At 42.6% G+C, this 1,123,391-nt stretch overlaps 5 protein-coding genes, 1 long non-coding RNA gene and 1 pseudogene across 11 annotated transcripts; 5 read left to right on the top strand and 2 right to left on the bottom strand.

Annotated features, from left to right (window-relative positions):
* Positions 1–49,571: 49,571 nt before the first annotated feature.
* Positions 49,572–145,953, top strand: LOC121285876 (clustered mitochondria protein homolog). 4 transcript variants are annotated; one of them, XM_041202796.1, is made up of 27 exons: positions 49,572–49,741; positions 79,458–79,639; positions 80,440–80,611; positions 91,569–91,712; positions 93,041–93,186; positions 93,633–93,787; positions 99,409–99,534; positions 100,605–100,752; positions 101,681–101,698; positions 106,871–106,963; positions 110,704–111,398; positions 113,868–113,965; positions 118,345–118,449; positions 124,862–124,962; positions 125,568–125,720; positions 127,015–127,077; positions 129,066–129,304; positions 131,963–132,047; positions 134,851–135,004; positions 135,764–135,903; positions 137,247–137,327; positions 138,430–138,555; positions 139,000–139,121; positions 141,000–141,093; positions 142,137–142,271; positions 142,947–143,020; positions 144,425–145,953. In XM_041202796.1, the coding sequence occupies exons 1-27, from the start codon at positions 49,660–49,662 to the stop codon at positions 144,657–144,659; spliced, it is 3,966 nt and encodes a 1,321-aa protein (XP_041058730.1). In that variant the 5' UTR covers positions 49,572–49,659; the 3' UTR covers positions 144,660–145,953. The 4 variants fall into 4 exon arrangements, with proteins under 4 accessions (XP_041058730.1, XP_041058731.1, XP_041058733.1 ...); XM_041202799.1 differs by having other exon boundaries at positions 49,642–49,662; XM_041202798.1 differs by lacking the exon at positions 49,572–49,741 and adding an exon at positions 58,227–58,263.
* Positions 145,771–161,154, bottom strand: srrd (SRR1 domain containing). Its single transcript, XM_041202800.1, has 7 exons — positions 160,674–161,154; positions 159,748–159,788; positions 159,438–159,664; positions 158,272–158,370; positions 157,871–158,022; positions 152,808–152,853; positions 145,771–146,733 (listed from the first exon to the last, which is right to left on the bottom strand). Exons 1-7 carry the CDS (start codon positions 160,829–160,831, stop codon positions 146,527–146,529), a joined length of 930 nt encoding a protein of 309 aa, XP_041058734.1. The 5' UTR covers positions 160,832–161,154; the 3' UTR covers positions 145,771–146,526.
* Positions 161,155–161,262: 108 nt separating this feature from the next.
* tfip11 (tuftelin interacting protein 11) lies at positions 161,263–185,703 on the top strand. Of its 2 annotated transcripts, XM_041203347.1 has the most exons (14): positions 161,263–161,376; positions 162,080–162,139; positions 164,007–164,212; positions 166,738–166,897; positions 167,912–168,068; positions 168,515–168,642; positions 170,261–170,419; positions 173,164–173,667; positions 174,664–174,770; positions 176,381–176,549; positions 178,523–178,766; positions 182,476–182,618; positions 182,929–183,094; positions 185,046–185,703. In XM_041203347.1, the coding sequence occupies exons 3-14, from the start codon at positions 164,013–164,015 to the stop codon at positions 185,399–185,401; spliced, it is 2,493 nt and encodes an 830-aa protein (XP_041059281.1). In that variant the 5' UTR covers positions 161,263–161,376; positions 162,080–162,139; positions 164,007–164,012; the 3' UTR covers positions 185,402–185,703. The 2 variants fall into 2 exon arrangements, with proteins under 2 accessions (XP_041059281.1, XP_041059280.1); XM_041203346.1 differs by lacking the exon at positions 162,080–162,139.
* Positions 185,704–192,223: 6,520 nt separating this feature from the next.
* Positions 192,224–967,777, top strand: ttc28 (tetratricopeptide repeat domain 28). Of its 2 annotated transcripts, none has more exons than XM_041202994.1 (22): positions 192,224–192,384; positions 244,868–245,152; positions 625,294–625,441; positions 627,442–627,714; positions 651,642–651,772; positions 716,796–717,303; positions 773,286–774,627; positions 785,035–785,558; positions 786,621–786,730; positions 788,496–788,625; positions 789,850–790,068; positions 801,412–801,577; positions 831,294–831,437; positions 872,677–872,821; positions 906,005–906,184; positions 907,202–907,922; positions 912,048–912,172; positions 918,506–918,737; positions 927,864–927,940; positions 946,726–946,855; positions 959,252–959,359; positions 965,089–967,777. In XM_041202994.1, the coding sequence occupies exons 1-22, from the start codon at positions 192,358–192,360 to the stop codon at positions 966,750–966,752; spliced, it is 7,389 nt and encodes a 2,462-aa protein (XP_041058928.1). In that variant the 5' UTR covers positions 192,224–192,357; the 3' UTR covers positions 966,753–967,777. The 2 variants fall into 2 exon arrangements, with proteins under 2 accessions (XP_041058928.1, XP_041058929.1); XM_041202995.1 differs by having other exon boundaries at positions 831,297–831,437.
* LOC121285642 lies at positions 497,317–540,678 on the top strand (annotated as a pseudogene).
* LOC121285987 (40S ribosomal protein S29-like) lies at positions 640,597–640,804 on the bottom strand. The gene has a single exon (XM_041202996.1). The coding sequence runs from the start codon at positions 640,794–640,796 to the stop codon at positions 640,626–640,628; it is 171 nt and encodes a 56-aa protein (XP_041058930.1). The 5' UTR covers positions 640,797–640,804; the 3' UTR covers positions 640,597–640,625.
* Positions 967,778–970,443: 2,666 nt separating the features above from the next.
* Positions 970,444–974,691, top strand: LOC121285521. Its single transcript, XR_005944704.1, has 2 exons — positions 970,444–970,501; positions 974,503–974,691. It is a non-coding gene; the product is annotated as an uncharacterized LOC121285521 (long non-coding RNA).
* Positions 974,692–1,123,391: the final 148,700 nt, after the last annotated feature.

Raw genomic sequence — 1,123,391 nt, forward strand, 5'->3', positions numbered from 1 at the left:
ATTCCCTTCTCATATTTCCCTTGCATCTGTTGCCCAAAACCTTGGGAAAAATTTTCCCCTCATTTGCGGGGAAGTGCTGGAGCAGGTGCGCATGCCTCCAATTGGTGCCTTGTTCAGGGTCGTGCCACCATTTTACATGGGCGGGCCGCTATGCACTCCCTGTGCGGATTGTGGGGGGTGAATTCCGTCAGCCGGGGGTGCACTCTTTCACGCGTGTGCACGAAATAACTCACTGATCTCCCTGAGGCTAAATGCTGCCTCAGGGAGATCGGCTCTGAATTAAAAATTGTAATACAAATGATAGAAAAATTTTCCTGATATGTCCCTCTCACGTGACACTGTCACATGAGTTGGGATATATCCATAACTTTTTTTGAAACCTTTATTAAAAATGTAAATACCCTCATGAACCCTCATCCCACCGTGGATGAGGTTTTATGCTTTTTCTGAAGCCTGCCAGGACTCCCGGCCTGCCCACTAACCTTAAGGTTGGACAGGCAGGTCCATTAATGATTTTAATTAGTTTCTCAATGGCCTCAATAGGCTGTTGACAGGTCGACGGGCACACAGCTGACTTGGTTGCATCCCGCCAACCTGAAAATTGAAATGACGGGGGGTGATGTCAGGAGTTCCACCCAACGTCACCCCGCATCATTTTGCGCATCAGCAAGTGAGTCCCGCCCCTGCTCGCCGATGGGAAAATCCTTCCCCTTAATTCTGTAACCCCTAGTACCTGTACTGTCAGCTAATGGGACCAATTTTTCCTTGTCCATCTTATCGAACCTGTCATAATCTTATCCACCTCGATCAAATCTGCTTGCAATCTCCTTTTTTAGTCTAAGGAAAACGACTGCTTTTCGAACTTTGTAACTAACATCTCCCATCCCTGGAACCATTCTGGTAAATCTCTTCTGTGCCCGCTCAAGGACCCTTACATCCTTCCTAAAGTGTGGTGACCAGAACTGGACACAATACTCTATTTGGGACTTAATCAGAACTTTATGAAGGTTAAGTATAACTTTCCTGTTCTTGTACTCAATGCTTCTATTCATGAAGCCCAAGGTCCCATATGCTTTGCTAACCATTCTTTCAATATGTCCAGTTACCTTCAAAGATCGATGCACATGCACCCCAAGGTTCCTCTGTTCCTGCACACTCTTTAGAACTGTGCCATTAAGTCTATATTGTCTTCCCCATCCCTTCTGCCAAAATCTTGCACTTCACTGCATTAAATTCCATCTGCCATTTGTCTGCCAATGCTGCAAGGGGTCTGTGCTGGGGGTCTGTGCTGGGAGTCTGGGCTGGAATTGTAATCTGAGCCAAAGGGTTGCCACCAAAGAAACATTATTTTAATGTTTAAAACACACCCTTACAAAGGGAAGAGCAGGCAGTCAACAAAGAATACCTTGTTTCACATCTACTGTGCCCCCTCCTTTTAAGCTAGCTTTCTGATGATTGAGAGTAGATTGATGGAGAGGTAATTTTCCAGATTGGATTTGTCCTTTTTGTGGATAGGACATTTATGGAAAATTTACCACATTGTTGGATAGATGTCAGTGTTGGAGCTGTACTGGAACAGCTTGGCTAGAGACACAGCTAGTTCTGCTGTGTAAGTCTTCACCACTACAGCCAGCAAGTTATTGGGGCTCATAGCCTTCGTGTTTCTTGATATCACCTGGAGTGAAGCGAATTGGCTGAACACTGGCATCGGTGACATTGAGATGTCAGGAGGAGGCTGAGATGGATCATCCAAATGGCACTTCTGCCTGAAGATGGTTTCAAATGCTTCAGCCTTATCTTTTGCACTGATCTGCTTGGTGGGCGCTGCCATCATTCAGGATGGGGATGCTCGTGGAACCTTGTACTCCCATGAGTTGTTTAATTGTCCATCACCATTCACAACTAGATGTGGCAGGATTGCAGAGCTCTACTGATCAATTCATTGTGGAATCACTTAGCTCTGTCTTTAGTATGCTGCTTCAGTATGTTTGTAGCCCTGTGTTGTAGCTTCACCAGGTTGGTACCTCAGTTTTAGCCTGGTGGTGTCCCTGGTATGCTCTCCTACACTTCTCATCGAACCGGGAGTGGCCCCCTGGCTTGAAGGTAATGGTAAAGTGCTGGGCCACGAGTTAGTGATTGTCATGGAGTACAATTTTCTGATTGGGTATCAGTGAGAACTCTGAAATATGTTTGACTGACAGCTTGATGACATCAGTGCTGTTCAACACTGGGAATCCCCAGTAAATAACAACTTATATTTATACAGTGCCTTAAATGTAATAAAACATCTCAAGGTGTTTACGTAAACAGTGATACAATTAATTGCACAGTAATGGTTAAAAGTGCCATTGCTTTGCTGCTGACTGCAAAATCCAGGCCCATGTCTCACGTATTCAAAAATAAAATACTGCAGATGTTGGAAATCTGAAATAAAAACAGAAAATGCTGCAAATACTCAGCAGGTCTGGCAGCATCTGTGGAGAGTGAAAGCGTTGTAAAAGAGAGTTAGTGTTTCAGGTTGATGACCTTTCATCAGAAAATGCCTCAGGTGCTGGACCTTATGTATTTACTCTCTCGTGTAATTGATGCCTGAGTTTTGAAAACAGAAACGAAAGTAAATTGCAGTGTAAGTTTTGCAAATTGTGTGTATCATTTATTTAAGCAGGCCACCTTAAAAGCTGTGGGATGATAATGCCATAACATTTGATAATGGGATGCAGATGTCATGTGATCGGACATCCAGGAATACATCATCATGCATCGTTACCTCTCCATGACCATCTTCTTGACGAGGGAGAGGATGTTAAGTGGAGACTCCCCCTACTCCTTGCCTCTTCATTTCTCACTGGGGCCTGTGGTTAATTTTGAGGCTTGGCCTAAATAGCCAAGTGGTTATGGTACTGGGTTTGTAACCCCAAGATCAAGAGTTCAAATCTCACAATGGCAAACTATGAAACAATGTAACTTCATCTGAAACAGATGGAAACAGGTTTACTCAAAAGAGTATCAAGAGTTCAAATCTCACAATGGCAAACTATGGAACAATGTGACTTCATCTGAAACAGATGGAAACAGGTTTGTACTCGAAAGAGTATCAAGAGTTCAAATCTCACAATGGCAAACTATGAAACAATGTAACTTCATCTGAAACAGATGGAAACGGGTTTGTACTCGAAAGAGTTACTCCTTGCCTCGTCAGCTCTGATATTGCTAGTGAAGCTCCTTGCAACAAAGGGAAAATGTTACTGGTAATCTAGTGAGATAACTTGACAATGTGCATTCAAGATAGAATTAGTGGTGCAGCTATTTGGAAAGAAGTAGAGATGTGAGGATGTGAGGGCAGTGGTAGTGAGTAGAATAGAAATGCAGACTGTTGCATTAGGAGCTGAAAGTGGTGGAGTGAAATGTGCAGATAATTAAAAGAGAATGCCAATAATTAGAGTGGGAAGGATTGTAAATACTGCAGCTACAGATGGTGCAGGGTTAAGCAGAAATTAGTGCAAAATCTGATTTCAGATTTCTACCCTGCTCAGGTCTATAAACTATTTGCAACATTACAGTTAAGTTTATTGGGCTGATGTTTCTGACACTGAGCCCACGACTGTTGAGCAACTTGGTTGAGAATTTCCCACCCTCTTATGAGAAGAGGACATCACTTCCCTTCCCATCTTTTCCACTAACACCTCCAAGGCAGCATCTGAAGACCAGAGGGCCCCTTGCAGCTTCTCCTCTGTCTGACAGTTGAATTGAATGCAAACAGCTGGCACACAATGACCTCTCCTTGAAGAAATACAGGATGCCTCTTTTTAAAATAAAAGATATAGAATGCCCAATATCTTTTCATCCACCAAACGGGACACCAATTAGGTGATCTGCCAAGCAATAGCGCTAATAGTGCTGGCAGTCTGCCAGTTTTATGATAATTACCCTCAGCCAATTGCAGTTAATTCCTATGTGACTAGATCCACATTCACTGTGCAGAGTCTTCTGAACTAGGGAAGGGCCCAGATGAATTTCTAACCCAACTTGTTTTCACATGTCCTGGCCTTATAATTAAGTCTATTCTTGATCTTTCAGCTGTTTGGTGATGGGGGTGGTGGGGTGCTGTGTCAGTTCTTTTCTTCCAAGTTGTTTGTCAACTTTTGCTAGTTTGTTCTCAAAACCAGAAGCATTGCAGTTGATTTACCATGAGTAATGGCACAGGAGATCCACCATTATAACATATTTAAGAGCACAGTATTTTTAGACTAAGTGCACACTGTATGTAAATTATCTGGTGTTATTTGCACAATTATTGACAGGGCACAAGAATGATAAAATAACAAGGAAATTGCTTGATGTTTTTGTCTAGTTTCAAATGATCTGAGCCAGAAACCCTGTCTTGGCTAACTTTATTGGAATGTAGTAAAAAAGTATATTAATAATAATACCACCAGGTAATTTATGATATATTTTCCTTTAAGTATCAATGACAAAACTGATTTGAGATCAATAGTCGATCACTGGGACAAAATACCACCTTTAACATCTGCCAGCCATTTTACAAATATCATTGAAGATTGTAATTTAAGCCTCTTTCCGTCTGAATTCAATTTCAGAATTGAAGCACCTATTTCAACTCATCATTAGATATGAGCCTCTGACACAGTGTCGTCATGACATAACACCATTGTTGTGATGTCACAATCATTTAGTTCATTTATAAAGCACATATATTTAAGATGCTGCCTAAAAAGGCAACAACTCCTCCAGATGCAGAGGAAGTGATCTGGGACGTAAAGTCAATTATGGACTCACCAGTAATAGTTGCGGAATTTTAAAAATTAAGGCCCTGGGTCACTTCTAAAAAGACAATGCAACACGTCAAGAGAAAGAATGAAGGAAGGCATACAAAAACCAGGTCAAAGAAGATACCAGATTGTCCAGTAGTTACACCTTTTAATCCATTTGAATCGGTATACCAACATGATTATGTTTCTAAAACTTCTCAGAAACCAGAATCCTTCCGCATGGGAGCTTGGTTTGAACATACAAGGCATAATCCCCAGCCTAATGAAATATTCATTGTGCATCATGTGAACCGAAAAGAGGTCGAAAGAGTCCCCACTCCTCTTACATATTGGAACAGACAGCCCACTGAGAAAGAAATACCCAAGATACTTAATGGGGATCTCTGCAGTGAATATCAGGACAATTTTTCAGCAGGGAATAAAGTACATGCACCAAAGCCTGTTCCTCCCAGACCAGTTGAGCAGAAAAAGGAAATCCCGCACCCATTGATCACAGAATTCCGTGATCAGTACAGTTTACCACGCTTAGACAAGGACATCATGATTGACACTGCCCGTTATGGTAGCAATGCCACCCGGGAAATTCCACCAAAAGGAATAGTTCCAGCTGTGACATACGCTCAGATCAAAAATCAGGAGAACAGGAAGAAGCTGACCACTTATGAAGAGTGTTATGGGAATGCCCATAATGACCTGGCCTCATTGTTGAAGTCCATGGACACTGATGCTATTCAAAGAGAGCTGCAAAATTCAGATCCAAATGAGAGAAAAGCAGTAACAAACTTTCTGGAAAGTGTGACTGCACCCTGTGTCACTCAGCCAATAAAATCAAAGATCTGCTAATCCCTGCAACATGCCCATGATCCTGCCGTAATGAGGGCTTCAGGAAAGACAATTACCAAGGCCGAGATTTTCCGGTCCGGTCCGGACAGGAGTCGCCGCGGGTGGGACAGAAAATTTGGCAGACCGGCCAAAAGTCCATTGACCCTGGGTGGGAATTTCCGGTCCCGTGGCGAGCTGGAATGGAAAATCCTAGCCTGAGCGTATGAAATCCCGTCGACCTGCAATTTGTAACATTTTACGATGGTCAATAACAAATACTGCTATCTTGAGCTCATTTTTTAATTCAGTAAAAATGTTGCAGCCCATTAGAGCAGCTAACATTTTTGTAATTCAGCTTGATTATTTCGCTAGAGGTTTTTAGTGGGCAGAAATTTCCGCTCGCCGGACGGCCTTGAGCGGGTCGCTCGAGCATGAAATGACGTGGGTTGATGCCGGCTGAGTATGCTGACGTCAACGTGCAGTCGTGTGATGGTTTGATCGGTGGGCATGCGCTGGAGCCAGCTGCGCACCCGCTGACAATTCAAAGGCCTGTCAAGGCCATTAAGCAACCAATTAAATCAAATTTTTCGCTGCCTGACCAACCTAACGGTTGGCAGACAGGCGAAAAGGCCAAGCAGCATTTGCATTTTTTTTTTGGAAACCTCATGCACGGGCGGGATGAGGTTTCTGAAAACAAATAAAATAAAATAAAAACTTTAATTTTTCTTATTTATATATCCCTGCTCATGTGACAGAGTCACATGAGGGGACACATTTCACTACATTTTTATGATTTTTATTTTTTTATATCTCATCGCCCCCCCCACCCCCGAGACAGTTCCGTGCCTCAGAGACTATGCAGCGCTCACCCGCGTGCATGGGCGCAGTTCACGCTCGGCCGACTCTCACTCCCCCCACCCAGTCCCACCTTAATTGGCCCCGAGTGTGAAATTGCAGTGTGGGTGCCGATCGCGGGTGGCAGTCGGCTTCCCAACCAGCCCCGCCCTCTCCTGCCCAGCCTGCCAAACAAGGGCAAGATTCTGCCCAATATGAAACCTTTCAGTACCAATATTCTGCTGAGTTCAATGCTCCTGCCTAAAATTTTCTTCTAAGCTGCCTTGCCTTATTACGAAGGGCGGGAACACATTTGAAGGGGAGGCCGGGAGCAAATTCTGAGAGTCGTATGAGTTCCCGCACCTCCAAGTCCTCTTGCTGGAGATGGGCGCACAACGACAGCAGTGACCAACCTGTTAGGACCACCTAAAGGGAAAATTGGGAGCAAGGTGCCACTGACAAAATTTTCCCAATACCAGGCGACGCACACCCCATCAACACCTCCCCCCACCCACCACCCCCCGGCAAAAACACACTGGGTAGAATCTTAAGCTGATTGCAGGAGCGTGAAGCAAGGCAGGCATGGGGGGAGCTTATTTGTGCACAAGGCCAAAAAGCAGCTCTCCTATGGCAGGAAGAAACTAAGGGATTAAATTCTCAGAAGCTTGAAGGCGGGTCTAAGTTCCTGATTGCAAGCATCTAGAAGCCCCTAAGTTATTGGCGAGCCAAGAAATACATGCCTTCAGATTCATGACTGTACATAAGTGGCATGCAGCAGGCAAGGTAGTGTACTTTCTGGAACTGGAGTGAGTAGCTGCTCCTTTTTTTCTCTTTGGCGAGTGTTGTTCCACGATTGGTGATGATTGAGATCAGGTGGCAGCAGTCAAAAGGCAATGGTGCAGAGCTGACCAAGACAGGGAATGAGGGTCTAATCTAAGGGGCATGGGGACAGGAGAAAGAAGGAGGGTGTAATCTTAAGGGCATAAGGCAAGGCTGTTTGAGAGAGGGAGGGAAGGACATGGGGCAGGGCTGTTGGAGGGAGGGAGGGAGGGTATAATCTAAGGGGCATAGGGTAGGCCTGTCCAAGGGAGGGAGGTTGTGATTGAAGGGCACAGATGAAGGACCGTCTGAGGCAGGAAGAGAGGGACGGAGGCTGTTTGAGGCAGGGAGAGAAGGAGGCAGGAAGGGAAGGTGACAATGCAGAGACATGAGGAGGAGGGAAGGGTCTAGCATCTTGTTGTAATGGGGACAGGAGTTTCCAGGCAGGGCTGGTCAAAAATGGATGGTCCTAAAGAGTGGGTTGGTACTGTCAACGATGGGATCCTGGAGGTTGAACTGAAGGTACTGGGCAGTGAAAAAAACAGTTACAGTGAGAGGGGGTGGGTGGAATGTGGCAGGTACAGGATCATGGGGGGAGGTTCACAGAAGTTAACAAAACAGTTGGCACAGATAAAGGGAGGGGTCAGGATGGGCATGGGGATGGTAATGGTTGTAGGCTCAGAGGGGAGAGAAGGCATGTGGAAGGTGATGGTTATATGGTCAAGGGTAACGAGGAGAGGTTCAAAGGAAATAGAGAGGAGAGAATTGGTTCTATTAGGTAGGTCAAGGGTGATGGGGGGAAGCTGATGGGTGATGGGGAAGGGTAGAAGGTGGTGGAGTGGGTCTGAAATGTGACATGCACCATTTCTTAAACCTCTTCTTGGGAATGCAGTTGCCCTGAAATTCGAAGTGGGAGGAGGACCGTTTTGGGTGGGTGGAGTTAATTGAGAGCACAATTGGCCGACTAAATCATGAGTTAAAGGGATAGAACCATAGTCAGGTATGTTCTCATCTCTATGGTAAGCCTCCAAACACAGTAGTATTGCTGCCTGACCCATGGGACTCATTCAACCGAGATCTCAGTAAGGTTGGGACAAAGAGGAGGATGCACTGAAGGACAGCTCCTGTTGACTGATAGAAGGGAGGGAGGTAGATGGCAGCCCTATAATCTATCATGGGGAGCAGAGAGAGGGTTCTGGACCATGCAGAAAAGTTCAATGTTGTGTTGGAAGAATGGAGGTCCAGAACGATTGTGGAGAACAAAGGTCAGAGTAGGAAGATTATTCCTGAAGTCATGAGACTCAAGGGTAACTTAGGGAAGTTCAATCATGATAGAGGAGTTGCTGAGGATGATGCTTGGCAGGTTGGATGTTTTTGGGGAGATGGATGTATCACTGTGCAGAGGGGAAGCTTGAGGGCCACTGATAGTTGGTCGTGGCTGATAAGGAGGTGTCTGGAACTTATCTGAGGGCAAGGCAAGGATGATGAACTGAGGTTCGAGGGTGATGGAGTGAAGTTCAATAATGATTGCGGGAGCGTGTGCATTCATAGCTTCTATTTCCAGGTTCACTGATCTGGTGTCCATGCACATGGCTGCAACAAGTGCTTTGGGCAGTGATCCTCCAGAATGGTATTGATCATGGTGGGGTGGGTGAAGGCCAGGATGTGCCCGTTGCTAAGTATACGGCTTCCCATTGGGCAAAAATGCTCAGGACAGGAGTGGGGGCCTCAAAAAATAAGCTGACCAGATCGTTCTCTGCAATTTGTTCACAGACCACCTCAGGCAGACATGATGATGGGTCAAGTCAACTAGGCGCTTGTATTAACTCTGGTACAGCTGTGGAGGGACCAGCAGAGGGTGACCTGGGGCCAGGCAGAACAGTGACCAGAACGGCAATGGAGTGGCAGCAGAAGGTCAAGCAGTGCAGGATGCTGGCATCCAAGGGCCAGTGCATCAGCGAGCATTGTTGCACAACCGAATATACCGCAGGCAGCACAGCTACCAGCAAATGACCGAGAGACAATGTCAGAGGCAGCAGAGGATGTCCCAAGCTGCCATCACACACATATGCCAGTTCATCCAGGAAGACCTGTGTCCATGTGGCTTGGGAGGCAATCCAGCATGTTGAAAGTCACCGCGGCATTGAACTTCTATGCCAGTGGGTCTTTCCAGGGCTCCAGATGGACATATGTGGAATAACGCAGTCAGCTGCTCACAGATGCATCAGGGAGAGCACCAATGCCCTGTTCAGTGGAATGAAAGAATTTATTAGGTTCACAACAGACTCAGAGAACCAGGAAACCAGAGCTGTAAGATTTGCTGCCACCACTGGTTTTCCACAGGCACAAGGGGCAATTGACTGTGGCACTGTGAGCTCCCTGGGCTCAGCCAGTAGTCTTCATAAAGGGAAAGGGTTTTCACTTTCTGAATGTACAGCTGGTCTGTGATCACCAGAAACCAATCCTTCAGGCATGTGCGCACTACCCAGGGAACACTCACATTTAGACATCCTCACTAACTTGCAGGTGCCACAAGTGTTTGCTTCCCTTCATCAACTGCAGGGTTAGCTCCTTGGTGACAGGGAATAGGCACAGAAAACTTGGCGAATGACACCAGTGTGGAACCCTTAAGCAGCAGAGGAGAGATACAATGCCGCCCATGACTCAACAAGGGGAACAATAGAACAGAATATTGAAATGCTGAAGATGAGATTCCACTGCTTGGAGAACTCAGGCAGAGTGCTGCTGTACTCACCAGAAAGAATGTCCAGGATTATTGTGGTTTACTGCACCCCGCACAACCTCACTCAGCAAAGGGCGGAGGAATTTGCAGAGGAGAGATGGAGAAGACAGATGTCTCTTCTGACAAGACAAAGGGGAAGATGATGCTGTTGATGAGGATCTGGGTGGTGCAGATGCAGTGGAAGATGCCAGAGCAATGATGCAATATGGCACCCTCATCAGCACTACCAGATTCCGGCAGACTGAGGCACCGTAACTTCTCTACACCTCTAAAGGTTATCAACTTCTGGTAGCTGGGAACCCAGGGTGTTCTCATGGGCGCAGACAGGATTGTTTCAGTGCATTGTATTTTTGTTTTGATGGCTGCATCAAAGTTGCCATTTGCACCTTAACACTGTTGGTATTGTGAATCTGTGTATATGCCAGTCTGAAATATAATGTCCTACTGGCGCTAGATTCCGGCAGACTGAGGCACTGTAACTTCTCTACTCCTCTATGATTTACTACCATTTGGAAGCAAATGGGCGTATTAGTGAGAGGCAGCATGGGGAGGTCGAGTCTCACTAACTTGATTGAGTTTTTTGAGGAAGTGACAAAGATGATCGACAATGGAAGGGCAGTGGATGTTATATACATGGATTTCAGTAAGGCCTTTGACAAGGTCCCTCATGGCAGACTGGTACAGAAGGTAAAATCGCATGGGATCAGAGGTGAGCTGGCAGGATGGATACAGAATTAGCTTGGTCATTGAGTAGCAGTGGAAGGGTACTTTTCTGAATGGAGAGCTGTGACTAGTGGAGTTCCGCAGGGATCAGTGCTGGGACCTTTGCTGTTTGTGGTATACATAAATGATTTGGAGGAAAATGTAACTGGGCTAATTAGTAAGTTTGCAGATGACACCAAGGTTGGAGGAGTTGCAGATAGTGAAGAGGATTGTCAAAGGATACAATGGAATATAGATCGGTTGGAGACTTGGGCAGAGAAATGGCAGATGAAGTTTAATCCGGACAATTGTGAGGTAATGCATTTTGGAAGGTCTAATACAGGCAGGAATTACACAGTAAATGGCAGAACCCTTAAGTGCATCGATGGGCAGAAGGATCTGGGTGTACAGGTCCACAGATCACTGAAAGTGGCAACGCAGGTGGATAAGGTAGTCAGGAAGGCATATGGCATGCTTGCCTTCATTGGCAGGGGTATTGAGTATAAAAGCTGGGAAGTCATGCTGCAGCTGTATAGAACCTTAGTTAGGCCACACTTGGAATATTGCGTGCAATTCTGGTCACCACATTACCAGAAGGATATGGAGGCTTTGGAGAGGGTGCAGAGGAGGTTTACCAGGATGCTGCTTGGTCTGGAGGTTATTAGTTATGAGGAGAGGTTGGAGAAACTCGGATTGCTCTCACTAGAGCGACGGAGATTGAGGGGCGACTTGATAGAAGTTTACAAAATTATGAGTGGCATGGACAGAGTAGATAGAAGCTTTTTCCCAGGGTGGAAGAGTCAATTACTAGGGGACATAGATTTAAGGTGAGAGGAGAAAACTATAAAGGAGATGTGAGGGGCAAGTTTTTTACACAGAGGGTAGTGAGTGTCTGGAATTTGCTGCCAGAGGAGGTGGTGGAAGCAGGTACGATAGTGGTGTTTAAGAGGCAGCTTGACAAATACATAAATAGGATGGGAATAGTGGGATACGGACCCCAGAAGTGCAAAATGTTTTAGTTGACGGGCAATATGATCAGTGCAGGCTTGGAGGGCCGAAGGGCCTGTTCCTGTGCTGTACTTTTCTTTGTTCTTTGTTCTTTAGATGAGCTGCCCAGACAAAATTGTGGTGGCAGTGACAGCAGGACTGAACACTACCTGTATAACACTGTACATTGCCGCGACCTCTGGCACCTGGGAGAAAACATGCTCCAGGCCTCTGTCATAAGCAAGCCCATACACATGCTACATTGGAAGCCATGTGTACTTGTAATTTGGCAGGGAGTCACACATGTCTCACAAATTCTGCCAGTCGGGCCAATGCCTTGCAAAGAACTGTCATGTGAACACCAGCAAGACATGCAATGATTTGGCTGCTGACGCTACATAGTCAGCAGTCTCAGAGGGATGATATTCAGGTGAACACTACCTCCTGGGTTGCCAGATGCGTTCCAAGCCCCCGACTTTACAAATGATGCCCAAGGTTCAATCCTACGTACATCAGGATACTTAGAGATACCGCGACCGATGATGTGACACAGTAAAGGTATATCCATAGGCCCCACATCGTCAGAGTCTGATTAGGAACAAAGTGCAACAACCTTAAATGCACTCAGCCATTGCAGCAATTAGCAACATAATAAAAACACAACATACATGAATAAAGTGAAATTAAACATATATTTGCAATTGTTTCATATATACAGTGATTAGATGCCTCTGCCATCTTTGTGCCTTTAATAACCTCTTTATCTATTCCTACGCCTAGGTGCAGCCCCAACATTCACAGCTGATGTGGACGCAGCTTGCTATGACCTTGGTGGCCATCCTGTGCAGTCCGAGGCCTACAGGACTCTGGCTTGCTAAGCGTTTCTTGCACAGGTGCCAAGTGCACCCTCCTCTACCTAACCTGCTGGAGGCGATGTGGTCATTGGCAAAGGGGAGGTGGAGTGGCTGGGCACCCTTCGAGTGTCTTGGGGGTGAAGGCCCCAGGGTGCTCCTCCACCCTGTGAGTGCATGATGGCACCTCCCTGGCTCCTTGAGGAGAAGTGGCACCTGGAGGGAAGTCGAGGTGCCTCGTCCCCCTCTCTCCTAGCCACAGCTGCACTGCACCAATGCCTAGAGCGATGACATGCAGGTCCAAGCTCATATTCATTGTGTGTTTTGCTGGACCTGGCTCTCCAAGGTGGTTGCCATCCTTTCTATGGAGGCAGCCAAGTGCTCACAAGCTGAAGTCATGACAGCAGTCAGAACTTGGGCGGACTCCTCCAATTTTTGCTCAAGTCTTTGCGTGGCCCCTGGCATCTCTGCCCGTTGTTCCCCTGCCTGTCTCTGCATCCCCAACAGGTCTCTCATGGCAGAATCCAGGGGCTGGTCATCTGCATTGGGCTCAGCAGGGGCCTGGTCTCCAGCAGTCCTCCAAGTGTGATAGACCTCGGCTGTCACATCCTCCATCAGCTGCCGGCACGTGTCTGTAATGTGCTCACCAGATTGTGACCCCCAAGCTTAATCTAGAATGCATACCCACCGAGGTGAATTTCTCTGTGCTGGTGGAGGGTTTTTGAGGGTTCTGAGTCACCATCCTCAAAGGCGGTGCTTGAGGTGGAGCTGGAGCTGAGGGAAGGCTGCCTCCTCCTCCTCTTGCCTTTTGTTTTGCGGTGAGGATCTACAGTTGAGAACAAAAAGAATTAGCTGCTGGTAATGCACAATCCCTTTTCTATACCATGTTTCGGGTGTTACTCCTGTATGTCCATTTGTCAACACCTAACTGGAGGCACCCTCACTGGATTGCTGAGAAACTCCGCTCTCTCCATCTGCGGAGGTGTGGTCCCCGTACCCCCCGGCAAGTTCTGCGGCCTCCTCCTCCAAAGGGGGGGTGAGGATTTGTATGTCCAGAATGCCAACCCCTGTTTTTGAGCGCTATTATGAGCAGTTTTCCCCTGCAGATAGACAGTGTGTTAGAGTGTCATCCCAATGGATGCATAACTACTTTATCAGCATGCATGCCTATGGCAGAGCCCTTCCCAGTAAGTGTCTGACACCCACACTGTCCTGCAACTGGTACAAAATTCACAGCATGAAGTGGCTCCCACACATTTGGTCCTCATTTTCCATCTGCTGCTGAGAACTGCAACCCAAACTCCTGTCTGACATCCCTCTGCACTCGCACACTTATACTGCTTGATGCCCTTATGACTGTCACTTTGCGGTGACTACACAGTGCCACTTACTCTTGAGGAGCACAGCAGATCATTCATCATCTTTTGGCACTGGACCCAGGTTCTACTGAGGGCCCCATAGCCCTTAACGTGGGCTGCCACCTCCGCCCAGGCCACTTTGGTCAGATGGGAGGGCTTCCTGCTGTTATCCCTGGGAAATAGGACTTCAGACCTCTCCCAGGTGACCAGGAGGGCTATTGGTTGTCTGCTCGGCAACATGATTGGTGATGGTACAGGAGTAGGTTTTCTGGGGCCGGTGGCGGGGGGGGGGGGTGAAAAAGTGTCAACACTCCTCCAGAACGACAGTCAGACTGGTGCTCCTTGCTTGCAGGGAATGAATACCTCTCCAGGTGCCCTTTAGCTATGGCACATGGATCTTTGAACACTTGTGGTAATGGCGGGGGTGCTGACCTCCTGCCCACCCTGCTGCATGATTTGGCGCGTTCCTCGACCATTCATAGCTAAGTGGCTAGCCGCTGTGTAATTGCACATGGTCAACATTCTTGCCCCCGAGTGAAAGTGTCACTCACTTCCTATCCTGTCACCAACATCCGCCCTGTTATCAGAAGATTCCGTCCACTGAAACTGAAGTCCAACAGGAGGCAGCCTCCCATCAGCAGTTGACAAAAAACCCTCCACAATAATGGCCATTCTTCAATGTTAAATTTCTATATATCTTCAGAGAGTCCCTGCATTTTGAGACACACTTGTTGTTTCCTACATGCTTCAGCAGCGCCTGCCTCTCTCTCACAGTGGGGCTGTTGGCCATTTACATGTTTGGGCTCTCTGATAGGGCCTCCCAACTTGGGAACCCGCAAGCCATCCTTAATTAGGTGTCAAACGTGGAGGCAGCCTCTTACCCGGTCACCTCTGGGAAGATTGTGAATGCAGGTGGAATACTGACACCATCGGGCATCTGCTAATTGTCCCAACAATTGAGAATTTTCTCAGACCGGAAGATTCCACCTATGTATTCCTAAAATATTTTGAGCTGAATGTCTAATGCCCTTCGCTTAAGCTAACAACTCCAAATCACTTTATTTGCAATGATTATTCTTCAAGACTGATATTTCATTCAGCAATGAAAAGGAAAACATAACCTAAAAAGTTTATGATTAGGCAAGAGAGATTAGTTACATTATATTTAATCTAGAAGAAACAAGCCATTCAGCTCAACTGTTCCATGCTCTCATTTAAACTCCTCATGAATCCTATCACATGAATTACCTCATCTCATCCTGCCTCCATATTCCTCCCTTCCCTTCTCCATCATCGATGCATGAAAGCTTTCCTTAAATGTATTAATAGCACCTGCTTCAACCACTTGATTAGCCAAACTGACAGTTGATAACTACAGGATGCATGACATATTACAACTAAACATGCTTTTCCAGTGAGGGACTAAACATGCTCCAATAAAGAATTAATGCATCCTTTTCCCACAAGCAACTTAGTGACTAAATAAATGTCATTAAGAGTTTGTGGCAATTATGGTTTTATGTAATGTATAATATACCTTTAAGAAGGATGTCATAAAGGAAGATCACCTGATCTTATGTAACCAATAGAGGAGTAGCACGGGCTACAACTGTAGTCAGTAGTCTGAGTTAGTAAGCAGAAGTATGGAGACAGGATTTGAGTTGAAAGCACACAAGTATAGCTGCTAAGTGCCTTTGTAAATAAAAAGAATGTTTTTCACCTAAGAATTGTCTGCTGATCTACTCTGTCTATTGTACCAGCTCAGCCATCCCAAGACAAGAGTGCAACCTGGATCACTAATCCCAACAAACTGGTGACCAGCCACATGATCTATCTATGAAAGTGTCATTGACAAACATACTGAAAGTGCAAAGCTATAACAGCAATGTACAGGGCTGAATCCTGGCACTTGCCAGAAAATAATTTGGAGATAATTGTGAATTGAAGGTTTGGAAATCAAAAGCAACGTGAGAGGATACATTCATTGATTCAAAAACAGGACTCGATTTTCCAGAAAGCCCAAAAGCTGTGGCATTACAGAGGAATATAATTTTATATACTGACCAGAATCGTCAGCTGAAATCTCATTTCAAACTGAATACTTAGTATGTATGAGCAAAGTGAGCTTCTTCAGCATAGCATTGTTAAGATATATTGTGAGAGACAAATGAACTCTTCCAACTGGATTCTTGATGAGGGAATAATCCTGACCTAGTTGTAGACAGGCTTAGATTTTTCCTGAGTCAAACCGAGCTCCCTGATGATGGTAGACATGTACAGCCACAGTTGCTGTTTTACCATTGTACCATTTTACCATTTAGCACTGTGGGTGTTCCTAGAAGACATGTGGTAGAATCGTCCTAGATTTGCACTAAGTACAGTAGTGGACAGGGAAAATGATATTTTAATTGCTGGCCACAATGATGGCTTCTCACACTGTATTGTCCCGATTCTGCCACATTAATGATGCATTCCTGGAAAACACACATTTCAATGGCGGCTGACTCTCATTCGCCCAACATGCCATCACCTCATCGCTTCCTCATGATAGGTGCCATATTTAAAGTGCAGCTGTGCACACACCTCTCAGTGCTTCCAGCCCAGCACTGCTGCATGGAAGACATGGCCCTGAAAAGCAAGAAGACTACAGCTCCCAGGTTTAATGACGCGTCCCTCAAGTATCTTTTGGACACCATGGAGGCCTGCCATGATACAGGACACATCGCTCACAGCATGGTTGTCTGATGGATGTTGCACTGTTGGATCTCACTTGGTAGGGCAGCGCCAACCTCACCGTCAGCACAGGAACCATCCAGATCCTCGCCAGCCAGCTGGGTGACTCTGTTTGCAAAATCTATGAGAACTTGATTTCAGGTATTTCTCCACCAGTCTGTGGCCTATCCCTTTTATTGTGTGCCAGCTTGTCCTGCATAAATAGAGATGGAGAGAGTGTAGGTAGAATGCCTGTTTCCCCACTCTGGCCAGAGGATGGGCAGCAACATCACCAATCCAGCTTGGGAGCCGGTGGCACCAGTGGTCAGTGTCAATGCCCTGCAAAAAAGGACAGCCACCCAGTGCCACAAAAGGATGAATGATTTCTTCCATTCTGCCAGGGTAAGTCACTCTTCTCATCACTCTCAACTCACACACTCACAGGGATCTCACTCACTGCCTGCTCAAGGGACATCAGCATTCACTCTCTCACACACACCTTCATTGTCCTCATCCCATCCATGGCACCACTCACCACCCACACATGTCAGGTGTACTTATCATCTGGCTTGGCAAGCATACTGCTTACACTCTCACCATCTCTATTCATGCAGGACAAGCTGGCACTCATCAAAAGGGAGAGGTTGCAGACTGGTGGAGGAAAGCCTGAAATCAAGTTCCTCACAGACTTTGAAAACAGAGCCATCCAGCTGGCCAGTGAGCATCTGGACTGTTCCTGTGCTGACAGTGAGGTCGGCGGTGCTCTACCAAGTGAGGATCCAGCAGTGCAACATCCATCAGACAACCATGCTGAGTGATGTGTTCTGTTTCACAGGCCATTGCCATGCATTAATTATCGCTCTTTGCTTTCACAGGCACATCTGGGAAACAACTGATAGAGTCCGCAACCAAGGGCCTCCAATCAAGCCCAGAAGAAACCTCTGAGGAGGAATCTGAAGGCACCCTCCTCAAAGTCCCGTCACAGCGCTCACCCACACCCTCCACCAGCGCAGAGACACACACCTTGGTGGGACCTAGCTTTAGAGTAGCCTCGTGATCACAATTTGGTGAGCCCATCACACAGTCTGATCCAAAGCAGGTGACAGCAGGGTCTTCCCAGGTCCCTGGCACTCGGAGGAGGCCAGAAATCTGCTGAGTCCGAGTCAGTTAACGAGCCTCTGGACTCGGTCATACCTCAGTTGCTGGAGCTGTAAAGGCAAGCTTGGGGACATCAGGAAGGGATGTCCACTGCACTCCTCAGATTGCAAGGCATGATGGAGGTGTCTGTCCGCCTTCAGGCTGAGGTGATAGTGTTGGCATGCCAAGGCACCTAGGTTAACACTGGTAGGGTGGCAGCCTCAATGAAGATCTTGCTCCTGGACATCACTTCTGCACTGCTGCGCAGGCTCAACTCCATCACTGATGCCATAGCTGTCCTCCACACGTGCACACGAGAGGACAGGAGGGGGCGGGGGTGGGGGGGGGGGGCGCAGCTCGAACTCACTCCAGCTTCTCCTTCTCCTCAAGGAGTCAGTCAAGGGTCCTCCATAGGGAGGAGGATCAGCAGGATTTGGAGTCAAGTAGACTGAAAGTTTGAAATCATCAAAAGAAGCTAGGTGCTTGACATGCTAATGGATGCTGGCTTAGCACGTAAGATGTGAAGGGAATTTGCATTTTTAGATAAATGAAGAGATTTGGATTTCAAAGGGACCTTAGTCTGTTTATAACTAGCCAGATAAGAATGGCTAAAGAATGTGTCTATTTTTCTCAAATGTTACTGACAATATTGGCAACATGAAAGTTTTTATGTATGAGGAGGATATAGTTTCAAAGACAAAAAGAACAATAGAATTTACTACTAAAAAGAGAGAAACATATATAAAGGAGAATGAAAGGCTATGTGTCAGAAGGCCAAGTAAGATCTAACAGAAGTGTGTGAAATAGCCTTAATGAAGCCCCCAGCATTTGTGCCTAAGTCTGTTATATAACAAACCTTAAATTGGGGAAAAGCTATTTGGAATTCCACTGTCAAGTGGGTACTGTGTTAACTTGCTGGTTCTGTTTTAAATCTAAAATCTATTCTAGACTGCTGCATTAAAGGGATTATAACTGGCGATCAGGTTAATTAGGAATTTTAGGAATTATTATAGTAGTAATTGTAGTCTTATGCATGTGCTTGAAATTTTTTATATTTTAGTAATAAATATTTTAATTTAACATTTAAAAACGCTAAAGGTCTTGGTGCACTTATGAGTTATGAATTCAGTGCACACATCTTGTAATAAATACAAATGGCAAAACCGTTGTAATAGTGTGACTAGTTGGTATGGATTTGGTCCAGATGGCACACATCATCTGCCCCTTCATAACAAAATGTTCAATGTCTGTGCTGAATCATTTGTGTGTTGATTGCAAAGAACCAGTCTGACAGGCTTTCTTGAGTTAAGCAAAAGGGGTTAGTTTTAATTGAGCTAAAAACCCACGCAAGTAAAGATATAAAGATATTCAAAAAGGTAAACCCATGTTCTGACCTTTGCAACACACACACACACTTACAAGCATGCGAAATTACAAGTTTTACATTAAGAGGTTACTCTTTTGCCAAATTAAAATTCACTGATAAAAGGCTAAAAATAGAGAATTCACTGTTTGAGCCTTTTGCTGGTATCTGTGGCTGAGGTAGAATTTTTCCACTGCAGTTTTGAAATTCCAGCAATTTCTGGAGACATTCTCTATTAAACTGTAGTGTATCTCCTCCAAAAGTCGATGTGAATGTACTTGAGGTTCTTTTTTGATGGAATTTCTCTATCTCTGTGGTGGCTTCCAAAATGTATCAGAGATAGGGTCTTGAACTTGAGAAGAGAGGGGAGAGAGATGGTGTGACTACTCCATTGCAGATTTCTTCCAGACTTTTTTTCTTAGCAGATGGGTGTTGTATTAAAAAACATTTCAAAATGATTTCATTTGCTTTCAGATAGTGTTGTCCTTTATTCTGCTATTAATACCTATTCTGGATCAAAGCTTTAGTCTTTAATACTATCGTTACCACTCGGGTTGTTCTGTGTTCCATAACATCTTTGTCATTTAATTTCTTCTCCCCTCCAACCTATCCCTGATCTATTATTCTGCTCCACCTGCCCCTCCCCTCTTTATTCAACAGCACAGAACCCATCACATTTCTACATATCTCTAGTTCTGAAGAAGAGTCACATTGGATTCGAAATGTTAACTCAGTTTCTTTCTCCACAGATGCTGCCAGACATGCTGAGTTTTTCCAATATTTTCTGTTTTTTTTTAAATGGTTATTCCCCATCACATTATCCATATCCCCACGATTATTTCAGAAAGTAATTGATTAGCTCATGTCTGGGCAGACCATGGCTATTGTTTTATTGGCTAGGTGTGTAGTTTCTTTATCGCTTCTGAATGGATCATTCTTCCCTGTGATGAGCTAGGTAGAACACCTTTTATATCGTCATCGTCCCGGTAGACATGTTGTTTCTGCGTTAAAGGACAGAATTGTCCCAGATTTGCATGAAGTGCAGTGGTGGGCGGGTAAAACAACATTTTACCCACTGGCCACAATGGCGGATTTTCACGCTGTATCGTCCCAAACACGCCACATTATTTATGCATTCCAGAGAAACACACTGTTTCCATGGCTGGTAGGCCCTCATTTGCCTGCCCGCCATCACCTCACAGCTTCATCATGCTGGGCACCAAATCTAAAGTCCAACTACGCACACACATCTTAATGCTTCCTGCCCATGACTGCCGCAGGGAAGATGTCCATGAAAGGCAAGAAGACAGCAGCCCCCAGGTTTAGCAGCACATCATTGAAACGCCTTTTGGATGCCACGGCATCCCACCAGGGCTTACCCCGCTCTGGCCCCAGAATGGGCAATGGCATGACCAACCAGGCTTGGGTGGCGGTGGCAGCACTACCCAAGAGGATGAATGATCTCCTCTGTTCGCCAGGCTAAGTCACACTTCTCATCTCTCAACTCTCAACTCTCACACTCCAAAACCCTTCACACATCCACAGGGATCTCACTCTCTGCCAGTTCAGGGAACATTACCGTTCACTCTCTCACGCTCACCATCGTTGTTCTCATTTCGTTCATGGGACCACTCAACACCCACACAGGCCAGGCATACTTGTCATCTAGCCTGGCAGGCATCTGGCTTACACTTCCTCTACCTCTATTCATGCAGGACAAGTTGGCACACAACAACAGGGTGAGGTTGCAGACCAATGGAGGAATGCCTGAAAACAAGGTCCTCATGGATGTTGAAAGCAGAGCCATTCAGCTGGCTGGTGACAATCCAGACCAGTCCTGTGCTGACGGTGAGGTCGGCCGTGCTCTGTCAAGTGAGGATCCAGCAGTGCAATACACATCAGACAACCATGCTGTGAGTGATGTGTCCTGTTTCACAGGCCACTAACATGCACTAATCATCTCCCCTTGCTTCTGCAGGCACATCTGGGAAACAGCCAACAGAGTCCATGACCCAGGGCCTCCAAACAAGCCCGAAGAAACTTCTGAAGAGGAATCTGGAGCCACCCTCCTTGAAGTTGCATCACAGCGCTCACCCACACCCTCCACCAGCGCAGAGACACACAGCTCGGTGGGACCTAGCTTTAGAATAGGTTTGGGATCACAATCTGGTGAGCACATCGCACTGTCTGATCCACAGCAGATGGCAGCACAGACTTCCCTGGTCCCTGCTCGGAGGACTGCTGGTACCCTGAAATTTGCTGAGTTCGAGTCAGATGACCAGCCTTTGGACTGAGTCATGTCACTGTTTCTGGAGCTACAAGGGCAAGCTTGGGAACATCAGGAAGGGATATCCGCTGCATTCCTCAGATTGCAAGGCACAACAGAGGACTCCATCTGCCTTCCCTCTGAGTTGATAGCACTGGCATGCCAATGCACCGAGGTCAACACTGGTTGGACTGCAGCCTCCATGGAGACCTTGGTCCAGGACGTCACTGCCGTGTGGGCTCAACTCCATCACTGATGTCATGGCTGACCTCTAAATGTGTGTATGCGAGAGGGAGGCCGGGCAGCTCAACCTCACTCAAGCTTTCCCTACTCCTCAAGGAGTCAGCCATGGGCCCTCAGGCATCCATGGGGAGGAGGATCAGCAGGTGCCCACCCTGGGGCCATCCACCCTGGTGATTCTGGCAGTGTCCGGCCCATCTGAATCCTTTCTTCCTTTGACCTCAGCAGCTCCAGTTCCACAGGCTGAGGAGGGTGCCACTGCCGCACCCTGAAAAACAGGACCCTGAAAAGCAGGCCGGTGCCCTCCAAGTTTTGGCCCTCCTGAGGATGCCCACTAAGGTCATCACAGAGAAGGCATCGCAGTCAGCAGGCTGCCTTCACTTCCACTGTGGATGTTTGGGGAGCACCAAGATGTAATGGCAGGGTTAGGAAAGTTAAGAAGAATGAGTTGCACAGCCTGGGCACGGGTGTTAATCACTTGTACATAATGTCACTATTGTCAATAAACTCCCAAGAGTGTCTCCCTGCCTCTGGCTCCTTGTTCTGATGAGCAGTGTTCTTGTCACTCAGATGTGAAACCTTTTTGCACAAGATAAAGGCAGGTGTCTCAGCCCAGGCCTCTTCCCTGTGCACTGTGCAGCCTTCAGACCAAAGTGATGGTCCGGCCTCACACTCCCTGGACACATTACTGATGCCTGCACCTCGATGGTTCTTGTCATTGCTGTCAGAATGTTATGGGCAGGTGTCACAGAGTTCCATCATTCTCTCTGTGTGCTCTCAGCACCTTTTTAAGGTGGGGCTGGCCCCCATCTCTTCAGCATCTGTAACCAGTGACGCTGTGCTCCTGAAGGGATCAGGTGCTGAAGGCTGACAAAGGATCAGATGCTTCTAAAGTACCATGGCTGCATTTCTATCATATGACTTTGATCACAGAGCGCAAGCGAGCTGTCCTTAGCCAGAAAAGAATCAGACATCCTCAGAGGCTTAGAAGATCTGTGGAGCTTCTTCACTTCATGTCATCATCATCCTCCTGCAATCGAGCGACTACCAGGGCCTCCACTGCATCTCCATGGCAGGAGCATTCTCACAGAGAGTATTCGCGTTGTCATAAGCCAGACTGGAGTCAAACATGCACGGATGCAATGTGAGGATCTATGGGGTCACCTCACTGCACATCTTCATCATCCTCTACATATCTATGAGGGTCTCCAGAGTGTGCCTGCCTATACTAGCCAGCACGACAGCTTCATCCCTGTCATCGTTGTCTTCAAGGCCTCCCTCACCCTCATCCCCATCGACACTCTTCTCATTGGAGGAGACCTCCAGCTCCTCCACCTCCTCCTTATTGCATAGCTTCACCAGACTGGTCCAGGCACTGGAACCTCATCTTCAGCATCCCGATGGTCTGCTCCACTAAGTTGCGAGTTGCAGCATGAGCCTCATTATCGTGTCGCTCTGCTGCAGTCTGAAGCCACCGCACGGTGTCATCAGCCACAGCCTCTGTGGTGGCCCTTGTCCCCAAGGAACCATTCCTGCAGCTTCTGTGGACCCTGGAAAACTTCAGGGTTCTGTAACTGACTGAGAATGTAGGAGTTGTGGACACTCCCTGGATTCTGTGCGCACACCTGCAGAATACATTTGTGGTGGTCGCACACCAGCTGCACATTCAGTGAATGGAAGCCCTTGCAGTTGATGTAGTCCACTGTGTGTTGTGACAGAGATCTGAGCGCCATGTGAGTGCAGTTGATGGCACCCAGCACCATTGATGGCACTGTTAGCTTGAACCATCAGGGAGACTGGTCCAAACCGGGATGTTGACATTGCAAGGGGTTATGAGCACCTCCAGCAGTGCCTGTTCCATGGCCAGCTTTAGCAAGGAGATTGTACAACATGTGCACTCGTCTAACTGTTCTGCAGTCCACTAAAACGCCCACGTCTTTGTAGTCACGGCTGGGAGAGTGAAAGATTTTGGAGCACTTGATGGTATTTTGATGCCTCTGCATTGCTTGGGCGGGCAGTTAAGTTAGATGCTCAACTCCAATCATATCAATGTGGCTGTGCTTGAACCGTCTCAGCTTCAGGTTACTTTACATAGGTTTCCCTAATGCGTGGCCACTTAACTCACCCACCCCGAATGCTTGTGCACTATATTCAACAGCAGGGCTTTGCCCTTGCTATCCCCGCCACAAGTTGCCTCAATGGCAGAGCTGCCCTTGACCCACCCCCAACATTCCTCAAACTTGAAGTCCAACAGGTGACCATGGCAAGCGCTGCACTTTGTTACTGTGTAATCACCTCCAAGTTGCCCTCAAAATGCAGCTGGCCAAGTGCACGCCTTTTACGAGCTGTTGTGAAACACATCGGCATGCATGGATGGACGATCCTGTGGCCGGGTGGGGGGGTGGTGGGGGCACGATTCTGGCGGACTGGTCTAATAATGATTTGCAGATGTATTACAATGAGTTCCCAGCCTCAAATGGCCAGAAGCGCATCCTGCCATTGGCGGGCTGAGCAGAAGATCGTGAACTGGTTTCATGCCGTTCACATCACTGAACACACCCGGTGCCAGCGGGCACAGAAAGTCCCAGTCAAAGTGTAGTTTTATAGAAATGCAAATGTTTACAACCAGTATAGTTTCCATTCATCTTTTGAAGTAGTTCTTGACATCAGCAGGTGTGAAATTCCAGAGGCGGTTGTCTTAGCATGTCTTAATTGAAACCCACATTGGAAATTTCCAGAAACTGGCCAACTTGTAATACCAGGTAAAAACAAAAAACTGCGGATGCTGGGAATCCAAAACAAAAACAGAATTACCTGGAAAAACTCAGCAGCTCTGGCCGCATCGGCGGAGAAGAAAAGTGTTGATGTTTTGAGGACTCGAAACGTCAACTCTTTTCTTCTCCGCCGATGCTGCCAGACCTGCTGAGTTTTTCCAGGTAATTCTGTTTTTGTTTTGTAATACCAGGTGTCAGGTGACCCATGGTAGCCATCTTAAGTCAGTGTCTGTACTTTTTTTTTAAAGTCCTTTTGAAGCAATTCAATATATATTTGACCAGCCAATGAAATTAAACATTAATATGACACATCACACAGCACCCAGTGAAGAGATTAAAGATGCAGTAGCATAACGTTACTGTACTAGTACTCCAGTCCTGGATTAATGATCCAGAGACATGAATTCAAATCCCACCATGAGAAATTTAAATTCAATTAATTAATAATTGTGGAATAAAATGCTAGTCTCATTAATAATGATCATGAAACTACCAGATTGTTGTAAAAACCCACCTGGTTCACAAATAACCTTCAGAGGAGGAAATTTACTATCCTTACCCAGCCTGGCCAACATGTGACTCCAGACCCACCAATGTGGTTGGCTCTTAACTGTCCTCTGAAATGACTTAGCAAGCCACTCAGTTGGAGGTGGCTTGCAACCACCTGCCCAACAATGCTCACATCCCAAGAACAAATTTTAAAAATGCTACAACTTCTTCTTTGAGAAGTATATGGAGATTGTGCCTTAAGTGAGAAAAAAAATCAAATGTTTATCTAGCACCAAAGAGAGTTTAGTGTATAATAACATAATAGGCATCATTTTGGATGCATAACCATTGTCCACGGACAGCGTACACCTCAATCTGGAGGCCTGAAGCTTGTCTGTAATTGGGCCTTGGGTTTCATTGTTGTAATTTGGTTTTTGGGCACACTTGTCATGCCTCTGAAGGTAGTTTTGTACTCTGTAAGGCTCAATAGGAGAACATTTAGGGGATATTTATCTTTGTATCATAAGGTTTAGGCTGGCTATGGAAAAGGACAAACAACAATCCAAGTAAGGATAATGAACTGGGGCAAAGACAATCTCAACGGGGCAAGAACAGATCTGAGCCAAATAAATTGGAGTCAAATGTTGGCAGGAGAAATGGTAGCTGAACAATGGGCTACTTTTAAAGCAAAGAAAGCTTAGACATAGTCAGGCTATATTCCCTTGAAAGGTAAAGGTAGGGTAAACAAATTCAGAGCGTCCTGCATTACAAGAGAGATGGAAATTAAGATAAATAGGAAAAGGTGTCCTTTTGGCAGATGTCAGGCTGAATATAGAAGGTTCAGGGGGTCAGGTGAAAACACTAATAAAAGAAGCAAAGAGGGAGGTAAAAAATTGGTAAAAGGAGAAGTAGGGCTGATTAGGGACCAAAAAGGGGATTTATGCATGAAGGCAGAGGGCATAGCTAAGTTATTAAATGAATATTTTGCACCTGTCTTTTCCAAGGAAGAAGATGCTATCCAGGCCATGGTGAAACAGCAGGTAATTCAGGTACCAGAAGGGTTTAAAATTGATGAGGAGGAGATATTGGATAGACTGTCGGTTCTTAAAGTCGATAAGGCACCAGGACCGGATGAGATGAATGGAAGGAATACTGAGTGACGTGGGAGCGGAAATTGTGGAGGCACTGGCCATAATTTTTCAGTCTTCCTTAGACTTGGATAGTGCCAGAGGGCTGGAGAATTAAAAACATTACACCTTTGTTCAAAAAATGGTGTAAAAGTAAGCTGGGCAACTACAGGCCAGTCAGTTTAACTTCAGTGGTGGGGAAACTTATGGAAGCAATCACTCTGGACAAAATTAATAGTCACATGAACAAATGTGGGTTAATTAAAGAAAACCAGCATGGATTTCTTGAGGGAAAATCTTGTTTAACTAACTTGTTGGAGTTTTTTGATGAGGTAACAGAAAGGGTTGATGAGGGCAATACAGTTGATTGATGTTGATCGACTTCCAAAAGGCATCTGATACAATAGACTGGTGAGCAGAATTATAGCTTGTGGCATAAAGGGGACAGCAGCAACATGGATATAAAATTGGCTGGGTGACAGGAAGCGGAGTGCTTAACAGATGTTTTTCGGGCTCGAGGAAGGTTGGTAGTGGAGTTCCTCGGGGATTAGTGTTGGGGCCCTTGCTTTTCCATGACCTAGACCTTGGTGCACAGGGCACAATTTAAAAATTTGCAGATGATGTGAAAATTGGAAGTGTTGTGAACTGTGAAGAGGATGGTTTGGAACTTCAAAAGGACATAGACAAGTTGGTGGAATGGGCAGACAGGTGGCAGATGAAGCTCAATGCAGAAAAATGTGAAGTGATTCATTTTGCTAAGAAGATCATGGAGAGACATCATAAAATAAAGGGCACAGCTCTAAGGGGGGCACAGGAGCAGAGGGACCTGTTGTTTCTTTTTCTAAGTTATTCATTCATGGGACATGGGCATTGCTGCTTAGGCCAGTGTTTATTGCCCATCCCAGAGAGCTATTAAGAGTCAACCACATTGCTGTGGGTTTGGAGTCACGTGTAGGTCAGACCAGGTAAGGATGGCAGATTTCTTTCCCTAAAGGGCATTAGTGAACTAGACGGGGTTTTAAGACAATTGGCATTGGTTTCATGGTCACCATTAGTCTTTTAATTCCAGATTTTTATTGAATTCAAATGTAACCATCTGCCATGGTGGGATTTGAACCCAGGTCCCTGGAGCATTACACTGGGTCTCTGGAATATTAGTCCAGTGAAAATATCACTATGCCACTGCCTCTCCAGGGACTTGGTGCATATGTGCATAAGTCATTGAAAGTGGCAGAACAGGTTGAGAGCATTTACAGCACAGAAACAGGGCATTCAACCTGTCATCTCCATTGATCATATTTAATCATATGAGCTTTTAATCATATGAGCTACCGGGTCTACTTCCATTCTGTCAATTTTCCCTTTTTGTCAACTAACTGTGTAATTCACCTTTTAAAGAACTTGTGGTCTCTGCTTCAACAATAGTCTGTGACAGAGAATTCCACATTCTAACCACCCCTTGGGTATTTTTTTTCCTCCCTAACTTGCTCTCAATTTCACTTTGATCAGCAGATGCTGATTAATTCATCATTCGACCATTATCAGAGGAGGGATGGAATTTGGGGATTCAGCATTGTCAATGGGAGACTTTTAACAGGAAAACAGATGACATGTGAAATTTTGGCTTTGATGTGCCTTGCAGCCCTTTTATGATTCAATCAGGTGTGGCACCTGTGACTCCAGAGTGCAACAATCAGTGCCAGTTCTGACAAAGCAGTAGTGCTGTTACTTGCAGTTAATATCTCAGTAACAAAAGACTGACACAGTGGTGGTGTAGCCCATTGCAGCATGGATGTCTTAACATATGGTGGGTGTGTGGCCATAATTCTGAACCATTGTATTTCCCAGAACTCAGAAGGGAAAGTTCTAAAGGTATGCTTGAAAGTTAGCATTGTGTATAGCTTCCAACCAAGGCATTTCAGATGTTGTTTAGCTGATGGCGCTGGATTAGTTGATTATTAAAGAATTTCCATGATTTTGGATGCACTTGTGGTTGTGTACACGAAATGGGTTTTTTCTTGGATGAGAGGAGAAACCCTGACAAAGTCAAGCTTCAATGCCAATAACAACAGAAAGTGCTGGAAAAACTCAGCAGGTCTGGCAGCATATGTGGCAAGAGAAACAGAGTTAACCTTTTGGGTCCAATATGGCTTTTCTTCATTGCTGTTGTGCAGTTCACCACCAACAACTGTCAGTCTTGTTCATTCCATGGTTCTTTCTTGTTGATGCATCTGTTGACCCAGGGATGCTTTTGTTACTACATCCCACAGCTATGATAAAGGGTCAATGCTTTCCATTTCACCAGAAAACAGCTATTTGCAATTTGTTTTTGATGCCACAGTTTACAAGAACAATAGCTTGATTTTATATGGAACCTTTAGCATAGCCAAACACCCCATGACACATCACAGGAGCATTATCAAACAAAATTTGAAACCGAGCCACATAAGGAGACATTAGGACAGGTAATCAAAAGCTTTGTCAAGGAGTAGGTTTAATGGAATGTCTAAAAGTGGGAAAGGTAGCGAGGCAGAGAGTTTGGGGAGGTAATTCCTTGGCAATAACCCATGCAGCTAAAACATGGTTGCCAATGTTGGATCGATTAAAATTGATAATATGCAGGAGGCCAGAACTGGTGGAGCTCAAAGATCACAAAATCATAAGAAATGGGACCTGGAGTAAGCTACATGCTGTAAGAGTGGATTTATTTTAAAAAATATTTTGGGGGAATATTGTGTTATCCTGTGAGGAATACTGTGGCCAGGACTTTTCCCTCATCAGGCGGGCTTGGCAGGGGTAGTCAGGAAGTCCACCACTGCCCCCGTTTGGGGCTGGACCGCAATTTCACACTGGGTGGGCCAATTAATGGCCTGCCCAGTGTAAAATGTATGCAGCAGCACTTCCTGTATGGGTGGGGGAGGAGGGCGAGAGTGCAAATTCACGCATGCGCGTGGGTGCACACTGGAAAAGCTCCCTGAAGCACAGAGCTACCTCAGGAAGATGAAGAGCTTTGATAATTAAAAATAAAGATTTTTGAAATGTTAAAAAACATGTCCCCTCATGTGACTCTGTCACATGAGCAAGGACATGTTAGAAATTAGGATGATTTTTTTAAATGACGGATCGAAACCTCATTCTGCCTGTGGACGAGGTTTTGCAAAAACTGCAAAGGCCACTTGGCCTTTTCACCAGCCTGCCAACCGTAAGGTTGGACAGGCAGTGAAAAATTTAATTCAAATACTTTATTAATGGCCTTTTAATTGTTGGTGGGCGCACTGCCGATTCCCATGTGCACCCGCCGACTGAAGTATTGCACGAGTGTGCGATGACATCATGATGCTTGCCCGATGTCATTGCGCATCATTTTATGCTCAAGCACGTCCGGTCAGGGAAAAATACTGCCCTGTGTGTCGGTGTACATGTGTGTAAATTATTTAATTTAGCTGGAGAAATGTTACTAGAAGACAGATTGCCTGGGGGGTTTAAAACATGAAATAACAGAGGCATTAGGTTTGATGTACAAGTGAATAGGTTGTATTAACATTGGCATTTTTAGATAAATGGAGAATTCATCTGAATATCAAAGGGAAGTCAGGGGTGGAAAGAAACATGTTGCATCTTGCACGAGTTCCATTGTTAAATAGAAGAGGGTGTATTACATTTTATTGACATGAAAGCAGAGACAAAATAGAAACTTTAAAGATTTCATAATTGGAAGGATTTAAGTTTCAAAGATGGAACATGAGATGAAAGGGGGAAAATATATTTTAGAGTTACTGTGGAGAGCTTAAGGTAGCTGGTAGCTGTTGAGCTGGAGCTGTTAGCTGTAGCTGTGGACTATTGGCTGTGTGAGGAAGATCTCCTGGAAACAGCTCTAGGTTTGAATCAGCCATCCTGTCAAGCCAGAAAAGTCTTGGACTGCAAAAAGCAGCCATGTTCTGAAGTTTTGGATTTCCACATTGGCTCCACCAATTCTGGCCTCCTGCATATTATCAATTTTAGTTGCTCCAACATTGGCGAACATTTTTCAGCTGTCTGGGTTATTGCTCTGGAATTATCTCCTCATACCTCTCTGCCTCACTACCTTGTCCACTTTAAGCAGAACTGGAGACAGTTTAAGTGGTCATTTGGTGTGCTTTTATTAAAGCTACAGCAGTTTGCCTTGGGTAATATTACTGGATTTTTATATTAAACATATATAAGGAAGTGTTGCCTAGAAGGTGTTTACTTATGGGCCTGATCAAGTAGAGAATCTTTTAGAGAATGCTTCATAAGACTAATTTTAACTTTGTAGCTGTAATCTTGTGTGCTTACATTTTCTTTTCTTATTAATAAAACTTTTACTTTTGAGATTTTAAAAATTAAAAGTGTTACTGGACTCATTGCCACTGAGATCAGTATGTTTTCTTCTCATTTTCAGAATACATAAAAAAAGGTATGGCCCATAAGCCAAGTTTCCCTCTGGGATTTGTTTTGTGCAGGAATTAACATCAGCTATGGTCATAACAACGGCCCATCAAACCTGCTGTGCAATTCAGTAAGATCATGGCTGACCTGATTATGGCCTTATCTCCAATTTTCTGCCTTCCCCTCATAAATCTTGGCTCTCTTGTAGATCAAAAATCTGTTTAACTCAACCTTGAATATATTTAACCTGGTCTCCACTGCTCTCTGTGGAAGAGAATTCCAAAGGCTAATGACCTTCTGAGAGAAGAAATTCCTCCTCATCTCCATCTCATTTTTAAACTATAGAATACTTCCAGATTCCGTCATGAGGAAAAACATCCTCTCAGCATCCACCCTGTCAAGGCCCTTCAGAACCGTATATATTTCAGTAAGATTACCTTTTATTTAGTTTATGAAGCTGGTACAACTAAAGCAGAAGCAAAAACCCCAATTCGTATAGGCCCAACCTGCTCAACCTTTCCTAATAAGAAAATCCCTTATTCCCAGGAATCAGTGTAGTGAACCTTCTCTGATCTGCTCCCAATGCAAGCATATCCCTCTTTAAGGAAGGAGATCAAAACTGTAGACAGTACTTTAGATGAGCTATTACCAGTGTCCCATATAGTTGTAGCAAGACTTCCCTACTTTTATAGCCAAAATGGTAGAATGGCCACCCTCTTTACAGAACACCAAAACCAATAGAAATCTATGGTCAGAGAATCTCAACTGTGATAGTTCCTGGCCAATACATGCACACACACATCAAACAGTCCTCACTGAATAATTTTTCATTTTCTCTCCACTGTAGGTGATTAGATTTGAGAACCTCATGGGAATCCTGATTAAACCAGATTAAGTCTTTCTATTCTTTGAATTTTTGAATCAGGACTTCACACCTGGTAAGACATCAATTGTTAAATTTAGCAAAATGTGATAGCATTTACCTTGGCACCCTATTAGAGATTTAGAACACCAGCTTCCACATTTGCTTGACAGAAATTGATTCATGAGAAATTGGCGGGTCAAAATTCAAAACTACTCTCCTGGATAACATATCAAATTTCAAGGAAAGATTGAACAAAGCATGTGAGTTGGCTGGGGAACATTTAAAGACATCACAGTAAGTGATGAAAGTGAAGGCAGATAAGAAAGCTAAAGCTTGCAGTTTTGTTTCTGGAGAGAAAGTACTAGTTTTGTTACCAGTCCTAGGTGATTCATTAAATGCAAGATTTAGTGGGCCTTACAGGATTGTAAAGAAATTGAGTGAAGCCAATTATTTAATAAATACTCCAGATAGAAGGAGCAGAGGGTGTGTCATATAAATCTGCTTAAAAAGTACTATGACAGGGAAGAAGAACAAAAAGAGATATTAGTGATGGTGGATGATGAGAAGGAGGTAGAAGTGCAGGACTCGAAATGTATTTTCCTCTAATCAAATTGGATAATGAGGGGGTGCTTGGAAATTTAAATGAAATATGGAGTTACCTTCCAAGCAAGTGTCAAAGTGATTTGAAAAAGCTATTGCAGTCACATAAACCTATTTGTGGAAATAAGTTGAGAAAGACACATTTAGCTATACATGATGTAGGTATAGAAATTTCATTTTCAATAAGGCAACATCCTTGTAGATTTAATCCAGCAAAGTTATCACAAGAACAAAAAGAAATTGATTTCATGCTTCAAAATGGTATCATGGAGTCTAGTTGTAGTAACTGGAGTTCGCCTTTTGTACCTGAAACCAGATGGAACACAAATACTGTGTGTGGACTATCAAAAAGTGAATGTGGTGACAAAAGCAGATTCATATCCTATACCATGATTGGAAGATTGCACTGAAAAAGTGGGCAATCGAAATTTATCACAAAAATTGATTTGCTAAAAGGATATTGGCAGGTACCATTGTCAGAGAGAGAAAGGAGATACCAGCTTTTGTAACGCCAGGTGGACTATATTTAAAGTCATGCCATTTGGTATGAAGAATGCACCTGTGACATTTCAAAGACTGACAAACCAAGTAATTGCAGGTCTAAGCAATTGTGCTGTTTATATTGATGACTTGATAATTTTCAGTCAGACATGGGAGGAGCATTTACAGCATCTGGATGAATTACTCACAAGAAGCTAATTTGGTGATGACTTGGTTAAAAGTGAATTTTCAGAAGTGCAAGTTACACATCTAAGCCGTACCATGGGACGTGGTGAGGTGGCTCCAAGAGATGTGAAAATCAAGGCTATCATGGATTTCCCAGTGCCTACATCAAAATGAGAAGTTTTGAGATTTCTGTGCATGAGTGGGTTTTACTGGAAATTTCTACCGGACTTTAGCTGAGTGGTTGCTCCTCTGACTGAACTATTTAAAAAAGAACAAGTTTCAACGGACATTGGAGTGTCTGAAGTCATTGATAGTTAATACAGTTTTCAAACTATGACACCAGTTTTGGCAATACCCAATTATGCCAAGCAATTCAAGTTGGCCATTGACGCAAGCGATATAGGCATCATGGCTCTACTGTCACAAGAAGATGACACTGGAATTGAAAAACCGATAGGATATTTTTCATGGAAGCTGAAGGGTATTTTTCACGGAAGCTGAATGCACAACAGAGAAGATATTCAACAATTGAAAAAGAGACTTTGGGGTTGGTGTTAGAGTTGCAGTATTTTGAAATTTATGTTGCAAGCAATTAATCAGAAACATTGTTTATACAAACCATAATCCTTTAAAGTTTTTTGGCAAATTTCGAGACAACGTGCAAGACTTTTCAGATGCAGTCTATTATTACAATCATTTAATTAATGGATTATATATTGCTGGGAGAGAAAATCTGATGGTAGATGCGTTCTCAAGAGTTTGAAGCTTAATGGAAAATGGGACATTTTTAAAACCCTGGACACTGAATTGGAATAATTTCTGTTGATACTAAGGACTTGTGTATATATATTATGTTAATGCTTGCATCTGGTAATGTAATAGTGCAATAAGTATAGGAGATAGTGTGAGATGGGTTAAAAAAAGCAGTCTTTTAGAATTATGATGGTTCATTTTTTGATAGGAAGGAGGATGTCATGAAGCTATTAATGTATATAATGTTTCTGGAAATTATTTTTCTTAAAATAGAGGTTTAGTCTGTGGGTGCGTCTGTGTGTGTTTTAATTGGATTAATTCTTGCTAGTCTGGGTGCTTTGGTGTATAGCAGTTTTAACATGTAAACACAAGAGGTAGAGGACAATTGCATTTTGTTGAATACAGCATTCAAAGACTGGGGGTGATATCTTGCACCCAGCAAGGAGACACCAACCAATGTTTATATTATGAATAAAATTGGTACAATGAATTGTTAGAAGAGGGCAGATTTGTGTGTGTAGGGCAGAGGCATGTAACATCAAAGCTGCTGTAAGCCTACAACTGTCTGCAAAGGAACCAAAGTGAAAGGAAGCTCATTTTGTATTTGTAAGGTGGAAATGCTTTGCCTGGTGTCTGCTTAAAGTCTATGGGCAGAATATTATGCTTGGCGTGCGTCATCGCACATAAAATGACACGCGATGATGTTGGGTGTGCGTCCCAATGTCATCGTGCAGTCTCGTGATATTTCTTTCAGTGGGTGCACGCCAGAGTCAGCGGCACACCCGACAATAATTAAAAGGCCTATTAAGGGCATTAACAATCTAATTAAATTCAAATTTATGCTGTCCATCTAACCTTATGGTTGGCGGGCAGGCAAAAAGGCCAAGCAGCCTTTACATTTTTTAAGAAACCTCATCCACAAGCAGGATGAGGTTTCCAAAAGCAAATAAACATTAAATAGAAACTTTTTATTTTTGAATTAATTATATGTCCCAGCTCATGTGACAGAGTCACATGAGGGGACATGTTTTATTAAATTTTTATTCTCTTCATTTTTTTTTTACACACCAATTCGATCTCCCTGAGGCAGCTCCGTGCAGTTTTTCATGCATGCACGAAGTTCACACTAGGCTGGCTCACCTTTCTCCCCCCACCCGCACAGGGAGCGCTCAGCGCTGCTGCTCACAATCCACGCAGGGTGGGTCTTAATTGGCCTTAGTTGGCTTCCTGACCGCCCCCGCCCACCCCCACCAAGCACCCCCACCAAGGGCAAAATCCTTGTTTTGCAATCCTGGATTGTTGCCTTAGTGGGGATTAGTTTGGGAATTTGTTAAAAGTTATGACAGTAGTAATTTGTAGCCCTGTGTATATGTTTAACATGTGTAAATTAATAAATGTCTCATGTAGTTTGACATAAAAACCTCCTGAGAACTGATGGTCTTATCCTGAATTTAGAGTTGCAACTCAAAACATACCACTTGAAAATATAGGTAATGACAGTTGTTTAAAGTTTTCCTCTGGGATTTTAAATAACAACCTTTACCAACTCCTGTGTCATAACAACAAGGCACTGGAGCTATTTACCCTTGGCTGCCAGTGAGCCTAGATTGACATAAAGAATGCTAGAGGCTTGTATGATGGGATGAAATAGGTAGCAGGTCAATCAGCAAAGAAAACTGCTCCATTGAAAATAAATGCAGGGAGGTCATCACCAACTGCAATAAACAATTGGGAAGATGGACTCAAGGGAGAACAATGTCACCGAGGAAGCTCTAAATGCCATAGAAAGCCTAAATAAAACAGAAAATGCTAGAAAAACTCAGCAGGTCTGAGGCAGAGTCTGTGAAGAGAGAAACAAAGTTAACATTGCGAGTCTGTTAGACTCTTCTTCAGAGCTGCTGAGTTTTCCAGCATTTTCTGTTTTTATTTCAGATTTCCAGCATCTGCAGTATTTTGCTTTTTCCATAGAAAGCCTGCTTGTCATGGCAGAGTTGGGTATCGAGCCCACAGTGGAGAAGCTCAACAAAGCTATTGACTTGCTTGCCATGGGAAAAGGTCCAGGTGCTGATGCTATACCACCTGAGCTCATCAAGCCCGGCAAACTGGCACTCCTGCAGCATCTGCAAAAACTTCCCTGTCTCTACTGGAAGGAGGGACAGTGCCCCAGGATATGCGTAATTCAAAGATTGTGACCCCTACAAAACAAGGGTAACCACAGCAATTGCAATAATTTTTGAGATTATTGAGGCATTTCCCTGCTGAGCATCATGGGAAAGGTATTTGCCAATGTTGCCCTTGTCAGGATGTAAATCCTGGCTACATGCATCTAACCCCAATCCCAGTGTGGTTTCAGACCTGGAGGATTTACAATTGACATGGACTTCTCCGCCTGGCAACTGCAAGTGAAATGCCACATACAAAGGAGACCACTATACATTGCCTTCATCAATCTCATCAAGGCATTTGACCATGTGAGCAGAGGTGGTCTATTTAAGCTGATGGAGAAAATTGATTGCCCTCCAATGCTGCTCACTGTAATCTCTTTCCATGACAACATGATTGGCAAGGTCAGCTATGATGGAACAACATTAGAACTCTTCGAGATCCCCGGTGAGGTCAAACAGGGTTGTGTTCTGTCACCAGCATTCTTTGGTATATTATTTTCTTTGCTGCTGTAAGGAGTTCGGTCAGTGCTTATTTACCCTTACTGTTAGTTCTTGACTTTAGGATTTTATAAAGGACAAACTCACAGGGACACAGGGGCTTAGGCTCAACCACAAACTTATTTATTGACAGAAAACCTTCACTGCCCCTAATACAAGAGCTCTAAACTAGTGTAATGATGCTGCACAACACTCTAAACCACAAACTCATTGATAAAACTCGACTGAAAAATAGAACCACGTTTCTGTCCCTAAACTTACTTGGTCAAACCCCTTTTCAGGGTTTAGTTACTACCCTTAAAGCTATCCTTAATTCTCAGCCCCAAAATCCATGGATCTGGCTGATACATACAACTCCCCATGTTTTTTTTTATTTGTTCATGGGATGTGGGTGTCGCTGGCTAGGCCAGCATTTATTGCCCATCCCTAATTGCCCTTGTTCAGAGGGCATTTAAGAGTTAGCCACATTGCTGTGGATCTGGAGTCACATGTAGGCCAGATCAGGTAAGAACGACAGATTTCCTTCCCTAAAGAAAATTAGTGAGCCAGTTTTTTTTTAACGACAATCGGCGATGTTTTTGTGGTCATCTTCAGAATTTTAATTCCAGGTTTTTATTGTTTTCAAGTTTCACCATTCGAATTGAATCTAGGTCCCCAGAGAATTACCCTGGGTCTCTGGAATGCTAGTCTAGTGACAATATCACTTTGCCACCACCTTCTGGTGCGAACTGTAGGTCCGAGAATCGGGTTGACAATTCCTGATCCTCCTTGGTGGCTGGAGTGCCAGACCCCATGGCCTTGGCCTTTTTATCACAAATCTTGTTTATAATAACAAAGTACATTTCCTGGAGCACATTCTGTTTGGATGGCACTGTGCTTAGTACCCTCTTAATCTCTTTAGTCTTGTTCCTGTCTTGGTTCAGACAGTCCATTCATCACTATACAAAAACAGAATTACCTGGAAAAACTCAGCAGGTCTGGCAGCATCGGCGGAGAAGAAAAGAGTTGACATTTCGAGTCCTCATGACCCTTCGACAGAACTTGCGTTCGAGTCCAAGAAAGAGTTGAAATATAAGCTGGTTTAAGGTGTGTGTGGGGGGGGCGGAGAGATAGAGAGACAAAGAGGTGGAGGGGGTGGGGGTGTGGTTGTAGGGACAAACAAGCAGTGATAGAAGCAGATCATCAAAAGATGTCAACGACAATAGTACAATAGAACACATAGGTGTTAAAATTAAAGTTGGTGATATTATCTAAACGAATGTGCTAATTAAGAATGGATGGTAGGGCACTCAAGGTATAGCTCTAGTGGGTTTTTTTTTATATAATGGAAATAGGTGGGAAAAGGAAAATCTTTATAACTTATTGGAAAAAAAAGGGAAGGGGGAAACAGAAAGGGGGTGGGGATGGGGGAGGGAGCTTACGACCTAAAGTTGTTGAATTCAACATTCAGTCCGGAAGGCTGTAAAGTCCCTAGTCGGAAGATGAGGTGTTGTTCCTCCAGTTTGCGTTGGGCTTCACTGGAACAATGCAGCAAGCCAAGGACAGACATGTGGGCAAGAGAGCAGGGTGGAGTGTTGAAATGGCAAGCGACAGGGAGGTTTGGGTCATTCTTGCAGACAGACCGCAAGTGTTCTGCAAAGCGGTCGCCCAGTTTACGTTTGGTCTCTCCAATGTAGAGGAGACCACATTGGGAGCAACGAATGCAGTAGACTAAGTTGGGGGAAATGCAAGTGAAATGCTGCTTCACTTGAAAGGAGTGTTTGGGTCCTTGGACGGTGAGGAGAGAGGAAGTGAAGGGGCAGGTGTTGCATCTTTTGCGTGGGCATGGGGTGGTGCCATAGGAGGGGGTTGAGGAGTAGGGGGTGATGGAGGAGTGGACCAGGGTGTCCCGGAGGGAGCGATCCCTACGGAATGCCGATAAGGGGGGTGAAGGGAAGATGTGTTTGGTGGTGGCATCATGCTGGAGTTGGCGGAAATGGCGGAGGATGATCCTTTGAATGCGGAGGCTGGTGGGGTGATAAGTGAGGACAAGGGGGACCCTATCATGTTTCTGGGAGGGAGGAGAAGGCGTGAGGGCGGATGCGCGGGAGATGGGCCGGACACGGTTGAGGGCCCTGTCAACGACCGTGGGTGGAAAACCTCGGTTAAGGAAGAAGGAGGACATGTCAGAGGAACTGTTTTTGAATGTAGCATCATCGGAACAGATGCGACGGAGGCGAAGGAACTGAGAAAATGGGATGGAGTCCTTACAGGAAGCGGGGTGTGAGGAGCTGTAGTCGAGATAGCTGTGGGAGTCGGTGGGTTTGTAATGGATATTGGTGGACAGTCTATCACCAGAGATTGAGACAGAGAGGTCAAGGAAGGGAAGGGAAGTGTCAGAGATGGACCACGTGAAAATGATGGAGGGGTGGAGATTGGAAGCAAAATTAATAAATTTTTCCAAGTCCTGACGAGAGCATGAAGCGGCACCGAAGTAATCATCGATGTACCGGAGAAAGAGTTGTGGAAGGGGGCCGGAGTAGGACTGCAACAAGGAATGTTCCACATACCCCATAAAGAGACAGGCATAGCTGGGGCCCATGCGGGTACCCATAGCCACACCTTTTATTTGGAGGAAGTGAGAGGAGTTGAAGGAGAAATTGTTCAGTGTGGGAACAAGTTCAGCCAGACGGAGGAGAGTAGTGGTGGATGGGGATTGTTCGGGCCTCTGTTCGAGGAAGAAGCTAAGGGCCCTCAGACCATCCTGGTGGGGGATGGAGGTGTAGAGGGATTGGACGTCCATGGTGAAGAGGAAGCGGTTGGGGCCAGGGAACTGGAAATTGTTGATGTGACGTAAGGTGTCAGAGGAATCACGGATGTAGGTGGGAAGGGACTGGACAAGGGGAGAGAGAAGGGAGTCAAGATAACGAGAAATGAGTTCTGTGGGGCAGGAACAAGCTGAGACGATCGGTCTACCGGGGCAGTTCTGTTTGTGGATTTTGGGTAGGAGATAGAAGCGGGCCGTCCGAGGTTGGGAGACTATCAGGTTGGAAGCTGTGGGAGGGAGATCCCCAGAGGAGATGAGGTCAGTGACAGTCCTGGAAACAATGGCTTGATGTTCAGTGGTGGGGTCATGGTCCAGGGAGAGGTAGGAGGAAGTGTCTGCGAGTTGACGCTCAGCCTCCGCGAGGTAGAGGTCAGTGCGCCAGACAACAACAGCACCACTCTTGTCAGCGGGTTTGATGACAATGTCAGGGTTGGACCTGAGAGAATGGAGTGCAGTAAGTTCAGAGAGAGACAGGTTAGAATGGGTGAGAGGAGCAGAGAAATTGAGACGACTAATGTCGCGCCGACAGTTCTCAATGAAAAGATCAAGAGAAGGTAAGAATCCAGAGGGAGGGGTCCAGGTGGAGGGAGAATATTGGAGATGGGTAAAAGGATCCGTTGAACTGGGAGAGGACTCCTGCCCAAAGAAGTGAGCCCGGAGACGAAGACGGCGGAAGAAGAGTTCAGCATCATGCCGAGCCCGAAATTCATTGAGGTGAGGGCGTAAGGGTATGAAACTAAGTCCTTTGCTGAGCACTGAACGTTCAGCATCGGAGAGGGGAAGGTCAGGGGGTATAGTGAATACACGGCTGGGGTTGGGATTGGAAGAAAGGGTGGGGACGGAGGAACAGGCAGGGGTGGAGGGTCCTAGATGGGTGTTGGTGTCAATGAGTTGTTGCAGCTTGCGTTCCTTAGCACTTGAGAGAAAGAGAAAAAGTTTCTTGTTGAGGCGTCGGATGAGCCGAAGGAGAAAATGAAACTGGGGCACGCGCAGCTTTGAAAAAGGGTACGGCGGTGCTGCTGGAGGGAGAGGTCGAGTGTGTTCATATGGCGGCGCATGGCACTGAGTGTGATGCTGAACTCTTCTTCCGCCGTCTTCGTCTCCGGGCTCACTTCTTTGGGCAGGAGTCCTCTCCCAGTTCAACGGATCCTTTTACCCATCTCCAATATTCTCCCTCCACCTGGACCCCTCCCTCTGGATTCTTACCTTCTCTTGATCTTTTCATTGAGAACTGTCGGCGCGACATTAATCGTCTCAATTTCTCTGCTCCTCTCACCCATTCTAACCTGTCTCTCTCTGAACTTACTGCACTCCATTCTCTCAGGTCCAACCCTGACATTGTCATCAAACCCGCTGACAAGAGTGGTGCTGTTGTTGTCTGGCGCACTGACCTCTACCTCGCGGAGGCTGAGCGTCAACTCGCAGACACTTCCTCCTACCTCTCCCTGGACCATGACCCCACCACTGAACATCAAGCCATTGTTTCCAGGACTGTCACTGACCTCATCTCCTCTGGGGATCTCCCTCCCACAGCTTCCAACCTCGGACGGCCCGCTTCTATCTCCTACCCAAAATCCACAAACAGAACTGCCCCGGTAGACCGATCGTCTCAGCTTGTTCCTGCCCCACAGAACTCATTTCTCGTTATCTTGACTCCCTTCTCTCTCCCCTTGTCCAGTCCCTTCCCACCTACATCCGTGATTCCTCTGACACCTTACGTCACATCAACAATTTCCAGTTCCCTGGCCCCAACCGCTTCCTCTTCACCATGGACGTCCAATCCCTCTACACCTCCATCCCCCACCAGGATGGTCTGAGGGCCCTTAGCTTCTTCCTCGAACAGAGGCCCGAACAATCCCCATCCACCACTACTCTCCTCCGTCTGGCTGAACTTGTTCTCACACTGAACAATTTCTCCTTCAACTCCTCTCACTTCCTCCAAATAAAAGGTGTGGCTATGGGTACCCGCATGGGCCCCAGCTATGCCTGTCTCTTTATGGGGTATGTGGAACATTCCTTGTTGCAGTCCTACTCCGGCCCCCTTCCACAACTCTTTCTCCGGTACATCGATGATTACTTCGGTGCCGCTTCATGCTCTCGTCAGGACTTGGAAAAATTTATTAATTTTGCTTCCAATCTCCACCCCTCCATCATTTTCACGTGGTCCATCTCTGACACTTCCCTTCCCTTCCTTGACCTCTCTGTCTCAATCTCTGGTGATAGACTGTCCACCAATATCCATTACAAACCCACCGACTCCCACAGCTATCTCGACTACAGCACCTCACACCCCGCTTCCTGTAAGGACTCCATCCCATTTTCTCAGTTCCTTCGCCTCCGTCGCATCTGTTCCGATGATGCTACATTCAAAAACAGTTCCTCTGACATGTCCTCCTTCTTCCTTAACCGAGGTTTTCCACCCACGGTCGTTGACAGGGCCCTCAACCGTGTCCGGCCCATCTCCCACGCATCCGCCCTCACGCCTTCTCCTCCCTCCCAGAAACATGATAGGGTCCCCCTTGTCCTCACTTATCACCCCACCAGCCTCCGCATTCAAAGGATCATCCTCCGCCATTTCCGCCAACTCCAGCATGATGCCACCACCAAACACATCTTCCCTTCACCCCCCTTATCGGCATTCCGTAGGGATCGCTCCCTCCGGGACATCCTGGTCCACTCCTCCATCACCCCCTACTCCTCAACCCCCTCCTATGGCACCACCCCATGCCCACGCAAAAGATGCAACACCTGCCCCTTCACTTCCTCTCTCCTCACCGTCCAAGGACCCAAACACTCCTTTCAAGTGAAGCAGCATTTCACTTGCATTTCCCCCAACTTAGTCTACTGCATTCGTTGCTCCCAATGTGGTCTCCTCTACATTGGAGAGACCAAACGTAAACTGGGTGACCGCTTTGCAGAACACCTGCGGTCTGTCTGCAAGAATGACCCAAACCTCCCTGTCGCTTGCCATTTCAACACTCCACCCTGCTCTCTTGCCCACATGTCTGTCCTTGGCTTGCTGCATTGTTCCAGTGAAGCCCAACGCAAACTGGAGGAACAACACCTCATCTTCCGACTAGGGACTTTACAGCCTTCCGGACTGAATATTGAATTCAACAACTTTAGGTCGTAAGCTCCCTCCCCCATCCCCACCCCCTTTCTGTTTCCCCCTTCCCTTTTTTTTCCAATAAGTTATAAAGATTTTCCTTTTCCCACCTATTTCCATTATATAAAAAAAAACCCACTAGAGCTATACCTTGAGTGCCCTACCATCCATTCTTAATTAGCACATTCGTTTAGATAATATCACCAACTTTAATTTTAACACCTATGTGTTCTATTGTACTATTGTCGTTGACATCTTTTGATGATCTGCTTCTATCACTGCTTGTTTGTCCCTACAACCACACCCCCCCCCTCCACCTCTTTGTCTCTCTATCTCTCCGCCCCCCCCACACACACCTTAAACCAGCTTATATTTCAACTCTTTCTTGGACTCGAACGCAAGTTCTGTCGAAGGGTCATGAGGACTCGAAACGTCAACACTTCTTCTCCGCCGATGCTGCCAGACCTGCTGAGTTTTTCCAGGTAATTCTGTTTTTGTTTTGGATTTCCAGCATCCGCCGTTTTTTTGTTTTTATCCCATTCATCACTATGTTGTTTCCAAGACTGAAACAATGGACCCCAACCCAGTGTGATGGCTCTGGATCTCAAGTTAATGTGCATGTGATAAGATCCATTTCTCCTTGGCTGATGTCGATGTTTATTTGTGTGATGGCTGCCATTAGGGCCTTTTACTGTGATGGTCTCCCAGTTTCTTTAATTGGATTGTCTGATGGCACCTGCTTTGTGCCTTTGAGATGATAATAACCCAGTATTTTTACACAGTTTTGATTTGGTTTTGGTATTGACATGTTTGAAGATTAACTCCTTGTGGTACAGCCTGCCTCTATGTTGAGGTTTAGCCTGTTTTGTTTTGCAGTGCTTATGTCCATGAAGCAATGTCTTTGAAGTTTTTATATTTAATAACGTCCAGTTGGAAGGGATTCTGATCCTACACTGCTATCACATGCCTTCAAGTTATTTGGTGTTTACTTACAGAACTGACAGAAAGTTGTTTAGCCTTGCTCATCTGAGATCCAAGACAAAGATGCACCAATTCCTCATTAGAGTGGCTCTCCACTGAAGCTGCTGTACTAGCATTCCATACTGAGGAACACCTTCTGTGGCAAATGGACAGACTTCTCGCACCTGTAAAGAGTTTGGTTTGACCAGCATCAGGAAGACAAATGTCATGGTCCAGAATGTTGCCACACTGCCACCTATCAACATTGACAATGTGACATTGGAGGCTGTTGATGGACATGTAAAGCTAGGATCCACAAACACAAGCTGAAATCAACTAGAGCATTGCAAAATCTGGAGCTGGTATGTCCAAGCTGAGTAAGAGAGTGTGGAACAACAGCATCCTGATTGAGAATGCCAAACTACATGTGTACCAAGACTGCGTCCTCAGTGCACTCCTCTACAATGGTGAGACCTGGACATGATATGCAAAGCAGTTATATCCTAGGCATCTCTTGGCAAGGCAAGGTCACCAACTCAGAGGTCCTGGACTGTGCTAAGTCCAATGGCGTACACTCATTGCTAAGCTAATGACCTCTGTACTGGCTCGGTCACATTCTTCGTATGGATGACAGCCATTTACCCAAAAACCTTTCATAAGGTGAACTGGTCACTGGGTCATAACTTCCTGGGTGTCCCACACCTCTACTGTGAGGACACCTGCAAGTGATATATGAAGATAGCAGACATTGACACTGACAACATGGAGACAATTACCGACAGCTGTGACCTCCGGAGGCTGGCTGTTTGGAAGGGTATTGTAAGGGGCCAGCAGAAATGAAAAGCTCAGCTTTTCTCAGGGGAAAACAGAGGCTAGCAAATCATGCACCTTCTCAGCCCACTGTCGTCCTCCACAGCAAACGCAGCAGAGACTGCCATGGCAGAGTGGGGCTCCTGACCACACCGGGCGATGTTAACACAGAGTTGACCACGATGTGGCAAATCATCATTTTATGAGACAGTTTTATTTATTAATAACTTGAAATAGCCTGTATAAAGTATGGAAAATGTCACATCATCCAGATCGACATGAAATATTAAAGTCGCCCTACATATTCTCCAATAAGCATTTTGCATCTATTGAAGTTATTGTTAGTTCCAGCTGTGGCTCAGTTGGTAGTACCCTCACCTCTGAGACACAAAGTACCACTTGAGGGCTTAGCACAAAAATCAAGGCTGACAGTCTAGTACAACACTGAGGGAGTGCTGCACTGTTAGAGGTTCTGGTTTTTGGATGAGGCACTAAACCAAGTCCCCATCTATCTGCTTGGGTGGAGGTAAAAGATCCCATGGCATAATTTTGAAGAAGAACAGGAGAGTTAGCCCTGGGGCAGAATTTTCCCACTGGCGTATGGGGTGGGGCCCCACATGCACACGCGTAAAATGATGTGAAGTGACGTTGGGCAAGCGTCCCAACGTCACTGTGCACTGTCGCAATATCTCGTTGGGCAGGCACGCGATGATCTCCAATGCTCAACCTTCATTAATTAATGGGCCACTTAAGGCCCTTGAGGTGCCAATTGACTGCAGTTTTCTGGCGCCTGTGCAACCTTTGGGTTGGTGCATGGGCACAATGGGCAGGCAGGTGGGACACATTTGTATAACCCTCATCCTTGGGCGGGATAAGAGGGGTCAGTGGGGCCGCAAGTGTGCTCTGTCAAATATTGATGTTTCAAAGTTACTGATACTTGCCTGTGTGATTTGCAATACTTTAAAATGCATACCAGCTGCTTGGTCTGGACTCTCAACCTTCAAGTCAGCACTCTGCAGTGAGGAATCTTTTTTGGGCCTGCAAGTTTCAGGAAGCCTTCCCTTAGCTTCAGAATGGGAGCTGAATTCTCCACTGGAGTCACCTCCTCTGAGGAGGAAGGGCGGGCTAGAAGGAGGAGGAGGCCAGGAATGCACGTTCAGCCTCCAGGGGAGCCACCTTTTGGAGGCTAGGCATAGGCATAAGGGGTGCAGGGCCAAGCGGTAGTTCAAGGCAGAAGAGGCCACAGAAGACGCCACTATGCTGCTGCCAGGGTATACAGGCGGTGAAGCAGCTACCACAATATGACTGAGGTGCAGGGCCCAAGGAGGCTCCGACTCTCAAGGGAGACAGTCAACTATATCTGGCAGATGATTGGGCCTGAGATCTCCCCTAACTGTGTGGGTGGACACTCCATCCCAGTTGCTTTAAAGATCACAGCTGCCCTCAACCTCTATGCCTCTGGCTCCTTCCAGGGCTCGGTGGGTGATCTTTGTGGTGTCTCCCAATCAACTGTCCACGTTTGTGTCAAGCAGGTTACAGACGCTCTGTTTAAGCGTGCATTGACCTTCATCCTCTACTGTTGGGACACAGCGAGCCAGAGGCTTCGTGGCCATTGCTGGCTTCCCCTGCGTCCAGGGTGCTATAGACTGTACACATGTGGCCATCAAGGCGCCAGCAGGCGAGCCCGGTGCCTTCATCAACAGGAAGGGTTTCCACTCCATGAACATGCAGAAAGTGTGTGATGACAGGATGCTGATTCTGCAAGTCTGTGCAGGGTACCCAGGCAGCTCCCACGACGCCTACATCCTCAGACACTCCCAGGTGCCGGGGCTCTTCAGTGCTCTGGTCCGGCTGGCTACTGGGTGACCAGGGCTATCCACTCAGAAGGTGGCTCATGACCTCTCACACCTCTCCGCCATCCAAGAACAGAAGCTGATCAGCGCTACAATAAGAGCCACGGCACCACAAGGTTCTCAAGATGCACTTCCGCTGCCTGGACCACTCAGGGGGCACACTCCAGTACCCCCCAGATCATGTGTCACTGATAGTGGTTGCATGCTGCGCTATCCACAATCTTGTGCTGGAAAGGGGGGGACACTGTGGATGTAAACACATTGGCTGCTGCTGCACACGATGAGTCCAGCAGTGAGTCTGAGGATGAGCACGCACAGGGAAATGCTGAGGGGGTAGTCGCTGACCCAGGCATACTCCAGAGAGGCAGGGACACCAGGGAGGCTTTAATCCAATGAACCTTCAGCTAGCACACCACATATGGACCTCCAGGACAAGTCTGGGCTGTATGCTCCATATTTGAGACCTAAGTGCAAAATTTGCCTGGTTAGGAACATTAACTAAGGTCCTTGTTAATAAAGCTGAATGTCCCACAAAACACTTATTACATTGTTGGAAACCATCCACCTGCAGAGCAAACGAGGAACCTCAGCCATGGTGACATGTCTGAATTTAATATTATAACCAAATGAACTTAATGAAACAAAATGAAAAAGGTGTTAAAAATCACACCAACTCATAAAGACCTCGTTATGGGCCAACACAAAAGCACCAGTGATGAACTCATGGTGTGCCTAAGGTGCCTCATGTTTACGTTTCCGGGTGCTATGTCTTGGTGCTGACCCCTCGCTGGGAGTGGCATCTGAGACAGCCTGCTGACTCTGCTGTCCTGTTGGCCTCGATGACCTTGGCAGTTGTCCTCTGACCCGTGAAGCCAGTGCTGGCCCTGTCTGGGAGGGATCTGCCAGTTCCACAGCTGACATCCCAGTAGTCGCGGCCTCACCGAGTGCAACGGTCACTGGCAGAGGGGTGGAGGAGCTGCCACCCTCATCCTGAGCACCCTGAGAGGAGCCCGCAGAGACGACAGGCAGCTGCTGCACCGACATGAGGTCGCTTTGGATCTCCCTGCTCACCGTGGATGGATGGGCACTGAGTTGGGAAACTTGGTATCCAGACCATCTCTCTCCAGCACTGACCAGCTGAGATCAATGCCACTGTGAGGGCTTGCTGGTCCGAGCACATCCCCAGAAAACCCTGATGGGTCACCTGGAGGAGCCTCTCCATGAGTCGCCACTCTCTCCGTGGAGGACGCATGGCGCTCGGACATGAGGCTCATTGCTTCAGCAATAGTAGACTCCTCCACCACGGACACTAAGCCAAGCATAGTCTCATGTATCTCCCCCAGATGCTCCCGCACACCCGGCCACATTTCCTCTGCTTGCTGTGTCGCGGATGACTCTAGAGGCACATCATCAGGCACCGACTGAGCATGTGCCTGGTCCCCTGCAGTCCTCCGACTGCTGACGCCATGGGCACTCTCTGTCTCTGCCAGCTCCTCTAGCGACTGTGAAGTACCCTCACCGCTGTGCCCCAGGACACTAGCCAATGTTCTAATTCCCACCGAGGTTCTAGTATCTGCGCTGGTGCCTGCCTGGCAGAGATGGTGTGATGCTGGCAAGACTTCAGGGCCCTCAGGTATGAGAGGGGGCCCCTGCTGCTCCTCCTCCCGGCCCTGCTCTGCTGATGCTGAAAGGAAGAACAAGGACATTGGATCAATTAACATGGAGACCATGTCAATGTGCATCCCTGTCCCCCTGGATCATTATGCGCTCATCCTTCCATAAGCAATGGTCAAACCATGTTGCAAACTTCAATCACTAAACATTCAGCACTGCCATGGCTGCTGGGAGAACAATGGTGACCTCACTGCTGGGCAAACATAACTGCTCATGGCACCCCAACCTCACCAACACCAGTGGACCTGGGTGCATGGCGCATCTCCAAATCTAGGGCCTCCTGTCCGAAACTAACTGTGCCGGCCCGCTGTCAGTCCTCACCCGCTTGGCAGCATTATGTGCATTCTTCTCCTGAAACGGAGAGAAGAGCATTGATTAGTGCTACTTGTACATGGACTCTCTTCACGGACGGCCCACCCCAACCAGAGTGGGACATTGTGGACTCCAGTGTTTTCTCAGCCCGCTGCTGCCGAACACTCACACAAAGGTGCTAGGCCTGTCCCACCTCCTGCACCCCCCCCCGACTCCCTTGGCCAAATGCTGCCTACATCACATTAGGCACCACATGGTCTAACCTTCCATAGCAAGGAGGCGCAAGCACGTGGAGCGCAGAGGGCAGCAGATCGATCGGTGCCAGTGCCACACCACCTTGAAGCTCCCTTCCCAGTGTGTCATCACCCTGACTTTGACATGTCCTGGAGTTCCAGCACTGCGCCTAGGTGCAGCTCCTCCAGGTTGCCCCAAAACAGTAATGTGGGTTTGAGTATAACACGTGCTGCAGGGGCAGAACCCATCTCTTCACCACCCTCTCAGGGTGACCTCGGCATGGGCAATATCTGTTGGCCCACCCAGCGAAGGACACATGCCGTCAATGATTCAATATAATCCTGCACTCAGACTTGGCTGGGGGGGTGTGTGTGTGTGTGGTGGCACCAGGGGGGAAAGCCTATCTGCTGGGTTAAGTGACCAGTGCCAACATGGTGCTCACCCTTCTTCAGCGCAACAGGTCGTTGAAGCACTTGTGACACTGGACCCAGGTGCATCGCACCACATCACAGGAGCTCACCACCTCCGCCTCCTCCTCCTCCCAGGCACGTTTGGTCATGTGGGTGGGTGGGGGGGGGGGGGGGGGGGGGGGGGGGGCGCGCTCCTCCTCCCATCCTAGGGTACCAGGACCTCCCGCTGTGCTGCCACCTCCTGGAGGAGGGCAGCCAAGCAATCATCAGAAAAATGAGGGGCAAAATGACCCACTTGCCCTACCCTCCTGCCTGGCCTGCTCACCTGCAGCGCACTGGGAAGCCCTTCCACTGGCCATAATTCACAGCCTCGGAAAGGCTGCAGCAACTTTTAAAAACAGGCCATTGAACCCGGCAGTCATTGCAAACCCGCTGCCTGCCCGCCCACTCCTGCTGTCCTTGGGAGCTGTGATTCATGCTGGATGGGCCTTAATTGGCGTAAGATGGTGGCACGGACCCAATCACGGGTGGCAATAGGGTCTGTGCCCGCCTGTGCCCACTCCACTCCCCCCGCCAGCCAGAAAATTCAGCCCCTGGTATCCCTGCCAATATTTATATCCCAATCAACATATATATATTATATATATAATATATACTTGTATATATAAAATCTAGTCATTACCAGATTGTTGTTTGTGGGAGCTTGCTGTGTGCAAATTAACTGCTATGTTTCCTACATTACAACAGTGACCACACTACTTAATTGGTTGTAAAACACTTTGGTGCTCATGAAAAGTGCTATGTAAGTGCAAATCTTTTTGATTGTTGGGTGTTGTAATGGGTGTTCTCCAGATCTCTGACAAACATTTTGTTATGATTGGATTAATTATTAATCTTGCGCTGTCTAGCGATTAAACGTGATGCTTTGCCACACCAGTCTATTGATTGAAAGAGTTGTCACGTTGTTTATATGAGAAAAGCCCAACTGTAACAATACTCACGCTTACTTTATTGGAAGCTTTGAGTTCAAGGGACGTTGCAGCTAATTGTTGCTCCCTCAGCATAATTGGTAACCAACTCGCAAATTTCCGCTGTTCTTGTGGTTTGTACTCACACGGAAACGCCTTTAGGTTAAACCTTTACCGATTATGTTTGTATGTACCTTTCAGGTAATAAGAGCAGAGGGAGTATTAACTGGGAAGAATTTGAATTGATTACAAGTACATGTGCTCGCTGATCTCTGTTCTTTGGTTCAATTACTTTGCTTTCGATTAAACTTAACACTACCTGTATTTATTTCGATTGCGTTGTTCCCCGTGGGATCTAACCTCAAGTTTGACTTCCTATCGCTTCTCTTGGGCTGAAGCTACACACCCAACGACACGCCTGGTTTCCATGGAAATATGGCCATATATGAAAATTGGGCGTCACCCTCCTCCTCCCTATAACTAGTCCGATCCAAGGCTGACGCGAGTTACCTGGAAAGTGATATAGTTTGTTTGGGAGCAGACGATAAGAGAGGCGGTATGGTGAGTAAAGGTGCGGGGAGTGAAGCGGGGGAAACAGCCAGCAGCCGCTCCAAGAAGGAGCCACCAGGGCATGAAACAGGTGAGAACATGGATCCGAAACGTACCTGTATAAGGCAGCGAGAAGTACAGGACCGAGAGCACTCAGGGCAGGACGGCACAGGGTGTGAGCGGAAGTAAGATACGGTCAGAAAATAATTAACAGCAGGGCGGCGCACGACATATTTTAAGAGAGAGAGGGAATGAAAGGGAAAGGATTGAAAGATATTGTAAAAGGGTGGGTAGTAACCTTGCTTATAGGACACTGAACACCCAGTGTGGGCAGGACGGGAGTATTGGAAATATTAACGCTGCATTTTCAACTCTAAATTGTACGGCTGATAGCGCCACGGAATGAAGATCTGAAGTGTGTATATAAAGGGATACAGACCAGAAAAGTCCCCGCTTCAATCCTTAGTATTCAAGAGTCAGCTGTTGGCTAACAAACAGCATTGGAGCAATAATTTGCCTCAGCTCACCTGGAGAGGGGAAGGGAGGGGCAGTAGGCATGGTTTCTGCTCATCATTAGAATTCAGTGACTCATGCTGGGGTGTGTGATAATTGTCTGAGATCAGCATTAGCTGTGACTCCTCTCACAGGTCGATTGGAATTAGTGAATGTTACAGTGCCGAAACAAAACTATTCCTGCCAATGTTTTTATCCACTTGAGCCCAGAAAGTTTAATCAACATTTCTGCTAATTCAAAACAAAAACAAAAATACCTGGAAAAACTCAGCAGGTCTGGCAGCATCTGCGGAGAGGAGCACAGTTAACGTTTCGAGTCCATATGACTCTTCAACAGAACTAAGGAAAAATAGAAAAGAGGTAAAATATAAGCTGGTGGGGGGGGGGGGGAGATGTGGGACAGGTAGAGCTGGATAGAGGGCCAGTGATAGGTGGAGGTAACCAAAAGATGTCACAGTCAAAAGGACAAAGAAGTGTTGAAGGTAGTGATATTATCTAAAGGAATGTGCTAATTAAGGGTAGAAAGCAGGACAAGCAAGGTGCAGATAGCCCTACTGGGGGTGGGGTGAAGGAATCAAAAAAGGCTAAAAGGTAGAGATAAAACAATGGGTGGAAATACATTTAAAATAATGGAAGTAGATGGGAAAAGAAAAATCAATATAAATTATTGGGAAAAATAAAAAGGAGGGGGAAAATCGGAAAGGGGGTGGGGATGGAGGAGGGAGTTCATGATCTAAAATTGTTGAACTCAATATTCAATCCGGAAGGCTGTAAAGTGCCTAGTCGGAAGATGAGGTGCTGTTTCTTCAGTTTGCGTTGAGCTTCACTGGAACAATGCAGCAAGCCAAGGACAGACGTGGGCATGAGAGCAGGGTGGTGTGTTGAAATGGCAAGCGTCAGGGAGGTCTGGGTAATGTTTGCAGACAGACCGAAGGTGTTCTGCAAAGTGGTCACCCAGTCTGCGTTTGGTCTCTCCAATGTAGAAGAAATCACATTGGGAGCAATGAATGCAGTAGACTAAGTTGAGGGAAGTGCAAGTGAAATGCTACTTCACTTGAAAGGAGTGTTTGGGCCCTTGGACGGTGAGGAGAGGGGAAGTAAAGGGGCAGGTGTTGGCACCTTCCCATGCAATCGCAGCAGGTGCATGGGAGGGGGTTGAGGAGTAGGGGGTGATGGAGGAGTGGACCAGGGTGTCCCGGAGGGAACGATCCCTGCGGAATGCCGCCGGGGGGGTAAAGGGAAGATGTGTTTGGTGGTGGCATCATGCTGGAGTTGGCAGAAATGGCGGAGGATGATGCTTTGAATGTAGAGGCTGGTGGGGTGATACGTGAGGACAAGGTGGACCCTATCATGTTTCTGGGAGGGAGAAGAAGGTGTGAGGGCAGATGTGCAGGAGATGGGCCAGACACGGTTGAGGGCCGTGTCAACCACCGTTTCTGCTAATTCACCTCCCTACCCCATTCTATTTTACACGTAGCTATCTAATTTCTTGAAAAAAACAATGTCCTCTGTCAATGACTTCCACATTTTAGCGACCTCCTGTGTAAATACTTTTTTAATATCCCTTTTCATTCTGTTTGTGATTACTCTTACTGTCTTGTCAGTAGAAAGAATCTGCCACTTTATTGTAATCTTGTACTTTATCAGACCACCCTTCAACCTTCTTGGCTCTGTGGTGAAAAATGGCTGAACTTCTTGAAGTCTTTCTTCAGAGTTGTAACCCATCATCCCCGGTAACATGCTGACAAATTTATGCAATTTTTCATTTTTATATATTTTCTATGATGAGTTGCTCAAAACTGTACATGATGCTCTGCAATTTTGGTCTTCCTGCATCTTGTAGACGTTCAACATTAGTTCCTTGCTTTTGCATTCTATATTTTGAATACAAACTTAACAATTCTTTTGGTCATGTGGCCTTCTCTTGTTGCATTATTACATAATGAACTGTATACCTGTATGTGAAAGTTCTTCTGCTCCACTTAAAATCTCATTACGTTTTTATCTATTCTGATTTCCAAAACGTTACGGTACACCGAATGGTAAATGCTGAGCTGCTCAAATCCCAGAGGGAAGCTTGAAACAGCTGCAACATCTGTTTTGCAATTTGTATTTTATTTCAAGATGCAATCATAATAAGTCCACTGAGACTTAGAGGTTTTTTTTACAAAACTAAACTAAATACTTATTAATAAAAGAAAAGATTTTAGCACAAACGTAGGTCTACAAATTATTATTATAATAACTCCTAAACCCCTCAATTAATCTGGCTTCCAGTTACACCTCTGTTAAGGCAACAGTAAAACAAAATAGATTTCAACAGACCCAGGCAAAGCACACAATACTCTGGACAGCGACCTTTACAGTGAATTTTCTTAGCTTTGGTTCCTGTAGACAGCAACTTGATGCAGCAGAGGTTGGAAGCTTTCCACACTTGTGTTAGATCTTAGAATGCCTTCCCGCTTACACACAACCTCATTTCCTTTATATATGTTTTTTCCTTTTTAATGTAAATTCCATTGTTCCAAAATGTCTTTGCATCTTTACTCTGCAAGATTTATGAGAAAAGTATTCATATTATTAGTAACCTTTGCAAAAAATAAACACACTGGCTTAGCTTCGTTTAGCTAGGTGTAACATCCTACTATCTCTTTGAAATTCAAACTACTCTAAATTATCTAAAAATGCAAATTTTCCTCACACCTCACATTCTAAAACTTCAGCCATGTTTACATATTTAGCATTTCAAATCTAGCTTCCCTTTTATAACTCAAAAACTTCAGACCAGTTGTCTCCAATTCAGTTTAATCCCCCCATGCACATCCACATGGAGAAACAAATCCAAACCCCACTATTAACCTACCTTTACAATAAATCACAATATCATGAAAATGATTATATTTTCATGCCAAAAATGTGTTAGTTCACACTCCTATACACTGTACAGCACCTACAACTTTTCTGTACATCCTGCTAGCCTATCTATGTACAACAGCCTTTCAAAATCTTTGTCACAATTTTCCACATTCAGCAATTTGGTATTATCACAAATTTCAATATTTTTCTCCAAGCCCCCCCACTTATATGTGTATAATTGTTCAGAGCAATTCCAATAACATTTTACCCATGCTCATCGATGGGCCAAATTTGGGCAGGCAATGGCGAAGTGGTATTGTCGCTGGACTAGTAATCCAGAGACCCAGGGTAATGCTCTTGGGACCTGGATTCAAATCCTGCCATGGCAGATGGTGGAATTTGAATTCAATAAAAATCTGAAATTAAAAGTCCAATGACAATGAAACCATTGTCAATTGTCAAAACACTTCACTAATGCCCTTTAGGAAAGGAAATCTGTCGTCCTTACCTGGTCTGGCCTACATGTGACTCCAAACCCACAGCAATGTGTTTGGCTCTTAAATGTTCTCTGAAAAGCCACAAAAAAGGAATGAAGCCGGACGGACCACGCGACATTGACCTAGGCACCGGAAACAACAACAGCAACCGCAGCCCTGTCGATACTGCAGACTCCTCCTTACTAACATCTGGGGGCCAAAATTGGGAGAGCTGTCTCACAGACTAGTCAAGCAACAGCCTGACATAGTCATCCTCACGTTACAGATAATGTCCCAGACTCCACTGTCACCATCCCTGGATATGTCCTGTCCCACCGGCAGGACAGACCCAGCAGAGGTGGCGGCACAGTGGTACACAATTGGGAGGGAGTTGCCCTGGGAGTCCTCAACATCGACTCCGGACCCCATAAAGCCTTGTGGCATCAGGTCAAACATGGCCAAGGAAACCTGCAGCTGATTACCACATACTGCCCTCCCTCAGCTGATGAATCAGTGCTCCTCCATGTTGAACACCATTTGGAGGAAGCACTGAGGGTGGCAAGGGTGCAGAATGTTCTCTGGGTGGGGAATTTCAATGTCCATCACCAAGAGTGGCTCGGTAGCACCACTACTGACTGAGCTGGCCGAGTCCTAAATGACATAGCTGCTAGACTGGGCCTGCGGCAGGTGGTGAGGGATCCAACAAGAGGGAAAAACTTACTTGACCTCATCTTCACCAACCTGCCTGCCGCAGATGCAGCTATCCATGACAGTATTGGTAGGAGTGACCACTGCACAATCACTGTGGAGACGAAGGCCCGCCTTCACATTAAAGATACCCTCCATCGTGTTGGGTGGCACTACCACCGTGGTAGATTTCGAACAGATCAAGCAACTCGAGACTGGGCATCCATGAGGTACTGTGGGCCATCAGCAGCAGCAGAATTATACTTGAACACAATCTGTAACCTCATGGCCTGGCATATCCCCAACTCTACCATTACCATCAAGCCAGGGGATCAACCCTGGTTCAATGAAGAGTGCAGGAGGGCATGCCAGGAGCAGCACCAGGTATGTCCTGTACACACAAAAAAAACAGGATAAATCCAACCTGGCCAATTACTGCTCTGTTGGTCTACTCTCAATCATCAGTAAAGTAATGGAAGGGGTCATCAACAGCGCTATCAAGCGGCACTTGCTTAGCAATAACCTGCTCACTGATGAGTTCGGCCAGGGCCACTCAGCTCCTGACCTTGTCACAGTCTTGGTTCAAACATGGACAAAAGAGCTGAACTGGTGAGGTGAGAGTGACTGCCCTTGACATCAAGGCAGCATTTGACTGAGTGTGGCATCAAGGAATCCTAGCAAGACTGGAGTCAATGGGAATGAGGGGGAAAACTCTCCACTGGTTGGAGTCATACCTAGCACAAAGGAATATGGTTGTGGTTGTTGGAGATCAGTTACCTTCGCTCCAACTGCAGGAGTTCCTCAGGGTAGTGTCCTAGGCCCAATCATCTGCTGCTTCATTAATGACCTTCCTTCCATCATAAGGTCAGAAGTGGGGATGTTCACTGATGATTGCACAATGTTCAGCACTATTTGAGACTCCTCAGATACTGAAGCAGTCCATGTCCAAATGCAGTAAGACTGGACAATATCCAGGCTTGGGCTGACAAGTGGCAAGTAACATTCGTGCCACAGAAGTGTGAGTCAATGACCATCTCCAACAAGAGAGAATCCAACCATTGTCCCTATTGTCCCTTGATATTCAATGGCATTACTATCACTGAATCCCCCCACTATCAACATCCTGGGGGTTACCAATGACCAGAAACTGAACTGGACTAGCCAGTTCATATATACTGTAAATACTGTGGCTACAAGAGCAGGTCAGAGGCTAGGAATCTTGCGACGAGTAACTCACCCCCTGACTCTCCAAAGTCTGTCCACCATCTACAAGGCACAAGTCCAGAATGTGATGGAATACTCCCCACTTGCTGGATGAGTGCAGCTCCTACAGCACTGAAGAAACTGGGCACTGTCCAGAGCAAAGCAGTCCGCTTGATTGACACCACATCCACAAACATTCATTCCCTCCACCTCTGACACACAGTAGCAGCAGTGTGTACCATCTACTACAAGAATCACTGCAGGAATTCACCATGGCTCCTTAGACAGCACCTCCCAAACCCACGACCACTACCACCTAGGAGGACAAGGGCAGCTGATAGTTGGGAACACCACCATCTGGAAGTTCCCCTCCAAGTCACTCACCATCCTGACTTGGAAATATATCGCCGTTCCTTCACTGCTGGATCAAAATCCTGGAACTCCTTTCCTAACAGCACTGTGGGTGTTCCTACACAACATGGACTGCAGTACTTCAAGAAGGCAGCTCACCATCACCTTCTTGAGGGCAACTAGGGTTGGTTAAAAATGCTGGCCCAGCCAGTGAAGCCCACATCCTGTTTTTTTAAAAAAAAGGCCTCCTTGTGTGCTGATATGACTCCATGACCTTTGGCTTTTTGCCCTCTAACCATCTCTATCAACATGCCACATTCCCCCTCAATCAAATTGCTACGATTTGACATTTCTCACTTTGTCAATACTCTTAAATGATTTAAATGACATCCACTGCATTTCTTTTTATTTGAAACAACTGAAGTGAGACAAATTGTCTTTTTTTGCCTCATAATTCGCCCATTTTTTGTTATGTTTGCTACTCTGCAGTCCTGAGGCACAGTTTTAATTTACACAGACTTGTGAAAAAATATAAATGAAGCGTTGTTTTTCTTCCCTCCTTTCCCTCAAGATTCTTGGATGCAAACAATCTAATCCTCGTGATTTGTTTACCTTGAGTCTCCATAACTTGTTTAGCATTATTTTTTGGGTCAAATGGCAGAGATAGTGCCTCCAGCTCTGGGCCAGAAGCTCTGGATTCAAGTCCCATTTTGGGACATGATGTGCATGGGAGGTGTGTTCATAACGTGACCAAACAGGTTGATTTATCAATTTGTAAATTCTTCCAGTACGCCTGCTGGCAGGAGGTGAGAGCAGGAGAATTTCCTGGTTAGCATACTGCAGGAGGCAATGGCAAACCACTGCAGTAATTTGCCAAGCATAGTCACGGACCAATTCAGTGGTTGCCAATGCCCTCTTAGAGCATGATACCTTGAGGAGGAGGAGGATCATTCTTTGAATAGTTGTTTTCACTTACTTTGGTGGTTCTGCAATCCTGTTTCTGTAAGTACTTAACATTTCTTTACTTCGCATGGCAAGTCTTCAACTTAGTGACCCAATTCTTACCTTGACTATCCTCCTACTACAAATTAAATATAGAAAGCCTTTTTATTGCCCGTTGTTTCTTGAAAATTTACTCAATTTATATTGTGGTCACTAATTTACTCTACTTTTAGATCACCTACTTGCCATGCTTCATTATCCAGAACTCCAATCCAAGTAACACTCTCCTTGGAATAGCAACACACAGTGACTGAGAAACTACTACTGAAAAAAAATCTCTCGCCACAATTCTTTCATCTCTCTGTCACTATTTTGTAGCAGTTGGTGTTGAAATGGTACCGCCACTGTAAGTATTGGCTGGCATCATGAGTTGCAGGAATGATGCATCAGCGTCAGACATCCTCCAGAGGATTTGCAGTGTATTATTAAAATTTACAAATGCTAAAGTAAACCCAAGTGTGCTAAAAGGCAGCAACATATACTGGAGGCTGAATCAATTAAATTATACAGAACAGTGTTGACATTTGGTTTTAATATATTTGAACCATCTCCTTGTTAAATGGTACTTTGAGTCTTCCTTGTTGATATTTTTTATGGTTGTTTGCAACTGTGGCAGCAGCAGTTCAGAAACTTTGCAATTGAATAGCTCATGTTCAAAAGGCAAAGTGTTAGCAACATGTAGAAATATAGCTCAAATTAACACTTACTATAACAACAACAACTGAGATGAATTCTGTACTCATCAAAAGGCTTTTTCTGATTGCCCTTCTTATGTATCTGGCCTCTTCCTTTTCCTGCTGTCTGTTACTCACCTGGGCAGATTGCAGGCAGAAACCATGGCTGTCATTTGACCTGCAGCATTGGCAACTGCCATCTCTTTTATTGTTAACTGAGTAAATATAATTTCTTTGCTTTTTGCTAATTTGTTTTGGCACCAAAATAGGCTGATTCAGTCTAGGCTTTAATGTGCTGTACTAGGACTTAGCCCAGATTATTGGATGAAATGTGGTGGAGTTAGTCTTATTAAATTGTTTTTGGGCATTTTAAATCCATTTTACTACGGATGTGATGATTAGAACAATGAATTAAAATGGAAGGCTGCACTCAGAAGGTTGTTAGAATTCTTTAGTGAAAGAAGAATGTTCAGTGACTGCTTTATGAGCTTCTTATAGGCTTTAGCTCTCCTGTTTCTGAAACATATGGCAGTAGCTGGTGACTGTTACTGGTTGGGAAGAGAAAAATATTATTTCTCAGCACTGCCATTTGCCTGAAGTGTTTTTCATTTAAGTGTGTAAGGATGTTGCCAGAGTTTGACATGGGATGTTGGATCAGAGTGCTTATGAATGCTTGTTCCTGAATTTAAACTGTTAATGCAGACACTCAGATGGGTGGAGTGTGAGGGACGTGAGCAGGGAACGGGCAGCATTCAGTCAAAGTGCAAATATGCACAGTTTGGAGTGAAAGATACCATTATTACCACAGAAGGAGATTTTTTGTTTTCTCATGTTGGTGTTGATTTTAAATAGTGAGTACCATATCTACTTTTCTATGTTAACAATTAGTTATTGACTTAATGTTGAACTTTGAGAGTGTGCTGGCTCACCAGTACGGAGAGCTTATTTCTGCCAGGACAGTGTAGAGCAGACCACTATAAGTACCTCATGTACTGTAACATGATGCTCCTGAGGTCAGCACTGTCATTTACAGCATTGCTGGAAGTTATTTGTAGCAATAACAAGGAAAAGACTGCGTGATGTACATTTTAGATACACAATTTGATTTCAGTCAATTGCCTGTCTCTTCTCCCCAGGGTTTAGTAAGAGATGCTGACTATACTGTGAGTCATTAGATTAATGGCTTTCATTGCAGGCTATGAATTTTCCTAGTGATATCCATTACATTTGCATGTGGTATTTATACCATGATTCAGGTCTCCTACTTCAGTGTCCTCTGCTGTTGATTTCTAGTGGGGCAACTTCGGTAAACAGAATGTAAAAAAAATTGAGAACATGCTTAAAATATTTTAGATGGTATTTCATCAAGGTGAAAAGTTGGATGAAGTGAGAACATATATAGCTTTAAATTTACTACCATCACATTTACTTTGCAAAGTTTTCTGTGGGTGGTTCATGCAGTCAACATCTCACAACATTGGAATTCAAAATATGCTTGCCTGATCTATGATCTTGTGACTCCTCTTAAGAAATGACACTCCAGCAAAGGGCAAAACTAAGATCCGTCCTAAAGCGTAGACACAAATCATCAAATCTCAAAAATGTTTGTCTTCAGGTTGTTGTAATCTATTGGGCAAAAAAAGTAGTTTGGTTGAAATAAGTTAATTTCCAATGAAGTGTTGAATAAATGTAGATAAATTGAAAGCAATTCATTTTAGTCAGTGTTTACCAATAAACAACAGATAAGTAGCAGGGACGAGAATAATCAAATCATTTAATTCCTTTTTCCAAAGCTACCAAACTTGAATTGGCAAGTAACAGAAAAACGGTCAATGAAATCTTATAATTTTATGAACCCGCTTTAAGAGGCCAGTTCAAATTTTTTCATTCCATGAATTGTTGTAAAGCAAAATGTATGAAAATGTACCCAAATAAGCAATATTTATCACTGTCACTCCGCTCCTGACCTCATTATAGTCTTGGTCCAAACATGGACAAAAGAACTGAATGCAATAGGGTAGGTGAGAGTGATTGCACTTGACATCTTGAGTGTGGCATCAAGGAGCCCTTGCAAAATTGAAGTCATTGGCAATTAGGGGGCAGCTCTCCACTGATTGGAGTCATGCCTAGCGCAAAGGAAGATGGTTGTAGTTGTTGGAGGCCAATCATCTCAGTCTCAGGACATTGCTGCAGGTGTTCCTCAGGGTAGTGTCCTAGACCTTTCCTCCATCATAAGGTCAGAAGAAGGAATGTTCGCTGATGATTGCACATTGTTCAGTACCATTTACAACTCCTCAGATAGTGAAGCAGTCCATGCCAATATACAAAAAGACCTGGACAACATTCAGGCTTGGACTGGTAAGTGGCAAGTAACATTTGTGCTGCACAAGCATCAGGCAATGACCACCTCAACAAGAGAGAAAATAACGTTTGCCCCTTGACATTCAATGGCATTACCATTGCTGAATCCCCACTATCTACATCCTAGGGCTTACCATAAACTGAACCAGACCAGCTGTATAAATGCTGTGGGAAGAGCAGGTCAAAGGCTGGGAATTCTGAGGTGAATAACTCACTTCCTGACCCCCCAAAGCCTGTCCATCACTTACAAGGCACAAGTCAAGAATGTGATGGAATACTCTCCACTTGCCTGGATGAGTGCAGTTACAATAGCACTCAAGAAACTCAACATCATCCAGGACAAAGCAGCCCATTTGATCTCCATCCCATCCACCACCTTAAACATTCATTCCTTCCATCACTGACGCACAGTGCCATTGGTGTGAATCATCTACAAGATGCACTGTAGCAACTCACCAAGGCTCTTTCAATGGAACCTTCCAAACCTGTGACCTCTACCACCTATAAGAACAAGGGCAGTGGATGCATTGGATATCACCACCTTCAAATTCCCCTCAAAGCCACACACCATTCTCCTGAGTTGGAACTATATCGCCGTACCTTCACTGTCCTGGGATCAAAATCCTGGAACTCCTTTCCCAGCAGCACTGTGGGTGTATCCGCATCACATGGACTGCAGTGCTTCAGGAAGGCAGCTCACCACTACCTTCTCAAGGGCAGTTAGGGATGGGCAACAAATGCTGGCCTTGCTAGCAATGCCCACATCCCATGAAATAATAAGGAAAATAAATAAATATAAACTCACTGTAAACGATAAAATATTTATTCTCGCTCAATGTTGTTGGAAATCCATTTAACTTTTCCGTAGTTGAAGCCTATTCCTGTTATAAACTTACAGGTTCAATTTCATGCACTTATCTGCTGATTCAGTTTTCAAGTTGGACTTTATTACTTTTTCTCTCTGCTTGGATCCTCCTGCTTGATTTCAGTTCTTGTAAATCATTGTAAATCTTTCCAAACTGTACTTCGGTTTCACTGCCTGCACTGAAGTTTGAATACCCAGCTCTCTAACTCCTTCAGCAGCCACACACAACTATTTTCTCCCCTGAACACTTTTCACATTCATCATTTTCCTCCTCCTTATTGGCGCTCTCACTGTACCAGTTGAACATAGCATTGATGATAGAGTCAGAAAATATTGCATGGTAGTTGAATAAAATCAGTATCAGATCCCCAGCATCACAGATGCCAGTCTTCAGCCACTTCCATTCATTCCATGTGATAACAAAAAACAGCTGAATGAACTGGACAACACAAAAGCCATGGACCCTGATAACATCTTGGGTGTAATGCTGAAGTCTTCTGCTCCAAGCTGTTCCGGTACAGCTACAACACTGGCATCTACTTGACAATGTGGAAAATTGGCCAGGTCTGCCCTGTCCATGATAGCAGGACAAATCCAATCTAGCCAATTACCACCCCGTCAGTCTATTCTCAATTATCAGAAAAGTGATGGAAGGTATCTTTGACAGCGCTATCAAGTGGCACTTCCTTAGCACTTACCTGATCCCAGAAACCCAATTGACTTCCACCAGGACCACTTGGCTCCAAACCTCATTACAACGTTGGTCTAAACATGGACAAAACAGCTGAATTTCAGAGGTGAGGTGAGGTTGACTGCCCTTGGTATCAGCCAACATGGCAAACTAGTAAAATTGAAGTCAATGGGAACTGGCGGAAAACTCTCCACTGGCCTGTTTTTCCCTATAAAGATTTACTTTACAAATAGCTTTGAGCATTTTGTAATAGTGATTATGGTTTTAATTAGTGTGTAATGTACCTTTAAGAATAATACTTCTTAGACAAGATCACATGATCTGTAGTAACCAATAGGAGAGTAGCACAGGCTACCTCAGCAGGCAGTGAGAGGTAGAATCAGAGTTGAAAGCGCACTTGCAGTTGCAGCTGAGTATATTGTAAATAAACTTAATGCTTCCACCCAGCAAGTGTCTGCAGATCAACTCTAATTAATAGCATAACTCAGCCACCCTACAACACTGTTCATAAAGCCATTCAGTCCAGCTGTTCTTATTTCTTATCAGGCTACTGAACCATGGTGATCCAATACAGTAGCTGTTATTCTATTCCTACATACCAATTAACTTTTCCATTCAGGCAGGTATCCTAATTTAAGTAAGGTTAAATGAAAAGTTTAATGCAGCATTGTAGTATGGTTATCTATTTATCCAGCCATGGCCCTTTTTTGGGCTGACTAGCATTAACTAAGGATAATTGTTCCACTAGTTTTGTTTCTGGAGAAACAAAACCCTACGCAGTTTCCAATAAAACAAAACTTGCATAACAAGCCTATTTGTTTTACTTATTTGTTTCAAGCTGATTTTCTGAACATATTTCTAACAGTGGCGAGTAAATTACCTACTGCCTCCCAAAGCCTGTCCACAATTTACAAGGCATAAGTCAGTCGAATACCCTCCACTGGACCTGAATGATTGCAGCTTCAACAACCCTCAAGAAACTCAACACCATCCAGAACAAAGCAGCTTGCTTGATTGGCATCTTAAACATTCAACCCCTCCACCAATGGTGCACTGTGGGAGCAGTGTGTGCATTCTGCAAGATGTACTGCAGCAATTCGACAAGACTTCTACAATTTTCCAAATCTGCAACCTCTGCCACTTAGAAGGACAAGGGCAACATGTGTTTGGGAACATCACCACCTGCAAGTTCCCCTCCACACACCATCCTGACTTGGAAATATATCTACATTTCTTCACTGTTGCTAGGCCATAATCCTGGGGAATGTTGCACAGATTCTCAAAGGCAAGGTAAGTCCTGCCCAGGCACAATTCACCAAAAGAAAAGTGCTCCCAAGCCTTTCCTGTAACTCAACCAATAGCACTTCAAAGTAGCCGCAGACCGTGAGCCTCTAAAAGCACTGTGGGTGTATCTGCATCACATTGGCTACAATAGTTCAAGAAGGTGGCTTATCACTACTTTCTTGACAGCAGTTAGGAATGGGCAATAAATTCTGGTTTTGCCAGCAATGTTCACATCCCATGATAACAAAAAAAGGACAATGTTTTGTATTAGTGTCTTACATTGAGTTCGGGATGTATGTACAGTGTGGGACCAGTTTCTGCCATGTAATGGCTGCATTGATGTTCCTTAAAGTGTCTGGGCCCTTCAATTTGTGTATGTGGTGATGCTGCTAGAAACTCGTTTCAATGTGTAAAAGTGAATGACTGGCCTAAAGCTGTAACTGGCTTAGAACAAATGAAAAGAAGTGTACCTAGTGCCAGCCGATTATCGGCAGATGTGCTGTACTTTGGAAGCTTCAGCTGGAGCACTTTGAAGAGTTATTATTTAAGTCACAGAAAAGATTTTGAAGATTTTTTTTTCTATGAGTTGCACCTGGGCAGAGCTGACCTTGAGGGCCTGTGGAATATTCTCCTACCCCTACATCCATAGTGACAGGTTCTGAGTAACTATATGGGATTCCCAATGGGCTTTTTCCTGTTCTATACTGTAATGGAGGAGGAAGAAGACCAGTTCAAACTGGAAGAAAGGAAATTAGACTGCATTAAAGGATGTTGTGTCCTACAAGACCCTTCCTCTTTCTCCCAGATAATCTATAGATCACGCAAGCCACATGAAGGTATAGTGAGGAGCTGTGTTGGGCGAGAGTGTGCTTCACCTAAGTGGCTTTTTTGAGTGTTATGTGAGCTACAGTAAGAAAATGTACATGCATTATCTGTCTGGGCAGCCTTTACTTGCCGGCTTGCTCACTTCAAGCATCTATAGGGGGACCTTTCTTAACATGACCCAGGATGTCATTCAGACTTGCATTCATCAGGTGACTAACATTTTTAGAGCACTGGGGAATTCGTCCAGCTTGGTACAGCAGTAATGTGAAAGGGCCACATAGTTTTATGATGTTGTTGGGTTTTAAAAGTGTCAGGTATAATTGAAAGCATGTAGGGCGCATTGGAGCTCCTACAGTTAACATCCTCAATTTGCTCGGTGGAAAGGACTGTCCGGATTATGTGTTATTAGGTGGAAATAATTCTCTGCTACGTCAATGTTTGCTGGAAATTGTCATGATGCCTTTGTTGTCAAGAAGACTCCATCCCCTAAGCTTTGTGAGGAAGATAAGTCATGACTGAATGAATGACTTTTGAGTGACAAAATGTGCCCTCTGTTACCATGGCTATTGATCCCTCGGCACTCACAATGAACTGTTATGACAGGCTGCCTTACTAGAGTTAAGATAAGGAGCACCAAAAGGGCCACTAAAGGGCTGCTTTCACTACCTTGATAGATCAAAAAAGGGCTCTGCGATATGCTGTCCAGCATGTACAATTTCATATGCATGTACAAAAAACCCTGCAACAGTACCGCCAACTTTGAATCTATGCATCCCTCATGCCAACTGAAGTCTGGATTGTCGCTCAGATGGCCTCCCAGCCACTGCTGCATGAGGCTATGAGCATTCTCGTTTTATTTAATAATCTTCCTTTGTCACCACTGCCCTTACCCCATTTCTGCCACTTCAAAGAATTTGTCTATGCCAGAATGCAGCATGACTTGGAAACCATCCAAGCTTGAGCTGGTTTGACAAGTAACATTCTTGCCATACAAATGCCAGGGAATGATCATCTCCAGCAAGGAGTCTAACCGCCTCCCCTTGACATTCAATGGCATTAACATCGTTGAATCCCCCCCATCATTAACATTTTGGGTGCCACCATTGACCAGAAACGTAACTGGACCTGCCATATAAACACAAGAACAAGTCTGAAGTATTTTGCAATGAATGGCTAACCCCCTGACTCCCCAGAGCCTTTCTACCATCTACAACGCATAAGTCAGGAATGTGATGGAATGTTCACTGCTTGTTTGGATGAGTGCAGCTCCAACAGTATTCAAGAAGCTCGACACCATCCAGGACAAAGCAGACTACTTGATTTATACCCCATCCACCACCTTAAACATTCATCCCTTCTGTTACCAGTGCATCATTGCTACAGTTTGTACCATCTGCAAGATGCAATGCAGCAATTTATCAATGCTTCTTCCAGATCTTTAATCTCTGTAACCTGGAAGAACAAGGGCAGCAGGAACACAGGAACATTGCCATCTTCAAGTCACATACTATCTTGGATTGGACATGCATCACAATTCATTGTTGCTGGGTCTAAATTCTAGAACGACCTACCTGCCAGCACTTTAGGAGTACCTCCACCAGACAGACTGCAGTGGTTCAAGAAGGTGGCTCACCACCATCAACACCTTCTCTAGAGCAATTATGGATGAAAAATAAATGCTGGCCTTGCCAGCAAAACCTGCATTCTAAATAAATAGAAGAATACAAATGTAAGTTATTTTTAAGCACCATGAATAATTTGAGTATGAAGTATGTGTATCCCTTTTATTGAAACAGTTTTGTCACTGAGCAGTACAATCCTGCTCCTTTGCTGTATTTCCTTTGAGTGTCCAAATGTAACTCTCTTCTCATGGCAGCCTTGTCCTGGAAAGGAGTAGTTGCTTGTTACACCTCTTGGTTTTCTGCCTGGACAGCCTGGTAGCACTGTCCACGTGCCATTTGGTCTGAGGGGACAGGTTAGCAAAGCCAAGACCAACCTTCTCTACAACTTCTGGAGGGAAGGTGGCACATCCTTACATCCTTACCCACTTGTCCTTTAACTCAAGCTTTCTCTGTAAATCACCTGGGCCAAGATTTTTAGGACGGAGGGTTTCCCTTCCAGTCATGTGTGCGAAGAGTCAGTGGTGGACACATCCTCGCTGACACTGGTACCCCTGCAGCCACGTAATGTTCCAACGAGCATTAATTGACTGGAGATGAGACTTCCACCCCTCCGTTGGGAGGAAGGCCCACCTCGGAAAGCTACTGGCCAATCTAACTGGTTGGCAGCTCTCTCGTCCCAGCAGCACTAGAATCTGCAGTGGACAGGACTGGGACTACAAGCAGTCCCCAGAGCCTGTGCCAGGAGTCCCTATGAACATATGAAACAGGAGCAGGAGTAGGCCACCCGGCTGCTTGAGCCTACCCCGCCATGCGATCAGATGTTGACTGATCTAATTGTAATCTCAACTCCACATTCCTGCCTATCCTGATTTAGTCTTTCACTCCCTTGCTGATCAAAGATCTATCTATCTCTGACTCTGCCTTAAAAATATTTAAAGGGTGGGATTTTCCAGCCCTACCTGCTGCTGGGATGGTTCAATCCCACTGCAAGTCAGTGGACTTTTTTGACTGGGCTGCTGAATCTCCCATAGTGGGTCCCACTATGACGGGGCCGGAAAAGCTCGGCCAAAGACTCTGCTTCCACTGCCTTTTGAGGAAGAGAGTTCAAAAGACTCACAGTCCTCCTAAGAGAGAAAATATCTCCCCTCTGTTTTAAATGGGCAACCCCTTATTTTTAAATAGTGAATCCTCACAAGGGGAAATATCCTTTCAACATCCACCCTCTCAAGACCTCTCAGCATCTAATATATATTTCAATAATCGCCTCTTACTCTTCTACAAGCCTAGCTTGTCCAACCTTTCCTTTTAAGGCAACCGCACATTCCAGGTATTACTCTTGTAAACCTTCTCTGAACTGCTTCCAATGCAGTTACATCATTCCTTAAATAAGCAGACCAATACCCTGTACAACTGAAGCATAACCTCCCTTCTCTTGTATTCAACTCCCCTTGCAATAAACGATAACATTCTAATAGTTTTCCTAATTACTTGCTATATCTGCATACTATCCTATTACGATTCATGCACGAGGACACCCAAATCCCTCTTCATTTCAGAGCTCTGCAATCTCACCATTTACATAATGATTCTTTTTTGATTATTCTTCCACCCAAAATGGACAGTTTTTACATTTTCCTACTTTTACTCCATTTGCCAAGTCTTTGCCCACTCGTTTAACCTATGTCCCTTTGTAGCCTCCTTATTCCTCTTCACGACTTAGTTTCCTACCTATCTTTGTGTCATCAGCAAATTTAGTAATCATGCCTTTGGTCCCTTCATCCAAGTCATTTATATAAATTGTAAGAAGTTGAGATTCCAGCACTGATCCCTGTGGAACACCACTCGTTACATCTTGCAAAGCAGAAAAAGACGCATTTATGCCAACTCTCTGCTTTCTGTTAGCTAGCCAATCTTCCATGCTAATATATTACCCCCTACACCAGGAGCTTTTATTTTCTGCAATAACCTTTGATCTGGCGCTTTATCAAATGTCTTCTGGAAATCTAAGTACAGCACATCCACCTGTTCCCATTTATTCACAGCACATATTACTTCCTCAAAGAACTCCAATAAATTGGTTAAACGTGATCTCCTTTAACAAAACCTTGCATTTTTCCAAGTGCCCTGCTACAATATCTTTAATAGCTTCTAACATTTTCCGTAAGACTGACGTTAACCTAACTGGCCTGTAGTTTCCTGGTTTCTTCCTCTTTTCCTTTTTACATAAAGGATTTACATTAGCTATTTTCCAATCTCATGGAACCTTCCCCGAGTCTAGGGAATTTTGGAAAATTGAAACTAATGCATCAACAATTTCACTAGCCACTTCTTTTAAGACCCTGGGATAATGTCCGTCAGAACCTGGGGACTTGTCAGCCTGCAGCTCCTACAATTTGCTCAACGCCTCTTCTCTGGTGATTGTAATTATCGAAAGTTCCTTCCTCCCTTCCAATTCCTGATTTACAGCTATTTCTGGAATGTTACTTATATCCTCTATAGTTGAAGATTGATGCAAAATGCCTGTTCAATTAATCTGCCATCTTCTTATTTTCCCTTATTAATTCCCCAGTCTCACTTTTTATAGGACCAATGCTCACTTTAATTCCTTCTTTTCTAAATATCTATAGAAACTTTTAAAAATATCTATAGAAACTCTTACTATCTGTTTTTATATTTCTAGCCAGCTTCCTCTCTAATTTTTCCCTCTTTTATCAATCTTTTAGTCATGCTTTGCTGTTTTTTATATTCTGTCCAATCTTTTGACCTGCCACCCATCTTGACACAATGATATGCTTTTTCGTTAAGTGTGATACTATCTTTAGGATTTTTTAGTTAACCACAGATGGTGGGTCCTCCCCTTTCTTTCTCATTGGAATGTACCTATTCTTCGTATTCTGAAATGGCCCCTTAACTGTCTGCCATTGCATCTCTATTGACCTATCTTTCTCTTAACCTAATTTGCCAATTCACTTTTTCTCTGCTTTCATGCCCTCATAATTGTCCTTATTCAAGTTTAAAATACTAGTCTTGGATCCATTCTTCTCTCCCTCAAACTGAATGTAAAATTCAATCATATTATGATTGCTGTTACCTAGGGGCACCTTCACTATGAGGCAATCAATTACTCCTATCTCATTGCACAATACCAGGTCTAGTATAGCCTGCTCTCTGGTTGACTCTAGAACATGCTGTTCTAAGAAACTATTCTGAAAATATTCTATGAACTCCTCATCTAGACTACGTTTGCCCATCTGATTTTTCTAGTCTATATGTAGATTAAAATCCCCCATGATTATTGCCATACCTTTTCCTTTATACTCTGTCCTACCATGTAGTTACTGTTAGGGGGTCTGTATATCACTCCCACAAGTGACTTCTTGCCCTTATCATTTCTCATCTCTACCCAAAGTGCTGCTACATCCTGGTTTCCTGAACTTAGGTCATCCCTCTCTATTGTGCTAATACCATCAGCAATTAACAGAGCCATGCCTCCACATTTTCCTAGCTTCCTGTCCTTCCTTAATGTCATCTATGCTTCAGTATTCAGGTCCCAACCTATGTCATCTTGCAGCCATGTCTCTGTAATGGCTATTAGAGCATACCTATTTATTTCTATTTATGTTATCAGTTCATCTGTTTTGTTTTGAATGTTATGTGCATGCAGATACAGAGCCTTTAGTTCTGTGCTTTTTATTAATTTTGTAACCTCTAGCCTTATCTGTTGATTTACTCAGTCTTGTATTCTCTATCCCTTCCTGTCACGTTCTGTTTATCATTTCCCATATTAATACCTTTATCTCGTGCCTTGTCTCTACACTTTGATTTACCACATCCTCCCAAATGTGATCCTGTGCCCCCACTATTTAGTTTTAAACCCCCTTTACTTCCCTAGTTATGTGGCTTGTTAGAGCACCAGCCCCAGCACAGTTCAGGTGTAGATCCTCCCAATTTCCTGAGTCCAGGTGCCCACTGGAACCCACTTCTCCCACACCAGTCTTTGAGCCCCACATTCATTTCCAGGACCAGGTAAGTATGTGTGTGTGGGTGCAGGAGGCAGTGGGGTGGGGGTTAGCAGTCTCAGGGTGGAGAGGGGAGATGAGAGCATGGGAGGTTGGGGGTGTTGATAGAGAGGTCAGTGGAAGGGAGCTCCTGTAGGGGCTGAACCTTTTTGGGGGAGGGTGGGTGGGGTGCATAATGTTGAAAGGAGGATGCTAATGGATGCACCCCCCCCAACCTATCCTCACTAAAACCTTCTCGTCTGAGGACTGCACAGGGTCACTTTTTGGGCTTCCTCCCCTGTCCCTGAACTCCTCCCACTAGCTTGGAAAGGCTGGGTGAGAAACGGCTGTTAAATTAATTGGCCACTTACCTGCCTCAATTGGGGCAAGGGCAGGTTGGCTGGCCTATCCCTCACCCGTCCCACCGTAAAATTGCAGAGCGGTCAAGACAGACGGGTGCCTGCTGGGAAGGCCGTCCAAAGAATTTTACAGGCTCCCCCTGCACCCCCCCTCCTTTGCAAATCTACCGATGGGATCATAAAATTCTGCCCCTGGTTTCCCATTCTCCCACACAAGAACTACACTCAGAGAGATATGGCTATAGCTCATTGCAAAAGTTTTTGTGGCTTGTTCTTCGTTCACCAACTCTTCATCCTTGTTATCTCCCTCCACTTTGTTATGCTCTCCTGTACACTTTTCCCAGCTCTGGGAAAGAATGAGTGAACAAAACCCTTTGAGATTAAGGTAGTAGTGAAAATTCTGGTGGTCTAGTGCTTCAGAGGAATAACTTGGCAATTGACCAAACCTGCACCTATTAACGTGTGGCCTATGATGTGTTGCTAGTCTCACCATTTCCCAATGGATAGAACACAGTGGCATTTCAGAAGCTCCCTACTCTAACTGTCTAATATCTCTAGTAGAGTACACACCTTCCTCACCATCCATAAATGCAGCTAACCATTTGTCATTTCCATTTGAGTTAATCTGTATTAAAAGCACTGGCTATCTCAGACAAATTTGATCTTGTCATTTTCCTTTCTTGTTCTGCTATTTTGGTCTCCCTCCATTTAGTTGCAAAAAGGTCTCTTCTATGGTGTCAAATACAGCTGTGGTACTGTTCAAAATAGATCGTTAATCATCTTTAATTGTATGATTGAAGTCAGGAGCAGGAGAATTGCAGACATAGACCTGCAATGAGTAGAGTTAATTGTACAGTTGTTATAATGTCCATGCCCTACAACAGTAAAATTGTGCCAACATCAACATGCTCAGCATGGCCCTCTGTGGTCCACTGCTTTTCAAGAGAATGATGTGAAAATTTTTTCTTATTGTCATGAAGCTATTAATGTATATATTATTGGAAATTATTTTTTAATATGGAGGTTTAGTCTGTGGGCGTGCCTTAATTGGATTAAGGCCAGATAGTCTGGGTGCTTTGATGTGTTTTAGTTTTGAGATGGAAGAGAGGTAGAGTGCATTTGCATTTCTTAAAAATAGAGCATTCAAGAAGTGGGGTGAAATCTGGCACCTATCTCGCAGAGACCAAGCGATATGTTTATATTAGTAATAAAATTGGTACTATGAAATGGGTTTTATTGTTAGAAGAGGTGGAGTTCAAAGGGGCTGGTGATACAATGAGAATTTACATTCAATGAGCTGTGCTAGGTATAACAGACAACAGTTTTGTGTGCGCAGGGGCAGAGGCAATGTAAGATCAAAGTAGCTGTAAGCCTACAGCCATCTCCACAGGAACCAAAGTGAGAGGAACCTCATTTTGAATTCGTAAGGTGAAAATGCCTTGTCTGGTTAAGTGTATGGGTTTTGTTGCTTTAATGGAGATTGTTTTGTGAAATTATGATAGTTATAATTTGTAGCCATGTGTATATATTTAACTTGTGTAAATTAATAAATGTCTCGTGTATTTTGATATAAAAGCTCTCGAACTGGTGGTCTGATTCCTGAATTTAGAGCTGCATCTCAAACATACAAAAATAAAATATAGATTATGACAGTTGTTTAAAGTTTCCCTTTGGGATTTTTAAATAACTCAGCTTTGCCAACTGCTGAGTCGTAACACTTGTAACAAAATTGAACGAATGAGATTAAGGGCGGAATCATCTGGTCCTGTTGGCATCAGGCATCCTGGCCAGTGGAAGGGGGGACAATACAGCGGGAAGGTTAAATTCTGTTTCACACTGTTGTGAAACCAGTGTGCGATCGTCTGCTTCACCCACCAATGGCCAGCTGCGTCTGCTGCTGCTGCTGCATATAGGGAACCTCATTTCAATACTTTACCGTCTCATTATAAGCCCTGCTCACCCCAATCATCGCCCCCGCGCCCCCCTGCCATGTCATATTTACCGCCCACGCTGATTTGACTTGCACCTGGTGATCTGACCTTCAAGGGGAAATCGGAGATGAATGCACACAATCTTGTGCAGTGCTCATGAGCATTGCCCATAGGATGTCAAAGAAGTGGGTCCGGAGAGGCTGCACAGGGGTTGGCTCATCGGTGACAAGTGCTACCCACAAGAGGGTGTGGCTCATAACGCCCAGGAGATGGCCTCTGATGACAGCAGAGCGATGGTATAATGAGGCTCATGCCACGACCCAGACTTTGTTGGAGCAAACAATAGGCATTTTGAAAATGAGGTTCTGGTGCCTTGACAGGTCCGGTGGAGCCCTGCAATACAGTCCACCTAGGGTGTCGTGCATCATCGCCGCTTGCTGCACTCCGTAACCTGGTGCTGCAATGGGGTGGAGGACCTGGCTGAAGAGGAGATGGAGGAGCTGCATGTCTCCTCCGGTGAGGAGGACATTGAAGGGGATGATATGATGAGGTCCTCAAAGGCAAGGATGCTGCGATTGAGGCCATCGCACTGGCCCGACTAGGTAGGTGCACTCAGGAGGCCCTCGTAGCCACAATATTTGTGGAGGATGATGATAAGATACAGTGAGGACAGTCATGACATCCTCACCTTGGATCTGTGAATGTTTGACTTCTGTGTGGCTGATGGCAGTGCACATCCCCCCCAGTGCTCAGGCTCATGTCATGGAGACACAGTGAGGCTCTAATAGTCGCCAGATTCCAGGAGGATGATGACAACATGCAGTGAGGACACTCCATAGATCTTCACATTGTCGCTCTGCCTGACTCCTGTCTGGCTGAGAGCAGCTCACTTGTGCTCTGTGATCAGGGTCATATCATGGAGACACAGCCGTGAAACTTTAAATGCACCTAACCCTTTGTCAGCCTTCAGCACCTGCACTCCCCCTTCAGAATCAGAGTCACTGGTCACTGATGCTGAAGAGATGGGGGCCAGCCCCACCTCAAAGATGCTGAGAGCTCACAGAGAGAATGACAGAACTCTGTGACACCTGCCCATGACATTCTGGCAGTAGTGACCAGCACCATCGAGGTGCAGGCATCAGTAATGTGGCTAGTGAGTGTGAAATTGGATAATAACTTTGGTCTAAAGGTTGCACACTACACAGGGAAGAGGCCCTGGACTGAGACACCTGCCTTTATCGTGTGTGAGAACCAAGGTTTCACATCGGAGTGGCACGAACTCTGCTCATCATAACAAGAAGCTATAGGCAGGGAGACATTCTTGGCAGTTTATTTACTATAGTGAACATTATGTACAAGTGATTAACACCCATGCCCAGGCTGTGCAACCTCTAAAAGAGTTACATCTTCTTAACCTTCCTAACCCTGCTGCTATGTCTTGGTGCTCCCCGGGCATCCACAGTGGAGGTGGAGGCAGCCTGCTGACTGCACTGTCCTTGGCCTGTTGAGCTGAAACTGCAAGGGTCACAGGAAGAGGGGATTTGGATTGGCCAGGCATCCCTTGAGTCATCTGGGTGGATGGCCCCGGGGTATGCACCAGCTGGTCCTCTTCCCTATGGGTGCCCGAGGGTCCCTGGCCGACTCCTTGAGGAGAAGTGGAAGCTGGCATGAGATCAAGCTGGGCTATACCTCTCTCCTGTTGACACTGACACTGTTGGAGGATGACTATGGCATCAGCGATGGAGTTCAGCCTGCAGTGCAAGACCGATGTCCTGGACCAAGGTCTCCCTGGTGGCTGCCAGTGTTGAACTTGGTACATTGGCATGTTGGCCCAATACCCCAGACTGAAGACAGATGGACTCCTCCAACGTGTCTTGCAATCTGAGGAGTGCAGCAGGCCTCCCGTCCTGTTGTTTCTGTGATTACCTTTGCAGCTCCAGCAACTGAGGTATGACCGAGACCAGAGGCTCCTCATCTGTCTTGGACTCAGCAGATTTCTGGCCTCCAGAACCCCTCCCCTGGGAAGTCCCTGCTGCTGTTTGCTGTGGATCAGGCTGTATGATGTGCTCACCAGATTGTGACCCTGAGGCTACTCTAAGGCGTGTGTCTCAGCACTGGTGGAGTGTGTGGGTGATCACTGTGATGGGCCTTCAATGAGGGTATCATCAGATTCTCTTTCTGAGGTTTCTTCAGGGCTTGAGTTGAGTTGAGGACTTGGCTTGTGGACCCCCTCAGTTGCTTCACAAATGTGCCTCCGAAAGCAAGGAGAGATAATTAGTGTATGCTAGGGGACTACTGAGCAGGGGAACTCACTCAGAGGATGATTGTCTGATGGATGTTGCCTTGCTGGATCCTCACTTGGTTGAGCACAGCCAACCTCAATGTCAGCACAAGAACAGTCCAGATCCTCGCCAACCAGCTGGATGACTCTATTTTTCAAATTCTGTGAGGACCTTAATGTCAGGCATTGCTCCGCCAGCCTGTGACTCCTACCTTTTGTTGTGTGCCAGCTTGTCTTGCATGAAGACAGATGGAGAGAGTGTAAGCAGGACACCTGCTACTCCAGATGAGAAGGATGTCTGGCACATGTGGGTGGTGAGTGGTGCCATGAACGGGATGAGGTCATGATCCACAGGGCAGATGAAGGTGTGTGTGTGTGTGAGAGAGTGAATGATGATGTCCCTTGAACTGGCAGTGAGTGAGATCCCTATGGATGTGTGATGGGTTTGTGAATGTGCGAGTTGAGAGTGATGAGAACAGTTACTTACCTGGCAGTATGGTGGAGATCATTCATCCTCTTGTGGCACCAGGTGGCTGTTCTCTTTTGCAGGGCATTGGTGCTGACCATCGCTGCCACTGCCTCCCATGCTGGATTGATGACCTTGTTTGTTGGTCTTCGCCCAAAGCAGGGCTAGAGGACTTCATGGCGCGTCTCCACAGCTTCTAATAGGCCCCCAAGGGAGGCATTACTAAATTTGGGTGCAGCAGGTTCCTTCATTTAGCAGCCCATGACTTTCCACCAGCTTTCGATCCCTTAGAGCTAGCTCTGTGCAGGGGCATGCTCTTAATATGGCGCCTGGATTATTGAAAGTTTGAGGTGACAGTGGGGCAGGCGGATCAGAGACTGCCCTGCCAGTGACCTGGAGCATTTCCCATGCATGCGTTCTTAAAGAGGTGGGACATGCCGGCAATAGAACGATTTGGCGTGAAAACCTGCCATTGCAGCTGTTGGGTAAAGTGACTTTTTTCACACCCAGTACTGTACTAACTGCAAATCTGGGACGACTCCACCCTAAGTCTAGCATTTAAAGAATGCCTCTTAGTTGATACAAAACAGAATATGTAATTGGGAGCACCCTGTTGAAGTGGAGGAATTAATTTTAAGTTTTTGAATACAATTAATTCCTGTTAGAATAATTGATAATGTTGAGTGATAAAGCATTAGTGAACCCCAGAACTACGGTGCAGTGTGAAGGCTGACTTATGGAGCTATTGATTTCCAAGCTTCCCAAGAGCTCACTTGCTTGCTCTTATCAAGTCAGTAACCTTTTCCCATCCCTGGTCTATGTTTCTGGATAGCATTCAATGCCACTACCATCTCCTTTCTTTTGGCATTCTAGACACCTCTTCTTTTAAACATCCCTCCAGTGAGTAGTATGTCTCTCCTTTTATTGCATTATATCCAGGAGTGTCTGAAAATCAATGTCTCAACCAATGTCTCTTCTTTGCTTTGCTTTGTTCCAATGCCATGATTCTTTATTACGTTTTATTTATTGGGCAAGATTTTTAACTGTGGGCGGGCCTGGGAGCGATCGCGAAACCAACCACCGCCCACGATTGGGCAATTTCACGTTGGTTGGCCAATTAATGGCCAGCCGGTGTGAATCACGCGCTGCAACACTGAGTGCTGGCAGGGTGGGGGCGGGAGGAGGGCGAGGGTGGATGGTTGCACATGCACGGGTGTACGGACAAAGCTCCCTAAAGGCACAGAGCTGCCTCGGAGCTGAAGATTTCTAAAAACATCAATAAATAATTGAAAAGTTTTGAAAAACATGTCCCCTCATGTGACTTTGTCACATTAGCAGGGACAGGTTATAAATGAGATTGAAACATCTTCATTTTATTTTTAATTCCTGTAAGAAACCTCACCCCACCCATGGATGAGGTTTCATAAAAAATCCAAAGGCTGCCTGGCTGATTTGCCTGCCCGCCAACTGTAAGGTTGGAAGGGCAGTGAATCACAGAATAAGTGCATTATTACTTTAACAGCCTTAATAGGTCTGTTAGTTGTTGATGGGTGTGCTGCCGACACTCTCACCCGCCTGCTGACTGAAATATTGTGCAAGTGCACAATGACGTCGGGACACTTGCCCGAGGTCGTTGTGCGTCATTTTACACTCTAGCAGATCAGGGGCATGCCCGCCCACTCAGCGACAATCCTGCCCATTGTGTCACAAAATCTCACATGAGCCATCTGTTACAGCTGCCTACCTATCGATTGATTCTTGTGGAAGGTTCATTACTCCTGCTGCTGAAATGTTCAACCATTCCTGGCAATTAACCTCCCCACCCCCTCCCAACCCCCAGCCACCAACATAGCTTTATATGTGTTACACAGGTGTTCTGTTCAGCCAACATCGGGTGGGTATGTAAATGAGCTGACATTATTCCACATGTTAAAACCTAAAACGCTCAGTAGTACTTTGTAAGTTTTCTTTTATTGTTCTGATGCTGTTCCCCAATACCAAACTGTTCTATGTTTGGACCATAGGAAACCACAGAATAAAAACGTAATGTAATCATTATTTCCTATCTTAAAACAGTGACTTCACTTCAGAATTGGCTGTAAAGTGCTTTTGGACAACCTAAGGTCATGAAAGGCACTAAATAATTTCAAATCTTTTTCTTTCCCTTTTCATTTTCTTAAATAGAATACTTTTACAACCATTGGGTGATGGACCTGTGCTTACTTGACTTTATTAAGGCTCCCCCTGCCCACCATCTCCAAAATATGGAGGATTAATAGCTTTATGCTATTGCTGTATGAATGTGACGGGCCCCTTCTTCATCACATATGATGCAGATAGATAAAGCTCAGCAGAGTGCATTTTGTATGGTATGCATTTTAGTTAACCAGGGCTCAAATGCCTCAGGGCACCACTTGGACAGAGGAGAGGAGGAAGAACTGCTTTGGGAAATGTGCCTTTGTCGTCATTAGGAATATGAAATTGAAAGGCCTGAGAGCCAGATTGTCCCTGTCCTCTGAGCTCTGGTACGGCATGTGATACTGGAGATGCAAAGAAAAGTAGGGGAAGAGAATGTTTATATAGTATCAGTAGTGATTATTTTATGTTACTGGCTGAAATGTGTGAGATCCCAGGGCCTTGGAGGATTTAGCTGAACTAATGCACAGCGATGTGTTGCAACTTGTATTGTAAAGCATTGTTTCAACTGGGCAACCACAAAACTAGTCTTCCTACTTAACCGCTTCAAACTATATTGTTCACCCATGTGGGCAAAGAAGATTTAACTTTCTTTACCTGCTCCATTGAAAACAGGTGCTAGTTTCTGCCACAAATTTCTCAAATATTGGTGGCACGCTATAAGCTGATGCCAGGACAAGTAAGTACATTACTTTACAACAACACGATCCATGTCAGTTATGTAAAATGCTAGAAATATTCAGGTCAGGCAGCATTACTGGAGAGAGAAACAAGATTAACATTTCAAGTCAGTAATCCATTATCCTGTTTTAAAGTAATGTGAGCAGAACAAATGTGCTTATAACCTACTTGGACAAGTTGGGTACCTCTCTATCTGGTTTCCACTTTTGATCAATGTTGGAAACAAGGTTGGTTTCTGGCAAGTTTGCAAGTGGTGAAATTGGAAACTTGTGGGAGGCTTGTATAAGGCATGCACCTCCCACCTAACACACAATCAATCTTTTTAAGTGAGGTTATCGTGGCTTACGTAGAGTTGAAATGTATGCATATCTGAATAATCTGGTGCAATATGTATGTATGTAAATAATACTGTTTTGCATGTTTTGAAATTTGCATGTTATCATAAATGTAATTTCCACAATATTACTGTAATTTATTTGTAAAGGTAGGTTAAAAGTGGGGTTTGGATTTGTCTATGTGTGTATGGGTCTATGTGTGTTTGGGTCTATGTGTGTATGTGTGTGTGTGGTAGATTCATCTGAATTAGAGACAGCTAGTCTGGAGCTTTTGAATTATTAGAAGGGAAGCTAGGTTTGAAATGCTAATTATGTAAACATGGCTGAAGTTTTAGAATGTGACTTGTGAAGAATATTTGCATTTTTAGATAAGTCGGCGTAGTTTGAATTTCAAAGAGATGGTGAGACCAAGCCATATGAAGCTAAGTCCTAGTGTGTTTATTTTTCCCAAAGGTTACCAAGAATATGAATACGCTGAAAGATTTATACTATGGAAAGTAAAGTTGCAAAGTCATATTGGAACAGTAGAATTTACATTAAAAAGGGAGAAGCGTGTATAAAGGAGATGAAGTTATGTGTAAGGAGGAAGGAATTCTAAGACCTAACATGTGTGAAAAGCCTCCAGCCTTTATGCATTGGGTCGCTGTCTACAGGAACTGAAGCTAAGAAAACTCACTGTGAAGATCATTGTCCAGGGTATTGTGTGCTTTGCCTGGATCTGTTGAAATTTTTTGTTTTTACTGTTGCCTTAATGGAGGTGTAACTGGGAATCAGATTAGTTAGGAGAGTTAGGAATTATTATAGCGGTAATTTGTAGACTTATGTGTGTGCTTAAAATCTTTTTCTACTATTAATAAACGTTTAATTTAGTTTTGTAAAAACTTCTAAGACTCAGTGGACTTATTACTACTGAGTTCAAGGCACGCATCTCAAAGTAAAAATACAAATTGCAAAACGACTGTGGCAGCTGTTTCAAGTTTCCCTCTGGGATTGGAGCAGCTCCACATTTACCATCTGCAATACCTCAACAATGTGGTTTGTATCCCTTGCTAATCTATAGATGGGCTCATACCTTGGTTAGTCTGGGCTTCCAAGCCTGGGTCCTTTTGGCTGTTCTTGAAGATTAGCAACCACAAGGTCCCAAATGGTGCAAATCAACTTGTTCACTGTCCTACCCAAGGGGTGAGGTTCCAAAATACAAACTGTTCCCTTCCTTCCAAGCTTTCCGCCTGAAACAGAAAAACATACAGCACAGAAGGAGGCCATTGCGTGTCTGCCAGCCGAGAAAGAATTATTCAGCTTAATCCCACCTTCCTGCTATGGGGCTGTAGCCTTGTAGGTTACAGAGCTGCAAGTACATATCCAAATGATTTTTTAAATACAATGAGGGCTTATGCCTCTACCCTCTTTCAGGCAGTGTGTTCCAGACCCCCATCACCCTCTGGGCAAATAAATTACTAATCAACCTCCCCTCCAATCTTTCTGCTAATTATTTCAAATCTATGCCCATGGTTGTTGACCTCCCTGCTTGTGGAAATAAGTTCTTCCAATCTACTCTATATCTTGGCTCCTTGTTTTTATTTGCCTCAATTAAATCACCCCTCAACCTCCTCTGTTCCTAAGAAAACAACCCGAACCTATCCAATGCAGGCATGCTAATGAGCTGACCCTAGGAGTGAATATCAGAACACTGCATCCACCCTGGCTGCTTGTAATACATGCCTGGACCTGTGTTTACACTACTGGGTGCAGACGCAGTTTTGCATCATTGGGAAGCTCTGGCGATCCATGAGGAAACATAATGAGGAATGGAGATGGAGGGAACAGCGTTTTATGTAAATGTACATATATTCCAATTACCTGGAGCTGGCTTTATATCCATTTATTAGAAATTTGATACATTATTAAGTGATGTATAATTATCACTGATCAAGCTGATGGCAATGCCACAAGCCCTAAGTGGTTATAATCCTGCACCTCTGGCTTGGATCCAGGTTAATCCCCAGTGGTTGCTAAATAACAGCCATTAATTATGTATTCATGTTTCATGTTTTCTGTTGTAGTGTACAGTCATTTACATTAAAATTTACTAGTCATGGTCTTTGGCTTTGCTCTTCAAATGTTTATTTTTCATTTCCCCCCCAATGCAGATTCTGAGGGTGGTGAAGCTCTATCTAATGGTAAAGACTCAGAGATGACTCTGCCAATGAATAGTCTGATCACCAGTGCTCCTGCTGATGTGCATACAAATGGTGTTGCAGAGGTTAATCCCATTCCGAACACACTTAAGATCAAGATCCACATAGCTGGAAGTGACACCATTGACTTGCAAGTAGGTTATTAGTTGTTTTCTCACTTTGCCATTTGGGTCTCCTAACACCACCTCTCAACAACTGCAGCCTTTTTATATTAGAATGTAGAAAAATGTCTCAAAGTGCTTAATGAAGGTCTACTCAGAAATGAAATACATGTAGAGCAATACAGGATATTTTAGAAGTGGTGACCAAGAACTTGGTTAAAGGGGTTAATTTTAGAAGGGCCTTAAAGGATAGGCGGAGAATTTGAGTGATTTCCAGAGTGTGGAGCCCAGATGATGAAGACATGACTGTCCATAGTGGGATGAAGGGAAGAGGGGCTACAAATGAGGCTAGAGTCAGAAGAATGGAGAATTCAATGGGGTATAGGAGCGGAGGAAGAACTTTCAGAGATAGGAAGGCGGCAAAGTTACAGCAAGATTTATGTGATGAGAATTTTAACTTGAGGCAGTGTGAGACCGGCAGCCAAAGTCGGTGAGCTCAGGTAAGTGTGCAGTTGGATATGAGCAGTAGGTTTTTTGATGATATTTATGGAGAATAGGAGATGGGTAGACTAGAGATAACAAAGTCATAGTTGATGGTTCAACAACCAAATATGCCACTTTGGAGAACCCATAGCCCATTAATTTGGAGGTTTCAAAGAAACTGGCCATTCAGACTATCGCCCAAAAATGTGCCTGAAGTGTGTACTTTAATTACAATTTTCAAAATGTTTATTTGGCACGATAAACACCCAGTTTGCTCAGTGACTATTTGATACATTCAACAAAGCCTAAACCTGTAACTTAACACAAACCGTCTCCTGCCCTTTCTCTAGGTGTCTGCCCAGGAGATGGTCCAGGAGATTATCCAGGTTCTGATGGAACGTGAGGACACATGCCATCGGACCTGCTTCTCACTTCAGCATGATGGCAACATTCTGGATAACTTTGCGGAGTTGACAAGTGTAGAAGGACTGAAGGATGGATCGGTCCTCCGAGTGGTAGAAGGTATAGAGAAGCACTCTTGAATGATCTGAGTGCTTTGGGTAGATTGTTTACAAGCTCTATTTATTTGATACCCAGGTGCTGCCTGAACAATTGATCGTGACTCCTTAAAAATGTAAGTGTAGGAGTTACAATATTTCAGATTGGTTTGTATCTGTGATTCCTCACCTGTTGGTGGCAGCACAGCCAAGGTTAGACTATTAGGAACAGATAGATAGAGGCTTCCTCTGAGGCAGCGAGAGTCACTCTGGTCACTATAATGCAAGCTGTAAGTGACAGAGAGCATGGATGCAGGTCACCTATCCAACTTTTCAGCTGAAGCCATGGTAAACACGGATCAGAGAAGTCTGAGTTGGAAAGGAATCTTGTGGGCTGATTTTGGGTATAGAACCTAAATATATAGAGAATTTAAAGTGAGGAGAAAAGCTACGATGAGTTAATATTGAATAGCAGGACCGGACCTTTTATGTTTTTTTTAGATATCCATTTTGTATTAAAAATAGCGAATGGTCTCAAGATGCCAGTAGGTGATGCTGTAAATATAATATTATGTGACTGCCTTGAACATTGAGTAATCCCAATGAGTTCCTTGCTTAACATAAGTAGTGGTGGTGGCTTCTCAAGAGCTGTAAATTGGCAGTTGCAATTGAAAATTTATGTTTTCGAGAAAGGACATATGTCTAAGGACATCTGAGAATTCCCTAATTTCATCATGGAATTAAAGTAAAACCAAAAATTTTGGATGGAAAATATGAGAGAGATGGAAATAGAGAAAATTTATAAAAACTCAGCTGCAGCTGAGGATGAGGACTGTGCAAAAAACATAGCCATTGGACATCATTAGTTTTCTTCTAGGAAAGTGAAGATGAAGCATTCGATGAAATGGGACAGCTTCTATAATGGAATCCAGTCTCAATTATAAATCCACAGATAATGAATGCACCTTCATAGTTGCCACTCCAAACCTCTTCATTCTGCTAAGAATACATTTCAAACTTTCTCCCTGCTGAACATCTTCCACACCCCCTCCCACCCAACTCCACAGCTGAACTGAAAGTCTTTGCCGCAACTGAAGAAAATCAGCCCTGTGGAGATGGAAATCGTACCCTACCTAATCTTATCATGTTCCCCTCTCTCTCCACCCAGTCATTGGGAAGGAATGTGCCACTGCTATCCCATCTGCTCTTCCTCATCCACTTTTCTTTATTCTATCCTCTTCCGCTTTTCATTCCACAATGAAAAGTGGCCCTTTGCACTACCATCCAGCTGGGAAGAAAATCAGCCTCAGCCTGGTGCCACCCAACTGTGTTTGGCTCCCTGTTTTCCCTGTCCTTCCACTCCTCTTCCCCTGCCCAGTCTTTTTTTTCCTCTCGCTCTCTTGGGAACAGAGGCGGGCGGGTGGGCTGCTGATGACAGTAATGGCACCACGTTGGCATGCTGATTTCCTGTTGCCTTTTCTGAGTTTCATCAGAAGGCTAGTCATAGAAACCTTCCTGATTCCCAACTAGGTCCAAATAATGTTTTGAAGGAGCTTGTCGCGAGCGCGTAGAGGGCTGAGTTGAAGTTTTGGTGGGAGCGCACAGCTGCACACTGGGTGAGGGAGTAGGCCAGGTGAATGGAGGCAGCAGCACAACTGAGTGAGTCATGTTGGAAGGAAAAAGTTGGGCTTATAAAAAGGAGAATGGCTGCAAGGGGCTCTTAACCATTGGCACACAGGTGCCTTGAGGTGTACTTGTGGAGAGAGAGCTGAGCTATTGCAGGCTGTCGTCACTTACCTGGCATTGTGAGGGCATAATTGGAGGAGGCAAGGCTTCCAAACATAATTGAGGGTCCACCTGAGTGCACGGATGACAGTAGTAGGGAATGAGAGCCCGTTTCTCAGATTTCAGGTCCAGTGGCAAGGAGGAGCAACATCCTTTGCAGGATGGGCAAAGCCCGGGGCATGAGAAGAGCAGTGGAAAAGGATGAAGAGCTGAAAGGCAGCAAAGGCTGTCCTTCAGCATAGGATCTATCGCCAGTGACCGAGTTACCAGGATATATTGGAGAATCAGTGCCGCAAGGCTCTGTGACTGTCAAGTGCATGTTGGAGATTTGTGCAATGATGCAGAAGGCCTTACCTCACAGCACTGCTCGCCATGCCCCGCCAGTAACCCTCAGAGCCACTGTGACCTTGAATGTCTTCACCCCTGGCTCCTTCCAAGCTGGATCTCGGTGGCATCTCGCAAATAGTTGCAAGCCACTGCATTTCACAGGTCACTCATGTTCATTTTGCGAGAGCTGCACAGTACATTCAATTATGTACAGATCAGGACTCAGAGACACAAAGGGCAGTGGGTTTCACCTCCCATCACTGGACACCCCTAGGGTGTAGGGCATCATTGATTGTATCCATTAAGGCACCAAATGAGATTCATCAACAGAAAGGCCTTTTGCGACCCTCAACAAGAGCTTCCTTCACCTGTGCTTGCTTTCTTGTCAGCTGCCACAACTACTTCATCCTCCAGTTGCCCAGAATGCTGTAGTTCTTCATTTCACTTCCACTCCAAAGTATGTGGGTTAGATCTAGGAAAGGGGTGTTATTCCTTGAGGAGAGAACTGTTCACGTGTTTACATGGCCCTGTGTCAGAACCACAGCGGTGATAACAACCAAAGTCATTTGCTTACAAGGACTACCATTGAGCAGGCCGTTGGATTTCTATTGATGTAGTTCTGGTCCAATTGGGTGATGCCCTGCAGTACGCTTCTGCATGGGTCTCTCTCATTGTAACGGCCTGCTGTTCTCTCCATAACATGGACCTTAAATGGTGATGCACTCGGTCAACACAACTCATCAGAGGAAGAGCAGGACCAGCTCTTGGAGGAGGAGGCAGAGTGTTATGGCACAACTGATGGTAAATGCTGAGCTGTTCAAATCCCAAAGGGTATTTTGAAACAACTGCCACAACTTGTGCAATTCGTACAAATTTCAAGATGCCTGCCTTGAATTCAGTAGTAAGAAGACTATCAAGTCTTATAGGTTTTTACAAAACTAGATTAAACGTTTATTAATAAGATAAATTACTTTTAAGCACACACATGTCTACAAATTACTACTGCAATTACTCCTATTAATTTAACTTCCAGTTACGCTTTCATTAAAGCAACAGTGAGACACAGGGCAGAATTTTCTTGTTGGCATGTGGGGGCAGGCCCCGCACACACCCGCGTAAAATGACAGGTGGTGTCATTGGGCAGGCACGCGATGATCTCCGATGCATGCCTGCCATTAATTAATGGGCCATTTAAGGCCCTTGAGGTGCCAATTGACGGTGATTTTTCGGCACCCAAGCAATCTTCAGGTTAGCACACGGGCGCAACAGGAGGTGGGTAGGACACGTTTGTATAAACCTCATCCATGGGCGGGATAAGAGGGCTCAGTGGGGTTGTGAGTGTGCTTTGTCAAATATTGATGTTTCAAAGTAAAAGATATTTGCCTGTGTGATCTGCAATACTTCAAAACGCATACCAGCTGCTTGGTCTGGACTCACAACCTTCAGGTCAGCACTCTGCAGTGAGGAATCTTTTTTGGACCTGCATGTTTCAGGAAACCTTCCCTTACCTTGAGATTAGGAGCTGAATTCTCCACTGGAGGCGGCTCCTCTGAGGAGGAAGGGAGGGCTAGAAGGGGGAGGAGGCCAGGAGTGCACATTCAGCCAACAGGGGAGCCAGCTTTGGGAGGTCAGGCGCAGGCACAAAGGGTGCAGGGCCAAGAGGTAGTCCAAGGTGGAAGGAGCAGCAGAAGACGCCACTATCCTGCAGCTAGGATATACAGGCGGCGAAGCAGCTACCTCAATATGTCTGAGGTGCAGTGCCGTAGAAGGCTCCGTGTCTCAAGGGAGACAATGAACTTTATCTGTCAGATGATTGGGCCTGAGATCTCCCCTAACTGTATGGGTGGACACCCCATGCCAGTGGCTCTAAAGATCAGAGCTGCCCTCAATATCTTTGCTTCTGGCTCCTTCCAGGGTTGGTGGGTGATCTTCGTGGTGTCTCCCAATCAGCTGTCCATACTTGTATCAAACAGGTTATAGGTGCTCTGTGCAGGCGTGCATTGACCTTCGTGCACCTCTGTTGGGACCAGGCAAGCCAGGCACAGCAAATCAGAGGCTTCGTGGCCATTGCTGGCTTCCCCCGAGTCCAGGGTGCTATAGACTGTACACATGTGGCCATCAAGGCACCAGCAGGTGAGCCCGGTGCCTTTGTCAACAGGAAGGGCTTCCACTCTATGACCGTGCGGATAGTGTGTGATCACAGGATGCAGATTCTGCAAGTCTGTTACAAGGTACCCAGGCAGCTCCCACAACGCCTACATCCTCAGACACTCCCAGGTGCCGAGGCTCCTGGCTGGATGGATGGCTGCTGGGTGACAAGGGCTATCCCCTCAGGATGTGGCTCACGATGTTTCTCTGCCAACCAAGAACAGGCTGAGCAGCGGTACAATAGGAGCCACATCTTCACAATGGCTGTGGTGGAGAGAGCCATTGGTCTTCTCAAGATGCACTTCCGTTGCCTGGACCGCTCAGGTGGTGCATTCCAGTACCCCCCAGATCGTGTGTCGTTGATAGTGGTTTCATGCTGCGCTCACCACAGTTGTGCGCAGGAAAGGGAGGACGCAGTGGACAATGAAGACATCGACACAGTGGCTGCGGCCACACACGATGAGTCCAACAGTGAGTCTGAGGATGAGCACGCACAGGGAAATGCTGAGGGGGTAGACGCTGACCCGCGAATACTGCACGGAGACAGGGACACCCGGGAGGCTTTAATCCAATGAACCTTCAGCTACACACCACATATGGACCTCCAGGACAAGCCTGGGCTGTATGCTCCATATTCGAGACCTAATATTTGAGACCTAAGTGCAAAATCTGCCTGGTTAGGAACATTAACTAAGGTCCTTATTAATAAAGCTGAATGTCCCACAAAACACTCATTACGTTATTGGAAACCATTCACCTGCAGAACAAAAGAGGAACCTCAGCCAAGGTGACATGTCTGAATTTAATATTATAACCAAAGAAACTTAATGAAACAAAGTGAAAAAGGTGTTAAAAATCACACCAACTCATAAAGACCTCGTTGCGGGCCAACACAACAGCACCAGTGATAAACCCATGGTGTGCCTAAGGTGCCTCATGTTTATGTTTCTGGGTGCTACGTCTTGGTGCTGATCCCTTGTTAGCAGGTGGCATCTGAGCCAGCCTGCTGACTCTGCTGTCCTGTTGGCCTCGATGACCTTGGCGGTCGTCCTCTGGCCCGTGGAGCCTGTGCTGGCCCTGCCTGGGAGGGAGCTGCCAGTTCCGCAGTTGGAATCTCCCCAGTCGTCACAGCCTCACCGAGTGCAACAGTCACTGGCAGAGGGGTAGAGGAGCTGCCGCCCTCATCCTGAGCGCCCTTGAGAGGAGCCCGCAGAGATGACAGGCAGCTGCTGCACCGACATGAGGTCACTTTGGACCTCCCTGCTCACCATGGATGGATGGGCACTGAGTTGGGAAACTTGGTACCCAGACCATCTCCCACCAGCACTGACCAGCTGAGGTCAATGCTGATGTGAGGGCTTGCTGGTCCGAGCACATCCCCAGGAAGCCCTTATGGGTCACCTGGAGGAGCCTCTCCATGAGAGTCGCCACTCTCTCCATGGAGGACACATGGTGCTCGGACATGAGGCTCATTGCTTCAGCAATAGTCTGCGTAGACTCCTCCACCATGGACACCAAGTCAAGCATAGCCTCATGTATCTCCCCCAAATGCTTCCGCACACCCAGCCGCATTTCATGCCCCTGCTGCATCATGGACGACTCCAGAGGCACATCATCAGGCACTGACTGAGCATGTGCCTGGTCCCCTGCAGTCCTCCAACTGCTGGCACCATGGGCACTCTCTGTCTCTGCCAGCTCCTCCAGCGACTGTGAAGTGCCCTCATCTCTGTGGCCCGGGACACTAGCCGATGTTTTAATTCCCACCAAGGTGCTAGTATCTGCGCTGGTGCCTACCTGGCAGAGAGGGTGTGATGCTGGTAAGACTTCAGGGCCCTCAGGTGTGAGAGGGGGCCTCTGCTGCTCCTCCTCCCAGCCCTGCTCCGCTGATCCTGAAAGAAAGAACAAGGACATTGGATCAGTTAACTTGGAGACTATGTCAATGTGCATCCCTGTCCCCTGGATCGTTATGCGCTCATCCTTCCATAAGCAATGGTCAAACCATTTTGCAAACTTCAATCACTGAACATTCAGCACTGCCATGGCTGCTGAGAGAACAATGGTGACCTCACTGCTGGGCAAACACACCTGCCGGTGGCACCCCAACCTCACCGACACCAGTGGACCTGGGCGCATGGTGCTTCTCCAAATCTAGGGCCTCCTGTTCGAAGTGATTGAGAATGGCTAATGGTGCCGGCCCACTGTCAGTCCTCACCCGCTTGGCTGCATTTATGTGCATCCTTCTCCTGAAAATGAGAGAAGAGCATTGATTAGTGCTACTTATACATGGACTCTCTTCGCGGACGGCCCACCCCAACCAGAGTGGGACATTGCAGGGCTCCAGTGCCTCCTCACCCCGCTGCTGCTGAACACTCACACAAAGGTGCTAGGCCTGTCCAACCTCCGCGCCCCACCCCCCCCAACCCCACAACTCCCTTGGCCAAATGCTGCCTCCGTCACATTAGGCACCACATGGTATATCCTTCCATAGCAAGGAGGCGCAAGCACGTGGCATGCAGAGGACAGCAAATCGATTGATTGGTGTCACGCCACCTTGAAGCTCCCTTCCCAGTGTGTCATCACCCTGACTTTGACATGTCCTGGAGTTCCAGCACTGCACCTAGGTGCAGCTCCTCCAGGTTGCCCCAAAACAGTAATGTGGGTTTGAATGTAACACATGCTGCAGGGGCAGAACCCATCGCTTCACCACCCTCTCAGGGTGACCTCTGCATGTGCAATATCTGGCCCACCCAGGGAAGGTCACATGATGTCACTACACTCAGTGGGTGGGGAGGGGTGCATGGGAGGGGGGGGGTGGTGGAGTCTGCTGGGTTAAATGACCAATGCCAACATGGTATTCACCCTTCCTGAGCGCAGCAGGTCGTTGAAGCGCTTGTGACACTGGACCCACATGTGCCACACCACATCACGGGAGCTCATCACTTCCGGCGCCTCCTCCCAGGCACGTTTGGTCATGTGGGGGGGGGGCCTTCTCCTCCCATCCTGGGGTACCAGGGCCTCCCATTGTGCTGCCACCTCCTCGAGGAGGGCAGCAAGGCAATCAGCAGAAAAATGAGGGGCACAGTGCCCTCCTGCCCTACCCTCCTACCTGGCCTGCTCACCAGCAGCACTCAGGGAAGCCCTTCCACTGGCCGTGATTCGCAGCCTTTGAGAGGTTGCAGCAACTTTTTAAAACCAGCCGCTGTGTCGCCATTGGACCCGGTGGTCATTGCAGACCCACTGGCTCCCGCCCACTCCCCACTGCTGTGATTCACACTGGGTGGGCCTTAATTGGCCCATCTGCGTAAAGTGGTGGTGCAGACCCGATCTCGGGGGGTGCTCAGGCGCACTCCCACTCTCACGCCACCCCCTGCCAGCCAGAAAATTCTGCCCATAGATTTTAAAAGACCCAAAACAATACCCTGAACCAGTCAAGTGCAAAGCGAGTTTTCTTAACTTCAGTTCTTTGAAAACTTCAGCTTGAGGTGTAGATGTTGAAGGCTTTTCACACTTATTAGATCTCAAAAATGCCTTCCCTTACACACAGCATTTATACATATTTTCTCCTTTGAATGCAATTTCCCATTGTTTCACTATGTCTTTGGACTTTATCTTTCTGATAATAAAAATCTCTCAGAGCACCAAGTTTTACCAGTAATCCTTGGGAAAAATAAACACACTTTCTAAACTTCACCTGTCTAGGTGAAACATTTCACCCCTCCTTTGAAAAACAGTCAAGTCTGGTTTATTTAAAAATGCAAATGTCCTTTTACACCTTACATTCTAAACTTCCCCACGTTTACCATGTTTACATCAAAGCCTTCAGACCAGCTGCCTTTAATTCACTTAAGTCTCTCTCACACACACACAGACACACACACACGTGCATATATATGTGTGTGTGTGTGTGTATATATTTTATATATAATTTTACAATAAATTCCAATAACATTATGAGAATTATTATATCTTCCTGACAAGACGTACCTCGACTGCAAAGGGAGGGGATGGGCCTGTACAGGACACAACATCAAAGTTTACCTGATCCAGGCATATTTCAACTGAGGCCTTCTAATCCAGGAGGACAGCATGTCTGGAACTCACTTGGATATGCCTGTGAGAGCAATTCCATCGAAGACTTGGTCTGTAATAAAACCACTCTTACCGCCAATGAGGAATGCACATCTGTCCAGAGATTTCACTGTCTTCATTAAAGGACCTATGTTCCCCTTCAACACTTCATCCCTCTTTCCTTGTTTCACTGTTAAGAAATGGAAGCTCACATGTCTGGCATCAAGTGTCTATATTTATATGATGTTGAAAAATAGGAAGAGTGCACAGTTGCAGGGGGAAAAAACCTCAGTGACCCAGTCAGTTCTCTGTCTGACATGGTGGCCTTCACTCTCAGCCCACTTCAATGCTGCATTCCCCTTGTGGCTTTGGACCTGGTGGAGACACGAGAACTATTCTTGAGAAGAAACTTTGGCTTGTAGTAGCCTCTACAGTGCTGAGGTTTCTCAATACAGCGGAGTCTTTGGCACGTGGTTGGATGGGATGGAGTGCACTGCAACCCTTTCATTTATGCATTGCAGACTGTATTCACCCTCTCCAGTAGGAATGCCTGACTTTCCTTCCCTGACTCTGCATGGTCAGCCATCTTGGCAATCTCCATTGCTCCCTTCTGCAAGGTGGTGATGATATGTAAGATGTGAACCTTTCCTCTGTTCTGTGCCCTTTCAAAGGCATTATGTGCCTGTTCCTCCTGCGAGGGCAAAAAGAGAAGTAAGGACCTAGATTCTCTGAACAATGCCACTGGATCAAATACATAAGAAGCTGGATGTATTGGTGCTGGCAGGTCATCAGCAGGGCTCTGAGCCTTGCGAAGAGATCAGTAAGAACCCTGAGCACATGTTACTCCCATGTTCCAGAGCAGCATCTAGCTCTTTAGCTGGAATGTCTGCTGGAAGTTGAATGCCCAGAGGTTTCTCATCATGGTCTGGCATTGCACTCACCTTGCCAGTGCAAAAGTAATTAATTGAACCTTTTCCTGCACTGTAGCCAGTTTCTCCTGACCACACTTCATCTACTGACATTTTCTACTAGTTCTATCCATGCCTGCTTGGTTTGAGAAAGTGTCCTTCTCCTACCATGCTCTGGAAAGAGGCCTTCACTCACTGCCTTGAAGAGGACCTCCAGGTTGGTGTTTGCCAAGTGAGGGGCAGCCCTGCCACAGGTTCTGGCCCTCTGTCTTTCCTACTCCATGACTGATATTGCAAATGATTCACTAAAACAATAATGGTAGCCATGGCCTGTTTATATTGAGCCCACAAGATATCAGTTCCACCTCTGTTCCCACCCTTGTGGCTCTTAACTGATTATGCCAGCAACCCTCCAGCCAATTAACAGGTCACCCTCGTGAAAATCAGGCCTGTGATTGCTTCCTCCTGGGGAACGGCATCAGGACCCAGGAACACTCCTGACCTTGTTTCCTGGAAGGAAAATTAGGCCCAACGATTCAAAATGGTGACCTTTCATCAGAAGGCAGCTTGCCACCACCTCCTCAAGGGCAATTAGTGATGGGCAATAAATGCTCTCCTAGCCAGCAATGCCCACACCCCATGAATGATTAAAAAAAAATTCTGCTTTTTTATCCTTTTGACCAAAGTGAATAACTTCACACTTCCCTACATTATACCCCATCTGCCATCTTGTTGCCCACTCACTATACCTCCGTGTCTTCCCGCCAGCTAACATTTCCACTTAGCTTGGTATCATCAGTAAAGTGAAAACTGAGAGAGGGTGGTGAGAGGAGTGAGGGGAAGGGTGTATGATAATATGGAAGGCAGGAGTGATTTAAATGACAAAGTCCAAGGTGCAAGGCAAACGTGGGATGGTAATGGGGCTTCCAATTTATCTTTTCTAAAATTTGCTGATAGCCATTGGTGGTACAACTATGGTAGCTCTAGTAGTTTTTCATAGGTGAGCCTTCATGGTGAGTGTTAGTATGCTATTAAACTGCGGGGGGAGCATCATGCTTCACATATGTGCACTTTTTTACAACGATATTGAGGCTATTTGTAATACCCATCACCACCTCAGCACAGACCAACATAGACGGAACTTGTGACTTTGCTGGTCTATATGATGCAGCACCATAACATATATTATTATATTTATCTATGCATCTAATGTGGAAGGATAGTCCTGCCCTGTGGTTTTTAATTCAATTTTGAGCCTTTTCAAAATGGGTGTTGTGTTTGTATTGCGCTTGAATAACTCTCCCTGTTCCTGTGCTGGCTTATTCCAGAAAATCATTAATGCCTGTTTGATCTTTTTAAAAAGTGTGTTGATCATAAAAGAAATGTTCCGTGAATAAACTGCAAGGATTATGATCAAACTTTCAATTTTAAACACGGGAACAGGATAGGCCATTCAGCCCCTTAAGCCTGCTCCACCATTCAGTTAGGTCCAGGCTGATCTGTGTCATCACTCCATTTACTTGCCTTGGGGTTGTATAATCCTTAATTTATCAATCTTAGTATTTCTATTTTCAATTGCCCCCTAGCTGCAACAGATTATGGGGGTGGAGAAAGTTCCAAATTTCCATTACCCTACATGCATTGTGTCTTCTTCAATTGTTCTTTCTATTTCCAGAGTTTTGCAGTTTAAGGTGGAGCCACGCTGTGCTCTGGTACAGCACTGAAGTGACTTCCTTTCTGTTTCAGAGCCATACACTGTCCGAGAGGTTAGGATTCATATACGCCACATCCGGGATCTGTTGAAGAGTCTAGATCCTGCAGATGCCTATAATGGCATGGAGTGTAACTCCCCTTCTTTCTTAACCAGCATCTCGGAGGGAGATTTTGGAGGTATGATTTGTGCATATACTTAGTTATGAATAGATATTAAAAGGAGTGATGGCATGAGTGAGCGCAATAGTGATCTTCTGCAACATGGGATTAGATCCAGTGCGGATTGAAAGCCTCCTCTCTTGTATTGTGAGATAATGGACCTGTTGACTTCCTTCTGTGCTGTATTATTCTATGGTTTGATGAATTTGGGCAGTCTCAAACTAATATCCAGGAGCACATGGTCTACAGCACAAACTGCCCTCATCTGGAAAGCAATTTGCAATCTCATTCAATCAATTAGATTGCTGATGAATTTATGATTTATGTGTGTTATGTCTTTTAAAAATTAGCTCTTTGTGCTGAAAGACAGATGCAAGGGATTTGGCAAACATGCAGGCATTATTAAGTTGAAAGCTGCATGCTAGAGCATTTCTTGTAAGAACAAATCAGTGTTGATAGTTCCCTCTGATGATATGACTTTTTTTTCCTAACTGGACATAAATTACGTAATAACTTTAAACAGCAATAACTTCACTTCCTAAGGCCCAACAGCAGGTTCTCATTCTTTTAAGGAATGTGACTCAGTCTCCCCAGGGAAAAAATGTGAATACAGAAGACATAAAACTTGGAAATATTGTGAACAGTAAATGGGATAGTGATGAACTTCAAGAAGGTACAGACAGGCTGGTGGAGTGGCAGCCACATGACAGTAGAAATTTAATGCAGAGAAGTGAGAAATATAAATTTTGGTAGGAAGAACGAGGAGCGGCAGTATAATCTTAAGGGTAAAATTCTAAAGGGAGCGAAAGAACTAAGAGACCTGGGGTTATATGTACACAAACCTTTGTAGGTGGCAGGGCAGGTTGAGAAAGTGGTTAAAAACCATATGGGACTCTGGGCTTTATAAACTGAGGCATGGGGTACAAAAGCAAGGAAGTCATAGTGAATCTTTATAAAACACTGGTTCAGCCTCATCTGGAGTCCAATTCTGGACACTGCATACTAGGAAGAAGTGAAGCCTTTAGAGAAGGTGAGAAGAGATTTCTGAGAATGGTTCCAGACATGACTTCAGTTACATGAATGGACTGGAGAAACTGGGGTTTTTCTCCTCAGGGAAGAGAAGATTGAGTGGGGATTGATAGAGGTGCTCAAAATCATGAGGGGTCTAGACAGAATAAATAGAGAGAAACTGTTTTCATTGGTGGAACAGTGGAGAACCAGCGAGCATAAAGGATGGAGGAGTGGGACCAATTTATATTGTTTTTGCAGAGAGCTGGCACAGACACAATGGACTGAATGGCCTCCTGTACTGTAATCATTCTATGAATACATTTTGTTCCCTCTAGATATAACCACAACTGGAAAGAGGAAAAGACGTTCTGGTTCGGATCAGCCACTTGAGACTATTGACTGCTCTCCTCCAGAATATATCTTGCCAGGATCCAAAGATCGACCCCTTTCGTTCCTACAGCCTCTAACCACAGATAACAAGGTGTGTTATGAGGCAATCAGAGTGAAGTAATATTTGTATATTAAGGCAGAATCAGCTGTCCTGTTCAGAAACGTTCTGCTGCCTTTGTTTTTGAAAAAGCATAGCGTTCAGCAATTTCAAGTTAGACAAAATAAGGTGGATGATGTTGTATTTAGGAAACAAGTCTGAGATATCAAACTAGTTTAATGTCCACAATAACTACCTTGTGAACAGTGTTGTAGTTCTTGCTGTATTATAGCTTGAATAAACTCTAACACATTTCCATCCTTCCTGATTCTCCTTTCAATTGAAAAATCAAGGTGATTGTAGTTTCTGTATCCTAGCAAAGAATTCTTTAGCAGAAGTGAATAGAAATCCTGATTCAGGTATGCATTGCTTTAACTAGCTCGTTCTTTCTCTGGATTCAGTGGGGAAGTGGAGCTCGCTAATGGATATCCTCTCTGTAGCCCCTGCAGTGTCTGAAGTCTCTGACGATGAGTGGCTGGAACCCTCCCCCTGGTCACCGTAAAATGCGTGGGGACCTGATGTATCTCAACATCATCACCATGGAGGATCGTCATGTCAGCATCACTGCATCCACACGAGGATTCTACATCAACCAGTGAGTGCAAGTCCCTGTGCTCAGTATTTCTAACTGATGTATTCATGCAGGAAAACTCTAAATGGTCTTTTAAAAAATGAGGCAAAATTGAACCCTTTGAGATTTCAGATGATTTAATTGTTAAGATGTTATCAAATGTGAAATATTAAAATCAGTCTCTGGGGCAATTTATGAAATTAACGGACTAGATTCAGAGATCAACATCATTGCTGGGGAGAGTTGTACAAGAGTGGAAGACATAGAGCTTGTGCATGGTTTGTGTTGTGTCTGAGGTTCTGAAGTCAAAATTCTGAGAACCCTAAGGCAGATATTTTGTAATTTCTGGTTTATTCCAGTTGAAAATCTGTTCTTTGTAAACTAATCATAGCTTTTTTCTGTGTGGACATTTAATCCAACGTTCAGCTGTGTGAATTGTCAATCTCCCTTTAGGGGTCAGTGACATTGTGACGGTGGAACATGTATGTTTTTAATTAGGGATGTGGATTCCTCTACATTTATTTTAATATGCCCTTCTCCCACCACCCGCACCACTCACCTCTGCTCCAAGCTACAAAGTGTACAACTCTAACGTTAGAGCAGCCAACTACCCTTGTATGATGATCTCCATTTTAATTGTGTTAACTTAGGGATAGTTTTGTGCTGTGGATTCACAGTCAGGCAGCCCAACCTAATTTTATATTGGATCTTGACAGCCAACAGAAAGAGGAGACTCGTATCTGGATGAACTTTGAGCTTTCGAGTGTACTGCATGGCAGAAACCACTCAGTAATTGTGTTTGTGATTGCTCTTTTCTAGAGCAAGTCAAAATGATTCCCACTGCCTTGCTTGCTCCGTAAACTCAAGTCTTCATCTGCTTCAAGTATATCAAGTATGTGCATTTTCCCTAACTGTGTCACGCAGCTCTCTTCTCTCATGGTGCCTATTGTTTTTTTTAGATACCTCTTATCCTTTTGCAGTGACCCACTTCCAACTAAACAGAGATACAACATGGCTCTTTTAGTGCTGGGTGTAATCGAAATGATCATGGGAATGAAGATTGGTGGGTGGAGAAGGGCACTGATGAGATTTTAATGGTAAAACAAATCTCTCTTAACTACCCCTATCATTTTCCCTTCCACCACCAACTGATGGACACACGGAACAATTGTCTTGGGAGCCCACTCAAATATCTAATTGCTTTTTTATTGATCTTGGGTTCCTGCAACCCAGGTGTCTCATAACCGCTAAGCAGGTCAAGATAGACTTGTCAGAATGCATTAAACAGAGAACCAGGAAGACCTGTTATTTCCCTTTTAATTTCAGCTCCTGCTGTCAATCTAATGGTAGCCAGTGAAGGCATTGAACTAGCTGCAGCATGATTTCCATGTATTTTAAACCCGCATTTGCCTGGTGACACAATATTGTGTCAACATGGTGATTCCCACCATGATTACTGGGCAGACTGATGTTATAATTTTGCGAAACATGCAAAATGTTGGCTCCTCTGCGTGCGTATACTCCCTGAGCTGCACTTTGCTGCTGGTTTGCATTGAGAACTGCAGCATGGTTTGTAAGGTAAATTCAGGAAAGTGGTGCTCTTGAGCCATTCTCTCAGGACTTGGCTTAGAACATAAGAAATAGGAACAAGAGTAGGCCATACGACCCCTTGAGCCTGCTCCGCCAAGTATGTGTAGTACAAAAGACCCTTTATTCAGGTTTTCACAAATTACGCTCTTGAGTCCCATATTCTGGTTGTAACACAAAGCCACTAAACATTTCCAGATGGTTAAAAAGCGTAAAACTCATTACACTTTTATCAGTCATAGATAAGAACAGACCTTTCTTGTTGCAACAGCGTGGCTTAATAGAAAAAAATAACCAACTGGTTTTTTTGACACTAAAAATAAACCACTGATCGCTGGTTGCTTGGTTACTATGATTGCGTAGAAAATATCTGAAAGCACAATTTACAAGACAGAAATCTTCAGCGGTTACCTGGGTGTGACCAGCCAAACTCTGCAGCTGTACACTAAGTAGGACTTGTCAGGTCTTGTATTCTCCACCTCACTTTCGATCCATTTTCTTGTTTGGTGGTGTGTGTATTATTTAATTTCTTTCTTGCAGAAAATGCTGACTCTTCGATCAAAGAGGGTGCAGTTCCACAGTCATGAAAGACTATTGACCTGAAAAATTATCTGCTTCTTTCTCTGCAGATGCTGAGTATTTCTGGCACTTTCTGCTTTTCTTCACGGTCGTCATCTTTATTTAATTTGCATGTGTCCGTGTGTATGACTGCTAACCTGTGAAAAGAGCAGGCCATTCCAACAACAGGGAATACCAGAGCAGCTCTTGATTGCTGTCCGCACCTCATGTCCTCGCATCTGCATCTTTTAGCAGTGGTTGCTGGCTAATAATCAAGAGCAGGAACTCTGACTGTTACTGATAGGTCAATCTTAGTCCATAAAGGAATACAATACACCACTGATCTGATATTTCAGCCGATTAACTGAGTTTTATTGCTGATGTATTGCCCGGCCAGCCCACAACACAATTCTTCATAGTGTGTCCTGTGGGTGAATGCCACTGGGCCAAATATTGCTGGAGTGGGGGCATCTCACAGTATGTGCCATTAGGTAGAGTTTTTCCTGTGCCCTTCAGCTCAGATGTAATTTGTGGAGCAACTTGCCAGACATGTGAGCTGATAGCGGGTGCTGTGAGGGCAGCAAAGTATCTCCATGATCCTAATGAACACTGGGATCAACAGTTATCTTAGCAAATAAGATTCAAGGATTGAGAAAGAAAGAAACAAACAATGGAGAAGGCTGAATTAGAATCAAATCAGACAATGAACGTGAAATAGGAAGAGAAAGATTGGATTAAGAGAGAGAGGAGAAAGGAAAAGGAAGAAGAAAATGTGAAAATTTAAAATGACACTAAGTATCTCAAGAAGGATTTATTTCATGCAAAATGAGCCTCAACAGTTCAAATTTTCCAGCTGTGATTTGGAAAGGTTGATTGGTATAAACAATTATCATATCATTAGAAGGATACTTGTGCTATTAAGTAGTAGTAAGTTTAATGGCCAAACAATGTGCAAATCCAGCAACTTCTTCAAAAATAATGAGAAGCTGCTGTTTGTGCAAAAAATTGAGTGGCCAATCCGACCAGCAAGTTCTGGGGATTTGTAACTCATGGTCTACCTCTTTTTAGTATCATAGAATCGTAGGACAGTACAGCAGAGGAAGCTATTTGCCCCATCAAGTCTGCACTGGCTCTTTTGAAGGGCAATCCAGTTAGTCCCTCTCCCCTGCTCTTTACTCATTTCCCTGTAATATTTTTCTCCTTCAAGTGTTTATCCGATTCCCTTTTAGAGGTTCCTGTAGAATCTGTACCCGCCACCTATCAGGCAGTGCATTCCAAATCCATAAAATAAGTTTTTCCCTATGTCGCCTCTGGTTCTTTTGCCAATAACCTTTAAATGTGTCCGTTATTGATCTTTCAGCCATTAGAAAAAACTTTCTCTTTATTTACTGTATCAAACCCCTTCATAGTTTTAAACATCTCTATCAAATCTCCTCTAAGCCTTCTCTCCTCTAAGGGGTACAACCCCAGCTTCTTGAACCCATCCATATAGCTATAATCCCTCACCCTCACCAGGCTAGTAAATTTCACATCATTCCTAAATCATTGTGCCTAGAAATAACAAAGTACTCCAGCTGGAGATGGATTAGTGCCTTATATAGATTTAGTATAACTTCCTGGCTTTTGTACTCTATGCCTCTATTTACTCAGGAATCCCATATGCTTTATTAACTGTGTTGTAAGCCTGTCCTGTCACCTTCAAAGATTTCTGTACAAACACCCTGGTCTCTCTCTCTCCTTCTACTCATTTTAAAATTGTAGCGTTTAACGTGTATCATCCCTCCTCATTCTTCTTACCAAAATTCATCATTTCTCACTTCTCTATCTTGAATTTCATCTACCATGTGATTCCTCCAACCGATGTCTTGAAGTCTATTGGTATCTTTCTCACTGTTTACTACATTTCACTACACAGCACTGTGGTTGAGTCTTAACTGCCATCTGAAATGGCCTGGTGAACCGCTCATATATTTTCATGGAGGTTTTTCCAGGTATTTCTGTTTTTGTTTTTGTTAAGTATGAAACCAGATGGACCACCTAGCATTGAGCTAGGCACTGGACATGAGAAAGGCATACCCAGCCCAGTCAACTCTTGGCATCAAGGCTGCATTTGATTGAGTACCTGAGAAGCCTGAGTAAGATTGAAGTTATTGGGAATCACGGGAAAACTCTCCACTGGCTGGAGTCACACCTCACACAGAGGAAGGTAGTTGTGGTCATTTCAGCCTCAGGACATCACTGCAGGAGTTCCTGAGGGCAGTGTCCTAGGCCAAACAATCCTCAGGTGCTTCACCTTCTCACCATCATATGGTCACTGATGATTGCAGTGCTCAGTTCATTCAGTTTGCAAGTTCTCAAATACTGAAGCAATCTGTATCCATCTGTAGCAAGATGTGGAGAATATTCAGGCTTCTACTGATGAGTGACATGTGAAGTTCATGTCACACAAGTGCCAGGCAATGACGAGCTCCAACAAGAGAGAGCTCTTTGACATTCAGCAGCATTGCCACCACTGAATTCCCCCATCATCAATGTCACTGGGGGGAGTTGGGGGTGGAGCGGTTGGTAGTGGTCACCATTGAACAGAAATGTAACTAGCCCAACCACCATACCGTGGCTACAAGAGCAGGTCAGAGGTGGGAATTCTGAAAAAAGTAATTTGCCTCCTCACTCCTTAAACCCTGTCCACCACCTTAAAAATTCACTCCCTCCACCACTGGCATGCTGCAGCAATCTCCAAGGCTTCTTCGACAGCAACTTCCAAACCCACGACCTCTACTTCCTAGAAAAACAAAGGCACATAGGAACACTACCACCTCCAAGTTGCACATCATCCTGATCTGGAAATATATCGCTTTTCCTTCATCGTTGCTGGGTCAAAATCCTGGAATTCCCTATCTTGTACATTTGTCACACAAACTGCAGGGTTCAAGAAGGCTGCTGTCCACCATTGGAGCAATTTGGGATGGATAATAAGTGCTGGCCTTGGCAGCAACATCCACATCTTATGCATGAATGATAACAAAACTTAGAACTTTCAAAATTGCATTATTAATGTATGTCAAAACAACAGGAGTTTGGGCAGAGTGCCATTTTGCGAACTTCCCTCTGTCAATAACTTCCCTATGTTGTAGGTGGAGGCAGATTTACATCTAATGGCAGTGCCCCAGCCAGAAGTCCATTGACTTGCGGCAGGACTGGAAGATCCCGGTGGCGGGCAGGCGCGGAAAATCCCGTCCAACGTCTCTCCCCAAAAGAGTTAATGGTATCCCCTCTCTGCAGATTGATCCTGATAAGCACGTAATCCTAGATGTCCAGTTTGAGGAAATTTGGTGCTAGGAAAAAGAAAAAAAATGTCGTATGGATCTTGTTGCATCCAATGAAATAGAACCGGAAAGTGAAGAAAGAGTTGCTTAATAACTAGTCTTAATCCAAGACATTGCGCTAACAGTACCAACCCTGAATAAAAGCTATTTATAATTTATTCTATTCTAAATTAGGTCAACCGTGGATGTGTTTAACCCAAAACCAGGCAGTCCTAGTCTGCTGTGCCACTCCCTGTTGGATCTTCTGAATCAAATTAGTCCGATATTCAAGAAGAATTTTGCAACATTGCAGAAGAAAAGGTATGAATGGAGCTAATGAGTGATATCTGTTAAGGTGGATAATAAATTTTCAGTTGCTCCAGAGAGATCTTTTCATCTATTTCCAAAATGCATGAAATTCTGTTTCCATGATCCCCTCCCCCAACTCCATGTGACAAGAAGGCAACCAATCCTCCTCAAAGTGTTAAAATTATATCATTGAGCTGACACTTGGGGGCAGATTTAATTTTACCCCCCCCCCCACCAAGATAGTGTCCAGCTTGCACTTGCTTCCTATCTAAAGTGATGGAGTTAAGTTCGTGGACTCTGCAAAATGTGGGTTGAAGTTTAAGCCCATGCCTTTTTAAAAAATAATAATTTTGGTCAACTTGAAGAATGCTCCTAGTCTGGCTAGAGCATTATGATCTTTGTTTCCCTAAAAGAACCCATTAAAATTTTGTTCCATGTGAGTTGTTCAAAAAATATTAAGCCACATCAAAATGGCAATCATCCCTTTATCCCTGCCTTAACAGATATAAAATTTCTCTCCTATATCAAAGTTACCCCCCGTGATCTGTCTTCCTGTTGGGTAACCTTTCTGTTTGTCTTTTATTTTGGCTGCCTCAGTGAGTGTGATTACCAGCTAATTGTAAATTTGAGAGTCATTGTGCTTTGAATTTGCTGATCCCAGCAGAGTCCTGTCCCTTTTGGATTTGCAAAAGTCTTTCAAGGAAGACATTCTTAGGCTTTATGGTAATGCTTTGTGGCAGTCAAGGGTATTTTTCTTTAGTGGCAGTCAAGGGTATTTTTCTTTAGTGGCAGTCAAGGGTATTTTTCTTTAGTGGCAGTCAAGGGTATTTTTCTTTCGTGGCAGTCAAGGGTATTTTTCTTTGTTCCTTGCAGAAACTGCACTGTCTTGATCTTGGGGATGTGCTACTATCTGTGTTTTCTGCCAGCTGCATTTTGTCATGTTCCAAATACAATTCATTTTGGAAAATGTCCAGCTACAAGTTGTGACATTTATATTTTAGAAGCTTTTTGTACAACGTGATTAATGTCCTGTCATGTGCCAGCTGGCGCACCTTTTTGTGATTTTTGTTCTTTATTTCCAGGGTGAATTGTCATCCGTTGGAGAGGGTTGCCACACCATTCCAAACCTACAGTTGGACCACCCCACACAGACAGCATACCATTGATTGTGTGAGAGCTGAGGATGCGTATACCTCCCGACTAGGATATGAGGAGCATATTACTGGGCAGGTGAGAGCTGGCCAACCACGTTCCAATCTAGAGGTCTTTTTTAAGCGTTGGGGATGAGGGAAGGTGGCTGGAAAATGTCTTTGGAGAAAAAGCAAGTTTTAAGTTCTATTTTAGTAATTGGTTGTACATCTGCAATTTTATTTTTTTTTTTATCCTCCCCTGAAGCTCGTTGGCTACAGTTACTTGAGTGTCAGCTGCCCTCTAGAGCCAGCAAGTTATTTGACTGTGCCACAATTATAGCCAGCCCAATCTTGTACTTACCCAATGCTCACAGTTTTCAGTGGCACTCACTATTCAGCAGGAATGTTGCTTGATTTTTATTTATTAATTGTCACTTCTCCCTTGCCCAGGGACACTGGCTGTTGGTAATACCCCAGCATTATCCTCTGGGATCATTTAACACTGCACAAAATACTGGAATATTTAAAAAGGATGAATAAAGACTTTCTATCCATGCAGATAATAGTGTGAAACTGCAAAACAATCATCCACTCAACTATACCAGATAGGCAAAAAAAATCTGGAGAAAAAATCGTAGCTAATTCATAGTGAGCTCTTGCTTTTTCTTTCTGACACTCTAATGCAACCATGGAAGCTCTAAGAGACTTTGATCACTCACAACTCCTCAAAACTGCAACCTATTAGCAATTCACCCTGTCTGTCTAATTGGAAATGTCCTCTTTTCTCAGAAGTTTGCCAAGTTCCCTTTTAAAGGACTTCAACCTCATGTTTAGCAGTTTGTTCCATAGGGCAGTGACATTCTGACATGATAACTATTTGTTGGAGTCTAACCTAATTCTTGGTCCATTGATCTTTTATGCATGACCTTTAGTTATGCTGTCTCAACTATCTCAAATAACCTATCTAAATGGATTGAACCTAATCCCCTTATTTTTAAAAACTCTAATCACACTCCTCTCTCTTGTAGGGTGTTGGTTACAGTTTGGTAAGTATGAAAAAGTCTTCATAGTCATACATAGGTTAACTGTAAGTCTTTACTAACTCTTAGAACTATTTACAAATATACAGTAAAGGCTACAAGCTAGGAGCAGTTTACATGCTTGCTGATACATATGGCTTTGTCCAACATTAGACTTAACCTGTGTGCAGGTCATATGCTCTCTTACATCATTGTGTGGGCAGTACTGTTCTCAATCCCACATTAACTCTAAGTATCTTTGTGACAGCCCTTATTCTAAACCTCTCCCCAAGTCTTTAATCACTTAGAATATATTGGATATAGTTTGCCTTATGTCTTATATTGTTATTACAATCATGCATTTACATTGTCATTACTACATTGTTACTAACCCATCTCCCCCTTCAAGGTTTTGAATTCAAAGTTTTAGGCGGCCTGGAGGCCTTATAACTTCTGCCATATTTCGTTCACATTATTTTGAACTACATTTGTCGCTGTTGGTTCTTCCTGTAGGTTTGGAGGTTGTTCTGGAATCTGGATATGTTTTCATCCTTTGCTTCCATTCTTTTTGTTGAACCACACTAGGTCAATTCGGCTGTTGATCTGGTCAGTGGTTGCCATCCTAACTCGTTTCTTACGGGGGTGGGGGGGAACAAACATTGTGCTCATTTCTTTCACTTCTTCCGTCATCGTGTGGGTTGTGGAACGCATGTGGAAGTTTACGTTTCAAAAATGGAATCCTTGTTCCCACTTGTTTCACAATTTTACCCAAATTTTTGAGTACTTCCTTCTTGTCCAGTTGTTTTTCAAGATTATGAATCTTTTCATTCAATTCAGCTACTACCTTTTTTTATTCAGTGGATGTGGGCATTGCTGGCTAGGCCAGCATTTATTGCCCATCCCTAATTGCCCCTGTTTAAAGGGCATTTTAAGAGTCACATATAGGCCAGACCAGATAAGGACAGCAGATTTCCCTCCTTAAAGGACATTAGTGAACCAGATGGGTTTTTACAACAATCAGCCAGATTTTTATTGAATTCAAATTTCACCATCTGCCATGGTGGGATTTGAACTGGGGGTCCCTAGCGCATTACTCTGGGTCTCTGGAATACTATTCAGCGACAATACCACAATGTCACCACCTCTGGTAAGTTGAGTTGTCTTTCTTTCAGGGTTATCTGCAGAACTCTCATATAAGTTTGACAGTTCCATCTGGGCATTCAGTTCTGTTTGGAATCCTTCACTGACTGCTCCTTGGACTCTTTCAGTTCACTTGTTATATCGTCAAACTGTTTTGTAAAATTTCTCTTGCCTGCTTTCAAAGTCTGGATTTGTTCTTCCACATTGCGTATCTCAACCTTTTATGCTGTTCAGATTGGACTGAAGTTCATCAGTTCTTATTTTAAATTCTGCTTTCAAGAGGTCATGCTGAACTTGTATAAAATGTTAGTTAGGCCTCATCCAGAGTATTGCGTCAAGTTCTGGGCACCATACTTGAAAAAGAATGTGAAGGCATTGGACAGAGTACAGAGGAGGTTCACAAGAATGATTCCCGGGATGAAGAACTATGAGGATAGATTGGGGAGGTTGGGACTGTTTTCCTTAGCGAAAAGAAGGCTGAGAGGAGACTTGATAGATGTATTCAAGATCCTAAGGAGTATGGACAGAGTAAATAGTGAGAAACTGTTCCCACTCAAGGGAACATCAACTAGAGGGCACAGATTCAAAATAATTGGCAAAAGGAGTAAATGGCCAGGATTTTCCCATTGGCGATTTGGGGGCTGGGCCCGCTTGCCGAGGGGAAAATGACGCAGGATGACGTCGGGAGGAACCCCTGATGTAATCCCGGTCCATTTAAATCTTCAGGAAGGCAGGCGGACAGCGAAATCAGCTGTCCGCCCGCCGACCTCTCAATGGCCAATTAAGGCGATTGACAGGCTAATTAACCTTGTTAAAGACCCTGCCCATCCAAGCTTAAGGCTGGCGGGCAGGCCAGGAGCCCCAGAGGGCTCCAGATTATTCATGAAACTTCATCCACAGGCGGGATGAAGTTTCATGTCCATTTTTTAAAAATTTAATAAACTTTATGTGTTTCTTATTAACACGTCCCATCTCGTGTGACATAATAAATTTTAATATTTCTCTATTTTTTGACTTTTCTTACCTGTCAGTGAACTCCCTGAGACAGCACTTTGCCTCAGGGAGCAGTGCGCTCATTTCCCCGCTTGCCCACCAAGGGCAAAATTCTGCCCAATATGTTGTGAGGAAAAATGTTTTCACCCTGAGGGTGGTTGGAGTCTGGAACAAACTTCCTGAAAGTGTGGTGGAGGCAGGTTTGATTGAGGTATTCAGAAGGAAATTGCATTGCTACCTGAAAAGAGAGAATGTGCAAGGTTACGGGGATAAGACAGGGGAGTGGGACTAGGTGGAATGCTGTTCCAGAGAGCCAGTGCAGACTCAATGGGCCAAATAGCCTCTTTCTGCACTGTAAAGATACTGTGATCTGTTCTGATGCATCAGCAATCCCTTCTCCTGTATCAGGCATTTTGCACGACGCTTACTAGAGACTTCTGATGCTTGAAGTTCATCAAATTTTAACTGAAGGTCTATCTTTGTTGAATGTGCTTCTACAAGTTCATCATTTAAGCATTTCAAGTACTCTTTCAAGTGTTCTACTTCCTATGAATGACTATCCAGTGTTCTCATCAGTTCTCGTTTTTCCTTTACAAACTTAACTTTCGTATGTAAAAGTTGGTTCTCTGTGCTGATCAGTTTTTCTTTAGCAGAGCATAATTCCTCTGTGCTACCCTTCAAGCTCACGTTCTGTAATTGTAGTTCTTCCAAATGCTCCTAAGTCTCATCACATGCTTTTATGAAAAGTTCTACTTGCTATTGCCATTCTAGGTTCTTAATTTTCATCTCTTCATACATAGTTTTGGAAACGTAATGATTTCCCAAGTTTTTTTCCAAATGTCCAACCCCATCCCGGTGTCTTCCCTGCCAACTGGTTCTTCGGCTATTTCAAGGCCACAACTTCTTTGCGTGATTTTTCTGCCCGCTGTTGTGCCAGGCTGTATTTCCAACTTCGATTTATTTGGTATTTCCTCCAGGTACCTTTTGTAACATCTCCAAAACTTGTTTGTTCAGATCTTGAACAATTTGGTTCTTTGAAGACTTTAATTTATCGTGCATTTTCAAAGGTCTATACTCAGCTCGAATTTTGTGTTTCAAATCTTCCAATTCAGCTTTGATGTGAACATTTTCCGACCTTATTTCATTTTCCTTTAGCAGGGTATTTGGGACTTTATCAGATAGCTTTCCTTCATTAACAGACAGCTGCTCACACCATACTGCCACCTGCTGTTGCAGTTCAGGTAATGTATTGGGGTTTCCACAAATATGTATATTTGCGACTTCCAGAAAGTTCATTGCCTCTTTGGAACCCTTTGTATGGTTTGCTTGAGTAATGCCTTCTTTCCTTTTGTAGCTTTACTGGGAGTTTTCCATCCCTCTTTTTAAGCTCTGTGCACTCTACAACTTGAAGGTTAAAATATTTGTCAAGGGCTTTTAATATTTTGTCAAAGCATATTGAGGATTCATCAATGCACTGCATTCAGATTACTTCATCTACAAGTTAAGCAAACCAGTACAAAAAAAGTATTAATCTGGACTTTCTCTGACTTTCTACTTAGACCTGATGTACCCCAGTCGTTTAGAAATTCTCTTCTCCAGGGCATCCAATTTTCCATTGGGTTTGGCCCTTGGATAAGTCCAAATTATTCTGGATGAGTAAAATTCTGATCCATTGTTAGCAATTTAAAAGTGTAGGTTCTGCTTTAAGAATTTTCTAAATAAGAACTTCCTAAATTTCAAGATGGCATTGCCGTTCACTTGTAGGCAACGAGATTTCCTGCATTTATTAGTTTTGGTGGGCTACAATGGCAATCAAGCTCAACTTGAAAAAGCTTTCAACAATGGCTGGCTGGATTGACTGCCTGCAGAGTTCACTTGCTCATCATTTTACTTCAAAGTTGCAAATCTTTCAAAACCTGACTTTTGCTTTTTCTCTGCTGAGTTCAGAAGTAGTGACTCTCCCAGATTATTTTTTCCATTCTGGAGCGATCTTGGCTGTAGATTTGGGAATCGGGTTTTAGCAACGGGTTTTTTCAAACTGCATTTCTGATACTGAATTATTTAAAGATTTCTCAGGACTTGCTGTAGCCTGGAGTTTTAAAAGATTTAGCACACCCCTACTAGGTGTGCTGACTCTGCATTCTCAGATTAGAAACTGGACTTCCAAAGGAGATTCAATGGTGTCTTCTGTTGCAGTAAGGACTTTTAAATTTCTGCCTCCAGCTTCCAAGCATTTCTTTAGAGCTTTCTCCTGGTTAATTTTTTTCTGTGCCTCTGCTTCTGGAGCTTCTTTTCAGGTCAGTCTACTTTGCTGATTTTTTTTTTCAATCTTCCAGCATTTTAGTTTTTCTCTGCATTTTCTGCAAGGTCTTGGGTTTTCCCAGAAGCTGCCACCATGTTGTAGGGTGTTGTGGTTACAGTTTGGTAAGTCTGAAGATAGTCATACATAGGGTAACTGTAAGTATTGACTCTTAGAACTATTTACAAATATACAGTAAAGGGTACAAGCTCGGAATGGTCTCCATGTTTGCTGGTACACATGTTTCTGTCCAACACTAGACTGACCCTAGGTCCGGGTCAAGTGTTCTCTTGCATCACAGTGCAGTACTGCCCACACAAAGTCCTGCATTAACCCTATATGTGCCAGATCCTTATACTACACTGTCCAGGCCTACATTTCTCCAGAGTAAATAATATTAACTCAAGGCTTTATTCATAAAATCCTTTTGTCAGCTTCCTGTCTTTCATTTCCTGATATTTTTCACCATGTGCATGGACCATAATTGGACACAACACTCAAAAGTGTGGATATATCAGAGTCAAATGCTGCTTAGTGTGCTCATTCTACCTGACATCGCTGTTGGTCTGTAGGGCTAAACAGTGCATTTAACTCACTGAGCATTGGGATGGCAAATATTTGACAATTTGTATCAAAAAATATTTTATGAAAATGTTTTAATAACTGAATAAACTAGAGCTCTAAAACCTGAGTGGTATCTGATAATACATTGTGATTATTTAGCCTTTTTGTAATGGGATGATTTGATGCCTTTTGTTTCCCTAAAGCCCCGGGATTGGAATGAGGAGCTGCAGATGGCATGGGAAATGCCCTGTCAGGACCTGATGCAGCGGATGTTGAGAAAGCAGACCATCTTTAAGGTGAGGAATAGAAACTCATCTTCACATAATCCTCATGAGGTCTTTATTGCATTTCACCACAACATTAACACCACAGCTGATGTATGTACATACAGCCACTGTTGTGTGAGAGCAGCATCAGGTGAATCTTATCCAAAGGGAGTGATAGATCCAGCGACCCTCAAGAAAAACATATGGCCTTGTTGGCTTCCACAGTGATGGGGCAAAAAACAGTAGCCTCAAAGTGTGACAGAACATTGGGTTGAGCCACTTGCTAGCAGGTCACACTGGAGAATTGTCATATGCCTTCTGGAACTTGTGATATGAATTAAATACAAATCAACTAGAGCAGCATTATTATTGGATTGGGGGAGGGTTTAAGTCAGCAATTACACCTTTGGGGACCAAAAACTTCTGGAATTCTGTGAATAAGTGCCCACTCTCCCAGTGACAACTACATGCACCCATACTCGCTTCCGTTACTTTCCACCTTACCATCACCCTGAAGACCATGTGCCAATGTTTAAAACACACAGCTTTTCAGGACTTGTTCATCGAAGTGGAAGTACTTGGTTAAAAGGACACAACTGAAGTTTGATTAGAGACTTGGCCACAACTCTGGGTTCACTGCAGATACTGGAAAAAAAAATGCTCACTCTTCAACTCAAGAAGCCTTCTCATACATTCTACATTACCCTTGGAAATCACTATTCTCAAGTCCATTATTAAACTCTAATCTGAAGGCTGCACAATCGGTTTCCTATTGGGAATCCTACTTTACATGACTTATATGCTAGAGAAGAAGAAGCTTTAAGTGAAGCCAGATTAATCCAGCTGCATCAGAGGAGAGCCTATCTGTCCAGCAGGCTGTGCAGGCCCAGATGCCCAGGTCTGAGATATAGATGGCTGCACCTCTTAGGATGGAATTGGCCCTTCTTACAGTGCACTCATGTTCTGGGATAAACGTCCCTTCCCACAGTGCAGCCATGTTCTGGGATAAACGCCCCTTCCCACAGTGCAGCCATGTTCTGGGATAAACGCAGGACATGCTGACCCTTTGTCTTGGGAATGGGATTCTGGTAACCAGTGTTCAGTGGAGGAGCAGACCTCATGAAATCACCCCTGGGAGAGTAAATAAAATACCCCTTAGTCTCCCTTAGATGCTGGCTTGTACGTTTTTCAAGTTGGCATTGACCTGGGTGCAGGAACTGCAGACCTACTTCAGGATCTCCATATTTAATCGCTTGACATTCCTGGATCCATCATCCTGTGGGGAAGCTTTGCAGTTCCTCCCATAGCTGTCACTGTCTCAGGCCACCCTGCAATTTGTTGAATCTGTTTCTGATTTTGGGGTACAGGAGGGATATCCTGGCCATTTGCTGCATATCTTGAAGGAGATAATATAGAATCTCTGATTCTCGTACTTAGCACCCTTCTCTTTGTGTCAGAACCATTGAGACCATCATCCATTTGCTCCGCAGCTAGTGGCTAATGCAGTTGTGCCTCTGCTCAACTACATCAAGCTCCACTTCCACATCTGCATCTTATACCTTCTGGGTCTCCCCACTTGTCAATTCCCCAGTGCTTTTTATACCTCCTGAATGAATGTTTCAGGGGCTGTTATCTACAAGGAAAACAATGAATAATGGGGCGGGTGAGAGTTTGTCAGTGTTGCCAGGGCTAGTGAAAACTGAAGTGACTTGTTCTTCTCTACTGTATCCTTCCAGCATCTGAAGGAAAAAAAATCCGATTAGCTTTGGTGTGCTTGAGCAGCATTCTACTTTCTAGCATCTGATTATGAAGGAGAAGGAAACTAATAAAGAAACTGAAGAATATATAGTATAATTATCTAAGAAAACATATCCATTGAACAAACCCCTGAAGGATCATCCCAATCCTCAATTGCCAGGTCAGGGTTGAAACCAATTGTGGCCATTACAGTTAAGTGGTGTGTGTTGGCACTTGCTTCAATGGCCTGTTGCTCTCTGGTATTGTGTTGTCTTCTCCTGCAGAAGGAATACATGTTAATTAGTTACTGCAGTTCCCAGATCTTCCAGTCACAATCAACAGAGAATTGTGGATTGCTGATAGGAAGGATAGGTGTCATAGAACAAGGATTTCGGATGTGAGATTCTAGTATGCTGGCATACTTTCCAGGATGCGAGATGCAATATGAATGCTGCCAAATTATTTTGCTTCTGAGAGAAGCTGTGCTGTGTGATACCCCAAATGACAACGATGATGTTTCTAGGGTATACAAACGTGCTTCTCTATGATCCCATTATCTACCCTTACCTTTGCTGACCAAATGAAGTCACAAAACTTCTTCCAATAGGGTGGGGACAGACTTTGAGTTTATGAGGTCCTATTCATAACTACTTTCTTCCATAAGGCCTATGGATACAGAATTGGCTGAGTGACAGGTAAAGGAGAGTGGTGGTTAATGGATGTTGTTTGTATTGGCAGAAGGTTTGTAGTGGAGTTCCCCATGGGTCAGTGTTGGGACCTTTGCTTTTCCTGATATATATTAATGACCTAGACCTTGGTGTACAGGGTACTTTTCAAAGTTTGCAGATAATGCAAAACTTGAAAGCATTGTGAACTGTGAAGAGGATCGTGTAGAACTTCAAAAGGACATAGACAAGTTGGTGAAATGGGCGGACAGGTGGCAGTTGAAGTTCAATGTGGAGAAATGTGAAGTGATTCATTTTGGTAGGAAGACCATGGAGAGACAATACAAAATAAAGGGTACAACTCTAAATAGGGTGCAGGAGCTGAGGGACCTCTGTGTATGTGTGGATTAGTCATTGAAGGTGGCTGGACAGGTTGAGAGAGCGGTTCATAAGGCATACAGTATCCTCGGCTTTATTAATAGGGGCATAGAGTATAAGAGCAAGGAAGTTATGTTGAACTTGTATAAATCACTAGTTTTATCTGATGTAATTTGTCATAATGCATAAATGAGTATTGTGTGCAGTCCTGGGTGCCACAATTTATGAAGGATGTGAAGACGTTATAGAGAGTGCAGAAAAGATTCACGAGAATGGTTCCAGGGATGAGGAACTTCAGTTATGAAGACTGATAGGTGAAGTTAGGACTGTTTCCCTTAGAGAAGAGAAGGCTGAGAGAAGATTTGATGGTATAAAAAATCATGAGGGTCTGGACAGAGTAGATAGGGAGAAATTGTTCCCACTTGTGAAAGGATTGAGAATGAGAGGGCACAGATTTAATAAGTAAAAGAAGCAAAAGCAACATGAAGAAAAACATTTTTATGCAGCATGTGGTTAGGGTCTGGAATGCACGGTCTGAGAGTGTGGTGGATGCAGGTTCAATTGAAGCATTCAAAAGGGAATTGGACTCTTCTCTGAAAAGGAAGGATGTGCAGGGTTACAGAGAGAAGGCAGGGAATGGCACTTGGTGAGTTGCTCGTTCGGAGAGTCTGTGCAGTCACAGTGGGCCAAACAGCCGCCTCCTAATGCAATAATGATTCTGTGATGTTGCTGAATATGATAGTTTCTTCACAGCCACTCCAACAATTGCTTAAATTTGCTGACCCAGGAATTTCCAATAGGGTCAGCCTCCACTGTTTTCAGTCACTCTCTCGTGCGTACGCTGTCACGTTGGAGACCTAGGAAACTTTGAACTTGCATCTAGGCTCTGTGAAAGGGCAGTTAGTTTTCACTGCATTCATGACTATCCTTCAATCAGACGTGCCTCCAAACAGGGTAACCAATTAAAATGCCCTTTTTGTTTCTGACTAGGTGAACCGTGATTTTGTTGCAGCTGCTACCCGTGGAGCAGTGGCAGTTGTCGATGGGAACATCATGGCCATCAACCCAGGAGAATATACCAAAATGCAAGTGTTCATCTGGAACAACATTTTCTTCAGTTTTGGATTCGATATCCAGGACAACTACAAAGAGTCCGGGGGTGATCACGCTGCCTATGCCGCATCCAGCAACGACTTGAAAGGGATCCAAGCTTATAGTAACCTGGATGTGCAGGGTCTGCACGTGTTGGGGTCTGTAATAGTGGATTACCGGGGCTATCGGGTAATTGCACAGTCCATTATCCCTGGAATTCTGGAACAGGAGCAGGATCAAAATGTAGTGTATGGATTGATAGATTCTGGGAAGACTGTCATTTCTAGTCATGAGTACATCAACTTGTTGCTGAAAACCTCCAGACCCCTTCGGATTCAGAAGCACCTGGTCCTGAATGAGTTAGGACAGCCTGTCATGTTGTGCTCCTCCGTGGATTGCAAGGGGATTGTTGGCCATGACGGGCGACGCTACCTTCTGGATCTGTTCCGGACATTCCCCTCAGATTTGAACTTCCTGCCAATAGTTGGTGAAGAATTGCATGAGGAATGTCGAAGATTAGGATTCCCAAAGGAATATCGACATAAACTTTGCTGTCTACGACCAGAGCTAGTGGAGAATTTCGTCCAACATAAGTAATGTTTTATCTAATGTAATTTTTCATAATGCATAGAGGATCATAGAATGTTACAGCACAGAATCTGGTCTCTTGGTCAATTCAGTCTGTCCTGGTGTATTTCTCCACATAAACCACCTAGACTTACACCATGTGCTCTCCTGCTTGCCTTTTAATACACTTTGAGTATTTATTTCTGAAGCAACTAATAATTTTTTTGCATTTTTTTCACATAATTATCTCCTTGCATTTACCATTTAACAACCTTGTGCACCAAGGTTCTCTTGCTCCTTTACTTCATTTTAAACCTTGCCATTCACATTTTCACATGTTGAACTGTCATCTACATACTGATCTATTGGTATCCTCCAGCAATCTTCCACCAATCCTCAAACCATTTTGTTGTAATCAGCAAATTTCAATATTCAATTTACTGTATCTATGAGTAATAGTCCATATTAGTTATACATTTAATACATAAGAAAAGCTTCAACTTGGAGTCTGCAGAACACATCATAATTCCTCTTCTGATGAAGAGTCATTCAGATTCGAAACATTAACTGTGTTGCTCTCCACAGATGCTGTCAGACCTGCTGAGTTTTTCCAGCTGTTTTTTTTTGTTTCAGATTTCCAGCATTCGCCGTATTTTGCTTTTATCATAATTCTTCTTTCCAGCTTGAGAATCTTTCTTTTACCCCTAATCCTCCAAACCATCTCTGTTGTCTTAAGACCACATCCTCCTCATTTCTATGTATCGTTATCCATGTTGTAAGTAAGAACTTTGGAACAGGAGTAGACTATTCAGTCTCTCAAGTCTGTTCTGCCATTTAAGTAGGTCAGGGCTGATTGCCTTTATTTACCTGTCTTGGTTTCATAAACTTTAATACTCTTGCCTAACAATAAGCTACCAATCTCAGCTCAGTTTTTAAACTTTTAATTGATGTGACAATAGTGGCGTTTTGTGGGAAGAGTCTCTCATTTGGTTTCTTATCAATGCTTTTTGAGAATCTGTGTAAACTGCATCCAATTTATTTTGAAAATCTATTCTCTGTTGTTCCTTTTAAATGTTTTGTTTTTTTACTCCATGCAGGGTTGTGGTTCTGGCTGACCTTAGTGGCACCAGCTGACCTTGGGTACCTGAGCACAAGTAGCTGTACATGTATGAATCCAACAAGTGTTTGGGGCGAGGGGTGGAGGGGTGGGTATCAAAACTAAACCAGATCCTGACGTCACCCAACATCTATAAATGCTTACTTTCCCTCAGGGCATCACTAAATAGTGATTAAATGAAAGAATATTGATGAATTCCCCCCCTCCCTTCCTTAGTGTTGGCATAATTGAATTAATTGTAGCACTCCTATCAGCATCTGGAACTCAATCAGATAACTCCAAAAGGATATTGCAAAGCTTCACTAAAATGTTGCTTTATTGGCATTTTGCATTGTAGATAAAATGTCCTTTTTCTTTAGATTTCCCCCTCATGGCATATACTGCACTCCTGTCAATTCTGCTCAGCAACAGTCTGCTGGGAATTATGTAAACTCGTGGTGGTGTGTCTTTGCTTTTCCTGCTCTCTGTTTATCTCCCCTCCCTCCTCTACATGAGAAAGTCCCTGGCTTTAACCAATCCATTCATCCAATGGTAATGCAACTGAAATTAAAAACAGAATACAGTGAACCAGATTTATTTGTAGCCTGGACAAATCATGAGGCAGGCACATCACAAATATGTGTTGTTTGAACAATGCCCACTTTGGAACAAAAGTTCTACATCGTGGGTTAATATTTGTTAAGCAAACACCAGGACAAATATTGGCCACTGCGTAGTGAGATCAATCTTCCCCAAATTCAGAGAGACTGGATTGAGTAGATGTAAGCAGGCTTGAACTGGGAGTACAGACTTGGAGGACATGGTTTAAAATTTACAAATCTCTTTGAAAACTGTTTTCTACTATATTTAAATTTGTTTGCATTTAAAATGTTATGAGGTATAAGTATATAAATATTGTACATGGTACAAAATAATGATGGATTTTTAGCTTACCCCTCTTGTGAGGAAGATCTCTTAGCTTCCACACAGGATGAACTCCATGCCCTTCAATGGTTTCTCAGAGTAATCAGATAACTTGCTCCCAAGTCTCTGCCAAAGCCTTTAGATGCCACGTGTAAACCAGGAGACTTGCCCTCTGGTTCTCACCTCATCACCTGGTGCAAAGCACCACCTTCCACTTGGCCTGTTCTACTGGCAACAGTAAAAATGATGATGTGCCACGAGCAGATATATTTGTGAGACCTGTTGCTGCGCAGTTCATCGCTTTGCAACGCCAGTGCGCCAAATTCGTGATTTCGAAATTTCATTTCCTAACAGGACAATTTCTTGAACTTGCAATAAGAAATCCGTGTTCTGTAATTTTGACGATGGTGCTGCTGCTAACCACCAACTTATCATCTCTGCTCGTGTTAGTTTAAGGCTGTTTTTCATACTTTAGGCACACGCAGTTCGCAAAGCTCTTGAAGGAGAAAATGCGCAGAAGCGACAGAAGAAAGAGTTTATTGGAGGATGGAGAGAGCGCAACAGAAAATTATGGTAAGGGAGTCCAGTGCTTGCAGAAGTTAGCCGAAGGTGGGGCTGGGTGGGGGGGAATGCAACACCTACCTACAGCTATGATACATGGGAGGGTTGTGGATCAGGTATCGGAGGCCATGTCTAGATTGGTGGAGAGCAGTGCATGCAGCATGTATTTTTTTTTTAAAAAGAAGAAAATGCAAGTAATGCTGGTGTGTGGGATACGCAAGTGAAATCTGAATTCTTGAATAATGTTGAAGCCCTAGGTTCACAAATAATTTTTCTAGCATTGCAGTTGAGTTGAATTCTGATCATGTAAAACACTGTCTTGGCAGGGTGGGTTCTGTGAATTAGCTCATTACTGTCATCGTAAGGGTAACCTGAGGTTTGAGTATACTCAGGATTGAACTCTTTCTCTAAATGCTGCACTCTACCTGGCTTGAGAATAAAATTCCGGAAAGCACTTGGGTGTCAGTACAGAAAAGCAATAGTAGCCCAAATTTTATGATCATCATTATCAGCATTCGTCATTGATACACTCTTGCCTTTGAGCCAGAATTGTGATTTCATGTTCTTACTTCAGGACATAATCTGAGCCGACACATCAGTGCAGTAACAAGGGAATGCTGTAGTGTTGTAACTGCTGTTTTTATTCCTGATCTGCGGCCTCGCCTGCTCAGTTGACACATAGCACCATTTGAAGAAGAGCTGAAGATGTTACCAAATAGTGGCCAGCATAAGTCCCTCAACAAAAACAACCAAAGAAGATTAGCTGGTTGTTTATCTCATTTGCTATCTATGGGACCTTGCTTGTGCGCAAATTAGCTGCTGCAGTTGCCTACAAAATAAGTGACTGCACCTCAAAAGAATGCAAGTTCTTTATAAAGGAAAATAACTGAATCTCTACATGTGGTAATGGTGCACTTGCACCATAGCATGGGATGCTGTGACAATTTTGTAATTGTAAGCCGTGTACCTTCTTTTAAATAGTCTACAAACCCAGGGAAAGCTTGCCTAGAGAGCGCGACACATAGCACACTTGGTTGGGGTGTGCAACATCTTAGAAGGCTGCTGCTTTCCATAAAAGGCCAAGTTGTGGGGTAACAAAAAGTGGAATATTGCCCATAATGAAACAGCAGGAAATTACAGGCAAAATTGTTCCCTTTTGATGCTGTAGCATCGGAGATCCTGGAGCAGGGGGTGAAGGGATATGGGGCCGAAGACTACTGTCCAGTAGAAGCACAGGTGGTATCTGCTTTGAGAGAGGTCTCTACCTCAGTCAGTACAGTTATCCAAAACAAAAATACCTGGAAAAACTCAGGTCTGGCAGCATCTGTGGAGAGGGACACAGTTAACGTTTCGAGTCCGAATGACCCTTCAACAGAACTAAGGAAAAATAGAAGAGTGGTGAAATATCAGCTGGTTTAAGGGGAGGGTGGTACAAGTAGGGCAGTTAAACAAGTCACTTGTACTTGCCTGCAAATTTAAGAAATGGACTAGTACAAGGAGGAAGACAAACGCTAGTGTACTTATCACTGTTGCACACAGTTTTTGCAATCCTGCAAGTATAGCATGTACCTAAGGTGGTGACTGCCACACAATCTGGAAAGCACTATTTAAGCAATGTGCATAACCATTGCCCTTGGCATGCACTGTTTTAATTATGCCTCAGGTGCAATGCGACATTTTTTTGATTTTAGGTAGAGATTGCAGCCAAAGAACTGCAGACTAATGCTGAGGTGTCTGGGCTGAGGAACTTGTCTGCGTTTGGAGCTCTCTCAGTGGAGTCCACAGCTGTGAGTGCCTTCTACCAGATGCTGAAGGCACTGCACCTGCTCCCAGGATAAGGGCCACTGATGTGCACAATGTTATTGCCATGATTACGTTCCAAATGAACGTTAATTGAATGCAGACCCTTTCCTTTGTTGGAGGCTACAGAGTTCATGTAATGAAGTGTTCTCCTGCCTACAGGAGTAATTGTGTGTAATTCTGGGGAAACTCTGATGCCTACCTGGTAGCTGCGTTTTGCTAAGCCAGTGTTTCCCAATCCTATCAAATATATTGCACTGTAGACTGATGTGGCAGCTGAGCGCTTTGGATGGTTCAGAAGGCTAGGGTAGCATGTAAACCTCATGTTGTGGTAATCTTCAGTGCAATGGGAAGATGCATCCCTGGTTCAGATGTGTACAGATCATTGGGCAGCAGATAGCTGTGAAGTGGAGAGGCTGAAAATGAATGTTCTCTGATGCATTTGAGTGCACATCCCGGGGTAGTGATGGGCACATTAAGAATGTTGAAGCCAAAAATAAAAATACCTGGAAAAACTCAGCAGGTCTGACAGCATCTGCGGATGGGAACAAAGTTAACGTTTCGAATCCATATGACTCTTTAACAGAAGTTTTTTGTTGAGTTTTTCCAGGTATTTTTATTTTTGTTTTGGATTTCCAGCATCTGCAGTTTTTTGCTTTTATATAAGAATGTTGAGGAGTTGTTGCATCTCCATCACAAACTCTTCTTCCTCCACTAACTTAAGCAGCAGCTTTGGAACCCACAAATGAACGTATATCCTTACCTCTTTTCTTAAAGTTGCTACTTTGAAGTGAGCAGCATACTAGATTGGGGGAAAAAAATGGGCAAAAGTAGAGGCTGAACCAGCTAATGCATGGAACAAATTGAAGCAAAAGACAAAAGAACCCACCAAACAAATGCCACCTTGCCTGAAGAGGCCTGCTGCAGCAAGCAAATTGTCCAGGACTCCTGTGCAATCATTTTTTTATGGATGAGGCTTGCATTCTTGATGGACCCTTGCCTAAACTCATTGGGCTGGATTTTACAGCTTTGGGTGGGGTAAGGGAGGTGGAATGCAAATTGAGAGGTCCACTTGCTCCCACTCTCGCCACGTTAGCACAGCAAATCAAGTGTCGGAAGGCTAACTAATGACCGCCTGGTGGGAAAGCGGCCAATTAGCGGTACGAAAGGAGGCTCTGTGCCCAGTTGGGTGTCTAGGCCGGAAGTCATGCGGGAGGGGGTTATGCCATGAACAGGAAGTCAGTCACGCCACAAATTTAAAGGCTCCCTGCCCTCTCAGCCTCTCCTTATTTCTTATGGCAGGCTCAAAACAGTGAAAAAATGAGGTCAAAAAACGTAAATGCTGCCACTTTCACCAGCAGACTCTGCTGCTCCGTGCAGCCATGGTCCTGTTAGCAAACTTATCCTCTGCCTCCTCATAATTGATGTAAAGCACTCCCCAACTTTTTCCTGTATGATGCACAAAAATAGAGTGGGCAGCAAAAAGTTACATATAAGGTTGGATCGTTAACGAGCTCACAAGTTTGTTAATCATTTATTTCAAAATGGCAGGCGGGCTTCCGATTTCAGCACCCGCTTGCCTTCCATTACGTTGGAGACTGGCGCGAAGATGTTGGATTACTGGCCTCGTGTCGTCATATTGCATTTTACATGTGCGGAGGGATGGCCTGCCTGGTTTGCAGCTGCAAAATCCAGGCCACTGGGGGCAATGCGCAGCCGTATTTTACCAACTTAAATATATAAAGGAGGTCTGCACTTGCCAATGACACTGCTTCTTTTTGAAATGGCTGCAATCGTGCTGCATAATATTTGGCACAGTGGGAATTGGGCACATGTAGGGTTGCCTTTGCTTCAGAATTGTCTTGGAGTCTCCAGGAATGAAAGATTAATCTTCTGGGCACCACGGCTGAGGAGTGAAATCATTGGATCGATTTAAAATATACATTTTTTTCATTATCATCGAACAGTTACCTTTTATTAGATGTGATAACATTGCAGATGGGATCGTTGACTGGGCAGGATTGTTGGGGTTGGGAGGTTGTGTGATTAAAATCTCCAGGAACACATCCTACTAGAGTTGGCAACCCTTGGTACATGTGATCCAGCATTCCGTAATTCAGCATTCCGTAATTCAGCCACCTTGGCCTGCAGAGCATCAGCATTTTCATCAGGATTTTCCTGTTCCGCCGGTGGTGGGAATCATTGTGGGCGTGGCCAGAATATTTGGAGAGATGAAGGTCTGTTGATTTTTGGGCAGGAATTTCCCAGTGGTACTAGAAAACCCCGCCCAGTATCTTTCATGTATACTGCTCAGAATGATTTTGTCAGTTACACCTTGGGTCTGCTTTGGACCAGAATTCACAATTGCCCATTTCTCTAAATGCACACTCATTTATTTTGCAGCTTTAATGGGACCTAAACACTGTTATATAATAACACAAGATGAGATACTGAAGCTGGTGTGTCTAATGTTCAAGCTTTTTATAAACTATTGCATAATTGGCTGTTAAACGCTCTCATAACAGTGGTGTCTGACGTCTGGAGACTTTATCCTAACTTGTACTGTAGTCTTTTCTTATTTTCCTCCATAGATTATACAAGAGATGTTGAGGAAATGAAGGCAGTATGTCAGGAGACAGGCTCCATCAGTGACACCATCTTTGACATTCGTTTCAACCCAAACGTTTATTCACCAGGTAATATACATTACTTTTTAAATGCAATGAGGGTTTTTGCCTCTTTCACCCTATCAGGCAGTGAGTTCCAGCAGAGATTAAAAACAAAAAAACTGCGGATGCTGGAAACCCAAAACAAAAACAGAATTACCTGGAAAAACTCAGCAGATCTGGCAGCATCAGCGGAGAAGAAAAGAGTTGACGTTTCGAGTCCTCATGACCCTTCGACAGAACTTGAGTGAGTCCAAGAAAGGGGTGAAATATAAGCTGGTTTAAGGTGTGTTTGGTGGGGGGGGGGGTTTGGGTGGGGGGAGAGAGAGAGAAGTGGAGGGGGTTGGTGTGGTTGTAGGGACAAACAAGCAGTATTAGAAGCAGATCATCAAAAGATGTTACAAACAACAGAACAAAAGAACACATAGGTGTTAAAGTTGGTGATATTATCTAAACAAATGTGCTAATTAAGAATGGATGGTAGGGCACTCAAGGTATAGCTCTAGTGGGGGTGGGGGGAGCATAAAAGATTTAAAAATATTTAAAAATAATGGAAATAGGTTGGAAAAGAAAAATCTATATAATTTATTGGAAAAAACAAAAGGAAGGGGGAAACAGAAAGGGGGTGGGGATGGAGTTCTGTCGAAGGGTCATGAGGACTCGAAACGTCAACTCTTTTCTTTTCCGCCGATGCTGCCAGACCTGCTGAGTTTTTCCAGGTAATTCTGTTTTTGTAGTGAGTTCCAGCAGCCTCTTGGTGAAAATATTTTTTCTCAACTCCACTCTAATCCTTCTACCAGACATTTAATCAATGCTTCCCAGTTTATTGACCTCTTTGCTAAGTGAAATGGTTCCTTTCTATCTACTATATCTAGGCCCCTCATAATTTTATACTCCTGAGTAAATCTCCCATCGACCTCCTCAGTTCCAAAGAATAAACACCCAGCCCATCTATTCTTATAGCTAAAATCTTTCAATCCTGGCAACATTCTCATAAATCTCCTCAGTACCCTATCTAGTGCAAACACTTCCTGTAATGAGTGACCTGTCCTGCTTCCTTTCAGGGATCTGTGGATATGAACTCCAAGGTCCCTTTGTTCCTCTACACCTCAGTATTTTTCCATTTATCGTGTATTCCTTTGCCTTGTTTGTTTCCTCCCCCAAAGAATTACCTCACATTTCTCCAGATTGAATTCCATTTGCCACTTTTCTGCCCACTTGATCAGTCCATTGATACCTTACTGCCAGGTTATGGCTTTCTTCCTCATTATCAACCACACAACCAATTTTTGTATAATTTACAATCTTCCAATACATTTAAGTATAAATCATTGCTTATATACCACAAAATGCAAGGGACCCAGTATTGAGCTCTGCAGAATCCCACTGGAAACAGCCTTCCAATCACAAAAACACCCATTGACCATTACCCCTTGTTTGCTGCCACTGAGCCAATTTTGGATTCAACTTGCACTTTCCTTGGATCCTATAGGCTTTTACTTTTCTGACCAGTCTGCCATGTGGGACCTTATCAAAAACCTTGTTAAAGTTCATGTAGTTTATATCAGAAGCACTTCCTTCATCAACCCTCCTTGTTACCTCCTTAGAAAGTTCAACCAAGTTAGTCAGACACTCTTCCCTTAATAAATCCATGCTGACTTTTTTGGTGCTCTGTAGTACATTACCAGCAGTGTAATTGCTCGCTCTTATTCTTCGGTTCAACCCATTAGATAATCCTTCCAGCACATCACCCTAAATCACAGCTGACACTCCAGCATTGTACTGAGGAAGTGCTGCCTTTTGAATGAAATGTTAAATGACAGCCATGCCTGCCCTATTAGGTGGATGTAAAAAATCTGTGGCATTATTTTGAAGAAGAGCAAGGGAATTATCCCTAGTATCTTGGCCAATATTAATCCCTCAATCAACATCACAAAAACAGATTATCTGATCATTATCAGATTGTGGTTGTTGGAGTTTGCTGTGCACAAACTGGCTGCCACATTTCCCTTATTTACAATAGGGACTATATGTCAAAAGTACTGCATTGGCTACAAAGCACTTTTAGGATGTCCTGAGGTTGTGAGAGTTATTATACAAATGCAAGTCCTTTCTGCTCACTGTTCAGTATTGTTATGATCACAGCCGGTGTTAATTGCTGAGCAAACCAAGTCCTAGAGGGAAACTTGGCTTACGGGCCACACCCTTTTTTTTGTATTCTGTTAACAAGAAGATGACGTCCCAATCTCGGCAGTAAGAGATCCAGTAACAGATTTTGGGGTTTTTAAAAATTAAGAACAATTTTTATTTTAAGCACACAAGATTACAGTTACACAATTATGGTTAGTCTTACAAAATATTCTCACAAAAGCCTCTACTTGGTCAAACCCACAAGTAAACACTTTCCAGGCAACACACCCTTATAGATATTTAAATGTGGAACCCAGTAATATCACACAAGGCTGTAGCTTCAATAAAGGTGTACCACATGACCTTTAACCTCTTCCACTTTGCTAGGGAATTCACTTCAGAATAAAACTGCTTGCTGCAGCCCAAGTCCTTCCAACAGCTCAAACAGCTCCAGCTTAACAGCTCAACAACTATCCAGCTCAACAGCTATCTCTTGCTCTCTCTACCTCGACAGCTGTCCACAGTACCTCTTATATACCCTTTTCCCCTTTCATCTCAATCCCATTGTTGTCACACCCCTTCAAAACTCAAACCCTTCCAAGTATAAGATCTTTCATGTTTCCATCTTGTCTTTGCTTTTGGGTCAATAAAAATATATCTTCATTACTATTTACCAAGGACTCCTACAAGATGCAAACATTTCCCTTTCACCTCTGATTGTCCTTTGAAATTCAAACAGCCTCTCAACTTATCTAAAAATGCAAACATTAGATCTAACCTATTTACTTGTACCTCAAACTTAACACCTTTAACCTTTTCATGTTTCCAAACACCCAGACAGTCTGACTTCTATCAAGCCCAGCTTAATTAAATCACACATGCACACATAGACACCCAATCTTTTTTACAGAATAACACAATACTCCCCAAAATATTTTGAAAAATAACATCCATTCTCACAATATTGCAACCCCCTTTCCTTTTTTTTATCCCTTTCTCTATATCTTGTCTGAAAGTCCTGTAACTTGGAGTGTTGAGCTGCCATTCCTATCGTTTAAACCATGTTTCCATAATAACCATGATATCATATTTCCAAGTGCCTGCCTGTGCTCTCTGCTTATCTGCCTTATTCGCCATTGAAGTATGTATCATTAAGCATTGCCAAACCCCTTCGTCAATTTTCTAACCCTTGTTTCACACTTGCTTACTAATTATCTGCCTTCTTGTTGGATCATATTCTGCACTTGGAATAAATCTGTCATTTTTTTGGTGCAGACTGACTCTCCAAAGATTTAGAACAGTTATGTAAGAGGACCTAGTGAATGCGGATTCATGAAAAAAAAAATGAATAGTTGACAGTAGCATCCTCTCCGATATTGTTTAGGTTCCACTGTGTAGGATCAGACCTCATCGTATCAGGGAATTTAACTCTTCTTGCAACTGAGAAGGAGCTTCTGTTGGAATTAGACTAGTTTTTCATAATTATCTGGATACAATTGCATAGTGGTTATGTACTAGTAACCCCCAAATCTCACCATGGCGTCCTGTAAATAGAATTCAATAAATCTGTAATGTTTGGGTTTGCACCATGAAAGCTGTTGGAAACAATCAACTGGTTTATCATCCTTTAGGGAAGGTTACCTGTGACTATTATTTGAACTGATCTGCATGTGACTCTGACCTTACAATATGTGGTTAACTCTTAATTGCCTCTGCAGTGGTCAGACAAACCATCCAGTTGTCAGGACAACACAACTCAGGATAGACAATGAATGTGGCTTTGCTGGTGCCGCTCACGTCTGAAGATCAAACAAAAACAAAATTAGAGATTAGTATTGAATTGACTTGTTTTTAAGGAAATGTTAAGATTTAATGAAATGATTTACACACAGTTTCCTGATGGCTCAAGTGATTAATGTACTGTCTTGCATCCTACGGAGCTATATAAGGTTTCAGCAAGAACTTGTATTTAAATAGAGCCTTTCATGTAAAGAACGACCCTAAAGCGCTTCATTGAGGCAGAAATGCAGTTTCTGATCCAAAGGAGGAGTGACCAAAAGCTTGGTCAAAGAGGGTCTTAAAGGAGAAAAGGAAGAGGGCTCTAGGGAGGGAATTGAAGGGAATTGAGACCCAGGCTGTTGAAGGCATGGCCAGCAAAGCTGGGATGAAAGGAGAGATGATGCACAAGTGTTCATAGGAATGTAAAGTTCACTGAGAGGAATGGGTTTTTACAGCTGGAAATACAAAAATAGCGAAGTTGAAGAATATAAACATGAGGATGAGAATTTAAAGGTGACCAGGAACCGATGTAGGACAAGATGAATGGGTCACGTGGGAGTGGAACCTGATGTTGAATAGATTGGAGGCAGCAGCGATTTGGCTGAACTGAAGTTGGAGCACAGCTGGGATACTGCCGAAGAGAGCATTTAATAGTTAAATCTGGAGGTGACAACGCACTGGATGAGGTTTTCAACAGGGGTAGTGAAGGAGGCAGGTAATGTTGTAGAGATTGAAATAGGCAGTTTTTGAGATGGAGAGAAATGGGACTGGAAGCTCAGGATCAAATAGAACCCTAGTCTTACTCAGTCTGAATTGGAGTTATTAGAATGATGTGCAGGCTAAGGCGATCATTTCAGTCGTCTGTGTTTAGCTAAATAAAGAAGTGTTTGATTCAAGCAATCTGACAACACTGATTCAATGCAGGGTTCATAAGAGGTGGCGAACAAAGTGCTTGGTGTTGTAAACATCCACATGAAAGCTGGTCCCGTATCTGCAGATGATATTGCGATTGGACAACATGCAGATTAAATGACTAGAATTCCAATCCCAAATTTTTTCATGATTTATGTAGCTCAAGACCAAATTGATCTGTGTTTTCCATTAAGCAATTAGGAAACTTTGGTAAACATTGTGCTCAACATTATCATTTCTGTATATATTACAATGTGCCATTTATTAAATAGGGGTGAGTTTTATGGGGGTGACGTATTCCTCATCCATCCTTGGTTGAAAAGTCAGTTGGCACCACAGCGACTTTAAATCTGGCAGCCCTGCAGTGATAACATGCTGGGGGAAGCCTTAGTGAAGTAAGAGCAAGTCTTCCACCTCTCAGGGATAAAAAGTCCCGCTGTCAAGAGCTGCTGGTCAATCTGATTGGTCAGCAGTTCTGTAGTCCCAGAAGCATGTAGTAGCCACTGCTGGGATTACTCGCAGTATCCAAGAAGGAAGAACATGGATACCAGACTTTAAGGTAAGATCGGGCATTTTGATCGGGGAGGGACTGGAGACCTGTGGGAGGAGTGTGGTGATGGGAGGGAGTGCGGTGTCAGGTTTTGGAGGCTGGGGGAGACGCACAAAGTGGGTACCATCTTGGGGGTGCTGCCCACAATGGGCACAGGGGACTCTCAAAGGACCCCCTCATCTTCTTTCTTGCCTTTACCCATGAAGTGAAACCTGCCAGGCTGCTCCGTCTTCCCTACCCCCACATATCACCGTGACCCCGCTGCCTCTGTTATATGGGGACAGGTTGGGGGTGGGCAGGAGGGTGGAGGGCTGGCCAGCTGCTTTATTTTACTTGCCCCACACCGTGTCCCCCAGCCTTCAAATACACTGGCAGGGTCTGTAAAATTCACCCCATAGAGTAAGTGACCTCCCAGCATTTTTGGAGTCATCAAGCACGTTACTCTCCAACATATTTTATCCACTCGTGCCATCTGAAGTTCCAAGAAGCTGTAGCTAACTTGGTACTATTTTATGAAATGTGATATTTTCATATTTGCCAACAGTGGAAGATGGAAGTAGATGTCAATTATGAAAGATATTGTTTTTTGGGAAAAGACTGGTAGGAGATATAAAGTGAGGCCAAAGATAGCATTGGTCAAAAGATGAGTGCCACCATGGAGATCTGTGCATTCTACCTTCACTGACAACCCTTACCTTGATAAATGCAATATTTACCAAAGACAGAGTATTTGGCACTAACATTGGAAAGCATTATTCATCATTAGCACCATAATGGGAGAAACCTTGTGATTTCCATTAAACTGAATGCATTGCAAACAATTGTGAGCGTGTTGTAACTCTTTCGAGTACAAACACGTTTCTATCTGTTCCTATTCAGATGAAATTATATTGTTTCATAATTTGCCATGGTGAGATTTGAACTCTTGATCTTGGGGTTACAAGCCCAGTACCATAACCATTTGTGCATTAAGTGCTTGGAGTTGTTTTTAATTGCTTGGTTTATCATATAACACCATCTCTGCTGAGATGTAGTGGATTGTTTGCAATCAGAATTGAATTTTTGTTGCAGTTGTAAGATTTCCTGAGTCTGAACTGGAAGCTCTGCAACTTCAGAAGCGATTGATGAAGGAAATTGCAGCTTTCCTCGTGTCCGTACAGATTCCCAGTTTTGTAAGTGATTTTTATAGAAAAAGACAAATGCAGATTCACAAGAATGAGATCTGAAATGAGAAATATTAACATTGTGACAGACTTACAAAAACACGAAAGCTGTATTTTTAGAATGTTAAAGGTCATGGGGAATTTATTTTAAGTGTTTGAATTTGTGAAAGGATTGATGAAAAAAGTTCCAGCGACTCGTGAATTGGTAACCAGGATCTCACACATTCAGACCAGAAGGGAGAGGTTAGAAAGGATGTTTTAATGCAAACATTTATTGTGATTATGGAATGCTTTATCATAAATAGCTACTGAACCAATTCAAAGATGTTGTTTAAGGAGGAATTGGCTAAACGCTTAAAGAAACACATGAAAGGATATGGAGAGAGCAAGGAAATGGAAGTAAAATAGATAGTTCAGATTACAAGCCTCAGCCTTCTCAAACTTTAAAAACAACTGAGCATTATTGGATGGAATGTTTTCACAGCTGTTGTTTGTCATTAAGTGGTTACGGAGGAGGTATTGGGGAGGAGGTATGGCTGTTGGGAGGAAATGTCTATTAAATGGTGTCTGGCATAAAGACTGAACTTTCTTTTCCTTTTTTTTTTCATTTTTAGATCAAAGACTGTGTGAATCATGTCATTGTCCCTGCTGACGGTAGCACATTGATAAATGCCCTGCACAAATGTGGAATTAATATTCGATACATTGGTAAAATAGCACAGCTGATAAGCCAGTCAGAAGACAAACAATATCTGGACCATATCTCTGTATGTATTCAGAGAGATTTCTTTCTGGAGAAGGACTGATTACAAAACTGTGTACAAATGTATTGGCTTAAAATGTCCCCATTCATAATTGATAATCTTGACTTTTTACTTGATGGGTTGTCCCAACGGCTCAGTTCTTAATTTTACTGCACAGTGTGGAATGGAGCCACACGGACCAAGGAATTCAGCTTTGATCCCTAGACTGTGCCGAGTTAGCTGATCTTTGCCAAGCTGGCAGTGAGGCCTAGAATCAGCCTCAGTATCACTGTCAGGGTAGGTGGGCAGATTGTATTGGGTTCAGTTGTGATGCAACCCTCACTGATAATACATATGAGAAAAAGCTACTCGGGCACTGTACAAAAAGGTGGCTTGTGAAACTGAGCTGAATTTTGTCACTCGTTGGCAAGTCCTGGCACTGCAGCCGAAAGCAGAAGGCGACCCTGCTTCGGTGGGTGGTTGGACCTTGGACCAGGGGCAGTAATTTTCTGGCTGTGGCTAATTAAATGGCTGCTGCAGGGCTGCCATTCAATTAAGAATGGCAGGCATTCCCTAAGGGTTGCCAGCCCACAGCAGTGCCAGTGCTAATAGTGGTCATTGGTGAGGCTGCAGCTTCAGGTAGAAGCTGCTTCAATGGGTAAGCTGCTCTCAAATATCAGGTAGACTTTGGGAGGAAGCTGGGGCTTGGCTACCAGAGCAGTGGTGATTGAGGGTTGTGGGGGGAGCTTTGTTCTTGGAGGCACCATCAGGGAGGTGGTCCCTATGTGGACCATGGAATGTGTATAAAAAAAGCACCCCCCCCCCCCCCATTTTACCAACCCTCCCATCACCAAGGCACTGGTGAAATTCAGCCCCAAATAACCCCAGCACACCCTCACGTTCATGTTCAGGAGTGGAGGGGAGCAAATACAAAATGGTGAAACATACGGGATATGAACTTGCATACATGGTGACGTAGGGTGGTTGCGTGTGGGTTTCTAAGGTAACTTGGTGGGAAAGAGAGGACCTGCAATAGGACAAATAATTATCTCCTGACCAGTTATTTTTGTAAGAAGCATGCAATGGTATAATTCGATGGAATCAGCTTTTTCCATGTGATATGGTGGCATATCTCATTGAATCAACAATAAATCTCCTGTGTTTCTGTCTGGAGCTTAAGCATGACCCTCAAAAAGGTCATTGGGATTGATACCTGAAACTAAGTTTATTACAATAGCTGAGTTTTCTCGTTTAGGTTCTAACTCTAGACTGTGAGTAGCCAGTCACCATCTAAGATTGAGTGTTTGTATTTCTGCAGAAACTCGTCATCAGTGAAATCATTACCAGGTCGGCAAAGCACATCATCGTCCCCTACCTGCAGGTGATCTTTCTATTCGTGGAATAAACTCATTAGCTATAACTTGGAGGGCAGTGGAGGTAACACATTCTTTATGTTCTCCCCCAACAGAGCAGGAATGCCTGAGGTTCAGTTCATGCTCTGTGCTGAATTAGCTGGTCACAGTCAGCTCAGCAGCAGCGTTAAAATTGGCCTTGGTGGATTTTAAGTTAGTGGGGGTGGGGTGTTGGGGGTTGGGGGTGTGGAGAAAGCAGCAAGCATCACTGCTCCTGCTTGTTGTTCATTAATGTCTGCTGGAAAATGCATGTGTGGGGAAAGAATCGTGCACTGCTTTGTGGCATTCCCAAAACTTGAACTGTTTCCTTGCGTGTCAGCGCCTCCAGGAGAGGAGGCAAGAAAATTCAAAGAAATGTAGTGAAATATCTAGTATTTGACTGGTCTGATGAGATTCCAGCCATTTTCCTCACTCTGCTCCCTAAGTCTGCTTGTTGCTGCATAACTTTTCATTGGCATGTTGTATAATTATCTTCCTGTTCATATAATTAACTGAAGTGGAGCTCGGGTGAAATGTGTGGATTGGATTTCAGTCCGGTATTACCTCTGTTGCTCTGGGGAAATATTTTCCCTAAATCTATTGGATTGAATATTAGCTTCCAAAAATTGGTTTGTTTGGGTCATCTGAGGGGGTAAAATGCAAAAAAATCGGGAACAGGAACTGATCCTGTCAGCTTCTGGTTTTAATGGAGGTGAGACGGGAACAGACAACCAATCCACACACGGAAAGTGGGGTTGGTTATTTAAGTATTATAATGGGGATGCCTGCCTTCAGTTGAACAGTCATTCCATGTTGTAACCATGGGCAGCTGGGTTGCCAAGCTTTGGGAAACTTGGCAGTTGAAGGAAGGTGAGAAGGGCTCAACCCATGAGGTAAGTGCCTTTATAGCACTGCTTGTGGGCCAGGAGAAGCAGGAAGGTTTCATGTAAACATATGAGTTAGGAGCAGGAGTAGGTCATTTGGCCCCTCGAACCTGCTCCGTCAATCAATAAGATCATGGCTGATCTGCTTCCTTCAGGTTCAAGCTAGCCAGCAAACCTCCAAACCCCAGCGATCTGTCTGCTCCCCATTGCATCATTATACTGGCTGACCACCACAGGAAATAATTTATAGGAGCACTACAGTTAACTTCTGTGGGACATGTGTAAAACCTGTTCTTCCCAACCTTAGAAAAGCCCCACCCACACAAAACTCACCTACAATCTAAACTTCAAACCATATTTTCAGTGTCTGCTATTTGTATTGTCTGTCAACATGAGCTGGTGGAAGGAGGCAGATGGAATCGATATTTGTGGAACTGGCAAACAACTTTACATTAAAATGGTCTTGAGAAGAGGCAGCACCATACTGAAGCACCAGTACAGTAACCCAGAATGGTGGGCCATGGATCTGGACTACGGGATTCTAAGTGTTAGCTATGTCACAATGGACAAGTACAGGATGGAAGTCACACACTCGCCACAGAGGGAGTCACCGTGGATGCATTCAACCTCCTAGCGATATAACCCAGCTGGGCAGGTTTGGCATTCCTTTACCTTCTCGGCTAAGCCTGGTTCGTGGACCAAGGGATCGAAAAAGAGACAGCCACAGAAAAAAGGAGAAAAATGTAAAAGGCGAGGATACTTTATTGGACTAGTTACTGGAATCTGGCTGGATTGTGTGGAGTTAAACTTCAATGTTATTGTAATGCTTATGTTGCTCTCTCTTTTCTCTCACTGACCCACACAAGTGATTAGGCCATGGGCTGAATCCCAATTATTCTATTCAATGTCATCATCAACATGAACAGCTTCTTTGAAAAGAGAGAAGGATGCACCCTAACAAATATAATATTCAGACCTGGTTCAGGATATTGAACGTGTGACCGTTGATTTTTATAAGGGATTTATCTTGCTTCATAACTCTTACAGGTTCTTCAGTTTTAACTTGAGTTTTGTAATTTTAATTTTTCTCCCAGGGCGTGGAGATATCAGCGCTGTCATCTGCCATCAGCCACTTTATGAACTGCTTGCTGAGTTCCTACCCCAATCCTGTTGCACATTTGCTTCCAGATGAACTTGTGTCACGCAGGAAAAAGAGCAAGCGAAAGGTGCGCATTCCTGGGAATGACATAGCATGGGCCAGCCTGACTCCTACCGAGCTGTGGAAACAGATTAACAGTGAGGCTGGTGAAAGCTTCGACTACGTGTTGGCCTGGTAGGTAACTGCACTGACGGTTGGCACCTTTGAACATGTTTACTTCTCAGTCACTTTCTGCATCATCCATTGCCAAAGTTGAAGGAATTCCTGCATTGACTTGCTTTTAATCTTGTTGTGTGCATTAATGTGTGGAGTGGGACTGCTCCTGCTTCACATCTGAGAGTTCCACTAGAACACTCCGGGAAGTGCAGCAGGGCCAGCATGGATCCTGAAAATTTTCTGAAGAGGAAAAGGAGAGCCGAACTATGTAATCATGGACACCTTGCTACTCCATGTGGACACAGCCTGGTCCCTACTTCAGAGTGGGTTGTTGAATATTTGATTAGTTTGAGGTGGATCAGTGATGTAAACAAAACCATGTTGGTTCTCCTTAGCTGTTGGACAACCAAGTAAGATTTCTAAGTGGGAGAAATCCTGGAGTAGTTCCCTTCATTGCAGTACATTTTCTTGATCAGTGTGTTTCCAATGAAAGAAGACGTTGCTGGATCTAGCTCTGGGGATTGAGGTGGATCAGGTGTCAGTTGGGGAATTTTAAGGGAACAGTGATCGTCGTATCATAATGTTTAAGACGTGGAAAAGGACAATGGGCAATCGAAAGTAAAAATACTAACTTGGGGGAGAGCTGATTTCAGTTGCTTGAGAACAGATCTGTCCCAATAAATTTTCGAATCAAAGAATAGCAGGCAAAACTGTAATGGAGCAATGGACTGCCTTTAAAAAGGAGATGCAATCCCATGGTGGGGAAGGTAGGATTACAAAACCAAAGCTCCTTGGATGACAAGGAAGAATGAAATATGATGAAGCAGAAAAAGAGGGCATAAGACAGATGTCAGGTTGATAATACAATTGAGATCCAGGCTGAATCAAGAAAGTTCAGAGGAGAAGTGAAATAAGAAACCAGAGAGGAATAAATAAAGTATGAGAAAAGATTGGCAGCTAATATAAAATGGAATCCAAAAAGTCTTCTACAGATACAAGTGACTCAAAACTGGCAACCTTGGGACCGAGGCCATGCCAGATTTTCGGTTCGGTGGTTTGGGCCCAGCTGGGTTGGGTGGGGTCAAGGGTTGCTTGGAGCACGGGAATAGACTGGCACGCAAGCAGCAAAGCGGACAACTAATCCAGCACCACACCATGCCAATGCAGTGCCTAGCCAAATTGTCCAGGTAAGTTTTTAAAAAAAATTTTATTCAATTAAAATTGCTTGCTGCATTTTTAAAACGCCATGTCTTTGGACAGCCAGCTTTGAGACATTGTACCTGTACAAACATTTAAATAATAAAAAGGTAGTATGAAGAGAGCTGGGACCAATTAATGACCAAAATGGGGATCTACCAATGGAGGCAAGGAGCCTGGCTAAAGTATTAAATGAGTACTTTGAAGAAGATGCTGCCAAAGTCATAGTCCAATCAGCCATGATCACAATGAATGGCAGAGCAGGCTCGAAGGGTTGAATGGCCTACTCCTGCTCCTATTTTTTTTCTATGTTTCTACAATGAAAGAGGAGGTAATTGAGATACTGGATGAGCTAAAAATGGACAAATGGGAGATATTAGAAAGACTAGATGTATTTAAAGTTGATAAGTCACCAGGACCGGATGGGATGCATGTGAGGATGCTGAGAGAAGTAAGGATGAAAGTTGAGGTACTGTCCATAATCTTCCAATCCTCCTTAGGAATGTGTTTCTACCCTTGTTCAAAAATGGGTGAAAGCATAACCCCAGCAACTACAGGCCCAGTCACTTTAACCTCGGTGGTGGGAAAGCTTTTAGAGATGATAACCCGGGGCAAAAATAACATCATATGGACAAGTGAAAATTACTTAGGGATAGCTAGCTTGGATTTGTTAAAGGAAAATCGTGTTTGACAAACTTGTTTGAGTTTTTTGGTGAGCTAACGTTTACCAGAAACTGGACTAGCCATATAAATACTGTGGCTACAGGAGCAGGTCAGAGGTTGCAATTCTGCAGTGAGTAACTTGCCTCCTGTCACCATCTACAATGCACAAGTCAAGAATGTGGTGGAATACTCTCCAATTGTCTGGATGAGTATAGATCCAACAGCACTCAAGAAGCTCAACACCATTCTGGTCAAAGCAGCCTGCTTGATTGGCACACCATTCACCACCTTAAAGATTCACTCCCTCCGGCACCGACTCACAGTGGCAGCAGTGTGTACCATCTACAAGATGCATTGGAGCAATTCACCAAGGCTCCTTTGACAGCAACGTTCAAACCCATGACCTCTCCCATCTAAAAGGACAAGGGCAGCATTTGCATGGGAACACCACCACCTGGAAGTTCCCCTCCAAATCACTTGCCATCCTGATTTGGAAATATATCGCCGTTCCTTCACTGTCGCTGGGTCAAAATTTTGGAACTCCCTTCCTAACAGCACTGTGGATGTACCTACACCACATGATTCAAGGCTTGACACCACCTTCTCAAGGGCGAAAAAAGATAGGCAAAAAAATGCTGGCTTAGCCTGTGACACCCACATCCTGTGAAAGAAAAAAAGAGAGTTGACTAGGGTAATGCTGTTGATGTGATGCAAATGGACTTCCAAAAGACGTTTGACAAAATGCTACATAATAGATTTGTTAGCAAATCTCCCCTTTCACTGTTAACTGATGTTTGTGCAATTGGTGTGTTCCAGTGATGGGGTTGATCAGACGGTGGAGCGGTTTGGTCTGCAGAAGGTGTCCCTGCTGCGTGAATTCTGTATAAAAGCTGGAATTCAGGTACTGCCAATCTTCCTGCTGTAATTATGCAGCAGACACGTGACCTGTCATTCTGTGTGTCTCCTCCATTTACATGAAACTCTCACAGCTGTGCCATCGCTTTGCTTGAGTAGGTTCATCACACAGGTATTCCAGTTAATTGCAGCGAAGCTAATTTGTTTACAAATTCAATTTGCTGAGTAAAACATGACAAGAGATAGAAGATTGATTAATACTTCAAATACTCAATTTTGCATGACTTAATTGCACCATTCCATTACGAGATTGAGCCGTGAAAAATCAGAGAAGTCCCAGGTTTGGTCCCTGGTTTGTGTTGTATTCGCTGAAAAAAGAAAGACTTGCATTTATATAGCACCTATCACTACCTCAGGAAATCCCAAATCATTTTACAGCCAATGAGGTTTTTGGAAATATGGTCACTGTTGTAATGTAGGATTTGTGGCAGCCAATTTAAACACAGCAAGGCCCCACAAACAGCAACGTGATAATATATTTTAGTGATGTTGATTTGAGGGCTAAATATTGGCTATGCTGCTGGCAATAACTCCCCTGATCTTCTTCAAAATAGTGTTTTGGAATCTTTTACTCCTACCCAAGAAGATAGCTAGGTCTTTGATTTAACATCTCATTTAAAAATAAATAAATAAATGGCACCTCCAACAGTGCAGCAATCCCTCGGTACTGCACTGGAGTGCCAGCCTATATTTTTATATTTGATGTACAACCTTCTGACTCAGAGGCGAGAGTGCTTCCAACTGAGCCATGGCTGACACTATCAATTGATCCCATCTACAGTGTAAGTGGAGAGAATAGAGAAAATTAACCTGTTCCCACTTCTGTTCAGTGACCATGGCCTGTATGTGTGTCCCTGTGCACAAATGCTGATTGAGGACGGATCAGGCTCGGCTGTCATTTCCTTCCCACTCAGCTGTCTGGGCTCACACATCGAGAATTCGCCCTTGGGTGTGGATGGCTGCTGCTGTTGCTGCTTGTGGAAATTTGGGAGGAGAGATTTCCTTTGTGCACTAGTTATTGCAAAATTTTAAATCTCCTCTTCCGCTGCACATAGCATATAGAGTAAGCCTCCTTGCACTTAATGAATACAAATCACACTCTTAATAGGAGAAGTAAAGGGAGAATAGGAGAAAAAAAGTGTCCTCACATGGAGATATTTAGTTAGCTAGATACCAGCTTACTGACGTACAAGTAATGCTTGCTTACACAATTTTAAATTACTTAGTAGCAGCTAGAAATACTTTGGGAATCTCAAAATTTTTCCCAATGGTTGGATTTGATTCGAAGTCAATGGTATCCAAGAGTCCCAGTTTTATTTCAACAACAATTTACATTTACATAGCACCTTTTAACATACTAAAATATACCAAGATGCTTCACAGGAGTATCATCAAAAATTTCAGTGACTGCAATTACACAAGTCTGTGCTTCACCTAATGGAATAGAAATCCACTCCAGCACTGATTCAGCCACTGATTAAGTTCTGTTTACAGCTAACTGTTTATTGCTCTGTGAGATATTATCCATAGAATTTTATAAAACAGATTCTGAACAAGTGTTTTTTTGCTGTCTCTGAAATCAGCCACTTAGCACCAAATGATGTCAGGAGGCCATCTGCTGTTCAAAGGAAGATTGGGAAGATCCCAATCTCTGAATGTAGTGTTAATTATTTTAAAAAGTTAGCAAATGTCAATCAGGGCAGAGGTGGGTGAGACAATTGGCCTCAGTGCTCCTGGGCTTTGGAATTGGGGAGTGGGGGGGGTGGTGTGGGAAACCTAAATTCTGCTTCTGATCTCTACCCACTTGATTAAAAATGCATTGTGTAGATATTGGGTAGAAGCAAATGTTCATCGGCTGTGACATTTCCTCAGCTTGAATAGTCTGACATTTATGTTTCAGCTTGAAGGTGAAGACTACTTATTTTGGCAGTAGAGAGCTGCTGGCTCCTGTGAAATAATATCAACGGGGCAGAAAGTAGGCATCATTACATTGGCTTTCCAGGTGTAAAATGAAGCATTTTGCTGGTATTACAGCCTGTGCTGTAAGGATTGAAATGACATTCAGGCAAACAGGCAGTAGGCACCTTGCATATACTAATGAGCAGTCTAATGCCTGCTTTAAAACCAGTCAGGGCAACTGTACTTATCAATACCTGCTCCATTCAGCTTTTTTCCAGACTTGACTGTAGCCTAGCAAGCAGGTGCCACTGAAAAGATGAGTCTCCATTCTTTTTAAATTATGGGAGTTTGAGGGAAAAACAAATTACCGTACCTCCATCAGTCTTCTGAGATGGATACTACAGGCGACCTCTTTGGAACCTCTGCTGCAGTTGCAATGTTTGGCTCTTCTGCCAGGTTTCCTTCATTGAAGGCACTAGTTCCTAATGGCATTCCATGTCACATTGCCAGTCACTTTCTGACACCTCACAATTGTCTATTCTTAGTGTGCATCTTGACAGTGGGGATGAACAAGCTATTCTAATGTGGCTTTATTGGGTCAGGGCTAATTCTGATCCTGTCGTCTCCTGAAGTTCACAAACTGTGCTTCCCAGCAAGGATAGTGATTAGGAGCAGGAGCAATATTTGTTTTCTTCCCATTCCATTGGGAAGCATTTAAGTCAACTCCATTTGCTGAAATCAGTTACCTGGCAAAAATGATAGATCAAACTTGGAATTGTTGTGTGTGTTGGAGGCAGAAAACACATGGTGAGCCACCTGAGGAGTCTGCAGTAACCCTTTTTTTGAATTGTTGCTGCTTGTTTATTATATTCTTGAATATTTTCTCTCAGATTCTGCTGCGAGAATATAACTTTGACAGTCGTCACAAGCCCACCTTCACAGAGGATGATATTCTTAACTCCTTCCCTGTGTTCAAGCACCTCATTGTGAAGGCAACAGATGCTGATCAGGTTTATAAGAATGCACAAACTACTATTCAGAAAGGTATGTTATGCCAAGGGGACAGTGTTGATGTTTGGGTAGAACATTGATAAAAATGAAATAAAAACAGAAAACGCTGGAAAAACTCAGCAGGTCTGGCAGCATCTGTGGAGAGAAATGGAGTTAACATCTCAACTCAAATATGATTCTCCTTCAGAGCTGAATTTCTCTCTCCACAGATACTGTTAGACCTGCTGAGTTTTCCCAGCATTTCCTGTTTTTGTTGTGACTTGGTGGTGGCCGACACACTGCTCAATAGGGAATGTGGTGACATTGTGGGTAGATGGGATTCATCCCTGCAAAAGGGACTGGTTTAAAGTGACTAATAGCTTTCTCCTACTCAAAATTCTTGTCCACTAAGAAGGGGTCAAGCTATGTGTTTTGTGTTTTCCTTTGCTATCAGCTTTGAATTTTGCAACACTTCCCCCTCCTCCTGACCAGACAATCAAGAAAAATCAGATGCCTCCCTTGGGGGTATTTATGGGCATAAACTCACATCCGAGCATTGTATGACACAATATATATGCCTGGGGTTGTACAACATTATATGACTTGTCCACCAATATTCATACTACTTTTTTCTAAAGACACTAATTTTTGGTGAACTTTAGGTCCTGGGCACCCGATGAAAAGTCTCCTAAGTAACCGTTCAATATCCAGTATTGATAGTGATTGGGACAAGAAATCATAGTTGATTTTTTCTGCTTTCACTTGTTCCCTCACTTGTAGCTCTGACTTGTACTGATGCTCTTATATTTCTAGGAAACATTAAGGAAGGTTTTGAGTTGCTCAATGAATCTTTAAACCTGTTCAACAATGTGTATGGAGCCTTGCACCCGGACACTTGTGGTTGTATGAGCCTTCTGGCACGGGTCAGTTACATCATGGATAATATCCCTGAGGTGAGTAATAATTCCGCTTTCAGAGAGCTGGGTAAATGTGTGTGTGAAGTCTGTGCTAGAAGACACCGTTCCACACCATTTAGGATATGGTTGTTTTCCTATTCCCTACGTTGTCAGATCCCAACCTTACTAGGTCCATGGTGGGAGGTGTCAAGCGGAGCTTTTAACAGGAGCAGAATCTGAACATGAAATTATCCCTCATAGTGTTATGTCTGTGAGGCGGTTGCATCAAGTGATGATCTCTATCTACTGCCTCATTCTGCAAGTCATGCACAGTATGCAACACTACACATTTCCACAATATACATGTGTCTGTGGCCACCTGAACTGTAACCTAAGTGTCTAGCCACTCCACATGTCACTGGTGATTCACGAGGGAATTAACAGGTTGGTAATTTGGAGTCCCTGTAGCTTTGCATTATTAGTTTTGTCATTGTTATATTTTCTGCTAGCCTCTCATCATTATTATTCGTAGGGAGAAGAAAAGTTTTTATTAGATTAGGCTCTAATATTGGGAGACAATGGCCCAGATCTTCTGGTCTTTGGCTGGTCGGAGATCGGATGCACTACAAGACTTCTTGGAAGTCCCAACGCAAGGATTCCACAGGAATTGCCTGGGAAGTTTCAACAGCCGATGGACAATTCCCCTTCTTCCCCGGACCCTCAGAGAAAGATTCCAAATCTGAGTTAGAATTGGAGACTTCGTAGGGTTCCTGGATTGTTACCCAGGAAATGCCAGAGGGTTGGATTGAGGGGAATTGGAGGATCGGAGTGGGGTTTGGAGGGTGGAGGAGGTTGTAGAGTCAGGGGGAGTTGGAGGGGCAGGAGTCAGAAGGTTGAGGGCGATAGGTCAAAGGGTTGGGGGAATCATTTGTATGGTTACCCAGGAGCTAGATCCGGTTTTTTTCAGTTTAATAGTTGCTGGGTATTGATCCAGGTAACTGAACCCTCCAAATTCTTTCACTTAAACTTAGAGACTTTTTCGGAAGGTCTTGGGGAGCTGGAGAATTGCCCATCAGAAGTGGAAACTCTCCTGGCAATTCCCGCAGAATCCTTGCATTGGGAATTCTGAGGGGTCCCGAAGCGCATCCTCTGGGGTACATCCAGTCTCTGACCATCCAAAGTCCAGAAGATCTGCGCCATTGTATTCAATACAAATCTGATCCTGTAACCTGTAGTGTCTATCCAGAACTAGCTACCTCTGCACAGTTAGTTTTCAGGGTGACAAGTTAGAGTCAGTGAGCCAATACATTTTGAAGACTCTGAGATGGATTGATTTTCCCTAAATGCTGCTGCCTCTTTCAATTATGATGCATGTTGATGTTTTTCCTGTTTTTACACAGGCTATAAGCAACCAGCAAAAAGCCGTAATAATCAGTGAGCGGATCCTTGGCTTTGACCATCCCAACACCATCCATGAATATGTGAGTAACTTTCTTGTCTTGTTCACTTGAAGCCACCAAATTGTGCTGGGGGGTGCTTACACATTCAAGTGCCCATGGCTTACTGCCATTCTTTGTGTCAACTCAGACAGCGTTGGCAAGCTATTTCACCATGATATGATCACAGCTGAGCTCAGTCCTGGTAATGTTTACACACACATGCACAATTTTACTAGATAATGATCAGGAATGGGAACTACAGGCAGTTTTCCCCCACTTAGCCGGGGAAGCTGAAGCCAATTGTAGCACCCTTGCTTACTACTCTGGTGAACTGAGCTAATTCGACAGAGAATGGGAGTTGAATCTGGAACCATTCTAGTCCATACAATAGTGTTGCTGGTGAAGTTACAAAAGACATCTGAATGTGATTGGGTTAGTGATTATCTATAATTCTTTTTTTCTGGTGAAATGGCAGGCAATAGGGTGCACTGTGTTTCCATTATCTTCAGCAAAGACAGATTTATGTAATATTAGTCCAGTGACAATACCACTATGCTACCGCAATTAGGGATAGGCAATAAATGCTGGCCTAGCCAGTGATGCCCACATCCCATGAATGAATAAAGCAACACCCTATGATCTAAAGATGGATCTAGACAGTTATTGTCAGTGGAATTCTCAGAGATGAGTTCAGGTGATGATGCCAGTGAAACCCCCAAGAAACCTGCAGATAAGTTATTCGTTCAGACACTGACATCCTATTGCTAGTATCAGTATCTTGCTACTGACGATGTCAACTTAATTCGGCCTCTGCAGGAACACTGACTTGGAGGCAAGAGGCTTCTATAGGTGATAAAACAATTACAAAGTAAATAACTGGAAAATGGAGGAATTAATATCTTTCACACTCCAGTAATTCCGTTGTTCTGCATGTTGTAGCCAAACCTCATCATTATACACTCCATCATTAAACCCTGTAGAATATCCCCCCCCCAAAAAATGCAATGCATTGCTGCATCTCCACTTCACTTCATTATGTGGTTCATTACTTTAGATTTGAAATAAGGAACCAATTTTCTGCTTAGGTGTAGATTAAGGTGAAACGTTATGCTCATCACAGCCTTCCATTATTTTTCATTCACAGGCCAGGCTTGGCCTCTACTGCTTTGCCAACAACCAGGTGTCAATAGCACTGAGACTGCTGTATCGCGCTCTCTACCTGATGCTCACTGTCAGTGGAGAAGACCATCCAGAAATAGCTGTTCTTGATGTAAGTGTGTAAATGTCAGCTTTCCTTGTGGTGGGATGAGTTTAAGTGCAGTCCTCCCTGATGTGTTTTCTTCTTGAGTGGAGGCTGGGGTGGGATGGGGAAGGGGATGCAGGCTAAAATTCATCAAAGATGGTAGTCACCTGAATTGGTCACCCAGGCATTTTATCAACTTAATGATTGGAGATCAGTGTGACTTGCATTTAAATATCATATTTACTGTGGGGAAAAAAATTCCAAGGCACTTCAGAGAATACAATCACCATTATCATGCTATAGCAGGATGGAGGGGGAGTGGGGGGTGCAGTGGTGGGGCAGGGCTTCAGGGATTAGCGGGGCACAGTCTGTCAATGTAGAAGCTTCACTGTCGTAAAGGGGAGTTTCTGGCAGACAGGATTTGGAGTTGCTCAGTGTGAAATTAACTTTATTTCTGTCCCCCCACCACAGAGTAACATCGGCCTAATGCTCCAAGCTGCACTGGATTGTGACCTCGCAATTCGATTTCTGCAGAAAGCGCTGGAATTAAACCTCAAGTATTATGGGGCCCAGGCTTTAGAGACTGCACTGAGGTACAGCAAAGGACTCCTGTATCTGATAATCTTGACTCAGAATTGCTTTAGAATTAACGTGATACAAATTGCCCAGTAATCTTGCAGATACCCATGCCAGCTGTGAACATGTTTTTGTTTTTTCTGAAGGAATTTGCAAGTGTTCCCATTTCAAAGCTGCTACAAGTTTCTATTAGAAACTAAATGCTTCACATACGAACCTTTTTATCTCTGGGACCCAAGTTCAAATTCAGCCCAGATTAATGGGAATGAAAGTTTCTTGTCTACCAGCTGCAAGGATCCTGCATAAAAGTAGTCAAGTCTGGTTGGCATGGGCCTACAGAACAAGGCTTCTCCTAACTGATAGTCTCTATCAAAGAGGCTACAGGTAGCTATAAAAATGTCACATTGATACATTGGTATACCATTTGAAGGTTGGGATTGATGTTGAATATAGTAAGCTTTCCAAGAAAGGGCTTGTATTTATATAATGCCTTTCACAACCCCAAGCCGTCGCAAAAGCTTTACAGCCAATGAGGTATTGTTAGAACTGTTGCCATTGTTTTAATGTAGGGAAATATGGCAGACAATTTGTGCAGTGGGATAATGACCAGATTATCTGTCTTTTGGCGATGTTGGTTGAGGGATTAATGTTAACCAGGACATGACTAGTGCCATGGAGGGGTGAGCAGGAATCAAAAGCCTGCATCTAAAATTTACCTGACCTGGGAATGCTTGACACCCTTAAAGAGCAATGTTTGTATCGTTGTGGGCCACTTGGTGAATAACATGGCGCTCACAGGTTATAAATAAAGCTGAAATTCCAATGACTTTACAAATATCACAAGCTGCTGATCCAAAAGGATATAGTTTTAGGATTTACCCATCAAAGGGGAAACAGGACATGATAAGGACAAACCTTTGCATACCTCCAGACTCAAGGAATTCTAACAAGGCAAATTAGATTGACAGAATTGTTACTGTACAGAAGGAGGCAATTCAGCCCATCATGTCTGTGTCGGCTCTCTAAATGAGCATTATTACTTAGTGCCATTCTCCTGCCTTTTCCCTGTACCCTTGCGCATTGTTTCTATTCAAATAATCAAAAATTATTTGTGCCTCCACCACACTTCCAGGCAGTCCGCTCCACACTTGAACCACTCACTGTGTGAAGAATTTCGTTCTTACACCATATTTGCTTCTTTTGCAAATCACTTTAAGTCTGTGCCCTCTCGTTCTCAATACTTTTGCGAGTATAAGATTTGATTACCAAGGCATGTGAGCTGGCTCACAAATACCCTAAATAAGTGTTCTACTAACATCCCTCTCCTTGAAAAGTACATATCTTTAAACATGGTTTGAGAGTTATAAATGAATACTGTACTGTTTTTGCTCTGCTAGTATGCAGTGGTCCAATTGACAATATATCTTTGAATCGAACATAGCACTGATGAGCCTTAGCCATGATAGCCAACAATTGGGTGTTAGGCTGTTAAGGGTTCATTGTGATGTTTTTGGCTGTTTCCCTCTCATTTAAAGTTTGTTCACTTAGTTGTCACTTATTGTAATTACTCATGGAAACCTTGCACTTCCTTTACTTAGCAATATTTGTGATCATGTTTGAAAACTCAATAATATGAAATATATGATTTTTGATTTGAAATTTAAAAGGTTCATCACAATATGTGGCTTATTCATGAACAGATCACAACTAACCCCTCCAACCCCATCTGGGATCTTGTCTACAGGAGCCACTAAAAAGTATGTTACAGGGAAGTCCCACATTGCAGAATCCGCTAATGTCCCATAATGGACCTAAATTTAAGGACCCACATCTAGGTTAGTCATCATGAGTTGAACTGTACTTCTGTCTAATTAGTTTTTGTTTGAACTGTACAGCTATCATCTCATGGCCCAAGTCTACGCTAGCAAAGTAGAGTTCCGAACCGCTGTGCAGCATGAGAAGGAAGCCTACACCATCTACAGGGCTCAGGTCAGTTATTCCAAAGCTGCTTTCTCTCGCTGTTATAGAGTTTAGGTTCACAAGTCAACCTTTAATGAATCTTTTGAGAGCTACCTTACTGTTCCACACTCAATTAAATGCAAGGCAACTGTGTACTGTGCTGAGTAAATGGCAAGTCCATGTAGCTGAACAGGAAATAATGTTTACCTTGTTAAATAAAGATCTCTACTGAATTAAGCAGTGAGAAACCCTTATTTTTTAATAAAGAAGTCAGTCAATCCATCCAACTGCACTCATTTCTTTGATCCATGTACAAGACTACATAAACATTTTTCCACTCCCTCAACTCCACCCTTTGGCAAAGGAAGGGACTCTTTGTACAAATACTTCAATTGTTCTATATTACAGTCTGTACTTCAATCAGTAAAAGGTTATGCACTGCAGGAGGATGGTTAATTCTCTTGGTCCACATCACCCATTGCTCTCACAACCGATTCCAGTGTTAGGCATGTGTCATGGTGAGGTTCACGTGGCATTTTGTATCTCCCACCAGATGATACACTACAGAAGGGTATACTGATAGGGTTAGATGCAGAAGAGTAGAAGAAGGTTTTGTAAAGCATAAATATTGGCATGGACTGGTCGGGCTGATTGGCCGTCCCTGCACTGTAGAGTATACATAGGATTTTGGTGTAGGGTAAGTGGAATGAAGCCTTCACCTTCCAGTGCATTGACTAAATGGGAATCCTATGTTATGGTTGCAGTGGATACATTTCTAAGATAGAGGCAGTGGTACCATGTGCTGATAGTGTTGTTGGCCTGTTGATTCTAATGCTGGGAACAAAGGGCTTTTATGCAATGTAAGAAAGCATGTAATGTGAAAAGACCATTTGGCCCATTAAGCATTCTCCTTCCACAGTACACAAGCGTTCCCCTCCACCATTTACTCTCCCAAGAGAAGAACTTAGATAAATATTGCTGGTTTGAGCAAAACCCCAGAATATTAACTGCTTAGAATAGCAACTGTATGGAAATGTATCCATATTTTTCTTGCACTCTTATTTCTAACTCAGCTTGGGGAGACTCACCAAAAGACAAAAGCGAGCTCCGAGTTCCTGAAGCATGTCACTCAGCAGGCTGTGAACCTACAGAGGACTATGAATGAGATTTATAAGAATGGATCAAATGCCAATCTTCCTCCAGTACAGGTCAGTACCCCTTACTTAGTTACAAGGTGATAAGTACCTCTTTCCTCCTGTTTCTTTTAGAATGGATCTTGCCAGGCGGGTGAAGAATCCCTTCCTTGGGAGGGGTGTCTTGGTAAAGACCAAGAAGCTGGTTGATCTTTGTCAGCGGATGTAATACATGCCACTATTCCGAAAGCTGAAATCCAATGAATGGGAGGTTGATGCTAACTAGTTAGTTATGTAGGATTTGCCAGTTTTACAACTTTATTATGTTAAAGGCAATATATAAAGTGTCCCAAGGCACTTCAAAAGGGTTTTCAGCAGCAAATGAGCTGAAGCAGGTGCAGAGTCAGGCAATGCTATGGAAGTGGAAATACGCATTCCTGGTGATAGTTTAGAGATGGTGTCAGCGGTTGAGTTGGTGGTGAAGTTGAGCTGGTTGTTGTCAGCGTACAAGTGGAAACTGCTGCTGTGTTCTCAGATGATGACACCGAAGGGCAGCATGTGGATGTGAAATAGTGGGGAGCCCAGGATAGATTCTTCAGGGACACCAGAGGTGACAGTGTGGGAGTGGAAAGAGAAGCCATTGCAGATGATTCTCTGGCTACGATTGGATACATAGGAATAGAACCATTTCAATTAATATCCCTTAGCAGACGTGAAAATACTTAACAGCTCACCCACTTGTTTTTTCAGACCACACCACTGAGTAATAAGATGATACTGCAACAGCTCAACATGGTCAATGGGATTGTCCTTACTGGTAACAGGTAACATTTGTTCTTCCTGTTTCTGTGAATTACTGCCATATTTTCCCCAAGAGATTGCTCCATTTTGAATTAATTCCATTTTGCAACTGGGAACTACTTAAGTGGTAGAATATTCAAACATCAATCTGTAAGTACTGGCAGAGAGATTGATGTGGACAATTATAGTAAAGATTGGAAATTCTTAAGTTTAATTTTCATTGGAAGGTTATGTCTCAGCTGTGAATGGCATTACCGTTTGAAAGCAGTTTATATTGCTCCCCAATGGTTCATTTCATGCTTGCTGGCCAGGCTGGTGCTGAAACTTATAAACTAAAAGCCACTGATCTCAGTGTGGGCAACAGTTAGACAGTGCTATAATTGACCTTTGCAGTGGTGGGGATGCTTTTGTTGGCATCCCTAGGTAAACATGCCTTTCTTTTGCACACAGTCACTATCCTGGGACTCTTGATGGAAGTCTACAAATGTTGTTGAAGTTGAAAGTGATCTTGGCTGTGGTGTTTTCACTGTGAAGTAGCCTATAAACACTCTCGCATTCTAGGGTGACACATGAAGAAGTCATTTGGGCCAGATACTAGAGGGGCAGCCAGTGATTGTTGAACTAAACTTGACCAAGAATTGGTTTCTATAGCAGAGGAGAAAAGCTAGAAAATGCATGAGAACTGTATATTTCTCATGAAATCCATACCCTGTAATATTGTTCTTTCTCTTGATTTTTGGAAATTGATGTGTGCAAACTGAATGCCAAGTTTGCCTAAACAACAATGAAACTGCAATTCAAAAATAATTCACTAGCTGTGAATCTTTGGGAAAACTTGAGGATGTGAAAGGTCCAATTTAGGTGCAAGTCTGTCTTCTATCAATTGTGAGGGAGAATGTGTGAGAGATTGATAACTAAAAGATACAATTCTGTGGCATTAATTACATGCTAATATCTCTACAGCACAGCAATTGGAACTAGTTATTTGAGGTGGGAGGATAAATGGATGCAATGAGATCTGCATTACTGACTCCTGTGCAATCCAATCAGCTGATTTAAGTACCAGAGCCATTCTATGTGCTGAAAAGCACAAGTCCCTCCCTTCCCAAAATTCTAGGGGTTTTGCTTTGTCCAGTTCTTGAATATCTTCCCAATACCAGACAAAGATTGCAGACTGCAAATTGTGGGATACACATGTTCTGTGAACCTTCATGCCAAGTGATACGCCCATGGCTTGTTTTGATTCTGTTGTGAAATTTGTCTTCTGTAATCAGAGTTGGTTTACTTCAGTTGCCACCTGCTGTAATGCTCCAATTCCCTAGATGCAGACCCAATGCTCCTCTCATCAACCATCACATACCCACTAGCAATGATTCACTGTCCCTTTTGCCACCTGCTCTCATTGTTGCCTTTATTGTTCTTTGCAGAAAATCTGCCCTGGAAAAAGCCACAAATAGAATGCGTAAACTAATTCAGGCAGAAATCAAGGCATCACAGAGACTGACCAAGGCCCTCACTGATATTGGGTTAGATGATGTGATACCAGTCAATGGAACTGCCCCAGCTGAAATCGTGAATGGTGCAGAGAATCTGGCTGAAGAAAAAACAGTGATTAATAGCAAAATAGAAACTGACTGTGTACCGTCAACGGATTCTGCGTAACTGTGTTTGCCAGCAGTCGACAAGGAGATGGATTAAACTCCTTTCTAATTACATGAAACTGACACTAATGTCCACTTTTCAACACACACAGACTCATTTGATATCCCAGATGTGACTGGAGGGGGGTAACTGTAAAATTAGGTTTGTATATCAGCAGATGGTGTTTAGGGTTCATCACAAGGTTGGAACTCGGTTGCATAATTGTCTATATTACAATTGGAAACCTTTTAAATTACCGGATGTTAAAACTTATTTAATAATTATTCCATTGAAATCAGACCGTACTTTTGTTGTTTCTCTTTGGATATAGTTTTGTGCAACGATACAGCTGATAAATCCTTGCCCATCACTGGTCAATGTATAAATTGGGTAGCTTAACTGTGAAACATCAGAATGCTGAAAAACAAAGGTGTAGAACACCCTCTTCTGAATATACCTCACTAACTATGATTTTGATATAGCTATATCTCTCACTGTCACACTTTCTGATGTGTCTGAGACGTATTATTGTGTTGTTCTCTGATATATCACACCATCATAGCATGATAAAGCAATATGATGGTGTGTGTGTTGGGGTTGGGGGGCAAGATTATCTCACTATTGCCATAATTACCATCACTAAGCAGATTACATGTCTGAAGAAAGGTCAAATTCAGCTCTTAACACTCCATGTGACAGTCTAAACTGGTTGTTTCGTGTTTCTCTTTAGATTCAAATATTTTCTTTTTATAGTGAGGTTGTGAAAGTTCTCCAAGGTCACACACTTTGTAACTAATGATTTTGGTCAATTCTGGTGAATTTAGTAGACCAGTTCTGATGGTTCAAATGTTTTCTCCAGCTTTGATTACCTGCAAGGTCCCTCAGCATCTTCATAATGACCTATAGCAGATAGATAACTCCATGTCTTGCTTCTTTAAATTCAAGTTTAGACTGCCATCTGCTTGCATCTTAACATAAGTCCAGAATTTCCATTAACTTTCCAGGTGCTAGGTTCCTGCTGCATTTTTAGTTCTCTTAAACTTCCCCAATACTGAGTTTTTAAAAAATAATTCTTTCTATTTGATGAGCTGTACAATTCTTTGATTCAAATACAAAATCAGAAAATCCGTTGTTTACAGTTTATAGGTTGAGGCTTTATTTTTGCTTTCATTTAAGTGTTAGACCATAATTCATGAATCGGGTGAATGCTTTTTTGACCGTGACTGAAATATTCCTTCGCTGTAGGATGATTTTAAGTTTTAATGAATATTGTACTACTGTGATTAGATACTTCACTAATAAAATATGGACACCATTTACTGTTTTCCTTTTTCTTTATTTGCTGCTCATTGGCATAAAGGGCTTGCTGGCAGGTGAAGATTGGGCAGACCGGATGTCATGTACCAGCAAGCAGGTAAGCCACATGGAAGGGAGTTTGGCTGAGCCTCATGGGAGAGATGAGAAAGGGGGCTTGGGCAGTAGAGGCCGACGAAGTATAAAACTTATATTAGAGGAGATCCCACTTCTTTCAACAGGTTGCCAGTTGTCCTGCTCAGAATGCCATTAAAATGCCATGGGGGGCAGGGGCAGGGGCGTCATGACCCAGTGGTTTGCATATAAATGAGGCTCCTGGCCCGAGACACAGGGAAAAACAGCAGAAGTAACCCGGTTATGGACAAACCGAGCTGCTCAATTTTAATTCCTGGTTACCAACAGGTACAGGCAGTTAAAACTCCTCCTTGAAAGTATTCTGTACCAACGCAACTACATTTGGACTTCAGATTATTACCATCCCGAAGGAGTGAAATTGATAACTCGAGATAACCTTTGCACAGATGCTTCCAGCTCAACAGGATTTGGAACCTGTTTCACTCCTATTTTTTCCCAGCTATGAAACCGAAAACCATTCCATGCCCTTCTGGATTATTTCCAAGTCCTCACACTCCTGGTATGTGGGTTCAGCAGCACCTTCCCAGAACTCTGTAGGCTTTGCATCAAGTTTTCTTCTAGGAAATTGATGAATGGAGGTGTCATTAAATACATCCATGTATCTACTGCTGGAGGGGAATGCTGCCTCTTCAGTTATTGCTAATATCTGATGAGTAAAGTTAAGGATCAACATATGAAGAACAGGAGTTTCTTGGTTTTGTCTTCAAAAACATTGATTTTATATATGTTATATACAACACATTCTTAAGTCTTGTAATATAGTATGCATTTTCTAAGGGCCAATACTAGAACCATCAAGGTTTACGATATTGAACTGAAAGAGATCAGTTGTTGTACTGGCTCTTTCCTAGAGCATTCTAAAACTAATTCTGCTGCCTAGCTCCATCCGAACAGCTGTGGATAATCTGCTCCAAATATTCTTCCAATTGTCTCATAATTAGATGCAACACTCTTTACCTCAAAACTGCAGGAATAATTTCATAATACTCTGCATAACAAATCTTTTCTTATCCCTTCTCCACACTAGCTGAGTGACAGTTTTAAGATGATCCCACATCATAATAAATGGTATGTTCCTATTCGCTCAGGATAATTTGAAAAACCTCTACCAGCCATCTCTGCTTGATGGAAATTCTTCCAGTATCCCAAGTCTATGCTCTATAGTTTCCCATCCTGGATATAACTCTGGTGAATCTCAGCTGTACTTTTTGTACCCTGACTTGCCATGAATAACATTGCAGGAGGTCTGTTAATGTACAAAATCTACATATTGTTGCAGTCTTTTTACTGAATTTATGTGTGCTAAATTATTTGCTTAAAACTGATCTGTGTGTCCCAGTACTGGCCATCTATTAATGAGCTGTGCAATTGGAAGCCATGTCATCATGGGGGAAGGAAAAAGTTGACCCGCAAAGTTCTGTAGTATTTAGCACAGAGGAATATAGCATATGTCCACATTGGCTCTTTGAAAGAGAAATCCAGTTAATCCCAATCCCCCAATCTTTCCCCATTTCCCTGTAATTTTTCTCCTTCAAGGAATTATCCAATTCACTTTTAAAGGTTACTGTTAAATGTCATCAACCTATCAGGCATTGCATTTCAAATCCTAACCATTCTTTGCATAAATAAGTTTTTCCTCTACTTTGGTTCTTTTGCCAATCACCTTAAATCTGTGCCCTCTGGTTATCAGTTCTTTAGCCACAGTGGAAACATTCTCTTCATTTTACTCTAAACCCTTAATGATTTAAACATCTCTGACATCTTCTCTTAGTCTTCACAACTCTATTTTACATAAGGTGTGTAGTAGTCTTTGGGAGTTATTTTATCTGGTGCAGTTGCAACAACATAGATGCATCTTACACTCATTGTGAAGACATCTGAACAGACGTGGACAGCTCATGACTTAAATTTGTCACAACAGTTTCCTCATACCAGCACAACTCAAATTTCCTCTCTGCCTCACTGGCAATCCAGGATCAGAAGTTTGCTTTGGTATAAAGAGAACATTTCAGGATTCAGGAAAAGTGGTTTATAATGTCTGTGGCAGCCTTCTAAATTGTAAGATAGTTTGTACTGTGGTGGTCAGTTGTGTTAAGCATTGCCTGGTGTGGCTCCAGAAGGCAGTCTTTGCTGCATTTGGTGCAGAGGAAGACAGTGGACTAAAAAGGTGCACAATTCTCTGGCCACTGTTTTCCCTGGACCACCTCCCTTCGCCAGCTAAGTTTTTCATTTCTGCTCACCTCTTCCATACAGTCAGCCTCCAATGATCATGACCATCAGTGACTATCTCCAAATTGTCAGTGTCAATGTCATACCTCGTTTGCAGGTGCCTCTGTAGCGGAGATATGGCCGCTTCAGACATCATGACCTGTGGCAAGTAGAAGGTCTTTGGGGTATACGGCCATTATCCATCCAAGAAAGGTGGACAAGCCAGCACAGACATTGTTGGCTTAGCAATGAGTGTATGCTGATGTAATTAACACACTCCACTGACAGAGAAACATTACACCTTTGCCTGGCAAGGGAAGAGTTCAGAGAAAATGTGTGAGCAAGGTGTGGGCCTTGCTGGAAGGAACTCACTACTCTTGATGAAAGAATACCCCCACAAAGGATTCAGAATGTGATTTCTCCATCTGCAGCTGAACTCAAGAGGGTCAGTTAACCCATGAGTATCTATGCTCCAATGCTGTGCTCCACTACAGAGGCGAAAGACCAGTTCTATGAAGAGCTTGACACAGATATCAGCAGAATGCCTAAGTCAGAACATCTTTACCTATTGGGGAATTTCAATGCAAGAATGGACACGGATCATGAGGCATAGCTCTCCTACTTCGGATATCATGGCCTGGGAAAGATAAATGAGAACAGACCAAGACTAATTGAACTTTGCTGCTACCACGAGCTTTGTACAATTAACACCTTACTTCGGAACAAACCATGCCACAAGGTGTCCTGGAGACAACTGAGATCATGGCATTGGCACCAGCTGGATCTGATCACCACCAGATGTGACTTTTTGAACAGCAATTTCAACACATGTAGCTACCACAGTCCTGACTGTGATACAGATCACTCCCTGGTGCACACCGCAATTAAAATTCATCCCTTGAGGTTTTTTGTAATGTGTAGTCACAGGAATATTCTTATTCAAATGTAATGTTGTATCATTTTAGTTATCTTCACTTTAGTTACAGTAGATGCAATATTGTAGTGATATTTCCCAGAGGAAAATAGAATGAAAGGCAGTCCCATTATGGTTAGCTCGTACTGGGATATTGGGTCCAGTTTGAAGCAAATAATTTAGCTTCTATCTATTTAAGCGACAGGGAGCAACAATATGCAGGTTTTGTACATTAATAGACCTCCTGTGCCATTATTCAAGGCAAATCTAGATGTGTAATATGGGTTGTAGCACAGAAAGCATAGCTGAGATTCACCAGAATATACCAAGTTTGGCAAACTATAATTACTAAAGATAGACTTGTTATACTAGAAGAATTTCCACTGGAACAGAGGTGGCTAGTCAAGGTTTTTCAAATTATCATGGGTAAATACGAAAATGTAATCTGTTCTGATTGCAGGATCATCAACTGAAAATAGCCATTCAGTTAGTGAGAAGGAGTTTAAAGAAAAAAATTTGTTACGCAGAGTATTATTAATTAATCGTCTAGCGTGGCACTACCACCTTACTAAGTGAGATAGATTTCGAACCAATCTAGCAACTCAACACTGGGCAACCATTAGGTGCTGTGGGCCATCAGCAGCAGCAGAATTGTATTCAAACACAATCTGTAACCTTATGGCCCAGCATATTCCCCACTCTACCATTACCATCAAGCCAGGGGATCAACCCTAGTTCAATGACGAGTGCAGGAGGGCATGCCAGGAGCAGCACCAGGCATACTTGAAAATGAGGTGTCAACCTGGTGAAACTACAGCAAAGGACTATTTGCATGCCAAACAGCATAAGAGGCAAGTGATAGAGCTAAGAAATTCCACAACCAATGGATCAGATCTAACCTCTGCTGTCCTGCCACATACAGTCATGAATGCTTGTGGACCATTAAACAACTCACTGGAGGAGGAGGCTTCACAAATATCCACATCATCAGTGATGGGGAACCCAGAACATTTGTGCAAAAGATAAGCCTGAAGCTTTTGCAACAATCTTCAGCCAGAAGTGACGAGTGGATGATCCACCTTGGTCTCCTCCGGAGGTCCCCAGCATCACAGATGCCAATCTTCAGTCAATTCAATTCACTCCATGTGATATCAAGAAATGGCTGAAGGCACTGAATACTGCAAAGGCTATGAGCCCTGACAATATTCTGGCTATAGTGCTGAAAACCTGTGCTCCAGAACTTGCCGTGCCCCTAACCAAGCAGTTCCAGTACAGCTACAACACTGGCACCTATCCAGCAAAGTGGAAAATTGTCCGCTATGTCCTGCACACGAAAAGGAGGGCAAGTTCAACCCAGCCAATTACCACCCCCTTAGTCTGCTGTCAATCATCAGTATAATGATGGAAGGGGTCATCAACAGTGCTATCAAACAGCAATAGTTTGTGCTCTGCCAGGACCACTCAGCTCCTGACCTCATTACAGCCTTGTTTCAAACATGGACAAAAGAGCCGAACTCCCAAGGTGAGGTCAGAGGGAGTGCCCTTGATATCAAGGCAGTATTTGACCGAGTGTGGCATGAAGCCACCCTAGCAAAACAGGATTCAATGGGAATTGGGGGAAAACTCCCCACTGGTTGTGCTAGGTATGACTTGAAAGAAAGTTGGTTGTGGTTGTTGGAGGTCAGTCATCTCAGTTCCAGGACATTACTCTGAGGAACTCCTGCAATGGTGTCCTAGGCCCAACCATCTTCAACTGCTGCATCAAAGACCTTCCTTCCATCATAAGGTCAGAAGTGGGGATGTTCACTGATGATTGCACAACGTTCAGCACCATTTGCAACTCCTCAGATACTGAAGCAGTCCATGCCCAAATGCTGGACAAAATCCTGGACAATATCCAGGCTTGGGCTGACAAGTAGCAAGTAACTTTCATGCCACACAAATACCAGGTAATGGCCATTTCCAGCAAGAGAGAATCTAACCATTGCCCCTTGACATTCAATGGCATTACCATTGCTCAATCCCCCACTATCAACATCCCAGGGGTGGGGGGAGGGGGGTGGTTTACCACTGACCAGATACTTAACTGGACTAGCCATATAAATACTGTGGCTACAACAGCAGGTCAGAGGCAAGGAATCCAGCAGTGAGTAACTCACCTCCTGACTCCCCAAAGCCTGTCCACCATCTACAAGGCACAAGTCAGAAGTGTGATGGAATACTCTCCACTTGCTTGGATGAGAGCAGCTCCAACAACGCTCAAGAAGCTTGACACCATCCAGAACAAAGCAGCCCGCTTGATTGGCACCACATCCACAAACATTCACTATCTCTATCACTAAAGCAGAGTGACAGCAGTGTGTACTACAAGATGCACTGCAGGAACTCACCAAGCCTCCTTAGACAGCACCTTCCAAACCCATGACCGCTGCCATCTAGAAGGACAAGGGCAGCAGACACATGGGAACACCAGCACCTGGAAGTCCCGCTCCAAGCCACTCACCATCCTGACTTGGAAATATATCGCCATTCCTTCAGTTGCTGGGTCAAAATCCTGGAACTCTCTCCTGAACAGCACTGTGGATGTACTTGCACTACACGGATTACAGCAGTTCAAGAAAGCAGCTCACCACCACCTTCTCAAGGGCAATTAGGGATGGGCAATTAATGCTGGCCTAGCCATCGATGCCCACACCCCATGAATGAATAAAAAAATTCTGGGTTGTGTGTTCTGGCAATTCTTAGGCTTCAACCTCACAGGACTCGAGGCAAAATATTCCCACCATGACCCAGCTCTGCAGAAAATCAGTTCAGGGGGTACCTACTGGTGCTACAATTGGCTTCAAAGTCCCTGGAATTGGTGACTGGGGTGGAAACTTAAGAGAAAAATTAGTCTGTGTTCCTGCTCCTGATTGATTAATTGTGCCAAAAGGAAGGGACAATAAGTGAAAACAGAATTGGATTTGGCTATGATGGGCCCCTCGGTGTTGAATATTCACAACTCACAATTCAAGTTGACTATTAAAAGTGATCATTTTATCAAGGTGCTGATGGACTATTTCTGCTGTCACCCTTGGAACCTAACCTCTCTGTGTATGAGTCAAGGGGTTTGAGAGTAGATACAAAGAGAGAAAACTGACCACTAATGATCCTAGTGATGGATTTTTGGTACATGCTCCCACTGTAGGATTAGGAATGTAAAAACTGTGTGTATGACTGAGAAAGGGTGCCCTCCATAATAGAGCAGCTACGTGAAAACTAAGAATGAGGGTAATTTTTGATGTGTGGACTCCTGAGGGGCACATGGGCATTGGAACCAGGAGTGGTTGTTACTAGAACAAAAACAGAAATACCTGGAAAAACTCAGCAGGTCTGGCAGCATCGGCGGAGAAGAGCTAAGTTGACATTTCGAGTCCTCAAATGTCAACTTTGCTCTTCTCTGCCGATGCTGCCAGACCTGCTCAGTTTTTCCAGGTATTTCTGTTTTTGTTTTGGATTTCCAGCATCCGCAGTTTTTTCTTTCTATCTCTTTAATTGTTACGAGTCCTGTTTCAATTGCAATAATCTTTGAATCGTTGATTGAAATCACTGAAGGATACGTGATTAATGTACTTGTAGTCCCTCTGCAGTACTCGGGCTGGTAATCTGCAATATAGAAAAAAAACTCATTAAGCCTAACAATTTTGATAATCTCAAATCCACCTTCTTATCACTTCCTTCACTATCTTCAGAAATATATCGAGCTGATTCTTGAATCTATTTATAATATCCTTTCCAACGGCTGTCCTTGATAACTTATTCCACAGCTCTATTACTCTTTGGTTGAAAAGTTTTTACCAACTTCCCTTCTTACTCCAAGTTCTTTGCTTGTATTTCAATCCTTCACCCATAGTGAACAGCTTGGCTGAATGAACTTCATCAATTCCTCCTGATAACTCAAATTAGATCACAGTGAAGTCCCCATTTTTTACAAAGAAAACTATTCCTTATAACTTAAAATCCCAATTCTAGAATCTAGATTCTAGAAGTGGAAAAATAATAGGATAGTTACAGTGGGGGATTTCAACTCCCCCAACATTAACTGAGTTAGTCATAGTGTGATAGGTTTAGAGGAAGTGGAATTCTTAAAATGCATCCAGGAGAGCTTTTTAAGCCAGTACATAAAAGGTCCCACAAGAGAGGGGAGAGTCCTGGACTTAATTTTAGGGAATGAAGCTGGGCAAGTGGTAGAGGTATCAGTGGGGGAGCATTTTGCGGATAGTGATCATAACTCCGTTAGTTTCAAGGTTGTTATGGAAAAGGACAAGGATGGGTGAGAAATCACCGAGTTCTAAATTGGGGGAAGGCCGATTTTAATAAGATCAGATATGATTTGGCCAGAGTGGACTAGGAGCAGTGGCTTTTAGGTAAATCTGCGACAGTGGGACTCATTCAAGAAGGAAATGGGGAGAGTACAGGGCCAACATATTCCAGTAAAGTCAAAGGGTGTGACCAACAAATCCAAGGAACCTTGGATGTCAAGGGATATACAGGATTGGATAAAGAGAAAAAGAGAGCCTTATGGCAGATACCAAGGGCTCAAAACAGCAGAAGCCCTAGAGGAGTATAGAATGTGTAGAGGGGAACTTAAGAAGGAGATTAGGAGAGCAAAAAGGGGGCATGAAAAAACATTGGATTTTCCTTTATTTTACATGCCAAAGTTATTTTACAAGTACATTAAGAATAAGAGGATAACTAGGGAAAGAGTACGGCCCATTAAGGACCATAGTGGTAATTTGTGTGTGGAGCCGGAAGATGTAGGTAAGGTGTTCACAAGTGAGAGGGACGACGTGGGTATGGAAATCAGGCAGAAGGACTGTGATATAATTAAAGAAATTAGCATAGAAAGGGAGGAGGTTCTAAATGGTCTGGCAGGCTTAAAAGTAGATAAATCTCCAGGCCCAGATGAAATGTATCCCAGGCTGTTGAGTGAGGCAAGGGAGGAGGTGGGGGCGCTGGCAATAATTTTCAATACCTCTCTGGCCACAGGAGAGGTGCCAGAGGACTGGAGCACAGCCAATGTGCTACCATTATTCAAGAAGGGAGGAAGGGATAAACCAGGGAACCACAGGCCAGTCAGTCTAACCTCAGTGGTGGGGAAACTATTGGAAGCAATTCTGACGGACAGAATTAATCAATATTTGAAGAGGCAGGGATTAATCAAGGACAGTTAGCATGGTTTTGTTAAGGGGAACCCATGTCTGACCAATCTGATTGAATTTTTTGAAGAGGTGACCAGGTGTGTAGATGAGGGCAATGTATTTGACATAGTCTACTTGGACTTCAGCAAAGCTTTTGATAAGGTCCCGCATGGGAGACTGATAATGAAGGTAAGAGCCCATGGGATCCAAGCCAATTTGGCAAATTAGATTCAGAATTGACTGAGTGGCAGGAAGCAGAGGGTGATGGTTGAGGGGTGTTTTTGTGACTGGATGCCTGTATTCAGTGGGGTTCCACAGGGATCGGTGTTGGATCCCTTGCTGTTTGTGGTATATATAAATGATTTAGACTTGAATGTAGGAGGGTTGATCAGTAAGTTCGCGGATGACACGAAAATTGGTGGGGTGGTAAATAGGAGGGTTGCCTTAGATTACAGGAGGATATAGACGGGCTGATCAGTGGCAAATGGAATTTAATCCAGATAAGTGTGAGGTGATACACTGGGGCAGGACAAACAAGGCACGGGAGTACACGATGAATGGTAGGACCCTGGGAAGTACCGAGGATCAGAGGGACTTTGGTATACATGTCCACCGGTCCCTTAAGGTAGCAGGACAGGCAGATAAGGTGGTTAAGAAGGCATATGGGATACTTGCCTTTATTAGCCAAGGCATAGAATATGAGAGCAGGGAGGTTATGCTGGAACTATATAAAATGCTGATTAGGCCACAGCTAGAGTATTGCGGGCAGTTCTGGAATCTGCATTATAGGAAGGATGTGATTGCACTGGAGAGAGTGCAGGGGAGCTTTACCAGGATGTTGCCTGGGCTGGAGAGTTTTAGTTATGAGGAGAGATTGGATAGACTGGGGTTATTTTCCCTGGAGCAGAGGAGATTGAGGGAGGACATGATTGAGGTGTATAAAATTATGAGGGGCATAGATAGGGTAGACAGGAAGGAATTTTTCCTCTTGGTAGAGGGATCAATAACCAGGGGGCATAGATTTAAGTTAAGGGGCAAGAGGTTTAGAGGGGAGGTGAGGAAGAATTTTTTCACCCAGAGGGTGGTGGGAATCTGGAACTCACTGCCTGAAAGGGTGGTAGAGGCAGAAACCCTCATAACATTTAAGAAGTACTTGGATGTACACTTGCGATGCCATGGCATACAAGGCTATAGGCCTAGTGCTGGAAAATGGGATTAGAATAGTTAGGTACTTGTTTGACCGGCCCAAACTTGATGGGCCAAAGGCCATTTTCTGTGCTGTAGACCTCTATGACTCTAATCATCTCCTCCCACAGTACTTTTGTTCCATAAACCTCCCTCAGAGCACAATTTGTCCCCATTTCTCTATTGTTTACATACAAACATGGAGCAGGAGCAGGAGTAGGCCACTCGGCCCCTCAAGCCTGCTCAGCCATTCAATAAGATCATGGCTGATCTGATTGTAATCTCCCATCTACCCCTGATAACCTTTCACCCCCTTAATTAAGACCCTATCTAGCTGTGCCTTAAAAATATTCAACACCTTGCTTCCACTGCCCTTTGAGGAAAAGAGTTCTGAAGATTCACGATCCTCTGAGAGAAAAACATTTCTCCTCTTAAATGAGAAGCCCCTTATTTTTAAACCATGACCTCTAGCTCTAGATTCTCCCACAAGAGAAAACATCATCTCCGCATCCAATCTGTCAAGACCCCTCAGGATCTTAAAACTTTTGATCAAGTCACCAGTGGATACAAGCCTAACCTGTACAACCTTTCCTCATAAGACAACCCGCCCATAAGAACTAGGAGCAGGAGTGGGCAATTCAACCCCTGGAGCCTGCCCCGCAATTCATTACGATCATGGCTGATCTAATTTCGGCCTCAACTCCAATTTCCCACCCTCTCCCCATAACCTTTCAACCCATTACCAATTAAAAATCCGTCTATCTCCTCAAATTTATTCAGCGTCCTGGCATCCACTGCACTCTGAAGTAATGAATTCCACAGATTCATAACCCTTTGAGAAAAGTAATTCCTCCTCATCTCTGATTTAAATCTACCACCCCTCAGCTTAAAACTATGGCCTCTCGTTCTAGAATGCCCCACAAGGGGAAACATCCGTTCCACGTCTACTTTGTCTATCTCCTTCAGCGTCATATATACCTCAATTAGATCTCCTCTCATCCTTATAAACTTGAGCAAGTATAGGTCTAAACTGCTCAATCTCTCCTCAAGACAAGCCCCGCATCTCTGGAATCAATCTAGTGAATCTCCTCTGAACCGCCTCCATTGCAACTACATCCTTCCTCAAGTAAGGGGACCAAAACTGTGCACAATACTCCAGGTGCAGTCTCACCAAAGCCTCGAACAGTTGCAACAACACTTCCCTATTTTTATACTGTATTCCTTTAGCAATAAATGCTAAAATTCCATTTGCCTTCCTTATTACCTGCTGTAGCTGCATACTAGCTTTCAGTGATTCATGCACGAGGACACCCGGATCTCTCTGCATTGAAGCATTCTGAAGTTTCTTTCCATTTGAATAATATGTCGCCTTTTTATGGTAACCTCACGCTTACCATTCCTGGTATTAGTCTAGTAGACCCTCTCTGAACTGCTAATGTAGTTACATCTTTCCTTAAATAAGGAGACCAATACTGTACATAGTACTCCAGATGTGGTCTCACCAATGCCCTGTACAACTGAAGCATAACCTACTTTTGAATTCAATTCCCCTCACAATAAACGATAACATTCTATTAGCTTTCCTAATCACTTGCTGTATCTGCATACTAGCCCTTTGTGATTCGTGCACTAGGTCATTCAGATCTCCCTGAATCTCAAAGTTCACAATCTCTCATTATTTAGACAATATTCTGCTTTTTCATTCTTCCTGCCAAAATGGACAATTTCATACTTGCCCACATTATACTCCTTTTGCCAGATATTTGCCCACTCACTTAACCTACTTACTATCCGTCTTTATATTTCTAGCGAGCTTTCTCTTGTACTCTAATTTTTCCCTCCTTATTAATCTTTTAGTCATTCTTTGCTATTTTTTATATTCTGTCTAATCTTCTGACCTGCCACCCATCTTTGCGCAATTATATGCTTTTTCTTTGAGTTTTATACTGTCTTTAATATTTTTAGTTAACTTTGGCGGGTCCTCCCCTGGAAAGTTTTCTTTCTCATTGGAATGTATCTATTCTGTGTATTCTGAAATATCCCTTTAAAAGTCTGCCACTGCATCTCTGTGGATCTCTCGCTTAACCTCGTTTGCTAGTTCACTTTAGCTAGCACTGCTTTCATGCCCTTATAATTGCCCTTATTGAATTTTAAAATACTAGTCTTGGACCCACTCTTCTCTCCCTCAAACCGAATGTAAAATTCAATCATATTTTTCCCCCACCTCCACTGTTATCCCACCTCCCCTCTGAATGTTTTCAGTTGCGAAGGAATGAACAGGTGCAGAGTTTTCTTACCTCTCCTCCATCCCTTTAAAACTGTTTCCAATGAGAATGGTTTGTGCGAGTTTTTGTGGTGACCAGTTTTTCCACAGGAGGTTATTGTAAAGGGCTTTGCCACAATGCATCATGTAGAAGAGTGTTGGCTTGTTGATGGACCGCTTCCCTTCCTGAAAGATTTTTAAAAGAAAATTTCCAATAACATCACGGGATGCAAAAAAAACCATTTTGAATCACATTGACAAGTGGTTTGCTACTAAAATTATGTGGCCCCATAAGGAAAACTAGTTGTGATTAGGATTGAATAAAAGGTATCTCTAGAAAACCAAAACCAGACAGAAATACTTAATTTTTGTCAGGCAGGGTTTACCTGGAACATAATACATAAAACAAAACATGCATGTGATAGTGCCTTTCACCTCATTTTCCTTGAGTACCACCATTCCACAATCCTTCAAGAATCTCGTCTCCCATTCTGTAAATAGAGGATCAAAGAGAAGACAGCCATCTTGAGGGATCTGTTGGGACACAGTTATGTAAAATATAAAACTTTTCATAAACTGAAATCACAACTTACTAAGGCAGGAAACTTCGTTCAGCACTGTGATTATTGTGAAATTAAAATGTTTATTGTTTTCTGTCTGTTCAGTTTGAATTGTACATAGTTGCTGCAGAGTGCTAAAAGGCAGGTACCTGCCTCTTTCTACCCCTCCACACCTCCCGCAGAGTGTAGTGAATTAATGATCTGATCTTTTGCTACCACAGAGACAGTTCAAGTGTAGGCCAGCTGCTTTCTATGAAATGGAAGTAAAGATCAGAGGGAGTCTCTCTAGGCGAATGAAGACTTGTGCATAAAAACAAAATAATGATTTTATTTGTGATTCCCATGAAGTACTTCTTGGTCAGACATGATGTGAGTTGAATCCAAAGTAAAGCTCCCCCAACTAAACTGTCCCAATAAAGTGTCTTAATGATACTTCCTCGTAGCTTGCTTTGAAACTCTGATTTCAGAAACAGTATTTTCTATGCATATTAGTGACCACAGTTGTAGAACTTTTGACTTTTTAAAAATATTTTGTAATGGCTGTTCAGGATGGACAATCTTCAGTTTTCTACTGTCAATTTATAACACTGAAGTAGAACATTAACATTTTAAATGTGGCTACGTCTCATTGATTGGGTACCGCACAAGCCTTCTAACAGCACTAGATGAATGAGAGATGAAGAATGCAATAAACAGTGGGACAAGCACATTCACCACTGGAGTCAAAGATGAAAAAGCAGCATGTTTTATCCAAATGAGAGATGAGTTCATGCACTTTTGACAAATTAATTTTAACCCTGCTCGTACAACAGACAATATTGAGGCTTCTGAGCATTCAGAGCAGCCAGTGCACTGTTCAATAAGGCACTACATGTGGAACTGGACAGGTCTTAAGCTCACTTTTTATGTCATTATGATCTGTGCATCAGTCAATCCATTTTTCTTATTCTGTAACAATAGCTTTGGTGGTGCAACCCAAAATTATTCATTGGTCTCTTTTTCTCCCATGCATTTACCATATTAGCACCTGACTATGCTTACCTGCAGTGTTTCTTGCAGCAGGAACAGCAGGGCCAGCTGATAGCGAGATGTTACAGAACTAGCAAAGTTTCCGATTCCATAACACACTAAGTCAAGTGTAGTTTGACAGTGGTCTATGTTGTCCTTTTTGTATTCAAGGGACTCTGGACCTTCCCCGCCCAGGAAGGGACTCGATGGAGATGCCAGAGGATCTGTACAATACGTATTCGCAACTCTTTGAATTGTTTCTGAAACAAATTGTCACAATGACCATCTGTGAAAAGCAGAATGAAAGACCCAAGAATTGCAAATACTTAATTTTCCAACTCACCAAGGCAATCAGTCCAGAATTCTGAACTCCGCAGTTCCTCTCTGTAACAAAGTTCAATGATCAGTTTCCAGGCATAGGAAGCTTTGGCTATTTTGTAGGCATTAAATCTACAGCGACAAAGCTAGTGAAGACTAGTTCCGACCTCATCCTATGTGTCTACCGTACTGATAGGAAAATCAAAATGTATCAACTTATTTTGAAAAGAATGGGAAATTAAGAAAACTAATTGGAACTTAAGGTCCATTTGGTCTTTTCCACAAGTAAGTAACTTGAATGCCTAATGCTGGTAGTGTGCCTCAGTTGAAGTATTCAAAAATGGAACAGCAAAATTCAATTCATTACAGAATGGAGAGATATAACCTGGACAGGAGGGAGGGTACAAACTGGTCATATCACATGGGTGAACTTAAACAGCCAGATGGACTGCACACCTGAACAATTTCCTCTTGTCTCTGTACCTTATGATCTCATCAGATTCCAACGTAAATGAAAATCTTTCTTCCTCTCTCCACCACCAAAGTTATTGTTACAGAATAAGAAAAATGGATTGACTGATGCACAGATCATAATGACATAAAAAGTGAGCTTAAGACCTGTCCAGTTCCACATGTAGTGCCTTATTGAACAGTGCGCTGGCTGTGTGCATAACCCAGGTTGACTTACTCCCATTTTCAGAGGCTTCTGAAAGTTGAAATTTTATTAATGTTGCACTTTGCTGTTCTATCACTGCTCATTGTTGCACAGTGTTTGGTGATGTATGTGTGTGCCCACAATCGACAGATATTGCTGACTTTCTATGTTATCTTTGTTGTGGTGCTAATAGGAGTTGAGGTACTTCCCTCCAATGAGAGGGATAAAATCCAGATCCGCATTATCCTCCAGGCACCACGAAGCAAGTTCTGACAACAAAATTCATGCGAACTTACACTGCTTCTTTTATTTTCTGTTGGATTCTCTTCCCTTCAGCCACACTGAGAACCTCTGCCTCACGATGGGGAATGTTTCTGACATTTTCTCTCCTTTTCTTTATTCCCTTTTTCTTGCTGATTGTTTTCCATTCCCCTTCTGCTGGGCAGGCAGACATCTCCACCACCTCCCTCTCCCTTTCTGTAACCACTTAATTGAAGTTTAAGAAAGGCCAGACCCAAACTGCATCCTTTCTGTGTGTGATGTTGGTGCTGAGATCAGTGCCACAATGGGCCAGGATTCAGAGCAGGAGTTCTGACTTCATGAGTCACAGTTTGGATGTTATGAAGGGCAAAACATTATCAAATGGAAATATGGAGCAACCTCTGTGAGGAGAAAACTTTAAATCTGCGACCAAATGAACCACTCGGCTCCCGGTTGTTTAATGTCTGATTGTCTCTCTGTAAATGTGACCTCTGCAGAGGCCCCGCCCCCGCCGGGTCGCGGTGTCACTCGGCTCAATGTCCCCCCCACCCCCCACCTCTCTCAGTTTAACTGTTCGCAATCCCGGGCCGGAACCTTGGTGCGGGGCCCATGTTTCCCACCAGCGGAATCTCGCGCCCGACAACACAGGCTCAAGATGGCGTCCTAGCGCAGGGTCCTGAAAAATCCATTTAAATCGGTTCCGAATCAGGGAAAACAGCGGCTGTGGGGCCGAGTACGGTAAGTCCTGGTCGCGGTTTTCATTAAAAGTGATTCTGCTGCTGTTAGATTTTTAAACCAGACTGGCCGCTGGAGTTAATTCAGGTAGAGATCCCCCCCCCCCCCCCCCCCCACCATTAATGTGCGAACCTGGAGAGTAAATGAGTAAGAGAGAGAAGGGGAAGGGAGGGGGAAGGAACCACAGGCCCCTACCCTGCTCCAAACTACCCTACCCTGTCACAACCCCACACCCTCTAGGAGTTGCTGTTTATGATCAGGAACGGGATCCCCTAATATTTCTCGAACCATTAAGATTAATGTCCTCAAATAGCACCTGAGACTGAGAAACAGAAAATACTGGAAATACTCATCAGGTCTGGCAGACAGGTGGCCTGAAAAGTTAACTCTATTTCTCTCTCTCTACGGGCGCCTGATTTGCTGAGTAATTTTCAGCATTTCCTGTTTTTATTTCAGATTTCCAGCATCTGCAGTATTTTTCTCGCAGAGCCCAAGGTTTTTCTGGTCTGCGTGGTGCTGCACCTAAATGCCTTGATCAGATCCAAGGATTGTTTTGGGATAATGTTTCAGTAACAAAAATGGTAGAGTTCAAGTAAACTGCCCTTGATGGGCTTGAGAACTAAGTGAGTACACAGACACCTTTAGTGTGGAGTGGTTCCCACTCCAAGTGGATTATTCACCATCTGCCTGTTCTACTGTTTCACAGAAGGCCTAAAAGAAATTTTAAAAGATTTATGCATCGAATTTGACAGCTGTCATTCTTCAGGTGAGGCAACAAAGTGAAAACCCTGTTTGGTTGGTTATTCCTGTGGTTAAAATGGATGTAAATGGTCTCAGGACACTGTTATAAATTTGCTTTAAATATTTCCTAACATATAGTGTGATGAAGGCCACTCCTGTAAAAACGTTTCATGTTTAGAAGTGTGGTCATCCTGTCCTATATGCAATTATACAATAACATAACCTTGGAGACAAACAGTGGCCCCTTGTGATCGGAACATCATATCATATCTCTCTCTCTCAAATCTGCTATCTCCAATCTTTTTGAAAGCAGACTGAAACTTGGTGGGTCAAGCCTAGTTAGAAACCTTCCAGTTATTTTTGTTTTTGTTTCAGATTTCCAGCATCCTCAGTATTTTGCTTTTATCTTACTTGCATTGGATTGTAACCTTAAAGTCACTCCAGGGCATCTCTTATTATACTAACCTGCTGTATTTCACTTGACAAATAAATTTACAGGGAACCGTCAAAGCAAATTGTGTTTACTTAACTCAGTCTCCCTTCTCTCTCTCAAATGTGGGGTAAAATGCTAAACCATGCATCCTTACACTTTTGTTGGTTGGGTGTTCCTTCTAGGCTACTTGTAGCTTTAAGCCTATACCCCGCACCCTCCTGTTTAAAAACCTGACTGTCCGTGTGTCCCTTTGCCCTTTCCTCTGTGTTTCCAACAAGGGGATTTAAAAATTTAGCTGGGAGTAGACTTTCTTTTAATTTATTACTGAACATGGCCTGACAATAGTAATGTTTGCAACTCCTAATCAAGGAGCTCCCTTTATTATGACACCTGTGATTTAAAAAGAATCAGCAAAACTTGATAAACATCAGGAAATGGAAGACATCAGGTTGATTGGCATTTAAAATGGGAAGAATGACAACATCTCGATTGAAACTCCTCGTTGGCAAATTACAGTAAACTTTCGAGTTAAATTCCAGGGGAACTGCTTGAACTTTGGGTTAGGCAGAACTTTGTGATAGCTGTGGATCTCGCATGATGCCATGTGTTGGCCTTGAAAAGGCTGGAGGTTTGGCCTTGGAAAAAGCATGGGATTTAGCACCAGAAGAAGTCTGTAATCATTTTCTGCTTAGCATGCTGTTTTCAGACGTGCGCTATACAGCCTGCCATGTCGTCAATGCAGTCAACATGTTTTTGTGCTGCAGTGTGAAATCCTGAAGCATCTCTAAGGCCTTCGCAGCATTGACCTGGGAAACAGATGGGTGAGCCAGTGGACATTTAACTTTCTCACATGTTTTGCCATACTCGCACGCTTTGTGCGTCGCTTCACGGAGAAATCTCAATGTGAAATGATGGCTTGTCCAGCATTTCATATTTGAGCATACATGGGTCTAACCAATTTGTTCTGATTGGTCAGCACAGCTTACTTGCACCAGGGAAGCACCTTTTCTGCAAAGGATTTTGGCATTATTTTTCTTGCCAGAAAAAGTTCAGCTAAACCGGCTCAACCACTGTGGAATTCAGCTAATCATGGCCATTGTTCTATGGCTTTCGCTATTCTTCCGGTGGGAATGGTTGGTAACTTTGATGCAAGTGGGATTTCATCTGCCTTGAGTTTGACGTACCGAGATTTAATTGTTAACAAACTTTGTGCCTCAGATGTTGAATGATCAGCATTGCATTTCTGGTCATTTTTGTTTTAATTCGGATTCCAACCATTCATGATGTTCTTTAATTATTTTGATAAATGATGGCCTTATTTTTGATGACCAAAAAATGATCGGTTTCAGGGTTCAAATATCACAACAAAAGGGAAGCTTGAGCGGTAGATTTGGTTCTTGTGACAAAATGTTGTTACCACCATGTTAATTGTTGCCCTGTTCTTTTTATTACCTGGCAGGTGAAAATGTCGATGTCACACCTATACGGGAAAGACCAGGATGATGATGAGGTGGAGATGGAGCGGTTTGAGATTTCAGATTGGGACTTGGAAAATGAGTTCAACCCAGACCGAGTGCGCCACCGACAGACAAAGGAGGATGCGATCTACGGCATGTGGGCTGAGAATGACTCTGATGATGAGAGGCCAAGCTTTGGGGGGAAACGGTAATCCAGCACATTGTTTGCACTAACTGCCAATATTTAATTGTCAACAAATGATGAGTTTTTCTTGATTTATACATTCATGGGATGTGGGTGTTGCTGGCTAGGCCAGCATTTATTGCCCATCCCTAATTGCCCTTGAGAAGGTGGTGGTGAGCCACCTTCTTGAACTGCTGCAGTCCATGTGCTGTGGGTATACCCACAGTGCTGTTAGGAAGGGAGTTCCAGGATTTTGATCCAGTGACAGTGAAGTTCCAAGTCAGGATCATATGAGGCTTGGAGGAGCATTTGCTGGTCGTGGTGTTCCCATGCATGTGCTGCTTTTGTCCTTCTAGGTGGTAGAGGTCATCGGTTTGGAAAGATTTTTGGTGAGTTGCTGTCGTGCATCTTTTAGATGGTGCACAGTGTTGCAACTATGTTGGTGGTGGAGGGAGTGAATGTTTAAGGTGGTGGAAGGAGTGCTAATCAAGTGGGCTGCTTTGTCTTGGGTGATGATGAACATCTTGAGCATTGTTGAAGCTGCACTCGTCCAGGCAAGTGGAGAGTATTCCTTCACACTTCTGACTTGTGCCTTGTAGATGGTCTTCAAGCTTTGGGGAGTCAGGAGGTGAGTTACTCTTTGCAGAATTCCCAGCCTTTCGCCTGCTTTTGTAGCTACAGTATTTATATGGCTGGTGCAGTTCCGTTTCTGGTCAATATTAACCCCTAGGATATTGATAGTGGGGGATTCAGCAATGGTAATGTCATTAAGTGTCATGGAGAGATGATTAGGTTCTATCTTTTTGGAGTGATCATTGCCTGCCACTTGTGAATGTTACTTGCCACTTATCAACCCAGGCCTGAATGTTGTCCAGGCCTTGTTGCAAATGGCATGGACTGCTTCAGTAACTGAAGAGTGAAGGGCATGCAGTCGTCAATAAACATCCCACTGCTGACCTTATGATGGCGGGAAGGTCATTGATGAAGCAGCTGAAGTTGGATGGACTTAGGACACTACCCGCAGGAACTCCTGTAGTAGTGTCTTCTAATTGAGATGATTGATTCCAATCAGAGGAGTGTTTTCCCCAGATTCCCAGTGACTTCAGTTTTGCTAGGGCTCCTTGATGCCACACTCGTTCAAATGCTGTCTTGATGTCAAGGACAGTCACTCTCACCTCACTTCTGACTTCATCTCTTTTGTTTGTGTTCGGTCCAAGGCTGTAGTGAGGTCAGGTGTTGAGTGATCCTGGCAGAATGCAAAGCTGAACAAGTGCTGTTTGATAGCACTATCGATGACCCCTTCCACCACTTTGCTGATGGTGAGATCTGGCTACTTTTTCTCCTCTTGCCTCCTGCCTGGAAGGAACTGAATACTCCTGGCTGTTGTTATATGGGCACCATCAGCTTCCTGCTAACTTGAATAAATGGTTGTTTCTCCATGAATGATACTGGATAGAGAAGATTGGCAGGATTCTTGTATTTGTTCATCTTGACGCAGCAAAGGATTAAATCTATGCTCAATAAGCACAAATCAGTGATCAGATCATGGACTTTCCTGGATTTTATGGCTTTGTTACTCACTGGTTAAACCAGATGAGCCATTAGAAGAGTTTTAAAACTCCTGAATTGTCAGACAACTTATTTATCTACTTTGGCTTCCTTGCCGAGTTGCACTGATGCACTCCCGTTCTGCTGTGTAAGAAATGAATGCAATTGCTCCAGCTTTGGCTTAGACCAGTTAGCTTAGCTAGGGTAGAAGTAGGGACATATTTTTCAATTTCTCATTTGTTTGGTTATTTTGTTACTTCTTGGATTCCCCTCTCCATTTATTGCACTATTAGATGACTGAATGCTGTCCAGGTGATATGTTTCCGACATCCTTTCATCCTACTTTGTAACCAGCAGCTGTGAGGGATTGAAACATCCTGGCTACCAGTTATTCATTTAAAGTGTTTTGCCATTGTTTCTGTTGGGATCCAATCTCACCATTTTTCTTACTGGCTAAAATCAAAAGTTGGCCATGTGGTGAGTTTTGGGTCCAGGTTTGTGCTCTCAGTGGCACTAATTGTCACCAGAACAGTGCAGTTTATTAATGGAACAATCGTGCTTGTGGGTGGTAGTATGAGTAGAGAGCTAGTGGTAATGTTGGTGTTTGTCATTGGTGAGGACTGTAAGACCTTAGTAGTCCATCTATAATAGCTCATGGGTATTTGACTATCTAATTCAATAAATAGCTCTGTTGGAATGGACAGTACATAGATGTCCATTCACTGGTCAGAACGTGTTCAGCACTGGTCCTCTGCAGCCTGTTAGATAGATGCGGTTGCAGCATAGCCATTCAGAAATTCAATTGGTTTACCTTTTCGGAGCCAGGAGGCATTTATGTTCAGGTTCCTGTGTGTTTCCTATCTTGATTCTCTTGTTTGCTCGCTTCCAGATGCTGCTAGCTGTACATTGGATTTAAAGAATTGCAATTAGATTTTTGAAAGCAGTGTACAATAACTTTGTTGCTGCATCTGAACTTGGTGATATCTGCATTGTTTCCATAGTTCCAAAGATTACACTGCTCCAGTTAATTTCATCAGTGCTGGAATCCGTCGACCTGCAGCTGAGGAAAATGAGGAAGAGAAGGACTCTGATGACTCTGAAGAGGAGAAAGTTAAGCGAGAAGAATTTCCAAAAGAATTTGCACCAAAGAAACTGAAAACTGTAGGTATTCGGTCAAGGGCCTGAGTTTGACAACAGATAGCTATGACTGAATGTTGAAATATCAAAAGACATGATGGCGATGATGGGTTAGCCAACATCATGTGACTCAAGTCAGGCGGATTCAGTAATATTTCCAGCAACGGTTTTATGTTCTCAAAACATTTACATTTTGGGGAAAAACATTTTTAAACTATATATTTTAAGGGCTAAGAAAATTTTACAACAATTTTGAAATGAATTTTAAACAAGTTTTTTTTAAGATGTATCTATGGGATTCATTTTTCTATTGTTCTGATAATTCTATGTAGATATCTTATTTTTACAGATGCCTGGAATAAATATATTTGGACAAGAATGTTATACCATGTAATGCATAATTATTATTGTGTCTTTCTGGTAAAGTTTCATGTCAATTATTAACTGTTCAAATTTGACTTCAGTCAGGAGAGAGAAATAGGGTAATTAGAGAACTTGAGCCTTGTTTGTTTATATTATGAGTTCAAAAACAACCATAAAATCAAGAAGTATATTTAGTTAGGCTATAACAGTATTTGAGATTGTTTTCCCAAAATCAAATAAATTTAAGAAGTTTTTTGAGACAAAGTTTCACATGAAAATTGTTGTCAGCTGTTTGTTTACATTGGAGAAATGACAACATCATGTGTGCTTTATTTGTTTTTACAGACAATTATTTATTGAAATAGTTATGCATCCTGATTAGCTATTTATCCAGTTGTAGCGGTTGAATGTAACTTTAAATGCATACTTTCCAGCCACCAAACAAATGTCACCTTAGCTGGGCAGAATCTTTGTACAGATCTTTCCAAATTCTTTCAGTTGAGATGTATATTCTTACTCTACTTCCAACAGTTCTTCTCTTTCTACCCCCCACCACTCCCCCACCCACCCTCCCATTTCTCCGTAAAGACAGATTGCATACTGACTAACTGACGCTGCTCCAGATTTGGTTCAGAGACATCAGTTTTTCTTTATCTAACATTTTTTTTTCCGTAGGGTGGCTTTTTCAAATCTAGTTCAAAAGGATTCTCAGGAGGGCATCGAACAAACCAGGAAATTGGCACTTGGGAAAAACACACCAAAGGGATTGGACAGAAACTGCTGCAAAAGATGGGTTATGTACCTGGCAGAGGTCTTGGGAAGAATGCACAAGGTACAGTTATCAGAAAGTTTACTAGTGACATTAATGATAGTTCTCTGTACATAACTAATTCTACAAAAGGTATTGAGTTCATCGGGGAAAGTTGGCAGGAGCTGTACACACCCTCTGGACTGCCACACAGGTCTCTGAGTGAAAGTGCAGTTCTTCTGAATACTAATGAGTACTCCAGCAGAGTGCGGAACCAATATTATGCTTCCATCCTTTTAATTTCCTGAGAAGTGGTTAAGTTCATCCCTGCAACCACCACAATCTAACCCCCACCACCCAATCTAACTTGGTGTTCTTCACTATACTACCTAAACAAGTTGCCATTCTTAGCATAACAATTCCATAGTTTCATCAGCTTGAAACCATTCAATTCCATCTTTTTCCCAAGTTTGTGGATTTAGGAATTGTGTAGTCCTGTTGTTAGTAATATTGTTTCTATTGCTGTGCAGGAATTGTGGCACCAATTGAGGCAAAGATGAGGAAGGGAAAAGGAGCAATTGGTGCATATGGGTCTGAACGAACAGAACAGTCGCTGAAGGATTTTCCCATTGTAGACTCTGATGAAGAAGCAGACGAGGTTTGGAATAACACAACCCTTAGCCTGTTATTTTATTTGTTTTTTTTTAAAAAATGTTAATCCCATTTTTTTTCCTTTTCTACCCACCTTCTGAAGGAATTGTTGTAGATATTTATTTCAATTTTGATCTTGCCCCTAATCATACACATGCATTTCTGAAGATGGGTTAATGGAAAGCAATTCAGATAAAAATTCCTGAATAATTACTTCCTACCCCTCACCTGACCCTGACCTCAGTCTAGAATTACAGAGGACCAGTTGAAGTGTTTCTACATAAACCTTGCCTGAGACTTACACTTATTTTGGTCTTTATGCTTAGTGCTACACTGGTGAGTAAATGGACTACTAGTAGTGGGATACAGCACAAAAATAATAATTTGTATTTACATAGCACCTTTAATGTAATAAAATGTCCCAAGATGCCACACAGGAGTGTTATAATGCAACATTTGACACACATGAGCTATGTAAGGATAGATGAGCAAAAGTTTGGCCAAAGTGGTAGGTTCTAAGCATTTTAAGAAGGAAAGAAAGGTAGAGAGTCTGAGAGGTATAGGGAGGGAATTCCAGAGTTGAGGACATTGGAAGTTGAGGGTATGGCCACTAGTAGTGAAGCAACTAAAATTAGGCATGCTCAAGTGGGCAGGATTAGGGGACCTCAGAGGTTTGTGGTACTAGAGGAGGTTATAAAGCTAAAGTGCAAGGTGATTGGAAAATAAGGATGAAAATTTTAAAATTGAGTTGCTTAACTGGGAGACAACACAGTACAGTGAGCACGGAGGTGATGGGTGGATGGGATGTTGTGAGTAAGCACATGGCAGCAGGGTGTTGCATGATCTCAAGTTTACAGAATATAGAATTTGGATGCTGGCTAAGTGTGCGTTGAAATAGTACTTAGAGTTGGAGTAACGTATGATCCATTTTCCAATAAAATAACTTCAGCTAGTTGGAGCAAAATAGTTGGAGCAGTGTCTCCCTTGGATGCTCATTTTTCGTTACCTGACTACTAATCGACATTCGTACCTACTTACAAAAGCCATGGCTCAGACTATTCGCTGAAAGGTGAAAAGTGGCAGTGGAAACCCTGCATGAGAGGAGTTGCTTTACCCTTTAACTTTATCCCTGCAAAATTCATGTTTCCCTTTTCAAGAAAGATTATGCACTGCTGAGACTTGTACAGTTTGCTTTGGGGAGGTGGAAATTATTTTATTTCCTTTCCTCTGCCAAAAGAAAAGCTTGCATTTATTTAGCACTTTTCATGACTTCAGGACGTCCAAAGAACTTTGCAGCTAGTGAAGTACCTTTGAATGGCAGTTGCTGTTGTCATGTTGGAAATACAGTGGGTAATTTGCGTACAGCTGACAAAATTGACTGGCAGACTGCACCTGGACTTCTGCCAGTGTCAGGTTGACATACCCACCCCTGTACTTTAATTGTCTGCCTCATGGCACATTGAGTCTCTGCTTGGTGCCTGTCCCTGGATGAATGTTGGAGTTAGTTGAGTTGGGATTCACATGAGTCGATCTCCAAGGTTGAAGACAGTTGAACAGATGTTTCATAGTCTGTCAGTAGTGGAGGGCAGTCAGTATCCAGTGACTAATTAACCATTTGTGTTCAGGAATTTCAGAAGGAAATGAGCCAGTGGCGGAAGGATCCCACAGGTGGGAAGAAGAAACCCAAGTACACCTTCAAGACAGTGGAGGAGCTTAAAGCGAAAGGAGCAACCAGCCTGGGCAGAAAGATGGCTACCCCTCAGACAGAACTTTCACAAGTCAAGGTGGGTGGGAAGGGCTTTCCCCTCAACTGCAAACATTTAAAAATTTTCATGTACAATTTTGAACTCATTAATTCTTGTTTAAAGCTGCTCTCACTTAATTCAGGACAGAATGGCTAATTCAAAAACAGAATTACCAGGTAATTCTGTTTTTGTTTTGGATTTCCAGCATCCGCAGTTTTTTTGTTTTTATCAGGATGGCTAATTGTTGCAAAAAACAAAACCATCATCATGGGATTTATAAGATTCTTTACAGGGTCGGGCTAAAGCCGCTGGCTTAGAAAATGTTAATGTTTTGTCCCTTAGTATACTTATTCTGACAAGCTGTGTATAAAGATTCAGTACTGGACCTGTGACCACTAGCTCAGATTTTTGCATGTGAGCTCATTCAGAAAGCTTCGGTTTGCCCATGGAATCCAACTTTTGCAGAGAGCGTGAATAAAGAATATGGAAGCCATCTGAATTACAATGAGGGAAACAAAATTATTCAGCACCTTACAATAGGTAGGGAAAATGCAATTTATTTGTTTTTCAGACTACCTATCAATGATATAATGATTTCTTTGGAGATGTCGTAAAACATTTTCTGAAATCTTTCAGTATAGATGTGAACCCTCTCCAGCTGCACACAGCGGCATCTCCTTGCACTAGTATACCTTCTGACATTGTGAGTAATGTCACAGGAGATCTACTAGTCTGCCTTATCAAAATAAAAATGACAAAATCCATCACACTTCAGACATTACGCTCCAAAGTGTCAAACATATTTAAAAAAAAACCTGTAGTGTATTTTTATCCTATGGCCCTTCAATCCACAAACTACCTTCACTAACCCACACATTAAACCCTGATTACACCTGGGAACTATTTATACCATTTCTCCACACACAACCTGAGTAATGTCCTTATAGAACCATGCCAGCTTAAAAGCAAAACCCAATAACTGAATGTTAGACCCAGTGCTTGGGAGATTACTTAGTATTCAAAATTGAATGAGCTGGTTGGCCTTTTTGTGCTGTGTCGCTTCCAGCAATCTAATTGATTGTAGGTAGACCTGTGAATGTTAGGCACTATTGTTTTGCCGTCTGCTATTCCATAGCATCACCCCCACAAGCCGAGTTTTAGAGTATGTCTGACAGGAGCTGCACCGACACAGATGAGGAGGAATTTCTTCTGAGGGAAGTGAATCTGGAATTCTTTACCGCAGAGGGGTGAAGAGGCTGGGTCACTAAGTATATTCAAGGCTGAGATAGAGAGATTTTTAATCAGTAAGGGAATCAAGGGTTATGGGGAAAAGGCAAGAAAATGGAGTTGAGGATAATCAGATCAACCAGGATCTCATTGAATGGTGGAGCAGATTCGATGGGCCAAATGGCCAACCTCTTCTTCTACATCTTGAGACCTTATGACAATGTGATGTTTGCAAGTAGCAAGTTGTCTTTACAGGAGATGGCATAGTTCTGCATCTGGATTTCTGCTGATCCTGAAGCTGCAAAGACAGTTCCCCACAATCATTGTCAACTAAGTGCGATGGTGCTTACTAATATGCTTGGCGGCATCTAAGGTGGGACAATTGAGCTTATCTAGCTGATCACCTTGCCTTGCCCTTTCATGTCTTGTAAAGCACGATATACTCTGGGTAGTTCTCCAGCATAATGACCATCTCATTGAGTGACCTGAGCCTTTTGTCCCAAACTACCTTCAGAGCTGGAGCCTCTGCACGCATTAAGCATTTGCCAAAGAGAGATCTGGTAACCACTGTCTGCAGATGTGGATTTGCTGGTGCTGGCAGATTGGCAGAGAGCAGCTGTCATGAAGCTTGCCTGGCATTGCTTTGTTGGTCATCCACCTCGCATAAGCATTAGAAAATAAACTAATACTAGTAATGATGCTGGAGCGAAAGTAAAAACAAACTGCACAAAGGTTCATTATAATCTAAGTGCCAACAGGAAATAAGAGTTTATTTAAAAAATGGAAAATTGTTAAATAAATATTTTTTCTGGCCCTTGAAACCTCCTTCTGTAAATCACTCAGTGGCCAGCAACATTCTATGTCTGTTTGTATGGATAGTACTTAGTAGTGGATTTGCACCTAGTATAAAGGTAGCAAAATATTGGAGGAGGTGTTATTACAATGCTTCTACACCATTATCATATTTGTAAGATGGCCCTTGTTACAGGGGGGTGCTTCCTGTTTTTGTCCATTTGCCTGTTTAAAAAGCTGTGTGATGCAGAAAAGCAGTGGAAATCCAGAGTTACTCCTTTTCACATGCTGGAATACTCCTTGAACTGGTGCACATGGGAGGTAATGGCAGGGAAATCCGTCCACATATGGTAAACAGCAAACTGTGCCCCAGGGTCTGGATTACCTATGATGGGTGTCATAAATCATGGATTACCCCTTTTTAATCACTTTTCTCAAAGCTTTTCACTAAGTCTTAGTATATGGATGTTTTTAAACTGTTAGTCACTATATCTGCTGCTATTTTCCTAAACACCTAAAATACATAAATAACATGTGTTGTTAACCTTGTTAACTAATCTGGTCCTAATATTTCCATTTAATCAGATTAGGATGACTGAAACATCAACTGGTTATGAAGTACATCTGTCTATGTAATTGCATCAGAAAATGTGTGTCCTGTGAGGTTAAGAGTAGTAAAATTAGTTTCCAAACTAGTTGGTTATGACTGGCTTAAATTGAGCCTTTCTATCTATTTAATTCTAACTATTTAATTCATCATGTAGGTTATAGACATGACAGGAAAGGAGCAGAAAGTCTATTACAGTTACAGCCAGATGAACCAGAAGCATGATATTCCTGATGACACGCAGTCCCCAGTTAAAGATGCCAAGTCAGAGGGCTTTTCCCTCCCAGAGCTGGAACATAACCTGCAACTGCTCATTGAAATGACTGAGCAAGAGATCATCCAGAATGACCGTCAGCTACAATATGAGAGGGACATGGTGGTCAACCTTTCCCATGAGAATGAGAAGCTCTCTGAAATCCTTGCCCATGAGGATAAGATCATAGACAAGCTCAGCAGCATCTTGCAGATTGTGGAGGACTGCGAGAAGAGACTGCAGCCCAACTGTGAAAATCCTTTGACCCTGGAAGAATGTGCAAACATTTTTGAGATGCTGCAGGAGAAATATTTTGAGGAGTACAAGATGTTTGATCTGGCAGAACTCTCTATTGCCATTGTATTTCCACTACTGAAAGAATTCTTTAAGGCTTGGAATCCTTTGCAGGTAAGGAATACCACCACAAAAGTGAGTAATTGTGATACCCAATATGGTCCTGGGCAACACACTAGAATGGTCATTGGTTTAAAGTCATTGCCTATTGTCTAACAAGAGAGGGAAATCAATTCAATTCCAATTTATTGCCCATGCAGGAATTCATTTCGGGTATGTTGCTCGTTCATTATAAAAAAATACATAAAAATGAATGTAACACTAAAAAGAAAGAAAATTACCCTATCATAAAAGCCTAACTTTGATTAAAATATATTAAAAACTATTCCAGCACATTAAAATAATCAGAGAGTCCCACACTGAGTGTATGTCCTCATCCATTCACCAAACTTCTATTAAGCATCTCTTGGTGAAAGGTGTGTCTATGTTGATGTTAAACGAGGACAGGATCCACGGTTGAAAAACCTGGCAATGCACACTGTCAAGATTCACATATGAAGGAAGGTCAGCGAAGTGAGACAACAGAGGAATACCAGTGTGGGACTCTCTGGTTATCTTAATGTGCTGGAATAGTTTCTAATATATTTTAATCAAAGTTAGGCTTTTATGATAGGGTAAGTTTCTTTCTTTTTAGTGTTACACTCATTTATATGTATTTTTTTAATGAATGAGCAACATACCCAAAATGAATTCCTGTATAGGCAATAAATTGGAATTGAATTGATACATGAGTCCGTACACCAACAAGATCTAATACTTTGCCAAATATAATGAATGTAAGATTGAATATGTTAAATTCCATTCCGTACCTTTCATCTATCCCCTTGAGCACTTGGTAATGTCATGCATTAAAACTTAATTCTTGGCCTGGGGTTAGTTGCAGCTTCAACAGAGAGGGGATGCATCACACTGTACCTGACTAGTTAGGGCTTTTTTTATATATAGCCACTGTAGAAAATAAGGAAGAGAGGGGTCCATCCCTCACATTGATGAGCTGAGCACAATGTGGGCAAAAGATGGAGTAATAGCTTATTTCTTTTCTTTATTTAGGATAACAGCTATGGCTTAGACGTCATGTCCAAGTGGAGGAAACTTCTAGAACGAGACCAGCTGCAGCATGGGGGGTGTGATATGTTGTCATTGGACCCCTACCACCGGTACGAATGAATAATTCAAACTTTTAGAATGATAGACGTGTCCACCACTTTCAGATTGTGAAGATAAACCAGACTTCACATTCTCTTTATTTCAGTCAGTTCAAGACTGTTATGAAGATCAGAATTGAAGGAAGTGTAGTTGCCCAAATTAACGCATCAGAATGTTCCAGGTTTGATTCCCCGCTCTAGGCTAGGTTGGTTTGCTACAATTGGTTTCAGTGTCCCGGAACTAGGGAGGCAAAAAAAAAAAGCAGCCATGCTTTGTACTCCTATTGAGATATTCTGAAAAGTTCATAAGGGGGTGATAAGTTAGGGGGCTTAGGTGGGATGCAGATTTCAGGTTACTATCAGATCAGCCATGATCTTACTAAATGGCAGAGCAGGCTCGAGGGGCTGAATGGCTTACTCTTATTCCTGCTCCTTGTTCGTATGTTTATAAAGACAGGACTGGACCTCGTTCTGATGCCTCTGATTCAAATAACCTACTGGCAATAGGCTACCGCATTAAAAAAAATAGTGATTTGGGAAAGATACTGGAGAAACCATTCTTTCGCAAGATGTTACGTTTTGGTATTTCTCTCAACACTTTTAACTTGCATTTGCATTAAAAAGACAGTTTTCATAGGCAGACAGGATCCTGCAAGTAGAAACTGCAGCACCATTTGTGGAATAATGCTGCAGAACAAATAGTTATCCATTCTCCTGTCTAATGTGAAGGGCAGTAAATAACATTGCATCAGATTATTAGATTCATCCTGAATCTAACAGATTAATTTACAAGATATTATACAGAATCAGAAAGAAATAGCAAGCTGTTAGTAGTACCAAACATCCCTTATATAGTGCATGCATTATTTCAAAACAAGTGTGAGTCTCACAACTTCTACATACACCTTTTTTTGCTTCATCCTACTCCCTATTTCTTTCATGATCCATGGAGCTCTGGCTTTGTTTGTCCGATCTTTCCCCTTCATGGAAGTATACTCCGATAATACAAATGAGAACCAGGCTGAATAAAGAAAGTTCTGAGAGGAACTCTGGAGGCAGAGGGCATGGCTGATGTACTAAATGAATACTTTGTAGTTGTCTTTATCAAGAGAAAAGATGCTGCCAGAGCGATAATGAAAGAGGAGGTTGTTGAGATACTGGATGGGACAATAATCGATAAAGAGGAGTTATTAGAAAGGCTGGCTGTACTTAAAGTTGATAAGTCACCAGGACTGGACTCGGTGAACTCAACGTCCACCATATTTTGAGTTGTTTCAAAACTGTTCAACATAAAATCCAGAATAGTTTCTCTTTTTTACCACAAAATTAAAACTGCTTTCATCATGCAAGAGTTGGTCTAATACCTCCTTATGTGGCTCAGTGTCAAATTTTGTTTACTAACACTTGTGAAGCACCCTGACATGTTTCATTACATTAATGGTGTGATATAAATGCATATTGTTACGTGTAAGAAAAAGAAAATGGAGGAAGGGAAGGGAGGAAACAGGGCTACAATTGAGGAGAGTCTGGCAATGCAAGTGTTTCACGGTGTGTTGAAAAATTTGGTCTTTGGTTGAGTGAACCTTTCCAAGTTCCTATTTTTATCCTCTTCACATTTGCAGGTTGACATGGGAGGTTTGGATGCCATATGTCCGTAATATTGTATCCCAGTGGCTGCCCCGGAATTGTGCTCCTATGGTAGATTTCTTGGAGAACTGGATGCCTGCAATCCCACTCTGGATATTGGACAATATTCTTGAACAACTGATCTTTCCTAAATTACAGCGTGAGGTAGGAGCCACATCTTGTTAATGTTACAAGGCAGCTTTGCATATTGACTTTCACGTTTAAAATGTTCATTGAATTTAGCAAAGAGCAAATTGCAAACCAGAAGATGGAAAAGAAAATGATGGAATAGAGAGCAAAGAAAATGCCTGAAAGGAACTCACTAAGGCTCCTTAGGCAGCACTTTCCAAACCCATGACTGTTACCATCAAGAAGGACAAGGCAGCAGACACATGGGAACACCACCACCTGGAACTTCCCCTCCAAGCCACTCACCATCCTGACTTAGAAATATATCACAGAAAATGCTGGAAAAACTCAGCGGTCTGACAGCATCTGTGAAGAGAGAAACATATGTTTTGAGTCTGCTTCTTCAGAGCTAAAGAAAAGTAGAAATGTGATCAAATTTATACTGTTTAAGGGGGTTGGAGCAGGTGAAGCTAGACCGAAGGCCAGTGAAAGATGGGGGCTAAGGAGAGACTGACAAAAATGTCATGGACCAAAAAGACACAGGGAGTATTAATGGTAGTGTTAAGGGTTAAAGAAGGTGCTGATAGTGGCATAAAGATAAGAAAGCAGAATGTTTTGGTCTGGGTGACCGCTTTGCGGAACACCTTCCATCAGTCTGCAAGCATGACTGAGACCTTCCTATTGCTTGCCATTTCAGCGCATCATCGTGTTCTCATGCCTACATGTCCATCCTTGGCCTGCTACAATGTTCCAATGAAGCCCAACGCAAACTAAGGGAACAGCACCTCATCTTCCCATTCGGCACTTTACAGCCTTCCGGACTTAACATTGAGTTTGACAACTGCAGACCATGAACTCTCTCTTCTATTTTCACCCCTTTTTTAATCCCCCTTATTAAAATTTAATTTTTATTTTTTTATCCACTTATTTTCATTTTTATTTTTATTCATTTATTTATTGTTTTATCCCCTTTTTATCCCTTTCTCCCCAACCACTGCCCCACCACCGCCCCCTCCCCCATCCCATCCCCAAAAGGGCCATCTGTTACTTGTTCCATGTTGTTCTTTCACAGAGTGCTTACTCTTGTTCTACTATTAACACGTTCTGCTTTCTTACCTTTATACCACTATCAGCACCTTCTTTAGTCCATTACCTCTACCATTAACACTCCCTTTCTCTTTTTGTCTATGACATCTTTGTTGATCTCTCCTTAGCTCCTACCTATCGCTGGCCTCCTATCCAGCTTCACTTACTCCACCCCTTTTAAACAGTATAAATTTCATCACATTTCTACATCTCTTTAGCCCTGAAGAAGGATCATACAGACTCAAAATGTTAACTCTGTTTCTCTCTCCACAGATGCTGTCAGACCTCCTGAGTTTTTCCAGCATTTTCTGTTTTTATTTCAGATTTCCAGCATTTTTTTTTTGAATTTCTGCTATTTTGCTTTTATGTTATGGAAATATATCACCGTTCCTACACTGTCGCTGGATCAAAATCCTGGAACTCCCTCTGCTAACAGGGCTGGACCTACATCACATGGACTGCAGTAGTTCAAGAAGGCTCACTACCACCTACTCAAGGGCAATTAGGGATGGGCAATAAATGATGGCCTAGCCAGCGATGCCCACATCCCATGAATGAATAAGGAAAACGTGAAAGAATGGAAATGAAATAGGTAGAATAGAAGGCAGTTGGGATAGATAGGAGTAAAGGAGAAACTGGATAGAAAAAATCAAAACAGAAATGGAGCATTGCAAAGTGAAAGAAGTTCATGAGGGTACTTTTGATCAGCAGGTTCCATCAGATTGCCAAGGAGGTGGCCTTATTTCAAGAACCAGCAATTGTCAAGTAACTGGTGGGGGGAGGAAATATTGGGGATTGCAAAAACAATTGGCCTAATGACTGCGGGAAAAGCTCTAAAGCAGCATTAGGAAAATGAGAAATCAATAGAAGGCATGTAACTTCTGCCACTGTCACTCATTAACACAAACCTCTGTTCTTTTTAGGTTGAGAATTGGAACCCACTGACGGACACAGTTCCAATACACGCCTGGATTCACCCATGGCTTCCACTGATGCAGATGCGCCTGGAACCCCTGTATTCACCGATCCGCAACAAGCTTTCCAATGCATTGCAGAAGTGGCATCCCAGTGACTCATCTGCAAAACTGATCCTGCTGCCCTGGAAGAACGTGTTCACACCAGGATCTTGGGAAGCCTTCATGTTGAAAAATATTGTTCCAAAGTTAGGTAAGAAAGTATACGAACATAAGAACTTATGTTGCAACTGAAACAAATTTTGTTTCCCGTTTTATCCCTCTTCTAAGGATACTGACCTCTTGGTACTGTACAATTCCACAAATGCCAATTGCCATTCAGGGCCTTAATCAAGCTTACTAGAATTCACGTGTGATCCAAGACTGATTTCAGCAGGTTAATCGATTATCGGGGATCATCACAACCAAGTCATTTTCTGTCCTGTCATGACATCCACTGATATGCACTTACCAGCAGAAGTTATTAGATAGAGAACTGAGTAGAAACCCAAGCTGATTTTGTTTTTGTCCTTAACCTCGAGATGCAGTGTGAATAGGGATAGACCATTTGGCCTTTAATCTCTTAATATCGTTTCTGCGCAAATCAATATATATCTTTCTTTCAAATACTTCCTATTGCTTTGCAATTATGGCAATTGTTTCAAATTGTCACAGTCCTTTTTGAGCAGGAGTTATTCTTTGATTCACTATTAACAGTGAATTATTAGCCCTAAGTTCTGAATTCCCTTAATAGAGTGAACAGTTGTTCCCTATCTATTGAATTAATTCCCTTCGTATTTCCAACATTTTGATCAGGTCAACCCTTAAACTCCCCTGCTCCAAGTAATAACTCAGCTTTGCCCAGTCTGTCATCCTAGCTCAGTACAGATATTTTTATTCACTGTCAGGATATGGGCTTCACTGGCAGGGCCAGCATTTATTGCGCATCCCTAGTTGCCCTTGAGAGGGTGGTGATGAGTTGCCTTTGAACTGCTGCAGTCTGTATTATCTTGGTTAGTGATCACTGGACTCTCATAAGGCCAATATACCCTTCCCAAGATGAGATAACCAAAGTTCCACGTAAAATTTCAAATGAGGACTGACTGTGATTACCTTTTATATTGTATTAGGAAGCTCAGCATATCATGAGTTTTTAAATTACTTTTTGTACTTGCATGCTAGCTTTTAAAGAATATGGAAGTGAAACTCTAAATCCTTGATTTATGATCCTCCACTCTTCCCATTAAGTTTGATTCTGAATTCAAGCACGATATGATTATTATTCCCAAGAATCATAAGATGCAAGCATACAGTACAAAAGGAGGCAATTTGACCCATCGTGTCTGTGCCAGCTCTTAGAAAGGCCTCAATCTAATTAGTCCCACTGCTCTGTCTTTTGCTAATGGACCTGCATTATGTCCTTTTCAAGTATATTTTCATCTGTTCAGTCATAGCTAGTGAATCAGCTGCAATGGCTTTACTTCCTGATCCTTCTGTAGCCTGCCAAGGATCTATGTTGGCTGCTCTCCTTTTTCCCATCTAAGTGCTGTTCCCAAAGCATTATCATCCATAAACTCAATGTCAGGTTTAACTACATCAGTCCCTCTCTCAACCCCTCCACCCTCTTGAGTGGCTGGATGTCATGTAGTTAGGCAGCCAGGGAGCAGAGTGGAAGGAGGAATACATTGTGAATTAGATATTGGATTGGTGAGGGGGCTGAGAGTTGGAGATCACAGGCCGAGCATCATGGATGTTGTGACTGTGGGGGTTCAATTGTATGGAGGGGTGATGGTATGTTTAGTGAGCCAGTGGGGAAGTAAAAGCGGTGTGGGGAAGTAAAAGCGGTGTTGGAAACACATTTTGCCTTTTCAGCTGTTGTCAGGTCCTTTCAGCTGCTAGTTTTCCTGGGGCTTAGGGAAACCGAGCTGACCAGGGTTAAGAATGAAAGAGCTAAAATTGGAAGCACACAGTCTCATTAAAATATTGAAATTAGGGGTCACTTCCTGAACGCAGATGAGCTGCTCTTGCTCCAGCCCATCTCTATCAAAACCAGATGATGGGGTCAATTTTCTGGGTTTTTTTTATTCTTTGTTGTTGGTGGGGGATGGGGTGTTAAAATTATCATTGTATTTGATCCCTGCCATAGACTCCATTCCCTAGACAGCAACTCTATCCCTCTCCCTGGCCGCACTCTGAGGCTAAACCAGACTGTTTGCAACATTAGTGTCCTATTTGACCCTGAATTGAGCTTTCAAGCCCCATGATTCTCTCCCACCACTGACTACCAACTTCCACCATTGACTACCAACTTGCACCACTGTCACATCGCTCGTTTCTGCCCCGCTTCAGTTAATCTGCTGCTGAAACCCCCATCCATGCCTTTCTTATCTCTGGAATTGACTATTCCAATGGTCTCCTCGGCAGTCTCCCACTGAATATTCTCTGTAAACTCGAGTTAATCCTAAACTCTGCTGCCCGTATCCTAACTCAACACATGACTGGTTCACATACCACCCTTGTGTATGCTGACCTAAATTGGCTCATGGTCTGCAGTGCCTCAATTTTAAAATTGCCATTTTTGTTTTCAAAACCCTTCATAGTCTGGCCCATTTTATGTCTGTGACCCTTACAGCCCTACAACTCACCGAGATATCTGCACTCCTCCAATATGGGCCTGTTGCGCATCTCTGAATTTCTTCGCTCCACTATCGGTGGTCGTCCCTTCAGTAGCCAAGGCCTCAAACTTCTCTACCATTTGCTCTTTATATGTAAGATGTTCCTTAAAACCTACCTCTTTTTGACCAAGCTATCTTAACATCTACGTATGTGGCTCAGTGTCAAATCTTATTTGATAGCCCCTCCTTTGAAGTTCCTTGGATCTTTTTGCTAAATTAAAGGAGCTATACAAATACAAGTTGTTAAATATCCAGTTTCAATTTTACAAATTACTACTGAATCTGCCTCCAGGCATTGCAATCAAGATCATAACTGTTTTAAAAAAAAAAATTCTCCTTATCTCCCCTCTGGTTCTTTTGCCAGTTACCTTAAATCTGTGTCCACTGGTTAGTGACCCACCTGCCAGTGGCAACAGTCTCTCTCTTTCTTTCTGATTTGTTCAAACTAGTTTGAGCATCATGTGCCTTGTTGGGTTGAAGAGATGCTGCTTTCGGAAACTATCTGCACACTCCCACTGTTAATTTGTCACAGAATGCAAGTCTATAAACTACGCTCATTCATCAGCATTGCTTGTCACCATTTGATTTTTTATAAGTCCTGTTGGTGAGACTCTATCTTGAATTATTTTAATTATATTTAAGGGCATTGCCTTGATAATGTCATGGTGGACTGTCTTCTAGCAGTTTGATTCTACTTAGTGACTTGCTAGACCACTTCAAGGGCAATTAAGAGTCAATCACTTTGTTGGTTTTTTTGTCACATACAGGCTGGAAGAGATATGGATGATGGATTTCATTCCCTAAAGGAACGTTAGTGATCTAGTTGGGTTTTTAAACAGTCTGACAGCTTCATGGTCACTTTTACTGATAGTTTCAATTAAATCTGTCAATAAAAAACTGCTAAATTCAAATTCTCAAACTGGGGTTTGAGAATCCTCTGGATTGTTATTTCGGGACTCTCAATTGTTAGTCTAGCAACATAGCCATTGCACTACCATATCCCTGCAATTGTTGACTATTTTGGTTTAAACTTGCATGTGTGAGAGTATTGTCATTGTAGCTAAACACCCAAACTTACCATTAATCTCCTATCTTTAAAAATCCCCTAAAAAAAAAGAAAATTAATAATATAAAATTAAGATACCTTTGAAGAGAGCTTCTCCAACTTGAATTTAGCATTGTAAGTAGGTGTTGCTAACTCCTGGCGGGGTTATGTTTTATCATGTGTTTGTTTCTGATCCCCAACAGGTATGTGTTTGACAGAGTTTGTGATCAATCCACACCAGCAACACATGGACACCTTCCACTGGGTGATGGACTGGGAGGACATGATCTCACTTTCTAGTCTCATAGGATTGCTTGAGAAAAACTTTTTCCCAAAATGGTTGCAGGTGAGTTTGTGAGCCTCATAATGTTAGACCGATAATATCTGTTAACTTCCCACTTTCCTCAGTCTGAGTGATTACAGAGTTTGGCAGCAATATGGTTGTACTTTGTTTACTGTTCATTGGTGTAAATGGGAAGGATTGAGCCATTAGAATTGTATGCAATGAGGGGAAGCATGAAGTGGTTTATACAATACATTGTCATACAGTCTTTTTATAGCTTCGCATACAAATTTTTTTTACTGCTTAATGCAACTTTTAATATGAAATCTTCATTCTCCTTTGAAATCCCCATCTTACCCCTCCTCCTCTCCAGGTGCTATGTTCTTGGCTCAGTAACAGTCCCAATTATGAAGAAGTCACTAAATGGTACTTGGGATGGAAGTCCATGTTTTCTGACCAGGTGTTGGCCCACCCAACGATCAAGGAGAAGTTTAATGAAGCCCTGGACATTATGAACCGGGCTGTCACTTCCACAGTTGGTAAGCATTTCTTGGTTTTATTTCTCCTGGATGTTCTCCAGAAGATGAAGGTGGGAAGAACATATATTGGGAATGGAGAGAAAGAAAGAGAAATGAAAATGACTAGTAGGAAAGGAAGAAATATGTGACTTAAGAATAGTAAAGAGTTCAAGAAAGGAAGAGCAAGGATTTTGAAATTCTTCGAAAGAGATACTGCAGAAGTCACAACCATGGGATGTCCCAACGTTCTTTATAACCAATGAAGTTACTTTGAAGTGTACTTTTGTTGTATGGCGGCAGCCAACATGTGCACAGCAATAAGACATATAACCTGACAAATCTATCTTTTCCATGATGTTCGCTGAGGAATAGATATTAGCTTGGTTAAACCCTTTTAGTGGTTTAAAATGCATCATTAACACTTTTAACAGCATTGAACCAACTTAAAGTTGGTTTTCAGTTTATCATTTGGAACATCGATTTTCTTCATGTGGAGGTGGGATTCCCTAAGAGGGTTTCTCACACTAGGTGGGGAACACCCTACAATGCTGGTAAAACCACATCCTGCTTCCACAGGCCTGGTGCTGCCACATCTCATGACCACACTCCTGACTAATCAATAGGCATCGAGGCTACCGCTACAATACCTACACTGCCCTCCCAGTGTTTTACACCTCAGAACCAATCTTACCATGACACTACCCATTCTCCAACATAGTTGCATGCTGTAGCAACAACCTACCTCCATCCTAGAATATCTTCCCTACCACCTTCCTCCACCTCCACTAGCAAGATGGTGTAGCTACAGCATGATCAGTTTGCATTAGATATTTTCATGATAAATGAAGAGATTTTATAATGGAAAAACCAACAGAAAGTGTGTGTGGGTATAAGATTTTTAATATGTTATAGACATAAAGCATCTTCCAAGATATTAGTAATAGACGTATTCAGTAGGCTACAGAGCCATGCAGACCAGGAAAGTCCCAGGTTTGAACTCTGTTCAGGGATGAGTTAGCTGGTCTCAGCCAAGATAACATTATGAGTGCTATAGATAGCCTCAATACCTATGGATTGACCACAGTTGATTGTCATAAAAACCACCTGATTCGCTAATTTCCTTTAGAGAAGGAGATCTGCCGTCCTTATCCAGACTGGCCTACATGTGACTCCAGATCCACAGCAATGTAGTTGACTCTGAACTGCCCTCTGAAATGGCTTGGCAAGCCACTCAGTTCTCCAGGGTAATTAGGAATGGGCAATAAATGCTGGCCCAGCCAGTGATGCCCTCATCCTATGAACACTTTTTTTAAAAAAAAAATACCTTCTCCTGATCTATGGGGCTCTGCTGTAGGGAAGGGCAAGATATTTGTAAAGTTTCCTATGATGGAGTAGTATACTAACAATTAATTGTTGAGGCATTCACATGATGTATGCTCAGGACTGCTTTCCTTATCTCTTTTGTTTTCCATTACCAGTTCCACAACTCCCTCCTCGGCTTCCAAGCCTACTTTCAAAAGCTCCATTGTTTGTACTTGCCTGTTTCAGTTATTGAAGCATAAAGTGTTCACTAAGGTCTACACACTAATTAACTGTTGGATACATTTCTGCCTTTCTCAGTTCTAAAGGACAGCTTGCAGAATTCAGAAGTACAGTTTAGTGTGAAAAGGTTTTTTGGCCTTGCAAAGCATGCTTGTAAAATTTGGTTAATTTTTGAGCTTGGGCAAGTTATAATAAACCTGTATACTTGGACTGCTCATTCCAATGTAATTCCTGGTAACTTATTCCCAAGCTCTGTTAGCCTCTGGACGTAAAACAAACTCCTCCTCTTTCTGTCTTAACCACTGCTTCCTAATTTTAATGTTTGTACCCAGATAATTAAACCTTCACCATGGTATGCAATTAGCCCAGAGGAATTTTGTCAATCCTTGGATGTAGAATGAAAAGATTTTCTTCTTTGGTTTTTAAACAGGTGGTTACATGCAGCCAGGAGCTCGGGAAAACATTGCATACCTCACTCACACAGAGCGCCGGAGGGACTTTCAATACGAGGCGATGCAGGAGCGCCGTGAGGCTGAGAACATGGCACACCGTGGCATCGGTGTCAGCTCAGCCTCCATACCAATGAATTTCAAGGACTTGATCCAGGCAAAGGCCGAAGAGCACAATATTGTCTTCATGCCTTTGATGGGCAAACGCCATGAGGGAAAGCAGCTCTATACCTTTGGGCGGATAGTTATTTACATTGACAGAGGGGTAGTGTTTGTACAGGGAGAGAAAACTTGGGTGCCAACATCACTTCAGAGCCTCATTGACATGGCTAAGTAAACAGGAGATGCAGCAACTTGCTTCTCTCTGCTATCTGTTCCATTTTTATACAGGAAGATTTTCACCAGTTTATTCGGAGTTGGAGTGGCTGGGGAAGAGACTTTTGCAGTGAGAAGAGATCTTCACCACTCTGTTTATTTGGCCCCTCGTCCCCCAAGTGAAATCCTTACTTGGTGACTGATTCTAATGTTCAGTACTTCATGAGTCCCACTTTGTTACCTATTGTATTTTTTTAACATGTAACACTTTGTTTATTTTAATATCTTTTATTTATAAACAATAAACCCATGATTTTGGTGTCATAACAGTATCAATATCAATGTTTTAATCTCAGTAAAATTATCAGATGTTAAACTGTTAAAGATTATTAAGCCAGAGTCAGTTGTTATTGGAAGCAATGGAGTGAAGAATACCATTGATATGTAGCACAATACACTGACATCAGGAATCAGGCTCACTGCAACTATGTTACTGTCTTTATTGTTATGTGAAGATAAACTTGTTTTGCTTTTCCATATTTGCTCTCCCTAGAGACACAAAACAAGTCGGTTGACAGCATTGTACAACTGCAAACTGGGGCACCATCATGCTCCTGCAAACTAGTTGATTGTGTGAAATGGATAGTTCTGCCTCCAATTCTCCCTCCTAGCATTGTGGAGAAAAGCACCAACCCTACATCAGGGTTAACTTCTAAAAGTAGTAGCTGAAGAAATCTGCCAGTCAAGAGAAGGGTGAAAGCTGCATTCTGCTGTGGCCAGTCCTTCATTCAATCCTGGTCACTGTGTAATTTCCAATAAATAGTTTGTGAAGTGACATAACCTGCATAAATAAAATCTTGCATCTCGTGTGCCAGTCATACTTTAAAGTGTCACACTAGCATTTTTCATAAAATGGCAAAAACGTAACAAGTAGAGACCTACCAATGATCAAGTAACATCTTTGAGAGAAAAAAGAAAGCTGTAGTTTCCTTTAACCTTGATAAGATGGCCTGTCTCCTAGGTGAGGAGCAAGAGATTTACAAATAGCTGCCAACCTATCAACTTTTTCATCAGCAAATGCAATTAGCTTGTAATTGACTTCAGGGTGTGTCTATTTGCAGCTAGCCAATTTGAGGCTAGATTAAACATCATTCCACTTTAGCAGTAAGATGATATATGAATACAACGGTCCTAGCGTTATAAAGCAGCCTATTCTCTGACTTAGAGCAATGGCACAAGATGTCTAATGGTGCATTAAAAGTCTTGTTTATAGCATGTGCCACATTTTAAGCTGATAGCATTAAAAAAATTGGTTTTAGGAAACGAATCAGAAAACATTAGCAACTTACTTTAATACTATCATTCACAATTTTCTCCAGTTGACAACCACGTGCAGTTTAAAGATAAATTCTGTCTTTGTGATAAACATTCTCGTCCCCACTAAATGCGTTTTAACAATATATTGAAACTCTCAAACTTCCCATGCCCCAGATATTCCATGGTTTTTATTTTTTTTTAATTGCTAGCAGAAACCCCAGAAAAAGCAAGCCGCATCAAAGTAGTACTAAATTTGGCTTCTAAAAGTCTAAATTGTATGAGTTTCATGGGTCCTGGAAAGAATGAGTAGGAGATGGTGATTTTAGAGTGTGATAATGTAATTCTGTTTTCATTAGACTTGTGCACTTACAGATTTTTTTCTTCAATTTTCTCTCTTTCTGCCTGCAATTATTTGAACCTTCCTTTAAAGTCTTTTCGTTGCCTGTCTGACATTTTCTTTCACCTAACAGCTTTCTAATAAATAGTTTCCAGATCATTTCATTCCTTAACTCACTCTCTGTGATTGGAGTTCTCCCCCTCTCCTCAATTTTTTCTAACCTTATTAAAATGCTTGTAGTTCTGGTGAGTTTGTGGATGATTAACTTGTCTTTTGCTGTTTTCAGATGCTGACTGAAGTGTATATCTCCAACATTTTCTCTTTATATTTCAGGAGATCATGTGACAAGCAAGGCCGTAAGTTTTGCAGAGTGCATTTTTTCCGCACAGCTTTGAAGCTCTATTGAGTTGAGGGGGATGGGTCTAACTATTCCAAGAGCTCCATATAGATTATGGCAGGCTGTTGTAACATATTTTGAGTGCCCCTTGATTCCACAGAACCATGGGTGCTCTGTTCAGAATGTACTGTTCTAAAGATGAGGCGATAAATGTTTAGAATGATGTGTGTAGAGGAACATTTAGAGAAGTTTACCAGAGTTATCATTTGAAATAGAGACAAGAAAGTTTAAGACAGACATCAAGAGTTTGGAAGCTGGAAGTGAAGAATGAGATTCAATATGACAAGATTTTAATTCTGTTCAGGAAAATGAACATTTCTTGGTCAGAATATTCCGTGTTCCCTTATTTAGTTTCTCCAACACACCACATTTTCCCTTTTGCTAAATATTGTTTTGGTGATGCAATTTTGGACTCCTGCTGTGACAGCTGTTTTGCTGCTTAAACAGAAGTGATGTCATGGGGTAGGTTTTACACAAGAGATGTGAATCTTCAATTACATTTGTGTGTTTTTGCTCTAGTTACTTCTCTCTGGCTCAGTAATGCCAGATATTTTTCTTGGGCTGACACCATTATTTTAAGCCCTATTTTTGCCTCCTACAAACTGGCGTGAGCTTTTATCTGCCTAGTATCCAGGTAATGTGTAGTGGGTCCAAGAATTGAATAGAGAACCTTGATCACTGTATTTTGGCTTTCCTGATCTACTTTGACTGCTGGAAGGCAGTGGAATAAAACTGCCAAATATATTTATTAAACAGTAAAAGTATCAGTGAATAGAAACGCGGTCATCCTGGATTTTACACTACCTCTTGGCCTTTCTATTCACCTTTGATAGCCTGCAAAACAATGACCTATTTCTTGAGTGTTTTCAAATGAAATGTCTAGTGTGAACAGTTCAAGGTTGTTAGCTACATTTTTACTGGTGAACTGAGTTGAGAGTTCCATAACAGTTGACAGCATTTTAGTTCCACCCTTCTCCAGCACAAATTATTTCAGTGTTCCATCATACAGGATCAAACACTGCATTGCAAATTTACATGCTACCATTGGTACTTTTGCATGCTTTCTTTATTAAATTGTCAGCTCTGACATTGACTATTTATTCAAGGTTATCAGCGAGGTATTTTTTCTAATCATCAGTAGTTACTGCATCAGAATTAAGGTATGAATACAAATCTGTAGAAAGCTTGGCCTAAATAGCCAAGTGGTTATGGTAAGGGGTTTGTAACCCCAAGATCAAGAGTTCAAATCTCACAATGGCAAACTATGAAACAACGTAACTTCATCTGAAACAGATGTAAACGGGTTTGTACTCGAAAGAGTTACAAATCTGTTGAAAGGGTGTCACACATTGAAGTGTTCTGATGCTTCATTTCCCAATTTATACAATTCATGATTGTCATTTGCTATCATGGGAGTAGTGTCATTCTTAATATCAACTGGAAATTCTGCTCCACCTGAAGCACCTGATGATGGTCCGTGGTTTTTTTTGGCTCCATAGTTGCTTAATACAATCAATTTCACCAAGGACCGTGTGACTCCAGCATAGTTATAACATTCATTGGTTCCCACCTAGGAAATCATTGACTGCCACAGGAACTTTCTGGGAAGAACCATAGCAAGCTCTATGAGATGCGAGTCCAGTGTGCATATTGAAGTATTGTTTGGTGGGATCAGTTTGATTCTGACATTTTGAAGTTTGTGTTACAGGGTGGCAGAGAAAATTCTGATGAGAGAACTTTTTCTTTCTTTCCAATTAGCTTAGAATAAAGAATTCCTTTACTCCCTGCATGTAAATATTCTTATCTGTTTGTGCAGTAGGCCCCCAGATGGTCTGTGTGTCGAGCATTTTGAAGCAGTGAGGATTTTTGGATCTTAATTTTCATAATATTTTTTCCCTTTCTTCTGTGAAATTACACTTAAGTCCGATTTAAGCATTACTTCTCAGTCTGCCCCACTTTGCCATTCACCCTTTAAAAGTTAAGCTTTTATCTGGAAGCAAACAAAAAACATGCTGTGCATCCATGTGAAAAACATCATTAGACTCATAATCACTAATAATTTCTCTGTTCATTCAATCAAAACGTCCTCTGATGGTAAATGTAAGAAAGACTTGATATTTCTTTAAATAGCTCAACTAGCTTGGTTACTTGCTGAGTGAATGTAAAGGCCTTTTGTTGCCTTTAAACTACCAGCAGTTGAATGTTTTTGCCCCAGGAATCTGGAGCCATCCCCACACTACAACTGTCATTGTCGATATGGTGTACTTTGCTTTTGTGGTTGTTTGAAATGCACTCTACAAGCAAGGAATGAATCTCCTCACCCTTTTTAGGTGATTTGCTGGATTGTTCCTGTTCCTGCAAATTTCCTGCTAATCCTTTCTGTCTTATGCTCTGAACTTGTCCACTTTCATTAATAACTAACTCTCCTGGATCTCTTTGCTATGACATTCTTTGAGTTTCAAAAGCATTTCAAAAGTTGTGCAGTCTAGTCATGTGTACCCCAGACTAAGGGCAGCAAATATGATATGACACTGAAAGATGTGTCAAGTTATGTTTAGCAACTGAACGGGTGCAAATTTGTGTTAAATGCAATTAATGTAGTATATCAAAAGATTGCTACCATTTTGCATCCTTTGTACACTTGACAATTGTTGCCAGTTTCAGTATGTAGGGAATAAGTACAATGTGACCAAATGAAGTGGCTGTAACATGGATTACGCAAGTAATTTCATGATGGAGAATAACATACATTGATTTTAATAGACAATTAATTTTAAAATGGATTTTGGGATTGAAAGTTAGCTGTAGTAATAAGTTCCACTATGTAAAGGACCATAAGTGCATGTGGTATTGCAACTCCCAGAAAAATAAACTTAATTAGTGGTTAAAATTAAAGTGCAATGTCTGGGATCTGACAAAGAGTTTGGGCATCAGGTTGGGAATCTGAGAGATAGTTTAGGAGGAGTTGAAAGAGTTTGATGACACAGAGGAGATTCTTGAGGTTTGGGCTACAACATTCTATGGCATGGATATTCAAACTGAGGACCCGGGACTTGAGGATTTCCATAGATGTCCCAAAAATCCAGATCACCTTCAACAGATTTTTGATTGTACTGAATTAATTGCAAACTGTTTATGTTGGTGTATGCTGATAGAAGACGTTTTCCACAATAGGAAGTGTTTCTTTAGTTGGTTGGTACTTTCAGAAGGTAGGACAAATCCCAGAAGAGTGTAAACATTGGGAAGGGATCTTGGGAGTGTGTCAATTTCTGCAGAGAGCTTTGGAGATTGCCATCTTCATGTAGGGGTATTTGAGCATGTGAACATTTGCAGGGGTTCTTGCGGAGTGTGTCTCTGTATATAGGGGATCTCAGAAGTGTGTGGACTTTTGCAAAGGTTCTTGGGGAGTGTGTCACCATTTACCGGGGGATCTCAGAGTGCGAGCTGTTTGCTGGGGATCTCTGAAGTTATATGGCAACATTTGCAAGGGGTCCCAGGGGGTTGTGTCACCATTTGCAGGGGTTGTTCTCGGTGGAGTGTGTCACATTTGTGCAGGGTCTTGGGAGAGTGCAGCATGAGATCTTGGAGGAATTTGGCAACATTTACAGGGGTTCTTGGATAGTGTGGCAATATTTGGAAGATTGAAAGTAATTTATATTATACTGTACAAAAGTAATATTTTATTTGACAGCAACAGTACACTACACCAGGCTCTGCATTCACATTACTTCAATGTTGAGAGAAAGCACATAACAACTTTGCACCAATGTGACTGATGTGTAAATTTACCCTAAAAGGAATGTCAGCATTTGATGTGGGTGGAGTCTCCCCTGGGGCATCCTAACGGGAGCTGAAATTTTAACAGGGATCTAAAAATAATCTAAAAATGCATTGTAAAATACTAGGGTTGTAATTCGAGTGTCCCTTGAATCTAGGCATCTAACTCAATAATTGGGGGGGGGGGGGGGGTTGGGGTGGGTGCAGAAGTGGTGCATCTGAGGAGGTCTGCAGTATTTCACATGAATTCAGGGTCCAGTAGGGGAGTTGAATAGGGGTGTGGTGATGTAGGCATTTGGTTGGGTTGAGAGTGGGATGGGATTATTGGAGGTATGGAGGTTGATGTGGGGCATTTGGTGATTGGGGTCTTGGAAGGTTGGGTCTGTATCCTGGGGAATAATAGAGTTAGGAGGATGGTGTGGGTGTGTGGGGGTTGGCTTATTTTATTGGGGGTTGTAGCTATATCCGGAAGGGTTAATCGGGTGTGGAAGCAGATGGAAGTTGTGACTAGGGATTGCAGAGGTTGAAGTGGGGTATTTGGATATTTGGGAGGTTGTGGCTGTATCTGGGTGGTTTAGTGGGGCAGTGGAGGTGGATGTGGGGTATTTGATTGGGGTATTTGTGGCTGTGTATGGGAGGTTTAATGAGGCTATGCAAGTTGATGTAGGGTACTTGATTGGCTTTTGGGGTATTAGATGGTGTGGCCGTGTTTGGGAGAATTAATGGGGGCTGTGGATGTTGATGTGGGCTATTTGATTAACGCGGGGCTGCTTGGATTGGGATGTGTTCACTGGGGTTTGTTAGGGTGGGGGGCGGGGGCGTTGGGTGGTCGGCGGTAGTCTGGCAGCGCTGAGCGTTTGTAACACGGGATCCCGCAGCCATATCCGTTATATCGCGGAGCGCTAGAAGGGAGGACGGATCCTGGTGCCAAGGGGAAAAGTATGTGGAACAACATGGCGAACTTTTAATAAACGGAGGAAGGATCAGAGAGAAAGAGGGGGGGAGGGGGGGGGGGAAATCAAGGGAGTGAGAGACTCGACTCCGAGCCCAGCCTGTGAAGCTTTTCTCGGGAGTGGATGGCGATATTCGCCTGTGCTGGGACCGGCCAGTGAGCCCACACCGAGCCCCGAGCCAGAGAACAGCCAGCACCATGGAAGCAGACAGCAAGAGAGAGAAGGTGAGCATTCCCATTCCCCCCGCGCCAACTCTTTAACGATTTTTTGTTTCAAGGAGCGAATTCTATCCCTTTCGTCCCCCCCCCCCCCCACTTTTGAATTATAAAGAAATGTTGACAGAGGGGTGGGGCGATGAAATCTAAACTTTTGTCCCGAGTTTAACTTTTCCAAGTGTGGCTAATGTGCTTTTTAAAAAAAAAAATAGAATTCAGCTCGATTCTCCATCAATAATTGTTTTTTTTTCACGAGATTTAAATTAAAATACCGCATCTGAAGGCGCAGTTGCTCACTCCTCTAGAGCACAGGGAGATTGCTCTTACAGAACCAAGTTTTTTTTTTCCCTCTTGCTATAACAAGCCTGGAAAGGGAGTATGGGGCCTGTGAACACTTGAGTGCAGGATTCCTGCCATCGCCATCTAACAATCCCCAACTCATACAGCTACTGTAGTGATTACTTTTAACCCCGTGATGTACCCTGTTCCCCACCCCCCCCCCCCCCCAAGTATGTGCAAGATTCCCGAATCCCATCAAACGTTCCAGTGGAGAAAGTTTTGGGTGAGAGGAAATTACATGGGGCAGCTTTCTAACGGTTCCTTATTTTTTTTGAAGGCAGGAATGTTGTTCGCTGGAAAGTTGGGGGGGGGGGGGGGGGGTTGGGGGTTGGTTGGGGGAACCCAAAATAATCAAATCCTCGCATTCAAATCCACCGTCACTCAATATTGCGATATCGTTTATCGTTTTGCACTTCACACACACGTAAATCCCCCTACCTCGGAACTTGCTTTGTTTTTACAAACCAGTGACCGAAGAAACAAGAAAAACAAGGGTAGCTCAACCAGTCCAAGGGCCTCACTTATACTGATGTCTATTTTCTGTGCTTAAAAAAAACTATACACAAAGATTTATAACTGTCATCTGGTCCTTGCACCTCTCAAATCACCATTGGCCGTCTTTTAAATATATTTTACTTTTACTTCATGTTTATTTATTTGCGATGGGCAGGGGGTGCTGGAAGATGTTCTATGTAGTTAACACAAGGACTATTGTTAATGAAGTGAGAGGGTGCAGGTTCATACCTTAACGGTGCTCAGCTCATGACCTAACTTATACTCTATGGACAGGCAAACATTGATTGCAGGTCATGCAACAAGTGGGGTGAGATTGGAGTACAGCTGCACCTTAAGACTCCCATCATTGGTTCACCTCTGGGAATAGGTTACTGACTCTCCGCAGTAAATTATTTTGAGGTTGGGCAGACTGAAAAATAGGGATAGCTTAGCTCGAAGGGGGAACATTACCAATAAAAAAAATGACGCAATCGCCACAAGATTACAGGAAATAACTTGGCTATCATGTGTTATACATAAAAAAAACCTCCTACCCAGATGTTGAGAATCTTGGAAAAATAAAACAAATCTTTGCATCAGTTGGAATTAATGTCTAAGCAGATGAGGCATGTAATCTGTTTAAAGGCTGGATTTGTACCTTGTGCACTTTCTTAAAAAAAAATGCTGGACTCCAACTTGATTCTCAAATTCCCCCATAGTATAATTTGATTGTCATATGTAGGCAGACCCTAGTCAGGAGTCCTGCCATTTGCTATGGTTGTGTTTTAAAGCTGTGTTTCTGACCTTTCACAGGTCAGCCAAATCATTTGACTACACTGGACATTGTTTCATTACACATGTCGATTTCTTTACACAGTGACCCACAAAATGTGTTTGACAATGTTGTCAGGAAAATTATTTAACATTTTGGCACTGATGTATTTTGTGAAAATTTAATTAAACCAATATAATTTATTTAAGCCAGGTTAATTTCATGTCTTTGTGATGCCTTTGATTATCACTTCAAATTGCTCCTACCACCAGTGGCAGACCTGTATCCACTAGTATCTCACCTTAGTGTTTTAATGCTCAACATGCACTTTCCAGACTAGGTTTGTAAACTGAGTCTCAACTGCTGAGTGCTTTTCACTGTTCAAGTGGGTGCAATACAGAAATACCACCCTCATTGATTCCACTTGCCACCTTTAAATGCCCTTCTTCCAACAGAGAGTTTGGGCATGAAACCTGTTTTTCCGATTACTGTTGCTGATAAGCTGGTGACTGCAAATTTCTGAGGGCAGAAACTTGTCCTGTTAGGCATTGATGGTGGAAGTTGCTTCAATTACCTCAGCCTAGTGTGGGCACACTGTACAGGGGTACCACAAAACTTGGGGCACTTTGAAAGCTCGAACCTATTGAAATTGCATAGTTGAGAATTTTATTTGAATGCAGAATAAATATATATAATATATAGTATAAATATGAGAAGAGAGGCTATATTATAGACTAATGTAACTAAGGGCTTCAGGCGACCTTTACCTTTAGCTTCTGGTATTTCACTCAGTTTATTAATAAAGCAACTGTGTATTTTTTGTACCCAATTTAAGTCACTTTTTTTTCAACTTTCCAGTTGACTTTCAACGTTTTCAGTAAGCATAATTTTGACATTCCCTGAAGGATACTTGTGTGATGTTATTACTGCTTTCTTATAGATGCATTATTTTTGGCTGAATGGGGTGATTTTTGTCTCTAGTTTTGTACAACAGAGAGAATACTGTATAAACAACAAACTTCCATTCTCAGTTGAGACAGTTGAGTTTAAATTGTTGCAATACTACTTTAGGCACCAGAATGCATTCTGTCTCCCCTGAGATTTGAAGGGCATTTGTTTACCACTTGTACTTTTCAGGTAGTGGTTAGTAATGAGTTTTGATTGATTTGAACATTTTTATCATTTTTAGTGGGGGTGTGTGGTTGTCATCAGCAGACGAGAGGATCAGCAATCTTATGTCCTTGGATGTCACTTGCTATAGACACTCTTTCCTGACATCTTTGAGTCAAAGTTCAAATTTTGACCTTTTAACAGTGATGGGGCGAGGTGGTAGAGAAGAAAGCTCCAGCCCTACAGTTTTTGATTTTACATTATTAGTGGGGTTTATATAGCATCTTGTCACATCAAAGTATTTTGCATAATGAAGGGCAATGACTGTTTATGTGGGCAGTCTCTGAAAGCATTCTTCACCATGCAAACAGCATGATTTGGATTGAGAATGTTCAAGAACTGCATGTGAAAACTGTGCAATCAGACTTTACCACTAACATCTTTTTGATTGTCTATATGTTCCGGGATTCAATTTATTCCATGTGTTTGGAGTTAAATTCACAGTTAAATGGGTGAAGATGCCCCTATGTTTTAACCGTTCTGGGTGGTCTATGATTGCCTTTCACTTTGCTGCAGTTTCTCACGTTTTCATTTTTGGAAGAGGGGAAGAAATCATTGGTGGGTGGCATTTATATGATTGTATACTTCCTTTAATATGCTTTTGTTCTGTCTTGGCAGAAAATATGTCAAGAATTGCTCTTTGCAGTTTATAGGGAAGTCAGCATGCAAACTGCAATTTTCAACTGCTTGCTTGTAGGACCATCAATTGACCAAGAAGGGAATTACAATCTGAAAACTTGAGACTCCATTTTTAACTAAATCATTTTCACGTGTTATTTTAAGTTTTCACTTGGCATAGAAGCTGTACTTATAATGTATGGTTATGGACTGCTTCTTGTTCCTCGAGCAGCTCTGTGTTGATCCCTTGCTCAGTGATTGCTTCATTTGTTACATTACTGTACCTCAAGGACCAATTGTATTTGTTGCTGTAATGTTATCATTATCTTGGTGCTAGAAGATCTGTAATTAAGATGGAAACCAGATCCCACTTCTGTATGATCTGCCTTACAATGTTTAAACTGTGGCAGTAACACAACCATGTGTTAAAGAGTTAGCCATGTGTCGTTCCTGATCTAATCCATGGCTGCAATTATACAGAGCATTGATAAGACCGCACCTGGAGTATTGTGTGCCGCCTTTAGTCTCCTTACCTAAGGAAAGATGTACTTGCTAAAGAAGGAGTGCAATGAAAGTTCACTAAATTAATTCCTGGGATGGAGAGATTGTCCTATGAAGAATGATTAAATAGACTGGGCCTTGGTCTGGAGGTTATTAGCTATGAGGAGAGGTTGGAGAAACTCGGATTGTTCTCACTCGAGCGACGGAGATTGAGGGGTGACTTGATAGAAGTTTACAAAATTATGAGTGGCATGGACAAAGTAGATAGTCAGAAGCCTTTTCCCTGGGTGGAAGAGTCAATTACTAGGGGACATAGGTTTAAGGTGAGAGGAGAAAACTATAGAGGAGATGTGTGGGGCAAGTTTTTTACGCAGAGGGTAGTAAGTGTCTAGCATTCGCTGCCAGAGGAGGTGGTGGAAGCAGGTACGATAGTGGTGTTTAAGAGGCAGCTTGACAAATACATGAATAGGATGGGAACAGAGGGATATGGACCCCGGCAGCGCAAAATGTTTTAGTTGACAGGCAATATGATCGGCACAGCCTTGGAGGGCCGAAGGGCTGACTCCTCCTGTTTCTTCTTCTGTGCTTTGAGGATTATAAGCACGTACCTTTCTATGAATCTTTTAAGTGGATGCCCAACCCAGCATCCATCAATTCTCTTAAATAACTGCAACCTTGATGGATCAGAGATCAGTGTACCTATTTAGGAGCAGCTATAGCATAAAGACTGATCCCATCTGTAGTGAATTGGTTAATGTCAGCTGGGGTGGTCATAGGAGTGTAATGATATGCCTCAACACCTTTGGTTTAAAGAGAAAATCAGTCAGAGTTCCTGATCACTATTTCCTGCTGAAAATGTTCATGTATGGTCACATTTGGATGAGTTGCATGTTTTTTTTTGCGCCATTCCAGTGATTAAATAGCCTACCAATTCTCATTGTCTCATTTTGCACATGTACAGTAATCATTTGGGCCAGGTAAGCAATGGGTGCCCATGGAAATGTACCTCAGTAAGAAGTTAGAATATTCATGAGAGGATGGGAGGAGAGAAAAGAGAAACTGCCACAACTGCTCCTCATGATTTTCTTTTACTGTTCCCAACCTCCTCCTCTGACAGTGACACTTGCGTTCATTCTGCTTATTCATGATCTGACTTTGTCCAATTTCCTCCATTGCCTCCTCATTTGTACTTTACCTTGTCACCCAACTCTCAATGTCTAAGCCTTCTAGACTCTGCTCTGTTGGTACATCATTCTATTACATCTTATTCCACCACCCTGCCAACCACCTGGCCTCAGCCTGGCCTGACCATGTCAGCCCTTTGTTGTTGATCGTCAGAATTTGAGAATAAATGTTACTATTATATTTTTTTTTTCTTATGAAGTGAATGTGTAATGCTTTTTCTGAAAGGATGGTTAACCCTATTTTCAGTTCATTTGCCTCTCACCACCTCTTCCTTCTCTACTTGAGACCAAGTGCATGTCACCAAGTAGCAGAACTTCTCTAGGATGGGTTTTACAACAACAATTTGCATTTATAAAGTGCCCTTATCACAAAACATTCCTATGCATTACACAGGAACTTATCAAACAAAATTTGACATCAATCCATTTAAGGTGATATTAGAATAGGGGACCTAAAGCTTGGTCAAAGGGGTTAAGTCTTGAGAGGAGAGGAGAGAGGTAAAGAGACAGGTTTAAAGAGAAAACTCTAGAGCCTAAGGCCTAGGCAGCTGATGACACAACCACCAATGGTGGAGCAATTAAAATTGGAGATGCTCAAGAAGCCAGAATTGGAGGAGCACAGGGCTCTCGGAGCATTGTAGGGGTGGAGGAGGTTATAGAGATAGGGAAGACTGAGGCATGAAGCGATTTGAAAACCAGGATATAAATATTAAAATCAAGCTTCCAGAAGGTAGACAGGCTGTTCCATATCAGCACTGGTGGAATTCTTAAGAAGGAAATAGATCTAGACACAAAAGGCGTCAAGGGGTATGGGGAGAGCGCGGGAGTACTGTGTTGAGATAGAGATCAGCCATGATCATATTGAATGGCGGAACAGGCTCGAAGGGCAGAATTTTCTATGTTTCTATGCTATTTGATATTATAATGTACTCATATTCCTAATAACAGCACTGCTGAAATTAGGAGAGGAGCTCAGTAGAGTGCAGAGCATCAAACCTTTATGCTGCCAGGTGCAGACACTCTAATCACAATTGCCAACAATATTTTTAGATTACCGGTGCCACTGAAACGACCAGGTGCTAGGGGAACTGACAGTCGAGTCTACAGATCAATCAGCGATGACCCTGGTTATACACCATCTTTAGGGCTGCAGAAAAGCTGAAAGTCTGTCACTGTGCCCTTAAACACTTAAGTTGTGATGAATAAAATTAACAAGGGTCAATGATGGAGCAATTGTTTTAAATTGCATAGATGTTAGTTTTCTTCCAGATCATGTCCCAAATGGCAAGCAATTAAATTGGCACAACCATGCAACTGATCAGCAAATTGGAATGAGTGAGAAAGTATTGAAATAATCTGGATTTGAGCGAAAAGGAGTGTGATGTGATACTTTTTGACAGGTTTATTACAAGAAGGGGAGATGGAAAGAAGCCAAGAGGAGCGGGACTGGGGGGAGGTGGTGAAAATGACAGGAGAGCAGAGAGGCAACAGAGGGGCAGGCTGCAAACCCTCCCACCCCCAACTCCTTCAATAGGCAGAAAGCCTGATTTTATCAGAAAATAGTAAATGAGTCATGGAACCTTGAAAGCTTCTGTGTTTCCATGGTAATTAAGTGGAAAGACATCCTGCAGTGCTGTGCTAATTGGAGAGTATATATTATTAAACCTACTGAGAAAATAAATGCTCGAATCGCCCTTGCGAAAGGATAGCATTCAGCTTCTATTAAAATCATTCTAACTAATTTGCCAGTAATTTATTAAGTATTCCACGTTTAACAAGAAGCTCAAATTCTGTAGAAAAATGGCAGTGAAACCCCACTGTCGCAAAGTTCCAGAGGTCTCAGGATTGCTTTGGCTTTTCTGTCTTGCACATTGAAGCTGGATATTTCATTTCTCTCCTTTTCCACTTCCCTGTCGATTACGCCTGTTCTGCTCTCAGCTGTCAGGTGAAGTCCATTTTTTGGTGGGGCTTGAGATGAAGTGCTTTAAACCACGTTTGATCTCAGTTGCAGGGTACATTCCTCTTAATACAGAGAATTTGAGGCTCTGGCTTTACCATGTTTTGAGGTCCTTTGCACACCTGGGTGAGAAGTTGCAGTAAACAGCTTCCTACTAATTTTCCAGTAAACCTGCAATATCACTCAAGTCTTGAACCAGTTAACTACAGCTTGTTAAGGTTTGGTTTTGAGAAGGGATTCGAATGTACGTTTATACTGAGGTTTTGTTTTCTGTGTGACTGCTGCAGTTCTCTGTATTAAAGGTATGTACCTGCTGTCTCTGACAAGACTGTTATTTATGAGTCCGATGACCTTGACAGATGCAATAGTAAGCCACAGCTATGGTTCATGATGTTGCTGCTGTTCAGGCTTAGTGATGAGCCAAGGACATGACATTGACACTGAACTGCCTCTTTCACTAGCTGACTACCAGATTTATATTCATTGGCTGAATATTTCAGATACCAACATCTTGCATGTGAATATTGCTGAGTTCTTATTACAGGCTTTTAATGGCTGAAAATTGTTTGTCCCTTGAAGAGTAGTAGAAAGCAGCTGGTACTTGTTAACAAAGTTGTGCCTGGGTGGGTGTGGGTGGGATATCAGAAATCAGTGTTATGATCCATAATATAAATAAATGACTTGGTTTTGGAAACAATGAAATTTAGTCGAATGTGCAGACAATACCAAACAGTTGATTCTGAGGAGGTCGCTCTGGAACTACATACATAGGAACAAACAAACTAGGAGCAGGAGTAGGCCTTTCCGCCCCTTGAGCCTGCTCTGCCATTTGATAAACTCATGGCTGATCTGATTCTGGCCTCAACTCTACTTTCCTATCTACCTCCTACAACCTTTGACTCCCTTGTCAATCAAGAATTTATCTAACTTGGCCGTAAAAAATATTCAATGACCCTGCTTCCACTGCCATCTGGGGAAGAGACTTCCACAGGCTAATGATCCTCTGAGGGGGAAGAAGATTCCCCAATCTTTGCCTTAAATGGGAGAACCCTTAATTTTATACTCGGTCCCCTATTTCTAATCTCTCCAATAAAGGGGAACATCCTGTCAGCATCCACTCTGTCCATTCTACTCAGGACCTTATATGTTTCAATAAGATCACCTCTTATTCTTCTAAACCTCAAGCAATACAGGCCCAACCTGTCCACCCTCTCATCAGAAGATAGCCCCTTCATCCCAGGAATCAGTCAAGGGAACCTTTGAACTTCTAATATAATTATACCTTTCATTGAGTAAGGAGACTTGGGCTTTCCTTCACTGTCGCTGGGTCAAAATCCTGGAACTCCCTTCCTAACAGCATAGTGGGTGTGCCTACATAACAGGGATTGCAGTGGTTCAAAAAGGCAGCTCAGCACCACCTTGTCAAGGGCAATTAGGGATGGGCAATAAATGCTGGCCTAGCCAATGAAGCTCTTATTCCATGAATGAATAAATAAAGGAAACAACAGTGCTGTTAGGGAGGGAGTCCCAGGATTTTGACCCAGTTACCGTGAAGGAACGGCAAAATATTTCCAAGTCAGGGTGGTGAGTGGCTTGGAGGGGAACTTCCAGGTGGTGGCGTTCCCATGTACCTGCTGCCCTTGTCCTTCTAGATGGTAGCAGATGTGGGTTTGGAGATGCTGCCTAAGGAGCCTTGGTGATTTTCTGTAGTGCATCTTGTAGATGGTACACACTGCTGCCACTGTCTGTTGGTGGTGGAGGGAGTGAATGTTTATGAAAGGGGTGTCAATCAAGTGGGCTGCTTTGTCCAATATAGTGTCAAGCTTTTTGAGTGTTGGAGCTGCTCTCATCCAGGCAAGTGGAGAGTATTCTATCATGCTCCTGACTTGTGCCTTGTAGATGGTAGACAGGCTTGGGGAGTCAGGAGGTGAACAGGATTCCTAGCCTCTGACCTGTTCTTGTAGCCATGGTATTTATATGGTTAGTCCAGTTCAGTTTCTGCTCAACGGTAATCCCCAGGATGTTGTTAATGGGGGATTCAGCGTTGGTAATGCCATTAAACATCAAGGGGTGATGGTTAGATATTCTCTTGTTGGAGATGGTCATTGCCTGGCACTTGTGTGCTGCAAGTATTACTTGCCAGATCATTACCCTGGGTCTCTTGATTACAATACCACTATGCCACCACCTCCCCCAGCGTGGGCCTGCAGAATGTTGACTGAATCAAACATGGACCATTGGCACGGATGCACAAAGGAAGGAAAAAGGGCAAGGTACACCCTTAAGGAATGGCATAGGAAAAGTTTGGGATAAAATTGAAAGATCTCTGGGTTAGTGCAGACTCAATGTCCAACATGTCCAACCTCTGCCAAGCAGCAGTCAACAAAGCAAATAATGCTGAACTATAGAATCAAAACAGTAGGATGTTCAAAGAGTCTGTGCACAAGCTGTTTAGTGCTGTGGTCAGACCACACTATTACTCAAAACAAAAACAGAATTACCTGGAAAAACTCAGCAGGTCTGGCAGCATCGACGGAGAAGAAAAGAGTTGACGTTTCGAGTCCTCATGACCCTTCGACAGAAGGGTCATGAGGACTCGAAACGTCAACTCTTTTCTTCTCCGTCGATGCTGCCAGACCTGCTGAGTTTTTCCAGGTAATTCTGTTTTTGTTTTGGATTTCCAGCATCCGCAGTTTTTTTTGTTTTTAACACTATTACTCTGTTGACAGTCTGGACACTGAGACATGAGGAAGGGAGTTCAGGGAAGAGTGACTAGGTCGATCTCTACTACTGGAGGTCTGAGGAATAGAAAAGGCTGTTTTCAAGTTTTGAAATGAGGTAGCTGAGAGGTGACAGTGCTGAGATTTTATAAAGTAGAAAAGATAAAAATAACTAAATTGTGATAGTTGGTTAAGGGGACATATGTTTAAACTAGTTAAAAGTAAAATTAGGACTTTAGTTCAAGTTCTTTAAATGTCAAAAATAGAGTGGACTTCTTAGAGGAAGCTGAAACGAGAACTGGAGTAATTTAAACAAACGTTGCAATGGGGGTCCTTCTCGATCGATGATCTAGGTGGACTGAATGAATTTTTCATTTCTGTTTATTGTGTGAAGTTATGGTGCCAAATCACTTGATTTTTTCCTCCAATTTTTTTTTTCTTTTTAACTGACTTTTACGATTTTAAATTGCTTCCCTATAACTGTCTTCTGTATCTGAATGCCAAAAGTTTCACAATTTGAAACCATGCTCCAAACATTCAGCTGTTGCGCACTCCTGCTTAGCTTGGCAAACGTTAGCAATCCCTAAACTTGGGTGAAGAGCCAAGACATATTGTGCAGCTAGAAGACCACCAAGGTTGGAAGGGGTAAGTGACAAGACTAGGCAAAATGCTGATTAGGTGATGATTTTAAAAAACTGTATATTCCACGAGGAACCAAAGAAAACTGTGGTTCTGGGCTCGAGCAGAAAACTATGTGATAAGTCTTGATTTCAGCACATTGAGGAGCAAGAACTTGGAGGATGCTGTATTTGAAGCTTAGAACCAACATGAGGAAAGTTCAGAGCACCACTGACCATGTAGTTCAGTGTTTTTTTTAATTCATTCATGGGATGTGGGCATTGCTGGCTAGGCCAGCATTTATTGCCCATCTCTAAAATTGCCCTTGTTCAGAGGGCATTTAAGAGTCAACCACATTGCTGTGGATCTGGAGTCATATGTAGGCCAGACCAGGCGAGGATGGCAGATTTCCTTCCCATAAAGGACATTAGTGAAACCAGATGGGTTTTTACAACAATTGACAAGGTTTCTTGGTCATCACCAGACTTATAATTCCAGATTTTTTTCCTGCCGTGGTGGGATGTGAACCTGGGTCTCCAGAGCATTACCCTGGGACTCTGGATTACTTGTGCAGCGACAATATCACTGCACCATCGCCTCCCCCTCACCTTGAAGTGTACATTGTTCATTGGTTTGTGCTTGGACTTCCATCCATTATACACAGCTGCATGATTTATCCCAGAAATATGGTGATTGTATGAAACATGCTAGCAGAAAACTAGCACAAGGAGACTATTGGGGAAAATAATTAAAATCTGCTGTTGCGACCAGATTCGCTTGACAAGTTCTGCCTTTTAAGATACCAGTAGTAGAAATTTAAACCAGAGTGGCAGGATAAAGCAGCTGAAATTGCAGCTTGCAGCATGAACGAAGTGCAAATACAGCTGATACTCAGTTGATCCAGGCTCTCCAGTTTATGATTGCAATGCACTCGCTCAACTAAATCTGGCAAATCCCTGAACTTCAAATCAAGCCAGTCGCTTGCACTGAATGCTAATTGTCTCCTTAAGGTAGCTGGTTCCCTCTCCCTCAGTGTACTGTGTTGGGGAGTTTTGTTAATTTTCAAATATATGCACAGCTTCGCTAAGGAAGTGAAGGGAGTTGTCATATTTCATTCCCCTCAATCTATATTATTATTATCATCATCATTATTGGAGGCACTTCATGCTGTCACTATATCCTGTCCTTCAGCACTTTCTCCTTTAATTGCTTCATCTTGTTATTCCTTCATATTTACTTCAAAAATCGCCCCTTTCTAAAAAAAAACACATAGGGCAGAATTTTCTGCCTGTCGGGCGGATGGGCCCAACCCAATCTCCAGCGGGTGGGGAACCGATCCCCACCAGAGAAGCGGGCCCGGCCGCCATTTTAAGTGGGCGGGCCAATTAAGGCCCACCCAGCGTGACACCCAACGGGAAGTGCTATGCGCTTCCTGTGCAGGCGGTGGGCGGGGTGGTGGATTTCCCCAAAAGTGAGAGTGCGCTCTTTTACGCATGCACACGAAAGAGCTCACATCTCCCTGAGACTAAGTGCTGCCGCAGGGAGATCGCTGAAAGTTGTTCAAATATTAAAAATAGAAAAATAAAAAAATCCTTAACATGTCCCCCTCATGACAATGTCACATGAGATGGGACATGTTAATCAATTTCACTCAAACTTTATTAAAGTTTTTAAAACCCTGCATGAAACCTCATCCCGCCAGTGGATGAGGTTTCATGTTTTATTCAGAAGCCCGCTGGGGCTCCTGGTCTGCCCGCCAACCTTAAGGTTGGATGGGCAGGTCCTTTAATTGTTTTAATTATCCAGTCAATGGCCTCAATTGGTAGGTCGGCGGGCGGACAGCTGATTGCGCTGCGTTCCCGCCTTCCTGAAAATTTAAATGGCGTGGGATGATGTTGGAGGTTCCCCTGATGTCATCCCGTGTCCTTTTGCGTGTCAGCGAGCGGGCCCCGCCAACAGCAGAATTCAGGCCATAGTTTTGAGCATGCTTTCAGTCTTCACTGCTCAGTTTTCCAATTCCTGATTTGAAGTTCCTTTTACAAAGTGCTTTGGAACATTTTACTAAAGGAAGGGATGCTCTGTATGTACATTTTACTATTAAACTCTGTGGGTTTGATTTGTTATTCAAAGTTTCTCCAGTGTAAACAGTTGACCATCAGTTATCTGATATAAATGAAGCAACTTAGCATTACAAAGTATTTATAGCACTGAAACAGGCCACATGAGCCCCTTCCACCCTACTTCATCTAACCCCATCATCACCTTTCTCCCAAATGCGTATTTCTATCTTGCGCTAAGTGTATCTAGGAAAAGTCAAATGGGAGGAAAGGATTATTTGTCAGTTGATGAGATTTTTACTGTTTCTTGACTGAGAGTGCAAGGAGAAGCGATTGGTATGGAGTATTCAAGTCTTGGACGAATGTCAACTTTACAGAGAGTTCATAGTTGTGGGGAAATAATGGATTTGGTATTAAAGAGAAACACAGATTCTTGGAGGCAGTTTTAGCAAAGGAGTTTTTGTGGGATTTGAGCTGAAAAGTAAGAGTGAAATCCAAAATGTTAGTGGAGGAAAAAATACCAAAGTTGTAACCATTTTAAACCAGCTGTCAGGAGCAAGATCAGCTTTATTTTGAGGTGAGTAGTAAACAATAACATTTGCTGCTGACATCAAAGTTGCACACAAAGGTCCAACAATGTCTGACATGGACTTCCCCTTTCCCAATGGATTTTTAAACCTGGCACCAAGTCAAAGACACTCCAGGTTTGCAGGCAATCACATTGAAGCATTCTCACAGACAGCAAACCAGGAAATTAAAAGTACTTTATCCACCACTTTTAAATTGCAATTATTCAGGTGGCAAAACACAACATCGTGATTGTTTTAGGAGGTGGAGCATCAATAATTTTTAAATTATGACTTTTTTATCATAATGGATAAATTTGGCATTCCAAAAATATAAAATTAGCCTTTCAGGGATAGCGAGGGTGTTTAGCAGTAGTTTTGAAGTTAGCAAGCTGTTAAAAGCCCAGCCGTACCTCATTCACCAAGGTGTAACTTTTTCGAGGGTTTCTACAGCGCGACTAATGACTTAAAAGTGGAAGCTTTTGCCAGTTCATTGATTGCTCCGAGATTGGAGTCTGGGGTGGCTGATCTCTGTAGTGCATCCTCTGGAGGAGCATAGCATCACTGACGACAATCTGTATTTCTGTGTTCTGTGCATATGTCCACTCCAGAAGTTGCTGTCAGTTTCAGTGGTGTAATGATGATGAGCAATGACAGTTTTGTGCTTGCACTGTAAAGTTTGGACCATTATTTCACCTGGAGCAGTTGATCTAAGAATGAATCATTTCTTTGTTTCCATGTTCCTGACAAGATGTTTTAAAAAAGAGAAAGCTGTAATTCATTAGGATACTTTAAAATGCATATGTGTGTTTTAATTGCATTAAAGTGGTGAATGTTCATGAGGTCCTCATTGGAGTAAATTGTGCCACCTCGGGGCATAAGAGAGCTTGTCCCATCAAGAGGCTCAGATTAGTCTAAACATGTAATGGGAGCCTTCATTTTATAACATGATGGACACCACAATTATATGACCTAAAATGAAAGCAGAAAATGCTGGAAATACCCAGCAGGTCAGGCAGCATCTGTGGAGAGAGAAACATTTAACCTTTTGGGTTGATGACCTTACATCAAAACTCTTGTCATGCCACATAATGGGAATAGGTCACTGATTCTTTCGGTTACAAGTGTTGTTAAGACTGACAATGATCAACAAGGGTGAAACAGGTTGTAAATCCACTTATGCGAACAGCACTGAGTAATATAAATCAGAATGCATAACTGTTCTTCTTGACATGTCTTGCAGGAGGAGACTAACAGAAAAGGGAGAATGTTTTTGCATTTTTTTAAAAAATCGAAAGCCTCCTGCTTTTCTCAGGCTCAATTTAACATCAAGAGCTCGCTCTGAAAAGCTTGATTGGAGGCTGGAAGTGCATGTTTGGCAGGGTTTAACTGTCTGCCATTCTTGACTTTTCTCACACACCCTCGTATGCTTTTATCCCTTTCTGTTGGCCCACACAATGGTTTTGCCATTGTATTCAGCTCTGACTGGGATAAAGTGAGAAGCCAAGCATTCGATATTGAATAAAAATGCTGGATCAATGTTTAATTAATTAGGCAAGCTGAGCCATGCCTTGCAGGCAGCAAAGTTTGTATGAAAGCTCTTCTCTGTCTGATTTTTGCAGTGCACAAGTGCTTTTTGGACAGCGCTGTCCTTGATGCTCAGTGCTTGAAATCAGATTAGTTCTAGTTTGGTCTGGAAAGGGACCAACAGTAAAAGGAAGACCCTCTCATGTCTCACAAAACAACATCTGATCTGTAGTTCAGCTCAACCTTAAAACAGGCGAAGGCCCACACATACACACAAGCATGCCTTGAATAGGCACTTGCACTTCACGGTTTTCATGAACCGCAGTAAAATTCCAGCAGATCTTAGCAGGGGCAACCATTTAATTGCAGTATTACAGAGATTCCCCACCCCCACTGAGTTGAGGAGGGGAGAACCAGACAGATTTTGCTGCTCTCCAGCTGCAGAGTGTTTCTGTGTGGATGTTGAGTGAGGTTAGTTTAGGGCTCAGTTCCAAAGTCCTCCACTGCTGAATAGCTGAACAACGCTCGCTGTCTAAGCTGATCCATGAAGAATAGCCACTGTGTGAAGTGCTGGTTGCTGGCAGTTTGCTGATGCCCGTGGCATTCTATCTATACACGGCTCAGCACCTTTATGACAGCAGGAGAGAAAATTGAGGAGTTAATAAAAGGACTTGATTGCTGACAGATTTCCAAGGTGGTGATTATGGCTCCAAAAGATAGCAAATGGAGGCCTGGTTTGAGATTATTTTTGAAAGAGAAGAGGGCTTTGCCTCATCAATCCCTGAAAACTTTGCTCTTTTTGACCTGGAAAAATACAAGGTCATTAAAGTTAGGAAAGGAAATGAAGGACGGGATTATCCCCGTGGGCTTCAGCACCCTAATGTGAGGGTCAGATATGGGTCAGAAGCCCACACCGTGTGGGGAACAGCCATACAGGTGTGATTTTTCATGAATTGACCAAGCAATGACCTGAGTGCAGGTTTGCCAGCCAATTAAAGATGGTGAGTAGGCTGTCAAGGCTGGAGAGCCAATAGGAGGCCCTCCAGCAGCTGCTTCAGGGAAGAGAGAGGGCACCCTCAATCAACTTTTTTCTTTAAACTTTAAAATAAAAAATGCCCTTAGAAGCTGGGCCACCACCGTGATGGAGAAACCTCTTCACAGGGCGTCTTGAAGGTGTAGCTGAAGTCAGGCAGGTAGGGTAGGCCTCCAAGCCTGCCCGAAGCGCTGGCTCCCCTAGTCTGCCACTGAGGAACCTCCTCCAGGCACCTGGGCTGCTTCCTGACACCTTTGAGAGCCTAGATACCAGCTGGAAAATTTCAGCCTGCCTCGGACAATAGGGCTTAATAAACATGGAAAAGAGCACACCTGGCCGGTGGCATGAAACTCTTTACTCTCCCAGATCTCTGCTCACCCTCATCAGGGCTTAAAAATTCATCCTGAAGAATCAGATCAGCACATTTATTTAGTGTGCCTTATATTTGATAATGAAACCAGAGCAAGGCAGCCTTATGGTATCCCACTTTGTTACCATAGCCACCAACTCTGAAACTGCTTTTAAAGTGTTCTGGGGGACACATAAGCTTGTTCCTGAGCTCTGTGTGCATTCCTCGGGCCTGTTGGAATTCCTCCTTACCTGGACATCACTGTGAAGGCGCCAAAAACAACTTCCTCACTTTACGCGTAGGCTTGTTTCAGGACATTTTTTTTAATGTCAGAAAAATATATTTTTTTTAAGAGTTTAGAGCTAGAAATATAAAAATGGAGCTCATTAACTCTGAGTATCCCATAGCTTTTCCCCTCAAATTAGAATCTCTTTTGGTTTTATTTGGCTTTATTTCCCTTAGAACTAACTCTTATCCTCCTTTCCATCAACAGAGGCAACCTTTTTCAGTCATCATAACTTGTTCTAAAGTCACTTTGCTTGGTGGGGTCCTTCCCAAAAGAGATGCCTTATTAAAGGTGCTGGCTGCCACTTCTCACTTCAACCAACCAAAACGATTGAAATTAGATTGAGTAAATTTAATTGCAGAAGAGCGCATCATTCACACAAGGTCTTAAAATTTTGGGAGTTTGCAAAGTATTTCCACTAGGAGAAATAAATGCAAAGTGGAAAGTCTAGGAGAAAAAAGTGCATGAAGTACTTAGCCAGTTTGCTCGGTGTCACTAATAATTGCTGATATTTCCCACTGCTGTCCGTTAAAGCTGCCCTTCATACCTTGAGTAAAGGACAGTTCTGGAGCCAGTCTTTTCCTTAACACAGGTTTATTCATAAAACTCCAGAGCATAGGCTCAGACTCCCCTTTTCCTCCCCCCCCCCACCGTGTAAATCAATTCTTATATACTTAAGAATAATTCCCTAATCTTTCTCCAATTAGTAACAGCTGCTATCACTTACAATGAAGTGCATGTTTTAGTTTGTAACAGGATTCCACCATCAATATTGTCATTTGGTTTTTCTGTGCTCAAAATCTGAGGCCAAGTACTGGTTCACAAAGGTTTTTCTCTTTGACACTCAGCTGAAGCTGATGTTGGTTCAGGCAGCAGTGATGCACCCATTTTGTAACATGTAATAATACTTCAGATAATGGGCATACCTACCGAGAGACTTTACTACATCTTGTTGGTGTGGAAATCAAGGTCAAAAGCAAAAATGATCTGCAGCAAAGGCTGAATAGGAAAAGGCCTCAGTTTAGGACCCCCACCCCCCCCCCCCCCCCTATAGTATACTGAAGGGCTGGAGCCAGTATAAAACCCTTTGGGCCATACGTATCAGAAGATGTTTAAATGTAGTGTGGATGTAGATACAGTCTTCATTGTAAGTGGAGTGAGCCAAATTGATCTGTAATGACCTGTATGAACTGTCACGCCTGAATTGTATTATAACGTGCCTTCACAAATTTTACGACTGAAGTACACTTTTGAAAAAAGATTTTCTTAATTAAAAATGTTCTGACTTTTCAACGCACATACAGACAATATATATTTAAACTTCAAAAAATGGTGAAAAGTTTGGATTTATAATGTTGACATAATGATGCTATTCATTTTACTGTTAGTGAATTTTAGCAATAATATAAAAGAAACAGAGCACAAGTTAATAATGTCCAGATTATATATAATGAATTATTTAGATAACTTAAAAACTGTGGTGTTCAATTTTAGCCCCCATGATTATCAGTAAAATAGAGAGATCCTGAAGTGATTCTTGGATTCTGGAACATCAGTAGTATGTCTTTGATTTCTGGATCTCCTGTTTCTCTGTAAATTCAATTAAGTCACCCAGAGATAATTCAGCTGACTCAGCTATAAATGTGAAGTTTTTATTATGTGTTCAGATTCCAGCAGTCCGCCACTTGCAATATATTCTACTTATTATGCTGTACTTGTTTGTGAGAAGAGATGTCAATATGTGAACATTTTCAGCCTCTCCCTTCAACTCCATGGGCTGAACTTTGCCCCCACTGGAGGGGAAGTTGAAGGGTGGGCGCACTTCTGATCGGCGCCCTCGATCGGAGGTGCGGCGCCATTTTATGTGGGCGGGCCTTCTGCGTGACGTCTGCACAGAAGCGCTATATGCTCCCTGTGCGTGCTGGGGGGTGGAATCCCAAAATCGAGAGTGTGCTGTTTCGTGCATGCACACGAAAGAGCGCACTCATCTCCCTGAGGCTAAGTGCTGCCTCAGGGGAATCGGCTCAAAATGTACAAAACCTAAAAATAGAAAAGTAAAATTTCCCTAACATGTCCCCTCCTGTGACAATGTCACATGAGTTGGGACTTGTCCATAGTTTTAACAAAAACTTCATTAAAATTTCTAAAAAGCTACATGAAACCTCACCCCGCCCGTGGATGAGGTTTCATGCTTTTTCTAATTCCCGCCGGGGCTTCTGGCCTGCCTGCCAGCCTTAAGGTTGGACGGACAGTCCTTTAATTACATAATTTACTCTCTCAATGGCCTCAATTGGCCATTGATAGGTCGGCGGACACGCAGCTGATTTCACTGCACCCCAGCCTTCCTGAAAATTTAAATGGTGCGCGGTGGCATCTGGAGTTCTCCCCTGACGTCACTGCGCGTCACTTTACGTGTCAACGAGCAGGCCCCGTCCCCACTCGCCGACGCGTAAAATCCTGCCCAATGTACCTCTGGACTACTGAATTAAACACTTGATGGGTTTTAACCTTGCAAAATTTCTGTCTCTGTCTTGAAGGCATTGACGTACGCTGGGATCACTTGATGTCAAATCTCTGTAGTCTGCCCAGTGTGCTGGAGGATTTTTAAGTCGATGTGACAGAAAAATGTAGGAAGTGAAGACAAATGAATCTGCTGGGTTATAGATCAGGGAGAACGCTTGTGGGGTACTGGCTATTGTCATGGAAGAATGATTGAGTGTTGGTGAGGTTCTGCAGGACTGAAGTAGGCAACTTTAGTATCCATGTTTAAAAATGGTGACAATCTGACCCTGACATTGAAAGATCCGTCAGCCTAACAACAGTAACAGGGAAAGTAATGTAATCTGTTGTAAGGGGCATGCTGGAGCAGCACATGTACAGCAGTTCAATACGAAGCAGCCAGCCTGGATTTAGAAGGCAGTGGGATCCGACCTAATAAATCTTCTCGGCTTCTTTGAGAACATTGCACATTAAACAGATACTGGAACTTATTGTAATGTAGCTTATTTGGACATTGAAAAGATTTTGATGTACTTCCCCCTTAACTATTTCTAATCTAAGTAAAAGCAAGGGTGAAACATGGGGCTGAATAAGAGGTTAGATTTCTTTTAAAACAAGAGTATGGAGTTACTCCTGAGAGTTGTAGGATTGGAGTGGGAGGCAGTGAGGAAGACTGGTGCAGAGATCAGCAGACCTCTGCCATTTCTGTTATAAGTAAATTGAATTGGTGAAAGCAATCACAAGCTTGTCAATTTCGCAGATATTAAAACAAATTTAGTATCATCCTGAATCATCAAAGTACTGAAAAAAATCATCATAAATAGTTTTTGTTTGCCTGAAACAGGAGACATACTTTCTTTCCCATATTGGACAGAATCCACTCCCCTGCATGAAGACGCATGAAGGTGGTTTAGAAAGTTGAAATTGCTCAATTTATCAGCAGATCAGTAGTTAGCTGGCATGTCCTGTCTAAGTCGGTTGATAGATTTTTGTTAGGCAAGGTTATTAATAGCAGATGGCTAATCAGCATCTTCACTCTATGATCCAATTAAATGGTTGAACAGGCTTGAGGGGCAAAATGATCTGCTCTTCTTCCGATGTAACTTCCAATCTGTTTGTCATTGTTTGCAGTGTTGCTTAGAGCCGAGGAAAAGGAAAGCCACTCTCTTGTGACATTTCTACCCATCAATAAATCAGGTTGGCTAGTCAGTTATCAACGTTATCTGGATCAAGTATTAAAAAAGGAACAAGACTTCTCATTACCATGTCCTCCAATGATCTGTCCTCCTATATTCAATTTTCCTTTCCCCTGACCTCTCATTCTGCTCAGATTTTGTTTCTTTCAAACTGCTTCCTTCAGTGTCATAATAAGGGGATGATGCCATTCTATTGGCCAGATAAATGGTAATTGATATTTAATATTGACATGCACGTGGATTGGGAAGGATTTATTCATATAATTTTTCAATGGAGGGAGTGGAATTGTTGCTTGCTATAGGACAAAATGTGGTTGTCAGTAATAAACCAAATGGAGTGTTGGTTTACCAGCAGTGTATCAGTAGAACACAAGTCTACAGGAGCATAACTGAAGCTTTATAGTGCATGGTTCAGACTGTACAAAAAATTGGGAAAAGGATTCTAGTCACTATGTATTTCAATAAAATCATAAATATATCCTAAGTCTTTGTTCTTAAGATTTCACTGGAAATATTGACTGAAGGAAATAGTTGCAAGCACATGTGCAATGATATCACATATAGTGACAAAGGACTTCCTGCCTCAATATGTCCATTACTGTCAACCCAGTACAAAATGCCAGGTGAGTACTGAAGAGTGCAGAGGGACAAGATTGATCACATGTAAACAATCTGAGTTAAGAGGAAAGGTTAGAGAAGATCACGTTCCATAGTCTAAAGAAAAGGTTGAGGAAAGAAGTTCAACATGGCATAAAAACACGTTAAATGGTAAAGTTAGCTTGAAATATTATTTCAAAGGAAGTCAGGCTAATGGGTCAGAGGAAATAAATTTAAATTTGTGCAAAGGAAATTTAAAACTGTTTCAAAAGAACTTCTTTATTCGAAGGATAATAAAGGTTTGGGGTAATCTGTCAGCCAGGGTAATGGAGACAAAGATATTAGGGAATTCAAAATACAGCTGGATTCTATAGTTACACTTTATGCATCATTTTATTCAGTTAAAAAGTAAAAGGGAGTTTCCGAAGCAGGCCGACTTCTCCTATGATCAGCTACTCTCAACCGAATGCATGACATGAAAGAAGTAGCGTGATACCGAATTAACAGTTACTTTCTCGCCACGGTTTTAGGCACTGGAAACCCATGTCCATTATGCAGTATACACTCCTGTTCACTCTGGAAGATATCAGACCATATCATTCAGTTATACAAGGCGTTGGTGTGACCACATCTTGAATACTGTGTGCAGTTTTGGTCTCCTTATTTAAGGAAGGGTGTAAATACCTTGGAGACGGTTCAGAGGAGGTTTACTAGATTGATGCCTGGAATGAACAGGCTGTCTTATGAGGAAAGGTTGGACAGACTGGGCATGTTTCCACTGGAGTTTAGAAGAGTGAGAGATGACTTGATTGAAGAATATAAGATCCTGAATGGTCTTAACAATGTGGACGAGGCAAGGATGTTTCCTCTTGTTGGCGAGTCTAGAACAAGGGGGCACTTGTTTAAAATTAGGAGCTGCCCTTTTAGGACAGAGATGAGGAGAATTTTTTTCTGAGCATTGTGACTTGGAACCGTCTGCCTCAGAAGATGTTGGAGGCAGGGTCATTGAATATTTTTAAGGCAGAGGTAGATAGATTCTTGTTAGGCAAGGGAGTCAAGGTTATCAAAGGTAGGTGGGAATGTGGAAACTGAAATGCAAACAGATCAGCCATGATCTTATTGAATGGTGGCGTAGGCTCGAGGAGCCAAATGGCCTACTTCTACTTTTATTTTGTATGTTTGTATGTTCATATTATTCAGGCTAAAGGTAGCAGTGGCATTTATTTGCAAGAAATATAATTACAACAAAGCAAAATAAAACACAAATGTTGCTGTACATGATTAAACTTATCCAAATTAAATAATAGAGCCTGGGATTTTAGCAGCTTAGACGGGAATCTTTTAACCATGTATCTGAGAGTAAAGTGGGCACAACTTCCATGAACTCCTCTTGCTACTGGAGGGATATTAGAACTGGAGATTTAGTGAGAAACCTTGTATGAGACTTGCCTTTTTGAATTCTTCCATGATTCCCAAGGCTATTTTCAACACTTGAAGTTCATGCCCACTGGGGAAACAATTGTGTTAATAATCATTTCTAATATTCAGTTAGGTGGGATATGAATAACTGTTCTCAGGCCATTGTTGTAATTTTGCTCGCTGTTGAATCTCAGCCACATCCTCTGTAAATGCCAGCTTGCTACCTGCACTCCTGAGCTTGACCCACTTGTCCATAATTGGGGAATATGGGTAGATGCCTGTGTCTTCATGGTGCAACTGGGGCACTGTGGGGGTTGGTTAACTCAGTTGGCTAGATGGCTAATGTATGGTGCAGATTGATGCCAATGGTGTGGGTTCAATCCCTGTACCAGCTATGTAGATCATGGAGAGCTGCCTCCTTGCCTTGCCCATGCTTGATGTGGAGTGGTGCCCTCAGGCTATATAACCACTTGTTTTTCTCTTACAGAGAAAGACGCCTATGGTCTCTCTTGGACTATGGCTAATACCTCAATGTTACCTAATTTGGGGCACTGCACCTGTCTCAATTTGGAGGGGTGAAGGGCACAGGGGGAGAAAATTCACTGCAACCTGTTCATAGAGTAAGTGGCCTTGGGAAGAAGTGAAAAACAACAAAAATAGTTTTTTTTTTAAAAATAGGTCAGTTTCAGTATGTCAGTCGATCACTCTTCAATTGATTATAGTTCAGAAACTAGTCCTATAAACCCTAACACGAGGGCTTGAATCACTCTAAATGTAACCTGATATCTTTATTCATTGCTTTTTTTTTTAATAAATGCCGATTGAAATGTGGGCAGATGTATTGTGCTCCCATTGCCAAAAATGCAGAAATTCTGACTGATGGAAAAAGAGGTGGGCATCTGGTATATCCGCACCCCAGCCCAAATTCCACCACAGATTGTGGCATTTATACATCAGTTTTAATGTGGAATTTCAGCCCTGTGATTTACTTTAAAAAAAAATGTTTAGTTGCTCTCCTGTAGTTAGCTTGGTCCATGGAATAATCTCTTCAATGAGTTTGCAGGCTTTGTTGCATTAACATTTTTAAAACATGGGGGGTTTTCTTAAGCGATTAACTTGTGAATGTATGCAACACCATCTCTCCGGGAAACCAGTGGATTAGATAGTCCTTTAGAAATGCAGTTATTCATTAGAATGTGTTTCCACCCACTCTACACAAAAACACAGGAGCGGTTTTCAGAGTACAAGTAACTGAAATCTATTTTATATTCACAATATTTTGTCTGTGCAAGATCATATCAAGTAAACACATTAGAAGTGCTACCGTTTGAGGATGAATGAGCTCTATTTACATCATGGCAGGAAAATCAACGCAATAAGAAAGTTGAGCTTTGTTGACCAAGTAACCTTTTCTTGTCCCTGAATGTTTTTAAAATGAAATTCACTGTAAATACTGGTCAACAAAGTTTTTCTTTTGAAAAATGCGCCTCGTAATTGCAGTCAGGACTGTGAGCAAAATTCTTCCCAATTGACTGCTGGCTTCCATCCATAACTAACAGAAACGCCTGGAAATGAATGTCGGGTTGTCTAACAGACCCCACCAGTTACTGTGCACATCAAAGAATCCATTGTTCCAATGACATGGTCTTAAAACGGGAACAAATATTCAGCATTAAATTATTGCAACGCGGTAACTGGGCTCCACATGTCCCTGGATTTATATGTTGTTTAGAATTGGTGCCTGTGGGTAATGATATATCCTTTTGGCTGGTCGGTGAGCAAGTGGATTCTTTAGTTTGCAAGAAACCAAGAATGCAGTTAAGAGATTGGCTCCTAAAATAAAAGCAAAATACTGCGGATGCTGGAAATCTGAAATAAAAACAAAATGCTGGGGAAAAACTCAGTCCAGTGGACTCACCTTCGGAACTGAACAGTCATATTGGATTCGAAATGTTAACTCTGTTTCCCTCTTTGCTGATGCTGCCAGACCTGCTGAGTTTTTCTAGCATTTTCTGTTTTTATTTTATATTATGTTGCAAAAGGGATTGGATTGTTAGGCTACAGCTGTACAGCCACAATCCCTGAGCTCATGTTTTCCTGAATTGGATGTTTTAGGACACTGGCTGATTTACCAAATTGGTTATAGCTCACTTGAAGGCTCAGTAGGCCATTGCACTGACAAATGCTTTGGAATATATGTGTGCAAATGTATAAAATATGGCTAATAAGATTGGTGAGCAGCAGGCACAAATACCTAGGTAGGAATAAGATGACGTGGTGGTAACTGAGACTTGGCTCAAAAAAAGCAGAGGATTGGATGCCTAATATTCCTGGGCATAAAAGTATTCAGGCAAGACAGGGAAGGAAAATAAAGGAGGATGGGTAGCAGTTTTGAATAAAGGAAGTCTTACAGTGTCAGAAAGAGAGAATATCCTTGAAGGGTCAAAGACAGAGTCTATTATATTAGCGCTAAGAAAAGACTTGCATTTATATAGCGTTTTTCATGATCACTAGGTGGAACAAAGCACTTTACAGCCAACGAAGTACTTTTGAATTATAGTCACTGTTGTAATGTGGGAAACATGCAGCCAAGTTGCTCACAGCAAGCTCCCACAAGCAGCAATGTGATAATAACCAGATAATCTGTTTTTGTGTCGTTGATTGAGGGACAGACATTGGCTGGGTTACAGGCAATAACTCTCCTGCTTTTCCTCAAATACTGCAATGGGATCTTTTACATCCACCTGATCTGGCAAACGGGCCTCGATTTTAGCATCTCATCTGAAAGACAGCACCTCAGACAGTGCAGCACTGCACTGAATGTCAGCCTTGATTTTTGCGCTCAAGTCCTGAATTGGGACTTGAACCCAGAACCTTGTTACTCAGAGGTGAGAGTGCTACCAACTGAGCCATGCTGACACAATAAGTGAACTATTGCATTACTGGGTATCTCTTATAGGTCATCAAATAGCAGGAAGGAGATACAGAAATAAAGAAATAGATAGATAAAAAATTACCGAGAGGTGCAAGAGTTATAGACCAGTGAGAATGGGACACTTTAATTACCCCAGTATTGAACAGGGGAAGTAGTTGTGTTAACGGCAGAAGAGGAAGGCATTTCTGAAGTGTGTTCAAGAGAATTTTTTTAGTCAACCAGTTTTCTGCCCACTGAGAAAAGAGGTAGAGTTGGATCTAGTCTCAAGGAATGCAGTGGGTCAAGTGGAAAACGTAACATTTAGGAAACTGGGAATGGAGATCATCATATCAAGAAGAATAAATTAATAATGAAAAAGGACAGGGAACAGTCGAGAATAAAAATGCTTAAACTGGTGGAAGGCTGATTCACTGAACTGAGGGGGCAGCTGATCTGGCCAAATTAAGCCAAAAGCCTACAGGCAGAAATGTAATGAATCAATGGGTTCCCTTTAACGAAGAGATGGTTTGTGTATAGTTTTGGTACGTTCACACAAGGAGGGAAGGAAAGGCCACCAAAGCCAGGGTTCATTGAATAATGGAGTTGGAGAGAAGGATGAAACAGCAAAAGGGGACTTTTGAGCCAGGTCTCAGTTATCGCCACTTCATCATATTCTTTTCTGGCTATTTGTGCCTGCAACTCACCAATCTTATTAGCTATATTTTACACATTTGCACACACACATTCCAAAGGATTTGTCAGTGTGATGGCCAACTGGGCCATCAAGTGAGCTATGACCAATTTGGTAAATCAGCCAGTGCCAGATGTCAGCTTGATTTCACATTCAGCCTGATTCTTTCTTGTATTAAATACAGACAGCAAGTGAAAAAGGAAATAAGAGGGGCTCAAAGATAGTACAAGAGTAGATCGGTGGCTAACATTAAAAGGATTCCAAAGGTCTTTGATAGGCATGTTAAAGTGCCGGCAAATTGAGTGGTGGTGCTGATCAGGGACTGAAATGGAGATCTATTAGTGGAGACAGGAGGCCTGGCTGAGCTACAAAAATAAATTCATTAGCGTTTACCAAGAAAGAGGACTTTGCCAAAGCTATGGTAAATGAGAAGGTTGCCGGGATACTGAACGAGATGAAAACAGAGAAAGTGGAGGCATGAGGAAGGCTGGCAGTACTTAATGTAGGTAAATTCCCCGGTCCAGATGGGATGCGTCCGAGATCATGGAGGGAAGCAAAGGTAGAAATTGTGGAAGTGCTGGCCACAATCTTCTAGTCCTCCTTAGATACCAGCAGTGGTACCAAAGAACTGGAGGATTGCAAATATTAGACCCCTGTTCAAAAGAAGGGGAGAAGGATAAATCTTGCAATTACATTGGCAGTGGGGAAGCTTTTAGAAACAATAATCCAGAAGAAAATTAATAGCCACTTGCACAAGCATGGCTGAGGATAGATTTGTTAACAGCATATCGTGTCTGACTAATGTTATAGTACAACAAATGGTAAACACTGAGTTGTTAAAATCCCAAAGGAAAACTTGAAACAACTTGTTTTGCAATTAGTAAACATTTTGAGATACATGCCTTGAATCCAGTAGTAATAAGATCACCAAGTCTTATAGGTTTTTACACAACTAGATTAAACATTTATTAAAAGGGGAAATGATTTTACGCACATACATATTTTTACAAATTACTACTATAATAACTTGTAAATCCCCTACCTATTCTGACTCCCAGTTACACTTTCGTTAAGGCAACAGTAAGACACATAGATTCTAAAAGACCCAGGCAAAGAAACTTGATACCCTGACAATCCAGCTAGGAAGTGAGTTTCCTTAACTTCAGTTCTTTGCAGACAGCAGATTGAGGCACAGATGCTGAAGGCTTTTCAAACTTGTCAGATCTTAAAGTGCCTACCCTTATACACAGCCTTCGCTCTTTTATATGTATTTTCCGCTTTGAATGCAAATTCCCATTGTTTCACTATGCCTTTGGACTTTAACTTTCTGATAATATAAATCATTCATAGTATTAAGTTTTACCAGTAATCTTTGGGAAAAATAAAAAAATTATTAACATGTCACCCTCATGTGACAATGTCACACGAAATGGGATATGTTAATAAATATGACTAAAGCTTTATTAAACTTTTTAAAAACAGACATGAAACCTCATCCTTCCAGTAGATGAGATTTCATGTTTTTTCAAGAGCCCGCTGGGGCTCCTGGCCTGCCCACTAACCTTAAGGTTGGACGGGCAGGGCCTTTAATTGATTTAACTACTCTGTCAACGGCCTCAGTTGGCCATTGACAGGTCAGCGGGCGGACTTGATTTTGCTGTGCCCCCGCCTTCCTGACTATTTAAATGGGGTGAGATGACATTGGGGGTTCCACCTGACATCATCCTGCATCATTTTTGCGTCGGCGAGCAGGCCCCGCCCCCAAATCACTGACGGAAAAATTCTGACCACTGTTTCTAAATTTCACCTGGCTAGGTGACACATTTCACTTTTCCTTTGAAAACAATCTAGCCTGGTTTATTTAAAAATACAGATGTCGTTTTACCCCCTATGTCTACCTACTTAACATTTCAAACCTAGCTCATATGCTAAAACTTCAAAGTCTTCAGACCAGCTGATTTTATTCTAATGCAGTCTCTCACAAACACACACACACACATATATACAGACACATACAATTGTTTTACAATTAATTCTAATAACGTTATTATATCTTCCTGACATCCTCCTCCTTATTAAAAAAAAATGAATTGTCATAATTTAAAAAGACGGCTTCATTTTTATTAACCCATCTTATACTATCTCTTATACCTATCTGTACTTACACTATTACATTACCCAGGTATATGCATTAAAGTACCAATATATATATACAAATCCTTTGTATCAGTGGAAATCAGTTCAGTGTCCAGGGCTTAAATTTTACCCTCGGCGTGCGGGTGCACACCCGACACGCTGGAAAATAATATGATGCGTGATGATGTCGCATGTGCATCCAATTAAGGCCAATAAGGACCTAATTACCTTGAAATTTTCACTGCCCCTCGAACCTAACGGTTGGCGGGCAGGTGAAAAGGCCAAGCGGCCTTTACATTTTTTAGGAAACCTCATCCACGAGCGGGATGAGGTTTCCTGAAGCAAATACTAATTAAGTAAAACCCTTATTTTGACATTAAATACACGTCGCATCTCATTTGACATGTTTCAGTAAATCCTTACTGTATTTATTAATTTTTTTGAAAAAGGCCCTCAATCTCCCTGAGGCAGCTCCATGCCTCCGGGGGATTGACGCATGAGGCCCGGCTCTCCCTCCTCTCCCTTCCCTTAATTGGCCCCCCCGATCGCGGTGAAATCGCGGTGCGTAGCTGATTGCAGGCAGCGGTCGGCTCCCTGACTGCCCCCGCTGAGCCTGCCTGACGAGGGCAAAATTGGGGCCCAGGTTTTAAATGCCAAATTTTCCCTTTAAGCTTCAACTCTTGATAATGCATCTGCAATCAGATTTTCTCATCCCGCTACACGTATAATCTGTAGATTAAATAGTTGCAGTAATAAACTCCATTTGAATAGCCTTGCACATCTGCCTCGAAATTTGTTCAGAAACTTTAAAGGGTTATGGTCTGTATAAACAATTGTTTCTGATGAATTGTTTGCAACATAAATCTCAAAATGCTGCAATGCTAACACCAGACCCAAAGTTTCCTTTGAAGCCGCATTGAATATCTTCTCTGTTGTACATTCACCTTCCATGAAAAATACATTATTGGTTTTTCAATTCCAGTGTCGTCTTCTTGTAACAGTATGGCCCCAATGCCTGTATCACTTGCGTCAACAGCCAACTTAAATTGCTTGGTGTAATTGGGCAAGGCCAAAACTGGTGTCGTAGTTAATACAGTTTTCAAACATCAAATGCCTTCTAACACTCCAGTGTCCATTGAAACGTCTTGTTATTTTTAATAGTTCAGCCAATGGAGCTAAAATTCAGTACAAATTTCCAATAAAACCCACTCATGCCCAAAAATCTCAAAACTTTTCACTTTGTTGTAGGCACTGGGAAATCCACGATAGCCTTGACTTTTACATCTCTCGGAGTCACCTTACCATGTTCAACAATGTGGCCTAAATATGCAACTTGCGCTTTTGCAAATCCACTTTTAGTTAGCTTCTTGTAATCGAATAAATAATTCTTCCAGATGTTGTAAAGGCTTCTCCCATGTCTGACTGAAAATTGTCAAGTCATCAGTATAAACAGCACAATTACTCAGACCTGCAATTACTTAGTCAGTCGTTGAAATGTTGCAGGTGCATTTTTCAGACTACGATTTCGCACTGATATAATCCATCTGGCGTCACAAAAGTCGATACCTGCTTTGCTCTCCCCGATAACGGTACTTGCCAATATCCTTTTAGCAGGTCAATCTTTGTGATACATTTTGATTGTATTGAGAAAGTGGGACAATCTTCCAACTATGGTATAGGATATGAATCCGCTTTTGTTACAGCATTCAACTTTCGGATAGTCTACACGCAGTCTTTGTATTCCATCTGGTTTTGGCGAATGGGGGAACATTTAGGAATTAGAAAGACACAGGCGAAGATACAAAAACATTTTTATTGGCCTGGATGGCATAGGGGTGTAGTCAGATTCTGTAGAACATGTCACACATGACAGGTGATAGGGAAACCACAAGCAGTGATTAAGCAGTGATTAATTCCTATTCTAGCATTTGAAGAACTTTTGAAGAATCAGGTCATGATTGATTGTATAGGACCCCTCCCTAAGACTAAAAGTGGAAATCAGTACTTTCTGACAGTAATGGATATATCCACCAGGCGAACTCCAGTTACTGCAACTAGATTCAATTATATCATTTTGAAGTATGAATTCTATTTCTCTCTGTACTTGTGGTAACTTTACCAGATTTAATCAAAAAGGATGTTCCCTTAGTGAAGATGAAACTTCTAGAGACACATCATGTATAGGTAAATTAGTCCTTCCCAGCTTAGTTCCATAAATATTTTTGTGTGACCGCGATAACTTCTCTCAATCACTTTGACTGGAAGGTAATTCAATTTAATTTAAATTTGCATGTACACTCTCATTATCCAATTTGCTTAGAGGAAAATCAATTTCAGAATCCTGTATTTCTACTTCTTTCTCTCTCCTCTTCCCTGTCAAAGTACTTTTTAAGCATATTTCCATGACACACCCTCTGCTTCTTTCTTCCATCTGGCATATTTATTAAATAATTCACTTCATTCAGCTTCCTTTCAATCCCATAATGCCCACTAAACCTTGACTTTAATGAGTCACCCAGTACTGGTAACAGAATTAATACTTTCACCCCAGCAACAAAACTACAATCTGTAGCAAACCTGTCTGCTTTTATTTTCATCATTTGATGTGATATCTTTAAATGTTCCCTAGCTAATTCACATGTTCTGTCCAATCTCTCACTGAAATTTGATACATAATCCAGGAGAGTAGTTTCTGAATTTTGACCCACCAATGTCTCATGAATCAATTTCGGTTGTCCCCTTACCTCATGACCATAAACTAGCTCAAAAGGGCTAAAACCAGTCGATGCATCAGGAGCATCCCTAATAGCAAATAACAAGAATGGAATTTCCCTATTCCAGTCTTGTGGATAATCTTGACTATACACTCTCATAATTTTTAAAGTTTGATGCTATCTTTCCTTTGTCACTCAGGATGATAAACTGTTGACTTCAACTGTTTTATCCCCAAACTGTTGATTATTTCCTTAAACAACTATGACATGGAATTTGTTCCTAATCTGATTATATTTCCTTAGGTAAATCATATCTCGTTAAAAAAAAAATTAGTTAACTCTTCCACAATTTTCTTTGTTGTAATATTTCTCAAAGGTATTGCTTCAGGAAACCTGATGGACACATCCATTATTATCAGTAAGTAATAATTTCCACTTTTAGTCTTAGGGAGGGGTCTTACACAATCAATCATGACCCTAGTAAAAGGTTCTTCAAATGCTGGAATGGGAATTAAAGGTGCCGGTTTAATCACTGCTTGTGGTTTCCCTATCACCTATCATGTGTGACATGTTCTACAGAATCTGACTACATCCCTATGCAATCCAGGCCAATAAAAATGTTTTTGTATCTTCGCCTGTGTCTTTCCAATTCCTAAATGTCCCCCCATTAGAATTTCATGACCTAACCTCAAGATCGCATTCCATATCCAAATGGTAGTACAATTTGATGCAGCTCCCTGCAGATTTCATTTGCTGAAGCATTTTAAGGCCTCTGTTTTCTCATTAAAACATTACCCTTAAGATAACATTCTGGAATACATTTTGCCTCTGTTTCTGAGTAAGTTGGCTGATATAAAAGTTTTAATTGCAAATCCTTCTCCTGTAACTCCATTAACCTCCTTGAGTTAAACACCTCAGCTAAATTGTCTTCTAGTCTTCCTGAACAACCATATCAAACACAATGTCAGCTAATTGAATTTCCATACCTTCTTCCTACCTTTGAACTTCCTGTTCTTCTTGTTTCAACCTATAAGCCTGTGATCTTGTTCTCACACAATCTGGAAACAATCCAGGATGCTCTTTGCAACATTTCTGTTGAAAACACTTCTACAGGCTGCTCAACTACCATAGATATCACCCACATCTGTGATCCAGCTATACCATTACCCAGAATAAATTGAACCCCTGCAATGGGCAATTTTTCCACTACTCCAACAATCACTTCACCTGTTTTCCAATTATTCTTTAAGTTTACCTTCCACAGTGGAATAGATTTAGCATCTCCATGAACCCCACTTACTATCATGTGTTCCTGCAGTACTCCCTCTGGACAACAAATGTCTCTATCCCACGACATTAAGGATTGACTAGCCCCAGTGTCTCTTAAAATTTTAACATCTTTACCTACTCCATCCTGTATACATGGAAAGACTTTCCCTTCGCACACAACATCTCTAAACATTTCTGCAACCTGCTCCTCTGAATTCTTTTGGGTAAATTATGAACACATTCTTACTTTTTTACCTATCACTGATTTTCCCTGTTTTACCTGTACACAAACCACTTTTTTCCCCCTGTCCTTGAACCTCAGAGCCTACAGTACTTTTATTTCCAGAACTTCTTTACACCCCTATTTTCAGATTTTCCCTGTAATTTCCAGCACACGGTTTTGTATGTCCAACTTTATTATATCTCAAATTTCTAATGTCACTTCAACCTCAGCACCTTTTTATTCTGAGAAAAAACTTCTTGGGAATTTCCACCTACTCCCCTGACTACCTACCTTCCTTTCACCTTCCTACTTTCTATCCTTTTCCGCTTTGAAAGGGTGGTGAAAAAATGTTTTAGCTCAATGAACTATCTCATGACCATCAGCTATCTCTGCTGCTTGTCTTACCGTTTGAACCCTCTGTTCCTCCACATGAGTTCTCACCACCGAAGGACTTGAATCTTTAAATTCTTCCAAAAGAAGCTCTTTAAGAGCTGCATATGTGTTTCTACCTTTAATGCCCATATCCACGGGTAAAAATTACTTTGTTTTACCCTTTCAAACTCAATATAAGTTTGCCCAGGCTGTTTTCTCATATTCCTAAATTTCTGCCTGTATGCCTCAGGAACCAACTCATATGCACTCAAAATTAGCCTTTTTTACACTTCATAGTTCACCGTCATTTCCTTTGACAGTGAAGCATAAATCTCATGTACCTATCAATCTGGATTGTAACAACAATGTCCAGTTGTCCTGTGGCCATTACACCTGTTTAGCTATCTCCTCAAATGAAATAAAGAATGCTTCCACATGTCTTTCCTCAAACCTTGGAAGAGCTTGCACAAATTTAAACATCTCCCCACTGGGTTCTAGGTTAAAGGTTTTCTCCTCATTGGAACTTTCCTCAGAATCTGAGATTTCTTTTTAACTTCCAGCTTTTTAAGCTGGTATGCCCTTTCTCTTCCCTTTGCCTCTCTTTCTTTATCCTTCTCTCTTGCCTGGACTCCCACTTCCAGCTTCCTTTCTTTCTCCTGCCTTTTCACTTGCTCCCTTTGAAATGACCTTTTTCTGCTGCCGCTAGCTCCAGTTTTTTCATTTCCAATTGGTTTTTCTTCTTCTTTTCTCCAGTTCAAGTTTTCTCAGTTCCTTTGCTTGTTTAAATTCAAGCTTCTTCATTTCTAACTGAAGTCACACTACCTCCAGCTGTGACTTACTGTTGTCAGCTATCACTTCCAGCTTTAAATTCTATGCTATAACTTCAATTATATTTGCTTTCTTAGCCACTGCAGGTAAACCCAGTTGTAATTTATCCGCCAATTCCATTAACTTAACTTCAGTTACCTTTTGTCAACCAGCCAAAGTTATAACTTCAACTCCCAGATAAGTCTGATCAATTGCCAAAGCCACACTGTAGTCTCACCACTTAAAAAAACTCACACCAACTCCTGATTTCAAAGTGCTTCTTGTACTCACAACATTAAGATTCACCGACCCCAACCCAATGAAGAAATTTCAAATATATCTCACAAAGAGCCCTCAACTATGTTATGGCACAGCCGATGGTAAATGTTGAGTTGTTCAAATCCCAAAGGGAAATGTAAAACAACTTCCACAACTTGTTTTGCAATTCGTATGAATTTTGAGATGCATGCCTTAAATTCAGTAGTAATAAGATCACCAAGTCTTATAGGTTTTTACACAACTAGATTAAACATTTATTAATAAGGGAAATGATTTTAAGCGCATACATATGTCTACAAATTACTACTATAATAACTTCCAGATCCCCTACCTATTCTGACTCCCAGTTACTCTTTCATTAAGGCAACAGCAAGATACAGATTTTAAAAGACCCAGGCAAGGAAACATGATACACTGACAATCCAATTCAGAAATGAGTTTCCTTAACTTCAGTTCTTTGCACAGATGCTGAAGGCTTTTCACACTTGTTAGATCTTAAAATTCCTACCCTTACAGCCTTTGCTCCTTTATACATACTTTCCCCTTCGAATGTAAATTCCCATTGTTTCACTATGCCTTTGGACTTTACCATCTTTCTGATAATATAAATCTCTCATAGTATTAGGTTTTACCAGTAATCTTTGGGGAAAAAATAAACACACTGTTTCTGAACTTCACCTGGCTAAGTGACCCATTTCACTCCCTCTTTTGAAAACAATCTAGTCTGGTTTATTTAAAAATCCAAGTGTCCTTTTACTCTCTATGTCTACCTACTTAGCACTTCAAACTTAGCTCATCTGCTAAAACATCAAAGCCTGCAGACCAGCTACCTTTATTCCAATTAAGTCACACACACACACACACACACCACTATTTTACAATTATTTCCAATAGCGTTATTATATCTTCCTGACACTAACTTGATTGAGCATTTTGATGTGGTAACAGAGAAAGCGAGATTGGTGAGAGTAATGGAGTTAATGTTGTGTATGTGAACTTCCAAAAGGCTTTTGATAAAGTACCACATATTAGTCTTGGTAGCAAAATTGAAGCCCATGGGATTAAAGGGGCAGTAACAGTGGATACAGAATTGGCTATGGCATAGAAAACAGAGTTGTGGTCCATGGCCAGACTGGAGAATGGTATGTAGTGGTGTACCTGAAGGTTCAATCCTAGGACCACTGCTGTTTTTCATTTGGTTTATCCCTGGGGGTACAGAGCATAATGTTGAAATTTACAGAAGGCATGGAACTGGGAAATGTAGTAAACACTAGGGAGGACCGTGATAGATTTCAAAGGACATAACAGGCTGGTGGAATGGTGAACACATAGCAGATGAAATGTAATGCAGAAAAGCGTAAAGTGATACATTTTGGTGGGAAGAATGAGGAGAGACATTGTATGATAAATGGCACAACTGTAAAGTCGGTGCAAAAAGAGCAAGCACCAAAATAAGAGCAAAATACTGCAGATGCTGAAAACCTGAAATAAAAACAGACAATGCTGGGAAAGCTCAGCAGGTCTGGCAGCATCTGATACTGCTGCGTTTTCCTAGCATCTTCTGTTTTTATTGCAGAGGGAGACCTGGGGCTGCTTGTCTATGTCTTTGAAGGTAATAGGACAGGTTAAGCAGTTAATGAAGCATGTGCAATCTTGGACTTTATATATAGAGGTACACAGTGCAAAGGCCCGGATGTTATGTTAAACTCCATGAAAGACTAGTTCATCATGTGTATTGTGCGCAATTTTAGTAGACTCCACATTTCAGGAAGGATGTCAAGGTTTGGAGCAGGTACAGCTAGATTCAAACACTCTGATAAACTTGAATGCCACATATTATTCTGACTAACCCCCCCCCCCCCCCACCCCCCCACCCACCCACCCACCACAAATAAAGAGGGAACTGTATCATAGCTAGATTTAGCCTTTTCAGGAGTGATGGGAAGAAGGTTGACAGTGAAAGTTCTTTGTTTTTGAGGAGGAGGAGGAACGCCCATGAAGTTAATGGCTCACACATTATGAGCTGGTGCCAAGAAAGGATAACCAGAGGAGAAGAAAGAAATTGTGCCAATAAGAAGAAAACAAATCCAAGCTTCTCCAAAGCAATGCTTGTTTCAACTATATTTTCTACAAATACTGTAACTCTTTTGCTACATTTTATTAGACTGGAAAGTGCAACATGCTCCAAACCACTGTACTGCAGAATGATCTTTTTTGAACAGTTTTTAAAAGCAGACTACTTCCAGTGGAATACAGACCTGGTCAAAGAGTCATCCTGCATATTCGTTCAGCATCCCTAACTGAGTGAATTAGGTCAGGATTACATTAGCAGTCAGCTGATGTAACCATGACACCTTGGGCTGCGGTTGGTAGCTAGTGGGAAAACTCTAGTATTACATCCAGTTCTGGTCACCACACTTTACCAAGGATGTAAAGGTCCTTAAGAGGGTGCAGAAGAGATTTAGCAGAATGGTTCCCGGGATGAGGAATTTTAGCTACTGTACAAAGTTAGGTTGGAGAAGCTTGGGTTGTTACCCTTCCAGTAAAGGAGGTTGAGGGGAGATTTGATAGAGGTTTACAAGATTATGACAGGTTTAGATATCGTAGATAGAAAGTTAGCTGGTGGTACAGTGCAAGGGCCACAGACTTATCGCTTGACCAAATCTTGTGAGGAAGAACTTTTCTAATGCAGTGAGTGGTGATGGTCTGGAACTCCCTGCCCACGAGGGTGGTGGAAGAAAGATGATCAATGATTTCAAAAGCAAATTGTATGGGCACTTAAGGGAAATAAACTTGCAGGGCGAGGGGGATAGAACAGGGGAATGGGACTGACTGGATTTCTCTATAGAGAGCTGGCATGGACTCGATGGGCTGAATAGCCTCCTTCTGTTATGAATTTATGGCTGGAATGTTCCTGTTGGAGGTGGGAAGCAGGAGTCGGAATTAATCCTGACGTTGTGCTCCTGCCTCTGTCCTAGCAGTGCCGCTAGGCAGGGATTTTCATGTCTTGGAGGGCAAGACAGTTAAAGGCCTGAGGTGGAGTTAGGAGTGGTCTGATGCTGAACTGACCAGCTTAAAAGGTCTGCCTCTGCTTCCAGAAACACCAGCCCAGTTCTTCATTACTATCAGCAGCTCCTCCAAATAAAGTTAAACCTGCAGATAAGTGTAAAGCCCAGTCACTCTCACCCCAACCCCCTAAATGCCTTCACCACCCCTTACCCACCTTTATCTCCTACTCGTCCTTACCCCCACCTCCATTTATCCTCTCCCTCACACCACCCCATCCACCCACTTTATAAACAGAACTCACAAGCCCTATAATAATATTTGGAAGTTGTTAAAAAGCTCATAAATCTATCAGAATAAACAATTGAAAAACAATATGCTTTGATAAACCGTTACCCTCTTCAGAAGCTTGTAAATCTGTCAAAGCCATCAAACTCACATTTCCCAGGACAGCTGAATAAACAAACTCTGCAATTCAGAATCTATTAGTGTTTTTGAAGGCTCCAAAAGCTCATATATCTGTCAAAGTTTTCACATAGCCAAACAGATGGCTGAGCAGATCTGCAAAGAATGCATGAAAGCAAGGTGGGGGGGGGTGTCATTTAAGCAATTAGCTCTTGATCTCACATTGGACTAGCCTGTCAATATTGTTAAATGCAGAATAGTGTTTTATCCAGTGGATAATTGATTCTAATGCATCTAAAGACTTCTCCACTTTTTCCAATGCTGTTCTTTCACTTGACAGTTTGCCAGTTGTCACAAGTAAAACCTGGCAATCACAATGTAATGGTCACATCTATGTTCCAATCACAGCGCTGTCATCACTCGCTTTAGTAAGCTTAGATGCAACTCAAGTTACAGCATTTCATGATAAACTGTAAAGGAGGCAACATCATTTTTATTCATCTTTTATACTCTTATTTGGTTCAAGCCTCCACTCTGCAGGTGTCATTTAGGATGGCTTCCAAACCCTGACCATGTTCATGGAAACGCCAGAAGTTCTGAAATATCCTCTTTCACGACGGCGGCAGGAAGAGGCCATTTGTCAGCTACTTAAGTGGCTCAATATCTCTGGGTGGGACGGCTGTCTGCCACCTCCTCACTGCTGGCAAAACGACATGGTGGCAGGAAGATGACAGATGCTCAACCCCCTGCCTTCCCTTGACATTATTTGGGCTGCACCCCACCCCTCCCTCCACCCTCGTTCTCCACAGCCAAAATGTGGATGTTGAATGATAATGAGATTGAGCTCTGCTGTGTTGCTCTAGTCAGCTGACACTCACTGCATGGGCCGACATGCAAAGAATCACAATTTGGATGAGATAATAGAGGGTATCCAGTGCTTGTGAAACTGTATCCTGGCAAGGATCAATGCCTTCAGGACAGGAGAGTAGGGGAGAAATTTTGAAATAAAAATGACTGTTAGTAATAAGTAGAGCCTGGCTTGCATTAGCCAGTGAGCTTAATGCACAAAGTAAGAGCAGGTTTCCTTGTGCAGCTGTAAGTATTTATAACAGATGGAATTCCCAGAATTCAGTGATTGCTGTAGCTCCTGTACTGGAGGTGGGGTTGCTGTGGAGGCAGAACCTGCTTGTTTTCTAATATTTCTTTTGCAAAGTTGAGCAGCAGCTGTACTGAATGAAGCTTCGTCCACTGCCATTTGCGTGATCAGCCGCTGAAGAGACTCCTTGGGCGATTAGAATTTAATGGAATGTTTTCTTTGCAATAACTGTTGTGCACACAGCATCCTTACAAGAGTCTCCATATCAAATCATTGTGTGGAACCTACCTAATGAGTGTGGAATTAAACAACTGAATGTAACATCCACAGTCAGACTACTCATGGTAGAACCACAGTATTATTCATGTCTTCACGAGCAAAGACAACTATTGTCTAAAACCCCTTGAACACATGACCTAGGTTGATACTCTAGTGTTGAACTTGGAGTGCTGCATTGCCAGAGGTGTTTGAAAGTCTTAAACTGAAGCCCTGTCCCCTCTTTTAAGTGGACTTAAAACATCCACTGGCACTACTGGGAGCCGGGGAGTTCTCCCTGTGCTCTGGTCATCATTTATCCTTCGATTGCTGTGTACAAATTGGCTACAGTATCTCCTGTATTACAACAGTGACTTCAAAATACTTCATTGGTTGTAAAGTACTTTGGGATGTCCTGAGGTCAGGAAAAATGTTATACAGATGTAAATCTTTCATTTCTTTCTATCAAGCATATTTGGTAATGATTAGATAAATTGAGAAAATTGTTCCTCCTCCTTCAGGTTACATGCCCCAATGGACTTCCATTGGATTGGTCCATGATTATGCTTGGTAAAGTACTGCAGTGGATCGCATTGCCTTCTGCAGTATGGCTGATCAGGAAACTCTCCTGCTCTTACCATCTGCCATCAAGCGTATTGGAAGGATTTACAGGCTGATACTCAACCTGTTTGGCCATGTTACGAATGCGCCTTCCGTGGCCATCAAGTCCTGAAGTGGGACTTGAAGACAAAGTTGTTATTTGCCCACATTTAATTTAAAAGTTCTCGGACACAGTGTTTGAAAAGCCAGTACTCTGAAAATCCACATGAGTTCAGCAGTCAGCCACAATAGTTGTTTTCAGCAAGCATTTGCTGTCAGTCAGAGTTTCTGCTTTTGATGTAAAGTTCATGTGTGAATTCAGGTAAAGGCATCCTGTGATATTTGTTATGATGAAGTCACCTCAGACATTCTTTTCCCTTTCCAGCTGCTCACTTGGGTTGAACTCAATAGTATATAACCTCTCTTTGACAGCGAGCTATACTTCACCTCCCATATCCTACCCATCACCAAGACATCTATATCCACCGTTGTAACATTGTCCTCCTCCCTTGCTGTCTTAACTCCTCCCCATATCTAAACTACCACCAATCCACAAACTCCTGGAAGCCCATGTCTCCAACATTCTGCCCACTGACCTCCATCCTACATAAACTCTGCTGCCTATATTATAACTTGTGTTAAGGCAATCTCACCAATTGCTCCTGTTCTGGCTGAGCTCCATGGTCTCCCCATTCCTCAATATATTGATTTCATAATCATCAAACTTGTTTAAAAATGCCTCCATGGCCTTACCTTGCCCAACCTTTATAACCCTCTCCAGTCTGTTGTTTGGTCCTCTCGTGCTGACCTTTCATAGTGGGTGGGATTGTGGAGCAGAATTCCCCTTTCGTTTCCTCGATTCATGCATGAAGGTTGGCCACTTGCGTGAGATGCTGGAGGACTGACTGCTGTTGTTGCAATGTAGGCCCACAAAGAGTTAGTCCAAAAAGAGAATAAATAGTAAAATGAAAGACTGGCAGGGTGAATTAAACATGATTGACAACTGTTTGGAAAGTGTGCTTATCATCTCCAAGCTATCCCTTTACTGCTGTTTGTACTGAAGATGTTTACAACGATTGATGCTGACATATGGATCTATTGTGATCCAACATTGGCAAATTCTATAAATTTGCAGATGGCAGGTTTCTGCATTGCGTTATATTTAGTGTCTTGATAATGGTTTTCTCCTACGTTCAGTTACTCCATCAATCTTCTTATTCAATGTTATTTATAAAACAAGTAGATCTCCTGCAGCATTGCTCAGGAACTGTTTGTAATATGGTTGCGATGTTCAGCAGTAAAGATGGAGCTATATTTAACTTGGCCTGTTCCTGTATGCACACAATTCTGGATACTCATTGTGGGGATCCCCTGAATTCCAGGGGACAATTGTTGATGGAAATTATTGCAGATGGGAACTTGATTGCTGCATGGCACCTGCCCTTGGAGAGAAGTCAAGACTGGTCAAAAATCAACAGGAAAAGACTTGTCTTTTTATTTGTCTGCTTGTCAGGAAGTTATAATAATTCTCGTAAAGTTATTGGGATTTTGTGTGTGTGTGTGATAATAAAGTTTACTAACAGTGTGTTTATTTTTCCCAAAGATCACTGGTAAAACTTAGTGCTATGAGTGATTTTTATTATCTGGAGGATAAAGTCCAAAGACAGTGAAACAATGGGAATTTGCATTCAAAGGGGAAAATATGTATAAAGGAACGAAGGCTGTGTGTAAGGGTAGACATTTTTAAGAACTAACAACTGTGAAAAACCATCAGCATCTATGCCTCAAGCTGCTGTTTTCAAAGAACTGAAGTTAAGAAAACTCGCTTTGGATTCAACTGGTTCAGGGTGTTGTGTGTCATCTTGTCTGGATCTTTTAAAACCTGTGTATCTTACCATTGCCTTAATGAAAGTGTAACTGGGAGTCAGATTAAGTAGGGGATTTAGAAGGTATATAGTAATTTGTAGACATATGTATGTGCTTAAAATCATTTCTCTTATTAATAAATATTTAACCTAGTTTTGTAAAGATCTATAAGACTTGGTGGTCTTATTACTACTGAATTCAAGGTACGCATCTCAAAATTTCTACAAATTGTAAAACAAATTATGGCAGTTGTTTTAGCTTTCCCTTTGGGATTTGAACAACTCAGCATTTAACATCAGTTGTGTCATAACATAGTTGGGGGCTGTATGCCGGATATACTTAAAATTTCTCAATTGGTTTGGAGTTGGTGAATCTTGAGGTTACAAGTACGAGAGCACTTTGAATTCAGGAGTTGGTGTGAGGTTTTTTAAGTGGTGAGTCTGCAATATGGCTTTGGCAGTTGCTCAGATTTGTCAAGGAGCTGAAGTTGTAACTTTGGCTGGTTTACAAAAGGCAATTAAAGTTGTTAATGGAACTGGCGGATAAATTATAATTGGGGTTACCTACAGGGGTGAAGAAAGCAGATATAATTGAAGGTATAGCACAGCATTTAAAGTTGGAAGTGATACCTTACACTAGTGAAGTCAGCAGTTTATCATCCTGGATCACAAGGGGCTTTAGAAAGATTGCATCAAACTTCAAAAACTATGATGAGCGCATACAGTCAGAATTATCCACAGGATTGGGATAGGGGAATTTCATTCTTGTTGTTTGCTATTAGAGACACTTCTAATGCATCAACTGGTTTTAGTCCTTTTGAACTAGTTGATGGTCATGAGGTGAAAGGACCACTGAAATTGATTCATGAGAAATTGGTGGGTCAAAATTCAGAAACTACTCTCTTGGATTATGTGTCAAGTTTCAGAGAGAGATTGGACAGAGCGTGTGAGTTGGCTAGGGAACACTTAAGGATATCACAGCAAGTGATGAAAATGAAAAGAGACAGGAAAGCTACAGCTCATAGTTTTGTTGCTGGGGAGAAGGTGCTAGTTTTGTTACCAGTACTGGGTGACTCATTTAAGGCAAGATTTAATGGCCTTACAGGATTGAAAGGAAACTGAGTAAAGTGAATTATTTAAAAAATACTCCAGATAGAAGAAAGAACCAGAGTATGTATCATGTAACTATGTTTAAAAAGCACTTTTACAGGGAAGAGGATCAAAAGGTGTTAGATAATGAGAAAGAAGTAGAAATGCAGGATTCTGAAATTGATTTTCCTCCAATCAAATTGAATAATGAGGGGGTACATGAAAATTTAAATGCAATGTTGAGTTTCCTTCCAGACAAGTGTCAAAGTGATTTGGAAAAGCTATTGTGGTCATACAAAGATATTTGTGGAAATAGGATGGGGAGGACTAATTTAGCTATACATGATGTGTCTGTAGGAGTTTCATCTTTGCTAAGGCAACACCCTTATAGATTAAATCTGGCAAAGTTATCACAAGTACAGAAATAAATCAAATTCATGCCTCAAAATGATATCATTGAGTCTAATTGCAGTAACTGGAGTTCACCTATTGTGTTGGTATCAAAATCAGATGGAACACACAGACTGTGTGTAGATTATCGAAAGGTGAATGCGGTGACAAAAGTGGATTCACATACTATACCATGGTTGGAAGATTGCATTGAGAAAGTGGGACAATCAAAATATATCACAAATATTGACTTGCTAAAAGGATATTGGCAAGTACCATTATCAGAGAGAGCAAAGGAAATATCAGCTTTTGTGATGCCAGATGGACTATATCAGGTTAAAGTCATGCCATTTTGTATGAAAAATGCACCTGCAACATTTCAAAGACTGACAAAGTAATTACAGGTCTGAGCACTTGTACTGTTTATGTCGACGGCTTGATAGTTTTCAGTAAGACCAGGGAGGAGCATTTACAACATCTGGCAGAATTATTTCCTCGATTACAAGAAACTAATTTGATGATGTACTTGGCTAAAAGTGAATTTGCAAAAGCGCAAGTTACGTATCTAGTCTGTACCATTGGACATGGTAAGGTGAATCTGAGAGATGTGAAAGCCAAGGCTATCGTGGATTTCCCTGTGCCTATGACAAAACAAGAAGTCTTGAGATTTCTGGGCATGAGTGGGTTTTATTGGAAATTTGTACCAAATTTTAGAAGTGTATTTTCTCCACTGACTGAACTATTAAAAAGAACAAGAAGTTTGAATGGACATAGGAGTGTCAGAAGGCATTTGATAATTTGAAAACTGTATTAACTACGACACCAGTTTTGGCAGTACCCAATTATGCCAAGCAATTTAAGTTGGCCATTGATGCAAGTGATATCGGCATTGGGGCTGTACTGTTACAAGAAGATGACACAAATTGAAAAACTGATAGGGTATTTTTCATGGAATTTGAATGCACAACAGAGAAGATATTCAGTGATCAAAAAAGAGACTTTGGGTTTGGTGTTAGCATTGCGGTATTTGAGATTTATGTGGCAAATGATTACTCAGAAACAATTGTTTATAGAGACCACAATCCTTTTAAGTTTCTGGACAAATTTTGAGACAGAATTGCAAGGCTATTCAGATGGAGTTTATTACTGCAACTATTTAATCTACAGATTATACATGTAGCGGGATGAGAAAATCTGATTACAGATGCTTTATCAAAAGTTGAAGCTTAAAGGGAAAATTGGGCATTTAAATCCTGGACATTGAACTGAAATGATGTCTGTTGATACTAAAGATTTGTGTATATATTATTATGTTAATGCATGCATCTGGTAATGTAATAGTGTAAGTATATAGATAAGTATAGCAGATAGTTAAGATGGGTTAATGAAAGTGAAGCTATCTTTTTAAATTATGATGGTTCAATTTTAATAAGGAGGGGATGTCAGGAAGATAAAATAATTCTCATAATGTTATTGGAATTTATTGTAAAATAATAGTATCTGTTTCTGTATGTATCTGTGTGTGTGTGACTCAATTGGATTAAAGGCAGCTGGTTTGAAGGTAAACATGGGGAAAGTTTAGAATGTAAGGTGTAAAAGGACATTTAAATAAACCAGGCTAGATTGTTTTCAAAGGAGGGGTGAAATGTGTCATGTAGCCAGGCGAAGTTTAGAAACAGTGGCTAGAATTTTTCTATTGGTGAGTTGGGGGCAGGGCCCGCTCGCCAATGCGAAAATGACACAGGATGACGTCAGGAGGAACACCCAATGTCATCCCGCCCCATTTAAATATTCAGAAAGGTGGGGGCACAGCAAAATCAGCTGTCTGCCTGCTGACCTGTCAATGGCCAACTGAGGCCATTGACAGGATAATTAAGCCAATTAAAGGCCCTGCCCATCCAATCTTAAGGTTGGCGGGCAGGCCAGGAGCCCCAGCGGGCTTCTGAAAAACATGAAACCTCATCCGCTGGCAGGATGAGTTTTCATGTCTGTTTTAAAAAACTTTAATAAACTTTATGTGATATTTACTAACTTGTCCCATCTCATGTGACATTGCCACATGAGGGAGCCATGTTAATAATTTTTTTATTTTTCTATTTTTCAAGTTTATACGCACGAAAGAGCACACTTTGACAGTTGGGGAATCCCTCCACCCCCCCCTCCACCCCCTCCCGCACAGGAAGCGCATAGCACTTCCCTTCGGGTGGCCCGCCCACTCAAAATGGAGGTGGGGCCCATTTCAGTGGCGGTGATCAGCTGCCCGCCTGCCGCCAAGCCGGTGGAGCCTGCCCGTCCATCATGGGCAAAATTCTGCCCGGTGTGTTTATTTTTCCCAAAGATTACTGGTAAAACTTTGTGCTATGAGAGATTTTTATTATCAGAAAGATAAAGTCCAAAGACACAGTGAAATAATGGGAATTTGCATTCAAGAGGGAAAATATGTGTAAAGGAGCGAAGATTGTGTGTAAGGGTAGGCATTTTAAGATTTGACAAGTTTGAAAAGCCTTTAGCATCCATGCCTCAATCTGCTGTCTGCAAAGAACTGAAGTTAAGGAAACTCACTTTTGAATTGGATTATCATGATATCATGTTTCTTTGCCTGGGTCTTTTAGAATCTATGGGCAGGATTTTACGCATCGGTGAGCGGGGGTGGGCTCTGCTTGCTGACACGTAAAATGATGCACGGTAACACAGGGTGGAACTCCCGACGTCACTGCGCCCCATTTAAATTTTCAGGTAGGCGGGGACGCAGCAAAATCAGTTGCACGCCCGCCGACCTGTCGATGCCCAATTGAGTAATTAAAGGACCTGCCCGTCCAACCTTAAGGTTGCGAATTAGAAAAAGCATGAAACTTCATCCACTAGCGGGATGAGGTTTCATGTAGATTTTAAAAAAATTTTAATTAAGGTTTTGTAAGAATTATGGACATGTCCCAACTCATGTGACAGTGTCACATGACGGGACATGTTAGGGAAATTTTATTTTTCTATTTTTAGCTTTTTGACATTTAGAGCCGATCTCCCTGAGGCAGAACTTAGCCTCAGGGAGATGAGTGCACTCTTTTCGTGTGCATGCGCAAAAGAGCGCACTCTCGATTTTGGAATTCCCCCCCGCCCACACAAGGAGCGCATAGAGCTTGTGTGGTTGTCACGCTGAGTGGGCCTTAATTGGCCCGCCCACGTAAAATGGCACAGCGGCCCGATCGGGGGCGCCAATCGGAAGCGCGCTTGTGCGTGCCCACCCTTCAATTTCGCCCCCGACGGGGGGGAAAGTCCTGCCCTATGTGTCTTACTGTTGCCTTTATGAAAGTGTAACTGGGAGTCAGATTAACTATGGGATTTAGAAGTTATCATAGTAGTAATTTGTAGACATATGTATGTGCTTAAAATCATTTCCCTTTTTAATATATGTTTAATCCAGTTTTGTAAAAATCTATAAGATTTGATGATCTTAGTACTACTGGATTCAAGGCACGTATCACGAAATGTTTACAACTGCAAAACCAGTTGTGGCAGTTGTTTCAAGTTTCCTTTTGGAATTTGAACAACTCAGCATTTACCATCTGCTGTACTATAACATTAGTCAAACACTATATGCTGTTAACAAATCTATCCTCAGCCATACTTGTGAAATGGCTATTAATTTTCTTCTGGATTAACCAGCACCAGTGTAATTTCAAGATTTATCCTTCTCCCCTTCTTTTGAACAGGGGTCTAATTGTAATTCTCTAGTTCTTTGGCGCCACTGCTGTATCTAAGGAGGATACTGTCGGCTGTGACATAACACTACTTTTTCACCACATTTTAAAGTGTCAGTGTGTGATGGACCTGCTGTAGGCAGAAGTCTTAATAGCATTGGTAATTTCCCCGTGTAGAGCTAATGGTGTTCTACATAACAGGAGAGTCCAGTCTTTTCATCATTGTTGGCAAGCCCATGAAATGGTGGCAATGGATGTGCATGAGTTTAGCCTCATCATTGTGATCATGTTAACAGAGAGAGCTTTAGGATACTGTGGAGTCATGGGACTGAATTTTTATGACTTTACTTCCTCAACTCACTATCCTAATTTTGATTCTGAGACTGCGGCAATGGGAATGAGCATAGGTTTTGTCTCTGTTTCTGTCCTCCAGTCCCACCCGCTGAAACATAGCTGAAATATTGAGACTGTTTAAATGAAATGTATTCATTTAAATTTTATAAAGATAAAAACAAAAAACTGCAGATGCTGGAAATCCAAAACAAAAACAGAATTACCTGGAAAAACTCAGCAGGTCTGGCAGCATCGGCGGAGAAGAAAAGAGTTGACGTTTCGAGAAGGGTCATGAGGATTCGAAACGTCAGCTCTTTTCTTCTCCGCCGATGCTGCCAGACCTGCTGAGTTTTTCCAGGTAATTCTGTTTTTGTTTTCATTTAAATTTTGATAGATTAGAAGTTTTTGATTTATGTTGTTTCCATCTTCTGTTTCTGGGGGCAAGTAGAGTATCTGTTTACAGTGTGCTCTCTGCATTGCTCGTGAATCTGAATAATTTGTCTTCAAAAACTCAGTTTTATTTCACCATTGGCTCCCGAACATTAGATTCAGGGAGTTATGAGAATCTTACATGGAAACTACAACATGGAATTAGGGCATTTGGCACAACTGGTCTTGGCCTGGGTTTATGTTCGGCACAATATTTTATGTAAATATTGTAGTGTTTAATGAGTGAGATTAGACTAGTGTAAAACACAACTTCATAATGACCACAAATCATTTCTATTTACAGGGACTAGGGAGTGTTTTCAGCATTCCTTCACTGCAGTATTACTGGGCAATGTCTGATCAAGTTCTAGACAAATGCTAGATATTACTATACGTGAGGAAACAGATGATTAAAACATTTTTTTTATGGGCTGGGCGTTCCTGCCGTGAGAAAGCTGTGCCATTATCAACACATACCCTTGAGAAAGGTGTGAGTAAGGTATTTACAAATGGATTGAAATTACAAATGACTTCACATTTCATAGATACATAGAAAATTTTAATTTTATCTTACCTTGCATCCCCTCCGCAACCACAGGATTCTCAAAAGTATATTATTCCCACCAGGTTCCACTGACATTCTCAACAAATAGATCTAAAAATTTTGGCCCTCTTTTAAAATTTTTCTCAGCCTTGTTTCCCGATATCTGAGCAATCTTTGTGTATGCCCTTGCATGTGCCCTCTGCTCCTTCAGCACCACCCTTTTAAGCAGTGCATTCCAAACCTTAACCGTTCATTGTGTAAAAAGAAGTCTTTCTGAATGTTTCTTTTGCCAATCGTGCTCTGGTTATTGACTCTTCACTGGAAACAGTTTCTCTTTATTTACTCAATCTAAACTAAGCACTTTGATCAAATCTGCTCTTGACCTTCTCTGTACTGAGGAGAATAATCATTGATTCTCCAGGGTTAATGTCATTTGTGGATTAATATGAGGATGGGTGAGGGGAACTAGGCTGTGCTCCTTTACCTCCCACCCTTATTCATGGGTTGAGGAGTAGGTGACGTTCCTGTGTTGTTAATTGGCAGAGAGTGTATAAAAACAAAACAAATACTGGGGAGAAAATTAAAGCCAGTTTTGTTTGAAATTGAATTTAAAATTGACATGAATTTAATGGAACACAGTGATTTCTAAAAAAAAATCAAACCAGAAAACCCAAGGCAAACATTCTAAAACCATTGCCTTATGTATAATCAATTCTCAACTTTATCCCATCCATATGTGGACACAGCTACATCAGTATTACATGCAAATGAAAGCTACATTACCTACTGTTAAATAGGTTATTTGTAAACCATGAGTACCCGTTGCTGTTTCTATGATGCAGCTTGCACAAGATGGTTGGTTTTGTCTACTGCATTTGAAAAATACAGTAATTGGATGAAGTGCTTTGAAGTGTTTCAACATGATGTCCTATTTACTAGCATTTTTTAAAAAAAGAATGCTTGGAAGCATGCTGCTTTGCAGGGCTGTGCATTTATGCGGTTTTGGCATTATGACATTGAGTTCAGCGTAAAAATGAAATAATCCTGTGCAATTACCATCAATTGTTGTCTTGATCTTCTCAGTTGGGAGGGTGAGAACGGAGTCCATCAAAGCAAAGGAACGGCTACATCTGAAGAGGTGAAAGGTCAATGATTTTCTATACTCCAGCATGTTCCTTGTCTCAGCTCAAAAGTAGGACCACCTGGTGTTGCTGGGAGCTTGCATTAGTTGCTATGGTGTAGACATTTGGTTGCTATAGTGTTTCCATAATGTGAATGGTAATGCTACACATCTTTTAAGTTAATGAGGGGAATAATTTATCTGTGTCTGGCCCTAAAGTGCTCTCAATCCCTAAGTGGTTGTTACTGACTGTTTTAGAGATGTCTGACTTTGTGGTTACAGAGAACTGTAAAGCCAAACATCAAATCTGATCTCCAAAAATAGTCTGTGGATTGTGATCTTGTGCCAGCTCCATACTTCTGAAGATCTGTTGTCCCCATGACTGTGTCTGGGTATGGGCAAATAAACATAGAGCTGTCGGTTGAATATCGGCAGAAAAGCTGGAACTAAAAAATTAGGTATACAGTGTCTTATCGTGAATGGCGAGTTTCAACAAAACTAACTTAAAAGGGAATTGGTTCAAGTTTGCTATATTTCACAAGAGCGGACCTTGTTCTCGACTGTTGAGATGCGCTAGGCAGAGTTGAGGACTAGCAGGAAAATTGGGGTGAAAATAAGGCAAGTTGCACCATGTTGAAGCACCTCCGTGTAGTGAGGGTCAGGGTGGATGGCCACCAGAAAAATGCCACCAGACTTGCCAGCGATACGTGCGCTATAGGATAGGAGTGACTAAGGAGAGGAGAAAAAGAAATTAGCTCATTTAAAAGGCATTATTAACGTCTGCTTCCTATGTCATGGGTGAAAGGTGATTTGAGGAGAATTTTAGCTGAGAGGCTATGCAAATGGGTCAGTGCATGAATGTGGATCTCTGCATGAATGTGGGCACGTGTGCTCTTACAACTGAGAGATTTATAACATATTTTGGTACTGTAGCTTTAAATTTCAGGTAAATGAAGGGGTCATGTGACCTTTACTGCAGTCTGCCTTAATGAGCCTGGATGGTTTGATTCACAGTATCTTTACAGTGCAGAAGGAGGCCATTTAGCCCATTGAGTCTGTACTGGCTCATTGAAAGAGCATTCCACCTAGTCCTATTCCCCTGCCTTATCTCTGTAATCTAGCATATTCTCTCTTTTCAGGTAGCAATCCAATTCCCTTTTAAATACTCGATCAAACCTGCTTCCACCACCCTTTCAGGAAGTTTGTTCCAGACTCCAACCACCCTCTTGGTGAAAAAAAAAATCCTCACATTACATTTACTCCGTTTGCCAATTATTTTAAATCTGTGCCTTCTAGTTCCTGATCTCTTGAGTGGGAACAGTTTCTCACTAATTACCCTGTCCATACCCCTCAGGATCATGAATACCTTTATCAAGTCGCCCCTCAGCCTTCTTTTCTCCAAGAAAAACGGTCCCAACCTCTCCAATCTATCCTCATAGCTATTGTTCCTCATCTTGGGAATCATTCCTGTGAATCTCCTCTGTACTCCCTCCAATGCCTTCACACCCTTCCTGAAGTATGGCGCCCAGAACTGGATTCAGTACTCCAGATGAGGCCTAACTAGTGTCTTATACAAGTTCAACATGACCTCCTTACTCTTGTACTCAATGTCTCTATTAATAAAGCCTAAGATACTGTATGTTTTATTAACTGCTCGCTCAACATGCCCTGCCATCTTCAATGACCTATGTACATATACACCAAGGTCCCTCTGCTCCTGCACCACCCTTCGAGGCTCTCCCTTTAGTTTATACTGTCTCACCATATCTTTCCTGCCAAAATGGATCACCTCACAGTTCTCTGCATTGAACTTCATCTGCCACCTGTCTGCCCAATTCACCAACATGTCTATGTCCTTTTGAAGATCAAGGCTATCACCGTCACAGTTGATAATATTTCCAATCTTTGTATCATCTGCAAATTTTGAAACCAAGCCCTGCACACCACAGTCTTGGTCATTAATATATATCAGGAAGACAAGGGTCCCAACAATGACCCCTGAGGAAATTCACTACAAACCTTCCTGCAACCTGAAGAACAACCATTTATCATCACTCTTTGTTTCCTGTCACTCAGCCAATTTCTTACCCAAGTGCCTACTTTCCCTTTTATTCCATGACCTAGAATTTTGCTCACAAGTCTGTTGTGTGGCACTGTATTAAATGCCTTTTGCAAATCCATATACACCACATCAACAGCATTTCCTTCTCTGTTACCTCCTCAAAAGACTCTAGCAAGTTAGTTAAACATGATTTTCCCTTGATGAACCCATGCTGGCTTTCCTTAATTATCCTGCACTTGTCTAAGTGAATATTGCTTTTTATCCTGTGCTGTAGTTTCTAGAAGTTTCCCTACTACTGAGGTCAAACTGACTGGTATGTAGTTGCCAGCTTTAACCTTGCACCCATTTTTGAACAAGGGTGCAATATTCTCAGTTCTCCAGTCCTCTGGCACCTCCTCTTTGTCTAAGGAAGACTGGAAGCTTATCAGCAGTGCCTTTGAAATTTCCGCTCTCACTTCCCTTAGTAACATTGGATGCATCTCATCTGGACCTGGTGCCTTATTTATTTTAAGGAAAGGTAGCCTTTCCAACACCTCCTTCCACTCGACTGTAAGTTCTTTTGGTGTACCAAATACCACCTCTCTCACCTTGGCCTGGGTAGAAAGTTCTTCCTTTGTAAAGACATGCAAAATGCTCGTTCAACACCTCTGCTATTTCTCCAGCCTCCACATGCAAGTCCTTTTTATTGTCCCTAATCAGCTCTAGTCTTCCTTTTACCACCCTTTTATTATTTACATGCTTATAGAAGACCTTGGGATTCCCTTTAATCTTCGCTGCCAGCCTCTTTTCATGTTATCTCCTTGCTTTTCTTATTAGTTCCTTCACTTCCTCTCTGGTCCTTCTATATTCAGCCTGATTGCTAATTTTACTGAAAAGGAGAAGAAGGTGGGAGTATTTATACTTGGAGACAATGGCAGCAGCCTCTGAGTTTGCAATGTGTAGATTTTGAGTCTCCCAAAGTCCCAGAAAAGTCTTATAGGCATCAGGCTGTAAAAGTTGTGCTGTAAACTGTTTATTTGCTTCTAAGATGAAAGGCAGTTGGAGTCAAGGATGGCTCATTATTTTTGTCCTCAGGTAGAAATGCTTATGTGTTTCATGTTGCCAAGAGGAGGAGGGCAAAGGAAGCCGTTTTTGAGATCAGGTTACAGGCTTCCCTATAAATCAATGATTATCACAGAGAGCAGTTCTGTGTGGTCAGCAGAGTGAAGAGGCTGCTGGACTTTGTGACCTACCACTCCCACAGATGTGGGAGACAGATAGTCTCTAGCCGAAGAGATGTACCCTAACAACTTCTACAAGTTCCAGGAGGTAGGTCCTAGCATAACCAGGGGAAAGAGGAATCATCAGAAGAGGCTTTACTGATTTAAGAAACTCTCTGAAAGCTGAGGAAAATGCCTGGGAACGATCACTTGAAGTTGTGACTTGCTGAAGCTGGGATATGGGAACCCATTGGAAGCTGGGATATGGGAACCCATTGGAAGCTGGGAGCAATTGTGGACTGTTTGCTTTTGGTACTGTAATTTTGTGAAGAGTGCAATGGCTGATGAGAATTAAAAGGGAACATTTTTATGTTCTGTGATTTGAAGCATAAGTGTCCTACAAAAAGAAAATAGTGTCAATAGTCAATAATGCTTTTAGTAATTTGTTACAGTAAAGGTTTTAACGTGAAATCTTGCCATGTCATTCATTCATCCGGTAACGGGAAGTTTGAATCTCTTAAATGTTATAGGTCTCTTCGGAGATCATAATAGTGCCCATGCCTGTGTGTGTGTGTGTTTTCTTTTATAGAATTGTGCCTTAGTGTCATAGTTGGTAAAGCCACAGCACAGGTTTGGCATTATGCTGTTAAGAGCTGGGAATGTCCTCAGTTCAATTTCTAGTGTCTGCCAAGTTAGCTGATCTCATCTGGGCTTTACTGGTCATGGCTGTGGGAATTGGGAAAATTCAACAATAGCAATAAAAACTTGCATTAATTTGGCGCCTTTAACATTGCAAAATGTCCCAAGGCATGTCTTAAGATTGTTGTCAATAAAAAATTGTCCTGGATTTGTATCTCTGATCAGTATCCTGTACCCTCTGCTAGAAAACACACTTGTGGACTTGGAGTGGGGATAGAGTGGAGCTTGTTTGTAATAATCCCCCAGGAATCCCTGTCTGTGTTCAATTCTAGCCACTTGGCCAAGAGACTGGAGCGTGACCGTGGGATTGTACCCCAGCAAGAACTGACACTGTAGGAAAGGAAAGGAAGCGTTCTTATTTAAAAATAAAATGTCACATTTTGTTTTGTTGCAGAGCTCCGTCTTCGAAGAAAGCCTAATGCGCAGAATCTCTGGTAGCAGCAGTGTACACACTTTGAGCAAAGCAGCTTTCATTGAGAAGGTCCGAGAGAGCAACGCTGCGTGTCAGAGTGGAGATTTCACAACAGGCGTCCAGCTCTACACTGAAGCTATTGCAGCTGACCCTCAGAACTGTATCCTGTACAGCAACCGATCAGCTGTTCTGGTGAAACTGAATGAGTATGAGAAGGCCCTGGATGATGCAGTCAAAGCACGACTCTTAAACCCCAAGTGGTCAAAGGTAGGACAGTTCCCTTGATTTTTGAAAAAGGTGGAGTCACCTGTAACTAAACAGGTACACCCACTCTGTTGTTGTAAGATAAATTTTCTTTTCAGATCCTTTTGCTGATGCTGTAGCCCTGTCGCTGTGTGACTGACGCCTTGATAGTCCAACTCTGTTACTGTGTGGCTAATCGATCCTACTGCGATACCAAGCCTGTTGATCTAAACAATATCTCACCTGTCATATTTGTCAAGTTGTGGGTGGATGACTGAACATAAACTTCAAATGGCACAGTATTTATGTTGTAACCTTTACATGTAATTCACCACTTGTGGTGCGGACTGAAAACAAGCGGGACTACGATGTTTCATGGTGACTCTTGGGATGTCATGAACGGTGGAAGCTATCCAGCAATTTGACTTGTACCGTGCTAAATCACACAGATAGCAGGCCAGGCGTATAAACTACTGGTGTTCCTGTGCAGTTAATGACTGATAACCCTGAAATCAGTACGTTATGGTTATCTGGGACCAGTGTGACAGTTTTCAGGGAGGGGAGATTGGAAAAAACCCAGGAGTTAGTGTGCTTACATAAATTCTCCAATTGAAAAAATCCCTTTTAAGTGACCAACTGTTGCACACTGCTTGGCTTTAATTCATTTAAGAATGCAGATTCAGAAAAGTGAAGGCTTTTGGGGAGTTTTAATACCACAGTTACGGGGTATGAAGAATGGGTTAAAGCACACGGGAAGAAGCAGGTTTGTGGCACCTGAGTGTTTGACTGTCCAGATTCCATCCCAGAGTGAACACAGAGTTGAATATTTATGATATATTTAACTCCTAAATTAACAGTCCTGTTTATGTCTGCTCAGAATGTGCACTCAACTGTTCTATTTATTTTATCTCTGATATTTCTGAGTGTTCATATAAATGCTGTGCATCTGTTGCATATTCTATTCCTATGGTATATACGACCTGTGAGTTTTGGTTGTCTCCACAGTTTGAAGTACAGCATCTGTGCACACTTAGTACCTTGTCTGTGGAGTAGTTGGATGATGATTAAGTGAACTGTGTGTTACCAGGAGCAGGACACAGCACACAATTCAATTAGGGGAAGATTGAACCATCAAAATGCAAATGAGCCACCAAGTGGTTGACAAGTGGTACAAAATGTGCGATTGACACATGAGTTTACCCTGGTGTTCTTATCTATCCACAAGGGAATTCTTTCTCAAATCAGCATGAGATTCTGTTTCAGAAACAAGATTCATAAATACTACAAGAACACAAGTGGAGAATGTTAATACTGCTCGTACTCCCTTATGCTCACCCTGCACCCCTCCCTGAAAAAGTTAGCAAAGTGTAGGCTGAAGCTATGTAATGCTTTGTACAGGCTGGTTCAAGTTCAGTTCTGCTGAACAACGCACAAGGGAAACATCAAAGCCTTGGCTGGCAGTGGTGCAGAGGAGGCCCATGAGGTTAATTCCTAGGAGTTAGGAGCAAAAATGATCAAAATTTGGACACTTCAATACTGAAAGAAGACAACTAACAAAGGAATTTTATGGTGGAGTAGTATGTGAAATAGAATAGGTTAATGCTCGGCACTGAAGCAAATTAAAACACTGCTGCAGGATCAGCAGGTAGGAGGCAAGTTTAGGACCAATGTTAGGAAGCACTTCTTCAATCAAAGCTCATTAATACTGGGAATGGTGTCATTCAGGAATTGGAGGTGACGGGTCTGGAATCACAGAAGAACCAGTTTGGAAAGCTGTGATGTTTGGACTGTAGGTTTCTATTGAAGGCTGAGCCTGTTACAACAAATGGTTTCCTCCATCTCAACTTAATTTAGTGCCTTCCTATCAAAATATATATTGACACTTTCTGAATCAGGAGTACATCTGTCAGTGCTCTGAATATATCATTACATCAAACATATTTGCAACTTACTTTCATCCAAGTTGGTCCCCTTAAATATAAATAAAAATATAAAATATTGGAAATATTCAGCATGCCTGGCAGCATCTGTAGAAAGAGAAACAGAGTTAATGTTTCAGATTGATGACCTTTCGTCAAAAGGAAAAAGTTAGAGATAATAACAGGTTTGAAGTAAGGCATGGAAAGGCAGTGTGGGAAGAACAAAAAGGGTTGGTGATAGGGCGGAAGGTGGGAGTGATTACCGTAGGTCACAGCATGTAAGTTGACCTTGATGTATGAGACAACCCAATGTTTTCAGTATGTTTAGGCTTAAACTCAACGTATAAGTCAATCCCCTCCCCCCACCCCGCACAATTTTTTTCAGCTCCTAAGTACATGTTTAGGGCTATTCTTGTATTCGGAGTATATTTTTCAGCTCTGAGATGCAAGTTTAGGGTAATACTCACCTTAAAAGTCCACACATGGTATCAGGCAGGTGATATGGGCTGTGCTGCCAAGAGGTTCTGTGGGAGTTTAAGACTTTGCCTACACAGAGCGGACCGTGCATGGCGACCGATGAACAGAAATGGGCCCTCCTGCACCAGCAATTCGTATTTTGTATTCAGTATATAATATAATATAAAGATCAAGAGGAGATGAAAGTAGGAAAAGCAGAATTATCTCCAGCAGCTGCCACCAAAGAAATGGGAGCAGAGATGATGACCTGGAATTGTTGAACTCAATATTGCCTCCAGAAAGCTGTAAAGTGCCTAATTGGAAGCTGAGTCACTGTTTCTTGAGCTTATATTAAGCTGCATTGGAACAGTACAGCAGGCCAAGGACAGAATGGCCAGAGTGGGAGTAAAGTTAGAATAACAGGTGACTGGAGTCACATGTGCGCACTGAATGGAGGTGTTCCACAAAGCAGTCATCCAATCAGCATTTGGTTTCCCTAATGTAGTGGACACCACATTGTGAACAGCTATTACAATGTACCACAATGAGAAAAATACAAGAAAACAGCTGTTTCACCCAGAAGAAGTGTTTGGGGCCTTAGTTGGTTGGAAGGGAGGAAGTAAAAGGGAGGTGTTGCAACTCTTGTGCTTTCATGGGAAGGCCTTGTGGGTGATGGAGGGATGGATCAGGGCGTCATGGAGGGAACAGTCTTGTTAGGAAATAGAGTTTAAGTAAATTATATTTGTATTTATGGGTGCAAGAATGAGTTTTAGCTTTAAAGTTTAAGTTTGATTTGTATTTCTGTGTCTCTGTTAAGAAAGGTCAAATTGACTTTTAGTTTCATTTTAAAAGGTATTTGCATTTCTAATGAGAGCTTTACGACTTAAGAAGTTAAGCAAACGTGTAGAAAAAAAACCCTGTTGCTTACCAACAGGGGTCCAGAGAGGCAGGCCCCTCCCACAGACACACACAGAAAAAAGAAAAACAGCAACTTAATTTTGGAAGCTGTTTGAGTTCAGTTGGTTTTGACAGTAGCTGCTAGGAGAGACTGGAGCAAAGGGGACAGATAGCTAGTCCCAAGCTAAATGAAAGACCCCAAAATCCAGGGGAGTGGAACAGGGGAAAGTCCCAAGAAGGCCTTCTAGTCAAATGAAGAACAGGAACCTGGAAAAAGTCTGGTTAAGTAAAGTTAAGAGTGAAGGGCAGAGAGAAAGACTCCAAGCTTCAGGTTTAAAGAGACAAAAGCTGCAGAAAGCAGATTTAAAGCAAGAAGGCCTAAAGAGACAACTGAAGACCTGTAACTCTTTGCTATGGCATGTGAGGCAGTGATGTACTCTTGACAGCTGAGTCAGTGAGAGAGGGTGCGTGGAAGACAGCTTGAATGCATGTGACTTGGGAGAGGAACATCAGAAGGAGAGTTCAAAACCCTGGAGGTGAACCCTTGTGGAAGACATCTGAGAGAAGGCATCGGTTTGGTAGAAAATTCCATGACAAGGCCTTGGAGAGTGGAGATTGGAAACCCTCGTGTGAAGGATGGAATTCAGTGAGACTGGTTAGCTCACGGTGTGACAGGTGTCTGGGGAGAGTTGAGGGGAGATCCATAGCATCTGGTTGAGGTAGCATCCGTCACTTGGTTTCAGAGTGTGGTATGTCTGACCATGGGGTACCTATTGGTACATGGATTGTGTATTTACTGTGGACATTAGAGCATAAGATAGTTTTTCTAACTTGTGTTATCCTTACAAATCTGTATATATCTGTAAAGGTATGGTTGTGGATGAAGGAGTATTGTAATATTTTTTCTTGTTGAATAAATGTTTTATTCTTCTGTTAAAAGCTCATTAGCTGACTCCTGTGACTCTGTTCAGTAACTACTCTCCAAATAACTAAACAAGCAAATTAGCAGTTAGGATCTATCAAGCTGGGTTCCATTCTGGGATCAGACTTGTTCAGGGGTAACCTCAGTTGGGGATCACAATAGTCCTTTCTAAATGCTGAAGGGAATGGGGGGGACAGATGTGTTTGGTGGTTGTATCTCACTGCAAACGATGGAAATGGTAGAGGAAAGTCCGTTGAGTGAGAGGGCTGGTGGGGTGGAAGGTGAGGATAAGGGGCACCCTATCATGGTTTTGTGAGGAAGGGGGTGGGGCCAGAGTAGAAGTGTGGGAAATGGGATGGATTGGCTGAAGGGCCCTGACAACCATGGTAAAGAAAAAGGAAGACTTATCACTAGCACTAATAAGGAAAATGGCACAAACAGAACTCTTATGATGGTGAAATTGGGCGAATAGAGTAGAGCCCTTATAGGAAGCAGGATGTGAGGAAGTGTAGCTGTGAGAGCTGCTGGGCTTATAGTGAATATTGGTCGATAGTCTATCCCTTGAAGTGGAAACAAAGAAGTCAAGGAAGAAAAAAGGAAGAGTTGAAGATGGACTATACGAAGGCAAGAGAAGGATGGAAATATGAATAAAGTTGATGAAATTTTCCAGTTCAGGGTGATGGCAGCAAACAGCACCAATACAATTATCAATGTACTAGAAAAGGAGATGAGGGAATAGACTTGAATAGGTCTGGAACAAAGAATGTTCCATGTAGCCTACAAAAAAGCAGGCATAGCTAAGATCATATGGGTTCCCATAACAAGACCTTTTATTTGGAGGAAATGAGTGGAGTCAAAGGAGAAATTGTTCAATGTAAGAACAAGTTCAGCTATACAGAGGAGGTTACTGCTGGATGAGGACAGGTTGGGCCTCTATTCACTGGACAGGGCTCTCAGATGGTCCTGGTGGAGGATAGAAGGACAGCAGGATTGGATGTCCATGGTGTAAACAAGACCGTTAGGACCAGGAAACTGGAAATTGTTGAAGTTGTGGAGGGCACTGGAAGATTTACAAATGTAGGTGGGAAGAGGCTGGACAGGGTGAGAAAATAAAGAGTCCAGTTGCGAAATGATCTGTTCAGTGAAACGATGGGTCAGTCAGACCCATCCTATTTGAGGATCTTGGGAAGGAGGTGAAAGTGGGCTGTGTGGGTTTGGAAGACTAGGAGGTTGGAGGCCATGCAGGGAAAATCTGCAGAGGAAATGAGTGACAGTCCTAGATATAATGGCTTGATGCCGGTGGTGGGGTCATGGTCCAGGAGGAGATAGGAGGAATTGTCAGAGAGTTGACATTCTGTCTCTGCTTGGTTATGGTTGGATCAATCCTTGTCAACAGTTTTAATGATATTATGGTTGAACCTGAGAGCAAAGTGCTGCAAGTTCAGAGGGAGGTAGGTTAGAGTGAGTGAGGGGAGCAGAGAAATTGAGCTGATTGATGTCATGCTGGCAGTTCCCAATCTAGAGAGGATAAGAGGCCAGAGGAAGGGCTTTAGGTAGAAGGAGAATTCTGAAAACGACTGAAAGGGTCCTCTGTGTGGAGGAAAGACGTGGCCAAAGAAGTGGCCACAGAGGTGAGAGGGAAGAGCTCAGCATCATGCCCCCACATTGAAATTCATTGAGGTGGGGGCATGATGAGGTGAAGCTGAGAGAGACAAACCTGCAAATTAGAAGCAGGAGTAGGCCATTCGGCCCTTGAGCCTGCTCTGCCATTCAATAAGGTCATGGCTGATCTGATTGTGGCCTCAAGTCCACATTCCAACTAACTTCCATACCATTGTCTTTGACTCCCTTGTTAGCCAAGAATCTACCTAGCTGAGCCTTAAAAATATTCATTGATCTTGCCTCCACTGTTCTCTGGGGAAGGGTGTTCCAAAGGCTCACGACCCTCAGAGAAAAAAATGTCTGCATTTCCATTTTAAATGGGAGACCCCTTATTTTTAAATATATCCCCTAGTTTTGAGTCTCCCCCACAAGAGGAAGCATCCTTTCAGCATCTTTCAGAGACCTTTGCTGAGGACAGATCATTCTGAGTCAGTGAGGGGTAGGTCAGAGGAGCGAGTGAAAACACAATAAGGTGAAAGATTGGAAGAAGGGACAAGGTCAAGAGTGTGAAGGGCTGGAATGATCTGGAGAGGAATTGGTATTTAAGAGTTCCAGAAGCTTGCGATCCTTGACACCTAAAAGGAAGAAAAAGGCTTTTAGTTAAAGCATTGGATGGGGCAAGGGATGAAATGGAACTGCAGGCCAAGACAGCTTTAAAATGATGTGAGGTGATTCTGCTAAAGAGAGGCTTTGTGCCGGTGCGTGGCATTGAGCATGGATGTCAGGATGTAGCAGGAGCAGTGGTTCCAGGAATGCTGAATGTTTTGGAGATATCTATAACCATGGGTAGATCCGAAACACAAGGGATGGAATTTCAGTTGGAATCTGCTTGGGAAAAGTTAGAGACCATTCCTGTGGGAGCGAGTTTTGGTAGACACCTGATCAAACACAAGAATGGAAACAGAAAACAATGGAGGTGAAAAAGGTCAAAGAAGCAAATGGAGAGAAGAACAGAAATCCAAAAACAGAAAATGCTGGAAATACTCAGACGAGGCAGCGTCTGTGGAGAGAGAGTTGCTTGTCCATTATAACCATTGTTAGGGACCCTGTAATATAATACTTGAAACCAATATTGATCTGTGTATAATTATCTTCATAACTTTATCTTTTAAATATTTCTGAATGTCTCATCTCTGATTTTCTTGCAGTAATTTCATTCAGTGATTGGCTTGTTCTTAAGCAGGATGTACAATTCCATGAACAGAGTTGTGATTTGTTCTGGATCAACACACAGAATCCATATAGTATAAATGAGACAAATGTCAGTTTCAGACTGAATTAGTGTAAATTGTTGAAAATTGCAATCTTATTCCCATCTGTACAATGTTTAGTCTACTAATGTATTCACAATTCCAATGCAGTTGTATTTCTGGAGAAGAGTCTTGATTCACTATTTAGACATCCTATCATTGCAGTTTATACGAGCAGCCCAAAGCACCCTCCTTTTCTGCTTCTGTTCTGATGAGCCTCATCTCCCAGGCTGACTCTGCCACAGCATCAATAACCGTACACCATTATAAGCTTGAATATCACAGCATCCTTGTTTTCATTCTGTACTATTGCTCTTGCATCAAATGGTGTGTCTGATATCCTCAAGTTATGGACTGGTAGCCTCGTAGTCCCATTTCTTGTAGTCACAATGCAGGATGATTTCACAAATGATATTTGTGGTCCGTTTCAGCACTGATTATGCGCATTGAGTTGTAACTGCCACAATGTTATAGTGACCCCACATCAGTCAATGAGCATGATGCTATTACATAACACGTTATCACCAGTTTTCGTACTTGTATAATAGCACAGCCCCAATGCAGCAGTGAAGCATCAGCTGAATTTTGTATTGATCTTTTAAGATCAAGGAACTTCAGAACCAGTGCTTGGAATGGCAGTCAACGCCCCTTATGTTTCTTCCTGTATGTGAGCCTAACACCATTTCAGAGATTTTTCTAAAATTTTCTGAGAAGTGCCGCTTTTTCAAGTTGGTATGGCTATATCTGGGTAACTTATAACAGTGTATCTTTGCACACATTTCTCATACTGTAAACATGGCATCTTTGCAAGCACTGACTTAAGTCTCGTACTTAAGTCATTGGCAAATGTTAACTCAAGAATTTCAAATAGAGGTTTATCTTTATGAAGATTCAGTTGACTCCACTGGTAATTTTAAGTACTCAAGAAGTGACCAGAATTGAATAAGGGAAAAGCAATATTAGCTGATTTGAATTTGAATGTGTTGGTGATGGATGTACCCAATGAAAGACAGATGGACTTGCTTTTATATTAGCATCTTTTAACACCTTTGAAACATCCCAAAGTCCTTGACATGTACTCGATTATCTTGAAGTGCAGTAGCTGTTAGGAAAGAAATGTTGTATCAGTGCTATGGCTGCGAAGTGATAATCTTCAGTGCAAGGCAATATCACTGTCATCTATTGTTGGGAGAGGAGAGATCATTGAACTGTTTTGTCAATGTTCAGAAATCTTGTATTTCCTCCCTTGCTGGAAGGCTGTTGGAAATTGGCAGGTCCAATCTTAAAGCCAAAATTATGATGCTCAGTGCTTGTACACACTGTTTTTCAAATCACTTTTGGAGTGCAGTAATTGGTCTGTGGGCATGAGAACTCATTCTGTCTTTCAGGTTGAGCTTAAACCCAGCTCCTAGTCTCTGCTTAACCTGTTATCTTGCCTGTGTTAAATTTTAGTTCTTTTTTTGCTGCAACATCAAGTTTCATTCGATCTTTTGAGTGTTGTAAGGGTTTCACACCAGGATTTCTCTCAGATTATTTTCTCATTCCTCCAGGGGTTTGTAACAGTTGCATATCAAGACCTTGAAACCTCCCTGAGGATATAGTTTATCAAATACCCCTCACTACACTAGATGTCTGCAGTGTGTGCTGTAAATCCTCTGCAGTGCAATGTTTGAGACTATAGTTAACCTCTACTGGTAGGAACTCAGTACTGCGTGGGTATTCTGCAATCACTCAAGCCCTTTAGGATCAAATGTTACATGTCATAATTTTCTTCCTCTTCCCTCCCCACCCATGACCCCATGACAAATGCAAACTGATTTTAAGAGTGGTTCATGTGTTGACAGTCGACATCTGTAGTTTAAATCTTCCACCCCAAATTAGGTTGAGAAGATCCAGACCAGTCCCCAGGCAGCAGCGTTTGTTAGGGTCTTTGGCAGACCTCATTACAAATGAGTTTATATGAGCAGCCCAAAGCACCCTCCTTTTCTGCTTCTGTTCTGACGAGCCTTATCTCCCAGGCTGACTCTGCCACAGCATCGATAACCGTACACCATTATAAGCTTGAATATCACAGCATCCTTTTTTTCATTCTGGACCATTGCCCTTGCATCAAATGGTGTGTCTGATGCCCTCAGGTCATAGAGTGGTATCTTTGTAGTCACGTTCTTTGTAGTCACAATGCAGGACGATCTCACAAATGACATTTGTGGTCAGTTTCAGCACTGAGTTGTAACTTTCACAATGTTATAGTGACTCCACATCAGTCACTCCACATCAATCAATGAGCATGATGGCTTTTATAGGTATTTTTCACACTTGTGTTCTTAAACAGACTGACTAAACCTCTGTGTTGGTACTCGCAGATAAAAATGAAATGAGAAGGGTTTTGTCATAAAGGGTGAGCTATCTTCTCGAGCCTTTCTCTCCTTAAGGTAGTATCCTTTGAGTTTGTGGTTTGTTGAAATGTTCAGTGAATATATTTTATCTTGTTTGCCTCCATTCACTGCCCCATCTGATACCTGCCTTAACTTGGTGAGTTGCATCCTGACAGGAGGCAGAAACTCTTAAGTATCAGCTTCAAAAATGGCCTTAGAAAAGTTCAGTTAACTGTCCCTTAGCGAGGGAGTGGTGAGCAGTGTTGGAGTGGTGAGCAGTGTTGGAGTGGTGAGCAGTGTTGGAGTGGTGAGCAGTGTTGGAGTGGTGAGCAGTGTTGGAGTGGTGAGCAGTGTTGGAGTGGTGAGCAGTGTTGGAGTGGTGAGCAGTGTTGGAGTGGTGAGCAGTGTTGGAGTGGTGAGCAGTGTTGGAGTGGTGAGCAGTGTTGGAGTGGTGAGCAGTGTTGGAGTGGTGAGCAGTGTTGGAGTGGTGAGCAGTGTTGGAGTGGTGAGCAGTGTTGGAGTGGTGAGCAGTGTTGGAGTGGTGAGCAGTGTTGGAGTGGTGAGCAGTGTTGGAGTGGTGAGCAGTGTTGGAGTGGTGAGCAGTGTTGGAGTGGTGAGCAGTGTTGGAGTGGTGAGCAGTGTTGGAGTGGTGAGCAGTGTTGGAGTGGTGAGCAGTGTTGGAGTGGTGAGCAGTGTTGGAGTGGTGAGCAGTGTTGGAGTGGTGAGCAGTGTTGGAGTGGTGAGCAGTGTTGGAGTGGTGAGCAGTGTTAGAGTGGTGAGCAGTGTTGGAGAGATCTCAAGGATACATAAGTAGGAAACCTTAATAAAAGGGTGGAGGAAACCAGAATCTGTTTGCTAAGCAAGAGCTCAGGTGCTTTAAGGGACAGGTTGGAACCATAAAGTGTCATTTCCTGGGCCATAAGAACAGAAACAATTCAGTGAGATCATGGCTGATCTGTATTCTAGCTCCATCTAACCCCCACACTACCAACCCCCCACCCCATCATCCCCAATCACATACAGAAATGGTTATCTTTTCATTGATGTAATGTGTCTCCTGGTGTGTGACTGGCACATCAGCAACAGCCTGACGCAGGATGTTGTAGTTGGGTTTTTGCTGTTGTACCAGAGGAGTGAACCATGTCTCTTGTGACCTGGGAATGTACATCTTTGGATTGTGAAATGCAGGATTGACAATCACCCTCCTTTGCTGTAATTTATACAAAATTCCTGTCACGTCTAGCAATTTCAGTGCGAAATATTGTCTGCCATTCCAGACTTGTATAAGCTACGATTATGATGGTTTATTTACAAATTAAACAGTGAAACTGAAGAAATAAGAATGATGATATTACTGCACAGGACGATATTGTTGAAGTCCACTTTCTCCTACAGCAGAAAACAGGCTGCTGTAATCCCTCGGGTTTCTTCAAGATACCCTTCTGCATCAAATTCAGCTCTCCAGGACTCTTTCAGAACTCTCTAGAGAATCTTGAAAACCGTGTGACCCTCCTCTGCAACACTCTAGCTCAAAAAGTCAAATTTATTTTGAAGGTGGAACTGTTAATCAATCATTAACTGAGGCAGCATTACTATTGTAACAGGTGACAAGTTGCTAGGATTAATAAGCGATATACAAGATCTATTTGCACTGGGCGGCTGAAATAGTCCAAAATACGCCAAAGAGGAGTATCAGCTGTTTAGTACTGAATTGTAACTTGCTATAGGTCTGCTCAGATGCTGACACCTTGCAATCTTTATTTAAATTTTAAGGACATTAGCCCTGAAGCACTCAGAGCGGGTTCTTTGGGACCAGTAGCGTGTGTGAAACTCAGAATTAGATGCAGCATTTCTAATAGTCGCTCTTTAACTCAGCCATCTCATTCATGGAATTATAGAAATGTATGGTGCAAAAAGAGGCCATTCGGCCCATAGTGTCTGTTTAATTTTACTTCTGGATTTCCTGTCCAGTCAGTGGCAGTGGGCGCAATGTAGACCCTCATGATGCAATCTGAACTCCAGTGTTTAAAGTGGAATTCCAAACAATTGAAGGTCTTTGGAGTTAGAAGAGAAGCGAGCGGAAGAATGGAGTCCAGACAAGCAAAAGCTGCAACTCGTTTCAGTGATGCTCCCTGAGATGTTCTGCTAAGTCGATCCATACCTTCGCCATTGTGCAAACTCTGAATGGCAATGTGTTTGTCACCTTAAATAGGTTGAAAGATATCTAAACCTTAAACTTACGGAGCTGCACTTATCTGCAGCAAATTGCTGAACAGCAGAGCGATGGCAGGGAAACACTGCCAGACCACGAGAGGGATGATGGGGAAAGAGACATGGAGATGGGGACTTCAGTCAAAGCACTTGCACTTCTCACCCACATCCCCCTGTTGTTTGGTACCCGTTTGTCGGTCAGTATTCCACATGCAAATCACCTCCCAATGCCTGAGTTATTATCTACTGAAGTCTTAGTCAACCGAACCTTCTTGAATTTCGACTTTAAAATTGGAGCATTACATCATCCATTTCATTCTGATTTACCAGCGGTTTTGAAACAAAATAACAACATTTTGCAACAAAATCTTGTCACTGCGACAGCCTGCTTATTCCCCCACACACTCACTCTCTCTCTTTAAATAGATATAGCTTTCTCTCGGTCTCTTATATAATGTTGCGCTGCAGAGATTATGACAGAAAATAAATGTTGTAAATAGCAAGTTTGTTCTCTGAGCAGTAAACATCATTGTTGATTTTTCCTGGCAGTTCCTGGCAGGGTAGAGAGGTTAGTTTCTTCGGGCACTGATTCAATACAATTTCCACCATCCCCTTATTACAAATGCCAAGTTTTGTAAGATTGTAGTGTTTTGGGACTGTCTTTAATTTAGGGTCACATGGAGGAATGAGGGAGTCATGTGACCTGTTCCAGTTTTGCTCAACAACAAGTTTCAGTGGCTTGTTAAAGGTCATAAGGGGAGGGGTCCAAGAAGGTGCAAGTTATTCACACCTGTAAACGATGACCAGAGCGATTGTGCTGACGGTGGATAGACTGTTAGTTTCAAGTCCCAGGGAGCTGTTTGGATTTTGTAAATGGTTATACTTTAAACTGCCTATTTAATTCTAAGATGGAATGGAGGTCTGGAGGATAGCTAATTAGCATTTCTACCTGGACACAAGGTCCATGTAGCTATGCTGTCATGGAGATGGGCTGTGAGAGGGGAAACGTCCACAGGAAGTCATTGTAGGATTGGGTTACAAGCTTTTCTTAAAAGAAAAATCACTGAACCTCCCAAACAAGGTCAGTCTGCAAGAATCCGGGAGAGAGAGAAAAAGAGGGAGCAAGTCTCTGTTGTTCACCACCAAAAATGTGGGTGGGAGCTCATGCTCAGATTGAAAAGTCCAAGGTCATGAGGGTTTAAATGAAGATGAAAGATTCATCTAGGCTTGGCTAGAGGGAGGGATATCCAGGGTACCCACACCATGAAATTCAGTTCAGGGTTAGAAGTTATCTGGCTGGAAAAGGTAAAAGGAGCCAAGAATGACTTTGGACTGGCTCTTGGTGAATGAAGTGTCTACTTAAGGGGCAGAGTATACCTGTGGAGTAAGATTTTTGGTCATTATGAAGTTAAATGGGGGATCTTTTATGTAGTTTAGAGCATAAGTTGCCTACTGAAATAGTGTTTAGTCAATGTTGCTTCTAGTTTATGTGTTACACCAAAAGGCTTAAAACTTGAAATCTTGTTGTGTGATCCCTTCAGCCATTCACTGGAAGTTTGAATTTATTTTAAAAGGTAATTAGTGTCTACGGGGATCCTAACACCTTCTCCCCAGCCCCCTGTTTCCAGGAACAAGCAAGTTAAACTCACAGCAATGACAAGGCAAAAAAGACTTGGGCAGTTTTGAAATAGCAACAACATTTTTTTTATATAGCACTTTTAATGTAATAAAACATTCCAAGGCACTTCACAAGAAGTTATAAAGCCAGGTTTGACATCGTGCCACATAAGGCGATATTAGGGCAGATGACCAAAAGCTTGGTCAAAGATAAAGGTTTTAAGGAGTGTCTTAAAAGACGAAATGAGAAATAGCTGGAATTCCAGGGTTTTGGGGCTTAGCATACGAAGGCACAGCCACCAATGGCAGTGAGATTAAGGTCAGGGATGCTCAAGAGACCAGAATTGGAGGAGTGCAGATATCTCAGACGGTTGTGGGGCTGTAGGAGATTGTGGAAATAATGGGTAGGGTGAAGTCATGGAGGGATGTGAAAACAAGGATAGAAATCTTGGGATCAAGGCATTGCTTGACCAGAATCCAATAATGATCAGTAAGCACAGGAGTGATAGGTGAATGGGACTTGGTGTGAGTAAGGACATGGGCAGCAGACTTCTAGATGACCTTAAATTTATGGAGGTAAAAATGTGGGAGGCCAGCCAGGAGTGTGTAGAAATAGTCAAGCCTAGAGGTAACGCAGAGGCTTATGAGGGTTTCAGTAGTTGATGAGTTGAGGCAGGGGCGAAGTTGAAATGACCAAAGTAGAGAAACATTGGGCAACCCTCAGTGAATGGCGAGCACTCGAGAAACGAAGAGCTGTGGAAAGTGCGGGCGGTCTCTGCAGCTCCACTGAGGCGAGATTAGCCTCTCGACTTGAGGGCATGGTCGCTGACAGCTCTCAGTGGGAAGTTTACTCTGCCGCTTTCTCAGTGCTGTAACCCAGATGGTAGAAATGTAGCCCCATGCAATCTCCAAAAAAATTGTTTCTTGTTTACTATTTACTTTCTTCTTCTTTTAATATAAAAGGTCTGTACTGAGACAATGCTATCTTGATTGACTGTTTGTGCAGTGTGTGGACTTGCCAAGGTCACTGAGCTAATTCTTTAATCTCCACACTCCAGTTTTTTTTTCTTCCATTTTCAGCACCATGAGCTTTTGCAGCTTTTTTTCATCCTCCTTGCACACTGCAGGGGAACACACTATTAAAAGAACATTATTTCCGGTCTCTGCTAACTGCACACAAGAATCCAATTAGATTTTTGTATTCCTCATGGAGCAGAGCTCAGAATGAAAATTAGCACAAGTCTTCTTTGGGAAGAAAATAAATCCGATTTTGAAATAATGGAACACTCCCATTTTCTCTCCCCATCCTCTAACATTCCCTCCATCAGTGAGAGGAACGGTTTCTGATGGTTGTGGGAGGAATGTTGGCCAGGACACCAGAACTCCCTACTTTGAATTGTGCCATATGACCTTTAAAATCCACAGCTAAGCAAACAGTTAAGCTAAATTAGACCAGTCTGATTCCAGCTGGATGTTTGAGTTATTTGGTGCCATTTAGAGAATGACCAGTTCTTTTAAGGCTGTTTCCTGTTTGCTGATTGAGGGAAGAGGTTTTCATGGTGTATTAATGCTGATACTGTTTGAGGCAAACACACTGAGTGGCTGTTAGTCTGATTGACGGACAGTTATAGCGCAATCTGAGGTGACTAATGTGCTTGCATCCCAAACTGTTCATTGGTGCTCTCTATAAAAGCAAAAGGGAGGAGTGTTTTGTGGCATCAGTGCATAGAATGGTTGCTCAAGTACTGGGTGAACACCTGGCATAACAGTGCACAAGTGCTAGGCCAACAGGAACTGGCTTCCATTTGGACCTTTGAGTATTTGGGACCTAAATTCAATTCCAGCCTCAGTCCAGACTCTGCTGGTCATGTCCCCTTTGAAAAAACCAATCCCTAATTCATCAGTATTGACAATTGTCCCTCAGGCCAGAGGGTGGCTTATATGGTAAGTAGAAAATTGTCACACTAGTACAATAGCAGACTTGGGTAGTGGCTGAGACAGGTTGTTTATTTTTTATTTTTGTCAAGTAATGATATTGAGATGATGGTAACACCTGAAGATTTGTTTAGGCTCAGCCTGGCCCAGTTGGGTAGCACTCTTACCTCTGAGTCAGAAGGTTTCCCATTCCACGACTTGAGACTGGGTTGACGTTGCAAGGCAGCGCTGAGGAAGCGCTGCACCTTTAGATGTGCCATCTTTCAGATGAGATGTTAAACCGAGGCTCCCTCTGACTCCTCAGATGGATATAAAAGGTCCCATGTCACTATTACAAAGAAGAGCACTGGAGTTATCCCCAGTGTCCTGGCCAATATTTATCCCTCATCCACCATCATTAAAAACATTACCTGGTTGTTATCACAATGCAGTTTGTGAGACACTGGCTGGGATTTGGTGGGACCTGTTGCGAGCGGGACAGAAAATTTGGTGACCCAGCAAAATGTCCATTGACTTTCGGCGGGAGCTGGGCGGGACCAGAAAATCCCAGCAGTTGTGTGCAAATTGGTTGTCATGTTTCCTACATTTTAACAGTGACTGCTTTTCAATGGTACTTCCTAGGCTGTATGAATTGGATTGTCCTGAGGTTGTGACAAGTGCTGCATAAATGCAATTTACCTTTCACATTGTATGGAATCAGCAAATCTAACCTCTTCCAATCAGAGTTCTCTGTCACCTACAGTTTCTGGATCTTAGGTCCAACTAGGTGTCAAGGGTTGAGAGCAGAACTGCATTGTCCTCATCAACAGAGACACCAAGAAGTGACTGCTTTCTCTCCATGTTCCCCCCAGAATTTGTGTATGAATGAAGCCAGCTTGAGATGTAAAGTGAATGAGTGCAACACCAAGTGTTTGACAGGGAAAACAAGGTTAGCAGGTAAGGCAGCATATGAAACAGATGAACAGGAATTTAGTGTCTATGAGTCCCGCTCCTTTTAAAGAGTGTTTAATATTTCAAGAACCTTCCGAGAGAAGCTTAAGGTGGAATGTCACCTTTCTCCTATGATGTGTTATGATGATGTTTTCCTACATTACAACAGTGACCACACTTCAAAAGTAATTCACTGGCTGTAAAGGTTGGTTGTGAAAGGCATTATATATAAATGGAAGCTCTTCCTTTCTTATTTAATTCATGAAATAAAAAAGCATCTGTATATTTATTTAGTGTAGTTGAAGATGCTGATTTTGTCCAGTTGACATTACTTTTGTTATTGAGTGAGAATGCTATGCTTTCCAGCCAATTTCAAAGTTTGAGCCTGTAATATAAGTTGAATTTATTGTGCTTTTAATAAAACATTGAGCTCACGTTGTGTCTGACTGCTCAAATGCTCCCAGTTCCCAGTCAGGCTGATGGAGAGCAGGGCCTTCTTTCCTGGTCAAGATTTTTTCCTCAACCTAAGCCACAAAAGCAAATCCTGTTCACTGATCACTTATTTGGTTGATTCCTGAGGTGAGAAGGTCATCCTATGATGAGAGGCTGAGCAAATTGGGCTTGTACTATTTGGAGTTCAGAAGAATGAGCGGTGATCTCATTGGAACATGCAAGATTCTGAACGGAGATGACAGGGCAGACACTGAGAGGTTGTTTCCTCTGGCTGAGGAATTAGAGTAAGGGGCACAGTCTCAGGGGAAGGGGCCAATCATTTAGAATAAAGATGAGAAGTTTCTCCTTTCAGAGGGCTGTGATACTTTGGAATTCTCTACCCCAGAGGGTTGTGGATTCTTCATCATTGAGTATATTTAAAGCTGAATAGACAGATTTTTGGTCTCTTGGGGAATTGAGGGATATGGGAAGTGGACAGGAAAGAAGAGTTGAGGTAGAAGATCAGCCTTGATTGTATCGAAAGGAGAGCAGGCTCAAGGGGCCAAATGGTCTACTCCTCCTATTTCTTAAGTTCTTATGTCGTTGTCAAACTGCTGTGGGATCTTGCTGTGTGAAAACATGTCTGCCATGTTTGCTTTTAAAACAAGCCACTGTATTTCAAATTCAATTTATTAAATGTGGAGCAATTTGAGATGCGACTGTGAGAGATGTTCGATAGAAATGGGTAACCCGCCCTTTCCTTCCCCTGTGTATACAGGCTGTCTGTGGTTTAAAGGGTTTCCTTTTCTATTGGGGATCAATTGCTTGCTTTTCCACATCTGCTTTGCAGCAGTCTTCCTGGTGGCTTATTCCAGAGTTTTGCTGCAGTTCACTGTCTCTATCACCGTGGAATCACACTGTCTTACAACTGCTTGGCCAGGAGTCCAGCAGTGAGTGTAATTGCTTCACAGCCTCAGTGGAACGGGAGTGGTTGTGTTATGCCAAAACTAACCTTTATTCATGCTAACCTTTAAAAAGTGAACTCCTCCTCCTCATCTTCACCCTGACCCCCTCCTGCACCAGTGTGAGCATTTCCGTGTTCCGCACTGTCTCATTCCTGTGGCTTCGCGCCTGTCTTGCCCCAAATTTATGGTCAACGTTGTGTGCAACGTGATTTACACCTGTAGCTCTGACCCGTGTATTAGTGTGAAACCTATTGAAGGTGAGTTTTGGCATGCTGAACTATGAATGAAACTGAAAGCAGATGGAGCCCTGCTGCCTGCAATATTACTGCATTCTTTATAAACTGGTTAAGTCCAATCTATATACATAGACAGTAGAGGGAATGAAGCTCTGATCCAGTCAGTCTGGGTGAATTTAAACCCACATCCTGGAGATGAAAGGACAGGACAGCGACTGACTCCTATAGCTCCCAGTTCCTGCTTCTTGGTCACGTTCTGTCTCTTTAAGCTTTAGTTTACGAGTTGGTGTTTTCATGATTAGCCAATACTTGGAGTGTAAATTGAGTCCTTGCTGATCTCCTTAAATATGATGGCCATCCCCTAAAATGTCACTGTTCCTGTTTGCTGAGTTGTGTATTTTGATTTTGCTCTGATCAGGGATTATTAACTGTGCAGCTGTCTGTTCTTGGCAGTGGCATTTACTTCTTTCAGTAATAACTTCCATACATTTCCCAGAGTGAACATTCCATCCACTCCACTGTATGTGTATGATCATGCATATGTGTGTGTGTGTGTGTATGTTTCCTCCCCCCTCTATCTGCCTCTCTCATTCTTTGTTTCCCTTTCCAAATATACAGGGGCCTTCTCACAGACAAATGAGCTGTTTGTATTTTGTTCTCTCACTTATGAGGATAAGTGATTCACCACTGCCCGTCTGACGGCAGGAATTCTGCTAAAACAGAGGTGACTTTTGTTATTCTATCAGATAATGCCTTGTTTTCTCTTCTCCTAAAAATGTTGATTTTACTGGGGTACCATTCTGTGGCTCTTAGTTTCCTTTCTGGTTCCTCATTCTTCTGATCATTCCACCAGGCTTGCTCAACTAATTGAAGATAATTAACTGTCCAAATGTGCAGACTTCCCAGCCACTGAATAACAGTCAGGAGCAGGAAAAATGGCTGAATTTTCCTTTCCATAATCATGGGTTACTGATGCCAATTGTAGCATCTTGGCCAGGATTGGCCCAGAATGGACATTTACTGGATATTGTGGTTTGAGTGTTCAGTGTGGTAACTAGTTTTCACACAGCGTTCACTGTGGAATATTCTGTCCTCGCTAACTCCAGGCGCACCTCCAGCCTTCATTTTCTCTCCAAGGTACTTGAATATCCCAAACTGGTGTCTATCTCTCCTGCTAATCCCTGTTTGAATCTTTCCAATCGGCTTGCTGCCTTTCTTGCAACTGCAACTAGAATCATAGAATACTTACAGCACAGGAAGAGGCCATTTGGTCAGTTGTGTTGATGCTAGCCTTCTGAAGGAGCAACTCATTTATTGCCACTCCCTTGCTTTTTCCCCATAGTCTGCAAATTTTCCACTTTCAGATAATGATCCAATTCCCTTTTGAAAGTCTCAATTGAACCTACCCCCACCACACTCTCAGGCAGTGCATTCCAGATCCTAACCACTCGCTGCGTGAAAATGTTTCTCCTTATGTCACCATATTTCTTTTGCAAATTAAGTCTGTGAGCTCTGATTCTTGATCCTTCCACGAGTTGGAATAGTCTTTTCCCCTATCTACTCTGTCCAGATCCCTCATGATATTGAATATTTCTATCACATCTCCTCTCAACCTTCTCTTCTACAAGGGGAACAGCCCCAATTTCTTCAGTTTATTTACATAACTGGTTCCAGGGATGAGGAACTTCATTCAAATGAACCTGTTCTGCACACTCTTTAATGCCTTCACACCCTTCCAAAAGTGCAATGCCCAGAACTCGGTGCAGTACTCCAGTTGAGGCCAAACCGGTTCTCTATTAAAGTTTAACATAATTTCCTTGCTTTTGTACACTATGCCCCTATTGATAAAGCCCAGGATGCCATATACTTTATTAAATACTCTCTCAAGCTGTCCTGCCAACTTCAGTGATTTATACACATATACATCTGGGTCCCTCTGCTCCTGCACCCCCTTTTGAATTGTATTCTTTAGTTTATATCATCTCTCTATGTTCTTCCTACCAAAATGAATCACTTCACACTTTTCTGCATTAAATTTCATCTGCCACTTGTCCGCCTATTCCACCAACCTTTTTATTCATTCAAGGGATGTGGGCTTCTCTGGCTAGGCCAGTAGTTATTGCCCATCCCTATTTGCCCTTGAGAAGGTGGTGGTGTGCTACCTTCTTAAACCACTGCAGTCTTGTTGATATCCTTTTGAAGTTCTACACGACCCTCCACATGGTTCACAATATTTTCAAGTTTTGTAATTCTCCAGTATTCTGGCACCACCTCTGAGTCTAAGGAAGATTCTAAAATTATGGCCAGTGCCCCTGCAATTTCCACTTTCACTTCCTTCAGTATCCTTGGATGCATCTCATCCAGTCCTGGTGCCTTATCAACTTTAAGAACAGACAGCTTATCCATTATCTCCTCATTAACAATTTTAAACCCTTCAAATGTCTGAACTACCTCTTCTTTCACCATGACATGGGTAGCATCATCTTCCTTGGTAAAGACAGATATAAAGTACTCATTTAATACTTCAGCCATGCCCCCTGCCTCCATGCACAAATTCACTTTTTGGTCCCTAATCGGTCACACTCCTCTTAGCTCTCTAGAAGACTTTGGATTCCTTTTTATGTTAGTTGCCAGTCATTTCTCAGACTCTTGTTTTGCTTTTCTTATTTGCTCTTTCAATTCCCCTGTGAACTTGCTGACTGGTGCTCAATTGTATTATCGATCTGACCCCCGTCCAGAGACCCAGGGTAATGGTCTGGGGACCCGGGTTCATTAGCTTCATTCTATCCCCCAGCCCCCTGTTCACTGTTTCAGGATGACCCAGACTATTCCCAACCTCAGGAGTTTGAGCTGAGCTTCCGAGTCCATTTCCCCTGCATCACAAATATTGTATCCACGCCCACCTCCTGCTGAAAGACTAATTTATGCCTTTATCTCCTCTAGTTGAGAGGAGAGATTTTGCCCCCATCAATCTGGGCAGGATCTAAACCTATGGCATTAAAGTGGAAGATCAGAATCCTAACACACTTCCTCATCTTCTTCCCTTACAAATCTTTATATAAATTCCATTTCATTATCTAACTTTGATTCTTCTCTTTTTTTTAAAATTCACTCATGGGATCTGGGTGTTGTTGGCAAGGCCAGCACTAATTGCCATCCCTAACTGTCCTTGGGAAGGTGATGGTGAGCTACCTTTTTGAATCTGTTAGGGGAGGGACCCGAGAGCCCCTTCCTGAGTCTCACTTAGGTTCAGTGCCGTACTCTGGATGTAACAGGAATGAGTGGCTATGACAAGTAATGTGTTAAAACAACAATTTTATTGAATATTTAATAATGATTATAATAACAATAATAATATGACAATTATAATTGATAAAGCATTAATATATTTTAAAAAAAGAAAAATAAGTAAAAAGAAAGGAAGGTAACTTTGAAAGAAGAAAGTACTTATATATAGAAAAGAAGAAGGACAGGTTTTCCTAAAGCACGTTACTAGCTCCTTGGTACATGCATTAGCCAGTGGCTGAGTAACCTCTGGGTGGGCACTGTGGTCAGTCACTCCATTCCTGGCCCTTCCTCCCATCTTCAGTGGTGACTATTCCACTACAGCTGCAGCAGCGAGTCCTCAAAGCAACGTTCCTTTTTCTGGCTCCATCCCAGCCTTCGAGCCCTGCACAGTCCTTTCCCAAAACAAGTCTCTGTTCTTATCAACTCTCCTCACAGGCACTGCCATGTCAAACGGACTTCACAATATCCAATTTGCTTACGCATCTTTTGGTGTTGTCTTCCCATCTGTCGTCCTTTCAAGTGTTACACCCATCAATCGAACTTCATCTTCTGATGATCATACTAGGTGACCCACAATAAGGTTACTCATTGCCCCGGTCTGCAGTTTAAGGGTCTTTCAATGCAGTAAGGGAAAGGACTTATGATAAATAAAAGGCAACTTATTTTAGTATTCTGGCTTGAAAAATGGAAAACAAAGATGTACCTGGATGTACCCGGTGTTGCGTGGTGAGTATGGAAAAAACAAGTTCTGGGAAAGCAGGTCACTACTGATTATTATTGATTAATCAAAGTGCAATCATAGCTCAGTTAAGATCAATTTAAGATTTAATACAAAATAACTTTAAATATTCACTATAGACTTAAAATCAAGACTAAAGCAGAGATAACATGCAAAAATACAAAATTGCAAATATTAGTGGCTGCCAGCCTGCAAGCCTCAGGCCTACAAACTGCTGCAGTCAGTGTGGTATAGATAGACCCACAATGCTGTTAGGGAGGGAGTTCCAGGATTTTGACCCAGTGACATAAAGGAATGGTGATATATTTCCAAGTCAGGATGATGAGTGGCTTGGAGTAGAATTTCCAGGCGGTGGTGGTGTTCCCAGGTATCTGCTCACGATGTCCTTCCAGATGCTGTCTAAGGAGCATTGGTGAGTTCCTCCGGTGCATGTTGTAAATGGTACACACTGCTGCTACTGTACATCAGTGGTGGAGGATGTGAATGTCTATGGATGTGGTGCCAATCAAGCGGGCTGCTTTGTCCTGCGTGATGTCAAGCTTCTTGAGTATTGTTGTAGCTACATTCATCCAGGCAAGTGCTGAGTATCCATCACACTCCTGACTTGCGCCTTGTAGATGGTGGACAGGTTTTGGGGGAGTCAGGAGGTGAGTTATTTGCTGCAGGATTCCTAGCCTCTGACCTGCTCTTGTAGTCACAGTATTTATATGGCTAGTCCATTTCAGTTTCTAGTCAATGGTACCCCCTGGATGCTGGTAGTGGGGGATTCAGCGATGGTAATGCCATTGAGTGTCAAGGGGTGATGGTTCGATTCTGCCTTGTTGGAGATGGTCATTGCCTGGCACTTATGTGGTGTGAATGTTACTTTCATCCTAAGTCTGGATATTGTCCAGGTCTTGCTGCATTTGGACATTTACTGCTTCAGTATCTGAGGAGTTGTGAATAGTGCTGAACATAGTACAATCATCAGTGAATATCCCCACTTCTGACCTTATGATGGAAGGATGGTCATTAATGAAGCAGCTGAAGATGGTTGGGCTGAGGACACTACTCTGAGGAACTGCTGCAGTGATGTCCTGGAGCTGAGATGATTGACCTCCAAAACCACAACCATCTTCCTTTGTGCTAGATATGACTCCAACCAGCCGAGAGTTTTTCCCCTGATTCCCATTGACTCCAGTTTTTTGCCAGGGTTCCTTGATGCCACACTTGGTCAAATGCTGCTTTAATGCCAAGGGCAGTCACTCTCGCCTCACCTCTGGAGTTCAATTCTTATGTCTATGTTTGAACCAAGGCTGTATTGAGGTCTGATTGTTTTCAGTGTTGTGTCCAGTACCTCCATGGTATATTTCAAGTAGGTAGTGATAATTGTAGAATTAGAATAGAAAATACTGGTAATTCCTAGGTCTACAACAACTGAAAAACAGAGAGATGAGCTAATGCCCTGGGTAGAGACCTTATTCAGAACTTCCAATAAATCTAGAGTTACTTGCATTCAGTTTATTTAGGTTCGGGTCAGCAGTATCAGTTTGAGGTATTTCACACACAGCAGTTTTGTTGTGTAGCCTAAGTAGAAAGACCTAGGGTGGAATTTTATAGCCCCTCCTGTTGGCAGGATCTCCCATTCCTGCCAAAATCAATGAAGTTTAAATGCTTGCCGTATTTTCCGGCCCTGCTCCTGCCACAATGGAGCTGTAAAAGTTCACCCTAGCAGGTCCAAAGCCTTATGTCTTTTGAGTTTGTTATTACTGAAGTTCCTATTCAAGAGCCCTGTTTGTGTTTGCCCAAGGGTATGAAACAATATTGGCCTCAGGTGCAGTGTACTGAGTGGTCAGGATATGCTGATGCCTATGACACAACTTGCAGCATTGTTAAGAGGAGGTTCTTTAACTTCAGAGAATTACACATTCATGAACTATGCCCCGGGATCGGTTGACTCCATCAGGCATCTTGCTCCAATCAGAAGTTTGCTCGAAATTTTCCAGCTGTACATTTTCCCCTTCACTCTCTACTAGTTCATTGGATTGCGCCATCTAACTTACCAACCTCTGACGTGGATGCATTTTGTAAGATCTGTTTCCGCTCCTTCCAGGCAGCAGACTTTTGTTTTGGGCCCCTTTTCATTGCGGAATGTCTTGGCTTAACACCCTGAGTGGTAGCTGCTGAATTGGGAGGGCTGATAATGGGGCCCCACATTGACAGCCGGATTCACGCTAATTAACTTTGAGCGATTTATCTGCAGTACAGACATCACAAACATCTGTAATCCTCCTCCATGACTGTTACACTGACTTGCCAAGTTTTTTCACAGGCCCATGACTGATTGAAAAATTGGCCTGTCTGTCAGGGGTAATTTCAAGGTTCTTATTCAGACTTGGAATTTGGTGTCTCAGTTGGATTTTGACCCTCATCATTTGGCTGTGTGTTCACTCTACATATAATGTGGCCAAACTGACCTGGCTGGATAGGAACAAGGACAAACTTCTGATTTGAAAGAGAAGGACAGGTGCTATAATTCTATGCTCCAACTGCATGGTTATTCTTAGAGGTGCTCAGAGAGTCATGAGATGCATTACCTCCTGCAGAAGTCTAAAACCATGACTCTGTCTGGGATGGCTCTGCACAATCCTACTCTGCACAGAAGATTGTCTGAAAGTGGAATATAGGTCTTGTGCAGACGAAGAGTCCAGGAAATTAGTTTTTTTGCAGTAGCAGTGAGTCAGAATCCTTTGTTCCTTTGTTTCTGTTTTCAGTGAGGTGACTGTGCAAGGCTTGACTGATGGCTGCCATTATTTCCCAGAACTGAAATGAGATCACCCCGATTGTGATGCCTCTCTCCCCATTGCTCCTCCCCAACCCCAGTGAGGTGATGTGACTGTGTCCATGGCCATTATTTAGGAAGTGGACACTAAATGTTCCTGTAAATGGCCAACATCATATAACACCAGATAAATGGGAATTCGGGATCAGCTCCTGGACATTTATGTTCCTAGGCTCAGTTTGCTCATCATACCTGGCCAAGAAGTCATGTTGCATCTCAGCTTGCAGCAGCTTGGTGTGTTGCATTTTGAGCTCTGTGGGGTGCTTATTTGTCTCTCTTCTGGTTGGTAGAGGAGGCTGCTGCAGGAGCCCAAGTGAACAAAGGTCAGACATTTGGCTATACAGTTGACTAGTCCTGAGCCAGACTTGGACTGGAACTGTGCAACCGCTGTAAAAGAAAACAGAGCCTGATGCCAGACACAAAGCCAGAGCCTGACACCCGACAAAAATAATTCTGGACAGAGAACAGAGCCATCCTCCTAAATTCCCTCACTGTGCTTCAACAATAGCAGCAACTTATATTCATATAGTGTCTTTAACATAACAAAAGTCCCAAGGCCTTTCACAGGAGCATTATAAAACAAAGTATGACACCGAACCACAGAAGGAGGTACTAGGTCATATGACCAAAAGTTTGGTCAAAGTGTTAGGCTTTAAGGAATGTCTTAAAGGAGAAAAGCGAGGTAAGAGGCAGAGAGGTTTACAGAGGGTATTCCAGAACTTCATACAAGAACATAAAGCACGCAAAGTAGAAAAGAGATTTGACTGTCTAATTCAGTCATTCACAGTTCTTCAAAAATACACTTTGAGTATCGAAAGTACAACAGTAAGCTTCCAGAATATTCATCCATGCTCACATGTTTATCATTTAAATCAGCCTACCCCTAACTATCCCAGTTGTACAAGAATTTAATCATCTCAGGGCCCCCCCAGCTTTAGCTGGGAATCTCTTTGTCCTGTGTATCCACAGGGAGTGTGTGCGTGTGAGAGACTGGTGATGTATGTTATTGTTCTCTGGCTGTGAAGAATCTGTAAAGGGGACATTCATGTTTTCCATTAAAATATCTTTAAACGCCCTAAATAAACTACAGGAAAGAGAGCAGGAGGGAGACCAGCAACAGCTGTAACAGCCTACACTTTGTATAGTGCTTCATAGCGTCAGTCATCACTAACAGAGCAATGCAGGAAACTAAAATTGTTTTTATGTGATTTACTAAACAGAGTGTGAGAAAGCTTGATACCAGTCACTGCTCTCAGAAAGGCAAATTCAAGTTCCAGAAGTTTATGGAGACAGACTGACAAGCAAGACTCTAAAATGATTGAAAAGTTGCATCCTCATTGTTGACATATCTAACATTACTCACCTCCACCCCTGTGTTAGCTCATCTGTTGTTGAAACTCTTGTCCATGTCTTTGTTACCTCCCAGCTGGCCTGCCAAAATCTACTTTCCATAACCCTGAGTGTGGTGTAAGGATCTGGCACATATAGGGTTAATGTGGGTCTGAGTACAGTACCAGGCACACAGTAATGTAAGAGAACACATGAGCTGCACCCAGGATCAGTTGAGTGTTGGACAGAGCCGTGTCTACCAGCAAGCATGGAGACAGCTCCCAGCTTGTACTCTTTACCTTATATTTATAAATAGTTCTTAAGAATCAATAAAGACTTGTAGTTAACCTACCTAGGACTATGAAGACTTCTACACACCTATCGAACCCCACAACATTGAGGACTTTCAGAACTCCGCCCATTCCTCCATCACCCTTGTCATCGCTGACCTACATTGGCTAAGCCACTCCCCGATTTTAAAATTCGCATCCTTGTTTTCAAATCCCTCCATGGCCTTGACCCTCCCTTTTTCCCTCCTCCAGCCCCATGATCCTCCAAGATATCGGTGCTCCTCTAACTCTGGCCTGTTGAGCATCCCTAATTTTAATTGCTCCATTATTGACAGTTATGCATTCAGTTGCCTAGGCTCTGTGCTCTGGAATTTTCTCTCTAAATTTCCACTTCTCTACACTCTTTTAAGATGCTCCAAAAACTTACTTCTCTGACCAAGATATATGCCATTTGCCCTAACATTTTCTTAGGTGGATCGATGTCAAATTTTACTCCTGTGACTTAGGATTGGGGGAGGTGATGGTGTAGTGGTATTGTTGCTGGACTAGTAATCCAAAGACCCAGGTTCAAAACCTGCAGCAGATGGTGGAATTTGAATTCAATAAAAATCTGGAATTATAAGTCTAATGATGACCATCTGGATCACTAATGTCTGAAATCTGCTGTCCTTAGTTGACCCAGTAGAGGTGGCACAGTGGTATACATTTGGGAGGTAGTTGCCCTGGGAGTCCTCAACATTGACTCCAGACCCCATAAAGTCTCATGGCATCAGGTCAAACATGGGCAAGGAAACCTCCAGCTGATTACCACCTACTGCTCTCCCTCAGCTGATGAATCAGTGCTCCTCCATGTTGAACGCCACCTGTATATACTCTGGGTGGAGGACTTCAATGTCCATCACCAAGAGTGGCTCAATAACACCACTGCTGGCCAAGTCCTAAATGACATAGCTGCTAGGCTGGGCCTGCGGTAGGTGGTGAGGGAGCCAGCAAGAGGGAAAAACATACTTGACCTCATCCTCACCAACCTGCCTGTCACAGATGCATCTGTCCATGACAGTATCGGAGGAGTGACCATCACATAGTTGTTATGGAGACACAGTCCTGCCTTCACATTTAAGGATACCCTCCATCGTGTTGTGTGGCACTACCACCATGTTAAATGAGATATATTTCGAACGGATCTAGCAACTCAAGACTGAGCATCCATGAGGTGCTATGGGCCATCAGCAGCAGCAGAACTGTGCTTGAACATAATCTGTAACCTCATGGCTTGGCATATCCCCCACTCTACCATTACCATCAAGCCAGGGGATCAACCCTGGTTCAATGAAGAGTGCAGGAGGGCATGCCAGATGCAACACCAGGAATACCTAAAAATGAGATGTCAACCTGGTGAACACAGGACTACTTGTGTACCAAGCAGCATAGCAGCAAGTGATAGACATAGGCTAAGCGATCCCACAACCAAGGCATCAGATCTAAGTTTTGCAGTCCTGCCACATCTAGTCGTCAATGATAATGGACAATTAAACAACTCGCAGGAGGAGGAGGCTCCACAGATATCCCCATCCTCAATGATGGGGGAGCCCAGCACATCAGTGCAGAAGATAAGGCTGAAGCATTTTCCAGAATCTTCATGATGAAGTGCCAAGTGGATGATCTATCTTGGCCTCCTCCGGAGGTCCCCAGCATCACAGCTGCCAGTCTTCAGCCAATTCGATTCACTCCACGTGATAGCAAGAAATGGCTGAAGGCACTGGATAGTGCAAAGGTCATGGGCCCTGACAATATTCTGGCAATAGTACTGAAGACTTGTGCTCTGGAACTTGCCATGCCCCCAGCCAAGCTGTTCCAGTACAGATACAACAATGCATCTACCCGGCTATATGGAAAATTGCCCAGGTATGTCCTGATCACAAAAAAGCAGGACAAATCCAACCTGGCCAATTACCGCTCCATCAGTCTACTCTCGATCATCAGTAAAGTAATGGAAGATGTCATCAACAGTGCTATCAAGCGGCACTTAGCAATAACCTGCTCACTGGTGCCGAGTTTGGGTTCCACCAGGGCCACTCAGCTGTTGACCTCATTACAGCCTTAGTTCAAACATGGACAGAAGAGCTGAACTCCTGAGGTGAGGTGAGAGTGACTGCCCTTGACATCAAGGCCGGATTTGAGTGACTGTGGCATGAAGGAGCCCCAGCAAAACTGGAGTCAATGGGAATTGGAGGAAAACTCTCTGCTGGTTGGAGTTACACCTAGCACAAAGGAAGATGGCTGTGGTTGTTGGAGGTCAGTCATCTCAGCTCCAGGACATCACTGCAGGAGTTCCTCAGGGTAATGTCCTCAGCCCAACCATCATCAGCTGCTTCATCAATGATCTTCCTTCCATCATTAGGTCAGAAGTAAGGATGTTCGCTGATGGTTGCACAATGCTCACCATTTGCGACTCTTCAGACACTGAAGCAGTCCATGTCTAAATGCAGTAAGACCTGGACGATATCCAGGCTTGGGCTGACAAATGGCAAGTAACATTCATGCCACTCAAGTGCCAGGCAATGACCATTTCCAACAAGAGAGAATCTAACCATCGTCCCTTGACATTCAATGGCATTACCATCGCTGAATCCCCCATTATCAATATCCTGGGGGGTTACCATTGACTAGAAACTGAACTGGATTAGCCATATAAATATTGTGGCTACAAGAACAGGTTAGAGACTAGGAATCCTGTGATGAGTAACTCATCTCCTGACTCCCCGAAGCCTGTCCACCACCTACAAGGCACGAGTCAGGAGTGTAATGGAATACTGTCCACTTGCCTGGATGAGTGCAGCTCTCACAGAGCTCAAGAAGCTTGACACTATTCAGGACAAAGCAGCCCTCTTGATTGGCACAACAGCCACAAACATTCACTCCCTCCACCACTGATGCACAGTAGCAGCAGTGTGTACCATCTACAAGATGCACTGCAGGAATTCACCAAGGTTTCTTAGGCAGCATCTTCCAAACCCACAGCCACTACCATCTAGAAGGACAAGGGTAGCAGATAGATGGGAACACCACCACATGGAAATTTGCTTCCAAGTCACTCACCATCCTGACTTGGAACTATATTGCTGTTGCTTCACTGTTGCTGGATCAAAATCCTGGAACTCCCTCCCTAACAGCACTGTGGATGTACCTATACCACAGGGACTGCAGCAGTTCAAGAAAGCAGCTCACAACCACCTTCTCAATGGCAACTAGGGATGGGCAATAATTGCTGGTCCAGCCAGTGACGACCACATCCCATGAATGAATTCTAAAAAAGGATGTTTTATTATTATAAAGGTGCTGTATAAATTCAAGTTATTGTTGTTTTCAGTTGTGCCTCAGTGAAAGTACTCTCACCACTGAATCAGGAGATTGTGAATTCAAGTTGCATTTCAGAGAGTATAAAATCCAGGCTGACAATCCATTGCAGTGCTGAGGGAATACTGTACTGCTGAAGGTGAGACATTAAACCGAGGTCCTGTCTTCTCTCTCAAGTGGGTGCAAACGATCCCATGGCACCATTTCAATGAAGAACAGGGAAGTTATTCCTGGTTTCCTGGTCAATATTTATCACGTGACCAGCAATGTTTTACACCACCTTTTTCCTGCATTGCCTCAATATAACAGTGAAGAAAATTAATTCCTCTTTCCCCTGGATGTTCTTGAAAGCCCAGTGAGAATTGAGTAATGTTTCCTGAATTGTATAATCAATTTGTACTCAATAATTTCAATCTGAGCTGTCAGTCCAGCTCGAGAGTAACTACAGACTACCTTTGGTCTCCCAGCTGGTGGGTGTTGTAGCCACTATTGCTGCTCTGTGTGTCAGAGTACAAGAGTTATAACATAAGGCAACCTTATGGCTCCCATTGGGCAGCTTTTGCATACGTTAAAATCACAATTTTCTGTCCCCTCACATTGGGATTCTGATCTCCTGCTTACAGTCTGCTGGTAATTTCCAACACTTCTCTGAAAAATCACTATGAAGACAGGGCCCCCTATTGTATTTATAGTAATTGTGAAAGCACTCGATTGAATCTTTTGGACCATGTAGCTCTAATGGACGGCTTTCATTACCACTGTGAGTGCCTCAGGCAGCCATCCTTTCACCTCCCCCACTCTTAAAAACAAACTCGTTGAGAGTATAAAGTTGGGTGAGCTGTGAGGAGACAAGTGGGGGATAAATAGTTGAGATGCGATGCAATGAGAAAAGCAGGACAAAGGTGGGTAGAAGGAAGCAGCCCATGTGACAGACACGGCTTGCTGCTTTTTACCTTGTTTAGGATACATTTGGACGGTGGGTGTATATAAGCAACAACTGACAGTTGCTCCTTCGAGGTTGTCTGATTTTACCCGTTCTGGGAGTCACTGCCAGGCACTGATGGTGACGAGAACTCCTGTTAACGTCGGAGTAGGCGTGAGTTTTGACCGACTGTGTTTCTAATATTGCCAAATATGGAATCTGTGGGGGCATTCTTTTTTCTTTTGCATCAGCTAGTCACCAGCGTGTTTATTTTGCAGTAGGGTTGCCATGGAAATATGGCATTTTACTATCTAATGGAGAACTTTAGATATCTGGCACAAAACAGTAATTAATCTGTCACTAGATTTGGATTATACTTGAGGCTGACGTATCTCCATTATAGCAATACAACATGCCAACATACAACCCACACTCTGGTATGTCTAGCGTGACAAAAAAGAATGCGTTTGTACATTGTTCTCTCCTGTCCCCAATTCCCCCTTGGGCGTGTGGACAAAATAGTCTCAGGCTGTTGCTGTGCAGCTCGTATCTGGCCACTGGGACATGGATGGAAAAGACGAGAAAAGGCCCTCTCCCTCTGCTCGACCCGCAGCACCGCCCCTCCCCCAACCCCAATCTCCCTCTCTCTGCCTGTGTATAGGCTCCTCACTTCCTTTTGTCATCTCTCAGTTCAGTCGCAGAGATTGGTGATTTACCTGGGGGAGAGTTGTGGCTGGGGAGACTGCAAGCTGCTCGATGGAAACTCCAGTGCAGTGCCCACTGTGCAGGCCACTGGGCTGCATTTTGACCAATTCACACTGACAGTTGCTCCTTCGAGGTTGTCTGATTTTACCCGTAACAATGGCTCTTGTAACAATGCTCACCCATGCTGCATTGGTGCCCTCCCATACTGCATTGGCGCTCACCCTGCATTGCTCACCTCTTACACCTGCGTTTTCAATGTGAGCTTTGCTGCCCTGTGCTGCAGGGCCCTCTGCTGTTGGGTTTGAGAATGACTGATCATTACTCCTAGGTTACCCGTTGATGCGACATTTCAGTTTGGTTTGTTACATTTAAGATTCTTGTTGGCGAGATCAGGCTACAATTAACTGTGCAGAGAAAACCCCCCATTGCAGATTCTGATACCCTTTAAAACTCCAAGAAAATCCTAGGGATCAGTCAATAAATCCTAAGGATTTCACAGAAGGGAAAATTAATCCAATAAATGCAGATAAAAGAAAATATCTGAGTCTGATATAAAACCTGGAAATGCACAGCAAATTAATCAACACAAGAAAGTAAGAAGGTTAGTGTTTCGGAATAGTTCTTTCATCAGAACAGCTAAGGAACTGGTCTTAACCAAAATTAAGATCAATAAACCAGGCAGAATCATTAATACAGATACTCCAACTGCTTAACAATACTCAAAACTGCTGCTGACTTATCTGCTGCTCTTTGAGGAGATCTGTTAGTGCAATTAGTGTGCCGAATGCTCTGAGTGAAGATTGCTGGGCTTATGTAACTGGTGAAAGGGAGGAAATCAGGATTATTTATTAGAAATAGTAAAAGCTGTCTGATTCCCCGGTATTTCGTGCTGCTTGTTTCAGAATTTTAATTTTAAATTTTTTTCTTCTGTTCACCTAAACCACTTGAGATACATCTCCTCCCAGTAATTTACTCTCCTTCAGTGATGCGGTGCAGGTGTTGGAGCAGATGTCTTTGTGAAAAGACACCAGTAAGTTAGGGAATTCACAACACTGTTGGTTCATGTAGCTTTGTTCATAATTCCCATATGAATCTGTTTCCACCTAAGTACCATCGTGGCGCTCTCCAGCTATTGATGGTCCGCTCAGCTGTAAATGTAAGCATTTTTAGCTACTGCTCAGCCTAGCACCCAACACTGCACCTTGTTCAGTCAGAGCTGTTGCTGATTCAGTCTCGCTTTCTGGTGGATGGCCTGCTTGCAATATAAAAACATAAGAACATGAGAAATTGGAGCAGGATTGGGCCATTTAGCCCCTCAAGCATGCTCCGCCATTCAATAAGAGCATGACTATCCTGATTGTGTCCCTAACTCCCCTTTCTTGCCTGCACTCCATAGCCCTTGACTCCTTCGTGGATCAAAAATATGTCTAACTCAGCCATGAATATACTCAATGACCTTGTCTCCACTGCTCCCTGGGGTGTAGAATTCCAAAGATGTGGTAATTATGGTTTTATTTAGTGTGTAATGTACCTTTAAGAATAATACTTGTGACCGTCTTGCCACACATGATCTGTAGTAACCAATAGGAGAGTAGCACAGGCTACCTCAGCAGTCAGTGTAGAGGTAGAGTCAGAGTTGAAAGCACATGTGTAGTTGCTGCTGAGTATATTATAAAATAAACTTAAAATTTACACCCAAGAAGCATCTGCAGATCAACTCTACCATTAATAGCACAATTCGGCTATCCTACAACAAAAGACCAACAGCCCCTGAGAGAAGAAATTCCTCCTCATCTCTGTCTTAAATGGGCGACCTCTTACTTTGAAACTGTTTCTACGTTTAGTTCTAGGCTCCCCCATGAAGGGAAACATCCTCTCAGCATCCACCCTGTTCAAGCTCCCTCAGAAATTTAGAGGGGGCCCTGTCCAGATGAGGCACACGGAGTTGAGTGGTCTACTCTTGTTCCTATGACTAGATCATACCACAGTGGAGTCCGCGTGAGAAGTACGTTTCTGCTTCAGCTGCCCTGGAGCAATGTACAGGCTCTTCCATGAGGGGAAGAAGGGATTATCTATGTCAAGTGTCGCATGTCTTCCTCCTAATTAAAGGCTGCAGTGGTGGGGGGGATGAATGGAGCTCAGGCATTGAGTCAGCCTCATGAGCTGATTCTTTGCTTCTTTGCACTGAATGGTACTGACCCTTATTTCATATCAAGCTGCCTTGTCTGCTTCTTTCCTGTCGTGTGTAGCGCTATTTTGTAAAAATTTCTACGTCGCCCTTTCAGTCCCTCGGCTCAGGTTTCAAGTTGGTCAAACTGTAGACGTGTCAGAATTCAAGCTACGACCAGTGAAAACTTTATCAGTTTCTTCCCCCCACCCCCCCCAAAAAAAGCAGAAACCAAATCGATCAAATCACGAAAAATAATTAAAACCTAAACAAATGAAATTTTTAATGTTGCAAATAAAGTTTGTCACAGAACCGACACAAAGTATAATTCACAATAACACGACTCTCCCTATTCATAAGGATACTTTTTAAATGGATTCCACAGAGACAGGAGGCTGACTGAGAACGAGAGAAATGTGGGATAAAAACAGAAAATGCTGGAAATATTCAACAGGTGCAGGTTTTTCTTACACTTTTTACTGAAAATTTGAAAATTGTCATTCATGGATTTTTTTTTAGCACACCCACTAACACAAACATTTATGCTGAACATGAGTTGCTTTTGGATAAAGAGGCAGGCGTGGTGGTCACTTTTTTTTTATTCTTTCCCAGACTGTGGGCATCGCTGGCCAGGCCAGCATTTGTTACCCATCCCTAATTGCCCTTGAGAGGGTGGTAGTGAGACAGACGCCTTCCTGAACTTCTGCAGTCCAAGTGGTGTATGTACATCCACAGTGCTGTTAGGAAGAGAGTTTGATCCAGCGACAGTGAAGGAACGGTGATATAGTTCCAAGTCAGGATGGTATGTGGCTTGGACGGGAACTTGCAGGTGGTGGTGTTCCCATGTGTCGGCTGCTCTTGCCCATCTAGTTGGTAGAGGTCACAGGTATGGAAGGTGCTATCGAAGGAGATTTGGTGAGTTGCTATAGTGCAGAGCGTAGGCGGTTATGGGGGCTGTTATTAACAGCCTTTAATGCAACATTGTCCCAGTTGTATTAAAGGTTGTTATGCCCTCTAACCCCTTATCCCTCGCAACCACTCCCTATTCCACTTCCATGCCAATTGATTGCCCCTCATAGCCTCTATGTCAACCCGTGGTCTTTTCAGGACATCACTGCAGGTGTTCCTCAGGATCATGTCCTAGGCCCAACCAGCTTCAGCCTCTTCATCAGTGACCTTCCGTCCATCATAATTGCACAATGTTCAGCACCATTTGCAACTCCTCAGATGCTGAAGCAGTTCATGTCCAAATGCAGCAAAACCTGGACAATATCCAAGTGGCAAGTCACATTTGTGCCACACAAGTGCCAGGCAATGAGCATCTCCAATAAGACAGAATCTACCAATCACCCTTGACATTCAATGGCATTACCATCGCTGAATCCTCTATTATCAACATCCTGGGGGGTTACCATTGACCAGAAACTGAACTGGACTAGCTATATAAATACTCTGGCTACAAGAGCAGGTCAGAGGCTAGGAATCCTGCGGTGAGTAACTGACCCCCTGACTCCCCAAAGCCTGTCCACCATCTACAAGGCACAGGTCAGGATGTGATGGAATACTCTCCACTTGCCCTGGACGAGTGCAGCTCCCACAACACTCAAGAAGCTTGACACCATCCAAGACAAAGCAGCCCACTTGACTGGCAGCCCTTCCAACATTCACTCCCTCCACCACCAATGCACAGTGACAGTAGAGTGTGTACCATCTAGAAGATGCACTGCAGAAATTCACCAAGGCTTCTTCGACAGCAACTTCAAAACCCACGACCACTACCATCTAGAAGGACAAGGGCAGACACATGGAAACACCACCACCTGGAAGTTCCCCTCCAAGCCTCTCACTATCCTGACTTGGAAATATATCACCGTTCCTCCACTGTTGCTGGGTCAAATTCCTGGAACTCCCTTCCTAACAGTACTGTGGGTGTACCTACACTACATGGGCTGCAGCAGTTCAAGAAGGCAGCTCACCACCACCTTCTCAAGGGTAATTAGGGATGGGCAATGAATGCTGGCCCAGCCAGTGACACCCACATCCCATAAATGAATATTTACAAAAAAAAATTCTTGCACACTCCAAAGCACCTTACAACAAGTGAAGTACTTTTGAACTCTAGTCACTGTTGTGATGTAGGAAACCCGATTTGGGCACAGCAAGCTCCCACAGCAGCTATGAGATAATGACCTTTCTGTAAAAGTAATGTTGGTTGAGGGATAAATATTGGCCGGAGCACTGGGCATAACTCCCCAACTCTGCCTTTGAGTAGCGCCGTGGTAACTTTGATATCCACCTGAAAAGGCAGTGAGGGCCTCGGTTTAACATTTCATCTGAAAGATGGCACTCCTGACAGTGCAGCACTCCCTCAGCACTACACTGAAGTGTTAGCCTAAATTATGTGCAAAGTTCCTAGCGTAGGACTTTAACTCTCAAACCTTTGACTCCAAGATGAAAATGATGCCACTGAGCCACAGGTGGCACTAAAACAGACTGAACAATATTTTCAACCCAGCATGTTGGTCATTTTTGACTTTTTTAAGATATTGCGAGAGTGCATGACAAGACTCTGGTCCAGGTGCAGATTAATTCTTGACTGACTAGTAGAAGGAGCTGTGAGTACAGAATAATACACATGACCTCTGGTGTCTCCTACAAATTTTTAAAGAATTTACTTTTCCTGTCTTTTTTAAATAATGTAAATTATCAGGTGGCCAAACTGATACAAAGCAACACTGGCAATTACCTTAATAGAGGAAAAAACATTTGATCTGCTTAGCTAATTAAAAGAAAGCTGAGCTGTTGGATTGATTTTAACTATAGATAGACACCAGTATCGTCTGTCACTGTGTTAACCACTTGGTATAATGTACCTCCCTCCCTCTTCTGCCTCCAATTGGTGACGGCTTTTTCTAATATACCCTTGTGTAACAGCAGAGGGAGCCAGAGTCCACTCATTTCCCAGTTTAGCTTGTACTTTGGCAGCATCGGCGGAGAAGAAAAGAGTTGACGTTTCAAGTCCTCATGACCCTTCGACAGAAGTTCTGTCGAAGGGTCATGAGGACTCGAAACGTCAACTCTTTTCTTCTCCGCCGATGCTGCCAGACCTGCTGAGTTTTTCTAGGTAATTCTGTTTTTGTTTTGGATTTCCAGCATCTGCAGTTTTTTTGTTTTTAGCTTGTACTTTATCCGTTTCTGTGGGGTTGATTTTTTACTGTGAAGGGGTTTTCTGTTGGTCAGTGGAAACAGGTCCCTGCAAGCACTCTCACAAACCGGTTCCATCATTGGGTTCATTGCTTCAGTACTCTACCAAAAATATCTGAATCCACTGGGAAAGGAATGAAAAGAGGTGGTGTGGATGGTAGTGAGAGCCAGACCTTTTACAGAGATAATTACCGAGAGGGAGAGGTAGAGAGAAGCAGAACAAGAATAGGTTGAGAAGTAGAGAGGTACCGAGGGAAAGAGGGAGAGGGGTGGAGTGTGACTGGGTGTAGGTAAAGAGAAATGGATGGAGAGGAGGCAAGAGATAAGGAGAATGAAGAGTGGTATAAGAAAGTAGAGAATTTTTGTGGCTCTGACTATTAATTCCTTGTTTAGTTTTCCAGGGCCTGAATTTCACGCTTGGTGTGCGCGCCAAGTCAGCGGGAGCAGAAGCGGATGTGGAATCTGCTCTCGGCCATGGTCACGTTGCAAATGTGATTTTACACAATTAAAATCTGCCCAGCGTAAAACGTGTTTTCTCAATGGTCAGGAAGGGTGGGAGCCTGTCGGGCGCAGGTCCAGTGGTGACCCGGCAGGTGCTTTAAAACCGGCAGAGGCAGCTCCCTGAAGGCTGCCAGGGAGAATCTTTGGCATCTGCCCAGGAAACTGTTTCATTCAAACAATGGCCTCACCAGCGGCTGGAGATGTCAGGTGGGAGAGCAAGTCGGGTGGGCACTCGGCCTCCTCATTTCTTGGACGAGTGCCTCACGGTCCTTGTGCAGGAGGTCAGTGTCAGGCGGGACACTCTAGCACCCAGGGGTGACAGGAGAAGGCCACCGCACCTGACCAAAAAATCCTGGGAGGACGTGACAGCCGAGGTCAGCGACCACGACATTGTGCAGTGTACATGCCGCAAAAGATTCACGACCTGCTGCACTCAGGGGTGAGTACCAAGTTGGCATGGATCAGTGTAGAGAAGTGTTAGGGGCTGGCTGTCTCCCTGTGGAGCTCAGGAGTGTTAGAGTCTGAGTACCAACTGTTACTGACACTGAAGCCAGCCAAGAGGGTGAACCCTGGCTGCTTGGACTGAGTACCTTGTGGGTCGAGGGCCACATCTCAGATGTACCCTGCAAGGTGTCCCGGGATGGGGTTGGCCAGGCTGCAATGGCACTGCAGGTAGAGAGTGAACAAATCAATGTTCCCTTGTCATTCCATGGGAAGAGAATCCATAACAACAGCAAAAGAACAGAGGCCCCCCCAGACCCCCTCATTCTGACAAGACGGATGCCTTGGAGCTGGATGCCGCCATCCACCTCGGTCAGCTGGTCATGGAGGGGTAGGGGTCTCTGATGAAGGTAAGAGGGCAGTGCACAGTGCTGAGAGCTTCAGATGGTGCAAAGATCCTTGTGTAGTCTCATCATTAATGGCAGCCTCAAACCTGGAGTCCCCATTGATCATTGAAAGACGATGGCATCATGATGCAGATCTCCATTGTCTCACTAGGGTGCCTGGCATGCACAGTGACAGTGTGATGACTTAAACCAATGACATGTCATTGTTCTCCCCAAGAATTACCAGCTCGCCCACGAACACAGGACCCCAAAGGGCCACCCTTGATGCCAGAGGACCAGGGCTTTAGATGCACCTGCATCACACACCCTCTCTGAACTGGGCACCAGGGCAGATACCAGCATCTCAGTGGGCATTAGCCCATTGATTAGAATGTTTGTGCACATCGGTGAGGGCACTCCACACTCGCTTGAGATGCAGGCGGAGGCAGAGAGCGCTCAGTGCGCCGGCAGTCGGAGGACTGCTGGAGACCAAGACGATGCTGATTCAAAGGCTGATGACCAGCCTCTGGAGTCATCCATTAGGCGGCAGATGCTGGATGGCCAGGGGGATGTACGGGAGGATTTGACAGAGATCCATGAGGGTCTGCATACCATGGTCTCTTTTTTTTGGAAGAGTCCATGTGAAGCATGAGCACAGTGTTAATCCTCATGGCCGTGCACATTGAGAGAGTGGCGACTCTCCTGGAGAGGCAACTCCAGGGACAGAATCAGGTGTTCCTGGAGTTATGCTTGGATCTTCAAGCCCTCACACAGGGAATGACCCCAGGAGGTCAGTGCCAGTGTGGGAGATGGGTGAGGCACGCACTATCCCAGCTAGGTGCCCATCCATCAGTGGCGAGCAGGGAGGTCCAGAGTGAACTCATGTTGGTGCATGAGCTGTTTGTCATCTCTGCTTGCTCCTCTCAGGATGTTCTGGCTGACGGCAGCAGCTCCTCCGCCCCTCTGCCAGTGACCGTGGCATCTGATGAGACTGGGGAGATTCCAGCCCTGGAACTGGACGCTCCCTCCCAGGCGGGGCCAACACAGGCTCCACGGGCCAGAGGACGACCGCCAAGATCATCAAGGCCAACGGGACAGCAGAGTCAGCAGCTGTCTCCCATGCTGCTGCCAGCGAGGGTGGGAGGGAGAGGGCAACAAGACGCAGCACCGCAAACGTAAGCTTAAGGCACCGTGAGCACAAGAGAGACTGTTCACGGGTGATCTTCTGCTCTGTAATGTTTTGTTATTATGTTTACTGGTGTAAATTCTATATATTGTTATGTTCATTTGATGTGAGCGCCAACATGACATAAATTTTGTTTTTGTTTTAATGGCCTGAGGATGCTTCGCTTGTTTTGTAGGTGCAGGTCCGCCAGTATCTGATGCTGGACATGACTGGCTCTAAACTTTATTGCACAGGCACTGAGTGGACTTTGGGTTCAAAGGAAAGGGTCATTTCAGACATCTGGGATGGAGGCGGCAGCCCTGGCACGAGGTGGAAGCAGATCTTTAGCAGCCGAACTGAAAGAGTGTTGGATCAAGGTGTCCCTGGTGTCTGTGCCCCACTGAAGGATACAGAGGTCTGTCTCCACGTCCTCACCCCATGCTTCTCACCATGCTCCTCTTCTGACTCACTACTGGATTCATCCTCTGTGATCTGTGGAGCTGCCTTAACATCCTCTTCCTCCAGTGGGTTCTCCCTTTTCAGTGCCAGATTGTGGAGAGTGCAGCATGTAACCACTATCAGTGACACCTGCTCTGGGGGGTATTGTAGTGCATCCCCTGAATGGTCCAGGGACCGGAAGAGCATCTTCAGAAAACCTATGGTCCTCTTTATCACTGCCCTTGTGGTGGCATGACTCCTATTATAATACTGCTCTGCCTCTGTTCTTGGGTGGCAGAAAGGAGTCATGAGCCACTTTTTCAATGGATTGCCCTTGTCACCCAGCAGCCATCCATCTAGCCGGGCTGGAGCACTGAAGAGCCTCGGCACCTGGGAGTGTCTGAGGATGTAGGCGTCATGGGAGCTGCCTGGGTATCTTACACAGACTTGCAGAATCAGTATCCTGTGATCACACACTATCTGCACATTCATGGAGTGGAAGCCCTTCCTGTTGGCGAAGGCACCTGGCTTTCCTGCTGGCGCCTTGATGGCCACATGTGTACAGTCTATTGCACCCTGGATGCAGGGGAAGCCAGCAATGGCTGCGAAGCCTCTGGCTCGCTGTGTCTGGCTTGCCTGGTCCCAGTGGTAGTGAATGAAAGTCAATGCCCGCCTGAACAGAGCGTCTGTAACCTGCTTGACACAAGTGTGGACAGCTGATTGGGAGACACCACAAAGATTCCCCACTGACCCCAGGAAAGAGCCAGAGGCATAGAAGTTGGGGGCCACGTGACCTTCAGAGCCACTGACATGGGGTGTCCACCCACACAGTTGGGGGTGATCTCAGACCCAATCATCTGACAAATGGAGGTCACAGTCACCCTGGAGAGGCAGAACCTCCTTCTGCACTGCACCTTGGACATATCGAGGTAGCCGCATCACTGCCTATAAACCCTGGCAGCGGGATAGTGGCGTCTTCTGCAGCCCCTTACACCTTGGACTACCTGCTGGCCCTGCACCCCTTGTGTCTGTGCCTCTCCTCCCACTGGTCGCTTCCCTGGAAGCTGCATTGAGACACCTGGCTTCCTCTCCCTTCTGTCCCTCTTACACCTCAGAGGATGTGCCACCAGCAGTGAGCACAATCCCCATTACCAGGGTATAAAGGCTGTCTGGTGCTTGGAAGGGTCCACATGGTCAGAATCCTCAATGGCAATGCTGTTGACCTTTTCTATCCTGCTCTTGGATGAGGTTTTGTTAAAAGTGGGCTGCCCGCTTTACCCATGCGACGAGCGCAAAACCGCGCAGACGATGTTAAATCATGATCAGTCGCTTTTTTAATGGCCTTAAGTGGCCTTTTAATTGTTGGCGGGCGCGGCTCCAACACCTGCTTGCGCTGCCAACCTGAACGTTGCTCGCATGTGGGATGAGGTAGGGACGCTCGCCCTCTGTCGTTTTGTGCAATTTCATATCTGTTCAGGTCGAGCACGCGCCCACCCGCCAGATGTAAAATTCGGGCCCAGATGTTTTTCTCACATTGTAATGCTGAGTTTGAGGGAAGTATGTTGACATTTATTCTATGGAGGTGTCGTTGTCTAAATATTTTTAATCAGCCTCATATCTTCCTTGCCTGAAAATAGAAATGACCTGCTGTGCCTCTCTCCACATTCTCGATGTACAATTTCTCTTCCTCCCAGGTGCTCCTTTTTAATTTTGATGTAGGTCCAACAATCATTTTGACTTTGCCCGAACACCATAACCTCTGTTTCCAGGTGTCCTTGGATCACTGACTTCAGCTGGAATTGCATTGCAAAGTGAGACAGCAAGAGACATGTTTCTGTCTGTCAAAAATTAAAGCCAGACCCCAGCTCGGGGGGGGGGGGGGGGGGGGGGGGTGGTTTGGCGGTGGGGAGCAGTATAAAAAGACATGATGCCGAGCTCACAACTTTGATATTGGGTGAGAATTAAAAAAGGCTTGACCGCCTTGGAGGAAATGAAATGAGAAAAATGCTAGCTGGAGTCCTCTGTCATAATGAGACATCTCTGAACACCAGTCGCCAGTGCTATCATGTATTCTTGTTGACACTCAGTGGATGTTTGATACCTGTCTCCTTTTTTATTTGTTCTTTCTGCTTGCTTCTCTCTTGATCTACCCTGTGGTCAAATCCTGCTTTATCCTGTAAGTTAAGACTGTTGTCTTGTATTGGGTGGCATTGTTGATAGATTCTTGCTGCCAATGACACTAATGCTGATCACGCTTTGAAGCTTTCTCTCACAATGAGCTTAGAGCATTGATTGCATCAAGACAAACCCCTCAACATTTAGCCTTTGAATGACATTTGCATTACACGTTTCCCACATTAGACAATGGCTACACTTCAATAGTACTTTGTGTCTTGTTAATGTCTTGTTAATTACATTAAGGTTAAGAGAAACAGGTGATGGGTATTAATTGCCTTTGAACACATATAAATTGGGGATCTTTTATGTTTTTATTTTAGATACAGTGCCCCACCAGGGACTGTCACCCCCTCTCATTTATTGATTTTTGTTTAATTTATTGATTTTCGCTTTACTAAAAAAGTATAAATGGGGGATAGACGGGTCACTGAGTTTAGTGAGAGGAAAGCTGTGAGACTGAACAAATCAATAACTCCCTCAGTAAAGAGAAGCCCCGTGTCTTGGCTTCACCAACTGGCTTGGATCCTATTAATGGCCCTGAGGTCATTAAAGGTGCTATGTGAATATAAGTCTTGTTTTGTCTGACAGTTTCACGTACAAAGGATGGAAGCTCATGGTGAAACTATTGTACTTTATGCTAATTGTTAATGGGTCCTGGGAGCATGCTTGAATTCCCAGGTAACAGACACAAAAGCAAAATACTGCAGATGTTGGACATCTGGAATAAAAACAGATCATCTAGAAATACTCACCAGGTCAGGCAGCATCTGTAGAGAAAGAGACAGAGTTAACGTTTTCAAGTTGATGACCTTTCCTTGCTGATTAGTGGATGGAAATCCCTGGGCTGTGCACACCGTGTGACAGGTTTGTAAATAGATCCCCTGGACAGTGTGCTCTCTCTCTCTCTCTCTCTGCAACAGGGTTTGCCTGAGCTGGCTTTTATGATGTGGTCAAGTATTTGCAGTTGAAAAGTAAAGCTTAGTCAGGACTCCAGGAGAAATGTGAGAAAATGGATAAATTGAAAGGAAATAAAAATTCTAAGAGAAAGGGCTTAAATGTCCCCAGAACTGAAGGTGGAGGTACTTGAAATGCTTGAGCAGGCAAGTTTGTGTTGACACTCTCTCGGATATAGAATGCAGTACTAGATGCCACAGGTTTTCAATCAGCAGGCCAATAGACTGAAAGACTCTGAAACATCCCTGCTATTCAGCATAATGGCTCTGGAACATAATCCCAGCTCAAACTGCCCATGTTGTGATAATTTATTGCTGCAACGAAGGAGGAGTTGGGGAGGCAGTGGCATCGTGGGATTGTCACTGGACTAGCAACCCAGAGTCCCAGGGTAATGCTCTGGGGACCTGGGTTCGAATCCCACCACAGCAGATGGTGAAATATGAATTCACCAAAAACCTGGAATTAAAAAAGCCTGATGAAGACCATGAAACCATTGCCGGTTGTCATAAAAACACATCTGGTTCACTAATGTCCTTTAGGGAAGGAAACCTGCTGTCCTTACCTGGTCTGGCCTACATGTGACTCCAGACCCACAGCAGTGTGGTTGGCTCTTAAATGTCCTCTGAACAAGGTAATAAATGCTGGCCTAGCCAGCGATGCCCACATCTCATGAACATATAAAAACAAACCTGGGTGGGAATGAGAAGTGTTTTTGGAGCATATTGAGATGGTCAAACAAGCAACAGGGTGCATTGATTCCTGTACAGTTGGGGCAGAGTCAGTTGGGTTGTCTGGGGAACAACATGTTTTAAGAGCGGGGATGTGGGAGTCAAATAATTCTTGAGTTTTGCTCTATTGTCTTTGGAATTTGGGAATATTTATGTATGGCCTTTCATTAGGAGATTTAAAGAGCAGTGGAGGGTACATGTTGGAATTAATTGTATGTAAGATCAGTGGATGTGATGGTTTGAATTACCTTTCCTCTTTCTGTATGCTCTTGTGAAACTTTCTATTTGCAAGTTCCTATAAAAGTTGTCTTTTATTCAAGCTTTTAGTATTTTGTTTTGTTTGATTACAGTTGACTTGGCTTGACTTTCCTGTCTGTGGGAAAAAGAACTCTTTATTTACATTAACAGTAGATACAATTAAGGACAGCAGGGTGCATCCCTCCTTTTTCAGACTTATGAGGTCTCTTGGAAGTTGCTCCCTGGATACTGTGATCCCTTTCAAATTGTTGCCTGGGGATTTGAGAGAGTAAGTACTGTCATCAGGAGCGTTTAAACAGACAATGTAGTTATGGTTTACGCAATGCAAGGTGGCAGCACTGATGTCAGTCTGCTGGGATTGCATTAGTTTAGTGATACCTCTGCAGAATGTCAGGGGCCTGCTTTTCACTTTATATTTAGATCACACTTGGAAATGCTTAAGTTGCGGAGCTCCTGCATTTCTGTCAGGCTCTTCAGTGATGTGAGCCAGGCAAGTTGTTCATCCCAAAGAAATGCTGCCATTAAAAGAATTAACAGGAGGGGAGCTGCGACTCTAAGGTAGTAAGTTGAGCAGCAGATCCATGTGACTGAGGGGCGTCCTCAAAAGTTCAGTCAAGAACTGCCCGACGAGTCTGTTGGGATTTCACAGATGGGATTGGAAGATGGGAATTCAACACAACAACATTAGTGCTTTTAACATGGTAAACTTTCCCAAGGTGCACCACAGGAACATTATCAAACAAAATTTGACACTGAGTCACTTGAAGAGATATTAGGGCTGATAATCAAAAGCTTGGTCAAAGAAGTAGGTTTTAAGGAGCATTTTAAAGGAAGAGAGAGGAGCAGAGAGGCAGCAAAGTTTAAGGAGGGAACTCACGAGCTTAGGGCCTTGGCAGTTGAAAGCACAGCCACCAATGGTAGAACCATTAAAATTGTGGATACGCAGGAGGTCATAATTGGAGGAATGCAGAGATCTCGGAGAGTTGTAGAATTGGAGGAGATTACAGAGATAGGGAGGGCTGAGGCCATGGAGAGATTTGGAAACAAGTATGAGAATTTTGAAACCAAGGCATTGCTGGACCAGGAACCAATATAGGTGAGCGTGCACAGGGGTCATTAGGGAATGGGACTTGGTGCGAGTTAGGACATGGGCGGCAGAATTTTGGATGAGCTCACATTTATGGAGGGCGCAAGATGAAAGGCCGGCCAGGAGATTTTTGAAATAGTCAACCCAAATTCACTGGAGAGTTCCGTAGAGCAACAGGTAGAACGGGAAGGAAGGAAGAGAGTTGAAGTTGGCCAGAGCCCAACAAATGAGCCCGAGCCAAAAGTAACTCGCAAAGTAACATCCATTTGGTAAAGACACAAATTCCATGGCCAGGATTTTATGGCTGCACCCGCTTGCCGGGATGTTATAGTTCCACCAAACTGAATTTAAATGGCTCACCACATCTGCTGGAGGGGACACACTGTGGCGAGGCCATAAAATCCTGGCCCATGATCCCAGACAACTACAGCAGCAGTAAGTATTGCATCTCAAGAAATTTCAGCTCAGAATTGTTGAACTGGAGCTGGAGGTGCAGCGATTGCAGGTCACCAGCAGAGATTAGACACACATGTAATAAAGGTGGAGTGCTCTTAAACTTTAAACTTTCATATAGATTGAGACAAACAGCCTGGCACATGTTAGAAAGGGGGTGAATTTCTTCAGTGTGTCTGGGGTAGTTTTCTGCAGCAATGTATCCTACACTCAACAAGAAGGCATGATATTTGCATTTAATAATGAGTAATCAGCCAGATTTAGTTAACAGTCTAGTGGTGAGTGAACATTCATCTAATCATGATCATATTATGATCGAGTTCAAGGTATTACTTGAAAGGGAGAAATGCAAAACAGCTACTAAGATTCTTCAATGGGATGAAACAAAGTAAACTGGACAAACCTGTCAATGGTAAAATGGCAGAATGTCAGTGCGAGGTATTCTAGGGTTGTATTCTCTGGGATTTAGAAGGTTCAGGGATGATTTGATCAAAGTTTTCAAGATATTAAGGGGAACAAATAGGGCAGTTAGAGAGAAACTATTTCCAATGGTTAGGATGTCTAGGTTTAAGGGCCATAATCAATATATTTAAGCCAGACCAATCAGGAACTAAATTAGGAAACGCTTCTTCACACACAGGGTGAAAGAAGTTTGGAACTCATTTTTGCAAATGGCAATTGATGCTAGATCAGCTGTCAATTTTACATCTGCTGTTGGTAGAATTTTGCCGTTCAAAGGTATTGGGGATATGGGACACAAAGGTGGATATATGGAGTTTGGTCACAGCTCAGCCATAATCTCATTGAATGGTGGGAACAGGCTTGAGGGGGTCACTGGCTTACCCTTGTTCCTATGTTCTGAGCTGTTGCTTAAAACAGATTCTCTGCATCATGTGAAAGTGAATTACATAGTGTTCCAAACACTATTGATAATCCCTGCAGGTCAACCTCAGATCTGGGTCTTAAATTTCCAAACTGTTTGAAAAGCTCAGCTGATCCAAAGTGGTTCTCCTGCACTCTTTTGATGAATTTCTCCTTCCTATGGTGGTGAGGCGAAAGCTGTGTTATGTACTGAAATAGTCGTCACAGTAGACTGGCTTTCAACCTTCTTTCAAATGTGCCATTTTATTTATTTTCTTTATTTGGTTCCAGGCTGGTTGTATTCACTTGCTCAAGGTTCAGCTTTGTAGCTGTTCCTACAGGTTCATTGCTGATGCTTGATGCGTGTAGAAAATCAGGCCGCATTCTTAGTAGGGTCTGTTGCTACAAATATGAAGTTGATGAGATTGTTATGTTTTGGGACTGTCTCTGTATTTTAAGGTAAAATGGAAGAATGAATGGAGTCATGTGACCGGCTTTGAGTTCTTCTGACAACAAGCCACGGTTGTTAAAGGATAAAGGATTGAAGGTGCAAGATGTTCACAGCTGTGCTGACCATGGCTAGACTGTTAGGTCTGAATTTTTACTCCCGGGTGGAGGGTGCAGAGTCTGGAGAATTCCCAGCTCTGTGAACCCGACTCCTGAAAAGCATTCCGGGATCGTCCGTTTTTCGTTTCAGGTGGCGAGGTGTAATGGGAGCCATTGCAGCCGACCCTGGAAACAGTTTGGAGGCAACATAGGCTGCCAAGTGCAGAGGTGGTCTGGGCCAAAGGCTGGCCCCAATGACTTGGCACTTTGTCCCATCTGCAGAAAAACAATTATTCAAAAAACAGCCATCTAGCACTTGTCCCCTCACACACCTTCACCCCTCCCTCAGACTCTCCATGCTCCATCCATGCCAATCCATGCCACCTCATGCTTCCCGCCCACCCTCCCATGGCCTCTCATACTCTCCATGCCAATCTATGCCCCCAAACTACCTCTCATGGTCCCTCATACCCTCCATGCCAACCTAGGCTCCACCCACCCCTCATGGCTCTTCATAGCTGTTACGCCTACTTAATGTCAACTCATGCCATCCCATTTCCCCCACCTACTACCCTTTGCCCTTACATGCTCCATGACAACCCACCATCCATCATGTGCAGACCTCAAGACTCATGCTGACTGGAAATAAAATAAAGTTCTAAGTGTCTATTGGTAAACTCACTATTTAAAAAAACAACACTCACATTGATTAAAACCCATTCACTACATTTAAATTCCTTAAACAACCTTAATCCCTTATAACAAGCATTTGTATTCATAGTCCCACTTCAAAGACTTTACAAGCACTTGGAGCTGTCAATCAAACTGTGAACTGACAGGTACCCCACTGTGATAATGATAGATTGTGACATCAGTCATGCAGCATTAATGTTACAATGATGGCCCTCAGATTTATGTCAAAAGATAGAGTGAGATGGCAAGCACTAACACGGCAGAAAGTTTTTCAAATATTTAAAAAGCAAGAAATTTAAATGCAGTGACAGCTTGATTGGTCCCTTGACAGCTCCCTTAAAAATTCCAACCAGCTTGACAATTCCAATGAGCTTATCTACCTTTTACATACATTCATGTCTCATTTTAACAATCCCAAAGGGCACTTAACCTCCCAAAGGGTACCATGCCTCTCCAAAAGTTAACCCTAACTCTCTAAAGAAATCTGCTAACTTTAGACTTGTCCTGATAGATTTAAAGAGCATAGGTCATGTTTTGGACATCCCACAAATGAAAACTGGATCTGACTTAAGGCACCTGCACTTCAACATGTGCAGTTGCCTCTGTGAACCACAGATGTGCAAAGTGCAACCCATCCCACTCTTCCCACCCCACCCCACCCCCAGCAAAATGGTGGGGGCTAAGTTTTGGGGTGGGGTTTCTGGATTTGAGCCTCTGGCAAAGCAGAGACCTTCTCTGTTTGTGCCCACATTCAGGCCTTAGTCTTCAAGCCACAGGAAGTGTTAGAAATGTTGTGATATATTATCGGTTATACTTTAAACTGTCTATTTAATTCCAAGATAGAATGGAGCTAGGGGTCTAGAAGATGGCTAATTAACATTTCTACCTGGTTACAAGACCCATGTGATTCACGTTATCATGGAAAGAGGCTTTGAGAGGGGAAAAGTCCTTGGCAAGCCAAGTATCAGGTTACAGGGTTTCCTAAGTTATCACTGAATCTCACAGACCCAAGGATGTCTGCAAGAATCTAAGAGAGAGCAAGAGATAGAGACAGTTAGACCTGCACCTGAAGCAGAGAAAATGCTGACCCTGTTGTTCACCACACAGAGGACAAGTGGGAGCTCACATTCAACTTGAAGAGACTGAGTTCATGGGGAGTTAAAGGAGGCTGGAAGATTTGTCAAGCTTGGTCTAGAGAGACCTTACAGTGAAAGTCAGTCCTGGATGAGAAGTTGCTGATCTGGGAAAGAGAAAAGGAAGCAGGCCATTGGGAGCAGAGAATAGCTTTGGATTGGTTCTGGGAGAATAAAGTGTCCACTTAAGCAACAAAATAAAGGATAACTGTGGCGGGGATTTCCTGTTGTTTTAAAAGTTAAATGGGGAAGCTTTTCTGTAGTTTAGAGAACAAGTTACATACAAAAATAGTGTTTAGTCAATGGTGTTTTTTGTTTGTTTGTTACATTAAAAGTTTTGAAACTCGAAACCTTGTCATGTGATGTTTCCAGTCAAAGAATGCAAATGTCTTTTTAAAGATTATCGGCCTCCATGGAAATCATAACAATGCATTTTGAAGACCAGATTCTGATCTCTTCCCCCTGGCACCACCTCTACCTTCCCCAAACCCTGGCACTGCTTCAACAAGAACTCTCAAGTTGTACCTCTGCTGTGTTTGTATCAAACAGACAGTGTTGGGTTTCATGACTGGGCTGTGATGAACTTGGCATGGGTTCTCCAATACCATCTGGGTCAGGGAGGGAGAAACCCAGGGTTCCTCCTCCTCCTCAGCATTATCCTGCGCAATTTGCAAAGTGAATGTGTGTCAATGTTGGAATAGGGAAATTTTTGCTTAATCCTGATGCCCACCCTCTCCTCATCTTTCCCTCTTGGTGCAAACATTGAAAAGTGGCACTTGAACTGAGGTACATTAGAATCACTCCATGATGGCCCTGTACATGTTGATGAAACTGTCCACAGCAGGGAGCTAAGGTTGGAAAAACTTGGGAGTGGGAATTTTACAACTGAGTGTTTTGCTTTCCCACTTTATATTGGGAAGGGTTTTTTTGTGCCTTGAGGCAGGAAATCAGTGCACAGGTAGTGGGTCAGATCTTTGGTGATAAGCCAGCATGATTGAGGCTGATTGCCTGCCTTGTGCTGGCTGCGTTATCATTGTGCTATCTCTATATCCCTTAAAATCCCTTTCACCAGCTCCAGCTGGAAAAACACTCTCGGAACAATCACAGTGTTCCTGTTTGCGCAGGAAAGAAAAACAAGCCAAGACGGATGGCTGCCATTGGTGCTTGTGTTTTCTTTCCTGCCCCTGAATAATTTAGCTCGGGAAGCAGTGTGTGTGTCTCTGCTGGGGCACATGCCAGGTTTGAAAATTCCCAAACTTCCTCTGCCAGTAAAGATCAGACTGGAGACTTCCTGACAGAATAATGAGGAGTGAAATCTGAAGGTTAAACAGGAGGCCTGTTCAAATGTACTCGAATGAGTGGTTTACATCCTCCTCCCCAACTCCTGCATGAGTTGACTTCCTGTCAGATAAGAGGTCACTTCCTGACTGTTCTGGCGCTGCATGCAAGCTGTGAAAAGTGAGATTCCCACAAAACTGACATGAAAACCTGAACAATTGCCTGTAGGAATGGACATGGGAACTTGCGTACCATGCCCCCCTTCACTGTGTTAAGAAATTAACAACCAATATATTGACACTTGAATCTCTGGAGACTGAAACCTACGTTTCTTATGGCAAACTGACTTCTCCCTCACCCGTTTTTTGTAATGAAGTAGAAGTTCCATCAAAATACTGCAAATGCTGAAAATCTGAAATAAAAATAGAAAATGATGGAATGACTTAGGTCAGGCAGCATCTGTGGAGCGAGAAACAGAGATAAAGTTGCAAGTCTTTGACCTTTCATCAGAGTAAACTTTTTAAAAAAACAAATAATAGAAATGTTATAGATTGATTTGAGAACTAGGTTCTCCCAGAGTTGCAAAGTCCTGACCTTGTTGGAAATTTCAGGATTCAATGTACAGGCCTGCTGCAAGGATTCCTTCTGACAGCAGGAGAGACAGAAGCCTGGCCATCAATTGGGATGCAGCTGAGGCCTACGTCTAATACACTATCCTTTTAAATAAACATTAATGTGTCTTTTAAATTACTAAATGGTAACAAGCTTGGCAGAGCTGCTCTCTCTGTGCCGGGCTGATGCTGATTGAAGATATCCGTAGATGTGTCTGGGTTTCTTCACTAAGAAACAAAGTGGCCTAAATCGCCAGGCTTCACAAAGATAATGGGCTGAATTTTTCCAGCATCAATGAATTCCTGGTGGCAGTGGCCACCCTCAAGGCGACAGCACGGCTGCTTGATGGTGACACTTGCACCCCCCCTCCCCGACCGGCTGGTGCAATTGGAGGTTCGGCAGCTTTGGCCACTCCGTCGCTTGTGGTGGCCACTGCTGAGGCTGCAGGACAAGTAAGTGTAGCAGGCAGGTTTTATTATAGCAAGCTGAGGCCAGGTCAGCCTTGGTGACTGGTGGGCGTGGCAAGTCACCACTGTCAAGCGGCGGCATTGTAGCCTTAAGGGTAGCCAATGCCACCGGGGGAGGGGCTGGCACACCATGGTCCATGGAGTGGCTATTAAGCAGGATTACCCTGGAAACCTGTTGGTAGGCCGACGCTGTTCAGTGGTCAGTCTCTCCAGGCAGCCGTGTCCCTTCTCGAAGCTGGCAAAATGCTGGTGATTGGGTATTAAGTGGTTCAATTGGCTACCCAGTGGGCTGCTGCACTGCTGAGGTTGTCAACACCATAGCATATTATCAGCGGCGCAAAGATGTGGGCTCCCCTCTCAAATTCTGCCAGATTCCGCCCCCCCCACCCCCCGCGCCTCCAAAGGGCCAGTAAAATTCAACTTAATATCTTTGGAGGAATTTTTGTAACATCTAGCACTGATAGATCACCCTCAGGACAGGAAACCCCTCACAACCTCTCCCAGGAAAGACCCTAACCTTGCATTTCGGTATTTGCTGATGTCAGAAGCTGCATTAAAACTTTTCTGCATCTTTCTGCTGCCAAGAGGTTTCTACCTGTTCATCCTCATCTAGGAGGTGTGCTGATCCTGATGTTTCTTTTTGTTTCTTTTGTGCTTCCTGAAAAGTCTGTGAGATGATGATGATGATGATGATGATCAGTGAAGGTCTATCATGGTCTCCAGAAGCCTTGTTTGATTGCGTTATGTTTTGAATTGGTCCCTCTGATCCATGGACTCTAGGCATGCTTCTTGATTACTAGACAGACGCTTAACACTTATTTATTAGTACTACATCTAAACAGGTTACAGAAAAGGCATGTTGCTGCTAGGCAAGGTGTTCCAACCACTCTCCCTCAAGAGAGCTTCTAACACATGACTGACTGATGTCAGTGATACATCATCATCTACATCATATCTTAGCATATCCCTTCCGTTAACCCTTGTAATACACTGCCCACAAGTATGCTTTCTACTTTTTAACAACAATATGAAACTCTATCTTTAACTATTTACATTGTATTTCTGTAACCCACTTTTTACTACAACAGATTCTACCCAACTCCAACTCCTACTCTATCCAAGTCACAGTTCTGAGGGATTCAGTCTGCCAAAGTATTCTCAGACCTTAGGGAAAACGTCTTGGAGACATGAGGGCTTGCACCTTTGTCTTAGAGGACATCATCATCAGTAAAATGGGACATCCATTTAGCAGTGTTTCTGGTAAGCACAGGATGACTGAACTGCAAGTGCGAAGACTTTTCAATGAAAGAGTGATCTATGAGAGAAGACTGAATGGCATGGCCCTCTGGACTCTCTGGGACTAGAAGAAAAGACATCCGGACTCTCTGAGGAACTTGTTTTCCCCTCGAAGAACACGGAAGGATCCTCAGAAGATGAACGATCTTTAACTCCAAGGAGGACTGTCACAGCTGTATTATTCACTGCTGCATTGAGGACAGAAAAGGTATTGAATATCTGAGATTTCAATGAGTCTTGATAACAAAGGGGGAAAAAAATGACAAAATTCCTGTAAACCTTTCAGGAAAAGAAGAAGAGATGGTTTCCCAAAGATATTTCGGAAGGACTGTCTACTTTTTGTAGGCTGTGGTAAGAGAGCCACACTTCTCTCTTATGTAACACTGCTCCACTCTGGACAATGGGAAGAATTGCTGAGGATATTGAGATAAGACAGGCTCATGTTCTGCAATTGGTCGAATTTCAATGACGAAATGAAGATGAATTTCCCGTGGACAAGTAACTCGGAGACACGATTGCTGTATGGGATTCTGCAGTTTCAGAAGCGCTGAAGATTCAGCTGAAGCTCTTGAGAAGATTTTCAGCTGGGACTGGAGTATGGGTTTCCCTTGAAGTCACCCCTGGAAGCTACCAGCTTTTTGCCAGTGTGATCCTCTATGGACTCTGACAGAATCAGGCAAGGCTTTCTCTCAGGAAGACACTTCTTGCACAATGAGCGATAATAGATTAGGTAATGCATTAGTAGGCTCAGTGGAACAAAAGTCTGAATGCTGCTCAGCTGCTAGAAACACAGATGACTCTTCAAAAAGACAACAAAGACTTCATATGGTGCATCTACCCATTGGAAAGATGGATCAGCCTCTAGGATCTCATCTTCCAGCAGAGCTCCGAGTGCTGCTATGGCTAGTTCCTCATCACTTTATTCTGGAAAGAGCCAATTCAGGTCCAACAGGTCATCATGGGGATGGTCACCATCTGCCACAGTGCCTTCTGTATCCACCACCTCTGGCCTCGCTTCATGCAGAACTGAAAGATTCGTAACTTCAGTCTACACCCAGGGTCTCGTGAATGGTGTCTCTGTGAAAGAAAGGAACTTACCACTGATTGAATAAACTTCCTCAGCTGCTGTAGGCTGAAAATCCTGAATAAAAGGTCAAAGATCGTTGGCTGAAAGGCAGTCATTCAAATAGTGGGCATCATCTGATTTGTCTAAGATTTCTAGAAGTATGCCAGCATCACCACTTAATAAAGATGTGTATTGGTTGTTGGCTTAATAGAGAGGATCAATGATCTGTCACCCCTTGTAATGAAGGGGAGCAATAATCCTGCCTTTAACTGGAAGGTCCATACTGCCTGGACCTTGTAATTTGATGTCTTAGGATGAAGGGCTATTGGCTGAAGCCTTTCGAGATCATCTGCTAATATGTTGATGGCAGCTCCAGTATAAATTTGAAAGGTGGCATCGAAGCCTTTAACTTGGACTGTAACAACTGACCAATAGTCTGGACTGATTATTGACTTCCTCTAGGAACTCTGTAATTTAGTCTTTAATCTTGATTTCCAATTTCTTGGATGGAGTGTGTTTCATAAATACTTTCTCACCTTCAACCTCGAATAAATTTGTTAGATTTACAGAAATGCTTAAAATGTCCAGTTTTGCCGCACTGGAAGCATCCCTGCTGGGCGTTCCTGGTGTCTGTGTTAGATCATGCCACAGCGCAAGCATCTCCAAAATGGTTGTTAGTGTGGAGTTTCCCGCCCTTTAGCCTGATTTGGTAGGATTTCTTATGGGTGGGGCTGCTGCCCGTAAGCCTACCCAGCTAACGGAGTCATGTGAAACCTCGGAGTTGCAGTGAATTCTAGCACGGTTACCTTTTCTAACCTCGGCCTCCTCGCATACTGGACCACTCGATCCAAAGTAAGATCATCTTTGATCTGCAGAAAGTTGTAAAGATTTTCACTTTGGATGCCCAACCACTGCGCAATCATGGATTAGCTCATCCTTCACCACCTACCCTCCCCCGTATCCACAAGAACTAGCTAGGCGATATAGGTCGGTTAGAAATAATTCAGTCCATCCCCTAGGCCATTGTGATCGCTGGTTAAAAAAATGCTCGTTCAATTACTAAGTTTTGCTTTGGACTAAGGTAGGTGCCAACGGCTTTGAGAATGGTTTCAAAGTCAGTGATGGACTCTTGCACTGCCTACCTCAGGAGAATGTCGTCAGCTACTGGACTTAGAGCATGAAGAAAGATACTGACTTGATGTTTCCACACTTTAGCATGAGGGCCTGTTGCTGCTTGATACTAAAAGAAATGGCTTTTGCATAACTCCCACTTTTTCTGGCCTCCCTGCAGGCCTTCAAGACAGTCAAACAGGCAGGGCAGGGGCAAGGACTGCTCATCGGATATAGTCATCGTTACCTCTCTCTGGTTTGCCGCCTCCTTCTGTCGAGTCATAAATACGAGCAGTGAAGTTTTTCTTCGCGCTCTGTTTCTGCCGATAACACCAGTGTATTTTTTACATTGATGTCTCCACTGCTGCCGCCATGTTCTGAGACAGTCCTTCTTATCTGTGGACTATAGGTATGGTTCTTGATTACTAGACAGACTGTAGTCATATCCTGGTACTTGCTTAACACTTGTTTATTAGTACTGCATCTAAGCAGGCATGTTGTTCCTGAGCATGGTAATCCAACCTCCCCCTCTCTCTCTCTCTTTCTCTCTCTCTCAAGAGCTGACAACATTCTTCTGATGCAGGGAATGCAGGAGTCCATCACTGACTTTGAAACCATTCTCAAAGCTTTTGGCACCTAATTTAGTCCAAAGAAAAACTTTATAATTGAACAAGCATTTTTTTGACCAGAGGCCTCAGAGAGTGAGAGAGAGAGAGCCTAACACGTGACTGACCAATGTCAGTGATATATCATCATCTATACCACACATGAGCATATCCCATCTGTTAATCCCTTATATTGCACATTACAGGACTGGAAAGGAATTCCTAGAATTTTTCCTGAATTGGCTGCTCTTTGTTTTGCCTGCCCCAAACAATTGTTTAGTTAGCGATCAGGAAAATGGTGTATGTGATTGCACCATACGTAGCTATTGAGTTTGAAAGGCTTGATGGTGTTTCCCTGTTCTATTTCAGATTTTTTGTTGAAGCTAAAGTAGCAAATAAGGAAAGACTATTCAGCCCATCCACAGACTATGAATGGTACTCACTTTATTTAATCCCTTTTAATGTAACGTGTCCAATAGTGATGAGGGGGCTTAATGGATACTGGGAGCAGAAGTGGAGAGGAATTAAGGTACCTGACTGAATGCAAGGAGATAAATTTGGAGGAAATTTTTCTAAAGATAGAGACAATGCAAGGCAAGGATTGTAGAGTTTAGTTAGTGTGTAGACTGAACCATCTACCAGTTAAAGTGAGGAGAATTTGACAGAAATGTACTGTAAGAATAAAGGGTATGAGTGGAGCATAATCTGGAGCATATCACTGAGGAAGGAAGGCACAAGCTCAATTTACTCCATATATTTAATTTCCTGAGAGAAAGATCCTTTAAAAATATTCCATCCTTCCTAACAAATCTATGGTTCATTGCTGCACTCAACAGACTCCCGTTACCAGGATAGGCACCATTGTTTCTTGTGCACGAGTTTGATTTTCTTCATCTCCGCCTACGTCCAGTCCTACTCCCAACCAAATGTCAATCCAAGAGCATTATTTTCTTTTCTTTCTTGAATTGACCCATCATCAACCACTCTAGCTGGGGATCTGTTCCAAGTAGCCACCCCTGAAAAGGGAGATGAGGATTTTGGGGGGGCAGACAGGAAAGCGAAGTTGAGGCCACAATGATATTAGCCATGTTCTTATCGAATGGCGGAGCAGGCTCAAAGGGCTGAATGGCCTACTCCTCCTTATTCTTGTGCTTCCAATGAAAAACAGTTCAGCTCTGTGACCTATTGTTTTTATAGCTCTGCCCTAACACCTAAAATCTCCCTTGTTGATCTTCTGAAGAGTGCAGCTTTTTTAAATAGAAGGTATCCAAAATGGCCCTCAAAATTCCCAGTGTACTTTCACCAGCAATCTGTACAAGGCTGCAGTTACAGTGCGCCTGTTGAAACAGTGACTAGCACCTGTCTTCCACTGAATGTATGAGTTGACAACAACCACTTGCATTTATATAGTGCCTTTAGCACAGCAATATGTCCTGAGGTGCTTCACAGGAGCGTTATCAAACAAAATTTGACACAGCCGCACAGGGAGATATTAGGGCAGATGACGAAAATTTTGGTAAAATTCTTGTAGGAGGAAAGAGAGGTAGAGAGGTGATAGATTAGGGAGGGAATTCCAGACTAACTAGCTCCTAGTTTATACTGAATGTGCCTGTTGAAGTACGGTGACTAGAGTCTGGTTTAAACTGACAGTAATGTGCAGAGAAGCTCTCAGGTGGCGTTCAGTGACTACTGGTGGTATCGATTGCACCAGTTTTTCATTGCTAGATTATGTGCTGCAAATTGCATTGAATATTATGTTGCATGAGTATGAGAGTGCAACACATTCAATGGGACCCAGGCTGGAAATGCAAATGATTTGGTGTATTATATAACAGTGATGACGAGCATATCAGGGGTTGCAACCTAACCAAATTTATTCGATTTGCCTGACTTCTTTGTTTTTCAAGATCAGAATTTGCCTTTTATAGGGCTTACACCAACCAAGATCAATACCTGACTTGTGGTGGTGCAAATGTAAGGATATTTAATTACCTCCCAGCACTGTGAGTTTACACACTAACACTCCTAGTCGTCAGTGATTGCTAATGTTGGGTGTAGCCTCTGATTAAATTAAAAAGCACACTGAGTGCACACTGAGGTCACTTAATAAAAATAATGGCTAAAGAATACTTTTCACAACAAGACCTGCAGAAGGAGCTGTGCTGCTGTAATGAGTATGTATTGAATGGAGAGGAAAGAAGTGTTCTGTAATTGGAAAGTTCGTCCCCCGGGTCAGTCAGCCCCACATTGGATTGATAATCATGTCATCTGAACTGAGCCTGGGGGTGGGGGAAAGGCGGCAGCAGAAAACAGCTGACAGTCAGCGTAGTGGCTACAGATTTAGAGACTGTATGTTTGTACCTGTGTGCGCCGTGCGTGTATGTAAGTGACAGTCATTGCGGTGGGTTGAAGGCCTGAGATAGATATGCGTCAGAGGAACATCAGGACACACACAAACCTCTCTTAGGAATATGTAGGAGATTGGGATGTGTGGGAGCTATCAACATACATGTGAAAAACTGCGACTTGTGTGAGACTGCTGCCTGTGCACCAGAGAGCCTGATGGACATGCTGGAGAGCATGAATCCAGAGTAACTTTTGTGTGTGTGTGTTGGCGTGCTTGTGATTTGTATGTAATGGAGCCCTCTAGGTACGAATCAAAGAAAGAAAGCACGAGTGTGTATCTTTCATTATGTGTGAGGGAAAACCCTGTATGCAGCAGTAAGGTGGGCATGAGTTTGTGTTCCTAGGAGAGAGAAATACGTGCACATCAGAGAGAGTTCTGTGAGACTGTGTTGGAGCCAGACTGGACTGTAGGTGCATATCTGAATGAAACGTGTATGTCAAAAGTGGCATGTGCGTCTGAAAGTGGGATGTGTGCATGTGTATGTCAGTGTACCTGAGGGAGAACTCAAAGCTGATGCAACTGCCAGAGATAAATAGATGTCAGAGGGAGAGACTGATGAAAAAGCTTGTGCGTGACTGAGTAAAATATTGACTGTGGAACTGAGCTGCTACTAATGTGATTTCCTTATGCTTTACAAGATGGTACCAAGAACTAGGGGCCCTTCCCCACTGGTAAAAACGGTCAGGGGTAAGCTCGCCCCTGTTTTGGTGGGTTGTCTCACAGGCATTTAATAGTCATCAGGCCCTTAATTGGTTTAATGTGGGACCTCCACCCCAATCTGAGCAGCAATTCCCGCCTCTGGCTAATGAAATGGCCGGCAGTTCTCTGGCTTCAGCAGCATCACCAAGAGCAATAGCCACTGCTGGGACTACAATAGCCCCCAGTGGCAAGGAGCTGGGATTATAGGGAAGTGGGATAGGTATTGCCAGGGCCAGGCTAGAAGGTTCTGGCGAAGTGTACATGGGAGTGGGGTCGGTGGGTGGAGTGGGGGAGATTAGGGTAGATAGACTTGGGGTTGGGGGGTGTAGGGAGCTGGGGCTGAATCACCTGATTCTGTGCCATACATCCTATGCAACCCTATGACCAATGGTAAGGCTAATCATACTTGGTGGAGATAAGTGTGAGTGGTGACCAGTCTGACTTTGTAGTCTGATTTGACTACTTTTGAATATAACCTTTAGTCTTTGGATACCACATTATTGTGTGGTATGTTGGAGGACATTACTGTAGGGTGAATGTCATATATGGGAGTGTTACAAAGGGAGATTTTGTTGGAAAGTGTTACAGTGAAGCGTGTGGGTATATCAGTGTTATAGTGAAGGGCGTGGGGTATTTCTGTGTTATATATGCTCCAGGGCTGGTTGATGCCTCGAGGATAGTTGGAGATTATTGGAGTGTATGAGAGTGTCTGGATTTGCTCTGCATAGTTGAGCAAGTGAAACACTACAAGGCCTTGATGCTGTAAACTGGCTGTTTCTGGATGAAATTGCAGTCTTGAAAATCCAAGCTTCAGCTCCAGGATTATAAAGTTTGCCAGCTGTAATTCATACTTGGTTTGGTAATTTACATAACCTATGATTTTGGCTTTCAATTGCAGTAGAGATGGTGTGTTTTTTTCCAGGCAGGCTGTGCCCTGTAAAGATTATTGTGGTTGCAGTTGTTCATAACTCCCAAAGAAGCCTCGACAGAGAACCTCAGGATTGTACCGTTGCTGCACTTTGAAAGAATGCGTCTCTGGACTGCAGGAGGGAAAAAGTGAGAAGACAGTGACAGTGCATCACTGTGTTGATACAGTTTACCACTGCTCGCAGTGGGTTCTGCGATCCATTGTTTGTGAGCATTGAATATCTCGTAGGTATCCTGACTCCGTGGGTGGAATTTTATGGCCTTGCCGGAGCCAGTGGAATTTTGAATGGTTCGCCGCATTTTATGGCCCCGCCCCCTCCACGAGGGGGCTGTAAAATTCTGCCCCTTGAAATTTTAGTAATTTCTAATTCAAAACAGGAAATGTTGGGAATACAACAGCTGGCATATCAGCATCAGGAGAGCGAGAAAATAGGTCAGCATTTCGGGAAAACTCTGATGCAGGTTTTTCACCTATGCGCATAATCAGCATTTTTATTTCAGATTTGTGTTCTTTTCCTACTGTCGCAGTAATTTTTGATTTGCCTACTACGGGGGCTGTACAATTGAGTTACCCCAGAGCCCTGGCCAATACTTATCCATCAATTAACATCACACAAAAAAAAAATTGCCTGGTCAATATCGCGTTGCTCCTATGCGTAGGGTTTCCTACATTACATCAGTGACTACACTTCAAAAGCACTTAATTGGTTGTAAAACGCTTTGAGACTTCCAGTGGTCGTAAAAGGCACTGTATAGCTGCAGATCTCTCTTTGTTTTGCTTTCTAGGTAGCAGATGTGACCATGGACTTTGCCACCACCAGACTGGGCTGTAGCAGTGGTCTTTAATGAACCTGCACATTCCGTGAAACGTGATGGGCAAATAACAACCAGAGATGGCACATTGGATTAAAATTTGGGATTCCACGTGTCTGAGCCTTCAAATGTATTTCCACCATGTGTGAGGAATGAATGCCTTCCTGAACAACAATTAAGGAAGTTGACACAGGCCACAAGGAGACTCCTCTTTCTTCCCCCTAACCTAGACCACATCAACGATCTAGAGGGTATTTAACCTTTGTCCCTCAATAAAAGTGGCTATTCTGACAAGCTACCAACCTTAATCGCCTCAAATCCAGGCCAGTTTTTTCTCTTCTGCGTATTATGGCTAACTGGGATAAAAATTTATGTACTAAAACAAGCAAAAATTGTTTGGCACTGCAACAGCATGAAGACTACAAACATGCATCAACAAGCGGTAGATCTATAAATAGGCTTGTGTCTCTCTTCTGTAGAATGTCCTCCTTAATGTGGCACTGAGTCAATGAGAAACACATGAGGCAGATGGAGTTCATCAGTGCTGGGGAAAAGTAAAATGACAAGAGCCCACCAGAAAGGATCAGAAAGAATAGCAGCAGCTAAGAAAAAAAACAAATGCACCAAGATTCTCTACCTCCCTGTCCTGCCCCACAATCTCCTGCCTGATACCTCCACCTCAGCTTTCAGCAGCGTGGTCTTACATTGTGACCATGTGCCTTGCCACACAGCAAGTCAGTGGAAATGTGTGTGTGGGCTTATAGATGAAGCCAGACTACCTCTGGGAAGAATTAGTGAGGAGGGAAAGGAGGGTGAGTCACTCCACAATGAAATCAGAAAGTTTCAGCAACAGTTTCAATTGTATCAGGGAAAGGTTTTCACAGACACAATTGAGTATTTTCCTGAGTAACTCTCCCTCTGAGTTGTCCTCTGCTCCTGTAGTTCAGTGTCAGGCCCTCTCTGGCTCCTGTTCTCTAATCTTTGCTTACTCGATTCCCCCAACCCCTCCCCAATCTGCTTTGGCCCCTGCTCATGCCTCCCAATAGTGGTAATCCTGAGATCATTACATTTACATTCTTGGGGATTATGGAAACTGGAGACCAACCATTGTCTCCAATGGTTGTCCCCTGTTTGCCAAAATGCCTCCATATTTATCAAATCAGTAGGCTTATAACATACACCTAACTAATGAGTTTAGCTTTAGGTTGTACACCTGGATTATATTTTATTTGTTTCCAGTTTAAATTATTTGTTTATTATCTGGCTTGCTTAGTTCACACCTACAGCTTCGCTCTCTGCCAAAAAGGGAGGACAATCACAGAAGCTGTCACACCTCTACTAACATTATTCTCTAACTGATCACTATGGACATCACAAGAGCAATAAGAAGTTACTTTTCGATCTATTTTAACCCTGTCTGCCTTCCCCATTGTAGTTTCTGAGGTATTGAGGCCAAGTTCGTGATTGCTGGACTTTGGGCTTTCAGCTACAAGCACACGGGTTAGCTACTAGAGCCTTCTCTGTGCCTGTTGGAGTCTTAAGGACTTTCCTTTTTGCCAACTGATGCTTCTTCACACAAGAAATATGGCCACTTGGCCACAGTCCTGCTGACTCAACACATTGAACCATAACCCAGAACCTTCAGGATTGGTGGGCACAGAAGAGAGGCTGTGCTAGATCTTGGTAATGTGGCCCAAGATTTGCTGAAATATTTCCGTGGAAGCAGGCAGAACTTGATGACAGTGTATGAACCTAATCCTGGGACTGTTACTTCAGGTTGAGGAATGTTGCTTCTACTGTTTGCACCTTGTTGTTATCTCAAATTCTTGCTGTTTCAGTGTAGATCCTCCTCTTTCCCCATTATTTCCTCCTTGACCTTCAAGTTAAATGTTAATTTTCTACTAGGATTACATTCTTCCGGTAAAAATCCAAGTGAAGTGCCTTCCGGGGCTTCGGGACATACTAAAGCATTTGGCAGCTAATGATTTTACTTTTGAAGTGTGGTTTGTAGAGAAAAATGGTAGTCAGTTTGCAAGGTGCCACAAACAGCAGTATGATGAGCGATCAGTTAGCCTGTATTAGTGATGGTGTTTTAGAGTGAATGTTGGCCAGGACACCAGAAGGACTCCTGCTGTTCTGGACTAGAATTCCATAGGATCATTTACCTGTATGTGCTGATACTAATAGACAAGCCACCACTGAATTCTGCCACTTCTTGGGAGTGAGTGTGCAAAGGCGAGATTGGTGAAAGCCTGGCAGGGTTTGGGTGCACATGGTTGGTGACTGGGGGGAAGTGTAAAAAGATAAAATAGGGGGAAGGGGGGCAGAAACTGTCAGACTGGCATCTGGTATCTAAAATGAAAAGATGTGGCATCAACAAGACCAATTGAAAAGTGGACTGTTTACCAGGGAAATGACACCAATTATTTTTTTGATTGAATGATCATAAATGCTGAAGTCTAATGCAGATCTGGTTTGCAAATGATTGATTAATTAATTCATCATTTAACCTCTGCCCCTGGAAGCATTGTGATTTCTGAAGCCAATATTAAACTACATAAGTAATCAATTATTTTTACTTAGGTTACTGCTGCTAATTAACCCTGACAAAAGAGACCCATCTTTTTTGGCAGTCACTGTATCAAATCTTCTTTTATCCCCTACTTTGTTAAAAATGCTGACTAGGTGCCAGTGCTGCCATGGGCGTTGGGCTGCAGTACCTTGTTTTGAAGTTATTTTTTATGTGTGAAGCTGGACAGTGAAGTGTAGATTTTCCAATCAGTGTTGGGGTTACCACCAGTGATTAAAGTCCAGCTTTGAAGTATGGGCTGGCTATCAAAACGTTAAGGACAATACCAGGACCTGATTCTGTTTTCATCTAACATGCACTTTCTGGCAGTGATCAAGAACAGGAACCCAGGCTGTGTTTTCTAAATCTTTTTCATTTTCTTTTCCACCTCCTCTCCTGCCTGGGGCACTAAGGCTAATTGCAGTCCTCCTACTGTTGCTCCGACCTCAGATCAGTTGACTCAGCACAAACCAGTAATCAAGCCCAAGATCTTCCTGCCTTTTATTACTCAGGCTGTCAGTTCTTATTCCAATGCACTTCTTGGCACATTCATCAGTCTTGGCTGCTCGTGGCCTGGTTGGACTGTACATCACGGAGAGATGTACTCAGATACAAATTTAAATAAAAAAAGGCCAGAAAATGTCTGAGGTCATCATCTTCTCTGCCTGTCAGCAATGTTTCTATTTGGCCAGTCATTTTCTTCAGCATTGCTTTGCTCATGAGTTTGTGTAACAGAATTCAATACTGTTTCGAAATGCCAGACAGGTTCATTAAGCTGCATACAGACAGATTTCATTACAGTACTCTGTTAAACCTGCAGTGCCCCATCAGTGTGAAATTTAAAACAGGAAAAATGTTCAAAGTACTTAGACTGATATTTCGTACAAGCAGCAGAGCATGTCTCCATCAAGCCCTTCAAAGAACAGAAGGAGATTAACGTTGTGATCCATTAGAACTTTCATCTTATAAAAGCTTTTACTTTTATTTTGTTTGAATAGATTCATTCAGATAACCTCTGACCCCTCTCTCCCTATCATAGTTTTTGTTGCTTTACATTATATTAATGCTGTTATTGTCCCTCCTGTTCCTCTTACACTTCAAATAAGGATTCAGACACTTTTGTTCCTCTCTACACCTTCATTGTGTTGAAATTTATACTCTCCGATTCCAACCACAATGATGGAATGATGAAACACCTCCCTCCCGTAATCTTCTATCCTGCTCTAATCTTCGGGTTTTTTGAAACGAAGCTAACTTCACCTAACTCTATTTTCTGCCCTACTCTTTTTAACCTTGATGATGTCCTTCGCTATGACCATACATCTAGATTTCCCAGTTAAACAGTGAACAAACATAAAAGGTTGCAGAGGGATCATGGAGGGTTGTCATCACAGAGTCTGTCATTCGGACTTGTTTAGAGCCACTTCACTGCTATGGGAAAGGCAGAAATCCAATCAGAGGGATTTTGACAGTGTGTTGTACGAGAGATTGGCACAGATTTAGAAGCCAAGAAGACATTCAAGGGTGTTGGAGTTGGGACAGTTGTTTGTAAGAAGAACATTATATGAGCTTTTTGAGGGGCTGATGACAGCAATTTTGAAAGGGAGGGTACAGTACCTGATAAAGGGAGTAGCATTTACATTGTAGGGTAACATGGGGGCCAGGAAGGGAATTTGGGTGGTCAGGAGCTTAGTGGGATTAGGGTAAACGGTGCAGGAGGAGTGAGATGAGCTGGGAAAGAAGTTGGGAGGAGATATAAGAAGAACTGGGCAGAGATGGGTGATTATGGCTAGGGTGGGGCAAGTTTGGCATTGTGACTGAGGGGAGAGGGATGAAGCATCAAAAACAACTTAATGGATGCTCTTTGTGACAAAAGTCCATGAGTTCCTCACTTAATGTTAGGCATGGAGGCAGATAGGACAGAGAAATGTTTTCAAGGAAGTGGTTTATAGTCATAAAAAAAAATGGGGCCTTTGTTTGGTCTCAGAGTGATCTCAGAGTTTTGGACAGTTTTGGTAGAGGAGGCCCCAGTAGAGCTTGATGTGGCCATCAATGGATGATTAGCATGGCCTCGAGGGCGAAAGGCGAGCAGTGAGGGTTTGAGAGTGAAGTTGTATGTAACCTGGGGAGCCTTTCTCCAAGGGTGGAAGCAACGGATGGTGGGTTTTGTGAGTATGTTTGATAATAGGTACAGGGGAATTAATCAGAAATTATCTTGTCGGTCATTGAGATCACCGAATTTAAGGTAATTGGTGATGGCTAGGTGAAGGGTCTGGCCATGAAACTGGGTAAGAGAGTGCATATGGAGGGAGAGGTTCAGCAAGACCAGCATGATATTGAGTTCAGAGGGGAGTTGAGATGGAGATTGTAATCACCCAGGATGAAGAGAAAAGGAGGATATTGAGGAGAAACCCTGAGTGAAGCTGGGGGTAATGATTTTGAAGGAGAGATGAGAGGTTGGATCAGGGTGACATGACATGATAATGTGCCAGAGGAGCAGAGGGAAAGATCCAAGCTGTGGCTTGATAATATGGGGGAGAGAGGTGGTAGAAAGATTAGTCAGGTGAGGAGGCTTCAATGAAGGGCGACGTATTGCCTCAAGTAAGCCAGGTTTCAGTCAGTTGATAGTGTAATCATCCATAATGAGGTCATGGATGGCAAGGGTCTTGTGAGTGAACAGGCATTCTGCATGTGATGAATGCCAGTAGAATCCAGAGTTCAGGGTGCATGGGATGGGACAGGAGTTGGCTAGGTTAGCGAGCAGATTAGGTGGGAAAGAGAATAGGGCAGTTGGGGTGGCTGCTCATAAGGAGTCAGCAAGTGATGTCTGAGTGTGCCCTGTGGAGAATGCCAAAAGAGCACAGAAAGTAGTGGTGATATGGGGGAATTTAAGCCTGGGACATTGGTAGAGAGCAGTGGTGAGTTAGGTATTGAGGAGGGGCAGAGAGGTGAAAAATGAAAGATGATATGGTTAGATGACATGAAGTGGAAGAAGATGGAGAGAAGAAGCTGAAAAAAGAAAAGGAGAGAAGCAATGAGCTGAAAGGCACATGTGAATGAAGACCAAGTGAATTGTGATTACCTAGGCATGGCCATGATATCATGATCGTAAACAGAAGAGATTATATTAAAACAGCCCAAGGTTGAAGTCTGGGGCTTGTCGTGGGATGAAGTCAGCTTGTGGACAGAATACAATCAGCTTGGAGCAACATGAACCAATATCTACGCTCAGACTTAGCTCTGGAACAGAGTGGATTCAGGAGCCATTGAGGGCACAGAACCAGCAGAAGCATGAGTGGAGGTTTTCCTGTTGAATCAGAGTGTGGATTGACGGCAGAGATCTAAGTTTGTCAAGTCTAGTTTGATGAATTTCTGGAAATTTGATCATGTTGACATTTGGTCATGTGGGCATTTAATCAAGTGACATCCTTCATGTGATGCTTAATCATATGATATTTGCCCTCTGTTTGAAAATGCTACTGCATTTACTTTAGTTGAGCAGTCAAGGTGCTGTTCATGTGTAAATTGCATGTGGACCATTTCTCCCAAGTCGACGGCAGCAACGCTCTGGGGACCAATGGCCCGTTCCAGTAGAGTTGGGAACTCTCGGTGGACCTGACGCACCAGCTGTGGAATGAGGAGCAGTGGAGTTGAGTTCCAACAATGAAGGGGCTAGGGAAGGCCAGGGGAAAGGTAAATCCATGGAATTGATACTCAAGAGGCTGAGGTACACCTGCAGCGTGGTGGGGGATACAGAGCAGAATTTTAAGAGAGCAGTCCAGCAGAGGAAAATGGGAAGCTCTGAAGGACCTGTGGAGCCAATGAAAAGTTGAAATAATTGTTGCTTGTGTCTGTTATGACTGCCTACACTGGTCTCTTAATCCAGGAGAATCCAAAGGAGGGGTGTGGAATTACAAAACAGTCATTTATAAATAGTTGCAAAACTGGTGTAGAATGCAGGTATCTTGCGGTTTGTGTCGAAGTACACTCGCCAAAATCTAGTTTAGGTGTAGTGGCACCTTGTTCCTCTCCCTCAAATATTCTGCTATCCATATTTATGTTTATTATTAATTTTGTTTCTGGTTGAACCATAAGACCACATGCATACTAACATGACATCACTTCTTGTTTTGCAATCCACCTAATCGCATTCGTTCTTGGGCCACCCTGCTGGAGTTTACTCGCAGCCTACAACGCATCATCTTCCGCTGGGCTTTTTATCTGCTTTTTAATGTGAGGTCATATATATTTGTTAAAAGTTTCTAGGGCAGGTTGCCTTACAATGCTGACGAAAAATAGAGTTGAGAAATTAATTGTTTAACCAGTCACTATAAAGGCTGTTTCTTCTATATATAGAGTCTGTCGTATCCGCTTCTTATTTTATGCAGTTCTGCATCATTGAAAGGTTTTCTCTGTAGACTGTGATCACTGGTGCCAAAGCAGACATCAGCCAAATGATCCTGTTGTTATAGAAAGGAACCTGCTTATTTGACACTCCTTCTGACAGGTTACTCTGGGGTACAGCACAAGTGCGGTAGCTCTGGCTCCCAGTGCAGATGTAGTAACTTTGCTGTTCATTGCAGGTGCTGAAGAGTTTAGACTGATGTATCTACAAATGTTTAAAACTATAATATCGACAACTTTCTCACACGTAACAATGTAATGCTTCTTTACCTTTGCTCAACACTATCCTTTTATTTGAGATAAAAACAGAAAATGTTCGAAATACTCAGCAGGTTTAGCAGCATGTGCGGAGAGAGAAACAGGGTTAACATTTCGGATGTGCAGCCTTTTATTAGAACCTTTATTTGAGTGTCAGCTTGGCTCAGTGAGGTTCAAGCCCCACACGACGGCCAGGATTTTTCAGATGGTGGAATTTCCCTTCCCACCAACCGAGGAACCAGCAGCGAGCACGTTGCCACCGATACTGCCTGCCCTGCAGCCATTTAAACGCTCCAACAAGCGTCAGTTGGCTGGAGGCGGGACTTCCGCCTCTCGGTCAGGAGGAAGTCGTGCCGCACAGAGCTGCTGGCCAATCTGATTGGCCGGCTGCTCTAGTCCCGGCAACGCCAGAAGATGCAGTGGCCAGGACTGCAGGCAGTCCCTGGAGCTGAAGTCCTGGGAGACCAGGACCAGGTAAGTTTTGGAGGCTTCAGGGAGGGGAGGGCCAGGGGTATGTACAGAGGCGGGTAGGGGTGTTTATAGAGTGGCCAGGGGTGGGGGGAGAAAGCACTTGCAGTAGCCAGGCATTTTGTGGGGGTAGGCCACCAATGTTAAAAGGAGGCTGTTGATAGAGGCACACACCCCCACCCTTCCCACGCAAGGCTTGAGCAGAGTCACTTTTTGGGCTTCCCCCCCCAGCCCCTGAACTCCTCCTGACAGCCTGAAAATTGCGTTTGGGTGGGAAATGGCCCTTAAGTGGTCTTCAATTGGCCACTTAAGGGCTTCAATTAGGCGAGGGTGGGATATAGACTGAGGCCTCAGCTGTTCCATCGTAAAATTGCAGAGAGGCCAGGACAGGCGAGAGCCCGGGGGAAGGCCATCCAAAGAGTTTTACGACCCCCCCCCCCCCGCCCCCCCACAAAGCCAACAATGGGGTAATGTAAAATTCTGCCCCAGGAATTGAGTTCATAATGTAGGCTCTAACTTCAATGCTGCCTTGAGGGAGCACAGCATTGTAATGGGGGATAGTAGCATAGTGATACTGATACTGGATGTGTAATCCAGGGGCCTAGGACTAATATTCGGGAGACATGAGTTCAAATCCCACCGCGGCAGTTGGGGAATTTAAATCTGGATTAAAATGCGTCTCACTAAAGATCATGAAACTACCAGGATGTCTTAAAAACACATCTAGTTCACTAACGTCCTTCAGGGGAGGAAATTTGCCGTCTTATGTGTGACTACAGGCCCACAGCAATGTGGTTGACTCTTAACTGCCATTTGAAATAGCCTAGCAAACACTCAGTAGTATCAAATCGCCACAGAAGAATGCACTGTGGATGTACATACACCACAGGGAGTGCAGCGGTTTGAGAAGGCTGCTCACTAACTCCTCAATGGCAGAAAGAAATGGACAATAAATGCTGGCCTTGCCAGCAACGCTCACATCCCAAGGACAAAGACAAATATGTCTTCCTCTCCTTCAGAACAGATATTAAACTGAACCTGGCTGTTCTGATGATTTAGATCCATGCTAATGATCCTCCGCAAAGTTGAAGAAAAGGTAACCTGGTATCCTGGCCAATGTTTTTCACTCAACCAAGATCATGTTAACCTGCTCATTCAGCTCATTGTTCTTTGCCTTCAGTGCCACACAAAGAATTAGCTGATGTCTTTGCCTACCAAATGACAGTTGCCGCACTCCAAAAGTAATTGATTTTTGAAATGTTTTGACGTTCCAAGGTGCTAAATACCTTACAAGGTTTCTTATTTCTTTAAATGATCGTGTCTTACATTCTGCAGTGATGTAGAGAACCTGAGGTTGTTATATTGCTTTGTGTCATTTGTGAGGGGGAGATTATTTTTATTGGGTGTGTAGTTTTGGGTGGATAACATCGTTATAATAAAAGCAAAATACTGCAGGTGTTGGAAATCTGAAATAAAAACAGAAAATGCTGGAAACACTGAGCAGGCCAGGCAAGATTTGTGGAGAGAGAAACGAGTTAAGGGATGGAATTTAGTCCCCCACCCCCGGAGGATGGTGACCCCGCTGCCTTCCTGTCTCCAGCCCAATTAGGCCTGTGGAGAGAAGGCCTGGGGACAGCCTTCCCGCCCATCGTCAGTTGAGGCCCTTAAGTGGGCAATTAACGCCCACTTCAGGGCTTCATCCCACTGCCTCTCACCATGCAGGAAGCCTGAAAAGTAAACCCTGTCGGGGTTGCATATGGGCTTCCAGGTGGGAGTGGATCCCTTGCTCAAAGGCACTCAGTGTCTTATTGAGGAACTATGCATTGGGAAGGGGTGGGGGGCGCGCTAAGAGCCAAACACTCCCCACCCTTGCTGGCCCTTGCTCTGTGACTCCCCTTATGCAATCACTTTCCCCTGGCTTGGGTCCTTCAGTGATGCTGGGCCTCGGATGGATGTAGTACCAGCAGGAGCCACTGCCTTCCCTGTGGTGCTGCCGAGCAATGAAGAGAGGCCAGCAGCTCTCAGTGGGTGCGACTTCCACTCCCCAGGATCCTTGATCTGATTGACACTTAATTTGATGGGCCCTCACGAAAAGAAGTGACACAAGGTTCTCACCGGCTTTCCAGCAGTTGGGCGAGATCCCAGTCACCTCCATTAAATACTGCCCAACGTTTCATGCCAGCGACATTGGAATTAGAACAACATTATAGCTGGTGTGTATGTTGCAATCGTTAGAAAATTTCAAAGACAAATCCCATGGTGAACTGACAAAAAAGTGAACTGTTCCGTTTATTAATCAAATTCTCTGGGAACGCTTAATGTTTAATGAGCAGACCTCGGATCATGTAATCCTACCCAGAATGTACTGCCAATTGAAGGATCCATGATGTTGCCATGGCAGTGAAAATATATAATGATATAGACTGAACTTCTTTATAGCTGTGCAGCTATGTTCAAAACACTTGGCAGAAGATACTATTCTTGATTAAACAATTGGAAGTTTAAGGTAAAATGGGTACCTTTTCCTACTTTTGAGAAGGCAATAACATTTTAAATTTTCATTAGCTTCAGATGGATTTCATCTTTTTGGGAAGTTTTACTCGAATGCCTGTTATAGGAACAATTTGTTTTCATACTCTCTGGATATTGGTTCCTGTGAATAAAAGAGCTATGTGCAGTAAGATTCTTTTCCTCCAGACACTTTACTTCATGTGTTGACAATTTACCTGCTATCATTGCCTAGTTGCATGCAATCAGCATTGTTGAGATATCATTGTGGAGAATGATGTGTGCCCCTGGCCAAGTTACCTTGGGAAAATTTTAGGTTACTAAGAAATTGCCCCTTTAAATGTTCCTGGATTTCATACAATGGGACATTAATGACCATTCACTGCCAACTGCTCCTTTCTTTGGGGATTTACTGTATAGACTCTCTAGAGTCTATATGTCAAAAATAAGCCAATAAAGAATAGAGCCTTGCCAGTTCTACCGTGCTGGTGTTATCATGAGTGTTAGAACTATTAGGACAGCCATGTGTTGGTGCATACAGACTGAATGCTGCATAGTCCATTCAACTGTTAGGTGATGAATGGCTCTATCATGAACTGTAACACCTTGATTTTAACAAAGGCCACATGGGTCACATTAATCCTTCAAAGTCATGTGTGAGAAATGTTCATCTATTAAGCGTGCAATAGCAAGCTTTCCACAGCCATCGTTCTTCTGCACTTATTGAAGCAGACATGCATTTTGGCCACACATGGCAGTGGTATGGGGCAATTCTAGACATTGATTTGGTTATCTAAAATTACATCAGGATCAAAGGTGCATTGTTACTAGTTGTGTAGGGTAGCATCTGTTGCTGGAACTGTTGTGAGTAGATTGTGCAAAGGTTTAGTATAAAGCAAATGATAGTTCTGTTCAGTTCCAGCAGATGTACTGGAATTCAGGATTTCAACATTTAAGAAAACTGTTTGGTTCTCCCAGTTAGAGAGAGCGAGATGAGTCTTGTATAAGATGCTAATTTACTGAGTGAGGAAGAACTGATTTTATTTCGAAAGATACTGATCATTTTACCAGATTGTGTTTCCATACATTTATATACCTTCCTAAAAATACAAACATATGAATTAGGAATAGGAGTAGGCCACTCGGCCCCTCGAGCCTGCTGCGCCATTCTATAAGATCATGGCTGATCTGATTGTTACCTCAACCCCACATTCCTGCCTACCCCCGATAACCTTTCACCCCCCCTTGTTAATCAAGAATCTATCTAGCTCTGTCTTAAAAGTATTCAATGACCACCGCCTTTTGAGGAGGATAGTTCCAAAGACTCACAACCCTCTGAGAGAAAAAAAATCTCCTCATCTCTGTCGTAAAAGATCAACCTCGTACTTTTAAACATTGACCTCTAGTTCTAGATTCTCCCACAAGAGGAAACATCCTCTCCACACCCACCCTGTCAAGACCTCTCAGGACCTTAAAGGTTTCAATTAAGTCGCCTTTTTACTCTTCTAAATTGCAGCGATTGCAGGTCTAACCTATCCAGCCTTTCCTCAAAAGGCAACCCGCCCATTCTTTGTATTATTCTATTAAACCTTCTTTGAACTGCTTCTAACACATTTACATCTTTCTTTAAACAAGGAGACCAGTACTATACAGGATACTCCAGATGTGGTCTTACCAATGCCCTGTACAACCGACGCATAACCTCCCTACTTTTGTAATCAGTTCCCCTCACAATAAATGATAACATTCTATCAGCTTTCCAAATTATCTGCTGTACCTTGTATACTAACCTTTTGTGATTCATTTTAAATGTAGAATCTCCCTGCGTACTCTGTGGTAGCTGGATTGTGAGGCCACTGACATCTTTTCATTGATGTTTTCAAACAATTTTAAAAATGTAACCTTTACAGAAAAGCATCAGTTCACATCTGGCATTTTTGATGTTTTAAATTAACCTGCAAATTTCGCACGTCCATCACTGAATTTAGGATGGTGGAGAATCCACTTAAGATATATTACATGACAGAACGAATTACTCGACAACATTCATTATATAGTGATATTTATTATTTACCGAAGATCGGTGGTGCACAAAACCAAAGGAGACTAGAGCACAGGGAAATGACAGATTTTCGCTATTGGAATGTTTTCCCCAGTTCTAGAAATGCTCTCTGATGCAGCAGCTGTTATGTTTGCACAGTTTGTCACAACTGCTGTCCCATGGTGAGATGGAGATTTTGCCTGTGATTTCCCCTAATGTTCTGTGATACATGCATGTACCCTGCAATGCGAGAAAATTGCTCAAATATGTCCTAACCATGAACAAAAAGCTAACCTGCGTAATTACAATCTTTTCTTCTCCAAATCACCATCAAAGTGAAAGGGTGAGTCATCGATAGTGCCATCGAGTGGTACCTACTCACCAATAACTTGCTCACAGGCACTTATGTCAGGTGCTGGTCAAACCTTTCATCTCCAGCTCTCAACGCAGTCCTGATCCGGAGATGGATGTAAGGCATGAATGTCAGAGGATGGGTACCCATGAGATCGTGGCTGTATTTGATCCAGAATGGCACCAAACAGTAAAGCTGTGGTCATTGGGAGTTAGGGCAAAATCCTAGAGGACTGGACTCATAGCTGACATTGAGGACAATAGTTACAGCCATCAGAAGCCAATTGTTGCAGCACTAGCGCTTTGTGTAGCAGTTAGTTGGCAATTCCACACTGTTCAGCACCATTCACAGCCTCCCTGAATATGAAGCTGCCAGCCCATGTCAGCCTACAGCTTCATCTGGATAATATACAGATTTGAGCTAATATGTACCAGGGAGTGACTACCTCAAACAAGATAAAGCCCAGCTCACCTCTCCTTGATCTTTAATAACACCACCTTTGCCAAATCCTCATCATAATTACCTTGGGGCTCACCAGTGACCAAAATGTTAATGGGACCAGATTTATAAACAGCATGGCTACACAAGCAGAGCAGAGGCTTGGTAGTGAGTGGCTCACCTCATCATACATCATATCCTATCCCCTATCTGCAAGGCTTAAGTCAAGAACCTGGATGGGTGCAGCTAAAACAACATGCAAGAAACTTGAGACTGTCCAAGATAGAATAGTTTGTTTCATTGGTGCATCTGTCATTGAACTCAAATATCCACCCACTGTACCACCAATACCCAATGAATGCAAAATATATTATCAATGTGTTGTATTGCAACATCTTGCCAAGGTTACTTTGATAATACCTTCCAATCCTGAGACTTACCACTGAAAGGGACAAGAGCAGTAACACAGCCTCTTCCAAGTTCCACTTCAAATCGAATGTCAAAATCAGGATGTTCCTTCATTGTTACTAGGGAAAATTCCATATCTAACACCATTGTTCGAGCACCACAAGGACATCCTGCAGTTCAAAAACACACCACCACCTCCAGTCAATGAGGATGGGCAATATCACAGCTTTGCCAGACTTCACATTAAGAACATATTTTAAAGGAAAAGTACAGACATTTACCCAGATTCCAACCCAAACTGCTAAGATGAGGCTGGAGCTGAGGGGGAAGGTGCTCTGTTTGGAATGCAAGGCCACTTTAATTCCAGGATCCTTTCAAAGCAAAATATATAAAAGACTTAAATTCATGTTTAAACAAATGCTGTACTATCTAGGAACCTTGAGGGACAAGTGAGTTGATTGATCAAGGTGGATGTTGGTGACATGTTTTCTGCTGCATAATTTTCCTCATTACATCTCCACTTTCTCAAAGATTCTGACTTTTTTTTGTCCTTCCAGCATGTTTTCTGGAAAAGGTGGCAGACAGAATTTATACCTTTTCATTTTCACACTGTTCGAAAGCAATAGCCATCTGTTTCCCAATATGTTGTTGTTTATAAGAGCTGATGTGATGTTATTTTATTCCGCCTCCACCTTTTTTTTTGAATACTGTCTCCATCTTCCGCTGGTCAACATGAATCGCTGAATTGCCATGTGTTGCTGACCACTGTGGTTGCTCTGATTTCTGTTGCACTTGAAGCATTCTGTAACATTTATCTGTAAATAAATCAAAGCCACTGGTTTTGCAAACAGATCTATTATAGGAACACTGGGCTGCTTTGCCACCAGTCTTAAAAGGATATTTATTCCTCTGAAGATTTAATCTTTAACGCTTAAAGAGAACTTGTTTCAGAACATGTCACAATAGTGTATACCCTATAATTGTTTGTTTTTCCCTTTCTCTGAATATTTGAATGTTCCCTCTTCCCTCAGCCCATCTCCCTCCAGCCCTCCTCCCAACCCCTTCTGGTCTTGATCTACTATCTGCAGCCCATAAATGCAAGCAGGTGCCCTTTCCTGCACTGAAACTGGTTTCTAGGAGCTGTGTAAGAGTCACCTAGTACAAAAGAGTTTGTGTTTTTTTGTCCTCGGCCTTATATTGTTCATTTTCTTTTTGCATAACAATGAACTAACTTACTGGTAATGCACTGCCTGGCATGATGCTGAACAAAAGACCCTAGGAAGGGTTGAAGCTCAGTCCCTATTCTGTGCTGAGTTTGCTGATCTCAGTTGGGCAAGCAGAGTTAGAATTAACTTCCTGGATCAGGGAGGGAAGATGAGCAAACCAAACAAGGTTCCCACTCTTAATTGTTGACAAGTGATTTCTGCAGCTATTTGCATGCTTGTGTATGGACATTGGGTGAAAAATTGATGGGGCCTGTGATGTTTCCAACAGTCAAATATCTTGTAGCCATGGTAAAGTTCACACGTAGGAAATTGGCTCTTAGCTGAGGTATTAGATGTCTGCCAGCATCTATGCAGCCATACCCTAGTCTCAGTGACTGCCTTCAGTGAAGGAGAGAGAAGACTGGATATGAATAAGTGATGGCTGACAATGCATTTAAGGAGAAGCCAGATAAGCACAAGAGGGATAAAAGAATAGAAACATAGAAAATAGGAGCAGGAGTAGGCCATTCGGCCCTTCGAGTCTGCTCCGCCATTCGTCATGATCATGACTGATCATACAACTCAATAGCTTGCTCCTGCTTTCTCCCCATATCTTTTGATCCCTTTTGCCCCAAGAGCTATATCTAACTCCTTCTTGAAAGCATACAATGATTTGGTCTCACTACTTGCTGTGGTAGCGAATTCCACAGGCTCATCGCTCTCTGGGTGAAGAAATTTCTCCTCATCTGCGTCCTAAATGGTTTACCCTATAATCTCAGACTGTGACCCCTGGTTGTGGACTCCCCCACCATCGGGAACATTCTTCCTGCCTCTACCCTGTCTAGTCCTGTTAGAATTTTACATGTTTCTATGAGATTCTCCCTCATTTTTCTGAACTCCAGCGAATATAATCCTAACTGACTCAATCCTTCCTCATATGTCATCCCAGGAATCAGTCTGGTAAACCTTCGCTGCACTCCCTCTATAACAAGAACATTCTTCCTCAGATAAGGAAACCAAAACTGTACACAATATTCCAGGTGTGGTCTCACCAAGGCCCTGTATAATTGCAGCAAGACATCCCTGCTCCTGTACTCGAATCCCCTCGCTAGAAGAATATGATTAGGTGAGAGGAGATTCATTGAAGCTTAAACACAGGCATAGGTTTGTTGGGCCAAATGACCTGTTTCCATGCTATAAAATAGCGTATAAAGGGAATTCTCAATCCCAATAGAATTCCAGAGAACCTACAGCAAAGAAACATGCTATTCCAATTGGTTTAAATTGGTGTTATTACTCCATGTGAGTCTCATCCTACTTTAATTGCCTCATTGCACGTTCCTCCCATCCCTCTGTTCTCTCTTCCCTCATGTATGCATTGAGCATCCCCCAAACACATCAATGCTATTTGTTTCAGCCACTCTCTGTGCAAAGGAATTCCTACTACAGCAGATTTTTTATTAGATTTGTTAGCTGCTATCTTATGTTTATTTCCTCTTGTTCTGGACTGGTTTACAAGTGGAAACATTTTCTTTACAATCACCCTCTTTGAACAGCTTCATAATTTGGAGCAACCTCTAGCAGGTCTCCGTTTATCCAGAAAAAAGAACCCCAGCCTGGTTAATCATTACATTCTCTCAATTTAGGTAACATCCTGGTAAATCTTCAGGGCTTCAATATTCTTTGTGTAGTAAAAACAGCTAATCGTTTTCAAAATTACAGCTGCCACATGTCAATCAGGCAGTGTTTCCGTAAAGCTGCATTGAAGTGAGTAGCCACTTAACACCGGTCTCCTGAAATTCCACTTTGTGAATGCTGCTGTTCAAAGCAGGAACCTGGGGGCTGACTCAAAGCCTAGGGTCGCTGGTTGAAATTTTTTAGTTTGGGGTTGTACTTGGAGGAAGCAGTTGTTCTCCAGCTCCTCCTATGATGCTGCTTGGGCAGCTTTATTTTGTTTTGTTTTTGTTCTAACAGCTTTACTTTCAACTGGTCACGATTCCCTGCCAGAACCAGGGCTCAGTCTCTTATGTCTAGCATTTAATTGTCAAGCTTCTTCTATTTGCTCATGGCATAGAGCGATTCATAGACCAGATAAAGTGAGCCTCAGCTTACTTTTCCAGGATTAACAAATTAAATCCATATGTTGGATAAATAGATGAAGTCAGTGAACTACGGAATAACTTCCTTGGAAATGTTGAACAATGTTGAGAGGTGATATAATCACAGAATAATTGGGTAAATTATAGATGATTTCTGACATTTTAGATCTACAATGGCACTCATTGACTAACTGTGCTAGTTGGGATAATGTTTAAATAAGTTGCTGCTGAGCGTTCTCTACTTAACAGTGAAGATCATTGCAGTTACGGTCAACAGTTGTTACTGTGAGTTGCTCCATAACTGCTTTAGCGTAGTTTACATGGTGATCATACTTGCTGGCTTTGTTGTTACGTAACATAGTCACAACTTTATCCACCTTAATTCTCAAGTTGGTTCCAAGGATTGTTGTATTAACTTAAAACTAGTTAAAATCATAAATCTGTGATTTTCTTGTTTGAATATGATCATTCTAATTTAACTTGCTGAATAATTGGTCAATAATTGCAGTCTTCCATGTACGCTTCAGATTGATTCTGCAAGAAGTAGGCTTTCCACTTTGCTTTTGTGGACAGGATGGAACCCTGGCTTCTTGTTCAAATGAGGTCAGAATACGGCAGCATGTGGAGCAAGGTTACCCAGCTGTAATTTCCCCTGAATTGGCCAATTGATAGCTAGAGGGCAGACTCGGCATCCAATTAAGGAATAAAAACAAAAAACTGCGGATGCAGGAAATCCAAAACAAAAACAGAAATACCTGGAAAAACTCAGCAGGTCTGGCAGCATCGGCGGAGAAGAACAAAGTTGACGTTTCGAGTCCTCATGACTCTTCAACAGAACTAAGTAAAAATAGGAGAGGGGTGAAAAAAAAGCAAAAAAGCTGGTTTAAGTTGGGGGGGGGCGGTGGGGGGTGGGTGCGCGGAGTTGGGGGAGAGAAGTGGGGGGGGGGAAGATGGTTGTAGGGACAAGCAAGCAGTGATAGGAGCAGATAGTCAAAAGATGTCACAGACAAAAGAACAAAGAGGTGTTGAAGGTGGTGATGTTATCTAAAAGACTGTGTTAATTAAGAGTGGATGGCAGGACACGCAAGGTACAGATAGCTCTAGTGGGGGTGGGGTGAAATAAGACTAAAAGGGCATAAAAGGTATAGATTTAAAAATACTGGAAATAGGTGGGAAAAGAAAAAATCTATGTAAATTATTGGAAAAAACAAAAGGGAGGGGGAAGAAATGGAAAGGGGGTGGGGATGGAGGAGGGAGTTCAAGATCTAAAGTTGTTGAACTCAATATTCAGTCCGGAAGGCTGTAAAGTGCCTAGTCGGAAGATGAGGTGCTGTTCCTCTAGTTTGCATTGAGCTTCACTGGAACAATGCAGCAGGCCAAGGACAGACATGTGGGCAAGAGAGCAGGGTGGAGTGTTAAAACGGCAAGCGACAGGGAGGTCTGGGTCATTCTTGCGGACAGACCGAAGGTGTTCTGCAAAGCGCTCGCCCAGTCTGCGTTTGGTCTCTCCAATGTAGAGGAGACCGCATTGGGAGCAACGAATGCAGTACACTAATTTGGGGTAATGCAAGTGAAATGCTGCTTCACTTGAAAGGAGTGTTTGGGCCCTTGGACGGTGAGGAGAGAGGAAGTGAAGGGGCAGGTGTTGCATATTTTGCGTATGCATGGGGAGGTGCCGTAGGTGGGAGTTGAGGAGTAGGGAATGATGGAGGAGTGGACCAGGGTATCACTGAGGGAACGATCCCTACGGAATGCCGCCGGGGTGGGGGAGGGTGAAGGGAAGATGTATTTGGTTGTGGCATCATGCTGGAGTTGGTGGAAATGGCGGAGGATGATCCTTTGAATGCAGAGGCTGGTGGGGTGATAAGTGAGGACAAGGGGGTCCCTATCATGTTCCTGGGAGGGAGAGGATGGTGTGAGGGTGGTTGTGCGGGAGATGGGCCGGACACGGTTGAGGGCCCTGTCAACCACCGTGGGTGGAAAACCTCAGTTAAGGAAGAAGGAGGACATGTCAGAGGAACTGTTTTTGAAGGTAGCATCATCAGAACAGATGCGACGGAGGCGAAGTAACTGAGAGAATGGGATGGAGTCCTTACAGGAAGCGGGGTGTCAGGAGCTGTAATCGAGGTAGCTGTGGGAGTCGGTAGGCTTGTAATGGGTATTGGTGGACAGTCTATCACCAGAAATTGAGACAGAGAGGTCAAGGAAGGGAAGGGAAGTGTCAGAGATGGACCATGTGAAAATGATGGAGGGGTGGAGATTGGAAGCAAAATTAATAAATTTTTCCAGGTCCTGACGAGAGCATGAAGCAGCACCGAAGTAATCATCGATGTACCGGAGAAAGAGTTGTGGGAGAGGGCTGGAGTAGGACTGGAACAAGGAATGTTCCACATAACCCATAAAGGGTATGAATATCAAGCCATTGTTTCCAGGACTGTCACTGACCTCCTCCTCTGGAGATCTTCCTCGCACCGCTTCCAACCTGATAGTCGCCCAACCTCGGACGGCCGGCTTCTACCTCCTACCCAAAATCCACAAACAGGACTGTCCCTGCAGACCGATCGTGTCAGCCTGTTCCTGCCCCATGGAACTCATTTATCGTTATCTTCACTCCCTTCTCTCTCCTCTTGTCCAGTCCCTTCCCACCTACATCCGTGATTCCTCTGACACCTTACATCACATCAACAATTTCCAGTTCCCTGGTCCCAGCTGCCTCTTCACCATGGACGTCCAATCCCTGTAAACCTCCATCCTCCACCAGGATGGTCTGAGGGCTCTCAGCTTCTTCCTCGAACAAAGGCCCGAACAATCCCCATCCACCACTACTCTCCTCCGTCTGGCTGAACTTGTTCTCATGCTGAACAATTTCTCCTTTAACTCCTCTCACTTCCTCCAAATAAAAGGTGTGGCTATGGGTACCCGCATGGGCCCTAGCTATGCCTGTCTCTTTATGGGGTATGTGGAACATTCCTTGTTCCAGTCCTACTCCGGCCCCCTCCCACAACTCTTTCTCCGGTACATCGATGATTACTTTGGTGCTGCTTCATGCTCTCGTCTGGACCTGGAAAAATTTATTAATTTTGCTTCCAATCTCCACCCCTCCATCATTTTCACATGGTCCATCTCTGACACTTCCCTTCCCTGTCTCAATTTCTGGTGATAGACTGTCCACCAATATCCATTACAAGCCTACCGACTCCCACAGCTACCTCGATTACAGCTCCTCATGCCCCGCTTCCTGTAAGGATTCCATCCCATTCTCTCAGTTCCTTCGCCTCCGTCGCATCTGTTCTGATGATGCTACCTTCAAAAACAGTTCCTCTGACATGTCCTCCTTCTTCCTTAACCGAGGTTTTCCACCCACGGTGGTTGACAGGGCCCTCAACCGTGTCCGGCCCATCTCCCGCGCATCCACCCTCACACCATCCTCTCCCTCCCAGGAACATGATAGGGACCCCCTTGTCCTCACTTATCACCCCACCAGTCTCCGCATTCAAAGGATCATCCTCCGCCATTTCCGCCAACTCCAGCATGATGCTACCACCAAACACATCTTCCCTTCACCCCCCCAGTGGCATTCCATAGGGATCGTTCCCTCCGTGACACCTGGTCCACTCCTCCATCACCCCCTACTCCTCAACCCCCATCTACGGCACCTCCCCATGCATACGCAAAATATGCAACACCTGCCCCTTCACTTCCTCTCTCCTCACCGTCCAAGGGCCCAAACACTCCTTTCAAGTGAGGCAGCATTTCACTTGCATTTCCCCCAACTTAGTCTACTACATTTGTTGCTCCCAATGTGGTCTCCTCTACATTGGAGAGACCAAACGCAGACTGGGCGACCGCTTTGCAGAACACCTTCGGTCTGTCCGCAAGAATGACCCAGACCTCCCTGTCGCTTGCCATTTCAACACTCCACCCTGCTCTCTTGCCCACATGTCTGTCCTTGGCTTGCTGCATTGTTCCAGTGAAGCTCAACGCAAACTAGAGGAACAGCACCTCATCTTCCGACTAGGCACTTTACAGCCTTCTGGACTGAATATTGAGTTCAACAAGTTTAGGTCTTGAACTCCCTCCTCCTTCCCCACCCTCTTTCCGTTTCTTCCCCCTCCCTTTTGTTTTTTCCAATAATTTATATAGATTTTTCTTTTCCCACCTATTTCCATTATTTTTAAATCGATACCTTTTATGCCCTTTTAGTCTTATTTCACCCCACCTCCAATTAAGGAAAACAGGTGGGCTTTTGAAGCTGGAGAGCCAATAGGAGACCCTCCAGCTAGCACTGAAGAAGCAGCAAGGTGTCTTTTCAGGTAAACAAGAGTGATGGCACTCCAAAATGGTGGCACCCTCTCTTCAATATTTCTAACTTCAAAATATAAAAAAATAACTTGTGGAGGGTGGCCTGCAGCTGCAGCTGAGCTAGCCAGGCAGGGAGGACCTCTAACCCTGCCTGGAGCGCTGGTCCTTTGGTCTGCTGCTTGAAGGCCACCTCCGGGCAGCTGGCCTTGTCCACGGCGCCTCCTGGGATCCAGAAGCCGATGGGAAAATTCCACTTGGCTTCTGACAACATGGCTTTAACAGGCCTTTAACGAGGTCAGTTGGCTGCCTGCCACTTGTGAAAATGGCCCGGGGGTGGGAACTGGTATGTCAGCCGACCGCGCAAAATTACTTGTCCGCCTGCCTCCTTGCTCAGTCCACTGGTGCCTAAAAATACAGCCTTTGGCACTTGTGGATTTGTCCTGTTCCTTATCCAGTAATCTCTCCTCCGTCAAAGGGCAATGAAAGCTATGGCTGGACAAGTATAAGAAAGGAAGTCTTCTCCGTTATGGGGACTCTAAGTTTGTGGGTTTTGGATTCTATGTCACAACACTGGTTGATATTGTCGAACTGCAGCTACATGAATGTTGCTTTGTCTTTAGAGTGCCTGTAAGATCAAGGTCAAGGTATACTTACCTTTCTGATTCTCCCCATCACTACGCCCTCCTCCCAGGTCACCTACCCTCTTTAATGGCATCATGTCATTGATGTAGAGATTCTACATAAATTGGATAATAACGCGCAATACTGGGTGGAATTCTGTGAGATGGAAAGTAAAAATGTTAAACCCAAACCCAACACTCACTTCCAGCTTTAACAGGGGCGGTAGGGTGGGTGTTGGTGGAGGGTGACCAATCCACTCCTCAGGAGTTGGGTCAGTCATTTAAAGCATTGAAGGAGGCTGCACTCGTCCATTTTAACAAGCTTTCTATTTTTACCTAACGTCTTCTAGGTTTCCTGACCTTGGGGAAACCCAGCAGGTAAAAGGAGGCAAGAAAAGCTGGATCCGTAAGCTAAGTGCCCTTACGGGACTCCTTGTGGGCCAGAAGGAACAGGAGTGCTTCCTTCAGGTTCAGCAAGCCTTCCTGTAAACCCACCTGCAATATGTCCAAAACCCACCCCCAGTGATCTCTGACCCTCCTCCCCACCCATGATCACTAATGGTAGCCTCACAAACTACCCCATAACCACATGCGGCCACCCACTCCTTTCAAACCAGCAAATCCCTCCCAAATGATCTCTCTGCTGTCCTTCACCATCACTGTGTCCTGCTGCAGGCTTTAGTACTGACAGGCTGCCAGAAGTTTGACTGGTTATCAAGTGGAAAACCTTGTTAAAACAGTTGAAAACTGCAGGCCATTTCAGAAACCTATACTTAAGGGTTTCCCGTCAATAATACCTCCCACCCATTCTGAATGCATGAATGGATAAATATCAGGATCCATCTACACTGGCCCTGCCCAGCAACATGGAAATTTAAAACACACAAGTGTTATGATTAAGTGTACAAGGGCACGTTACAAATCTGGGATAAAAACAGAAATTTCAGGGAATACTCAGCAGGTCAAGCAGCATCTGTGGAGAGATAAACATTCCAGGTCAATGACCTTTCATTAGAATTGGGGAAGTGCTGGTCCTGGACCTGGAAGATTAACACTGTTTCTCTGTCCACAGATGCTACCAGACCTGCTGAATATTTCAAATTTTCTGTATTCATTTTAGATTTCTGGTATCTGCCATTCTATTCCAGATAGAAAGACAGTGAAGGTTAGAACTGGAGCCTAATCTTTCCACATTTTTACTTACAGAGATACACATTACAAATACGCACCTCCAAATCCAACCACCACAGTTTCATTCTGCCCCGGACTTAGGAGCACAAGTGAAGGGCAGTTAATACCTTTCACCGGAAGACAATTAAATACCTAATTACTATACAACTAAATATTTAACTTTATAATTAATATCCACAGTATTTTGCTTTTGTTATAAAGTCTGGGGTTTTGTCACAATTGTGCACAAGGCCCTTCAAATCAAAATTATTTACAGGAGCAACTCAGTGAATGAATTATATATTCAATAGAGACTTCCCACTGACTGCATTAATATATGAAGGCAAAAAAGATAAAAGCAAAAAACTGCAGATGCTGGAAATCTAAAACAAAAACAAAAATACCTGGAAAAGCTCAGCAGGTCTGGCAGGATCTGTGGAGAGGAGCACAGTTAACGTTTCGAGTCCGAATGACCCTTCCACAGAACAGATATATATATATATATATATATATATATCAATATATGAAGGCAGGTGCTCTAACCTGGTTTGCAGTTAGTTGCCATTTGCACAGGATCAGTTAGATTTCAACTCTTTGGATTTATACACCATTTCACATCACATGTTTTGGAATTTTCTGACAAAGGAAGGACCCCTTTGTGAAATCTAACCAGTCTTCTTTTCAACTTGAAAAGCTAATGATTTCCAACCCCAATGCCGAGGAATGGATGTTTGAACCTACCATGGTTTGTATGTCAACTTTGGCCACATAACAATTATTGCAGGTTCATTGAGCATTCTGTTCCAAGAAGCTGATCCTTGATCTCGATAACAGAGTAAGTGATAAGACTTATCGTCTGTACATACCAAAGTGCAAGATGTGTTTTTTAAAAGGGAAACATAACTCAGCCTGACACCTGCTACTGTTAAAAAAATAAATTAACAGGGTTCAGCACTGTTTAACAGCTCTGATGGTGTTGTTGAGTATCTTGTGATAATCTTTCTGAACCTAGTAACCGTAGTAAATAAACAGAAGTGCTCTGTTCTTGCTGATAGATTACTATTCGATGTAAGGAGCAGGGACTTAGATCACCAAGTGTTTTCAAGAGGCCTGAATATATAGTTGTTAATCAAAATGAAAGGTACCAAACACTGCCGCATTGCTAATCTCAGCTAGGCCAATGGTGTGAATGCTACAGTTGCATTCAATAGCTTGAAACTGGAAGGGAGTGGAGGTTTAGCAAAATCAGCGCGGGTTCCTGGGTTTCAAGTGACCCCTGTTGGAAAGTGAACATTAGGTGAAGACAGATTCAGGATCTGTGTGATGCTTCCCATGATCGAAAAGTCAGCTGATATCGTATTGAGTCACACATGAAGAATGGGCACTTGGGTGAAATGCCAGAGGGTTGCTGATGTTTGTGGAATCGTACCCCAGCAAGTGTCAGCAAGAAAATGTTTTTCAAAAAGCAAAAAAGAATAGGAAATGGTAGTCATAGCCTGATAGAGCCTAGGCTGAAAGAAACATCTACTGGTGTATCTTTGGCATACACTTAAATATTAACCTCATGAAGCATAGGACACCCTCAAACAGAAGTATTGTGCGGGACTTGGTGGGGAAGCTGAATCAGTGGGTTGAGGTTTAAAAATGTACTTATAAACTTAGGTCCCATTCCATGGTGGATGTGCTGGGAGTGTGACATCTTAGATGCGTGTTGGCAGCATCATCCATATGTAAAGTGGTTTGCACATTGACCAGGCCACTGATTTGACTGTTGGCTGTGCAATAAATGCAAAGTAGCTACTCTGTTTTTTCAAAAAAATAGATACAGATAAATAATTTAGTGAAGAAGAAACTTCCTGCTGAAAGCTCACTGGCAAGAATTGGCAGCCCAATGTGTATTGTGCCACATATAGGTAGGATGTGAGCTTCTATCTGTGAAATTTCACACGATCTGAACTCCTAGTCTTAAGCCGCTGAACTGCTTTCCTGGAGGAAGGAAAATTTGATACCAAGGACAGTGTGAGCCATTTTCCCAGCAGCTGGCTAAACATTGGCATTAGAAGAGTTCACTTACCGGTCCTCAGCTTAGGGAACAGGACATGACAAGGATAGGATACTAACCTGGTGCAAAAATATTAGCCATGAAAACACCAAGTACCCATTGTGTGCCTTTCTTGTAATCAGGCGACAGTCTAGGGTGCTGGAAGTCAGCCACAGGCACTAATCTAATTTTTTGACATGCTGTAGCCTGCTGAGTTCATAGAAATTTAAGTAACTGAGCTTCAGAGGAGGCAAAACTGGTTCACACAATGCTGTCAGTAAATCTCGTACAATTAATTTTCTCCATTTGAATTGCTTACATAAACTGCCTGTGCTGTTGAAATTCAATCTGGCCTGCAAAGCATTTGATTTTTATCTGCCAATAGCAGATTGGGAAGTGCTATCTGCATAGTTTCAATTGATGGCACGGAACAGCTGTTTTCCAATTGATTGATGCAGCTCTTCCACCAGACCTTGTAGGTCTCATTGTAATTAATGGAGAAACATGGAAGGACTGAATTTTAACCCTTAGGGTCCTGGTTGTACAGACAGCACTGCATCATCCTGAAAGTTAATTTTTCCCCAACTGATGTTCCAGACTTATCCTCTCCTTGTGGCTACTGTAATGTGAAAAGATTGGGACTGTACACTGTGAACATATCAAATCTCATTTTGGTTTAAAAGTTTAATTTAATTTAGTTTAACTATTTAAGGTGTTCCACGCTTGAAAATAAACACAACTAGAAAGCCTAGAAATGACTTTTGCTGATATTAACAGCAAAATGTTCAACACATTCATACGGCATTCCATTAACTACAATTTTAATATAGATAAAAGCCCATTACTTTTAAAAATATGTTAAGTCCCTGCTTATGGAGCATATAATGTTAATCATTTGAGCACTAATATTGCAAACAATTTCAAGTCTTCTGTGCTTGATTAGGTTTAGAATTGTTCTCACTCCTTTTGATCATATAAATCTCATTGCTAACATTTGCCCTATGTTGACAGCGCTGGTTTGGGGATTAAGTATGCCTGAAATCCTTCAACTCTAATGGGATGAAATTACAATGCACAGTATAAGCACATGAACACTTAATGCACTTGTGTGAAATTCCTTTTTCCAGCTTTTTAACGGACATTAACCCATAAAAAATAAACATTCTGTTCAACTTGTGAGCAGAGATTTCTTCCAAATTTTTTGGTATTCGTTTCCTAATTTCACATAAACTTCAAGTTTTTGAAGTTTTAATTTATGCACTCTCTGTTTTTGTTTTATAAACTATTTTAATATATTTTTTCTTTCTCAACAGAGTTGCTGTACTGACTGTCATACCTTAGATAATCAGCAATTTTGAAGTAAATTATTTTTCTTTTGTTGATGAAAGAGACCTGTATCCCTTGGCTGGAACAATAACCTGCTACATCATATAGATTTCTTTCATTTAGAAATAAGGGAAATAGGATAGGAGCCGTCATCTTCTATGCCTCCTATTCCAATGCCACGATTCAACAATAGTTCTTTTGCTGAAACCCTTATCAATGGACTTGACAACGCAGTCCTGGTCAGCCTTATGAGTTCTCCCCTCCGCACATTCAAGTCATTCAAAACTCTGCTACTCTAACTCCCACCAAGTCTTTTTCCCACATCTCCCATCTCATTGCTGACTTACATTGTCTGTCAGTTAAGCAAATCCTTTATTGTAAAATTCTCGTCCTTATTCTCAAGTGCATCCTTGGCCTTGCCTTTTCCTTATCTCTGTAATACCCTCTGGCCCTGCAACCCTCTGAAATGTCTGTGTTCCGCCGATTCCAACCTCTCGAGCATTTCCGATTTTTAATTGCTCCACTATTGGCGATCATGCCTTCAGCTGCCAAAGCCCTGAGCTCTGGAATTCCCTCCCCAAATCTTTCACTCTCTACCTGTCTTGTCTCCTTTACGAAGCTCCTTAAAACCTACCGCTTTGATCAAGATATTGGTCATTTTGCCTAATATCCCTTGATGTGGCTCGGTGTCAAATTTTGTTTGATAATGCTATTGTAAATCATCTGGGGATGTGTTATTATGTTAAAGGTGCTGTATAATTGCAAAGTTTTTTTTTAAAGACTTGCATTTTTGGCTTCGTTAGATCAATTCTCCCAACTCCCTTTCTTTTAGACTTTCTCTCTTTATCTTGAGATTCAAATATGCTTTCAGCTTTCTGCCCCAAAACTATAATCTTATCTGGTATAATTGCTTTTAACTACTGAATGAAGCCTGTGCCTCCATTAGATTTCACTCCAGTCTTCAATAGCGGTGCAGCATCACACAAGATCTCATTTTATGTCTAAAATATCAAGCAGATGTATTGTGACCAAAGATGAATAATCACCTAACCTATTCATATTATTATATAGTTGCAGTTACTTCTTAAATAACTGGAGTAGATTTTCGACTTATGGTCCAGATGGAAAACTGCCATTGCAAATCGGTTGTAGAAACTGATCAACGTTTCCATTGATTACTGTGTACTTTGGGGGATGCGTTTTAATCAATGACTATAAATACAAAAAATGAATGAAAGAAGAAGATATAGCTGTGGCCCACTGTGATCTTTTTCTGCTCTTTCCTGTGCAGTTGCTTAGGGTACTCTGCTGTTTCCTATTTTATAGCCAGTGAACATGGGGTTTTATCCATTCCCTTCCTTTCTGAAATTGCCTTGTATGTTTTGGGAGAAAAATCCAATTTAATTGAGTTGAATCCTAACCGAATCTCCCCTGAATTACTAAGAATGTAAGTCTATTGATTGCTGCTGCAGGATTACACAATCAAAGTCAATTTGATTTGGAACTATTGATGTCGATTTTTCAATATAGCCCTTGCCCTATTCCTTTGCCCGTAACACACAACATAATACTCTTTGCATGAGGAGCTCAAGATGGAGAAATGTTTTAACTTGATCAGCATCGACCTCAAGATTTCCTGATGCTATCCCGATGCAGTAGATGGAGGTCAGAGGTCGAAGAACAGGAGGTCACACTGTTTTGACTCTGGATCAGAGATATACTTTCTAATAAAGAAAGCAGAACATGGACTATGCAGCAATTCAGCGATGGTCCACGAGTTTATTCAATATTGCAGCTCGAAGCCCCACTGGGGTCCCCTTCCCTTCCAGTCCGAGGCCCTCTAATTAACAAGGTCAGAAAAGATAGCGGAAGCTTCAGTTGCCAGAGCAACCTTGGGGTTCAAAGGTCTAACAGTCCAGGTCGATGAAGGCAGCCTTTCGAAAAGTTAATTATATTCTTTAAAAAGAGAGAAAAATGATTTAATAGAACTTGATTCATGGAAGAATGACCAGGCTTTAAATCACAATCCTACTGGGAAATTAAATTACCAATTTGAGGTAATGAAGGTCAGACAGAGCTGATAGATGTGAGAAACTCTATTTTGGTCTTATTGTGGTTGGTACGAGCGAGCAGTGTCAAGGGCCTGGAAGCTGCAATATTAAACAGTATTGATTATTGTCAGGGTACCGCGGAAGAGATTAGCTTCAATTCGCAACCTTTGACTCATTGACTGTTTTTATATTTGTCTCTTTCTTTCAATATGTTTTCAATGAAATCGGTCAGTTCTTGGCTCCTTGGGACTCAACAGTACAATATCATAGGATTTGTCAGTGTAATGTTCGGGCTTCTGTAGTTCTTAGCAAATTATTTAGCCCCAGAAAAGATTTATCTAAATATAAACTGTTCCTCCCCTTCTCCTCCCCCTTTGTTCAGTTTCTCGTTGATCTTTCTTGGCTCATTTCCTGAAGATAGATGCTGGAGTACAGATCCATGGCCATCCTACGATACCTCAGCCAAGTGACCATTTTGATATGTGAAACTAGATGCTGAGCAATAACAGGCTATTTAATCATTGGGGCCTTTATAGCCAAACCCAATCCAATCCTCAGCTGATGTCTACACATGTGCTTTCCAGTAGAGGTAACCTGATAGTCATCAGGAGTAGGAACACTGGGATAATTGCTTTAATTTGTAGCCCCGGGCATTGAGGCCAAATATAGCACCCTCATCACTCATTACTTTGGATTGAGCTCAGCTATCTCAGCACTGAGCTATAGGCATTGCAAGTATATGTAGCTTATCCCTACTTCAGGTGAAGCTTCTGAATAGTCAAAGCTGATTTTAAAAAGCCACGAAGCTTGATGCTCCAGTGTTCTTTAATTTTAACTTGAACTCATCTTATTTGATAAATCATGGTACAGGTTTGTCCCTCTGAGCAATTTTTTTTCTGTTCATTTTAAATTTACTTTTCATTAATTTCACCATGACCTGTTGTTCTATAAGCATGACAGCTAATGTAAAATTTTGGTTCACCTTATCTATGCAAGGGAGCGCTTCTGGATTCTTCACTGAAGCCTTCACCACTTTCTTAATCAAAAAGGTTATAGCCACATCTAATTTTTCCTTATAGTTCACTATTTTACACCAGAATCATTCTTGTTAAAATGTTGTCTTTGTTGTTGCTTTCCTCTGCATCTTCTTCACTGCTTGATTAATCCTGCAAAGCATGGCAACCAAAATGACAAACAAGTATAGTTACTTAAGTATGCTTGGAAGAACTTGCATCTATATAGTCCCCTTAATGTTGAAAAATATTCCAGGAACTTTCGTGAAGTGTAATGGAAGCCAAAGAAGGAGATATATTAGGAGGCACGACCAAAAGCTTGATCAGCAATGGGTTATAAAGAAGATGTTAAAGGACAAAAGGGAGGTAGAGAGACAGGTGTTTTTAGGGAGAGCATTGCAGAGCCCAGGTCCCAGGTGGCTGAAGGCACAGTCTTCAGGGAGCCAAAGGAGGATGGAAATGGGTTTGAGATTGTTACAAATTTTGGGCCAGAGGAAGAGAGAGTTTATGTCATGAGCATGTTTCAGGGTGGGAGGAGGTTACAGAGAAAGGACCAGGCAAGGACACGATGATGGAAATAGATGGGACTTGTTGCAGGAGAATATATGGGAAGCAAAGTTTTGGGTGAATGAAGTGAACTGAACAATGCTGCATCTGATAAATCAAGTGCTACACAGAAGTAATGTGAATGAATCACTCTATTGTTTGTAAAAGTAACCATGCTGGAACCTTGCCTCTACCAGGTGTGTTTTATTGTTGACTGGCAAAGAGTGACTTTGTATGTGTGGATCTGACACATGCTGGGATCCATGGTAAAATCTGAAAATAGTAGGATGCAATTACAAGCTGTTAGGATGCCAGGCATTTCAAACACATTTTGACAAGAGGTTGTTTAATGGCAGAAGACGTACTAGATATGTTCTAAACTTGGCTTGTCTTATAATTCATAGCAAAGAAGCAATTTCAAGACTTGAGGGAGCAGAACTGAAGCACAATGTGCTTTCAATTTCTCACAATCACTTCAGGTTTTAAAAAAATTATTTCCTACTTTTTTGGTTTCTCCCCCAACGTCATGGTTTCCTTGGCTTTGTTTGGGGTCGGATTCTTGCCAGAATTGTGCCAGCAGCAGTGGGAAGAATCTGAAGAGGAGAGAATAATGTTTTTTTTAATGAAAGAAGCAAGTTAAATTAGGTATTTTTATGGCCTTTGAAAGAACAAAACACTTGTTTGTTCCTAAGGCTCTGCTTTTGGAGTTAGATCAGGGAATTTAAATTTTCTAAGAGCCATGGAGCCCTCACAGAGGTTCCTGCATCTCTGTTGATGGTGGGAAACTTGAATCTCTGATTTAACCAGCTGCAAACATGAACAAGCAGCAGCTGGTGGTATTTTCTGGCATTGAGACAACTCCAAGCATGGCCAAGTATAAACGATACAGACTGGGGGCATTGGAGTGCTAATATTGACATTTGGGAAGCTGTTAAGGGTGCCTGTGCAAACCATCCATAAGCATCACTGCCAAAATCACCATTTGATACCCTGACCTGTAGATTAGTACAACACAGAAGGAGGCCATTTGGCTCATCAAGTCTGCACCAACTCTTTTGCAAAGCAAACCATTTGGTCTCATATTGCTCCTCTCTTTCCCTATATCCCTGTAAATGTTTTCTCCTATTTATCTAATTCCCTGTTGAAGGCTGCTCTTGAATCCATATCCATGGGGCTTTGCATTCTAAATCCTGATCAGTCATTGCATAAAAACATTTTTCCGCATGTCACCTCTGCTCCTTTTGCCAATCACCCATGTTCTCTGGTCATTGACCCTTCAGCTACTGGAAACAGTTTCTCTTTATTTACTTGCTATAAGCCCTTCATGATTTCAAATACCTCTGTAAAATCTTCTCTTGGCCTTCTGTGCGCTATCAGGGATCTGTAAACTCTCATCCTTGGAATCATTCTAGACAATCTCTTCTATACCCTCTCTAAAGCCTTTGGGTCCTTTGTAATGCCCAGAATTGGACAGAATGAGCGTAATCTTCTATTTTCTCTGGTGGTGATTTTGGAAGTGGCAAAGCCATTTAATTAGGAGGGATGGTGACATACCTGAACTCTGTTGCCCGTCGCCTTGCTGCTTCTGCTAGAATTAAGTTCTGGGCAGGAAGGCCCATGGCTGACCTTCCAGCCCCACTGCCATTTTGAGGCCTTTAAGTGGCCAATTAATGACACTCATGGGCTGCATCTCACCACCGCTGGTATTAACTCAGCTTGCAGGTAGCCCTGTCACCATGCGGCATGCATGACAGCTAAAACCATTGGCCAGCTGGTCACCGCTTGGGTGTTGGAGGGGAGGGGGGGGGAGGCGGTGCAGGCAGGGAGCTGAGGTGAGGTGGAGTCCCTCAATCAAAGGCACGCAGTACCTGATTGAAGGACTGGACATCAGATGGGGTGGGGGAGGGCGCTGAGAGCTGCTACCTGCCCTTGCTGCTGATCCTCCGGCACCCCTCTCCCCACCACCCCCACCGCATGAAACTACCCCCGGCATTACTTGCTGTGGCCTGGGTCACTCCGTGATCCTGGGACTCTGGTGCCTATCCTCTGGCAACAGCCACGGCCTCCCCGGTGGCGCTGCTGAGTACGAGCTGTCAGCCTCTGATTGGCCAGCAGCTCTTGGTAGGTAAGACTTTTGCTCCTAGGGGTCTTTATTCCAGGGAAAGGCGCACTGCTGGCCTCATCATTGCCTAATTGGCTTGTGGTTCAGCAGGCCTTCCCAAAAAGAGGCAGTGTGGGTATTTTGTTAGCTTTCCAACCAGCAGATTGGACCCCCAATGCCTGAACAAGATTCTGCTCAATATTCTAGCTGGTGCCAAACTAGTGGATTTTATTATAGGTTTAGCATAATTTCCTGGATTTTGTACTCTCTGCCTCTATTTATAAAGCCCAGGATTCCACATGCTTTGTTAACTGCTTTGTTAACCTGCCCTGCCACCTTCAAAGATTTGCACACAAGCATCCCCAGATGTCTCTCTTGTTGCACCTTCTTTAACATTGTACCATGTAGTATGTGTTTTCTATCCGCATTCTTCCTTCCAAAATGTATCACCACACACTTGTCTGTATTGAATTTCATCTTCCATATGTTGGCCCATTCTACCAGCCTGTATACATCGTCTTGAAGTCAATTACTATTTTACCCAGTGTTTATTGCACTTCACAAATTTCATGTCATTTGCAAATTTGAAAATTATGGCCCTGTACCCACAAGTCCAAGCCATTATTATCGTCAGTGAGAGGTGGCAATTCGTTCACTTCTGGTCACCCTCTCAAAACAGGATGCAAATAAAGTTAGCGATGCCAAAGTTGTGACTTCTGACATGAAGCTGCCTAAGCCCAGGCTGCTTTCAAAGTCTGGCCAGCTTGCTGCTAATGGGTTTGAGTTCACTACCTGTTGCTGTTCCCAGCCCACATTCAGCTCCTCAAAATAAAAGGCAACAGGAAATGTTGGTATTGCCCTGACTGTGAGGTAATTATTCACAGGCCTCAATGTGTGGACCAGACATGTGCTTTCACTTGAGCTTCATCTGTCACTTTGTTTCATCCATTCAGTTCAAAGATGTTTAAACATTGTTTTGAACACTGACAGCGCAGTTGTCTGCTGAACAAAATGTAATTTCACCTAGATGCAACAATTAATGGATTAATTGGGCTGTTTTAATGATCTTATCAACTTTAGGGAATCCTGTGTGTTTACATGCTCCTAAGATGGTGGCGGGGTTTGCAGGGGAAGGGAGGGAAACCTGTTTGGTTTGCACTATCATGTAAGACACTCCAAAGATGGCCTGATCAGAGACTCGGTCAGAGGAATGGTGCACAGAAAGAGCTCTGTCACTTCTCTTGTCTGAATGCAGTTTGAAAGGTTCCAGCAGCAGAGCTATTATATCACAAAAGATGTTCAGTACATGGTACCAGAAGTTAAAATCACTTCCATCAACTGTATTAACCATTTCTATCTAGGCCAAGCCAGCTCATAGTGTTTCCTGTATTACAGTACAGCTTATCCTACTCAGTCAGCTCCTCTGCTATAGTATTTGTATGTTTTACAGAATTTGCAGGATACATTTATACAGTTTGTACGTGAGATGGACACAAACCATTCAGTACTAGATGTGATTGAGCTGAAAGATTTGGAGAATGGGGGAAATGTGACTTTCTAAAACACTTTTTGCCCCGTCTCCCCTCCACAATGTGGTGACCCAGTCTGGGTGCAGTTCCACATGTGCTGACCTTAGCCCCCCCCCACCACCGCAACCTCTCTCCTGTGACCACTTTTTGTGTGGAGGTCAGGCCAGTGAATGTTAGTGTGCTAGATAGTGTGAGCAAACTAGTTTACCATTGTTTGTCAATGCAGCTGAACCTTATTCTTTCCCCATGTAGTGTCCTTGGCTCCAAATGTTTTGTGTATACAGGAAAAAGCTCCTTAAGCTCTGCAGAAGGAGAACACGTTTAACAGTTTAAGTCAGTCCCTCTAGTGTTACCAGGTATCCAGTGGACTGCAACATGGTATGTAGGTGTAATGTATGTAAAACAGTGTTACAGCAGCATCATACCTACAATATTTCTATATATATTTCCACGGAGTTTAGTTTTTGACATGATAACGTAAAACTGTTCAAACCCCAACATAAATCCTCTGTGAAGGCTTGACCAGTAACTAGGACGACTGGAATATATGTACTTGCAATGTCCTGCAGGGATAGCTGAAATCTCAGTCTGGATTACATGTTCAAGACTCACTTTGGGTCTTCGTTATGTTTCAGGGTTTTGATCCTCTGACCACTAACTGACAATGTGTTAGTATTAAGTTTAATTTAGCTCATAACGGATTAAGTTTTTTTTTCCAAAAATACACTTTCATTCATAAAATTTATAAAAGTTATTAACAGTTCAAAGTTGACATCACATAAAGTGCAAATGAGATCAGTTTCTTTCAATATAGCATGTGACACTCTGATGTGTCCCACTACACCTACAGTTGCAGGTTTACTTACTAGAGTCATTTCATGTCAAACATACAACCAAGGGGTTTAGCATGGTTTCGTGCCTCTCCGTGTACTATGGCAGGAGAGCCTTAGACAGTGCTCTTTCCCCTTGAGTCTTTGTGGTGGCCACCCCAAGCATTAGTGAGTGTGTTCCTCAGCATCTACAATGGATTAAGTTCATAGAACAATGACATAAAGGCAATGGAAACTAGATCTAGATGAACTGGCTGAGGAAGCTATACCACCTCAACCTAAAACAATAGAAGCTTGTTCAGGCATACCTGTAAATATTCACAAATTATATTGGGATGGATCCATTCATTTAAGTCTAAAAGGGGAGTTGCTCATTAACTGTCACCTAGAGCAATAGCTGACTTGATTGGCAGCTGGACTGACCAAACCCTAATACTGAGAGCTAGGGTGGTTCAAGGGTTAATCTGTTGGCTTCCTGCCTTAGAAAAGATAAAGATGCACTGAAACTGAGACAGTCCATGAGATCTGGTAAAGAAACCAGACCTAAAACTAGAAAGTTCTCTCCATAAGTCAGGGTTTGGCTCGGTTCAGTGAGGATGCGTGTCTGAAAAGTTGTATTTTGCTCGCTAACAGGGACAGAGTGGTTTGCTTTGTTAATTTCTGTTTTACAAGGAATGTTGTGAAAAAAAACCAAAAGAATATTTAGTGCAGATTCTAAATTTGTTACAGTCTCAAACCCATATCCTTTTGATTTTGAGGCAAGAATGCCAGCAGATGAATCACACTAACTTACAGGGCACTCCAGTGTAATGACCTTTGCAAGATGCTCCCAGTTATTATGGTTTTTTAAAACCTTTCCTGTTTATTCATACTAAATATATTGACTGCTAGAGTGATTGAACACGGAGCCTACATGAAATCTTAAAAATAACAGCATGTGCTTATATCCTAAACAGCATAAAGCAATTTAGGGGCAGATGGTGGTGTATTGTCACTGGACCAGTAAATCCAGAGGACCAGGTTAATGCCTTAGGGGCATGGGTTCAAATCCCACCATGACAGCTGGTGAAATTTAAATTCACTTAATAAAATCTGGAATTGAAAGCTAGTCTCAGTAATGGTGACCATGAAACTATTGTCAACTGTCATAAACTCCCATCTGGTTCAGTAATGTCCTTTAGGAGGAAATCTGCCAACCTCACCTGGTCTGGTCTACATATGACTCCTCTGAAACAGTCTAGCAAGCCATTCAGTTCACAGGGCAATAACGGATGGGCAATAACGGATGGGCAATAAATGCTGGCCTTATCAGCGATGCTCACATCCCATGAAAGAATAGATAAAATTAGAATTTTTAAATGCCTATGCACTGCAGCATGTGTTAAGTGATTGGAAGGAACAAGATGACCATCTTAACTCAGTTCACTGGTACAATTATTAGTAGTTCTCCTATACTCTGTTAAACTCCAATTTTCTCTTTTCTGTCGTCAAATTGATAAATAGATGTGCTGATGACTTCAACATCCTCTTAAATTTTCTTTCTATTTTAAAAAGAGGATGCTGATAGATGTGTTTGGAGCATTGAGGGGTTATATGCAGCTAGTTCCAAATTATTTGTTATTATCATGCAGTCAGACTGGATCAACAGTACATGGAGTAGCATTAAGTGATTGGTTTCAACAAAGCTGCAAAGTTATCCTCTCCAGGTTCAAAGGCAGAAATTGATGCTGCCCACAGATCCCAAGGCATTTGACACATGCACCCTCAGTACGTTGATAGAGGTTGAACAGTTAGAGGCCCAGGGATTGGGTGTGTGTGTTATACAAGAGCTGGAACAAGATAATGGCTTTATAGGCCCTCAGCAATTGGGCTTTAGTTTTGACAGTATTTATAAAAAATAAAGAAAGAAAAGCTTTCTTTTGTATTATGGCTTTCACTGCCACTGGACATCTCAAAGCACTTTACACCCAGTGAAATACTTTTGAAGAGTAGTCACTGTTGTAATGCAGTAGGCAAACTCCCACAGTCAGCACCATAGTTACCAAATAATCTGATTTATGTGATGTTGATTGAGGATGACTTATTGGCCAAGTCACCAGAGATAACCCCATTGCTCTCCTCTGACATCTGAGAGGGCAGATAGGGCTTCCATTTAACATCTCATCAGAAAACAGCACCCTAACAGTGCAGTACTCCCTTGTACTGTACTGAAGTGTCAACATTGATTTTTGTGCTCAGGTGCTGGAGTGGGACTTGAACCTACATCCTTTTAACTCAGAAGCAATTAAGCCACAGCTGACATTATAAACCTGGAAAGTGGACTTTTGCTGCTGCAGTAGATAGCCTAAGATTGGACAAGTGCTATAGGACACTTAGAGTTGGGCACATGCTGTGGTAGTTAATTGCTAGTGATGCACAATGACTCCAGCAGTGGAACAGAGAATGCCCATCCACCTAAACAGGTTGACTGTCTTTCTTTTGAGATAAGTGGCAACTTCTATCTGTAGCGCCGTGACTTTAGCTATTGGTCACTGTGATAACAAGTTTGACAATGGGAATGTTAGTTTAGATTCTTGGAGGGTGTGCTGTTTTTTAAAATGTAAAATAAAAGCACATTTACGTTAAACTTGTGACTGTTTACTTGTGCTGATCCAAATGCAGCAAATCATGAGGGAAAAGTAAGATGAATCAAATCAGGGAACATCGGGTACAAATTGAGTTTGGTATAAACATTAAGTAGAAAGTAAAGCTATTATGTTTTCTCCTCATCCTGTTGCATCATCAGCCATTGCTGTCCTGAACACACTGATTCTCTTCCTAAGTTTCGTCTTGCTTGCCTGTCTTCCACTTTCAAACCCACCATTTCAAGAATGTTTTTTCATCCTTAACTCTGCTCACAGCTGCTGCTCACTGTTCACACTCACTGTGGACCATTAAAATAGGCAGACAGGCCCTCAAGTAAACATTGCAACCCGAGGACAACACCTCCACAATGTGGCACTGAAATGTCAGAGTAGGTTATAATGTGATTTGCTTTTGTAGTAGGCTGTGATTTTCAGCTAGAAATTTTTTTGTGGTGCAGTATCTATTACAAAAGAAAGTAGCTGAGCAAAGAGCTTACCAAACTTTATGAAAACGTCTACATTTTATTTGGTAGCGTGTTAATTTTATTTTAATAATAGCTTCGAGGTTGTACAAATCAAGGTTCAAAGCACAGGAGAAAAGTATGACTTAGCCTACTCAGTCCACTTGGATACAACAAGTTTCACTGGCGGGGATGAATCCACCACAAGCATAGAAACAGACAGGTCTCTGATTTACTGTTAGCGATATCAGCAATCTATCCTTAATGTATTTGTTTGACATTTTTTTGCCATTATCTTTGTGGAGGAGCTAACCTGGTTTCTGTTTAAAATAACAGACAAGAGTGTCCAAACAGGTTAAGTACTAATACTGCCTTCAGTAATTTTTAGGTTATGTTCTTCGATTCACCAAGTGTCTTTTCCCCGATCCAGCCCCACATGAACGGAGTTATTCATGGAACTAATTTAATCTGTAACCTTCACAATGAAGGAAGACAATTCCTTTTATTGAAGAGACAAATCCAACTTAAAATATTAAAAAATTCACCTCCTCAACTTCGGTATCTGGTTGGATAGTATTGATCAAGGTGCCAGTCAGTTATTTCTCTGATTAGTCGTCGTTGTTGGGGTCTGTGATCCTAAAGTCCCATCCATGTGGTTAGATGGCTGCTGTAGCTGTAAAGAGCGAACTAAATGTGGATATATTTTAATCCAGATAGAATTGTTTGTTTTTTGTTCAGGTCTTGTGAATTCTGTTTGAATGTTATTTTAAGAACAGTGGGATGAGCAGGCTGCATTAAATAAATCAGGCCTACTAGATCCTAAAAAAGATGAACAGAAGGCATAAGTCAAAGGTCTGTGAACTCTGCTGTTTCTCAGCGAGCAGTCAAATCTGAAGGCTGTATTTACTGTATTTACTCTCTAGGTTCCTGGCAACACGTCACTTATAATGAAAACACAGAGGTTGGCCTTCCTCCATCTTGATCAAATACTTGTATCCCAGTTGTAGTAGTCATTCTACATGCAAGGAATTTCTGCTTATTATATGGGAGTGAAGGCCTCAGGACGGAAATATTTTCTAACAGCCTGTGTAGTATGGGTTATAGTTGATCTGATTCTTTATAACAGTATGGATTTTCATGGGAGTGTACTGCCCTGAAATGTAGAGTACTGTGAAATCTATTCCTGTTTCAGATGTAAAGTCTCTATGTGAAGAGAATATATTTTACAACAGAAATTTTAAAAATGTCTGTGTTGGTGTGACATTTTAAAAGCCATGCATCTGTCAGGGGAGTGACGCCTACGATACTGTGTAGTTCATTAATCCTAACTGCACCATTTCTCATTCAAACCTGTCTTTTGGAATTATTACTCATACTTGGAGACCTACACAGGCTGAATTTTAAATGATCAGAAATCACTGGGCTTTTTTTTTTCTTCCAGGTAATGAAATTTTAAAATAGCTTTCTTTTAGCAGAACTTGTTGCTCTTCTAGGTGAGCGATGACAGTGCCAGGGAACGAAATAATGGTTCATTTTTGTACTCAGGTCAATCTCAGGTTAGGCTCAACCTCCCCGCTCCCCACTAACACCAGCACACACGATTTCCTCTGCTGTACCAGCATAACATTTCCATTCTCTCCCCCACCCGCCCTCCCCCACACCGTTCTTGATATTAAATAAGGTGAAGCAATATGTTGTGGAAAGTTTTGTCCTGCTGGTTTTGGTCCTTTAGTTAATAGACTAGCTATTACTGAAAGAGAGTTTAAAAATCCCTGGTCTGATTGCTAATAGCAAACAGTTAAACCTTGGTGAAGCGAAGTAATGGATTGCTCTTTCACATTAAATTATTGAAAGGTTTAAACTCTTCAGCAGTGCAATTCCTTTTTATTGCCAGATATTCTCATTTCCCATTCTCGATGCTTTTTCCACTGATGATGCCATGGGTTGATTCCCTGCCATATTTCTCCAATTAATTGCTCAAGTCATGACATTGTTCAGTAAAATGGTTTAATTCTGAACTAATATTTAACATTCAGATTCCAAACTGTGTCGTCTTAAATGCAGATTTTTTTTAATGTAAGCGTCCTTTACGCTGTCAGAAATTTGACAGTGCTGGTGATTTTATAACCAGCACCAAGGAGAGAGGAGACTCTTTTTTGCCTCTGCCTGAGCTGCATTTGAACCCAGGTGAGAGGGTCATATGAACATGCGAAGTAGGAGCAGAAGTAGGCCGCTCGGCCCCTCGAGCCTGCTCCGCCATTCAATAAGATCATGGATGATCTGTTTGTATTTCAAATTTGACATTCTCATTTACCCCCAATAGTCTTTGATTCCCTTGACTAACAAGATTATATCTGCCTCCGCCTTGAAAATATTCAATGACACCGCCTCCACCACCTTCAGAGATCCAAAGTCGCCCAACTCTCAGAGAAAAAATTTCTCCTCATCGTTGTCTGAAAAGGGCAAGCCCCATTTTAAAACAGTGCCCCCAATTCTGGACTCGCCCAGAGGGGGAAACATCCTTCCCAAATCCACCTTGTTGAGACTGTACAGGATCTTATATACTTCAATCAAGTCACCCCCTCACTCTTTCTAAGCTCCAGTCGAAATGAGCCTAGTCTGTCCAACTTTTCCTCATAAGACAAATCTGCTCATTTAATGTTGTCATACCAGTCCCTTTTATTCCATCTGTCCCCACTCCAAAACCATCTGACTGTTATTATGTGTGGAGCCATTTCATTATTTCCATTAGCCATCAATGGGCCTAAATATGGCACAGCATGTCTATGTGAGTTACCAAGAATGGGAAATTGTCCTGACTGGCATTTATTGAGGGGCTACCCTCAAGTTAACAAATTGCAGGTTTCACCCTGTTGAGCAAGAATAATATTGAGAAAGCGATATCTTGGTGATAGGATGTATAGGAGACTGGTGGAGGAAGGAGTGATCCCAATTCAACACACCCTGGTTGGCTGGTCATGGAGATTGGCTTTAGAGTGACATCAGGCACCAGCTTGAAGATATCTACAGTTTTGATCTTGAGTCCAGGATATGTGCCCTGTGAGGATCTGAAGGAAGGCAAATCGGATTTTAAAGTTTAGAACCAAAAATGTAACGTGGTTCTTCTTTCGGAGGCACTGAACCCTTCCTGGGGGCCCAGTTTTCCAAGTTCTGATCATCGTTTGCTACCTTGCCCTAATAACTATGCTTCACGGGCGTCAAAGGGCCATTTGCTTATGGACAGTGTCTCATTTGAACCTGATTTTAATCTTGTAGATTGCACTTCCCACCTGTGGGAGCGTTGACTGAATTTTCTCTTTCAAACTCAGGTTACAGGGCTATCTGCTGCTCACCTACAGCTAGAAGTCAGCTATTTCAGTGTAGCCCATGGGTCAATACTGGAACCTTCATGATTTTGTTTTAAAAATCCAGTGTGTGGCCATCATTACAAGCCTGGCATTCATTACCCATTCCTAGATGGCGTGAGAAGCTTTCCTGCCTTTTGAGTCACTGCAACACTTTGTAGTGGTTTGATACAACTGCACGATTTGCTAGACCACTTCAGAGAACAGCCAAGAGTCAAGTATGATGCTGTGGGACTTTTTTTAAAATTCATTCACGGGATGTGGGTGTCACTGGCAGGAGTCACATATGGGCCTGACCATGTAAGGACAGCAGATTTCATTCCCTAAAAGATGTGGGCATCATTGTTTATTCCCACTTCTGTAACATCACTCAGCTCTGCCCCAGCATTAGCATCTGCTGCTGAGACTCTCATTCATACCCACGTTACCTCTAGACTTGATTATTCCAGTGCTTTGCCTTCCATCTTCCTAACTACATGAATTTAAGATCATCCCAAAACCACACCATCCCATATCTTAGCATACACCCAGACCCATTCAGCAAGCAGTCATGTTCTCACTGACTACATTAGCTCTCAGTTAAGCAACACCTCGATTGTAAAATTCTTATCTTTGTTTTCAGATTCTTCCATGGCTTCGTTCCTCTGTAACTTTGTAATCAGTTCCAGCCCTACAATCCCCTGAGATACCTGTACTCCTCCAGTTCTGGCTTCTTTAATCACTGCACCATTGGTGACCACTCCTTCAGCTGCCTAGGTCCTATACTCTGGAATGCCCTATGTAAGTGCTGGATTTTCATGGAGTCAGGAGACTCCCCGTCGTGTGAAAATGGCGGCTGGGACCCGATACCTGGATTCCCGACCCCATTCCTTGGGTTTCCTGTTTTCACCAGTGTGGGTTAAGGGTGCGGGCTGCTAGTCTGTGCACTCCTGACCAGGCCAGCTCCATAGCCAGCATAGGCATGTCCTAGTCCTCCACAATTTTCATGGAGTTGGGCCCCTTTTAAAGGACTCATGGTTCATGGCACCTCAGAGGATGAGTGAACCGTTTTAAAGGTAAGTTCAAGAGGTCTTATCCACACTCCCATGCCAGCCTTTGGCCCCCACTCACCCCCATAACCCCACATACCCTCTGTGCCAAGCTATGCCCCTCCACCCAACCCCATGGCCCCTTGAAGCCTCCATGCAAAGCTATGGCACTTCCATGCTCATTCCCACACCATACACTCTGTACAGAACCAGTTAACCCTACAGTGCAGAGTTTCCCAAACTCTGTTCTGTAGAACCTTGAGGTTCCGTATGATATCTCCAGGGGTTCCATGAAAAAATTTGTGTAGTGTGGGCAGAGTGTCGGCGTAGGTGAGGTGACGGGTTTATTTAGATTAGAGTTACTCACACTGTGTGAAGTTTAAAACGTTTTGTGATGCGGTCACGTATACAGCTGTACAAAACGTTTAGTATCGCCTGCATGGCTGAACACGTTTTGTTGTGCACAAGTGCAGCTGGCTGATGAGAACAGTTCGTGCCACCAGCTCGTGGTCGCTGCTGAGTGCTCAGATTCGCTGGTGATAATCTAGTCATGTTGTTTCCTTGAAATACTGCAAGTTTCTCTCGAGTTTGTGAAATTTCGTAATATTACAAAAATACACTAGGGCAGCCTACTTAGCTATGTATCGGTGGCTAAAGGAAGGGACCTCAAAGAAGCGAAAAGCAAGTTCTGCTTTATCATAACTAGCACTGAAGGTGGACCACTGCAGCCAATCACTGCCAGTCAACTTATCAGTGCAAGATTCGAGCCTGATTGACATGACTTATGAGTCCACACTAAAACAAAGCTTTAGCAAACATCCGTTAATGAATTTTTAGACCAGCCTAATTTATGAGTACCTGAATGTGGCAAAAAAAACACTTCGTGAGCTCTTTCCTTTTGCTACAACATACTTGTGTGAAAGTGGCTTTTCACAATACTCTGCAACAAAAGCAAAAAACAGTAGCAGACTGATTGCCACACCTGATATGAGAATCCAGCTATCCAACATCACTCCGAATTCTAAATCAATTTGTGAGCAAAACAAGCAGCATCGCTCCTCCCATTAAAAAGAAGACAAGTCTTAAGTACTTTGTTGAATGAGAACTTTTTAATTATATAAAATGTACACATATAGGGCAGAATTTTGCCCTTGGTGGGCGTGCAGGCCCCACCGGCTTGGCGGCGGGCGGGCAGCCGACCCCTGCTGCAGAAACGGGGCCCGCCGCCATTTTGAGTGGGCGGGCCAATTAAGGCCTGCCCAGCGGCAAGTCTGACAGGAAGTGCTATGTGCTTCCTGTGCGGGGGGGTGGGGGGGATCCCCATCTTTCAAAGTGCGCTCTTTTGGGCATACGCGGAAATGAGCGCACTGCTCCCCGAGGCAAATTGCTGTCTCAGGGAGTTTACTGACAGGTAAGAAAAGTCAAAAAATAGAGAAATATTAAAATTATTAACACGTCCCCCTCCTGCGACAATGTCACACGAGATGGGACATGTTAATAAGAAACACATAAAGTTTATTACATTTTTAAAAAATGGACATGCAACTTTATCCCGCCAGTGGATGAAGTTTCATGAATAATCTGGAGCCCTCTGGGGCTCCTGGCCTGCCCGCCAGTCTTAAGCTTGGATGGGCAGGGTCTTTAATAAGGTTAATTAGCCTGTCAATGGCCTTAATTGGCCATTGAGAGGTCGGCGGGCAGACAGCTGATTTCACTGTCCGCCCACCTTCCTGAAGATTTAAATGGACTGGGATTATGTCGGGGGTTCCTCCCAACATTATCCTGCGTCATTTTCCCCTTGGCGAGCGGGCCCCGCCCCCAAATCACTGAAGGGAAAATCCTGGCCATAATAAATAGAAAAAAACTTATCTAAATTTGTTTTTGTGTTTGTACCTATTGCACAAAAACAATGAATTTTTTGTGCTTTAAATTTTCAACATAATAAGAAAGTTTCTTTAAGGGTCCCGTCAATACATTTGGAGGTCAAAAGTGTTCTGAGGCCGGAAATGTTTGGGGAATGCTGCTATAGTGACAATAGGTTGTGTTAAAAAGCTTTTTTAAAAAAAAGTGATTCATAACTTATCACTTTCGTAAAAAATTCTCCTTTTACTACAGGGCAATAAAAGTGTCAATCACCCAATCCTTTTAAAGTACCAATAGCAGAAAATGCAAGTACTAGAAAGGTCTTTACCTTGTGTAAATATCATTGTGCAATTGACAGAAGTGATCAGAGGGCCAGAGCTGTCAATCAAGTAATGCTTTGCCTGGGGCATGGCTGTTTCAATGCTTTAATGGATGCCTAGGCTCACAGCCAAGCCTCATTGTGCATTCCTGGGGTGCATAGCCTGGCATGGAGAGTACTCGGGGCCATGGGGAGATGAGTGAGGGGCATGAGATGGCATGGGGAGTGTGTGGGGCTGAGGGGTGAGGGCTAGATGGCCTTACTGTTTTTATTATAATTGGGACAAAGTTCCAGAGCACCAATGTGGGCCTTTTAAATAGCCTGCCTCACCTAGCACCCCCTGTGGCTGCCTGTGAACTCCTGTTGACAGTGACAGGCCTGACTCCTGTTTGCACTTGCCCCCTGGAAAGAAAATCCCATCTTGGGTGCTACTTTATACCGAGGCAGGCATGCCAACCTGGGGAATTTCCCACTACCTACCTAGAAGGTGAAGATCCAGCCCTAAACCTCTCAACCTTTCTATCTCTCATGCCCCATCCTACCTGCCCTAATATTCTCTTAGGTTGTTACGACCAGTCCCTGGGCAAGGTCCCCCAATTTGCTAACTTCCTGAACAGGACCCCAATTTTGTTATGCTCCCAGATGAGGAAGAATGAGCTGGCCCCCCTTCTTTATTCAGCCCTCTTGATTGGTTGCAACAAGGTAATTTAAAAGGGACCCTTCCCCACCCTGTGGATACCTTTTCCCAGTCCAAGTGTATTTATGTTTTAGAAACAGCCAATTTAACCAGGCTTTCTTGAGTCAAAGAAAGAGTAAGTTTATTAGTTACTAAAACCCTAGAAAAAATAATGAAAACGCAACACACATACAGATCAGAAAGAGTCCAAATAAAAGTTAAAACAGATATACGAATCAGTCTTTGGCTTGCCCGTGAGGCATAGATGGCAATACTTTGCGGCCGTTAAGTTGGGATATTCCGGTAGAGCTGATTTTGACAGTTTAGTAGTTGGTTTGGAGACACTTGGCTCTGCAGGTTGGTTAAGAAGCTGTCCTATTTCCTTTTTGATTGTGGCTTTGCTGACTTGCCTCCAGCAACACACAGAGAGAAAGAGCCTTTGTCTGCAAGCTGCAGGAGTGGCTAGTTGATCTTATTCTGCTGTTACAGCACACAAGCACACTCAAATACACAGATCAGATCTCCAGCTAGCTTTTTAATCCATTTCCTTGTGTATTCCTGGAAGAGAAAAAACAAACATGTCTTTCGCCCAGAGTCCGTTTTCTTTCAACTCAGACCATTTCCACATTTTGAGATATAACTCAACAGGAGATGGGTTTGGATGTCTGCTGAGATGTGGCAGTCAGTCTCCATTAATATCCTGTGGTTGCGGAGACAAAGTTCCCTTTGGCATTTTATCTCTTCCTTTCAAGTGTCTCTGTCTGAGACCTTTTTAGGTGCGACATTTCATGTTTTCTTGGGTCTAGTTGGTCAAGTACACATAGGAATTTTCCGGTAAGTAACCACTTTACATTCTTGCCCATCTTTTATTGTCTTTGCTTGCATGTCTTTAAAAAAGAAGCCACCTGTCTTCCTTAAAAGGCTCCACACACCTGTAAGTAATTTGGGGTTGTAATCTACTGCTGTGACAAAGTGGACCAGTGTTAAATTTTGTTTGATAATGCTTCTATGAAACTCTTTGGGGCATTTTACTATGTTTAAAAAAAAACTTGCATTTATATAGTGCTTTTCACAACCACCGTTATAGCCAGTGAATTACTTTTCCGAAGCATGGGGCAGGATTTTTCAGTCGGCATGCAGGGGTGGGCCCGACACACTGTGTAAAATGACGCGCGATGATGTCGGGCGTGCGCTCCGACATCATCGCGCAGTCCCGCGATATTTCGTAGAGTGGGCATGCCGCAGAGTCGGCTATTAAGGCCATTAAGAAATTAATTGGAGTACTTGTTAACGCTGTCCGTCCAACCTTACGGTTGGCAGGCAGGCGTAAAGGCCAAGCAGCCTTCGCGTTTTTTAGGAAAACTCATCCACGAGCGGGATGAGCTTTCCTAAAGCTTTTATTCAATAAATAAAATTTTTTTCATTAGTACAAAAAGATGCCCCATCTCTTGTGACACAGTTACCTGAGGAGACATGTTTAAATAAATTTATAAACCTTTTATTTAATCATTTCAGAGGCCCTTCAATCTCCCTGAGGCAGCTCCATGCCTCAGGGAGATTGAAGCGCTCTTTTGCGCACATGCAACCTCAAAAAAATGGCCCACCCGCGTAAAATGGCGGTGTAGAGCTGATCGTGGGCGGCATTCGGCTCCGCGACCACCCCCGCCCTCTCCCGCCGAGCCCCACCCGCCGCTTGAAAAATTCAGGTCATGGTCACTGTTGTAGGAAAAATGTTGGACAAGGCGCTACGTGTGAAAGTTATTGTTGGAGTGAACTAGTTGCATTTTATAACAATACAGTAGCTTCATTGTCATTTTTGTTTCCAGATGTTTTGAAACTGCGTTTGAATTCTCAAACTGCCATGAGGATTTGAACTTGTGTCCCAGGGATTATTGTTCCTGGTGTCTGAATTACTAGTCCAGTATTCCTGCTTGATTCAGTCACTGACTGGATAAATTTGTTGAATCATTGGGGGAACATTGTTAGATATTGTTAATCTACGTACAAATCGCTGACTAAAAGGCTAAAAGATTCCAGTTGAACCTCAGCCGCCTGCAGCCAGAGGGACAATTAAATCTCCAATACCCCTCAATCGCCTGCTTCCAGGATCCGTTTTCAACATTTCCACAATTGTACAAATGAGACACTGGTGCCAGAGAAGTTGTGTGTACTGCCTGAATGGAAGGAGTGAAATACAAGCTAACATAGCACTGGGATCCTGCAGCATATCATTATGTAACTGCATAGTCAGGAGAAAAAGCCAATTTATATATCTGTGCCAACCGCTGAACTGGTCTGTGATTAAACTGGTGGAAAGGGCAGAAAGGAGCCATAGCACAAATTGGAATCTAAATGACCCCAAATCAAATGGTTGGAGATATGGATTTCAGTTGTCGAAATGCAACCTCAAAAAAATGCTTTAAAGCAGACAGTTCTCTTGGTGTTGTGGCTAGCATTCCTCCCCAAGCCAAAACCACTAAAAGACAGGTTATCTAGTCATCAATTCCAATGCCGTTTGTGGAAATTTGGCTGCCACATTTGCCCGCATAACACTGAGGAAAGTAGACAAGTGGCAAATAATATTCATTGTCATACTAAGTGTCGGGTAGTGAGTGTTTCCAGCCACTGTTTCCTTGACCTTCAATGGTACCACCATCAGTAAATTTCCACTATCATTATGTGGAGTGGAGACTCCGTGGCTTCTCTCCAGGATCTTCAAAACCATCAAAATCATCTATAAGGCTCGTCAGGAGTCTCTTTCCCTGGATGGGTTCAGTCACAACCTTCAAAGCTCAGCAGCATCCTTGGAGAGAGTAGTCTGCTGTCTTTAGCAACATGTAGTATACACTTTATAGGGTACATTTTAAGTCGCCAAGTTTTATTTCATTTGGACCTCTATCCTTGTAACCACTGCTACTGAGAAGGACAAGAGCAGTCACATCATGTGAATGCCAACACCTCTGAGTTTGTCCTATGTCATGCCATCCTGACTTGGACATAGGTTGCCATTCCTTCACATTTTTGGACCTTCCTACCTAAAAGAGAAATTAATGGACAATTGCTTAAGTAAAGAGGGAGGCAGGCACACAATTACAGAGTGTGAGAACAAAAGGTAAATATATACAGTGGTGTAAGAGAGAGAATGCAACTATGTAAATGAAACAGAAATGATTGGGCCAGTGCCTGGTTCCCACTTGCTACTACTGAGCAAACGTAAATATGTTTTTGCCATCACAGACTGCTACGGGTCCAGCTTGTTGGAAGCACTATCAGTACATCATAACTGCAGCTTCACAAACACGTGAACACTTTCTACTAAAAATGGAAAGTAAGTCTGTTATACCCAATGTGATTGTGTTAAATGTTTATTGTTATTTAGGGGAGAGAATTTGCACACACATGTACAGCTCAATCTGGCCAATTCCGAACTCTGCTGCAGTCTGGAGCTGGTCCTCGCTGTGATGGGTTTTCTGGAGCAGAGCTTTGCCAGCAATATTTCCTGCCATTAATGCTGCATGGGTAATTTAAATCATATCAGAGGCTGCAGCATAAAGTAATAATCTTTTATGTCTGAAACCCTACTGGGGCCTGGATGTTGGAGCACTGCTGAGGTTAGAAATCCAAATGCATAGCTAGTCACTGAAAAATATTTAATAGGAACAGTACTTAACATTAATATGCTTTTTCAGGGAAATGGAGGCTGGGGCTGAAGTTCATAACGGTTTGATACCCCAGGGCCACAAATATATGATTCATGCCTCAACAGCTTGAATGGTTAAAAGCCTATTTGGGCAACTTATTTGTTCCCTGGCTGGAGAAGATGGTTAAATTACAGAGCAAAACATTGGAATCGCTGTCAGTTTTTTTTTTGACCCAAGTATGATTGTGATTTTTCAAATTTGTCGACAATATTTCATAGGTGGGTAGCTTGACTAGCCATCAATTTGAAAAAATAAATTGTGATCTCTACAGCACTCTTAAGAACACAGATGTGGCACCAGATCTTTCCCAGTGGCTACCTATACTGCAACTGGAGTTTGCTAAAGGTACACCTGGATTAGCCGGAATGTAACCTCTAAATCCCCAAGGATTATGAAGTTAATAATCTAGCTTTCACAGCAGGCTGCATATATTTGTTGCATAAAACCATTGCATTAAACCCCGCAGGCGTGGGTGTGAGAGGCAGTGCAACTATCCCAAGGAACTCCTTTGGAAAATATACACTACACAAAATAAAGCAAACCAACTTTCATCTGGGGAGACCAGGTTGCCTGACAGAAGCACCAGTCAAAGCCTTGTTGTGATGAAATTGCTGTTAATTTGTTAAATTCATCACAATGCTGCCTAGTAAACTTTATATTTAATGAAATGATAAGTCGCCAAACGATGCCTCTTGCCATCCAGGGATGGCACAGCTACCTTTCTGATGACACAGACTGGATGGAATTCAATGCCCCCCCCCTCCACCAGCAAGTTTGAAGGCAGGGGCATTTAATTGGTTGGCAGGGTGATGGATGGGCACCCCGCTGCCTTTCCACCTCCATCCAGCTTAGATCGGTTGTGGAAAGGCCTGTGAACAACATTTTAGCCCCAATTGAGGTCCTTAACTGGGCAACTCATGCCCACTTAAGGGTCTCGTTTTGCCACTGCAGGTTTTAACCCATGCGGCGTTGCTTGTGTGCTCCCAGTGGTGTCCCTCGTTCAAAGGCACTAAGTACCTGATTGAGGAACCTGGCATTAAGAAGTGAGGGTGGAGGGGAAGGATGGGGGTGGTGTGCACTGAGAGCCACCCCCCTGCCCTTGCTGCCGACCCCCATCCTCAATGACCCCCACTCACCTGTGGCCCTGGGATCCACTGACTTATTAGGCCTTGGGTGAGTCTCATGCTGGCAGCAGCCACCACCTCCACGGTGGTGTTGTTCAATAGAGAACTGCTGGCCTCTGATTGGCCAGCAACTCTTGGGGAGCAGGACTTCTGCCCCGGGGTTTTTGATTCTGGGGACGGTCCGCCGCTGTCCGGTTAAGTACCTGAGTGGCACTTATTATGGTGGGCCTTCCCTAAAAGAGGCGGCAAAGGCCTTTCGTTGGCTTTCCAGCTGGTGGACAAGACCCCCCATTGCCTCCATTAAGTATCGCCTACTGTGTTCATTTAATAATGAACAGCGTTGGTCTTGTGCTCTGCTTTCTACCCCCTGTAGGAGAGAGATGGAGCAGTGGAAGATCGATTGGACTGGCACAGAGCTGGAAAAAAACAGATCTTGCTGGCAGAACCTCTCAGGGGTCATTGGCTTCACTTCTCCCAGTCGTAATGCAAACACACACAGCTTGCACTTTACAGACCTGCTCTTCACTGCCATTATCCTGAACATTTTCCTAATTGGTGTGTTCATCAAATAGAACAGAACACTTGCCATAAGATTGTTATCTCGGCGCTCTTTGCAAGTCAGCTGCTTTGAAATGGCCTTGCATATTAATAAGAAATTTTAAATAAATAATTACAAAAAGAGGTTGTTATAAAAATGATGGGATTTAAGTGTCCTTTGAGAGGGTTGGTGTGCGTGTTTGTAATATTCATATGTTTGTATAAGTTAATTAGCTCTCATTAGTTAGCATTGCAGAATAAATGAAAGAAGGGTTCACATCTTACATTTTAATAGCAAATCGCAGCACTAATGCAAATCTCAGAGATCTGTAGTTAACCCTTTCGCTGCTGATTCAGAACTTGTCCATAGATTGGAGTGCTGTGCATTTCCAGTTGATTCATGATGAATTTTTGTCCAGTGGGTCACCTCGCTACCTGTTCGAGTTAGATTCTTTAATTTAGGTTAGGAACTGGCTGTAAGGTCCCACTGATGACTCGGCAGGTTTAACCAGTGAGCAGCGCAATCAGGAAATTCTGAGTTCCAGTTTCAGTCTGTTCTCAGCACAATTGAATCTTGCTGGAAAATGCATATGTATGGCCGTCAGATGAGAGCAAGATCAGGCTGACTGCAATGCCATCTGTCATTGACTAGACTGCTAGCTTACGCTGTTAAGGACCCCACATAAATAATGGCAAACTGAAACAAGCTACTAATGACCATGCCCCAGCAAGGGGTTAAAGCCTTCGAGGAAAGAGGGGAAAGAATGTAATTTGACACACTAATCTGAACAATATAAGGGGTTCATCACAGCATATTGCAATCAGCGGAAAGGGAGCTAGGATTATATTTTTAAATAGGAAATAAAAAGGGCAGAACTTGAGTAAATTATAGTGCATGCAACTAGGGAGTGTATTTAAGACTGGGCTTTCATGTCTTTCATAAAGGAAAATTAGATCAAATTGAAAGCATAAAAAGTACTTAGCACTTAATGGGGCAACAATAAAAAGAAAATCAAGACAAATATTAATAAAAGATAGCTACAAAATTAAAGTTAGGGAGCGTATGAGATAAAATTAGTAAAACATAACATTTAAAAAGGCATTCTTTAGGTGCAGGGAAATTGAGTATAATTAATTTAGCAGTAGGCTAGTGAGAAATGAATAAGGCAAGCTTGTAGTGGGGAGTGAGGGACAAAATAAGTACTTTGCTTCAGTTTTTAAAAAAAGATGTGAACATTGGTATTGTAGGACCACCAAAGATGGTTATGGAACTGTTGGTGAAGACTATTATTCAAAGAAAATTTGTACTAACAAAGTTACTCAATGTTAAGGCAGACAAATGACTGGGACTTAGGGTTTACATCTGAGGATCTTGGAAAATGGAAAAGAAGCAGTGGAGACTCTGCTGATAATTTTCCAAAATCCTGTGAAAAGAAAATTTGTGCCAGAATACTGGACAGTGTAAAATCTGAAACAGAGATTGGAACAAGTCTGGCAAGGATTATTATGAGGTAAACGGTGATAAATTGTTTCCATTGGTCAATGACACAGTAATGAGAGGACAGAAATTTAGAAAAGATTTTTTTTGCTTAGGGTGGTTTGATTGTGGGATTCTCTGCAATAAACCATGTTGAACCAGATTCCATAAATTCTTTTCAAAGGTCTCATAGATGTTTGCTTGAAAAAGAGGAATATCAAATGGCACTGGGTGTAAGGAGGACAATGAGAGTAGACTAATGACTCATATTGAGTATTGAGAAAAGAACTAAAGTAGACCTGATGGGCCAGTCTGTTCCTCTATTTCATCTCTTCCTATACAATATATATATTATGGGCAGAATTTTGCCGTTGGTGAGCGGAGAGGCGGGGCCCGCTCGTCGATGCATAAAATGACGCGGGATGACGTCAGGCAGAAACCCCGATGTCATCCTGCTCCATTTAAATTTTCAGGAAGACGGGGGCGCAGCAAAATCAGCTGCGGGCCCATCAACCTGTCAATGGCCAATTGAGGCCATTGACAGGATCGCTTAAACAATTAAAGGACCTGCCTGTCCAACCTTAAGGTTAGTGGGCAGGCCAGGAGCCCCGGCGGCAAATAGAGAAAACACAAAACCTCATCCAGCGGCGGGATGAGGTTTCATGCAGGGTTTTAAACATTTTTTAAAAGTTTTTCTGTAAATTGTGACCATGTCCCATCTCTTGTGACATTGTTAGGAAATTTTTTTTTTCTGTTTTTAATATTTTTCTAAGTGGAAGTGATCTCCCTGAGGCTGCACTTAGCCGCAGGGAGATGTGTGCTCTTTCGTGCACATGCGTGAAAGAGCGCACTCTCGCTTTTAGGGAATCTCCTCCGCCCGCACAGGAAGCACATAGCGCTTCCTGCCGGCTTCACGCTGGGTGGGCCTTAATTGGCTCACCCATGTAAAATGGCGGTGCGGCCCACTTCACTGGCGGGGATCGGCTCCCCGCCCACCAGAGATTGGGTCGGGCCCATCCGCCTGACAGGCAGAAAATTCTGCCCTATGTGTGTGTATGTAAGAGAGAGAGCTAGTAGGGGCAGTTTTAATCTAACCTGCCTAGCACAAACCTGGCAGGATTGGGTCAACTGCCAGTCTTACACCTTCAGTTTCACTCTTCGTTAACTTAAGTGGACATGGTGTCATCAGCTGTGATGGTGCAGACAAGAACAGATTTGTGAAGAACTATGTAAACCAGTGAACTTCTATTGTGGCACAATTATTCACTGAAGTGTTACCCTGGTGTGTGGATCCATTCATTGGCACAATAACACTTACACCTTATGAAATAGTTCACGAGACCTAATAATCATGCCTCTTTATCAACACCACAGTACCTCGTGTGTAGGTGGATATGGAGGATTTGAAGCTGCATTCCTTTTGTGGCAATTTTAAATCATTTTATCAACTCCACAATCACCGGGGAAGAGTTAATCCAATTGTATCTGATGCTGACACACAGGAATTTGTAGTTGAGGAGTTTTCTTATTTATGGTTTCTTCATGGGCATGAACACCAAATGGCACCTATTAAATGATAAGCTGCTGAAGGAGAGACTGATCAATCAGGTAGAAGTAATAAATCTTTGTAGCTTTTGCTGTGACGCATTCAGACAGATCGAGAGTTCTTCAGGTTTCAGTATTTTAACTCTATAAACTCTTATGCGTTGACTAATTTGAACAAAGTTGCTGTTTCCTCAGTAGAGTCAAGGTTAGGTGCTGTATAACTGTATGGAGTTCCAGTTCAGCAGGTAAGGGTTACTCACCCTAATATAGTACTACTGCTGAAATAATCAAAGACTGCTGTGGACCAAAACACTGATTTTATAACTTCCACACACAGTACCCACACATATGAAAACAATGATAGTGGAACTGTACGCCATTGTTATATGCAGCCTGCACACACTCGTTACTGCATTACCATGCAGATCTTCACACTAACTATATAGCAACACCAACTTGTATTTATATAGCCTGCTTAATGTAGTAAAGTGCCCCAAGATGTTTCACAAGAGTATTATCTGGCACATAAGAAGATTTTAGGGCAGATGGATAAAAAGATGTGAATGCGTTGGAAGCAGTTCAGGGAAGGTTTATCAGACTAATACCTGGATTGGGTGGGTTGTCTGATAAGGAAAGGCTGGACAGACTAGGCTTGTATCTGCGGGAGCTTAGAGTAAGAGATGACTTGATTGAAACATATAAGATCCTGAGAGGTCTTGACAGGGTGGATGTGGAGAGGATGTTTCCTCTTGTGGGAGAATCTAGAACTAGGTGGGGGTCACTGTTTAAAAATAAGGGGCCGCTCGTTTAAAACAGAGATGAGGTGAAATTTTTTCACTCAGATGGCCGTGAGTCTTTGGAACTCTCTTCTTGACAAGATGGCAGAAGCAGAGTTTTGAATATTTTTAAGGCAGAAGTGGATCAATTCTTGGTAAGTAAGTTGGTGATAGGTTATTGAGGTAGGTGGGATGCAGATTTCGGGTTGCTATCAGATCAGCCATGATCTTATTAAATGGGGGAGCAGGCTCGAGGGACTGAATGGCCTACTCCTGCTCCTTGTCTGTATGTTTGTAAAGCTTGGTCAAAGAGGAAGGTTTTAAGGAGTGTCTTAAAGGAGGAAAGAGAGGTGGAGAGGTTTAGGGCGGGAATTTCAGAGTTTACGAACTTGGCAATTGAAGGCATGGCTACCAATGGTGGAGCAATTAAAATTGAGGATGTTCAAGAGGCCAGAATTAAAGGGGTACAGCTATCTTGGAAGGTTGTTGAGCTGGATGTTGTTGCAGAAATAGGGAGGTGAGAGGCCATGGAGGGAATTTAAAATAAATATGAGAATTTAAATATTATGGTTTTGCTTAACTCGAAGCCAATGTAGGTCAATGAGCACAGCGGTGATAGGTGAACTTGGTGTGAGTAAGGATGCAGGCAGCTCAATGGATGAGCTCAAGTTTATGTAAGTTGGAAGACGGAAAACCAACCAGAGTATTGAAATGGTCAGTTTTAGAAGTAACAAGGATGTAGATGAGGGTTTCAGCAGCAAATGAGCTGAGGCAAGGGCAGAGTTGGATAATGTTATGGCAGTCTTAGTAGTGGCACAGATAAGTAGTCAGAATCTCATCTCAGGCAAAAATGACACCATGGCTGTGAATGGTCTAGTTCAATGGCCAGAGAGAGGAATGGAGTTTATGGCAGGGACTGAAGACAAAGGCTCAAGGTTATTGATTTGGAAGGTGCTGTTGAATGAGCCTTGGCAAGTTGCTGCTGTGTAACTTGTAGCTGGTGCACACTGCTGCCATTGTACGCCGGGGGTGGAGGGAGTGAATGTTTAAGGTGATGGAAAGAGTGCCAATCAGGCAGGTTGATTTGTCATGGATGGTATTGACCTTCTTAGTGCTGTTGGAGCTGCACTCATCCAGGCAAGTGGGGAGTATTCCATCACACTCCTGACTTGTGCCTTGTAGATGGTGGACAGGCTTTGGGGAGTCGAGAGATGAGTTACTCACCACAGAATTCCCAGTTTCTGACCTGCTCTTGTAGCCACAGTATTTTTTCTGGCTGGTCTAGTTCAGTTTCTGGTCAATGGTGACCCCACAGATATAGATGGTGGAAGATTCAGCGATGGCAATCCTGTTCAACGTCAAGGGAAAATAGTCATTTCCTGCCACTTGAGTGGTGTGAATATCACTTGCCACATTATCAGCCCACACCTGAATGTTGTCTTGCTGCATGTGGATACAGGCTGCTTCAGTATTTGAGAAGTTATGGACTGGACTGAACACTGTGCAATCATCAGCTACCCAGATATAAGCCCCTGTAGAAATGGTGGCAACAAGACTGTTGGCACTAAATAATTCTGCCAACCTCATTTTGAGCCTATTGTTAATTTTGGCAAGTTAAAATCAGCTTGTATCTTTTCAGCAGGCTGTACGCGAGTTCCTGATCTAACAGCAAACTTAATAAATTCCGACACCTGACATGTCCATCATTAAAATACAGCATTCAAAAGCTAAAAATGTCATAATAGCTCTAATAATTTCAGTTTGAGAATTATTTTTGTGCTCATCAAAAATATATTTCTATAAGCAGACTGAATCCTTTAAACCAAAATTCATCTGAAGTGGGAGTGAGTTCTGTATCATTAAAAATTATCTCCTAATTATGAGGTACAGTGTATTAGAGATCACGCTGAATGAAGTGTTCTCTAATCTTCAAAAAGGAGACTGCCCCACTGCCAAGCCAAGTATTCACCTGAAACTAACAGCACATTTATTTATGTCTTTATTAATACACAAAAGAGAAAATATATTGTAAGTGGATTTCATATAAAGATTGATAATTGGCAAGACTTTGGGGTGAAAGTATGCTGGGAAGGCCTTCATGATACATTGCTGTACCTGGATGACACACATTTCCAATCTATATCGATTGAACCTTCAGACAGAAAGAAAGTTGAACAGTCAGAGTTATGATTTATAAATGTGCATCTTTTTAAGTTACAACCATGCCTTTGGGATCAGTTCTCATGCATGTCAATGTTGGGCGATTACTGACAACAGCTTATTTTAATGGTTGCCCAATCAGAGTAATTGAATTTGTCTGTTCCATGGTCAATTAAACTATATAGATTTACCTTTCAGACTTTCAATCCTAGCCAGCAAGTAACTTTTAATGAACTTCGGAACAGTGGTGTTGACACAAATAAAGACAATTCATCCAGATCAGCTATTAACTGCCATGGTCACTGTGGCTATAGAAACAATGGACTTTGTCCATAGATACAGTTGGCAGAAGTAAATGTTTACCCAAAGTCAATCCATAGTCAAGTTTATCCATACAAAATATAACATAGAAAGATGAAGAGATGCATGGGACACTTTAGATTTAACCCACAGGGACATCTTGAGAAAAGGCCATTGAGAGTAGAGAAGAATATAAAATTGACAATAACATTGGATGTTTTGGCTTGTTTTCAAAGTAATCCATTTAATTTTGCTGCGTTTTCCCCCTTCCATCCTCAATTTCACACAATTCCTCTAACTGAAAGGACAAGATGAGGAATTAGGTTCTTCATGATCTTACACTTCAGTCAAAATAAATGTCTAATCGGAATCCTGTTATAAGGTACGTGGTGATACGACTGAGCGAATGGGCATTAGGAGCTGTGCAGAAACAATCAATGGGACCGTATCCCTCAATTATCTTTATTGTGAAATTCATAGCAGTTGTGCAGTGGCCTGGAGCACTAGCTCACAGCATACCCCAATGTAATATGCCACCATGACACACACACTGTTAGAATTTAATGTGGGATTAATTTCAGCAACAACTTGTATTCATATAGTACATTTTATGTAGGAGAACTTCCAAAGGCATTTCACTGAAATGTAAATTGAAGTGGAACCAGAATCAAAGAAGGAGGTATCAGGAGAGGTAAGTAAAAACTTGGTCAAAGAGGTATGTTTAAAGGAGGAAAGAGACAGAGATTCCAGACAGGAATTCCAAAGCATAGGATCTAGCTGATTGAAGGAATGGCCGCTAGTGGTGGAATAAAGGAGAGGGGGGGAATGTTCCTGAGGCCAGAAAAGGAGGAATGTATGTCTGGAGAGATTAGAGATGAGGAGTGGTGAGACAATGGGTACAGAGATCGAAATAGACTGTCTTCACAGTGGAGAGTGTTTGGGGTCAGAGGTTCAGCTTAGGGTCACATTAGAGAGGCATGAGGGGTGAATAAAGATGGGGTGATCAAAGGAGGAGAACATACCAGCGAATTTCACTGGGTGCTGCACTATTCATTCAGTCTTGCCTCTGGCCAGTATTAAAATATTAAAATACTGGCTAGACTGCAGGGATGGACATCTCCTTTGGGTGCACTGATGTTAAGATGAAAGAAATGAATTGGGAGGGGTCAGTCCAGTTCATCGTGGGTAAGGGCGCACGGTATAAAACTGCATCGATCAGCATTAAGTTTTGCAGTCTGTCTTGAAGACCATAAACTGTTTGGAGAATCGAAGATATCAATTGTATGTGTTTTTGCAGCATCAGATACAGATCCATACACGTCGGCTGAGTCAAGTGGAAGGAGTCGACCATCGAATCTGAGGCTTTCTTCATTTGATGTTCATTTCATCGAGTATTTCATGATTGTCACCTAAAAAATTAGCAATCATTTTTACATCATACCATCAAGCCCTGGAAGCTATTTTCTAAACTAATTGACAAAATATGTATGTGGCTGACATTTATTGATGCATTCTGGATTCCAAGATTTGTCATCAACTTAATGTTGACATAGAATTGAGCCAGATTTTGAATTCATATAAATAGGCAGGATTGACCCAAACGTGGTTGAACTGCTGCAAGCACTATGTGTACAAACGTGTGTGTATGTATTCTCTGTATTCTATATGCTGCCAGCTAGTTTTAATGAAGTTTTGTTAAGTAGCTCAATAAGACCCTCAATGAACCTATTGGCCAGAATCCCAATCCCCAAGAGGTCATGCCTGAGAGGAACCCCAGAAGATGTGCTGGGAGAACACCCCGGAAATCCCCATGCAAGGACTGCACGGCAATTTCCTGGGAAGTTCAAACTTCCGATGGGTAATTCTGATTACACCTTCCCAACTCCCGACTGCCCTCTCCAACTCCCATCTACCCTCCCGATATCCCGACTATGCCCTCACCCCTGACTGCCCCCCATCCCCGACTGAGCACCCAACTGACCCATCCTATCCCCAACACATCCTACCCCTCCCCCAACTAACGCCCCACTAACCCCCCACCCAGCGAGTGCCATAAAAAGGTGTGCCTTCACTTTCCCTGACACCGCTGTCCTGCACATAAGTCCTCAGGATCCTGTTGTGCTGCACGTTTCTGAGGAGGCCTGAATTGGAAGCTCGGGCACAAAATTTGCAACTCCTGACTAAGGTAAGTTAAAAAAGCGAAGTAACAATCCGACTTTGCCATTCCTCGGAAGTTCAGGCCCGATGTGTCAGATTCCCCTTAGTTTATAAAAATGAGGCTCAACAGGATAATGTGCTGTTTGAGGAAAAATGATGATATGGCTAAGTTATATTGTGGGGGAGGTGGTTAGCTCAGTTGGCAGACAGCTAGTGGGTGGTTCAGAATAACACCAATAACACAGGTTTGATCCCTATCCTGGCTCAGATAGTCTTGGGGCTTGCATCCCTACCCTGCCCTGTAGTAAAATCACGGCATAAGCCATTGTTTGTCAATCCGCGAATTATCAAGGTTGTTACCTGAGGAGGAAGAAGTAATTATATTATAATAAAGGCTGTGGCTGAGTGCATTTTGCGCGGGCGAAACCTACAGTCGGAATGGATGAATAATTTACACTCTTAATCCAAATAATTTAACTTCCACTTTCCTGACATTTGTAACCAAGCAATATTTTTCAAGTCATGCACCTCAGGGAGTCTCATGTTGTTACTGTTAACAAACTTTAAGCAGCTTTTAATGTAGACACCTTAGCCACTAGGGATTAATTGAGCAGCCAAGATTTTTTTTTCTGGTTTCTTTCTTGCTGCCTTTGATTAATGCTCAGCCACAGGGGGACTGATAACAGCCTGTGTCGTGATATAGCCTTGCTGGTTCTGTCAGGAAACTGTAAATCTTTGAATTTCAGCTGCAATGCCTCCATTTGGAAAAAAAAGGAAAAGGAGACTCGTTATTTTTAGTTTGTTTAAAAAATTAAGTTTGCACCTGAAGGGGGCAGATGGCTGAAATTCCCAAAAGACATCAGTAAGAGATGTTCCAGGTGCAATGAAATGAAGCTGACTTTCACCCCTGCTCTGCTAACACCGTTTCAATACTTTTCCAAGTAGCTGTTGTCTTCCTACAAGAGCCCCCTACAGGAGAAGATTGACTACAGTGAAAAGAACGGAATATTTTCATTAAGGCAAAAGCAAAGTACTCTGAAGAAGAGTCATACGGACGTAAAACATTAACTCTGTTTCTCTCTCCACAGATGCTGTCAGACCTGCTAAGCTTTTCCCAGCATTTTCTGTTTTTATTTCATGAATGTTTTCATTTTCTTGCAGGTTCAACAGGTTGGTTCAGTGCAGAGCTGTGTTATACAGATCAGGGAGGTCCCAGGCTTGATTCCTAACTCTGGCTGAGCTATTAACCTCATCCAGGACAAGGACTGGTGGGCTAGAAAGGAGAAATTCATACATTGTTTCTGCCTCTAATCACTATCCTTCGACCAGTGCAGGAATATGTACACGCGGGCAGAATCAGATTAGGCTGTGATGATCCACCACTCCCTGTCAGTACTTATTGTCTGGATTGACTCATGGAGAAATAGGTCCTCAAACAGAGTATTAGAGGAGATATGGTCCCCATGACATTGTACTTTAGCAAAAGTCCTCACCTTGAGGAGAGGCATGGTAAAGAGAAAAAAAATATGCATTGTCTGTTTGTAAGGCCACAAGGTGTAACACTGTTTATCATGCTTCACAGCTCTTGCAAGGCTCCTAGTTGTAACAAAGGCCGGGATTTTCCATGCCCGCTGGCGTCAGGCGTGTTCGGTGGAGTGAGCTGATAATATGGCGAGAAAGACAAAAATTAGTTTCACGACGTTGTGAAACCAGTTTGTGATTGTCTGCTCAACCCGTTGATGGCAGGCCGCATTCCCCGTGTTGGACATCGGGAACCTTATTGTAATGCATCAGCTTAAGGCCAGCCTGCTGGATTCATCCCGCCATGCTGGATCATCTGCCCATATCGGCAGGAAAACTCACCGCTGCCGAACATCTCCACAACCGTGACGTGCGGAAGTCGGGACTTACTGTCAGGGCCTTGCTCACATTGTGGACATCCGAGGAGCAGAAGATGTTGGATCCCGGCAGCAATGGGATCCTGGAGGAACGTCCATGGCATGCTGGGTGGATTCTCATGGGCATGGCTCTGCTGCAAAGTAGCTCACGGAAGTTGGAAAGTCACCGTTGATGCTCACAACGGATATGGTTGAGGGGGTGGGAGAGGAAGGTCTAGGATCGATTGGAAGAGGAAGAGGTTAGGAGGGGGTGATTGAAGGTGTCTGGGGGTGAGGTTGGGAGAGGGGCAATGAAGGTGTTAGAGGAGCAAGGTTGGGAGGGAGGGAATGAAGGTGTTGGGGGGTGAGATTGGGAGGGAGGGAATGAAGGTGTTGGGGGGTGAGGTTGGGAGGGGAAAATTAAGGTGTTGGGGAGTGCAGTTAGGAGGGGAGGAAATGAAGGTGTCGGGGTTGTGAATTTGGGATGAGGAAATGAAGGTGTCGGGGGGAGAGGTTGGGAGGGGGGAGGGAGTATGGGGGAGAAGGGGGTAATGGGGAAGAAGATGGCAACTGGGGAGGTAGGTGGAAGGTGTAAGGGAAGGAGTTCAGAGGGGAGAAGAAGTGCAATGGGTGCAATGGGAGAGGGGAGGGAGTAAGGGTGGAGGAAGAAGTAAGGGTGTCAGAGGGAGTCAGGAAGGGGGAGGGAACTAAGCGAGTGGAGGGAAGAGTCTGTGGGGGTGGGAAGACTAAGTGGGGAAGGCGTTCTTGCGGGGGGGGGTGGTTCCGGGGGGAGGGGAAGCCATCAAGAGGGGGAAAGTGGTCCAGTGCGGGGGATGTCCAGGTGAATGTTTAAGAGGGGGGTCCAATGGGTCCATGACTACCTCCTGGGGAGCAAGCTGAGGGTGGGCGTGGTATGAGGGAATGGTGAGAATGACTGAGGGCACAGTAGGGTGCGATGGTGAAGGTTCGATGGTAACGGTAGGATGGACGGCAGTGGAATTGGAAGGTCAAATCTAGAGGCTCATCACCTGACCTGGACCTCACAGATCCTGATCCCCAGCAATTCTCCGAGTGCCGGGAAGCTCGCACAAACCTGCCTCCTGCTGCTGCAGATACGTGTCCATGAGGTGACCACCAAATTGTGAACCCGAGCCTGTTCTAGTTCTAGGTCCCACCAAGGTGTGTGTCTCTGTGCTGGTGGAGGGTGTGGGTAAGCACTGTGACAGGTCTTCCAAGCTGCTTATTTCCAGCTCTTCAATGGAGGAGGTGTCTTTTTGGCTGGAGGTGAGGACGTGGATGGAGCTGAGGGACTGGCTGGCTGAGGGTGTTGGTCGCTTGGCAGAGCTCCCTGTGAACCAAAGTAGAGATAAGTAGCAGCGTCAAAAGCAGGAGAGAGAGCACTCATATTTGCGTTGAGAAAGGAATAATGAGGTGCAGGAATCTTACGAGGATGTTCGCCGCTGACCTCAACGTCACCACAGGCATGGTCCATGTCCTCACCAGTTGGTGCAATGGCACACTCCTCAAAATGAGCGAGGGGCCTAATGTGGCCCACTCCACCCCCAGCCTGGGACCACTCCCTGCTGATGCGAGCAAGCTTCTCCTACATGAGAGCAGATGGATAGAGTGTGAGCAGGACACATGACACTGCATGGAGTGTTTTTGTGGTGAGCCGAGCCATGGGCGGGATGAGGATGCGAGGTCGACTGGGTATGAGCCTGATGGAGATGTGAGGATATGTGAGAGAGTTAGTGGTGTTGTCCCTGTGGATGTGTGATGGGTTTGTGAGTGTGTGAGTTGAGAGTGATGAGAAGAGTGAATTACCTTTCATGGAACGGATGAGACCATTCATCCTGTGGCAGCACTGGGTGGCTGTCCTCTTTTGCAGGGCATTGGTGTTGACCACTGCTGCCACCACCTCCCGAGCCAGATTAGTGAGGTTGCTGCCTATCCTGTGGCCAGAGCTGGGGTAGAGGACTACACGGCATCCAGAAGGTGCTAGAGGGACATGTCATTGAACCTGGGGGCTGGAGTCTTTTTGCCTTTCAGGACCTTTTCTTCTTTGCAGCGGTCGTTGGCTGAAAGTGCTGAGAGGTGTGTACATAGCTGGATTTTAAATATGGCGCCCGGCGTGATGAAGTGGTGAGGTAATGGTGTGTAATGGAGAAACGGCATATTTCCCGGGAATGCATAATTAATGCGGCAGGTTTGTGATGATGCGGCATGAAAAGCCGCCATTGCAGCCGGTGGGTAAAACGTTGTTTTCCCCACCCGCTACCGCACTTAGTACAAATCTGGGACGATTCCACCCAAACTCTCCATTGCACAGCTGCCACCATTATATTCCCATATACAATTCAGCTAACTGAAATATCACTCAGTCACAACCCACCTCACTCCCACACTTGGTGAGGCCCTTCCAAGCTTTTCCATCTCCATGTTTGACTTTTCCAATTCTCTCCTCGGCAGTATCCTGAGTTCCACACTACGGCAACGCTCCAGAACATTACTACCTGCGTCCTTTCCCCTACTAAGCACTGGTCATTTTCACCCATGTCCTCATAAACCTTCGCTAGTTCCCCATCCCCCAAAACAATGATTTCAAAAGATTTGCCCTCATTTACATTCTATCCATTGCTTTTCTTCACATTACCTTCGTTAAGCCTTCCAACTGTACCTCTGCTCTTTAGTCTTCTGAATCTGTCTATCTCTTTGTTCCTTTAACTTTGGTTATTCTCCCAACCCTTGTTGGGCCAGTGTGCTACTTCAAAGCACTGCATAAGTGTCATTCTTTGCAAAAGGCTCCCAGTTGTAGAGTGATTTGTGGTATTTACTGCCTTCATTATAGGGCTCTCAGTTATAGCACTTGTTCTGTGACCCTTGTTGTAAGGCTCCCAGCTGTAAGACTCCCTTTCTGTTATTAATCTTTATTGTAATTCCCTACTGTGCACATATAATTGATTTTAACAAGGCGGGACTTTCCTTGTCTCTCTTTCATGTTTCACTCGATACAATTATGCGAGATTCCCTGTACAATGAAACACTCAATTAACCTTCACCTTAAGATGGAAGCTGATGAAGCCATTTCGAGACAAACCAACTGCAGCATTTGATTCCATATGACCTCTAGTGCCTTCCACAATTTTAAATGGTAATAACTTTCCTCAATATGCTAAGTAACTCAAAGCTCTTGACTCCCAAGGTATCTAGTAACACTGTTCTGAAGAAGAGTCATATTGGACTTGAAACATTCGCTATATTTCTCTCTCCACAGATGCTGCCAGACCTGCTGAGTTTTTCCAGTACTTTCTGTTTTTATTCCTGATCTCCAGGATTCACAGTATTTTGCTTTTATTTTCTAATAACACAAGTAAGTTGTACTAGCCATTTTTGGTAGCTTGCCATTTTGAGTTGCCATTGGTCATCTAGCAATACATGTTTTTCTGTTGTGAGTTACAGGGAGCATAGCACTTTGAGATATTTATTTTCTCTTCACTTTGGCTTATTTCTTAAAAGTGATAGCACACAAAATACAACAGTTCTCTCCCCTGTGGTATTGTGGGGTTTGTGTGTCTGCCTCACTGTGACGCTTGTATACATACACTCTAGTCTGTGTAAACTATATTGCCCTCTATTGCAGATGGGCTAACTCCCTTGAGCATTACAAGCTGTATTGACAATGAATGATTAGCTTACGCAATAAATACAACACGGGGAGAACCTTTGGCTTGGCGAGCGGGGGAAGGGTCCACTCACCAAAGCGTAAAATGACACGGGGTGACATCGGGCATGTGTCCTGACATCACTGTGTGTCATTTAGATTTTCAGTTCGGCGGGCACACAGCCGACTCAGCTGTGTGCCCGCCAAACTGTCAAAGGCTTATTAAGGCCATTTAACTAACAAAATAATTAGCGGAGCTGCCCATCCAACCTTAAGGTTGGCGGGCAGGCGAAGAGCCCAGGCAGCCTTCGCATTTTTCATGGAACCTCATCCACGGGCAGGATGAGGCTTCATGAATGATTTTTAAAAAATTTTCTCAAAAATTTTTATTGAAATTAATGCACAGGTCCCAGCTGATGTGACAGTTTCATATGAGGGGACATGTCATTAAAAATTTTTCAACATTTTATTGAACTGTTAAAACTCAAAACTAATCTCCTTGAGGCATTTCTGTGACCCAGGGAGATTTCTGCCCTCATTCACACACATGCGCAGAAGAGCGCACTCCCAATTCCAGGAACATCCCCCTGCCCGCACAGGGAGCGCCCAGCTGGGTGGGCCTTAATTTATCCGACAGGGGGAGAATTCTACCCCTGGCGTTTTTTAAAAAGAGACCTGTACTACCCTTCTGTGCAAATGGCATTCGTCTTCTGTAAGATGTGTGTGCAGTACATGTACTGCTGCGCATAACGTAGCATTGTTTGCCAACCTGTGATGAGTGAGGTTGTCACTTTGCTGTTTTTGTTCTTTTTCCTTGCTCCTGTAGAAGTGTGATGATAGGGCTCTTATGCAACTCAGGGACTCTTGTGCATTATTGTTCAACATACAATCATATTTGTTTCCCCACTATGTGGTTTGGTACCCTGTAATGTGCTGGCCCACTGGCCTGCTGCTGTTAGCTTCCAGAGGAGGCTGTGGTACGATTAATTAGCAAAGGATGAAATGAATTTACCACGCTTCTTTGACACACCAAGTAATTTACCAATCATTGCCTTCAGAGGAATTTTGTAAGGCCAGGCAAAAAAGTAACATTTTTCTAACAATGGTGGCCGTCGTCAGTGTTTATTTTTTTTTAAAAAAGGAAAATGGCTAGTGGGAAAAGCTCCTAACAAATCCACGTTGAACAATGTGAAGCGTGAGGTAAGCAGAGCTCCTAAATTGGCTTTGTGGCTGCTCTGTTATAGTGACGTCTGGATGTTGCTGTAAGAACAGTGCTATTACATTTCACACAGGAAGCTTATGAGGAAGTGATGTTATGTCCCAGAGAGATTTTTATGGTAGCTCTAGTGTGAGATTTGGGTTTTCTTTTGGTAATGTCCATTAAGTATTGAAAGCTTTGTTTGCAGGTGCAGTCACATCTGTGAAGCAGATTTTTGTAGCTAACAGTAAGCAGGGAGCCTCACAATCAGGATTCCATTTTGACCAGTGCAAATAGATTTTTTCTAGAATATTTTAACCCAAAGATTGTGTGTGTTGAAAGGAATAGCACAACAAAGCTCATTAGAGAAGCTAACACAGAGAGGAGAATTTCTATTCCCATGCCTGCTGCAAATTGGATTGGGCGGATGGGCATTTTAAACTGGAGTGGGAAACTTATCAGCAGGCTTCCTGCTTCAAGTGCAGTTTTAAGTTGGAGGCACCAGTGATACCAACCCCATAGGTCCCCTTTTAAATATGCGGATCAGATTCCAGTGATGTCATCAGGACCCCTCAGCAATTTCAATGTTGACCTCACAGTATCTTTACAGTGCAGAAGGAGGCTATTTTTTCAGAGAGCCAGTGCATCAAGTCTGTACTGGGTCACTGAAAGAGCAGTCCACCTAGTCACACTCTCCTGTCTTATCCCATAGCCTTGTACATTCTTTCCTTTCAGGTAGCAATCTAATTCCCTTTTGAATACCTTGATCGAACCTGCTTCCACCATCCTTTTAGGAAGTTTGTTCCAGACTCCAACTACCCTTAGGGTGAAAACATTTTTGCTCACATACCTTTTACTCCTTTTGCCAATTATTTTGAATCTGTGCCCTTTAGTTCTTGATGTTCTCTTGAGTGGGAACAGCTTATCACTATTTACGCTGTCCATACCCCTCAGGATCTTGAATACCTCTATCAAGCTCTCATCCTTCTTTTCTCCAATGAAAACAGTCCCAACCTCTCCAATCTATCCTCGTAGCTACAGTTCTTTATCCCTGGAATAATTCTTGTGAATCTCCTCTGTACTGTCTCCAATGCTTTCACATCCTTCCTCAAGTATGGCACCCAGAACTTGACACAGTAGTCCAGATGAGACCTAAATAGTGTCTTATACAAGTTCAACATGACCTCCTTACTCTTGTACTCAATGCCCCTATTAGTAAAGCCTAAGTTACTATATGCTTTTATTAACTGCTCTCTCAACATGCCCTGCCATCTTCAATGATCTATGTACATTTACAGCGAGGTCCCTCTGTTCCTGCACCACCTTTAGAGGCTCTCCCTTTATTTTATACTGTCTCACCATATTTTTCCTGCCAAAATGGATCACCTCACAGTTCTCTGCATTGAACTTCATCTGCCATTTGTCTGTCCAATTCACCAACATGTCTATGTCCTTTTGAAATTCAAGGCTATCCCCATCACAGTTGACAACATTTTCAATCTTAGTATCATTTGCAAATTTTGTAACCATGCCCTGCACACAACAGTCTAGGTCATTAATATATGTCCGGAAGAGCAAAGGTCCCAACGCTGACCCCTGAGGAACTTCACTATAAACCTTCCTCCAATCTAAAAACAAACACATCACTACTCTCTGTTTCCTGTCACTCAGCCAATTTCTTATCCAAGTGCCTACTTTCCCTTTTATTCAATGACCTAGAATTTTGCTCACAAGTCTGTTGTGTGGCACTGTATTAAATGCCTTTTGAAAATCCATATACACCACATCAACATTGTTGCCCTTATCAACCTTCTCAGTTATCTCCTCACAAAACTCCAGCAAGCTAGTTAAATATGATTTTCCCTTAATGAATCCATGCTGGCTTTTCTTAATTATCCTGCACTTGTATAAGTGACGTGATTTTATCCCGCACTATAGTTTCTAGAAGTTTCTCTACCACTGAGATCAATATGACTGGTCTGTAGTTGCCAGCTTTATCTTTGCACCCCTTTTTGAGCAAGGGTGTAACATTTGCAATTTTCCAGTCCTCTGGCACCTACCCTGTGTCGAAGGAAGACTGGAAGAATGTCACCAGTGCCTTTGTAATTTCCACTCTCACTTCCCTCAGTACACTTGGATGCATCTCATCCGGTCCTGGTACCCTATCTATTTTAAATAAAATTAGCCTTTCCAACGCCAACTTCCTCTCAATTGTAAATTCTTCTAGTTGTACCAGTTACCTTCTGTCTCACCTCAGCTTGGGTAGCATCTTCTTCCTTTGTAAAGACAGATGCAAAGTACGCTTCAACACCACTGCCATTTCTCCAGCCTCCACATTCAAGTCCCCTTTTTTTGTTCCTAATCGGCCTTCCTCTTTTTTAACCACCCTTTTATTATTTACATGCTTATAGAAGACCTGGGGATTCCCTTTTATGTTTGCTGCCAGCCTCTTTTCATGCTCTCTCCTCACTTTTCTTAGTACTTTCTTCACTTCATCTCTGGTCTTTCTATATTCAGCCTGACTCTCCATTGTATTTTCTGGCTGATAGCTGTTGTACGCACACTTCTTCCTTTCCATCTTTACCTCTATCTCTCTCGTCATCTGGGGCGTTCTGACTGGGAACTGGCTGTGACTTTCCTACCAGGCTGAAAGCTGTTCACCAGGTGAGGAGGAGTGAGGAGTATATCTTCCTTTTTTTTTGGGACCAGTTGGAGGAAGAGTGTTCTCTGGGTGATCTCACAACCATTTCATTCCGGAAGTCAGCCAGTGCCATGTCATTGAGGTCTAGACGTTAAAATCACCTGAGCCTCCTGGACACTCACTGGAACAGTTTCCTTCCAGGGAGTAAATGCCCCCCATAGAGTCACAAAATTACGGGACTTGATTATTTTAGATCTGAGCTGTGCAGTGGGTCAAAGCTGTATGTGCAGGTGAGGCATGCTCCAATTGGCCAATTAATGGCCAGATGTTGTGCTTACTGTCCATTTAAGGACTGTGGGTGGGCTCTTGAAGCTGGAGGACCAATAGGAGGCTGTCCAACACAGAAGGATCTGCAGCCTGTAGTTTCAGGTGTATGTGAGAGAGAGAGAGGGTGCCTCCATTTTGGGGTGCCATCTCAGCGACGTTAAAGCTTTTGGAAAATAAAATGGTACCATAAGGGTCTGGCATAGATAATGTTAATGTGGGACTGTGTACAGTACCACTCAGTGTAATGTAAAGGAACACATACCAGAGTCTGGAGGGTAGTTTTATACTGGACAGAGACATGTGTAGAGGCAAGCATGGACACAGCTGCTAGCTTAGGTTTTATACTATATATATGTATATTGTTACAAGTAGTTAATGAACACTGTTAAAACTCTACAAGACACAGAAGTTCTTCTTGAGACCTACCGAACTACACATAGCATCTTAGAACATGATGGCCACAGCTGCCTTGTGAAGGGGAAACACCTCCTGCAGCTGCAGCAGTGGCCAGGTTTGTGAGGAGGGGTTGAGGTGGGGGGGTCTTCAAAAGCAACGTGGAGCCGTGGCCATTTCTCTCCCCACCCCCAAAGCCCCGCTGCCTGCTACTGGGAGGCCACCTGCACACAGCTGCCATGCTGCTGATGCCATGTGGGAATTGTGGGCCTTCTGGAAAATTCCTGTTGAACTTTGATCATTGGCCTCTGTTGACCTTTTAATTATCTGAAGCCATTTCTCCCCCAACCTGGCCCCCCCAAAAATGGCTCGGGGGAAGGAGGGCGCCAGTAAACAGTGCCAGTGGTGGCATGAAATTACGCACCTGCTCATTTCAGTTCCTGCTCCCAAATCGGGAGGAAAGTTCTGCCCCTGACCTCTGGTAAATTGAGAGCAGGAAAAATTGTCCTGTCCTTACATCTATAAAGCTATTGTGATCTCCTACAAAACAAAGATTAACAAATGTACATTGTAACGTTAAAGATCCCAACTTTTTCACTTTTATCCTCCTCCACCGCACTGAGAAATGCTATTGTCTGTATTTCCAATGACCTCCAGTAAAGCTCTCTCTTCCTATGTTAGCTTCCTTTGGTAGAAGATTCACACGTCCATTTTGCAAGTACCATTTGTTTGTAATAAATAATACAACTTTCCATTAACCTTTAAAACAAATTTTATTAATTTATTACCATAATTGCTGAAAGAAGAATGAGAAATAAACCAGCCACTTTCATATCAAGCATGCATTTGATTAAACAAAACAATGGCTAACAGTGGGAAGGAGGGATGGCGATTGGGACATGGAGCTGGAAACTTAGAATTATCAGAGGAGCCTCATTTTCCAAAACAGTAATATATTTTGAACTCCCATTTTTAAAATAATATCAGGAGTTTATTTATTGTTAGAAAGCACAAGGAAAAGATCATTGATTGTGCCTTATCCCAGAATATCAATTAAATGTGTGACGGAACTACAAAGAGCGGGCCTGAACTTGATAGGAGAAATGGCTTCCTCCTGTGCTGTAGTGACTATGGAAGCAGGTTTTTCTAATATGGTTGTTTTGTCCTATTACATCATATTTTATATCAGGCTGCATTTTAGTTCCTTATGCTGGCCTAAGTGGACCAAAATATTTGTTATTAGGGTAGTTAACAGTGACATATAAAATGGATGTACAGGCTTATTATCTGCCAGATGCATGCACCCGATTGACTGGCTTAATTACAATCACTTTCTAAATTGTTTAAAATGGCCAAATAAATCAGGGTAATGTGGTCAAATAACAGAGATTTAAAAGGGAATGATCCCATTTTATTTAAGTAGGAGATTTATTTATGTATATGGTTTATCCATTAGATCTGTTTAAAAAAAAAGAAACACACACATAACTTGTGTGGAATGTTTCCTTTTTGATCTCAAAATTAAAAAGAATGAGGTTTCAATTTTTAAGCTGCCACTGACCTCGCAGATCGAATGCAGCTTTTAGCAACAAAGTTGAGAAATCTTATTAAACTCAACCTTCGGGAAAAAAAAATGATTAATGTTCTCTTTAAAAAAAAATGGAGTCACTTGGAAAAAAAAAACTCGGCTTCAGTAGGCACACTGACTTGTTCAGTCATGGAAAAATGTAATACCAGTTGGGCCTTTTTTATGAAAAAATGCTCAATCTGTCAACTTGCATGACCAGAAATGTATGATAAACAGACTGACTTCATATGAGTCGGAAATAAGGCAAATAACATTCAGCTTGTCGGGATGAAATGTGCATTTAAAGCTGCAGTCTTCTTTCAATTGGTTTTATTGATTTTACACTGTCTCAGAACTGCCATTCTCCCCTGTAACATGAGAGAGTTTTCTACATATTTTTTGCATTATAAAATCACATTTACAATCCTTCTTCCCATAAATCCGCCCAGTAAAATGTTAATGGTATTAAAATACTCAATACTTTGTACCAATGTTGAAACAAAGCAGTTTGATCCATTGGCTGGGAACACGTCATATTTATTTTTTGCCTTCTGAGTTTATTGTCTTAATTGTTGTAGACGTTGGGAAACCTGGTTTTAACATGGTGAAACATCCTCTGATGACTGAAGATATTTTGACGTTTCATGAACACGAAAATAAAGGAAGGCTTGTATTTATATAATGCCTTCTCAAAAGGAAAAAACAGTTCGGACCAGTACTCTTATTTCCCAGTTTTTACTGGTGTTCCATTTTAAGGTATACAAGGCCAGTTCGGACCAGTACTCTTATTTCCCAGTTTTTACTGGTGTTCCATTTTAAGGTATACAAGACCAGTTCGGACCAGTACTCTTATTTCCCAGTTTTTACTGTTTTTTTCCTTCTGGGTTATCACATCTCTCAGAAACACCTTAAGGTGCTTGACACCTAACAAATAACTTGAAAATCTAATGATAGTTGTTACGTATGCAAGCACAGCAGCCATTTTGTGCACAGCAAGATTCCACCAATAGTAATGAGTTGAATCACCAGATAATCAGCTTAAGTGGTGTTGGTTGGGCAAGAATATTGGCCAGGGCTAAGGGATAGCCCCATATTGCTCTTGAAATAGTCACTAGATCTTTAAAGTCACCTGAACCAACAAAACAGGTAGGCAGTACCTCAGTTTAATTTCTTAGCTGAAGGATGGTGCCACCGTCAATACAGTATCCTTCAGTACTGTACTGGGATGTCAGTTTATGCGCTCAAGTTCTGGATTGGGACCCCACAGCATCCTGCCATTAACATGTTAAATGCAAGCAGTAGTATATATGGTGTGCATTTCCTGGGGTTTAAGTTTTTCTTTTCTTTGCACACTGGACTGTTATAAACAGTTACATCATTTTGTGAGGCTTGTTTGTTCCTTGATAGCTTCTCGTGCAAAAAGCAGAAAAATCTTGCAGTTCGAAGGCCAAAATATTTCTGTGGTTATGCATGGTTTGCATTTCACATTTTAGATTATTTCAGTACAGCTTGCAGAATAGTTGGATGCGAGATTAATTCTTACTCTTAGTCCAAGTTGGCAGACTGTGAAGAGTTGGAGTGAATTTTTCTTTCTCTTTTGTTTGAGACTTGAAAAGCATCCCAACTGAGCTTCCTTTTGAGTTTCTATCTGTCCTCATTATATTTGTAATAGTAAGGCTTTAATGGAATCCTACTGAGCAGCCCCTGTTCGTTTGTTTGTGCAACATCGCCTGTAACAGAAAACATTCACTGGATTGCCTCTGTACAGCACTGTGATCTGTTTCAAATAATCTATTAAATAAACTACTCTCTTTAAAAATATACACCAAGGAGCCTGATGACTAGCGTGCTTCAACATGATTTGTTAGAATGCAAATAATTCTAACACACTGCATCCCTGAGCTTTGTTAGTTATTCTCTGGAGGCTCTGAAGTGATACTTTCCTTCGCTGCTTGTGAGGAAAGGTACAATTTATCACAGGGGTCGTGCCACCTTTTAGTGCAGAACAGAACTGACAGAAGTAAAGGTGGCAGTCAACCCTCCAGGGTGGGGTATACTGTGAAGCACTGATGGATTAAAAAAAAGGGAAAATAGTCAGCAAAATTTCTTTATAACCACTGTATAACAAAAATACAATAAAAATGCAGAAGAGAGGGAGTGGGACTGGCATGTATTTCAATCCATTCACCAAGCCTAATTAAGAAAAAATAGGATGTATACAGCAGGAATAAATAATGCAGCAATATTTTGAAAAAGAAACATTGGTGAGTTGTTATTTTACATTTTGTAAAGGATTACAAAGTAGAAATAACAGAATCATTCATGAGATACGGCCTGATGAAAGGATCGTGTATTCAGGTCATGGATGTTACTTGCGCTATCAGGATTCAAACAGCACAGCAGAATAGAAGCCAATATATAGTGAAATGATTCAAGCTGAGCGCTCACTAGTGCTTTGACTGGTTTTTGAAATCATTAGAATTCTCCTAACCCCTGAATGCTTGTAGCTTTTAAATATAATCATGTTTTCTACAGAATATCATCTGTGCTAATCATTCCCTGTACTCAGTACAACTCTAATTCTGAAATGAGAGAGGACAAAAGGGCAGAATTCACCGCGTCAGTTTTCATTAGGTGTTAACAGAAAGAAATTAAATTCTGTTGTCGTCTCCAAAGTGCTAATGCTGGTCTAATGTGCAACTCTGTTTTAAATAATGATCTATTTCATGAAAAGGTAAATGAGTGGCAAGGCAAAACTGAAGTTAGATAGCACAACTGCTTGGAGACACAGGTGATGTAAGTTGCCAGTGGTTGGGTGACACTGGTTTTAACCTTTGTTTAAAACCTATGTCTGTGCGCAGTTTGGAAACAGATTTCGTTTGCTTAGTGCCAAATCTTTTTATTTTTGTTTTTGCATTTCATCCACTTCCAACTCATTCAAAGTTAAAAATCTTGTTCAAGAAGCCTGGAAAAAGTGAGATGTAAATACAAGTCCTTCCTTTGAGTGATGTCACAATCTGGCGATAAAATGAGGTTGGCTGACATTCTATCTAGGATATAATAATATAACAGTCCATTTATTGTAGTCAGGAAAAGTTATCTTCTTAAAAGAACTACAACAGTATTTAAAATGCTGTTGATACTATAAGACATTGAGGCAATGGCCCAGATTTTCCTGGAGTATTCCCTATTAGCTAGATTTTTCCCTCACCCAGGGCCTTGGTGAATGATGGGACCAATGAGATTCCAGGATTGAGAAAAAAACCGAGGAGGGTGGAGAAGGAAATGTTCTGTTCCAGAAAGTCAAGTGGTGAAGGATAAAACTAGAGCCAACATCTACACCCTTTCATAAGCTTTATGAACAGAGATACACATTACAAACATGCACCCCCTAACCTAGTCACCACCATTTCTATCTGTTCCTATTCATAGGAGCTTAAGTGAATCCCCAGTTAATGCCCACCATCTGCATACATTTAAACACAATTAATATACAATTAACATGAAATAGGTTGAATTTGAGAATAATTGGATGTGGAAATAGAAATAAAGATGGGGAAAGAAAGATTGAATTAGGAGTGAAAGAAAAAAGAGACAGAAAAAGTAAGAAAATAAGAAAAATCCAAAATTTTAAATTTTAAACACCTGTAACAACAAACAGTTACCTGTAGGAATGAGATGCCATAGTTTCAATTGTTTCCTTTCTTGGCTGGAGTGGTTGAGTGTTATTGCAAGAACAAAACCTCCTCATTAAAAAATGATACTTATTCTGTTAAGTACCATTTTCTGTGGTGTGTTTAATGGACATTTAATATATAAATGCAGAAGTTTCTTGAAAAACACAGAAGGTTGAGGGCGAGCTTCATTTTCCTGAGGCTTATGGCAGAGCAGTGCACATCATCTAGCAACTTGTGTTGATTCACAATTCACATGGTTTCTCTTCCTCACCACAAGCTGTTTGCAGATTTACATGGTAATGGCGAGCACCATTGAGCTCACTATTACTTTGGCAGAACACCTGGCCCATTAAGTTTCTCAGGGAAATATTTGTGCACATTGAGGGTGTTACTACTGGACAACTGAGCCCTTACTCCTGTTCTGATCAGCAGAACTGAGAGAGGATCTCGCTGTCAGTTGAGTCGCCCCCTGGGCTGTCCTTCCACCAACATTAGCTGCTGCTCAGTGATACTGGGTGTTCCACCAGTGCAGCCTCCTCAAACTCATGGGCAATCTGCATGGATTAGACAATGGCTGTGCTGTGCTTTAGAGGGCTGGAGCGCATAACAGTGCATTCTCAGGAGCGTTCTGTGTTGGAGGTATCTTCTTCAGCAGAGCTAAGTGCTGAGAAATGTCAAGAGGAAGGAGAAAAGGGACAAGAGTTAGGATGCCACTGAAAGACTGTACATTAGAAGATGACAGTGTTCAGAATATGGCTTGAAGTTAGGAAGCTTGCTAAATATTTGTTGAGGTGAATGAAGGTTTATAAATAATATGCAGATGTGCTGCTTGAATAAACTGCCAACTTCACCTCCTCTGAGTCCAGTGGCTAAACCTGAACCTCTAATGTCAAGGGCATCATGCTCCAAGACTGGAGTAAGGGTCACAATGTTGGTTGCTTTTTCCCAGGTCCAACTCAGCTCTCTCTCTCTCTTGCAATGTCTTGTCCTGCAGTATGAGAGTTAAAGCTAATGAGTAGCTGTTGAAAAGGAACGTGATCATGTATTATTAGCTTATGCATGTGGTCCATGTGTTGAGAGCCGGAGAAGTAAGATGGAACAGGATGGGGAGATAATAAATGGAATGGCATAAAAGTGTGTGAAATATGAAGCAAGGAAGGAGTCCTTCAGTCACAACTCCCTTGGATCAGGGATGCCACTGATCTCCCTGCCCATCACCCTTGTGCATGCAGACTTACAATGGCTCTGGGTCCAGTAATGCTTCAGTTTTAAATCCTCTAATATTTCCAAATCCTTCAATAGCCTCATCCCTCCCTATACCTGTAACCCCCTCTGAAACCTACAATTGTCAGAGAACTCTGCAATCCTCCAGTCTGGTCTCTTGCATGTCTCCTATTTTATTTATTCCACCATTGGCTTTCAGTTGTCTAGATTTGGAATTCCCTCCCTAAATCGATCTGCCTTTCTACCTCTCTCTCTTTCTTTAAGATACTATTTAAAACCTACCTGTTTGACCAAGCTTTAGATAACCTGTTATAATATCTCCTTACATAACTCTGTTTCCAATCTTGTTTGATAATGCTCCTGTGAAGTGCCTTGGGATGCTTTACTAAATCAAAGATGCTATCTTCATTCAAATTATTGTTAGATATAAATATGTCTATTTTGGTAAAATTTAAAACTCTTAAATAGGCTGTTTTTAATAGCAATGACAAAACACACAGTTCCAAATAACATTGAAGTTCCAGCCCAAGTGGAACACCAACTCCACACTCCAAGTCACTGAATCCTATTTCCTGGCTTCCAAACAAGAAAGTAAAGACCTTGGAAAGAGATGAAAGAGGGTGGCTTGAAATCACATTCCAGCTTTATATTGTGAATGCCTGTTGAAACTTCTTTATTACTGGACATGAAGAGTGCTGTGTATTACACTGAGTAAGACTAACACATGCTCAATTGCAGGCAGCCATTATTGAGTTAACTTTATTTATGCCTCCCTGACAGAGGGGGTGGTATAACAAAATGCTCAGATCTTACAATATATTACACTCCCTTACACAACTTATACATTAAAGTGTAAAATGGTACATGCTCATAATTTCTATGACTAAACTAATATGACTAAACCAATATCAACAATACCTGAAATTTAACAGGTTGGTTTGCATATTTGTTTCTACTGTAATCACAAACAAAATATATATGACTGATAATAACAGAGTGATTTACATGTTAAAAAAAGCTTGTTTTTTGCCTGAACACCAGTATGTGTTTAACAAAAAGATCATTGTATTGCTGAAAAAAGAGACAGGCTATCGAAGTTTTTCGTCTTGCACTCATCAGGACAGCTCACAAGATAAACCAACAGTAATGGGGACAACAGATGATGTTGCATGAAAAAAGAGTGCTGATTGGTTGGCAAGTGGACTCTGATTGGTAGAGGTCTTGCCATGGAGAATGCAGCAGAGAACAGTTAACTGCCAAGCTTTTGTTCAAATTCAAACCAGGCAGGTCAGCTCTGATTGGTCAAGGTATGACTATGAGGAATGAACCAAAGAATGGCTGTCCTCCAAGCTTTTGTCTGTTTGGAAAAGGCACAATGCATGGACATGTTCCTTCTATCTGCAAAGGAGAGGCCCCTGTGTGTAAACATATGTGGCTTCTGGCATGCATAAGTGAGCCACACTGCGATCCCCACTGATCATCTTAAATTGGTTTTCAGTGTAATTTAAAAGATAATGGACACTGCAGCAGCTGTATCAATGATGAATTATATCCTATTACCCTTATTACTGCCTTATTAATCTCATCCTCCATGTGCTATTTTTCTTGCTCTCTGATTGAGTACAACTCTTGATCTTCCTGCTTGATAACATCAACTTCTGTTTCCAGATCTATCATATGCGCATTAGAAGATATCCAGACTTCTGAACTAACGTTAGATCTACCAGAACTTTGACCGGAGACATGGCTGCGATCTGGAGCTTTACCACGACCTGGAACATAACTGCTTCCTCTACTCCTGCATGTCAACTGGATATGACTGACTTTCTCACAGACATAGCACTTTAATGGGAAATGGGGCATTTAAATGGTTGGTGGTTACCATGGCAATGGTAGCATTTAAATTTCTGAGACTGGGAACTTGGCTGCCATGGCCTGGATCCCTCTGAAATTCAGTGGGCCTCCCTAGCTGACTCGGAAAAATAATTCTGTGCAATTTACAGATATCTCTTCCTGCCATTTCCATGGCTGTGGCCTCATCACAGTCCTCCTTCCATATTGCCTTTACTCAAAGGCTTGACCTGTTTTTTAATCATTCTTTAGGTCTCCTACAAATGTACCTCTTGATTTCTAAGTTTATACTATACCAACAGCGACCAATTTCTTGAATTCGAGAACGTAATCTGAAATAGTCTCAAGCGGCAATTGCTTCCTTTTGCGGATTGCAACTCTTGGTGCAATCTTATTCTTAGTACCCAGAATCTCCATAATCCATAATATTGGGGTCTCATTGGCAACAGTGGTTAGACACCACCTCAGAAGCATTTGGCCCCATCACGATAAGGAAAACGTTTACATAATTTTCATCTTCTATTTTATTCACTTTCGGCCAAATGTATGATCTTCATTCGTAATTACACAAGTCCTCATTGTTAGGGTTGAATTTCCCCCATTATCCCCAAACATGTCTTTGTTATGAAACGTGTTGACTCACTGTACCTGGATACTTTCTGCATGTGCAGCAATCTTTCAAATTGCTCAGGCTTCCTCAAAATCAACTTTAGAAGTTCCCAAAAGTGTGTCACAATTTTCTTCAGCCCTTAATTTCTCAAATGAAGTGTCAAAAAAATTCCATCCTATCCTCATCATCATTTTTCTGTCACTGAGTAAGGCTAACAAAGAGAATGCTCACCTTCCATGATATCCAAGTAAATAATCAAAAGCATTTCTTACAAGCTTAGAAACAATTATGTATTTTCATTTTCTATTGCTTGATCTTAAAACATGGCAATGATTTGTCAATCAGTCCAATCTGATGATCCTTTGTCAGTTTCCAGCTCTTCAAAGTTATCTGTTTGACTCTTTTAAACTAACAAAAGTGATATTTCATTCTTGACATGAAATATTCATCAAACATGGCATTGGAGATCCATCTTTACTTAAAAGCCCTCGTGGCCAGGCATCAGGAGGGGCTTGAAGCTTAATATCTAATTAAACATCACGTCCGGAAGATTAGGATGATACACGGCTGACATTTATCACTGTGTAGTTGTTTTTGTGCTGCTGCATGTGTTAGGGGATCACTGAAGGGGCTGTATCTAATTTGCACAACAGTAATTGCTCAGATCATGGAAAGCAGCCCTAGGTTATAAATTAAACTCTTGTGAAATAAATTTAAATTTTTTACATAAATATCCTTTTGATTCTGTGGTTTTCACTGATGAATTCCAGGAACTTGTTTCAGTCCGTTTTTACTGATAAACTGGAATTTAAAATCATCTCTTGGGTTAACATCTTATCCAAAGGATGACACCTCCATCAAGCAGCAATCGCTCATTGCAGCACTGGAGTGCCACCTTAGATTATATACTTGAGTCCTGGCTGGAGTCAGTTTTGAACTCTCAACCTTCTGACTCAGGGCCAAGAGTGATTCTAACTGAGCCATACGCGCACACAAAACCAGCATGTACTTGAAATATATATTTTTCAATCCTTTTAGTTCTAATTATTTCTCTAAAGGTCATTAAGAATCATGCACAATTTATCATGCAGCTGACCATAACTCACAGGGTGCTATTGCTCATAAGTTATCAGTGTGACTGTTCTAGGAATATAAATTGTACACTTCCATTCTTCCTGTGTATCCTCGCTGTTTGCTGAGGAGCCCAGTTGAAATTTAAATCCCAGAATTATTAACCGATTTTGTAGACTCCTCAATTTGTGACAATTTATAGCAAAATACTGTGTGGATGAAACTTGGATACACGAGTTCTTTGTTTTCAGTAGATACGCTCATTGAGTCAGCCAGAATATCAACCACCGTGAAGGAGAGTTAAGCTCCAGTAAGGTAACAATAAAAACAAAATTGAAATCTGAAATATTTTTGGAGTTGATCAAGAAGGTCTTAAAAATTATTATAAATCAATTTATGGCCTAGGTTACAAATGGATATAAGCCTAACAAGGGCTTAATGAATTGGTCTCAATTTCCTTCCTAATGTATAATTCATTGAACTCATTTAACACTGAATAAATAGCAGAGGAAGGAATTTCATGTGAATGCATTAAGTGTTATGTAATTTCAAAGCTTGTGACTACATAATGAAATGGGGGGAAACTGCAAGGAAAATATTTACCTAAAGGTTCATTCTTATATATAAAAAAAACTTTTCACTGCTTTTTATATAGTTCCAAAATGCACATAGATGCCATTTAGAAACAAAGCTACCATTCACAACATTAACGTCTCCCAGAGAAATGTGATTTTAAAAATTCTATTATTAGATCAGTTATTGACTTATGGAGCCAATTATTTTAAAATCGGTAACTGGTTAAAAAAAAATATACCTTGCGTGTAAAAGCTGTAAGTTTTCTTTTACCCAAGTTGTTGGTTAGAGGATTTCCGATGTAATGGAATGCAGTCTCTGAAGAGAAGTCAGAGCTGTGTGGTGTGTTATGGGATATATTAAAACACCTTTTGTGCCATCAGATCCACTAAAATGCAAGCAAAGGCAATTTTAATGCTTTTTTTTAAAAGACAAAATGAAACAAGTTGTTTAAATGCGGCAGTCAGTAAATCTTGAATCATTTCAATTTTCTTGTGAGCTTGATATTTTCAAATCATTTCTGTTTTCTCACCCTCTGACTGTAAGTGACATTGCTGATGATTCTTTATACTGAGACTGATTAATCACCTGCGCAATCTCATTGAATGGGGGAAGCAAGTCAGACTTGGATACCAGTGGTGTTGACCATTGTTAATGACAACGTGGTAAATAAGTAGCTGAAATACCATACAAATTTAATCTTTATGCAGCCATGAAATTAAATCAGATCAACCCATTTATATCATATGGATTACCAAAGAAGCAAACAAATTGCGACCGTTTATATTTCTACAGTGTTCCTCATGTAGGTGAACACTTCCGAGATCTTTACAGCAATGAGAAGATACCACTGAACTGGAAGCAAGAAAGATTGGCCAGGATTTTCGCCCCATTGGGAGGGAAGTTGAAGAGCGGACGCGCACAGGCGCGCCAGGGGAATCCCTCAGCCGAGAGTGCACGAAAGAGCGCACTCATCTCCCTGAGGCTAAGTGCTGCCTCAGGGAGATTGGCTCTACTGTAAAAAAATATTAAAAATAGAAAAAATTCCCTGACATGTCCCCTCATGTGACATTGTCACATGAGTTGGGGACATGACCATAACTTCTAAGTTTTAAAAACTTACATGAAATCTCATCCTGCCCATGGATGTGGTTTCATGCTTTTTCTGAAGCCCATCAGGGCTCCCGGCCTGCCCACCAACCTTAAGGTTGGACGGGCAGGTCCATTAATTACTTAAATGACTCTGTCAATGGCGTCAGTTGGCCATTGACAGGTCGGCGGGCGCACAGTTGATTTTGCTGAGCCCCCACCTACCTGAAAATTTAAATGGGGCGCGGTGATGTCGGGAGTTCCGCCCGACATCACCGCGCATCATTTTATGCGTCAGCGAGCGGCCCCCCCGCTCGCCAATGGGAAAATCCTGGCCATTAAGTTGGGGGATCCAAATATATGTATCAAGGATTTATATTTTTAAGACTTTTGTAGGGCTGGCCAGAGATAGCAAGGTGAGGTGATGTATGCAGAGTTTCAATGAGCAAGACCATAGTGACTGAAAGATTGAATTCTGATAGAGGATGGAGTTGAGGGGTGTGGGGGTGGCTGTGGAATCAATGCATTGGATTTGGAGGGGCAGAGGATGTGTAAAAATAGAGACCATTGCTTAAATTGAAAGGAATGAGAGCATAAGGAATTTGAGAAGTAGGACATTGAGGTTTGTGTTGTGGGGATGTGTTGTTGTGGAGATTGGAAAGGCCAGGGGTTATTGGGACTTGGTGTAAGAGCATTTGAGAAGCAGAGTTCTGGGTTAATTGGAAGTTATGAAGGTCAGAGGAGGGTATTTGAGAAGTCAATCCTAAAGTGATGAACTCTTGGTCTGGGGTTTCAGCAGCAGAATGAGAGAGGCGGGCTCAAGGAGGCAAAGTGCCAGCAGTGGAGGAATGTCATTTTGGCAAGTGACTGGATTGGGGGGGTGGGAGGTGTGATGAGAAGGGCATCTTGGGGACAAGAAAACACTGAACGAGACGTTGTGAAACTTTCAGTCAGGCAGCATGGAAAGTTGATAGAGCTGGTGCCAGATATGTGGGTCTTGACAGGAACCAAAAAGAAAAACTTTGGTTTTGTTAATATAGAGCATAAAGAAATTTTGGCTCATTCATTTTCCATTGTATAGAACTCTAGTGAACCAAACTATTTTCATTGTACAAGAATATAAACATGGACCCGAAGCACTAGTATAAAATTCCTGATGCAAGCATAACATGTGCTCCAATTATGAGTTTTAATGCTGAGCACAATAAATGAAGTCAGCTGCTGCCAAATGTCACCGAGCACATTTTCAAAGCTCTATTAATTATTACGTAATAAAATACATGTTTCTGTGAATTGTTTTGTATTAGTTTTGTATAGGTGGAGTTGCTGAATGCATAATTTAATAGGTTGTAGTACAAAGAGTTTTGTCTATTTTTTCTGCAATTTATAGAACCCTGATCCTGTCAATACTTGCAAACCACATAAGTTATTTGTTAAGAGTCATTCTTTATTTTTATTGGGCTGTTCCAATTAATTGGCTTGAAGAGCCCAGTGCACTTTGGTATGTATACTGCATTGTGCTTAGATATCCTGTGTTCGGCACTTGTCCAGCCAATTAGATTTTGCAAACCATTCTAAATTTCTAACTGAATTTTAATGTTATCAGATGTCCAGTTCCACCACTGCCGCCCCTTCCCCAACTCCAATTCCTCTTCCACTGGTTCGATTGCAAACCTGTTGAGAATCAACACGAATGGTTCAGCTTAACATACAACCTGAACAGGCTTCAAATTATGAGAAATCTGTATTTGTTGAAAAGGGACTTAAAGAATTTTGGGCTGTTTGGATGTGAGTGGCAAAGGAAACTAAAATGCACTGCCTGACCTCATCCCACCTTTCCCCAGTACATGCCAGGCTAGTTTTGGGAGAAATAAATGGTGTAAACTGCTTTTTATTTCTTACTTATTAGCAACATCCAACTGGAATGCAGTCAACAAACTGACCCATTGGCTTTCTAAAGCCTCATTTTGAAGTATTAGAGCCCCACCAGTTTACATTTCATGCTTGTTGCTTTAAGTTGATCTAAATTGCCATACTATTGTAAATATGAAATGATAGACTAATTTGTGCATGTTGGGTCTATGTCCTCTCAAGGGCCATATTATTTAAATTGAGAATTTGAATTGCATGAAACCTAAATTCTGTCCATTCCTTTTGAATGGGGCAAGTTTTTGCAGAAAGAGTTTTGTTCCAGCCCAGATGTGAAATTTGAGGATCCTGCAGTGTATTAAAAACATTTAAATATATTCCAAAAACTGGAAAAGCCGTTTTAGAATAGCTTTTACCATGAGCTGATCTATCCAACAATTCCAAAGTATTATTCACACCAGGTGTAAGATGCTCCATAGGTTCGAGTACTTAGTTATCCCAGCAGCAGGAGGTGATGTAAAGTCAACACGGCAAGAGAGGAATGGCATGAGCAGGGAGAAAATCGTGGAAAAATGTAAATAAATTAAAGATGCAGTGTATGTCCCAGAATATGATCACTGTGAAAGGACAATCTCACAGAAAACGTATGTGAAAGAGCGCTGAGATATTTTAAACAGGTTTATAATTCTGTTAAAATAACAAAGAAATTGTAGACGATACATTAAGTATTCATATGCTCATGTCACAGAATACAATTTCACCCATTTATGTATGGAAAACGAATAAAGGAGATATATTGATTTGTCAGGTAATAACATTTACGAAGCATTTCCTGTGAACCAGTGGTACTGAATGGACAGAACTTCAATATTCTTTCAGCCCCTGTCTTTTAAATATTCTTCCGCCATCTGCGTCCTTGAATATCCACAGAACACAGCACCACAATGGTAAGAGTAAGAATTGTAAAGATAACTCCCAATGGTATTAGTACAATTTATAACGGGACTTCTCCAGTGAATTGACGACAGTAATCTAATCTCAAGAGGAGCTCACCTCGAGATTTACGATGACATCGGAACCCCTCAATTGGATTTACTGAGTTGTAATTCGCTGAAATGTATTCCCTGCCCCCTCTACAAATATTTTAACATGCCTTTTTATTCCCCCCACCCCCACCATCCCATCCAGTCTCCTTTTTTATTTGGCTGCATTGACTGCATTAGAAGATGGAGGGCAGAATGGGCTCCATTGAGTTGCATTGATATCAAACAGAAGCAGTGATGGCTGACCACGCCAGTTTGAAATTTGCCACCCACTACCCAGCATCTAACAGTCCAAATGGATATTTTTAAAAGAACAATACCCTAATCTATGAAATGGAATTAACAGTTTTGGAATTATTCCTCGACAATTGAGTATAACACTATATGTCCTGTTTCTAATCTGCACTATGTGTAAAGCACAATTATAAGTATAAGGGTTATTTTGTACAAAAATGTATTAACCCTAATCCTGTATTAACCTATTTGATCAAAGTGTAGTACAAAGGAAGTCTGTGTAATTAGGGATAAGCACCTGCAGTCCTGAGATAATCCTCAGTGTATGACTGGCTTCCACACATCCTTAGATCTGGTGAATCTTTGTAAATGACAAATGTATTAGGTATTTATGTTATCTCTGATCTGGGTCGCTCTGTCGTTCTTTGAAGCCAACGGCAATACAACTCCCTAATTAGTGTTAAGAGATCAGTTATTCTGTGCCCATTGCAGTCAGCTGCAGAATTTTCTAGATAAGGCTATCAGTGTTTCCTCCCATTCTGCTTCTTTTTTAAGCAGAGGCTTCAGTTCAAAGCCTAGGGAACTGGCTTTTCTCTGCGTGAGTGAGCTCCCTTAAAATTAATTTTTTTTTTTGAAACCAGAGGCAGTGTGTGATCATGAAGGTGTTTTGGTCACATGGTGCAGTGAGACCTGCATCCTTCTGTAAACATCATATAGCAAATAAAACATCAAAATTTGACCCTTATATATATCCCATATGCATATTCAATGCAGGCCAAATGGCCTATTTCTGTGTGGTAGATACTACATATTTCAATTTGTAAAATAATCATGGCATCCTTTCTACAGGAGAGATGTGCTGATGAACTCGATTGCTGAATAACCTATTCTGGATGCTGAACAAATTCACACTGATTTGCCATCAGCACAGCTTGTCTGCTCTCAAATGCTCAGCTGGTTTGCTTTAGGAGATATTCAGTTTGCCCAATTTACACCATATGGATATAGCAGGTTTCACAGAGATGCACATCAAATATACAGTAGCAGAATTCCTTGTCTGCTTTTACCTTGTGTGTAATGCATAATGTACAGATACCATTGCTCTCTCTGAGAGCCATCAACAATGACTTCATGTATAAAATTGAAAAATTAACTATTATTGACTGTCTTATCATCATGGCTAAACTGATTTATTCTCCACTCATGGAATTCAGTGTGCAAGCAGCTAGAGCACATTCCATGCTTGTACATAATTTGAATGTGTAATAGCTAGATTTAGATCAGACCAGTTGAATTGCGAACATGACGCCCGATGTTGCACACTTAACCCTGGCTGAATCTCAGGTAGCATCTTTAAAAAAATAAGAGAGATTTGTAGAGCTACTCCATGGAGCCCGGTCCAGATTCCAAGCATAGCTGGGGTAACCTAAACTGAGGAAATTCCCTGGTGTATCTTTTATTTTCTTCTTGCCCTTTGTGAAAAATGAGTGATATCTTGCAAAGCTGAAGAGGCCAATTGAGACTAATTGGCATATGAGCTGGGGCATCACAATGGGTATTCAATGTTAAAAGTGCAAAATTACAGGAAATTATTTGAACTTTAACATTAAAAGACTATAGGGATATATAAAAACTTGTAAGTATATAATCATAACTGACTATAGTAATTCCTAATAGGGTGTACATTGTTGGTTCTCAATGCATTTTTTAATGGATCCACCTACGAACATTCACATCACATCACCAATCATTTTCTCTCTCCAGTGACCATGTTGTATTTATGGCCATTTGGTGTTTTCCACATGAGCAATATGGAGAGCAATGCCTATCTACATCAGCACAGATCGTCAAATTCTGCCCAAGAACAAAGATCCGAATAAGAGTAATTTATTTCTGTTCGGAAAGTATACAAACCACGTGAGATTCACTCTTGTTATATACAATGTCATTTGACCCCTCGATTTGTTTGCTTTTCAGCCAAACTCAAATTTAAAATAGAAATAAGGGTTCTCTCCTGCTTGAAGGATACATGACAGCCGGCAAGAAGATCTAATGAAGAGAAATGTGATCACAAACTTGTCAATCGAATGTGCATATGCTCATTAGTGGAACATTGACGTAACCTGACTGTCCAAGACATGTTCTATTTCCAACCTCTGATATATATTCTTTTTTAAAAGCAATTGTATTTAGTCCAGTCATTGAATCAGCTGAAACTATCCTGTACTCTCTGTTGTTCTGATGTCAATTCAATGTTTTTTTTTTGCCGCTCTTGTGGTAACTGCACAGGATTCATAGAGATTCTCAACCATTCACATGGGAGTTTGGAAGAGCATGTTAAAATTCTTTTGTTGGGGTTAGGTAATACAGAAACCATGATTAGAGTACTGAAAACCATTCAGACTTGATAGGCTGAAGTATCTATTCTAGTTCCAAGGTTTGGAATCATAGAGTTTTACAGCACAGAAAGAGGCCATTTGGCCCATCATGTCCACGCCAGTCATCAGGCCCCTGTCTAATCTAATCCCATTTTCCAGCACATAGCCTTTTCTATGCTATGGCATTTCAAGTGTTCATCTAAATGCTTCTTAAATGTTAAGAAATATCGTTTAGAAATATCTCTTAATTTCTTTAAGAACTTGATAATCATCTTTCTTGTTTTCAGAAACAACAGGTGTTGATAGTAAGAAACTTGTCTGAATCTTTGTATTAGCGTCTTTTCTAAGATTCATATTAGTCCCTGAGAATTTAATGAGTTTTAAAATATGAACATCTGGCAAAATTGTTTTTTGTTTTGCTGTAATTTCAGATTGCTGAACACTGGACTACAATGTAAAGAATCTCAAAACATTTCTCATACAAGCCATTCTTGAAATAAATAGTTTTATTGATTTCTAGTTGGTGTTTTTTTTTAGCTTGGGATTCATTAAAAGTAGTTTTTTTTTGGGAGACCTTTGCAGCACTGTCTTATTTAAAACTCCATGTTGTGCATTACTTGTTTTGTTAACAGCTAAAACTGACACAAATTAATTTTCTCAGTTATGACTTTCCTGCATAATGAGAATTTGAAACTACTAAATCGAATTTGTAGGTATTAAAGCTATGATGAGAAAAGGCTCGATGAAGTATATGAAAACTAGAAACCATTGTGTAATATTGGATTCATAAAGGATACGTTAATGTGGCTATAGACCAGCATACTGCTGTGCAAACCATGCTGTATTGGAATGGACACGTTATTATGCTGATATGTTAATACCCACTCTTCTTATTCACTGAAAGCAAAGATGTGCACAACTGTGGAACGTCCTTCATTTAAAGTCAAGAGTAATCAGTGGAATAATCTAGAGATTCTGTACACTTGAATGCTTGCAGTTTCACATGGTCAATGAAAGAGATAATAGTATTAGCTATCTGAGACTTTGGCAAGCATGCATCTCAACTATAGCTAATACACATGATTGCTGCTAAAGTGAAAAAACCACACTTCATTCAGTTGACATGAACTCATATTGAAATATCAATAAAAAGGGGGTGATCCATTTAGCTTGGAGCTCAGGAGCTTATTCCTCATTCCCAATAGTGTATTTTTATAAACAGAACTCATAGCTGATCCGGCAAGCTGTGATAGCAGTATCTGGTACTTGCCTAAATGGATGTTGAAGCATTGCTGTCTTTCAATGAAACCTGGCTCAGAGTTGCCTCAAGACCTCACCAACCAATGAAAATGTTAGGTTAGTGTGGTGGGAGCTTTTGGGTTGAACCTGCACTGCACAATGTTAGTAATGAAGGTGCTGACACATTTTTATGAAATTCCTCTAGCCACTATTTTAAAAAGGTATAAACCCATTAATTTTAAATGGTACTAATGTATTTGTTATACCATACAGCATTGTTTCATCTCATTTGCTTAAGAACACTTAAGCAGGGCTCATCCTTGGGTTTGAACATTGTTTGAGGCTTTCGTAGTAGCATAGACAAAAATGTAGTCAAGGGCTAATTTTCCAAGTGTGTGTGGTAATTGGCAGCGTCTGCTGCCAGCGTATATCTGAAAACTATGGGCCCATTGCCCAGGCCTCTCCAATGTGCATGGCGCCAGGTAAAATTCTTGAATGCAAAATATTTAGCCTATAAAGTAACACCAGTTTCATGAAGTTCAGTGCTTAAGTTTGGAAATATAAACCTGTATGGGAATCTTTCTCCAATCCTGTGAGCTAGTTTACCCAGAATGCACCAAGTTAACCCACATCCCTTGACATTACCTAAAAAGGGTAATGAAGTTGGAGATTTAGCTGAGAAATTTCAAGTGCAATGCCTCATGGAAATTGTAGATTTTATCCTGCTCCTAAGGATTGACAATATCAGAATGTATTGGATGGAAAATTTATAAAATTGAAGCCATGAGATATAATATATAAATTAAAAGTATTCACTATTCATGCACTTCCTGAAATGGTGATGCTTACTTTCCAGTAAAACCATTCTTGTCATGTTAACTCCAGCATGCTAATGTAGTCCTGTTGACTTTACTTACCTCAACTGAGACCTCCCTGCATGGTCTTCAAGATAGGTGGCACTCTTGGCTACTTCCAAGGCCTGAGGAGACACTATGGGCCCCTATCTGAGGTTTTCCTAATTTCTGCTATTTTAATTTAAAATTTTCAGTATGTAAAAACTCAGCTTTAACTTTTGAATTGGTCTCCTACCTAATGCTTCTGTCCAACTGTTATTCTTATTGCTGGCTGTTCCTGCCACCACTGTTATTCAGTCCCTCCTTCATTCCTGCGGTTCTTCCTCACAAGGGTCTTTCCTGCCTCCTCTTAGTCCATTTCACAGTACGGAACTGAAAAATTAGCTGTTTATTTTTAAATTACTTATTTAGCTCACAATTCCACCAAAAATTCTATTTTCTTACTGATGTAATCTTGAATTATGGTTTTAAATAACATGTACACACAAACATTAAATTGACTGGTCTACAGTTTGCCAGCTTATCCTTCGCTCCTTTGTTGGACAAGGATGTTACATTGGCTTTTTTCAGCCCTTAGCACAATTGAATAATTAAGTACATATTTTTAAAGTTGTTTCTGGAGCCTCTTTTAACTTGTTCAACACCTGATATCATTATTATAGTGCTGTTTGTGGGAGTTTGCTGTGTGCAAATTGGCTGCTGTGTTTCCTACATTATAACAGCCAAAACTATATCATTAGCTGTAAAGTATTTTAGGAGGTCCTGAGGTTGCAAATAGTGTAACATTATTGCAAGTCTCTCTGTCATCCAGATCCCAAGAGCGACCTTACTGATGCCAGCTCTAGAAGCCCATTATCTGGTGCTTACAAAAACTAGGACTATATATTTCCCATGGCTGCAGCACTCAGACACCCATTACTGACAGAACTCTGGTCACTTTGCACTATGTTGCCAGACCTTTCCCACTCCATGCTGTACAGAACTGTCCATGTCCATGCCAGCACCAGGATGACCACTCTAGTTCTGCCAAATTACACGAATACCCCTCCATTGCCATCAAACTCCAGACTCCATTGACATACCAAGCCCTAGAAGCCTTCTGTCCAGTGCTGCTAACTACCAAAAACCTACTCTAACCTGGTATGTTTAACCTACCTGTCGTATGTATTAAAAAGAATGATATACAAATTGAGTATATCAGTGAAGGAATCCACGTATCTTCCAATCCACCTTATGCCATATCATGGGAAATCCACCAGTATATTATACATATGTAATATGTGCTTGTAGACATGTGGTGGCACTATCCAGTGTTAGTCATAGTATCTGCTATTTTATGATAAGGTTGTTTGTGCTATGTTGAGATTACATTTGGGTTATTGATTTAGCATTATTGGGACTATAACAGTTTGAGACAGAAAAGGAGACTTTGACAGTCAGACACAGCTGTGAAGTTTTGTTAATATTTTCCTGGTACAGGTCCCAATGAGCTATTTTTCAAGTTTACTTGCTCTGAAACCATTGAACCATAGAACCACAGAAAAATTATGACACAGAAAGAGGCCATTCAGCCCATTGTTTCTGTACCAGCCGAAAAATAAAGAAAAAACTAGCTACCCCTTCTAATCCCACCTTTCAGCACCTGGTCCATAGCCTTGCAGGTTACAGCCCTTCAGGTGCAGATCCAGGTACTTTTTAAATGACGTGAGTGTTTCTGCCTCTACCACCAATTTAGGCAGCAAATTTCAGACACCCACCACTCCCTGGGTGAAGAAGTTTTTCCTTATGTCCCCTCGAAACCTTCTACCAATCATCTTAAATCTGGTAATTGGCCTCTCCGCTAGGGGAAACAGGCCTCGCACCATTTCTAAATAATCCTCTGGTACTTCATCTGTATCTAGGATTGGAAAATGATCCTCAGAGCATCCGTTATTTCCTCCCTGGCTTCCTTTAACAACCTGGGATACAGTCCATCCAGCCCTGGTGATTTATCCAACATCAAGGATGCCAATCCCTCCAGTACTTCCTCTCTCATTATGCTTATTGTATCTAATATTTCACACTCCTCCTCTTTAACTAGAATGTCTGCATCATCCCTCTCCTTTGTGAAGACAGGAACAAAGTACTCATTAAGAATCCTGCCCACATCTTCTGCATCCATGCAAAAGTTACCATGTACACCTGTGATGGGCCCTACCCTTTCTGAAGTTATCCTCTTGCTCTTACTGTCTTGATAAAACATCTTTGGGGTTTCCTTGATTTTATCTGCCAATATTTTTTCATATCCTCTCTTTACTTTCCTATTTTCCTTTTATATTTCACCCCTGTACTTTCTATACTCCTCGAGGCTTTTTACAGAATTAAGCTTTTTGTGACTGTCATAAGCTTTTTTTTTCTGCTTTATCTTACCCTGTATGCTTTGGATAACCAGGGGGCTCTAGATTTGGCAGTACCACCCTTTTTCCTTGTGAGGCTATGTCAACACTGTGCCCGTAGAATCTTGCTTTTGAATGTCTCCCACTGATGTGTCACTGATTTTCCTCAAGTAGCTGTGCCCAGTCCACTTTCGCCAGACCACTTCTCAGCTTCATAAAATTTGTCTTCCCCCAATTTAGAACTTTTACTTCTGCTCTATCTTTGTCCTTTGCCATAATGATGCTAAATCCAACTGTCTTATGGTAACCATCTCCAAAATGGTCACCCACAGCTACTTCATCCATTTGCCCTGCTTCATTTCTTAAGGCTAAATCTAGAATTGCACCCCCTCTCGTTGTGCTTGTTACTGGCTGAATGTAGTTCAAGAATTTTGTGCCATTTGTGCCTTTCTCACTGTTTGTATCCCAGTTGATATTATGGTAGCTGAAGTCCTCAGCTGTCATGGTCCTATATCTTTTACACTCAGAAATGTGCCTACATATTTGCTCTTCTATCTCCCTTCCACTATCTGGGGGTCTGTAGTACATTCCTAGCAGTGTGGCTGCCCCTTGTTAATTTCAGAGTTCAACCCATATGGCCTCATTTAATGTTTCATTTAGTATATCATCCCTCCTCACAGCTGTAATTGATTCCTAACCAATAATGCTACACCCACACCTTTTTTATCCTCCTCTCTATCTTGCTTGAAAACATTATATCCAGGAATGTTGAGCTGCCATTTTTGCCTGTCTTTAAGCCAATTTTCTTTTATAGCAATGATATCATGTTGCCATGTGTCAATCTGTGCTCTCAGCTCATTGGCTTTACTTGCTATACTCCTTGCATTCATATATATATATATATATATATATATGTGTATATATATATCTTTGCCAAATTCCTGCGCTGCACACTTTTTAACTTTTGCTTCTTCTGTCTTTCACAGTCACTTGCTAATTTTCTGTGTCTTGTTCCCTGCTCACATTGAATCAGCACTCAGGTTCCCATCCCTGCCAATCTAGTTAAACCTGCCCCAACAACACCAGCAAACCTCTCCGTGAGGATGATCATCTCAATTCCTGTTCAGGTGTAGACTGCCCACCTTGAACAGATCCCACCTTCCTTGGAAACGGTCCAAAGGGCTCAGCAATCTGATGCCCTCTCTCCTACACCAGCTTTACAGTCACATATGCAATTGCTCAATTCTCCTATTTCTATGCTCATTAGCATATGGGACTGGGAGTAATCCTAAGAATACTGCTTTAGATGTCCTGCTTTTCAATCTCCTTCTCACCTCCCTCATCCCCTTTCCTACCAAAGTCATTGGTGCCAATGTGGACCACAACCTCTGGTTGTTCACCCTCCCCTGGAAGAATGTCCTGCAGCTGCTCCATGACATCCTTAACCCTGGCACCGGAGAGGTAACACACCATCCTGGACTCATGTCTACAGCCACAGAAACATCTGTCTGTTCCCCTAACTAATGGATCCCCTATCACTACTGTTCTTCCCCTCTTCTTCCTCCCCTCCTGTACAGCAGAGCCGCATGTGGTGTCACAAACCTCGCTCTGACTGCTCTTCTCCAAGGGACAAATGTCCTCACCAGTATCCAAAATGGAAAATGATTGAAGAGTGGAATCCCAGGGGACCCCCGCACTGCCTGCCTAGTTCTCTTGGACTGCCTGGCAGTCACCCATTCCCTTTCTGCCTCCATGCTCTTAAGCTGCGGTGTGACCACCTCTCTGAATGTGCTGCCCACATAGCTGTCAGCCTCGTGGATATCCGCAGTGATACCAGCCACTGCTCAAGCTCCGAAACCCAGAAGTCCCTGCCCAAACCTTTCCATCTATTTACCTTTCTTGCTTTTAGGCACTCTATAAAACCTACTTCTTTTACCAAGCTCTCCTAATATCCCCTTACATGATCTTGTGTCATTTTTTATTCATCTATGTGATGTCGACATTGCTGGCAAGATTGGCATTAAATTCTCATCCCTCATTGCACTTAAGAAGAACCTTGGGATGTTTTACTGTGGTAGAGGCATTCTGCATGTGCAAGTTGTTGCGTTGATCACAATGAAACTCTGAATCTTACTTTGCCATCATGGAAACTTACACATTTCGTAGCAACAGTTTTTAGCTACGTTTCTGAATGTTGCAGATGGGTGAAAATGGAAATGAAGGTTGATTGGCAAACTTTTGAAAAATGCAAAATGCCTGGAAGTCAACATAGTGATTGGAGGGAGCAGATGCCTCTCTCAGGGAAGCGATATAATATCTGCACATCAGCAGCCAGCATCAGAGAATATAATCTACTTATTCAGTGAAAAGGAGGGGGAAATATTTCAGGGAAAAGGTGTCATCTTCAGCAAAGGAAATAAATGATCCTGACCTGAATACGCTGAAGCATAGAGATGACAAGTACATGGGAGAAAGAGGTAACTAGACAGATGGAGGCTCTCAGTGCAAGTTAGTCCTCACTACAGCCTGGCTGTGCTCCAGATTGTAATCAATTAATGCCAATTGTGAAGGGAAATATTCTGCTATGCCCATTGGGAGCTGAATTAAGACTGCCCAAAATCATTTCACTTAGGAAAAATTACCAGCTATTAAGGAGAAATGGCACTTTTATCTTTACTAGATTTCAAGCTCTGGTCCCAGAAATGAAAGGTCAGAGTTCCAATAGCCACCTTGTCCCTGGTGAAGTCTGTTCTGCAGAGAACTGAACATCAACCTGATGGATAGAGAAATAAGTAATATAACATTTAAAATTAAGAAATATTGGTGTAGTAGGCCCAAAGTTTCGAAAAACATGACACGCACAATTTCTATATTGACATCAGTTCTTCCTTGTGTGCATAGGGGATGCAAAATAATGTAAATTTATTGATTAAAGGGAGTGCAAATTTTGTTTGCAATTACCCCTGTTCTTCCAAAAAAAGTATTTGTCCTTGAATAAAAGCTTTGGTGACCCTTGAAGATGAGAGGTGACCTATGGCCTTTGTAGACCAATCCAAAGGCGATGACAGACAGACAAACAAATGGTCAATTTAGATTGAACAGTTAAATGAGAACGCATGCAGACACCTTAGATCTAAGGAGAGACTAATTCTTTGGTTGTCCTAAGGTAGGTAAATCAAACAGAGTGCCAATTTCTTGACATTTTCCACTGAAGGATTTTTCTACAAACTGAATAGAACTTAAAATGCTATTTACAGTCACCATCATCCATAAATATTTAACCTTTGGAATGATGGGGGAATTTTCATTTCATCACATATTGTGTCAGTGTAGACTCTCTCGTGCCAGAGCATTGAATTTTTTGACAGTAATAGCAGTTGGAAATAGCCCTGAGAATGGAATTTAAACATACAGAGAATGTGTATGGTAATCTGTAATTTTGAAATATTGTGTTGCTATGCTCAGCAGTGCATGTTGTGCTGGTCTAAGATTAAACTAAGCAACAGAATTCAAACACCTTTCTCTTTTATACTTTGAATTGAATGGGTTGAGCCCGAGTCCCATGAATATCCCAACTTGCACTTGTTTTCGAATCATAGATTTCTTGATTTACTGCCAGCTTTATCTTCCAGTGGATTGGCAGATTACAATTTCTATTTTTTTTTTTTAATTTCAGCATAAGAAATGACTTGTGAGCATTTTGCCATTCCACAAAAGATACTCTACTGAACAAAAGGGTCAAATAATGTTACCTTTCAATTTTATCCACAAAGAAACTACACGTGTATTCTTTGCTTTTGTGTTTGTCACAATCTTAGTTATTGCTGTGTGTTCCATGTCAATATGGGAAAGTACAGATTAGAAGATGCGAGGAACAGTAGTCCCCAATCTTTGATCTGCTGACATTCGCACTACAAGGTCTCAGGTTAGCAGTGTTTCCAACATGTACAGCAGCCCCACCTATAGGAAACTTCTGCAAATTTGAGGAATTCTCCAGTGTAACAAACAATTTTAATACCTTGCTTAAGACAGCATTAAGTGTGAACACTTATAGTTGAGTGAAAAATCGGCAACTACAAAATAAGAGTACAGAAACTCCACTTTTATTACATTCCAAAACTACTGGGTCATTCTTAAAATCCAGAGTTTAAAGATCTAAATCCTTAATTTACACCTTGCACTTTGTTGGCAGCATTACGCTGCATTCTCTTTCAAGTGATTTTTTTCAATGACCATTGTCAGGGGTTGCACATAGCACAATGTTCGAAATTCAACAAATTCCATCATTAATACAGCCCATTAATGGGTAAGAATTTTGCAATTTTGACTATGAAACTGAGCAGAAACATTTAGTTTTAAATGCCTGAGCATTCATAGGAATGCATTAAACCTTGAATTTATTGTGTTTGCTATTACCAGTTCAGATACCTATGACAAAATCTGATGTTATGGGCAGTTTCTTTGATAATGTGGATTTCATTGGGAGCATTAACTTTTTCCTTCCCCTGTAGTTTACCTCACTTTAGACAGAAACCAGAACCAGATGAATTCAGGCAGTGAATGTGCATGTAGCTTGTAACATGGCTATCACTAAAGATGTCTTCCTGATTAACCAGTCCAAGTCCTTCTGTTGTAACTTCTGAAAGAAGCTATCTTTTGTATCCTACAAATTTGTGCACTTAGTATGATCGGTAAACAGGATATTGGTTGTGAATGTAAGTAATTCATTACATTTTATTGGTAGGTTGTTTCTTTGATCCTTACAACTTATTGAAGGTTTGTTATATTAACAACAATTATAATTGATCGCAGTGCCCTATATTTGGAGGAAATAAACTTGGCAGGGTTCCTGGTCCTGATAGTTATCTAATGACCCCTACTCGAAATGCACTTGTGCAACATTAGTTGAACACAGGATGTTTATACCAAATGTACTCCAAAATCTTGTTTAAACATGATTATTTTCAATTTACTACCTTGGGTAAAAAATAGTCATGCTTCATGACTATTGGGCTTTCCAAGTTTTTATTTTTTTTCCTCCTTACTTTTATCCCCTCTGGTGAAGGCAGCTTTTTATTCTGGGTTATGGTTCTTTGGACTTTGGCTGCATTTGGTACTTCCAGGGCCAGATTTTGGCCTCAAGCTTGGAAATTTCTCGACTGACCAGACCAGATCCACATCAGTAAAAAGTACCCTGAAGCGTGCGATTTTTACTCTGTGGCAGGTGCAGTTGGGCCCGCTGACCTGGAAACAGAGCGTAGGTGGCCACGGTGGCTGGCGAGTGTTGAAGCGGGCTGGGTAGAAGGCTCATCTCAGTTAGAAGGCCTGTCTTGGTTCTCTGGATCCCAGTTGTTTTAGAAGTAGTTAGGCACTCTGACCCTCACCCCACCCACCTACCCAGTATCTGGTCAATGGTAACCCCCAGGATGTTGATAGTGGGGAATTCAGTGATAGTAATGCCGTTGAGTGTCAAGGGGCGAAGGTTACTTTCTCTCTTGTTAGAGATGGCCATTGCCTGGCACTTGTGTGGCGCAAATGTTACTTGCTATTTGTCAGCCCAAGCCTAGATATTGACCAGGTCAAGCTACCTTTGGACATGAACTGCTTCAGTATTTGAGGAGTTGCGAATGGTACCGAACACTGTGCAATCATCAATGAACATCCCCACTTCTGACCTTATGATGGAAGGAAGGTCATAGATGAAGCAACTGAAGATGGTTGGGCTGAGGATACTACCCTGAGGAACTCCTGCAGTGATGTCCTGGAACCTGGAGTTTTCTCCCTGATTCCCATTGACTGCAGTTTTGCGAGGGCTCCTTGATGCCACACACGGTCAAATGCTGCCATGATGTCAAGAGCCGTCACTCTCACCAGAATGATTCCTATTTGGACTATGAATTGTACTATAGATCAAGTGTCAGCAAGTTATTTAATTATGTGCCATTTTTGTCAGCTCATCACAACTAGTCATTGAGTGTGACTGAGCTGTTTTATCATAGTTGCATCACAACCAAACCTGACCTCGTCTACAACTAGATATCAGAGCTAGATTGACATTTGCTTGTCTGCAATGCCTCCACAGTCAAACAGCAAGTTTCCCTATTATTTTTAAAGGAATGTGAAAATCGGACGTGTTTTCATTTTTCAATGTACCAGTATTACCAGAATTACTTATTTTCCAGTTCATCTCATACTTGAAGCTCCCCATTTACAATGTCTTTGTTTCTCAGTTACTGAAAAAATGTCATGTAATTAAGTACCGTAACTTGAAAATCTTAACAGCGAAGACCGATGTATGCACTAAACAATTACTAACACCCTGATCTTCCATTCTCGCCTGCTGTGTGCATCCTTACGGTTGATTGACTCTCCGAAATTGCCAAAATCAATCGGAGATTGCTCAGTAGAATACTGCGTTCAAACCTGACTACCTGCAATTTTTCAAAGATTCATGAAGAAAATCACTAGCGTTTTTCTATTTGATTTCCACTATGTTTGTACAACTTTATGATTTATTTAATTTTATTTACTTTTACCTACAACACTTCTTAGTTTCTGAATGTTGGAACAGAACTGAGCACTTAATGATACAATCTCCGTTGAAACAATACATAGATACTACAATCTTTCAGTGCAAATCTTTACATTTTTTAAAATTCAGACTGTTATTTCTAAAGAATTTGAAGCAAACAGTTCACACGTTGAAACAAATTATTTGATTTTCAAGAAATATTCCCCAATTTTTCTCATTTTTAATTGGAATGATGCTGGTTAGATTTGAAAACTAAACAGTGATGAAGTACTAAAACAAAGGACTGAAACATATCTGAAGGTCAAGGCTTTATGCTAGAAAGCAGTTATGTAAGCAAATGTGTTCAGTTAAGTGTGTTACATTCACTTAATGGATTAAGTGGAGCTACAGTACTCCCTATCACCATTTTGAAAGAAAAAGATTCTCCTGCTCCATTAGGAAGCCTGTCAATGACCCTCTTAAGATTGGGTGATGGAAGGCACGTAGGAAAGGATAAAGGCGACTTTTTAATCATACCATAAGCGTTTTGTGAAAGCTTATGGAGTGGTTACAGCTTTGGGGAAAATGTTGTTTTATACCTAGACTTTGCTTTTAACTGTACTGTGTCAAGTCCGAGTTGCTTACTGCCAGCATTCCACCCATAACTGTGCTTCCTTCAAATCATTGCAAGAGGAAATGTTGATTTCTCCCAGTGTGCATGCATTTGTTAGTGGCCTGGGGTGATTTGTTTAAATGGTTATATGCTAATGTTGTTCTGATTGTTTTCTCAGTAAAAACTAGGATATTTTTATTGTTATTTTAAGAAATGAGATAAGAACTGAACATGCAATCATGTGAGACCCTTAGTTCTGCTACAGAAACATTAGGTTTCTTCTTGGTCCCCCCCAGGCTTGCCAGAGTAGAATTTGTTTTTGTGAGCTATAAGTTTAAATAGAAAAAAAAGTTATTTTCCTCTTTCCCGGTGTTTCAGTGCATCATCCATGATGGTGGAGGGTAGGTGATTAGTTCCTAGATCTTCGCCTTGTTCCAAAGTCTTTCCTAATGCTGGTCTGAAGCCAGCTTCCAGGAGATTTATGCAAATTGTGGAAGAATGGCTCTCCTTTTCCTGATTTTTTTCCCCCTCTCTCTTTCTGAGGAAGAAACAGGCATCCACCCATTGCTTCAACAGGGTGATGTGGATGAGATTGGGAAATTAGTTTTTTTTAACCTTTCAATGGGTTTGGGCATCGCTGGCTAGACCAGCATCTATTGCCCATCCCTAATTGCCCTTGAGGTGGTGGTGAGCTGCTTTCTTAAACTGCTGCAGTCCATCTGTTGTAGGAACACCCCTGGTGCAGTTAGGAAGGAGTTCCAGGGTTTTGACTTGAAAAATATAGTTCCAAATCAGGATGGTGTGTTGGTTGGAAGGGAACTTTCAGGTGGTGATGTTGCCATACATCTGCTGCACATGTGCTTCTAGGTGGTAGAGGTCATGGGTTTGGAAGGTGCTGTCAAAGGAGCCATGGTGAGTTGCTGCAGTGCATCTTGTAGATGGTTCACTGTGTGTCGGTGGTGGAGGGACTGAATGTTTAAGGTATATGAAGGATTGTGAGTGCATATCAGTATTGGACTACTTCATTTTATTGCACACCAGTATGCCAAAAATCTCCACCAGTATTATTTTAGAAATAAAATTACCATGTTCCTGTAATGGGGGAGATGGTGGCAAAGTAGTAATGTCACTGAACTAGTAATCCAGAGGCACAGACTAAAGTTCTGGATACATCGGTTCAAATCCCACCTTGGCAGTTGGTGGAATTTAAATTTAATTAATAAATCTGGAATATAAAGCTGGTCTCAATAATGGTAACCGTGAAACTATCATCAATTGTCGTAAAGACCCATCTGGTTCACTGATGTCCTCTGGGGAAGGAAATCTGCCATCCTTAGCTGGTCTGGCCTACATGTGCATCCGGACCCACAGCAATGTGGTTGACTCTGAACTGCCCTCTGAAATGTTCAGTTTAAGGGCATTAGGTGATGGGCAACAAATGCTGACTTTGCCAGAGATGTCCACATCCCATGAAAGAATAAGGAAAAACTAGTTTCATAATATATTGCATATCAATATCAAAAAATACACCAGCTGTTGGTGTCCATTGTGATGAGCACATAAAATGGGCTTTAAAAAAATGACGGAAAAATCTGCCTTGGAGCGACTTCAAAGCAATTATCTAATCCTAGAGTTCAGTTGACAGATTTAAGTAACATGAGCTTAGTTTTTATGGTGGTTGATGTCATCCAAACACCTTTATTAAATTATTGTATTGTAATCACTCCCAGAAATCTATTCTCCTATAAGGAAGTGATGTTGTATGCATATTGTCCAGTAAAATCTTTCCAATATTATTTCAATGTCAGTGAAATATCTTTATTGTTTTGCCTTTTTGTACCAACGTATTCATTTGTTTAACAATATCCTGTTATCAAATATTTTATAACAAATGTTATTATTCATAACTATTGGCATCCACATACAACATAGCAAACCACTGAGTGGGGAATGAAAAAATTGCTACCCTTGTAATGTCTTGCAGTCATGAATTTATTAAGAATGAATATAGAATTTTTAAAAAAGGAATAAGTATAAAGTTCCACTTTAATTGGTCAGTGCAGAGGAATTTTGCCACGGATAATTTTGGTAATTTTCCAAGAGCTGTATTTGCCTAAAAAACTCACAGAAGTATTGAAATCAATAAAAGTATCAAGTATATGATGCCTGATAAAAACAGTATTGCTTAGAAAAGGTATTTCATTTTTTCAGCAGTCAATTATTTATAAGTATGATAGCACTGAGGTTGCATATCTTATTTTCATTGGATCACTTGAGAGACAACAGTTGTCTCATTCATTCTTCTTATGGTTAGTACCATAACATATTTACTATTGGCAGACTAAGCTTTTAAAATCTTTTTCCCATCTTCTTCTCTTCTGAATATATGGATTCTTGCTAGAATACAGTTCCAAAGGGCAATTACTCCTCCTGTACCCCAGCAATGTGCTTATTATTTTTGCATGAGACCCACTGGTGAGTGTTAGTCAGCTGCAGGGATCACACCCAACTCTTTTCTTCTCCGCCGATGCTGCCAGACCTGCTGAGTTTTTCCAGGTAATTCTGTTTTTGTTTTGGATTTCCAGCATCCGCAGTTTTTTTGTTTTTATCTCATGCTTGATGCCCTAGTTCACTCCTCGCTCCCCTTGACAAATATCATTCAAGTCACTTCTAATGCCTCTATCCCAGCTTGGGGTGAAATAAGCCAACTCAGTACAAACTAAGAATCAAACCTGGGACTTTTCAGTGTGTTGTGCGGCTCAAACTCAGTAATGTTAGGTTATCCATTTTGGTAGCAAAAACAGGAAGGCAGATTATTATCTGAGGATGTGAGGTAGACCATTTAGGATTGAGATGAGGAGAAATTTCTTCACCCAGAGAGTGGTGAGCCTGTGGAATTCATTACCACAAAAAGTAGTTGAGACCAAAGCATTGTATATTTTCAAGGAGTTAGATATAGCTCTTGGGGTGAAAGGGATCAAAAGGTATGGGGAGAAAGCGGGAGCAGGCTATTGAGTTGGATGATCAGCCATGATCATAATGAATGGCGGAGCAGGCTTGAAGGGCCGAATGGCCTACTCCATGCTCCTAGTTTCTATTTAACTGAGAAGCTTACCATGACAGGTTAACACAAAGAATAATGGATGAATCAAAATTTTGTTTGGAGATCATCTTTTTTAACCTCAATTAAACTTTGTATGGAAAAGACGTCTGCTATACAATAGTTTTCAAGCTTTTCTTTGTGACTTAGCAACAGCGTTTTTTAGATTTAGATTGATAAGACTGTTAAAAACTCCAAACCAAAAGCTAATGTACTCAAGTTCTGTGGTGGCACAGATGGTGGATTACTTTCCTTCCAACCAAACAGATGGTCTCAGGACTGAAGCCCAGGCCTGTCTGTCACTTCCTGCAACTGCTTGGAAGCGAGTGTCTCTGTCAACAGTGATGCTGATAGATGCATCAGTTTGATCCAACAGGAGCACACCTACTTTGAAGTGATCACTGAGTGGCATTGATGGTAGCTGTGGAGAAGACTCTGAGCCAGACCCTCCTTCCCAGCTGAAGGAAGATTTGTAAAAACGTCTGACAGCAGTAGTTAACTCCCCGTCCTTCAAAAAAATAGCTTTTAAAAAATATAGACATCATAATCTTAGCAAGTGCGTACCGATGAAACATTTGCTTTATATTATCTGAAAATAGCAGTCATGGATGCAATGAGCTTTGCCTGTGGTCAGTAATAATTTCTTCCACCTAATAATGGGGGAATAAAATCTTTTAGACAAAATTTTAATTTTAGCAATAAATATCACTTTGAGTGAAATTTGGTGGACTACATGTAGAAGATGCTATTTTCTTAGGTGCTTTTGAGGCTCACCAGCAGCACATATGGTGGAACGCCTTGCTTCAAGCCAAATAAATGGTCTTGGGACAGACTCCCTGGATTGCCTGTCACTGCAGCTATTTTGAAGTGGTTGTGGCTGACATAACAGGTTATTTGTTAATGCTTTGTGGTGCTCTGACCATTTTGATCACCTCAAAATTAGATTAATAAACATTACCAATTGTTGTTGATTTATTTCTTCAGTGGGGCTTGTTAAGGGCATTACTGGATGGCATTCTGGAACTGCAGAATTGAGGTGAAAAGTAAGCATTTTACTCCAGATCATGCCATCATAGTGAGTTGCTGATCAGGGAGATATCCAAGGACGAGCACAGAGATAGCAGCAGCTTCAAGAACCACTTCATTGCTTTGATATGGAACACGGTGTAGTTTCTGAGGGAAGAGGAGAAAAATAAAACAAAAATGAAGATCAATGGCTTGCACTGTTTTCAGTGAAACTCACCATAAAAACAGTGGAGAGTTTTCCCCCGATTCCCATTGACTGGTTTTACGAGGGTTCCTTGATGCCACACTTGGTGACAAGGGCAGTCTCTCTCACTTCACTTCTGGAATTTACCTCTTTTGGCCTTGTTTAGACAAGGATGTAATGAGGTCTGGAGTCAAGTCATTCCTTTAGAATAACATTTTAAAATAATGAAAAATAATTCTTATTTTATTTTCATTTTCTCCAACATGTATGAAGCTTTATTTTGCTTTTTGTAAAATGATTAAAAAATGAAGCATAGGGAAGAATATTACCGTCCGCCTGTGGGTGCACACCCGACACGCCCGGGTGTAAAATGACGCGCGATGATGTCATGCGAGCGTCCCGACATCATCACACAGTCTCGGCGGGCGCACGCTGAAGTCAGCTGTGCGCCCGTTGACAATTAAAAGGCCTACTAAGGCCATTATGAAGCTAATTAAATTCAAATTTACGCTGCCCGTCCATCCTAACAGTCAGCGGGCAGGCGAAAAGGCCAAGCGGCCTTTACATTTTTCGGGAAACCACATCCACGGGCGGGATGAGGTTTCCTAAAGCAAATAAATGTCAAATAAAAATTTTATTTTTGAAAAAAAAAAACATGTCCCAGCTTGTGTGACAAAGTCAAACCAGGGGACGTGTTTTATGACAATTTTATTTCCTTTTTTTTTAAACAGCGCTTCATCTCCCTGAGGCAGCTCCATGCCACAGAAATTGAAGCGCTCTTTCGTGTGCATGCGAGAAGATCGAGCGAGGCCTGCTTGCCCTCTACCCCCTGCTTACATAGGCAGCGCTCAGCGCTGCTGCTTGCGTTCCACGTTGGGCGGGCCTTAATTGGCCCGTCAGTGTGAAATCACTGTGCGGAGCTAATCGCAGGTGGCAGGTGGCTTCCGCCCCAGCCAAGGGCAAAATCCTGTCCATAATCTGTATTTTTAACTTTTTGGTTTGCTGTCTGTGAGAAGTTTTCATTCTGATTGGCTCTTCAGCCCACTTCCTGACTTTACTGTTCCTGGGATGCCACAAATCACCTATAGGCGGCGCCAGATTGACTATCACATTGGAATAGGGGAAATCAATGGGTCCAGAGCCTGTTAAATATTTATGGGCAGCTTTCTTCGAGGTCAGCAGCAAACTTTGTCCCTTCACTGTTGATTGCAAAATTCGGGCCAATACATTCTCAGTGCTGTCCAATTGTGATAGTTTGGTGGTTATGCAAATGAGTTTGAGTGGAAACCCGAGGGGGGGTGGAAAACGGTCTCAAAGATAACGTCATTTTGGATTAAATTTACTCCTGGATTGCTGATTGTGCCCAAAGCCAAAACGCTGCCACATTATCTAATGAACAAATTGCTAATTTCATTGTACTTTTTGTAAAACAATAAACCCAGCTTGCACTAAAATAATTTGCATGTTCTAAACATGTGAACACCAACTATGCAGGACTTATTTCCTTGTGACAGCTTGAAATCTCTGCCCCCGCCCCTCCCCCACAATTGTTTATATGGATACTCATCAAAGTGAAGTATGCTAGTTCTGGGGCATTCCTCACATATCAGGTACCTTATATTTTGATTCTGGGTGACCCAGATTGACCCCCCAGTATAATGCCTCTTTAGTGGGGGCACAGGATTTGTTTTATTAGAATCCTGATGATGGTCAGCTGGTTTGTCTTGGAACAGTTTTAATCATTTGAATACTTTTAACTAGGATTCAACCCAGTAATCTTACTGCTGCAAGGGTTGGGTGTTGTGAGGGAGAAAATAAACCTTCATACGATTGTACTGAAACAACAGTAATTTCATACTTTGCCCCATTTTTATTTGCAAAATACCTGTTAAGTGGAAATTAGTTGAAAAACAAATCATCTGGCTGTCGAATATGCTGTTTTCTTTCCTGCTCATTGTCCCAAGACTAGAGCTAAGTAACTGCCAGGTCTAAACTATTCAACCAACAAGCAGTTTTGCATCCAGCCAGTAATACTGTTTGGCTCTATTTTCTTAAGGCTTATACAACCTTGCAGACCTAATGGTGTGTGACATCCTGTCCAGAAACAGTCAGATCTGTGGAGTTTGTTACAGCCATCCCTTTGACATAATTGTATTTTGCAACCACAAGAAAACATCAATTAAAAGCTCTTTGGACAGCTGGGAATATGCTTGATAATATACATTTTAAATGAAATTTTAGAAAGGGAGATGATACCTACTGCATTCACCAAGTGAGCCACTAGCTGATTTTTTTGGCTTGGTATCAGTAGTTTTCTAGTCTCTGAGTCATAAGTTTGTAAATTAATCACAAATTCAGGCTGACACATTAAAGCATCACTCATGGAGATTAAAACCAGCGTGGCTTAGAATGCGTAATTGTATTTTTTTTTTGTTTTTTGCAATCAAGTTTTCATGGTTTTCTAGCAATATAAATAAAAAAGACTTCCATTTATATGGTGCCTCTCATGACCAAAGGACATCTCAAAGCGCTTTACAGCCAGTGAAGTGGTTTGAAACACAAGTCGGTTGTGATGTAGGAAACGCGACAGCTAATGTACACACACACACAAAGCTCCCACAAACAAAAATGTGGTAATGACCAGATAATCTGTTTTTGTGGTGTTGATTGAGGGATAGAAATTTTCAGGATTTTGGGAATAATTGCCCTACTCTTCTTCAAAATAATACCATGATGTCTTTTATGTCTACCTCAGGGCACTTCTTACAGTGGAGTATTTTCTCAGTCCTGCACAGGAGTGTCATCCTTGATTTTGTGTTCAAGCCCTGGAGTGGAATTTGAACCCACAACCTTCTAACTCAGAAACAAGAGTGCTACCAACTGAGCTGTGGCTGACACTCCTTTTGCCTTTTAAGGTTTCTACAATTAATCCTTGTTGACCCTTAAAGTGGGATACTGATGCGTTTTTAAAGGATAATGTCTGATAAAGTTACAAAAAAACATACAAATATAATAAACATTTGTGCAATTTTCAGGCTATTTGTTAGAACCCAGAAAGGAATTTTATCCAATAATTTCTTCCAGACCTGCTGTGCGCGTAGGTTGTCAGAATGAGGTAGTAATCAGGTGTAGATTCCTGTTGTTTCCATTGTAAGCTCAAGAGTTTATGTGTTAGGTACAATAATACTTGCAAACCATTTTTTAAAATTCCCTCATGGGATATGGGCGTCATTGGCAAGGCCAATATTTATTGCCCATCTCAAATTACCCGTCAGAAGGTGGTGGTAAGCCCCCGCCTTGAGCCACTGCAGTCCATTGCCATAAAATTATTTCTGTAATTACTTTGCCTTCACGCATTTGCAGATTTACAATCAAAAGGATTTTGTTTCAAATTCTAGGAAGCCAAATGTACCTGGTGACATTAGAGTGGCAACAGATGGGTTGCACCCAACCACTTGATTGATGCTGAAAGAAGTGAACAGCCTCCAGTGCATGTGATGAATTTATTTGGCTCCTCCATCGTCTCTGATTTTTTACGTTGGTTGTCCAACATGCAGTACTGGATGAGCAGCAATGTCCTCCAGTTAAATATTGTGAAGACTGTTGTCTTGGTTTCTTGACACAAACTTTGCTCCCTAGCTAACAACTCCATTCCACTCTCTGACAACTGTCTTCAGCTGATCGAGGCCGTTTGCAATCGCTTACTGTTGAACTTAACCCTAAAGAGATCTTCTGACCGTACGTTTGCCCTATCACTAGAATGCCTATTTGCAACAATGTAATATTGCTCCACTCAGCCCTCTGCCTCCACTCATTTACTGCCGAAACCCTCATCCATACCTTTGTTACCTCTAATCTTGGCTGTTCCAATGCCCTCCTTGCTGGCCTCCCATTTTCCACCCCACCTAAACTTGAACTCACCCAAAACTCTGTTACCTGTTTCCTAACTCACTGAGTCTTGTGTTTGTTAAACTACAGTGGCTCTCAGTCTAACCATGTCTTGGTTGTAAAATTTTTCTCTTCAAATCCCTCCAGGCCTTGCCCCTTCCTGCCTCTATAACCTTTTCTAGCCCTATCATCCCTTGAAATCTCTGCTGTCCTTCAATTCTGGCCTCTTACACATGGCCACTTTTAATCGCTATACCATTGATGGCCGTGCCCTCAGCTACTGAGGCCCTAATTTCTGGAATTTCCTTCCTAAACCTCTTTGTCATTCTATCTCTTTTTCTCCTCCTTTAAGACGCTCCTTAAAATATATGTCTTTGCCCAGGATTTTGGTCATCTGCCCTAAATCTCCTTATGTGGTTTAGTGTTAAATTTTGTTTGATAAAACCTCTATGCAGCAATTTGGGATGTTTTATTATGAAAAAAGTGCTCCCTAAATGCAATTTGTTGTTGCTGATAATCGATAGCTTTACAGTATTTCAGGGAGCAAGACTGAGTTAGATTGGACCGAGAACTTTGAGAGAGGAATGATTAGAACTTTGCTCACTTGATTCGACTTGAGTTGGAGTAATTGTGACTTTGCAGGTAGGTTGCAATAGCATATTCAAATTGAAGGAAAATATGAGAACAAAATCCACAAAGGTTTATTAAGTGGTTGGGTTGTTTTTAAAAAAAATGCTTTTAATGTTTTGGGTGCCTTTCAGTCCAGATAACATTGATACATTTTATTATTGTGCCTCTGTGCTTTCCGGACTTGAATGGACTCGTAATTTTGAGAAGTGATGTCTAAACTAAACTTGTAAGCCTTAATTGTCACTTTGACCACTTTGCCTAAGACACGGCATACATGTTCCTATTTATCTGATCCTTGAAGCTCTGGTACTAATATGTTGTCTTTGCATGCTTAACTCTGTAAGTTTCTTGTACTGTTTGCTTTGGTTTTTGTCACCTTCCTTGGCCTGGAGGAATGGAAAAGACTGCTCTTGCATTGGTATATATTCACCATTAAGGAAGGAACCATTTCCCACATATTAAGAATAGCATTTACAAATCTTTCAGATCTTAAAGAATCAAAAAGTTTCTTCACCCCTTGGAAACTTTGACAGGCAGACATCCACGCATAAGAATGAGGAAGCAAATGTAAACGTGCTGCCGATCAGAGTGTGTGATCAAAGTGGCCACGGAGGTCTCAGTGGGTATTTGGCTGCAAGTGGAATGGATAGTATTGGAGCACGCTGGACCAAATGATGGAGGATGGCAGATGGTCGGGGAGCAGATCAGACTGGACAGCCGTGGAGGAGAAGACAAGATCATGCCAAGTGGAAAGCACGATCTAAAGCTGAGGGATAAAAGTAGAGAACATCAAATAGCAAAAAAAGATGAGCAAGAAGTTGGTACCCAGCCTAGTTTTGTACGGGAGTTTTAATTTTTGTTAGTTGAGGTTTCGTGAATTAGAGTTTAATTTTTGTCACACCTGCTTGTTTGTTTTTTTTGCATATAGATGTTTTCTTTGAATGTCATTGGAAAGTTGTACACATGACATTGCTAAATCAAGTCCTGTATTTTGTTTACATGTTTATGAATCACACTCCAGTAAATGTGGAACTGTTTTATTTTAAATGAGAGTGGCCGCATTGGAGATGGTGTTTAATCCTGATTCTGCCTGACTCAAAAACATGCATGGCCTATGCACCAGTTGTGGCACATGGCTGTAATCTCCAACAGTTGTAGTTTTCAAGCTTTGATTGGAGATCCTCATAGCCAGAAAATAGTGACACATTTTCAAAGGCGTCTTGTCATAATCTCTGAAAGACCGCACAACAGAAAGCATACTATATTTGTAACAAGTTTTAATACTATTCATAAATACAAGTAATGTGCTATTATATAAATATAAATAATCAAAATTTCTAGGACCCTGAAGATCTTGGGAATGTTCTATCCTAACTTCCAATAGAGAGCTTCCAGGGAAAACAATGCCATCATTGCAGACAGCATTTTGTTAATGTACAGCAAAACCCATTGTAGTGAATCAAGAAATACAGTCAAAATAAACAGTTGTAGAGGCCGTGAACTAATCACCGAATGGAGAGGGACAGAAATCTCATAGCTTTATGATGGCACAGAGGATCATCTCACCAGCACCTTGGGAGTTCTGGGCAGCAGTTTGGGAACAGTATGTGTCCTATAGGAATAGTCTAGCAGCAGAACAGGAATGACTTGAATAATGCTTTCTCATTTGTCCTCTTGACAGGATATCAGTTCCTGATGTGAGTTGGCATCAAAGGTCTTCATTGTGCTGACTGCCTGCTATTGGGCAATGCTGAAGGTTTATTTTAAGCACAAATACCAAAACTTCTCCTTTTTTGACATTTGCCTTCCAAATTAAAAGACATTTGTCATTCTGGAAATCAAAAATCTATTAAACCAAATGCCAATTTTGCTATTGTGCCAAATTTTATGACATTATGAATTTTCATCATGAAACTGATATTCCGTTCTGTGCTTATGAACAGAATGGCAAAGGTGTAAAAGTAGCCCACTTACCTGGGTGCATACACACTAAAATTTGCTATTTGGGTTGTTCAGTAAGCTTTGAGTGTGCAATAAGCTCTCGTTGAGCAGTGGTAACCTGATGGGTCTAAATGTGTCCTTTGGGGATATTGAATATTTGCTGTTGAATTCGTCAAGAGTTACAGGCATAAGTGATGGTAGATTATCAGTCAGTTACAACCTCAATACTTGAAGGAGTAATATTCTCAGGGTGCTATTCTCTGAGTATCTTATGGTAGCAGCCTGAGTTTTATTATAAGACTACAAAACATATACAAATGATAGAGGTGAGCATTCTAGAATGCTTTGTAGCTGTGGCAGAAATGAAGAAAAGCATTTTTTAAAAACAGCTGGCTCGACAGCCATATTTCAAATAACATTCTGACAACCCCAATTTTGGGTTTACAACAGTAATTAAAACAGTGCTTCAGCTGCCACTGAGATCAAAACATTAATACAAAAGCAAAATACTTCAGATGCTGAAAATCTGAAATAAAAGCAGAAAATGCTGGATCTGGATGTACAGACAGATTTGGCTGTCTTGGTACATGAATCACATAAGGTTAGTAGGCAGGTATAGCAAGTGATTAGGAAGGCAAAGGGGTGTTGTTATTTATTGTAAGGGGAATGATATATAAATGAAGAGTGCAGGAGGGCATGCCAGGAGCAGCACCAGGCACATCTAAAAATGAGGTGTCAACCTGGTGAAACTACAACTTGCGTGCCAAACAGCATAAGCAGCAAGAGATAGACAGTGCTAAGTAATTCCACAACCAACGGATCAGATCTTAGCTCTGTATTTATGCCATATCCAGTCGTGAATGGTTATGGACAATTAAACAACTCACTGGAGGAGGAGGCTCCACAAATATCACCATCGTCAATGATGGGGGAGCCCACTACATCAGTGCAAAAGATAAGGCTAAAGTATTTGCAACAACCTTCAGCCTAAACTGCCGAGTGGATGATCCATCTCATCCTCCTCCGGAGGTTCCCAGCATCACAGATGCCAGTCTTCACCCAATTCTATTCACTCCACGTGATGTTGAGCAACACCTGAAGGCACTGGATACTGCAAAGGCTATGAGCCCTGACAATATTCCAGCAATAGTACTGAAGGCTTCTGCTCTAGAACTTGCCATGCCCCTAGCCAAGCTGTTCCAGTACAGCTACAACACTGGCATCTTCCAGGCAATGTGGAAAATTGTCCAGGTACGTCGTGTACACAAAAAGCAGGACAAACCCAACTTGGCCAATCACCGCCCCATTACCAGGAAATCACCATCAGTCTGCTCTCGATCGTCAGCAAAGTGATGGAAGGATGATCAACAGTGCTATCAAATGGCAGTTGCTTAGCAATAACCAGCTCACTGACGCTCAGTTTGGGTTCCAGCATGGTCACTCAGCTCCTGACCTCATTATTGCCTTGGTTCAAACATGGACAAAAGATCCGAACTCCAGAGGTAAGGTGAGAGTGACTGGCTTTGACATCAAAGCAAGGAGCCCTAGCAAAACTGGAATTAATGGGAATCAGGGAGAAAACATTCCGCTGGTTGCAGTCATACCAAGCACAAAGGAAGATGGTTGTGGTTGTTGGAGATCAATTATCTCAGTTCCAGGACATCACTGCAGGAGTTCCTCAGGGTAGTGACCTAGGCCCAAACATCTTTAGCTGCTTCATCACTGACCTTTCTTCCATCATAAAGTCAGAAGTGGGGATGTTCCCTGTTGATTGCAGAATGTTCAGCACCATTCGTGATTCCTCAGATACTGAAGCAGTCCACGACCAAATGCAGCATGACCTGGAGAATATCCATGCTTGGACTGACAAGTGGAAAGTAACATTCGCACCACAAAATTGCCAAGCAATGACCAACTCCAACAAGAGGGAATCTAACCATCGCCCCTCTGACATTCGGTGGTATTACCATCGCTGAATCCCCCACTATCAACATCCTATGGGTTACTATTGACTAAAAACTGAACTGGACTAGCCATATAGATATTGTGGCTACAAGAGCAGGTCAGAAGTTAGGAATCCTGCAGTGAGCAATTCACCTCCTGACTCCCCAAAACCTGTCCACCATCTACAAGGCACAAGTCAGTAGTGTGATGGGAAACTCTCCACTTGCCTGGATGAATGTAGCTCCAACAACACTCAAAAAGCTTGATACCATCCAGGACAAAGCTCACTTGATTGGCACCCCATCCACAAACATTCATTTTCTCCATCACTGACACACAGTGGCAGCAGTGTGTACCATCTACAAGATGCACTGCAGGATTCACCAAGCCTCCTTTGATAGCACCTTCCAAACCCACAACCACTACCATCTAGAAGGACAAGGGCAAGCAGACACATGGGAACACCACCACCTGGAAGTTCCCTCCAAGCCACTCTCCATCCTGACTTGGAAATATATTGCTGTTCCTTCACTGTTGTTGGGTCAAAATCCTGGAACTCCCTCCCTAACAGCACTGTGGGTGTATCTACACCACATGGACTGCAGCGGTTCAAGAAGGCAACTCACCACCACCTTGTCAAGGGTATTTGGGAATGGGAAATAAATGCTGGCCTAGCCAGTGATGCCCACATCCCATGAATGAATAAAAAAATGATAGGGAAGTTTTGCTACAATTGTTAGGTCATTGGTGAGACCACATCTGGAGTACTGTGTACAGTTTTGGTCTCCTTATTTGAGAAATGATACAATAGCATTAGAAGCAGTTAGGAGAAGGTTCGCTTGACTGATTCCTGGGATGAGGGGATTAATTTATTAGGAACAGTTTGACAGGTTGGGCCTGTATCTACTTGAGTTAGAAAGAATCAGAGGTGATCTTATTGAAATATTTAAGATCCTGAGGAGAATTGACATGGTGGATGCTGAGAGTGTGTTTCCCCATGTGAGAGAGAGTAGGCCTATGGGACGCAGTTTAAAAATTAGAGGTCTCTCATTTAAAACAGAGATGAGGGGAAATTATTTCTCTCAAAGGGTCATTGGTCTGTGGAATTCTATTCCTCAAGAGCAGTGGAGGCAGGGTAATTGACTATTTTTAAGACTGACTTGGATAGACTCTTAATTGACAAGGGAGTCAAAGGATATAGGGTATTTACAGGAAAGTAGACTTGAGGCCATAATCAGATCAGCCATGATCTTATCAAATGGCAGAGCAGCCTCGAGGGGCCGAATGGCCTACTGCTGCTAATTTGTATGTTCGCTTATACTAGGAGTAGTTAAGGTGAAGATCATAGATGCATTTAAGGGAAAACTTGAAAAGTACACCAGGGAGAAAGAAACAGAAGGAAATGCTTTTAGGGTTAGAAGAGAATGCTAGTGTGGAACAATGTTAGCATAGAACAGTTGGACCAAATGCCTTGTTTCTGTACTTTACATACATTTACATAGAATCTAAAGATTTATAGCACAGAAGGAGGCCGTACAGCCCATTGCTCTAGCCAAGACTCACTACAAATGCAATCAGATCCATTTTATGATAGGTCTGCCTTTCCCAAAGGATTAGCCTTTCTGCAACTCCAGCCAAGAACAGTGTTGAAGATAAGCCGAAAGATAAATTGGTTACTTGAATAAAATAAATTACCGCCTCAAATAAAGTCAACCTAAGCCTAAAATGGGGAAATTTAAAATTCTGGAGCAGGATGGAGACTTATTCTGTGTATATTGGGTGAGGAACAATAAGGGCTGGGGGAGTAGTGTGGAAGAGGGTGGACCAATAGGTGGGGAATGGAGCGGTGGGGGAAGCAAAGGGAAAGTGGGCTGGGGGAATGATGGGGAAGGGGTAGCAGAGTGGTGGGGGAAGGTAGGAGGAAAGGGGTAGGGAGAAGATGGGGGAAAGAGGTGGGGGAGTAGTGGGGGCAGGGCTGGCATTGTTGGGGGAAGAAAGTGGGGCGCAGGGGATGGGGAGAAGATGGGGGAGAGAGAGGGGGAAGGGGTGGTTCAGTATCTTAGCGTCTTGCCTTTAATTCTCTCTACACTGCAAAGCCCCTTCGCCTCCCAGGGAAAGCCTGTCCACTGTCACTATAGAGGAATGTGAAGGGGCTGCCAAGCGCCGGCGTGCTGCGCGGGCCGGGAGAGAGTGTGTGTGTGTGTGTGAGGGGGCGCGCGGCCTGACGGGGGCGCGCTGGAGGGGGGGGTTCACGAGCGCTGCACGCCCTCCAATGCCAGAGGAGGAGAAAATCCCTGCCTTCAATTTACTTCAGTCAGTGCTAACAGTACGGAGCTGAGCTCTGAAGCGGCAGGAAAAGAACATCCCCACAGCTTCCTAACAGCTTTATTTTTGTTATTTTTTTTTGGAGAAAAAAAAAGAGAAAGAGATCCATGTTGTGAGCTGCAGCCAGAATTATGTGTCACCTTTGGCCCTGCACTGGTTTGAGGACGAGGAGCTGCTGAAGCACCTTTTTTTTTCTTGTTGTTTTCTCTTTCCCTGGGATATTACTGCTTTCGGGATCTTTCCCCTTCTTGAAATATGCTGCAATTCTGAAAGCAGGCGAGAGGCAGCCTTGTCAGTATGTGCAGCCACTGTTGTAAATCTACACCAGGTTCCCAGCCAACCTCTTGATGCTTTCTACATTTCTGCTTTACAAATATGATGAAATGGCAGCCCCGGAAGAAGGTGAGAGAGAGAGAGACTTTGAGAGAGAAAAAGATAATCATATCAAATTCCAGTTTGCCAAGGCGTGTAACAGTGTCTGTCACTTTCCCCAAAGCAAGGATGCCAGTGGAATGTGCTTTGCCTTTTCATTTAATGATGACCTGTCAGTCTTAATAGCTTGCACATCTGTGATCTGAGGCTACGGGGGAAAAAAAACTTATTATTTTTTTGTTTTTTACCACCGCACACCTCCCCCCACCCCCCTCGCATTTCCAGGGTGAAAATGCTCAGGTGCGCAGCTTTGGTATTGCTGGGTTTAATGGTGTTGGCTGTGCCGTCCCATTCACACATCTAATGTGTGTATAATCAGTATGTGTAAGTCTCCTGCTACACGCATGCATACCCACAGCCAGTTGATGGTACTGGGCTAGTAATGGTTGTGGGATGTGACTTATGCCTGTGATTGATATATATCGAGATGTCAGTTTGAGTACGTATAAACTATACATGCCAAACTGACTGGAACCACATGTGGGTGGAAAAAATGCATAATTGTACTGAGTGTTGCCATTAGGGTTGTGTGGAAATGTTGCTCTGAGTCTCCTTAAACTCCGATTGGGATTGTCGTGTTCTGTTTCTGTGCAGCTTCTCGATTTTTAGCATTTTACATCGCACCAGCAGTCTGTTTGAAATATTGTAAATGGGTGCGAGATGCAATCGGATTGCGCATTGGAAAAGCGTTTCGTGTGATCATTTCGTACGATCTAATGTTTTGTTTTAATAACGGATTAACGCATAAAATCGACATTTTACAGGACGTAGGGTATTTTGCACATCGGTCAGCGAGCTTGGCGCTTGCGTTTCCAAAAATTGGTATATTGCGAGTTCTGTGAGAGTCCCACTGGGGGGCGTAATGAAGTTTTTAAACCAGGGTCGGCAAAAGTACAATTCTATTTTTTAATAAATTATGTATAGATACATTATTACTTAAAAGGATTAATTAGATGTTGATCATTGAAAGATATTTAAAGGGGGAAGCAGTGTCAGATGGGCCCACATTACATTTTACGTGATTACAGTTTAGCAGTAATTTGTTCTGGATGTTCATGCTCTGGGATAGAAATCTAACAAAATTTGGCAACCATTGTTAAAACAGATGTTAGATAATCCGCAGTGTTTGTTTGATTTTGGGCACAGTTTGTGTTTGTATTAGTTGTGGTGGTGGTGGGGGGTTAATTGCGCAAAAGACATTATGACTAATTCTGTATATTAACAAAAGAAGTAAATGGTACCAGAAAACAAAGTTATTTCCTTACCCAATTCTGGTTTTTTTTGTGTGTTTGTTCATTAGCAGATTGTGCCTTCAACAAATGGCACACTAAGAACCGTAGGTTTCTCTCTGTAATTGTAGAGGATACAAGTAAAATTTGAACTTGCTAATTAAGGGAAGTGAGTAGAAGACATAGTGAGAAGTGGCCAGAGGGTGGACATGTCCTTCACTCAATATCCTAAGCATTCAGTCGATTAATAATGATTTGCTGGCCTCTTTCTTTCTGTTCCTCTTATCCCAACATTAAAAGATCTTGGTAGTAAGGGTTTTATAAATTCTTGGCAGGATTTGCAGCTTTCAAGCATCACAACTATGGCACATTGCCCACTGTTGATGCTGTAGTATTGTGTTTTTTTTTAAAAAGGAAAGGTGCCCCAAAGAGTTAAGATCGGAAGGTTAAAGTGTGACGTATTTAATAGAGATCAGCTGTTTAGAAAGGTTTGGCATGTTTACTATGGGGGAATTGTTCAGCGGGAAATGGCTGGATGCTTAAGAATTCAGGTTCAGACCATGTTATTGAAAAGTGGCTCCTGGGATCGAGGAGGTGCCGAGCTCAAATTTACGATGCCATATAAAAAGCGAGGCAAGAATAGAGAGCTTTGAATGGACTTCTCTGCTTTCAAAACAAAAGATTGCTGTTGCCCCTCCTTCCTGTGGAAAGGTGCTGTAATTTAAATTTCAAAACGTACACACAACCTTTGGTTAGTTTATCAATCAATTCAGTGGTGCAACACATTATGGACCAACAAGCAGCAAGTTGCATTGATAAATTGTCGAAAATGTGGAAAATTGTCCCAGGCACTTCATAGAGATGTGAGAGAAACAGGTGCAGAACCAAAGAATGGGGACCAAAAGATTGGTTGAAAGAGGTAAGTTTTGAAAAGGAAATGGAGCTGGAGAGCCTGGTGAGTTCAGGAAGGGAGCTAATTGCACAGCCCCCAGTGCTGAGGTGAAAAGGGATGATGCACAAGAGACCAGTGTCAGACAAATGAAAACCTGCAGAGGTTTGCAGGTTAGTGAGATAAAAGAGGATGAGGTTAATTAGAGATTGAAAAGTAAAGGTAACATTCAAACTTAAGGTGGCCAGGATTCAGGAGCCAAAATGGGGATGATGGTTGAATCAGATTTGGCACAAGACTAGTTTTGAATGAGTTTTTTGCATGTACCTATAATTTAAACTGATGTTTAAACTTGTCACAGCAAGACGATTATTCAGGGTTCTATTTATCACAGTGCCTTTTGTTATATTTCCTTACACTGAAAATTTAGTTGAAATGAACAAAGGGCAGTTTTGTCATGCAGCCACTAAATGTTTCTATGCAGTTTTCTTTATTCTCTCAGGGGATGAGAGCATTGCTGGTGATGCCAGCATTTGTTGCCCATTCCTAATTATCCTTGAGAAGTTGGTGAGCTGTTGCCTTGAATCACTGCAGTCCACCTAATGTAGGTATAGCCACAGTGCTGGAAGGGAGTTCCAGGCTTTTGATTCAGCGACAATGAAGGAATGACGATATAGTTCCAAGTCAGTATGGTGTGTTGCTTGGGGGGGGAACTTGCAGGCCTTGGTGTTCCTATGCATTCCTTTGTCCTTCTAGGTGTAGAAGTCACGGGTTTGGAAGGTGCTGTTGAAGGAGGCTTGGCGAATTCCTGCGGTGAATCTTGTAGATGGTGCACACTGCTACCACTGTGCATCAGTACTGGAGGGAATGAATATTTAAGGTGGTGGAAGGGGAGCTGATCAAATGGATTGCTTTGTCATGGACGTTGTTGAGTTTCTTGAGCGTTATTGGAGTTGCACTCATCCAGGCAACTGGAGAGTATTCCACTTTGTGACTGGACATAGTGGGGTACTGGTAATGTCGCTGGACTAGTACTCCAGAGGCCCAGGCTAATTCTCTGGGGACAAGGGTCCAAATCCCACCAAGGTAGCTCGTGGAATTTAAATTCAGTGAATGAAACCTGGAATTGAAAGCTAGTCTCAGTAATGGTGACCATAAAACTATCATTGATTGTTGTAAAAACCCATCCAGTTCACTGATGTTCTTTATGGTGGGCAATCTGCCATCCTTACTGGTCTGGCCTTCATCTGACTCTAGACCTGCAGTCATGTGGTTGACTCTTAACAAAAGAAAACAAAGTTTGCACAGATTTTATTCCTTATCACATCTATAATTGTTTCAAAACCAATATATCAATTGTTACATAATGTAAGAGTCAATTTGTTTTTGAAGGTCTTGATTGAGGCAGAAATTTTGGTCAGGATGCCACAAAATATCTTTACTTTCCCTTGCATAGTGCCATGTTATGTTCAACTGAATCAGGCTTCATTTTAAATATTACCTATCGGACTGCATTAAAATATTAGCCTAAATTACATGCTCAAGTGAAGAACCATTGATTCCAATGCTTCCAACAGCAATGTTGTTTATTGATAGACTATAGGATGAAATGGAGAGATTTCCCCTTTATGTTCCTATGATCCTGCAGTTAAAAGTTTACCTGAGTTCTGACACCTCTTCATCATACCCATGCACATGTGTTGGAGTTTACAGTAGTAGTTGTCCAGCCACTTAATTGCATCATGTTGGAGGTGTATTGGGATGTATATAGGTAATCCAGGCTCCTTTTTGTAGGGTGAATCTGTAATTTTTTTTTATTACTGTACAGTTATTCCTGTTTAATACTAAATAATGGATACCTGAGAATGGGTGACAGAGTAAGTTAATCCGATGGTTTATACAGAGAAAAAGGGACACCTGTGAGTAATTATAAGAAAGCAATGTAATTGATGAACTTGGATGACATCATAAATTGTGAGCATAAAGCTAGGATGGTTTATAATAAGCTGAGCTTCCAAAATTATATCAATGATTTAATAATCTATGCCTTTAACTGTATCTGTTTGTGTGTGCGTGTATGCGTTTCATTCAGTCTTGGATTTGTGTTTATGGCCACAGACGGTATTGCTGTGCTGTCAACCAGTACAGTTCATGTCATTCACATCTTGTGATGTTTGCACTGGAGGATTAGTGATTAAGAACGATCAGTGATAAAAGCTGGAACTGATTCGATATAATTTAATGAATGTAAATATTTTAATGCTAAAGATTTACCTGTCCACCATATTTTCTTAGATTGGTTGCTGTGTGTCAAATTGAGATACATTTGGTTTAATTGATATACATGATAACAATGTGGCTGTTTCAAGTTGTGCAGCCTGCATCTCTCTAGCATTAAGATTAGATATTTAACATTTAATACAATTTAAACATTGACCCAGTTTGACATGTGCTTATTTTTAGCCCACAAAACTTTTTCAGCCACCGGAGGTTCTAAATTTCATGACATGATGTTGCGCTGTGACTTATGGTAGTTATAGCCCAACTGCAATTTTTAGGTCTACAGTCTTCTATGAGGATTAGTGAGTAGGTGGGCAGAAGTTGGAGGAGATCAGTAACAGCAATAAATTCAATTTACTATTTTGCATTACCTTCAAACTAATCTATGTACAAAAAGAGCTTGGCCATTGGGGAACACTTGCAAATATAAGTGTCACAAATATAGAATTCCAGTAAACTATTGGAAGTTCTGTAATATAGTACTTCCTGAGTGGTTGTTGGATTTATAGTAGACAAGTAGGGTTGAGGAGCTGTATTTGGAAGTGCAAGATGGGTTTAAATGGAGGGCCTCTCTGTCTTCTCTGGTCTACATAAAAGATTCCTTGCCCTGACCTATATTTTTCCCTCAATCAACAACACTACAGTAGATTGGTCATTTATCTTGTTGCTGTTAATGGGTCCTTCTCTCCAAATTGGCTACCATGTTTCCTACAGTAGTGGCTACAATTAAGAAGTAATTTTTCAAGTCCTTTGGAACATCCTGTCGTCATGAAAGGAGCTCTGTAAATGTAAATTCTTACTTCTCTTATCCTCTTTGTGCCTCAATGTCATTCCACATTTCCTGAATGAGAAGGGGAAGGAGTGTCCTGAACTCCAACTGTGCAACTCTTGACTGAGGCACTAGAAAATGTGTGACAGCATTATAAATCATCCCTAAGATTTTATTGTTTGTTGTATCCCAAATGCTTTCCCATCTTTCCCAGAACTCCATGTTTGAATCCATCCAATCAGATTTCTGCCCTAGCAACAGTACCAAAACAGCCCTTATTAAAGTCTCAAATGACATCCCATGTGACTGTGACAAAGGTTATCTTTCTCTATTTGTCCTCCTTGACCTGTCTGCAGCCTTTGACATGGTTGACCAAATCATCATCTTCCAATGCCTTGTTGCCCAACTGGTTGGGACTGTTCTTACCCAGTTAGATCCTTATTTATCCAGTCATAGTTGGAAAATCACTTGCAATGGCTTCTCTTCCTGCTCCTGCACCATTACCTCTGGTATCCCCCAAGGATCTATCCTTGACATTCTCCTATTTCTCATCTACATGCTGTCCCTCGGCAACATTATCCAAAGCATTTATCCTGAGCATTAGATTTTCACATGTATATTGATGGCACCCTGCTCTACCTTACCACCACCTCTCTTGATTCCTCTAGTGCTGTTAAATTATCAGACTATGTAAGTATCCAACATCCAGTACTGGATGAGCAAAAATTTCCTCCAATTAAATATTTGGAAGACTGAAGTCATTGTTTTTAGCCCATGCTGCAAACTCTGCTCTCCAGCTAGTGACTTCATCCCTCCCCTTGGCAACAATATGAGGTTCTGCCAGTCTGTTCGCAGTCTTGGTGTCACATTTGATCCTGAAATGAACTTCTGACCTCATTCATGCCATAACTAAGACCACCTCTTGTTACATTGCCTGATTCCACCCCTGTCTCAGCTCATCTGCTGCTGAAACCCTTATCAATGCCTTTGTTATGTCTAGACTTGACTATTCCAATGCACTCCTGGCTGATCTCCCACATTCTACCCTCAATAAACTTGAGGTCATCCAAAATTCTGTGCTTGTGCCTTAACTCACAGCAAGTTCCTGTGTTCGCTCACCTTCATTGGCAAGCAACATCATGATTTTACAATTCTCATTCTTGTTTTCAAATTCCCCCTTGTGCTTAGCCCTGCCTATCTTTGATCTATTCCAGCCCTATTTTCAGATATCTGTACTCCTCTGATTCAGTTCTCCTTTGCATCCCCAATTTTAATTGCTTCACCACTGACCTAATATCTCCTTATGTGGCTTGGTGTCATGCTTCGTTTTACATTGCTTCTGTGAAGTGCCTTGGGACATTTCATTAAGCTAAAGATGCCACATAAATATAACTGTTGTTGTATAAGTTACATAGAACTAGATAGAATGTACAGTACAGAAACAGGTCATGTGGCTCAATTGGTCCATGGTGCAACCATGTAAGCCTCCTTCCACCTTTCTCATCTATATCTTTTCAGCATAACACTCTATTTCCTCCACCTTCATATGCTTATCCAGCCCTCCCTTAAATCCATCTTTCTGTGGTAGCTATGGTTTAAGGGTCTGAGTACAGTACTGCTCACACAGTGATGTAACAGAACACATGACCTGTACCTAGGAGTCAGTGTAATGTTGGACAGAGTCCTATGTAGAAGCAAGCATGGAGACAGCTCCTTGCTTGAACCTTTACTGTATCTACCTATATAGTTTCTAGTGGTTAATAAATACTTACTGTTCTACTAGCTAAGACTGTGAATACTTTAATTAGGTTTACCAAACTATGCTCAACACCTTACAACATGGTGGCAGTAAATGGAAAAACCCAAAACCTCGCAAAAATGCAGAGAAAAACTAAAATCCTGCAAGACTAAAGGAAAATTTGAAGAAGCATTCTGACCTAAAGAAAGTCTTGAGAAGCAGATGCACAGAGGAAAATCACCAGGGAAAAGCTCTGAAGAAATGCATGGAAGCTGAAGGCAGAAATGTAAAATTCCTCACTTCAGCAGAAGACTCCATAGGATCTCTTGGAAGTCCAGCTTCAATTCCCAGAAAACAGACTTAGCAGGGGTGAGCTAAAACCTTTAAATTCCAGGATAAAGCAAGTCCTGAGAAACTTTTAAATAGTTCAGTGGTCAAAATTGGTGTTTAAAAACTGTTGGAAATATCAGATTCCCAACTCAGTGCCTGAACGCATGGCATCCGAGCTTGCTCCAGAAAGGAGGGAAAAAGTAATTAATGAATTTGGAAGAATTGCAATTAAAGAATCAGCTTTATAAACCAGCAAAGGCTAGGATTCGATGCTTTCATGACCTGAAAGCATAGCGCTGAAACGGAGAAGGCTGCAGCTAGTCAATCCAAGCAGCCATTGTTTCATTTTTTTCAAGGCTGAGTGTGAGTGCCTTTGCAGCAGGAGCCCATCAAAACTGGCAAGCGTGGGAAAACACTTTGTCTTCAAAGCAATGGTGGCACCATTTTGAATTTCAGCAACTTCTTAAAGCTGAGCCTACACTTCAAAATTTTTAAACTGTGGATCGAAAATCCAACTTAGCAGATCAGATTTGAGTCATCCAAGGGCCAAACCCATCAGAAAATTGAGCATCCTGCAGAAGAGAATTTTTAAATGACCGGAGTATATCAGGCCCAAGGATAAAGTCCAGATTAATATCTTTATATAGTGGTTTGATGAACTTGCTGATGAAATAATCCAAATGCTGTGCATTGATGAACCCTCAACCAGCTTTGATGAAATATTAAAAACCTTTGGATATTTTAATATTTAAATTGTGGAGCTTAGAGCTTAAAAAGAGACACAGAAAACCCCCAGTAAAGCGCCTTTGAGTAACCACACGAGGGCGCCAAAGAGGCAAGGAACTTACCAGACGCCTCCAAAATATATCTTTTTGGAATCTTGACACATTATCACCTAATGTTGTGGTTCAGGTAGTGCAGAGTGAACAGTTGGGTGTGAATGAAGGAAAGCTATCTGATGAAACCAAAAGTAAATAAACCCTGCAAAAAAGGAAATGAAATCAGGTTGGAAAAAGTTAATAAATTAGTTGATAATTAGTTATAAATGCTTGCTGTTGAACTACCTAAGACTCTGAATACCTTGATCTCCTGAACTACACCTAACACCTTACAACAGAAGTGAGTTCCACATTTGTACTGCTCTATGTAAAGATTTTTTTTGAAGACTATCTTCTAATGATGTACTCTAGATTTGCTCTTTCCCACAATTGGAAATACTTTCTGAGGGAAGAATTTTCCTAGGCCTTCAGAGACAGCTTTGGTGGCGAGTGGGGTAGGACATTTCCAGAAATTGACATTGGGTCAGGATCCTATCTGTCAGGAAAGTAATTAGGAGCTTGCTGAGATTGTTATGAAGCTAATTATGAGGTCCTTTAGCCCTGAATCCTGGATTTCAGAGCCGTAGAATCTGTTTTCCGACCTGTCAGCAACTTACCTGGGTTTCTGAGGTGAGTGCACAGCAGGTGAGCTACTTAAGGTTGGACGGGCAGGTCCTTTAATTGTTTAAATGATCCTGTCAATGGCCTCAATTGGCCATTGACAGGTCGGTGGGCCCACAGCTGGTTTTGCTGTGCCCCTGCCTATCTGAAAATTTAAATGGGGCAGGATGACGTCAGGGATTCCCCCCCGATGTCATCCCGCGTCATTTTACTTGTCGGCGAGCGGGCCCTGCCCACTGCTCGCCGACAGCAAAATTCTGCCCCATGTGTCTAAGGCTCAATATAAGTTTTGCATAACTTTACTTTTCAATACTATGGGCAGAATTTTGCCATCGGCGAGCTGAGGGTGGGGCCCGCTCGCCGATGTGTAAAATGACACAGGCTGATATCGGGTGAAACCTGGCAGGCCAGGAGCTCCAGCGGCAAATAGAAAAAACATGAAATCTCATCCACTGGCGGGATGAGGTTTCATGTAGGGTTTTAAAAAGTTTAATAAAGTTATAGTGTAAATTATGAACATGTCCCATCTCATGTGATGAGGGGGACATGTGAGGGAATTTTTTTTCTATTTTTAATCTTTTTCAAAGTGTAAGCGATCTCCCTGAGGCTGCATTTAGCCTCAGGGAGATGTGAGCTCTTTTGTGTGCATGCGTGAAAGAGCGCACTCTCGTTTTTGGGAATCCCCCCCACCCGCACAGGAAGCAGATGGTGTTTCCTGCCGGACGTCACGCTGGGCGGGACTTCATTGGCCCGCCCACGTAAAATGGCGGCACAGCCCGCTTCTCCGGTGGGGATCGGCTCCCTGCTTGCCGGAGATTGGGTTGGGCCCGCCTGCCCAACAGGCAGAAAATTCCGCCCTATCTCTCTAGAAGTAAACCCTGGTGCTTTGTTTGCTTTTGTTATGGCCTTATTGATCTGCATCGCTGCTTTCAGTAACTTGTGTATTTACAGTCCCAGATCCCATTGCTCCTCGATCTCATTTAGATTCTTAATTTCCAAGTAATATGTGACACATTTTTCGTATCAAAATGTAATAACTTATCTACGTTGAAGCTAATTTCCTTGTTAGAGGCGCATTCTGCAAGTCTATTAATGGCCTCTCGTAAGTTTTTGTGGTCCTGCTCATTGTTGACTGTCCCTCCCAATTCAGTGTCATCTTCAACTTTAGAATTTTTTTATTATTTCAGTTTTTAATTCGTTAATATAAATTGTGAGCAACAGTGGTCCTAGCAATGACCCTTGTCAGTGACCCGCTTCCTATATTTCACTATATACTCATGTCCCCTTTTCTCAGCTTGCAGCCAGCCAGCTATCCATTCCACTGGCCAGGCTTTCTGTCTGCCTGTGTGAGCCAGATTTTGGCTTGTATTTTTTTCTGCCTTTTTACCCCATTTCACAATGCTGGGCTCCTGTTAAAAGTTGTGGTATGTTGTTTTAAAATGACCATATAATACATTACATATTTACATTGAAAGAATATTTTTAAAACAAAGGAAAACTCTCAGTTGGAAGGTTTCAATTTTGTTAGCTGGCATTGGACTGGTCCTGTTCCCAATTCCCAACCACAAAATACTTGGGTGGATACCAGTACTGAATCTGAATTACAAGATAGAAGTTATGGCAACAAAACATTGAATTAATGATTTAACAAAAGCAAAATACCGTAGATGCTGGAAATCTGAAATAAAAACAGAAAATGCTAGAGATGCAGCACCTTCCTTTTTACCTCCTTTCTCCTCACTGTTCAAGGCCCCAAACGTTCTTCCCAGATGAAACAGTGATTTACTGGTGCTTCTTTCTACTTAGTATACCATATTCGCTGTTCACAATGTGGTCTGCTCTACATTTTAAAAAATTCATTCATGGGATGTGGGTATTGCTGGCTAGGTGAGCATTTATTGCCCATCCCTAATTGCCCTTGAGAAAGGTGGTGGTGAGTTACCTGTTGAACCGCTTCAGTCCCTGTGGTGTTTGGTACGCCCACAGTGCTATTAGGGAGGGAATTCCAGGATTTTGACCCAGTGACAATGAAGGAACGACAATATATTTCCAAGTGATTATGGCGATTGGCTTGGAGGGGAACTTACAGGTGGTGGCGCTCAAATGTATCTGCTGCCTTTGTCCTTCTAGATGGTAACGGTTGTGGGTTTGGGGAAACCAGTACAGATTGGGTAACTGTTTCATGGAACATCTCCATTCAGTCGCAAGAATGACTCTGAGCTTCCATTGGCCTTCCATTTTAATTCTCCACCTTGCTTTCTGGCTAACATTTTGTCATTAGCCTACTGCAGTGTTCAAATGAAGCTCAACGCAGGCTTGAGGAACAGCACCTCATCTTTCAATTAGGCATTTTACAACCTTCTGGACTGAACACTTGAGTTCAACAATTTCAGACCGTAATCTCTGTTTAGTTCCATTCTGTTTGCATGTTTCGGTCTTGAATCTGTTTTCCTCTTGTTTTTGCTTTTGGATGACAGCTGTTCATTATTCTGCCATTCACAACTCCTCTGGACACATTTTTTGTTTATTGTCCAATTACTACTCCCTTTGGCTCTGTCTCACCAACTCTTTTGTATTTCCCCCTATCAAAGACCTTCCTTTTTGTTCTGGTTACACCTTCCCTTTTTGACCGAAAAGCTTTTGCACTTCTAACTTTTCCCAGTTCTAACTGTTTCTCTCTCCACGGATGCTACCAGACCTGCTGAGTATTTTAAGCATTTCTGATTCTATTTCTGAATTAATCCTCATGTATTTATTTATTTTTGAGTTGCTCAATAGCTAGAGATTTCAAGGTTCAGGATTTTGTGAATGGTCTCTTCAGTTCGTTGCCATGAGGTATAGAGGACTGACTGGCTTGTGCTGCCTCCTTTTATAGCATTTATGCCTTTTACGCGTCTCTTCCCGATGTCATGGGAAAATCAGGAATTCATTTCATGGAGAAATCATAGCAAGACTTTGTGTCACTCTCTGTCCTTTCAATTTATTTACTTTAAGTCTGTAGGTATAATTACCACTTTCTTGACTTTTCAGAGCATTTTTGTGTGGTTTTCAAAGAATTGGTGACAGCAGTTGAAGTTGGGAATGCAGTAAATTGAAGAAGCTGCTCACACGACTCAGGTTTGATGCTGGAGTGCAATGTGAAGTAGAAGTTCAAAAAGCACTCAGGTGGTTGGATTTCTTAGGCACTCTATAAGCAGTTATTTTTAGGAGGATCCAGGGCACTCCTCTCCAACATTTACAAAATGTGTAATCAAAAACTACAATATAGTCTGCCCTGGTCTACACCTTATTAGCCCCTGCATTTTGCAGAATGTCTTCTGTTACTTAATTCTGCCAGCCCCAACGCAAGTCCACTATTAAACACATCTTTCCCTCCCCTCCCCTCAGCATCCTGAAGGGACAGATCCCCCTGTAATTCTCTGGTTCATTCTCCATCATCCACACAATTCTCTTTCCCCTTGCCATCTTTTCGTGTAAGCGCATGAAATGGAACACTTACCCATTCAGTACTTTCTACACCATTTTTTGGGGTCCCAACCACTCCTTCTAATTGAGGCAGCAATTTATATGTTGTAATTTCTCCAACCTAGTATGCCGTGCTTGCCGTTCATGTGCACCCTCAACCTGTGACTTCCCATCCACCAGACTCCTCGGCCACTGAACCTGCTGCACTTTGCCAGTTTCTTATTCCGTTCTACTTCATGCTAAGTATCTGCTGCGTCTTGTTTTTTATTTTTAAAATATTTTGCTTAAGCAGGGCTCTGCATTTGTATGTGACATGCATGCACAGAGCTCTCTGATGTGCAGTATAACTGCAGCCTTAATTTCTAAGGAATAGGCTTTCCATCTTATTGTCCTTTAGAGTACAAAAAAGTACCCACAGAATTTTATTCTACTTTACTTAGATGGACAGCAATTTGCATTTGATAACTCTGTGGTGTTACATTGATTTCAGTAAAATATGATGGAAGCATGTGATATTTTTGAATTGTAGTTTATTTCCTGTTATGGTTCCAATAAAATATATTGGTGGGTGGCCTCCTGTAGAAGGTACATCACCACAACAGGGTGTCGCTATGTAATATTCTATCATCTGAATTCAATGGAATCTTCAGTATCATTACAGTTTTACAATAGAATTAACATTCATCCATAAATTCACCCAGTAAATCTGAAATTGAAGTGCATTTATTATAACTCTAGCTTCACTCAGTTGCAGCTAGTTCTCAATATCATGAATGTGTATATATACCTTGTAACAATAGAACTACAGTGATCCTATTGATAGCTATAATTTAATATAATTCTGTAATTGAAGTAATTTTATAGATAGCTATCTCCTGAAAAGTGTGGAGTTCGTTTTTTAGAACTGTACAAAATGTCCCTAACAATTGCAATGTTATTAAATAAACCATGAGAGAGGTGGCCCGCAGAAACACAGCACCTATCTGTTAGCATGAGACATTGTCACTTAGAAATAGCTTCTATGTTGTAAATTCAAAGATGGAAATGACCCTGAAATTTAATCATTAAAAAAACTTGACATACAATTCTGAAAATGCCTGGCAGTTAAATGACTGTGTGTAGCAATTTGTCAAATGTACTGCTGAAGTTCTGAAACACGGAACTTAATTTGAATCAGTTTTTTTGCTGCAGATGTTTAAAATTGTGTCACAGAAAGTGGATTTCTGTTTTTGCATAGGAAATTGCTATGTGATACTGTTGCTTTCCAGTACAGAAACATGCATCTTGATTAAACCACTGCTCCTGGGCATAGACAAAGCACTTTTGTTTGGGATTTGGGTATTATGTTTGTTTCCTGCTTTACTCATGATAACATCACTCTTGAGACAAGGGGTAATTTGTTGGTATAGAGGGTACCATTATAGATTCTTAATTTGGTATTGTACTTGGGGCTGAATTAAAAAGGGACAAATACAACACCTCTCATATGATTTCAAACCTGGATTCAAAAGTCCATGCAAACCTCAAGAAAATTTCAGTTCCAGGATAACTGATGTTTTAACTTTGCTCACAGACTATTGTGAACATTAAATTGGTTTCTGGTTCCATATTTTCCCTGCATTCCAGTTTTCCATGATCATAGAGTTCAGTAAAAAGGAAGGCAACTACAGCTAAGTATTTTTTTAGGAGAGCCATTACCCTGTTGAAACACCTGAGCCCCGGGGAAACATTGCGTGATTGCCAGCTCTGGCTCTCTGATCTATGCTGTCAATTTCACAATGTTTACTTACACAATATAGAGAGGTTTCAAGTGCTTGCAGTTTGAGTTATTGATGCTTTAAATGGTCTGGATGATTGACACTTTTATTGGGCTGTAGTAAAAAGGAGTTTTTAAGAAAGTGGGAATTTATCAATGAATGTTTTTTAAATTTTTTTTTACAGATCCTAGTTGCACTTTGGCGTTAATTACTTTTTAAAATTCTTTCATGGGACCTGGGCGTCACTGACAAGGTCAGCATTTGTTGCCCGTCCATCATTGCCCTTGAACTGAGTAGCTCGCGAGGCCATTTCAGAGGGCAGTTAAGACCCAACCACATTCTGTAGTCTGGTGTCACATGTAGGCCAGACCGGGTAAAGACGACAGATTCCCTTCCTTAAAGGGCAATAGTGAATCAGATGTATTTTATAACAATCGATAATAGTGTCATGTTTACTATTATTGAGACTAGTTTTCAATTCCAGATTTTATTTATTGAATTCAACAGCTGCCATGGTGGGATTTGAACCCATGCCCCCAGAGCTTAAGCCTGTTCCCCTGGATTACTAGCCCAGTGACACTACATTATGCCTCTAAACAGTGACTGGGCAGGGTAGTGCCATAGCTTGGCATGAGGGACCATAGTGGTTGAGTGGGAGGGATTCCTTGGTATGAAGGGCCATAGGAGTTTGGGGGGCCGGGGAGGGCAGGAGGAGGACCTTCTGAACTTACCTTTCAAACAGTTCCCTCGTGCAGACTATGGTTCACAATACCTCTGAGGGACCACGAAACATGAGTATTTTAAAAGCTGGCCCGACTCCATGAAAATTGTGGAGGACTATCCCCACAACAGAGCTGGTCAGGTCGAGAATAAAGGGTGCGGGCTCGTGATCCGAATCAGCCTTAAAAGGCTTAAAAGGAACCCCCAAAAATCGGAAACCCTGGGATTGGGGTCAGGAATCCTGGAATCAGAACCCACATGACATTTTTAAAAGGCTCCTGAGTCACTTTCACCTGATGAAAATCCAGCCCAATGTTTCAAATCCAGTACAGTGGATGCATTGTGAATTGCACTGAACAACTGAAGAAAATCTGATTTGATCAGTTTAGCCAAATAGCTGCTGAGTTAAACATTCAGTGATAAATTGATGATAATTTCTGAAACATTGAACATGGTGATAACAGGATGATTGAATTAGGAACTGGTATATTGTTCATGTAAATTAACTTTGGGTTTCTCTGAAATGCAGATTGTTTGTCAAGTTTTGGTCAAGTGTTTTTGGAAGTTAATCTCGGGTGCTTTGGCTCATGGCTACTCTGAGTTACTTTCTTGCTGATTGGCCATTTTTTCCTCTCTCTCGTTAAAAAGAAAGCAACAATATTTAAAACCCCATTGCCTGTTTGTCTACCCTGACTCATAACAAAGTTATGTCATGATTATTGTATAGGATCAGAATCTGGGGAATTGTGAGCTCAAAAGGCAATTGAATTCAGTGAAGCTGGTAAAATAAACAACTTGCATTTATATAGCACTTTCACAATGTCAGGATATCCCAAAGTTTTTTTTACAGTCAATGAAGTACTGTTTGAAGAGTAGTCATAGTTTTAAAGTGGGAGTCAGTAATTTACATGCAACAAGGTCCCACAAACAGCAATGAGATAATGTCCAGATAACCTGTGTGATATTAGTTGAGGGATAAATATTGGCCAAGATACCAGGGAGAGAATTCCCTTTGGTAAATTATAGACTAGCATCAGGAAACCAAATAATCTGAATGATGCCAAATTATTGTAAAAGTTCAACTGTCTAGTTTGCTCATCAATGTTCTCCAAGGAAAGGAAACTTGTACTCTGGTACCTGTCTAGCTTTTGAAGTAGTCTAGTAGTTGTAAAACAAGTGCAAACTAGGATTGGAGCAATAATGATTGCAAGCAGTGCCAAATCGTGAAAACTATTGAACAACATATAACATGCAGTGCTAATTTCAATTTTGATTAGTCTTTATTATTGATTATTTTCATTTCTAACTTTGGCAATATATTATCGTTAGTTTATTTCAGAGAATATTTTTCTTATTGGGGAAGGCATTTGCATCATGTGTTTTCTGGGTTGTGAAAAACTTGTTCAGTACTTTACAGATTGTCTTCTTCCCATAATAATCTGTAGCCAGACAACCAGATGAATAAATAAATAACTTTGCTGGAGTGTGATTGCCATTGAATTGTCATGGAGTCATAGAGGTCTACCGCGCTGGAAAAGGCCCTTTGGCCCATCGAGTCTGCATCAGTCAAACAAATACCTAACTATTCTAATCCCATTTTCAAGCACTAGACCCATAGCTTTGTATGCCAGGGCATCGCAAGTGCACATCCAAATACTTTTTAAATGTTATGAGGGTTTCTGCCTCCACCACCCTTTCAGGCAGTGAGTTCCAGATTCCCACCACCCTCTGGGTAAAAAAATTCTTCCTCACATCCTCTCTAAACCTCCTGCCCGTTACCTTAAATCTATGCCCCCTGGTGATTAATCCCTCCACCAAGGGGAAAAGTTCTTTCCTGTCTACCCTATCTGTGCCCCTCATAATTTTATATACCTCAATCATGTTCTTCCTCAATCTTGTCTGCTCCATGAAAAATAACCCCAGTCTATCCAATCTCTCCTTATAATTAAAACCCTCCAGCCCAGGCAACATCCAGGTAAATCTCCTCTGCACTGTCTCTAGTGCAATCACATCCTTCCTATAATGCGGATTCCACAACTACACGCAGTACTCTAGCTGTGGCCTAACCAGCGTTTTATACAGTTCCAGCATAACCTCCCTGCTGTTATATTTTGTGTCTCGGCTAATAAAGGCAAATATCCCATATGCCTTAGTAATCACCTTATCTACCTGTCCCGCTACCTTAAGGGACCGGTGGACATGCACACCGAGGTTCCTCTAATCCTCGGTTCTTCCCAGGGCTCTACCATTCATAGAGTATTCCCATGCCTTGCCTATGTGTCCTAAAGGGGATTTCTGTCAGGTAGCTTGCTTACATGTGTCAGAGCGATCAAATGCAATAGCTATCTTGTTCTCAGTGCTGTCGACATTTATTCCACAGTTGTCAAACGTATAATGCTGTAAGAAAGCACTTTTGGATGATGAATTATTCAATTCCTTTGTTTATGTTGATGGTTCTTAAGTACCACGTTGCACGAGTGATGGACACGTCATTGTTGTGTCTTTTCTAAGTGTGAGGGACTGCAAGCTACCAGTCCAGCTGACCCATTACTGGACTATATTGGAATAACATATCACAATGTATTCAGAATAAGTTACTCTACCTGGCTCTCTTGTTTACCCACTGGAGATCTCTAATCTCCAATGAATTACAAATTATTTGTAAGGTAGCAATATAACGATGGAAATTTACAATGTTTATTGGAAATGTTAGTTTTTGGACTTTCCTTTCTGTGGAGTGGAAAGATATCACCGAACTACATTCTTTTCACCACACTAACCAATGAAATTTCTTGCACACTTTACTATCTGTACATTAGAAAAGAATAGAAATAGGAAAATAAATGTGAAGCGGTAGAAAAAAGCACACTTTCCTTTCAACCCTGGGAACCAAGAACAGCTGCAAGCTAGTTCAAAGAACCTTGTGTGAATTTGTTGGGCACTAGTTCACAGATAAAAGTTACTTATACTGCAGCACAAATTGGCAATAATAGAGGGCATATGGATGGCTCATGTGTGGAAAGGCAGCTCTGACATAGTAATTGGAGTGTTACTCCGAAATCAGTTTCATAAGAGAGTCTATTTCAAACCTACATTGTTGGCAACTGGCCTGTGATGTCAATAATTACGTACCCAGTAATAGGTAGGTTAAATCTTTAATCAGTGAGGCAAACATTATTCAATCTCTGTTAAACATCAGTTAGAATGTACTCGTATTAACACTGTTTTGATGGATTTGAATATATATGTTTATATATCTATATACAATGTCTCATGTGCTGATAATGGGGAAAATCAATCTGTAGAGCTTAGTTGAAGTGGTGCAAGAGAACGTTTCACAGTTTGAAATTAGATGCCCAATGAATTGCCCTCAAGTTAATAATTATCTTTCCACTGATGCCAGCCTTAACCAACTATTGTTTCAAGTAAAATATTTTTTAAAAACAAAAAAAAATGCCTAGGTTGAAAACGATTATTTGTAAATGTATGAATTGTTTTCTAAAAGAAGGGCATTGATGGGGTGAGGGAGTAGTAGCTTTTACAGGGCCTAAATTTTCTGAGTCATACCAGAAGTACATTGCCCTCTAATGAATTGGTAGATTGTGGGCGTGACTTGCACCACTGGGCACTGTATCAACTGCTGCAACCCCCTTTGTATTCTACCAAATTATTGGGAACTGGTTCACACATTGTAATGGCTGTTTTTAAGAGATATACAATTTTTGATTTCATTTTAAAATTTAAGGTAAAATAAATACAGATGTCCTACTTCTTTTGTGGTCTGATAATCCATCTCCTGAACTAATCGAATTGTTATAATGTCAAACAGTATGTTTTACTGATGTGCAAATGATGCACTGAAATTTTGCCTTTATCATTCCCTTTTAAGCGCTTTGCTGTTCCTGTATAGGTAATTAAAACATCCATTTTGGTCAACACAAGGTTGCAAAAACACCAATTTAGGATGTCCAGACTGCATCACATCTTTATATAAAAGCAGGTTTGTTCCTTCTTTGCTTGGTATGATAAATCTACCTCCAGTCAATGGAAAACACTGGAGGCCAATTTGTAGATGTTGGGCTCCTGGCACCTGAATTAAAAGAACAATATAAAGGGCACTGCGGGCTATCTGTCTTGGCATTAGGAACAATCCTAGCAAGGAATGTGGAAGCAGGTAACTGATAGCACTGCAATATCGATTCAGATATGCTACTTCAGATTACAGCTGGAACTGAAGTGTTGCAGTAGGCATCAAACCACCACACAAATTCTTCTTCACTATCTTGTCTCTGGTTTTAACCTTCCCAACAGTTCTAGTAATGTTGTATTTCTGTTATGTCTTTGTCTTGAAAGTACTGGGAAATGTATCAATAACTGCTTACAATAGAATGAATTGTGCTGAATTAAATGTACAGGCACTGAAGTGTTTATTATTGGAAACCATGCTGCAGTTCTGCCATCCATGTGACATTGCTGTAATATGTGTAGCTGAATCAAATACATTTTTTATTTTCTCCCTTTCAATTCTGTGGTTTGATCAGACCACCCCAGTGCTCTGCTCCACTATGTCAACTGTTTAAAAAATTGGCCCATATAAGCTGCAGCTAATAAACTGGGTAATCCGCTTACAAAGCAAAATTTCTTGTAAGAGCTGAGGAAAATGTATAGAATTTGTCAGTTAGAACAATATTGAATGTTTGTTTTTTAAAAAATAACGTTATAGAAACCAGTACCAGATTAAATAGCATACCATGTGAGACATTTCAGGAAGACTAATGTTACTTTAGTGCAGCAAATTAAAACTAGATTCAGTGACCCTCTGCTACTAATTAAAATTATAGGGTCATGAACTCAGAACCCTAAACAAATCCATTAGCTACAGATAAGATGAATCCTTAATGTTGAAAAACAGATTAATGTTAAATAATACATTTATTTTCTGCATTCATTATATGAAAAAAGGAAATGATGACCACCAGTCTAATTTTAAACAGCCGAGAAGAGTATGGAAATTTTTTTGGTCTGTCTTAAAGGTTATGAAACATTCCATCGTATGTTCACACAGTAGGAACTGGACCTCTCCACGACCATCAAGATCCAGAGCGGTGTTCCAGGCAGCTCTGCACAAATTGAACTACTTGATCAGATTGGAATACTGCATAGCTGAACCAGTAAGAAAAATCACACCCAGAACTGTAGAAACGAATAAAATTTCTGATAAAAATGCATGATACAGCACCTTACATGACCACAGTATTATTTTTCTCCCTGGTTCACTGCCAAGTATTCATTATAACTCTCATGGAAGCAGTGGAGAGAGCTCATCTTGAGCAGGATTTTGGGTGCAAGAACTGAGAAGGGCAAGCATGCCGGTTCCCAGCCATGGCCCCATCCCCCGAGTCCGTTTCCTGGAGGGCAAGAAGCGGCTACTTGCCCAGAAACAGTGGGTAGCTTAAGTTAATTAAAAAGCTGATTAAGGCCATTTATCAAAGGCCAGCTGGCATTTTCCAGGAGGTCTGCAGGCTTCCAGTGGTGTTCAGAAAATGGCAGATTCCTGGAGGCCATCTCCTGGCAGCAGATCGGATCCAATGCCTTGGGATCTCTGAGGCACCTCCTGCATACCTACTTGGCCACTACTGCGGCCACAGGCTGCCATGAACAAATTTCCCCTCCACAATGGCAGTCTGGCAACTGTGGCCTGTTATAATTTCAATTGTGTTAATAGTGCTGAGTGGGCTTCTCAAGATGGAGGCCCCCTCTTGCTCTTATCTGCAACAGAACGCTACAGCTCCTTCAATGCTGGAGTGCTGCCTTAATTGGATGAGACCAGCACTTCTGACCAAGTGGCCAAACCCACAAAAATAAACGTTGGGCTAGCGCTCCCAACATGGGGCAGAATTTTGCCCCCGGTGGGCGGGCTCAGCAGGGGCGGTTGGGAAGCCGACCACCGGCTGCCATCAGTACTGCATTGCGATTTCACGCCAGTGGGCCAATTAAGGCCCGGCCAGAGTGGAATGCGAGCAGCAGTGCTCCCTGTGCGGGGGGGGTGGGGGGTGGAGAAGGGTGAGCGGGCCGAGCACAAAATTCCCACATGCATGCGAGGGAGCACTTTATAATCTCCCTGAGGCACAGATATATATAAAAAATAAAGAAAATAGAAATGTAATAAAACATGTCCCCCTCATGTGACTCTGTTAATTGAGCAGGGACACGTTATTAATTCAATTGTAAAACTTCTATTTTATTTTTATTTGCTTTTGGAAACGTCATCCCGCCCGCTTGGTCTTTTCGCCTGCCCGCCAACCATTAGGTTGGATAGACAGTGAAAAATTTAGCTTAATTGATTATTTAATGGCCTTAACAGGCCTTTTAATTGTCGGCAGGCGTGCTGCTGACCCCGGTTTCATTCGGCATGCTCGGCTGACGTCAACACACATCATTTCACACTTGAGCGGGTCGGGCGTGCGCCCGCTCACCAAGTGAAAATTTCTGCCCATGGTGTAAGGCTGGGACCCTCATTTGATCCTGGCATCAGGGTCTCTACCCAGAATGAAAATTGTGCCCCTCAACTCACACAGGGCACACTTGCTTACAAGTTTTGGTCTTGGCCCACTTCCTTGTCATTCTCACTAAATGTGACCCCCATTCTACTTGCTTAATAGCAAACAGCTGCATTACTCAGCTCTGCTCCAGACTTGCCCCTGATCCCATCAAATGCCTCACCTACTGAAGGTGACAAATGCTGCGCAGATCCAGTGCAGTAAAATTGTTTACCTGTGCCTTTTGTAACAAGCACTTGGCAAGGAATAACTATGAAGTTTGCAAATTGTATTTATTGAGGTGTGCGCAATTACTTTATTCCCCTCTGAAGATGAGAGCACATCCAGGTACCCTTCTCCTCAAAGTCTATAATTATTGCCTTACAACAGCCATCAGGTCATGCATGGGAATCACAGTCTCCCCAGTTTCAACACTCACTTCCTTGTTCCCATGTGATTGTGATGAGAAACATAGCTAACAATGGGAACTCAATGGGTTGGGAAGATTGAACCTGTGTTCCCTTATTGTTATTGCTCAGTATGCTAGTAACCTGACCTGCTTCTGTACTTTTCTTAAAAATGTGGTGCCCAATTTGAGTCAGAGTCATGCCCTCTCGAATCCTGCATCACCTGAATCAAATTTCTGTGACATATGAATAAATTCTATAGTAAGTCTTCCTTGGTTTGGAAAATGCTTCAAAGAATAATCTATGTAAAATTTCAAATTTTTAGCTTTAAAAATTAAGCATTTTAAAATGTTTAAAAATAGTTTACATTGCTAAACCAGAGTCCCAGTGGACTGTTCTGCTGGCCATAGTAACATCTGACACTTAAACTGGCTAGGTGAAACAGCTAGATGTTAAGTACACTAAGAGTTTAAGTGACATCCAACTAAATAAGCATAGTTAAGTATCAGTATTTATAACAGCGTATCTTTTAATTGTGCGTGGGGGTAGGGGTGGGGAGGGGCAGGGAGCAGAGTTTAAACATTAAATTAGATTCTATAATGTCTCGTCAACTCACAATTCAACAAAACTAGGAAATGCAGTGCACTACTATAAGTATTGATGAGAAAATTCAATGTTTTAGCCACCATACTAGAATATGTAACTTAAAAAATACATAAACAGAAAGTCTAAAAAGCTTCTGCTCTGCCACCTTATTGACACGCTGAGCCAATTTCATTCATCAGGCTTATTTGTATCCCATGTGCTTCATATGTTCCTTCTCCTGGTCTAAAGCAGTTGACAATGACATCGCGTAAAATATAGGTTAAAGGTTATTGGTTAGGTGCAACATACCTCCCCAAATATTTTGACTACTTCCTGACAGCTGGAGCTATTTTAATGGAAATAGCTTGAGATAATAGTTAAGGAATAAATCAATACATTTATTCTACAGCCTCAAATTATCCAGCAGAAACAAATTGTTTGTAGTTTTTAATACAAATTTTTAAGTTCTGTAACTCCCAGATCTGAATTCCTTTATGTCACCACCCTTGGCTGGGAGGGTTCGACGGTTCTGGGAAGATTGAACATTTCAGGCTGCTAACATCCAGACACATATCATCAAAATTGCTTCTTTCTATGCGCATCAGGAGAAATACTTGAATGCTATGGGAACATGAGGACATTGGAAATGAGGACGGGAGTAGGCCATACAGCTCTTCGAGGCAGTTTCACCATTCAATATGATCATGGCTCAACTTTGCTTTCTTGCCCACTCGCATATTCCCTGATTTCCTGAGAGACTAAAAACCTGTTGACCTCAGTGTTCAGCATATTCAATGACGGAGTATCCACATTCCTCTGGGGTAGAGAATTCCAAAGATTCACAACTCTTGGAATGAAGAAATTTCTCCTCATCTCAGTCCTTAATGATCAGCCCCTTAACTTGAGGCTATGGCTCATGTTCTAGATTTTTCAGCCAAAAGGAACAACCTCCGTGTCTACCCTGTCGAACCCCTTCAGAATTTTATATGTTTCAATGCCTATCATTTTTCTAAACTTTAGAGTGTATAGAGTCAACTTACTCCCTCTCATCATAGGACAACTCTGTCATTCTAGGGTTTAATTTAGTAAACCGTGGCTGCGCTGCCTTCATTGCAAGTCTATCCTTTCTTAAATATGGAGACTGAAATTATTCGTAGTCCAGGTATGATCTCAGCAAAACCCTGTACAATTATAGCAAAACTTCTTAATCCCTGTACTCCAATCCACTTGCAGTAAAGGCCAACATATCATTTGCCTTCCTAATTGTTTACTGTACCTGCATGCTAGCTTTGTGTTCTTTGTACAAATACACACAAGCCCCTCTGAACATCAACATTTACATGTTACACACCTTTTAAACAATATTCTACTTTTCTATTTTTATGACCAAAGTGAATAACTTTGCACTTCTTCACATTATACTCCATCTGCTACCTTGCTTCCCTGTGTCTTCCTCACAGCTTGCATTCCTACCAAGTTTTGTATCATCAGCAAATTTAGATACATTACTCTGTTTCTTTGTCATTAATACAGATTGTAAAGAGCTGAGGTCCCAACATTGATCTTTGTAGCACTCCACTATTTACAGCCCGCTAATTTAAAAATGGCCTCTTTATCCTTACTCTTTGCTTCCTATCAATTAACCAATCCTCTATCCAGGCTAATATATTACCCCCAACTCCTTAAGCCCCCTATCTTGAGTATTAGCCTTTTGTGTGGCACCCTATTGAAAGTCTTTTGGAAATCCAAGCATACTGTATCTACTAGGTCCCCTTTATCTACCCTAACAGATTCTTTAAAAAAACTCTAATAAATTTGTCAAACATGATTTTCCTTTAGTAAAAGCATATTGACTTGGAAAATCATAGTATGATCAGACTAAGTACATTGTTAATACTTTCTTAATAATAGATTCCAGCACCTTTCTGATAACTGATATTAGGCTAACTGGCCTGTAGTTCCCTGTTTTCTCTCTTCTCCTTCGTTGAATAGCAGTATTACATTTGCTAACTTCCAATCCGGTGGGATTGTTCTAGAATCTAAGAAATTTTAGAAAATCATAACCAGGACATCCTCCATCTCTGTAGTATCTCTTTTGGACCATCAGGTCCTGGGGATTTGTTAGATTTAGTCCTTTAAGGTTCTCCAGTGCTTTTCTCTGCTGATATTAATTATCCTAATTTCCTCACTCATATTAGCCCTTTGGTTGCCCTCTATTTCTCGTATGTAACTTGTATCTTCCACTGTGAAGACAGTGACAAAATATCTGTTCAATATTTCTGCCATTTCTTCATTCCCCAGGATAATTTCTCCTGCCTCTGCTTCTAAGATGTCAATGTTTATTTAGCTGCTGTCCTTTTTATATGCTTGCTGTCATTTTTATATACTTGCTGTCCTTTTATACACTTGTAAAAGCTCATGCAATTTTTTAATATTCTTGGCTTGTTTACTCTTGTTTTCTTTCCCTCTTTTATAATCAACTTTTTGGTGGCCATTTGCTGGTTTCTCAAACACTCCCAAGCCTCACTACTAACCTTGGCAATTTTATAAGCCTGTTCTTTTAATTCTTAACCTCCTTAGTAAGCCAAGGATAGATTTTTTTGTGAGTTTTTGTTTTTCAGAATATTTTTGCTGAACATTTTAAGTTGTTTCTTTAAAAGTTTCCGACTTTATTTACTGCTATACCTTTTAGCCTATTCACCCTGTCAACTGTAGCCAGCTCTCTCACTCATATCTGTGTAATTGGCTTTGTATAAGCTTAAAATTCTTGTTTGTGTTTTGAGTATGTTGCTTTCAAACTTAATGTGGAATTCAGTTGTACAATGATCTTGTTTCCCAACGATTCTTTTACTGAGATTATTAATTAACCATTCCTCATTGCACAATACCAAATCTCAAATAGCTTTATCCCTAATTGGTTCCACAATGTATTGTTCCAGGAAACTGTCATGAAAGCATTCTATAAACTCATCTTCAAAACCACTTTTTCCAATTTGATTTAGCCAGTCTATATGAATATTACAGTCCCCTGCAATGGCTACATTGCTTTTGTTACAACCTGCAATTATTTCTTGTTTGATATTCTGTCCAATGGCATAACTACTATTAAGGGGATCTGTAAACTACCCCCACCAGCATTTTCTGGCTCTTGCTATTCCTAATCTCTATCCATACTCATTCAACATCCTGACCTTTTGAACAAAGATCCTTTCTCACTAATGTCCTCTTGTCATCCTTTATTATCAGGGAAGCCCCTCCTTTTCCACTCTTGTTTCCCTTTTTGAAATGTTGTGTACCCTGGTATTTTTTTTCCAAATCTTGGTCACCCTGTAATCATGACATTTTAATGGCTATTTGAAAACATTTGTCTCTATTTGTGCCACTAGTGCATCTATTTTATTGAAGAGCCTTTATTTGTACTTTTGTTCTATTATTCTCGGCATGCATCTTACTCTCCATTGCAGTATTACTGTTAAACCCTCTGACCCTTCCTAACCTAGTCTGCTTGTCTTTATTCAGATTGCTACACTGTTCTACTGTCTCACCTTTTCTCTTTAGATTATCCTAGTTCTACCTGTGTTGTTGATTCTTACATGGACCTCAACAACTGGATCCTCATCCTCCTACTTCATGCTTGTCTCTAGCTCTGAGGAGATGTCTTTAACCCTGGTACCGGACAAGCAACCTTCAGAGCTCCTGGTCGCAATTGTAGAGACCAGTATCTAGCCCCCTGACTGTGCTGTCCCCTATCACTACCACATTCCTTTTGCTCCATTCGCTTGAGTGGTATCCTATACTCTAGTGCCATGGCCAATTTGCTCATCCACCCTGCAATCCTTGTTCTTATTTACACAGGTAGCAAGTGTCTAGTCTTCGTTGGCCCTTACTTACTTATTTAATTAGTCAATTCATTACTAATTTAGTTGGCTAAAGCAAGTTTCACTCTCCGAGCTTGGAAACAAAAGAAGAGCGCTCACAGCTACTGGAGAAATCAGTGGCACTTCCTTCACCCTGTGCACCAAATTCCCAACTTAGCACTCAGTTCATGAAGCACTCTATTCTCAGATCACTCTGTGCTTCCCTACCAAAGAAAGATATCCTCTCCCTGCCAAAGCTTTCTCTCCCTGTTGTGTGGTGCTCTTTCCTTCCATCCTGTACTTGGAAAGTACAAGAATGAACATCAGTCTGAATTTGGAAGTGAAATTCAAATCTTTTGGGTTGGAGCACAACATATTCAGTTTTATAGATGGAGGGCTGGAGACTGGTTTAACTTTATTGCTGCTGGCACTTATGCATTTAGAACAAAGGTTTTCAAGGAGGCCAGAGCTTTTAAATGACAGTTCTAAGTATTTGATTCATATTGACTTGGTGTAGGCTGCAAGGAAGCTGTTTGTTAATGGAGTGTAGCAATGGCTATTACTTTCTCCCTGTTCTTGAGATCAACGGTGCCTGGAGGCACATCCTTTGCACCCAAACACAAAACATATAGCAGGAGGATATGATGAAAAAATATTCTGTTGTTTTTGTGATTGAATAGAACTGATTTTGGAAGCCTGAGTAGCTGATGTAACTTATAATAAAACCTTTTTCTTTCCTTACTTGCCTTCCTAAGAGCAAAGAACTTGGCTCAATCCCTTTTATGTTCCTTCCAAATGGTATTGCTTCTTCCATCAGAAGCAGCCACAGCTAGGGCTGCTATAATTAGGAATTATTCGTATGTCAGTCTGGTTCCAGCAATATTTGGCAGAATTACATAAAGAACAAGGTACTGGTCAGATTTGCTTGAATTACACATGCCATTGAGGTAGAATAAGTTTACACAGCCGTTCTGCCCATCTGTGATTTGCTTTGAACCATTTTCAGCAACTTGAAATAATGTTTTGACAGTTTTAGCTGAACAAAACTCAGCAGGCCAGTTTGAAGTATGTAATATGTCAGGAAGTAATATGTGGTCTGTCAGTAGTACATGATGAGAGGATCAGTGCATGCTAGCACTTTATGTGGCCAGCCAACATTGTAAGACACAGGTTGACCAACTTCCTTTTTAAAAAAATCCAGTGAAGGGTCTTTAGCTAAGTCATCCAATCTTTAATTTTTAAAAAAGTTTACGAGGGTGTTGGATGGTTTTCCTGATCCTCATTGCATTTTGATGGGGAAGGCTAAATGGTTGAACATCCTGTGATATTCTCTCCTGAGGATGAACTTGGGGTGAGATACTGGAGAGCTGATAGCACCAGTGAAACAGCAGACTACGCAATGAGTAAGAAGGCATAAAAGTAAGATGTAAAACTGGTCTGCTGCTAGAGGTTGCGAAGTAAGACAATTATTGCTGCAGGCTCAGATAAGGTGGAACAAGAGGGGTCCCCTTATATTGAAAAGCCAAAATGAAGGCCCAAGACCCATCATTAGGACAATTCCAAGATTGAAAGGAATAAAGGTGACCACAGAATAAATCACAAAGTAGTTGTTAAGTGATGCTAAGCTATGCTTTTAATAATGGCTTTCAGGAGGAAGGGATGATTAAAATAGGTAAGAAGGAAAGAATAAATTAGACCTGGAGATTATGAATTCAATCTTGATTTCAACACAATTCTGTAAAAAGGAGGGAGAGTTTGTAAAAAATATATATTTACAATTTGGGAGGAATAAGAAAGGAAACCTTGCAAGAACACTGACCATAATCACCCTGATAAAATAAATGTTGCAGTTTGACATGCGGGCAAGGTCGCCAAGAGTAAACTACTGATGATGTTGACTGGACTTGGAAAAGCCAAATAATACATGGTAGGAAGTCTATCAGCCAGCATAGTGATATCTTGAACACGCTTCACAGAATAAAGTTACGTGGATTGAAATGTGTTACATGTGGGAGCAGTGCTGGCTAATATCTGAATTTTGTGTTCCTAATTACACAAGAACAACAAATTCCCTGCAGTTTTTATGTAGTCTAATTTTGGTGAGCTAGTTATAATGACAGCTGGGGTTGGTGGGCTAATGGAACCTTGGAACCAGTTGCCGTATAATTAGAAACATTAACTTGGAACTTATTTTGTTGTTAATGGTGCTGAAGAATAAAATATTGTTTGATTTTTGTGGCACCTGCTGAAAGCAATTGACAACAGTAATACAAGTTCTTTACAGGCTGTTTTTCCATGTGAAATGCAAGTTGTTCTTGTAGGGTAGTGTTTACTGTGTGTCTGATAAAAGAAAGCACATTAAATGAAGCTAAGTTAACTTAAAAACCCATGCATTTATTTTTCTGTGCAAACCATTATCCTGCACTAATTGTGAAAATCTTCTTTGGGGATTTACTGGATACTAAAGTGCACATTCTGCTTTTATTTATCTATACATATAATATCTTTCTACACATATATATATGTAATATATCTTTACTATATAAGATATTACACATGGTAAATAGATGTATGTGTGTGTATATATATATATATATATTATTTATATATTTATCCACTCCAGGCAAAAATGTCACCAACACCACTACATGAGGCCTTAATCACACTATGGCACAATAATAGCTGGCCTGGTTGGATACTGGAAGACTAGCTTAGCTTATGAATATTATTATTGTACAGATCCTGTGCAGCTTCAGTTTTGCATAGAGAGTAAAGCGAATGGAGACCCATAGCTCAAAATTAAAAGGATGCAATCACTTGAAGGCAAAAATTCTTAGAGTCATTGTGAAAGGCCCAAATTCATTTTGTATTAAAAAAAAATCAACTTTTGCAGCAGTAGTACAGGGGGCAAGAATTGATGGATTGGATTGAAAGGGCACAAAGCTCTATGTTAAAGCATGGAACCAATTTCTGATGAATGGCCTGTTATGCATCCTTTGAGGCTGGGAAAGTAAATCTGCTGCATGGTTTTGGGGATGGGTTCATCTCTCTATAATTCTGGGAAACCCTCCCAGGGGCCAAGCGTGCATCATACCTGGTAGGAAGTGGCAACAAGCCTTAAGGCTTAATGCTCTCTATGGTACCTTCAGGGGCTATGAGAGCTTCCACCCCCTCCCCCCCAACTTTCCAAACCCTGCATAGCATTATAATTCTATCACTCAAACATACCTCAACCAGACACACAAGACAATACCTCAGCAAGACAGAAAACACCATCAAAATGCAGATAACTAGTGACATGTTAGTACACTTATTAAGAAAAGTATTGAAACTGGTTACTTACTGTCGCGGACCATAGACATTACTTCGGTGACTGCTTTGGGAAAGGCACCAATGCAGTAACATTAAGCAGCTTTATTATTACTATTCAGTGAAACAGGAAATGTAGTTTGCACCTAAACTCAGATTGCAGCATTGGCTAAGAATGAGCCACAGATGTCACAATTGAAGGCGTGGGGTCATATAAAACAGAAGGAAGCCATCTGTGTCTGCATCGGCTCTTTCGAAGAGCATTTCAGTTAGTCACATCTACTTGCTTTTTCCCCATATTCTGGCAATTTTTTCTCCTCAAATACTTACCAATTCCCTTTTGAAGGCTACTATTCAATCTGTACCACCACTCTATCAAGCAGTCCATTCTAAATTCTAACTACATGTTGCATAATAAGGTTTTCCTCATATCATCTGTTCTGCCAGTCTACTTACATCTGTGCCCTCTGCTTATTGGCCCTTTTGCTTCACATTATTTACTCCATCTAAATTCCTCTTCATTTTTACCACTTCTATCAAATCCTCTCTTGGCTATCTCTGCTCAAAGGAGAACAGCCCCAGCTCCTCAAGTCTATCCATGTAAATATAGATGCTGTAATAAATCTCTTCTGTATCCTCCAAAGGCTTTACATCTTTTTGAAAGCATGGTGCCCAGAATTGGGTACAATACTCCAGTTGCGGATGAGCAGGTGTTTTATCCAGGTTTAGCATTACTTCCTGGAGTTTTTTTATTCCAATGCCTTGATTATAATGCTTGCATACGTTAACCTGCCCAGTCGCCTTCAAAAGGAGTCCCAAATCTCTCTGACCTTGCATCCACTTTAAAATTCTACAGTTTAGCATGTATTGTCTCCTCATTTTTCCTGCCAAAACGTGTCACCTCTCATCCGCCATGTGTCTGCACATTCCAAAAACCTGTCCATTCCTTCTTCAAGTCTGTTACTATCTTCCTCAATGTTTATTGCATATCCAAATTTCATGTTATCTGCAGATTTCAAAATTGTGTCCTATACCCCAAGTCCAAGTCACTAATGTGTGTCAACAATAGCAGTGGTCCTTGCACTGTACCTTGGGGATCTTTGGTGTGAAAAACAGCCATTCAACACAACATTTTTTTTCTATCCCTTAGCCATACCCTTTTATTCCATGGGCTTCAAATTAGCTAACAAAGCTAATATGTGGCATTTTGTCAAATGCCTTTTTAAAGTCCATATTCATTTTTATCAACTCTACTGCCCTCATCAATCCCTTCGTTATCACACCAAAAAACTCAATCAAGTTACATAGGAACAATCGGAATATAGGAGGAGTAGGCCACTAGGCCCCTCAAGCCTGCTTCACTATTCAATTAGATCATGGTTGATCATCTACCTCAATGCCATTTTCCTGCATTAGCCCCATATCCCTTGATGTCTTTGATATTTCCAAATCTATTGATCTCTGTCTTGAACATACTCAATGACTCAGCCTGCAGGGTCATCTGGGGTAGAGAATTCCAAAGATTCACCCTCTGAGTGAAGAAATTCTTCCTAATCTCTGTCCTAAATGGTCTACCTCTTATTCTGAGACTGTGTCCCCTCATTCTAGTCGCCCAGCCAGGGGCAACATCTTCTTGCATCCTGGGCTCTGAAGAAGAGTCATATAGGACTCGAATTGTTAACTCTGTTTCTCTCTCCACAGATGCTGCCAGACCTACTGAGATTTTCCAGCACATTGGTTTTTATACCCTTGCTGCATCCACCCTGTCGAATCCTGTAAGGATTTTGAATGCTTCAAGTTAACAAATCTCACTTAACAAATCTGTGCTGGTTCATTTCATTGATCCATACTTGTCCAAGTGGCTGTTAATTTTCTCATGGATTATTGTTTCTAAAAGCTTCACCACCAAAGACATTAAACTGACTGGCTCGTGATTCCCAGGTTTATCCTCCTCCCCCTTTTTGAATAAGTGTGTAACATTTGCAATCTTCCAGTTCTTTGACACCTTCCATGTATCTTACGAGGATTGGAAGGTTGTGGCCAAGACTGCTGTAATCTCTATCCTTTCTTTCTTCAGCACTTAGGATGCTCATGGTCTATTTAAGTACTGTCAACCTTACTGGTACCTCCTTTTTATCTATTTTTATCGTATCCAGTATCCTGGCAACCTCCTTGTTTGCCATGACTTTGGCAGAGTTCTTTTCCTTGGTAAACATTGCAAAGTACTCATTTAGTACCTCAGCCATACCTTCTGTCTCCACCAATAAGCCTGCATTTTGGTCCCTAATCAGCTTCACTGCTCCTCTGCCAGCTCTTTTGCTGTTAATATGCCTGAAAAAGACCTTTGGATTTCATTTTATATTAGCTACCAATCAAGCTGTCTCTTTGCCCCTCTTATTTCCTTTCTCATGTATCCTCTGGATGTTTTATTTTCAGCTTGATTCTCCGTTGTTTTATCAAGATGTCTTCTGTCGCCATTTTCTACTTCACCCTACTCTTTTTTGCCATCAAGGAGCTCTGGCTTTGGCTGCTCTCTCTTTCCCCCTTGTGAGAATTTTCCTGGACTGTACCCGAACCAACTCTTCAAAGTCTATTCATTGCTCTCTTGCATTTCTGCCTGCAAGCCTTTGAATCCAATTTAGCTAGGCAAGACCCCCCACCCCGCCCCGCCAAGCCAAGCCGATCTGTCTTCCTCCAGTTAAGTAATTAACAGGCAGTGGCAATATAACCAATGGTAATAAGTCATTTAAATATTTTTGCATTATATTTACATATTAATGAGGCTAAGTGAAAAGCCAGAAATAGTCCAAGTGATTTAGTTTACTGAATGCAGAGATGACTGAATTGAAGGTCAGTAGGAAATAGGTACATGATCTGTTTTCCCAAATTCTGTGTTCCCATTGATTACATACCTCTCTTCTAGTGCAAATGCTGAATATAACCTTATTATATCTAGCAACACCAAGATATGTACACAAGTGTTAAACCCAACAATACAAAGTATAACACCAAATACATTATTGCATATATTTAATATTATTGGCAGTTTTTAATGAGGCACTTTAGAGGCTAATTGCTGTTGATGAGAGAAATGTCTCCAGACTGGCAATTGCTTGCAAATTCCTATCTCTTCCCCTTGAGGACAGGCCAGTTTATAAAGTTCAGAAGAAACCAATAGGAAATTATTGACTGTTGTATGCAGTTTTTTTAAGATTGTTTGGATCTGATATTTGTATTGTAAATATTGAATTTTGCGACAGCTTAATGTTTCTCCTTCATTACGTAGCCCTGACACTTCACCAGTTACTAGTCCTGTGCACTGTGATGTGCAAGATCATTCAGCAGCTGCTGCTGTGGGTCATTTTCTGGACACTTTGTACTTAATTTTCTATGGTTTTGTGATTTAAACCTTTCAGGATTTTTCTCTGTAGCTAATTACATGGTGGTTTAGGGACTGAATTCCTAATAAATGGAGAGGAGGGGGCTGCAGGTAGGCAGGCAGAACCGAGACACAGTATGACCATCAGCCATCTGGACAACTCTAATATGTTGTCGCGGAATCTTAAAAAGGAACGCCTGCTGGGTCACTACTGTCACGCTTGATAATATAGCACGTTGGTTCTGTTCTACAGTGCATATTTTTGAGCAAGCTAGATATTTTTAAACTGGTTTTCTTAAGCCGTTGCATGTTTTTGTACTATAAATCCTACATTCAAAAATAGAATTATTAGGATTAAAATGGTAGTGTAGTTTTGTTCATAATAGCACTAATATAATATGTTCTGCATTGGTAAACTGGTGAAGTTGATATGCAATGGATAACATACTGTGCTCATTCCTCGCTGGTGCAAGGGAAGCAATAGTATAAGAAGTGCTGTATGTGAGGCTGTGCTATTGTGTGTAAATTGCTAATGTACTTATTCTGTATTTTACGTGAGAGTAATTGGGAACAAAGTGCAGAGTAAAGGGTTAACACCAGAAGCACATGATGCCGATGTAATGATGTAACGCCACATGATTTGAGTATCAGCTATCTGGAGGGAGCACAAGTTCCAACCTCGTGCAGAGTTCCCAATATGTACATAGTAGCTGTAAATAAAGCATAATGATTTTAGCAAACTAGTCTCAAGCAGGTACTGCGGGAGAATAGACAAGCCCCAAATAACCCCTTCCACACTCCAAATATACTACAAAACACAGAGTAAAGACATAGGCCTGGAATTTCTGCTTGATTATGCCTTTTGGTGCATTTCAACCAAAATTAGCATAACCGGCATGAAGGTTCCATAATTTTAAGCATGGTTTGTTTTCCATGCAGCTTATGTTTCCCAACTTTTGGGCTAGCTTTAAAGACATCACACTGGAAGTAGGTCCCACCCATAAAATGGGCCCCAGGGTAATTAAATATCATAGTGAGTTTCTACTAATTATAGGTCTTCGTGGTTTTAAAAGTAATAAGCTGGCTCTTTTGGACACATGGATGCTGCAAGGCATATTTTAAAAGCTTTTCAATGTAATTTTTGTTTTAATTTACCAAGAAACTGACTACTTATATAACTGGAAAATTGTCTTATATCTTTTAAAGGTCAATTTAAGTGGTTTAAAATCAGCTTACTTAGGTAGTGGACCAACATCAATTAAAATGCCTATTTTTTTGTGATCCTGCATACCCATTCTCAGTGCTTTTAATCAATCTTTGGCTTCAAAACATATAAAGAAAAATTTTTCAAAGCAAAACTTTTCTTTAAAAAATAAGAGTTTTTAAACACTGGCCGGTTGTGTTGGTTCATGGCAGATTTTGCATTTGTTGATATGCAGATGAGTTCAAGTTGAAACTTTGGGGAGAAGACACTTTCAAAATGGGCTTAATTTGCATTGAATCGCTAATTGCATCTAAAACAGAAACTCCACCTCATAGTATGCTCCACATTCTTTTTATATAGGAGCACTCAAGTAGTTTTGATCAAAGATCCTAATACAATCCCGATTTTAAATTGTGTTGTCGTCTTGTTAACTCTCAATTAATAAGGGCATTTAATAACCCGAGTGCTTTTTTGTCACTTTTAAGTTGTATGTATGTTATCGCTTACAACAACCTCTGGAAATGATCTGTCTCTATTGCCAGTGCTGAACTTTGTGAGGTTGAATTAAAGGAATTTTACAGAATTGAAGAAGAGTTCCTAATTTCCAGACTGAGTAAATTAGTACGTAATAACTTTTTGTGTAGAAATGCTGATGTGGCCCCAAAAGATTGAAGTTCACAAGAATGTAAAATATTGCTGAAAGAAAGAGACTTTTTTGTTGAAGCTTTTTGTCTTGCACTCATCAGGATAATTCACAAGAAAAAAACCAATGTCACGGGAAACAACATATTTATACTGTATGAGTAGCGAGTGTTGGTTGGTTTGCAAGTGGGTCCTCATTAGTGGAGGTGCTGCCATGGAGAATGCATCAGTTGATTGTGACTAACAGTTAACTGCCAAGCATTGTTTGAAATTTAAACCAGGCAGCTTGACTCTGATTGGTCAAGACATTGCTCTGGAGAATAAACAAGCAAATGGGCTGTCACTTACTTTGTTTAGCTGAAACGGCACAGTGTGTGAATATGTTCAGTTAACTGGGAATTGTCCTGATGAATGCAAGATGAAAAACTTCGACAAAACAAAATCTCTTTTTTCAGCAAGACTCAAGTTCTGTACTACCAAATGACTGTAAGAGTTTTACTGACAATAAATGGTTATGAAAGTCAGATGCCTGTTTTTCAATGATTTACTCAACAATTTCAGATCTGATTTATCAAAGGATATTTAGCCACTTGATAATTTCTTCCTCCTCCCTCCAATTCCCAGTATACCTTTCATAAAATAACCAGTAAGGAGACACTGGTTTGCCCACCGTCATCGACTAAAAGCCAAATAAATGAGCCCTCTTTTAAAGGGACCAACTCTCGGTATGTGAGCTGATATAGTAGGCACAGACATTTTTTAATCCTTCCCTTCCTAGCTAGTTCTCTTCTAAGCACATAGTAAAGTGGTACAGTCCTGGAATGCAAGATTCAATCACACTCATACATAGCCTGTTTTCATAGTCTGTATTGTGGCAATTGATAGGTAGAAGATAGTGGCAGTTTGTATTCTTGGTACGTAAAGCAGTTTTTTTTAGTGATTCTTTGCTTATGATACAAGAAATGTCACTCCGGAGGAATAGAACATGGCACAATTTTTGCCAATACCCTGAACTCCCAGCTCAGCCTATTGTTTGGATTAAAGCTTCTCCTATACTGTTCCATGAAGCGCTTACAGATCAATACTGTTCCATGAAGCGCTTGCAGATCAGAAACAAAAACAGAATTACCTGGAAAAACTCAGCAGGTCTGGCAGCATCGGCGGAGAAGAAAAGAGTTGACGTTTCGAGTCCTCATGACCCTTCAACAGAACTAAGTAGAAATAGGAAAGGGATGAAATATAAGCTGGTTTAAGGTGTGTGTGTGGGGGGCGGGGGGGGGGGCGCGGTGGTGGAGGTTGTAGGGACAAGCAAGCAGTGATAGAAGCAGATCATCAAAAGATGTCACAGACAACAGAACAAAAGAACACAGGTGTTGAAGTTGGTGATATATATCTAAACGAATGTGCTAATTAAGAATGGATGGTAGGGCACTCAAGGTATAGCTCTAGTGGGGGTGGGGGGAGCATAAAAGATTTAAAAATATTTAAAAATAATGGAAATAGGTGGGAAAAAGAAAAATCTATAATTTATTGGAAAAAAACAAAAGGAAGGGGCAAGAAACAGAAAGGGGGTGGGGATGGAGGAGGGAGTTCAGGACCTAAAGTTGTTGAATTCAGTATTCAGTCCGGAAGGCTGTAAAGTGCCTAGTCGGAAGATGAGGTGTTGTTCCTCCAGTTTGCGTTGGGCTTCACTGGAACAATGCAGCAAGCCAAGGACAGACATGTGGGCAAGAGAGCAGGGTGGAGTGTTGAAATGGCAAGCGACAGGGAGGTTTGGGTCATTCTTGCGGACAGACCGCAAGACCGCAGATGGATGGTGAAGCACACCAGAAAGATTATAATGTGAAGAATTCAGTAAAATGTGATAGTGGTATGTAAATTTCATATCTATGAAAAATGTGAGTACTATGATCCAGTATGTCATTTTGAACTTAGGCTTTTTGAGTAGTCACTGACTATGGGATCAATTTAATGTGAAGAATTAAGAGTCAAAATTGAGGAGTATTAACTGAAGCTTTTTTTTTTACATATACATATTAGTGCCACTTTCTGTTATGTTCCTTGTGACAAACTGAGGTATATGAGCTGGCAAGTTAATTTGCCTTCCAGTCTTTCCGAAGCTGGAAATTATCAATAACTTCTTGAATAACCAGCAAGTGGAATTTTCACCCATGTATAGGAGCTATTCTTTCTCAGCTCGCGGCACTCAGCTGTCAGATTGGTTGTAATGTTGAACCCTGAGCGCCCTGTGCGAGCTGTGAAATCTGATATTGAACAAGTACCTTTTTTCCCCCCATGCATGTCAACATTTGCATTCCCTATCCTTTTAACCCAGGTGTTTTATAAATAAAACTGCTTAATTGGAGCAGCATTGTACTGTGGACATGTCTACTCCAGGGATTGGCCTGAGGCTGTCAGAACTGTTCAAAGATGTGACCCTTAACCAGCTGATAGAAATGATTTTTTGAGCTATTATCCCTGAGGATGTGCAAACCTAGTTCCTCTAGAGATAAATGGTAGTGATTGAACCTGCTGACTTGTCTCCATTGAGGCATCGAACATCAAGTAAATGCCTATTAAGGATGATATTGATATCCTCCCCACACCCTCAGACAGTTATCGGAAGTCTGCAATCATACCTATATTTTCAGATGGTTTCAGGATTTGTCTTCTATAATATTGGTATTTAAAACATTAATATGTAAGTGCATACATCAGTGAGCATTTAAGAGGAAGTTGTGATTGGCAAGGCTGGTTGGATTCACTATCCCCAATAATGAGTCTATTAAATTCCATGAATTTATGTCAGTGACAAGATGTTACTTGGTGACACATTTGAATGAAAAATCACAATACATCTAACACTGGTTGTGACTGCAGATGAATTCAAATAAGTTCTTGACTGCTTTCTGATTTATAGTTAAGATTTTAAAAACTGCAAGTTTGTGATCTTTGATACCATAGCTGAGTTAATTATTCATTCAGCATTTCAATCAAAAGTTGAAATAACAGGAAGTTCTGTTTAGCCTGTGGCCCCATTAGATGTCGAGTAATTTCTCACAATCTGTGCTTGTGATTTTCCACATTGTTTTGGTTTTCTAAATTTTGTCATGTTGCTCAGGGAAGGTGTCGAGTGGAAGCTAACTGCCCTATCTTCAGCGAGGGAGGCAAAATTGACAAGTAAGTCAACCAAGACCACTCGCAGCTGTCTTAACTTGGCATAATTAGAGTCCCAGGAGCAGATTGCTAATACTTTTTGACAGTAGTTCATGAGAAGGAGGGGGAGGGGTTTTGGGTGCAAATGTGGAGAAAAGGTACATTAAAATGAAATAAGCAAAGCAATCCTGGTGTTGTCCATTGAGATTAAAAATGATGTATCTACGTTATCTGTGTTTTCACTGACTCTTTTCTATATTCCAGCCTCTTTTCTATATTAGCACCATATAATTAGTTTCAGTTAAGAAATAGGCATTTTTCAAAATCATTTTTATGAGCAGATACAAGCATAGCATGTCTTGGCATACTGTAGCTGTGTTCAGGATTCAGCTGCATGGACATTGTTGCCTCTAAGTAACATTTCTCTTCATAACTAGCTGATCTCCAGTAACATGCTCAAGGTAAGTCTTCCCTCTCAATTTCCCAAGTTTAATAATATTGTTGAGTTTCTTATATTTTTTATATCCTTATGTCTAGTACCTATATTCTTACCTTGGTAAGAGTCCAAGATAGTGAGTGAATATTTTCAAAAATGATTTTAATCAATTTAATTGGTTCATCCTCACTTATTCTAATATGGGCTTTTGAGAACTGCCTACTCTGGATTGCCTGTTAATGTTTCACTTTATTGGTTTCTCATTGAAAGATTGTGACCTCCTTTCTCTATTTGATTTGCTGCCTACTTCTTCAGTGATTTTAGTATGGCTACCCAATGAATGGAAGTCTGGTGGTGCAGTGGGTAGTGTCCTTGCCTCTGAGTCAGAAGTCCCAGGTTTGAGTCCCACTCTGGGACTTGATGGACAAGGATGGTGTGTCCGCAACATGGCAAAATAGGTTGAGCATCAACCTCTGTATCCTTCCAACACACGCCAGTGACAGGTGGAAAGAATGGGAGAGATTTCTGGTCAGCCATGAGATGGAAAGAAATTTTGAGCCTCTACCATCACTATCCATAGCTCCAGTCAACAACATGGATGTAAAAGTGCATGTTGCCACAGCAACTCTGACTCCCTGAGTGAACTGTAACACACCGCCACCCAATGAATAAAACTATTTTCCCCTTGACTATTACTTGCATTCGAAAGGAATATAAGGAAGATGGCAGTGCTGTCAGGTTATTTCAGCATTTATTATGGAACGGTCTTATGGGTTAGTGGCAACCTTGTCTTGTTTTGAAATTAATTATGTTTTTATTTCTGGGTGCCAGATTAATCGCTAAAAGTGCTAGCCTCTCAACCTCAAAACGAACAAGAAAAAACATGGCTTTTGATGTCTGGGGAAATTGGAAGAAAAGAATAATATAAATAAGTGCAACCATAGAAAACAATAGAGTTGATGTGAAAAATACCTTTCATTCATTTCTTGGGAGTTATAGTGACCCTCATTTCAAACCTGTGCTTTAAATGCAAAAGCATTTTGTTTCAAATTGTTTCATGCACCAAACTAAAAGGGTTAAAAAGGGATTTTTATTTCTGTGCACACTTGGGTTGCTTTCTAAGTTAAACTGGTTCGTAGTTGTAACTGCTTTGGGGCCAGGTTGGAAGCGTTCCCACTGCCTTTGAGGTCAATTCAGGTTGTACAGTACCTCCATTAAGTTCATTTGATGTACTGTAACCAGACCTGTTTTCCCTCAGAAAGTATGCCTGAGGGAAGGAAAGAGGAAATGACATAGCTTGGTAACGGATCCCAGACCTGTTACTGAATCAAAAAGTGAACTGGAGCACTTTGTAACTGAGTCCAGTGGGAATGTAGAGTTGGCCATTTACAAGTGAGCCAATTCCAATCGAGACCAGGTCTGTGGAGTCTGCATGCACAAATGAGTAAAGTATGTACATTGCAGCAATAGTTAAATAAGCAAGCATGCTTGTAAAGTAAAACATAATTAAAACCAAATTGTTACTTAAAATTAAATTTGGAAGCCTGCAGTATAATTCTGTTCAAGTTTCTTTGACTAAATGTACCAGCAAATACTTAATTGATAGGGGCAGGAATGCCATTTTGGAGAATTTCACCGGAAAGCTCAATTCTGGAACAGCATGTGCCATGAAACCACTTTGATTGTTCCTGGAGAGCTGGGAAAGATTACTGTCTTAATCTTTAAATTAGACACAACATGCGCAATTAGACACAACATGCACAGTTGGTGAACATGTTTTATTGTGCAGTTGATGTGAGAGGTGCATACAAGGCTGCACCTATTGTCCACCCCTAGATTCCTTGAATAATTAGTGGTGAATCTTCTCCTTAAACTACTTTGGTTTTTTTGATGATAAAGCTCCCATGATGGTGCCAAGTAGGAAATCCAGGATTATGCCCCAGTGATGATGAAACAACAGTGGTATATGTCCAAGTGTAACTTAAGAAGGAAATTTGGAAGTCATGGGCTTCCCATAACGTTGCTCACTCAGCAGTGGGGGTCTGGCTGGGTGGTGGTGTTGAAGCAGGCTTGCTGCACTCAATCCTGTAGATTGTAAATACTGCAACAACTGAACATTTGTGGAGAAGATGGATATTGATATTGAATTCAATGGTAGGGACCCTCCTTCCCTCAAGCTTTCTCATGGATGGTGTCAAGATTAAGCTTCTATTCAAGCAAAGTAAAGTATTCTCTCACATTCCTGAGTTGAGCATTGTAGTCGGTGGAGAAACTTTGAGGGGGTCAGCAGGTGTGACACATTGTGTAATGTACCAAGCCTCTGATCTTGTGGCCACGGTGTTGATATGGCTAGTGTGGTTAAATGTTGCAGAATGTACTTGTACAGCTATTCCATAAAGGAACTAATTTTGTTCAAGGTACTCTCCCATTAATTAGAAGAAAGTATACAGCTAAGCAAATTGTCTCATGAGCATTTTTGTTGATGACCCCATTTCGCAGTCTCCTTCACTTCCCCCTCCCTACACCACCTGAGTGCACCCTCCCTTGCCCCAGCCCACCCTGACTAAGAGAGAAAATCAGAACTAGTCACACTGCCCCTCCTCTCCATCCATCAGTTGAAGAGCAAGATTATTTGAAACCATGGAGTAAGTGATCTGCATGTCCTTTGGGACAAGAAATGTTTTGTAAAATTTTTTTTTACATTTAAAAACCTCCTTTAGTCAAGTTATGGATTATTTACAAATGAGATTCAAATGTTCTATCTTCATATCTGTAAGAAATTATGAATAGTTTGGCAGATTTTTCTAAACTTTGTAGTAGCAGTGATCAAAAGCTAGGTTCCTTTACAAACTTTGTGGAAGTTATATGCAAAGATGTCTTTACCCATTCTGTAACAGTAGAAAGCAAAAGGGCTGGATACAGAGGATAATCACACAAGTGTTTGAAAGCAAGTGAGTTCCTTTGTTTTTCATCTCTTCTCCCTCCCCCCCTTTAGTTACATACGGTAGCTTGCCCCTGGTTTGTTGGCACGTTTTCCTCAAATTGTCTGATCTCCGGCCAAGAGTTTGGATTCATCCAGTGTCCCCTCTAGATGACTTATCTTTTTTCCAACCACATCAATGCAGCAATGTTTCCTGAAACATAATTTGGTACTGAACTGAGTATTTTTCATAGCAGTTGATATTAACATCCAACTTGCAAGTTTGAAGTCTGGTAGCCTTGTATGCTTTATGACTCCTGATCCTGGAAGTTGTTGGCCTTTATTGTTGTTGATTAATTCTTTATGCCTTTGTTTCCTTTTTAGATGTTGCAGAGATGCACTTTTGTTTTAAACAGGAGTGGAGCAGTAGCCAGGCTAAATTGCTTTGCTTAAAAAAAGCACTTGCTGTTGACTTTCCACACAAAAGCTACACTCCGCAATTGATGAGCAGCTCTCAATTTCGGCAGCCAGCATTGCTGCTGGACACAAACTGCAGCCTCATTAATCTATGCTAATTGGGGTCCCTGATGTAGTTGGGACTCTGGTTCTATTTTGGTCATCATCAGCATGGCCCCTGCTCAGGGAAGTATGCCCACTACACATGGAAGATGTTATAGAGTGGAAAATGAGCAAGATCGCATCACTTTAAGTGATTGCTTGAAGCAGTCTTAATAATGTAAAAAATGTATGCATGGACAAATGTTTAGTCTCTTAAAGTTGAGTTCAACAGCTGTCCCTGCTCCCTCCGCAAAATTCTTGGCCTCTTTCTTAATGCCCTCTGTCACCATTCACCACAATCTGCACAGTCCAGCCCTTTAAGGTGTTACCACAGATCCATGCTTTGTGGATGTCCTGCAGTTTTTCCCCGTTCTTCCAAAATCCTGAGTTGCTTGTCAGCAGTGGCAGCGTGTGTAAAGCTCACCTATAGAATGCAATGAGGCCTGAACATCATAAGTTTCAAGCCTCATTGGTGCCATCAGGCCTGTTGCATGCTGAAGCTGGAAATCAACCTCAGTATGTCTAAACCACTCAGATTTTGTGTGGCTAAAATAATAGTTAGTTTACATATACTGATCTAGAAATCATCTCAATTTAGATGTTTATGATGCAGCTAAGCTTTGCCTGGCAAGTAAAGAATCTACCATCTGACTGATAGTAGACAATGTATAACTTCCATTGCCATTTATATGACATGACAAAATTATTTATGAAGACAGGATTTTAAAACGGTGTAAATACCATAAGTCAATGCCAGGAATTGTGTTTGCAGTTTATAACAGTTTTAGGTACCTTTGCAGCTTCCTTATTCAGCTACGTGACCATAGTTCTTGTGAATAGACTTCTTTTTCTCCGTGATCTAGAACCTGTGGTTTTTCACTTTTTATCTTTGCAGATTTGCATGAATCTGGGGACTAACAGTTGTAATATTTAGGTAATCTTCCAATGGATTAATTGTAATTTTGAGATCAATACACAGTTTGGATTGGCAGAAAATTAAGTACAAACTGAAAGCTTTATAACCTAAAACTAATAAGTTGATTTAGAAAATTGTTTGATAGTGTCACAAAACATGGGAAAGTAGCCTAATTACAGAGGACAAGGTGACCATATTTACTGTACTGACACAGTATGAGCAAATTGTTCAATTTTTTTCATGCAGGCAATTGCCTAATCCAATTATATTTACAGAAAATGTAATTGAAGGTTGTGTGGTTAGCTCAGGAAAACTAATTACTACCTGCAGAACACAGAAGTTCCTTTGAAGTGGACAATTTTTATGTGCAATTGGGAGATGTATGAAGTCCTATGAAGTTTTATCTATTTCATGTTCACAGAATCACAGAATTGTTACAGCACAGAAGGATAACATTTGGCCTGTCATGTCTGCGTCAGCCCTCCGTAGGAGCAACATACCTAGTGCCACACCCCTGTCTTCTCCCTGTAGTCCTGCACATATTTGCTTTTCAGACAGTAATCCAATTCCTTCTTGAATGCCTCGATTCAACCTGCCTCCATCACACTCTCAGGCAGTGCATTTCCACATCCTAACCACTTGCTGTGTGAAAAAGTTTTCCTCACGACGCCATTGCTTCTTTTGCCATTTAAATTAAATCTGTGGCCCCTTGTTCCTTATTCTTCCACCAATGGAAATATTTTTTTCGTACCTACTGTGTCCAGACCACTCATGATTTTGAATATCTGTATCTCCTCTCAACCTTCTCCGAGGAAAACAGCGCCAACTTCTCCAATCTATATATGCAACTGATGTTTCGCATCTCTGGGACCATTCTCATGAACCTTTTCAGAACTCTCGCTAATAACTTCACATCCTTCCGAAAGTATGGCACCCAGAACCAAATGCAGTACTCCAGTTGAGGTCGAACTAGTGTTCTATACAAGTTCAATGTAAAATGCTTGCTTTTATACTCTGTGCCCCTATTAATAATGCTGTATGCTTTATTAACTGTGTTCTCAACCTGCCATCTTCAATGATTAATGCACGGATGCACTGAGGTCCCTCTGCTCCTGCACCCCCTTTAGAATTGTCCCCTTTATTTTATATTGTGCCTGTTTTTTCCTCACCAAAATAAATCACTTCACACTTCCCTACATTAAATTTCTTCTTGTCCACTTGTCCATGCTTTCCACCAACCTGCCCATGTCTTTTCGAAGTTTTACGTTTTCCTCCTCATAATTCGCAAAGCTTCTAAGTTTAATATCATCTGCAAATTTTGAAATTGTGCTGTGTACACCAAGGCCTAGGCCACTAATGTATAAATCTATGGAGGAGCAAGAGTTCTAACACCGACCCCTGGGGAACTCCTCTACAAACCTTACATTATATTATGTTATACTTTATTGCTTTATCATGTGGATCTCTAGTGAGTAGTTTAATCATTCTTTCTGTAACATTTCTGTTATCCTTGTATGCAAATTTATTATATGGAAATTATTGCAGTGCAAATTTGTTGATCAAGTTCAAGTTAATTTATTTCCGCTCGGTGTAAATTTGTTCCAGATGATTGCTTAAAATGCAAATGTATCATTATTATTCACCAGTTAGAAATAAGAAGGGCACCATGTGAACCAATCAAATCACTCAAAAAAAATCCAAATCTTTCGTATTCCACTTTTCATGAACTGAAATGTCTAACATCCAAAATAAGTTTTTGAACGTTAAAACGTATTTCAGTGAATTTTGGAAATTTAAATCTTTAAACTTATCGCTGATTTATTCCTCTCTTTCAGGTCACAAACATTGCTCTAATGAGCCCTAAGCCTGTTTCTTTGATAGTTTTGTAGAGATTTGGACTCTATACTAAAACCCAAGAAAATTCTTGTTGAGGAATAACCTTATTTACAAAAAGGACAATCACTAACTTAGAATGCAAACTAACAAGGTTTACTAGACAACAAAGATTAATACTTAACATTTCATTAGTCTAGGCATGGCACAATACACAAGTTCAACGTGTGTCAGTCTGTCTTTCCCATGGATCCCAGGACTTATGGGGTGGTCTTGGTTCCCTGAACCTGGTCTCTTGACTCACGACTCCTGTGAGATTTTAGCTTAGCCAACCTAGCTCTAACATACATACAGTTCCCTTTGCAGCTTTAAGACTTCAACGCTAGTGGATTCTTTTCCAACCCAAACTTCCCAGTCTACCTTAGCTGCTGAAGCTTCCAGTCCACCTTAACTACCGAAGCTACATGCTTCACAACTGCTTGCTGTTGAGTTTTCTCTCTCTCTCTAGTGGAAACGGTTCCCTAACAAAGACTGCAGTTTTCCCAAAATGGCTAAGACTATACTTTACCACTGATTCTCTCAAGCTAGACTGAACCACTGATCTCTAATACTGGATTCTTATGGCAACCCTCAGCCATGTGACAATTCCGTTAGCCACTATCTAAGCCTGATACTAGGGTCTTACAGCAACCTCTCAACTGTAACAAATACCCGTCAACTGCCAATATTCTATGCAAATACTAACTTTGTAGCAAGCGCCCACGCCTAACTCTGTCTCCTGACAACTGCCCCACCAGCAAGTGTCCTGTGACAAATGCTAACCCTTGGCAAGTGCAAGTTCAGTGAGGCACTCCTACTTTTTTGCAGGAGCCTTGCAACATTTAGGTCAAGAATGCCCATCTGTGTCCACACAACAAACAACTTCTAACTGAATATTTGCAACTCTTGATCAATGGGAAGAGCGTTCACGGCTTCGCTACAACAAAATAACCTTAACCTATTTCTTTTTACTGGAGGGCGTGGTACAACTAGACCTCAGGATGTTCTTCCAGCCAATCAGCATTGGAGCCTTAGCTGCTGTTTACTAATAATGCTATATGCTAATGCTGTGTTTACTCTGCGTGTTTTTTCTTAAAGCCACATCACAGTATTTGGCACCTAGAGATGCCAAATATAAGACTTCCTCAACAAAATACCCAAAAATTTATGAATACTTACAAATTAAGACATTTCATCAGGAAGCTTATGTACAGTACAATTTGATAAATTTAGCCTTACTAATTACACAAATGTGCCAACGAAGAGAAGTCTAACACTGTAGCAAATTGAACATCAATGGAGAATAATAATTTTACCTAGTTTTTACAGTCTTATGCCTTAATTGCCACTATTTACCTCCAACTCACTAAGAATTTCTGTACGTTTGTGTATGCACATTTCCAGCACACACTGCCTCACCACTTACAGCAAATAACTTCTTTACTCTCTCAATCAGGTCCATACCTCAACCGCTGCACAGTGGATAAATCTGCTGCTGTCCCCACTCCCAGTGCTGAGTCACCTCCTTACCTGAGCTTTGACTACTGTCCTAACCTATTTTCCTAATATCAAAAATAAGGTTTTAAGAAAAACAAAAAGGCTAAAAATGTATTATATTACATTAAAATTAAATTTACCTTGAGAATTGCATTTTGTCTTTTACAAAATCTGGGATTGAAATTGATGTATTGCTCTCAATTGTCACTATGCTAGCTTAAGGGAGATACTGCAGTCTGCACATGTGCAGGGTACATAATTTCCCACCCCACATCAGTAAGATTTTCTCACCCTGTCCTGTTGGAGTTTATCTGTCTTTTTCCTTCCTTCCTATTCCAAAACAGTGTCCTGAGAGATGCAGACAAACAGCAGCTGTCCTTTCTCTTAATTGAACTTAAAAGGACAAAGAGTGAATTCATTTATTTTTCTCTCCTGGAAAGTTCCTTCCCTCTTCATGAGCAATTAACAATGTATTCATCTTTTCAGTCAGTGAAACACTGACGTGGGGAAAAATAACCTGTATAATTGTGAAGGAATTGAACTTTCAGGATGTAAACCTGAAAAGACTATGTCCAGAAACGCACCTGTGTTGGGCCGGCAGGCAGGCTGGGCAAGCGCGGAGCTGATCACCACCCGCGATCGGCTGTGCATCACCATTTAAAATGGGCAGGCCAATTAAGGCCCACCCAGCGTGTTGCACGGCCGCGGGCGGGCAGGGGCAGAAAGAGAGTTGGGGGCCTGTGCTCTTTCGCGCATGCGTACGAAAAAGCACACAACTCTCCCTGAGGCACAGAGCTGCCTTGGAGATTAAGTTGATGGCACCAATTTTTAATAAGTGATCTGAAAATCTATTTAAACACGTGGGACATGTTTGTGCATCTCGCAAATTTTATTTAATTATTTTATTAACCTTTCAGGAAATCTAATCCCGCCCGTGGATGAGGTTCCCTGAAAAACGCGAAGGCCGCTTGGGCTCTTCGCCTGCCTGTCAACCTTAAGGTTGGATGGGCAGCGCTGTTCATCAGCTTAATTAGTTTCCTAATGGCCTTAACGGGCCTTTGACAGTTCGGCGGGTGCGCACCCACTGAACAAAATATCTAAATGATGCGCGATGACGTTGGGACACAAGCCCGAGGTCATCATGTGTCATTTTGTGCGTTGGCGTGTTGGCCCGCCCCCCACACAGCGACAGCAATGTGTTGGCTTATCAAGCATTCGCTTTTATCAGAGGGCTATGATGTAAATTTTAGATTTATTTGACTGATAGCAATGGTTTGTGTGGCCTGAGTGAAAGAAACAGAGTGTGGTGTGTTGGGACCTGTATATCAGGCCAAACCCTTGCAGTACTGCCCAATAAAACAGATTTCTGGCTTTATATATTTGTCATGCGGCCTGACTGGTTGTTGGCTGCCATTAGTGAGAAAGAGTGAGATAAAAACAGCAACAATTTGCATTTATGTCATACCTTTAGTGTGAAAATTTGGTCTCCAGTGGTTTCATGAAGGCATAAGGAAAAATGGATATCAAACCAAAGGAACATTAAGAGTAACAACCAAAAACTTGGTGAAATTGTGTCTTAAAGATGGTGGAGAGGCAGAGTGGTTTAGGGAGGCAATTCTAGAGCTTTGGGTCTAAGGAGCTGTAAGGTGAAGGGAGAATGCATGCACAACAGGTTGGAATTGGGAACACAAGTGGGGGCTGGATGGGGTTATAGACATAAGGAAGGTTAAGGCCATGATTGGATTAAACACAAGGATGGTAATTTTAAATTTGTGTTGGAGGATGGGAGCAAATATAAGGCCAGGATTTCCTGCTCGCCGACATGTAAAATAATGCAGGTTGACGCCGGGCAGAACTCCCAACGTCACCCCGCCCCATTTCAATTTTCAGATAGGTGGGGGATCAGCAGAGTCATTAAAGTAATTAGTGGATCTGCCTGTCCAACCTTAAGGTTGGGGGGCAGGCCGGGATCCCTGGCAGGCACTAGAAAAAGCATGAAACCTCATCCACGGGCAGGATGAGGTTCCATGTAGGTTTTAAAAAATGTACTAAAAGTGTCTTTGAAAATGATGGACATGGTCCCAACTCATGTGACAGTGTCACATGAGGGGACATGTTTTTTTCTATTTTTAAGATTTTTTGGTGTGGTGCCGATCTCCCTGAGGCAGCACTTAGCCTCAGTGAGATGAGTGCGCTCTTTCGTGCGCATGCGCAAAACAGCACATTCTCAGCTCAGGGAATCCCCCCCACTGCCAGCTGGCGGATATCACACTGGGTAGGCCTTAATTGTCAGCGCAACTCTGATCGGGGGCGCCAATCAGAGGTGCGCCTCCATACACCCACTCCTAAACCTCTCCCCCACCCCTAGCGGGGGGAAAATTCTGCCCTAAGTCAGGCAGGTTAGAAGTAATGGATAATATGGAAATTTTGTGATGGCTCCAAATTGGAGGTTTTCAAATTGTGACTGACAGCAGGAGGACAGCTGTAGGCTAGAAGGATGGGAACATAGGCGGTAGACGCATTTCAGTGTAGGGAACTATGAAGGAATACATATTGGAAGCAAAAAGTATAAGATGAAAATATGTCTTAAATGGTAAGATTTTAAATGAAACAGAGCAAAGGGGCTTTGGTGTAGGTACATGGCGGGTGGCAGCTTAGTAGATAAGGCCATAAAAAGTCAAGTTAAATCCTTAGTTTTTCATTTACAAGTATAGATTACAAAACTTTAGGATGCAATGTTGAACTTAGAAAAGACGGCAGAAAGGCTACTGTTGAGCTACCACACACAATTAGAACACTCAGTAATAGGAAGGATATATAAGAAATGGAGAAGAAGCATATCAGTTGACTTATATGGTAAATAACAGCTTATATCCATTGGTTGGTGGGATAGTATAAAAAACATGCAAATTTAAAGTAATCAAAATAATTGAAGGAGAAAGTAGAAAAAATTCCTTTTAACAGGCTGATTAGAATATTGATGTTGCAGTGTACGTAAATCAATACTTTTAAAAAGGAATTATTGAGAAATAGAACAGTTGAAGGATCTGGGGAGGCAGCAGGAGTGTGAGATTAGCCTAAGTGGCTTTTTGAAAAAATAACACGTTGGCCAGACTTAATGGTTGAATGGCCTGTTCTGTGTTGCAACATTTTATGATTCTTAGGCATGATTGCCTCTCAGGCTTTTATAACATTGTCTATAAAAGCAACTATTGTTCTCAGTTCTCCAATGGAGAACTGTTCCTCTACTGTTCCTCTACTGTGTACCTGATGTGCAACTTATACTTTTACTTTTGTACAGTTTAACACCAACGGTCCATGAATAATCAGTCTGTCTAAAGGTATTTTTTTACCAGACTTAAACTATATTTCACGATCGTACAATAACTGGGATCTCAAATCCAATCACTATCTTGGCTTTTTGAGCTGTTGTATTTTAGGAAGCCCAGCTCTCGTAGCAAGAGTATTTATCCAGTTCAAAATGTACGAGTGATATGGTAACCGTACACGAGGAGGAGGATGATGGTCATTGTGTAGCATGGAAAAACACTTGGATTCATTTGTGTTTTTCTATTATGAATAATGATATTTTTAGGTGTGGTTTTGGTTTTTTTTGCATCGACCACACAATTTCGTAAATACTCATTGCCCAAATAAAACCTTGTTTGTACTTGGACTGAATTCCCTGACAAAACGCAAAAATGTTATTGGCACCAAGCACTGAAATACTTATCGGATGTTTGGATCTTACATTTACATAATTCTCTTGTTTAACATTGATGACATCACCTACAAGTGAGTCCTAGCTCTTTGTAAACAACGTGGTGCCAATACATAACCAGTCTCTGTTAAAGCGGTGAACCTGGGGGTCCAGCAGAAACCTTTACATGGTATTGAGCGGAATGGATATCTCTTGAGCTCCGTTGCAGTTTGAGATGGAGGGCTGGGTGGGAAACAGAGGTCAGGACTGTTTCCTGGTCCCGAACCTGCCCCTCAGGCGTAAACAGTTACTTACCTGTGATTTTCACAGGGTGCCCAATTAATGTTCAAACAGTAGATTCAATGTCCAATTAAGGATGGTGGGTGGGCTCTCAAAGCTAAAGGGGGTCAATCATGGGCCTACCAGCTTGAAAGGAGCAGCAGGCTTTAATGGAAGTTAAGTAAGAAAGAGGGTGCTTCAAGATGGATGCGCCCTCTCTCCAACTTTTTAAATCTTTACAAAATAGATTCAACAGCCATGCCACCACTGTTATTGGGGGGTGGGGGCAGGTTGGGAGTGGTGTGGAGGTGTTTGGGCAATCCCCTCTCCAGGGCAGCCTGTGGCTGGTCCTGAACCCAGGCAGGCAGGTGGTGCCTCCAGACTTGCTTGGAGTGCCTGCTTGGCCAGCCATCTGGTGCCCACCGGCAAGCACCTAGGCTACACAATGGCCATTATCCTCCTCCTCACATACGGTCCCTACTGCCTGCGGGAACCTAATAAGGCTGATCGGCTACTTGCCATGTGCAGGCGGGTAGCCCTGCTCCAGCCTCTGTTGCCATGGCACAGAGGTGGGATGGAGCGTGGGAGCCATTTTAAATCCAGCCTGCCTCCAGGGCCGGAAATCCAGCCGAGAGTATCTGACTTGAGCTTTAAAGTACGGAACAGATTTATCGTTTAAAGATGAGCAGTGGCAAAGATAATGCAGCTGAACACAGTAGTTTTCAGGACAAAAATGGCCTGCTGCTGATACTGTTAGTAAATATAGGACCTTTTGCCAATGGAACACCACAGTTTTCTGTTGATGCTATCAGAAGACATATAAAATGGGATATGCACCTTGAGATATTTGTTGTGTATACTGAATTAAAATTGCTACTCAGGCCTAATGTACCCAGGCAATGGGACCATTTGCTTCTGGGGCAGCTGCATGGGAATCAAATTTAGTTTAAACTTTTAACTACAGCAGATAATTACATGCTGTATTATTGATTACATTTCTGGGAGGGTCAATTTCTGACCACCCTTGCAACACTGGATATCAGTAATATTGCTAAGGTAGTAATTACAAGAAATACATGTATTCTATAATTACAACTCATCTTGAATGTGCTTGCCTATATTTGGATGAAGGCATTTAGTGACATCGTCACATAGCAGAAAATTCTAGAAGTTGCAAGAACAGATGGGACAAACACAATAGACCAGGCCAAAATCAGGTGGATTTGATCGAAACGTGGTCCACTTTTATCTTAGTGGACTATTTGGTGCTATACCAAATGCCAATCAATTGAAGTACATTTATGTTTTTTTTTTCGAATAATGTGTTGTTAGAAGATATTATTTATTCTATTGAACATGAAAATATTGGGTGGAATTTTACGTGCCTGCTGGTTTCGGGTGTGCTTAGTAGCGTGAATGGACAGTATGGTGAGAAGGCCAGAAATCGGTTTCATGACGTTGTGAAATCAGTTTGCAATCGCCTGCTCAGCCCATTCATGGTGGGTCATGTTCCCCACCATCGGATGTCGGGAGCCTCACTGTATATCATTATAAGGCCAGCCCGCTAAAATGATTCCCCCCCCCAGTCCCCCAACCTGGATCATCTGCCCACGACGGTGTGATTGCACGCCGGTGCAGAACACATCTTGACAAGTGTAATGTGCAGAAATCGGAACTTACCACCAGGCCCTTGCTCACATTGTGGACATCCAAGGAGCAGAAGATGCAGGAGACCAATAACAACGGCACACTGGAGGAACGTCCATGACAAGCTGGTTGGATTTTCATGGACATGGCTGCACTGCGAAGCAGCCCACAGAAGGTGGTAAGTCACCATTGAGGATCTGCTCACAATGGATGATGGTCAGAGGGGTGGAGAGGGAGGTCCAGCTGTGTTTGGGAGAGAAGAGATGTCAAGATGGAGTGAGATTGTGTTGGGGGGTGGGGGAATGAAAGTGTCTGGAAGGGGTGAGATTGAGAGCGGGGGGTTAGAGAGTACGGGGGAGGAGGGGTAATGGGAGAAGACGGCAACTAGGGAGATAGGCATAAGGGGGGATGGAAGGTGTAAGGGAAGGAATTGAAAGAGGGAAGGGGGTCTGCGGGGAGGAAAAGAGTGCAGAGCGGGAAGGGAGTAAGGCTGGAGGAAAATGTAAGGGTATCTGAAGGAGTCAGGAATGGGGAAGGACTAAGCAGGGGTAGAGTCCAGGGTGGGGAATGGGTTCCGGTGGAGGCGGGGTGGTGTCCAGGTGAACATACGAGGGATGAAATGGTGCAGGATCCTCACGAGGGCATTCACCACTGACCATTCACCATTGCCACAGGCACAGTTCACTTCCTCACCGGTCAGTGCAATGGCACACTCCTCAAACTGAGTGAGGGGCCTATAGTGGGTCATTCCACCCCCGGTCTGGGACCTCTTCCGGCTGATGCGAACAGGCTTCTCCTGCATGAAAACAGATGGAGAAGGTGTGAACAGGACACATGGCACCGCATGGAATGTTTGTGTGGTGAGCGGAGACATGGACGGGATGAGGACATGAGCTGCAGAGGATATGATGGAGATGTGAGGGGAATGTTGTCCCTTGAGGTGTGGGATCCCTGTGGTTGTGAGATGGGTTTGTGAGTGTGTGAGTTGAGAGTGATGAGAAGAGTGAGTTAACCTGGCAGAACGGATGAGACAGTTCATCCCCTTGCGGCACTGGGTGGCTGTCCTCCTTTTCAGGGCTTTAGTGCTGACCACCACTGCCACTGCCTCCCATGCTGGATTGGTGATGCAGTTGCCCCTCCTGTGGCCAGAGCAGGGGCAGAGGGCATCACGGTGTCCAAAAGGTGCCTGTGGGGCGTATCACTAAACCGGGGGTCTGCAGTCTTTTTGCCTTTCATGGCCATCCCAGTCCTGGGCTGGGAGCACTGAGAGATGTGCGCGTGGCTACACTTTAAATATGGGACCTGGTGTGATGAAGCAGCGAGGTAATGGCATGGCAGGCGAATGAGAGCCTGCCCACCACGGAAATGGTGTGTTTCCCGGGAATGCATAATTCATGCGGTGGGTTTGGGATGATACAGCGTGAAAAGCCACCATTGAGGCCGGTGGGTAAAACGTAATTTTTTCCGCCCACTACCGCACTTAGTGCAAACCTGGGATAATTCCACCCATTGTTTTCACCTTTTGATGGCTTTTGTACTTTGAGCTGAATATTGATTGCCACTTACCGAGACCAAGTTATTGGGAGTATATAGACCTGTGAATGGATTCGATATTTTTAAGGTAAGTATAGATATCAAATTTATATTCATCATAAATATCTTGAACTGTAGAAGGTAGTAATATTGTTCTGCTTTGAATATATGTATAATTGTATATATATTTTGTAATGGAAGTTCTTCCCTTCCATCTAGCAAAAAAGCTTTTTAAGCAGTTTCAGAACAATAATCCTCTGTTCTGACAAGATTCTTGGACCCTCAACTACAACGCCATGGATGAGTTAGCAAATGGATCAATAATTCCTGTCCTATTACAGGAACTAGCTGGCCTGAAGAAATGTAACATTATAGCAGTACATAAGAATGGCTCCAATTTGACTACTGAGGCATTACAGCCTAAATGAAAGGAAATCTCCTTTAATCTATGCTCTCTTAATGTTTTCAGAATGATCTTATTGCTGATATATTTGTGAAACAGGGCACGATTCAATCAGTGCTGCCTTTCTTTGTGAGACTGAAGGAGCTCATTACAGTTCATATAGTCATTACAACACAGAGGGTGGCTGTTTGGCCCATCAAGTCCCTGCCGGTACTCTGTTGAGTAATTCACTCAGTCCCATTACCCCGCTCTGTTATTGTAGCTCAGCAGGTTTATTTCCATCAACTGCATATCCAGTTCCCTTTTGAAATCTTTGATTATGTCCACTTCCACCACCCTCGTAGGCAGCAAGTTCCAGGTTGTTTTCATTCGCTGTATAGAAAAAGCTCTTCATCACATTCCCTGCCCCCTTTCCTCCCCACCTGTTTCTCTTTCATAAACCTTTAAAGCCGTTCCCAAGTCCTTGTACCATCTGCCTTTATCTACAATATCAATCTTATTAATCTTGCACAACTCTATCAGATCTCCCCTCAGTCTCCTTCACTTCAAGGAGTACAACCCCAGCTTCTCTAACCGAACCTTGGAGTTAAATTCCCTTAGCCCTGGAACCATTCCGGTAAATCTTTTCTGCACACTGTTTAGGACCTTCACATCCTTTCTAAACTGCAATACCCTAGTTGTGTCCTCACCATGACTTTATAACGGTTCATAACTTCCCTGCTTTTGTACTCAGTACCTCTATTTATGAAGCCCAGGATCCCATATTATTTACTAATTATTCAATGTGTCCTGTCACCTTCAACAATCAATGTATGTGAACCAGCAGGACCCCCTCTCTCTGCACACACTTTAGCCTGTACTGCCTCCCCCTATCACTTCTGCCAAAATGCATCACCCCACACTTTTTTATATTATTCCACCTGCTACTTGTCTGTCCATTCTATCCATGTCCTGTTGCAGTTGATTGATATCATCCTCGTGGTTTGCCACGCCTCCAAATTTGTCATTATTGGAAAATTTTAAAAGGTTACACTATATTCCAATATCCAAGTCATTTATATATATATCAAAAATAATGGATATAGACCTGACCCTTGGGGAACACCACTGCCTATCATTCTCCAGTCTTAAAAACATTTACTATGACTCGGTGCTTTCTGTCCTCAACCAATTTTTTAACCAAGCTACACCAATGCTCCTATTGCATGAGTCACAATTTTGTTAACTATCCTTTTGTTTTATTCATTCATGGCATATGAGTGTCACTGGCAAAGCCAACATTTATTGCCCAGCCCTAATTGCCCCTGAACCACTGCAGTCTATATGTTGTAGGTAGACCCACAGTGTTGTTGGGGAGGCAGTTCCAGGAGTTTGACCCAGTGACAGTGAAGGAACGCCAATATAGTTTCAAATCATGATGGTGTGTGACTTGGAGGGAAACATGCAGGAGATAGTGTTCTCATGCATCTGCTACCGTTGACCTTCTAGGTTGTAAATGTTGTGGATTTGGAAGATGGTACTTTATCAAATGCTTTCTTAGCATCCATGCTGACAATATTCGCTGTTTTCTCTTTGTCAGCCTTCTCTGTTACTTCATCAAAAAATCAAGTAGATTAGTCAAAAATGGTCTGTATTTTACAAATCCATGCTGGCTCTCCTTAACTAACTCAGACCTATTCAAGTTCCTGTTAATTTTTCCCCAATTATTGTCTCTAAAACTTTTACTTATCACTGATGTTAGACCAACCAGCTTATAGTTACTTTCGGTACCTCTTTATACCTTTTCTTGAACGAGGGTGTCACATTTGCCAACCAATTAATTAGCAGCCAATCAGAAGGAACACTAACAATGAACTCTTCAAAAATATTATGCACTGCATATCTCCTCCTAGTGAAGAAGTTATTAAAACGCAATATGCACAGTACGTTTAATTTTGTTAAATTTCTTCTCTTCCTGCTATGTTCATTCAGTGAACTGTTTATGTAACAGGTTCAATCTTAACTGGGTGTATCATAGTATTTATTAATTGGCAATTGCATTATTTAGTGAAATGCTTCATGAGTTAATTTTTTTTCCCTGCACATAGGACGAACGTGTATTTGATTCAAATATTAGCTCCGAATTTCCAATATCAAAGGCTGTATGTTATTAGGGATTGACCATCAGGTTAGGAGATGGCAGCAGTTCCCTCTTCTTGCAGCTGCAAAGCAAAATGAATCAAAAGATGTTTGTTTCAATTTCATTAAATCTATACAATGCTCAGTTTTGAATGTGTTGCAAAGAGGGAGGAAGGATTACAGCATTAATTATATTTGTTTTTCTAAGTGTGTGATTGATGGTACTGAAAAATGCATAGCTTTCTGCTCCTACAGCTGTTACCTGCTGCATGCATTTATCGAACAGGTACGTTTGTCGGTTAGGTGAAGGGTAAATGTAATTATGCCTTAAACCCAACCGTGTAACAATTTCCTTTGCCTTATTGCTTTACTTGTGTGCTATTTCAGTTATGATGCATGTCATTGTTTTGAGCCTCTAACTAAAATTTCCCAATTAATGTTTAATTGTAGGAATTTTAGTGCAGTGAAGATTAATTCACAGGAGACTCGGTTGAAGCAGGCCAGTTTTGTTCCTTCCAGAAGTCTGTTACCGGCCTTTTCAGAAGGGAGATGTGGTGTCCGAAGTCTAGAGTAGTTCATTTGAATGTCTGTCCTTGCAATAGGAGCTAAAATTTATTCCCATGAGTTTCTTAGCTTGGAATTATTCCCTGGAGCTGAAGTAACACTAAAATATCTCCTAAAGAACATCAAAATTTGATCAAAACCAGGTTTGTAAGAATTGGAAAAACAAGACTGTTTCCTCCCACTTCTGTTTGTTTTTAATTAGCGATGCCATGCCTGGGACATGTAAATTGATAGTTGTAGCCATTAATTTATGTTTGTTGGGTACTAATTGTGATCTGTGAGAATACTACTTAAAAAAAAATTTATAAGTAGTATTGCCAAGTTTACATTACAGGATATACAGAGCAACATTAAAAAAAAACTGGACTGATATTGTTTGGCTCCCGTGGTTAGCATCTCGAGCTTCCACAAATTGAAAACCGTAATAACTAAAATTTTGGTTTAGCAACATTTGGTTGCTGCTTCATAGGCCAGCACCTTATATTTTGCTACTTTTTTTCCACAAAATAGTTTTCTTTATGGACTTTTACACCTACCTGCCGCAGGCATTGAATTGTTACTGCCTCAGAATGGAGATTTCATTCTGTCACAAAGCCCTCTTAGACATCTCAATGGGGTGTTGGCCTAATTAATGGGGCCCGCTGGCTAAAAAGTACAATTTGTATTGGACTGCCATCCCCATTTACTTTCCATGGATAAGAGCTTTTAAATTCATAAACACACATTTTCTGTGATGGAGGGAGCCAATGCTCAATCATTTTAGCCTCTCAGATGCAATAGCCATATAAATTGCATACATATCTCATGCAGATGATGTAAGATTATGGGATGCTTTATATTTTGGCCTCTTGCTTATTTGGAACTCGCGACTTCCCAAACTTATTTCATGTAGAAACCCTACATCATTGGAAAGGGAAGATTTTCTATCAGTCAAGAAGAAGATTAACTATTATTGCCTTTAAAGTAGCAAAACATTCAATGGCATGTAACAGGAATGCAATCAGACAAAAATTAACACAGAGCCAAAGAAGGAGACATCAGGACAGGTAACAAAATGGTTGGGCGTAGAGATAGGTTTTCTGCAATGTCTTAAAAGAGGAGAGAGTGGTTGAGAGACAAAGATGTTTGGTGATGGAATTCCAGAGTTCAAAGCCTGGACGACTGAAGGAACTACTGCCAGGGATGGGGCAAAGATAGTGGGGTCAGAGTGGTATGAACACAATTCTTGGAGAGTTATAGAGCTGGAGAGGGTAGTAAAGATAGGGAGGAGTGAGGCCTTGGAGAAATTTGAACATGAGAATGAAAATTTTAAAATTGAGATGTTGATATACCAGAAAGAACTGTAAGTCAGTGAGCATAGACATGATGGGTGAGTGGAACTTGGTGCACTTTGGGTGGGGGTTGAATCAGGAGCTAAAATTTTTAACCCACTCTACTACCCATTTGTAAATACAATTGTAAAATATAATCAATGCTTCAGCTAGCTTTAGTTTACAAAATATATTACAATATGCAGTAATTTCAATTTTTTTGCAATCTATATATAATACAACTTAAAGATAATCACTATTTTTCCAGCTGCTTTCTTGATTATGTAAAGAAATTATTTCAATTTACTCATCAATATAATTTTAGCTTTAGAGAAAGTGGTTTAAGATTTTGAGTTGTGTTTTGGCTCAGTCTAAGGGATGAGTAATGGAAAACACAGCCAATGTAAATGAAAATGCTTTGGTTTAGCATTAATCACAGCAGTGTCAGGTTAGTAGTCCTGAATGATAGTCATTACTGAATCAGTGTGACTCTGGTAATTTTTTTTTTTGCATAAAACTTTGATGAGCTGTATTTACCCCAGTAACAATGTGTAAAGTACAATTGTGTTGCTAAAGCTTCCTACCATTTCTAAACCTTTGGCAAAAAAAAACAATAAAATTGAGAGGCTTGTATTGTTAACTATTCCATTACACACACAATCTATTTCTGGTCCTGAACTTGGGGATTGCCTTGTAGAACATGACTTTTAACATGCAACAGCTGGATTTTGAGATGTAGCAGCGAAGTAGAGTTTGCATTGCATTAAGGTTATTTTTATTTAGAAAGTTTGGTTAAATCTTTTAAACTTAAGATTTTCTTTGCTTTTTAAAAAATATAAGGGTGAATTTTGTGCTCTTCAAAATGAGGAGTGTTATGACTGGTGAATGAATAAATTTTTTGCTCATTTTAAGCGACAATCTTTGTTCAGGTTTAATATGATTTAGGCACTTTGTCCCAACAATGAGTTATCCATAATTTACATGTAGTCCTAATGATGTTATTTTCAAGGTACTTTGATTGATGCTGTGTTTATAAATGAAGGTGGTTTGCTAAGCAATTTCTTATGAGGATGGCCTCCAATTAACTCATGAATAATTAACCCAAGGAAAGGTTGTTGGGGAGAGGTGCAAATGAGAGACGTAGTATGTTTTCATAGCGGAGCAATCTAGCCTTGAGTTTAGAATAAATTATCCTCTGTTCGTTTTTCTAGTTAGATTAGCTAACTTAGCCTGAATTCAAACCATGAATCATCTTGTTGTCTATCACAAAGTTACTCACTATGTAAACGAGCCTGTAAGAGAATCCTCAAGGCTACCTGAATAATTGCTGTGTGGAGATGTATATGTATCTTCTGTCAGACTTGCATTGGCTATGATTGTGGAGAAGTTATATGAAACCATCTCATTTACCCTATAATAGTGGGGGGGCAGCCTGGCATTGGGGAAACAGTGGCCTGAATTTTTCAGTTGGTAGGCGGGCTCGATGGGAGCAGGCGGGGGGGCGGCTGCGGAGCTGACCGCCGCCTGTGATTGCCTCCGCACCGCCGTTTTACCTAGATGAGCCAATTAAGGCCCGTCCCATGTAAGACACGAGCATGGGTTGAGGATTGGTTAAATGACAGAGAGACGGAATAAATGGATCACTTAGGGGTTGACAGGCTGTAACTAGTAGGATGCTGCATGTTACAATTATGAGGTTTATAAGATTATTATGTTTTTGGACTGTGCTTTTAAATTTGCGTTAAATTTTGGGAGTCATGTGACCTGTGCTGAAGTCTGCCTGACTTCACGTTACAGGAACGTGATTCTTGTTGCCATAGGAAAGTACAGAGGAAGCTATTGGAAAGATTTGATTACAGGCTTCCCTGAAATATCACTGAATATCACAGACAGCAGTTAGTCTGCTGGGATTTGGGAGATGGAGAGCAACTATAGACAGCAAAACACTATGGTTCACAGCAGGAATGTGGATGGGAGCTTGTATTTGGAAAGACCAAATTCGTGGTGAGTTAAAATCAGATTTGCCTAGCTTTAGCTAGAGGGAAGTCTCCAGGAAGACTTGCAATGTGAAAGACAGTTCTGGAGTTAAAAGTTTCCAGGATGGGAAAGATAAAAATCTGAAGTGATCACAACGAAGAATCACTTTCGATTGATTTTGGGATAATTGAATGTCTATTTAAAGGACAGTGTGACATATGAAGTGTATTTTTTTTGGTTGTGCTAAAATAAAAAGGGAGTGTTCAGTTCTGTGGCTAAGGTATAAGTTGTCTACATAGATCGTGTTTACTCAAAAGAGCATTTAATTTTCTGTTACAGTAAATATATTGAAATGTGAGATTTCGCCATGTCATTCGACTGTTAACTTAAAATGAAATTTGAACTTCCAGTTATCAGCTCCATGGGGGTTGTAACACTCAAGAATCAGTGCTTGGGTTTCAGTTTGTATTGGTGACTTTAATGAGGATATGACTAAGATCATGGTTGATTATCTACCTCAACTCCATCTTCCTGCAATACCACCATATCTCTTAATTCCATTAAATTCCAAGAATCGATCCATCTCTATCTTGAATATACTTGATGACTGAACATCCATAGCTCTCTGGGGTAGAGAATTCCAAAGAATCATTATCTCTTTAGTGAAGAAATTTCTCTTCTTCACAGTCCTAAATGGCTTACCCTAGTTCGAGGCTTCAGTCAGGGGAAACCTCACATCCACCTTGTCAAGCCCATTAAGCATTTTATATGTTTCAATTAAATCACCTTTCATTCTTAGAAATGCAAGGGACTATAGGCCTGTTCTGCTTAATCTGTCCTCATGTGAAAACCTCGTCATTCCAAGAATCAGTCAAGTGAACCTTCATTGCACTCCCGTGAAGGGAAGTTTGTCCTTCCTTCGGTAAGGAAACCAAAACTGTACACAGTACTCCAGGTTTTTTGTAACAAAGGTATTATGTAATTGCAAAAAAAAACCCAGAAAATGCTGCAAATAAGTGACAAATCAGACAGTATCTGTGGAGAGCAACAGCGTTAAAGTTTCAGGTCAATAACCTTTCATCAGAACACAAATAAACTTGAACTTAACAGACAGGTACAGCGATCAATTCAGAAAGTAAATGGTATGTTAGCCTTTATTATAATTGGAATACAAGCTAAAGAAGTTTTACTGCAATTGTGTATGATCTTAGTGACACTATACCTGGAATACTATGCACAGTTTTGGTCATTTTATCAATGGAAGGATTTATTTGCCTTCGATGGAGTTTTGTTTTAATTCATTCATGGGATGTAGACTTCGCTGGCTGGGCAAGCATTTATTGTCCATCCCTAGTTGCCCTTGAGAAGTTGGTGGTGAGCTGCCTTCTTGAATTGCTGCCGTCCATGTGGTGTAGGTACACCCGCAGTACTATTAGGAAGAGAGTTCCAGGATTTTGACCCAGTGCATTGAAGGTTCATTGGACTGATTCCTGGAATGAGAGGATTGGCCTCTGAGGAGAGATTGAGAAGACTAGACCTATTCTTCATAGTATTTAGAAGGATAAGAGTTAATTTCACTGGGATTTAACAGAATAGATGCAGGGAGGATGTTTGCCTGACTGGGAAGTCTAGAACTAGGGGTCGCAATTTCAGAGTAAGGGTTTGACCATTTAGGACAGAGATGAGAAGAAATTTCTTCACCCAAAGGGTTGTAAAGTTTTGGAATTCTGTATTCCAGAGAGCAGTGGATGTTCAGTTATTGAGTGTAATCAAGATAGAAGAATAGTATTTATGAGAATATTGCAGGAAAGGAAGGTGGAGTTTAGATAGAAAAGCCTTGATCTTTGTGATTGATGGAGCAGGCTCAAAAGGCCAAATTACCTACTCCTGCTCCTTAACATTATTGCTACTGTGTTCATATTCTTCCATGTTGCTTTATGGACTACCAAAAGATGAAATGAGATTAGGATGAAATCCAACATTTGTTCCAAGTAGTATTGCCTCATAATAATGGATTGCTCATTTTTGAAAGTATGTTTAAAGGAAGAGATTCAACATTATAGAATGATAGGAATAGTAATTTTTTAATATTGAGTTATGCTCTTTCTACTCTGGCTTGAGTACTGCTCTGTTGTGCAAGAGTCTGTTGCAATCAACTTTTGAAGCTAAAATAGGTTGTTACATGCTAACATTAGCAGTAAGTACTCATCCACATTTTCTTGACCTCCATCAGTCCTCTGCTTTGCATTACTCTTTCATTTGTTCTCAGGCCTCTGTCATTGTATTTATAATTAGCCATTAGGAAGTGCATGAGTGATTTGGGTTGATTCATGCCAGATTTTTTTTACCTCTGCACTTGCCTATGCTTGCTTCCTGCCCTACATGAGAGAGAGAGAGAACATTTGTTGACAGGCTCTGCAAAGACATCCTGTGTAAATATCTAATATCACTTTGATGCTATTAATCTTGGATAATTACTACTTTACCCACTCAGCTGTGTGATTAAGTGTAATATGTTTTATTGTTATTGTCTAGATTATAAGATTTTTCATAAAATGCTAACAGTTTAATAATTGGATGACAGGCTGATTTTAGGTCTGAATGCAAAAATCAATTGAAGGGCCGAAAACTCTATTTAACCTAAGTATGGTTTGGTACCTCAATAAGATGTCAGCTTCTCAGGCTTATTTATATGTTGTTCTCTCATTGTACGTGGACTTGCATTTTCTTTGTTTTCAATGATGTGTACCTCCTGTTGAGAGGAATTTCTGTCACTTTTTTACTATCAGTTAATATGAGTATATGATAGGATATATTAAGAAATGGGATCACTTACATAGACAGGTCATGTGCGTGTTCACTTATAGTTGCATTTTGCCATGATCTGCCCAGATTATAAATAGGGCGGTTTTGTCAACTGGAAGAATAAATATTGTGAACTTAGGTGTTCACTACATAGACCAGTAAACAAATTAAATAATAAATTGTAGAGTGATATAACATCTGACTAGGATTAACTGTGTTCTGATAGCTCTGTGTGGAAAATATAGTATTGTAAATTGTACTGTGCAATTCCCATTGGTTTACAAGTCATGCCATGTGTTTAGAGCCAATGACTGTGGCTGTAATGACAGCAAAATAGTAAGCATTCACCATCAGCACTGTGTAAAACTGACAGCAACTTCTGGTGTCTGCACATGGGCAGTTAAACGCAGAGATCCTGAAATTGTTTTCTGCGATAACCTGCTCATCCACAGGGTGCGCATTTGCAGCCTTCGCAGATGCAGTCAGCAGAGAATCAATGATGCGACGTGAACTTTGCACTATTCCCACTGTAATAATCACTGGTAAAGTTAAACTTTGTTCAATGAGGTGAAACTTGAGTTTTGAAAACGGTGTACCAAGTCACAGGCTGGGACCTTCTGGCCCTGCCGTGTCAGGACCCCACCACAAGGAAAGCGGCACGCCAGCCGAAAGCCCACTGATTTTCAGTGGGATCGGAAGATTCCAGTGGTGGGAGGGGCAGGGAAATCCCACTCATAGTCGCTGCTAAACTACCTCTTTGCCATAAAAACCTCATCTTTATAAGTCTGGAGTGCCATTCCCTCCAATCTATCATAAAAATTTCATAAACTTTTCAAATAAACAATTTTGATTTTATTTTTAAAGTTTGGTATCTTAGTTTCTACCATGTATATGTTCCAATGTTTATTTTGCTCTATAAAATTATTAATAAATAAATAATCAGTGCTTTTTACTTCCTGGTTTGCTGTTCATGAAAATTCTCTATTCTGATTGGCTGCTTAGCCTGCTTGATGATTTTGCTGGGCTGTATTTTATACTTTCCTGCCAGTGGATTCCTCCCGACTCCCCCCCCCCCCCCCCCCCCCCCCCCCCCACTTCTGGTGACCCCCAACCCCGGACTTGCCTGTCAGCCTGGGCTCTTCAGCATTGGGAACAGCTTGTAGTCCCAGCTGTGACTCCCGGTGGCGCTGTTGAGACTACAGAGCTGCCAACAATCTGATTGGCTGGCAACTCTCTAAGGAGGAACATTCTTCTGAGAAAGGGGCAGAAGTCTTGCTTTCAAGCATTAAATTGCTGCAGGGCAGCTGTCAGGATCGCGAGTGAGCCTCCTCCCCACCCCTGCATCCCACCGCCGACCTTTCAACCTGGGAATGGAGACCACTTAAGATCCAGTCCACTGTTTCTGGATGCTTCGAGATCAGAATGCCAGAAAGAAATTTATGTCCTAACAGTGGAAAACAATGCCACAAGCGTCCAATAAATCTTTGTGGACTGTGTTTTTCAACATCATCGGTACAATCTTCCCCATTGGCAGCAAAATCAGGGACATTTTGAAAACATGCATGAAAGCAGTAACTTGCAGTGTTTGCAAGTCAGTTCTTGAAGCTGACCACTTTGAGAATTTTCAAATATGATAGGATGGTAAGACCATCTTAGAATGTTTGTTAAAATTCGGCATTTAAACCTCATCTCCAGCAACCTAAATATGTGGTAATAAATAAACATTTCTTCCGATTCTTAAGCTTTCTGCCTAAAGGCAGGCCTGTGATATTATACTAAGGGTAGGACGAGGAGGCACGCCTCGAGTCTACCACAGCAGGAACAGGGGTTGAACTCCATGCTTTTGGCAGTAATTTGATCCACATGCTAGCCATTTAGCCAACTGAGCTGTGCTACAGCTTGCTCTTCTCCCCTGCAATCTCAGGATGTTTGGTTTAACTCTCGAGTATTTTGAAATGTTAGTTCTTCACAAATAAGCAAAGGTACCCTGATACAAAGAACTTGGCTATTTTGGGTTTAAACATCTCCAACAGACATATATCGGTCTGATTTTAAGCCCAGCTTATTCTGATAATTATCTTTGAATATCTGGATCCAACAGAGAAGCTATGGGTTCACAAAAGGAACATTTCATAAGCCACTTGTTAGGTTGTAGGTAAATGAGATTAACCTTTGGCTTTGTAATGGAGAATCAGGCGGGTGGACTTGATATGTCAATAGTAGATATATTAAAACCATATGTATTTAAATAAAACTTCTTGACCACAATAATTTTCATTTATCAATTCATCCATATTTCCCTGACCCCTTCCTAGAGATGTTGAGGAGCAGACACCAACTGAGATTGTGGATTTTTTCAGAAAAGGAAAAGAAAGACAGTTTGCAAACTGATTTAAGCAAATTGAGCCTTTGAATGAGAGTCATTGAGCTAGAAAATGTTTTCTATCGTTCCTATTTACAAAGCTCCAAGTACCGTACAGACAGACACTGCAGATATTTTGGATGAAGGCCATTGGTACTTCTGTATGATTTTATATGGCCTAACTACAGGGGCAGAATTTTCTGCCTACCAGGCAGATGGGCCTGACCCAATCTCCGGCGGGCGGGGAGCCGATCCCCACCGGAGAAGCGGGTCCGGCCGCCATTTTAAGTGGGCGGGCCAATTAAGGCCCGCCCAGCATGACATCCGGCGGGAAGTGCTATGCACTTCCTGTGCGGGCGGCGGGGATTCCCCAAAAGCGAGAGTGCGCTCTTTCGCACATGCGCATGAAAGAGGACACATCTCCCTAAGGCTAAGTGCTGCCTCAGGGAGATCGCTGAAAGTTGTTCAAACATTAAAAATATGTCCCCCTCGTGAAAATGTCACGCGAGATGGGACGTGTTAATAAATTTCACTAAAACTTTATTAAAGTTTTTTAAACCCTACATGAAACCTCACCCCGCCAGTGGATGAGGTTTCATTTTTTTTCGGAAGCCCACTGGGGTTCCTGGCCTGCCCGCCAACCTTAAGGTTGGACGGGCAGGTCCTTTAGTTGTTTTAATTAAAAGCAAAATGCTGCGGATGCTGGAAATCTAGAACAAAAACAAAAATACCTGGAAAACTCAGCAGGTCTGACAGCATCTGCGGAGAGGAATAGTTAACGTTTCAGGTCCGTATGGGGTCATACTGGCCATTGACAGGTCGGCGGGTGCACAACTGATTTCGCTGTGCCCCCGCCTTGCTGAAAATTTAAATGGGGCAGGATGATGTCAGGGGTTCCTCCCAACGACATCCCACGTCATTTTGCCTGTCGGCGAGCGGGCCCTCCCCCCTGCTCACTGACGGCAAAATTCAGCCCCAGGTCTTGGATGCTTTTTATTGGAAGTTATTGTAAGAATGCTATGGCTGGCCTTATCATTGCAGTTTCTGTAGTCAAATTAACTTGGAAAACTTGAACCACCAAAATTGATTCTGATATTTTAAAATATGCATTACATATTACAAATATGTTTTTGCTCCTTTAGAAGAAATATTTTTTTATAAACATAGACTCCCAAGGTTATTGGATACTACATCAGACTGTTTTAATAAATCATTAAGTTTTCACAGTGATCAGTACGGTCAATTCTATGTTTTAGACTTAAAATTCCAAAATTTAGAGCACATTTCTTGTGCTGTAACGGTTACAAATTCTGGTCTGCCATAGACACCTTCATCCATACAGTGGTACCATTCATTTCCATTGCTGGTCTGTGCATATAACTCTAATGGAAGATGATTTGTGAAATTCTATATCTGCTTTATGCTTTAATTCATTCTCTGAATCTGGACGATGCTGGTAAGGCCACACCTAACCCTGGTTGTTGTGAAAAAGTGGTTTGTGCATTTTTCTTGAACTGTTGCTGTCTTGTGGTGCTGCTTCTAGAATGCTGTTAAGTAGGGTACTTAAGCAGTGATGAAGGTACAACAATATATGTCCAAGTCAGAGCGGCCTGTGACTTCCAGTACAAGCACATGTGCCAAATTGCGAGCCCAACTGACAATCTTAAATTGATAATTCTTAGCACACTGAGTATTAGTTAGCAGAGCGGCCTGTGACTTGGGGTACTTGGAAATGATGGTATTCCTGCTGTATTACTGCTCTTATCCTTATCAATAGTAGAGGTCACAGGGGAGTGGCATACCATCAAAGTAACCTTCATGAATTACTACAGTACATGCTTTGATGCATACTGCAGCCATTATGCACAAGTGGTAGATGGATGAGGTGGATACTGACTCTCTTGCATGGAAGTTAATCACACTGCACTGTCTTGGATAATGTTGAGCTGCGTGAGTGATGTATCTGGCCCAGTGCTGCCATAATAAAGTTGTACACTAACGTACTTTGACTTGTAGATGTTGGAAATCCATTAAGGGACTAGGATTAAGCAACTTGTAGTATACCCAGCCTCTTTTAACCATAGTGTTATTAGGATTGATCGAATTCAACTTCAGGCTAATTCTGACTCCCAAATGAAGATTGTGGGGAACCTGGTGATGATGGTGTCATTGAAGATCAAGGAAAGTATCTAGGCCCTCTGTTCAAGATTATTGTTACCTGGCAAATAAATGACGAGAATGTTACTTGCTATCAGTTCAACCTTGGATGTTACCAGGGTCCTTCTGTAGGCTGACAAAGCTGCTTAATTATTGAAAGAACTATAAATGTAGCTGAACTTGTAACTCTTTCGAGTACAAACACGTTTCCATCTGTTCCTATTCAGATGAAGTTACATTGTTTCATAGTTTGCCATTGTGAGATTTGAACTCTTGATCTTGGGGTTACAAGCCCAGTACCATAACCACTTGGCTATTTAGGCAAGCACACTCATTTCTAATGCTTTGAATGAGGGAAGGTCATTGATGAAACAGCTGAAGATGATTGAGCGGAGGATGCTCCTTTGAGGAACTTCTATAATGGTGCCCTACAGATTCAATCAATGGTCTCCAGTTCCAAGCTGGGTATTTAATAATGGTGCCCCTTGTGATCTAAACCAGATATTCGTGCATTTTGGACATGTACTTCTTTAATATCTCTGTAGACCAAGTGAGATGAAATTTGATGAGAAATGTTAACTTGTTTATTTCATAGCACATGCTTACAGGGCAACAGTAATGACTTATCTCAATCAATGTAATTTGTCATTGTGTAATCGGGAAACATTAATAATCAAGTACAGAGCTTGAATATTGCTGAATAAAGAGACATACATAAGCTTTTCACCTTGCACTCATCAGGACACTTCGCAAGAATACAAACATAAGGGGAAGACAACAATTTATACTGCATGTGAAGAGTGCTGATTGGTTGGCAAGTATCACTGCTATGGAGAATGCAGCAGTGACTGACAGTTAACTGCCAAGCGTTATTTGAAATTTAAACCAGGCAGCTTGACCCTGATTGGTCATGGTTTTGCCCTGAGAAATGAGTCAATGAATGGCTGCCACTTATTTTGTTTAGCTGAAACAGGCGCAATGTGTGTACATGTTCTTTCTGTCTGCAAAGAACAGGGCCCTGTGTATTAATATATGCAGCTTCCTGTACAAGCAAATGTGCCACATTGCAAGCCCAACTGACAATCTTAAATTGATAATTCTTAGCACACTGAGGATTATTTAGCAAATGTTGTCTAATCGCGCAATCACATCTAATGTTGGACACTGTTTTGAGTTTTTGCAAGCACGGGCTGGTTACGGACAGCAGCAGGGACATGCTGTTTGATATGATCTGCTAGTCTTTGAGATATAAGGCCTATATACCTAGCATCACACTGGCACTGAAATTCATATACCACATTACTCATTTGTGTGATAGGCAGAATTTTGGCTTGATGGCAGCATCCTGTTAGTGGTGAATACCATTCATGTTGCTAATAGCATGAAACAGCCAGCTTCACCTATTGCTCAAATTTTTGAGATACCTTGCCCTTCCAGGGTAATCTGGAAGAACAAGGTATAAATCGTTGTTTTCCCCTTATGTTGGTATTCTTGCAAAGTGTACTGATGAGTGCAAGACAAAAAGCTTAGACAGGTCCCTTTTTTCAGCAATATTTAAAAATAATTAGCATTTATGCTTTTTTACATCAGTAAGTTGCCTTTCTTGACTTGAAAGGTGCAAATTCTTTGCTTTCTGTCCTTTAACTCAGGGTAGAAGCTCCTTGCCCTGCAATTCCCTGTCATTTCTTGTCAGCTTGGTTACAGCATCAGCTTTTAAACTGAATACTCCTTATCCAAGAGCGGAATCTACGAGTCTAACTTGGTGTTGACCTCATCTAAATTCAAATAAATAAGAGTTGTTGTAGCATCAATGGATATAAATGATCACTGAAATATTAAGCTACCTTACATTTTTGTCGACATGTTGGTTCAGATTGAGCAGAGCTTCTTCATCTGTATCTCCAGCCTAGGTGTCCTTAAAATTTGCCCCTTGAGAGGCAAGTTAAGTAGTAGAATTTTTAACATGTACTACACCCATGAAGATATAATCAGAAATCCTGAAACATGACAGATCTGTATTCTTAATCTGTTATTCAACTGGTATTCCTTGAGCTGTTGATCAGTTTTTCTTCCTTCCTGGTTGTGATTAACTTTGTTGCTTCTTTCTAATGGGCGACTTTCTGCTGTTATTCAATCAGCATATAATGAAAATCTTTTCTCCCCAAAAGAAAAATGTTTACCCAATTATATAACAATAAGAACATTCTTTCATGATGCAGGCATAAGAAATCTTGAGGTCTAGGCTGAGGTAAACTTACAGCAATAGTACTGCTTTAAATAATATGGTCAGTTCTGAGGTAAGCTGATTGTATCATAGGTTCAAAGATATAAAATGGCAGAGATTATTAACAACAGCAGCTACAATTTATATAGTATAGTTTTTATAGTAAACATCTTAAGGCATATTTACCATACACCAAGATGGATACGCCTATACCTGGCTGTGCTTGCCTTCTAAATACTTTATTTACTTTAATTAATTTTTAAAATCAACCTCCTGCTCCCACCCTTGCCCTAAAACCCTCTGCTGATTTCAATCATCCTGGATGCTTTCCACAAACTTGGCATTCAATCCTGCCAAATACTGAGCATACCCTCTTCTGCTTAACTGCACAAGCATTACCATGAGGATTCACTACTATGTGTATGTATTTGTCAGATTGTCTGTTCTTCTGGAAAGAGGCCTGGCCTTTGCTCAGTCTCATTGTGGTGACAAAACTTAAGATTAGGAACTCTCTACAGACTCTATCCTGTTATTTTCATTTCTTAGTGAACATTTTATATCATTGGCCGAATCTTCTCATTTCATTTTTTTTGTTGAAACCACATCAATCACCATACTGCACGTTTGTTGCTACCCACTATAGTAAATTGAATGTAAGCTTTGCATGTAATCACTGAATGCAGCAACATTACTGTAGGGTGAGTTGCTTTACTAAACAGGCTATTTTTAAAAATGCATTTTTGAGCTTAATTTGGAGAAAAATGTACTTTTTGAAAATTATATTCTGAGCTAATTTAAAACAAAAATGTTACCTGGAAGGCACAAACATCACAGATTTTTTTTGTTTTGATAAAAACATATTAGATAGTGAATCAGTGAATTAATTGGGATTGCTTGTAGCTTGTTCCTTTCCACAGAGAAGTTTAATGCATTGATACAGTATTCAGGTTAGATGATTTCAGCTGAAGTTTAGCTGTGACTGGTCAGTAAAGTATTGTATATGAAGATTGGACCTGCCTGTCCAGCACACACTTCCTACCACAGCCACAACCCTCAAGCCCTGGAAACATTTGTCCATTTTGATCTTCAAAGTTGAAAGCTGAGTCACTGGTTTATAAAATCTTGTACGAGATTGCTGATACTGATTGGAGGAGGTTTAAAAAGTAAACCAATGAATTCTTTGCTTAGCCATTTAACTCTTTATAAGGTCTGTGATGCGTGATATTAGTAACAGTCAATGAAAATGCATCTTTTTGGGTGGTATTGGTTTGATGTGGTCTAGATTGCTTATTGTCTGGTGATTAATGCATGGTAGGGGAGCAAGACGTTGAAAAGAGAGACTAACTAAAATAGCAGGAAGGGGAAGATTAATGTAACTACCCTCACCAACCCCCTGTCCATCTTATACTCCACAGACCCCCACACATCTTCCGTCTCCATTCCCACCCCCTCCAATTTCTCTCCCAAGCATCTTCCACCCCATATCCCCATCCATCCTCCTCCCCACTCCACGTCTGATTTCCCATCCATCTTCTCCCTCCAGTTAATTAACCCACTCCAACCCTCCCAGATCTATTTGTCACTTCGGTCACCTAATGAGTGATTAATCTTTTTGAATCCTCCCAATCGAATTAAATAATTCTCAAGCCCATAGCTGTCTAATTAATTGCTTTTATTATGCCTGAGAGTTGTTTTGACTAAGGACATCCATCATTTTACATCAGTTGTGCTAACAAGGTTGTGCTTGCCCAGTACACATACTCCTCTGACTTTCTCCAAAACTCAAAGCACCATTGCTTGAAGAATGGTTATACACAATATGGTGTTTTCAGGTTTCAATTAAATTCTCATACATACAACCAGTATAACCTAGCTACTGCATACTACAGTGATGTACCAATAATTCAAACATATGCATTCCAAATGTCCTGACAATTCCTCTTATTACGGATGAGCCAATATAATGTTACTTCTTAAACGATATATCTAGATGCCAGTAAATGCCACACAATTAAATGATGAGATTCATCAGCTGTCTCTGCAACATTCCTCTATTCCCCAGCCCACCTGGCCAAACTTCCCTGAATGCTCCCCACTACCCCAACCCTGAACGCGCATCTTTCTCTAGTTTCTCTCCTATCTAACCTCATGCCCTCTGAGCTCATATTGTCCATGAAACACACTTCTTGTTCCCTCAATCCTATTCCCACTAAACTGCTAATCACCCAACTTCTCCTTCTAGTCCCCATGTTAGCCAATATTATAATCTCTCTTTTCAGGTGTTGCCTTCCTCTCCTTTAATTCTGCTGTCATCACCCCTCTCCTCAAGAAGCAACCCTTGACCCTTCGGTCCTTGCAAACTACCATCCCATCTCCAACTCCCTTGCCCAACATAAAGGCAAAATACTGCGGATGCTGGAACTCTGAAATGAAAACAAAAAATGCTGGAAAATCTCAGCAGATCTGACAGCATCTGTGGAAAGCGAGACAGAGATAACATTCCATACGGACTCGAAACGTTATCTGTCTCTCTCTACAAATACTGTCAGACCTGTTCAGTCTTTCCAGCATTTTTTGTTTTCGTCCCTTGTCCAAATCCTTGAACATTTTGTCATCTCCCTAGTCCATTCCCATTTTTCCCAGAACTCCATGCTTAAATCCTTCCAATCTGGCTTTTACCCCACCACAGTACTAAACAGCTCTTGTCAAAGTCACAAATGACATTCTACGTGACTGTGACAAAGATAAACTTTTCCTCTTCATTCTTCTTGACCTGTCGGCAGCCTTTGATGCGATTGACCACACTGTAGGGATTTGGACTCTATACTAAACTCTATTGTAAGAAAATTCTTGTTGAGGAACATATAACCTTATTTACAAAAAGGACAATCACCAATTTAGAATGTAAACAAATAAGTCTTACCTGCCAATAAAGATTAATTCTTAACATTTCATTAGTCTAGGCATGGCACGATACACAAATTCATATGTCAGTATTTCTTTCCCAGGATCCCAGGACTGCTGGGGTCTTCTCCTGGCTCCTAGAATCTAGTCTCTTGACTCACAACTCTGGAGTTCTTAGTTTAGCCAACTTAACCCTAACATACATACAAATCCCTTTGCAGCTTTAAGACTTCAACTCCAGTGGATTCTTTTGCAATGCACAACTTCCTCACGTACCTTAACTGCTGAAGTTTCCAGTCCACTCTAACTGCTGAAACGACACACTGGACAGCTGCTTGCTGAGTGTTCTCCCTCTCTCTCCTCCATCAAGGCAATTGCTTTAGCCCTTGAAATCCTGTCTATACAAGATTCACTGAACCTGAATACTGGATTCTTATGGCAATCCTCAGCCCTGTGATAGTTACTTTAATCACTAACTAAGCCTAATACTGGGTTCTTAACAGCAACCCCTCCACCTGTGACAAATACATGTTGACTGCTAATGTCCTACAGAAATGCTAACTTCCTAACAAGCGCCCTACTCCTAACTCTCTTTCCGACAAATGGCACCAGCAAGTGTCTTATGACGAATGCTAATCCTTGGCAAGTGCAAAAAAGTCAGTGATGCACTGCTATTTTTATACCCTTTTTTTGCAGGTAGCTGTGCAACATTCAGCCCAAGCATATACAGCTGTGTCAACACAATTAGCCCAATATTTGCAACTCTTGACCAATGGGAAGAGCGTTCCTAGCTTCCTTGCAATAATCTAACCTTAATTTATACCTTCTAACCAGGGATTCCAGGAATATTCTAGGACTGTTAAACCATAACTTGTATCTTTTGACTTGGGGCCCTGGAACATCAAATCTTCAGGCCATCTTCCTGGCCAATCAGCATTGTAGCTTTGGCTTCTGTTTACTGCTAAGCTAGACTTGCTGGAGGCAAACTGTGCAAATATGACCTAGCTATGACTCCGGTTCACTCCACATGTTCTTTCTTAAAGCTTCACTGCAGTGTTTGGTATTAGAGCTTGCCAGCTTTAAGACTGTCTTAACAAAATACTCTAAAATTCATGAATCATCTCAATAGGACTTTGCATCACTAAGCTAATGTGCCACACAATTTGATAATTTAAGCTTACTAATTACACAACTGTGCCAAAGAGCTTAAGTCTAACAACACTTTGTTCCTCCAGTGCCTTTCCACTGTTGTCAAACTGGTTGGGACTGTTCTTTCATTGCCCCATTCTTATCTATCTATTCATAACCAGAAAATCATTTGCATTGGTTTTTCTTCCTGCACCCGCATTGTTATCTGTGGTGTCCCTCTTGGCCCCCTCCTATTTCTCAAATGCAAGCAGCCCCTCAGCGATGTCATCCAAAGACACAGTGTTAGATTTCACACATACACTGATGACACCCAGCTCTACCTCACCACCACTTCTCTCGACCCCTCCACTGTTGTTAAATTATCAGACTGTTTCTCCGACATTCAGTACAGGATGAACAGAAACTTCCTCCAATTAAATGTTGGGAAGGCTGAAGCCATTCTTTCAGTCCCTGCTCCAACTCTGTTCCCGAGTTACTGTCTCATCCCTTTTCCTGGCATCGGTCTGAGACTAAAACAGACTGTTTGCAACCTTGGTGTCACATTTGATCCTGAGATGAGTCTCTGACCTCATATTCATGCTGATGCTAAGATTGTCTATTTCTGCCTCTGTCATCACCCTACTTCACCAATGTTTCAGCTCATCTGCTTCTGAGACCCTCATTTGTGCCTTGGTTACCTCTAGACTTAACTATTCCAATGCAGTCCGGGCTGGTCTCCTACATTTTTGCTTCCAAAAACTCAACTGTAATGAAAATTTCAACTTGGGCTCAATAAAGCCAGATGTCTTGAGGCCCCATTTTAACTGGATGAATTTTGGGCAGGTGTGAGCCAGAGGGCAGGATTTTCTTGCCCTGCCCGCCGCTGGGATTGTCCGGTCCCACTGAATCTCTTCAAGCAGGTCCCACTACAACGTGGCCGGAAAATGCCGGCCAGAATCTCAGCTGTTCCTCTATAAATTAGACCAGGCTATTTTAATTCAAAGATAAAAGCAAAAAACTGCGGATGCTGGAAATCCAAACAAAAACAAAAATACCTGGAAAAACTCAGCAGGTCTGACAGCATCTGCGGAGAGGAACACAGTTAACATTTCGAGTCCAAATGACTCTTCAACAGAACTAAGGAAAAATAGAAAAAAGGTGAAATATAAGCTGGTTTGGGGGGGTGGGGGGGTGCAGGTGGTGGGACAGGTAGAGCTGGATAGAGGGCCAGTGATAGGTGGAGATAGCCAAAAGATGTCATAGACAAAATGACAAAAAGGTGTTGAAGGTGGTAATATTATCTAAGGAATGTGATAATAGGTGATATTAAGGGTAGAAAGCAGGACGAGCAAGGTACAGATAGCCCTAGTGGGGGGTTGGGTGGGGGGAAGGGATTGAAATAGGCTAAAAGGTAGAGATAAAACAATGGATGGAAACACATTTAAAAATAATGGAAATAGGTGGGAAAAGAAAAATCTATATAAATTATTGGATAAAAGGGGGATTGGAAAGGGGGTGGGGATGGAGGAGAGAGTTCATGAACTAAAATTGTTGAACTCAATATTCAGTTCGGAAGGCTGTAAAGTGCCTAGTCGGAAGATGAGGTGCTGTTCCTCCAGTTTGCATTGAGCTTCACTGGAACAATGCAGCAGGCCAAGGACGGACATGTGGGCAGGAGAGCAGGATGGAGTGTTGAAATAGCAAGCGACAGGGAGGTCTGGGTCATGCTTGTGGACAGACCGAAGGTGTTCTGCTAAGCGGTCACCCAGTCTGCGTTTGGTCTCTCCAGTGTAGAGGAAACCGCTTTGGGAGCAGCGAATGCAATAGACTAAATTGAGGGTAGTGCAAGTGAAATGCTGCTTCACTTGAAAGGAGTGCGTGGGCCCTTGGACAGTGAGGAGAGGGGAAGTAAAGGGGCAGGTCCACTCCTCCATCACCCCCTACACTTCAACCCCCTCCCACGGCACCTTCCCACGCAACTGCAGAAGGTGCAACACCTGCCCCTTAACTCGCTGCCACCAAATAGGCAGGGATTTTGCAATTGAAAATGGATTGGGGAAATGCAATTCCATGGCAGAGGAGGGTTCACCCACCCTTGTGGGCTTCAGCAGGAAACTGAAATAGCATATATGTTTGGGAATTTCCTGACTCGATCGTCTTCCCTACAACCCTCCAAATTCCTCCAATTCTAGCCTCTTATATATCCCTGCTTTCCTTCGCCTCACCACTAACTGTCCCTTCAACTGTCTAAGTTCCAGGCACTGGAATTGCCTCCCTAAATCTCTCTGCCATTCAGCCTCTCCTTTAAGATGCTCCTTGATACCTATTACTTTGACCAAGTTTTTGATAACCCGTTCTAATACATCCTTATGTGACACTGCCAGATTTTGTCTAATAGTGCTCCCGTTAAGACACAATACAAGTTATTGCTTATGTAGAAATGTTCTGAATTTGAAGCATTTGCACCAAAATTTAACAATTCAACTCTTAGCATTTCTAAATGAAGATTTGATACTTTACAGCCATGGACAGGTCTTGTCCAATGAGAGTTTAGATCTCTTGTTTGTCAACAGCTGATTGTGTTTAGCTAGTAAAATGACCTGTTACTGTTTAAAAGAAGCTGACAGGCTGTTTAACTTTTTATAACTATATATGCAAAATGTGGCATCAAACCACTGAGAGCTTGTTGTGACTTTTTCTGAGAGAACACAAAATGCCTGCAATGGAAATACTAAATCTTCTGGACTATTGAACAGTATTGCATGTTGTCATTAACAATGAATGGAGCTAAACTTCAAACTAGTGTAATCTTTTTAAAAAAGGCAGAATTTGTGAAACGTATGTCATGTTTGACAAATGGTTACATTTTTTGAGGCAGTCATTAGCACAGTGGATAGTGAGTGTCTGTGGTTTAAAAAAAAAGCTGCTGAAAGTACGCAGCAGGTCAGGCAGCATTTGTGGAGAGAGAAACGAAATTAACTTTTTGGCACTAAGATTGCCTATTTCTACCTCCATAACATCACCCTACTTCGCCTCTGTCTCCTGAAACCTTTGAGAAAGACAATTTTAAATATTTCCTTAATGGTGAGAGACTATAAGAGCTGTGGAGGAACCAGGGGATTTCAGTGTCCATGTACACAAACCACTAAAAGCTAGTGGACAAATACAAAATGTAATCAAAAAGGCTAATGGAATGTTGACCTCGTATTGATCTCAAGGGAGTTGGAGCTCGAAAGTAAGGTAATTATGCTCCAGTTGTACAGAATCTTCGACAGACCCCACTCCAAACCTTGGGAAGGATATAATGACTTTGGAAGTAGAGCAGCGCAGATTCAACAAAATGATATCAGGTCTTATCGGTTAAATTATGAAGGCAGGTTGCTTGTATTCTTTTGAATTTAGAAGGTGAGGGTGACCTGATTGACATTTTTTCAAATGATTATGGAACTTGATAGCTTGGTTACAGAGAAACTGCTTCCTCTGGTGGAGGAGTCCAGAACAAGGGCATTTTAAAATTAGAGCTAGGCCATTTATGAGTGAAATCAGAAGCACATTTTCACAGAATTGGTAGTGGAAATCTAGAATTCGTTCCCCATACAAGGCTGTGGATGCTGGGTAATATGCATTTTTCAAGACTGAGGTTGAGAGACTTATATTACGTATGGAACAATGGCTGGTAAATGGTTGAGGTACAGATCAGCCACATTCTAATAGAATGGAGTAACACACTTGAGGAGCTCTTTCTATGTTCCTATAATCATGATACATGAGTACAAGGGAAGCTCCAATGCTGCAGCTTATAAAGTGTTGCAGAAATTGTCAAAGCATTTCACTGAGTTTTGTGTACATTCTGCAGTGAATTGTAAGTTGAAAAGATCAAAGTGGAGAGAACATATACAGAAAGTTCTGAACAGACCTTTGTGGATTGGTTATTTTTGATACCAGGGTTATTGTTACTCTAACCTCATAATAACATGGCCTACAGTTTTGATCTACCTCCCACAATAATTTTGCAGATTGTCACCATCTTGTGTCTTTCTCATTTTTTCTCCCCCAGACCATGTAACTTTCTCCATATAAAATGTTTGCTCTCCATGCTTATGCTATTGTCCCTCTTGAGACTGATGCCTGGACTGATGATGTGAGAACATTGCAAATTATCTTCCCTCTTTGCCCTGTGAGGAAAGTTATTTTTGAGTGGCACCTTTTAGTACTTGATTGAGATTGTTGGTGTGAGAGGGAAGAAAATGCACTAGAGAATTCCAGGGGCTGAATTTTGCCATCGGTGAGCAGGGGGTGCCAACATGTAAAATGACGCGGGATGATGTCGGGGGAACTCCTGATGTCACTGCACCCCATTTCAATTTTCAGGCAAGTGGGGGCACAGCAAAATCAGCTGCGGGCCCACTGACCTGTCAATGGCCAATTGAGGCCATTGACAGGATCATTAAAACAATTAAAGGACCTGCCCGTCCAACCTTAAGGCTGGTGGGTAGGCCAGGAACCCCAGCGGGCAATGGAAAAAACATGAAACCTCATCCACCGGCGGGATGAGGTTTAATGCAGGGTGTTAAACAGTTTAATAAAGTTTTAGTGTAATTTATGAACATGTCCCATCTCATGTGATATTGTCACATGAGGGGGGGACATGTTAAGGATTTTTTTTTTCTATTTTTAATGTTTTTAAAAGTGTCAGTGATCTCCCTGAAGCGGCACTTAGCCTCAGGGAGGTGTGCGCTCTTTTGGGTGTATGCACGAAAGAGCGCACTCTTGCTTTTGGGGAATCCCCCCCCACCTGCACTGGGAGTGCATAGCGCTTCCCGGCAGACGTCACGCTGGGCGGGCCTTAATTGGCCCACCCACGTAAAATGGCGGTCGGGCCTGCTTCTCTGGCGGGGATCGGCTCCCCACTCGCTGGAGATTGGGTCAGGCCCGCCCGCCCAGCAGCAGAAAATTCTGTCCCAGATGTGGCGAGCCAGTGGCCCAGGCACCCTATGCTGCCATGCTATCTATAGCATCCACCCTCTTATTTTAAGCAGATATATTGAAGTGAGTGTAAAGTTCTGTTTGGTAAAGACTAGGCTCCCCTGGTTTTTGTGTTTTGCTGTTCTGTATACCACATGTTCAAGCATTTCATTCCATCATCAGATAAACAGAAATGATTTCCGACATACTTCTACATGTACAGTAATGGCTGGTAATGTGCTAACTGAGCCAAGAATAACAAAAAGAAAGTCAGTGCTCTGCATTTGTCACTTGATTGGAAATTAAGGGGAGTCTAAGGGCTAATTGCTCTCAGTTCAGAATTGATGGACCCTCTTTAGGAAAAAGTTAAATTTGGTTCCCACTCAAATTAAGTCTTAAATGCATTGGAATGCTTGTTAAATGCTGCAAAGAATTCTAATGCAAATACCCGTTTTAGGCTCATGTTGCCTACCTCTTTGTTGAACAGCACTGGGGTTCTGGAATAATGCTTTCCTTCACTGCATTTTGGGCAAAGTGTTGATTTTAACTCTGCTGTACAGAAGTATTCAGTGGTCTTTACATCTCCTGGTTCTGTCCATGCTTTCTAAATAACATACACTGATATTGCAGAAGGGCAGCAGTGCTTGTGAAGGTGAACGGTGCTAAATCATATAGTAATATTGCATACAGTAGAGGCAGTTGTTCATTCCTTTCAGATCGTTAACCTGAATACTGAAAATCTATCATTCAGTGAGTATCTTGAAATTTAGCTGCAGTAGCCATACTGATTTGGCAACATTGAATATATAGAGGGAGAAAGGTCCCTGGAATATATGTGTCATGAGAATGTAATAATTTTCATCATATTATTGTGATTCATTGTAAAGGTAGGTTAATAGTGGGGTTTGGATTAATTTCTCTTTGTGGATGAGTGTGTGTGGTGGTTTTAATTGAATTGGAGGCAGCTGGTCTGGAGGTTTTGAGTTATGAAAAGGGAAGCTGGGTTTGAAAAGCTAAATACGTAACCATGGCTGAAGTTTTAGAGTATGAGGTGTAAGGAACATTTGCACTTTTAGATAAATTAGGTTAGTTTGAGTTTAAAAAAAATGGTAAGATGTTACACCTAGCCATAAAAAGCTAAGCCAAACAGTGTGTTTGTTTTTCCCAAAGGTTACTGATAATATGAGCACTATGAAAGATTTATTTGATGAGAAAAGTAAAGTTGCAAAGACATATTGGAACAACGGAATTTACATTAAAAAGGGAGAAATGGGTATAAAGGAGATGTTATGTGTAAGGGAGAAGGAATTCTAAGATCTAACAAGTGTGAAAAGCCTCCAGCCTCTATGCATCAAGTTGCTGTCTACAGGAACTGAAGTTAAGAAAACTCATTGTGAAGGTCACTGTCCAGGGTATTGTGTACTTTGCCTGGGTCTGTTGAAATCTATTTTTGTTTTTACTGTTGCCTTAATGGAGGTGTAACTGGGAGCTAGATTAATTAGGGGAGTTAGTAGTTATTATAGTGGTAATTTGTAGACCTATGTATTTGCTTAAAATCTTTTGTTCTATACATAAATGTTTAATTTAGTTTTGTAAAAAACCCCTTAAGACTCGGTGGACTTATTACTACTGAATTCAAGGCACGCATCTCGAAATAAAGTACAAATTGCAAAACCGTTGTGGCAGCTGTTTCAATTTTCCCTCTGGGATTTGAGCAGCTCAGCATTTACCATCCGCTGTTGCATAACAATATGCACCCAGAAGGCAAGCGTCCTACAAGGTAAGAGAATAGGGAAGCAGAGGAATGGATGACCATTAGTAAGGAGATAGGAAGAGGTGTATTTTAGGAGGGGGGGGCTCAAAAATGGGATGCCACGGGGATCCATATTGGGGCCACTTTTGTTCTCTGTTTTAAAAAAAGGACATTGATGTAAGGGGGTGAATGTCACATTTTGTTGATGATGGCAAACTGGGAGGAAAGGTAAAGTACCAAGAAAATTGCAGGGATACAGAAAATTAACAGTCTTAAGAATAAGGGTAGGATAATGATGCATGTGATTTCATGTAAAATAATGTATTTTGAAAATGAGAATATTCCATGTTTAAGCTCTGTTGTAGATAACTTACTGAGTTTACTTGCATCACTTGTTTTCAAAGTGTATACAATGCTTGCCCTTGTGTCATAATACAAAATAATGAATATGTGACACTCCTAAGGATCCTCCTGCATAGCATCTGAGTTTTGTCATTACTTTTCCTCATAGCTGACTCTTTTTGCAAACCTGACTGATTTTCCACATCTCTGTTGCTGTTTTTATCTCCCTGTGTTCACAGTAGGACTGGGATAGGGACCGGGACTAAGTCGCCTGTTTGGGACAAGAGACTTTCCAACCCAATCAGTCAGGGGTTTTTTTATTGTTTGATATTGAGACACATTAACCACTATTTGTCTTGGGGAAGAATTAGCATTTTGAGTTGGACCTGCAGGTTGGCAAGAAAAATTAAGAGGAAAAATGAAAAGTGGGATCAGCAGTGAGATTAAGGAGAATCCTAAACTCAGGGAAGTTTTGGTGAGTGGTAAGCAGAGGAAGCCCTCAACGGGGAAGCAGGGAGCTTTCGAGAGCAGCAGAAATAATCTCAGGTGTGGATTCGGCCACTGCATTGGGAGCTAGTAGTGAATGGGAATGAGCAGGGAGAAACCGACAACATTACAAAACTGTGACAACAGGAAGTAATAATTGCGACATGAAGTGAGCGTGCAGTTTTTAAAAATATATATGAGCAGATCTCCCAGGGCATTGGTAATAGTGTGATAAAGGTTTTATAGGAACAGGAATGTTATGCCAAATATTATGACCAGGGACCTGACTTATCAGCATTGGAGGTTGTCGTGAGTCTGGGTGCTGGGGTTTCTCTGTTTGGATTGGGGTTCCAGGAATACAGGAGAGGGAGGCATAAGGGATAATTCTGGGGTCGGGAATCATTGGAATTGAAGTTTAGGGGCACATAAATACTAAAGGTTCCCTGAATCTGGGATGAATTGTGGGGTGGGAAGACCAGTCCTGGCAGGGCTTTCTGGGATCCATCATGAATGAGAATGGACCATTGGACACAAACTGCAGATGCACGGTTTCCCATCAACTGCTCCAGCAGTAAATTATTCTTTAGTGCAGTATTAGTGAATTTGCTGACTTATACATTTAATACATATAAATATACTTCAGTAATCAACATTAGCTCATAAACTATTTGTAAGTTTATTATGTACACAGTTTCCAAGAATGAATTAAAATAATTCCTTCAGGCTCAAAAATGACTCTCAAAAGAGATTTATAACTGATGCTTTAACACCAAGAACAGCAGTCCCGTGCTTGGTAAAGAATATCTACTTGTGTAACTGTTGAACAATGATAATGGGGGCTGTTATTTATTGGTCTTACCTCTTGCAACTACTGTCTGTTTGATAATAGGAAATTTCATTCTTCAATAGATGTCAAAATGTGCATGAAATAAAGCTTTGAGATTTTGATTTCCAATTTACTTGAATTTTTTTTTACAAAATGCAATAAAACTCTCAAATATTTACAAAATGATGAGACACAGTCTTTTCAATTTTCAACTCCTGGTAATGTACAGTTTGCATGCTGGGAAATTCTGTAACCTGCACGTGCTTAGAATGAACAGATGTGGTTGAAAGCTCTTTCTAACCTTTGAGTCAAAAATATCCAGTAGAAAGTCAAGCTTTTGAAACAGACTTTAGCCCTGAAGGAAAATAAAAATCACTAATCAAGGTATTGAAAGACGTAAATGACAAACCAGTGAGTAAATGTAAGCATACTATTCAGAAATATGTAGAGAAAATTGCTTAAAACTTCATTATGGGCATTTGAAATTTCTGTTACTGAGATGAAAAAAATGGCAGAATATTTTGTTTGCAAAACATTCTAAACTATTTTATTGGCTTTTTAACAAACCACGACAGAGAAGGAAATCATAACATCTTTAGAGAGTATTTTTGCATTCCAATTATTTATATAGTGATTTTGAATGTTAAATGTTGGCATAAAAATCATTACAGCAGTTTGTAACTACAGAAAGAAAGATTTATGGACAGAAAGTGAATGCCATGCATAGTGATAATGTCACTGGACTTGTAATCCAGAGGCCCAGGCTAATGCTCTGGGGGCGTGTGTTAAAATCCCACTACTGCCGCTGCTGGAATTTAAATTGAATTAATAAAATCTCAAATTAAAAACTAGTCTCAGTTATTAGTGACCATGAAACCATTGTCAATTGTTATAATTGTCTGGTTCACTAATGTCCTTTAGGGAAGCGAATCTGCCACCCTTCCTGACGAACGTACGAAATAGGAGCAGATGTTGGCCATTTGACCCCTCCGGCCTGCCCAGCCATTCAATAAGATCATAGCAGATCTGTTTGTGTTTTGAATTCCACATTCCCATCTTCCTCTGATAACGTTAGATTATTGTTAAGCAAGGGAATCAACCTACCTCCACCTTAAAATATTCAATGACACTGCCTCCACTGCTTTCGGAAGCAGAGAGTCCCAAAGTCACACAACCCTCTGAAAGAAAAAAATCATCCTCATTTCTGCACTAAAAGGGCAACCCCTAATTTCAAGTTCTAAGTTCTGGACTCACCCACAAGAGGAAACATCCTTCCCATGTCCATCTTGTCAGTACCGTTCAGTATCTTATATACTTCAATCAAGTCACCCCTCACTCTTCTAAACTCCAGTGGAAACAAACCCAGCCTGTCGAACCTTTCCTCATAAGATAACCTGCTTATTCCAGGTATCGATTTAGTAAATCGTATCTGAACCACCTCCAACGCATTTATATCCTTCCTTACATAAGGAAACCAAAACACTACATAATATTTGAGATATGGTCTCACCAATGCCCTTTATAACTGAAACATAATACCCTTACTTTTATAAAATCACAAATACCTGGAAAAACTCAGCAGGTCTGACAGCATCTGCGGAGAGGAACACAGTTAACGTTTCAAGTCCGTATGACTCTTCAACAGAACCGTTCTTTTGAAGAGTCATACGGACTCGAAACGTTAATTGTGTTCCTCTCCGCAGATGCTGTCAGACTTGCTGAGTTTTTCCAGGTATTTTTGTTTTTGTTTTGGATTTCCAGCATCTGCAGTTTTTTGCTTTTACCCTTACTTTTATGTTCAATTCCTCCTGCAATAAAGGATAGCATTCCATTAGCTTCTTAATTACTTGCTGTACTTGCATAGTAACTTTTTGTGGCTCATGCACTAGAACACCTTGAACCCTCTGCACCTCAGAATTCTGCAGCCGTTCTCCATTTAAGTAATACTTTGCTTTTTATTCTTCCTGCCAAAGTGAACAACTTCACATTTTGCTATACTATATTTCATCTGCCATCTTTTTGCTCACTCATTCAACCTGACTAGACCTGTCTGCAACCTCCTTAGGTCCTCTTTACAACATGTTTTTCTAACTATCTTTGTGTCATCTGCAAATTTAGCTATCATGCCTTCACTCCTCTCACCTAAGTCATTGATATAATTTGTAAGAAGTTGAGCCCCAGCACAGACCCCTCTGTTACTCCACTCGGCCTGCCAATCAGAAAAAGACCTGTTTACGCACACACTCTGTTTTCTGCCAGCCAGCCAATCTTCTGTCCAGGCTAATATGTTACCCCTACACTATGTGCTTTTATTTTCTGCAGTAGCCTTTGATGTGGCACCTTATCAAATGCCTTCTGGAAATCCAAGTACAGCACGTCTACAGGCTCCCCTTTACCCACAGCACATGTTACTCCTTCAAAGAACTCCATTAAATTAGTTAAACTTGATTTCCCTTTCACCAAACGCTGCTGACTCTTCCCAATTACCTTGAGTTCCTCTAAGTGCCCAGCTATAACCTCCTTAATAATTGATTCTAAATTCTTCCCCAAGACATACATCAAGCCAACTGGCCTACAGTTTCCTGTTTTCTGCCTCCCTCCCTTCTTGAATAGAGGGGTTACATTTGCTACTTTCTACTCTGATGGAACCTTTTCCAAATCTAGCAAATTTTGGAAAATTGACACCATCTACTACCTCTTTAGCTGCCTCTTTTAAGACCCCAGGATGAAGTCCATTAGGACCCGGAGACTTGTCAGCCTGCAGCTCCATCACTTTGCTCAGTATCGCTTTCCTAGTGATTGTGATTTCACCATGTTCCCCTCTCCTTTCCACCTCCTGATTTAGAACTATTACTGGAGTGACTTTTGTATCCTCTATAGTGAAGAGGAAGCAAAATATTTGTCCATTTCATTCATCATTTCCTTATTATCTATTACTAACTCCACGCTGTCACTCTCTAGAGGACCAACACTCACTTTACTTTTTTCCTTTTTAAGTACTTGTAGAAACTCTTGCTATCTATTTTTACATTTCCAGCTAGCTTCCTCTCTGACTCTAATTTCTTTCTCCCGATTAATGTTTTAGTCATTCTCAGCTGTTCTTAATATTCTAACCAATCATCTGACCTGCCACTCATTTTTGTGCAGTTTTATGCTTTTTCCTTAGGTTTGATGCTTTCCTTAACTTCTTTAGTTAACCACGGATGGTGGGTCCTCCCTTTAGAATTTTTCTTTATAGTTGGAATATAGGTATTCTGAGTATTCTGGAATATTCCCTTAAATGTCTACTACTGCTTCTCTATTGATCTGTCCCATAGCCTAGTATCCCAGTTCACCAGCTCAGCTTTTATGCCCACATGGTTGCCCTTGTTTAAGCTTAAAATACTAGTTTTAAACCCACTCTTCTCCCTTTAAAACTGGATGTAAAATCCAGCCATATTGGTCTGATCTATAAGTGACTCCAGATCCACAGCAATGTGGTTGACTCTTAAATGCCCTCTGAAATGGCCTAGCAAGCCACTCAGTTGTATCAAACTGCTACGAAGTCTAAAAGGAATGAAACTGCCCAGCATCGACCTAGGCACCAGAACGACAACATCAACCCAGACTCAGCCCTTTTGAACCTGCAAGGTCCTCCTTAGTAACATGCGGGGGCATGTGCCAAAGTTGGGAGAGCTATCCCACAGACTAGTCCTTCGATGGTACCCTCCAAGCCTGCAACTCCTACCACCAAGAATGACAAGGGTAACATGCATGGAAACACCACCAACTGCAAATACTCCTCCAAGCCACACACCACCCTGATTTGGAACTGTATCATTGTTCCTTCACTATCGCTGGATCAAATTCCTTGGAACTCCCTTCCGAACAGTACTGTGGGTGTACCTACACCACAGGGGCTGCAGCATTTCAAGAAGGTGGCTCACCACCACCTTCTTGAGAAATCAGGGACGGCCAATAAATGCTGGCGTAACCAGTGATGCTCATATTCCTTGAAATTTAAACAATAAAGAGAAAAATGGGTAGAAAGATGTATGGATGCATGTTTTAAAAATTGACCTGCCAAAAGTTGAATGGGAAATGGCTTTGCTCCTATGGAACCCTGCTGCCCAGGTGAGCTTTGTTAATAATTTCTCAATAGTGGTGTAGAAAAGTTTCAGTCTTGTGTAATTCATTGGAACAAAGCTCAAAAGGGCGGAATGACCTACTCCTGCTCCTGTTTTTCTTCATTTCTATAACTGGATGGCAATGTTGGGTCATTTTGGAGAACTTATTTCTGGTGAGGTAGATTCAGTATACCCACAGGACATAGCGGATATGATGTGCACATGGTTTCAAAATTGAGAACTAAGCATACAAGCAATATCATAGGCTCTAGTACCAATAGTGAGTTCTGGATTGAAAGAAATAGTGGATGCCTTCCAGACTCGACAATGAGTTCAAGAATTTTGAACCATATTCACTGATCCCATTTTTTCAGATAGCAACTGTCAGTAATGATTCTGTTATTATCATTTACATTTCCTATAGATCCATCTTTTGTTTCCCTGTTTGTCCCAATATCATTCTTTTTTGCCTTGCACCATCATCCCTTTTGAATCTTTTCTGCTGTCCACCCTATCATTGACCTTATCTTTTGTTTTTTCCTCCCCTCCCTCCTTTCCCTTCCTCTTGCTTAAGACCCATTACATCTTTAACTTCTTCCAGTTCTGATGAAGGGTCATCAGCCTGAAGCGCTAACTTTGCTTCTGCCTCTCCACAGGTGCTGTCCAACCTCCTGAGTATTTCCAGCATTTTTTCTTCATTGCAAATTTCGAGCATCTGCAGTATTTTGATTTTGTTGTAGTACAAGGAGGTGTCCTCTAACCTAGTAAATGGGTGGGGTTTCAATTAAGGATTTCAGCAATTTCATCTGAGGCAGTGGATGATGAATTCCACCCAAAGTTTTAGCCAAGTTGTGTATCAAATCAGCCAAAAGCAGTCACCCTTTTGGAATGAAACCTTCGGGAGTTGTAGCTGTTAATAATAAGAAACGCTTTGCCAACTCTCAGTTCCTAACAATTTTATGTTTTAGTTCAGAGGATTCCAACACAACATAAAGCTGTATCAGCCTAGAGCCATTTAAATTGTATATAACATGTGCAGTCATTCCTCCTCTTTGAAGAGAAAGGAAACTGAACATTGGAAGGCAGACAGCTGTGCCTTTTTGGATACAAGGTACTGACTTATTTCCAGAGGGACTTCAACTAAAATCTGGCAAGGTGATTCTCAGAGTCACAGGGTAACTAAACAGGTTTTTGTTCTATTCAGTCTTATCATTTTCATATATAAAGGCAGTGTTTTCATGGAAGCTGATTCCCAGAAATATCAGTATGTAACTGACCCCCAGGAATCCCACTGTCAGATCTACTTAATAGATGGCCAAGTGAAGACAAGGCCAGGATTCTGTCAGGCCAACAGGGATCTTATCCACTGCTCAGAGAACTGCTGGAAGTCCCATCAGTTCTGTAGGGGAGGCCCAGCAGAATCAAGTGCCTTTCAGGCACTTAAGTGGCCACTGTCAGGCCTTCCCATGATTGAAGTCCCTGGCAGAAGTCCCGCCCACCAGGAGCTGCTGGCCACTCAGAGGCCAACAGTTCTTCACGCTGCCAAGGTCAGCGATGCAGTGGCTGCTGGCAGCAACTGACTCACCAGAAATCCAGGATCATCATGCGATCCCAGACCATAGATGAGTGAAGGCGGGATGGGGCTTGTGGGTTTGGGGTGCAGGAAAGGAGGGGCGGGGGTTTGGAGATGAGGGTAGGAAGGCGTCTTTCATTAGCTAGCCTCTGCCTGATGCCTCATAGTGAGGGACTCCTCCGCTGCCAAACCTGACACGGTTTGCTGGGTGATCTTCCGAGGGTGCAGGAGACTCATGCAGCCTCCATTTAATCCCTGAATCATCGTTAAATTGTGATGAGCTCAGGGATGATGGGTGTCTGTTGGCTCATTGATGAGCCTCATTGACATCCTGGCAGGGGAATCCCGGCCTCCGACTTAACCAGGGGACATTTTGTCATCAGCAGGCCATTGACATGGGGTCTCTCCCACATCGATATGGGCCCAGCCGCCATGTTTCCTGCTGCAATGGGCTGCATTAAATCTAGCCCAAGGTGTTTCTATTATGATTGTGATGTGTGTGTGCATGTGTGTGTGTGAGGGAGAGTAAGTATCATTTCCTCTATTTGGCACTTGCAGTTTGGCTCAGGAAGTAGCCAAGGGAGGCCTTGAAACTGTTCAATTGCACTATTTAACCAGGGAATGCAATATGAGGCCAAGGAAAGTAAAGCAGGAGTCAGCAGCATTGAAAGAATAAAAATGCAGCGTTTATTTTAGGAAAATTGTGTAATTATTTGGCTTAAAGGAAAAGCTGCAAATATTGCAAGTCTGAAAGCAATCAAAGATTGCTGAAAACACAGGACGGGTCAGTCAGTATTTGTGGAGATAAAAGGTGGGACGACATTTTGAGCTTTTTTCAGACCCTGCTCAAAGTCCTGTTCGTCTGAAATAATAACTGAAAATAATGAAAAAGCACAGGTGCTGACTGATGTCCTGTTGTTTCCAGTATTTTCTGTTTTAAAGGAACAGTTGTTGAAATTTGTTACATTTCAACATCCTTTTCACATTTCTGTATTCAAAAGCAATGTTGATAGACATTCCAAATTGTAGCAATTCCATTTTGGAATGCTGAGGAGACATTGCCAGAATCATTCAGAACAGAAATGGAGTGAAAAAATTCTGAAAAATTGCTGAAGTGAAATGTTCTAGAAAATGCAGCAGAATAAAACATTCTTTTCTGTAATTCAAAACCAATTGACTGTAGCTCTTCAATGAATTGATGTGAGAAGGGGTATATTGATTCAGGTGCTTGATGCTTTGAAGCAGAAATTCCTTGGGAGTTTGAGCTGGAGGTCAAGGGTTGGGGGGGGGGGGATTACTAAAATGTAAACTTGTAGGATGGACTGATTTACTGCTTTGTTTTTCATTTGTAAGGCTCAGTCACAGTCATTGCTAAAGGTGAGAGGTAAACAATCCACCATGTGATTAATAAGATAATAATCTTGTATCTTGTGTCTGCAGGTCAATAGAGTGGATACCATGCCTTTTCCAGTGTGACACTAAGTGAACTGTTAAGTGGGGAAAACTGCTTGAATAAAAATGGTTTTGAATCAAAAGGCATGTGGTCTTCATTTATGCAGTGACAAACTAACCTGAATTAATATTTAAAGTTGCTACAAATGAACTTTCATAAATTGAGTTCTTAGTTTGTATTTAAACGCATGCAAAAAACAAGCTATGAATGTGTCAGTTAGTATAAGTGTCATTGTGGCTCAGTGGTAGCACTTACACCTGACTCGGAAGGTCATGGGTTCAAATCCCAGTGTGGTATGAGTATGTAATTTAGACTGATGTTCAGTGCAGTACTCATGTAGTGCTGGATAAATTGTCAGAAGTGCCATATTTAGGGTGAGGTATGAGTCATTCAAGTGCAAATAACACACCTTATGGCATGATTTTAAACAAACAGCAGAATATTTCCATCTGTGTCCTCCTAATCAAGACTCACCAAATCAGATTAGTTTATTTATCTTATTATATCTATTCATTATAAATTCCTGTGTCCACATTCATGGTTGAAACTGCTTATGGAAACTTATACTCCTGTCAGTGGTGACGGCGCAGTTCCTCAGTTATGTGATTCCCAGTTGTTCAGGCTTTCCAGTACTGCAGAACAACTCTGGTGTTTCAACCATCTCTTCTTCTCTGCTTCCAAAATTGGTTTATGTTTACTATTTAGCAAAATATTGAATGAAGCCTTTATATCTTATTCAAAATTTGATGTTTGCACTTCCTTTCTACAAAGCTATACTACTCCTTGTCACTCTTCAATCCCAGCTTTCTGTAATTTTTTTGCTATTATAAATTCCTATGTCTACATTAAAAATGGAAATTGCCTGGGTAAACTTGTTATCCTGTCTGACCACTGAGTGACATTCACCACCCCCCCCCCCCCCGGACTACTGACAGAATTCACTCACCTTCTAAAAATGGGATTGAGGGTGGGGGGAATAAAGAGTTGCACAGTTAAGGGGAAGAAGAAAGGATATTGAGGAGATGGTGGAATTGGGGTAGGGAACTACTGCAATTTGCATTTTCTTGCAGCCTTCACCTTATATGTAGCCAAGCAGTCATTGTGGGGTACTCAGCTTGCCACACTGCACTATGCTGCCGTCAACTTCCCACTGGAATGAAAAAGGGAAATGACAGAAATTCAAGCTGAAGAGTTAAGAAAGAAAGATGTAACAGAACATGAGAGCGAGAGAGAGAGAAAAACAGCACCATGAAGACATGTATGAGAGAGATAGAGAGAGAATCCTCTTCTACTTACTGTGAGAGATTAAATAAAAATAAAGATATCTCCCGTCCCCTGTTCCCACTTCACCCAAAGATTGCAATATGTCTTCATTCCTCATGTGCAGCAGCATGGGAGATTGCTATAAATGTGTTGTGTATCTATATATTCAAATAACTAGGAGGTTTACGTTACACTTCAGAATACATTGAAAGCCTTTGGCAAGCAAACTCTATGGGAAAATTCTTTGCAGTGACTTCTCAACCAGGGTGGTTTTTGAACTTCTACTTTTCCCCTATCCTGTTCTTCTTTCTATTCTCCCTCCCAACTCCCACCTGCCTCTTCTTTGTATTCCATTTGGTTCTGTTATTCTCCCAGCCTTCAAACCCTGGTTGACCTGAATAATGCATTTAGTCATGATTCCCCATGTACAACATCGCAGGATATTGACAATCTCAGGAGATGCACTGTTTTATAACAATAGGCTGTTATCAACAGAATGTGATGGAAAGTATTGCAGGAACCAAGTGTGACACTTGTAGCAAGTTTGCATCATACAGAAGACATGTAAACAAAATGGCAAAACAATACATCTGATATCTATACTGTATTAATGTCAATATAGGATTTATTTAAATTATAGAACATTGTGCTTCTAGTTAACATTACATCTAAAATGTAAAATAAACTGGAGTAGGCTTACATGAATTGAGGACCCATCTTATTTATGGATGTTACTATTCTAATATAAACCATATAAGGTATTGAATGATAATCTGCATCTCTTTGATCTTAGCAAATGTAATATAACCCATCTCTTGTTGATCTTTGTCAAGCTGGATGCTTCCACAATGCTGATTTTAGGAGTAAAATTTGGCAGAGATTTGGGAGCTGTTCCCTAGGGACTTTGTGTTTGATATATGCATGCTGAAAAGTGAAAAAGAGCTGATCAACCATATGGATTTCAGACCTTGGATTTGGCCAGACTTAGTGCAGTTTGAATCTGATCTTTGTAGACAGGAGTCTAAAAAGTTAAAATTCAAAATTGCCTGAATTCTGAATCCATCCAAACAGGATGGAAAAATCTGATTAGGCTGAATTGGTTGAATGAGATTCAGAACCAACAAGTGTATTAGCGAAATAGAAGCAGTGATGCTTACAACTGTACTGAGATAAAAAGGAATATAGATTATGAAATTTGGACCTGTATAATCTCTTAATATTTGTGCATATTTATTATTTTGGATAAATATTGGTTCAAAAATCTCTGACATAGCAAAAACTATGAGTCAGCAATATTCCTTATTCTATTGAAGTGACATACAATATTTCCCCCTCTCTGTATTTGAATTGCCAATCTTTACCATGCTCAGCATTGGAAAGCAGTGCCAATTAGGAGCTAATTAGGTAGGGGCTAATTGGACCTCCAACTTCTTCTCAAGGCCCCTCTGCAGAGATTAATTTATGTCCTATTACATATGCTTGGCCTAAATAGCCAAGTGGTTATGGTACTGGGTTTGTAACCCCAAGATCAAGAGTTCAGATCTCACAATGGCAAAACTATGAAACAATGTAACTTCATCTGAAACAGATGGAAATGGGTTTGTACTGGAAAGAGTTACATATAATGGGTACTAAGTTTTTCTTACATTAGCTGACTGAAATAAAGTTTCCTCTTTATGACATTGTAGAGAATGGCCAGACAGTACAGTTTGGGTCTGTGCTGTCAAGATGTTCTGGCTACAGGAAAGCTCATAGAGTTAGCAAACAAAGGATATGCAGGACACTGTGTGCTGTTATGAATTTAGCTCGATGGTAGATGTCTTCTTGAGTTCAATTGCATCAGTCATTCTCTTAAGTAGCCTGAGCATCATACTTTATTGGAACTCGACCAACGCTGCTTAATATCCATTTGGACAATAGCACAACCCAGGGATGTAACAGCAGTGTCCCCTTGTGATCTGGACTAGATACTTGTGCCTTTTGCATATATATTTCTTCAAATATTCTGAAGGTGGACCAAGCAAATATGTAGTGAGATGGGACTTGATGTGAATTGAAAAGCTGTTTTATTTCCCAGCAGCAGATATGTAGAATAATAGTTATTATCAATTTCACTTTGTTTACATCAATACAAATTGCTTTTTTGTTTTTTTTATTCATTCACGGGATGTGGGCTTCGCTGGCTGGGCCAATATTTATTGCCCATCCCTAGCTGCCCTTGAGAAGGTGGTGGTGAGCTGCCTTCTTGAACCGCTGCAGTTTATGTGGTGTAGGGACACCCCCAGTGCTGTTAGGAAGGGAGTTCCAGGATTTTGACCCAGGAACAGTGATATATTTCCAAGTCAGGATGGTGAGCGACTTGGAGGGGAACTTACAGGTGGTGGTGTTCCCATCTATCTGCTGCCCTTGTCCTTCTAGATGGTAGTGGTCGTGGATTTGGAAGGTGCTATCTAAGGACCCTTGGTGAATTCCTGCAGTGCATTTTGTAGATGGTACACACTGCTGCTACTGTGTGTCAGTGGTGGAGGGAGTGAATATTTGTGGATGTGGTGCTAATCAAGTGGACTGCTTGTCCTGGATGGTGTCCAGCTTCTTCAGTGTTGTGTGTCTGTGCAACTGTGCAAAAGTAAAGAACATGCTACACTAACCCCACTTCTGTGAGTCAACTTGCTTGACTTGAAGCTGATATTCTGATTCCTCCATCCAATAACTCACTTTTATCAGATCATTTTGCCACCTGACTGGCTGCACAGAGTGTTGTCACCAAAAGCCAGCGTGCTTCTATCAGTCAAGGAATCTGATTTCTTCCCTGGCCTTTCATACCCTGAAAAAGACCAGAAGTCATCCAATGTAATAGACAGAACTTTTATGTTTGGCAGGAACGTAAATTGGGTGGTGGTGGATGGGCCACCCATTATACACCCCACTCGATTTTCCTGCCTGAATTACACCCTTACCAAAACTGAAGTTTTCGCTCAGTGGAATTTAAAAAAAATTGTCCCAAAATTCACACTGCTGCAATGTTATGCATCGTGGCAGCAGCATCATTCATCGTTGCTGGGTTAAAACGGAATGTTTGAGGACTCTGGGTCTATACTCGATGGAGTTTAGAAGGATGAGGGGGGATCTGATTGAAACTTACAGAATACTGAAAGGCCTGGATAGGGTGGACTTGGGGAAGATGTTTCCATTAGTAGGAGAGACCAGGACCTGAGGGCACAACCTCAGAGTAAAGGGAAGACCTTTTAGGACAGAGATGAGGAGAAACTTCTTTAGCCAGAGAGTGGTGAATCTATGGAATTCATTGCCACAGAAGGCTGTGGGGGCCAGGTCATTGAGTATATTTAAGACCGAGATAGCTAGGTTCTTGATTGGTAAGGGGATCAAAGGTTACAAGGAGAAGGCGGGAGAATGGGGTTGAGAAACTTATCAGCCATGATTGAATGGCGGAGCAGACTCGATGGGCCAAATGGCTTAATTCCTGCTCCTATGTCTTATGGTCTATAAAACCTGGAACCCCCTATCTAACAGCATTGTAGAAATACCTTCACCACAAGGACGACAGCAGTTTAAGAAGGCCCACTGTCAACTTCTGAAGGGTAACTAGGGATGGGCAAGAATTTGCTATTTTTTATCAGTAATATCTTGACCCTGAGAATGAATATTTGAAGAAAAAATGTTTGAGAATGACAGGCATGGTGAATCTATCTAAAGATCTAGATTGTAACACATGTTTAACTCGAACACTTTAGAGGGAACGTGTGTTTTGTTGTATTTTGTTTATATAACTCTGAAATTAATATTTTTGCTGAAAGTGTAATGTACTTCAGGTTTAGTTAAAGCTGTTGGCAAGAATTTAGAGTAAGAGCTAGCATTAAACACATCTAGAGTGAGTAGAGACATGACTATATTATTAAATATATACAATGCGTATTTTGTTTTTAGCAAAATAAGTAGCACTGAAATTAATTTGACAGTTTGTTAGTGGTAGTAAGTGTACTTTCCAAGTTCTTGTCATTTTCTTTCAAAATTCTTAATAGGATATGCCTGTAACTCAACCAGAGCGGTAGAATCTAATCAGAATAGCTTGAAGCGCATTTTTAGCTAGTGACTCTAAAAAATTTATGTAAATGTTTTTTGTAAGCCCCTGCCAATATTGATATACACCTGACACACCCTCCAAATATTTCTAGAAACTCCCTATCCAACCCTCTGAATAAAGTGACAATTAAAGAAAACTAGTACGACATTTGCAATTTGACTATTTTGGTAGAACTCCCATGGCATTGTCTACAGTGAGTCAGAGGATAGATTCAATCACTCACATATAGCTGATGTCCTAGTGAAGATGTAGATTGTTGTCTACGTGTGTTGTGCCACATCTGATAGTATTGTCAGGTATTTTGCCTGTGCCAGTGACTGAGTTGGGTGCTAACCTTTTGTTAATTAGCAAAATTACAACATGTTATAAATAATGAAGGATATCATCTTGACAAACTAATTAAAATCAAAAGTTAAATTTCCAATTTAGTTTAGTTTAGCTAATCCAACTAAAAAGCTGAGAGTCATAATTCTATGCATGCCAGATGGTAAAACATTATAATTAGTAATGGAACTGAAGGGTTTTTAAAAGTTGATTGGATTTAGGCTATGCAGATTCATCGAAAATTTGAAAAGGTTGACCTTGATGTGGAGAAGCTACGTGAGGGAATTTAAACCTCAAGAAATAGTGAAAAGAAAACATGAAATATTTGTAGGAAAAAGTTGGTCAGGGTACAAAATGTACATGAGAGCAACCAAAGGAACCAAAGAGGGGGCCTTGGAGCTCTGACCTTGGGTGCTGACTTAACTAGGAACTGTTGCAGATTGGGCCTGGAGAGGAGAAATCAAAATGGGGAGGAAATTGTCTCTAATGCAATAATATGTGAACCTATCACTGCTGTCCTGCCAAAGATGTTATAAGGTTGGCTCTGAATCTGTACAATGATAAGGTAGCTATGGGGAACATTTGAATCCCTTTGTAACGATAGAAGTATGTAGCTGGATGAGTTGCCATATTATTGTGTTGGTGTTATCATGATGGTGTTGTTCAAATATGAAATGTATAACAATAGCAAATATATAACATAGCTGTCTAGCAAATGTAACCTATAGATACAGCTGTGGACACCTGCTTCTGGCGAATCAGTAGATGTCTAAAGATACAAAAACATTGGGGGTAGAGTTTTGCCCTCGTCGGGTGGGCTTGGCAGGAGTGGTCAGGAAGCCGACCACCGCCCACAATCGGGGCCGGACTGTGATTTCACGCTGGCGGGCCCGTGAAATGTGCGTTGCAGTGCTCGTTGCAGCCTGTTTGGGAGGGGGGGGTGGTTGGGGGTGGAGGAGGGCGAGCACAGAAGTTCATGCATGCCTGCGGGTCAGCACAGGTAAAGCACCCTAAGGCACAAAGCTGCCTCGGGGGAATGAAGATTTTGAATGATGAAAAAGAAAGATTTTAAAGATGTTAACAACATTTCGAAATTAGTTTGAGAATTGTTTATTTTTTTTAACAACGGATCGAAACCTCATCCTGCCCGTGGATGAGGTTTCGCAAAAAATCCAAAGGCCACTTGGCCTTTTCACCTACCCGCCCAACGTAAGGTTGGACAGGCGGCGAAAAATTTAATTCAATTAGATTTTTAGTGGCCTTAATAGGCCTGTTAATTATCGGCGGGTGCATTGCCGACTCCCGTGCGTGCCCGCCGACCAAAATACTGTGCACTCCCCCAATGTCATCGCACATCATTCCACGCTGGTTCGGGCTGGGCACGCACCCGCCCAAGGAATGAAAAATTCTGGCCGAGGAATAGTGGACTGTTGAGAAACTTGGTCCACAGCATGTGGTTTGCCCAACCCCAGACTGAAAGGAATCTGTTTGTCTTGTCAACAGATTCCAGTTTTAAAAATTGTGCGTTGCAGAGATAAATTAACCATTGTATCTCTCATACCTGATGTGAAGGCGGTACCAAGCTCACCAGAAAATTCAATAAAAAACTGAAATAATGATTGTATTGGCCTTTCAAGGCTCACAAATTACAAGAGTGTGGTAATTATTTGGAAAATATCTTTAAAAATGACACTGAAACACAGCAAAGGAAAGGGTAAGTGGATAGCCATTTCATAAAGCTGGCATAGTCTCTTTCCATGCTGTAAAGTTCAGAGTGTTTTGTTTTTGGGAAAATACGAGTAAGTAAACGGGAGCTGTTCCATCTTTGATGAGAGCGTTAAGCTCTCAGGCTCAATTTTAAATTCTGAGTTTTCCTTGGTGCAAGAACAAACATGCACAGAATGTTACAGCAGAATCGCCTAATAAAATACATGGCAGTGACACAAAAAAGGTTTTGACAGAAAGTTATTTGTTGTTTGGTGTATATAAAAGTAAACAATTTAGGAAAGCAAAAAAAAACAGTAGATGTGACTTGCTTGACCAATGTGCACTTGAAATAATAGATAGTGAGGAAGCTGCTGCAAGTGTACAAATCTCTACGTTTAATTTCTAAAAGCTATTACTGTATGTGTCACAACATGTCAATGTCACCCTCCGTTGCCTTTTGATTTTCAAATTACACATTTCCTGCTCATTTAGTTTTCATTGATGTCCCAAATGAAATTGCTGTACATTTTCACGTATTTAATTGTATTTCATTTTGAAGCAGTAAAGGCAGGTTTGTTTTATAAATTTAAAATTTATAAAAGAATCCCACACAAGTGCAAAGGAAGCAAGAACAAATTTCATGCATTGCTTTTGCCCTCCTGTGTGCAAAAAGACTTTATTTGGGAAGAATATGTCCTTTATTTACTCAACAAACTGCAATAAATCACAATAGCTCTTATTTTTTGATTTTATTTAAATGAGTTAATGTATTCATAATGAAGGTAGATGAGTTCTCAATAGTTATGCTTCCCCAAATATAACTCCATGTTAATGTAGATAGAGATTTATTGAGTGTTGAGCTCTGGCAGTCGAGTGTGTAGATACACCAGTGCACTCTTCTTGAATAGTAGTAGCATTCAGGATTGTGTGCATGAACTGCCAATCGTGTGTATGGGCAGGCACTGAACAAAGGGCTTTGGCTTGGAAAAAATTGGAGGGACTCACTACAGCCTGCTTGCTCCATCTTTTATTAGCTGGCCTAAAAGTGGCAGACATTTGTTCTCCTTAGTCAGAGAGGGGAATAAATTAAATGAAACTCTTTGCGCGCGCCCCCCCCCACCACCACTCTCCATCTCCCAAACACACACACACACACACACACTCACATTGCAAATGAATTCTATTAGTTGACCATATAGTGATCTTTATGTGTTTGTGATGACTTCATCCAAAGATGGCTCCCATTTCTCTGTGTAGTGATGCATTTCCATTTTAGTGCGGTTGTTAAATTAGGGACCTTCCCCAATAATGCTGCCGCCATTTTTGTTTTAGCATGGCTACAGTTTTTTAAAAAACAAACTGCTGCTCACCCACTCCTGACTCCCAACCTATCCTTACTCACTGCCTCTCCCACTCGCTGAACCTCCTGCTTTGTCAATCCCTCTCGCTCGCCGCTTCCCTCCCTGACCCTCCCGCTTACCGCCTCCCTCCCCGACTCTCCTCGCCGATTTCCTCCCACTCACCACTACAGTGCTCCCTCCCTCCCAATCGCAGGTCCCCTCACTCCTTCGTTCCATTTCTCTCTCTCCCGCCATCCCATTCATGAGCCTTTCCCCGCAGCAAGGTTTTGGGCAGGGGAAGCAGTGAGCGAAGCGGATGGTGAGTGGGAGAGGCAGTGAGCAGGAGGGTCGGGGTGGGAAACAGGAGTGACATGAAGTGGCGATCCGGGAGGATTGGGAAGCGGATAAGGCAGCAAGCGGGAGGTTTGGAAGCAGAAGAGCCATCGAGCAGGAGAGACAGCAAGCTGGAGAATTGGGAGAGATGGCGAGCTGGAGGTGGGAAGGGGCAAGCAGGAGCTCAGTATGAAAGAATTATTACTGTAAATTATTAAGAGTTGGTAGGTTAATAAGAGGACTTTTGGGCATGTTAGGTTCAAGGCAGCCAGTAGGGTTTTCATGTAAAAATTACAGGTCGGGAATGCACCCTAATTACAATTTATCTTATAAGGAAGTGATTGGTGTTTGGCACATTTTCGTTTAGCATGCCTTTTTTGTTTAAGAACGTGTAAGAGTTCTAAACAAAGGATAGCTGTATTGCCTGTTTCTAATGAAATTGTAAATATCGGGATTAGCGGGACAGGTAGATAAGGTGGTTAAGAAGGTATATGGTATACTTGCCTTTATTAGCTGAGGCATAGAATATTAGAGCAGGGAGGTTATGCTGGAACTATATAAAATGCTGGTTAGGCCACAGCTAGACTATTGTGTGCAGTTCTGGAATCCACATTATAGGAAGAATGTGATTGCACTATAGAGAGTGCAGAGGCGATTTACCAGGATGTTGCCTGGGCTGGAGAGTTTTAGTTATGAGGAGAGATTGGATAGACTGGGGTTATTTTCCCTAGAGCAGAGGAGATTGAGGGGGGACATGATTGAGGTGTATAAAATTATGAGGGGCATAGATAGGGTAGACAGGAAGGAACTTTTCCCCTTGGTAGAGGGATCAGTAACCAGGGAGCATAGATTTAAGGTAAGGGTTAGGAGGTTTAGAGGGGATGTGAGAAAGAATTTTTTTACCCAGAGGGTGGCGGGAATCTGGAACTCACTGCTTGAAAGGGTGGTAGAGGCAGAAACCCTCATAACATTTAAGAAGTATTTGGATGTGCACTTATGATTCCATGACGTACAAAGCTATGGGCCTAGTGCTGGAAAATGGGATTAGAATAGATAGGTACTTGTTTGACCAGCTCGATGGGCCGAAGGGCCTTTTTCTGTGCGGTAGACCTCTATGACACTCTTTTGTAAAAATGAAAGGAAACAAAGATTTCCATTTATATGATGTCTTTCACAACCTTAGGATGCCCCAGAGTGCCAATGAAGTACTTTTGAAGTGTAGTCGCTGTTGTCATGTAGGAAACACAGCGGCCAGTTTGTGCACAGCAAACTCACCCAAACAGCAACAAGATAATGATCAGATATTTTGTATTTGTGTTGTTGTTGAGGGATAAATATTGACCCAGGACACCAGGGCAATTCCCCTGAAATAATGCCATGGGATCGTTTACTCCACCTTAGAGAGCAGATAGGACCTTGGTTCATAATGTCCTGTTCAAAAGATAGAGAAATAACAGAATTCATTCACAGTATCACCATACCTACGGTGTGACTTTGAATCGACTCTGGGATTGAGGTCAAGTGTGGATGAATTTTGAAAATCATGCTTCCGGGTGGTGTCAATGGGATGGGGAGGGCATGAGGCAACTTTTGAATCGCAAATCGGGAAAAGCGAACAGTTTGATGCACAAGAGTGCACAGCTGTCAGGAGCAATGCGGGGAGCCAGCAAGTGATGTCCCTGCTAAAGTAAAATTGTTGGAAGAAAGGGGTTATTCATACACAGCAGACCTATTTTCATTTTTTGGCCGCTTAACTGCACCATGAGGCTGCTGGCCCTCTAATCTCCTGCCTGCTCTATTCTGCAAGGCAACAGCAAGCCCTGTAATGGCTGCCATCTGCCTTTGAACATTGCACTCCGGAGTCGGCTTCTGTTTCCTGCCAGTGCCCAGAACCACTACTTGGGTGCCAAGCTCACCTCCAGCCCAATTAGTACTACATTTTAAAAATAGTATTACATTGGTGACGTGGACATGGTGCAAGGGTCAGGACCCTGAAGTGATCCGGGTGTCGGGTTCCTGACCCCAAATTGAAAATCAAGCCCAGAACAATGAGTCATGTCCATGGAAATTAAAATGTGTTACATATTGAGTACTCCTTGCCTCAGATTTCAGAATCTCACAATTCCTATCTGTTCATTGCCTATAAGTGCCAACATGGTTGCTGATAATCTTCCAGTCTGATCTCGCACAAGGACTTGTGTATTAATGACAGGAAAACTGACTTCAGTCTATGTTCTACCAAAAGCCCAACAAAATAACACACCTGCAGTTGTCCACCTTCCATTGCTGTAGTATGTGATTTTTATTTTTGTCTTGCCCTGAGGGTGAACTTTTGTCTTGAACTACATTGAAGGTGAGGCTGTGTTTGACATTTTATTTCTGCTGTATGTGCCCTTGGTCTGTTGATCTTATGCAATTGAATTCTTATGCAATTCTAATTTGGCTAGAATGTGCTTGGATGAGGTTTTGATTCAATTGGAATTTACAGACTTGGATGTTTTCATTAAAGAAGCTTCTGTGTTTGTACCAGAACCCATTAGTCATTCAACATAATTTAAATGGAAATTAAGGGGATAAGCATCACTGCAGTATTATTGTGATAAATTAACAAGAGTAAATTTTTAAAAGAATTCAGTGAATGAAGTTAGGCATGTGTGCAACTGGTGGGATGGGTGATACAGGGTGTTTAAATGCAACTTGTTTTTCATCTCTGGAATCTAGATTTAAATGTTAACATTAATATAACTGTTTCACTCTAATATCCAGGTCATCCAGGTTCTTAAATTGTTTAGATGACCTCGGTCTACTTCTCAAGTAAGGAAAATCTAAAATAAAGAAAATATCTGTAAATAGGCATTTGCGCTTTGGACAGCATAAGTCAAAGACTAATAGGAAATTGAGCTCTGTCTCTATCCTTGGGAGTAATAAGGTATATTCTGTACTATGTTTCATGCATATTCTGAGGGAGGAGTCTATCTAGCGTGACCTCTGCATTGGATCGAACTTCACATATATTTGACCAAGGGATGCTTGATGCCAAAAGACAGAACAAGAAATTTGTTTTCCTTCAATGTACTAAGCCTCGTCTTGATTAGCTTACAGCTCCTCAAAATCCACCAATAGACTTGCATTATTCAACATATTGAGCAGTGTTGTGGAAATAGCAGCTGTGTGATGGAATAGAATTTCTATGCTGCAGCGAGTTCAGTTTTATATACAGGTAATGGGAGCAAACTGGAAGTAATTTGATTCAGTGGAAGTCTGTACTTGAATCGGATGTGTGTTTTGTCTGGATGAGTGCTAACTCATTTCAGAGGGAATTCCCATGAGAATACTGTGGCTGGTGTTACAATTCTAAGTACTTTATAGAACTACTTTCTATTTCAATGTTTCGTAGTTGACCCCCTAAGTAAATTTAAAATCCAGAGGCGGCACTTTTTCGATAATCTTACCATGCACCCTAATCATTAGCAGTCACGCTACTTGCAATATTAAGCTTATTGTCATACTATACTGCACTCTTTGTTCAAAGATGGTAGAATTGTTGGTAGAATTGTAAGTACTTACTATAGTTTTTAAGGGTTTTACAGGTTGAAGGAACTAATTGTTTAAATTCAATAAAAAAAAGAATTCCCCAAATACTATTCAATATAAAAACACACCATACAAAATAATTTAGAGGTTTTTTGAGCGCTGCCTTGAATAATAATTATGTATCTTGATAGGTAAAGCCAATCTTTCTTTGACTCTCTTTTCATGTCAATTAGAACAAAACTGTGATGTGTTTAATATAAGCCTCATGTTTCGGAGTTCTCTTATCTGACGAAACGTCCAAAAACATTGAACTGTTGAATTGAAGAACTTTGCAGTTTTTAACTTGTTACAGCAATACATCACAAATGTTTCTTCTCCCTGCGGGAACATATAATATAATGTTAGGCAAATAGAAATGATTAATGATATTGCACTTCAAAAATGCAAACAGCTTCCTATATTTAGTTAAACATACAGTCTGATAGAGGCTAAATACGTTTTGGTTGCAGAGCTTCAGCCAACACAATGGAACCTCCATTAACTTGCTCAAAATTTGGAATTCCTGCTGTTTTCAACAATATAGCAATTGACCATTTAAACTGATGCTTGCAATAATAAATTATTTTATTTTTTATACAATGCAATTTGTTGGTCTATAAGGAAAGTTTGAAATTTGATTTAATTTTTTTCTTTGTTCCATATCATTGCTAAGCTAATAGGCAGTTAGTTTCCACGTAACCCACCAAGGCTACTGCAAAGGACTAGGCAGTGATAATTTCTATTTTTTCATAACTTCTCCTTGCCACCTCCTTAATAACAAGGATTAAGTTTAGAAACTCACCCTTTGGGGAATTGCATTGTTATCTTGAATGTTCACTTCAATTCTCATTTTTCCTTTTGCTGCTCTGGAGGTGAGAACCTTTTCAAACCAAAATAGCGATTAGACCTATTGGGAGGGTAGGGGTCCCTCTTTCAAAGGCAGACAGTGTCCAATTGAGGAACCTGGCATCGCACAGGTGGGCAGCTGCTGAAAGCCAATTCTGCCCCCGCGCCCCCATTCCAGGACCCCCATCCCACCCTCACTCACCTATGGCCTGGGTTTCTTGGAGATCCTAGGCATCGCCTGGTTGTATAATCAGCAGCAGTCACTGCTCCTGGTGGTGTTGCCCAGAGCTGGCAGCCTCTTAATTGCAGCTCTCGGTCAGCCGCATTTCTGCCCCTGGCGTCTTGAATCCCACAGGAAGCCTGACACTGACCAGTTAAGTGGCTGACAGGCATATAATCCTGTTGGGCCTAATGCCTCGAAGTGACCCAGTTTTCCCGCTGGTTCTCCAACCGGTGGTCTGAACCTGCATCAATCATATTTAATTCCGCTCATTGAATGGTTATTGCACAGCAAGAAGCCATTCAGCCTGTCAGGTCTGTACCAACTCTTTGCAAGAACAATCCAATTAGTTTGACCTAATACCCTTTGTCCAAAGCCCTATGATTTTTTTTTCCCCCTTTTAAGTATTTTATCTAGTTCCATTTTGAAAGTCATGATTGAATCTGCCTCCGCTACCCTTTCAGGCTGTACTTTCCAAATCGCAGTGTAAAAAAGTTTTTCCTCATTCCACCTCTGGTTCTTTTCCCAATCATCTTGAATCTGAGTCCTCTGGTTCTTGACCTTTCGCCAATAGGAACAGTTTCTATCTACTCTGTCTAGTTCTCTCATAATTTTGAAGACCTCTATCAAATTTCCTGTCAACCTTCGCTGCTCTAAGGAGAACAACCCAAACTTTTCCAATCAATCCACGAAACTGAAATCCCTCATCCCTAGAACCATTTTCGTAAATTTTTTCTGCACCCTCCCTCAAGCCTTCATATTCTTCCTAAAGTGCTCAGAATTGGATACGACACACCAGTTGTGGTTGAACCACTATTTTATATAGGCTCATCATAACTTACTTGCTTTTGTACTCTATGGCCATGAATATAGAGGATGACATCATCGGCATGTTGGCAGCTTGAGTTGTTCTGCCATCGTTTTAACTCATGTGTTTAATGAATGGAGCCTCCTACAGGTTAACAGAAAGTTTGCAATTTCATTGACTATCCACTCAGACTGTCATTATTTGTCAGATTAGTGAGAGTTGTGGTAATTGCTTTAAACAGCATTTTGCCTTTTTTTTCCTTTACATGTTCCTTTTATAGATCACAGGGAGTTAAGGCCCGAATTTAATTACTCACAGCTAGAGCAGCAGATGTAATGAATTTTTAAGAACCAAATGGTAACTTAGTCTGTCTGCTGCAGGGTCACCATTGTGCAGCATCTAAATTCAAAGGAGCACAGAAATGTTTAATGTAATGAATTTGTTGTATACACACTGAGTGAGAAGCAGAGGTCAGTGGCCACCAACCACTGAGGTTTTAAGTCACCTTCACAAGTTTGCAGGTCAGAAAATCCTCTTTCAAAATGCAACTTATTCATTGTAGGTGAAATACAGTAAATAAGGGAGAAACTGCGTGGACCTCATCCTCACCAATCAACCTGTTGCAGATGCATCTGCCCATTACATTATTGGTTGGAGTAACTATCATAAAGTCCTTGTGCTCTTTATGTTGAAGACACCTTCCATTTTGTCATGTTGCATTACCACTGTGCCAAATAGGATACAGTCAGAACAGATCTAGCAACTTAAAACTGGACATCTATGAGGTGTTGTGGGCCATCAGTAGTTACACCATTGTACTCCTTCACAATCTGTAACCTCATGGCCTGGGGTGTTCCTCATTCTACCATTATTATTAAACCAGGGACCAACCAGATTTCAGTAAGGAGAGTAGAAGAGTATGCCAGGCATACCTACTAATTAAGTGCCAACCTGATCAAGCTATAACAAAGAACTACGTGCATGTTAAACAGCAGAAGCAACATGCTATTGACAAAGCTTAGCAGTCCTACAACCAAAGAATTAGGTCAAACCTCGTTGCAGTCCTCCCATATCCAATTGTTAATGGTGGACAAGTTAAAAAAAAACTAATGGGAATGGGAGACTTATTGAACATCCCATCCTCAATAAATGCAAAACTTAGAATATGAGTACAAAAGACAGCTGAAGCGTTTGCAAGCATCTGCAGCCAGGTGTACCATGTGGATGATCCATCTCAACTTCCCCCTGAAGTCTCCACTATCACAGAAGCCAGTCTTCCACCAGTTCAATTCATTCCACATGTTATCAATAAACAGTTGAAAGCACTGGATATACTAAAAGAAGGCCATGGGTCCGAACAATGTTGAAGATTTGTGTTCCACAACTAGCCACATCTCCAGACAAGCAGTTTCAATATGGCTACAACACAAACTACAAAACAAAGTGAAAAATTGCCTAGGAATGTCTTGTCCACAAAAAGCAGGACAAATCCAATCCGGCCAATTATTGCCCCATCCGTCTGTGCTCAATCAGCAGCAATGTGAGAGAAGGTGCCATCAACAGTGCTGTCAAGCAGCAATTACTCACCAATAACCTGCTCACTTATGCTCAGTTTGGGACTCACTAGTTCCTTACTTGGACCAAAGAATTCAAAAGGTAATAATGATTACCCTTGACATCAGGGCAGCATTTGACTGAGTGTGGCATCAAGGAACCCTATTAAAAGTGAGGTCAATGGGAATCGAGGAAAATCCTTGCTAGCTAGAGTTATATCTAGCACAAAGGAAAATGGTTGTGTTCTTTGGAATTCCATTATTCCAGCCCCAGGACATCACTGTAGGAGTGCATCTCTAGAAGGGCAAGGATGGCAGAAGCAGGGGAATACCACCTCCTGCACATCCTGTTCCAAGCCACATCCTGACTTGAAAATAAATTGCTATTCCTTCATTGTTGTTGGGCCATAGCTCACTATCTAACAGCACCTTAGGAGTACTTCTACCACATGGACTGCAGCATTCTAGATGGTAGCTCACCACCACCATCACTAGGACAATTAGGAATGGGTCATAAATGCTGGTTTTGCCAGCAAAGTTCACATAATATGAATGAATAAATGACAAACATCTTCATCGATGCTGACCTGGATCTAATGCTGGAGACCATGAGGGAGAGGAGGGAGGTCCTCTTCCCAAAGGGTGACAGGAGGAGGCCACCCCATCATGGAGAAGGGGGACCTCTCTGTTGAGCGTCATTTCCTTGCCTCCAATTTCTCCTCTCTTGCCTACTGCTCCTTCCCCGATCAGCAGTCTCTTACCAGGGCCTCACCATCCACAGGGTCCACAAGCCTCAGGAGGGCCACATTATGGAGAGCGTTTAGACTATCAGGATAATCAACACCCTTGTAGAAGGGTATTGAAGGCACCACCCATCCGGTCCAAGCACTGGAATTGCATCTTCAGGAGCCCATTGGGTTGTCATGCAGGGCAGGTGGCATTGCTTGATGGTCTTTGTGCTTCTGCCTACGGTCCCTGTAGAGGGGTCAGCAACACTCTGCTCAAGGATCCTATCCCCTAGGATCCATCCACGCACTTTTGAGGTTGCACTGAAGATCTGAGGTGGCCTGGACTTGCAGAGGATGAAGAAGTCATGGCTGCTGCCAGGAATGCAAACGTACACGTGGAGGAAGTTCTTGTCATGGACAGTTGGATGTTGAGGCAGTGGAACTTGTTCCTGTTGATAGATCTCACTGTCCGGTTGCTAGGTGCCTTGATGGCCACATGGGTGAAATTAATAATACCTTGCACCTCCAGTGCTGGAGTTGAAAGTCAATGCCCTCTTCTTTGCGAGGCACTAAATGAATGTGCTGTCCAGCTCTGGCAAAGAGAGCATCAGTGACCAGTGAGATGCACTGCTGTACTGTTGTTTTTGTGCAATTGCTTGAGACACTAAGGTACGTGGCTGATCCTTGGCAGGAGCAGAAGTGAAGAAGCTGAGGGCCATAGAGACTTTGATGGCTTCTGGCAGGGTGTGGTCACCGGTACTGCGAGTGTGAGGTCTTCAGTGACCAGGATAAAGAAGTCTTTCTGTGGAGGGTGTTGCTCCTCATCGCAATGGGGCCAAAACCTAACAGTCCTGACTCTACTGCCAGCTGGAAACTTCCTTCTGGGCAGTTGGTTACCCACTTGTCTGTGGCAGCCTTGCCCTCTACCCTTCTTCCAAGAGATGCCAGCCCCATTCAAGACCCGGATGCTGAGTGACCACTCCCTGCCCCTTACTAAATGCCCTGTCCCCCTTTGCTTCACCAACCCTCTTATGGGGCAGGCACGATGCCCTGGGACAGCCTGCCTTTTGAAGGTGCAGGTAACCTGTCGGCCACTTTAAAAATTATACCTTCATCCTCTTACAAGCTCTTAATAAGCTTTAAACTCTCTTAGTTGGTCTGAATTGGAGGGAGAGTGGGATTCTTGTCCTGCACTCCCCACGTGTTGCTCGTTATTACAAGTGCCGAAACCAGCATCTTGAAATCGACTTGCCGCCGGTATTTCAAGGCCCCCCGCCTCCAGTCCTGTCTTTAAGGGGCTCTATGCCTAGGTTTCTGCTGTGTGACTGGTTTTTGTTTGCACGACAGATTAAAAGATTTCAACAGAATTTTTGGGTTAGACAACAGACTTTGACACAATATTGCCACAAACACACAGGATAATTTTTGACTTGCCACCTGAGAGTAAGACTAGCATTTTTGATTGGTGTTATTTTTGAAATTCAAATAAATTAGTTTCTGTAATGGACAGCCAGTTTTATGCCTGGACCACATCTCGAATATTACTCTCACAGACAATCCTTTAGAACCTGGAACTCTTATTGTAAGCTAATTAGTTGATTAGGAGCAATTAATTAGATGTACGTGATATCTTTAGCTTGCCTAATACATCTCACCCGTCTCCTGCTTAATTGTCCGCTGAAAAGCCTGCCAGTGGTAACCTTCTGAAGGCACAGATATATCAAGAATTATTCCCAGTACAGCTACAGAAGTGTTTCTGATCCTAAAGGGGTCAGCTGCTTACACAAGTCACTTGGCTACATATCTGTAGCCTTAACTGAATGAATGTTGCAGACATTTTGAAGTATTTATTTTTAAAAAGCACAAATGTAAAACTTACAATGCTAGACATTATCAGATGGGATCCAATTTGACTATCAGGATCCCTGCTGCTGTCTCTAATCTTCTTCACGTGAGACAGATGAGCATTTTTAAGCTGGCAATCATTTCCCGCAGGTTCTGTTTAGCGATCTCTGAATGTACTTCCTCATCAGTCCATCGAGGAACATGCAGCAGTATGTCTGCAATTTTCAACACAAGTAGTTCAAGCTCTAATGTACAGTGCTGCATCTTTATTGGCACTTAACCTCCTTTGTCAGCTCTACTGTGTTTACAAAAGCTATAATTATAGGTGCAGAAGTCTGCAGTTTGTAAGGTTTTTTTAAAACTTTGTCTTACTGTTTGTTCATGTGCAAGACATGGAAGAACCAGTTGGCAGCAACTTTGGTGGTTGACATTAGTGCTACTAGTTGACAATCTTTTAGTTTTATTAAGCAGCTTAACTCTTTTTTTTGAATAGCTTGTGATTGTGAATTCGCATCAGGGAAGTTAGATCCTTGCAATGGCAACTTGCCCCATTGAGAAACCTGGTGTTTCAATTAATATACCAATTATGTTGTCTTCTGTGTCCCAACCCCAGGTAGACAAGATGTTTGGTACTATCACAGCATTAGTTTGGATTTGTATTCTGGCCCCAGATCTGCTCTTAATAACTGGAGAGGCTATTAATGTGTTAATAATTTCTATAAGTGTGTGATACTGCAATGTTACTAACTCTTCCTATTCATGCATCCTAAGCTCTAGCCAGGCAGGGCAAGAAGGCAGGCCCTCAAGCCTACTTCAGCTGAGACAAGAATCAACCTTGTGCTGTTGTTGTTATTCTGAATGACACGCTATCCATGTAGCCAACTATGCTAACTGGCTCCCCTGGTAAACCTTAACTCCTAAAATACCATCAACATAGAGGCTCATGCTCTCTAGAAACAGACCACTCCACGCTATAATGTGGGACTACCAGCATTAGTCAAAATTATCATGAAATCCTTCCAGTTCATGGTGAATCAGTGTAAACTTGTGCCATACTCTGTGCAATTAGTGCCACCACACAGCTCCTGACAGTCTCATATCTCAGTTTCCCTCTTGGACTTATTTTCATTTATGCATTTAATGTCTTTTATTCTACTTGTTTGGTATTCCTTCACAAGATATCAGTTAATCACTCCATTTGGTGAATCAGCCACCAGTTAGCCATTCTGAGACACCTGACTTCTCAGCCACTTTTGGACCCCCAACATTTGTGAATTTGCATAATGTTTAGTTTATTTATAAATCTGACATAAAGTCTTGATTTCTTAATTAAGTAATCATCTAAAACAACCTCCAGAAAACATTAATTCATGTTGTTTGTTAAAAGCCATTAAATTCTGTCCCTCTATCACAGTTTCCATCTGTCTTTCCTCTCTATTGTCTTGTTCCCTGTAATTATAGTGGGAAGCTTTTTATATTGTTTGAAATGCATGCTCCTGAGACAAGGGCAAAAGCAACACAAATTACTCGTTTTACTGGATTATAATCAGCATTGTACATCAGATCTAGTTGTGAAAATGTAGTAAATGGCTTACTACTAAGTGAAGATACCAGGCTCGCTTTCAATATTCTTTCACAAGCCTATAATGGTTCATGAATACAAAATGTAATTCAAATACCTTCAGAATTAGCTACGGGATCACCCGCTTCTTTATGACTTAGGCTACAATTAAATATAAAGTTATGCTTGATGTTATAAGCCTGAATGAACTCATCACTGTGTTAGCACACCTTTCTCTCTTAATTCGAGTGCACAAGGATGCTGCTTCTAATTTTTGGCAGCCTCCTACTTGCACTGTCACTTGCTTTGCTTGTTTGATATTGCATTAGTACCATCGCTCCCTTTCTTTGTCCTTATCCCCACACAGATTCTTTTCCTCCTCCTTCGGCAATTATGCATTTCAATCTCAAGACATTGCTGGCTTTCCTCCACAGCTGAGATGATTCTAACTCTTCTCTTTGAGTTTGTGTGTACATATAATAAATAAGTGCAAATTAACCTCATTATTTGTATTCAGTTTCCAAATGTAGCCCATCCACAGCCCTTGTTTTTTCACAGAGACAGGCATCAAGTCATTTCTGGGAAAATTTATTTTCTATTCATTGTTTTCTGTTGGGTTAGACAGGGTGGTGGACTATATAAGTGGTAAGGGGTAAAAGGTGTCCCATTTTTAATTTGTAGTTTACCAAAACCCATATCAGAATAAGATAGCTTTTTTTTTACAGTGCAGTTGTCAGTTTAACGCTTGGTTTGGGTCACCAGCCAGGCTTGCTCATGGCAGTAAATTAATGATCTTTAAAACTGAAAGACTGACATAGCATTTTAAAAACATCAGATTGTAATGTTTCTTCATACTCGTTGAGGTTACCTGTAAGTTGTTTATAGAAAATAATTGGGCAGTTCATAAATTTGCCCCTACTAATTACAGGAAATGCAGAGGATTTGAGAATTTGGGCATCAAGGGAAGGCGGTGGCATAGGTGGTATTGTCACTGGACTGGTATTCTAGAGACCCAGGATAATGCTCTGGCGACCTGGGTTCAAATCCCACCACGCCAGATGGTGAAATTTGAATTCAATAAAAATCTGGAATTAAAAGACTGATGATGACCATGAAACCATTGCCGATTGTTGTAAAATCCATCTAGTTCACTAATATCCTTTAGGGAAGGAAACCTGCTACCCTTACCTGGTCTGGCCTACATGTGATTCCAGATCCACAGCAATGTGGTTGACTCTTAAATGGCCTCTGGACAAGGGCAGTTAGGGATGGGCTGTAAATGCGGGCTTAACTAGCAATGCCCCCATCTCATGAACAAATGAAAAAACCCAAGCCAGATGGGGCTTTACCAGAGCCAACCGCATAATTCAATAGCCTTAGTTCATCAGGTAACTAGATACAGGTGATGAAAATCTGGGAAGGAAAATTTCATAGTCAGAAGAGGTGCACAAAACTATGCTGCCATTCTCTGCTCACATTCTGTTACACCTGCAGCAGATATTGTTTTCCAAAATACTATAAATAAGGACACAATTACTAACTCCCCTGGGTAGAGCGAGCCCTCTGTTGTTATAAAATACAGACTCGACATCTCATCTACTGTTATGCTTGGCTATGAACTTCATGTAGTCTAATGGACAAGAGATTCATTTTCCCTATAAATATAAAGTTGTATCACTGACTAATTGTTGGCTTTATGCTGGAGAACAGTGAAGTTAGTGAAAATGACAAGTAGCAAAGTCAGACTTTACACATTGTGGAGAATTTCAATTTCAAAACACCATTACAATGATACACTCAGGATTTTAAGTATCTCATCTAGGGAGCAAACTCACCTGTACCAATATTATAGATAAAAACAAAAAAACTGCGGATGCTGGAAATCCAAAACAAAAACAGAATTACCTGGAAAAACTCAGCAGGTCTGGCAGCATCGGCGGAGAAGATAAGAGTTGACGTTTCGAGTCCTCATGACCCTTCGACAGAACTTGCGTTCGAGTCCAAGAAAGAGTTGAAATATAAGCTGGTTTAAGGTGTGTGTGTGGGGGGCGGAGAGATAGAGAGACAAAGAGGTGGAGGGGGGTGGGTGGGGGGATGTGGTTGTAGGGACAAACAAGCAGTGATAGAAGCAGATCATCAAAAGATGTCAACGACAATAGTACAATAGAACACATAGGTGTTAAAATTAAAGTTGGTGATATTATCTAAACGAATGTGCTAATTAAGAATGGATGGTAGGGCACTCAAGGTATAGCTCTAGTGGGTTTTTTTTTATATAATGGAAATAGGTGGGAAAAGGAAAATGTTTATAATTTATTGGGAAAAAAAGGGGAAGGGGGAAACAGAAAGGGGGTGGGGATGGGGGAGGGAGCTTACGACCTAAAGTTGTTGAATTCAATATTCAGTCCAGAAGGCTGTAAAGTCCCTAGTCGGAAGCACATTCGTTTAGATAATATCACCAACCTTTAATTTTAACACCTATGTGTTCTATTGTACTATTGTCGTTGACATCTTTTGATGATCTGCTTCTATCACTGCTTGTTTGTCCCTACAACCACACCCCCCCACCCCCCCCTCCACCTCTTTGTCTCTCTATCTCTCCGCCCCCCACACACACACCTTAAACCAGCTTATATTTCAACTCTTTCTTGGACTCGAACGCAAGTTCTGTCGAAGGGTCATGAGGACTCGAAACGTCAACTCTTTTCTTCTCCGCCGATGCTGCCAGACCTGCTGAGTTTTTCCAGGTAATTCTGTTTTTATTTTGTACCAATATTACCTTCGTTCACATTCCACTCAGTAAATGTATCTGTGCCACACTCCTGTATCAGTGTAGAAAATAAACACCAGAAGAGACTAGTTGGACTGAATGAATGACGAGCTTCTGAGCTGTAAATTCTATAAATTATGCACTGGCTTGCCTTGATGGTTCAAGCAGGAAGACCAGCACACCATGGGGGATTATTTGAGTTGCTTCATTCAGCTTTGATCCATTATCAAAGTCACAACTGCAATTTCTGTCCATAGCAACTCTGGTTGGCAACACAATACAGTTGACAACAGCTTAAAAACCTCATCTGTTTATACTTAAAACAATGCTGTTACTTTTCTTAGTTGTTCACCAGTTAAATGGCATATCAGATTTATGATTATATATGGTATGATCCTGGGCGTGTCTAACAAATCATCTTAATTAACCCCCTACAAACAACATTGGGTATGCATTGATTTTGTGTATATCTAGGGACTAAGCAAACTGCTATATGCAACAAATAAAAATCTCCTGTGCCCAATCTGTGGTGTTGCCTGTCAAGCTAGCTTTTGCAGTGAAGGTTTATTTAAGCAGCATGTGCTTTGTGTGCTGACATTGCTGACCTCCACTCTGCTCTCAAGTGCTCCGCTTTGTCAGGAATGAAGGGCAATAGCTAAATGTCAGTATATGTGATCACATAAAGCATTTCCAAAATCAACTACCATCACAACAACTTGAATAGTTTTATAAACGAGTGCTAGCAACATAATTTAAAGAAGAAAACCTTGGCTTTTTTAACTTCTACACAAAAATAGACATGTCTGACCAACCACTGAGCGCTGAAGCATGAAAGGTTTGCTCAAAATAATATGAAGTATATAGATTTTATCCTCTTGCATTCAGCCATATATTTGCTATCACAGCTACAGCACTATAATTAATCCTATTATAAAATTTGTAATTAATTAGAAAAAAAATCAGCGTGGCTTTTCTGATATAAAAAGCCTATAATACATAGCTCTGACAGTTACCAAATTGTATGCTGCTGTTAATTAACAGTATCCCTACAGATGAGCTACCCTTTGAAAGTAATTAACTACAAGTGTTGTTCATCTAATAAATGATTAATAACATCTTCTGGAATCTGTCATTGCATCAACAATTCCTCTTAGATTTCATAGAGCAAAATACAAAATACAACACCTTACAACATGTGAAATGCCTCTGCCAAGTAAACCTGAGAGCAGCCTTTCCTTTTTTCCCATGTACCACAAGCCACCCCTAAAAGAATAACAGTGGAACAGGTGCTGCCCTTTCACTGAGCCTCTATTCACATTTACAATAAATGTCATATGAAGTGATATGTGCACCATTTTGGAATTGCGCTCTACTATTAGCATTTCAATGCGGACAGCTAAACAGGTACTCAGGCACAATACTGCTGGAACCCTGACCACTGACGGCAGAGAAATAGAAAAAGGAACGTTTTTGCTTAGCAACAAGAAACTGAACCTTGATTCACATTTCCCTTCATCTTGATTCACAAATCTGCCCCCCACCATCTACACCCCAACTGTTCAGTTATTTTTCCCTGTCCAACCACACAACATTCACAGGCTAATGAAAGATGGGTAAATAATTTGCTTAAAGTTCTACAATAACTTTACCGTTCTATTGTTGCAGTATTGTGCAGTCATTAGTTTCTGCCAGTAACAGAAACCAATATTACAATAAATAAATTATTCCTTTTTAATCATTGGTTTGGTATTTGTGACGAGTTTCGAGGCAAGCAACATTTCCACCAATACAGTATCTCATCCCAGACATTCTGGCACATCTGGTGTGCTGTTCCATTCATGCCTCCATAAAGCCAGGCAACAAGTCACCTTGTCTGTATATGGTACACTGAGAAAAATATTGTTGTAAAAACTAGCTCTCCTATATTTGGAGGCAAAATTGTGAGGTTTCTAACAATTTTTGAAATAAAAATAAATGGTTTTTATCAAAACATAAGTAAAAAAATAATTCTCATAATACAGTCATCCTTAAAAGGGACTCTTAAATTGTTACACTAGGATAGTGACTTGCCACCTGGCTTCATTGTTTAAGGTGCACTGGAACTGCTGAGAACCACTCTGCTTCCAGCAGCATTTTCTCACATTGGCCTGTAGTTGTTCCATTGGATACTCAATATTAACCTTGGCATAGGAACTACTGTAGAATGACATGCTTGGTGTTAACATTGTTCTGCACAGACCAATACTCAGTTCCTTTGCATTTCTGAACAAAACATACTGCGATGGATAATACAGATCTTTCTATAAATGGACAGGCCCCGCAGAATGTGAATACCTGCTTCCTTTGAGCAGTGGAATTGCACCGGCATCACATTGCATTTATATAGCATTGTTAGTGTAGAAAATTATCCCAATGTGCCTTTCAGAGTGCTCAATACGAAGCTCAATATGATTAGTATAGCTATATTTAAAGGAAAGATAGATAAGCACAGAGGGACAAAGGAATGGTGGATAAATTAATAGAGTTAGATAAAAAGGGGTTGGACATAGTGTATGTGGAGCATGAATGCCAACATAGACTAGTTGGGCTTGAGTGGCACCTTTATGTGCTGTAAATTCTATGCAAGAGGCAGTCATATGGGGGCAGCTTCCACTTGATGCTTAAAGCAGTCTGTTCTACCTCTTCAAACATCAATGCCTCTGCCTCTGTAATGTCAGCCTGTTTGTCAGACATCCTGTCCACAATGAACTTTAATTTCCTCCAGTTAAACACTGTGAAAGCCAAAGCCATTGTCTTCAGCACCTTACACAAACTCTGTACCCTTACCACTGATTCCATTACCTTGCCTCTGTCTTAGGTTGAACCAGTTGTGGCAAACTCAGCATCACATTTGACCTTGAGCTGAGCTGTTGACTTCTTAACCTCTCCAAACACTGCCTACATCTACCTCCGTAACATTGCTTGGCTCTGTTCTCAGCCCATCTACTGCTAAAACTGACTTCTGTGCCTTTTCCAACTTGAAACTTGACTATTCCATTGATCATCTGGCTGGTCTCTTATCCTGCGTGCACTGTGAATGTCAGCTCAGCCAAAGCTAACCCTAACTACCCATCACCTTTCCCCTTGCTGACCTACATTGCTTCTAGACCCCAATGCCACAAATTTTAAAATTCTCATTCCCCCTGCTTTGATCCCTTCACATGGCTCTCCTTATCTCTCTCATCTCCTTCAGTCGTCCCATCCCTGCAGCTCTGCTCTAACTCTTTCCTATTGTGCAATCTTCCTCCCTTCGCCCCACCAATGGTGGCTGTGCCTTGAGCTGTCTAGGTCTTGAGCTTTAGAACGCTTTCCCTAAACCCCACCACTTCTCCAGCACCCTGTCTTCCTTTACCATCCTCCTTAAAACCCAGCTTTTTGACCAAGCTTTTGGTAACCATTCCCTTTCCTTTATCTCCTTTTGTGGCTCGACATCCATTTTTGTCTGATAATAGTATACCTCTGTAGAGCACTCAGGAACACATTCCTGTTGTTGAACTGGGAACTCGCATTCTCCCATTTCCTGCTAACAATGTTTTCAACAGCAGATACAAGTACACAGGAGCAGAAATAAAAGCAGAAAACATTTTTTAAAAATTGGCCATTCAGCAGTTGTAAAAAGAAATGACATGCTATTGATATTTTACATGCGTAAATCCACACAGAATATCTGCAATTCTCTTTATATAGTACAATATCGGCAATCCTGTGTGAAAGTTTGAACTCAAAATAATTTGCTCCCAAAGATACTGATGAACGGTTTGAATTTCAGAAATCTAAACAAAAAAAACCCCAGAAATGTAAAAGTGATCTGTCAACATCAGAAACAGAAAGGCAAGTTATAACCATTTTATCTGGGGATGGTTTGCAAATCGCTTGTTCAGAAAATTGCATGTTTATTAATTGCAGCATTTGTTGCATTAGATTGTGTTAAGTGCAGTCACACGGTACAGATTTAGCTCGAAATCATGGCCTGAATTTTACCCTCAGCGTGCGGACATGCCCCCGACACGCCAGAACATAATATGACGCGTGATGATGTCAGGCGTGCATTGTGAGGTCATCACGCACTCATCCGATATTTCATTCGGCAGGCAAGCGCCAGATTCAGCTGCGCGTCCGCCGATAATTGAAAGGCCTATTAAGGCCATTAAGGACCTAATTAACTTGAAATTTATGCTGCCCTAACGGTTGGCAGGCAGGCGAAAAGGCCTACTGGCCTTTATACTTTTTAGAAAACCTCGTCCATGAGCGGGATGAGATTTCCTAAAGCTAATACTAATTAAATAAACCCTTATTTTGACATTAAAAATATGCACCATCTCATGTGACACAGTCACATGATGAGGGGACATGTTTCATTCAATTTTTACTATATCTATTAATTTTTTTAAAAAGTGCTTCAATCTCTCTGAGGTGGCTCTGTGCCTCAGGGAGATTGAGGCACTCTTTTGCACGCTTGCATGAACTGCGCATGAGGCCTGTGTCTCCCTCCCCCCCCCCCCCACCCAACCTGCACAGGCAGCGCTGAGCGCTGCAGCTCGTGTTCCACGCTGGGCGGGCCTTAATTGGCCCACCCGCGTGAAATCACGGTGTGGAGCCGATTGCGGGTGACAGGCGGCTCCCTGACTGCTCCCGCCCAGCCCCCCTGAAAAGGGCAAAATTCTGGCCCATAGGTAGGACCTGACTGGATACCAGAGAGAATGGGAGCGAAACCTCCTGTTAAATTTATTCTAGCTGATTTCAGAGTCATTTTGAGCCTTGACAACCAGTTTGTAATTTGTTGCCATCCTCCTCAATTGACCAACCTCCGCCCACACCCCCCTCAAAATTTGGTGCCATCTGTGAATTTAGTAATTGTGATTTTGATTCCAAAATCCAAATCGTTAATGTAAATTGTGAACAGCAGTGACCCCAGCACTGATCCCTGTGGAACACCATTTCCCACATTCTGCCACTCTGCATATCTACCCTTTACTCCCATTCTCTGCTTTCTGTCTTGAAGCCAGCTAGCAATCCATTCTGCCGCTTGCCTCCTGACTCCGGATTCTCTGACATTATTCATTGCTCTCTTCTCTAACCTACTGAATAGGATTTGTGTAACAGTGAAGTAAGATCCCTATCTTCTCATTTAAGAGATGGCCCTCAACTATTGCAAGTATCAGTCCTTTAAAATATAGCAGCATGTTTGCATATTTTGTCTGGAATTTGACTTCAGCTTCGCAACAGCTTAAATTATAACAGACACTTAATTTACTGTATCAAGAAGCTCATTTGTTCTCCTGTTCAATTTTTGTAAACTATAAAATAATTTCATCGTATAATAAAAGACCACAAGCCACATATTCCACCGTTCAGAAATGTTTGGACAGACACATTAACAGCGTGTGACTGACTGACTGCAGACAGTTCTGTCAGACTGACTCGACACAATGCCGTCTGTTTCAACACAACACAAGTAACAGGAATTGACTTCTGCTGTGGATGAACTTCCTTATGTGTGCGTTCACATAAACTTTTTCCTTCCTGCAAAAAGCTATGTTAGTTAGTACACCTCACCTTCATTGTATGCTAAAATTGCTTTGTATTTCCTTTGGACTAGGAGGGCATAAAAGAGATGAGTGCATTAGTTCATGAGTTGAAGACATGTGACATGCAATTATGTGCTGCAAGGTAAATTGAAGATTTTGAAACTCGTTCCATTTCAATGACCTTATCCACAGAGCATATGTATCATTTCATGTGGCAATCTTGGTTTTTATCATTCAGTGGCACAGCATATTAATACTTGAACATCCTGTGCCAGCTAACCCACAAACCAATTTATATTTGATTGGTTTAAAGTCATTTCTTTGTCCACAATTTTTGCTCCATCTGCATTTGACTGTATCTTTCCAAGAGTTTTCAGCAGCTTGACTATGGGAAATTTAACATATTTTCATGTGCAGAAATTTACAATCTCCATTCACTTTTAAATCTGCCCTGCAAAATGATAATGACCCAAATTGATAAATCCATTGTTTATGTTGGGTATTTCTGAGGGGCACCACTCTGCATCAAGGGTGAGGCAAGGTAAGGAGCCAGGCCCTAATGAGTTTCCACAGGCAGTACAGGGACTGAATGGTGCTGTTGACATTATTCTGCACCACACTGTAACCATCTAGCCAGCTGAGCTAACCGTTAAAAAATTTTATTTTAGAAATGTAATTGCAGATTATATCAGCACAATTTTTCCATTAATAATGCACTTCAGTAACTGCGACTATGCTTTTATTCCAGTAGAGATGGGATTTTTTTTCAGTCAATAATAGCTCGAACAAAATTACAGCATATAAAGCTCACAGTTACGAATCTCATCTGTTAATACCAGTTCATTTATAAGTATTCAAAGAAACTCTGGGAATTGCAAACATAATCAGTAATCTTACTGATAAAGCATTTTTCTTCCAGCTTGGTTGAAGAAGTCAAGTTGAACACAATCAAACTGGAGGATCAGCCGTTATAGCTCCAAGACTCCGGAATTTCAAAAATGTATTTAAAAGCATGCCCAGAAATAAAATTTACAGAATGCCCCTCTTTTCATTTATTTTAAAGTTATAGAGCCCTTTGATTAAGGTCTCAGTTTCCACACCACATACTTTATGCATTCACATTGCTGACCTGTGTGTTTTTTGTTCTTGGGTCTGAGTTCTGTGATCCAAAACTCCCCTACCCAGACCTTAACTTGCAACAAAGCCATTCACCCATTGTACCTGTGCTCAGTGTCCTACACTGGCTCCCAGTCCAGCAAAGTTTAGAATTTAAGATTCTTGCCTCAGCCTATCTCTGTAACCTGCTCCAGCATACAACTCTCTAAGAATGCTGTGTATCCCCAATTCTTGCCTCTTTTGCATACTTGATTTCCTTTGTCCCACCATTGTCACTGTGCCTTTAGTCATCCAGGTGCCAAGCACTGGAATTCCCTTCCCTAAACCTCTCTGTCTCTCTCTCTCTCCCTCCGGCTTTTAGATGCTCCTTAAAACTTACCTCTTCTCCCAATCTTTTGCTCACTTGTCTTAAAACTTCCATATGTTACTCGGTGTTAGATTTAACTTGATGATACTCCTGCAAAGCAGCTTGAGCCGCTTTACTACATTGAAGGCATTTTATAAATGCAAAGTTATCGCTATTATTGATAGTAACCAAGTGAGTGCAAAGTAGACGTCAGTGCTGTCATAATTCGTATTCCCAGATTTGGAGGTAGATGATCCTTTTTGCAATCACTGTGCTCAATTCATTTTATGAATATATATTTATTTTCCTAATTGCTGCTTGCATATGTATTTCCAGTGGTTCATTGTGGAAATCAGTAACATATACTGTAAGACAATTGTTTTGCAATTTAGTTGATTTAGTGATGTGGTGCCTGTGACATAACCACTCAGCTCCTGACCTCATTACAGCCTTGGTACGAACTTGGCAAAAGGAGCTGAACAGTGATTGCCCTTGACACCAAGGCAGCATTTGATGGAGCCCTGGCAAAACTGAAGTCAGTGGAAATCAGGGGGAAAACTCTCCACTGGTTGGAGTCATACCCAGCACAAAGAAAGATAATTGTGATTGCTGTAGGCCAAACATCTCAACCCCAAGGTGTTGTAGCAGGACTTCATCAGGTTAGTGACCTAGGCCCAATTATTTGCAGCTGCTTCATCAATGACCTTCCCTCCATCGTAAGGTCAGGAGTGAGAATGTTCGCTGATGATTGCACAATATCCAGTACCACTCACAACTCCTCAGATACCTGAAGCAGTCCATTTCCAAATGCAGCAACACCTGGACAACATTCAGGCTTGGGATGATGTGGCAAGTAAAGTTTGTGCCACACAAGTGCCAGGCAATGATCATCTCCAACAAGAGAGAATCTAACCATCTCCCCTTGACATTCAATAGCCTTACCATTGCTGAATCCAGGGTTACCATTGATCAGAAATTGAACTCAACTAGCTATGGCACCGTGGCTACAAGAGCAGTTCAGAGGCTGCAATTCTGGGGTGAGTAACTCACCTTCTCAATCCCCAAAGCCTGTCCACAAGGCACAGTTCAGGAGTATGATATAATACTGTCCACTTTCTTGGATGAGCACAGCTCCAACAGCATCAAGCTCGATACCATTCAGGACAAAGCAGCCCGCTTGATCAGCACTTCATCCACCAACTTAAACATTCACTTCCTCCTTCACTACCACACATTATTAGCAGTGTTTACTCTATAAAAGATGCACAGCAGCAACTCACCAAGGTTTCTTTAACAGCATCATCCAAACTCGCGAACCCTACCACCTGGAAGGACAAGGGCAGCAGACACATGGGAACACCTCCACCTGCAAGTTCCTTTCCAAGCCACACACCATCCTGACTTGGAACTATATTGCTGTTCCTTCACTGTTGCGGGATCAAAACTCTGGAACTTGCGTTCTAGTACCACTGGGGATGTACCTGGACTAGATGGACTGCAGCGGTTCAAGAAGGCAGCTCACCACCACCTTCTCAAGGGCAGTTAGGGACGGGTAACAAATGCTGGCCTTGTCAGTGACACCTACATCCCATGTAAGAATAAACAAAAAAATTACAATCATGTATGACCAAACGTCTGTCAGCCTCTTTCTCTCCCTCTCTGAGTAGGTTGTTCATTCTCTGCCTCTTTCTAGACCATAATGTACACAGTTAGGTTACTCAGTGAAAATTTCAGAGAAAGATAAAATGGCTGCCCCACAGCACTTCATTTCTCATTCAGCACTATAACATAATTTGTTCTTTTAGAGTCTGTGCTGCTGCTTTCTATAGATGTTTTCAATTATTAAACAAAGTGCAATTTTATTTGCTCATGGGATGTGGATGTCGCTGCATTTATTTCCCATCCTTAACTGCCCTTGAGAAGATGGTGGTGAGCCACTTTCTTGAATGGCTGAATAGCCTTGTGCTGTTTGGATGGGATTTTTGAAGGAATGGCAATATATTTCCAAGTCAGGATTCTGTGTGACTTGGAAGGGACCTTGGAGGTGGTGGAGTTCCTGTGTAGCTGCTGCACTTTTCCTTCTAGGTGGTAGAGGTCACAGGTTTGGGAGATGCTGATCAAAAAAAAATCATTGCTAGTTGCTGCAGTGTATCCTGTGGATGGCGAATGGGACGACAATCAAGCAAGTTGTTTTGTCCTGGATGGTGTTGAGCTTTGTGTGTTGTTGGACCTGTGCTGATCCAGGCAAGTGGAGGATATTCCATCACAGTCCTAACATGATACTGACGGTGGATAGGTTTTGGGGGAGTTGGGAGATGAGATACTCATTACAGGATATCCAGCCTCTAGCTTGCTCCTGTTACCATATTATTTATGTGGCTGGTTCAGTTAAGCTTCTAGTCATTGGTGCCCCATTCCACGCCCACCTCCCACTGGACCAGGATATTGGGACAAGATTCGATAATGGTAATGCCATTGAATGTCAAGGGAAGGTGGTTAGACTTTCTTTTGTTGGAGATGGTCATTGTCTGGCACCTGTGTGACAAAATTAGAGCTCATGGGAGTTTGTAGTAATACATTAGCATGGAGTGAGGATTGGTTAGTTTTTCGTAGTGGTTTTGACAAAACGGAGTGTCTTACCTGACCATGTCAGAGGGCAGTTAAAAGTCAACCTTAGTCACATATAGGCCATACCAGGTAAGGGCAGCAGACATTAGTGAACCAGATCTGTTTTTATGATAATTAGGAAGTTATATTGTCACTATTATTAGTATTAACTTTTTATTCCATTATGTTATTTGATTAAATAGCAAACTTAATTCATTTAGGCTCTCCAGCTGTCATGATGGCATTTGAACTCATGCCTCTGGATCATTAGTCTGGACCTCTGGACTACTAGCTCAGTAACAAAACAGTTATACTGTAAACCTTATTGATAAAATAATCCAGTAGGTGAGTTTCTAATTCACCTTGCCATCAACCCATACAATACCACCTGAAGTTTAAATCATGACCAGTGTTTTCTGATGCCTGATTTTGTGATCTAATACCCTTATAAAGTTGGTGATTTTTGCTTCTCAAGGTCCTTGCTTCTATCTGCAAATCTTCCTTTAATTATTTACCAGAGTTGCAATGGCAGCCCCACCACTTCTAATAGCTCCCACTTTTTCAAAAAAATGTGCAAATAATTACTTCAATCACAAAATTTAGACCTGAATATTCTTCTTTAACAGAATGTTATTTTTGACTAGCGATTACAATTTGAAGTTGAGATGGATTGATCTTCAGTAGGTGGTGACCTACTGTTTTCTTTTATTTTTGGGTACTGTTGTATGCTGGGCACAGTTGTGTTTGCAGCCTTCTGGTAATGCACCCAAGTTTAATTGTGAGAGCTTGGACTGTATGTTTTATTCCATGACAACGGGCACTGCAACAGAGCCTGACACTGCTCTTACCTGATGTCCAGACACATGCAGTCATCTCTGCTGGAAAGTATGTTGGTTAATTTGAAATCCTGTTGATTTTTATGCTCCCCATCAGAATGCTGACTCCAATTATACTGCATTCACTGCAGACCTAATTTCGATTGGAAAACTCAACATAAGCAACAACTTTCATTTCTATAGTACATTTAACATCTATGAAACACAAGGCACATAAGGAGATGTTAAGGCACTTGGTCAAACAGGTAGGTTTCAAGGTGTGTCATAAAAGATTCAAACTGAGAGAGGTTTATGGAAGGAATTCCAGAATTTGGGTATGAAACATCTGAAGGCACACCAGTAGTGGACTGATTAAAATCGGGGATGCACAAGAGGCCAGAATTGGAGGAGCATGGAGATCTTGGAGGTTTATAGGGCTGGAGAAGATTACAGAGGTAATGAGGCGCTAGGCCATGAAGTGATTTGAAAATAATTGCTGAAATTTTTAAAAACAAGGCATTGCCAGACTGCTAGTCACACGGTAGTGTATTTACTCCTTGAACCATTGGGCTAAATTGTCACAAGTCCTCATCATTGAACAAAAACCTGATTAGGCCATCTATCCCATCAACCCTGTGGATCAATTTGTTAGCAATGTATCTCAAACTTTTTTGCAGTCCCCTAACCTTTCTCCATATTTGTTAATTCTCTTACATCCCAAGTCTGTACCTATCTAACTTTTAAACTCCTCAATTAATTCTGCATCTGTCTTCCACTGAGACAACACACCACATTCACAAGCTGCCCCGAGTGCTCTCGCAATACCTCGCAATGGTGCAAAGCTGTGTTTACAGGCTATAAACAAGGTTTTCAAAACCAAAGGGAGCACACTGCCCTCCTGAAGATTAAGGGTGTTTATTGCCATGATGAAACAGAATTTTACCTGGGCAAGAGATGAGCCTATGTCTACAAAGCAAAGAACAACACTGTCACTCCTGGTGGTAAACCAAACAAGACCCGTGTCATTTGGGGCAAAGTGACCCGTGCTCATCGAAACAGTGGCATGGTGCATGCCAAGTTCAGCAGTAACCTGCCTGCTAAGGCTATTGGGCACAGGATTTGTGTGATGCTGTACCCATCAAGAATTTAAAATGCTACTCTACAAAAATTGACAATAAATAGTAAAGTCATCTAAAAAAGGCATTTCAGGAACATATTTCTAGATTTGCTTTTAACTGGCAATTCTAATGTTATGATTAAGACCAATAATAACACCATGGCAGGGAGAAGATGGAAGTACTTTTCTATTTTACTAAACTTTTTTCAGTCTTTCTAGCTTTCTTGCATTTTTTTTGCAAAGTTATTATTAATGCTTGTAGATGAGCAGATTTAGTAGAGAAATGGTGGAGGCTTTATGTTGGAAGTATTTCTCTTTATGCATTTTCTCCGCAGAGATTATTGCTTCCTTTGTAAAAAAAAGGACCTGCCACAGCTGATTACCACTCAGTGAGTCAAAGAAAAACTGCAATAGTCTCTGTGGAATTTAAAGGGGAGTATCATTGTCTGTCATTGTTTATAAACTGAGGCACCACATTTGGTACACTGTCCATACCCTCGTGTTCTGAGAGGAAAAGAAATCCTGGGAATGGTTTAAGTACAATGTAAAACCACAATGGACCCATTAATGTCCGGAATAGAAGTTAGCGTCGCTTCCTTAATCTGTTTTTTTTTTTCTTTGACTTGGTCACTCAGATGAGATTGAAGTGAAAGATGCAGAGCACAGGCCAGACAGTTTTAGAGTGAGGGAAGGATAATCAATAGACGAGGCACTCCCACACATTTCCGAATGACTGAACACAGATTAATATTGGTAGAGTGCTTAAAGGAGGTCACTTGCCTGCGATCTTAAGTCAGGAAGTAGTGTGTGGTGTAAGGAAGGTGAAGTAGAGGAAGAGTGGTGATTTAACAAAAAAAAAGGGTTGTAGCATTACTGAAACAGGAGTAGAAAAACTGGGCGACAGCTAATGTAGACAACATACTGATCCAACAGAGAGGGTGAAGTAATTGAGCTGCTTCATCTGTTTACCCAGCTTGTGATAGCTGCAGATACCAGTGAAGTTTTAATTAAGAGCAATTGCTGTCTAATTTGGTGTCTGTAATTGGTATAAACAGGTTGTAACCCTTATGCCAGCAATTGTTAACTTTCTGGCTATAATTCAGTAGCCTCGAAGGCATTCTAAATGTAAAAACATCCCAGAGAAATGCATATTCATATGGATTCCGATGTGATTTTAAAAAAGAAACTAACTGAAAATGCATTTTAAGAAGAAAATTCTATCATTTTCCTGTCAGTATAATAGAGTCAGCTCCCAGTGGATGGTGGGGGATTTTTTTGCGGTGTTGTTACTTGGCACTGCAATATATCTGTAGACTGAGAGACAGCATTGTAATAACTGAGGACTGGCTGAGACTGGAACCAAATATTAGAGTGTAGGTAGGCCTGTGGAGATCAAGCCAAAAATTGCTCTAGTTATTGAAAAAAATACCCAAATAAATTTGTTTAGCCATTATATTTACATTAATAAGCACATATGTGAATCTTTGAGCATGTGTGCGTATTTATATTCATGCATGTGTGTGTGATCTATGTCTTTGTAGGTATGTGTTCATGCATATTATGTATGTAATGTTTTAAGCATTTATTTATGTGTGTGTTTTAAAAGTCCCAATGGAGCAAAGGGAACATGCTTTTTGGTTTTAGGTTTTTGCCATACTCAAAACAATGTTACTTTGAGAAGAAAGTATAGTGAGGATAAACAATGAGCGAGAGCTGGCAGAAAAATAACTAATACCAAGATTCGTCAATCAGAAGAGCCTGCAAGATACTTGGTCCTTGTAATGTCAGTAATTGCTGTTTAAAGGCATTATGCTATACTTTGTATTTTGGGAAGGATACAAAACATTTATTCACCTCAAATAATGATCCATACTGTTTGTTGGCATTTATAGCATTTTAACATAGCTTATTATATTTTGTAGAATTGAATGGGAGGTTCAAAGAATGGAGAGGGGATCTGCACTATGTTGCACATCTCCAAATGCCTTCTAAAGAGTACCCTTGGAATTGAAGGGGGGAAGACAATACAGTACAGGAGTTAGGAAAGTAATGGTATACGTCTGAGAGGGAGGAACATTGATTGCATTTTGGAGAAGGGGGTGACTTAAAATGGGATTTACAATATTAACATGGGGAATATCAATGAAGGAAACTAGTTAAGTACATGAGAGAGAATAGAAGGGTATGTTAATATGATGTGATGAATTAAGGTGGTAGCAGGCTTTTGTGAAGCATAAACAGTGGTAAAGACCTATTGGGCTAAATGGCCCGTATCTGTGCTGTAGAACTCTATGTATAAATCACCATTGTGCATCCTTTTCTTCTGTTTCCAGTTTTTAGCCATCCATATTAGCTCATTATGTCTGAATACCCGAGGCACATAAGAAACGAGATATCTGTGATTCCTGTCGGAGTGCTGTTAATCATGAATTCACTTCTCCTAGGTAGTGCTTCATCTAGTTTCATTACTGGGCTGGTGAGCTGCTCTGCCTCTTAGGAATTCTTAGATTGTCTTCCTCCACTTCTTCACATTGAATTTCCACAGTCACTTATGTCAAGAAAATCAACAGCTACAGAATGCTCCTGATGCCTAGATGAGGATGTTAATTAGTTGCACATAGGATGATTAAAAAATGTACAAGTACTGTTTTGGGCTCATTTTATGCTCTTACGACTAACCAGCTCTGAACTGCCATACCTGTACTTTATCCAGATGACTGCACATCACTAAGCACTGATAATATCCACAGCTTTAAAGAAACCTCCACTGTTTACTGTGTTACTGTGCAAGGATGATGCTCCTCAGCTGAGATCCAATGTTTCAGCACCTTCACACCTAAGCAAGATCTATCCAGTTTTCAAAATATGCACCTTACCTTAAATTGGTAAATTGTCAAAATAAAGAATTTTTGTCTTTTTAAATCCGATTCTTAAAAAAATTCCTATAACTTACTGCAATATCAGATTCCCTGTATCCCTTTAATTAATTTATACATTAAAAGATGGTAGAATTCTAAGCTAAGTTTAACCAATATTTACTGCCTGGAAAAGCTAGAGGTAATAGCATTAACAATGTTGTGTTTGGGAGCAAATTCTCAATCACAGGATTGTAGTAACATTTAAATATGGCAGAACCTTTCAGTAAGACTTGTGATGGATCCAGAAATTAGATATGTTTGCCCTGAGGTAATGGTGGTCCCTTAAGGTTAAGCTGACCTTTGTTCTGAGGTAGTATTTTAAACTGTGAGTAAATAGTGGTGCCCTGGTAAGGATCTGTAAAAGTAGGCATGCAGTAGCGAGGAGAGTAGTTAATCTCTTTCATTTAACTCTAAGAATGCAGAATTTTATTTGCATTTTAACAAAAAATATATGCATGATACAAATGACTGTAATATTCATTGATTGTATTGAAGCATCATGTGTAAAAGTTGAATCCTATTGCTTCTTTTGTGATGGCCATTTAGAAATGTTTCGTAATGTTCTTTCAGGTTTTTTATGAATGAAGTATATTTTTCAAAAAAAATAATATATGCATGATACTGAGTCCATCAGGAAGGATTTGGACATAGGAGGGGTGATAGTCCCAGGGAGGTCAGAGCCTCTCTATACATGGATGATATTACCATCTTCTGCTCAGATCTGCTATCGGTGCGCCAGAACCCTCAAACAAGACATAGCTCGACTGGTGGTGAGAAGGGCGCCCCTTGTCAGATCCTTCATGCATGCCTGAAGTCTGTGCGCCACTGCATGCTGCCCTCGAAGCGGCTGCAATGAGAAGAGATCATCACACGTGTCCTTTTGGAATGTGCTTTGCAAAGAAAGTCTGGAAAGAAATGCGCGGTTTTTGTCGAGGTTCATCCAGAGTTGCTGCGAGATGCAGGACTCTGTGCTGTACCGACTGTCCCCAGAGACAAATAACAACTCCTGCTGAGAACCATCCACTTGGTGAAAGATGCTCTTTGGACTTCCCTAAAGTTGTTGGTCTTCCAGTACAAAGAATTGTCCATGACTGAGTGTTTCAGGCTGGCACATTCCAAGGTGTAGGACTGTGTGCTGAGAGCTGCACTAAAGCTCGGGGCAGCCACAGCAATGGCGGTATGGGAAAAGGCCACTGTCTATGGCCTTACAGCCATAGTGCACTGAGGGGCTGATAACATTGTAGAAACCCTTAGGCTGTCTGCTTGTCATTCAGTGTATATAGTAAATGCAATTGTATTGAGGCACCCAAGAATGCAACATGCTCTCTGTATTGTCCAATTTGAAATGTTTCAGAATGAACTTTTAGATATTTTCTGAATGCAGTATGTTTTTGGAAAAAATAACATATGCACGATTTTAGCTGCATGATTGTATAAAACTGGAATCTTGATACTTATTCATTAATTGCATCATTACCACATGGTAATGAGGACGTTTTCAATTGTATTAAACAGAGACTTGAACAACTCACCAGTCAAAAGGAAGTGAGATTGAGGCACGCTTTACGCATTTTTAAAAGTTCAGATTGCCTCATGTCAGTAAAGGCTCAGTGCTTACTGTGTCTTTGTCAGTTCCCTCTGGCAAATCTTTCAGTGTTCTTGTCAGCGTAGAGGCTTTTGAAAAGTATGCAGGCTTTCAAACAGATGCCAGCAGGATGGGGTGCGCCATGGATATTTCCATTACTACATTAGCCAATCACCATACACGGTTGGTCATAAATGCAACGGCAGGACACGGATGGATTGTTTGTCAGGGCATCAACTTGTATCAACTTTGTGATGAAAATAGCCAGAATTCACAGGCAATCACATTCTGGCTGGTTTCCCACAAGTATAAGATGTCATCAATTGCACACATATAGCAATCCAAGAAGCACGATGTCAAGCAGGACTTTATTTTATCAACTGCAAGGCATTTTATTCATCAGTGTGCAGCCAAGAAGAGGTTCATGCAGGTGTATACCAGACTTCCTGGGAGCTGTCATGCTGCTTTCGTACTGCGGCAGACCTACATTCCAGACCTTTTTCATTTCAAGAACCAGTCTGTCAGATTGGCTTGTGGGAGTCGAAGGATATATCTCCTTCAAACTTGGCTGATGACACCCGTGAGGAACCCTGTCAATGAGATGCCAGAGTCCCAAAATGAGAGCCACATTACCACAAGGTCAATAAGCAAGCCATTGACATTTTGAAGAAGCCCTATAGCTGCCTAGATAGATTTGGAGATGCCCTTCAACACTTGCTACCGAGTGGTTTCAGAATCATAGTGGTGTATTAACATCTTGCATTATGCAGCAGAGAGGATTACAGGTACAGAGGGCCAATGCACTCAACAAGCATCATCTGAAGAGAATACTGATGGAGAGGATGAGGAGTCTGAAGATCGGGAACATCCACTGAGTGGATTCAGCATGTTTGACATTTATCAGGAAACAAGGATGCAATGATGGGCAAAACATGGTGCTAATCAATAAATCTTATGCAGCATTATTTTAAAAACTGAAACATAGCATCAAATATCCATCTGCATACTGTTGGAGCATTACAATTGCTTTAACCTACGCTGTGTAACGCATCCCATGTGTCTGCCTGCCCTGTCTGCTGAGATACTTTGATCTACAACCTCTGGTTTTCAGAGCCTTTGAGGGCCCTACAAAAGACTGCGCCAACTGTACATGTACAGGGACAGACTTGGCCTCTGGGAGATAAAGTAGCATGTCAGATATTGGCTGACTCGGGGGCAGGTGTGGTGAGAAACTGTGAGAAAAGGGAAATATAAACAAGAAACGTTTGGCAATATTCAGCAGGACAGCAGCATCTGTGGCGGGTAAAATTGAATTACCATTTTGAGTTGATGACCTTTCATTTGAACTTTCATCAGATTTTCCGGATGTTTGTGCATCAACAAGTACGTGCAATTTTCAGATTTGGTTAGGTCATTAAACCTCTTTAAGTGCTACATCCAAAAACAGGGCTTCTCTGCTCACCTCTTCAGCAACTCTTCACCATGCCTTCCTGGTGACAGCAACTTATTTGTTTTTCCCATTGATGGGGAAATGTATGTGTTAGGAAATAGAGATAGTTCCTGTAAGTTATTTTGGTATTTGTAGGTGTTAGGAATGAGTTTTAGCTTCAAAGTTTAAGAAAGATCAAATTGAGTTTTAGTTTCACTTTTAAAAGGCGCCTGCATTTCTAATAAGGAGTTTTACAACTTAAGCTAAGGTAAACGAACAAAGGTAGAAGAATTGCCTAGCAACAGGGGGCCAGAGACGCAGGTCCCTCCCAGATGCAGAAAAGCTAAAGAAATAGCAGTTTTAAGTTTCAGCTTGAAGCCAGGGCCCCAAAGAAACTGGACACTGTGAGAGGGAGCTGCAGACTTTCCAAAAGAACCAAAAGGTCCCAAGGCCAAAGGAGTGAGGCAGAAACAGGGGAAAGTCCAAAGAAGACCTTCTAGTCAAAGGAAGGACAGGAACCTGGAAAAGGTCCTGTTAAGTGAAGTTGAGAGTGAGTGGCAGAGAGAAAGGCCCCAAGCTTCAGATTTAAAGAGAAAAAAGCTTCAGAAAACTGATTAAAAGTGAGAATAGCTTGCAAGAAGCAAGAAGGTCCAAAGAGACAACTGAAGGTCTGTAACTCTTTGCTATGGGCATGTGAAGGAATAGTGGTACTGTTGGCAGTTGAGTTGGTGAGATAGAGTGTGTGGAAGACAGCTTAATGCAAGTACTGACCCAGGGAAAAGGAACACCAGAAAGAGAGTTCGAAACCCTTGCAGAAGGCATCTGAGAGAAAGTGTCAGCTTGGGAAAAGATTCCAGAACAAGTTCCTGGAAAGTGGAGATTGGAAACCCTCATGTGAAGGACGAAGTTCAGTGAGACTGGTTGGCTCACGGTGTAACAAGCATGCGTGGAGAGATCCATAGCATCTGATTGAGCTGACTTCTGTCACTTGGTTTCAGAATGTGGGGTGTCTGACCACAGGGTGTCTATTGATGCATGGACTGTGTATTTACTGTGAACATTGAAGTGTAAAATAGCTTTTGTAACTTGTGTTATCCTTACAAATCTGTATATATCTGTAAAGGTATAGTTGTGGGTGAAGGAGTATTGTAATATAGTTCACCTGTTCTTGCTTAATAAATGTTTTATTCTTTTGTTAAAAGTTCATCTGCTGACTCCTGTTACTCTCTTCAGTTGCTACTCTCCACATATTTAAACAAATAAATAAAAGTTAGGATCTACCAAGCTGACTTCCACTCTGGGATCAGGCTTGTCCAGGGGTAACCTCAACTGGGATCATAACATATGTTCCTCCTACACCTGACTGGATCAGCAATAATTCAAATAAAAGTTCAATGAATATTAATGCTGCCTTCCTCTTTGTGACTCCATCCCAAACACCACATGGTTCCACCAAATTTTGTTTGTGCACTGTGCATCCTTTAAAATGTGGATTTTAGATTGCATCATGTGTGCATACATCAAGCCCATTGTACAGCTTGGGAGATGTGAACCCAAAAGGAATAAATTTAATGTTTCAACTGAATGAAAAACTGAGAATCTGAACCACTAACTTAAGTTTTTTTTAAAAATTTGCTCATGGGATGTGGGTGTCACTGGCTGGGTCAGCATTTATTCCCCATCCCTAATTGCCCTTGAGAAGGTGGTGGTGAGCTGCCCATTTGACCTGCTGTCACCCATGTGGTGTAGGTACATCTGCAGTGCTGTTATGGAGGGTGTTGTAGGATTTTGACCTGGCAACAGTGAAGGAAGGGCAATATAGTTCCAAGCTAGGATGGTGTGCATCTTGGAGGGAAACTGCAGGTGGTGTTGTTCCCATGCATCTGCTGCTCTTGTCCTTCTTGGTGGTAGAGTTTGGGGTTTGGAAGGTGCTGTTGAAGGAACCTGGGTGAATTGCTGCAGTACATCTTGTAGATAGTACATCCTGTTCCAACTGTGTGTCAGTGGCGGAGGGAGTAAATGTTTAAGATGGTGGATGGGGTGCTAATCAAGTAGTTGCTTTTTCCTGGATGGTGTTGAGCTCCTTGAGTGTTGTTGGAGCTCCACTCATCCAGGTGATTCCATCACTCTCCTGACTTGCACCTTGTAGCTGGTGGATAGGCTTTGGTGAGTCTGGAGGTGAGTTACCCTCCACATAATTCCCAGCCTCTGACCTGCTCTTGTAGCCACAGTATTTATATGGCTGGTCCAGTTTGGTTTCTGGTCAGTGGTAACCCCTAGGATGTTGACAATGGGGTTTCAGCAATGGTAATGCCATTGAAGTTCAAGGGGTGATGGCTAGATTCTCTCTTGTTGGCGATGGTCATTGCTTGGCACTTGTGTGACATGACTTTTACTTGTCACTTATCAGCCCAAGCCTGTAGGTTTGTCCAGGTCTTGCTGGACACAGACTGCTATCTGAGGAGTCGCGAATGGTGCTGAACATTATTTTTAATTTAATTCTGGGTCTAGCACATAATTTACTCTCTCTGCTCAGAATCTGTCTTTGCAGTAATATCCCACCTTTTGGCAGGAGTCAGGGAGGGATTTTATGGAAGCTGGTGAACTTCTTTTGGGGAAGGCCTGCTGAAATACAAACCAATCAGGTAATTAACAGGACATCATCTGGCCTTCCAGTGATCAAGGATCTCAGGGGCGAGAAGCCCCACCTGCTGCAGAGCTGCAGCCAATCAGAGACTGCCAGCTCTTCTGCCTGGCAGTGCCGCCAGTGAGGCAGTGGCCACTGTTGGAACGACATCCACCAGAGGCCCAGGATCATGGACTGAACCATTCCAGAGGCAAATGATGGCAGGAGGGCTTTCGTGGGCTGGGGAGAGGGGTGTAGAGGGTTCAGCAGCACACTAGGGGTGGTTCTCAGTGGGCGGAAACACCCCCACATGACCCCCACTCCCCCCCACCCACCCACCGCCCCCGGGTGCAGAACCCCTTAATAAGGCATTGAGTGCCTTTGAATGATGGGCCTCCCTGGAAGACTACAAGAGATTTGCTTGTTGTTCTTCTCGCACAGTAAGCCTCTTACCTGCCACTGGGTTAATACCAGCGGCAGCTAGATGAAGCCCTCAAGTGGGTATCCATTGGCCATTTAAGGGCTACAGTTGGCGGTTGGCATTCCAACAGATGGCCATTTTAAATTACCTTCCTAAGTGGATTTTGCAAAACCAGACATATTTTTTCCTTTTTCTGCTGTTTGAGTTAACTTTTTCCATTTTGTACATTTCGAAATCAAACCTACACTCTTTTCACAGCTGAATTCATACAACTAGAATATTTTAGCATGATAAAAGTAGCGTACAGCCAAAATTAGCCCAACTGTAGATTGCACAATAGTTGGTAAGAGTAACAGAACATTGGACCCAATTATCCTATTGCTTTTTAATCTACTTAATATGAAGACAGGACTTAGTTATGACTTCCCATGTGCAACACTATGGAAGATCTACTACATTTGCTGTTTGTGATTTTATTGTTGAAGGATTCAATTTTTCACAAAATTGCTGCAAAATTGCCTGAAAAATTAGCTACAATGAATTAGGGACACAGGAGTGTTCAAGGATTAGAAATTACTGATAAACCCATCATGGTTGAGTCCTAGATTTACATTCATCGAAACATTAAAGTAGAAACGTCTTGATTGAAGAATTAAATTAAATCTGCCATATTTGTAATCGTTGTAAAGGTTTTAAAGTGCTTTGCTGTCTATATTTTTCTACTTATTGATGCTTGAGAGTGTGCATATTTAATGTTTTGAAATTCCCCTGCATATGAGATTTGTTAGCTAATAATACTAGAGTGAATATTAATTAGAACTCAGTAGTACTCCATTTCAGTATGTTGTGTTATTTTTAAAACTCGTCGTGGTTGTTTTTAGAAAGTCATTGTACCCCTGTTGAACTGTAGTCCAGCTCCAGTGGAAAGCGAGAAAGCATAGCAGATTGCAAAATTGCATGGATTGGTGAAAGATTAGATTCTACTCTGTTGAGCTGCGATATTGTATGAATTTAGGCCTAACCAGCCTCATTCACCCTGTTTTGCAGATGTTTGCCAGATGAACAAACTGGGGGTCAGAGGTTGCCATTCTTGGTGCCTCATGGGAGACATGCCTGTTTAACTCAGAAATGGAATTCAGTACAGAGAGCTAACTCAAGGAATTGCAAAAGAGGCCATGTAATTTGATGAATAAAAGTTGATGTAAATCCTGACAGCTGATTTTGTTATGCAACGCCAGAAGTAGTCAGGAAATGACCAAAATTTCACACTTAGGCTTTTATTAGAAGATTCGTGAAAAACAACTGTTCACTTCTTCTGTTACAATGTGTAAAGTATTTAAGAAATTCTATTTATTGCACAGTTACTTCCACAATCTTCTCCATAAATATGTAAACCTCTTAGAGGTTACCATCATCCCTGTCTCAAATTAAAATTCAGTTATGAAGAATCACCATTAATTTTAACATTCTTTTCATTATTTCTGTTCATAATTTCTTGAATAGTTTTAGTTTAGTAGCAATCATTGATGATAATAGAGACTGGAGAAGTTGGAGAGCTTGACAACTAAAGGGATTTGTATTAAAATCCTGAGAGATACTCAATAATGTAGGATGCTGGCCCAGAGGAACCTATTGAGTTATGGAGCTGGATTAACTTCAGAAAGTCAGCAAATGAGGCTTTTTTAAAGCTTCAACTACCTCCCTTGCCATTGTTAATGGTAAAATATTGAAAATAGAAACTTTTAAGAAGTATTCTAAGTCAGTGATCATACAGCTGATTTATAACAGATTCTAAAGGTACTACTTGTTCACATGGTTAAATTGCTTTGATGTTGAACATTGGCTGGTTTGCTGACACAAAACAATTGCCTGGTCTGAAGACATGTCCTCAGGGTGGCATTAACCTACAGTTCAGTTTTCCCTGCTTTTTTGGGGGGAAGAACTTTTATATGATCCATACGGTTTAACATCTGCAGAACATTCTTCTAATAAAAAACATGCAATGAAAATGTACCTGAATAAAAATACAATTATTTTAAATATTCAGTCAATAAGCAGACTTTTATATCTGTCAAATAGAAACCTCCCGTAGTGCCGGACAGAGTTTTCTTGTGAGCACAATGTGCTGTTGATATGTATATTGATATGACATGTATAAAGACCTTGTTGTACGTAATATGCTGGGACAGGAAAATACAGCACTTATGCCAGGATCATTTATATTTCAGGTGTACCTAATAGCAATCCTTATTACAACAAGTAGCATTTGTTTTACAGGTGTGTCTATTAGTACACTTCAGTGCATCAAATTAAGAACAAATTGGATGCAGTAAATATTTTCTAAAGTTAGGATTGCATATGGATTCAATTTGAATGTTATATTAAATGGAACTGGTCCCTGAGATCCATTGGTAACAGCAGCACTTTGAGTTACTTTCAAACAGCTCCAAACTGGGGTTTGTAATCCCTGGGAACTTTGGGCAATTGTAAACCACCAAAATCCTGGCAATGATCATTTTGAAACCCTGGAATTCACAAATTCAAAATCCTGGGATTGAGGAATTAAGACTATTATCACAGCAAAGTTCACCAGATCTATGGAACAAGCTTTAGATCTTAGTGAAACTTCCTCATGTGACATAGCTGTTACAATTAGGTGCTCACCAAATACTCCAGGTAGAAAACTGCTTCCACAGACAAATTCTAGTCTCCTGGGTACTGGAATGTAAGATTATTCGCAAAGTAATCTGGGAGATAAGGTGCCCAGGGTGAACAATAAACCAGCTTATAGATGATATATACACTGGAAATTTACGCAAGTCCTAGCTGAAACAAACCTGAGTCTCCACACCTGACGACACATTCCTTTACTTAGCCCATCCGAGTGCCATCAGTGGCATAGTATTTATTGCCGAATCATACCTTGGCACCTCAACTTCTCTGATATCCTGAATCCTTTAGTTGCCTCAGTCTTCCATGTTCCCCAACTTCCATTTAAAATCTTTTTAATGAACTATTTATTTTTCACTCTTCCAAGCCATTTGCGACCTTCCTTACTGAGATCTCCTCCTTTCATCTTTGCAGCAAGCAGTTCCCCATGGTCAATGATTTCAAGCTACATTTAAACTCCCCATCCCATTCTCAGATTTACCTGCCTCCCTGACTTCACTTGGCCCTGCCTGTTACATAAACTCTGCCACCCACACTTACTGCCTTCCTTTCAACTTCGCAGTTTCTCATGAATGCTCCACTTCTGAGATCTCACCCACTGACAAGAATATGTCTGACCATTTTCTTATCTCTCATCAGCTCTATCCTAGTGGCCCAATTAACTCGTTAGGTTTTTTTCCCATTTCTCCCCAATGGTTGTCTCTTCCCAAAGGCCTACCTTCTATTCCCGGCACTCCATTCAAATCCTGATCTCGTCATCCTTTCATTTCATTTTGATCTAAAAACAGTTTCATTTTTGACAATTATGAGAAGACATTTGATTACAGTAAATGTACTAGCTGCAAAACAATCCAATAAGATAAAATATGCCATGTGCCAATTCAATTAACGGATGAATTGTATGAATACAACAGAAAGCACATGGTGCAACTCTTCACAACTTTACAATTATAACATTAGTTTGTCAAAATACATAGTTTCTTTCAAAGGTGTACTGTGACAGAAAACTAAAGAAGCCAAGTCCAGAGTTCCATTTTTGACATTCTAGGGTCATAATTTAATTTATGGCCTATCAACTCAGCAATTCAGTATTCTTACAGGGCATTGCTGGGATTTGTTCATGTATTGTACTATGATTTACCACATGATTGGCAGAATCTTCCTGGTCCCACAGGGCCGTGCTTCAAGGTGGGACCAGGAGGAATTTCTGAGAAAGACATGTTGGGTCAGTGACCTGATGCGACCCATCTCCAGGCGATCTCCCTGGCGGTGAGTTATAACCTGCAGATGCTGCCCGCCCAACAGTTACGGGGAGCAAATCTACATGTTTAAGTGCCCATTTGTGGGCTAATTTGTGACGTTCCCAGGATCTTCTGGCAGTGGGCTGGCTCCGACTGAGGGCCAAGCCTGGCTGGTGCCTGGAGACAGCTTGCTGGTAACTGGCTTTGGGGCCCTGCAAGGCTTCCTGTTATAACCCCATCCAACAGAGCTGCAGCCATCAGCCGGCCCCAGCTGCTTCTGCTGGAAAGCACATCACAAGGGTGACCCCACCATTTATTTAATTGAATGCAAACCTCTTCAGAGGGCACCTCAGGACGGAGACGCCCTCACATTCTCCCTCTGATAGTGACAGTGCTCACCTCTGCCAGTGGGGCTGCTATCCTTCCAAAGTTGCAAACCCTCTGATTGGCCATCAGTCTCAGCAACTCTTTTTTAAAAATTTATTCAAGGGATGTGGGCTTCACTGTTTGGGCCAGCATTTATTGCCCATTCCTTGTTGCCCTTGAGAAGATGGTGGTGAGCTACCTTTTTGAACTCCTGCAGTCCATGTGGTGTAGTTACACCCACAGTGCTGTTAGAAAGGGAGTTCCAGGATCTTGACCCAGTGAATGGCTAGTGGCTTGGAGGGGAACTTCAGGTGGTGGTGTTCCCATCTATCTGCTGCCCTTGTCCTTCTAGATGGTAGTGGTCTTGGGTTTGGAAGGTACTGTCTAAGGAACCTAGGTGAATCCCTGCAGTGCATCTTGTAGATGGTACACACTGCTGCTACTGTGCGTCGGTGATGGAGGGAGTGAATGTTTATGGTTGTGGTGCCAATCAAGTGGGTTGCTTTGTCCTGGATGGTGTCAAGTTTCTTGAGTGTTGTAGGAGCTGCACTGATCCAGGCAAGTGGGGAATATTCCATCACACTCCTGACTTGTGCCTTGTAGATGGCGGACAGGCTTTGGGGAGTCAGGAGGTGAGTTACTCTTTGCGTGGCTTGTAGCCTCTGACCTGCTTTTGTAGCCACAGTATTTATATGGCTAGTCCAGTTCAATTTTTGGTCAATGATAACCCCCAGGATATTGATAGTGGGGGATTCAGTGATGGTAATACCATTGAACAATTTGCTGACTGTCCTTTGTTAGAAAGCAGACCTGAAGGCAGCCTGTTAATTGGCTGCATCCAGGAAGATCTCACAGGCAGGTGCCAAGTGGTGTCAGGACCAGGAAATGGTCCTAACTCACGCTCATGACCTAAGGGCAAAAGATTCTGACCGATGAGTTAATGTCAATCTCAACCCCAATTATCTCAAAAAGTGGGAAGTTGTTATTCTCTTCCTCCACCTAATTGCATTCGTTCAACACATAGGGTTGATTTTTGCTTCTGGATCCTGACTGGGAAACTGACAGATTCAGGATTCCAGAGATGTCCTGATCCTGCTGCAGAACTTGTACCCCTAATTTTCCTGGCCCAGTTAGAGCCTTACATCATGATTTAGAATGAGAGTGGTCAGCAGTTGCATCCCTCAGCAGGTTTCTGCAGAAGTCCAAAGATCATTGGGAGGAATATTTTATTTGCCTTATTCCACCATTGAACTTCAGCAATCTCTAAGATCCCTTGAAATCTTTGTTGATCAGCAGAGGGTTCTACCATGTGCTCTCCTTCATTTTTCTTTTGAGTTTTCCCTCCGGCTGGGATCAGGTGTCATGAAATGCCCCCCGCCCCCCACTTCATTAACATCCTTACATTGGGCCTATAATTACTGCAGATGCAGATTCAGATATAATTCAGTTCAGGGAACTTGGAAATCCCAGGGCCTTATTGAAGGGGAATCTGATATATTGGGCCTGTACCCACCACTGTCTCCTTTGCTATGCACAGGACCAAAGTACTCCTCGGGTACAAGGCAAAGGAAAATCAGTCCTGCGTTGTTTTGTGTTTCAATTTTTTGTCATCAGAGCACATTCCTGGCACTTCCTCTCTGGCAAACAGAGAAAATGATTCCTGGTTCCATTCTTGTATATTGTGCAGAGGCCAGTTTTAGAGCATTATGCTGTGTGATGGGGATAAGTGAGAAAATATAATGTAGAAAGAGGAAAGAATAAGCATTTGCTTGTAATTATATGTAAAGTGTACCATACATATATTTGACAGATTTTGTTTTGTTTAAATCTATGTCTTGAATGCCAAATTAAATGGCAAAACTGAATGTTTCCCTCTTTTTTTACTTCATCTGATTTGTGTTTGAATTTTGTTGTAGGAGGGAGGGGAATGTATTAACATAAAAATATTTTTATGGATGATGAACATTGAATCATATCCTGAAATAACTTTCACAAAAATAATTTTTTAATGTAAATAAAATTCTACTGATGGTGGCATATGATGTATCATTCAGCAGCCTGTATAAGGCCTACTATAGGCCTTTGCAGATGCAGCTGGTAAAATACTGGGAAAATTTGACTCACCGTCTGTTATCCTCATCGTCTCGAAGGAAGAAGTGGGCAGCTCCAGCTGACATCAGAAGCTTATTGAAAAATTACCTTCTTTGTTATGGTATGTAATAAATGCCTTTCCAAAAAGTTGAAGTATCATCCAAATTGATTTGGTTTGACTATATCTGGCCGTCTGAAATGAAAATCAATTACATAGCATTGATCAGAAGTGATGGAGTGAACTGGCTGTCAGTGTGCTAGCAACCTTGTTAGAAACATGGACGGTTGGCTGGCCAGGTGTCAAAAAAGGTTTGGCCTGCTGACTCAGTTTGATGGGCTGAAAACACTTTTGAGTTTAAAGAGGATGGTAGGAAAACTAAACAAATGCTTGAAGAAGGATCAGTTCCAAACTAATGTTCTGGCTTCATACCTATCCTGTAACTCTAAAATTGTCCCAGGAGAATTCCAGGAGCTGAATGTTTTAACTGCTGGAATATTCCAATACATGTGATGTTCATTTGACTTTGCTGCGTGAAATAGTGTGTGGTTTAAGAGATGAAAATGCGATTAGATTAGTAGATGTTAAGCCAAGAGGTTTATTGAAAATATGTGGTGGTTGCTTCAAGTTTAAGGACAGCAGTACATTCTCAGTGTCTTCTTAGTGAGAGGTCTTTATTGAACTGCTCTCAAGATGTCTGCTTACAGAGACTATCTCATGGCAGAGGTCACCTGACGACGGAAAGCCAGATGGGACATGTACTAATGTTGCATTTCAAAACCCAAATATCCCCCTTTTCATACCAAACAACGATACAAACATTCCCCTTTTTCTAGCAAACAAAAGACAAATTTGCATACACAATCATGTATAGCTATGTGTTACCCAAGTTACCCACTATACACCCACTGCTCTCGTGCATTAACAACTGTTTATTCTACTAGTCAGTCTCTGCACCTGCATTGCATACATAGTCTTTAAACTGTGCAGGTCTCTTAATGGTGCATCTGCGCGTTGTCATTGACTGTTCATCTGGCTGATTTTCCTTGTCTGGGGATTGTCGTTGTGGCGGCACTTGTTGCCATAGTAACTGTTGTGGTTCCATTGCCCCTCTTGGGGACATTTGAACTCTGGAATTGATGATGGTTCTGTACTCAATGCATCCGGTGAGATATCTTCTCCCTGACTGGCCAATTGCTGTGAAAGAACAGCTTTGCTGGTTGTACGTATATGTCAGCAGTTGCGCTGATATATTTGGTCATTTATTTGCACCGCGTATGATCCAGGTGACAATTTCTCTATGCATTTCCCAAGTTTCCATGTGGGCTGACTCCTGTTGAGACCGTTGAAGGTTTGCACTCTGACTAACTCTCCAGTGCTCAGCTCTGGCAATGGCCTGGCAGACTTGTCAAGCTGACATTTGGCTTTCTTCGTTCCACCTTGAATTTTTCACTCATGGCTGTTACTGCTTGTGGTTTCCGTATCTTTTTTGCCATTGGAAGAGTAGTTTGCATGACATCTGTCTTTGGACTGTACTACTTTCCATGCTTTTAGTCAGGGTGTTGCCCCACTTGAGGGTTGTCTTGTTTGCACCTGTGCTAGATTTGCTCGATTTCCTGATGATCGCTTTGGCAATTTTCACTGCCAACTCCCTTTCCATTTGACTGGGGATAGTGCGAAGAAGATATGTAGTGCTGAATTTCCCAATCCTTTGTGTAACAGCGAATTCTTCACTCGTGAACTGAGGGCCATTGTCACTCGTCACAATGTCTGGAATGCCATACTGTCTGATGTGGGCTTGCAGGCATTCCACTATTTCTCCTGTCATTGTTGAAGTTAGCTGGTCTAACTCCCAGTAGTCAGAATAGTAGTCTGCAGTAACAAGATAATCAGTTCGTGCTATAGTGAAAAAGTCTACTCCCAGCTTCATCCATGGTCTGTCTTGGATGTTATGTGTCATCAGCAACTCTCTAGCTTGTTTAGCTTGGTACTTGTTTCACGCATCTCATTGGCCAATATGGTCTTTAATTTCATTGCTCATGTTTAGCCAGTAGACCACTGATCTTGCCTTTCTCTGTCTTGATTCAATTCCTTAATGGCTTGCATGAATGCGCTTTAGCATCTCTCCTCTCATCTCCTTTGGGATGATGATTCTATTCCCTTTGCACAAGATGCCAAATTGGGCTGTCAATTCCTCTCAGTATGCCCAATATGCTCCTTTGAGCACAGGTGTGTCCTAAGTGCTTTCTGGCCATCCTTTCATTACTACTTCCTGTGGTACTTGGAGACTTGCATCGTGTTGTGTATTTTTCTTGATTTGAGCAAAGAGCTTGTCTGTCAGCTTCACAATCTCTGCTGGGTTGATGACTTCCAGATCATGTTGAGCTGCTGCTTCATGTTGAATCTGGAAGATTTCACATTCTATTGTGGCATCTTCAAGTTTCTTCATGGGGAGCGCTGCTCTCGACAGCATGTCAGCAATGTACATCTGTTTCCCTTACTTATATGTCACAACTAGATGATATCTTTGTAAATGAAGTAACATTCTTTGCAGATGCTTTGGAGAAGATAGTAGTGGTTTGAGAAAAATGCTTTGAAGTGGCTTGTGGACAGACTCCACAGACAGACCGTTACCTTGTCTCTCCCAAGCAGGTATTGATGAAGCAAACAAGAACAATAGCCAGGCACTCTTTCTCAATCTGAGTGTAGTGTTGTTCCATTTGCATTGGTGTCCTGGATGCAAATGTGAGTGGGTGTCCTTTCTGTCTTGAGGTTGCTTTAAGACCCACCTTGCTGGCACCACACGGCGAAGTGACTTCATCATTGAAGTCATTACTTCAGCACTGGCATTGTCATCACTGGCAACACTGCTTCTTGTTCTGATCCCCAGTACCACTACACCACCTTGGCAGTGAGCTTGCATAATAGTTCATGCTCTGTTGACAAATGAGGCAATAATTTTGCTATGTAGTTCACAAATCCAACAAATTGTTGCACTACCTTCACATCTGTTGGTTGCTGTATCACTGCTACGGCTCTCACCTTGTCAGGATTCGGACAAAGCCCTTTTGCTGTCAGTATATGACCTATGTATTTGAGTGCATCACGGCAGAGGTCACATGACTTTGGAAAGCCAGAATGTTGTTCGAAAGTTGCTGCTTTAATCCAGCTTTATTTGTCAGTAACCATCCTTCGCATCTAGGGTAAGAGAGATCTTTACCTTGGCAAATTGTGGCAAATTCCTTTGATGGTTGGCATGAGGTAGTGAGATCTCTTCAGAGTTTTATTTAGATCCTTTGGGTCTAAGCCTATACACAGCTTTCCAGGTTGTTTCACTGCTACCATGCTGCTAATCTAACCTGTAGGAGTTGCCACTTGCTTGATTACTCCCCTCTTTTCCAGCTTTTCTATCTTGGCTTTTAGGCTAGACTTGAAGACAGCTGGAACTCTTCTCGGCAGATGCTGAATTGGTCTTACTTGATTATCTACTTGTGGATGATAATCTCCTGGTAGACATCCTAGCCCTGTAAACACATCTTTGTACTCCTCTACAATCTATTCTTCCGTGAACAGTTTCTTGTGCTGTGACACATTGTGAACCTCTGTTGACATGTTCAGGGTTATCACTCCAAGCTTTAGACTTGCTTCAGCTGAGTTGAGTGGCCATTGTGTCTCATCTCTGATCTGGAACTCCAGCTCTTCCTTATTGACATTGCGTTGGGCTCTCAGACTAATTTGTCCTTTCTGTATGAGTATTGTGCCATCATATAACCTCAACCTTACTTCCAAGGGCTTCGTTTTGGAATCACTACATTGAGCTACTTCACACAGGTCGGTGAAGGTCATGCTGTTGCATGACGCACCAGTGTCTATCTGAGACTTGTTGTTTGCTTGATACTCTGCTTCTGAAGTCATCATTATAACAGTCACAAACCATTTATCACCCTAAACTTGATGGAACTAACCTGTTGTATCATGATAGTTCTTGGTTAGACTCTTCTGATAACTCTCCAGTGGCCATCTGTTTGGGTTTGTTTTGCTTCTTTCTAGCCAAATGCTTAGGTGCAAAATGATTCAGCTTCTCGCAGTAAAAACACTGGTTTCCCCATGCTGGGCAAGCCTTCTTTTCCTTTTTATGATGTCCCCTGCAGGATTTGCATCCTGCCGTTTGTCCATAATTGTTCTGCTCTTTCAACCTAGAATGTCTGTCAGTAAAATATATCTCCTGGTCTGCTGTGCCATACATATGCTCTAGCTGACGTTTTACAATTTCTGCATTTGTACACACTTCTATCGCTTTCTTGAGAGTCAGCTTTTCATCTTTCAATAGACTTTTTCTTACCAAGGGGTCTCGTACGCCTAAGACTAATCTTTCGTTAATCATATCATCTTTTAGCTGTCTGAATTCACAGGATTCTGTAAGCTGTGTTACTGCAGTCACATACTGTTCAGTGATTTCCTTTTCACCTTGAGCTCTAGCATTGAATACATAGCGTTCATACGTAACATTCACTTGGGGCTCAAAGCATTTGTTCAAGGCTTTCAAAATCTCTACCATCTGTTTATTTTACCTAAACAGTGGTAAATTCTCCATCTTGCCCTATCCACTCTTCTTCCTCCACCTGTTCCCTCTTTACCTTCCCCTTCTACTCTTCATTTCTTCCCTCTACTTTGTTCAATTCCATTCCTTTCCTTCTACAGTAATTCAGAAGACAGGTACGAATGCTATAAAGTCAACAAGGCAGGACTTGAACAGAATTTTGCAAAACAGGTTGCTGCAGGCCACAATGCAGTGAAAAATTTCCAGTTCTATCCATCATGCTTCCTCTGCCACAACACATTCAAAAAATATAAATTAAAGTTGTGAAGTGAGATGCAACATTCATTTTAAAATGCATGAAAATCTGCTACCACAAGCTTTCTATGACAAAGTTGATTTCAACAGTGCCAAATCTACCTGTAGTACCAGTTATGCCTGTAGGTGGCCACATTAAAAGGTAATGTGGCTTCAAATCAAAAAACAGCTGCTGTAGATGTATCACCTTTACTGTTTTATTTCCAAACCATTGTGTTTATAAAATATACTGTACAGAAGTAAGTTGTCAAATTTTCCATGGAGACTTACGTGTGAGCAAATCTCCAAGTCTGGCACAGACTTGATGGGCTGAATGGCCTCATTTTGTGCCATAGTGACTATGATTCCTTGGTGACATTCTCATCTCATCCTATCACTGTTCCAATTTGGTCTCTCATTTCAAGCTCATTTCATGATGTATCTCAGGAGCATTACATTCTTTAATCTATGGAGCAGCCCCAAACAATGGCACACTAATTAAGTTCATGGAATGTTATCAATTACCCCCTTCAATGAGCGCCCCATTCCATCAATCTATTCCCTGCCCATAGTTATTCCTGTGGCAGCGATCTCCCACCCCCTCTAGCGGGTCAGGATGTGAACCGGGCCTTCAGCTACTTGTCAAATATTTTCAGTTCTGAGCTTTGCTCTACTTCTGCATTCCAAATCAAGTGATTCGACAGCTAAAGAGGAATTAGCCAAAGGCTGGAGTCTGGTGATAATGAGATGTTGGAACAGAAACCAGGAAATTGAAGGTCTTTGGTCTTTATAGCCTGACTAGAAGCTCCCTGATGATTAACACTGTTGGTCCCTTGGTCCCTGCATCCCTCATGCATTTTTCCATGACATTGAGCTTCCTACCCTCCTCCACAACTCCTAGCTTGGAAAATTGATTGGGGATTATTCTGTCAACCCAAGAATTTGCCTTGCATGGCCCCACGACTGCTCTCCTCCCCATTACCTTTCTCACCTATCTCTGGCCCCATTGCTTTCACTCTTTCTCCCTGTCTTATTCTTTTCCTCACTGGCACATCCATTGTTCCCTTTCCTTTCCTCTGCTCATTTCGCTCCTCTCCACTCTTTCCACTTCTTTTCCCCTTTCCAGGGGAGATTGGATACATGGATCACAACTCACATTTGCCCCGATCCTTTATCATTCGCCTAAAGAACAGTTGAAAATAAGTTAAGTTTCTCCCCCATGAAATTACAACATCTTCATAAATTACTCTTTAATGCAAAAAGAATAAGAATATAAGAAATAGGAGCAGGTGTAGGCCATACAGCACTTCGAAGCCACTCTGCCATTCAGTGAGATTATGGCTGATCTTCTGCTTCAACACTATTTTCCAAAATGCCTCCTTGCAGATGAATACAATAGAAATGCATGTTAGTGTTGAACTGATCCATTGAAATCAATCAATAGAAGGGTCACGCGTCTAAATTAATGTCTTTTCATGCACTTTGTTATGGAAAACATATATGGTGTAGAATATTTTGTCGGTGATAGCATGGTTGTATCACAACCTTGCATCAGGTAGGAAGCAGTACTTTGTAGAATTTTTCAAAATAATCATATATCTTCCCTGTGATTTCTTTCGGTTTAGTGGACACTGTTCAAGAGCTCAGTTTTTACACAAACTAAGGTGGTGGAGTGAACTTATTTTACAGATTAGCTATTTAGCTCCACTGGGGACTGAGTGCCCATTTGCAGCTTTCAACATACGTTGTGTCTATAAGAAATATTTTTCTGTTGATTTCTAACAGAGTTACAAATTGGTGTGGAGCGCTCAGCTAATTGGGAGTGTTTTTAAGTTGTGGCAAGACGCAGAGAACAGCAATAGAATTACATGGGACTCTGTGCATGCACAGAGGGATCCTTGTTTCCATAGCAACCAGGATGAATGACTTTAATGAAGTGCCCACCAAAAACACGGTTGAACCACCTCGATTGAAACATTCTTAATTAGAGGTAGATGGAAAGCTTGATCCTTATTTATGAAGTGGGAAATGATCACATCTTGATTATAAAATTCTCATCCTTGTTTTCAAATTCATTGATGTCCTTCACCAATCTATGTAACCTTCTCTGGGCCCACAACCCTCCAAGATATCTGCACTTCTTTAATTCTGGTCTTTTAATCACTCTGCCGTTGCTGGCTGTGCCTTCAGCTGCCTCGGTTTTAAACTCTGGAATACCCTCCCCATATCTTCTTTTTTAATTCATTCAGGGGATGTGACCTATGTTGGCTGGACCAGCATTTATTGCCCATCCCTAGTTGCCCTTGAGAAGGTGGTGGTGAGCTGCCTTCTTGAATTGCTGCAGTCCATGTGGTGTAGGTACACCCACAGTGCTGTTAGGAAGGGAGTTCCAGGATTTTGACTCATGACAGTGAAGGAACGGCGATATATTTTTAAGTCAGGATGGTGTGTGGCTTGGATGGGGAATTTCCAGGTGGTGGTGTTCCCATCTATCTGCTGTCCTTGTCCTTCTAGATGGTAGTGGTTGTGGGTTTGGAAGGAGCCTTGGTGAATTCCTGCAGTGCACCTTGTAGATGGTACACACTGCTGCCACTGAGCGTTGGTGGTGAAGGTAGTCAATGTGGCACCAATCAAGTGGGCTGTTTTGTCCTGGATGGTGTCAAACTTTTTGAGTGTTGTGGGAGTTGCACTCATCCAGGCAAGTGGGGAGTATTCCATCACACTCCTGACTTGTGCCTTGTAGATGATGGATAGGCTTTGGGGAGTCAGGAGATGAGTTACTCATTGCAGGATTCCTAGCCCTTGACCTGCTCTTGTAGCCACAATATTTATATGGCCAGTCCAGTCAGTCAGTTTCTGGTCAATGGTAACCTCCAGGGTGTTGGGAGTGGGGGATTCAGCGATAGTAATGCCATTGAACGTAAAGGGGTGATGGTTAGATTCTCTCTTGTTGGAGATGGTCATTGCCTGGCACTTGTGTGGCACGAACGTGACTTGTCACTTGTCAGCCCAAGCCTGGATATTGTCCAGGTTTTGCTGCATTTGGACAAGGACGGCTTCAGTATCTGAGGAGTCGCATATGGTGCTGAACATTGAGCAATCATCAGCAAACATCCCCACTTCTGACCTTATGATTGAAGGAAGAAGGTCATTGATGAAGCAGCTGAAGATATTTCGACCGAGGACACTACCCTGAGGAACTCCTGCAGTGATGTCCTAGAGCTGAGATAACTGACCTCCAACAACCAAAACCATCTTCCTTTGTGCTCGGTATGACTCCAACCAGTGGAGAGTTTTCCCCATTGACTCCAGTTTTGCTAGGGCTCCTTGATGCCACACTCGGTCAAATGCGGCCTTGATGTCAAGGGCAGTCACTCTCACCTCGGAAGTTCAGCTCTTGTGTCCATGTTTGAACCAAGGCTGTAATGAGGTCAGGAGCTGAGTGGTCCTGGCGGAACCCAAACTGGGTGTCAGTGAGCAGGTTATTGGTAAGCTAGTGCCGCTTGATAGCACTGTTGATGACCCCTTCCATTACTTTACTGGTAATCGAGAGTAGATCGATGGGGTGGTATTTGGCCGGGTTGGATTTATCCTGCTTTTTGTGTGCAGGCCATACCTGGGCAATTTTCCACATAGCCGAGTGGATGCTAGTGCTGTAGCTGTACTGGAACAGCTTGGCTAGGGATGTGGCAAGTTCTGGAGCACAAGTGTTCAGTACTATTGCCAGAATATTGTCAGGGCCCAAAGCCATTGCACTATCCAGAGCCTTTGGCTGTTTCTTGGTATCACATGGAGTGAATTGAATTGGCTGGAGACTGGCATCTGTGATGCTGGGGACCTCCGGAGGAGGCCGAGATGGATCATCCACTTGGCCCTTCTGGCTGAGGATTGTAGCAAATGCTTCAGCCTTATCTTTTGCATTGATATGCTGGGTTCCTCCACCATTGAGGATGTTTGTGGAGCCTCCTCCTCCAGTGAGTTGATTAATAGTCGACCATTATTCATGACTGGATGTGGCAGGACTGCAGAGCTTAAATCTGATCCATTGATTGTGGGATCGCTTAGCTCTGTCTATCACTTGCTGCTTATGCTGTTTGGCACGCAAGTAGTCCTGTGTTATAACTTCACCAGGTTGACACCTCATTTTTAGGTATGCCTGGTACTGTTCCTGGAATGCCCTCCTGCATTCTTCATTAAACCAGGGCTGATCCCCTGGCTTGATGGTAATGGTAGAGTGGGAGCTATGTTGGGCCATGAGGCTACAGATTGTGTTCGAGTACAATTCTGCTGCTGCTGATGGCCCACAGCACCTCGTGGATGCCCAGTTTTGAATTGCTAGATCTGATTGAAATCTATCCCATTTAGCATAGGGTAGTGTGACACAACATGATGGACAATATCCTCAATGTGAAGGTGGGACTTTGTCTCCACTATGACTGTGCGGTATTTATTCCTACCGATACTGTCATGAACAGATGCATCTGCAGCAGGTAGGTTGGTGAGGATGAGGTCAAGTATGCTTTTCCCTCTTGTTGGTCTCCTCACCACCTGCCACAGACCCAGCCGAGAAGCTCTGTCCTTTAGTACTCGGCCAGCTCAGTCAGTAGTGGTGCTACCGAGCCGCTTTTGGTGATGGACATTGAAGTCCCCCACCCTGAGTATTGCACCGTTGGTGTTCAACATGGAGGAGCACTGATTCATCAGCTGAGGGAGGGCAGTACGTGGCAATCAGCAGGAGGTTCCCTTGCCCATGTTTGACCTGATGCCATGAAAATTCATGGGGTCCGGAGCCAATGTTGCCTCCCAGGGCAACTCTCTCCCGACTGGGGTGGGACAGGACATACCCAGGGATGATGATGATGATGATGCCTGGGACATTATCCATCAGATATGATTCTTTGAGGATGACTATGTTAGGCTGTTGCTTGACTTGTCTGTGAGACAGCTTTCCCAATTTTGGCACAAGCCCCCCCAGATGTTAGTAAGGAGGACTTTGCAGGGGACGACAGGGCTGACTTTGCCGTTGCCGTTTCCGGTGCCTAGATCGATGCTGGGTGGTCCATCCAATTTCATTCCTCTTTTGAGACTCTATAGCAGTTTGATACAACTGAATGGCTTGCTATTAGAGGGCACTTAAGAGTCAACCACATTGCTGTGGGTTTGGAGTCACACTTAGGCCAGACCAGGTAAGGATGGCAGATTTCCTTCCCTAAGGGACATTAGTGAACCTCTCCACCTCAGTACTTCGCTTTCTTCCCTTAAGACACCCCTTAAACTCCTTTTTGACCTGGTTTATGGTCATCTGACCTAATATCTCCTTGGGGTTTGGTGTCATATTTTACTCATATCGCTCCCACAAGTGCTTTGGAACATTTTATTACCTTAAAGGTGCCATATAAATATATGTTGTTGGCCACAGGGTAGATTTTTAATGTGCTATCCAAGCATAAAAATGATGTTACAAATTGGCTGCCCATTATAGAAACAATCCAAATTTTATTTTCAACAATATCATAAATTTCAAAGTAGGTGTTGGGGGCAATTGTACATCTCTTCACTCCACATCTCCTCAAATAAATAGTTGTTTTGTGAAGTGGTGGTCCCATTTCACACACTGTTGTCAACCATCTTTGCTGTACCTGACCTGAAGTACATGATAAGACTTCATAGTGAGGGCTATTTTGCATCTGGCCCTCCCATGTCAGGTACAAGATGAATCAGATGCAAGGTACAGCATACAAAGCCTCATCAGTTAACAAAACACATTGTCATTGTTTAAAATATTTTTGAATAAATAAGTATTTTAAGGTAAGATGAAAAGATGCCAAGTTTAGCACCCTCATTTCCTACCGGCATTGACATCTTAATTAGGATATGGTTCTGTTGATTATGGTTGCACTTTTGTACTACAGTGGTTGACAGTTACTCATACGAGCCTTGATGATGAGTATCACTTTGTTGCTAACTGTAGAATGAAAGAAAAAGAGAACAAAAACTGTCCAAATCTGTCTTCACTTGATGAGTGCAACACCACTGGAGATGCACATAAGACATAGGAGCAGAAGTAGCCCATGTAGCCCATCAAATCTGCTCCGCCCATCAATGATCTGATAATCCTCAACACCACTTTCCTACCTTTTCCCCATATCCCTTGATTCCATTACTGATTAAAAATCTGTCTATCTCTGCCTTGAATATACTTAATGATCCAGCTTCTACAGCCATCTGCGGTAAAGAATTCCACAGATTAACTACCCTTTGAGAGAAGGAATTACTCCTCATCTCTGTCTTAAATGGGTGACCCCTTACTCTAAGCTTAGCCCTCTGGTCCTAGATTCTCCCACAAGGAGAAACAACCTCACAGCATCTACCCTGTCAAGCCCCCTAAGAATCTTATATGTTTCAATAAGATCGCCTCTCATTCTTCTAAACTCCAATGAGTACAGACCCAACCTACTCAACCTCTCCTCATAAGAAAATCCCTTCATACCCAGAATCAACCTAGTGAACCTCCTCTGGACTGCCTCCAACACCAGTATATCTTTCCTTAGATAAGGGAACCAAAACTGTTCACAGCATTCTAAGTGTGGTCTAACTAGTGCCTTGTATTGTTTTAGTAGACTTCCCTATTTTTATACTCCATTCCCTTTGAAATAAAGGCCAACATTCCATTTTCCTTCCCTACTACCCTTGAACTTGTATCTTAGCTTTTTGGGATTCATGCACAAGGACTCCCAAATCCCTCTGTGTTGCAGTCTTTCTCCATTTAAATAATATTCAGCTCTTCTATTCTTCCTGCCAAAGTGCATAACCTCGCATTTTCCTACATTATATTTCATCTGCCACTTTGTTGCCCACTCACTTAACCTGTCTATTTCCCTCTGTAGACTCCTTGTGTCATCCTCACCACTTGCCTTCCCACTTATTTTTGTATCATCTGCAAATTTGGTGATAGTACATTCACTTCCCTCATCCAAGTCATTAATTTATTAATTCCCTTACTGATTAAAAATCTATCTCTGCCTTGAATGTACTTAATGATCCAGCTTCTACAGCCTTCTGCGGTAAAGAATTCCACAGATTAAGTACCCTCTGAGAGAATAATTGAGGCCCTAGCACTGATCCCTGTGGTACTTCACTAGTTACAGGTTGCCATCCCAAAAATGCCCCCCTTATCCCAACTCTCTGTCTCCTATTAGTTAGCCAATCCTCTATCCATGCTAATATACTACCCCCAACACCATGAGCTCTTATCTTATTAAGTAGCCTTACATGCCGTACCTTGTTGAACGCCTTTTGGAAATCTAAATATATTACATCTACTGGTTCCTCTTTATCTATCCTGTTAGTTACCTCCTCAAAAAATTCTAATAAATTTGTCAGGCATGATTTCCCCTTCATGAAGCCATGCTGACTCTGCTTGATCAGATTATGTAATTCTAAATGCTCTTGCTATTACATCCTTTGTAATAGTCTCTAACATATTCCCAATGACAGATGTTAAACTAACTAGCTGTTTTTTTGTCTCTCTCCTTTCTTGAATAAGGGTGTTACATTGGCAGTTTTCCAATCCACTGGATTGTGATCAAATGCAGGAATTCTAGAGCATTTTGCCCTCCCTAGTCCAGAGCCCAGTTGTAGGGGTCCTGCCGCTACCCTGGTTGAAATCATAACATTGCGGCTTGTCATGTATCTCAAATATCCCGAAGCACTTCACATGCAGTAAGTTAACTTTGGAGTGTAACCACCAGTGATATATAGGCATGCCCGCATGCAACGTGACTTAGATGAAGTCCAGGCTTAGGCGGATAAGTAGCAAGCAACCTTTGTGCCACACAAGTGTCAGGGAAGTACCACCTCCAACAAAAGAAAGTGTGACCGTCTCCCCATGAAATGTTGTTGCTTTACTATCAATATTCTGGAGGTCATATTTGATCAGAAACTGAACTGGACCAGCCACATATTTGCTGTGGCTACCAGAACAAGTCAGGAGGCTGATTATTCTGTGGAGTGTGACTTACTTTTTGACTCCCCAGAGTGTCTCTCCCTGTCACTTAGAAGGCACAAGGCTGAATACTGTAAGCTCCAAAAATTCTCAAAGTCTGACAGTATCTGGAAAAAAGCAGCTTGCTTGATCAGCATCTCATCCATTGGCTTAAACTTCCACTCCCTTCACCACTGATGTACTGTAGCCATAATGCGTACTATGTACTGAATATACTGCAGCAACACATTCCAGCTTCTTTGGGCAGCAGCTCCTAAACCTACAACCTGTACCACTTAGAGCAATATCACCACTTCCAAGTTCCCCTCCAATACCATCCTGATTTGGGCATAAATCACTGTTCCTTCATTACAATGAGATCAAAATCCTGGAACTCCTCACTGATCAGCATGGTTGGAGGACTGTTACCACAGGGCCAGCTACGGTTCAAGTGGAAGGTCCACAATGGTCATCTCAAAGGCAACTAGGGATGGTCTTGCTAGTGATGCCCACATCCCGAGAGCAAATTAAAAAGAACATAGCAATATTCCACAAAACAGCAATGAAATTAATTGCCAATTAATCTATAAAAGATCATGTTGGTTAGGATGCTGGGAGTTGCTCCTGTTCCTCTTTTAACATCCACAAAAATTTTGGCACTACAGACAGGACCTTGGTTAAATGCCTCATTCAAAGGACAGCATCTTTGTCAATGTTGCATCCCTGCATTTCTGTACTGGTGTGTTCATTAAAAGTTGTCTTCTTTTAAGTCAATTAGTCTTAAAAATGTAATCCTATTCTATAGTTTCTTTCCCTAGCTGCAAATAATGTTCCCTTTTCTGAACAAAAGGACGAGGGCAGCAGATAGCTGGGAACACCACCATCTAGAAGTTCCCCTCCAAGCCACTCACCATCCTGACTTGGAAATATATTGCTGGGTCAAAATCCTGGAACTCCCTCCATAACAGTGCTGTGGGTGTACCTACACCACATGGACTGCAGCGGTTCAAGAAGGCAGCTCAGCACCACCTTCTCAAGGTCAACTAGGGATGGGCAATGAATGCTGACCCAGCCAGTGAAGCCCACATCCCACGAATGAATCAAAAAAAAGCTATCTTCCATAGTCTGTAAACTATAATAGTTAAATCGATAAGCTTCAATATGAATAACATTTGTAATGTTCCTAAATGGAACCATCAAGCATGTTTAAGCTCAGTTAGATAAAACCCTTGTTCATAGTAGAACATCATGTGATATATTTGAATATTTATAATTTGCTCACTGGATATTACTCTCAACACATTTCATGTAAATTGTAAATTAATACATTGGTAAAGTTCAGGAATTTTTAATCTAAACTGTAATTGGCTGAAGGAATGTAAGTTTGCACCATAACACTTTGATTCAGGACATCTTTGGGGGGAAGTAAAATTAGCATAGCAGATTGCAGGCTATTCCTAACATTGGCTTCAACGACTTGACACTCCTTCCAGTTGGAAGCTCCTGTTCCAGCTTAAAAATATTAGAAGAGGGAATCCATTTCCTTGTCCATTGAGATTGATTTTTGCTGTAGCTCTGGATGCCAGCCCGACTTTCTTTTGAAATCATTGATCGGATCCACTTTTACCATTCTCAAATGCAATCCTTTTTTTTTCTTTTCAGTGCCTTCTCTCCTGTTTTCAATCCTTCCTATCACAGAGTTATGCTCATTCCTTCTCTCGGGTAACTTGGTTTCTCTGTCAATCCCACTTCAATCTGTCAATACTTTTCTGTCTTCCTACTTTCCTGCTGCCATTATAAGATTGAATTCCTCTTGAATATGCCCAAAATTATCCTCTTGGCGCTCTTTGAAGGGCACAACTAGGCACTCCTTACTGCCCCTTTAAGAAGAACCTGCCCAATCCTCCTCTCGTGCCTCCCTTGCCTAACTTGCTGCCCAGCATGCCTTGCTGGGGCTAACCTCATTAACAACCCCCTTATCTCACTCACACCATCCATTGCTGCCCCCATGGACACTGCTAGCCGCAAAACAATCACTGGCCTTCTCTGTTTCTCTCTTAAACACAAAACCTCTGCTTCTTCATATCCATCTCATCCTTTAAAACACTCTTCAAAAAGTACCTCTTGATCAAGCTTTTGCTAACCCCCTCTTCCACATTTGACTTAGCACCCAATTTTGCCGTGGACTTTCGTGAAGTGTGGTGTGACTTTTCCCCCTACATTAGCGAAGTCATTTAATGCAAAGTTTTACTGTTGTCCTTCTGCCTCTCCTTGGCTCCTACAGGCAGGTTTTATAAAATTCTACCTTGGGAGTGGCACCAGGACATGACTGTCGACCATAACTGGTACTTGAAACTTGACGTCTGGGCTGAGCGTACAGCAGTTTAGTTTTGCAGCTGCCGTCCTGCCATCTATTGAATATGTCTATGTTTTAAACATTTTGAACATTCACAATCTTCAATCAGACAATTCCTGAAATATATCAACTTGTTATATCTGTTAAAAGACCTTTTTTTCCAACACATATTTCAGGTAGAGGTCCAGAGGTAGAGTAAAACATGCTATTAAAAACAGTTTCACAGATTGCAAAAAGGCAGGAGTTTTTTTTTCAAAATCCTGTGGTATGTTGATGCTGGCAGTATTTTATGGGTGGTATTTTCAGCCTGTCTGCTTTTGAAGGTTCCTGAAGGAATTATACTTGAATATTTTGCTTAGTACAGCCTCTGCTTTTTTAAAAAAAGTGTTCATCAAACTGAGGCATGTCATCGTGAGGAATAGAACATTTTTCTATTTCTTGTGTTCAGTGTCATCATCGACCCTCAATAGGTCAGATGCACTACTCATTAAATATAGTTGGACTCTTTTTATTTTGCCCCAATAACGTGCCTAACCATTGTCTCAGAAAATAAGCCATCCGTATGATTTCACTGTGACAATTTTATTTTCCACCCAATTATTATGCCCTTTCTAAGTAACATTGTCAATTTAGTGCCAATTTATGTTAGATTACAGGCAGTTTTGTGCTTTGGACCTGCAGCCTCTGGGAACTGCATTGTGGCATGAATCAGTCGATTTATATTGACAATTTTGAATACATCACCATTTAAAGCACTGAATGCCAACACTTTTGAACCATTTGTTGTATGAAGAAGTGTATGTGGATATAAGGTAGAGGGAAATGAAAGTGAGGACTGAGATACCTTTTATGTTTTCATTTTTTGAAGTGGATTCTCCAGTGATATCTCATATTTGAGTTGTTTGACTCAAGCGAATACCACACGAGTTACTGGGCCATTCCTCACCTTCCTCTTAATTGTGTAATTGTAACTGCTTTGTCTGACATTCTAGAAACCACAGGGGAAGATTTCCTGTACACTATGTGTAGCAAAATTGAAAAATGTATTTATAAGAACCACAGCTCAGTCTGTTCCAGACTAATACAGTGAGGATCAATTGTCTCATCCCAGTCCCATTAGCCAGGAAGACTATTCATTTTGAGAACAGTAGGAGATGTTTTCCCACAAGGGAGCAGGATACAGGCTCACTGGTAAATTACCAACAGGGGAGGAAGTCAGTGTTGCAGTCCTCTCCTTGACTGAGACCAGTGAGAGAAAAGGACATGGAAGCCCAAAGCTGGAAACTAAAATGCAGTCAGGTTTACAGTTGTAAGTTGTGTAGCAAAAAAAAAATGCCCAAAGCAAAGCAGTTAGCCCATGAAAAGGACAGGGCCTGTGGTTATTACTTGCCATATGTTTCCCAGGAAAAACTGACAATAAATTAAGTATAATTTGTTTTGCCTATTGCTCTGTATGGTCATTTGCTATCTGAAATGAAGCAAGTGAAAAATTTGTGTTTGCATGGCCTTCATCTTACCGTCTTTCAGTCAGCTTCCGAAAATATTGGATAAGTACACAGAAAAGATGAAATCCAGTTCAGATCATAAGAATACAAAAACTATAAGAAGCAGGAGTAGACCATTTGGCCCTTGAGCCTGCTCCGCCATTCAATAAGATCACGGCCGACTTGATCATGGCTTAAACTCCACTTTCCTGACTGTTCCCCCCCTCCCCCCCTTCCCCCCCCCCCCCCCCGCCATAACCTTTGCTTCCCTCGTAGATCAAAAATTTGTCTAACTGAGCCTCTACTGCTCTCTGGAAAGAGAATTCCAAAGATTAACGCCCCTCTGAGAAAAAGTCTTCCTTATCTCTGTATTAAATGGGAGACCCCTTATTCCGAAACTATGCCCTTCTAGTTCTAGATTTTCCCAGGAGAGCATCTACCACTTCAAGTTCTCTCAGAATCTTATGTTTCAATACAATCACCTTTTACAATCCTTTAAATTCCAATGACTTTAGGCCTAACGTGCTCAAGCTTTCCTTGTAAGACAACCAGAGAGGTCTTTTTGTTCTTCCTTAATTGTGCTATCACAGGAATAGATATTGAGCAGAATGGACAAATGTCTGGAACAAAGGCAGGTAATTGGAGTTGAGATACATGTCAGCCATGAACTAGTTGAATGGCATTATAGGGTTCATGAGCTCAAATGGCCTGTTCCTGTTTGTATGTTGGGTGCTGAGACTGCTTATGTGACTGACTTGCATTGAAAAACTATCAAAAACAACCCGGAAACTCGTAATCAATGCCTGCAACACTCTTATCACAGAAGATACAGCAATTGTAATAACTGCTGACATAATGTGCAATTAATATCCACTTAAGAGCCTCAATTTGCTGCTGCTGGTATTAAACCGGTGGTGGCATGGGCCTGTTGCCATATGGGGAACATGACAAGAAAAACTGTGAGGTGGGGGGAGGGAGTGGGGTGCTTGATTGCCCATTGACAGTCATCCCTCTATCCTGACTGCTAACCCCCTACACCCCTCTTCCCCCCCACCCCCAACTTGCAAAAGCATTGCTGCCATCACTTACCTCTGGCCTGTGTTGCTTTTTGATCCTGGGCTTCTGGTGGGTGTATTTCCTCCCCAGTGGCGCTGCTGAGCAAAAGAGTTGCTGATTGTTCTGATTGGCTGGCAGCTCTCGGCAGGTGGGACTTTCTGGCCACGGGGTCCTGATTCCACGCAAGGCCCACCAATGGCCTGTTAATTGCCTGATTGGCTTGTAAGTTGGCAGGCCTTCCCCTAAGGAGGCAGCTGGGGTCTCTCACCAACATACCAGCTGGCAGCTGAACCCTGGTTGCCTCTATAAAATTCCACCCAATGAGTTCCTCTCTATAGCATTATGTTCATTCAGAAAGAAGTATCCACTTGATTGCTCAGCCATAAATTACAGCAGCATTGCTAAATTGGTGGGAATACAGACAAGGAACAGCTTGTATTTGACTACAGATATCTCTCATTCAAAAAAGTAAACTTTTCAATGAAAGCACATCATTAATAATGATGATATATAAATTTAATGTCCAATTCCAGTAGCTCATGTAGCTTCAAGACAGACTTAGATAAAATCAATATTCTCTTATTAGTGTAGCAGTCTTGCTATGTGAAGTATTGATGGGAGCCATTTCTATTAGAGTTCCAGAAGTGCTGGTTCACCAATTTGTTGGATTATAATCAGAGCTGCTTTCTGATGTTGTGGCTTTGGGGGTTGCTTACTGTTGATTGGTTATGTAGACCCACTTGTATTATAGAACTAAGTTCTCAGGTCTGTCAAAAAAATAATTCTTCAGATTTTTTTGGTTCCTTCAAAATGGCTTACCAGCTTCATTTCCTGCATATATATAGTGCCTTTAATGTTTTGATATGTTAGGATTAGCTATCCACTGGCTGTTGCATATGTGTTTGTGTCCAGTTTCCTTTAGTTGTTGGTTGTACCAACTTCTACAAGCTTATCAAGTTTTGGTACTTTCATTCTGAGGCATAGCATCACTTCTGCATCAGCTTGGTATCAGAAGGTGGCTTACTGTAAGGAGTGGTGTCTTGGTTCATCTGCCATTGTTTTTGATAATCATTATCTGACTTGGTGTATTATTTGGGAAAATTGATGTAAAGATTTTCCAACATATGAGCAGTGACAGATAGGAAAAACCGCTATCTACTCAACAGCAATGCCTGTGTACCATGATATATACATCGCATCCCAATCAAAGCCTATGTAAAAACCAGATTTGGAAAAGAAAACAAGCCAATTAGGGAAGAAAAATCTGGAAAATTTCTCCCTGGCCCTCTTAGGCAATCAGAACTAGTCTAAGGTCACTCTGTCATTAATGTTATAATGTTATACCCATTGTACAAGTTGATTTCCCAGTCAGAATTTGGTCCAGCTCTCACTTGAAGGACTTCAGCATTCACTGCATAAGTCAATGGCCCACTCCACAGGCCCACTTTTTACTCAGAGAAAAATACAACTTCTAAGATCTAACCTATTTCTGCCTTTATGTAACTTAAGATTGTGACCCCTGGTTCTCCCTAACCTATTTAATCGAAACAAACAGTCTACATAAAGACAGTCTAATCCCGTCATCATCTAATAAGCCTTGATTAAATAACCCCCTAAACCTGTGCTTTTCAAAAGTATAGAATCCCTGCTCTTTGAGCCTATCTTGTAAATAAAACTGAATTAATGTTAGGTCCTCATGTGGACCACCTTCAAAACCTCAATGCCAACCACTATATGAGGATGCTAACACTGAATACAGTATTGTAAATGAGGCTAACCAAGGTCAGATAAGGAAAAAATATGCTTTTTTCTTGTGAATTGTCCTGAAATTACAGTTAGCACCATATTTGCTCCAATTATTGCTTTGTAGCATTTGCCATGAATCTTTAAAGATCCACACACTAGAATGACCAGTTCCCCCTCTTTTTTTCATGGACTTTAGTACTTTTCCATGAGGGTGTACATGTGGTCAGCATTTGCCTTTACCCACATGTACAACACTGCAATTTTTTTAAGTTAAACATCATTTACCAGGCATGAGCCCAACCCCCAGATCTGCCTATAGTTGTCATTTGTCCAGAGATATTGATTCTTTGCAGTGAACTGTTTAGTGCCTAATGAGCCCTTTTTCACTCAGAATGAGCATCTGCTAATTAAACAGTGACTACACCAGATTGAGAATCTTGATTTTTCAAATGAGACTTCCTCAACTCATGTTTACATTCCCTATCAGCAATGTGAAGGGCTACATAGGAGGAGATGCCTTCTTGGCATTTTTTTGCTATGCTTTCTTGGCTTAATGAAGTTGTTCTTTGTTATAAGTATTGACTCTTGCACATATTTTGATATCATCTACAAACTTGCATATCATTCCCTGAACGTCATTATCTAAATCATTAATGAAAATAATGGAAGTTCTAGCCGATCCTTGTGGAACACCACTATTGACTGGTCTTCAGGCACATCCAAATCCATCAACAAGTATTTTCTGTGACAGGCTTTGAGAATATTCTCGATCCAGCACAGCAGATTGTTACTAAAGCTTGAGGCCTCGGATCTTGTACAGAAACATCTGATGCATTGCATTATTAAAAGCTCTTTTGGCCTACCAGATTTCCCTCATCTCTGATCTTGGCAGTGCTTTCAAAACATACAATCAAATTATTGAGGCAGGACCTCATTTTTATTAAGCCATGTTGGACGTCCATTAAATGTCCTCCTCTGCCTAAGAAGTCCTAAGTTGCATTCTTAATGATTCCCTCAAATATCGACCCCATTACTGGCATCAAATTACTAGGCTTATCTGCCATTCAGCTTGTTTGGATTTCCACCATTTTTTGTGTGAGACATAAATTCTTACAGTGCAGATCTGGGTTCATCTGACTATTTGTTTATAGTCGAAACACATTGATACAATCGATAAATATGAAAATTGTAAACGGTATCAGTCCTAACACTAACCTTTGTGGAACACCACTATTGACTGGTCTGGCATTTCCAAATTCATCTACAACTACTTTCTGCCTACAGGCAGCACAGCAGGTTGCCAGTAAGTCCTTTTTCTTTCATGTTACAATGTTTCTGGAGTTTTGGGCTGGAAGGGCACAGTGGAATAAAATGCCAAAGTGTTGATTTTTAAAGTATGTTTGTGTGTATTTTTATATATATATTATATATAAATCCTGGCTTGATGTAATAATAGATATGATATAATAAACATACACATACATAGATTTGAGTGGAGCATAAACACCAGCATGGACTGGCTGCATTGAATAGCCTGTTTGTGTGACATTTATCATATGTAATCCTATGTAATATTGAGAGGTTTAATGGCATTGCTCATACTGAAGTAACATTGTTAGCCACCCAGTTGCATAGGTGGATTCATTGCATCAGAAGTAATGACTGCCATGCCGTGTCAGCGATTGTTATTCTACTGTTCATTTTCTCTCCTTCAGACTCTTAATTTGTCACAGTATACCACTGCACTAGCAGAGAGTATTGAATACCTTATGATAGCAATGCACCACTGAATTGTGTAGGCTTGCTGATTATTGCATTCATTCTACCCGCTGGTGGTGAATGGGATGAAAATTTAATAAGCTTTACAAATGCTTATTTTGAACCTTTGACGTAAACTAATAACTGAATGTAATAAACAGACAATGCCTTAAAATGAAACTGGTTTGTGTCTGAGGGATCCAAAAAATCTTATTTTCGGCTGCCAATGAGAAATAAGTAATAAGCACATAATTGTCCTAATTGCTTCAGAGTTGAAGAACAGTCACGGACAGCTAAAGCTATAATTTCTGAGCAACAAAATACGTTCCTGCAGTTGATTTTTTTCCACTGTCTGACTGGTTGCACAATCCCAGAACAGCAAACACCAGAAGAAAATAATGTTAAGAAATTAGACAAACAGAGAAACCTTGGCCCCCATATACATCGTCATCAGCAACCTTCCATCTATGAAAGTTGGAGGACACACAGCAAACAATCCATTTCAGATGGAGTATCTCCATAGGGTACACCTTCGCTGATGGCTGAAGAGACCAGTCCTTGAGAGACAGGCTCTGCCACAAATGCTGCACATGAAGCTTCAAGTGTCTTGGTGGGTTGTTGCTTTTGGCATTGGCGACTATTGCCAAGCCGCTGTAGCCACTGGTCATCTTGTGGTGCATGCCAGCCCAAAGGAGATGTGCCATTTTCCTCTGTTGTCAGCTAGTGACTTCCAGATGCGATAATTGATGTTTAGGGCCTTCATATCACACTTGCAAATTGAAGCAAAACTTTGAGTATACCACTGGTCATCTGGTTCTAGCTACTTCACCATACAGAAAGTCCATATGTAACCACCTTCTGTCCTGCGGACATGCTCGAGCCAACAAAGCTACCTCTGTTTGATGAATGCTAATAATCTTGGGGCACCCTGCATTTGAAAGGACTGCTGCATGCATGATTTTGCCCTGTCAGGGTACACCCATAATATGTCGCACGCAGCAAAGATGGAAATTATTAAGCCTCTTTTCTTGATAGCTGTAAGTCATCTATATTTCACAACCATACAACAAGATGCTGAGAACAAAAGCCATATAAACAAGCAGCTTGTTCCTAAGGGTCAGCTTTACATTATTACATGGGTGTTTCTTGAGTTGGCAAAAGGTGGTGGCTGCTTTCCCTATAGGCTGAATTTTCCCCCAGTCGTCGGGGGGGGGGCAGTTGAAGGGCGGGCGTGTACAGGCTCGCTTCCGATTGGCACCCCCGATTGGAGGTGCGCTGCCATTATACGTGGGTGGGCCAATCAAGGCTATGTGCTCCCTGTGCGGGTGGTGGGGGGTGCGATCCCAAAATTGAGAGTGCGCTTTTTCGCGCATTTGCACGAAAGAGTGCACTCATCTCGCTGAGGCTAAGTGCAGCCTCAGGGAGATCGGCTGTAAATGTAAAAAAGATAAAAATAGAAAAATAAGATTTCCCTAACATGTCCCCTCATGTGACAATGTTACATGAGTTGGGATATGTCCATAATTTTTACAAAACCTTTATTAAAATTTTTTATTGGCCGTTGACAGGTCGGCGGCCCCGCAGCTGATTTTGCTGCGCTCCCGCCTTCCTGAAAATTTAAATGGGGCACGGTGATGTCGGGAGTTCACCCCGACGTCACGGCGCGTCATTTTACGTGTCGGTGAGTGGGCCCCACCCCCGCTCACCGACGCGTAAAATCCTGCCCTATGTGTGCATCAAGGGACAGATGTCACTGTGGACTGAGGTCGCAGAATTTGCTAACCGCTTCCAGTGGGCTTTTATTTAGTGTGACCAAGGGTGGAGATGTGACACCTTGTCACATGACCAAGGTTTTCCTGATGCTTATCATTGTGGAGAACAAGTTACAGGCATGGGAGAGACAGTCCATGAGTCTTTGTGGCTGGGTTTCCATGTGGGTAACTAACGCAGCATCATCAGTGTGGAGGAGTTCCCTGATAAGGATGTGATGTATTTTTGTTTTCACTTTCAGTGATAATAGATTGTAGAGCTTGCCATCTGATCTTGTGTGCAAATAGACCTCTTCCATATGTGCAAGGAAGGCAACGGTCAGGAGCATGGAGATGCCAAACAGAGTGGGGTCTCGGGCACAGCCCCATTTCATTCTGTTCTTCACTCTGAAACTGTCGGAAATGGAGTGCATATACATGTTGTCATGGAAGGAGCAGATAAGACTGAAGGAGCATTGGACAGCCAATTTTCCCCCAAATTTTGTAGTGTCCTGCTCTGCTGACGGTGTTGAATGTCTTAGTGAAGTCTATGAAGTAAGGTAAAGAGGGATACTCTGTTCCCAACACTTCTTTTGTAGCTGGTATATGGAGAAGATCATGTCCACACTAGATCTGCTGGCACAGAAACCACACTGCTTCTGGGTACATTCAGTTTGCAAATAGATGGAGTTTTTAAATTATGACCCTAGCAAAGGCCTTTTCCATCATGCTAAGGAGTGAGATGCCCAAGTAGTTGTTGAAATCTCCTTTGTTTTTGGATAATGTAATGATTTTTGCATCACTCATCTTTTGTGGAACAGAGTCTATTTTCATTGCAGAGAAGGCCATAAAGGTGTGGCAATAGATAAAACTTTCTGTACTTGACCAGTTCAGCTGGGATTCCAAACTTGCCAGGTGTCTTCCTGTTCGCTAAGCAGTCTATGGCCTTCTTGAGATCAGGTAATGAGGGTTCTTCATTGACAGGAAGCTGCAGGAGAGTGCCATGTGCGGACAGGGAGATATTCGTCTCATAGGAGTACAGTTCACAGTAGTGTTCAGCCCAGTGAGACATCCAGTTACTTCTGTCAGTGAGTACTTCGCCACCTGCCGACTTTAGGCGGGGATCTTTGGTGATGGTAGGACCAAGCGCCCTCTCGAGCCCTTCATGCATAGCTGGTAGATTTCCATTGTCACATGCAATTTGGATTTCTTGACTTAAGTTGATCCAGTGTTTATTTATGCAGTTTCTTCCTATCTTTTGTATGGCTGCTTGGCGACTTTCAGGTTGTACAGTATTTTAGCCCTTGAATTGATGTTCTACATCATGCAGGCTTTGTTTTTTTGCATCAATGACTGATGTCATCTTGGCTGAGTCAGTTTCAAACCTGTTCTTGTTGTGGGTCCCACCTTTAATAAATGGTGCTTCTGCTGCTTCATAGGTGATTGAGCTTAGTGACTTTCAGGCTTCACTGATGCCAGCATTGGTGGATTCCAGTAAACCTTTTGTGGGTAGCAATTATTCTACTGACAGTGTGACGTGTTGGTATTTGACACCGTTGCTCATGCAAGAGATTTGACGAATGATGGGCCTTCGTGTTTGGAACGGTGAAACTTCCAGCGGTGCACCTTCTCTCTGCTGTTGACAGAGTGTAGTCGGTGTCACAATCTGCATAGGTGTGGTATGTGCGGGTGTGGTTATAAGCCAGATTAAGCCTTCTCATAATGACTAGATCTAGTTCCTGACAATATTCAGAGTTTGGGTGACACTGTGATGCCTTGTGACGATGTCTGCCCTGAAAGAAGGCATTGGTAATGCAGAGATCATTCAGAGCACAAAGCTCAAGAAGGTGTTGTTCGTTATCGTTGATCTTGCTCACCCCATGACGACTGAGGCACGTTGGCCATGAATCACTGCCTGCCCCAATACGTGCGTTGAAGTCGTGGAGGATGAATAGCCTCTCACCAGTTGGAGTGTTCCTCAGAACGTCATCTAGGGAGTCATAGAAATACTCTTTGTCAGAGATGCTGGAGTACAGAGTTGGAGCATATGATGTTGACTGCATCCCCATATACACAAATCCTTCAAGGTGGCAGGGCAAGTTGATAAGGTGGCTAAAAAATAGCATATAGCTGATTTGGGTTTCTAAATAAAGGGATTAAAGGTACAATATAAATATTTATTGTTGATAGAGTATAAAAGCAAAAAGATCGGGAGAGAACTTCGTAAATCACTATTTAATCCTCAGCTGGATTACTCTGGGCAACCACCCTGCAGGAAAGTTCTTAGAGTACAGAGAAAGTTTACTAGGATGTTACCAGGCATGAGACACTTCAGTTACAAAATTGGTTGTAAGGAGAAGGCCAAGAGGGGACTTTATATCAAGATGTGTTTTCAAGAGGTGTTGATAGAGTAGATAAAGAAAAACTATTCCTTCTGGCGAGTGGGTCAATAACCAGGAGTCAGCGATTTAAAGTTATTGACAGAAGATATAGAGACGAGAAGAGGAGTAATTTTTTTTCTGAGTTGTCGGGATCCAGAATGGTCTATCTGTAAAGATAGCGGAAGCTGATTTCATTTGGTAGTAGAAGTAGGTGCAATGGTAATGTCACTGGACTGGTAATCTACAGGCTCAGGGTAATGCTCTGGGGACATGGGTTCAATTCTCACCAGGGCAGCTGGTGAATTTAAACTAAGTTAGGAAACCTGGATTACTAAGCTCGTTTCAATAATGGTGACCATGGAACTATCATTGACTGTTGTAAAGACCCATCAGTCTCATTAATGTCCTTTAGGGGAAAAAAATCTGCCATCCTTATCCGGTCTGGCCTACATGTCACTCCAGCCAGCAATGTGGTTGACTCTTAACAGGCCCCTGCAATTGCCTAGCAAGCCTCTCAGTTCGAGGGCAATCCCCTCTAAACCTCCTGCTCCTCACCTTGAACATATGCCCCCTTGTGACTGACCCTTCAACTAAGGGGAACAGCTGCTCCCTATCCAGCCTGTCCATGACCCTCATAATCTTGCACACCTCGATCAGGTCACCCCTCAGTCTTCTCTGCTCCAACGAAAACAACCCAGGTCTATCCAACCTCTCTTCATAACTTAAATGTTTCATCCCAGGCAACATCCTGGTGAATCTCCTCTGCATCCCCTCCAGTGCAATCACATCCTTCCTATAATGTGGTGACCAGAACTGCACACAGTACTCCAGCTGTGGCCTCACCAAGTTTCTATACAACTCCAATATGACTTCCCTACTTTTGTAATCTATGCCTTGATTGATAAAGACAAGTGTCCCATATGCCTTTTTCACCACCCCACTAACATGCCCCTCCACTTTCAGAGATCTATGGACACACACGCCAAGATCCCTTTGTTCCTCAGAACTTCCTAATGCCATGCCGTTCATTGAATACTTCCTTGTCAAATTACTCCTTTCAAAATGTATCACCTCACACTTTTCAGGGTTAAATTCCATCTGCCACTTATCTGCCCATTTGACCATCCCATCTATATCTTCCTGTAGCCCAAGACACTCAACCTCACTGTTAACCACCCGGCCAATCTTTGTGTCGTCCGCAAACTTACTAATCCTACCCCCCACATAGTCATCCATGTCGTTTATATAAATGAGAAATAATAGGGGACCCAGCACAGATCCCTGTGGTACGCCACTGGACACTGGCTTCCAGTCACTAAAGCAGCCTTCTGTCATCACCCTCTGTCTCCTACAACTAAGCCAATTTTGAATCCACCTTATCAAATTACCCTGTATCCCATGTGCCTTTGCCTTCTTTATAAGTCTCCCATGTGGGACCTTGTCAAAGGCTTTGCTGAAATCCTTATAAACTACATCAACTGCACTACCCTCATCTACATACCTGGTCACCTCCTCAAAAAACTCAATCAAATTTGTTAGGCATGACCTCCCAATGACAAAGCCATGCTGACTATCCCTGATCAAACCTTGTCTTTCCAAATGGAGATAGATACTCTCCTTCAGAAATTTCTCTAATAGTTTCCCTACCACTGACGTGAGACTCACTGGCCTGTAGTTCCCTGGCTTATCTCTACAACCCTTCTTAAATAGCGGAATCACGTTAGCTGTTCTCCAGTCCTCTGGCACCTCCCCCGTGACCAGAGAGGAATTAAAATTTTGGGTCAGAGCCCCTGCGATCTCCTCCCTTGCCTCCCTCAGCAGTCTGGGACACAAATCATCTGGACCTGGAGATTTGTCCACTTTTAAGCCTGCCAACACCTCCAATACCTTGTCCCTCCCTATATCCCCATGCGCTATCTTTCCTCTATGAATGTCCTCTATGAATGCAAGTTATTCCAATCTGCTAATATCTGTCTCCAAATACAGTAACTAAGTTGCACAGGAAGTTATCTTGCAATGAATGGGAATATTTGACACTGTAATGATACGTAGCAGTTCACAGTGCTCTCCACTAATGTTGTCATTGTTGGGGAACTTGGTACACAAAACTGTTACTCAAAGACACCTCCTTATTAGCAGACTTGGCATCTGAAAATGTGTGAATAAGGAAATGCTGAAATCCTATTGACTGCACTGTACAGTTATATCTCTTTACTTTATAGCATTTTTCTTCTCTTGGCAGCATATGATGTGTTAGGAGACTATACCTAGAAGACTTGCATAGTAGTCAGAATCTTAAGATTGTGTTTCATTTTATGCATGCCTAAGTTCATGTTAATACATACGTCTCATGTAAGGTTCTGGGTGAGACCTGAGTGCCTGTTCAGGAGGACCTAAAAGATTCCAAAGCATGTTTTTGAAAAACAGCCGGAGCTCCCCTTGTTTTTTGGGCAATTCAACCAACACCTCTAAAACAAATTAACTGGCAATTCATCTCACTGCATTTATTGGCTGATTTGTTGATCTGCAAGGTAACTGTGACTACCATCAGAAGTGAATGGCTGTGCAGTGCTTTGGGATGCCCCGATATTTTGAATGACACTGCTTAATTTTATGATCATTCATTCTGTCTGTTGGCTTTTTGGTTTGAGTTTTTCTTGAGGGACAGGGGTTGGAGGGGATTGTGCAGTGGTGGCAAGCCACACCCAAGGTTGTGCTTGCGTATTTTCTGGAATGAAGAAGTTACATCTTGGATGCAGTTCACCTTGTTACTTTGCTGTCTTGAGTTGAATCCTGGAGCTTGGAGTAAAAATGCCACATGTAATCATTTCCCAAGTGCGTGTTCTTGATGCTGTCTTCATGATGGTATTTTACAGGTTTTGTATTTCATAATAGGAAAAAGAGCCACACAGTAGTTCCAGCAGAAAAGCTCAGCTGTATACTGTGTTGTGTCAAGGAGGCGGTGGAGGAAAAGTTTCCTGGACTGATACTACAAAAATTTTGGGTGGTGTTTACATTACAGTGAACGAGGTCAGGAGCAGCTATTAAATAATTTGGAGAAGCAGACTATGGGGATTGATTTTCACAATCTGGAAGATACTTTATAATAGTCATTATGAATAAGGTTAAAAGACAAACTGTGTAATCAACACAAACAGTGTGTTCAGTTATGGATAATAAATTTCTGCTGTCTGTTTTATCGTTTGAGGTGATTTGATATCTCTAGTAATTGGAAAATGTACTGAGGGCCCTTTATTTTTATGGGTGTGTTATATTTGAGGGCCATTGAAAGTGGACCTAATGGAGAATCATAGTGAATCTTCTTTTATGAGTTATAGATTAATACTGGGAAAGAGTCTGTCACCTTCTGTTTGCTAATGAGACCTTCAATATTTATATAGTAATTTGAAGCTTTGGAGAGATTATTGTATGGCTTTTGGTATAAATGAAATCTTTCTTTTCCTTCCTTCTCTGTCTGCTTAACTTGTTTGCGGGATGGGTGTTTGTGTGACCAACTGCTGGTATAGAAAGTACAGTTCTGAGGTTGGGATTAAGACACTGCAGAAGGAGCTTTACCTCCTCTCTGGCAATGCTGTTACTGACTTCCGAATTGATTAATGCTAACACTGAGTGACAAAACGGGGATACTGTTCCATTCCCTGGCGTTGAGATCCCTCGGTGATGATTAGAAGCATTTATTTTTCTTAACCAGAAATTATGCTGGGCTTGCTGCAGTTGCCATCAAGGTTAGTGGAGAGGAAAAATTGTCTAGGTTTCATGTGCTTAATTGTTATGCAGTGACAACTGAATGAAATGCATATATGTAAATACTAGGTTAAACATAATCAGGCTTGGTTGTGATGGGTCTCACGGATGAATAGCTTACAGCAACACACAAAATTGAAAAACAAATCTACCCCTCCAAAAAACAAAATGGACGACCACCACTGATAGCTGAATAATTTAAAAACCGAACAATATAAGACTTAAGTATAATAGAAAGGCCTGAACCATCATGTCAAATCACTGTGCAAGAATCTCTAGCACCCTAAAAGCAATTTCATGTAGGCATGAGAACCTTTTTCTTTCGTTTTAACTCAGATACTTCCAAATGGCATTTTGATTGAAGTGTTGGTGATTTACCAATTCCAAAACATTGGGAAAAATAATTGAACCACAAATGGATTTATTTTCATTTTGAGGCTGACTAGGATTAATTGAATTGGATAGGAGGAGGGTTAGAAACACAGCAGGAAGAAAATAGCATCTAGTTCCTGGCAGATTAGTCGTCAGAGTTTCTCTTCTCAAAATCCAGACTTGTATTTATACATGGTGGAAATTTTGCAGGAGAAAACTTTATAATGCAATGTGACCTTTGAGTTCAGATGTGTAAGCCACTTGAACTTTCCCTCTGATATAAGCAAAATACTGCAGATGCTGGAAATCTGAAATAAAAACAAAAAATGCTGGAAAAACCCAGCAGGTCTGGCAGCATCTGTGGAGAGGGAAACAGAATTAACATTTCGAGCCTGTATGAGCTCTGAAGAAGAGTCAAACAGACTCAAAATCTTAACTCTGTTTCTCTCTCCACAGATGCTGCCAGACCTGCTGAGTTTTTCCAGCATTTTTTGCTTTTATTTATGAACTTTCCCTCTTGTGGCTAGTGGAGTTATACAATTTCTACATTGTCACAGGCTTATACATTATTCCTCGGTTTCCATTTTTCTATTTAGAGTACAGTTTTAAATAATAATTATTGAAGCTGCTCAGCAGATATCCTTTGTCAGAAATTTTCCAAATGTAAAAAAAATTTTTCAGATGGAGGTTGTCGTTTTCAGATGAAAATTGAGTAGGTTTGGTGACTAGTGACAAAAACACTAATCAGTGATGGCCAACAAATTGGACGTGGGTGTCTATAATAAAGAACAGCTTTGAAACTGGGAAACACAGGGAGGTTTCAGTCTCTTTCTTCTAACATCGACCCTGCAGACTTCTATGCTGTGTGGTCTGTCTCTGTGGAATAATAGGTGTTCAGGTTTCAGTTAAATACTGAAAAAGCACCACAGTGGCAGGTTGAGAATGACCTCAATGGGAGTTAAACGTCTTTATTACAGCAAAATTTATATATAATATAAAAGACGTTTATGTATGTATATGTATTTTACTTTGAGAATTGGGGGAAGCTGCCTCCTTCTTGACCTTCCCCTGACACACACTCACTAATTGCTCTTTTAAAGACTTTCCAGCAGGTTGACCTTCACGTGCTAGATCTAAGCTAAATAGTATTTGATTGGAGGATCATGAACAGATACATATGACTTCCTCCCTGGAGACAGTGTAACTTCAATTGACAGTTCACTGGAGAATCCTTATGACATTTTTCTTGATAGTCCCTAACTTAGGTTGGACCTTGCACTGATTGCAGCCAGGCATTGTGAATCCAACCTCAGTGTAGATTCACCTGACTTTTATACAGTTCCATATGGCCGGTCTGTCACCATGAATTCTATATTTATTAAGGTGGGAACCCAAAGCAGGAATATTGAGCATTGAGTTTATTGTGCTGTGTTTTAAGTTCATTATCACATTCAAGATTTTCTTTCACATTTCAGCAGTTTGTATAGAACAATTTTATTGGAGAAATTCTTAATATTAAGTGGTAATTCTTGTGCTTTCAAAATGGTCTTGGTATTTTAGATATGTTATTTATATAACATAAATGTTACTCATATCAGTAAGGTGCGAGGAGACAGGTAATTACGCTGGAGTGAGATAGAGACTGAGTGAGTAGCGAATTAAGTTCACGTGGTAAGTCCTTTTCAGGTTTTAATTATAGGTTAAGAATCAAGATCTGACATAGCACTAACTTCAAGTAAGTTAGGTTAGCTTGTTAAGCAGAGAACTGCCTGGAGTGACCCAAAAGAAGTGGTGTTAATTACAGTAGCAGGAAGCTAAACTAGCTAGTGAGTCATCAGAGGCACTATAAAAGAGACAGGCTTTTCAAACCACACGATTAGTAAGGGGCAAGCGAGGAGGCAGGCGACTAGGCTGGAATGAGACGGAGACTGAGTGAGTAGTGAATTAGGTTCGTGTGGGAATTCGGTGCATGGGGAAAGAGTTGTGGTATACATAGGAATTATTCTAAGTTGATTAAATGAGTAATTAAATTAAGTTAGCTAAGTAACTTAAGTAAGAGTGGCAGGACAGGCGTTATGCGGCAGCTATGTAAAGTGGGAGCTTTTGGATGCCAAGACAATCCATGACAAACTTTTCTGTAGGAAGTTTAAGGAGCTAGAGGATTTCTGGATCAGGATTACTGACCTGGAAACCAAACTGCAAACACTGTGCAACATGAGGGAGGGTGAGAAATACCTGGACATTTTGTCCCAGAAGACGGGTCACACCTTTTAGAATAGGATTGTCTGTTCAGCAGCGAGGAACAGGAGGATGAGGCCATGATTGAGGCAGGTAATGGGACCAAGCAGACAATAGTGGAGAAGCCACAGACTTTGCAATTGTCTAACAAGTTTGAGGTACTCACAACCTGTGTGGACAAAAGCAAGGCCTGCAAGGTGGATGAGCAGGCTGGCCATGGCACCATGGTACAGGAAGCCATTAAAGTGGGGGCGCAAACAGGAATGTGGTGGTAGTAGGGGATAGTATAGCGAGGGGGATTGACATTGCTCTCTACAGCAAAGAGTGAGAATCCAGAAGGCTGTGTGCCAGGGTTTGGAACATCTGCCTGGGCTGGAGAGGAACTTGCAGTAGGAGGGGGAAGGATCCAGTTGTGGTGGTCCATGTAAGTACCAACAACATAGGTAGGGCATGGAAGGAGGTTCTGTATAGTCAGTATGAGAAGCTAGGTACCAAATTAAGAAGCAGAACCTCAGAAATATTAATCTCTGGATCATTACTTGAGCCACATGCAAATAGACACAGGGGAAATAAGGTGAGAGAGATGATTGGATGGGCAGGTTTCTCGGGTTGGCGGGTGGGGCCCACTCGCCGATGTGTAAGACGACGTGGGGATATGTTGGGCATGGGTCCCGACATCACCCAACATCTAGATTGTCAATTTGGCCTGCTGCCCACCCACCGAACTATCAACGGCCTATTAAGGCCATTAAAAAAACAATTAATGTGATTGAAGGACCTGCCCGTCCAACCTTAAGGTTGACAGGCAGACCGGGAGCCCAGGGGTCCTCGGGAAAAAGCATGAAACCTCATCCACGAGCGGGATGAGGTTTCATGAGGGTCTTTAAATTTTTATGAAAGGTTTCAATAAAAGTTATTGACATGCCCCAACTCATGTAACAGTGTCACATGAGGAAATTTTTCAAACCATTTATTTCAAGTTTTACATCGGAGATGATCTCCCTGAGGCAGCGCTTTGCCTCAGAGAGGTCTGTGCACTCTTTCGCGCGTATGTGTGAAAGAGCGCACTCCAGGCTGAGGGAATCCCCTTCCACCTGCACAGGGAGCGCATAGTGCTTCCCGGCACACTTCACGCTGGGCAGGCCTTAATTGGCCCGCCCACTTAAAATGGCTGCGCGCCCCCGACCGGGGCTGCTAAATGGAGGCCTGGCCGCCAGCTCCCACTCCCGTTCTTGGGGGTGGATAATGTTGGCCCATGGCTCAAAGCCTGGTGTGGAGGAAGTGGGTTCCAGTTTGTGGGGCACTGGCACCAGTACCTTTTGCATGATCTACTCTTGAACCGTGCTGGGACGTGTGTTCTTGCGAATCACATAACAAGGGAAATAGAGAGGGCCTTTGAACTAAACAAAGGTGGGGGGGTGGGGTGTGAGGGATCAAGGATCAAGCTTGGGTAGATGTGGCAAATTAAGTCAATGGGAAACAAGGATCATAAAATAGCAGGAAGTGACAGAGAGATCAAACCTAAAAATACACCATTAGTCAAGACTAGGTGTTACAAAAAGACAAAACTAAAGGCTCTGTATCTGAATGTGCATAACAAAGTAAATAAATTGATAGCACACATTGAAATATGATTTGATAGCCATTACGGAGACATGGTTGCAGAATGATAAGGATTGGGTCCTGAATATTGAGGGGTATATGATACTTAAGAAGAATAGGAAGCTAGGTAAACATAGACGGGTAGCACTGTTGATCAAGGATGGCATTGGTCCAATAGTTAGAGATGACTTTAGTTCAGGAGATCTGGATATAGATTCGGTTTGAATGGAGATGAGGAAGAGTAGGGAAAAGAACTCACTAGTGGGAGTGGTCTACAGGCCCCTTAACAGTAGCCACAATGTAGGACAAAGTATACTAGAAGAAATATTGGGTGCTAGTGATAAAGGGACAGCAACAATCATGGCTGATTTTAATTTACATATAAACTGGAAAAATCAAATTGGCAGTAATATCCTGGATGAGGAGTTCATAGAATGCTTTCGAGATAGTTTTTTAGAGCAGCACATTCTGGAACCAACCAGAGAGCAGGTTATATTAGACTTGGTATTGTGTAATATGACAGGATTAATTAATGACCTCAGAGTGAAGGCGCCCCTGGGTAGCAGCGACCACGATGTGATTGAATTTTACATCCAGCTTGAAAGGGAGAAGAGTGGGTCTAAGACTAGTAATTTAAACTTAAATTAGGGCAACTATCTGGGTGTGAAAGCTGAGCTATCTGACATGAACTGTGATATTAACATAGGGGATAGGTAATAGAGAAGCATTGGCAGACATTTAAGGGGATATTTCAGAATACTCAGGATAAATATATTCCTACTATAAATAAAAATTCTAAAGGGAGGACCCACTATCCGTGGTTAACTAAAGAAGTTAAGAAAATCATCAAATTTAATGAAAAAGCATAAAACTGTGCAAAGTTGAGTGGCAGGTCAGATGATTGGTCAGAATATAAAGAGTAGCAAAGAATGACTAAAAGGTTAATCAGGAGAAAGAAATTAGAGTATCAGTGGAAGCTAGCTAGAAAATGAATAACAAGAGTTTCCAAAGGTATTTAAAAAGGAAAAGAGCAAGTAAAGTGAGTGTTGACCTTCTGGAGATTGACAGAGGGGAGTTAATAGTAGATAATAAGGAAATGGCGGATGAAATAAACAAATATTTTGCTTCTGCCTTCACTATAGAGGATACAAGAAACATTCCAGTGATAGCTGTAAATCAGGAGGTGGAAGGGAGAGGGGAGCTTGGTGAAATTACAATCACAGGAAGGTGGTACTGACAAGTCTCCGGGTCCTGATGGACATCATCTTAGGGTCTTCAAAGAGGTAGCTAATGAGGTAGTAGATGCGTTGGTGTTAATTTTCCAAAATTTCTTAGATTCTGGAAAGGTTCCATCAGACTGGAAAATAGCAAATATAACCCCTCTATTCAAGAAGGGAGGGAGAAAGAAAACAGGAAACTATAGGCCATTAAGCTTGATGTCTGTTGTGGGGAAGTTGTTAGACTCGATCATTAAGGAGCTTATAGTTGGGCACTTAGAGAAACTCAAGGTAATCGTGAAGAGTCAACATGGTTTTGTGAAAGGGAAATCATGTTTATTTATTGGAGTTCTTTGAAGGAGTAACATGCGCTGTGGGTAAAGGGAGCCTACAGACATGCTGTACTTGGATTTCCAGAAGGCATTTGATAAAATGCCACATCAAAGGTTATTGCAGAAACTAAAAGCTCATGTGTTGGGGGGGGTAAAGTGTTAGCATGGGTAGAAGATTGGCTGGCTGGCAGAAAACAGAGATTATCCATAAATGGGTCTTTTTTTGATTGGCAGCAAGTGATGAGTGGAGTCCTGCAGGGGTCTGTGCTGGAGCCTCAACTTTTCACAATTTATATCAATGACTTAAATGAGGTGAGTGATGGCATGGTAGCTAAATTTGCAGATGACACAAAGATAGGTAGGAAAGTATGTTGTGAATAGGACATAAGGAAGTTGCAGACGGATATAGATAGGTTGAGTGAGTGGGTAAAAATCTGGCAGATGGGGTATAATGTAGGAAAATGTGAAGTTGTTCACCTAGGCAGAAAGAATAAAAAAGAGTATTACTTAAACGGAGAATGGCTGCAGAATTCCTAGGTGCAGAGGGGTCTAGCTAGGCGTTCTAGTGCATGAGTTAGTATGCAAGTACAGCAAGTAATTAGGAAGTCTAATGGAATGCTTTATTACAAGATGAATTGACATTAAAGTAATATAGTACATTGGTGAGGCCACATCTTGAACATTGTGTAGTTTTGGTCTCCTTTTTTAAGGAAAGATGTAAATGCATTGGAGGAGATTTCCTAGATTGATACCTGGAATGAATGGTCTGTGTTTTTTTATTTGTTCATGGGATGTGGGCGTCGCTGGCTAGGCCAGCATTTATTGCCCATCCCTAATTGGCCTTGTTCAGAGGGCATTCTTAGAGTCAACCAAATTACTGTGGGTCTGGAGTCACATGTAGGCCAGACCAGTTATAGGACAATAGATTTCCATCCCTAAACCAAATGGGTTTTCAACAATGGTTTCATAGTCATCATCAGACTTTAATTCCAGATTTTTATTGAATTCAAGTTTCACCATTTGCCATTGTGGGATTCAAACCATGGTCCCCAGAGCATTATCCTGGGTCCCTGGAAAACCAGTAGAGTGACAATATCACTATGCCCCTGCCCCCTCTTCTGCCTTCCCCTAATGAGGAAGGGTTAGGCAGACTGGGCTTGTTTCCACTGGAGTTTAGAGAAGTGAGGGGTGGCTTGATTGACGTATATAAGATCCTGAACGGTATTGACAACATGGACAACAAAAGGATGCTTCCTCTTGTGGGTGAGTCCAGAACTAGGGGGCAGTGTTTTAAAATTAAGGGTTGCCCTTTTAGGACAGATGAGGAGAAATTTTTTCTGATGGTGGTGCAACTTTGGAACACTCTGCCTCCGAAGGCGCTGGAGGCGGGGTCATTGAATATTTTTAATGCAGAGGCAGATAGATTCTTGTTAGGCAAGGGAATCAAAGAGTATCGGAGGAAGATGGGAATGTGGAAATCAAACACAAATAGATCAGCTATGATCTTATTGAATTGCGGAGCAGGCTTGAGGGGCTGAATGGCCTACTTCTGCTCCTGTTTTGTATGTTCATATATTATTGGGTGACGGTTACAAAATAACAGCTCACTGCTTTTATTTATAATGTTGCACAGGGGAACAGTTTCAAAACAAACTTACTTATATTCCCCTGTCCGATTCCTATACCTATTTGTTGTTTATCATCTTGCTATGTATTCTCAGCTTTCAAAAAAGGTAGAAAGTAAAAATTGAGTATATAGCTCTCACACATGAATCTGTCACTATCATTGGAAGAGATATTCAGCAAATGAGGACACAATGAAGAACTTAAATCGTGTACTTAAAGAAATTGTCTTAAGCTTTCTCATACAGTGTTGGAGATAAACAGGCCACCATAAGAAAAATGGTAGCCATGTAGAGAATGAGAATAAAAGAACAGAGGGTAAAAATGGAAGACAAAGCGAATCTGGATGTGATATGTTGAAGACATTTTCTAGGAAAAGATAATTTACTTATTATAGTCAACACAAGAGATCAGCAGCATATAATGCATTGGACATTGCCTGGCATAACCTCTGTGGTTACAAAACAATATATTCAAACAACTTGCATTTATAAAGTATCTTTAGCATAATAAAATGTCCCAAGACAATGTAAGCCAAGGCACAGCAGATCCATGCTTTGTTTGTGTATATGTATGATACACTTTAAGTGGGCATGAATTTTGTGTTTGTCACACACTTTCTGAGGGGATTAGTTGTAATTTTCAGAACTTGCCTGTCTCATAATGTCAGCAGGTTTTTAATTAAATATCATAAAGACAATGCCAAAGTTTTGATCTTCATCTTAAATAATGATTAATCTTTGAATTTGCCTAGTTATTACTTAAGATTAATTTTATATTATATCTATCATTGGGAAACACATTGAGCGGTATTTAACCCAGGCAACGCAGGTTGTATAGTTATTGTTTACATCTAAGGATTGCAGATGCGATGTTATATATAATATTGCTTATATGGTGAGAGACTGTTCAGACACAAATAGGTATTAAGCTGCAAAGTATTGTATACAGATTGTGTAATCACAGATTCCAGAGCCATTGTACACTATAATACCATCTACAAGGCACAAGTCAGGAGTGTGATGGAGTACTGTCCACTTGCTTGGATGAATGCAGCTCCAACAATACTCAAGAAGCTTGACACCATCCAGGACAAAGTAGCCCCATCCACAAACATTGATTGGTGCCCCATCTACAAACATTCTCTCCCTCCACCATTGATGCACAGTAGCAGCAGTGTGTACCATCTACAAGATGCATTGCAGAAACTCACCAAGGCTCCTTAGGCAGCACCTCCCAAACCCACAACCACTAGCATCTAGAAGCATGAGGGCAGCAAGCACATGGGAACACCACCACCTGGGAGTTCCCCACCATGGCACTCACTACCCTGACATGGAAATATATCACTGTTCCTTCACTGTCGCTGGGTCAAAATCCTGGAACTGCCCCCCTTACAGCACAGTGGGTGAACCTACACCATAGGGACTGCAGCAGTTCAAGAAGGCAGCTCACTACCACCTTCTGAAGGACAATTAGGGATGGGCAATGAATGCTGGGCTAGCCAGCGACACCCACATCCTATAAATGAATATAAAAATATTAAACCTATGTTGGAATCAGTGATTCATAATCTGAATTGTGTGAGCAAGTGGTGGTGTCCAGCAGTAGATACTCACTTCCCTAAAGTGAGGGCAAGAAAAATAGGAAAGTGTGTCATTGTGGCCTATATTTTCTGAGCACCTTTCAATTGGAATAGAATGGCACTGGCAGGGCACTAGTAGTAAGGCTTCCAACCACTCTCTTGGCTGATGAATGGTGTGTAATGCTGGCAGATCTTAAGATGGATAAAGAAAGGAATTTTATGTTGTGCTTTATCAAAACCCACTGAAATATCCCCATGTCTTTTACATACAATAAATCATTTTCGAGCGATTGTTGCGTGGGTAAATACAGTAGCATTTTCATGTTTATCAAGGTGCCATGAACAACAATAAGACGAATGACTGCTATGCTATTTTTGGTATTGTTGGCTGAAGGAGGCGTATTGATCAGGGCTGCTGAAGCACTTCCTGCCATGAGATCTTTATGTACCCCTGAAGTAATGGAACAGGTCAACAGAGCCTTGCTTTAATGACTGTGTAGCATCCGACTTTCTCATCTGGACTCTGTTAGATTTAGATTCTGTGCCAGGAATGAAGCCTTGCAAAATCAGCCCTCTTGTGTTTACAGTTTTTTTTCTTGATTCCTGTTAGAATTATAAGAAACGTGTTAGAATTTACTAGCTGATTGCTGTAAGGGTGTACTTACAACTTTACAGTGCAATAGTTTCCCAATTCTTCACTGATGCTAAACGGGAAGTGTAAATTTGAGATCGGGGCCCAACTTGGCTCTGAAGCAATTTAAAATAGGACTCTTCAATATGGGATACCTACCTGACTTTCATGTTAATGTTTAACAAGATGGATTTCTCTCTTGTGACTCTGTAAATATTTAGATTTCTCACTTTGCGGAAGACAGTTCTGAACTTGAGCGGATGGACCTGTTGCAGAATTTACATTTCTTGCGAATAAAATTGATTTTGAGGTGGGACAGAATTCTGGGAATCCTGGTAGTTAGTACTGCTATACACATGAACACCAGCTCCTCCATCACTGGCACAGCTTCTCTTGTTCTCAGATATCTGAAACTTTGTTTTCATATAGTGTTCCCAACTTAAAGTGCACAAATGCAGGAACAGAGATGAGGCTTCTGGGCATGAGTGATCTCTTTTGTTCCATCTTGTATGCACTATGCATGTGTGCAGGAGTGAGACACTGAGACATGTGTGAGTACTGTATTAGAAATGAGTGAATTTTTTTTCAACTGCTGTGCAACTGCAGGCAAGATTTAATGGAGTGGACATAATTGTGTGTGTGTGTGTGTGTGTGTATGTGTGGGAGGGTGGGGGGCTGGGGTGGGGTGGTGGGGTGGGGGTGTGATGAGGGAGCGCAGGAGATTCATGCGGGAATACCCCACATCGCATTCCCACCGTTGGGAAAACTGTCTCCAATTAAGTTAGGGGGTAATTTAAAACACCAATGTGGGAATCCTGCCCCCTGGTGGCAGGTTGTCGATTAGACTCATTAATGAGCCACTTGAAAGAAATTATCTCTGAGCCCATTGGAATTTACTGATGACTCAGGGATTTAATGGGACTCAAATGGCTCTTGGTGCCTGTTGGGTTTGCCTGTGGCCTGATGCGGGGAGGTCACTCATCAGGCATTCGGTGCCCAATCGAGGGATGCGGCTTGGGAAGGGTGTGCCCACTGAAAATACCCCCCAGCCTTTGCCACCCACCACCCTCCATCCCCCACTCTCCATGATCTTCATCCTACCCTACTCACCTGTGTCCAGGGATTCAGTGGCCAGCAACTCTTGGGGTTGAGGTTTCTGCCCCACTGGGGGCTTGATTGCGTGGAAGGCCCGACACTGGCCAGTTAAGTGCATGAGGGTACTCAAATTACATTGGGCCTCTCCCATGGAAGTGACATGTCGCCCACTGGTTCTCCAACAGGTGGGGGAACCCCTGTCGCTAGCATTAAAACCCTGCGTGCATATATGCAAGAATTCATACAGCAAAAAAGCAGCCATAGATTAAAATACACAAGAGGATGTATTTATTGACTGTGTACACAGTTGGTATCGGGATGAAGAAAGCAGAAAAATTTGTACATGAATGTAAATAAAGTGATTCCTCCTGTTTTGGAGGAAGAGTAAAATAAATCATTTACTACCCTGAAGGGAACTTCAGCTCTCGCGTAATGGAATGTTAAGTTTCCATTTAGATTCACATCATTAACGAGTGATGTACATCTGTGCAGGCTACAATTGAATGAAAACATTAGTGTAACTAATATGGTATGAAGGAGATATTTAGAGAGACATAACACCTGTTTTAAATTACTCTAAGCTACATCCATTCGACACGTAACTCAAGTTTTTATCTTCACACCACATTGTGGAGGTCTACATATTCAGCAAAATTTTTTTTGTTGAAGTGAAACTTGGGCACTGTTTCATGTGTTCATAATAGCTGGTCAATCAGTGAACCGTTCCTGTGTTTCAGTCCCTTCTTCCATTACTTTTACATTCTCCTTCTACAGTATTGCACATCAACTTTTGCTTCACCATCAGTGACAATTAATTCAACCGTTGCACTTCTGCCCCCTAGAATTCTTTCCACATGTTCTTCTGCAGCATCTCTCCCTGCTTCAGAAAGTTTCTCTGGAGTGGGACTCCAACATGCAACCTACTGACTCAGATGACAGCGCTATTATTTATTGATATTCACTTCTATATATCTACATTAACCATCTTGTTATCAAGCAGTTTGATATGAGTAAGATGCAGGGGAATGCAGATACTTAATTACTCATGTCATGTTCTCTCTTTTTCAAATTTCCTCCCTTCTCTTTTGAAGATTGTAACTCATGCAGCAGGTACAGTTTTTTTTTTGCACAGATACCAGCAGAATTGGTATCTCCGCAAATGACCATTCCCCTATATCTAAACCTTATTTGTGAGTGTCAGTTGATTATTTACCATGGGGGGCATTATAGCTAAACCATCCTCTGTTTTTATTTCACCATGTTCTCTGATTGATTCTTTCTACAAACACACATGCACATATACACAGATACATTGCAGCAATAATCACAAGATAGCAGTCAAAAATGGGAACCAGGGTTGATTTCTTTTCCTGTCCAGGTCAAAAGCACTGATGCCAATTATAGCACTATTAAGTCAACACAGGCCAGATTGGAATCTGGGACATTCTTGTGAAGCTTGGCTCCATATCACACAGGTTACTGTGCTTACATATTCAGCCCAGGGCAACTTTTTCATCTTAAGTGCCAGCTTGGCTTAGCTGATAGCTTTCTTATTCTGAGTCAGATTATTAAGTTGCAGTTGTTCTCTCTGATTTGCTTTTCGTTATCTCTAAATAAAAAGGATGGAAGTATTGTGGTGCAGTGGTAATATCCCTACCTCTGATCCAGAAGCTCCAGCTTTGATTCCCTCCTCCAGGACTTGATGGCCATGGAAGGTGCATTCATAATGTGGCCAAACAGGTTGACTATCAATCTATAACTTCTTCCAATACACCTATGGCAGGTGGTCGATGAATTGGAGAGTCTCCTGGTCAGCCAGATCTGTGTGGTAGCTGCAGCGCAACCTCCTCCCCATGTTAAAAGATGCCACACACAGGGTTCTTGCCACATTCTGTACTCCATGGCAAGTGTCCTTCTTGTTTCGAGGGATTGCCAGAAAGAAATTAAAAAGATGCATTGTGTCTAACTGAGATGTTGTGGTGTCTTTTCCTGGATAACTGCTTTTCGTTATCGATGAAAAGTGAGGCTTTGCTTGGTTCCTCCCTCCCATGGTGCCTCTAAGATCAAGATCTGTGGCTGCAAGATTAGGCCACTTAGGCCATCAAGACTGTACCTCCATTCAGTGAGATTATGGCTGTCCTGTGACTTAACTCCACATATCTGCCTTTGCCCTATGTCCCTAATACCTTTGGTAAATAAAAATCTATTAATCTCACGTTTTAAATTAATAATTAATCTATCGTCTTTATCTTTGGAAGTGAGTTCCAAACTTCTGCTACACTGTGCGTAGCCGTGTTTCTTAAATTCTTTTCTGAAAGGTCTGACTCTGATTTTAAATTATGCCCCTTATTCTGAAACTTTCCAAGCAGTGGAAATAGTTTCTCTCTGTCTAACCATCTGTTTGCTTTAATATTTTGAAAACATTGATCAAATCACGCCTTAATCTACTAAATTGCAAGGAATAGATCCTTAGTGTGGAATCTCCTCCTCATTTAACCCTCGGGTTCCAGATATCGTAGTAAATCAATGCTGCGCTCCACCCAATGCCACTATATCTTTCCTAAGGTGTGGTGCTCAGAACTACTGGTAGTAGTATCCCTGGTGTGGTCTAACCGGGGTTTTTTATAGCTGTAGCAAAACATCTACACTCACCGCCACTCCACTCACCTCCATTTGTATTTCAGTGCTCTAGATATGGAGTCCAACATTTTCTGTACCTGTTTATGACATTTTAATGAACTATGTAACTGGACCCACAAGTCCCTTTAGACCTCCACTGTTTCTAGCTTTTCACCATTTAGAAAGTATTCTGTTCTCTCCTTTAGGTCCAAAGTGGATGACCTCACATTTGCCTACATTGAAATTCATTTGCCAAAGGTTTTTCCTTTCATATAATTTGTAATTTGATGCTTCCATCTACTCTGCTTACAATGCTGCCTACCTTTGTGCCACCAGCAAACTTCAATATGTGGTTTCCTATTCCATCACCTAAATCATTACTAAATATAGAGAATAATTGAGGCCCAATACAGATCCTTGCAGAACGCCACTAGGCATATCCTGAGAATTAGAGTACTTTGCCATTATCCCTGCTTTGGCAGTCAGCCAATTTCCTGACTATAGGCCAAAAATTTGCCTTCAATCCATGAGCTTCAACTTTAGCCTACAGTCCTGTGTGAGGGTTAAGCAAATGTCTTCTGGAAATCTATTAAGTAGCATCCATAGACATACTTTAGGTCACCTCTTCAAAAAATTCCATCAGATTCATCAGGTAGAATCTACCCTTTACAGATTAATTCTGGGTCTCTCTGATTGGCTGAAAGTTTTCAAGGTGTTCAGTCACTCCATCCTTAATTATAATAATTTCCTGACAAGAAACATTAGGCTAACTGGTCTATAATTCCCTGATTTATCCCTCTTACTTTTCTTAAAATATAGAGTGATATGCACAATTTTTCAATCTAAAGAAACAGTTCCTGAGTTGAGAGAACTTTGGAAGATTATACTTAGGGCATCATCAAAATTCTCATAACTTCCTTTAAAACCCTTGGATTTGAAAACACCTAGGGCAGGGGTGGGGGGGGGGGGGGGGGGGGGGGGGGGGTGCGGTGGGGGGGCGACATGGGGCAGTTGTCACTCTTTCATGCCATCATTTTCTTTTACACTGTTATTTTGCCTGTATTGATTTTGATGAGTCCCTAAACCTGATTTACCTTCCCTTTGCTGTAAATACTGATGCAAAGTGATTATTTAGCTTGCACACTAATACCTTATTTTAATTGGCTATATCATCCTTAGCAGTTTTCAAGGGGCACATTGCACCTGGCCACCACCTTTGTCCTAAAAAAAATTGTAGTATTGATTTGGGATCATGTTGAATAAGGATAAAGGATACAAATCTGTCTTGCTACTATATAGTGCTCCAGGTTACTGATAAGTAACATCTTTAAATATTATAATGTTTTTATTTAAAGTATTATAAGAATGGCTATATGAGCAAAACTACAGCAATTCTCTTTGCAGGAAGCAGTGGTGTTATCTTCCTGATAGTTTTTAGGACTGCTGGCTTTGAGGTTCAAAGAGAAGCAGTTATTGTGTAAGAAACCCTAGTTCTTTCTGAGTTATAATTGTGTCTTTTGCTTTCATTTTTGTGACTTTAGTATTCCTTAGTGACATTTTTAAAAATCAATGTTTCTGGCAAATATACTCATATTGCCTGTATTGCAACTTTCTAACTGTAGCTGTTTGCCCAGTCAGTTCCTGTCCTAATGATTGCAGTAACATTAGATTTATTTGTCTGTAACCTGTGTTTAATGACTTAACAGATCTTTAATTTATAGTGTGCATCAGTAGATTACTATATGTTAATGTTCAACAATCCACCCCACCCACCTCCCGCCCCAACCAGTATTGTATCTGCAATATCTGGTAATATATCTGTAGCGTAAATCTGCTCATGTGCAGTGTCTGGCTGTCCAGACTCTGTACTGTCTCTTTTTGATCTGGTGCTTTCTGTTTTCATGCAGACTTTGATTTTCTGATGTCTTAATGTGGGAAAAAGGTAATTTCACAGTTGAAACTTCCTCTGATAAAGAAAGCATTCTAGCATTGCAGAGTGTGACGCTGTTGTTGCTGTTGCCTCTGGAGACTTCTGGACGTGCAGTGCAAAGAGATTTGTTAGACAGCCAAGGTCTGTGAAGAGGGATCTGTTAGAATTGGGAATAATGAAAATAGTCCTGCCAGCAAACATTAAGATTGTTGACAGGAATGAACTTTTTACAACATAATTTGTCATCTCCTGTGTGGCATTCTTTCCTTTTTCCTTGTGTTCATAAAGTTGAAGGATTATGGTGCTGGAGACTTGTGACTTGATGCATAGTGACAAGCAAAAAGAATTCCTGGGTTAGGTATAGTGTGTCACAGTCCTAATGTTTCCTTGCATTGCCAAAATTTCAACACTAATCTTACAGCAAATAAACTCTTTGCTGTCATTATCAGTCACTACTCTTGGATATGTTTTTTTTCAATTTGTTTCTTAGAGTTTACATGGTTGGGGTAACAACATAATTAATTTTGCAACAAGCAGATTGCGTTGCCAAAGGAAAAAAGTCAACTCGGCTTCATTGAAGATAAAGTAAATAAGGAAGGTACTTGTACATATGCTGAGTGCAGCAGAGCACAGGAGGGCAATGATGAACATAGATGCAAAATTGCAGAATGTTGCAATTTTTTCTAGTGGCAGCAGTGAGTTTGGTACACAGTTTTACACACCCCAGTTATGTGGTTTCTGTTGCGTCTGCTTTTGCTCATCCATCTTATTCAAGGGATTGTCAAGACAACGGCACTTTGGAAGGAGAGGGAGCTGAGCATGTGAACCAGTTTATGCCTACTCAGATGCTTTTGGCAATAATATAAGGATGGTGTACAAATGTGCTCAAGCTTGTTCTATTCATGCTGGGCAACATGTAATATGTTTATTCGGATTTCCAACTTTTGTGACTTGTAATGAGTTGAATGGGTGGAACGAATATAATCAAAGACAGGAAAACGGAAATTAGAGATGGTAACAAAATATATTTGAACAAAGAATCCCATTAAATAAATTAAACTTAGAAGTACAGCTTGCGTGAGGTTTCCCTTGGTGGAGAAGCTTGAAACTCTCTGAAGTTCTGGTTACCAAAGTTTCAAGCACTGGGCAATCCCCTGAAAAATGTTGTTATCACAAAGAGACAAAATAGCTCCCACGTTTTTAACATGTGAAATTTAATGTTATATTGCTTTGTGAACTGACTTGAGATCCACCTCAGAGCTATGGGACCCAGAAATCATTCAATCAGGAGAAAATAAAACGTTCTAGCCGCATATAATTAAAACATGCCTACCCCAGGATACACAGGGAAGTTCCTATCAGTGATGTCAATCAAAAGCCCTAAAGGAGAAAAAAAAATGATGAGTCTGCGGAGAGATAAGAATTTTTTTAAAAGTTTACCAAAGTTCCTCAGCTAATACAAAAATTACTCTAATATCAACAAGCCATCTTGACTAATCTGCAGAGGTTGCTGTTTCTGAAATGTGTTGGCTTAGCTTGCACAAACTGCTATTTTCTTCGTCAGTATGAAGATCAATAATGTTGGATAGCTGAGTGATGTGTGGGCCTATATTTCTGGCTGACTGATGCCCTAATCTGAATTTGAGCTTGGAAGACCTAACTCGATGTGGTTGACGCTGGTTATAATTTAGAATTTGTCACTTAATCAATTCTTAGGATCATTGACCTCTCCTGCTTGATTATTGGTGCGTACTACTTATTGATTAGACAGCATGAAGTCATTTTTTTTTCTTATTTCTGATCCATAAAGGTTATTCGTCCCAATTTCTGATGTCTAACATACTTTAAAATTTTATGAATCTCTGAGATATACCTTTTGTGGAGCTTTGAGCACAGTGATTTTTGTCTATGATCGCTTTGAGGATAAAAATCACAATTTCACTGTTAGTAGAAAATAGTTTGTTGACCCTGGCATGGAAAAATATACCTAAATTAAAAATCCAATCAGTACATCATTGTGGTTACTTACAACTTGGGCTTCGCTGTGTTAAAATGAAGGCCTGGATTTTCATCATCCAGATGGGTAACAGGAGTTAGAAAAGTGCTAGGGAGAGAATTTCCCCCCCCCGTTGGGTGGGGTGCAAGGCAGGCATGGGCAGGCGCAGACTCAATCGGTGCCCCCGATAGGGTCCGCGCTGCCATTTTATGTGGGTGGGCCAATTAAGGCCCGCCCAGCATGACGCACGCCCAGAAGCATTGCGCGCTCCCTGTGTGGGTGGGGTGGGGGGGGTGGGGGAGTTTCCCTGAGTCGGGTGTGCACTCTTTCATGCATGTACGTGAAAGAGCGCAGAAATCTCTCTGAGGCACCTCTGTGCCTCAGGGAGATAAGTTTTAAATTTTAAAAATTTTAATAAAGAAAAAAATTTAAGATGTCCCCTCATGTGACAGTGTCACATGAGCTGGGACATGTCACTGAACTTCAATGAAAAAATTTATTGAATTTATCAACCCTTCATGAAACCTCAGCCTGCCCGTGAATGAGGTTCCATGAAAAATGCGAAGGCCGCCTGGGCTCTTCACCTGCTGCCAACCTTAAGGTTGGATGGGCAGCTTTCTCAATAAGCTTAATTAGTTAATTAATGGCCTTAACAGGCCTTTGACTGTTCAGCGGGTGCGCAGCCAACTCAGCGCCCAACGTCACATCGTGTCATTTTAGGCCTTGGTGAGCGCGGCCCCACCCCCGCCCGCTGAGCTGAAAATTCTCCCCTAGGCTTCAAATGCCTACCTCAGAGAAAATGCCCGCAGAGACAGATCCTAATAACTGAGGAGCAGGGTGGGGATGGTTTGGGATGAGGACTGCAGTCAGGCAAGCTGACCCTGAAAACTGGTCAGAGGCAGCCACAAAGGTTGCCAGGTGCCGAGGCAAGCTGTTTAAAAGGCTCGCCTCAGCGCTTGTAGGACTTCATCCCAGTTATAATAAAAAATGTGAGGCCCTCTAGCCCTCACCCCTCACATCTACTAAACCCCCACACACTCCCCATGCCCCATCCATGCCACATCATGCCTACCAATCCACCCCCTATGGCCCCTCGTGCCCCCTTTGCATTGGCTATGTCCCTTCACTCACCTCGCAGGCTTTCTCATACCCCCTATGCCAAGCTCTGGCACTTCCATACCCATTGGCTTTATATAGTGTATTGTGTATCACTGAACCCTATAATGACAATAGGTTGTGTAAAAAAAGGTGTTTTAAAAAAAGGTTGCTCATTCATAATTTTTACTATCTTTTAAAAAAAAGTCCTTTTTGCTGCATGGCAATAAACATGGCAATCATCCAGACCCTTTGAAGTATCAATAGCAGAAACTGCATGCATTTGAAACTTCTTAATCTTATGTAAATAAACATTGTGCAATTGACATCAAGGGTCAAGGAGCCCAAGGAGCCAGAGCTGTCAATCAAGCAGTGTTTTCCCTGAGGCTCAGGCGTTTCAACAGACTAATGGATTTCTGGGCTCTCAGCCAAGAATGCATAATGAGTTTTGTTCTGGTGCATGATGTTCTGTAATACAGTGAGTTTTGTTCTTTCCTCAGTATTTTTAGTTCCTGTGGTGTTTCCTCTTAGTGTGCAACTGTACTTAATTTACATAGCAGTAATTCCCAAAATTTAAGTGGATAGACTGTGTTGCTAATTATTGAATGTGGTATGATATGAATTGTGCATATGTGCATCATAGAATTTTAGCACAACACAGATCAACATGCATTCAGACAGAACTGTGATCTAAAATTGCTGTGGTTTAGAGGAAATGAAGCAAAGAGCAAAGCAGTGATCTCTTCATTGAGTTTGTTGATTTGGAAGTGCAAAATGATCATTTCTAGTTTGTATTTTTTATATGCCCATTATTAGATTGTGAATTTTGCTTAATATTTTTTACTTAAGTAAAATTATTGAATTTCTAGTAGCTATCTCTAAACCTATTGTCTTCAGAGTAATGTCATGGCTGTGTTTCTAAGTTGGAATCAGACTAAGAGTTTATTAAAGGCTTTAAAAATGTTCTCCCAAAGCCATGTTTTTGGGTCAAATCCTAACATTTCCTATAATGTGTAGCTGAGTAATTTATTTTTGATCAATGGAGTATGTTTGAGAGTGGTTGTCTTGATTGTAACTTGTACTTGTTTATACAGTACTACAACAGAATATGACCCCTTTGCTATAGTAAATACAAAACTGGAGGCTGGAATCTAACACTGGCAAATACATGCTTTCAGCCTGTAATAAATTTTACACTAGTTCAACATAGTTCAGTCAAGTATGATGACAGTTCTATTGCAGCATTCAACTACCTTATTTATTTTAGATCTATAAAATAATAACTTTGCAGGATACTATTTAAACATACGGTAGGTTATTTGGCAAGGTGCTGGAATAAACTAGAAGATACATTAAATAGAATCATTTTGAACTTAATCCTTGGCTGGTCAACAGAAAGGATACTGTCTGCATAGATTGTAATAATAATTTATGAACCCTGATGTATGAACGTTCCTTTAGTTTTGGCCATTTTCATTTGTAAAGATTATCCTGATGCAGTTTATTCTCACACAGTTGTACATGAAAAGGTCCATTATTAGCAATTGCTGGCAGTGTGTACCGTGCCTCACAGAATATAAAGTTGATTGAGTTTAGGTCTCAGACATAGCTTCCTGCTGTATGCTTACTGTTATTATTTTAAATTTTGAAAATGGTCCTCAGAGATTTTGACTTTTAAAACTTTTAAAAGGATGTGACGAGATCAAGTTCACGGCAATTCTAGTTAGTGTATTATCCATCATGTTAAAAGTTGGCATTAATCTGGCAGTTTAACTGTCTACATAGTGGTGTTGAGCACAAAAAGAATGGAAACATTACATCGAACGGTCCATTTTTTTCTCTATCACTGTTTGGATTCCAACTGCTGGGGAGGACTGTACCATAGACATGGTGTACAACTGCCATTATCTAGCTGGGGGTTCAACTGAACCTGAACGAGAATGATGCCCAAATTCCGCCATTTATGTAAAACTGGAGAATGCTTCCCTTTCTCTAATTAATGATCTAATTCAATTACATTCTCAGAAATAACTCGTTTTGAAGACACACGTTCCCATGTTTTTGTTAACGTATCTGCTAACAACAGAACAAAGCAACTACTCACTTTTTTCCACTCAAAAATTTTAGATTTAAAAAACAGGCTTTCCTATTTTCCTTTCTCTGAACCCATCTGAAGGAGACAGTAAATCAACCCTCATTCTCATTCTAAACACACACACACACACACACACACACACGTGCCTCTTCCTTGCTCCCTTAACAGCAGCATTCTTTTCTCACATGCTAGCCTGTGTAAAATCAGGAACTTCTCTCTCTAATCCTTTTTCAGTTCACACATCAACTGCTTGCTTTCCATTCAATATGTCCCTATCCTACTTGCATCTTTTCTTCTCACCCCCTGAAAACAGCATATGGCTGGTGGGCAGTAGTAGAAGTTCAAGTGGCCAGAGACCACAAATTAATACCAAAGGAAGGCTTATTGGCAAGCACTTGAGTCTTGGTAAGGGTTTTGGTGGGCGGCCATGGACAGATGTCTCAACAGAAGGAAGAGGGGGAGTACTGCTGCATCAAGAAACTTAAAAGGCAAAGTTCTTCCGAGCTGCTTGTAGCAGTGCCTGTGGAGATTCATTTCCTATTCCGAAACACAAACAACTGGGGAGGTTTAGCAACCCTCGTTTCTGGACCCTGCAGGGACTATTTCACCAAACATGCTTTCCCATTACATCTTGTATACAAACATTTTATAAAGATCTAAATCACAATGAGTCATTTAAAAAAGTAACTGCTGTAGGCGAGGCATAAATAAGCAGTGCTGGTTGATGAGGGCCCAGGGAACAATGGTTAAAATTATGATCATCTTTCCTGAGCTGCATGAAGAAAGCATAATTAGCGTAGTGCATATGTTAATGGAGTAATAATCCATGGGCTTGGACTAACCACCCAGAGGCATGAGCTTAAATCTCATCACTGGGCTATTTAAGTTAAACTAGTTAACTGAATGTAGATTAAAGAGCTTAGTGACCAGGAAACCTACTGCATTGTTGTAAAAACCTATCTGATTCACTAACGTCCTATAAAGAATAAACCTGCTGTTCTTCCCTGATCTGGCCTATATGTGACTCCACACTCACAACGATATGGTTGACTCCTAATTGCCCTCAGAAATGGCCTTGCAAACCATTTACATTTCAGCCAAAAGGCAGAATACAACTAAGGTCCCCCACCTGTGCAGCATATAACAATCCTACTCCCAATCTCCAACAATCTTGTCCCCTTTCTTCTTCAAACCCAACCTCTGTGATCTACTTTTACCCCTGCCTCCCCTAGCTTCTCTTCCTCCTCTGCCTTCTGCCCTGCTGGATTTAATGCAATTCTATGTTCCCCTGCTCCCAGTGCATTCCACTTCACCTCCATGGCTTCAGCTAATGTCCAAACGCTGACACTCCCCTCACTATTATCCCTGTTATACCAGTTCCCCTAACCCTCTTGCCCTCACTTCGCCTAAACACTGCATTTTGTTGTGACTTGCCATCTCCAGTGCCACAGATGAAGAGTTTTTTTTAAATAAATATGCTGCATTGTAATCTTGATAATCAATTGCATTCTGGATCCTGGGCTATTGGTAATTTTTAATCACTCTTGACATGTGGCCAAGGCATTTATTGCTCACCCCTAGGTTGCCACGAAAAGGTTTGATACAATTAAGTGACTTGCTAGGCCACTTCAGAGGGCATTTAAGTTGGTATGGATCTGGAGTCACAAATAGGCCAGACTGGGTGAGGACAGTAGGCTTTCTTCCATTAGTGAACTAGTTAGGTATTTAAGGCAACCTAACAGCTCCAAGGTCACTTCCACTGATATCAACTTTTTAGGAACATACTCCCCCTCCCTTGCAGTCTCCCATCCCTTTCCCTCCTCCAGTCAAATATTCTCTACAGTGTGGCTGATATCCAGGACTCCAGTCCCCAGCGTGCCCTATATATTAATGCCACTCCCACTTTCAACCTCTAACCATCTTCTACCTTCTTCAATATATTAAGATCAGAAATATAAATTGATATAGGAATGTAATATTTTCTGTCTGAATGATACATGAAAGGTCATTGCATGCTTTAGATTTTGAGTAGTTCAGCAGATCTTAATATTAGGTTAGTGACAGTACCATAGGTGTCATGATTATGGTGTGACAGCAGGTAAAAGAGGTAGCCTGCATGAACCTCATTAAGTTCCTTGCTGAGACCAGCTGCCTTGTTTCTCACTGGGAAATGGAAAGCTTACCAGTCTCAAGCCCTTCAGAAACATTCATGGTTGGAATGGGAAACAATGTGTGGATATTCTTCAAGTGCTGCCGAAAGTTTAGATTCCAAGTTCTCAAGCTGTAACATAGTGAAAATGAGTTGACTGAGTATTTATTTGGGACATAACTCTTATATGGATTGCTATTTCTTTTAACAACTGGAATTTATTTATGATCCAGGATTGTAAATTTATAATACACAACACTTGTGACCTTTGAGCAAGTCTGTTTTATCTATCTGGAGCTGGAGTTGTGATAATCCTGACATCATGCTATCTGTGAATCATTCTTATCACACCAAGCAGAGAATGAGGTTGTGTCGTTCCCTGGCTGTGATTGCCTTTGGAGTGACCAACACACAGCTGCTGCAGAATTATCCTGCGTAAATTGTCAGCTTCCTGTGAGCAAGACATGGATGGGCATTTGAAGTGCTTTAGACAGATGTACACTTTAAGGAAGGAAGGTTCTTCTGGCAACAGTTTAGAGTCCTTTAGTGTTTCAGATACAATCAATAAAGTTTAATCATTTTACAGTGAGGCACGATATTCTACGCATTAACAGCTTGTATTACTACTACAAGGATTAGCTAGGAAACAAAAACAACACAAATAGCCTTGCCCAGCTTGTTTGCCATTGGACTGGAGGTACCAGTACTGTCTACTTGGATTTAGCATTTACCCAGCTCCCTTGGATACTTGAAAACGTTTACCAGGGAACAAGATGGGTCCTTTTGTTGTTATCTTGAAAAGAAAGCAAAGCACAAAATTTGACCATGTGGCAGGGTTAGTTGGAAGAGCTTTCAGCAGAAAGTCACTGTCCCAGATTGCCAACCAAAGTATCTCATATAAGGACTGGGACTGAGAGGCTAATACTTAATTCAAACAGTTAGAAATTGGCAATAGCTAAAAGCCCTGGCTCAATAACAGGTGCACTGGAACATTGGGACAAGTGGAATAATTTGGTAAATGGGAAATATCAAGCAATTAAATGGAGAGGTAAACATATCTTTTGTGCTTCTGATCTGAAAACATCTCATCAGCTTACAGTGGTACAACATTAATATTGAATGCAAACTGACTGTTGTCAAATGCAAGAGACGTGGGTTGGGATTTTGTCAGCGTTTAGGAGGTGGCCTTGGCGGGGGGGGGGGTGCAGGAAAATGGTGTCAGGTAGGGTCCCCAAATGTAGTCCCATGGCCGGGCCATTTTCCCAGTGGCGATAATGGCAGGGACTTGACCACCTATTAACCAGAGGCGGGCAGCCAATTTAAATAATTAAAGGGTCCTGTCAGGCCTGCACCCCAGCAATTTCCTGGGAGTGGTTGGTTTAGGGATGAACCGTAGCCCAAGGTGTGTTACCCTTCTGATCACTGTGGCCTGCCTCTCCTTGCAGCTTCAGCAGTGGCCACCACTCTCCATGGTGCTGTTGAAGCTACAAAGCAGCCCTCTGGGCCGGCATTGTGGAGCGCCAGGCTGCTGTTCGTAATTGGTCAGCGGCCTCAGTGGTGACCTCTTACTTGACCACTGGGAAGATTGCCACCGTCATCCTGCTGGCTTGGGACCTGCATCTGAAGCCGACAGCAGGACTTACCTTATGCTGGGAAAATACTGGCCATTACTGCAGTATAAGTGATGGATTCTCAAATTATAGAATATATGATGATCGTGTGATCCTCTGTCTGGTATGTACCCAACTGTGCAGTTTACTGTTTAATTTTCTCTAAGATACGGTGGCTGTGTTTACTATTGTTTTGTTTAATATACAGTGACAGCATAACACATGTGCCTTTCCAGCAATGTTACAACTATTATTATACCCCAAATCCAGTCACATGATGCAATTGTTGCCACTCTGAAAGGCATGTATCACCATCAAGAACCAAAAAGGCACTTCTAATCCCAAAGAAATTATTCCATGGCCCGACTTCCAAAATATTGGCAACAGGAAATCTCATAAATTCAGTACCTGCCATAACTGTTCTTGATGCAGCCACCTTTGGCCAATTAGGGGTCTGTGTATTTAAGCAACTATTGAAATATTAGTTCTCACCTTGAAAGCTGGGAGTGGAGTAAGCGATTCTACATTATTACTGTAATTGTCAGTCTGTATGATACATTCTTCTGCGTGGCAGAGGATATATATTCATCGTAGTCCTAAAACCTTTAGAGTGGCCGGGATTTTCCAGCCCCATTGTGGGGGGACCCACCGCTGGAGATTCAACAGCCCAGCCAATGGTCCACTGACTTTCAGCAGGACCGCAAGGCCCTGGTGATGGGAAGGGCCGGAAAATCCCGCCCAGTGTTTTCTGAGCAGTTTGACTGGGAGAGCTTAATGCATGGAATCTTACCAGCTGCTCAGAGGCGGCCTTGGTGGCGGTGATGGGGAATATTTGAGAAGGATGCACTGGGTCAGCCTCCTGACACATTTCTGCCTCTGGTCAATCTTGCCAGAGGCGAGAGGGCAAAGGAAGTGGCTACCTGCCTGGCAGCAGTGGGTAGCCAACCTTTGGGAATGCTGCTGGAATCTTACTGGTGGCAGAGTCAGGTCCTGTGTTCTGGGTAAGGCCTGTTAGGTTCATGCAGATGGCCTCCTGCCAGTAGGCCAGAGGGCTAGTGAAACCTCCTGTATTTAAACATTCCCCCCTCCAAGCCCGCCAGGTAGCTTCTGACCTGCTTTTGGTCGCAACCTTTTAAAATCTTTGGGGGACATCTTACCGCCTTTAATCTGTCAAGCTGCTCAGAAAACATATATGTTATACAAGAGAATCCAGATAAACATGAAGATGACCAAAACCCAAAATTCTCATTTGTTATTTCCGTTCCACTTGCACAGAGGTTCTAATCACGTTATTGTATCAGTTTACATTGTGCATTGGGATTCAGGTTTATTACATCATCGCTGACTCAATTAATATTGTCTGAGGTGTCCATGGTAATTTCCAAGGAGAAACATACTCTAGTTTCTCTGCTTTAAAGTAAGACTATTGGGAGAAGAAGTGTGACTTTGTCATAATGTAACACAGTGCAGAAATGGTCTTAACACCTTAATTTATTGATCTTTCCTGGGTTCCCAGTAAAGCATTTAGCTTTGTGTGAAATGGATTTAACTCAGTTTTCTGGTAAGTATTCTTTGTCAAAAATAAAAAGAATTAATCTTGCTTATTAAAACTTCAAGAATTGGTGGTGCTTTGTTGCAAGGTGACAGATCAGAGCTGCTACCATAGTCAGCATACTCTTTCCAACCCCCCTGATAATTCCTGGAACCTCAGCTGTTTTCATACAAAGTAGTGAGGGTGACACGAGCGATCTTTTCTTCTTCTCCTTTGCCCTTCTCCATTTTCTCTTCTTGTAAAGTGATTGTGAAAGTGGATCTGCCTGGGAGCTACTTTGATTGACCAAAAGCAATTATTGCATTCAGGGATAATTTTGTGATTGCCAGATGACTAAAGTGCGCTGCACGATTTGAAATTTTAAAGGCTGTTTCAAAATTTTTGAAGATAGGTTACCAATGACAGATTGGTTCTAGCAGTTGCAGCATTCCTTTTCCTGAAATTGAACAGTTAGCATAAATTGGCATTTAAAGTAGCAGACCCAGAACTTTTATTGCACCTCCTGTTTCCTTCCATGTTTTCTCTTCATCTTCCATTTTTCTCCCAGAGGAGCTGCTTTTCTATTTGGTTTATTAGATCATCTGTGTCAGAGTTAACCTGGAGATGCATTTACAAAAAGTGCATTCATTTGTCAAGCTTGACCCTATTGGTTAGAAAGACCTTGAAAAAATATACTGGCAATGGGCAAACCAGGTTTCCCATATCTTAATGCATGCTTCAGCAAATGATGGTTCACCCTGCATTTACGCTTACTTGTAGAATGACAATATTGCAGACGATAGCACAGTCCATGGGAAGTGGTGTGTGAAACTTCATTGCTGATGCTCTGTCCAGGTTTTTACAGAATGCTGACCTATAGCTGTAGCAGACCTTTGCTTCTTGTGGCTTATTCTCTAGCAACCATGATGGTTCGGAGGAACTTCACCTGAGGTCAGCATTATAACTCTGCTGTTCCAACAGTGGCTTATAGTGCGAAATGGGTTTACGCTGAGAGACCAGAAGATAGGGGACAATTCTGTCAAAATGAGGTGCTCTGTTCGTGGTTCCAGCAAAGAATGGTTGAAACTTATTCTAGACAGGGACAGGTGAGATTTATGTAATTGACAGCCCTGAAAATTATTGATACCTGTTGGCACTTTTACATTGGTCATGTGGTGCTGACAGCAGCAGCAACAATAACAATAACAACTTGCATTTATATAGCGCCTTTTAATGTAGTAAAATGTCCCAAGGGACTTCACAGGGGCATTATCAAACAAAATTTTACATTGAGCCACTTAACATGTTAGAATAGTTGACCAAAAAGTTGATCAAAGAGGTAGATATTAAAGCGAGTCTTAAAAACAGTAAAAAAAAAAGGTATAGAGGCATAGGGAGGGAACTCCTGAACTTAGAGACCAGGCAGCTGAAGGCATGGCTGCCAATGTTAGAGTACTTAAAATCAGGGATGTGCAAGAAGTCAGAATTGGGAGAGTGCAGAGATCTTGGAGAGTTGTAGGGCTGGAGGAAAGTACAGAGATGGGGGAGGCGAAGCCATGGAGGGGTTTGAAAGCTAGGATGAGAATTTTAAAATGGAGGCATTGCCAGACTGGCAGCCATTGTAGGCCATCAAGCAAGGTGATGCTGGGTGAATAGTACGTGGTGCAAGTTAGCCCATGGCAGCAGAGTTTTGGATGAGTTACAAGTTTATGGAAGGTATGGGAGGCTGACCAGGACAGCATTACATTAGTCAAGTCTAGAGGTAACAAAGGCATGGGTTAGGGTTTCAGCAATAGGTGAACTGAGGAAGGGGTGGAGTCGGGCGATGTTGCGCAGGTAGAAATAGCTAGTCATAGCGATAGAGTGGATATGTGGTCGGAAGCTCAGCTTAATGCCAAACACCACAACAAAGTTGCAAATGGTCAACCATGGACAGTTGGCAGGGAGAGGGCTGGAGTTGGTGGCTAGAACTTTAATGGCATAATTTCCTTTAAAGGAAGAAAACCAAAATTCTAATACTAGTGCTTGGGAACCAGTGATGTGTGGAAAGCAGAGACCTGATTTAAAAGGGACCATGTGCATCAACGTAATTAAAAAAGGATAAATGTTGCCTGGAGATCACAGATCTTTGCTTGAGCAATGGTTTCTACAACATTGGCAACAATATGAAGTAGCCTTATTCTGGGACTTATTCTTGCCCCACCAGTGTTTCTACATTGCCTCCACCTCTGTATTTCACTAATAAGGTCATCCTGTGGTTTGAAGTTATTTAAATTAAGAACAGTATGATTTGCTGACAACTGCAGAAATATTTGCTTAGATGGTTTTGCATGCATGCATGTGAGACTTATGAATTCTCTAGTGATGGTAACAAAAGGACACGTTAGTATTTTATTTTACAGTACTGTAATTATTCCAATTTTCAGAAATCCTTTACAGCTGCCCTTAGCAAGATCACTTATTCCCTCTTGACGCTAAGCAGCGCTTGAGAATGCCCCTGCATTACTTACCCTCCTTTTGTCCTCTTTTTCTCTGGGGCGCCAGCTGCATTCTGTTTAGCACTTCCCCTCTTCCTCAACACATGGAACCTTGCTGTGTTAAGGGAATGGTTGCTGTGCCAGGCAACCCCTATTATTATTCATTTTCACCTTTTCAATAGATTTCATTCCAAGGGACTTATATGGGACAGTTTCTGTATGATATTTGCAATCAGCTTCAAACTTTACTTTTATATCTAGTTTTTTATAACTGTTTTTGGAAGGACATTGTGTTGTTCCAATATGAAACCCTTCATTATTGACAAAATTTTATAAACTCCCAGTGTTGTCACTGCATATTATTAACAATGTGTTATTCCCTTATGAGGCATTTCCTCCTTTATTTTCCCCTGCTTGCAGATTTTCTCCAGACACAGAGAGCCTGCCTTTGAGAGTGCAGACTAAAGCTCGCCTGTTTGCTTACAGCCTGCTGCACAATTCAGTGTGGAAACTCAGCAGTGTGTCTAGCAAGACACTTCATGACACTTATACACAAGGGAGCGTACACCCAGGAACACAATGACACAATTGCATCTGAGGCTGCCAGTTTTAATCTTGGAGATCAAAAGAGAACACATGGAAAAGAGATTTTACTATAAGCAGATATAAACTCAGCTGTAGAGTCAAGTATGGGGACCCTGTAGTGGATGTTTTGAAGGAGGTTGTGTCTGGTTCCAGGAATAAAATCTGGCCTGTGTTGCATCTTATTACAACAAATTTCGTCTTTCTGGGCTTGGAAAAGATAATTGTGAAATACATGTTTGCTTATGAAACTGAGAATAATTAGATTTAAAGGGAAAGTGTTTGGTTCATTAAAATTCAACATGATAGCAGTGAATGAGTGTGAAGCACTGGAATGGTGTACAGTAGGAATGAACAAGTTGTGATTTGTAATAGTGGAATATTTATGCTGTGTTTATCTGAGTTACCTTTTGACGAGCAATAAGATTTGCTGTTGCAGAGCCTTCAACCATCATCCATTATACATTGGAAAACTCTTCCTAAATCCACGCTCTTTGGTACATCACTCTGCAATTATAACAGCCTGTCATATTTCATTGCTTTCACTTTTCTCCCAATTGTTGCTTGGCGTGTGATTCCTCCTTGTAAAGCTCCTTGAAAATAACTCCTGCTTTGTTAAAGAAAGCATGTAAGTGCAAATCGTTGTTGCTTCAAAATCTAAATCAGTATAAAGTATGGCGCAGTGAGTTGAGGATTACTTGTGAAGAAAGGCTTGAGGTAACTTGAGACTAAGTTCTGAATCAGAATCACAAGTCTGATACAGTATTTTCATGTACTTGATTCGTTCCTGATTTATTTCTGACATCTGTAAATGTTTAGTAATAGTAACATTTTTCGTTTGTTTTGTCTATTCTAATGTATTTTATATAACAAGTATATTTGGATTTTTAAAATGCCTTCAAAAATAATTATACAAGTCAACTAAACCCCATCATAATCTACATGTGCAGACTTTGTAATTTTTATTGTTAGTTCATCACCATTATAATGAGAATGAATATTTCAAGGAAAAAAAACTTTAAAAGCCTTATTGACCAGAGTACACCTTCTTTATGACAAGCATATATAATTCATTCATGACTTAATCACTAGTAAATGATTGGCCTTTTACTCATGGGAAATGGCGCTCATAATTAGATCATTTGATAGGACTCTGACGTCCTGTGCTTAATGAAAAGGCTGCAAAAAGCTTTTAGATTGAATTGGTACATTGTATGACCCTGATAGTGGTAATGCAGTGAGTGAAATCTTGTCATGCTGTATTAACTTTATACTGAGCAGCTTACAGACATGTGTTCTATCCTTTTCCTTTCTATTCATCCTACTGTCATTATTCAAAATTTATTTACTTGTTGTCTGTGGTATATTGGGGATTTCTATGCTAAATTCCTATGGAGGTCCAGGTCTTCTTTATTTGAAATAAAACTTGCAGAAAATATTTTTAAAATTCTGTGGGACCGATAGGAAATTAAATAGCATAGTATCGCTTTTATACCAATAAATTGATCTTAGGATTCGCAAGGAGCTTCCAGGATGAAACTGCAGTCTTCTGACATGATGCAGATCATTTGAAGAGTTGAGCAGAGATTAAGCTAGAATTTAAAATCTGGAACATGGGGCAGGATTCCCCCCCCACCCCCCACTCTTGTCGGGGGTGAACTTGAAGGGTGGGCTCGCACAGGCGCGCTTCCGATCGGTGCCTCCAATCAGAGGCGGGGCACCATTTTATGTGGCTGGGCCAATTAAGGCCCGCCCAGCATGATGTCCATGCAGGAGCGCTGTGCATTTCCTGTGTGAGCCAGGGGGGAATCCCTAAACCTAAGAGTGCGCTGTTTCACGCATGCGTACGAAAGAGTGCACTCATCTCCTTGAGGCTAAGTGTAGCCTCAGGGAGATCGGCTCTAAATGTAAAAAAGCTAAAAATAGAAAAATAAAATTTCCCGATCATGTCCCCTGATGTGACACTGTCACATGAGTTGGGACATGTCCATAATTTTTACAAAAACTTTATTAAAATTTTTAAAAACCTACATGAAACCTCATCCCGCCGGTGGATGAGGTTTCATGCTTTTTCTAATTCCCGCCGGGGCTCCTGGCCTGCCCGCCAGCCTTAAGGTTGGATGAGCAGGTCCAGTAATTACTTTAATGACTCTATCAATGGCTTCAATTGGCCATTGACAGGTCGGCGGGCGCACAGCTGATTTTGCTGCGCCTCCGCCTACCGGAAAATTTAAATGGGGCACGGTGATGTCGGGAGTTCCGCCCGACGTCACCATGCATAATTTACGTGTTAGGGAGCGGGCCCTGCCCCTCCCCGCTCACCGACGGGAGAATCCTGTCCATGGTGCAAGTAATGAACCAAGCTTTTTTTCAATCTATCCCCTTTTCAGTCTTATCAACCCTGTAAATGACTGCTTTATGCTGGATTTGTTTTGTTACATTTCCTTAGTATGAGCATTTGATTAGAGATTTGACAAGTTACGTATTATTTTGGACTTGTGTATTCTGTTTGCTACTGCCACTCCTTTATGGTGAGTGCTGGCAGCTGCAGATGGGTTGAATTACCAGGCAATCTGGGTTTTTTATTTGCTTGTTGGTGGAAGGAAAAAACTGAACTGTTGCTTCTCTTTGAAGACTGCCATAAGATCTTTTATGTTCACATGAACCACTCGAGCAGGCATTTGGGGGTTGTTTTAGTGCTTCATCTGAAAGAAAGCACGTTTCAGCAATGGAGAACTCTCTCAATACAACACTGGAGTGTCAGCCTAAATTATGTGTTGAATGGGGACTTAAAACTGCAACCCCCTGACTCGGAGGTGAGAACGCCAGCAGCTGAGCCAACCTGGTACTTAAGACCCAGAATAACCAAATTCCCAATAAGACTGGTGGAACTGAAACAGCTTGCCATGAGTTTGACACTAGTGTCAGTTTACCTTCGTATGTGCTCTCTCTCTAGAGTGTGATATCAACAGCAGTGGTTTCAAAAGTGTGAGACCATAGAAGGAGCAACTTAACACACCATTCTCATCACTGCATTCATTCTCCATATGGCGAGGATTGCAAATACGTTTTCTGTGACGTGTTTTTTTAAAGAATCAAATTTTTATAAGCATTTTATGTTTTCTTCAATGTTTTGTGACTGTCAAATATTAACTAGTCAATACTTGATCAATGAACTCCACCAATAATGCAATAAATCTCTTCCATTTCAAATTTACTTATTGCATGGACACTTACTGTAAATTATACTGATTTCTTGTACTTTAGTTTCCCCTGTCTGCTTTCTTAATTTTTGTCTAGTAGATCTGTCCACTTTATATTGTAGATCAGGTAATCAGCTTCCATTTCAACATAAGATGAATGAGAGCAGCATTGTGTGGGGCTGGGGTTGTGGGGCAGAGTGACTGTCCATTTGGTTTTTTACCCTGGTAGAGAGATACCAGATCCTCCATTTCACAGAGCACTAACAGAGATCAGTGTGACCAATCATTGATGCTAGTGCACAACTTGCCATTCTGGGCATTGTTTCAAAATTCTGCACTACCATGTTATCTCAATGTAACTCGAAGTTCCATTGAGCACATGTTAAATTTATACAGCCCAATTTATTGCATTGACACTCCAGAATAAATAAAATTAGACAAACGTTGGTCTGCGGCTGTGCATTATTTGGCTATACATTATTTTAATATTTTAGAAAGGGGATCTTTCTAGCTTGTGTCTGTAGTAAGGCCTGTCTTGCATTGTAGTGTTCTTGCATTGGTATTACTGGATTTTTTGCGTGTATCTGAGATCTTACAATTCACTGGCCCTGTTTTCTCTGGGTCCTCTTCTTGGCCAGCTGAGCTAGTTGTTTCTGTTTGCTTCTTCCAATGTCCTCGAAAAAGTCAGCTTCCAGAGATCACGGCCGTCAACAACTACTTCCCAGTTGTCACCTATCCTGGCCATGGTCTAAGGAACTCTCCTGGAAAATTTGCACACGTGGTCATTAGGATGAGGTCTACATTTAGGCCCCTGTGATTGAAAAATGACAGACTAAACCATATTTATATAGTATATTTAGCACACAGAGTGCTTTTTGTAAATTGCGCTCAAGTATCAGAAGTACCTTTTTTAAAAAAAATTAAAAACATTTTTACAATATTTGTAGTGGAGATTCTAATAAAAATAAGAAAAACATTTTTTGTATATCTGTGTTTTGTGAATTATGTGGAAATTCCATCTCAAATTTAAGAAGAAAAAATTGTAATTACCCTTTCTCAAAGTCATTCAGGAATTGATTGTTTACTCCTTTATAAAAGACAGTGATGATTATTCATCATTGCTGTTCTTTAATAGTGCCGATTTGGGTGAAGTCTAATTAACATGAAATAATGTTTTCTGCCACCAAATTGTGTGAGGTTCAGTGCAAGCACATATAGTCCCTTCATTTTAATAAATGGTTTATAATAAACTTCATTAACAATAGGCTCATAATCAAGATTGTCCAATGAAGAAGAGAATTAAATATTCATGTACATGAATTTTCAGTGTCACATTGGGTTTTGTTTATATTGTTTTCTTCATGGATGGTTTACTTATAAGGACCCTGAAAGCTGTAATGAGAAACGTTGTTGAGTATTAATTACAACCATATTCCATTTAACTAGAAACTGTTCTTAAAAAATGTCATAAATGAGCTTTAATATTGGTTTTGCTATATTCAAGTGCTTTGGCTGGAGATAAGTGGATTTTCATATTTAAAGATCTTGTGAGTTTGTGAGGGCCAGCATGTGATGGCATGAAAGAAAAAAGAATGACTGTTCTGTGGTGGAACTAAAAATAGACTGGATATGATAGTCTCAGCAGTAAGAGTGGCTGAGTCTTCAGTATATTTAATGAGTCTCTGGGCACTGTGCTGTCAAGTACTTTAGTGTTTATAGTAAGTAGGTTTCAGCATTGGTATCTTTTGAAGTTTAATATCTTTAGTATTCTGTGAGGGAAAGAGGTGTTTGTCTTTGTACCTACTTTTCTTTATGTGCCTTTGTCCCTACATTTGGTGCATCTTTTGTATGTATGTACCTGTTTGCGTTCACGTAGCATGATTGCCCTTGCTAAGACGGCACAGTTTCTGGAAGATATCATGGTCTCTGATGCAGTTTTGTCCATCAGTGTCAATATACCTGACGGGGAGAGGGGTCGTGGTGTGAGGCTTGGGTAACATATCAAATGTATTGTAACCAGCTCCAAGGATCAAAAGCACCATGAGGGAAAAATAACAGGGATTCGCTGAAGAAATTAATTCGATGATTAGGCAGTGTAAGATGATAAGGGCTTCTTGTACTGAACCGATGCCAAGGCAGCAGACTGGGATACTTACTCAGCTGTGCGGGAGCCTTGATGTTGTATTCAATAATTCAAAGTAGACGGCATCTTTAATGGAGCAAGAGCACAAATTCCATCCTGTTGAAGAATTAAACATTATAAAGGATGGTGAGAAAATTGAAGCTATTATGTCAAATGTAGATTGTTCCATACAGAATGCATCAATTGACAGGACTGTTAATTGTACAAATTTCTCTTTGTTAAATTGAGAAATAAACCACAGTAATGATCAGTGGTACTGATCTGACCCTGGTCCATTGAACTTCGATCGCATGCGGTGACGTTGCTAAGTAATGGTTAGTACAAGAGAACATTTGATTCAGTTGTGTATTGGCATCTACATTAATTGTGGAGTAAAAGATTCCAAATTTTCTTTCTGGACCCTGATCCATGTCCAACTGAAATGAGTAAGTTGAGTTGGGCCTGTTATGGTTTTCAAATCGCTCTGCATTGAAATGGTTAATAAAAATTAAATAAACGGTTAGAGACAACTCCAGATTACTCTAGATGGTTGCAGCAGCAAAAATAAACCCATCACTTGACAGGTCGTATGAACAGTGAAATGTTCAATCCTTAGGAAATATTTCAGAATTTTCACATTTTCATTTATGTTGCACTAATTGTGTTACTTTTAATGGATTGATGAAATATATGCCATTTCTTATATAACAAAGACCCACAATGTTTGGTACAATGGGGAAAATCCTTAATTTCTGCTGCTATTCAGAACGATTGCTGTTGTCTTGGCAGTTCTGACACAAATAGAATTAGTGACCTATTATTGTATGGTAATTACTGGCAGACTTTATGCTATACTCTAAATGCTTTAATGATGATAGCCAGTCAGGGTGCCTTTTTTTCGATATTTAATACCAATTGTGATTTTTTTAATAAGTCTGGTCTCCATTGGAGGTGATAAAGGAAGAATTGAACTGACAACACAAAAGGCTTTTACCAGGAACATCTATGTTAAAGGCGATCTTATTCTTGTAGTATAAGGGTCTGGCACAAACAGGGCTAATGTGGGACTGAGTACAATACCACCCACATACCGATGTAGGCGAACACATGACCTGCACTTCGGGGTCAGTGTGGTGTTGGACAGAGCCTCGTGCAGACCTAAGCATGGAGGCCTCTCCTAGCCTATACCCTTTACTGTATATTTGTAAATAGTTTTAGTAGTTAATAAAGACTTACAGCTAACCTGATAAAGACAAAGAAGACTTCGTCAAACCTGCTGAGATGTAACCAACACCCCACAACAATTCTCACAAAATTAGTCAGATGGGACATGAAAGTGAGCTATGATCTGCCACCACCCCACCCCATCCCACCTACCTCCTCTCCCTGCCCCCTGCTCTCTTGTATGTGGTATTGATCAGTAACTACCAGTTGACTCCACATTGGAGAAAAAAAAATCAGTATAGCTTCCAAGAGATTTCTTTACATCTGCTTATCTATGTGATTGTTTAAGGCTTTGAAAAAGATGTGATAGTATCCTCGTAGGCTACTTGCATATAATTGCTATATTCTGTAGGGTATTGAAAGGCAAAATAATTAATTGTCTGGTTAACATTTTTAGACAATTGCTAAGCACAGAAACTGTACCTAAATGGAAGGTTAGCACATGCAACCCCCCCCACCCACCCCCCCCCCCCCAGCAGTAAGTGAAACATGAGTCTAGAAATTATAGATCAGATAGCTTAACATTTGTAGTGGGAAAGATAAACAAAATCATTGGACCAAACATTTAAACTGCTTTGTATATCTTGATAGAATTACTACAAAATGTATATTATTAATGGTACCAACTTACAATTTAGCTTTGTACCAATTCAATATTCTCAGTCATACAGCATATACCATTTGTGATTTTTTTAAAAAGCCCGGTCTCTATTGGAGGTGATAAAGGAAGAATTGAACTGACAACACAAAATATTATAACAGATACGTTTAAATATAAAATGTATTATGGTTAAATGTTTGAAAGCTCCCAGGATTTTAAGAATATTTATCTCAACAGTGAAATAAAGCTTTTTTAAAAAATCATAACTATAATGTTTAATTTAAAATACAATTAATATTATGAGCATGAATCAATAATTCACTTCACTAAATTGTTATATTTAAGAATTGAATTGGTTAAAGCACTGTGCCTGATGCTGTATATGTTCAATCATGTTTCCTGTCTGTACTGTACTCCTATGGATCCATTACTGTTGAGTCATTAAAGACATTGAAATAACCTGTTACTGTAAAAGGCACATTTCTTTCTCTTTCCAGCAATTGAGCAACGTCAGACAATATTATTTGGTATTCCAGAGTACTTTTCAGAATTACCATTAAGTGATCATTTCTTTCCCTTTTCCCTACTTAAATCACCCAATACCATGTGTAATTCAGATAAACAACTGGCCCCCAGGTCTTCACCAGTGCACCGTTGTAATTGGTACAAATAAAACTTGCACAAACAGCTTGGGTTGCCTCCTATTCTGATTCTATTTTCTCTTTCTTTCCCTGTGATGGTGAGTGGACCTACTCATTGCCTCCTGTTCCATGTTGTATGACTGAGAATATTGAATTGGTACAAAGTGAAATTTAGCTTCAGTGTCTTAAAGTGTTGCTGATCCTTTCTCCTAGTCACTTCTGCTTTATAAACCTTGCCTTCGTAGCTTCGTTCTACCTTTCTCCGTTTACCCCTCCCTCTTTCTCTCCCTTTTTGCTCTTCCTCTTTCTCTCCCATTCCTGTATCTCCCTACTGTTTCTCCTCTTCCTCTGTCTCCACTCTCCTTTTCCACCCCACCGCGTCCTCTTCCCTCCGTCCCTCATCTTGCTCTCCTATCTCTCTGTTCTCTGCATCATCCTTCTTTCAGTTTTATCTAGGGGATAGCACTCTTGCCTCTGAGTCAGAAGGTTTTCTTTCAAGTTCCACCCCAGAGATTTAAGCACCTAATCTAGACTGACATTCCAGTGCAGCACTGAGGGCTGTTGCAGCACTAGAGGTGCCATCTTTCAGATGAGACATAACAGTGAGACTCCGTCTCCATTTTGGATTATCTTCGCTCTCAGTGCTTTCAGCCTTAGTTATCTCCTGCAATGCCAGCCTTGCCTATTCAATTAATATTTTTGCTTATATTGAGCTGGTAAATAATTCGCATATTTACAATTTTCAGGGCCAGGATTTTACGCTGAGTGGGCGGGCACGTGCCCGACCTGATCGAGCGTAAAATGATGTGCGATGACGTTGGGCGAGCTTTCCGAAGTCATCGCACACTCACGCGATATTTCCCACGTGCCCGCTGACAATTAAAAGGCCTATTAAGGCCATTGACAATCCAATTGATTTAAATTTCTTGCTGCCCGTCCAACCACGGACGGGATGAGGTTTTGATCCATCATATAAAAAAAATTTCATCCTAATTTCTAACATGTCCCTGCTCATGTGACATCTGTGCCTCAGAGAGCTTTTACAGCGTGCACCCGCGCGCATGCGCAAAGCTCGTGCTCGCCCTCCACCCCACAGGCCGTGCTAAGTGCTGCAGCACATGATTCAATCGCAGTCCGGCCCCGATCGCAGGCAACAGTCAGCTTCTCACCTGCCCCCGCCGAGCCTGCCCGATGAAGGCAAAATTCTGCCCCATTTTTGTGTTTTTTTCACAATACAATTGTAGGGTTAGACAAAGTAGTAAATGATACCCAAAGGGTGAACACAAAAGATGTATCCGTTTTAATGATATATTTACATGAATGAACTTGTTCATAAATAAATGAAGGAACAGTTTATTATCTCATAAGAGAAGTAATTATATATGTTTTAGAGGAATGTGTATTAAATGGAGAATACACACTGTAAACACTAACGAGGGAACAACAATGTTGTACTAAAGCAAAATTAATAATTAAAGTTGATTGTAATGGTGTGCTTATCTTCTAATTTTCACTGGTCGTAGTTATTGCCATGTCAGTTCAATTGCAGCTTGGTATTAGTGTTGAACATTTAGTTTTCAGCTGTACTGGTCAGATAATATTGTGTGATGTTGTTATAGACGCCAGCAATTATTGCCACATATAATACAGGCATTTATGCCATAATTGTACTTCTGATAAGATGCTATGGTAATATTCTGCACCCAAATAACTTGATTGAAACAATGTTCAAATGGTACAACAGGAGCTTACTTTTTTCTAGTTTTCACCACCCGTGTTACTTATAAAGAAGGAAAAGAAAGACTTGTATTTATTTGTCACATTTCACACGTCAGGATGTGCCAAAGTGTTTTAGAACTGCATAAGCACTACTGAAGTGTAGTCACTGATGTAATATAGGAGATGCAGTAGTCAATTTACAAAAAACATGCTCTCTCAAAAAATAATGAAATAAATCATCACATTATCAGTTTTAGATGTTGGTTGAAGGGATAAATGTTGGCCAGGACATTGGGAGAATTCCCTTGCTGTTCTTTGATTTGTGCCTTAGGATCTTTTCCAGCTACCTGAGTACCTCGCCTGGAAGGCAGCAATGGTGCAGCACTCCCACACCAAAATGTCAGCCTAGATAATGTTCTCTAGTTTCTCGACTGACAGAGATGAGAGTGCTCCTCCTGAACAACACCGATGCTGTGCTATTCTCATTTAGAAATCTGTGGACAGTCCAGTTTGAAGACACCTTTATTGAGAAAGTCAGGATTTTTGGTGGTCAGCCTGCCAGGACATTGTTTTGACTAGTTATTTAAAGGATCTCCTCTCTTTTTTCAGAATCATAAAGCTAAATGCAGATTCAGCTCATCTAACCTCCTTGACAGGAAAATCCAGTCTCCCTTTTGACACTTCTGTGCAGTACTGAGGGAGTGCTGGATTATTGGAGGAGCTGCCTTTCAGATGAGATATACCCACCTCTAGCATTTGGGTGGGGATCCCGCCACCTTCCTGCCTTCGACTAAGCCTGTGGCAGGAAGGCCCATGGATGGCTTTCCTGCCCCACTGCCTAGTGAGGCCCTTAAGTGGGAAATTAATGCCCAGGTAAGGACCACATCCCGCTGCAAGTGGTATTAACCCAGCAGTGGTGGGGGTCTCGCCATGCAGGGAGCACTACAAGGAAACCTGTCCGGGGTTGCTTCCGGGCTCGGGTGGAGGAGGGGGGATGGGAGCAGGGTCGCTCATTCAAATGTAGTCAGTGTCTGCTGATCGAGGGACCTGACATTGGAAGGAGGGGACCTGCTGAGAGCTATCCCCTTGCCCTTGCTGCTGACTGCCCCCCGCGACCCCCTGCACCTCCTCCAGCCATCAGTTACCTGTAACCTGGGACCCTGTGGTGATCCTTGGCCTCAGTGGGTGTTGTACCAGCAGCGGCCACTGCTTCCCTGGTGGCACTGCCGTTCAGTAGACCTGTCAGTCTCTGATTGGCCAGAGCTCTCGGCAGGCAGGACCTCCAGTGCCAGGGTCCTTAATTCCGGGGAAGGTCTGCCGATGCCCTGTTAAGTGCCTGAGTGGCATTTAATTCAGTGGGCCTTCCCTAAAAGAGGTGACACCGGGCTCGAGACCCTCATCATCTCCACTAATCCAGCCCTGCACGTATATTTAATTGAACCTCCACCATCCCAGGGTTCAGTGAATAATGATTCTGTGAATACCAATGATTATGCTGTTACCTTTCGTTTGCTAGTTCTGTAGGATTATAACAATCTCTCTGCCATCACAATCCACGAGTAGTATATGATTTAGGCAAAGATTAAAAACGCCAAACTCAGTAACTCAGACAAAATGGCAGGCAAAATAAGTATAAAGTATGCTGGGGGTGGGGGTGGAAATGAGGGAGTGAACTCCATGAAAATATTACCCTTGGTGGAATTTGCAAGCCCGTGGACAAAGATTTAAGACTTTTTTTAAATGAAATATGGATCCGTGAGCTGGACTGTTAATAAATTGACATTATTCTACAAAAAAAATACATGATGCATTAATCTCACTGGGAATAGTTTATTGATGGAGCCTCAGGAACAAAATATGGGGGTAAACTGCCATTTACATTGTCTCTGTCTTTCTTTGCAGGCATACTTCCGACAGGGTGTTGCTCTCCAGTATCTCGGCCGCCATGCAGATGCGCTGGCTGCATTTGCATCTGGGCTGGCCCAAGATCCGAAAAGCTTGCAGCTGCTGGTTGGGATGGTGGAAGCTGCCATGAAGTCTCCACTACGAGGTAAGATCATGCAAAATGCTGTTGAAATAATTGTTGGATGACTGATCAGACAAAAGGAAGGTCGCATTTGGCTATTCCCAGTGCAGTCAAATCCCCTCACGCACTTACATAGAACCTTCAGTTGGAATTTAGGTTTCACTCTCTGCAGCTCTTGTTCTTTCTCCTGTGATTGTCATTTTTAATTTGAAGTGAGATATGTGTATTAACTTCTTTGAATAAATTAATAAACTGAAGCAACAACATTTAAAGTCAGTAATAGATTCCTGGGCTCCTGCTGCTAAAGCACTTTTTACCACAGTGAACCTTAGATATACACTTGTCAAGCTGAAGCATGGATGAACATTCAGGTGGTGATCTACACATACACACCTTATTTGCCAAATCATGGGTATACACCCAGTTTGGTGAGTCATAGACAGACATCTGTTCAGAGAAGGTTCACTAGGTTGATTCCTGGGCTGAAGAAGGGTGCCTTATGAGGAAAGGTTGTGCAGGTTGGGCCTATCCTCATTGGAGTTTAGTAGAATAAGAAGTGATCTTATTGAAACATAAATGATTCTGAGGGGGTTTGACAGGGTGGATGTTAAGATGATGTTTCCTAGCTCTTTTGGGGGAATATAGAACTAGGGGGCACAGCTTAAAAATAATCAAGACAAAGATGAGGAGTAATTTGTTCTCTCAGAGGGTCATTAGTCTTTGGAATTCTCTTCCCCAGAGTACAGCTGAGACTGGGTCATTGAATATATTTTGCACTGAGTCAGATTTTTGATTGACAAGGGAGTCAAGGGTTATGGAGCACAGACAGGAAAGTGGAGCCAAGACCACAATCAGATGAGCCATGATCTCATTGAACAGTGGAGTAGGCTCGATGGGTCAAATTGTCTACTCCTGCTCCTATTTCTTATGATCTGGCTTAGTTAACCATATATACATACCTGCATTGATGAACCACAAATATACATCCTGTTTGCATGACGAACCATTCATGTTTGCAGTAAGAGAAAGTTTAATTTTCTTAAAATGCTTGACTGATAAACCAGGATATCTTATGTACAAGGCAGAATTTATGCAACTTTTTGCTAAATTCAAAAGGTGGGTGGTGGGTGTCTTAAAATGTACCAGCTTTTTGCCGATGAACAAAGATGCTTTCTTCTCAGTCACCTCTACCAGAACTGTACACTTCTCCAGGATCTTCCTGTAGTGCAAAAATAGCCCCCATTTTCTTTTCTTCACTACCCATCGTCTTTTTAAAACTCTCTTCCCTCCACCCTCACCTCCTACAACAAATGTAAGGAGATCATAGACATCTTTGTTACCGGGATTGAGACAATCTTTTCATCTGCTTCCCCTTACTCACCCAAGCCAGACACCTCCCCTGGCTCTGCCTTTCTTCCTAGTTCTGATCTTGTTTCATTCATCTCTAGTTTCACAACTATACCCCCTTATGACACATGGCTTAACTTGTCCATGAGACCCACCTCTTCCCTTGGTCACATTCCCACAACTGCTTACTACTCAATTTCCTTTCTGACCCCTACGCTAGGTGATATAAATGATTCCCTGTCCACAAGTACTGACCCCTCTTGTACCAAACAGCTATCACCCACCCCCCCTGCCACCGCTGCCTCAAAAAGCCTCAACCCCCCTCTCTAGTTTTATGAACTACCGGCCAATTTCCAACCTTTCTTTTCTCCCCAAAGCCCTTGAATGTGTTGTAACTACCCAAATCCATACCTATCTTTCCTACAGCTTTGCACTTAAATTGCTCCAATCAGGCTTCCTCCCTGCTCCTTTTGACTCCATAGCACAGATTTTTAAAAAACAATTTGTATTTAAATATTTCATTGGGAAATGAGGACCAATCTGTAACTTTCATGATGTGGTTGGTTACCATGTATTAGTGATACGGGCTAAATATCATACTCATGTGATTAATTGACCGTCGGTTTTTGCATTGTTTAAGTAAAACTTATTGCTCATAATGTATGATTTGCTTGTAGAATCCCTGGAACCAACCTATCAGAAGCTACAGAAAATGAAGTTGGACAAAAGCCCTTTTGTGGTCGTATCTGTCATTGGCCAGGAGCTTCTGACAGCAGGACACCACGGTGCCTCTGTAGTTGTTCTGGAGGCTGCCTTGAAAATTGGAACATGCAGCTTGAAACTTCGTGGGTCAGTGTTCTCTGCCCTAAGCAGTGCTTACTGGGCATTAGGGAATACAGAGAAGAGTATTGGTTATATGCAGCAGGACTTCGATGTAGCCAAGACTTTAGGTAAACACTGCAATTGTCTGTCTTATAAATTGATTGGAATTTCTAAAACGTTGTAATACTTCAAAGTTTATTTAACATTACCAAATAAAGGAAACCCAGGTATTCTGATGAAGTTTAGGTTATTATTCATTACATTTACATAGAACTGTGTGAAGTATTTTTCTTGAAGATTGAGTTCAATTTAAAAATGGAAGGAAAAAGCTTTTAGCCTGCAGATGTAGAACTGCCAGTATATACTGTAAATTGTAGTTTTAGTGATTACATCATCGATTACACTTGTTAGGTTTAGGGATTTCGAGGCAGATGCGAGGCTGTTTTTTTTCAGCAGGTGCATCCTGTTGTGTCTCTGAGCAGCTGTAATGTTACACAGGGATGCAACAGTACAGCAGCCCCCATAATTAAATTTTGGAAAAAGGTGATAGAAGAACAGACTCAATTTCTTTGATTTTTCAGTTCACCTACCATAGTAATTGAAATGTGTTTCTTTTTACAAAATATTAAAATCGGAAGCCAATTTTGCATGGCTGCTCTGGTGTAGAGTGATAGATGAGTGAGCCAACACTTGAAGTGGATATTTACCATCGGGTAACTTATGTCTAAATGGTAATTATGGTTGCATTTAGATACTGACAGTACCACTATGAATGGTCTTATTGAGGGTGGGATGTTTTGATGCATTTATTCAGAATTTTTATCTCTTATTTTTATATTACTTGTGATGGTTTTCATTCCACAGGACAAATGTAGTTCAAATTCTATAGCTAAAACCATGTCCTTAGCCTCTCTTCAAATATTACAACTCTTTGGTCACCATATTGATAATTCCTTAGATGGAGACAGAGGTTGAATAATGGAGTCCCAGAGGGAAAAATGTTCATCCTGTGGCCAGTTCATACATTTCACTCAATGATAGAATAGTACTGCAAAAATTAAAATAAATTATTGATGTAGTTGCATTGATGTAATGTGCAGTGCAGTGAAATACTGGGATGTGGGTTGAAGGCTACAATTTATGTTGAGCTCCTCAATGCCATTGTTCTATATATAAAATTCCCAAACCTCCTTGATTAGATTACAGCCTGTAACTCAGAGCCTGTAACTCACTGCCAGGGATCCATTATTAAGAATTCATCTAGCCACTCTTTGTAGCAATATTGGAGATACATTTGTGAAGGTTTCTTCTTTTAGTGAAATTGTAGCCACTACTTTTTAAATATTTCCAATTTCGCCAGCAGTACTGAGCAGAGAAATCTTCAAGAATCCATTTGGAATGTTGTCACAGGTAGTTAGCTATTAGAAAACTTATGAATATAAATTGTTTGAACTCCTCAATTCAATTCCAGTCTTCAATTCACTTCTAGGTACCCAATATCTAACCATCTCCATATTATATAAAAATCTTCTGCTTAGCATGTATTTTGCACATCACGATTTAACACTGTGTAACGGAAAAGATTACTGTGTTGCACATGCACTTGCCTGGTCTATATTTTGCATTCATAAAACACCAACAACAATATAAATCAAATCAATAAATCAAGGAGGTCAAAGTCTAGAGCTACCAGTGAGGAACTACTATGGACATAATGAAAGCAATGAATCAAGTTTGAGCAGTCAGCAAAACCTGCCAATAAAAGAAAGAAAGGGCAAAAATTAAATCACTTCAAATACGTTTTTGAAAATCCACGTGACTGGCATCTGTGAACTTACTAATTAACATAAAGCTTGTAATTTTTCAAAAAACCCTCAAAAAAAATTTGCGAGTGAATGATTACATTTATTTCTCCAGTTTATAGGTTCGAAATGCCTGTGACAATATTTTGCATCTGGGCTCTGTCTTTCTTTATCTCAGAATTCTGTGGTTTATGAGTTCCTGCTACTTCCCAGAACCCGTCATGCTGTCATTTAAATGAAGAAGCTGAATGAAGTAGCCTACTGAAACTCCCAGAATGTCCCCTGTGTAAGCAATCTGTGAACTGCCATTTACAGAATTTAATTAAAGTTGACTTCTTTTTGAGTTTAATGAACAAGCACCAAATTTTGGAGCTGCAGGGATGCAGCGGGCCAGGGTGGGGGGGGGACATAACACACCAGGATTTTCTTTTTAATAATATATGGGATTGGCCATCTAGAGAGCATTTCAGAATTTTCTTTTTATAGGCCTTGTCCCCCCTCCTTCGAGCAATTGAAAAGGACTGAGAAATTATAGCACTAAAAGTCAGAAAACCATTATTATGACAATGATAGTTGCTGTGATTTTTTTTCACTGTAGAAATCATCAAAGTAAACTAAAGGAAAACTAAGTGATGAATTGCTTTCGGGGGCTGTTAGAACATGCACAGCTTTATTTATGGAATTGTGGTATCTGGGGGGAACAAGCCCCTTCTTTTCTTTATACAGTGGCTGAAGGAAGTATGATGTTCAGTTTATTTAAATGAACAGTGATATGGGTGCATATATATATATATATATATTTTATATATATATATATATTTTATATATATATAAATATATATATATATATATATATATCGCCTTGTAACTAATGTGTGTTGGTCACAGCAAAATGTTGGTCAGCTCAAATTTTTCAAGGACCAATCAAGAACCAAACCGCTCAAAAGCTGCTTTTCAGATCTTTTCAGAGGCAATATGCAAACATCCCTGTAGAATATTGCACAATCTGAGCTTTGTGTCATATTTTCCTCTCTGCCAGGGAGTTGTAAATAAAGTTAAAGCTCAAGAATGGCTGCCTGCTGTAGGTCCACATGTTAATCGTGCTCAATGCAGTACACAGCAGAAAGATGGCATTGAGGCTGGGATGGAATTTTCTTGTACAATTCATTTGAGAAATTAAGAATTGAAGAACATTTTGTCACATTTTTGGAGCTTCTAAAGTTGATTTTGAGGAAGTTTGAGCCATTTGAAAGATTGCAGCATGTGCACATGGTATTCAGGTACACAGTGAGCCAGCACAGTGTGTAGTTGAATGAATAGCACTGAAGGCATATTTGGGGATAATGGGGGCATTCAACCCCAACAAAGAGGACTGGTGAAATTACAAATGAAGATTGCACATTTGGCTGAAAGCAAATAAAATAGGAGATGTGATTAGATTAAATATTTTCCTCACCATGATGGGGCCAAATGCTTTAACGGTGTCTAACCACTGTTGTCCTAGAAACCCCAATACTATGGAATATGCTGAAATTTATGAAATTCTGTCATATTATGTCATACCATGGCATGACAAAGATTGAAATTGCACTGAGGGTTATGTTCCTTCAAAAGAAGGAGTTGCCAAGTGAGACTGTAGCAGATTACATTCTCGAATTAAAGGAACTCTCTTGCCACTGTGGGTATAGCGCAAACTTAGAAACCAGCCTTAGATCACATTTGTAGGAGGCTTAGAAAAGAGAATAGAACGCAGGCCAAGATTTTGAGTAAAGGTATTTTGCTGACATGGAAGACGCGTGCAATGAGGCCACAGCCATGGAAGTGTCAGAAAGGGATAGTTGTTAATTGCAAGGGAGTTTTTTCCTGAGACAGCATGGGGAGGTACCAATAAGATTCAGACCACAGCAGCTAAGTTCAGAGTCAGAAACTTAGGGCAGAATTTTCTGCCTGTTGGGCAGGCGGGCCTGACCCGGTCGCTGGTGGGCGCAGAGCCAAGTGCCGCCAGCGATGCAGGCTGCACTGCCATTTAACGTGGGCAGGCCAATTAAGGCTTGCCTAACTTGATGTCCGCCAGGAAATGCTATACACCCCCTATGCGGGCGGGGGGGGGTATCCCTGAAATCGAGAGTGCGCTCTTTCACGCGTGCGCACGAAAGAGCACACATCTCCCTGAGGCTAAGTATTGCCTCAGGGAGATCGGAGCCTCAGGGAGATCGGCTCTACCTTTAAAAAGATTAAAAATAGAGAAAAGAAAAATCCCTTACATGTCCCCTCATGTGCCAATGTCACATGAGTTGGGACATGTTCATAATTTACAGAATAACTTTTACAATTTTTTAAACCCTGCATGAAACCTCATCTCGCCGGTGGATGAGGTTTCATGTTTTTTCTAGTTGCCGCCGGGGTTCTTGGCCTGCCCTCCGGCGTTAAAGTTGGACAGGCAGGTCCTTTAATTGTTTAATTAATCCTGTCAATGGCCTCAAGTGGCCATTGACAGGTCGGCGGGCCCGCAGCTGATTTTGCTGTGCCCCCGCCTTCCTGAAAATTTAAATGGGGCGGGGTGATGTTGGGGGTTCTGCCCAATGTTATCTCACATCATTTTACGCGTCGGCAAGCAGGCCCTGCCCCCTGCTGGCTGACAGCAAAATTCTGCCCTTAGATGCTACCATGATAGTCACCAACCATTTAAATGCCCCAATTCCCAGTCAAGAGTGCCGTGCCTGTTGGAAAGTTGGCCATATCTCGATGTCATGCAGGAGTAGAGGAAAAGTAATGCTCCAGGTTACAGTAAAACCCCAGGTTGCACCCATTCATTAGGTCGAGGTTGTGGTAGATCTAAATTCAGGAGATTGGAAATTCTCGCATGCTCATATGATAGATATGGAAACAGAAGCTGATGGTATCGAGCAGGAAGGTCAAGAGTTGTACTCAGTATGGGAGCAAGAAAAACAGCACATGGAAGATAGGACTAATAGGGCTGAAGATACAATTCCAGCATCCACAGTGAAACTGAAAGTCAGAGATTCACAACTCTCATCATTGATACAGCTGCAGCAGTGTCTGTTATCTCAGAAGGAGAGTACAGGAAACCCCTAAGTCACATTCCCTTATGCAAAACTGGTGTGAAACTGACTAGTTATTCCAATAACAGTATTCCAGAATTAAGTCAGGTTAGTGTTAGGGTGGAATAAGATGATACGTTCTATTATTTGCCATTGGTACTGATAGGAGGGAACAAAGTCTCCGGAATAGGAAGAAATTAGCTTAAGATACGCTTGAACTGGGCCAAGTTATTTACAGCAGATATCACGAAGAGTACATCTGACATTGAGGAAATACTAGAAGAGCACAAAGTGGTCTTTAAGCAAGGAGGTCCAATTGATTAAAATTAGCCATCAGTATGATATTAGATCTCAGCAGATCATGCAAATACGGATGTTCTTCCAAATTTTCCTGTGACAACTGATTCATTTCTAGCCACTGAGTTACCTGTGAATTACTTAAACATGCACAAATGACATGCCAGCGTTTGCTGGAAAAACTAGTGAAGAAACTCGTTAGATGTGATGCTCAGTAAAGTGCTTAATTATGTTATTAATGCTAGCGTAAAGAGTGTGATGATGAGAAATTGCAGGAGCATGTCACATGTAAAATGAACTGAGTGTAGATCAAGGCTGTCTCTTGTGTGGTTTTAAAGTCATTATTCCACTAAGGTTTAGAGAGAGATTGTGAGAGGAACTGCATCAAGAGGCACAAGGATAGTCTAAATGTATGAAAAACAGTAGCAAGAAGCTATTTTTGGAATCCAAAGATCGATAGGGGTATTGACGAGTTGGTGAAAAGTTGTGAGGTGTGTCTCAGAATGAGAAATTATCCAACCAATGTTCCTTTCATTCCATGGTCAAACACAAGAAATGAGTGGGAATGAGTGCATGGTGATTTCTTTGAAGTGGAAGATTGCCTTATTTTGGTTGATAGCAAGTGGATAAAGTAGACTCTGCTCAATACCACAAGTGCCATAATTATTGAGGTTCTGAGAAGTTGGTTTGCAATTTGTGGATTACCAGATGTGTTGGTGTTAGACAATGATCTGCAGTTTACGTGGAAGAGTTTAAAATATTTCTGAGTAAGAATGGTAGCAAACACATTCTGGTGCCACCATATCAGCCAGCATTGAAAAGTGCTGCAGAAAGAAGTGCACAGATTGCAAAGAGGCATTTGCAGAAGTGTTTGCTAGGTGACTAGCTAGGCAGTAATTTCCATGTTTCCCTTCAACACAGGCTAGACAATTTTCATTTCTCCTACATCATAACCCCACAGTCTGCAACAGGTTGCTCATCTTACATGCAGCTACGGCAAAGTTTATAATTTGCTTATGCCTGGCATCTAGCAAAGTAAGAGGAAAGCAAGACAACATAGAAAATAGGAGCAGGAGTAGACCATTCAGCCCTTCGAGCCTGCTCCACCATTTACCATGGTCTTGGCTGATCATCCAACTTAATAGCCTGCTACCGCTTTCTACCCATATCCTTTGATCCATTTTGCCCCAAGAGCTATATCTAACTCCTTCTTGAAAACATACAGGGCAGAATTTTGCCCTGGGTTGACGGACGGGTCCTACCGGCTCAGCAGGCCAATTAAGGCCCACCCAGCGGGCTGCCCGACGGGAGCACTATGTGCTTCCTGTGTGGGGTTTGCGGGGGGGAGGAGGGGGGAGGGATTCCCCAACTGTCAAAGAGCGCACATCTCCCTGAGACTAAGTGCTTTACTGACAGTCTAAAAAACTTTAAAAATAGAAAAATAAAATAATTATTAACATGTCCCCTTCATGTGACAATGTCACACGAGATGGGACATGTTAATAAGAAGCACAGAAACTTTATTTAGGTTTTTAAAAACGGACATGAAACCTCATCCCGCCGGTGGATGAGGTTTCATGTTTTATCAGAAGCCCACTGGGGCTCCTGGCCTGCCCGCCAGCCTAAAGGTTGGACGGGCAGGGTCTTTAATGATCTTAATTATCCTGTCAATGGCCTCAATTGGCCATTGACAGGTTGGCGGGTGGAAAGCTGATTTCGCTGTCCGCCCGCCTTCTTAAAGATTGAAATGGACCGGGATGACGTTGGGGGTTCCTCTCAATGTCATCCCGCATCATTTTCCTGTCAGTGAGTGGGCCCCGCCCCCAAATCGCCGACAGGAAATTTCAGGCCACAATGTTTTGGCCTCAACTACTTTCTGTGGTAGTGAATTCCACAGGCTCACCACTCTCTGGATGAAGAAATTTCTCCTCATCTCAGCCCTAAATGGTCTACCCCGTATCCTCAGACTGTGACCCATGGTTCTGGACTCCCCCACCATCGGGGACATCCTCCCTACATCTACCCTGCCTAGTCCTGTTAGAATTTTATAGGTTTCTATGAGATCCCCTCTCATTCTTCTGAATGCCAGCTAATATAATCCTAACCGACTTAATCTCTCCTCATATGTCAGTCCTGTCAGCCCAGGAATCAGCCTGGTAAACCTTTGCTACACTCCCTCTATAGCAAGAACATCCTTCCTCAGAGAAGGAGACCAAAACTGCAAATGATATTCCAGGTGCGGTCTCACCAAAGCCCTGTATAATTGCAGCAAGACATCCCTGCTCCTGTACTCGAATCCTCTGGCTATGAAGGCCAACATACCATTTGCCTTCTTTACCGCCTGCTGCACCTGCATGCTTACCTTCAGCGACTGGCGTACGAGGACACCCAGGTCTCATTGTACATTCCCCTCTCTCAATTTATAGCCATTCAGATAATAATCTGCTTTCCTGTTTTTGCTACCAAAATGGATAACTTCACATTATCCATATTATACTGCATCAGCCATGCATTTGCCCACTCACTCAGCTTGTCCAAATCACACTGAAACATCTCTGCATCCTCCTCATAGCTTCCCCTCCCACCCAGCTTTGTGTCATCTGCAAATTTGAAGATATTTCACTTAGTTCCCTCATCTAAATCATTAATATATATTGTGAATAACTGGGGTCCCAGCACCGATCCCTGCGGTACCCCACTAGTCACTGCCTGCCATTCAGAAAAAGACCCGTTTATTCCAACTCTTTGTTTCCTGTCTGCCAACCAGTTTTTTATCCATCTCAATACACTAACCCCAATCCCTTGCGCTTTAATTTTACACACTAAGTGAAGAATGAGGCATGAAACCTAGATAGTTCAGTGTCTTTTTTCTTTATTCTTTCATGGGATGTGGGCCTTGCTGACGATCCCAGCATTTGTTGCTCATCCCTGTTGGCTTTAAACTGAGTGACTTGCCATTTCAGAGGGCAATTAAGGGTCAACCACATTGCTGTGGGTCTGGAGTCACATAAAGGCCAGACCAGGTAAGGATGGCAGATTTCCTTCCCTAAAGGGCGTTAGTAAGCCAGATGGATTTTTACAACAATCGATGATATTTCATGGTCACCATAACTGAGAGTAGCTTTCAATTCCAGTTCTTAATTAAAGCATCTCTTATTAATTGAATTTAAATTCCACCAGCTGCTATGGTGGGAATTGACCCAGCCCTGCAGAGCATTAGCCTGGGCCTCTAGATTATTAGTCCAGTGATATTACCACTATGCCACCATCTCCCCTATAAAATTAATGTCAGGAGTGGGATACGAACCCATGTCTTCAGAGGAGACAGCGACCTGAACGCAGTGCATTACACTGCTTGGCCGTCCTGGTCAGAAGGTCATGGTGAAAAATCAGTGAGGGACTAAGGAGAAGTATGTGATTTGACTTGTTGTAGAGAGACTAAGTGTATTCACATATCTAGTGATGATTGGAGAGAGACTGCATCTGTATGTAGATCATTTAGCTTGAAAGAGGAAATCTGACAATGGGAGAGCATGATAAACCTCCTTTAGTCCTCCTACAGCCTAAAGTGAAGTCAGAAAGAAAGTCACAAAGAAACTGAAAATTTGCTGGTATCACAGAATCCACCGGTAGGGCAAAGTGAGTCAGGATTAAGACTAGTCAATCAATGTCACAATCCCAACCATTAAGTGGAATTGGTAGTCAAAGTCAGAGTTCAGGGTTGACAGAGTCAGATATTTTAAGAGAGCAGAGTCAGGCTAATAGAAATGGAAGGAGGTACACAGACAGAAAAAGAAGCCAGATAGGTCAGTTGAAAGTATGAAGGAAAGAAGAGGAAATAAGTTGTTATTTCCATTACCTCTTGTCAAACCCTGATATTTTTGTTAAACGCATACTTGTGTTGGAGATAAACAATTTTCCTTTTGCATGTAAATTATTCTGGATGTGTTGGTCATATATGTTTTGGTTGTGATTACAGTAAAAACAAGTATGCAACCTAAATTGTTAAATTTCAGGTATTGTTGATGTTGGTTTAGTCATAGTGTATTCTGGAAACGTATGTACCTGGACCATTTTACATTTTAATGTATAGTTGTTTTCTTTGCTTGGGGAGGGAGTGTAGTATATTGCAAGATCTGAGCATTTCGTTATATTGCCCTCTCTGTTGGGGAGGTGCAAATGAAGTCACTTCAGTAATGGCTGTCTGCTGTGGATCGACATGTTAATCTCACTCAGCACAATACATTCCAATCACTGCTGGAATTTTCCACTTTCTGGAGGTGCTTTCCCTTCCATTAAAAAGAATGAGTGGAAAAATCACAGGAAGGCAGGCACAGAAGTAGAGGATGCTGGCATTTAGATTTATATATGGATTTTTTGAGATGTGTTGGTCAAACTTTGGGTGTCACAACTGAACACTCTTTTAAGATAAATTCAGAGAAATAAAGCCAACTGTTTGCTCTTGGTTTTGTAACATTGAGATAATTTGGCCTTTTCCCAAGGGAAGAAATACATAGTTGTCTATTTTGAAAATGTTTTAACAATAATGGTACTTAATCAGTAATTGGCCTCAGGATGTGTCTGTTTAAATAGTTTCTTCGCCCAGAGCAGCTAACCACTGGCCCTAAATGGAATGGCTAGGTTAGTAGCAGAACATTATCTCATTACATTACAGCACCTCATCTTCTGACTAGGCACTTTACAGCCTTCTGGACTGAATATTGAGTTCAATAATTTTAGATCATGAACTCTCTCCTCCATCCCCACCCCCTTTCCGATCCCTCTTTTTTCCAATAATTTATATAGATTTTTCTTTTCCCACCTATTTCCATTATTTTTAAATGTATTTCCATCCATTGTTTTATCTCTACCTTTTAGCTTATTTCGATCCCTTCCCCCCACCCCACCCCCACCCGGGCTATCTGTACCTTGCTCGTCCTGCTTTCTACCCTTAATGTCACCTATTAGCACATTCCTTCGATAATATCATCACCTTCAACACCTCTTTGTCCTTTTGTCTATGACATCTTTTGGCTATCTCCACCTATCACTGGTCCTCTATCCAGCTCCACTTGTCCCACCCCCTCTTAAACCAGCTTATATTTCACCTCTTCTCTATTTTTCCTTAGTTCTGTTGAAGAGTCATACGGACTCAAAATGTTAACTGTGTTCCTCTCCGCAGATGCTGTCAGACTTGCTGAGTTTTTCCAGGTATTTTTATTTTTGTTTTAGCAGAACATTATCATTTGCTTGTGAACATGAAGCCATGTAGAATTAGCCAGTCATCTATTAAAAAAACACCTGAACGATCTTGATTAGATTCTGATCTGTGACCTACATCTGATGATCCATTATTCACTGTTTGTTAAGTTAGTAAAGGTATTTAAATGAAATGAAATGCATTCCGGCAGTCTCAGAATCCTTGCTGGAATGATTTAAGTAAGGACAGAAAGTTAAGCAAACACAGACTAAACACTGAAGTCTGGATTCATTGAAGTCTGTGAGGATGAATCAAATTAATATAATTAAATTGAAAAGCAATAAAAGTGTTCCTGGTAATAGCGCTGTAAAATAGGAAAAAGAGATTTCATTGAGAACGCAGTGTTTTACTGGGACTGTGTCAGTTATACTTGGCATTTATTCAGAACTCTTGTTTACTTATTTTACTCCTTTAACTAATAATTTGATGCCTTGAAAGTGGTACAATTTGGGCTTTGGAAATGGTTGTTGCCGATTGACAAAGTGCCAGCAGATTATAACATAACTCCCGGAGGCCTCAGTAGAATTCCCATTAGTTCATATGGATTTCATGACTCCAGAAAAGTGAAGGTTTGATAAGTATTTGGGTAAGCAATGTAGAGTGGTTTCAGATATTTACAACAACATATTACATTTAATGTGATAAAACATCCCAAAATGTTTTGCAGAGGCATAATCAAAAAAATGAGGGAAGCAGGGAGGTTGTAACTGATGACCAATGGAGACAGGAGGTAGCAGAAACATGAGTAGTAACTACTTGCCTCCGATCAGTCCCATTCAATTATGTTTTTGATGTGAAAGGATTACTTTCACTATGATTACTAGCACAAAGTAGATAGCTGGTCTCTGACCCCCATGGCAATAAACATGAGCTCACTTGGCTGACATAAAGCAAAGCATAGAGCCCTTGGAATTCTTCTTGAGCAACAGTTTCAGTATGATCTACTTGTTTAGAGACAGAGCAAGAACTATGGTCTTCTCATCCCACCCTTCCAACCCATGGTGCCAGCTAAAGCCATGCAAATGCTCCATAAGATTGGAGAGAAAATAGAGACCATGATGAGACTTCAGACAGACCGCTCCTAATACTGTTAGGAAGTGATCAGATTCCAAGGGGATTTTCCTTGATCATTCTGCTCATTGTCTTCTGAAATAGATGAACAGAGAATTTATTTTTTGCAACGAGTTATAAGGATCTGGGATTTATTGTCTGAAAGATGACAGAAGCAGATTCAATAATAACTTTCAGAAAGTAACTGGATAAATATTTGAAGTGGAAAATTTTGCAGTGCTATGGAAAAGAGCCAGGGAGAGGAACTAATTGGATAGCTCTTTCAAAGAGCTGACATTGGAATGATAGACCAATTAGCCTCCTCCCGTGCTGTACCATTCTATCATGACATGCTGCTCGCAATTCAGGACTGCAAGTGCAGGTTCTGATGTGTGCTGAGGTCCTGTTTTAACAAAACACTATATTACTTTACCCACTTCTGTAACACAGCACATTTACTGAAGGAATGTATCACATGACAGAGTCATATGTGTTGCTGCTCTGGAAGATGTAGGGTCCGCAGGTGTAATAATTGTAGTTCTATTACATAACTATTCTGCAAGACTTAAGTTGCAAGTAACATTTTTTGTATTCCCTTCTAAAACTCTTATTCAATTCTTCTGGTTTTCAATTTTTTATTTCTTCCCATGTTCTTTGTAAAACTTAATGCCCTATTTTCACTTCATAGGTGTTGTAGTTCAATAGGAGCAGGATGAAAAATACAACTTGCATGTTATGTCTTTCACACTCTGAAACACGATTTTTCCACAAGGTGCTTTGTGACTTAGCTTATATGCTGGGCATTTCAGTCAAAACAGCAGCAAAGCAAAAACATTAATCTCCACAATACATCTCTCTCTTTTCTTGCTCCCCCACGCACCTCACATTCACTAAGAATTTATCCGTAGCAGCTGGATATCAGAAGCTCCCCGGCTGAAATTTAGAACTCAGCTTCCAGATACAAGAGCAGGAGGTTAACCAAGTATCAACTGGGAAAACCAGATTAGGATCACATTAGCTATATGCAGTCCATACTTTATGACCTGTATGTTAAAGAAGCAATGAGACTGAGTGTTCACCTTACCTAGAATTTGTAAATACCCGAGATAACATACAGGAACTGGCTGCTAGCATCCCTCAGATGGCAGCAATCACGGAATGATCAGGTTTATCAATCTGGGAGTCAGAAATGCCTAATACTAAGAGGCTAGGCTATGACATTAAATGCAGTAAGTTCAGTGAAATGTGGAAACAAAAAAAGCAAACAATTCAACATCAGTTCAGTAGAGGGCATTACACAGACCCAAGCCAGTTGGTGAAGTCAAAACCAATTTGAGTGTCTTTTCTTGCCAAGAGAGTTTATTGACTTAGTACAGAGTCAACACTCCTCCATCTGGCCAGTGTCCCGACTATCCCCATTTATTTTTTTAAGGACAATTTGATTTTACTTACAAAAATGGAGCATCACAAGTTTGCTTCTTCCAGGTGAAGACAGTAGAAAGTTGTTCAACACATGCTGCGTTTCCATTTCACACTACATTGGAATGCATTCTTGCTCCTTTTGTAATTTAGTCCAGCTTGACGAAGCCGATATCTTTAGCGTATTGTCTGAAGCACTGGCGGCACATGTTGAGGCCATATTTCCGGATCAGGCCGTGTCGGTTCGCACAGACTCGGCATGAGCGGGAGCCATGGCCGAATTTCCTAGGGTGGGACCAGTAAAGCTGCTGATGATCCATGGCGGCCAGGCAGAGAGAGAGAGAGAGAGAGCTATCCTCATTTATAGGTGTACAAATACCCATCACCTGTTTAACAATGTAATTGCCATTAAACCTTAACACTTAATTGCCAATAATATTGACAGAGGGAAAACGAAATACCTTTAAAGGTATAATGCTGAGTATATAGGATAACTGCATACTGTAGATAAACAAACTCGGGCCAAAACAAAGTGAAGGAAAGGCATTAATAAACTAATTAAAAGTGAAATTAAGACAAATACAAGGATGTGGAAGGTGTTTACCAGGTGAACAATCAAAAATGTAGGAATACATTCTAAGGGTGAGCAGAGGGTGGAGAGAGACCCATCGAAAAAATAACAGTAAAGAAAATTGTTGGTGTAATGCAACAGTAAGATGGCAGTTGGAGAAAAGGTTAAATTCATAAAAGATGCAAACAAACCTGAAGATGACCATATGATGGTTAATATTTTGAAAAATTACTCGTTGTAAATATTCACAAGCAATAACTTGACTAAGATGCCTTCCCAAATAAGAGATGACCAAAGTAAGATCAACAGTTTCAAGATGAACATCCTAGTCCCAAAAAGGGGACATCCTAGTCCCAAAAAGGGTCCAAAATAAGGAATTCCTAGGGTAGCTGAGAATCCCAGAATATCCCAGTATCCCAGAATATTGAAAAACATTAGGGAGGAGATTTGTGAGACACTGATGACCGTTAAAGAGTGATGAATCAGACATAGGCATCCACAGATTCAATAGTCTTACTTATATTCTGTTTAACTTAATGGAATTGAATATTCAGTGTAACCATGATGATTATTTGTACAGTTATCTAGTGAATATAGCCAACAAGAATTCAAAGCAGAAAATCCTGCCTGAACTGTGCAAAACCATACAATATATTGCACTTATAATTCCAAAAGTTTTTGAAAATTCACAAAATGTTTGCAGTGGCTCAGTTGATAGCACACTTGCTTTTGAATCAGAAGACCGTGGGTTGAAGGCCTGCTCTAAGACTTAAGAGACAAAAATCAAGGTTGAAACTCCGTTGTAGTACTGAAGGAGTGTTGCCGTGTCTAAAGTGCCATAATTCAAATGAGACATTAAATTGAAGACCTGTCTTCCCCCTCAAATGGATTTTAAAGATCACATGCACTATTTCAGAGAAGAGCAGGGGAGTTATCCCTGGTGTCCTGGCCAATATTTATCCCTCAATCAACATTATAAAAACAGATTGTCTGGTTATATTTACATTACTGCTCATGAGAACTAGCTGTGTGCAAATTGGCTGCTGAGTTTCCTAAACTGCAACAGTGACTACACTTCAAAAATACAACATTGTCTGCAAAGCGCTTTGGATGTCCTGTGGTTGTGAAAAACACAACATAAATGTAAGTTTATCAGTCAAATCTAAAGCTGTGGATATTAAGGATAAATTCTGGGAATGGGTAAAAAACTGGCTGAAGGGTAAAAAATAATGAATCCCGTTAGAATAGTAATGTTACGTTAGTGCTGTGAAAGTACTTACTGAGATTTCCTCAGGCCTCAATATTTGTCATTTACATATATGACCGAGAGACACAAACTCAAAATGGTCAAATTTGCCAAACTGGGAGAGGCAATGGAATTGAAGCAGGCAGCCCAGAAGTTACATAATGATTTGGACAAATTAAATATGTGGCAAGAACAATGGCAGATTAAAATTATTGCAGGCAACCACAATGTACCCCACATAGAAAGAAAAAGTAAGCATCAGGTACTCTGAATGGTGTTAAAGTAGTTAAAAGTGAAGCTGAAAGAGAGTTGAGTCTTGGTAGACTTAATCCAAAACATATCCATCCAATACACAGCAATGCACAAAGCAAATAAAATGTTGATAAAGCTCAGTAAGTAACATTATAGTCAGCATTGTATCCTTTAGATAAACAAATAACCTAAGATGCTAAATAGATCCAAAAGTGGGGGCGGTGAGAACCAACGTTAAATGAATCCAATTTGCATTAAATAAATATCTACTATACATATTTATCAGAGCAATTAGTTAATTTCAAATCAATCCAATGCAACTGTTAAATAATACCAGCCCTCTCGTGATTCTATTACTTTGAGATATATATTACTGCTAATTAAAATTAGAGCTGGCAGCACAGGCAATGTGTCAGAAAATGGTATGTGGAAATTTATGAACATCATTGCTGTCTAGTATTACCTCATCATTAGGAAATGTCTGCTTTGGAGACACTCCAGTTCAGAAACATGGAGCTGGGGTGTGAGTTAGAGACACTCTGGTACACCTGCAGACCACTGATAGTGGAAGGGAAGTGAAGCAAGAAATATGTAGGCAAATCTAGCAAAAGACGTAATAGTATTCATAGGAAATTTCAATTACTCCCAGATAACCTGGCAAGGAGAGGAGGGGAAAGGGAATGTGATTTTTACATTGTTCAGGACCCCTTTCTTACCCACCACATAAGGATCCCAACAAGAGAGGTATCATTGCTAGACCTATTAATGGGAAATGGAAGCAGAGCAGATAAGAGAAGTGTAAGGGAGCATCTGGGCAATAGTGATCACAACATAATAAGGTTTAAATTAATGATTGAGAAATACATAAGACAAAGGCCAAGTAAAAGATGGGGGGATAAAAGTAAATTTTGAGGGAACAACAGTGGAATTTGGGGAAGATAAACTGAAGATTGACTGAGAAGAGTAGTGGGAAATATTTTAAACAGTGCTCAATAGAGTGGGAGAGAAATACATTCCACCAAAAAACAAGATGAAAAATAGCCAGTAATGAAATACCATGGGCAGAATTTTGGCCTTGGCATGCGGGATTGGCGAGGGCGGTCGAGAAGTCAACCACTGCCTGTGATTGGCAGTGCTCCGTGATTTTATGCAAATTAAGGCTCACCCAGCATGATACATGAGCGGCAGCACTGAGCACTGCCGGTGCGGGCAAGGGGAGGAGGGTGAGAGGCCTAGTGCCCAATTCACGCATGCACGCGAAAGAGCGCTGAATAATCTCCCTGAGGCACAGTGCTGCCACAGGGAGATGAAGAAGATATTGAAAAAATTATTAAACAGCACAAAAAATTAATGAAATATATCCCCTCCTTGTGACTCTGTCACATGAGCAGGGACATGTTTTCAATTAAAAATTAAAGTTTTAATTTAATTTGTATTTGATTTCGGAAACCTCACCCTACCTGTGGATGAGGTTTCTAAAAAAAAATGCAAAGGCCCGCATGGCCTTTTCGCCTCCCTGTCAATCGTTAGGTTGAATGAGCAGTGAAAAATTCAGCACAACTGATAACTTAATGGCCTTAATAGGCCTTTCAATTGTCGGTGGGCGTGCAGCCGGCTCCTGCGTGCGCCTGCTGACTGACCTATTGCGCGACTGCGCATTGACATTGGCACGCTTGGCCAACATCATCACGTGACATTTCATGCTTGGTTGGGTTGGTCGCGCACCCACCTGCCAAGTTAAAATTCCTGCCCCATGTATGAATGAAGAGATAATGGTAAAATTGAAACTAAAGGAAAAAACACACACTAAGTACATAGGAGAGGATGACAAAAGGGAAAACGAAGAGGTGAGGAATGTAAAAGGAACTGTGAAATTAAATTATAGAGGAATATAGAAATAAATTGTAAAGTATTCTACAGGCACATAAATAGCAAGAAAAAAAAGGACACAGTTAGGGCCAATAGAGGGCACCAGATAAATTTGCAGGTAATGACAATGAAATGACAGAAATATTGAGTAATTATTTTGCTTCAGTATTTATCAGGGGTACTAACAAGGAGAGTATGGCATTAGAAAAAAAGATCAAAAATATATAAAGACATTGTGGATAGAAAGTGGGAAGATCAGTTGAACTAATCAAACTTAGAGAGGATAAAATCCCTGGTCCAGATGGATTGTATCTGTGCATATTAAATGAAGTTGGAGAGAAGATCGCAAAGGTACTATTACATACAAATAATAATTCATTTGAAATGAGAATAGTGCCGGAGGACTGGCGGATAGAAAAGCCTTATTCCAGTATTAGGTAAAGGAGATAGAACAAGCCCAAGCAAGTACACCTCAGTTAGCTTAGGGAAAAATGATTGAATCTTTACTCAAAGAAACCAAAAATGTAGTGAAGAGCAGTCAGCATCATTCCCAAAAGGGCCAGTCATATTTGACCAACCTTGATGAATTCTTTGAGGAGTAACAGAGAGAGTAAACAAAGAAAATAGAATGGATATACTTGCCAGTTCTATGAATGTTGAACAGTTCATATGTCATGAACATAAACAGCATGATCAGACAGATTTTTTGACTTTCTTAAAAAAAAAGGATATTTTTCATTGCACTTATCCTGGCCTAAGTAAAATGATTAAAAAATGCTCCAACTCCCACACATGCATTCACACACTCATAGTTTACACACACGCACAAATAGATCACAGAGCAGGGAGGATAGATTAAGTAATTTAGAGGCCAGTAAAATGAAAGGGCTCTTGAAGATTGGTGACTTGGCTGGTTTCAGGCTGAATTCTGTGGGCCTGCTGTTTTTACCTCAGTGGTCTTGCAGCTTTTGGAGTCGAGCAGTTTAGAGCTGTAGACAGATGATTCGTCTGTTCTTCTGGAGACAGCAGTGTTGGGTTGAGTTTTTTTAAAAAAAACTTTCTGTACCATCTGTGTAGTCAAAATCAGCAGACAGGGTTCAAAACTTGCCAGCTGGTTGGAGAGAGAGAGGAGGGGAAAGCACCCACTCAGGGGGCAGAATGTTCCCCCATCGGTGGGGGGTGGGGGGGTGGGGGGGGGCAGGTTCAGGAGCAGGCGTGTGCAGGTCCGCTTCCGATTGGCTACACAGATTTGTAAATGATGCGAAGTGGTGTTCCGCAGGGATCAGTGCTGGGACCACTGTTACATTAATTTACCTCAGAAGTGAAATTTTGAAATTTGCAGATGACATTAAATTGGGAGGTGTAGTTAATACTGGGGAAGAATGCAGAAAGATATTAATAAGCTTGCAGAATGGGTATGTAATTGGCAAATTAATTCAAAAATAGACAAGTGTGTTGTGATACATTTTGGTAGGAAGAAAAAAGAGGCCACACACTGCTTGGATAATAAGTCTAAATGGGATAGAAGAGTAAAAAGATTTAGGGGTATGAGTAAGCACATCATTAAAAGCACTGATGCAGGTTAATAAGAGCATAAATATTTTTAAAAATCATGTTCATTTCCAGAGGGATAGAATTGAAAAGCAGTCAAGTTATGTTAAACTTGAATCAAACTTTGGGTCGATCACATCTGGAGTATTTTGCACAATTCTGGCATCAACGTTATTAAAAAAAAAAGGATATCGAGGCATAGGAAAAGGTACAAGAAATTTTCAGTGATGATTTTAGAATTGAGAGGATACACTTTTCAAGAAAGGCTGAACAGGTTGGTGCTCTTTTGTCTAGAAAAGAGAAAGCTGAGGGGTGACCTCATAGAAGTCTTTCAGAAATGGTTTGACAGGATATGTATAAAGAAAATGTTTCCACTTGTGGGGGATACCAAAATCAGAGGTCATAAATATAACATTGTCACTAATAAACTGAATAGGGAATTTAAGAGAAATTCCTTTAACCAAAGTTTGGTAAAAATGTTTAATGGGCTATAAGGAACACTTGGGGCAAATAGCATGGATGGATTTAAGGGGAAGCTACATGAGCATTTGAGGGAGAAAGAAATAGAAGGGTCTACTGATAGGATTAGATGAAGTAAAGTGGGAGAAGGCTCATATGGGATATAAATGCTGGCGTAGACAAACTGGCCACTTTCTGTGCTGTTACACTCAAGATGTAAGTTGGGCCTGAATTTTTCAGGCGGCAGGGGGGCTTGGTGGGAGTGGGCGGGGGTGGAGCCAATCACCACCTGAGATTGGCTCCGCGCTGCCATTTTATGCAGGTGGGCCAATTAAGGCCCACCCAGCGTAAGACGTGAGCGGTAGCATTGAGCGCTACCTATGTAGGTGGGGGGAGAGGGAGAGTCGGGGCCAGCACCCTTTCGCACACGGGTGCAAAAGAGCACTTCAATCTTTCTGAGGCATGGAACTGCCTCAGGGAGATTGAGGGGCATTTGAAATTATGAAATAAAATGTTTAAAAATTTATTTAAACATGTCCCCTCATGTGACTGTGCCACATGAGAGATGGGACATGTTTTTATATTTATGAAAATGTATTTATTTATTTAATAAAAGCTTTAGGAAACCTCATCCCACTCATGGATGAGGTTTCCTAAAAACACGACAGTTGCTTGGCCTTTTCGCCTGCCTGACAACCTTTAGGCTGGACGGGCAGCATTAACGATTACTTTCTTAATGGCCTTAGTAGTCCATTTACATATTGGCAGCCGCGCAGCCGAACACATGCCCGACATCATCGCGCGTCATTTTACACGTCTGTGTGTCGAGCTTGCCCCCACACGCTGACTGAAAAATCCTGCCCTTGATGTACATAGCTAAAACAATTGAATATAGATCAGGCGTAGTCTGTACCATGCTTTTTTCAGATCACCTGTTGAATACTTTAATTTTGAGAAACAAGGGAGACATTCAACCACAGGATACGCAGAGAAGAACTTTGGGGCTAATCCCTGGTGCTAACATTGCAAGAAAAGACTGGAAAAACCTGGGCTTTTCAGCCTGGACAGGAACCATCTGATAGTTGATCTTCTAGTGATCTACTAAATGGTTAACAGTATGGAGAAGGTAAAATACTTTAAATTTCAAGAATAGGATAAAGGAATTCAATCAAACTAGCAATACAACTACATTTATCAAAAAAATTTTCATCGCACGTCAATCAACGTTTGGAAGACCCCCAAATAGAGCAGGGGAGGCATCAACCCTGGTATTAATTAAGAAACAACTGTTTACTACATTTGAGAAAGACCGTGAGGTGTTTCTGAATAGTTGAATGACCTTCTTCATTCTTACCTTGTGAAATATTTTGCAGTAATTTATAATGTTAAATAATCAATTTTTATTTGTTGGAATTGTGTATTTCGTATATGTTCATTATAAACTTATTTTTCATTATAAGCAAAGAAGAAATTTGCATTTAGAAACAGTGAATAAGTTATTTGAGCCATACGGTCAGCACGTGTTAGTTTTTGATGCATAGCTGAGAAAAAATATGATTTGTCACTTGTTTTTTGATGGTGGTTCTTGCTTTTAAATTTGTTCACATTTAATCAATTAGACATTTGAAAATTAAAAGACATGTACTTATTTCAGCCAACCATTATTTTCTATCCTACTGCCTTAGGACAGTTTGAGGTGTGACACTCTGATGTGTGTCACTTCTGAGGTGTGATGCTTTCAAAATGTATGATAGATGACTCAAGACTTGTAATTATATAGATCTGCAGGAATCCAGGGTTAATTACATACCGTAAATAGTGCTGACCCTTGAGAGTTAACAGCCTGTTCAAAGGTGCTGTGGACTAACTTATTAACTGCACTACCTCTGCTAAATCCAGGAGCATCTATTGAATTTCTAATATTCACCGATTTAAAAATCTTATAAATTTTATTGTCTGGCTTAATGTAATCTGCATTCTCAGTAGAATTTTGCAGTAATGGTCTCATGGTGAGAATCTCCACCTTACTGTTTGCATTGTGTATTCAAGCTAGTGACTTAATTGGTAGACAAGTTCACTGACAAGAGCAGTAGCATAAATTTAGTGAATTATGAATTTCTGCTCCTTCAGTGGATTGATGGATGAAGACACAACCCAACATAACACTTAGCAACACGGATCAGAACATCTGTAGTTCAATTCTGAGGTCCACTTGTGCAATTAAGCAACTATGGTCAATTAATAAAGTAAGAAACAGAATGAAGCTAAAGGAAAGGGCTTGCACATCTGCAAGGGAAAGTGGAGACACAGCAGACTGGGAACTATAAAAATCAACAAAGAAATACAAAGAAAGTAATGTAGTGCAAAAAGGGAATATGAAAAAAAAACTTGAAGGGGATATCAAAGCTGACAATAAATAATGTTATGAATATACTTAGAGAAAGGGAATAGTAAAGGGAACGTGAGCCCACTAAAGGTGGAAGGATGAAATACTACAACGCATAATATGTACCTTGTTAAATATGTACCTTGTATCTGTTTTAATGGGAGAGTAAGGGGACAAAACACCAGTGGCACAAGATAACCTAAAAATAATTTGAGGGAAGGAGGTCAGTAGATTTAAAATAAGTTTTAAAAAAATGCTAAGGGACAAATTATGGCATTTTAAAATAGAAAAATCTCGAGGACCTAATGTTTTCCACCCTGGAGTATTAAAAGGAATAGGGAAGGAAATTGCAAATGTGTTTGGTCAGAATTTTCCAAAGCTCTTGAGCTTTAAGACCTGTGCCTTTAAATTGGAAAATTGCAAATGCTGCTCAATTATTAAAGAAAGGGGTGGGGGAGAAACCAAGAAACTACCAACCAGTCAGTTTAATATCAATTGTGGAAAAGTTATTGGAATCTATCACTAGGGACAGGGTGAGCACTGAGATAAATATGAAGTGATCAAAGAGAATTGGCATTGATTTATTTATTTTTGAAAAAGTCACTTAACATAGAGGAGTGTCTATGAGATGTTGTCTTTATGGGCTTTCAGAAGGCACCGAATAAGATACAAAAGATCATTAGCAGAAATAAAAGCCCCTGGAATTGGTGGTAACCTTGTGACATGGATTGCGTTATAATTATGACATTTGGAAGATTGTTATGTTTTGGGACTGTGTCTTTAATTTATGGTAAAATAAAATTGGTCATGTGTGACCTGTTCTGAAGTCTTCCTGACAGCAAGTCTGGATGGCTTGATTGTTACAGTTTAATGGGGGCCCAGATTGTTTTACAGGGAAGAAGATGTTATGGTGTTTACACCTGAAGACAATGCAGCAGCCTGTGCACACTGGATAGACTGAGAGCCTGCAAAGTCCTAGAAAATTGTTAAGAATGTCAAGTTGTTCATAGTTGTGCTTTAAACTCTCTATTTACTTCCAAGATAAAAGAAGGTTGGGATCTCAAGGATAGCTAATTAGCATTTCTACCTGGATACAAGTATCATGTGATTCACATTGCCATGGAGATAGGCTTTGAGAGGGAAGGAGATTCTAAGGAATCCCTGAAAACTTAGACAAGGTTTGTGTACCAGGGTCCAGGAGAGAGAGAGAGCATCTAGAGGATGAAAATCTCTATGGTTCACCATGCAAGAATGGGGGTGGGAGCTAGCAGTCAGATCGAGGAGACTGAATTTATGAGGGGTAAAAATGAGACTTGAAGATTTGCCTAGCTTGTGCTAGAGGAAGCTTCTCTGGGGGGAAGAAATCTCACTGTGAAAGGCGGTTCTGAGATTTAAAAGTTCGAAGACTGAAAAGGAAAAAGAACAGTAGTAAACCCCCAGGAGCTAAGAATCCCCTTGGAATGATTTTGGGAGAATTGAATGTCTGCGTAGAGAATAGTGCAAAGCATATTAGTGAAGTGTGATTTTTGTTGTGCTAAAAGAAAAAGGGGAATGTTCTGTTTTGTGGTTTAAAATATAAGTTATCTACAAAGATAGTGTTTAGTGATGAGTGCTTTTAGTCTTTTACAGTAAAAGTCTTAAAATTTGAAACCCTGTTGTGTCATCCTTTCAGCTACTAACTGTAAGTTCGATTTTTGTTTTTAAAAGTAATTGCTCTCCACAGTGATTGTAGCAATTGTTAATAGGTTGGGAGGCAGGGAAAAGGGCCATTCTAATTGGCAGGACAACTGGTGTTCCCCAAGGGTCTGTACAGGGGCCTCAATTTTTCACCATATAAGTCAGTGACTTGAATAAAGGAATATAGTTTTGTATCCAAGTTTGTAGATGACAGTAAATTACAAGGCATAGTAAGTTGTGTAGATGGGAGTACAAAGTAACGAAGGGGCATAGACAGACTAAATTGAATGGACTAAACTATGGCAGATGAAGTTCAGTGCAGGGTGTGTGGCTTTCCATTTTGAATCCAAGAAAGACTAATAGAAATAACTGGAAGAGACTAAAAGTATAGCAAAGGGATTTGAATGCCATGTACACACATCACTAAAAGGTAGTTCATTGATGCAAAAAGTAATTAAAAAGGCATGTTGGCCTTTATCTCAAGGGAGATAGAATATAAGAAAAGGAAGAGATGCTTTGCTTGTGCAGCGCTTTGGTCAAATTCCATCAGGAATATTGTATTCACTTTTGGTTATCACACCTGAGGAAGAATATGTTTGCTTTGCAAGAGGTGCAGCGTAGAATGACACTGAGGCTTATGGGTTCAATTATTATCGGTTGCATAAAATTGGTTTTTACTCCCTTTAGATTAGAAGGTTCAGGAATGATTTAAATTGAGAGTATTTAAGATGATGATGGGATTTATATAGAAAGCCAAACGTTCCTCCTTCCTATAGCTATGCAATGGCCCATGGTAGAATGTGCGTGTTAGTAGTTAGTACAAGAATTGGTTCAACTCACTTGTGGCTCTATGGTCAAATAGCCTGTCAACACTTGTTGTCTAAACTCATTCATTAAATCAGTCACTTTGGCAGTATAATAAGCACTTAGGGGAACTGTGTCCGAAAGGATATTACACTTTCAGGAGAAATGGATCGACAACTAGGGGGAAAGCATTTTTCAGGTATTCATTTTTTACATTATTTCCTTACAATTTAGCTTAAGCTAGCAGTTTGAGAAATCAAAGTTGATCAAGGTGATTCAGGTTCTTAAAATTCTCGATGGTTTTTAAACAAAAATGTTAAGTTTTTTCTTTCCTGCTTCCCTTTACTCAGGTGACCATACGGGCGAGTGTCGAGCCCATGGTAACTTGGGATCGGCATTCTTCTCCAGCGGCAACTACCGAGAGGCCCTAAACAACCACCGTCTCCAGCTAGTGCTGGCCATGAAGCTAAAAGATCGTGAGGTGGGTAATTCATTTAATTAATTTCATGAAAACGTGCATTGATTCAGGTGAGTGGATATCAATAGGGCATGAAGTCAACAGGCGATGTATCTGAACCTCAGAAGGTATCTGTTTTGACTGTATGGGCTGGACTTCTGTTGTGCAGTGGAGGTGCAAGTCAAGTCATGAAGTGCTGACCCTAGCTTTTTTTTTTGCTGGAAGAACAATTGTCCCATACCATCCTGACCCCAGGCATTTTTGTGTGACCTTTTGCCTTGAGTGCAAAACACATACATGCCTCTTTCGAGGTTGGGTTCCCCATTGTGAGGATCACAGGAAACTTGTATTTCCGCCCGTACACTATTTTTCTGTGTTGCTGTGATTGCGACCACTGGAGAATGCTTTCTGAGGAGTTGGGAACATTCTGAAAGGTAACTGTAAAATTATTTGATACCTTCAAGTGTTACTATTAGATGCTATATTGTAATGTAAATATTCATACAGTGATTTTTTTTAGTGCGGTGCTGTGATTCACCATAGGGGTCTGTGCTGCAAAGGTAAGTTGACCCTTGCATTGACCAGTGTTGTGTAATTGTTGTCATACTTTACAGTACCTTCCCAATTGTCAAACGTGCTAAAATGCATCACAGAATGTTTAAAAAATGTCCTGTTAACCTCTGCTTTCATGTTTGGTGCTGCAATTTAAATTGACTGACAGCCCTGGCTGATTTTTTTTAAAAAAACCCTGCTTTTGAAAGTTGAAAAATATCTCTGCACATGCTCCCTTCCATTTATTGACAGGCACTCAGCTTTGAAATGGAAATGGGACACCATTCTGTTCTGTCACTTTCAGACAATGTAGCTGGAAACTTTGTTATGATAGCTGTATCCGTTATGAATGCTTGGCTGGGTTTCAAATGCTTAAAAGTCTTCAGCTCAGCAAGTGACCTATTGATCTAAGAATGGTAGAAACTTTTAATAGGGTGTAATAATAAAATATTCCTTTGATGTGGTTTCTTGTTTGTTTGTAATCTTAATCGGCACTTAAAGAATTACATTTTTTTTGCACTGGGGTGTTTTTTTTTTCTTTCCAGTATCAAATGTAGTGTGTTTGAATCCAGGGCTTTATTATCTTGTTAGATGTTTATATTTTCCCAGTGATTTGAAAATAATTCCCATTGTTATCGCGTGGCTCTTGAGGACAGTACATAATGCATACTGGGTGAATGATTAATGAGGATACATTGAGGGCACCGAGGTGGCATGGCTGATCTGAGGGGGCACGTGGGGTGGGTGGGATGGGTGAGCAGGATGAATGTTGAGGTTCAGGGAGCCTTTAAATGATGTTGGGAACTGGACTGCTATGTTGGAGAGTTGAGGCTGACCTTCTAACCGGCCTGCCTCTGGACTCTCATTCCTCAGGCACTCTATCATGGCTCGCAAAATGCACTGTGGATCTGACCCCTGTGTGAAAATACAAAAGTCCCGGACAGAGTCACAGATGGTTCATTTGTGCATTTTGGAAGTACACTGGTCGGGTTCTCACGAAAATCCAAGCCTATTGGCTGAATTTTCTGGCTGAGGTGCAGGTGGCGGAGCCCGCATGTCAGAACTTAAAATGACCTCAACGTGCGGTGTCACGATGTTTATGTCGGCGGGCGCACCTGCCCTTAGTTAAAGGCCTTGTTAAGGCCATTAAGTCACCAATTGACGACGATTTTGAGGAGCCTGTGCGAACTTCGGCTCGGCGCACAGGCCCAACAGGCAGGTGGGTAACTGATTTTTTTAACAAACCTCATCCACTGGCAGAATAAGGTTTGATTTCAAAATTTAAAAAATTTCATAAAAGTTTTTGTGTACTTTACTAACATGGCCCCATCTCATGTGGCATTTTCACATGAGGGGGACATGTTAATGATTTTTTTATTGTTCTATTTTTAATCTTTCACAGCCTTTCAGTGATCTCCCTGAGGCACCACATAGCCTCAGGGAGATGTGCGCTCTTTCGTGCACATGCGCAAAAGAGTGCACTCTCGCAGTTGGGGAATCTCCCCCTGCTCGCACAGGAAGCACATAGCGCTTCCCGTCTGGCATCATGCTGGGCAGGCCTTAATTGGCCTATCCACATAAAATGGCGGCAGGGCCCATTTCGGGGGCGGCAATCGGCTGTCTGCCCGCCGCCAAATCAGTCGGGCCCGCCTGCCTTTCAAGGGCAAAATTCAACCCCATGTCTTCACCATTGGTTCTCCTCCAACTGTGCCATTAGATTAGAGAAAAGAAACTTTGGTTTATAGATGCAAAATACATCATCCTCTAGCAAGATATGATCAGTAAATGCTAAAGAGCTTCTTCTCCATGGTGGTGTAAAATGTTTCTTCGCCAACTTTAGGAGGGTTTCTAATGTCTGAGATATCTTGCCCTCTGTATTGAATGTGGAGTTTGGTAATTTACTGATAATAGCAAAGTCACAAGCACAAAACTGTGTTCCGTAGCATCCATTGTTTGGCCACTACGAGTGCTGTTCAAGGACCAAGATGCCATCCAATGCATGGGTGCACACCTCAGTCTTGAATTAAACTGAACACCATCTTTGTGAGGGCTCTAGTGATGCACGATGAACATCTATTGGAAGTATGCAGAGCCAATTGATCATGACATCAATTTGCATGCAACACTGATTTTGCACCAGCGGTTTCACTTTGGAGTTCACCACTCTAGCCAATGCACTCTCTTAATCTCAAAAAGTTGAACATGTATTAAACAACAGGAAGAATCTGTTCCTACCAATGGTGTTTAAAGGGATCATCAACTGCTTACACCTTAGTTCCTGGATTCTGACTGTTGCTGATTCTGCAAGTTATTGGTGCTTTCCATAGATTTTTTTCAAATTGCAAAGGTTTACAGGGACTGATCAAGTGCTGAAGGATGTTTTGCTGACCTTAAGGCTTCTACACAAACTGCTTAGTCCCAAACATGCGTGTACTCATGGGCATTCTCATTAGAATAGCATGGCTGAGAGAATGAGCAGAGACCCTGCAGAACAGGACAATCTGCAAGAAGAGGAGGGCAGTAAGGGCTGTTCAGGAAGCAATGCCTAAACTTGGGAGGAACAATGTGTGAGCCACCTACAATTCAAAAAGGACATCTTCCCTGAAATCTGCCACTTGCTACAGTCAGAAATATGACCTCAGAGCAGTGCAAGGACGGCATTGCCAGTGACGCTGAAGATGATCGCGGCAATGAACTTTTATTTGCTTGCCTCTGTCCAGACTGGAGCTGGAGATATTTGTGACATCTTGTAGTTTCACATCACTGTTTAATTGTCTAGTTCATGGTTCATGTTAACATTTTAGAGGTAATTTTTAGTTTGGGAAGATTAAGATTTGGGGAGATGATGACACAGTAGTAATGCCACTGGAGTTGCAACCTAGATGCCCAGGCTAATGCTCTGGGGACATGGGTTCAAATCCCACCAAGGCAGCTGGTGGAATTTAAATTCAATTAATAAAATCTGGAATTGAAAGCTAGTCTCAGTAATGATGACTTTGAAGCTATCATTGATTGTTGTAAAAACCCATCAGGTTCATTAATATCCTTTAGGGAACGAAATCGACCATCCTTACCTGGTCTGGCCTACGTGATTCAAGACACACAGCAATGTGGCTGACTCTTAACTGACCTCTGAAATGGCCTAGCAAGTCTTTCAGTTCTAGGGCAATTAGGGGTGGGCAACAAATGCAGGCCTTACCAGTGACACCCACATACCATGGAAGAATAAAAAAAAGAAAGTTGTATGGCAAAGGTAGTTAAAAGGCTAGACTTTAGAAATTGCTAGAACATTTATATTAGTGGCAGTTTAAAGGGTGACCTGTATTTATTTGGTAAGGCCAGAGAAGAAGAGAATGTCATCAAATGGCAGGTGGGCTCATTTAGCTGGAAAACTGAAGAGAGATGAATTATTCATGAGGACCTCAGGTTGGAGGTGTAAGCCCTGAGTTTGGCAGGCAGAGAGCTGAATAACAGCTGTAGACCAGAAGCAAAAGGGCTACCAGAAATCAAGGGTATTTCTGAGATGAAGGTACTAAGCCAGAGTGTAGTGAAGCCCACGCTTGAGCTGGAGAGTCTACAAACATGAGCTGGAGGCTAGTGAAAGCATTCTTAAAAAGCAAAAGCATTCTTAAAAAGCTCCTACCTCGGAGGATAACAGGATCACTGAGGAGAATAAAAGTGAATTCCTGAAAGCTTTTGGTTTTGTCCCAGGAATTGAAAGAACCCTCAAGAGCCTGATAAATAGCCAAGGACTTAAGTCAAAGTGGAAAGGGAAATGTTCAGTTGAGGAGTTCAGTTTTAAAATGATTGTGTTTATTGTTTTTTTCAGCTAAAGTATAATTGATAACCTACGATAGTGTTTAGTTAGTAGTGTATGCTTTGTTTGACTCTTGTATGGTAAATAATTTGCTTAAATCATGGCATCTTGTCGCTTTATTCTTTCAGTAAATAATGGGGATTTGAAATTTCTCTTCAAACATTAATAGTCTATATAGGGATTGTAACAGTTCCCTAAAGGACATCAATGAAGCTCCCTGTTCAAAGAGAGCTAACTACATTTCTTTCTCTCTTGCCAGGGAGCAGCAGTGGAGCGAGCACTTGGTTTTGCTAGGGTTGCAGGCTTCTCTATGCTGCAGCGTGACATTGACTGCACCCACATCGCATTGCAGGGACCCTATGTCAACTTTGTTATATAGGGAATTGAAAGGGATTCCACTCCCTCAATGCCCAACTGATGTGCTAGCAAATCAAACAATCATGCCTGACATCCTGGCAGCAGTCATGATGTTTTCATTCTGTGGCAGTTCGCTGTGGCCATTGCATTTGAGCCAGCCAAACAAAACTGACTGCATGACCTGTGACTCCAGTACGCAACCTACTCACACGTAGGCATCACACATACAATGAAGGCCATGCTGCCAAACCAAATGTGTTCATCAGTGTGCTGAAGCAATGCTTCCACTGCCTGGAGCACTCGGGAGGAACCCAGTGTTTAAAACATTTGAGCAATATGTGTCCGTAGGTTTCTCCCAGAGAACAAAATTGGCTTAATATATCAATATATAGATTAAAGAAGAAGATAGATCATATAATTATGTACCACCCTTTATGTCCTCAGCGTCAAGAAGATATAATGTTTGTAATGTTATTGGAAATTATTTTAAAATAGAGTTCTAGTGGTGTCTGTGTCTATGTGTGTGTGTCTTAATTGGATTAAAGCCAGCTGTTCTAGAGAGTATTAAAGATTCCTCTGACAGGAGAAACAACTGGTTGCCCGATTTTGAGGTTGTAATGATGACAAAACTATCACCATTCACTGTCATTACTCTGAGAAACTGAGAGAAACTTCTGGTATCTGCACAACCAGAGTTAAATATGTAAATCCAAAAGTTGCTGCTAGTGATTTCCCCACTCTTCCACCAGGTATGCAGTTCAAGTCCTTGCAGATTCAAATCAATTGATGCAAACCTTCATTTGTTACACCATTATATTCACTGTAAAACAATTGAAAAAGTTCTTGAATGAGATGTAACTGGGTTTTTAATGGCATACTAAGTCATGATTACTCATGAATAACCTCTCTGGCCCGGAAAAAACTGATTTTATAGTGTGGAATGTCAAACCACATTCCACACTATGAAATGACCTGCAGGGGTTCAAAAAGTCATCTTATCACCACCTTCTCAAGAGCAATTAGGGATGGGAAACAAAGGCTGGCCTTGTCAGTGATGTTCACATCTCAGAAACAAATGAAACATTTCTGTAATTACTGTTATTGCATTTATTATGTTTCATTTACCTGTTTGCTGTTCAACACATAATGAATAATTTGTAGCAAAAGGCGCGTTCTTGATGGTATTTATTCCTCCATCATATATTGATGAAGTCACATGATGGCATGTGATATACGCAAGAAACTGAAATGTCATAAGATATTGTTAAATAAATAAAACATTGCAGGTTGTAATGAGCATGAATTTGGGCGTGGATGATTTGAAGTGTTGAATCTGATGAAAATAACTGGTGTAACAACTTGTTAACATTTTTTTGGATTTTAAAATACCACAGCAATAAACGAGAACATCAGACTTCCCTGGAAAAAGACAGATCTCACCTGAATATCCTAATTAACACAATTAGCTGTAACAGGGGCACATTTTTTGATGTAGCAACTCAAGATTTTCAATTACTTAAGAAGATATGCAAATCTGTGAAATTTGCGAATATGCATGCCACCAGAGGAGTAACAATCTCACACAGCAGGGAACCAATGGACCAGTCAGAGGCAAATGTGGAGGTGTGAGAGTTCTTTTTCTTTAACCGATTTGCATGATTAGAAAGTGATTTCACCCTCTGGTGATGTATAAGGTTGTAATACATTATATTCTGTTACATTTATAATTGTTTCACAGGATTTTCTTCACACTTTATTTTCAGGCTGTCATTATATTTCATTGATTCCAGAAAGCTGATAGCCTGCTCCCAGATTTCTTTCACTGCTAAATTCACTAACCTAAGGAACCTGGGTGGGAGTGACCAATGGCCAATAATTTTCTCATTCCTCCCTCCCTCGCCTTTGACAACTACCTTGTCTTCAGGTTGGAGTTCAGCAAGTTAGACTCCTTTGGATGTGTATTGTCATGCTTATAAATTGCTGTGCTATCATTCAGTAGTATAACACAATGAAATATTAACACACTGTGCCACGACGCTGCACACCACTTGGAAGGATTTACATAGGGAATTCATATGACATTAGCATTCTTATTGCAAGTATAATTCACACCCAGGATGCCTATGTTTGAGTACGACTCTTAAACAGCCAAGCTTCAGGTAGTTGGTTATATCAGCTTGTGTTGGTGGGTACGGATGGCCATTCTGCCTTTCTTAAAAAGCAGTGTTACTGTGGGCAAAATTGTCTAAATGCCCCGACCCAGGAAATGGTGACTTACTTGGTACAATGAGGAAACTGAACAAAGTATATGCAGAGACTTCATGTCTTCAGAAAATAGTTATACGGATTGATACTTCAGAAAATATAAAACTGAAAAACAATTAATTCTTGTGCCAAAATCTTTAGTGTTTTAAGGTGGAGGGTGTATTTTGATCTCCCATGTTAATTGGATTAACTGCAGGAAATGAATTTAGACTTCCTGGTGACATAATCTGTGCACCAAACTTCCTTGAAAATACACTGACCAATGCCAAGCTATTATTGTTGGAATCTGTCCTTAGCTGCTAGCAAAGTTGGTTTATGTTGGACAACACATAAGGATGCAAATTCATATTTTGGGTTGAACCTAATACTCTCCAATGATGAGGTAATACATTTGTAAGGTTGTTCTGAATAGAATTCTCTTTATTTAGAGGAGCATTAAATCTCACAAAGGGAGTATTTGGTTTGATTCACTTGAAACTAATTAAGACACCAGGCTCAGTGGAAATGTTATTGTTAGGAAGCCTGGGTTGTATCTCAGAGCATTAGGAGTGCCAGTAGTCACAGCTGCTGATTTTCAGGTCAGGAACTGATATTATAGCTGGTGATGGTTACTCAAGAAATGTGAGATTTTAGGAAGGTCTGTGTCAAATACACTTACAATTAGAATTGATGGTGTGGGCATTGGTGCAGTTATTGAGTTTAACAGTTGCTGTAAATGTATAGGGGCAACTGATCATGCAAAATAGGTCAGGAATGGTATGAGTGCAATGCACTGTTGAATAGCATAACGTCATGCCTCAACTTGGAGTTCAGACAAAAGGCTTTATTTGTGCTTTATTTTTGTATTCTTCTTGAGAAGCTAATGAATTATTGATACTTTCCTCAACCATCCTGCCTTTACCTAGTAAGTTTCATGAATTATATAGATAAAAGCAAAAAAACTATGGATGCTGGAAATCGAAAACAAAAACAAAAATACCTGGAAAAACTCAGCAAATCTGGCAGCGTCTGTGGAGAGGAGCACAGTTAACGTTTCGAGTCCGCATGACTCTTCAGCAGAACCAAGGAAAATTAGAAAAGGGGTGAAATATAAGCTGGTTTGGGGGGGTGGGGGGTTAGGGGGGTGGGGGGGGGCAGTGGTTGAAAGAATCCAAAATCTAATAAGAGTCACATCCATGGATATTGATCAGGCAAGATCTTGAACTATCTATTAGTGTCTAAGAAATGATTGCTGAGGTTCAAATCATATTTATTTAGTTCTTTGTCTGAGTGGAGGTCTTTCCTGTTTCTAAAGAGAGCCCATTATTTGGCTAGCATATCATGGTACTAAATAAAGATTGAGTGTTGCTCTCCTGTAGAACAAAGTAGAACTGGTAACTGGGAAATGTCAGTCTATTATCTAGGAAAATTCGTATATTTGGCCACAAAAACTATGTGTAGTAATTCAAATATTTTTTCCTTGAGGTACAGTAACACTACCTGACCAGTTCCTCAGATGATTTGGACACAATTTGGAAGCATGGTGTTAAATTATATGAAATTGCTGGTTACAGCTAATAATATGGAGGACTGCAATAATGCAGTAGGAGATACTTTAGATTTCTGGGCCATTAGGACCATTTCTGGGGGCGGTGGGACCTGTACAAGGTGGACGGGTGGCACCTGAACCAGAATGGGACTAACATCCTTTCAGAGAGGTTTGCTAGTGCTGTTGGAAAGGGTTTAACCTAACTTGCAAGGGGGATGGGATCCTGAGTGGAGGTTCAGCAGGGGTAGATGCACAGTTAAAATTAGAAGAGAGAGCAAGTGAGTCTGGAAGGCTTAGAAATTATAGGCCAGTTAAGGCACAAGGGAGCTTGGCATGGTTGGATGGTATTTATTTTAATCCAAGGAATCTGACGAATAAGGCAGATGAGCTGAGGGCACAAATTAACACATGGAAGAATGATGCCATTGCTGAGAAGGGGGGGATTGGCAGCTCAATATTCCAGGATATAAGGTCTTCAGACGAGACAGGGAAGGAGGTAAAAGAGGAGGGGGTATTGCAGTATTGATCAAGGAATCAATTACAGCAGTAAGGAGGGATGACATCTTGGAAGGCTTCTCAAATGAAGCCATATGGGTAGAACTTAAAAACAAAAAAGGAGCAATCACATTGCTGGGAGTGTACTATCGGCCCCCAAACAGCCAGAGAGAAATAGAAGAACAGATATGTAGGCAAATTTCAGAAAAGTGTAAAAATAATAGGGTAGTAATAGTGGAGGATTTCAACTTCCCCCAACGTTAACTGTGTTAGTTAAAGTGTGATAGGTTTAGAGGGAGCAGAATTCTTAAAATGCATCCAGGAGAGCTTTTTAAGCCTGTATGTAGAAGGTCCTACAAGAGAGGGGGCGGTCCTGGATTTAATTTTAGGGAATGAAGCCAGGCAAGTAGTAGAAGTATCAGTGGGGGAGCATTTTGCAGATAGTGATCATAACTCTGTTAGATTCAAGATTGTTATGGAAAAGGACAAGAATTGGCCAGAAATAAGAGTTGTAAATTGGGGGAAGGCCGATTTTAATAATGATTTGACCAGAGTGCCTGGGAGCAGCTACTCTTAGGTAAATCTGCGTCAGAGCAGTGGGACTCATTCAAGAAGGAAATAGGGAGAGTACAGGGCCAAAATATTCCAGTAAAGTCAAAGGGTGTGACCAACAAATCCAGGGAATCTTAGATGTTGAGGGATATACAGCATTGGATAAAGGGAAAGAGAGAGGCAGATAGCGAGGGCTCAAAACAGCGGAAGCCCTAGAGGAGTATAGAATGTGTAGGGGGAACTTAAAAAGGAAATTAGGAGAGCAAAAAGGGGGCATGAAAAACATTGGCAGGTAAAATAAAGGAAAATCCAAAGTTATTTTACAAGTACATTAAGAGTAAGAGGATAACTAGGGAAAGAGTAGGGCCCATTAAGGACCATAGTGGTAATTTGTGTGTGGAGCTGGAAGACGTAGGTAGGGTTTTAAATAATATTTTGTGTCGATGTTCACAAGTGAGAGGGACGATGTGGGTATGGAAATCAGGCAGAAGGACTGTGATATAATTAAAGAAATTAGCATAGAAAGGGAGGTGGTTCTAAGTGTTCTGGCAGGCTTAAAAGTAGGTAAATCTCCAGGCCCGGATGAAATGTATCCCAGGCTCTTGAGTGAGGCAAGGGAGGAGATAGCAGGGGTGCTGGCAATAATTTTCAATACCTCTCTGACTACAGGAGAGGTGCCAGAAGACTGGAGGACAGCCAATGTGGTACCATTATTCAAGAAGGGAGGAAGGGATAAACCAGGGAACTACAGGCCAGTCAGTCTAACCTCAGTGGTGGGGAAACTATTGGAAGCAATTCTGATGGACAGAATTAATCTATACTTGGAGAGGCAGGGATTAATCAAGGACACTCAGCATGGTTTTGTTAAGGGGAAGTCATGTCGGACCAATTTGATTGAATTTTTTGAAGAGGTGACCAGGTGTGCAGATGAGGGCAATGCATTTGACATAGTCTACTTGGACTTCAACAAGGGTTTTGATAAGGTCCTGCATGGGAGACTGATAACGAAGATAAGAGCCCATGGGATCCAAGGCAATTTGGCAAATTGGATCCAGAATTGAGTGAATGGCAGGAAGCAGAGGGTGATGGTCGAGGGGTGTTTTTGTGACCAGATGCCTGTGTCCAGTGGGGTGCCACAGGGATTGGTGTTGGGTCCCTTGCTGTTTGTAGTATATATAAACGATTTAGACTTGAATGTAGGAGGGTTGATCAGTAAGTTCGCGGCTGACACGAAAATTGGTGGGGTAGTAAATAGTGAGGAGGATAACCTTAGATTACAGGAGGATACAGACGGGTTGGTCAGATGGGCTGATCAGTGGCAAATGGAATTTAATCCGGATAAGTGTGAGGTGATGCACTTGGGCAGGACAAACAAGGCACAGGAAATCACGATGAATGTCAGACCCTGGGATGTACCAAGGATCAGAGGGACCTTGGTGTGCATGTCCACCAATCCCTTAAGGCAGTGGGACAGGTAGATAAGATGGTTAAAAAAGCATGTAGGATACTTGCCTTTATTAGCCGATGCATAGAATATGAGAGCAGGGAGGTTATGCTGGAACTGTATAAAACGCTGGTTAGGCCACAGCTAGAGTATTGCGTGCGGTTCTGGAATCCACATTATAGGAAGGATGTGATTGCACTAGAGAGAGTGCAGAGGAATTTTACCAGGATGTTGCCTGGGCTGGAGAGTTTTAGTTATGAGGAAAGATTGGATGGACTGGGGTTATTTTCCCTGGAGTGGAGGAGATTGAAGGGGGACGTGATTGAGGTGTATAAAATTATGAGGGGCATAGATAGGATAAGCAGGAAGGAACTTTTCCCCTTGGTGGAGGGATCAATAACCAGGGGCCATAGATTTAAGGTAAGGGGCAGGATGTTTAGAGGGGATGTGAGGAAGAATTTTTTCACCCAGAGGGTGATGGGAATCTGGAACTCACTGCCTGAAAGGGTGGTAGAGGCAGATACCCTCATAACATTTAAGAAATACTTGGATGTGTACTTGCGATGCCATGGCATACAAGGCTATAGGCCTAGTGCTGGAAAATGGGATTAGACTAGTTGGGTACTTGTTTGACAAGCGCAGACTCGTTGTGCAGAAGGGCCTTTTTCTGTGCTGTCGACCTCTATGACTCTATGAGATAAACAGGCTTGCAGATAAGGCAAGCAGATGGCATATGAATTTCAGTATCGTGACATGTGAGGTGGTTCATTTTGGTAGGAGGAATAAAGAAGCCAGAAAAGTCAGAAACTAAATGGGATAGTAGATCATGAAACGTAGCCAATCAAGTTGATTTTTAAAACTAGAAAGACTTGCATTTATATGGCGTCTTTCGTGACTGCAAGATATTACAAAGCGTTTTACAGCCAATGAAGTATGTTTTAGTCAATTAAGTTCTTTTGAAGTCTAGGGCAGGATTTAACACTCCCCTGCCAATGGGTTTGAAGGTGGTGTGGGTGGGGGGGTGGGGGGGGGGCACATTAAATCCAGAGGGCACTTTGCCTGCTGTCTACCTGCCTGCTTCTGCCTACACCAGAGGTGGGGGTGTCTTTGGACAGCCTGCCTACCAGTGGCCCAATTGAGGTCCTTAAGTGGGAAATTAATGCTCTCTTAAGGGCCTCACCCTCACTCTGCCAGTGATGGTGGGGGAGGTCCATGCCAAGCTGCCAGTCAGATTTCCCTTTGAGGGCTGGTATGGGGGGGGGTGGAAAGAATCCCTCCTTATCTGCCCCCCCCCCCCCCCCCCCCCCCCCCCCCCCCCCCCCCGGGCCCCCCTTTGCCCATTGGAGGGCCCCCCAAGGTGTAACCCTGCCTCCTCTACCTCCTAAAAGTTGTCTTCTTTCCCCACCATGGGAGCTTGGCTGCCACAGCAGCAGTCAGCCTTGGGGAAGATGTGGAGAGGCACATTGTGAGTGAGACCGGTGTACTAAATCATTACCTATTGGTTTTACTGCTCTGCTGTCCTGTTTCCCCCAAGCAGAAGGCCTCTCTCAGTAGTTTTTGAAGACTATTTGGCTGTGGAAGCATCATACCCAAGTCCTGATGTCACACTTTCAGTTTGGAGTGAGAGGATAGTGATCAGTAGAGGAAAGTCTGGTTGATTTTACCCCAATCCTATCCTTGCCCAGGAATATCAATATCTAATTTTAATTTCCCTCATGCTGCCTCAGCTCTGGTGGCTAATTCAACCCAGGTGTTTTTGTGACCGCGTAAAAGGTGTTCCCTCAAAGTGACCTGTGACTAAGAATTTGTGTATGTTTATATGTAGTCCCCCCTTTAACTTGCGAGCAATTGAATTTAAAAATAACCAGCAGCAAAGCTTTAGTCTTAAACAGAATACAGGTTAGTTTATTACAAAACATTGCTGTAAGTAAAAGTAATAAAGTTACTAACTAAATACATACAAAGATTAAATGCAGATAAGGATAAAAGATGCTTATAAAGATGAAATTCAGTTCAGTCCTTTTAAGGTATTGTTCTGGGCCTGTAGCTTGCAATTGAAGTGTTGGTTGTCTGGAGTGAAAATTTGAAGTTGTAGAGTTGTGTCCAGCAGCTGTGTTGGCATCTATGGTTGAATATTTAGAGGTTGCCTTTGAAAATGAACTCAGCAGGTCAGCAGGTTTTTTGGAGAGAGAGAAGGTTTCTTGATCCTCACTAGTTCAGTGGTTACGATACTACAGATTGCTTGGACTTTTTCGACAGAACATCAAATGATTTCTGAATACCTTTCTCCTTGCCTTCCCTTGGCTGGGAAACCTCTTGGATGATGTCTCTCTGAGTTCTTCTTGGAGTTCTGCACAAAATGGCTGTCCTCAGCTAGACTTTATACAGTTCAAAACTCAAAATGGCTGCTATCCCAAAGTGTTGACTCTTGCTTCCACGTTAAATATTGGATTAGAGCAGGTGTGAGGTACAATGCCATCCATTGTCTTTTTAGCCAACGTAATTAATCTTTTAAATGCCTTAGCCGTTATCTTGAATGGCTCCCATTCCTCCAGGTTTAATGAGATAGGGAAGAGCTATTTACACTTTCAGGGAAGACAGTGGTCCAGAATTTTTCCACCGGTGATTTGGGGGCGGGGCCCGCTCGCCGACGTGAAAATGACGCGGGATGATGTCAGGGGGAACCCCCAACGTCATCCCGCCCCATTTAAATATTCAGGAAGGCGGGGGCACAGACAAATCAGCTGCGCATCCACCGACCTGTCAGTGGCCAACTGAGGCCATTGACAGGATAATTAAGCCAATCCTGCCCGTCCAACCTTAAGGCTGCCAAGCAGGCCAGGAGCCCCAGCGGGCTTCTGAATAAACATGAAACCTCATCCCCGGCGGGATGAGGTTTCATGTCTGTTTTAAAAAACTTTAATAAACTTTATGTGATATTTATTAACATGTCCCATCTCGTGTGACATTGTCACATGAGGGCGACATGTTAATTATTTTATTTTTCTATTTTTTAAGTTTATAAATCTTTCAGCGCCCTCTCTGAGACAGCACTTAGTCTCAGGGAGCTGTGCGCTCTTTTGCGCGCATGTGTGTGAAAGAGTGCACTTTGACAGTTGGGGAATCCCTCACCCCATCACAGGAAGCGCATAGCGCACACCATCGGGTGGCCTGCTAGGTGGGCCTTAATTGGCCCCCTCACTCAAAATGGCACCGGGGCCTGTTTCAGTGGCGTTTTGAGCCGGTGGGGGCCCGCCCACCCATCAAGGGCAAAATTCTGCCCGTTGTCAATGAGTTTCAGTTTACCCATGTGGAGATACGCATTGAATTTCAAATGTCTTCACATGTCTGGATATATCTACCTGCAATCCACTTGGAATCTTCTTGAAGCTTGACAAACATTGCAGTTGTAAAAGGTCAGGTGACTGGCAGCCATTTTAAGACTGCTTGTGACCATTTAAAGGAAAGATTAGTTTTTTTTACAAAACCTATAATATTGCTGAAAAAGGAGACACTTTGTCGAAGCTTTTCATCCTGCACTCATCAGGACAATTCACAAGAATATAAAGTAAGGGAAAACAACAAATTTATACAGTATGAGAAGAGTGCACTGGTTGGCAAGTGGACTCTGATTGGTAGAGGCATTGTCATGGCGAATGCACCAGTTGATGGTGACTCACAGTTAACTGCCAAACATTTAGTTTGAAATTTAAACCAAGCAGCTTGACTCTGATTAGCATTGCCCTGAGGAATGAGCCAGTGAATGGCTGTCACTTATTTTGTTTAGCTAAAACAGGTGCAATGTGTGTACATGTTCTTTTTGTTTGCAAAGAACAGGGACCTGTGTATTAATATATGTAGCTTCCAGCACATGTAAATGCACCACATTGTGAGCCCAAATGACAATCATAACTTGGGTATCAATATAATCCTTAGCAAGCTGGGGATAATTTAGCAAATGTCCAATTGCGAAGTCACATCTAATGTTGGACATTGTGGCGGGATTTTTCATGCCCGCGGTGTTGGGTGTGTTCTGTGGCGTGAGTGGACAATATGGCACAACAGGTTTCACAACAGCGTGAAACCAGTTTGCGATTATCCGCTCAGCCCGTCAATGGCAGGCTGCTTTCTCCACCATCGGGCATCAGAACCTCATTGTAATACATCAGCATATCATTATTAGGCCTGCCGGTCGGAATTGTTCCCTCACCTCCCTCCTTGCTGGATCGTCCGCCGATGTGCTTCAAAACAGCACTTAAGCGATGTGCACCTGGCGAGTTGCACTTCGCTCGGGACATCAAGCTTTGATAACCTACCTTGCTTCGGCAGCATTCACAGTCCTCAGCGCCAGGCTTCACAGACAGCACCATGTCACTTTTAGGGCGGGGGGGGGGTTCACAGCAGGTCCCTACCTACCAGGTTAGCCATATGTGGGTGGCTTTTCAATGGCTGCAGGGCTGGACTTGCTTAGGGAAGCAGGAGAAGTGGCCTCAGGCAAGGGAAAAGGCTGCAGGACAAGGGCTATAGTGGGGAAGGAGGGTATCCCAGGGTGCGTGTGAGGGCACATGTTGATCTGTACAAGTGGTCTCAAGATGGTGAGGGCTGAGGAGGCAGTCTCCAGAGGAGATGAGGCCAGGTGGACATGTGAGGGTATGTCTTGAGAATGGGTGGTGATGTGCCTTGAGCTGGCAGTGAGTGAGATGCCACTGAATGCCTGATGGACTTGAGCGTGTGAGTTTAGAGTGATGAGATGGTTGCCATACTCTGATTGCATGGATGCGATCATTCATCCTCTTTCTGCACTGGATGGCCAACTTCTTACGTGCAGCATTGACACTGATCACCACTACCACTGTTCCCCCAGCCTGGTTGGTCACGCCGCTACCCATCCTGCGGCCAGAGCGGGGGTTAGAGGACATCACGGCGGGCCTCCACAGTGTCCAAAAGGTGTTCCAGGGACACGTCAGTAAACCTGGGGCCTTTCATGGGCATCTTCCCTGTTGTAGTCATGGACAGGAAGCACTCAGATGTGTTTGCGTGGCTGGACTTTAAATATGGCGCCCAGCTTGATGGAGCGGTGAGGTGATGGTGTGGCGGGCGAACGAGAGCCGGCCTGCCATCGAAACGGCATGTTTCCCGGGAACACATAACTAATGTGGTGGGTTGGGACAATATGGTGTGAAAACTTGCCATTGCAGCCGGCGGGTAAAACGTTGTTTTATCTGCTCGCTACCACACATAGTGCAAATCTGGGACTATGCTGCCCTGTGTTTTGAGTCTTACAAGCACAGGCTGTTTGGGTATGGTCTGTACCTTGCCCATTGTGAACAACAGAAGGGACATGCTGTTTGATACAATCCGCCAGTCTTTGGGATGTACGACATACACACCTAGCATTACACAGGCACCGAAATGCAAATACCACATTACTCATTTGTGTGATAGGGTGAACGTCTTTTTGGTTTGACGGCAGCATCCTGTTAGTGGCGAAACCACTTGTGTTGCTGCTGCATAGTAGCAGCGTGAAACGGCCAGCTTCACCTGTTGCTCAAATTTTTGAGCTACCTTGCCTTTCCAGGGTAATCTGAGGTAGACTGGGAACGTTTCAAGATTGAAATTATGACCTACAGCGCAAAATGACCTGATCAGGGTAGCCATTATCCTGCAGGATGCCTTTGATGCGCCCTATTTCAGCATCAAGCTTGCATAGTGAGCAAATGGCTTGCACCCCATATATGAGGTTGCTGATAAGACCAATTTTATAGTGCGAGGAGGTGTAAGCATCTCATCACGTATATTGACCAGTGAAGGTAGGCTAGCAGTAGACCGTGGTAGAGAACCCCCGGCAGATTCCTCAACCAATATGTCAAGGAAAGGGAGTTCATTTGACTGCTCCATTTCGAAGGTGAATTGTAGTACACAATGGAGCCCATTAAGATATGCAAGGAAATTGTTCCGTGATTTGTAGCAACCATTGTAATAGCTTGTTTATTTCCAGTTTTTAGAAGTATTGACTGAAAGTTCATACTATACTGGGCATGATAATATATATGTTTTTTAAGTATTGCTTCTGGCCCTTTTGTCAGTGTCAAACACCAGCAAATTTCTTGTTTCAGAAGATGAACAATTGTGATATCACTGCTTAAAAATAATCGGTATTTGACTTCTGGGAAATTCTGTTTCCAGTGTATGTGACAACTGAGGAAGGGATGTTAATGGTTTAAGTGAAACCAGAGAAGAGGAGAGCAGAGCCCAAAAATCTGTTAAACTCCAAATGTAGCTTGAAATAGAACATATCTGTGCATTAAGCAGATTAGTGATCACAAATGCAAATTTGAGTCAACCTGCATTGGGATTCATACAATCTGTGCATCTCTCGCATTTACAGTATGGTGTTAATCACTGCTAATCACAGCACTTGCCAATGTCACTCTGGTGTCACATCACTGACTGTGCGCCACTATAGCTCAGACCTGGAAGCCCTGGACTGGCCTTTGTTTCTTCTTCCCACTCTGGCCATTAATCAAATATCTCTGAAGGTCAAGTAGCATTGTTGAAATATGTGAATTTAAAAAAGGTACTGAATTTTACCCCTTTCAAAAATTTCCCATTCTTAATGGTGCCTGCTTTTATGCGTTTCTTTCCTGTTGGAATACATTATACAGTAGTGTCTGCCAGATGCTATGAATTCTGTCACCAGCCTGCTTTATTATTGGATTCAGTGCCATGCTGACAGATGCTGAGGTTGGTGGGGGGTTGGTGGAATAATTTCAGGATATTTTTGGGGGCGAGGAGAGAAAAATCACAGCAGAGAGCATGCCTGGACAGTAGTTGGTTTTATAGAAGTTTTGAGTCTTTAACTCTAAATTATGTCAATTTTTAATTGCACAGCTTTGTCTTGGCACTGAAATGAAATGCATACTGACTACCTTCTCCACACAGTTTGATTTCTCTGTGTCTCTAGTACTGCAGTTGAGTATGACAGGGTTTTGTTGACCTAAGGGTTTTATTCACAAGTAATTATAGCATGGTTCACAACCACAAGTCCTTATTAAGCTACAAAAATACTACTCCAGAATATTTTGAAGGAGAGCAATTTACTTGTTACCACCATTTCAAGGGATAGTCTTAATTTGAAGTATAAAGTTAAATGATGTGTGGCTTCATGTACTTAGACTTTAAAGAGATTAGTTTGGCCATATTTAAGTGCACTGTGCAAAACTAGGCACAATGATTTTTATATGTTGTAGTGTAGCATAAACTATATTCTATGCTTAATCATATTACTCCTCATGAGAAATGAATGCCAGCTTAAAATGCGATTGTTTGTTTTCCCCACAATTTTTGTTGTGGACAGGCAGGTAAGGAATCAGTAGGAAGTAGATTAGGACTTGTGTGTTTTCTAACTAGCAGCCTCTTTGAATATTGCTAACATACAAAGTGATGTAATGGTGCTGACTCTGGCAGGAGTTTCACTTCACATGCAGCAGCTGTCTATAGTACCTCATTACAATTATATGCGACTGTGTGGTGAATAGCAGCAGGTTATCTGTCTATGACCCAGCTAGAACCTGTTCTCATCTGTGCACTTTCCATCATGTCCCTAAAGCATTGACATGGAAGCATTTTTAAAATGCCATCTACTAGATTAGCTGAGATCAAATAACTCAGTGCCAAGCAGGTATCAACACCAGGAAACTATTATACCAAGTGAACTTTTTACAACTGATATATAGGATGAGCTTAAGCTACATTTTCCAAACTTCTTTTAAACTCTCCAAGATAAGGGAGAGGGTTGATTTTTATATTAAATCTTGCAGTTAACTTGTGATGTTTTTGATTAAACCTTTCAATTAACAAATTTGATGTCTCGTTGGTCCATTACCCCCTTGGACACAGGCATTTTAAGGTGTTAATACATAAGTTTACACCTTACATTGAGTAAATACAAGGGAATTAATTTACAGAGAGAGATTCACTATCAGAATCCTTTCACAGATAATCTTTTGTGGTGAGAAGCACACTTGGCCTACAATAACAATTTGCATTTATTTAGCACATTTAACAAACATTGCAAGGTGCTTCACGACTAGCATAAAGAAAACTAGCATCAAATCGGGAGGCTGATATTAGGAAGGATAATTGATTTGGTTGGCTGGAATTTTGGTGAGATTCTAAAGACAGAGAGAAATATGGAGTGGTATGGAGCTTTCAGTTGTGAGTTTGAGAATTAGACTCTGACACCTAAGGAGCAAATGGAAGGGGGATTAAATAAAAGGTTAGAGTCAGAGGAAGAAAACGTGCAGGAGGGGATAAAGAGATGGAAGGTGGGTGTAGCACAAATGAAGTATGTGAGAGCAGAGCTTTATCAACAACATCTAAAGGATCACCAAAACTTGCAGAACAGAAGGAGACCACTTGTGCCTGTGCTGACTCTTTAAAAGAGCAGTTGTGCTTATTCCCACATCCCCACTTTTTGTCAGTAACCTTGTAAATTCCTCATCTTCAAGTGCTTGCCAAGGTCGCTTTTAAAAGGATTTATTCAATCAGTGTCCACCAATTTTTCAGTTAGTGTGTCCAAATTCTGACAACTCTTGAGTGAAAAAAATTCTCCTTGTCTCCCCTCTAGATCATTTGGCAATGATTTTGAATCTGTGACCTCTAGTTATTGACTCACTTGCCAGAGAGAATCATTTTTATGTCTCTGCTCTTTCAAAACCCCTCACAATTTTGAGAACTCTATTAGGTCACCTGTTAATCTTCGAAACAATCCAAACTTTTCCAGGCTCTCCTCATAATTGAAGTCCCTCATTCCTTATAGTATTCTGGTGAACCTCCTCTGCCCTTTCTGAGGACTTTGCATCTTCTGGTGCCCAGAATTGTCCACACTATTCCAGCTCAGGCCTAACCATTGATTTATAAAGTATTAACATGTTCTCTTTGCTTTTATATTCTATTCCTCTATTTATAAATCCAACTTACCCAGGGTGTGGTTTTTACCTATTTGCTTCTGCTCCTTTTACAAAAAAAAATTAAGAAGATACTCTGCTCATGTTTTCAGCAAGCTCACTGTCACTGTGTCCGAAATAATGCTCTAACTTCCTTTGTTGTAGACTCTGTGTGTTCATACCTCAATGTGGAAGCTTACTGACTTTCTGACTAGCGCCAACTCTAGAGAGAGAGGCCTAGAAATTGATTTGTTCAAGCAGCAAATACAAACCTCCAGGCAAAAACTGATGAGGACCACACAAAATTGATTCTCTTACAACATCAGAATGCAATTGGCATGTTGGGGATGCCTAGTCCTACACTGAGAAACAGGGATGCTGGCATCAGAGTAACCCAGAGTTCATCTAAAGCTTTAACATTGTCATGCCTGGCGCAGGCATACAGATATTACAAATTTTAAAGCTATATATTTTTAAAAAATGAACACAAAACTGTTAAGATAGCTGCAGCATATCAATGACCTTTGGCATTTGAACTGTAGACAGTCGAATCTGCAGCCAATGCCTGATTAAATATGGACCTGAGCGAAAGAACCTCACAGTGACTTGTGAAATTCACAATTCTCATTTTTTAAGGATGGACCAAAACCGACAGATGATGGGGTTGGCAGACAACTCATTTCTATGTTTCATAAAACATAAAAGAGACACCAAAGCTCAGTGGGTATTAGACAAATGTGAAATGGATCATCATTGACCTTTCATTGTATTATGATGGCATCTCATCCAAACACAGATCTTGGCTGTCTCAAACTCGCAAAATATGAAAAGCCACAACAAAGGTTATTTATTGGCCTAACACACCACCTTATTTGGAAAAGGATTTTGGACTTGTAACAGGTCACATGGGTAAGGCAGCCATGTTTCTTGCCTGCTTTGAAAACAGCAAGAATCAGCTTTGCAGCCAGAGACACCATTTGAAAGCCATTGGACCAGCTGCAGTCAACTAAGCAACCAAGGTAATAAACTGCAATACCTTGAAAGTGGGAGCAGGACTCCAAACTGTTTCAACTTCAATTTCCCTTGAGAACCAACCTCCTACCAATTCAACTGAAAGAAGCTTTGTACCTTATTGAGAAACCTTTGCTTTAAAGACTTTCACTCCAGTTAAAGCATCAACTCATCTAAGAAACTACAGGTCTGTCATGCTGCAGGCCTGCAGACTGAGACAATTATACCTTGTAACTGTATTGTGTTTTTTTCTTCACCTGTATCTAACTTCTGTGTGAGTGTTAGTGTGTGTGTGAAAGTCAAGTGAGTGAATTGTGTTTTTTTACTAAACCTCCAGGCCAAATGTGGGATAATAAATAACATTTATTTTAAAACTCACAGAAAAGCTTGCTGCTGGAATAATTTAAATTAGGACAACCATTCTGAGGATAAGAAAACACACAAACCTCACATACAAACACTTGATCATGGGCAGTGGTAAAACACAGTAAATTCAGTCTGTGACAATATGGAGTCATAGATGGTAATCCTGTTTCTTCTTGCATGACACTCAGTTAAGTATTTTTTTGTTACCTGTCCGATAACAGTCTCCAACCATCATTTTAAAGAACATCGTTTGGCTGCTCTGCACTTGAGAAAACTGATTGTGGAATACTACAACTGGGCATTGATCAATTTCCTAAAGGGACTTAAAATGGGTGGTAGGCTTCCAAATTGCCCCAGCCCAGGCGAGCAACCTAACCAATATAGCATGTGATGCATAGCAGGCATAGAATGTGCGTGCAGCTGCACACACATATTGGAGTCTTCTGTATCTGTTTTCTGTCTGAAAATGTCTTTTGCATGCTTCAATCTCTAGGCCAAAGAGAGTGAAGCAAAGACAGCCCTCTGGCCTTCGAAATAGCCACTCAAAGTTACACTTTTAATGAAATATCAATCCATTGGTGGAACCTGTAAGTCTGTTCAACTTCCTGGGTGTATTGAATGAAACTATTCTATCATAATGGTAAGGAATACCGTAGACCAAACCTAATCTTAGTGTTAACCCACCCTGCTCTGCGTCTCCCACTCTCTCATTTGGGGGTGGAGAGGATGGTGGTGGTGAGGTATTCTGCCACTGGCACAATCCCAGTGCCCTGGTCAGGACTGCATCGGACAGCCCTCCTGACATAGCTTCTCAAGCATTTTACTGCCCTTTGCCTCCTAACCCCCTCTCCTGGGAGGCTGGTAAAATCCTGGCCTCTCTGTCTTGTTCATGCATGGGAATAAGCTAGGCAATGCTCAGTCGCTGTGCAGTCATTCCCCAATCAGAACTTTCAGGGGAGAAGGAATTGGGCAGGGGACAAATTGGACAACAATGGAACAAAAGAATTGAACCTCCTGAGTAACCTTCCCATTTGGTTGTTTTGTTGTTCTTCCTCTTTGCTCCTTCTCTTATGGTCTCTACTTTTATACATCCACTCTCTGGCCGTAAAACTCCTGGCAATCTGTAATAGGTTATAAGTAGTTTATTTCCTCCTCTGTTGCGTTTAGACTTAGACAATTACACTGGCCAGCTGCATCGTCTAATTGAGCAGCTCCAATTCAAAATGATAACACCGGTTTTTGCTACTATTTCTTTAAAGTGCTGGAAAAGAGGAATATACTGCAGTCATAAATCAAAATGGACAGACTTACATCGATGGATCAGTAAGAAGAAATGGTTACAATCCTAAGAAAACCTTTTTAAAGCACTTAGTCAGGCATCGTTATTCCCAGTGGAGAATAAAGTGCCAGGATTCATTACATATTGTACTTTCACGATCAATGCTATCAGTAAATTTTACAAGAGAAAAAGTGCTCCATGGTTAAGTATTTACATGGAGGTTATGTGGGTGTGTATTTATTTATTAAAATAACATCAAAAAAATATTTGTCCTTAGCAAAATTGTCCAGGAAGATTTATACCTTTTTCTCAGTGACATTAAGCACATGCACTAAGTTGATGCCACTCAAGAGCATCCCATGCATTGAGCTCACCTACATCACTTGCTGTCTTACTGGGTTGTTGTTTGTCTTTTTTGTTTTTGTAGTAGCCCCTCCCCTTCTTTTATGTTGCCTTACCATTCTTAAGTGGATGGATTGAGCTGCTGTAGGTAGTTGAATGAGCAGCACTGGTAACAATGATAGCAGTGTCCTCCAGATTGCTGAGCATAGCAAATCTGTTAACAGATGCAAAAGTAAATGCAACAGCAGAGAATAAGCCTGACACCTCTATTGGGGATAATGATTAATTTGACTGTTGTCCTGTTCAGAAAATCATTGAAGTCAACCAGGTAACTAAGATTTTTCAACTCCTTATTAAGACAGCTGTTTGATAAGCAATTTTGATACATGTAACGCATTCAGACCTACTACAGTGTTTCCTCTCTTTTTACACAATGTTACCTTAAAAGGTATACATGGCACACATTACACTGGCAATGACCTTCTTATTTCTGAGCAGATCACAACAAGAAAGCAGTGATCTGTAAATAGTTTGATGTAATTCTCTCTGGTTCTACTCTCTTTCTTACTACTCACAAAGCATAAAATTGTATAAGCATAGAACCAGACTGTTAGGAAACTTCTTTTTGTGATTCTGATATGTAGGATTTTATAGTTAATTCTCAATGTATAAGTATTTTGTACAGTAAGTAACACTGTAATCATATTTTCCTGACACTGAAAGGCTGTAAATGGCGAACCATCCAATTTATTTATTGCAACAATTAGAGCTGTTCATTCATTGCTATCAGCTCTTCTTTTGATATGTGACAGCAGACTTATGTTTTACATAAGATTATAGATCTTTGAAAAATAGGTGGGGAACAACATCAGATTTTCAAGCCCTTAGCTAATCTATTAGATGGCTAAAGCTTTTGCAGTACCACCCTTAACTACGAGTAATACTGAGGGAGCTGGGAATTAACAAAGAACTGTGTTCAGGTTCTCTCTGAAATTAAGGATGTTTTGACAAAACAATTAAACATATCCATACCATAGCATCTCATATAATTAAAGTGCCTTGATTAACATTTTCAATCAGAGGCCTTATCACTCTGAGAAACCCATGGCTTGAGTTCATGGGAGCTCCATGAACTATCACCATGTTGACATAAGACAATGAAGAAGCTAAGTGTATGGCTCAATATGTATCTGCCTATAACTCCCAGAATGTAATTAGCATAAGGACTGGCCATTCAAAGAGTGGGCCAGGACTTGATGTCTGAAGGAACCTTTTTAAGAGCAGTGAAAGAAACCAGATTTCTTTCTGTATTAAATGTGAAACAGGGCGAAGCATGAACTTTTCAACTTGTTGGAATGTAGGTTTCCTGAAGAAAAAGTATGGCTTACCATATCCAAGAAAAAGTTTACATTTTTTTTAATGCGTGTGAGACTGCAAACTTTTCACTTTGTACTTCGAAGTTTGTTTAAATTTTGTAATGTTTTAAATGCTTACAACAACTGCATTCCTTTTACTCATAAACAAACAGCAAAAACAAAATGATTAATATATAAACAGCAGCAATGATAGCAGGACTGTGGCATTAGGATTGGATGGTGCTTCTGAACTGAACTCCTCATTTAAACAGAATTGCCTGGTAGCACTTGAATACTGTGCCACAGACATTTATTATTTTCTTATATAAAAGTTTTTTTCTTGCCATTTGTTACTAAGGAAAAAAATCTTATGCAGATGGACAGTAAAGGTGAACAACTGCATATTACATGCAGAAATTTATTTATTTCATTGTTGAACAAGTTTATTTATCAATCTGGAGTGAATAAGGAAAAAGTTCTGCCTATGTATCAGGCTCAATGCAGGTTAAAATCGCATTTGGAGGTTCCTTAGACAATGGCACCCTTCAAGATGGAGCCTAGTTCAGAGGCCCACTAAGGACCTGTGCTGCCCAAAGACACTATGGGGAGAATTTTCTGCCTGTCGGGTGGGCGGGCCTGACCCAATCACCAGCAGGCGGGGAGCTGATCCCCGCTGGAGAAGCGGGCCCCGCTGCCATTTTACTATGCGCTTCCTGTGCGGGATGGGGGGGGGGGGGTGTTTCCGGGGGGCGGGGGTGATTCCCCAAAAGTGAGAGTGCACTCTTTCGCACACACACACGAAAGAGCGCACATCTCCCTGAGGCTAAGTGCTGCCTCAGGGAGATCACTGACACTTTTAAAAAGATTAAAAATAGAAATGAAAAAAGATCCCTAACATGTCCCCCTTATCACATGAGATGGGACATGTTCATAACTTACAGTAAAACTTTATTAAACTGTTTAAAACCCTGCATGAAACCTCCTCCTGCCGGTGGATGAGTTTCATGTTTTTTCAGAAGCCCACCGGGGCTCCTGGCCTGCCCGTCAACCTTAAAGTTGGACGGGCAGGTCCTTCAATTGTTTAAATGATCCTGTCAATGGCCTCAATTGGCCATTGACAGGTCGGCGGGCCTGCAGCTGATTTTGCTGTGCCCCCGCCTTTCTGAAAATTTAAATGAGGCGGGATGATGTCGGGGGTTCCGACAGGTTTCCTATACAATTAAGGGCAGATGTAGCTCTTAAAGCTGGAGGGCCAATCAGACACTTTTCAGATTGAGAGGAGCAGCCAGCTACAGAATAAGGTAAGTAACTGAGAGGTCAGCTCAGCATGGAAGCGAACTCCCAAAAACCTAAAAAAAATGGAAATAAAATCCAGAATAAACAACCAGGCCGTCACTATTGGGGGTGGAGGGTGGGGAATCCCTTTTCAGTGTAGTCTTTGTCTGAAGTTGCACCCAGGCAAGCAGGGAGAGCCTGTAGGTCTGCCTGGAGTGCAGGCAGCACAGCCCACCCCTGTGTGCCTTTAACAAGGCTCTTAATGAGCCTAATTGACTGCCTGCCTCATGGGGATGGTCAGCTTTGCCGGGTCCCAAAACCCCTTCCCCTAAAATTGCCAGCGCTGTAAATGATGTCGAGAGACTTGCAATCTGGCCAACTTCAGTACTTTTGGCCCTGTCCATCTTTGTACCCGACCTTGGCAGGGGTCAAATATTCTGCCTTCTTTAAAGGATAATAGATCTTCAGCTATGCTGCCTTATTCTCCTTGCCTCCGTGTGCTGCCATTCATCCTTCTGCTCTGCAATGATGGCTTGGAAAGTGTGCCCACTAGGAATCCAATACCTTCTCCAGAGCAATTCTGAGTATGTGTGGAGGCTGGGGTTGGGAGGTGGTGGCAGTGATGGTGGTGGGAGCGGGGGTGGCGGGAGGGGTGGAGCAGTGGTGGTGGAGGCGGGGAATCAAAGAATGTAGGGGTGGGGTAGACTGTAGCATGATGATGGACGGGGGAAGGCAAGTGACGGGGGGGCTGAAGCGAAGGTTGAAGTTTGAGGGAAAAAAGTCTGTGAAGTCAGTATTGATCAAGCAAAGTTTGGAGACTTTTCAGATCTCTCAAAATCTTCACTTTCGCCTGAATCAATGACTGGTTAGCAAATTGAGCGTTTTTTTTCCCCCCGTCTGACTTGCACAGGGTCAATGTCTGGGCAAAGTAGGAAATTCCCAGGGATAGCACTGGCAGATGAGTGATGTCCTGTGCAAATGAGCTCCTTATGAAATGAGGATGGAATGCCAAAGCAGTCAATAATTTGGGGAAACCTGCATTAATGACATAGTGTGCTAAATATAAGTTTCCTGATTGTTTTTAGCTGAATAATTGCTTAAGTTGTGAAGAAGTTAGGACATTAAAGACCAGAGTCTCCTGTGAGCTGCCATGGGCAGAATTGTCCGAAAGCTGCCATTTACCACAAGATTATCTACATGACTTATTAACTGGATGTATTTAATTTCCTCGACACGCATTTACCCAACCAATAAGCTATGCTAATAACCTACTAGTGCATTTACAAGAAGCCGATGTATATATATTTTGTATGACTTAGAAATTTTAATTTTTAAGTTTAAAAAAAACTTTTAGAAACCTTTGAGTTGTTAGTTACAATGAGCATTTACAGTTCCTACAAAAATAGAACCGTCCTTTTAAATAAGGACATTTAAAATATTAACACATAGCTTCTGTATTATGCCATGTTGATATTCTTTACCCTCCCCTATCCATAGCTTGATAAGTATTCTGTTAATAATGTAATATGCAGAATTTTGATCGCGTTTCATACATGAGTCATTTCGTGGAAAAGTTCACACAAAAATAGGGCACTACATAAAGTCCTCACTTTATTTTTCAGTAAGTTGGAAGTGGTGAGCAGAATATCCATCAGAAGAAAATCAAAAGCAATTTTAAGTTGCTCATAAACTTTATAGTTTAAGAAAGTTAAATAAATTATTTTACAACTACCCCTCTTCCCTGTGAATAGCCTCTAGTTACCCTTGTAACAAAGCCCCTTTGCATGTTGTTTATGGGCAGCTGCATGTAATATATTGGCAACAAGAAAACTGATGGTTCAGTGAAAACAATGAATGAGTCATATTGTTCAAATATAGAGCTAAGCAGTTAACCCATTATTGCTTCGAGTCAGCATTGTTTTTGGTACAGAATAATGAACACCCAGGAGTGGGTTATGGCCTGAAATCTAACCAAAGGGTTTGGATAATTTACATGTAAGTTATTTCTGTGTCAGAATACATAAAATAATGGCCCAAATCTTGTTGGACTGAACTTCTGGGTTGCACTATTACTTAGACATTTTCCTGCATCATTTAGCTCAAAATTCTTTTGTGTGTAACCTGCTGGAAGTTTGTGTTCATAATGGTGCAACAAGGGAATTGGTGCAACTAGGACCTTAGTTAATGACAGGATCAAATGACTATCTTCATAACCAATGATATTTATGGATAAAGAAATAGAGGAACAACAGAGAAGGAAGGTGAAATAGAGTCAAATCACGTACAGGAAGAGAAATAAGCAGAAGAAAGATTGGGTTATAAGAGAGAAAGCAAAGACAGAAAGAAAAAGTAAAATTTTCAAAATGGCTTCAGAGTTTACTACATACAGCGATGAGACTCAACAGTTAAAATTATTCCCTTTCTGGACTGGAGAGGCTGATGAACATTACATATCAATTATCACTTGATAAAGAGACACTTGCATTGTTAACTTTGAGCCCTAACTTTCTGCAGTGAGTTTAATTTGAGTTTAATGTGCAAGCTCTCAAAACTAAAGGGCAGTTTGAGGGTGAGCGAGACAAATGGTGGAGTAGTGTAAATGGACCAGTAAGTTATGGTGATTTACAACTTGGGTTTACCTCTCCTTTGTCTGAACTTGCTGGCTGGATTGTGCATTAATTACAGCATGTGTCATGAACTCGCTTTTATTTTTCAGGAACATTTGGACCAATGTTGGTGTTATCTACCCTCAATTAAAGTCAGTGAAGAGTGTGAAGTATATGGAGGAGTGTTGCACTGGGGTCATATCATTGAATGTTAACTGAGGCCCATAAAGTATGTCAGTAAGAATTACAGTGGCAATATGAACCATATGAGCTAACTTGGCAGGGGTGTGGGAACCAGAAAACAATATCAGAAAATACCAGGATCCATTGTATACTGGGCAAGCTAGATGGCACTAGAATAGGGAATAGTAATAGGTGGGGTCAGAGTAAATGAGAAAGTAATAAAGTCTAAATCAAAGTTCCTGTGGATCTATGTGAATGCACGGAATATGGAAAAAAAGATTGGTGAGTTACAGGCGCAGATTGCCGTGAAAATATAATGTTGTGGCGATAACAGAGATCCAATTCAAAGACAGGTAGGACTGGATGTTTAATAACCTGCTCAGGAAAGACAGGAAAGGTAGAAAAGGCAGAGGGGTGGCGGTATTGATTAAGGGGAGCAATGCAGTGCTGGAGAAAGAGGATGTTTCAGAGGGGTAAAAGGAAATCTATTTGGCTTGAGCTAAGGAACAAAAAAGATGTGATTACATTTCTCAATGTGGCCTATAGACCACCAACTAGTGGGAAAGATATACAAGAACAAGTTTGCAAGGAAATTACAGAGGGATACAAAAATTATAGAGTAATTATAAAGGGGTACTGTAATTAGGCTGGGGTAGTAGTAGTGTAAAGGGCGGAGAGGGCCAAGAGTTCCTACGGCGTTTTCAGCAAAGGTTTTCTACAGCAGTATGTGTCCAGTCCAATGAGAAAGGTGGCAGTGCTAGATCTGGTTCTTAGGAATGAGGTGAGCCAAGTGGATCAAGTGTCAGTAGGAAGTCAACTAGGGGACAGTGATCATTGTATCATAAGTTTTAGGTTGGCCATGAAAAAGGACAAAGCACAACGCAGAGTAAAAATAATTAACTGGGGGAAATCCAACTTAATGGATCTGGGCCGAATAAATTGGAATCAAAGGTTGGCAGGAAAAACGGTAGCTGAGCAGTGGGATACCTTCAAAGGAGAAATAAGTCAGGCACAGTCAAAGTATATTCCCTTGAAAGGGAAAGGTAGGACAAACAAATCCAGAGCTCCCTGGATGACAAAAGAGATAGAAATTAAGATTTGGAAGAAAAAATATGCTTATGGTAGATGTAGAAAATACAATTGAAATTGGCTGGATATAGAAGGTTCAGAAGGGAGGTGAAAAAGGAAATAAGAGAAACAAAGAAGGAGTGTGAAAAGAGACTTGTAGCCAACATAAAAGGGAATCCCAAAGTCTTCTATAGGTACAGAAAGAGTAAAAAGGTGCTGAAAGGAGGAGTAGGGCTGATTCGGGACCAAAAAGGGGGATTTACACATGGAGGCAGAGTGCATAGCTGAGTTATTAAATTAATACTTTGCATCTGTCTTTGCCAAGGAAGAAGGTGCTATCCAGGCCATGGTGAAAGAGGAGGTAATTCAGATACTAAAAGGGTTTAAAATTGATTAGGAAGAGGTATTGGATAGGCTCTGTACTTAAAGCTGGTAAGGAACCAGGATTGGATGAGATGCATCCAAGGATTCTAAGGGAAGTGAGAGAGGAAAGTATGGAGGCACTGGACATAATTTTTCAGTTTTCCTTGGATTCAATGATGGTGCCAGAGGACTGGAGTATTGTAAATGTTACACCCTTGTTCACACAAGGGTGTAAAGATAAGCCCAGTGACTACAGGCTGCTCAGTTTAACTTTGGTGGTGGAGAAACTTGTAGAAACAACAATTAAGGATAAAATTAATGGACAAATGCGGATTGATTTAAAAAAGCTAGCATGGATTTTTCAAGGGAAAATAATGTTTGACTAAATTGCTGGAGTTATTTTGAAGAGATAAGAGAGATTCAATGAGTGCAATGCTGTTGATGTAGTGTACGTGGATGTCCAAAAGGCATTTGATACAGTGCCACACAACAGACTTGTGAGCAATATTTTAGCTCATGGAATAAAAGCGACAGTAGCAAAATGGATCCAAAATTGGCTGAGTGACAGGAAACAGCGAGTAGTGGTTAATGGATGTTTTTCAGCCTGGAGGAAGGCTTGTTGTAGAGTTCCCCAGAGGTCAGTGTTGGTATCCTTGCTTTTTCCTGATATATATTAATGACCTAGACCTTGTTGTACAGGGCAGAATTTCAAAATTTGCAGGGGAATGATACAAAATTTGCAAGCGTTGTAAACTGTGAGGAGGATAATGTAGAACTTCAAAGGGAAATAGGCAGATTAGTGGAATGGGCCGACAGGTGGCAGATGAAGTTTAAGGTGAAGTGAATCAGTTCGGTACGAAAAGCATTAAGAGACAACAGAAAATAAAGGGCAAACCTCTAAAGGGAGTGCAAGAGCAGAGGGACCTGCGTGTATATATGCATAAGTCATTGAAGGTGGCAGGACAAGTTGAGAGTGCGTTTGATAAAGCATGCTATGCTCTAGGCTTTGTTAATAAGGTACAAGAGCAAGGAGGTTATGTTGAACTTGTATAGGACACTAGTTCAGCCTCAGCTGGAGTAATGAGTTCAGTTCTGGGTGCCGCACTTTAGGAAAGATGTAAAGGAATTGGAGAGAGTGCAGAAAATATTCATGAGAATGGTTCCAGGGATGAGGAACTTCAGTATGAAGATAGATTGAAGAAGTTAGGAATGTTTTTCTTTGAGAAGTGAAGGCTGAGAGGAGATTTGATAGTGGTATTGAAATCTTGAGGGGTCTGGACAGAGTAAATAGAGATAAACATTTCCCCTGTGTGAAAGGATTGAGAATGAGAGGGCACAGATTTAAAGTAATTTGCAAAAGGGATATAAGATTTAAAAAAACTTTCTACCGCAGCGAGTGGTTAATATCTGGAGTGTGGTGGAGATGGGTTCAATTGAGGCATTCAAAAGGGAACTAGATTGTCATTTGAAGAGGAAGAATGTGTAGGGTTATGTATGGGGCGAAGTCAGAAGAATGGCAATAAGTGAATTGCTCTTTCAGAGAGCCAGTGCAGACACGATGGGCCGAATGGCCTCCTTCAGCATTGTGATTCTTTGATATCAGAGAGTGTTAAAGTGATTTTTGTGGGGTATATGAGAATATGGGCTGTATTTTTGCGGTGTCAGGTAGATTCCTTGGACCTTGAAAATGGTGTGTGGGACCCGAATGCTGAAGTCCTACCCCCATCTCTGACAGATCCAACTTTTGCTGGTAGGGGAAAGGGGGCAGGGTGTGAATCTCACAGGAGGGAAACCCGCACCCTGTATGGTGATTTGAGCTCAGTGCTGAGTTCAAACAGACCCCATTTTGGCTGTTTCAAGAGCCTTAAAGAGTCACAAATTGATGGAAAAGATGTAAGTGCTTTTAAAAGGAGAGATTGGTCTGTTTAATTGTCATGATATCAAGTTTTTTAAATGAGTTGCTCTATAAACTTAAAAAAAAGACTGCAGCTGTCAGTGAAAGATTTTTTAAAAATTATTTACTGGACTGCTTTTATTAACAGTCATAGGTTAGTAAAAAAAATTTGCACCTGATCCTGCAGTTTCAATAAAGCTTTTTGTTGACATTTCCCCAAGGGCTAGCATTATGTATTATGAAAGCTTGGCTGAGTTTCATAAGCTACAATTATCTCAGCAGGGATTCTGATTTCACAGTTTGATTGGCAGTTTATAGAGTCTATTAAAGGATTGGCTGTCTTTAATGTGTTGTTTGAATAGAGGTTTGTTTGTTTTTATAAGTGATTAACCATTTAATATTTAAAAGCTTTGAATGGGTTTTATGAATGGGAGTGTTTTTTACTATCAAGTGTATAGGAGTGACAGTTGTATTAGACTTACAAGTTTTTTTTCATGTCTGCATGACTCCTGTAGTCTGCTCGTAGTGGGTACTGGGTGAATGGCTGTGGAGATGACATGGGGAAGATATGAGGGGCCAAGGGGGTGAATGATGGGCATGAGTGACATGCTGATTTGGGGGGTCATGGGGGTATGTAGGGGTCATGGGTTGGCATGGAGGGTATGAGGGACCATGGGGGTTGTGTGGGAGTGTGAGGGGTGAGGACTAGAGGGCCTAACAACTTCTAAAATAACTGGAACAAAGTCTCAGAGGACAGAGGCAGGCTTTCTAATCAGCCTACCTTGGCACTCACATTGCTCCATATCCCGCCTATGCTCTGCTGTCAGGGTCAGCAGGCCTGACTCCAGCCCTTGTGTACCAGCACCACCCCCACCCCCCCCCCCAAAACCCCATTCCACCCCACCCCGGAGTGAAAGTCATGTGTTTCAGGCTACTTTTTGGCAAGTTGGGAAATTTTCAGACTGGAGCTACCTGCCTTGGTAACCACAATCTGGCCCTATAGAATAAGAAGTGCCGGGAGTATTGGAGAGGGTTAGACTGATAGTATCTGGTAAACACCTATCTATTACAACAACAGGTATGAGAGAAATGAGACAGTTGCAGTGAGACAGCCAAAGTGCAGCAAAATGGTTTAAATACTTTATTATTGGTGAGGGAAAGATAAATAATATCACAAAGAACACCCTAAAGGGTGAGATGTGTAAAGGGTTTACAGAACAATCTTTGGTATGGAACTGCTGGCTATAGCATCACAATTAAAGTTAAGGAGGAAGTTCAGTCCTTGATGGTCAATGTTTAATGCCAACACATGTTGCTGTAATTAAGTGACCTGTACCTGCCAACTCAGTTAATTGGAGGTAAGTCTGTTCTTTGTTTTGGAACTCCTGTTCAAACCAGTTGCATTTGCATTCCTTTAAATGTTTTTAACTCTTATTATTCTTTCCAGGCTATACTGTCACAAGAATATTTTTTTCCATCATAAAAATACGGACTCTCTAATCAGTGCCGTAACTGAGGTGCAAAATTGGCACAGAGATTCAATTCAATTTAATTCCTTTCTGTCCACAATTTTCTGGCTAGTTACATTTTGCGTTCTAGAGTACTTGTGCATTTGTAATGCTGAAAGCCTAATTAAGGGTGCAGAATGCATATAAAACTGTTCAAATGGTTACCTGGCACAATTTCCTGGCTTTTGTGTTCATATTGCTCATTTTTCTTTCCAAGGCAGTTTTGAATGGGTGCAAGGGAAAACTCCATTGGCAATGAAGCTTTTGAAGGAAAACAAGCCTTGTCTGTTTTCTGACCTCTTTATGTCAGATGCTTCCAATAATTTTGAAAATTTCTAGAAACATATTTCTGGAATAAATTACAATAAGCACAACTAACATTGTAGTATTTTTCTTTATAAATGTTTTGGAAAATCTTTAAAGTTGACTACGTCTGACATGTCTGGTAATGGAAGATTGGGAACTTAATCAATTCTCTGTGGCAGACTCAGTAATTATATGTCTGAGCTAGGCAGGTACACAGTATTATAGTAGTCTGGAGCACTGTTCATAGTTGTTGGCCAGTGAGCTAGATTTTTTAATGGGGCCTGAAGAAGCAGATCTATAACTTTGAGCTGGGATTCGTCCCATGCAGCACGATCTAGACAAAGAGTGAAAACTTAACATTGTTCTGCACAGCTCTAGCTTGCTAAAATCCAGAAAATGCTTTGAGGCTTTTTAAACCTTAGTTGTTGCCAACTGCTGCTTGAGCTTATTTGATTTATGTAAGTGTGGTATGTGCCCAAGAGGAATGACGCTACATGTGAACCAAAGAAAAACTCCATTTGCGTGGATTTCTCATCTTGTGGTTTGGAGCCTGGGGATAATTTTTGGCCGACCAAAAATATATGTTAGAATCTTGTAGAGGAATTGCATTTGAGTGTTTCTTCAAAGTATTTGTTAACATCTGACGGGCAGGGACTATTACAACTTATGAGTATTAGGCTGATGCTGTTTTGTGATTAAACTTGTTAAGGAGATACTTGGGACATGGTGACCAACCTGTTGATCATCAGATTTGTAAGATTCCAAGAATGCAACTGTGATCACATTATTTTCTCAGTCTGCTGTTATCTCCTTGCAGGCATCCTGAAAGGCAGCTGACCTGTTCCAACTCCCCCACCAGTGTCTCTCTGAGCCAACCAATAAGAGTGATGTATGTGAAAACATCAGGTGAAGAGAGGATAGGATTTGGCAGTCAATCTCAAAAGGCCAGGCTTAAAAATGGAGAATAACTGCTTGGGTGCAACCCCAAGTGACACAATAGTTTGTGAATATGGACTCAAAGAAGAGTCCCAGGTTTTATGGGTCAAAAAGTGTAAGGGGGAAATGGGAGGAAAAAAGCATACTGGACAAGAACATAATTTTAAAAAGAAACTTGGTGACTATCAGCACCATGTTATTTGATTGCTTGATTGTGCTTTCTCCATTTTAACATTTCCTATCTTGTTAATTTTTACATACCTGCTCTATTGTACCGAAAGTGAAAAGGCAGGAAGATGCCCTGTCTGTTTTTCTCACAATCCCATTGATTGATCGAATACTTGGAGTTGTGTGGATTGGTTAATGTACGGACTTTTCTCTCTAAAACAGTAGATTAGCTTACCAACCATCAGGAGAATTGCATGAATGTGTTGTAGGCCATCTGTGTTCTCAGTTTACCTCCCTTCACTTTCTTTAGTTGTTTTTTAAATCATTTTTATTATCCTTTCATGTCAAGTTGTAATACACTCTTATAAAAGCAAAAAACTGCGGATGCTGGAAATCCAAAACAAAAACAAAAATACCTGGAAAAACTCAGCAGGTCTGGCAGCATCTGTGGAGAGGAACACAGTTAACGTTTCAAGTCCGAATGACCCTTCAACAGAACTAAGTAAAAATAGTTGGTTTGGGGGGTGGGGCGGGTTTGGGACAAGAAGAGCTGGATAGAGGGCCAGTGATAGGTGGAAATAACCAAAAGATATCACAGACAAAAGGACAAAGAAGTGTTGAAGGTGGTGATATTATCTAAAGGAATGTGCTAATTAGGGGTAGAAAGCAGGATGAGCAAGGTACAGATAGCCCTAGTGGGAGGGAAGGGATCGAAATAGGCTAAAAGGTAGAGATGAAACAATGGATGGAAATACACTTAAAAATAATGGAAGTAGGTGGGAAAAGAAAAATCTATATAAATTATTGGAAAAAAACAAAAAAGAGGGGGAAAATCGGAATGGGGGTGGGGATTGAGGAGAGAGTTCATGATCTGAAATTGTTGAACTCAATATTCAGTGCGAAAGGCTGGAAAGTGCCTAGTTGGAAGATGAGGTGCTGTTCCTCCAGTTTGCGCTGAGCTTCACTGGAACAATGCAGCAAGCCAAGGACAGACATGTGGGCATGAGAGCAGGGTGGAGTGTTGAAATGGCAAGCGACAAGGAGGTCTGGATAATGCTTGCGGACAGACCGAAGGTGTTCAGCAAAGTGGTCACCCAGTCTGCGCGGGAGATGGGCCAGACACGGTTGAGGGCCCTGTCAACCACTGTGGGTGGAAAACCTCGGTTAAGGAAGAAGGAGGACATGTCTTGATGACGCCACTTTCAAAAACAGTTCCTCTGACATGTCTTCCTTCTTGCTTAACCGAGGTTTTCTACCCACGGTGGTTGACAGGGCCCTCAACCGTGTCTGGCTCATCTCCCGTGCATCTGCCCTCACACCTTCTTTTCCCTCCCAGAAACATGATAGGGTCCCCCTTGTCCTCACTTAACACCCCACCAGCCTCTACATTCAAAGGATCATCCTCCGCCATTTCCGCCAACTCCAGCATGATGCCACCACCAAACACATCTTCCCTTCACCACCACCCCCCCCCCCGGCGACATTCCGCAAGGATCGTTCCCTCCGCGACACCCTGGTCCACTCCTCCATCACCCCCTACACCTCAACCCCCTCCCATGGCACCTTCCCTTGCAACCGCAGAAGGTGCAACACCTGCCCCTTTACTTCCCCTCTCCTCACCGTCCAAGGGCCCAAACACTCCTTTCAAGTGAAACAGCATTTCATTTGCACTTCCCTCAACTTAATCAACTGCATTCATTGCTCCCAATGCGGTTTCCTCTACATTTGAGAGACCAAACGCAGACTGGGTGACCACTTTGCAGAACACCTTTGGTCTGTCCACAAGCATTGCCCAGACCTCCCTGTCTCTTGCCATTTCAACACTCCACCCTGCTCTCATGCTCACATGTCTGTCCTTGGCTTGCTGCATTGTTCCAGTGAAGCTCAACACATATTGGAGGAACAGCACCTCATCTTCCGACTAGGCACTTTCCAGCCTTTCGCACTGAATACTGAGTTCAACAATTTTAGATCATGAACTCTCTCCTCCATCCCCACCCCCTTTCCGATTTTCCCCCTTTTTGTTTTTTTCCAATAATTTATATAGATTTTTCTTTTCCCACCTACTTCCATTATTTTTAAGTGTATTTCCATCCATTGTTTTGTCTCTACTTTTTAGCCTATTTCGATCCCTTCCCTCCCACTAGGGCTATCTGTACCTTGCTTGTCCTGCTTTCTACCCTTAATTAGCACATTCCTTTAGATAATATCACCACCTTCAACACTTCTTTGTCCTTTTGTCTGTAACATCTTTGGTTATCTCCACCCATCACTGGCCCTCTATCCAGCTTTTCTTGTCCCAACCCCCACTCCCCCCCCACCCCCTTAAACCAACTTATATTTCACCTCTTTTCTATTTTTACTTAGTTCTGTTGAAGTGTCATTCGGACTCGAAATGTTAACTGTGCTCCTCTCCACAGATGCTGTCAGACCTGCTGAGTTTTTCCAGCTATTTTTGTTTTTGTTTTGTAATATACTCTTCCCCACCACAGTTTGTTTCAGTTCGCTGACCCTCTTAGCTAATTCCTAGGAGGTTGATTCAATCTCTGCCCTACCCTCAGATGAAAATCTTGAGAAAATGGCATATTTAACTGGCAAAGAAAAGGTATTCGAACTTCCAGTTAGCTCTTCAATTAGTGCTTTCGACTTGTATTCAATTTCCCTGCTCTTTCCCTGTATTCTAGAATATTCTTCATTTCCAAACACTTTTCCACTTCCCTTTTTAAACAATGTTGTAGTCTCTGCCTCAATAGCTACTTGATAAGCACTCGGTGCTCTAATACTCTAATACTACAGATCAAGTATCTATTACCTGAAACCTTCAGGGCCAATTGCATTTTGGATTTCAGATAATTTTGGTTTTCGGATATTGGATATAGGACTAAGCCTGTTTACATTGAAATAGCCTAAGCCGAGGATAGCTATAATCTAAAGTAAACAAAATGGCTAGAAAAGTAAGATGGATCACTGAGTAATAAATAAGGGTACCTGTAATAAGTTCCCACCCATGGCACCGTCTGCGATTCTGCTTGTTAGAGAGCGTTCAGAGTGTTGATGTACTCTGCTGGGAGGCATTCTTGAATAGTTCTTCCAGCTTCATCTGCCTCATCAACATTGGTTTTTGTTTTATAAGTTTGTCTTTTATTTTAAAAATTGATATTATTTCTTGCTCACTTATAAATGCATGTTATTCGATAGCATCTGTCACACATCTTAATAATATTGCCTAAGGGCATTTTCTTCACTGTATTCACAATGTCATCCTCATCACCATTGTTTTTACTAAGTTGATCTTGATGTAACACCATTTCTGCAATCATCCTGTCAGTCAAAGAATGCACAACGGTGTCAAGAAGATATAATAATTCTCATTATGTTATTGGAATTTATTGTAGAAAAGAGTAATAGTAGGATGTGCCTGTGTGTGTGTGAGATTTAATTGAAATAGAGGCAGCTCGTTTGAGTGTTTTGATCTATGTAGAGAGGTTAGGTTTGAAATGTTAATTAGATAAACATGGGGAAGTTTAGAAACATGGGTGTCAAGGGAACATTTGCATTTTGAAATAAACCAGACTAGATTGTTTTCAAAGGAACGGTGAAATGTGTCACCTTGCCAGGTGAAGTGTAGAAATTGTGTTTATTTTTCCCAAAGATTACTGGTAAAAGTTAGTGCTGTGGGAGAGTTTTAGTATCAGGGAGATAAAGTTCAAAGACATAGTGGATAATTTGCATTCAAAGAGAAAGATATATATAAAGAAGGATCAAGGGCTGTGTGTAAGGGAACGTATTGTTAAGATCTTACAAGTGTGAAAAAGCCTTCAGCATCTGTGCCTAAAGTTGCTGTTCTCCAGGGACTGAAGTGAAGAGAACTCACCTTGAATTCGACTTGTTCAGGGTATCATGTTTCTTTGCTGGGCCTTTTAAGATCTATGTGTCTTACTGTTGCCTTAACGAAAATGTAACTGGGAGTTAGATTGATTAGGGGATTTAGAAGGTATCATAGTAATTTGTAGATCTATGCATGTATTTAAAATCATTTCTCTTATTAATAAATGTTTAATTTAGTTTTATAAAATCCTATAGGACTTGGTGGTCTTATTACTACTGAATTCAAGGCATGCATCTTGAAATTTATACAAATTAAAAATTAGTTGTGAACAGTTATTTCAAGTTTTCCTCTGGGATTTGAGCAACTCAGCATTTACCATCAGCTGTGTCATAACAGATGGGAGCATTGTTATCAATAATAAACACTTCCGTGATATCCTCAGCCTCCAGAGTATTCACACATTCCATTAATATACCTTTTGAATACTCAAGGAGCTGGTTTACCAGATATTTTTCTTGTTCACACAAAAGCATTCAAAGTCTTCATCAATATTATCAAATTCAGTGAACATTGTTGCAGGCTAAAGGGTTGTGCCAGCTGTTGGTCAAGATGCCTTTATCAACAAGGCACTAGGCACTAGCAGGGGCAGAATTTTCCCTTTGACGTGTGGGGGTGGGGTGGTGGGGGTGGGGTGCATGTCTGTGTGTAAAATGACCCGCTGTGTCGCCAGACGAGCGTCCCAACATCACCGTGCACCATCGCGATATTTCATTGGCCAGGCGCGCGATGAAGTCCGATGTGCGCCCGCCATTAATTAATGGGCTACTTAAGGCCCTTTAGCGCTCAATCAACGCCAATTTTTTGGCACCCGTGCAATCTTCAGGTCAGTGCACGGGCACAGTGGGCAGGCGGGTAGGAGACATTTGTACTAACCTCATCCACGTGCAGGATACGAAAGCTCTATGGGGTCGTGAATCTGCTCTGTGAAGTATTTATTGCTGAAAGTTTTTTAAACTTGCCTGTGTGATCTGCAGTATTTCAGAACGCATCCTAGCTGATTTTTCTGGACTTAACCTTCAGGTCAGCACTCTACATTGACGAATCTTTTCTGGGCCTACAGGTTTCAGGAAGCCTTCCCTTAGCCTGGGTATGGGAGCTGATCTGTCCACTGAGGAGGAAGGGAGGGCTAGAAGGGGGAGGAGGCCAGGAGTGCACATTCAGCCTCCAGGGGAGCCACCTTTGGGAGGACAGGCGCAGGCACAAGTGGTGCAGGGTCAAGAGGTAGTCCAAGGCGGAAGGGGCTGCAGAAGATGCCACTATCCTGCTGCCAGGGTATACAGGTGGCAAAGCAGCTACCTCAGTATGTCTGAGGTCCAGTGCTGAAGGACGCTCCGTATCTCAAGGGAGGCAGTCAACTATACCTGCCAGATGATTGGGCCTGAGATCTCCGCTAACTGTGTGGGCGGACACCCCATGCCAGTGGCTCTGAAGGTCACAGCTACCCTCAACTTCTATGCCTCTGGCTCCTTCCAGGTCTCGGTGGGTGATCTTTACGGTGTCTTCCAATCAGCTGTCCACACTTGTGTCAAGCAGGTTACAGACGCTCTGTTCAGACGGGCATTGATCTTCATCCACTTCTACTGGGACCAGGCAAACCAGTCACAGCGAGCCAGAGGCTTCGCAGCCATTGCTGGCTTCCCCCGCGTCCAGGGTGCTATAGACTGTACACATGTGGCCATCAAGGCGCCAGCAGGTGAGCCCGGTGCCTCCTTCAACAGGAAGGGCTTCCACTCCATGAATGTGCAGATAGTGTGTGATCACAGGATACAGATTCTACAAGTCTGTGCAAGGTACCCACGCAGCTCCCATGACGTCTGCATCCTCTGACACTCCCAGGTGCCGGGCTCTTCAGTGCTCCAGCACAACTGGATGGTTGGCTGCTGGGTGACCAGGGCTATCCCCTCAGAAGGTGGCTCATGACGCCTCTCCGCCATCCAAGAACAGAAGCTGAGCAGCGCTGCAATAGGAGCCACGCCTCCACAAGGGCTGTGGTGGAGAGAACCATCGGTCTGCTCAAGATGCTCTTCCGATGCCTGGACCGCTCAGGAGGCACACTCCAGTACCCAACAGATCATGTCTCGGCGATTGTGGTTGCATGCTGCGCTCTCCACAATCTTGCGCTGGAAAGGGGCGACGCTGTGGACGATGAAGACGTAGATGCATTGGCTGCTGCTGCACCTGAATGGTCCAGCAGTGAGTCCGAGGATGAGCACGCACAGGGAAATGTTGAGGGGGTGGACGCTGACCCAGGTATACTCCAGGGAGGCAGGGACACCCGTGTTGCTTTAATCCAATGAACCTTCAGCTAGCACAACACAAACCGACCACCAAGACAAGCCTGGGCTGTCGCCTTGATACTCAACACCTAATTGCAAAATCTGCCAGGTCAGCAGCACTAACTAAGGGCCTTATAAATAAAGCTGAATATCCAACAAATCACTCATTACACTTTTGTCAACCATACACATGCAGAAGAAATGAGGCACCCTCAGCCATGGTCACACATCTGCATTTAATGAGTGAAGCAAAATAACTTATTTCAAAGAGAAAGCAATAGTGTTAACAATCAGAAAGAAATCATAAGGACCTCATTTTGGGCCAACAAAAAAAGCACCAGTGAAATACCCATGGTGTGCCGAAGGTAGCTTATGCTTTCATTTACAGGTGCTATGTCTTGGTGCTGCCCCATCGCTTGGAGTGGCACCTGAGACAGCTGCTCACTCTACTGTCCTTTTGTCCTCGATGACCTTGGCAGTCGTCCTCTGGCCCGTGGAGCCTGTGCTGGCCCCGCCTGGGAGGGAGCTGCCTGTTCTGCAGCTGGCATCTCCCCAGTCGTCGCAGCCTCACTGGATGATACAGTCACTGGCAGAGGGGCGGAGGAGCTGCCTCCCTCATCCGGAGCGCCCTGAGAGGAGCTCGCAGAGACAACAGGCAGCTGCTGCGCCGAACATAAGGTCGCTTCAGACCTCCCTGCTCACCATGGATGGATGGGCAATGAGTTGGGAAGCTTGGTGCCCATACCATCTCCCACACTGGCAGTGACCAGCTGAGGCCATTGCTGATGTGAGGGCTTGCTGCTCAGAGCACATCCCCAGGAAGCCCAAAATGAGGTCCTTATGATTTCTTTTTGATTGTTAACACTATTGCTTTCTCTTTGTAATGAGTTATGTTTGGCGCAGCAGCTGCCTGTTGTCTCTGCGAGCTCCTCTCAGGGCGCTCCGGATGAGGGAGGCAGCTCCTCCGCCCCCCTCCCAGTGACTGTATCATCCGATGAGGCTGCGACGACTGGGGAGATGCCAGCTGCAGAACAGGCAGCTCCCTCCCAGGTGGGGCCAGCACAGGCTCCACGGGCCAGAGGATGACCGCCAAGGTCATCAAGGACAAAAGGACAGTAGAGTCTGCAGCTGTCTCAGGTGCCATTCCAAGCGATGGGGCAGCACCAAGACATAGCACCCATAAATGAAAGCAAAAGGTACCTTCGGCACACCATGGGTTTTTCACTGGTGCTTTTTTGTTGGCCCAAAATGAGGTCCTTATGATTTCTTTTTGATTATTAACACTATTGCTTTCTCTTTGTAATGAGTTATTTTGCTTCACTCATTAAATGCAGATGTGTGACCATGGCTGAGGGTGCCTCATTTCTTCTGCATGTGTATGGTTGACAAAAATGTAATGAGTGATTTGTTGGATATTCAGCTTTATTTATAAGGCCCTTAGTGCTGCTGACCTGGCAGATTTTGCAATTAGGTGTTATCAAGGCGACAGCCCAGGCTTGTCTTGGTGGTCGGTCTGTGTTGTGCTAGCTGAAGGTTCATTGGATTAAAGCAACCCGGGTGTCCCTGCCTCCCTGGAGTATACCTGGGTCAGCATCTACCCCCTCAACATTTCCCTGTACGTGCTCATCCTTGGAGTCACTGCTGGACTCATCGTGTGCAGCAGCAGCCAATGCATCTATGTCTTCATCGTCCACAGCGTCGTCCCTTTCCAGCGCAAGATTGTGGAGAGCGCAGCATGCAACCACTATCGCCGAGACATGGTTTCCCTATGTAGGCTCTCCACAAGAGTCGCGGCTCTTGCCATGGAGGATGCTTGGCATTTGGGCATGTGGCTCATTGCTTCAGCAAGCGTCCGCGTAGACTCCTCCAGCACAGAGACCAAGCCAAGCGTAGCCTCATGTATCTCCCCCAGATGCTCCCACACACCCGGCTGCATTTCCTGCACCTGCTGCATCGCAGGCGACTCCAGAGGCACATCATCAGGCACCGACTGAGCATGTGCCTGGTCCCCTGCAGTCCTCCGACTGCTGGTGTCATGGCGCTCTCTGTCTCTGCCAGCTCCTCCAATGAGTGTGTAGTGCCGTCACCACTGTGCCCCGGGACACTAGCCATTGTTCTAATTCCCACTGAGGTGCTAGTATCTGCGCTGGTACTGCCTCACAGAAATGGTGTGATGCTGGTGAGACTTCAGGCCCCTCAAGTGTGAGAGGGGGCATCTACTGCTGCTCTTCCCGGCTGTGCCCTGATGGTGCTAAAAGGAAGAACAAGGAACTTGGATTAGTTAGCGTGCAGACAATGACAAAGTTCATCCCTGTCCCCCTGGCTCGTTATGTGCTTAACCTTCCATAACCAATGGCCCAGCAATGTTGCAACAATACCTAATTTAATAATTATCAGTGCTTTGGCTGTTGGGAGAACAATGCTGACCTCACTGTTGTGCATAAATACCTGGCCCTGGCACCCCAGCCTCACCGACACCAGTGGACCAGTCTGCATAGTGCCTCTCCAGTTCAAGGGTCTCCTGCTTGAAGAGGCTTAGTATGGGAGCTGTGCCTAACCGCCTCCAGTCATCACACGCTTGACCGCGTTGTGAGCATTCTTCTCCTGAAAAAGAGAGGAGAGCATTGATTAGGGCAAATTGCACATGGACTCTGTTCGCGCACGGTGCACTCCAACCAGAGTGGGGCATATCAGGCCTCCAGTACCTCCTTACCCCGCTGCTGCTGATCACTCAGACAAAGATGCTAAGCCTGCTCCCTACCCGCCCGCAACCCCCTCCACCACACCCCCCCCCACCCGGCCCCTAGGACACATGCTGCCTACATCACATTTGGAACCACGCGGTATTTCCTCCCATAGCAAGGAGGCACAAGCACGTGCAGTGTAGAGGGCAGCAGATGGTTTGTTGCCATGCCACCTTGAAGCTCCCCTTCCACAGTTTAATCACCCTGACTAGGACATGTCCTGGAGTTCTGAGTCTCCGCCTAGGTGCAGCTCCTCCAGGTTGCCCCCAAACCAGTCATGTGGGACTTAAATCAACACATGCTGCGGGGGAAAACTCATCTCCTCATGACTCACTCAGGCTGACCTCAGCATGGGCACTATCTACTTGCCCACCCGCAAAGGAAAAATGCTGTCAATGATTCACTGCAGTCACGACACTGAGACTTGGGGATGGGAGGGGTGGGGCGACGGTGGGGGGGGGACTGCGCAAAGGGTAAGGCTACCTGTTGGGTTAAATGCCCAATGCCAACATGGTGCTCACCCTGCCAGAGCGCAACAGATCATTGAAGCGTTTGTGGCGCTGGATCTAGGTGCACCGCTCCATGTCGCAGGAGCTCGCCACCTCCGCCACCTCCTCCCAGGCACGTTTCGTCATGTTGGTTGGGGCCTCCTCCTCCCAATCTAGGGGACCAACACCTCCCGCCGTGCTGCCACCTCCTCGAGAAGGGCAGCAAGGCAATCATCAGAAAAACGAGGGATGCAGGCCCATCCTCCAGCCTGCGCCTGCTCACCCAAATCCCTCTGCTGCTGCTTAGCACTGGCCATTGTGAGCAGCCTACAAAAGGCTGTCGCCTTTTAAACAGACTGCTGGGTCACCATTGGACCTGGCGGTCTGCGCATGCCCACTACCATTCTGTTATCCACGGAAGTCGGGAAGTCGGGAGATAACGCTGGGTGGGCCTTAATTGGCCTGCCCACTTAAAATGGCAGCGCGGATCCGATCACGGGCGGCAGCCGGGCCCATGCCAGCCCATGCCCCCACCCCCCCACCAGACGGAATTTTCTGCCCCAGATGTGTAGATGGCATCCTTAACTACAAACTCCTTTTGGAACCTTCCACTCTCAGGTCTCTGTTCATAGCACCAAGCATACTATTCAAGAAGGAGACCTTATATTTACATTACATGGACTGAAGAATGCCTTGGAATGAACAAATGGAGGCTGAATTAATGACATTATGTTAGGGGGGAAGTAAACAACGAAAACATTGTTCTTCACCAACAGTTCAGCAGAGGGCTGTGCTGAACAATTATCCAAGAGCAACATGATTTTATAGTTTTCTTCAACTCCAATTACCTGACAATGTGCAGAGTTTGGTGGAGGCAATAGAGTAGTGGTAGTGTCACTGGACTAGTAACCCAGAGACCCAGGGTAATGCTCTGGATACTCAGGTTTGAATCTCACCACGGCAGATGGTGGAATTTGAATTCAGTAAAAATCTGGAATTAAGAGTCTGATGATGACTGTGAAGCCATTGTCGATTGTTGTAAAAACCAATCTAGTGCCCTTAAGGGAAGGAAATCCGTCGTCCTTACCTGGTCTTGTCTACGTGTGACTCCAGGTCCACAGCAATGTGGTTGACTCTTAAATGACTTCTGAAATGGCCTAGCAAGTCACTCAGTTATATCAAACCGCTACAGAAAATTGGATAAGGAATAAAACTAGATGGGCCAACTGGTATCGACCTAGGCACTGGAAATGACAACGGAAAGCTCAGCCCTGTTGACCCTGCATAGTCCTCCTTACTAACAGCTTGGTGGGGGTGGGTGGTTGTGCCAAAACTAGGGGAGCTGTCTTACAGACTAGCCTAGCAACAGCCTGGCATCATCATATTCACAGAATCACACCTTAAAGACAATGTCCCAGACATCACCATCACCATCCCTAGGTAAGTCCTGTCCCACCAATAGGACAGACCCAGCAGAGGTGGTGGCACAGTGGTATACAGTCGGGGCGGAGTTGTCCTGGGAGTTTGCAACATCAACTCTGGACCCCATGAGGTCTTATGGCATCAGGTCAAACATGGGCAAGGAAATTTCTTGCTGATTACCACGTACCCACGTACCTATGCCTCACCCTCTCCCCACAATCCTTGGAGAAAGCACTGAGGGTGGCAAGATCACAGAATTCACTCTGGGTGGGGGATTTCAATGTCCATCACCAAGAGTGTCTTGGTAGCACCACTACAAACCATAGTAACCAAGTCCTAAAGGATGTAACGGCGAGACTGGGTCTGCAGTAGGTGGTGAGGGAAAAACATACTTGACCTCATCCTCACCAATCTGCCTGTCCCAGATGCATAAAGACATATGAACAAGGAGCAGGAGTAGTCCATTCAGCCCCTCGAGCCTGCTCTGCCATTTACTAACATCATGGCTGATCTGATAGTAACCTGAAATCTGCATCCCACCTACTGCTAATAACCTCTCACCCTCTTGCTTACCGAGAATCTATCCATCTCTGCCTTAAAAATATTCAAAGACTCTGCTTCTACTGTCCTTTCAGAAAGAGTTCCAAGGACTCACAACCCTCTGAGTGAAAAAATTTCGCCTCATCTCTGTTTTAAATGGGCAACCCCTTATTTTAAACAGTGACTCCTAGTTTTAGATTCTCCCATAAGAGGAAACATCCTCTCCACATCCACCCTGTCAAGATGCCTCAGGATCTTATATGTTTCAATCAAGTCACCTCTTACTCTTCTAAACTCGAGGATACAAGCCTAACCTGTGCAATCTTTCCTCATAAGACAACCCACCCATTCCAGGTGTTAGTCTGGTAAACCTTCTCTGAACTGCTTTCAACGCATTTATATCCTTCTTTAATTAAGGTGATCAATACTGTACATAGTACTCCAGATGTGGTCTCACTGGTGCCCTGTACAACTGAAGCATAACCTCCCTACTTTTGTATTAAATTTCCCTCACAATAAGTGATAATATTCTGTTAGTTTTCCTAATTACTTGCTGTACTTGTATTTTGCCTTTGTACTTGTCTTTTGTGATTCATGCACTAGGACACCCAGATCCCTCTGCACCTCAGAGTTCTGCAATCTCTCATCATTTAGATAATATGCTTCTCTTTTATTCTTCCTGCCAAAATGGACAATTTCACATTTTCCTGTATTAAACTCCATCACTTAACCTATGTATACCTGTTTGTAGCGTCCTTATGTCGTCTTTACAGCTTACTTTCCTACCTACCTTTGTGCCATCAGCAAATTTGGTAACCATCCCTTCAATCCCTTCATCCAAGTCATTTATATAAATTATGAACAGTTGAGGTCCCAGCACTGACCCATGTGGTATGCCACTCGTTACACCTTGCCAACCTGAAAGAGACCCATTTATGCCTACTTTCTGCTTCCTGTTAGCGAGCCAATTATCTATCCGTGCCAATATGTTACCCCCTACACCACGAGCTTTTATTTTCTGTAATAACCTTTGATGTGGCACTTTATCAAATGCCTACTGGAAATCAAAGTACAGTACATCCATCGGTTCCCCTTGATCCCACAGCACATGTTACTTCCTCAAAGAACTCCAATAAGTTGGTTAAACACAATTTCCCTTTCACAAAACCATGTTGACTCTGCCTGATGACCATGAGCTTATCCAAGTGCCCTGTTATAACTTCTTTAATAATAGCTCATAACATTTTTCCCATGACAAATGTTAAGCTAACTGGCCTGTAGTTTCCCGCTTTCTGTCTCCCTCCCTTTTTTGAATAATGGAGTTACATTTTGCATCTGTGCACAACAGTTTCGGTAGGAGTGAGCACCATACAGCTCTTGTGGACATGAAGTCCCATCTTCACATTGAGGATACCCTCTATTGTGTGGTGTGGCACTATCACCGTGCTAAATGGGATAGATTTCAAACAGACCTAGCAACTCAAGACTGGGCAACCATGAGATGCTGTTGGCCATCAGCCACAGCGGAATTATACTCAACCACAATCTGTAACCTTGTGGCCTGGCATACCATTACCACCATGCCAGGGGATCAACCTTGATTCAATGAAGAGTGCAGTAGGGCATGTCAGGTGCAACACCAGGCATACCTAAACATGAGGTGTCAACCTGATGAAGCTATAACACAGGACCACTTGCAGGTCAACAGCATAATCAGCAAGCGATAAACAGAGCTAAATGATTCCACAACCAACTGATCTAAGCTCTGCAGTCCTGCCATATCCAGTTGTGAATGATGGTGGACAATTAAACAACTCACTGGAGGAGTAGGTTCCACAAATATCCCCATCTTCAATGATGGAGGAGCCCAGCACATCTGTGCAAAAGATAAGGCTGAAGCATTTGCAACAACCTTTAGCCAAAAAGGCTGAATGGATGATCCATTTTGGCCTCCTCTGGAGGTCCCCAGCATCAAGATGTCAGTCTTCAGACAGTTTGATTCACTCCACGTGATATCAAGAAACGGCTGAAGGCACTGGATACTGTAAAGGCTATGGGTCTTGACAATATTCTGGCAATAGTACTGAAGACTTGTACTCCAGAACTTGCTGCACCTCTAGCCAAGCTGTTCCAGTGCAGTTGCAACGTGGGCATTTTTATCGGCAATGTGGAAAATTGCCCAGGTATGTCCTGTACACAAAAAGCAGGACAAATCCAACCCAGCCAATTACCGCCTCATCAGTCTACTTTCGATCATCAGTAAAGTAATGGAAGGGTCATCAGTGCTATCAAGCAGCACTTGCTTAGCAAAAACTTGCTCACAAACGCTCAATTTGGGTTCTGGGATGGTCAGTCAGCTCCTGTCCTCATTACAGCCTTGGTTCAAACATAGACTAAAGAGCTGAGCTCCAGAGGTGAGGTGAGAGCAACTGCACTTGACATCAAGGCAGCATTTGACTGAATGTAGAATCAAGGAGCCCTAGCAAAACTGGAGTGAATGGGAATGAGGGGGAAAACTCTCTACTGGTTGGAGTCATACTAGCATAGGGGAAGATGATTGTGGTTGTTCGAGGTCAACCTGCTCAGCTCCAGGACATCACTGCAGGAGCTCCACAGTGTAGTGCCCTAGTCCCAACCATCTTCAGTTGATTCATCAATGACCTTCCATCCATCATAAGGTCAGAAGTGGGGAACTGATGATTGCACAATGTTCAGCACCATTTGCAACTCACAGAAACATAGAAAATAGGAGCAGGAGTAGGTCATTTGGCCCTTCGAGCCTGCTCCACCATTCGATATGATCATGGCTGATCCTCTATCTCAGCACCATACTTCCACTCTCTCCCCATACCCCTTGTCATGGGTAGACTCCAGAAATCTATCGATTTCCTTCTTAAATATAATCAGTAACTTGGCCTCCTCAGCCTTCTGTGGTAGAGAATTCCAAAGGTTCACCACCCTCTGAGTGAAGAAGTTTTTCCTCATCTCAGTCCTAAATGGCCTGCCCCGTATCCTGAGACTTGTTTTCTTGGGCTGGAGGGTCTGGAACATCATCCCTGCATCTAGTCTGACTATCCCTGTCAGAATTTTATACGTTTCAATGAGATCTCTCATTCTTCTAAACTCCAGTGAACACAGGCCTAGTCGGCCCAATCTCTCCTCATACGACAATCCTGCCATCCCAGGAATCAGTCTGGTGAACCTTTGCTTCACTCCTCCTATGACCAGTATATCCTTTCTTAGGTAAGGCGGCCTAAACTGCACACAATACTCCAGTTGTGGTCTCACCAAGGCCCTGTATAGCTGCAGTAAGACATCCTGGCTCCTGTACTCTAGTCCTCTTGCAATGAAGACCAACATATCATTTGACTTCTTAACTGCTTGCTGCACCTGCAATGCTTGTTTTCAGTGATTGGTATACAAGGACCCCAAGTCCCTTTGTACATCAACATTTCCCAATCTATCACCATTTAAATAATACTCTGCCATTCTGTTTTTCATACCCAAGTGGATAACTTCAGACTTATCTACGGTATACTGCATCTGCCATGTATTTGCTCACTCGCTCAACCTGTCTAAATCACCTTGAAGCCTCTTAACATTCTCCTCACTGCTCACATTCCTACCAAGTTTCGTATTGTCAGCAAACATGGAAATATTACGTTTGGTTTCCTCATCCAAATCATTGATATATATTGTGAATAGCTGGGGCCCAAACACTGATCCCTGTGGTACCCCACTGGTCACTGCCTGCCACTCCGAAAAAGACCCATTTATTCCTACTCTGTTTCCTGTCTGCTAACCAATTCTCAATCCATGCCAAATATTACCCCCATGTGCTTTAATTTTACACACTAACCTCTTATTTGGGACTTCACCAAAAGCTTTCTTAAAATCAAAATATACCATATCCACTGATTCTCCCTGATCTATTCTGCTAGTTATATCCCCAAAAAACTCCAGTAGGTTTGTCAAACATTATTTCCTTTTCATAAATCTATGTTGACTTTGTCTAATCCAGCTGATCTTTTTTAAATGTCCTGTTCTCACATGCTTTATAATAGACCCTGGTATTTTCCTTACTGCTGATGTTAGGCTAACTGGTCTGTAATTCGCGGTTTTCTCCCCCCCCTCCTTTTTTAAATAGTGGGATTACATTTACTACCCTCCAATCCGCTGGGACCATTCCAAAATTCTGTAGATTTTGGAAGATGACAACCAACGCATCCACTATTCCCGTGGCCACCTCCTTTAGTACCCTGTGATGTAGATTATCAGGCCCTGGGGTTTTATCTGTGTTCAGTCCTATTAATTTCTCCAGCACTCCTCAGATACTGAAGCCGTCCATGTCCAAATGCAGCAAGACCTGGACAATATCCAGGCCTGGGCTGACAAATAACAAGTAACATTTGTGCTACACAAGTGCCAGGCAATGACCATTTGCAACAGGAAAGAATCTAACCATCGCCCCATGACATTCAATGGCATTACCATCAATGAATCCCACAACTTCCTTGGGTTTACCATTGATCAGATACTGAACTGGACTACCCATATAAATACTGTGGCTACAAGAGCAGGTAAGAGGCTAGGAATCCTGTGACGAGTAACTCACCACTATTGACCATCTACAAGACACAATCCAGGAGTGTGATGGAATACTGTCCGCTTGCCTGGATGAGTGCAGCTTCAACAATACTTGACACCATCCAGGACAAAGCTGCCTATTTGATTGGCACCCCATCCACAAACATTCACTCACTGCACCACCAACACACAGTGGCAGCAATGTGTACGATCTACAAGATGCACTTCAGGAACTCACCAAGCTGCTTTAGACAGTGCCTTCCAAACCCACGACCATTATCATCTAGAAGGACAACAGCAGCAGACACATGGGAACACCACCACCTGGAAGTTCCCCTCCAAGCCACAGACCATCTGGACTTGGAAATATATTACTGCTCCTTCACATTTGCTGGGTCAAAATCCTGGAACTCCCTCCCTAATGGCACTGTGGGTGTACCTACACCACATGGACTGCAGCAGTTAAAGAAGGCAGCTCAGCACCACCTTCTCAAGGGCAATTAGGGATGGGAAATAAATGCTGGCACAGCCAGTGACGCCCACATCCCATGAATGAATAAGAAATAACATGCCTCTGGTACAAAGTAGCTGTGAAACCAATCAGAAAACATGTCCCTGGCTACCCAGGCTCTCTTACTGGCATAGTAGTGAATGGGTAATGTCCAAATATCTTTGAAGCACCTGGGACTTTTGCCCTTTCTGATTATAGCCAATTTACATTTGTGTGTGCCAGCACATTGGCACAACCAAGGACAGTCAGTCTATCCTTAGCATCCTTAACACCCATTGATGCACTCTCCTCAGCCATTGCTAACATTTTCGTAGGGACGTACCGCCAGAACAGACGCATTTTGTCAGCATTGTAAATTTGTTCAGGCAAAAGGTTTTCATCTGAAATCAGCTTGGTAAACCCATCATTAAATTTTTCAGCAACTGCTTTATCACCACAAACTTCCAAAAACTTGATACCATGACGCTCCTTGAATTTCTGTTACTAACCTGTCGTGTACTCACGTGCACCTTCTCCATGCTAGATCTTAGCTTGCTTAATGATCAATGGGTCACTTCATCATAACCTGATCATGTTCATCATTCAACCTATGCGAAGCTTTCCTATTATTCATTACCTTTTGTGAATTAGTTTCAATATAAAATTTCAACAGTTGTCCTTTCTGCTTCTTTAATTCGTTTATGGTGGTGATACCCACCCCATATTGCTCACTCAGTTGCCTCACAGGTGCACACTGGTCAAGTTTCTGCAACAACTGTACTTTCTAAGCAATTGATAACTGAATTATGCTTCCATTTCCTTTTCTCATTATTAGCCATAAGATTATATGATGGTCTTTTTGACATGTTCACCACAAAAACCACAAGGTAAACAGTGTAGACTAACAACTAGACTTCCAGCACTAAAGGTTGGGTGCGATTGGCGAGGTTCATGTTGAATGCAGACAAGCAACTGGACTTCCCACACTATAAGTCACTGCAGTCGATAAGGTTCATGTTGGCTCGGGTCGTGTCGGCTCGGGTCAGGGACATCCCACTCTAAAGGTCAGGTGTGGTCAGCAGGTTTGTATTGGCTCGGGTCATGTTGGCTCAGGTCAGGGACTTACCGTGCTACAGGTTGATGAGGTTCAATAAAAGTGCCGTTTTTTGATGTGTCCGGTTTTCAGATTTGCAGCTTGCATGTGAAAATTATCATATAACTTCCTTCTTTGTTCTTGTGATAATTGTGATTTTTTGCTTCCTTGTTAACAATTCCACAGAAACAGTGCGACCAATCTTTTACTATTTACCATCTGAAATCCTTTCATAATTCTCAGAACCTCCATTAGATCTCTCCCCTCCCCCTCCCCCTCCCTCTTCCCCAGTAAACATTCCCTGACCCAGTGAGAAAGCCATAGCCTTGAGCTTTTCTTTGTGGCATTAAATTTTAATTTTTGTTTTTCTCATTCCAAGAGTGTGATTATGCTGTTATTCCAAGCTCACACGTGATCTAGTCTCACATAAATGTGTTATGTAGAATTTACAGCACAGAAACTAGTCATTCAGTCCAACTGAATTCTGCTGGTAAGTATGCTCCACACAAGCATCTTCTCACTCCACTTCATCAAAGCTTGTCAGAAAATCCTTCTATTCTTTTTGCTCTTGAGCTGATATTTAATTTCTTCTTCAATGCATCCATGCCATTTGTCTTGACCATGTGATATCAGGTCTCACATTCTGACCACCCTTCAATAAAGAGGTTTCTCCTGAATTCCTCATTGGATTTCTTAGTGACCATCTTGTATTTATGGCCCCTAGTTCTATCTCCTCTACAAGTGGAAACATTATCTACATGATCAAACCCTTTCATAATCTTAAAGACCTCTATCAGGTCATGCCTCATACTTCTCTTTTCTGGAGAAAAGAGCACCAGTGTGTCAGAAATTTTTACTTGCAATCTTAGTGAAAGTGTAGCTGCTTTGTAGGCCTTTCATCCTCAGTTCTGGAGCTTGGGTAACCGCAAATGGTATTTGCTCTGTGCTAGTATTAACAAAACAGATTCTCCAAAAATGTCACACTTGTTAACTTAGATTGCATTTTATCAGCAGGCATGTATCACATGGCATAACACAAGCCTGCAACAGCCTTTGTTACTAATTTGTCCTTGTTCACCCATGTCTATCATGCCACCTTGTGAACATCATTCCTTTAAATATAAACAGACAGGATAAGTCTGAACCTGTCTTATTTAAGGAAATTGACAAAAAAAAATTGACTTAAAAATTTAGCTAGAGAATAGCAATGGCAGCAGTGTGAGGGTTCTCTCCTACTTAATCCTCCCCAATGGTTGTCTGTAGAACACATGTCTTACCAGTTTTTAACTAAAGCTTCGTCTGTCAACAGTTGTGCAATTATCTGGTCATCAGAGTTCATGCAGACTGCTGAAAAGGCACCATGCTACATGATTCTGTACTTAATCAGATGTTACTTATGGTCGTTTCTGGCAACACACCTACATTTTTGGTGGCTAACCATAGGAGTCAACCCATGGCTTTGTAAATAATTTTATTTTGACTGTATGTTGTGGAATAATTCTATTTTAGCTGTGTGTTGTGGAGTACTGATTTGGTCAAAAACGATTAAAATATTCTTTGCTTGGGTGGGGGAAGAAACTAAAAATAATTTTCCTAGAAATTCCGAGTATCTGAAGATAATTGTCGTGGTGCAATGGGGTTTATAAAATTATATTTTATGAGCTTTTGGTTATCCTGCATCCATGTGTTGGTGACGAATTGTTGAGGAACTTTTGGTGGCAACTAAAATGGAAAATGGGAAACCAGAGAGAGAGCGTTTTATGTAATTTGTTTCCTGACCGTTCAAATGATGTTTAGAGGGGTATGTGGACTTGGCTATTACAAAATAAAACAGGCATGCCCATCATTGCAAGATATCTCATACGTATGTGATAGTTCTAACCCTTCAGATAACCAGTGGTCGACTTAGGCACCTTGGCATACAAGTCACACCATAATATCTCGCCCTACTCCTAACTGAATGGAATGATCTTCCCATATTGCTTACATTGGTGAACACAGATTATCTTACTTCACTTCCCCTGTCAGTTGCAAATGTTGCCAGTCAGAGTCCCTGCCCATCATTTTCAGGACGTAGACAGTTGGGGTTACAGGAAAACATACAGGGGATGGGGAGGAATTTATGGGCAGTTTCATCCAGAATACAGTCACGCCTCAGAGGAAAACACAGGTTCAGGAAAAGGGATGGTGTGACTGATAGGGAGCCAGGCAGAGGGGATTTAGGAGTGGCTGAGAAGGTGACCCTGCAGACACTGATCCAGTCCTACAGGTATGATGTACTCACTACCTATGAGGACAAGATGGAAGACTGCGAGAAGGGCAGCCACAATTAGGTCAAGGCATCAAGGCTAAAAAGGCAGTCCATTGGGGTGGGGGAATAGTAGAATAGAAATGTGGTAGGAATAGAGGATTAGAGGGATAGATAATGTCCTCTGCAGCCAAGAACAAGAATCCCCAAAGTTGTGATGCCTACCTGGTGCCAGGGCAGCTGGAGAGAAACTTGTAAAGTGGTGGTGGGGAGGCTAATTCAGTTGTTGCTGTGCATGTTGGAACAGATGATGTGTAAATTAAAAAGCGGACCTTGAAGGTAATAATCTCTGGTTTATTGCTCAAACCACATGCAAACTGGCAGAAAAGTAGGCAGATCAGGAGAATTAATACATGGCTGAAGCACTGGTGTGGGAAAGAGGAGTTCCTTTTTATGGGACACTGGGGCCAGTTCTGGGACAGGGAGGCGCTGTACTGATGGGATGGGCTCTCCCTGAATTGGAATGGACCAATGTCCTGGTGGAAAGAGTGAATTGGGAGGTGGCAAAAGCTTTAAACTAGTAAGACGGGGGAGGGGGTGAATCTACACAAAACGTAAGCAACCTAAATGTAAACAAAATACTGCAGGAGAGCATGGGAAAGAATGAGGTAAGGGAGGGGGGTGGTGGTGGGGGAGTCTAAAGAGATGGTTAAACATGAAGTGAAAGGAATTCCTATTAAAAATGAATTAAAATATCTGTACAGCAATACACATTGTGTTCATCATAAAACATGGGAGTCATAGCGACAATGTGTTGGGAGGAACCAGATATAATAGGGATTACTGAGACATGAGACTTGATTTCCTTTTGCTTGTGGGGTGGCACTAGACCCTGCCGACTCTGGAAGGCAGTGCAATTTTCAAAGCAAGGGTGAGAGGGAGGAATGGAGAACCCCCTCTCTTCCAATTAAGCTCCTTGAGGAGCTTGTTAATGGGCTGGGGAGGGGGAGAAAGCAATTTTCAATTTATACATTTCTGAACCCAAGCAGTGTGATGCACTTGAGTGCACGACCATAAGACGTAGTAGCAGAAGTAGGCCATTCGGCCCTTAGAGCCCACTCCACTTTCCTACCTTTTCCCTATAACCCTTGATTCCCTTACTGATTAAAAATCTGTCTATCTCAGCCTTGAATATACTTAATGACCCAACCTCTATAGGCTCTATGACTGTCAGGTTCAATACGGGCAGAAGTAAAGGGCCTTTTTTTAAAGCTGAAAGATTTTGGGACCTGGGGGAACTTGTGCTGGATCATGCGCATTATATTTCATTTTAGCCGTTTGGCAACTTTTGAGGCTTCTGGCAATCTAAGGCATTGCCTCCTCTCCTCTGCAAGGCAGTGGTAAATCCCATCATGGCTGCTGCCTGCATTTGCTGCACGTATTCTGCAGGCAGATTCCACCTCTTGGTAATGCTCGGTGCTACTAATGGAGCATCGAGCTAGCCTCTAGTACAATTAGTGGATTTACATTTGACAATTGTGTTGCGTAAGCGCGCAGCTGCAGCGCAGGGTGGGGACCCAGAAATTATCCAGATTCTCGACCCCGGATTGTCATTGAGGATATGCTAAGAGAGCACAAAGTGATCTTTGAGCAAGGAGGACCAATTTTAAAATTAGGCATCACAAGACCGAAGTCAAGATAAAGGACTACGTACAGCTGACATTTTGCAAGGCTAGGCCAGTGCCTTATGTACAGTTCAAAGCAGTAAGAAATGAGCTGGATAGATTAGAAAGAACTGGGGCAGTTTAAAAGATGTAGAGCAATGAATGGGCTCGTTCAAAAATCAGATGGGTCCATTGAGATTTGTGGAGATTATAAGCAAACAGTAAATAAGGTGATTGAAAATGATACTTACCCACTGCCTACTAGTGAAGATTTGTTTTCTAATTTAGCCAATAGAAAGATATTCAGTGAGATAGATTTATCAAATACATACAGGTAGTTGCAATTAGAATTTGTTATGACATGGCAGGTGAAGCATGCTAGGCAGACTAAATCCATAAGCAAAACTTGGCCATGCTATCACAATGGTTTTAAAATTTGTATTTATTACAAGAAGACTGGTACACTGAATACAGAAGTAATGAGTCTGCTAACACCTTTAGATCTTAAAAATTAAATTTAAACATTTATTAACAAAATAAAAGATTTCAAGCATATACACAAGATTAGTTACTTAATACTATAACAAACCCTAAAATTTCTAATTAGCCTGATTCCCAATTACACACATTCTTTAAGGCAACAGTCCGAAATAGATTTTAAATTTAGATAGGCAATCTAGCAAATCTACCACAGCACCCACTTGACAGTGGAATTCCAAAGGTGTTTCTCCAACTTTGGTTACCGGATACAGCAGACTTCTGCAAAAGTGGCTGGAGGCTTTTTTCAAGGCTGTTTTACACACTCCGTTTAGATCTTACATGGCCCTCAAAAATAGCCTTCCATCCTTCTTTAAGTATGTTTCTCTCTCTTTAATCTGTAAATTCCATTGTTCTCTATGGTATAAAAATCCCATAGTATAAAAGTCTTTCATGTCTCCAATATGATCAATACCTTTGGGAAAAATAAACATACTGCTTGGCCTTGCTTATCTTGTTCGTTGTAAATATCCTATCATCCGTTTGAAACCTAAACGATGGCTTCACTTATCTAAAAATGCAAATTTCCTTCACACCCTGCATGCTGCCCTCATCCGTATTTATTCATTCGCATTTCAAATGCCTTTTACGCCCAACTTCTTTTGATAATTTCAACTTTGCACTCTTTCTGACACCAATTCAATTAAATCACAGTCAGAACAAATCTACTTTACAATAAGCCACAATAATGTTCTGAAAAATATGATAGTTTCATGACAAATTGCTGGCAAGAGAAGGAACAGCTTACTATTCATACACACAATGGGGTGCACCAGTACCAAAGGTTACCATTTGGGGTGCCCACTGCTTCTCCAGTGTTCCACAGTGTCATGGATCATGTATTGTCATGGATCATGTACTAAGTGGGATGAAAGGAGTGTGCTGCTTCTTAGTTGACTGTTACCTAGCTACTGATTCCATCCCTGTCCCTGGCAACTGTCTGAGATGAAACCAGATGGTTCGCAACCTTGGTGTCATGTTTGATCAGGAGAAGGGCTTCCGACCACATATGCATGCCAGTACTCGGTCCGCGTATTTCCACATCCATAACATCAACTAAATTCTCCCCTGCCTCAGTTCATCTGCTGCTGAGACCTTCATTTATGTTTCTGTTACCTCTAGACTTAACTAATCCAATGGACCCCTGGCTGGTCTCCCACATCCTGCCCTCAGTTAACTTGAGGTCACCCAAAAACTCTCCTTCCTGTGTCCTAACTCACACCAAATACCGTTCACCTGTCATGCCTGTGTTCACTGAACTACATTGGCTCCCGGTTAAGCATATCTTGATTTTAAAATTCTTAACTTGTTTTCAAGTCTCTCCATGGCCTCATCCCTCCCTATCTCTGTAATGTACTCCAGCCCCACAAATCTCCGAGATATCGGCACTTCTCTAATTCTAGCCTCTAAAACATCCTTGATTTTAATTGCTCCATTGATGGTGACTGTGCGTTCAGTTGCCTAGATCACAAAGTCTGGAATTCCTTCTCTATATCTTTCCATCTCTCTACCTTGCTTTCCTCCTTTAAGGCACTCCTTAAAATCTACCTTTTTGACCAAGCTTTTGGTCATCTGACCTATCTCCTTATGTGCACAGGGTCATACAACGCTCCTGTGAAGCACCTTGGGATAGTTTATTACATTAAAGATGCTGTATAAATATAAGTTGTTGGTGTACTCCAGTTTGGAAGACCGACAACAATGTGGGTATTGACCATTACAGCAACAAGCTAAGTCAGGTAGTTTATGGGCAGAATTTTGCCGTTGGCGAGCAGGGGGCGGTGCCCGCTCGCCGACATGTAAAATGATGCGGGATGACATCGGGGGGAACCCCCATGTCATCCCGCCCCATTTAAATTTTCAGGAAGGCGGGGGGACAGCCAAATCAGCTGTGTTCCTGCCGACCTATCAATGGCCAATTGAGGCCGTTAACAGGATCATTGAAACAATTAAAAGACCTGCCCGTCCAACCTTAAGGTTGGTGGGCAGTCCAGGAGCCCCGGCGAGCAATAGAAAAACATGAAATCTCATCCACCAGCGGGATGAGGTTTCATGTAGGGATTTTAAAAGTTTAATAAACTTATAGTGTGAATTATGAACATGTCCTATCATTTAGCCTCAGGGAGATTTGCGCTCTTTTGTGCACATGCGCAAAAGAGCGCACTTTCGCTTTTGGGGAATCCCCCCCGCCCGCACAGGAAGTGCATAGCACTTCCCACCGAACATCACTTAATTGGCCCGCCCATGTAAAATGGCGGCGGGGCCCGCTTCTTCGGCGGGGATTGGCTCCACGCCTGCTGGGCAGGCAGAAACCTCTGCCCTATATTTCTATCTGCAGCAGACGGAAAGTGCTTTTGTGGTATTCCCAAAGCTATGGAATTTCATCCTTCGACCTCTAAGACACTTTCTCTTTCTACCCTCTTTTTGGATGCTCCTTAAAACCTATCTTGCTTTTTGCTAATCTGTTCTAATAGCTCTTTATATTGCTCAGTGTCAAATTTTGTTTGATAACACTCCTGCAAAGTGCATTGGGATGTTTTACCCCATTAAAAGATGCTATATGAAGGTTGCTATTGCTGATGCAGAGGTCGTGACAAAATATTTACTACTAGCTGCAATTTCTTAATATAAAAACATTGATGGAGTCTCATTGGCAGAGACCTGAAAATAATTTAATTGCCTATCCAGTTGTGATCTTGACACAGAACCAGAGATAATGTGATTTTGTTCTTAGTTATCTATAATCAACTAAGCTATTGTAATAGAGAATTAAGGATACAAAATAAGGAAGGAACTTTTATTAATATTGCTCTTATCATGCATTCAAGATACCACAAAGCAATTTAATCTGTGCCAGCTTCTTCTCATATTTAGTGCACAAATTGATTTCAGCTACCGTTTACTAGAAATTGAATCTAACAGTGTTTGAGATTGGCTTTTAATGCGAAGACAGAAAGAAAGAACTAACTAACTTTTATAAAGCTTCACTATTTAGGACATCCAAAAGCACTTTACAGCCAAATACTTTTGAAGTGTGGACACTTGCAATTTAGGAAACACAGTCTGCAGTTTGTACTGAGCAAACTCCTACAAGCGCAATTAAATACATAACCAGGTGATGTTTTAGTGTTGTTTGAGGATTAAATATTTGTCAGGATGTGGCAGGGAAAACTCTCCAAAATCATGCTATGGAATCTTTTATGCCTAACTGAGAGGTTATATGAGGCTTTGGTTTAATGTCTCTTCTGAAAGGCAGCATTAACAACAGTGTACACTTTGTAAAAACTAAGCAGGTCTGGCAGCATCTATGGAGAGAGAAACAGAGTTTATGTTTTGGGTCCAATCTGAGTCTCCTTTGGAACTCTGAGAGCTTAGGAACTTCATCATAACTTCTTTGGGGGCTCTGAAGAAGAGTCATATTGGACTTAAAATGGTAACTCTGTTTCTCCCCCCCACCCCCCCCACCCTGCCCCACACATGCTGCCAGACTTGAGTTTTTCAAGAACTTTGTTTTTATTTCAGTATTCCAGTATCTGCAGTGGTTTGCTTTTATTTTAGTTTAGTCTCTATTCTGGCCTGAACACTAAACAGCTTAGCTGAACTCTTTTAAATTTCCTTGGCCTGGAGGATGGGAAAATGCTGTTTGTAGCTTTAGAGTATCAAATAGCCCTCCAGCTGAGGAAATTTAAAGAGTTGGGCCCAACAGGCCCCAGTTTTCAAGCTTTGCGGGAAGAAAAGGATGAGAGTGAAAAGGAAGACTTACACTGTGTATGTGCTTCACTTTTGTTTTATTTTGGGTGTTGTAGATATTGTTTTTTGTAGATAGGGGTTTACTTTTGTTTGTATGGGAATTTGACATTAATGTGATTGGTGATGCAGGATTTTTCAGAGTATTGGTGCTCATATTTAATCAAGTGGCCCAAATATTTGTTTTGATACAAGTATCCAGTTACTAACTCTGAAAAGTAAACTTGTCTGTTTTATCTTGAATTCAATACATACAGGCATAAGAAATAAGACCAGGAGTAGACCATATGCCCCTTGAGCTTGCTCTGCCATTCAATAAGATCATAGTTGTTTACCTCAATTCCAATTCCCCCTCCTATCCCCATATCTCTCGATTCCCAGAGTGTCTAAAAATCTCTTGATCTCAGTTTTGAATATACTCAACAGCCCAGCAACTACATCCCTCTGGGATAAATAATCCCAAAAATCCACAAACACCTGAGTGAAGAAATTGCTCATCTCCTATCCTGGGGCACTGGTTTCTTGTTCTCCAGCCACAGGAAACAACCTCTCAACAGCTGCCCTGTCAAGTCCAGAATTTTATATGTTTCAATAAAATCACCTCTAACTCCTCCAAATTCCAGAGAATAGACCATTCCCTTATCCTCTCCTCATACGACAGCTCTTTGTTCCACGGATTCAATTTGGTGAACCTTTGTTGCTCCCCTCTAAGCAAGTCTACCCTTGCTTTGGTAAGGAGACCAAAACTGCACAGTACTTCAGATGTCGTCTGAACAAAGCCCTATATAACTGTAGTAATATTTCTTTACACTTATACACCAACCCCCTTACAAATAAACGCTAACATTTACCTCCCTCATTGTTTGCTGTGCTAGTTAACTGTTATTTGTTCATATTTAATTTATCTGCATTGACGTACCTTCTAATTCTTTTTGTAGTGTGCAACTGGTTGTTTTAAGTGGGTGGATATTTTGTGTGTAAGTGCATGCATGGTAACTTAAAGGGGCTGACTTATGTGTAGCCCCATTGGGAACTTTTGGGTTGCATGCAGCCAAGCAACTTAGAGGGAGCATTGCTCTGCATACCAACATTTACTCTTGTGTCATCTTTTTAAAAGAGGTTCTGCTTTTCTCTTCTTTCTATCAAAGTGGATAATTCCACATTCCCTTATGTTATACTCCATCTACCATCTTCTTGCTCACTCAGTGAATTTGTGTATATCCCTTGTAGCTTTGCATCCTTCTCACAGCTTACTTTCTCACCTGGCTTGGTATTGTAGACAGATAGGATTTCTGTTCAACATTTCATCAGAAAGACGGCATCTCCAACAATGGTTACTCCCTCAGTACTGCACAGAATACCAGCTTAGATTATATATTGGTCCATAGTGAGGCTTGAACCCATAACATTCAGATGCAGAGGTGGAACTGCTACCAAGTGAGCCAAGCTGATGCTTAAGCACTCATACATGAACGAATAAGGATTAGTAATTGATCCTTAAATAATTTTCTCTCCCTGAGTACTTGGAACAATGTGCAGTTGAGCCATATGGACCCAGAAAAAGAACAAGATTCAATCTCTGGCCTATGCTAAGTTAGATGGGGCAGAATTTTGTCCTTGGCTGGGGTGCTTGGCAGGGCCGGTTAGGAAGCCAACCACTGCCCGCAATCGGCACTGCACCACGATTTGACACTGGCGGGCCAATTACGTGAGTGCTGCATAATCTCCCTGAGGCACAGAGCTGCTTCAGGGACATGAAGAGATATTTAAAAAAAAATTTTAATATAATTAATCATGTCCCCACTGGGACATGTTATTGATGAAAAATTAAAGTTTTTATTTGCTTTTGGAAACCTCATCCTGCCTGTGGATGAGGTTTCCAAACAAAAATGCAAAGGCTGCTTGGTCTTTTCATCTGCCCGCCAACTGTTAGGTTGGACAGGCAGGAAAAAATTTTAATTTAATTGATAACTTAATGGCCTTAACAGGCCTTTTAATTGTCGGCGGGTGCGCTGCCAGCTCTGGCATGCGACTGTTGACTGAACTATCGCGCGACCGTGTGTTGACATCGGCATGCTCGGCCAATGTCAACGCGTGTCATTTCATGCTCGAGTAGATTGGGCACATGCCCGCCCACCGAGCAAAAATTTCTGTCCATAGTTTCAGCTGGGATTGTGGTAAACACACAACAGTTGGCCAGTGTTGTTAATCTAGGAAGCGAGAAATTGTTCAGGGTGCTAATTGCTATTGAGTGTTGGAAATTGTGCATGTTTGTGTACATACGTGCTTGCCACATGTCAAGCTAGAAGGCTGTTTTGCGAGATGCCATGAAGAAGGAACAAACATTGCAAGCCAACTGGAAGAACCGTATTGGAGCTGCAAGCCAGTTGCAGTATGATGTGGGAGGAATATTATGTGATGCACACTCATGCAATGGATTGGTAGTTTCTGTCAGTGTGTGTCTGCGTGTGGACATCAAGTGAGAGCAGGATATAGTGCAGCTGTGTTCTCCCTAAAACTGAATAGCTTGTAGGTGCTCACTTTCTAAGCTTGCACAGAAAGAATAGTCAGTTGGAGAGGAGGAGGTGTGGTAGAACTGTAAACCAGCATGACCTTTTAAAGAGGAGAAAGTGAGAAAGAAAAATTAGCAAAGAAAAACAGCTTTTCAAATTTATGAAATTCTAATTTGCAAGAATTATTTTCCTGGTTAGTGATCTATTTCGTGGACAGGGATTTGTTTGCTGCAGTACTCACCTGGTTTCATTTAGTATGATGGATCATGTAATTAAGGGGCTTACTACAGCCCCCACCCCCACCCCCAGGTAATGTTTACCTTTGCCAGAAACTGTACAGTGTACAGTATTCAAGTTCCATGCTGCTGTGCCAAATACAACAAGACCAATGCAAATTGAGAAATTTAGGACCTACAGAATTCCAAATATCCCTCAGAAATATGTTTCATTCATTTGAGATCATATATGTCTTGTGGAATTTGTCTGTACATGCTAGTTATATATGCATATTGGTTATAATCCAATGTACTGCCATATGGCCTGTCATATTGCATCAAATATCCCATCTATAATAACCACCAGTATAATTGTGGCACCATTAGACTTGCCAGCACTTAAACACCAACTGCTGTTCTCTGATTTAAAGTTTCGTAGCTGATCTATTTGACAAATATATACTCAAAAATAACCTTAAGAGTCAAAATTTCTGTAAACTGCAGGTGTATTGGCTCCTTACTTACAGTACAACAATTAAATCTAAGCAAAAAGAAACTTAATATAAGCCAATGTTGAAGTACTCCAATGCTATAAGAGCTAGTCTTCCATATGACAGTTGTTAAACCAGTTTTCCTACGTATTCAAATTCTTCCCCTGTAGTCACCATTGTTACACAGACTGATTCAACTAAGACTGTAGAGCTACCTTGGCTATCTTAGAACCTTGGACATCTTAGAAACTGGAACCTGTGGTGCTTTGCTAGTGGTCAACAGATGGCTTGCGCATGGTAGAGTTCAACTGCCAATATGATCGTTCTCCCTCCCTCATCTTTCACAAGGTGCAACAGTATTATCAAGGTCTTAAACTTTGCAGTTCAGGTTAAAGTTAGCTACTTTTGATGGTCATCAATGGGACAGCCAAGTTAACAGTGTTGATAATCAGGCAGAAATATTCCATTATTGGGAACGTTAAAGGTTAACTCTGGGCTTTAAGGTATAAGGCAATATTTATTTCTCTACCTTTGTTAATTTTCTTTTATATAAAGGGATCCTTCAATTATTGACATGGTCCCTAATATCCCAACGACAACCCCAAGTAAATACTTCTGTCGTTGTAGAAAATATTTTTGCTGGTATGTAATAAGTTTTTGTCTTAAAAAAAAAAGTAAGTATGAAATACAAAGCTTATTGACACTGATAATAACCTGGGATACACACAGCTCCACACTGGACACAGACACTTGGATTTTACAGCAAACCAAATCACTGTGTATGGGCCACATGCAGCCTTAATCCTGGCAATCTGACCCATGATGTCCAAGTAGTTTATATTTGTATTTTATATTTGTAGAGTTTATATTTTATTTCTTATTTGCTGGTTTGTTCTGTTTGAATAGAGGTTTGGAAAGGGATGTACTTTGTGCAGTTGATTTATCGGTGAATAAACCCTAAATTTTAATAAGATTTGACAATATCTGTACCTGAAGATATATACAATTTTAGGAAAACATTTATTTAAATTTTATATGTGGGACATGCTGTACATCTAAAGAACCTGTGAAGTTAAAACATTCAATCATTCTACTGTAGAGTTTATGGACCCCAGTTTGAAAACCTGTTTCTTAGACTCTCAGCTTCATTATTTTTTTAAAAAAGGCATGTTTTTCCTTCCTAAATTTGGCATTTTCCACAAACTCTCGGCAGAACCCGACTAGTGTTACTTGGAAAGCATCTCGAAGTATGAACTTACCATTCAGACATATGTACCCTAGACTTCCTTTTTCAATTAGCTTCAAGCTCTGCAGCATGAAATTTAGAGATTTTATAATATTGTCCTAGTAAAAACATTTTTGCATTATCATATCGTATTAGACTGGCTTGCTCCCTGATGTGTATGGTTGCTTATAGTATACATGAGAAGCTTCTTTTAATGGACTTCGATGTTTATAAAAATAACTTTTTTTCCTATATTTCAGGCAGCCTCTTCAGCATTGAGCAGTCTAGGTCATGTCTACACAGCCATCGGAGATTACCCTAATGCACTGGCCAGTCACAAGCAGTGTGTCCTTCTAGCTAAACAATCCAAAGACGAACTCTCGGAAGCCAGAGAACTAGGCAATATGGGAGCTGTTTATATAGCAATGGGAGACTTTGAAAATGCAGTTCAGTGCCACGAACAGCACCTCAGGATTGCTAAGGAACTGGGTAACAAGCGAGAGGAAGCACGGGCCTATAGTAATCTCGGCAGCGCCTATCACTACAGGAGGAACTTTGACAAAGCAATGTCCTATCACAACCATGTGCTGGAACTAGCACAGGAGCTAGACGAGAAGGCAATTGAGATGAGAGCATATGCAGGGCTGGGTCATGCAGCACGATGCATGCAGGATTTGGAGAGAGCAAAGCAGTACCATGAGCAACAGTTGAATATTGCAGAGAACCTGAAGGATCGTGCAGCAGAGGGACGGGCCTCCTCCAATCTTGGTAAGAAAGAATCCTTTCCAGTAGGGGGATAGCTATCATTTTTCATAAAACTATTACGAGTTGCCAACATCAGAACAAAACTATGTTGAAGATTAGCAGAGCACAGAACCCAGATTTCTAGTGAGGTTTTAATGTGATGTGTATGTTTTGTGGACCTCTAGAAATCAAAGCAATTATGGTCGAACTTTATGATAGCAAGTTCTGTTATTACAAACCTTGTGTTTAAGCATCTTTCTCTTTGATTCTGGCTGAAGATCCATTAAGTAAATAGAGGAATTTTCAGAGATAAATCCTTACTGAGAATAAATCTGTGGCTCTCTCAGTTTTATAATGGTACGGTTTTGACTACAACTTGGCCTTCTTATCACAGAGCTGCATCGGTCTTTGTTCTGAATTTGCTACACCTACAGTGATTTTCGTATGTGACCCTCTTAAATGGTCATTTTATTCTACAAGAATTTAGACAGTTTTTAAATATAGAACTTCTAGATTTTGAACCTCTGGAGGCCTCAAGTGTTTCATTTAACACATCCAGCAACATGCACTGTCTCCCTTGTGACTTGGAGGAGGAATGGGAATTTAGAGGCTGGAGGCTGTTATTTTTTGTAGTTAGAGGCATCTCCCATGTTGAGGCAAAAATCTCTATTCGTCAGTCTGGCTGTTACCAAGCCACACACAACTGAGCCTCATGCCTGTCTTCAGGACATTCCAAAGCACTTCAGCAAACAAATTACCTTTGAAGTGTAGTCAGTGTTGTACTATAGACAAATATGGATATTTGCATACAATAAGAACCCACAAAAAGCAATAAAAATAAATCAACAGCTGTCAATTGAGAATATACGTTGGCCAAATAATTCCACTTGTTCTCCCTTGAATTGGATTCTTCGGTCATTGGATCTTTTACATTTGGCTGGGAGGACAAACATTAAGACCTTGGCTGGGATTTTCCGGCCCTGTCGGGGGGGACCTGCCATGGGCAAGGTGGCGCCTCAGCCAGAGGCCCACTGATTTGCGGTGGGACCGAAAGATCGTGGCGGTGGGTGGGTGCGGAAAATCCCGCCCCTTACCTAAAAGGCCACTCTCCTGACAGTGAATCAAGTCTTTAGTATACCATTTCAGTGCCAGCCAAGATCACATGTCCAAGTTTCTATAATTGGCCTTGAACCTGTGATGTACTAACTCAAAGGCAAATGGTACCAATGAGCCACGGTTAATATCTATCTTTAAAGGTTGCAAGTGAATGTGTGTGTTGAAATGGATACAACAAATTATTTGCTGTAGGATGTTTCTACTACTGTTCCATCAATAGCCATTCTCAGTGCTTGAATTTACTATACCTACTCAAAATTATACTCGAGCAGAAAAAGATGTTAATGTAGAACGATTTATTAACTTTTTTGCATCTGTTTCATTGTGTGAAATTAGAGATCTTTCCTTAAGCATGGAACCCATGTACCCTTCACACTGTGGCTGCATAATGTTACGACCAGGATGGGAGGAACGTGTAGTTTGACTAGCCCCACTATCCACAGGTTGCACCATTCATTTAAAATTTTGATTCACTCACCAAACTGGCCAATTGTTTACCTCCGCTACTGTTACCCAGAATAAAAGGGACTTTAACCAGGCTTCTTTCAATAAATAACAAACTTATTAGTTTATTATAAAACCAGTCTTGTCAAATAGAAAGGCAAAGCTTATTGGTATGAAATATGAAAGTTTACAAATCACTCTCTCAAGATATCCTAGGTCTCTCTCTCCCACGCACAACAAAGCAAAAATAATGGAATTCTGCCAAAGGTTAAAAATCAGTGGTTCAAGGGAAAAGGAAAGATGATGGAGTCCTTGAAATGGCATCTGTGTTATGCCGTTGGCCTCTCATCACTGATCCGCAAAACAGTCGATGGCTCTTGCACTGCTTTTCAGGTGGTCTCGAGGAACACTCTCACAGGTACTCAGTACCAGCACATAGAGGAACTTAAGAGCAGCTTATATTTACTTTTGGCTGTAGAATGGCTCTGGACTGCAAAAAGGCTGCTGTCTTCCATCATACGCAGCTGGTCCCCCTTCTCAAAGCAAAACCCAAATCCAACTTTTAAACATAGTTCCAGGCACAGCTTTTTTTTCCAGAGCCATAAACTACCTCCTGTGCACAGCCCACCAGGGTCAAGAGGTTTCCAGTTTGTTTACAACTGCTTAATTACCTTTTCTTGTAAATGGATGTCTCTTCCAAGAAAAGCAGTCAGAGTCCTTGCTTCAGCCCTTTAACGAACAGTGTCTTTTCAAACACAAATTCTTCCAGAATGTTCTTAGTCCTTAATGGTGAACCATTTTCTGTAATTAAAGTGTTCATCACAGTACACATGAGAACCTTCTATGTGATTTTTTCAATGTCAGAACCACAAGTACAACATGAAAGAATAGCAGAGAGACCAGTGCAACTCTCTGGCGGAATGTCACAGCATGAAGTATCTTGAGCAACCCAATAGCTGAAGAAATGGACTTGTTAGTCCAACTTCCTGTATTTCCCCTGTGTGAACTTTGCGCTTCCTCTTAAAATACCTCTGCAGTTTCATTTTTGCTTTATTTTCATGAGGTTTTATCTATGTCTTAGTAGCCACTTATGATCAAGTATTCCGTTTCGAAATAACCTTTATGCAAGAATCTTGCTTCTTGAAGTAAGATGTGGCGTGCGTACACACAAACACACACACATATACACTTTTTCAGAGGATGGAACCTACCACCCCTACATGTAAATACAATGCCATACTACGTGGTTGACTCTTAGGAATGGCTAATAAACACTGCCTTGCTAGTTTCATTCATATCCCGTGCAAATTTAAAAAATGCATGAGCACCAGAAGATTTGAATATTAATTGTCCTAACTGCATATGTATATTTGGTACAAATTATATGCATATTGACTTTACAAACTAATCCAAAGAGTATATTACACAGGGATAGTACCACATGGCATTGTTCTGTTGAATATTTTGAAATGACCAGTTTGAAGTATATGGATATAGGAACACTCCTAGTGGAAAGTGTATCAGATAGCTTTGTGTGTTTGGCACCAGTATGTTAGATATTTTGTATAATAGGAATTCAAATTCATACACTATCATTCAACTAAACATTTTAATCTCTATGTAGTAAGAATTTTGTTTTGTGAAAGAGTCCAACAGAACTTGCAAATTAAGGATGAACGTTTTATCCCTTTTTTAAAATCAGTGTATCAGTATCTAAGAAATTAATTGTTGCTTGAAAGAAATCATTCCTTTAAACTGCAGGACTACTAATGCAGATATATCTTTTATCATCGATCCAGCAGGTAAGTGTCCATTAAGCGCATGGCAGCCCACAGAGAATGGCAGAAACAAATCAATAAAACTACATGTACAGTTGCACTTATTGTATAAAAAGGGTTGCTAAAAAGAGAGATAGCTTTTGGTCTTGCACTCATCAGGACGAACACGAGAATGCCAAATTTCAAACGAGCACAACAATTTATACCACAGGAGAAAAGAGGTGACGATTGGCTGTTTTTCAACTCTTTCTTGGACTCGAACTCAAGTTCCGTCGAAGGGTCATGAGGACTCGAAATGTCAACTCTTTTCTTCTCCGCCGATGCTGCCAGACCTGCTGAGTTTTTCCAGGTAATTCTGTTTTTGTTTTTGATTGGCTGGCAGGTCAACTCTGGCTGAGGTATTGCCATAGAGAAAGCAACGGGGATCTAAAGGCCCATCATGCTTCCAGTTAATTCAAAAAAGCACGAGCTTGAAACATATCCCTTTTGTTTCTAGTGAACAGGTATCTGCATATGAATGTATGTCACCTGTAGCAAGTGTAAATGAGCCACATTATGAGCTTGACTGATTATCTTAAATTGGTAGTTAGTGTAGTTATTGTAGTTCAACAAGTGCTGCCTACTCACAGTCATATCAGGATTGGCCTAAATAGCCAAGTGGTTATGGTACTGGGTTTGTAACCCCCAAGATCAAGAGTTCAAGTCTCACAATGGCAAACTATGAAACAATGTAACTTCATCTGAAACAGATGGAAACGTGTTTGTACTCGAAAGAGTTACAAGGTGCCACATGTGGTGTAGAGTGGGGGCTTGGCCTAAATGGCCAAGTGGTTATGGTACTGGGTGTGTAACCCCAAGATCAAGAGTTCAAATCTCACAATGGTAAACTATGAAACAATGTAACTTCATCTGAAACAGATGGAAACGTGTTTGTACTCAAAAGAGTTAAAAAAAGAGCTCACAGTCATATCAGGCTTGGCCTAAATGGCCAAGTGGTTATGGTACTGGGTTTGTAACCCCAAGATCAAGAGTTCAAATCTCACAATGGCAAACTATGAAACAATGTAACTTCATCTGAAACAGATGGAAAGGTGTTTGTACTCAAAAGAGTTAAAAGAGCTCACAGTCATATCAAAGAGAAGACATTGCATTTTGAATTTTGCAAGCATGGGCTGGTTGAGTATGGTCTGTACTCTGCCTCTTAAGACCAGCCGGAGGAACATTTTGTTTTATTCAATCAACCAATCATTGAGACGTATGGCCTATTTACCTGGAATTGCACTGGCACTGAAATTCATACACAATATAGCACAATTGTGTAGTAGGCTGAACATCTTTTTGGACTGATGGCAGCCTTCTATTAGTGGAAAATACCACTCATGTCGGCACTGCATTGTAACAGCATGAAATGGCTTGCTTAATCTGTTCGAAAATTTGAGATAGTTTCCCTTTCCAGGGTAATTTGAGGTAGACCTGGCACTTTTCAGGTCAGAAAGTGATGGCTGTCAGCCCATTTGCGAGTTTGTGTGATTCAAAGTGAACAGTGATCTGATCAGGATAGCCATTTTCTTTCAGGATAACTTTGATGCACTCAATTTCTGCGTTGGGTTTGCAAGGTGAGAAAATGGCACTTACTGAACAATCCTGAGTGTGCTAATAGCTTCACTAAAAACCAATTTAAGATAATCAGTCAAACTCGTAACGTAGCTCATTTACATTTGCCAATTGCGGCATACATTTGTATGGAGGGACCCGTTCTCTGCAAACAAAAGGAATACGTTCAAGTCTTGCGCCTTTTTTGAATTAACCAGCTGCATGGGGAGCCTATAGTTCCCTGTTGCTTTCTCAATGGCAATGCCTTGGCCAATCAGAGTTGGCTTGCCAAGCAATCAGCATCTCTTTTCTCGAGTGGGATAAATTGTTGTGATTGTGAGAAATTTGGCATTCTTGCATTTGCCCTGATTAGTGCAAGACGAAAAGCTTTGGCAACAATTCACTTTTCAGCAACATTCAAGTTCTATCGTACCAAGCAATTGTTTGAAAAAATATTCTTAGATTTTCCTGCTGGAGGGAAGAGTCTTCCATATTGAAGTGTGCACTGATTATATTGGATTAAAAATAATTACTTTGGTTTTTTTTCTGAAATATAAGGTCTCTAACAAACCTTCATATCAAAGCTTGCATTTATAGTATTATGTTACAGTCTATGGACCTATATTTTACATGGTCCAAGATTGAACTGAAGGGTTCCTAAGTTCTTCCTTATTAAAGTATTCACAAGTGATTGTTTTTCATCACAATCCATAGTAGACAAAAGATTTCAATGACAAATCATCTCAGCATCTAATGCATGCCTGAATAATTGAAAGAGAATGATTTGATTGATGGGTTCTAACAAAATCATACAGAAGAAGACTTGCATTTATACAGCAAGAACATCCTGAGAACTGCATTGGTTCAAATACCCATTGCCACCTTCTCAGAAATAAGCAATAAATGTTATATTGCCAAAATCGCCCATAATCCAGAGAACATATGTTAAAAAAAACTTATTGTATCACACAGAAATATCTCAAACTACTTCACATTCAATTAATTCCTTTTGAAGTTCAGGCAGATGTAGCAATCATTTTGCACACAGCAAGTTCCTGTAAATGAGATTAACATAGCAAGTTATTCTATTTCTCTGGTGTGGATGGAGGGAGGAATGGTGACCAGGTGAATTGTCCCCTATTACTAATGCTGTGGGATCTTAACAACCAACTGAATTGGCAGAATAGACTGCACCTTGGTCATTGTTACATCCAAAGGAGCAAGTCTCACATAGCAAGACTATTAGCAAATCAGCACATCACACACATACACACACAACCTGACAACAGAGATCAAACGGTTGTAAACACCATGTAAAACTTGAAATGAGATTACATTCTTGGAAATCAACCATGGTATCCATGATTTTTTTTTTAAGTAAATAGTCAATCCCCCAATAGTGTGTCTCACAGTGTTGGGAGGGAGAAAGTGGAGTGAATGCACCTAGTGAGACTATTTGAAAATCAGTGGAGTGTTTTGATTGTTCCTTTGGAAATCAATAAAATGTTTCTCTACCCTTTGAACATGAATAACTTGTTTCACTTGTACAAGTAAATAAATCTCTGCATGAAATATTGAGACCAGGGGTAGAATTTGCCCCCCACTGGGGGGGGCGGGGGGCTGTGTGGGACAGGCATGGACCATATCGGCACCCCTGATTGGGTCTGCGCCTCCATTTTACGTGGGTGGGCCAATTAAAGCCCGCCCAGCGTGACACGCACCTGGAAGCGCTGTGCGCCCCCTGTGCGGTTTGGGGTGCGGGGGGGGGGAGGGTTCCCTGATTCGGGAGTGTGCTCTTTCATCCGTTTGCGCGAAAGGGTACAGAAAGCTCCCTGAGACACAGAGGTGCCTCAGAGAGATAAGTTTTAAGTATTAAAAATTTTACTAAAGAAAAATAAAAAATTTAAGACATGTCCCCTCATGTGAAAGTGTCACATAAGCTGGGACATGTCAATGAACTTTAATGAAAAAATTTATTTAATTTATAAACCCTTCATGAAACCTTATCCTGCCCGTGGATGAGGCTCCATGAAAAATGCAAAGGCCGCCTGGGTTCTTCGCCTGCCCACCAGCCTTAAGGTTGGACAGGAAGCTTTCTAATAGGCTTCATTAGTTAATTAATAGACTTAACAGGCCTTTGACAGTTCAGCTGGCACGTAACCGACTCAGCTGCATGCCCGCTGAACTGATAATCTAAATGACGCGCGGTGATGTCAGGATGCATGCCCAATGTCACCCCGTATCGGTGAGCAGGCCCCGCCCCCTCTCGCCAAGCCGAAGATTCAGCCCCAGATATTTATTTTAAAGCTCATCTGTGTGGAGTGAGGGCCTTTATAGCAAACGTGTAAATCATAAAACATTAGATCAAGTTGCATCTTTCTTTTTACCAACTTTTATTTATATAGCACCTTTGGTATAGCAAATTGTGTGTGTGTTGGGGCAATAGTGTGGCTACAAGAGCAGGTCAGGGTCTGGGAAATGCCTGCTGACTCCCCAAAGCCTGTCCACCACCTACAAGGCTCAAGTCAGGACCGTGTTGGAATACTCTCCACTTGCCTGGATGAGTGCAGCTTCAACAACACTCCAGAAGCTCAGCTGTATTCTGGATAATAGTTGCTTGATTGGCACTCTGTGCACCAACTTAAACAGTCACTCTCTTCACCACCAGCACGCAGTGGCAGCAATGTGTACTATCTACAAGATGCACTGCACAACTTGCAAAGGTTCCTTTGACAGTACCTTCCAAACCCGTAACCTCTACCGCCTAGAAGGACAAGAGCAACAGACACATGGGAACACCAACACCTGCATGTTCCCATCCAAGTCATACACCACTCTGACTTGGAACTATATCACCATTCCTTCACTGTCGCTGGGTCAAAATCCTGGATCTCCCTTCCTAACAGCACAGTGGGTGTACCTATGCCACATGGATAGCAGTCCTAGAAGGTGACGAACTATAACCTTCTCAAGGGTGATTAGGGATGGGCAATATATGCTCACGTATTGCTATAAAGGCCCTCACTCCACGCAGATGAGCTTTAAAATAAATATCTGGGGCTGAATCTTCGGCTTGGCGAGTGGGGGCGGGGCCTGCTCGCCGACGCGGGGTAACATTGGGCGTGCATCCTGACATCACCGCGTGTCATTTAGATTTTCAGTTCGGCGGGCGTGCAGCTGAGTCAGCTACGTGCCAGCTGAACTGTCAAAGACCTGTTAAGGCCATTAATTAACTAATTAAGCTTATTGAGAAAGCTGCCCGTCCAACCTTGACAGCAATGCCAACACCTAATGAACAGGTTTTTTTTAAAATGCTTTACAGGAGAATTAGCAAACAAAATGTGACACCAAGCCACATAAGGGCATATTTGGGCAGATGACCAAAAGCTTGATTAAAGAGATAGGTCTTAAGGAGAATGTTAAAGGAAGGGAGAGAAGTATGTTGGTTTTTTGGTTGGTTTCCAATTGGAATCAACCCAGTCCACCACTAATTCATTTTAACTCTTGAATTTCGAACGAGACTTTAAACCCACAAGATAAGGCGAGACTCCTCAGATAGTGAATTCAAAGAAGTTTTATTTAAAGAAAAATATCAATTAGTACAGAGCTATAATACAGAATTATGGAATTATAATACAGAATTAGTTAAATCAAAATAAATAAGAATCTTACATCCACCCAATTAAACCTTCTCATAAGTATTATTCTGTCTTCATTCTACATTAAACTAATTTCAAGTACATTACCCAAAAGCACATAAGCTCATCTTATCCAAAAGACTTCTACGACTTTCGATGGGTGATCAGTTGCATGAAAATGTATATCTTTTCCTTCTTTTGGATAGGTATCTTCAGTCAGAATCTGGCTAACATCTTATCTTCAGGCTGAATACAGCGAGCATCATCTTATTTTCAGTCTAAATACAGCTATCTAACCGTGTCTTTGGAGAGGAGTTTTTTAACCCTCTGCACATAGTAATGAGATCTTGTCACCCACTGATTGGCTGACATATTCTTTAATTTAGCTTAATTGGTCTTAGCCTTTGTGCATAATTAAACTTGATAATAGAACAATGAACAATAGAACTTGATCAATGTGTCTTTTAATCTTATTTCAGACATGTGACTTTATATGTTGTATAAATTTGTTTTCTAAGCTTTCTTCTAATTTGATTTAAATAAACTCCTGTAGTCATTTTGTGTCTACACCTACATTTTAACTTAAGATTTGCGAGAAGACTTTATTTCAAACATAAAATCTTTTCAGGAACATACTAATATTAACGTGTAAGTTTAGAGACCAATCTTGTGATAAAACTACTAATTAATTAATAGCTATGTAATTGTACCTGAAGATCTATCTTAGTTTCTGGGCTAGGGAACATTGTCACGACTCACTGGGGTTAGTGTGCTGCAATAGCAAGCTGTTTCTTTGTTATCGTTGTGTCAAGATCCTGGAACTCCTGCCCTAACAGCACTGTGGGGGTACCTACACCACTTGGACTGCAGTGGTTCTCCATCTTCTCGAGGGCAATTGGGGATGGACAATAAATGCTGGCCTAGCCAGCGATGCCCACATCCCCTGAAAGAATAAGGTATGGATATGCGGTCATTGAATATTTTTAAGGCCAAGTGTTTAGATTCTTGTTAGGCAAGGGAATCAAAGGTTATTGGGGTTAGATGGGAATGTGGAAATCGAAACACAAGAAGATCAGCTACGATCTTATTGAATGGCGGAGCAGGGTCAAGGGACTGAATAGTCCACCCCTGTTTTGATTTCTTCCGTCCTTAATAAAAAAGTAGGATTTGGGTGTTCGTCTGCACAAATCACTAAAAGTTAGTGCACAGGTTTAAATTGATCAAAATGCATCATGGAAAGTTGATAGTTATCTGAAAGAATTTGAAATACAAATGTGAAGAAGGGATGCTTCAGTTGTTCAGAACTGTGGTCATATCCCATCTAGAGTACTGTTTCAGACTTAGGAAAGATGTTTTGGTAATTCAGCAGTTTCACCAGAATAGTACTGAGGCTAAAAGGGTTAAATGAGGACAGCGTGCACAAACTCTGTTTGTTTTCCCTTGAATTTTCAAGGTCAAGGGGTATAATTGAGGTGTTTAAAATGCAAAAACAATTCTCTTGGTTAGATACAGAATAAAACTGTCCTCTGTTGGGGGAATCCAGAACAAAGGAATGTAATCTTAAAGGTAGGGCTGAGCCATTTAGGAGTGAAATGAGGAAGCACATTTCCACACAAAGGGCCATAGAAATCTGGAATTCTCTCATCCAAAACACTGAGGATTCTGGGTAAATTGAAATTTTTAAGACTCAGATCGATAGAGTTTTATTAGGTAAGGGTATCAGGAGATATTGGTCAAAGGTGTATAAATGGAGTTGATATTGTGGATTCTGGAAGAATTGCAATTTCCAAGACTCCAATCGATTTTTGCTTGATAAGAGTATCAGGGGATGTGGAGCAAAAGCAATATGAAGTTGATGTACAGATTAGTCATGATCTAATTAGACGGCAGAACAGGTTCATAGGTGCTGAATGGCCAACTCACAATTCTGTGTTTCCAATACACATTTTTTATTTCAAAGCCACCTCAGCAAAAATTGAACTTCGAGCCTTACCTTGTTCTGATGTTTAACACCAAAGTTTTGATTATATTTCCCAGGAGCTTTTCCTCTGCAGTATTTTTCCATTGGAGTGAGTGGGGCTCAAAACACCAAGGGCAGTGTTTAATGGAAGCGACTGTGGTCTGGCCCACTGGCTAGAAAGCCAGCAAGAGCCACGTGTTGGTTCTTTCAAGGAAGGCCTGCCATATTAAGTGCCACTCAGGCACTTAACAGGATAGCGGCCAGCCTTCCCCAGATCAAGGACCCCAGGGGTGGATGTCCTGCCCACTGAGAGGGGCAGCGCCACTGGGGAGGTGGTGGCTGCTGCCGGTACAACACCCACTCGAGGCCTAAGATCGTTGCTAGATCCCAGGTCACTGTGAGTGAAGGTGGGAGGAGGGTCTTGGGGTGGGGCTTGCAGGGATTGGGTCGTTCAGCAGCAAGGGCAGGGTGGTGACTCTTAGCAGGTCCCCACTTTACTGATGCCTGGTCCCTCGGTCAGGCATTGAATGAGAGACATGTTAGGAGCCCGCAAGGAACTCAGCACGGGTTTGCTTTTCATGCTCCCTGCATGGTGAGCACCCCTCCCACCACTTGGCTAATACCAGCAGTGGAGGGATGAGGTCCGTAAGTGGGCATTAATTGCCCACTTAAAGGCCTCTATTGGTGAAGCCAATCCATGGGCCTTCCTGTCATGGACTTAATCAGGGCAGAGGCAGGAAAGCAGCGGGGTCTCCACTCATCACCGTCCCACCTAATTAAATGCCCTCCCACCACCAAGATCGCTTTGGGGGAGGGCATTAAATTCCACCCCCAAGTCTTGAAATGCTTTGAATGAGTGGAGTTGCTGTCAATTGTTCAAAATTTCAAAATTTTGCATGCCGGCAGCTGTCACTTTGGTTGTAATTACCAGGCTGGTGGATCAGGATTGGGGGCGGTTAGGCCAGGAAAATAGCAAAATGTGCCCGTCGGGTGATATCCTGTCTTTTCTGGGCTGGGATTGTCAGTGAACTTGGAAACGCCCACAACTGAAGCAGGAAGGCAACTGAAAAACCTAGGGTAATTATGAGTTATTTTGTGCATGGACCCCTACAGGTTGGAGAACTGTAGAAAAGTTACAGCACAGAAAGAGACCTTTCAGCCCAATGTGTCTGCGCCGGCCGGAAAAAAAAAGTAGCCACCCATTTTAATCCCACCTTCCAGCACCTGGTCTGTGGCCTTGCAGGTTACAGCACTTTAGGTGCAGATCCAGCTGCCTTTTAAGTGAGTTGAGGTTTTCTGTCTCCACCACCAAATCAGGCACATGGGTGATACATATTTGGTTTAAATTGTTCCCGGGTAAAACTTCAGGAGTGAGGTAAGTATTTGAGGGAGAGGGGAATAGATGGTTACAGTGGTCGATTTGGATGAGAGAAGATGGGAGGAGGCTGGAGTGGAGCATGAACACTAGCATGGATTGGTTAGGCTGAATGGCCTGTTGCTGTGCCATTTTTCTTATGTAATCCTATGTAACCTCGGGCTTGCCCCAAACCAGCACTCCTCCAAAGCTACACATGAGTGAGAACGTGGGTGATTTTTAAAACATTGTGGCAAGACACAGTACTGTGTGCAAGGTCATGTGATGGATTCCAGTGCAGGCCAGTTCCCCTGAGCAGAGGGTGATAAGCCTTGCATTGCACTTGTTTTTTAAAAATAATCAAATAGCTGGCTAGGTCACTTCAAAGTAGCGTTAACTGCAAAGCAATCAGCATATCGGTCAATCATGCAATGTATGACTGGAGTCACACGTAGGCTAAGTCTTTCTTTGGGATGTTGATGGTTCAACACCTTCCATTGCCTTTTTGTTTTGGGACAGCTGACAAATTGCAAGATTTAGTGAATACTAGGGTGGTGCCAGAAGACTGGAGAATTTGCAAATGTTATACCTTTGTTCAAAAAAAGGGTTCAAGGATAAACCCAGCAACTACAGGCCTGTCAGTTTAACCTTGTTGGTGGGCAAGCTTTTAGGAACAATTATGTGTAAATGACTATAATTTTTATGAGTATGGAGTAATTACCCAAAAGGAAAAAACAGTGAACACTGGGAAATAAGAATACTGGTCCGAACTGGTCTTGTAAACCTTAAACTGGAACACCAGTAAAAACTGGGAAATAAGAGGAAATAACTAGGCCCAAATTGTTTTTTCCTTCTGATTAAGGAAAGCCAGCAGGCATTTCTTGAAGGCAAATAGTGTTTAACTAACTTGCTTATGTTTTTTGATGAGGTAACAGAGAGGGTTGATGAGGGCAATATGGTCGGTGTGGTGTACATGGACTTTCAAATGACATTTATGTGATAAAGTACCAATTAATCGGCTTGCCAGCAAAGTTGAAGCCCATAGAATAAAAGGGACAGCGGCAGCTTGGATACGAAGTTGGCTGAGTGACAGTAAACAAAGAGTAGTAGTGAACTGATATTTTTCAGACTGGATGAAGGTTCGTAGTAGGGTTCCCCAAGATTTAATGCTTAGGACCACTGCTTTTCATAATATGTATTGACTACCCAGACTTTAGTGTACAGTACACAATTACAGAATTTGCGGATAGCACAGAACCTGGATGTGCTGTGAACTGTGAGTAGGATTGTGATAGACTTCAAGAGGACATGGAGAAGCTGGTGGTATGGGAGGACACACTGCAGATGAAATTTAATGCAGTGAGGTGGTAAATGATATATTTTGGCAGGAAGAATGAGGAGAGGAAATTAAGGGGATGCAGGAGCAGAGAGACTTGGAGGGTATATTTGGAAATATTGTTTAAGGTGGCAGGAAAGGTTGAGAAAGTAGTTTAAAAGGCATATTAGACCCCGGGCTTTATAAAAAGAGGCAGAGAGTACAAAAGCAAGGAAGTTAAGATAAATATTTAAAAATACTGGTTTTGCCTCAGCTGGAATATGTGTACAATTCTGGGGTCTGCACTTTAGGAAGGATGTGACTTTAGAAAATCTTTGGAGAAGGATTAACGATTTACAAGAATGGTTCCAGGGATGAGTGACATCTGTTATATGGGTAGATTGGAAGAGCTGGGGTTGCTCCCCTTGGACACGAGAGGGTGAGGGAAGATTTAAGGCTGTGAATGTGCACAGTGTGAAGAACTTCCTAAGTGAAATTGACAAGCTGGGAAGGCTTTCATCAGTTACACTGAAGAGCTTCAGCCATGGCCAGTTTGAGGAGCTATTGTGCAAAGTGCTCTTTCAATCAGGAAATGCTGTCGCTGCTTGACGGGCGATTGCCAAATGCTTGGGAGGCACTTCAACTGTTCAGCACTTCAACCATTTTCAGCTGTGCTTCCCTGCTGCCAGCCTTCAGAGTGGTATGGGAATGGCTTATGCAGCTCCACCATCCATCTCTGCTGTGGTTCAAGGTCAGGGGCTTACCACTGCAACGTACTCCAGCAATAGAAGCAACACAAGCTGTCTTCTCCTCAGCCACATACCCCTCCTCAGGTCAGAGAATACGGCCACCAAGATCCAGCTTGAAGGAGGCAAGATGTCCAGCACAAGTCTGCACGTAGAATCACACAGTGCAGAAGAGGCCCTTTGGCCCATCGAGTCTGCACTGACACATGAGAAACATCTGACCTACCTACCTAATCCCATTTACCAGCACTTGGCCTGTAACCTTGAATGTTATGACGTGCCAAGTGCTCATCCAAGTACTTTTTAAAAGATGTGAGACAAAGAACCAGCTCTCCCGACGTGTAACCTCAGGCTGTCATCGCAGGTTGCTGCTGACAACTGGATCCTTGAGGAACATGACCTCCTTCCTAGTGGACCAGATGGGTACACATTTTTTTATGTTCCTTCTTGGGACGTGAATGTCGCTCGCAAGACCAGCACTTCTGTCGTCCTTAATTGCCCTTGAAAATATGTGACGTACTAAGTCATTTCAGAGGGCAGTTAAGAGTCAGCCACATTGCTGTGGGTCTGGAGTCATGCGTCAGCTAGATTGGCAGATTTGCTCCCTCGAAGGGCATTAGTGAACCAGACGGGTTTTCACAACAGTCCAGCTGTTTCATCATCATTATTAACAAGATTAGCATTTTATTCCAGGTTTATTAATTAATTGAATTTAAATTCGCTGAGTTGCCGTGGCTGTGAACTCATGTCTCCAGAGCATTTGTCCAGGCCTCTGGGAAACTAGTCCAGTGACATTAAAACTATGCTACCGTCCTCTTGCCAGCAGCCAAACACGGTGCCTGTCACTGGAGACCCACCTCCCTGCCTGCCCCCATTCTACATCTCTGCCTGTTAACAAGTTCTTTGCTCCATTCTCCTAAAAGGAGAGAAAAACAGGGAGGTCTAGGTGCTTGTAATGCCTTGTTTGCAGAGGAAGGAAAAACACCAAAAACATAAATAGAGAGAAAGACAAATAGGCACTCTAATTTGATTTCTTTCCTTTAAAAGTCAGTTGGATTTTGAAAGCATGCAATGCTTCTCCGAGGACAGGAAGGGAGGATAGTTAAGGTATAGGAAAATTAGTTGCAGATGAGAAGATCACTGGTCTCTTGGCACCCACCCTTGGAATGGAGGGGGAACTGAGTGAGTGAGAGTGGGGGGGGAAATAGATGAAGGGTCAACAGTGAGGTTGACTGACAGCCAATCAAGCCAGAGAAGAATACACGAGGCTACATGGGTAGTTCAAAGAAAATGACTTGGGCTGGTGTTGGGAATGAGGAGCTGGTAGGAAGAGGAGTGAGCTCTGGGAAGGTGAGAGGGTAGGGGATGCAATGCAAGTGAGGGGTAGAGGGCGAAGTAGTGACTAGGGGAGAGAATGGATCACATTTTCTGTGTACCTCCCACCTCAAAAGCAGCTTGCATTATGTGTGGCTCCCCGCCATGTCACTCCATGCTGCCCATAACCTCCCACCCAAAAGGAAAGAAGAAAAGTAAAAGGCAGCAGGAGAATGAAGTCAAAGGTTTTGAGGGGAGGAAACAACCGAGAAAGAAAGAGACTGAAGTGGAAGAAGTGCAGCAGAGGAACAACAGCATAAACTCATCAGGGACCGGTGATCATATTTTCTCACTGTCTGCAGTACCAAGATTGATTTAATTATATATTAAGCGTAAGTGCATTGATTGTCACATTGTGTTACAGATGCTTGAAGCGTTGCATGTTTCTGAGCTACAAAGTGAAATTAACAGCTACATTACAATTTTCAAAGGTTGTGTATGAAATTATTTATTCTGACATTCATGGCGATGCCATGGGATACCTACTAGTAATTAATGTAACAGAAGTAGAATGTGTAGTACACATAATCTATGCATTGCATGACATTTTGTGTCTGCCAATTTCGGTAATACTTAATTTTAATTCAAATTTAGTCAAATTTCTGGAAACTGTGTTAAAGTGGAGTACCATGTGCCTTTCAGAGAATGCAAGTGGACTAACCATGTGTCAGTACTGACCAATCAATGTACTGGTTGACCGTAGGTCTAGAGCTAGAGGTGGCTTAGGCAGCACGCAAGGATTTAATGCTCTGCCTTCTGTTGCAATAGATAATTACAGTTTGTTCTTATGTTGGTCTCTCTCCATTATTGATAGTGAACATCAACTACCAAGTGTATATGAAGGCGTGCAATTTGAGTTTACTCAACCAATGAACTCATAGACTCAAGACATAAAACTGGCAACGAGGACTAAAATCGCAAAATTGAAAGACCCCTGAGTGAGAATCCACAAGATGGTTGAGCAAAACATTAGAAAGAGAATCTGTGCTTAGGTTGTCAAATAGGCGGCAATCAGAGCAGAAAGCAGTGCTGTAGTTTTAAATTTGAGAAGAAAAACAACCCTGCAGAATCGCGATCGCGGGGATCCCACCGAAACTCAAAAAGAGCACAAAACCCAGCACAGAGAAGCTGACAGCTACAGAGACAGAGTTGAAAAAGAAACGGTAACTGCTCTTAAAGCGGCAATGCATTTAAAGAAGTACATGCAAGAAAAATGGCTACGGACAGAAAATTATAAGACACCCCCTGAGAAAGGGCAACTCTGCGGAAGGCAAAACACAAATCGATCGACGGCAGTCAAGAAAGCCGCGGTAAGCCAAACACCTGAATTCTTCATTAACTGGGAAGCCATTGGAAGCGCATTCCCCTTGCAGTCATTCACAATGTCACAGTTCAGGCGCGTTGACCCATTCGACCCCATTTCAGATGTCTGGTCTCAGTATGTTGAATGCCTAGCATTCTTTTTTCTTACCTCTAACAACATCACGGGTGAGGAAAAGAAGAGGGCAATTCTTTTGTCCGCATGTGGGAGCAAAACGTACGGGCTGATCCACAGCCTTACATCACCAAACACTCCCAGCTCCAAGACTTTCCACGAGTTAATAAAAATTGTACAAAACCACCTGAGACCAAAGCCCTCAGTTACCATGCAGTGCTTCAAGTTCAATTCAAGGAATAGGTTTCCAGGTGAGACAATAGCTGACTATGCTGCCGTTTTAAAGGCATTAACTGAACGTTGCGAATTTGGAATGTCTGTTAGTGATATGCTGAGAGACAGACTAACATGCAGGATTGGAGATGATACTATTGAAAGGCATTTGCTAGCTGAAGCTAATCTAAACTTCAATAAGGCAATAGAATTAGTCACAGCCATGGAGAGTGCTGCTAGAAATTCGGAAGCTATACGAGATGCACAAAATGGTGCTGTCCATCTGGTAGGCCGGGACAGACTGGCAACAAAAGGCGCAAAAACATCGGATCCCACAGAAAGGTGGGAAACGCCCCCTATATACAGGTCAGTAAAAAAACAGCAGTACCACAGTGAAAACCCACAAAATGAATGAGCAAAATGGGTAAATTGGCCAAGGCTTCCGCAAAGTCAAAGGGTCTCCTCAACATGCAATGCAAGTACAATATTCACCTGCATCCAGGCATCCAGCAGGTGATCAACAATTCATTTTAAGGCGGCGCTGCAGAGATAGGCTGAGACAGCATTTTAAAGACAAAGGGAGAAATCGTGAAATATGTCTCACTGAATAACCAGAAGAAATAGAATCAGACATCCATTCATTATATAACCTGAAAATGGGTAGAACAGAGCCAATCCAAGTAGTCATTGTAGTCAACGGACAATCCATTAAGATGGAATATGATACTGGAGCTTTGATGTTCGTCATTGGAGAACATACATTCAGATACTTGAATAAAGGAATCCATCCTTTAAGATTGGAAGTTTTAGACACTAAACTGAAAAAAGACACGGGTGAAGAAATAAGACTGAAAGGTGCAGTTTGAGAACAGTCTGCAAAATTACCCCCTATTTGTAATGTCAGACAGGGGACCGGGTTTCCTCGGAAGGAACTGGCTGGGAGAGATAAACCTAGAGGGCCGCTAAGTTCCCAATTAGAAACCAGAAGTGTACTGCAGAAAAAAATAAGTGCTCGAAGACTCAACAGGAGAAGCCTGTAGAAGTGTTACACCAGGACAGAGTTCAAGCTGAAGTCAGCATCCTTCAAAAAGAAAAGGAAAACCTATTAGAGGACTTTTGAGTGCTACAAAATTCATTTGGCTCCTAATTTGTGCCACTGAAAAGATGTGAAGAAGAAAAGTAAGAGTTAAACTTGTCTCTGGCTGAGATAAGGAACGAATTAGCTAAGAAGTGGCAATGATATGAAATTCTCCAGGAAACTATAAATGCGAATAGGAAACAATAGAAAGTAATGAAGCAGCAGCAATGTAAAAGCCCTGAAATTTTAAATCTTGAAGGCCCTGAGTTCTCAGAAGAGCTGTCGGAAAACCCAACTATTGAGCTCACTCATGTTCAGCTCGCTCCTGAGTGTAGTCCAGCCAATAGCAAAATTAAAGGGAAGACTGAGCGATGGATCAGTGCAACCAAGAAAAGGACACACAGGAAGAAAAAGAGGAATCATTGACAACCCTCGAAAAGAAAAAAAAAATGTTTCCTCTCTTGTGTTGCTTTGTGCTTGTTGCCCTTTGTCTGTTTCAGCTTGGAGGGAAGGAGCAGCAGGAGTGAATGTGACCACATCCGGAAGATGGTGAAATCATCCATTGAGGAACCTAGTGGACAACTGTTCCCTGAAAAGGAGGTCTCAGAAAAACCAGCTGAGGTTGTTGAACTGTGATGCTCAACATGTCTGAGAAAGCCTCCTGAGAAACTTGATTTGTAAATAGTTATTAGCATAAATAATTCACATGCTATTAAGTTTGTCAACTGTATTTTTAAGTAAAGGGGGAGGAATGTGGTAGAGTACCATGTACTTTTAAGAGAAAGCAAATGGACTAACTATGTGCCAGTACTGACCAATCAATGTATGGTGCGGGCTACTAGCTAACTTAATTCTAGAGCTGGAGGTTGTTGTGGAATCATGCAAGGATTTAGTGCTCTGCCCTCTGTTGCAATAAACAATCACAGTTTGTTCTTATGTCGGTCTGTCTCCAGTATTGACAGCGAGCATCAACTAACAACTGTATATGAAGGCGTGCATTTCGAGTTTACTCGACTAGTGAACTCACAGACTCAAGACATAAAACTAACATGAAAGGTTGTCAGATGATTTGGACTGAATGCTCTCTGCCTTCCAGCCGGCATCCGTGCATCTGCAGGCAAAGATTAACTCTCACAAAGCAGCAACAGCAGACTCCAATTGTATCACTAAGATTTGTGAATGCCTGCTGCATAGTTTTTCAGAAGCACCCCAGCACAGCATGTAATGTTTTATGCGGTACTAAAAGAAAGAATGCATTCCAGGGTAATCAAGAACCAATGTTTCCTAATTTCCCATAACTACTAAGATGCTACCAAGCGTTTTTTTCGGGCACTGAAACACTTACCTGTCTGGATCTGCCTTAACAGGGCTGCTGTATGTCACTTTCTACAAAGATACTTGTGACTGCATTGCACCAAAAGGTGGCAACTCTCACTAGCTAAATTTATGATTAAATGCACACTGCATTATTAACAGTTATAACACAACTACTTCTGTTTTATGACAACTGAATTGTACATGTTTAATAAAAACAATAGTGCCAGCTTCTATTGTTGTGTAATGCTAATGAATCCTGACATATCTCAGGTTGTCAGAATGAGATGTCCAAAATGGCTGGATAAGTAAAATGTTCCTTTCTTGATTAGTTGTTTGTTGAAGGTCAGAATACAAATGAATTCCATTCAACACTTCGGTCCCATTTTTAACATTCACTCTATGTACACAGCCAGGTGTAGAAATAAAATTAAAACAGCATGGAAGGAAGAAATGAAACCTCACAGATGTCAATTCTTTTAATATTACAATGCAAGTAATAAAGTAACTGTACAGTGCTGCGCAAAAAACCCCTGAGGACACAATGTATAATTTACAAGTGTGCATGCAGCTGGAACTGAGAATTTATGGGCAAACAGTGGCAGTGAACCAAAAGAGATGTGACTGGCTCCAGCAGGCAGCTATGGAATGAGCTATTTTTGTTCAGCTTCTGTGATATTAGTGGACTATTTTCAGGGTGTGTTAGATTACAATGGAAGAGGACCACTGCAATGATTGTCACTTCAGAGAAATATTGGCCTGGATGTCACTTTTGCTTTGTTTTTATCTGAAAGTGTGTTTTGTGTAAGGGATGATTGAAGGTGATTTTAAAATCCCAGAGTTGTGTTAAGGGGAAGGTGTGTCAATTATCTTCCTTAGAGAAATGGAATCTTTGTACAATTTATTGGGGTTTATTTTCTGTTAAAGGGCAGTAATTTATATTGGACATTAATTGGAGGTAACTTTGTCCACTCTGCTAAATTTACTTCTGTGAATATGTGTTTCAAAAGCACATTAAGGCATAGATATGATATTAAAACACTTCAACATCAACAGCAGGAGTATGCCTGAGAGACATTCCAAATTGCTTGCTACCTGCAAGCCTGAGGTGTCCCCTGCAAATGTCACTGATGCCACATGCAATCCATAGAGCAGAAGGCTCTTGATGCATGCTACTGCCCAATGGGGAGGTAAATATTTTCATCCAGTGCATTTCATGCAAGGATGCAAGTGACTTGGAACTCAGTTAATGCTCAGGAAGGATTCTCCATTTTATGGTGGATCTGTAAGATTGGAAACACCATTTGAAACATTTTGTCCTTTCCGATTTATTTCACCTTAGTTTTATTTATTTATAAACATTAATCTGTGTAACATTCTGAAGCCCACTAATCCCCTCAAAAATATTACAAATTAGGTTGATATCTGCTTCAGTTGCTTGGTTGACATATTATAGTGAAGAATGTGTGAAATCTTACAGTACTGGCCACCCCTTGAGTTGGTGCTGTTTTTGTTTAAAAAGGTTCAAAGATGAGTTCATGGACATTGTTCTGCATATTGTTGTGCTATTACAATGTATGGTACTCAGTTGCTTTTCAATTGAGCACAGACATTGCTTTCAATATGATATGATGAAAATGAAAATTGTTGCCACAGCTGCTCTCTGATTATAATTCTATAAACCAGAAGCATTGCTGTCTTCACAAAGCTCAATGTCCTCCAAACATTGCGCAGCTACCCAACCTATTATGTCTATAATGACCTTATCAATGAGAGTAAAGGCTATTCTCTGTTTTGGGCCACTGCACTTCCAGTCATTGCAGTGCTTGTTGAAGTCTATTTTCATCTCCATTGTTTCTGATGGCATTTCATATGTAGAGGTACAACAAAGTATATATCGCTAGCTGTAGGTGAAAAAGCAGTGAGTCCACTTGAATAGTCAATTCAATATGTTCACAAGGATAATTAGTGAATAATCTTCCTCAGCTGCTAATGAGCAGGTCTGCCTTTTCTAGTCCATTGAATTGTTCTGAAATATTCTCACTACGTCTCCTGTTTTACTTCAGGCAAGATACTGGTTAACAGTACTCTTTTGTGAAACTGCTCAAGCAAAGCTTGGCTGACACCTACAACCTCCTTACATAGGCATTTTTATGAATGCAAGACAGTTGGTACTTGTAACCGTATTTAGCAGTGTTAGATAATTAGCCGTTATCCTCATTATTTCTGAGCATGCCCGTTTTAGAGATTTAGTTGACCTCCTGCACGGGACTAGAGGAACTAAGTCCACATCCATAAGTAAGTCTAAGTCTCTGTGATTGTCTCCCAAACCTCTCGGCTTTTCCTTGGGTCAGAAGAGCAGCCATCACTTAGAAGACATTTCTTTACTCCCTTTTGTAATTCACAATAATCTGATGGGTCTTATTAGTAAAGCAGGCCTTCTGCAATTTATTCCCTCCACTTTGAATGTTCCATAACTGAATTGATGAATTGAGCCTTATTTCTGGCACTTGTATGCCTATTAACGGGGCTAATGTGTGGCTTAGCAACATTACGGCAGTTCATTTTTGATTTGCTGCTAAATTGCATAATAATTGTAATGTGTTCTAACTTTCAAGAATGAACTATGATTAACCTATGCATTCTTGCAAGTGTGCTAACATTCTCATTGAACACAGTGTGTGCTAAGTGTAATTTAACCTCCAATATAGCTTTCCTTCTATCCCCAGATGATTGCAATGAAATTCTGGTTTCTTCCACAAAAGCATGTAATTTGTTGAGCTAGAACCATGTAATTTTACAACATAGAAGACCATTTGGTTCTGAAGCTCTTTGTTAAAGCAATCCAAAATGTATTCGACTCCTCCCCTCTATCCATATCCTTGTTTCTTCGTCTGCTTCAAATATTTCCCTTAATTGATACAATGGGATCTGCTTCAATCACTCTCGTTGCAAAAAATCCATGTTACAACTACTATTTGCATAATGGGTGTCCCCGGCCCAACCATCTTCAGCTGCTTCATCACCGACCTTGCTTCCATCATAAGGTCAGAAGTGGGGATGTTCGCTGATGATTAAACAACGTTCTGCACCATACTCTACTCCTCAGATACTGAAGCAGTCCATGTCAAATGCAGCAAAACTAGGACAATATCCAAGCTTGGGTTGACAAGTGGCAAGCAACATTCGTGCCACACAAGTGCCAGGCAATGACCATCTCCAGCAAGAGAATCTAACCATTACCCCTTGACATTGTATGGCATTACCATCACTGAATCCCCCCACTATCAACATCCTGGGGGTTATCATTGAGTAGAAACTGAACTGGACTAGCCATATAAATACTGTGACTACAAGAGCAAGTCAGAGGCTTGAAATCCTGTGGCTAGTGACTCACCTTCTGTCTCCCCAAAGTCTGTCCACCATCAACAAGGCACAAGTCAGTAGTGTGATGGAATACTCTCCATTTGCCTGGGTGAGTGCAGCTCCAACAACACACAAGAAGCTTGACACCATCCAGGACAAAGCTGCACCTTTGATTGGCACCCCATCCACAAACATTTACTCCCTCCATCACCGATGCACAGTGATGCACAAGATGCACTGCAGGAACTCAGCAAGGCTCCTTTGACAGGACCTTCCAAACCCATGACTGCTACCATCTAGAAGGACAAGGGCAGTAGATGTATGAGAACACTACCACCTGGAAGTTCCTCTCCAAGCCACAGAGCACCCTGATTTGGAAATATATTGCTGTTCCTTCACTGTCACTGGGTCACAATCCTGGAACTCCTTCCCTAACAGCTCTGTGGGTGTACCTACACCAAATGGTTCAAGAAGGCAGCTCATCACCATCTTCTCAAGGGCAGTTAGGGATGGGCAATAAATGCTGGCCTAGCCAGTGACACCCACATCCCATGAATAAATAAACAAAAGTCTTCTCTCTCTCACCCTCTTAGTGATAATTTCAGATGATGACCCATTGTTACTATTCCTCATCAAATTTTTCAGAGCTTTAAAAACCTCTATTTAATCTCCTTAGCTTTTTTCCCATTTTTTTTCTCACTGGCTCAAGTGCGGATTAATAATGTTATTGTTCAGAAATATAGATTAGGAAAGATTCCCAGGAAATCAACCAGTTCAAACACTGAAATTGGGACTTGATTACCTCATCACTCTGTTTATTTTTGCTAAGTCTCCCTTGCTGTCATGTTTTTTTTTACCTTCGGAACATGAACGATATATATTATTTATAACATAATATGGCTTTTTTTGATTGAGGACCCTCCTGTCTCATTTACATAGCTGTGCCTTCTTGGATCATGACTTCTCTACCTAACCCCACGCCTTCAAGGGATCCATAGGAAATGTCTGGGCAGTGTGAAAGGGATTAAAACCTGATGTAATTTGTCTCTTTCTCTCTTGCTTTGCACTCATGAAGTGACCATTTCCATAATGCAAAGGAAAAGGAAATTCCTTGCCTCTACTTAGCAAGCAATTCTTGAAACCGCTGTGATTCAGGTCAGTTGCTCAGCATGGAGAGTGACAGGAGAGGGAACAAGTACTTCAGCACTGACGCTGTCAAGAAATGCAAGAATAGTTAATATTAGGCGAGGAAGGAGGTAAAGGGAAGAAGAAAAAATAAAAAAAGAAGAGTGCTGTTGGGAAGGGAATGGGAATCAGGTGTTGCAGTGGATTATAACTGTCCTTTAGGTGGAGTGACTGGATTCAAATAATGTGCAGACGAAGAGGATGAGGGTTAGGTCTGTTTTGTTGCTGATGAGGATGGTTTTGATCTGGAAACAGTTCCTGGTCAGCTGTACAGCTTAGAGGTATTTTCGAGGTCATAGTTCGTAATGGCACAGAAAAAATACACATTGTATACCGAGGCCCAAATCTTCCGATCAGCGTTTGGTCCGACGTGGATCAGACAGAAAACTACCACTTATCTAGATAGGAATTTTCTGGCCAAACTTCTGACCCATGAAGCAGAAGAGCTCCCTCAGCATAGGAATCCACAGAGAGAGTAATGAAGAGAATCAGCGTAGAAGCCATACCCCTTTTTTATGTCACTGGCTATTTGTATTCTGGTATGTGCTTAAAGGTCCCGAAGCTTTTCAATGTTTTAGCAAAGGAGTGTATAAGTGAATGGGTGATTGTGTAAGTGGTTAGGTGGGTGAGGTAAGTGGGTAGCATGGCAGGTGAGTAAGGTGTAGGGTGGCAGATAGGTTGGTGAATGGATAGGTCAGGGAGGGTCATTGGGGTGAGTCAGGGAGGGTAATTTGGGGAGTCAGGGAGTGTAGTCGGAGGGGGATCAAGGGGGAGTCAGGGGTGTCAGTGTGAGAGACTGGAGGGTCAGTTCTGTAGTTACCAGGAGTTAGACTAGGATTTTTCTGTCTAACATTTCCTAGGTAACCATCCAGTTAAGTAAGTCAAAATTGTCCAAAATATGACTAACTCAAAGACGGAGAATTTTTCGGAGGGCCCCAGAGAAAAGGGGAATTGCCCATTGAAAGTTCAAGGTTTCTGACCCCTGACACAGATGCCACCAGATGTGCTGAGCATTTCCAACCCTTCCCATTTCTATCAAAGCAAAGATAACCCCTTTTGCCAGCCCTCTAAAAAGCAGTCAGACTTCCTGTGAGCCTCTCATTCCCCTTCAACAAGAAACCCAGAAGCAATTGCTTGAGATCTGATTTGGCACATTAAGCACAAATTTCAAAAAAAAGTTAAGGTATGAAGAAAATATAAACAAGATAAATGTCAAAGCAATAAATCAATAATTTTTAAAAATGAGTAAAATGGCCATTATAACTTGCCAAGCAGGAGATCTAACTGATTAAACCTTTCTAGCCTTTTCACTTAAGAAGCAGAGCTAGAGAGAGAAAGACGAGGCCCCAAGTCTTGGTCAATGGGAAAGGGGGAGAGGACCGGGGCCGAGCTAAGGAACTGGAATTTAATTAACACCAACCTTGCGCTCGCCACTGCTGGCACAAAATCCGAGCTGGCCTCAGTGGAATTCATACAAAAGTGGGGTTTGGAAGTGGGTTGCCTTTCAGCCTGGGTTTTCCTCCTCACCCAACCCAGTGTGAGGATAGTTTTAGGGGAGCGACGATGAGGAGACGATGTGTGTATGTGTCCCCATGCTGAGCAGCCCACACGTGCGTGTGGCTGGCTCACCCCATGTCTCGGAGTTTGTTCTTACACACACACACACACACGCACACACAATTTGCAGCTTTCATGAACAAGCCCAAACTTCTGAAATTTCTCTTCCTAACGCTGCCTCTGCCTCCCCATCCTTCATAATATCCTGGTGAACCCTCAACGCAACTTTTCTGTTCTTTTTATATTTGAGGATGCTTAAAACTACCCAGTCCATGTCTTGCCGCAGTCTTTCACAACCATATTCACTCACTCACCCCGGGGGAGAATTTTCTCCCTGTTGGGTGGGCTGAGTGGGGGTGGGGGGGGGGGGGAAACGCAGCTGATTGCTGTCCGCGATTGGCTGCTCGCCACCATTTTACGTGGGTGGACCAATTAAGGCATGGAGTTGCCTCAGGGAGATTAAGTTGGTAATGAAAAATTGAAGTAAAGACAAACAATTATTCAGACATGTCCCCTCAGTGTCACATGAACTGAAACATGTCAATGAATTTTAATAAAAATTTTTATTACAATTAAAAACTCTTCATGAAACCTCATCCCGCCTGTGGATGAGGTTCCATGAAAAATGTGAAGGCTGCTTGGGCTCTTCGCCTGCCCGCCAACCTTAAGTTTGGAAGGGCAGCCCTGTTAACTATTTTAATTACTATCTAAAAGGCTTTAATAAGCCTTTGACAGTCCGGCGGGTGTGCAGCTGACTCCGGTGCATGTCCACCGAACTGAAGATCTGAATGACGCCAGGACGCATGCCCGATGTTACCCTGTGTCATTTTATGCATTGGCGAGAGGGGTCAGAATTTCAGGCCCTGGGCATGGAAGATGAGGAGATTTTCACACTGTAGAAGAGTTTGGGACGGCTGTGAAGATGACATGATGGCCTTCCTCCCCACCCTGTTTAACACTCCAGCTGCCTCGGGTCTCGCTGTTGCTGCAACTGCTGTTTCTGCTGGCCTTGCTGGCCTTCTCTGCCATCTTGACTCCTGTAGTCCATTATTGGGTTGGCGCCTGCACGGGAGAGTGAGAGTGGGCTAAGGTTGGACTACATCACCCAGATGGCACCCTAGCTGTCAAAACAAATGGCCGCATGGACTCGGGCTCTTGCTGCAATAACCGCTTATACTACAGAACTTTGCCCTAGGTTGGGGTGCCCACTGCATGCTTGTGTGCAAGCACATTGAGGCACAACACAGCCACTTGAGAAAGGGCGCGGTGATGCCCAATCCCGGGCCTTCTAAAGGCATGGGCCCCAGTAATTAGCACCATGTGCACCCCCCTTTCCTGGGCTTGGAGTTTTCCCTTGTCCTTTTAGGTGGTTGAGGTTTTGAAGCTATTGTCGAGGAGCCTTGGTGAGCAGTGCCTCTTGTTTATAGCACACACTGCTGCCACTGTGCAGTGATGGTGGAAGGAATGAATGTGTAAGGTGGCCAGAGGGGTGCCGATGAATTGGGTTGCTTTTTTGTAGATGATGTCGAGCTTCTTGAGTATTGTTGGAGCCACACCATTCCAGGCAAGTAGAGATTATTCAAGACTCTTGATTTGTGCCTTGTAGATGGTAGATAGACTATTGAGAGTTGGGAGATGAGTTAATTCCCACAGAATTCTCAGCATCTGATCTGCTCTTGTAGCCATTGTATTTATATGGCTAGTTCAGTTAAGTTTCTAGTCAGTGGTAACTCCGAGGATGTTGATGGGAGGGGAATTCAGCGATGGTAATGCTATTGAATGTCAAGGGGAGATGGTTAGATTCTCGCTTGTTGGAGACCCCCATTGCCTGGCATTTGTATCGCGTGAATGTTGCTTGACACTTACCAGCCCAAGCCTGAATGTTGTCCAGGTCTTGCTGCATATCTACACGTTAGGTCACTTTATGCCAGAAGAAACCAGGAGTGGCATGCACTTTGCACACACTACCCATTTCTCCATGAAAATTGCAACCTTGAGTTGGATGATCAGCCATGATCATAATGAATGGCGGAGCAGGCTGGAAGGGGTGAATGGCCTACTCCTGCTCCTAGCTTCTATGTTTCCATGTTTATCCATGCTAATATGTAACTCCCTACACCATGTTCGCTTATCTTGTGTAGTAATCTTTGTTGTCGCACCTTATCAAATGCCTTTTGGAAATCCAAGAGCACCACATTTACAGGTTCCTTTTTATCCACCTTGCTTGTTATTTCCTCAAAGACTTTAGTAAATTAGTTAAACATGATTTGCCTTTCACAAAGCCATGTCAACTCTGCCTGTTCACTATATAATTTTCGAAATAACCTGCTACAACCTCCTTAATGATGAATTCTCGTAATTTCCCTGTGACAGATGTTAGGCTAACTGGCCTGTAGTTTCTCTGCAGCCATTTCTTTTAAGACCCTAAGATGCAAGGCATCTGGCCCTAGCAACCTGTCAGTGTCATGAAGCTATTAATGTATATAATGTTACTGGAATTTTTTTTAAATAGAGGGTTAGTTTGTGAATGTGTCTGCGTGTCTTAATTGGATTAAAGCCAGCTAGTTTTGAGGTGGAGGTACATTTACATTTTGTTGAATAGAGCATTCAAGAAGGGGAGTGAAATCTTGCACCTAGCTAGGAGATACCAAGCAATGTTTATATTGCTAATAAAATTGGTACTATGAAAGGAGTTCAAAGGGCCTATCGATGTAATGAGAAACTACATTCAAAGAGAAGTGCTGGGTATAACAGAAAGCAGTTTTGTGTGTGCAGAGCAGAGGCATGTACATCAAATCAGCTGTAAGCCTACAAACGCCTGCAAAGGAACCAAATTGAAAGGAACCTCATTTTGAATTTGTAAGGAGAAAATGCTTTGCCTGGCTTTTGCATAAAGTCTATGGCCTGAATTTTTCCTATGTTGTGCAGGCTTGGTGGGAGCGGGCCGGTGTGGTTGTGGAGCCAACTGCCACCCGCAATCAGATCTGCACCGCCATTTTACGTGGCGGGCCAATTTAGGCCCGTTGAGTGTAATACGCAAGTGCTAGTGCTGTGCGCTACCTGTGTGGGCACAATGCTCTTTTGTGCATGTGCGCAAAAGAACATTTCAATCTCCCTGAGGCATGGAGCTGCCTCAGGGAGATTGAAGCGCTTTTGAAAAAAATTTATGCAATAAAAATTTAATGAAACATGTCCCCTCATGTGACTGTATCACATGAGATGGGACATGTTTTTATTTTTCATATTAAGTTTTTATTCAATTTGTAAAAGCTTTAGGAAACCTCATTAGTTTGGACGGGCAGCATAAATTTGAAATGAATTAGTTCCTTAATAAGCCTTTTAATTATCAATGGGTACATAGCTGACTCCGGCGTGCTCCCGCTGAATGAAACATCGCGAAACAACGCAATGACATTGGAATGCATGCCCGACGTCATCACGCATCAATCTACGTGACAGCGTGTCAGGCCTGCCCCTACATGCCAACTATAAAATCCTGGCCTATGGGTTGTTGTTGCCTTGGTGGAGATTAATTTGGGAATTTGTTAAAAGTTATGATAGTAGTAATTTGTAACCATATGTATATATTTAATTTGTTGTAAATTAATAAATGTCTCATTTAGTTTGATATAAAAAAACCCTTGAGAACTGGTGGTTTTATTCCTGAATTTAGAGCTGCACCTCAAACATACCACTTAAAAATATAGGTTATGACAGTTGTTTAAAGTTTTCCTCTGGGATTTTAAATAACAGCCTTTAACAATTGCTGTGTCATAACAGTCAACCTATAGGTCTAATAGTTTTCCCAGCATCTTTTCCCTCTGATAGTGATCGTTTTAAGTTCCTCCCTCTTGTTCCTCTTTTGATTTTCAAATATTTTTGGGAAGTTTTCTAAGTCTTCTACAGTGAAGATAGACACAAAATAACGTTTTAGCCATTTCCTTGTTTTCGATTATCAATTACCCAGACTCACTCTATAGAGGACCAACACTAGCGTTAGTTGTTCTTTTCCTATTTAAAAACTTATAGAAACTCTTATTATCTATTTTTATATTACTAGCTAGTTTTCTCTCATACTCAACTTTCTCCCTCTTTTTTTTCATCATTCTTTGCTGGTTCTTAAAATCTGACCAATTTCCTGACTCATGACTAATCTTTGCAGATTTGTACAGTGTTTCTTTCAATTTGATACTATCCTTAACTGCTTTATTCAGCCATGGATGATGCATCCTTCTCAAAGAGCCTTTCTTACTGGGATAAATATTTGCTGTGTTACTAAATTTCTCCTTAAAGTCTGCCACGCATCTCTACTGTCCTAACTTTTAACTTTGTTTCCTAGTTCACTTTAGCTAGCTCTACTTTCATACCCTTTTAATTACCTTTATTCAGGTTTAAAGCATTGGTCTTAGACCTACACTACACCCTTTCAGACTGCACATAAAATTTTATCCTGTTATGATCGCTGTAACCTAAAGGCTCCTTTACTAATAGGTTATTGATTAACTCTAGCCATCTCTTTGCTTATTATTCTGCTCTAACAAATTGTCCCTGGCATACTCCATGAACTCGTTTTTCAGTACCTTTGCCAATCCAGTTTGTCCAATCTATGTGTAGGCTAAAGTTACCCATGATTATTGCAGTACCTTTCTTACATGCCCCATTTATTTCTTCCTGTATACTCTGTCCTACAGTGTAACCACTGTTAGGAGGCCTATAAATTACTCCCACAAGTGACCTCTTACCTATCCTATTTCTTATCTCTACCTAAACTGATTCTGCATCTTGCTCTTTCAAGCTAAGATCATCCCTCAACACTGTACCAATGACATCCTAAATGAACGAACTTCGAAATGTCAAATACCCATCAATACTCAGGTCCCAGTCTTGGTCACCCTGCAACCATGTTTCCTTGATGGCAAACAGGTCATACATATTTATTTTCTAACAATTGTGCTAAAAATTTATCCATTTTGTTACGAATTCTGCACATGTTCAGATACAGAACCTTTAACCCTGTATTCTTTACAATTTTTGCTATCTCTGGTCTTATGTGCTAGTGCACTAAGTTTGTATGCTCTGTCTTTTCCTGCCACATTCTGGTTATCTTTACCCAAATAGCTACTCTGCTGTATCTCATTGTTACCTTTTGTTTTATTACATCTCCTCTCACACGATCCCTTGTCCTCACTTTTTTAGTTTATTTAGTTTAAAGCCCTCTCTACCACCCTAGATATATGACCCACCAGAACACTAGTCCCAGGATTGTTCAGGGGAAGCCCGTCCCAACAGTACAGATACCACTTTCCCCAGTAATGCTGTCAGTGCCCCATGTATCGAAACCCATTTCTCCCATGCCAATCTTTGAGCCATGCATTCATCACTCTAATCGTATTTACGCTATACCCATTTGCTCGTGGCTCAGTTAATAATCCAGAGATTATTACCTTTTGAGGCTCTGCTTTTTAATTTAGCCCCTAGCTGTTCATAATCCCTAAGCAGAACCTCTTCCTAGTCCTATCTATGTAGGTTGTACCAATGTGGACCACGGCAACTGGATCCTCCTCCCTCCCACTGCAAGCTCCTCTCCAACCCCGAGCAGGTGTCCCAAACCCTGGCACCAAGCAGGCAACACAGCCATCAGGACTCACTCACTCATCTTTAGAGAATTGTGTCAATCTCCCTATCTACACTGTTCCCTACTACCACTACATTCCTATTAACTCCCTCCACTTGAATGGCTCCCTCTACCATGGTGCCATGGTCAGTTTGCACATCCACCCTGTAGCCTCCACTTTTGTACCCACAAGCTGCAAGATCTATTGGACAATTGCAAGGGCTGAGGCACCTCCACCTCTACCTTTGTGACCCCCTTACCTGCCTCACTTGCACTCACACCTTCCTGTCCCTGACGACTGACCAAATCAGAAGACCCTAACCTAAGGGATGTGAGCGCCTCCTGGAATAAAGTGTCCAGGTAATTCTCCCCCTTCCTGATGCATCGCCATGTCTGCAGCTGGGCCTCCTGCTCAATAACTCCAAGCTGAAGCTCCTCAAGCCACTATTAGTTACTACAGAATCTATGAACTCATTTTCCAGGCTATCTTTGTTTGCCCTGGATCGCACTGGTAATCAGGAACTCCTACTGTCTGCAGCCACAACACATCACCTGCCCTGCCTTCTTTATTATGTTTTGATTACTTTATTATTTTCTTAATTAATTTCTAACAAATAAATCCTACTATTACCAATAAGCTTTACTACCACTAGTAAACCTTACCACTACTAATGAAACTTTACAGTTATGAATAAATTACAGAGGTTTTGAGAAATAAATGAGCAAACTACTCACCGACCAATCACTTAACTGTTTCCCTCCTCCCTCACTGCCCAGGTTCCTTCACTCACTTAATTCCCAAGTTCATACTCTGTGACTAGCTGCACTCAGTGATGAGCTGCTTTCTTCATGCTTTCTTACTTCCTACAACTGGCATAGGGCCCCAATTTACATGTTCAAATGTACCATTTTACTTGGGAATTCTGGGTACCCAATTTAAAGGTGGTTCCAAAGAAGAGTCATGTTAGACTTGAAATGTTAACTCTTTTTCTCTCTCCGTGGATGCTGCCAGACCTGCTGAGTTTTTTTATATCACTTTGTTTTTATTAGCCAATTTAAAGGCCTGCCTGAAAATTTATTCAGGTGGACAAATGAGGGTCTAAGGTTTCCCATGTGGTTTTCCCCTGACAGTTGCCCTTTTATCAGGTGAGAAACACCATGTTGGCTGTTGAAAATTCCTTCTCCCCCCCATGATCCACTTTTTCTGGTGATGCCAGAGTATTTGTGAATAGAAAATTGTGTTTTATTTCCAGCAACTGAGCAAAGATCATTAAAGAGAAGTGTATTTCTGTATAACGTTTAGGACTTGACAAAGTCTAATAAATTTTGTTAACTGATTCTCTTTCCTTGAAGGGATTCACTCACCTCTGATACCCATGCACTTTGTAGAATGAAGTGGTGCCAGACAGTGCCACAGCACAGTTGCCTGCAGTATTATAAGCAGAGGATTTGCCTTGAGTTTTGGCAATTGCCCATCATCTCCTGAAATAAAATTGCCAGTTATCAGAGTCCAAATAAGTAGATAGATTGGCATTCAGCCAGCAGAGCAAAGGATTCTTGTTAACATAACAGCTGGTATTTTAGAATTCCATGACATAATTTCAGATTCACGTTAACCCTGAATGATCTAAATTGCGAATCAGTATGAGCTTTTCACGCATTTATGGAATACTGATAGGATTGTTTTGTTTGTCCTTGTTTTCTATTTATTTTATCCTTAATGAGATGTAATCAATTATATTTAGTGCACATAACTGCACTTTAAATGAAGCATAAAAATGCAGGAGGATTACTCTATGTATGATCATATTGCCACCATTTCACCAATCCAAGTTTTGATGGGGGTGCACCTTTAGAATTCACTGCTGGCCTGTGTGTATTGATCCAATTTTGCTTGCATGAAACAAATTCCCTTTGTATATGTGAATGCAAATCTGGTGTGTACACAGCACTTTATGTTTGATTTTTTGTTAGAATTGTTTGTGTTCGTTCTCGAAACAGGATTGTATGGCTCAGAACTACATGTGTGGTCACTAGGTTTGCCAACCCTCCCCAGTTAAACAGCATTCCGAGTTTATAGCTATATACTATCATCCCCTCTCTGACTTTCTTTTCTCGTTGTGGATCTGATGATTACGTTGGCCGTGGTCTCGAACAATTCCATTGCGCTTCTGTCTGTCACTTTGCAGATCCCCAAAGTCTCTTCCTTGCTTGATTAAGTTCTGGAGCTTGCCTGATTACTTTTCATAGATGCTGATTTAATTTGCAAATTGGTTTGAGCAAATATCTTTGGTGGACCAGATGATCAGTTGAAGTTAGCTGCCAACATGTTGCCTTCAAAGGAGAGTTCCAGCCACATGTCACTCAGCATGGAGACCAGAGAGGAGAGACTGTGAGCAGCAGCTGCTGATTTTGGTGCTGTTGAGAAGTGGTAATATTACTAAGCTCGGTCAGGCAGCTCATTCACTCTTTATCCCAGAAATTCAAATTAACTCACATTTCGAATTCTTTGCTCGTAATCACTTATACAACCCTTTGGCAATTGTTAATGATGGGCAGTGAAGATGAAAGCAAGGGCTGAATAAGAAATTGGCTAAAGGGAATAAAGCATTGGTCTTAACAAGTGGCGTCATCTGAGGGTCACATGTGGAGTGGGTGACAGGAATCGTCACTGGAGCCCTTATTAATATTGTCCAGAAGTCTTCCAAAATGGAAGACGACTCTTCCGAACACTGCTTCAAGCAACCCGGGAGAAAAGCCAAGTTTGCTGTTTGCAATGTAGTTTGCATCTGTGCTTTGTGTCTGTGTGCTACCCTTATCTACTCACAAGTGGCCTCTTAGCTCTCAGAACCTCTTGCACAACAGCTGCCCGAGAAAAATCGTGACTAAAATGCTTGACTACTGGGAACCCAACCTTTATAAAGTAAATGCAATAACATCTGCAAACTGTGGCCAATGTCACATCAGGCAGCCTGTGATCAACCCTTCAAAGATATCTCAAACCAGAACTGGAAACTGTAGCAGGCGCTTTATTAGTAACTAAGTAGTCACTTTGTCAAATGACCACAGTGGTGGAAAGCAAAGACAGCAAAAACAAAACAGGTCCTCTCTTCAGTACGTAAAGGAAATTAAGCAGAGATTTTATTAGTTTCTGTTTCAGAAGTTTTGAAGAAGCAAAAAGAAAGCTTGGCCATCAACAGGAGGGTGTGTGTTTTAAGATGAGCTTTACTACAGTACTGAATGTACTAGTACAGAGCAATGCTGAGCTATAAAACAAACACTCTCATAGTAAAAGTGTGGACACAGTAGAGTTTTCAATCTCAATAGCCATGAGGTGAAGCTTTCATTTTAACATGGGGAGAAAAATAATGTCATACACTATTGATGAATGCAAGCTACTGCTTAAAATCCAGCTTGTTTTGGCTAGAAAAACCAGAATGATTTGTAGGATTAGTGGAAGGCAACATTGCTAACAAACCTAATGGTGCTTGTGTGTTGTTCTGAGTCATGGAAATGGTTGATTTTAGGCTCCGACTGAAACCATTCATGATGCTTTTTTTTTGTTGTACCACTGGTTATTCTTGTTCATTCTACAATCAGTGTTACTTATGCTGCCCATTGGCAGGTTATTTCAATTTGTGAGTGTTACAGCAATCAGGAGTAGTTTTGCTTTCATACTTAGGGTCATATTTTCGCTATCAAGGCAGGTATTTCGACTCGGGTAATTTCCCAACTTGGCAGACCCGTCTCGGTTTAGAGGGCCCTGTTGAACACAGTTTTTTCCCCAGAGAGGCAAGGCCAGGATAGAGTCGGGTCCGGTAGCCCTGGAAGCAGATTGTAGGTGGCCATGGAAGTAGGTAAGTGCCAAGGCGGGCTTACTAGAAGACCTGACTCAATTCCCTAGGACTTTGTCCCAGTTGTTTTAGAAGGTGTTAGGCCCTCTAGCTCTCACCCCTCATATTCCCCTCACCCCCACTCTCTCCTCATGCCCCCTCATAGCCCCCATTCCATTTTCATAGCCACTCACTCAGTATCCACCATGGGGCAGATCTCAGGAGCCATATGGAGATGGGGAAAAAATTTCTAACAATCTACTACAACTCTCTCATACATACTTACACACTTGATAGTGAAAAAAACTCCCATTCATGAAACCCATTCAAAGCTTCTAAATCTCCTCAAGTGGTTAATCTATTATAAAAATAAATGCACTTATATTCACTAGACACATCAAAGACAGCTAAGTCTTTAATAGTCTCTGTAAACTGACGATTAAACTGTGATCCCTGATGAGATAATTGGAACTTTTGTAATGTAAGCAAGCATTCAGAATGTCATAATAACAGTCCTTAGGTAAATGCCAAAAAAGAGCCCAACTGAAAACTGGGACAGGTTGTTGTGTTAGTTTTTCTAACTTACACCAGATGGCCTGTCAATAAAAGTAGACTAGTAGATTTTTTTCCCCTCTCACTGATAGCTTAAGTCTTTTTTTCCCAAGCTTAAAAAGCAGGGGATTTTAAAAACACTTCAAATCATCACACTTAAACAGACCTTATCCACCCTTCAAGAGCATTTACGTTGACTATATAAATTCGTGACTGCCACACTGTGGGTTAAGGCCCTTTGGATAGCCAGAATGGGATCTGTTTGGACTCAGAACTAAGTTCACATGGCCCTACTGAGTCTGGGTTTCCCGTTTGTGTGAATCACACTCCTCTCACTTATCCCCGCCGGCAACAATTGGATTTTTCTAAAATGGGGGGTTAACTTTCATGTCCGGGTCCCACCCACCATTTTTAAAGGCCTGCGGAGTCTTCCCAATTCTCAAGACTCCAGCCCTTTGTGTGTGAGAAACAATTTTTGGAATGAAAAAATAACAACAATTTCTACAATATCCTAGGATACCTTTACACGAGGCTTGAAAATCTCTCCCAGTCTCTCTTGTTCTAACCTTGGTACAGTCAGTGATCTTTTTGCATATGATTTGGAAGATTATGCTCAAGGCCCATTTTACTTAAATAGATAATCTAGGCTATAGTTAATACTACGCCACAGAGAGCACTGTTGAAGTTGCTGATCTTAAAGATGAGAGTTTAAACAGAGGCCCTGTTCACTAGTTTTGGTGTGCAACAAGTTTGCATCAGTGCAAAGCAAGATCAATATTTACTCCGGAATGAAGGAAACGCAATAGAGGAGGTAATCTCACACTGCTTTGTATGATGCTGCATGCATTGTAAATACAGTGCAGTGGAAAAACTTACTTAAAGTAAAATGTTTAGAGAAGAATGACTCACCCTTTGGATTTAGGGATCGAGTGCATGGTAGCTAAATTTGCTGATGACACCAAGATGGGTCGGAAAGTAACTTGTCAAGAGGAGGTAACAAGATCTGCAAAGGGCTACAGGTAGGTTAAGTGAGTGGGCAAAGATTTGGCAGATGGAGTATAATGTGGGGAAATGTGAACTTGTCCACTTTGGCAGGAAAATTAAAAAAGCAATATACTATTTAAATGGAGAGAGATTGCAGAGAGATTATGATACTGAGGGATTTGGGTGTCCTGGTACATGAATCACAAAAAGTTAGTATGCAGGTATAGCGAGTGATTAGGAAGGCAAATGAAATATTTGCGTTTATTGCAAGGAGAATGGAATATAAAGTAGGGAAGTTCTACTGCAGCTGTACAGGGTCTTAGTGAGACCACAACTGGAGTACTGTATACAGTTTTGGTCTCCTTATTTGCAAAAGAACTGTTTTAGAAGTAGATCAGAGAACAATCACTCGACTCATTGCTGGGATGAAGGTGTTAACTTATGAAGAAAAGTTGAACAGGTTGGGCCTATACCTATTGGAGTTCAGGAGAATTAGAGATGATATTATTGAAACATATAAGATCCTAAGGGGACTTGATAGGGTGGATGCTGAGAGGATGTTTCCCCTTCTGGGAAAGATTAGAACTAAGATGGAAATTAGGAGAATTTTTTTATTTGAGTGTTGTTAGTATGAGGAATTCTTTTCCCCAGAAAGCAGAGGAGGCTGAGTCGTTGGATTTATTAAAGGCTGAATTAGATAGATTTTTGATAGACAAGGGAGCCCGGAGTTATTAAAGGGGCAGAGAGGAAAGTGGAGTTGAGACCACAACCAGATTAGTCATGATCTGGCTGAATGGTGGAACAGGCTGAAAGGGTTGAATGGCCTCCTTCTGCTCCTATGTTCCTTCCATGCTATTTATAAACATTATACTTGCCAACTATTGGGATAGAGTTTTCTCCATCAGTGTATCCAGGTGGGCAGAGAGCACTCCTTCCAACTGGGAAGAAGCCAGTTTATGTAAATGTTAAGTGGCGTATAAATGCAAGTCTTTGCTTCTTTGTTCTTTTTGTGTGGGCAGCCTAGTGCGGGAACATCAGCTCTCATTTTTAACTATGATGGGCAACCATAGCCAAACTAACCTAAAGCAGAGCACATTGCTTAAACCTATTGCATTGTACAGAGAGAGACAGGACAATTGGCTGATGTTTCCATCCTGGATCCAGGCACACTACGGGCGATCGTAGCTCACCAAAGCAAACTAACCTGGCACAGACAAGGTGCTCAATGTGCCACCTTTGTAGTCCATGTCCAAATACCACACTGTTGTGCATTTGCTAATAAACGATTAGGAGCAATATGTTCTGTTTTTTGTGTTAGTCTTTATAGGTACAAGTAGTAATTTCAGAAAGAAGTAATTATTTTATTTTGCATCAACATTCTGGTACAACATAAAATATTTCCCACGTACATGCTGCGCCTTGGCGACAGTATTCTAAAACACAAAATCAACACAACACCCAGCTCTACATCACCACTAATCATCTGAACCATCCTTTGTCTTTAAATTTTCAGACTGCTTAGCCAACACCCGGGACTGGAGGAGCAGAAATTTCCTCCAACTAGACATTGATTGTGAAGATCAAAGCCCTTATTTTTAGTCACAACCACAAACTTCGTTCTCTAACAACCGACTCCACACAAACTCCATTCCCTAATCACCTACTCCATCCCAGCTGTATGAAGCTGAATTAGACTGTTCACAGCCTTGATGTCATATCTGGGTTTGGGATGATCTTCTAATATATAATCTGTGCTATCACTAAGAGCACCCATTTCCACCTCTAAAATCATCTGAATCCCTCTCCTGCCTCAGCTGATTTGCTGCTAAAATTCTTATCTGTGCCTTTGTTAGCGAAAGACTTGACTATTTCAATGCAATCCTGACCGGCCTTCCATATTCCACTCTCAGTAAACTTAATCTGATCAAAAATTCTGCCGCTGTTATCATAACTCACAATAAATCCTGTTTGCCCAGCACCCTGTGCTTGCAAACCTGCATTGGCTCCCAGTTAAGCAGCACTTCAGTTTTGAAATTCTCATCCTTGTTTTCAAATCCTTCCATGGCCTTGTCTTTCTTTCAGCCTGAAAAGACTTCTGAGGCCTCTGCATTCCTTGAATTCTGGCCTCTGTGCGCCCTTGATTTTAATTGCTCCACCATTGCTGCTGTCGAGGCCTGGAGCTCCGGAATTCCCTCCCTACCTCTCTTTCCTCTTTTAAGATGGATGTTAATATCTACCACTATCCTAACATCCCCTTCTGTTGCTCAAAGTCAAATTTTGTTTGATGATGTTCCTGTGAAGTATCTAGGGATGTTTTACGACATTAAAGACGTATAAATGCAACTTGTTGGTGCAGTGCAAGTAATGATGCACTCTAAATTTGGTTCAATAACTTCTTGAAATTTCTATGTTCTGTCCACATTTTGGCAGCTAATCATTGTGTGGAACATACATTTTCAAAGCTTAGCTGAAAATATTGCAATAATCAGTGAAACATGGAGTCTGTTCATTCAGGTTCCTCAGCAGTTGACAGGTCTGCCTAACAGCTTCTTTAGAAAGAAATGTTGCCAGATCCACATCATCATCTGTTCTGTTTACACATCTGCACAACTCCTAAAGATTAAAATTACAAAAGGTTACTAAACCATTGAAATATTGGCAACTGTACAATTTCTTTTTTATAACTTTTTAAAAAACTTGTGACCAATTGGTAATTGTGCCCTGCACGCCTCACTGTGCGATTAAAAGAAAGAAAAACCTGCTGGAGCAATACCTCCAATGCCCCCCCCCCCCGCCTCCACCGCCAGCCATTTCCAAACCACCACCCATCCAAATAAATACTATGAAGAAAATTATGTCGAGGTGCTGTCCCTTGGCGATGTTGCCTATAAGAAAGCGGCCTTACATCTTGGTTGTTCTGGCCAGTGAAGGATTGCCAGTTGATGTATGCAGCATGTTTTATCTTTAGCTCGGAATGCTATTTTTCCTGGTCTCACTGTTGATTTCAATTGTGGAACTGCTCTGCTTTAGGTGAGAAGGCCCTACTGGCAAATAGTTTCATTGGAAGCCTTACAACGTTGCTGAGTTTGTGAAACAATTCCTTACACTGAGCCATGGCATTTTCAGTATGGCATTGCACAAGTGGCTCCCCAGATTTATCAGACACCTGACGTGGCATACCACCATTTCAGGAATGGGAAAAATAAACAAGCATATCTTTCCAAATAATGTTGGTATTTTCTGTTTCTGTTTTAGTAATTAGTTGGGAGTTGAAAATAGAAATGGTGAAAAAGAGAATGCAGGATGCAGCAAGCCCTGTTCCCTGTGAGTCTGCACTGAGGCCTCAACTTTTCTCCATATACATCTTTATCATATATATCATATATACCTGATGGAACAGGTTTGCAGGTGACTCTTAGGAGATATGGTAAGTTGTGTAAATGGGATACGAAAGTTTCAAAGGGATATAGACAGAATGAGGGAGGTAGCCAAAACTATGGCATGTGGAGTTCAACATAGGGAAGGACAAATTGGAATATTTTCTTAAGGGCAACATATTATAAACTCCTATACTATAAAGTATACTTGAGTGAGGGGATTTGGGTGTCTAGATATGCATATCACTAAAAGCTAGTGCAAAGGTACAAAAAAAATTAAAAAGGCAAATGGAATGTTGACCTTTATCTCAAGGGGGTTAGAATTTCAGCTGTAGACACTGTTGATCGGACCCCATCTGGATTATTGTGTTCAGCTTTGGGCACTGCAGCTTAAGAAAGATATACTGGTCATGATGGGAGTAGAGTGCAATTTTATTTTAGAATCTGCACTCGACTCACCCTGATCTGATCATTTCGCACTGTATATTATGCAAACTCATGAACAAGTCTAAGGCTGCCACTTTCGTCCCTGAAAGGTGTCCAGTCTACCTCAGAAAAGGCAAGGTATCTTAAAAATTTGAGCAACAGGTGAAACTGGCTGTTTCACGCTGCTACTATGCAGTAGCAACATGAGTGGTATTCACCACTCACAGGATGCTGCCATCAAGCCAAAAAGACATTCTGCCTATCACACAATTGAATAATGTGGTATATGAATTTCAGTGCCAGTGTGATGCTAGGAATGTAGGCCGTATGTCCCACAGACTCACAGATCGTATCAAGCAGCATGTCCCAGCCGCTGTTCACAACTGGCAAGGTACAGATTGCACCCAGCCAGCCCATGCATGCAAAACTCAAAACACAATGTGTGATTCTGCGATTGGACAACATTTGCTAAATAATCATCAGAATTCAGCTGACAACTAGTTTAAGAAAAAAGTGGCAGCCGTTCACTGACCCATTCCTCAGGGCAATGCCTTGACCAATCAGGGTCAAAGCTGCCTGCTTAAAATTTCAGACAACGCTTGGCAGTTAACTGTCAGTCACCATCACTATTCCTTTGTGTTTAAAGGTTGAGGGTCATCTAATTACGGTAATCATAGTCAGGACAGAATTCGATAAAATCGATACAGCCAGGATATTATCTCTGATGGAGAATCCAGAACAAGGAGGAACAGACTACCTTTTAGAGCTAGTCCATTTAGGAGTGAAATCAGGAAGAACTTTTCACATAAGTGATAACAGAAAAAGGAATTCTCTTCCCCAAAAGGTAGTACTGCTGGATCAATTAAAATTTTTAAGACATGTCTCAAAATTTTTGGTATGTTCAAGGAAATGGTTCATAGGCAAGTAAATGGAGATGAGGTAAAAATCAGCCATGATCTAATTAAATGGTGGAACATGCATGAGGGGCTGAATGACCTACTTCTTTCTGTTCTTAAGTTCACTGTCTTGCTGGGGTAATATTTAAAATTGCATCCTCAGCTTAAAAACCGTTCAGTGTCATGATTTAATCTCCCTTTGTTCACAACCAGAAAGGAGAGCCTATGGAAGATATTCCCTCAGAAATACCCAATACAATGGATTTGGAGTGTACAACAAATTACTTATTGTTTTCTTTTGTAATGGATTACAGTATTTTAAGCACCTTTCTTCAATCAGGTGACCATATTTTTCAACTGTTGTCCGCATATCTTTAGACGTATCCTGGTATGATTTTCACAAAATATATAGCTAATTGCATAAACCCAACCTCTCTCCTTGGACAGAATTATATGTTGTAAGAGTATGGATTAATCCCTCCCATGACTAATTCACCTCTTAACCCTTTTTATGCAGTAATCACAAAATTGACAGATCCCCCTGTATACACGTGTCAGGGCTGCTCATTCTCTTAGAAAAGCATGAGCACCTGGGGTCAGGGATTTGTATTTCCTGTTAAAGCTGAAGTTGCAAGTCCAAGTTTAACCATTCATTAATTTTAGTGCATTTGTATGTGTAACTGTTGAAACAGTGCCAAAATTAAAAGGACTGATGAAAAGCTTCTCTTCAGAAGAGGAAGGAGGGGTATAAAGTGACATGGTGGTTTTAATCTGTACTGAATCATACAATGTGGCTGTCATCTTAGAAGTTTTGCCCGAAGATTCCAGACTGTTGTGAAAACTGATGAAGGAGAAAAAGTAACAAGGACACACAGCAAAGGGAACTGACACATCCTGGTGGAGGAAATTATTGGATGGTGTTACTTGCTATACTCCTTCATTATGGCAACCCTGAATCTGATATTTCAATAACACTCAGGCTGCTCATTAAAAAATAATAAAGCAGTGATTTATAAAACCAATCCACTGCCAAATATGTGCTGTTCAATTCAGCTATAGCAGCGCAGTCTACATTTGTCAGAACTTGGGGGTAGTGGGGGAGAGGAGATTTAAAAATAAAAAAATTGTTTTTATGTTTACTGAGTGAGAACATGGCTTTTACAAGGTTACTTAATACTGAGCAGTAACAGGACTAAATATTTATCTGGTTTTACAGAGGAACAGAACAGTGCACAGTTTTAAAATGCTATGGAACGGCTGGATGACCTCCATGTCTGGAATGGCATGTTCCTGTTCGAAGATTATATGGTTGCCAAGAGCAACTGCAAAAACACCAAGTGATTTGAGACCCTACGTGTAGAATACAGGCTAGTAAGTTATTAATGAGGAAAAGAATTAAAACTTTTCCTACTTAATAACATACTTGAAAAAGACCCGCTTATAGCTTAATTTCCTGGAGCCTGAGGGTGATTACAGAGTTCCACTGCATTACCAGTTTCACCACAGCGTAGTACATGCATGGCATGCTAGTAGTGCCAAGAGCTTACATCATGTCTCTTAAAATATGTTCATTGTCATATTTAGAATAAAGTCCCTTTGCATATTGACCAGGTACAGGGAGCACACTTGATATGTGTGAGCAAAATATCTAGCAGAACCTAGCAGCTCTCTTAGGGCTGCTAGGGACATTACAGGGACATAGCCACTTAAAGGTAAATGGCTTTAAGGAGGTTATGTTGAACTTGTATAAGACATCAGGTCGGCTTCCAGCTGGAGTATTGAGTCTAGTTCTGGGCGCTACACTTTAGGAATGATGTGGAGGCATTGGAGAGAGTGCAGAAAAGATTCACGAGAATGGTTCTAGGGGTGAGGGACTTCACTTATGAAGATAGATTGAAGAAATTAGGACTGTTTTTCTTGGAGAGGAGAAGGCTGAGAGGAGATTTGATAGATGTATTCAAAATCATGAGGGGAGAAGCTGTTCCCACTTGTGAAAGCATCAAGAATGAAACAGCACAGACTAAAGTAATTGGCAAAAGAAGCAAATGTGATATGAGAAAAACCTTATTTTCACACAGCAAAGGTCTGGAATGCATTGCCTGTTAGTGTGGTGGAGACGGGTTCAATTGAGGCATTCAAAAGGGAATTAAACTGTCATTTGAAAAGGAAGAATGTGCAGGGTTAAGCGGAGAAGCTGGGTGAATGGAATTAAGTAAATTGTTCATTTGGAGAGCTGGTGCAGACATGAAGGGCTGAATGGCCTCCTGTGCTGTAAGAATTCTGTGATTCTGGCTAAAATTATTTGTTGATTATTTCCAAAGGCAGTGTCAGATTAAAAAGCAAGCAAAGGAAAATCCAGTGTTGAGGCATGAAAGAGATTCTGTGACCCACCTGGTGAATCAATGCAATATTAAACCATTTATTGTTTGCTAGCTGGCAAAATTAACTGACTGTTTTTGGTGCTTCAGCACTCTTCTCACAAAACAGCAGTGAACCTGTCTGGAAAAGTTGTAATTGGCAGGTTCAACGCCATTTATAGTATCTCCAGGTGAATGGAGTTTGAACTGGGAGTTGAAGAAAATGGCGTTGATCTTCCCAATGTTTAGCTGGACAAAATTGTGGCTTGTCCAAGCCCAGAAACAGCCTGATAACACAGGGGCAGTGCAGAGCACAGGACAGGCATTAGAGCTGGATGTCATCAGTGTACATGTGACATTGTATGCAAACAGGTGAAATTAGCCCTAGAAGTCTTCAGTATTGACTCATGACCTCATGAAGTCTTGTGGTTTCAGGAAAAGTAAGATCAAGTAAACCTCCTGGTGATCACCTTCTGCTCCTCCCCTTAACTTATGAATCAATACTTCTCCATGATGAACATCACTTGGAGGAAGCTTTAATGGAAGCAAGAGATCAGTGTGGAGTGTAGAATGGCATGCCAAGAGCAGCACATTATATACCTTAGCCTCATACATTCATAGTTAATTGTATCACACAGGGCTACCTGCATATTAAACATCAAAAACAGCAGGCTATACACAGCGCTAATAGATCACACAACAAACAGATCAGAGCAAAGATCTTAGGGAGCAATTTTCCCTGGACACTTTAAGTCAAAACAGCCTCCAAGGTGGCCAAGAAGGGATCTAAAGTTGCAACGATGATTTAGTCTGCCTTTAGTGCAAAATCTCATCTTGTAAAGGACAATTAAATTGCATGTTAACACTCATTAAAGAGGCAGCATGGCATTTTGGTAGCCAACACTTGACGTAACCCCTCCTCTTAATACTGACCAGCTAATTGAGAGTGAACAAGTTGTTGCTCAGTATTTTGAGAGCTAATTAACAGTAAATTACTTTTTACTGTTCACCTGCTGCTGGAGATTTGAAGCGGATTGAAACACTTTCGAAAACTTTTTGGGACATTTGTCAAAACTTCACCAACATTGTATCGACATTCATTCTGTAAATTCTCTGGGAATTTCAGCCTAAAAGAGGAAGTGCTGTGCCACTCACCCTTACCTTATAGGAGTCTCCTAGAGAAAAGAAGTGCTTGGTCATTGGCACCTTGCTTGGGACGCCTTGGTCAGGATGAGGAATGGGGGGAGGACATGAGGCTAGGCAGAGCAGCACCAGCCGCTGCAGGAATGAGGGGCAGGAGGGCGAGGTGGATTCCTTGCGGGTACAGGTAATCCCTCCTCTTCTGAACCTCTCCCCAGCAGGAGCTCCAATGCCATGTTTGGGAACCTGTGCAATCCCTGAGTCATCCTGAAACCTGTCACTGTTTGTCAGCCAGCATACTGAACAGAAACAGTGGGAGGAGGTGTATGGCGTCCACGAAACTTGCATCTAATCAACTGGAGTGCTAAACCTGTAGATGCCACTGTTTTAGTTTCTCCAGGCAGGCTTGAATTATCGTAATCAGCAGTTAGGATCAAATTTGCAGACTAAATCAGACTTTAAATTGGCATATCTTATTAGCACATCAATATTTAGCACCTGTTTTCATCCTTTCACCAAAATAACCTCCCCTGACGTCTTACCATATCTGGTAAAGAACGGTGATGGTCAGCCAGGCAACTAACAGAAGGAGCGCATAAACAATCCCAAACTTAAATATATTGTGGATCATAGATTTTAGTGTCCATCCAATTCAGTCAACTCCATTGACACTAAGAGGCTGTGCGGTAGCCACAGAAATGGCTATGAGCCCTGATAACTTCCCGATTGTAAGGCTAAAGGCCTGTGCAGGGCCAGCAACTCTCACTATCATAGGGCCCATTACCATCACAATCTTGGGGTGGAAGTGGACATGGGGGTGTGTGGTGTTCCCCAGTGATCCGATGCTAAACTGGACAAACCACACCACCACACAATCCAGAAGCAAAATACTGCAGATGCTGGAAATCTGAATTTGAAACTGAAAATGCTTAAAAAACTAAGCAGGTCTTGCAGCATCTGTGGAGGGAGAAACAGAGTTAACGTCTTGAGTCCGTATGACTCTTCTTCAGAGCTGAAGTGAGGTAGAAATGTGATGGATTCTATGCTGTTGAAAGGGGAGGGTTGGACCAGGTGGAGCAAAATAAAATGTCAGAGATAGGTTGGAGATCAGAAGAGATTAAATGACAAAGATGTCGTAGACACAAGACAAAGGGAGTGGTAATGATGGTATTAAATAGTAAAGCAGATATTAATAGCGGCATAAAAGTCAACCCTGTCTGAAAGCAAGAGAAGAATGTGTTAATAGCAGAACAAGGGTCAGAGCTATCTGAAAGCAAAACATGAGGACAAGGCACAGAATGGAGGACAGAGTTCATGGTGTGAAGTTGTTCAGCTCAATGTTAAGTCCAGAAAGCTAAAAAGTGCCTTATTGGAAGATGAAGTGTTGTTCCTCCAGTTTGCATTGGGCTTCACTGGAACATTGTGGCAGGATGTGAGCATGCGACCATCTACCTTTACCTTAGTTCCACATTCCTTGATAATGGATGAATGAAAATCTATTGATTTCAGTCTCAAAAGCTTGAATTGACCCAGCATTTTGTGGGAGAAAATTTCAGATTTCCACTACTTTTTGCCTGAAAAAATACTTCCTGATTTCACTCGTAAATAGTTTAATTCTCATTTTAATATTATGTTTTCTTGTTCTGGATTTTCCTGGCAAAGGAGATAATGTCTCTGTCTACCCTGCAGAATCATTTTACTATTTTAAACCCATCAATTAGATCACCTCTGAAATTTCTAAAGTCAAGGGAGTACACATTTCATAATTTCACACTTTTTAAGTCATGGTGTCACAATGGGAAATCCGCCTTATCTACTTTTCAAGGCCAAGGTATCTTTCCTGAGGTTTTGTTCCCATGTGGCTCCCAGAGTTTCTGTGAAATTTGATATGGGAAGAAATCCTTTTTATATTGCCTCTTATTTCATTTGATGCTGGCCTGATAAAGTCCAATGAATGTTACATTTATAGTTTTTGGCCACCTAGCAGGCAATAATTGCCTATTTTTTATAATGTGCAAGTAAAAATTTCCCCAACTGGTTATTACAAATACACATAATAATATAAGAAACACAGTACATAAAAACTATTGTAAGCCTTTGCACCCATCTAGAACAAAAACCATTCCTAAGCCTGTTCCCAATGAGAAGTTCATTGCAAAAGCTATGAAGAATTAGGAAAGGAGGTAAGGAGAAGAGGGTGTGCACTCCATGTTGGGAAAACAGAAACACTGCCAGCATGGATTTTGCCATTGCTTAGTTTGGAAACTCTTATTCATGTTGATAGGCTCCCACACATGTGTGACTGACCAAAAACAAGTCCCGTGATAGTGATGTTCTTTGCTGGGATATGGTTGGATGAGTATTAGCAACTCCCTTGTATATTGCCTAAATGAGTGTCACTGGGCTACTTAACTGTGGAGGACGTTGAAGCTGAATCTTATCCTACCTCTCCTGACATCCATTCATGCATTTTTCACCAGGATCATTGGCTGCTGTCCAAGGGCAGGCACCCTGGCTGAATTTTCTCTTCCTATCATGGGAGTGCCACTAATGCCCAGATTGAACTAACACAAGAGAAGGACTTGCATTTATATAACAACAGTGTTACATCTCCAAGGACATCCCAAGGTGCTCAATATACAATTGAAGTATCGTTTCTGTTGTTTCCATGTAGGTGAATGTAACAGATGCAGCAAGCTGCTGCAAACTTCAATGTTTTACATTTTTGATGTAAGTTGAGGAAAAAATATTGACCAGGATACTGGAGGAACTTGATGCTCTTATAGACCAGTATGACTAGATTTTTAATATGCACCTGTGGATAGGTAATTAAATCAGCCTGAAGAACAGTAGCTCCATGCAACATTCTCTCAGCCGCCCTCCCTCATTCTAGATTTTGTGCTAAAGCCCTGGGGTTGGGTTTGAACTGACAAATTTCTAATTTATCAATGAGAGCCAAGCTGAAACAAATAGCTCACACACAAACTATATCCGATTTATCTAACACAATAGATGATAAAGCTTCAGACAGTGTGAGGTGTAGCCAGAACTTAAATTACAAAGTTTATATCATGATGAATTTTCAGAGAAGCCTAGGGATGGGGATTGGGGAGAGAGGACTTTTGAACTACTTAATGTTTCCTCTTCTGATGGATTTTATTTACTTATTTTTGACAGAATATGAAATCACTTTATTTATTCCCCTTTCCTGAGACTTGCACTATTGGGCGGAATTGTCCCAGATTTGCACAAGTGCAGTAGCAGGCGGGAAAAAAGTCATTTTACCCGCCAGCTGCTGCAATGGCGGGTTTTCATGCCGTGTTGTCCCATTCTCGCTTCATTAATTATGCAGCCTCAGGAAACATGTGGTCTTGCTGGCAGGCAGCCTCCAATTTTCCTGCCTTGCCATTGACATGCTGTTACCTCACCACTTCCTCGCGCAGGGTGTCATATTTAAACTGTAGCCGCATGTGCACTTCTCAATGCTTGCAGCCTGAGAGGGCACCGTTGAAGATGTGACCCCAAAAGCCAAGAAGAGTGCAGCCTCGCGATTCAGTGACGCATCCCTGGGATGCCTTCTGGATAAAGTGGAGGCTCACCGCAATGTCGTCCACCCTCGCTCTGGCCACCGGAGGCCCATCAATCTCACAATTCTGTTTTAGGAGGCAGGGGTGAGGTGGTCATTGCCAATGCTGCACACAAGATGTTGGCCATCCAGTGCAGAAAACGGCTGAGTGAGCCAGGGTAAAGTAACCAACTTAACACTCTAAAATCACACACTCACAAGGCATTTCACTCACTGCCAGCTCAAGAGACATCCCCACTCACTCTCTCACACATACACCCTCACATCACCACCTGGCCTTATCTCCTCTGGAGATTGGCTCCTCAGCTCTCACCAACTTGAGGCCACTTGCACAGAACAACATGTGCTCCCATGCACACCCTGAGATATTCCCCTTCCCTAGTACAGCCCTCGCCCTGCAGCTGTTGAAAAGCCAGCCTAACCTAATGGCTGGTCTGGTCGATAGGGACCTGTCCATAAGCCCCCCTAAAAATGAGGTGGTGCTACTTGCAAAGCCTAGTACTGATGACCGCGAGTGTTACCTGAAGCAAAGGAGGCAAACAAACCTCGAAGCCCTGAGCGAAGTGCAAGTCGCCAGCTGCATGTTGCTTACATACAGGCGTGAAATACGCTGAAGTGCCCAGATATCCAACGTGGGTGGTGATTCTGGTGAGCAAGGCTTATAATAAGATGCTAAAGTATTGAAATTATGTTCCTGACATGCGGTGGTGGGAAACATGGCCCGCCATTGACAGGTGGAGCGGATGATCACAAATTGGTTTCATGATGGCCGTGAAACCGATTTTTGGCCTTCCTGCCATATTGTCCCCCCACACCGCCCGCCATGACACCAGTTGGGCTGGAAAATTCCAGCCGCTGGGTCCAAGGACAATGTTCCTTTCAGCACAGCACATCTCTCCTAAGACACGTTCCTCTGATGCAAATGTTATACAGAAGTTGCTCTATAGCCTGAGGACTAAGCCATTTGAAGCATTAAGTTGGAGTGTACATAAGAGGCTATATGTACCCAGCTCAGCAAGTATGCTTACCACAATTACTCACTTTGCTCCTCACCCGAGGATGGCATGACCACCTTGGACTATTTTTCCCCATCAGGTGTCTCCCATAGGTGTCGCTAAGCATGCGATGCATCATATTCCTGCCAAAACAGGTTGGCTATGAACTGAGGATTTTACCCACACTTATGATATAGCTCACTAACCTCTTAAGCAAATAGTAGTAGTGAATTATTAATAAGACAGAATGGAGTAAGAAAATACTCTTTGTGATCTGAAATTTGTAAGCCTTAAAAGGAACATTTTTGTCCTTTTTCCCCTCCAAAACTCCTAGCCCTTGAACCAGTGATTATTTGCCCTTGTTTTTCAGAATGGTGTCATGACTAATGTTTTTATCATAGTTTTCACTTAAGTAATCAGGTATTTGAGGAAAGTCATTTTGCTGCCTAAAGAATGTGAAGAAAGTTGAACAATTTGTTTTGCTGACAGAACATCAGCTTTAAAATCATCTTGAGCAGTTTTGATTGGTTGATTTTCTGATGGTTGGTGGTTGTTGATTGGTGGCATTTCCTGTATACCCAGTGAACTAAATTTAGTTTTGACTGGTCACCAATTGATCAATGTGATATTGGAGTGGATCAGCACAATTTCAATGTTGTCCTAAGATTGTGGCAGCTTTGAGGTGTGACACTATAGAGCTTTTATACTGAACAGAAAAGATAATGACATTAGGCAATAAAGAAGTTAAGTATTGTAACAAACTATCTAACGTAGCTGAGATGTAAGACCTTGCTAACAAGCAGTGACCGATCATGTTAAGTAAAATAAATGTATTCACACCCCAATGTTATGTGAAATTAATCCCACAGTGTGATAATATTCCACCTGAATTACACCCTCCCCCTTTGGCTGCTGTTGTAAGTCAGTTTTTCTTCAGTACTTCCAGCTTCTGATAGGTAACACAGAATTGAAGTAGCAAGATTATTTTCTGCATTGACTGACAAAGATTTTTCCTTTCTATTTGTTGAATCATGGAACTTGATATTCACAGTAGTGCCGTGACGCATTGTGAAAGAGATTGTGTTCTTGGCAAAAATGGCCCCTTTGGGTTTTAATAATTTCAGTGGTGGCCAATTGCTTCTGAACAATCTAGACTTGTAGTGTAATAGGGAGTGCCTGTGGGTTCCTTGCACACACAATGATCATTGTTAAAACTAAAACTTTTAATAAAGTGACCCTCATACTGGCTATACAATTATAATGCAAAGTGCGGATCTGTGGTATATCCAAATAATTGCAGGTGAGAAGCTTCCTACAGGATATGCCAGTCAAGGATTTCATGTTTATTTTTCTGTTTTGTGTTGTTTCTGTTAAAGTACAGTACATTGTGCAATAGGAAATATCCATTTTTCACCTAGATTTCCTCGGGTTTCTTAAGCTTTTGACGCTGCATCATTCAGCTTGAGTCTGGTGAGAGGTCCAATGCTTTTTCTCTCTGTTTTTGGAAAAGCTCAGATTTCTTTCTGCTTTTTCGGAAAATTAAAGACCAAACAGTAAAATCAGCATGGCCAGTGGATAAAACGGACCTGAGTGGCTCAGATTTCCAGCCGCTTGAAAATGGGACTGTAATGTGGTCGAATGGCTGCTAAATTAATAGCAGCTGTCTAATGCTGACTGTATTACGGAGGCCCCATAAGCATGTGCCATCACATACCTACTGTACAATCCATATAAAAGATGGCTTTGCTCTAACTCCCCCCACTAAGGCAAAATTCAGATAACAGGCAGTAGAGATTGCAGTTATAAATCATCTGACTGGGGTCAAATTTGAAAAGACATGCCAAAATTCTGTTTTTTTTTAAATGCTGTAATTTGCCTCCTTTGGTTTAAAGCTACATTGCTGATTAGATTAATCCAGCTAGGCCTCAGCCTGAATAAATATACAGAATCCATGCAAGTCATTGAGCGAGCTGTACATGTTTAAAGGTACAGGGTACTTTAGAGGCTGTCTAATATTGTCAGTATTACGGAGGCCTCATAAGCATGTGCTGTCACATACCTACTGTACAATCGATACAGAAGGTGGCTTTGCTCTGACTCCCCTCCCACTTCATGTTGCCTGTGATTTCATTTTTAGTGATAAATGATGTTCAAACATCATATTCTTATTCCGAGAGTTTCTAAGTTTTGAAGCTCAGGATAGGATGCCCACTAGCTAGTTTTGAACAGAAGTCTGGTTTCAGGGTTTAGCATTTGGATAATTTAAATAATCAAAAACCAAACACTAAATAAAATGCAATGCACTCTTGCCAGAGAACCTGTTATGCAAATATACAGTATGCTTTATTTTAGAAAAATGCATTGCTTTTATATAGTTTCAGATTGAACAGATAGTGACAGTCCTTTGCCAGATACCTGAATGAATGCCATTCACTTTTGCCTGCAGCATTCATCAGCAGCAGTCAGGGTCATTTGCTGATTTATTTTCCAGTTCTTGACGCAATCTTCTATAAAGCTCCCTGATGGAGTATGCAGTTATTTATGCGGTGCTCCATAATGATACTTGGTTATTTAAAGGAAACTTCCACTGTCGTACATTGATGTTATCTTTATGTTCTTTGTTCATATTATGGCACTGTCTTGTAAATGTGTCAATCTATACTAGTGCGCACATTTGCCCCACAGTAATGAATACAGATGGAGTGTGTGACTGGCAGTCTCTTTGGTGAATTATGAATTCAGAAAACTTACAACACTTCACTGAGAATTCAGTTTGAAATCCTCCTGCCCTCATGGAATGGCTGAAAACAGCCAGGAAGCCATAACTCCTTTCAACAAAATTCCCTTCTTCTCCAGAAACCAGCTGCACCTGCAACTCTTTCTGGATGAATTTGACATCCAACCTGTATCAGAGCTTCTACAGTACCCTGTACCAGAAAAAGAATGTATCTGCAGACCCCCAACTTTAGCTCTTCTGAAAGCCTGGATGGTACATTTGTTGCTCAGTGTTATATTAATCCAAATGTAACAGAAGATCAGAGGTTTGACTAACTGTCTTTACCATGTTTGCAATAATCAGCTGAGCCACACAAGGGTCTGCATCCAGCTTCAGTACAGCTAGATTATAGGCAGGAGAAAATAAGCAGGATTCCCAATCTTGACTATTATCCAGAGAGTCCTGCTGGGAAAGTGTTGGGTCAGGACATGATTTGATTCAACAGTTTTGCTCTCCTAATTTGAAAAAAAAAGATATAATTGTGTTAGAAGCAGTTCATTGAAGATTCACTGGATTCATTCCTGGGATGAAGGGCTTTATTTTACGAAGAAAGGTTGAACAGGTTGTGCCTGTATCCATACAATGAGAAGTGATCTTACTGAAACGTAAGAACCTGAGGGGACTTGACAGGGTGGATGCTGAGAGGATTTTTCCCCTTGTAGGAGAGATTAGAATTTGGGGACACAGTTTCAGAATAAGAGGTCTCACTTTTAAGACAGAGGTGAGGAGAATTTTTTTCTCTCAGACGGTCAGTAGTCTGTGGAATTCTCTTCCCCTGAAAGCTGGATTATTGAATTTATTCAAGGCTGAGTAAGATATATTTTCAATACACAAAGGAGTTCACAGTTTATTTGTTTGGGGGGGGGGGGTGCGTATAAAGAGGAAAATAGAATTGAGACCACAACCAGATCAGCCATGATCTAATTGAATGGCAGAGCAGACTCGAAGGGCCAAATGGCCTCCTTCTACTCCTACGTTCCTAACTTTGTTGACCTCTACAGTTGAATGATCTGCTGGCACTCATTGTCTTGGCTGTAACAGGCACTCGGGCAAGTTACTGGAAAGCACCTGAAACAGCACCTTTGAGAAGGGAACTCTTTTTAAAAAAAATCTAAGATATTGTGACACTGCCCTTTTAAAGCAGCTGGACCTGAGTCATTTGGGTCTAACTGAGCTCCTTTGGAGAAAAAAAAATCCTTCATTTGGCAAGCACTGTTCATATTATTTACAACAACAGTCTGACTACATGGGAAAGGCTGGCGTATAGTAATGGAAAATGAAATGTATAGCAGGCTACTCAACATCTGAAAGAAAGACAGGTTGATGTTTCTTGCATAAGCCCCCATTTGAAACATTAACCTGTATGTTTTCTTCAAAATGCTCATTGACCTGCTGAGAATTTTATTTTGGACTGCTTCAGTTTTTCTTCTTGCCTTCAGTGTGTGGTATTTAATCCGAAACTGATGTTCAGTTTTGACACCCAGATTTCTTTCTTTTTTTTTGTTAACTTGGGAAAGTTTTGTTTCAGTAACAAAAAAGTGAATGTGTGCCAGAGAGAATCGAGCCTCTGTGGTGAGACCATTGTGGACAGGAATTTCCTGTCCCATGCACATCCTGGACTGGGGATTTCTTGAATTCATGGCGGAGGTTATCATTACAGGAGGTTAGGGCTACTGTCCAGAAAGAGACGCTGACTGTACAGCCAGAGATTCAGCTGCATCACGATTTTAATTAATCCTGACTTCCCCTTAAAAGTCTAAGAACTGCACAGTATTGCTATTGTCATTACACTGGATGTAGGAATGGTATGACCCACCTGCATTGCTCCATCAACTTCTAGAAATGTATTGCATGTCTACATATCAATTTAGAAAACTAATAAAAGCAGACGGACAAGTTTTTTTTAAAAAAAAAGGCTCAGAACTCGAGAGCAGTCCTGACGTGAAAGCAAGTAGTTGCAAGAGCTTTACAGCTGAAATTTGTGGCGGAGAAATGAAAAACATAAGTACATGAAAACTTAAAGGGGAAGTCCAGATGTTGAATGCATAAAATTGGTAGTGAAATTCTATGTGGAGGGTCCTGGGGGATGTTCCCCTGGAGAAGCTTAGGGCGGAATTTTACGCCGGTGGGATTTTATGCCCCCGCTGAAGTCAGTGGGCTTTTGAACGGCTTGCTGCATTTTACAGTCCCACCACCACCGCCTCAGGGCCGTAAAATTCCACCCTTTGAATTTTTTAACATCAAAAATGATGTGTGCTGATTAATTTTACTTGTTTTTGCATTCAACGACAAACACTTAAATTCATACAGTGCCTTTAACATGGGAAGGTGGCCAGAAGTGTTTCGCAGGAATGTAATTGGGCAAAATTGACACCAAGCCAAAGAAGGAGGGTGATTTAAAAACTTTGATAAAACATTAGATTTTAGGTTTTAAGGAGAAGAGGCTGAGTGGTTTGGAAAGGAAATTCCAAAGCATAGGAACTGGATGACTGAAGACAAGGCCTCTGGGAGTGGGGTTGCAAAAAAATCCACAGTGGGTGGGGTTGGTGGAGATGGGGGGTGGGGGTGGGGGGTGGTGGGGGAGGTGTTGGTTGTAGGGCTGGAGGAAGCTACAGAGATATGGAGGGGCAAGGAATTTGAACAGGGTTATGTGCATTTTATATTTGAGGCATTAGTGCACTGGGAATCATTTTTGGCCAACAATCATGGGGTGATAGTGAATGGGACTTGTTGCAGGTTGGCAAATGGCAACAGAGTTTGCAAGAGCTTTGATGGAAGGTGGAAGGCTGGCCAGAAGAGAGCGTTAGATTTGTCAAACCTGGGAGTAACAGAAGCATGGATGAGGGTTGTAGCAGCAGATGAGCTGAACCAGAGACAGATGTTAGAGAAGTGCAAGTAGGCAGTCTTGCAATGGATTGGACATGGGGTCAGAAGCTCACTTTTTTACATGTAGCAATGATACGTAATCATAGCTATTACATCACAATTATCTACAGTACAAATAAACAGCCAATGGCATGGAACAATATTGAGCCCAAAATAGCTTCCTCCTAACTTGTAAATGTTATGGTTACAACTGTATAAAAAGGAGGGTAGTTAGATAATATTGGCAGTGGGGGTTGTAAAATACAATAGAGTCCATATGTGAGGAAGCCCAACTGATGATCATAAATTATGAAGCAGGTATATTGCAAAGCAGTAGTTCAAAGCTTATAGAAGCAAAAATAAAAATACCTGGAAAAACTCAGCAGGTCTGACAGCATCTGCGGAGTGGAACACAGTTAACGTTTCAAGTCTGAATGACTCTTCAATAGAACTAAGGAAAAATAGAAGAGAGGTGAAATGTAAGCTGGTTTAAGAGGGGGTGGGACAAGTAGAGCTGGATAGAGTGCCAGTGATAGGTGGAGATAACCAAAAGATGTCATAGACAAAAGGACAAAGAGGTGTTGAAGGTGGTGATATTATCTAAAGAATGTGCTGATAGGTGACATTAAGGGTAGAAAGCAGGATGAGCAAGGTACAGATAGCCCTAGTGGGGGTGGGGTGGGGGAAAGGGATCAAAATAGGCTAAAAGGTAGAGATAAAACAATGGATGGAAATACGTTTAAAAATAATGGAAATAGGTGTGAAAAGAAAAAATCTATATAAATTATTTGATAAAAGGGGGATCGGAAAGGGGGTGGGGATGGAGGAGAGAGTTAATGATCTAAAATTTTTGAACTCAATGTTCAGTCTGGAAAGCTGTAAAGTGCCTAGTCGGAAGATGAGGTGCTGTTCCTCCAGTTTGTGTTGAGCTTCACTGGAACAATGAATCAGACCAAGGATGGACATGTGGGCATGAGAGCAGGGTGGAGTGTTGAAATGGCAAGCGACAGGGAGGTTCAAAGTTCATGCTTAGATTAGATGATGCACTATGTGCTGTATTTAGAGAGGACAATTAAATATGTGAACTGTTTAAACGTCATTATCAACTAACCAGTCCTCTTTGTGCTTTTGTTAATTAGGCATAATTCAGCAGATGAAAGGAGATTATGAAACTGCACTGAAACTCCACAAGACTCACCTCTCCATTGCTCAGGAGCTCAGTGATTATGCTGCACAGGGAAGAGCCTATGGGAATATGGGCAATGCCTATAATGCCCTGGGTATGTATGACCAAGCAGTAAAATACCACCGTCAGGAGCTACAGATCTCCATGGAAGTTAATGACCGGGCATCACAAGCATCGACCCATGGTAACCTTGCTGTTGCCTACCAGGCTTTGGGTGCTCATGATAGGGCTTTACAGCACTACCAAAACCATCTAAACATAGCACGAGAGCTACGGGATATACAAAGTGAGGCCCGAGCACTTAGCAACCTAGGTAACTTCCACTGTTCAAGAGGGGAGTTCATTCAGGCTGTTCCATATTATGAACAGTATCTACGCTTGTCTCCTGACCTACAAGATATGGAAGGTGAAGGAAAAGTATGCCATAACCTTGGCTATGCCCATTACTGTCTGGGAAACTACCAGGAGGCTGTGAAATACTATGAACAAGATTTAGCTCTAGCCAAGGACTTGCACGATAAACTTAGTCAGGCAAAAGCCTACTGCAACTTGGGCCTCGCATTTAAAGCCCTTGGTAACTATACTAAAGCAGAAGAATGTCAGAAATATGTTTTATCATTAGCCCAGTCCCTAAACAACGCACAAGCCAAATTTCGAGCTTTAGGCAACCTTGGTGATATCTTTGTGTGCAAGAAAGATGTGAATGGTGCTGTTAAGTTCTACGAACAGCAGCTGACTTTGGCTCATCAGGTTAAAGACCGGAAGCTTGAAGCCAGTGCTTATGCAGCTCTGGGTACTGCATACAGACTAATACAGAAATATGACAAAGCATTAGGATACCACACACAAGAGCTTGAGGTTTATCAAGAACTGAGTGATTTGCTGGGAGAATGTAAAGCACATGGCCACCTTGCAGCAGTCTACATGGCCCTTGGCAAATACTCCATGGCTTTCAAATGTTACGAAGAACAGTTGGATTTGGGACAGAAGCTGAAAAATCCCAATATTGAGGCACAAGTTTATGGCAACATGGGAATCACCAAAATGAACATGAATGTAATGGAAGATGCTATTGGCTACTTTGAACAGCAGCTAGCTACACTGCAGCAGTTGAGCGGTAATGATGCAGTTCTGGATAGAGGGCATGCATACGGAAATCTGGGAGACTGCTATGAGGCATTAGGAGATTATGAGGAAGCTGTAAAATATCATGAACAGTATTTATCAGTGGCACAGAGTTTAAATCGGATGCAGGAGCAAGCCAGAGCCTATCGAGGACTTGGGAATGGGCATCGGTAAGTACTAAGCTAAAAAAAAACTGTGACTGTACAGCCATTTCACTATGTGTGTTTGTGTATATGTATCTCTTCCTCCCTTCCCTGTGCATGTACAATAGCCATAACTGTTCAACCATTGGGGGTAAAAAAAACTTCAGGTTAGAAGGTTTCTTAAATTACACATAATGGTTCTAAATCCAGTTTGTTTCAGACCATCTGTAGAAACAAATTAATTTAGTTAAAAATAAAATCCATGAATAAGCGTCAGTGCTAATCATCTAAATAAAGTAAATGTGGAGTGAAATCAAAGAAAAGCTAATAGAGTTTTATATCCTATTATACTGTAGTTAGTCTATTGCATTGATATGCTTGTAGTACTGCTATTCTTCAGGCTTTAATTTAATCCCATATACAGAATATGCCTACCTTTACAGAATATTTTTATGCTATTGGGGAAGGAATAGGTGTGGGTAAGTGAAAGCGCCAGTACTTTAAATGCTTCTGCCATCTAGAGCATGAAGGCCATTCAACACAAACAGGTGGGTGCAGAATGTCTCTCAGAGCTCCGCACCAAGGGGTGGAATCTTGTGGAGGTGATGGGGGCCTTGGCTAGGGTTGCCAACTGTGATTAAATGTATTCCTGGAGGTTACATCACATGAACTTTCCTTACTCTCCAGCCATTAGTCAACCAACACCTCCTTCCTTGTGACGTATGCCTTCCTATGCCATTTGGAAAGCAAAACGACTCATTACCTAAATGGATGATGCTTGACTGTAGGCCAAACAGTCTTTTTTAACCCTCCATTTTCAATGGGTGGGATTTTCCACACCCGCCCTCTGCCCCAATCTTCCAGTCCAGCCGCAGGTCAATGGACTTCTGGCTGGGGTGCCGCCTCGCCAGTGGTGGGTCCCACCCGCAACAGGGCTGGAAAATCACAGCCAATATTTTTATATCTGCTAAAGAGAAAAGCTCAAAGAAAGTGACAAAAAAAATCACTTTTAATGTCCAAAGGATTTTCTCCAGGAATGCACGCTTCCTGGAGATTTACCTTCAATTCCTGAGACTCTAGGCCGGCCCTGGATGGCTGGCAACCCTCGCCTCGGCCTCCAATTGGAGAGCCAGCAAAACACCTCCATCGCCACTTTTCGGGAATGCCCGCCACGTCTTGTGCCACTCAGGCACTTAACAGGCCAGCGGCATTCCTTCCACCGGGATCCCGGTGTGGCAGTCCCGCCTGCGCAGAGCTGCCAGCCAATCAGAGGCCAACAGTTCTTCTGCACTCCGCAGTGCCACCCTGGTGGTGCCGGCTGCTGCTGGTGCAACACCCACCCGAGGCCTCAGATCGAAGAGGGACCAAAGCACAGGTGAGTGATGGTGGGAGGGGAGATCCATGGTGGGGGTCATGGGCAACCCCCCTGCACCCCCCACGAAAACACACTAGGGTTTCCTTGTCATGCTCCCTGCATGACAAGCCCATCAATGGGTTAATGCCATGGATGGCATTAACAGCCCACTTAAGGACCTCATTTGGCAGTGTGGCACAAAAGTCCGTTGAAGGGCCTTGAGGGATGGGGTGGAAGCGGGAAGGTTACAGGGTTCCCAGCTACCACCCTCCCACCCAATTAAATGCACCCCCGACACCCAATTCACTACGGGGGTGGGCACAAAGTTCCGCCCCTGGATTCACCTACTCTGGACCAGGCAGGTAAAAAATCACTCAGGTTTCCTACTCCTGATTGGCCCACAGAGGAGATTTCTCAAGTGAATGTTGGTTGAGAACAAGATTGAACTAGGCTGTAATATCTGTCATGATGGAATAGTCTGAGAACATGTCATATCTGTGTTCATGAATGACGAATTAATTCCTGGAGAGTAATTAGTAACTGTTAAAACACAGCCCTTAAGAGAGTTGGCCCCTTCAAAGTAGAACAAAGAAAATTGAGAGGAGTGGCCCAAAGGATGCCTGTAAAACACTGGAATATTTGCTTCATAATTATAAATAAGATTTCAGATCTCAAATAACATTATTAAGGATTAGGTTTTTCACTCAGTTACATGGCCTGTAAAATGGATACAAGAGGATGTAAATTGCTACAGAAGTTATTAATGGAGGGAAGAGCTACAAATAAAGTGGCATTCATGCTGTCCATGGAAATAGCCACAACTTTAACTGAATGCTCCATTGTTAAGGAAAAGGTGGTTGTAAGAAAGTGAGCTTGGCAAAGGAGAAAAAAATAACTGGACAAAGATCTATTTTACTTCATGCAGTCATTTTCAATCTCTTCTTTCAGGGTCATTCCATGCGCCACTTCCATCCCCTTCACTGGCCACTGCTCAGACTGTACCAGACAGCTGGCAACTTTGGAGTCCTATTTGACTCTGATCTGAAATTCTGAACCCATAATCCTCATCACCACAAAGGCTGTCCACTTCTACCTCCATAGCATTGCCTGTCTTTGCCCATGCTTCTGTTTATCTGCTTTTGAAACCATCATCAATGCTTTTGTGACTTCCAGGCTCAGCTATTTCAATGCTATCCTGCCTGGCATCCTGCCTTCCACCCTTCAGAATGTGGCTTAGGATGCTGGCTGCTGTGGAGTAGAGGCATAGAAACCGTCTTGTTGCCAGAACAGAAATGAGAAGGAAAGCTTAGCTGTTGTATACACATGTTTCAGGCTGGGCCATTCCTGGGATAACCAGTCCTGTTAAAGGCCTGACTGGGATAGTACAGCAATAGTCAATCCTTGAAAGCCTAGCAATAATAAACCATAGTCAGTGCATTTCCACCTATTCAAGTTAATGTAAATATTTCTAACAGGAATGTTTTACCACATTTCTAGGGATCAGAAGATAGACTCCTTGTAGTTGCAGATCCAATGCATTTGCAACTTAACTATCCATAAACTTCACATGTGAGTGTGAAGTTGGGACATGTAACTTAATTGAGAGGAGAAAGAACAGAGTGGGAGTACTGCATGCACAGCACTACTCCTAATGGGAGCATTTACTGGGTAAAGATGGTCCCAGCTGCGATGCATTATTTGAAGTATTTGATTGCACCGGTATTCTGTAATTCTTCTGAGTAATATTTCCCACCTGGGACCATTTTTACTGGGAAGTCTCTGAACAGTGAAGCCAGCAGGAAGGAGTAAAACAATTGGAGTTGTATTGCTGCACGGTCCAGCTGTTCGTAGCTTGGAGCATGGGGCAAAGTGCTGCCAATCGGATTGTAGTAACATGTGATCCACCAAATGCACTGACTTTGAGAACTAACTGTTGAAATTTACTGGCCCAGATCTTTCAGTCTCTGGATGGTTGTACCCCAGAGGATGCGCTAGGGGACCCTTGGAAACCCCCATGCACTGACCACTTGGGAACTCCCCAGAAAATTTCAACTTGCGTTGGGTAATTCCCAGAAAGTTTCAACTTCAACTGGGCAATTACCCTGCATCAGGGACCCTCCAAAACTCTGATTTAAAGTTGGACACTTTGGGTGGTTATGACTTACTTAGCAGAATAGTTACCCAAGAAAGGTTAGAAGGATTAAAACCAGCTCTAACTCCTGTGTAACTATACAGCTGACCTCCCACCGGGACCATCTGACTACCCCCCTGACCCCCTGACTACTCTCCCACCAATGACTACACATGCCCAAGCCCCCAACCACCTCCTAACCCCCGAATACCATCCTCACCCCCCCACCAGACTTCTTGACTACAGCCTCCCGACCCCTCAAGTACATCCCCAACGACTCAACTACACTCCAATCCACCAATTACACCCCCTACCCACCCCGACTACCCCACACCCCCAACTACCCCCTCGCCCACTTAATACCCTCCTGATCCCACAACTAACCTCCCACCCTCCCAACAATTCCCCTGCCCACTAATTACCTTCCCCCACACCCCCCCAACTAATCCCTGCCGTCCATCCCCAACTGCCGCCACCCCCGCCAAACCTCCGAGACATCCTACTCCCTCACCCACCTACCTTACACATTTACCTACTCTTAGTAGCTTGACAAAGTGGCTGGGACATTTAAACCTACTGGAATACAGCAACTAATGCTGTAGAAAGGGTGAGTGGCTTGGCTTCCCCAGACCTCCTACAGTCTGGAAGAAGGACTCTGGAACAGGTACTCTCATATTTCTCAGGAGGCTCGGGTTGTAAGTCCAGGTGAGAAATGTGGAGCCTCTGTGTAGCCTAGGAAAATAGGAGCAGAATGGTAATCCGAAGGATGCGATTGCCACTCCACAGAAGATTCAGCCCATTGTTTTGAGATTTTGTACAACACAATCTTATTATTCTGTGACTGACTGACGTCACAGTAATACAGACTGTTGCTGTGTGACTCACGGATATACCTCAACAACAAAGCTCTGTCATAAGTTAACAGACTTATCTTACTGACTGACTCTATGATAGTGCAGCCTTGTCACTGTGACTGATTAGCCCACAATAGTACAGTTCCACTATTGCATGACTTGCTGACTGACCTATTGATAGTGCAGTCCTGTGACTGACTGACACCACAACAGCATTCTGTTGCTGTGTGATCAATTGACTGATCTTATGATAGTACAGCTCTGTCATAGTGTGCCTGACTAGTGCTCTGATAGCAGACACTCTGATATGAATCATTCTTGCACATTCCATTATTGTAAACCTGCCTATTTATTTGTTTTGGTGGCATTGATGCAGTTCTGTAATTTAAGTAAGAAATTCAAAAGCTTTCAGGCACAATTGGTTATTTCATTTTCTACAGTTTAACAGTTCTATTACAGTGATCATTTAATATTGAAGAAATAATTTATACAGTTTTATCAAAGAACGACATAGCTGCCATACATGACGTCAGTTAATGTGCCGTGAGTTACTTGAATCACTGCTTAGGAATTAATCTTTGCTGACTGGCATTTATAAATGATTATTAAGATAGAGTGCTGAGTGAAGCAGCGCTTGAGGAAAATATCGAGTATCCAACTGTAACTGAATAATTGTTATTAAAAGAAAAGGTCAAAATGATTCATGACCGTGCTTGCTGGTGTAGAATGATTGAATTTTATATCAAAGGGTTTGCCGTGAGCTAATCCTCAATTAAGTTCAAAGAGCAGTGATCTTCTTAGACTAAATTTACCAAACTGAAATCCGGACTAAGTTCCCTTTCATTTGTCCCAACCTTCTGATAACCTCCAGATGTACAAAACATGTTGAGGCTGAGCAGCTTCCAGTAATACCCCAGACTCCGTTCACTCTCTTTCCAAATTTGGCACATTAAGCTCAGGCATGAGCTGCACAGAAATCTCTCCACTGACCAGCAAATACAATGACCTATCCACACTGAACTATGCTATAAGTGTTGTTGTCAGTGTCTACCTGATGGGGCTTTTTTTGGGCTGATGTTCGTTTTTAGGTGTACGCTTAATGATTCGCATCAAGGGGACTGTAAGGTACTAGTAAACCACTGAAGACGTGCCACAAAGTGGTAAGATATAAATTGGGCATCTGAGGGAGACACTGAATAGAAGCTCACTTGGTTAGCTGAAAGGAAGCACTGTTTACAGCACAAAAACAGAATTACCTGGAAAAACTCAGCAGGTCTGGCAGCATCGGCGGAGAAGAAAAGAGTTGACGTTTCGAGTCCTCATGACCCTTCGACAGAACACACACACCATTTGTATCTCTCAGTCTGCCAGTGTCCTAATGCATGCATGATGAAAATGGTGATTGAGACCATAAAAACCCTCAAGCCTGTCAATCTAAATGGCAACTGTCACCAGCAGATTTCTGTAGTCATAAGATCAACTAACCACCCAACTCCCCAAATAAGAATGAAGTGACATGGTGTGATCCAGCAAACGAGAAGTGGAAATATAATTCAATGAGGGGGTCCAACTCTCAAAAAAAGTAGCTGTCTGCCTGTGAGTTATTTACGTACACAAATGCCCCCATGACCTTTCATTAACTTCTATTCTTGTTAGATTTTTATCAGAATAATCACTAATCAGATCTAACAATTCTGTCAAACATAAAAAGTTATTGGGGGACCCTGATAGCTCAGTCAGTGTCGAGTGTCGTATTTTTAACCTGAGGGTCCAGGTTTCAAATCCTTGTTTGGGTGATGCTTTCTGCTCAATAATTTCAACTGCAGTGAAACGCAGTAGCGTAAGCAATTGATGCCGTGTTTTTTACCCTACCAGGGGCTTTCATCCCCTCTCATTTAAGATAAAGGCAAAATCCTGCGGATGCTGGAAATCTGAAACGAAAACAAAAATGCTGGTAAAACTCAGGTTTGACAGCATCTGTGGGGAGAAAGACAGAGTTAACGTTTCAAGTCTGTGTATGGCTCTTCTTCAGACTCTTCTTCAAAGCTTCAGACTCTGAAGAAGAGTCATACGGACTCGAAACGTTAACTGTCTTTCTCTCTACAGATGCTGTCTGAACCTGCTGAGTTTTTCCAGCATTTTTGTTTTTGTTTTCCCCTTTCATTTATTGATTTTTGTTTAATTTGTTGTTTTTCTGTTTTACAAAAAGAGTATAAAAAGCTATTGAGAAATTCTGAAAAACAGTGGATCTTAATATAGAACAGAGAGTTGACCATTATTTTCAATGCAATTATGATGAACAGAATGATCACCTGTATGCTGCTCTTGATGAAAGCAAAATACCCAGGTTAATGCTCTGGGGACTTTGGTTTGAATCCCACCACGGCAGATGGTGAAATTTGAATTAAATTTTAAAAAATCTGGAATTAAAAGTCTCATGATGACCATGAAACAATTGCTGATTGTTGTAAAAGCCCAAGGATAAAAGCAAAAAACTGCGGATGCTGGAAATCCAAAACAAAAATAAAAATACCTGGAAAAACTCAGCAGGTCTGGCAGCATCTGCAGAGAGGAACACAGTTAACGTTTCGAGTCCAAATGACTCTTCAACAGAACTAAGTAAAAATAAAAAAGAGGTGAAATATAAGCTGGTTTAAGGGGTGGGGGGGTGGGACACGTAGAGGTGGATAGAGGGCCAGTGATAGGTGGAGATAGCCAAAATATGTCATAGACAAAAGGACAAAGAGGTGTTGATGGTGGTGATATTATCTAAGGAATGTGCTCATTAAGGGTAGAAAGCATGACAAGCAAGGTACAGAAAGCCCTAGTTTGGGGGGGGGGGGGGGTGGGGGGGGGGGGGGGTTGGTGTTGGAGTGAAGGAAAGGGAAGGAATCGAAATAGGCTAAAAGGTAGAGATAAAACAATGGATGGAAATACATTTAAAAATAATGGAAGTAGGTGGGAAAAGAAAAATCTAGATAAATTATTGGAAAAAAAAGGTGGGGGATCGGAAAGGGGGTGGGGATGGAGGAGAGAGTTCATGATTTAAAATTGTTGAATTCAATATTCAGTCCGGAAGGCTGTAAAGTGCCTAGTCGGAAGATGAGGTGCTGTTCCTCCAGTTCGTGTTGAGCTTCACTGGAACAATGCAGCAGGCGAAGGACGGACATGTGGGCATGAGAGCAGGGTGGAGTGTTGAAATGGCAAGCGACAGGGAGGTCTGGGTGATGCTTGCGGACAGACCAAAGGTGTTCTGCAAAGCGGTCACCCAGTCTGCGTTTGGTCTCTCCAATGTAGAGGAAACCACATTGGGAGCAACGAATGCAGTCGACTAGTTGAGGGAAATGCAAGTGAAATGCTGCTTCACTTGAAAGGAGTGTTTGGGCCCTTGGATGGTGAGGAGAGGGGAAGTAAAGGGGCAGGCGTTGCACCTTCTGCGGTTGCATGGTAAGATGCCGTGGGAGGGGGTTGAGGTGTAGGGGATGATGGAGGAGTGGACCAGGGTGTCCTGGAGGGAACGATCCCTACGGAATGCCGCTGGGGGGGTGAAGGGAAGATGTGTTGGTGGTGGCATCAAGGTGGAGTTGGCGGAAATGGCGGAGGATGATCCTTTGAATGTGGAGTCTGGTGAGGTGATAAGTGAGGTCAAGGGGGACCCTATCATGGTTCTGGGAGGGAGAGGAAGGTGTGAGGACGGATGTGCCGGAGATGGGCCGGACATGGTTGAGGGCCCTGTCAACCACCGTGGGTGGAAAACCTCGGTTAAGGAAGAAGGAAGGCATGTCAGAGGAACTGTTTTTGAAAGTGGCATCATCAGAACAGATGCGACGGAGGTGAAGGAACTGAGAGAATGGGATGGAGTCCTTTACAGGCATTTCATTTGCACTTCCCTCAATTTAGTCTACTGCATTCATTGCTCCCAATGCGGTTTCCTCCACATTGGAGAGACCAAACGCAGACTGGGTGACCGCTTTGCAGAACACCTTTGGTCTGTCCGCAAGCATCACCTAGACCTCCCTGTCGCTTGCCATTTCAACACACCACCCTGCTCTCATGCCCCCATGGAGGAACAGCAGCTCATCTTCGACTAGGCATTTTACAGCCTTCCGGACTGAATATTGAGTTCAACAATTTTAGATCATGAACTCTCTCCTCCATCCCCACCCCTTTTCCGATCCCCACCTTTTTTTTTCCCAATAATTTGTATAGATTTTTCTTTTCCCACCTATTTCCATTATTTTTAAATGTATTCCCATCCATTGATTTATCTCTACCTTTTAGCCTATTTCGATCCCTTCCCTTCACCCCACCTCACCCCCGCTAGGGCTTTCTCTACCTTGCTTGTCCTGCTTTCTACCCTGAATGAGCACATTCCTTAGATAATATCACCACCTTCAACACCTCTTTGTCCTTTTGTCTATGACATCTTTCGGCTATCTCCACCTATCACTGGCCCTCTATCCAGCTCTACCTGAACCACCCCCCCTCCCCCCCTTAAACCCTCACCTCTTTTCTATTTTTACTTTGTTCTGTTGAAGAGTCATTTGGACTCGAAACGTTAACTGTGTTCCTCTCCGCAGATGCTGCCAGACCTGCTGAGTTTTTCCAGGTATTTTTGTTTTTGTGTTGTAAAAGCCCATCTGATTCACTGATATCCTTTAGGGGAAGGAAATCTGCCATCCTCGCCTGGTCTGACTTACATGTGACTCCAGACCCACAACAATGTGGTTGACTCTTAAATGCCCTCTGAACAAGGGCCTTTAGGGATAGGAATAAAGCTGGCCTAACTAGCGACACCCACATCCTATGAACAAATTTAAAAAATGCTGTGGATGCTGAAAATCTGAAATAAAAACAAAAAAAAATGCTGGAAAATCTCAGCAAGTCTGGCAGCATCTATGGAAAGAGAAACAAGAGTTAATGTTTCGAGTCCGTATGGCTCTCCTTCAGAGCTAAAGAGAAATGGAAATGTGATGGATTTTATACTGTTTAAGAGGGGGTAGAGCAGGTGGAGCAAGGTCAGGGATAGGTGGGAGCTAAGGGGAAATTGACAAAGATGTCATGGACACAAGACAAAAGGAGTGTTAACAATAGTGATATAGACTAAAGAAGGTGTTGATATTTACGTAAAGGGAAGAGCAGAATGTGTTAATAGCAGAACAAGGGTCAGCAGTCTTGTATGCTGCTCTTGACTGTTTCATTGTTATGCAATGGCTTATTGGGTAATACATTTTTTGCAATGTGGTGGAGTTCATTTGTGCCAAGGGCATTTTAAAAGACCAAGGAGGAGGAAAGCTAGAATCTCACAGGGCCCTGAAGTAATATGCTGTAAACATTTTATGATTTCTTAGATGCATTTGTACATAACCCTGTGATATATAGAAAATGATTGCCCAATAGCAAGCCTTTCATTTCACGTTAAGTTTCATATGATGATGTCATACACCATAAGAGAAAAATTGAAGTGTTTTTTGAATGCTATTTCTTTCAGGCACTGAGTGCCTGATTATTAAATCTATTCATTGTTTAGGATACAGTGAATATGACAGCAGGAGTTTAAAGGTGGTGCTGATGTTATTTCTGGAGAAATTCAAAAAATAACTTTTCAGTGGGTCAGTAGAAAATTTGGTGCCTGATACATTTTACAGCTTCATGTTTTGAGTTAGGAATGCAGAAGCTACATTATCAGAGCTAGCTGTAGAATAGTCATTGGCTTATTTGCTATAAGCACATATACATTTCACACAAGCAAACAGAAGATTTTCTGACATTATTTTCTGTATGTTTGATGTTACATGTCCTATGTACATCTATCGTGTGCCTCCTGTGTGTTATTTCTTACACCTCTCATGCACCTTATATATTTTTGTGCCTCCTTTATGCCCACTCTGCATTGCAAATCCTTGTTGCCTATTTTCCTGTTTGCTAAAGGCACGTGATGTAGAGTGAGTCTACAGGAATGAAAAGAACACTCAAAATTACAAAGAAATAAATTTCAAAATCATCGTATGAACTCTTTTGTAATCCCAGATGTTGTTTGCAAAGTGTTTAGCTTTTCTATGCTTGAAATAAACTGTATTTGTTTGTTTGTACAGGGCAATGGGGAACTTGCAGCAAGCACTCGTGTGCTTTGAAAAGAGACTGGTAGTAGCCCATGAACTTGGAGAGTCGTCCAACAAAGCCCAGGCATATGGGGAGCTTGGCAGCTTACATAGCCAGCTAGGGAACTACGAACAGGCAATTTCTTGCCTTGAGCGCCAACTAAACATTGCCAGAGAGATGAAGAATCGGATACTGGAGAGCGATGCAGCCTGTGGTCTCGGTGGAGTTTACCAACAGATGGCAGAATATGAAACTTCACTACAGTACCATCAGCTTGATTTAGAGATTGCAGAGGAAACCAATAACCCGACATGTCAGGGTCGTGCCTATGGTAACCTGGGATTGACTTATGAATCTTTGGGAAATTATGAACGGGCTGTAATGTATCAGGAGCAGCATCTGAGTATTGCTGCCCAGATGAATGACTTGGTGGCTAAAACTATTGCATACAGCAGCTTAGGGAGAACACACCATGCCTTACAGAACTACTCGCAGGCAGTCATGTACTTACAGGAAGGTATGTGCTCCTCTGCGTTAATATACTGTGCTCTCTGATGTTTTCTGTCTAACATCCCTCCTCCTTCTCCCAAGACAATATGAAACTATAACATCTGATGGAACATCCATTGATTTTAGCATTGCTGCCATTGTGAAGAAACTATGCAAAACTCTTTCTTCTCTAAACAAGTGGTGACTCATCAAATATAGCGCAAATTAGGTGCAACTCAGAGCACAGTACTTTCCATGCTGGCCTTGAATTTCCTGCAAGCTCTTGACATAATTATGGAGAGTGCTACAATGCTGATTTTGTTTGAGGATACTTACATGTAACTGATGTACGGTAGTTTTATGCTGAGACAGCAGAATGCACAGCTTCCCTTGATGGTCTGTGCTATTTCTGAGATACATCCATGAAAACCCCCTGCATTTCATTTACATAGCTGTTTATTCCCACACAAAACGGTCACATGAGTTTCCTTTGTTTTCACTACTAATGCATAATTCAAGCTTGTCAACTCACCCCTCGGCTGGCTTGGGCTTCTTGTACCCACGGCCTGGTTCCATCTGGTATCTGTTGCCTTTAGGACAGTCTGCAGATGACCTTTGGCAAAGTTGCAGGACCACCTTTTGCCAGACCTGCTTCTTTCCTTTATAGATCCCTCCGTGAAAAAAAAAATACTTTTGAGACATTGGAAATACATTGAATCAGTGAAGTTATTGCTAGAGTGAGGCAGCCTGAGTCTAACTTAACAGCCAATAGAAAATAAATACTTTACCCAAACTATCTGAAATATTTTTAAAAATTCAGTTGTGTTATTTTCTTCAACAGGAGCCAATTTAGGCTCTTTTTGTTCTCTTTGTAGCAAAATGCTCTAAAATTCAAGTGCATGAATATTGTTGTAGAAATGTTAGCCTTTTGATTTTCTTTTCTGTCTGAGTTGAATTTACTCTGGGGCAATTGCGGCATCTTTTAAAATTTAATTTTTTCTGTAACTCCTAACACAATTTAAGTTTTTCCACCAATACTTGGGTGAATGCCTTGGTGGCGTCTCATATGGGCTTTATGCTTGTTGCTCAGGACTGAGGCTGGCAGAGCAGCTCGGCCGCAGAGAAGATGAGGCTAAAATCAGACATCGGCTGGGACTTTCGCTGTGGGTCAGTAGAAACCTCGAGGAGGCACAACACCAGGTACTGGACACCTAGTGAATCAAATAAAACGAATGGTTGATAACATTTAGGCAGGAGGTCTGTCAGGCTGAATGTTATATTTTCAGAAGTCCCTGTTTACTTTTCATTTCTATCTGTTTTTACTTTATAAAAAAAACGGATAAAATTAAATTGGAAATTTAACGTCTTGCTTCACGTGAAAAATCAGAAGGGGAAAATTCAGTGCTGCAAAAACTAAGCAAATATTTATGCCAATTTATTATTGCTCAATTGCATCTCATGCTCAACAGGTTTTATAAGTACATAAAAATTGTCTTCTGCTTGTTGAATGACACAGGATGAAAGCACGACAGACAACATCAGGTTCAATCTGCATTTGCAGCGGAAAGCGCTGTGCAAATCTCATATAGCTCACAACAGCCTTTAAGACCTCATGTAATTGTGGTGATGGTGTGTTACAGATCACTCAGAGTCTGAGTTACTGTGGCAACATGCACTTGAACATGTAGGTTGTAGTCTGGAGCTAAGGAATGTGATGACAGAGGCTTCAACTTTCTTTGCAGCACATGGCTTACCAGGAACCTCTCTCACGCTTACCGCCTGCCATTGGCATGCGTTGGAAACATTTGCAGGTGACAATCAACCTGTTTGGCCGTGTTATGAACACATGTTCCTTGGCCATCAAACTCTGGGGTGGAACTCTAATCCAGAGCTCCACAGCACCACAAGACCAGCAAATAGTACTGATTAACAAATCACGTGAAAATGAGTAGAAACTCGCGTGGAATAATCCTAACAAAAACTAAAAACCGTATTCATATTTCGGCAATGTCTTTTTTGAATTTTAGGGAATAGTTCCTTTGGCACAGTGCAACCTTCAGTTGAAGAAAGGAGGAATAATTCAAGATACTCCCTGGTGCTTATGGTTGTGTGAAGCAATCAGCCAGCGCGAGTAACAACTTGGCCACTGGAAATCATTTGCAAGCACTTCAAGCAGCAACTGTATACAGCTACAAAGCGATTACTGTATAGTCAGAGGGGTGGAGTCAGCTTCATTTAATTGAATGGGTTACAATAATGTTGCAAGTACTAATGTGATTTGATGCATTGGTACTGCAGTATACTGGGTGTTGCAATGTGCAGCAGTACATTGCACAGATTGAGCATACAGTTCACAGGTTGTGTAGTACTCTGCATGGAGTAAAGTACAGCTCAAAGGGTGTGCAGTATTCTGCGGAGTCAATTGCAATACACTATTAATGGAATGCTGCTATTCCACATTTACTAAGCCGTTGAACAGAGACTTACCACTTTTGTACAGAAAATTAAAACATGGTAGTGGCCCATTTCAGATTACACGTTTGCACTTCCAAATAGTCTGTTACAAAGCAGCAGTGAAAGTGGCCTTGGGAAATTATACCTAACTGAAGAATTTATGCTAGCATTGCGGAGGCCCAAAATAGGGGGAAAAAGTAATTACATAAAACATTGGAATGTAATTGAGGTTTTTGTGTCAAAATAGTGAAATATGCAACTTGTGAGCAAATATTGCCTCTATTTTATGATGCGTATGCAGTAACAGACATGGTGATACTGACATCAGATATTAGATATCTTGGCTTTGGGACTCCCAAGAGTCAGTCTGTACAGTGCTGAACAAGTTGGGTTCATAATTATTTAGTGAAACAAGCTTGCTTTCCTACTCCACTGAAGGCTGTTCTGATGCACAAAACATCGCATTTGATGGATTATTTACATTAATTAAAGCATTGTTTTTCTATTTCAGCTTTACAGAGCATCTGCCTTATTTGAAAATATCCGTCATGAAGCACAGCATAGCACTGATTATAAACTTTCACTGTTTGATCTTCAAACATCCTCCTACCAAGCTTTACAGCGTGTTTTGGTCAGCCTGGGTAAGCAGAGTTCCAGAGTGGGGCAATCGTCTGAGTATAGTCAATTCTTGACACAAAAGCAGAAGCCATTTTTTTTTCCAGGCAACTTTTCTTTCCTGTTTTTCTTTTCTTCTCAGGGAATAGCTAACAACCGGTAAGAGGGAGGGTAGCTGACCTGTGGGTTTTTGCCCTTGTTGGTTCAGTGCAGTGCTCCCTAAGATTTTCTCTTTCACCCAATGAGGAAGCATTGATCTGCACAGGACAGTGCAGCTAAGATCAGATCAGGAGATAAATCCACATATCACTCTGTGTCTCCATGATTTGATAACTTCACTGAGCGCTCCACTGGAGGAATGAACACCACTCAAACAAATTAATCTCGTTGTTCATTTCAATACTGTTTGTGGAACCTTCAATTGTGCAAATTGGCTCTCATTACTGCCTTTATGCGACAATGATTACACTTCAAATAGCCAGTAAAGCACCTTTGGAGGCCCTGAGGTTTGTGAAAGCCACTTAGAAAAAAAATCTTGCATTTTCATTAATTGGCAATCTTACTCTGAAACAGCTGCTGTGCGTACATGGAAAATAGTATTTTTTTATAAAATACAAGATTCTCTGGGAGTTTAAGTGAATGCAAGGAGCTTAACTAAAATTCAATACCTGACCTGAGGATATTTGAGTTTGAAATTGAATGGCTTTCAATCCGTCCCTAAATCATTGTCAGCTTGATGGCCACATATAGCATTTGAATTCAGCAAATAAAAATTTTTTTGCAAAATTCCATGTATCTGTTTTTCTAAATATTTGCAGTTCATAGTTTATCCTGTTGCAACTTTGAGACAAATAAAGTAGTACAAGTTGTGAATCAACACAAGGTGACAGTAGTTTAAATGTTAATAAGGTAATGTTCCAGATTATACTGGATTCCCAATCTGGGAATCTCACACTAAAGATATTCAGTTAATAGTAAATTTAATAGCAAATGTACTTTGTGTTTACAATTTTTATAAATTTTGTAGGGTGTATTTATGTAGATAATCATGTGTATAGAATTAAGGGAATTGAGAATGTTGAAGCTTCTTTTTAACATAAGTTCTTACACAACAGAGGGATAATGGTCTCTGCCATCTGAAAATTAAGTCCAATGTATTCTTAGATGGCATATATATTTTTCAAAAACAAATCATAAGTCAAGCATCCCACCCTTCCTCACCCATTTTGTTTTTTAATACTCTTTGTTAGGTCGTCATGATGAGGCATTGGCAGTAGCAGAGAGGGGAAGAACAAGGGCATTTGCTGATCTCTTGGTAGAAAGGCAAACAGGACAGGAAGAATCTGATCCATTGACTCCCGTCACCATTGACCAGATTCTGGAGGCCATCAATAATCAACGTAGCCTGGTGCTGTACTATTCACAAGCAGCTGGATACCTCTACAGCTGGTTACTAGCACCAGGAGCAGGTATGGGTGAATTGAGAGTGAAATGTAATCCTGATTTTTGCACCTGGAGTAGCTGGTGAATCCACTAATGTCTGTGTTGTAACGTAACATTGTTGCGCTATCATGTGTATTGTAACACTGATTCTTGGCACTATCTGGAACAAAGTTTGGCATATCAATGCCTGTATGTATGTACAAGAGTGGTTATTTTAATTTTAAATCTGTCACTGCTGACTATTAAAGTATCCAATTACACTATTTGAAGAAGGGCAGGGGAGTTCTCTCACTGTCCTGAAAAGTTCATAGTCCATTAAAAAAAAATCACTAAAATAGAGTAACTGCCATTGCTGTTTTGACTGTACCATGCTCAAATTGGCTGCCACATTTTCCATGTTACAACAGAGATGGCAGTTCATAAAGCACTTTATTGGTTATAAAGCTCTTTGGGATGTTGTGAGGTTATGAAGGGCACTATAGGAAAGTATGTTTTTTCCTTTCTTTTGCAAAACATAATATAGGGCTTCATAAAAAGAGGCATTGAGTGCTCAAGGAAGGAAGTCATGTTGAACCTTTGTAAAGCTCTGGTTAGGCCACAACTAGAGTGTTGCGTCCAGTTTGGTGACCACTCTTTAGGAAGGATGTGAGAATTGTTGATACAGTGCAAAGGAGATTTATCAGAATGGTTCCAGGGATGAGGAATTTTAGCTACAAGGTTAGGTTGGAGAAGCTGGGGTTGTTCTCCTTGGAGATAAGGAGATTGAGGGGGGATTTGATTGAGGCATATGAAATTATGACAGATTGGATGAGGTAGACAAAGAAAAGTTGTTCTTATTCTGAAATGATGCAAGGACCGGGGACACAGAATTAAGGATTTGCGCAAGTGATGCACAGAGCATGTGAGCAAGAACTTACACAGCGAGTGGTAATGACCTAGAGCTCGCTGCCTATGAGAGCAGTGGAAGCAAAGACATTAGTGATTTCAAAGGGAAATTGTATGGTCACTTGAGGGAAATAAACATGCAGGGCTATGGGTGTAGAACAGGGCAATGGGGCCGACTGGAATGCTCTACAGAGAGCTGGTATGGACTCAATGGGCCAAATGTCCTCCCTTGGTGCCATTGTGACTCTATGGGGTGAATTTTACTGTGGAACTGATTACCTGCACCCCCTGAAATTTGGCAACCTTCAGTGATATTATGCTGGGGGTGACCTTCATTGGGTCAGAATTGGACTTTCACCCTCATTGGGAAGGAAGTCCTGTCTTGGAGAGCTGGTGGCCAATCTGATTGGTTGGCAGTTCTGTAGTCCCAGCAGAAATGACAGTAGTGGCCACTGCTGGGACTACAAGCAGTCCCAAAGAATAAGAGATGTCACTTGGACTTGAGATCAGTCCAGGGGTTTTGGGTGGGCCCAGCTGGGAGACCCCAGTGATGGGGGTTGGGAGTAGGGGGGATGTCAGGTTAGAGAGGCCAAGGCCAAATGATAGTTAGAGGGGGTATGAACTTGAGAAAGGGGGTGGCGGTTTGTGAATGGCCCCTCATGGGCACAGCGGACCCCCACAAAAAAAGCACCCTAACCCCCCCCCTCCCGCAATTCCTGCCTGACAGCAGCATGGCAATCAAAGCCTTGCTCCCGCCTTTCCCTGCAGACTGAAAAATTGCAGCAGAGGTGAATTGAGACCCATAAGTGGCTGTTAATTGGCCACTTGAGGGCCTCAATAGACCTAAGGGCAGGCTGGCTGCCTGATGTCTTGCCACCTCCTGTAATATGGGTACACAGGAATATGAGTAGGCATTCAGCCCATCGAGCATGCTCCACCATTCAGTAAGATCATGGCTGATCATTCACTTCAATGCCTTTTTCCCACACTATCCCCATATCTTTTATGTTTTTTTTTTATTCACGGGATGTGGGCTTCGCTGGCTGGGCCAGCATTTATTGCCCATCCTAATTGCCCTTGAGAAGGTGGTGGTGAGCTGCCTTCTTGAACCGTTGCAGTCCAGGTGGTGTAGATACATGTGATGCTGTTAGGAAAGGAGTTCCAGAATTTTGACCCAGCGACAGTGAAGGAACGGCGATATGTTTCCAAGTCAGAATGGTGAGTGACTTGCAGGGGAAATTCCAGGCAGTGGTATTCCCATTTATCTGCTGCCCTTGTCCTTCTAGATGGTAGTGGTCATGGGTTTGGAAGGTGCTGTCTAAGAAGCCTCAGCGAATTCCAGCAGTGCATCTTGTAGATGTTACACACTGCTGCTACTGTGCGTCGGTGGTGGAGGGAGTGAATGTTTGTGGATGTGGTGCCAATCCAGCTGACTGCTTTATCCTGGATGGTGTCCAGCTTCTTCAGTGTTGTAGTATTCCAGTGGGGAATATTCCATCACACTCCTGATTTGTGCCTTGTAGATAGTGGACAGGCTTTGGGGAGTCAGGAGGCGAGTTATTCGTTGCACGATTCCTAGCCTCTGATCTGATGTAGCCACAGCATTTACATGGCTAGTCCAGTTCAGTTTCTGGCCAACGGTAACCCCCAGGATATTGATAGTGCGGGATTCAGTGATGGTAATGCCATTGAACATCGTGGGGTATTGGTTGGTTTCTCTCTTATTGGAGATGGCCTGGCACTTGTGTGGCACGAATGTGACTTGCCACTTGTCAGCCCAAGCATGCTGCATTTGGACATGGACTGCTCCAGTATCTGAGGAGTCACAAATGGTGCTGAACATTGTGCAATCATCAGCAAACATCCCCACCTCTGACCTTATGATGGAAGGAAGGTCATTGATGAAGCATTGATGAATTGTCCACCACCATTCATGACTGGATGTGGCAGGACTGCAGAGCGTAGATCTGATCCGTTGGTTGTGGGAACGCTTAGCTCTGTCTGTCACTTGCTCCTTATGCTGTTTGGCACACAAGTAGTCCTGTTTTATAGTTCATTTTTAGGTATGCCTGGTGCTGCTCCTGGCATGCCCTCCTGCACTTTTCATTGAACCAGGGTTGATCCCCTGGCTTGATGGTAATGGTAGAGTGGGGGACATGCTGGGCCATGAGGTTGCAGATTGTGTTTGAGTACAATTCTGCTGCTGCTGATGGCCCACAGCACCTCAGGGGTGCCCAGTCTTGAGTTGCTAGATCTGTTCGATATCTATTCCATTTAGTGCGGTGGTAGTGCCACACAACACAATGGAGGGTATCCTCAATATGAAGGCAGAACTTCCTCTCCTCAATGACTGTGCGGTGGTTACTCCTGCTGATACTGTCGTGGGCAGATGCATCTGCAGCAGGCAGCTTGGTGAGGATGAGGTCAAGTATGTTTTTCCCTCTCGTTAGTTCACTCACCACCTGCCACAGACCCAGTCTAGCAGCTATGTCATTTAGGACTTGGCCAGCTCAGTCAGTAGTGGTGCTACCGAGCCACTCTTGGTCATGACATTCAACATTCTGCGCTCTTGCCACCCTCAGTGCTTCCTCCAAGTGGTGTTCAACATGGAGGAGCATTGATTCATCAGCTGAGGGAGGGCGGTATGTGGTAATCAGCAGGAGGTTTTCTTGCCCATGTTTGACCTGATGCCATGAGACTTCATGGGGTCCAGAGTCGATGTTGAGGACTCCCAGGGCAACTTCCTCCCGACCATAAACCACTGTGCTGCCACCTCTGCTGGGTCTGTCCTGTTGGTGGGACAGGACCTACCGAGGGATGGTGATGGTGGTGTCTGGGACATTATCTGTAAGGTATGATTCCATGAGGATGACTATGTCAGGCTGCTGCTTGACTTGTCTGGGAGACAGCTCTCCCAATTTTGGCACTAGCCCTAGATTTTAGTAAGGAGGACTTTGCAGGGTCGACAGGGCTGCAGTTGCTGTTGCCGTTTCCGGTGCCTAGGTTGATGCCGGGTGCTTCGTCCAGTTTAATTCCTTGGCATTTAGAAATGTCAATCTTTGCTTTAAACATACTCAATATCTGAGCTTCCACAGCCCTTTGGGGTTGAGGGACAGGTCGGGTCTGGGCAGGAAGGTGACTGGTTGGCCACTCACTTTACTTTACAAGCTCCCCCATCTTCAAATATGCCAGCAGGGTGAGGGTGCGGGTTGTAAAATTCAGCCCTATGACTCTATAATCAGATGACATAACCCTGGGTATGATTTTAACTCTGTATAAGTGAATGGGTTTTGAGTAAGTTAAAATATTTCCTCATATATCAAAACATTTCCTTGCAACTATGATAGTATTACAACAAAAATTATTATTCTGGCTCTTTTCTCTCTCCAAATAGTGAAAAAAAATCATGAACACAACCTTACTTTAAACCTAGTAGTAATTTGCTTTTTATTATTTATGATACGTGTAAAGGTAACCGAGATTTTTAAGCACTTAAATTTCAATTCACATTTATGTGTCCAATTAACCTTAGTACAGTTAAGGTGACTCAATGAGAGATTACTTTGTTTGAATGAGAAAAAACGTGCAAATGGAGTGTAACAACAAACGGGCCAAAGGTGATGCAATTTAAGCTAGAAAGGCAATTAGATACATCAGGATTTTCCATTCACTGTTAGACTATAACATTTTAATAGACGATGCAACACTACATAGTCAAATTCAGGAAATGAGGTCAACTAATTCTGTGATTCATTTCCTATGTGGTGATTAGCTCAGTGGACATTCTGCAACAGATACTGATTTGATTTTGAAGTGTGACCCCATGCAGATTCATTTCAAGAAAGAGTTAACGATTTATTAAAATGTGTTTGAAGTGCATTGCCATCAAGATCTCTTTTAAACATTTATTTGTAAAATGGGTTTTTTGCCATGTCGAGAGAGAGAACTTTCAGAATGCATTACTATGCAGCTTCAGTGCACTATGTAATGATTGCCAGCAAGCAATGAGCCCCAGATGTGGATGTGTGACATGGTGTTAGGTGCTACGTTATTGTACTTAACCAGAGTGGGGCCTGTGTTGGAATATTTGTGTCTCAGAATAGGAAATCAGGCACAACTGCTGGAAATAATAAAAAAAAACTTCACCACAGTCCATAGGCAAGAAACAGCAGGAAAAATATCTCTGTTGATTTTCTTTGACAAAAATCAATAACATGTTTAATGCCTTCTCACGTTGCTTTTGAAGTAGAATTAAACTCTTTGTAAAAGTGATATATATTAATAATTAACTCACCAGCACTAGTAACTAATACTTTATAACACTATAGTGTTGAATAACAAATTTAACTTTGTGCTCCAAATTTCTCAATGACTTGACTTCTATTTTGTGATAAGTATCCAAATGGCATAGTTAAAAGGAAGTCTCACAGAATATTTGTGATCCAAAGTGAAATAAGTTACCAAACAAGACCACTGAGGATGACATATAAATAAGTTTAAGAGACAATTAAATGGATTTCTAGAAAGAGAAGGGATTAAGACACATGGAGGTAGAATGTGCATGGGGTATCTAGGGATCATTATCATAATAACTGATGGGTTGAATCTCTTTAGAAATGGATTTTCCAACCAGTTCTCTTTCCACTATGGGCAGGAAGGTGACAGGCTGGCCACCCACTTTATTTTACAAGCTTCTCACCTTCAAATATGCCAGCAGGCTGGGGAGCGGGTTGCAAAATTTAGCCCTATGTCTTTTTATGACTCTGTAATCAGATGACATAATCTTGGGTCCAATTTTAACTCTGTGTAAGTGAATGGATTTTGAATAAAGTAAAATATGACAGGATCCCTGTGGAAATTCAACCCCTTAGCAAGAAGGTAGGGTCAGTAAGTCTCTTGCAAATCTCTAGCAGACTAAAATATACTTCTAAATTTCTATACATGGGAGTATGCAGTGAGTGCAGATGGATATGACTTCCCCCCTTTTTTGTTACCTATTATACATATATTTTTCCTGGATGAGTCAAACATTGCCAAACGGGCAAATTGCTGTGTATTACCCAGCATATGCTACACACTGTGCCGTAACTATTGCACTGGGATACAGAGGGGTGGGTGGGGGGCAGCAGTGAATGATGTGGATCACAGTGTAGCAGTGCAGACGCTGATTCAGTATAAATGTGGTTGCTGCTGCTACCCACTGGAGACTGTCGAGGTCTAAGCACTTCATTCCTGTTCTAATGAAAAAATAAGTTAGGCAACATTCTACCTAAGATGTGGGAATCAGTTCTGCTCTAAAACTTCACACTCGAAAATGTTTTGCATCAGACAATGAACTGACTTATGCAAAAAATTGCATAGAGTTTCAAAATTTAAATTGCACTAATTATAGCCTCTTATAATCTGATTTATTTTGTGTTTGCAAAACTCAACCAAAATCAGAGCAATTCCTTAAAATTCCCTTTGCACTGAAACATGCTTGCTGTTAGTGATTCTGTTCTCTAATATCTAGTTATAGTTCTGCAGAATGTAATGGAAATAAATTTTCCCTGGTGTGTATTCTCATGAATACACCACCACTGGGGATAGTGCGCTGCAGTAACAAGCCCCACTGCTCCCTGAGCCGTGACAAATGTGAAAAAGTTTGATCAGACCATCTAATTGTTTAATGTAGATTAACAGAATCTGGGCACCAGGTTTGTAAACTTAACAAGTAAATAACTGTTTATTGAACAAACTGTCATAAGGTATGTCCTTTACAGTATATTACATATTTTCTTCCTGTACCATTCATCAGGGCCTTTGTTAGCATTGGTGTATGAAGACAAACCTGGAACAGGATTAATACTACCTCCAATTTTAACTCTTTCCCTTGGTTAGGCTGGCATCACTGCTTGGTGGTTCCATCTGTCTGAAAAACTGAGATGGCAGATTTACCGCTGTGATAAACTGCAATGCACTTCAGCACCTGATTCAAATTTTTTAATGGAAATATATCTCGTAAGGCAGGAAAGGTGTCCCTATCACCCAATCCCTACCATCTAGATTACTTCCCTCCTCTCTGCAATCTGCATTAAAATTGATTGATGAGATGAAATGCTACCCCATTCATTGGTTGTAAGGATTCCGTATGATATTAATTCGTATAGACTCAACCCAGTGCCTAGTGGCCCATAGCATGAAACTCCCCCAAAGTTTAGCGCAAATTGTCCCAAAATTCCATGTTTTTTGTTTTTTAAATCAGAAAACTCAATTGGGGCTGAAACTGTTTCTGCTGGTTCACTATATGAAAAGTAAAGTACACATAAATTTCCACCTTTTGAGCCCTCATGCATTTAATTAATGTATATTAAAATGAGGGTCACTGCTGCTAGAGCCCCGAATTTCCTATATTTATGCTGGCAATGCACAAGGGGTTGGTTAGAATGAGAAATATAATGCGCAGCTGTTTTCAGGATCAGCTGAGACTAGCTGAAGTAAGGAGTTTTTGAGTCTGATGACTGCTGAAAGTTTGAATTACTGCAGTTGGGAACAGCCTTTCGGAGCAATTCATTTTTTGGCATTTAGCCTAGACAGTCTTGAACTTGTTTCTGAGTGCCTGCGTGAGTCTGCTGAGAGGTTTTGATACCCCTCCTTCATCCCCCCACACAGGCACACGGTGAAAGTCTCTCAGGAGCAAGGATGGCTTTCCCTCTGGGCATATCTTTGTAGGCAATTATCATGGAGGAGGAGGAGGAGGTGCAAGAGAGCATGGAGAAAAGGAGGGTGAGGCAAATTTGAACAGGATAAACCTTAGCAGATGTTTTCCCTCTAGAGTATACAACTGATAGCAGTCCCATGAAAACCGTGGGGAGGAGATGTGCATCAGAAGAGTGCATGTGCCAAAAAGGCAATGGTGGTAGTGTGTGAACTACAGCAGGACCTGCAGTCAGAGTAATCTGACCTAAGTGCTGTGTCAGTGACAATAATGGTGACAGTGACATTCAGCTTTATGGAATGGGGTCAGTTCAGACAGTCATGAGGGATTTGTGCCATATCAGCCAGTGTGCCATTCATACATGTATTGATTAGATGACTGACGTTTTTCAGGAGAGCTGTTTAGAGAAATAGAAGTGATTCAGGACCATCCAATTTTATGGGGTTACTCGCTTTCGCAAGGTCCAGAATGCAATATATGGCATCCATGTTGTTTTGAAAGCTTCTGCATTTAACCCCTCAACTTTCTCTGCAGAAATTGCTTCCACTCCTGAACGTCTAGATTGTGTAAGACAACATGCAAAGAACCTTGCACGTCCATGAGAAATTTGTTGGAAGCTGCCCCTATATATTCATGCATCAGAACTTGGGCTCTCCTGAAGCTCTTCAGAGCATAAAATTGTGTCAAGAGATGATCTTCTGATGACAAGACACACCCCTGCTCCCATAACTACATTTAAGAGTTTCAAGAACAACAGATAAGCACCACAATGAAGCACAGCTCTCCTAGAATAGTATTGAGATGATCATCAGTGTCTTAAAAGGGCGTTTTTGCCACCTTGACAGGCCATAATGAGCTCCACAATATGTTAAAGCTCATGTGTTCCACATAACTGTTGCCTGCTAAGGTCCAAGACCAAAAAGGCCTGGTCATTGAAATTTCTGGCAAGAGGGCCCTAGCTGCTTTCAAGAACGCTGCTTTGTTCCTTATCCAGCTCTCTGTACCAGATTACTCAGTGGAAATCACTTTTGGAAAGTGAGACAAAATCACTCATAGGTGATGCCGTGCAGCTACCTGAGAGTTAGCCAAACACTTCCTTATTTGCATCCAGCAATCTATATCCAGACCTTAATTTTCAAAGGCTGCATTCTTAAATTTTCAAGCACCTCCCCACACTACTTGATTTTTTTCTAGAGCACCAACCCAGCAAACTTTGGCAGATTCAGCTCTACAGAAGTTTGGCAGTGTAAATCCCAACACATGGGCACAAATCCATTACAAATGCCACGTGGAATTTTGGGGCTATTAACACTAAACTGGCATTCTCATTCAAAGAGACCACAGGATGCTGGTGCTGAAGCTGCTCCTTTCTGTACTATATGCTATGTCGTGTCTTATTCCAAAAATCCTACCAGGCAATTGAAGTTTTGTTTGGAAAATTTGATTAGGTAGCATAAACATAGATTTTCATAGAAGTTCTCTCAGGTTGCAATAGTTTCAGAATTTGAATTCCATTTTAAAATTTGGAGGTAAAGGAGTTTGTATCAGTAAATGTGACAATAAAGCTATTGAATTGTTGTAAAAAGCTAATTGGTTCATTAATGCCCTTACCCGCCTGGCCTATATATGACTCCTGTCCCTTCATAGAATAGTATAGCAGAGAAGAAGGCTATTTGGTCCACCACGTATGCTTCGGCTCTTTGGAAGAGCAATCCAGTCAGTCTCACTCCCCTACTCCTTCCCCACATACCCGCAATTTTGTCTCCTTCAAATAGTTGGTTGATGCATAAATGCCCTCCGAAGTGACCTAGCAAGCTACTCACTTATCTAAAGGATGGGAATTAAATGTCAGCATTGCCAAGAATGAACAAAGGAAAAAGGATGCAGTGGGAAAGTGTGCTGTTCCAAGGTTGGAACTGGGGGACATTTTTAAGGTAGAGGATTCTTTACTCTAGCACCATGATATTGCTCTGAAATTATACTATAGTAAACTGGGAGGTCTGTGTGAAAATCTCTGCTTGTGCAAATCTGTACTACTGAATAAAATGTTTCAACCAATATTTTTCTCTTTATTCTTTCATGGGATGTGGGTGTTGCTGGCAAGGCCAGCATTTGTTGCCCATCCCTAATTGCCCTTGAACTGAATGGCTTACCAGGCCATATCAGAGAGCAGTTAAGAGTCAACCACATAGCTGTGGGTCTGGAGTCACATGTAGGCCAGACGAGGTAAGCATGGCAGATTTCCTTCCCTAAAGGGCATTAGTGAACCAGATGAGTTTTTTTACAACAATTGATAGTTGTCATGGCTATTACTGAGACGAGCTTTATATTCCAGACTTTTATTAATTGAGTTTAAAGTCCACCAGCTGCTGTGCTGAGATTTGAACCCATGTACCCAGAGCATTGTCCTGGGCCTCTGAATTACTAGTCCAGTGACATTGTTACTACACTACCATTCCCATAACATACTAGATTTGTTTAGCCATTAATCAACAACTGGGGTGGGGGTGGTTAGCTCAGTTTACTAGACAGCTAACATGTGGTTCAGCAGCATGGAGTTCAATCCTTGTTGTGGCTGAGGTAGACTTGGGACCAGCCTCCTTGCCCTGCCCTGTAGCAAAACCATAGCATAAGCCAAGATTTGGCAACCCTCGAACAATTGAGGATGCTACCCGTAGAAGAAGAATCAACAACTGCTTTTCCTGTCCAGTTTTCAATGATCAAAATTATCAATTGCAATTGAAACTGGATTGTCCAGTTTGAAACCAAATGGAATAGCTTTGTCTATTTCAGCCAGGGATGTGAACAATGTGAAAAATACCTTCTTTCGATACTTTAACTTGATACAGAGGGCAGGTTAGAACCGTAGAACCATAGAAAAGTTATGGTGCAGAAAGAGACCATTCAACCCATCATGTCTGTGCCGGCCAGAAAGAGAAGAAAGAAACTAGCTGCTCATTTTAATTCCACTTTCCAGCACCTGGTCCGTGGCCTACAGGTTACAGCACTTCAGATGCAGGTCCAGGCACCTTTTAAATGAGTTGAGTGTTTCAGCCTCAACCACCAATTTGGGCAGTGAATTCCAGATGCCCACCATCCTCTGGGTGAAAAAGTTTTTCCTCATGTCCTCTCTAATCTTTCTACCAATTATCTTAAATCTATGCCCCCTGGTAATTGACCCCTCAGCTAGGGGAAACAAGTCGTTCCTGTCTAACCTATCTAGATTCCTCATAATTTTGTACACCTCAATTAGATAACCCTTAGCCTCCTCTGTTCCAAAGAAAACAACCCTAGTTTATCTCCTCATAGCTGCAATTTTTAAGCCCTGGCAACATTCTTGTAAATCTCCTCTGCACTCTCTCCAGAGCAATTATGTCCTTCCTGTCATGTGGTCACCAGAACTGTACACAAAATTCCAGCTGTGGTTCTGATTCCAAAGTTGCTTCTATGGAAATGATCTTGATGGTGAGGTGCTTTCTTTAGAAGGGAACGTTGTAGTGAGATTTGGCTCTTTTATAGATACCTTGTTGGCGAGGCCTCTATAAATAAATCGGATGTCATATGGATTTCTTTTAAACAAATAGCAACAGAATGGCCTTTTGCCCAAAATAAAAATGTAACTGTAGCCGTCAAATGTTAAAGCTTTCCTGAATATTGGTGCATGTTCTCAAATACTTCAGCTTGAGGAGTCTGAGGCTGCATACTAATGCCAGTGTAATTAGTGATTCCAGCTTTCTGAGACCCGCAGTAATACTGCACGTCTTCCTGTCTCTCTGTCTTCTTGCAGGAATATTAAAGTTTCACGAGTGCTATTTGGGCGATGGTCTGGCAGAAAGCAGCAATGATTTTAATGAAACAAGCAGCATCAACCTGCAGGCATCCAGCTTCTCTACTCTTGAGCAATATGTGACCAATGTCCGAGAAGCACTTGGTGTTGACTCCTACTATACCAGGTACAGTTTCCATTTCTTTAAAGGGTAATTATTGATTTTTATACCCTCCCTGTGTTTAAAATTTCATTCTTGCTTTGCTTCTTACAGAGACAGATTGAAGGTTATAGACCGACTCAAAGTGCTTTATTATGGACTGAGATTGTGTTTGAGATCATTATAATTAGTGAGTGATGCCTTTGCAGTTACTGCTGTAATGCATTGTAACACTGGCACATGTTTCAGTCTTTACACTTAGCTGTCATATGTTATGGTTTGAGCTTCTTCTTCATGAAGCACTAAATATTAAAGTGCAGTAAAAGCAGAAGATTGTAGAGTGAAAAGAAAATTTGCTCATTTATCTGCCTCATTCTGCAGTAAGTCCATAAACAGTGCCCACATAGCTGAGCTTCCCCATTCCTCCTCCTGCATTCTTTCCGGAACCTTACTGTGCTGAGTTGAAATATGACCCTTTTAACTAAATCAGATAAATAAAAGTCATATTTTGATTGAATATATTTAAGGTAAAGCCACTGATTTGCACTTTTTACAGAAAACAATGAAATTCTGGAATATAATCCCCAAAATGCTGACACAAATCATGGAAAATCCTTGACTCTTATGTAATAAAAACAGAATATAATTTATTTAACTGCCATAAATTAGTGGAATTCCATAAAATGAAAACAGAATTTGATCTGTTCAATCATGACATAAAGGAAGTCTTCAAAATTATTAAAGAGTATCAGTTAATTAATACTGTTTAGCCCATTATAAACAAAAATGATGATGGTACCTTTTTGGTTTGTATGTGTATGGTTTGGAATGTGCTTGCCATCTTCTTTCTCTGAGAGCATCCAGCCAGCCAGCCCACCTACCAAGTATTTCCCTTATACCTGTTCTGCTTTCCTGCTTAGCCTGAGATGCTCTTAATCCATCTTCTCTGAGTAACTTGTGGTTCATGAACTTGCCTACGAATCCTCAATGCTTCTATCTTATCTGCTGTCCCTAAATGTATCATGCTCTTGCCGTTCACCCAATGCCTGCCTTTCCAAGCTCCTTCCAGATGACCTGTCTGTTCACCCGCCAAGCCTGAGTACTTCACAGTCTTCCCATTCCTGTGACCAAGTTGCCTCACAGCTCACCAAGACGCCACCTCTGAGTCAAAAGTCCACTCCAGGGATCGGAGCTCTTTAGGATGACACTTCAATTCAGTATTGACATGATTTCTGTAACAACCTCCAGCCCTGAAACAACACCCCACCCCTGCCATACTCACCGTCCTTTTGATGTCAATCTTTGTGTGTACCTTCCTTCCTTTGCCCTATTAATGGCAGTGCCTTGAGCTGTCTAAATTGAAATCTCTGAAATTTCCTTCCTAAGCTCTTCTTTTTCCTCTCCTCTGTAAGATCCTGTGCTTTCGGTGCTCCTATCCAATCTGTTCTTGGCTCAGCAAGCATTTTCTCATGTGCCTGTGAATTGCCTTATCAAAGTTTTCTGCTTTAAAGAGCTATATGTGCAAGTTGTCATGGTCATCATTGTTTGGTGTCACACATGAGCAGTGTATGTTACACTGTACCCGATTGGCTTAAGTGTATTTATGAAACAGAAAGGGAACCTACAATTAATTTATTTTTCTTTAAAAAAGGGTAAGGAAGAAATTAACCCAGAGATTCAGCTTCTTTTTTTGTGCTTCATAGAGGTGTGTCCATAAAGGGAGCAGCCAGCCAAAACTTCTCTAAATTGGAATGAGGGCTCTAAGATGGGGAGGGAAAAACCAGTCAAAGGCTCTCAGTCCTAATTGTTATCCTCTGTAACCTGTTGAAGTACATGTCTATGGATGTTGGGTTGGAATTGAATGTGATACTTCCATAGTTGAATAACCTAAGGATCGCAGGAAAAATGTGCACGATACCAGAGAATGCCTGCTACCCTTGGAATAATACCCTAGCAGGAGAAGAGAAAGGGCAAAATTTATGGAAAGGGATCAAAATAAAATATTGTTTGTTGATGCAATCAGCTGAACAGTGAATATTTGCTTGGAATATCCTCCAATTTAATTGCACATTGGTAACAGCAACTGTGTGCAAATCAAGCACTGAATGTGTTGAAATATTATAATCACTTTGTTGAATTTATGCTCTGTTTACGCTCCTGTGACTCTAGATAAATTTGTTTGTCCAGTTTTCTGTGAACCTTGCCTTCTTATTATGATGGCACTGAGTTTTGCTGCAAACTCTCCCAGTCCATCCAAGTGGACACCCTTGGGGCTAAGAATTTGTGAAGGCCTATTTGCGGATGCAGGAGTTGCAATTGGTGATCTGTTTGCTCCTGTTTCTGTTGAGAAGCAGCATGCAAACTTCATATTACATAAAAAATAGGAGCACAGTAGGCCATATGGCACCTCATTCCTACTCTGCTATTCGTCCAATCATGGCTGATCTTTTGCCTCAACTTCATTTTCCTGTCCATGCTCCATATCCCTTGAATCCCTGAGAGATCAACAATCTTATCTATCCTGGCCTTGAATATACTAAATGATTCCACAGATTCACAATCCTCTAAATGAAGAAATTCCTTCTCATCCCTGTTCTAAACGATCGACCTCTTATCCTGAGGATATGCCTCCATGTTCTGGATTCTCCAGCAAGGGGAAACAACCTCTTAGGCCTGCATTTTCACTCCTGGGTCGGGAGCATAGAATCAGGATGTTTCCTGACTCCGCAAGCCTGACCCCCAGGAGAAAGTGGCCCAGAAGGTTGGATTTTCATTCTGGGTTGTGGGGTTCCATAGGAGTCGGGCCGGGCAACCCTGGAATGATGAGTGTGGAGGCAGACTGGGAAGAAATCCTGCCTCGGTGCACTGGCGCTGTATTGAAGTTATAAAAAAACACAGAAACATAACAGCCCTGCAGCCTCAACCCTCACACCCCCTCACCTCCCACACACTCACCATGCCCCATCCTCACCACCTCATGCCTCTCACCCAACTCCATGGCGCCCCTCACCCTCCATGTTAACCTATGCCCCTCTGCCCACTCCCCATGGCCTCTCATATCCTCCATGCCAACCTGTACCCCTCTGCCCACTCCCCATGGCCCTTCATATCCTCCATGCCAGCCCTTGCCCCTCTGCCTATTCCCTATGGCCTCACAGGCCCTCCATACAAACCTTTGCCTCCCACCCACCCCCGTGCCCTTTTACAGCCCCCTGTGCCAACTCATGGCCCCCACCCTTTGCCCTACACCCTCCATGCCAACTCACCCAGCATCCACCATGGGCAGACCTAAGGACCCATGCTGAGATTAAATAAAATAAAATTCCAAGTGTCTAAGATAGACTCTTTTAAAAATCCTCATTCATAAAAACCCGTTTACGACACTTACAATCCTTCAACTACATTATCCCTTATAACAACAAACATTTTATTCAAGTGCATAATCCCTTAAAACAACAAGAATTGGAATTCAGTCCCTCTTCAACGAGCCCCAATGTCAATCAATTGTGAAATAGCAGGAACCCTACCTTGATAATGGACAGTTTGAAATCGAGTCAGGCAGCACTTATCCAATAATGGTAACCCTAAGGCTTATGTCAAGAGACACAGTGAAATAGCAAGCAACCTTTTTTTTTAGAACACTCTCGGCAGTTCTTTATAAAAGTCAGAGGGCAGGAGTTTTAAGTGCCTTGACAGCTCCCTGTTCCACTGAGTTTATGCACTTTTTACGTACATTCATGCCTAATGTTTGAGTCCCAAAGGGCACTTGACTTCTCCAAAAGGGCACCTTACCTCCCCCAGAGAGCACCAGATCTCTTCCAAAGTTGTCCTGGGTCCATGGCCCAAGGGGTACCTCTCCAAAAGGGTAACCTGGCTATCAAAATGAATCCACAAAGTTCTGACCTACTCCTACCAGGTCTAGTCTGTACATGTTGTCAGGCACTTCTCACACCAAAATTGCACACGAGTCGAGGCAGCTGCTGATCGCTATGGGCAGCTGTCGTTGCAAAACAATCATGTACAAATCCAGACCCAGGCCCATTCCTACCCTGGCGCTGTGCTCGGGAGTGGGACTTTCAGATTCAGGCCTCTTTCACAATTTTCACCACGACGGAGAGGTTCTCTGTCATGGGGAAAACCCAGGCATTTATGGGTTAAACAGGGTAGACTTTAAGAATCTTATATTTTCACAGAATGGTTACAACACAGAAAGAGGCCATTTGGCCTGTCATGTCTGTTCTGGCTCTTAAGGAGCAATTCAACTAGTGCCACTCTGTTGCCCTCTCCCCATAGCCCTGCACATTCTTCCTTTTCAGAAAATAACCCAGTTTCCTGTTGAATGCCTCAATTGAATCTGACTCCACCACTCACTCAGTGATTTTTAACAAACCTGACCCGTCTGCCACATCCTTTACATGATTGTAACTTTAGCCTGAGCAGGACCCTTGCTGCTAACTGCTTCAGCAGTGAGCCAAAGCCCTGAGTGCTGATATCATGTGGTGCACCAGCAACTAGGGATGATGGGCAATAAATGCTGCCCTAGCCAGCAAAGCCCACACCCCGTGAATGAATTAAAAAAAAGCCTGCTCTTCTTAAAGGCAGTCTCTCCCTCTTAAAGGGGAGCTGCACTCAGGGCTGTTGGCTGCCTGTGCTGATACTGATACTGCAAAAATGAAGTACCAGGGAAGAGAGAGGGCTCCTTTGTTTACTAATGAGGTGCGGGAGGCGTTTGTGGTGGAGATTGGCAGGAGGAGAGTGGTCATGTTTCCATGGGTGCTCCAGGAAGCCCTCAAAGATCACCCTCAAAAGAGAATGGGAGTAGTTGTTCGATGCCCAGAGTTTGACAACAGTGCAGCAAAAGGTTCAATGACCTCAGATGGGTGGTCAAGGTCAGTGAATGCACCTTTAAAGGACATTTACTACCCACTGCTCCACCAGCCTCTCACACTGCTTAATGTACCACACCCCTATCACTCACCCAGCAACAGTTTATGGCACTCAAGACTCAGACTTAATATCCAGATGCTCCAACTCACCTTTACACATCTTGCAATGATGTCAACCTCATAGCCTGCTCCACTGTTTCCACATAGTACCAACTATTCAGCTGCGATAAATCGCCCAAACACAGTGCAGCACAATCAGCAATATTCTTGCCTGTCTCAAAGGAGGTTTTAGTCCATACCCACTGGGAGCGGAGTAAAACTAATGGGGTCAAGGATTCCTGCATCTCCTGAGATTGTTCTCCACATCATGGGGCCAGCTGCGATAGAGTCCATGGCCGCTGAAATCACTGAGAACGTTGAGGATAACGTTATGTTTTCCAACCCTGCCCACCCTCATCTTGCTATCTGGTATGATGAGCAAGCTGCTGATGGTGTAACCACAGACCTCTTGCTTTCCAAACCCTCCCCAAACCCCCTACCACACACCTCCCTCCCCATCCAGAGCACCATTCCACTTCCCTCACCCCAGCCTGCTTTTAGGCACCCAAGAACTGTCACCTGTCCAGTCACAATACCCCCTTGAGGAAGAGAGTAACACCACTGCACTGATGAAGAGACCCCTTTGCTTAATCTGATATGTACAACCATCAGTTCAGATATTGGCACTGCACATTTCATGGAGGCTAGTATTAAGCAGTGATCTGCACGTGCTGAATCACCAGGCACAAGTAGGCTTCAGTAAGGTCAGGCTGAAAAGATAGCATGTGCACCAGCCCATTAGAGGGTGAGACAAGTTCTGTTGCAAAGAATTCAGGTGTGGACTTCAATGAAGTGGCACACAGGAGAACGCTGATGAGGCAGCACATTGAAATGCTGAATGCCTTGGCTAGCTTCCTGTCACTGTCAAAGAGCATGAAGGTGTCTGGCTCCAACTTGGCACAGGATACCATGCAGAGTTAACATTGCAGGTCGATAAGCTTTGCTTTTGTATTTATTGCATAGCAATCACGGGTAGGAATCTTTGTTAAATTTTCCCTCCATAACTCAGGGGTGGTAATGTAGTGCACCAACTGCTACTCTATCATTTCAGCTAACTCAGCACAGATAAGTAATTGAATCATGCATTTCTGTTCTCTATAGTTTAGTACTACACCAGACAGTGCTTTTATTCATTAGGTGACCAGGGAAACTGATGCCAATTCATTTATGTGAAAAAAAAATCACAGTGTGATGACTCATAAGAGGAGAGGGGTCCAGCTCAGACTGGGTGAATCAACAATTCAAGCAAACCGGGGATTAAATCAGTTTCCCACATCGCTGCCAAAGTTACAAGCCTTTCCTGCTATCAACACCAAGGCCCAAAATCTGAATATGAAGCCTGTAATGGTACCTCCAGTTAATTGTTTCTGGCTGCTCAATTGAACACACAATCTGTCACTGAAGGGGAGCTGCATTTTCAAGAATGTAGCCTCCCCATTAGATTCCCTTTTAATACCTTGATCTGGAATCCTTCTGCAGTAAAATGTTTCCAGTACAGACATGCTGGCATATGATAGACGGCTGAAGGAATGGGGTGTGGGTAAGGAGTGGAGAGATTGCACAGAATGTCTGTGGAATGCAGCAGTTTCATTGTTCTTCAGGTATCAATCCTTCGACAAAGCCTCCACCCAGAGTTCAAAGAAATAAATTTTACATCCACATGGGGCTTGCCTCCCAGGCATCTTAACCTACTCATGTATTCCTGCCTTGTTAGCTGTGATTGTCAGGAGAACAATAAAAAAAAATTACACAGCTCTGCCATGTTTCAGTTCAATTTATGTGCTTACGTTTAATCTACTTTAGCAACTGACCACAAGCTCATCAGAATTAGAGCATTTGACAAGGCTTTTTAGATATGGGTTACTAGTGCCTAAGAGAGATCAAAAATTTGGTTTTAAAGGACAAAGGACAGCCTTGATCATATTGAAATTTCACTTTTACTGTTCTTTTTAATTTGACAACATCCTTTTTTAAGGAATTACATTGGAAGTAATGAGGTAATTTCCTGCTGAGCTTAATTGTCTAGCCTCCAGAGTCGCAATAAGTTGTATGTGAAAAGCACCTAAATATGCTTGATGTGGGTGCAGCGAAGCTGAACAGTCAAATAATGGACACTGTGCAGCACTTGTGAGATGCTTGAGATGATCAGAATTCCAATTTTAAAACTCTATTGCACTGCCACTGTGTCACATTCACTATTGGATAAGCCTCTCATAGCTATAGTGTCTGGATATGTCGGGATATGCAGAGCATATTCCTTAAAAACCAGCAAATAATTAACAAGCTTCCAATAAACTTTGTCACCTCTTGTAAATTTATGGACTGGAAGGCTGTGGTAAGCTGAATGCTCGTTGGATGGAGATCTGATGGTAGCTAAGTATTCACTGATTTGGGCTCTAAGTGAATAGCCTTCTCACTGAATAGGAACCTATTAGAAGCTTAGTGCTCATTGAATGGAAGTCTTATGAAAGTGATGTATTCAGTGAGTGGGGGCTTTTGAGGGCAAGCACATTGAGTGGGATGATTCAACGTGCTGAGTATTCTTTGAATGGGAATTTAATGGGAATTTGGTGAAAGTTAAATACTTGAAAAAGTAGAAACCCTTCAAATTCAGATTATGCATTTAGCTCTTGGAGTGGGACTTGATGCAACAACTTTCTAATTCAAGCGAGCGTGCCATCACTGAGTTCAATTGATGTAACCTAAGAACCCATTGGGTATAGGACTTACAGGAATAGAAATACATCTTTCAGCTCCTTGAACCTGTTCCTCCAGTCTTTTATATCATGGTTGATCTGTACCTCAACTCAATTTACCCACCTTTGATCCATATCCTTACACACATTTATCTTACAGAAACCTGAGTATTAAAAAGTCAATTAACATAGTATCCACGGCCTTTTGGTGGGCAAAGAGTTTCAGATTTGCAATCCCTTTGTTTAAGAAAGCTTTTTCAGATTTTGTTCCTGAATGGCCGATTTCTACTTTTAAGATTACATTTATTTGTTCTGCATTGCCCCACCAGAGAACTAGTTTCTCTATTTTATTTATTCATTTATGGGATATTGACATTGCTGGCTAGGCCATGCTAATTACCCTTGAGAAGGTGGCGGTGAGCTGTCTTCTTGAACCGCTGTAGTCCATGTGATGTAGGTACCCGCAATACTGTTAGGGAGGAAACTCCACGATTTCGACCCACCGACTGTGTAGGAACGTGATATTTTTCCAAACCAGGATGGTGAGTGGCTTGAAGGGGAACTTCGAGGTGGTGGTGCTTCCATGTGTTTGCTGCCCTTGCCCTTCCAGATGCTGGGGTTATGGGTTTGGAAGGTGCTGCCTAATGAGGCTTGGTGAGCTCCTGCAGTACATCTTGTAGATGGTGCACACTGCTGCCACTGTGTGTTGGCGGTGTAGCGGGTAAATGTTTGTGGATGGGGTGCCAGTAAAGCAGGCTGCTTTGTCCTGGACGGTGTCAAGCTTCTTGAGTGTTGTTGGAGCTGCACTCATCCAGGCAAGTGGAGAGTATTCCATCACACCCCTGACTTGTGCCTTGTAGATGGTGGACAGGCTTTGGGGAGTCAGGAGGTGAGTTACTCGCCACAGGATTCCTAGCCTCTTGATCTGCTCTTGTAGCCACAGTATTTATATGGCTGGTCCAGTTCAGTTTCTGGTCAATGGTAACCCCCAGGATGTTGATAGTGGGATATTCATGGATGGTAATGGCATTGAATGTCAAGGGGTGATGGTTAGATTCTCTCTTGTTGGAGATGGTCATTGTCTGGCACCTGTGTGGCTCGAATATTATTTGCCACTTTCATCCCAAACGTGGTTATTATCCATGTCTTGCTGCATTTGGACATGGACTGCTTCAGTATCTGAGGAGTTGCAAATGGTGCTGAACATTGTGCAATCATGAATGAACATCCCCACTTCTGACCTTATGATGGAAGGAAGGTCATTAAAGAAGCAGCTGAGGATGGTTGGACCCAGGACACTACCCTGAGGAACTGCTGCAGTGATGTTCTGAAGCTGAGATGACTGACTTCCTTTGTGCTAGGTATGACTCCAACCAATGGAGCGTTTTCCCCCGATTCTCATTGACTCCTGTTTTCAAGGGCCCCTTGATGCCACACTTGGTCTAATGCTGCCTTGATGTTAAGGGCAGCTACTCTCACCTCACATCTCTTTTGTGCAAGTTTGAACCAAGGCTGCAATGAGGTCAGGAGCTCAGTGACCCTAGCGGAACCCAAACTGACTGTCCGTAAGCAGGTTATCACTAAGCAAATGACGCTTGATAGTACTGTTGATGACCCCTTCCATCATTTTACTGATGATTGAGAGTAGACTCATTGGGTTGGATTCGCCCTGCTTTTTGTGCACAGGTCATACCTGGGCAATTTTCCACATTACCGGGTAGATGCCAGTGTTGTAGCTGTACTGGAGCAGCTTGGCTAGGTGCATGACAAGTTTTGGAGCATAAATTTCAATACTATTGCTGGAAAATTGTCAGGATCCATAGCCTTTGCAGTATCCAGTGTCTTCAGCCATTTCTTGATATCACATGGAGTGAATCATATTGGTTGAAGACTGGCATCTGTGATGCTGGACACCTCCGGAGGAGGCCGAGATGGATCATCAACTCATCGCTTCTGGCTGAAGATTGTTGCAAATGCTTCAGTCTTAGCTTTTGCACTGATGTGCTAGGCTTCCTCATCAAGAAGATAGGGATATTTGTGGAGCCTCCTCCTCCAGTGAGCGTAATTGTCCACGACCATTCATGACTGGATGTGACAGGACTGCAGAGCTTAGATCTGATCGTTGGTTGTAGAATCACTTAGCTCTGTCTATCACTTGCTGCTCATGCTGTTTGGCACGCAAGTAGTCCTGTGTTGTAGCTTCACCAGGTTGACACCTCATTTTTAGGTGTGCCTAGTGCTGCTCCTGTCTGGTCCCCCTGCACTCTTCTTTAAACCAGGGCTGATTCCCCTGGCTAGGTGGTAATGGTAGAGTGGCAGATACGCCGGGCCATGAGATTACAGATTGTAGTTGAGTACAATTCTGCTGCTGCTGATGGCCCACAGCTCCTCATGGTTGTCCAGTCTTGAGTTGCTGGATCTGTTCGAAATCTATCCCATTTAGCTCGGTGATAGTGCCACACAACATGATGGAGGGTATCCTCAATGTGAAGATGGGACTTCATCTCCACAAGGACTGTGTGGTGGTCACTCCTAATGATATTGTCATAGACAGATGCATCTGCGGTAGGCAGTTGGTGAGGATGAAGTCAAATATGTTTTTCCCTCTTGTTGGTTCACTCCCCATCTGTTGCAAACCCAGTCTAGCAGCTATGTCATTTAGGACTTGGCCAGCTTGGTCTGTAGTGGTGCTACCGAGCCACTCTTGGTGATGGACATTGAAGTCCCCCATCCAGAGTACATTCTGCACCCTTGCCATCTTTAGTGCTTCCTCCAGGTGGTGTTGAACATGGAGGATCACTGATTCATCAGCTGAAAGAGGGTGATACGTGGAGATTTCCATGCCCATGTTTGACCTGATGCCATGAGACTTCATGGGTTCCAGAGTCAATGTTGAGGACTCCCAGGGCAATTCCCTCCTGACTGTATACCACTGTGCCCCCACCTCTTCTGGGTCTGTCCTTCCAGTGGGATGGGACATACCCAGGGATGGTGATGGCGGAGTCTGGAACATTATCTGTAATATATGATTCAGTGAGTATGACTATGTCAGGTGTTGCCAGACTAGTCTGTGAGACAGCTCTCCAATTTTGGCACCAGCCTCTCGATGTTAGTAAGGAGGACTTTGCAGGGTTGACGAGGCTGAGTTTGCCGTTGTTGTTTCCAGTGCCTAGGTTGATGCCGGGTGGTCCATTTGGTTTAATTCCTTATTGACTTTCTAGTGGTTTATACAACTGATTGGCTTGCTGGGTAATTTCAGAGGGCACAGCAGATTGCTGTGGGTCTGGAATCACATGTAGAGGCCAGACCGGGTAAGGACAGCAGATATCCTTCCCTAAAAGACATTAGTGAATCATGTGGGTTTTTTAACAACAATCGACAGTGGTTTCATGGTCAACATTTGACATTTAATTCTGGATTTTTATGGATTGAATTCAAATTTCACCATCTGCCGTGGTGGGATTCATGAATCCCCAGAACTTTACCCAGTGTCTCTGGCTTACTATTCAAGTGACAATACCACCATGCCACCCCTCTCCTGACAAATCACTTTGTCATTTTAAACAATGCAATTAGACCATCCCTCACCCTTCTAAGCTCAATGGAATACAAGCCAAATTTATTGCAACCTGTCAACATAATTTAACCTTTTAAGCTTTGATACTAGTCTGGTGAATCTGTGCTGTACTCCTTCCACGGACAATATATCCTTCCTGAGGTTAAGTGCCTAAAATTGAATGCATTACTCCAGATAGGCCTGAGCATTGCTCTTTACAACTGAAGCATAGCTTCCTTCCCTTTGTATTCTAGCTCCCAAGAGATAGAGGCCAACATTCCATTAACCTTTTTGATTACTTTTTGTACCTGTACATGAGCTTTTAATGATTTGTGTACCTGGACACACAAATCTATTTGTTCCTCTACAGTTCCTCGTCCCTTGCCATTAACAATGCTTGTGAATGCTCAGAACTCATTGTCCAATTCTGATGGAAGCGGAGTGTTCATCGAGTGGGGTCTGATCAGAGCCAAGGACTCATTAACTGGAGGGTCTGTTGGAAGCAAAGGACTCAGAGTGAGAGCCTGATGGAAACCAAATACTCCCTAAATGAGTGTTTGGTGAAAACTTAAATACTCCCTGAGTGAGGACCTGATGGAAGATGAGCACTCATTAAAGTATACAGCGAGCTAAGGAAGCTCACAATCTCAAAACTGAAACAGAAGACAAAGCATGTTGCTAGCACAATATCTTAAGGCTTGACATGTTCAGGGATAAATGAGCAAGTTCATAGGTGTAGAAAGCCTTCATGCTTGAGGTATGTGCAAAATAGTCAGTGCGTATCAGATTTAAATTACTTAAATTACAAGAATGAACAGGTTCATAATTCATGGTCCCAGGGCAGGAGGGGGGTGAAAATAATTTTGAGTCCTGAATACAGACCTAAATTATGGGGCAAACTATGTGGGCTAGATTGATTTTTCGTGTTCCTACTTTCTTTTTTATTAAGAATACTAGTGGATCTCTCATGATATTGCTCATAAATCAAATGATGGACTGTTTTACAATAACAGGAGCACTGTACCAAGTAACATACAATGTATGTATTCTGCTACTAAGGTGGAGATATGGCTGGTCCTTTTAAATCCATCAGGGTTAATCGTAAATTCTGAAGTAAATTATTGTTGGTGTGAGAGGTTTGCTGATTGGCAGGCGTCTGTAAATTTTCAGCTTCAAATTTGATTCTTGATCGTCTGAAATATATTGGATCACGGCAAATGCAAGACTTTAGTATACTTGTTTGTCTACCTCTTTTGCATCAATATTATTGCTTCCTGCTTATCTATATTAGTTGAATGCAACGATGGATATTGTTTGTTATTTAGAGCTACTTCCAGCCTGTCTATTAATGATTGACAGGTCATAAGTACTCGTCTCTGATTGAGTGTCTATCTACTTGAGTTTGACAGCATTAAGGCAGAGGGTAAATTTATTAATGGCTTTGGTTCAATTTCCAGCTCATTCAGTTGAGGAACAAGGGATTTTGGGCTGCTTAAAAGTTCAAGGTGAATAGTTTTCTGTCAGCTATGTCGGCATGAAACCTGCTGCCAATGGCAGTGTAGTCTCGCAACCTGAATGGTTTCTCAGCTACAGCTTAACATGCAGAAAGTGTAGCTTCCTTTGAGCTGCAAAGCTTGACACTTGGCAAGTAGAAAATCATACTTTTTTCATATAAGTCAAGCTGATGAATTAAAAAGTGCAGAATACCCAGAGCCTTTTGGATAATCTGATAACTGGCAGCTATGTCATGTTTATTGATATGACTCAGAAAAAAATCTGTTATACTGTAGACTTCAGACACTTAATAAATATTCATGAATACTCAGCCGGAAAATGCTATCGTGCAATCTGCCAAGGTGGCAGACTCTTCCCAACTTCAACTGCAATAAATATCTGTATCTACCTTCTTGTTTTTCCATTTTTTCTAACTTGTAACCCCCAAACCCCACCCAAGGAAGGTTTATCTAAAATGTGCTCATTGAGGAATGAGTTATTTTTTTGTTCAAATGACACTCTATGTAGAAAAGGTAGTATACTCACCATTATTTTATTTGATAATTTTGTGCACTGATAATGTCACTAATAAGAAACACCCCTGTAATGCAGAACAGTTCTATAGTAATCAGCAGGTTTGTGAATTTGGACTGCGCTGATAGCGGCACACGGAGCTGCTCAACCACAGCAAACCACGCTATTGGCTGGAGATGCAAATTTCTCAGCTGGCAGCATGATTTCCTGGGACCATTCAGACACTGTGCTCCTGCTGTTAACTATGGAGACCCTCCATCTCATTGAGACAATTGGAATGGCTTGATACCCCAATTGGAGGGTTTCTGTATTAGTAAGAGAATTGACCTTTTTACCAAAGATACATTTTTCTAAAAAAAAAGCAACCATTTCTAGACTTCCCTCTATTTTTGACTAATATTTAAAAGTTCTTATCATAGAGACCATTTTTGCTTTATTAATGAGAGGATTAATTACTTTCTGTTCTAATCCCTTTCTCGTTTTGTGCATCCACTTTTGTCCAGGAGAGGGGGCAGAGAGGAGAGTATAGGTGATTTTTGCTATATTGCTTGTACTGGATCACAAAGGAAAAGATGTACAAACTGAATGACAAAAGATTTGTTTTACACAAAGTAAAAAGAAGGAAACAAATAGCCAAGAGAAACTGCCTGTCAGCATCTACCCATTCAAACCCCCTCATAATCTTATACATTATATGTCGTAATGAATATTGCTACAACAGACAAACTAGATCATTAATAGACCCCATTGGGTCCGAGCATTGACTCTAAAAGTACCTATGGAGATATTATTGGACCAAATCACTTGTATTGTTTGGCTCTGTACTGACATTGGCTGATGGTATAGCAGTAATTGGAGTAAAAACTGGGTTAATTTTTCAGTGGTGGATACAATTAGCTACCTGAATAAGCTCTTCTGTCACTCTTTGAGTGTTTTTGGAGAAAATCATATCTGCTAAGCAGTTTCACTTTACACCAAAATGAAGCACTTCTGTGTAAATTGTGTGTTTTTTTTTATTTCAGCTTCATACATATATGCTTTAGTCATATTATATTGTAACCACAAAAGTAGAGACATCAATTCTATTAGTTGACCAGTTGTACTAACTTACACAACATTTTATGTTGAAGAAATCATACTGTATTTTGGTTCAGGGCTTTGATCATTGAGCTAATTGAATAGTAGGTGTCTGGAGAAGGTCCAGTTCATTGGTTGAGATGTTGTGCCAACAATGTCACAATTGGTTGTAAGCAGTTGATCACTGCTATCAATTCCTCTTCTGAGGGTTCCCCATATATAAGGAAAGGTAATCAGGATTGCAGAATGGGATCAGAGTTCTTCTATGGAATTGCAAAGGCTTAGCTAGCAGGAAATGAGCCAATTTAATATTTTTCTATCCTGTCCCCCTGTGCTATACATCAGCTGGGCCAGCAGGTTGGACACAGAACCCACTGTCGAGACTCTGCTGACAGTACCCTGGGGCAGCTAGTAAGGGAAAAAAAAAACAAAGCACACTAAACTGTTGAATTTCATTCCTACAGTGTGGGGTGAAAGCAACAGGCCACTACTCACTGCTTTTGCAAAAATAGCCAAAATTAACAACTCAACCATAAAGGAATTGTGGGGACTAAGTGCATTCTAGCATTGTTTGACAGATCACACTGAAATTCCAGTGGTTCAGCAGCTATTTTGAAAGACAAAAGTTGCTTTTGTGCTGAGTTAAACATGGATCTAATAAAAAATTGAAATGAATGTACCCGAGTTTAGCACATGGTACATGAGAGCTGACGTGTTTAGTGTTATGGACAGGAGCGGGGTTAATTTATACAGCACTAATTTCTCCTCTCACCACCCATCTGTAAACAGAAAGGTGTTTTGATATGTTTCCCTCTTTATAAGCAGTGGTGTACTTCTCAGCCACTTGCTTTTGATGCAATCCAATTTTCTACTAATAACCTCACAGCAAATTCGAGATAGGATTAAACTCAAAGGGTTATTTTCTTTGCACACACTCAAAACGTGAAAGCCGGGGGGGGGGGGGTGGGGGGGTTGCAACATCGCCTCCACACTCAGACAGTAAAGAGAAGGATAGAAAAAAGAAGGTTTTATAGTATAGAAACCACAGAGAAAATAAATATTGGTTCAGTGTCCAATGAGGTATTCCTTCACGGATGTCGCTGGACTGAAAACCGATACTGGATAATTCATTTTTCTGGTAGTGTTGACTTCACATGATGAGAGAGGCATGCAGAGATGAATCAGAGATGGTGGTACAAAATTTACAGCAGAAGCAATGTAGTTGGGGGACAGGCATTCCACCTGGGCAGAGCTCCTTGCCTGAGAGACTGCTAGTTAGATGGTAAACAGTGGATTGAACTATGCAGTTTAGTAAGGCAATATCACTTGTTCCACAAGCCAGAGGCTCATCTCACCACCAGGTCTTTGACAAAGAATTTGTATCCATTATCTGGATCCCAAAGACTGTTAAATGTCTCAGCTATTAGGAATTGAAAGGAAGGTTGTGGGGCCTTTGTCTTAGCAGACAGTCCATCTCCTTCTGGCCAGCCTGGGTTATTAAATGAGGTTGGCCTTGTATAGCTCATTGAAGTTGGGCTGCATAGTCCACAGGTGGTCATTAGTGGCTTCTCATCGATAATGAGGTGCAAGTTTTCCTGAAACTGCCAAGCAGCTTCTTTTGTTTGGGAGGGAGGTGTGTGTGTGTGGGGTGGGGGGGGGGGGGGGTGGTGCGGGGTTGGTGGTGGTCACAGACAGACGTAGGTTCAGCCATTTTAAAGGCATTTGTTCAGTTTTAAAATTTTTAAAATAGCAATGAGCTTATCTATATTTATTTTATAAAAACATAACAGGATGAGGCCTTAGTCCCTAGCATTTACCAAGTCTTAACCAACTGTGTTTCATTTAATAGTAATGGCAAACGTGAATACAGTTTAGCTTGTGTAGTTTTGATCTTGAGATTTGTTTTTCATAATGTTTTTGGTCACTTGTCCCATTACCAATAGTTATATGAAATGAGGTTTTCCTGATCTCTTGAATTTGGGCCTCCAGCCAAAAATGGCAGTCAAGGGATTCATTCTATTAGGATTATTATATATTTTTTCATCTCTGTTTCATTAATTTTCATTGTTCTAAATTGAATTTTATGATATTGGCTCATAGAATTGATAAAACAGGGATCTCATTATCCACATTTTGCCATTTTATTCTAATTTGGCTGATCTAACATGACAGGTGAAGTGGCACAATCGCTATGATCAATTAGTTGTGATTAATCCTCCCACATTGATTAATAACCTGGAAAAAAATTTCTGTGTTTAGCAAATGTATGTTTAAAGGAATGGGTTTATGCTATTTTAATTTATTGGTAAGGAATCATGCCAGTGACCCTCATTCATCATTAATAAAGGAAATTTCAGGACCTGGGACCCTCAAGGTCCTTGAAGCATTGCAGGAAAGGGCTATAAAGTTTATCATTTTGGTCGTGGAAAAGGAAAACGTTGATAAACTTGGGCTAGAATCTTCACCATAAATGGAGATGAATAAATTGACCTCACAAAGATTCAAAAGATGTATGGTGCAATAGGAAAAATAATCCAGATCGGTATTTCAGATTAATTTGTGACTCCACAATAAGAGGACAAAAGTACAAACTGGTAAAAGGTAATTTCAGAGCTAATATCAGGAAGCACTTCACTCAAAGAGTAATTAATTCCTGGATTGTCAACCAGGTAAAAGCAGAGGAGGTTCTAGTTTTTCCCACAAGAGGAAACATCCTCTCCACATCCCCCTGTCAAGTCCCTCAGGATCTTATATGTTTCAATCAAGTCGCCTCTTACTCTTCTAAACTCCAGTGGATACAAGCCTAACCTGTCCAACCTTTCCTCATAAGACAACCTGCCCATTCCAAGTATTAATCTAATAAGCCTTCTCTTAACTGCTGCCAATGTATTTACATCCTTCCTTAAATAAGGAGACCAATACTGTACACAGTACTCCAGATGTGGTCTCACCAATGCCCTTTACAACTGAAACATAACCTCCCTACTCTTGTATTTAATTCCCCTTGCAATAACTGATAACACTCTCTTAGCTTTGCTAATTACTTGCTGCACTTGCACACTAACCTTTTGCAATTCTTGCACTAGGACACCCAGATCCTTTGCATCTCAGAGCTCTGCAAGCTCTCTCAATTTGGATAATATGCTTTTTTATTCATCCTGATAAAAATGGACAACTTCACATTTTCCCACATTATACTCCATTTTCCAGGTCTTTGCCCACTCACCGAACCTATCTATATCCTTTTGTAGCCTCCTTATGTCCTCTTTACCACTTACTTTCCTACCTATCTAATTTGAAGATCTCTGAAGATCTGAATGATGCTCACTGATGTTGGGACACACGCCCGATGTCACTGTGCATGATTTTATGCGTCAGTGAGTGGGCCCCGCCCCTGCTCGCCAACCCAAAAATTCTGACCTCTGTTTCCTGTTAGATAGCCAATCCTCATTTCTGTCTCCCTCCCTTTTTGAATAAAGGAATTAAATTAGGTATTTTCCAATCTAATGGAACCTTCCCTGAATCTAGTGAATTTTGGAAAATTAAAACCAATGCATCAACTATATTACTAGCCACTTCTTTTAAGATCTTAGGATGAAATCCATCAGGACCTGGGGGCTTGTCAACCTGCAGTTCCAACAATTTGCTAAGTATGACTTCCCTGGTGATTGTAATTTTCCTGAATTCCTCTCTCCCTTCCAATTCCTGACTTACAGCCAACTCTGGGATGTTATTCGTATCCTTTATAGTGAAGACTGATGCAAAATACCTGTTAAATTCATCTGCCATCTCCTTATTTTCCATTATTAACTCCCCAGGCTTATTTTCACTTTGTTAGCATTTTTGTTTTTTAAATACCTATAGAAGCTGTCTGTCTTTATATTTCTAGGTAGCTTTCTCTCGTACTCTAATTTTTCCCTCCTTATCAATCTTTCAGTCATTCTTGCTGCTTTTTATATTCTGTTCAATCTTCTGACTTGCCATCCATCTTTGCACAATTATATGTTTTTTCTTTAAGTTTGTCTTCTTTAAGAAAACTTCTTTGATAAACACTTAGTTACTTTAGTTAAGTGGTGCCATGGGATCACTGGAACAGGAACATCCTCCACTAACAATGCAGCATACTTGTGCGCCAATCTAGATTATGGGCTAAATTTTTCCCTCATCGGGCAGGTGAGCGCCTGACTCGAACGAGCGTAAAATGGCGTGCAGGCGTCCCGACATCATCGCACACTCATGCAATATTTCAGCACGCCCGTCGACAATTAAGTGGCCTATTAAGGCCTTTAATCAATTCGTTGATTGGAATTTTTCGCTGCCCGTCCAACTGTTTGGTTGGCGGGTGGGTGAAAAGACCAAGCGGCCTTTACATTTTGGGCGAAGCCTCACCCACTGGCGGGATGAGGTTTTGACCAGTGATTGTAAAAAAAAGTAAAAACTTTTAACACTCCTTTTTAACATGTTCCTGCTCATGTGACTCTGTCACATGAGGGGACATATTTTCATGATTTTTAATAATAAAAATGAAGATATTTAAAATATTCAGCTCCCTTAGGCAGCTCTGTGCCTCAGGGAGCTTTTACTGTGCACAGCTGCGAACTTCCACACTCGCTCCGAGGGAGCTTTTACTGTGCACAGCTGCGAACTTCCACACTCGCTCCGAGGGAGCTTTTACTGTGCACAGCTGCGAACTTCCACACTCGCTCCCCCCACCACCTCTCTGCCCCCGCCCCAGCAGCGCTCAGCGTTGTAGCATGCATTTCACACTGGCTGGCCGTTAATTGGCCAACCAGCGTGAAATTGCGGTCGGGGCCCGATTGTGGGCGGGGGTTGGCTTCGTGACCACTCCCGGGCCCACCTGCCGTGCCCTCCTGACGAGGGAATAAGTCTGCCCTATGTGCACGCCTGGGAATGGGGCTTGAGGCCACGGCCTTGTAGCCCAGAAATAATGGTGGCATCACTCAAGTCAAGCTGATGTTCCATTTGACAGAAACTAGTATTTACTCCAGCACTTTAACCTGTGTGGTACAATATCAAGCCAGTGAAATCAGGCCAGGAGGCTAGGTACAGATGGTCACCCTAAATGGTGGCTCTAACAAAGGAGCAGACGTGTTGTTTTCTTAAGTCATGTTTCTGTTGGGAAAAAATTATATATTTTTAAAGTATTGCTGATTGATGTTGCATTATTAATTGAACCATGAATGACTGACCTTGAAAATATAGTGGTCAAGAGTCCATTATAAAAGATTTAATAGCTGAGCACTTGGAAAACATTGGCAGAATCGGACAGAGTCAACGTGGATTTACGAAAGGGAAATCATGCTTGACAAACCTACTGGAATTTTTTGAGGATGTAACTAGTAGAGTTGATGAGGGAGAGCCAGTGAATGTGGTTTATTTGGACTTTCAGAAGGTTTTCGACAAAGTCCCACAAAAGAGATTGGCGTGTAAAATTATAGCGCATGGGATTGGGGGTAGTGTATTCAGCTGGATAGAAAACTGGTTGGCAGACAGGAAACAAAGAGTAGGAATAAACGGGTCTTTTTCCAAATGGCAGGCAGTGACTAGTGAGTTACTTCAGGGATTGGTGCTGGGACCCCAGTTATTCACAATATATATTAATGATTTAGATGAAGGAATTAAATGTAATATCTCCAAATTTGTAGATGACACAAAGCTGGGTGGGATAGTAAGCTTTGAGGAGGATGCATAGATCCTTCAGTGTGATTTGGACAAGCTGAGTGAGTGGGCAAATGCATGGCTGATGCAGTATAAAGTGGATAAATGTGAGGTTATCCATTTTGATAGCAAAAACAGGAAGGCAGATTATTATCTGAATGGCTATAAATTGAGAAAGGGGAATGCGCAACGAGACCTGGGTGTCTTGTACACCAGTCGCTGAAGGTAAGCATGCAGGTGCAGCAGGCGGTAAAGAAGGCAATTGGTATGTTGGCCTTCATAGCCAGAGGATTGAAATACAGGAACAGGGATGTCTTGCTGCAATTGTACAGGGCCTTGGTGAGACCACACCTGGAATGTTGTGTGCAGTTTTGGTCTCCTTATCTGAGGAAGGATGTACTTACTATAGAGGGAGTGCAGCAGAGGTTTACCCAACTGATTCCTGGGATGGCGGGACTGACATATGAGAATAGATTGAGTCGATTACGATTATATTAGCTGGAGTTCTGAAGAATGAAGGGGGATCTCATAGAAACCTATAAAATTCTAACAGGACTGGACAGGGTAGACACAGGAGGATGTTCCTGATGGTGGGGAGTCCCGAACCATGGGTCACAGTCTGAAGATATGGGATAGACCATTTAGGACTGAGATGAGGAGAAATTTCTTCACCTAGAGAGTGGTGAGCCTGTGGAATTCATTAACACAGAAAGTAGTTGAGACCAAATCATTGTATTTTTTCAAGAAGGAGTTAGATATAGCTCTTGGGGCGAAAGGGTATGAGGAGAAAGTGGAAGCAGGCTATTGAGTTGGATGATCAGCCATGATCAAAATGAATGGCGAAGCAGGCTTGAAGGGCCGAATGGCCTACTGCTCCTAGCTTCTATGTTTTCTATGAGTTTGCTGGGTATCTATCGGTGAGTTTACTGCGCATGTTGTTATTAATATGCAGACATCCCAATTTGTGGTGATGGAGTGATATGGCGTGAGTTGCGAATCATTACAAATCATTGGATGATTTCTGCCGTTAGCCTCGCAAAATAGAAACTCACCATCAAACCCCCCGTCGCTGTGTGCATTTCAGGGACTTGCTGCATTTACTCTGTTAAAATGAATTAAATTTGCTGCACAAAATCAGGGTTGGTGCTTTTAAAAGCAAATAACTGCGGATGCTGGAAGGGTCACGAGGACTCGAAATGTCAACTGTGCTCTCCTCCACCGATGCTGCCAGACCTGCTGAGTTTTTCCAGGTATTTCTGTTTCTGTTTTTGTTTTGGTGCTTTTAAAGATTTATGATGCTACAATGCCACTGAACCTCTCTGGCTCAGAAAGGAAACAATTGAAACTGTGGAGTCTCATTCCTGAAGATAGTAACTTGTCCCTAAAGGCATTTAATTTTACTATTTTTCTTACTTTTCCTTTCTGCCTCTTTTCATTCCCTCCTAATCTAACATTTTTTTCCCTTCCTTTATTTTTTTTATCTGTATCTAATTTAACTGTAATTCACCTTATTTCCTTCTCTGCCATTCCTGTTTGTTTTTCTTCATCCCTAAATCTTATCGGATAAAGACATAGACTATCGGTCCTGTCACTCACTGAGGTCCCTGATACGCCGTTGTCAACTCACACTTCCAGCCAATTTCAAGCTGAAGGGCGAGGAAAAGAATTGAATAAACTGCACAAGCCACATGATTCTGCTGCAGATTCTGGGTTATGCTTAATTTTGCCTTCTATTTTGCATGCCCCATCTACTAGACCCCATTGTTACACTTATCACTGATATACATGGAAGAGTGTGCCATGTATGGTGGGATTTGTGTTACTGACATGCACACAGTCACATTATAGTAGCTGATCAAACTCACTTCAAAACAAACTCTTGCACCATTAGTATAGGTAGGAACATAGGAACAAAGGAAATAGGAGCAGGATTAGGCCATTCAGCCATTGAGCCTGCTCCACCATTCAGCACCTGTGTATATTTCTTTGCAGCCTCTTTGTGTTCTCCTCACAGCTTCCATTCTGACCTTAGATATATTATTCTCTGTCTATTTGTCTAAGTCATTAATAAAGATTGTAAATAGCTGAGGCTCCAACACTGATTTTTGCAACACTCCACTAGTCACAGCCGGCCAACTTGAAAATGTCTCATTTATCCCTACTCTCTGCTCCCCGTTGGTCAACTGATCCTCTATCCATGTGAATATATCATCTCCAACCCCATGAGCTCTTTTCCAGTGTATTAACCCTTTGTGTGGCACTTATTGGGCAGAATTTTGCCCTTGTTGGGCGTGCGGGCCCCACCAGCTTGATGGTGGGCGGACAGCCAACGCCCACCACCAAAACAGGGCCCGCTGCCATTTTGAGTGGGCGGGCCAATTAAGGCCTGCCCAACAGGAAGCGCTATGCACTTCCTGTGCGGGGTTGGGGGGATTTCCCAACTGTCAAAGTGCGCTCTTTTGCGTATGCGCCCAAAAGAGCGCACTGCTCCCTGAGACTAAATGCTGTCTCAGGGAGATTACTGACAGTCCAAAAAACTTTAAAAATAGAAAAATTAAAAAATTATTAACATGTCCCCCTCATGTGACAATGTCACATGAGATGGGACATGTTAATAAATATCACATAAAATGTATTAAAGTTTTTAAAAACGGACATGAAACCTCATCCCACCAGTGGATGAGGTTTCATGTATTATCAGAAGCCTGCTGGGGCTCCCGGCCTGCCTGCCAACCTTAAGGTTGGACAGGCAGTGTCTTTAATTATCTTACTTATTCTGTCAATGGCCTCAATTGGCCATTGACAGGTTGGCGGGTGGGCAGCTGATTTCGCTAAAAATTTAAAGGGACCGGGATTAGTTCCTCCCAACATCATCCTGTGTCATTTTCCTGTCAGTGAGCGGGCCCCGCCCCCAAATTGCCGACAGGAAAATTCAGGGCCATTGAATGTCTTTTTTACATTTAAGTATACTGCGTCTCCTATATCTACCCTATTAGTTACATCCTCAAAAAACTCTAATAAATTGGTCAAACAGGATTTTCCTTCTGTAAAACCATATTGCTTACTCTATTCATATTCTAAGTGCATTGTTAAGACTTCCTTAATATTAGATTCCAGCACATTCCTGATGATTGATGTCAGGCTAAATGGCCTGCAGTTCCCTGTTTTCTTTTTCGCTCCTTTCTTGAATAGCGGTGTTACCTTTGCTAACTTTCAATCTGCTGGGATTGTCCCAGAATCTAGGGAATTTTGGAAAATCATAGCCAGCTCATCCACTATCTATTTGCAACTATCTCTTTTGGAACCCTAAGATGTAGACCATCGGGACCTGAGGATTTGTCAGATTTTAGTCCCTTGAGTTGTTCCAGTGCTACCTCTCTGCTGATTTTAGTTACCTTAATTTCATCACTTTTATTAGCCCCTGGATTACCTTCTATTTCTGGTATGCAACTTGTGTCTTCTACTGTGAAGACAGACAAAAAATATTTGTTCAATCTCTCTGCCAATTCCACATTCCCATTTGATTTCTCCTGTCTCTGCTTCTAAGGGGCTAGCATTTACTTTAGCCACTCCTTTTTTATATACTTGTAAAAGCTCTTACAATCTGTTTTTATATTCTTGGCTAGTTTCCTCTCATATTCTATATACACCCTTTTTATCAACCTTTTGGTGTGGCCTTTTGCTAAAAGCTTGTCTGTCAGTAAGACTGCTTAGTTCCATCTCTAAACTTTAATTGCTGATGTCTCTATCTAATCTCCACTGCCACTGATACTCTCATCCAAACATTTGTCATCTCTGGGCTGGATTTCTCCAGTAATTCTCTTATTGGCCTTTTTAGCTCCACCCTACCTAAACTCCAATTCATTCAAAACTCTACCGCATAAATCTTCTCCCACATTAAATGCTAGTTCTGCACACCTGTCAATTTTGCCCTCACCAAGCAGGATGCAGCCCCAGTATATAAACTTCAAAGTATTTTACATTGCTTTCAAATCTCTCCATAGCTTCACTCCACCGAACTTCTGTAATGCTCATCAACTTCCAATATCTAATATATGCTTTTCCAGCTCTTGTCTACTGTGCGTTCCCTGATCTCCCTGCTTCATAGTCTGTCTTGAAGTTTTTAGTTATGTCTCTGCACTTCTAAATCTCTCTGCAATATTTTCTCTACTTTCCTATTCCCATTCAAAGCCTCCTCAAAAAGGGCTCTTCAGGTGTATCTTCGGTAACTTCCCTTGACCTTTCTTCCACTCCCTTTTCAGTGCCACCACTCCTGTTAAAAACAACTTATAATGTTTCTCTGCTTGCAAGGTGTTATAGAAATATAAGTTTTTTTATATCTGCACTGATTACTCTGTTTAATCATTTGGTCTGAACCAACGCAGGCTGATAAGGAGCTGGATCAAGGAAGGATGGTGCCCACGCATGTCTTATGAAATGTCTGCCTTTAAAATTAGGCTTGGACTTCAGCAGAACGTGGAATAAAGTGCACAATAAGGATTTTGCATTCCTTGAAACAATGCTTGATTTTTATTTCTGTTCTGCTCTTGAACTCTTTCCAGCCTCTCTTCATCATTCCCATGAATTACTTTCCATCATGTTTTAAATTGTAGGAACAGAATGAATCAGTAAATTTTAAATTGAATTGGAGCTGCCAAAACTTTTATTGAAAAGGTATTTAAAGTAGAGTACAACTTTCAGTATACTGCGCACAGAAAAAGAGCAGTCCATTTAACCCTCAAACCTGTTCTACCATTCGGTGAGAACATGGCGGACCTGCAGCTAACTCCATATTCTTGCCAGTGCCCCATTCCCCATTACGTATGGTTAGTAAATCTATTAATCTCAGAATTAAAATTGACAATTGATTCAGCATCAGTTGCTGTTTGGCAGAAGAGAATTCCAAACTTGTATCAGCTGTTTTTGTGTAGAAGTGCTTCCTAATTTCAATCCTGAAAAGCCTGGCTTTAATTTCTACATTATGCCCCCTGGTGCTGGACTCTTCAACCAGCAGTAATAATTTCTATCTAACTATTCTATCAATTCCCCCTAATACTTTGAAAAATCAATCAAATCACCCCTTAATCTTCTAAATTCCAGGGGATACAATCCTAGCCATAGTTTAACCCTTGCTGAATAAAGTATTCCAGATGTGGCCTAACCAGGGCTTTGTGTAGTTGTAGAATAATTTCTAATCCCTCGTATGCTAATCCTCTAGATAGAAAGGCCAGCATTCCATTGCCCCTTTTGATTAATTTTAATGTGCTGGTCCATGGCTTTTTTGTGACCTATGTACATGGACCCTCCCAGAAACAAAATTGCAACGCGTCAGTGTCACCAAAGGCAGATTAACTGATCATTCATCTCATTATAGTCCTCAGGGCATTATCATCACCACCTTCTCACAGATGATTGTTGGCCTTGCTCAACAATATCCACATCCCATGAAAGATTAAAAAATGTCATTGCATTTTGCGATAGTTCATTGCATGTTGGATGCTTTGAGAGACATGAAAGCCAGAACATAAGTGCAATTCTCCAGTGATTGGAGACATACCTCATATAAAGGTGGATGGTTGTAGTTGTTGGAGGCCAATCAGCTATGTCCCAGGACATTGCTTCAGAAGTTCCTCAGGATAGTGCCCTGAGCTTGACTATCTTCAGATGCTTCATCAATGATCTTCTCTCCGTCATAATGTCAGATGTGGGGATGTTTGCTGATGATTGTACAATGTTCAGTACCATTTACAATTCTTCAGATACTGAAGCAGTATGTGTCAATATGCAGCAAGACCTACCTGGGCAACATTCCAGGTCTTAGGCAGATAAGTTGCAAGTATCATTCACACCACACAAGTATCAGCCAATGATAATATAAAACTAGAGCGAATCTAGCCATTCAGTGGCATTACCATTGCTGAATCCTGCGCTATCAATATCCTAGGGATTATTATTAGCCAGCAACTGAACTGGACAGTCATATAAACACTGTGCCTATAAGAGCAGGTCAGAGACTGGGAATTCTGAGGTGTCGCTGGGACCAAATCCTCTAAGTCCTGGAACCTCCTTCCTAATAGCACTGTGGGTGTACCTACACCACATGAACTGCAGCAGTTCAAGAATGCAGCTCACTATCACCTTCTCAATTAGGGATGGGCAATAAATGCTGGCTTGGCCAGTGACACCCACATCCCATGAATGAATAAAGAAAAGAATAACTCACCTCTAGACTCCACAAAGCCTGTCCACTGTCCATAAGGCACAAGTCAGAAGTGTGATGGAATACTGTCCACTTGCCTGAATGAGTGTAGCTCCAACAACACTCAAGAAGCTTGACACCATCCAGGACAAAGCAGCCCGCTTGATCTGTACCTCATCCACCAACTTAAACATTTACTTCCTCCATTACTGACACACAGTGGCGGCAATGTGTACCCTCTACAAGATGCATTGTAGCAACTCACCAAGGCTCCTTTGACATCACCTTTCAAACCCTCTGCCACCCGGACAGACAAAGGCAGCAGATGCATAGAAACACTACCACCTGCAAGTTACCTTCCAAGCCACACGCCATACTGATTTGGAACTATATCACCATTCATTCACTGTTGCTGGGTCAAAATCCTGGCACTCCCTAACAGTCGTGTACCTGCACCACATGGACAGGAGCGGTTCAAGAAGCCAACTCACGACCACCTTCACAAGGGGCATTAGGAAAGGACAGCAAATGTTGACCTTAATTGCCAGGGATGCCAACATCCCATGAAAGAATAAAAGGAATTCTTTATTCGATGGCTGACAGCAATTTGTTTATTTCTACAAAATAAACATTAATATCTGGCTAAGTATATGTGGTTAAATAAAATAAACTTAGTCTGACCTCTCCTTAACTAATCACTAATTGATTAATTTGAGATTTTCAAGGGTACTAGTACAGCTGTTAGGGCTGAGTGGTCACATCAAGCAATTAATGGCCATGCTGGAGTGGCCACTGCAAGTTCATCTGTGAGTCAGTTTATAGAGACCAACAGATGTGGAACTGTATAAAGTAAAATGTATAAATAAACAATGGGCAGATAGTCTCACAGATTTATTTTTTATTTTTTGTTTTTAAGGATTGCCTAATGTAAGGCATCAGATTGACTGTGATGTGCTGCAGCTGTGGTGAGATGCAGTTGATCCAGTTAATCTAGTTTGTAAATTGGAGTACCATATTATATTTAGGAACAATACATAATTGTATATTCATGGGAATGCTGTTGCATGCAAATGTCAGGAGCTAGAACACATCAGCTGTTTCTAAAAGGTAGATTTGTTTTAGGCTAAACTGCTGAACACCCAACTTCATTTCCCGGTCCCCGTGTTTTCTGAGGTTGTAAATGATTCCCTCAGATCTTCTTCCCTTGGCTTCAAAGCTGCCATAACTGCCCCCATCTCAAGCTTTGACGCCTCTGTCATTGCAAACTGGTGCCTCACCTCAAAACTCCTTTTCTGCTTCAAAGAATTGAATGTGTTGTTACCTCCCAAAGCCATGCCATCTTTTCTGCGACTCTGCTTTTCAGTCTCCCCGAAGAGTTTTCCACCCCAACACAGCACTGAACAGCCCTAAGCAAAGCCGCAAATGACATCCTCTATGACTGTGACCGGGGTGCATTTTCCCTTCTTGACCTCTGCAGCGTTTGACATGGTGAAGCAGGCCATCCTCCTCCAATGCCTCTTCTGTGTTGTCCAGCTCAGTGGGATTACACTGTTCATTATCTAATCACAGTCATATTCTCTGTAGCAATGGCTTCTCTTTCCACCCCAGCAATGTTACTTTTGGAGTCCCCAAGGATCTTTCTTTGGCCCTATCACTTTCTCTTCTAAACACTGCACCCAGGCAATGTTAGCCACAGACATAGAGCCAAATTGGACAGGTATGCTCATGATGCTGAGTTCTACCTTTCCAATACCTAACTGAAAACCTGTGTTGTCAGCAAATTACTGTGGATGCTGAAATCTGGAAGAAGAACAGAAAACGCTGGAAATACTCAATAGGCCTGGTAACATCTGAGGAGAGAGAAACAGAGTTTACATTTCAGGTCTGTGACCTTTTATCAAATGTTGCCAGACTTGCTGACTATTTCCAGCATTTTCTATTTTCATTATCTCTGTTGTCAGACTGTTTGTCTGACATTTAAGCTTGATGAACTGCAATTTTCTGCCCTAAGACAGAAATCGTCATCTTCAGCCCTTGCTATACACATCTTAACCACTGATTCCCTCCACCTCATTGACTATGTCAGGCTCAACCAGACTGTTGGTAAGCTCCCATTAGACCATGAGCTAAATTTGTAACCCCATATTCTCATCACAAAGGCTTCCTACTTCCACCTCTAAAACTGTGCCTTTGTGCCTTACCTTATCTGATGTTGAAACCATCATCCATGCTTTTGGAGAGAAGGAAGAAAGTAAGAAAGAAAGTTGTAGTGACCTAACTGAGCATCACTTGGTTTATATTTAAACTAAACTGATGCTGGTGATTAATAGAGTCACTGTTGTTAAGCCAGTGATGTCATAAGTCTTTCGCTTTTGAACTTCTATGGCTGCGACCCACAAGATGTTTGAATAAGCAGAAAAGCCAGCGTAAGCAAATGGTGAAAGTTTTGAAATTTTTCATTTTGAAAGTTTTTATCGTGCACTGTTCTCAGGATCATCGCCTTTCAAAATGTGAACTTGATCTTTTATTTGTATTTGTCTAACAGTTTGCTGAATTCTGTCCATATACTGGAGAATTTGCAGCTGTTATCTGCAGCCGTTGTTGGCTGATATATACATATGTAAGCGCACACGCACACACAAACACACATACATTTGCACACATATAACAAAAGATGCAAACATAAGTAAACACAGGAAGACCTGGCATGGTGCTTCAATCTTTTCAGACTTCAATAAATGGAATAAAGTTTGCAAAAGAGAGGAAAAGCAGTTTCGAAACTAACAAACAGTCCTTGACTCATTCAAAATCTAAAAGCGTTGCTTTGTTGCAAATGTTTAACATTACATTTGCCTGGAAATGCTCTTTCTAACATTTTTGTTGTAAATGCCTTTTTAAATAGTGAAAAGGCTGCTATCCTAATTTGCTATACGCTACTGAAGCAATTAATTTCTGGTAAGTGATTGAATATATTCTGATTGTTATGGCTTATCCCATTTACAGAAACAGCTTGCAAATTCACACTGAAAGTAATGGAATCCCTAAAACATCTAATTGAGAGAGAGTGAGGGAGCTTGATCATGTACATTTTTAATGGAAGTGCATGATTTCTCAAGATTACTTTCATGTAAGAATTTTAATTGAATAAAATGGATTAAGCATGGGTTTGTGGCAGTCAGTGTTTGCCAGTCAGCTCCTCTAATGAGGGAAACAGATATCATAACCATAGAATACAGTCCGTAGTCTAAACATAAGATCTTTTCATTGTTTGTCAGCCTTGTATCTTATCAACAGTACCTTTAAATCTTGTGGCTAAGAAGGCAGTAGTTCTGCTTTTTAAAAATGCTAAATGAGCAGCTCCCAGTTATGAAATTGTCATGAACTTCAGGAAATTCTTCTATTCAAATAGTAGGTTCACAGTAATGGGTAGATTTATATGTAACTGTTTTGCAAAGAATGTTTAGGAGCTGGGTGTGCATTTGCAGTGTTATCAGCTGATGTTGTTTGGGTGTCTTTATTTCAGTAGGATGTGTTCAAACAGTGAGACAGAGAGTGAGGCTGGAGACCTTGTTGATCAACAGTTTGAAGAAATGAACAATAAACTGACTTCCATCACTGATCCCACAGGATTCCTCAGGATGGTCAGCAGGAACAACCTCTTCAATAGGTAGGAACATTTTCCAGGTGCAAAGTCTTATACTGCAAATAAAATGTGTTGCATAATTCACGAAAGAGTAGTTATCCCAACTGAAATACTGTGGTAGATTGGATCCTTAGGTCTCATTAGCCACAATACTAGAGTTTATAAAAGAAACTCGTAAGCTTCTCCGGTGTGAGCTACATCAGGGGGAATTTAATTCAAGTGATGAGATCTTGCCCGCCAGCTGGAGAGCTAGTGAAAGTCCCGCATTGCCTCCTTTGGGAAAAGCCCTGGGATTAAGGACAGCAGGGACAGAAATTTTGCCCCCTGTGGGCTGCTGACCTATCAGTGACCGGCAGCTTCCCAATCCTGGGAAGCACTACCATAATGGGCAGCTGGCAATGTACCCACCAGAGGCCCAGGATCAACAAGGGACCCAAGGCTAAATGTGACTAGGATGGGATGGGGGTTGCGGGGTTGGGGGTCACAGGATAGGCTGGGGCAGGAGGGTTGGGGTCAAGGGAAGGGTGCTGGCTTTCAGCACTCCACCTACTTCCTGATGCCAAGACCCTTGATCAAGCACTGAGTGTCTTCGAACGTGGGAACCCCTGTGGGGTTTGTTTTCTGGGCTTCCCACATGAAGACTCCTCCACTGCCAATGGTAGAATAAAGCAGCAGGGGGATGAGGCCTGTAAGTGGGCATTAATTACCCACTTAAGAACCTCAATTAGCGTACGGACGGGAAGGCTGCCAACAAGCCTTCCTACCCCAGACTTAATCTGGCGGAGGTGGGAATGCGGTGGGGTACCCACCTGGCACCCACTCGCCTGATTCAAATCCCCCCAACTCCAAACTCACCGCCCATGATCTTTGAGACCTCTAAACTAAGAGAAGTAGAACGTGTGTTAACTTGAGGCATGAAAGAGCTTTGAACTGAAAGCCAAGCAAAGACATTGGGCTGGATTTAATGGAGGCGACGGGAGTCTTGCCCACCAGCCGGAGGGGTGATGGGGAGTCGTGCCCCACGTCACCTCCTTTGAGGAAAGCCCACCATTAAGCTTTCCCCAGGATTAAAGACACTGGGGGCAGATATCCCACCCCTCGAGAGCTGCTGGCCAATCAGTGTCCATTGCCAGCAGCACCACAGGGAGTGGTGGGAACTGCCATCAATACACCGCCCCCCTCCCCCCCTCTCTGGAGGTCCAGGATCAATGAGGGATCTGAGACCAAATGTGACTGAGGGTGGGATGGGCGATGGGAGTCATGGGAGAGGGGGGAGGGTCAGAGACAAGGGCAGGGGCTGGATTTAATGGAAGTGATGGTGGTCTCAGCTGCCTGCTGGAGAATGTTGCCTCTTTTTGGGAAGGTCTGCCAAATTAAGTGCCACTTAGGCACGTGACTGGATAGTGGTGAGCCTTCCTCGGGATCATGGACCCTGGGGAGCGGAAGTTACACCCACTGAGAGCTGCCAGCCAATCAGAGGTTTGGTCTCTCGACCAGGCACTGATTGCCTTTGAACGTGGGGCCCTTCACCAGTAACCCACAAGCAACCCCACATGGATTCGTTTATCGTGCTGCCCACATGGCAAGCCCCCCCCCGACCACCACTTGGTTATATTGGCAGTGGCAGGAAGTGGCCCTTAAACGGATGTTAATTGGTCACTTAAGGCCCTCAACTGGCTTTGGGGCAGGAAGGCTCCCCATGGGCTTTCCCGCCACAGAATTCATTGTGGTGGAGGCGGGGAGGTGTCAGAGGTCCCACCCGCCACCCTTCCGCCTGATTAAATGCCCCCTCCAACACCAAACCTGCCATGGGGGAGCACATTAAATTCCACCCAGCAGTTGTGTGTCATGCTTTAGTGGTGCAGAATCTGCCTGACTCTGAATGAGTGAGCTTGGAAGGAAGTGTGAAAATTAAGTAAAATAGGACACTAGCTTTACTGGACTGGCACAATCTCTCTTTAGCTCGTGCTTTCCAACTATTTGCAGGGCTGCATCCTCATGTTGATTGAATTGTCTTGGTTTGGAAGGACAGCCAGCAGCCCTTGTCTCCTTAAGCATGAGGGTATCCTTTACATTTAAGGCAATAGTGAACATATTGCTATCATTTGGAACACTGGAGTGCCACCCCATGCAGTTTCCAGTCTATTTCCTACCTTATATAGACACATGGCAAATCACTAGGCAAGGAATTTCAAGTGCCAGACCATAATATGCAAAAATTCAGGACAACATTAGAATAATGTTTACTTTGTAACAAAATGGATAAGGAGTGCTAGTGTGAAAGATGTGGATGTTTCTTACTATACTTGCCATGCCCTTTTGCTAATATTGTACCAGGTTGTGCATAGTGTGTTTGTGGCATGTGTGATGTGGCCATACACTTGATGAGTGCTAAAAAACAAAAGCAACAATGAGGAATTAATTGTTGAAATATCAGTGTAGCAAGGAAGAATGGGATACCAGATGCTAACCCGATGATTCCCAGAAACAGCATATGATGCCACATTTCTTAAACTTGCAATCCATAAATCTAAATTAAAGCTTTACCAACTCACTTTCACAAACATTTTTCCATGTAATTTTTGACGGAGTCCTACTTTACTCTAGCCAGTTGATACAGCACAATAGAGGAATTGTGAATTGCATTTATTAGGTCCATTGTAAGTTCTGTGAATATTGTAAGCTTGATTCACCTTCTGTTTGTTATTTGTTTTCAACATATTACATCCAACTGGAACAAATGGATTAAATGAGATCCAGGTTTCCATTGGCAGCCTGCCAAGATGCTAGTTGCACTGGACTTCCATGTTTACTTGACGCCCTGCATCTGAATGAATGAAGTCTAATAATTGCTTAGTCCTGTTTGTTAACTTTTACACTGACTGTCACTTGTGTTGGGATGTTTGGCTTGGATGTGGCCTTGTATTGAGAGAAAATTGCATCATCTGCGACTACTTCAAGTGTGCCACAGCACATGGAATTGGAAGTAACCTTATGATATGGGTCGATAACTGGTTGGGAGTGTGGTTGTTGGAGAAAAAGGTAGGGATAAAGGGTTTTTTTCTCTGTTTAGCTGGAGGAGATGAGCAGTTTTCCCCAGGGATCTGTACTGGGGCCTCATCTTACCACATCTCTTAATGACTTGGATGAAATAATAGAGGGTTGTTTGTCTAAATTTGCGGATTACACCAAGGAGCCACGGTAAAATGTGTAGATTGGAACAGGAACTTGCAAAGAGGCTTAAAGGCTTAAGGGAGTGGATAAAACCTGTAGCAGATGGATTCAACAGGAAGAAGTGCGTGGTCATCCACTCTGGATCTAAGAAAGACCAATACGAGCATTTTCTTAAAGGTGAGAGATGAGGAGCTATGGAGGAGCAATGGGATCAAGATGTACATGTAGACAAATCACTAAAAGCTAGTGCACATGTACAGAAAGTAATCAAAAAGTCAAATGGAATATTAACCTTTATCTCAAAGGGAATGGAATTCAAAAATGAGGAAGTAATGCTTCAATTGTGCAGTGTCCTAGACCCCATCTGGAGTACTGTGCCCTATTTTAGACACTGAAACTCAAGAAATATGTATTAGTCTTGGAAGAGGTACAGTGAAGATTCACCAGGATTATATTATGAGGCCAGGATGCATAAATTTGGCTTATATTGCTTTGTATTTAGAAGGTTAGGGGTAATCCAATAGAGGTGTTTCAAATGATAAAGGGATTTGGTGGAATAGGTACAGAGAAACTAGTGCCTCAGGTCCAGAACAAAAAATTATGTTATCAATTGAAATTACTTTTATTTTTAAATCAGAAGGTTGTAGCTTTATATTAAATCCAGGATTTGAGTATGCAACCTAGGCAGGCAGATGTGCTGCATGGTCAGAGCTGCCATCTTTCAGGTAAAGTCTCAAAGCACAGCCCTGACTGCCTGGTCCAGTAGTTGTAGCAGATCCCAGGGCACCAATGAAAGAAAAACAATGAATTCTCTCAATATTTTTCTCTTAATCAACATTACCAAAAGCAGATTAGCTCAGATTAACAAGTAATTCATCTTATTATTTAATGGAAATTGGCTGTCACAATGAATTACTGCACTTCAAAAATAATTAATTGGTTGTGAAGATGTTTCGAGTGTCCTGAGGATGTGATAAGGTACTATATAAATGGTCTTTCTCCATTTTATCCATATTGCTCAAGACCTTGCATGGTGTTTTCACGGTCATAATGACTCATGTAGAAGATCCTGCTTAGACAGTGATATTCATTTATAAACAAAATAAACACGAAGAATGAAGACCAAGGTGCTGCAGCAAAGCCTGTTAAACCTCTGGCAGGAGGTGACTGTTCTTGGGTGGTGGACATCATTAACTCTTCCTTACCCAAGCTCTTTAACTCACTGTGTGCTTCTTCATCAATCACTCTGTGCCCTGTGGGTTAAATGTAGCTCTTCTGGCGCTTGGGAGAGTCTGTGATTGTGTTACAGGGTGTTTTGAGGTCCAGCTGACATTAGTGTGGCTTCTCAAGTGTTAATGAAAAGAAAATTTTTCAAATACTCCTTCAATAAATCACATTCCAATATTGATTCTATTGTATCAAACGTTCTATGATGTTACTTAAGTTCAGTGTATGTCTGTTTAGGTAGCAGAATATTACATGACAGATAGCTTATGGTACTAGGCATGGGTTCAGCTGGCCACTCTGGCTTTATTATTCAATACTATCTTAATGCTCTGTCTTCTAACGATCTTCAGACTGAGGGAAGAAAATGGCGATAATGGGAGGACATGGTGACTGCAGCAGAGGAAAATGCAATGAAAGGTTACAAAGCCACTTGATTTACCTCTACACTATCTCTCTCTGTTGGTCTACTTCTCGGTTTCTCTCTGTCCCTATCTCTCAGCCTCTCTCTCGATCTCATTCTCTGTCAGTCTCTCTCTCTCTCGCTCTCTTGTCAGTCTATTTCTCCATCTCTCCCTTCCTCTCTGTCTCTTCTGGTCTCTCTCTTTCTCTCTCTCTTTCTGTCTCTCTCTTTCTCTCTCTCTCTCTTGCTGTCTTTCTCTCTGTGTCTCTCTATTTCTCTCTCTTTTTCTCTCCTGTTCTTTTGCAGCAGTGCTTTTGAGCAGACTCAGGCATTCCCAGTGTATAGTGTCTATTTTTTTAAACCCTTAGCATGGCATCTAAGAGAAGTGCAGCAAAACATAGCAAATTACGATTACAATATTGGAAAAGGTAGAATTCATGGAATGTATTGTATGTAAATAAGTAAGACAATTTTATTATTGCTTTATAATGTTTTATCACTATTTTATGTTTCAAATAAATACTTATATCTATGGTGTTTACCCGTTCACAAACTTGTAGTTAGCCTTCTAACGGCATTCTATAATCCAGAAAATACTGAAATCCAGAAATGATTTGGTCCCAAGCATTCTAGACTGGAGAGGTTATAGTGTATTACTATATTGAACACACATAGAGCATTGACCATTTAATACAGCTATACTGCTTCAGTGCATTCAGTGCTTCAAATTGAAGAGACACCACCTTGCTAGACTGGCTTGCATTAAGCCCTTTTATGAACTCTTTTTTAAATGTTACTGTGTGTACAAGTTAGCATGTGCACTTCCTATGTCGTCCCTAAACCCATTCATGCCTTGCTCTGCATCTCTCACGCCAGTACTGCATTGGTTAACAGCATTTTGCATGTTAAACAGGATGGGATTGGAAGTTTGGCAGGGCTGATTTTCTTATAGCAGGTGCTTAAAGGCATAGAAGTTTACAGCACAGCAGGAAACCAACTGATCCATCATGTGTGCTGGCTCCATGCTGGAGCATTCATATGCTTGCCATGCAGTATTGTAGGAGGACTTACCTTTGCAAGTGTTTTTAGTATGCCATATTTTTTCCCACGGCTTGGGATATCTTGTGTATTTCCGAAAGAGTATCGACTCTTTCAGCAGTTTCCTTCCATGCCTGCTACACAATACACTTTCAGGAGGTGGGGACTGTGTGGTCATCCTTGACATATTTTTGGTCTCTCCTTCCTCCAACTCCCTCAGGTAGCTCTTCCAGCACCTGATCACTGAATCTGGGCTTTCCTTGCCTTGTAACTCTTTCGAGTACAAACACGTTTCCATCTGTTCCTATTCAGATGAAATTACATTGTTTCATAATTTGCCATGGTGAGATTTGAACTCTTGATCTTGGGGTTACAAGCCCAGTACCATAACCACTTGGCTATTTAGGCCAAGCTTTCCTTGCCTTGTAGCCTTCTTTTTGTAGAACATTTACTAATTAAGTGACTGCACAGGGTTCACATGCACTATTTCAGTGTTTGACTGGCTGATCAATGCTACTTAGATGTTCTGGCCTTGATAATTGACCTCATTCTCCATTGGGTGTCTTGATGTGTTCTGTTACAGCACATGCTGTTTTGCATGAAAATCATAGCTTCGTGTGTGTGATTAATTACATTTGGCAAGTTTAATTAATGTTCACTTAACCCTTTCTTACCACAGAATCTTGATAAAACACATTGACCTAGAAAACAAAATCCCCAGTATGACAGGCAAGAAGTGTGCACACGCTTCTAGTCAAATGTCCCCTGCCCACAACATTGGCAGAGAAGGTCACACTGATAGCAGGATCAGCAACATTCTATATGTAACGTAATATATCAGGGTTCTGTGCTTTTTACAAGACCTGTTTTTTTTCATTTTGGACTGCCCTCGCACTTCATTCACCATTTGCTTACCTCACACAGCACAACATGGCACTAACTGGCCAGAAAAAACCCTTCTCCACTGCAATTTAAAATCATGAAGAACTTACAGATTAGCTGCTGGTTTAGAATTTCTGGCTACTATTTCGTGGCATCTGCTGTGTCGTATCACTCTGGAAAATGCCTTTTGTCTGCAGAGAAAAGGGTTTTGCCACTTTTGCACTGTTATTGCTCTTTGCCTCACAAATAGTCTGACTGCAGATAGGGGTGGAATGGAAAGTTAGTTTGGGGTTTGAGAATGAGGGAGTGCAACAAGAAAGAAATCACAGAGCAGGAGAAGTTGCCAGAAGATGGAGGAGGAGAAGGAGTCATTGAACAGGAGACTTTATCCACAGAGGGTCTTCAAGGAACATTTCTTCTATCACAGTTTTACCGAGGAGCAATGTATGAGGCTTTTACTGAGCTGTGTCACCTTTTGCAGTCACAACTGCCTGCGGCTGGCAAGGTCACCAACGCTCTCCACTTTTATGCCAGTATCTCTGTATCACATAGGTCATTGAGCTCTCTACACCAGGACAAATACCTACTGCTTCCATATTAATAGAATGAAGCCAAACAAGAGAGCACGAGGTTTTGCACACATGGCATAATTGTTCATGCTGCTAAGTGTCATTAATTGCATGAGCATTGTTTTTCATGCTCTTTATCACCAGCCTACATCTTTATTAATTGAAAGAGATTCCACTCGTTCAACATACAGCTGGTTTGCAACCACAAGCAGCCCATCATGCAGGTTTGTACCTTGTAATATGCCTTTAAGGGATAGCAGCATGCCATCACTAGATGAGAAGTGTGTCATGTGATCCTGTCTCAATTTCACTTTGGCCTGTGAGCAGAAAACAGCACACACAACTCTGCTGCTAATGTCCTCAAGCCTCCTACCTTTGAGCAGCTGTTCTGATGTGCCCAGTTTAAATAAATGAACCACAATGTGTTTGCACAATCCTTTATGAATGATTGGTGTCATTATATCATTATTAAAAACAACACAGTGCCCACTATCCCAGCATTCGTCACAGCTCTTTCATCCTGTGTCATTCTTCTGTGCCACCTTTACTTTTGCAGGCCAGTGCTCTACTTTAGCAGTCGAGCGAACTACAACAAACAATTATGATCACATAATACAGGGTTGTAGGATAGTGTCCTAGGCCCAACCATCTTCAGCTGCTTCATCAATGACCTCCCTTCCATCATAACATTAAAAGTAGGGATGTTTGCTGATGATTGCACAATGTTCATCATCATTCACAACTCCTCAGATACTGAAGAAGGCCATGTCCATATGGACAACATTCAGGCTTGCTGTCATAAATGACAAGTAACATTCTTGCCACGCAAATGCCAGGCAATGACCTTCTTCGACAAAAAAGAATCTAACCGTCGTCCCTTGACATTCAATGACATTGCCATCACTGAATCTTCCATCACCAACATCCTGGGGGGTTACCATTGACCTGAAATTGAACTGGACTAGCCATATAAATGCTGTGGCTACAAAAGCAGGTCAGAGGCTAGGAATTCTGCAGGCACTAACTCACCTTCTAACTCCCCATTGCCTGTCCATCATCTGCAAGGCACAAGTCTGGAGTCTGATGGAACATTCTCCGTTTGCCTGGATGACTGCGGCTGCAATAACTCAAGCAGCTCAATGCCATCCAGGACAAAGCAGCCTATCCACCAACTTAAGCATCCACTCTCTCCACCACCGATGCACAGTGGCAGCAGTGTGTACAATGTACAAGATGCACTGTGGCAACTCACCAAAGCTACTTCAACAGCACCTTACAAACCTGCGACCTTTACCACCTGGAAGGACAAGGGCAGCAAACACATGGACATACCTTGGAGTTTCTCTCCAAGCCACACACCGTCCTGACCTGGAAGTATATCTCCATTCCTTCACTGTCACAGGATCAAGATCCTATAATTTCCTTCCTAATAGAACTATGGGTACTTGCATCAGATGGGCTTCAGCAACTGAAGAAGGCAGCTCAACCTTCACAAGGCAAATTAGAGATGAGCAACTGATGCTGGCCTTGCCAGCGACGCCCACATCCCATAAAAGAACAAAAGAAAATACAGTAAGCGCAGTTACATAGAAATACTTTGTAGCTTCTGCAGCACCCCTATAATTTTTAAGCAATGTTTCCCAATTGCACAATAAGATAATTTCTGCGACAGTAACTTACAACTCAAGGGATTGGATGCTTTCCCCTTGTAGTCCTGGCTCAGCAGACCTTTGATCCATCAGTGTGGACCCTAAAATCTCAGGAATGACCTGGACTAATTGGCTTGAGGCCTGCCCACACTTTATAAAGGAGCTTTCTGCATTAACAGAGCAGATGATTTGGTTGGACTTTCACATCTGCATTAAGTTAATTCACAAAACTGTTATATTATTTAGTTGCGATAATAACTAGGTAATCCAGGCCTTGATCCTGGGCTGATCCCGGTGTAGATGCTGGTCATCTTTGTCTAATTAGTTCCCCGTTCCATCTCATACAAATAGTGACCAAAATGAGCGACCTTAGCCATGCTGATGTTGCACTTATATAATATAGGCCAGAATCTTTGGGTTGGCAGTAGGGGTGGGCCCCGCTCGCAGAAGCGTAAAATGATGCGCAGTGACATCAGGCAAGCGTCCCGACATCACCACGCGTCATTCCGATTTTCAGTTTGGCGGGCGCACACCAGAGTCAGTTGCGCGCCCGTCGAACTGTCAAAGGCCTGTTAAGGCCATTTAAATATCAATTAAAACACTTAACATAGCTGCCCATCCAACCTTAAGGTTGGCAGGCTGGCGAAGAGCCCAGGCGGGCTTCGCATTTTTCATGAAACCTCATCCACGGGCGGGATGAGGTTTCATGAAGGTTTCTAAACTTCAATAAAAATTTTCAATAAAATTCATAAACGTGTCCCAGCTCATGTGAGACTGTCACATGAGGGGGCATTTCTTAAAAAAATTTTCTTTCTTTGTTTAAATTTTTAAAAATCAAATGAATCTCCCTGAGGCAGCTCCATGCTTCAGAGAGATTCCTGCGTTCTTTCACGCATGCAAAAGACTCAGTCTACTCCCCCTCCCCACCCCCCCATGCCTGCACAGGGAGCGCTCAGCGCTTCTGGGTGGGTGTCACACTGGGCGGGTCTTAATTGGCCCGCCCACATAAAATGGCGTGCAGCCGATCACAGGCAGCGATCAGCTGCGCGTCTGCTCGCGTCCACTCCCGCCCAGCCCCTCCGAAGGGGAGAAAATTCTCCCCATAGTATATAATAAATGTGGAGGGAAACAGAGTTAACATTTCAAGTCGAGATGACCTTACACGAGAACCCTGTTTCTGTCCACAGATGCTGCCTGACTTGCTGAGTATTTCCAGTATTGTTTTGTTTCTATTTCAGATTTCCCAGCAGCTGTAGTATTTTGCTTTTGCACTGATTTTGCACTTCTTGGCCTTAAAATCTGCTTTGCTCAACCAGGTTAATATAATGGTGATAATACTGAGATGATTATACCATGTCCAATTGAAATTGGTGATTTCATCAATGCATGGCAGGCTGTAATCTGGGGCCCTGTCAGAACAGAATCCATCAGCTGCTGGAATGTGGAGGATTCATCCTTCATTTTGAAAAGCATGACCATAAACTTATAAAGCCCTGATGGTTAGCACATGGGGAAGAACTGGGCCCCACTGCTTAATTATACCTATCAGCAGCTTTTTGTAAGTCTCATGTTTTCAGGTACTTGATGCCTCCTTGCAAATTAAAGATTTCATCCATATGATGCATAGATAGGCATTACCTTCTGACAGATAACTTAGTTTAGATCACACAGAACTGTATTTTTCTGTCCTTCTTAAAAACTAGCACCACTAATAATGCCCTTAGCCTCTGTGTTCCAGGGCCTACATCTCTTACTTAGCAACTAATATTGCTTCACGCTATGTGTTATTCATGTTGCTGAATTTGAGGTACCCGTGTTTACTTCATGCACCATTTCCTTTGCACAGACTGCAGAAGAACAGCGGGCAGTAATGTGCCTGCCTTGTAGGGCCACCTCTTCAGGTCTCAGCCTCTTTTCAAGTTGTGTAGACTCTTCTGCAAGAAATTAGAAATCCTTCCTTAGATGGAATTGTCGTGTCGTCACGGCCACCCACCTTAATTGGCCGGGCAACCCAGAGGCAGGATGCTCAGGCCATGGTTTCAGCAAAGTGCCTCAACAAAGCCTGCACCTTCACTATTTTGGTTCCAGCCACACACATGGTCCTAGTATTCCAGCAGGGACTAAGCTGATTAAAATCCCATCCAGTGAGTCTGTCGTTTGTTATATGCTGCTGGCAGCAAAAACTACCAAGCTATGACTTTCTTGGTATTCCCGGTGCCAGATATGATCTTCCTGATCGTTTCCCTGGACCAACAATCAGCTGCACTTTACCCCACTTTGTTGCAGTTCCAGCCCCTGCAAACTCTGACATCTCCCCTTTTCTGTGGAACTTTCTCAGCTTCAGGACTGTGATGGCACACCCAGCTGGAATCCCAGTAGACCAACATCTTTCCCATTCCCTACACTCTACTATGTTAAGGTTGTGTTCAGCGACCTGTTTGTTTACCAGTAATGCTGAGAACTATTGATGGGAGTCATAACATGACACCCCATAGCTGGATTGCTGCATGGAAAAGGTGTGTGCATTATTTTCAACACTAATGCACTTGCACTAGCACTGTTAATCACCTACATAAAACACTACTGAACTAACTAACCCCTTCCTATTTGTTGGCAGTGTATGTAACCTCAGATGTCAAGGAAATTAATTGCACAATTCTAATTTGCAGCTTTTAAATGTTTGCAAATTTTTGTGTTCTTAAATGCTGAGTGCACTAAATAGGACTATTCTACTACAGCTGATGTGACCAATTTTTTTGTACTTAGAAGAGGATTTTGTTTAAAAAAACTTATTTTTGTTTAAAATGACCTGAATAAGATGAGAATAACCTAATAGACCACGGTGCAGAGATTTACAAAGTGGCTGTTTTTATCTGTAATTCTACAGCCCTTAATGGAAGTGGAACATTTCCTGTGCATCTCCTTGTGTGTTTATTAGGGTTCACCTCTGACTGGTTTCGTGTCCTTCATATTTACAAAATGCATTTAGAAAACAGATTAGTGATAGGTGACTTGCTGATTTGTTGACCATTTGTCAAAACAAGACAGTTCAATGCCTTGATCGAAAGTGACTGCATAATGCAGCCACTTTCATTGTCACACTTCTAGGCCCTTTAATGTTTGCATAAGATAGATCTGATTTTCATTTTTATTTGTGGCACAAAAAAATCGTTTGCTATTTTTTAACAGGCCTAGAGACACTTTCTGGCAGAAGCAAATTTTTTTCCGATTGTGATTGCCCTTTGCTTACAACATGTGGACGTTCATTATGATCATATACTATAAGGTGCTAATGATACCATGTACGTTTGATGTAGTGAGTCAACCTTGTTAGTTCTTTTGCGTGACCTTGTGGAATTATTGAGTCATGGTAATGGAACTGGTGTGTGTTGTTGACCTGCTGTGTTAGTGGCTGGTTGTAAGATTTGCTTTATATGTGGAACCCACCTGAGATGTTATCTACGGTCTGTATTCAGTTAGTTGATCTCTGTGAGAGCAGTGATGGGGTGCTGCAGTTGCCCACAACAATCTTAGGTGAAGGAACAGAAAATCAGCGCAGGGATCTCCCACCTAATTGCTCCTTAGCAACCCCTTCTGGAAAGTGTATACATGTGGTGAGGAAAGGATTGGGTCGGTTGCAATGACCTCTGTGATTGAATTGCTGTCCTATACTGGCTAAGCTCACACGTGAAAAATGACTGCATTGGCAAAGTACCAGAGGAATGCCGTTACTTGTAGAACTACACCCCAGTGTACAGAAAAGGAGCAAATTGGAGCAGGAATGAAAATAGAAAATCTGCACAAAATGCACATGAAAAGTTTTACAAACATGGTGATAAATGGTAATGAAGTAAGTGTTTGCATCTCAGTTTTGTTTCCAGGGAAATCTATTACATAGAGCACAAATGAGGCTGTTGTTGCTTCCAGTTAATAAAGTGCACTGTGCCCTTTCTGTGTCAGCTACGTGCCAGTTGTATTATACAGCAAAGAAAAAGGAGAGACATGCTTGAATGGAATGCTCCATTTCAGTTACTTCTCATGTTGTTATTTTGCTTTTTTTTCCTGTTAGAAAAGCAGTGCTGTTCATTTCCTTTCATTCTCTGGCTGTCACTCTGACAAATGGCTGCTTTGCCATGTACACCACGTAAAAGCTTGAGCACAGAGCTGAGGCCTGAGCTGTGATCAGCTGAAAAATGGCCCAATTGAGGAACAGAACCTGGAGGACTCCTGCAAATGTAAGAGGGAGGGACCACACCTCCAACCTGTTTTTGACAGGCATTATCCTTCTTAAATGGTATTTTTAAGCGTGTATTGCAGGCAGACGAATAATATCAGGCACAGGCTTTATGTTTAAAGGACAGAGGTGATGACAAAAGGGCATTGTCCCTATTTCAGTTTGTAGGCTACCACCCCTGACCCACACTGAATTGTATGAGAATTACAGGGTTGTAATGTAAGACAAGTGATGCCCCATGGGTAAATATTTACTTAGTCCCCAAACATGGTACTGCGAGAAAATATAAAATTCCATGTTTAGCCATTGAATCAGCCTTTTACTGGCATCTTTTTCAGCTTTATAAAGTATGCAGGATTTGACATTCCTTCAGCCAATGAAGTTCCTCATTTCTCTTTGCTCCTCTTCTTTGTCCTTCTCTTTCATTTCCATCTTTCAACTGTATGTCTAGTCCATTTAGTTCAGCCTCAACTTTGGAAGATGAACTTCTGCAGTTCTCCCAACAACTTTGGTAAACTAACTTTTTGATATTTCACTGCCCTCTGCTGGAATAATCTTCCCATTTCGTCATTGTCTCCAGTAATGTTTGATAAACGTACTTCTTCCTAATTCTGTAGGCATCACAATTTTATAAAGCAGGATATTTTTTTCCCCTTCAATTTTTCCAAGGTCTTTCCTCTCCTGCAGGTGGTGACTCATACTGGTATGACCCTGGTTGTTCTTCGTCTGTGAGTTGGAGTAAGAATACTGATACAGTATTGGTTCTGGATGACATCGAGGCCAACTATAACAATGTGTATATTTGAGTCAGTTCTTGAGTTTTCTTGGAGCTGGTGTACTTGGTCACCGCCTTTGTCCCTTCCGACACGGCGTGCTTGGCCAGTTCCCCAGGCAGCAGCAGGCGCACAGCGGTCTGGATCTCCCGGGAGCAATGTGTATATTTCATGTTCACACAAACACACTAAATAGTGTACTGGTTAACGTACTTACGTAAATTACGCAAGAAGGCCGCTCACCACCACCTTCTCAAGGACAATGAGGGATGGGCAATAAATGCTGGCATCGCCCACATCCCATGAACGAATAAAAAACAATATGCACTAATCTAATGTAATTGTTAACTTAGTCAGAGAGATATGACCCTGAGAGGTTAATTGTGCTGTAAATGTATCTGTATCTCTGTCCCTTGTGCTCTTTGTATTGACCCTAGTCTGCCAACCAGGGTCATAGCTGTTCATCTCAGCAAAATAGTTTCAATTGATAAATAAATAATCAGTGCCAAATTGGATGGAATTCAAAAATTCATTCCGAATTTATTTCTCTAAATATTTTGGCTAAGTTTTATAAAGCACTCTTTTCCTTAAACCCCCTAAAGCTATCATGTGGGATTTGTTTCATTACTTTTTGTTTAGCTGACCTGATTCCAAGAAAGATTTCTCAAGCATAAACGCAATATTGTAGAAACTTTTGAGGACTCAAGAAAGAGGAGTACATATGGAGCTGTGTTAACAATGGTGTTGCAATTGCAAACTACATTTTTAATCACCTCCTGAATGATTTCCAGGTTATTTTTAAGAGAAGAAAGATTTTGCAGCTCACCATTCAATTGAAGGAATGACTGGTGTCAGATAACAAAGGCTAGATGTTGAATTGCCTTGACATGAAGGATCTTTGGCCATTCTGTCAGCAAACTCATCAGCATCTCTCAGGTTCTGAGATGTGTTTGGCTGCTGTCAGAGTTTGGGTAAATTATGCTGACAAACTTTTCTGTGTCAAGTGATATTTTATCCCTTGAATGTTTTGCGCACTTGTGAATCATATGGGCTCTGCAGTTTATTGGATATAACCCATCAACATTAGATTTCAGCCACAAAATGACAGACTGACGTTGCTCCAAGATTTACAGTTGGTGGTGTTAGCTCTGTGGGGATGCTTGCATTTCACTACGATCATCGAACTTCTTACTTCTTTAATGAGTTAAAGCAGAGTGCTTTCCTTCTGGAAACCTAACATGCTCCTTGCCATTCATCTTAGAGATTGAAACAGTCGAACCTCACAAGGAAGGACCTGAAAATTCCTTCTCTTTTGTTTCTTCTTCCTTAAGTTTACATGAAAAACAGTACCATCAGTAAATATACAACATTGCGGGATAAGAAAGGTAACATATACCTTCAGGATACGTCAGTAAATCGAGGACGTCTCAACAAGCTTTATAGCCAGCAAAGTATTTAAATCACATCTGGATGAGCAGTCAATCAAACTGCTCCTGGTAATTCTCTCCATATAAAATTTTGTTAACATGGTTTATATGTTGAAATACTATGAGTGGGAGAGGGCAGGATGGTATATCTTCAAGCTATTGCGGGTGGGCTTCGGACATCATTGTACACTTCGAGATACCACGATTGGGTGAGAAGGCTGTGAGTGATGCTGAGGCCAATGTATACTTGAGAAGAGTGGGTTGAAGAATATTGTGTATACCCTGTCATGTGGAAAGAGTAGTATGCACAGAAAATGATGTATGAAGAGCAATGTATTTTGTGAGGTGTTGTGGATTGTGTGAGGAGAGCATTGTACATCTTGAGGTATTGAGAGTCATGTGGAGAGAGCAGTGTATACCCTGAAGTGCTGTGGATGGTTTGCAGAAGACAATGTGCACCTCTGGTGATACTTAATAAAGAAAGCCTTTGTTCAAATAGTGGACAAAAGAATGTGATAAGAATGTTGCATAGTATGTTTTGAATCCACTAAAAGGGGTCAAATAAATTATAAGCTACCTGGAAAACTGTAAGTATGGATTGTGCAGTAAATTTTGTTTCTTGTGTTGCCTTGTTTGCAAAGCTACTTCATTGAGCTAGTGATACTTATTTTTTGAAGAAGTGAGACTCATTTCAAATCATTTGAAATAGGTGGAAGGAGCTGTGCTTACCTTTGAGAGTGAGGTGCGTTAAACCTGAAGACATATCTCAAACCAAGTGGGTGACTCTCACTGCATCTGGATGAAACTCAAGGGATCTGCATGTTCATCACAGCTCCATGTCATTTAATGAAGGAACTTAGCTTCATGGCGCATCTTTCACAGCCTCTGAATGTCTCGCTGAGCTTTATAGCCAGTCAAAGCATTGAAATCACATCTGGATGAGCAGTCGTTCAAACAGCTCCTGATAATTTTCTCCATATAAAATTTTGTAAAGAAAACTGGTGAAGTTATCTCAACAAGTCTAATCTAATCTAATTAGTCAGCTGCTCGATCACATTGGCACTGCCTGCTATGCAATTAGTAGTAAAATTACACTTTAACACATGAGCATTTAAAAACCACAGCATCTTTATTACACTCAATGAGTTTCCAATTTACTTCATTTTACAGGGTTATTGTCCTGGGGAAAGGAGATTTGTTGCTCACATCATTTCAATCTTGTCTTTAAACCAGTCTTCATTTTATTTATTACTGTTTCATGTTTACTCGAGGACTCAATTTTTCCTTTAGCTATCTTTCACCAATTAAAATAATTTTGTTTTCAATACTTTACGATATAAAATACTTTATTTCGAGTTTTTCTTAACATTCTAACATACACTCTCAGTTCAAAGTTCATTGCTGACTGTAACTGCTGTTATATCCAAACAGCTTGCTGCCTGATATTGATTGCAGTAGCTGCCTTTCTCACGTAAGTAAGAGCCTAGTGCTGACTGTTTATTCTCTTAAACCCCACTACTTGCTGTGCAGCATAGGATGTACGTTTTTCTGTACCTACACGGTATTTGATCCAGTGCAGTCTTGTTATCTGCTTCTGTACAGTCACATGCCACCATCTAGTGCAGACTGGGCTCTCTGCTGTATCCAAAAATTTCACCACCCAGTACAGACTGTACCCTCTGTTACATTCTTCTCTATTCGATATAAACATATCAATCACATGACAAGGATTAGTGTAATACTAATGTGAGTTCTTCATTTGAAGATAATTTTTTTTGCAAAAATATACTTTATTCATAAATCTTCAACAACATTTCAAACCATTTCAAAATCACCATCACAAAAATACAATCAGATTAGACTTGTTGAGATAACTTCACCAGTTTTCTTTACAAAATTTTATATGGAGAAAATTATCAGGAGCTGTTTACAAAACGAATCACAAGGTGTATCAGTACAAACGATGAATATTACAATCATGGACAGACATTCATTTTGAGCTGGGCATCCTGAGGGGCTCTTCACAGTTCCCAGCCCCTCGGTGCTCTGTGGCAGAAAGGTCTGAGGCAGCGACCCTTCCCCATTGCGCCTTTGCGGCAGCTGCCCCAAGCTTGAAGATAAGACAAAATATAAATAATGTTAACTGGAAGGCTAAATGTGGACTCCTACTCTTGCTGCTTCTTGCTGCATCCTATTGAGGTGGTAGTGATTGACTTCAGTTTAAGATATGCTCCCTTAAAGGTATATGTACCTCATTTCAAAACATCCGCCTTTTCTCTAACTTAGGTTTGCCTTTAGAGATTCAAACTATTTACATCATAGCAAAAGAAAATAATGCTGTGTCTGAATAAACCATTAAAATAAATTTACAAGCCTCTGAAACGTATCAGCAGTTTGCTTATCCATCCAGTGTTAATTGTGGTGATCTTTGCTGGAGGCTGCTGTATGTTTTCAGAATGCTGGTTAGGGGTGCTTTGTTTTTGTTGCATTTTAGACCGTGTTCGGTTCACAATAGGAATATTTGGTGCTTCTGGCTCTGGTATTGTTCTGATTTGGCATCTGTTTTGATGCACTGTCATGCTGTTTGGTGTTTGTACTTGATACAATCTTGTTCCTGGGCAAATGCTGATGATTTTGTTGGATTTCATGTGCCAACAGTTGGGTGTTTGTACTTGAACTTTCTGACCGATGTTCAGGCGGGGTAACATGTTACTCACTTGTTGATCATGGGCATCTTTCCGTGGTTTTCAAGTAATGCATCTTATATTCCAGGGAATATCAATGAATAACAACTGGGGAGTGTTTCCTGCAATTGTTTGCTGCATAGGAATTCCACTTTGGTTCCACAGTACAATGAAATGTGTGCATTCGGAATTGTTATACATATTCAGTTCAGATTGTGCCATGCAGACTGTTGGCTGATGATCTGCACTGCAGATTTAGGTGGTCTTCTCTGAATGTAAGCACCAGGTTTCCAAAGGCGGTCCTTGTGGTCTTTGATTTTCATCATTATCTTGATGGTATCTTGAATAGTGACCAAGCACAGGCCCTTGTACACCAGGAGGTCTGCAATCACTGGACCTGTGGTGCCCATGACATAAAATATCTGGGGTGAGTTTTTGTAGGGCAGCTTGAGCATCATGGATCCTAAGGATGGAATCTCTGAGCCACTGTATGCAGTGAGTTTGGCAGTGGTTGGTTGAATCATTACTTTGCCACTTCTGTTTGTACATATGCTTCAGCCTATGAAGTGTAAGAACGTCTGCACCAGTTTTGCATATAGGTTAAGCTGACGTGCTCTGTGGGCGTATAATCTGGATGGCGGCAAAGGCTTCAGTGGTACTACTGTGCCAATACATTCTTTGATGTTCGCCATGTAGAATGTCTGCTCATTTTGCAGGTCAATGTAATGATCATCCTCATCCTCATTTCATGGCGTAGCTTGACTAAACGTTTCATGGATATTGCCTTGACGCTGTCTGGCTTTTGGCTGTGGCTCCCCATGATGCCAAACCACTTGTTTTGCCTTTGCTTTCTGCATTGGCGCTTCCAATGCCTCCCAGTGCCACATGCCTTGCGTACAATGTTAAAAGTTGAGCATTCTTTGGGTGCATGTGTGAAACTACACTGCTCACATTGCTCATTAGGCTTGCCTGCACTGACCATCGTGTCAATGGTGGATGAATTGTGCACAACCTGCAGCCTCTGTCTGGTTATTCTACTGGCTGGCTCTGTCGCCATAGTCACAATCATGTCCTTTTTCTCTGCATCCACTTATGAATTGATCAGTGGTCCCTGTCGACTGTTACCCAAAGGACATGGATTCCAGACACTATGTTCGGAAGTTGAGCTTCACTCATAATTGGTCTTCGAGTGTTGACCATATTTAATCTGGATTTTTAAGTTCATCGTCATCAGACCTGACACATTCAGTCTGTGGGGGCCTTCATTGCCTCTAGCAATTATTATTTTGATGGCTTGTTTAACTGGTTCAGAGATATATCTGAAATATATTCTGAAATAGGAGGTCCGTTGCCTTCCAATTGAGTGTTGGAAATTTTGAAAAATGGCATTTTGCAAGGTTGTTAATGCTACCTGGAACTGTTAACTATTCAGGCAGTTTTGATAGCTATTCCAAAGGGCAGAATGTTCCTGTTGGCATGTGGGGGCCGGCCCCGCATGTCCACATGTAAAATGTCGCGTGGTGATGTCGGGCGAGCATCCTGACATCACTGCGCTCCATCGCAATATATCTCCGCTGCGCGCCCGCCATTAATTAACGGGCCACTTAAGGCCCTTGACTCACAATCAACACCGATGTTTTGGTGCCGGTGCAATCTTTAGGTCAGCGCACAGGCAGGCGGGTAGGACACATTTGTTAAAACCTCATCCACGGGTGGGATAAGAGGGCTCACTGGGGTTCCGAGTGTGCTCTCTCAAGTATTGATTTTTCAAAGTTTTTGAAATTTGTCTGTGTGATCAGCAATACATCAAAACGCATACCAGCTGTTTGGTCTGGACTCTTAACCTTCAAGTCAGCACTCTGCAGTGAGGAATCTTTTTTGGGCATGCAGGTTTTTGGAGGCCTTCCCTTAGCCTGGGAATGGGAGCTGAACTCTCCACTGGAGGCATCTCCTCCGAAGAGGAAGGGGGAGGAGGCCAGGAGTGCACATTCAGCCTCTAGGGGAGCCTCCTTTGGGAGTACAGGTGCAGGCACAAGGGGTGCAGGGCCAATAGGTAGACCAAGGTGGAAGGGGCAGCAGAAGGTGCCTCTATCCTGCTGCCAGGGTATACAAGCGGCAAAGCAGCTACCTCAATATGTCTGAAGTGCAGTCCCGAAGGAGACTCCGTCAGATGATTGGGCCTGAGATCTCTGTTAACTGTGTGGGTGGACACCCCATACCAGTGGCTCTAAAGGTTACAGGTGCCCTCAACCTCTATGCCTCTGCTCCTTCCAGGGGTCGGTGGATGATCTTTGCGGTGTCTCCCAATCAGCTGTCCACATTTGTGTCAAGCAGGTCACAGACGTTCTGTTCAGGCATGCATTGACCTTCTCCACTTCTGCTGCGACCAGGTAGATCAGGCACAGCGAGCCAGAGGCGTCGCAGCGATTGCTGGCTTCCCCCGTGTCCCGGGTGCTATAGACTGTACACATGTGGCCATCAAGGCACTAGCAAGTGAGCCCGGTGCCTTCATCAACTGGAAGGGCTTCCACTCCATGGATGTGCAGATAGTGTGTGATCACAGGATGCAGATTCTATAAGTCTGTGCAAGGTACCCAGGCAGCCTACATCCTCAGACACTCCCAGGTGCCACCGCTCTTCAGTGCTCCAGCCCGGCTGGATATTTGGCTGCCGGGTGACCAGGGCTATCCCCTCAGAAGGCGGCTCATGACGCCTCTCCACCATCTAAGAACAGAAGCTGAGCAGCGCTACAATAGGAGCCACTGCACCACAAGGGCTGTGGTGGAGAGAACCATTGGTCTTCTCAAGATGCGCTTCCGATGCCTGGACCGCTCAGGGGGCACATTCCATTACCCCCCAGATCATGTGTCAGTGATAGTGGTTGCATGCTGCGCTCTGCACAATCTTGCGCTGGAAAGGGGGGTGCAGTGGATGATGAAGACGTAGACCCATTGGCTGCGGCTACACACAATGAGTCCAACAGTGAGTCCGAGGATGAGCTCGCACAGGGAAATGCTGAGGGGGTAGATGCTGACCCGGGCATACTCCAGGGAGGCAGGGACGCCCGAGAGGCTTTAATCCAATGAACCTTCAGCTACCAGACCATAGATGCACCTTCAGGACAAGCCTGGGCTGTAGGCTCCATACTTGATATCTCAGTGGCAAATTTTCCAGGTTAAGAACAGTAACTAAGGGCCTTGTTAATAAAGCTGAAAGTCCTACAAAGCACTCCTAGCATTTTTGGAAACCATTAACATTCAGAAGAAACGAGACACCCTCAGCCATGGTCACATATCTGAATTTAATATCACAGGCAAAGAAACTTAATGAAACAAAGTGACAAGGGTGTTTCAATTCAAATCAAATCATATAGACCTCATTGCGGGCCAACACAAAACCACAGTGATAAACCCATGGTGTGCCTCAGGTGCCTTATGTTTACGTTTCCGGGTGCTATGTCTTGGTGCTGACCCCTCACTGGGAGTGGCATCTGAGCCAGCCTGCTGACTCTGCTGTCCTGTTGGCCTCAATGACCTTGGCGGTCGTCCTCTGGCCCGTGGAGCCTGTGCTGGCCCCGCCTGGGAGGGAGCTGCCAGTTCCACAGCTGGCATCTTCCCAGTCGTCGCAGCCTCACCCGATACAGCGGTCACTGGTAGAGAGGCGGAGGAGCTGCTGCCCTCATCCGGAGCGCCCTGAAAGGAGCCCGCAGAGACGACAGGCAGCTGCTGTGCCGACATGAGGTCGCTAAGGACCTCCCTGCTCACTGTGGATGGATGGGCACCGAGCTGAGAACCTTGGTGTTCAGACCATCTCCCACACTGGCACTGACCAGCTGGGGTCAATGCCGATGTGAGGGCTTGCTGGTCAGATCGCATCCCCAGGAAGCCCTCATGGGTCTCCTGGAGGAGCCTCTCCACAAGAGTCAAAAATAAAAACAAAAAACTGCAGATGCTGGAAATCCAAAACAAAAACAGAATTAGCTGGAAAAACTCAGCAGGTCTGGCAGCATCGGCAGAGAAGAACAAAGTTGACGTTCAACAGAACTAAGTAAAAATAGGAGAGGGGTGAAATATAAGCTGGTTTAGGGTTGGGGGGATGGTGGGGGGAGAGAAGTGGGGCGGTGGTGGTTATAGGGACAAGCAAGCAGTGATAGGAGCAAATAATCAAAAGATGTCACAGACAAAAGAACACAGAGGTGTTGAGGTGGTGATATTATCTAAAAGAATGTGCTAATTAAGAATGGATGGCAGGACACGTGAGGTACAGATAGCTCTAGTGGGGGTGGGTTGAAATAAGACTAAAAGGGCATAAAAGGTATAGATTTAAAAATAATGGAAATAGGTAGGAAAAGAAAAATCTATATAAATTATTGGAAAAAACAAAAGGGAGGGGGAAGAAACGGAAAGTGGGTGGGGATGGAGGAGGGAGTTCAAGATCTAAAGTTGTTGAATTCAATATTCAGTCCGGAAGGCTGTAAAGTGCCTAGTCGGAAGATGAGGTGCTGTTCCTCCAGTTTGGGCTTCACTGGAACAATGCAGCAAGCCAAGGACAGACATGTGGGCAAGAGAGCAGGGTGGAGTGTTAAAATAGCAAGCGACAGGGAGGTCTGGGTCATTCTTGCGGACAGACTGAAGGTGTTCTGCAAAGCGGTCGCCCAGTTTACTTTTGGTCTCTCCAATGTAGAGGAGACTGCATTGGGAGCAACGAATGCAGTAGACTAAGTTGGGGGAAATGCAAGTGAAATGCTGCTTCACTTGAAAGGAGTGTTTGGGCCCTTGGACGGTGAGGAGAGAGGAAGTGAAGGGGCAGGTGTTGCATCTTTTGCGTATGCATGGGGAGATGCCGTAGGTGGGTTTTGAGGAGTAGGGGGTGATGGAGGAGTGGACCAGGGTGTCCCAGAGGGAACGATCCCTATGACATGCCGCCCGGGGGGGTGAAGGGAAGATGTGCTTGGTGATAGCATCATGCTGGAGTTGGCGGAGGATGATCCTTTGAATGCGGAGGCTGGTGGGGTGATAACTGAGGACAAGGGGGACCCTATCATGTTTCTGGGAGGGAGGAGAAGGCGTGAGGGCGGATGCGCGGGAGATGGGCTGGACACGGTTGAGGGCCCTGTCAACGACCGTGGGTGGAAAACCTTGGTTAAGGAAGGAGGAGGACATGTCAGAGGAACTGTTTTTGAAGGTAGCATCATCAGAACAGATGCGACGGAGGCGAAGGAACTGAGAGATTGGGACGGAGTCCTTACAGGAAGCGGGGTGTGAGGATCTGTAGTCGAGGTAGCTGTGGGCGTTGGTAGGCTTGTAATGGATATTGGTGGACAGTCTATCACCAGAAATTGAGACAGAGAGGTCACGGAAGGGAAGGGAAGTGTCAGAGATGGACCATGTGAAAATGATGGAGGGGTGGAGATTGGAAGCAAAATTAATAAATTTTTCCAGGTCCCGACGAGAGCATGAAGCAGCACCGAAGTAATCATCGATGTACCAGAGAAAGAGTTGTGGGAGGGGGGCCGGAGTAGGACTGGAACAAGGACTGTTCCACATACCCCATAAAGAGACAGGCATAGCTGGGGCCCATGCGGGTACCCATAGCCACACCTTTTATTTGGAGGAAGTGAGAGGAGCTAAAGAAGAAATTGTTCAGTGTGAGAACAAGTTCAGCCAGACGGAGGAGAGTAGTGGTGGATGGGGATTGTTCGGGCCTTTGTTCGAGGAAGAAGCTGAGAGCCCTCAGACCGTCTTGGTGGGGAATGGAGGTGTAGAGGGATTGGACGTCCATGGTGAAGAGGAAGCGGTTGGGGCCAGGGAACTGGTAATTGTTGATGTGACGTAAGGTTTCAGAGGAATCACGGACTTGGTGGGAAGGGACTGGACAAGGGGAGAGAGAAGGGAGTCAAGATAACGAGAAATTAGTTCCTTGGGGCAGGAACAAGCTGAGACGATCGGTCTACCGGGTCAGTCCTGTTTGTGGATTTTGGGTAGGAGGTAGAAGTGGGCCGTCCGAGGTTGGGCGTCTATCAGGTTGGAAGCTGTGGGAGGAAGATCTCCAGAGGAGATGAGGTCACTGACAGTCCTGGAAACAATGGCTTGATGTTCAGTGGTGGGGTCATGGTCCAGGGAGAGATAGGAGGAAGTGTCTGCGAGTTGACGCTCAGCCTCCGCAAGGTAGAGGTCCACAGGAGTTGCCACTCCGTGGAGGATTCATGGTACTTGGACATGAGGCTCATTACTTCAGCGATAGTCCGCGTAGATTCCTCCACTCCGGTCACCAAGCCAAGCATAGCCTCATGTATCTCACCCAGATGCTCCTGCACATCCGGCTGTAATTCTTGTACCTGCTGCGTTGCAGACGACTCCAGAGGCACATCATCAGGCACCAATTGAGCATGTGCCTGGTCCCCTGCAGTCCTCCTACTGCTGGCGCCATGGGCACACTCTGTCTCTGCCAGCTCCTCCAGTAACTGTGAAGTGCCCTCACCGCTGTGCCCCAGTACACTAGCCAGTGTTCTAACTCTCACTGGTATCTGTGCTGGTGCCTGCCTGGCAGAGATGGTGTGACGCTGGTGAGACTTCAGGTCCCTCAGGTGTGAGAGGGGGCCTCTGCTGCTCCTCCTCCCGGCCCTGCTCCGATGATGCTGAAAGGAAGAACAAGGACATTGGATCAATTAACGTGGAGACAATGTCAATGTGCATCCCTGTCCCCCGGATCGTTATGCGCTCATCTTTCCATAAGCAATGGTCAAGCCATGTTGCAAACTTCAATCGCTGAACATTCAGCCCTTCCATGGCTGTTAGGAGAACAATGGTGACCTCACTGCTGGGCAAACATACCTGCCTGTGGCACCTCAGCCTCACTGACACCAGTGGACCTGGACGCATGGCACCTCTCCAAATCCAGGGTCTCCTGCTCAAACCGGCTGAGAATGGCTGTGTCTGGCCGCCGCCAGTCCTCGCACGCTTTGCCGCATTATGAGCATTCTTCTCCTGAAAATGAGAGAAAAGCATCGATTTGTGCAAATTGTACATGGACTCTCTTCACACACGGTCCACCCCAACCAGGGTGGGACGTTGCAGGGCTCCAGTGTCTTCTCACTTTGCTGCTGCCGAACACTCATACAAAGATGCTAGGCCTGTTCCCCACCACCCCCCTTGGACATATGCTGCCTACATCACATTAGACACCACACGGTCTAACCGTCCATAGCAAGGAGGAGCATGCATGTGGAGCGCTGAGTGCAGCAGATGGTTCATTGCCACGCCACCTTGAAGCTACCCTCCAAGCTTGTCATCACCCTGACTTGGACATGTCCTGCAGTTCAAGCACAGCACCTAGGTGCAGCTTCTCCAGGTTGCCCCCCAAACCAGTCATGTGGGACTCAGTGTAAAACACATCTCTTCACCACCCTCTCAGGGTGACCTCAGCATGGGTAATATCTGCTGGCTCACCCAGCAAAGGACAAATGCCGTTAATGATTCAATGCAGTCACTACACAGACTTGGTCAGGGGTGTTGGCGCCGGTGGGGTGGGGGGGGTGGGTGGAGAGCTGACCTGCTGGGTTAAGTGACCAATGCCAACATTGTCCTCACCCTTCTAGGGCGCAACAAGTCATTGAAGTGCTTGCGACACTGGATCCAGGTTTGCTGCACCACGACGTGGGAGCTCACCATCTCCGCCACCTTCACCCCAGGCACGTTTCGTCATTGGGGGGGCCTCCTCCTCCCGTCCTGGGGTATGAGCACCTCTCGCTGTGCTGCCACCTCCTCGAGGCGGTCAACAAGGCAGTCTTCGGAAAAACGAGGGGCACACTGGCCCTCCACTCTACCCTCCGGCCTGGCCTGTCCCGATGGCCTAGCCTCTGGACTTGAATAACCTCCATTGGCCCTCTGCAGAGCCCTTTGCCCAGCCATCGTGAGCAGCCTTTCCAAGGCTGCCGGGCCTTCCTTTATACAGGCCACCAGGTCGCCATTGGAGCCGGCGGGCTGAGCACCCCCGCTGCTGCCCGCCCACTCCTGCTATGCATGGGAGTCATGAAGCAGGCTGGGTGGGCTTTAATTGGCCCTCCTGCATAAAATGGCAGCACAGACCCGATCGCCCGCGTGTGCCCTCTCCCGCTCCACCCACCCACCCCTCACCCTTCCTCCACCCCCCCCCAGCCATCCCGCCAACCAGAAAGTCCTGCCCAACGTTAATGTAGCTCTGAGTTTCAGTATCTTTGGTGGCCACTGTCTTACTGGTCATTGGCAATTGCTTGACTGTGATGGTGGTGCTGTTGAGTTCTTTCTGATTTTTCCTGGGTTTTTACTGAAGCGCCGCTCACAAAACAGTGATTTAGGTGTGAATTTGTACTACAGGCTTCAAAAGTGAAATTAAACAGTGTGGGGGAAAGAGCTTTTTAACGGGCTTCTCCTGGCTGTTAGAGCTGTTACTGGATGGACTTTTTTTCCCAGCCCAGCCTGCAATATTTTACCTTTCCCAGAAAGCAGCAGGAATGGAGTCTCTCCTGTCTGAGAGTTCTGCTTAAATTCAGATTTTCCAGAGTCAGCTATTTAATTTCTGTTCTTGCTTACACATTGCAACTTATACTATTTAAGCTTTCCCAAATTTGAACAATCTGATCAGGACCCAATGCCTGCTGCCTAGAGTGAGGTGCAACATGTCCCAGAATGAAGGTACAGAGTGTAGGATTCCTACAGAGATCAGAATTACTTACACATGGTGAATTTTGATAGTTGTTTCACTTTCACACCAGTTATTTTCTGTTGCTGCACCTGGATGAGTTGAGTCGTGTATATTTATTAAATCAAATCTTCAAAATCCCAACGGCCGCCATGTTGCATACTTCTCTGTTCGAGGTAAATGTACCAATCATACACAAGGATTGGTGAGACTATAATGTGGGTTCTTTAGTTAGAGGTAAGACTATATACAAGTAATGTTAACTAGGAGGCTAAGTATAGCACATCTGACTATAAGTTATGGGGATAACACATTGCATCCTGTTGAGGAGGAAGTGATTGACAGCAACTTAAGATAAAGATAAATGTCCCTGATATCACAGCACCCTCTGCTATAACCACACAGCTCATTGCCAGCACGACTGTACTCTCAACAGTGCTAAAAGCCTCGCCACCCAGCCTTTGCTGCGTGCAGAAAAATCATAACTCAGTGCAGGCTGGGAACCAAGCTTCACCTGCATTGCTCATCAGCACAGCGTAAGGCAGCATGCTTTGCTACACACACTCTCCTCACTCCCAGTACAAGTGGGCCTGTCTTCTGTACTGACATTGATAACTAGGACATACTGTTTTACTCATTTTGCCACCCTTCTCAGCGTAGGTTAGTGATCCCTGTTGCAGTCCAAATTCCAGCCCTTCAAAAGCAGAAGTGCCCTTTTCTTTTTGAAAATATGATCTTTCAATTGTCTGGGAATGTTGCAGTTTGAACTGAGACGGAGCAAACTGCTTAAAAATGAAATGTCACATTCCAAGGCGAAGGTGAGAAACAAACAAATCACTCTCTGGGCAGTGTGAAGAGAGAGATATTTCCTATAATCCAGAGACCCATCAAAACTCATAAATGCCTAAGGAAGAGACATGAAAAATGCAAAGTACTGGATATTGAAACAATGGCTGCCATAGACAGACACACCCAAAGCTTCTTGGAAATACACAATGGGTGAAGTATTTCAAGGCAAGGTTGCCCAGTCACTTGAGAGAGATTGCAAGTGATACAGGCGGTGTAAAGAAAATCTTCGGCAGAGGAAATAGGCTGAAGGCTGCTTTCTCTCCCTCTCTTTATTTTGGAATTAGTTGTTTGGTTTGAGATGCCAACTCTATCAGAATCCTACCAGCAAACCAAGGTCTTGTAATAATTGCAACATCTTTTACCACTGACTGCATCCAAGAAACCAGCGAGCCTAAATTGGCTGCAGTATTTAATATCTACGCCTCAAGGATGACAAGGATGACCAAAGGACACTTTATCATATTTTCTTTTACCTTTATTTTTATTGGACTCTAACTCCCCTTATTTCTGATACCTGTGTGTTTGTTGGGGGTGGGGCTTGGTCCAGAATGACTGCATGAGGGCCAAATGCCTGAAGTCACCTTTTTATTATTTTTCTCGGGTTTAGTGGTTAATAAATTTTCTCTTTCTTTGACTCAAAAAAACCTGGTTTGATTGGCTCCTTATTGCTCACAACTTAAATAGTTAAATAAATTATGAATTGGAAAAGGAATATCCTCATGAAAAATAAATTTAAACATTTGTTGTGACCAACCAAGGGGGTTGAATAGAGAGGAGCCAGTCCACCCCTTCTGACCTGGTCATAACAATTGTTACACAAAAACCACCACACTTCCCAACTTGGCTGTATCTTTTAGCAGACAATACCGGATCAGTCAGTCCTGTTCTGCAACCGTCAGCCTGTTACCTAATGGTTAGTTTATGTGCCTTACACGAATAAAGATACTCAGATCCAGATTTAAACATATTCTTCACCTGTCAGAATTACTGTATAGAACAAAATTTTACTGTGGCTACCATTAAAAATCTATGTTTGACGACAGAAACGCTCACACTTTGAAACCGTATTTCATTTGATACGTTAGTGATATCTAACAACCTGATTTTTGTTGTTCGTTACGGTTTAAGGGGTGGAAAGAGGGGTGGAAAGAGGGGATTCACTTCTTAATCTCCAGTGCTCCACTGCCATCTAGTGTGAGAATGCAGATAGAACAACATTGAACAGAACTCGGTCCTGTGAGTGTGTAACTGATTTTACTCTGTTACATTGAGGAGAAGGAGGTCTTGTGGCACAGTGGTAGCGTCCCTGCCTCTGAGCAGAAACTCTGGGTTCAAGTCCCATTTCAGGACTTGATGACCAAGGAAGATGCATTTATTACGTGGCCAAACAGGTTGTGTATTAACTTGTAAATCCTTCCAACATATGCCAGTGACAGGCAATAAGAGTGGGAGTGATTCTCGGTCAGCCATATGATAGAAAGAAATTGGAGCCTGTATCATCACTATCTGTAGCTCCAGGATCTGTAGAATTCCTCACGATCAACATCCTGGGCATTACCATTGACCAGAAACTGAACTGGACCAGCTATACAGATACCGTGGCTACAAGAGCAGGTCAGAGGTTGGGAATGCTGCTGCGAGTAATTCACTGCTGACACCCTAAAGCCCGTCCACCATCTACAAGACACAAGTCAGGCATGTGATGGAATACTCTTCCCTTGCCTAGATGAGTGCTGCTCCAACAACACTCAAGAAGCTTGACACCATCCAGGACAAAGCAGCCCGCTTGATTGGCACCCCATCCACAGTTGCTCCCTCTACCACGACACACAGTGGCAGCAGTGTGTACCATCTACAAGACGCACTGCAGGAACTCACAAACCCCTTTAGATTGCACCTTCCAAATCCACAACCACTACCAGCTAGAAGGACAAGGGCAGCAGACACATGGGAACACCACCACTTGGAAGTTTCCCTCCAAGCCACTCACCATCCTGATTTGGGAATATATCGCCGTTCCTTCACTGTAACTGGGTCATAATCCTGGAACACTCTCCCAACAGCACTGTGGGTGTACCTACACCAAAAGCATTGCAGCGGTTCAAGAAAGCAGCTCACCACCATCTTCTCAAGGGCAACAATGGATGGGCAATAAACGCTGGCCCAGCCAATGAAACCCACATCCCATGAATGAATAAAAAAAAGACAAGGACACCAGATCCCTCTGTACCGCATTTGTGTAGCATCTTTAACATAATATAACATCCAAGGCACTTCACACGAGTTGTCAAACATAATTTGATGCTGAACCACAGAGGGAGATACTAAGGTAGCTGACCAAAACCTTTTGCAAATAAGCAGATTTTAAGGCTTGTCTGATAGGAGGAAGCCAAGGAAGAGAGGTGGAGAGGTTGAGGGAGGAAATCCCAGAGTTTAGGGGTGTGGCAGCTGGAGGGATGGGCATCAATGCCAGCGCAATTAAAATTGGAGATGCTTAAGAGGCCAGAATTAGAGGAGTGCGGATATCTTGGAGGATTTTAGGGTTGAAGGAAATTACAGTATCGAGGGGGATGAGGCCATGCAGTGATTTGAAAACAAGGATGAGAATTTTAAAACTGAGCGTTGTTTAACCAGGCAATGAATGCTGGCCCAGCCAGCGAAGCCCACATCTCATGAATGAATTAAAAAAATTTTTTTTAAGCCGGGAGCCAGTGTAGGCCAGCGAGCACAGATGATGGGTGAATGAGAATTGCTGTGAGCTAAGACATGGGCAGCAGAGTTTTGGATACCCCTGGTTTACGCAGGGTAGAATGTGGGAAACCAGCCAGGAGTGCACTGGTATAGTCAAGTCTAGAGGTAACAAAGCCAATGTGAGGGTTTCAGCAGCAGATGAGCTGAGCAGGCATGGAGATGGGCAATGTTAGGAAGATGAAAATAAGCACTCTGGAATTACTGGACATATTACCCATCGGGTCTACTAATATCCTTGTATTCCTTTCAAGTTCCAAAATCAATATTCAGTGCGACTGTATCAATGGATTCACAGCGTTTTGATAGCCATTCCCAGCCATGAGATCAACCATACAACTATTCACCTTTAACTAACACAAAGGACAGAATTAATGTTTAGAAATTTCAGCTTCATTCCAGCAGTCTTCAGCAAGTTAAAACATAATATTCACTGTTCTGAAATTATAAAAACTGAATCAGAGTATTCATGAAATGCAGAGGCCCCACAGCCACCACAGACTTCCTCTGACTGCATCTTTAACACACAATAATTTTGAGATGTCATTACATATTATACACATAGTGCAAGGTCTTTGGTTAATTGCAGAAAGTCAAATAGGCTGGTGGCAACTCTCTAATGCTATGCAAGCTCAGCCAGTGTCAATGAAAACAGTTGGGGATGTATAGAAATCTTATTATTATCTGACTGGAAATATGGTCATCCCTCCCTTGCATCCAAGTTAAACACGGCATGAGCAGTGGAAATTGCAAGTACTCTTTTACCATTAATTGGAAATTGACTCAATTAGCAAGGTTCACTGGCTAAATAAGTTCAATAATTTTTCTTAAAAGTTGTTTTTCCCCCTCACAACTGTGATACAATTCTGAACATTATCAGTCTTTGATGTATCAGGTGTATCAGGTGAAAACAATGCAGTCAAAGGAAGGCTCTGTGACTCCTCCAGGCTCTGCTATTTCATGAATCCTTCCATTTGTTTTTGGCAATTTCATTCCCAATAGCATAATAAAAACAGAACATTCCTGCTCCGCAGCTTATTTTATAGCCGGGACAGGGATTGAGCCCCGTGCTGTTGGCACCAACCTAATCCACACTGGCCGTCCAGCCGTCTGAGCCAACCAGCCCACCAAGGATTCTGAGTTGCTGTGCTACCTTGTTAAATGTACCTGATCAGTGTGGAGCAATTATTTAAACAAAGCAGAATATGCACCGGGATGCACCTGAGGGCATTGGGTTATGTTACAAAAAAATTACATTGACCTCGCATGGATCAGTGGTGAGGTCATTGTGAGTATGCTAGGGGTTTAGATACTCTGAGCAGGATTTTTGCCTTTTGGGTTAGCACCTTGGGTTAAATGAGAGCCACAGCCCCACAGTGTGTTGGAAACAGTCACCTAGCACTGACTTCCCCCGACTTGGCCTATAAAGGCCTTCTGGCATGGAAGAAGCTGCAGCCTGCAGTTCAGCTAAGAGAGAGAAAGGGCCCCTCCATCTTGAGGCATCTTGAGGCACCCTCTCTGAACCTTTTAAAAGTTTTAAATTAAAAAAATGGCTTCAGCAGCCGGGCCACCATTGTGGAAGGGAAACCCCTCCAGAGGGTGGTGTGCAGTCGCATCCAAGGTGGGAAAGGCCTTAAAGCCTGACTGAGAGTGCTGGATCCCTGGAAACTTCCAGTTGGCCTCTGACAATAAGCCTTAGTAAGCATTAACTATCCCTAGTTGGACACCTGCTAATCCTGCCTCTGTGATACAGAAACACAGAAAATAGAAGCAGGAGTAGGTAATTCAGCCCTTCGAGCCTGCTCCGCCATTCATTATGATCATGGCTGATCCTCTATTTCTATACCATACTCACACTCTCTCCCCAAATCCCTTGACACCTTTAGAGTCTAGAAATCTATCCATTTCCTTCTTAAATGTATTCAGTGACTTGACCTCCAAAACCCTCTGTGGTAGAGAATTCCACAGGTTCACTACCCTCTGAGTGAAGAAGTTTCTCCTCATCTCATTCCTAAATGACCAACCCCGTATCCTGAGATTGTGACCCCTTGTTCTATACCCCCCAGCCAGAGAAAACATCATCCCTGCATCCAGTCTATCCAGTCCTGTCAGAATTTTATACATTTCCATGAGATCCCCTCTCATTTTTCTAAACTCCAGTGAATACTCGCCTAGTCAGCCCAATCGCTCCTCATACGACAATCCTGCCACCCCAGGAATCAGTCTGGTGAACCTTCGCTGCACTCCCTCTATGGCAAATATATCCTTTTTTAGGTAAGGAGAGCAAAACTGCACACAATACCCCAGGTGTGGTCTCACCAAGGTCCTGTATAGCTGCAGTAAGACATCCTTGCTCCTGTACTCAATTCCCTTCGCAATGAAGGCCAACATACCATTTGCTTTCTTAGCTGTTTGCTGCATCTGCATGTTTGTTTTCAGTGATTGGTGTACAAGGACACGCAGGTTCCTTTGTATATCAACATTTCCCAATCTATCACCATTTGAATAATACCCTGCCATTTTGTTTTTCCTACCAAAGTGGATGGCTTGTACTGTATCTGCCATGTGTTTGCCCACTCATTCAACTTGTCTAAATCGCCTTGAAGCCTCTTAACATCCTCCTCACCACTCACGTTCCCACCAAGTTTGTGTCATCAGCAAACTTATAAATATTATATTTGGTTCCCTCATCCAAATCATTGAAAAATATTGTGAATAGCTGGGGTCCAAGCACTGATCCCTCCGGTATCCCACTACTCAGTGCCTGCTACTCCGAAAAAGACTCATTTATTCCTACTCTCTGTTTCCTGTCTGCTAACCAATTCTCAATCCATGCCAATATATTACCCCCAATCCCATGTGCTTTAGTTTTACACACAACCTCTTATGTGGGACTTTATCAAAAGCTTTCTGAAAATCCAAATACACCACATCCACTGGTTCTCCCTTGTCTATTCTGCTAGTTATGTCCTCAAAAGACTCCAGCAGGTTTGTTAAACATGATTTCCCTTTCATAAATCCATGTTGACTTTGTCTAATCCTGTTGCTATTTTCTAAGTGTCTGGTAATCACATCCTTTATAATAGACTCTAGCATTTTCCCTACCCTATTGGCCCAGAAATGGGATGGCGCCCCAACAAGCTGGAAGTATTGCAATTTTTTTGCGACCACCCACCTCCGTACTCAGCAGAAATCCTATCCTCCATCTTAAAAAATATACCAATGAATTAGGAAGGCTTGGAGAAAAGTGACTCTAGACTTTTGGGTAAATTCATAAGTTGTTTTAAGTGGACTAAAGAAGGCTGAGAGTGGAAAGGCTGCATGTCTTCAGACTAATTATTTCAGTTTTATCTGTGACTTTAAGCAAGCTATTAAATTAGCTTACGACTATAGGATGCAAGTACAAGACTCATGAACATTGAACAATATTAAAGATTAGGAAATAATTCCCCTCACACGGAATAGTGAACAAACAGAACTGATTTCTGATAAGGTAGTTGATTTGGAACTTGGATTGCTATTTTCCGAGGTGGAAAGTAGGTTATGCAGATATTACCATTTTTGTGGGATGGGATAAAGGTCATGTCCCTATGGTGTTAGGTAAGGAAAGAAACAACGTGGTGTACGTGTGGGGGAAATCCATTATAAAATAATCATACACGGACTCTTGGTGTTGTCACAGCCCACTGGGGACAGCGCACTGTAATATCAAGTCCCACTGTTCCCCGAACCATGACAAGTGTGAAAAAGTTTGATCAAACCACCAGATTGCCCCAATTCTACCTAATTGTTTAATTTAGGTTAACAGAATACAAGCACCAGGTTTGTAAACTTAATAAGTAAATATCTGTTTATTGGACAAATTGCCTTTAACCAGTGGCAAAAGAAAGAAATATGAATTGCTAATTTCTAACACTATAACTTAAACTCTACCCACTTTTTAAATCCCTATCCACACACATAAAAGACACATAAGACACACAAAAACATGGATTTTAAGGGTGCGATCAAACAGTTCAATAGCACCAGTTCTGGAGTATAGGATTCGATGGGTTGATTTTGATCGATGTTTTCCAAATTCCTTCCAGCTCTTGTTTATGACCTGAGGTGGTCTTCCAGCACTTTCAGTATTTGGTTCACTGGTTGAGCACTTGCCTTTTAATATCTCTAACAGTGATTGTTCCCCTTTGCCTCATGACAGGGGGTTTTCAGAGAGAAAGCAGGTTATAGAGAGATGAGAAGAAAAAGCCAGTTAGCTATTATTACTGTTACTGGAATCTTCCATACACAGGAGAAAAAAGTTATAGGTCTTGTTCCTTTCAGGCTAGGAGCTATTCTGCTGCACTGCTTCTCACACAAAGCCTGGTCACCTAGTCAGAAGTCAATTAAAACGTTGTTGCCAGGCAATTCCCTTGGTCCAGGACTGCTTTCCGACACCATCCTGTCTTTCATGGCCCACAGTGTTCCAGGACTGCAACATTGTATATATCTTTCACTCTTTCATCCTGTTCCAGTAGACATGTCTTTTAGCCTGCAGCCATTGTAATTCTAATCCACAGTCCAACAGAAAATAAAATATTTTCTTTACAACAGTCCATCAGAAATAAAAATATATATTGCTTACATGCCTCTACCCTTAAAAGAGATGAAACGCCATTTCAAAAATGAGTTTCATCACAAGGTATGTGACACATGGACAACAAAACACAAAACTTACTTTCATTCAAACCCCCCCCCCCCCCCCCCCCCCCACCGCCATACAATCTTATACAATGTTTAGCATTTCTTAGCTCTTTAACTTATTTTAGTATTTTACACCCGGCACAAGGCATCCGCTCTCACATTGTCTTTACTGGCAATGTGAACAATCTTTACATTGAATGGTTGAAACAATAGATTCCATCTAAGCAGTCTCACATTTAGAGTTTTAAACTTCTCACTAGACACCAGCGGATTGTGGTCAGTGTAGATTAGTGTTTCTTTGTTATCATGTCGGACATAAACAACAATGCTAGAGTTTCTTTTTCTACTGTAGAGTACTTCCTAAATAACCTTTTTAGATCTTCTCGTGGTCCTTCCTCTAAATATGAGAACACTGGTCAAATTGGCTAATCGAATTGTATGAGGTTCGCTTCGGGCACTGTCTACTTCTCCTTCTACCTTTCCCTTACTGTCTCTGTCATCCTCCACTATTCCTACCACCTGGTACACTTGCACCGTCTTACCATCTTCTTTGTGATGATGTTGTTTCAACATGTTTATGTGACATAACCGTTTCTTCTTCCTCTGCTCAGGAGTATATAAGGTAAGTCATTTTACTGACTCTCCTATTTTATAGGGGCCACTGAATTTCACTTTCAGGGGTTTACCCTACAAAGGTAATAATAACAGTACTTCATCTCCTGCTTAGAACATTCTAGTTGTACATGTTTGCCTGCCCATTCTTACATTTTGGCTTGGGAAATTTTTTAAGTGCTCTCGTGCTACTTTACATTCTCCTGCGAGTCTTTCAAGAAACTTGGATACATAATCCAACATGGAGGATTCATCTTTCTGTTTTAGGAACTTTTCCTTAAACACTTTTAATGGGCCCTTTATTTCATGACCATAGATCAATTCAAATGGACTGAATCCAGTGGATTTATTTGGAGAATCTCTGGTAGCAAATAGTAAGAAATCTAATCCTTTGTCCCAATCTTTTGGAAATTCAGGGCAATAGTTCTTAATCATAGTTTTGAGAGTCTGATGGTATCGCCCTAAAGCTCCCTCTGTCTGTGGGTGATAAGCAGTAGGCTTTAGTTATTTGATACCCAAATTGCTGATTATGTCCTGGAAAATTTTATATGATATGAAATTAGAACCTTGGTCAGATTGTAGTTCAATTGGTAGGCCATAACGAGTGAAAAACTGAGTTAACTTCTCCACGACCGCCTTAGCTGTAATTGTTCTTAAAGTAATAGCTTCTGGAAATCAGATTGTCGTATCCATGATTGTAATGATATACTGATGTCCTGCTTTTGTTTTGGGTAATGGTCCTACACAACCTACTAATACCTGACTGAAGGGATCTTCAATAACTAGCATGGGTATTAAAGGTATTGGTTTGATTACATGTTGAGGTTTATCTACTACCTGACATGTATGTATAAAATTGCACTATGTTCTTCTGAAGTCTTGGCCAGTTAAAATGCCTGTTTATCAATGCTTGGATTTTCCGTACTCCTACATGTCCTGCCATAGGGATTTCATGTGCTACTCGCAATATCTTCTTATGATATTTGGGCAATACTACTATCTGATGAGCAACCCTTCCATTCCTCATCCTCAGGTCGTGAGGATGTCTCCACTTCCTTAACAGAACTCTGTTTTTAAGGTAATAACACTCCAGAACTCCTTCTGCCTCAGCTTCAGTGTGAGCTGACCGTACTAACTTGTTTAACTCCGGATCTGCTTTCTGAGCCTCAGTTAATGAAGACTTGCCAAACACTTACTTTGAATTATCCTCATCCTTAAAGAAAGTTTCTGCTAATCTAACATCTGCTTGTAGTATTACTTTGACTTCTGGTGATGGACTTTGTTTAGCCATTGCTCTGGTCACCACGCACAATGGAAAAATACCAGGAACTTGGAACTGCGCCATCTCTTTAGCCTCTCTCGGACTTTCCGTAATTATGGGCAAAGCTATAACCTTCACTCCAGCCAAATCATTCCCCAAGAGTAAATCAGCTCCATCCACAAGTAATTTCTTAACCACTCCTACAACCACTGATCCAGGCAACAAATCACACTCCAATTGCACTTTGTTCAATGGAACCGGGATATACTCTCCACTTACCCCGTTTACCAATACTTTAGCTTTCATTGAACTCTCTGGAGGGAAAACTATGTCCTTCTGCAGCAGAAGAGTTTATTAGCTCCTGTGTCCCTTAATATAGTTATGGGTTTCACTACATCATTTGATGAAAAAGGGGTTATCTTTCCTTTAAACAAAAACCCTTTATATCTCTCATCTACCTTATTCACTTCTCCTGCATTCACAGTAGCATTTACCTCCAGACCCTTATTTGTAGTTAAAGCTACAACTTGATTTGTGGCATTTTCTTTTTGAGTTCCCTTTTCAGACTCTCTTACGAACTCCAATAAGTCCCATGGATTTCCCTCGCAACTTCCAGCATTCTGAATGAATGTGCCCCACTTTATTACAATGGAAAACTTAGGCCTTTGAGTTTCACCTCTACCCTCAGTACCTTCCTTCCTGATCTGGAGAGGAGATATCAAGGTATTCCCAGCAATCCATTCTTTACTCTGGCTACTTGCCTTGTTTTCACTCTCCTACTTTCTATCCTTTTCAAATTTACAGGAGTGATGGAAAAAAGGTTTAGTTTTATGGATCAGCTCATAATCGTCAGCCATTCCTGCTGACTGGCTAGTAGTTGCAACCCTTTGGTCTTCAACATGGGTTCTGATTACAGAAGATAGAGAGTTTTTAAATTCTTGCAAGAGAGTGGTCTCTCTGACAATCTCATAGGTAGTTTCAACTCCTAATGCTCGTATCCACCTGTCAAAACTACTTTTCTTAATCCTCTCAAATTCAATGTAAGTTTGCCCAGGTTGTTCCCTTAAATTTCGAAACGTTTGTCTGTTTGTTTCAGGGACCAACTTATATGCATTCGAAATGATCTTTTTCACCACATCATAATCCTTAGAAACCTCCCCTGACAGGGAAGCATAAATTTCCTGTCACTTAGCTCTGCATGGGCCATGTCCAGTTTTCCTGGCCAGTTCATCTGCTTAGCTATCTTCTCAAATGAAATAAAGGATCCTTTAACATCCCTTTCCTCAATCCTTGAAAGAGCTTTACAAATTTAAACATCTCTCACTGGGTTTTGATCTGGGAATAAGTCCTGCCTCACCTACTGATGTCTCTTTTTTAACTGCCAGCATTTTAGGCTGGAATGCTTTCTCTTGTCCTCTTTCCTCCTTTTCTAACATTGCCATTTCTAACACCTTTTCAAATGCCCTCTCTCTTTCCTTTTCTTTTTCTTTCTCTGCCCTTTCTGGTCTCTCTTTTTCTGCTGCCTCTAGTTCCAATTTTTTTTTATTTGCAACTGAATTTGAGCCCCTTCAAATAAACCACCCCTTGGAGAACTCAATCTCTTGGGTATTCCTTCCAATTTCAAATGCTGTGCAATCTCTTTGACTATCTCTGCTTTCCTAGCATTGGCAGGCAATCCTACTCTTAATTTACTTGCCAATTCGATTAACCTGGCTTTTGAGACCCCTTGTAAAATCGTCAGGGACATCTCTTCCACTTGCAGGAAAGCTTTAGCAGTTTCCAGTGCCATCTTATTTTTGACAGTACAAAACTAGTGTTTCCTTTAGCTTTTATCACTTACTAAATCTTTGCCCAAATTGACGTTATCCTTTGTTCCGAAATATCCTGGATGAGCCCCCAAACTTTGGCATGAACCACTAGGAATAGTGCGCTGTAATATCAAGCCACACTGTGCCCCGAGACATGATCAATGTGAAAAAGTTTGATCAAACCGCCAGATTGCCCCAATTCTACCTAATTGTTTAATTTAGATTAACAGAATACAAGCACCAGGTTTGTAAACTTAGTAAGTAAAAAACTGTTTATTGAACAAACTGTTGTTAACCAACGGCAAAAGAAAGGAATACGAACTGCTAATTTCTAACACTGTAACTTAAACTCTACCTCCTTCTTAAATCCCTATCCACACACCTACAAGATACATAAGACGCACAAAAACATGGATTTTAAGGGCAGGATAAAAGAGTTCAATAGCACCAATTCTGGAGTACAGGATTCGATGGGTTGATTTTGATCGATGTTTTCCAGATTCTTTCCAGTTCTTGTTTATGACCTGAGGTGGTCTTCCGGCACTTTCAGTATTTGGTTCATTGGTTGAGCACTTGCCTTTCAATATCTCTAACAGTGATTTTCCCCTTTGCCTCATGACAGGGGTTTTCAGAGAGAAAGCAGGTCATAGAGATATGAGAAGAAAAAGCCAGCTAGCTATTTTTGTGGAATTACTGGAATTGTCCACACGCAGGAGAAAGAGGTTTTAGGTCATGTTCCTTTCAGGCTAGGAGCTATTCTGCTGCACTGCTTCTCACACAAAACCTGGTCAGAAGCCAATTAAAATGTTGTTGCCAGGCAGTTCTCTTGGTCCAGAACTCCTTTCCACACCATCCTGTTTTTCATGGCCCACTCTGTTCCAGGACTGCAACATTGTATATATATCTCATCCTGTTCCGGTGGACATGACTTTCAACCTGCAGCCATTGTAATTCTAATCCACAGTCCAACAGAAAATAAAAAGGTATGTTCCTTACAGTGTAGGGGACTGAATGGGCTTTGAACTGCCTTACCTCTCAAAGTTCATTTGTTGGGAGCTGTGAGATTATTTATATGAAGCAGGAGTTTCATGTGAGATGTTTGTGTCTCGGCAAGAAGCTGAAGACGGACGCTTCAGATGGTTGTTATGGACGGGGAAGAGATGGTAAGATGATTGACTGCAGATAGATGTGTTTTAAAGGGAAAGAGTTTTTTTTAACTCTTTGAATACCGTGATTCAAAAACAAACACAAGGCAGGTTTCCTTGCAAGTTTTAAAAAAAGGAAGAATAAATGTTTATTTCTGAAACACATGCACACAAGATATACACACGCACACACATACACAAGAAAAGGTGATTACAAAAGGGGTGGAAAGCCCTTAGGTTTTTAGTAAGTCCATAAGGTCATGGTTATACCATTTGAGTCTTTCGAGGTAGAAGCTTGAATCGTTGGTGCTCTGATGATTTCCTTTTAGTTCACTGGAGAAAATGAAGGTGGGAAGTTTCTGGTGATGGGTTTACAGTGGTTTACTATTTTCAGCAGTAGGTTTGCTCCATTTGAAGATGTAGTCGCACCCCTGTGGCAAAGATCTGGAGTTAGTTCTTCAAATCGGTAGGCAAAAGGCTAGCTCCGCTTCTGTGCCTGTCAGTGGAGTCTTGGCAGGATCCTTTCTCTGATAGTCAGGATCTCCTCCCTCTGAGTCTCTTTGTCTTCCAAACTGACTGAAATGGGGCTGCTGTTGTGTTAATAACTTTTTCTTATCAGAAGCTGGTTTCCGTAAGGTGACCATTGTATCTGCTTTCCCCTTTTCCACACAAATGGTCCATGACAACTTGAGCATTGATACACACTGGAGTTTGGGTCTCATCCATTTGCATCTCCTTGTGATAGAATCACCCATTCTGTGGCATTCCATTCTGCAGCCAGTATTCTGTGGGGTTATTGTGCGCTAGTTTCTGTGGGTATTTGGGCAATATCAGCTGTTTAATTCCACAGGAAAGATCTGTTGAATTTTAATGTCTTCTCGATGGAGTGTCCCAAAAAAGGTTGTTTCAATTTTAATGCCCTGACCAGATAAGCAGGCTGACCTCTCACCTTAGGCAGTTTCATGGATGCTGGGACTGTGGTCACCTCACACGCTCAACTCCACCTTGTCACAACACAGATTGTCCATTCTCCATTTTTAAAAAAAAAAGTAGTATCCATTTTTCTGTAAATTAATGGGAATAACTACATGGGTGTGACATGGTACAGAAGCTTGCAAAAGTGTTGGTATTTTTCTGATGTATTACAGGATGTTGTGATAAGCTATCCTTGATCAGGTTTGAATGTACGATTGAAAGTCAGAAGAAGTTATACTTTTGAAATGCCAAAATAATACATTTGTACAGTTACATATGATCAGCAAATAGTGTTTCCACACAAGTGGGAAAAAAATAATGCTGTGGTAATTTTGACCGAACGATTAAATCTGGTCAGTGTCTTCCGGAAATCTTTTCCTATTAGAACCATAACATGGAAGATGGAAATTATGTTCTGAGCAGGTTATTATATTTTGTCCTTTCAGAAGCTGCCAAAGTATGAGCAGCCTGTTCAGCAGCAACACATCAAGCCTTCAAGATTCCACTTCCTCTTTGTCCCGCAAACAGAGCTCAGTCAATAAGCAACCTCTCCGTGCCCTCTATGACCTCCTCATCTCGCCAATGGAAGGGGTAAGTGAATATAGAATCGAGCTAAATGCATTTTTAAATTTTCATTTCACAAACTTTCACACAATAAATGACTGTAAAATGAAGTCAGAAAATTACCATTAAGAACACCTTTCCATGATAAAATGACATCAGTCATTTTCTTCAATTAAGTTGAGCGTACACAGGCGTAGGGAAAATGCACTAGAAAGTTCTAGGAGGTGGAAGATGCATACTAGGGAACAGTAGAGTATATACACTTCTTTAGATCCAAGCAGAAGGTTGCCAATAATGAGGGGCTAAGTGCCCCTCCTGAAAGAAACATCACTGATAAACTATAATAAAAACAACCTTGAAGGAAACTTTAGGAAATATTAATGTAGGACAAGGAATAAGAAACAGTTACATATAAATAAAGGTGTACATTGGGGAATAGTGTGCTATATAGATAATTGACATTGTGGAACAGCAGGAAATGAAGCCCAATATACTAGGTGACAGCGTAATACAAAAAGGAAAAACAAAGGGAAGTAACAAAATACATAGTAGAAATCTACTATGAAACAGTAGGAAATGTATAGAAAATGCAATGGAAACCCAAGGGATAGAAAGACTGGATTGTAGCTTGGAGGATCCTTGAAAATGTACCCAGTACATTGAGAAGGCATGTACTTTATATTAGAGATTGTTATTAATGTTGACAGGTTTTCGTGCGTACTTTTAGTATCAGAAATTCTGAACTGCTATTCTTGTGTGCACAATTTTAACACCAAGTAATGTGAATCAATGAACAAGAGTCCTCTGTGTGCTTAAAAAGGGAAACAAGTATAATATTATTTCCATTTTCATGCATGCATTTGTATGGATATGGGATATGTGGTGGGATATGTAGAGGATGAGTAGAAGAGCGTATAGAAAATGCACAGCATGAAACAGCAAGATATATAGAGGTTACAACACTAAAGCATCTGAATCTATTGAAAATGTACACTGGAGAACAACTGGATACATAGAATGTACAAACCACTTCTGAACATATATTCTACTATTTTCACTGCACGTCCTTTATGTATCACATTGCTCATCAACATCCATCCCCTGTTCCACAATAAATGTTCTCTTGTGTTTATCCTGAATACTGGGGAATAGTGGAACATGCAGTGAATGTATATTTGGATTATATTGAGTATGCACACTCTGAAGCAGCAGGTTATATAGATGTTACTCACTGGAGAACAGAAACATATATAGGCAAGGTGGTATCACTGGAGCCATTAAAATGGAGGCCTCATCATAAGGACAAGAAGGTGCCTGCTTCCTGTTAGAGAACGTTTTTGACATTGGGAGTACTGCAAGCTTGCCATTGACTTCACTCCAAAAAGTGCCTTCAGTTATGGTTTAATGTGGAAATGAGGGAATTTAAAAGTTTACTGAGGGCTGTAATTCACTGGAGTGAGCCTTTGCCTTTCTCAGAATCAGAGGGTGAAGGGTTCAGACCCTTCTCCAGACAGTATCAGTGAGTGAGCTTCACTCTGAATTCTTAATTGACATCTAGCAAGATACACATGTCCAGTGTATGTGAGTGCACTCCCCCCGCCAATGTCAGATGGGTTTGCAGGAGCTTATAAAGCCTACCTACCACATAGGATTAACCATTCTAATGGCTGGCATATGATGGTTATGGCCATGGAAATAGCATTCATATTGTGGCCGGTGGTCTGTTAATCCTTCCATTATTTCGCACTATAAGGGAAGAGTATGAAGATATGAAAACAACTTAACTGAATTTTGTGGTGATTTAGTGGTTAAAAGTAAATCCGATTCATGTTATTAAAGAATGACATGCTTTTATATTCCTAGTTTTATTATTAACTTGTAGTTCAAAATGATTCCGAGCAACCTAGCAGTTCTGTTGCCAAATGAAAACTGAATTACCTGGAAAAACTCAGCAGGTCTGGCAGCATCGGCGGAGAAGAACAAAGTTGACGTTTCGAGTCCTCATGACCCTTCAACAGAACTAAGTAAAAATAGGAGAGGGGTGAAATATAAGCTGGTTTAAGGTGGGGGGGGGGGAGAGAAGTGGGGGGGGGGGATGGTTGTAGGGACAAGCAAGCAGTGATAGGAGCAGATAATCAAAAGATGTCACAGACAAAAGAACAAAGAGGTGGTGATATTATCTAAAAGAATGTGCTAATTAAGAATGGATGGCAGAACACACAAGGTACAGCTCTAGTGGGAGTGGGGTGAAATAAGACTAAAAGGGCATAAAAGGTATACATTTAAAAATAATGGAAATAGGTGGGAAAAGAAAAATCTATATAAATTATTGGAAAAAACAAAAAGGAGGGGGAAGAAACGTAAAGGGGGTGGGGATGGAGGAGGGAGTTCAAGATCTAAAGTTGTTGAATTCAATATTCAGTCCAGAAGGCTGTAAAGTGCCTAGTCAGAAGATGAGGTGCTGCTCCTCCAGTTTGTGTTGAGCTTCACTGGAACAATGCAGCAAGCCAAGGACAGACATGTGGGCAAGAGAGCAGGGTGGAGTGTTAAAATGGCAAGCGACAGGGAGGTTTGGGTCATTCTTGTGGACAGTCTGTCCCTGTCAGTTGCCATTTTAACACTCCACCCTGCTCTCTTGCCCACATGTCTGTCCTTGGCTTGCTGCATTGTTCCAGTGAAGCTCAACACAAACTGGAGGAGCAGCACCTCATCTTCCGACTAGGCACTTTACAGCCTTCTGGACTGAATATTGAATTCAACAACTTTAGATCTTGAACTCCCTCCTCCATCCCCACCCCCTTTACGTTTCTTCCCCCTCCTTTTTGTTTTTTCCAATAATTTATATAGATTTTTCTTTTCCCACCTATTTCCATTAAAATGTATACCTTTTATGCCCTTTTAGTCTTACTCCACCCCACCCCCACTAGAGCAGTACCTTGCGTGTCCTGCCATCCACTCTTAATTAGCACATTCTTTTAGATAATATCACCAACTTCAACACCTCTTTGTTCTTTTGTCTGTGACATCTTCTGATTATCTGCTCCTATCACTGCTTGCTTGTCCCTACAACCACCACGCTCCCCCCCCACCCCACTTGTCTCCCCCCAACCCCCAACTTAAACCAGCTTATATTTCACCCCTCTCCTATTTTTACTTAGTTCTGTTGAAGGGTCATGAGGACTCGAAATGTCAACTTTGTTCTTCTCCACCGATGCGGCCAGACCTGCAGAGTTTTTCCAGGTAATTCTGTTTTTGTTTTGGATTTCCAGCATCTGCAGTTTTTTGTTTTTATATCTGTTACCAAATGACTTGAGTGAGGAAATTTAAATTTCTGTACATTCTAATTTAAAGCTGCAGAGGGCGCTAGATGTCCACATATGAACCATTCCTTTCCACCAGTGCAATGAGAATTAACACTTCTTCAGTGTTAGATTTTCAGTAGAACTGTTCATTATATAAAAATTAAAAAATCAACAGTTTTGTGACTCAAAGTTTCCTTTTCCCTCAGCTCCCATTCATTTGCAGGGTGCCCATTTCCTCCTACACTTCCCCTTTCATCCTGTTAGAGGTTGGGGATGAGGCGTTGTTACCTTTTGCATGTTTTATATTGTTTCCCTGGTATCCCTCTGAAGTAAAGAGAGGGCCTGAAGGCCGAGGTGGGGGCAGGGTGAGTGAAAGTGTCCACAGACAGAAATTTCCCTGTTGTTGTGGGAGGAGTGTTTGATTCTCCATTATTGGGGGGGGGGGGTAGGGGTAGGGGTGGATAATGGAGGCAGGCACCTCTCAGTATTATTTATAGGTTTACTTTTGAGTTTCTGATACCTGATGCTTTTTATCTTGAGATGTGAGACTGAGAATTTCTATATAACCACATCACCTGCAGAGGGCAGCATAGCACTGCAGTACTGGTTTGTAGTATGCTATTTTCAAAAGCACTTTTCAGCCTGATCACCCTCGATGTGGGTCGCAGGAGTCAGGAAAATACCCAGCTCAGTCCACCCTACTTAGGAGAAAGTGCCTACAAAGGCAGGATCTTCATTGTCGGGAGGCAGGTATGGGCTGGAGTCAGGCCAGCCAGCCCAGGAAACTGTGTGGAGGCAGCCACAGGGGCTGCTTGGTGCAGAAGCGGGCTATTTAAAAGGCCCACCTTGGTGCTGGGGGAATCTTCGTCCCAGTTAAAATCAGAACACAAAGGTCTTGCTGCCCTCGCCCCTCAGACCCCCTTCACCCCCACACACTCCCCATGGCCCACCCATGCCACCCCATGCCTCCATGCCAGGCTATCCCCCCACCCAATGCCTCATGACTCCCCATGCCCCCTATGCCAAGGTACGGCCCCCCACCCACCCCCTATGGCCCCCATGCTCCCTAATACAAGCTCTGGTACTTTGATGCCCATTGACTCACCAGACACTCTAGAACCAATAACCTTTATGATGACAGTAGTTCATATTTAAAAAAGCTTTAAAATGTTATTAATTCATTCATACATAGCTTTCCACTATGTTAAAAAAATCACTCCAGTACAAGGCAATAAAAGTGTCAATCATCCAGACCTTTTAAAGTATCAATAACAGAAAATACAAACCTTTGAACCATTTAACCGTGTGTAAATAAACATTGTGAAATTGACTGCAGAGATCAGAGAGCCAGAGCTGTCAATCAAGGCTTGACTGAGAGTCTAGCTGTCCATTACTCTTGTTGAAACAGCTACACCCCAGAGATAATATTGCTTGATTGATAGCTCTGGATCTCTAATCTGTCAATTTCACAACGTTTATTTACACAAGGTTAAGTGGATTCAAGTGTTTGTGATTTCTATTATTGATGCTTTAAAAAGTCTAGATGATTGACACTTTTATTACCTTGTAGTGAAATGACGTTTTTAAAACAAAGTTGAAAGTAATGAATGAATTAATAACTTTTTCAAAACTTTTTTTTTACGCATCCTGCTGTCAATGTACGGTTCATTTTTCCTTTCCAGTCTATGGATGGGTCAATGGACATGGACCTGCCATAGCTTGGCATAGGGTGGAGGACCATAATTTGACATAGAGGATATGAGGGTCCATGGATGATGGGGCATAGCTTGGCATTGGGGGCCCGAGGAGGACCTTTGGAACTCACCTTTTGAAAGATCCCCTCATGCAGACAAGGGTCCATGACTCTTTCAGAACCTGGACCGACTCCATGGAAATTGTGGAGGAGTAGGTCATGCCTATCTCCGCAATGGAGCTGGCCAGGTTGGGAGTGCCACGTGTGGGCTTTTGACAGCAATCAGCTTGTACCCGTTAAAGGCATTCCCGAAAATCAGTCAGGCCAGGAATGGGACCAGGAATTCAGGAATTGGGGCTCAGCCGCCATTTGTAAAGGGCTCCCGAGTCATCCCAACTTCAGCCCGGTATCTCAGTGTTGTCATGTTCTGCGAATGTTGTGAAGTCAGTTTGGGTGAATTGATATTCAGAGCTGCAGGATGTTCTTGCAGAATTGTGCTGATCAATAAATGTATTCTTATTCTGCGTTTGAGTGCCCTGGACCACATGAGAAAAACTTGTTGAAGGGAGAGTGAACCTGTTGGCCCCACTTTATCACTAGTCAGTAGAAAATGTGTTCAAATGGCTTTCAGTCTGTAGTTATTTCCCTGCTTGATTTGGTATATGGAGGAACTGAAACTACAACAATATGTATTGGACTAGGAACTCAAATTCTGAGGCGAAAATAATGCAAAGGCAGAATACCCCATTGACAAAGCATCCTGTAAAAAAAAACTTATTCACAAAATCTACCCTACAATATTCCAGAAATATAGTTCATAAACCTGTACTTCAATGTATTACCTGTATAAATGAGGCACTGTGTTTTAATAAGGCTATATATGAAAGTCATAGTTTTTAGATAAAGGTTTTCCTTAGTGGGTTTTTTAGAGTCAGTTTTTTCCCACAGCCTTTGCTATTTCAATTTAAATCAAGCGGTTCATTGAAGTAACAGACCAGAACACCAGTGTTACACTAAGATAAAAGCAAGATACTGCAGATGCTGGAAATCTGAAATAAAAACAGAAAATGCTGGAAAATCTCTGCAGGTCTGACGGCATCTGTGGAGAGGGAAACAGAGTTAACATTTCGGGTCTGTATGACCCTTGTTCAGAGCTTCTGTTTAGCTCTGAAGAAGAGTCATACAGACGCGAAACGTTAACTCTATTTCCCTCTCCACAGATGCTGTCAGACCTGCAGAGTTTTTCCAGCATCTTCTGTTTTTATTACACCAGCACCTGTGTTACACTGCAGCCTCACGTTATCCCCATTCAGAGTCTGAAGGATCCGACAGCATTTTGCAACTGGAGATTGCGAAACACGAGTTATGCTTGCAGAATGGAGCTGACATAGTAAAGGATGAGATTGCTATTCAGATCTTCGATGAAATGGACAGTGTGCCAGCAGCTGAAGACTAAAGCATTAAGTGTGGCACTTAAGAAATCCAATACAACAATTAAGCAGAGGGAAGCAGGCCAGTAAAGGCCCTTTCAACAATTTGGTCTGCTGGCAGCTATCGTTTTCATTGTTAAAAAAAACACTCACATTGTGTAGAACTTAATGCCCCCGCCCCAGCGACAGGATTGGAGGTGAAGGGGCATTTAGTTGCGCAGGTGGGTACGGGGTGGAGACCCCACCACCTTCCCACATCTGTCCACTTTATGTCCGGGGATGGCTTACTGTCCGGATGCTAATTGAGGCCCTTAAATGCCCACTTAAGGGCCTTCTCCCACTGCCTATTCCAGGGGGTGGGGAAGGGGAGGGTAGGGGAGCGGTGGGTCCATCTTTCAAAGTAACTCAGTACCTGATAGAGGGAATCAGCATCAGGAAAGTGGCGGTAGGGGGTGGGGCTTGCTGAGAACCACCCCCCCCCCCTCACCTTTCTTCTGACCCGCTGCCCCCAATCAGCAACCTCCTCCCCCTCAACCAGTCCCCATGACTGCCATTCTGCCCTGGTTCACCTTGGTCCCTTGGCAACCCTTCGCCTCTCGTGGGTGCATTGCTGGGAGCAGCCACCGTTTCTGGTGGCGCTGATGGGCACTAGAGAGCTGCCAGCCTCTGATTGGCAGGCAGCTCTTGAGAGGCTGGATTTCCACCTTTGGGGTCCTAAATCCTGGGGCGTGCCCAACACCAGCCAGCCGAATGGGTGGTTGATTCTGGCAGGCCTTCCCCAAACTGAAGCGATGCAGGGTTCTGACTGGCTCTCCTGCCAGCAGGCCAGGCCTCTGGCGCCAACATTAACTTCCACCCATTGGGCGGGATGTACTGGCCCCGCCCACCACCAGGGTTGTCCAATCCCACCGAAGGTCAATGAACTTTTGGCTGGCCCGCCGCATCCCCCACAGCGATGCCAGAACATTCCGGCTATTGTCTTTTTTTAAGTCTGCTTTCTACTCCCTTCCCCACCCACCCTGCCCCCCTCTCCCTGCTCACCTCCACACCCGCCCCACCACCCCCAACTATTCTCCCCACCCACCCTCTTCAACTCCACAAATGCAATCTGCAGCCTTGCATCAGAGTGGATTGCAGATTAATTATAAACAATATGGTGGGCTTTTTTTAAATTCCTTTTGGAAACATTGTTCATCTTTTAAAAATGAGGTGGCGAGATTCAGAGGGTTACCACGCTGTCCATTTACCTTTATAACCCGGATTAGATCCAACTCTCATCTAATAGGTTAAAAGTTTCTCTCTGCCAGACCTGTGAGAAAGGAAATTCAAGCAATCTCAAGCCAGCGACTGATGGATGAGAAATCTACAATACAAAACTACCCTGAATGTAACAACTGCTTATATTTTTATAGTGCACTTAAAATGATAAAACATCCCCTCAAAGCAGTTCACAAAGCTAAGCACGAACACCAAACAGTGAAGGGAAAGGGGGTGAGGGGAGATTTTGAAGAGGCTTTTGAAAGAAAGGAGAGAAGTCATAAGGCAGTGGAGATTCTTTGAGAGTTTTCAAGTTTGGACCAAGGCAGCTTGAAGACTTTGTGACCCAAGTGGTGCTGAAATGCGAGGGAATTGCAAAAGAAGCCTGGGTCAATAGTGAACAAAGAATGGGCTCACAATCCTACAGAGATTGGGGTTGGGGTTGGAGCAGGGACAGGGTGGTGGGCGGGGTAGTGGATTTCTTGACCATGAAGGGACTTGTAATGGATAAGGATTTCAAATACAGTAAAGTGCAGCCTGTTGCTAGATAGGGTGAGGATGGTAATACTTCGGGCAAATTACAGTTTATGCAGAGTGAAACTCAGAAGACCGGTGAGGGCAAATTTAAGTAGTCGAAATCCAAGCTGGCTGAGGTGTTGATGAGGATTTCTGCAGTGGCGGGATGAAATGAGATATGGGAAAGTAAACAATCCAGATTTAAATAAGGGACCTTGGTTGTGGCTAAGAAGAGGACTTAAAAATTAAGGATGAGACAGAAAACTGAAGTTGTGGACCATTGGGTTCATCGTGACTGAGCAACAAGACAAGGGACTTGAATGTTCATATAGGATGTAGAGGAGCCCTACAGGATTATTTTAGTTTTACTGAAATTAAATTGAATAAATGTCTTGCTGATTGACAAATTAATTTTGGATAAGGCTTCGAAGAGCATAACACTGATCATGTAATCAAGGTTGGTGGCAGACAGTAAGAGGCCATCAGAAAACATATAAGCTTTGAGCATTGACACCAAGGGCCGACTTTAGATGAGGAAAATACAAGGCAAGGATGGAATCCAAGAGAACGTTGTGGGATCTGAAGTAGAAACTATTGTAGGAGGGGATAGGCTGTATTGGGCCAGGTTGGAAAGGAATTAAGACACAGTACTATCAGGTTGGTGGGCCAAGGAGATGAGCCAATGGAATGGACAATCATGCCAAATGTTGTGGAAAGACCAAGAAAGATAAACAGATTTAAATAGTTGTATACTGAGTAAAGGCGCAATTTGATATTTTTGTACTGAGGAATATAAATACATTTTTGTAAACAGTAATTGTTTACAACTTTCTAAATATGAAAGACAAACACTGTTGGGACTCTTACTCCTCACTCCTTAATGGTGAGGATTCATTTTCAGCTTGTTTCTGGTGCATTCTAAATTATCTGTCTTGCTATTAATCATGAACATTGATTGAATATTTTCAATGTGAAAGTCATAAATGTAATGGCTTATCTTATTTTTTGATAGTGAAGAAAATTAAATTACTTCACGCTCGCATTCTGTTGTCCGCAAACTGAGTTTATAAATAGCAAGTGCAAATGCACAGGATTCCTATCTCTCTGAAATAAATCTGAAGTCCTGATAAAGGTTTGGCACAAAGCTTTATTGAAAATAACCATTAGAGTAAATCCTTTGGTGAATTTTCAAATCATTTGGAAAAAGAGAGGAGTTCCAGACATCCCATTGCAGTGATAAAAACAAAAAAACTGCGACAGTTCGGTCGAAGGGTCATGAGGACTCGAAACGTCAACTCTTTTCTTCTCCGCCGATCCTGCCAGACCTGCTGAGTTTTTCCAGGTAATTCTGTTTTTGTATCCCATTGCAGTATCTTGATGCACATTGGGAAAGTATGTTTTCAGACTGCAGCACCCAAGAATTGAGGTGCAGTTCAAAAGCCAAGGTTAAATATGAATTGAAGACTCAAGTTTACGAGAGAGGCTGAAACTTTGAACTAACAGCTTGAACAGAAGTACTGCTGAAAAAGACACATGGGATCGAAGTTTTGACCTTGCACCCATCAGGGCGATCCACTTGTCAACCAATCAGCACTCTCTTCTCATGCAGTATGCATTTCTATCTCCTTTACATTTGGTATTCTCTCAAATTGTCCTGATGAGTGCAATACGAAAAGCTTCAGCAACATGGCTAGCATTTTCTGTTTGGCGAGGTGCAGGGGCAGACCCAGCACTTCCATGTGTAAAATGACACCCGGTGACATCGGGCATGTGTCCCGACGTCACTGCGCGTCATTCCAATCTATCATTCAGCGGGCACGCACTGGAATTGGCTGTGTGCCCGTCGAACTGTCAAAGGCCTGTTAAGGCCATTAACACAACAATTGAACTAATTGACAGGGCTGCCCGTCCAACCTTAAGGTTGGCGGAGGGGGGGGTAGGGGCGGCCTTCGCATTTTTCATGCATCCTCATCCACGGGGGGGATGAGGTTTCATGAGGGGTTTATTAAAGTAATAAATATTTATTAAACATTTGTTATATACGTTCCACCTCATGTGACGCTGTCACATGAGGGGACATGTGTAAATGATATTTAACTTTTTTTATTTTGAAGTGTCAAATTCAACGTAATCACCCTGAGGCACAGGGCACGGAGCTGCCTCAGGGAGATTTCGGTGCTCTTTCGCGTGTATGCATGAAAGAGTGCAGGCCCCGACTCCCCTTCCTCCCCCCCGCCCGCACAGGTAGCGCTGAGCGCTACCAGGCACGCATCACGCTGGGCTGACCTTAATTGGCTGGCCCACCTAAAATGGCGACGCGCAGCCTATCACAGGTGGCGATCAGCTCCATGCCCGCGCCCGCTCCCATTGCCAACCGGCCCGCCCGATGGGGAGAAAATTCTCTCCCATGTCTTTTTTCAGCAATGCTCAAGCTCTGTACTACCAAACGGCTATTCAACAGGAGTGTTACAAGATACAAAAGGCCATCTTAATAAAGCTATTAAGAAATGTCCAATTTTTAATGTTTTTATTTCTTTATAACCTCATTTTCGACATTAAAATTTCAGGTGTTGAATAAATGTGGGCAACAAAATGACTGGGAAAGTTATGGGTAGTTTGTATCTATTGTCCTTGCATTTTATTTCTGTATTGCCCACCTCTTCCATTCTGATTTGCTGCTGTTGCACTTAGAGCCAATCAACAAAATGTGACAAAAAAAACAGAAAATGCAGGAAGTAAGTGTAACATTTGCAGGTAATGTGTGCTTCAGTCAAGACTACAGAATATTATAAACATGTCTCCCATATTGTTCATCGTGATGAGTCAGAGGACTCTCCATTTTATAACAGAATGATACACATAACATACAATTCTTTACAGTAACTGAGCATGTCAAATTCCAGTTTATATCATATCATATGCTGGAAATTTTATCAGATATTTTGGAATCAAATTTCCTGATTCTGCCCCTTATTCTTTGAATATTGTGAACGAATCACCTAGATGGTTCTTCCTTTACCTCCACATTTAATTTTTAATTGCCATTTTAAAGCTACAATACATGGCAAGATGGTACACAAGACATGCCAGATTGGAGGTCTTTAATCTTTCATGGGTTGTGTGTCGCTGGCAAGGTCAGCATTTGTTGCCCATCCCTAATTGCCCTTGAACTGAGCGGCTTGCTAGGTCATTTCAGAGAGCAGTTAAGAGTCAACCACATTGCTGTGGATCTGGAGTCACATGTAGGCCAGACCGGTTAAGGATGGCAGATTTCCTTCCCTAAAGGACATTAGTGAACCAGATGGGGTTTTTTTTTAGAACAATTGATGATAGTTGTCATGGTCACCATTTATATTCTAGATTTATTAATTGAATTTAACTTCCACCAGTAGCTATGTTGGGATTTGAACCCATGTCCCCAGAGCATTAGTCTGGGCCTCTGGATTACTAGACCAGTGACATTATGACTGCATCATCGTCTCCTCAAATTCTGACCTTAAAATTATTTGAATCCAAATTCTGCCACTGGAAGTGAAGTCGGCTCAGGCTCCCACTTGCCAGTCTGAACTAGTTTGGGTCTTTTTTCATGTTGCGCACTGACCATCCTCCCAAAGGAAAACCAGGAATGTCAGAGCAGTAAATTCCCATTCTGTTAGGTGACTTGCAGCCGAAGACGGAATAAATAAAACACTTTGATTGTCTTGTTGCTACTGTCACAGGAGCAATTGCCATTGGGAAACCAGCATTTAGTTCTCACCTCCGTGTTTCATTGCAGATCAAGTATCCTTTATCAGAAACCCTGCATTTCGGATTTCAGATAATTTCGGTTGTTGGATATCACATATAAACTTACATTACAATAGGCTAACAACTACCTAGGCTAGCAATAGTCTAAAGCAAATAAACTGGTTAGAAAAGCAAGATGTATCACTGAATAATAAATACAGGATACCTGTAATAAGTTTCTTTTTGCCATGTTCACCACAAAAATAGCAAGGTAAACAGTGCAGACAAGCAACTAGGCTTCCTAAGGGCGTTAAAGGTCGATGATATTCAAAAAAAGTGTGGTTTTTGGATATGTTCGGTTTTCGGATTTACAGATAAAGGATACTTGACCTGTATAAGTACATCAGCAGCTTACTGACATACTTTACAGTTGCCACAGGAAAGGTGGATCAACTGACATTACGACTAGAGAAGCAATCTTCTTTCAATAATATAAGGACAAAAAGGGAAGGCACCTCTCCCCAATCCCGTCAGAAGTCTTGACCGTGGGTAGAAAGCGGCAGAGACTTGAAGGAACCGGCTCCCTCCAAAATTTCAGCCCCTGTGCTTGGCCTAAGCCCCCAGGTACTGCCCTCTCAGGCTTCGGAATCCCAGGGACCTGGTGTTTAGCAGCACTGGGGAAGGTGGAGACCAGGGTGTTCAGCAGCAGCTGGTGAGCAGTTCGGGGATTTAATAATCCCAAAATGTCCTGGGGTTTCAATAGCATTGGGCTGGTGGTCTGAATCCAGATGTGAACCTGATACCATTGGAGGGCGACATATGTTAGCGCAAATTAGTTTGTGCGAACTCTCTGAAGAGGCATCAAATTATGTATATTTGATGTATTCTGGAAAATAATAAATACTTCTCTCACATAAATCATTGTTATTTATTCATGGGAAGTGGGCATCATTAACAAAGCCAGCATTTATTGCCCATTCCTAATTTCTCTTGAAAAGGTGGTGGTGAACCACCTTCTTGACTACAATTAAGTGTCTTGCTAGGCCATTACCGGACTGCAATTGAGAGTCAGTCACAATGCTGTGGATCTGATCTGGAGCCACACATAGACCAGACTGGGTAAGGACAGCATATTTCCTACTTTAAAAGTCATTAGTGAATTCAATGGTATTTTACAACAACCTAGTAGTTTCATTACTGATATCAGCGTTTTATTTTATGTTTAATTAATTGGATTTGAACTCATGTCTCTGCATCATGGATCTATACCTCTGGAATATTAGCCCAATAACATAACCTCTGTGCTATTTAAACCCATGAGATGGGGTTTCTGCTTTGGACACAATCAGCAAGAAGAGCACAAATTGCCCCCAGAATTGCACTAGTTTTTTAGGAGTGTCGCATGTTTTCAAATTTCCAATCAGACTCATTTGGACATTGCCAAAGGTAAAATACGCTGCAAGCCAGGGTAATTGGACAGCATTTTAAAATGTAATTTTAAAAGAAATTGCTGGAAAAAATATTTCTTGAGCATTTTTAAAATTGGTAACCAGGTACACTTTGAACGGTTGAAAATTGATTTGTCACAGAAAATTACTGGAAGTGACTTTTAAAACTATACAGAATCATTTCCTACTTATATGGGGTATACAGTAGTAAGGTTTCTTAGTAAATTACAAGATGTGTATACAATCACCTGTTTTTAATGTGTTCCTATTAGTGTCCTTGTGCTCAAAAAAGACCGAACTTAATTTTTGGAGTCTCCTTAAGGCCTGTAAATGAGTGCAGTCAGTGGAAACTCTCCATGGTGATTAATTCATCCTGGAGACATGCCCAGTCTTGTGGGCAGAGCCCACTTCTAGCACAATCTTTTTAAAAATTAGCGCAAATGATCATGCAAATTCGAATTGCGCTTAAAAGTCCGTGGTCTTTTGCGTCAATTGCGCCGATTTGGGGTGAATTGTGGTGAGAAAAATTGGCACCACCACTCCAGGCAAGACCTGCCTGGAAATTCCAAACTCTCTTTATCTCTGCATTAATACATCAACAAACAGCTGCTTTACTTTCAATCTGCAAAAAAAATCTCAGTCATTTTTGAGTAACTAGGAAAGTGGGTATGTGCGGAAGAGGCTTTTATAGAGAACCTATTCTGTAAGTCAGTTTGTTCCAGTGTTCACTTCAGGAGACGTTATTTACCTGAGTTTAGAGTTCCATGAAGTTTTTAAAGAACTAAAAACTTGATTGCAAAATGGTTTATATTATGGTTGAATATACAAAGAAAATTACCTCACACATTTCAGAGTTTTTTTCAGTCAACAGGAAGCAATTAATGTTCCACTCTCACACTGCAGCTATATCAACAAATCTTATGTAAACAGTACTGTGGTTTGGAATTTAAATGTAAACCATGGAGTGGGCAATGTCTCTGTTTCTTCTCACTCAATAGTTTGCAGATGACACCATAATCTAAAATGTAGCAAACAGTGAGAAGCATAACAGCAGACTTCAAGACATAGACAGGTGAATGGGTCAGACACAGGGAAAATTAAATTTAATGCAGAGAAGTGTAAAGTGATACATTTTGGAAGGTAGGATGGGGAGGGGTTGCATAATATGAACAGAATGGTTTGATTTTAAAGGGGTTGCAGGGAAACAGACCTGGAGGGTTCACAGGAACAAATTTTTGAAGATGGCAGGATAACTTGAGAAGCCTTGAAAACCATACAGAATTCTGGGCTTCATAAGTAAAGTCACGAGGTGCTGGGGGCAGAGGAGGTGAATTTTAACCGCAAGCTGGGTGGGTTGGGGCATATGGGAAGTAAAAGATTTTTCAGTTTCAATCCTGACCTGTTCTGTCGAAGGGTCATGAGGACTCGAAACGTCAACTCTTTTCTTCTCCGCCGATGCTGCCAGACCTGCTGAGTTTTTCCAGGTAATTCTGTTTTTGTTTTCTGACCTCAACCTGTCCAGTTCCTATGGAGGCCAAGTTTCCAGAGCTCAGGAGCGCCGGCAGGTGAGAGGAGGCAGGAAGGGCTGGAACCGTGGGGAAAGTGCATTTACAGCACTGCCTGCAGGCCAAGAGAAGCAGCAGGAGTATTTCCTCTAGGCCCAAAAAAGCTTACCTCCTTGCAGACATGCGATTCTCCCCCATGATCTTCGTCTCCCACCATGCTTCGCAATCCCTGAGTGCCCACACCCATCTCTGACTCCATCTGTCTTCCCCTGCTCTCCACCCTCCCCCCATCGCCATCTCCTACTTACCTTACACCTGCTGTTGGTCAGCTTGTCAATCAGTCTGGCTGTCAGGTGGAAAACCTGCAGAAAAAAACTAAAAGTGGTCCTGAGCTAATTTCAGCCGTCTGAAAATCCTCCCCTCCAGCTCCCACCACCCAGCCCCCAACCCCCCCCACCCCCCCCACCACTCTCTTCACAGCCCTGGGCCAGAATTTTCAGGTCAGCAAGTGGGGGCGGGGCAGGTAAAATGACAGGCGGTGATGTCGGGCATGTGTCCTGACGTCACCGCTCGTCATTCAGATCTTGAGTTCGGCGGGCACGCACCGGAGGTGGCTGCGCACCCACTGAACTGTCAAAGGCCTATTAAGGCCACTTAAACATCAATTAAACTAATTACCTGAGCTGCCCATCCAACCTTAAGGTTGGCGGGCAGGCGAAGAGCCCAGGCGGCCTTCTCATTTATCATGAAACCTCATCCACGGGCGGGATGAGGCTTCATGAAGGTTTTTAAAGTTTAATCCAAATTTTTAATAAAATTCATTGACATGTCCCAGCTCATGTGACAGTGTCGCATGAGGGGACATGTCTTAAAAATTTCTTTCCTTTAAAAAGATTTTCAAATATCAAACTGATGTGCATGCCCAAAAGAGCGCAGGCCCTGACTCAGCCTAATCTCCCCACCCGCACAGGTAGTGCTGAGCGCTTCTGGGTGCCTGTCACATTGGGCGAGCCTTAATTGGCCTGCCCACGTAAAATGGTGGCACGCAGTCAATCAGGGGCAGCGCTCGGCTATGCACCCGCTCCCATCCAAACCACCACCCCCCCCCCCCCCCCCCCCCCCCCCCCCCCGCCCTCACCCCGAACGGGGAGAAAATTTTCCCCCTGGTTATATACTGAGGCTACAGAGTACAAAAAGTATAGAAGTTGTGATAAACCTTTCTTTATAAATCACTGGTTAGGCCTTAGCTGGAGCATTGTGAATAATTGTGGCCACCACATTTTAGGAAAGGATGTCAAGGCTTTCCAAAGGGTACAGAGGAAATTTTCTGGAATGATAAGGGACTTCAGTTATGTGGAGAGACAAGAGAAGCTAGTGCTGTTCTCCTAAGAGCAGAGAAGGTGAAGGGGTGAATTAATAGCTGTGTTCAATATTATGAAGTGTTTTGATAGAGTAAATGGGGTGAAACTGCTTCCATTGACAGAAGGATCAGTAACAAGAGAAAACTGTTTTAAAATAATTGGCAAAAGAGCCAGAGGAGAAATTACATAGGATGTATGGCACAGAATTGGGTTGCGAGTCTCCTCCCACCTTTCCTCATCTAACTCTATCGTTGTAATCCTCAATTTCCTTCTCCTTCATATGCTTGTCTAGCTTTCTCCTTAAATGCATCTATACTGTTCACTTCAATCACTGTCTGTGGTTGTGAGTTCTACCTTCTTACCACTCTTTGGGTAAAGAGGTTTCTTCTGAGTCCCCTATTGATTTTTTGGTGACTATCTTATACTGATGGCCTATAGTTATGCTCTTCCCCACAAGAGGAAACATTCTCCCCGTATTCACTCTGTCAAAACCTCTTGTAATTTTAAAGGCCTCTATTAGGACACCCCTCAGTCTTTTTACAAGACAAAGGAGAACCAGCTTGTCAAATCTTTTATACCTTCTTGGTATCATTCTTGTGAATATTTTCCTCACCCTGTCCAATGCTTTTATTAACAGTTTATAATATACTGACCAGAACTGCGTGCATTATTCTTAAGTGTGGTTTAACCAAGTTTTGATACAGGTTCAGCCTAACTTCTTTGCTTTTCAATTCTGTCTCGCTGGAAATAAAGCCTAGTGCTTGGCTTGTATTTTTCTCATGGCCTTGCTAACCCGTGGCACAAGTTTTAGTGTTTTGTGCTCCGAGATCCATTTCTTCCTCCACCCCACCTGAACTTGCACCTTCCAAGTAATAAGTGACCTCCCCTGTTCTTGAGGAGAATTTTTTTTTAATGCAGCAAATTATGATGATCTATGATGCAGTGCCTGAAAGGGTGAGGAGGCAGTTTCAATTATGACTTTTAAAAGAGAAATTGGATATGTACTTAACAAGGAAACATTGTAAGACTGTGGGCAGAATCTTCGGCGGGGCCCGCTTGCCAACACGTAAAATGACGTGCGGTGACATCAGGTGTGCGCTCCAATGTCACCGCGCGTCATTCAGATCTTCAGTTCGGCGGGCGTGCACCTGAGTCAGCTGCATGCCCGCCGAACTGTCAAAGGCCTAATTGAAGTAGTTGTCAGGGCTGCTCGTCCAACCTTAAGGTTGGTGGGCAGATGAAGAGCCCAGGCGGCCTTTGTATTTCTCATGAAACCTCATCCACGGGCCGGATGAGGCTTCACGAAGGGGTTATAACTTTGATAAAAAATTGTATTAAAATTCATTGACATATCCTAGCTCATGTGACAATTAATTTGATTATGAAAACTTGAAAAAAAGAATCTAAAAAATTATTCAGACATGCCCCCTCATGTGACAATGTCTGAATAATTTTTTAGATTCTTTTTTTCAAGTTTTCATAATCAAATTAATCTCCCTGAGACAGCTCTGTGCCTCAGGGAGATTTCTGCGCTCTTTCACGTGCCTTAACTGGCCCGCCCACGTAAAATGGCGGCGTGCAGCTGATCACAGGCGGCGATTGGCTGCCTGTTCCTGCCCAGCCCACCCGATGGGGAGAAAATTCTCCCCCATGGGGAAGGGGTAGGAGTGTGGAGCTAATTGAATAGCTCTTTCAAAGAGCTGCCACAGACTGAATGGCCTCTTCCTTCCTGAATGATTGAGTCTAAAAATCGGAGCCGGACTTTTCAGAGTAAAATTAAGGAACACGTCTACATACAAAGGGTGGTAGAAGTTTGGAACTCTCTTTCACAGGCAACAATTGGTGTTATCGATTGTTGATTTTAACTCTGAGATTGATGAATATTTGTTAGCCACAGGTAGCAAGGGATATAGGACAAAAGCAGGTATACATAGATCAACCATGGTGGAACAGGCTTGATGGGCTTCAAAGCAACCTCCTTTTCCTATGTCTCTATGCTTCTGTGAGAAAGGAAGCAGCTAATAGATTTTATTTAAAATTTAAAACAGCAAATGCTGGACAAAGTCAGCAGCTCTGGCAAAGGAGCAGAATTAATGTTCCGGATCAATAACCTTTAATCAGAGCATAGGACAAACGTGCCCAGGGGTAAAACTGTGCAGATGCAGCCACCCCTTATAAAGACTTCCCAGCTTTCATTTTCCTGTCAATTTCAGTAAGCCATTCCCTGTTATGAGGAACAGTGGAGAGTGAATGAGCACCTTTCTTGCTGGCTTGGAGAAAATGTCACTACAGATATGTTCCCACACTTATAATGCAAAATTAGTGAGAGTTGAGTGCTGTCTATGGATGGGGTTGTGTGGAGCAGAGACAATTACAGACAAAGAAAGAGATAAAATAATTAACAATACAGATGAACAGGGTTTGAAATGTTTTCACAGCCGTGACGTGCTCAGTTCAGATAATGATAATAAACCACTTGCGCTCCACTTCAGTAAACCCCCAGAGTGTAATATTTCCTTGTAACACACACCCAACAATATTTTATTCCCTATTCAGTGCTACTCATGAGCCTGACAATAACAAGCATGTGAGTTTGTTGTTATGTAGCTTCACAGCTTGGACTTGTTAAAAGGTGGATGTAGCATTCCAGTCTTCAGTAACCCCAGGGTTTATGAGACATCAGATGATGGAGTATTTCAAAGTAATGGGTGGTTCTAGTTGCTTAAGTATTTATGTGTTCTTTTTAAAAACCATACCATTTTTAAAATGCTTGTACACTCTACTGAATTGGCTTTGAAGGGAAATGATGAAGGAACGATTAAGCCTTTGCTAGTTCATATGTTTAAGTTATGTATATTTTTAAGTGACATACACTTAAGCAGGGTTATATATTCTTGAAAATGTCAGACAAGAAAAAAAAAATTAAGTTGTTTTCCTCAGGGTGTCAGTAAAATTCAATTTGCAGTTTTCCAAATATATTTTAGTTTTGGAAAATAATAAACTTTTTTTTATAAATCTCAGTAATAAATATATATAATCGCTCTAATACATTTCTGTGATTTGTGGGTCCTTAATCTCAGAAGTGTCATCTCCAGCTGTGCTATTAGTAAATGAAAACAGATGAGTCCCAGGCGTCACCTGAAGAGATGCAACCAAGCTTGAGCAATATCATGCATGAGGGGCCATGATAGAATTAACTTTTAGTTTCAAGTGAGAAATTTGCAAGTTAAATTACTCTTCCTTGAGGAGACAAGGAAAGCTGCATCTTATATGAGAGCGATTAACAAAATGATGCACTAATTTGAGTCAGTCGAGCATATTGGTTTTAAATTTGCCTTTATAATTAATACAAACAGATTGAGTTGTTTGAATATAGGACATGGCTTACTTCCAATGCAAATGAGGCTGGTTGTATTAAAAATAGGGAGATGCCTGTCGCTGATATTAAGAGGACAAGCAAGTGCATTGCCTGCCTTCTAATTTACTGGTGATTGAGACATCTGCAGGAATATTCAAATGAGGACAAATACTGAACAGGGACACCAGGCATATCAAGAACTGATTAAAGTGAAGAAAAATGAAGACAATTGATCACCAGCTGTCTGTCTTTAGGGGTATGGTGGATGGTGAAAAGATATTTTTCCCCCTAATTGCAGAAATGTTTGATAAAGTTAAATGTTTCTGTGGCTCTGATACCATCAGAATTTTTTTAAAAAATTCCACCAGAAGCCAACTAATAGCAGGGTCAAGTAAATCAAGAATTATAAATAATTTTAAATGTTTAAGGAAGTCCATTAGCTCAAGTGGTTCAGGGCTATAAATTGCATGAGGAAAGTGGCAAGGTTAAGATAAATGGCACATGCCTGTTGCGTCCATTCACCTTACTTGGATCACTTCTTGACTTCTGGGTGACTCAGTCCATGATGTTCACCAGAAATTTCTGTTTTGCTACATAAACTGTACTATATCCAGTCAATTATCATGATCGGATGGGACAGTCACAGCCTCTCTGGGAAGTCTGTGCTCCTATTATACCCAGGTATTTGATTCTGTTCTCATAATCCCAATTGCCAGGGATAGGGGCTTTCGTAAGTTGTGCTCACTCTATCTTCTCTTGAACTCTTTCCTCCTGCTCCAATACATTATATGTACCCATGACTGCTACAGCTTTTCCCTTAGGCAGAACACTCCTGTATGCTCTTCACTTCTGTTGAAACACCTAGAAACCTTCATATTTGTTCAATTTGTTAACTCAGATTTTTGTCATTTGATTTTCAAGTGAAACTTGGATGGCCAGTATCATAAAATGTCAAGCCATATTTTCCACAGGGCAAGATACTGGGTCCAAATCCTGGAACCCCCTCCCTAACTGCACTGTGGGTGTACCTACACCACATGACTGCAGCAGTTCAAGAAGGCAGCTCACCACCACCTTCTCAAGGGCAATTAGGAATGGGCAATAAATGGTGGCCTAGCCAGTGATGCCCACATCTAATGAACAAATAAAAAGACAAGGAATAGTGTATAGTTTACCTTCAACAGGGATGCCTTCCTTTGAATATTAATATTATTTGAGGGCATGTCACCCTGCATGCAATTTCTCCATTCTGAAATTCTAGATGAAAACTGTAAAAAATGCTTATTAGGAATGGCTGTAAGGTGTTGTTGGGTGATGGTGCATAAGCTGGAGATAATAAAAACAGCTAAGTGCTCTTCTTAAAGAGGTATAGCACGTATGCAGGGCTACACAGTCAAGTAGTTAGGTGCAATGGTACAGTAAGTCTGCTGCCAATATTTGGGAATAACTCTTATTCACTTTAGTGCTTGGGCTCTCCTTTGTTGAAGTCACCATGGTTGCTTTCAAAAGTGGCACCTATTTTCCAGACCTGCTGCTGACATGTAGGAGTATTCATTGATTTGTATGAGCATAGAACAGTCAGCAATTATAAGGTCTTGAAATTCCCACTATCATGATTACCAGTCATGACCACATCTTACATTTGGACCCAAAAGCCTCCAAAACACAAAATCGGGGCATTCATAACAGATGACCATAGCCCGCGTAACTTGAGATCTCAGCTGCAGATACCACCAGTGTTGTTCTGTGCTGAATGACAGAGTTCAGTGCAGACAATTATTGATCCAGTTTAACAGTACCACCTTTCAGTTGTATATGTTGTATATCACAGCCTCGGGACATCTTAAAGTGCTTCACAGCCAATGATAGGCAATTGTATCCATCAATTTGTAAATAGCAGGTTCCACAAACGGTCAGAAGAATGATCGGTTAATTTGTCCTTGGTAAATTTGGTTATGGGAGGAAATTTGGTGAGGACAGGCTCCTGAATAGGCCTTTGCATCTTTTGCATTCCCCTGAACACAGAGACGGGACCTTGTTTTAAAGTTGCATCTGAAAGACAGCACCTCTGACAATAAAAGAAATGAAAGAGCTTGCATTTATAAAGTGCCTTTCTTGACCCCAGGATATTGACTTATAAGATTAACTTATACACTGCAATCTATAGTATATTGATACAGCACCTTTAATGTAATAAAACATCCCAAAGCGCTTCACAGGAGCATTATAAGACAAAATGTGGCACTGAGCCACATAAGCAAATGTGTTAGGTGAGCAAAAGCTTGGTCAAAGTGATAAGTTTTAAGGAGTGTCTTAAAGGAAGAAAGCGAGGTAGAGAAGCAGAAAGGATTAGGGAGAGAATTCCAGAGCTTAGAGCTTAGGCAACTGGTGGAGGAATTAAAATCAGGAATATTTAAGAGGCCAGAATTAGATAAACACAGGTATCTAGAGGGTTTTAGGACTGGAGGAGATTGCAGTGATAGGAAAGGACAAGGCCATAGAGGTATTTGAAAGCAAGAATGAAAATAATCAAGATGTTTCCTAAGTGGGAGCTAATACTGAGTATATAGATCACTGATCACTGAGTATATAGAGGGTTATGACGTGGCAGATGATGTGTGCCAGTTGGACCAAATCCACAAGGGAAACGTGGTTGTGCTGTCACAATAGTTTTGCAATTTGTATTTATTACAAGAAGATGTGTGCACGGAATTCAGAAGTAATGAGTCCACCAAGACGTTTAGAGATTCTAAAAATTAACTTAGAATATTTATTAACAAAGTAAAAGATTTCAAGCACGTACATAAGACTACAATTACTTACTATTAAGAAAAATACTAAAATTCCTAATTGACCTGACGCCCAGTTACACACCCTCTTTAAGGCAACAGTCCAAAATAGATTTTAGATTTAAAACAAAACCAGCTAGCTAACACAATACCCACTTAACAGTAAAATTCTAAATGGCTTCCCCACTTTCAGTTACTTTACATAGCAGACTTTTTCACAAATGGCTGGAGGCTTCGTGAAGGCTGTTTCACATACTCCTGTTAGATCTTACATGGCCCTCTCTCACATAGCCTTTCATTCTCCTTTATATATGTTTCTCTCTCTTTAATATGTACATTCTATTATTCCATATGTCTTTGAAACTATATCTTCTTCATAATATGAAAACTTTCATGTTGCCAGTATTGTCAGTAACTTTTGGGGAAAATAAACACATTCCTTAGCCTTGCTTATCTGACTAGTCATAAATGGACTAACATCCCTTTGAAACTCAAACACTCACTTCACTTAACTAAAAATGCAAATTCCCTTCACACCCAAATCTAAGCCAGCATCCATGTCTACTCATTAGCATTCCAAGCGTCTTTTGATGATTTCCAGCTTACAGTCTACTTGACTCCAAATGTAATTAAATCACACAGACAGAACAAACTATACTTAACCCCCATAAACCTACTTCACAATAAACCAGAAAAATATTATGAAAATTAGTATACTTTCATAACAAGAGGAATTGGACTTGGTGCCAGTTCGGACATGGGCAGCAGAGTTTTGGATGGCCTCAAGTATATGGAAAGTAGAATGTGGGAGTGTGTTGGAATAGTCCAGTCTAGAGGTAACAAAGTCATGAAGATAGGTCTTTATCAAAAATCCATCACTGCTGTCCCTTTGGCAACAGTACCTCGCCCTATGCTTCCTCCTCAACATCTTCTCTAAAATGTGTGTATCTGTGGTGCTTGTGAGGGCAGGAATTAAATAAGCTATATTCTAAAACAATTCTATGAAATATAAATAATTAATTTATGGCTAGAATTGATTACAGTTTGTGGTTGGAGGCCTCTGGTTATTTCTGAGTTTCATGTGTGCTCATGAAGATATTGCAAATGCATAATCCAACTCAGAACCCTGCATGTAATCAACTCTATTGTCAATGTTTCTGTATTACTTGGTGAGGGAAGAAAAATTGTTTCAAGGCCCAAAACCAGTTGCTGCTTCCTCAATAACTGAGGATAGTTAAGTGTATAATAGCTGTGGGAAGACCATCATTTTGTTTATTTAATTCTATAATAGTTATTGAATGAAGCAGAGCATCTAACTCGGTGTGATGAAACCATGTAGTTCAAAGCTGCATGCAAATGGAAATTTCCCATATCATTTTATTTATAGGCTATACGCATTAAAGTATCATTGAAAATGTGGAACTCTGGGGACATCTAATGCGCGTGAAAATCTACCAGGCACATGTCAGTGTATTTTAGGGATTAAAAACCATTATGTTGCTGATGGCTGTTGCTGCTGGTGCAGAGAGTAGACTGAAATTATACAAGCTGGTTTCTGGAAGACAGCATGCCCTCTGGTGAGGTGCTACTGCTTGTCACCTCCTTGCCTGCAAAGGGAAGTGAGACTGCCCAGCGATGGTAAATTTAGCAGCACAACATACGAGCCTGGCATCTGTGGGCGGTTGGCAGAGAGAGGCCCTCCAGAATAATTGTTGGTACTTGTAAACAATATGTCAAAACGGAGAAGAGTCGTCCAAGAGGCTGGGCTCCCAGGGCACGTATTTGTCAGTGCTGCTGACCCTGTGTCACAGCCTGTAATAAGCACACCAATATGATGTGCGGGAGTATTCAGAATCATTCTGGGGGGGTGGAAACAAGGCAACTATTTGCCTTTTTATTGTGGCAGTAATATTGTGCTTCTGTTTTCTAGTCATTATGATAGATAATGATAAAATAAATGCACATTTTTGCACATCATGAAGAAAGCCATATAAAAAAAAAAATCTGGTGTGATTTGTTTTTTACATTCTTCCATTCTCACAATGTGTTAATACAGTATAAAAACTGTGTGTGGTAACAGTGGCTGTAAACATGTCAAGCTGTAACAATTAGCCTCAATTTATGGTAGTACAGTGACCAGTTAACCCAGACAAATTAAGCTTAGAAAAATTTAGATCCCTCTCTTGTGGATTGTGTTCAGAATTGTCCAAGTGCTCATCTATCCTGTTACCCTTTGATTGTTTGAGTGCTTCTGCATCAAGCCAATCAGAAAAATAATAAGATGCATAGAGAAGGTGGCCACTGCAAATCTGAAATGTGATGGCATACTCTGGCAGTTTATGGTAGGTCAGTTAAATCCAACTACTTTGTGAAAGTGAACATAAGAAATAGAAGCTGGAGTAGGCCATTTGGCCCTTCAACAAGATCATAGCTGATTGTTTACTTCAACTTCGCCTTCCCGCACTATCCCCATGTTCCTTATTTTCATTAGAACCCAAAAATATGTTTACCTCTGTCTTGAATACACTCAGTGCCCGAGCATCCATGGCTCTCTGGGTTAAAGAATGCCAAACATTCACAAACCTTTCAGTGAAGAGATTTCTCCTCATCTTGGTCCTAAATGGCAGACCCCTCATTCTGAGCCGTGACCCTGTGTTCTGGATTCCCCTGTCAGGAGAAACGTTTTCTCAGCATCTATCCTGTTAAACCCTTAAGAAATTTATACCATTCAATTAGATTACCTCCTATTTTTCTAAACTCCAGGGAATATTGGCCAAGTTTACTCAATCTCTCCTCATAGGATAATCCCTTCATCCCAGGAATCAATTTAATGGACCTTTGTTGCATTTCCTTGAGGGCAAGTATACCCTTCCTCAGGTAAACGGGCCAAATCTGCACTCAGTATTCCAGGTGTTTCCTCACCCTATTATATTTGTAGTAAGACTTTACTGTTATATTCTAATCCCTTTGTAACAAAAGCTAACAAACTATTTGCTTCCTAATTGTTTGCTATACCTGCATGCTAATTTTCTGTGATTCGTGTACAAGAACACCCAGGTCCCTCTGAATGCAAAATTTCCAAGTCTCTCACCATTCAAAAAATATTCTGCTTTCTTATTTTCCTGCCAAAGTGGATAACCTCGCACTTTGCCATATTGTATTCTATCTGCCGTTTCTTGCACACTCACCCAGCCTGTCTATAGCCTGCTTTAACCTCTTTGCAGCCTTTTTACCACTTACTTTCCCACTTAACTTTGTACCTTGGATACATTACACTCAGGTGCCCCTTCTAAGTCATTAATATAGATTGTAACTAGCTGAAGCCCAAGTACCGATCCTTGTGGTACCCCACTGGTTCCAGCCTGCCAACTCAAGAATGTCTCTGTATTCTGTCCATTAACCACTTCTTAATTCATGCTGATCTATTACCCCAAATTTCGTGAATCCTAATTTTGCATAATAGCCTCTTATGTGACACCTCTTCAAATGATTTTTGAAAATCCAAATACACTACATCCATTGGTTCCCCTTTATCCATTTTACTAATTGCATCCTCACTAAACTCACTAAACAGATTCGTCAAACATGATTTCCCTTTCATAAATGCATGTTCACTCTGCTAAATCATATGATGTTCTTTCTAAGTGCCCTGTCCAGATGTCCTTAATAATAGACTGCTAAAAAAGACAGGCATTCTAGCTAAGCTTTTCATCTTGCATGAAATTACCAATCTGTAATGGGGGAGCAACAATTTATACTGCATGAGAAGAGAGTGCTGATTGGTTCGCAAGTGGAGTCTGATTGGTGGAGCGAATTCTGTATTACCAAATGACTATTAATAAAAGATTCTAGCATTTTGCTTGCTACTAATGCTAAGCTAACTGGCCTATAGTTCCTTGTTTTCTCTTTTCTTCCTTTCATAAATAGTGGGTCTGTGTTTGCTGCCTTCCAGTCCTTGGGAACTGTTCTAGAATCTAAGGATTTCCAAACACCCACTATCTCTGCAGCTACTTCTTTTAACTCCCTAGGATGCATGTCATAAGGTCCAAGGGATTTGTCATTATCTAGTCCCGTTAATTTCTCTCACACTATTTCTTTACTTATACTGATTTCTTTAAGCTCCTTATTCTCGCTAGACCCTCGGTTTACCATTATTTCCATTATGATAAGCATACATGTACTAGGGATCTCTTATTGTTCTCCACTCCCCCTTATGATTGGCTGAATCGTATAAAGATGTCTGCTCAACAATACCAGCAGGTTAGGGTTATGCATTTTTACTTAAGATTCAGTGAGGAACACAGTAACAATGGGTGGGATTTTCCAGATGACACCCCCTCCCCCCACCCCCCACACCCCCTGTGGAGGGTTTAATGGAGGGTGGTGGTGGGGAACAATGTGGCATGAGCTGAAAAATCGGTACCTGGCTGGTGCAAAATGATGGCAGGATCTTCTGCCCCCGGCTGCCATGGTGGGTCGCAATTCCCGCCAGAGGCCAGAGTTAAACCATTTTGCCATTTTGCATCCCGTTATTAGGGTGCAGGTGAAGGCCCGACCAGAATCGCCACCTCCCCCAGCCACCCCCACCCCAATGGTCCACGCCATCAGCGGGAAATCACGCCCGTCCAGCATACGTCTGGACCGAAATGCCATGTAGAAGTCAGCACTTACCTTAAGAAGGTCTAGGGCAGCTCACGGAGATGAGGACGAGATGGAGGTCTCCAGCGACCGGACCCTGGAGCACCACGTGCACCGCTGGGTTGGTGGAGCATCAACCAAGTGGATCTTTTCTGCCCAGCAGCATCCAGGAGGTGGTTGGTCCCCAGGCAGCAACTTCTTCCAGGGTCCAGATCATCAAGCTGCAGATGGGAGGCTGCAGGAGGTACTACTGGATGGCAAGGGTCTGGGGGAGGGGTTGGTGCAGGGGGCTGAAGGACGGTGAGACAGAAGAAAGAAGAAGTGGGTTGGGTGTGAACGCCTAAGGGGGTGGGGGGCAGGGAGATTGGAGGTGCAAGGGAAAAGAGAGAGATTCAGCGGGGGTCATGCAATGGGTAAGGTGGTATGGAGTGGGAGGGTGGAAAGGGCAGTGAGCGGGACAGGGGCTTGTGCAGGTGTGGAGGGGCACGGAGGCTTATGCAAAGGTTTGGGCACAGCATGGGGGAGGCAACCAAGGGGAAAAGGGTTCAGAGGGAACGGTCAGTGGAGTCAATGGAGGGGTCCTGGGGGGAAACTGAAGGTAGCGGTGGTACGAGGGGATGGTAGCGGTTAATGACGGCAGTGGGAGCTGGTAGGGTAGGAGGGTGAGGGTGCAACACTGTCGTGTAAAGGGGTGCCCAGGGTTATTGGTGGGGATGTTGAAAGTGACTCGGATTTGAAGGGTCAAATGGACAAGGGCGGGCATGTCTATTGTCAGGAGGTGGGATTTTTGGGAAGGAAGGGGACCTCTACATTAACAGAAAGGACTGAAGGTGTTGGAGGAGGGTTGAAGGGTGAAGGTGGGGAGCTCGAAAGTGATTTCGGGGGGCAGAGGGGGTCAATGGATATAGGGCAGAGGGTATGTGTTATGGGGAGGGGAAAAGGTGTTGGACATCATCTCGAATGTTCCTGCCACCATGTCACAACTATGCCGACTCTTGTGGTGGAGATCTCGAGATGCTGCATGGGGTTAGGTCATCGGGCAGGTCAACTCAACTGGGCAACTGAAGGGGAATTCCAGCATGCGGTATTTACAATGCTAGGCCCTGCTGCAGATGAGAGTGTGAAGGGTAAAGGCTCAGTGTGCACAGGAGACTTTGTGCTCATGGCTTGCAGGGGCCCTGGCAAGGATCTTTGCCTCCCTGCACATGCCTGACTCTGGGGGACATGGGGTGCCCCAAGAAAGATGATTGGGGGCACCAGGCTTAAAGACTATTGCAAATAAACCACATCAGTGATTAAAGTGCAAGTGAACTATATTTACAAAAGTTTGACATTTGTGGCAATCATAGTGCTCCCGTGCAACCACTTGTGATTTCAGAACTTCTTAATTTTTCTTTCCTTACCATTTCTTCTTAGTGCTTCCCCCGACACAGCAGGTGTGGAGGCAGCCTGCAGACCCGTTGGCCCCGTTGCATGGATGGCCTTGGCAGCCAACCCCTGGAGGCCCAAGGCCTGGAGGGCCTTGGCTTACTTTGACTTTCCTACTGCGGGGCAGCTGCTCCCTCTTCAGTCACAGAGGATGAGGATGACGGGGTCACAGGCAAAAGGGAGATTTGGAAGGGCCGGACAGCCTCAGAGAGTCCTGAGTGGAGGCCCCAGGAGTGTTCAACGGCCAGTCCTCCTCTCTTAGGGTGCCTGAAGTCCCCTGCCCGATTCCTTGAGGGAAAGGGGCACCTGGAAGGAGGTCCAGGTGCCCCATCCCTCTCTCGCTTGGCCATTGCAGAAGCTCACCCATGGCTATCGCGACAGGAGTGCAGGCCTGCGTGCAACTCCAGCAAAACCTGATGGACCAGATTCTCCATGGAGTCTGCCAGCCTCTGCATGGAGATCTCCATGGCTACACGGGTCAACACCACTTTATCAGCCAGCAGGCGGGGGCCTCCTACGTCTCGCGTGCCACCCTGTTGAGGGCATCCGACACCTCTGCTTCATGTTCCCCTGCCTCTTGCTGCCTCTCCAGCACCTCTTAGAAGGCCAATTCCAGAGGCCTGTCACCTGACTCGAAACTCACAGGTGCCTCTTCCTCAGCATTCCTCCAAGTGCCAGTGAGCTTGGCTAACCCTGCGGCGGACATGCGCCCATGCAGTGAGCACCAGAATGTGAGACCCCTCCTAAACTAGATATAATACCCACCGAGATATGTCTCTCTGGGCTGTTGGAGGTTGCAGCTGTCTGCTGTGACGCTTCTACAGGTGCACCTTTGTCATCAGCGATTACCTCGCTCCTCTCTGGGCTTGTATTAGAGCTGGACAGGGCTCTTGGATCTCAGGCCTTGACCTCTTCCTGGTAGTACCTGTAAGTGTGAGAGGAGAGAGTGAGTGACTGCATGAACTGCAGCCAACATGGAGGCACCCATGACCCTGAGGTTTCTATGACATGCATGAATCCTTACTGAATGGAGGCCACAAGCCAATCTCTTCATCTCCAATGGATCTGCCCTGCACCACCCCTGCCAACTGGGCTGCCCACTCCTTGAAGTCAGTCAGTTCTTTTAACTGTGGCTGACACCCTCCCTTCTTCTCCCTCTTTTTATGATTATGGCTTAACTTGTTTTTTATATTCATTCATGAGATGTGGGCATCACTGGCCAGACCAGCATTCATTGCTCATTCCTAATTACCCTTGAGAATTGGTGGTGAACTGCCTTCTTGAGCTGCTGCAGTCCATGTGGTATAGGTACACCCATAGTGCTGTTAGGGAGGGAGTTCTACAATTTTGACCTGGCGATATATTTCCAAGTCAGAATGGTGATTGGCTTGAGGGAAATTTCCAGGTGGTGGTGTTCCCATGTGTCTGCTGCCCTTGTCCTTCTAGATGGTAGTGGTCGCAGATTTGGAAACTGCTGTCTCAGGAGCCTTGGTGAGTTACTGCAATGCACCTTGTAGATGGTACACACTGTTGCCATTGTGCATCGGTGATGGAAGGAGTGAATGTTTGTGGATAGGGTGCCAATCAAGTGGATCGTTTTGCCCTGGATGGTGTCAGGCTTCTTGAGTGTTGTGGGAGCTTCACTCCCACACTCATGGATGAGAGTATTCCATCACACTCCTGACTTGTGCCTTGTAGATGCACTGGCTTTGGGGAGTCAGGAGGTGAGTTACTCCCCACAGGATTCCTAGCCTCTGACCTGCTCTTGTAGCCACAGTATTTGTATGGCTTATCCATACATAGTTTCTGGTCAATAGTAACCCCCAGGATGTTGATAGTGGGGGAATTCAGCAACAGTAATGCCCATTGAATGTCAAGGGGCGATGGTTAGATTCATTCTCATTGGAAATGGTCATTGCTTGGCACTTGTGTGGCATGAATGTTGCTTACCACTTGTCAGCCCAAATCTGGATATTGTCCAGGTCTTGCTGCATTTGGACATGGACTGCTTCAGTATCTGAGGAGTCACAAATGGTGCTGAACATTGTAAATTATCAGGGAACATCCCCACTTCTGACCTTATGATAGAAGGAAGATCATTGATGAAGCAGCTGAAGATGGTTGGGCCTAGGACACCACCCTGAGGAACTCATGCAGTGATGTCCTGGAGCTGAACTGACTGATCTCAACAACCACAACCACCTTCCTTTGCACTAGGTATGACTCCAACCAGTGGGGAGTTTTCCCCCGATTCCCATTGACCCCAGTTTTACCGGGGCTCCTTGATGCCACACTCGGTCAAATGTTGCCTTTATGTCAAGTGTCATCACTCTCATCTCACCTCTGGAGTTCATCTCTTTTGTCCACGTTTGAACCAAGACTATAATAAGGTCAGAAGCTGAGTGGCCCTGGTGGAACCCAAACTGAGTGTCAGTGAGCAGGTTATTACTAAGCAAATGCCACTCGATAGCACTGTTGATTACCCCTTCCGTTACTTTACTGATGATGGAGAGTAGACTGATGGGCCGGTAATTGGCTGGGTTGGATTTGCCCTGCTTTTTGTGTACAGGACATACCTGGGCAATTTTCCACATTGCTGGGTAGATGCCAGTATTGCAGCTGTACTGGAACAGCTTGGCTAGGGGCGTGGCAAGTTCTGGAACACATGTCTTCAGTGCTATTGCAGGAATATTGTCAGGGCTCATTAGCTTTGTAGTATCCAGTGCCTTCAGCCGTTTCCTGATTTCACATGGAGTGAATTGAATTGGCTGAAGACTGGCATCTGTGTTGTTGGAGAGACCGAAATGGATCATCCACTCGGCACTTCTGGCTGAAGATTGTTGCAAATGCTTCAGCACTACCTTTTGCACTGATATACTCATTGAGGATGGGGATATTTGTGGAGCTCCTCCTCCAGTGAGTTGTTTAATCGTCCACCACCATCCATGACTGGGCGCGGGAGGACTGCAGAGCTTAGATCTGATCCGTTGGTCTTGGAATCGCTTAGCTCTATTACTTTCTGTTTATGCTGCTTGGTGCAAATGTAGTCCTGTGTTGTAGCTTCACGGGCTGACACCTCATTTTTAGGTTTGCCTGGTGCTGCTTCTGGCATGCCCTCCTGCACTCTTCACTGAACCTGGGTTGATGCCCTAGCTGACTTGGTGGTAATGGTAGAGTGGGGGATATACTGGGCCATGAGGTTACAGGTTGTGGCTGAGTACATTGTTGCTGCTGCTGATGGTCCACAGCGCCTCATGGTTGCCCAGTCTTGAATTGCTAGATGTGTTCGAATTCTATCTCCTGCAGAAAATGAGTAGATGGAGTTGAGAGCAATTGTATTTATGTTGCCTTTATGTCAAGCGTAATCACTCTTATCTCACCTCTGGAGTTCATCTCTTTTGTCCATGTTTGGACCAAGACTATAATAAGGTCAGGAGCTGCGTGACCCTGGTGGAACCCAAACTGAGTGTCAGTGAGCAGATTATTACTAAGCAAATGCCACTCGATAGCACTGTTGATTACCCCTTCCATAACTTTACTGATGATGGAGAGTAGACTGATGGGCCGGTAATTAGCCGAGTTGGATTTGCCCTGCTTTTTGTGTACAGGACATACCTGGGCAATTTTCCACATTACTGGGTAGTATATAGGATTTAATTGTATATAGCAATTTTATGTAGCTTTCTCATGCTTCCAGTCTTAGAAATAACTCATTGGATTGTGGGGCATGTGAGTGATGCACTGATTGCAGGTTATCCAGAAGGGTTTTAGGCTAGCAGCCTCCAAGGCGGTGAGCCTATGCAGGAAAAAAGCTAAGGCTCAGAGAGGCATGTCATTTGCTGTGCTTGCCGGTGCCCTCAATGTGTGAGCCCCTTTACCCCCATGAGGCCCATGCCCACGTACCATTCATTTAAGTGAGTGTGTGCAAATGAAAGTTCGCTTATCTTGACAGAGCAGATGAGATCATTCATCCTCTTGTGGCATTGCAGGGCAGTCCTCCAGTGCACACCTTGGGCACTGACTGCCCTGGAGACTTCTTCCCATGCAGGGCTCGTCCCTGCACAGCCCGTTCCTCCTTCGTTGGAAAGAAGATGTCCCTTCTGGGCTCCATTTGGTCAAGGAAGACTCTCAGGGTGTTGCTGAACATGGGCGCTGGAGCTCCCTGATCTCTTCGGTCCAACTCCTCAATCAACGTGGTGGGTAAATTGCTGTCCGGGCGTCTTTTAAATATGGCGCCTGGATTTGACAGCAGGGCATGCGCCATTCAACCCACCCCGCCATGCAAATGTTGGGAAACCCCTGACTGCATAATTAATGAGGCCGGGGTTGTGCGATACTGCATGAATTGCTGGCGACCTCCGTGGCGGCAAACAATCCCTGTCCCCGTCCCTGCCACGGGGCTTAGTCTTGGAAGGGAACTTTGCGCCTTACGAAGATACAATTCTTCTATCCATTGAGACTAAGCAACTGAACAACAACAAGGTAATGGGTTTTAGACCTAGCTCTCAGCATTTGGAGTTTAACCCACTTTGGGGTGATTTATGCCATTTCTTGGCTATGCTGTTGGCAGAGAGCTCTACATGATCAGATGGTAGATGGAATGAAGGAAAAGACAGCTTTTACTAACCATAATCTGTTCAATTAGGAGGTATTCTAAGTGTCTGATTTCAACACTGGCAGTAATGGTAGCTGTTTCACCAAAGAAATGGACATTTTCTAATATACATAAATAACAATCTTGCTTTAACTGACTCTTTAGGGATTGATGCATTCCAGTGGACCCGTTGGTCGACACCGTCAGCTTGTGTTGGTCCTGGAAGGAGAACTGTATCTCATTCCGTTTGCTCTGTTGAAAGGAAGCTCCTCTAACGAGTATCTGTATGAACGTTTCAGTATCATTGCTGTTCCCTCAATCCGGGCCCTTCAAGCAAGTCCCAAGGTAGGAACTCTTCAAGATCCTTCCACTGTTCTTCTCCTTCATGTAAACACTGGATAATTAAATGTGTTTTAAAACTACTATTTATGTGTAAGTTTCCTGCCCCTCCATGCTTGACAACTACATCGTCCAAAAGTCCTAGTTTTCATCTATTTCTCAAAGGCCACCTAGTAATAACACAGGATTTCATTGCTGAGCCTGCCATTTTCTTCCTTCTTTCTTGCCCATCTCGGTGAATCCTCAAACTCACACTCTGACAGCCTGGTTTCTCCTTCTGCTAATAACCCCTAGCTGCACTCCAGCCCCCTCAACAGGTCCTGCTTGAATCCCTGTACCATGACTCATACTCCCTAATGACACTGCCTTATCCTAGAACTGATGACACATTCTGTATCCCCACAAATGACTGTCACTACCTGGAGTTATGTGCCAACCTTACAGGATTCACTAGCCTTGTACAGCTGTATCATCCCCTGGACTGACCACATCTGGACTTCTATATTATGCTCCAGGGACTGCCAATTCCTCACCTTCCAGAACTGACTTTACCCTGGACTCTCGTATAATCCCATAGAATTGGGAGTCAACCTCTTCTCTACCCCTCCCCCCCCCAGTTTTGCTTTCACGAGGTGTTTTCCTATCCCATGTTCTCTCCCCTTTGTTTACTTCTCAGTTAGCCTCAGTTTAACTTTGTGATTCCTATCCAACCCTGCTTACTATCTTTATATAGACCATATTGTGGAATGAAAATATTCAGGATATTCACCCTCACTGACTCTTGTACAATTCCTATTGCCTAAACTAAAAACGCACTATTGATGGCTCAGCCAATCTTGACTGTAAGAGACACAAAACTCAGGTGGACTGGCGAGAACATAGATTTAAAATAACCTGTACGTAATGAGAGCATAACACCAAGGCTCCATTGTCACTCCTGAACATAGCGTTAAATGTTGGAGATTTACTTAATGCATGAAACATCTAAACTAAATTTACGCATTTGTGTCTTATTTTGTACAGTCCCATCTTCGAAAGAGTACATCTGCGTGCAGCTCCTCTACCTCAATGGCAGCTGTGATAGGTAACCCCAAACTCCCATCAGCAGTAATGGACCGGTGGCTCTGGGGACCCATGCCTTCTGCTGAGGAGGAGGCCTACATGGTTTCAGAGCTTCTAGGTTGCCAGCCCCTAGTAAGCACTGCTGCCACCAAGGAAAGAGTGATGAGCATGCTCAGTCAGGCAGAGTGTGTCCATTTTGCAACCCACATCTCCTGGAAACTTGCTGCTTTGGTCCTCACGCCAAATAATGAAGGAAGCACCATTAGTGGAAAGAGTAGTATTGGAAACAGCTACACGATTCCAGAGTCTCTGAGAATGCAAGATGATGCTAGCGACGTGGAGAGCATAACTGACAGCCCTCCCCTGCAAGAATTCTTATTGACAGCAGCTGACATCCTGGAATTACATCTCCCTGTCAAGCTAGTAGTTCTTGGCTCCTACCAAGAATCTAATAACAAAGTAACAGCGGATGGTATTATTGGCCTGACGCGGGCTTTCCTAGCTGCTGGAGCACACTGTGTTTTGGTTTCCCTTTGGCCGGTGCCTGTGGCTGCATCCAAGATGTTTGTGCACACTTTCTACTCCTCTCTGCTCAATGGAATGAAATCCAGTGCGGCGCTGGGAGAAGCTATGAAGATTGTCCAGAGCAGCAAGCAGTTTGCACATCCTTCAAACTGGGCAGGTTTGTTCAAATCCATCAGCCTGTACAACCTAAAATTGAAGAACAATTGGCATTTAAATATTGATATGCTGTGGGACTAGGGTAGTCAAAAAGACATCCAAATTTTGGAGGATTACATTAAAGATGCTGTAGAAATGCATGATGTTGTTGAGATGACTGAATGAAAACAAGAGATGAGGTAAACAGCAAAAATAAATTGACACCATTGAACCCAATGGCCATGCTCCCATTGCCCAGATTCTCACTTGTTTTTGCAGGCAGTCAAGGATCAAATAGATTCTGTTGTAGGAAGCAGTGAGAGGAACAGTGATGAGCTGTTAATGGACTGAGAGAACCTCTTATGCATGGCTCTCCTTCCACACTATTCCTTTTTTAAGTTTTTTACTGAGATTGAAAAGAACCGGTAGGTAAAGAGAGCAGTGTAAATGAGGCTGCACAGCAACTCCTGAACAGCTGATTAGTGTGCTCCATGTCCCAGTGGAGCCTTGATTATCCGTCAGTTTCTATTACCTGCCTGAAGGAGGGAGTGAATGTTCCCTCCAATATGACAGGTACTCAAGATTTCACAGAACAGGGGAAATGGCTGTAGTACACATCAGGGCATTTTGTTGCAAGAAAATCAAATTAATTAACTAAATTAATTAATTAGAAGGGACATGAAATGAACAAGCTGACTTGGCTATCACTGTCATTAATGGTGCATACTGTAAAGAGATGAGAGGAAGACAGAAAGTACCTTAAAAAGAAAAGCATGAAATGGGCTCATAATGAAATGATAGCCAGTTTTGCACCACACTCAATTGTTTTCTCAGTTGATTTCAGTAGTTTAGAATGGATGTTGATTTGTCATGAGTGGGTTTCATGCATCTGCTGAAGGCCAATTGCACCTCACTGGAATCTCACATGAAAACCAATTTGTGTGACACTGGCATGAGGGTAACCACATGAACCATGAGTTTCTGCTTTGAGCGCAATCAGTGATCTGGTTGCAGATTGCACTAGTTTTGCACTAAAGTCTTTTTTCAATTTCCTTGCTCAATGCATTTGCATATCGTTGAATGTAAAATCTACCATTAATCAGCACAATCAAGCAGCAATTCAGGATGAAATTTGAAAAGAAAAATTGAATTGAGAAATATTCCTTAATATAGTTAAGAGTGGCATCCCTCCAGCTTTATTAATATAGCTGAAAATGGATTCATCCCAAAAGAGAAGATTTGCTTCAATCGGAGTGTCTAGTCCATCATTTGTTAACAACTCGATTTTAAATGACTGAAAATGACTTTATAAAATATATACAGATCCATTTGTTAAATTCATTGGTATACAGTGGGCCATATCTTAGTGAACTTTAAAATCTATTTAAATGTTTTTAAAACACACCAGGTGCACATAACAAAAACTCACAATGGTGATTAATTCAATCTGGGGGGGTTTAGCCAGTTTTGTGAGTGGAGTCAGCTTCTCTCGCAATGTTTTTTTTAAACTAGAGCAAAATATCACAGAAACTTGTTTTACACTGATTGGTTTGCAATTTACACTTAAAGTTCCTCGATCTTTTGCTCAGAGTTGGTAGGTTTTGGGCGAATTGCAGTGATAAAAGAACAAACCCTAACTAGTGGTAATTACTGGCTAGGATGGTATTAAACATCTGATAGATTCAGTTCAAAATAGAAATATTTGGCTGCTTTGTGTACAACACCCAGAGAAACAGCTGGATTGATTTGGGTTTCTGCACTGTTTGACGATTATGGCGGTAGAATTATTCCTAAAATCTAATTATGAGCAAGAACTGAAAAAGGTGTTCTTGAGATGTGGGTGACACTGGCAAAACAGCATTTATAGCTCATTCCTAGTTGCTCCTAAGTTATTATTGAACCATACAAGTCAACTACACAATTTGGGATAGGCCAGAGCAGATAGGCAAGTTCCTTTCCCTAAAGAACAGTAGTGAAGCAGTTGGATTTTTAATATCAGTCTGCCAGATTTTCCTGCTCATTTTTACACCTGATGATAAATTACCAGGTTTATTGAGTTTTAATTTCACAGCTTGCTATGATGAGATTTGAACTTTCAACTTTGGGGCACTAGTCCAGTACCATAACCATTGCATTACGATGCCATCTACTAAATCCACGGGTGCCTTGAATCTCATAATTTATTTCAAATTATCTGTTACTCTATATAAAGCTGATGTAGAGTGGCTGGTTACACTATGACACGCAATGACTGTGTAGAAAAAGCTTGTGACATAAGAACAATATTGTTTCTGTGACATCCAGTGGAAGCGTATTATGAGCTTAGATTATAAAAACATATCAGGAATACAGTGGCTACAATAAATACAGGGATCACAGTCACTGTATTCAGGAATTATAGCTATGGTATAATATAGAGGTTGGCACTAAGCATCAGACAGTGTTAATATGGGCCGAATTTTAACTCTCAAAAACAGGTGGTTTGGGGTAGGGATAGGGGTTAAAAATTCAAAATATTGGAACTCACCAGACCTTGGGGAAGCCCAGCAAGTGAAAGGAAGCGAGAAGGGATGAATCCATGAGGTAACTGCATTTACAGCTTGTGGGCCAGGAGGAGCAGCAGTGTTTTCTCCCAGCCCAACGAGCTACCCTGCAAATCTTGCTCTTTCCTCTACTTCTGCTACTCCACACATCTGTCAACTCTCCCATCCTTCTCCATCCTCTGACTGAACTTAACCTCATGACTGGACTCCACCATGATTGGCCTTGTACTGTAGGAGTCCCTGCAACAGACCTCCAGTCTGTCAATCAGATTGTCTATGGGCAAAAAAACTGCAGGGAAAATAATTAAGATGGCTTGCAGTTAAAAACTTCTGGATTTCCTTTTCTCAGAAAACACCCTGTCCTCACACATGTTTAAACTAAAATCCAGGCCTATTATTCAATGATTAGTCGTTATATACCATAGAGGCTTTGCAACCGTGATATATTAGAAAGGGATTACAGTCACTATTATACAGAAGCTAAAGTGAACAAAGAATAACACAACTTGTTCATGTGTTTAGCACCTTTATCACACTAAAGCACCCCAAGGCATTTCATTAGAGTGTTATCAAACAAAATTTGACCCTGCGATACATGAGGTGATATTAGGACAGTTGACCAAAAGCTTGGTTAAAGAGGTAGGTTTTAAGGACTGCCTTAAAGGACAGAAAGGTAGAGAGGCCTAGGGAGGGAATTTCAAAGTTGGCATCTGAAAGCATGGCTGTTATGATGGAGCAATTAAAATTGTGGATGCCAGAATTAGAGGAGCACAGATGACTTGGAGGGTTGTACGTCTGGAGGATGCTACAAAGATAGGGAGGGTTGAAACCATGGAGCAATTTGAAAACAAGGATGAGAATTTTAAAATCAAGATGTCGTCACTGACGTAGGTCAGCGAACATGCATCATGGATGAACAATACAGGGTGTGAGTCAAGCAGCAGGTAACAAGCAGCAGAGTTTTGAATGAGTTCAAGTTTATGCAGCATGCAAGGCAGGAGACCAGTCAAAAAGCATTGGAATAGTAGAGTCTAGAGATAATAGAGACAAGGATAATGGTTTGAGTAGCAGATCAGCTGAGGCAGGGGTAGGTACATGGGCAAGGTTACAGTTGGAAGCAGGAAATCTTGATAAAGGAGAGCATATACTCAGTTTGGGCAAATATAGTCGTCAATATTACATTGAGATTCTAGTCACTTTCGTATGATGATCATGATCATGGTGCATTTTATATATTTTATAAATATATATATATATGAATGTATCCATGCGTTATGTAGAAATTATCCCATTAACAGTATTACTGCAGAGATTACAATCACTATTTTATACAGTGATTACAGTTGACATATAGCCACTGTTATACAGTCACAGTTTATTATAGAGATTACAGGTCACCATTATACAGGCATTAGTTACTATACATTATTCAGGGTTTCAGTCACTATGCATTATGCATGGCTTATAGAGTTATTTTGTATGGTACAATCACTGTACAGCTGATACTTGCTTTTTTTTTTATTATAGTCTGGTTACAAATGTCAGTTCGTATTTACCGAAATCTTTGAACATTCTGTTGTCCAAAACCTGTTCTTCTTTTGCAGGATTCACGCTCATTGGAAATGATGTTAAACTGAACAGTCCCTCATCTCTTATTGGTCAGGCTCTGTCTGAAATCCTCCAGCATCCTGACCGTGCCCGAGATGCTCTCCGTGTTCTGCTGCACTTGGTATGTTGTATATCTGAAATACTCAATCAATCTCTAAATATGAGGGATAGGGGAAAGGAGGGAGGAAGTGCCTCATTTTCTGTGGAATCTGCTACCAATATTTCAGCTTCAGAGTAATAGTATTACCAAAGTGAAAATATTGACCATGTTTGGAAGTTACAAAATATGGCTGTGGTTTGAAAATAAAAAGGTAAAAGAAGTTGTGTATTTTTTAATTCGTTCATGGGGGCGATAATTAGATTCTCTCTTGTTTGAGGTGGTCATTGCCTGACACTTGTGTGGCACGTATGTTACTTACAACTTGTCAGCCCATGCCTGGATGTTGTCCAGGTCTTGCTGCATTTGGACATGGACTGATTTAGTATCTGAGGAGTTGCGAATGGTGCTGAACATTGTGCAATCATCAGCGAACATCCCCACTTCTGACCTTATGATGGAAGGAAGGTCATTGATGAAGCAGTTGAAGACAGTTGGGTCTAGGATGCTATCCTGAGGAACACCTGCACTGATGGCCTGGAATTGAGATGATTGACCTTCAACAACCACAACCATCTTCCTTTGTGCTAAGTATGACTCCAACCAGCAGAGAGTTTTCCCGCTGATTCTAATTGACTCCAGTTTTGCTAGGGCTCCTTGATGCCACACTCAAGTCAAATGTTGCCTTGATGCCAAGGGCAGTCACTCTCACCTCACCTTTGGAGTTAATCTCTTTTGTCCATGTTTTAACCAAGGCTGTAATAAGGTCAGGAGCTGAGTGACCCTGGTGGAACCCAAACTGAGCATCAGTGAGCAGGTTATTGCCATCAAGTGCCTCTTAATAACACTGTTGATGACCCCTTCCATCACTTTACTGATGATTGAGAGTAGACTGATGGGCCGGTAATTGGCTGGTTGGAGTTGTCATGCTGTTTATTTACAGGACATACCTGGGCAATTTACCACATAGCTGGGTAGATGCCAGTGTTGTAGCTGTACTGGAACAGCTTGGCTAGGGGCACGGCAAGTTCTGGAACACAAGTCTTCAGTAGTATTGCCGGAATATTTTTAGGGCCCATAGGCTTTGCAGTATCCAGTGCCTTTCTCTTGATATCATGTGGAGTGTATCAAATTGGCTGAAGACTGGAATCTGTGATGCTGGGAACTCTGGAGGAGGCTGAGATGGATCATCCACTCAGCACTTCTGGCTGCAGGTTGTTGCAAATGCTTCAGCCTTATCTTTTGCGCTGATGTGCTGGGCTCCTCCATCATTGAGGATTGTGATATTTGTGGAGCCTCCTCCTCCAGTGAGTTGTTTAATTGTCCATCACCATTCATAACTGGATATGGTAGGACTGCAGAACTTAGATTTGATCTGTTGCTTGTGGAATCCCGTAGCTCTGTCTATCATTTGTTGCTTATGCTTTTTGGCACACAATTAGTCCTGTATTGTCACTTCACCAGCTTGACATCCCATTTTTAGGTCTGCCTGGTGCTGCTCCTGGCATGCCCTCCTGCACTCTTCATTGAACCAGGCTTGACCCCCTGGCTTGATGGTAATGGTAGAGTGAGGGATATGCCAAGCCATGAGGTTACAGATTGTGGTTGAGCACAATTCTGCTGCTACTGATGGCCCACAGCGCCCCTAATAGATGCCCAGTCTTGAGTTGCTAGCTCCATTCAAAATCTGGCCCATTTAGCACAGGGGTAGTGTCACACAACGCGATGGAGGGTGTCCTCAAGGTGAAGATGGGACTTTGTCTCCACAAGGACTGTGCGGCGGTCACTCCTATTGATACTGTCATGGACAGATTCTTCTCCAACAGGCAGGTTGGTGAGGATGAGGTCAAGTTTATTTTTCCTTCTTGTTGATTTCCTCACCACCTGCTGCAGACCCAGTCTAGCAGCTATATTCTTTAGGACTTGGCCAGCTCAGTCTATACTGGTGCTACTGAGCCACTGTTGGTGATGGACATTGAAGTGCCCCACCCAGAGTACATTCTGCGCCCTTGCAAGCCTCAGTGCTTCCTCCCCTTTCTCGCTACTCCACATATCCATTCGTATCTCATTAGCATCCAGTCATTGTTCCTATCTTCTTGATATTACCCACACTTCTGCAAACTATAGCAAGACTGGTTTCACAACTATCTGGTAGATCTTTCCTTTCAGTGCTTCCTCCAAGTGGTGTTCAACATGAAGGAGCATTGATTCATTAGCTGAGGGGGTGGGGGGGGGGGGGCAGTATGTGGTAATCAGCACGGGGTTTCCTTGCCCATGTTTGACCTGATGCCATGAGACTTCATGCGGCCTGGAGTCAATGTTGAGGACTCCCAGGGCAACACCCTCCCATTTGTATTCTACTGCACCACTACCTCTGCTGGTCTGTCATGCTGGAGGGGCAGGACATACCCAGGATGGTGATGGTGGTGTCTGGGTCATTACCTGTAAGGTATGATTCCGTGAGTATGACTATGTCAGGCTGTTGCTTGACTAGTCTGTGAGACAGCTCCCCCAGTTTTGGCACTAGCTGCCAGATGTGAGTAAGGAGGACTTTGCAGGTCAACAGTTTGCCGTTTTCATTTCTGGTGCCTAGGTCGATGACAGGTGGTCCGTCCAGTTTCATTCCTTTTAGAATTTTTAGCAGTTTGATACAATTGAGTTGTTTGCTAGGCCATATCAGAGGGCATTTAAGAGTTCCCTAATTCTTCCCTAAAGGACATTAGTGAACCAGGTGGGTTTTTCCAGCAATCGACAATAGTTTTTATGTTCATCGTTAGACTTTTAATTCCAGGTGTTTTTTATTGAATTCAAATTCCACCATCTACCATTCGAACCTGAGCCCCCAGAGCATTACCCTGGGTCTCTGGATTACCAGTCCAGTGACAATACCACTAGGCCACCACATCCCCTTTTTATAAATTTAAATACTACAGGAAATTAGAAAATAGCAACTGAACTTAACCAAACCACACTACTTTTCCCAGCTAATGGCCAGTGTGGCCAGCTAGATGCGTGAGAATATGAGATTTTCAAATAACATTCTGACAGCTTTAAGAAAAGGCCTGTAATTATCTCAATGTTAATTATGCCGATTACTACACTTACCTTTCCAGCGGGAACTGATGCCCAAATATCCTCTGAAACTCATTTGACAATGGCGGAACATAAAAACCTGCATGAAGCCAGTCACAATACAGGGTCATCAATAGAGGTAGTAGTTTGAGTATAAAAATATGTACGCTGTCTTCTACCATGGCACCTCACTGAATGGATCCCAACTCTCGAACACCGCTGCTGGTGACTCAGGAGAAATGGTTCTTGTGTACACAGTTTGCTTTCAAATAGACTGTATTGTCTGAGCTCGGCTAGCTATTCCTGTTAGTTAGAATGCGCAGCCTTACTGCCAATTGTGAGGATGACAGCATGGAGGGAAAGAACAATTGATGACCAGACCATTTCCATCTCTTCTCAGCTACTTGCTTCGATGCTTCCACAATCTTCACTGACCCCCTGATGTGTGGATTCCTGATTTTGTCCTTTCTTGCTACTCCACATATCCATCTCAATGTTCATTTCTTATTAGCATCCAGTCATTCTTCCTCCCTTCTTGATGTTGCCCAAGTTTCTGCACAATCTAACAAGTCTGGTCTCACAACAGTCTTGTAGATTCTTCCTTTCAGTTTCAGCAATATTTTTCTATCACATAACACCCCACTGCACTTCTTCCAATTACTCCAACCAGAGCTAATCCGTTGCTTAATTTCCATTTCTATACTTCCATCTTTTGCTATCACTGACCCCAAACAATTGAAGCTGCTCACTTTCTCCAAGTCATCACCTGTAATCTTTACACCTTCACTCTGGTCCTCTTTCCTCCATTAAAACTGACAGTCCATAAACTGGCTCTTTGGTGTACTGATTCTTCTTATCCATCTTCCAGTGTTTTTCTCCAGTTCCCCAAATACTTGTTCATGTTCTCATCGTCCCCACCACATAGCTCAGTGTCATCCGCAAACATCATTGACCATGGCACCTCCCATCTCATTAGCTGAGTTAAAGCATCAATGGCAATTAGGACAAGGAAGAGGCTCAGTGCAATCCTTGATGCAATCTGACTTTGATTTCAAAATTTTCACTTTTCCCCACACTGCTTTTTACTCTAAAGTCTGGTGCTCCTTGTACACGTCCTGTAATAGTCGTACATACATTTCTAGACCTAGATCTGTCATAAATACTTATGTTTATGAAATTATATTTCACGAATGAGTTGGGCATTGTAAAAGGTGTGAAGAGAGATGCATGCTTGGATATTTTTGTGATTAGGTTTTCTATGTGGAATGCTGCGAATGTGTGTGTGTCTAGGTCAACTAAACAGGGGAAAGGTTACTAGAGACAGATTATCTGTGAGGTCGAAGAAATGAAAGGTTAAAGGTGTTAGGTTTGTGCATTTATGGTGAGTTTATGTTACGAGTAAATAGGTTGGATCTGAAATTTGCATTGTGAGATAAGTGGGGAAATTGGTTTTTCAGCTGTTGAATTTCAAAAGGGAGTTCAGAGATGGAAAGGGACATTTGCATCTTACAGGGATTCCATGAGTAAGCAGGGGAAGGTATGTTAAATTTTATTGACTGGAAAGTAGAGGCAAAATAGAAAACATGAAAGATTTTTATATTTGGAGAATTAGGGTTTCAAAGAGGTTTGAGGACAACGAAACCTGAGATGAAAGGGCAAAAAGATATTTAAGGAAAGGGATGTTTAACTGTTGGAAATAGCTGTGAGGGAAACCCCTTGAAGGCCAGATGCTATGTGTGTGAGCTGCTGAGAAGCTGTGAAAGTTTTGAATTGGAAGCAGCCACCAGCGTAAAGCCAGGAGAGTCTTTGTTTCAGGAAACAGTTTGTTTTTGAACCTCCTTTTAGAATTGCACATCAGAGTGGAAATGTCTGAGAAGTTATGAGCTGTACCTTTATTAAAGTGACAACAATTCCTTGATTTGGATAATATTTACTGGATTTTTTATGGTTAAAAATCTATTAGGCGTTGTTCTCAGAAAGGTAGTTTAATTTTGTACTTTTGACCAAGCATGTTTTGGGGAGGTTGTTCTGTCAGACTGTTTTAACTGTGTAACTTTTATCTTGTGTGCTTAAGTTTTTTTTTCCTCTTTTAATAAATCTTCTAATTTTTAAAATTCTTAAAGTGTCACTGGAGTTCTATGCTTTTGAGGTCAGTAGCTCTTCCTCTTTGTTTTCACAATGAGCAAAAGACTTAGCGAGACAGACTTTACTCTGGGATCTGGCTTGCTCAGCAATAACATCAGCTGTGGTTATAACAAAGGAGCTGCATTTCTTTTTTTTAAAATGTTGTTTTACAGATAAGTATAATAAGTGGAATGTGTGGTTATCCTTCTGGAAAATGTCTCTGTGTATACCTTTGGTCACTTTTTGTTAACTGCTGGTACAGTCCCATCACCCTGTTGAAATTGCAGCAACAAACCTGATTTGAAACATGTTCTGCCTGCTGATGCACCTTCACCCACCTGGGAAAGGAGGTCAGGCAGCAGGCAGAGGTGCTAAGAGCAGACCCAATTACGTACAAAAGCAATTTTCTTTTTTTCATTTTTAAAATTATTTTTCCCTTCTTGTGCAATCTCCTTAAGCACATATCTTCCACAGGCCATAAAGTTGCTCCCAAGCCTTGGCGAGTGTCACACTATAGTTTGTTGCTGGATACTTTGCATCATGACAGTTCTGTTATGATACCCTACCATCTTGTATAAGGGGTGTTTGATCTGCTACTGGCAGCACAGCAATGATTAGGAACTTCTGCAGAAAGATCACATTTGGTTATTTATAGCAAGATCATTAAACCATTCTTAAAAGAATGCATTCATAATTTCAATAGAAATAAAAGTAAGAGGAAATTTGCTTTCTGGATTTTGACTTACATCAGCCAAAGGGAAATCATCCCCCAGTGTGCCTGTTTGTCTGTGCAAAGCCGTGTTCTGTTCTTCTTTATTACAGGTTAGAACTCCAATGCCACCTCCACCCATTTATGTCTAGTTGGTAGGCAATGGGAGAGTTGTTTCCCATGTTTTAGATTTAAAAACCATCCCCTTAAGTTCTGTTTTGAAATTGTGCCATGCAATATTAGAGAATAAGCATTTGAGACAATTATACGAGTTTCCTCTATTGGTATTTTAATGTACTTTAATTGACCCATTTAATATAAAGTTATGTAAGCTCAGCAAATTTCAAGACCGTTATTTTTTAATATCACATAGGGTTGGGGTTTTTAGAAATAAGTAATATGGTTGGACTTGTTTGAGAAATGGAAAGTGAATTCTGGTTTTATTACTTCAGGTGGAGAAGTCACTCCAGCGAATACAAAATGGCCAACGGAATTCCATGTACACCTCCCAGCACAGTGTAGAGAACAAAGTGGGTGGTGTGCCAGGTTGGCAGTCGCTTCTTACCGCAGTAGGATTCAGGCTTGATCCTCCAGCCAGTGGACTTCCGGCAGCTGTCTTCTTTCCAGTGTCAGATCCTGGAGATCGGCTTCAGCAGTGCAGCACTACACTCCAGTCGCTCCTAGGTAAAGATGGCTCTCTGCATTGGGATTTCACCTGATGTATTAACCTGTCCTTTTTCTTTTAGCTGGCAGTGCCTGCTGTGCATTTCCAGAATTTTCTCTTTCCATTTCAGATTTCCAACATTTAAATTTGAAAGATGAAGATAATGTCACTGAACCAGTAATCCAGAGGCACAGGCCAATGCCCTGGGGACATGGGTTCAAATCCCACTGCGACAGCTAGTCTCAGTAATGGTGGCCATGAAACTATCATTGATTATTGTAAAACCCATCTAGTTCACTAATGTCCTTTGGGGAAGGAAACCTGCCATCCCTTTTGTGGCCTGGCCTACATGTGACTCCAGACCCACAGCAGTGTGGTTGACTCTTGACTGCCCTCTGAAATGGCCTAGCAAGGCACTCAGTACAAAGGCAATTAGGACAAATGCTGGCCTTGCCAGTGTTGCCCACATTCCATGAAAGAATAAAGAAATAAAAAGACTTGATGTACATGTCATAGTATATTTCCAAAACAGTCTAAATAGCTTAAATTGCAGAGCATTCATAACATTACACACTCTTATCCTTAAACACTCCGAAATTAGTTACAGGTTAGGTGCAGGGAAAAGTTTCCAGTACATTTCCCCATCAGGCACTGTCAGGTCATATGTAGCGTATAGCACAGATAAGATGCTGATGAAATCCCCTCTGCTGCAGCAATGTATTATGCTTAATGCCAGAAGAACAATTCCTCCAGTCGCCTTGCAATAATTTTATTTTCAGCACCAACTATCCTTGTGATACAGATTACTGCTAATCTTGGCAATCTGGGATAGATTTGTGTTGCTTATGTATCACAAATAACAACTGAGTTGGAAATGCCCCAAATTCATTTCATGTCAGAACTTGGAGATTTCCATCAGTCAGATTGGACTGAATTTGCGCCCCAATACAATGGATCAAAAGGCAGTAGGAATTACCTCACAGTGGGTGTGAAAGTTGCCAACTGTGTCATGGTGGCTGTCACATGAAAGGTGTGCAAAGTTGAAAAACTTCGTTACCTCCAACTTGCTCTTGGTAGCAGCAAATTTATTTCTCAGTTGCGGTCAGAAATGAGCGATGTGAGTAACTACATTGAAGCTGTTAGCAACCTCCCACCATGCAACTTTTATGCTGGTGCCATTAAAGGGGATTAATGTTCTGTGCCGGGGGAGACGTTGGAGTAATGGAAATGTCGCTGGACATTAGGGATGGAAATCTGCCAGCCTTACCTGGTCTGGCCTACTTACCCAAAGGGGCTAATTAATAACCTTGCTGTAAAGGCACCTTTAGGAAATGACCATAATATGGCAGAATGTTATAATAAGTTTGAAAGTGATATAGCTCATTTTGAAACTAGGATCTTAAATCTGAACCAAGGAAATTATGAAGGTATGAGGGGCAAGTTGGCTATGGTGGATTGGGAAAATACACATGTGATTCCAGACCCACAACAATGTGGTTGACTCTGAAATGACCTAGCAATGTCGATTCAAGGGCAATTAGGGATGGACAACAAATGCCAGTCTTGCCAGCGATGCCCACACCCCAAAAAGAATAAAGAAAAATTTTTCTAGCAGGTGTTTCTTGATAGATAACTGGAACAGGCTGATTTTTTTTTAACTTTTTGGGAGTGCAGCCACGCTCATGGCACAGTGAATAGCTCAGCTGCACAGGGAGGTAGGAAAAAGAGGGGAAGAGCAATAGTGGTAGGAGACTCAATAGTAAGGGGAACATACAGGTGTTTCTGTGGCCGTAGACATGACTCCAGGATGGTATGTTGCCTCCCTGGTGCCCAGGGTCAAGGATGTCACTGAACAGCTGCAGGGCATTCCAAAGGGGGAGGGCAAACAGACAGAGATTGTGGTACATATTGGTACCAATGACATAGCTAGAAAGAGGGATGAGGGAGCTAGGAAGTAGATTAAAAAACAGAACCTCAAAGGTAGTAATCTCTGGATTATTCCAGTGCCACGCACTAGTGAGTATAGAAATAAGAGGTTAGTCCAGATGTATGCATGGCTATAGAGATGGTACCGGAGGGGAGGGCCTTAGATTTCTGGGACATTGGGACCGTTTCTGGGGCCGGTGGGACCTGTACAAGGTAGACCGGTTGCCGGAATGGGACCAACATCCTTACAGGGAGGTTTGCTAGTGCTGTTGGGGAGGGTTTAAACTAACTTGGCAGGGGAGGGGAACCTGTGAGGAGGTTCAGCAGGGGGAGATGCATGGCCAAAATTAGAAGAGAGAGCAAGTAAGTCAGGAAGGCATAGAAATTATAGGCCAGTTAAGGCACAAGGGAGTTTGGCAAGGTTGGATGTTAATTATTTTAATGCAAGGAGTCTGATGAATAAGGTAGATGAGTTGAGGGCACAAATTAACACATGGAAGTATGATGTCATTGCTGTTACAGAGACATGGTTGAAAGAAGGGCAGGATTGGCAGCTCAATATTCCAGGATATTCAGGTGAGACAGGGAAGGAGGTAAAAGAGGAGGGGTTATTGCAATATTGATCAAGGAATCGATTACAGCAGTAAAGCGGGGTGACTTAAAAACAAAAAAGGAAAAATCACATTGCTGGGAGTATACTATAGGCCCTCAAACGGTCAGAGCAAAATAGAAGAGCAGATATGTAGGCAAATTTCAGAGAAGTGTAAAAATAATATGGTAGTAATAGTTCAGAAATTCAACTTACCCAACATTAACTGTGTTAGTCATAGTGTGATATGCTTAGAGGGAGGGGAATTCTTAAAATGCATTCAGGAGAGCTTTTTAAGCCAGTATGTAGAAGGTCCTACAACAGAGGGGGCAGTCAGATTCAAGATTGTAATGGAAAAGGACAAGGATGGGCCAGAAATCAGAGTTGTAAATTGGGGGAAGGCCGATTTTAATAAGATCAGATATGATTTGGCCAGAGTGGACAGGGAGTAGCAACTTTTAGGTAAATCTGTGTCAGAGAAGTGGGACTCATTCAAGAAGGAAATAGGGAGAGTACAGGGCCAAAATATTCCAGTAAAGTCAAAGGGTGGGACCAACAAATCCAGGGAACCCTGGATGTCGAGGGTTATACAGGATTGGATAAAGAGAAAAGGGGAGGATTATGGCAGGTACTGAGGGCTCAAAACAGTGGAAGCTGTAGAGGAGTATAGAATGTGTAGGGGGGAACTTAAAAAGGAAATTAGGAGAGCAAAAAGGGGGCAAGAGAAAACATTGGCAGGTAAAATAAAGGAAAATACAAAGTTATTTTACAAGTACATTAAGATTAAGAGGATAACTAGGGAAAGAGTAGGGCCCATTAAGGACCATAGTGGTAATTTGTGTGTGGAGCTGGAGAATGTAGATAGGGTTCTAAATGAAAACTTTGTGTCGGTGTTCACAAGTGAGAGGCTCGACGTGGGTATGGAAATCAGGCAGAAGGACTGTGATATAATTAAAGAAATAATCATAGAAAGGGGGGAGATTCTAAGTGGTCTGGCAAGCTTAAAAGTAGATAAATCTCCAGGCCTGGATGAAATGTATCCCAAGCTGTTGAGTGAGGCAAGGGAGGAGATAGCAGGGGCGTTGGCAATAATTTTCAATGCCTCTCTGGCCACAGGAGAGGTGCCAGAGGACTGGAGGACAGCCAATGTGGTACCGTGATTCTAGAAGAGAAGAAGGGATATACCAGGGAACTACAGGCCAGTCAGTCTAACCTCAGTGGTGGGGAAACTATTGGAAGCAATTCTGAGGGACAGAATTAATCGACACTTGGAGAGACAGACAGGGAGTAATCAAGGACAGTCAGCATGGTTTTGTTAAGGGGAAATCATGTCTGACCAATTTGATTGAATTTTTCGAAGAGGTGATCAGATGTGTAGATGAGGGCAATGCATTTGATGTAATCTACTTGGACTTCAGCAAGGCTTTTGATAAGGTTCCGCATGGGAGGCTGATAATGAAGGTAAGAGCCCATGGGATTCAAGGCAATTTGGTCAATTGGATCCAGAATTGGCTGAGTGGCAGGAAGCAGAGGGTGATGGTCGAGGGGTGTTTTTGTGACTGAATGCCTGTGTCCAGTGGGGTTCCACAGAGACTGGTGTTGGGTCCCTTGCTGTTTGTGGTATATATATATATATATATATATATATATATAAACGATTTAGACTTGAATGTAGGAGGGTTGATTAGTAAGTTCGCGGATGACAGGAAAATTGGTGAGGTGGTAAATAATTAGGAGGGTTGCCTCAGATTACAGGAGGATATAGACTGGCTGGTCAGATGGGCTGATCAGTGGCAAATGGAATTTAATCCGGATAATTGTGAGGTGATGCACTTGGGCAGGACAAACAAGGCACAGGAATAAATGATGAATGGTAGAACCTTGGGAAGTACCGAGGATCAGGGGGACCTTGGTGTGCATGTCCACCGGTCCCTTAAGGTGGTGGGACAGGTAAATAAGGTGGTTAAGAAGGCATATGGGATGCTTGCCTTTATTAGCCGTGGCATAGAATATAAGAGCAGGGAGGTTATGCTGGAACTGTATAAAACGCTGGTTAGGCCACAGCTAGAGTATTGTGCAGTTCTGGAATCCACATTATAAGAAGAATGTGATTGTACCAGAGAGAGTGCAGAGGAGATTTACCAGGATGTTGCCTGGACTGGAGAGTTTTAGTTATGAGGAAAGATTGGGTAGACTGGGGTTATTTTCCCTGGAGCAGAGGAGATTGAGGGGGGACATGATTGAGGTGTATAAAATTATGAGGGGCATAGATAGGGTAGACAGGAAGGAACTTTCCGCCTTGGTGGAGGGATCAATAACCAGGGGGTATAGAATTAAGGTAAGGGGCAGGAGGTTTAGAGGGGATGTGAGGAAGAACTTTTTCACCAGAGGGTGGTGGGAATCTGGAACTCTGCCTGAAAGGGTGGTGGAGGCAGACAACCTCATAAAATTTAAGAAGTATTTCGATGTGCACTTGCAATGCCTTGGCATACAAGGCTGTGGGCTGGAAAATGGGATTAGAATAGTTAGGTACTTTCTTGACCAGTGCAGACTCGAAGGGCCGAAGGGCCTTTTTCTGTGCTATAGACCTCTATGACTCTAACTTCATTTTTTGCTAGCCTGCTAGGATAAATTAGAACGCTCCACAAATCTAGTTGAAGTCAAGCTAACTTAGTAAGGACCAATGATCAAAAGCTGGGACCCTTCCAGTTTGTATACCTTAAATTCTGTATATAACTTGACAGATGTAGAAGTGGCATTGATGTTTCTACTACTGCATCTGAATCAAATCAAAAAGCCACATTGTTAAGCTCTGGGGGTCATGCAGGGAGAGGGCTGGATGGAGAAGAGTGGGGGTTTGCAGACGGGCCTTAATTGTGGAACAGCAGGCAATGTAAAGAGATCTGGAGTCTCACTGTGGAGAATGGCTTGCAGTTGTGGCTGATCTAGTATATTTCATTTCCCAAAGTGCTCTTTGATAGAATTACTTAATTTTAATTATAATATATTAAAACAAATCCCATCCTTTGTGATTGTTGGTGAGTCATTAAGCTCCCAGTGGTATTATACATTTATAAATGCATTGAGCTGTCTCATATGGTGATATTCCTGACAGTTCCTTCCCTTCATTACATTTGGTTTTAAAAGGTGCTTTAATTTAAAAAGAAAAAAATATATTTGAATTTGCATCAGTGGAGGATTCCTTAGAGGTCACAGTGCAAGTAATAATGAGGTGTATGTGGAGATTTCAGTCAATAATGCAGAACACAACATGTGTACCTTTGGAAAATGTTTTCAAAATTATATTGCTGTTAATATATTGTTTCATATATATATATATATATATACACACTCAAAACTTCTGATTGTAAGTGTGCCTCCCGCCTACTGTGTAGCAGGACTGACAGTTATTGAACAATCTAGAGATCAATCTATCACCCTTATAGCCGAATGGGACTGGAAGACTGAAATATCTTATCCACACTCCAAGGAAAAAAGAAAGAAAACTGGTGTAACAAAAAAGATAGATGAGAAAAGCAAGTGGGCTGTTCTTATACATGCTGCTTTGTTTAACATAGCAGCATTCTTAATGGCATTACCATATTTATATAAATTGCAGTGCTTTTATATCAGCTTGTCTTATGCATATTCATCACCATATTATCGATTATCATTGTTAGCCTGTGTAGCACTGTTTCTATATTGCCATGTTTTTAAAACCATATTTGTATATAATGTTGCATTTGTGTATGGTGCCACATTTGTATATGTTGCTGTAACTCTGCTGCTGTGTTTATATACATATTGATCTGTTTCTACTTTCACCTGCTTATCTGCCCCATGATTTATGTAAATATATATACACACACATACATTGATATACAATATTCACCAACGTAAAGAGCACAACCTTCCTTACTACCACACAGACTGACTTTCAGAATTTCTATGCGATGTTTCTTACAATTACTTCTTAACTTTAGCAAACAACCCTTCCATTTCAAACAACATTTGAAATATATCATCATAATACTCCACATCACAAAGCTCTGCATTGTTTATCAACCAACATATATCCCAAGTTCCTGTCAGAAATGCCATGAAAGATTGCAAACAACAGATCTGAATACGGAGAAGCTGAGAGTTCAGATGCTAAATAGTTTTCAAAAGCTGTTGGCTTTTCATTTGGAGTCTGAAACTAATGAACACACTTCAGTGTTCAATGTTCCCTGACCAAACAACAACTAAATGCTGAGTGTGCTGAGGCTCGGGTTAGTTCCCAAAATGGACTTTGTGGCCTTTAAAGGGTATAGCTGCACTTTAACAGAATAATACATTTGCAGTACATGTAATAACATTCCTGACTTTTTAAAACAGATATCATACTTTTAGCATATATTATCATATGCTTATCAAGATTTTATACATTTTTATATGGGTGGCCGTACTTCTGTTATGTGTCAACATGCTTATAAATAAATAATGCTATGTTAACATATAGGGCTGAATTTTCTGCTCCCACCAGGGGCAGGAACTGTGGCGGACAGGGACACAAAATTTGGCGTGATGGCAAAATTCTGCGGCCTGCCGGTGGGAAATTAGTTTGGAATTTTGTTCTCCCCTATTTTGACAGCAGGTTGAAGATGCTGTGAGTTTCCCACTGATCTATGGCAGGAACTACATTTGCATCTCATTAAAAGGCCAACTCGCCGGAATTATGCTCCCCCTCCAAATTAAGTTTCCAGCCAGTGGATTATTAGGATAGTCTGTTTCCCAAGTGCATATAAGTGGCATGCACTTGGTGAGCTTCATTTCATCTGGAGGTACATAGGCACTGCTTTCGCCTACCTTGAAGAGAGGTGCTGTGAAATTTCATGTGCTTGTATCACAAGTTGCACCAAGGCTGGACAGGGGAAGTGGTGGGGAGTGTGTCCGGGTAAGGTGGGGTCTCCAAGGCAGGTGGGAGTGCCTTAGAGAGCGGGTTTGGTGGAATCGACGGTTGGACCCTCAGGGTGGTCTCGATACTGGTGGTAGGGGGGGAATAGTCACAGTCAGAGGGAGAAGCAGGATGTGGTAGGGTGGCAGATCCAGGGTGAGAGTTTGGCAGGTGAATGCCTCATGAGGTGGGTCATGGAGGAGGACAAGACAGGTGCCTCAGATAACAGCACTTATGATATCCAGTTGCTTCATAATTATTAGGGTGCCCCGTTAGTTGGCCACTTTTGCTGATTTTGAACTGCACCCACCCAAAAGGACCCTCCTATTACTTTGAGGATTCACCCGTCCGGAGCAACTGAGTTGTCAAGGACAGCCTTGAGAAAATGGTTTGCGTAATTTTCAGACACGCTCCACCATCTACCTTCCCCGTCACACACCAACAAATGGAGGCAGGGTCAGAGTGGGCTAGGGGGTGCTAACGGATGTCAAATCTGAGGAGAGGCAAGGCATGTGGAGGTGGATTGTTATAGGGTCCAGAGTAATGGGGGGAAGTTCAAGGGTGACAGGAAGGAGAGGAATGGTTAAAAATCATGGTCTATGGAGATGGGTGGAAGTTGATGTGTCCCGGGATGTATCTGTCAGCTTCTCCAGTATGAGCTGCAGCCTCAAGGATTCTGGAGGAGTAGTGTGGGGCACCTGGACTGTAATGAGTGAATAAATTTCCTGGTGCCCTTTAAATATGGAGCCATGGGAGGAATTATTTTATGGCCCTGTTTCAGTGGGGGCAGGGCTATAAAATGCAGTGAGCCATTCAAAAGTCCATTGACTTTGGCAGGACCATAAAATCCTGTCCCACGAGGTGGCGGTGGGGTGGGCAACTTTCTGCCTGCCCCGCCACAAAATCTGCCGAGTTCCTTGTGGATGCATAATTAATGGAGCTGCAAAGCAGAAGATTGTGCATGTTCACCCGCCCTGCCGCCCAGGGGGAATCAAGTCAATGTTCCCACTCGCCACAGCGCTTAGTCACCGGAGTGGAAAATTCCACCCATAATGTCATGCATGACTCTATATTTTCATGACTTGTGCAAATGTATAAGTCACTATGCTTATAGATTATATTTATATATATCCGCATTCTATAAACACCATGATAGCTAGACATATATTAGCAAATCTCTTGTGGTAAGTTGGCTACAAAGGTGCTTTGAAAGACAGGAACGCTATACCATGTAAAACACAATGTTTTATTTTGCTGTTAAGTGTAGGCATATGCCCCTTTAAGACTATAATATCAAATGAATTTTAATTCAACACAGAAGAGTTAATTTGAAGGTTAATTGCTACTCAAGACTGAAGGAATCCTGGTTTTGTTTGAAGGAAAGTCAATTAAGAGTCTGAAGACCTGTGGCTCTGGTATTTTTGTTCCTGGAGAGCTTTTTTTTCTCTTTGCAAATGAATGCATTGATGTGACGTAACATGTTGTGGCATATGAAGTATGAGATACATGAAGTACTTGCACACACAAGGTTTAAATATTATATAAACATGTATGTGTAACTGTGTCTGGATATATTTTGGTGTTTATGTATGTCCTTGTGTTTTCATAAGCCATTGCCTTTTTGCAATGTATGTTGTTGTAACTATATAGAATATACATATATTTACATGTAACACTGTTTTTCTTGTGTTAAAGGGTTGCCCCATGCTGCATTGCAAGCTCTCTGTAAACTTATCACAGCTTCAGAGACGGGAGAACAGCTTATTAATCGGGTGAGGAAAAACTTTGACCTCTAGATTTTGCTCTTCAGCACAGAAATAGGTTATGATGCTGCGCCCCATGTCATGTTATTTCAGCTCTCCAGGACACATGAGATGTGCTTTGAATTTGGACTTGTGCTGTAGATTTTAATTATTTCCTCCTAATTAAATAGGTAACATAATTGATATGCTTTTTGGGAAGGAGCTGACATGACTGAGATTAAATGGCTATTAATTCAATTTATTTTCATTCTCAGAACAAACATATTTTGCTAGAGATTGACCATTGTTAAAATAAATTTGATATTTGTTGTAAACAAGTAAAAATTAGAATATAATGGACATGGTGAAAAGGCTCAAAAGCAGATGAATAGCCTGGTAGCTTTGATATTAGAATACTGAATGACTCTGGGAGATGTGAGTACCATTCTCAGTCTCAATAGCTGTTGACACTTGGGCTTCACCAAAAGAAAAGGTGGATCGGTATCACCAACCACAGCTTGATCTGTTACTGGCATTGTAGGGCAATGGGAATCGCTTAAAATAGTAATGGGACAACCAGAACAATATTGGGTAACCAGGAAACAACAACAGTTAAAAATCCATTGCACTCTCATGACTGAAGAGTATGTAATGTACTGGAGAAGGATAACACAGGGCCAACTAAGGAAAGATTATTTTTTTAAATGAAGTGATGGCAGAGTGGAGAGTTCATTTGGCATCCTGGCAAAGTGCCAGGAGCTCCTGACCTCTGAACAATGTGGTGTTCCAAGATGAGCAGATAGTCTGTTATAGAAAAATCACTAAGCCGGTAAACTTCTGAATCCATCATGTAATGAGTCGATCCTGTTTAATGATCTGCAGACACTCGGACTGAGTTGGTCCCAATCCTCTACCATGAGCCTACAGATCACGTGTTTAATTTACTTAAACCTTATGCTTGATTTCACAACCGACGCAAAATAGCAGCAACAGAAGAAAATTGACTTCAAATTTGCCAAAACTGACTATAAAAAGTTACTTTTCAATGTATTTAAATGAAAATACCCTTTTGTCTTTGTTTTTATTAATCCTGACCATTTCCTTTTATTTGCGGAGAAGCATGATTTAGATAAATTGTAACCAATTTAAAAGTCACAGGATCTGATGCCTCATTTTTCCTTCCCCTCCAAAGAGCTATTATTGTCTGTAAAAGTTAATTGCAAGACACTTTGTAAGGATGGAAGACAGTAGGAATGCAGTGCAGTGGTCAAAGTGATCTGTTTTAGTTAGCTTTTAGGATTGGGCTTTTCCTGACACTTTCAGGATGAGACCACTAGAACAATACACAAATGCAGCAACATGGAACTTTTAAAGAGTGAATTAGTGACTTCACCCCTCTAGAGAGCCAGATGGGTAAGACTGCTCCTTTAAAGCTCTGTGTGTAATGAAAGGATTGTAACAGTGAGAGGCATCCTTGAACGTGTTGCACTCTGAATTCATCAAGTTCACTAATCTTATTGAAGCAGAAAGCCTTTTAAATACCTTTGCTGCAGAATCCCAAGGTATGAGTAGTGACTTTGTTTGAGTTTTTATTTAAACTACTGTGAACAGCAAATATTTTTCGAATTCTGATTTAATCTCTTAAACACTTGCAGCAGTTAAGTCCAAATTCAATGATACGTTTAATGAAATTGAAGCTCAAGAGATCTAGTACCTATTTTCTGTGAGTTAAAATATTCCATTTTTGGATCTTAGGATTGGATTTTCATGGAGTCGAGAAGATTTTGCAGACCTTTAAAGTTAGCGAGCAGGATCCTAATGCATTTCCAACAGATTCCATTTTTACCAGCAGGAGGAGGAGACAGGACATGATTCACACAGGCGGGAAACTTGAACACAGCAGGGCCATTTGAATTTATGCTGGGTTCAAACAGACCCCATTTTGGCTAGTCCAAGGACCTTAACCCACACTGAGAGAGTCACAAATTTATGAAGTAGACGTAAACATGCTAGAAGTGCAGATAAGGCCTGTTTAAGTGTCATGATTTGAAGTTTTTTTAAATCCCTCTGCTCTTTAAACATGAAAAAAACAGGCTGAATCTGTCAATTAGAATTAAAAATACCATATGGACTGCTTTGATTTATAGGCCATCTGGTGTAGGTTAGAAAAAAATTACCATTTGTTCATGCAGTTTCAACAGAGGTCTATTATCATATTTCCCAAGGGCTGTCATTATGCCTTTATGAATGCTTGGCTGAGTTTCAAAGCTATAATTATCTCAACAGGGTATTCTGAGTTTACAGTATGATTGGCAGTTTAAGGAAACTGTTAAATGTTATCTGTCCTTGATGTGGGGTCTGAATAGAAATTTGTTTTTATAAGAGTTTAACCACTTGAGATTTGAAAGCTTTGAATGGATTTCATAAGTGAGAGATTTTTTCACTATTAAGTGTATATGAGTGAAAGCTGTATTAGACTGTTAGAATTTTTTTCAGCTCCACAATGCTCCTGAGGTGTGCCTCTGGTGGATGCTGGGTGAGTGGCTATGGAGGGGACATTGGGGTGATGAGAGGTCATGGAAGTTGGGTGAGGGGGTGTGAAGCGTGAGGTTTAAATTGCCTAACAGCTTCTAAAACAAGTGAGATGATGTCCCAGGCAACTGAGGTAGGCCATCTAACCACTCCGCCTTGGCACTCATCTGCCCCTGTGGCCACCTAGGATCAGCTACCAGGGTTGGCAGCCCTGACTCCATGCCGCCTCCCCAGAGTGAAAATTATGTCTAACGGAGCTCTTACAAGCAAGGCGGTCTGCTAAGGCGGGAAATTTCCTGACTCGAGCTGCCCGCCTCGGTAGTGAAAAACCAGCCATTAATATCAGGTCTCTGTCAAGTCAGCTAGGTAGCAGCAGGGCACCAGGGAGATGAAAATTAGATAAGGTCCCTCTCCCTGATCATTATCCACTGAGACCTGAAGGAAAGTATAGGTACTTCAGGCGAGGCATTATCAAACTCAACCTCAACAACTCCCACCAAGTGCTGGCTTCCAGCCTGCACACTCTGTCTAGACTCGCACCTTTTGGGAAGGGTCCCAAAGGATGAAGAGAAAAAAAATTGAACAAAGTTGTGTACATCTATGTACCAATTAAAGGACACGAGTGAAGTTAAACTGCCTTTGTAAAAAGCCAGCTGTAGCATAAAGCTCCTTAAAGGAACATTTTCTAATGAAGGAGTTCTAAAAGTGAGAGGAGATCCTGAACATATTAAATTTGTCAAGTTCTCTGATTTCACAGAAGTGGAATGCCTTGTAACCACTACCTACTGCAAAATCCTGAAAAGTTGCTATTAGCAAATCAACAGCAATGCTAAAGCTTCTTCGCCAGTAATTAGGAATATAACTCAATAAATTATCTCATCTTAAAACCGTGAAATCTTTCTAAAATCTAAGCAGTAACAAATATATAAAAATAGTTCATGGTGCTGTTGATAGAGTGAGCTAATTTTATGTCACTCATAACAAGGATTGCATAGCCAACTTATTTGGGATGTTTGTTCATTATGTGTCACATCAAGTAGACTTGACAATGCCTAACCCCTAGCACAATGCCTTTTTTTTCTTTATTCAAAACTTTGTTCCGTGAAAGAATTGTTTGCAATAGTTTCAGCTACACTTCTGGAATATCTTCCTTCTTGGTACTTTGTCCTAACAGCTGTGCTTCAAGCATGAATCTAGATGGCGAATGCTGGCAGGCCGTTTTAACCAGCTCTTCCATGTTCTCAAAATCCACACACGTACATTTCTAACATTATTGGTTAACGATTAGTACGGGAGTAATTTTTGTCAATTCTGAATTGCTTCAGTGAGCTGTGAACTCTTTATAGATTCTTGTAAGGAGTAGCAAGTAGAAAGACTTCAATGCTCCTGGAATTAAGGGGGTTATAAGGACACTGAAACAGCACTAAATGGAATACAACACTATTACAATCATTTCCTGATGTCCTGGTGAAATGCAATAGTGCACCGAGGCAACTAAGTCCTGTCCCACATCAGTTTGTGATGTCAGTGAGCTAGCTGCAGACGATTGCTTATTAGCGCTGGTAATGTGGAGGTGGCAACAATCTGTATTCCTGTCCCTTCATCTCCAAATAGCAAACCCATGCATTCTGCGAGAAAGGATTCTGAAGGGAAACAAAGTTGAGACGACAAACTGGTGGAGAGACTTCATTTATGATTCACAAGATGAGCAAGCTACTGGCAAATACATAGTTGTGAGAGTTAAACCTGGAAGTTATGCTGTGTAACATTATTTGAACACTTAAACTATCATAAAGTAATTTCCACACTGTGTTTTAGTGATCGGTGATGGTTTCAACAGTATTTAAGTGGTGATACCAGATGTAATTGGTGCACTAAATTAATAGAGATACGTAGTGATAGTTAAAAGCTCCTACATTCCTTCTAGCTTTCTGCCCTCTTCGCTCATCCTTTTGGTTAAGTGGAGTGCTGAGATATTCCAAACTTGCTATGACTAGAGTGTGGTCAAATACAAGGCTCCTCCATGAATCATCAAATGGAGACCATAGGGAGTGAGGGGAGATCAGATATCAAGTCGTCCCGTGTCACTTTCACACATCAGGCAGCTGACTAGAGCAGCATATGGCGGAGCTGGAGCAGGTCTGCAAGCTGTTTCACGGCTAGGGATAAAATAAAAAAAATTACTTAGCAAAAATAACTATTTCAAATCCCGCACCTAAAAATCTCAACCGTCTGCTTCCCTTTAATATCTCCTTTATACAGCTGGCTTCATTACTCTCAATCAACCTAATTAAACAAATGTGTGTTTGATGCAAGTTAACAATGTTGTGCCAGACTTTTCCTGCTTGGTGCCTCTTTCTGTGTATATTTATTTAAGCTTTACTGTTTGGTGACTGCTGATTCAATTTACTGCACTTGTATATCACCTATGCATGAATCTAAAGCTTGTTGTTTTTCTTTCTCCTAATCTTCTCTTTGAAGGCTGTTAAAAATATGGTTGGAATGGTAAGTGCACCAAACTGGATTGATCTAGTTAAAACATTGGATGTTGCAGTGAACTATGTTAGCTCTTTGATCCGTAGAGATTTCTTCCTGATTGTCCTGTTTTTGCATTTTACCCTTTGAAAGTCACATTCTTTATGCTGCTCAAATGTATTATAGAAACCTCTATTCAGTAACAAATCTTTGTTTTCTATTATTTCCCCTCTCCTCCCTCCTGCTACAGATTTTAGTTACCTTCATTCCTATTTTAAGTATTATCAACCCAGGCTCCTTTCCCTGTCAGTCTGCCAGTGAGATGACAAACAGCATCTCTCTGGTCCTTTACAGTCACTCTCTCACCGGTTACTGCATGGTATTTAAGAGCACATTCCATCCCCCACTCAGCTTCCTCTTTAGAGAAGCCCCACTCTATTTCCCGTTATACCTTCTTCCTTCCCCTCCATCAACAGTGCAGCTTTGTACTATCTATCAGCATAAGCTGACACTCTACAATTCCATGGTCCACAGTACTGGTATCCCAGTGAACCAGACCCCTAGCTGAGCCCCACTCTGCACCAACTTTACTAGCTCTTCCTTCAGTGAAACACATTTATCTGAAATAAAAGGAGAAAATGCTGGAAATACTCACCATGTCCGGCATCATTTGTGGAAATAGAGTTACAATTTTCTGGTCTGTGACTTTTCATCAGAACACATTTCTCTGTTAGTGGGAAAAATAAAACGCTGGAAACACATAGGTGATCGTCAGCAAAGGAGATAAGTTAATATTCCGAGTACAAACTCTTTGCCAATTCTGAAGATGGATCTGAAACATTAACCTCTTTTTTTTTTATGGGTACTGGTGGACCTGGTCTGTATTTCCAGCAATTTCTATATTCTTTTTAGCCCTACCTTAGGTTATGTCTACTTGATGCAGCCCTAAACCTAAATAATTTTTAACTCTTAAATTAACAGGTACTGATTTGGTACTAGCTCTCCCCATCCAGCTTTTTAGCACAATAAAGATTAATGCAAAGTAGAAAACTGTGGATGCTGGAAATCTGAAACAAAAACAGAAAATGTTGGAAGTATCCAGCAGGCTTGGCAGCATCAATAGAGAGAGAAACAGAGTCAGGTCGATGACCTTTTGTCAGAACTGGAAAAAGTTAGAAATGTGATAAGGAGCAAGGCGGGTGGGGAAATAAAAGGATTAATGAGCCTAGCGCACCTGTTTCTCAAAGCTTAATGCCCTCCCCTGAGACGGGTTTGGAGGTGGGGTGGCATTTAATTGGGCAGGAGGGTGCCGGGTGAGGACCCTGCCACCTTTCCACTTCTGACCCTATTAAGCTCGGGATGGAAAGGCTCATGCACAGCTTTCCCACCCTGCTACCAATTTAGACAATTAAGTGGGACATTAATGCCCACTTAACGGCCTCATCCTACCATCAATGGTATTTAATCATTGGGCATGCCAGTTGCCATACAAGAAGCCTGTAAAGTAAACCCTGTCATGTTTGCTTGTGGTCTCCTCGGGGGGAGGACGAGCCCACTGTGAGGCACCCTCTCTGCAATTGTTTCCGAACCCCTTCCACCCTCATCTGCGACTCCCACCCTGCAACCTCTATCCCTCACTCACCCGTGGCTTGTAGTCCCTCGTTGACCCTGGGTCTCTAGTGGGTGCATTGCTGGCAGGTACCATTGGCTCTGCTGATGCTGGGTGCAGTGGACAGCTGCCAGTGTCTAATTTACCAACAGCTCTTGGGGGGTGAGGTTCCTGAGCTCTGGGGTCCTTAATCTCGGGAAGACTCGCTGTTGGCTGGTTAAGTGCCTAATTGGCACTTAATATGGTGGGGGCCTGCCCCTAAGGAGGTGGTGTCCTAGCCAGCTCTGCAGCTGACGGGTGAGACCCTGTCACCTGGATTAAATTCAGCCTCTTGTTCCTAACGTCAGAACTTGATGGCCATATGCAACAACAGGGTGCATGATTAAACTAGTTTATGAGGAGAGGAAGTGCTTTCTGAGAGTTATATTTTCTGCGCTCTCTCTCTTTCTCTCTCTCTGTGATACATATCACATGTTGACTAATGGATAAAATCGTAGAAAATTTACAACACAGGAGGAGGCCATTCATCCCATGATGTCTCTGCTGTTCACCAAGGAGCTAACCAATTAATCCCATCTTTCTGTACTTGGTCAGTAGCCCTGCTGGTCATGGGTCTTCAAGGAGACATCCCAAGTATGTTTTAAATGTGGTGAGAGTTTTGCCTCTACCATCCTTTCGGGCAGTGAGTTCCAGGTTCCTATTAATCTCTGGCTGAAAAAGTGTTTCTTCGTCTCCTCTCTAATCCTTCTACCAATTACACTTAAATCCATGTCCCCTGGCTTTTGACCTCTCTGCTAGAGTAAATAGATTGTCCATATTTACTCTACCTAGGCCCCTCATAATTTCATACACCTCAATAAAGTTACCTTTTGTTCCAAGGAAAACAACCCAAACCTATCCAATCTTTCCTCATAGCTAAAATTTTCCAGTCCTGGCAATAACCTGGAAAATCTCCTGTTCGCCCTCTCCAGTGCAATCATATCTTTCCTGTAATGTTTTTCCCAGAAATATATGCAATACTTGAGCCAGTCTAACCAATGTTATTTACATTTCTAGCATAACCTCCCTGCTGTTATATTCTATGCTTCAGCTAAGAAAAGAAGGAATGCCATATGCCTTCTTACCACCTTACTGCCCTGTCCCTCTACCTATAACAATATATTGATGTGCACTCTAAGATCTCTCTGTTCTTGCACACTGCTCGGTATCCTCCCATTTACTGTATTCCCTTTTTGCATCTTCCGAGATGCATTAGTTCACACTTCTCTGGATTAGATTCCATTTTCAACTCTCATGTGCAGCTGAGCAAACCATATTTATCTCCCTGCAGTCTAAAGCTTTCCTCCTCACTGTTAATCACATGGCTAATTTTAGTACATCTGCAAGCTTATCATGCCCCCGACATTTGTGTCTAACTCATTAATATAAACAGCAAAAAGTAGGGAACTGGGTACTGAACTCTGCAAAACCCATTGGTAGCAACCTTTGGTCACAACAACACCTATTTCCCTTTGCTTCCTGCAACCAAGCCAGTTTTGGATCGAAGTTGCCACTCTCCCTCTGCTCCCAAGGACTTTTACTTTTTTGTCCAGCCTCTCATTTGGGAACTTGTTTAAAGTAGTCATAAAATCCATGTAGACTGCATTGTCCTTATCAACCAGGCAATAGATAAATCACAGCACCGTATAGGTACACATAGGGTAGCATATAATGTAGGTGGTGGAGGTGTCACCTATCATCTGGAGAACCAGCTATAGCCCTGCGTCACCTACTTTCAGGAAGGCCTGTTGCATTAAGTGCCAATCAGGCAATCAACTGGGCCATGGCGGACCTTCCCCGGGATCAAGGACCCAAGAGATGGAAATGCTGCCCCCAACGAGAGCTGCTGACCAATCGGAAGCCAGCAGTTGTGCATTGCTGAGCAGCACCACTGTGCTTTCTACCATTAATGCACCCACCCGAGGCCCAGGATCATCGATGAACTGAGGCCACGGGTGAGTGATGGTGGAGGGTGGGCAGGAGGTTGGCAGGTGCATGGCTTTCAGTGAACCCCGCATTTCCCGGTGCCTAGTCCCTCGATCAGGCAGTGAGTGTCTTTGAACAAGGGACCCTCGCAGGGAGCAGCAAGTAACCTTGACAGGGTTTGCTTTTCCTGCACCCCGTATGGCGAGTCCCATGGTTGCCACTGGGTGAATACTAGTGGCAGCGCAATTAAGCCCTTAAGTGGGCATTAATTTCCCATTTAAGGACCTCAATTGACAGGAGGGCGGGATGGCCGCCCACAAGCTTACCAAACCTAATCGGGGCAGAGGCAGGAATGCATCATCTCACCCATCACCCTCCCCACCTGATTAAGTGCCGTAACTGCCACCAAACTCATCACAGGGGAGGGCATTAAGTTCTGCCCTTAGTGTGCGTTGATATGGTTCAACCTCAGGACTAAAACTCATTTAGTAATTAATGTCATGAGATCATTTAAATGAGTACATCTGAAATAGGGAATAAACTGCAGAGGATTTAAGAAAACGATACAATCCTTTAGTGAATCATACTATAAAAACTTACCTTTTAAAATGTGTCCTTTCTATATTTTTGTGTATGACTGAGAAATTAATTCCCAGTTGCTGTAAATTTTAGCGCCTGACAGAGAGTCCTGAATAATAATTCTGAAATGTGATCTTGCATAACCTTTCTGTACAAGTTGGTTTGAAGAATCTGTCTCAAGAACTTGAGTTTTGATGTCGCTTAGATCAACCAACTGTCCTTCAATCATATCCTCATGCACACGCAGTCAGTAGAGCTCACTTTCAGTGACACCTTTCTTTCTCACACAGGCACATAAAGCTCATTCTTCCTTCCCTCGCTGTCAATCTTTCAGTTATCTTCATCTGTTTCTCACTTTTACTTGCTCCTTTCTCAGTCGTATTTTCTCCTCCTTTCTCTCTGCCTCTGTTCTGCTGTCTTTTTTTTCCTGTTTTTCACTGTTTCATTCAACCGCCTACCACTCTCACATAGCATCATACTCTAGTCATCCCTCAGTTGTCACCAACCATTGTTTTTTCTTATCCTTGTGCTCACCCTTCCCTGAATTATTTTACAAGTTTATTCCTTATAGCGGGCTGGCAATGCCTGTCCGTATTACTACCAGTAGAGGGAGCGCAGGTATAATAAAGCTGACATTGATTTCTTGTTCTTCCTGATGAGCGATCTGCCTATTTCAGGCAAGTCACAAATATAAATGAGCAGAGCAATAACCAGTGGAGCCCTCAGGAATCAAGCTTCTATTTAATTTTTTCACAAGTTTGTAAGGCCAGGAGCTCAAATCCTATTGTCATCAAAACCTTTAAAAATTACAATCTCATCCCATAAATTTGTTTGTGTTACTTGTCTTCAGTGACGCCTTCCCTGTCTGACAGATGTGGATTTTGTTCAACTGATCCTTTCCGATAGACACCAAGGAATTATTTATTTCCCTTGCTCCCCAGCTCTGTTTTATTTGTGCTCCATTTTGTAGTTCTGTTTGTTAAACTGCACATATTTTCAAGCAGGGAGATCTGTCTTCTATACAACTCACTGCAGCTGCAATCAACTTGACTGTGACTGCTCAGCACTTACATTAATCCCCCTATAGCCCCTGGAATACAGGGGCAATTATATCTTTCTCTATAAAATGCTGAAATTAATGAAATCTCAATTTTCTTTTACCAATTTCTCCCAGATGTCTCCCCAGATATTGCCTCTCCTCCACTGCTGAGGGAGGGCACTAACCCCTTTATTTATGTACAATTCCTTGGATACCTTGCCCAAGTGATAATTCTTTCTGAATCTAGATAGTGAATGTTGATAGACTATTAGGGCAATCACAGATGACCCCAATCTGACATACAGTATTCGTGCACATAGGCTTTCTAGCACACGTCATTGGATAATGATTAGAAATGGAAATCCTGATTTTTTTTTCCCTCCCTGCCCATAGGCACAGAGGCTAATTATAGAGCCCTTAACTGCTACCAGAATGAACTCAGTGAAAGTCAGGGACTGGAGTGCTAGGTCTGTGTGAATCAATTGCAATCAGAGCTTTTACCCTCTAAAATCAGTGGAGCTATTTGCAGTTTTCTAAATTTGGAAATTACCTTGTGTTCCTTACTGTGATGGCCATCTAAGTTAGTGGTGCTGATTGGCAAAAGCTCCGTCATCTGCAATTAAGCCCTAGTTGCTTGAAGCTGAGTTCGGAGACCATGCTCACCGTAACAGCCCTTTTCTACAACAGCAACGTTAAAATGGCAGATGCTTTGTCTTTCAGAGAAGACATCATCCCAGAATTGGGCCATATGTTTCAGTGGGCAGAAAAGATTCCATCGGACTAATGGTCAAGAGTAAATAGCAACCCAGCACCTCAAAACATACAGCTTCTTCTCCACACCACCTCTTACCTCACCCTCCATGGAAACTCAGTTTTGGATATAAGTGACAGGTGCATTCATTGGATATTTGAGATTCTGACTAAACACAGGTGAAAGTGTGAACGGCATCTAAACCACATGTCAGAGTCATAGAAAAAAAAGGGCAGAATTTCACGTCTTGCGGGCAGGCACGTGCCTGACAGGATCGGGTGAAAAATTGCACGAGAAGACGTTGGGCGAGCGCCCCAATGTCATCCCGCGCTCGTGCCCATTAAGCCCGTTAATGACGCAATTGTCTCCGATTTTTCCTGGCCCGTCCAACCTTATGGTTGGCGGACGGGCGAATTTGGCCAGGCAGACTTTGCATTTTTTACCAAACCTCACCCAAGGGCGGGATGAGGTTTCCGTTATTTAATAAAATAAAAATCCGTGGACAGCATTTTCATCACTTCTGTGTTCAGGTGTCTGATTGTGATGTTTGGACATTTTTTTTTCCTAATTTTCAAAACTTTATTTCATGGTTTTTCCGGGCTGCAGCTCTCTGTCTCTGGGGAGCTTCCACTCAGCACTCGCCAGCACCCGTGGAAACGTCATCGCCCACTCCTCCTCCCAGCCCCACCCTGGCAGCGCTGAGCTTTTCAGCGCACGTTTCACATCGGTCAGCCAGTGCGAAATCGCAGTAGGCGGCCGATCGCTGTCGGTGGTCTGTTTCCTGACCGCTCCTGGGCCTGCCTGCCGAGCTGAAAATTCAGGCCAAAGTCTAATTTGGCATCCTTGTTTGCCACTGGATGTTAGCGGCACCTATATATTGAAAACATGGTAAAGACAGCTAGGAGCTGAACAGTTTCAGAATCCTTTGGTGCTGGTATATAAAAAGTTAGTACTTTCTGAGAAAGGTGATGTTAAACAATGTCACGCCATGAACATCTACTGTATTTTACAATCTCATGCTCTGGTTTCTGCCAAGTCTCTGACTGCCGCAGTTCATCTGCAGTCAACGAAGCCTGCACACACTCTTGACATACTCATGTGGCAATGAAGGGCATCAGGACTGTGGTCTGTCATGTGACACAGCGAATACAGAAGGCACATACTCAACTTTTTGAGGGCCTGTCAAGAAATGCATTTTAATGCTAGATTTATACCATGACAAGTGCAAATCACTCTCAAATTGGGTGGTGTAACTGCATAATTAGATCTAAAGGCAATTTTCAATATTTTATTTGACCATGTACCCTCCAGGACAGAATTTAGTCCATGCCGGGCTGGCTCGGTCGGGAAGATGTCTGCCGTCTGCAATCGAGGCCGGACCGCAATTTCACTCTAGCAGGCCCAGCATGAAATGCAAGTGGCAGCGCTCAGAGCTGCCTGTGTAGGGGGAGCGGGGCGAGCGTGAATTTCACACATATGCATGAGTGCATGCTTCATAATCTCCCTGAGGCACAGAGCTGCCTGAGGGAGATGAAACTTTTTTCAAAAAAAAAAGATTTGAAGAACGTAATAAAACATTTCCCTTCATGTGTTTGTAACATGAGCAGGGACATGTTATGAATTAAATTTTAAAACTTTTATTTTTATTTTGCTTTTGGAAACCTCATCCCACCTGTGGATGAGGTTTCCAAAAAAATGCAAAGGCTGTTTGGCCTTTTTGCCTCTCCGCCAAACGTTAGGTTGGACAGGCAGTGAAAAATTTAAGTTAATTGGTTCTTCAATGGCCTTAACAGGCCTTATAATTGTAAGCGGGTGCACTGCCAACTCTGGTGCGCTCCTGCCGGCCGAACTATTGTGCGACTGCACGTTGACATCGGCACGCTCGGCCGACACCAAAGCATGTCATTTCATGCTCGAGCAGGTCGGGTACCGCTTGCCCGCCGAGCTAAAAATTTTGTCCCAGGAGTGGAATTCAATATGGGTGGAAATACAAAACATGGGGTACAACATTAGTTACCCATTGCACACCCTGCACAATATTCAGCTCCATTGACTTCAATAGAATTGAACATTAGACATATCCTATAATGTTTGCAGAATGCCAGTCCACCTATTTTGTATCCCCACTCATGTCCAGTTTTTACCTCCAGCATCTTTAAAAAATATTTCCTCCTCTAGAAATTATTTAATATTTGGATTAAACTCACTGAAGTTTAAATTAGGTTCCTTTAGCACAATAAGAGCGGAAAAACACTCATTTTGCTGTGTAATTCAACTGAAAATGAAAACCACAAAGGTGTTTCTGTTACCATTCTTGGCCATCACGCTTATATAGTTTTATTGAAAACAGCACCTGAGTTTATTACTGGCATCAGTATTTGAATAAATCAATGATAAAATTATGTACTGCTGAGCATTGATGAGCACGTTGTCTGCTACCTGCTTAATGCAGCGTTATACTGTAAACTGGGAGATGTGTCTGAAGTCTTTTGTGACAAACTGAAAGGAGCCAATTGCAAAGAAGCCAGAGGCTGGGGTGACTTTGGCAGCCACTGACAAAGAATACCTCCCAGTCCTGCAAGCAGTAGGTCCTGCTGCAGAGGCCTGAAATGGCCTGCCTAGAGAATGCTGTCTTTTGAGACATTATACAAGAAACTGACTCTTGGCTTGCACATGCTGTGTGCTGAGAATGGCCTCCTATTAGCAACCCTCCTTACTTGCTGTCTTCTGATTCCCACAACTGGTGTTGGTGCTGATTGCTGATGTGGCTACTACTGCTCCTCCTCCTACACCTGTTTCTCCATCCAGAAGAAACTAGCTGTAATTGCACCCATGACAGGCACAGAAAGCTTACTGAGGATGATAAGGTAGCAAACTAAAGTAGCAAACTAGTAAACTGGAAACTGGAAATGCTCCTGGACAACTGGATAGTAAAAAGATCCTATAATCTACTGACCTGTAGCTGAGTGCTCCTTCGTACACAGTTTCAATAGCTCTGAAGCAACAGTTCCGTCAGGTTTTACTGGCAGTTCAGGCACTGGGCATCATTTCTCCAATTATTAGTCAAGCAGTATCCAGCCCTAATTGTGTCACAGGACCCTGATTTAAATCTATACCTGAGCTCCCACCTCATTATGATGAGCAGCTCACCTAAAAATGCCACAATTAAAATGGTGGCAGAGAACTCCCCAGTTTCGTCCTAAAATTCCAATTTACATATGCGAAGGGCCCACAGCCTGACTCAGGTGGGCACTCCAGACACAGAAGTGAGGTGATAATTCATACCCTACCATTTTTGAGGCAATACTGATCTTTCTTCATCAGGCAGGAAGCTTCAAATTCTCCCCCATAGTAACAGTCTCTGTCAGTAAAACCTTTAGTTTCTTGGTACATTTGGTGGATGGTAAATGCTGAGCTGCACAAATCCCAGAGAGAAACTTGAAACAAACTATTGCAATTTGTACAATATGAGGAGCGGTTTTGAAATCAGGAAATAATGTCCCTGACTACTTATGATGATTTTATAGTAAACATTTACTAAAAGAACAAAGAAAAAATACAAAGCATAATTACACTTAAACACACAAATGGCTTCACACAGTAAATAGTACTTCAAAAAAGTTCCACAAATCTTAACTTAACAACCCTCAGAGCTAATCTTCCACTTTTCTGTTCAGCAACTATCCTCATAGATTTTAGAATTTATACAAGCCCAGTAATTTTTACCACGCGGTGCTTTTTCCTTGGGGTGTCCTCTGAGGCTGGCAGCAACTGCTTCTTTTATTCTGGCCTTGTCCACACTGTCTTCTGGGAGTTCTGATCAGTTACCCTGCTGTCTTCTGGGAGATCTAAGCAGCTACCCCCTCACATAGGCTTCAGTATTTCCTTAAATGCATTCCTTCCCTTTGATCTCTCTATTATCTCAACCAGTCTCATCAGAATTGCTTTCCTCCCAGAATTGATTATATTGTTCTTCAGCTCTTAGACTTGTAAAAACAAACTTACCCTATCTTTACCTTATTTCCTTGCACCTTTTTACAACCTGCATATACCCGCTTTGAACTAAAACAAATCTATTCAAAACTATTCTTGTTGTTGCTTTATGTAAAACCCTGATAGAGGTTCCTTTTGATTCACTAACATATCAAAACCACTGCTAACTTTAGACCCTTGCAGTCACTCTAGCTCTGTATCCAATTACCATATCTACAACCCCAACAGCCTAAATTCCAGTACATAAGAAAATATGCCAGGGTTATTACCAGAAGCAAAATATTACAATTTCTTGTTTTCTTTCGCTTAGAACCTCCTCCTTTTCTATGCTAATTTCTTTAATTATATCATAGTCCTTCTGCCTGATTTCCATACCCATGTCATCCCTCTCACTTGTGAACACCGACACAAAGTATTCATTTAGAATCCTATATACGTCTTCTGTCTCCACACACAAATTACCACTATGATCCTTAATGGGCCCTACTTTTTCCGAGTTATCCTTTTACCCTTAATGTACTTGTAAAATAATTTTGGATTTTCCTTTATTTCACCTGCCAATGTTTTTTCATGCCCCTTTTTTGCTCTCTTAATTTACTTTTTAAGTTCCCCGCTATACATTCTATACTCCTCTAGGGTTCCCGCTGTTTTGAGCCCTTGGTATCTGCCATAATCCTCCCGTTTTCTCTTTATCCAATCCTGTATAACCCTCGACATCCAGAGTTCCCTGGATTTGTTGGTCCCACCCTTTGTCTTTACTGGAATATGTTGGCCCTGTACTCTCCCTATTTCCTTCTTGAAAGAGTCTCACTGTTCTGATGCAGATTTACCTAAAAGTAGCCGCACCCAGTCTACTCTGGCCAAATTATATCTGATCTTATTAAAATCGGCCTTCCCCCAATTTACAACTCTGATTTCTGGTCCATCCTTGTCCTTTTCCATAACAACCTTGAATCTAACGGAGTTATGATCACTATCTGCAAAATGCTCCTCCACTGATACCTCTACCACTTGCCTGGCTTCATTCCCTAAACTAAGCCCAGGATCACCCTCTCTCTTGTAGGGCTTTCTACGTACTGGCTTAAAAAACTCCCCTGGATGCATTTTAAGAATTCTGCTCCCTCTAAACCTATCACACTATGACTAACCCAGTTAATGTTGGGGAAGTTGAAATCCCCCACTATTACTACTATTATTTTTACACTTCTCTGAAATTTGCCTACATATCTGTTCTTCTATTTCTCTCTGACTGTTTGGGGGCCTATAGTACACTCCCAGCAATGTGATTGCTCCTTTTCTGTTGTCAAGTTCTATCCATATGGCTTCATTTGAGGAGCCTTCCAAGATGTCACCCCTCTTTACTGCTGTAATTGATTCCTTGATCAAAATTGTGATACATCCTCCTCTTTTACCTCATTCCCTGTCTCGCCTGAAGACCCTATACCCTGGAATATTGAGCTGCCAATCCTGCCCCTCTCTTAACCATGTCTCTGTGACAGCAATGACATCATACTTCCATGTGTTAATTTGTGCCCTCAACTCATCTGGCTTATTTGTCAGACTCCTTGGATTAAAATAAATACCATCCAACCTTGCCAAACTCCCTTGTGGCTTAACTGGCCTATAATTTCTATGCCTTCCGGACTCACTTGCTCTCTCTTCTAATTTTGGCTGTGCACCTCCCCCTGCTGAACCTCCTCTCAGGATCCCATCCCCCTGCTAAGTTAGTTTAAACCCTCCCCAACAGCACTACCAAACCTCCCTGCAAGGGATGTTGGTCCCATTCCGGTTCAGGTGTAACCCATTCACCTTGTGTAGGTCCCACCACCCTCAGAAATGGTCCCAATGTCCTAGAAATCTAAAGCCTCCCTCCTGCACCATCTCTCCAGCCACGCATTCATCTGGACTAACCTCTTATTTCTATAATCACTAGCACATGGCACTGGAAGTAATCCAGAGATTACTACTGTTGAGGTCTTGTTTTTTAATCTGCTTCCTAGCTCCCTAAATTCTGTTTGTAGAACCTCATTCCTCTTCCTACCTATGTCTTTAGTACCAGTACGTACCATGACCTCTGTTTGCCCTCCACGTTTAGAATGCTCTGCAGCCGTTCAGTGACATCCTTGACCCTGGCACCAGGGAGGCAACATACCATCCTGGAATCATGTCGACCACCGCAGAAACGCTTGTCCTTTCCCCTTAGAATCGAGTCTCCTACCACTATTGCTCTTCCCCTCTTTTTCCTACCCCCCCCCCCACCCGTGCAGCTGAGCCACTCACAGTGCCATGAGTGTGGCTGTATTCCCCAGAGGAACCGTCACTCTCACCATCTTCCAACAAAGAAAAATGGTTCTTGAGCGAGATGCCCCCTGGGGATTTCCTGACTACCTGCCTGACACCTTTCTTCTGACTGTTGGTCACTCATTCCCTCTCTGTCTGCACTTCTGTGAGCTGTGGGGTGACCACGTCTAAAAATGTGCTATCCACAAAACTCTCAGCCTCGCGGATGCCCCTCAGTGCCCCCAGCTGCCTCTCAAGCTCCGAAACACAGAGCTCAAGTAGCTGCAGCTGTGGCACTTCCTGTACACGTGGCCGATCAGAGTGTGAGGAGCGTCTAGGACTTCCCACCTGTTGCAGGCTATACATAACATGAGACTGAGGTGCCCTGCCATGCCTTTGGTCGAAATAAAACCCCTTATTTTAAGTTAAGTACAGCAAAAAAAGTTAAATTATTTATGTACTTAAAATAAAAACTGGAACTCTTACCTTTCCTTAGCTTAATCTATTTTAAAATGGAGAAAAAACTGGAGAAAAACACTTATCCACTACTCACCAATCAGCTCTCACCATTGTGCTGATGTCACTGTTTGAAGCTTCTCCACACTCGCGCTGATTTTGATCTATCCACCGCACTGTCACGCTGTCTTGTGATGTTACTCTTGTTATTTTCAACAAGAACTGACTGCAGGACAGTCTTCCCAAACTGCTACACCGCGATGCTGACTACAGGACACTCTTCCCCAACCTTGCCAAACTTCCCTGACTTGCCAACCTTACAATATTTTTAAAAGATCCTCCTTCGCTTCCTATTTTCTTTTGTTGTTCATAATTTATAAATGTGATCCCTCGTGCTTACATTCTGTAAAGAGCAGAAAAGCTTACTTGAATTCAATTTGCCCAGACCTTTCATTATGCGAAATGCTTCTCTCAGTTTTCTCTCTTCAAAAGAGAAAAAACCAGGAAGAGGAGACGCTTGTCCCCGGCAGAAAAAAATAAACTGTCACGCCTATGAGGGCACCTCAAAGTGGAGGTACCCTTGCATTTCCCTTGTTACCTCAGTAGTGAGCACCTCTTTCAGTGGCGCAGCAGAGCTGCCGGCCCTCTGATTGGGCCAGCAGCGTGGAAGGCCCACCCTCCCATCTTCCCTAATTAACCAGCTCTAGATCGTCTCGTCCTGGCAATATCATGAGGGAAGTCTGGCCTGCCGCCCGAGGGTGCTGGCCACCTGAAAATCTCCCCAACATAGGGCCTTCACCCCCTGTGAAAATTCCATGCATAGAAATGAAAACGGCATGCAGTATTCCAGAAATGGCCTCATTAAGGCCTTATAGTGTTTTAAAGTGACCTCTCTAGATTTATATGTTAAGCCTCTTTCTATACTTTCCAACATTCTGTTTGTTTTATTTGTACCTGGGAAGAGTGTGCTAAACATTTTGGTGAACTGTCTACTAAAACACTAAGCTTTTCTCTGGCTCCAATATCTCAAATTTATTTCCGTTTAGCGCATAATACACTATAATTTTCCCCCGTCTTGTGTAATTCTCCCTAGAATGTTATTTTTTAAATTTTTTCTCTCTGTTTTATTTTCACAGCTCCATCAAGTCCTTGTTCAGCTTCAGACCGGAGAGAAAGAACAAGATTTTTCTTCAGCTCCTATTCAGGTGTCCATAAGTGTGCAGCTCTGGCGACTGCCTGGGTGTCACGAGTTCCTGGCAGCATTAGGTATGATGTGGTTGATGCAAAAGAGTCCTTTGGTGGTGAATCATTTTATGGAGATATGCATTACTTATTCCCTCAGTTTCCAAACATTGTCAGCTTCGTTCTCTCACCTCCTGCTTTGTGACCTTGAAGCTCCTTTCTTTCCCCTCCCAAAGTTGTATTGTTCAAGTTTAATCTTTTTTTAGGCTAATGTTGAGTTTATTGGTTTTTTTGTTTTAATCATCACTTGTTCAATTGTTAAACTTACAGTCTAACGTAATACCGTCTGTACAGATCTCTTGGCTAAAAGCAAAATACTGCAGATGCTGGAGATCTGAAACAAAACAGAAAATGCTGGAAAACCTCAGCAGGTCTAACAGCATCTGTGGAGAGAGGAACAGAGTTAACATTTTGGGTCCGTATGACTCTTCTTCAGAACAATTGGGGTATTACAGTTGGCCCCTTTGCCTTGAACTAGGAAGGGGAAAAAATCAGCTTTCCAGCAACATGGCTAAGGAGTATAATGGGCTTGGCAATGATGCTCCCACAGTCTAATGACCTGCCAACACATTCTGCCACATTTTCAGAACAGGAAAGGAGAAAATGAGAAAGGAAGATACATTAATTTAATCCATCTTGCCATACAGTGAATAACTTTTAAAAACATTTTCATCCCTGAAATGACAACAGCACTTGTTCTAACGATAGAGCCATGTCAGATGAGTCTGGGGTTTAAAATGGAATACTTCTTAACTTTTTCTTTTTAAAAATAAAATGAAATTAATTGCTTTAAATAGACATCAAAATGACACTGGCTGCCTCTTTAATTCAGAGAAAGATGGGAAAGTTGAAAATACTTTCACCGTTTTAAAATTGCCTTTTAAATGAGCGGGTGACTAGCAGTCAGGCCTGGTTGATTACTCTTCTGTTCTAAATTATTAGAACCATTATGTTAAAGTGACTTTGAAAAAATTATCTTCCATGCAGTCACCTTCCTGGGAGCAGCACATTTATACTGTTTAATTTGCTGTTCTTTAGAATGCATTGTATTGAAATATCAGTTCTGCAGAAAATCCAAATTCACAAGGAAGTTATTTGAATAGATCATTTCTAAATAAACTTATCAGATCCCGAATCACTCCTGACAGGACAGGAAATTGCTTTTGTCATCCTTCACTTTTCTTCACTGGCACATTTTCCTCTTATCAGTGACACAAGCAAAGGCTAGTTAACCGTCAGGTTTCCAGGGTGGGCTCCTGAATCTAAATTAGGACCAAATTATGTCTTGCTTCCTTTGGTTTGAGCACCGTGTACATTATAACAGCAATAAAGGAACGAAAGCTTAATGTTTTAATAAGAAAAAATACACATTTCAAGTTTGATATAGGGACGGCAGGTTATTGTCCTTAGTTGGCAACCTTAGCTTCATTTGCTTTTAGTAGGAAAACAAATCAATGCGAGTTGATTGATAATTATACGTTTTATTTCTCAGAGTTCTAGAGCCTGATTTCTGTGAAGTCGGGAAGATTTCAATGACCTATAAAAATGGCAGGCAGGACCCAGATGCAGAAGTTCTGCCCCCATTTCTGCCAAATCTAATTTTTGCTGGCAGGAGGGAGAGGGCGGGAAACCTGAACTCAGCAGGGCATTTGAACTTAGTGCTGAGTATAAACAAGACCCCATTTTCAACCCCTTGTTCCAAGGGCGTTAACCCACAGTGTGGGAGTCACGAATATATGAAGTAGATGTAAGCGCTCTTGAAGGCCAGATAAGGTCTGTTTAAATGTCATGGCCTGAATTTTTAAAAATCCCCCTGCTCTTTAAACTTGAAAAAAAAGTCTTAAACTGCCAATGAGAGTTAACAGAAAGCACCATCTGTTGGACTGCTTTGATTGAATCTGAAGTAGTTAGAAAAAAAAATTATCATATGTCCAGGCAGTTTCAATAGGCTTCTTTTTTTACCTTTCCCAAGGGCAATTATTATTATGTCAAATGCTTGGCTGAGTTTCAAAAGCTACAATTATTTCAGCAGGGGTTCTGAGTTCATAGTTTGATTGACAGTCTAAAGAAGCTATTAAAGGATTAGCTTTCTTTGATATGGAGTCTGCACAGATGTTTGTCTTGTTAGAGATTGAAACTTGAGATTTTAAAGCTTTGAATGAATTTCATGAATGGCAGTTTTTTCAGTATCAATATGCATGAATGAAAGCTGTATAAAGATTCTTAGAAGTTTTCTTTTTCATTTCCTGAGGTCTGTCCATGGTGGATATTGGGTGAGTGGCTGTGGAAGTGGCATGGAGGTATGAAGAGCTGTGGGGCTATGGAAATGGCATGGGGGGGTTGGGGGGGAGCCATGGGGGATATGAGGAGGCATGGGGGAGGGGTAGGATGATGAAGGGGTGTGAAGGATGAGGGCAGGGGGCCTAACAGCTTCTAAAACCAGTGGAGCAAAGTCTGCCTTGGCGCCCTGGTGGTCAGCGAGGATCTGCTTCTAGGGTCAGCCGGCCTGAACGAATCCCACCCCTGCCTCCCCAGAGTGAAAGTTGGAATTAACAGGACCCTTTACAACTGGTGAGTCTGTCGAGTCAGGAAATTTCCTGACTCAAGCAGACCACCTTGGTAGCGAAAAACCACCCCTTAATGTTGTTGCAATTAATGGGCTGCTGGTCTGCCTAAAGAATCTGGCATCCAGAGACTTGTGTGTTCTTTTTTTTCTCCACGCCCCTCTTTGCCCCTCCCGTCTGCTTTTCTTCCCCCTACAAACACTTGGGTCGGAATTTTCCAGCCTGCCCCCCTCCGCAGCAGTGCCAGCGAGCCGTTGAAATGTCCGTTCATATCAGTAGGACTGGAAGATCCTGCTGCTGTGAAGGGCTGGAAAATTCCAGCCTTCCTGTTGCTACATGTTACAAATATAGATCTCTGTAGATACTACTCATGTTTAATTCAAGGATTGATTTTCACTAACATCACTGTCGCACAGTACGGCCTTTTGGTAATATGTAGAGATTATGTGAGAAAATGCTCGTATGAAAATACCCCAACAATATGTTTGTGCGGACTCCTTCTTTCATCACTAAATTTCATAATAATCGTTACTAGTCTGTTTGCAAAATGACTCACAGCCCATGTTATGTGATGTTGTGTTTTAGAAAAACACAAGAAAATTGAAAATTGAAAAGCCCATTCATCCCCATCGTATGCTGATGCTCCCTTTATAGCAATCACCACCATTTTTAACATCCACATTGTTTTCGACTCTACTGTCATGTCTGACGCTTTATACGTTTATCATTCCTTGAAAAGGAAGTTCTTCATAATATGTATTTTAAATTTAATCTCCACTATTTTCCATTTGTCCCCTGATCCTAATTTCCTGGTTATCCTTCAAGTAATGTGTGCTTACCTTGGCCAGAATTTTTACCTCGTCGGGCGGGAGTGCGCCCGACCCGAATGAGCGTGAAATGACACGCGGTGACATTGGGTGAGCCTCGCGCATTCTCATGATGTTTCAGTCGACGGGTGCACGTGGGAGTTGGAAGCATGCCCGCCCAGAATTAACTGCCTTATAAGACCTTTAAAGTACCAATGAAATGTAATTTTTCGTTGCCTGTCCAACCTTACAGTTGGCGGGGAGGTGAAAAGGCCAAGTGGCCTTTGCACTTTTTAGGAAACCTCATCCATGGGTGGGATGAGGTTTCCAACAGCAATTAAATATAAAATAAAAATTTTAATTCTTCATTAATAATATGTCCCTGCTCATGTGACAGAGTCACATGAGCAGGGACATTTTTTTTTAACTTTTTTACATTCTTTATTTATGAATTTTTTATATCTTCATCTCCCTGAGGCAGCTCTGTGCATCAGGGAGCTTTTCCTGCAAGCACTTGCGCATGTGTGTGAAGTTCCTTGCTTGCCCTCCTCCTCCACCCTGGTAGCGCTGAGTGCTGCAGTGCGGGTTTCATGCTGGATGGGCCTTAATTGGCCCGCCAGTGTGAAATCGCAGTCCAGCCCTGATCGCGGGCAGTGGTCGGCTTCCCGTCCACTCCCACACACCCCTGCCGAGCCCGCCCGACAAAGGCAAAATCCTGGCCCTTAACTACATCATAGATAGAATTTTACAGTCCCCCATCAGCAGGTTTGCAGGCGAGGGGGGCATATAAAATTCCCCAGGTGGCCTACCCACCTGGCCCCAACCTGTCTTCAATTTTACAGGTGATGGACAAAGCCTAGGGGGGCCTGCATGCCCTCACCTCAGTTGAAGCCCTTAAGTAGCTAATTATTGGTCACTGAAGGACTGTTTCCCTCCCAGCTGAAATTTTTTGGCCAGCGTGAGGAGTTCAGGAAAGGGGGGATGCCCAGCAGATCACCCTGCTTGGATCTCGACCGGGAAAGGGGGTGGTCTCCATCACTGCCCCCAATTCCAGATCAGGCGCCTCCTCCCCAATGTTTGCCCACCAGGTACTCCCTGCCTGCTTGGCCTTGCCATCACAACCACCACTCTCCCCTGATCCCTTGGCCTTCCCCTCCCATCCCATCCCTGCAGTGAGACCCCTACTTGGTCCTGTGGACTCCTGCAATTAGACTGGTGGGACTGCTTGCAGTCCTAGTAATGGCCATTGCTCCCGGTAGTGTTGCTCGCACAACAGAGCTGCCAGTCAGTCAGATGGCTGGCAACTCCCTTGGTGGGACTTCCTCCCCAATGTGGAGCAATGCAACCGGCATTGGAGGGGACCTGCTCCCCGCTGACTCTTTGGGTGACGGGCAGGCAAACCTACCATCCAAAAATTCCTGCCCCTTGTGATTTACCTCAAATTTGGCCACCTTAACTATGATATTTTCCAAGCTGTAGTGATTGAGTTTCCCAGTTCTTTCCTTAAAAGTTTAATATCTCTTCCTACACTGTGCATTCACCTCCTACTGTGATTTCCCCCCCCCGGTAAGCAATGTCCCAGCTGCAAAACTTTGGGGAAAAATCTTTGTTTCATGTTTTTGATCCAAATCAAACAATTCCCCTTGCGTTGCCCATCCTCTATTTGCCATTTTGTGGAGCAGGTCAGAAGAGGGCCTGTTGTACAGGTGGTTAGAGATTACAGTACCCTCGTGCTACTGTGGACCACAATGTATAGAGCTCAGGCACTAGCCCACTGTACTGTGAGCTCTGTGTTACTGACACAGAATTCAGTGCATCTGTATACAGTGGTGTTTTCTAACACACACCTGTATAAGTCACTATATTTTAGAAGCTGAGGTGCCCTTAGATTTTGATGTGCCTTATAATTAGCTATTGAGCCTCGGGGAACCTGCTTTCTTCCTTTGCTCTGAATTGTGTTTGGTAATCCATCAGTTAAACAGCTTACAAATAGTCTGAGAAGGAACAATTATGATTAAATTTGAATGTTCTGAGTCAGACATAAGCAAGATGTATTGTTAACCTTTTTGAAGAATTTGCCCAGTGGGTCCCAGTAGAATCATTTTCTGCCAGCCCTGTTCCCCTGATTACATTAAATGCCTATCACAGCCAATAGAAAGCTTCCTGCTTTTCTTCTCAACTATCTAGAATAAATGACAGCAAAAGTAAATAGATATTCGATTGTGCCTCTTTGAATATTAAACAGCTGCTGCAGATGCACTATGAGAGCAAGTGTTCGGCAACAAATCTTTTAAAAATTCTATTCAGTAAAATGATTGGTTAAGGTTTTTTTTTAGGCAATATCAGCAGTGAACAGGTTAGATGGAAGACTGTGTTCTGAGAGGGATGGGTAATGTAATGGATTGCACAGTCATCTTTCACTTCAAATCCAAGCCAGAAAGATGAAATGGAGTTCTCTGTCCAGTAACTGTCCTACAAGAATGAGTTTGGATAGCACCAACCTGGAATCGAGTGGGCCACTGGTAAATTAGCAATTTTGCTGAGCTTGGTTCCAGGGGCAAATATTCACATCAACTACTTATTATTGGCATTACTTACAGCAATTATACTTTCTGGTGTTAACAATACAGAGCAATTTAAGCACAACTCTGCCTTACCAAGAGGATAATGAATTGAGCATTTACATGACATAATAATGCTGTCATTGTAAAACATCCAGTTTACTGTAAGCACCACCAATGGAGATCCTCTAGTTTCTAATCAAAATTCCTTTTTTTTTGCCTATTTTGGTTCAGGAAAATATTGGTTAAGGTTAACTATTTGACGTTTCCAGGGTAGTGAATGGAAATGAGTTATTCGCTATGGTAAAAAGGAGCAAATACTGGGGGGGAGATGTTAAGAATTAGCAATTAGAAGAACGAAGAGAAGCCAGATGGAATCTTTTTATCTGAAGGACAATAGGGTTTCAGAATGAAGCAGACAGTATAAATGCATGCAAGAAATCATTTAGATTGATTCTGGGTGGGGATGGGGCGTGGGGCAGGGGGTGGAGATTGGGTTTTCTAAAGCAAGAAGTAAACTTGTATTTATATAATGTCTTTAACAATGTCAGGAATTCCAAAAGCCTTATACAAGGATTGAAATATTTGGAGTGTAGTCACTGTTGCAATGTAGAGAAACGTTGAGAAATTACACAGGATATACAGCACAGAAGCGGGCCAGTTAGCCAACCAGTCCATGCTGGCTTTTATGCTGCACTTGAACCTCCTCCCACCTTTCCTCATTTAAATCTATCGGCTTAACTTGTCAAAAGGTAACTTATTTAAAGGGGACGGGATCATTATTGGGCTTACCAGCCTTTTCATGTTTCAAAAATGCCTTGGTCCTAAAATTCTACTGAGGGTCTCCCAATCACCTGCCATATCTTCGACAAGAGATGGGTGGAACTGTCAGAAACCGGCTAAAAATGCCTCTTTTGCCAAAATTAACTTGAGGGGCTGTGAGTTGTATCAGAGATTGTATGAATTGAACTATCCTTCCTGTACACTGATGGAGAAAGATAAACATTGATCAAGCTATCACATAAAGTAATGCTCAATAATAATTTTTATGACAGTTAATTTTGTGGTGTGACAATTCTGTCAGCATCAATAGTTAAAGTGGGCTGAAACAAAAACAAAAACAGAATTACCTGGAAAAACTCAGCAGGTCTGGCAGCATCGGCGGAGAAGAAAAGAGTTGACGTTTCGAGTCCTCATGACCCTTCGACAGAACTTGAGTTCGAGTCCAGGAAAGAGCTGAAATATAAGCTGGTTTAAGGTGTGTGTGTGGGGGGCGGAGAGATAGAGAGACAGAGAGGTGGAGGGGGTTGGTGTGGTTGTAGCGACAAACAAGCAGTGATAGAAGCAGATCATCAAAAGATGTCAACAACAATAGTACAATAGAACACATAGGTGTTAAAGATAAAGTTGGTGATATTATCTAAACGAATGTGCTAATTAAGAATGGATGGTAGGGCACTCAAGGTATAGCTCTAGTGGGTTTTTTTTTTTTTTTTTATTTTATATAATGGAAATAGGTGGGAAAAGGAAAATCTTTATAATTTATTGGGAAAAAAAAAAGAGAAGGGGGAAACAGAAAGGGGGTGGGGATGGGGGAGGGGACTCACGACCTAAAGTTGTTGAATTCAATATTCAGTCCGGAAGGCTGTAAAGTCCCTAGTCGGAAGATGAGGTGTTGTTCCTCCAGTTTGCGTTGGGCTTCACTGGAACAATGCAGCAAGCCAAGGACAGACATGTGGGCAAGAGAGCAGGGTGGAGTGTTAAAATGGCAAGCGACAGGGAGGTTTGGGTCATTCTTGCGGACAGACCGCAGGTGTTCTGCAAAGCGGTCGCCCAGTTTACGTTTGGTCTCTCCAATGTAGAGGAGACCACATTGGGAGCAACGAATGCAGTAGACTAAGTTGGGGGAAATGCAAGTGAAATGCTGCTTCACTTGAAAGGAGTGTTTGGGTCCTTGGACGGTGAGGAGAGAGGAAGTGAAGGGGCAGGTGTTGCATCTTTTGCGTGGGCAAGGGGTTGTGCCATAGGAGGGGGTTGAGGAGTAGGGGGTGATGGAGGAGTGGACCAGGGTGTCCCGGAGGGAGCGATCCCTACGGAATGCCGATAAGGGGGGTGAAGGGAAGATGTGTTTGGTAGTGGCATCATGCTGGAGTTGGCGGAAATGGCGGAGGATGATCCTTTGAATGCGGAGGCTGGTGGGGTGATAAGTGAGGACAAGGGGGACCCTATCATGTTTCTGGGAGGGAGGAGAAGGAGTGAGGGCGGATGCGCGGGAGATGGGCCGGACACGGTTGAGGGCCCTGTCAACGACCGTGGGTGGAAAACCTCGGTTAAGGAAGAAGGAGGACATGTCAGAGGAACTGTTTTTGAATGTAGCATCATCGGAACAGATGCGACGGAGGCGAAGGAACTGAGAGAATGGGATGGAGTCCTTACAGGAAGTGGGGTGTGAGGAGCTGTAGTCGAGATAGCTGTGGGTGTCGGTGGGTTTGTAATGGATATTGGTGGACAGTCTATCACCAGAGATTGAGACAGAGAGGTCAAGGAAGGGAAGGGAAGTGTCAGAGATGGACCACGTGAAAATGATGGAGGGGTGGAGATTGGAAGCAAAATTAATAAATTTTTCCAAGTCCTGACGAGAGCATGAAGCAGCACCGAAATAATCATCGATGTACCGGAGAAAGAGTTGTGGAAGGGGGCCGGAGTAGGACTGCAACAAGGAATGTTCCACATACCCCATAAAGAGACAGGCATAGCTGGGGCCCATGCTCGAACAGAGGCCCGAACAATCCCCATCCACCACTACTCTCCTCCGTCTGGCTGAACTTGTTCTCACGCTGAACAATTTCTCCTTCAACTCCTCTCACTTCCTCCAAATAAAAGGTGTGGCTATGGGTACCCGCATGGGCCCCAGCTATGCCTGTCTCTTTATGGGGTATGTGGAACATTCCTTGTTGCAGTCCTACTCCGGCCCCCTTCCACAACTCTTTCTCCGGTACATCGATGATTATTTCGGTGCTGCTTCATGCTCTCGTCAGGACTTGGAAAAATTTATTAATTTTGCTTCCAATCTCCACCCCTCCATCATTTTCACGTGGTCCATCTCTGACACTTCCCTTCCCTTCCTTGACCTCTCTGTCTCAATCTCTGGTGATAGACTGTCCACCAATATCCATTACAAACCCACCGACACCCACAGCTATCTCGACTACAGCTCCTCACACCCCACTTCCTGTAAGGACTCCATCCCATTCTCTCAGTTCCTTCGCCTCCGTCGCATCTGTTCCGATGATGCTACATTCAAAAACAGTTCCTCTGACATGTCCTCCTTCTTCCTTAACCGAGGTTTTCCACCCACGGTCGTTGACAGGGCCCTCAACCGTGTCCGGCCCATCTCCCGCGCATCCGCCCTCACTCCTTCTCCTCCCTCCCAGAAACATGATAGGGTCCCCCTTGTCCTCACTTATCACCCCACCAGCCTCCGCATTCAAAGGATCATCCTCCGCCATTTCCGCCAACTCCAGCATGATGCCACTACCAAACACATCTTCCCTTCACCCCCCTTATCGGCATTCCGTAGGGATCGCTCCCTCCGGGACACCCTGGTCCACTCCTCCATCACCCCCTACTCCTCAACCCCCTCCTATGGCACAACCCCTTGCCCACGCAAAAGATGCAACACCTGCCCCTTCACTTCCTCTCTCCTCACCGTCCAAGGACCCAAACACTCCTTTCAAGTGAAGCAGCATTTCACTTGCATTTCCCCCAACTTAGTCTACTGCATTCGTTGCTCCCAATGTGGTCTCCTCTACATTGGAGAGACCAAACGTAAACTGGGCGACCGCTTTGCAGAACACCTGCGGTCTGTCCGCAAGAATGACCCAAACCTCCCTGTCGCTTGCCATTTTAACACTCCACCCTGCTCTCTTGCCCACATGTCTGTCCTTGGCTTGCTGCATTGTTCCAGTGAAGCCCAACGCAAACTGGAGGAACAACACCTCATCTTCCGACTAGGGACTTTACAGCCTTCCGGACTGAATATTGAATTCAACAACTTTAGGTCGTGAGTCCCCTCCCCCATCCCCACCCCCTTTCTGTTTCCCCCTTCTCTTTTTTTTTTCCCAATAAATTATAAAGATTTTCCTTTTCCCACCTATTTCCATTATATAAAATAAAAAAAAAAAACCCACTAGAGCTATACCTTGAGTGCCCTACCATCCATTCTTAATTAGCACATTCGTTTAGATAATATCACCAACTTTATCTTTAACACCTATGTGTTCTATTGTACTATTGTTGTTGACATCTTTTGATGATCTGCTTCTATCACTGCTTGTTTGTCGCTACAACCACACCAACCCCCTCCACCTCTCTGTCTCTCTATCTCTCCGCCCCCCACACACACACCTTAAACCAGCTTATATTTCAGCTCTTTCCTGGACTCGAACTCAAGTTCTGTCGAAGGGTCATGAGGACTCGAAACGTCAACTCTTTTCTTCTCCGCCGATGCTGCCAGACCTGCTGAGTTTTTCCAGGTAATTCTGTTTTTGTTTTGGGCTGAAACAATGTGGGTTGTGATCCAGCTCTTAATAACTTTACTTGACTTTCTTCTGCCTGAGTGCCCCTGTGTATCAACTGTACTCTAAACCCACCACCCTTGATTCAGCTTCTTTCACTATGGGCTGAATTTTCCGGCTGATGTGCGGGTGATGGGGCCCCCGCGCCAGCGCTTACAGTGTCGCGTGCTGATGTCGCACGAGCGTCCCAACGTCAGCGCCCGGCATCGCCATGTTTCAGTCGGCGGGCGCACTATGCAGTGCGACGCGCGCCTGCCATTAATTAAAGACCTTGTTAAGGCCATTAAGTCACCAATTGACGAGGATTTTGAGGAGCCCGTGCGAACTTCAGCTCGACGCACGGGCCCAACGGGCAGGCGATTTTTTTTTAACACCTCATCCAGTGGCGGGATGAGGTTTGATATCGGATTTTAAAAAGTTTAATTAAGTTTTTGTGCACTTCATTAACATGTCCCATCTCGTGTGACATTTTCACATGAGGGGGACGTGTTAATGATTTTTTTTATTGTTCTATTTTTAATCTTTCACGGCCTTTCAGCGATCTCACTTAGCCTCAGGGAGATGTGGGCTCTTTCGCATGCATGCATGAAGGAGCGCACTCTCGCAGTTGGGGAATCCTCCCCCCACCCCCCCGCCCACACAGGAAACACAAAAGCACTTCCCGTCTGGCGTCACGCTGGGCGGGCCTTAATTGGTCTGCCCACGTAAAATGGTGGCAGGGCCCGTTTCGGCAGTGGCAATCAGCTACCCGCCCGCCCACCACCGAGTCGGTCAGGCTCACCTGCCCATCAAGGGCAAAATTCAGCCCTATGTGTGTGCTTCTCAGGAATTAATTTTATGTCTAGGCTGGACTGAGCAGTCTGTTTAAACCTGAGAATACCTCTTTTACTGCTTTCCATTTTAACCAGGACATACGCACAACTTCCTATTCCTGCTCCCTTACTCAATTGCTATACAGTTCAATAAGGATAATTTGAAACCCGACAGAGAGGTACATATAAAGCATTGATTATTACATTTTCGTGATATTCTTCTGTTCTTTATTTTAGTTAAGTTGTTGACACGAGAAGCTACATTAACCAGTGTATTGCAAATATCAAACAGACAGATTCCTGTCAAACCGAATCTTGATGCTGAACAAAGTTCCCTTTCCCTTTTTCTTCCAATAGTAAGGAATGGTAAGCCTTCCTAAAGAGGCACTGTTTCAGAAGTTGTTGCCATCTACTTGCAAGAGTACCACACTGAAGTTGTAAGCATCAATATATTTGTCATCCCTCCTTCCAACAAAGTAAAAAGTTGACATATTTCAATAAAAACTTTAGATGTATACTAATAGAGGAAAAGAGCAGGTAACCCTGAATTATCTCTTTTTAAATCCATTGATCTGTACGTTGCAATCCTGTGATTTCCTGTAGGGTATTGGTTTACTCTACTGCATCACCATTATTAGTGGAAAATGAACAGGAAACAAGAGTACACTGGCTTCAGCCCTCATTGAGTAAAGGGCCCAGAGAAAGGAGATGCAGAGAACTGAGGACCTCAAGTCCTGGTTAGGACCGAATTTGTCTTGACTCATTCCCACACGCATGCTAATAAATGAATTGAAAATTTCTTGCAGCCAGTTTGGTACACTAACAATATTGCATCATGGGTGACAAGTGACAACACAAGTTGATCTCAGCCACATGGTGAGGAAAAGGTGCTTCTCAGCAGATGTACAGATAAATGAGTTCACACCTGGTGACTGCAGTTACCAAATAATCACAGAGCAGCATGCACAGAGTATGTGGAGCAGGTCACATATAGGATAAAGACCATATAATGTGGAACAAGTGGAATCCAAAGAGATAACAGAGAGAAAAGCTGCTAGACTGGCTCATGCTAACATTTCTTTTTGCAAACTGTTGTCCAGGTTTTGATCTGTGTGAGGTGGGGCAAGAGGAAGTGGTGTTGAAGACGGGGAAACAGGCGAACAGAAAAACCATGCACTTTGCTCTCCAGTCTCTTCTTGCTTTATTTGGTGAGTTTTGAAGCACGCTGTTAGAACTGAATTACAGTGCATGAAAAGCAGATGCCGTGAACCATTAATTATCTGTTTAGATCAATACTGTACAAGCCAACCGTGGTGAATGGATAATTCCATTCACTACTGTCTAAGCACCAACTGCCAACAAGGTGTGCTCTCCCAATTCTGTAGTATCTCAATTGCTCCCTTCCCTTATTTTAACTTCAACCCTCTCCAAGGTTTTACCTGACATTGAGCTTCTTAAAGAAGGTGAACTGTGTATGGAGGTGCAACAGGCCTGCCCAAATAACATTAAGACCAAAAACCCAACTTTATGTGTAGCATGAACTGTGTGCACATGTCCTATTTCAGTAGGGATAAAAGGGTCTTTTTCAGGTTGGTGGGCTGTAACTTGTGGGGTATCACAGCGATCAGTGCTGGGGCCTACACAGGGTTAAGTGAGTGATCAAAAATTTGGAAGATGAAGTATAGTGTGGGAAAATGTGAACTTATCCACTTTGGCAGGAAAAATAGAAAAGCAGGATACTATTTAAATGGAGAGGGATTGTAGAACTCAGTGGTACAGAGATCCAAATGTCTTGGTACATGAATCGCAAAAACTTAATCTGCAGGTACAGCAAGTGATTAGGAATGCAAATAGAATGTTAGCCTTTATTGCAAGGGGAATGGAATTTAAAAGTGGGCAAGTTTTACTGCAGCTGTACAGGGTCTTGGTGAGACCACATCTAGAATAATGTGTACAATTTTGATCTTTTTATTTGAAAAAACATATAATTGTGTGAGATGCAGTTCAGAGAAGGTTCACTCAAAGCATTGTTGGGATGAAGGGCTTGTCTTATGAAGAAAGGTTGAACAGGTTGGGCCTACACTCAATGGAGTTTAGAAGAGTGAGAGGTGATCTTATTGAAACATATAAGATCCTGAGGGAACTTGATAGCGTGAATGCCGGGAGACTGTTTCTTCTTGTGGGAGAGACTAGAACTAGGGAACACAGTTTAAGAATAAGAGGTCTCCCTTTTAATATTGAGATGAGAAATTTTTTTCCCTCAGGGCCGTTAAGTCTGTGGAATTCTCTTGTCCAGAAAGCAGTGGGGTCTGGGTCATTGAATATATTCAAGGCTGACCTAGATAGATTTTTGATGGACAAGGAAGTCGGGAAAGTGGAGTTGAGACCACAATCAGATCACAGAATCGCGGAATTTTAATGGCACAGAAGGAGGCCATTCGGCCCATCGTGTCTGCACTGGCTGTCCAAATGAGCATTGTGACCTAGTGCCTTTGCCCTGCCTTTTCCCCGTACTCCTGAAGCCATAAGATCAGCCATGATCTTATTGAATGGCAAAGCAGGATCGAAGGACCAAATAACCTACTCCTGTTCCTTGTTCTTATGTAACCCCAAACAGGCCTAAAGGAATTTCAGCCTGTAGAAATGCAAAATAATTTGACCTGTCCAAAGAAAAATAGTTACTTGAGCAGTTAGTATTTTGGAAATATTTTTGGAAATTGGGAGAAGGGACAGGAAATTGTGATTCAAGAAGATTAGAACCATGACCAGTGACATGAAAGAACTGGGTCAGTGGGCCAAATGGTCTGTTCCTTCTCCAATGTTCCGAAACAGCATCACATAAAAGATTCTGACAATTTCCGGCTCCTGTACAAAAAACAAATTCTCACATCTTCAGAATAATTATGGGTGCTTTAAGGTATCAGCTTGGATCAGTTGACAACACCCTTTACCCTGAATCAGAAGGTTGAGGGTTCAAGTCTGAATCCTGGATGTGAAGATGCCAACTCTGCTGGCAATCAAGATGGAGTGCTACACTGTCAGAGGCACTGCCTTTTGAATTAAATTTATTGAAGGTCTTAGCACCAATTCCTGTGTTCAGATGGACATTAAAAATTCTCAAGAAAAATTAGTTTGTTCATCATATACAGTGAAATTGTAAATTTGTTCTTTTGAATACATTTATAGTGTTGCTATATATTGCAATCAGAACAGTTCTTCCACCCTCATGGCATATTTCAAAGAATAGCAAGTTCATCTTGTGCCCAGGCCAACATTTCTCCCTCAATCAACACCATCAAGAACTTATTATCTGGTTGTTGATTACGTTGTTGGTTTGGCAGCCTTCCACATTCAAAATGGCTGCCATGTTTGCCTATATTCCAAAGTAATTCATTGTATCTGAAATGCTTTGAGACGTTCCTTCCTTAAAAATTAACTATAACCTGGATATCTCAATGGCTTAATGTGTAAATACACTTTTGTAGTGCGGCTTTAAGGCCATATTGTGAAATATCCCTGATTGCCATCGTGCTGTCTGATCTGCCATCCTGTAATCTCTGTTGGAAAGCCAATGTGTAGGCATTGGTTGAGGACAGGATTGAATTAGGGTTAGGGATGCATTGATACCTTCAATAGTCCAATAAGTTGCTGACACTCAGGTCTGAATTTTTGTGGGCTATCTGTCTTAATGAAAATGGCTGCAGAGGCCTGAATCCAGAAGTCCTGCCTGCACCATTTTTGTGGGGTGTGGGTCATACATTACACATCCGTGATTCACACATGTTAAAGTGCAGCTGCCTTCAAGGCTAATCTGATTTTGGTTAGTGGGATGTCCAAAACATGACTTGTGCACTTTAGACCTGGTAGGAGAAAGTCTAATGAAAGTTATTTAGAGAGGGGGGTACCTTTGAGAGAAGTATTATGCAGGGGGAGTGTCTTGGGGGGGGGTGGTGTGGTGAGGGAGTGTGAGGGGTGAGCGCTGAAGGGCTCTTTTTTGTTTCATTCTTTTTTTTATTCATGGTTGGGACAAAGTGCCAGGTCATCGAAGCAGGCCTTTCCACCCACCCTGCCCCTGCACCCGGCAACCCCTGTGCTACCTCTGCACTGTTTCCAGGGTTGCCCACCACAACTCCCATTACACCTCCCCGGATTGAAAATCGGAAGTCCTGGAGCACTTTTTCCTGAGTCGGGTTTGCAGAGCTGGGAATTGTTTCACTCAAGCTTTACTGTCCAGGCTTATGTTTGAAGAAATTACACCAAAGCTAGATTTTGGCGGGTGGCTGGTACATGTATTACTGCAACCTGACAAAGAATCAGCAGCTTTAGAAGAGGAGGGCAGCAGGTTGAAAACTTCAATTAGTGTTGTCCCACCTCTCACTCTCGAATTAAACACTTCCTATTCAATTAACTGAGATTGTGCTGATGAGGTTTATTGAATAGCATTTAGTAAGATTATCTGTTTGGGTTGCAAAAGAAGCCTTTAATGGTATCAAAAAGCTAAAAAAAAATCATGATTCATAATTTTAAATTTCTGTTTAAGTGTCACTTGACCTTTTAACGGAGATTATCTTGCAGAAGCAATATTAGTTTTAATGGAATTATACTCAGCAAAATAGATTCATAATTGTAATCTCCGGAAGACTGTGCACACATGGAAGGATCTTATTTATTTATTTTATATAATTATTTATAATCTGATTTCTGTGAGCAACAGAAATAGGGTGAAGAGAGGGCTACGTAGTGTATTATATGAACTGCAGATTTGTATTGTGTGTAGTTCATTCGGTTCTATAACAGATGAGTAACCAGCTCCTAAATAAATTAAACAAGAAGGCGTCTGTGTAATTAGATGGGATGACATTGAATATTTTGAATTATATTTGAAGTCTGTTCTTGGATATACACCAGAAATATTATAATTTATTTTGTCATGTTTTTTTATTAATGTGTGTGGCTGCTCCTGATGCTTGCAATCGATTTTTCATCTGCACTATTTTGATGTAAATTTGTTTCTTTTTTCAGTTATTTTGTTTTGATTTATTGGCATTTGCTCCCTCTCATTCAGAGAACCAGGACATTCTGCCGATTCTTTGCCTGATTTTTTGGTGGAAGTGTTTTGTCATTTTTTCAGCCCACTCAATGATCCTCATCAGATTGAGCATTCAATGTGAAGTCAACTTTAAATGGTCAAGTTTGATGGACCAAATAAACATTGTCTTTTGGGGAAATCCCTATCTTGCAGTGGAAACACTTCAGAATGTTTTAAACAGTGCAGAACATGAGTATATATAGGCAGCAGGATAGAACAGATCCCCACAGAAGCTATGGTAAAGTTTTACAATTTAGCAGTATGCTCTAGACAGACCACACTTGAGTTCCAGTGTTATGCTCCCATTAAACCTGTGCTGGGAATGACTGGCTGCCAGGAAAAAGTAAGCCCACAGCACTGCATGACAGGGTCAGGTCATTTGAATAATTAGCATAAGCTCCCAGAACAGCTTCTGGGACACCTAGTAATTTTTACAATAATTTTGTCCTCACAATCTGTTGCTGCTGGTCAGTGGCACAAGGTGAAGTTTGTTGTATGTTGAATTTCAGTAGGTCTCACAAACAGGTTCTGAGTATTGTTTCGTTGAACATTTAGTGTTTGAGAACATGTAACTATGTACATATATTCAGGATATAGCCAAGCTATGAGCTAACTCCATGCTTGCTTCTACACAGGTCTCTGTCCAGTCCACAACTGACCCTAGTCTCAGGTCCTCTGTCTCTTTACATTACACTGTGGGCGGTAATGTTTCCCAGTCATACATTAACCCTTGCTATGCCAGATATCCTTATACTACAATGTTGTTTGTCTGCTGAATCAACAACAGCAACAATTTTGTTTATGTAGTGCCTTTAAAGTAGAAAAATGTTCCAAGTGCTTCACAGAGGAATGAGGGGAAAAAAATGGATGCTGAGCCTAAGAAGGAGATATTTGTAGGGATAGCCAAAAATCTGGTCAAAGGACTGAGTTTTCAATGGGCTCTTAAAGGAGGAGGGAAAGCTGAAAAGGCTGTGAGATTTCAAGAAGGGAATTCCAGGTTATGGGGCATAGACACTCGACATGTCTGCCAATGTTGGGGCTCAGGGTGGCGGGTGGGTGGGGGGGATGATGTTGCACAAGAGAACAGAGTCAGAGGAAAGAGAATACTTGCAAATATGTGTTCCCATTGTAAGATTTTGGGTTCAGGAGCCACAGATACCTAAGAAAGGCAGTTGAGTATTCGTAAGGAATTTTAAGGTAGTTTATTAAGAAGCAACAGCTTGGATATAATGCTTTAGCTCAATAAACAGTAAGTGTATACAGCCAGTGACAGTTGAGAGTGGTTCACTGATCCCAGGGGGCGAAGGAACGGCTGGCACAGAGTGTGTTGATCTCAGTAGCTTGTGATGGTAGCAGTCTGCTCTCTAGCCGAAGTGTTAGGAAACTCTTCCCTCGGCCTTCCTCCATCTTCCCTGGCCCATCTTCCATCTGAAGAAAGCGGCTGCCTGATGAAGACTGCCCCTTGTCTCTGAGCATGATTTCTAAGGACTGGTAGTCTACCTGTCAATCACTTGTTCAAATCCTTCTGACCAATGGAAACAGGACAGGTACCCACCCACCCCTCCTCCCAACCCCATCCATCACTTTGGCTTGAGGTCACTTTTGAAGAATCTAGTGACTGCAATGCGGGGAGCACAATCTTTGTGACCTTTATCTCTACTTTGTCTTGGTCCCTGACCCCTTACAAATGTTTGTTTCATTTTCAGGGAGAGAAACAGAGAGAATTGGTGCTGTGCAACTAATTCCATTAGCGTTGTATAACAATCCTAAAAAATACCATTTCTTAAAGATCCCAATTACTTACACCATGAACCTATGACTAATTTACAGTGTTTCACTCCATTTCAGATTCTACGGAACTGCCTAAGCGGCTCAGTCTCGACAGCTCTTCATCTCTGGAGTCTCTATCCTCCTCTCAGTCTGTTTCTAATCCAACGGGACAGCTAAACCCACCATTTTCTCCCACTTACGGAGATTCAGTGGCTTCAGATGCCATTTCCGTCTACAGCCTCAGTTCCATTGCCTCCTCCATGAGCTTTGCTTCCAAGACAGACATCACTGGTGAAGGAATGCTCCAAAGGGGGCGACAGGACTATGAGAGGCCCAAGAACATCTACCCGCACAAGGCTGCTATGTTACGAAGTAGGTCTTCTCCACAGACAAATAACACAAGCAGAGATGAAGAAGAGTATGATGGATTCTCCATTATTAGCAGTGAGCCATTAAGTGTCTACTCTGACACCCTCAGTGTGCCTGCCTCACCAGACAAAGAGAGGACTACAGCACAGGTAGAACACTGCCATAATCTTGGAGACAGGCACACCTTCAAAGGTAATGCTAGTGCTTCCAGTTCTCCGGCCAAAATAACCCTCATTCCAAGTCCAAACTCACCATTTCAGAAGGTGGAATCCAGAAGCAAACTTCCGAGTTCAGACACTGGAGAATCAGATCAGTCCAGTACGGAAACGGATAGCACGGTTAAATCCCAAGAGGAGAAAGTGACTAAACTTAATCCTCAGGAGCTGGCACAAAAGATTTTGGAGGAGACTCAAAGTCACTTGCTCGCTGTTGAAAAACTGTATCAAAGTAGTGCACCAGTAAGCAGAACGGGTTCTGCTGATGCTGACCACGGCATAACAGGACATCATGGCTCCTCAGTTTTTAAATCTTCAGATACAAGCGCGTTCAGTAGACCACTGAATGGCACTGGGCAGAAAAAGCAGTCTTCTCCAATAACTACAAAACCAAAGCCTCCAACACGGAGCTCATCGCTACAGAAGGTGAACTCAGGAAACAACACTCCTACCAGTGATATTACTGAGGTAGGTCAATCAGCAGGAGACTGCTACTCTAAAGGGGGCGATAGCAGACAAACCACAGCACCACCTTCACCTGTTGCGGATTTACGTCAGTCTCCTGGTTCCTCATCTGATCAATCACCAATTAAGATCAAATATCCCAGCTCCCCTTACAGCGCTCACATTTCCAGGTCTCCAAGCTCAGGCCACCAGTCTCCAGCTGGGAGTAACCCTTCTCCAGCCCTCTCATACTCATCGGCAGGCTCAGCACGCTCTAGCCCGGCTGACATCCCGGACCTGAGCAGATTGAAAATGACTGCCATTGACGAGAAGGTCAAGGCTGTCCACAACCTCAAAACCTTTTGGACTAGTGCTACACAGCCTTCATCCAGGCCTGTCCGAGCCCTGCGATCCAACCCTGCTCTCATGGGTTCCAAAGCTGATGCTCTAAGTTATTTGAATCTTTCACCAGCCAGACGCAGCAAAAAAGAAGGAAAGGAGGATAAACTTGAGCTTAAGGAATTTTCCAAGCTTCCGTGCACAGACAAGAAAGCCCAGAACGGGTGTGGTAGTTGCCAGGAGACCAGTAAACCAGCAGAAACAATCCAGCCACCAAGTAGCATTCAGAGAGAGGCGCGTCCATTGCGATTCCCATCTGGGAATGGTTATAAGTTCCTGTCTCCTAGAAAATTCTTTCCCACCTCAAAGTGCTGAAATGACCCCAACCAGTCAGAAGATTTTTCATTTGCCCACATGAGCTTGTGGGACTAGCATGTATAAGCCAATTGTGTTGGACATGCACCGTTTGTAAACAGAACCTGTGTGTTGCGTGAACAGTACTAAAAAATTTTTATACTGTTAAAGGAAAAAAAAAGCAAAAAAAAACTACTGTGTAAAAATGTCATATTTTTATTGAATCAAAAAGTGGCATTTTGCCTCGTTTCTTAGTCATTTAATGGTTGATAACAATTTATAAATGTCAAAAATCACGTTGGAATGTCAATCTACAGTCAAAAGTATTTGTTGGAAAAACAAAATAAACTAGGCTTGTCAGTTTTAGGTTGCACCCAATTTTTATTGGACGTGATTTTTAAAAAAAAATTGTTCCATGTTCAGCAATTTGTTTGATGTCCTGTGTGCTGTCTTCTTGCAGTAACAATGGTAAGCAACTGTGATTCCCATTCAGATCAGAGAGCTTCCTCCACAGGCATCTAAACACGATCAGCAACCACTCTGTGGCTCAGACAACAGGAGGCATTGGTGAGACTTTTCAAAAAACTGAACAGCTGAAATCCAAATAAGGGAATGTCTCACCATGAACTTCATACTGTTACTTGTAAACATTTCTCCTCCAATTGGTTATAACAGCACTCTACCAGCTTCTGCTCTGCACCTCAACTTCAGCTACTCCTCAATGATTCCATCCACCTCTGCAGATTTCTGGTAGTTCAACATCTGTGCATTGAACAGGCCTTTAATGCACTTCACTGGCTTGGGAGGGGGTTCCTAGAGGTTGTTTGCTGCCTCAAGTGAATTTGTGTGACTTGTGCTGCATGAGTACGACTGCCAGTTGAGACTGAGATTCAAGTCAAGGCTGTTGGTCAGGAGCCCAGTAGCTTGGAGATGGAACTTTTGATGTAGATGTGTGCTGAGCTATGAACGTGTGAATGAGGGTCATGAGCCATCCTGCTTTGGACCAAACAGTCCATTTTTAAAACTAGAAATGCACTTCTGTGTCTTATGATGTGATGGCATCAGTGATTAAGATCTTCAATGAATTATTATAAACAACAAAACAAATCTTGGAATTCCACCCATGATCCTGTTCCCTTCCCTGACCAATTGTACCCTGTGTCCTTCCACCTATTTTGGTCTTGACATAAATAACAAATTTACAACTCTCTTTTTGTAACTCCAGGTTGGCTCAGTACTTGACTGCTTGGAGAGATCTGTCAGATTGATGGGAAACTTATCAAATGAATGTGTGTGTGTATGTGTGTGTGAGAGAGATTACATTTATCCATGTCAGGGAGGGAAGAAACGGCAGAGCTACCTAAAACTTTCAAGCCTAAAAATATTAGTGTGTCTGTTAAATATACTCTTTATGGTTGTTACATCAAATTAAGGGAAAGAATAAGTCATAATATAATTTCCAAAGTAAATGACAAAAGAAAAAGAGTGATGGGTGCAGCAACCGTAGAGTTACTGCGCTGCTTATTCCATGTTGTGGTTGTGTATCGTTTCATTGTGTGTTCAATAATATTAGCAGAGCCTCTCCAGGCAGATGGATCTTGTGTAGTGTACACCAGGGGGCAGCATTACAGTACTTTTGTCAGCTTGTCCCATCACTCCAATACCAATCCATTATCACCTGGTCTTCTCCTGATAAGGATTTAACATCAGCGAGATCAGTTACTGTAGGTTATTTCATCTTGCAATGTTAATGATATTTTCTCTTTTTTTTCTCTTTTTGATTTTTGTAAAATTTCCTTGAGACACAGGCATTTATATTCTATGAAAGTTTTATGTGCACAACCTCAAGGAGATCCTTTTGACCCTGAGCTGAGTTTCAAACATGATACCATAGAAATTGTTAAAACTGTAAAGTTCCACCTCCACAGTACTGCATGGCTCTGCCTCAACCTTACTTTTATCTCCTCTGAAACTCACCTCCATTCTCCTAGACCCAATTTTTCCAAAATTATCAGCCTCCTGAGCTTTACCCTAATAAAAATTAAACTCATTTAAAATTCTGGAACCTACATCGTCTTCCACACAAAATCACAGTCACCTATCACCCTCTCGGCACTGCACTGCCGCCTCCATCCTTGGTGATATCCATTGGCTTCTCATTTTCCCTAAATCCAAAATCCTTGTTTACAAATGCATAAAATGACACAACACTCCCAACTGCTCCCCCCCCCCCCCCCCCCCCCCCCCCCCCCCCCCCCACACACACACACACACACACACACACACACACCCCCATTCCCCACGTCTAGCCCTTGGACACTACACACTGCCCTTCTGAAAGTACAACCCTCCTTTTTCTCCGCCACCATGGCTGGCAAAGTTTAAGCTACTCTTATTAAGCCATTTCTGCTTTTCTACATTTATCTCTCCACCTTTAAATGACTTCTGAAAATCTACCTCTTTGACCATGACTTTGGTTACCTCCTGAACTCTGACCCTGAACTCCTTCCTGCTGTCCATCTCTGTCCTTCCTCCTGCCTTCTCTGAAGTGCCTTGGAGCGTTTCATTACGTTAAAGGTGCTATCTTAACGTGAATTGCTTTTATTACTTGGATTTTTAAAAAAAGAGAAGTGACCATAATGAACAGCATTGTTGATGCGGTTCTAGAAGTGTTTTTATATTATTGTAAAATATTGTGTTGATGACATTTCCCTGTATAAACCAGCCAAGCTCGTTTTTACAGCAACAGTGGAAACCACTTGTTCATGGGCTCCCACATTTTCCATTGAAACTACTTCTTCTGTGGGTCCACTTGGTTTGTAGGAGACCAGCAGTCAGAAGATCATTTGGGCATTACTCTGCCAGAACCCAAACTGCACTGAAACAGAATGTAGATGCATCTTTTGTCTTTTCTGTTTGAAGATTGTATCCAGTATGAGAGCATTGTACATGCAATGCCAGCTCCTGTTTTCCCACTTCTAGCCATTCATACCAACACTTGTGTCCATCTCCTAGAGTCTAAGTACATGTGCTATTCCCAGGCTGATTGATCAGATGCAATACATTGGGTGGACTGAAAACCAATTCGCAGTGTCAGTGTGGTAAATGTATATTATCAGATTTACAGTGTAGGAGAAACTACAGCAAGCATATTAACATTTCAAAGCACGTCACACATGAGAAATAGATCATATTTTCAGCTGCTTTTAAGTTGCAATACAGATTTTCACTTTTCAATTGGTAGGATGAATGCCGGAAATAGCTGATGTACTGCACCTTCTTCAACTCCCAACAACTGCCCTGAAAACGTTGCTTCTTTTGCCCACTTGCTATGCACACTACTTACCTTAACGTACGCCAGCTTGGCTCAATGGTAGCATTCTTGCCTCAGCGTGAGAGGTTTCTGTGTTCAAGGCTACTACAGGACTTAAGCACATACGTTGGCTCTGAGGGTTTTCTGTATTGCTGGAGATGCCACCTAAACTGAACCCTTGTTCAAAAGCAAAATACCGCAGGTGCTGGAAACCTGAAGTAAAACAGGAAATGCTGGGAGTATGTAGCATTACTGGCAGCATCTGTGGAGAGAGAAGCAGAGCATTTCAGGTTGATGACCCTCGATAGAACCCTCGTCTTCTTTTTCATGGGATGTAAAAGATCCTAGGAAAATCCTTCTGTGTTTGGAGCAGCATTTAACCCTTAGTTGTTTGTGGGACCTTGCTGGGCGCAAATTGGCTGCCTCATTTACCTACATGACAACAGTGATCTAAAAGGTAATTCATCAGTTATGTTGCTAATGCTGTTCCCATCCTTGATCACTCCTCCTCAGCCTTTTGCTTTTTGTGTGCTTAAGTTAGAAGAGAATTGTTTTTAAACAAAACACTGCATGACTAAGTGTTTTAGTGCAGGCATGAATTGCTTGATGTTAAGTCTGTTTTGCCAGTTCTTTCCCTTTCTCTTTTGTCAATGTCTTCAGGGGATCATGTTCAGTTGGAATGCCTTGACCATGAGTGTGGCTGCCTCTGTTGTTCTTGTTATATTCTGTTTGTTACAGAATAAGAGCTTCTATGTACGTACCATGTCCCAGAATATCGGATGGAAACTGCATGGTGCTACATACACTCTGTGAGCAGCAGATCATGTACTTGGATCAAATGATGCAAGAATTATTGCTTTTTCAATTCATAGCTTGAACATATAATTCGATTGCATTTGCTGGAGCCTGGCTCAGCAGTCAGATCTGGAGCCCTATATAATTGGGTAGCCAAGACTGCAGCCAGATCCAGAACCCCTCTACTCAGACAGTTTGGAACTGTGGTGAAATCCAGATCCTAATGCACTCAGGGAACCTGTCACTACAGTAAGATGTGTGCTCTCCATGCACTTGTAGAGCCTTACACTGCAGTCAGGCCTGGAACCCATATACTGGGCCTTACGGTCAGACTGTGTACTGGGTCCTGCAGTCAGACCTGAATCCTGTGTACTGGGCCCTGCAGTCAGACAAGTAGCCTGTGTACTCCCAGAGCGAAAAAACAGTGAAAAGTGGGAAATAAGTATACAGGTCTGAACTGGTCCTGTATACCTTAAAATGGAACACCAGCAAAAACTGGGAAATTAGAGTACTGGGCCTTGCAGTCAGACCTGAAACCTGCATACTCGGCACTCCAAACACGCCTGGAGTTCCATGTGCTCAGGAAGCCTAGCATTCCAGTTGGATCAGAACCAATGCAAATGGGGACCCTGACACGGCACCTGGAATCATAATATATGTGTTAAGGATAGGGTGTGTGTCTCACTGATGGAGTGTCATGTTGTACCTGATAAAAGACATGATGGCTTAATCCAAGGTTCTATTAGCCTGTTTAAATTATTCTGCTGTGACATTCTTGTGAAGGTTTTAGCAACATGAGAGGTAGAGTGGTGTATGAACATTTTCTGAACTCTGGGTCATCTCTGATAGACCATAATGGTCTTTTCACCCTATGTGATTCATTGATGAACCAATCCTAAATTTCATTCCCAAATCTTAAAGCTGATCTCTAAGAAAGCATTTTTATGGGATGTTCATTGAGTACACAAAATTTATAAAATCAATCAATATTAAACCCAAATTTTAGGTGTATTTTCTGCCATCTCTGTAAACAAACTTTTGTCAAATGGGCATTATTTTAAACCAATGATCTATTTATCTTATAGGGAAACACTGCCCCTATGTAATCTTATGTAAAACGCAGAGCTAAGATAGCTCTCAGACCTTCGTGAAGTAGAATGACTTCTACAAATAACAACTTGGATTAGTGTAGAGGAGGTTAAAGTTGGATCCATCCTGGTGATTGTTCTCTTCCTGTCAACGTTTTTGGTTGTGCTCCAGAACATCAGAGGTCAGGTTTTGAAACCTCTCAGTGATAATTTGTTTAAGTGGTGATGCATGATTTCAGTCTGCTGAATGATTCCTGACCTAAGTTTATTTTGAAAACAGTCCATCTTTTTCGTCTCTGATCAGAGACCACTTTTCTGTTACAATTCTGCACTTGAATTACTAATATTATGATAGTGATTGAAAGCAGCATTATTGAGTGCTTTGTTTTTGTTTTGATCTTTTTAAGGAGAGTTGTTGAGAGCAAAGACTACGTAGGACTATTTGTGCATAGAATGAGAAGTTTCCTCATGTAGCTAGTTTAAACCTGCTGTTGCACTTTACAATTGGAGAAAAACCAATCATAATACATATCTCTATTGGGGTTTATAAATTGAGCCCACAGTTTAGTTCAGTGCACCCCATAGTGCACTCACTATGCCACCAGAGGGTCAGTACTCAGCAAGAGATGTACTGTCACATTTCCCAGCATGCAGTACAATTGGATAAAACTGCAACTTAAATTTGCACCTAATGATGATAATAGTCCTGGAAATATATATTTAAACTAACCTCGCAAAATGTTTTGGAATTTGTATAAAGGCCAGATAAATCACAATCGCAAATGCATTAGTTACTCTCCCTCTAGATTATTTTTCAAACATACTCTGGTTAGTGTGCATTGAAACTTCCTTTTAATATCAATGAAAAGCAATTTCAGGTATGCATCAACACAAAGAATGACAGAATAACTTTGGACCACTCTCAAGCTGGAGCTCAACTCATACTGCTTTGAGTTATCTCCAATCCAGCGTAAAACTATGTTACTTTTAAAATTTTGTCTAACATTGGAATAAAATGGATGTACCCACCAATTCTCCTAGCCTTGGAAATTGATTTCCCAGTGAGTGGTGCATTGAAACATTTATGGAGAGCTCCATTGTGACTGCACCTTTGTTTCAGTCAGAGGTCAGTCTGCAGCATAACTCCATTGATTGGTTCCAAATCAGTAACTGCACTCTGATTGCAGTCTTGCTCCATATCTGCTCAGACATCGATTTGACAAGTTTTACAGGGTCCAGGAAATTCTGTAAATATTTGGTATTGGAGGGTAGTGTGAACAAAAGAGATTATTGAAATGAGAGGAAAATACAATTTTAAGAGTTAATAGAGTGATTTGAAAATTAATTCTTTGCTGAGATGTGATGCAGTATGAAATCAACCAAACAAGCAGTCCAGCTAGTGGTGTTTTGAGACCTGTTTTTAACACGTTAATGGTCAGTGATGATGTCATGCATCTTTAGTGAGGAACTGTACACACATATGTAGCATTGCAATATTAATGACAGTAACAATTTATCGACAATTAGCATAGAACTCTTTTCTCCATTCCTAATTTAAAACACTGATTTCACACAAGGGTGAGGGGCAGATTCGAACTTCTGTCATGTTCCTGACGTTGGCTGAAAGTAGAACTTTACTCAATGCTGGGAAGTTGCTCGCTCACCATCTTATTGGGAATGCACCATGGTCAACTTCCCCTAACCACACCCTGACCCTGTCAGACCAGTAACTTGCTCAAGAGGCAAGTGTTATTTCCAAATCCAGTTTATTTGCCAGGATTTCAAGTGCGGGTCCAATGGTAATTCACCACTGCCAAAAAAAAAAATCTCACGTTTGGCAAAACAAAACTGTAAATGCTAGTAACTAAAGTAACAAGATGCCGAAAGTATGCAGCAAGTTCATCAGCATCTCTGCAAGAAAAGATAAGTTGATGTTTCAGTTGTAGACCTTTGTCAAAATGTTCATACAGTGGGTCCAAGGTTGCAGTTTGCATTTCAGGGTTCAGGCTTCCGAGCTGGTGGGGTCAGTGGATAATTATCGACCTAAAAGCAGTGCCTCATCAACCAATACTGGCACACACCTGCTCAACCATTCCAATCTTTAAAATCCTCCCACTAAATGCAGAAAGCAATTTGCAGCAATCCCAAGGGGAGCGGGCCATCTCCCGATCCAGCTTAAAAGTTTATCCCTCAATGCAACTCATAATAGAAACCCAACCAAATGAAACATATAACTCAAAACAATGTATGCATTTGACACTTAGGCGATCAGGTTTTTTTTGCCTTTTCTTGAGTTTCTTAATTATTATTAATTCCAAGCAGAAAAACCAGGCCATTTCCTGCTAAGCAATGCTGAATAGAACTGCAATGCTAGCCATGGAGCTCTAGACTGTAGATAATAAAAAAAAAGCTGTAAACTTGTATATATCTGATTTTATTTGAATGAGCTGGTTGTCTAAAACCCATTATCTTCCTTTTTATGGTTTATTTATATGTACATATCTCAGTATTTTTTACAGCAGATGCATTTTAATGGATACCTTTTGATTTGCTTCACACCTAACAAACTGCCTAGGAAGAATTTTAAAAAGATCAGACGAAAGGTGATCAAGACACTTTATGCAAGGCGGACTGAACCGTGCTGACACAGCACCCATTCTTGTAATGCAGTATACAGTATAAATTATAATATGCAATTAAAAAATGTTACAGAAAAAGAATTTGGAATACAAAGTTATTACTAAATAAACACATTGAAACTGGCCATTTGAGACTGTATTTCATGATTGTTATCTTGAACATAACTGATGCCACAAAAATAATTTTTGGGGGAGGAACATGTCTGCCTATTAGTGCAATTGATATCAGTTCCATTTTCAGAATGATGCAAACAGACAGTTCCTATGCTGTCTGTGTCCATAAGTCTGCAGTTTCTGGAGGTGTCCAAGAGTGCACCCTCAAGGTTTTACTCCTGGAGATTAGTGCAGAATATGAATCTGCGAGCTCAGAAAATGCATTGAAGTCTGGATCTGTAAATGCATGATGATGTAAAGCAAGTTTTGAAGACTGTTTTCAGGACAGGCTTTAAATACATGTCCTTTAGTAATAACTCCTACATTTTTATGCAAATTAGTGTGGCTCAGAATTTCTTCCAATTTCATGACCTACAGAGGTCTAGGGTAGTGGTATGAGGTATGGAATTTTGCTCCCTGTACCTTTTCAAGCTTGGGAGGAGATTGGTAGTATACACGGCACCAATAATCAAGGGTGGATGTGCTTCATACCAGAAACACATGATTTATTATTTCTGTGACCTGCTCAGAAAGCAGAACTTTCATTGTTTGGAACTTTCTAATCCAGTATTATTGTATTCAGGCAAACTGGGGTTTGGCTTGCTCGGTTTTAGAACAAAAACTTCGAACTACCTTCATCCTTACCTGAGTCTGTGTAAATGCCTTGCTCTGGCACTCAGTATATATCTCTCTGTCCCTTTGTTATCTCCCTGTGTTCACCACCACAGGAGAGACCACATGTCAGCTAACCCTGCCTCGAGGACTAAAGATTTCCCAATTTCACGGGCATATGATGTTTATCGACTAATGAGACAGATTGACATATTGGCCTTTGAGAAAACAAATTTAACGCCAAAGTCATTGACCGAAAACTTCAAAGTCAGAACCCCTGTGTCTTACACAGAACGGACTGAAACCTACTCTCACCTGCATAGGTTAAAAAGGCTCTGACTTCCGATCCATGATGCAGAACTCCCTCAGTGCAGGAATCCATGGAAAGAGCAGCAGCGAGAATCTATGCAGTAGTCATGTCCTTTTTTTACTGCACTAGCTGCTGTATTCAGCTAAGTGTTTAGAGCTCCACAAGCTTCTCCGTGTGTTCATGAATGACTCAAAGTATAACTGAATGGGTGATTGTATAAGTGGGTAGGGTGGCAGTTGGGTAGGGTAGTAGCTGGGCAGACTGGGTCAGGGGGTTAGGAGGTCGAGGAGGGAGTTGCGGGGGCATGTCTGTATGAGTGACTGGGAGGGTCAGTTACACAGGAGTTACACTAGGAGTTCATTTGTCTAACATTTCCTGGGTTACAATTCTGGTAAATAATTCGGAACTGTCCAGACTCTCTGACTTTAACTCGGAGTCAGAGACTTTTTTGGAGGGTCGTGGAGAGCAGGGGAAATTGCCCATCGGAAGTTCAAACTTCTTGGGAAATTCCCATGGTGTCAGTGCGTCAGGATTTCCGTGGGGTCCCGAGTGGATCTTGGAGGGTATGTCCAGTCACTGACGATCCAGAGACTGGAAGACATGGGCCGCAAGCATTTTAACCACATTTTGATACAGTGCTTTATTCCTCACACATGTGTGAATACAGTTTAATTTAAAAACTCAACATTTAACTGTATTTCGATTCCAAAAGTTTTGAAAAATGGTTCAAAATTCCCAAAGCATAATGGCTAATGTAGAAAGTTCAGAGATTCCAGTAGATGAGAAAGCATTAGTAATGGTGATGTTGCAAAAATTATAATTCATGCCGAAAATTGTGTACGCAGCCATTGACATACTGCTTATCCCCTATTTAGGCAATTATCCACAAGCACGATAACCAATGATTCCTCCCAAAGAACTGTTCAACAAATCAACACAATCTCTTCAGATAGACTGTCCATATGGCTCCTCAGTATCTCCATTGCTGTCACCAAATGCTGATTGTGGAAAAGAATAAATAAATAATGATCCTTTTGCATGTTTAGATACTTTACAAGAAATTTGGCCTTGGTCTGAGGTATCCGCAATCATTGGACACAGCAAACACTAGAAAGTTAACATGCAGAAGTACCCTGACTTCCAAGTTCAGCTCTGCCCTTCTGTTTTGACACATCAAAACTGCATCTTTAAGAAGGGCGGAAAACAACAAAATTGTTAAATACAAAAATTACAGAAAGAAGGGAAATGAAGAAAGAATGGGGAAAAGATAACTTCCATTTATAACAGTCAATAAGCCACACGATTTCAAAGTGCTTTTCATCTGCACTATTTTCACCTTGATCAGGCCACACATCATTTACTTAAGCCAAATAATTTGGATGAAACTTGGCAAGAGGCAGAGCTAAGGGACCTTCAAGTGTAAGTAGTTGTACTGTTGAGTTTAACTAGCTTGTGCTGTACAATTTAATTATCCAAAGTTTCTGACGCTTGTATAGACAGAGTAATCCTATCCCATTCAGTTATGAGCTTGCAGGGCTACCTGAAACTTGATCTGAAGGATCCCAGTTCCTAGTGGCTGATAAATCTCTACCGCCTCCCATCCAGGAGTGATCAATATGAGCATGAGATTGACTACTTCTTCCATAAGTAATCCCAGATACTCTATCCAATGTTACTGAGGACCATCCAAGGAGACCCAGTCAGGGACAATTGTCAACACTCCTGTTCATGCTTGATCTGGGGTGAACGTGGACTGATGGTAACCAAAAACCACCATTACTAGAACATTTGGAATTAAGTTGTTGGAACAAGTTTGATTACGTACTCTCCTGGGTACCTACCAGCTCCTCATGGCTTCATTAATTTCAATATAGCTAATTGTGAGGTGGCTTTATGTGGCTCAGTGTCAAATTTCATTTGATAAAACTGCTGTGAATTGCTTTAGAGCATTTTACTAAGTTAAAGCTGCTAAATAAATACAAGTTTTTGAGATGGTGCTTTTACAGCAGCAGGAATAAGGAAGTCACCTACTTGGAAATAAAAGCCTAATTGGGTTGAGGCACAAAGGGGGATAGGCTACATAAATCATAAAAAAATAGCAACACAGGTTAACAAAACCACAAAAGTACACGCAAAACTTTGGGATTCATTCCTAGAGGATCAGAACTGAAAACCAGAGAACGTATGCAGGACTGGATTTACAATGAAACACACCATGGCACAGCACTGAGCCCCCAAATGACAGGGAGCCCCAAAATGCATGCCGCATTATAAACCTTAGAGCTTTATAAGATAATACAGCCTAATGACTGCTGCTTTTTTAGTTTGAATGTAGATTTAAGATTAGTATGAGATAATATAGAACAGGCTTGTCCAACCTGGCCCATGGGTGAATATACCACCCACGGTAAGTGCAGTGGAAGATTCTTATAGAAAGTGCTCCTCCAATCACAGACCGTTGCTCTCCCACGTTTGCTGCTGATAGGCTCACACATGAGCCTATCAGCAACAAATGGTGAAGAGAAGCTGCCTGTGATTGGAAGATCAGCAACACTGGCAGCAGTGAGTTGGTTCTGAAAACAAATTGGGAGAAAGCGAGAGAGAGAGGCTTGTTTCAGGCCCAAGGCAGGTAAACTGCCAGACTGGGACTGGGAGACTGGAAGTAGGGAGACACGCTCCAGGCCAGGAAGAGGCTGGATGGAATGATGTGAATGGTGTGGTGGAGGTGCATGTTGAGGAGGAAAAGACTCGCTGCCTAGGGCTTTGAGAGAGAGAAAGAGAGTGATTTACTGCAGGCGTGGTAGTGAGAGTATGTGAATGTATGTATATGTGTGTGTGAGTGAGTGTGTAGTGTGTGGGAGTGAGGGTGAATATGAAGTTTGTGGCTGTGGGAGTGGAGCCAAGGCAAGGCAACAGCGAGTAATGGACCCCAGGTGAGGCGATAGAGAGGGAGAGTGTGAGGGTTCCGGGAGTGGGGGCCCCAAAAACAAAGCTGCACACAGGTCCCCACTAACTAAATCTGCCTCTGAATGTATGTTAAACTTGTACACAATTCCTCACTGGTGATGCAGCCTCAGGGAGAGCCACCACTCCGAGTGGCGCTGCTGAGTTTCTCACCCTCTGATTGGACCGGCAGCTCCTGGTGGGGGTGGGCCACTGTCCTTAATTGGATATCAGCCCAGGCAGCTGCTTCGTTATTGGCCACAGCCGGCTTTCAGCTCTGGCAGCGAGATTTCCAAATAAGCAGCAAACTTCAGCTCTTTATGTTGAAGTCATTCAGTCCTGGCATCCGGTGCTATCACTGTTGTTGAAGTAGCTCTTTTTATATTGTGGAGCTAATTCTAAAGATCACCTTTATTAGTATGCCTCCCCTGCAAAGTAACAAATGTGTTGCTTTTATTGGTAACTTGCGATGAGATGGTTATCTGTACCTGACTGAAGTGGCTCTGCTGTGTCTACTGCTGGTGGGCTATCTTCTATTTTGCTAAATGTGACAGGGGAATGATTAAGGAGCTAACTTGTCTAGCTGAGAGATGTTGTTGTTTGGAACTCTTTGAATTGTGCCGTGCAGCATTTATGGCCATTTAACTTAGTGTAAGGTCTCAATTGGTCATGTTCTTCTGGAAGATGGCACTTAATGATGCAGTGCTCCTCCAATACTGAAATGAAATGTCAGCCTAGATTAGATACTTGTCTGTACAATAATGGGACTTGAACCTATGACCTTCTGTTTGAGGTACTAAACTTCTCCCTCAATCAGCTTCTCTTTAAACTGTAAACATTTCTTTGTTGATTGTTCTAGTTCTTTGCATTTTCTCCATTGCTTCTATATCCCCTTTGTTGTTTTGGAGCATGAACTACAGTATACTAATGCTTCCACTGCATCAAACCAATCTAGTAAACCAGGGCACTGATAATTCTCAAACTCTCTAATCATTCAGACTGTGGTTGGAATTACACAGATGTGTGCTTAACATTGTTTGGAGGTTACTCATGGTATTATTGTTCAATTTGCATAAAATTGAATTTAAATGTGAATGTGTTATTATCCATACCTTTTTTTGATCAATGTTGGTCACTGCTTTGCTTAACTTATTGACTACCTCCCTCAAAACCTCTGAATTAGATAATCTGGTGGCAGGGAGATGTGTGACCTGTTTAAACTATGGATGTGGCTATTTCTCACGGTGAGTTTGGTACCGATAGTGTGCATATTTCCAGCTCTGAACTCTTCAGTTTCTGAACTATTCTATATTTTGTAAAATCCACTAGGAGAAATCAGACGGGCAGAATCAAGGACAAGAAAAATCTGTGCACTGAAACAGGTCCTTTGGGTTAAGCAAATTTCAATAGATTTGAATGCACCTCAGGTGTGTCTTTGCTACCCTGTCTGGAAGATTATTCCAGATGTTTATCACCCCTTATCTGAAGTTCCTTTTGAAAGCTGTTCTTTGTTTCTCACTCATTAATGGTTGTGATCTCTGGTTCCATTATTCTGCCTAATTTTAAATCAATCAGAGTTTACTCTTTGAGCTTCTCCTTCAACTAGCTTCTCTCTAAGCTGTAGACATTTTAAAACCTTTTTTTGTGTGGGTGTTCTAGTTCTTTGCATATTCTCCATTGCTTCTATATCGCCTTTGCTCTCTTGGAGTGTGAACTGTACACATACTTCAGTTCTCATCTGACCTATCCCTATTCGATGCATGCTTTTCTATTTAAGCCAGAGTAAGACTAACTCACATTACTGGCAGTATACTTTCTTAATCAACCTTTACTTTTTTTGGTGCCATTAAGCTACATTTTCACTACTAATATAATGTCCTGTATAATGTGTACCCATAAATAAGTACACAGAATGAATAGTAATGAATTGGCATGGGTTCCATGTCAATTAAAAAATGTCTTTTGGATAGAATATGCAAAACAGCTGTTTTATATTTAATGTAGGTATGTCTGCCTGGGTTAAGATGGTTCCTGAGTATTGCTCATGCAAGAAAATCGATGATGTCACATCTTGGGTACCACTAGCATTATTGGACAAGAGCCAAACTATTAAAGGCTGCACACAGCTATCCCCTCTCATGAAGATATCCCCTGGTGAATAATAGAAATGCTCTGCAAGACATCATGTGCTTCAAAATCTATTATATGAGCACCCTGTCTACATTCTAAATATATGATCCGTGAATTTTCTGCTGTTTAGGGTTGAGTGCATTCCAAAGAAGAGTTACATTATGGGTTCATTAAGGACATAAGAACTAGGAGCAGGAGTGGGCAATTCAGCCCCTCGAGCCTGCCCCGCCATTCATTACGATCATGGCTGATCTCATTTTGGCCTCAACTCCAATTTCCCACCCTCTCCCCATAACCTTTCAACCCATTACTAATTAAAAATCTGTCTATCTCCTCCTTAAATTTATTCAGCGTCCCGGCATCCACTGCACTCTGAGGTAGTGAATTCCACAGATTCACGATCCTTTGAGAAAAGTAATTCCTCCTCATCTCTGATTTAAATCTACCACCCCTTAGCTTAAAACTATGGCCTCTCATTCTAGAATGCCCCACAAGGGGAAACATCCACTCCACGTCTACTTTGTCTATCCCCTTTAGCATTTTATGTACCTCAATTAGATCTCCTCTCATCCTCCTAAATTCTAGTGAGTATAGGCCTAAACTGCTCAAACTCTCCTCATAAGACAAGAACTGCCTCCAATGCAACTACATCCTTTCTCAAATAAGGGGACCAAAACTGTGCACAGTACTCCAGATGCAGTCTCACCAATGCCTTGTACAGTTGCAACAACACTTCCCTATTTTTATACTCTATTCCTTTGGCAATACGTGTCAAAATTCCATTTGCCTTCCTTATTACCTGCTGTATCTGCATACTAGCTTTCAGCGATTCATGCACGAGGACACCCGGATCCCTCTGCACTGAAGCATTCTGAAGTTTCTCTCCATTTAACTAATAAGTCACCTTTTTATTCTTCCGACCAAAATGGATAACCTCACACTTATCCACGTTAAACTCCATCTGCCAAATTTTGGCCCATTCACCTAACCTGTCCAAATCCATTTGTAAATTTCTTATTTCTTCATTGCAACTTACTTTCCCAACTATTTTGGTGTTATCTGCAAATTTAGCTATAGTACCTTCTATCCCTGAATCCAAGTCATTAATATAGATTGTAAATAGTTGGGGCCCAAGGACCGAACCCTGTGGCACCCCACTAGTTACAACTTGCCATTTAGAAAAAGACCCATTTATCCTGACTCTCTGCTTTCAGTTGGTTATCCAATCCTCTATCTAAGCTAATATATTACCCCTAACTCTGTGTGATCGTATCTTGCATATTAATCTTTTGTGTGGCACCTTATCAAAAACCTTCTGGAAGTCCAGATATACTACATCTACAGGATCCCCATTATCCACTTTGCTTGTCACATCGTAAAAGATCTATAGCAAATTAGTCAAACATGATTTACTCTTCATAAAACCATACTGACTCTGATGGATTGCATTTTGACTTTCCAAATGTCCCATTACTACTTCCTTAATAATGGATTCCAACAATTTCCCAACAACAGGCATTAAATTAACTGGTCTATAGTTTCCTACTTTCTGCCTCCCTCCACACCCACCCCCCCCCACCCCCAACCATTTTTTTTGAATTAGCATTTTTCCAATCCACTGGAACCTTTCCAGAATCCAGGGAATTTTGGAATATTATAGCCAATGCATCCACTATCTCCGCTGCTATTTCCTTTAAGACCCTGGGATGTAGGCCATCAGGTCCTAGGGTTTTGTCACCCTTTAATCCCAGTAGTTTACTCAGTACTTTTTCTCTAGTGATGGTGATTGTTCTAAGTTCCTCCATCTCTATACCCTCTGCACTACCTGTTACTATTGGGGTGGTACTAGTGTCCTCCACCGTGATAACTGAGGTAATATATTGATTAAGTGTCTCTGCCATTTTTGCATTCCCCACTATTAACTCGCTCATCTCATCCTCCAAGGGATCAACATTCACTTTAGCTGCTCTCTTTCCTTTTATATACTTGTAGAAGCTTTTGCTATCAGTTTTTATAATTTGTGCTAGTTTTCTTTCATAATTTGTTCTTTTTATTTTTTTTTAGTAACCATTTGTTAATCTTTAAAAGTTTCCCAATCTTCCAGCCTGCCACTGACCTTTGCAATTTGGTATGCCTTAGGTTTTGCCTTTATGTTACCTTTAACTTCCTTGCTTAGTCATGGATGCTTTTCCTGCTCTTACCATCCTTCTTCCTCTTTGGAATATATTTTACTTGGGAGGAGTTGAATATCTCCTTAAATATCTGCCACTGTTCATCAACTGTCCTACCTTGTAGTCTTCCTGCCCAATCCACTAGGGCCAAATCTGCCCTTATGCCTATGTAGTTACCTTTGTTTAATTCCAGAACACCAGTATAGGACTTGAGTTTCTCGACCTCAAACTGAACTTCAAATTCTAGCATGCTATGATCACTCTTCCCTACAGGATCCTTTACTATGAGATTGTTAATTAATCCCATCTCATGACACAAAACCAAATCCAGAATAGCCTGCTCCCTGGTTGGCTCCACAACATATTGTTCCAAGAAACAATCTCTAATACACTTCATGAACTCTCCCTCAAGGCTACCCTTGCCAATTTGATTAGTCCAGTCTATATGCATGTTAAAATCATCCATGATTATTAACAACCAATGAACTTATGGTTTTCCTGTCATGTCACTCTTTGTTTTCTTTCACTCAGCGACAGTGACTGCAGAGGACACTCTTCCCAGACTGCTTCATGGCGACGGTGACTGCAGAAGACACTCTTCCCAAACTGCTTCACAGTGACGGTGACTGCAGAGAACACTCTTCCCAGACGTGAAGAGAAGTTTTATGCCGGGCATCCAGAATGCATTTCAGTGTCAGGTGGACCGTGTCAAAGGCTGTTTGATCATGCTCCAGTGTCAGAAAATTCAGCTCTTTGGATTATCAAATTAATGTGGGATTGCTAAAAAATGATGGATCTTACATTTTACCCTACTGGTAAACTGACAACTTTGTTAAAACTGCAGCTCTTACGTACAACAAACTAAGGATGTGGCTGTCATGGTGAATAGCAGCTAGTGTGTACAAGATGTAGGTGTGAGGCTTGCAATAGTCTGAAGTTTGTGAGGGTGAGGCAACACATATGTGACATAGAAGAGAGCCCTAATTGATGAAGATTGTGGTAGGTGAATGTAGGAGTGAATAAATTCAGCAGTGGATGAGGCAAGCAGTGCAGCAGGAAGGAGAGATGACATTTGAAGATGAACTCACTGACCTTGATCACTCATGTGAGATCATTAATCACCATCTTACACTGCATCCTGGTTCTTACAGCTATACCCCTGATATTGACCTTTGCCAGTATCCCTTATGAGCTGAAGGCACCCCCCACCCCCCCCCCCCCCCCACCCCCACCAGCCCCCCCCACCGAGCCCTGCACAAAGCAGCCATCTCTCCTCCGTTCCAACTCTTCCAGCAAGACCTCCAACACAGTAACATTTTTGATGCCTATGCTCTCGTGTGGGTCAACTGTTGTTCAGTTTTTCACAGGACACTTTTGAAAATGGTCTCATCTCCCCTTACGGAGCTGCAGGCTGGCTTTAAATACTGCTAGCTACTCATAGTACAGAGACCTTGCTGATGTGTACAGCTGATGAACTGCACAGGGAGCAGTCATGGAAATCAGCAGGCAGCACAAATTTGGGCTTCCAGCATTGTAACGAATGGGCGTGGGTTAATTGTGCATTGTCGATCTGCCTGGCATCTGGAACAGAGCAAAATACTTAACAGTTCTTTTCCCTTCAGAAATCTATCTCTTGCCTTCCATTGAATTCCAGGAAAAAGTCAAGTTCGTCATCTTGATTACAGGGTCCCCTCTTAGCTTCTTGGCTGGTAGCTGGATGCAGGACAGAACGCGAAGCAATGTTAAATGATTGACTGTTGTCTACATGAACTTATCAAAAAACCTTATTTAATGGGCTACCTGGACAGCAGTGATTCCACTGAAATGGCATTTTTCAGGAAGACAACCATCATCCCCTCAAATCCCTTGTGATCTCTCATTTTCGACATTCCCTGTTACAATTGTGCTTGCCTCTGCACCAATAAATATTTGGTGTGCATCTGATGCATTGTTCACACCCAGATCTGGCTTGATTTTATGAAAAGCAATTTGGATTTGGTTTTCTTCTTTCAAGTCTTCCTCCAATTGTAACCATAGGCTGTTCTGCTGCCAAGCAGCTTCTGATCCCTTTACCCTCTTCAATTGCCCATTGTTACCTCAAAAAATAAATGTAGAGAGTCACTGATTTCTATGTCTCAAGGATTGAGAAAATTTGCTAGATTGGCTCCACTCCTACCATGTATTCTTCACAGTCCTCCCCACATCCTTGCCTACTGAAGTGGGGTGATGAAATACTTCGATATTAAAACTGATATTGAGAAGTGCCTTGACAGCTTTAAAAAAAATAGGCAAATGTAGTATGAACATTAACAGCTTTAAAGTAGACCAGTGCAGCCATGTGAGCTCTTTCTAGACATGATGGGAAATATAGCCAATACTGTGAGAACTGGCTAAGAATCACAAGCTGTGAACCAAAAGGCCTTTGCAGTTGGGTAAGCAAGGGCCCGTAATGTAGGAGCTCGCCAGCATCGGATTTGGGGTGTTCCCAGGTAAGGGTTTTCACAGCAATTGCCCAGAAGTGCACATTTCCTCCTGCACAATTGTGCTGGGAACCATTTGAAAATGCGGTTTAAATTGGAAACTTTGAATGGTTCCGCCAGGGTTATACCTATAGCTATCAGAAAAAAGCCAGAAGAATTAAATCCTCTTCTAACTTCAGAGTAACTATTGTAAAGACCCAGACTGCCCTCACAGGACCCCCTGACACCCCCAATCTCCAACACCCCTGACTCCCCCGACCTCTGACATCCCCAACCCTCTCCCCAACCTCTGACACTCCCAACCCCCTCGAACCCTGACACCCCAACCCCCCATACCTCCGACATCCCACCGCCTGACCTCCAACACTCACCAGCCCTGATCCCCAGCCTTTCAACCTCCAATCCACCACCCCCAACCTCCGATCCCCACCCCTGACCTCCGATCCAGAGACCTCCGCTCGCCCACCCACCCCCCCATGAGCTCCGATCCCCCATCTCCCCGACCTCCAATACCCCCACTCTTCCAAGCTCTGACATCCTCCATCACCCTCCCCATGTACTGCCCTCCCAACGGACCTCCAACCCAGCCCCCCAAGAAACCTCTTACCCACCTCCACTGATCACCCCCCGATACCCCCAACCTCCAAATCCTATGCTTACCTTAGACACGTAGCTTCCCCCAGCCTGTCAATTTCCCTGACCATTTAAACTTACTTGCTGCACAGCAACAAGTGCCATTAAAAAGGGGGCGTGACCTCTTCGAATCCGCTGGAACTAGACTTTGCTGGGGTCTGCGAGCAGTCTTTTGATGCAGGCCCCAAGCAGCTCCGGCGAATGGAAGTGTCAACATAATTTTCAAGACCAGTTAAGTAGGTATTTTTTCCTTCTAATTCCTGCAGGCCAGCACTTTCCGATGCTAGCTGGACGTTACTGCCCAAGGTGTTAAGGAGCTAAGGAAACAGGCAGCCCCAGTGTCTAACACATCCCTGCTGAGGCCAAATGCCAAAGCTGTTGAGATAACAGAAAACATCTGCAGAAGAAGAACCCCTACTTTTGATCAAGTGCTTGGATAAGGCATTGCCGGTGATGAGCAATTGGGGGTTGTAACAAGCAATGTTTTGCTATGTGAGAACCAAGGTCTGTAAAATTGTGTCACAGACTTTGCATTGTCAGAGATGCTTGAAAAAGCAACCAGGGTGATCTCTCCAGCGTATGCTTGAATAAAGACCTTGCTTACTGGAACTCAGAGTCTTGAGTGGTATCATCTTAATACATAATACCTACACAGTTTCTCTTCATCATCTTCAGACCCTCTCTGACCTTATTTCCACCAAGACCCAATTCCTGCTCCCTCAATCCTTTCTCAGCTTTGGGGAAGCAGTGGCGTAGTGGTATTGTCACCAGACAGTAATCCAGAGATGCAGGGTAATGCTCTGGGGACCTGGAATTAAAGTCAAATAATGACCATTGAAACCATTGTTGATTGTCATGAAAAACCCATGTGGTGCACTAATGTCCTTTAGGGAAGGAAATCTGGTATCCTTACCTGGCCAGGCCTACATGTGACTCCAGACCCACAGCAATGTGGTTGACTCTTAAATGCCCTCTGAAATGGCCTGGCAAACCATTCAATTGTACTAAAAACTGCTAAAAGGTCTAAAAAGAAGAAACCGACCAGACTACCCAACATCAACCTTGCAAAATCCTCCTTACTAACATCTGGAGGTGTGTACCAAAATTGGGAGAGCTGCCTCACAGACTAGTCAAGCAACAGCCTGACATAGTCATAGTCAGTTAATCATATCTTACAGACAATGTCCCAGACTCCGCCATCACCATCCCTGGGTATGCCCTGTCCCACTGCCAGGACAGATCCAGCAGAGGTGGTGGCACAGTGGTATCCAGGCTGAAGAGAGTCCTTAACATTGACTCTGGACCCTGTGAAGTCTCATGGCATCAGGTCAAACATGGGCAAGTAAACCTCCTGATGGTTATCAAATACTGTCCCCCCTCAGCTGATGAATCAGTGTTGAACATCACTTGGAGGAAGCACTGAGGGTGGCAAGGGCGCAGAATGTACTCTGGATGGGGGACTTCAACAACCATCACCAAGAGTGGCTCGGTAGCAACACTACTGACTGAGCTGGCCAAGCCCTCGAGGACATAGCTGCTAGACCTGGTCTGTGGCAGGTGGTGAGGGAACTAACAAGAGGGGAAAACATATTTGACCTCATTCTCACCAACCTGCCTGCCGCAGATATATCTGTCCATGACAGTATCAAAAGGAGTGGCAACTGCACAGTTGTTGTGGAGATGAAGTCCAGTCCTGGATACCTTCCATTGTGCTGTGTGGCACCACCACCGTGCTAAATGGGATAAATTTCAAAAAGATCTAGTAACTCAAGACTGGGCATCCATGAGGCACTGTGAGCCATGAGCAGCAGCAGAATTGTAGTCAACCACAAACTGTAACCTCATGGCCCGGCATATTACCTGACCTCACCATTTCCACCATGCCAGAGGATCAATTGGTTCAATAAAGAGTGCAGGAGGGCATGCCAGGAGCAGCACCAGGCATTTCTAAAAATGAGGTGTCAACCTGGTGAAGCAACAACACAGGACTACCTGCCTGCCTGACATCATAAGCAGCAAGCGATAGATAGAGCTTAGTGATTCCACAACCAAGGGATCAGATCTAAACTCTGTAGCCCTGCCACATTTAGTCGTGAATGGTGGTGGACAATTAAACAACTCATTGGAGACGAGGCTCCACGCATATCCCCATCGTTAATGATGGGGGAACCCAGCATATCAGTGCAAAAGGTAAGACTGAAGCATACGAAACAATCTTTAGCCAGAAGTGCCAAGTGGATGATCCATCTCAGCCTTCTCCATAGGTCCTCAAAATCACAGATGGCAGTCGTCAGCCAATTCGATTCGCTCCATGTGATATCAAGAAATGGCTGAAGGCACTGGATACTGCAAAGGCAATGGGCCCTGACAACATTCCGGCAATAGTACTGAAGACTTGTGCTCCAGAACTTGCTATGCTCCGAGCTAAGCTGATTCAGTACAGCTACAACACTGGCATCTACCCAGCTATATGGAAAATTGCCCAAATTGTCCTGTACACAAAAAGCAGGACAAATCCAACCCAGCCAATTACCGCCCCATTGGTCTACTCTCAGAATCACAGAATCACAGAATCACACAGAGCAGAAGAGGCCCTTCGGTCCAACGAGTCTGCACCGACACGTGAGAAACACCAGACCTACCTACCTAATCCTATTTACCAGCACGTGGCCCATAGCCTTGAATGTTATGACATGCCAAGTGCTCATCCAGGTACTTTTTAAAGGATGTGAGGCAACTCGCCTCCACCATCCTCCCAGGCAGTGCATTCCAGAACGTCACCACTCTCTGGGTAAAAAGGTTTTTCCTCACATCCCCCTAAACCTCCTGCCCCTCACCTTGAACTTATGTCCCCATGTGACTGACCCTTCAACTAAGGGGAACAGCTGCTCCCTATCCACCTTGTCCATGACCCTCATAATTTTGTACACCTCGATTAGGTCGCCCCTCAGTCTTCTCTGCTCCAACAAAAACAACCCAAGTCTATCCAACCTCTCTTCATAACTTAAATGTTTCATCCCAGGCAACATCCTGGTGAATCTCCTCTGCAACCCCGCCAGTGCAAACACATCCTTCCTATAAAGTGGCAACCAGAACTGCACACAGGCCTCACCAAGGTTCCATTCAACTCCTACATGACCTCCCTACTTTTGTAACCTATGTCTCGAATGATAAAGGCAAGTGTCCCATATGCCTTTTTCACCACCCCACTAACATGCCCCTTCATCTTCATGGATCTATGGACACACAACGCAAGATTCCCTTTGTTCCTCAGAACCTCCTAGTGTCATGCCATTCATTGAATACTTCCTTGTCAAATTACTCCTTCCAAAGTGTATCACCTCTTTTCAGGGTTAAATTCCATCTGCCACTTAGCTGCCCATTTGACCATCCCATCTATATCTTCCTGTAGCCCAAGACACTCAACCTCACTGTTAACCACCCGGCCAACCTTTGTGTCATCCGCAAACTTACTAATCCTACCCCCCACATAGTCATCTATGTCCTTTATATAAATGACAAATAATAGGGGACCCAGCACAGATCCCAGTGGTACGCCACTGGACACTGGCTTCCAGTCACTAAAGCATCCTTCTGTCATCACTCTCTGCCTCCTACAACTAAGCCAATTTTGAATCCACCTTATCAAATTACCTGTATCCCATGTGCTTTTGCCTTCTTTATAAGTCTCCCATGTGGGACCTTGTCAAAAGCTTTGCTGAAATCCATATAAACTACATCAACTACACTATCCTCATCTACACACGTGGTCACGTCCCCAGAAAATTCAATCAAATTTGTTAGTCATGACCTCCCTCTGACAAAGCCATGCTGACTATCCCTGATCAAACCTTGTCTTTCCAAGTGGAGATAGATACTCTCCTTCAGAATTTCCTCCAATAGTTTCCCTACCACTGACGTGAGACTCACTGGCCTGTAGTTCCCTGGCTTATGTCTACAACCCTTCTTAAATAGCAGATCCCCATTAGCTGTTCTCCAGTCCTCTGGCACCTCCCCCGTGACCAGAGAGGAATTAAAAATTTGGGTCAGAGCCCCTGCAATCTCTTCCCTTGCCTTCCTCAGCAGTCTGGGACACAAATCATCCAGACTTGGAGATTTGCCCACTTTTAAGCCTGCCAACACCTCCAATACCTTGTCACTCCCTAGATCAATTTGCTTAAGAAGCTCGCAGTCTCTCTCCCCGAGTTCGATACCTTCATCCTCATTCTCTTGGGTGAAGACGGATGTGAAATATTCATTCAACATTCTAGCGATGTCATCTGGCTCCACCCATAGATTGCCCCCTTGGTCCCTATTGGTCCCTATTCTTTCCCTGGTTATCCTCTTCCCATTGATATACTTATAGAATATCTTGGGATTTGCCCCACTTTTACCAACCAGAGCTTTCTCATACCCTCTCTTTGCTCTCCTCATTGCTTTCTTAAGCTCCACCCTGCTCTTTCTATACTCCACTAATGCCTCTGCTGATTTGTTTCCCTTGTACCTGCTAAAAGCCTCTCTTTTCTTTCTCATCGTAACCTGAATATCTCTGGTCATCCATGGTTTTCTGGGCTTCTTACTCCTTCCTATCAACCTAGAGGAAACATGTTGAGCGTGTACTCTCCCCATTTCCTTTTAGAACAACCCCCCCGCCTCACCTGCTCCTCTGTAGATTTCCCCACAAGTAGCTGTTCCCAGTCTACCTTGGCCAGATCCTGCCTTATTTTACTAAAATCCACTCTCACCCAATCCAAAACATTTTTTTGCAACTTGTCTTTCTTTGTCCATAACAAACTTAAACTGTACCATGTTGTGGTCACTATCACTAAAATGCTCCTCCACTACCACCTCAGCCACCTGTCCGGCTTCACTACCCAGAATTAGGTCCAGCACTGCGCTGTCCCTTGTTGGACCCTGTACATATTGACCTAAAAGGTTCTCCTGTACACATTTCAAGAAATCCACTCCATCCATCCCTTAACACTATGTCTATCCCAATTAATGTTGGGAAAGTTGAAATCACCTAATATAATTACCCTGTTGTTATTGTTTTTACACACCTCCGCAAATTGTGCACATATTTGCTCCTCAATTTCCCACTGACAATCTGGGGGTCTTTAGTAAACACCTAACAATGTGGCTGCCCCTTTTTTATTCCTAAGCTCTATCCACAAAACTTTATTTGATGACCCCTGCAAGATATCATCTCTCCTTACTGCAGTAACTGTCTCCTTAACTAATAATGCAATGCCTCCTCCTCTTTTACCCCTTCCCCTGTCTCGATCATCAATAAAGTGATGGAAGGTGACATCAACAGTGCTATCAAGTCGTATTTGCTCTGCAATAACCTGCTCACTGATGCCAAGTTTGGGTTGTGTCAGGGCCACTCAGCTCCTGACCTCATTACAGCCTTGGTTCAAAAATGGACAAAAGAGCTGAACTCCCAAGGTGAGGTGACAGTGACTGCCCTTGGCATCAAGGCAGCATTTGACTGAGTAAGGCATCAAGGATCCCTAGTAAAACTGGAGTCAATGGGAATTGAGGGAAAACTCTCCACTGGCTGAAGTCATACCTAACACAAAGGAAGACGGTTGTCTTTGCTGGTGGTCAATCATCTCAATTCTAGGACATCACTACAGGAATTCCTCATGGAAGTGTCCTAGGCCCAACCATCTTCAGCTGCTTCATCAATGACCTTCTTTCCATCATAAGGTCAGAAGTGGGGATGTTTGCTGATGATTATACAACACTCAGCACCATTCACAACTCCTCACATACCAAAGCAGTCCATCTCTAAATGGAGCAAGACGTGGACAATATCCAGGCTTGAGCTGATAAGTGGCAAGTGACATTCGCACCACACAAGTGCCAGGCTATGACCATCTCCAACACGAGAGAATCTAACCATTGCCCCTTGATGTTCAATGGCATTACCATCACTGAATCCCCACTTTCGACATCCTGGGGGTTACCGCTGACCAGAAACTGAACTGGATTAGCCATATAAATACTGTGGCTACAAGAGCAGGCTAGGAATCCTGCAGCAAATAACTCACCTCCAGATTCCCCAAAGCCTGTCCACCGTCTACAAGGTACAAATCAGGAGTGTGATGGAATACTCTCCAATTGCCTGGATAAGTGTAGTTCCAAAAGCACTCAAGAAGCTTGACACCATCCAAGACAAAGCAACCTGCTTGACTGGGACCCCACCCACAAACATTCACCCCCTCCACAGCAATGTGTACCATCTACAAGATGCAGAAACTCACCAAGGCTCCTTCGACAGCACCTTTTAAATACACAACCGCTACCATCTAGAAGGACAAGGGCAGCAGATAGATGGGAACATCACCACCTGGAAGTTCCCCTCCAAGCCACTCACTATCCTGTCTTGGAACTATATCACTGTTCCTTCACTGTCACTGGATCAACATCCTGGAAGCCCCTATCTAACAGCATTGTGGGTGTAGCTACACCACATGGACTGCAGCAGTTCAAGACAGTTCACCACCACTTTCTCAAGGGCAATTAGGGATGGGCAATAAATGCTGACCTCGCCAATGATGCCCACAACCCATAAATGAATAAAAAAAGTTCTTTAGCACAGGCCTACACCTACAGATCCAATTGTATTTAGACCTAATCAGTGATTCCATTCAGGCACCATTTGCCTACCATTTAAGACTGCCATATGAATCATTGCTCTTCAGATGCCGTCCTATCTCCAAATTCTTTTTCCACTCGATTCTCATCACTTTCCTTAGCTCCTTTAAACCTGATTTCTGTAGAAAACCTGACCTGTAACCCTCTTGGTACCTCTGATCATTATGTCTCATGCCTCTTATCCTCTGCAGTACTCAGTACAGTTGACCACTCACTTCTCCATCACCTTGCCTTGTCTGCTCCATCTCCATGACACTTACCTCCTATGGTTCTGTCATTTGCTGTTTCAATGTACCAAGTTATTGTACTCAGTAACATCGAAGCTTGTGGATTTTTCTTGTTTTGCTCTGGTACGGTCAGCTCTTGTGCTTCACCATTTTTCTTACCTATGCTGCCCCTTTGCTGAAATCACCCTTTGGCATGCGGTCAGTTTTTATAGATTTACCATTCTGCCACAATTCTTGACCTCCCTCAGCCACCATTATGCTATTCAACTGCTTAGATGTTATCAAGTCCTTAGATGAGCAAATATTTCCTTTTAACTCACTTAGCACAGCCAAAACCATTAAATTTGGGTCCTCTGTAAAATTCTGCAACTTTGAACGTAACATGTTCCCCATTTCTAATAGCTCTCTGATTGTGTTTAACCTCTCTTTAGCTATTGAACTCAGAGCTAAGCTTCAAATCTCATGTCCTTGTCTATGTTTAACTCCAACATCATTCGCCTTTTCCTCTTTCGCCCGCTGTTGAAATTTATCCATGCCATCGTCACTTTCAGACTTGTTCAATGTTTACCTTGCCAATATCATAAGGGTTTACACATTGCAACTTCTATAAAATTCCATCAGCTAGATCCTATCCTGCATGAAATCTTATTTCCTTACTCCCTCTCAGCTTGCTAACCTGGACTGCTATCAGTTTCAATATCCTCGTTTATGAATCTACCCACCTCCTCCTTACATCTGCAACCTTAGTCCAGTGATTTTGTATGCACTGTTTTATTTTATTTGGATTTCCTCCCTTATTTGAAGTCTCACCAAACTTGTTCTGGAACATTCTATGTTGCCCTCTTTGTTTTTATGCCCCTATACCTACTTCTTCAATCTTTGACGGTCCCTTGTCATCCCCTTTCCTTCATTTCTAATTTTCCAGTTACTTTTCACATCATGTGAAGCACTTTGAGATATTTTATGGTTAAGTGTGTTGTAATTGTAGTTGTAACAATCAGTAGGTGTGGACACAAGATGTGATCTCAAAATTGCTAGACAACCCCATTAGAAGAATATTGGCACATTATCCCAGAAAGCCTGAGATGCAGAGTCAATCAAGGTGTTTTACGGGCGATGGGGAGTTAGTTTGGAAATTATTTATGGATATAGAGAAAACAAGAAGCTCAGATTTTTTTTAAAGATAGAGCTTCCTTGGTTGGTCCAGGTGGCATACTTATAATCTTCCTCCCTCTTTTCCCATGTTATGCAGGGTAACAATGCTGGTTGACCACACCCTTGCTTCAAACACTGTTTTTTGGATTTGGTTTTACAGTCAATTCCTGGTCCTAAACCTTTCTATTTATCCAGGCTGAGGACCAGCAGCAATGTACACTGGTTTGGTTCTTTCATAGCCAACAAGTCCAGGAGTGGGGCTTGAAACAAGGGCCTTTTGGCTAAGAGACTGGAGAGCTATCAACTGAGCCATTCAGACTCCCATACCATGCTCCAGTCCTTAGTACTATATATTCTGTTTGAATAGCATTGGGAATGTTCCACCTTTAAACCTGTTTCTCCAGTGAAGCCAGCCACAGAGTAAGCAATCTAACTAATTAAAGCTTTTGTTGAAGTGAACAGACTGTCAGATGCATGATGTATTTGGTAATAAAATGAGTGGAAAAGATAATGGAGTAGAGGTGGACTAGACAAGTGCTATGGGGCTAATTGAAAAATCTGAAACATGCATTTGGAGAAGTTAGGTTTATCCTCTCCCATTTATAGTGGCAGTATGACAAGTGCATGGGTTGAGAGGGTGGACAAGATGCAGTTTAAAGCAAGAGAAGACCTTTTTTTAAATGCTAAGCTCCCACCTGTACCTTTTTTTTTTAAAAGGCTGATTTACCAATATAACCGTATTTGCCAAATATTCAGGTTTACTGGAACAGTAAGGATTAGACGATAAACCTTCCTGTGCTGTACTGATCGAACAACCTAAGCTGGTTCCTTTTAACATGTTTATGTGAATGAGAAGTTTCCTTGGAAACCAGGCAATGTCAGCTCTTGATGTTATACATCCACCTGTCCCTTAGGAGCATTCCTGCCGCATGATCATATTTTTCTTAATTGGCAAATGCCCTTGAATGACTCTTTATTATGTCCTACAATCTATCTAGGATTGCTAGCAATTTATTTTGGTCTATATTAAATGAGGAAAATGTGTGATGGATAAACCCAGGCAATGTAAGGTTGAATTATCGAAATCCACTCCTCTTTTTGTAATTGAACTTGTAGTTTCAATCAAACCTTTTAAATCTTGTATAATGTACGCTGGGTGGGACAAAGCTTAGAAGCTGATCCATTGTAGGAAAGGTCAGAAGGGGAATTCCCCACCTCGACTCCTCTTAGTCACACTAATGCTTCGTTCCCATTGATCCCATTTTGTATTCATAATTCCTAAAGCATCATATCACCGCAGGAAACAAAGTTGAATTTTGAAGTTGTACTGCTACAGCCATAAGTGAAAGGATACTTTGAGAGGGAAACCATTTCAAAATCTTTGTGGCTATGAACACCAATTATGCCACTATTACTTTTTTAAAAAGTGAGTATTAAATGTCAGTTCTCCCCATCTGTGGTCTATTTCATGTATATCCAGGCTTCTGTATAAAGCTTGCAAACAAGAATCTGACCTGACTTGTTCCAATTTCTAGAGCTCAGTTTCCCCTTTTACTAAAATGATTTTTCCTGAAGTTAAGTGTTGTTGGGGCTGTTGGCATTGGTCGCAGATTATAGTACAAGTGGTTAATAATGGGAATTTACAGTTCTGAAATGAGATGCCATAATAAGTAAATCAGAATCCATACCATTACTGCAGTTACTCTCCATCGGCTTAAAGGATCTGAAATACTTGAAGTCTTCCCATCATAAGTGTAACATAAGGGTCTGGCACATGTGGGGTTATTGAGTGACTGAGTACATAGTGATAGAAGAGAACATACGTCCCGTACCCAGAGTCAGTTGAGTGTTGGACAGAGCCCTGTGTACCAGCAAGCATGGAGACAGCTCCTAGATTGTACTCTTTACTGTATATTTGTAAATAGTTCTACAAATGAATAAACACTTGCAGTTAACCTACATATGACTACAAAGACATCATTAAACCAATGAAGATGTAAACAACACCCCACAACAATCAGTATTTTGTACTGATTGACTTACTTGTGTTTCTTTTCATTTCCTTTTCTCTACTTCATTTCTCCTCCAAAAATGTAAGCTTGTGATTTGTCCTTGGATCTACGGTGATGGTGATTGGTACGTACATGGTTTTAATTCACATCCCTTTTCATGAAATACCTTGAGGACTGGACAAAACTTATTCTCTTCTGACTCGACTGAGTTCCAGAAACTGCCAAATTTGAGATCTGAAATACAAATCAATGCTGTCTAAGGCCATACATCACATTAAGGACAGGATTCTTGGGTCTTCAGGCGGGCGGGGTAGGCGTGCCCGGGAGCGGCCGGGAAACGGACCACCGCCCGCGATCGGCCCCTGACCGCGATTCACACTGGCAGGTCAATTAACGCCCGGCCAGCATGAAAGGCGGGCTGAAAAGCTCAGCGCTACTGAAGGGTGGGTACCGGAGGAGGCGAGTGCGGACGTCAGCGTGGGTACAGGGGAGCACACAATTAAAGCTCCCTGAAAACAGGGAGCTGAAGAATTTTAAAAACAAAAATAAAGATTATGGAATTCTGAAAAAAATGTTCCCACATAGGCCTCCCTCACTTGAACATATAGATAATAAAAATTCTGTCAAAACGTTTTTTAAAAAATTAATCTCGGAAACCTCATGATGCCCGTGGATGAGGTTTCCTGAAACATCAAAAGGCTGCCTGGCCAATTTGCCCACCCACCAACCATAAGGTTGGACGGGCAGCGAAAAATTGGTTTTAAATAATACATTAAAGGACCTAATAGGCCTTTTAATTGTCAACGGGTGTGTTGTTGACTCCCCCGCACACCCGCCGACTAAAATATCGCGTGAGCGCACGATGAAGCCCGATGTCATCGCGCGCTGTATTACATTTGGCCGCGTACTGAGTGAAAAATCCTGCTCTAAGTGTAAAAGAGGAGGCGGGACCATTTGGGACAATGGATTAAGTGATGCTAAACTTAACTGTTACAACCGAAACAACAAAATAAATATTGGTTAAACTTGGCTGCTCTACATTACTAATTTGTAACTTGTGGAAGATGTCACCGCACCACATTCCCGCCCCCCCAAAACACACATTTGATAAGAGCAATTGATTCTCTTTTTCCCTCTGTCACCCCATTCTCTGCCCCCGCCCCACAATTGGCCTTGACATAACCAATCCCACCTCTTTACATATTCTCCAAGTTAAATGCTGTGAATCTATTGTGCTAGTCGTTGTTCTGTTATTGGTTGGTAGCTTATCAGGCCAGTATGCTCACCTCTGTTCACATTGAAAGCAGTATAGAATCACAGAAAAACAGAAATTTACAGCACAGAAACATTCAGTCCATCATGTCTCTGCCAGCCAAAAAAAAGCTATCTGGCCTAATCCCACTTTCCAGTTCTCAATATGTAACCTTGTAGTTTAATGCACTTCAAATATATATCCAAGCACTTTCTCAACACAATGAGAGTTCCTGTCTCTAACTTGCAGGTGGCACATTCTAGGCCCCCACCACCTTTCTGGGTGAAAAACATTCTCCTCAACTTCACTCTGATCCTTGATTAATCACTGTAAATATATATCCCTTGATATTGAGTGTCTGTCCCAATGGAAAAAGATCTTTCCTTTCTAGGCCTCTCATTACTTAATACACCTCCATTAAAGCTCCACTCAGCCTTCTGTGTTCCAAAGAAAACAACTCCAGTCTATCCAATTTTTCCTCATAGCTAAAACTCCCCATTACTTACAACATCCATGTAAATCTCCGCTGCATTCTCTCTAGGGAGAGCATATTCTTCCTGTAATGTGGTCAGCACAACAGTGACCTAACTAGAGTTTTTGTATCCCATGCCTCAGCTAATAAAGGAAAATATCCCATATGCCTTCTTGACCACCTTATCTACCTGTCCTGCTGCCTTCAGGAATCTGAGGACATGAATTCCAAGGCCCCTCTGTTCCTTTACGCTTCTCAGTGTCCTATCATTTATTGTGTTTTCCCTTGCCTTGTTTGATCTTTCCAATTGCATTATCTTGCACTTGTCTAGCTGAATTCTACTTATCAATTTTCTGCCCACCTAGCTAGTCCATTTCTGCAGTTTACAGCTTTCTTCTTTACCATCAACCATACGGCCAATTTTTGTATCACTTGCAAATTTCTTAATCTTCTAAGCTATGCACTCCCTGTGTGGGCGGGATGGGGAGAAATCCCAAAATCGAGAGTGTGCTCTTTAGCGCATGAGCATGAAAGAGTGCACTCATCTCCCTGAGGCTAAGTGCAGCTTTAGGGAGATTGGCTCTAAATGTTAAAAACCTAAAACTAGAAAAATTAAGTTTCCCTAACATGTTCCCTCATGTGACAATGTCACATGAGTTGGGACATGTCCATAATTTTTACAAAACTGCTATTAAAATTTTTAAAAACCTACATGAAACCTCATCCCGCCCAGGGCTCCTGACCTGCCCGCTAACCTTAAGGTTGGACGGGCAGGTCCATTAATTACTTAATTGACTCTGTCAATAGCCTCAATTGGCCACTGACAGGTCGGCGGGCGCGCAGCTGATTTTGCTGTGCCCCCACCTTCCTGAAAATTTAAATGGGGTACAGTGATGTCAGGAGTTCCCCCCAATGTCACCGCGCATCATTTTACGCCCTGCCCCCGCTTGCCGACGCGTAAAATCCTGTCCAATGAGCCAATTTTGGATCCAACTTGCTACATTCTGTTTGATCCCATGTGCTTTTACTTTTCTGACCAGTCTGCTATGTGGGATCTTGTCAAAAGCCTTACTAAAATCCATGTAGTCTATGTCAAATTCACTATCTCACTGAGTTTCCTTGTCAGTGCCTCAAAACAATCAGTCAAGTTATTTAAACACGAACTTCCCTTAACAAATCCATGTTGGCTCTCCTTGATTAATCCAATGACTTGCTATTTGCCAAATAATACCATCCATAGAACCATAGAAAAGTTACAGCATAGAAGGAGGCCATTCGGCCCATCTTGTCCATGCCAGCCCGAGGACACCCAGGTGCCCTTTCTAATCCCACCTTCCTGCACCCGGCCCATAGCCCTGCAGCTTACAGCACTTAAGGCGCAGATCCAGGTACTTTTTAAAAGAGTTTAAAGTTTCTGCCTTTACCATCAAATTGGGCAGCAAATTCCAGACACCCACTACCCTTTGCATAAAAAAGTTCTTCCTCATGTCTCCCCTACACCTTCTGCCACTTATCTTGAATCTATATCCCCTGGTTCTAGATTTCTCCACCAAGAGAAACAATTTTATCCTGTCCACTCATAATTTTATACACAATTATTGGGAATTTTTCCCAATAATTCCCCACTGAGGTTATCTGACTGGCCTGTAATTACTCGAAATATCATTAAACAAAGGTATAACATTAGCATTCCCCCAGCACCATGCCTGAAGCCAGACAGGATTGGAAATGACGGTGAGGTTTCATTGGGGTGTAGACAGGGTTCTTTGGGGCTTGTCTATTCTCCCAAAGTAAGCTGCTTGAGACTGTAGTTTGTTAGAACCATTACTCATTATTTACAGCTATTACATACATATTGGGAACTCTGCACAAGGTTGGAACTTCTCTTGCCTCCAGATCTCTGTCACTCAATCATGTGATGTTACCTCATCATTACAACAGCACCATGAGCTTCTGATGGTAACCCTTTACTCTCCAGCTCACTATGTTTATCCAATCCAATATTTCATTTCCTTCTCGTTAACTACAATGTCTGCATTGTACCCCTTTTTGTGCAAATTATTCATTAAGAACCATGCTCACATCTTCCATCTCTGCACACAGGTAAGTTTTTTTGGTCTCTAATAGACCCTACTCTTTCCTTTTGCTTTTTATGCATTTATAAAACATCTTTCGGTTTTCTTTGATTTTGCTTGCCAATATTGTTTTCATACCCTCTCTCTGTTTTTCTAGTTTCCTTTTTAATTTCACCCCTGCACTTTCTATACTCCTCTAGGTTTCCTGTATTTCCTGTCCTCTCAGTATTTGACATAAGCTTCCCTTTTTTGCCATTTCCTATTCTGTGTACTTCTTGGCATTAAATTTAGGAGTTCCACCCTTTGGGCAGAATTTTGCCGTCAGTGAGCTGGGGGCGGGGCCCACTCGTCGACACGAAAATGACGCAGGATGACAAGATAATTAAGCCAATTAAAGGCCCTGCGCATCCAACCTTAAGGCTGGCGGGCAGGCCAGGAGCCCCAGTGGGTTTCTGAAAAGACATGAAACCTCATCCACTGGCGGGATGAGGTTTCATGTCTGTTTTAAAAAAGTTTAATAAAGTTTATGTGATATTGATTAACATGTCCCATCTTGTGCGACATTGTCACATAAGGGGGACATGTTAATGATTTTTTTATTTTTCAACTTACAAAAACTGTCAGTGCTCTCCCTAAGGCATCACTTAGTTTCAGGGAGATGTGTGCTCTTTCATGCACATGTGCGAAAGAGCACACTCTGACAGTTGGGGAATCCCCCCCCCCCCGCCCCCCCCCCCCCCCGCCCCCCCCCCCCCCCGCACCCCCCCGACCCCCCCTCCATCCAGGAAGCACATGATGCTTCCCGTCAGGCAGCCCGCTGGGCAAGCCTTAATTGGCCTGCCCACTTAAAATGGCGGTGGGGCTCGTTTCGGTGGCGGCAATTGATTGCCTGCCCGCCGCCGAGACGGTGGGGCCCGCCCGCCCATCAAGGGCAAAATTCTGCCCTTTATCTCTGTGGGAACGTCTTTGTTCTGAGCCCTCACTATCTTGTCCTTGAATACTTCCCACTATTCCGACGCTGATTTACCTTCTAAAAGCTATTTCCAGTCCACTTTTGCCAAGCCACATTTCAGCTTAATAAAATTTGCCTTTTCTCAATTGAGAATGGATACGCCTGACCTATCTCTGTCATTTTCTATAACCATGTTAAATTTAATTGAATTATGATCACTACTTCCAAAATACTCTCCCCTTCCACCTGCCCAGCTTCATTGCCTAAAACTAAATCCAGATTTCCAAAAGGCATTTGATAAAGTGCCACAAAGGTAAAGTGGAGCCTGGATTTGAAGTTGGCTGAGTGTCAGGAAACAGAAAGTAGTGGTGAACAGTTGTTTTTTGGACTGGGGAAAGTTAGAGTGAGGTTTCCTGATAAATATTAATCACCTAACCTTGGGTGTACAGGGCACAATTTCAAAATCTGAAGTTGACTCAAAACTTGGATGTATTGTGAACTGTGAGGTGGATAGATTTCAAGAAGACATGGACAGGCTGGTGGAATGGGCAGACACGTGGCAGATGAAATTGAATGCAGAGAAGTGTGAAATGGTACACTTTGGTAGGGAGAATGAGGAAAGGCACTATTAAGCAAAGGACACAATAAAGGGAGTGCAGGATCAGAGGGGCCTGGACGTAAGCATGGGATGTTGCACAGAAATTGTTCACAGTGGCAGAACAGGTTGTGAAAGTGGTTAAAAAGCCATATGAAATCCCAGGCTTTATAAATAGAAGCATAGGGTACAAAAGCCAGGAAATTATGATGAACCTTTATATTATGTCTTGTAGTTCTGAGAAGTTTGAAATAGTCACACTCTTAGACAAGATATTAGAGCTGAGATCAAATGTACTTCTTGCAGCTCTCCATGTAATGCGGAATGATACATTGATGTGCAGTACGTTGGCTGTAGTGCAGCAGTGAGTGATGTGGCATTCTGGATATGCATGTATACATGTGCATAACAATATAGTTCCTAACTCTTTATGAATAGTATAGCACTTTATAAACTTCTGGTTCAGCTTCAACAGGAGTACTGGCTTCAAACATGGATGTTGTCTGTTGGTTGCAACTGGCTAAGGAACAATTGCTGAGACTATAACTAGTTTATTGGATATGACAGAGCTGTATACAGTTTGTTATGATATTCAACCAGACCCCGAAGTTGTTGGTAGGATCCACTTAGGGACCAATAATGTTTTGGTTAATGTAGTCAAAGTTTGAGATTCAAGACACTTGTTGAGTGAATAAAGCCAAATGATCTACAGGTTTTTAACAACAAAAATAAACTTTACCATACAAGGTCAGAAAGATAAAATAATTTACAATATCTATCTTATACTCTAACATTCAGGATAAGTATGTGGTATATGTGAATTAACAACCCAACTGTGATCAAACACAGCATTCTACACAATAAATGGCGGATGCGACCAAGACAGAGTCCCTGGATTTCTCAACAACCCATCCAGATGTCAGTAACACTGAGTCAACCAAACTCACTGAAACTCTGTCTCTTTCATGAAGGATTCCAGTCTTCACCTTCTAACCTGGGAATTCCCTCCAAACGTTGCTCCAACTTGAATGGCATCATTGACAACCCACCCCACAGGGTTTCAATCTCATCTCCAGAGACTCCATTCCCCTGGATTCTTAAGTGCACACTTGAGCACTAACTCGCAAGCACAACTTCAGATCTTCAGCCAGTCCGAGCTGATCTGTACTGCTCCAAAGCAGTATCTTTGCCCCAACACGGAGTCACCTACTTTTGGCTGCCTTCTTGGATCTTCAGGGCTTCTCCTGAGCCCTCTTCAATTACCAGGGCTTTCCTGGGCCCTCCTGAATTAAAATCTGATAACTTCAGCCCTTTCCCTACTTGGGAGCCTTTTTTCTTTATTCTCTCTTTTTATCTGAGGCGGGACATCTTCCTGTCCCTGTCCCCTCTCTGTGATTCTTCTTTTGGGACCTCTCCCTGTTCCCTATCCCTGTCCCCTGCCCGGGACTCTTCTTCTCAATGACGCTCTGCTCCCAGTCACCTGACTGATGTTTTTGCACTGTTTTTCTTCTGGCACAGGTGCGCTAAGCCCCAAAAAATGTAAAAATGCAGAACTGCACATTTGCAGCCCATTCCCTGTCCACACATGCACAAAAGCTCTGAAGTCTGGTGGGAGTTGAAGTTCCATTCTCAACGCCAAGGTAAGTTTATTTTTCATAACAAGATATACATGACTAGGTGTTACTCAATCTAAGCCATAAGTATTCTCCCTCTTGACTCTTGGTCATGTGTCTCTTACATCATCATGTGGGCAGTACTGTTTCTCCACTACCATACATTAACCCTTTCAACCTTGAACACCCTAGTACTACAATGGGCACTGCTCTTTAGGAAGGATGTGAAAGCATTAGAGAGGGTGCAGAAAAGATTCACAATGGTTCCAGAGATGAGGGACTTCAGTTATGTGGACAGAGTAGAGAAGCTGAAGCTTTTATCTTTCGAGAAGGTTCAGACAAGATTTGATGAAAGTGTGCAAAATCATGAGGTATCCCGACAGAATACATAGAGACAAAGCATTCTCATCAGCAGAAAGGTCAAGGACGAGAGGATGCTGATTTAAGCTGATTGACAATAGAAGCAAAGGCAACATGAAGAAAATCTTTTTTATGCAGTGAGTGGTTAGGATCTGGAATGTACTCCTGAGTGCATGGTAGAGGGAAACTCAATTGGGGGTTTCAAAAATGAATTGAATAAGCACTTGAAGAGAAAAAAAAACATGACTATGTGGAAAGGGCTGGGGAGTAGGTCTATCTGACTTGCTCTAGCAGAGTGCTAGCACGGCTATAATGGGCTAAATTGTCTCCTTCTGTGGCTCAGCCAATCTCTGATTCTATGATTATAAGAACTGCCCTTTCTCTTTTTGGGCATGCTATATAATGGATAAAAGTGTCCTCCTGAAATAATTTTAAGAATTTTGCACCCTCTATACCTTTTGCACTGATTCTATCCCATTTAGTATTATGCTATTTAAAATTCCCTCCTACTGCATTACTGCCTTTGCACTTCTCAGAAATTTGCATATGTATTTGCTCTCCTATTTCCCCCTGACTGTTTGGATGTCTATTGTATATTGCCAGCAGTGTTAGAAGAGTAAGAGCCCATTTTTGATCTTCAGTTAAACCCATATGGCCACATTTGATGATTCTTCTAACATATCATCCCTCCTCATGGGTGTAATTGTTCTTTAACCAATATTACAACTCCTCCCTCCTTTATATCTCCCTTTCTATCACATCTGAACACCCTGAAGTTGAGCCATGTTTTAGTAATAGCTATGGTGACATACTTCCAACTGTCTATCTGTGCTTTCAGCTCATCTGCCTTATTCACTGGATTCTTTGAATTGTTGTGCACACCATTAAGCACTGCCAACGCCTTCACTGTTTATTTTTCTACCCATTTCGGCTTTCCATACTCAATATTGCTGGAAAGGGAGAGATGTTGCCAAAGGTTTTTGCCTTGCACTCATCAGGACAAACACAAGAATGCCAAATTTCAAACGACCACACCAATTTATACTACATATGAACATATAAATTAGGAGCAGGAGTAGGCCACTCGGCCCTTCAAGCTTGCTCTGCCATTCAATAAGATCATGGCTCATTTGATTGTAATGTCAACTCCACATTCCTACCTGCCCCCAATAACCTTTCACTCCTTGCTTATCAAGAATCTATCTAGCTCTGCTTTAAAAATATTCAAAGATTCTGCATCCACTGCCTTTTGAGGAAGAGAGTTTCCTCTGAGAGAAAAAAAAAAATTCTCCCTCATCTGTCTTCAATGGGAGACTGTATTTTTAAACAGTGACTCCTAGTTCTAGATTCTCCCCACAAGAAGAAACATTCTTTCCACTTCAACCCTGTCAAGACCCCTCAGGATCTTTCAATCAAGACACCTCTTCCTCCTCTAAACTCCAATGTATACCTGCCTAAACAAAAACAAAAACAGAATTACCTGGAAAAACTCAGCAGGTCTGGCAGCATCGGCGGAGAAGAAAAGAATTGACGTTTCGAGTCCTCATGACCCTTCGACAGAACTTGAGTTCGAGTCCAAGAAAGAGTTGAAATATAAGCTGGTTTAAGGTGTGTGGGGGGTGGGGGGGGGTGGGGGGGGGGGGTGCGAGAGAGAGAGAGAGAGAAGTGGAGTGGGGGTGTGGTTGTAGGGACAAACAAGCAGTGATAGAAGCAGATCATCAAAAGATGTCAACAACAATAGAACAAAAGAACACATAGGTGTTAAAGTTAAAGTTGGTGATATTATCTAAACGAATGTGCTAATTAAGAATGGATGGTAGGGCACTCAAGGTATAGCTCTAGTGGGGGTGGGGAGAGCATAAAAGATTTTTTAAAAAAAATTTTTTTTTTTAAATAATGGAAATAGGTGGGAAAAGGAAAATCTATATAATTTATTGGAAAAAAAAGGAAGGGGGAAACAGAAAGGGGGTGGGGATGGGGGAGGGAGCTCACGACCTAAAGTTGTTGAATTCAATATTCAGTCCGGAAGGTTGTAAAGTGCCTAGTCAGAAGATGAGGTGTTGTTCCTCCAGTTTGCGTTGGGCTTCACTGGAACAATGCAGCAAGCCGAGGACAGACATGTGGGCAAGAGAGCAGGGTGGAGTATTAAAATGGCAAGCGACAGGGAGGTTTGGGTCATTCTTGCGGACAGACCGCAGGTGTTCTGCAAAGCAGTCGCCCAGTTTACGTTTGGTCTCTCCAATGTAGAGGAGACCACATTGGGAGCAACGAATGCAGTAGACTAAGTTGGGGGAAATGCAAGTGAAATGCTGCTTCACTTGAAAGGAATGTTTGGGTCCTTGGACGGTGAGGAGCGAGGAAGTGAAGGGGCAGGTGTTGCATCTTTTGCGTGGGCATGGGGTGGTGCCATAGGAGGGGGTTGAGGAGTAGGGGCTGATGGAGGACTGGACCAGGGTGTCCCAGAGGGAGCGATCCCTACGGAATGCCGATAGGGGGGGTGAAGGGAAGACGTGTTTGGTGGTGGCATCATGCTGGAGTTGGCGGAAATGGCAGAGGATGATCCTTTGAATGCGGAGGCTGGTGGGGTGATAAGTGAGGACAAGGGGGACCCTATCATGTTTCTGGGAGGGAGGAAAAGGCGTGAGGGCGGATGCGCGGGAGATGGGCCGGACACGGTTGAGGGGCCTGTCATCGACCGTGGGTGGAAAACCTCGGTTAAGGAAGAAGGAGGACGTGTCAGAGGAACTGTTTTTGAAGGTAGCATCATTGGAACAGATGCGACGGAGGCAAAGGAACTGAGAGAATGGGATGGAGTCCTTACAGGAAGCGGGGTGTGAGGAGCTGTAGTCGAGATAGCTGTGGGAGTTGGTGGGTTTGTAATGGATATTGGTGGACAGTCTATCACCAGAGATTGAGACAGAGAGGTCAAGGAAGGGAAGGGAAGTGTCAGAGATGGACCACGTGAAAATGATGGAGGGGTGGAGATTGGAAGCAAAATTAATAAATTTTTCCAAGTCCCGACGAGAGCATGAAGCAGCACCGAAGTAATCATTGATGTACCGGAGAAAGAGTTGTGGAAGGGGGCCGGAGTAGGACTGGAACAAGGAATGTTCCACATACCCCATAAAGAGACAGGCATAGCTGGGGCCCATGCGGGTACCCATAGCCACACCTTTTATTTGGAGGAAGTGAGAGGAGTTGAAGGAGAAATTGTTCAGCGTGAGAACAAGTTCAGCCAGACGGAGGAGAGTAGTGGTGGATGGGGATTGTTCGAGCCTCTGTTCGAGGAAGAAGCTAAGGGCCCTCAGACCATCCTGGTGGGGGATGGAGGTGTAGAGGGATTGGACGTCCATGGTGAAGAGGAAGCGGTTGGGGCCAGGGAACTGGAAATTGTTGATGTGACGTAAGGTGTCAGAGGAATCACGGATGTAGGTGGGAAGGGACTGGACAAGAGGAGAGAGAAGGGAGTCAAGATAACCACAAATGAGTTCTGTGGGGCAGGAGCAAGCTGAGACGATCGGTCTACCGGGGCAGTTCTGTTTGTGGATTTTGGGTAGGAGATAGAAGTAGGCCGTCCAAGGTTGGGCGACTATCAGGTTGGAAGCTGTGGGAGGGAGATCCCCAGAGGAGATGAGGTCAGTGACAGTCCTGGAAACAATGGCTTGATGTTCAGTGGTGGGGTCATGGTCCAGGGAGAGGTAGGAGGAAGTGTCTGCGAGTTGACACTCAGCCTCCGCGAGGTAGAGGTCAGTGCGCCAGACAGCAACAGCACCACCCTTGTCAGCGGGTTCGATGACAATGTCAGGGTTGGACCTGAGAGAATGGAGTGCAGTAAGTTCAGAGAGAGACAGGTTAGAATGGGTGAGAGGAGCAGAGGAATTGAGACGAATCAATTTCTCTGCTCCTCTCACCCATTCTAACCGTCTCTCTCTGAACTTACTGCACTCCATTCTCTCAGGTCCAACCCTGACATTGTCATCGAACCCGCTGACAAGGGTGGTGCTGTTGTTGTCTGGCGCACTGACCTCTACCTCGCGAAGGCTGAGTGTCAACTCACAGACACTTCCTCCTACCTCTCCCTGGACCAGGACCCCACCACTGAACATCAAGCCATTGTTTCCAGGACTGTCACTGACCTCATCTCCTCTGTTGATCTCCCTCCCACAGCTTCCAACCTGATAGTCGCCCAACCTCGGACGGCCCGCTTCTATCTCCTACCCAAAATCCACAAACAGAACTGCTCCGGTAGACCGATCGTCTCAGCTTGCTCCTGCCCCACAGAACTCATTTCTCGTTATCTTGACTCCCTTCTCTCTCCCCTTGTCCAGTCCCTTCCCACCTACATCCGTGATTCCTCTGACACCTTACGTCACATCAACAATTTCCAGTTCCCTGGCCCCAACCGCTTCCTCTTCACCATGGACGTCCAATCCCTCTACACCTCCATCCCCCACCAGGATGGTCTGAGGGCCCTTAGCTTCTTCCTCGAACAGAGGCTCGAACAATCCCCATCCACCACTACTCTCCTCCGTCTGGCTGAACTTGTTCTCATGCTGAACAATTTCTCCTTCAACTCCTCTCACTTCCTCCAAATAAAAGGTGTGGCTATGGGTACGCGCATGGGCCCCAGCTAAGCCTGTCTCTTTATGGGGTATGTGGAACATTCCTTGTTCCAGTCCTACTCCGGCCCCCTTCCACAACTCTTTCTCCGGTACATCGATGATTACTTCGGTGCTGCTTCATGCTCTCGTCGGGACTTGGAAAAATTTATTAATTTTGCTTCCAATCTCCACCCCTCCATCATTTTCACGTGGTCCATCTCTGACACTTCCCTTCCCTTCCTTGACCTCTCTGTCTCAATCTCTGGTGATAGACTATCCACCAATATTCATTACAAACCCACCAACTCCCACAGCTATCTCGACTACAGCTCCTCACACCCCGCTTCCCGTAAGGACTCCATCCCATTCTCTCAGTTCCTTTGCCTCCGTCGCATCTGTTCCAATGATGCTACCTTCAAAAACAATTCCTCTGACACGTCCTCCTTCTTCCTTAACCGAGGTTTTCCACCCACGGTCGATGACAGGCCCCTCAACCGTGTCCGGCCCATCTCCCGCGCATCCGCCCTCACGCCTTCTCCTCCCTCCCAGAAATATGATAGGGTCCCCCTTGTCCTCACTTATCACCCCACCAGCCTCCGCATTCAAAGGATCATCCTCTGCCATTTCCGCCAACTCCAGCATGATGCCACCACCAAACACGTCTTCCCTTCACCCCCCCCCCCATCGGCATTCCGTAGGGATCGCTCCCTCCGGGACACCCTGGTCCAGTCCTCCATCAGCCCCTACTCCTCAACCCCCTCCTATGGCACCACCCCATGCCCACGCAAAAGATGCAACACCTGCCCCTTCACTTCCTCGCTCCTCACCGTCCAAGGACCCAAACATTCCTTTCAAGTGAAGCAGCATTTCACTTGCATTTCCCCCAACTTAGTCTACTGCATTCGTTGCTCCCAATGTGGTCTCCTCTACATTGGAGAGACCAAACGTAAACTGGGCGACTGCTTTGCAGAACACCTGCGGTCTGTCCGCAAGAATGACCCAAACCTCCCTGTCGCCAGCCATTTTAACACTCCACCCTGCTCTCTTGCCCACATGTCTGTCCTTGGCTTGCTGCATTGTTCCAGTGAAGCCCAACGCAAACTGGAGGAACAACACCTCATCTTCTGACTAGGCACTTTACAGCCTTCCGGACTGAATATTGAATTCAACAACTTTAGGTCGTGAGCTCCCTCCCCCATCCCCACCCCCTTTCTGTTTCCCCCTTCCTTTTTTTTTCCATAAATTATATAGATTTTCCTTTTCCCACCTATTTCCATTATTTAAAAAAAAATTTTTTTAAAAAAATCTTTTATGCTCTCCCCACCCCCACTAGAGCTATACCTTGAGTGCCCTACCATCCATTCTTAATTAGCACATTCGTTTAGATAATATCACCAACTTTAACACCTATGTGTTCTTTTGTTCCACTGTTGTTGACATCTTTTGATGATCTGCTTCTATCACTGCTTGTTTGTCCCTATAACCACACCCCGACTCCACTTCTCTCTCTCTCTCTCTCTCTCCACCCCCCACACACACACCTTAAACCAGCTTATATTTCAACTCTTTCTTGGACTCGAACTCAAGTTCTGTCGAAGGGTCATGAGGACTCGAAACGTCAATTCTTTTCTTCTCCGCCGATGCTGCCAGACCTGATGAGTTTTTCCAGGTAATTCTGTTTTTGTTTTTGTTTTGAATTTCCAGCATCCGCATTTTTTTTGTTTGTATACCTGCCTAGCCTGTCCAACCTTTTCTCATGAGACAACCCACTCATTCCAGATATTAGTCTGGTAAGTTTTCTTCTATAGGACAAAAGGGTACTGACTGGCCGCTTTCTGCAAACAAAAGGAATATGTTCAAGCCTTGCGCCTTTTTTTAATTACCCAGGAGCTTAGGGTGTCTATGGTTCCTTTCTCTATGGCAATGTCTCAGCGTATTGGAGCTGACTTGCCTTCCAATCAGTGCCCATTTTCCCTATGGTATAAATTGTGGTGATTGTTTGAAATTTGGTATTCTTGCAGTTGTCCTGATGAATGCAAGACAAAAAGCTTTGGCAACATTCCTCTCTTTTCAGCAATATTCAAGTTCTGTACTACCAAATGACCGCTTCCATACTCACGTATAAATTTTCAGCGCCCATTTCCAGTTTTGCTTCTCATCCTCCTGAATCTACTCACAGGTTCCCATCCTCTGCCAAGCTACTTCAAACTCCACCAGCAACACTAGAAACCACCCACCCACCCCCTCACCCCCCACCTTGGTCCTATTGGTCCAAACCCTGTTGGGGTGCAACCAAGGTTTGCACATACCCAGGACAGTTCTGAATGCCCCAGGAATCTGAAGTTCTCCCTTCTGCACTATGTTTCTAGTCTTCTTTTCACCTGCACCAGTCTCCTATTTTTGTGGCCTAGCCAACGAAGGCCACATCTCTTGAATGGATTTAAAAAAACTCACTGGTGCATGGCTCTGGGAATAATCTGGAGACGTTCTGAAGTCTGGCTTATTAATTTATTTTCGATCTCTCTACAATCTGTCTGCAGAGCCTCAACCCTTTTTCTACCTATGTCATTGGAGCCGATATGAACCAAGATTTCTGGTTGTTCACTCTCCTCATTCTGAATGTTCTGCAGCTGCTCAATGACATCCTTGACCCTGGCACCAGGGAGACAACGTATCATCCTGGAGATAGCACCTGTGACAACTTTGCCTGTAGCTTTAACTTTTTGTTTAACAAACATTGAAAGAAGGAGCCTCCAACAAAGGAATCTTCTTTTGAGGTTGGACTCTGGTCCTCTGCTCCCCATACGATTTATTCCATAAGACATAGGAGCAGAAATTAGGCCATTCGGCCCATCGAGTCTGCTCCGCCATTCAATCATGGATAAGTTTCTCAACCCCATTCTCCCGCCTTCTCCTCATAACCTTTGAACCCCTTACCAATCAAGAACCTATCTATCTCGGTCTTAAATACACTCAATGACTTGGCCTCCATAGCCTTCTGTGGCAATGAATTCCATTGATTCACCACTCTCTGGCTAAAGAAGTTTCTCCTCATCTCTGTTCTAAAAGGTCTTCCCTTTACACTGAGGCTGTGCCCACGGGTCCTAGTCTCTCCTACTAATGGAAACATCTTCCCCACATCCTGTCTATCCAGGCCTTTCAGTATTCTGTAAGTTTCAATCAGATACCCCCCTCATCCTTCTAAACTCCATCGAGTATAGACCCAGAGTCCTCAAATGTTCCTCATATGTTAAGCCTTTCATTCCTGGGATCATTTGATGAGGAAATGATTACACAGTTTAAAATGAGATCCTACTATAACTAAAACTATTGAAGCTGTTTTGGATTCTGTCCAACATAAAAGGAAGTCATGCAATTATGCTAGTGAAGTATCAGTAAGTCCTCAAATGTTCATAATGAGCACATCAGCTCCTGTTGACATTTGTTTGTGTTTCACACATAAATTATGCACAATCTGCCTACTGGTGGGACTGAAAGATCCTGAGAAAATATATCCATTTAGTCCATGGATGCATTCCCGTCTGTTTGATCATGTTGAGGATTTTGGTGCTAAAAATATTGCGGGTGGGGGCTTAGGTTTGCCACTTTTCCAGTTAGATAGAGGGGGAAGGCTCCCTGCCCTAACCTGTAACAATATACCTTGGTGACAAATCCGGTGGGGAACACCCTACTACCCCAGTTTTCTTTCTCCTTCTAGTTGATCTGTAGACTCTGGCATTTTTGTGCTGACATTCACTGAACTGTCTCCAGCTGTGGAGCCGCAGAGATGAGGAGCTGGACTGAAACTATTTGATGTCATTTGACACGCTGGTGGATAGTGCGCTTCAGATCCTAAAAGTAGCTTTGTGAATTTTCAGAGCAATTTTACTGCCAGACGAGGGAAAAGCAATTGTCAAAAATCATGGCTAACACAAGCCCAACTGTCTTGAGCCTTCCTATTGGTTCCCTTGTCAGTAATTTACACTTGAGGTGTTGCTACATTGCTGGGAAGTTTCATCAGAGTTCAAGACCCATGAGCAGTGCTATACTGTAATTGGGAACCTGTATCCCACTGGTATACTGACAGCCAGTAAAAAGTGGTACTTATTCTCTTCTGCTCTAACCTTTCCTCCTGACACCCAATGACCTTGGTTGCGGCTGTTGTCTTTATAGTAGAAAGGCAGATGTGCCCCTTACTTTTAGCTTACCTTCATATGTTCTTGATATTAAATTTCCATTGTTGGTATATTGTCTTTATAGTTTAAAACCTGAGGGAAACGTTTCCAAGCACTTTACATCCAATGAATGCAATAAGTGAATGTGGCCTTCGGCTAAAACAGTGATTTACTTGTACTTCCTTCAGCTTAGTATTTTGAATGTGCTGCTCATAATTCGATCCCCTCTACTTTGGGGAGGTCAAATGCAAATTGGGAGTTACTTTCCGGAACACCTCTATCCAGTCCACAAGCATGATCCTGAGCTTCCAGTTGTTTGTCATTTTAATTCTCCATTCCTGTTCTGGCCTCTCTTTCCTTGACCCCATTCACTGTCTTAATGAAGCTCAAGGTGGAAAGCTTGTGGAACAAACACTTCACACATAATCTTCTGGTCTTAAAAGATTTTCAGGCATCAGCCACAATTTCTGGGTCTCAAGAAGATCCTGGTGGTGGAACCTTGCCTCCAATTAGTCCTTCAATTAAAAGGTCTCCCTTATGTTCCCGGTCTAATTAAAGATGGCGGGTGGATTCCCAAGATGGGAGGCCCAATTAGAGGTCTCGAAGATTTGCATGGCTGACAGTCCCATCAAGAGAGGCAGGTGCTGCCCAAGCACGCAGGAGAAACAAAGGTATCTCAAAATGGAGGGGCTGTCTGAAATTTCAAAATGAAGGATGGCCCCAGGTGGCAGGCTATCATTGTAGAGGGGAAACAACGCCACAAAATTGTTTGTGATCAAAGCTATGGCCCTCTGATCCTCACAGCTCTGGATGGCAGGAGTTAGAGGAAGGCATTCGTACCTCCTTCCTGACACCGGGAGGCTGCCTCCAGGTACCTGCCAGGCTTTGGCCACAATGGGGTGGCCTTTCTGACATCGGGACAATCCCAGTGGCAGTGGCATCTTTCCCCCAATTAGTCAAATCATTTTGGCCACTCAAATGCCCCCCAATTTACTGTCTGCTGCTTCTGCTGTGCACCCGCCTCCGGCAAGATTGCCCTGAGGTAGAAACACATCACGGAGCCAACAAGACGTGCGACTCTTAGAGTTTGCTCCCAGTCTTCAAACCTGCCTTCACCAGGCTGTGACAATTGCACACTTCATCTCTCAATGAAACAATTTACAGCCCAACACTGAGTTCAACAATATCAGATCATAGTCACTGTCCCCATTGTTTTCAGACAGCAGATGTTAATGATGACTCTGCTATTCCTGTTTATACCTCCTCTAAACCCATCTTTTCTTCCTTGTTCTGTCACAACCCCCTTTTGCCTTGCACCACCATTCCTTTTTCATTTAATCTCGCCAACCTTCCAACCTCTCACAGCCCTTCCATTTTGTTTTTTCCTCCCCTCTCCTCCTTTCCCTGTCTCTGTTTAATACCTATTACATCTCTTTTCCAGTTCTGCCAAAACTTTAACACTGCTTTTGTCTCTCCACAAACGCTAGCCTGGCCCATTGAGTATTTTGAGCATTTTCTGTTTTGATTGAGGTAAATATAATTCTGACCTTGCAGATAGTAGGGCTGCAGAAACACCAGCGATGAATGACTAGATAATTTTCTGTTGGTAGTTGAGGGAATAATGTTACTTGGGAGCTGGGAGATCTCCTGCTCTTGTGTCTATCTGAAGCAGCAAAGGGGCAGCCAAGCCTTGGTTTAACATCTCAGTCAAAGGCTGGCACTTCTGACAATGATTCAATGCATTATTTACTGGAGGGAGCTCTGCCTCAGCCACTCGCTTCCTCCTAATAAGAAGCAAACACCCATGGCACAGCTAAAATCAATGCCTGTAAACGGAGATGCCATGGTGAAACCAAACATTCTCCACAGCTCGAACAACAGTATTGCCAGTCGGTCTCGATTGTACTTGTCTTACTGAGGCTGGAACCCACCTCTTGATTTGAAGGTGAAAATGCTGCCAAGCTTACACTAATAGTGATTCCTTTATAAATTGAATCATAAGGAAAACATTTTTAAACTGTACTAATATTTCAAAGGTGCTGAGGCTTTGCTCATGGGTGTAAAAAGAGATGTTAATTGCCATGAGATCAAATTCTTAATGATGGACTGCATGATGTAGGCTTTCACCCATGGGTCTCCATTTAGAGGAGTGGCTTTAAGCTATGCCACAAGCATGTATTTCCTATTGGAAAGGTTTGACTGTGCTGAGAGTGATGCGAGTGAACTGAAAGTGATGCAAGTGAACTGAGAGTGATGTGAGTGAACTGAGGGTGATGCAAGTGCACTGGGAGAGATGCAAGTGCATTGAGAGTGATGTAAGTGAGCTGAAAGTGATGTGAGTGAAGAGAGAGTGATGTGAGTGAGCTGAGAATGATGTGAGTGAGCTGAGAATGATGTGAGTGAGCTGAGAATGATGCAATTGAACTGAGTTTGATGCAAGTGAGCTGAGAAAGATGCAAGTGAACTGAGAGTGATGCAAGTGAACTGGGAGTGATGCGAGTGAGCTGAGAGTGATGCGAGTGAACTGAAAGTGGTGCAAGTCAATTGAGAATGACGCGAGTGAACTGAGAATGACGCAAGTGAGCTGAGAGTGGTGCGAGTGAGCTGAGAGGGGTGCGAGTGAACTGAGAATGACGCAAGTGAACTGAAAGTGATGCAGGTGAACTGAGAGTGATGTGAGTGAACTGAGGGCGATGCAAGTGCACTGGGAGAGATGCAAGTGCACTGAGAGTGATGCAAGTGAGGTGAAAGTGATGTGAGTGAACAGAGAGTGATGTGAGTGAGCTGAGAATGATGTGAGTGAGCTGAGAATGATGCAAATGAACTGAGAATGATGCAAGTGAGCTGAGAATGATGCAAGTGAATTGAGATTGATGCAAGTGAGCTGAGAAAGATGCAAGTGAACTGAGAGTGATGCAAGTGAACTGGGAGTGATGCGAGTGAGCTGAGAGTGATGCGAGTGAACTGAAAATGGTGCAAATCAATTGAGAATGATGCGAGTGAACTGAGAATGACGCAAGTGAGCTGAGAGTGGTGCGAGTGAGCTGAGAGGGGTGTGAGTGAACTGAGAATGATGCAAGTGAACTGAAAGTGATGCAGGTGAACTGAGAGTGATGTGAGTGAACTGAGGGTGATGCAAGTGCACTGGGAGAGATGCAAGTGCACTGAGCGTGATGCAAGTGAGGTGAAAGTGATGTGAGTGAACAGAGAGTGATGTGAGTGAGCTGAGAATGATGTGAGTGAGCTGAGAATGATGCAAGTGAACTGAGAATGATGCAAGTGAGCTGAGAATGATGCAAGTGAGCTGAGAGTGATGTGAGTGAACTGAAAGTGGTGCAGGTCAACTGAGAATGATGCGAGTGAACTGAGAATGACGCAAGTGAGCTGAGAGTGGTGCGAGTGAACTGAGAGGGGTGCGAGTGAACTGAGAGTGATGTGAGTGAGCTGAAAGTGATGTGAGTGAACTGAGAGTGATGTGAGTGAGCTGAGAGTGATGTGAGTGTACTGAGAATGATGCAAGTGAACTGAGAATGATGCAAGTGAGCTGAGAGTGGTGCGAGTGAGCTGTGAGTGATGCAAGTGAGCTGAGAGTGATGCAAGTGAACTGGGAGTGATGCGAGTGAGCTGAGAGTGGTGCGAGTGAGCTGAGAGTGATGTGAGTGAGCTGAGAGTGGTGTAAGTGAGCTGAGAGTGATGTGAGTGAGCTGAGAGGGATGAGAATGAACTGAAAGACATCCAACAAACTATTTTGCATTTACCTGAATGTAATTCTAATTGCTGACAGTACTGTAAGTTATGTCAAACATGAACCAGAGGCTGTGACAATGGCAAAACATATCAGATGACACAGTGATGAACTCGTTCACAATTGGAGCTTGGCATTCAGCAGCACTGACAGAAGAGGGTGAACGAGTCAGCTATTTCTTTCTTGTCAACGGAATTGCAAGAAGAGTTGGAAAATGGGAGAATATAGAAAATACACAATGTTCTCTGGAAAAATAGAGAATGCTTCACGGTGTTGATTGATCATTGTGGTGTGCAGACTGATGTTTTCTAGCCCCAACAAATGAGCTGCTGAAAAGGGAGTATTGTTGAAGGAAAGAAGAGAGGCCAGGTAGAAGGGCTGTGCTAAAATCCAGTACCCATGTATTGTGTACATATCCAGCTGATATTGTACAGGAAACTCAGCAAAAGTTTACTGTAATCTTTTAAAAAAAAATCTGCACAAGCTGTTTCATCTGACTGCTAATCAACATGAATACCTGGTGTTCATTTCCAACTGGATATCATCACACCAGCTTTTGATGCTTTCTTTCAGCAGGTCAGGAGAAATGGAGCAAGGTTGCTGGTTGTGACGCAGGGTATATTAAGTTCCACTTTTGGAAAGCGTGCTTGGGAAAATAAATTAATAACGTTTAGTTTTTTAGCTTAATTGGCGCCCCAGCTGTCCTCTGCATGCTGAAACTTAGCTTTTGTTGCTGGTGTTTATTGTTGTAACATCTCTTGGTGAGTTTAATTAAAACTGATTTGTCTGACATACTTGAACACTCTTGCTAACAGAGGCTGGATTTTTATGTTTGGATCTTCTGCTGTACCCATTATAAGCTGCAGAGGGGAGGGCAGGTGGTCCTGAAGAATATTTTGAAGTTGGCAATTTTCTGAATAACTTATTAATTGCCTAAGAGGCTTGTGGATAACTCACATTGGTGAACAATTGAAAATGTACAAATAAAGGTGAATGCCTACGGTTATTTAAATTTAGAAACTTCTCCCTTGCTGTTTGTACTCTTTAACTGCTGAGTTCTATAGAGATAGCGCACTTTATATTGCTCATTTTCACAGAATGCAGGATTTCTTTTACAGAAAGACTAATACACCTTGGTGCTTTTTTTCTTCAGAGGAATTTGCCTATATGCAAAGGAGGTAATCTCACTTTATAAAGATTTTTGGTCACTGTTAGCAACAGATCAAATGGCTGTCAATTTGATTTTCTCATTTAAAAACAGTAGGTAACTGTTCATATCGGCAAATTAGGATGCTTAAAGATTGGCAACTATCAGGATCTACCGAAGCTGCACTTCACATTCTGCAGGTCTTCTGTTGTATAGTTTTCTTCACTTCGGATTAGTACTGCTTGCTTCAACTGTATCAAAGAAATTTTCCAATGGAGAAACGCCGGAGATATTAAAGCTAGGTTGGGCTGCCCTTGATTTCTTTCCTTCTCCTTTCCAAGGTTGCTGTCCACAAGGAGTTCAGAGAGGAAACATTATGGAAGATTTTTTTGACAATGATATGGGGATAGGTTGGGAAAGTGCAGGTGAGATAGAAGAACATGAATTGTGCAGCTTGAGGGACCTGCTCCTACTTCTGAAGTACGACGGTGGTTACAGGAGTACAGTTTGTGATTACAGTTTTAAACATTGTCACTTGGATCTCAGGACAGTAAGGCCCAGTCATGTTCAGAAGAACAAAGTAGAGCGTGTGGTGAGCCAGGTTAAAATTCCTGTTTGTATAATACTATAGCTCTGTGATTGTATGTCACTGGTGAATAGGATTTCCAGAATCTGAGTACAGCAACTGTTTGTTGCACATATGATAAATGTACAGTTTACAATAGGCCAATAGGCTACATTGAGTATATGTAGTTCTGATTCTATTGGTTCTTATTTAAAGGAAATGTTCTTTTAGGTATGAGTTTTATGACTAATAACAGTGATCTACTACACCCATATTATAAGTCAGATACAACGCAGCCCATTATGTACAGACTTCGAGGAAGAAACCTGTGTGCTTCGTTTAAGATTTAGTCTGATTTTGATTAAGGCCACTTGGGTTTTAGTAAATACTGACTGTTTGAGGCATTCAAAGCATTGAGCGTTCAACTCTGATCAGCTGTATGCTTCTAACACGGTGGTGATTGTGAAACTGATTGCAGTGCTCACTGTCTATGGGGCTAGCACCTTTCTTAGATCCTGAATAGTGAATTGGAAATTGGTTAGCTTTTTCTCAAGTCAATTAAACTGCATCGTGATCACAGCTTGAGCGAACCAGAGGCTTTCACTGCCATATTGCTGACTTCCATGTATCATGTTTATCTATTCTCTTCAAATAACTCAAACAAGAACCCAGATTACCTAACCTCCAACATGGCAGGATGAATTCTAGTGATTAGAAGCATTTTCAAAAGTCATCAGGAACCAACTGAGGATATGATCCAGTAAAACAACTTGGGACTATTTTGGCCAAAGCGTGAAAACAGGCACTGAATGGGTGCATTATTAATAAGACTACTATGAAAATTCAGATTAAGCACACAATTTTTGCTCTAAATGCTGATTAACAGCATAAGGCTCATGTGGAACATAAATGCTGACATAGAGCAATTGGGCTGTTGGAGGCCAGAAATTTGCTGTGTTTGAGTCAGATGACGAGCTTCTGGACTCAGTCATGTCACAGTTGCTGGAGCTGCAAAGGCAAGCTCGGGAACATCAGGGAGGGATGTCTGCTGCACACCTCACATTGCGAGGCACAATGGAGGAGTCTGTCCGCCTTCAGGCTGAGGTGATAGTGTCGGCATTGCAGTGGACTGAGATTGAAACTGGTAGGATGGCAGCCTCAATGGAGACCTTGCTCCAGGACGTCGCTTCTGCACTGCTGCATGGGCAGAACTCCTTGCTGATGCCATAGTTGGCCTCCAACAGTGTGTATGCGAGAGGGGTGCGGGGCAGCTCGATATCACTCCAGATACCCCTTCTTCTCAAGGGGCCAGGGGCCTTCGACACCCATAGGGAGGAGGATCAGCAGGTGCGTACCCCTGTGCCATGCACCCAGATGAAGGTCAGCCTTCAGACCAAAGTGATGGTCCAGCCTCACACTCCCTGGACACATTACAGATGCCTGCGTCATGATGGTGCTTGTCATTGCTGCCAGAATGTTGTGGGCAGGCGTCACAGAGTTCCGTCATTCTGTCTGTGCGCACTCATCTCTTCCCCGATCTCTTCAGCATCTGTGATCACTGATGTTGTGCTCCTGAAGGGGTCAGATGCTGAGCCCTTTTAAAGTTTCATGGCTGCGTCTCTATGATATGACCCTGATCACAGGGCGCAAACGAGCTGCCCTCGGCCAGACAGGAGTCAGACATTCTCAGAAGCTATGTGAAGATCTATGGCGTGTCCTCACTTCATGTTGTCATAATCCTCCTGCAATCGAGTGACTATTAGGGTCTCCACTGCATCTCCGTGACAGGAGCATTCTCACAGAGTGTATGTGCGCTGCCATAAGCCAGACTGGAGTCAAATGCTGATAGATGCAATGTGAGGATCTTATGGTGTCTCCTCACTGCAAGTCGTCACCCTTCACAAATCTAACAGTTTTGAAGGCCTCCCGTGTGTGCCTGCCTCATCTGGCCAGTGTGATGGCCTCATCGGTGTCATTGTCGCCTTTGAGGATTCTCCTCATCAGTGGAGACTTCCAGCTCCTCCATCTCCTCCTCAGCCAGCTCCTCTCCCTGTTGCAGCACCAGGTTGTGAAGGGTGCAGCAGGCGATGACGAGGTGTGACGCCTTTTGTGGATGATATTGCAGGGCTGCACCAGATCAATGCAGTCAACAGAACCTCCTTTTCAGCATCCCGATGGTCTGCTCCACCAAGGTGCAAGTTGCAGCATGAGCCTCATTATACCTTCACTCTGCTGCAGTCTGAGGCCGCTGCACGGGATTCATCAGCCACGTCCTCTGCAGGTAGCCCTTGTCCCCGAGGAGCCACGCCTGTAGCCTCTGTGGACTCTGGAAGACGTCAGGGATATGTGACCGACTGAGAATGTACAAGTCATGAACACTCAATGGAAACCGTGCGCAGACCTGCAGGATGCGTTTGTGGTCGTCGCACACCAGCTGCACATTCAGTGATTGGAATCCCTTGTGGTTGACATAGTTGACCACGTGCTACATAGGAGATCTGAGTGCCACATGAGTACAGTTGATGGCATCCTGCATCTGTGGGAAACTCAAGACCTGGGCAAATCCAATTGCTCTTGCAGCCTTGCTGTCCCGGTCCCGGACACAATGCAAAGTTGTGTTCCCTCGCAAAGGTGGTATCCGTGACTTCATGGATGAATTTGTTGGTAGGAGCTTGTGATAGTCCACAGGGATTACCTGTGGAGCCCTGAAAGGAGCCACTGGTGTAAAAATTGAGCGTCGTGGTCACTTTCATGGCCACTGGCAGCGGATGCCCTCATGTCCATGTGGCACTAAATCCTGCAGTAGCTGGCAGCTGTGACTGACTAGTTCCCTAGACATGCGCAGTCTTTGATGACACTGGTTGTTGGTCATCTGTAGGAATGAAAGGCAGTGTCCATAGACCCTGGGTCTAGCTAGGCACCGACCAGCGATGGCTCACTGTGGCTCGTCGGCAGCGTGTGCGGCAATCCCAGCTGCCCCTTCTTCCTGAGGGTGCTGCTTCTCCCTCTGCGCAGCCAGGCGCTTCAGTCACTCTGTTCTCTGTTGTCTCCATTCCCTGTATGCCATGAGGCATACAGCTAATTCACCAGCCTCCATGGTCCTGATGTACTCCTCCTGCAGGATGAGAGAGAGAGATGTGTGGGTTAGCTTGGGTGTACTAAGAACCTCCCTTGGTTGAGTCTGAAGGCCCCTTAACACATCCTGGAGAGTGCTGACCACCACTTGGATGGCCGAAGTTTAGTGCGCTGCATGGCTGTCCGAAACCCCACCCTCCTCCACCCCTCTCCACCCAACCGACTGGCGGCAGCTTTGCCCATTGGACTGCATGCTGAGCTCTCAGCTCAGGCACAGGCATTCTCCTAACCCATACTGCAAGGCTGCTCTGTTAGCTTGAACCATGGGGGAGACTGGTCCAAACCGGGATGATGACATTGCAAGGGGCTGTGAGACCCTCCACCAGTGACTGCTCCATAGCCATCTTTAGCAAGGAGATTGTATATCGTGCCCAGTCACCCAACGGTTTTGCAGTCACTAAAATGTTCATTAGTTTGCAGTCTGTGCCTGACGGGTTAAAAGCTCTGGAGTACTTGATGGCACTTTGCGTTGCTTGAGTGGGTAGATAAGCTAGAGGCCTGACTCCAAGCATATCAATGTGTCTGCGCCTGAACTGTCTCAACTGCAGAGGAATGCTCACTTTATACAAGGTTTCCCTAATGTGTGGCCGCTTCCCTTGCCCACCCTACCCCCACCCCCCACTCCCCCACCCTGCATGTGGTTGTGTGCTACCTTCAACCACAGGGCAGCCTTTGCCCCCCTACTCCCCAATGCACTTCAACCTTGAAGTCCAACAGGTGCCCCTCGTAGGCACTCCACAACGTTACTGTGTACTCTTGCTGAGTTCCCCTCAAAGTGCAGTCCGCCTTTTCTATGCTGTTGTTAAACACGCTGGCGTGCTATCATGCCGATACGGGTGGATGATCTGGCGGGCTGGCCTTATAATGATATGTGATATTACAGTGAGGCTCCTGCCGTCCAATGGTGGGGAATGTGGCCCCGCCATCGACGGGCTGAGCGGACAATTTTGGCCTTCTCACCATATTGTCCACTCATGCCAACGAATACTCCCTACCCAAGCGGGCACAGACGATTCCACGCATTGTGTTTGAATTCAGAGTTTTATTTAAATGTTTGGGGTTTATTCTTTTCCCAGTGATTTTAAAATAATTCCCATTGTTATTGCATGACTCCTGAGGACTGTACCTAATGCATACTGGGTGTGCGACTATGGAGGATACATGGGGGGGGGGCATGGGTGATCTGAGGTGACACGGGGTAAGATGGGCAACCTGAGGGGACGTGGTGGTGAGTGATGGATTAGGGGTGAGGTTTAGGGGCCCCTTTAACAATATTTGGAGTCGGGATGCTGCTACGTTGGAGAACTGAGATGGGCTCTCTAACCGGCCCTCCTCAGCACCCACATTCCTTACGAGCTCTGTTGCTGCTCATAAAATGCACTATGAGCCCAACTCCCACGTAAAAAGACAAAAATCCTAGGCAAAGTAGGTTGGGAGTGCTTTTTGGAAGGCACTAAAGTAGGCAGTCCCCATCATCAAGCCTGTGAAGCCTTCTAAGAATTTTCTTTGTTTCAATGAGACCACCACTCATTCTTCTAAACCCAAGAGCATATAGGCCCATTCTATTCAATCTATTCTCAGCGCACAGCCCTCTCTTCCCAGGAATCAATCTAGCAGAACAGTTGCATACAGTTTTGAGGAATAGCTGGGCGTCAGCATGCATTTTGGCCAGCATATTAACGTTAAAATTCAGCAACAACTATTGGCGGAGATTAGCTGGCCGGCTCAACCATTGAGAACAACTGAAGTGAAACAAAGCAGATTTTTTTTCCCCAAGTACTGTATTGATGTGATTGTGATCTTGGACCTGCAGTTGGAGCCTTTATAGTGACAGTTGCTGAAATCAAGTGACTCTTATTAAACTCCCTCCCCCAGTTCTCCTTTTTTGACTTGCGTTCCATTTTTGTGTGATTGTTTTTGCTTGTTTGGCTACAATTTGTCCTGGTACTGTTCAAGGCTAATTCTTTTTGGCTTAAAACGTGTTGCTGCGTTGCCATCTACTGGTCAGGTTCCATTATATGAAGCAACTGGATTTATAAAAATTATGCTTTTGAGTATTAATATGTGTTGGTTTTACTTTTAAATCTGTCTGTTCATGTTTTTGCTGGGGGAAGAAATTATTCAAAATAGGATTTTAGACTCTGTGCTTAAACTATCAAAGCACAATTTTTAATTTCTTTTCATACAGGAGCACAATAGAAGTCCTATCTCGCTGGAGAAATGCATTCATACAGCAGCTTTCAGAACCTTAGGACATCTCAAAGTGCTTTACAACTAATGAAGTACTTTGAAGTGTAAGTCACTGTTGTAAGGTAGGAAATGCAGCTGCTAATTTGTGCATGGCCACAAACAGCCATGTGATAATGACTAGATAATTTGCTTTTCTGATGTTGTTTGAGGGATAAATATTGACCATAACTCCCCAGGATCTTCCATGCCCACCTGAGAGGACAGACAGAGCCTTGGTTTAATATCTCATTCAAAAGACAGCACTGGCAACAATGCCACACTCCCTCAGTAACCCACTGGAGTGTCAGCCTTGATTTAGTGCTCAAATCCTGGAATAGGACTTGAACCCACAATCTTCTGACTGAGATCAATGGTGCTACCCACTGAGCCACAGGAGGTGGGCCTGGCTATGGTCAGGCCCAGTTTGGAAGCAACAATCTTATCCACCTGCAAATTACCTTTGAACAAATTGTGCTTTGTGCCATTAAACCTCAACTGGCTTACCATCAGTCAGCTCGATGAAGTAGACTTGAATCCTGTGCTTCACACATAACAGAGAGCCGCTCTTGTTATGAGAATGGCGCTGATTCATTGGAAAGTTATCATCCAAACCAAGAATTTGGATGAATGAATGATTTAATTCCTGGTCTTCTCTCTTCCCTAATTCAGAAAGCTGGTACAATACGGTGAGATTTTAACCAGCCTATTGTCCATCAACGAGACAAACACTAGATGGTATGGAGTCTGTATGCAAGCAGATACTGAAGCTAATGGAAATAGAGTAAAAGAATCTTTAGAATTGGAGGAGATGCACATTTTGTGCACAGCAGAAATAACAGACTTGATTAATCTGTATTTTTTTTAATTAAATTTTGCTGTTTTGGTCACACATCATTTATAGAGTCTTCCACTGCGTCAGTGGAATGACTGATAATTGAGCTGATTTGGAAGATTTCATACTCTGCTCCTCACCTTGTGGTCAGATCTGGTAACACAATTTTGTACGATCGTGCTTGTCATTGTGCTCCTAAAATGTGCTCCTTGTAAAATAAAATTCTGCCTCATCCCATCTCATTTCCTGATCAGTCCAAAGCATCCTGAACTAATTTTGGTCATTTCTGGTAATCCACTATCAGGAATAGATTAGTGCTGCGGCTTTGGGATTAATTTAACTTCACACCTGGAAGCTTAATTTACATTTCTTGATTCTACCACTTAATGAAGCTTTTACTGGAGCAATCCTTTAGGGATTTGTGATCAGACTTCTGGGTTAAGTTTCTTCTTTGACTAATTTAGTGTTGATGCTAGAATGTGATTCATGTATTGGAAATCTGCACAAAGATGGGCAAGTTCACAGCAAATTTTTCATTCAAGATCTCAAGTACACTACTGGCGAATTTTCTTCAATTCTGACAGACTTTTAAAAGCACCAGACACCACTCCATACCTTTGTACAATGCCCAAATCTGCCCACCACTCCCAGTTCCAACTTTTGTGCTTTTGAAATTTGTATTGCAGTTGCTCATTGAGCAAATCTTGTTAAAAATTTCAGCAGGTCTGACAGCAACTGTGGAGAGGAAGACAGAGTTAACGTTTCGAGTCCGTATGGCTCTTCATCAGAACTAAAGAGAAATAGAAATGAGGTGAAATATAAGCTGTTTAAGGGGGGGTGGGGTGGGACAAGTGGAGCTGGATAGAGGACCAGTGATAGATGGAGGCAAAGGAGAGATTGCCAGCACCTCATCTTCCAATTAGGCGCTTTACAGCCTTCCGGACTTAACATTGAGTTCAACAATTTTAGATCATGAACTCTCTCCTCCATCCCCACCTCCTTTCTGATCCCCTATTTTCTAATAATTATTATATATTTTTATATATATTTTTCCCACCTATTTCTATTATTATTTTAAAATTTATTTCCGTCCATTGTTTTATTTCCACCTTTTAGCCTATTTCGATCCCTTCCCCCCACCCCAACCCAACTAGGGCCATCTGTCACTTGCTCGTCCTGCTTTCTACCTTTAATGTCGCCAATACCACATCCTTTAGCTAATATCACCACCCCATCAACACCCCTTTGTCCTTTTGTCTGTGACATCTTTGGCAGTCTCTCCTATGCCTCCACATATCACTGGCCCTCTATCCAGCTCCACCTGTCCCATCCCCCCACCCTTAAAAAGCTTATATTTCACCTCATTTCTATTTCTCTTTAGTTCTGAAGAAGTCATACGGATTCGAAACGTTAACTCTGCCTTCCTCTCCATAGATGCTGTCAGACCTGCTGAGTTTTTCCAGCTATTTTTGTTTTTGTTTCAGATTTCCAGCATCCACAGTATTTTGATTTTATCTTATTGTTAAAAATTTCATTGTGTTGTTCAAGTGTCCCAAGTGTGACAATCATGTCCCAGTTTCTGATTTTGCTGCCTTCTTTCTATCTTCCCCTTCAGGTTTGGGATAATTAGGCTCTGTCTCGATCGGAGACGGCGCTTCATCAACAATTCCGCAGGTGTGACACCTGTTGTCGTAAGAGGGGCGGTTCTATAATGGAAAAGAAGATGTGCTAATTTAGTCACTATTGAATCTCCAGACAATTTCTTCATACCAGGTTTGAACTTCTGATCTGCTCTCTCAGTGAGTCCATTTGAAGAAGGGTGTAATGGAGATGTTTTCACATGAACATTACTGTTGGGACTTGTAAATCGGTTAAATTCAGCACTTGTGAATACTGTCCCATTGTCTGATACTAGCACTTCAGGTAGTCCATTAATTGCAAAATTTTGTCGTTGCTTGTTTATTGTAGCAGAAGACGTGGGTGATCTCACTTCGTATCTGTCCATCCATTTTGAATGAGCATTTATGATAAGTAGAGGCATTGTTCCCATAAAAGGTTCCACATAATCGATGTGTACTCGTACTCATGGTCTTTCCAGCCACTCCCAGGGGTGTAACGGGGCTGTAGCAGGTAATTTATGTACTTGCTGACACTGCATACAACATCTCACTAAGTTTTCTATTTCTCTATCCATTCCCAGCCACCACAATGTGCTGATGCCTTCATTTTGGAAATTCCGGGATGTGCACTGTGAAGTTCAGACAACAATGGCTTTCGTCCTTTTGGAGGAACAATCATTGGAGTTCCCCACAATAAAATACCTTCTTGCCTGGTTATCTCGTATCTTCTCTGGAAATACGGTTTCATTTCATCAGATTCTTCTATTTGTGACCAACCATGAAGAACTTGATTTCTCACTTTGGATAAGACTGGGTCTCGGTTTGTCCAATCTTTAATCCGTCTAGGACATATTGGTGATGAGTCCAGGAAGTTCAAAAACAAAACAACTTCCTGAGGAAATCGAACATCGTCATCTTTTACTTGCAAGGGTAAATGACTGAGCATTTTCAACTTGACTTCCAGGTCTATGAATAAAAATATACTCATACGCTGCCAAGATCAACGCCCATCTTTGTACTCTTGCTGAGGCCATAGGGGGAATGGCCTTGTATTCCCCAAACAGTCCTAATGATGGCTTGTGGTCTGATATAATAATAAAATGACGATGCTGTACATATTGATGAAACTTCTTAACACTGAAAATGATTGACAGGCCTTCTTTTTCAATTTGAGAGTACTTTTTCTCTGCAGTACTGAGTGTTCTCGACACATATCCTATAGGCCGTTCTGATCCATCATCCATTTGATGGGAAAGCACTGCTCCCACTCCACAGGGTGATGTATCACGCATTAATATCAACTCTTTTTTGGGTCAAAATGTACCACAGTGTTTCACTTTTGTGAAAGCTTCTTCCAGTGGTGCTTGCCAAGAGCATCGCTGTTTTTTCTTGAACAAGTACCACGTGAGTGCTAGTTCCGTCAACAAATCAGGCAAGAAGCGTCCATAGTAATTGATCATCCCCAAGAATAATTTCAGTTTGGATGTATTGTTTGAGGACTCTGGGTCTATACTTGATGGAGTTTAGAAGGATGAGGTGGGGGGATCTGATTGAAACTTACAGAATACTGAAAGGCCTGGATAGAATGGACGTGGGGAAGATGTTTCCATTTGTAGGAGAGACTAGGACCCGAGGGCACAGCCTCAGTGTAAAGGGAAGACCTTTTAAGACAGAGATGAGGAGAAACTTCTTTAGCCAGAGAGTGGTGAATCTATGGAATCCATTGCCACAAAAGGCTGTGAAGGCCATTTCAATAAGTGTATTTAAGACCGAGATAGATAGGTTCTTGATTGGTAAGGGGATCAAAGATTATGGGGAGAAGGCGGGAGAATGGGGTTGAGAAACTTATCAGCCATGATTGAATGGCGGAGCAGACTCGATGGGCCAAATGGCCTAATTTCTGCTCCTCTGTCTTATGGTCTTATTGCATTCTTTGGCTCTGGGGCTTCTTTAATGGCTTTCAGTTTTTCTTCAACTGGATGTAGGCCTTGTGAATCATAACCTAGGTAAGCTAAATCTTTTGCCTGGAATGTGCACTTTCCTTATTCAATCTCACTCCCATCTGCGAAAAACATTTCAGAACTTCATCCAAGTTCATCAAATGTTCCTTTTTAGTGAGTCCAGTCACGAGAACATCATCCAAATAAACTACAACATGGGGCAATCCCTGTAGTAAGCATTCCATGGTTCTTTGGAATATGGTGCAAATTGAAGATACGTCAAATGGTAAAAGGGAGTATTGGCACAACCCCTTATGTGTATTTATGGTGACAAACATTTGGGATGTCTTTTCTAATTCCAACTGTCAGTAGGCATGACTCAAATCTAACTCTGTGTAGGCCGTTTCACCTGCCAGTTTAGCGTATAAATCTTCAATTTTAGGTATGGGGTGTCTATTTTGCCACTTTATTGACTGTTAGTTTATCGCCCCCACAGATTCGAATGGTTTGAGAACAGGTACAATTGGTGCTGCCCACTCTGAAAACTGCACTGGTTGTATCACTCCCACTTTTTCTAATGGGTCCAGTTCGGTGTCTATCATTTCCAGCATTGCATAAGGTACTGGTCTTGCCTTCACAAATGTTGGTGTTGCCTCTGGATCAATGTAAAACTTTGCTTGTAGTCCATCAATTTTTCCAAGTCCTTCCTTGAGAACTGAGGCATATTTTTGTAGTAGCTCTGATAGCCCATTAGTTCTCAGCTGGAAGATTTCAGTCCATTCCAATTTAATTTCTTTCAACCAGTTTCATCTGAGGAGACTAGGTCCCCTGACCTCTACTACCATCAAGGGTTATCTCACTGTTTGACCTCCGTAATGTACTGTGACTTTACATAAGCCCTTGACTTGTATGTCTTTTCCTGTGTAAATTTTTAATTTGTCATCAGTTTCTTCTAAATCCAGCATACATTCTCCATGATTCAGGTATTCAAAAGTATGCTCACTGATCACCATGGTGACTGCACCAGTATCCACCTCCATTCTGATAGGCTTCTCATTCACTCTCATTGTTAGATAGATGGGCTCTGTTCTTCCTACCTTTAAATTATATAGCGAATAGATATCAGAATCTATTCCTTTAGGATTTTCAATGCTGTTTACCTCATTGGGTTTTTGCTTCTGTCTGAAATTCTGCCTGATTCAATCTTTACAATGTCTCATGAGGTGTCCATATCGATGGCAGAAGAAACATTCAATCTTTTTAAACTGTGGCTCATTACAAGGTTGTCTGCCTCCATCTCTATTACTATTATACCGTGCTTTTGCTGCTAAGTTATCCCTTTTAATTTGTCTGATAGCGGTGACTGCTTCCCGCTTCTGAGGAAAGCTTTGCACTTTCGTATTCTTTTTGGTTGAAGCTTAGTGCCCAACATGGAGGACGGCGCCATTTTGCACTCCTTGTATGGCTTCTGAGTCTCGCACTGCACCTTCCATTGCCAGAACAATTTCCAATGCCTTCTAAAAATCTAAATTTGTTTCAGCCAGTAATCTCTTGAATCTAATTTTCGTTTATATTGCACACCAACCGATTTCTAAGCATATCATTGATAGAAGTATCAAACTCGCAATATTCAGTTAATTGCTTCAGACTTGCCACATAACAAGCAACTGTCTTCCCACAGCTCTATTTCTTGTGTTAAGTTTAAACTGTTGCATCATCACCGACAGCTTAAGTTGGTAATGATTCCTTACCAGGTTCACTAAATCATCAAAACTTTTCGAGTCTGGGGCACTGGGTGCCAACAGATTTCGAATTAATCCACATGTCTTACTCCCACAGGCCGACAGAAGGATTGTGCACCTCTTCTCCTCCCCTGCAATGTCTTTCACCCGGAAGAAGAACGTGAGGCGTTCAACATATGGAGACCAGTTGTCCGAGGTTGGATCAAAAGTCTCCACTGTTCCAAATTGCGGCATGCTCTAAGGAGATTACTTCGACGATCAAGAAGGAAGTTTTCTTTTACCTGCAACTACCATGTGAATACGGCCCAATTTCGGTCCTTCTGATTTCCTTCCTTCTTCCTTGCTTTTTACCTCGCTTTTTTCCATGGCTTTTCGTGCTTTTACTCTCGTCGCCAGTTTGTTGGATCCAGTGCCCTTTGGTTTGTTGGGGCTAAAGGGGGCTAAATAATCACATGCTGTTTATTTACAAACTAAACTCAGCAGCTACACTTGCTGAGTATTTACAGCATTTTCTTATTTCAGATCCCCAGAATTTGCAGCATTTTGATTTTATTTTCATGATTCAACTCAAAGCTCTGTCTTCACTCTTCAGTGCCTAACTCAAGACTCTCCTACAGAGGGCAGTCCGTGCTACTCTGCTATTGGGTATTAAGACCATGTGAGCTTACATACAACACTCGTCTTAAAGGTATATTACATATCAGATTACTACAGGACACCAATTTCAGGGTCAAACGTGGGTCGCAACCCCCCCACCATGTCGGGAACCGTAACCCAACATCAAGTTTTGCTGGATTGGCCAGTTAAAGGCCAGAGGGCACTCTCACCATCCAAATAAGGATGATGGGGTGGACTCTCAATGCTAGAGGGCCAATTGGAGGCCCTCCAAGATGAAAGGAGCTGCAGGTCACCATTGCAGTTAAGGGGAAGAGGGCACCTCCATCTTGAGGCAGCTTCTCAGCACTTTTAAAACTGCGGCTGCCAGACCTCCACTGTGGAGGAGAAAACTCTCCAGTGGGCAGTTTCCCATGGCAGCTGTGGCCAGGTAAGTATGGCTACTGTGGGGTTTCTGGGGGGGCGGAGTGCGGAGGTGACTCAAAATGATCCTAGAGTGCTGACTCAATGGACTGCCACTGATAGGCCGTCTCCAGTCATCTGCCATGGTCTTGATGGCGTGGGGCTCCAACCCACAGGCCAAGTGGAAAATTCCAGTCAGCCTCTGATCAATAGCCTTAACTGGCCTTTTAATTGATTTAAGCCTTCTACTGTGCGTGGGTAGGCTGCCATTCCTTGCCCAATCTGGCCTCCAGGAAAACGGCTAGCAGTTGGGACCACGGCAGGGAGCTGACATGCCAACTGGCATCAGGAAATTCGGTGCTTGCACTCCTCCATTTCCCACCCTCGTATCGGCACCAAGATCTTGCAGGATAATTTTTTATCATGCTAACTGCAATATAAGTAATATGTTAATAAGTTTTAAAAGTACATAAAGAGATAGAAGCTTGACCTGGAGGACACCTGTAAATCCTTTCCTGGATCGCAGATTAAAAACCTGCAGTTTAAGGAATGAAAAAGGTTATTTAAGATTTTGGAAAAAGTGCATTCTAAGTGAATTTTGAGCTATTTAATTCTTAAAATATGTTGTGTCTTCGTTCGTTGCCCTAGTGAAAGTTTCTCATTATTTTGAATGATCTTTGGTATTTTTAGACCTCAGCCCTCTAGAGCCTAACCAGCAGAAGTATCTGAAATATGACCTTCAATTAAAATTTAGCTCAACAGAAAAGTTTTAAATGAAGTTGTACTAAAAATATCTGGATATCCAGGCAAACCTGCCTGTTGATCTCCTGTAAATTCTTGGCCAGTGACCTACTTGCAGACTAGAAATACAGTTTACACAGACACATTTAACTGTCTCTCTGATGTGTCCTAATGCCCTTTACAATGACTTGATATGGTGGGTAGATTTGCTGATGACACAAAGATAGATAGGAAAGTAAGTTGTGAAGAGGACATAAGGAGGCTACAAAGTGATAGGTTAAGTGAGTGGGCAAAGATCTGGCAAATGAAATATAATGTGGGCAAGTGTGAGATTGTTTTGGCAGAAAGAATGAAAAAAAAGCATATTATCTAAATGGTGAGAGTTTGCAGAACTCTGAGATTCAGAGGGATCTGGGTGTCCTAGTGCATGAATCACGGAAGGTTAGTATGCAGGTACAGCAAGTAATTAGGAAAGCTAATAGAATGTTATCATTTATTGTGAAGAAAAATGATTACAAAAGTAGGGAGGTTATGCTTCAAGTTGTACAGAGCATTGGTGAGACGACATCTGGAGTATTGTGTACAGTACTGGTCTCCTTATTTAAAGAAAGATGTAAATGCGTTAGAAGCAGTTCAGAGAAGATTTACTAGACTAATACCAGGAAGGGGCGGGTTGCCTTATGAGGAAAGGTTGGACAGGTTAGACTTGTTTCCACCAGAGTTTAGAAGAATAAGAGGCAACTTGATTGAAACATATAAGATCCTGAGGGGTCTTGACAGGGTGGATGTGGAAAGGATGTTTCCTCCTGTGGGAGAATCTAGAACTAGGGATCACGGTTTAAAAATACGGTCATTTAAGACAAAGATGAGGAGAAATTTTTCTCTGAGTGTTGTGGGTCTTTGGAACTCTCTTCCTGAAAAGGCAGTGGAAGCAGAGCCTTTGAATATTTTTAAGGCAGAGCTAGATAGATTCTTGATTAACCAGGAGGTGAAAGGTTATCGGGGGTAGGTGGGAGGTTACAATTAGATCAGCCATGATCTTATTGAATGGTGGAGCAGGCTTGAGGGGCCGAGTGGCTGACTCCTGTCCCATGTTCCTATTTTCATAATGACTTGCATTTATATTGTGTTTTTAATATAGTCAAATTTCCAAAGATGCTTCCCAGGAATGTTATGAAACAAATTTTGCCACGAGTGACCAATAGTTAGGTCAATTAGATTGATTTTAAGAAGGGTATATAAGGAGGATAGGCAGAGAGTTTTAGGGACAGAATTCCAGAGCTTAGGGTCTTGGTAGCTGAAGGGGCAACCGGCAATGATGATGACACTGATCTGATATTTATTTAGCATAGATTGTACCTTTAAGCTCAAAATAAAGACCTGGCAATATTTATAGATCGCAAACCAATTGTTAATGCAAGATTGAATCTTGGGGCACCTTTGCACTAATCTTGCCAAGGCGGGGGGTGGGTGGGAAGGAGAACAATCAAACCCATAAGACTTCTACCAGCTAATTTTCAGTAGAGGCTTGTTGCACAATGCTTGATACAGGTGGTGAAAAGGAGTTTGATAGTAGGAACAAGACTTGGGGTACGAAAGGTGGGGGAAAGATTGAGGGAGAAAATGGGGGCTGTCAATGTGAAAGCAGAGATGCTGGCTGAGGTAATGTTGGTGACTATAAGCTGGTCTCTATATAAATATTGTATCACTTTTGTAATTAAACGAAGCATAAAAGAATTATTTGACACGGTGATGTATAACCAGCCTACCCCACACCAGAAGCTACTAAGCCATCCATCTCCAGTGACTTCTAAGATTATGCTATTCACTGTGGGTATGCTCTATTAAAATGCATTTGCAGTCTTTGTAGTGCGTGTAAAGTTTTAGCCTGAGGCATTGTAATTATATGCCTCATGCTAATAAATTATGCAATACATAAAATAATTGGGTACCGTCAGCATTTAGGGGGAATGTATTTTTCATCTGGAATTTTCAAAAAGCACTCACTCTCTTTTCCGCTAAGTATAGGTGGCTGTGTGAATTCTTAGATTTGTCCGTTGCCTGTGGTCTATGTGTAAATGCAACATATTTGGATTTTGTTGGTCTTCCCTGCTGAAACCATTGTATTACTTGTTCTAGCAAGAACCTTTGGTGCAGTGGGTTAGTGTACTATCTATTCGACCAAGTTGTAATTCAGGTCAGATTGATGGAATAGAGGTGATGCCTTTGCACCTTTTATAAATGAAAGTTTCTGGTGAGGGCAGTCTAGTTCTCTGTGGTGTGAGCTCTATATGAATGAAACTGCCCATAAATTCTTTCTTTCTAATTCAGGCCAGAAGAATGAAAAGTATAGAAAATTAGAAGATTCACATTGCAACAGATGCTCGTTTGAGGTTCAATGCTCTTGTCAGCCATCACTCATTTGGTGCTCTCGCTTCCCCAGTCAGAAGATTGTGGGTTCAAATCCCACTCCAGAAACTTGAGCACAATTTCTAGACTGACATTTGAGTGTTTTTCTAAGGGAATGCTGCACTGTCTTGTAGATGAGATGTTAAACCAAAGGGTCTGTTTGCCTTCTCACATAGACATAAAAGATTTCAATCCACGATTTAACAGGGCAGCATTCTCAGGTGCGTTCTTCTATCTTGGACTCTGGGCATGGTGCTTAGTCCTTAGACAGACTGTAGACATACTCTGTATCTGCTTAACACTTGTTTATTAGTGCTATATCTAAACAGGCTACAGAATAGGCATAGACCTCCTAGGTATAATTCCAACCTCTCTTTCTCGAGAGGGTCTAACAGATGTCAGTGGTACATTATCATTTACATAATACATTAGCATAACCCATCTGTTAACCCTTACACGTACACTTGTCCCCAAGGTCACTACATACTTTTTAACAACGACATGAAACTATGGGTAGAATTCTCCCATCCGAGACTAAGTCCTGGGGTGGGGGCGGGGACGGGAATGATTCCTGCAGTGGAGGCTGACAGGAAATCCTGCAGCATCTTCTGGCCCTGGCATCATTAATTATGCAGTTGGGGGTTTCCCGACGTCCTGTGCACTGGGGCAGGCTGGATGGCACGTGCCCCGCCATCATACCTGGGTGTCATATTTAAAAGGCGCCGACATCCTCACCGTCAATCCAAACTGCGGAGATGTCTAGAAGGAGAGGTGAAGGTCCAGCGCTGAAGTTCAGCGACGCCTCCTTGTGCATGCTCCTGGACCAGGCCCGGAGGAATATATTGTACCCGGCTGATGGAAGGAGGAGGCCGAGCAGGGAAATGAAACCTGCATGGGTGCAGGTGACTGATGCCAAACATGCCCAGGCTGTCCAGAGCAGGTCAGCAATGCAATGGCGCAAGAGGATGAGTGACCTCATTTGCTTGCCAGGGTAAGTAAAACTTCACATTCTTGCACTAACAACAATGAGACCAATATGTTAGGGTACATTGGCATCAGTAGCAATGGCATAGTTGTGCCTCAGAGCCCCACTCCAGTGCATCCACCCTGCAGTGGAGTGACCACTGTGCTTCCTCCACCCTTCCACATACAGAGATCACTGTTTGGAAGGGGGTAGGGAGCATTGGGGGGTTGGGGGTGGGAATGGGCTTAGGCGCAAGGGCACCAGCAACATCCAGAAATCAGATGCCTGCCTTCTCCTTGCATGTAGATGGGCTCAGTGCTCTGGAGGGAGCTGTTCCACAATCCTTCTGGACAATTTGCTGTGCAGCAATGGCATGCCACATAACAGTGGGCTATATTAAGAGTGGAACAATGAGAACTGAATGTCAAATTGCAATGTACAAATGGATGCAACATACAATTCCTCTCAAACCCATCTATTCAGTTGTCTTTGAGCAGGAGAAGATGAGGCACAACTGTCGAGAACAAGAGAAGATGGGAGGGGGTTGCGTCCACATCTGAGGCATCTCACGGAGTTTGAGGAGAGGGCCGCTCAGTTGGCAGGCATGGAGTGGGACTAGGCATTTGGCAATGGGGAGCTTGGACTTGCACGTAAACCCAGTAAGGATCCATCCATGGTATAGAAACCTGAGGGCCAAATGTGCCTCCATATTGGATGCAGCTCATGCTGTCACTTTCTCTCTCCTCTCTCACTTACAGGTGCCACCAAGTAGAGGCCGAGGCCTGAGGATGATGACTCCCTGTCAGGCCTCAGTGGAAGGCCTAGCCCAGAGACGAGCCAGGAGAGAGGATAAGAAGAGCGATGTGGACCTATTCAGATGTCGCAGCAGACACATGCAACCTCCACCAGCCCAGAGACACACACCTTGGTGGATATTAGATCTAACTTAGGAAGAGTCTCACAATCTGATGGCCATCACATGGACACGTGTCCACAGCGGGAAGAGGCAGGGTCAGCTAAGCTCACCAGCACTCAGGGAACGGCTGAGGAAGAGGCATCTGCAAGGTGCCAGTCTGGTGACGGGCCTCTGAAATCGGCCTTCCAATGAATGGTGGAGAGTCAGCAAGAGGCAGGGGAACATCGGGCAGGGCTGTTGGAGACCCTCAACAGAGTGGCAGGCGAGTCAGAGGAGTCTGTCCGCCTGCTCTCTGATGCACTGGTGCCAACCTGTGCGTGCATCGAGAGGTTGGAGAGGTTGGCAGACTCCATGGAGCTGGCCCAACAGATCCTGCCGAAGATGCACGCAGACCTGAAGCCATGGGCAAGCTGTTGCAGTTGGCCCCTTCCCCTCAAGGAGTCAGGCCTGGGTATTCGGGCACCTTAAGGGGGGAGGAGCAGCAGCTGGACACCCCTGGGTCATCCACTCGGACATCTCAGAGGTTGTCCGGACCTTCCGAATCCCCTTTGCCAGTGACCCCTTCAGCCTCGCCCTCTGTCATTGCAGAGGGAGCAGCTGGCCCACAGGAAGACAGCCAAAGGAAACCAGGACCTTCCAGGAATGGATCTCCAGAGGACGGCTGCCAAAATCACCCAAGGCAACAGGGCCAACTAGTCAGCAGGCTGCTGCCACCCCTGCGTTGGATGTGAGGGGAACACTCAGAAGAAGTAGCTGGCCACAGAAAATAATGAAATTTTGATCACAACTGGTTGCACAGGTGAACTAATGATTGTCATAATTGTAACTTCTGTAAATATAATCACTTTCACTGCAATAATGTCTACTGTCTTTTTTCTTAAAAAGGTTCTTAAGGCTTAGAGAGTGAGTGAGTCCACAGGGAGAAGGGTATGTGGCAGGTCCTTAGCGAGCCATGTGCAAGCTCTGCCGCACTCGTTGAGACTTCATCTGTCAAAGTTTCATATTCAGGTGCCAGCATAGTTGATACTGCCTGCTGGGGTTCCCTTACCGTTGTCCAGCTGAGATGACCTGCATCTCCACCCACCCACTGACCCAACTCCCATACAGCATCTCAGCTCATCCAACACGAGGCTCTGCTTAGTTTCGACCAGACCAGCATGGTGGTTGTGTCATTCTTCCCATGCTCCAACACCATTTCCCCTCTCCCAGTCACCCTCACCCTTTCTCCCATTACCAGTGACCCCATCCCAACCCAGGAAATACCTTCAACCTCCCTACTGTTACCCTCCGACCCAAACCCTTTTCCTTTGGTAATGTCCAGGTAAACATACATGTTCCCTCCCTCCTCGAGAATCCCACCCCTGCAAACATTGACTTGCCTGGCCTCCTTCTGACCACCTGAGTCCCTGTCTACCCACCTGTCCCCACAAATGACCCTTGCTGCCCTTTCATGCAACACCGTCACACCCGCACCCTCCTACCCTACTGGCTCCCTTTGCCCTCTGTAACCCTGACCATTCCCTCGGACCACACCTATCCTGAGTTCGCTTCTCAGGAGTCAACAGTTGATTTTACTTTTTAAAAGTTCATTAACAGGATGTGGGCTTCGCTGGCTGGGCCAGCATTTATTGTCCATCCCCAGCTGCCCTTGAGACGGTGCCTTCTTGAACCGCTGCAGTCCATGTGGTGTATGCATACCCATAGTGTTGTCAGGGAGGGATTTCCAGGATTTTAACCGAGCAACAGTGAAGGAACTGCGATATACTTCCAAGTCAGGATGGTGAGTGGCTTGGAGGGGCACTTCCAGTTGGTGGTGTTCCCAGCTATCTGCTGCCCTTGTCCTTCTAGATGGTAGTGGGCGTGGGTTTGGAAGGTGTTGTTGAAGGAGCCTTGGTGAATTCCTGCAGGGTATCTTGTAGATGGTACACGCTGCAGCCACTGTGCATCGGTGGTGGAGGGAGTGAATGTTTGTGGATGTGGTGCCAATCAAGCAGGCTGCTTTGTCCTGGATGTTGTCAAGCTTCTTGAGTGTTGTGGGAGCTGTACTCATCCAGGCAAGTGAGGAGTATTCCATCACACTCCTGACTTGCACCTTGTAGATGGTGGACAGGCTTTGGGGAGTCAGGAGATGAATTACTCATTGCAGGATTCCTCAACTCTGATCTGCTTTTGTGGCCACAGTATTTATATGGCTAGTTTAGTTCAGTTTCAGGTCAATAGTAACCCCCAGGAAGTTGATAGTGGGGGATTCGGTGATGGTCATGCCATTGAACATCAGGGGGCGATGGTTGGATTCTCTCTCATTGGAGATGGTCATTGCCTGACACTTGTGTGGCGCGAATGTTAGTTGCCATTTGTCAGCCCAAGTCTGGATATTGTCCAGGTCTTGCTGCATTTGGATATGGACTTCAGTATCTGAGGAGTCGCGAATGGTTCTGAACATTGTGCAATCATCAGCGAACATCCCTACTTCTAACCTTGTGATGGAAAAAAGGTCATTAATGAAGCAGCTGAAGATGGTTGGGCCTAAGACACTTCTTTGAGGAGCTCCTGCAGTGATGTCTTGGAGCTGAGATGACTGGCCTCTAACAACCAAAACCATCTTCCTTTGTGCTAAGTATGACTCCAACCACCGGAGAGTTTTCCCCCTGATTCCCATCGACTTCAGTTTTGCTAGGGCTCCTTGATACCACACTCAGTCAAATGCAACCTTAATGTCAAGGGCAGTTACTCTCACCTCACCTCAGGAGTTTAGCTCTTTTATCCATGTTTGAACCAAGGCTGTAATGAGATCAGGAGCTGAGTGACCCTCCTGGAACTCAAACTGGGTGTCAGTGAGCAGGTTATTGCTAAGCAAGTGCCGCTTGATTACACTATTGATGACCCCATCCATTCCTTTATTGATGATCAAAAGTAGACTGATGGAGCAGTAATTGGCTGTGTTGGATTTATCCTGGATAATTTTCCAGATAGCTGGGGTAGATGCCAATGTTGTAGCTATACTGGAACAGCTTGGCTAGGGGCATGGCAAGTTCTGGAGCACAAGTTTTTAATACTATTGCTGGAATATTGTCAGAGCTCATAGCCTTTGCAGCATCCAATGCCTTCAACCATTTCTTGAGATCACATGGAGTGAATTGAATTGGCTGAAGACTGGCATCTGTGATGCTGGGGACCTCCGGAGGAGGTTGAGATGGACCATTTACTTGGCACTTCTGGCTGAAGATTGTAGCAAATGCTTCAGCCTTATCTTTTGCGCTGCTGTGCTGGGCTCCTCTATTATTGAGGATGGGGATATTTGTGGAGTCTCTGCCTCCAGTGAGTTGTTTAATAGTCCACCACCATTTATGACTGGATGTGGCAGGACTGCAGAGCTTAGATCTGATCTGTTGGTTGTGGGATCGTTTAGCTCTGTCTTTCACTTGCTGCTTATGCTGTTTGGCATGCAAGTAGTCCTGTGTTTTAACTTCACCAGATTGACACCATATTTTTAGGTATGCCTGGTGCTGCTCCTGGCATGCCCTCCTGCACTCTTCATTGAACTAGGGTTGACCCCCTGGCTTGATGGTAATGGTAGAGTGGGGGATATGCCAGACCATGAGGCTACGGATTGTGTTCGAGTACAATTCTGCTGCTGCTGATGGCCCACAGCGCCTCATGGATGCCCAGTCTTGAGTCGCTAGATCTGTTCAAAATCTATCCCATTTAGCATGCGGTAGTCCCACGTTGTGTTGTATGATGGAGGGTATCCTCGACATAAAGGCTGGACGTTGCCTCCACAACGACTGTGTGGTGGTCACTCCTACTGATACTGTCATGTACAAATGCATCTGCAGCAGGCAGGTTGATGAGGATGAGGTATGTTTTTCCCTTTTGTTGGTTCACTCACCACCTGCCGCAGACCCAACTAGCAGCTATGTCATTTAGGACTCGGCCAGCTCAGTCAGTAGTGGTGCTACCGATCCACCCTTGGTGATGGACATCAATGTCCCCCACCCAGAGTACATTTTGTGACCTTGCCACCCTCAGTGATTCTTCCAAGTGGTGTTCAACATGGAGGAGCACTGGTTCATCAGCTGGGGGAGGGTGGTACGTGGTAATAAGTAGTAGGTTTCCCTGCCCATGTTTGATCTGATGCCATGAGGCTTCTGGAGTCGATGTTGAGGACTTCCAGGGCAACTCCCTCCTGATTGTATACCATTGTGCCCCCACCTCTGCTGGGTCTGTCCTGCCGGTGGGACAGGACCTACCCAGGGATGGTGACAGTGGAGTCTGGGACATTGTAAGATATAATTCCATGAGGATGACTATGTCAGGCTGTTGCATGACTATTCTATTAGACAGTTCTCCCAATTTTGGCACTTGCCCCCAGATATTAGTAAGGAGGACTTTGCAGGGTCAACAGGGCTGAGATTGCCATTGTCATTTTTGGTACAACTGAGAGGCTTGCTGGGCCATTTCAGAGGGCATCTTAAGCGTCAACCACATTGCTGTGGGTCTCGAGTAACATTTGGCCAGACCAGGTCAGGACAACAGATTTCCTTCCCTAAAGGGCATTAGTGAACCAGTTAGGTTTTTACAACAATTAACAATGGTTTCTTGGTCATCATTAGACTTTTTAGTTCCAGAATTTTCATTGACTTCAAATGTCACCATCTTCGTGGCGGGATTCAAACCCCAGAGAATTCCCCTGGGTCTCTGGAATACTAGTCCAGTGACAATACCACTGTGCCATCACCTCCCCATTAAATTTGATGGTAACCTTACATTTGTTTTGGTTCTGATGGCCTGAATATGCTTCACATTTTTTCTTTCTGGTGCAGGGTACGCCAGTATGTAATTTTGGACATGAATGGCTCGATACCTTATTGCACAGGCACTGAGTGGACTTTGGGTGCAAATGAAAGGGTTATTTCAGACATCAGGGATGGAGGCAGCAGCCCTGGCATGAGGTTGAAACTGATCTTTGGCAGCCTAGCTGCTTGGATCATGGCATCCCTGGTGTCCCTGCCTCCCTGGAGGTTACTGAGTGCTGACTCCACACCCTGAGCATTCTCCTCACCGTGCTCCTCTTCTGACTCACTACTTGACCAATCATCTGTGGCTTGTGCAGCTGTGTCAAGATCCTCTTCCTCCAGTGGGTCCCCCCCTTGCCAGAGCCAGATTGTGGAGAGTGAAACCACTATCAGTGACACACACTCTAGAGGGTATTGTAGTGCTCACTCTGAACGGTCCAGGCATCAGAAGTACATCTTGAGAAGACCCATAGTTCCCTCTATCACCGCCCTTGTGGAGGCACACCTCATATTGTAACGCTGCTCTGCCTCTGTTCTTGGATGTGGAGTGGCGTCATGAGCCATCTTTTCAACAGATAGCCCTTGTCACCCAACAGCCATCCATCCAGTCAGGCTGAAACACTGCAAAGCCTCAGCACCTGGGAGTCTCTCAGGATATAAGCGTCATGGGAGCTGACAGCTGATAAATGGAGGCCACAGTCTCCCTTGAGAGGCGGAGCCTCCTTCGGCATTGCACCTCAGACATGTTGAGGTAGCTGCATCGCTGCCTGTAAACCCTGGCAGCAGGATAGTGGCATCTTCTGCAGCCCCTTCCACCTTGGATTACCTGCTGGCCCTGCACCCCTTGTGCCTGCACCTCTCCTCCCACAAGTTGCTCCCCTGGAAACTGCATTGGGACACCTGGCCTCCTCTCCCTTCTGCCCCTCTCTTCCTCCTCAGAGGAGGTGCCTTCACCACAATCCCCATTAACGGGTAACGGAAAGTTGATACCTGGTAAGGTTCTGAATCCTCCGGGGGCCTGGGAGACACCAAGCAGACCTGAAATTAAACCTGGAGATGCTAAGAATGAAGCCCTGAACAGAGATGAAGCTGCCAAGTACCAATAAGCCACCAGGAGCAAACTATGTACCAAACTCCCTACTACTGACACTGGCAATGCTGTTCATCCCTTTTAGCCTGCCCATGGATGAGGTTTCTGAAATTTTCAGCTGGCTGCCTGCCTATTTTGCCCGTGTGATGAGTGCAAAATCGCACAGGCAATGAAAAATCGACATCATTTGGCTTTTTAATGGCCCTAACTGGCTTCTTAATTAATGGTGGGTGTGGCTCCAGCATCCGCTTGCACCTGCCGACTGAAATATCACACGAGTGCACGATGATGTCGAGATGCTCTCCCTATGTCATCACATGCTGAGCAAATAATTGTGCCCATTGAAACATATGATATTCTGACAGGGCTGGGAAGACTGGGATGATATTTCCTCTGGCTGGAGATCTAGAACAAGAAGTCAGTCTCAGGATACGGGGTAGAGCATTTAGGACTGAGATAAGATGCAACTTCTTCACTCGGAGGGTGGTGAACTTGTGGAATTCTCTACCACAGGAGACTGTGGACGCCAAATCACTGAATATATTTAAGAAAGAAGTAGATTTCTGGACTCTAAAGACATCAAGGGGTATGGGGAGAGCGCAGGAGTACGGCATTGAAATAGACTATCAACAATGATCATACTGAATGGCAGAGCAGGCTCTAAGGGCTGAATGACCTACTCCTGCTCCTGTTTTCTATGTTTCTATAGTTTCAATGACCTTGGAAACCAAGGGTCATAACAGGCTGATATCAACAGTGAGGAAGGAGGGGAAGTGTGTAGGATCATTTATTTAGATCCTAAAATGAATCAGAGAAAACTGCTTGCTGTACCATTATAATACAGAAAAGGTTTGTGAAAGGAAAAGTTAGATCCTGATGTGGGAAAGTGAGAAAAGGATTGCCAAACTGAGTTTTCGCTCAGGTGCATGAGGAAAGCTAGAGAAAGCTCCCCAGATGCTGGTGTAATAATCAAGCCTTTGACTACACTGAAGCAGTCCCATTTAAATTGATTTTTAAGATTATTCCCTGATCCACTGGAAGAGGTCATTCATATAATTGTTTTCCATTGAGATTGACAAAAGAAACTCCACTCAACTTCTTTTCTCTTTTTTTAAATTATTCTCATAGACTCACCCACATTTACAGCACAGAGGGAGGCCATTTGGCCCATTATGTCTACACTGGTCAACGAAGATCTGACTACACTAATCCCATTTTCCAGCACTTGGCCCATAGCCCTGGAGGCTATGACAACGCAAGTGAATATCTAAATATTTCTTAAACATTATGAGAGTTTCTGACTCAATCACCCTTTTGGTCAGTGAATTCCAGACTCCCAACACCCTCTGGATGAAAAAATTTCTCAACTCCCCTCTTAGCCTTCTACCTCTTACCTTAAATCTATGCCCCCTGGTTATTGACCCCTCTACTAATGGAAAAAGTGCCTTCCTATCTACCACATCTATGCCCCTCATAATCTTATACACCTCTATCAGGTAACCTCTCAACCTTCACTGCTCCAAGGAAAACAACCCCAGCCTATCTAATATTTCCTCATAGCTCAGACCCTCCACCCCAGGCAGCATCCTGGTAAATCTCCTCTGCACCCTCTTCATTCTATTGCATATAATGTCAGGAGGCAATTTGAATAGTCCTTGTTTTTAATAATTGCAAGGGTGGTTAGAAAACAGTTCATTTTAGAAATGTTTACATCAAAAATAGTTGTGCTATTGGCATTAAAGTCACGGTTTTGATCCAACAAATGAGCATCAAAAATACCATTACGTCTACACATTACGACAACACACATCTTATTATGCTCCAGTTTTACATTAAGGACACAAACTCAACCCTAAATTCAGTGTATTACAAACAAACATTGATATGACTCATACCTTTAATAGAGTGTTTTAGAAGAGCAAATAAAACAGGAGACAAGACTGATGAGGTTAGCCACGTCCAGAGGGGTGTATGGCAACATTTTGAATGACTCACTGTGCCTTATTTGGACCAAAGAACATCTACGTAAGCAATTTATTAATGGCCTTTCCATTCAATACTAACAAGGCATTATGCACCCAAATTATTTATCTGCCTATCAGTCTGACTCTCATTCTTGCCCTGTTTCTCTCTTTCTTTCATTCTCTTTCTGACCACCTTGGGTCATCCTTAGCTTTGATAGCATTTTTGCCTCAGAGCCAGAAAAAAACGGATTCAAGTTCCACTCAGGAGACTTGGCTGTATTATCTAGGTTGACAATTCAGTGTGGTACGAAGGGAATTCTACACTACCAAAGTTGCATCTTTCATCTGAGACATTTAAAGAACTCCATGGCCAGAATCTTTCCCTTGACGGGCAGGTGGGCCTGACCGACTCGGTGGCAGGTGAGCAGCCGATTGCCTTCGCTGAAACGGGCCGCACCGCTATTTTGCGTGGATGGGCCAATTAAGGCCCACCCAGCGGGTTAGCGACTCCTGTGGAGAACAGGAAAATACTCACGGAGGCGGGCATGCTCAGACCGCCGGTTCCAATGGGGAGCCGGCAGTCTGTATAAAGAGTGGCCTGGCAGCCTGCTTGAGGCAGTGCACCATGGCCACTCGGGGAGAGACAGAGGCGGCTGTCACAGGACGGGAGCATGATCAGGAGGAGGGGGGCAGGCTGCAGGAGAGGCCAGCGGGGGTGCCACTGTGCCCCTCGCTTCTCCGATGCATGCCTTGCTGTCCTCCTCCAAGAGGCTTCCAGCCGTCGGGATATATTGTATCCGGAGGATGGGAGGAGGAGGGCCCTCCATGTCATCAGGCAGGCATGGGAGGAGGATGGTGACTCTATAAGTGCCCTTGATGATGTGTGGCGCACAGGCACGCAGTGCCGCACGAGGTTCAATGATTTGCTGCGCTCTGAAAGGGTGAGTACCATGTCGGCCTTGGCCATTTGACCCAGAAGGTAGCCTTAGCCTTGGAGGCCCCCCCCCCCACTCCCCCACCATGTCTTGCTGTCGTTGCTGCATTGGGCATTTGGCGCACGCTGGGTGGGCAAACGGGTACTGACCATGCTTACATCAGCCTTAGTGGTTGAGGAGAAGATGGGCTCTCCCCACAGCATATGTTAGTGTTTGTCGCATTTGAGTAGTCTGGGGGCAACCTGCAGGGGAGGCAGCTAGACACATACTCAGAACTCCAACACATTTCATATTGATGGTGATGAGATGGTGGAAGGGGAGCCTCAAGGTGTTGTGGCCAAGAGCCATCTGCTGGCCTCGGCGCCGCACCTAGTTGCGCCTCCTTGCCATGGGCGCTAAGACCCGTGTGCTATTCAAAGTGATGGACGCCGAATGTGTCCAAGGTGGCCGTTGGGGGAGGGGGTTGCGACCAGCCATACTATCTTCTGGGGACTGATCACCAGTAGTGTGGACAGGAGCCGCTGGAGACCTCAGATGGGCCACTGTGGTTGGGGTGCGGCGTGCGCATGCAGAGTACATGGGCGATCAGCCCCAATAAATGCTCTTCTATGTCCTGCAGGCAAAAACTGAACACAATCAGCGGGAGCGCCAGAGGACTGGAGGTGGGCACGCCCTGCTCCAGCACCTCACCACCTACGAGGAGCAGGCCATGGAGCTGGGGAAGAGGCAGGCGGCCAGGGCGGCAGGTGGTGGTACGGCTGGGGTCCAGCGGGCAGGTATTTGAGGGTCACAGTCCCATCCACTCTGTCTCCCCACCATCCAAACCACTGATGGCTGCTGCAATCGTTAATGCTGCAACACTGCTCATTCACAGACTGAGACGCTCTGACATGTGGGTCATACAGAAACGTCCCCTTGAGGAATCATGTCTCCACCACCTTCCAAAGTCGCCTTATCCCATTGGTGACCACTATCCCCATGGCCTAACATGCCATGGCATTGCTGCTGCACAGCCAAAGACTTATTGCATCTTAGGGGGGTTGGAACCTCCACTACCCTTTCAGCCAGTGCGCCCCACATTACTCTGTCCAAAAGGTCCTCAGCACCTCAGCTGTGAACCTCATGGCATTCAACTTAAATAAATGCCACCATGTTACTCATCCCTGCGCCAAGGGGAAATGTAGCCTTTTGCCCACCCGGTCTATGCCCCTCCTAATGGTATGAAGGTCAATAATGTGACCTGTCAATCCCCTGTGATCCATGGCAAATGTCGCAAGTGTTTGTGATGTTTCCTCAGCACCGCACTCTCCAGGCCAGCATGCATCCTGGTCAGGAACCTCTGCACTCTCCCCACTCCAATGGCACATAACATACCATGTGGCATTCCTGAGGCCATCTGACCAACCTGTCTGCGCGTCTAATGTTTGGGCCTCCTCTTGACTCTTTTCCACCCCACCAATTTTCGTCTCCTTTGGGTCTTGAAGGGTGAGCGACTTATGAGACTAGGGGGGAAAGGGATGAAAGGTTTAACTGACTGTACGCTAACTGAAGCACTGTCCTTCTTGTTAATTTCATCATCACCACTGCATGGCCATGCCCAAAGACACTGCAGGCCCCCCCTCCCCCTCCTCCACACCTGAGAGCCAAGATGTGCAACTTGCCGCACATCATTTCAGCCAGCCAGGCACCAGCGTAGACACAAACACTTTGGTGGGGAATGTAACGTCGGCTAGTGTCCCAGGTCACAATGCAGAGGACACTGGACAATCACTGGAGGAGGTGGTAGGTGGTAGACAGAGAGTGCCGATGGTGCCAGCAGCCGGAGGGCTGAATGGACCAGGCACATGCTGAGTCGGCACTGATGACGTACCTCTGGAGTTGTCACCAATGCAGCAGCTGTAGGACAAGCGGCAGGAATCGTGTTTGCATCTGGCAGGGTTGCATGAGGGTATGTTTCAGTTGGTCTCTGCAATGGAGGAGTCCAGGCAGAGTGCACGTGAAGGCATGGACCTCAGGGCAGAGCTTCACGCTTCCTCCACTGAGAAATTGGTGACTCTCTTGGAGAGGGGGTTCGATCGGATGGAGAATCTTCTGACTGGGTTATGCTGTGACCTGCAAGCCCTCACAGCGCTAATAGCCATGGGTGGTCCTACCCAATGTGGGAGATGTGGTGGGCACCAAGTGTCGCCACTCGGTGCCCATCCATCTGCGGTGAGCAGGGAGGTTCAATGTGACCTCACATTGGCGCAGCAGCTGCCTGTCGTCACTGCGAGCTCCTCTCTGGGAGCTCCGGATGAGGGCAGCAGCTCCTTCGCCCCTCTGCCAGTGACCATTGAGGCTGCGACAAAGGGGGAGGTGCCAGTTCTGGAACTGGCCACTTCCTCCCAGGTAGGGCTATCACAGGCTCCACGGGCCAGAGGACACCCGCCAAGGTCATCGAGGCCAACAGGACAGCAGAGTCAGCAGGCTGGCTCACAAGCCACTCCGAGCGATGGGGCGGCACCTAGATGTAGCACCCGAAAATGTAAGCATCAGGCACATTAGGCACCCCAAGGGTTTGTCACTGGTGATTTTGTGTTGGCCTTAGAATAGGGAAAAATAACCTTATGTTTGCAATAGAGACATTTTTGTTATATGTTGGACAGAATAAAGTCCACTTTACTGACCATGGCTGAGGGTGTTACCTTTGTACTGCATTTGTCTTTTTCACAGACATATCATGAGTGTTTGAGTGGACATTGATGTTTCTGCACTAAGCCCTTAGTTGCAGCTGATGAAGTGGAAGATGCAGCACCTAAGTGCCACGTGTGGCAGAGCCAGGCAATGCTGATCCTGCTGATCCATGTGTGTGGAGCTAGCTGAAGGTTTGTTGGATTAAAGTGTCTCGGGTGTCCCTGCCTCCTTGGTGTAGTAGTGGGTTGGCGTGCTGCTCCTCATCATTGCCCTGTGCTTCCTCATCCTCTGAGCCTCTGCTGGATTCATTGTGTGCAGCCTCATCCAGTATGTCAAGGTCTTCATCGTCAACTGCATCCCCCCTTTCCAGCACAAGATTGTGCAGAGCGCAGCATGCAGCCACTATCACAGAGGCGTGATCTGTGGGGTACTGGAGTGCACCCCCTGAGCGATCCAGGCATCGGAAGCGCATCTGGAGAAGACCGATGGTTCTCTCCACCACAGCCCTTGTGGAGCCGTGGCTCCTATTGTACCGCTGCTCAGCTTCTGTTCTTGGACGGCAGAGAGGCATCATGAGCCACCTTCTGAGGGGATAGCCCTGGTCACCCGGCAGCCAACCATCCAGTCGGGCTAGAGCACTGAGGAGCCCCGGCACCTGGGAGTGTCTGAGGATGTAGGCGTCATGGGAGCTGCCTGGGTACCTTGCACAAACTTGGAGAATCTGCATCCTGTGATCACACACTATCTGCTCGTTCATGGAGTGGAAGCCCTTCCTGTTGACGAAGGCACTGGGCTCACCTGCTGGCGCCTTGATGGCCACATGTGTACAATCTATAGCAGCCTGGACATGGGAGAAGCCAATGCTCCAACAGCGGCTACCTTTCAAAAATACTTAATTGGTTGTGAAGCACTTCGGGACACCCTGAAAGCATAAAGCATGCTATAAAAATGCATGTCCTGGAGGAGGAGTGAGCGGTGCGATGGGTATAATCTTAAAATAGGAGCCTTGTCATTTAGAAATGAAATACTTCATGGAAGGGCTGGTAGAATACTTGAAATCTCTATTCCAAAAGGCTGTGGATACTGGATCAGTTGAAATATTCAGAGCTAAGTTTCATAGTTTTGCAACACAGAGGCATCAAAGGATGTGTAACATAGATGGGTAAATGGAGTCAAGGTGCAGATCAGTGCTGAGCTGACTGACTGGCAGAACATGCTCGAAGGGCTGTATGCCCTACTTCCTATTTCCACGTATCTCTCTGCATGGGGTGCACATTTAGTTATGTGTTTGATTTTGAAACAAAATCAAACCTGTCAACAATTCCAATACTCTATAAAATTCTCAGATGGACAGTGGGGCAGCCACAGGCATTACAACTAATGGGAATGGCATCCAGGCCAAATCTAACCAAGAAAATTTTTTCAGTTTGCCGGAGCTATTGACTAATTCAAAAGTAAAAGTATTGTCAGAACTCACCAGAAAGCCGTGTCTGACTTTACAATATCCAATACCTGTGTATTAAGTGAGCAGTTTAAGTTACCCAGTTCAAATAATGTAGGCGCATGGTCATTCTGTTGAGCGGAGATTAATCGGAAGGTGAAGGAATCAAACATGTTAAAAACAAAAAACTGCGGATGCTGGAAATCCAAAACAAAAACAGAATTACTTGGAAAAACTCAGCAGGTCTGGCAGCATCGGCGGAGTAGGGTCATGAGGACTCGAAACGTCAACTCTTTTCTTCTCTGCTGATGCTGCCAGACCTGCTGAGTTTTTCCAGGTAATTCTGTTTTTGAATCAAACATGTTTCCTGGTTTGTTTGTGTGCCATCTAGTGGCTGACTGGTGATTTCCTGCTATTTGTCTTGGTTTGTGGCTGACGCATGGCCTGGGGGAGGGGTGATACATGAAACAGGGAAAATGTCTACTAGGAACATGGTGCTTTGGAAGAAATAGGAGCAGCTGTGCATAGTAATGACTGTGTTAATACACGTCTCTGTCCTGGATGTGCATAATATACGGTTACTTTTAACCACCCCAGAGTGCGTGGGCACCATTCAGGGACCTTTTAGCTGTCAAGGTTTGAAGTGGATTCTGGACTAAGGAATACAAGTTTTTCAGAATGAGTATATTTTTGCCTGTGGGTTGAAGTCTGTCGTGCGCAGTATTGTGACTCAGTCATTCTACACCTAAGGAGGAATACAGGATTTAAAAATAAACAGAGAAAACAAATCAGTCAATATTAAGCCGTTTTGTTCCTCCATGTCTTTTCGCTCCTTTTTAAGCCTTTTCCATGCCTTGTGCTAATAAAATGGCCTATTTACTGTTGATTTTGTAAGTAGGGTGGCCTGTCAATGAAAGGCAATTCTAATTTTCTGTCGCTGGCATATTTTCTCAGTTACTTCTACCTTTATGTGACTTGCACTTAGCACAGTGTTTCCTGTTTTGTCACAGTCTCACTTTCATGTTCTCACCAATCCTACTTTGGTCTTCCTTGGCTTGCAGGAAACCTGCATGCAGTGGCATGATTTTTGCCAATTATCACGTAAAAGCAACAAATTGAGAAGCTGAACTAATCAAAGAGCTTTTGAATCCCTTTTGCTGTTCTCTTGGTTCCTCCACTAAATTGAGCACTAATGAGAGGAAGCAAAGAATTGTAACAATATTTACAATACCTGTGACTTTGAGTTTATGCAAGCCTTTGCACCAGTTAAAGTGGGGTAAGAAAACTGATGTTAACTGGGGGCTAGTTCATAAGTAACCAGTTGAACACAAAGACAGCAAAACACTTGAATGTTGAGATGTATATGCACATGTTGCATGTTAGAAGGGCAGGAACTTTAGATTGCTGTATTCTGCTAAATTAAAGATATGTCCTTTTAAGGCCATGAATTCTTAAAAACAATTTTTAAATTGCTAAGAACTCGAGGGTTCTTGATGAAGAAAGTTTGAAAACTGGAAGCATCTTGCAAATTTCAGGTTGAAGGTCAAGATTATCAGAATGCATTGCCTGACTTTTCTTTTGAACTTGTGCTTGCTATGATCCTTTGGGACTGGGCATTCCAATTCCTGTGACATGGTAGCTAAAGTTCCTGGAGGAGTTCCTGTGTATGGTCGTGGGGTGTTGGTTACATCTCAGTGGGTTTTAATGAAATCTTCATGGTCTGAAGTAGGTTAACTGCTAGAACTATTTACAAAGATATAGTAAAGGGTACAAACCAGGAACTGTCTCCAAACTTGGGTCTGCACATCCTGTCCAACACCACACTGATCCTGGGTGTGGATCATGTGCTCTCTTACATCACTATTGGGGTGGTACTACACTCAATCCTACATTAACCCTATATGTAACAGACCATAATACTACACCTCCACCCCCAAGTCTTTATCCAATGTATTTGGAGTTATACGAGTTTACTTCATGTCTTACATTGTTTTCCTACATTATCACTATTATTACATTATCACTGCCTCATCTCTCCTCTTCAAGTCCTTGAATTTAAAGGCCTTATAAGCCTTCCATCTCTCATTCACACTTCTGTCAGAGGAGTGGTAGACTCTGGTCTTTTCTGGTTCTTCCTGTTGGTTTGGAGGTTGAGCTGGCATCTGGATACCTTTTCATTCTTTTCTTCTTTTCCTTTGTGTTGAGCCACACTTGGTCAGTTTGGCTGTTGTGTTGATCGGTGGCTGCTGCTACTCTAACTTGTTTCTTATGGGGTGGGCAACCATTGTGCTCATCTCCTTGTCGCTTCTTTCACTTTATCCGTCATTGTATGGGCTGTCTCGAAGTCCACGGAGGCTGAGGAAGAGCATTCCTGTGACGAGAATAAGGTTTAGTGGTACACTCACCTCTGCTTTTCATTGTTGGCCATGGATGGCTGCTACCAGGTTCCAGCATCTCTTCTGGCTTTGGCATGCCTAGTGGGAATTGCAATGTATGTTTGATGGCTGCAGTGTTGACCTGCTGTACCATTGTCGGAGCCGGAGGGTGAGGCCCATCGAACTGCTGGTCACTCTCTTTTACATCCTCCACTGGAGGTGTCATAGTTACCTCCTGGGTGGTTGGCTGGCCTGACCATTGAAGGATTTCCAGCACCTGTAATGAGAATGGACAAACCTGCTCTGTAAAGAGAGAAGACAATTCTGAGTTGAAGTCCCAGTCAGGATAATCTTTTTTTGTTTAAGTATTTGGGAACTTGCATTTCTGTTTGGTTACCGACAGTGGTTGTCTTGGCATTATCTGCTGTTTTGAGGCATTCCAAGGATATGCAAGCATCACTGCTTGGGAGAGCGAAGCGCTGGTTATGGATGACAAACTTCAACTGGAAATCAGATTCCCCCGGGCCCATAAAGTGTCGTGTCCATTGTTCAAAGCAAGAGGTCTTACAGACACGGCTCTTTGCTTGATAGGGCTCCTGTATCTAACCTAAAATTTGTTAGATGGCCATTGCCTGAAATGCCTGCATTCCAAAATGAGAAATCAATATCTTTGGCCTCATCCAAGATGCATGGCTGTGAGTCTTCTGGGTTTGCTGTCTCGACTTTGTGGATCATCTTTAGGTCTGTGTATTTCAGATGTTTTACCTTGTACAGTTTGCCGTTGTATCCAATCCTGTTGCATTGGAAGCATTGGACTGATGTTATGATCCCCAGCTGAGATTACCCCTGGACAAACCGGATCCCAGGGTGGAACCCAGCCTGATAGATTGTAAATTATATTTGTTTGTTTAAATGCATGGAAAGTAGCTACTGAACAGAGTCACAGGAGTCAGCTGATGAACCTTTTACAAAAGAATAAAACGTTAATTCAACAAGAAAAGATATATTACAATACTCCTTTACCCACGACTATACCTTTACAGATGTATACAGATTTGTAAGGATAACACAAGTCACAAAAGCTATCCTATACTTTAATGTACAAAGTAAGCACACTGTAAACCTATGGCACCCTATAGTCAGACACACCACACTCGACCTCCAGTGTCAGATGCCATCTCAACCAGATGCTATGGATCTCTCCTCAACTCCCCCTAGACGCTTGTCACACTGTGAGCCAAACAGGTTCACTGAATTCCATCCTTCACACGAGGGTTTTCAATCTCCACTCTCCAAGACCTCACTTTGGAATCTACTCCTAAATTGACGCTTTCTCTTGGATGCTTTCCGCAATGGTTCACCTCCGAGGTTTTGAACTCTCCTTCTGATGTTCCTCTTCCCTGGGTAACCACATACATTCAAGCTGTTTTCCATGCATTCTGTCTCTCTGTCTCAGCTGCCAACAGTACACCACTGCTTCATATGCCCACAGCAAAGTGTGACAGACCTTCAGCCATCTCTTTGGACCTTCTTGCCTCTTGTGAGCTATTCTCATTTTAAATCTGCTTTCTGTGGCTTTTGTCTCTTTATATCTGAAACTTGGAGCCTTTCTCTCAGCCCCTCACTCTCAACTTCACTTAATAGGACCTTTTCCCAGCTTCCTGTCCTTCCTTTGACTACAAGGTCTTTTTTGGACTTTCCCCTCTTCCACTCCTGGATTTTTGGGGTTTTTCTTCAACTTCTTTAGCTTCTTTATCTCTGTCCCCTTTGCTCCAGGCTCTTCTGGCAGCAATTCCAAAACCAACTGAACTCCAACAGCTTCCAAATCAAACTGCTGTCTTTCTTCTTATGTGCGTGTGTCTGTAAGAGGAGCCTGTCTATCTGGCCCCCTGTTGCTAGGCAACAGTGCTGATTTTCTACTCGCATGTTTACCTTTACTTTATAGCAGTTGTAAACTCCTCATTAGAAAAGCAAGCAGTCTTTTAAAGTGAAACTAAAACTCCATTTGACTTCTCTTAACACACAGATACAGAAATACAAATAAAACTTAAACTTTAAAGCTAAAACCCATTCCTAAAACCCACAAATACAAATAACATACTTAACCTATCTCTATTTCCTAACACTGAACTAGCACGACATTGATCTTGCCTGTGGGGGCACTTCACTCCACAGCGCTGACATGTTCACTCTGTTGGCCTGTTCGGATACTGCATTCCCTGACTTAGAGTGTTTCTGTGTCTTTGTAGCTTAGCCAGCTGGACTGTGATTTATTCTCTCCCCTTAAAATGGCCTTGTGCTGCTTATGAAGTTCTGGCTATCTAACTATCTGGATTGACTTCTGCAGGGCTAGATCTTCCTTTGCTTGCAGGAGGTCAGAGAACATGTCATCTGCCACTCCTAACACTATTCTGTTTCTGTTGAGTTTTGATTTTAAATCTCCATACTCACAATCTTGTGCCATCCTGTGCAGTTCATTGATGAATGAATCACTTGGATCCCCTGGCTGTTGGATTCTCTTATTGAATTTAGCTCTTTTCAGTATTTTATTGCTTCATAGATTAAAATAAATATGGAATGATTTTAGTACCTCTCCAAATTTTGCAGATGATTCATTAATTCCGTCTTGCAATAATATTGGCTGCAATTGGGCCTACTGAATAAAGCAGCATGATCACCTACTCTTCCTCTGACTTTTCATTTAAACCTGAAGCAATGCTGTATCTTAAGAATCTTTTCCTCCAAAGTCCCCAATTTTGTGATCATCTGGGCATTAGATTAATTCAAATTGATTTCGAAGTGTGGAATTCTGACCCATGTTCAAAATTTTAAAAACGTGTGTTCTGCTTTAAGAGCTGCCTGAATTTCAAGATGGCATCGCCATTCATTTGGAGACAAAGGGATGTCCCGCACTAGCTGGTTTTGGCGGGTTCCACAACAATAATGATGGTGCTTGGCTTGAGAAAGATTTTTTAGCAGTGGCAGCCTGCAGACTTCTCTTGTTTAGCGTTTAACTTTTTTAACATGTAAGTCCGTCTAATTCGAGCTTCTGCTTGTTTTTTACTGAGCTGAACAGCTGTAATGTTTCCGAAATATTTAACTAATTCTTTCTCCCTCCTTCACATGTGCTCAGGTTCTGACTCGGGGATTAGGTTTTAGCAACAGGGGTCTTTCAAACTGCACTTCTGACACCAAATTACTTTAAAGATTTCTCAGGCCTTGCCGCAGCCTGGAATTTTAAAAGATTTACCCGACCCTTGCAAGTCCTGCAGACTCTGTACACTGAAGCTGGACTTCCAAAGGAGATTCAATGGGGCCTTCTGCTGCAGTAAGGAATTTTAAATCTCTGCCTTCAGCTTCCAAGCCTTTCTTTGGAGCTTTCTCCTTGCAGTATTTCCTTTGGGGCCATGCTTCTGGGGCTTCTTTTCAGGCCAGAATGCTTTGTTTCATTTTCCTTAGTCTTTCAGCATTTTAGTTTGTCTCTGCATATTAATGAGGTTTTGGTTTTTTTCCACAAGGTGCCACCATGTTTTTGGATGTTGGTTATGTCATAATAGGTTCTATTGAAGTCTTCGTAGTCTGAAATAAGTTAACTTTAAGTCTTAACTACTAGAACTCTTTACAAACGTACAGTAAAGTGTACAAGCTAGAAGTCATCTCCATTCTTGGGCCTGTACATGGTTCCATCAAATAGCACACTGCTCCTGGGCCCTGTGCACTCTTGCATCACTTTATGGGTGGTAATGGACTCAGTTCCACATTAACCCCTTTGTGTGCCAGATGCTTACATGACATCCACCAGTTGGGGAGTCTAGAGCTGGAGGCTCACAGTCTCAAATTAAGGGGATCAGTTTATTAGGACGGAAGTAAGGAGAAATTTCTTCACTCAAAGAGTTGTCAATCTTCAGAATTCTCTACCCCAGAGAGTTTTTGAGAATATTCGAGACAGAGATCGGTAGATTTTCAGATCCTAAGGGAACCTGCAATAGTGTGTGAATGGAGTTGAGATAGAAGATCAGCCCTGATCTTATTGAATGGTGAAGCAGGCTTGAAGGGCCCTACTCTTGCTTCTTATTGGTGGGCCCAGAAGCGGCTGCGATTTCTCCTTTCAATCATGATTGGACCCTGAGCGTGATTTCCCTGGCTGGCCAATTAAGGGATGGCCAGCGTGAAACACTCCCGGACACTGGTGTTACGCTGGAAGCAGGGACAGGAGCGTGACGAGCACAGGGTCCGATGGGGATCTGGCGTGGCATTTAAAAACAGCAGGGGCAGCTCCCCGAATGCTGCCAGGAGATTTTGAGGAGCCTCGGGGAGCTGTATTGGAGAGGCTTTTGAAATTTGCAGGATTTATGGCCTCAGCACCTGCTGGGCACGCAAGGCGGGAGGTCAATGTTGGTGGGCACTCTGCCCCCCCTCACCACCCCACCCCACACCACCCCGCCAAGCCCCGGTTCTCAGACAAGTGCCTGTAGTGGAGGCAGTGAGTATCAAGCGGGGCATTCTGATGCCACGGGATGGCAAGAGGAGGTCGCCACACTAGACAAAGAAGACCTGGTCAGAGGTGGCAGCCCAGGTCAGCGGACATGACATAGTATGACACTCCTGGATCCAGTGCCGCAAACGGTTTAATCATCTTCTGTGCTCGGCAAGGGTGAGTACTGAGTTGGCTTGGTACTGTGAGGCGATGCCGTGATGGGTGGCCATCCTTTGTGGTGCTTAGGGGCGTAAGAATCAGAGTGACAAAAGGCACATATACCTGGGCCAGCCAAGGTTGGAGATGTGGCTGCTGGTCTTGGGTGCATAAAGGAGTGGGATGTGCAAATTTGATGGGAGCCTCAACCTGGTCCTTGGTGGTGGGGGGAGGTGGTGGGTGGAGGCGGGGGTGGTGAGGCTGGCGGTTGAAAGGTAGAGGGTGGACTAATGAATGTACTTTGTTACAAACAGAAGAGAAGCCATAATGCTGTGATGCAGAGATGAACAGGTGGTGGGGTGGCCAACCTACTCATACTTAACTAACTTGAAATGGTCGCCCTCAAGCTAGAGTGCCAATGCAGAGCAAGGTCCTCAGGTCACAGAGAGGCAGGGGTGTCGGAGGAAGGTAAGGGTCCAATGGGCAGGCGCAAGCTTGGTGGAGAGTGCAAACAAGGTAGGGCCATCTCATCTCAAATGAGGATTTCGAGGCAAGAGTCCAAAGTGATCCAGCAATCAGGATGCCACCATGATGCAGTTGTCCATAGTCTCACCCATCCCTTAGCATGCACTTTGACTATATGATGATTGATAATTCTGACATATTGTCTTCCTCCCTCAGATGAGCCATCTTCCAGAGGCTGCTAGGACCTTGAGGACGCTCCCATGATACCAGGGGAAGAGCTGCAGACAGATCCACCAGCATTATACCCTCTCTCGCTACCAGGCACCAGTGCAAATATAGGCACGTCGATGGGAATTACTTCATTGGCTCAGATGGTAGCCCACTCTGGAGAGGGCATGGCACACTCGCATGAGGAGCTGGTGTAGGCAGAGAGTGCCCAGGGTGCCAACTGTCGGAGGACTGCTGGAGACCAGTACAATGCTGAGTCTGAGGCAGATGATGAGTCTCCTGGAGTTGTCCCTCATGCAGCAGATGCTGGATGTCTGGCACAATGCATGGAAAGATCTGTCTGAGATCCCTGACAGTCTGTGTGCCATGGTCTCTGTCATGGAGGAATCCATGAGGAGCTTGAGCACTGTGCTGACCCTGAGCACTGTGCTGACCCTGAGCAGTGAGTACACAGCCTCCTCTCTTGAGAAAGTGGCGACTCTCATGGACAGTCACCTCCAGGAACAGAATCAGGGGTGGAGCTTGGACCTGCAAGCCCACACACTGGCTGTGACCTTAGAAGGTCAGTGTTGCTGTGACAGATGGATGAGGCACCCAGTCTCTCTTCTAGGTGCCCATCCATCAATGGTGAACAGAGAGGCCCAGACATACCACATGCTGGCGGACGAGCTGCCTTTTTCTCTGTGGGCTCCTCTCATGGTGCTCCAGATGAGGGAGGCAGCTCCTCTGCCCCTCTGCCAGTGACCTTGGCATCTGATGAGGTCATGAGGACTGAGGACTGCCCAGCCATGTTCCTGTTTGCACTCTCTGGGGCAGAGACTGCTCAGTTTCCACCGACCGGAGGACAACCACCAAGGTCATCAGGGCTGACAGGGCAGCAGAGTCAGCAATCTGCCGCTAACGCTGCTGCCAGCGAGGGGGGTGGTGGGGGCACCAAGACGTAGCACTTGCAAGCGTAAAGATAAGGTACTGTGAGCACAGGATGGGGCTTTCACGGATGACATGTGTTCATTTAATCAGTGCTATGTATTGTTATGTATTGTTTTTGTTTGACAAGAGCAAAATTATGTTATGTTCCTTTTTTGCAACTCTGGAAAAGATCTGAATCTAGATTTTGTTTCAATGCCCTGAGTGTTCTTCATGTTTTCCATAGGTACAGGGCTCATTAGTGCCTTATGACAGACGGCAGAGACAGCAAACTTTATTACAGAGGTTGTGGAGTGACACTGGGGATCATGGGATTGCCTCCTCAGAAATGTGCGGTAAGGAGGCAGCACTCTTGACATGAGAGTGAAGACAAGCCTTGGCAGCCTAGCTGAAGGTGCGCTGAATGAAGGCCTCCCTGGTATCCCTGCCTCCCTGAAGGTTCCTCACGTCTGCCTCTGCATCCTCACCCTGTGGCTGTCCAGGCTCCTCATCAGATTCTCTCCCTTCTGCCCCTCTCTTCCTCTTCAGAGGAGGTCCCACCAGCGGAGTACACAATCCCCATCTGCGGAAATGCGGGTGGCACTGTCTCGCTCACTCAAGGGTGCACGTGACAGAAATCCTCCACGAGAATTTACAAACCAAAAGACTCCTCAAAACAGAGCTAACAAGCAAATACTTCAGCAGAAACCACAGGAAAAGGTCTGAAATCTCAGCACTAAAGCAGCAGCAAACTCTCACCTGAACTCCTAACAACTCTCACAGCCGAGGCTCCAGCCCCCATTTTTCCTGCTCTTGGATGAGAAATCAGAAAAGACGGATTGTCTGCCTGCCAATGTTGTCCCTGTGGTGAGTGCTAAATCATGCAGGCAGCGTAAAATTTGGATCAGGTGGGATGTTAATGGGCTTAACTGCCTGTTTAACTGTCAGCGCACGAGCACGAAGACGCGGGATGTGCTCCCAACATCTCGCGCTATTTCACGCGATTTCCCCTCGGGCGCATGCCCACTCATTCAATGTCAAATCCTGGCCCATGTCTGTATTTCTTATCAGTTACTTGGGGTGTCCCAGCCCATAATTGGCTCAAACTTTAACTTATCAGAGCAGCAATTATCTCAAAAGGTGGGCGCGTGAATCAAAAAACAAAAAAAGGAACAAGAAAGCTACAACTGTGGAAGTGCATTTCACATAAAAGGAACAAATGCAGGATGAGGCATGAGGTAAATGTACGAAAAGGGATGTGGCGGGGAATGGAATACTTCAATCAAACTTTGGAAAGACTGAAGCCTTTATCTTCAGCCCCTGCCACAAAACCTGCTCCTAGTCACTAATTCTATCTCCCTCTCTGTCCTGGGTTGAAACAAACTGTTTGCAGCCTTGGTGTCTGGCTCTACGATGAGATTCCAACCCCACATCTTCTCGATTACTACTACCTCCGTGATATCAACAGCCTCAGCCCCTGCCTGAGCCTATCCGCTGCTCACCCAACCTGGTTTTTGTTATCTCCAGGCTCAATTATTCCAAGGCACTCTGGCTGGACTTGCAACTTCCATCCTCCATAAACTTGAGCTCTTCCAAATTTCCCTGCTCTCCGTATCCTAACTCGCTTGAAGCCCGAATTACCCATCGCTCCTGTGCTCACTGACCTACACTGGCAACAATGGAATGTTTTGGTTGACTTAAATTTATTTGCACAATTTAATAGCTTAGCTCGTGTAGAAAGACTTTCAGGAGAAGTAACTGTTCTCCCCAGTATGTAAGTTGTGGAAGGAGTTAACATCACAATAACAAATCATAGGGCTTGTAATCTTTCATCTTGCTGTAAAGTCAGAAGTGTATTGAATTTGGGTTGGGCATTCCCTGCTACTTGGTTTATTGTGGAGCACAACTTGTAACAAAATCCCATTTGTTACAGATCTGATGGCCTAGGCCTGGGAGCAGTGTAATATATTCATTCTTTGAATTTACTTGATATAGTACATGCATTGCTGGCTGCTGCAGACCTTTTTAGCATTGACTGTGCTGCCTGCTTTCCAGGTTGAAGGAAAAGTGTATGATGCTAATGGGGCAGCAACCAGAATTGAAAACCATGCCTCACTGCAAATAATGGCCCAAACATCTGAGTTAAGACACATGTTGGGAAACTTGGACCATGAACTAGTTTTCTTCTTGCCAAATGCAGATTAGAATCAGAGGCCATCCAGCTAAGGGTTGATAGAAAATATTTAAGCATCAGCAAATGATAGCAAGATGGATGGCAAAATTTGCTGAATATGAGTTATGTAAATTTAAACATGTACATGGGCAAATTGAATCAATATGTGTGACTTGCCATATACAGAAACTGATTATAGAATGTGGAAATATGAGACAGAAAAGGAAGAGTATGTGGCTATTTCATAGATGATTTCAGATTGCCGTGCTTAATGTATACAGTTTGTAAGATAGCTTTCAAGCCTCTGTGTAGTAGTCCTGGAACCGAGCTCAGCTGCTTTTCTGCTCTGGGTTACTGAGAGCACACAATTTCTTAGCCCCTGAGCACTTACTGGCTGAGGAGTTGGAAATGTTGCAGCTGTCTCTTCTGCCACAGCTCCGAGAGGGATAATGAGATGGGATGTCTGCAGCTGGTGGCAGGCATGATGAACCATGAGCCGCAGGCATCCAGCACCCAGAACCCTGGGTTCTCTCAGAGAATAAGTGTTAATGAAGCCAGCAGGCTGCTTTATTCTGTGCTGATGCTCATTCACAGGAATAATTGGAAGTTTGGGTGTATTTCTGTTTACTCAACTGTCAAACATCAAGAAGCATTATGTCCTTGGCTGAATGTACGACACTTGTTTCCAGGTGTATGTTTGTCAATAATTATTTGTGAAGCAGATTTGCTGACAAGTGACTATTGCAGGCTACTTCACCACTCATTTCTTTGCTTTTCATTTCTATTTCTTCCCATTCTTGTTGATTATAGAGGTTTATATAACTGATGAAGGCCCAGAATTGCCCAGAATTCAGTCAGTGAAGACGGGCAGAGGAAGCCTGGGGCTGGACTGGAAGGTATTGTGAGGCAACTTGAGTAAACAAATTCATACAGCTCTGCTGGGGCTGGACATGGGGCGATGGCTTAAGGAGTTGGTATGTTGGTGATGCAGATTTCATTTTATGGACTAGTGTTGACTGTTTAATACAAGTGGTCAATGGGCTGTGTCATTCAAGCATGCAGTAAGCACTTTCCTGTTTTGTATCAGCGCTTTAGGACATTAATGGTTTCCTTCAGGTTGAAATTTGATCTGGTATAAGAATTGAAAACATCAACACTGCCCTTCAATGTATATTTCATTAAAAAACAGTGGGCTGAATTTTCCGATGAGGATCAAGTCCTCCCGCCAGGGCCAAAAGTGAGTGCCATTCCTGTACTGAAACACTGGGGTGGCATTTTTCTGGTGGTGGCCTATTAACAGGCTGCCACCAGGTCCACTGTCTAGTTGAGGACAAGAGCTCACCTCCCTGCTGGTGGTAGCTTTGCTGAAGCTGCAGCAGGAAGGAGAGGGCACTTCAATGCCAATGCACCCTCGAAGAATTGGTAAGTTTGTTTCAAAGAGCTGGGGTCAGTCAGGCAATCGATGGGGAGGCACTGTGCGCGGAAAAGGGGGTAATGGTGGTCTCCTGCAAGTAGTGGTGCCGTAGCTTTGGGTTGCTATTGCCACCAAGAGGCCCCTCCTGGGAACCCACTGGGAGGCTGCCAGTGTTTACATGGCAGTCACAGAAACACAGAATCACAGTGCAGAAAAGGCCCTCAGCCCATCGAGTCTGCACCGACACGTGAGAAACACCTGACCTACCTACCTAATCCCATTTACCAGCACTTGGCCCATAACCTTGAATGTTATGACGTGCCAAGTGCTCATCCAGGTACTTTTTAAAGGATGTGAGGCAACCCACCTCCACCACCCTCCCAGGCAGTGCATTCCAGACCGTCACCAAACTCTGGGTAAAAAAGTTTTTCCTCACATCCCCCCTAAACCTCCTGCCCCTCACCTTGAACTTATGACCCCTTATGACTGACCCTTCAACTAAGGGGAACAGCTGCTCCCTATCCACCCTGTCCATGACCCTCATAATCTTGTACACCTCAATCAGGTCACCCCTCAGTCTTCTCTGCTCCAACAAAAACAACCCAAGTCTATCCAGCCTCTCTTCATAAATTAAATGTTTCATCCCAGGCAACACCCTGGTGAATCTCCTCTGCACCCCCTCCGGTGCAATCACATCCTTCCTATAATGTGGCGACCAGAACTGCACACAGTACTCCAGCTGTGGCCTCACCAAGGTTCTATACAACTCCAACATGACCTCCCTACTTTTGTAATCCATGCATCGATTGATAAAGGCAAGTGTCCCATATGCCTTTTTCACCATCCCACTAACGTGCCCCTCTGCCTTCAGAGATCTATGGACACACACGCCAAGGTCCCTTTGTTCCTCAGAGCTTCCTAGTGTCATGCCGTTCATTGAATACTTCCTTATCAAATTACTCCTTCCAAAGTGTATTACCTCACACTTTTCAGGGTTAAATTCCATCTGCCACTTATCATCCCAGTTGACCATCCTGTCTATATCTTCCTGTAGCCCAAGATACTCAACCTCACTGTTAGCCACCCGGCCAATCTTTGTGTCATCCGCAAACTTACTAATCCTACCCCCCCACATAGTCATCTATGTTGTTTATATAAATGACAAATAATAGGGGACCAGGCACAGATCCTTGTGGTACGCCACTGGACACTGGCTTCCAGTCACTAAAGCATCCTTCTGTCATCACCCTCTGCCTCCTACAACTAAGCCAGTTGTGAATCCACCTTATCAAATTACCCCCTGTATCCCAAGAGCGTTTGCCTTCTTTATAAGTCTCCCATGTGGGACCTTGTCAAAGGCTTTGCTGAAATCCATATAAACTACATCAACTGCACTCCCTCATCTACACACCTGGTCACCTCCTCAAAAAATTCAATCAAATTTGTTAGTCATGACCTTTCTCTGAAAAAGCCATGCTGACTATCCCTGATGAAACCTTGCCTCTCCAAGTGGAGTTAGATACCCTCCTTCAGAACTTTCTCCAATAGTTTCCCTACCACTGACATAAGACTCAGTTCCCTGGCTTATCTCTACAACCCTTCTTAAATAGCGACCACTCACCACTCATGGTGGCGATTCCTCCTGACGGGAGAAAAATGGTGGTATCGGGAGCAGGAAGCAGTTATTAAATGGACGCTTAAGTGGCTCAATTGGCCACCTAGAGGGTGGCCGCTTCACTAAATTTCCTGCTGTTGTTGACGTACTCCCCTCCCACATCCGCCCCTGCCATATTACCAGCCCTCCCGTCTCCCAGCCCTTCAGCCCAATGATTTGTTTGTTCTGGGTCCCATGCCACTCAAGGTGAGAGGAAGGATCATCTGCACCCAGGCTTCTCCAAAGCTGCTGTTAGCTAGTACCCGGAAGATGTGAGTAACCCATGGGTCAGCATATCTTTTTTGGCCTCTATAGCAATGTAGCTGAAATTGGGGTATCTTTTTCAGGTGTGGCATATTCCATGGAGGGTCCAGACATGCTCAACTTTGGACTGGATGATATAGAAGACCTTTAAGTTATTTTTGATGTCAGCAAGGTGTTTTGTTCATGTGATCCCTGCTCTTGAATAGCAGTCCCCTCCCAAAATGAACTAGACACTGTCAGTACTCAAGTAATCTCTTAAAGGTCTTCAGTTGCATTCTTTTTCTGTTCTACTATGGGGTCGCTTTGCTTGCGAACCGGTTGCACGCTTATCTGTTGGTGGGCGAGTTGATAACAATATACTGCAGACACAGAGACCAATATGAGGTGAAGCGCATGCTATTTATTTACACAGGCAACAGAGCTTTAACATGTTGTGTGCTTCTTCAACCAGGCCCTTCTCTAGGCTAACATTAACATTCTAGCACATGCTACACAGCTATTGGGTCACACAGTCAAATGGTCAATCTGCTCACATTCTCTCAAAGGTGTATTGCACCTCAGATTACCACAATTCACGTTCAGTTTGTTTTCTTGTATCTGGTGTAGATACCAGCTTCTTAAATAAACACAGTTTCAAGATTTGTTATTGGTAGCTTTGACTGCTTCAACAGGCATTAATTTTGAGGGTTGACATGGCATAAAACAGAGCACCCGAAATGTTCATTGGCATTTTCAGTTATTTATGATGCCTCAGCTGCCTTATCAATACTCAATGCCAAACTTGTTTGGTGTTAACCAGTGCTAAGTAAAACTGATTCTAGTACATGCTGGCAATTTTTTCTGGAGAAGGTAATGGAGATTCAAAAGCAGAAACGTCATGTTCTGTGAATGTAGAATTAAGCTGTAGCTGAGGTGTCTGCTCACTAACAAAGCTCCAATCCACATGTTGCGTTGTGCTAACTTATGCTTGGTAGTTGGCCAGCTGCAACAAGGACTGAGCAGCAGTGTGAACCTGGAAACCAGCAAACATCATCCTTTTGCTCATCTTAGCTCTTGTGCCAAGACCATTGGAGTACTATCCCAGTATTGTCTTGTTGTTGACTTCGAAGTGTTTGGCTGACACCATTTCCCACTATCAGCAGAGAATGGTAGTCATTGAAGCTATAAGGGCATATCAGACCCAAAGCATTGACTGCCTTGGAAACCATTCTGGCTCCTAAGATGATTCATATGCAATGACCTCTGAGGAAGACTGTGTTTAGATGAGGCTGGGTTTAGTCTTTCCTTAAGAACATCCAACCCCTTTGATGTGTGGACCAAAGCTTGGATATAGTCTGTTTCTAGCCACAGGTTACATATGTATCTGCGCGTGATCATGCACTTTATGGAGCTGAAAACCTCATGTTATCGGGCTCCCAGAATGAGGGGGGTGGGGGATAGGGGCAACATAATGTGCACATGTTCGCCCTCGTCCAGGCGGTGGAACCTGGTCTCCAATCGTCTCAGCTATCCCTGCCATTGGGCAAAGGCCTTGCTCTGAATGGTAACAGCCACCCCATGTTAAAAGAATCCATGCATGGGCATCTCCCACCCCGCCTCAAAATGAATTTCAGGGTCTGGAACATGAGGACTCATGTACAACCCCAGCAGTGACAGACCAGAACTTCACACTGCTGTCGTAGCCTGGGAACTCTGGCTCAATGACTTGATATCGCTGCCCTGAGTGAGACACAACTCACGGAACAAAGCGGTGGATACGCCCTCTTCTGAAAGGTAAATCAGAAGAACGCCGAATCCGGGGGGGGGGGGGTTGCCTTGGTCATAAAAAATGAACTAGTTGGCCGTCTCAGCGAGCCCCCTTGTGGGATAAGCAAACGTCTCATGACCCTTTGGCTCACCCTAGCCCGGAAACAGGACACCACAGTTGTCAGCGCATGCACCTCAACACAAGATGCAACAGATGATGTCAAAGAGGAATTTTACTCCGGCCTTGATCACTTGTTGTCCCCTGTCCCAAAGGGAGACAAGCTGATTCTCCTCAGTGATTTCAATGCCAGAGTTGGGAGGGGCACAAACCCCTAGAAAGGTGTGATTGGTGAGGAGCGTATAGGGAAAGCTAACGCCAGCGAAGTCCTCCTCCTGACGAAATGCCTAGAACATGGTCTGATCATAATGAATGCCCTATTTCGTCAGAGACAAATACAAGACCTCATGGCAACACCCTCACTCCAGACATTGACACCTGCTTGACTACGCCATCCTCCAAGCGTGGGACCGCAATGATGTTTGCATGACCCGTGCCATAGCAGGACCTGGCAACTGCTGGGCCGATTATTACCTAATCCAGGCTACTATCTCCATCAGCCTGGCCCAAAAACGGCAGCAGCAGCAAAGGTGCAGCCGCAGGAAAATCAATGTCGATGGACTCAAGGACTTTGTGAAGAAAGACCAATTCTATCAGCACCTCACAGCCTGGCCATGCTCAATGAACAGGAACCACAGAATGTCCTCAGTGCCTGGTCTGCTGTTAAATCTACCGTAATCGGCACTTGCAAGGATATTCCTGGTTTCTTCACCAGGAAGTATCAAAACTGGTTTGACGAGAACGACCAGGAGATCCAGGAGCTACTACATTGCAAGCGCAAGGTGTTCCTGAACTGGAAGCTTCACCAAAATTCGAGGGGAAGAAGACAGGCCTACAGACGAATGAAGGCTGATGTCTAACAAAAAACCCATGACCTAAAGAACAGATGGTGGGTAGAAAGGAAATACAGCAACTCACTGACAGCCACGACATGTGTGGATTCTTCAGTGCAGCCAAGACCATATAGGGCCCAATTACCCCAGGGCCTACCCCACTGTGAGTGAAGAACAGAGTGGCACTTTTCAAGGACAGAGATGCAGTCAGTGCTTGTTTGAAGGAGCACTTTGAGAATCTCCTCAACTGAGACTCAGTCTTTGACATGAGTGCCCTTGACCACATTCCACAGCATGACACCCGCCACCACCTCAGCTCAACCCCAGCCCGATATGAGGTTGAAAAGGCCATCTGACAGCTAAGGAGCAATAAGGCCACTGATGCAGACGGACTCCCTGCCAAAACACTAAAATATAGTGGAGAAGTATTCTTGACATGAGTACGTGACTTCACCTCTCTCGTCTGGAAGGAGGAGAGCATGCCAAGGGATCTTCGAGACACTGTAATAGCGACCATCTTCAAAATGGAGACGAGACCAACTGTGGCAATACAGAGGGGTATCTCTGCTGTCTGTCACAGGGAAGGTCATTGCAAGAGTCTTTCTCAATCACCCTCTCCCCGTGGCTGAAGGGGTCCTCCAGGAGTCTCTATGCAGATTCCATCCATCAAGCGGCATAGTGGGCATGATCTTCACACAAGACAAGAAAATTGCAGAGAGCAGCAGAAACCTCTATTCATGGCCTCCTTTGATCTCACAAAGGCTTTTGAGTCTATCAACCAGGAGGGACTGTGGAGTGTCCTCCTCAAATCTGGGCAGAACTTGTCACCATCCTGCACCTGCTGCATGATGACATGCAAGCCCTGATCCTTACCAATGGATCTGCCACAGACGCAATACGAGTGCAAACTTGGGTCAAGGACGGCAGTGTCATCGTACCTACACCCTCTTCCACCTTCCTTGCCACAACACTCCACCCAGTCTCCATGAAGCTCCCCACCGGAGTGGAGCTACTCTGCAGGAGGAGCGGGAAACTATTCAACGTCCACTGCCTCCTGTCCAGAACCAAGATCACCCCAACCCCTGTCATCAAGCTGCAGTATGCTGGCGATGCTTGTGTATACACCCACTCAGAGGCCGAGCTCCAAACTATCATAGACGCATTCACGGAGCGGTATGAAAGAATGAGCATTAGGCCAAACGTCCGGATGACTGAGGTCCTCTCCCAGCCTGCTCCTGCTGTGCAACACTCCCCCCCGACTATCAAGACCCACGGCAAACCGTAGGATAATGTGGTTCATTTCCCACACCTTGGGAACCTCCTCTCAGAGAGGGCAGACCTCGATGATGAAACTCAACATCACCTCCAGTGCGCCAGCATAGCCTTCAGCTGACTGAGGAAAAGAGTGTTTGATGAGAAAGACCTCAAACCCGGCACCAAGCTCCTGGTCTACAGGGCTGCAGTGCTACCCGCCCTCCTGTGTGCATCAGAGACATAGACAACGTTCAGCAGACACCTTAAATCCCTGGAGAAATATCACCATTGATGCCTCCACAAGGTCCTGCAAATTCAATGGCAGGACAGGTGCTCCAATACCGGTGTCCTCTCTCAGGCCAACATTCCCAGTATCGAGACACTGGTTACGGCTAATCAGCTACATTGGACGGGTCACACCGTCCGCATGCCTGACACAAGACTCCAAAAACAAGCTCTTTACTCCAAGCTTTGTCACAGCAAGCGGTTACCAGGAGGGCAGGGGAAACATTTCAGGGACTTCCTCGAAGACTCCCTGAAAAAATGCAATATCCCCACCGATATGTGGGAATCTCTTGCTCAAGACCACCCAAACTGGAGACGCAGCATCCACAAAAATGCCGACCACTTCGAATGTCTCCAGCAGGCCCAGATGGAGGCCAAGCAGTGGGAGGAATGTACTAAAATCCAAGCATGCCACCCACCCCCCCATCCACCCCATCAAACACTACCTGCCCCTCCTGTGGCAGAATGTGCAGATCTAGCATCGGACTTTTTAGCCACCTCAGGAACCACAAGCCCAGAGTGGGAGAATGTCATCCTTGGTCCCAAGGGACTGTCTAAGAAGAAGAAGGATAATAGTCACAGTGGATGCATAAATCCACGTTTGGAGCCTTTGGTTCTGAATCTTATAAATTTGCCCTATTTGACCCATGCAGATTTACTTTTGTCACCCTCCCTTTCAGCAGTAACCAAAGGATTAGGATTGCAATCGCAGCCCAAGGCCAGACTATGTTGCATGTACAGGGCCCATGGTAGTAACCTTAAAAATGTTATATGTGATTGCTGCTAACTCACCAGATGTAGTGCCATCATGAAATGGCCACGGCCCCATAAGTGAAGCCCAGACCATGAGCGCAGATGAGTGGAACCGCAGAGCAAGTAGTTGATTGTATAACAATTGGCCTCAAAAAGAATAGCTTGTCATCTGATCCACTGCGCTATTTTCACTTACCAGCGGACTTCCCAGAATCAGCCTTTTATGAAGACACCTGCAAGGCCATGTCAGGGTGCCCGGTTAACTGCTACTAGAGAATCCTCGTATAGCCGCTGAATGATGAACATTGTCTAGAAACCAGGGGATCTGTTGCATTGCTGTGCTTCACCTAGTGCTGTGGTTTTACCACAGAAGGTTCGACAAAGGCCTCTTCAGTACATAGGACGACTTTCTCCTATATCTGCCAGGCACCTCAGTAAGGCACTGTTAAATGCAAGTCATAGAAAACTGAGAAATGAAAATGATATGTGACTGTGCGAAAACGCCAGCTAAGCTTACCATTCCCACTATAAATTATACCTGGGTGTGACACAAACAGATTCAGAGTTAGGAAGCATACGTATTAACTCTTATAGTGCATTCACCATGAGTTGCTAACTTTCCATCAGTACAAATGATGTTGAAGTTATAATACAAAGGTTACCTACTTCTTGGCACCATATTGGTTCTTCAGGCAAATATATTGTTGTTAAGGTCAAAAAGCTCTTAATTAGATTAGATTTATCAGTATTAGATTTCTGCACTAGATATTGCTAATCTGGATGCAAGGTGCAGTTATAAAGCAAACTGAGGGCATCTTGTGGCAGTTGTGTAGTATTGCATGAAAGCTTTTCCCCCTCCGAGTTAGTGGTAAACAAATCACATACTGGTAAAAGAATGCAAGTCCTCTATGGTCACAAGAGGCATAATTTTATTCTTAAGTAATAAGAGTAAACAATGCCTTGAATTAGCATGAAACTGAACTAGAATATTTTAAATTAGTGCTAAAGATTTTTTCCAAAAAATTAGGAAAATATTATTGAATCCCAGGTTGCTGAACCCTTTTTTCATCAGACTCACCTACACCTTACCCCCTCGTATTCCTCAATCCCTTTTCACTTCAGAAATAGAGCCGAATGCCCTGAAACTTGTAAATGCTATTCATTTCAATGCTTTTCCTGATAACTTATTGCGTATTTGCAATTTTGAACATAGGTTGCACTGCAAGCCTGGATACAGTTGTCTCCAACGACGCTCTTTAATGTCATCTAATATATGACATTTGAACACTTCTTTCCTCGTGGTATACCAGTATTAGAAAAATAGCCCAGCGGGGAAAAGGCTGAGAGACACATTAAATGGCTAAGCATGGTCTTGAACTGAAACCATCCACGTTCCAGAAGTTAACATTTTTCACACAAATGGCTTTGTGCTTACACTGTCATTTAAAATAGTTAATACTTTGTCTTGTGGTGAAATATCTGGTTCTGAGGAGAATTAAATGCTACCAAAGTAAGTCTGGATGTTTATCAAGTGCAGCTTCAGTTTCATTGGGATCGTTGGAGTGTAGTAACAGCATGTAACTGAGCTGAATAATCTGCATTATAATGTTTGGTATCCTGCAGCTTTTGACTTTTTGAAGTTGGAGAGAAATTTCAATTTTGTTGCAGGTTTTGCCTGTGATAGTCACATCTGTCAAGATCAGATATGTTCACGAGGATCTGCTGGTACACTTATATGTGTTGTATTGGGAAGGGCGAACTGTACTAAAGGAGCTTCATTGTTTTATACTTTGTTCTTACCTGACACTCCTCTAGAGATCACAATACTGAATTAATATGATATCTGCGCTGTCTAGGCCTGTATATACAAACTGGGAAGTATTGCAGGGGGAGATAGAGGTGAAACTACAGTGCTGTATATTTGAGAGGAGTCCCCAGAGACTTGGGGAGCTTCAGTAGTTTAAGAAATGCTACAAAGAGTCAACAAGGTGTTCAGTAGTAGCACTCCCAGCTGAGTCAGAAAGTTGTGGGCTCAAATCCCATTTCTAGGACTTGAGTGCATAATCTAGGCTGCCACCCCACTGCAGTACTAAAGGGGTGCTGCACTGTCCCAGGAGCCATCTTGCATGAGACATTAAATGGAAGCCCGATCTGTCCTCTCAGGTGGATGTTAAAGATCCTACTGAACTATTCAATAAAGAGCAAATAGGTGGCCTGACCAATATTTATCCCTCAATCAACACCTAAAAATCACACCATCTGGTCAATGAGTTTATTGCTGTTTGTGAGAGCTTGCTGCGCGCAAACTGACTGCCATGTTTTCAACATTAGAACAGTGACTACACTTTAAAAGCACCTAATTGGCTGTTGGCACGACTCTCTGGGGATGGTGCGCTGTAATGTCAAACCCCACTGTTCCCTGAACCGCGACAAATGTGAAAAGCCTGACTAAACCACCAGGTTTCCCCAATTCTGTCTAACTGTTTAATTAAGGTTAACAGAATATGAGCACCAGGCTTGTAAACTTAATAAGTAAATAACTGTTTATTGAACAAACTGTCATTAACCAGTGGCAAAAGAAAGAAATACTAATTTCTAGTGCTATAACTTAAAATCTATCCCCTTCTTAAATCCCTGTACACACACATGCAAGACATTTATAACACATGAAAACATGGATTTTAAGGGTGGCATAGAACAGTTCAATAGCACAAATTCTGGAGCACAGGATTCGATGGGTTGATTTTGATTGATGTCTTCCAAATTCCTTTCAGTTCTTGTTGTTGACACAAGGTGGTCTTCCAGCACTTTCAGTAGTTCATTCACTGGTTGAGTACTTGCCTTTCAATGCCTCCAACAGTGGTTTTCCTCTTTGCCTCTTGACAGGGGTTTTCAGAGAGACAGCAGGTTATAGAGATACGAGAAGAAAAAGTCAGCTATCTATTATTGTGGAATAACTGGAATCTTCCACACACAGGGGAAAAAGGTTTTAAGTCTTGTTCCTTTCAGGCTAGGACTGCCTAATTCAGCTGCACTGCCCTCACACAAAAACCTGGTCACCTAGTCAGGAGACAATTAAAACATTGTTGCCAGACAGCTTCCTTGGTCCAGGACTCCCTTTCTGGCACCATCCTGTCTTTCATGGCAGAGTCTGTTTCAGGACTGCAACATTGTATATATCTTTCATCATGTCCCAGTGGACATGTCTTTCAACCTGCAGCCATTGTAATTTTAATTCACAGTCCCACGGAAAATAAAAAGATGTGTTCTTTACGACAGTAAGAAAAAGATATTTTCCTTACACTGTATAGTGTTTTGGGGCATATCCTGAGGTTATGCAAGTTGCTATATAAATACAAATCAGGCTGACTTTCTTTTGCACGGAAGTTCAGAGTTTTCTCTGAATCTGAAGCTTCATTTGGAGATGGATATTTGTAATGGTTTGAATAGCTGGAATTCATATCCTTCATATTCAGAATAAATGGTAGAAGAAAATGAGTATTACATATATTTATAGGAGTTAAACTCCAGTGAATCTTGGTTGGAGCAAAGTATTGTTTTTCTCTTTGTTCCCCTTTGCCACAACTTATAATATTTCCCTATTTCCCTTTATCACTTGGGGTCAGCCACCACATATATGTACAGCAGATGGGCGGACTTGCCATCTTCACCTTCGTCCCTTTTCTTCCCTTGTTCTTTTCCCCTCCTATCTCAAAAATTAAGAATGCCAGGTGTCCAGTCTTTGTTCCCTGCTATGAGGAAACAAGACAGACCCATGCCTTATTCTTCTGTGCACTGGTGTCTTGAACAATCGTGTGTTAATTGGATCCCAAACCAGATGGTGAAGTATGAGATGAGGCATAAATCCTTTCCTTGATAGTTGGTTTATTTACCGAATGCAACATTACATATGTCCGCCTCCTGTCTACTAACCCAGTGCCCCAGCAGTCTCTCTTTATAAGTGCTCTAAGTACGGCATTAAACAATGCCTTTCGCCTGTGTATCTTACAATATAATTAACGTAGCATTAACATCATGCACTCTGTTTGACTCCCTCCTACCCAGCTCTGTCCCCATACCCACACTAGTATTTTCGTATCGTCACCAACTGCTGCTGCAATGTCTAACAAGTACATTTGGGAATGAATTCTTATTGTCTGACATCTCAAAAGAGTTGAAATCTGATAGGTGTCATATTTGTGTTCCTACCTGAACCAAAACGAAAAAAAGAAAATCTGTCACAGAGAAACTTCCTTGCATGTTAAACTCTAATTTTGCTCATTCCTGCCAACTGGAACGAGGCTGTTAGCAGATAACACTTCCAAGTCCAAAAAAAATGACATTGCCATAGTCTTCGAGTTGTGATTCTGATGTGGCTTTCAAAATCTTACAAGACACTGAGACATTTTTTTAAATAGGTAGAGATATTTCAAATTGCTGAAATATTCATTCACTGAATGAAAATGTCAGAACGTTAATGTTTTGAAGCAGAGGTTTTTTGAAGCCCATTTCTTTTACTTTCTATTGTAGATAAATTTATTGCACCGTGCGGAATTTTTTTTAGCGAAACTTCAAACAGTGTCCTTGTGAAATGAAGTGTTTGAGGCCTGGCAGTTATCCAAACCGAACATTTTTAATGTTTAATTAATCTTGCCTTCTGCAGTTGAGGGAGGTGAGCAAGTTGTATATTAATGTCAAAATTACACAGAGATATTTTAGGCTGGTTTAGGGGATTAAATGCGAAACATTTTTTGGTAAGCTTGCAAAAAGCAGGTGTTGGACTAAATACCTTTGCTCCAAAAATCTGTCTGTCTGAGGTTTGCGCATCTATAAAATTCAGTTTCCTCATTCAGTGCCATGTAATGGTGCCTTTCACAGGCTGGTGATGTTTTTGTAACCAGTGCGAAAATGTTTCATTTCTATGGGAAACAGACAGTTTAAAAAAAGCATTCTGAAAGATTTTATTTAGCTTAAAGATGTTTTTTAATCAGGCTTCATCTCTGAAACCATGAGCTAGTCAGAGGATTTAATCTATTTTTAATTCTCAGATTTTTAAAATATATTTTGTAACACATCAAAATGCATGAAGACACTGATGAAGACACATTTGCGTGCTGAAGTCCAGTTCTATAGCTGCTGCTAGTTTTCAAGCACTTTGGGAAGTGCCTATTCTTCACAGAAGCCAGAAAGTACGTGTTTTCAGATTATGTGGTGTCGGTGTACACCCATACACATATATTGTACGTCTGTGTATGTATCAATAATAAGACTTGTGACTTCATGCATTTCCTGTTGTCACACTTACATCCAGCATCATGATTTTTGCACATCTGTCACACTTTCTGAATGCCAGCTTAAGCTAAACTATCTTTGCTTAACTTGGCTTTCAGAGCTCACACTTGAGGCAATGTTGCTACTATTTACAAATTTGCCTCTCACTTCAATTTTTTAGATGGCATTGGAGGAAGGTTACATTTTCAGTTTGTTTTCTGCTTTTCTGGATCTGTTGTCTCACTCTCCAACTTCCTGTCTCCCTCTTTTAGCCAGGTTGCTGCAAAACTTTCCTTTCCAAATCTGCCACCTGCTCTATACTTAAACGTGAGCTCTTGCAATGGGTGCTTAAGCTTCCCGTGTTGGAGTCTTTGGCACTTAAACACGCAAACTGAAAATGCTGTCGTGCGCAAACACAGTTCCTCTTTTCTGCCGAGAAGAGTGAATATTTTTTGGGATTCAAGCACAAGTCCAAAGCTGCCACAGGCGTGTGGTCATTATTGTCTGTCCTCTTTGAAATGGGTCTCCATTTCTCTTTCTCCATCAGTGTCTTTAAAAGGCACGTTGGAAATTAATGCAGTTGAACTTTTTCAAATCCCTCCTCGAAGTTTAATTCAAGTAGCCTTTGAAAAACAACCAAATAGGTAGCGTTGGGAGCTGAACAGACAAACAGCAGCGTGATGACAAAAGTGTAATGTTCCAGGAAGTAACTGTGGCACATCCAGGAAATGTGGGAGGTTCTTGTTGGATAATAGATGCTGGATGGATCATATTTCATGTTGCTGATGGAAATTTAAGGAAGTAATGTTTCATCAGGAAGTGGCGGAGTGATGATGTGGTGGTGATAGGGAGTGAGAGAATTAATTAATTGGCTGCGCTGCTATCCCTGAAGCCAATTTCTTCCATTAAGTGGCCATTCGTTTAATTAATTTATGGCTGGCTCACTACTCCCGAAGGCCAATTTTCATTTATTCACAGCATATTTAATTAATTGACTGGCCGATTCTTGTCTTTTCTCTCTGCCTCTTTCTTCTTCCTTGCTCCCTCAAAGCCTGAGTCTGTGTATGAAGGAGGATTTTGTTATCTACTGATTATTTTGGTAGAAACACACTCCCCCGAAGCCTGATGTGAATTTATTTTGATAGCTTCATTTAATTACTGGGCTTCATTCCCCCCACCTCCCACTCCCCCACCTCACACCCTGCTCAGCAGCCTGAGTACATCTATTTGAATCGTATTTATTTACTGAATTACTGGCTGGTCTGCTGACACTGAAACCCAGTTGCATCTCCAGATCACATTTGTCCAGAAATATAGGGCAGACTTTTGCGTTTGTCGGGTGGGCCCGACTGACTTGGCGGTGGGCGTGCGGCTGATCCCCGCCGCCGATATGGGCTGTGCTGCCATTTTGGGCGGGCGGGCCAATTAAGGCCCACCCAGCGGGGTTCAGACTCCCGTGTTCATCGGGAAAATTAAATCGGCGGCGGGCGTGTTCAGACCGCCGGTTCCAGTGGGGAACTGACAGTCTGTATAAAGAACAGCCAGGCAGCCTCCTTTAGGCTATTCACCAGGGCCAGTCATCGGGCAGCACAAGAGGTGAGGGCAGAGGAGGAAGAGGGGGGCAGGCTGCAGGGTAGGCCAGTGGGGGGGACAATGTGCCCCTCGGTTCTCAGATGCCTGCCTTGCTGTCCTCCTCGAAGAGGTGTCCAACCATCGGGATGTCTTGTTTCTGGAGGATGGGAGGAGGAGGGCCCCCCACGTCACTAGGCAGGCCTGGCAGGAGGGGGCGGAGGCAGTTAGCTCTCAAGATGCTCTGCGGCGACCATGGACCCAGTGCCACAAGCCCTTCAATGATTTGCTGTGCTCTGGAAGGGTGAGTACCATGTCGGTCTTGGTCATTTTACCCAGCAGGTAGCCTTAGCCTTTGAGGTGCCCCCCCTACCCTGCCATCTTAGTGTTGTTACTGCATTGGGCATTTGGCGCACGCTGGGTGGGCAAACGGGTGCTGACTATACTCACATCAGCCTTAGTGGTTGAGGAGAAGGTGGGTTCTCCCCGCAGCATATGTGGGTGTTTGTCGCATTTGAGTAGTCTGGGGGCAACCTGCAGGGGAGGCAGCTGGACACATACTCAGAACTCCAACACATGTCATATTGATGGTGATGAGATGGTGGAAGGGGAGCCTCAAGGTGTTGTGGCCAAGTGCCATCTGCTGGCCTCGGCGCTGCACCTAGTTGCGCCTCCTTGCCATGGGCGCTAAGTCCCGTGTGTTATTTAAAGTGATGGACGCTGAATGTGTCCAAGGTGTCCATTGGGGGAGGGGGTTGGGAGCAGCCATACTATCTTCTGGGGACTGATCATCAGTAGTGTGGACAGGAGCTGCTGGAGGCCTCAGATGGGCCACTGTGGTTGGTGTGCGGTGTGTGCATGCAGAGTACATGAGTGATCAGCCCCAGCAATTGCTCTTCTATGTTCTATAGGCAACATCTGAGAGCAATATGATGGAGCGTTTGTGGACTGGAGGTGGGCACGCTGTGCTGCAGCATGTCACCACATTTGAGGAGCAGGCCATGGAGCTGGGGAGGAGGCAGGCGGCCAGCTCGGCAGGTGTCGGTGAGGCTGGGGTGCAGCCGCCAGGTATTTGAGGCCCACAGTCCCATCCACTCTGTCTGCCCACCATCCAAAGCACTGATGGCTGCTGCAATCGTTAATGCTGCAACACTGCTCATTCACAGACTGATACAGTCAGACATGTGGGTCATACACAAAGGTCCCTCAGCCCCTTGAGGATGCGCGTCTCTAGCACCTTCCAAAGTCGTCTTATCCCATTTGTGACCATTATTCCCATGGCCTAACATGCCATGGCATTGCTGCTGCACATCCAAAGACTTATTGCATCTTAGGAGGGTTTGTACCTCCACCACCCTTTCAGTCAGTGCATCCCACATTACTCTGTCCAAAAGGTCCTCAGCACCTCACCTGCCAACCTCATGGCACTCAAATAAATGCCACCATGTTACTCATCCCTGTGCCAAGGGGAAATGTTGCCTTCTGCCCACCCGGTCTATGCCCCTCCTAACGGTATGAAGGTCAATAATGTGACCTGTCAATCTCCTGTGCTCCACGGCAAATGTCGCAAGTGTTTGCAATGTTTCCTCATCACTCCAACTCTCCAGGCCAGCATGCATCCTGGTCAGGAACCTCTGCACTCTCTCCGCTCCAATCCCATCCCTCCAATGAAGCGCTGATCACAACTGAACGCAGAAGTGTAGATGTGGCCTCGACAGTGTTTTCTGCACTTGCAACATGACCTCCCTTTTCCTACATTTTATTCCTCGGCTAATAAAGGCAAGTCTGGCTTCAACCCTGTTAAACGCCTTATGTTCCTGTTCTGCTACCTTAACGGGTCTGCCCAACAAGGTCCCTGTAATTGTCATGACTTCCCATGGTCCTACCATTACTCATGTATTCCGGTACCTTGCTTGTCTTGCCCAAGTGCTTAACCGAACACTTATCCACATAACATTCCATGTGGCATTCCTTAGACCAAGTGACCAGCCTGTCTGTATGCGTGTGTAATGTTTGGACCTCTCTTGACTATTTACCACCCACCAATATTCGTCTCCTTAGGTTCTTGAAGGATGAGCGACTTATGAGCCTGGGGGGGGGAAAGGGATGAAAGGTGTTACTGACTGAACACTAACTGATGCACTGTCCTTGTTGTTAATTGCATCATCACCACCGCATGGCCGTCACCAACAAGTCCAGAGACCCCCTCCACACCTGAGGGCCAAGACTTGTGACTTGCGCACATCCTTTCAGTGAGCCAGGCATCAGTGCAGCGGCAAACACTTCGGTGGGGATTATGACGTTGGCTAGTGTCCTGGGTCACAGTGGAAAGGGCACTTTACAATCGCTGGAGGAGATGGCATGGACAGAGAGTGCCGATGGCGCCAGCAGCTGGAGGACTGCAGGGGACCAGGCACATGCTGAGTCCGGCAGTGATGATGTGCCTCTGGAGATGTCAGCCATGCAGCTGCTGCAGGACAAGCAGCCGGGTGCGTGGGAGCAACTGGCAGGGTTGCATGAGGGTGTGCTTCACTTGGTCTCTGTGGTGGAGGAATCCAGGCAGAGTGTCAGTGATGGCATGAACCTCAGGACAGAGCTTCAGGCTTCCTCTACTGAGAGATTGGCATTTCTCATGGAGAGGGGCTTCCAAAAGATTGAGAATCTTCTGATTGGGTTACGCTCTGACCTGCAAGCCCTCACAGTAGTAATGGCCACAGGTGGTCATTCGCAATGTGGGAGATGTTCTAGGCATCAAGTGTCGCCGCTCGGTGCCCATCCATCTGCGGTGAGCAGGGAGGTTCAATGTGACCTCACATCGGCACGGCTGTTGCCTGTCGTCGCTGCGAGCTCCTCTCAGAGCGCTCCGGATGAGGGCAGCAACTCCTCTGCCCCTCTGCCAGTGACCATTGCATCTGTTGAGGCTGCAACAACTGGGGAGGTGCCAGTTCTGGAACTGGCCACTCCTCAGGCAGGGCCAGTACAGGCTCCACGGGCCAGAGGACGACCGCCAAGGTCATCGAGGCCAACAGGACAGCAGACTCAGCAGGCTGTCTCACAAGCCACTCCAAGCGATGGGGAGGCACCTAGATGTAGCACAAGCAAACGTAAGCATAAGGCACATTAGGCATTCCACGGGTATGTCACTGGTGATTTTGTGTTGGCCCCAGATTAGGGAATATATCATTATGCGTCAGAGCAATGTTTGTGGTTTATTTTGGTGAGAATAAAGTCCTGTTTTCTGACTGGCTGAGGGTGTTTCCTTTGTGCTGCTTTTGTCTGTTTCACAGACATATCATGAGTGTTTGAGTGGACATTGATGTTTCTGCACTAAGCCCTTAGTTGCAGCTGTGAGGTGGAAGATGTGGCACCTAAGTGCCACGTGTGGAAGTGCCAGGCAATGCTGCTCCTGCTGATCCATGTGTGTGGAGCTAGCTGAAGGTTTGTTGGATTAAAGTGTCCCGGATGTCCCTGCCTCCTTGGTGTAGTAGTGGGTGGGCGTGCTGCCCCTCATCATCGCCCTGTGCTTCCTCATCCTCTGAGCCACAGCTGGATTCATCATGTGCAGCCTCATCCAGGGCATCAAGATCTTCATCGTCAACCACATCCCCCCTTTCCAGCACAAGATTGTGCAGAGCGCAGCATGCTACCACTATCAGAGAGATACAATCTGTAGGGTACTGGAATGCGCCCCCTGAGCGGTCCAGGCATCGGAAGTGCATCTTGAGAAGACCAATGGTTCTCTCCACCACAGCCCTCTGGAGCCATGGCTCCTATTATAGCGCTGCTCAACTTCTGTTCTTGGACGGCAGAGAGGCATCATGAGCCACCTTCGGAGGGGATAGCCCTGGTCACCCAGCAGCCATCCATCCAGTCGAGCCGGAGCACTGAAGAGCCCTGGCACCTGGGAGTGTCTGAGGATGTAGGCGTCGTGGGAGCTGCCTGGGTACCTTGCACAAACTTGCAGAATCTGCATCCTGTGATCACACAGTATCTGCACGTTCATGGAGTGGAAGCCCTTCCTGTTGGCGAAGGCACCGGGCTCACCTGCTGGTGCCTTGATGGCCACATGTGTACAGTCTATAGCACCTTGGACGCGGGGGAAGCCAGCAATGGCTGTGAAGCCTCTGGCTCACTATGTCTGGCTTGCCTGGTCGCAGCGGAAGTGGATGAAGGTGGATACCCATCTGAACAGAGTGTCTCTAACCTGCTTGACACAAGTGTGGTCAGCTGATTGGGAGACACCGCAAAGATCACCCACCGACCCCTGGAAGGGGCCAGATGCATAGAAGTGGAGGGCAACTGCGACCTTCAGAGCTGCTGGCATGGGTTATCCACCCACACAGTTAGGGGAGATCTCAGGGCCAATCATCTGACAGATATAGTTGACTGTTCCCCTGACAGACGGAGTCTCCTTCAGCACTGCACCTCAGTCATATTGAGGTAGCTGCTTCACCGCCTGTATACCCTGGCAGCAGGATAGTGGTGTCTCCTGCGGCCCCTTCCACCTTGGACAACCTCTTGGCCCTGTGCCCCTTGTGCCTGCGCCTTGCCTCCCAAAGGTGGCTTCCCTGGAGGCTGATTGTCCACTCCTGGCATCCTCCTTATTCTATCCCTTCCTTCCTCCTCAGAGGAGCTGCCTCCAGTGGAGATGTCAGAACCCATATCCCCAGGCTAAATGGAGGCCTCCGAAAAGCTGCAAGCTCGATAAAGATTACTGTCTGCAGACTGGTGAGCTGAAGCTTCAAAGTACAGAGAAAGCTATTGGAAATCGATCTGAACTGCTAACAATCACACAGGCAAGTTTAAAACACTTTCTGCAATAAATACTTCACATAAAACATTAACAACTCCTCTGAGCCCACATATCCCGCCTGTGGATGAGGTTTGTTAAAAAATCAGTTACCCACCTGCCTGTTGGGCCCATGCGCTGAGGCAAAGATTGCACGGGCCCCTCAAAATCGGCGTCAATTGCCGTGTTAATGGCCTTTACAAGGCCTTTAATTAATGGCGGGCGCGCATCACGCTTCATCGCGTGCCCGCAACCTAAGTATCGCAATGCTGCGCGCTGATGTTGGGACGCTTACGTGACGTCAGTGCGTGACATTTTAAGCGCTGACGTGTGGACTCCGCCACCCGCCGTCAGCCATAAACTTCTGCCCATAATGTTTTATTAATCTAATATTTAAAAATTCCACAACGCCTACACATAATGACCGGAGAGCTGATTCCATTTCTAACTGGGAGATGTGGTTTGAGGCATGATGGTACCAACTAATGATGAAAAGAATGAGAAAAAGAAAAGAAAGACTTGTATTTACATTGAGCCTTTTACACTCTCAGGATGTCTCAAAGCACTTTACAGCTACTGATGTACTTTTAAGATGTAGGTCACTGTTGTAATGTAGGAAATGTGGCTGTCAATTTGCATACAGAAAGCTCCTACAATGGCAATGTGATAATGACCAGATAATCTGTTGTCTAAGGGATAAATATTGGTCCAGATTGTGAGGATAAATCCCCTACACTTCTTTAAAATATTGTTGTGTGATCTTTTACATCTACCTGAAAGAGCAGATAGGGCTAAGTCTCTTCTGAAAGACAGTGCCTCTAGCAATGCAGTGCTCCTCCAGTACTGTTCTAGAGTGTCAGTCTAGATTTTGTACTCAAGTCACAAGAGTGGTACTTGAACCCACAACCTTCTGACTCAGAAGTAAGAGTGCTCCCAACTAAGCCCACAGTTGACTGTTAGGAACACATGAATTAGGAGCAGGAGTAGTCCACTCGGCCCCTCAAGCCTACTCCACCATTCAATAAGATCATGGCTGATTTGATTTTAACTTCAACTCCACTTTCCCACTGTCTCTGATAATCTTTCACCACCCCCCATCCCCCGTGCTTATCAAGCATCTATCTAGCTTTGCCTTAAAAATATTCAAAGACTCTGCTTTCACTGCCTTTTGAGGAAGGGAGTTCCAAAGGCTCACGCCCCTCTGAGAGAAAAAAATGTATAGGCCGGAATTTTCCATCCCGGTTGGTATTGGACATCATGGTGGGCGTGAGCGGGCAATGTGGCAGGATGGCCAAATCTTGGTGAAACCAGTTTGCGATTGTGTGCTCCACCTGCCAATGGTGGGCTGTGTTTCCCACCTCTGGATGTCTACATGTAATACATACATACAAATAATCTCTGCCCGCCAGAATCATAACCCCATTCTGGATCATCCAGGCACGTTGGTGTGATTGCTTTAAGTGGCATGCACCTGGTGAGCTGCACTTTGCTTGGGACTTCAGGGCTTGTTTACCTACCTTGCTTCGGGCAGCACTCGCTGTCATCAGTGCCAGGCTTTGCAGGCAGCACCACATCACTATTAGGAGGTCTCATGGGCAGGTCTGTACCTACCAGACCATCTATGAGGTGGGGGTGGCTTTTCAACGGCTGCAAGGCTAAGGCTTGTTTGGGGAACTGGGCGAAGGAGCCTCAGGCAAGGGAAGAGGCTGCAGAGCAAGGGCTGTACTTGGGAAGGTGGTTACCCCAGCTTGTGTGTGGGGACACATGGTGATCTGTGCAAGTGGCTTCAAGATGGTGAGGGCTGAGGAGGCAGTCTCCAAAGGAGAAGAGGCCAGATGGGGATGTGGGGGTTTGTTTAAGAGAGTGAGAAGTAATGTTCCTTGAGCTGGCAGTGAGTGCGATAATAGTGAATGTGTGACGGCCTTCTGAGTGTGTGAGTTTAGAGTGATGAGATGGTTGCCTTACCCTGGCGGCACGGGTGAGATCATTCATCCTCTTTCTGCACTGGATGGTCAACCTCTTCTGTGCAGCGTTGGCACTGACCACGACTGCCACTGCCTACCAAGCCAGAGTGGTGAATTGCTGGACCTCCTGCAGTGTAGGGGTGAAGGACTTCACGGTGAGCCTCCAAAAGGCATTCCAGTGACGGGTCACTGAACTCTTCTTGAATTTCAGGGCCATGTCTTCACTGGAGCAGTCCTGGGCTGCAAGCATTGAGGACTATGTGCACGGCTGCAGTTTAGATATGGCACCTGGAGTGAGGAGACGGTGAGCTAATGGCGTGGCAGGTGATTCAGAGGCCGCCCACCAGCGAAATGGCGAGTTTCCTGTGGCTGCATAAGTAATGAGGCAGGAAGCGGATGGATACAGTGTGAAAAGCTATCATTGCGGTTGACGGGTAAAATGTCGTTTTTCCCACCCGCTACCGCACTTAGTGCAAATCTACGACATTTCCATAGTTACAAAGGTAACTATAAGGCTGCATAAAGTGACACCACAAGTTCCAGGCAGAATAGAAATGATTGGATAATCAGGCCTTGAAACCAAGCTGCTGTAAGATTGATTTTACAAACATAATTTGCATTATGGCTACCCTCCACTTACTGCCCTTTAGTTGGAGAAATAACCTTGCAGCGCTCAGGAGACCCTGTTTTGCTGCAGCTTCAGTCATGGGCCTGAATTTTTACAGCGTTGGGTGGGCTCGGCGGGGGTGGTTGCGGAGCCGACCACTGCTCGAGATCGCCTCCGCACCGCCATTGTGCACGGGCTGGCCAATCAAGGCCTGCCCAGCGTAATACGCGAGCGGTAGCGCTGACCTGTGTGGACCGGGGGGGGGGAGGGAGAGTCGGTGCCAGCGCTCAAGAGTACTTCAATCTCCCTGAGGCACGGAGATGACTCAGGAAGATTGAAGTGGTTTTTAAAAACATTTTTACGGACATTAAAAATTTAATGAAAATATGACTGTGTCACATGAGATGGGACATGTTTTTAGTTTTCATATAAACTTTTTATTTAAGTTAATAAAAGCTTTAGGAAACTTCATCCCGCTCGTGGATGAGGTTCCCTAAAAAACGTAAAAGCCGCTTGGCCTTTTCACCTGCCCATCCGCCAACCGTAAGGTTGGACGGGCAGCGTAAACTTGACATTAATTACTTTGTAATGGCCTTAATAGGCCTATCAATTATCAGCGGGCACGCAGCTGGCGTGTTGAACCCACCCCCGCAGACCGACTAAAAAATCCTGGCCATGAGTTCAGACACACTACTCGATGGCTACATTAAATTAAAAGCACATCCAAATCATTGTCTGTCACAGTGGTGTCAATATTCTTTAAATTATATTGTATAGTTTAGTATTTGTAATTATGTCAGCAGTCAGTACTCAAGTATTGAGGTGTGACAAAGTGGTAATGCAGTGTGTGTTGCCACAAACTTTTTAAATATATATTATAGATGCATATTTATGTCTGCATGTGAGTAATTTAAAATCTTTGTGCTTAACTTGGGAGCAGGGGAAGCAATTATTCATTGCATGCGAGTTTGAGATGTTGAGTCAGTTGCTAGGATCTCGGGTAAACGGGATGATTCATGCTTCCTAATGCAACTTAATTTTAAAAAATTGCTTCCAATAACCTAATTTTGCACATTTTTGACAGTGACATGTATTGAGTTTCATGAGGCTGGGAGTTCCATACATATGGGTATTATCTCCATCACCCTCAGGGTTGGGAACTGTTGCAGTGAGCACCACACCCTGACATGCCTTCTCTGCCAGCACAGACTTGCTCTGACAGCTAGCTGGCTGTCTGAGATGACACTTGCTTGACCTATAGTTGGCTAAATGATTGTGATGGGTGTAACTAGCATCCTTACGTGAGGATTATAGTACTGCAACAATGGCTAGTCACTATCGCTATCATGCACTTATGTTGAAGCTAGTAAGGTTATATTTCTTACTGCGCGCACTGATTCCTTATGTTGATGTCACTTTTGTGAAATTTTTCAACACCTAGCAATGAGAGTTATGGATTTGGTTGAGCACTGCTATTCCTCAACAGCCTGACAGACTCCACTGACAGACTCTCACTCCTTATGATCTGAAATCTGTCCCTTTGCTTTCTGCTCTTGCTTTTTACATCTGCATAGCCCATGGCTCTTGTCTTTAATGTGGTTATCTCAACTTGTGTTATGGTGACTGGATTGAGTAGCCTATTGCTGGGGTTGTACCCCTCAATGTGCAGCCAAATATCAACCACAGACCAGAAATGTGATTTTCTGAAAAAAACAACAATTTGAAATCTTTAGTGAAATTGTGCAGGGTTATAAAATACAGCAGACTAGATTCCTATAAAACAATTAGGATTTATAATCTATAATTTTTCAGAGTTCTCACCAACCCTAATCCAATAGTCTCTTGGAATTGAAACATAGTACAGGGAGCTGGCACAGTGATTAGTAACTGTAGTTTTATTTAGTCTGTAAGGTACCTTTAAGAATAATTCTTGTTAAGGAAGATCCCATGATCTGTAGTAACCAACAGGAGAGTAGTGCGGGCTACCTCAGCAGTCAGTATAGAGATAGAGTTGGAGTTGAAAGCACATGTGTAGTTGCTGCTGCGTATATTGGAAGTAAACTTAATGTTTCCACCCAAGAAGTGTCTGCAAATCAACTCTATCATTAATAGCACAACTTGGCCACCCTACAACAAACTGGCGATGAGAATAAAACAGGATTGAACAGAAGAAATCAAGTTAAAAAGCAATCGGCACTGTACCTAGCCCAGTGATTGTAAGTAGCAAGCTCCATTAGAATTCAAGAAGTTATCCACTCTCAAAATGCCAGAATTTGGGAGAATTTATCCTTTTGAACCTGCCATAGATGATTGGTCTCAATACATAGAATGCCTCACATCATTTTTTCAAGTGAACAAGATTACTGGGGAAGAGAAGAGGTGAGCGATCCTCTTGAGTACTTGTGGGAGCAAAGCCTACAGCTTGATTCGAAGTTTGATGGCACCCAGTGCTTTAGATTTGAATAATTTTAATGAAGTGGTGGACCTCATGAAGTGTCACTTTCAATACAAGACCTCAGTCATGATGCAGAGGTTCAGGTTTACTTCGCGAAATAGAGCCCTGGGTGAGACAATTGCATGCTATGTGACAAAATTGAAGCAATTAACTGAACATTGTGAGTTCAGTATGACTCTGAACGACATGCTCAGAGATCATTTAATGTGTGGTGTGAAAGAGGACATTATTCAGAAAAGATTATTGTCTGAAGTGAATCTGGATTTCAAGAAGGCACTAGAGACAGCGCTGGCCATGGAAAGTGCAGTAAGAGATGCAAAAGCAATACAGGGTGTGCAGAATGGTGCCGTCTTCCAAATCAGATGGGAAACCTCGGCCAAAAGAGGTGTGAAAAAATGAAACTCTGCCGAGAAGTGGGAAACAGCCCTCGCTAGCTGAAGAATAAGGAAAAATAACTTAGTGGTGAAATCAAAGAATAATTTTAATAAAGGTAGAAACAATCAGTCTTTTAGTGATTGGCAGTTTAAAAAAATTGAATGCTGCTATTATCACAGAAATGGACATATGATGAGGCAATGCAAGGAAAGATTCAAGCAGGCTTGTAAACATAAGAAACCCAATGAAATCTACCATGTAAAAAAGCATGAAGCAACAAATTCAAACATTTACTCGTTGTTTAGTATGAAAGTTGGATAGACAGAACCAATATTTGTCACAGTGAAAGTAAATAGCAAACCTGTTAGAATGGAAATGGACACAGGAGCTTCCACTACAGTAACTGGGGAACACAACTTCAAATATTTGAATAATGGTAAACATCAGTTAAATTTAGAAGTAACAGCAGCAAAGCTAAAAACATGTACCGGTGAAGACACTTGAGGAAAAGACATAAGCAGAGCAACTGTCCATTATGGACAGCTGCCAGTGTTCGTATTGAGAGACAGAGGTCCAAGCCTTCTAGGGTGAAATTTCGATGGGCCGAATGGCCTAATTTATGCTCCTATGTCTTATGGTCTTATGGCTAAGGGAAATCAGAGTTGAGTGGCCACTGAGATTCCAAAAGGAAACTGGAAGCGTTCCTGTTTTGAAAAAGGAGTGTGAAAGGACTCAACAACCTGAAGAATTGCAGGCTGTCTTAAACCAAAACCTAGATGAACAGCAGAAGAAAACTTGCTTAATGACAGAGTTCGAGACAAGGTGAGTAACTTTCGAGTGGGAAAAGAAAACCTGTTGAAAGACCTTCACACATTACAAGATTCCCTCAGGTCAAAGTTTGTACCTCTGGAAAAGTACAAAGAGAAACAGAAAAAAATTCAGCACTTCTCTGAACAAACTGAAGAATGAGTTGGCAGAGAAGACACAAAAATGTTCAATTTTCCAGGAGGCAGCAAACAAATAAAAAGAGATGGAAGAGTTGAAGAATCAGCTAAATGAAGCCAAAGAGGCTTTGGAAGCAAAAGTCGCAGAATTTGCCAAGAAGCAGACAGATAATGAGATTTTAGGAGACTCAGCCACTGAGCTCAGACAAGTTGAGCTTGCATCTGAGAGAAGCCTGGCCAACAGTGAAGTCAAAATGAAGGCCGGGATTAAAGTCTGCTCTAGAAAGAAGAAAGGTGCGTGTTCCAAGTGAGGGAGGTAATCTATTTGGATCACCGGGTAGATTCACAGGGCCTCCACCCGGTTGAGGAGGAAGTGAGAGCCATAAGAGAGGCACCTGCGCCAAAGAACGTCTCAGAGCTCAAATTATTCCTAGGAATGATCAACTATTATGGGTAGTTCTCACCCAATGTGTCTACAGTGCTGGCCCCCCTGCATTCTCTACTTAAAAATAATCAACCTTGGTCATGGGAGGCATCCCGGAAAGAAGCTTTCATAAAAGTGAAACAATTGGTGCACTCATCCAATCTATTAGTGCATTACGACCAGGCGAAAGAATTGGTGCTGACATGTGACGCATCTCCCTATGGATTGAGAGCAGTGCTCTCTCACCAGATGGATGATGGCACAGAAAGGCCAATAGGATATGTATAAAGAACACCCACCATTGTGGAAAAGGGATACTCGCAGATAGAGAAAGAAGGCCTGTTCATCATCTTTGGTGTCAAGAAATTTCACCAGTCCATACACAGCCGTCATTTCACAATCATTTCAGACCACAAACCATTGCCAGGATTGTTTAGAGAGGACAAGGCTATACCACCCATAGCCTCAGCAAGAATACAATGATGGGCCTTAATTCTGGCAGCATACGGATACACTTTCATACATAGGCCTGGCGATCGAATTGCCTTTAGTCATTTGCCTTTACAAGAAAATAATGAGCACACCCCAGTTCCACAGGAACTTGTTTTACAGTTAAATTTCTTAGATTTCTCACTGGTATGTGCTTGACAGATCACAGACTGGACAAGGCGGGACCCAGTCCTATCCCAGGTATGAGAACAAGTGCTACGTGGTTGGTCAGAGGAGCCTGTATTTGATTAAATGAAACCGTACTTGAACATAAGACATGAAATAACCAGCCAGGATGGCATCTTATTCTGCAGAGCACAACTGATAGTTTCTCCAAAGGGAAGGGAGCCCCTTTTAATTGAACTACACAATGCCCATCCAAGGATTTCCCAAATGAAGACCATAGCATGCAGCTAACTATGGTGGCCTTGGATGGATGGCAAAATAGAGAGTTTAGTAATGCACTGTGTGTAATGTCAGGAACTGCAAAAGTTGCCAGTTACAGCTCTGTTACACCCATGGGATTGGCCAGGTAGACCCTGGGTGTGGTTACACATTGTCTACGTTGGACCTTACCTGGGAACAATAATTTTGCTTATAGTCAATGCCCATTCAAAATGGTTGGATGTATATTAGGTGAAGTCACCAACGTCGGCCACTACAATTGAGAAACTGCATCAGAGTTTTGCCATTCACAGACTACCAGAAGTAGATGTTTCCGATAATGGCACAGCATTTACGAGTGCTGAGTTTCAACGATTTATCAGCCTCAATGGTATCATTCATGTGAAACTGCACTGTACCACCCTTCCTCAAATGGACTGGCTGAAAGGGTGGTTCAAACATTCAAGACAGGTATGACAAAGCTAACTGGTGATTCCTTCGCAACCCAGTTAGCACACTTTTTTTCTCATTTCAGGACCACCCCTCACACAACAACAGGTGTCACACCTGTGGAGTTATTGCTGAAACGCTGTCTGAGGATGAGATTGAGCTTAATAATGTCAAATTTAGAGGGGAAGGTGGAAAGGAGTCAGGAAAGCCAGAAAACTAGACACAACTGGCATAGTTGTGAGAGGAAATTTACCATCGGAGAGCCGGTATACGTGAAAAATTTCAGGGAAGGACCAAAGTGGCTACCAGGTGAAATAAGCACAGTGACTGGACCTCTAACTTACCACGTGGAGGTGGAAGGCTGGATCATCTGTAAACATGTGGACCATTTAAGGAAGAGAGAGACAAATCACCAAGATTTGGTTCCGCCAGTGATCATGACCGGGTCTGATTTTCCTATTGAGAATACTCAACCCAGGACTGACATGTCTGATATTCCTGTTAAAGTTGCGAATACAGAACTGCAAGAACCCACCAAAGCACCTGATGTTCAGGCAACTCCGGAGAAAGGGGTTCCTGACAAAGAATCTGAAGTTGTGGAGCTGCCACGTTCCACATGTACCAGGAACCCACCTGAAAGACTGAACATGTGAATTCTCTACCCATGTTATGTTGTCTTGAAAAATATTATTTATAACTATAGTATATATAGCCAAGTTAAAGGGGGAGGAATGTACTAACTATTGTTTTATTTAGTGTACCTTTAAGAATAATACTTGTTAAGGAAGATCACATGATCTGTCATAATCAATAGGAGAGTAGCACAGTGACTGGACCTCTAACTTACCACGTGGTATCTCAGCAGTCAGTGTAGAGATAGAGTTGGAGTTGAAAGCACACATGTAGTTGTTGCTGAGCATATTGTAAATAAACTTAATGCTTCCACCCAAGAAGTGTCTGCTGATCAACTCTATCATTATTAACACAACTCGGCCACCCTACAACAGTAACAGGCCAACCATCTCATGGCCCTTGGATAAGGTTGCCTTGAGTTTTGTCTTAAATGTGTTTGAACACTTTTCAGAATCCAGTAAGGAATTTTCAGATGTTCCCTGCTTTTATCTACTTGATTTTTTTGAAGAAAAAAAAACAAGTCAGATTTTAAAATTATTTACCAAATAAAAACACAGTGGAATTCTACTTGACATGTTTGGGCTGAATTTTCACACAGAGATGGGAAGCAGGAGTCAGGCTTGTTTTCGGGTCAGAAAACCCCTCCAAGGGTAAACTGATTAATGTTAAGATTTTCACGGGAGGAAGCCCTTAATTGGCAGGGAGATGGGTTTCCTGTCCAATGAAGGGCAGAAGGTGGGCTCTCAAAGCTGGAGGGCTAATCAGAGACTTCCAGCTTCAGAGAAGAACCCAGCTGCAATAAAAGATTGGGAGGGCACTTCAACAAGAAGATGCCTTCTCTTCCACTTTAAAAAAAACATTAATTGAAAAAAGAAACAAAAAGAAACAGGCCACCATTGTTGAGGGGAGGGGGTGGGGTGGGGGGGTGGTGAATCCCTCCTATACGGTGTTCTTTGGCTGTACTTTCACCTCGGTAGGCAGAGAGGGCCTACAGGCCTACTAGGAGTGCTGGCACCCAATCTGCTGGTGCCTGTCTCCAGATAATTGAAATGCCCTCCATCGTGTTGAAAGTCCCTGTCAGCCTCCTTTACCTTAACAAGACTATTAATGAGCTTGCCTAATTGCCTGCCCACCTTGTAGGTAAGCTTCTTTGGCTTCAACTCCTCGCCTCCCCCCTGCCCCCTCCAAGATACCCAGTGCTGGAAATGATGCCTTGATAGTGACAAGCCAGCTGGTGCTGGCACTTTCAGGATTCCCTGCCTGAGTCCAGACATTGCAGGGACCCAAGAATTCAGCTTATGGTTTTAACACAGATTCTGAATTCGCACTGAGCTAGTTTGAAATACTGAGAACAAAGCCAGCAGCTCCCTAATAACCTCCTTTGATTTACACAGCTTTTAGCCTTTGGAAGATTGTGTCCTTTTTTTGAGGAACATGAGTAATTCATCCTTTGTACCTATTCTCTCACCCACCCCGCAAATTACAAATTGTTCAGCCGGAGCAAGCTATGAGCTTAGTTGTGGGGAGGGAGAGTGGGTGGTGGTGGAGGGTGGGAGGAGGAGGGAAGATGAGATGAGAAGCCAGATGCAATACTGGAAATTGATTCCAATACAAAATTTGCAGCTTGTGTATCTTTTTTCCAGAAAGGAGGTGTTCAAAGAATGCAGACAATTTGAAGACTGCCTGGACCAGACAGCCTCCCTGTTATAGAATTGATCTTCAGACAACTTTTCTTAATGGAAACATTTAACTTTATTTTCAAGACATCAGCAGCAACTACACGTGTGCATCAAACTCCATAACTAAAAAAGAACACTTTGAGGAGGTTCCCCACGCTGTTAACACATTGATTTACACAGGATTATTCTTAAACCTATAGTCCTACATTTCCCAAAACTATTATTACTACATTCCTCCCCCTTTAACTTTTCTGTACATTTTGTATTTACAAGGACATTTATCTCATTACATTACAATATTTACACAAGTCATGAAATTACAAGTTCAGTCTTTCAGGTGGTTTCCTGATCTGTGTGGAATGTGGTAGCTCCACGACTTCAGGTTCTTTTGTAGGAAATATATTCTCTGGAACCTCATTAACATCAGGTACCTCATTAGGCACAGGCTCTGACAGGCTTCCGCTCTGACAGAGACATTGGGCATGTCTGTCTATGGTTGAGCAACTTCAACAGGAGCCATTGGTTCAGTAATGGTGACAGGTGGAACATCATTTTGTTGTGGCATCTCTTTTTTCTTAAATGATCCACATGCTTACTGGTGATCCGGCCCTCCACTTCCATGTGGTACAACAATGGTCCAGTCACAGAACTTACTTTACCAGGTAACCACTTCAGTCTTCCACTTAAATTCTTTACATATACTGCTTCTCCAACAGTAAATTGTCTCTCACAACTATGCAAATCGTTGTCAAATTTTGGTTCCCTTGACTTTTCTCCACCTTCCCCTCCAAATTTGGAAGTTTTAGGCTTCGTCTTGTCCAGAGATGGTGCTTCATCAGTAATTCTGTATCCTTTTTCTATGTTCCTTTGTCTTTTTACCACAGGGTTTAGTCTCGGCCTTCTTTTTGACTTCACTTTTGGCCAGACTTCTCTCAGATGCAATCTCAACTTGTCTTAGTTCAGCGGTTGAGCTACCCATGATTCCATTATCTACTTGCACCTTGGAAAGTTCTACGGCTTTTGCTTTTAAAGCCTCTTTAACTTCATTCAGCTGATTCTTCAGCTCTTCTGTCTCTTTTTTATATCTGTTGGCTTCCTCCTGGCAGCTTAAACATTGCTGCGTGTTCTCTGCCAACTGATTCTTAAGTTTGTTCAGAGAGATGTTAAATTCTTCCTGTTTCTCTTTGTAATTTTCCAGAGGTGCAAACTTTGACCTGAGGGGTCCTTGTAGTGTGTGAAGGTCTTTCAACATGTTTTGCTTATCTTTGTGAAGTTCACTCATTTCATCTTGAATTCTAGCAGAGTCCCTTTGAGTTTCTTCTGCTATTCTTTCATGTTGTGGTTTAAGACAGTCTTCATTTCTTCTGGCTGCTGAATGCTTACACATTCCTTTTTCATCCTGTTGCGGTCTTTGGACTGTCCCTTTTTCAAGACAGGAACTCTTCCAGCTTCCTTTGAAATCTCACTGGTCAATCAAGGTTAATTTTCCTCAATCAATTTTGACCTAGAAGGCTTGGTCTTCTGCCTTCTAATACCATCACTGGTAGATGTGCTGATTGGTGTCTATAATGAACAGTGGCTCTGGTGATACCTTTTACTTGGATTTCTTTGCCTGTGAATGTTTACAACTTGGCAGATGTTTGTTCCAAATTTAATTGTTGATCACCTTTATTTAAATATCTGAAAGTGTGTTCTCCTATTACAGTGGTAGAAGCACCCGTGTCTACATCCATTTTTAATGATTTACCATTTACTTGAACTGTAGCAAATGTTGGCTCTGCCTTCTGAACTTTCAACTTGAATAATGAATAAATGTCAGAATTGGTTATTTGTGGCTCTTCTACACTATAGACTTCATTGGATTTTATTTGTTGTTTGGAAGCATGCTTAAATCTTGCTTTGCAGTGTCTCATTATGTGTCCACTTCTGTGACAAAAATAACATTCTACTTTTTTAAACTGCCAATCGCTAGAAGTCTGATTGTTTCCAGTTCATTGAAAGTTATTTTTCGATTTAGTCGCTAAGTTGTTTCCTCTCATTTTTCGGTTAGCGGAGGCTGTTTCCTGCTTCGTGGTGGAGTCCTGACTTTTCGTGCCACTTTTGGCTGACTGTTCCCACCTGACTAGGAGAATGGTGCCATTTTGCACCCCATGAATTGCTTGCGAATCCCTTACATCACTTTCCATCGCCAGCGCTATTTCTAACACTTCCTTAAAATCAAGATTCACTTTAGCCAGCAATCTTCACTTAATACTGTCTTCCTGCAAGCCACATATTAAACAATCTCTGAGCATGTCATTCAGGGTTTCACCGAAATCACAATATTCCATTAGTTGTTTTCATTTCATCACGTAGATCACAATTGTCTCCCCTGGGGCTCGATTCTGTGAATTGAATCTGAACCTCTGCATTGTGACTGAGGGCTTGGGTTGAAAATGGCTTTTAACGAGGTCTACTAATTCATTAAAAGTCTTCGAATTTGGGCACTGGGTGTCATTAAAAGCTTTGAATTAAATTGTAGGTCTTCCACCCTCAAATACTCAGGAGAATCTCTCTCCTCTTTGCCTCCCATGTGATTTTGTTTGCTTGAAAGAAGAATGCAAGACATTCTATATATTGAGACTAGTCATCTGTGGCTGGCTGAAAAGGATTGATTCTGTCAAACTGAGCCATTTTGTATGTGTATGTCTTCTTTTATTTTTAATGAACTTAGATACTCACAATTGCTGGGTGAGGTACAGCACCGAATCTGATCCCATCCTCATCGCCAGTTTGTTATAGAGTTGATCTTCAGACAAAACTTTTCTTGGTGGAAACATTTAACTTCATTTACAAGACAGCAGCAGCAACTACACGTGTGCATCAAACTCCATAACTAAAAAAGAACACTCCTGTGGAGGTTCCCCGCACTGTTAACACATTGGTTTATACAGATCATGTGATCTTACAACACGGGGTTATTCTTAAAGCCACAGTCCTGCATTTCCCAAAATTATAATTACTACACTCCCCCAAAAAAGTAGAATTGTAGCTGTTGTTAATTTTCAAGCACTTGCTATGTCTCCAGTTAAGAGAAGGTGGTGTAGTGGTAATGTAGCTGGACTAGTAATCCAAAGACCCAGGCTAATGCTCTGGGGACATGGGGTTCAATCATGGCAGCTGGTGGAATTTGAATTCACTTAATAAATCTGGAACATAAAGCTAGTCTCAGTAATGGTGACCATGAAACTCTCATCAGTTGTCGTAAAAACAAATCTGGTTCACTAATGCTCTTTAGGGAAGGAAATCTGCCATCCTTACCTGGTCTGGCCTACATATGACTCCAGAGCCAGAGCAATGTGGTTAACCCTTAACTGCCCTCTGATATGGCCTAGCAAGGCACTCAGTTCAAAGGCAATTAGGGTTGGGCAACAAATGCTGACTTTGCCAGTGATGTCCACACCCCATGAAAGAATTAAGAAAAACAAAATCGCAATGTTACAAATTGTTGAGAAACCATTTGCAGATTTCATGCACTTGCCCACCCAATATGTTTAGCAAATGTTCGAGCACTGGAGGAGAACATATTAAAGTCATGTTTTCTAAGAGTAAATGAATCTAATGAGAAGCCACATAATGTTAGAATTGGTTCCATCATGTTTAGTTCATAATTATGGAAAAGATTCTTGGTGTTGCCTGAAAATAATTCAAGTTCCATTTCACCTGAAGGACTCGGAGAAGGATATCCATAAAGATTTGTATCTCTGTTTTGATGTCTTGCTATAATAATATATGCTCCTATAACTTGTCAATTCTCCAGATATGATACTGATGGTTGACATGAACTTCCGTTCCCTGGGTAGGAGGCAGGGGTGGTCATACCCTGGTGGTACCCCAAAAGATCCACTGGGGGCCTCCTGGAAGTCCCCACACAAGAACTTGCACGGCAATTGCCAGGAAGTTTAAACTTCCCATGGGCAATTACCCTGCACTGGGAACCATCTGCTACTCCAATTTAAATTGGAGACTTTGGATGGTTCCAACTCTCTTAGCAGAATAGTTACCCAAGAGAAGTTGGAAGAATTAAAACCACTTCTAACTCCTGGGTAACTCTGGCACTGACTGCCCCTGACCACCCCCCACATCTCCCATCCCCGACCACCCAACATCACCCCAACCAACCATACCCCTGCCTACCTTTCTGACCCCCCCCAACTAACCCCACCTGACCCCTAACTATGCCCACAACCCCCCAACTATGCCCCGATCCACCAACTAGCCCCCCAACTACTCACTGACCCCCTGACTATGCTCCTGAACCCACCGACTATGCCCCTGACCCTGTCCACCCCTGAACCCACGACAACACCCCCGACCACTCCGCCCATCCCTCAACCACCCGTCAACCCCGGAATGCTCTCTCCGACCCTCTGATTACCCAACACCGCCCCCGATTGTCTGAGCACCCAATTATCACCGCCGTCCCCGACTACTGCCCCACTCCCGACTACCCCACATCCCCCCGACTTCCCCACCCGCTATTACCCTTGGCGCCCCAGCTCACCCCCCCAAATAGACTCTCAATGCCCTGACTGCCCCCCCACCCTCACTACTCTCAACCCATTGACTCCCCCTCAAACCCTCTTGACCACTCCCACCAACAGCTACCCCCCCAACCCCCTGACTACACACCCACCACCCCAACTGACTACCACCCTGACATCTCAACTATCTCACAGACCCCTGACTATATCCGGAACCCCCCCACACCCCTCCCCAACTAGCCACCAATCCCTGACTACCTCCCAACCATCAACCACCCTCCTGAACCCTGCTGACCACCTGAGCCTCCACCCCTGACCAGCCTAACCTCTCCCCCACTTACTTTTCACACTTACTTTCTCCTTGACTTCTCAGGATGACTGGAACCTGGTTTGTGGTAGCTGGAGCCGTAAAAACGGGGCTTGGCTGCACTTCCACCAATGGTGCTGGCCTGCACAGACAGGAATCCAAACCTGCTGCACTGCACATGTCTCACCAAGCCCAGGATAGAAGATTGGGTGAGAACTGTGTGGCTCCAGATCTGGGTAAGTCAAAAGGAGTGGAGTGGCAATCCGTCAGTGATTGCTGTTCCTCAGAGGTTCTGGTCCCAGATCTACTGAGTATTGTCCAACTAGGTATCTAAGTACTAAGTATCATCTTTCCTTTCTCACTTTCCCTCCTATCTCTCTCCTCCCACCCCCACACTTCTAAAAAATAAAAGAGTAAAACTGTTGTACACAATATGGGGTGCTTGGTGCTATTTGAGGAGTCACCATATTTAGGACCATGAGAACCGGGATTGGCCATTCAGCCCTCAAAGCCTCCACATTCCTTGATACCTTCATACAGAACTATCGTCTTGAAAGAAAAACAAAAATAGCTGGAAAAACTCAGCAGGTCTGACAGCATCTGCGGAGAGGAAGACAGTTAACGTATCGAGTCCATATGACTCTTCATCAGAACCGTTCTATTTTTGCTTTTGTTTCAGATTTCCAGCATCCGCAGTATTTTGCTTTTATCATCTTGAAAGCTCTGATTGTCTGCACATCCACAGCCTTTTGGAGGAGAACAATCCAGATTTCTATAACCCCCTACCTCTCCTCATAGGCTATCAGGCTCATCTGAGACTTAAGGGAGTGGTTACCCCTTCCCATTTGCGAGTCACGTCAGCTCCAGGTAAGGTTCCCATGCTCACGTTTACAAGCCACGGGCCAACAGCAGAACCATTGAATCCTTGGTGGTAATGGCAGAAGAGCTGGAACTTCGAGAGACATCAGCTACTTATCTGCCCTCTCAGGGCTCACAGTAATTGACAGGCTGGCATAGCCTCAAGGACAACATGAATTCACCAACATATCACTTGAGCAGCTCTCAGCCCTTATGACTGATGACTTTCTAACTCATCTTTCACCAGGGAACGAAATTTTCCAGCAAGCACATGCAGCGGAATAATCCCATTTCCGCCTAATTAGATTGAAAACAGGGTCAGCAGTCTCCCCCAACACAAACCATGGAACAAACCAGTGCCTTCACCACCCCCGGTCCTTAACTCAATTTCTTTTTTGATATCAAGCAATGATAACACACAAGTCTGCTTTCTGGCACAATCAGTCATTGATAAAGGATAAATTAATGGCCATACAGCCTGAGAAAACATCATCCAAGTGACCCATAAAATGCCTCTAATGATGTGACGCATTGCATTCCCATCCACTTCTGCAGGGTACGCCCCCTACAGCTGAGGATGAGGTAGCGGTAGCCTACTCCCTTGCCTTTGCTCATGGCTGACATTTCCCTGGCTTCTCTCTTCATCGTGGACGTGCCCATGTGGTGTGGGGGGGGGGGGGGGGGGGGGGGGGGTCTTTTCCACAAGCTGCTGCACCTGTGTCATTTCTGGGCCAGGCTCTTTCACAGGTCATTGCTGCACGGATGATTTCTCAGTCGGGGTGCCCGAGGAGATGAGGGATGATGCTGGTGACCCCTGAGGGCTGGCCCCTCATCAGCTTCTTTGATTGCCTCAGCCTCTTCATGCTGCCTTTGCATGGTGGGTGAGGCCACTGGCTGGGATGTAGTTGCCATACACCCCAAGCAGCAATGCTCCATCAATGACACTGAGTGGTTAATGTTACACAGGCTCACTCTATCTGTGCACATCAGTGAACTGCTCCTGCATCCACTCAGAATAGTGCTGCATATGGCTCTCCAATAGGTTGGCCACTCTCTCAAGGGAAGAGCTCTTACATTTGAAACCCCGAATCATCACGGAGCACAGGTGCTGCATGGACTCCTCCACTGACTGCCCATGGCTCCATAATGCTTCAGCAACTCAGCTGCCTCCGATGCTTCAGAAAGATTCTCCTTGTACATGACACCCGAAACCCAGCATCTTTGCCTGGCCGTGTCTGTCCTCCGCCCTCTCAGGGTGAGTGAATGCAATTGACTCTGCCTCAGTCTCCTCCCCTTGCTCACTCGTGAGGTGTACTTCACCCAGTGTTCCCTGTCCTAATCTTGATCCAACTGAGGTGAGTGCATCTGCACTGGGGGAGAGGAATGATGTGACAGTCCTGGCTCAGAAATGTCTCTCCCCACTGAGGAGGTTGGTGACAACTGGGCTGGTACATTCTGCAACCCCTCAGCAACTGGTCCTGTGGGAAACACAGGAGGGTGGTGAGACTAATCCAAAAGATGGTAACGATTGCATAGCCACAGCAGGAGTGACCTCCATGCCCTTCACTGTAGATTGAGCTATGAAATGATCGTATTCTTCACAACCTCCCATCTCACCATCGCCCATGGCTTGATGCAATGGCATCCTCTTCTCCAAGAGAATGAAGAGAGAAAAATTTATGAGCAGGTTGCCCTCCCTCACCTATTCCAGCACGACACCCACATGAGATGTTGCGTTCCTCAGTGATGTCTCCTGCTCAATTGTACATCATATGTTAGGATTGCTGATGCTGCAGTGATGAGACTGGCTGCTTGATCTGACAATGTTAAGGGAGAACCATGGGCAGTCAGTCTGCTCAGCTCATGTAGTGCAGGTGTATACAGAGTTAGAGACCTGTCACCAGAATGCCACTTGCTGTTCACCTTCCCAGACCTCAGCAGCTCATGCTTTCTGCAGCTTTCTGCACTGCACTCATGTTTCCCCAGTGACTCCCTGGAACTGACCTCCATAGCCACCCTCATCCATACCCTCTTGGTCTCTCTTGGTGGAACCAGTACATCTCTCCTCTCAGACACTGATTCCATTAAAGCCTCAAAGGAGGCATCTGGTAAGTGTGGGAAAGGGATGGCTGTCCATGCCAGTGCTGGGCCTCTGAGAGGCCTGCTACTCCCTATAGCTTCAGTTAACAACAAGCCCAGTCATGGCAGCTACTCACCTTTTCAAAGGGCGGTGGGTTACTGGGCCCTGCCTCCAGGCCACATCGTTCACACTGACACAACACAGGGCCAGGACCCAGAAATGATCCAGGTGTCAGGTTCCTGACTCCAGATTAAAAATCCTGGCCCATGTATCTAAGAGGGTGTTATTCGTAAAATGCGGTTAACATCCAGGTGTTAAAATTGCTAATCTGTGAGAATAGATCCTGACTTCAATAGAAATAAAAATTGGAGATGTAATACACTGCCACTCATCCTACAAAGTCTACCCCACAGTATTTCTGGGTCTTATCCATGTACTTAAAGTTATCAGCATGCTTACTTTCAAAAGTCACCTGATGTGCTGAACTTGATCGGTAATTTTTATGTTGGTAAATGCATACAAATGTATGAACATATGAACAAGGAGCAGGAGTAGGTCATTTGGCCCCTTGAGCCTGCTCCGCCATTCAATAAGATCATGGCTGATCGATAGTAACCTCAAATCTGCTTCCCCCAATAAACCATCATCCCCTTGCTCACCAAGAATCTTTCCACCTCTGCCCTAAAAATATTCAAAGAATCTGCTTCCACCACCTTTTCAGGAAGAGACTTCCAAAGGCTCATGACTCTCTGAGAGATAAAATTTTGCCACATCTCCATTTTAAATGGGCAACTCCTTATTTTTAAACAGTGACCCCTAGTTTTGGTTTCTCCCATAAGAGGAAACATTCTCTCCATATCCAGATCCCTCAGGTTCTTATACGGTTCAATCAAGTCACCTCTTAATCTTCTAAATTCCATGGATACATCCTAGCCTGTCCAACCTTTCCTCATAAGACAATCTGCCCATTCCAGATGTTAGTCTGGTAAACCTTCTCTGAACTGCTTCGAGTGCATTTACATCCTTCCTTAAATAAGATGACCAATACTGTACACAGTACTTCAGATGTGGTCTCACTAGTGCTTTGTATAACTGAAGCATAACCTCCATACTTTTTATTCAATTCCCTGCACGATAAATGATAACATTCTATTAGCTCTCCTAATTAATTACTGTACCTGCATACCAGCCTATTGCGATTCATGCACTTAGACACCCAGGTCCCTCTGCATCCCAGAGCTCTGCAATCTCTCACCATTTAGATAATATATGTTTCTTTTATTCTTCCTACCAATGTAGACGATTCCATATTTTTCAACATTATATCCCATCTGTCAGATCTTTGCCCACTCAGTTAATCTATCTATATCTTTTTGTAGTCTCCTTAGGTCCTCTTCATACTTATTTGCCTACCAGTAGCAACTTTGGCAACCATCCCACACATCCCTTCATCCAAGTCATTTATGTAAATTGTAAACAGGTGATGCCCCAGTACTGATCCCTGTGGCACATCACTCGTTACATCTTGCCAACCTGAAAAAGATCCATTTATGTCAATGCTCTGCTTCCTGTTAGCCAGCCAATCTTCTATCCATGCCAATATGTTACCCCCTATACCATGAGCTTTTATTTCCCGCAATAACCTTTGATGTGGCACATTATCAAATGCCTTCTGGAAATCTAAGAACAGTATATCCACTGGTTATCCTTTATCCACAGCACATGTTACCTCCTCAAAGAACTCCAATAAGTTGGTTCAACATGACTTCCTTTTCATAAAACCATGTTGACTCTTCCTGAACGTATCCAAGTGCCCTACTATAGCTTCTTTAATAATAGCTTCTAACATTTTTCCTGTGACAGATGTTAAGCTAACTGGCCTGTAGTTTCCTGCTTTCTGTCTCTCTCCCTTTTTGAATAATGGAGTTACATTTGCTATCTTCCAATCTAATGGGACCTTCCCTGAATTTAGGGAGTTTTTGAAAATTAAAACCAATGTGTCAACTATCTCACTAGCCACGTCTTTTAAGACCCTAGGATGAAGTCCATCAAGGGACCCTGGCATTTGTCAGCCAGCAGCTCCAATAATTTATTTAGTGATTGTAATTTCCCTGAGTTCCTCCCTCCCTTCCATTTCCTGATTTATAGCTGCTTCTGGGATGTTACTTCTATCCTCTATAGTGAAGACTGATGCAAAAATACCTGTTCAATTCATCTGCTTTTCCTTATTTTCCATTATCAATTCTCCACACTCACTTTCCATAGGACCAACGCTCACTTTATTAACTCATTTCTTTTTAAAATATTTATAGAAACTCTTACTATCTGTTTTTATATTTCTGGCTGGCTATCTCTCATACCCTAATTTTTCCCTCATGATTAATCTATTAGTTATCCTTTGTTGTTCCTTATTTTCTGTCCAATCTTCTGGCCTTCCATCTATCTTTGCAGAATTATATGCATTTTTCTTTAAGTTTGATACCATCTTTAACCTTTCTAGTTAACCATGGATGGTGTGTCCGTACCTTGGACTTTCCCTTAGTCGTTGGAATGTGTCTATTCTGTGTATTCTGAAATATCCCCTTAAATGTTTGTCACTGCTCCTTTATTGACCTATCCCTTAACCCAATTTGACAATTCACTTCAGCCAGCTATGCTTTCATGCCCTCATAATTGCCCTTATTTGAGTTTAAAAACATAGTATTGGACCCACTCTTTTCTCCCTCAAACTGAATGTAAAATTCAATCATATTATGGTCGCCTTCACTATGAGATCGTTAATTCATCCCATCGTGTTGCATAATACCAGCTCTCTGGTGGGCTCCTGAACATGCTGTTCTAAAAAACTATCCCAGAAACATTCCATGAACTCCTCATCTAGGCTGCCTTTGCTCATCTAACTTTTCCAGTCTATATGAAGATTAAAATCTCCCATGATTATCGCTGTGCCTTTCTGACAAGCTCCAGTTATTGCTTCCTTTATGCTCCATTCTCACATGTGGTTACTATTCGGGGGCCTGTACATGACTCCCACAAGTGACTTCTTGCCTTTACCATTTCTCATCTCTACCCAAGCTGTTTCCACATCCTGGTTTCCTGAACTTCGGTCATCTCTCTCTATTGTGCTAATACCACCATTAACTAACTGAGCAACCCCTCCACCTTTTCCTCGCTTCTTGTCCTTCCTAAATGTCCTACACCTTTTAATATTAAGGTCCCAATCCATGTCCTCCTGCAATCATGTCTCTGTAATGGCTATCAAATTGTACTTATTTATTTCTATGTGCACTCTCAGTTCATCTGTTTTGTTTTGAAAGCTTCGTGCATTTAGATACAGAGCCTTTAGTTTTATCTTTTTATTCTTTTTATAACCTCTAGTCTCATCTGTTGATTTACTGTTAGATTTGCATTCTGTATCCCTTCCTGTCACCATCTGTTTTCATTTCCCATAATACCTTTCTCCTTTGCCATCTCCCTACTCTTTGACTTACCACATCTTCCCAAATTTGTAGCCTTGCCCCCACTATTTAGTTTAAAACCCTCTCTACTTCTCTAGTTATACGGCTCGCAGGAACCCCGGCCCCAGCACAGTTCAGGTGTAGACCGCCCCAATGGTACAGATCCCACTTACTCCAGTATTGGTGCCAGTGCCCCATGAACCAGAACCCACTTCTCCCACACCAGGCTTTGTGCCATGCATTCATCTCCCTAATCTGATTTGTCCTGTCCTAATTAGCACGTGGCTCACGTAACAATCCAGGGATTATGACCTTTGAGGTTCTGCTTCTTAATTTGGTGCCTAGCTTCTCATACTGACTATGCAGAATCTCCTTCTTTGTCCTGCCTATGTCGTTGGTACCCACATGGACCATGACAACTGGGTCCTCCCCTTCCCACTGCAAGTTTCTCTCCAGCCCTGTGCAGATGTCCCAAACCCTGGCGCCAGGCAGGCAACGCAGCCATCTGGACTCACGCTCTTTGTTGCATAGAACAGTGTCAATTCCTCTGACTATACTGTCCCCTACTACCGCTACGTTCCTGGTAACTCCGGCAGCTTGAATGGCTTTCTGTACCATGGTGCCATGGCCAGTTAGCTCGTCCATCCTGAAGCCCCCACTCTAATCCAAACAAGCTGACAAAACTTCAAACCTGTTGGACAATTGCAAGGGCTGAGGCTCCTGCACTCCTGCCCTCTGGGTCCCCTTACCCGCTCCACTTACAGTCACACCCTCCTGTCCCTGACCACTGACCAAATCAGAAGACTCCATCCTAAGGGATGTGACTGCCTCCTGGAATAAAGTGTCCAGGTAACTTTCCCCCTCCCTGATATGCAGTTGCGTCTGCAGCTTGGCCTCCAGCTCAATAACTTGGAGCCGAAGTTCCAGCAACTGCAAACGCTTACTGCAGATGTGTTTGCCCTGGATCACACCGGTATCCAGAATCTTCCACATCCTGCAATGTTCCCACATCCTGCAATCGCAGCACATCACCTGCCACCTCCAATATGTGTCAATTAATTACATATAATTAATAAAGCTCACACTTCCCAATAGATTTTGGCACTGCCAGTAAACTTTACAATATTGATAAAACAATACAGTGCTTACAATACTGATAAAACTAATCATACCAGTTACTAGTTTACCTGCTCCTTCTACTGCACCAAAGTGGAAATCAAATACTGGAAGCTGAAAAAGAGTAGAAGGAAAAGAGCACCTCCTCTCCACCCTTCACCGAACTCCCCACTTAGCACCTCCTCTCCAGCCTTCACCGAACTCCCCACTCAGCACCTCCTCTCCAGCCTTCATCGAACTCCCCACTTAACACCTCTCCACCCTTCAACGAATTCCCCACTCAGCCTCTCCTCTCCTCTCCACCCTTCACCGAGCTCCCCACTCAGCATCTCCTCCCCACCCTTCATCGAACTCCCCACTCAGCCTCTCCTCTCCACCCTTCACCGAACTCCCCACTCAGCACCTCCTTCCCACCCTTCATCGAACTCCCCACTCAGCCTCTCCTCTCCACCCTTCACCGAACTCCCCACTCAGCACCTCCTTCCCACCCTTCACCGAACTCCCCACTCAGCATCTCCACCCCACCCTTCACCGAATTTCCCACTTAGCACACTGTACTTCTTACTGTAAACATTACCTAAAGCACCTCTTTCCCACTATGCACCAAATTCCCAATGTGAACCAAATTCCCAAATATACTCACTCAGTCTCTGTCTCACTCAGGTCAAGGTCTCCCCTCTCTTACTGTGTGCCTCTTAATATTGGGCTGGGTGTTTCTTCGGAATCATTTATTTAAGGAAATTATGAAAGGATGAGGTGTGAAGAATTATTATAAGATTAAGAAATGAGGGAGGGAGAAAGGTGGAATTTGGAGGAATGGCAACATTTTTGAGTATTCCTTTCAGATCAGGAGTGGAGAAAATTTATTCAGGTTTTTAAATTTGAGAAGCCCAAGTATCAATTCTAGGGTTTTGGGTTTTAATATTCTCAGCATAGTAGCGCTAGCTAGTTCCACAAGTGTTCTAGGCACCTTATGCTTAGGGAATGTGTATACTGTCCAATATCTAACTCTCCGAGAGTGTAACCTGGAGTAAGATAGTAATTGTGTTAATATCACAACTGGGCTGTGGGAGCATTTGATAGATGTGGTCTGGAAACAATGCTGTTGCAAACTAGTGAACATTTATCCACGATTTATAGAGACGAACTTTAACAAGTCTTCATTAGAACCTTCTTCCCTCAGGTTCCATTTACATGTGATCTGACATCATCTGACACCACTGATGATATACTATAGCTCTAAGCATAATAGCTATTAACCCTTTATACTACACCTCCCCCAATTCTTTCGTTCTACTCATTAACATTAACATTTACACATCCCACTTACCAGCCCCTCCACCTGCACACCTAAGTTGCAGTCACCATCCCTGGGTCATAAGTGGTTTGACTAGTCTGCCGGAACATGTTCTTGTTTCCTGTGGGAGAGGGCTAGGAGCACAATGTTCTTGATGAGGAGCCTGTGAATCGTCTAGTGAGTTGGCCGGGTTGTCTTCTCGGTCATCTGGGTGATTTATCCACTCCCGTAGAGGCTGTCTACTGGTGGGTACCAGAGTGAATCTGTTCTGCCAGAGGATGCCACGTCAGTGTGCACCAGGTAGGAGCCTGGATGAGTGGGCCGACTTAAAACCTGGCTGGGTCAATTCTGGTCTCAAGCCAAGACAATCTGCCCTTGTGAAAATGTTGGTAAATCCTGCGCTTTGTGGCGATGGTTGTATGTCAGGGCCTGGTGTGCCTGGTAATGGTCCTCCTTTTCTTCCACCTTTTCAATCTCTGTCGCCTTGAGGCATGGTCAAAGTGTATGTGGGAAACTTGGGAGCTGTGTATGTAATTTCCTACTCATTAGGAGTTCAGATGAAGTCAGACTGTTCTGAAGCAGTGTGGACTGGTAACTCGTAAGGCGAGGTCAATGTTATCATTTTTCTTCAACAAGGATTTGACACTACTGACCTCTCTCTTGGCCTCACCATTTGCCTGAAGGTGCTTGGGCGGGCTGATGGTGTGGACAGAGCCAAATATCTCCATGAAGTCATTGGTGAACTGTGGGCTGTTAAGAGACAACCAAATCAGGGATGCCATGTGTGACATAAGTTTCCTTGAGCATGGCAATAACCACCATTGAGATGGGCCCCGTGTAGCTGTTTGACCTTGATCCAGCGAGAGTAATAATCCACCACTATAAGGAGGGCTTTATCTTTGAAGACAATAAGGCCCACGGTCGGGATGGGAAGGAGGATGCCTTCAGTGGCTCCTTGTGGTCTTGTCTGTGGATGGCACAAGTAATACAATTGTAAATCATGTCTTCAATAGCTTTGGAGATACCCAGTCATCAGACCGAATGCAAGCCCTAGTCCTGCACTTGGCGATACCCAAGTGTCCCTTGTGTAGCTCTTGGAGAAGGACTAGCCTGAGGACCCTAGAAATGACACTTTGGTCATTATAGACTAATCGGTCATCCATGAGGCTAAGGTGGCGATGCTGTTCCAAGTACTGCTTCAGGATACAATTGTTAGGAACATAGGCAGGCCATCCAGTAACACAGTACTCCCATATATATGCACACTGGGCTTCAGTTTTCTGGGATGCTCGAATTTCTTCTAGTTTCTGATGGCCGCCAGAAGGGACTTAGTAGACAAGGAGGCATAGGACTCCACCTCCTCAGTGAAGTGTATATTGTTGCATGCAGGTTTCCCCACAGGGATGCAGGATAAGGCATCAGCTGTGGTCAGGTGCTTACTGTGGACATATCCTGCATTGGTGTAAAACCTCATGAGCTGTAATCAAAGCCTTTGAATTCAGGGTGGCGTCTTACTAATTCTTGATATTAAGCAGGTTAATCTTCTGGATCCTTCTGGATCATAAATTTGAGTCCTAGGACATAACCCAAAAACTTTTTGCAAGGCCATGTGTTGACCATGGCCTCTTGTTCAATGACAACTGCTGCTTTGTTTCAGTCATTGCCCTGGAGGCATAATATACCGGTCCGTGAAAGCAGTCTTGCGCAATTTGGAACTATATGGCCCCTAGGTCAATGCACAATGCATCAGCCACAACTATGATGGGTCGGTCTGGGTTTTAGTAGGCCAGTGAGTCCATGGACAGGAACAGGTTCTTGATTGTGTCGAATGGTTTCTTCTGGTGTTAGTCCCAGGACCAAGCCTGGTACTACTTCAGGAATTGTTGTAATGGTTTGTTTATATGTGCATGATTGGGCAGAAACTTACCCAACTGATTAACCATACCCATAAGACATTGAAGTTCTGTAATGTTAAGGAACGGTGGGAAATTCTTGATGGCTGCAGTTTTCAGAGAGTCTGCTTGGACGCCAGATGTGTGAATAATTTTGCTTAAGAAGTTCATTGTGGGCTTAGATAACTCGTATTTATGATTAAGTGTAGGCTCACAGCCAGTAAACGTCATAACACAGTTCTCAACCTGGCACTGTGGCCCTCGCTGATTGATCTATAAATGAGAACATTGTCCATCTAGCAGATAACTCCATCCACCTCTTTCAGAATGCCAGTCATGGTACATTGAAAGGTCTGGGGCACTGAGGCAATTCTGAATGGTAGGCGTGTAAATGTGGTTAACAATTTTGACTCTTCATCTAATCGGAGCTGCCAGAAGCCACAATTGGCATCAAATTTAGTGAAAACTGAGCTCCTTACAAGCTTCGCCAAGCTTCCGTCGACAGGTGCCATGGGGTGGACTTGTCTCTCTATGGCCTTGTTCAGCTGTGTGAGGCCAACACACATACAAAGTGAGCCTTTCGAGTTGGCTACAGGTACCATGGCAGAGCAACAAGAAGTGGGTTGTGTTACCAGGGATATCATTCCCTGGTGCAGCATGGAGCCAATGTCTTGCCTTGCCTTTTTAAAGAGAGGGTGGGGAACCTTTCCTGAGGTAAGTAAACACACCAACTTGCCCTCTGGCTTTAAAGTAATGTGGTAAGCTGTGTGGAGCTTCGCCAGGCCTGTAATAATAGTGAGAAATAAAAGTTAACATAGGTTCAGATTTTGCAGACATGGACACAGAGCGAGAGCCAGAAAAGGGGGCCAGCCAAGAACGGAGAGAGAGAATATGTGGACAGAATATAACATGGTAAGACTGGAGATGGCTTCTCTTGCTAGTACAACAGGCTGCCTTTTTATTCTTTTGCCATTGTGAAAAAGTCTATTCCTTCGCTCGGGGCTTATTTTCATATTATTTGAAGCAACTTGATCTCTGCAGCAAAATCAAAACATGAACCATTTCTTTGAATTCCAGGTGAAAGTGAGAGGCATAAAAGAGCAGGAAACAATCTGATTACTGAGTGGAGGTGTAACCCTTTTAGGGACACATTGCCCTCTGTCTGAGGCACAAAGCCAGGAAGTGCACTTGTATTGAAAACTGAGATGGCTTTCATTTTGGGAATGTTAAATTACTGCAAAGGCTGTGTCTAGTCCTCCATCATACCTGTAATCTTTATCATTTCTGGGCTAATTATATTGAAACTGTGCAAAGCAAACTGCCTTAACAATGCATCCACATCCTATTTAGTGTGGATGCATTGTATTTATGATAGAATTCATTTGTTGCCACATAATGCCTTCCCTTGTACTTCACAATAGCCTTATGTTTACACAAGGTCACTGAATCCATCAGGGGGTCACTCAAACAGATCTGTCCTATATATTTATTGACTCTTGTTATCGCAGCATTTTATAAAGGATGAAAAGGAAAGGCTTGCATTTACAGGTACTGGACCCCGTACCCGAGAAGCTCGGGACCAGATGTGTGCCTGATTTGGGGATTTAATAGATTTTGGGCCCTAGGCATAGCATGTACTTATAATACGTAAAATAAAGCATGAAAAATACAGCATAAAAACATTTTATTCAAATTACTACCAAGGACACCAGCTTCGAATGTAGCCGGTTTTGGGGTCCTTCCAGATTTTGGGATGCATTGCAGCTTTCATGATCTCAGGACATTCCAAAGCACTTTGCAGCCAATAAAGTACTTCTGAAGTGCAGTCATTGTTGTACTGTAGGAAATATGAAAGCCAAATTGTGCAAAGCAAACTCCCACAAACAGCTATGTGATAATGGCTAGATACACTGTTATTTTTTTGTGATGTTGCTTGAGAGATAAGTTTGGCTAGATAACTGGGGTTAACTCCCTGGCTCTTCTTCGAAACTATAAGATTTTTTACATCCACCTGTGATAGCAGACAGGGCCTTGACTTAGTGCTTCATCCAAAAGAGAGGACCTCCGACAGTGCAGCATTTCCTCAGTGCTACACTGGAGCGTCGGCCTCAATTTTTATGCTCAAGTCCTGGAGTGGGATTGAATCCTGAACTTCCTGACTCAGAGGGAAAAGTGCTGCTTTTCCACATTGAGCTACAGTTGGATTGGCACTTCTTGGGTATTTGATTTTAGTTTGAATCTGGAACAAATAGCTAAAGCACTATTTCTAAAGTTAAGGAAACATCTTAGTGACAGCACTATTGCCAAGTGTGCCTGCTAATACTGTTGGGAAAAGGAGGATTCTCTTGCCTCTGAGGCAGAAAGTTGGGAAATTGAGTCCCATTCCAAACTAGAGCACAATTTAGGTTGACACTTTATCACAATACTGAGGGAGTGCTGCACTGTATTGAGGTGGCCTTTCAGATGAACCATGAAACTTTTAGGCCATGTCTGCCATCCCAAATCACATAAAAGATCCTATGGCAGTATTTTGGAATAGAGGCATTCTGTCCAGTGTCTTGGTCAATACTAATACCTTAATTAACATCAGCAAACAAATTATCTTGTCATTTATTGTTTGTGGGACCTAGCTGTACACAGATTGACTGCTGTGTTTACACCATAACAACATTAACTGCACTTCAGAAGTATTTCATTGGTCATAAAGAAATGCGGGACATTCTAAGGTTGTGGTAGTTGTTGTAATATGCCTTTAAGGGTTAGCAGCATACTATCACTTTAAGGGAAGCATGTCAGTTTCACTTTGGCCTGGAGCAGAACATAGCACACACAGCTCTGCTGCTGATGTCCTCAAGCTTCCTAACCATATATATGTTCACATCTGTTTCTTATTAACAAATTAACCCACAATGTGTCTGCACAATTCCTTATGACCGATTCGTGCCTTTATATCATTATAACACACGCATTGATAGGTGCTATATAAATGCGAGTTCTTTATTTTATTTGCAGGTTCCTGCAGCATGCTAATTAGCTGCTATGTTTGCCTCTCCAACAGTAGTGATTACACTTCAAAAATAATTCATTGACTGTGAAGCATTTTGGGACCTCCTGTGGATGAGAACAGTCTTTCAGAGACGAGAAATGGTTAGCACCTGCTTTGGCAGCCAGTTTTAACTCAGAGATCATCATTGCCACCAATGTCACTGGATGGACATTACCTGTGTGGGTAATGGGTGCCTTGGTTAAGATCATTTGATTCATTTTTGTTTTAATAATACCCAGCTGTTGTGCTAAACCTGCTAATCAACCCTGTGTGAGTTGATTTTTCCCGTAGGATGGTTAAGTATTTCTGCTTTATTAAAGCCTGGAGCAGGAAAACTGTTTGTTGTACTTTGCTGTGCTCCTCTCAGGGCCACTTGCTGGCTGAAACTAAAGTGTAGATGTGAGGATGCTGTGTGGATGGTGTACAAAATGCTTTCCTTGTCTGGAACTTGTGTTGGTTTGCTGTTTTCGCGAGCTTACTGAGACAGGTTATTGTAATACAGCTAGCATATACTTTTCACTTCTGTGTTGAGCAGGACTGAAAGGACTGATCAAATGGATTCTCGAAAGCAATGCACTTTCACTTGCTAACCATACGTTTTCAGGTGATAGGTCAATAAACCATGAACTGTGGCACCATGACTAACCTTTCATCAATTGCAGCTCATGCTTTGGATTTCATTCACAATTGTGCCAAATGTAGTTTGAGCCACTCATTCCCACTGAATCTGGAAAAGCTTCTCAAAGGAGGGTGGACGGGGAGGTAACAGTCCCGGACCTGAACTAGTGCTGAACTGTAGCTAAAACTGGCTTGCTTGTTTTTATATTGTGTCTTATTGTATATCTCGAATGTCTCTGAGCTTCATGCTCAGTAAATTGCTTCTTAAGTAGAGTGGCTGTTATATTAGGAAACCCTGCAGCATTTTAGTAGGCGACAGGATCTTACAAGCAACAATGAGATAAAAGACCATTTAATCTGTTATTGAGTAGCGCGCTAGGGTGATCCGTGGGTGATGGTCTTTTTTATATTTTGTATATGTGGTTAAGTGCCTAGGAGTTTAATCTCCTCAACAGCATGATCAAGACTAGGAATGCTGGTCACGAATTTGCAGCCCTTCATGATCTGTCACATTATAGATTATGCTGCACCGACCTTTCTTCACTTTCAGTGGGAATACTAAATATTTTTCATAAACATGAACAAAAATGTAAACCGTGACAACATGGTTAGCAAAATGAATCAAATGTCTATCAGGATTTGACTTCTTCCTTGCCCCTGAAAAATGCTGGAGTGCATAAGAAAGCTGGGCAACTGAGGATGCTGGCTGTCACTTAGTTTAAAAAGACAGGTTAGACCGGAATATTTCATGTTCAAATTGCTGCTCATATTTGTAGGGTTGGAAAATGGCCACGGAGCTGTGTTTGGAGAGACAGCTTTAGGGCAAATTGTATTTTCCATCATCTTAAAGTGCAGCCCGGAATTTCTGATACTTCAAGGTGATAATTCAATTGGTTTTCCTTTTGCATTGATTCCCTCAAGACTTTGCTTTATGGAAAAATGGACTCTTTCATTAACACTACTCGTGTTATTTTAGTGTTTTTTGCTTTGCAAAGAATCCATTATGAAGGAGGTTAATTGATGCACATCCAATAGAAATGGCTCAATTTCTAAGGCCCATTGAAAACCCCATAATTAGGGATGTGATACTGAGTCACACACACATGAGAAGTGGTGGGAGAGGGAGTGGGTTGTGAAAATTTGCCCATGTGTGTTAAATTTCACACAATCAACAACTTCACCAACTATTAAAGCATATACAAAATTCAACAGAACTTATTCTTTTTTAAAAGTGAGTCACGCTCAGTCACCAGTTCTTCAGTGAGCTTCCCACCTCGATTAGCTCATTAAAACACACGGGAGCAGCTGGAATGCTTTCATTGGCCAAAATGTTCTTACCTCGATCAAAATTTGCTGAAATATGAAATATAATCAGTGAAGATGAAATTGAGAATCTGAAATAAAGATGGAAAATACTGAAAATTTCTGCCAGGATCAGAACATGGATGTGTTAATATTCAGACAGAGGCTCTTCGTCAAAACTGAAATGTGAATCAATCCTTCAACAAAAAAATGAAGTAAATTGAGGAACATAAGACACATGAACAAAAGAAGAGGAATAGGCCATTTAGCCCCTCAAGCCAGATCCAATGACGATGGCTGATCTGTGACCTAACTCCATATAATCACCATTGTCCCATATCCCATAATAGCTTTGGTTAACAATATTCTATCAATTTATCATATTTAAAATTAATAATTGTTTGGGCGTCAATTGCTGTTTATGGAAGAGAGTTACAAATGTCTACCAGGCTTTGTGTATGGAAGTGTTTTCTAATTTCACTCCTGAAAAGGTTAACTCTAATTTGTAGACTGCCCAACCAGCAGGAATTGTTTCCCTCGAAGTATCCTATCCATTCTCCCTCAAATTGTGAAAACATCTATCAAATCACCCATTAACTTTCTACGTCCCAGGGAGTACAGCCCTAATTTGTCCTCGTAATTTAACCCTTTGGGGCAGTATTTTTAGGTCGGTGTGTGGGCGCGATTGGCGGGCCTGGGAGTGGCTGAGGAACGGACTGCTGCCCACGTCAACCCCCAACCACGATTAATGGCCAGCCAGTGTGAAGTGCATGCTGAAATGCTCAGCGTTGCCAGGTGGGTGTGGGAGGAAGGTGGACACTGACATAAGCACGGGTGCCGGTGAGCACTGAATGGAAGCTCCCTGAAGGCAGAGAGCTGCCTCATGGGGCTGACGGCTTCAAAACAAATAAATAAAGATTTCTAAATCCTGAAAAAAATGTCCACGCATCGCAATCAGTCACCTGAACTTACACATGAGGAAAATTCTGTCCGTACATTTTTAATTTTTTAATTTAATAATGGAAACCTCATCCCTCCCTTGGATGAGGTTTCATGAAAAATGCAAAGTCTGCCTGGCTGATTTGCCTGTCCACCAACCGTAAGGTTCGACAGACCATGAAAAATTGGAGACAATTACAACTTTAATTGCACTAATAGGCCTCTTGGTTGTCGACGCACGCTTCCGACTATTGAGCATGCCTGCTGACTGAAACATAGTACGAGTGCGGGATGACATCACGACGCTCGCCTGATGTCACCCCGTGCGATTTCGTGTCTCATCGCATGCCCACCGAAAAATTCTGTGCTTGGAGTCCAGGCATCTATTTGGTAAATCTATGCTGCACTCCCCCCCCCCCCCCCCCCCCCCCCCCCCCCCCCCACCCCGAGGCCAATCTCTTCTTCCTGAGGTGTGGTGCCCGGAACAGCTCACAGTATTCCAGGTTTGGTCTAACCAGGGCTTTTTAGCGGATGCCATTTGTTTGCAGAAATGATCACCTCTTTATGCAGAGTTCAATGTGTGTGTTTAAACTCATTTTGTTTTTCAGGTACTTGAGTTATTTTGATTTAACTTAAGGAAGTTGTTGGAATGAATTACATTGCAATCAAACGGGTTGTGCCGTAGCAGAAAATTGATATCAGAAGTGAAAATTTACAAGCCACCTACTTAATGCATTCAATCACCTAGAAAGGGGATCCACAGAAGATGGATATGGGCTGATGAGGAAGGAAATATTGTTTTAATTCAATACAAAAACTCCTCTGAGCAGTTTGTGGTGTGTGAGTTGGAAACCGATTACACCTGTTAATGACCACTGTTTAACATTTACCAATTTATATTGTTCAAGAGTTTAAATTATTTCTCATTTCTTTGTTAGCATTATTGTAATGCTATGAATTACTTCACTGGTTAGGTTTGCCACAAAGAGTAGCTCTACAAATGAAATGTTGCATTTCAGGAATTTAGTCAAACAGAAGGTAGTACTTTAAGGAGTCCTGAGAGTACCTGATCCAAAGACCTCTCTAGAGCCTTGGATACGAATGAAATAACATCTGAGAATCAGATTGGCACTAGATTTATCTTGAAGTTTCTTACAATATTACTGAAAAGAGAGAAACATTGCTGAAGCTTTTCATCTTGCAGTCATCAGGACAGACAAAATGCAAGAATGCTAAATTTCAAACGATCACAGCAATTTATACTACGAGAGAAAAGGGTGCTGATTGGTTGCCAAGCTGACTCTGATTGGCCAAGCTATTATGGATTTCACCTTGGCAACACCTCGGCCAATCAGGGTTGACTTGGCACCAACCAGCAAGATCTCCTGCCTGCCTCAGCAGCGCCCACCTCTCCAAGTGGCACTGCTGAGGCTTCCATGCTGCTGGCCCTCTGATTGGACAGGCAAAATCAGGAACCTGCCTGCTGTCCTTATTTGGATGACAGGTCTACAGGCAGCCAGTTAGGAAGCATTTCCAACCTGACAATCCCCCAAATATGGTTTGGTATTTTCTTAAACTACTGCATTAGAATTTTTTTATCTGGCGCTGATATTTTTGACATTTGTCCAATTTTTTAGTATTTTTTTCAGTAACAGAAGGAACTGGCCAATGACTCCAAAAATCCTCTGATGTGTGCTCACAAACTGGTAACCGTATAATTAGAAAGGTTGAACTTACAGAACCAATTAGAAGACTTCATTCACAAGGTATTGCTTAACTTTGAGATCAAATCTTCCTAAACTGTGCAATTAATCAATAGCTGCCCTTCTCTACAGTGTTAGCTGTGTGACTTGGTTGGTCGCACTCTTGCCTCAAGAAAGGAGGGAGTCAGAAAGCAGAAAACTATAGGCCAGTTAGCCTAACATCTGTCATTGTCAAAATACTGGAATCCATTTTAAGGAAGTAGTAGCAGGACATTTAGAAAACCAAAATACAATCAAGCAGAATCAACATGAGTTTTATGAAAGGGAAATCATGTTTGACAAATGTATCAGAGTTTTTTGAAGATACGAGCAAAATGGATAAGGGGGACCAATAAATGTAGTGCATTTTGCTTTCCAGAAGGCATTTGGTAAGGTGCCACGTACAAGGTTACAACACAAGATTAGAGTTCATGGTGTTTGAGGTAATACATTAGCATGGATAGAGGATTGGCTAACTAACAGAGTATGGGTAAATGGATCATTTTCAGGTTGACAAACTGTAACTAGTGGAGTGCCACAGGGATCAGTGCTGAGGCCTCAACTATTTAATGGCTTCAATGAACAGTTGGACTGTAAATTTGCTGTTGATACAAAGGTACATAGGAAAGCAAGTTGTGAGGAGGACACAAAGGGCGGGATTTTCCGCACCCACCCACCCGCCGCCACGATCTTCCGGTCCTGCCACAAGTCAATAGACTTCTGGCTGGGGGCGCCGCCTCGCCTGTGGCAGGTTCCACCCGCAACGGGGCCGGAAAATCCTGGCAAAAGAGTTTGCAAAGAGATATAGGTCAGTTAAGTGAGTATGGAAAAAATTGGCAGTTGGAGTATAATGTGGGAAAATGTGAGTTTGTCCACTCTACTGGGAAGAATAGAAAAGAAGAATATTATTTAAATGGAGAGAGACTCAGAATGCTGTGGTGCAGAGGGTCTGAATTCATACATGAATCACAAAAGGTTAGCTTGCAAATACAGCAAATAATCAGGAAGGCAAGTGGAATGCTGGCCTATATTGCAAAGGGTGTAGCAGGGATGTAAAAGTAGGGAAGCCCTGCTATCATTGTACAGGGCATTGATGAGGCCACACCTAGTATACTGTATACAGTTTTGGTCTCCTTATTTAAGGAGGGATATACTTGCATTGGAGGCAGTTCAGAGAAGGTTCATTAGTTTGATTCCTGAGCTGAAGGGGTTGTCTTATGAGGAAAAGTTGAGTACTTTGGAGTTTAGAAGAATGAGAGATGATCTCATTGAACTATACAAGACTTTCTGGATGGAATTTTCCCAGAATTACACTAATTGCGGTAGCGGGCGGATAAAATGGAGCCCTACCCGCCGATGAACATGGTGGGTTTTCACGCCATGTCGTCCCAAGCCCACCTCTTTATTTATTCACCTCACTAAGTATATCCCTCCTTAAATAAGGAGACCAAAACTGCTTGCCGTTTCCATGGCAAGCAGGCTCTCATTCACCTGCTGTCCATCATCCTGCTGTTGCATCAAGCCGGCCGCTATCTTTTAAAGGCAGCTGCTGGCAAAACGCTCATCGCCACCCACTCATCACCACTGCCTGGGAGACATGGCCAGCAAAGGAAAAAAGACTGCAGCCCCCTCCTGCTTCCATGATGGGTCCCTTGAGCGACTGTTGGATGCCATGGAGGGCCACCAGGATGTGCTCTATGCCCGCTCTGGCCACAGGATGTGTAGCAAAGTCACCAACCCGGCTTGGGAGGTGGTGGCAGCGGTGGTCAGCGCAAACGCCCTGCAGAGGAGGACAGCCACCCAGTGCCACAAAATGATGAATAATCTCCTCCGTTCCACTACGGTAAGTCATTCTTTTCAGCACTCCTAACTCACACACTCACAAACCCATCACACATCTACAGCGCCCTCACTCACTGCCAGCACAAGGGACATGACCATTCACTCTCTCACACACACCGTCATTGTCCTCATCCCATCCATGGGGCCAATCACCAAGCACACAAGCCAGGCAAATTTACCATCTGGCCCAGCAGGCATCCTGATACACACTCCCCATCTCTATCCATGCAGGACAAACTGGCTCACAACAGGAGGGTAAGGTCGCAAACAGGTGCAGGGATGCTGGAGATCAAAGTTCTGATACAATTCAAAAACAGAGCCATCCAGCTAGCCAAAGATGACTGGGACCATTCCTGTGCTGACAGTGAGGTCGGCACTGCTCTAACAAGTGAAGATCCAGCAGTGCAACATCCATCAGATATCCATGCCATGAGTGATGTGTCCTCTTTCACAGGCCATTGCCCTGCACTAATTATCTTCCCTTGCTTTCACAGGCACATCTGCCAAACAGTCAACAGAGTCTATGGCCCAGGTCCTCCAATCAAGCTCTGAAGAAATCTCTGAAGAGGAATCTGAAAGCACCCTCCCTGAAGATTTGTCACAGCGCTCACCCATACCCTCCACCTGCGCAGAGACACACACCTCAGTGGGACCTATCTTTATAACAGCCTTGGGGTTACAATCTGATGAGCACATTACACAGTCTGATCCACAGCAGGTGGAGGCAGGGACTTCCCTGATCCCCGGCAAATGGAGGATTTCTGGAGACCAGAACGTTGCTGAGTCTGAGTCAGATGACGATCCTCTGGACTCGGTCATGTCACAGTTGCTGGAGCTGCAAAAGCAAGCTAGGGAACAACAGGAAGGGATGTCCGCTGCACTCCTCAGATTGCAAGGCACGATGGAGCAGTCCATCCACCTTCAGGCTGAGGTGATAGTACCGGCATGCCAATGCACCGAGGTCAACACTGGCAGGATGGCTGCCACCATGGAGATCTTGGTCCAGGACTTCACTCCTGCACTGCTGCCTGGGCTTAACTCCATCGTTGATGCCATAATTGGTCTCCAACAGTGAGAGGGATGCTGGGCAGCTCGATCTCACTCCAGCTACCCCTTCCACTCACGGCGTCAGCCAGGGGCTCTCGGGCACCCATAGGGAGGAGGATCAGCAGTTGTACACCCCGGGGCCATCCACCCAGATGACTCTGGATATGTCCGGCCCATCTGACCCCCCTCTTCCTGTGACCTCCGCAGATCCAGCTTCACAGGCCGAGGAAGGTGCCATTGCCACAAAGCAGGACCCTAGAAGCAGGCCGGGGCCCTCCAAGTCTCAGCCCTCCAAAGGATGCCTGCCAAAGCCATCACAGACAGAGCGTCACAGTCAGCAGGCTGCCTCCACCTCTGCTGTAGATGTCTGGGGAGCACCAGGATGTAGGGCAGGGCTCGGAAAGTTAGGTAAAAGTAGTTGCACAGCCTTGTTGATTACTTGTACATAATGTTCACTATTGTCAATAAACTCCTAAGAATGTCACCCTGCCTGTGGCTCCTTGTTCTGATGAGCAGTGTTCTTGTCACTCAGATGTGAACCTTTCTGCACAACATAAAGGCCGGTGTCTCAGTCCAGGTCCTCTTCCCTGTGCAGCCTTCAGACCACAGTGATGGTCCAGCCTCACACTCCCTGGAAACATTACTGATGCCTGCACCTCAGCAGTGCTGGTCGTTGCTGCCAGAATGTAATGGGCAGGCACCACAGAGTTCTCTCATTCTCTCTGTGTGCTCGCAGCACCTTTATGGTGGGGCTGGCCTCCATCACACCAGCATCTGTGATCAGTGATGCCGTGCACCAGCTCCTGAAGGTGCTGAAGGCAGACACAGCATCAGGTGCCTCTAAAGTTTCATGACTGCATCTCTGAGATTGCCCTGATCATGGAGCACAAGTGAGCTGCCCTCAGCCAGACAGGAGTCAGACATTCTTAGAGGCTATGTGAAGACCTATGGAGTGTTTTCACTGCAGGTTGTCATCATCCTCCTGTGATCGAACAACTATTAGGGCCTCCACTGCGTCTCTATGACAGGAGCATTCTCATAGAGGGCATTGGCGTTGCCATAAGCCAGACTGGAGTCAAACGTTCACAGCTGTGATGTGAGGATCTATGGGGACACATAACTGCATGTCGTCATCACCCTCGACAAACCTGGCAGCTATGAGGGCCTCCCGAGTGCGCCTGCCTCATTTAGCCAGTATGAGAGCCTCATCCCCATCATCATCACCACCGAGGAACCCCTCACTCTCATCCCCGTTGGCGTTCTCCTCATTGGAGGAGATGTGCAGTTCCTTCAACTCCTCCTCAGTCAGCTCCTCTCCCCGTTGCAGCGCCAGGTTGTAAAGGGCACAGCAGGCGATGATGATGTGTGACACCCTCTGTGGACTGTATTGCAGGGCTTTACCAGACTGGTCCAGGCACCGGATCTGCATCTTCAGCATCCCGATGGTCTGCTCCACCAAGTTGCGAGCTGCTGCATGAGCCTCATTATAGTGTCGCTCTGCTCCACTCTGAGGCTGCCGCACAGGTGTCATCAGCTACATCCTCTGTGGGTAACCGATGTCCCCAAGGTGCCAACTCTGCAGCCTCTGTGGACCTTGGACAACTGCAGGGATCTGCGAGTGACTCAGGATGTAGGGGTCGTGCCCACTCCCTGGAAACCGTGCGCACACCTGCAGGATGCATTTCTGGTGGTCACATACCAGCTGCATGTTCAGTGAGTGGAAGCCCTTGCAGCCGATGAAGTCCATCAAGTGTAGCGATGGAGACCTGAGCACCACATAAGTGCAGTCAATCGCACACTGCACCTGCTTGGAATCCTGAGATTAAGATGAATCCAATGGCCCTTGCATCCTGGCTGTCCCAGTCGCAGGCAAAATGCACAAAGTTGTGTTCCATGGAGGAGATGGCATCCGTGACCTCATGGTGGATTGTGAAATCCCACAGAGGTCACGTGTGGAGCGCTGGAAAGAGCCACTGGCACAGAAATTGAGCACCACAGTCACTTCGCAGCCATTGGCAGTGGATGCCCTCCATGCCCCCTTGGCACCAAGTCCTGCAGTAAGTGGCAGATGTGAGCCACCAGGTCCTTAGACATGCACAATTGTCAGTGGCACTGGCTCTCAGTCATCTGCAGGAATGGCAGGTGGCGTCCATGGGCCTCTAGGCACTGACCAGCCACGGCTCATTGTCGCCCCTGGGTAACATGTGCGGGAGCCCCTGCTGCCCCTTCTTCATGAGATTGCTGGTCCTGACTTTGAATGGCCAGGAGCCTCAGCCGCTCTCTCCTCCGTCTTCTACTGTCTCTGTAGGCCATCAGGCATACAGCTAGGTCACCAGCATCCGTGATCCTGATGTGGTCCTCCTGCAGAATGAAAGAAAGAGAGAGAGAATGAGACATGGTTATCATGGCTGTATGTAGCACCTTTCCTGGGCCTGTGACTGCCCCTTAATGCTTCCCAGAGAGTGCTGGTCACCCCTCGAATGGGCAGAGATAATTGCGCTGCATGGCTGCCCTGTCAGCCTACAACATGGGGGACACTGGTCAAAACCAGATGCTGAGATTGCAAGGGGCTGTGAGCACCTCCAGCAGTGACTGCTAATAACCCAGTGTTGGTGAGGATGTTGTACAACGTGTGCAGCCCAACTGCTCCATGGTCCAATAAAGTGGTGGTGGACTTGAACTCTATGCTGGGGGGATGGAGGGGGTGGGGGTGTGGCGGGGGGCATGCTGGGGGGATGGAAGGTGTGGGGGCGTGGCGGGGGGTAAGATATGGAGTGCTTGGTGGCCCTTTGGTGCCTCCCCAATGCTTGCGTGTTTGGGTAGGCTAGGAGCCCGACCCCAATCACATCACTGTGGCTGTGCCTGATCTGTCTCCGTTACAGAGGCACGGTCAGTTTATACAGGTGTCCCTAATGCATGGTCACTTCCCTCACTTACCCTGCCCCCCACCTTGATTGCCTGTGAGTGAGATGTAGTTCCAGGCAGCACTTGACCCCTCCCCCCCCCCAACACTGATATCAGTCGCCTCCGAGGCTGGCCAGCACTTGCCCCCAGACAACCCCCATCTCAGCAGTCACCTCCAGGGCTGGCCAGCACTTGTCCCCGGACAGCAACCCCCAACCCCCCAACCCTCAGCAGTCACCTCTAGGGCCAGGCATCAGCTTCTGCACCCCCTCCCCACTCTGGCACCCCTGAGATCTGTAAACAGCAGGTGAGCTGTGGAGAACACTGCTGCTCACTCACCTCAACTCCCCCAAAGTGAAGCCCACCAAGTGCACGTCGCCTGCGTGCTGTTGTGAAACACGTCGGTGTGCTTTCCCACCGACATGGACGGATGATGTGGTGGGGTTCCAAGAGCCTGGCACGATGGCCTTTTAATGATATGCTGATGTTTTACAATAAGCTCCCCGCTGACCGATGGTGGGAAACGCGGCCCTCCATCGGCGGGCTGAGTGGATGATCGTGATCTGCCTTCCTGCTGTTGTGAAGCAGGCCACGCCATATTTTCCTTGCATGCCACCTATCACGCCCACTGCCAGTGGGCTTGGAAAATTCTGCCCTCTGAGGGGGCTTGACAGGGTAAATGCTGAGGGAGAATGTAGAACTAGGGGGCACAGTTTCAAAATAAGTTGTCCCCCATTTAAGACAGAGATGAGGAAGAATTTCTTCTCTCAGAGGGTAGTTAGTCTGTGGAATTCTCTACCCCAAAGAGCAGTAGAGGGTGGGTCATTGAATATATTTAGGGCTGAGTTAGACAGATTTTTGATCAGCAATAGTGTCAAGGGTTATGGAAGGCTGGCAGGAAATTGGAGTTAAGGACACGAATCAGATGAGCCATGATCTTATTGAATGGCTGAGCCCACTTGATGGGCCGAATGCCCTACTCTTGCTTCGGTTTCTTATGATCATATGAGTTGGAAGATTGTAGATTCAAGTTCCATTCCAAAGACTTGAGCACAAAAATCTAGGCCATTAATCCAGTGCAAAACTGAGGGAATGCTACACTGTCACAGGTGCTGCCTATGAATTGTTAAATCAAGGCCCTGCCAGCTTTCTTGGATATACATAAAAAATCCAAAGGCACTATTTCAAAGAAGAGCAAGTGAGTTTTCTCTGGTATCCCTGGCAATATTTATCCCTCTATCAGCATCACAAAAAAAAAGATTACCTGCTCATTATCACATTGAAGTTTGTGGGAGTTTGTTAGATTTGGCTGCTGTGACTCCTACATTACGAGAGTGACTAGACTTCAGAATGACCTCGTTGGCTGTAAAGTGCTTTGGTATGTCCTTTTTAAACACAATTTGTTTCCTTCTTTCCAGTTGGCAAGCATGTGACCTAAACAGGGGCTCTGCTGATGTTGCTCCACAACTGGCCACTGAGAGAGTCATAACTGAACTGATGACTTATAACATAAGGGAGTATGTTAGACTGAATCTCACAAACTACAATAGTCTGTGCTGTTACAAGGATGTGCCTGTTTTTTAAGGGTAGAATTTCTAATTTTTCTTTTTTTGGCTGGATTTTTAAGAAAAATTGAAACCCGCTAAAGACCCTGGAGACTGCCCACACGGTTACAATATAGACCTCGCATTCGACCAAGTGGGATGGAAAAAAAATGACACTGAACCCCCTGGGGAGCATAAAAGACTACATCTACTGTTGGCTTTACCCGGTCTGAAACTATTCAAATGTTTCTGAGATGAGACATCAAAATGCAATTACCCATTCTAAACCAATGACTGCAGCAGACATGGGACAAATAGAATTTCTCTGCAATATACAGCCAGCAGGCTGCTCTAAGGGAATGTTTGCCAAGCAGGGGAGAGATTAAGACAATGCTATACTGAAACCTCTCGGAAGCATTGTGCCTCAATTTGCACAGGCCTGGATTTTCCAGTCCCGCTGTCGGTGGGAATGGAAAATTTGGAGGGCCAGCCAAAAGTCCTTCGACTTTTGGTGACACCAGAAAAATCCCGGCTGTGGGCGTGGCTGGAAAATCCCAGCCATAGTAACCATCCTGAGAAGAGAAATCGACTGCAAACTGAGATTTTTTGGGAATAAAACGTGGAAGTCTGTTCCACAAAACTACACCCAGGAATACAACTGAATGAAACAGCTGCAACGTGGAATCACCACATCGAGACCAACCAAAGAACAGCTAACCATATACTCCTTTGTTTTATCTTCTTCACAAACTATAAAAAAATTCTTCAACCTATCCTCTTATTCTGCCATGTACACTGGTGTGTGTGGGCCCAGGCAAATGTGTGTGACATATGAATGGTGGTTGTGCTTTATCAAGCCTTTTTTTAAATTCCGGATATAGTTTCAATAAACTTATCATGTTCTTTGCTTAACCTGAGTAAACCTATCTGACTAATTCTTTATAATCTGAAAACATAAATAGTGGAACTCCTGCAGCACTGGCAAAGCAAATACTCTCTAAATTCATAAAAACCTTGTTATAGCCAGAACAGGAGTGGGAGAATAGGGCACTCATTTCACCCCTCCTCATGTGGTCATAACAGTGATGTCATGGAAGGAAGTGACATATATTCATGTGATATGAGAGTCTAGGAGAAAGCAACATGGAAAGAAACTCGTATAAGGAAGTGTTTGCATAACTGTAAATATGTTACAATAAAGTTAGAGTATTTGCAGTTGACAGTCTTTGGGAGTTATTGAAACTACTCCAACCCAACAACACAATAATATATGGTGGCATATGGTAAAAAGATGGTGATAAGAAAGTTTCTACCTCATCTGGAGAGTTTCAAGAAAGTTGCAGGTCTAAATCTGCCTGAAGCCTGGCCAAAATGGTACAAGAGATTTGCTTGATTTTCCACTGCATCATGTCTCGCAGTGAAGCCAGACTGTGCGCAGGCCACTACACTTTTATATGCAATGGGTGACTGTGTGGATGACATCTTAGTTACCCTGGGAATTGATGAGGGTAAAGCCATGTATGGTGAAGCCATTGATGCATTGGAGACATATTGCAATCTCTGCAAGAACACCAAAGTTCAATAAACGTATCCAGAGATTTTGGAAAAGCATTGCTGCATTTACTAATGATTTGTACTGATTAGCAGAAGATTATGAGTATGGTAATCTGAAAGAGGAGCTAATAGCGTCAAAATAGTTGTTGGAGTAAGGGATGACGCATTACCGAATAGTTTGCAGTCCTGAGAAGACGTGCTGCTACTGAAGGCAGTTCAATTAAATAAGCAAGCCGAGATCAGTAGGTAAAACTGATTGGTAGTCAGAGGAGAGAGAAAGAGAGAGAGAGAGATAGCATGAATCCCAAAGCCAGAGATACAGTTAAATTAATAAGACATAAAATATGGAAAATAGAATGAAAGATGTGTGGCATGAAAAGTAATTAATGGTGGCAGCCCAGACCAACTGTTGCTACTGCGGAAGAGAAAGGCTTGAGTGTGGAAACCGTCCCACCAAAGATGCACAATGGGACATTTCAAGCAGTATGTCACAGTAGAAATAACAGCAGAGCATTCAAAATAAAAAAGTTTTAATAAGAAATAGAAGGTGAAGATTCACAAAACATTGAGATACCTTTGTTAGGAAAGGTTAAAGTAATAAGTGGAAACTACCAGAGAGCAGAGATCCTGGTAGAAGGACACAAGACATACTTGAAATTAAATACAGATGCAGCAGTTTCAGTCTTTCCAATGCTGGACCATGGTTTAACAATCTTCTTCACCATCCTACAAAAAGCTACACGGACCAGGATGAACAGAGCTGAAGGTTCTGGGAGACTTAACAGCTACTTTAAAGCACAGAGAGAAAGTAATTACTGAAGTACTTTAAGTAATTCAAGATGAGAGTTGTTCACTCTCAAGTGGAAAGGCATGCATGGAATTGAATCCAATCTGCAGAATAGAAGAAATGAAGAATGGTGATGGTTAATCAGGAGACTTCAGGGCAGAATTTTCCAAGTTATTCAAAGAACTAAAAACAGTTTGTCATATGATACTAAGACCAGAAGCGAAACCAATATGCTTATATACAGTCAAAGATTCCATGCCCATTACTTCAAAAGGTAAAGAAAGAGGTCGACTCAATGGTAAAACAAGGAGTCTTTTCACCAGTAAAAGAGTCAACAAGTTGGTCGTCAAGGATGGTACTACTGGTTCCAAAACGAAATTGTTCTAAGAGAATATGTGTTGATCTCACACAATTTAATAAAGCTGTGAAAAAAGAAGTCCATCTAACGGTATCAGTAAATGAGAGTTTAGCTAAATTAAGGAAGAGCTCAGTATTCTCTAAATTAGTTGCTAACAGCAGATTCTGGCAAATGCCACTAGAAGAGGAGTCCAAGCTTCTCACAACTTTCATAACACCATTTGGAAGATTCTGTTTTAACAGATTACCCTTTGGAATAACCAGAGATCTTTCAAAGAACAATGTCAAATCTTTTAGAGGGCTTACACGTGGTTATTTGCTACATGGACAATTTGTTGATACATGGGTCCACTCAAGCTGAGCATGACATGAGAGTGAGAGCAGTGCTGAGAAGATTACAAAAGGCAGGTTTGACACTCAACAGTAAGTATAAGTTTTCCCAGCCAACAATCAGGTTTCTTGGCCACATAGTGAGTGCATCAGGAATAAAGGCTGATCCACTGAAGACTAGAGTCATAAAAGAATTTTCAGCTTTGAAGATCATCATGGAGTTACAAAGGTTCAGAGGAATGGTGAATCAAGTGGCAAAAATTCTAAAATACTTAACAGAGCTCAACGAACCACTATGTCAGTTGTTATGCCGAGACAATTAATGGTATTGGGAAAGAAGCACATCAGAAATCCTTCAACAAAAGGAGAGGTTAATGTCACCAGAGATATTAGAATATTATGATCTGGAATTACCTACAACAATAGCAGTGGACACATCCTCTACAGGATTCAGCACAGAATTTTTTCAGGTACAATGAGATGGAAAACACAGACCAGTCTATTATGTATCACATTCATTAATAGGCACAGAAAAGAGATATGCTATAATCAAAAAGGAAGCACTAGCAGCCACGAGAATTTTCTGACTACGTCTTAGGTCTTCACATTACGATAGAAACAGACCATAAGCCTTTAGACACTCTATTGAATTCGAGGAAGCTTG

The sequence above is a fragment of the Carcharodon carcharias genome, chromosome 13 (genome assembly GCF_017639515.1).
Source record: "Carcharodon carcharias isolate sCarCar2 chromosome 13, sCarCar2.pri, whole genome shotgun sequence".
Taxonomy (NCBI): domain Eukaryota; kingdom Metazoa; phylum Chordata; class Chondrichthyes; order Lamniformes; family Lamnidae; genus Carcharodon; species Carcharodon carcharias.

Excerpts from the sequence above, each read along its gene's own strand:
- LOC121285876 (XM_041202796.1), top strand. The coding sequence starts at position 49,660 with ATGGTGAGTAAAGGTGCGGGGAGTGAAGCGGGGGAAACAGCCAGCAGC. Across the intron at positions 80,612-91,568 it reads GGTCCTCCGAGTGGTAGAAG|AGCCATACACTGTCCGAGAG; the intron begins GTATAGAGAAGC and ends TTTCTGTTTCAG. Across the intron at positions 138,556-138,999 it reads CAGAAATAGCTGTTCTTGAT|AGTAACATCGGCCTAATGCT; the intron begins GTAAGTGTGTAA and ends CCCCCACCACAG.
- srrd (XM_041202800.1), bottom strand. The coding sequence starts at position 160,831 with ATGTCTGCCTGCCCAGCAGAAGGGGAATGGAAAACAATCAGCAAGAAA. Across the intron at positions 159,665-159,747 it reads ATTCTGGACTGATTGCCTTG|AAACAATTCAAAGAGTTGCG; the intron begins GTGAGTTGGAAA and ends AATTTGTTTCAG. Across the intron at positions 146,734-152,807 it reads ACTACAAGTACATTAATCAC|ATATTAGCAATAACTGAAGA; the intron begins GTATCCTTCAGT and ends TTTACTCATCAG.
- tfip11 (XM_041203347.1), top strand. The coding sequence starts at position 164,013 with ATGTCGATGTCACACCTATACGGGAAAGACCAGGATGATGATGAGGTG. Across the intron at positions 168,069-168,514 it reads TCTTGGGAAGAATGCACAAG|GAATTGTGGCACCAATTGAG; the intron begins GTACAGTTATCA and ends ATTGCTGTGCAG. Across the intron at positions 183,095-185,045 it reads GGCTGTCACTTCCACAGTTG|GTGGTTACATGCAGCCAGGA; the intron begins GTAAGCATTTCT and ends GTTTTTAAACAG.
- ttc28 (XM_041202994.1), top strand. The coding sequence starts at position 192,358 with ATGGAAGCAGACAGCAAGAGAGAGAAG. Across the intron at positions 912,173-918,505 it reads TCCGTGTTCTGCTGCACTTG|GTGGAGAAGTCACTCCAGCG; the intron begins GTATGTTGTATA and ends TTATTACTTCAG. Across the intron at positions 927,941-946,725 it reads GAGAACAGCTTATTAATCGG|CTCCATCAAGTCCTTGTTCA; the intron begins GTGAGGAAAAAC and ends TTATTTTCACAG.
- LOC121285987 (XM_041202996.1), bottom strand. The coding sequence starts at position 640,796 with ATGGATCATCAGCAGCTTTACTGGTCCCACCCTAGGAAATTCGGCCAT.